Source organism: Chiloscyllium punctatum, chromosome 8 (genome assembly GCF_047496795.1).
Source record: "Chiloscyllium punctatum isolate Juve2018m chromosome 8, sChiPun1.3, whole genome shotgun sequence".
Classification (NCBI taxonomy): domain Eukaryota; kingdom Metazoa; phylum Chordata; class Chondrichthyes; order Orectolobiformes; family Hemiscylliidae; genus Chiloscyllium; species Chiloscyllium punctatum.
This window is the reverse complement of record NC_092746.1, coordinates 33,154,935-34,297,468: the sequence shown is the minus strand read 5'-3', so window position 1 is coordinate 34,297,468 and position 1,142,534 is coordinate 33,154,935. Positions and strand designations below refer to the sequence as shown.

Sequence of the window (1,142,534 nt, the reverse complement as noted above, 5' to 3'; positions counted from 1 at the left end):
CGAGGTCGCGAGAGATCGAGGTCGCGAGAGATCGAGGTCGCGAGAGATCGAGGTCGCGAGAGATCGAGGTCGCGAGAGATCGAGGTCGCGAGAGATCGAGGTCGCGAGAGATCGAGGTCGCGAGAGATCGCGAGAGATCGCGAGCGTGATCGAAAGAGAGAGATCGCGAGCGTGATCGAGAGATCGAAAGAGAGAGATCGCGAGCGAGAGACGCAAGAGAGATCGCGAGAGAGAGAGAGAGATCGCGAGAGAGAGAGAGAGAGATCGCGAGAGAGAGAGAGATCGCGAGAGAGAGAGAGATCGCGAGAGAGAGAGAGGGGTCGCGAGAGAGAGAGAGGGGTCGCGAGAGAGAGAGGGGTCGCGAGAGAGAGAGGGGTCGCGAGAGAGAGAGGGGTCGCGAGAGATCGCGAGAGAGAGAGAGAGATAGATCGAGAGAGATAGATCGAGAGAGATAGATCGAGAGCGAGAGATCGAGAGCGAGAGATCGAGAGCGAGAGATCGAGAGCGAGAGATCGAGAGCGAGAGAGAGAGGTCGCGAGAGATCGAGGTCGCGAGAGATCGAGGTCGCGAGAGATCGAGGTCGCGAGAGATCGAGGTCGCGAGAGATCGAGGTCGCGAGAGATCGAGGTCGCGAGAGATCGAGGTCGCGAGAGATCGAGGTCGCGAGAGATCGAGGTCGCGAGAGATCGAGGTCGCGAGAGATCGAGGTCGCGAGAGATCGAGGTCGCGAGAGATCGAGGTCGCGAGAGATCGAGGTCGCGAGAGATCGAGGTCGCGAGAGATCGAGGTCGCGAGAGATCGAGGTCGCGAGAGATCGAGGTCGCGAGAGATCGAGGTCGCGAGAGATCGAGGTCGCGAGAGATCGAGGTCGCGAGAGATCGAGGTCGCGAGAGAGAGATCGAGGTCGCGAGAGATCGAGGTCGCGAGAGATCGAGGTCGCGAGAGATCGAGGTCGCGAGAGATCGAGGTCGCGAGAGATCGAGGTCGCGAGAGATCGCGAGAGATCGCGAGCGTGATCGAGAGATCGAAAGAGAGAGATCGCGAGCGAGAGACGCAAGAGAGATCGCGAGCGAGAGAGATCGCGAGCGAGAGAGATGGCGAGCGAGAGAGATGGCGAGCGAGAGAGAGAGATCGCGAGCGAGAGAGAGAGAGATCGCGAGCGAGAGAGAGAGAGATCGCGAGCGAGAGAGAGAGAGATCGTGAGCGAGAGAGAGATCGCGAGCGAGAGACGCAAGAGAGATCGCGAGAGAGAGAGAGAGAGAGAGAGATCGCGAGAGAGAGAGGGGTCGCGAGAGAGAGAGGGGTCGCGAGAGAGAGAGGGGTCGCGAGAGAGAGAGGGGTCGCGAGAGAGAGAGGGGTCGCGAGAGAGAGAGGGGTCGCGAGAGATCGCGAGAGAGAGAGAGATAGATCGAGAGAGATAGATCGAGAGAGATAGATCGAGAGAGATAGATCGAGAGAGATAGATCGAGAGAGATAGATCGAGAGCGAGAGAGAGAGATCGCGAGAGAGAGAGATCGCGAGAGAGAGAGATCGCGAGAGAGAGAGATCGCGAGAGATCAAGAGAGATCGAGAGAGATCGAGAGAGAGAGATCGAGAGAGAGATAGATCGAGAGAGATAGATCGAGAGAGATAGATCGAGAGAGATAGATCGAGAGAGATAGATCGAGAGAGATAGATCGAGAGAGATAGATCGAGAGAGATAGATCGAGAGAGATAGATCGAGAGAGATAGATCGAGAGAGATAGATCGAGAGAGATAGATCGAGAGAGATAGATCGAGAGCGAGAGAGAGAGATCGCGAGAGAGAGAGATCGCGAGAGAGAGAGATCGCGAGAGAGAGAGAGATCGCGAGAGAGAGAGAGATCGCGAGAGAGAGAGAGATCGCGAGAGAGAGAGAGATCGCGAGAGAGAGAGAGATCGCGAGAGAGAGAGATCGCGAGAGAGAGAGAGATCGCGAGAGAGAGAGAGATCGCGAGAGAGAGAGATCGCGAGAGAGAGAGAGATCGCGAGAGAGAGAGATCGCGAGAGAGAGAGATCGCGAGAGAGAGAGATCGCGAGAGAGAGATCGCAAGAGAGAGAGATCGAAAGAGAGAAAGAGAGAGAGAAAAAGAGAGTGCGAAAGAGAAAGAGCGAAAGAGAGAGAGAGAGATATCGAAATCGAGAGAGATCGAGATCGAGATGGAGAGAGATCGCGAGAGAGAGAGGTCGCGAGAGAGAGAGAGAGATCGCGAGAGAGAGAGAGAGGTCGCGAGAGAGAGAGAGAGAGGTCGCGAGAGAGAGAGAGGTCGCGAGAGAGAGAGAGAGAGAGAGAGAGAGAGAGAGAGAGGTCGCGAGAGAGAGACAGATCGCGAGAGAGAGACAGATCGCGAGAGAGAGACATCGCGAGACCGAGAGATCGCGAGAGATCGCGAGAGATCGCGAGCGAGAGATCGCGAGCGAGAGATCGCGAGCGAGAGATCGCGAGCGTGATCAAGAGATCCAAAGAGAGAGATGGCGAGCGAGAGGTCGCGAGAGAGAGAGAGGTCGCGAGAGAGAGATCGCGAGAGAGAGAGATCGCGAGAGATCGCGAGAGAGATCGAGAGTCGAGAGAGAACGAGAGTCGAGAGAGAACGAGAGTCGAGAGAGAACGAGAGTCGAGAGAGAACGAGAGTCGAGAGAGACCGAGAGAGACCGAGAGAGTGAGAGAAAGAGAGAGAGAGCAAGAAAAAGAAAGAGAGAGCGAAAGAGAGAGAGAGAGAGATATCGAAATCGAGAGAGATCGAGATGGAGAGAGACGCGCGAGGGAGGGGTCGCGCGAGGGAGGGGTCGCGCAAGAGATTGAGATCGAGGGGTCACGAGAGAGAGAGGGGTCACGAGAGGTCGCGCGCGAGATCGAGAGGTCACGAGAGAGAGAGAGAGAGGTCGCGAGAGAGAGAGAGAGAGGTCGCGAGAGAGAGAGGTCGCGAGAGAGAGAGAGAGAGAGGTCGCGAGAGAGAGAGAGAGGTCGCGAGAGAGAGAGAGAGAGGTCGCGAGAGAGAGAGGTAGGTCGCGAGAGAGAGAGAGAGGTAGGTCGCGAGAGAGAGAGAGAGGTAGGTCGCGAGAGAGAGAGAGAGGTCGCGAGAGAGAGAGAGAGGTCGCGAGAGAGAGAGAGAGAGGTCGCGAGAGAGAGAGAGAGAGGTCGCGAGAGAGAGAGAGACATCGAGAGAGAGATCGAGAGGTCGAGAGAGAGATCGAGAGGTCGCGCGAGAGAGAGAGATCGTGCGAGAGAGAGAGGTCGTGCGAGAGAGAGCGAGGTCGCGAGAGAGAGAGCGAGGTCGCGAGAGAGAGAGAGAGGTCGCGAGAGAGAGAGAGAGAGGTCGCGAGAGAGAGAGAGAGGTCGCGAGAGAGAGAGAGAGGTCGCGAGAGAGAGAGAGAGGTCGCGAGAGAGAGAGGGGTCGAGAGAGAGGGGTCGCGAGAGAGAGAGGGGTCGCGAGAGAGAGAGGGGTCGCGAGAGAGAGAGGGGTCGCGAGAGAGAGAGGGGTCGCGAGAGAGAGAGGGGTCGCGAGAGAGAGAGGGGTCGCGAGAGAGAGAGGGGTCGCGAGAGAGAGAGGGGTCGCGAGAGAGAGAGGGGTCGCGAGAGAGAGAGGGGTCGCGAGAGCGAGAGGGGTCGCGAGAGCGAGAGGGGTCGCAAGAGAGAGAGAGGTCGCAAGAGAGAGAGAGGTCGCAAGAGAGAGAGAGAGAGAGAGAGAGGTCGAGAGAGAGGTCGCCCGAGAGAGAGAGTGAGATCGCCCGAGAGAGAGAGAGAGGTCGCCCGAGAGAGAGAGAGAGGTCGCGAGAGAGAGGTCGCGAGAGAGAGAGGTCGCGAGAGAGAGAGAGAGAGAGAGAGATCGCGAGAGAGAGAGAGGTCGCGAGAGATCGCGAGAGCGAGAGAGATCGAGAGAGATCGAGATCGAGAGAGACCGAGATCGAGAGATCGAGATCGAGATCGAGATCGAGAGATCCAGAGAGAGAGAGAGAGATCCAGAGAGAGAGAGAGAGAGAGAGATCCAGAGAGAGAGAGAGATCGAGAGAGAGAGAGAGAGAGAGAGATCGAGAGAGAGAGAGATCGAGAGAGATCGAGAGAGAGAGAGAGAGAGATCGAGAGAGATCGAGAGAGAGAGAGAGAGAGAGAGAGAGAGAGAGATCCAGAAAGAGAGAGATCCAGAGAGAGATGTCATGTCATCCTTCACTCTCAGGAGTGTCTCTTTTTTTTGCTATTCTGTTCTTATAAAACATTGTAACAAAGAATATTCATTTTCCAACTTTGGTCAGCTGGCAGCTATGTCTCTATAACAGTGATTAAATCTAAACCATTTGCCTTTATTTGCACACTAAATCATCTATTTGCAGGTTTTTCATGCATTCAGATAAAGAACCTTGAATTTATTTTCTTTTCCATTTATTTCCTTCAATTATCTTACACATGATTTAAAATTTACGCTGAACTCTGTACTCTCCTGGCCTACTCTTCCTACGTAGAATTTTGAGTTGGTGAAGGCAATTTGAAGTGAGAAAGTTGAGTTTCATCAATAAAGAACTCCAAGATACTGAAGGTGAAAAATCTAAAGTAAGGGGGTATTCATTTGTTTCTGTAGCAGGATATCCAAGTGGGTTAAGGACAGAGTCAGTGCTTAGTTAAATAGTCTTACCGCATGTACTTCAAAAGATAACAGAAGTTGATTCTCAATACTCAGCATCTGCTTGCACTGTCTCTGGGCAAATGACAATGAAACTCCTTTATGAAATGTTCCTAATAAATCCTCCATTCAAAGATGAGCCAAAATTTTAAAAATTAGTCAAAACTGACATGTAAACTGTCTACTAAAAATGCTGGCTTACATTTATGATCTGCGCACTGCCAAAATGAATCTTCTCTCATATCCCTCTTGATGGTCAACCAGCATGGGATTGTGGGTACATGAGTAGAGTTCAGGCTGGATCAGCTCAAAATACAGTATTTAAGGCAGATACAAATATCAAAATTTAAGTCATACTAATTTTAAGGAAGAAAAATAGCTGAATCAGACTCCAAGTATTTAGCATCAGGGTGAATTTTCCCGGGAAAATTTTACACTTCTCGCTCATGCATATGGAGTTTTGTTACTTCTCACTATCACTTAAAGTCCTTTTAGCAAACAGTCTACAGTTGCTTCCAGTTAAAAAATGGGTTCTCCCATACCCCCACTTAAATCAAGTTACAAATTGGAGTTTCAGATATCATAGTAAATTACATTTTGTTGATTGTTCTGACCACAGCTAAAATTAGACAAATCTACATTCCTAGATTGCTGCAGGCTGCATTTCTATGACTTGAGATAGTCTTCCTCCCACATCTGGCTATGGTAGCTGTAAAGTTAAGCTGTCTTTTCAACTTGCTGACAATGCAGAATTATCTGAGAGATTTATTGAATAGATAGAGTAATCACCTGACCTCAAAATAGCTTGCTTTGATTTCTTAACCGTGGAGACATGCATTGCATTCAGGTAGGACTACTTCGCTATTGTTAATCCCAAATTTTCTTTCTCTTAGAAGTGAAGGTATAGCTTACAGTACTACTGTTTACAATCCAGTATCTATAATATATTTCTAAGATTTCAGACGACTGAAAGATTGATCACTGAAAAAGTACAGAATTCTGCCACTGCCTCAGAGCATAAATATTTCAAGCTCTTTTCATCAGTAAAGCAATCCAAGCCTTTCTTTGAGCTCTTATCAAACATTGAGACTCAGTGTCAGGTAGACTTGAGATGTCATATGACTCCCCTCATTAGCAAACAGACTTCATGCACAAACGCATGGAGGACTGCATACCAAAAATGTTAATCCAAGTGTTCTCCAATTAAAAATCTTGGGTGAACCAGGAAATCCATTCCCTACTGAACAGATGTCCCAGACCAATACAGGAAATCCAGATATAATCTCCGCAAAGCCATCAGGAATGCCAAGAGGTAGTACCAGACAAAAACTACCAAACAGAACAACATTTCAGGATATAAAATGATGCAGAACAAGATAACAAACAAAGACACACCCCTCCCTGATGTACTCAATGCTTTCTGTTTGAGCAGAATGCCAGCAGCACCATGATGTCTGCCCCAACAGCTCCAGACACACCTGTTCCCTCAGTCACCACTGCAGATGTCAGATCGGTCTTCCTGGGAGTCAGTGCAATCAAAGCGATTGAGTTAGCCAGTGTTCCCAGCTGAGCACTCAGATCCTCTGTGGACCAACTCACCAAGGTATTCACCAACATCTTCAACCTGTCCCTCCAAGCGAAGTCCCTGCCTGCTTCAAGACAAACACCATCATCCCATACCTAAGAATGCACGTGCTTTAATGACTACCACCCAGTGGCTCTGACTTCATTCATCATGGAGGTGCTTCGAGATGCTGGTCATGGTCCAGATCAACTCCAATTTCCCAGCCTGTCTTGATCCCCTACAATTTGCCTACTAATACAACAGGTCCACAGCAGATGCCATATTCCTAGCTCTGTACTCATCATTGGAACATCTGGAAATAAGGATACCTACATCAAACTCCTGCTCATCGACTACAAGTCCACCTTCAACACCATTATCCCCTTCACACGGATCTCAAAACTGAGACCTTGGTCCCAGCTCCCTCTGCAATCAAATTCTCAGCTTTCTGATCCACAGATCACAATCAATGAAGACAGGTAACTGCATCTCCTCCACAACAATAGTCAACACTGGAGCACCCCCCTCCCCACCCGAGGATCCATCCCCAGCCCACTACTGTATTCCCTGAACACCAGTGACTGTGCTACTAAATTCCGAACGAGCGCCATCTGCAACTTCGCTGACGACGTAGCAGGACGGATATCTAACAATGAGTCAAAATACAGATGGGAGGTAGAGAGCTTGGTGACGTGGTACAATGATAACAACCTCTCTCAAAACTGAAGAACTGATCATTGATTTCAGGAAGAAAGGAGAGGAATGCACCCCCAACTACATCAACAGAACTGGTGTTGAGAGGTGGACAGCGTCAAGTTTCTCGGAGTGACAATGACCGACAACCTGTCTTGGACCTCCCACGTAAATGCGACAGTCAAGGAGGCATAACAATGCCTCTTCTTCCTCAGGTATGTCCATAAAGACCCTTACCAACTTCTACAGTTACACCACTGAAGGTACACTGTCCGGGTGCATAACAGCCTGGTATGGCAACTGCTCTGCCCAGGAGCATAAGAAACTACAGAAGATGGTATTTACAGCCCCGATCATCACTGAAGCCAACCTTCCATCCACCGGCTCCATTTACATGGCTTGCTGCCACTGAAAAGCTGCCAATACCAAACACCCTTCGCATTCCAGAAATGATTTCCTCCAATCTCTTCCATCAAGCAGAAAATGCAGAAGTCTGAACACAAGCACCAGGAGGTTCAAGAATAGCCTTTTCTGGCCATTATTAGACTGATGAATGGAATCTCCAACCTCAAATAATACTGATCCTACTAATGCTAACACATGCTCTGTGGAATGTAATCTATATGCCTCTAGGTTTTTCTTTAACAACTTCTGATCCATACATTTTTGTTTATTGTAAACTGCCTGTACTGCTCATAAACCAAACCTTTTCACTGTACCCCGGTACAAGTGACAATAAATCAGTGACTCTTAAAATTTAAACCTACAGTTCCAAAGCATCAATTTTACAATTTCCAATCATTACATGTTTTCTATTGTCAGCAAACTTTGAAATTTTCCTCTTGGTCTCTCCACATAAGCCATTATAACAGATTGTAAATAACCAAGATCTCATCCTTGGAGCCTATTTGAAAATACCCCATTTATTCTTAACCTTCTCATCAGCTAGCCAATCCCCTATTCATGCTAACATATTAGCCTGTTAATCTCGAAGCAAATCACACATGCCCTATTCAAAAGGAGCCGAAATGTAGGTATGGCTTTTGAGCCCAGACATCCACATACCCAGGTTATCTCTGCAAAAAGGAAAACTAGAAACACAATATCAAAATAACAGAGGAATAGGAAAGACTAATCCCCCCCAAAAAAAAATCAGTTGGCTTGATAACTATTTCATACCTTTCTTCTGCTTTGAGTCTTCTATCCTTTGTTGAGCTTTTCTGAATACATGAAGATGTGCAGCAAAATCATTTACCAACCGTGTAGTAAAATATGGTTGCCAGTCTACCTCCTTTGACCTGTTGATTAGCAACAAAAGACAATGAAACAAAAACCATAAAATTATAAAGAATATTTTCTAAACTGATTTCCTTAAAGAAACTAGAAATGTTATTGTCCTACACTTACCAGTTCTCATGGTATTAACTTTCCTCAGACTAATCCTCTACTGAAACATGGTTGACATAGAGACTGGACTGGATGCTCAACATTCCAGAGTTTTGTTGTTTTAAACAAAGTAGAGAGGTACGTAAAGAGGCAGAAGAGGTGTGTTATTAACCAGGGAGAATGTCACATCTGCACTCAGGACATAATGGAGGGTTCATCCACTGAGGCAATATGGTACAGTTCAAAAATAAGATGGGTATAATCACTCTGATTGGGGGGGGGGGGGGGTGGAGCTGTAATATAATCTCATTAACAACCAAGACACTGAGAAACAAATATGTAGGCAGATTATGGAAAGATGCAATAAAAATCAGTTGTCACAGTGGGTGACTTTAACTTCCCCAGTATTGACTGGGACTCCCTAAGAACAAGAGGCTCAAGCTGGGCAGAATTTGTTAAGTGCATCCAAGAGGGTTTCTTGAAACAGTAGGTGGATAGTCCAACTAGAGGATGGATCGTACTGGACCTTCTATTGACTAATGGCCTTTTACTGCTCCTCATATGCTGCCTGAACTGCTGTGCTCTTCCAGCACCACTAATCCAGAATCTGGTTTCCAGCATCTGCAGTCATTGTTTTTACCTAGCCAGGTGACTGACCTTTCAGTGGTAGAACACTTTGGAAATGGTGATCACAGCTCCTTAAGTTTTAACATAGCTATGAATGAGGTCAGGACTTTGGGGAAAGGCACTAAATTGGGGAATATTAGGTAGGAGCTAAGGAGTATCAATTGGGAAGAGCCGTTATCAGGCAAATCCACATTTGACATGTGGGAGTTATTTAATGACTTGATTAGAGTTCAGGGCAGCATGTTCCAGTAACGAGGAAGAACAAAGGTGGCAAGGTAAGGGTCCCTTGCAGAACGAGGGAGGTTGTGAATTTAGTCAAAGGAAAAAAGTAGTACATGTAAGATTTAGGAAGCTAAAATCAAACAGGGACTATGAGGAATGTAAAGAAAGCAGGAAAGAAATCAAGCAAGGAATTAGGAGAGCAAGGGGCCAGGAAATAACCTTGATAAGTAAGAGAATCCCAAGACATTCTATTCATACATTAAAATAGGAGGACAGCTAGGATGAAGTTTGCACTACTCAAGGATGAAGGAGGGAACTTGTGCTTGGAGGCAGATGACATGGGCGAGATCCTAAATTAGTACTCTGCATTAGTATTCACCCAGGAGGATGAAGGATAATGAGATTTGTGTGGAGCGTGCTAACATGCTAGGGCATTTTGAGATCAAGAAAGAAGTGGTGATAGGTCTCATGAAAGCATTAGGGTGAATAAGTCCCCAGGGCCCACAGGTTATTGACAGAGGCTGGAAAGGAGACTGCTGGGGCCTTGACCTAGATTTTTGTATCCTTGTTAGTGACTGGAGAGGTTCCAGAGGACTGGTGAGTTGGTAATATTGTTCCTCTGCTGAAGAAGGGAAATAGGGATAAACCAGGAAACTACAGACTGTAAGACTCTTATCAGTGGCTAGGAAGCTATTAGAGAAAATTCTTAAGGATAGGATTTCTACACATTTGGAAAAGCATGGCCTAATTAGGGATAGTCAGCATGGCTTTGTGTGGGGCATGTCATGTCTTACTAACTTGACTGAATTTTTCAAGGGGGTAACAAAGGTTATCGATGAAGATAGAGTAGTGAATTTTTTCTACATGGCTTTTAGTAAGGCTTTCGATAAGATCCCAGATGGTAGACTCATCCATAAGAATAAGATGCATTGGATTCATAGTGACTTGGTTCGTGGATTCAGAATTGGCTTGCCCATAGAAGGCAGAGGGTAGTGGTGGAAGAGTGTCTTTCCGGCTGGAGGTCCTTGACTACTGGTGTCCTGCAGGGATCCATACTGGGACCTCTGATGTTCGAGATAGAAATGAAAATGTGGATGGGTGGTTTAGTAAAGTTTGCAGATATTACAAAGATGAGTGGAGTTGTGGATAGTGTAGAAAACTGTCAAAAGATATAGCAGGATATAAATCAGTTGCAGACATCGGCTGAAAAATGGCAGGTGGAGTTTAATCCAGCTAATTGTGAGGTGCTGCATTTCAGGAGATCAAATTTAAGGAAAGGTAAACAATTAATGGCAGGACCCTGAACAACACTGATGTACAGAGAGATCTTGGGGTTCAGGTCCATAGCTCCCTGAAAGTAGCCACACAAGTCGGTAGGGTGGTCAAACGACGAATGGCATGCTTGCTTTTATTGGTAGGGGAAACTGAGTACAAGAGTCAGAATGTCATGTTACAGCTTTATAGGACTTTGGTTAGGCCATACTTAGAGACTGCATTCAGTTCTGGTCACCACATTACAGGAAGGTTGTGGGGGCTTTGGAGAGGTGCAAAACAGGTTTACCAGGATGCTACCTGGATTAGAAGGTATGAGTTATACAAGAGGCTAGAAAAACTCAGGTTGTTTTCTCTGGAGCAGTGGAGACGGAGGGGAGACTTGATAGAAGTGTATAAAATTATGACATGCACAGAGGGAGTTGATGGTCAGAATCTTTCTTCCCCCCAACAGTTGAAATGTCTAATACTAAGGACATGCATTTGAGGAGAGGTGGGGGTGAGGGGGGAGTTCAAAGGAGATGCGAGGGGCAAGTTTTATTTTTACACAGAGTGTGATAAGAGTCTGGAACATACTGCCGGGGTGGTGGAGGCAGATATGTTAGGGGCATTTAAGGGATTTTTAGATAAGCACATGAATATGCAAATAATAGAGGCATGGACCAAGGGCAGACAGAAAGGATCAGTTTAATTTGGCATCATTTTTTGCACAACATTGTGGGCCGAAGGGCCTGTTCTACGTTCCAACTAATTGTTCTGATAAAGTTGCTTAAGGTTGTGGCGAACTTTGACAAATTTACAAATAATTCATTACCACTAGCGGCTGATTTGGTGACCAGAAGATGCTGATTTAAATATTATTGGCAGAGAAGAGGTGAAGAAAAGTATTTTTCTTCCAAAATTTGTTTTAAGCTGATAAGTTCTAACCCAAAAGGTTGGTGAAAGCAGACAATGTAAAAGTTAAATCAAAAATGGAAAACAAATAAAAGGACAGAATAGTAACAGGGAAGGTTAATAAAAGTATCATTCAAAAAAGCTGGTAAGCCACAGGGTCCACAAAACACTAATCTAAGTTGCTGAAAGAAATGATTTTTCACAAGGATTGAGAACTGATTAACAGACTAGAAAGAAAGAATGGGAATAAATAAGTCTTCCTTTAAGTTGTAGAAAGTGACTACTGGTTTATCACAGGGGTCACTGCTTAGGCCTGTGATTCATGAATTATACAGATGTAAAGGAATTAAATGGGGGAACCAAATGCACTATTCCCAAAAGTGTGAGGATGGCACAAAATGAGGTGGAATTAAGATATGTGCAGAAAATGCAAGGAAACTTCAGGGCAGTTAAGATGAATTGAGATATTAAAGGCATTACATTTGAGATATTAAAGGCATTAATGAGTGTGGAAAGAAAGTGAGATAATGTTGAGGTATTGGATCAGCTATAATCATATTGAATGGAAGAGCATTCCCGAAGGGCCAGATGGTCTACTCCTTAATCTTGTTTCTACTTGATGGTCTACTCCGTAGTCTAGTTCATTAACAATTTTGACTTTGGAATTAAAAACATAATTGCTAAATTTGGAGAACAGTCAACCCTGAAGACTGCAACAAATTACAGGAGGAAACTAATAAACATGCATAATGGGCAATTAACAAATAAAGTTTAATTTTAAAAAATGCATGATATATTTTATTAGAAAAAGGTGGTCACATTTGGTGCAAGTCTAGGTTAAAGGACAAAGGCTACAGAGTGTAAATATATCACTAAATGATGGACAGCAGATTAGCAAGGCAACAAAGAAAAAGTACACCAATGTTAATTTCAAAGAGTTTTGGAAAATAGGGAAGTTATGCTGAATCCTGTTCAAATAGATTTAAAGAGGACTGAGAGAGAAAAAAAAGATGAGAAACATTAAAAGGTGCAGAGAAATGCTACCAGAAATGCATGGGTTTACATTTTAGGGAAGGATTGCATGCTGGGTCAACTCTTGGGAGAGCCAAAAAAGGCTGACAGGTGACCGAGGGATTTTGATAAACTAGATATAGGAAAAATGGCATTGGGGGAACAGCATAGCTAGAGGCTATGAATATAAAGACAGGCCTTGGATTGTGAATGGTTCCATTCTGAAATCTGCTCGCAAGTGGATTGTATGCAAGTTGGAACACAATGTAGGACAATAAGAAAAAGGAGCAATTCATTAGTTATCAGGACATCTAACATGTACCTGAAAAGAAACTTTACACAAAAAAAACAGTAAAGGTTGCTACTACAGGAAGTGGTTAAATGCTTACTCCTGCTCTCTAATTTGTATGTTCATATGTTCAAGTAGTTCAGACGCAGACTAAGTGGATTAACCATAGTAAATGCAGGGTTATGGGGATAGGGGCTGGATCTGAATGGGATACTCTTTGGACGGTCTATGGAGACGCAATGTACCAAGTGGCCTCTTTCCATACTATAGGAATTCTATGGCCTGTTTGGAACAAATAAGGTATTGATCATACACAACCAGCCCACACTTGCAAAACTCAACAGTATCCAACATTAGATGTAAGTTCGCAAATCAGACAATATGTGCTGTATGATTTAGAGTGTGTGAAGAGTGATGCCAATAACCAATTTAGGATCGTCGTAGAAATTTCTTGTATTAATACACAGGATATGATCCTTTGCAGACAGAAAAGGCACAGACATGCACGACACTTACTTCAACTCAACAAGATACAAGAAAGCCATTATGAACCTATACGAATCAATCTACCTAGTGTAAAATTTAAGCAAAGCCTAGGTGTTAAATACCAAAAATCATTAACTTGTATATTTTCCATGGCAAATCACCTACTGATCAGTCTACTTGTCAAGCAATTAGCACCATCTTCTCATATGGTATAATTGTTCATCTTTCTCTAAATTGATGTTCTGGTGAATTTGTTCTGATGAATGCATGATTAAAAACTTTGACAACATGACCCTTGATCTGAAGTTCTGTGCTACGAAATAACTAAATATTAACTTGTTATGATGCAACAATGGTGGAAGCAAAGATAATCAAGGATTACAAAAGCAAATTCAGTGGGCTTTTGGGGAAATACATTTGCAGGATCCAGGGATAGAAAGGGAGGATAGGACTGACTTGATTGCTCTACACAGTGTATAGATCTGATGGAGATAAATGGCCTCCTGTTGATTTGTAATGATTCTATCAGAAAGCTTTTTTTTATTTAAAGTGGCCACAGGGAAAGGATCAATACTTATTAAAAGAAGGAACATGAACTTAGTACTGGATTTTAGAATGAAACATGTCATTTATGGCCTATTTACTGTGCTTCAATATTGAAAATTCAAACACAGGACTGTTCACTATTCTATAATACTCTGTAAAGCAAAACGTTATTTTTCACTGTACCTCAAATCAAATGAATTGCTTTTCTATTACAGAATAAATCCAATTTACCTTGTGGCAAACTGAACAAGTGCATTTTGTGTAGTTTTTCTGACTTCGAGTAAAAAAGATTCATCATCACTTAGAGTATAATACCAGTACTGAATATAGTCCCTTAGTGCAAACTGGATGACCTGAAAATGAGAAAAAATAGATTATGCCCATTCATCTTATAAGGCTTCACTGGATGGTGCTAGAAACAAATTCAAGCAAAACAATTTAACTGTTAATACTAATTCTCACAATGCATGCCATCACATTCATTCATTGTTATATGTAATAGCATACATAATGATATTAACATTCCTACTTCACAGATAACAAATAACATTGTTAGCACCAACACTTCTAAATCAATAGATAACAAAATATCCATAAAATATAACAGAAATGTCACAGAAGTTTTATTATGCAAGTACACCTCAAAATGGACATGGAAAACCAAACTTCTATCATTTCACAAGAGTGCTTCAGACCTTCATGAAAAATTTGGTACTCCCAATTGTCTTTCACAATCTTACACTTTTCACAGTTTCAGTTCTGCCCAATACTTCAAGAAATATCAGAGACTCTACTTTGCACTTGTTGCCATAAATTATGTTTCATGGGCAATAACTAACTGAACCCAAGAGGAGACTGAAGAAGGAGGGCTTTTGTATCTCAGTGGTAGTGTCCTTACCTCTGGCCCAGAAGGCCTAGACTCAAATCCCACATGCTACAGAAGTGTGTCATACATGTCTTAACAGGTTATCTGAAATAACTGAAGATATTTTATAACTAACCTGTCCAACATACAACAACTATACTGAGGAAGCTCACTGATGATGCAGCTGAAGACAGTTGAGCCGAGAACATTACCGTAAGGAAGCGGTTCTTCTGTGGTGCAGTTGTAGTATTCCTACCTTTGAGTCAGGAGGCTTATGCTGAAGTCTCAGCTGCTCCAGAGGTGTGTCATAATCCTCTGGAGGATAATCCCTCCATCATTACCTCGATAAAAGAATTATGATAAATTTGTCAGGCATGATTGCCCTCCCCCACCCCCCCATGAGGCAATGCTGACTGTGCTTGGTCATCTTATATATTTCTAAATGCTGCAAAATTACATCCTTTATAAAAGGCTGACATTTTCCCAAGAACAAACATTAACTGGCCTATAGTTACCATTTTGTTTTCCTCTGCTCTTTTTGAATAAGCATGTCACACTGCAGTTTTGCAATCCTCCAAAACTTTTCCAGCATCAAAGGAATCTTGGAAGAGAGATAGTGGCTGCACTGGTAGTAGTTCCTTTAATAACTTCAGATGCAATCCATCAAGCCTGAGGACTTAGCAACCTTTATTCTCATTAGTTTTCCCAATACTTTCTCTGTAAAACGTTACTGGATTTATTTCCACCCTTCCCTTTGTCTCTTAATTTTGTATTATTTTTGCTATTAGTGTACTTTACTGTGAAAACTGATGCAAAGTATTTATTCAACTTTTCTGCTATTTCCCTGTTCCCATGATTTTTCCTTATCCTCGTGCTTTAAGAGCCTTTCTTTTCCTTTTTTTAAAATTTAAATAAGCTTGATATTACTTTCAAATGTTTCTCTTCATCCTTTTTATTAAATTTCTTATAACCTTCTATTGATTTTTAAAAGTTTTCCCAATCCTTTAACAAATAATATTTGCCATATTGTACATCTTTACTTCTAATTTGATACCATCCTAAACTTCCCTTATAATGTTTCATTCTCTCCAAGATATATCACCGAGCACTATTTTCTTAAATGTATGTCAGGTGTTTCTCAACTGCTTTTGCTGCTAAACTCCCTTCCCACCACTCCAGCCAGCTCTGACCACGTTCCTTTGTAATCACCCTTATTTAGGCCGAGGAGAGTTGTTTCTGACCTAAGTTTTTCTCTCTCAAACAGAATACTAAATTCTACCTAGTCATGGCCATTATTTCCCTGGGGGTATTTTTTTCAGATCATGTATTAAATCTGTCTCATTACATATCACTAGATCTACAATTGATTAGATCCAAAAAATATTGTTCTAAGAAAGTATCCCAAGTATATTATAAATTCTTCCTCATGGTTACCTCTGCCAATCTACGAAGATGAATAAAGTCACCTACTATTTTTTAAACAAATGCCCTCATTACTTCACAATTTACTGCCAGTCCTACTGTGCAACTACTGTTAGGGTACCTGTACATTACTGTTAACAGCATCTTCTTCTGTTGGTTATTTCTTATCTTCACCAATATGGATTCTGTATGTTCTAATCCAAGATAATTTCTTGCTATCATACTTAGTTCATCCCATACCAACATTGCTACCTCACCACTCTTTCCTTCCAGCCATTTTGAATAGTCACATACCCTTGGATATTTATCTTCCAGCTTGGATTTCCTGTAACCATACTGCCATGATGGCTATAAGATCAAAGCTTCAATCCAAGCTCCTTGATGCCAGAGAAAGCTTGTCACCAGCTTGTTAACGTTTCAAAGACAAAAGTGACAAAAGCACTTTGTAAAATCTCCATCATCTCAACTAAGTGCTGACAATGGAGTTTCACATGTAAATGAGTTATAACAAAAGCCAAATACCACAAATGCTGGAAATCCAAAACAAAAAGTGCTGAAAAAGTGAGGTATGGTAGCTTCCATGGATGGAGAATCAGAGTTAACATTTCAATATTTGTCTGAAGAAGAATTATACTGAACTTGAAATGCTAACGTTTCCTCTCTCCACAGAGGTTACCAGACCTGGTTATCTCCAAATCTTGGTTTTTACTCTGTAGTTATAACTTAATTTGTACTGAAACTTCCCTTCCAAAAAAAAGCACATTGTGAAACCATAATTTAAATTAACTTATATCAATCCCTATGTTTAAGGTCATCAATGGAACCTCGAGCTGAAATTGACATTTCAAGATAATGAAACACTGAACTATGCAACACGCTGCACACCTTTCAATGGAAAAGCAGTATGACAAAGAGACCAATTACAACCACAGACACATTTTCCAAGAAAAATGGCAATGTTTAAGCTGTGGGGGTGAGTGTTAGCATTGGAGGTTTCACTTACAGAGTCAGATTATTTGATTTAATGATTTATGGGTTTTTCCACCACTGAATTATGGACAGACATCACCTTTACATGTGATGCAATCAACTTGTAAGAATGATAGATGCAAAAAGCAAGGGCAGTTACTAAATTTAAATTGGAATTACTTTGGCTGTAGTCAGGTGCAAGAGGGACATGTTTTTCCCCAACTCTGAAGCAGTTCTCATGAAAGCAGGATGGCCGGAGAGAGTACTGAGCAAACTGGAGTATTGTGCCCCAGCCTTGCTCGAAACAATTGAATGACCTCACTAGCTCAAGAGAAGTGTGCAAATTTGTTGTTCTGACCATATCCTATGATTTAAGCCAACCTCAGCTCCAATCTTAACACTTTGACTTGTCAAATGTACTCCTTAACATGACCCAAAAAATTTCAATAGACCCCAGCGTTCACTTTCTATCTTCAAATCTTCCCAATTTATTCAACTGCCACTGTCACTCACCTCAATTCAATTAACCATCACCAAATAACTGCATCCATGAGATGAATATGGAACCTGTCACACCCAGGCCTTTTTTTTGTGTCGAATAAAACAGTGTGCAAAGTGCATGATTAGAGAACTGGGAATGGGCTAACACAAATAATTCAGCTTTCAATTGTAGAAAATAATGCAACAGAGCTAATTGTCACAGCAACTGCCATTGAGAGAGCTAAGAGGAGCCAGGAGGGGACATGAGAAGTAATTTGCAGAACATAGTAGGGAAAATCCTAAGTTTTTCTGTAGGTATATCAGGAATAAAAGAATGACTCAAGTAAGATTAGGGCCAATCAAGGATAGTAGTGGGAAAATGTGCCTGGCGTCAGAGGAGATATGGGAAGCGCTAAATGAATATTGGTTGTCGAGGAGAATACTGAGATACAGGCTACTAGACTGGACGGGATTCAAGTTCACAAGGACGAGGGGTTAGCCGTTCTGGAAAGTTTGAAAATAGATAAGCCCCTGGGCCAGATAGGATTTATTCAAGGATTCTCTGGGAAGGCAGGGAGGAGATTGCTGAGTCTTTGGCTTTGATCTTCATGTCGTCACTGTCTACAGGAATAGTCCCAAAAGACTGAAGAATGGCAAATATTGTGCCCTTGTTCAAGGAGGGGAGTAGACAACCCTGGCAATTATAGACCAGTGAGCCTTACTTCGGTCGTGAGTAAAGTGTTGGAAAGGGTTGAGAGACACGATTTATAGTCATCCAGAAATGAATAAGTCAATTAGAGACAGTCAACACTGTTTTGTGAAGGGTCGGTCATGCCTCACAAACCTTACTGAGTTCTTTGAGAAGGTGACCAAACAGACGGATAAGGGTAAAGCAGTTGATGTGGCGTATATGGATTTCAGTATGGAGTTTGATAAGGTTCCCCATGGTAGGCTATCGCATAAAATACAGAGGCATGGGATTGAGGGTGATTTAGTGGTTTGGATCGGAAATTGGCTCGCTGATCGACGACAGAGGGTGGTGGTTGATGGGAAACATTCATCCTGGAGTTCAGTTACTAGTGATGTGCCACAAGATCTGTTTTGGGGCCACTGCAGTTTCTATAAATGACCTGGATGAGCGCATAGAAGGATGGGTTAGTAAATTTGTGGATGAGACAAAAGGTCAGTAGAGTTGTGGATAATGCTGAAGGATGTTGCAAGTTAAAGAGGGACATAGATAAGCTGCAGAGCTGGGTTGAGAGATGGCAAATGGAGTTCAATGCAGAAAAGTGTGAGGTGATTCACTTTGGAAGGAGTAACAGGGATACAGAGTATTAGGTAAATGGTAAGAATCTTGGTAGTTTAGATGAGTAGAGAGATCTTGGTGTCCAGGTACACAGATCCTTGAAAGCTGCCACCCACGTTGATAGGGTTGTTAAGAAGGCATACGGTGTGTTCAATTTTATTGGTAGAACGATTGAGTTTCAGAACCACGAGGTCATGCTACAGGTGTATAAAACTCTGGTGCAGGCTCACTTAGAGTATTGCGTACAGTTCTGGTCACTGCATTATCGTATGTGGAAGCTTTGGAAAAGGTTCAGAGGAGATTTACTAGGATGTTGCCTGGTATGGAGGGAAGGTCTTACGAGGAAAGACTGAGGGACATGAGGCTGTTTTCATGAGAGAGAAGAAGGTTGAGAGGTGACTTAATTGAGACATATAAGATAATCGAAGGTAAAATAGGTTGGACAGTGAGAGCCTTTTTCCTCGGATGGCAATGGCTAGCACGAGGGAACATAAGCTTTATATTGAGGGGTGTTAGATATTGGACAGAGGTCAGAGGTCAGAGGTAATTTTTTCAACTCAGACAGTAGTAGGGGCGTGGAACGCACTACTTGTAACAGTGGTAGACTCGCCAAATTTAAGGGCATTTAAATGGATGGGAATGGAATAATGTAGGTTAGATGGGCTTCAAATTGTCGTGCTGACCTGTGAAATCATTGCAGATTGAAGGGTCAATACTGCACTGTAATGTTCTATATTGGTCATGTGCGAGGTTAATTCCTCAGAAGATGCACAATCACAGGACACACAAGCACACACTAAAATACTTATCTTGGAAGAATCAATTCAATTTAAATATGATTTTCCACCCAGTAAATCACATTTTACACACCAATGTGCACTTTTTATTCTAGCCCCTTAAGCATTGCCAACCTGAACTGTTCCACCAGTCTTCTGCTTCCAAGGAACTAAATTCTGGAATTTTCTTCCCAAACCTGTATGTCTCTCCTCCATTTTCCCCTTGTAGCCCATCAGCCCTAAAATCTCCTTAAAACAGTATGGAATGAAATTTTGCGTTATAAAATCCCCGTGGAACAAAATAGAGCATTTTGTGATGTTAAATGTGCATTTTAATACAAGTTGTTGTTGAAGGATGTAACACGCGCTTATGACTGCACAGCCTTCATCTTTAAATCTAAATAGACACTCAAAGTGCATCTTAAACATTTCAATGGCTTGCTCAATGAATCACCTGGTGGTCATATAGCTCTTTGCATTTTTTTTAAATGTAACCTATTTTCTGATCAACTTACTATAAAACACCTCTAGAGCAGGTGAGACTTGAACCCAGGCCTCCCAGTCTAGGGGTTGGGGTTCTACCATTACACCTTAAGATGGCCTCATGTTGTTTATTGATATGGCTCCTCACTGCTATCATTAGACAAAGTTTGAATGGAGTATCCAATGCTTCCTGTAGGTCAGCCTTTAAGTCTAATTGCTGGAACAAAAAAGTTTTGAAATGTTGAACTAGTACAATTAAAAACATCAAAGGCTGAACTAAATCTGGCACAGACCTGCAAAAGTGTCATCTTGTGACTGCATTCAGTACTGATGAAATACTGTTACAGAACTTCTGGTCAATCTGGTAGTATTTGAATTATTATATCTGTGTAATTGATGTTACTGTGCACTTATGGGGAACTAGCCACAGAGGTGAGAGTGAATGCTCATTCTGGCTTGCTTCAAGCCAGGCAATTAACATAATTCCAGTTTACGCACACATGCATCAGTCATCAGCCTCATGGTGTTTGCAGAGTGTAATACATTGATCCACAAGGTATTGCCAGCTGCACTTGTGATAGATATAGAGGCAAAGTGGGCTTTGAGGACAAAAGTAATTGGTCATTATCTAGTCCAACAGGGACCGCAACTATGTGACCACCTGACCTGATTAATTTAGCCTACAGAAGCATTGATTTTCCATGAGGTTAAGGAGGCCAAACCTTTCAGTACATCCAGTTGTAGCAGTAACTTCTTCTTCTTCAGTGCACCTGTTGGTCACAGGACAGAATACCTTCCTTTAAGGTGCACTGTCAATACCAAAGGCAGCTTACATCATACTGGCATCCATTTGAAAGCCTTGCAAGTTATTGCTAGAGGTTTAAAGATACAGGTAGTTCTTCTATAACATGATGGTTGCGTTCTTACACAACTCTGCTTTATAGAAAAATCACACTTTAGAAACAGTGTTTAAAGTTTTGGCGAAGTAATTGCATCCCAGCCAATACACATTTTTAAAAAGTTCTTGCTTTAGAAACAGTGTCTTCAATTCATCTATCGCGTTACTGCAAATTAACGTTAATGAAACACACGTTATAGCAGAATGACCTGTACCTTTCAGACACATCAGGCAAGGACAATGTCTAGGGGTGTGGGGGTGTGATGGGATAAGAGTAGTGGGGTGGAGGAATACAGAGGGGGTGGAGGAGGAACGAGGGATCACAGGAGGGGTGATGAAGGAGGAGATGGGGTGCACGGTGGGAAACAGGGAAGGGAAGGGAGAATAGGGAAGGGGAGAGAATGGGGACAGACAGTGGACAGGGATGAGGTCGAGGAATTGTGGGTGCAATGATAAAGTGGGGGGAGAATGAGGAATGAACAGAGGAGAGGAAGTAAAGTAAGGAGGAGTGGGGGAGAGGGTGTGGCGCACAAAGGAGTTCGTGTTGGGTGGGGTGGAGTAGAGCAGGGCAGGGAGAGTTTCCAGTTCCTTCTTCGGTTAATTGATACCTTAATGGGTGGGGCAGTGGCAGACGGAGGGAGCCAGTGCTAGATTCTTTGTTGAATTAGCACAACAGTATTTAGACAGTGACTTGACACTTCACGAGGTCACATGATAAGGCAGTGATCTTTGCTCACTGATGTAAGAGATATTAGCAATCGAGAGAGTTCACCCAGTCATCAAACTACTGCAGTCAGCTTGGAAGTCAAAAGGATCTAACTGTGATATCTTGAAAGGAAGAGAAAGACTTTCTTGTAACCTGCTCCACCATTAAGTTCACCGAAAAAAAAATCCAACTCTGGAAAAATCAACTTTAGAATCTTCACAGCTACTGAGAAATCTCTGGTTTTGCAAGGTTTTCACGATCGCTGAACAGCAACTCAAATGAGAAACAGCAGGACTGCAATGGTATAGCAAAAAAAAATTATATTTTTTGCCTATCTTCACCAGAATCTAAAGTTTTGAGAGAGAGAGATAGGGAAGGCAAGTCAAGTGCGTGAGTGAGAAATCACATTTAGACAAGCTTTCAAGCAAAGGTGAGTGAAATAAAATAAACTTTTACTTGAAATACACTAAAGCTTGCTGCTGAGTTATTAAAATTCAGCCAAGCACTAAGGATAGAAGAGACACATTTACATAAATTTATTGGTCACAGGCAAATAATAGGAAACACCAAAATGTTATTTGTGATAAAGGTAACTAAGGATGGGCAATAAATGCTTGCAATGTCCACATTCAGAAAAATGTACATAATTTTTAAAATTGTGTGGAATCTTTGTGCAGCACATTGACTCAATGTAGTCAAACATAGACCTGAATCAGCAGAAGAAAAACTTCAAACAAACCCAAGTGTAGAACTTTTTTGCAGGTCTAGCAGCAACTTGGAAGAGGGAAACAGTTAAATACTGGACTCAAAACATTAACAGAATGTCGCCACAAATGCTGCCAGAACTGCTGAGTTTCTGCAGAATTAAGTGTTTCTTTCAGATTTCCAGCATCCACAGTGTTTTGCTTTTATTTAGAAAAGGAAAACTTTGATTTGACAGGCTACTCCTGTTGCATTCAACCAAAAACTTTTTACAACAGGAGCACAATGTTACTTTTGTTTTGTTTTTATGCTTCCTGAGGTTTAAGGTTAAAATTGTCACTTTAGAGCGCAATTAATTGTTCAATAGAGGTGTATATGAAGGAAATAATAAGGCAGTGTCATACTCAAACAATAAACAAAAAGGATGTTTTGTTTCTTTGCTACTCACCTGCTGTAGAGGTTCATCAATTATACTGGAACCAGTCAATCGCCTGTCAATCTTTATTTGTCTACTTTCACGTTTCATTTCTTCTAAAGCCTGAACAGAATAGTTTGAGAATCAAAACATAATACCAACTAAAAATAAAAATCACAGAAATTTGTTTTCCTGCCATTTGTAAAGGTTGAAACTCTGTCAAGAAATTACTGCTCACCTTTCCCAGAACTCCCTGCTGAATTCCCCAACTCAAGGCTTCCCAGTTCTGATCCTGAAATGGCTCTCAAAGCCACAAATGACATCCAAGTGACTACAAAGGTAAACTATCCCTCCTTGGCCTGTCTGTCATCTTTGACATAATTGAGTGCCACTTCCTCCACTCATACCTCTCTAATCAAATCTCATGAGGTTGCACGGTTTCTGGTTCTATTTTTATTTACTCATCAATGTATTGCTTGTAATGGTTTATCTCTCCATTTATACACAGTTATATTGAAAATACAAGAATGCTCCTGCCTATTTTTCAACCGCAAGTTGCCCATCAGTAACATCATCCAAAAACAGCTTCAGTTTTCATATGAATATTGATGATACACAATCAGTCCTAACCTCCAATGCACACAACTTCCTCCATTGTCTTTACATTGCCAGACTACTCATCAGGCACCCAAAACTTGTTCAGTGAAAATTTATTCATGTAAGTATTTGTGGGACTAAAACTACCATTTTTGGTCACTACTCCAAACTTTTGTTCAGCTCTGCTCTCATCTTTCCCTAGTAACTGTCCAGGACTGAAGAACATTCATAGCCTTGATCTCATGTTTAATTCCAAGATGAGATCTCAGTGCATATCATGCCATCAGATTGCGTGTGTGTGAACTAACAACAAGCTAAATCATCTGCAACATCAAATCTAGTCTAAGTCAGTCCACTTACTCTGGGGAGAGCAGTTGGTGCTGCAGGAAGGAAAGAATGCTCACACCTTTCAAGATATTTCTCGGAATTTATTTTTCCAAAGAGCAGTGTGACAGCAAGACCCCTGAAAAATAGGACACAAATTTTCAGAACGGTTGTGCTCAAGCACCAATTTCATTTGAACAAAATTTAAATGACAATATCTAAATCATAGTTATAGTTTCATTTGCACCCATTCATTTTTAGAATTTTACATAAAGTTAAAAGGATCAGTGAATTGTTGAATCACAGTCAATGAAGATATCAAAAGAAACAATTTTATCACACTGCAATGAAAAAAATCAGTGGATAGGGTTGCATCTTTTCATAGCCTTTAATTATTTGCCAAAAACAATATAAACTAAACATGAAATAACAAGCCACACAATAATTATAAACTGCATACTAAATTGCAGATACAAACATGGATTGCTCAGATTTATTGAGTTTCTATGATACCACTTTCAGTCACAGACTTCCAAAATCTGTGGTCCTCCTCATATACAATTCAATTTTCTTTTCTTCATAAATTCAACCACCGATTCTCAACTGACAACAGTTCCCCTCAAACCAAGTTACACAGATCCTATCTTCAGGAAAATGGTACACTTCTCTTCAACACTTTCAGCTCTGGACAATCCACAAATATTACCTCTGACCCAAATGCCAGTGACAACCATGCCCAATATAGCTCATTTTGGACATTTGTTTTGAAAAAATAACTAACAGCTGTAGTCACATTGCTTTTCTCTTTTTCTAATTTTTTTGGTTTGGAACTATTACTTAAGTTTAGAATTGAATTTTGAACAGCAAACTTAAAACAAAACTGATGTTTGCACATGGGAATTGGCCTGGAAAAATAACTGCAAGTTAATTATTGTTTTCAGAACACTGCAGACATTTCAGCACCATGATTTGTTATGTTCAAGGATGAGCAGCTCATTAAGTGGTACACTGATTAATTAAGGGAATGCCACTGATGGCTACCTAACTACAGAGGACACATGAAAAGGATGCATGAAAAGAAAGAGAGAGAAACCAAATATTGAACTGGATTTGATTAGTTATTTTGAGCTGAAGGCCAGGTACTCAGAAGCTTCTGGCCTGGGAAAAGTGTTGAGTTTACCTTCTAGTTTAGTACTCTGTTGAAGAATTATTGAATGTTCTCAGAAAAGAATCCTAGTTTATAAGAGAGGCAAATATTCTTCAGAGCCAAAGAAAACTGCAGATGCTGGAATCCAAAGTAGACATACAGGAGGCTGGAAGAACATAGCAAACCAGGCAGCATCAGGAGGTGGAGAAGTCAATGTTTCGATGTTAATCCTTCTCCAGGACCTGCTGGTAGCTGTTTGCATTGACCAGTGACTTCCAAATTCAAGCAGATACAATCTCATTTGCATGTAGTACAAGAATTGCTCAGGGAATTCATAAAGATCTGATATGTATCATTAAAATGGTCATTGAACTGGCCAGTTACAAGTTTTATTAATGTTTTACTTTATCCCTTAACTGTTTGAGAGAAAGCGCAGCAGTAATGGTGAAAGAAGACTGGATTCAAATCAAAGACCTAGATTAGATTAATTTGTTTAGCTTTATTCTACTAAACTTATAGTACGAATAATAAATTGTTCATTTCTGTTTAAGTTAAAAACTTGGTGCCTGATGTGTTATTCTTAAAGTCTGGTAAAGAATATAAGCAATTTTGAGGATCGTTGACTGTTTTAATTTTACTGTCCTGCAAATTTAGAGTTTGCAAACCTTATTGGATCTTGCTTGTTATCCCTGTGTGATAACAATGTTTTTTCTTCCGGATTTCGTCATGCTCCCTTTCTCAAATGAGGCACAACCTTTTTCTCCAACACTCCTGGTCTGTTGGGGCTATTTTTTCAGCAAGTATCAATTAAAAAGAGGTGATATAGAAACATGTACTCTGGCAAATGTTTGAAAGTCAACAGCAAGTGTGTTCATCAGTCCAGTCTTGTCCTCCTGTATCCCCGTCTGCTTCTATAACCTTTACTTAGCTCCCTTGGCAGAGTCTGATCCCAGAGCTGGTACTAGGCTTGGTAGCATCTTTTGGTAAATCCATTTCACATGAAAGGCACCCATTACAGCAGCATAGAGATCCTCAATGCAACATATGGGAAAGACAATGCCCACAGTTCCATTCTTTTTGAGTGTAACATCCTACACACACCTAAAACCATGGATCCTATTATAGCATCCTAAGTTGACCACCAAGTTTGAGAAGCTTATTTTCTTACTCCATAATTTGTGCAATTGTTAGAAGAAAGGTATAATTTGAGAGTTTCTTCAAAACAAAAAAATCTGATACCAAGCCCACCAACAGTTAAATGCACCTACCTTTTGTTAAAAATATCAACAAATCCAAATAACAACTTCCCGGTGTTAAAAAGATCTGTGCTGTGTCCTGAGTTTCTTCCAATAAATGGCATACATGAATTTGAGGGTAGATAGAGGCATACTGTTATGTCAATGTCATCTGTCTACAAGTCTCATGAAAATGAGTTAAGTAGTTATACTTCTTAAAGGTGTTAGCAACTATTCTGTAAGCAACTATGTATATTGCACCTTAAAATGTAATAAAGCATCCTAAAGCAAAGAACAATACAGCATAGTGTTATGGATAGACCAGACCCCCTCAAAATATTTTAAGAGGGCAGCCTGGATCCTAACTTTTTTATTTTAAAGATACATGTGGAGTGCGTATTCCAGAAGTAATGCAATTGTCAAACTACTCAACATTAAGCAACACAATTTATTTAAAAGTCATAGTTTAAATATATAAAAATAAAAGAGAGGAATTTAAAGTAACTACTGTTGGAAAAAACTTAACTGAATAATAGATAACAGTATCTATCATTAATTAACTGTTCCAATATAATAACATTGCATTAAACACAATCCTTTGCAAAAAGGCAAATTCAGACACCGGTTCATATATGCAATTCTCCAATCCAGGAGGAAGAAACGTCAAGAGAAAATTCAGAATGTGTAGCAGCCAAGAGACGTTCGTTGAAGGGTGGCACGGTGGCTCAGCAGTAAGCACTGTTGCCTCACAGCACCAGAGACCCAGGTTCGATTCCACTCTTGGATAACTGTCTGTGTGGAGTCTGCACATTCTCCCAGCATCTTCATGGGTTTCCTCCAGGTGCTTCGGTTTCCTCTCACAGTCACAAAGAGGTGCTGGTTAGGCTAGCCATGCTAAATTACCCATAGTGGTCAGAGATGTGTAGGTTAGATGTTTTAGTTAGCTGAAATAAGGAGTAATAGATTAGGGGAATGTGTCTGGGTGGGATACTCTTCAGTGGTCCAGTGTGGACTTGTCAGGCCAAATGGGCTGTTTCCATACTGTAGGGATTCTACGAAGCTTCAAACTCTTTTGAGATCTGAAACAGCTTCTGATGTTATTGAAAAAACCAAAATCTAGAAATCTGGATCTGACAGAGCTAAAACTCTAAATGCCTCATGAGTTGTTTGCTTAACTCATCATCAAGTAACTAGTTCAGCACCCTGAGCACTGTTACACCTCCGTCCTTAAAAAAAAACTTGTCAATATGCAAAGATGGCTTCATTTTTAAAACCCTTAGTTTTATCCTACTGGTACATTACAATAAATGTATATTAACTTGACTCTAAGCATGCAAAAATTCAATACTATATTTTATTTCAGTCCACATACTCCCGCCAACGAATGCCTCTGCCTTTCTTCATCAAAGCCGTGACAAGTGCATTGGCAATTATGTTTTCTCACCCTGCCACATGTATACAGTTGTCCCCCAGTATATGTGGGGATCCATTCCAAGATCTACTGTGTTAGTCCAAAACCGTGAATAAGTGAGAACCCATTCATTTAAATGGAAGGTTGCTTGCAATATGTTTGGGTTGCGGTAAACAGTGGGTAATTAAAACCATGGAAAACGATTCCATGGATATGTGGGTCGCCCTGTAATTTTAAAATTGAATGGCTATAATAATAAGCTCTATCAAAACAGTCTGGAATTTCTGTCCTTCAATTTCTCCAAAACCTTTAGCGGGTTATGATCTGCATACATAATTAGTATATACAATTGTCTCAGATACATTACCTGCAACATAAATGTTGAAATGTTGTAACGCCAAAACCAAGTTCAAGGTTTCCTACTCAATCATGGAATATTTCTGTTGGTGAGTATTCAATTTTCTGAAAAAAATACTCCAATAGGTCGCTCCATCTTATCATCATCCTGCAAGCATCCTGTAAGAGTACAGCACCAACACCCACGTCACTCGCATCGATAACTGCCTTGAATGGCTTCACATAATTAGGTGTGTCTAACACTGGGGCAGTGGTTAACACAGCCTTCAGGCTGTCAAATGGCTTCTGACAATCCACTGTTCACTGAAATTTTCTGCACATCAATAAAGCAATCAGTGGAGCAACCATACAGCTAAAATTTGGTCTGAATTTACGCTAAAACCCTTTGTCAATGGCACGGAACTTTTATTTTCACATCCCATGGGCCACTTGTCCATGTCCAGGAATGTGGCTTGGGCTTTTTGCAAATTCACTCTTAGCCAGGTGGATCTCCAAAACGTTGACTGAACTATTCTAAAAAAAACTGCAAATGTTCTGTTCATGTGTGACTAAAACTCACGAGGTCATCAATGTACACCACACAATTGGTTAATCCAGAAATAACTTGATTGGTTACTCTTTCAAATGTGGCTGGCACATTCTTCATACTAGATGGTATGACTTTAAATTGGCATAATTGAAAAGTGTGGCATTGGAAAAGCACAGAAGGTCAGGCAACATCCAAAGGGCAGGAAAGTCGCATTTTGGGCACAAGCCCTTCATCAGGAATTGCTGGGGGGGGGGGGGGAAGATGTGAGATGTGGAAAAAGAGAGAAAGGGGGAAAGGGGGCTGAGAGATAAATAAGAGGAAGGGGGTCACGGTAAGGTAGCTGGGAAGGTGATAGGTAGAGGCAGGTGGGAGGTGATAATCATAGGTCGGGTTCTGTTCATATCCAAATCATTTATATAATTGATGAATAACAGTGGACCCAGTACCAATCCTTGTGGCACACCAGTGGTCGCAGGCCTCAAATGGCGGAGAATAATGCGCTGTTTCCGGAGATTAGTGGGGTGCAAGGTGAGGGTTCTATCTTTGTTGCGGTTGGAGGGCTGGGGTTCAAGGGTGGAGGTGCGGGAAGTAGAGGAGATGTGCTAGAGAGCATTGTTGATCACATGGGAGGAGAAATTGTGGTCCTTCAAGTAGGATGCCATCTGAGATGTTCTGCAGTTGAATTGCTCCTCCTTGAGCAGAAAGAGCAGAGGTGGAGGAATTGGGAGTAAGGGATTGTGTTTTTACGGGCATGGAGGGGTGCGAGGAGGAGGTGGGGTTGAAATAGATGTCCGCATTGAGTTGGTTGGTGGAGATGAAGACGGAGAGGTCCAGGAAGGGGAAGGAGGTGTCTGAGAGGGTCCAGTGCAGTTGGAGGGGTTGTGTTCAAGGGCAGAGGTGCGGAAAATTAAGATGATGAGCTGGAAGGCATTGTTGATCTCGTGGTGGGGAAACTGTGGTCCTTGAAATTGCAGTTGGAGGGTTCAAGGGTGGAAGTTCGGTGTCACGAAAGCCAAAAGCAGAAATTGTCTTCGCTCTTTTGGATAAATGTACCTGCCAGCATCTTATGTTTCTAAGTTGGATTAATCAGAAGTTGCTTGTCCCAGGATATGAATCAAACTTTGTCACTGCATTGACTTTGCAATAGTCCACAAATGATCGTCAGGTATCATATGGTTTCAGCATCTTACTATGAGTGAACTCCAGTCACTGCAATTCACTTTGATTGTGTGGTCTTTGAGTATGCAATCAATCTCTTTTGAATCTGTGCCAAATTTAGAGAGTTAAATCTATATGAATGTTGCTTAACTGGAACAGCATTTCCTATACCTACATTATGTGTAATTAGATTAGTACCTCCCAGCTTATTCCCCCTATCTGCCTGTGTGATAACTCTTTCAGCTAATTTTGAGTTCGCGTGGAAGGTAACACAATAACTTATCCCAATTTTTGAAAACTTCCTGATTGCCAAAGTTAATTTGAGGAATGCCCAATTCAGAATCCTCTGAACTTGGTTCTTCACTCTGCATTGTAACCAGTGACACATTCTCCTTTTGATTTCCTTCCCATGAACATTGTCAGATTGAAAACCTCAGAATGTGTCATGTGACTATCTTATCAAATACCTCACCTTACTCAATCTCCTTTCAATTTGATAACGTCCACTAAACCTTGCTTTTAAAGGTTCACCTATCACTGGAAGTAACACTATCTCCACTAGCAAAATTGTGAATTTTTTATTTCTCGTCTGCTTTCTGTTTCATCACCTGCTCTGCTACTTTTAAATGCTGTCGAACTAACTCACCTGCTCTATTTAACCTTTCCCTCAAATTTGGCACACAGTCCAAATATGCAGTCTCTGAATTCTGACTCACCAATTTCTCCTTAATTAACTTCAGTGGTCCTCTCACCTCATGCTCAAAAACTAATTGAAATGGACTGAATTTGGTAGAATAATTTGGTACATCCTGAACTGTAAAACATACTAATGGAATTCCTTTAACCCAGTCCTTTGGATAGTCTTGACTATAAGCCCTCAACAAGATCTGTGATAAATTGTACTTCAACTTCCTTATCTTCACCCTTAGATTTCTCTTCCCGCTTTAACATGTAAGCTTTGTGATCCGGTTATCAGAGTCAGGAAAAATTCCAAGACATACTTCCTGTAATACCTCAGTGGCCTCGTTTTCCATTGCTTTTTCAAACACAGTAGGCAGCATTCCCACCTGTGATCCAGCTATACCATTACGAAGGACAAACTGCATTCCTGGAGCCAAGAGATCCTCCAGAACTCCTACCAGCACTTCTTCATTTTTCACCAAACTCACTTTACATAATGGAGCACTACACATCTCACCACGCATTCGACCTATGACCATTTCTTTTCCAACAATACAACTTCTGAATTACATATCTTCTCCTCTCCCAATATCAAAGATTGACATGCACCCGTATCTCTTAAAATTGTACTTTCTTCACCTGTTCCTCCTGGCATATGCAAGTAAACATTACCCATTGTAAAGAAATGGTGTGAGAAGATCTGACACTTCCTTCTCCACCAACCCTGGTTATGTATTCTAGTACAGCGTTTTAGCTTCCATTGTATTTTCCTTTACCACTTCAACAAAATTCACTAGCTTATCCTGTTTTAACATCTCGGTCTTCCCAGTGCTTTTACCAAACCACCAACATTGCGACTTCATGTGGCCACTTTATGGCAGTGAAAACACCTGAGCCTGTTTACTTCTCTTTCCCCCTCATGGGTTTCCCTTTTACTGTATGGTACACCACCTTTACTATCTTCAATGAGATCTCCTTTCCCTTAACACCAGAAGATTTCTTTTTTCTCCAATTTCTATCCCTCACAGATTGAATTGATTTTGGAAGCTAAACTTTGATTTATGAACTAAATCATAATCATCTGCCATTTCAGCCACTAATGTTACTATTTTAACTCTCTGCTCTTCTGCAAGTTCTCACTACTTCAGGAAGTGAATTTTTAACCTAATCCAAAATAATCATCTAAGAGCATCATACATTTGGTCTATTTTCAATACCCTTATCCACCTAACATAATTACTTTGATGCTTTCAAACTCATGTATGTTTGACCAGGTCTTTCCTTAGATACCCAAAACTTTGTAGGCTTCGGGCACTAGCTCATATGCACTTAAGATGGCTTTCTTCACCGCCTCATACTCCACAGATACCTTTTTTGATGCAAATACCTCACTAGCTCCACCTACCAGCTTTGTTTGGATCAACAATATCCAATTGGTCAACAGCCACTTCATTTGTTTAGCCAGTTTCTCAAATGAAATGAAAAAGGCTTCTACACCCTTCTCACTGAATTTAGGCAATGCTTGGACATACTTAAACAGATCCCCACCAGGCCTTTGGCTGTGATCGGTTTGCTTGTCATGACTACTCTTCTCATTAAGCCTAACTTCTGCCTTCACTTCTGCCCTTTTTACATTGACTTTCCTCTCTTAACTGCCAACTTCTGAAGTTCAAACTCTTCTTCTGATTTCCTTCTGCTCAGGCCATCCATTCCTTTTTTTTTCTGCTTTTAATCTTAATTCAAACGGTTTCATTTTCTTTTCATGTTCAAGCTGTTCCATTAACAATTGAATTCTAGCCATTTCCAAAGATTCTGATGGCATTTCCAGCAATTTTAAATGTTGCGCTATTGGTGCAACTACTTCCCTTTTCTCTCAGACAACAGCAACCCCACCTCTGCTTGTCTGCCAATTCTTACAGCTTTACCTTGCTCACGTTTTGGAAAACTCCCAAAGTCAATTCTTCTACCTTTAGAAAAATCTTAGTGATCAAAAGAGCCGGTTACTGCACAAGACAGCATGGTGGCACAGGTGGGCGGTACGGTGGCACAGTGGTTAGCACTGCTGCCTCACAGCGCCAGAGACCCGGGTTCAATTTTGGACTCAGGCGACTGACTGTGTGGAGTTTGCACATTCTCCCCATGTCTGCGTGGGTTTCCTCCGGGTGCTCCGGTTTCCTCCCACAGTCCAAAGATGTGCAGGTCAGGTGAATTGGTCATGCTAAATTGCCCATAGTGTTAGGTAAAGGGGTAAATGTAGGGGAATGGGTGGGTTGCGCTTCGGCGGGTCGGTGTGGACTTGTTGGGCCGAAGGGCCTGTTTCCACAATAAGTAATCTAAAGGCACATCCTGTTGAAACCAACTGAATTCAACACCTGAAACAAAAGATACTCACACCTACCACTTGCCGCTTTTGAGTCCAACAATCCAAAACCCAACTTGGAATCATAGATATTGATCCTATCAAGAGCCCCAATTTGCTATAGGCCAGACCAGAACCCCTCAAAATATTTTAAGGTACCCTAGACCCTAACTTTAAAATAAAAAAAAGATGTGAAGCACATGTTGCAGATGTGATGCGACTGGTTAAACTACTTGACAGTCAGCAACACAATTTATTTAAACATTATAGTTAAAATATAAACGAAAGAAAGAGGAATTTAGAATAACTTAACGATTGGAAAAAAAACTTAAGCAAATAGATACAGTATATTAACTGTTCCAATATAATTATGGGCGACACCGTGGCTCAGCAGTTAGCACTGCAGCCTCACAGTGCCAGGGACCCAGGTTCGATTCCCACCTCAGGCTGTGTGGAATTTGCACATTCTCCCTGTGTTTGCATGGGTTTCCTCCGGGTGCTCTGGTTTCCTCCCACAACCTAAAGATGTGCAGGTCAGGTGAATTGGCCATGCTAAATTGCCCAGAGTGTTAGGTGCATTAGTAAATGTAGGGTAGGGGAATGGGTCTGGGTGGGTTAGTCTTCAGAGGGTTGGTGTGGACTTGTTGGGCCAAAGGACCTGTGTTCCGTACTGTAGGGAATCAAATCTAAACTAAATACAGTAAATCCCACGAGCACACCCTTTGACAAAAAGACAAGTTCAGACACCAATTCTTACATGCACTTCACCAATCCAGGAAGAAGAAACATCAAGAGAAAATTGGTCCTGTGGCCCACGAATACATGATGTCTTTCTAATCAAATAATCTGCGGTTGACATTCCTCTATTCCCTGCCTACTCATGTATCTGTCAAGGTGCCTCTTATAAGTTATTATTGTATCCACTTCCACTACTTCTTCTGGGGGGGGGGGCAGAGACTCTGACTATCCATTCTAATCACACCCCTCATAATTCTACCAAGTCACCCCTCAGCCTCGGATATTCAAGTGATGACGAACTAAGTTTGTCCAATCTCTGCTTATAGTTAATACCCTCCAAACCAGGCAACATCCTTGTAAACCTTTTCTGTACATTCCAAAGCCTCCACATCCTTCTCGTGGAATAACAACCAGAATTGTACACAATATTCCAAATATGGCCTAAAAGTTCTGTACAGCTGCAACTTGCCAACTTTTATACTCTCTGCCCCAACTGATGAAAGCAAGCATAACATAGACTTTCTTGAACACCTTGTCCAGTTGTGTTGCCACTTTCAGAGAAATGTTAGATTAGATTAGATTAGATTAGATTACTTACAGTGTGGAAACAGGCCCTTCGGCCCAACAAGTCCACACCGCCCCGCCGAAGCGTAACCCACCCATACCCCTACATCTACATCTACCCCTTAACTAACACTATGGGCAATTGAGCATAGCCAATTCACCTGACCTGCACATCTTTGGACTGTGGGAGGAAACCGGAGCACCCGGAGGAAACCCACGCAGACACGGGGAGAACGTGCAAACTCCACACAGTCAGTCGCCTGAGGCGGGAATGTGGACCTGTATGCTGAAATCCCACTGTATGTTAATACTAAGGGTTCTACCATTTATAGAATACTTCACTCCTGCATTCAACCTTTCAAAATGCATCAGTTTGCATTTGTCTAGATTACATTTCATCTGCAATTTCTCCACCCAAGTTTCTAGCCTACCTATGTCCTGCTGTTTCCTCTGGCAATCCTCCTCATTATTTGTAGCTCTCTCCAATCTTTGTGTCATCCATAACCTTTCTAAACAGGCCACCTACGTTCTTCTCCAAATCATTTATATTTACTAGAAATAACAGGGGTCCCAGCATTGATCCCTGCAGAACATCACTGGTCACAGATCTCCAGTCAGAAAAATAATCTTCCCCTGCTATTGTCTTCTTTGACCAAGCCAGTTCTGTATGCATCTTACTAGCTCATTGCGAATCTCATGCAACTTCACCCATCATATCAGACCATCATAAGGGAACTTGTCAAAGGCCGTGCTAATGTCCATGTCGACCACAAATTAGCCCTGCCCTCAATCATCTTTGTGACTTCCTCAAAAAATTCAGATCAAGTTTGGGAGACACAACCACCTCCGCAAAAGTCTTGCTGGTTGTCATTAATAACTCCATATTTTTCCAAATGTGAGGAAATAATGTCCCTAAGAACATTTCTAACAATGATGTAAGGTTCACCATCCTATAATTTCCCAAATTATCCTTGTTGCTTTTCTTAGACAAAGGAACAACATTTGTTAGTCTCTAATCCTCTGGGACGTCTCCTGTGACTGAAGAGAAAAAAGGATTCATTCAAGATGCCATTAATTTCCTCCCTCACACAATTTAGCATTCTGGGATAGATCCCATTAGGTCCTGGGGACTAGTCTCAAAGTTTTCCAAAACACCCAACATGACCTTCATTTTTATATATAATTTGCATGCCCTAACATATCAACATACTCCTCTATAGACTCATGTAACAATACTATGGCTTTAAGAGGTATATTTTGTCCTTTTTTTTCCCCAAAGAGAAGTTTCGAGCCATAGGTTTCTACCTGTCTCCTCGTAGCAAATAAAGTAAACAGCTTGTGAGGCCTTGTGTTTTTTTTTTAAGTTGGAAGAATAGAAGCAGTACGAATGTATGAAATCAGACTCCCTTGGAACCAGGGTATAATTTACGTTTTGGCAATTGTTGGGTTTTTGAAGTTGTCTGTGGAAACTGTTGTATCTCTCTCTATATATATTACAGCAAAAAGCTAGAGTTCTCTCTGCTGCCAGAATTGCATCTCTAGCACAATCTACTTCCTGAACTTGCATTTGCCAAGGATGTGTTAAAGGGATACCGCTATATTGCAACAGTTACTGTTTAGTAATTAAGTAATCTATTATCCTGTTAAGTTCTCCAACAGAGTTGGATTTAAAGTTATACCGTTCTTCTTCCTTTTGTTTGCATTTTAACTGCAGGTAAGATTAAAAGTGTGCTTTGCCTAAAGTCAAGTAGTGTGACAAATTGAATTACATCTGGAACACGGCACCTTATATTTGTCTTTAAATAAGATAAAAGTTAGGGTTTAAGATATCCCCTTGATATATTTGCAGACAGTTGGTCTGATCCATCCACCATAATACCAAGGTAAATTATTATTTAAAGGATCTCACTCACTTCCTCCAGCTTCATGCATTATTTCCCTCCTTTGTCCTAGTGCGGACCTATCCCTTTCCCTAGCTACCCTCTTTGTCCTTATATACATACAAAAATCTTGGGACTTGGCTAAACAGGATTAAGACAAGGACCTTTCATGGCCCCTTTTAGTCCTCCTAACTCCTTGTTAAAGTTATTTTCTACTTTCTTTATATTCCTTTTGGTTTATCGGTCTTCAGTTTCCTAAACCTTATGTATGTTTCCTTTTTCTTTTTGAGTAAGCTCACAATTTCTCATGTAATCCAAAATCCCCAAATATTCCCATCCTTATCATTCGTTTTCACAGGAACATGCTGGTTCTGAACTCTCATCAACTGGCCTTTAGGATATTCCCACATGACAATATAGATTTATTCTCAAATAGCCACCCCTAATCTCCATTCCCCAATTCCTGCCTAATATTGTCATAGTTAGCCTTCCCCCGATTTAGTACTTTCACCTGAGGACTACTCTTTCCTATCCACATGTAAAACTTATAGAATTATGGTCATTATTCTCAAAATCTCCACCACTGAAACATCAATCATGTGACCAGGCTCCTTCCCCAATACTAGGTCTAATATGGCACCTTCCACAGTTAGACTCTTCACTATGTATTAATCCAAACTTTACGTTCATCTGCCTCACATTAAAACAAATGCACTTCAGTCAGCTAACCCCGCCATGTTCAGTAACCTCTCCTTGTCTGTTCTTCCTCTTAGCCTTACTGGTCTTTGCCTCAACACCTCCTCAGCTATTCATTTGCTGACCTATTGCTCTGGTTCCCAGTCCCTTGCCACACAAGTTGAAACCTTCCCAAGTGACACAAGCAAACCTCCCTGCCTGGACATTGATGCCACTTCAGTTTAAGTGCAACCTGTCCTTCTTGTATACATCCCACCAGCTCTGAAAAACATCTCAATGATCCACATGTCTGAAGCCCTCCCTCCTAAACCAGTTTTTTAACTGCATATTAATCTTCCTATTCTTTGTTTCCCTGGCACATGGCACAAGGATTAATTCCAAAATTACAACCCTAAAGGTCCTGCTACCTAATACCCTCAGCTCTCTGTGAACCTTGCCATTCCTCCTACTGATGCTGCAAGTTGCGTATACCATGACTGGCTGTTTGCCCTCCCTTTTGGGAATGACGTGCATCTGCTCAGGCACATCCTTGACTCTAGCACTAGGGAGGTAACACACCATCCTTGAGTCTCTTTTGCAGCCACAGAAATGCCTGTGGCCCTGACTACACAGTCCTTTATTAATCCTACTCTATTGCACTTTAACTCTCCCTCCTATACAACAAAGTCAGGAATTCTCGTGTTTGTTACCAAATATCTTAAGGCACGCCCACAATAGCGGAGCTAATATAAATAAGGAATGCTCAGCAGGAGCAATTAGGTGAGCACAGGTATCTTGGAAGGCAATAATATTGAAAGAGATTACAGAGAGGAATTTAAAAGCAAGAGCACGAATTTTAAATTGAGCATTGTTTAAGTAGGCAAAATGTAGGTCAGTGAGCACAGCAATGATGGACGATGGCATTTAGCGATTTAAGATTTGTAGAGTTTTACATAACATCAATTTTAGAGGGTAGAATGTGGAAAAGCCAGCTAGAAAACGCCCTCGAATCGTTAAGTCTACTAAGAGGTAACTATGGCGCAGATGAAAATATTGGTAGGAGAGCCAACCAAGTGGTAAAAATTAGCAAGTTTATAAAGTGGAAACTGGCAGTGCTAATCATAGTCAAGGATGTGGATGAGAGCTCATCTCAAGGTCAAACACGATACCAAAGGTTCGGAACTCTTTCGTTCAACAGAAAACAGTTGCCAGAGATAGCTGAAGGAATAATATTTGCAAAGGGGACTGAAAGTTTGGCTTCAGTCTTCAGAATTCTTATCCACAAATGGAAATGGAGTAGCTGTTTAATGGTTGGTGAGGGGAAAAATAGCAGTTCACTTTTCCTCGCCAGGGATCTCTATCTTGCTTAAGAAGAGTTAGCCCTTGGATTGATTCTTCACTAGATTCCACACAAGGTGAGTTTATTAACTGAGTACGGTATAGTTGGGTACTGTTGCCCAAAAAGGAGCTTTAGTTCTGGATGTAAGTTTGCTTGCTGAGCTGGAAGGTTCATTTTCAGACGTTTCATCACCATACTAGGTAACATCATCAGTGAGCCTCCAGAGAAACACTGGTGTTAGTGACCTGCTTTCTATTTATGTATTTAGGTTTCCTTGGGTCGGTGACATCATTTCCTGTTCTTTCTCTGAGGGTGGTAAATGGGATCCAAGTCAGTGTGTTTGTTGATAAAGGTCTAGTTGGAATGCCATGCTTCAAGGAATTCTCGTGTCTCTCTCTGTTGGCTTGTCCAAATGTGGATGTGTTGTCCCAGTCGAAGTGGTGTCCTTCTTCATCTGTATGTAAGAATATTAGTGAGAGTGGGTCATGTCTTTTTTGTGGCTGGTTGATGTTCATGTATCCTGGTGGCTAAGTTTTCTGCCTGTTTGTCCCATGTAATGTTTGTTACAGTTCTTGCAAGGTATTTAGTAAATGACATTATAGTTTTGTTTGAAGTCTATATTGGGTCTTCCAAGTTCATTAGCGATTGTTTTAGTGTGTTGGTGTGTTTGTGGGCTACCATGATGCCAAGAGGTCAGAGTAATCTGGCAGTCCTTTCCAAGATGTCACCTATATAGCGTATTCAAAAAGAACAGGTACCCAATGAACACAGTATGCCAATTTCTCACAACAAACCCAAACAAGCAGACTAAACACACCCAGAAACCCTAGCTACTCTCCCCTACATCAAAGGCATCTCAGAAATGACTGCCAGACTACTCTTGACAGCACGGTAGCCCTTCTTTTTTTTAAAAAAACGGTCTTTGATCCATTCCTCCCGCCCTCAAACTTCAATTATATTATTGTCACTGTTACTTCTGAGTACCTTCACAATTACATTATTACTCTGATTTTATCGCACACAACAGATCTAATATAGCCTGCTCTGTAGCCAGTTTCAGAATATGCTGCTCGAAGAAACGATCTTGAAAACATTCTATGAATTCTTCATCTAGGCTATCTTTGCCTATCTGACATTTCTGGTCAAAATGTAGTTTAATCTTCCATACTATTACCATGCTTTTAAAATAACTTTTTTTTTCAAAAATGCTCCACTCTAACAAACAGTTAATGCTGGGAATCTGTAGTCTACTCCACAAACTTTTTTCTTTTGTCATTTCTCATCCCTACCCAATCTCTGAACACCTTAGTTTCCTGAAACTAGGTCATCCATATTTATTAGGCTTATACCATTTTTAATTTATAGTGCCACCCTCTACCTTTTCTACATTTCTGCTTATTCTGATACGCATTGTATCCTAAAATAAAGAAGTCCTGATCCATGTCATCCTGCAGCCATATCTTTGATATCAATGACCAAATTTCTATTTGCACTTTCAGTTCATCTATTTTGTTTTGGATCATGATGCATTCAGATAGAAGCTGTAGGTTTTGTGTTTTTACTCTCTTAAAATGTATTCTTGTCTAATCTGTTATTTCACCCTTAGATTTAAATTAGATTTAGACTCTCCATTCCTTCCTGTCATGGGCTGTTTAACATTTCCCATATCAATACATTTTCTTTGGCCTTACCTCTATTCTTTGACTTATCACATCTTTCTAAACATGACCTTTGTCTCCACTATTTTGGTAAACTTTCATTATCCACAGTTCTTGGTTTTATTACACAAAAGCTCATGGCACGAGGTTAAGATATTAGCATGGTATCATGATTCCTACTGAAAAAGATCTAACCAAAATGCAATCCAACTTGATAGATCATATTTTGTTATTTTCTAATTTAATGTGGTGGTCTTTTACTGAGCCATAAACTCACAAGACTGCAGATCTGATTTTAACAATGAAAGTTTATTAGATAAGAGAAGCAATACAAGAATCAAGCTATATCTAATATAACAGTTTAAAAGACTTCAAATCCTCAGCAAAACACAATCCTATCATTACCTAACACTATCATTTTATGATAACTCAAAGTCCAGAGAAATTTTCCTTCCTTACTACATCTGTATTTTGACTCAACTGCTTCTTTGTTGTTCTAGTCTGAGTTGCAAAGTCTTTTTTGTTGATTCTCACAGCTGAGATCCTTATCCTGAACTGACTTATCCCCTTAACTGCTCTCAACATATTCATTTTGCTAGGAGTAACTAATCTTCCAAATGATTTTGTTCTCGTCTCCTTCAAAGCTTTTCCATCTGTGTTTTCTAAGTTAAGAATCAATCTTTGATTATTCTAAATCCAAAAGCAAGTAAACTCCACAAAATAAACAAACTTCATTAACTTTCCACGAAGCCTTTAATCATCTGCTCTGACACATTCTAGCTTAAAATCATAGTTCAGAAAAAAACTGACCTAGTTAATTATTAAACACATTCACAAAAACAAAATAGACCAACATTAGTATGTCACGAGTGTGAAATCCAAACAGTTTTTTTTAATATACATAAAACTTCCCATTTTAATTAAAATGGATTGTGAAGAAACAGTAGACCAAAATGAGTCATCTTTGCATTTCAAGATGTAATGAGTAGAGTGCCATTGGGACATAAACTGGCATCTGAACTATTTACAATCTATATGAATGACTCGGATGAAGGGACTAAATGTATAACAGCTAACTGCTGATGACCCCAAAGATTAGTAGGAAAGTAAAGAAGAGGACACACTCCTACAAAGGGACACAAGCATGTTAAGTGAAAAGGCAAAAGTCTTAGCAATTAGAGAGTAAGTTTGTGAAAATGTGAACTGGCCTACTTTTTCTAGGAAGGGTTGGAAACAACATTTTATTTCAATGGGGAAAATATGGCAGAACACTGCAAAACAGAATGATCTGAATGTGTTTAAGGTCTCAAAATATTAATTTATTCAGAAGAGCAAGTGATTAGGAAGGCAAGTCCAATGAGAAATAGAATGTAAAAGCAGACAACTTTTGCTATAGTTGTAAGCAATGGCGGTACAGTTTTGATCTCCTTATTTAAGAAAGAACAAAGTTGCATAATGGTATTAAGGTTGAGGGACTTCAGTACTTCAGTTGAGTAGAAGGACTGGGCTAAGAGGAAGCCTGAGAAATATGCTAAGTTTTTTTTTGAAAAAAAGAGGCTTAAATAATAACTTCCAGTGGAAGTTTTGGAATAACCCTCTTGAAAGTATAGTGGAAGTAGGTTTGATCGTATCATCTCAAGGCGGATCAGGTGAACATTTATCAGGAAAGAATGTGCATTACTACAGACAGCGAGCATGCGATAGTGAGAAGAGAGGGAGAGGGGGAGAGATGGTAAATCTGAGTAATGAAAGAATGAGTGCTTACACTGAGTTTTTCACAAACTAAAATGTGCTGAATATCATCTTCGTCTTTTGACTATTATGTCATGACAAAGATTACAATTTGAACAGAAACTCTGTTGCTTATCTCCAAGCATTGGTTCTGATGAAAGATCATAGACTTGAAAATAACTCTCCACTGATGCTGCATGACCTGCTCAGCATTTCCAGCACTTTGTTTTCAGAAGTTACAAACTTGCCAATATGTCAGGCATTTTCATGATTCTAAAATTGCTCTGAACATTTTCATATCCAAGCTCCACCTCAGCAATACTCCTAGAGTCATATCTTATCCTAATATACACTGACAACACATTTCCACAAAAAAAAGGTTTTATTTCATCCTGAGTCACCATTCTCAAATCAGATACAGGTTAAGATAATTAGATTCTGGCCTCTTTCCAGCTCCAAAGGGGAGCCACTAATATTTAAGAGTAAGTGTCTCTAATACTAAAAGCCTTATGTACCTTACACCCACAAATACAATGCTATAGGTACAGCATGCAGTGCTGGTACGATTGAGACATGCCAAAATAAGCAAATAAGTCAATAAGTAAAACTGAATCATTGAACACCATAAGACAATTCGTTCAACTGAGGAATTGGCATCCTGAAACTATTCTATACGGCCTTCAATTAGAGTACATTCAGGTGTAAGGAATCCAAACTGTATACAAGGTACTAGGTGCTGTCACAAAAAAATGTTGTACAGTTGAAGTAATACAGATGGTTATACATCATGCCCCTTAAAATAGAAATCAGCATTTTCAGCACATTCTCCCAGAGTCTGCATGAGTTTCTTGCAGGTGCTCCAGTTTTCTCCCTCAGTCCAAAAATGTGCAGACTAGGTGAATTGGTCATGCTAAATTGCTGATTGTCCAGGGATGTGCAAACATAGGTTACAGGAATGGCGGGGGGGGGGGGGGGGGGGGGTTACATGAGGTGAACTGGGTGGGATGCTCTCAGGGTAGTTGTGGACTTGAACGGCCTGCTTCAGCACTGTAGGAATTTTATGATTCTATGAAAACTTGAAGGATTTTAAAAAAATTGATTAGCAGTCCTTTTAAAAGTTGAGCAAAGCAACTTGAGAAAATCAAGCCAAAACATTTAATACTCAAATTGCAGTCATTTGGTCTCTCCCCAACACCGGTTATTCAAACTGATTATTGCAATGAAATCAATTTTCCTTGTGACTAAAATCAGATTGTTGAAATAATTTGCATGTGTTATGTATCACAGAATTAACTCATTTTGTCCTTTTTTAATTACTTGGAAATTTAATCCTGTTCAAAATTAGAGAAGCTGTACAATATAACAATTTCTACTTTTTAAAAAGAGAAAGGTTATCTGTGTATCCAAACCTGGAAGGAAAAACAGGTCTACGAAAGAAATCCTGAATTCTGTTTTGAAACAGATAATAGAATGTTTGTCATATCCCTAGCCTAATAAACTAGATCAATAACCTTTGGCTTGTCCAAAACACAGCCCACGCTGTAGCTCGCAGAAACGGTGCATCCTGATGGAGAGGGAGAGACTATGCAGAGATACTCCATTTACCCAGAGGGTAGAGATTTGGGTGGTTGGTACTTATGCAAGCAGCCAAGTGAATCAGACGGACAGCGCGCGCGTAAACACACACACATGTAATCTCTTATAACGCCAAAACCGCATTCCAGCAAAACCTCACTTAATAATGGGACCTATAGGAAAAGTGCGGTTAGGAGCAGACCCGCAAAAGAAAAATCACTCATGATCGCTCGATAATCACCCAAAAGTCTAACACAAATATAGCACAAAGACGGAAATCATATTTATTAATGAAACAAAAGTAACTTTAACACAGGTTATTTAAAACATGCAAGAAAGCTGCTCTCCGTGCAGTACCTCTCCTGCAAAGCTGCACGATATCAGCTGTTGACAGAGCAACACAAAGACACTGACATGGCGCATGCGCAAAACAGCATGAAGCTGACCACCAGCATCACACATGTGCAGAATTCTTCTGTGACATTACAGACAAATAACACTGCCGGAATGCGCGTTATCCAATAACTAAGTGTGTATCCCAATCCCCTTCCTGTATCATCTCCACAAATGTATCCGTCTATCCACAAAGCAGGCTCCAAGAGGCAGAAAACCTAGATTGAAAAGCAAACTACTTTCCAAGCCTACACTCACAAGAATGCATCGAACATAGTCCACAGTGCGCAACAGAGATGAAGGGAAGGTCTGTAGACATTAAAATGGAGCTAGCTGCCCTAGCTCAGAGTTCCCTGGTAATCAGGGCTGGAGTCTCGTCTTTCCACCGCTTTAGTTTTGCAACTTAATTGAAAAGGCAAGGAAGGTTTTAGGTAGTTCTGGTATTTGCCTCTTAAGCTGTATCTTTATGAAGTAATCATTTATTTTTAATCAGAAGTTCAATTCATTGCTTTGACTCTTTTTAAGTTCAAGTTAGTTATGCTTTTTCTTCATACCTCAACTTTTATTTTGAAATTCACCTTCAATGTTGTACCAAATTGTTGATCATTCCAGACCACTCATTGGCTCCTTGAGTGAGGAAAAAAAATTAAAATGTGACCCCTCCCTCAATAAGGACAACTAGGAGTACAACCTAAAATTCCACCAAGGCAATTTGAAAACTTGAATTCAGTTTACTATCTGAAAGCATTTTTAAAAATCACATAACACCAGATTACAGTCCAACAGGTTTATTTGGAAGTACTAGATTTCAGAGCACTGCTCCTTCACCAGGTAGCTAGTGGGGCAAGATCACAGGACACAGAATTTATAGTAAAACATCAAAGTGTCATACAACTGATGAGATAAATTTTACAAACCTAGAATGCTGTTAAGTCTTTCGTCTTTTAGAATGGGTTGCTTGTTTTGATTCATTAATACGTAAATCCCAGAACCTTTTCAAGTCACGTTTCTGAGATAACTTAAAAAAGGTGACATCTCAACTTATGACAATGCCTTGAACGTATGAGGTTAGAGTCTGTTCAACCACTAATGCAGAATCTGTTCAACCTTGAGTCAGACCAGTTCTATTTCCAAGGTAGGTATTTATAAAATGTCACATGGACTTACTGCCTACAGATTCTGTACTTTTTGAACAAAATAGCATCTATCTGCAACTACATATCATGTAGGTGGTGTGGTTCTGTTGCCTCGCTTGCTTGGCAGTGTCTCGTAAAAGTACTGTTGTACTTGAGCACAAGCTGAGAATATGGACTTCATCTCGATTTCAAGGTTATGGTGCCTGCTGAAGATTAGACTCAGATTAGATTAGATTAGATTCCCTACAGTGTGGAAACAGGCCCTTCAGCCCAACAAATCCTCGCCAACCCTCCAAAGAGTAACCCACCCAGACCTATTTCCCTCTGACTAATGCACCTAACACTATGGGCAATTTAGTATGACCAAAATCACCTGACCTGCACATCTTTGGACTGTGGGAGGAAACTGAAGCACCCGGAGGAAACCTACGCAGACATGGGGAGAATGTGCAAACTCCACACAGACAGTCGCCCAAGGCTGGAATCAAACCTGGGTCCCTGACGCTGTGAGGCTGCAGTGGTAACCACTGAGCCACCGTGCCGCTCTGGTAGAGTTGGTGTATGAGATAACTAAAGAGTTTGCAAGAGGTGTGATAGTATAGTCTATGCTGTAGGTCAACTTGAGTGGGTCCGTGATCCATAGTCCATTTGGGATCCTTTCCACTTTCTTGCATTTCTGCAGAAACTTGATGTGTAAATATGTGCGATCTTCTTGGAGATACTCTCCACTTAGAGCTGGCAGTTGGTAGTGTCGATGATAGCCATGATGTGGAGGTGCCAGTGTTGGACTGAGGTGGTCAAAGCTACGTGGACACTAGCTACCTGACAAAAAAAAAAGCAGCACTCTGAAAGCTTGTAGTTCCAAATAAACCTCTTGGACTATCATCTGTTATGTGATTTTTTAACTCTGTCCACCCCCTTCCAACACCAGCACCTCCACATCATCTGAAATCTGACAGCAAATTAAAGACCAGAAGTAATCATGAAACTGCTGGATTATCATTTCAAAAAGTATAAAATGGTTGACATCAGTTGGCTTTATCCAATCTATCCTAAACATGTCTCTTGACCTATTTAGTGGCCAACCCTTAATTGCCCTCTGAACAGTTCATTTTTTGAAGTACTTTGATACTATAGCAGCTTGCTCAGTATTTCAAAGTAACAGTCCGTCACTAATGTCTCAACAGCAACTACCAATTAACATAAACATTGGCCATCCTCACGAAAGAAACATTCAAAAATTGAATTAACAAATTTAATTTCCATCTCTAAGCTTTTCCTTCAAATTTTAGAACTGTATGTAAAGTTATCAACTCCACCCTGGAGGACAATCCATAATAAAACCTTGTGACTTAATAAAAATGAATACAATACATGCAAACATTGTAAATCATTTCACATGATCCTTTGTCAGCATGAACCGATCATATTATGCAGACATTTACACTAATGAAAGCATAAGTAAATTACTGTAGCTTAATTTCCAGCAGCTGAAATCAACAAATATTGAATTAAGTTATGTTGAGTCGACAGTACAGAGGTAGACCTCTCTCCCAATGGTCTATGCTGATGGTTAGCTCCATCAGAAGCTGCTCCCTTCAACCAGACACACTGTAAAAACAGGAGAAGGATGTGGGGCAATTTTCCCCTGTTCTCATCCTTCAGGTGACTGCACTAAGATGTATTTTTTGACATGTAGTGTTTTAAACCCCTCAAGTGCTGTGACTTTTAAAAATAGATACAGCAGTTGGCTTTCTTCTAAGTTTAATTCGGAAGAAAGGCTAAACGTTTATCTGTACAATAGCATGAATTTAATTGCAACCAACATTCATCTTTTTGTTTTTACAGCCTCCATTAGGTCACTCTTCAGCTTTATCTTTATCCTGACTCTTATATCTTTCCCAATATGTTGCGACCTGTCAGTTCTAGTGTTATCTTGTAACTATTCATTTGCACCTTTGCCAAGGTCTCCATATCCTTGCATTGAGATGGAATCATAAATTGATACATTATATAAAAGGATGCCATTTGGACTGTACCAGCTTTTAAGAGCCGTTTATAATTTAGACTTATGCTCCTGCTCTTTTCCATTGCCCTGTAATTTCATTTCAAATATTTATCCAATCCTCTTCTGAAAGATACTTTTCAGTCTCTGCGCTCCTGAAGTCTGCTGTAATTATACTTGGTTTTAGTTGCAAACTTTGATATCATGCCCTGCATTTCCAAGTCCAAGTTAAAAAGAGCACTGGTCTTATCCACACACAACATCATTGGAAATTTTCTTTCAAAATTTCAACAATAGCTTATGAAAAGAGTGGAATGCAAAGACTAGGAGTTCATCAACTGAACACCAAGACTTCTCACAACATTCAGAGTTTAGTCTAATCAAAGTTTTGTAGTAGTTTACTATGACATAGCAACTTTTCAATTCTAACATCTAGAAATAGATCTTTTTTAAGAAACATTTACCAATATTATTGTTTTTAGGATTAAAACAAAATTGACAAGCAATTTATGACCATAAATACTGTTCAAATATAAACTAAGTAATTATCTGTTAAGGTAGCTAATTAAACAAAAGCAAGAACAGCAATCCCTTAATTTCTATCATGGTCCTAGTGTGAGAGGGGGTTAAAACTATAGAGTGGAGTTAGATGTGCTTTCATAAAATTAACAGCGATCCAAGATCCTGTACAAACTGCCTATTCGCTGCATTAACACACAATGAGGTACAAATTTGGCATACAATTTTCTAAGGAATACATGGTAGTTCAAGAGTGGGTTCTTGAACTACCATGTAGTCCCACCTGCCCCAGAGGCGTGTCATAACATGTCTGAACAGGTTGGTTAGACAATAAACACATTGCCATTCAGTGTAAACCAGAACAGGGTGGAGGCTTAACAAGCTTTTGAAACATTTTCCAAGATTGAGGTAAAGAACAACTTTAGAAGATTGCCTCACTAAAATTAGTTGAATAAGTTGAAAATTATTTCAAACTGAAAAACCACAAACTTTCAGTGCTGATCAACATGAAGAGGCTATGTTTTCTGAAATTAAAATAAAAGTTCAAAAGTTAAACTTGCTTGTTCTATGTTACACTTTGGACTGTGCCACATGCACACTCCAAACTGCCCCTTGTTAGTGTTGGAATAACTTTTTTGGGTTAAGCATCGGCAATGAATCACATTACTATGATTTAAGTGAACAAAGTAGCTATACTACATTGAGATTTGGGTTGTCCTTAAAGCCTTTCAAGTATAACAAAACCCAACAGAAAATTATGTTGTATTATGAACCCAAATTGACTCCTGGTCACAAGTTTATTTACACAAGTCATTTTACTTGGAATGATTGCCTAGCCAAACAAATTAAATCTGTAAGTATTTCTTATACGTTGAAACAGATTATGTGGCATGGTGGCTCAGTGGTTAGCACTGCTACCTGACAGAGCCAAGGACCCACGTTCAATTCCAGTTTGCACATTCTTCCAGTGTCTGCATGAGATTACTCTGGGTGTCCCAAGTTTATTCTTATAGTCCAAAGATGTGCAGGTTACAAGGATGTCCTGGGATGTGCAGACTAATTGGATTTGCAATGGGAAATGCAGGATAAGGTAGGGGTTTGGGTCAGGGTGGGATGCTCTTCAGACAGTCGGCATGGACTCAACAGACCACACTGTAGAGATTCTCTGATTATGCCAAAATTTAATTTCATAAAAATATAATCTATTACTAAACACAATGTACTGATTGAAGGGGAGAACTTTTCTAGGCTGCAAAGGATCCCACAAAACATGTCCAAAAGCAATGGTAATTAAATTAATCCATAAAAGAGTGCAAAAAAAATGAGGAACTCTTATGATTCTTTCCCCAAAAAGCTAGAGATCTTCTTTGAAATGAAATCCTACAACTGCAAAAGCATACACGATCTTTTTATTAAACAAAAACCTGACCAGCTTAATAAAAGCTGATTTAATAAGCACATAACTGTGCCAAAATTATTCAACTGTGATACAAAGCAATTCTCAGTCTTTACATTTTTATAAAGAGATACCAAAGTGGTGCAGCAGTAACGCCCTTACATCTGGGTTCAGGTTCCATCTGGTCCAAAGTTGTGTCATAATATCTCTGAACAGGTCCATTTGGCCTATACCAGTGTTTCGAGCCCTCTTATGATATAGTGGTAGAGTCCCTACCCCTGCATCAGGAGGCCTGGGTTGAAGTCCCTTCTGTTCCAGAGGCATGTAAGAACATCTCTGAACAGATAGATTACAAAAGTTTAGCAATTCAGCAGTGGTAATGCCATTGAAAGCCAAGAGAAAACATTTAGTTTTGCCTCTAGTTTAGCATAGCCATTACGTGACTACGTGACAATTAGAGGCAAGTAATAGCAACACCACTGATCAAAGCCTGGATGCTGTCTAGGTGTTACTGTGCATGGAGCTGAGCTGCTGAATCACAAATAGCATTGAAACTTATGTAATCATAAGCAAGTCTCCCAGTTGTTGTTATGATGGAAAGAGAGTCACTGATGAAGCATACAGAGGTTAGGCCAAGGCCAATACCCTGTCAAACCCCTGCAGTGATGTCTGGGATGGAAATGAGTAATCTTCAACAAACATATCCATCGTCCGATGTACTGGCTGTGAATCCAAACAGTAGGGAGAGTCAATTTCTATCTCACAACAATTCCCAGATGCCAGACTCAATTGAACACTGCTACAAGAGCAAAGGCAGTCACTATCATTTCACCTCTGCTGTTCAGTGCCTTGGCTTCTTTTTCAACGAAAGGTTGTCACAAGGTCAGGAACCAAATGGTCCAAGTAGAACCCACATGGGCTAACTTGCCCAGTGTTCAGGGATGTGTAGGCTAGGTGCGTTGGTTAGGGGAAATATAGAGTGGTAGGGGAATGGGTCTGGGTGGGATATTCTTTGGAGGGTCAGTATGGACTTGTTGGGCCAAATGACCTGTTTCTTAGTTTAGCCTGAATCCAAAATAAGTAATGAATAGGTTATTGCTCAGCAAGTGACAATGGTGCTTTCCATCATTGTGCTGATGAAGAGGACTAGTAAAGGTGATAACTAGCCAGGTTGGATTTGTCTTGCTTTCTGTGTACAGGACAAACCTGGCTAATATCTATATTGTCAGGAAGATGTCAGTGTTGTAGCTGTACTGCAAACATTTGATTATGGGTGCAGCTCATTCTGGGACACAAGTCTTCAATGCTATTGCTAGAATGTTGTCAGAACTCAATCTTTAGAATGTCCAGTGCATTTCAAGAGAAGATTGTGATATAGTGTTAATGTCGCTGGTCTAATAATCCAAAAACCCAGATACAGTGACTAAATCACTGGTTTAGTGATTACAGTGATTAAATCCCACTGTGGCAGCTAGTTGAATTAAAATTCAAACAAATCTGAAATATAAAACTAGTCTAAGTAAGGTCAACCACTAAACTATAATTGACTGTGATAACATACATTTGATTCACAAATCTACTAAATTTAAAGAAGAAAATTATCATAATTAGTTGGTTTGGCATGCATATGACTCCACACAGGTTTTTAACTACCCTCTGAAATTGTTGACCAAGCCATTCAGTTTAAAGGCAATCATGAATGGCTAACAAATGCTGTCTTTTGTTATCATTGTAATGAAACAATAAAAAACAAAATTTCTAGATGTCACTCTGACAAATCAAATTGGTTGAAGACTGACGTGTAATTCTGGGGAGCTCAGGAAGAAGAGAGATGCAGTTGGATCAGTGTTCTTATTTTAGAACTAATGTGCTAGACTCCGTCATCAATAAGGATGGGGTTACTTGTGAAGACTTCTGTTATCTGTTGAAATATCCACTATCATTTATAACCAGATGTGACAGAACTGGAGAGCTGAAATCTGATGTACTGATTGTGGGATCGCTCAGTTCTGTTCAGTGCAAGTGACTTCCACTGTTTGGTATGTAAGGAGTGCAATGTGGCAGCTTCACCACACTGACACCTTATTTTTATGTACTTCTACTGCTGCGACATATGGATGTTTCTGTGAATCGCAGACTGGCCTTTCTCATTTTTGTTGTTTCCTTTACAACCTGCCATAGGTGCATTCCAAAAGTTATCTCCTTTTGACAGGTCTCCTAATTTTGGCATAAAAGCTACTGCACAACAGGAAATCATTAGGGCAACAGGGTTAAAAATTCTCCATTTTCATTTCCAGTGCTTAGGTCAATACAGAGTAGTCTGCACTACTTCAGAAGGTATAGCGGTTTGATACAACTGTGTGGCTATCAGGACCATATGAGAAGAGTTAGTTCATCAGTCAGTCAGTCAGTCAGTCAATCACATTTTGGTGGATTTGGAGTCAAAAGCAAGCCAGACCAAACAAGACAGCAGATTTCCCTCACTAAAAAAGTTAGAAAGCCAGATTTATTTTTCAAACGAATAAACAATGGTCATTCAACTAGGTTTCAATTCCAGATATCACTGGATTTAAATTTCAATATCTGTTGTGGTGGGATTCAAGCTTGTACTCTTGCATTACTAGTCCAGTGACATTATCACTGCACCACTGCCACTCCTTTTTGTGAGCAGCTACTCCAGTATTTTTATAACATTGAACCGAAGAAACATTTTTACTACCACAGCTGGATTTTAAATCAGTGTTAAAATTCAAAAATAAAGTCAATTACAATTTCTAGCAAGATACTCAATTTGAAAGAAGATTGTGCAGCACAGACATAAATGAGTCAAGAATTAAATACTTCCATGCATCATTTTCGATGAACAGTCACAGACTCAAATAGTTAATACAGCAGACATCCACAAGTAACATCATTTTTATCTACGGAGATAATAGAGGATACAATGTTGTAATAAAACATTATACTTACCCACCAAGAAAGCACAGGATATAGAACGCAAAGTAAAATATAGCAAAAGGTCCAAAAGTGACTACAAAAAGAATGACGCCAAGGCCTCCCCATCCCCATATGGAAACACCAGCCTGAAACAATAACAAAAAAAGCATGTGTGAGGAAAGAGAACATAAAGGCATGTCCAACAATATTTGATAAAAACTGGAGTAATTTACAGCATAGCTGAAAATGTGTTGCTGAAAAAGCGCAGCAGGTCAGGCAGCATCCAAGGAACAGGAGAATCGATGTTTCGGGCATAAGCCCTTCTTCAGCATATATAACTTAACAGTAAATTACAATCCAACCGTGGCAAGTAAAACCAAGCACTCAAATGTTTAAATCAGGCACAAATGTAGACACTAAAAATAGAGAAAAATATTTTCTTAATAATTTGCACCACCTCTGGTTACATGCTCTGGGCCATTATGCAAGGCATGTAAAAGACATGTTGACAGTATGGGCTCTTGGGTTGGTGGGGTGGGGTGGGGGAATTCAATAAATTCCTTGATATTATCATGCAATATGTCAAAGCACTGTATAATTCAATTCAAGTTCAAAGATTTAGGTACACTGTAAATTAATTTCCACAAGTAGCTTACACGACCCATAAACTTTTTTCTGCCTCAAATAGCACAGAAGATTTGCAGTTACTCTTAAATCAAGACACTGTGCTGGTTTATATGAATTGCCCACCGTACATCACTCCCATAAGCAGAATTATACCCAACTGTCTAATTAAAACCAAACTGTGTTGGACTCATTCTTTGGTATTAGAAAGCACACAAAAAGAGTCAGATCCTATCAGCACCATTACATATAAAAGACCTCAGACTGAAAAAAAAGTTGAAAAAGGATTTTGAAAATTCTTTTCCAAGATTTATTTTGACAATAAGCTGCACAAACATTGACTTGGATTCTGCAATTAGCAGCGAGGTTGCTCACCACAGCCCTTGAGAAACGTCACCTATAAAAATCCAGCGGTGTGGATTTCACATTTTCTGTGATTAATTCAATTCTAATTTCATCTGGACAGATCTCAGCAAGCACCATAAATAGCCAACACTGAAAAGTCTTCAGACAAAAACCACCAAGTAAAAAGATTGGGATATACACATGATCAAGGCAGAATTTAAATTATCAGAACTTAAATCTTTATATTTGCCATGATACAGTGATGAAGAAATCCCACCTTTTATAAATATAAAATGAGTTGATCTTATGAAGTTCGGTTGCTAAGCAGGAGGGGAAAGCTCTTCGAGTCTGCTCTGCCATTCAATAAAATTATGAATGAATTGATTACTCGACAATCCCACTTACCCTTCTCATCTTCCACCTCATTACTTATCAAGAAACTGCCTTTGATTCCACCACCAGTGGAACAGAGTTCCAAACGCTAAGAAAACAAAATTCTCATTATGGTACCTCTTACACCATGAGCTCCTTCTTTGTGCATTAATATTTTACGTGGTACCTTGATAAATGCTTTGTGGAAATCCAATTACAGTACATCTACAGAGTCCCCTTAATTATCATCAAATGACAATTCCTCAAAAAACTCCAATACTTTTGATAAACGTACTGTTCCTTAAAAGCCTCCTTCAAGATCAACTTTAACATCATCCCTATGACAGGCATGCGTCAAGCTCACTAGCCTATAGCTTCCTGTTTTGTGCCTCCCTCTTTTATTCAAGAAAGGATTGATGTTTGCTACTTTCCAATCTGCTGGAATGTTTCTAAAATTTGCTGGATTCTGGAAAATCACCACCAATGCTCTCATAAGCCACCACTTTTAAAACCCTAGGATGAAATCCATTTGAAACGAGGGACTTGTCAGCCTGCAGATCCATCAGTCGCTCAGTACTTCTTTGCTGATGATTGAAATTACACTAAATTCCTTAATCTAGGGGAACAGACCATAGAGTCGAGCCCTGTGTCACAGAGTTGCTCAAGAAGAACCTTTTCAAAATCCAAAGTATCGTTCTTCAGACCTTCTTTGCAAAGGCACATTCCAGAAGACGAGTGACAGTTCCTTCTCCCAAACCTCACCATTGCTTCATTGGCAGCATGCAGTGTCCTGGGATCGGGTATACACAGCCCTTCTCAGGATCAGCCAAGCAATATCATGGTGCTAATTGGGACGTTCTGGCAATGAGGCATACTGCCAAAATTACTTTGACAGTCTGCTCAGGGAACCACCCAACATGATCAACTCTCTCTTTCTCCCGGAAGGTTAGAGGATGCTATGTGCTGACCATTGCCTGATGGACTTGTAGTCAAGTGTATTTCTTTACAAATTTTTCCACAAGAGACAGATGATACAGAATGATCAAACTATTTGCGTTCCAGAGCAACAAGGCCAGGCCAATCCTTTGTAACACCAGGGCTAGACAGAACATCAGTATACAGTGACACTTAGCTTTTGAATACCAAGGGTCTCTACACAGCCTGTTTCAGCTGATGGTCAAAGACAGCCATCAGAATGAGGGTGGTGTTACATACCAATACTGATGAGGTAGACGTCCATTTCCCTGTCCTGCATGTAGGCGATCGTATCCCTGAAGAGCGCAAAGCTTTCAGGGATCTTCCTGCCCAGTGCAGCACAGGAGTGGTTGGGGTAAATCACTAATCCCAGAGAAGACCTGACCTAATTGGCATGACTGTACACAGGATTTTATAATCCACATTCAAAAGTGAAATTGGTCGCTAAGTTCCAAGTTCCTTCCTCTTGTACTTGAGGGTGACGATCTCTTTCCTCATGGATTCACACAAGCTATCTACCAGAAGCATACTGTCGTACACCCCCAGCAGGTCCTGATCTACCAAGTCACACAGAGCTAAATAGAACACGGCTGATAAGCCATCACTTAGGGGAGATTTATTCTTTTCCAAAGGACTCAAGGGCTTTGGTCAGCTCACCTAGAGATAATAGCTGGTCCAGCCTTTCCTGAATGTTGTTGTTTAAGACCACAGTGACAGAAGACAGCAATGATTGAGAGACCATGCTGTCTGTGGGTTTTGCGTCATATAGTCCAGCATAAAAGGATTGGCTGAGCCTCAGGATGTCAGGCTGATATGACATTACTGACCCATCTTCTTCCTTCAGGCTGCTGATCACAGAGCTCTCCAGGTGCACCTTCTGGAAGAATAAATGCAAAATGTCTCATCCTACTGCATGGACCAAACCCTGGATCAAATATTATCTTGGAGGCCTCAGACAAAGTGTGTGGGTTGCTGGCACTTCACCACATGACGTCCTCCTTGACATCAATTCCCATCACTTGCAGCAGGAATAGGTTCGGAAGTCGTAGATTCATTTGCAGAGCTGGTTTGGTTTTCGGCAAATGTTTTGTCGCCTCACTAGGTGACATCAGTGCACCTTCAATATGGTATTGGCAGTCTGACCCACCTGTTATTTGTGTGAATCTGTTTTTTGGTACTTCCAGTTCTGTATCTGATTGGTTTGTATATGATGTCCTGTTCAATGTGTTTGTTGATTGAGTTCTGGTTAGAGTACCAGGTTTTCATGAATTCTCTCACGGGTCTCTGTTTTGCCTGTGCTAGGATGGTTACATTGTCCCAGGTGAATTTGTTGTCTGTGTAGTTGGAAATAAAGTCAGAGATGTACAGCAAGGAAAAAGACCCTTCGGTTCAACTCATCCATGTGGACCAGATATCCCAAACCAATCTAGTCCCACTTGCCAGCACCTGGCCCATATCCCTCCAAACACTTCCTATTTATATAACCATCCAGATGCCTTTTAAATGTTGCAATTGTACCAGCCTCCACCACTTCCTCTCGCAGTCCATTCCATACACACACCACCCACTGCATTAAAAAGGTGCCCCTTAGGTCCCTTTTATATCTTTTCCCTCTTACCCTAAACCTATACCCTCTAGTTCTTGACTCTCACACCCTAGAGAAAAGACTTTGTCTACTTATCCTATCCATGCCCCTCATGGGCGGCATGGTGGCTCAGTGGTTAGCACTGAAGCCTCACAGCACCAGGGTCCCAGGTTCGATTTCAGCCTCAGGCAACTGTCCGTGTGGAGTTTGCACATTCTCCCAGTGTCTGCGTGGGTTTCCTCCATGTGCTTTAGTTTCCACCCATAGTCCAAAAATGTGCAGGTCAGGTGAATTGGCTGTGCTAAATTTCCCATAGTGTTAAGTGCATTCGTTAGAGGGTCTGGGTGGGTTACTTTTCGGAGTGTCAGTGTGGACTTGTTGGGCCGAAGGGTCTGTTTCCACACTGTAGGGAATCTAATCTGATCTAATCAAATCATGATTTTATAAACCCCAGAAAGGTCACCCCTCAGCCTCTGACGCTCCAGGGAAAACAACCCCAGCCTATTTAATCTCTCCCTATAGCTCAAATCCTCCAACCCTGGCATCATCCTTATAAATCTTTTCTGAACCCTTTCAAGTTTCACAACATCTTTCTGATAGGAAGGAGACCAGAATTATAAGCAATATTGCAAAAGTGGCCTAACCAATGTTCTGTACAGCTGTAACATGACCACCTAACTCCTGTACTCAATACACTGACCAATAAAGGAAAGCATAACAAACGCCTTCTTCACTATCCTATCTATCTGCAGCTCTACTTTCAAGGATCTATGAACCTGCACTCCAAGGTCTCTTTGTTCAGCAACACTCCCTAGAACTTTACCATTAAGTGTATAAAGTCCTGCTAAGATTTGCCTTCCAAAATACAGCACCTCGCATTTATCTGAATTAAACTCCATCTGCCACTCCTCAGCCCATTGGCCCATCTGATCAAGATCTCGTTGTATTCTGAGGTAACCCTCCTCGCTGTCCACTACACCTCCAATTTTGGTGTCATCTGCAAACTTACTAACTATAGCTCTTAAGCTCACATCCAAATCATTTAAATAAATGACCAAAAGTAGCAAACCCAGCACCGATCCTTGTGGCACACCACTGGTCACAGGCTTCCAACCTAAAAAACAACCCTCCACCACCACCCTGTCTTCTACTTTTAAGCCAGTACTGTATCCCAATGGCTAGTTCTCCCTGTATTCCATGAGACTGAACCTTGCTAACCAGTCTCCCATGAGGAACCTCGTCGAACACCTTACTGAAGTCCATACAGATCATATCTACCGCTCTGCCCTCATCAATCCTCTTTATTACTTCAAAAAAAGTCAGGTTTGTGAGACATGATTTCCCATGCACAAAGCCATGTTGACTATCCCTAATCAATGGAGAGGGTGGGACTGGAAAAATACAGCAGGTCAGGCAGCATCTGAGGAGCAGGAAAATCAACATTTTGGGCAAAAGCCCTTCATCAGGAACTCCTTTTATACCAAATCAGTCCTTGCCTTTCCAAATACATGTACATCCTGTCTCTCATGATTCCCTCCAACAATGTGCCCACCACCAACGTCAGGCTCACTGATCTATAGTTTCCTGGTTTGTCATAACCACCTTTCTTAAATTGTGGCACCACATTAGCCAACCTCCAGTCTTGGGGCACCTCACCTGTGACTATCGATGATACAAATATCTCAGCAAGGAGCCCAGCAATCACTTCCCAAGCTTCACACGAGTTGTAGGGTATACCTGATTGGGTCCTGGAGATTTATCCACCTTTAAGCGTTTCGAGACATACAGCACTTCCTCAAGCACAATCCAACACAAATGTAACATGGACATTTTTCAAGAAGTCACCATCTATTTCCCTATATTGTATATCTTCCATGTTAACACTGATGCAAAATACTTGTTTAGTATCTCCCCCATCTCGTACGGCTCCAAACAAAGGCCACCTTGCTGACCTTTGAGGAGCCCTATTCTCTCCCTAGTTACCCTTTAGTCCTTATTGTATTTGTAAAAACCTTTTGGATTCTCCTTAACGCTATTTGCCAAAGGTATCTCATGCCCACTGATGTCCCTCTCAGGTATACTCCTACTTCCTTTATACTCTTCTAAGGATTCACTCGATCTATCCTGTCTATACCTGACATATGCTTCCTTCTTTTTCTTAACCAAACCCTCAATTTCTTTAGTCATCCAACATTCTCTACACCTACCAACCCTTCCTTTCACCCGAACAGGAATATACTGTCTCTGCAATCTCATTATCTCATTTCTACAGGCTTCCCATTTTCCAGCCGTCCCTTTACCTGCTAACATCTGCCCTCAATCAGCTTTTGAAAGTTCTTGCCTAATACCGTCAAAATCGGCCTTTTTCCAATTTAGAACTTCAACTTTTAGATCTGGTCTATCCTTTTCCATCACTATTTTAAAACGAATAGAATTATGGTTGCTGGCCCCAAAGTGCTCCCCCACTGACACCCCAATCACCTGCCCGGCCTTATTTCCCAAGAGTAGGTCAGGTTTTGCACCTTCTCTAGTAGGTACATCCACATATTGAAATCAGAAAATTTTCTTGTACATGCTTAACAAATTCCTCTCCATCTAAACCCTTAACATTATGGCAGTCCAAGTCTGTGTTTGGAAAGTTAAATCCCCAACTATAACCTCCCTATTAGTCTTACAGATAACGGAGATCTCCTGACAAATTTGTTTCTCAAATTTTTCTATGACCATTAGGGGGTCTATAATTCAATCCCAATAAAGGTGATCAGCCATTTCATATTTTTCAGTCCCATCCAAATAACTTGCATGGATGCATTTCCGGGAATATCCTACCCGAGTTCAGCTGTAATGTTATTCTATGTCAAAAGTGAGTGTGTACTGATCATATCTGGCAGTGGCAAGTTGATTTTCATACAGTCATATGGTCAGTTTTCTTCCTGTTTGTCCTATGAAAAGTGTTTTCACAATTCTTGGAGGGTATCTCGTAAATTAATATTTGTCCTGTTAGATGTGTGTGTCACCCTTTGTGAGGAGCCAGTGTGGAAACACATCATGTAGTGGTTTTAAAGCTACACACGTTAATGTTGGCAATTTTCGAACCTATTTCAAATGGTTTTACATTATCAAGCGTCCAATACGCACTCACCCATGGTATTGTCACTGTGCAAGCTCCTCCATCTCCATGGTGAACTGTTGCACCCTCAGAGTTGAGTCAACTGTCCTGTTCCTCTCTAGGGTTTTTGCCCCGATCCAGTGTCATTGGAGCAAGTACTAAGCCAAGAATATCAGTTCTGAATTGGACAGAGCTGCCATCTTGTTCTCCTCCATGTTGCCCAGAGCAGTGATGTGGCTCCCGAGGAACAGGGATTATGTTTCACTGGACCACTCACGAAGTCCACCATTTCAAAGTTTTGTGATGGGCTCCTAATGTCTTTTTTTTTGGTTGGTGGCCATCCCTCCGGATATCTTCATGGGAGGTATGTCCTTCATGCAGCTGTCTCTTCCAATTTTGCTGAGGGCTTGCCAGGTCTGATGGATTTTCCTTTATCTGTTGTTCTCCGCCATTGTTCACTCCCTGAACTAGTTTGTTTTCTCCTCTTCAATTGCCTGTGACTTTTCAGTGGAGGTTGTGCTGTTGCACTGGCTTCCTTTCTCTCCTCGCCAACCTTTCCCGCCCTCAGAATCACTTTTATTTCACCCTCACCTTGTCTTTCACCTACTTGTCCAGATCCTAAACATGTGCATCATACCAGCACTGTTGCCTTCCAACTGCATGTACCTTTTCAGGAAGGTCAGAACATTTGCTGCCAGAATACTGGGATCATACATGTGGATGGTAACTAGCCAGCACTTTTGCACAGGTAGGATAAACAGCAGTGCTGCTGACAAGGTGAACAGGGGACCCTCACCATCTTTTTCTTCAAATACTTCAGGAGGAGCTTGCATGGTTTCATGCTCCAGAAGGTCACATCAAAATAATCCCCGCTGGGGAAATCCTGAAGTCAGTAGATTTTGGAACCCGCAGAAATTGAGGAGGATCTCCTTCACGAAGAAAGATCCAATTGACCCGCATTCCTTCTTGAACTCTCTACACAGCCACCCCAACTGTGTTGCAGACACAAAAACAGAAGTTGCTGGAAAAGCTCAGCAGCAGGGCTGGCAGCATCTGTGAAAATAAATCAGAGTTAATAGTTCGAGTCCAGTGACTGTTCCTCTGAACGGTTCCAGACACCCTGGCCTAGGGTGCAGGTGCTTGTAGCAGTCATAGCTCTGGTTAGCTATAAACCGAACTGTCATTAGGCCAAAGCCAACATGAAAATTCACTAATAGCAGTTGAGTCCATTGCCCAAATCACGATCCATTGATGATCTCAAAATCTCCTGATGATGCGCAACTCTGAGCTTACAGTTTATCTTAGCGATTCTGCACAAGCGTGATTTAAAATGGCACATGGCATGAATGCACTGTTGTCAACAAATACAACCTTTTTAAATATATGTAATAACACTTGCTGATTTTCTTATTCTCTGACGTCCACCTACTGATTAACCTTGAATCATGCTGTTTTTTTACCTTCTGTCCAATCATCAACTACTTGTTGTAGTAAAACTGAATCTATGTTTAAATAATAGTCGACATGCTGAAAAATATTTTAAAGTCTAACATGTTAAATGATTCCTGCTGAAGTTATTTAACAACAGGCTACACTATGCTAGTTTCTTATTCAGCTTTTCTCCAAGCACACCTAGAACATATAATTTTAACAGGTTTTCTGTAATGTATATAATGTATTCAAAATAAACGATATGTTGAAATGTATGAGAACAAATTATTTTCAAATAAATCTGATAACATAAAAGGTTCACAGTAAGAAGATCATAACGTAGTGGTAACATCACTGGACTAACAATCCAGAGGCCAAGGTTAAAGCTCTGAAAACAGGTTATAATTGTATCATGATGGAATTTAATTTCAATGAGTAAGTTAATAGGCTTAAAGTCAGTGGCAGCGATGTCCCGAAAAACACTGTCATAAAAGCCCATTGTCCCTCCTGGCCTAAAGCTGCATACATGCAATTCCGGACCCTCGATAGTATGTTTGATTAGTGAATATCTTCTGCATTTGTGAATGGGAAGAAATGCTAGCTTTATCAGTAACTCCTACATTCCATAAAACAAAAAAGTGATTTCCCGCAAAATAAAAGTTACTGTTTTATCGCCTTCCAAAATGTGACAAAAAATATTTAAACCTGAATCTTGAAGGCTGGATCAGTTTTAAGCAGTTTTATTTACTGACTAGCACTTAGTTTTATTCCATTAAAATTCCCAGCATTCACTTCAGTTGCTGATATTTATCAGGAGATTAATAGCTGGCTACTCAGCTGCTCAAGACTGAAATAGCTTTTAGATGACAAGGCAGTTGGCACACAGAGCTAAAGAAATAGTTGAGGAGAAAACCAATTATGCTACAGTAGCACTTTTTGATCACAATCCAAAGTGTAAAAGCACAGACTGTTAGGTAGCTAAATATTTCTAAGGCTATGAGAAATGCCAGTGCAAAATGGTTATTGCCTCAGTTAATGTGCTCTTTCAGTTAACTTGCTTCCACCCACACTGTCCCATCTCTATTTGTCAATGACATCTCTGTTTTAGTTTATCTCAAGAAACAACACAAAAGGCAACAAGGCATTTAATCCTGCAACCTCATATTCAAGCTTAATCCACTTCCATCAATGGAACTGTACAGCAACAGTAGCTTTGATAACTTGTGGTCAATATAACTGCATACTTTTTTCACATATGCTGTGAAGGTGCTCAATTCCATTTTAAAGAGCCACAGAGTTTTCTGTAGTGCCTTTGCTGATGACACATTCTTTGACCCAATAACCCTGCTGTATTATTGACTCAGCAAATAGCAGTGGAGATTGTTTTGAGAAGGCAAATCTATCATAACTTTGAATATTTCAACCAGATTGCCTATATTTCTTTACTTTCCAGTGGAAAAAAGTACCCAAATTGTTCTTTGTTCATAACTGAAATGAACAATTGGCTAGACAGATGATGACATGTTCAAATTAGCATTAATATAATGGATCAATCCCTGTTCCAGCTCAGGAATATATGGGACAAAAACAAAAAATTATTGAGAGAACAGGTCTAGAGACCAAAAAAAAACTGCAGATGCTAGAATCCAAAATAGAAATATAGGAGGCTGGAGGAACACAGCAAGCCAGACAGCATCAAGTGGTGGAGAAGTCGATGTTTCAGGTGTAACCCTTCTTCAAGGCTGGGAGTGGGTGTAAGGGAAGCTGCAGATAAAGGGGGGCAAGGTGGTGGTGGGGATAGGTGAAGACAGGTAGAGGGTACAACCTGGTTGGTCAATGGGAGGAACAAATTCGGTTGGTGGCAGGGAGGAGTGGAAGGGAGCAGCTGGGAATGGAGGTTAATTGAAACTGGAGAACTCAATGTTCAGTCATCCGGGCTGTAAGCTGCCTAGGCAGAAGTTGAGGTGCTGTTCCTCCAATTTGCAGTTTGTTTTTTTGTGGCAATGGAGGAGACCAAGGATGGTCATGTCAAAAAAAAGACTGGGAAGGGGAATTAAAATGGGTGGTGACCGAATGGTCTGGTCAACCCCTGCAGGCCCAGCTGCGATGCTCGGCAAACCATTCCCTAAGTTTATGTTTGGTCTCCCCGATGTACAGAAGACCACATCGTGAGCACCTGATGCAGTAAACTGGGTTGGAAGAGAGGCAGGTGAACCTTTGTCTCACCTGGAAGGACTGTTTGGGGCCCTGGATAGAGGTGAGGGGGGTGGTTTACCAGCAGGTTTTGCATCTTTTCCAATTGGAGGGGAAGTTATCTGGGGGTTTGGGTGGGGTTGTTTGGTAGGGAGAGTGGCACAAACCAAGGAGTGTCGAAGAGATCGGTCCTTGCAGAAGGCAGAGAGGGGTGGGGAGATATTCTTGGTAGTGGGGTCTAATTGGAGTTGGCAGAAATGTTTAAAGGATAATACGGTGGATGCGGTGACTGGCGGGGGAGGAGGTGAGGACAAGGGAGATTATGTCTTTCCTGTGTATGAAGGCGGCGGGTTTACAGCAGTGGAACAGGGAACGTAGGTGGTGCAGTGGAGGGCTGTCTGGATGATAGAGGGAGGAAAAGTACATTGTTCAAAATAGGTGGACATCTGGGATGCTTGGGAGTGGAATATCTCCTCATCCGAGCAGATGCGGTGGAGGTGGAGAAATTGAGAGAACGAAATTGAGTTTTTGCAAGATACTGGGTGGGAGAAGGTGTAGTACAGGCAGTTATGGGAGTCTGAATTTGTAGTAAACGTCCATCTGAATACTGTCACCGGAGATTAAAATGGAGAGGTCAAGAAAGGGGAAGGAAGTGTCTGAAATGGACCAAGTGAATTTGAGGGCAGGGTGGAAGTTGTGCGCGAAGTTGATAAACTGTTCCAGTTCAGCCTGGGTGCAGGGCTCTGCATCGATGCAGTCATCGACGTAACAGCGCAAGATATGGCGCACAGTGCCTGTGTGAGTTATGAAGAGGGATTGTTCAACAGAGTTGACAAATAGGCAGGAGTAGCTGGGGCCCATCTGGGCACCGAAGGCCACCACCTGGATTTCAAGGAAATGGCAGAAGTTAAAGGACAAGTTGTTGAGGATGAGGGCTGGTTTGGCAAGGCAGAGAAGCATACTGGAGGAGGAGGACTGGATGGGTCTGTTGGAGAGGAGGAAGTGGAGGGCCTGAAGGCCATCCTTGTCAGGTATGGACATGTATAGTACTGCATGCCCATAATGAAGATAAAGCTAGGGGGGCAGAGGATCTGGAAGTTACTGAAGAGATGGAAGGCGTGGTTGATGTCACGGATGTAGGTGGGAAATGCCTGAACCAAGAGGGAAGAGGATAAAGTAGAGTTAGGACTAGATGAGTTTGGTGGGGTGAAAGAATGCCGAGACAATGGGTGAGCCAGAACTCCCAGTGTTTTTGATCCCTTTTACAGTATAAGGGCATTGCAAGGCATGAACAAATTGAAAAATGAAGGACATTTACACCCATTTACCAACTATCATTGTTTTAAAAGGTAGGTTGTGGTGTAGGCAAATCAGGCTACATAAGTATATCTCCCGCAGTATCTCAAAGCTCCACGTTAAGTTTTGGGAGGGTCCCCTACAGTTCAATTTATCATTATTTTGCAACATACAAGTTGCTGCATTGATGTTTTGCTTCTGTTGATTAAGCATCCATTCCAATTTCAATATTAGTTTCTTACTAGCCACTTCCTTAACTGCAAATGTTCTCAGGTTAAATTATTCAATGTATCCACCATTGAAAACACACAACAGTAATAAAAACACAAAACAACTCATTTTCAATTTTGTTTTACTCAATATAATTGTAAATGTCTTTGTTAATTTTGACATTTTTGCAAGTTTATTTTCACAGTCTTTTTTGTAACAGTATTTGTCATTTTTGCTATTCCTCCTATAGTCCTTATTTGTCTGGATACTACTTCACTTTGCTACAATCTGCATTTGTTTATGCTTTTCCTTTTAGATTTATATTGCTTTTCTAATTCTTCAGTTAACATGAGTTTTTGGGAGGTCAAATGTTTTTGTGCCTTTGGTGAGCATAAACTTGCTCCATATCACATGGAATTACATTTGCCAAACGTATTGTCTTACCTATTAACCGCTTGCCCAATATTATGTGCACAATCTTTAACTTTTCCACTGAAGTCTGCCTTACTTAAATCTAAAACCTTAACATTTCACATTTCTCCCTTTCAAACCATCATTTTAACTTGATGATATTCTAAATGTTAATAAAAATATCTATCCACAATTCGTGTCCATACCAAGCTAATGCTGTATGCTCCATTGTTGGCTCTACACCACTGTCGTAAAAAAACTACCTTGGACACAAACAAATTAATATGCTAGTATACCTATATTATATGGAAGTCAAAGTGCCCATTAAAAATATTGTCTTTGCTTTATGATGCCTAAACCCTACATTTATACTATCTACTTTTTATAGTTAATAGTACCACAATTATTAAAGTACTGTTCTACACAAGTACTACACAGTCTTAGTTTTTCTCAGTTTGATCTAGAAAGTCTCCACTACCAGCTTACTTCACATTACGTCCCTTCTCTTCATTTATGTCATGTCATCCTTAAGCATCCAGAGTTTTCCTCCTACGTTACCAAAGTTCCCTGTATACTTAAACTTGTGTATTCAATACCCCATTCTGACCATTTTGTAGGCATGTCCTAACTTCCAACCTAAAATAAATTACAAGAATTGTGCCCCTTATAATCCAAGCACCTACCTTCTTTGTGCAATTCTAACTTACCCTTCCATTGTAATGTCTGACTCAATGAAAAAAATTCCTTCCTTCTGGTTTATTGCATTAAAACTTAAAGTTTCCTACTTATCTGTAGCACAAGTTATAACTGTACTCTGACTATATCGGATTCTTCATTTTTCCTTACAAGCTCTCGTACCTCCCACTCCTTGTGACTATGCCATTTAATCTTTCCACAAAACTCCTGGTTCAGATGGAGCTACCAAAGAATATTATTAAGGCCATCAGACACAGGAGCAGAATTCAGTAATTCAACTTATTGAATCTGCTCTGCCTTTTAATCATGGCTGATATGTTTCACAACCCATTCACCTGCATATGCTGCATAACCTTTGAGCCCCTTACTAATCAAGAATCTCTGTCTTAAATGCACTGAATGGCCAATCTCTAGTTGAAGAAATTCCTCACCTCTGTTCTATAAGATCATCTCTTCACTCAGAGTCCAAGTTGCTAGTGGAAACATCTCCACATCTACAATAGGCTCTCAGTATTTTGTAAGTTTAAATCAGATACTCCCTTATCCTGCTAAATTCCATTGAGTAGAGATCCAGAGTCCTCAACAGCTCATATGACAAGCCCTTGATCCCTAGGATCATTCTTCTAAGTTTCCTCTGAACCCCCTCCATGCCAGCACATCCTTCCTTAGATACTGGGCCCAAAAGTGCTTACAATGTTCCAAATGCGATCTGACCAGAGTTTTATATAGCATCAGTCGTACATCACTGCTCTCATGTCCCAGCCCTCGAAATGAATAATAACATTGTATTTGCTTTCATAACTGCCAACTGAACCTTAGCAGAATCTTGAAATAATTTTTTTTGAGTTCCACTGCTTGTGTCAGCACCCCATGGAACACAACCCTTGTTCCCACAATACTCTTTCCACTACATTTACTTCTAATCTTATGTTAATCTTAGCCGCATACAAATTGGTGTTCAGATAAGAAATTATATCCTTCAAAGTGCTATTCTTTAATGTGATCAGCAGGGTCCAATTCAAGACCAAAGAATTTGCAGCACTAAAACAGAGCCAATGCAAAGATTAGTAATATAACTGGAAGGGTGAATTGATCTTTCGAAACTTAACATGTTTAATGGAATTTATGGGTTCTATTGTTTGCTGCATAGTTTGCAAATTGCTCAATACGCATGTACAACTTTAAGAATACAAATTGTTACATGGGATAAAAGCTAGGTTGTCAAAAAAGCATGGCCTTCCATAATCTAATGCAGAAGAAAGAGTTACATACTGGATCACAGTAAGTAACATTCAAAAAGGAAGGAGAAAAATGAGGAATGACCAAGTCTTTCATTAATCCAACTTTGCAACATTGTGTGCTTGTTTCAGTGAATTTTTTGGAGGGATCAGTTTAAATTTTTACCATTGACATTCCAGAAACTGCAAAGAAAACCAATGTGTGACTCCAGCTGATGTTATTACTAATTTTATCCCAGACCTGAAACCTGACTTCATCGGTCATATTTTTGTTTTGCTTTTGTTTTAACATGGTATCTCACTGAACCATGACCACACAATGTTGCAAAGTTGGATTAACAATGAAATTAAAGATTAAGCCAAAGAAAAGATGGTAAAATAGAATAGATCAAACTGTTTTATATATGCCTTTAAAGATTTTGAAATACATGGTAGTTACTGTGGAGTGGAAGACACTATCATCCTGCTTCTGAAATGTATTCTTGCAAAGCAGTTCTCAAATCAAATGTTTAAATTTTCATCAAGGTTCAGCCCAATCACATATTACGCAGCTCCCTATTCTTCTGGCAGACCCCAAGGACACACAAAGAAAGTGCAAGTATTGCTAAAGGATCATATACTCAAAAAATTCTTCCTACAGTTTGCTGATCTTCCAAAGAAACAGTTGTCAACAACAGTATTGCAGACTGACACATCAAGGTCCAGGATCAAGCGTTGAAAATGCACGAATGTTTGAGCAGACTGCCATTCTCCCTGTCAACTAAATTGCAATTCAGTATTCGTTTGTAAGATATGGTGATGAGATGTTTCTGCCAAATAAGTTTAGCTGTCAACATTGGGTACTATTGGAAAGGATAAATATTTTCCTTTTCCATAGGTGATAAATGATGTGTTTCAGTGTAAAAGCCCTGGCTACAACACTCATGAAAGCATACTGAAGGGTTGGAACCCATGTAAAATCCCTCATTCACCAAACAAAGCTGTGCATTTAATGATCATGTTGGGACTGTGTTCTGGTCACTGCACTGCAGGAAGGATGTGATTGCATTAGAAGTTGCACAAAAGAGAGATCCACCAGGATGTTGCCTAGGATGGACCATTTCAGTTATGAACAGAGGCTGGATTAGCTTTGGAGCAAAGAATGTTGGTAGTGGTGTATACGATTTTGAGAGACTTTGAGAGGGTGAATGAAAAGCAGCTGTTCCCCCTTAGCTGAAGGATCAATAACAAGGGGTCACAATTTTAAAGAGAATAGCAGGAGCTTTAAGAGATGAGATAACAGAAAACCTTTTTTCAGCCAAGTAATAAGGGTCTGGAATGCATTGCCTAGGAGCGTGGTTGCGGCAGGCAAGCTCATAATCTTTGAAAAAGTACTTGGATGAGCACTTGAAATGTCACAGCATTCAAGGCCATGGCCCTAGTGCAGAAATGTGGGACTAGTTTCGGTAGTCAGTTCTTTTCATGGCACAAGCTTGATTGGCTGAAGGGCCTCTTCTATGTTGTGAGATTCTATAGTGAAATTGTTTAATTAATTTAACCATCATCCATTCTGAACTTCTGAAAATTGCCAGCAAACAAACAGCTTCTACAAAACAACAAGTAGCAAACTCTTTAAGATGATGTTTTGTATGCTTTCCTTTATTGGTCAGAGTATTGAGAACAGAAGTTGGGAGGTCATGTTGCAGCTGTACAGGACATTGGTTAGGCCACTGTTGGAATATTGTGTGCAATTCTGGTCTCCTTCCTATCAGAAGGATGTTGTGAAACCTGAAAAGGTGCAGAAAAGATTTACAAGGATGTTGCCAGGCTTGGAGGATTTGAGCTATAGGGAGAGGCTGAATAGGCTGGGGCTGTTTTCCCTGGAGTGCTAGAGGCTGAGGGGTGACCTTAGAGGTTTATAAAATCATGAGAGGTATGGATAGGATAAATAGACAAAGTCTTTTCCTGGGGTGGGGGAGTCGAGAAGTAGAGGGCATAGATTTAGGGTGAGAGGGGAATGATATAAAAGGGACCTCAAGGGCAACTTTTTCACACAGAGAGTGGTACATATATGGAATGAGCTGCCAGAGGAAGTGGTGAAGGCTGGTACAATTACCGCATTTAAAAGGCATCTGGATGGGTATATGAATAGGAAGGGTTTGGAGGGATATGGGCTGGGTGCTGGCAGGTGGGACTAGATTGGGTTGGGATATCTGGCCGGCTTGGACAAGTTGGACCGAAGGGTCTGTTTCCATGCTGTACATCTCTAGGACTCTCACATCATAGCTGAAAATTAAATGTGTGTATACACTATTAAAGTCACAACATCAAATATTACTAGGTATGAAGGAGATAGTGTAGTGCAGAGAAGTTTGTTTTTATATTTTCTTAGCAACCTTTTCAGAGATGCCATACTTTTGAAGCAGGTCTCCTCTCAGCGATAGGACACCACCAGCACCCAACAAACCCGCAAAAGCATTGTCCTTACAAGGACCTGAACCTGGATCCTCAGATTAAAAGTATGACACCCTATGGACTGAGCTATTTATTCTCACCAAGTTCCACCTTAAATATTTTCAAACACATACACACTCAACATGCTGCAACCTGTTTGATATTTTCAAACAACTGATCCAAGTAAGAGCTCATAATCTCAAGCTCCAGTTATTCAAATCCAGTTTATTCACTGAAGGGTGGCATCCTGCACACAAATATAAATGTGTGGGTAGTCTGCAGCTGAAAAATGTGTTGCTGGAAAAGCACAGCAGGTCAGGCAGCATCCAAGGAGCAGGAGAATCGACGTTTCAGACATAAACCCTTCTTCAGGAAAGCAGGTAAGTGAATCTGTGAATTAGGGCACCATGCCATTAGCTATGTATCCACTGCTATCTACCCTTGTCCAACTGCTTATGCCCGAAATGTCGATTCTCCTGCTCCTTGGATGCTGCCTGACCTGCTGCGCTTTTCCAGCAACGCATTTTTTAGCTCTGATCTCCAGCATCTGCAGTCCTCACTTTCTCCTAAATATAGTCTGCAGCATCCTAATTTTTCAGACATAGTGGGGAATGATCAAATTACGGAAAGGAGTCTCCAACTGGTGCGAGAAGCTTGGTATGATGCATGCCTTCCCCACCACTCTCATTCGATTGGCCAACAGTCCCAAACAGCATAGGCCTCTTCCAATGCCTGTTAATTAAAAGCAATGGTGGGATCTTAATTGAACATACTCACACACTTAAGAGCTTCACATGGGCCACAAGCACATGATCCACTAGATGCCTCCCGGACTCCTGTAAAAATCACAGTTGGGCAAGGGTAGATAGCAATGGATACGTAGCTAATGACATGGTGCCCTAATTCACAGATTCACTCACCTGCTTTCCTTAAAATTCAGGCCAATGAATTTGATGCTTACTAAAACCATTGACCCCTTGCAATGTCTCAATTTCCCTTAACTGATATTACTACTCCCAAGCGATTCCACATTTAAAAGAGAAAGCAAGTTGTTACATTAATATCATTTATCTGAATATTAAGCAAGTGAGGTCACAAAACATGGAACTCTGGTCCTGTCAATTCTTTTATATAAAAAAAATCATGAACTCCAAGAGGCTGGTATTTTTGTCAGCATCAGTTCTCCTAATATCTCATGCTTTCCTAGGTTTTGATTTTCAAGTGAAGTTTGAAAGACACTACCATTCTCCCTACACACTGACTAGTATAAGCTAAGGACATTATCTCTAGATATTATTTAAATTGTTCACATCTTCTGGAATAATGTCCAAAATAACATATTAAAATGGCTGTGTGTTTGCAAGCAAAATACAAAAATAAAATTTAACTACGAACATTTTGAAATTGTATGTCAACACAAAATATTCTTTATTTCCAATCTGGTAATACAGTGAAGCATCCCAAATTGTTTTAAATGTAGAACAAGGCAAAAATAGATGCAAAGCAATGAAGATATTAAAAGAACTAACAAGAAAAGACATGTAAAAATGTGAGTGCAGCAATCTATTCGGAAGATTAATGAACTGTTACCTTTAAATCAAAACAGGATCAGAATACAGAAGTAGTGAAGGCTTGCTTCAAATTGTACAGGAACTTGGTTGGACCACACTTGGAACACTGTGTATAGCTATGGTTCCACTACAGCAGGGAAGTTACTGGAGAGAGTGCAATGTAGGTTTATTAGATTTGTTCATGGGATAGCGGGTTGTTAGAGTTATACAGCACAGAAGACAACCCTTTGATCTAACCTGCACGTGCAAACTAAACTAGTCTCACCTGCGTGCTCCTGGCCCAAATGGAAAACTGAGCTGTTATTATCTAAATTTTTGAACAATGAGTAGTGATCTCATTAAAGCCTACAAAATACTTAAGAGGTATATAGAATAAATGCAGTTGAGATGTTCTCCTTGGTTAGGAGTTTAGAACTAGTGGACACAACTTGAAAGCCCTGAAATAAGTTTTGAACACAAAACATGCAATTCAGAACTGAGTCATGGTGGAGTTAGAGCAGTGGGGAGTTGAGGATATCACCAGTATGGAGGACATTACCCAAGAAGTAGAAGCGAGGCAATAACAGAAAGCAAATTGAAAAAGCTTTTGATCAAAGCAAAGTTAAACATTCGGATGAATGGGTCTGAAAATGGCAATGATAAACATTGACTAACAGTCACAACCAAGATTTGGAGATCACCTGATGAAGGAGCAGCACTCCAAAAGTTAGTGTGCTTCCAATTAAACCTGTTGGACTATAACCTGATGTTGTGTGATTTTTAACCTAGTCACAACCAAAGTGGTCAGCTCATAACACAGCTAAACTGCACCATTCAACCTTAATCCCTTAATTGTATGTAATCACCCAGGTTCAGACCAAATGTTTAACTTGAAGGGTTCTTATGGCACAGAGGTACAGTCTCTGCCTTTATGCCAGAATGCCTGGGTTCAAGTCCCCCAGCTCCAGAGATGCATAATAACATTGAAGAACAGGTTGATTAGAAAATACAATTGTTTCATTTGAGACCAGATTTGAAGTGCAGCAACTTGTTATGCATCCCTTCTAGCCTTCAGCTGCCAAAGATAAACACAGAAACATAGAAAACAGGAGCATGATTTTTAAAAAAAGCATGAGTGGGCCACTCACTCCTTCAAGGTTGCTCCATCATTCAATAGGAATATGGTATATCAAATGTTTCATCAAGTTTCTCCCATTCCCTTAGATATTAGGGCTAAAAGGATCAAAGTTCTTCTTGAAAATATTCCATGTGTTGGCCTCAACCACTTTTTGGGACATAAAATTCCACAGGATCACCACTCTGTGGGTGGAAAAAAAAAGGTTCTCATCTCAGCCCTAAATGGCATACCCTGTATTGTTAGAATGTCAGCCTTGACAAACTCTAGAATTAACTTTCTTAATCTCTTCTTGTTTTAAAGAAATGCCTAAAACATCCTTGTTGAGCAAGCTTTTGGTCACCTGCCCTAATAGTTCATACAGCACAGTGCCAAGTTTTGTTTGATAACACTCCTATTAATTGCCTTGGGACAACTTCATTAAAAGCACAATACAAGTTTTCCTATATGCTTCAACTATTATGCACATAATGAAGTACACAGAGGTAAATTTGCTCAACAGAATGCTGACAGCACAGTGTACCAAAACAAATACGTCACAACAACATTTTGCAACTATTTTTTTCAGTTCAGCTAAAATAAAGCTTTTCTTCAAAAAAATATATATGCAAATCAGCACAAGGTCATTCAAACAACAACAGTAGAAAATATTCTTTCAGCAAATAAAAGTACAATGGAATAAAACTCCATGTTAAATTTAACATTTAAATTTGGATTGTATTGATGCAGTATAATCAAAGTTACAGTGCAACATTAAAAGGCACCAAAGAGAGTGAAGTAAAACATTTGTAATTATATAAAATTGCCATAAGATCATATGAGTAGGCCAATCAGCCGTTTCTGGATTATCTCAAAGAAACTTTTGATAGATGCTAAACTTATCCTACATCTCATTTTTTTTTAAACAGGGCAGTGGTTTCTTCAAATTTTCTTTTCAACTCTTTTTTAAAAATAGCACATCATCCTTTACAAATTGCCAAATATGGGGAATAAAAGCAAACACACTGTTGAGTATAAAAATAATAGAGTCCGATTATAATTTTTTGAACTGTTTGGAAAGATCTTCAACTAGAAAGTAAATAGCAAGTTTGAGAATTGCAACAATGCCACAATCATTTAGAAATTATCCTAATTGTATTGGGGGAGGGGGGTTCACTGCATCAGGAATAGAAAAATTTGAGCATGTACAGTTACTTCAAGTTTTCACACATATCAACATACGGTTGAACAAAGAATACACAAATCGAAAAGTGAAAACTTTTCAACAGTAAGTATGGATGGGCTGGGTTTCCAATCACATTTACTCCATCATAAAGAGCTTACATTCAACTCATTTGCACAGAGATCTCCATCACTCTTTCAACCCATGTGTTGCAAAAGATTCATCCCTGGTTTTGCTCCTTGACCAATCCAACATTCCTTGACCCATCACCTTCTATCATCAAAACCTGAGCTCAACACTTGCTTATTTTCGAACATACACAAAGTCCAGCTTCCTCGCCCCCTATGCTCACCAAGGTCCATTGACTCTAAATCCAACAAAACAAAAAAAAAACAATTTTGACCTTGGTCTCAATGGTCTTACTTGAACCCTGTAGTACCTCCAGTCCTGAAAACACCCTGCTCCTCTCACTCCATCCACCAGTTCACATACCACTTCATCTGAAGTAGTGGCTGTGCCTTCAAACCGACAAGTTCTCTCTCCAAACTATAAGACCTCTCAGTATTTCATTAAGATACTCCTTGAAACCTACTACTTTGATCAGGTTTTTTAACATTTCCTCTCATACCTTCTTTCCTTTGGTGTGTGTTACAACATTAAAAAGCACATGTTATAAGCACACATGTGTACCTTTCTACCCTTTCGCCATTGCCGATCAACAGCAGACAGGTTTACCACTCTTATCACAAAGATCAACTTCCAAAACAAGGTTTCCTGTCAGATGTCAAATGTCAACATTGATTTACAAAATCGAAACAATAGGCTCCCCTACAAATACAGGCAAGCTTTCATTCAACTGACCTTCAAAATAAACCCAAAATCCATCAGATAAAGGACAAAATGAAAAGAAACTCGGGATTTTGTACCGAGACATGAAAATGACACGAAACCATGGGAAGGAGCAGAGAGACAGAAGACGTCGAACGCCTGTCAACTTAAGTGTTTTAGGACGTACAGAAGAAAAGCTTACTCCAGTGGGCTGCAAACGGCAGATTTGCTGCTCCCAGCTCTAATGCAACTGGGGATTTTTGACAGTAGCTAAGAGGGCAGTGGGGAGGGGGGGTGGGATGTTGCAGTGGCCCAGAGGTAGCACGTATAGGATGCAGCAGGGGGAGGGGGGAATCAGAGAGGTCCAGGACGAGACGATCTTGCCCCCATACACCCCCCCCCCCCCCCCCCCGCCCCAATCCGAGGGGAGAATGGGCGTGGCGGGCGACTGCAGACAATGGAAGAACCGGCGGCAGCGGCGCGCGCTCACACCGGCCACAGATGCACCAAGCCCGAGCTTGGAAGGGGGCATTAACACCCAGGCCAGCTCCCGGGGAGGGCGGGGGAAAGACGGAAACAGACGACTACCAGCACCCCCTCCCCGATCACCGCCGCGATCCTCCCAAGGGGCCCGACACGAACGTCCGATCCCTGTTTCCCTCCCCCCCCCCACACACACACACACACACACACACACACACACACACGAGAGCACCCTCCCCGCAAAGACGGCGCCCACCTCTTGGCTCATCCTTCCCACACCGAGCTGCTGTCAGCCGGCACAGCACATCCTCGCGCCTGGCTGTCCTGACTGCGGAGAGGTAATGCTGAAGTTAGAACTGTCAGGGCCGATCTCGCTCTGCTTGCTCGTTGACCGTTACTCTTTCCGGAACAGCCGCACCGCCGCCATCTTAACGCTGCTGACGTTGGATTTTAAAAAAAACTGTTGTCACGGCGACGCCGTTGCTGATTGGCCAAGACCGACGCCTCGTGGCGGACGCGACGTCAGCTGAGGGCCGCCCACCTGCGCTGCGGAAAGCGCGTGCGCGCTGCCCGGAGAATAGGAGCTGCGCGAGCGAGGTGGTGCAACGGCAGGGTCGCTTGTACTTTAGGGAAATCTGCCTGGGTTCCTGGATAAAAAGAGTTGCATTTTCTCCCTCCGTTAAAAGTTCAGTCCTTTGAGATAGTTGGGATTTAATGACATGATAAGAAGTGTTCTCAGATATGCTTAATCCACCTGTTTTCAAATGGGTTATGATTCCACTGGAGTTAGGTGGGTTTTCTCGTCGAGCCTTCTGGTTCAGAGGGAGGGATGCTAGCACTGCGCCACAAGCGCCCCAAAAGAACGCGTATGTATTTGCCAACCCACAGCTATTCCAACTGTATGTCTCAGCTTGCTCGTGTTTAGCAAGAGAAAAATGTTATTTTTCTGATTGGAACGAAGATTAGTTGCGTCAACCAATCAGCCTTCACGTAGAAGGCTGTAAAAGCTGTCAACAACCGATTATCACATAATTGGTTAGACTTTGCTGCAACATGAATTTCTACCATAAAGCTTGTCAGATGAGCTGTTGGCTTTATGGTTTAAAATATGATTATTATCATGGTTAACAGCGGATAACAAGTACGTTCCTAAATTGAAAGATGAACACTCCAGGTTAGGAGTAATAATCGGGGCAAAACCACCTACTGTGGGATATGAGTGGATCTTCAACAAATAAATTCGAGTTAAATGTAAGGAGAAACATTAGCTGAACACTTTCAAAGGAGGGATGTTTGGGCACAATCAAGGTACATTCCTTCAAAAGAGAAAGGGAGGGCTAACAAATCCAGAGCTCGCCGAATGACAAAGAAATTGAGATTAAAAGTGTGCCATTGACAGATCTCCGGGAGAAAATACCAATGAGAAAATACCCTGCAGAATACATAAGATTCAGAAGGATTGTGAAAAAGCAGGAGTATGAGAAAAGCATGATAGTTAACATTTTAAAAACAGAAATCCCAAAGTCTTCTACAGGTATACAAATAGCTTAAGGGTGGTAGAAGTGGGGTCAATTAAAATGAGCCATCATTTGGTTATTAAGGGAAAATCAGGTTTAATTAATTCACTGACATTTTTGAAAAGGTAATAGAGAGTTGCTGAGGGCTATGATGTTGATAAAATTGACATTATGTTTGATTCAATGCCACAAAACAGACTTGTGAGTGAAGTTATAGCTAAAACCATGGAAATGATACCAAATTGGCTGAGTGACATGAAACAAAGTAACAGTTAATGGATGTTCTTTGGAAGATGGTTAAGAAGATGTTTAGCACGTTTGCCTTCATTGCTGAGATCATTGAGTATAAGAGTTGGGATGTCATGCTGTGGTTGTATTGGCGAGGCCACTTCTGGAATACTGAGTACAGTTCTGATTGTCTTGCTTTCAGAAGTATATTAATAAGAAAGGATGTTGCTGGGATAAGATTAGGCTGGGACTTTTTCACTGAAGCATGGGAATTGAGGGGTGAAGAGGATGGTTCATATGTGGAGTGAACTGCCAGAGGAAGTGATAGATGTAGGTACAGTTAGAACATGTAATGTCATTTAGATAAGTACATGAAAAAGGAAGACTTAGAGGGATATGGGCCAAACACAGGTATTATTCTAGTTTGGGAAATTTGGTTGGCAGGGACAAGTTGAACCGAAGGGTCTGTCTCCATACTGTATGACCAGGGAAGGTTAACAGTGAAGTTCCCCAAGGGTCACTACTGAGACCTTTTTATTATTGATATATATCGATGATCTAGATCTTGATGTACAGGTTACAATTTCAAAGTTTATGAATTATTTAAATCTTGGAACATTGTAACTTGTAAGGAGGAGAGTGTTGAACTTCAAAAGTTGGTGGATTGGGAACATTAGTGATAGTTAAGATTTAATTTGGAGGTACGTTTTGGTAGAAAGAACATGAAGAGACAACGTACAATAAAGGGTGCAACTCTGAGGGAGATGCAAGATCAGAGAGACTTTGCTGTATACATGGATTCATCATTTAAAGGGCAGAAATGATGAGAGAACAGTTAACACTTAAATCTAGGTTTTTCTTAATCTAGTTTTTTTTTAATTGGGGGGTATAGAGTTTGAGAGCAAAGGGGTAATGTTGAACTTATTTAAGACTTAAAAAGTGTGGCACTGGAAAAGCATAGCCGGTCAGGCAGCATCCGAGGAGCAGGAGAGTTGACGTTTGGAGCATAAGCTCTTCATCGGGAATATGGGGGGGGGGGGGGCGGGGGCATGGGGGCTGAGAGGTAAATGGGAAGGGGATAAGGTTGAGGATAAGGTAGCTAGGAATGCGATAGTTAGATGAAGTTGAGGAGTGATGGTGATAGGCCAGAGCAGATAGATGGGACAGAAGATGGACAGTTCAAGAGGGCGGTGCCTAGTTGGAAGGTTAGATCTTGGGTAATGTAGGGGGAGGGACGATGAGAAGATTGGTGAAATCGACATTGATTTCATGTGGTGAGAGGGTTCTAAGGCAGAAGATGAAGTGTTCTTCCTCCAGTCATTGGGTGGCTAGTATTTGGCGGTAGAGGAGGCCCAGGACTTGCATGTCCTTGGCGGAGTGGAACGGGGAATTGAAGTGGTTGGCCACAGGGCAGTGAGGTTGTTTAGTGCGTGTGTCCCAGTGATGTTCTCTGAGATGTTCCACAAGTTGACATCCTGTCTCCCCAGTGTAGAGGAGATCACATCAAGAGCAACAGACACAGTAGATGAGGTGTTTGGATGTGCAAGAAAATCTCTGCTGGATGTGGAAGGATCCTTTGGGGCCTTGGATGAAGATGAGGGGGGAAATGTGGGTGCAGGTTTTACACCCCTTGCAAGGGAAGGTGCCAGGAGTGGAGGTAGGGTTGGTAAGGGGTGTGGACCTAACGAGGGAGTTGCAGGGGGAATGGTCAGGTTGAACACCTCACCTTCCACCTTGGGAACCTCCAGCCACATGGATCAATGTCAATTTCACCAGTTTCCTCCTCTCCCCTTCCCCTCCCTTCACGTCACAGATCCATCCCTCCAACTCAGCACTGCCATCTTGAATTATCCTACTTGCCCATCTTTTATCCCATCTATCCGTTTCACCCTCCGCTCCAACCTATCACCATCACGCCACCACCTTCATGTACCTATCACATTCCTAGCTACCTTTGCTCCAGCCCCACCCATCTCCCATTCATCCCTCAATCCCCAACCCCTACCCCACCATACCTGATGAAGAGCTTAGGCTCAAAACATCGACTCTCCTGCTCCTGCTGCTGCCTGACCTGCTGTGCTTTTCCAGCATCACACTTCTTGATTCTGATGTCCAGCATCTGCAATCCTCACTTTCTCCTTATTTAAGACTTGCTAACCTAGTTTGACTTCCGTTAGAGAATTGTGTTCAGTTCTGGATGCTGCGCATTAAGAAGAAAGTGAGAACCTTGGATAGAATATGGAAGAAATGAAAGAATGATTTAAAGGATGAGGAGTTCCAGTTGTTAAGATTGATTGGAGAAATTGAGCCAGATTTATTTGAAGAACAGAAGCCTGAGAGGAGATTAAACAGAAAGATGTCAATTCATGGAAGATCTGAACAGAGTAAATAGGAAGAAAATGCTTCCACTCTTAAGGGATGAAACATGAACTGTCACTCCTTAAAGTAATTGGTAAAAGAAGCAAAGGTGATTGGAAATATTTTTCACACTGAGTGATTATGGTCTGGAATGTTCTTCTGGAAAATATGGTGGAGGCAGGTTAAATTGGGACTTTCAAAAGCGAATTTGATGGTTGTTTACAAATGAAGAATGTGCAGAGTTAATGAGAACAGCCAGGAGAATAGCACTATGTGAGATGTTTATCTGAGCTGGCACAGACACAATAGTTTGACTTGCCCCCACCCCCTCACCCCTTTCTGCGTTTTAATAGTTCTGTGAATTCCACATTATTCTTATTGTGCCGGAAGGGACATTCTGGGAAATTGTGAGTTGTTGCCTGATGCAAAGATTTATTATGGTCAATTAATTTTTCACTTCTGTTACATATAGAGATAAGAGGACCAGAGATTGTTTTTAAAGCGAAGATATTTAGGAGCAGATTTAATAGAGGTGTCTAATCATGAAAGACGTTTGATAATTGTTAAAGTCAGTAAGATAGTTATGTATTGGGACACCATGTTAAATTAAGGAAAATTGAAAGGCATCATGCGACTGGTTTGTCTGACAGTAAGGCGAGATAGTTTGAGATATTTTGCAGTCAACCTAGTCTGAGATGTTATGACACATCTCTGGAGCATGTGGGACTTCTGGGATATAGGACTCAACACCCAGGAATTCTGGCTCAGAGGCAGTGACACTGTGCTACATGAAACCCCCCTGTCCCCTACCAAGTAGTTTGATTGCTAGAGATTAAGAGGGGGGGTGGGGTGGAGTCAAATTAATGTATTGGCAAGAATGTGCAATTTGTTTGCATTTGGAGGCAAAAATCAGCATTTATAGTTCACAGAAGACAACAACTGACAATTTCCCAGAATGTTCCTTCCAAAAAAATAAGATTGGTGTGGAATCACAGAACTGTTACAGTCCAGAAAGGGGTCAATTCAAACTACTGTGTCTGTGCCAACTCACAAAATAATTATCTCACGTAGTGCCATTCTCCTGGCTTTCCTCATTAACTCTGCACATTCTTCCTTTATAAACAACCATCCAATTCGCTTTTGAATGTCTAAAATTAACCTGCCTCCACTATCTGGGGGAACATTCTGGACTGTAACCACTCATTGTGTGATAAGCATTTCCAATCACTTATGCTTCTTGTAGGAATTAATGTAAGGTGTGCCAACTTATATTTAACCTTTTATAAGTCATCTAAATTATGTTGCTGTACCTTGGGGAAATATTTTAAAGATATCTGCAAAAATTCTCAGTCAAATTGTGACTACCAGGACTCAGAGGAGAGAAACTATAAGTATCAGAATTCTGGTTCACGACAAAGAATTGCAGAGGGGCCTCATACTCAGATTGAAAAGATTAAATTCATGTGGATTTTAAAATGAGGCTGGAAGATTTGCCGAGCTTCCTAAAATGTGGGTTCAACCTCCAATGTGGTTGCCAGCCCAATCTTTGAAGTTGCAAGCTCTGATCCAGCTATCGTCCTCATTTATTCAAATATCGATAAGACAATTGAACAGCTTTTCCGATCATCAAATCACCTGTGACAAAGTAATTGTCTTTATTTTTTAAAAATTGTCCAGAGGTATTGCTACACATGTCTGTGCATGTGGGACTTGCAGTCAGGCTTCTTGGCTCAAACGTTACTGCTGTGCCACAAGAGCCCTCCAGCAAGTTCCTCATGGAGTTTTGAGGCCCATTTAAATCACAGTTTAAGAGTAGACAAGACCTGAATCTTTTCACAATTACATTCAGAGGAAGATAGGGCTTTCTATTTAAAGACCTGTGGATTAACAGCTTTACTCTTGTTGTTGTCGAATTCACTTTCCTACCACCCTAAACTCTCTTACCTCAGAGGCATCTCACTTTCTCCCCACCCTCTCAAACAGACATCTCATTTACTCCCCGCCCTGTGAATTCTTACCCTCAAGCAATTTTCCAGTTATAGGTGGAGGCCAGTATTATGGTTGTATTATTCTCTCACTGTATTGTAAAACTGAATACATATTCTGCAATGAGAACAAGTCTGCTTTTAAACAGATACTTATAGATTAATTGCTGTTTTTATTTTACTGGTTGTTGCTCTGATTCTACAAGTGTTTTGATGTTTTGCATAATTGTTTCAAGTTTCACACACCTATACAAAGTCAATTGATAAGTGCTGAAGCACTTTTTGTTGACTTAAAGGCTTCTGCACAAACCAGTTGCTCACAAACATGGGTGCACAGGTATGCCTTCCCCTTGGAATAGAGCATGGCTTGGAGGATGAGCAAAGGACATATGAGCTGGACTAGCTGCTAGAAGTTGGAGGAGGAGAGAAGCAGTCATGGCAGAAGGTTATATCTGTTGAGCGTGTTCAAGGAGGAGATTGCAGGCCAGTAGGGAACATCTGAAATTTAGCTATAATGTCTTCACTAGAATCTAGTGCCATCTGTATCCACAAGTTGAACCTCAACTTTATTTGCTTCACAACTGCCTATACTTGCAACAACCTGGGTGGGAAGGCGATTTCGTCAGAGGGGAATGAAGGGTGGGGCAGGCAGGGATCCTTGCTCAAAAGTATTCAGCGCCTGATCACACAATCCATCTTCAGGAAGGCAGAGCCATCGAGATGTACTTCTGCTCTTACTGCCGAAATGGGTGCCCCACACTCCCACCCCTTCTGTGCAGCAAACTGCCTTGCCAGAGTGAAACGTCTGAATCAAACCAAGCTTGTTGGCATGGTTGAGGTGGACCAAAGGATCTGTTTCCATGCTGTACATCTCTATGACTATAATAGAGTTGACCAACAAGGCACAATCCATTATCATCTGAGACAAAAGGTTGACAAAGACGACTTAAGATCAGAGTTAAATAATTGTATTTGTGGTATGCATTGTGCATATTGTTTTGTTGGAAACTGAATTGTTTGAAATTTTCTGGTGTTTTCTGATTGCATTTGGAGTTCTATAGAGTAAAAATTATTGTTTTGATTCTTTTTAAATACCAGTGTGAAATATTGTTAACTAATTCACCAGAGAGTAAGGGTTGCTGCTTCACTTATAAAAGATCTGTGATTTAACAGTTAAAAGTTGAAACTCAGCAACTGCTAAGGACAAATAAAATGGTTTACTTAGGGCACAGAAAAGAGAACAGAGAGAGCTTCTGAGCTGGTGGTGGTTTAATGGCTTCTCTGTACCTGGTTCACATCCCTGACGGTTCAGCTACCTGAGAACCACTATTGGCAAACAAAAGGTCTATGTGATCAATGGCTGTGGATTAGGGACCAGTTAATCAGCTACTTCTACCAACTGAAGTTCCATCTGTCTATCATCCTCAGTTCCAGTTCATCTGCAACCATGCATTAACTAGTGTTTGAGCAAGCAGCTGAGTACGTGATGTCAGGTCACTTGCTTTCACAACATGAAGTAATCCTTGGTTTTCGAACTGCTCCTTTCTCATTTCTGTCCACAATTAAAAATACAAATAAAAATACACAATCCTTATAGCCAATTCAAAAATGAACGAGCCAATTACACTTTCTTTGAGTGAAATAAAGTAGAATGTCACTGCTTATTAATCCTGAGAGTAATAGCAAAATATTATGATTTGGAGGTGACGGTGTTGGGCTGGGGTGGACAAAGCTAAAAAAAAAATCACACAACACCAGGTTTATTTGGAAGCACAAGCTTTCGGAGTGCTATTCCTTCATCAGGTGGTTGTCTATCATGTTATCAATGAAGTCAAACAATTTTGCATATTTTATGCTCCTCCATTCAGTAAGATCACCGTTGGTCTGTTTGTGTTTTGAACTCCACATTCTCATCTACCCCGATAACCTTAAGATTCTATGCTCAAAAAGAATTTATCCAAATCTGTTATAATTCAGTGAGATATGACCTCCACCACCTTCTGATGCAGAAAGTTCCGTCCTGAAAAGGAAACGCCTGATTTTAAAACAATGTCCCCAGTTCTGGATTCACCCAAGAGAAAGCGTACACTTTATTGAGACTATTCAGGATTTATACACTTCAATAAAATCACCCCTCACTCATCTAAACTCCAGTGGAAACTATTCTAGCCTGTGTGCCAGGTAGGTAGGATGTCAAACATGTCAGGACTAGGATGCAAGGTGAGTAGGATTCCAGGGTGCAGGTGTCAAGAGGACCAGGTAAATGACATAGTTTTGGGTAGGCCGGGGTGGGTGGGAGAAATTGGGTCATGCAGAAGGGGGCATCATTGGTGTGAGTTCTGGGGTGGAGGTCAGGTCTGGCCATGGGGTAAGATCTCAACAGGGTCGGGGGATTCTGGTTCCAAGGGTGGGGAAGGTGGAGGTGGAGGTAAATTGGGCCCTGAGCAGGAGAAGGGGTTTTTCGGCTCCCGGGGTTGAAGGGGATGGTCAAAGCTGGTGTATGTGAATGGGTATCAGGTCCAAAACGAGGCATGGGGAGTCAGTTGACCCAGAGTTCAGGGTTGAAGGGCAGTTGTGCAGGTGAAGGAGGCTCAGGTCCGAAACAAGGAAAGAGTACAGTAAGGGGTTCAACTCCCAGGGGATGAAGAAGGTTCATGCCCAAAGTGGTAGAAGGCGATGGTGTCCTTAACACATGAATGTGGGAATAGTTTGCTGGGTTGGGCAGTGGGGCAAGGAAAATGTTGAGCCCAAAGTGGGCAAATGTGTTGGGTTAGGAATTGGGAGAGATCTGGGGGAGATGTAGGCAGAATTATGTGAGATAAAGTATGGGGTCAGTTAAATAGCTCCTCAGGATTATTAAAGAGACTAACTTTTCCTGAGTAATTATTTTACTTGATTTCCTTGAAACTAAATTCACCGATACAAATGGAGCCTTCAGAGTTTCAGGCATAGAGAAACTGTACTATGGAATCTTCAGTTTACCAGGCAATCCCTTTGGAGTTTGCTATGATGGAGATTGTATGCAACTCTGATTTATGCTGGAGTAATGATTAACTGACCATCAGAAAATCCAGCCTACCTTCAATCTCAACAAACTTCAGCAGAAATTTTGTATCTCCCATATCAGCTATTATCATTAAGGCATCTAAATGAATCTGCTAACCTGTGAATAAGCTTTAAATAGTAGTATACAACAAGCTAAAACCCTAGCAATGATTCAAAGTAATTTGTTGTGTAACTCTTCCAATAAAACTTATAAGTTTTATCCAATAAAACTTATTCATTTATTAGAGTAAGATTTCTTTCATTAGGATAAAAGTTAGTGTAAAAATTCCATATTTCAAATAAACGATTAATTTGCTAAAATAAAAGAATGCCTGAAAGTGTTAAAGGTGATTAATGCAGAATTTTTAAAATGTCTTTCTCTTTTTCTTCACAATGACCTTATGTCTGCAACCTCTTGTTTGTAAGGAATGTACCAAGGTTGAAGTGTTAAAAATGGAGCAACATGTTCTAATGTTTGTGATATTAATCTTGAAAATGTAATGTCATGTTTCATTATACAAATCCTTCATGCTGTTTTAATCTGTTCCTGTATTGACTAAGCAGATTACACTCTCAGGAGCATAACATACAATTACTAAACCGATAAAATTTTATTCAGCACCTTCAGAAAACAACACACAAGCCAATAAATCATTATTGTACACCAGTCAAAAGTAAACCGAGCATGATACTTGCAGTATTGTGCACAGTTTTGGGCCCCATGTCTCAGGAAGGATGTGCTCGCCCTGGAGCGTGTTCAAAGGAGGTTCACAATAATGGTCCCAAGAACAAAACATTCACCATATGAGGAATGTTTGAGGACTTGATGAGTTTAGAAGGATGAGGGGGATTTTAATTGAATCATACAGAATACTAACATGGCCTAGGACAGAGTGGATATTGGGAAAATGTTTCCATTGGTAGGAGAGACTAGAACCCAAGGGTGCAGCCTTAGAGTAAAGGAAAGACCCTTTTACAACGGAGTAAGGATAAACATCTTCAACCAGAGAGTGGTGAGTCTATGGAATTCATTGCCACAGAAGGCTGTGGATGCCAGGTCATTGAGTGTATTTGAGACTGGGATAGATACATTCTTATTGTCAAGGGTATCAAAAGTTACAGAAGAAAGCAGGAGAACGGGGTTGAGAAACTTATCAGCCATGATTGAATGGTGTAGAAGACTCAATGGGCTGAATGGCCTAATTTCTGCTCCTATATGTTATGGTCTTATGACATTAATTAATCCTTTTGAGCAGTTAACAATAATTTTACTATTTTCAGTCAGTTAGAATACATGCTGAAAATGGATGCCATTTATTGGATATTCAAGGGGCCTTGTAAAATAGCAAGTTTGCTGTTCTCATGCACATTACACTGGATGCCATATTGGTGAAGTAATTAACACCAATTATGTGAACAAGCAAACTCAGTCAGTGAATCAATACTACAGGAGAAAGTGAGGACTGCAGATGCTGGAGATCAGAACTGAAAAATGTGTTGCTGGAAAAGCGCAGCAGGTCGGGCAGCATCCAAGGAGCAGGAGAATCGACGTTTCGGGCATAAGCCTGAAGAAGGGCTTATGTCTGAAACGTTGATTCTCCTGCTCCTTGGATGCTGCCTGACCTGCTGCGCTTTTCCAGCAATCAATACTGCAGTTGGTTTCTAAAACTGATTTGATTCCAACAATGGCATTTGGGAGCTTAGCAGTCCTATTTATACCACCTTTTCATCTATGAATCTGATGGTAACAGGCTGACCCTGCATGATTAAGGTCTGAGCTTCCACTGCAGCATCCAGATTTTGGAATGATTTCTGTTTGTGCTGTAATGAAAGTTGAGATATTGGCCATCAAACACTGCATCAGGTTTCAGTTAACCATGCATGGTTAAAAATGTATTTAGCAAGAAGGAATCCCTCACCAATGTTTATTAACCGTTAATTTTTTAAAAATTATTGTAAATTTTCAGGTTAGTTGATCAATCTCTACTGATTGTTGCTATGATTGTACAACTCTTTAGTGTTTTGTTGAGTTCTTTGAAGTAGTTTACAGGGACTAGTAGGGCAGGTGGTGAAAATCTGTTGACTTCAAACCATCTGCATAAAGCAATTGGGGCATGAGTGCAGTTATAGGTCTTAGCTTTGACGGACAGAATGAGCAGAAGCCATAGCATGTAGTGAAATGTAGGAAGAGGAGAAGTAGTACTGAGGAGGACTAAAGTGCACTCAGCATAAGGTCATCATCACCAAGCGGGGAAGACAGCAGGTGGACATATAGATTGCCCACAAACAGCTATGGTCCAGATGGTCCAGCAATGGAGTACCACCATTTTAACATGGGTGGCAATGTTCTTGGCTGGCTAGCTGACAGGCAACAGCATGGGCATTGCTGGAGTGCTGGGTGGGAGGATGAATCCTTATGTCCTGAAAAAGAACCTTCAGTTTTTGTTTCACCATGCCATTCACACTGACTCATTTGGTGCTGTAACGCAGCATCCTTATAATCTGAGGAACAGCTGAATCGACGTTTCGGGCAAAAGCCCTTCATCAGCAATGAGCTGATGAAGGGCTTTTGCCTGAAACATTGATTCTCCTGCTCCTCAGATGCTGCCTGACCTGCTGTGCTTTTCCAGCACCACACTCTCGAATCTGATCTCCAACATCTGCAGTCCTCACTTTCTTCTAATCCTTATAATCCAGATTATTGGTCTTCTGAGATCCCCTGCAAACCCCTTGTTTGCACAATCTTGTTGGTAATATATGAATTTGGTAGTAACAGGCTGACCCTGCATGATTAAAGTCTGAGCTTCCACTGCAGCAACCAGATTTGGAATGATTTCTCCTTGTGCTGTAATGGAAGTTGAGACATTGGCCATCAAACCCTGCATCAGGGGTCAGTTCACAAGTGTGCCAATAAAACTGTTTACCTACTCCATATTGGAAACGCAGAGCTCAAAGGTTTTCATCGGCATAGAGTTTTTGCTAGGTTTCTCAAAGCATCTTGACATTGAACATAAGAACAAGGAGCAAGATTAGGCAATCCAACCCCTTAAACCTGCTCTGCTATTTAACACTGGCTGATCTCGTCTCTGCCTCCATTCCACTTTTCTATTTGCTCTCCATTACCCTTTAATCCATTCATAATTAAAAATCTGTCTATCCCTATCAAATTTATTCAGTCTCCCGGCTTCCACTGTATTCTGAGCTAGTGAATTCCAGATTCATTGAGAGAAGTAATTCTTCCTCATCTTTTTAAATCTGCTATCCCTTAGCTTACAACTACCAACTCTCATTCTTGATTGTGCCACAAAGAGAAAAATCTGCTCAAACCTGCTTTGGGCAATCCTTTCTGGCATCTTATGTGTCTCAATGAGATCTCCTCTCGTTCCTATAAAGTATAGTGAGTACAGACGTAAAGTGCTCAGTCTCCCTTCAAGTCTTTTATCTCTAAAATTCATCTAAGTGAACCATCTCTGAGCTCCCTCCAACACTTTTACATCCTCAAGTAGGAGGACCAAAACTGTTTGCAGTACTCCAGATGTGATCTCAGCAGTGCCTTGTAAAGTTGCAGCTACTGTTCCCTACTTATATACTGTATTCCGTCAGCAATAAATGTCAAAAATTCTATTAACTTTCCTCATTACCTGTTGTACCTGCATACCACCAATTTGCAATTCATGTACAAAGGCACGCATAGAAGCATTTTGAAGGGTTTTATTTCTCTATTTAAATAATAAGTTCATTCTTCTGACCAAAATGGACAATGCCACATTCATCCATATTAAATTGTCAAATTTTGGCTTATTGACCTGACCTATCTATATCCACTTGTGAATTTCTTGTTTATTTACTTCACAGATTTTCTGAAGGTTTCTCCTTATCACCAAGCATTTTCTTGTGCACACCTGTAATCATTCTTCTATAAGCTATCTCATCAAAGTGCACACTTCATAATTGTCTTCTGCAGCAGCATCAATACGTGTGACCTTTTTTTGGGAGCTGGCCCCTGACCCTTACTCTGTGCCCTGGTTTCATAACACACATGCCTGATATCTTACCACATGCCCATTCCATCTCAGAACTGTCCTCTAAAGTATTTCCGTTATCTGGTGTTTGAGCTGGTGCCTACAGGTGAAAGCTTAAGAGAAAATGTTCCTTCATCATCACAGGCTTCTGGTAAATTAAGATGTTCTTTCTTGCACCATCTACAGTTTTTGTACAATGAGATCAGATGGGATGTCAGAGAAAGGGTTGCAGATGGGAACACTATAATTCTCTGAAATTTCAGCCCAACAGTTAATCACACCCTTGGCAATGTTTGCATCAATGATGGCAAGCACTGGTCTTCTCTGTGGTTGTAGAGCATGCAGCTGTGAGTATCCTCCTGCTGCCTCTAACTGTGCACTGCCTCGTGCTTCATCATAAATGGAAATGTGTCAACTAGTGTGAGTGAGTTTTGCTTAGGTAATGCTGCCTGACATGGTTGAGTAGCTTGAAGATGTGGGTGAGGTTTCCAGCAGGACTCAGTCTGCGATGGTGAACATCGGTGTGAGTCTTAACTGTTAGAGGATGAATGATGATGATGTGGTGTATTGAACATTATCTGAAGCTGTTGGTGCAGTTAGTTGAACATGACATTTGAAGACACATTCAGTGACCATAATTCATTCGTGGTCATTGAACGCTCTGTTGTACTGCATGCAGCTTGACGCTCGTTATTGAACTCTGTGACTACTTTTTATTGCCTTTTAACTAATTCTCTGGAGCGTCTTTCTGGTCCCATGGGTGATCAACATCTCTCGTCCTCTGCTTCCCCTTGGCCAAGGCTTCCAATGCAGTGTAAGGGCCTGCAGTTTCCAATTCTAGTGAGTTTTAAATGTTTCCCAGATTAAAATGGTAAATTAATTCCAATGGCCCCTATTTCAGCCAGAATGCACTTCCCCTTTAAGGATTACAGGATAGCTTTATTTGGTTCTTGCTCTGGCAGCTTTGGGACTCCTGATGAGACATGCAGCTCAACAAGGTACTTAGCCCTGGCTGCAGACTGTGACCATGCCAATTAACAAGCAACACAAATCCGACGCACTACCTGCATCAAAATCAGCATATGTGAGATAGCTTTGTCAAATATTGTAAAGGAGAATCCAAAGGGTTTTTACAAATATATTAAGGACAAAAGGGTAACTAGGGAGAGAATAGGGCCCCTCAAAGATCAGCAAGGCGGTCTTTGTGTGGAGCCACAGGAGGTGGGGCTGATGCAAAATACTCCCCCCCTCCCCCCCCCCCCCCACCAACCCAACCTCCACGCCCGGTACCTTCCCCTGCAACCGCAAGAAGTGCAAAACGTGCACCCACACCTCCCTCCTCACCTCTCTCCAAGGCCCCAATGGATCCTTCCATACCCGTCGCAAATTCACCTGCACCTCCACACACATCATTTACTGTATCCATTGCACCCGATGTGGTCTCCTCTACATTGGGGAGACAGGCCGCCTACTTGCAGAACGTTTCAGGGAACACCTCTGGGACACCCACACCAACCAACCCAACCGTCCCGTGGCTGAACACTTTAACTCCCCCTCCCAATCCGCCAAGGACATGCAGGTCCTTGGCCTCCTCCATCGCCAGACCCTGGCCACACGACGCCTGGAGGAGGAGCGCCTCATCTTCCACCTAGGAACCCTCCAACCACACAGAATGAATGTAGCTTTCTCCAGCAGCTTCCTCATTTCCCTTCCCCCCATCTTATCTCAGTCCCAACCCCCGGATTCAGCACCACCCTCTTGACCTGCAATCTTCTTCTCGACCTCTCCACCCGCACCCCCTCTCCAGCCTATCACCCTCACCCTCACCTCCTTCCACCTATTGTATTCCCAGCGCCCCTCCCCCCCACCTTTTATCTCAGCCCGCCTGGCACACCAGCCTCATTCCTGAAGAAGGGCTTATGTCTGAAACATTGATTCTCCTGCTCCTCGGATGCTGCCTGGCCTGCTGTGTTTTTCCAGCATCACATTTTTCAACTCTAGTACTATGCTAATAAATTTGTCCTGTCTTTACAGACTTTACATCCTTTCTAAAATACACAGCTGAAAATAAGCCTCCAACTGAGGCTGATAAATGTTATAGCATATTGTTTCAGCAATGCCAATTCTGAAAGGGCCTTTAAACAAGGAAATGTCTTTATATTTTACAGTATTCAGTAAGCCCCTGTATCTATGAAAATGAAAACTTGAATTTATGTAGGGTCTTTAATGATTTCAGGATATTGCACAATGTTATACACTCAATGGAGTACTTACAAAGTGAAATCACTACTGTAACACAGAAAGTGTGGCAATTTAACTGGATAGAGCAAGATCCTACAAACATCAGTTGGATAATGATGAAATAATGCTTCAGTGAGATTGGCAGATAAAGATAAGCCAGGACACCAGGGAAATCACTCCTGTCATTCCTTGAAATAGTATTAGGTTTTCTTCCTTGCAATGAAGAACTGCAGGGTCTTTCTTTGAGAAATTTCCTTGGGTCATTTATGATCTTACTTTGTGCTCTTTCATTTTAAGACATACTGTCTTATGGCACTGAACCCAAATAACACCAGAGACATCATGGACAGTTTACCATCAATAGGATAATGATATTCGACCATCAGAATGTTTCAGGATCTTATGATTTCATATGGAAAAATAATAAAGTTACTGTGCAACTGACACAAAATCAACACCCAAGGTGAATATTAACCTGACATCTCAGAATAGAGGCAGGACATTCAATCCAATAAAACCTATCCCTCTATTCACATAATTCATGGTTGATCAAGTCTCAATTCTATTCATTTACTTTTTCACCATATACTTTGATACTGAGACTTACAGTAGTCCTTCCTTCAATAGCCAAGCAGGAAGTTTAACCTTATGTGCCCCCCCCCCGCCCCACCCCTTTGTCATTTAGAATACGTGATGAAACCATTTATCTGCAGTTACTCTATTGAATCATTTCATTATTTTTGAAAGCATTGATTAGATCATCCTTCAAATCCTCCACCCTTCCCCCCCCCCCCCCCAGAAGAGAATACAAGGCAAATTTATACGAACTCATAAGTTAACCTCTAAACACTGCAATCATTCTGGTGAATCTGCACAATAGACATTTCAAGGCCAATTTATATTTCTTGTTTTATTTTATTTTCAGGAAATTTGTTCCCAAAACCTTGCACAATACTCTAGAATGGTATATCAACAATATTCTGTGAACAGAAGCTGCAGCTCCCTAGTTTTGTATTCTAAGCTCATGATCAGAAATAACATTCCATTAACCATTTTCACTACTTTTTGTTCCTCTGAACTAGGTTTTATTGATTGGGACGCATGGAGACATAAATCTCTTTGCTTCTGCAAACTCCTAGCTTGCATCTAATAAGAAAATATTCACATTCGTTTTCATCCCGAAGTTAATAACATCACATTGTACACCATCTACCATAGTTGCACATCCTCACATAATCTGTTTATATCCCATCATAATCTTCTGCTCCCAACTACACAATTTACTGTTCTTCCTAACTCAGTGTTATCAGCATACTTGGATATATAACTGTCTAATCCTTTAATATATATGTTGAAAAGCTTAGGCCCAAGAATGAATTGTGAGAACATCATTTGGTTTATTCTACATACCTCACTAATCAGAGTACATTTCATTACTTGTACTTTCAGTCTTTTGCCTCCAATCAAATTAATGAGAAGGGATGATCTCTATTTCTGTGTGCTTTCATTTTGGTGAAAACTTATCAATTGCCTTCTAGTAGCTCACCTAAACACCATCTATTCAGCAGGTGAATGACCTTCAAACTTCAAAGAAATTAATCAAACATGACCTACCCTTCAGAAATATTATGTACTGCTTTGATCAGCTGGTAATTGCTTATGAGTTCTGACATCTATCTGTAATGATAAATCAGCAAGACCACTGGCAAATAGCAAGCTGCCTCTACTGCAACACTGAATTAAAATCTGGTTTAGGATCTCAGTGAGTGTGAGACATGTTTGGCTTGATTATAACATGCGTTTCCTTTAAGGACCTAATAGGTTCATAGCAATATTTTAAACCAATGTACCATAATCCATGATACTTAGCACTGTGGCAGATGGAGGCTACTTACCCTGAACAGTGCTTTGATAGGATCCAATAAATGATAGAAAATGGATACTAGTCCAAACATCTCTGCTCGGTAACTCCAAACAACAGTTGAATCCAAACTAGTTTTCAGGCTGTAGTTTTTTTTAAATAACATGATTAGAAGAGATTATTAATATAGTGCTGGGTTTACTTTACAATCCAATGATGTGACAGATTAACAGTACTTGTGATTATGACGTTACTGACCAATGTCCCATATGTGCTAAACATTACCCAGCAGAGTAAATTTAAAAAAAAACACAAGCATTTATTGTGAAGGAATTACTACAAAAATTATTCTCAGTTAAAATAAATTCTAACAGATACTCTCTATAACCATTATAACAATCCAAAACTGATCACACCTCACTTTTCTCCTTCCGTAGCCCTATATTTTCCTCTACTGTAAATATTTATTCTGTGGCTCCTAAAAAACATAATGCGCTGTCTCAACCTTTCCTCCACTCATAACTCCAAAAATGATGCAAACAAACCTGCCCTCTTCTTTCTCTCCTTTATTGTTCATTATAAATTGATAAAGACGCAAACAAATGAAACAGACTTCTGTTTACTTTGTTATGACTCACAACAATTTTATAATCTTCTTTTAAATCCAGTCTAAACCTTTCTTACTCCAAGAGAAATAGTCCAAGTATCCCAACTCTCTCATCACAACTCCAGTTTCCCCTATCTGTGCCTGTACATAAAATAGTGTTTCACTGGGTGTTCTTGCCTGTTAAACTGGCAGAATAATAGTTCTAGAAGCCCCATTAACAAACCTAAGCCATATAAAACTGATGAAGGGACAAGTTTCTGAAACCTGTGCATAATTACACAGATTTATAGTCAGTAAGCAGCTCAGTCAGAGAGACTCGAATTAAATTGAATTATTGTCATGTGTATTTCACAGTACATAAGAGTGTGATATAAAGTGAAAAGCTTCAGCTGTCACCACAGTCAGGTGCCATTTTGAATAATTAATTCAAAAAATAAAAAGATATGATGGAAAATGAGTCGGTCATCATTCCACCTCCTCTGTCATGAGTCCTGAGCCAGCTCAGTAACTGTAGTAATTGTAATGAGGTCAGCCAGGTGGGAACCTCATAGAATATGAATTCCCTTTTTGGGGCTGTTAATCTAGTCCAATCAAGAAGCACTGGCTGACAGAGAAGAACAAGAGTGTCGGGGTTTGAGGTTTGTCCTCATTTCCCTGAAAACTGGGGAACGGTAGAATTTGGGGCCTGGCTTTGCTGTTCCTCTCCCTTGTAAAATTGCTGTTTCTCTGTATACAGCTGTTAATGTTCACTGTTTTGTAAACTGTGTATTGTTTAATAAAATAAGAAAGAAGAACAGGAGTGTCAGACTTCCTGTTCACTCTGAGAGATGGCTTTGAGGGAGTTGGATGACTCTCTACATGCAACTAAAGGGTGACTTGGTGACAGAATATTGGTTTCAGTGTATTTCAGAGGTGACTAGCGTGGATCAATGACGTAACTATGTAAAAGCACCTGTTCTCTGAAGCCCAACTGGACTTCAGACAGGCACCACAACTGACTTTATCATTGGAAAATGTGGCAAGTGGAACATATGAGTTGCAGTGTATTCTGATGGAAGTGAACATCCTCACCAGTCCGGCTGAGCTTGGGGAACACCACTTGACTGAAGGCAATTGCATAACCGCACACAGGATATAGGTCAACCCACAACAAAGCCTTGGCAAAACGGTCAAATGTTTCTTCAGGATCCAGGCCAGCCAGCCATTGCACTTGCTGATGGAATTCTGATTCAGGATGGTAAAAGACTCCCACTAGGCCTAAATTGAGTAAGAGAACTCATAGGCCTGGATCCAGGAGACTGCACACCCTGGAAGGCCCTCTTACATCTGGCTTGCAATAGCTTTGCAACATCCAAATCAGAACTAATCAAAATAAATGCCTAGTTAGATGGTCACCCAGTTCTAATAGAGGTCAGAACTGGTACAGCTCTTTCGCTGATCACAGATCCAGTCTTTAACTATATTCATTCTGGATTCTAACACTTAAGTTTGTACAAGACCTTGGCTAGACTGAGAACCTGTACGGGGGACCTTTATAGATTAGGGGTACAACTTCAGTTCTGGTCTCTTATGAGAAGCAGCTGGTTCAGTTATCACTAACTGTAGTAAAAGGCTCGGGCCCAAGCTTGATAGGGTGAAATTAGTTGAGAAACATTCACTAGATTGACTCAACTTTTTTCAGCAGGATATGGATGCCTGAGTGAAGTCTTCGTTAAATACCCAGAAGCTTTTCAGGAAGGTCTGGGGACTATCAAAGGAGCCAAGGCCACCTTACATGTTGACCAGGAAGCAATTCTACAATTCTGCAAGATCCACCCAGTGTCGTTTGCCTGAAGGGCCAAAGTGGAGGCAGAAATCAGAAGGCTGGAAAGCAAAGGAATTATCAAATCAGTCCAGTTTGTGGACAGAACTGGTTGTATTGATTGTGGAGACCAATGGGTCGGTTTGCCTTTGTGGGGATTTTAAACAAACAATAAACTGCTTTTTGCAGCCAATAAATGCTCAGCCTGTCACATAGAGGATTTATACACAAAGCCAGGAAAATCAGATTTAACCTGGTACGGAGTCTTCTCCCCTTTAGCAACTCTGCTGGAGCTCTCCCTGTACAGCTGTTGCATGAAGGACGATCCTATAATTAAATAAGAACCGGAAGTTTGACATGTAATGAAGATGTAGGTTGTCTCTTTAAGTCTGCCTTCAAAGTTTGGACTGCTCTTTCTGCCAGACCATTGGATGATGAATGATATGGAGCTGTCCTATATGTCGAATACCATTCAACTTTAGGAAATATTCAAATTCTCTGCTGGTAAACGATGGCTTGTTATCTGTGACTAATACTTCTGGGATAGTGTGTATTGAAAAAGTTGTGCATGGTTTTCTAATATCATCCCTGTGTTTGACAAATGAACTCGATGCACATCCAGCCATTTTGAGTGGGCATCCACAATGACTAGGAACATTGGGCTAATGAAATGACCTACATAGTTGACATGTAATTAAATACAGGGTTTACCCAGCCATCCCCATGCATGTAGGGGAGTTACTAGTGGGAATTTTTGTACTTGTTGGCACTTTGGCCACTGCCCCACCAACATGGCAATGTCCACATCCAATCCTGGCCACCAGACATAACCTCTCACCAAAATCTTCAAAGCGAACATGGTTGCACCTCAGCCTGAGGTCTCCCAGTGGGTGAAGAGCAGGTCCCAGGCTTAATTCCCCACTCCAGACTCACAGGCTGAGCTGAAACTCCAGGTCTGCGGATAGACCCGGGTGCTTGATGGCAGAGGCGGTGGCAAGTTTGGTCTCAGCGCAGGACACTGTGGAACTGACAAGTGGATGCTTCAGTAAGGTCAGCTCAGTGTGAAGTCAGGGAAGTGGCAGCATTGGTGGAGGTGAGATGGCCCCAGAGAGTGACGATGCAGCAAACTGCAGTTGCAACAGTGTCATTGGTTTAGCACCTGGGTGGAGGAGCCTGGATCCAGCCCATGGCTGAGCTAGAGGTGGGAGCTGTTCCAAAGACCATCTAACCTTTTTGAGAAAAGACTATAAATGGACTTCATTGTTTTGTTTGTGACTTTATGGTCTGTGTTTTTGATTTACTTTTCTGTGTTTTAAGTTGGCGCTGGAGAGTGGCAACACTAAACAACACTTTTCACAGTATTTTGTAACAGGATGCACATGTCAATAAATTAATCAAATCAGTAAATAAAACTGAATGGAAAGGGGACTCGTAGGCTTATAAAGCAAAAGGAAATGGAAGCATTGAAGGTTAACTATTAGGAAATGAACCAGCATGGGACAGGAAAGGACAGATTGTATAAACATATAAAACAAAACAGGAACCAGTATCAAAAAGTTCAAATTGTAAAAAGACAAAATTAATGGCTCTTTACTGCAATGCACATAATATTTGGAATGAAATAAATGAATTAATAGCACAAATGGAGGTTAATAGTATGATCTTAAAGTAATTGCAGAGATGTGGTTGCAAGGAAATAAAAGCTGTGAACTGAATCTTTTGCGGTTCATAACTTTGTGAAAAAAAAATGACAGAATGGAAAGAGTAATGGGTAGCGTGTTATTACCAAACAGAACACATATGAAGGCAAGAAATGATCTTGGACCAGAAAAATAGAATCCATATGGGTAGAGATAAATAAACTGGGGAAAAATACACTGGTGGGAGTAGTCAATCGCCTTCATGACAATAGCTATATTATAAGACAGAGAATAAATCAGAAGGTAATGAGAACACGTAAAAATGTCAGTACATTAATCATGACTTTAATCATCTGGCAGATTGAGAAAATTAAATTGACAAAGGCAGCCTCAAGGATGAATTCATAGAGTGACATTGGGAGAGTTCAGGGAGAGCATTTAGAAATGCCTAATCAAATAAAGTAGAGTCAACATAACTTCATGAAGGGCAAATCATTCTTAAAAATCTTATTACAATTCTTTGTAGAGGTAACAAGCAGGGTTGATAAAGGGGAACCAGGAGTTTGAGTATACTTGTATTTCCAAAAGGTGTTCAATCAGGTAGCATACATAAGGTAGCTTAATAAGTTGATGTTGGTGGTAGTATATTAAGATGAATAGAAGGCTGGCCTACTGATATAAGACAGTATTAAAATATGGGGGCGAGTCCTTCAGGACAGTAACCTATAACTATTGGAGTGCCACAGGGATCAGTATTGGACCCATAATTAATTACAACATAGATTGATGATTTTAATGAGGGAAGACCATATACTAATGCTAAGTTTGTGGGTAAAACAAAAATAGGTGGGAAAACAAGTGCAGATGATTACAAAGAGTATCTGAATATGAACATAAACAGGTTATGAGATTGAGCAAAAACTTGGCATGTGGAATATAACTAGTGAAAGTGTGAGATTATGCAATTTAGCATGAAGGATGGAATGGCTGAGTAGTAGTTAAGTGAAGAGAAACTGTAATAAGCTGCAAAGGGATTTGGGGTCCTCAGTCACAAATTCTAAAAAGCTAGCATATATGTTCAGTGGGTTTTAGGGAAGGCAAATGCCTATATTTCAAAACAAATGGAATATAAAAATATTGAGGTCTTATAATAATTATACAAGACATTAGTGGCACCACATCTGTATTACAGTGAACAATTTTGGTCCCATTATCTAAGAAAGGCTTTAGTGGTAGTCCAGGGAAGATTCACCAGGTTGACTCTGGATATGTAGGGATTGTCTTATGTGGAGAGTTTTCAGTAGGTTGGGCTTGTATTCATTGGATCTTAAAAGTATATGAGGCAACTGTATGGAAACATAGGATTTTTAGTGGACTTGACAGGGTAGATGTGGAGAAGTTGTTTCTCTTAGTAGGAGAGTCTAGGATCAAGGGGCATAATCTTAGAGTAATGGGTTGCCCATTTGGGAGAATTTCTTTTCCTCCAAGGGTTGCCAATCTGTAGAATTCTTTATTACAGAGGATTGTCGAGACTGCGTCATTAAGTACATTCAAGGCAGTGATAGGCAGATTTTTAATCAATAAGGGAATCATGGGTTGTGAGGTAAAGTCAGGAAAGTAATGGTGAGGATTTTCAGATCAGCCATGATCTGATTGAAGGGCAGAGAAGACTCTATGGCCAAATGGCCAATATTTGCTCCAATGCCTTCTTGTCTTATGCTCTTATTGGATATACTACAAAAGTTAGATTTCTCATGAATTTTGGATCTTGCTTTACTGTCAGCAGATGGACACAGATTTTCACCATTTATAATATGCAAACGAATGATTAAAAATTGTAATATATCAACATTTAGAAAAAAAGCAAAAAGGTTTTCTGGGAAACATCACTAGCAATACATGTTCAAATTGACTACATTGGGTAGATTACTTAACCTTATAGTTCTGTAGATAGATTTAAGGGCAAAAATCACAAGCCCCAGCTAGCGATAAGAGGTTCTTTGGAGAAGAATAGTTACAAAGTTTGTTTTGACATTTCGCTGTGGCACCCATGAAGGGAAGAAAAGGCCGATTATACATAACTGGAGTTTATCTTTCTGTGTTAAATATATGTTTCTTTTGAGGAATGGCTTCTTCTGTAATATTGCAGAGACACATTTGTTTGCTGAAAATGTTGAAGGTAGCTATTAGCTATCAGTAAAATAAATCAAGTTTGAGGTAAGAATTGAAAATATGTTTTGGTTTCTCCCAGGTATGTAAACTTAAATGAAATGCTTAGCCATTGTCTAGTCAGTGAATGTCAACTTTGTTGTGCTTTTAGATGATGTTAGCAAAGGACACCATGTAAATGTGAAATAGGAGGAATAGGATGACTTGAGATAATTGAAAACTGATTTCAATGTCCTTAGTAGCATTGTTCCCTACTTACATATTACCTTCATGTTGTCCAATATACCATGACTACAGAGCAAGCAACACCCTGATTTTAAAACTGTTGTCTTAATTTCCAAGTCGATCAGTGGCTTTGCTCCTCCAGGTCTCTATAATTTTCCAGCTCACTAACCTCCAAGATATTTGCACTCATTTAGTTCTGGGCTCTTAAGCAACTCCAATTTTTGTTGCCATGCTTTCACTTACTGTAGCCCTAAATTCTGAAATTTTCCCCCTAAACTTTTCTTTCCTCCTTTTTAGTGCTTCTTAAAATGTACCAAATAGACCAAGTTTTTGGCTTTGATGTCTCAAATCATCTCCTGTGAATCGGTGTCAAAATTTGCTGCGAGATATCTTGAAATGATGTTCTGTTATATGTTGTTGTCGCTTGCCTTTGTTGAGCATTTGTGTTACTATGGCAGACTGTCACTTTAAGAATCTGATCATGTGACATCATGATGTTATTAGCCATTTTGGGCTCAAACACATTTCTAACTTTGCTGCATGCAGACTGAACACCTCCAGAATAAATCTCCTGCTGTTTAATGCTTTCACCTCCTGATCCTTCTTGGAACTTAACACAAGAGGAAAATTGGTGATGAGGTTGGGATAAAAATTGCTTTGTGATGCCGGGTCAATCCGATGATTTGTCATAAAAAATAATCACCACAGAGAACAGGATGAATAGTGCAGAAAAGGTTGTGCTCCACCCTGAACAAACATTGTGAGTAATGAGTATACTTTACGGAAATTCATGAGCTGGGGGTGTAGACTTGGAGAGAAACAGGCAGCTTCAGTAATACCTTGTTTTAAATGGGAAGGAGTAAGGAAGAGCTACAGATTTCACAATATATCTGTGCTACACAAGCCCTTCCATTTAAAAAAAAGTAATAAACTTGAGTTCCATGGGACCATAGAATGAAAATACAGAGTCTAGATTAGAGTGGTGCTGGAAAAGCACAGCAGTTCAGGCAGCATCCAAGGAGCAGTAAATTTGACGTTTCAGGCAAAAGCCCTTCATCAGGAATGTCGATTTTCCTGCTCCTCGGATGCTGCTTGACCTGCTGTGCTTTTCCAGCACCACTCTAATCTAGACTCTGGTTTCCAGCATCTGCAGTCATTGTTTTTACCTAGTTGATCTGAATGAAAATACAGAGACCTGGAATTCCAAGACAGAGAGATGTTTAGTTCAAGCTAATAAAATTGAAGCAGATGTAGTTGTTCCTATCTTCCTAAGTATTAATGGGATGTGAGGGGGAATTTTGAACCTCCTGTGGAGTCTGCTACAGTCAGGGAATCTGTGTTCCAAAACTTATGAAGAAATAGTAGGACTCCTACTGAACAACTTCTGACCAATAGATGATTACTGAAAGGTTCCAATTCCACAAATGCAACCAGCATGATGGCAAACTATCTCCCAATTCATAGAAGCTTTAAAGATATCAGCAGAATTGCTGCAGGCACCAACAGATACTGGGTCACTTCCTTATTGATATGCAAACCAGTAAGAATGTAGGTGGACACTGGAACAGTGGTTTCATTGAAAGCTGAAAATGTGTATTGGAGGGAGCTGAGTCACTGCAAGCTTCAAAAATTACACAAAGAATGGACGCCGGTGAAGTGGTGCCTTTAAAGGGTTGTATCAATATGAACGTTCAGTTATACAGTCGATCTGAAGATTTGTCCTTCTATGCATGTTGTCCAGGAAATTTTCCAGATTTATTTGGAAGAAACCTTTCCAAGAAGGATGGATTGCACCTAAATTGGAAGGGAACTAATATACTGGCAGGGAAATATCCGAGAGCTGCTTGGGAGGATTTAAAGTAGGGCTAACAAGGTAGGGCTAATAAATTAAACTGCATTTATTTCAATGCAAGGGACCTAACAGGGAAGGCAGATGAACTCAGGGCATAGGTAGGAACATGGCACTGGGATATCATAGCAATTACAGAAACATGGCTCAGGGATGGACAGGACTGACAGCTTAATGTTCCAGGATACAAATGCTCCAGGAAGGATAGAAAGGGAGACAAGAGAGGAGGGGGAGTGGCATTTTTGATAAAGGGGTATCATTACAGCTATGCTGAGGGAGGATATTCCCAGAAGTACATCTGGGGAAGTTATTTGGGTGGAACTGAAATAAAAAAGGAATGATAACCTTACTGGGATTGTATTATAGACCCCCTAATAGTCAGAGGGAAATTGAGAAACGAACTTGTAAGGAGATCTCAGCTATCTGTAAGAATAATAGGGTAGTTATGGTCAGAAAAAGAAGGAAGCATATGTAAGGTATAGACAGGATAGATCGAGTGAATCCTTAGAAGAATATCAAGGAAGTAGGAGTATACTTAAGAGGGAAATCAGGAGGGCAAAAAGGGGGCATGAGATAGCTTTGGCAAATAGAATTAAGGAGAATCCAAAGGGTTTTTACAAATACATTAAGGGCAAAAGGGTAACTAGGGAGAGAATAGGGCCCCTCAAAGATCAGCAAGGCAGCCTTTGTGTGGAGCCGCAGAAAATTGGGGAGATACTAAATGAGTATTTTGCATCAGTATTTACTGTGGAAAAGGATATGGAAGATATAGAATGTAGGGAAATAGATGGTGACATTTAGCAAAATGTCCATATTACAGAGGAGGAAGTGCTGGATGTCGTGAAATGGGTAAAGGTGGATATACCCTAGCTCTCTGTGGGAAGCTAGAGAAGTGATTGCTGAGCCTCTTGCTGAGATAATTGTATCATCGATAGTCACAGGTGAGGTGCCGGAAGACTGAAGGTTGGCTAACGTGGTACCACTGTCTAAGAAGGGCGGTAAAGACAAGCCAGGGAACTATAGATCAATGAGCCTGACGTCTGTGGTGGGCAAGTTGTTGGAGGGAATCCCGAGGGACAGGATGTACATGCATTTGGAAAGGCAAGGACTGATTAGGGATAGTCAACATGACTTTGTGGGTGGGAAATCATGCCTCACAAACTTGATTGAGTTTTTTGAAGAAGTAACAAAGAGGATTGATGAGGGCAGAGCAATAAATGTGATCTACATGGACTTCAATAAGGCATTCGACAAGGTTCCCCATGGAAGACTGATGAACAAGGTTAGATCTCACGGAATACAGGGAGAACTAGCCATTTGGATACGGAACTGGCTCAAAGGTAGAAGACAGAGGGTGGTGGTGGAGGGTTGTTTTTCAGACTGGAGGCCTGTGACCAGTGGAGTGCCACAAGGATCGGTGCTGGGCCCTCTACTTTTTGTCATTTACATAAATGATTTGGATGCGAACATAAGAGGTACAGTTAGTAAGTTTGCAGATGACATCAAAATTGGAGGTGTAGTGGACAGCGAAGAGGGTTACCTCAGATTACAACTGGATCTTGACAAGATGGGCCAATGGGCTGAGAAGTGGCAGATGGAGTTTATGCAGATAAATGCGAGGTGCTGCATTTTGGGAAAGCAAATCTTAGCAGGACTTATACACTTACTGTTAAGGTCCTAGGGAGTGTTGCCGAACAAAGAGACCTTGGAGTGCAGGTTCATAGCTCCTTGAAAGTGGAGTCGCAGGTAGATAGGATAGTGAAGAAGGCATTTGGTATTGAGTACAGGAGTTGGGAGGTCATGTTGCGGCTGTACAGGACATTAGTTAGGCCACTGTTGGAATATTGCGTGCAATTCTAGTCTCCTTCCTATCGGAAAGATATTGTGAAACTTGAAAGGGTTCAGTAAAGATTTTCAAGGATGTTGCCAGGGTTGGGGGATTTGAGCTATAGGGAGAGGCTGAACAGGCTAGGGCTGTTTTCCCTGGAGTGTCGGAGGCTGAGGGGAGACCTTATAGAGGTTTACAAAATTATGAGGGGCATGGATAGGGTAAATTGGTAAAGTCTTTTCCCTGGGGTCGGGGAGTCCAGAACTAGAGAGCATAGGTTTAGAGTGAGAGGGGAAAGGTATAAAAGAGACCTAAGGGGCAACGTTTTCACACAGAGGATGGTACGTGTATGGAATGAGCTGCCAGAGGAAGTGGTGGAAGCTGGTACAATTGCAACATTTAAGAGGCATTTGGGTGGGTATATGAATAGGAAGGGTTTAGAGGGATATGGACCGGGTGCTGGCAGGTGGGACTAGATTGGGTTGGGATATCTTGTCGGCATGGACGGGTTGGACCGAAGAGTCTGTTTCCATGCAGTACATCTCTATGACTCTATTGTGGTTAGAGAAAATCATATTCAACTGGACTGAAGTAAATCACAGATTCTGAGACTAAACTTTCACAAATTCCAAAGAAACATGCTTCTGTGTGGTTTTGGGAAGACGTAAAATATCTCCGTCAAATTGAAAATCCAGGGTGAAAATCAAGCAAAATGTTGCAAGGCCATTTCAGTGCCTTATGCAATCAGGCCAAAGGCTGAGGCAGAACTTTGAGAGGCTGGTCAAGGTAGGATTCTTTGAACCTGTAAATGCGAGTGATTGAGTCATGCCTATCAGTTTAGTAATGAAGAAAGATGGTGTGGTATGTATCTGCAGGGTTTTCAATGTTACTATTAATCTAGTATTGTGTGCTGAGTAGTATCCTTTGCTTTTAAATGGTGACCTACTCAATGGACTAGCTAGAGGTCAGTTTCTGGCAAATTAACCTTAATCAACCCTACTCCATGTAAATGGAGATCCTAAGAGACAGAAATACTAAATGATTGAAACGCACAAATGACTATTCAAATACAAGAGACTTCCACTTGGAGTCACATCTACACATGTGCCATGACTCAAATTGTAAGTGAATTGGAAGGAGTCCAGTGTAACCCAAATGTTATTTTAGATACAATAGAAACAGAAAAGAGAATCCCCACAATTTAGGTACAACCCCACAGAGACTTGAAGAATGTGGCCATGAAGTGAGGAAAGACAAATGTCATGTTTTAAAATCTTCCATTGAACATTTCATCTATCTCAGTGATGCTTTACACAAGTCACTTTCAAAAGTAAAAACCATAACTGATGCACAAGTACCTAGGAGTATGAGCTAACTGCGATCATTTTTGAACTTGCTAAATCACTATGGCAGGTTTGTCCCAAGTCTTGTAACCATTCTTAAGCAGTTATCCAATTTATTATGTCAAAACAAAAATCAGAAATGGGAAGATCAAGTGAAATAGCCTTTACACAAGCTAAAGAGGGTTTATTAAAGTCAATTTTGACCCGAAGTTACTATTGCAACAAGCATGTAGTGGGAGCAGTTATTTCTTCAATGGTCAACAGAAGCCAATATTGTTTGATGTTAGTCAAAGTAGAAATGGTCAAGAAAGAAGCTGTCAGAATCATTGTTGCATTAAACAATTTCACCAATATCAATATTGCTGGGAATTTAAACTACTACGGATCAATGACCACAATATTGGTGCTTCATACAAGGATACTTTCTGTAGCAGTGAGCCATATGCAAAGGTAGACATTATTTCTGTCTGCGCACACTTATACAATTAAGTATCAGCAATCCAATTACATGGGAATGTTGATGAGTTCTCTAGATTACTTTTGCCAAGTGCGTTGACGACAAGTAGTCCGAATGTGAAATTCTCTATTTCAAACAAATACGAAACATTCCAGTAACAGCAGCACAAGTACACCAGAATTTTTCCACTACTATTAAAAGTGATGGACTTGGTGTTTTGTGTAAGATTATAGGAACAACTGCAAACTGAAGCCATACATCAAACAGAAGCTACAATTAGCTGTCTAAGCAAGATGTTTCATATGTGAAATGAGGGTCATCATTCCATCACAATGAAGGAAACATATGTTATATCAACTACACAAAGGAGATAGCAGCATTATCAGCTGGTTAAACTGGTTCATGTAATGAGTGCAACATTTCTGCACACCCTCATGAAAGATCAACAAGTTCCTCATTGGCGAGAATAAAATCGAGAGAAAGAATTGAGTTTATATTGTGGACATATATGGATATGGATTGCTTTTCTGATTGAATCTGAGTGATAGGCAGGTATGGTGCTAGTGGATGGTTGGGGATATATCTCTGATGCTCCAATTCTGGGGAGCAGGTTCAGTGAACCAAATGGTATTTCCCCATGTGTCACTTTGAATATTTTGATGCAACGAGAAGTTAAATTAGCAGAGAAATGTGATTTCTAAAGATAATTATATTTGGTCTTCCTTTGGTATTTTAAAATATTGTTAACTGATTATAATACTTTGGTCAAGAAATTTATTAATTTCTTTTGATGGATTCAAATTGCACTGAAGTACTTAGATAACTGGAAAGCTGGTTCAGTCACCAACCACTAAAGCAATTATCACTGTTGAAATGAAACGATGCAAGCATAAATATTCAGAGATCATTATTCAACTAAGCTATCAAGCTAGGAGAAAGTGAGGACTGCAGATGCTGGAGATCAGAGCTGAAAATGTGTTGCTGGAAAAGCGCAGCAGGTCAGGCAGCATCCAAGGAGCAGGAGAATCGATGTTTCGGGCATGAGCCTGCTTGGCACACTTTCCTCATTCCCCTGCAACTGCAAGAAATACAAAACCTGCGCCCACACCTCCCGTTGGAAATGTGATAGGTGGAAGGAGGTTAAGGTGAGGGTGATAGGCCGGCGTGGGGGTGGGGGTGGGGGTGGGGGCGGAGAGGTCAGGAAGAAGATTGCAGGTTAGGAAGGTGGTGCTGAGTTTGAGGGTCGGACTGAGACAAGGTGGGGGGAGGGGAAATGAGGAAGCTGGAGAAATCTGAGTTCATCATTTGTGATTGGAGGGTTCCTCGGCAGAAGATGAGGCACTCTTCCTCCAGGCGTCATGTTGCTATGGTCTGGCGATGGATGAGTCCAAGGACCTACATGTCCTTGGTGGAGTGGGAGGGGGAGTTGAAGTGTTGAGCCACGGGGCGGTTGGGTTGGTTGGTCCGGGTGTCCCAGAGGTGTTCTCTGAAACATTCCGCAAGTAGGCGGTCTGTCTCCCCAATATAGAGGAGGCCACATCGGGTGCAGCGGATGCAGTAAATGATGTGTGGAGGTGCAGGTGAATTTGTGGTGGATATGGAAGGATTCCTTGGGGTCTTGGAGGGAAGTAAGGGGGGAGGTGTGGGCGCAGGTTTTGTATTTCTTGCAGTTGCAGGGGAAGGTGCCGGCAGTGGGGGTTGGGTTGGTGGGGGGTGTGGATCTAACAAGGGAGTCACGGAGGGAGTGGTCTTTTCGGAACGCTGATAGGGAAGGGGAGGGAAATATATCCCTGGTGGTGGGGTCCATTTGGAGGTGGTGGAAATGACGATGGATGATATGATGTATATGGAGGTTGGTGGGGTGGTAGGTGAGGACCAGTGGGGTTCTGTCCTGGTGGCGATTGGAGGGGCAGGGCTCAAGGGTGGAGGAGCGGGAAGTGGAGGAGATGTGGTGGAGAGCATCGTCGATCACGTCTCGGGGGAAATTGCGGCCTCGAACTCAGCACCACCTTCCTAACCTGCAAATTCTTTCTGACCTCTCCACCGCGAACCCCACTCCGGCCTATCACCCTCACCTTAACCTCCTTCCACCTATCACATTTCCAATGCCCCTCCCCCAAGTCCCTCCTCCCTACCTTTTATCTTAGCCTGCTTGGCACACTCTCCTCATTCCTGAAGTAGGGCTCATGCCCGAAATGTCGATTCTCCTGCTCTTTGGATGCTGCCTGACCTGCTGCGCTGATAGATCGAGGGCCGAATGGCCTATTCTGCTGCTGTAATTTTCTTTGTTCTTCTTTTGCTCTTAATCCCTCGATACTAGGGATTATTCTGGCGAACCGTCTCTCAACTGCCTTCAATAAAATGATGCCTTTCTCAAAATAAAGGGACCAAAACTGTTCATAGTACTCCAGATATTGTCTCACTAGCACCTTGTACAGTTGCAGTAAGACTTCCCTACTCTTATACACCAATCCCCCAGAAATAAGGGCTAACATTTTGTTATCCCTGCCTTCCAATGAATGGGAGCACCTAACAACTCCATTCCAGCAACTACTTAATTGCAGTACAGATATTGGCAGAGGCCTGGGAGAGAGTCAGCAAGAAATGCATGAACCAGGAATACAAAGAGAAAAACAGAAAGCAATGTTATTAATAAAGAAAATGAAATCATCTGCCTTCCAAAAAACATTTTAAGATGTTTAACATTTTGAGATGTTTAACTGTGCCATTCATCTGAACAAGTAGAGATCAAAACATATTGAGAATGCATTGGATGGAGGTGACCATTCAGCCTGGTTTGTCTGTGGCAGCCAAAGAAGAGCTTTTAAATCTTTGCCACTTCCCAACTCTTGGTCCATAGTCCTGTAGGGTTCCATTACTTCAAATGGATATCAAACGTTTTTAAATACAATGAGAACCTCTGCCACCTTTCAGATGATGAGTTCTTGAGTCGAATCACAAAACTTTTCAGTGCATTCTAAACTTCTTACAGAATAATTTAAATCCAGGCACATTGCTTGTTGAAATAAAAACAGAAAATGCTCAAGGAACTCAGCAAGTCTGACAGAATCTGAGGAAAGAGACAATCAGAGTTAACATTTTGAATTGGATCGAAATCTTCATGTTGCTGATGTGCACCATGAGAATTGAGACTGTTTGTTTGGGAATGGGTTGTTTGTTCAGATTAGCTCCATCCAGAAGCAGGAGAGAAAATTGTTATCAGAAAAATTCCATTTACCTTAAGGATAAATCATAGTTCAGGGATGAAAGCAATTACAAAGTATCTTCCTTATGGAACTAATTAACATGTTAAACAAATATCTTTAAATCTGGAAGTATAATTGTCCATAATGATAATGCTAACATCATTCCCAAAGGTATTTTCTGTTAATTTGATACAGTATCATTTTATTACCAATTGTGTATGTTAATCATTAATTACGTGGGGGCTATTGGCTGAATCTTAATTTTGTTTTGGAAGAATATCATTTTCTTTGAGTCTCATTGTTGGTTTCTCTCCGTGAGGACTTCCAAAGTTTCCACTGCTTTCATTCCAAATGTACCTCATTAACTACTTCTCATGTCCCTATGATGCCCTTCTTGTCCAGTGTGAGCCCAATTCTCTCAATCGCTAGCGCCAGGATTAATAACACGGATGTTTTTAACCACATCCCTCTTTACAACACTCTTTAAGTCAGTGTTACTCTCTAACCATTGTCCATTATAGCCCAACAATTTGGAACCATCACAGAGAGGGAGTCTTTCAGTCACTGCAAAAAATGTCACTTTTATTTACAAACACCAAAAGTGAAGCTGCATTTGCCTCTCAAAACAGAAACAAAATGTGTCAGTGTCAAAAACCAACTGTTTTACAGTCATAGATTTTTAGTCATGGGGCCATGCAGAATGCAAACAGACCCTTTGGTCCAACTGGTCCATGCCAACCAGAAATTCCAATCTGACCTACTCCCATTTGCCAACATTTGGTGCATATCCTTCTAAACTCTTCCTATTGATATATCCATCCAGATGCCTTCTGAGTGTTGTAATTGTACCCGCCTCCACCACTTCCTCTGGCAGTTTATTTCATACATGCACCACCAACTATGTGAAAAAGTTACCCCTCACATCCTTTTAAAATCTTTCCCCTCTCAGCTTAAACCTATGTCCTCTAGTATTGGGGAAAATGACCTTGTTATTCATTCTTTCCATGCCCCTCATGATTTTATAAACCTCTACAAGGTCACTCCTTAGTCTCTGACACTCCAGCGAAAATATCTCCAGCCTATTCATTTCTCCTTATAGCTCAAACCCACCAGCAACATCCTTGTAAATCTTTTTTGCACCTTCTCAAGTTTAACAACATCCTTCCTATAGAAGGGCGACCAGAATTGTACATATTTTTCTAAAAGTGGCCTCAATAATATCCAGTACAGTCAATGTCCTGACAATGAATGTTCAGTGCACCCAGCTCTCATCAATGGGAATCGGATGTCAATTAAATCCTGCCTGGCTTGTTAGCACTCAGTGCAGCTCTGCTGTTTCATACGGGTGTTCCTCCTGTTTAATGCCATTTTTCTCAGCAGAAGAAGAGTGCTCCTACTCTCCCAATTCATTACCATCCATCTTATCCCCTGTTTGCCTGCTGCAATTATGCAGAGCACAGCATGCTAGGATTTTGTGGCATACTCTGTCTAGAATATAGTACACCTGAATGGGCCAGCTTAAGCAGGGGACTTCATCTTCAAGAGGCCTATTATTTGCTCCTCCATGGCCTGGGTAGAAGAATAGGCTGCATCATTTCTGCAATCTGTCTCAGTCAGAGGGTTGTGTAATGGGGTACAGTGAATAGCATTTGTCTCCCAGTAACCATCCTGGTAAGGCATCTGGATCCTCAAATCCAACAGGGATGCAAAAGTTCTCAAGAATAAAAACATTGTGTCAACTCCCAGGGTACTGCATGCAAACTTCTAAGGAACTTCTGATGACAGAGCTGCATTATGATATGGCTCTCTCAGTGTGACATGTGTACAGTTAATCGAATCCTGCACTTGGGGAATGCCAGCTATATTGCCAAATTCTTTTGCCCAGGCTGCCCTTGTCCTGGGGCAACAAAATTAAGCAGTGTGGTCTGGCGCAAATGGCATTGGTTTCAGTCTCGATGCATTGTGGGTAGATGATCAAGAGCTGTCACAGCAGTTCCTCCTGGCTCGCTGGAAGGAGCCAGTCGCATGTAAATTCAACACAGCACTCACTTTAACAGGTACAGGAACAGGATGGCTACTCACTCCTTCAGGACACAGGCTCCACTCCAGCAGTTGGTGTAGTTCTGTAGCAGGGCCCTGGGACAACCTCAGTCTGTAAAAACACCGCACCTCACTCATCTGGAGGAAATGTCATGGAGGACGAAGGATTCTGGCCCTCCTATAAATTGTGCGCATCCTGAGGGGATCTTCGCTTGTGATCACTTCACGTGAAACTGTTCATCATCAGCTGGAGGTTACTGTTCCTTCTGAGCTTGCTGGTGCATCTGTTCCTCCTCCATGTCTCTGCACCTTCACTACATCACCAGTGACAGTCATACCTGCTGTGGTTAGATCGATCAGTCACACTTCCACTGATTCTGTGTCGGGAGTAGGAGAAAAAGAGCAATGAGAGCAAACAGCATTTGAATCATGAACAAATGACAGTTTAACTTATTCCTTCATATATTGGAATGTGGGACATCCAGACAAACAGGGTTATGGAATGACTCATCATGACACTTTGACTTTGGACCTATTCCAATGAATGCACCACCAGTGGCAGAGGGAGAGCAGGAGACTGTCATTTCTGCATCTTTCTTTCCCATCGCACATCACCCATGGACTGCATCATTGCTTATCGAGAATTTTATATTATCCTTGCAGTTGAGGGCACCAGTTCTGTATTTCTTTTAACTCCATGCAGATCTATATTAAATGTGTCCTTTGTGGCCTTCAGATGTTTCCTTTAAGGTCGCTTTTGATTACTTATGCATAATAAAGATGTTTATCTTTGCCTTGCAAGTTCAATAAACAACATAGCTTGTGACAAGCAGTTGCACCCTATACGTTTGTACACTGCAGTTCACATTCACAGTGATATAATTTGAAATGTCTTAACCTGACTCTAATTAAAGGTCATCCCATTGCTTAAAAGTAAAGACTGGTTTTTGATCAGCAAATAGAAATTGCACTTACTCTGGGCATTGTTGCTGCCATTTTCCATTTGTGGGTCGCATTTTGCACTCAACAGATCGTGGAAGACAACAGCGATCACACTCGACACCATGGATTTGTCTGGTCGTCACCTTCCTCCCCAAGACCTACTTCCCACAGAACTTCCACATCCCTTTCTGGACAGCCAATCTCTACAGAACACGCCTGTTCCCACCCATCAGCCTGAAATATGAATCTAACTCTTGTCCTCAGCCAGTGTAGCTTGTCACTATAGTTTGGTCATGCAGCACAGTTCCCACAATGAGGGCACACTGGTGGTGACCATGTATTATCATATCCCAACCTCCCCCACCACAATTTCCAAATTACTACCAACTCCCTCCCTTATATATCAACTTTATCCTCTCACTCTCCTGGCTCCCTCTACATTCAAAGATGCTGCTTCCAATCCCCAACACTGAGTCACTCTCATCTCCCCACCACAACACTCCCCGATACCCATGATACTCATTCCACTGACCCCCAGGGTGAATGTGCTCCAGCCCACCCCTTGAGTGATGTGAACACAAAGCCCCAATAGATAACTGACCACACCTTGTATCTCTCCTACTGATGATCCACTAATCCCCTGATTTGTATTGGAGCTGCGGGTCTGACTATTCCCAACTGTTTGGACTGTAGTGAATTGGACCCCTGACATAGACCACCCTAAGCAGACGGACTGGCCATGTTCAAGACCCTGATTGATCATGGATCTTGTCAGACTGCAGCAGGATACCTCTGACTGGTAGCAGTCCTCCAACTTGACCGAGCAATCCGTGCAATTCTGAGACATGGCTGTTTCTTTGATTCACTTGTAGTGTGTTTGTCACATGATGGGGCATGCTAGAGATGTGATATTGAGGGAGCATTTTGCTGCGCAGTGACATGTCTAGCACCTTGACTAATGACTGTTGGCAAGCTGCCTGGCTTTATGTTATATTAAACATCAAGGTAAGACAGAAGTATTCTGGGCCTCTGGCTGATGGGGCAAAGCACAAAAAAACAAAGCAGACATGTTGTGACCATACAGGTATGTGCTAGGGGAATGAGCACTAAGCAAGCAATCTGGAGATGCAGCTTTGTCTAATCCATGCGCTGAGTGTCTGTCTCTGTGGGCACATTATCCAGGCAACAACATTGCATTGGTAGCTGCAGGAGTGCCCTAAAGTGCAATATGGTTGTGCAGAGGTGTACTGTAGGTGGATCAGAGATGTGCCAGGATATGCGGAGAGACTGCAATGTATCAGATACTGGAATCCAAGGGCATGGGGCGCTTGCAATGGAGACTGCTCTGAGACATCAGCGCCAGCTGTCTAAGGTGGCATCCGGAGGAACAAATGGTGAGATGGTGTCATCCTATGCCCATTCTGACTTTCATCAAGAGAATCCTTGCTGTCTGGTTTCTCTCCAGTGGGTGGTAGAAAATAAGAAAACATATTAATGTGGTGAGATTAAATAAGAATGAATGTGATATTGAGTGATAATTCCTGTTAATAGGTCTCTCACAGCCAATTAGTGAGATTCTTGTCTTTATGTCTGGTACTTATTTGGAAAATGTGACTTATTACCCCCAATATCAAGTAAAACCTCACATGACTTCTCACACGATTCTTCCAAATTTCTTGCCATTTTACTTCCAACAGGAAAGTCTTCTTACAGGGAGCTTTACTCAACAGCATCATATCTCAGAATTATTCAGAACAGAACAGAAATGCGGAGACATTTCTTCAGCCAGAGAGTGGTGGCCCTGTGGAATTCATTGCCGCAGAGTGCAGTGGAGGCCGGGACGCTAAATGTCTTCAAGGCAGAGATTGATAGATTCTTGTTATCTCGAGGAATTAAGGGCTACGGGGACAATGCGGGTAAGTGGTGTTGAAATGCCCATCAGCCATGATTGAATGGCGGAGTGGACTCGATGGGCCAAATGGCCTTACTTCCACTCCTATGTCTTTTGGTCTTATGGTCTTATTTCTGACCAAACTCTGAGCAAAGGTTCCTCAAGTTCTCACAGCTCCAGAAGGGATACCATAAATCGTCAAGTTCCTGGGTGAGGAGGGATGAATTGGGTCCCCTTCACAACGTCCCTCAATTAGTCTCAACAAGATTAATTTACAAAGGATCCCCCTCCTTTGTAGATATATTTCTTCCTGACCTAATAAGTTTGCGTTTTAAAAGGAGCCAATTTAAGCAGGCTTTCTTAAGTCAACAAAAGAGGAAGTTAATTAGTTACTAAATGAAAAAAACAAATAGTTACGCAACCTACGTACATACAGATTAGAACTAGGATGTGAGCCAAAAATAGATAGAAGTTAAATGATCAGTCTCTAGAGGTTATTTGTGATATTGCGGTTAGTTGTAATAATCTACCACAGTAGTCTTGAATACATTGTTTTAGATAATTTATTCAACCATAAACAGGGAGAGTGTTAGCCCTCAAAAACATGAATAACTTTGAGGAATACAAGAAAAAGCAGTATCTACATTCATTCTTTTTGTCACGTGGGCATCTCATTATCCAAATTTCAATCTTGCTTCATAAAAACATAAAAGACAGATGTTCATTCTAGGTCATAGGTTAATGTTATGAATGTTTTCTCCTTCACCTAATCTGGTAACAATTAATCTTATCCTAGATTTTTTTTTAAACATTTCCTATCAGTGTCTGGAACCTGCTGTCTCTCAACCTGTCTCCAAAGCCTACCGAGAAGGTTTTGATAGCACAAATTGTTGTTTTAAAATTCTTGCTGACACTATCCTCTAGAAGGCACAAGACTCATCTATTACAAGATTCATTAATTAAAGTGTGCTCCCTAGTCTTTCCCAGTTTAACTCTTGCAGCCTAATTCAGTCTAGCAACGAAGAGTAAACAATGGAAAATGGATAGGCGAGCTATCAATTTTATAATACTTGGCTTTGCAGGTTAATTGATTTTTTTTTGTCCTGGTTCCTTTCAGTGATGGTTAGCCAGCAGCACTCAGAGGGAGACAGTTCTCCTTTTCAAAAAGTGTAGTCTCGAAAAAGCACAGCTGGTCAGGCAGCATCCAAGGAGCAAAAAAGTCGATGCTTTGAGCAAAAGCTCTTCATCAAGAATCTCATGTTCCTTGGATGCTGTGTTTTTCCAGCACCGCACTTCTTGACTCTGATCTCCAGCATTTGCAGTCCTCACTTTCTCACAGTTCTCCTTTTGTCCTGTTACCTTTTGATTAGATTGCTGGCTGGCTTTGAGCAGTCAGAGAAAAGGATCCTTTTACCAACAGTACTAGGGTAACTATTGGCTGGTTCTTCAACTGTAACCTTCATAAGACACCAGTGCTCAATCTCAGGCTAATAAGCAAAAGTACTTTACCCCATTGGCAAACATGAGCATGTCAGCTCACGAGCACACCTTCTTCCACTAGCATACCAAGACGAGGGTTGAACTAGTTGTAACCATTTCTTACATACTGTCAAAAGGGGAAGACGCAAAACATGTCTATCATCAAGACTGCTGTCTTTCCCTCTACTATGTTCATGGTCTGAGTTAACTCCCAGGAGATTGCAATTTGATTTGTCTTGCATTTCTCTCTTTTAAGTCCATTGCTATGAAGCTTTCATGACACATTGTCAACTGTGATATTCTGTGATCTCACTCTCCAGACAGTCAGTGAATTTATATCCAAGGCCACCTCTTGGCTCTGTGTCCTTTCTTTAATAAAAACATGTGGTAATTAAAAGTTCATTATAGCTGTCTGAACTTTTTTGTTCCTCCATTGTCTTGACTGACAATCATGACTTTCTGACCATAATGATTGGGAACTTGTTGTTGATGTGTGTTCAACATTCTAATATATGCTGCTGATGAATGATATTATCAATTCAAACAATATATTAATAACACTATCACTATAATCTTTTCAGAATTTCAAGTGTTGTCTTTTTAAATCGCATGATTGTTGCTCTCCTTTTTATTGCCTCGTTATCCTAGGTTTAGTCTGCACATGAGCTCAATTATCTCCATATTCAATGCTGCTTTTCTATTTTTAACGTTGCAAAGTTCTTGAATACTAGCCAGTGATCCATTTATTCATCTGAATTTACTACACCTCACTTAAAAATTCTGCTACATGATTTGTGTCAAATTCTTGAAGTAAGCTTGATATGGAAATAAAATACGCACTTCGGCAGGTTGGTGTGGACTTGTTGGGCCGAAGGGCCTGTTTCCACACTGTAAGTCTAATAATAATAAATAATAATAATAATAATAATAAATATAGTATATCAGTGTTGGGACCACAACTATTTATGTTACACGTAAATGATTTGGAAGAAGGAACTGAGGGAATTATTGCTACTTGTTGCAGATGGCACAAAGACAGTTGGAGGGAAAAATCAGGTTGAGGAAATGGGGAGGCTGCAGAAGGGCTTGGACAGGCTAAAAGAGTGGGCAAAGATGTGGTGGATGGAATACAATGTGGGAAAATGAGAGGTTATACATCTTGTTGAGAATAGACTTATATACTATTTTCTAAATGAAGAAGGTTTCACAAATCTGAAGCACAAAGGCGCTTGGGAATCCTAGTTCAGAATTCTCTTAGGGTTAACATTAAGGTTCAGTTGGCAGTTAGGAAGGCAAGTGCGATGTTAGCATGCACTTCGAAAGCAGTGATGTGTTGCTAAGTTTGTGTAAGGCTCTACTCAGACTGCATTTAGAATACTGTGAGTAGGTTTGGGCTGTATATCTAAGGAAGGATATGCTGGTGTTGGAGTGTATCCAGAGAAGGTTTACAAGAATGATCCTAGGGTTGAAGGACTTGCCATATGAGGAGCTGTTGAGGACTTTGAGTCTGTACTTGATGGGATTTAGAAAGATGAGGCGGTACTTGATTTAAACTTATAGAATACTGAGAGGTCTAGATCGAGAGGATGTGGAGAAGATGTTTCTGCTACTGGGAGAGACTATGACCTAAGGGCATAGCCTCAGTAAAGGGACACTCTTTAGAACTGAGATAGAGGAAAATTCTGCATCCTTTAATGAAGCAAGTTAACAAGCAACCTTCTGAAATGACATGAATGGACTTTGTTTTCTGATTTGTGAAATGAAGCAAATGGTGCACAGGCAAGCCTAATGGTACTACATAAAGTTGTGATGACCTGACACAGCTGAATAAGATGGTTGTGAGAGAAATTCACTTATTGTCTACTGTTGTTGTTTGATTAGTTCAAAAATCCTAAAGTTTTCTTTCACAACTTGTTCCAAAGAGTGGATTCTCACAGGTGCCACTGCATAACAATCAATTATATTTCCTACTATATTGTTGTTCAAATCAGATTTTGTTTGGGATCACCTCAGTCTCAGATTTTTCAAATAACTAGATTTTATGGAGTCATTTGCTATATGGATGGCATATTGATACATGAGGAAACAGTTGAAAAGCATGAGAAGAGTGCAAGCAATCTTAAAGTTCTTACAAGTAGAAGGATTGACCCTAACAACCTGTGTGAATTCTCCATATAATCTATTTGGTTCTTGAGCTATATTGTCTGCAGTGAATATATAATGGCTGATCCAAAGTTGTCTAAGTCTGAAATCAGTCTAGAATTTCAAAAGATTGTTTGGAATAGGAAAACTGTTGGTGAAAGTTTTGCATCACTTGGCAATCACGACAGAATACACCTTGGGATGACTCCTCAAGAAGACACAAGGATGTTGTTGGAGTCCATATTAAAAAAATGCTTTTCAGAAGATCAATAATATGCTACATGCACAAATGTCTCAGTGCACTATGATCTGTCCTTTCCAACCATCTTTGCAGCTGATAATTCAACTAAAGCTTGGGAGCAGGGTACTTCCAGAACATACAGTTCATTGTCACGATGTAGTCCATTATGTACCACATGAATGATCAGACAGAGAAACAGAACATAGAACATAGAACAGTACAGCACAGAACAGGCCCTTCAGCCCACGATGTTGTGCCGACCATTGATCCTCATGTATGCACCCTCAAATTTCTGTGACCATATGCATATCCAGCAGTCTCTTAAATGTCCCCAATGACCTTGCTTCCACAACTACTGCTGGCATCGCATTCCATGCTTTCACAACTTTCTGCGTAAAGAACCCGCCTCTGACATCCCCTCTATACTTTCCTCCAACCAGCTTAAAACTATGACCCCTCGTGTTAGCTATTTCTGCCCTGTGAAATAGTCTCTGGCTATCAACTCTATCTATGCCTTTCATTATCTTGTATACCTCAATTAGGTCCTCTCTCCTCCTCCTTTTCTCCAATGAGAAAAGTCTGAGCTCAGTCAACCTCTCTTCATAAGATAAGCCCTCCAGTCCAGGCAGCATCCTGGTAAACCTCCTCTGAACCCTCTCCAAAGCATCCACATCTTTCCTATAATAGGGTGACCAGAACTGGACGCAGTATTCCAAGTCCGGTCTAACCAAAGTTTTATAGAGCTGCAATAAGATCTCAACTCTTAAACTCAATCCCCCTGTTAATGAAAGCCAAAACACCATATGCTTTCTTAACAACCCTGTCCACTTGGGTGGCCATTTTAAGAGATCTATGTACCTGCACACCAAGATCCCTCTGTTCCTCCACACTGCCAAGAATCTTATCCTTAATCCTGTACTCACTTTCAAATTCAACCTTCCAAAATGCATCACCTCGCATTTATCCAGGTTAAACTCCATCTGCCACATCTCAGCCCATCTCTGTATCCTGTCAATGTCCCGCTGCAGCCTACAATAGCCCTCTATACTGTCAACGACACCTCCAACCTTTGTGTCGTCTGCAACCTTGCTGACCCATCCTTCAATCCCCTCATCCAAGTCATTAATAAAAATTACAAACAGTCAAGGCCCAAGGACAGAGCCCTGTGGAACACCACTCACCACTGACTTCCAGGCAGAATATTTTCCTTCTACTACCACTCGTTGTCTTCTGTTGGCCAGCCAATTCTGTATCCAGACAGCTATGTTCCCCTGTATCCCATTCCTCCTGATCTTCTGAATGAGCCTACCATGGGGAACCTTATCAAATGCCTTGCTGAAGTCCATATACACCACATCTACAGCTCGTCCCTCATCAACTTTTCTAGTCACATCCTAAAAGCACTCGATAAGGTTTGTGAGGCATGACCTGCCCATCACAAAGCCGTGTTGACTGCATTTAATCAAGCCATGCTCTTCCAGATGGTCATAAATCCTATCCCTCAGAATCTTTCTAACATCTTGCAGATGACAGACGTGAGACATACTGGTCTGTAATTACCAGGGATTTCCCTATTTCCTTTCTTGAAGAGAGGAATTACATTTGCCTCTCTCTAGTCCTCAGGTATGACTCCAGTGGAGAGCGAGGATGCAAAGATCTTCGCAAGTGGCGAAACAATTGCACTTCTCATTTCCCAAAGCAGCCGAGGACAAATCTGGTCCGGGCCTGGTGATTTGTCAATCATAATGTTTGACAAAATTTTCAGCACATCAGCTTCCTCTATCTCTATTCATTCCAGCATGCATACCTGCTCTTCAAAGGTTTCATTCACTACAAAGTTTGTTTCTTTCATAAAGACAGAAGCAAAAACCTCATTTAGGGCTTCCCCTACCTCTTCAGACTCCACACACAAGTTCCCTATGCTATCCCTGATCGGGCCTACTCTTTCTTTGACCATTCTCTTATTCCTCACATAAGTGTAAAATGCCTTTGTGTTCTCCCTAATCCGTTCTGCCAAGCCTTTCTCGTGCCCCCTCCTGGCTCTCCTCAGACCATTTTTCACCTCCTTCCTCGCCTGCCTGTAATCCTGTAGAGCTGAGCTCGACCCTAGCTTCCTCCACCTTATGTAAACTACCTTTTTCCTTTTGACGAGAAGCTCCACCGCTCTCGTCATCCAAGGGTCCTTTATCTTACCACTTCTTGCCTGTCTCAGAGGGACATATTTATTCATCACTTGCAACAACTGTTCCTTAAACAGTCTCCACATGTCTATGGTGCCTTTACCATGGAATAATTACTCCCAGTCCATGCTTCCTAACTCATGTCTAATCGCATCATAGTTTCCTCTTCCCCAATTAAGTATCCTCCCATTTTGTCTAATCCTCTCCTTCTCCATAGCTATGTAGAATGTGAAGCCGTTGTGGTCACTATCACCAAAATACTCTCCCACCACAAGATCTGATACCTGCCCCGGCTCGTTTCCAAGCACCAAGTCTAGAATGGCCTCTCCCCTCGTCGGCCTATCAACGTACTGAGTTAGGAAACCCTCCTGAACACACCTTACAAAAACAGCTCCATTCAAATCTTCTGCTCGAAGGAGGTTCCAATCAATATTGGCAAAGTTAAAGTCACCCATTACAACAACCCTACTATGTCCACACTTTTCCAAAATCTGCCGACCGATGCTTTCTTCCATCTCCCTGCTGCTATTGGGGGGCCTGTAGTAAACCCCTAAAGAGGTGACTGCTCCCTTGCTCTTCCTAATTTCCACCCATACTGACTCGGTAGGCAGATCTTCCTCGACAATGGAAGCTTGTGTAGCTGTGATACCCTCTCTGATTAGTAGTGCTACACCCCCTCCTCTTTATCCCCCCTCCCTATTCTTTTTAAATGTTCTAAACCCTGGAACATCCAGCAACCATTCCTGCCCCTGAGAAACCCATGTCTCTGTTATGGCCACAACATCATAGCACCAGGTACTGATCCATGCTCTAAGCTCATCACTTTTATTCCTGATACTCCTTCCGTTAAAACAAACACACTCTCACTGTTCTCTTGGTTCCTTACCAGGAAAATCCTTCCCACCAGCTGGCCTACCTCTTGCTATTGCCTCACCTGCATCAACTCTCACCACCGGTATACAGCTCAGGTTCCCATCCCCCTGCCATACTAGTTTAAACCCTCTCGAACTACTCGAGCAAACCTTCCACCCAGGACATTGGTCCCCTTCCAGTTCAGATGCAACCCGTCCTTCTTGTACAGGTCCCACCTTCCCCAGAAGGCATCCCAATTATCTACATATCTGAAGCCCTCCCTCCTACACCAGCTGCGCAGCCACATATTAAGCTGCGCCCTCTCCCTGTTCCTCGCCTCGCTATCTTGTGGCACCAGTAGTAAACTAGAGAACACTACTCTGTTCGTCCTGCTTTGCAGCTTCCATCCTAACTCCCTGAAATCACTTTTTATATCCTTAATCCTTTTTCTGGCTATATCATTAGTGCCAATATGTAACACGATTTCTGGCTGTTCGCCCTCCCTTTTTACAACCTTATACACCCGATCGGAGACGTCCCAGACCTTGGCACCAGGGAAGCAACATACCTTCCAGGAATCCCGATCCTGACCACAAAATCTCCTGTCGATTCCCCTAACTATCGAGTCCCCTACCACAAGTACTTTTCTTCCTCCCCTTCCCTTCTTTGCCACAGTGTCAGGCTCATGACATGATATAATTGGGAAGGAACCTTTCTTCATTGGATGGGCTTTCAACAGATTGTCAGACCATGTATCTGGTTGGAAAATTGTCAGAGAGGAATCACAAATCTTGTTTCACTATTGAGTGAGAAGAAATATCAAGAATACCATTATGAATGCAAATATTTTGCTTATTTCAGGAGGTTTGCCCATGATATGGTAGAAATCCACACAAAAATGCAGACAACAGCAGATGCACTGTCTAGAATAATCTTGTCAGACATGATATTGAATTTATTCACAAAATTCAGCCATATAATCAGTCCATCCAGCACAATGAGCAGAAAAACCTTCTAGTACAGCTGACTGCTATTGTAGCAAAATAAAACAAAAACCTAATCACGTCAGAAAAATATGACATCAGGAATAATATTGCCAGAAAGAATTAAATTCAGATGGGACAAAGAAAACATGAAATTGGACATTCTGGAGAAAACAATTATTGAGATATAGGACATAAAAAACATCAAATAAGAGCCTCTGAACTGAATAGTAAGTCAGAACCTGAACAAGTAAATACACTTTTATTCACAATGGGGGGTATAGGGGATGTTAATACACATGAAGAGTAAAATAAACAACAGACACATTTTTGAAGAGGTAATTAATCCATTTGACATTAGATATTTTAACCTCCAGAACTAGGGTAATTCTTGAAAGAGCAACATTTAACAGAAGAATTCAACATCCATCCATTTATCAATAAATGATTTCATTTGTCATTTTTACAGATGAATGCAAAGATGTGGCTTTGGCTCAATCACAATTTATAAAAGACTAAGTTGTTGTACGTGTTGCTGATGAAACTTTCTCAGATTTATTACAGCCCAAAGGAGACCTAACTCTAGAGAAATCCATTCAGAAGCAGCCCACATCAATGCTAAGAATGAGAAGCAAAACTTGGAGAGGAAAAGGTACACATGATCTGTCAATAAAATGGATAGAACAGGCACCAATATCCTTGCCAATGTTGTGGAGCAAAGAAATCTCACAATGTCAAACAGTTGTCCAAGTTTTATAACCAATTGCTTTCAGAAACCAACAGCCTTAGAAAATCAAAAAAACACAAAGAATTACCCATACAGGTATGTAAATGAGGTAGAAATATCTCCAATAGAAGACAAACCCAAGGTTTTCTTAGTGGAAATATTTTGGCAAGCTGACGTTTATGTCCTTTGAATAAAGTGTCACATTGTTACAATATTAGCCCATGTCTGATAAAACACTATTTACAGCCATCAATTGTTCACCTATATCATCCAGGGGGCTTTGAAGTTACAAATAAAGTCAAATAACATTGAAAACTATTGGGACACCAAATTCGTGAAAACCTACTTGTATTTCACAACCAGGGACTCTCATTCCTGAGCAGAAGGTCAGGCATTGACTTCGACCTCATTCAAAATCTGATTGAAATACAGAAGATCCCAGAAAAGCTGGTCAATATGCAGCCAGTCAAGGAATAGCTGGTAGAAGATATTCATTAGCTTACGGTGGAACCTGAATAATGAAGAATTCCGTAAGGTTAATTACATTGAAACAAGAAACTTACTTCACGTCACTGAGTTGGAATGCTGCGACTGTATTGGTTTGATGGAAATGTTTTCCGTTGCTTTCAAAACTGAGGAGAATTGAGATTTCAAGTGCGAACAAAATTCAGGAAAATAACCAAACAAAGATATAACAACTGGACAGTGTACCTGACTGGACAATTGAAGCATCTGTAACTCTTTGAGTCAAATTGCAACACAATACTGTCAATAAGTAATAACATATCGTGGTGATGCTTGAGAAAAGGAGGTGATGAGGAAGAGGAAAGTCAAAAATCTGATCACCACACATTCCAAACAGGTACCCCAACAAGTGCAGCAGATATCAAACCAAGCAAGAATAAATCTTCAGGTAACACAACCAAGAAAGTGAACAAGATGCTTTCACCAATAGTTCAATTGCCGAAGGAATAACAAGTCCAAACTAATCAAAATATTGCAGTAAAATGTCTACTTGAGCACAAAACTACAGGAGGATTGAGAACAAAAGTCAATTGACTCAAATGGAATTTATAATCTATACAGCTCCATTAATGACACCACATAAAAGTGACATGCAATCTCTAAAGATTCAAGATTCTGCCAAGAAAGAAGTGCTACCTCTCGCTGAACAACATCCGCAGAAAGTTATACAAGAGGTAATGAACTTCAGTTTCAAATTGGCAGGAAAACAGTCCAAGACTTAAAAAATGTTGTGCTAGTTGGTCAGGCAGCATCTGAGGAGCAGGAGAGTCGACATTCTGAGCATAAGCTCTTCATCAGACATTTCAGGGAGGCCGAAAGGGGCTAAGAGATAAATAGGAGGGAGATGGGCTGGGGAGTATGATAGCTGGGGATGGGTAGATGCAGGTGGGGGGGGGGGGGGGGAGGGGATGACAGTGATAGATCAGAGAGGAGGTTGGAGTGGATAGGTGGGAAGGAAGATGGACAGGTAGGACAGTTCAAGAGGGTGGTGTTGAGTTGAAGGGTTGGATCTATGATAAGGTGGGGATGAGGGGATATGAGGAAGCTGATGAAATTGACTTTGATCTCATGTGGTTGGAGGGTCCCAAAGCGGAAGATGAGGCATTCTTCCTCCAGGCGTCAGGTGGTAAGGGTTTGGCAGTGGAGGAGGCCCAGCACTTGCATGTCGTTGGCAGAGTGGGAGGTGGAGTTGAAGTGGTCGGCCATGGGGTGGTGGGGATGTTTAGTACATGTGTCCCAGTGATGTTCTCTGAAATGTTTTGCAAGTTGGCGTCCTGTCTCCCCAATGTAGAGAAGACTAAATCAAGAGCAATGGACACAGTAGCTAACGTGTGTGGAGATGCAGGAAAATCTCTGTCAGATGTAGGAGGATCCTTTGGGGGCTTGGATAGAGGTGAGGGGGGAGGTGTGGGTGCAAGTTTTACACCTCTTGCGGTGGCAAGGGAAAGTGTCAGGAATGGAGGGTGGGTTGATGAGGGTAGTGGATCTAACAAGGTAGTCATGGAGGGAATGGTCTCTGCAGAACGCAGATAGGGATGGGGAAGGAAATATATCTCTAGTGGTGAGGTCTGTTTGTAGGTGGCGGAAATGGCAGAGGATGATACATTGTATCCAAAGGTTGGTGGGAGCACCACAAGAGTTCTGTCCTTGTTGTGATTGGAGGGGTGGGGTTCAAAGTCAGAGATAAAGAAAGTGGAGGAGATACGCTGGAGGGCATTATCAACTATGTGGGAGGGGAAATTGTGGTCTTTGAAGACGGGCCATCTGGGATGTTTTATGGTGGAATTGGTCCTCCTGGGAGCAGATGCAATGGAGGAATTGGAAGTAAGGAAAAGTGTTTTTACAGGATGCAGGGTGAGAGCAGTTGTAGTTCAGGTAGATGAGTGAATTGATGGGTTTGAAGTAGATGGCTGTGTTGAGTCAGTTGCTGGAAATGAAGATGGAGCGGTCCAGGGAGGGGAGGGAGGTGTCCGAGATGGTCCAGGTGAACTTGAGATCAGGGTGGAAGGTGTTTATGAAGTTGACAAACTGCTCAACCTCCTCATGGGAACAAGATGATACAGTCATTGATGTAGTGGAGGAAAAGGTGGGGATTGGTGCCTGTGTAGCTGGGGAAGATGGACTGTTCCACGTACCTGACTAGGAGGCAGGCATAGCTGGGGCCCATGCGGGTGCCCATGGCTATCCTTTTGGTCTGGAGGAAATGGGAGAATTTGAAGAAAAGATTGTTGAGGGTGAGGACTAGTTCAGCTAATCGAATGAGTGTGTCAGTGGAAGGGTACAGGCTGGGTCAGTAGAAGAGGAAGAAACGGAAGGCTTAGAGGCCGTCCTGGCAGATAGATATGTACAGAGACTGGATGTCCATGGTGAAGGCATTGGGGGCCAAGGAACCGAAAGTCATGGAGGAGGTAGAGGATGTGGGCAGTGTCTCGAATGTATGTGGGGAGATCTTGGGCCAAGGGTGACAGGACAGTGTCAAGGTATGTGGAGATAAATTGGTGGGCAGGAGCAGGCTGAGATGATGGGTCAACTGGGCAGTCAGCTTTGTGAATCTTCGGTGGGAGGTAGAATCAGGCGGTGCGGGGTTCATGGACAAAGAGGTTGGAGGCTGTTGTTGGGAGATCCCCAGGAGTGATGAGGTTGTGAATGGTCTGGGAGATGATCATCTGGTGATGGGGGGTAAGGTTGTGGTCAAGGGCGCAGTAGGAGGAGGTGTCTGTTAGTTGGCGCCTGGCTTCAGCAATGTAGAGGTCAGTGTGCAAACTACCACTGTGCCCCCCCACTTGTCCGCTGGTTTGATGGTGAGGTTGGGGTTTGAGCAGAGGGAGTGGAGGGCTGTCTGGGAGATGATAGTTTGGTGCCTCCAACAGCCTCCAACCTCGTGGTCCAGGAGCCCCCTACATTCCTGATGAAGAGCTTATGCTTAAAATGGTGACTCTTCTGCTCCTCGGATGCTGCCTTACCAGCGGTGCTTTTCCAACGCTGCCCTTTTTGACTCTAATCTCCAGCACCTGCAGTTCTCACTTTCTCCAATGAAAACAATCCAAGACCACTATCTAGAAACTAGCTGACAACATTCCCTTGAATGCATTTTATAAATTCTCTGCACACTCTATGCCTTTTTAACTCTGAATTTATTGCAATTATTATCAGAGTCACTGAAATTCCCTACAATCACAGCACTATTGTTTCAGCATTGTGCCTACATATTTGTTCTTCTGTCTCCTGATGACTGTTTGAGGGTGTATATATAATATAAAGATGTAAAATTAGGAGCAAAATAGGCGATTTGAACCTTCTAACATGTTTTGCCATTCAATAAGATTATGATTTGATTGTGGACTCAACTCCACAATAAGTTGTAACATCTTTGTTAGCAAAAGTCTATCCACCCCTGTCTTAACGCTATTCAGTGACAGTGATTTCACTCCTCTCTAGGAAGGGAAGACTCAGGGCCCACGGAAGAAACAAAATCCTCCTCCTCAGTCTTCTACACTGTCAGGTTTTGCCCATTCACTTCACTTACCTATATCATTTTGCAGAATCTTTACGTTCACTTCACGAGTTACTTTCCTACCTATCTTTCTATTACCAGCAAATTTAATAACTATATTTGATCCCTTCATCTAAATTAGTGATGTAAATTATAAATAATTGAGACTCCAACACCAATCATTATGCCACTTCGCTTGTCTCATCTTGTCAACCCAAAAATGACCAATTTCTTCCTAACTTGTTAGTTGTTCCCTTTACATGTTAATATTCGACCTTGTGCACTATGAGCTCTTATTTTGTGGAGTGACCTTTGATATGGCACCCTGCTAAATATCTTCTGGAATACTAAGTAGAGTAAATAAGTTCCCCATTATCCATGTCTATTTTTATTACCTCAAAGAACTCCAATAAATCAGCCAAACCTCACTTCTATTTCATACAGCCATGTTGACTCTTATGGATTACTTGGAGATTTTTAAAGTGCCTAATATAAACTCCTAACATATTTCAGCATTTTCTCAATAATAGATGTTAAGCTGATTAGCCTTTAAATCTACTCTCGGCAATGTCACTTTTTTGGCATCCCTCAGTTCAAAAGGGATGGCCTGATTTGAAGATCTAACTGGTAAATTATCCCTCATCCCAATTGTGATGGATCCTTTAAAGTAATCTGCAAACCGTTCTCCCCAACATACCCACCCTTTTTGATGGCTGTTTCTGTGCTATTTCAAAACCCTGTTTCAACAATAGCAAGATATCATACTTATTCACATTTATCTGTGGCCTCCACACATCCGACATTTTATTTGAAGTATATACTTGTATCATTTACTGGTGTTAAATGATTCTTGTTGTTTAACATATATTTCGAGTTAATTTAGATTAGGAACATTTCCCTGATAATTTCTGTCTGCTGAATTCAAAACAATTAATCCCAGATGGTTTTGGATCTGTAGGATTAATATAACAATTGCACAGTAGAGCAAGCTATTCCAGAATGTTCCCTTCCTCCAAACAGCCTACTGAATTTAAATAAGCCTCAGCACTGCTGTCTATGTCCCAGATATTTTAAACATCTAAAATTTCTCTTTGCAGAATATACACTTTCCCCCTTAAAGAGTATATAAGAGAAAGGCTTTTCCATGCCCCCTCCGAGCTCTCCCCAGTCCATTTTTGAGTTCTTTCCTTACTACCCTGTAATCTTCTAAAGCTGTGCCTGATCCTTGCTTCCTCAACCTTAAGTAAGCTCCTTCTTCCTCTTGATGAGAAGCTCCTTTGCTCTTGTTATGCAATGCCCCTTCCCCTGACTATGCCTTGCCTGTCTCAGTGGGACAAAGTTATCCCACACTCATAACAAGTGCTCCTTAAACATTTCTGTTGTGCCTTTCCTGTAGAACAATTATTCCTAATTTATATTGCACAGCTCCTGTCTAATAGCAATATAATTTCCCCTCCCCCAATTAAATACCTTCCCATGCTGTCTGCTCCTATCCCTCTCCATGGCCATGGTGAAGGTGAGACAGTTGTGGTCACTGTCACCAAAATGCACTCCCCCATGGTAGGCTCATTCAGAATGTTAGGAGGTATGGGATACAGGGAAATTTGGCTGTCATTCGCTGGCTGAAAGAAGACAGAGAGCAGTAGAGAATGGAAAGTATTCTGCTTAGAGGCTGGTGACCAGTGGTGTCCCGCAGGGATCTGTTCTTGGGCCTCTGTTCTTTGTGGTTTTTATAAATGACTTGGATGAAGAAGTGGAAGGGTGGGTTAGTAAGTTTGTCAATGACATAAAGGTCGGTGGTGTTGTAAATAATGTCAAGGGCTATTGCCGGCTACAACAAGACATTGACAGGATGCAGAGAAGGGCTGAGAAGTGACAGATGGAGTTAAACCTGGATAAATGCAAAGTGATTCATTTTGGACGGTCAAACTTGAATGCTGATTACAGGGTTAAAGACAGGATTCTTGGCATGTGACTCATATCCTGGCTTGTTACCAAGCACCAAATCTAATATGGCCTCCTCCCCTCGTCAGCCTATCTACATATTGAATCAGGAATCCCTCCTGGACACACCTGACAAAATTGGCTCCATCCAGACCATCTGCACTAAGGAAGTTCCAATCGATATTGGTAAAGTTGAAGTCATCCATAACAGCAACTCTGTTACATCTGCACCTTTACAAGATCTGCTGTCTAATCTGTTCTTCCATCTCTCTGCTGCTATTGGGGGGCCTATAGAAAACACCCAATAAAGTGACTGCTCCTTTCCTGTTACTGACTTCCACCCAAATTGACTCAGTAGACAAACCCTCCTGAACAACCTTCTTTTCTGCAGCTGTGATGCACTCTTTAATTAACAATGCTACTCCTCCTCCTCTTTTACACCCCTCCCTGTTCTTTTCAAAAGATCTAAACCCTGGAACATCCAGCAACCATTCCTGTCCTATGAAATCTATGTATCCATCATGGCCACAACATCATAGTTTCAAGTAATGATCCATGCTCTAAGTTCATCACTCTTATTCCTAACATACCTTGCATTGAAACAGACGCACTTTAATCCAACCTTTTGCCCTAATGACTGTGTATCCTTCCTGACAGACTCTCTGCATTCGATTACTGCCTGTTCAACAATTACCCTCACCTCTGATCTGTAACTCTGGTTCCCATCCCCCTGCCAATCTAGTTTAAACCCTCCCGAAGTGCTCTAGCAAATCATCTGGCCAGGACATTACCTTTGTGTACAGGTCTCACCTTCCCCAGAAGGTACCCCAATGATCTCTGTATCTGAAGCCCTTCCTCTTGTACCAGCCCTGTAGCCACGTGTTTAGCTGCACTCGCTCCCTATTCCTTGCCTTACTAGCATGTGGCACCGCTAGTAATTATGAGATTGCTACTCTGCTTGTCCTGTTTTTTAGTTTCCAACCTAACTCCCTGTGATCACCTTTTAGATCCTCATCTCTTTTCCTGCCTATGTCATTGGTGTCAATGTGCACCATGACTTCTGGCTGCTCACCCTCCTCCTTCAGAATCTTGTAGACTCGATCAGGAATTCCTTAACTATTTCACAAATCATCCTTTATGAAGTTATGCCTTTGTCTAGTCAATTGGTTTGTGATATTTTATACTGTGGTATTATGAAGATTTCTTTTAACTGTCCCTTATTCGTTTCTCTTAAAAGTGTAACTTGTTAAAGGTTTATCCCTAAAAGGCTGTGTCTTTTCTGTGTTTAGTTTACCAATTTGTTTTTATTTTGTGTGTGGTTTTATTCTGGTATCTAATGGCATTCATGCGATAAAAACCTTTGAAAACCTTATCAGTGGGGTACTTTTATCACAGAATCTCTGCAGTGTGGAAACAGGCCATTTGGTCCAACAAGGCCACACTGACCCTCAGAAGAGGAAACCCAACCAGACCCATTCCCCTACATTTACCCCTGACTAATGCACCTAATCCACACATCCCTGAACACTATTAGCATGGCCAGTTCACCTAACCTGCACATCTTTAGATTGTTAAAAGAGAAAAAGTATAACTTAGCGAAGATAAGCGGGAAAACGGAGGACTGGGAAGCTTTTAAAGAACAACAGAGGATTAGTAAGAAGGAAATACGCAGAGAAAAAATGAGGTACGAAGGTAAACTGGCCAAGAATATAAAGGAGGATAGTAAAAGCTTTTTTAGGTATGTCCAAGGCAAAAAAATGGTTAGGACAAAAATTGGGCCCTTGAAGACAGAAGCAGGGGAATATATTACTGGGAACGAAGAAATGGCAGAGGAATTAAATGGGTACTTCAGATCTGTGTTCACTGGGGAAGACACAAGCAATCTCCCTGAGGTAACAGTGGCTGAAGGACCTGAACTTAAGGGAATTTCTATTTGCCAGGATTTGGTGTTGGAGAGACTGTTAGGTCTGAAGGTTGATAAGTCTCCGGGACCTGATGGCCTGCATCCCAGGGTACTGAAGGAGGTGGCTCGGGAAATCGTGGATGCGCTGGTGATTATTTTCCAGAGTTCAATAGAATCGGGGTTGGTTCCTGAGGATTGGAGGGCGGCTAATGTTGTGCCACTTTTTAAGAAGGGTGGGCGGGAGAAAGCAGGAAATTATAGACCAGTTAGTCTGACCTCAGTGGTGGGAAAGATGCTGGAGTCTATTATAAAGGATGAAATTACGGCACATCTGGATAATAGTAACAGGATAGGACAGAGTCAGCAAGGATTTATGAAGGGGAAATCATGCTTGACTAATCTTCTTGAATTTTTTGAGGATGTAACTCGGAAGATGGACGAGGGAGATCCAGTGGATGTAGTGTACCTGGACTTTCAGAAAGCTTTTGATAAAGTCCCACACAAGAGGTTAGTGAGTAAAATTAGGGCGCACGGGATTGGGGGCAAAGTACTAGATTGGATAGAGAATTGGTTGGCTAACAGGAAACAAAGGGTAGTGATTAACGGCTCCATTTCGAAATGGCAGGCAGTGACCAGTGGGGTACCGCAGGGATCCGTGCTGGGACCGCAGCTTTTTACAATATATGTAAATGATATAGAAGATGGTATCAGCAATAACATTAGCAAATTTGCTGATGACACAAAGCTAGGTGGTAGGGTGAAATGTGATGAGGATGTTAGGGGATTACAGGGTGACCTGGACAAGTTAGGTGAGTGGGCAGATGCATGGCAGATGCAGTTTAATGTGGATAAATGTCTGGTTATCCACTTTGGTGGCAAGAACAGGAAGGCAGATTACTACCTCAATGGTATCAAATTAGGTAAAGGGGCTGTTCAGAGAGATCTGGGTGTTCTTGTCCACCAGTCAATGAAGGCAAGCATGCAGGTACAGCAGGTCGTGAAGAAGGCTAATAGCATGCTGGCCTTCATAACAAGAGGGATTGAGTATAGAAGCAAAGAGGTGCTTCTGCAGCTGTACAGGGCCCTGGTGAGACCACACCTGGAGTACTGTGTACAGTTCTGGTCTCCAAATTTGAGGAAAGACATTCTGGCTATTGAGGGAGTGCAGCGTAGGTTCACGAGGTCAATTCCTGGAATGGCAGGATTGCCTTACACGGAAAGACTGAAGCGACTGGGCTTGTATACCCTTGAGTTTAGAAGACTGAGAGGGGATCTGATTGAAACGTATAGGCTTATGAAAGGACTGGACACTCTGGCAGGAGGGAACATATTTCCGTTGATGGGGGAGTGCCGAACCAGAGGACACAACTTAAAAATACGGGGTAGACCATTTAGGACAGAGATGAGGAGAAACTACTTCACACAGAGAGTGGTGGCTGTGTGGAATGCTCTGCCCCAGAGGGCAGTGGAGGCCCAGTCTCTGGATTCTTTTAAGAAAGAATTGGATAGAGCTCTTAAAGATAGTGGAGTCAAGGGGTATGGAGATAAGGCTGGAACAGGATACTAATTAGGAATGATCAGCCATGATCATATTGAATGGCGGTGCAGGCTCGAAGGGCAGAATGGCCTACTCCTGCATCTATTGTCTATTGTCTATTGTCTATTGTCTATTGTGGGAGGAAACCGGAGCACCGGTACTGATTGCAGTACTTCTCCTTTAGATAACATTCCTTCTTCACACTTAGGTATGATGGTACCATTCTTTTTCAAGGCACACCTTTGAGTTTAAATTATTGTTTATGCCTTTGTATTTTGTCTGTGGTGAGAACTAGTCTATTAATTTAATTATTATGTATGTTGTCTCCATGTCCCCTTTTTAGGATTATCCAGATTTAAAACATACTTTTCCAGCTTTTCCTTCTAGCTGATATGGAATGCTTAATGGTTAACTCCTTTTTCTACATAAATGCTTATCTTTAAGTATTTTTAATACCTAAGTACATCCGACCTAATTAGTTGTACTTATTTTAAAATCAAAACAATATTTCTAACCAGATAGTTTTTGTAGCTGAACAGTTATATTATTGTCTATTTTCTGTCCTTTTTTTCTTCTGTCTTTCACACTTGCTTGCAAAAGTTCTGCCTTCTATTTTCAGTTTATGTTGTCTTTTTCCTCTGCATGTGTTGTGATATCATTTTCTGAAATTCCTTCTGTGTTTGTTTGCTGTGCTTTGTGTGTACCGATAACACACTCTGTTTACATTTCAGGCCTCGACTTTGGTGCTTTGTGTTCTGTTGTTGAGAACTTTGCAGCTTTTTACTGCAGGGCTTCAATCATGCAGGATAAAAATTTTTGGCGGCTTGGTGGCTCAGTGGTTAGCAGTGGTAAACTGGGACCCTGGTTCAATTCCAGCCTTGGGTGACTGTGTGGATTTTGCGCGTTCTCCTAGTGTTTGTGTGGGTTTGCTCTGGTTTAATCCTACAGTCCAAAGATGTGCAGGTTAGATGAATTGGCCATGATAAAGTGCCAATAGTGTCCAAGGTTGGGCAGGCTATGTTGGTTAGCCCTGGGAAATGTGGGGATACAGAGATAGGGTGGAGGAGCTAGGATGCTCTACAGAGGGCTAATGCAGACTTGATAGACCAAACGGTCAATGTACTGCACTGTAGGGATTCTGTGATTCTATTCTAAGTGAGAGATTTGGAAACAAATGATAGAATTTTATGGCATCTCTTTTGATGTACTTGAAGACAGGAAGGGCGTTTAACTAGGTGGTATGGTGCTATGCCTGAATTAGATAACCAGTTCCTATTCCTTTGCTAGATTTCTGTTAGGTACAGAAGGCTTTTGGTCAGATTTCCTGCCCTACTAGTATTGAGACTCTAAAGCAAATAATTAATGCTGGCAGAATGCGTGTGACATTTGATCAATGAAATTATGGCACAAACAGCATTCTGACATCAGCCAACATGGAACTCAAGGACTGAAGAGCCCTGTAAAATCCAGGATGGTGTGTCACATTGCCTGGTTGGAGGGGCTTATCATTTGAATGCGCTCAGTGCATGCTCAAGGGATGTGACATCAGAAGGAAGGAGTTGAAATGGATGGCCTGGCCTTGCTGCTGAATCCCTGTTACTCTCCTCATCCATCAACCATCTCCCTGCAAAACATCTCTTTCCACATGACTTACCTGTGGCAATCCTTGGTTAGTGTAGTTCCAGGAGCAGACATGGCATTCCCAATATCGCACTTGTTCAAAAGAGTTGGCAGCCTCTGATTGAGCCACAACTCTCAGTGGGTCCTTGATCCTGGGAAAGGCCATTGATAGCCACTTGGCACTTAATACCAGTGTAATGTTGTGGAGAAAGCAAGATGATGAGCCAAAGAATATAGGCCATTTGGCCCATTGAGCCTAATCTGACATTCAATGAGATCATGGCTGATCTGATAATCCTCAGCTTCATTTTTCTGCCTTTTCCTAATCACCCTTGATTCCTTCACTGTTTAAAGATCTGACTCACTCAGCCTTGAATATACTTAATGATGCAGCCTCAAGTGGTAAGAGTTAGATAGGTTTATTACCCCCTGAGAGAAAAAGAAATCTCCTTATCTCTGTCTTAAATGGGCTCTCGCTTAGTCTGAGATAATACCCTCTGGTCCTATATTCTCTCTCAAGGGGAAACAATCTCTCTGCATCTCTCCAATGAGTACAGGCTTAACCAACTCATCCTCTCCTTATAAGCCTAGTGAACCTTCATTGGATTGCATCCAATGCCAGTATATCTTTCCTTTTTTAGGTGGACCAAATCTGTTGACGGTATTTAGGTGTGAACTGACTCGTTCCTTCTATAGTTTTAACAGGGTTTTCTTTTTGTTTTCACTTGCGGTTAATGCACAAGGCTTCCCAAATTCTCCTGTGCTGCAGCTTTCTGCAGTCTTTCTTGATTTAAACAAGTTTCAGCCCTTCTTTTCTTCTTGTCAAAGTGCATAACCTTCCATTTTCCCACATTTTATCCCATTTGCCATGTTTTTGCCCCCTTGCTTATCCCGTCCACATCTCTGTAGATTGTTTCTGTCATCTTCACTTGCTTTTCAATTTAATTTTGTTATCCGCAAACTTGGCAATACCACCTTGACTTTCATCATCCAAATCATTTATATATTGTAAACAATTGTGGCTTCACTGCTTCAGTTCAGGACTCAACATTGAGATCAACAACTGCAGAACATGTCCTCTATTTGAAAACATCCTTTTCCCAGCCCCCGGTTCTCCCCTTAGCCCTCAGCAAAGTTTGTTTACTCTCAACAGAGCTGAATGATTTTCTTCTGGCAACAAATATCATTCGCACTTTTTTCTTCATCTATATCTCCCTTTTAGCACTCCCTTTGCCTTTTGTTCTGAACATCATTATCATCTCTTCCACTTGCTCCTCCTCCCATTTACCAACAGAGTAAAATTTTCCAGCTCTCTTTTCTTCTGATGAAGATTCATATTAGACTCAATGTTAACTCTGATATTCTCTGTATAGCTGCTACCAGACCTGGGTTCTCCTGTACTTTCTGTTTTTCATTTGGATCTCAATCATCTGTCATTCTTTGTTTTTATTCCCTCTTGGATGCAATTGGGATGTAATTTATGAATTATGTAAAAATAAATTATGAATTGTTTTTAAGCCTCAGTTCTGGATTTAACAGCAAGAGCACCTACCTTGTAAACTGTTAACAACTCGCCACTGAAATAACTTCTCAGAGGCTGGTCCAAATCACCCTTTACTTATTATACATACTTGACACTGGTCCTGCTTCCTCAGAGCCAGCTCTCAGAGAGAACAGAACCTCTGACATTCTTGTTTATACCTGTCAGACAGGGCTCCCTGATTGAACCTGGTTAGCCCCAATCAGGGAACTCATATTCTATGATGTCCACCTGGCTGACATCATTACAATCACTGCAGCCAGGATTATCAAGGCAAGTGCATAGTGAGAAGAGCTTCTTCATTGAATCCTATCAGCTGGCAAATCTTTGATCAGTGGAACATGATCCATGGCCAAGTGAGAAGCTGCTGTTCAAAGCACTTCTTCTCCCACTTCTTGTCATGTGATAATCAACAGGTTGGAATGCATCTTACCTCACTAGTATTTCACTTCCCTTCAGTTACACTTCTACAGTACCAGTCTTCACCATGGCATTGCAGCAGCTCTGCAGCTCCACCTTTCACATCTAATGAGGACCAATTGGAGACACAATACTACTGCCAACAACAACAGTAGCAGCACTAGCTGCTTTCACAACAGTCACATGACCATTCCCCAAAGTAGATGGGATACATAGACACTGAAATATAGCTAGAAGGAGGTGATGCCATTAGCACAGAGTCCACAGATTGTTTCTCTTTCTACAAATGTTGTCAGACCTGATAACTTACTCCAGGAGTTTCTGTTTGCCCTTCAGATCGCCAGCATTTGTAGTACTTTGATTTACAAAGAAATCAAAACTGTTCCAAACATTTTCAAATGGAGTCCCAGTGCATGGGTGACCAGAAACAGGCCATCTTGATTGCTGAATTCCAGGCGTTTGCTGACTGTTTCTCAAGGTGTTCACTAAAACAGCTTGAGATTCAGAGTTTTTAAAACTTACTTACACAATGTAAGGTCATTTCCATGTAATTTGCACTTGTTGAATGTGTTGCAGAAAGTTTTGGGAGCTTTTATGGAATGTTTTAAATTTATGTGTAACTTGTTTTCCTAATGCCAACATTATCCTTAATACACTCGATGACAAAGGCATACTGCCATTATATTAAATAAATTATAAACTGGAAAGGTAGCGCTTGGAGATATTTCAAGGATTTTTGTGATGCATTCCAATCAACGTTGAATGCACAATGAAGTTAAAAATCTCCCCACGTAGTTTGAAACTTTAATTCACATATATCTTCAAATTTGTGCAATTGTTTGAAAGAATCATTTATAAGATAATGAAGAGTATTGATGCAGTAGTGAAACCCAGAAAACCCTTTTGAATAATTGGATTGGCTTTGGCGACGAGGTTACTTTCCCATTATCCCAAAACAAACAGAAGCTGGGAGCAAGGCCATGTTTTCACTTGTACTGTTGACTGCAGCAACCATTTAAGTACTTGAAATGTGGTTTCAGGTTTGATGGATTAGTGTCAATGCAGGTGAAGCTAATGGACTGTGTGAATCAATGCTGGTTCACTTAGCCCATAATACATTATATATTGATTAAAATATACTTGAAGGATAAATATCATGCACCAAAATTTACCAATTATTAACAGTTTGTGTTTGGTAACTAATCTCTTATTGTGGATTATCAACATCCTAACATGTGAAAGATTTTTTGCATTGTTGGAATGTAAGCATCAGTGAAACATGCAGCATTTATTGCCTATTTCCTACTTTTCTGAGAAGGTGCTGGTGGGGCAGTTGACTGGCTTGTTATTCTAGGGAAGTTAAATATTTGTCATGTGACAGGAGCTACATATGTAGGTCAGACCAGCTGAAACAGCTTTTCTTCCCTAAAGAGCATTAGTGAAGTATTTGGAATTTTAAACTTTGTGGCAATTTTTATGGATTACATTTTCCATTACCAGAATTTTTAGAACTGAACTCAAATTCTCAATTTCCTAAGATGAATTAATTCATTTAAGACTGTTAATTTCTGATCCAGTTAACTGTTACAATGCCAAATACCTAAATATGACAATCATGTCTCTGAATGATGTTTGTCTACTTTTATCAGGAAAATGGCAAAACTCAGACAACTACAATCAATGTAAAATGTGGTGAAGTGGGAAAATGAAAAGTGAAAGCATCACCAGCTCCAATAGTTTGGATAATTGGGATCAGCATGGTGTCCTCATTTTCTATATTTTAAACTAATAGCAGGAGCACATCTGTGATTCTGTCAAGTACAATTCTACATTTATTTTCTGAATCAACTTGTTTAGATATGCTGTGGTACCTCTGGAGGAGGTGGGACTTTTGCCTAGGTTGTGTGACCCAGAGACAACCACTATCATTGTGCCATATGAACCTCTTCAAATGCAATTCTACACTGATGGGAGCAAGATGACGTGACTTCAGTGGAAACAGAAATCCTCTATTTAAATGTGCGATGAACTTTCAAAGTGCTTTCAAATCACAGAATAATCGATACCAAATAATTCCTGTGTCTCAGTCACATCACTAAATCCATGTTTATCATATATATATATAATATATATATATATATATATATATATATGAGATATTTAAACTTGTGTATAATAAGGGGAATGCCAAACAATGAACCTTGGATTTAGAAGATATGATACTATGTAATCTTGAACTAATAAGTTGATGTCAAATCATGTTTCTCTGAAGTGTAGTTTGACACAAATAATAGTTATAAAAATATATATTGACGTGCATGTTTTGTGAATTAGCAGAATAATTGTATAAAAGGTTTCGATAAAAGAGGTTAATCTGGAGTGTGAATATTGGATTGGACCAGGTTGACCTGAATGATTTTTTTTGCAGTATATTCTATGTAATTAGCAACATAATTGTATTTAGTCAGGTGCACACTATTTTCCTTGCTCTTCTTTCTCTCCTTATTAATTACTGGGATGTAGGCATCACTGGCTGGGCCATTATTTATTGCCAATCCCGAATTGGAATCCCATGTAAACTGGACCAGGTAAGGATGACATACTTCCTTCACTGAAAGACTTTAATAAACCAGATGGATTTTTCCTGATAATTGACAACAGTTTCATGGTCATCTTCAATTCCAGGTTCTTTTCAAACTCAATTCAAATTTCACCGTGTGGATCCACAAGATTCATTTATAAGATAATGAAGAGTATTGATGCAGTAGTGAAACCCAGAAAACCCTTTTCACTAATTGGATTGGCTTTGGCTACAAGATTGACTTTCCCATTATCCCAAAACAAACAGAGTCTGGTCCCAGATTCTCAGAGTCTCTGGATCTCTGGATTCTCAGGGTCTCTGGATTAATTGTCTAGTGACCCACTAGACCGTTGATTAGATTAGATTAGATTAGATTAGATTAGATTACTTACAGTGTGGAAACAGGCCCTTCGGCCCAACAAGTCTACACCGACCCGCCGAAGAGCAACCCACCCAGACCCATCCTTACATTTACCCCTTCACCTAACACTACGGGCAATTTAGCATGGCCAATTCACCTAACGTGCACATTATTTTTTGGACTGTGGGAGGAAAGCGAAGCACCCAGAGGAAACCCACATAGACACTGGGAGAATGTGCAAACTCCACACAGACAGTTGCCTGAGGCGGGAATTGAACCCGGGTCTCTGGCGTTGTGAGGCAGTAGTGCTAACCACTGTGCCACCATGCCACCCCATTGCTTTTAGTAAAAGTGTTGAGACCTTGCTGAACTGTAGTTTTATGGATATTGGTCAGCATTATAGCTGAGATGCTAGTGGTGATATGAGATTTGAAAGTTAATGTCATATTATTAACACTTCTTACCACAACAAAATGTTTTCCTGTTCCAGCTGCAGCCTAGAGTACACACACCTTCAACAACTACTTGCTGAACCGTGGTTAGTGATAGAACTTTCTTGTAAGATTCAGAATCCCTGTGTCAGACTCAAATGTGTGCTATAACCACACACGCTGTCATTCATTGTCATTCTGAAGTGGTCAATTAGCAGCCAGAGGGTGAACTTGCCATAGAATTAAAGATTCTGGATTAGTGGTGCTGGAAGAGCACAACAGTTCAGGCAGCATCCAAGGAGCTTCGAAATCGACGTTTCGGGCAAAAGCCCTTCATCAGGAATAAAAGCAGTGAGCCTGAAGTGTGGAGAGATAAGCTAGAGGAGGGTGGGGGTGAGTGACCTCTCAAAGCTGGAGAGTCAATTCAAGAATGTGCAGTAGGATGTAGGGAGGTGCCCTCTCTCAGAATTTTAAAAAATAAGCAAAATTATGCTTTTGCATCCAGGTGATGATTATGGTATGCGGGGAAGCCTCATCTTCTATACGACCTGCAGCTGCTACAGCCTCCAGGGTTGCACAGCCTGTATGCCTACCTGGTGTGCAGACCTAACACTCACCTCGCCCTTACCCTACATGGTCTGTCACTCCTGTGACAACCTGGGTATCTAATGGAAATCTCCAGCTAGCTTCCTTTAGATAATTTTAAAACAACACTTAACAAGTTTGATTGGCTAATCTACTATGTGTGGGTGGGTAGCATGGCACACTACCTCAAATTCCAAACCCATCTCTGGGAAAATAGCTCAGAGACTTGAAGAAGTTTGGAAACCAGCATTCAGGCCAATGTGCTTCCGCTCCAAGAGTCTAAAAGCCAGGCCCGAGGCATTGGATCATTTGCTGTTATTTTAGTTCACTAGCCCAGAGGGAAAGGTTTGTAAATATACTCGACTGCAATGAATTAATTTACTGGGCTTTTGGGATCAATGACATTAGTAAAAGTCCACAGTGATTGGAACCAGATGGATCTTATTGACTATGGGCCAATCAGGGAGCACTGGCTGACAGATATAGACAGGAGATTGCTTGTCACTGGCCACTCGGGTGTTTTTCATATCTTCCTGGTGGTGGAAATTGAATAAAGATTCGTGCACTATAAAAAAGAAAGAAAAAAAAAATAGACAGGAGATTGCTTGTCACTGGCCACTTGGGTGTTTTTCATATCTTCCTGGTGGTGGAAATTGAATAAAGATTCGTGCACTATAAAAAAGAAAGAAAAAAAAAAAATAGACAGGAGATTGCTTGTCACTGGCCACTTGGGTGTTTTTCATATCTTCCTGGTGGTGGAAATTGAATAAAGATTCACGCACCTTGTGTTTCTCACTGTGTCTCACACCTGCACACACGCACACCATGGGTGCTGGGGAAAAATAAGCACTACCACAGTTAGGCGGTAGTGTGGGGGTTAAATAAAAAATGAAAAAAAAAGAAAAAAAAGAAGGAAAAAAAAGAAAAGAAAAAAATTTTAAAAAAAGAAAATAAAAAGAGAAAAAAAAATAGACAGGAGATTACTACCACAGTTAGGCGGTAGTGTGGGGGTTTAAAAAAAACAGGTGTGTCAGAGGTTCTGAAAAAAAAGGAAAAAAAAATAGACAGGAGATTCAGAATCTCTTCACTTTAAGCACTAACTCTGAGCTGGCAGGCCACAGCCAATGTACTGTGCACATGTAAATAAAGGGGGAACTTGGTGGTGATGGGATATTAGCCTCTGTGTGGTTATTTCATGGTCCAAATGCTGATTTATTATAAAATAGCCTGCAGAATTTGTTTGAGAATTTAATTGAAAGTATTAACATGTTGCTAAACCACCAAGAGGTATGCACACTTTCACAATCATATGATACTGGTCACTTGTTGAGTCTGGCTCATACTAATAGAATATGATTTCTGGAGTGCACTTTATTACAGACGATTCATATGTCTCACTCCTTGAGCATGGTAATTCCTTACTGATCTATTCTTTTCATTAATATAAATTGATTAATAATGGTCCCTAAAACAAAATGTGCAGGATTGCCTAAATGGAGTGCCTAATTTGCTTGAATGTCAGAACTTAATGATATAGGTTAGCTAGGTGAAAATATTTTCTTACAATGCAACAATTTGTGGATTGAATGATAAAATTGGCAAAAAGAATGTCAGCAAATGTTAATTTAATAAAGGGCTTTTTTCCCAACGTTGTCTGATCATGACTGTGATGTGCAGGATTTGATGTCAGGCTACCTTCTACATATTTAATAATCAACAGTGGCACTGGTTACATTTACAGATGATTTAAAATTTTGCAATAGTTCTGGGATCTTTAAAAAAAAGCTTACATGTGTATAACAACGAGATTTCTGTGTTCCATCTTCTTCCCACCTGGTTATCCAAGTTCCCTTAAGTTATTGTCATTGCTAAGACCCTGCCCCCCAGTGAACACTGTGCAGTTCACGTATTGACCAAACTGCTCAAAAGATGATGCCATTCCCACCTCCCTCCATCTGGTCCTCACCCACAGGAGAAGAAGGACAGTTACGTTGGATTACAGTTCAGATTCTTCAGTTCTGCATTTAACATGAACATTCCTCAGCACCTGATTGGAAAGCTGAGTCTGCTGGGCCTAAATACCTCCCTGTGTAACTGGATCCTGGACTTGCTGACTGGGAGATCTCAGTCAGTCCAGCATCTCTGATACCATCACATTGAGCACAGTGGGGGGACCCCAGGGCTGTGTGCTCAGCCCACTGCTGTTCACCCTGCTGACACACAACTGTGCAGCAATGTACAAGGTTGAATCACATCATCAAGTTCGCTGATGGCATGACTGTAGTGTGTCTTGTCAGCAGGGACAACGAGTCAGCTTACAAGAGGAAATGGAGCAGCTAACGGACTAGTGCAGAGCCAACAACCTGTCTCTGAACGTGGACAAAAGAGGTGGTTGTTGACTTCAGGAGGGCACGAAGCGACCACTTTCTGTTGGACATCAATGGCTCCCCTGTGGAGATCATGAGGAGCACCAAATTTCTCGGCGTCTGCCTGGTGGAGAATCTCACCTGAACCCTCAACTCTGACTCCATAGTCAAGAAAGCCCAGCAGCGTCTCTACTTTCTGTGCAAGCTGAGGAAAGCCCACCTCCCACCCCACCATCCTCACCACATTCCACAGAGGGTTGATTGAGTGTACCCTGATCTGCTGCATCACTGCCTGGTTCGGGAATTGTACCGTCTTGGATTGTAAGACCCTCCAACGGATAGTGAGGACAGCTGAGAAGATCATCGGGGTCTCTCTTCCCTCCATTACAGACATTAACACCACACGCTGCATCCAAAAGGCTAAGAGCATTGTGGAAGACCCCACACACCCCTCACTCAAACTCTTCTCCCTCCTGCCATCTGGCAGAAGATACTGGAGCATGCAGGTTCTCATGGCCAGGCTGTACAACAGTTTCTTCCCCAAAGCCATCAAGCTTCTTAAAATAGTATGATCAAATGCTTTCCATTTGAAATTCTTTTGTGTTGCTGCTAGTAAAATGGCTATCATTCATCATTCTTCTGTTACACTTAACGTACATGGTTTGCACTTTATGCCGTGTATGATTGTATAGTTTATGCTGTTCAGGTAGCACCTTGGTCCTGGAGGAACAATGTCTCGTTTTTACCGTATCAGTTGTATATGGTAGAAATGACATGTAAAACTACTCTACTCTACTAAATGGAGTCAAGAAGTCAAAGCTTTTCATCTTATCATCGGAATGATAATTCAAGAAACAGACTTGAGAAAAAGAACACTGTTTTATACAGTATGAGAAGAGGCTCCTGGTTAGTGGACCATCACTGTCAAGGAAATGGAGCAAGAACAGTTAACTGTCAGTTTTCATTCTCAGACCAGGCTGGTAGATTCTGATTGGTCAGGAAGTTGCTATGGCAATGCAGCAGACATTGGCAGTATCTAATGTATGTTTATTCTCATGAGAAATGTGTTGCATTTGCACAAATTCCTGTTTGCCTACATAAAGCATATGTAATAATTTATGCATATTGCTTTTAGTATATGCAAATACATTATACTGTGAGTTGGACTGATGATTTTAAATTGGTTTCCTGTATAATTCTTAGAACCATCTGGATGATTTTATAAAATTATTTAATCTGGATTTCAAATAAGAAAATCACATTTAATGGTGGACATACTTTCCTGAGGCTTGTAAAAACAGGCTGGTGAGCTTGATCATTACCAACTTAATACTGTGTTATTTAATATAGTGTGCAAATCATTGCATCATATTGTATACATACCTGACTTTACACCAGCTCTGAAACTCCTGTATCACATTGCTTATCTGTGTGGTTGACAAAACATCTCTTTGGCATGACAGAAAACTGCTCTTCTGCTTGCTGCATAATAGCAGTGTGATACAGATAGTTTCACCTGACGTTCAAATTTTTGAGACTCCTTCTGCTTCCAGAGAAACCTAAAGGTGGACCAGGTACTGCTTGGGTTAAAATTAATTCAGCCCTTTATTGAGATTTCAGGATATCAGGCGAGAGATAGTTTAATCAGTGTATCACTGTTACATAGCAGTTTGATTTACTCCATCTCAGTGACAAACATACATGCAGAGCAGACAGTTAGAACCTGATCAGAGTGTTGCTAATAAGATTAATCTTGCAATGTGTGAAACAGTAGGAATCCCAACATGCATAGTGACAAGTGCATGATGTATTTCAATGCATTGTAATTGAGAATCCATTGGCAGATCTTACAGCTGAAACATTGAGGAAAAGGGGCTTGTTCAATTGCTTCATTTCAATGGTAAATTTGAGTGAAGGGTGGAGTTTTTTAAAGCTGTGACAAGAAATTCTTTGATACAGCTGCAGATTCAAATGTTGCAAATATGTCCCCTGCATATTGGAGAATGCAAGGGGCAGAAGTCAAGTGGTCATTTCATCAAGGATGCACTTCTCAAGTCAACCAACAAAGATGTTAGCAAGAGCTGGATCCAAAAGGGATTCCATGACAATGCCATCTATTTGGGTGTATAGAGTTTCATTGAAACTAGATCCAGATAGCCATAATAAAGTGACATATTGTCAACTTCACTGGCATCTTTGAGTGAGATATTGGTAAATAAGCAGGCAAAATGTACCAACTGAGATGTCATCCTGCTAACAGAAATTATTTATTAAATAATTTGAACTGGACGAAGCGATACAATGGAAACTAATCCAGATCATCAGTTGGGTTTAAGTGTAACAAATTTGACTGTGCTAGAAGCTGCATATATGAATACAGAGGACACTGTTTTATGTAAGCAAAAGAAATTTGAATATTCATTACATGTTTTCATTTTTAAAAAATCATGAAGCAATTTTCTGACTCTGTGTGGATGTACCTATGAGAGAAGATGCAAAACTTGACCTACTCTTGGGAAATAAGGCATGGCAGGTGACTGAGGTATCAGTGGGGGAGCACTTTGGGGCCAGCGACCATAAATCTGTTACTTTTAGACTGGGTCTAAAAGTTGAAGTTCTAAATTGGAGGAAGGCCAATTTTGACAGTATTAGGCAAGACCTTTCAAAAGCTGATTGGGGGCAGACGTTTGCAGGTAAAGGGACAGCTGGAAAATGGGAAGACTTCAAAAATGAGATAATGAGAGTCCATAGACTGTATTTTCATGTGAGGGTGAAAGGAAGGCTGGTAGGTATAAGGAATGCTGGATGACTAAAGACATTGAGGGTTTGGTGAAGAGAAAGAAGGAAGCATATGTAGGTACAGACAGGAGAGATTGAGTGAATTCTTAGAAAAGTATAAAGGCAGTAGGAGTATACTTAAGAGGGAAATCAGGAGTGTGAAAAGGAAACATGAAATAGCTTTGGCAAATAGGGTTAAGGAGAATCCAAAGGGTTTTTATAAATACTTTAAGGACAGAAGGGTAACTAGGGAGAGAATAGGGCCCCTAAAGATCAGCAAGGCAGTGTATGTGTGGAGCCGCAGGAGTTGGGGGAGATACTAAACAAGTATTTTGTATTAGGGTTTACAGTGGTAAAGGACATGGAAAACATAAATGTGGGGAAATAGATGGTGACATTTTGAAAAAAAATGTTCATATTACAGAGGAAGGAAGTGCTGGATGTCTTCAAATGCATAAAAGTGCATAAATCCCCAGGCCCTGATCAGGTGTACCCTACAACTCTGTGGGAAGCTAGGGAAGTGATTACTGGGTCTCTTGCTGAGATATTTGTATCATTGATAGTCACAGGTGAGGTGCCGGAAGACTGGAGGTTGGCTAACATGGTGCTACTGTTTAAGAAAGGTGGTAAGGACAAGCAAGGGAACTATAGACCAGTGAGCCTGACATTGGTGGTGGGCAAGTTGTTGGAGGGAATCCTGAGGGACAGGATGTATATGTATTTGGAAAGGCAAAGACTGATTAGGGATAGTCAACATGGCTTTGTGCGTGGGAAATCATGTCTCACAAACTTGATTGAGTTTTCTGAAGATGTAATAAAGAGGATTGATGAGGGCAGAGTGGATATGATCTATATGGACTTCAGTAAGGCATACAACAAGGTTCCTCATGACAGACTGGTTAGCAAGGTTAGATCTCATGGAATTCAGCAAAAACTAGCTATTTGGATACAGAACTGGCTCGAAGGTAGAAGACAGAGGATGGTGGTGGAAGGTTGCTTTTCAGACTGGAGACCCGTAACCAGTAGTGTGCTACAAGGTTTGGTGCTTTTTGTCATTTTCATAAATGATTTGGATGTGAACATAGGAGGTATAGTTACTCGGTTTGCAGGTGACACCAAAATTGGAGGTGTAATGGACAGTGAAGAATGTTACCTCAGATTACAATGGGATCTTGACCAGATGGGCCAATGGGCTGAGGAATGGCAGATGGAGTTTAATTTGGATAAATGTGAGGTGCTGCATTTTCCAAAGGCAAATCAGAGCAGGACTTATACACTTAATGGTAAGGTCCTAGGGAGTGTTGCTGAACAAAGAGACCTTGGAGAGCAGGTTCATAGTTCCTTGAAAGTCGAGTCTCAGGTAGATAGGATAGTGAAGAAGGCAGTTGGTATGCTTATCTTTATTGGTCAGATAATTGAGAATGTGAGTTGGGAGGTCTTGTTGAGGTTGGAGAGGACATTGTTAAGGCTATTTTTGGAATATTACGTGCAGTTCTGATCTCCCTCCTATCAGAAAGCTGTTGTGAAACTTGAAAGGGTTCAGAAAACATTGACAAGGATGTTGCCAGGGTTGGAGGATTTGAACTATAGACAGAGGCTGAATAAGCTGGGACTATTTTCCCTGGAGCATGGGAGGCTGAGGGGTTTCTTTTTTGAGGTTTATAAAATCATGAGGGGCATGGATAGGATGAATAGCCAAGGTCTTTTCCTAGGGTGGGGGAGTTCAGAACTAGAAGACATAGGTTTATGGTGAGAGGGGAAAAATTAAAAGGCACCTAAGGGGCAACATTTTTTAAGCAAAGGGTGGTGTGTATGTATCAAATGAGCTGTCAGAGGAAGTGGTGGAGGCTGGTACAATTACAACATTTAGAAGTCATCTGGATCGGTATATGAATAGGAAGGGTTTAGAGGGATATGGGACAAGTGCTGGCAAATGGGACTAGATTAGGTTAAGATATCTGCTCACCATGGACGATAGGAAAGGTCTGTTTCTGTGCTGTACATCTCTATGATTCCACAAGTCTGCCAACCTCTGCCCTACCCATGGTGACATTTTGACCAATCAGAATTGATCTGCCTGGTCTGAGAATTAATATTGATGATTAACTTTGCTTCATGCATCTCCATGTCACTGTTGGCCCACCTCTTTATAAATTGCTGCAACACTTTCCACATCTGTTCCTTGCATCATAATCTTGATGGGCGTACAATGAAAATGTTTCTCTTCCTGTCTCCTTTTAACAATGCCTAAGTTCTGTATTCACAACTTTAATACATTGTTTGAGTTGAGACATTACTTTTTTTATATAAAACCTTAATTTATCTCGAGAATGTGACATAAAAGAAGTTCTGGAATTTACATACTAATGAACTGAAACCTCCAACCCATTCTAAAAGATGAAAGACTTAACAGCAAATCTAGGTTTGTTCAATAATTTTGTTTTAATTGTATGGTACAGTGATCTTTTGCTATAAATTTTGTGTCTTATGATCCTGCCCCACTAGTAACCTGGTGAAGGAGCAGCATTCTGAAAGCTAGTACTTCCAAACAAACCTGTTGGACTATAACCTGGTGTTGTGTGATTTTAATTTTGTCCACCCCAGTCCACCACCGGCTCCTCCACGTCATCGGTTCTGTATGATGAGGCATTTATTCATGGTATGATTCATGAGCAATGCTACTTGTTTTGCTATATATTGGATAGTGAAGACATTTCCTATTTTATAAGTAACATGGGATTTGCTCGCTGGAGTGATTGGTAACATTGAATCTGAGACAGCATGAATTGCAGGCCTGGAATTTGTGATGGTTAGCTTTACAGGTCTATGTCTCTTCATTTTCCTGTCATAATAACCCAGAAGCTGGCCCTAGACAGTTGTTCCAGTGAGAAACCCTGTTTCAACCAGCTTTCCAGAAATAAACAACTCCTCTACTTCATTATAAAGGCAGAAAACATTTTAACATAGTTGGCAACAAGAAATAAAAATGTATCCCCTCGGATTTACTGTATTAAATATTCATGAACTGCATGATAAATTATTAATTATTAATGAAGTGTAATCTTAATATTATAGTTCTTCTACATTATCTTATTTCTAGTTTTCTGATGCAATTGTTTCCTGGCTATATTTGTTTATTTGTTTGTTTGCTATCATAAGATGTAATTGGCATGTTTTACCCTGCTCGTCTTTTGTTTCTCCTTAATATACTGCTCACCTGTTTAAAATGATTGAACATTCAGTGTCTAGTCAGTTAATGACTCATTATTTCAAGCAGCTTAAAGGTGCATTTAACATCATAGAGTCAGTCATACAACACAGAAACAACTCGTCCATGCTGACCATAATCTAAAAATAAGTTCGCTCCCACCTACCTGCACTTGACCCATACCTCTCCAAATCTTTCTTATTCATGTACTTATTCAAATGTATTATAAACATTGTAACTGTACCTGCATCTACTACTCCCTTTGGAAGTTCATTCCACACATGAACCACTCTCTGTGTAAAGAAAATTGCCCCTTATGTCCTTTTTAAATCATTCTCCTCTCACCTTAAATATATGCCCCCGGTTTTGGAATCCCCGACCATTGGGGAATAAACATCTCCCATTCATCTTATCTATACCCCTCATGATTTAAAAACTTCCATAAGGTCACCCTTCAACCTTCTACACTCCGTGATAAAAGTTCTGCCAATTCATCCCCCCTATAACTCGAAATCTTCCATTCCTGGCAAAATCTTTTCTGAACCCAGTCAAGCTTGATAATATCTTTCTTGGTACCAAGGTGACCAGAAACAGATACTGTACTCCGGAAGAGGCCTCACCAACACCTTGGTAAAAACAATGATTGCAGATGCTGGAAACCAGATTCTGGATTAGTGGTGCTGGAAGAGCACAGTAGTTCAGGTAGCATCCAAGGAGCAGCAAAATCGACGTTTCGGGCAAAAGCCCTTCATTCCTGATGAAGGGCTTTTGCCCGAAACATTGATTTTACTGCTCCTCGGATGCTGCCTGAACTGCTGTGCTCTTCCAGCACCACTAATCCAGAATCTGGTTTCCAGCATCTGCAGTCATTGTTTTTACCTCCCTAACTATCCTGTCTACATGTGATGCAAACTTCAAAGAATTATGACCTGACCCCCTAGTTCTCTCTGCTTGATAAAACTAACCAAGGCCCTACATTTCATTGTATAAGTCTTGCTCTTATTTGTTTTACCAAAATGCAATACCTCACATTTATCCAAACTAAACTCCATCAGTAACTCCTCAGCCCATTGCATTGTATTAATTCCTTTGCAATCAGGCCAATGTGTGAGTGGAATCATCGTTATTTATGGAGACGAGTAGCTAAAAGTACTTTCCCTCCTCATGGTTGGTGCACATTGATGGTTCCAGGGGAATTATGAACATTTCCTTTATTGTGGGCGAAGCATTTTTAAAACATTTTTTGTTCATGTTTTATTAAATGTCCATGTTAGTGTTATTCACCACTGTCGGATATAACTGAACTGACAGGCTCAACTGGCTTTACTTTCTATCAACTGTAAAACAATTTGTTTGAGATATTTCACAGGAAGGTAATTGAGATATTGTAGGTGAACTCAAAACCCTGTGAGGAGCCTGTCAGGACACGCTCTCAGTTGGACCACGTTTGGACAGTAATAATACTGTCTTTTAGGTTCCCTCATTTTCTTACCTTGACTGACATCAATTCTCATACTGGGGGGATGAATGATGGGTCCTCATAATTGGATATCATGTTTCTTTGTGCTAGGGTGACTCTTGGCCACTATAAGGTTTTTTTCTTATCACTAACTCCACTTAGTTTCAAATCTATAAGGCCTGCTTTGTCTAGGACAGGAAACCCTTTAGGGAGACTGACAAAAAGACTTCTGTCTTAAATAAGATGCACTTCATTGTATACTGATAGATGGAAATGAAATTGATCTGCTAGTAGTTATTGCTAAAATTTATGAGGAGACCTGGTTATCAGGGCTATCTGGTTAAGATCCAGTGCTTTTCTTCCCATTCATCAGTCCCCACCAATCCTAATGACCCCATTATATTAGGTGGATTTTAAGGCACTCCCAGCATCACCTCTTTCAGAACCAAACACTATACACCTTCTGATGACAGGAAAATGCTGTGTACCAGCATTTCCTAACAGGATGATTTGCACACTGTGCCGTTTAAACTAAAACCTTGATTAACACACATCAGCCATTTCACTCTTCTTCATGTGCACTTGGATCAAGGATTATAAATGCTCTTCTTCTGTGAGTAGTGGGGTTGGATCTTTAGATCTGTCCTGGGCTGAGTTAAACTGATCTCTGTTGACAAGGGAGTCGAGAGTTATGGGGTGAGGAAATGAAAGTGGATCTGAGGCCACAGCTCTGATTTTATTGAATGGTGGAGTAGGTTCGAAGCGACAAATGGCCTATTCCTACTCCTAAGTCAAATCCTCCTATGTCCTTAACTCTGTGGTCAACCACTTCATTTGTGGTATTTTTGGCTAAACCTACCCCATCACAGCAGAATTGATTTGCTGCATGTTCACCACTTTGTACTGACAGAGGGATGCCATTGATGTTGCTGTACTTGAAAAAATTAGTTCCAAAAGATGCACAGCATACTTTGTGCCACAGTGCAGATAAGAAGTATATTTTTGCTGATTGATTCCTTGTGTTGCATTGGAATTCCTAAACTAGGATTACGATGGTCCAGTTTGATTTTTCTCTGCTGCCTCCCTCAGGTTGTAACATGGATAAGTCTCATTGCTTTCATTGCAGTTCTCCACATATGCTCATTTAAAAAAAATCACAAGTACCCTAGTAAGCATACTTAATAAGCATTTCATGTGAGTTACATTTTATTACCAAATTGCTTTTTTTTTTCATTTGTTGATACACATGAAATATTTATTCATTGCCAACAAACCAGTAAGATGTTAGCATTATAGATAATGGTCTGATTATATCCAATATAAATCAATAACTTTTAAAATCCATCGATTCAAACATTAAATATAATCATTGAAAACAAATATCTACTCCTCATTCTAGATATTGTGGCAGCTGAATTGACAATAAATTATAAAATTAATTCACACTGGAAATTAGAATGTTACATTGTATCCTTGGAAAAATAAGGGAACACTTCATCAAAAGATGACTTTTTAAATGAAATTTGAATACGACTGTTAAAGTATATTTTGTAAGATTGTAACATAGCAAAGCTAATTTGTGTTTAGCTTTTCATGAGAACAGTACCTCATCTGTTAGTACAATTTTAGCAAGGTTGGCATGAGGGATGAATGCCAGAAATCTGCTCTTTTACTTATGTTTTCTTGAATAGTTGAATGTTTTCCTTTGTTTGACCATTTTTCACCACTCATCCTATTTGCACTAGTTTGACATTTGACAAGATCCCTGATTGTATACTGGTCTAGAAGATTGCATTTGACAAGGTCCCACATGGTAGGCTGGTCCAGAAGATTAAGTCACATGGCATCTACGGTGAGTTGGCAAGTTGGATACAAAATTTGCTTGGTCATAGAAGACAGAGGGTACCGTCGGAGATGTGTTTTTCTGACTGGAGGTCTGTGTTTTGCAAGGATCAATGCTGGGACATCTGTTTGCTATGATATATACATATGGATTGCAGACAACACGAAAATTGATGGAGTTGTGGATAATGAGAAAAATAATCAAAGGATACAGCAGGACATCAACCAGTTGGAAAGTTGGGTGGAGAAATGGCAGATGGAGTTTAATCTGGACAGGTCTGAGGTGATGCATATTGGAAGGTCAAAAGCAAGAGGAAAGTACACAGTATTATGGCAGGATATTTAGGGGCATTGAGTTAGAAAGGGCCCTTGGGGTCCAAGTCCACAGCTACCTGACAATATTAAGTGGATAAAGTGGTAAAGAAGATGTATAACATGCTTGCCTTCATTGGTTGAGGCATTGAATATAAAAATCGGCACGGCATGTTGCAGCTGTATAAGGCTTTAGTTAGGCCACAGTTGCAGCATTGTGTGCATTCTGGTGGTCAGGCTATAGGTAGGATGGGAAGGCTTTGGATAGTGTACAAAAAAAGATCTTAGCCAGGACATTAAACTGAAAAAACTGCAGATGCTCAAAATCTGAAACAAAAACAGAAATTGCTGGAAAAACACAGCAGGTCTAGCAGCTTCTGTGGAGAGAAATCAGAGTTAATGTTTCAGACAGACTTTATGTAGAGAAATCAGAGTTAACATTTCGAGGTCCAGTCACCGTTCTTTAGAACAGGTTTTCCAGGCATTTCGGTTTATGTTTTACCAGGATGTTGCCTGGATTGGAGTATAATAGCGATAAAGGTAAATTGAACAAACTAGGATTGTTTTCACAAGAACATTGAAGGGTGAGGAGGTGAACTGATAGAAGTATATACAATGGAGAGATATGGATAGTTGGAGTCGTTTTCCCAAGGTGGAAATGCCAGATACTAAGAGGAATATGTTTTTGGTTGAGAGGGTGACAAGTTTAAAGGAGATGGGCAAGGAACATTTTTTTTTAACAGAGGGTTGTAGGTACTTGGAAAGCACTGCCAGGGAAGGTTGTAGAAGCAAATACAATTACAGCATTGAGAGACGTTTCAGTAGACACATGAACTGACAGGGAATAGAGCGATATGGACTGTGCAGCTGGAATTAGTTTGGAATGGCATATGGTCAGCACAGACCTAGTGGTTCAAAGATCCTGTTTCTGTGCTGAGCTGTTCTATGTCATTGGTCAGGATGGAAATGATGTAAGCTGCTGCTCTGCAGCTCAGAGGAAATCCCAGGCTCTGATTTCTGACTCTAAATGATCAACATAACCAGGTGACATAAACTGAGTGAAAAGAAAATCCAAGACAAGTACTTGGAAGAAGTCTTTACTTAGAAATAATAAATGAGTGCATTATTAGGGATGATACAATGTTCTCAATGGGGAGCCAAACTTGCAAATTAATTACTTGCATTTATATAGTGCTTTTCACAACCACCAATGTGTCATAATGCTTTATAGCCAATGAAGTGTCGACACAACTGTAATGTAGGAATTCCATGGGCTTTGTCTTATTTATTGTGCTGTCTTGTCTTGACCTCTTTATGGGCTGCTGGTTCATTCAGCTCTGACTTCACTTCTCTCTTGGGGTTCTTTGCAATGGGCATCTACTGCCCCATTTGCTAGACATTAAACAGGCTCTTAAAGCATTCTTAGCATTGGTACAGGATGAACACTTGACCAAAGGGTTGTGTCTTCCAAAAATATTAGCAGTGGCTACTACTGTTAGAAAGATTGGCTTACAGATCTCAAGGTTTTGTGGAAGGATCTCATTTCTTGTATATTTATACACATTTGCATCCTCTGAATGAGCCAATTATCATTATTCCTTTGGTGTAGCTAGGTTAAATCCTTAGCACTTGTTCCCTAACAGCATTGCAGGCGAACAATTCCAATGGCCCGGCAGGCAGTCTCATCCAGGAGTTGTGGTCTCAGCCCAATATGGCAGTTTTCTTCAGCAGAGTTAAAAATCACACAACACCAGGTTATAGTCCAACAGGTTTAATTGGAAGCACACTAGCTTCCAATTAAACCCGTTGGTCTATAACCTGGTGTTGTGTGATTTTTAACTTTGTACACCCCAGTCCAACACCGGCATCTCCGAATCATTTCTTCAGCAGAGGTTTCCTGCTAGTATTCCAGTGGCCTGGCATGGTGGTCCTGTCCCGAAGTGTCAGTCTCGTCCTGGAATGGCAGTCTCATCACGGCTGCTCCTTCAGGGGATTCCATTGTTCTTTAATCGGCCTTCCCTGAGCCTAGTTTAGATGAAACTTTGATGAGCTTTGTCTTAATCTTACTTTTTAAAAAATTATCATGTACAACTTCTGTCATTGATGTAGGTGCTGCGATGGGGCGACTTACAAAACTTTTCACTGTATTTTTCATGTAAAAGTATGTGACAATTATTCTATTGTAATCAAAGAGATAGCTCACCACCACCCTCTTGCTGTGTATTTTTCTCACTTCTGTTTGAAATGTCTACACTGTTTGTCAATATCATGGACAGGCCTGAACTTACTAATCAAAAGAGTGCACAGTTCTGGGCTGCTTCTCACACTCTGGACACACTCACCTCTCCTCCCCTGTGTGTGCTTCAGCACAAGTTCAGAACTTCTACAAATATTTATAATTTCCTCAAGAGTCAGATTTTCTTTTTTTACTTTCACTACTGCACTCTCATGGTAGGTTCACCTATACCTAAATATCTTTGAGATTATCTTTTAGGTAACTAAATTCACTAGATTCTGTGAGCTGTTTTAATGCAGTTGCACATCTACCAACATGTTTTTTTCTTACCATGTTAGCACATATTGTTCATATGCTATATCAATTTAAATTTAAAGCACACCTTCAACAAAGCTGTTCTTCAGAGAGATATTGGGTAAAACACATTTTGTAACAATCTCTCCCCAACACTGAGGAAAGCATAGACACTCAAGTTTGATAATTAACTTGCATGCGTAAAATTATTAGTTCTGTTTCATATCATAGTTCATTTCAATTCGAACTATGACAGTCAAACTTGCAGTCATTGTCTTGCCCACTGCTCACAGATGTGGCTTGTTTCTTGTGTGGATTAGAAACTTATAACAGCACTGAAAAATCCTCTAGTCGTCGTTTATCAGCTGTGATCCTGTCAAGGTTTTCAGCACTCAATTTCAATGCCACTTATATATATGTTCAATTCACAGGGATTACCATCTCACTTGCCTCTGCAGGTAATCTTCTCGACATTCTCTGTCAACTGTAGGAAGGCTTGATTTTGCAAACTTCTTATTCTCAACTAAGTAGATCATGTGAGTTATTCCTGTAACTGTCTCCAGAAGAGGAAGGTTTCTCAAGCCTTGAAAACTAAACATTAATCATTTAAAATAATTATTTTAGAATATTATTACAAATTTACTTGACAATTTTGGCAACATATCAACATAATACTTAAATTTGTTATTTAGTTTCTCATGTCTCTACAGCCAATCCTGGAACATAATTTCCATTTATGTCATTTCTCTTGGCTTTTTGTAGATCTTCCACTGAAGTTATGAAGGGTGTGTGAGATAATATCAGCTTAAATAAAAAGCTCTGACATAGGGGAAAGATCAATACCTGTTACAAAATGCATTTTTGCCCACTTGATTTTTATCTTGTATCACCCATTGCACATAATGGGTTATCACACAGTCACATACAATATTTCTTAACAGAATAATCATCAGCTCAAAGTTTAGGCAATCTGACTGCATGGCCTTCATAAAGCATGATCTAACAGAGAAAAGGGGGACAAAAAAAGGAGAGAAGCAGTATTGTTGATACGATTGAAACCATTACCTTCGCTCATAAACTTTACAACTGACAACATTTGGCTCTCTTCCAACACTGATGGAAAGATTGGCTGGAATTTTCCAATAGCCAATAATTGTTTTTCTAGTATAGATATAAGCTGTGGTGTGGGACCCTGGAGAATCATAGCAGACTCCATCGGAATTGCTTGTTAAACTTAAGGTAGCAATGGGCAATTCCCTTCTGCCTGAAACCTTCCAGAAATATCCATTTATATTGGAGAATTTGGAGGGTTTCACTGCAGTTAAGATAATGGTTACCCAGGAGAGGGTAGACAATTAAAAACCCAGGAGGGGAATTTTCCCAACCCCTGAATGATGCAGGCGATGCCAACTCAAGTTCTTTCAGTTTTTATTTAGGTTGGGTGGGAATGTGGGGAAGAGCAAAGCCAAAGGGGTTGACAGAGCAGGCAAGGCAGAAAAGAACATGACGATTTGAGGTAGTCATCAATCTGAGAGCCTGACCCTGTGACTCACTCTGTGAAGTACTACCTGTGCAATAAAGGTGAAAGAATCCTCATTATTTCTCCCTCACACTTCACCTGTTACTGTGTACGCAAAAGGTCTGAGTTGCATAAGTCAGAGCAGCAATGTGGTATACCCAGTGAGAAGATCCCAACAGGCCTCCTTGTCAGGAACACCCATATCCCAATGTTTGGGGGGTTCTGTTCAACAGTTATTTGAGTGTGCTCCGACTGCTGAGTGATCATTTTACCAAGGAGCTACTTTGATTCCGACAATGCCAACACAGGCTGATTGGAACTGCACCCAGTGGATCCAGCACAGAAGCTGCTGCCGTTTGGATACTGCACTAAGGGCTGCTATACTCATAGATGCATTTTTATAGGACCAGCATTACTTTCCTCCTTCTTTAAAACTTCCAATCATAAGTGAGCCACATGATGCAGCGGAGCTTTAGTTGCTCTGTTTCCATAGAATACTATACAAGTGAGGGGTGGTGGCATACAGCCTCTGTCCAGAGGTGGAAATGAGAACACCATGTCCTGATGCCCACTGTACCTGCAATACATCACCTTCACCCATTGGGGCTACCGAAGACCATGAAATGGCTCGTACACATCAGCTTTCCATCCAGGTCATCAGTAGGGCTTTGTAACAGTACCGTCCAGTCAGAGGAAGCCACTTAAGCCAGGCAACACTGCTCCAGAAAACCGGAGAACACAGTGAGTCTATGGGAACGATGATCAATTGTATTGGGCTGAGTGAAAACTGAAGGAAATTCTTCAGATGAACAGCACTTGAATCAGCATCCTATCGCACAATCTTGCCGACCAAAGCAAAACAGGCCAAATGTTTTTGGGAACCTTGTTCAATGGAACTGAGTTTGTGTGAAGTCATCTTTCACTGACAAAATGTTTCTTTTTGAACTGAGGTCAAGGTCCCTCATCACCTTGCCATTGATGCTCAGAACCAATGTCTAGGGTGATGCAGTGCAGGTCTGTACATATGTCCAGCAGACACTGAGGGTGCTGGGCCTGGCTCTCCAGCAGTCTATCCAACCTACCACACTGGCAAGCAGGCACTCGAAGCAGTGTGATACAATTAGGGTTGATAGACTTCTTCAGCCTTCAAGTCAGTTTCCCCAATGTATCCAACAACGCTGCCGTGATGCTCCTGTGTCTACTTGTGCATTTGGACGAAATTACAAATGACCAAAACCATGAGGTCCTCCCCTGTCTGGGCAGAATGACTGCCTCTCCTTGGAAAATCTGCCCCACTGATTCTGTATGACATCAAAGGATTTAAAATTACCTTTTGTGGGTAAGCTGGCATGAAAGTGGCAATCAATCTATAGTTTCAGTTTACACCCAGTTGTTAGAATGATCTGTGTTTAAGTTTCATGTCAATCCTCAAAGTAATTTGGTGAACTAGTAAAATGCAGATAAAAGGGAAAATGGGGGTATATATTGCCTCACATGTAGTTTGTTGTAATGTATTATTCATGTTTTTATTTTATCTTGTGTAAATAAAACAATTTGTTTCCTATTCCGATTTTATTGACTAGAAAATACATGTAATGCATTATAGCCCGGATCCATGGAGTAAATATTTTGTGCTGATTGCTTTGTGTCCTGCTGTGGTTTACCTGGATATGAGTCAGAAACAGACACTCCAAATCAGGATGTGAGCTCCACCTACCTGACTGGCTGATGACAATGACCTGACAAGAGAATGTGCAAAATCCAAAAATGTGACAGCAACCTGCTTCCAAAATCCCTCCACCTCCATCACCAGCTACAAAATGTTCTGTTAGCTGACAATGCTGAGAAGATTTGCTGGATTTATGACCATTAGTCAGTATGGCTAGTATCAGTTGAAACAACTGGCACCAGGTGGGAGAGCTACTCCCACAAAAATTCCTCAGTGAATAATAAATCAATTTATTACACATTACTTAGCTCATTACCTTACAACTCAGATGTAAGATCAGCTCTTTAGAGACCATTATGTTCAGTAAAGATGACTGATTTAGCTACAAATGGTGAACACTAACAGCAACCATTGAAGCACTACACACATCCAAGCGAACAAATCCTAGTAAACAATGTAATAATCATAACAAAAGCTTGGTGAGATACAAAGTAGTTAGTGGAAAGTAAGGGTTAACGGACATCACAAGACCAAATCTGCCACTTCAGAGGAGTTAATCAGTACACTATGAGTGAAGTTTTGACTTCCCAAGAGTCATAGAAGTCAACAGCACTAAAAAAGACCTTTCGGCCCAGTGAGTCTGTGCTGGTCCCAAACAAGAACTGAACTACACTAATCACACTTTCCAACATTTGAACCATAGCCTTGTACTCCTTAGCATTGCAAGTGTACATCAAAATACGAAAATGTTATGAAGGTTTCTGCCTCTACCAGGTTCCAGATTCCCATCACCTTTTGCACAATCAAAAGATTTCCTTGCATCCCTTCTAAGCTTTGTTAAATCGATGCCTCCGGTCATTCATCCCTTCCACCAAGAGGAAAGCTTCCTTCCTGTCTATCCTATCAATGCCCTTCATAATTTTATGTCTCTCAGTATGTACCACCTCAGTTTCCTCTGCCCCAAGGAATATGAACTCAATTTGTCCAACGCTCTTAATAGTGAAAATGTTCCAACCCGAAGCAACTTCCTGGTAAATCTCTACTGTACCATCTCCAGTACAATCGCATCCATCCTATAATGTGAACTGCAGAAATGCCCACAATATTCTAGTTGAGTAGTAACCAATGCTTTCTACTATTCAACCAGAACCTATCTGCTCTTAAACTCTATGTCTTGGCAAATAAAGGTAACTATCCCCTATGCTGTCTTAATCACCTTATCTACCTGTTCCGCTAACTTAAGGGACTGGTGAACGTGCATACCAAGGTCCCTCTGGTCTACGGTGTTTCCCAGGATACTACGATTTATCATGTGTTCCTTTACTTTGTTTGTCCTGTCCAAGTCTATCAACCATCTCCCATTTGTATGGAATGAATTCACTTGCCACTGATCAGTCTATCTGACCAGCTGATCTATCATCCTGTAGTCTGAGGCCATCCTTCTCACTATGTACCACCCCAACAATTTTCATATCATCTGTGAACTTACTGATTAACTTCCGACATTCAAATCTAAGTCATTTATGTATAATATGAACAGCAAGGGCCATAAGACCATAAGATATTGGAGCACAATTTGGTCATTCAGCCCATCATATATGCTCTACCATTCAATCATGGATGATATGCTTCTCAACCCTATTCTCCCACCTTCTCCTGATCTCCTTACTAATCAAGACGCTATTGATCTCCATCTTAGATACACTCAATCATTTGGCCTCCACAGCCCTCTGCTGCACAGATTCACCATCCTTTGGCTGAAGAAATTCCTTCTCATCTCACTTCAAAGGGTTGTCCCTTCATTCTAAGGCTGTGCTCTCGGGTCTGAGACCCTTCATATCCACTCTGTCCAGGCCTATCAGTATTCTGTAAGATTCAATCAAATCCTTCCTTATCCTTCTCAGTTCCATTGAGTCAGAGTCGTCAACTGCTCCTCATATGATAAACCCTTTATCCCCAGGATCATTCTTGTAAATCTCAATGCCTCTCCAATACCAGCACACCATTCCTGAGATATGGACCCAAAACTAGTCCTCTTGAAATGAATAGGAGAAAGTGAGGACTGCAGATGCTGGAGATCAGAGCTGAAAATGTGTTGCTGGAAAAGCGCAGCAGGTCAGGCAGCATCGAAGGAGCAGGAGAATCGACGATTCTGGCTCATGCCCGAAATTCGATTCTCCTGCTCCTTGGATGCTGCTTGACCTGCTGCATTTTTCCAACAACACATTTTCAGCTCTTGAAATGAATGCTAACATTGCATTTGATTTCATAACTTGCAATGGAACCTGCATGTTGATCTTAAGAGAATCTTGAACTAGGATTCCTAAGTTTTTTGTGTGTTCAGATTTCTGATGTCTTTCCCCATTTAGAAATAGTCTATGCCTTCTGTTACCAAAGTGCATAATCTTACACTCCTTTGCCACTCTCCTAGAGGGTCCAAGTCCTTCTGCAGCCTCACTGCTTCTCAACACTATCTGTCCCTCCACCTATCTTTGTGTCATCTGCAAACTAAACAACAATGCCCTCAGTTCCTTCATTCAGATCGTTAATGCATAACATGAGTAGCTCTGGTCCCAACACTAACCCCTGCGGAACTCTACTAGTCACTGGCTGCCCTTCAAAAAAAAGACCCCTTTGTCCCACCCTTTGCCTTCTGTCAGTCAACCATACCTCTCTCCATGCCAGTACCTTGCCCATAATTCCAAGGGCTTTAATCTAATTTAGTAACCCCCTGTGTGGTAGCTTGTCAAAGGCCTTCTGGAAATTCAAGTAAATCATAGATAATCTAAGATGACACAGCACTGAACCTGCACAGTTACTGCCTTTCCTGTTTGAATTCATGTATCGCTGGACATTGGACTATGTCTGGGAAAATTAACAAACAGTGAAGTTCACAGCTGATCTTGAAGGAACTGTTTGGGTGAAGTTCACAGCATAGAAGCAGATAGGTTTATTGTTTTTAAGTGGGACCTACAGAAAGTCTGCAGTAGTGAATAAAGTGGGTTCTTTCTTGAATTTCTTTGGCGATATGTCTCTTGATTAAACTAAAATATAAGCCATAACTATTCATTTAACCTGGGGCAATGTTTTGTAGAGGAATAAGATGGTGCTATTTTCTGGGTCTGTAGATTGTGAGGGAGGAAAAAAAGGCCTTTAGTAGAGTGATATGCGCTTCTTGTCAGATGTAGGAGTTTAAAGAGAGTTTAAGGGTTACTATGGATTATATCTGCAAGAAATGCTGTTGGTTGCAAATCTTATCAGATCAAATGGATCGGTTGGAGAGACAGCTAGAAGCAATGAAGAATTTGCAACAGTATGTGATGTGATGTATGTGATGGATGGCAGTTATAGGAAGGGGGAAAGTCTCAGATACAGTCACATAGATGGGTTAACTCCAGGAAAGGAAAGACAGGTAGGCAGCTAGTGCAGGAGCCTTCTGTGGCTATACCCATTTCAAACAAGTATGCTATTTTGGAAAATGTAGGGGCTGATGGATTCTCAGGGGAACGTAGCACGAACAGCCAAGTTTCTGGTATTGAGACTGGCTCTAATGCAATGAGGGGTACATGGGTTCCAAGAGATCAATTGTGTTAGTGGACTCTTTAGTCCAAGGTACAGACAGACGTTTCTGTGGCCAGCAGTGGAAAATCAGAATGTTGTGTAGCTTCCTTGGTGCCAGGATCAAGGATGTCTCAGAGAGGGTGCTGAATGTTCTCAAGGGGGAGAGGGGCCAGCAAGAGGTGATTGTCCACATTGGAACCAACGACATAGGAAGGAAAAAGGTTGAGTTTCTGAAGGGAGTTTACGGAGAGTTAGGCAGGAATTTAAAAAGGCAGTCCTTGAGAGTAGTTATATCCAGATTTCTCCCGGTGCTATGAGCTAGTGAGGGTAGGAATAAGAGAATAGAACAGATGAATACATGGCTGAGAAGCTGGTGTATGGAAGAAGGGTTCACATTTTTGGATCATTGGAATCTCTTTTGGGGTAGAAGTGACCTGTACAAGAAGGACGGATTGCACCTAAATTGGAAGGGGACTAATATACTGGCAGGTAGATTTGCTAGAACTGCTCGGAAGGATTTATACTAGTAAGGTGGGGTTTGGGACCCAGGGAGATAGTGAAGAAAGAGATCAATCTGAGACAAGTGCAGTTGAGAACAGAAACAAGTCAAACAGTGAGGGCAGGCAGGGACAAGGTAGGACTAATAAATTAAACTGCATTTATTTCAATGCAAGGGAAGGCAGATGAACTCAGGGCATGAGTAGGAACATGGGACTGGGATATCATAGCAATTACAGAAACATGCCTCAAGGATGGGCAGGACTGGCAGCTTAATGTTCCAGGATACAAATGCTACAGGAAGGATAGAAAGGGAGGCAAGAGAGGAGGGGGAGTGGCATTTTTGATAAGGGATAGCATTACAGCTGTGCTGAGGGAGGATATTCCCAGAAATACATCCAGGGAAGTTATTAAGGTGGAATTGAGAAAGAAGAAAGGGATGATCACCTTATTGGGATTGTATTGTAGACCCCCCTAACGGTCAGAGGGAAATTGAGAAACAAACTTGTAAGGAGATCTCAGCTATCTGCAAGAATAATAGGGTAGTTATGGTAGGGGATTTTAACTTTCCGAACATAGACTGGGACTGCCATAGTTTTAAAGGATTAGAAAGAGAGGAATTTGGTAAGTATGTTCAAGAAAGTTTTCTGATTCAGTATGTGGATGTACCTACTAGAGAAGGTGCAAAACTTGACTTACTCTTGGGAAATAAGGCAGGCCAGGTGACTGAGGTGTCAGTGGGGGAGCACTTTGGGGCCAACAACCATTATTCTATTTGTTTTAAAATAGTGATGGAAAAGAATAGACCAGATCTAAAAGTTGAAGTTCTAAATTGGAGAAAGACCAATTTTGACGGCATTAGGCAAGAACTTTCAAACACTGACTCGGGGCAGATGTTCGCAGGTAAAGGGACGGCTGGCAAATGGGAAGCCTTTAGAAATAACATAACAAGAATCCAGAGACAGTAAGTTCCTGTCAGGGTGAAAGGAAAGGCTGGTAGGTATAGGGAATGCTGGATGACTAAAGAAATTGAGGGTTTGGTTAAGAAAAAGAAGGAAGCATACGTAAGGTACAGACAGGATAGATCGGGTGAATCCTTAGAAAAGTGTAAAGGAAGTTGGAATATACTTAAGAGGGAAATAAGGAGGGCAAAAAGGGGGCATGTGATAGCTTTGGCAAATAGAATTAAGAAGAATCCAAAGGGTTTTTACAAATACGTTAAGGACAAAAGGGTAACTAGGGAGAGAATAGAGCCCCTCAAAAATGAGCAAGGTGGCCGTGGTGTGGAGCCACAGAAAATGGGGGAGATACTAAATGAGTATTTTGCATCAGTATTTACTGTGGAAAACGAGATGGAAGATACAGACTGTAGGGAAATAGATGGTGACATCTTGCAAAATGTCCATATTACAGAGGAGGAAGTGCTGGATGTCTTGAAACGCATTAAGGTGAATAAATACCCCAGGACCTGCCCATCAGCCATGATTGAATGGCGGAATGGACTCGATGGGCCGAATGGCCTTACTTCCACTCCTATGTCTTATGGTCTTATAGGTGTGTCCTAGAACTCTGTGGGAAGTTAGAGAAGTGATTGTCTGCCTCTTGCTGCGATATTTGTATCATCGATAGTCACAGGTGAGGTGTCGGAAGAGTGGAGATTGGCAAATGTGGTGCCTCTGTTTAAGAAGGGCAGTAAGGACAAGCCAGGGAACTATAGACCAGTTCCCTGACGTCGATGGTGGGCAAGTTGTTGGAGGGAATCCTGAGGGACAGAATGTACATGTATTTGGAAAGGCAAGGACTGACTAGGGATAGTCAACATGGCTTTGTGCATGGGAAATCATGTCTTACAAACTTGATTGAGTTTTTTGAAGAAGTAACAAATAGGATTGATGAGGGCAGAGCGGTTGATGTGATCTATATGGAATTCAGTAAGGCGTTCGACAAGGTTCCCCATGGGAGACTGGTTAGCAAGGTTAGATCTCACGGAATAAAGGGAGAGCTCGCCATTTGGATACAGAACTGGCACAAAGGTAGAAGACAGAGGGTGGTGGTGGAGGGTTGTTTTTCAGATTGGAGGCCTGTGACCAGTGGAGTGCCACAAGGATTGGTGCTGGATTCTCTACTTTTTGTCATTTACATAAATGATTCGGATGCGAGCATAAGAGGTACGGTTAGTAAGTTTGCAGATGACTCCAAAATTGGAGATGTAGTGGACAGTGAAGAGGGTTACCTCAGATTACAACAGGATCTTGACCAGATGGGCCAATGGGCTGAGAAGTGGCAGATGGAGTTTAATTCAGATAAATGTGAGGTGCTGCATTTTGGGAAAGCAAATCTTAGCAGGACTTATACACTTAATGGTAAGGTCCTAGGAAGTGTTGCTGAACAAAGATACCTTGGAGTGCAGGTTCATAGCTCCTTGAAAGTAAAGTCGCAGGTAGATAGAATAGTGAAGAAGGTGTTTAGTATGCTTTCTTTTATTGGTCAGAGTATTGAGTACAGGAGTTGGGAGGTCATGTTGAGGCTGTACAGGACATTGATTAGGCCACTGTTGGAATATTGCATGCAATTCTGGTCTCCTTCCTATTGGAAAGATGTCGTGAAACTTGAAAGGGTTCAGAAAAGATTTACAAGGACATTGCCAGGGTTGGAGGATTTTAGCTATAGAGAGAGGCTGAATAGGCTGGGGCTGTTTTCCCTGAAGTGTTTACAAAATTGTAAGGGGCATGGATAGGATAAATAGACAAAGTCTTTCCCTGGGGTGGGGGAGTCCAGAACTAGAGGGCATAGGTTTAGGGTGAGAGGGGAAAGATATAAAAAGGGCCTATGGGCAACTTCTTCACACAGAGAGTGGTACGTGTATGGAATGAGCTGCAGGAGGATGTGGTGGAGGCTGGTACAATTGCAACATTTAAAATGCATTTGGATGGGTATATGAATAGGAAGGGTTTGGAGGGTTATGGGCCAGGTGTTGGCAGGTGGGACTAAATTGGGTTGGGATATCTGGTTGGCATGGACGGGTTAGACCAACGGGTCTGTTTCCATGCTGTATATCTCCATGTCTCTGTGAATCTATGTCCACTGCCTCTCCTTTGTCTAACTTGCTAATTACCTTCTGAAAGAATTCTAACATATTTCTCAAGCATGATCTCCCCTTGACGAAACTATGCTGACTCAGCCCTATTTTACCATGCACTTTCCAGTACTCTGCATCTCAGCCTTAATAATGGATTTTAAAATTCTTGCCAATGATCAAGGTTAGGGTAACTGGCAGTTAATATCCTGCCTTCTACCACACACCCTTATTAAACAAGAGTGTTACGTTAGCTGTTTTCCAGTCCTTCAGAATCCTTCCTGACTTCAGTGACTCCTGAAAATTTTCCACCAATGTCTCTGCACTTTCCTCAGCTAATTCCTTTCGAACTCTGGGGTGTCGTCCATCTGACTTGAATGATTTCCAGCCCTGTTCTTTAGTGATGGCCACTCCACTCACATCTGTCACCTGACTCTCTTGAAGTTCTGCTTCCTGGTGTTTTCCACCATGATGATTGATCCAAAGTACCTATTCATTTTCCTCCACCATGTTTTTGTTCCCCATTACTACTTCCCCAGACTCTTTTTCCAATAGTCCAATGTCCAATTTTGCCTCTTTCTTACTTTTCATATATCTAAAAGAATCTTGCAATCTTCTTTTACATTACTAGCTAGCTTACCCTCATATTTCATCTTTCCACTCCCATTATCTTTTTAGTTATCATCTGTTTTTTAAAGGTTAACAAATTATCTGACTTCACACTAATCTTCATGACATTATATGCTTTTTCTTTTGTTTTTATGCTATCCCTGACTTACCTTACCACCCATGGTTGCCTCATATTCTTCTTGGTATTTTTGTTTTTCCTTGGGATGGATTTCTGCTGTGCCTCCCATAAACCCTACTATTGCTGCTCCACCATCTTCCCTGCTGGGCTCCCTTTGTAATGGACTCTGCTCAGCTCCTCTCTCATGTCTTTGAAGTTACCTTCACTCAATTGTAAAACTGTGACATCTGATTCCAACATCTCCCTGGCAAACTGCAGGATGAATTCTTTAATATATTAATTGTCACTGTCTCCAAGAGGATTCTCCACCTTAAGTTCCCAAATCAAATCTGCCTCATTACACATCACCAAATCCAGAACTGCATGTTCCCGACTGATTTCTACCACAAGCAGCTCCAAAAAAAACCATGTTGCAGACATTCCGCAAATTCCTATTCTTGGGATCTACTACCAATCAAATTTTCCCAGTTCACCTGCATATTGAAATCTCCTATGATTATTGTAATAGTGCCTGCATTGCTTGTCTTTTCTAACTCCAGATTTATTTCCTTCCCCAAATCTTGACTACTGCTCGGAGACCTGTACACAACTCCCATGAGAATGTTTATTTCTTTGTGGTTCCTCAACTCTATCCACAGATATTCGACGCCTTCTGATTCTGTATCACTTCTCACAATTGTTTTAATTTCATTTCTTACTAACAAGGCAACTCTGTCAATCTGTCTTTTCAATGGGATACATACCCTTGGATATTTATTCCCAACCCTCATCCCCTTGTAGCCACACCTCTGCAATACTCACATGATTGTATGCACTAATTTCAATCTGTGCCTCAGCTTACATTCCTGATGAAAGGCTTATGCCCGAAACATCGATTTTCCTGCTCCTCGGATGCTGCCTGACTTGCTGTGTTTTTCCAGCACCACACTTTCGATTCAGCTCATACACCTTGTTCCATATACTGCGTGTATTTAAGTACAACATCCTCAGTCCTGCATTGACTGACCCCCTTCTTATACTCAGCCTCTTATCTGCTATGCCTGAAGTTAGCTTCTTGACCCTTTCCATATTCTCTATTCTTTTACATGTTCTGAAACATTAATAACTTCTGCTCAGCCCTGCCCACCTCCCTTTTGCATAATTTACCCGGAACTGAACATCCTCTTAATATTTAGTTTAAAGTCTAATCGACAGCCTTCATTATGCACTTCTCCAAGATTCTTGTCCCAGCATGATTGAAAACTAATCCCTGTGAAACCCCACCAGGCACAGCTATCTTGTCACAAAATTATTCCTTGATAACAGCCTCGGATTCCTACTACTCAGCCAATTCTGGATCCAATTAGGTAACTTTTTTTGGATCCCATGGACTCTTATCTTTGCTACCAATTTTGATGCGAGACCTTATCAAAGGCATGCTGATGTACAAGTACGTCAAATGCATTGTCTTTTTCTTTTGCAAAGGATGTTCACTGCCATTGGTTTTGCAGCTGAGCATATTTAGGCTTCTTGATTGTGACAGACAACTTAGTTACTGAAGTAAGTCATTGAATTCTCTTGGTGTTTGAATGATGTAAACTCACTTGAGATCCTTCCATTCTTGCTTGTATTCTTTTGGATAGTATCGTCATTTTATGAGGTTCAATCATAGACAGTAAAGCTGACCGAACTGTTTTGTTACCACATTTTTAAAACAAAATAATTGACTGTACGCAAGACTACCACTACCTTCTGCTGGTTGTGCTGTCAAGCGTATCAGATGATTAGGTTTTGAAGACACCCCTGTAGATGGAGGACAGCTGGATAATTCCTTCAAACATGTGAAATGAATCATGTCTTCATGATGTCTCAGTCGTGAAAAATTGTTGCAAACCAATGTCATTCATGTCAAGTGATATCTTAATTCTCTATGTGCTACAAACATTCTTTGAGGCCTCTTAAATCTTGTTATTTTTGAGCAATATCATGTTGTTCACTAGATTCTGGTTACCATTGTGGTTAAATTCTTTAATGTAGTCTACAATTTTAAGATCAAAGCATTATTTTCGACTCAGAAATGAGAAGTGTTGATTTTTGATGATGGTTGATTATTTTTTGTACCATTGGTTTCTATATTTTGAGAGTACTTACAGCATTCCTTTGATTCTGATTGGTGTTCTGCCTGCAACATGCTGATCTCTATGAGAGGGTTTTAATTTCATTCTTCTCCATCAAAGGATTGCATCAGACAAAACAGTAATACTCACTATGCTGCCAAGTTTGGAATTAGTTTGGATGGCTGTTAAAGTGCATGATGTGTGTCATATCTGGTTCAGATGTGTCATCTGTTATTCCTCGGAAAGATTGATTCATAACTTCCGTAGGTGGCATATTCTTATATAATGATGTGAGTTCTGATCAAGGAATTTCTTGGTATCTTGCATTTTTTAGATTTAGATGAGATTAGATTCCCTACAGTGTGGAAACAGGCCCTTCGGCCCAACCAGTCCACACTGACCCGCCAGTTTTCTTCCAAAATGAATGCTGAAATGTACTAATCTCTATCTCCAAGTAAGCATTATTAGTTCTGTGGCTCAATGTTTGTTTCTGAATTTTATACCTTCTCTGAAAATATTCCTTTTCTCTTTTAAAGTTGTACTGATAACATAAAGCTGGACATTGTGACTGTTTGCCCCTTTTTAAACTCCACATCACGGAGTGGTGTGTTAGTGTTTTTGAACACTGGAAAATTTCTAGAGCTAGATTGACTTTCTGTTCCCATCGTTTTTTTGTGCTGTTTTTTGGATTTCAGCTCCTACTGCTTTCTGGACAGTTCTTTGCATGTGAGATCCTCTTTAGACTATTATATCTGAAAGAAATCTCTCAGAAGTTCTGACTACAATTCTGTCTCAAGTTAATTCCGCTTGTCATCACCATAATTATAAGTCTGACAATTGTAAGAACCCTTGATAGAGTTGTCATCAGGTTCTCCTCTAAGCTGAATCATTCCTTTTAGTCTTGCCCTTTCCATCATACAATTGATCAGTAATGTGAAGTAATTGTCAAATGCTTTTATAATATTGTTATAGGTTTCTATCTCTTGTGACAATTTAAAACTTATGACCTATCAGCTTAATTTCCTGTCTGAAGTATTGTGACTTGAAATCTGCTTTGAATTATAATCCATAATCTTTCAGATTGTTCTTGACAGATGTAGCGCTAGAAGGGCTACAACACATTGCAGCACTCCCAACCTACAAAGGGAAGAAGAAGAGTATTCGCCAAGAAAAGATATCCCCGCAGCTTCATCCACAGATGCCTAATAGATAAACAATGTGACAAAGACATGCCAGGACCTAACTCACTAGCCAATGATACCTTACATAAAAATGTATCTCAGAACTGACAGTCAGACTTCTCCACCCACGGGGATTCATGACAGCCCATAAACCGACAGCCAAACTCAGGCAACAACTAACGAGGGACAAAAGACCCTAGAACCATCATGTGCAAGACAAATGTAATTTACAAGATTCCATGCAAAGACTGCACAAAACACTATATAAGACAAACTAGCAGACAACTAGCAATCCGCATCCACGAACACCAAATAGACACTAAATGCCATGACCAGTTCTCCTCAGTAGTCACATGCACATGTGCCAAGGACCAAACATTTGACTGGGACAACACAATGATCATAGGCCAAGCCAAACAGAGGACAGCCAGAGAATTTCTAGAAACATGGCACTCATCCACAGACTCCATCAACAAGCACGTAGACCTAGACCCAATATACCAGCCACTACAACGAACAACCGGAACCGGCAACTGGACGCAGCAGACACAGAAGACACAGTACAGCAGCGCTTCACAGGAGACTTCAAACACTGAAGATGTCACTTAGACAGGGGATGAAACATCTGTGAAACAACTCCCCAGCTTGGTGAACATACCCCCAACTATGACAACTGGCACCCAAGCGATAAATCTTTATGCAAACCTTGATTTGCAAACATTGTTCAAGAAAGGTTGTGAGGCTAAGCCTAAAGATTACACACCAGTCAACTTTAATAGTAGGGACATTTCTAGCAAGAATTATTTGGGATAGATAAACATTGATGCAATTGGCTTCTCCAAGGCTACAAATAAAAAAGTTGCAACTTTTTTTTATTCACTCATGAGACATGGGCATTTATTGCCATCTTTCATTATCCCTGAGAAGGTGGTGGTGAGCTGCCTTCTTGAACTGCTGCAGGCCACATGCTGCAGGTTGATCCACAATGTCCTTGGGGAGGAAGTTCCAGAGTTTCACCCAGTAACAGCAAAGAAGTGGGAATATTTTTCCAAGTCCAGATAGTCAGTCAGTTGAAGGAGAGCTTGCAGGTCGTGGTGTTCCCATGTATCTGCTGCCCTTGCCTTTCTAGATGGAAGTCGTCCAGGCTTTGGAAAGTGCTGTCCAAGGATCCTTGGTGAATGTTTGCAGTGCATCTTGTAGATAGTACACACTGCTGCTACTGAACGTTGGTGGTGGAGGGCGTGGATGCTTGTGGATGTGGTGCCAATCAGGGGGGCTGCTTTTTCCTGGATGATGTCAAGCTTCTTGAGTGTTTTTGGAGCTGCACTCATCCAGGTAAATAGGGAACATTCTATCACATTCCTGACTTGTGCCTTGTAGATGGGGGCTAGACTTGGGAGAGTCAGGAATTGAGTTACTCGTTGCAGTATTCCTAGCCTTGCATATGCTTTTGTAGTCACTGTATTTATGTGGTGAGTCCAGTTGAGCTTCTGGTTAATGGTTACCCTCATAATATTTATAGTGGTGGATTCTGTGGTGGTCATACCGTCATGGGGTAGTTAGTGGTTAGAAATGGTCAATGTCTGATATTTATGTGGTAGAAATATTGCTTGCTACTTGTCAGCCCAAGCCTGGATGTTGCCCAGATTTTGTTGTATGTGAACATGGTCTGCTTTAATGTCTGAGTCATGATTCATGCTGAACATAGAGCAATCATCAGCAAACATCCCCACATCTGACCTTTGGTGGAGGGAAGGTCATTGATGAAGCATTGCAGATGGTTGGTCTTAGGAGATTACTCTGAGGAACTCTTGGATTGATGTCCTGGAGTGGAGATGACTAACCTCTAGCAACCACAATCATCTTCCAATGTTCCAGGTATGACTCCAATCAGAGAGTTTGCTCCCCGATACCCATTGATTCTAGTTTTGCTGGGGCTCCTTGATGCTACATGCAGTCAAATGTGATGTTGTTCAGGGATGTTACTCTCACCTAACCTCTCACACTTAACATCTCACCATTTATCATCCCTTTATTGATAATGAAGGTCTCTGAGCTTCTCCACTCATTGTTTGATAGCTATATTTCACTCTCCCTCCCCTGACAAAAACAGTGAAGCAATCACACAAACTTTTTCCTACAAACTGCATGCACTTAACTTTACAGAAATCACACATCATCTCAGGTCTATACTGAGGGCAAAATTTCCAGCTAAAGTTTGGCCCCAGGCAGCCATTGTGTGGCTTCATCCCAGCATCCTAGCAACAGTTATGATACTTTAATTCTGCAACAGTCTGATGTGTCTGATGACCACAAAAGGATGGCAACTGGGTGACAGCAGTTCTCTGTTGATGACTTCAATGTGCAAAATATGCAAATGTGCACAAAATGCAAACGACATAGCCACTGTTACCTGTGAAAGATTCTATGCGTCATTTTTATCACTCATAAAACTCATTGAACCAGGCGTTTTTACTATGAGACAAATAAAAGACTGTGGTTCAAGCTTAGTTTTCTTAAAATACTGTCACGTCAAAGAAGCAAGTTACACAACAAATTAAATTAACTTTTCCACAAACTAGGCTGATTGCCTGAAAAACACACATACTATCCAGTCTGGCTTGATTGGGCTCCTGGATTCAATTCACTGAGCTCAGTGACAGATGCTCTTCAGGACTTCTTGGTACAAAGGTGGGTCTTGTGTGACGTCTTTACTGGCTGAGTCTTAATCGTGGGAATGGCTGCAAGATTGACTTCTTGTTCCCATCATTCTTTTGTACTGTTTTTGAATTTCAACATTTACCACTATCCGGCTGTCAGCTAATGAGTGCAAATCCAATATCATTCTTCCTAAGGAGCCCTTTCAAATTTCTCAGCTATGTAATGAGCAGCTGAGGCCATTTGTCACCTCGTCTGATGGCCTCTACAAAAGCAAAATACTGCGAATGATGGATTTGCTTCCTGACCAGCCAGTGCAGCCTGAAAACTAAGGGTGAGAAGAACAGCAAGACCTCGGTTGAAGAAACACCTTCACTTCAAATGACACTGTTCTCAGGTGGTGGAATTATATGACCTTTAGAAAAGATTGTGGTAATGGCATGTGCTCATAGAATATTCCCTAAAGTGCGTAAGCAGGCCATTCAGCCCATTGAGTCCACACCTCTGAAGATCATCCCACTCAGACCCCTCTCCCTACCCTATCCCTATAACCCTGCTTTGTCCATGGCTAATCCTGTACATCTCTGTACACTATGGGCAATTTAGCACGGCCAATCCACTTAACCTGCACAATGCAATACTATAGGAGAAAACTGGAGCACTCAGATGAAACCCACACAGACATGGGTATAATGTGTAAGTTCCCTATAGACAGACACCCAAGGATAGAATCGAACCCAGGTGCCTGATGCTGTGAGGCAGTATCATTAACCACTGAGCCATGATGCCACCCTCACATAGTGAGCCACTGAGCATAACTGGTCTGCACATAAGCCTCTCATTTCCTGATTCATACCCTGCAATTACTAACACTTTAATAACTGTTAATGGCCAATAAAATACTCCCACCTGTGTTTTCAGTCACTTGGTGTTTCTTTATTTGACCCAAACTGATTCTACAACTTGATTTTCCAAATAAACTTCTTTCCGTTGGTGTATTTTTTCAACTAAGTCTTTTACCTTCAGGCTACTTAAAACCATGCCATTTTCCTAAAAACATTAAGTACCATGGAACAAATACAAGTGTCTCATCCTGGCTACTGTGCAACTATGTCTTGACTAGTTACTATGTAAGTAGTATTAATTTGCCTTTTTATGTTCGTGTTTCACATATTTAACTGTACTTATTTTATCTTACAATGATTTAACTTAGAGCCATTGAGTCATAGAGATGTACAGCACAGAAACAAACCTTTTGATCCAACTCGTCCATGCTGAACAGATATGCTAAATTAATCCTGTCCCATTTGCCAGCACTTGGCCCATATCCCTCTAAATCCTTCCTTTTCATGTACCAATCCAGATGCCTTTTAAATGCTGTAATTGTACCAGTTTCCAGCACTTCCTCTGGCAGCTCATTCCATACATGCACCACCTTTCATGTGAAACAGTGGCCCCTTAGGTCCCTTTTAAATCTTTCCCCTCTCATCCTAAACTTATGCCATCCAGTTGTGGACTCCCCACCCCAGGGAAAAAACCTTGGCTATTTACCCTCCACACCCCTCATGATTTTATAAACCTCTATAAAGTCACCCCTCAGCCTCCAACGCTACAGGGAAAACAGCCTCAGCCTAATCAGCCTCTCCCTCTCGCTCAAACCTTCCAACCCTGGCAACATCCTTGTAAATCTCTTCTGAACCCTTTCAAATTTCACAACATCTTTCCGATAGGAAGGAGACCAGAATTGCACACAATATTCCAGAAGTGGCCTAACCAATGTCCTGTACAGCCGCAACATGACCTCCCAACTCCTCCATTCACTGCTCTGACCAATAAAAGAAAGCATACCAAACACCTTCTTCACTATCCTATCTACCTGCCACTCCACTTTCAATGAATGTGACTCCACTTTTATTTCTGACTAATTTTGAAGTGATATTTTTCCTGAACCTTTTTTTGATAGAACAGCTATTATATTACTAAGCTAATACAATATATTTATGCAATAGATGTCAATATATAAACATTGGTGTGGAGAACACATGAAATGCTACTCAATTTGTTAATGACTGCACTGAAAATCCTTAATTTCTGTTTTAGTTTAAAAACTCCACTTGGGGGCAATGTTGAAAATGCCACATGGGGGTGGTGTTGCACAAGATTGGCTGTGATCAGCATTGAATCCACAAACAAAATTAAGTTCCATTTAGAATTTCTAAAGAAACCAAGAAAAGGAAAAACATCCTCAAACAAGACGTTGGGGTTGAAATATCCATCCCAAAATTGGAATATCTAAAATTTTGTCTTTTTTTTAATGTTGAAAATGTCAGATTTCTATGTTATTAAGTCACACCAGGCTGAATTCAAAATGGTGGAATTGTGTGAGGTTATTTCAATGCAACAAAATCGTCTTCATGCTTCCAATAACAGAGTGGCATGGTGGTTCAGTGGTTAGCACCGCTACCTCACAGTGACAGGGATCTGGGTTTGATTCCAGTGGCTGTCTGTGTGGTGTTTGCACATTCTCCTCATGTCTTCGTGGGTTTCCTCCCACAGTCCAAAGATGTGTAGGTCAGGTGAATTGGCCATGCTAAATTGCCCATGGTCTTCAGGGATGTGTCGGTTAGGTTTATTAGTCAGGTGAAATGTAGGGGAATGGGTCTGGGTGGGTTGCTTATTGGGTCAAATAGCCTATTTCCACAGTCTATGATGCAATGAACACAAGTGTCAGGCAATGACCATCTCCAACAAAAGAGACAAAACCATTGCTACCTGGCATTCAACAGCACGGCCACTGGTGAACATCCAACTGTGAACATGTTGGTAGTTAACCTTGACAGAACTGAACAGGATCAGTCACACAAATGCTGTGGCTGCAGGAGCAGATTGAGAACTCTGCAGCAAGTAACTCACATTCTATCTTCCCAAAGTCTGACCACTGTCTATAAAGCACAAGTTAGGGAACATTCTATTTGCTTGGCTGAACAACGTCCATGACAAAGCAGCCAGTCTGATGCACAAGATGCACTGCAGCAATTTGTTATCTCTTCTTCAACGTTACCTTTCAAACCCACAATAATGAGGTAAGGAGCTGCGGTCCACATTAGCTCTAGGCAGCACTCTCCATTGAAGAGAAATAGGGGGTCTCCCGTCTGCAATTATGGGGTAAAGCAGTGAGGCAGGCCTCCTTGAACTACCACAATGGGTACAAAGTTTGGACCTACACCATTGCTGCCATTGGCCATCTCATTAAACTATCTAGGTCCCTCAACTCACTCCACTAACTTGAAGAATAACGGGAGCAGGTATATGGGAGCAACACATGAGGATTCTCACACACATCTGACTTGGAACGTTTTGTCTTGCCCTCAGTGCCCCGGGTCCAATACTTAGAGCACCTTTCCTAACAGTACTGTGGGTCTACCTACACCCACATGAACTGTAGTGGTTCAAAGGGGCAGCGTCTCCAGGGCAGTTAGGATAGCCGTCCAACACACATTCATTGAATGAATAAAAACAAATCCCGAGTGAGACAGTTGTTTCATATATATGTATGTTTAACTCCAGAGGAGTGGTGGTTGGTCTACCGGCTCTTATCTGCATTGCTCAGCAAACCACCGGACAGAGATCCACTTCACATCCAATCCCAAAGGGGTAGTGAACTGTTACCTGGATCAGGCGAAAGTGAGGAAACACAGCAGGTCAGGCAGCATCCCAGGAGCAGGACAGTGACGTTTCGAACAAAAGCCCTTCATCAGCCATTCATCCCTCGCCCCTATCAGGAGGAAGGGCTCCTGGGATGCTGCCTCACCTGCTGTGCTTTTCCAGCGCCACATCTTATTGTCAGGGATTGCATTGCATGAGAGAATGCTTCACCTTGCTGCTGTTCTCTCTGTGGTCCCTACAACTAATCCGGTCGATCATCTTTGTAACCTCGTCCAAAGACTTCTGTCTTTGGGTGAAACTACCCTCAGATTTAGAATTTCATCTGAACAGCAGTATCGACTCAGTTCAAGCGTTTATCCTACGGAACGTCCCCCGTAGCGGGTCACTATTAACAAACCACATTTATTTAGCAACCTAGGAGCGAAGATGCTGCAATGGTAAAACAAAAAAAAATGTAGGTTCACATGAAGATTAATAGAATTCAAGAAAGATTAAAAAAGATTCCTAACTCGGCCTCATTCAGAGCTCAAAATATTAGATATCTTTGTTGTTAATATTATCTGCGACGTGTTTATCAAATGGAAACACCCCCTAAGTAAAAAAAACCCAACATATTTGACGATGATCTCGGGGGTTTCCGTTCGCATTTCCTGTCGCCCCACTGCTTGACTCGATCGTTCACAAGATCATGACCAGACAGCAGCCTGACCCTCCTCTTACAAAACTAAATCAAAACCCACACTATGTTCAGCTGAGTGTCAATCATTGTCAGTCGGTTTCTCGGTTTCCCGAGCCGGTTGTGGTCTGATCAGTTTGGCGGCGGCAGAGCAGACACACACGGGACAAGAACCCTCAGCATTGTTGGCACGGGGTTTCCTCTTCAGCTGGGTCGGCCCTTCTATAACGGAGAGAAGTCGGTTTAACGGTGGAGTGAAATCTAATGTCTAATCTATTGAAGGGTGGTTTGACTGAACGGGGCACGAGTGTGGGCACCATTTAGCCACAGGATAAATAAACAGCTGTTGTAGTAAGAAAACTGCCCACGATCATGTTTGTGCACAAACTATATCTGGTACAAGTGTAGACTGTTAAATGCGGTTAAATTTGCACCATTTCCTTTTTATGCACTAATGTTGTCCATCACCAGGACAAGCAAGCACTTTCACTCCATCCAATTGTATCCATGCCGCTGCCTGAATGTGCAATATACATACTTTGTGTTTCCTAGACTCCTCACATTATTGGATTGCTATTTTTAGAAAGCTCAAACCGTGTGCTGCCACTAGTGCGGGCTCTGATCACATCTCGGTGGCAGGCTGGATTTTCAAAACATTCACTGTCTCTTCTTCCTCATCCTGCTTCCGAGGAACATGGCGGGTTCGACCTGACCGCGGCTTCCCGCCCAACTTCGCAATCCCTGCCCAGGCCACCTCCTCATCTCAGCCGAAAGGTCCCCCCCGCCGCTCCTGATGTCCACCTAATCCTGTCATGATCGCGGGATCCGCACGCTGGGAGGTCGCCTTCGATCGCAAGGTGGGAGTGGTGAAAGGCAAAATAATCCAAACACGATTACAAAGTGAGAATATAAATTGTGACACTTGCCAGCAAGGAGCTTGACGAAGCTGGCGAGAAGCGTTCACTGACAGAAAGCGCGCCCACAGGTATTTCTGCAGTTTGTGCACTAACCATCACGGTAGCAGGCAGGAGATATAGATGGAGCGCTTCATTCAAATCAAAAGCGATTCTTTGTTGTTGTTTTCGGATGAATTAGAGGGTAGTTGAGTCTGTAGTGATGCTGAGGGATTATTCCTCAACCCTGTTCCCTGGGTTCTCATTTGCAGCCTTCAGTGTACGGGGAGTTGCTCTGGTGTTCGTTTCATACAGGTGGGCATTTCGTTCATCCCCCTGTCGCTGGAAGTTGTCTTCATGCTTTAGGAGCAGTGTTGTGACGAATAAATAAATAGTTCATTTGATGTATTCAGATTTGTGTTGGCCACTTGCATGTAACTGGTTTTATACCTTCTCACTGATCGTTCAAACGATGGATATATGGTGTGATTAACAGACTAACGGCAAAATGTATCACTTTAAGAGGCAATGGCTGATCCTGTGTGTTTCCTATCTGCACGGTTATGCACTTAATTTGCAATAGAATAAATGTTACTTAGAGTTAGGACACGCTAGCTGATATGCACCTGTCTCTGTGGATTTTAAGAATTCTAATGCACTGCATGTTCTAAGTCGTATCATTGCAAACATTAGGTTTGGGATAACGTGTTGATTCTTCCAGTGCTGCAATTGTTTGTACAAACGGGTTGGTTTGCTATTCCAACAGTCTATACAGAGGGGATGTGAGGAGCAGGTGGGAGGTTGGGTTTGGAAGATGTTTGTCACAGTCTAAACGTACCTCATTGTGGATCGTTTGATGACTAAACTTAAAGGCACTTTCACCAGAAACACCAACGTATTTAGAACTGAATTTAACTGAGCTGCAAATAATGTTCGATATCTGCTGACAGTTGATTTATAGTATCAGTAGAAAGCAAATTAGCATTTAATTCAAACTGGGCAACTGAGAACACTTGCCCAGAATAAAACGTGTTTCTCCAACAACAGTGACTTGTTCTGAAAGGTAACAGAGTTTTCTTTCTCTGAGATTATAAGAAAGGTATCTCCAATAGCCAAAATTGAAATCTCCTTACTATCCCTGAAAGAAAATGACATTGCAGCATACTGATAAAAAATGTTAATGGTAATATTCCATGTATAAATCATACAGAGGAATTATTTACATTGGAAGAAAAAAAGGGGCTATATTTTCCTATTGCAAAAGGAGTTTAATTTGAGTTTTCCGTGTAAATTGAAACATCTGCCAATCGAAAAGACAGCTTTGAAAGATTTTGCTGCAATTTACTTTGTGCAGTTTGTTGGCTAGGATGACAAAAAATCAATCATACTCACCTAACAATAACATTTGTAAAACAGCTAATAAGCTGGTTAACTGCTTGAAGAATGGAGATTTAATTTGTCCAGTTGTTGAATATGCAACACTTATGGAGTAGTACAGAAAGATTTTAAGAAAACTATCCTATTACCTGTGACTTGAAAGTTCATTTGATCCAAGCTTTTGAAAAGTCTTGATATCTGTTTTAATTGAAGTGATGGCGTTTGGAGGGGGATCGGCTGTTAATCATGTTGAAGAAATGATTATTGAGAAGTCTGGACTTATTAGCCCAAATGCGTTGAAGGAGCAATGGCCTTTCATCAGGAATAGAGGCAGGGTGCCTGCAGAGTGGAAAGATAAATGAGAGGGGGGTGAGGGTGGGGAGGAAGTAACATAGAGTACAAAAGATGAATGGGGGTGGGGCTGAAGGTGATAGGTCAGAGAGGAGGGTGGAGTGGATAGGTGGAAAGGAAGATAGGCAGGTAAGGCAGGTCATGAGGGCAGTGCTGAGCTGGAAGGCTGGAGCCTGGGGTGAGGTGGGGGAAGGGGAAATGAGGAAACTGGTGAAATCCACATTGATGCCCTGGGGTTGAAGTGTTCCGAGGCGGCAGATGAGGTGTTCTTCCTCCAGGCGTCTGGTGGTGAGGGAGCAGCGGTGAAGGAGGCCCAGGACCTCCATGTCCTCAGCAGAGTGGGAGGGAGAGTTGAAATGTCGGGCCACAGGGCGGTGGGGTTGATTGGTGCGGGTGTCCTGGAGATGTTTCTAAAGCGCTCTGCTAGGAGGCGTCCAGTCTCCCCAATGTAGAGGAGACCGCATCGGGAGCAACGGATACAATAAATGATATTGGTGGATGTGCAAGTAAAACTTTGATGGATGTGGAAGGCTCCTTTAGGGCCTTGGATGGAGGTGAGGGAGGAGGTGTGGGCGCAGGATTTGCAATTCCTGTGGTGGCAGGGGAAGGTGCCAGGAAGGGAGGGTGGGTTGTTGGGGGATGTGGACCTGACCAGGTAGTCACGGAGGGAATGGTATTTGCAGAAAGTGGAAATAGGTGGGGAGGGAAATATATCCCTGGTGGTGGGGTCTGTTTGGAGGTGGCGGAAATGTCATCGGATGATGTGGTTTATGCAAAGGTTGGTAGGGTGGAAGGTAAGCACTGGGGGGATTCTGTCCTTGTTACGGTTGGAGAGGTGGAGTTTGAGGGTAGAGGGGCGGGATGTGGATGAGATGCGTTGGAGGGAATCTTTAACCATGTAGGAAAGGAAATTGTGGTCTCGAAAGAAGGAGACCATCTGGTGTGTTCTGTGGAGGAACTGGTCCTCCTGGGAGCAGATACAGCAGAGGCGGAGGAATTGGGAGTACGGGATGGCATTTTTGCTGGCTGCCTATCCATCATGTTGAAAATTTAACCATGTCTCAGTACTGCCATTGTCGAAATCCTTACTATCAACATCAATGGATCACCATTGATCAGAAAAGTAAATGGACCAGCTATATAAATGCCTTCTCCAAGACCAGATCAGAGTCTGGGAATTTTTTCAGTGATTGACCCCTTCCTTGACTTCCCAAAACGTCTCCAATATGTACAAGGTACAAGTCAGAAGATGTGGTGGAATACTCTCCACTTTTCTTGATGATTGCAGCTCCAAAAATATCAAGGCAGCTCAAAACTATTTGGGACAAAACAGACTATTTGATTGGCTGCCTATCCATCATGTTGAAAATTCATTTTCTCCACTATCAATATGTGGGAGCAACAGTGTGTACAATCAACTAGATACTTTGGAGCAAGTTAGTTCAACAGAACTTTTCAAGCCTGTGATTACAAAACCCAGAGGGACAAGGATGGCTGATGCATGGGACTACTACCCAAGCTCTCCTCCAAGTCTCATGCCATCTAACTTGAAACTATGTTTCTCTTCCCTCACTGTCTCTGGGCCAAAAGCCTGGTACTTTCTTCCTAATGGCACTTAGGTATTGCAATGTCAGGTGGTCTGCAACAGTAGAACAAGTTGGTTCACCACCACTTTCTCAAAGGCAATTATGAATGAGCAGCAAATATCTTATGTGAGGAATGAAAACAATAAATGAATAACCCAACAGTACAGTAGGCATTTGATCCATCAAGTCTGTGGTTTTTTTTGCTACATCCATTTCCTTTGGCAGGGCTCCTTTCCTGAATGTGTCCGCTGTTAGATGTGGGTCGATATGGCATTTCCTCTCACTACCATGATCCTGTCATGACGCTAATGGCAATTCAGGTCTTGGATGTTGTGATGGGGTTTAGGGGTAATTACTTCAGGAGAGTAGGTTTATATGTGCTCATGTAATAGCAATGTCCTATTTCCTTCACAGAGTGAGGACAGTCAAGCATCACTCAAACATTCAAAATGAGCATGTCTCACTTAAACATCAACCATTATCACACATTGCTTCAGCAAGCAACAGTCAGATACAGGTGGATTTTACCCTGTTGGACCCAGGAGCTTTTTCACTGAAAAATTTCTGGGTAACCTTGCCAAATTTTGCCAACCCAGGCATTATTTGCTTCCACCTGGCTGGCTGCATTCCTTAAATGTGTAAAGGGAGACAGCTAGCTGGATCCCCTATGAAGGGCTTTTGCCCGAAACATCGATTTTCCTGGTCCTCTGATGCTGCCTGATCTGCTGTGCTTTTCCAGCACCACACCTCTCAACAGCTAGCCACATTAGGGTGAGTCAAAATCATTAAGCATAGAGATTTCTGATCTGCACCAAGTCATTCGGTGAGGAGGGGATGCAAGTTGGAGTCACTTTGAAAGTGAAAAGAGTGGGAAAGCCAAGAGTGGTGGAAGCACAAAACATCCATATGGGAATCAAAATAATCAATCTGTTCCTGCAATCCCCAAAGAGGAAATACTTTGACTTATCTTGAGAGAGCTTCTTTTCATCCCTAACAGGTTAAATTCACGGTTATCATGCTCAGCAGACCATTAAATACTAGCAGATTCTTATGGAAGTATCTGATTCTAATTAGCGTACATTAAAGAGACTCTGGCCTAAGTTAAGATGATGAAATGCAGAAATGGAATGAAAAGCACACTTAACATGTTAAAATATCTCAAGGTACTTGACAAAATAATTACTTCAGCTCACCCAAAAATAACAGAGCTCCTTAGCCTGAGGCTTGTCCACTCCATCTGCATTCCTTTTCGTTTTGATTTTTTCCACTTTTCTCATTTCTTTTCATCTTTTTACTTACTTCTTATGAAGAGCTTGGTCATGGCAACGGCATTCATGGCAATGAATTTCTTTATTTCTTTATTGTTCTGTCTTGAAATTCTATGTTTTAGTTTATTTTTCTGTGTTTGAAGATAGCACCAGAGTGGCAACACTACAAAAGTCTTTGCTGTATTTTGTAACAAAGTACACACGATAATAAACAAATCACAACTCTGTTGCTCATAATTCAAGATCACATCAAATCGCTGTCATCCATCTCTCCCACAATTGCTGGCATTTATTGGCTTATAATCTGCCATAATTTCAAATCCCTTCATATCTTTACTCAACTCTGTCCCTGGAATTGCCACAACTATACGACTGTAAAAGATTTTGACATCTGTCAAATTCTGCCGAGCTGGGGATGAGTGATCATAATATGATAGATTTTCATGTGGTATATTTAAATCTGAAGCTGGAAGACTAATGTTAAATAAAAACAATTATGTTGGTGTATGTTGAACTAAGATGGCTGGGAAATGATAGTAAAATGTGCAGTAACAATCAAGTAATTGCTTCAGAATTACTCATGCATTCCATGAGTAATAAAACCTCTACTACTTTTCATCATTTATATAAATGATTTGGATGTGAGCTTAAGAGGTATAGTTAGTAAGTTTGCAGATGACACCAAAATTGGAGTTATAGTGGACAGCGAAGAAGGTTATCTGAGATTACAATGGGATCTTGATCAGATGGGTCGATGGGCTGAGGAATGGCAGATGGAGTTTAATTTAAATAAATGCGAGGTGCTGTACTTTGGGAAGGCAAATCTTAGCAGGACTTATACACTAAATGGTAAGGTCCAAGGGGAGTGTTGCTGAACAAAGAGACCTTGAAAGTGGAGTCGCAGGTAGATAGGATGTTTGGTATGCTTTCCTTTCTTGGTCAGAGTATTGAATACAGGAGTTGGGAGGTCATGTTGTGGCTGTACAGGACATTGGTTAGGCCACAGTTGGAATATTGCATGCAATTCTAGTCTCCTTCCTATCGGAAAGATGTTGTGAAACTTGAAAGGGTTCAGAAAAGATCTACAAGGATGTTGCCAGGGTTGGACAATTTGAGCTATAGGGAGAGGTTAAATAGGCTGGGGCTATTTTCCTTGGAGCATTGGAGGCTGAGGGGTGACCTTTATAGAGGTTTAAAAAATCTTGAGGGGAATGGATTGGATAAATAGACAAAGTCTTTTTCCCTGGGGTGGGGAGTCCAGAACTAGAGGGTATAGGTTCAAGGTGAGAGGGGAAAGATATAAAATAGACCTAAGGGGCAACTTTTTCACGCAGAGGGTGGTACGTGTATGGAATGAGGTGCCAGAGGAAGTGGTGAAGGCTCGTACAATTGCAACATTTAAAAGGGATCTTGGATGGGTATATGAATAGGAAGGGTTTGGAGGAATATGGTCCGGCTATTGGCAAGAGTGATTAGATTAGGTTGGGATATCTGGTCGGCATGGACGAGTTGGACCGAAGGGTTTGTTTCCATGCTGTACATCTCTCTGACTCTATGATTCTATAGATGCTGAGGATAGTATGAAATTAATAAATTATAAAGAAGAATTACAAATTATAAGCAACTCAATAAAGAATGTAGTTGAAAGTAGTATAGTGAGCCTGATGATTGAATGAGCTTTGGAAAGCAGCGAAAGATGATCAATCGATCAAAATTGAAAATGAGAGCAAACTAGCAAGAAATGTGGAAACAGATTGTACAGGCTTCTGAAAGGGATGTAAGAAAGGAGTGAGTAACAAAAATAAACATCGATCCCTTTGAGACTGAGTCAAAAAATTAAAACTGGGAATTAGAAAATGGCAGAGCCATGAAGCATGTATTTTTGTGCTTGACTTCACCTAAGATGATATTTCAAAGGTGTCAGAAATAGTGGCAAATCTATAATCTAAGGTCAGTGAGGAACTTATATGATTAATATTCGTAAAGACAGTCCATGGATCACCACCTTGAAATGCTGGAGACGTGCTAATGATCCTTTGAATGATGACAATGGAAGCTCTTTTCCCCTGGCAGAGGCACCTATGATGACAAGTGGAAGGTTCCATTCAAGGTGCAGTCTAAAAGGTTATCCATGAATAGATGAAAGAGTCAGTATATTTCACTGTTTGCTCACTATACTACTTGCAACCTTCTTTATAACATTTCTTACAATTTGTAATTCTTCTTTGTAATTTATTAAATTTCACACTATCCTCAAATTCTGTGGTTAGCTATGGGTGGATCAGTTGTCCTGTAGAGGTTTTATTACTCATGGCAGTGGCAGAAGGATCCGGTAATCCTCACTTGACTGGTCAGTAAGATCTGATTGTAATCTCATAAAAATTGTGTGGACAATGACAGTGTTATAAGATCTCCACATGAAACAAAGCAATGCACACAAGTCCATTGGCCAACTCCTGGAGTGATGAAAAATTGGTAAGAAGACTGAACCATATACCTACCAGTACCTAGTCAAGACTCTGCAGACAGGTTACAGATGTATGAAGATTATTGGACACCCGTGTTGGGACAGAGATGTCTTTAGACAGTAACATCTGTGACTGAACAGTCTTCTTCAGAACTTCCACTCACCCACCAAATGAAGAGGAGAAGGGGCTAGGAAAAGTGTTCTATAAGTATGCTGTCCAACTCTTGTCTATCTCAGAGCTGTACCTTGTAGGATGTCCATCATTATGGTCAAAGAAATAATGTTAAGTTTTGTAATTTGGAATATTAGAATGTTCATGGATAATCCTAAGTGTGATCATCTGGAAACAAACACTGCAAATGTATCTCATGATATAGCAAGATGCCAAATTGAAATTGACACCTTCAGTATGACTTGCCTTCCTGGGGAGGAGCAGCTGAAAGAACACACAGGGGCAGTTTCTGCTGCACGGAAAAGACTTATTGTGAGCCTTGGGTTCACAGACTTGATTTTGCCATTCAAACTAGGATCTTGAATGCACTGTCAGAACTCTTTCATTATATGAATGAAAGGCTCTTGACCCATCAGCTACAGATCAGCCTTAATAAATCTGCCAAATTATCAGTGCTTCTGCTCTAACCCTGAACTCTGTTAATATGTTAAATAAAAGTTCTATTCTGACATTGATCAATTTCTCACTACCATTACCAAATAAATTAGATTGGATTCCCTGTAATATGGAAACAGGCCCTTTGGCCCAACAAGTCCACACTGACCCCCAAGGAGTAAACCACCCAGACCAATTCCCCTATCCTATACTTACACCATGGGCAATTTAGCATTGCCAATTCACCTGACCTGCATATCTTTGGATTATGGGAGGAAACCCACACAGACAGTCACCTAAGGTGGGACTCAAATCCAGATCCCTGGTGCTGTGAGGCAGCAGTGCTAACCACTGAGCCATCGTATCACCTGATTACCCTTCGAGGAAAATTAAACACGAGGTTTGGCTGTGACTCTGATGTCTGGGGAGGATCCATCAAGGAAAGAAAAACTGTTTGGGGACAGCCATTGCAATGGTGTCTACCTGCTGATGAAGTGTGCCCGACATGGCCTCTTTAGACAAACATAACCAAAAGAAACGTAAACAAAATAAGCACCAGCCTTCCACAGGAGATTCAACTATAAAAACATGGGCAGGCATCCTTGGTCAAAATATCACTGTCTTCTGCATTATGTCTTTGTGTGATTTAAAGATCAAAGTGAATTATCTGTCATTCAACCATTTAGAGTACCGTTGCTGGCTGATTAGATCAAAGACTTGTTAAATCAGTCATGAAAACCCACCTAGCATCCCAGTCGTGGAAGAGCCAAAAGTCCAAGAGAAAGTAAATTAAAATCTCATCCCTCAAGCAGTCTGAACAAAGGGAAGATTTTCAAGGGCAGCTCACAAACTAATCTGGAAAATCTTCATATAATCAACTCAACTTCAGGGACAAATCAAGTCATGCGCACATGACTCGTGTGTTAAGACCTTTAACTTTGCGTGTCATTGTCACCAGATTTGGTTTGCTGAGAGCAATGCTGAAATATGTGATCTCCTATAACACAAGCAGGTTGCCTCCATTGCTTAAGTGGAACTATTCAAGATTGCAAATCAAGAAGGCACCATTCCAATGATTCATGACCAAGTCCTACAGATAAAGGACATGTGATGAGACGGGAATGCCTGAGAGCTCTAACAATATCCTAGTCATCATGGCATGAAAAACATTTCTGAAGTCAACACCATCATCTATAGATCAATGTGAAGTGGACAACACCCTTTCACTCATAGAGTGGCGCTTTTTGTTCTTAAGCATGACAATGCTATCCATCACTGTTGGGAAGAACAGTTTCAATAACTTCTCAACCTCATGTATCCACAGTGGAACATTTTCAGGCTATTTCCAGGACCCTGTGCAGTCCCTGGATGAACCAGCATTGATCAGGGAGCTGCAACAAGCAATCAAATGGATAAGAATCAAAACATCTTCAGCTCTGGTGGTATTCCGGCTGAGGTTTATCAAAATCATGGATTTATGCTCGCATCAAGACCCTAACTACCCTACCTAACTTCTGTATTGTGACAATTTTAACTATTTTCGAGATGGAAGATAAATCACACTGTGCAAACTATCAAGCATTTCCTGCTTGTTCTTAGTGGGGAAATTTGACAGACAGTTTCCTGATTCATCTACTTCCTGTGGGCTGAGGAAATCATCCCAGAGACACACTGTGGTTTAGACTTAACACAGGAAGGCCTCAGTTGGATTTTACTTGGAGATTTCTTGTGTTGGCATTTCTAGAGGCTAAAGGTTAAGGGGTACGGAGAAGGAGAAATCGTAGGGAGCTGAGGTAACGTATCAGACATGATTATGTTGCATGGCAAAGTGTGTTTAATGGGCTGAAAGTTCTAATTCTTCTCTTGTTGTCTGTTTCTACAAGGGAGCTGTTTGAAATGATCAAAATGGAGAAAGTAACAGACTTCACAGGGCTGGTGAAAATGTTCAAAATGCTTCTACAATGGAATGGTCAATACGAGTGACAAGGATTGTGCTGAGTGAGCAGCAATCTTTCAGTAACGCAACTGTGTCAGATAATGTCTATTTCACCATTAGGGGGTCAGTTAGCTCAGTTAGCAAAATGGCTGGTTTGCGATGAGAAGTAATGTCAACAGCAAGGGGTCACTTGTTGTGTCATGAACGACCATTGTCCTCAACCTTTCCCATCACTAGAGCTGTCATGACCCTGAAGTTAAACCATCACAAGTCACCTCTCTCTCTCTCTCTAGTGAGAGAGCAGCTGATGGTCTGATAACATATAACCAGTCAAACCACCACAGCTTGTGACTGAAGACTTTCAATCTGATCATCAACTAGTGTGAGAAGGGCTGCATATGTTTCCATGTGAGCTATGCCAGCACCCCAAATGCTGGATTTTCTCAAGCAGAAGAAATTGGCTGGTCTAAGTATCCAGATTACTGTGAAAAAGAAAATGCCTCTTCCAGTTAGAAGAATTAGAAACTTTACTGGGAATGTGACCACAATACTCATATTCTAATGCCATAAAAATGTGTATTTTGACCTTCTTGTGCATTTGTGAAAATATGACATATAATCATTGGGGGAATTTTAAATAGAATCTGCACAATTGCATAGTTCAGAAATCCAGGATACTGGAAGCAAGTATATGGTTCAGCAGAACAGCTGACTTCTGTGATGAATATGTAGAAGTTTACATATCCTCTGAATGATTTTATAAGGAAATTACATGAGTTATCAGAGAAAAGCTCCACCTCACAAGTAATTCAGGAGATTAAAGATCCCACAGATAAGGAAATGGACCAGAAACAAGGTCTAACAGTAACAACATCCTTCACAAATTATTCTCAAGATGTAATAGATCCGCCAGCAAAGAAGTGATCCACAGACCAGATCCAAGATTACCAATCCTCAAGCAGAAGCCCTACATTCTCCCAAGTCTGAAGTGAATGTATTCAGGAAAAATTGCAAAGCATCCAGATCACCTATATTTCTGAAGACAGACCTGTGGAGAGATGAGGTAGTGATGAAGGTGATATAGTTATATGTATGAACATATAATGATTAACTATGGAGAAGTGAGCTTGGGGAAGATTTTGTAGCAGACAATGACTCTGAAAGAATTGTTGTGAAGATGCATTAGATGCACCCAGTCTGATGATGTCACACAGTCTTTGAGTGAGGTGTGAGTTCTACATTAACCTTTGTAAGAAGCATATTTGTTCTGTACAACTCTCAAGAGTCTGCAGTAATTTTGATGGACCAGTAAAGTAATCTTATAGCTGTCATGTAATAAACCATCTTATCATATTAACTAGGATAAGTACTTCTTCTGATAGTTAGGCACAGTAGTGATGACTGAGAATTAGTGGCAGTAAACTATATCAAACAACCCTTACGCTCTGTTCATACTGGCAGAGGGGGCAGATATCATGTTCTGTCTGCAGTAGCAGTAAGGACAAATACCAAAGATTGCATATTCACATTAAGATTTTCTTAATGATTTTGTCACCTTTTCACAATAAAGTGTACAAGAAAGTTAAAATGCAATTTTGATGGCATTAGACTATGACTATTATTGTCACATTACCAATAAGGTTTCTAATATCCATTTTAAAATCAAAAATGCAATTTGTCTCCTTTAGATCTTCAATTAATCGGACGTAGCTAGGTACTAATGTATTGGACAACATTATTTTGGACAACAATCACAAATATGATTATAAGGATTTGCTACTAAATTCTGGAGGGGTTTTCTCAATTGCCTGCATAACTTTGGGAGCACATCAGTACAAAGCTTGGTGCAATAAAGATCTATTTATGCCATTTCTTCCTTTGGTGTTGATAACTCAGATAACAAAAGTTGTTTTGAGCGACTGTTACTTTCTTAGTCAAACTAGATGGGTTGCTTGGCCACTATAAAGGACAGTGAAGAGTCAGTTATATTGGAGTTTAATTTGAGTCACATACAGACCAGGTTACATTACGACAGCTGGTTTCCTTCACTAAAAGATATTCTTGAACTTATTATGATTTTAATGACCATCCAACAACTTCATGATTACTTTAACTGATATTGTGCTGTACTAAATTGCTTGTATGATTGATAACAAGATCCAGCAATTGAAACAAATCTCAGTGTTATGGGGAAAAGACGGGAAATGGAACAGTCATATTGCTTATTCAGAGAGCTGATGTAGATACTGAACAGCTTCTTTCTGCGCTGCTTTTTGTGATTCTGCAACTGTCTTTGCACACATCCAGGTGACAGTCATAGCACTAAAACTATGTGAAAGTAAAGAGACTGTAAATGTGGATTATCTTAATATTTATACGAATCAATAAATGTGTAATTTATAATTAGATCTGTTCAAATTAGTCAGACTAATTTTTTTTCTTGAAGATATTGAATGGATGAAAGATTTGCATGACTGAGGAAAGAATATGTTCCATTGGTGTTGGATTGGTGCACTGGAATTTTGTGGTCACTTTTTCCTTATAAGGCGACAACAGCAGAAGAAAAGCTGATCCTTCTTGATCCAGAATACACTATCTATTGACTCACGACATGGTAACAGAAAGAAGACAGCTACATCGGAAATACTGCACAAGAGCTACAGCATGAGCATATGTTGATGCAAGCTATCTGCATGTATGATGGATTTGCAGATTTAAGTTACAGGAAGCACAGCGAGGTGGCATTTTCAATTAGCTTTTGTCTTTGTGGTGAATGAGTGTGGCAGGCGGAGAATGGCTTTAAATGGAGAATTGCTACTCTCTCAAAACATCCTTTTTGCCTGCACCATCTGCCACGATATGTTGTAAGGTTTGTGTGAAATGACAATAACAGAGTTGCGCTCCAACAATAAGTTGCTCATTCTAGATGTGTAATGCAAAGATTGAGGCTGTGTTACTTTTACGTCCAGTTTCAAATACTTGAATCTGACTGGCATGCCTGTTTATTGTAATCAAAAGATTTGTTCACGGATATTTTGGAATTTGTATCCAGGCAATTGCAGGAATCATGCCTTCACTGATTCATTAAGGCCACCCATCTGGCTTCAATTTAAACTTCATCAGCAGGTCGCTCACTGTTCAAGAATATACATTGCACAGTAATGGCCTCAAGCAATAATGACCATTGTACAATTACAACTTCATTGAGCAAGCCCAGCAAGATCAGTAACCTGCAGTGACTGCCTCACAGTTTTCAGAAGGGGATGCAGCAGGTGAAGATCTACCAAGGAGGTCGAGACCCCCTGCATTGATCGACCTCACTGTCATTTTCTTTAACTGTCTGAAAGAAAGTGCCGATGCTGATGAAGAATGTCCAGATCCATCGTCACTAAACTGTGTCAACTGCTGGAGCCAGGACTTTTAGAGTGACTTGAGGAAGAAACTTCAGGGGTCGAGAGTCTGATTCATCCTCCAGTGGGTGTGTGCTGGCACTAAACTGTATCGCGAAGAGAAAGGCGAACCTGGGCTTCACTTTGTCACTTTGGCCTTGCCATTGTTCTTGAGCATCTTTGGTTTAAGGGATAGAGAGTAGGTCTGTGCACATATCTGGCAGACCCTGAATGCGCTGGACCTGGGTTTCCACAGTGTTCACCAATCTGTCCATAGCTCCTGCCAGCTGCATGCGTGCACTATACTGATAAAGTTGATGGATTTGTCTGTTCTTTGATCCAATATACCAAGTGCACCTGACAAACACACCTGCTGTGCCTGTACATGCCTGTGCATCCTGATGATGTAACTAATGGCTAAGACAGGGGATCATCTTCTGATTGGTGCCTGGTCTCTGCCTGTCTTCTGAGTGCATTAGAAATGTGGTATATTTCTTTCTTGACTAGCTGCCAATGATATGCTCATCAGACTTTTCTACTCAGTCTAACACAGATGGAGAAACTACTGAGGTGAAAGTCTCTGAGCTGGTGGAGGTGCAGGTGAAGACCCTCCTGGAGCATTCTCTGACCATTGTTTGATGTCCTCTTCAGAGATTGGGGAGGGCTGAAGGTTTCTGGTTCGGGGTTATTTTTAGCAGAGATTTGCTGAGTGCTGCTAATATCTGCATGATAGCATAAAGGGAGTTAGTTGACTGAAGAGGGATGAAAGCCAGTGTAGATTAAGAATGACTGAGCACATCAAGAGCAGAGCAGCACAGCACACTGAAGCTCACTGAGTTGATTCACGATTAAAAGTCTCTCCATCTTCACATGAGTAGCTGTCTTGTTCTCTGGGCAAATTCAGAACTTTCTCTTAATAATAAGTAAGGAACCTGATACCTAATACACTTCTCAACTGTCATGGACCTCTCAGCCTAGTAATGGGACGATTCATCCTGAGGTAAAGGGAGGAATTTAGTGTGATGGAAGTTTATGGAAGAGGAAAGGGTGATGATACATGAGCAGGAGGTGTTCCCAGGTGTGAGTAGGAAGTGTTGAAGACAGAAAGGGGTCATGGTTTGGGGCAATTGAATGGACATGATATATATGCCATATTGAGAGTTGTAGTCTGCGACCCTTGGTAGGATGTGACTGCACTGGCAGCGTAAGAGCAAATGGTGCTCCTGTGAGCATGAAGTAACAGAGAGAAATTGGGAACATCTACCCTTATGAAATGCAAAAGATCATTGACCTTTTGCATGCACTGCTGGGTGACCCTTTTAACATGGGACACAGCAGTGACACAGCCTGCTATTGCTGTCTGGCTGACTGGGTCTAGTGGTGTGGTCTTCCGTAGCAGTCAGCCAACGTAGGACTGCCCTTCTCTTCACTACTATTTCCACCAAGACCTCCAGGGCTGTGATCGCAAAGCAGAAAGAAAGCTTTATTTTCCTCTGTACTGTGCTTTACAATATAGAGACTTGAACATTACACTTGAACATTATGCCCTGAATGAATAACTAACAGTCAGTACCATTGTACCACTGCCTCATCTGCCAACCAGGCTGTTTGGAATCAATCTTAGCATAAAGGGAAGATGCTTTTTGTTGGAAGGCACTTGTTTCAGTCCAAGGACATGACCATAAGGTTCTGTAGGATAGTGTACTTGGCCCAGTCATCTTCATGAATGCTTTCTCTTGATGGAAATGACAGAATTATGACTATTTGTTGACAATTGCACGAGAATCAGCATCATTCGTGACTTCTCAGATACTGAAACAGTCCATACTCAAAAGCAGCAAGGCCTGGAAAACAATTTGTCTTGGGCTGATCAGAGTCTGGTAACATTCATGCAACACTGGTGCCAGGTAATGACTAACTCAAACAAGAGAAAATGTAACAATTGATGTTTAATAGCAATACCATCACTGAATCTCGCGCTATCAACATCTTGAGGAGTGCCATTGATCTGAAACATTATTGGAATTGCTATAGAGAAACTATGACCACAAGAGCAGTTCAAAGACCAGGAATTCTGTGGTGAGCAATTCAACTCCTGTCTTCCCATTGTCTATCCATAACCTACAAGGCACAAGTCATGAGTATGATGGAATGCTCTCCATTTGCTAGGATGGATGCAATTTCAACAACATTCTAAAAGATCAACACCATCCAGAACAAAGCAGCCCTCTTGATTGGCACACCATCCACCCATCTTGAACATTCAGCACTGACATGAAGTAGCAGCAGTGTGAACATCTACAAGATGCACTGTAGTAACTCACTTTCAACAAGTCTTCCAAATCCATGACCTCTGCTACATAGAAGGACAGGGGCAATAGATGCTTGCCAACAACCTCAGTTGGCAGTTCCCTCCAAGGTCAAGCATCCTCAGTTGGAATTAAATTGCTGCTCCTTCACTGTTGCTGGGACAAAATCCTTAAACTGCCTCCCAAACACACTGTGTGCTCTAATACCTCAAGGGCTGCAGTAATTCATGAAGACAGCTCATCATCATTGATTATGGATTGGCAAGAAATCCATGGCCTAACTAGCGAAGTCTATATCTTATGAATACAAAAAACTTTTCTGATGAGTTATTCAATTCCAAACTGAGCTTTCAGCTTCATAACTGACCAGCACAAAATCTACTCTCTTTCACCTTCATTATGTTGCCTACTACCACCTTGTCTTAGTTCATTTGGCACTGAAACCTTTATCAATTTTTTTTTGCCATTTCCAGCCCTGACCATTTATACGTTTTTCTCAATTGTATACTAGCTGCATAAAGTTATTCTCCCTAAGGTTTCATGCTTGCACACTGCCTCTGTTCCTGTAAGGCAATCCCTGGAACCTACATCTTTGAGCAAACACTTGGTCATCCTTCTAAATATCTCCTTTGTTTTGGTGCATACTTTTGTTTGATTATGCCTCCAGGAAGTGCTTCAAAACACTTTTAACATTAAGGCATTCTGTAAATACAATTTGTTAATTTCAGGGAACAGTTCAAGAAATCCATGGGGAATAATGGTGTACTGAGAGATACAGGAAAAATATATTTTGTCTGCATGTTCCAAGTTGTTTACTCTGAATGTGCTCATGCTTTTGAACACCCGACATTCTATTCATACATATCAACAATACCAACTGTGTTTATAATATTTGTTATTACTTTTAATATTTTAAATTTCATCAACAGAACTCACAATGTAGCTGACAATTAAAGCTCTGCTCATAGATACACAGCAGAGGCCTATGCACACATCTATGCCTCTAAATATCTGACAGCAAATACATAGGAGGTGGTACAGATGTTGCTCAGAACAATTTGATTCAGCACTTAATAACAATAAAGAACAGCAAATTAGTCAAAATGTTTTGCGATTATATATGCAGTGTTTTCAGAATCAAGTAATTTAGTTTCCACAAATTGGACAGCAGCCATACGTTTTATTGCAAAGAATGAGTCTTGCAATGGGATAATAGATCTTAACAAAAAGAGAAATATGGTGAAATACAATGGATTTTTTTTTGTTTACAACACACTGCAGCTGGGTTAAGGTACTTATCTCATCAACATACTGGCATTCATTGTTCAGATAATTATATTCTTGAAATGTATTTAACAGTACAGCAGTATGAGATTGGTAATAATGACCAGACAATGAATCATTTTCATGGAATCATGCAGCACAAATTACGGCCTTTTGGCACGTTGTGCCTATGCTGACTCTGAAGGAGATATCACATTAGCTTCTCTTTCGTCCTCTCTCAACAAAGTCTTACAAATATTTCCTTTATATGTGCTAATCTAATTCCCTTTTCCAAATTACTATTGAAACTGCTTCCAGCACCCTTTCACTTCGTGAGACCCATAATGTAACAACTTGTTGCATCAAAAATACTCTCCATTTTCCTTCAGATTCTTTTGCAATTAGTTTAAATCTGTTGGGCGGCTCTGGTGGTACATCTTTAAACCAGAAGCTCTGGTCTTAAATCCCATTCCAGGACTTTCTTGTCAAGGAAAGTGTGTAATAAACAGTTTGAGTATCCACTGGTAAATCTTTTCAATGCACACCAGTGGCAGAGAGTAAGAATGGGAGAACTCCCTGGTCATCCATTCAAAGCTGGACAAAGGGTCAGTTAGACTCAACACGTCAGCTCTTTTCTCTCCTTACAGATGCTGCCAGACCCGCTGAGATTTTCCAGCATTTTCTCTTTTGGTTCCTGTATTCAATACTCTGACCAATAAAGGAAAGCATACCAAACGGCTTCTTCACTATCCTATCTACCTGTGACTCCACTTTCAAGGAGCTATGAACCTGCACTCCAAGGTCTCTTTGTTCAGCAACACTCCCTAGGACCTTACCATTAAGTGTATAAGTCCTGCTAAGATTTGCTTTCCCAAAATGCAGCACCTCACATTTATCTGGTACACTGAGCCCCACCTGCTTGCTCAGGTGAGTGTAGAAGAATTCCATGTCATCATTTCCAAGAACTTTATTCCTGGTGTCCTGGCCAGCATTTATCCCTCAATCAATATCACACACAAAAATATAGATTGTCTGGTCATTATCATGTTATTGTTTCTGGGTATTTTCCAACATTGCAACAATGATTATACTTCAAAAGTATTTCATTGACTGAAGTGTTTTGAGATGTCAGTTGCTCATAAAAACAAAACAAATGCAATTTTATTATCAGTAACCAGATGATTCAGATTTATCTTCTTATTTAGTTATTTAGGGACTATAACCACAGTGAGAATCATTAATAGGTGTGTATGAAATGCAGGATGTCATTATGCATGAACACGTTCAGAGTAAGCAACTTGGAAAAAATACATATGAACATGCATATTTTCATGGTCTCCTGCATAAACATACAAACATACATACTTTATCAGTCTCTTTCAACATGACCAAAAGTATGAAACTTAAATTTGGTGCAACACAAAGATTGATAGAAGAAGAAATTGTGAAGGAGTCATAAGGAATTTGCAAAGGGATATGAGACACGTTGAGTGAATGAGAAACAAAAATGGTGGATGAAGTATACAGCAATGTGAGAAAATATGAACTTGTCCACTTTAGCAGGAAGAAAAGCAGCATGTCATTTAAATGGAGAGAGATTGTAGAACACTGTGGTACTTAAGGATCTGGGTGTACTGGCAGATGAATCACAGAAAATTATCACAGCGTGAGAACCACAGTTTTTTTTTGGAATTAAAATTAAAACAAATGAAAGTTTGGTCGATGACAAGGTTGCAGAAAGTTTACCATATGATTTTTGTGAGACTCAACTGTCAAACATGGATCTGTGTTATGCTTCACTTATTGATAACAAAAGGTCACTTGACCTTTGGAAAAGCAGAGCTATTCAGAGAGGGAGAAGTTGGAATTTTCTAGTGGAAGAAGCTTTGAGCTGAATATTGCCAAGAAGCAGTTTTTAGACTGTTAATTTCAGTTTCGTCACCAAGTGAGGAAGTTGCACAATTGAAAAAAAATGTCTGAGAAGGTTCATTCAACTGATTCCTGGGATGAAGGGTTCATCTTATGAGAAAAAGTTGAATTTGAATGTGTCTTTATCCAATGGATTTTAGAAGATGAAAAAGTGAGTGCAGGTTCATAACTCCTTGAAAGTGGAGTCACAGGTAGATAGGATAGTGAAGAAGGCGTTTGGTATGCTTTCCTTTATTGGTCAGAGTATTGAATACAGAAACCAAAAGAGAAAATGCTGGAAAATCTCAGCGGGTCTGTAAGGAGAGAAAAGAGCTGACGTTTTGAGTCTAACTGACCCTTTGTCCAGCTTTGAAACCTGCTGAGATTTTCCAGCATTTTCTCTTTTGGTTTCAGACTCCAGCATTACAGTAATTTGCTTTTATTGAATACAGAAGTTGGGAGATCATGTTGTGGCTGTATAGGGCATTGGTTAGGCCACTGTTGGAATATTGCGTGCAATTCTGGTCACCTTCCTATCGGAAAGATGTTGTGAAACTTGAAAGGGTTCAGAAAAGGTTTACAAGGATATTGCCATTGTTGGAGGATTTGAGTTACAGGGAGAGGCTGAACAGGCTGGGGCTGTTTTCCCTGAAGCGTCGGAGACTGAGGGGTGACCTTATAGAGGTTTAAAAAATTTTGAGGGGCATGGATAGGATAAATAGACAAAGTCTTTTCCCTGGGGTCAGGGAGTCCAGAACTAGAGGGCATAGGTTTAGGGTGAGAGGGGAAAGATATAAAAGAGACCTAAGGGGCAACTTTTTCACGCAGAGGGTGGTACGTGTATGGAATGACCTGCCAGAGGAAGTGGTGGAGGCTGGTACAATTGCAACATTTAAGAGGCATTTGGATAGGTGTATGAATAGGAAGGGTTTGGAGGGATATGGGCTGGGTGCTGACAGGTGGGACTAGATTGGGTTGGGATATCTGGTCGGCATGGACGGGTTGGACCGAAGGGTCTGTTTCCATGCTGTACATTTCTATGACTCTATGACCTCAACTGAAATACAGAACCTCTAACAGCACATTATACCCTCACAGTAGTGCATTGGAGTTTCAGCCTTGATTATTACGTTCAAACCCTGGAGATGTTCTTGAATCCAGAACCTTGTGATTCAGAAATAGTGGACACAACTCAATGTTAACATATATTCTATCAAATCATACCAAAATGTCGAATGCTTTTTCAAGAATTCTCTTAAAATAGATCCCCTTTGATTGGATCGGTGATGCATTTGAAAACTGAACGACACTGCGGTGCAAAACAGGCAGTATTAGATTGGCTGCCGTTATACTCCCAGCTTGAACTTCCCTTCCTAAAATGGTGGGTCACGGGTGACTAATACTGCCAAAGTTGAATTTATTTCCTTATCAGTTTATAACTGGGAGCCAATATCAAATTTGATTACAATTTCTGGGATTAAGGTGTTTTCTACTTTTATGGTTTTTATTTTCAAACGGACAGAACTCACAACAGCTTAGGAAGAGAGTCTCCATCACATTTTCTTGATCCACCATAATTTTAGTAAACGATCAATGAAACTGTGGTACAAACAGTGCAAACAGCCCATTTGCACTGTTTCTGTGGAGGTTCACTTATCTTATGGCAATGGTAAAACGGCAGAGTGGGAGAAATTCCAAGGATTATGTCTTATAGCATGAGATTTTCTGCTGCCAACTCCCCCAAACTCCTTAATGTGGTTCTATGTAAGGGCTGTGTAGATTAAAAGAAACAAAAGATTGCAGAAACAAAAATAAAAATTGCTGGGGAAACTGCAGAATTCTGAAAAAGGGTCATTGGACTCAAAATATGAACTTTGTTTCTCTTCACAAATGCTGCAAGGTCTGCTGAATTTCTCCGGTAATTTTTGTATTTGTTTCAGATTTCCAACATCCAGTGTGCTTTGTTTTATAAAAAGACTGCTTAATCTGATGTGTGGGTTATTTTGTAGGTTGTCAATTTCAAGTTTAAATATTAAAAGTAGATCTACTAACCTGTAGAGTAGATTTCTGCTTTCAACTGATGCTCAGCATTTTTGGAAGTTAAGTACAGTACCTATTTTGCATTAGTTTATAATAATGGTAGAATGTACACTGCTGACCAGGAATTATTATCTAATTCCTCACTTCCAAACTGAAGTGTTATTACAAACATTGCAATTAGAAGACAAAATCTGCTTTGCAATAATGTTGCTGGAACCTTTTCCTGTACTGTCGATGTGTTGAAATTTATTATTGATGGTGAAATTGGGCCCAAGCATGTCCTTATTTTTTAGATTCCTGCTACTGGTTGATAGCACCTAAGATACACACATACCTTTCCAGGTCTTCTTGATGCCTTCTTAAGTTGATTTGTGTGCTTGTGCACAAGAACTGCCAGCAGCAAGCAGAGCAAGAAAATCATGATGTCAACAGAGAGCAATGTTGATTTGACACCAACACTGCCCTTTTCAAACACTGTATTTCTTAATCCATTCATGGGTTGTGTCACTGCCTGGAGCAGCATTTGTTGCCCATTCCTAGAAGTGTTGTTCCAGTCTATATTCAAGTTTACTTTCACACAGCTGAACCCAACATTAAATGGTATGAAGGTCACTCCTTAGCAGTTCTGTTGTATAGTGGCTACTATTTCTCCCAGCTGCTTGTGCAATTGTGTACATTTTTGGATATTTTGTGACTTGGTTAAAGTTTCAGTAGTCTATTTGGAATAGTTTGACAGATGTTCAAGTACATTTCTGTCCATTTAGGAGCTAATGTTAAAACATCTTTTTTCCTAAACATAGATGACCTAATTGACCTTGCTGTTGGAATCAAGCATGACAATGACAAGAGGCTCAGTGATGAGAGAGAGAGAGAGAGGTAGGAGGGCAGGAATGAAAACCTTTAGCATTGAACCCAAATGAAGTAAGGATCTATGTAGAGCAATTTTATGACATCAAATTCAGTGAGGGCCAATATATTCACTTTATTAAAGACTTCATGGTGGAAATTGAAAAACTGCAGCAGTTGTAACTGAAAGTTTAGAGCAGGGCAAGGATTGTATTGCCTGTGCCTGTCGAGGTGATGGCTAATGTTCATATTTATGCATCTGTCTCTTTCCTACTGCTGGCGATATAAACAACATTTCACAGTTAATTGGCATATACAGCTGTATCTGGTACACAAAGAGACAGCCTATCTTATTTGCTTGGAGACATAAGCAGGCAGATTGTGCATGGGGTTTGGATTGAATTGCAGTCTTTCCCATGGTGCAGGATGCAACTGAATGCACATACATTTAATAGATACCCATGGAAACATGGACAGCAGAAGATTCCATTCCATTGATATGTGGTGACAGACAGCGCTTCCTGCAGATACATACCCATTATCCGGCAATAGTCATGATTCCTTCATTATGTTACATTCCAGTGTGTCACTTGAACTTCGATTAACTATGATGGCATTTCAAAGACTAGCTACTGGGGGATTCAAGATGGCGGCGACCCAGCAAGTCTGAGTCTACAGTGCTCCTCCCAAGACTTGGGCAAAGTGGGTCACCCACCCCCACCACACTCACCAAATCATTTAAAATAGCTGTTAATTTAATTAGTTGCTTAGTATTAAATTTAAACAATCTAATCTTCAGTAAAAATGACTAAAGGGAAGGGAGCCCACAGCTCTCAGCAAGCAGGAACCACTCCCCCACCCTCTCCAGCTGCAGCAGAGGCGTCTGCAGCCGCCCCGGGGGACTTACCTACAGTGGCGAGCCTCGTGGAAATGATCTCTAAACTGGATATGAAGATCAAAGCTTTTATTGAAGAATCCCGAAGTCAATGGAACTCACTCTCGGCCGCTCTGCAAAAGCGCGACCGAGACATTAAGGAAATCGAGCGCCGTGTCAGAGGGGCGGAGCTAAAGGCCGCGACCACTGAAACTACAGTGCAATCGGCCGTGGATCGGGTCCGGACTCTCGAACAGAATCATATTGATGACCTCGATAATCGAGGTTGTCGAGAAAATATTCGTTTGCTGGGAATGGGAAGAGGAAGGCCAGCTGACAGCATTTCTCGAACAGTGGCTGCCACAGTTTTTAAATCTGGAGGCTGGATCAGGCCAGGTAAGGGTAGAATGGGCCTACCGGGTTGCAATACGCAGGCCTGGCTCGAACCAGCATCCCGCCCAGTCCTGTTCTGGCTGCAGAGCTATAGGGAGAGGCAGATACTCCTAGAAGCCTCTAGAAATCTTGGAAAAGAATCCCAAGCCATGATCTATAAAGGATCCAAGATCATGTTATTCCAGGACTTTTCCCCAGCTCTGGTCCGAAAGAGGAAGGCAATTGATGAGGCGAAGAAGTGTTTAAGGGACTTAAATATTCAGTACTCCTTACGCTACCCAGCGACGCTACGCTTTAACCATGAAGGATCTGTGTATAACTTTGGATCGCCGGAAAAGGCTAAGGAACTTTTGGACTCTCCTAGATAAACTGTAAGAGATAATGGATGTTGGTTTGCCTTCCCCCCACTCTAGTTTATATCCCCCCCTTTTCATTTTTTTTACCTTACTGTTTAATATTATCTTGGGGGGTGGGGAGAGGGATTTATTTATTTGTTCTCTCTTTAACGATTTTTCCCCCCCCTTGGGTTTTTGTTTTTTCTTATTATTCTACATATATATATATATATATATATATATAAAAGCCGGGGGGGGGGGGGGGGTCTAGCTAATGTTGGTGGGGGGAGGTGATTACCTTATTCTATTTTACCTCTGTCTCTAGGAGTGAGGTTGTTTTCCCTTGTTAATATGTATTATTATATTTAATTATTATTTGTTGAGGTTGTAATTTTATAGTTACATATGTTTATACATGGTATTAACATTACCAAATATATTCAGGTGTTGGTGTGGGTGGGGGTGGTGGGGGTAGGGTGCTCACTGTTAACTCTAGCTCTGTAGTATATTTGAATTCTCCTCATCCTATTGAGGAGCGCCTGGGTCAAGGGTGGGGCACTGGTTGGAAGAGGATACGATGGACCTTTGGAAAGGAAGTGACACCCCCTGGGAACAAGGGGCAAAATCTCCATTTAAATACGTTTTATATTTTTTTATTATTTAGAAATAGTTTTTTATTATATTGTTGTGAGTGTATTAGAGAGCCTTTATTTTTGTGAATTTTATATGCTCTATGCTCGGGATGTTCTGGATAGGGTTTCCTCTCCCGAGTGGTCTCGGATTTGCCCGGACGATTATGATTAATCAGTCGGTTAAATGGTGCACCTGGAATGTCAAGGGGAGTAATTCACCAGTCAAAAGGAAGAAAATATTATCAAACCTCAAGAAAGAAAAGGTTGATATAGCTCTCCTACAGGATACACACCTGTTGGATAAAGAACACTTGAAATTACGACAGGGTGGATTTGATCAGGCCTTCTTTTCTTCTTTTAGCTCAAAAAGTAGGGGAGTTGTTATTCGGAAGAATTTCCCTTTCAAAATCCTAAATCAGATAAAAGACGAATCTGGACGATATATTCTGATTAAAGCCCTTATAAATGGAGAGGAATGTGGGATTTTAAATTTGTGCTGCCCCCCAGCACACCCCTTTAAATTTATAATGGAAGCCTTCTCAAAATTGACGGCTCTTGGTCCCCATCATACAATTATAGGGGGAGACTTTAATTGTATTATGGATCCGGAAAGAGATAGGATTCCCAAGAGTACTGCAGGAGTATCTCCCAGATCTAGACAATTGGTGGATCTGAACAAAGAATTAGGACTAGTAAATGTATGGAGATGTCTTCATTCACAGGACAGAGATTTTTCTTTTTACTCCAATCCACATAAATGTCATACCAGAATTGATATGTTTTTTGCCCCCTCGATTTTTAAAAATTCCATATCATCCTGTAAAATAGGTAATATAGCAATTTCCGACCACGCTGCTGTATATATGGAAATCAAGGTGAGGAACAACGGGACATCCCCTCGGCATTGGCGTATGGACCCCTTCCTGATGAAAGATAGTAAATTTGTAAAGTACTTCTCTCAAGAATTTAAAACTTTTTTAGAAATTAATTTAGGTACGGATAGCAACCCATCAATGATGTGGGAGACCATCAAAGTTTACGCATGAGGTTTGATCATCTCCTACTCTGCGACCCAGAAAAAATTAAAGGGAGAACAACAGTGTCTGCTTGAAGCTCGCTTAAAAGCAGCTGAAACAGCATACGCTGATAGATCTTCTATTATCAAATTGCAAAGGATTACGGCCCTTAGGACTGCTCTAAACACCACACTTACCCAAACGGCTAAGAAGGAAATATTATTTGCAAAACAAAGGTTATATGAATTTGGTGACAAACCGGGTAGATACTTAGCATTTCTTGCAAAGAAAAAAGAGGCCCCTCAAACTATCATGTCTATCAAGGAAAGTACGGGTATTTTGACTCATGATCCTAAAAGGATTAATGCAATCTTTAGAAAATTTTATTCTGATTTATATAAATCGCAGGATTGTGAAGACAGGTCTAGGAGGATGCAATCATTTTTTAAAAATTTGACCTGTCCGGACCTAACTCCAGAACAGGTATCGGTCTTAAATGCTCCCCTAACAGTCCAAGAAATACTTGACACAATCAGGCAACTTCAGAGCGGTAAGGCACCTGGCCCAGATGGTTTTCAAGCTGAATTCTATAAAGAATTTACAGGAATATTGGCTGGTCCACTTATGGACATGTATAACTACACATACAGTCAGGGCTGTCTCCCGCCTTCGCTGAAAGAGGCAAATATCTCTCTTATCCTTAAAAAAGGAAAGGATCCAGAAGATTGTGCGTCATACAGACCAATATCCTTGCTAAATATAGATTTTAAAATCCTTTCTAAAACATTAGCATTGAGACTAGAAAGGGTGTTGCCACATATCATAAAGGAGGATCAGATGGGGTTTATTAGAAGGGTTTTGAATGTGATTCAAGCCTGCCATCAGGGAAAGATACCAGGAGTAGTAGTCTCATTAGAAGCGGAAAAGGCATTCGATAGGGTTGAATGGTCATATTTGTTTTACACATTGGAAAGGTTTGGCTTTGGAAAGGTGTTTACCAAATGGGTCTCAACATTGTATAGTGATCCCAAAGCAGTTGTGATTACCAATGGATTAGGCTCTGATAGTATCAGTGTGGATAGGGGCTGCTGTCAGGGATGTCCTCTCTCTCTTGCTATTTACGCTAATAATTGAACCACTAGCAGAAGCTATATGGGCTGATCCTATTATAACGGCCCCGAGGATTGGTACAGGTAAACATAAGATTACCCTTTATGCAGATGAAGTTCTTCTATTCCTCAGTAATCCTCTGATGTCCGTACCTCGCTTAATCCAAGTTATTAATACATTTAGTGCATTCTCAGGCTATAAAATTAATTTCTCAAAATCGGAGGCTATGCCAATGGGTGGCCTTGCTATGGTACCCCACTTAGTGGACGGATCCCATTTTCCCTTTCGGTGGTCCCTGGAGGGTTTCTTATATTTAGGCATTTTTATTACCCCAGTATTTGGTCAGTTATACAAGGCTAACTTTGTGCATTTACTGGAAAGGATAAGGCAGGACCTCCAGCGATGGGGAGACCTTCCAATTTTTTGGCTGGGTAGAATAGCACTAATTAAAATGAATGTCCTGCCCCGTCTCCTATACCTTATGCGAATGCTTCCGGTGATGCTGCCGAGGCCGGCACTACATAAATTATATGGCTGGCTGGGTTCCTTCATCTGGAATCATAGACGGCCCCTCATTAAGCTTAAGAAGATACAGCTTCCACAGGCAAGGGGAGGATTGGACTTCTCAGATTTTAGGAAATATCAGTTAAGTTCCCTATTAAGTTACATAGCTGATTGGGTCTTGTCTGATCCGCAATCAATCTGGCTGGACATCGAGGCTACTCAAGTAAAATGCCCACTTATTAACTTTTTATTTTCAGACAAGAGGAAAATCATTACGGATCACTGTAAAAATCCTATAATACTAAACACAATTAAAGCTTGGAATATAATGTGGCAAAATGAGGGCAACCCACATAAAACATTCCCCATGCGCCGATAGTGGGAGCATGGGGATTCCAACCGGGGTTTACAGATGCCACTTTTAAACTCTGGAGATCCAGGGGTATCTCATGTCTAGGGGACCTATTTAAAGATGGGGTCCTGATGTCTTTTGAACAGCTGCATCAGAAATTCGGATTACCTAATGGAGACCTCTTTCGATACTTCCAAATTCGAGACTATATACAGAAGAAGACTACATTGTTAGATAGTCTTTATAAATCAGATAGAGAATGTAGAGCACTACGACCAAAGGGGGTATCTTCCCTCAGTACTATTTATCATTTACTACATGATGAAGTATCGGGAGGTATGGACAATCTACTTAAAACATGGGATCAGGATTTGGGACTAAAAATTTCTATAGAAACGTGGAATGACATTTGGGAAAACGCAAGAAGAATCACCATCTGTAACAGAACTCAGGCTATCCAGCTGAAGATACTTCATAGGGCCCATATAGCACTGGATCGATTGGCAAAATTTAAGGCAGGAGCATCTCCACTGGCTCCCAAATGTAAAATAGAGGTGGGAACTCTTGTACATTGCCTATGGACCTGTCATAAAATCCGTAGATACTGGACTAAAGTAGCAAGTACCCTGACAGAAATTTTAGGAATGGAAATTAAAGTGGACCCTGTATCTCTCCTTTTGGGCTTTTCAAACTTACCCTCCCTGGATATGCACAGGAAGAGACTATTTTCTATTCTCTCTTTCTATGCAAGGAAAAATATTTTGGTAAACTGGGTGGCTGAAGGCCCCCCTGGACTTTCAAATTGGCACAGATTAATTATGGAATGTATTCCCCTTGACTTCCTTACAAATATGGTGCACCGAAAGACTGAACTATTTCATAAAATATGGCAGCCCTTCTTGGCTTTTATAAAATATGGCTTTTATTTAATTGAGATTACGAACCTGGCTGGTCCGGGGCCCCTTGGGAGAGGAATCCCGCACAAATACGGGTTTTGTTACATTTGATGTTAGCACATTCCAAGCATGTATCTCACTACCCAATTTCTGTGTTATCCGTTGTTTTTTTTTCTTGAATAATGTAAGAGACTTAATTATACACTCTGGTTAGTTGTAGGTTAGATTAGTAGCTAGTTGAGTTTTGTTTTTTTTTCTTTCTCGGTATTTTTCTTTTGTTAAATTTTGGTTATTATTTATTTAAGATTTAATTGTATATCAATGTTTGTTCTTGAGAGTTTTGTTTATTTTTGTAAACTTGTAAAAATATTAAATTTCTAATAAAAATATCTATTAAAAAAAAGACTAGCTACTGGATTACAAGATTTATCGACACACCTATAACTCATGACTCGATTCTGGAACTCATGCATAAATGCCAGGATGCCTATAGCAAGTGCCATGCTGCTAATAAACTATACAAAACAACACAACATTGGCATCTCACAATTTGCTTGTACTGTTGACATGTTGGAGGAGCAGGTATCAGAATAGGTATCAGAATTTGTAGTGTAATGCTGCGCAATCCACCCATTATGAATGAACAGCCCTTGGTATTATTTATCATTTAAGAACCTGAAGGATTGGAGAAGAGCAAGACGGAAAGAAAGAGGACGAGATAGACAACACCCCAGTTAGCTGTGGGGTGAAGGAGATAGCTGAGGGCACTGGTGGTGATCTTTCAGTAATCACTGGAGACAGGGAAGGTTCCAGAGGACTGGAAATGGGAAATGCAGCCATCTTATTTAAGAAGGGAGGCAGAAGATGGGAAATTATACGCTGGTTAGTCTGACATCAGTCATTGGTAAGATTTTAAGGTCTATTATTAAGGCTGAGATTGAGGAGTACTTGTAAGTGCATGGTAAAATAGAACAGTGTCAGCACAGCTTCGTGAAAGGGAAGTATGCCTGATAAATCTGTTAGAATTCTTTGAGGAGATAATGAGCAAGTTAGACAAAGGAGAACCAATGGACATGATCTGTTTGGATTTCCAAAATGTCTTTGACAAGGTGCCACACAGGAGGCTGCTAAATAAGATAAAAGCCCTTGGTGTTGGGCAAAGTACTGGCATGGTTAGAGGATCGGCTGACTGGCATAAAGCAGAGAGTAGGGATATAGAGGTCTTTTTCAGGGTGACAGGTGGTGACTATTCATGTTATATGTAAATGATCTGGATGAAGGAACTAAGGGCATTGTTGCTTAGTTTGCAGATGACACAAAGGTAGGTGGAGGGGCAGACAGTGTTGAGGAAGTGGGGAGACTAGGGCAAAGGCTAGAACTACAGGCTAGGAGAATGGGCAAAGAATGGCAACTGGAATACAGTGTGGGAAATTTTGAGGTTATGCACTTTGAGATAGGAAGAATAAAGGCATAGACTATTTTCTAAATGGGGAAAGGCTTCAGAAATCTGAAGCACAAAGAGATTTGGGAGTCCTAGTTCAGGGTTGTCTTAAGGTTAAAATTGGCAATTAGGAAAGCAAATGCAATGTTAGCATTTATTTAAGAGGGCTAGAATATAAGAGCAGAAATGTACTCCTGAGACTGTATAAGGTTCTGGTCAGACCACATTTGGAATATTGTGAGAGGTTTTGTGTCCTCTATCTAGAGAAGGATGTGCTGGTCTTGGAGGGGGTCTAGAGGAGATTTACAAGAATGATCATTGAGATGAAGAAATTGTCATATGAGAAATGGTTAAGGACTCTGACTCTGTACTCGATGGAGTTTAGCAGGATGAGTGAGGGGGATGGCAGTGGGATCTGACTGACCTTACAGAATGCCGAGAGGCAGTGTGGAGAAAACAGATTTGGAGAAAATATTTCCACCAATAGGAGAGACAAGGACCTCATGCACAGACAACTGAGATGAGGAAGAATTTCTTCAGCCAGAGGGCTATGGAGACCAAGTCATTGAGTATATTTAAGACAGAGATAGATATGTTCTTGATTAATAAACATCGCTCTTGTGCTCTTTACCTTTCCTCTACCAGTGACCATCAGATCATCGTCCTCAGACAGAAACTAAATCACCAGAAAATGCTCATTCCAATCCACACTTGTACTTATTTCACACATCATTCCAAGTCCTGTTTAACTCAAAGATGAAATTTTACCTGACCTTCTTGAGTTGAGTGTATTTGTATATTTTAATAGATTTATTCTTTTTATTTTATAGGTTTCTCCTCTGTAAAAACAGAATTATTGCAGATATGTATTGATAAGTCAACAGTACAATATATGGTTAATTTATTCACGGATGCTGCCAGATTTGCTGAGTTTCTGCAGCAATGTCTGTTTTTGGTTCAGATCTCCTGCATTCACAGTTCTTTGTTTCATCATGTTTATAGTTGCTTAGTAATACATAACTTGAGTATTGCTGAAAAAGGAGAGATGCTATTGAAGTTATTTGTCTTCCACTAATCAAAACAGATGCAATTTTATCAAATACTACAAGTTATACTGCATGAGATCAAGGGTGCTGGATCGTTGGCAGCTGGACTCTGATTGGCTAAAATTTATCGTGGAGAATGTACCAGGAAACAACTTGGCCATTAATATTTTACTTAAATTCTGAAAAGACAAATAAAGTCTGGTGCAGAAGTTGCCCAGATTGTCCTGAAACTTTTGTTTAATCAAAAGGCACAAAGCCTGGACAAATTCCTCTTGCCTGCAGAACACTGGGCAGTTCATGTGAATATATGTAGCTTCTGGCAAAAGTTCGTGATGAAGATTGTGAGTCTTAGATTGGTTGTTGGAGAAATTCTTGGCATACTCAGGGTAAGATTGTAATTTCTGTCTCACCACAGAGTTTTTAAAGCATGTGCCGATTGAATACGGTCAGCACTCTGACTGTTGTTAACAGCTGAAGGGCAGGGCTATTTGATTTAATCCACCAATCACTGGGATCTACAGCCTAGATACTTGACATCACACCAGCACTGATATTCATGAACCATACTATTCATTTGGAAGGCAGGACATCCTTCCATCTTGATGGCAGCATCCTGTTAGTAGAGAACACCATTTAAGTTGCTACTTCATAGCCACAATGTGAAATGGCCAGTGCTTGAATCACATCTCCTGCTGAGAGACCTCACCATTCTAAGATGATTCGAACTGACTGAATACCTTTCAGGACTGGGAATGCTGGATATAGGCTCATTTATTGGCAGTCATCTGATCAGGGTAGCCATATTTGACAACAATTCTGCACCATAGCTTGGAACCTAGTTACAATGTTACTAAAAAGGCCAGTCTTTGAGTTTGTGTAGTTGTAGGATTTCCAATGTATATTTTGACCAGTGAAGGTAGACTTGCAGTGGACAGTCATACTACTAAGTATTGAGATATCTGAAATTCATTGTCCAGTATAATGTTTCAATCAATCAGAGTCCATTTCCTAATCAATCAGCACCATGCTTTTCATACAATATAAATTGTCATTCCCTTTGGAGTTTAGCATTGGGCCTGTCGTGATGAATATAAGATGGAAAACATCAATAGCACCTTCCTTTTTCAGAAATGTACAATTTAAATGTTGCTGAGAAAAACAAAATTGTCAATGTTTTCATTATGTCCTCATCCGGACAATTCACAATGAATACCAAGTAAAGGGAACACAATATTTAATCTGTATGAGGGGAATGTGGATTGGTCATACTGAATGCACTAGTTAATGATAGCTGACTATTAACTGCCAAGCTTCGTTGAAAGACTTTTATTTAGCAATTCTCCAGTTCTGTAGTACCAAATGACAATATACTCAATTTATTATTTATGATAATCCTTATAATATTTTATTGAGCTGAGCTAGCCTTTATTTAAGTGATAAAGCATTGGCGTACATTGTTAATCTCAATGAAAGCTAACAACAAAAATCTAATTATCTCTCTGTACCAGTTTTCCCATTTCATGATGCTAGCTTCAATCAGGCACTATATCCAAGGAATCTCATGGCACCCAATATTTGCCTTGTCTGTAAGCATCCAATCAAATTGAAGTGTTCACATATACAGCAAACCAGGATTTCACACCACTAAAACCCTTCACATAATTTTGAATTTTATAGACACTGAAATAAATAACTGAAACACAAATGGATTTACTGTAGATGCTAAAATATCATAAATTAACCTTGTCAAATAATTGTGGTCTTTTTCATCACAGAAAACAAAAACATTCAACAAATATAAAAGTATAGTTTCAGGGTCAGTGACATTGTTTTGAAGTAATTGAGTATTTAAAACCCCATTAAAACTCCTTTACAACTCAATGATTGATGTGTAGCTTTTCAAAACAATTTCACACTGGTCCTAAACATAAGAGTGGAGCTTTTCTTCAGTTCAATGATTTTGATAATGGTATTTTAGGTGAACCTGAATATCACACCCTGTGAGAAGCGTAAAATTATTGTTGGCAACTTTTGTACTTCTGAATTTAATTGTAGAATGGACTCCTGAAACTGGTGTCTGAGGTTTTGGAAGAGGAACACAAAACCTTATGCCTGAGAGACAAGAATTCTATCAAATAAACCAGGGCAGATGTGTTGAGGAAACTTACCAATTGTTTTGCGTTCAAATTGCACAGAAGAAGCAGATGCATACTGGCTTGCTATAGTCATGCTGACTGCATTCATTACATTCTAAAAAAAAGGGTCAATTAACCTTTCATTCTTCTGAAAAGAACCAAATGCATTCCATAGCAATTTGAAAGCTATTACCCATTGATAGTCATCAACAGGCAATTGGAAAGTGTTTTTTCACATAGATAACTGCTCTTGATGTGATTGTTTCAGTCCAGTGAGACAACAATTAAAGTACATTGTGAAACAGTTAGAAACCAAAGACTAGTTAATTGAGAAAGAAGAAGAGAGAAATAAAATTTGCATGATGAAATGATGTTGCTGTCAACAGTACACATTCCACCAGTTGGGTACAGAAAAATGTATCATTCCTGACAGGATTTTCTTTTTCATGTGCTGTTTATTAATCTTCAGAACTTGAAGTTGTGCACTAAGGATTATATTAACCTTTCTTTCAATACCTCTGTTAGGCTTTCTGCTTTTATAACTAATGGGTATGAGATTTTATTCACTGTCTCTGAAGCTGCTTTTTTCAATCTTATTCTTTGTCACTATGAATATATTAGGTATGTTGTACATCAGAGGGTCTTGGGGATGTTATGATTGTGACTATCCTCTGCTGACTCCAAGATGATGCGCAAGCCTTGATCCTTACTGACGGCAAATCTGCAACCCTTGCTCAATGAAAACTGGGGTTAAATGAGGCTGAGTCTTTACATTAATTTCATCTCCATTTCCCTTGCTGTAGTATTGTACGTCAGCTCCAGCAAACTATCCTCAGGAGTGGACATTATCTATATTGTAGGAAGAAAACTATCAAAGCCCAAATCACTCCACCCTCTTAGAGCTTCAATGTGCAGATGATACTTGTGCAGAGTTATTCATAAATTGAGTTCCAGATCATTGTCAATGACTTCTCTGAAGCATATGACAAAATGTGTCTTTCACGAAATACTTAGGAAACTAAGGACCTCTTCCAAGCATCTCCAACAGTAAAACATTTCCTTCTGTTGGCTAAGATGAACATGGAAATTTTGGAGATGGGAACCAGATTTTGATTCTAAGGAGACTGCTCTAGACCAAGGCATACATTGCTTCCAGTGTGTGGCCTCAGCCTTCAGCCATCTGAGAAAAACAATCTTTGAGGACCAGGATCATGAACCTTAAAAGGAAGTTCGTAGTTTGCTGGCAGCAGTGATCTCCATGCTCCTACATGCTCCAAAGACTGGGATGCCTACAACAGTCCACAGCACCCAGCACATCAAGATAGCTCTTTGGGAACATGTGTCACTGCATTGAAGACTGTGCACAAACCTCCAAATAATCCATCTATCCAACTCATCAGGCACCAGTCTTCCTCATTCTTGAGGGAAGAAGAAGAAACTGAGGTGGTCCAAGCCTCAGTGGATAAATAAATTGGTGCCAGGTTGGTCCTTGTGCCTACATATAATGTTGAAATTGATGGTTTGCTCAGGATAGGAAATAGATGTATTGAGTAGTGGTAAGTAAACCCTGGAAATCTATCTGTATGGTTTGACATTCTGTTCACAAATAACTACAGCATCATATTCACCAAGATACATATTTCTTTAAAAAAATTAAAATGTCTCTTGCATTACAATATCCTTCAACATGTTTCTTACAAGGAGAATCATAATTATGACAGCTAGTTTGTTCTTTGTGGACTCTATGAGGAGGGATTAATCTATTGGGGTATTTGATATATGAAGCTTTACATACCTATTTAGGAGCTGTTGGACGATTGTATAGGACTGAAAATGAGGTAGAAGTACCTAAAATAAGCGAAGCTGTCATGTAAACAAAATGAATGAGATTCAAGTCAATGTCTCATGTGATAATAGGAGATGTTTTTATGAACAGATGTGTGCAACAGAGACCCAACAAAAACATTGGATGCAATTGTGGTGATTGGGGTTGACCTCTATTATGTTTTCATGTGTCTATAAAAGCAATGTAAAATGATTTTTTTGCCAGCTTTAGAAAAAAGAGCTCGTTCGTCTTTTTTTCCAGGAAAGTGGCCAATACATTAAACTATCCAAAAGTATTTGATTGTAACAAGAAACAGTTTTTATTGTTGATCCACATGCTTGTACTCAGAAACTGATCAAGTGAGAAAGTGCTGGGTGATTGGACTATCCTTTTTTACAATCCAAGTGTGTGGACTGGGGGAAAAATATACAATTTATTATCTTAAAGAGCCGGATCTTAGAATTCTCTGCTCTTAGTCACCAAATGTGATACTGGGAGCAGAAAGGACCTATGTAAAAGGTGAAACCAAAAATGTAACAGTGCAAAAGGTCTTGGCTGGTTCTGGAATGGGCGGTGTAACAAGTGAAAGGCAGACCAGAATATAGCAGCACAGGGCGATAGGATGAGATCAGGAGGAGGCTGTATCTCTTCATTAGGGTGGTGCTGGAAAAGCACAGCAGGTCAGGCAGCATCCGAGGACCAGGAAAAATCAACATTTTGGGCAAAAGCCCTTCATCAGGATGAAGGACCTTTGCCCGAAATGTCAATTTTTTCTGCTCCTCGGATGCTGCTTAACCTGCTGTGCTTTTCCAGCACCACTCTAATCTCCAGCATCTGCAAGACCCACTTCTGCCTCATATTTCTTCATTGTCAGTCTGAGCCATATGGGAGGGAGAAATTAGCCAAATTATGTCATAGTTCAAGGAGTCAGGCTGGGTAAACTTTTAATTTATTTTAATCACATCTAATCTGTGATATTTAAAAGGTTAATATCAATTTAATAATTCTTCACAATTACAATCAATGTTCATTTAGTTTTGTAGGCAGAAGGCTGGTCAGCAAGTGAGACTGCTTCAAAATGGAGTGATATAATTGAGGAGTATCCCTCAAGCTCCATGTTATGTTTTTCAGTGCTAATACATGAGATAGCTGACAGCAGCTTTAGCATCTTGTTTCAAAGAATCATCTTGTTTATTCTTCCTTGTCTAGTCTCAATGAATTGCATAATAATTGATTATCTTCTATAATTCTGTCGTAGAACAAAGAGCAACAGAAAAAGAAATAAGGAGGGGGAAAATTAAATATGAAGGTAAGCTAGCCAATAATATAAAGGAAGACTGTAAGAGTTTCTTTAGATATATAAAGGGCAAAAGAGAGACAAAAGTGGACATTGGACTGTTGGAAAAAAGATGCTGGAGAGATAGTAGTGGGAAACGAGGAAATGGTTGAGGAATTGAATAATTACTTCCCGTCAGTCTTCACAGTGGAAGACATGAGAAATATCACAAAAATTTAAGAGTGAGGGGGCAGAGCTGAGTATGATGGCCATCACCAAAGAGAAGGTGCTAGAAAAATTGAGTGGCCTGAAGATGGCTAAATCACCCAGACCAGATGGACTTCACCCCAGAGTTCTGAAGGAAATAGCTGACGAGATAGTGGAGACAGTAGTGGTGATCTTTCAGGAATTGCTAGAGTCAGGGAAGGTGCCAGAGGACTGGAAAATCGCTAACGTGACACCCTTGTTTAAAAAGGAAGTAAGGCAAAAGATGTAAAATTACAGGTTGATTAGCCTAACCTCGGTTGTGGGTAAGATTTTGGAGTCCGTTATGAAGGATGAGACTCCTGAATACTTGGAAGTGTAAGGTAAAATAGGGCAAAGTCAGCATGGTTTCATCAAGGGGAGATCATGCCTGACAAGTCTGTTAGGATTCTTTGAGGAAGTAATGAGCAGGTTAGACCAAGGAGAGGCAATGGATGTTATCTACTTGGACTTCAAGAAGGCCTTTGACAAGGCGACGCACAGGAAGCAACTGAGTAAGATAAAGGCAAAGTACTGGCATGGATAGAAGCTTGGCTGTCTGGCAGAAAGCAGAGAGTAGGTTAAAAAGGGTCTTCCTCAGGATGGCAGCCAGTGGCAAGTGGTGTTCTGCAAGGGTCAATGTTGAGACCACAATTTTTCACTTTATACAATAACGATCTAGGTGAATGAACTGAGGGTATTCTGGCTAAGTTTGCAGATGATACAAACATAGGTAGAGGGACAGGTAGTATTGAGGAGGCAAGGAGTCTGCAGAAGGATTTAGACACGTTAGGAGAGTGGGCATAGAAGTGGCAGATGGAGTACAACATGGGAAAGTGTGAGGTCATGCACTTTGGTAAGAAGAATAGATGCATGGACTATTTTCTAAATGGGGAGAAGTCTGAAGTGCAAAGAGACTTGGGAGGTCCAGTCCAGGATTCTCTCAAGGTAAACTTGTAGGTTGAGTCAGGAAGGCAAATGCAATGATAGCTTTTATTTTGAGAGGATTGCATGTAAAAGCAGGATGTACTTCTGAGGCTCTATAAGGCGCTGGTCCGACCACATTTGGAGTATTGTGTAAGGTTTTGGGCCCCATATCTCGGGTGGGGGGGTGGGGGGGTGGGAAGGCGGGGGGGTTCATTAATTGAAACTTACAGAATACTCAATGACCTGGACAAAGTAGATGTTGGGAAGGTATTTCCATTGGTAGAAGAGACTAGAATCCGCGGGCATAGCCTTAGAGTAAAGGGAAGACCTTTTCGTCCAGAGATAAGGAAAAACCTCTTCAGCCAGAGTGTGGTGAATTCATGGAATTCATTGCTACTGAAGACTGTGGAGGCCAGGTCATTGAGTATATTTAGGATGGAGATAGATAGGTTCTTGATTATCAAGGAGATCAAGGGTTATGGGGAAAAAGTGGGAGAAGGGGTTGAGAAACTTATAAGGCATTATTGAATCGTGGAGCAGACTCGATGGGCTGAATGGATTAATTTCTGCTCCTATGTCTTATGTCTTATGGTCTTATTCTAATGAAGATGTAGCTCAAAGCTACAGATACTACAACTACTTCATTCAAGTTTATATATCAAGTTTTTTTGCTAATTATTTGCTGTTCATTTCTTTAGAGCTTACTAGTATACAAAATCAAAGCATTACTTTTAGACTGAAATTATTAATCAGACAATGGGAAGATTTAGTTGGCCAAATGAGAGTTATGCACACCAGTCAAAATATTGATGATGACGTCTCACAGTTTTATGGAAGAGGCACAACATTATTAAATGTCCTTCAGGCACTTAGGTGGCCTCTGGCATGCCTTCCCTGGCATGCAGAACTCTGGCACTGGAAGCCCCTTTTGCCAAGAGCTGCCAACCAATCAGAGCCCATTAGTGTCACTGGAAGTGGTGATAGCTTTCAGTAATGAACCCACAAGAACCAGCATAATGCCCCAAAGTTGAGTTGGGATGGGATGGAGGTTACAGGATGGGAATCATTAAGAGAGGTAAAGGTAGAGGGTGACTCTCACACCTCCTCTCTTGATATCCTGAATGTCTAATAACAAGAACACCCCTCGCTGTTTTTGGTGCTTAAAATATCTGTCAAAAAATGAAATCAATGGATTTACTTTCATTTTAATGATTTTCAAGACGGTTATTTAATTCCGAATTTGAAATAGCAGCTATCAATCAGTTGAGCAGTTGAGCTTTACATATAATTGCATTCCCTTCATTTACTTGATTGATTTTTCAGAAATGCTTTAGGTTTATGGGTATAAAGCATGGCATTACAAACTTTGATTCACATTCGCTTTGGGTTTTTGTGATTGGAAGAACTTTCCCCAGTGTGCATGAAGTAGAGCATTGTGGCTCATTGCTGTGTCAGATATAGACAGCTAATCCTTTTATTCTTCTGCAGTTATCTGTCTGAGACAGGTCTGACTGAGCGCCATGACAGCTCTTCCACAAACAGGGCAAGGAGGCAGGTCCCAAATGCAACCCAACCATGACGGGGATATAATACCCTCCGTTGGCACCAATCTGTTTTTCCATTTGGCAAACATGCACCCTCACCCCAAGAAGTCCAAGTTTCTGTGAGACGTGCACTTTAAATGTATATTGTTGCTTAGAGCTATGTGTGGTGACAGCAGAGGCTCCCGTTTTCTTTGGTTGACAGGGAATGTCAACATGCTCTTCTTGCCCACTATTGTTTTGGAAGAATTTTCTGATTGATTCTCAACCTGCTTGGCCTCTATATGAATGCACCTTCCTTGGCCATCAAGTCCTGGAGTGGGACTTGAAACCAGAGCCTCTTGCTCAGAGTCAGGAGCATTACTCACTAGACCACAGGATCTCCTTAATTTTGTGCAGAGAATCTTTTTTTCCTATCCTTTTCTGAAGATGCTGACTCAAAAAGTGGTATATTTTCATAAAGGAAACTCAAGTGGCCACTCTTTTTTAGCATCTGATCTATTTCCCAGACACATGATCTGATCAGCAAGGCTTATAATTCAGTACTGAGTAAACTGACTGTTTCTTTCCCCCCCTTTTTATTCCAGGGTACTGCAGCACCACTTTGACAAAGGTTATCTATCTCAGTATAGGACAGGGACTGAAGATCCGTTGGAAACTGGGCAAAGCATTTAACAAGTAAACCATTGAGTAATCCTTTTCTTACTACTGTTCGCTCTCAACATTATTGTCTGGCCTTTTGCAGTGCTGGTGGGCTAAGATATGGAAGTGCTATACTATAATGCCATGATTTCATTAAAAAAGTGCTCCATTGGAGGCCTTCATTTCAAGCTAACTGTGCACAATAAACTAAAACAAAGAACTACAGATGCTGGAGATCTGAAACAGGAAAGGAAATTGCTGGAGAGGCTCAGCAGCTCTGCCAGCAAATATGGAGAGAGGGACCACACCATTGCTTCTGAAGAAAGGTCGCTGGGCTCGAAACATTAAGTCTGTTTATGCCAGACCTGCTGAGTTTCTCCAAAAATTTCTGTTTTTATTTATTAACTGTGAACGTCTGTCAACATCTTATGAAGCAAAGAAGCATGCATGGTAATGACGTAATTTTATTTGACTCCATTTTAAAACAAATCTTGGGATCTTTATTTGCAAGATGGAGAGAGTTCCTGAGGCTGCTTTGCTTACGTGAAGAAATTGGGTCAGCAATTATGCTTAAAGACTTCAGATGCTGCATGATTTATTTAATAAGCTTAAGTGCAGCTAAAGGGATAATGTGTATAATCAGATATTCCCATTTATTGGCTAGAATCTCAGCAGTTTACAGCTATATTTGATAAAGATAAGTGCTTTATTATGGTTGCAAAATACCTCCACTGCACACTAGCTAATCTGCTTGATAGAGTTGATGCTGAAGAACTGTGTGTGCATGGACAAGAGGCCTGTCAAAATGACAGAACTAGCTCAACAACGATTGTAAAGAAAAGCTTAACTACATTTTGTAATCAAACTCCTGACAGAATAGATAGTGTTTTTTTGTTGTTTGATAATGTTACTGTCAGTATGCCAAGGAGATTTGTAGATGTGATGGTTGTGTTTATTTGAGCACATTCCTGTCAATGCAAGAACTGACAGTACCAGTAAATGGGTAACTGAGATCCCAAAGATTTGCGTGCTCCATAGTAAAAACAACATGAATTTTTGCAATGATACCATTCCTACATCTGGGGAATTTTCTGTTAACTTAGCTGGTGATTCTGAATCCAGCTCGAAAATTTGAGTTTTTGAGTTTTTATAACTGCTGCAGACAAGATCAGCAAAACATTATATTCATTGTATATTGTCTAAACGTAACATTATTTCCTTCAGAAGTTAAAAATCACACATCACCAGGTTATAGTCCAACAAGTTTAATTGAAAGCACTAGCTTTTGGAGCGCTACTCCTTCATCAGGTGGTTGTGGAGTATAAGGTTGTAAGACACAGAATTTATAGCAAAAGTTACAGTTGTAATATAACTGAAATTATACATTGAAAAATACCTTGATTGTTTGTTAAGTCTCTCATCTGTTAGAATGATCATTTTAGTTTAATTTCTTTCATGTGTATATCACAAAACCTTTTTAAAAAGTTACATTCTCAATTGAACTTTAACAATTGGTGGCAGCCCAGATAATGTGTTGAAGGTGTTAGCCGCCTGTGTGCTGCTATCTGTGCATAATGTTTAGACTATTTAATCTAAAAAATGAATTAACAGAATCTTATATGGATTCATGCAGGTTTTGAGCAAAGTACAATGTAACTCTGCAAGTACAAATTCATCCCACAAACGTATATGTGTATATGCGTGCGTATATGTGTGTGTTCGTGTGTGTGGTGGGGGTTGTGAGTGTCTGTGAGAGAGAGTATATGTGTGTGTGAGTGTAAAGGGGTCTAAGTCTGTTAGAGGGTGCATGTGTGAGTGTGGGAGTGTGTGTGTGGGAGTGTCTCTGTGTGTGTATAGTGCAATGGTGGTCACCTGTAGTGTGACATGAACCCGAGGTCCTGGTTGAAGCCATCCCTTCAGGTACTGAAGAATTGTCAATAAGGACCTGAAAGATGAAATTCTGTATAAGGATCAAACACCAGAATTCTACCTCTGACAACACTTCAAAGAACAACATTGCTGAAGAATTGAACTCTGGACACTTCCAGAGGCAGACACTGTTGGTGGAATCATGATCAAGTTCCATCATTCGTTGGGTAACAGCTAAGTTGGGTTGTGACGCTTAACTTGGGGGGGTCTTATTTTGGTTGCTACATGCAATAAAGTTTAAATGTTTCAGTATTTGATTGTCTATGAGATTTCTTAATAAGTAGCTGAATTAAAGGTAACTTGTGGTGATGTACCCACAACACATTCATTCCAGAAACCAGTCAAGTGAATCTGTTTTGACTTGCTTCCACTACCTTTCTTGGGTTAGGAATCCAAAATCTTATGCTATGTCCAGAAATAGTCTGACTGAAGTCCAGTAGAGCTGCAATAAAACTGCTATACTTTTATTCTCGATTCTCCTTGCAAAAAAGGTATTAACACTGCACTTGCCATCCAAATAACCTATTGTATATGCACACTAACATTTTGTGCTTTGTGTACCTTGTTACCTTATTGCCGAGAGACTCTTACTACGAGGCTAGTACCTAATCCTGTTTATTTGCATGTTACTTGGTCTCAAATAGTCTAAAATATATTAGAATGTACAGGGCTATGAAATTGTCCTGAATACACTGTATGAACTCATCTTCAAGGCTGATTTGCTGATCTGTTTTAGCTACTTGACATGAAGGATCCATAAATTCAGACATCATATTATGTTATATTATGTTAAAGCAATTGGAATGTAAGAACCTTGAAAACATATTCATTAAATTTTTCACCAGTAGCTACCAGAACTCTGGAAACAGATCAAGGGAAGTTCGTAGGCATGAGATTTTCAATGAAAATAAAACAGAAATTGCTGGAGAAACTCATCTCTGCATCTGTGCAGAGAAAGCAGAGTAAACATTTTGAGTCCAGTGGACCCTTCAGATCTGCTGAGTTTCTCTAGCAATTTCTGTGTTTGGTTCAGATTTCCAGCATCTACAATTTTCTGTTTTACTTTACTTTTTCAATGAACTCCTACTGAACTACAGCAGCAGGTTAATCTCACCAATTCCTCCAAAGCAACTCCAGACAATGGAATCTAAAATTGATCAGGTCATAAACCAGAGTCCCAAAATACAGTCTGTAATGAACATTTTTTTGGTGTTGAATAAAGTGATGATTATAATCCATTGTAGCATTGGTCATGTAAAACCAGTTATAAATGTAATAGTGCTTATATTTGCAAAGACTCAAATATAAAGAACAAAGAACAAAACAGCACAGGAATAGGCCCTTTGGCCCTCCAAGCCTGCACTGCCACATTTTGCCCTTCTGTACTACAACTCTCTTCACTTACAGGATCAGTTTCCCTCTATTCCCTTCTTAGTCATGTATTCGTCCAGGTGCCTCTTGAATGCTGCTGTTGTGTCTGCTTCCACCACCACCTCTGGCAACACATTCTAGGCACTCACCGTCCTACGTGTGAGAAATTTGCTTCACACATCTCTTTTAAACTTCCCCCCCTCACACCTTGAACCTGTGTTCCCTAGTAATTGACTCCTCCACCTTGGGAAAATAGCCTCATAATTTCCACTTTATCTATGCCATTCATAATCTTTTAAATTTCTATTAAGTTGCTTCTCAACCTCCTATGTTCCAATCAAAACAAATCCAGTTTATCCCACTTTTCTTCACAGCTAAAATCCCCCATACCAGGCAACATCCTAGTAAACCTTTTTTGTACCTTCTCCAGAGCATCCACATCCTTCTGGTGGTGTGGTGACCAGAACTGTATGCAATAACTAATGTTCTATAATGTTGCAGCATAACTTGTCTGTCCATCTACTCGATGCCCCTCCCAATGAAGGCAACATATTTAGTATGAAGCTTGGAGCTAATTCTTGGCCACTTCCATGATGGATATGATTGCATTGGGTTCAATTAAGTAGAAAAGTTCTGAAGATTTTTTCTATTTGTGCATACACATTTTCTAATCTTTCAATGAAATATTAACATTATAACTGTTGTATAGAATTGGAAGGTAATCAAAGTCACTGGTGGGGAATGGATTACTATTTCTCAATGTCCTAGTGATTCATATCAAATGTAATCTTTAAAGCAGTAGATTGGGAGGAAATGTTAATCTCATTAAACCAGACTGTGTTTAAATTCAGATCCAAGAGATGAAAGGACAACGTGCTGGCCCACTGCCACCCGAAAGTCAGCTGCATGGTGATGTTTCAAGATGATATGTGTCTTTTAAATTTTGAACACTTTATCCCAGTCTTAACTTTAAGTAGCAATAATTACATTTCAAGCAGCAGAAGACAATTATCTTTTAGCCTGTGAAAGGAAGACTACAATCAATGCAATCCTTTGATCATGATGTTATTGCCTGATTGTAGATTGCTGTAATTGAAGGAGGATTCCTTCCTGGATCAGTCAAAACTCATGAAGCACTAATGAAAACTTTGAAAAATCTGCACTTAACAGCACCTCTGATGTGATCGAACAGGGAATATGTCGCTGTACCATTATACATGTACATAGGTTTCATACTGTGCCTTGAAGGTTTACTTGTCAAGTTCTAAGTGGAAAAAAAGCAATACATTTCAGCCCTGAAATTCCCAGTCAGCTTTGCCACAGTACACAGTCACTTTGTGTTAGCACACATCACAGTATTGAGCATGTCAGCCAGGATGCTTGATTTGTGGTGCCCCTTGACTATCAGTTGTTGAAATCAATGGGAAAAAAATTGGGAGGTCTGTAAGTCAGAATAAAGATCTATCTTATATGTATTAAATTCAGTGTGGGAATTTCAATGATGATTCATTCCAGGCGCCTGGGGTTTTTTGCTCCTGTAAGTGGTGCTGTGATTGTATTTTCAATGATCAAGGTATCATGCTGTGTGACATTGGTTTCTCACAAGTCACTCAAAGTGCTTCTGAATTTTATTTTCATTGCCATGTTCTTTCTCAATACTGAAACGTCTATCCGATGCATTGCTATGGAGGTCCCCCAGCTTGACTGCATAAATTCAGCAGACGAACCATAATAGAACTGCAGAACCTTGGCACAAATATGTATCCCTCTATAGTTATCTAAAAGAAAATAAGATGACAGAGAGAAGGAAAATGAATAATTGACATAAATGCAAAGGAGCTAAGAAGTGTGGAAACGGAAAAGGAGACAGTAGAAAAACATGAACCGCAAGGGTTGTTTGGAGAGCTGCTGTATTCTCCAAGAATGCAACATCACACACACAAAAAAAGACTATTTAACTGTAAATTTATGGGAAAGTTTTCATCTTTACTGCCTGGGAATAAAGCATTGTTTGTGTGAAGCCAAGAGAGAAACATTTTGGAGAAGAACCCTTGTGGTAAAATTACTATCGGAAGGAAACTCATGAAAACAGGGCGAGTATTGTTCAGTTACTGGCATGCAATCTCCTGATGAGATGTTTTTACTCTGTTCTATATCTAGATGATGCTTAATGTGGTAAAACACAAAAATCTATCCATATCATTTTTAAGCAAGATAATCTTTCTCAGACTTCAGATCTCCACAATGCCCTAATTAAAATCTCTCCTGGAACCTAATCTCTCATTCTTTCCTTGCTACTTTCTGAATCTGGCCTAGTGATGGAGGCTTTCCTCACCAACAGGTAACCAGCCTGTCAATCTATTGGACTGTTGTGGGGAAACCGTATATCCAAAAATGGCGATGCGGTTATGTCATTAAATTTAACAGGACCAGCGGGAAAAAGATTATAGGTAACCAGTGGGGTGCATAGAGAGGTCAGGATTCAGGGGAACATTGCTGATAGTTCTGGAAAAAAATCAGGAGCTGGGCCAACACTGATGGGACCAGCTGAAAAGGTTTAGAAGTGGAGTGAGTTACAGGGAAATCCAAGAATTTGGATTGGGTGAAGAAAAGGTTTCTGGAGGACATGATGGGCTGTTCGTTAACCAGAGAGATTATTGAAATGACCTCAGATTACAGATTGGCAGAGTGAAAGATATCTGATTGCTGGGGGGTGAATAGGTGGTTTGTAATCATTATTCTATATTTGGCCTTCCAAAATGGTTTCTGGCACATTTACACCATCACTAGGACCCCCTGGTTTGACCTTGACTAATGCTTGAAGAACTGGCTGACAAAACCTATCTGTATGGAAAAGAAGTGATTCAGATAAGTATTGACCCAGATCTTCTGGTCAATGATGAGGTCGTGGTGCACACTGCTGGCTGCAATTGAAACTGCATCCACCTTTACATGTAAGTCCCCCTGAGGGACTTGCTGTTATGCAGCTTTAGCAAAGAGATCATGATGAGGTTAAGAGGTTTTGAGGTCACACTGTCTTTAATGTCAACTGTACAAGCTCTATCCCAAGAGGTCCAGCAGGCTTGTACAGATATGCAGAAGTTTTAAAAATATAGTAGTTAAATATTTGAAAAATACTATTTTTAATCAAAGCCTTTTATTGACTCATTGAGTTTATGTAGCATTTAATTAAATATTGGTAGAGGTATTGTTGAGAAAAAAAATACATTTATCGAAACTTTAAACTTTGCACTCTTCAGGACATTTTGCAAGAATACAAATTCAAGGGAAAAACAACATCGAGATTGTATGAAAGGAGGATTATGCTTAGGAGTCCTTCACACAGTTTTGCTGCTTAAGTGCAAGAGCCGCCAGCCTCAGTCTTCCTCCGTTGGGATACTCCTCCCGATCAGAAGCCCTTGTGACCAATTAGATACCAGATAACCAAAAATTCCAGCAGGCTTCCAGAGCCAAACAGGGCCCAGAATTCTCCCTGCTGAATCTCTTGTACTTTTGAATTTAGTCTGAAGATGGGACAATTCTGCCTCTAGAAAATATATCAAAAGCAAGTAGGCCATTCAGCCAACTGAGAAATAATTATTTCTCAAAAAGAGCTAAACTTTGCAGCCAGGGACTTTGCTGCCACATCTCTAATGGAAAAAAATAGGTTCCAGGCTTTGAACAATGCCCTCTGCTGCATTGGATCAGGGCTTCTCTTTGCTCTTCAGCACTGGCAGAAAGGGTTTGGCAGCTTGCCAATGTACCAAGCGTCTTGGTATACATTAACATCAGCCTTTTTATGTACATTGCCCTGCATGCCAACCATGTCTTTGTCCTTCCTGGAGATCGCACATTACCCACTGACCTACCATGTGCAGATCCTGGTTTTATACTAGTCTCTCAGTAATGTCTGTCCCAGAATGCACCCTCAACGCTGTCATGGGTTTGCTCTTCATCATTCTTCTGGCTGCATTGAGGTTGTCCTTGGTTTGTCCATAGATCTTTGGAATTGAAAGCAAAATACAAAGTGGAATGGAGATGTTGGGTATGGGAAGGAGGGGAGGGAGGTAAACAATAGATGCATGGTCACATTATTTTCAGTTTTCACCATACCTTAGAATAAGAATGAGGAGCAAGTTGAGAAGGGGCATAAGATAATCATTCACAGGTATCGTGAATAGCTTTGGTGGCATATGATGCCAGAGCCCAACCCCTGCACCCATTATTGACATCATCGTCTCCTCTATGGGAATGAGTGGATACAATCATATCAGCCTCCTACGAGGTCACTGAGTCGCCAAGATGTTGTAGGCCTTGCTGTCCTGAGAAGACAGATGTCTCATGTCATGTTAGATTATATCTGGCTGATGTCTCTGCTATTGCTGAACAACTGGAGGCATTAGAAGGCAGTGGAATTGGATGTGAGGCTGGAAACACTGGAAGGTGTGTGACAGTGGGGTGGAATATGTGAATATGAGAAATGAATCCTGAGTGCCAGTGAGTGCTGCTGGGTGAATGATGCCAGTGCAGTGCTTTGAGAGCTTGGTGTCTCTTGGGATGGACTGGACATATCATTTTTGGATTTATTCACTGACCTCGATGACCCCTGTGGGGTTATTAAACTTCACACCCAAAGCTACACCAGTCAAATTTTTAGCTCCTAACTTCTGGAAAGCAGCATTATCCCTGCTGCATCCGGTTATATGTAGATTTGTCTTCTTAAAAAAAAATTCAAATTTCAGAAGTCGGGGTCATCAGTGGACATAGGATTACACTTTGTCCAACCTGATCGAAAGCCAATGGTCTCAGTTTTTAAGTGGACTCTAAATTGACAACCCCAATGAATGCATTGAATTTTGTTGTTGCAGAAGGTTGACAACAAAATAATTAACATTATTTTGATCATGTTAATTTAATAGTTAATGACTTTTAATTGTTTGTGTCTCTTGATTGCCTGAGCTGAAAATTGAAAAATCCCCGATCTGATGGGACACATGATAAGCTATTAAAAGAGTTAAAAATCACACAACACCAGGTTATAGTCCAACATGTTTATTTGGAAGCACTAGCTTTTGGAGCACTGCTCCACCCGTGAAGGAGTGCCACTCCGAAAGCTAGTGCTTCCAAATAAACATGTTAGACTATATCCTGGTGTTGTGTGATTTTTAACTTTGTACACCCCAGTTCAACAGCAGCACCTCCAAGTCATGGATATTAAAAGAAGTATCTACAGAGATCTTGGATGTACTGGTAGTAATATTTGAAGAATCTTTTGAGGTTTGGAAAGCCACTAATATAATTTTAAAAAGTAAGGTGACAAAATAGATAACCAAAGGCCAGTTAGCTTAACATCTGTTATTGGGGAAATATAAGAGCTCATTGTAAAGGATGTAATAGCATAACATATAGATATACATAATAGCATGACTTCATGATTGGAAATCACATCTGACAAGTTTGTTAGAATTATTTGAAGAGATAACAAGTGTGTTTGATAAAAAGGAAGCAGTGCATGTAATATATTTGAATTTGCAGGAGGCATTCATTAAGGTATCACCCATAAGGTCACTTAATAAACTAAGAGCCCAATATGCTGGAGATAGTATATTAGCATGGATAGAGGATTGGCTAATTGACAGGAGACAGATTAGGATGGGGGCAATTTTGGGCAATCTGTAATTAGTGGATTCATGATTATTTACAATATATGTTAACTACTTGGATGAGGAAAGTAAATGTATTCTACACGACTTTGCAGATGACACAAAAATAGGTGAGAAGGCAAATTGTGAGGATGTCACAAAATCTCTCCAGAGGGATTTTGACAGTTTGAGCAGTGAACAAAAGCTTGGCAGATGGAATATAATGTGGGGAAATGTGAGATTATGCAATTTTGCAGGATAAATAGAGAAAGACTGCAGAAAGCTACATCACAGAGGGATTTGTGAGTCATAAATCACAATTTCAGCATTTTATAGGGAAGGCAAATGGAATGTTGGCCTTTATTTCAAAAGGACTGGAGTTCAAAAATGGAGAAGTATTGCTCAAATGATATAAGGCACTAGACTGCACATGGAATAGTGTGAAGAGTTTGGTCCTTTTATCTAACGAAAGATATACTGGCACTGGAAACAGACCAAAGAAGGTTCACTGGTCCCAAATATGGAGAGACTGTTCTTATTAGGAGAAGTTGAGCAGTTTGGACATATGCTCATTAGAATTTAGAAGAATGAGATTAGAGGCAAAAAGGTTGATTCCTTATTGAGAAAGACCAGGACAAGAGGGCATAGTCTCAAAATAAGAGATCACTGATTTATGACAGAGATGAGGAAGATTTGTTTTCCCACAGACAGTAGTGAATCTGTAGAATCCTTTACCACGGAGGGCTGTAAAGGTAGATTTTGAAGTATATTCAAAGCTAAGATAGAGAATTTTTTAATCAGGAAGAGAATCAAATATTATAAGGATTAGGCAGTGAAGTGCAGATGAGAATTCTCAGATCAACCATGAGCTCATTGAATGGTGGAGCTCCCATGTCTTATGGTCTAACCTCACCCTTGTGTGAATATGATGATTGATCTAAACTGTTATTTGTTTATCTTTAATTGATAAGTAATGGTAAAAATAACAAGCAAAACATGCTTCCTACCTACACAAATGTGAATTCCATTGAGAAAGCAGGTAATTTTACTTAGTCATGAAAAAAGTGACAACAGGGTTCATTAATCACAACTTTGAACATTGAGTTCTGAACCACACCTCTCATATCACTTATGTGCACACTTTGTTGGCAGTTGTTTTTAAGAAGTGCTGTAGCTCCAAAGATTATATGTAGTATTGAAAAAAAGCTTTTTGTTAGTTTCTGAGGCTCTGTGCATACAAACAGCCATTGTAGAGTGAAGAGGAGTGACTTTGCATTGAAATTAATTTTTATAAAAAGAACTGCCTTTGAAATTACATTGTGTACATTTGAGCTCTTGACAATTTCTATTCTAGGATTTTCTGTAAATCGAAATTGCTTATGTGAGATTTCCTTTCCCTTTTTTCTTTCAGGTACCTTTTTGCTAACATGACATAGTGCTCAATGCAGCCGTTAAAAGGGTGAGGCTCTAAGCTTCTGTTTGTGTGGACACTACCACGTGTACGCTATTCTGTGTTCTATTGCACGAGACGTAACTAATGAATCATGAGTTCTCCAATACGTCCAGGTGAGTAGTGTAAAGTTTATGTTTCTCTTGTTTTGCTGTACTGAAATGGATTTTAAATCTGCTGATGTGTTCTAAGTAATTTAACTGATGGTTTTCTTATTGAAGCTTTACTTTGACAGCAATTTGTCTTGATTTGCTTGGTTGGGAGCTGGCGGACGTATGTGAAAATGTGGTTAGAAGCTTGACAATAATCCATGGTGTCATATTCACTATTTGGAGTAAACAAAAGTGAGCTTTCAATGATAGAAAAGTTGTTGTATAATAAATAATGATTATAAAGCCATGTTTAATTGAGTTTTACAGCAGTTTAGTTAAGATGGACAAATTGTTGCTCAGAAAATAGATTTGTATGAATCGTACATTAATGCAAGTGTTAAGTATTGCTTAGTCAATACGACTTAATTACAATTCGTTTATGCATCAGTGGATGCACAGGGCATTTCCTTCTCTTACACTGAGATGTATGTCTAGTATTGTTTCTCTGATGACAAGTAATTTTTTTTTCATTCATAGAATTCCACGAAATAGTGTCTTTATTGTAAGTCAATTTTAAAAGGTGTGCAGAACAAGCCTTAATGTAAAAGTGTAGAAACCAGTTTTGAAATTGAGCATGTTCATTATGTTTGTCATTGTTTTCAGTAGAAATTCTGGTGTTGCAGCAGCAACTTTTGTATTTGTATCATCTTTCAAGTTTTAAACCTTAATATAGAAATGGAATATATGCAGCAAATAACCATGTAAAGGGATGATTAAATGTTTGACTATTGCTAATTAATTGTACATAGTTACCATATTTTTTATCTTTCTCTTTATAAGAGCTTATGGATTTAGTAATTGATCTTGATAAACATTCAGTCTATTAAGTGCTTAAACATGTTCAAAACAGTGTCACTAATTTACAAACATTCAGTTGAGAAATTACCTCTGTACTGATTTGGGACTTCAATCAGAGAACAGCTATACAAAACATTGCAGTCTGTTAAATGCTTTGCCTCCCATTAATTCTGGACTAGGGGGCCCATTTTTTAAGGTTAGAGGAGATTTTAAAAAGACGTGGTGACAAATCTTTTACACAGAAGGTGGTTTGCATGTGGAATGAACTTCCTGAGAAGTGGTGGATACGGACACAATTACAATGTTTAAAATACATTTGGATAAGCACATGAATGGGAAAGATTTGGAGGGATATGGTCGAGGAGCAGGCAGGTGGAACTAGTTTAGTTTGGGATCATGTTCAGCATGGACTGGTTGGACAGAAAGATCTATTTCTGTGCTGTATGACTCTATACGAGTTAAAAAGATGGTGTGATCTGTAAAAAGGAATGTTATCATGTTCGTTCCAATTAATATCTGTGATCTTATGGTAGCTTCTGAGCAATGTAAAGATCCTGAATTCACATCACTTTGTAGAAAGTTTTGAAACTGAACAGAAAACAAAATCTGGTAGTTTCTGCCTAACACACATGAGCTGTTTATTAAATAAAAACTGGAAGAACTGCGGATACTGTAAATCAGAAACAACAACAAAAATTGCTGGAACCAAAAGCTCTGTTTTGGTTCTGGTGACCTTTTCTCAGTTCTGAACATTAACTCTGATTTCTCTCCACAGTTGCTGCCAGACCTGCTCAGCTTTTCCAGCAATTTCTGTTTTGGATACACATAATCTGTTGGATTGTTTTCAAATCTTTCTGTTCATGAACAGTATTTTGAGAAGAGAATTAGATATCATATCTAGTATGGCCTAAGTGCGACTTCTAGTGTTCTCAGTGCAACTCCGCATTGACAACAAATATTGGTTTTGTCAGTGTTGCTTTTTTGTCTTTCGAGTATTATAACTCTTCTTTAAAATGGCAGTTGTATCAGAGTGATGCCCGAGTGTGAAGGAAAACAATTGCTTCACGCTTAGAAATTACTTCAACTATCCTAGAGCTGTGTCCTTGATGTAAGTGAGCAGCAAAATGACACTGACCCTCTAAAATTACAGAACTGTTACATGAGGTGGTTCATTTGACTCAAAATCTTGTTGCCCTCTGTACAACAGACAATGGCTGCAAAACTTAATGACCTTGTAAGTAGAGATTATGATGATTTATAATTAACCAATGTCCATTGCTTACAATGTAACAGCATGTAAACGTTGTGCTGTCTAATCATTTGAATGATGAGAAGATGTCGATTGCATAAAAGGTGCTGTTGAGAAGCAGCTTGCTTGTTCAGGGCACATCATCAGAGGCTCCCATAATTTAAAGCTAACCTGCATCTCTTAATGTGGAGATTCATTTTGACTGGAGCAGGTGCTGGAGGTCATTCTAGAAGTTGACCTGCAAAGACACAAGCATGGAAAAAGGGAAAAGAAAGCAGTTCTCCAAACTGATGCTGAACTGAGATGTTGTCATCGACCCAGACAGAAATTGTGAAAGCAGTGGGATCTGATAATTATGATAGTCAGTGCTGCGAATCTGGCCTGCACAATCTAAATGCAGTGTCCTCACCAGAGCAGAGAGCAGAAGTAGCCTCTTAATCTGTCGAGGGTTGATGGCTTCTCCCTTTTCCTGTTCACAGCTCCAAGCTGTTCAGCTATCTGGGAGCGAATCACATGGTTGTTGCCAGGTAGGAGGCCTTTTGTCATCATTAACTAGTCAGTAGTCCACAGACCATTCAACTACATTTTTATCAGCCAGACCTCCATATGTACACAGTTCTTGGCTCCAGCTCATCTTCAAATTGCAATTGAAATGTTTCTAATGGGATTTTGTCCTTTCTTGTATAAGGAGATGAAAACAGTACAAATACTCTAGATGTGGTCTCTCTGATGACCTGGGCCACTATAATAAAACATATCTATTTTAAAATTCAACTTCACACAAAATAAACAACAATATTCCATTGCTTTCCAAATCACTTGCTGCACTAAATACTAACCTTTTGTCATTCATGTACCAATATACTCAGATCTCTCAGTGCTACAGAGTTCTGTAATCCTTTCCTATTTAAACAATATGCAGCTTTTCTGTTCTCCTCCCAAAGTGGATAAATTCATATTTTCACATTTATACCCCATCGTTCAAACTATGGCCCACTCATTTCATCTCTCTATGTCTGTTAGCAGATTCTATACCTCTCAGGACAAGTTATTTTCCTGCGTGCCTTGTTGTCATCAGCAAATGTAGCAACCATAAATTCAGTTGCATTGCCTTTAATCTTAATATTATTCTGCTAAAAGCAGCAAGAATGGTATTTGCTGTTTTGGGAATAACAACAAAACAAGTGGCTTTTCTTGGAAAAACATGTGCCTAATTCTAGGGGTCACATAAGCCAAACATTGCGTGTTACTCATCGACAAAGTTTCCTTTCACTTGCAGCTGCATGTCCCAAGCTTGATATATGCAAGAACTGTGTATTGCTCACTCCTACCATTATTATCATTGACAGATGCGCCTGTTACAGAGGGGTTGGTGAGGATTTTGCTGGGATTAGAGGGTTTGTATTATAGGGAAGGCTGTATAGGCTGGGGCTTTTTCACCTGGAGTGTCAGAGACTGAAGGGTGACCTTATAGAGGTATATAAAATCCTGAGGGGCATTGATAAGGCAAGTAGCCTTTTTCCCAGGGTTGGAGAGTCCACAACCAGAGGACAAGTTTAAGATGAGAGGAGAAAGATTTAAAAATGACATGAAGGGTAACTTTTTTATGCAGAGGATGGTGCATGCCAGAGGAACTGGTTGAGGCAGGTTACAACATTTAAAAGATATCTGGATGGGTATATGAATAGGAAGGATTTAGAGGGATAGGGCCAGATGCTGGCAAGTGGGACTAGGTCAGATTGGGACGTCTGATTGGTGCAGATGAGTTGGACCAAAGGGTCTATTTCCATGCTGTGTGACTCTATGATTCTATGACAAGATCAAGTAGATTGTTTTCCTTGGGTTGGTTGTCTCACCACCTGTTGAAGGGCCAGTCTGGCAGCTATAGATTTATAGTTAATGCTCCCATTAGTTGACAGTGGTGCAGGGTCTTTCCTGTTGCTAAATGTGTGTTCTGCTGTGCGGGGTAAGAGAGAGAGTATTGGTTGAGCATTGAGATTCAAAGTGACACCATGGACAACAAATCAGTTTTGCCTTCCAACTGATCTGTCTACTCCATATTCTTTGGATGGGATGCCTACCGTGTTTGCTGACTCCTGCACCAATACTGGTGATTCAGGCCACAAGTAAACATGTGTTTTTGATGCCATTCTGCTGATCCATGGGTCATACTTGTAGCCTCAAGTAAATGTGGTAAAAGTTCAGTTTCTCCCTCTTCCCTTTTAATTGTGAACCAATCTGCTGTACTTTCTTTGTACATTTTTCCATTGCTCATGTCAAATTGCTGTTTGTCTCAAAAATACATTGAAATCATCCTGGATTATTTATGAGACAGCAGAAGGGTAAAAATTATATGCTATTTAGTAAATTATTTCATTTTGTCCACTGATTTGTGTGTCAGACTAATACTGTAATTGTAAAACTCTGCATGCATTAAGGTGGCCTTGTAGACAGTGAGTTGATTAAATCAGACATTAAAGGAAAAAGGTTCTTTCTTTAATCCAGAAGGAACACACCTCCTACATGATTTTCTGTAGTCATTATTATTCAGGAAGAACCATTTTGCACTTATTTTAGGTAACACATTTGTTCTGCTTTCTTTTCTGTTCAGAAGTCTGCATTTATTTTTAGAACATTGCACTTTGTTCTGATTCTTCTTGTTGACACTGGAGAATTCAGAACTGATTCCCAGTGTTGACTCTTTGTTCTGTTCTATTATGTTGTTTCTATTCGGACTTAGCATTTGTTAAGCCAAGTTCTTCATCAAGAATTAATGATCGATTGTCAGGCAACTCTATACTAATGCTTTACTCAGCCATGCATTTATATGGTAATAATAAGTAATGCAGTATTTTCTGTTCTGAGGTAGAGGCTGATTTAAGTAAAAGGTGCAGTGTATTTATTTAACTAGCTTGACTTATCTGAGCATTAGAGATGCTGGGATGTTTGCGTGACTGCTGTTACTTGATAGAAGAAAGCTCCTTTCAGCTTTAATTGTGGTGTAATTGGATAGAACTTAACCAGGGTAGTGCAAGCTGCATGAAGACAGTAACCCCTGGAGACTTGAGGTAGATTCAGCAATGTACCTCCTTTAAATTAGATCAGATACCTGCTGTGCTGCTTGCATCCACCCAGCAAAGCTGGGGGTTTAAATTCTGTTTCACTGTGTCCTTGTGGAACAACTTGTAGCGAAGTCTGGAAGAGAGTATGGGTCGACAAAAGGAGGTACCTGAGAAGTAAAGGCAATCAAAAGAGAACAGGACAATTGAAAGGGGGAGGATCATTCTTTTTCCTCCAAAAATATATTTTTGTAAGATTTGTGAAAATACAATTCAAAACATTTCTTTTGTACTGCAATATTGGCAATAAAATTCAACTTTTCTGCATACAGTATGGTGCCCGCAAAACAATTGAAATAGTCTTAATACTTACAATGAACATTCCATGTCAGAACCCATGTCACTTCAGGAGCACAGCTTTCAAATTGGCAATTACAGAAAATGCAATAGATTATTTTACCAAACATCACGTTCCAAGGTTCAATTACTCCTAAGTATCATCAAGTATGTTCTGTGTGAGGCACACAGCCGAAGGGCGTTTACAGTTTCCAGTCCTTTGTATACCATGACGAAGGGTCATATGTAGCTACCTTTGTAAATTGTGCCACTGCATTGACTGCCCAAAGCTTTAGAGTGTCCCTTGTTACATAGTCCTGCATCAAAATTCAGTTTAGGGAACTCTTGACACCAGAAAGCCAGCAAATCTGGGGAAGAGCTGATCTTTGTCTCAGTGTGCATCCCTGGGAACAGTCAACACAGCATAAAGTCCTGTGCATACAGAGCATAAAGAGCTGCTTGGGGTGAATTTCAGGAAGTACCACTGCATCCCTCTCCAGGCCTGCTTTTGCAATGGCACAATGCTCAAGAAAGTGGTCAACATCTTTTCTCCAGCACAACCACTGAGGACAATGTGTAGAATGGGCAACACCCCAGACCAGTAGTAAGAATGTAATCTGAAGGGTTTCTCACCACCAGTCAAACCATTGGGTGCTTGTTTGTAAGGTCTAGTGATGAGAGTTTTTGCCAAATGACTTTGACAGTCTACTCGGGGAACCATCTGTCAGGATCTACCATCTCCTTTTCCTACAGGACCTTGCGAACCTTATATATAGAAACAGAGAAAATCAAAGCAGGAATAGGTCTTTCAGCACTTTGAACCTGCTCTATCATTCAATATGAGCATGGCTGGTCATCCTATTCAGTACCCTTTTCATGCTTTCTTCCCATACCCTTTGATCTCTTTAGCTGTATGAACAATGTTTAACTCCTTCTTAAAACATTCAATGTTTTGGCCTCAACTGCTTTCTGTGGCAGAGAATTCCACAGCCTCACCATTCTCTGGGGAAGAAATATCTCTTCATCTCCATCCTAAATGGTCTAGCCTGGTTCTGTGTTCCCCAGTGATTGGGAACATCCATCCTCTATTTACTTTAACTAGTCCCGTTAGAATGTTTCAGATTTGTATGATATCCACACCCCAACCAGCACCACGATTCTTGTAAACTTCAGTAAGAAGGATTCTGCTGAAAAGTGTGAAGTTGATCAAGAGGGCTAAAAACATGACCAAAGAGGGCTGCAAAAGTGTGATCTGTTCCTTCAGCTTCACGTTTGGGAAGTTTGCTTTAGAAATTCTTTGAAAAGTCATTTTACGGGCTGCAGTTAGGTCATATAGAAGGCAGGTTTTCCGGAATGCACCTGGTTGATTCAATAAAGCTCAATTTTGTCTTGAGTCTTGAAATAGACAACAGATTTTTATGGCATTTGTAAATAGGGCACCTTACCTCAGTTCAGACATAGGCACTTGACGTTTGTATTTTAGTTGTTATCAATATATTGGAAGCATATTTCTCATGGAGAATTTGCATACGTCACATGCCGTGTTAGAGCTTAACCACCCATTTTGTACTTGTAAAGTAGCCAAGTCATTAACAAGCTTCTAGACATATATTTTCTGCAAATACATTTATTTATCACTGCATTACGAATTTTTTTGGAAGCTGCTTGTGGTTTTAAAATACACTATTAGAAAGCCAGACTTCAGAATAATTTGTGCATATTTATGAATGATTCCGCATTTTGATTGTTTCTCTACCACCTCGTTTGAAGTCAGTTTCATACAAACTGAAGAAACCATTTGCATTACACTGTTCTCAGTTTTCTCCTCAAAACGGTTCATCAGAAAACTTTGAATATATATTTAAATACCATTTATAATCCATGCCTGTAAATTAATAAAGATAGTCCAATATTTTCAACTGACCATTTTTATTTCTGCTGGTATAAGTTATACAGGCACATGTCAGTTTTTGCTCATTGGCCAGGCTATCAGGCTTCTTTTAGTTTATCACAGAATGCAGCAACAGAGTACAGCTTTCTGATATCAGTGGTTCACCAGGAACAGCTGATATTAGAAAATGAAATCTAAGTTAGAAAACCTGTTCACATTTGTAAAATGCAGTGGATAAGTGTGTCACTGTAGGCTAGAGGGCAGAATGATAATAGCACAACAGGCAAAATCTATTTTAAATCCACATTTCTCATTTTAACCAACCTCAATGACCCAGCCCTCTTATGTCAGACCATTATAAAAATCCTATCCCTTTCTGCATATACATTGCAGTAGGTTGTCACAGTGCATTAGATGTACTTCTAACAATATTTACAGTTGTCAACATCATGCATTACTAAGTTGATTCTCTGGCATTCAATAACCATGACAAATTATTTTCAGAGCGATTAACAAATGCATGCATCAACATATATTTTATGGACTGCAAAAGTTTCTTAATTAGTCATCTCTCTTTCACACCTATATATTACATTAGTATCAATACTTTAATTTTATTGGTTAATGTTGCTTCAACTTCCAGGTCTGGAAAATTTAAGTATGTTTTTAAGAATATTGAAAATGTTGAATTATAAAGTTGGATCTGTATCTGCATATATTTCCAAATCTTTTTTCAAATTGTCTTTTTCAACGATTGTTAAAAATCACAGAGGAGAGATGTAACACTTTTACATTATATTTTATTATACCAATGTTTTATTCAATAACTTTCATTTATATTCTCTGAATTTTCTTGTTGATTTTGGTTGGATGAGATATTATAGTGTTGTGGGGAAAATCATCTGCCTCAGAGCGAGAGTTAGGGTTCAACAACAGAGTTTATTGTACAAGGAAATACCAGAGCTCTGAGGAGAGAAAGACACCAACAGCACAGGGGTCAGCTGTGAACCTTCTCTCAACCCGGAACACATGTCAAGATATTTTGTGATATAATAGGTCAGTGATGAGGTTATTGTCTCTGTAATATAGTTTGTTTGTTGTAAACATTGCAGAATCATTCATAGTTTTGATGCAGTCATTCAGTTCCAGCACAGTCGTTGTTCATTTTAGCGTGGTCAATGTCAGTTTCAGCGCAGACATTGTCAATTTCAATGCCTGCGTAGAAGTCCATTGCTGTAGTAATGGGCACTATTCGCTCTTCCTGAGAAGGACGATTACTGTAGCCTTGGCTATTAGCACTTTGCATTGAGTCCGTGTCAAACAGTTAGCATTCCTATCAAAGGTGTTGACTGGACTCAGACACTTTGGTGGGTAGTGTACGCTACTCATGTGTACTCCCTCACCCACCTTAAACTAATGGGGTTGTGAGTGCATTGTGCTGGCATTCTGGTGGCCGCAGGCAGTATTTGTGTTTGCTCTGCTGTCCCTCTCCATGTTGTAGTCTGGCAGCCATCTTGTGTGACAGTGGTCCAACTTATGGCTCAGCGGTGATCTTGTGTGTCTGTGTGCCTAGTGTCACCCTGCCCAGTGCCATCTCCCACTTCAATAATCATTTTAATATGTGCAAAAAACAAAATTCAAGTTTCATACACTACAAATATCAGTGTATATCTATGCTAGATAGGTAGTCTGTATGTCCCAATGACACTAAGATTGTATTTAACACCAGATCACTTTGGTCTGAACAAGAATGCAGCGAGCTGCACTGATCTTCATGGTGGGAATTATTGCCATCTAACTCCTTGATGGATGGGAATTTGGACTGCTGTAGAGACATGGTGGATTGAAGCTTTAAATAGATACAAATACATGGAAATGAATTCATTATTGCTCAATGGTGAGATTCTGAATTCATTTATGGCTTGAAGAGAAATTGGAATTTTTTTTTAAAGTGAGTATCAGATTTTCTTACTCATGCCCACATTTTCTCACCTTCTTTGTCATTGCTTGCACCACACCAGGGAGGAAAAAACTCCATACTTGGCAAGTTTCATTAGAATAGGTTCCTGTTACTTTTATATATTCACTCACTGCATAGTGATAATTTAAGGAGTTATGAAAGCAAAGGCATTTTGCCTCCCCTACAGAGGTAGTAATCAGAAGAAGTAGTTCACTGATCTACAATAAAACATATATAGGATATTTATTCTATAGATCAATTGATCAAAAATTCAGCAGGCTCCCAGGATGGGTGAAACATCCGTTATACCAATTTGAAGAATGAAAATGATCTTGAATTTGTAGGGTGATCCAATCTACCAGAAAACCAGTCCAATGAGGAAGAGAATGATTGACCCTAATGGTTCTTTTATAATTTCTCTAGATATAATGCTTGAAAGAAATCCTTCAAAAATGGCCACTGCTAACAAATAAGAAGCAAAAGAAATTTCTTCTCATGTGATATTTTGAATATATTCAAAGTTCACATGGTCATTTAAGATTTAGCTTTTAAGAGTATTAGCTATGCTTAAATGACACTTGCGCCTAAAATCAAAAGAATATGGATTTAAATCTCTCTTCGGGTATCTGAGCACAAAATCTATCCTGGTACTGAGGAAGTGCTACAGTATTGGAGGTTGAAGTTGCTACCCTTAGATAAAATATTAAGTTGGACTCCCGTGAGGTAGATGCAAAATATATCACCGCATCATTTTGAAGAAGAGTGGTATTGCAATATTGGAAGTAATGAGTACAGCAGTATTCCTGTTAAGCATCTAAGCTAGTATTTGTTAGTGACTGAAGTTTTCTGTACTGTGCATCCATCAGTGAGCACCTCTCCTGAACAAGAGAAATTTCTTACCACACAGATTTCTGATTAAGAGTTTGTGTTTCTTTTGGGATTTTATTGAAACCATATGCTGCTTAATGTGTTTTGTAGGGAATGGAGCATAACAACATCTGTCTTATATTAAATAACAGTGTACTGTAGCCAGCCATGTTATGCACCCCCTCCAAGTTCTATTTCTGTAACTGTTGAGTTTTTATTTTCAGAAAATTATACATTTTTGGCAAAGGTCAGTTTGATGATAATTAAGATCTCAAGTCCACGATGTGAAAAAGACCAGGTTCAGCTGATAATATTTCTGAGATGGAATTCAAAGTATGCTTCATAAAGTTCCACAGTGCGAATTCAAAGCTCCTGTTCTTAAACAATTACACCAGATCTGCAACCAGAAACCTGGAGTGAAACATCAGTTCTATTAATTTTCTTACCCCTTTTAATTCATTCAATTTGTTTGCACTCATTATTGTGAAATGGAATTAAGGATTCCACAGTGGCTCAGTGGTTAGCCTCACAATGCCAGGGACATGGGTTCGATTCCACCCTTGGGCGACTGTGTGGAGTTTGCACGTTCCCCCCATGTCTGTGTGGGTTTCCTCCAGGTGCTCCAGTTTCCTCCCCCCATCCAAAGATGTGCAGGTTAGGTGGATTGACCATGCTAAACAGCCCATAATGTCCAGGTTTGTTGCAAGGTAAGTGGATTAACTAAGGGTAATGCAGGGTTACAGATATGGGGTCGGTGGGAAGCTCTTCAGAAGGTTGGTGTGGACACAATGGGCCAAATGGCCTGCTTCCACATTGTTGTGATTCTATGATATCATAAGAAGAACACAGGAACAGAATCGATCATGTCGTCCCTTGAAGCTGTTTTCAGTGACAACCTCATATCCCTCAATACTTTTGTTTTACAGGAATTCATCAAGGTCAGATTTTAAATTAATATTGGTTAGCATCATTTACCATTTACAGAAGAGAATACCAAATCTCTACCATAATTTGCATGGAAAAGTGTGAGTCCTGAGAGGTCTGCTTCTGATTTTTAAACTGCCACCTTATCCTCGTAGAGCTAGAGAGGTCTAGCTACGCTTCAATTCCCCTTAATGCTGACAAACTTCAATCAAATCATCACATTTCATTTTTCAAATTCTGGGGGAGAACCATAATTTAACACTTAGAGTCCAGTTATCAATCTGGCAAATCTATGTTGCATCCTCTCCAAGACCAAAGTATTCTTTCCAATGTGTGGTGCTTAGAACTGCTCACAGGAGTGTAACAGTGGTATAACCTGGAATTGCTGGAGCATAACTTGTGCTCTCTTGTGTTCTAGCTCTTTCGATACAAATGCTGGCATTTACTTACTCTTATTTGATATTATTTTCCCCATCTATGCGTCACATTTAAATAAAATAACTGCAGGAAACACAAGGTCCATTTGAACTTCTACTATGTCTAAGCTTTTATGATTTTGAAGATACTGTGTTTTATCCTTTCTGATTACCTCACATTTCCCAAATTGCAGTCTGCCATTTTGTTTTGGCAACTCACTTAATCGGTTGAGATATCTTGGTTAATACTTGGTGGTGGGCGGCACGGTGGCACAGTAGTTAACACTGCTGCCTCACAGCACCAGAGACCTGGGTTCAATTCCCGCCTCAGGTGACTGACTGACTGTGTGGAGTTTGCACATTCTCCCCGTGTCTGTGTGGGTTTCCTCCAGGTGCTCCGGTTTCCTCCCACAGTCCAAAGATGTGCAGGTCAGGTGAATTGGCCATGCTAAATTGCCCGTAGGGTTAGGAAAGGGGTAAATGTCGGGGAATGGGTAGGTTGTGCTTCGGCGGGTCGGTGTGGACTTGTTGGGCCGAAGGGCCTGTTTCCACACTGTAATGTAATGTAATCTAATCTAATCTACTTCCACATATACTGATTACAGTGTAAGATGTATCATTGGCAAACTTGTGAGCTAGAATCAACAATATAACCTGGGATTCATAATGAATTATGCAAGAAAAGTGAAATTTCTTCCCATCAGTGGGTTCAATCCATTTTGCAATCTTTCATTTGTATATGTCAAGACTACTGCAATATAGAGGTAGACATGGACATTGGATGATATGTGAAGTGCTTGAACTAACTTATGATTTTTTTTTCTCATAGATTTAGGTTCTACCCGAAGTTGGGTTTGTTATTTAGAAATAGATGTCCAACATGCTTAATATATATATTATGAGACTGATATATCTTTGAGTATGTATTGATCAGTGACATTATGTCACTACTGTTTTACACCACAGCATGCATTATACTGCTTCCATGATGTGATCACATCCTGGGTATAACTCAAGTGGCAGTATAACTTTGGTGTGTTAACCACTGTATATTCAAAAATGTATCAGTTTCCTATGCTTGCCATGAAGCAAAATTACATTCATTATTGCATTTGAAAAGATTTTTTTTCTAATCCTCGTTAAATTTTGCAATTAATGCAATTAATGGAACAGAGCTAGTAGGAGAAGTGACTGAGGAGGATTCTGGGAGAAATTGGCTCGTTCACCATGACTGAGAAGGGGATCATAGAGGACCCAGTACTCAACAGAAAGAAGGACATCCAACAGAGGGAAGTAGTGAGAAGCAACTAAAGAGGATTGTGGGAGAAGTCAGCTTACTCACCGTGACTGAAAAGTGGAGTATAGATGACCCGGTGCCAAAGACATAGTGAAATGATTGGATAAGGGAAAGGGAGAGTGAACAACCAGGAGTTGGAACCTGTGTGACCTGGGAAGGGATGGCTTCGAGGACTTGCAGGATCAGTTTCAGGTGTTAGGGAATAAACTGCAAGAAAGGACCTCCAGGGTAGTAATCACAGAAATATTATCTATGCCACGAGCTTCATTATTAAGCAAAGGTAGATCTCGGAGATAAAAGTTTGGCTTGAGGGGTGATATAAAAGGGAGGAGTTCCTGGGAAGTTGGGATCACTTTTGGGTAAGAAGAAAACTTTTCAGATGTGATGGATTCACCTAAGCAGAAATGGAATTAATCTCCTGGTTGAGAGAGTAAATCAAGTAGTGGAGATAGATTTAAACTTCTAAGACACAGCGGTGTGTTGAATAATGGGCCTAGTTTTGTAAGTACCACAAAGGACAGAGAGAGAAGATGGGGAATGGAGAAAAAGAATTGAGGAAAGGCTTGAGTGTTTACAATGAACAAGGAAATGATTGTGTTCTAATGGGCAAGGAAGGGATAAAAGCAGGGTTAGATTATATGTATGTTAATGCACGGAGTATCTTGAACAAAATTGGGGAACTGGTAGCAGAAATTGCTATCGGGGAATATGTTGGTAACATTGACAGAAACATGGCTCAAGCCAGAACAGGACTGAAGACGTAACATCTTGAGTTATAAATGTTTTATTAAAAACATGGTGGGTAAAACAGGATGAGATATAATAGTCTTGTTCAAAGGTAGTGCCCTTTGTTCAAAGTTCATTGGTCCTTGAACAAGTTAGGTTATGATAGTTAGTGATGTCAATTACCCTGGAATAGACAGTGAAAAAGGTAGCTATTGAGGTAAGGAGAGGGAGCAATGTGTGCAGGAGAATTTTCTGTAACAGTACATATACAGTCCTACCAGGGTGGGGGGGGGGGCTGTGCCAGATCTGGTCCAAGGAAATGAGGCAGGCCAAATGGAGAGGATCAGAATGGGGGAGCAGTTGGGAAACAATGATCACAATATAATAAGGTTCAATATTAAGTTGGAAACAGATTTTAAAAAATTCAATGATTAAGATCCCAATAGAAAAAAGGCAAATTTTGAGGGGTCTAAAAGTTGAACTGGAGCAGGTTAATCGCAAACGCATTTTGATGGATAGAACAGTGGATGAAAAATGGGACAATTTCAAAAGAGAGATAACCAGAATGCAAGTTAGGTACACATGAGAAATAAATAGAGTATCCAAAGCTAAAGTACCATGGATAATGAAAGATATTAATGAGAAAATAAGGAAGAAAAAGAAGACATTTTGGAATAATAATAATAGAAATCAGGAAGAGTATCTGAAATGGAAGAGGGAGGCTAAGGCTAGAATAAAGAAGACTAACAGGAACATGATGGAAGACTAGCAGGTGGCACTAAAACAAATGGTAAAATGTTTTTCAAGCATATTAACAGGAAATGATTAGTGAAGGATAGAACGGAGCCAAGAAGGAACAAGTAGGTTATGTTGCACACTGAAGCAAAAGATCTGGCAGTGATACTAAGAAAGGACTTTGCTTCTGTGCTTAATAAATTGGAAAATGGTGACAATGGCCTTGTTAAAAATGTGTCTGTTGACCAACTGAGCAGTGTAGTGATAGAGAAAGAAGAGGTGCTAGAAAAGCTGGCTGCACTCCAGGTAGAGAAATCATCAGGCCCAGATGGGATGCATCCTGAGATTGCTGGGAGAGATAAGGGAGGAAATTGTGAAGGTGTTGACAGAAACTTCCCAGGCCTATCAGAATTAGTCCTGGGGGACCGAAGGATAGCAAATGTGGTGCATTTATTTAAGAAATGGACAAAGGAGAACCCCAGGAGACTACAAACATGTCAGCTTGACATCAATAGTGGAAAAACTGGTGGCCATAATACGGAGAAAAGGTAAACATACACTTAGAGAAAAAGAAGTCAATACTAGACAGCCAGCGTGACTTGAAGGGCAGGTCATGCCTGACAAATTTGATTGAGTTCTTTGTCGAGGTGACACAAACAGTGGGTGAGGGTGCATCAGTGGAAGTTGTCTAATTGGACTTTCTGAAAGCATTTGATACAATTCGATATGGCAGGTTGGTTAACAAATTAGAAATGTTTGGGATTGATGGGCCATTGGAAGCCTGGATTAGAAGTTGGCTGAAAGATAGGAAAGAGTGGGTAGATGTTGATGCGTGTTTCTCAAATTGGGGACCAGTTGAAAGTGGTGCTCTCCAGGATTCTGTGTTGGGACCCTTGATTTTCTGATTTATTCAAATCATTAGAGATGGATGTTGAGGGCAAAATCTCTAAATTTGCATAAACTAGGGACAGATTGTGAGGCTGAGTGATTTCAGAGGGACATTGACAAATTGGGCAAATGGGCAGACACCTTGGAATGAATGTCAATGCCAAGAAATGTGAGGTAATGCATTTTGGTAGAAGAAACACACAAGACAATACAGGCCTCAATGTTACAACTTTGTGGGGTGTACAGGAGTAGAGGCACCTCAGGGTTCACACACATGACTCTCTGAGGTGACCAGACAAGGTGAAACAGTTGTTAAAAAGGCTTATAAGATCCTTAGATTTATAAATAGAAGTACAGAGTATAAAAGAAAGGAAGTAATGAGACATCTCTACAAATCAGTGGTCAGACCTCATTAGGAGTATTGTTCAGTTCTGAGCACCTTATTTAAGGAAGGATTTCAATGCGAATTTGAGAGAGTGCAAAGGACATTTACTATAAATGATGCCAGGAAGGAGGGAGTTAAGATACAAGGAAAGATTAGAGAAATTAGGCTTATTTTCCTTGGATTGAAAAATGTGGTGCTGGAAAAACACAGCAGGCCAGGCAGCATCCGAGGAGCAGGAGAATCGACGTTTCAGGTATAAGCCTTTCTTCAGGAATGAGGCTGGTGTGCCAAGTGGGCTGACCTAAAAGGTAGTGGGGAGGGGAGCTGGGAATACGATAGGTGGAAGGTGGTGAGGGTGAGGGTGATAGGCCGGAGAGGGGTGGGGGCGGAGAGGTCGAGAAGAAGATTGCAAGTCAAGAGGGCGGTGTTGAATCCAGGGGTTGAAACTGAGATAAGGTGGGGGGAGGGGAAATGAGGAAGCTGGAGAAATCTGCATTCATCCCGTGTGGTTGGAGGGTTCCTAGGTGGAAGATGAGGTGCTCTTCCTCCAGGCATCGTGTGACCAGGGTCTGGCGATCGAGGAGGCCAAGGACCTGCATGTCCTTGGCGGAGTGGGAAGGGGAGTTAGTGTTCAGCCACGGGGCGGTTGGGTTGGTTGGTGGGGGTGTCCCAGAGGTGTTCCCTGAAACATTCCGCGAGTCGGCGGCCTGTCTTCCCCAATGTAGAGGAGACCACATCGGGTGCAGCGGATACAGTAAGTGATGTGTGTGGAGATGCAGTTGAATTTGCGACGGATATGGGAGAGAAATATATCCCTGGTGGTGGGGTCTGTTTGGAGGTGGCGGAAATGACCCCACCACCAGGGATATATTTCCCTCCCCACCCCTATCATCGTTCCGGAGAGACCACTCCCTCAGTGACTTCCTCGTCAGGTCCACACCCCCCATGCAGGTCCTTGGCCTCCATCACCATCACCCTCACCCTCATCTCCTTCCACCTATCGTATTGCCAGAGCCCGTCCCCCAAATTCCCTCCCCTCTACCTTTTATCTCAGCCCGTTTGGCACATTAGCCTCATTCCTGAAGAAGGGCTTATGCCCGAAAGGTCGATTCTCCTGCTCCTCGGATGCTGCCTGGCCTGCTGTGTTTTTCCAGCATCACATTTTTCAAATCTGGTCTCAGGCATCTGCAGTCCTCATTTTCTCCTTACTGTCCTTGGAGCAAGGAAAATTAAGAGGTGACCTTATTGAATAATGAACAATTTTGACCAAATAAAGAAAGATATCCTGTTTAGATGACTTGGTGTGTCAGTAACTAAGGGTCCCAATTTCAAGACTGTCAGTAAGAGAGCTAGGAGTGGTTGAGGAAAAAATTCTTTACTCATAGTTGTTAAGATTTAGAATGTTTTGTCTGGGAGAATGATGGAGGCAGATTCCATAGAAGGTTTCAAAATAGAGCTGGATATATATTTGAAAGTGATGAGAATAGAGGGTAAGGAGAGATGGTTGGAGAATGGAACTAGCTGGGAGCTCTTTCAGGAGTTGGTACAGACACGAGGGTCAAATGTCTTCTTTCTGTTCTGTAAAATTCTATAATTTTATCTCTTAATAATAGATCTTCCAATATGTACTCAAGTTGCAAAGACGATTGTATAGAAATTTGAAAAGGCAATGCTTTCATTGGAAACACAATCCCAAATCAATTTATTAATACTGATAATTCTGCAGAGATCCTCAGATTATTTTTCTTTCCACTCAAACCAACTAATTCCTCTTTTTGTTCCTGAGACACCGATTTAGGCTGAACGGGATAAATTTCATTTGAACGGGTTGTCTGATATGTTGACATTGCAGACCAGAACTCGGCTTTTTAAAAAATAATCCCATTTCCACATATTTCTGTGTTTTTGATAATGATGTGAAATTTCCCCACTGCAGCAGAGAAAGGTCTAAAATTAATTTTATTTAGGTTTTTGAAACATAATGTGGTCTGATCAAATACAAAGAGAAAGATGTTGTCTTCAGACTGAGCAATAAGTCATCCATCTGAAGTTGTTAATTTGAGTGAGGCAAGAGAAAGGAGAAAATCCTTGACTTAAATGTTCCATTCTCAAGAGAGAAGCAACATCTAACACAAAAAGCTGAGTGAACTCTTTCTTTGCTGTGGATTTCTGAGAGTTAATGATGATTTGAACTGAATTGACCTGAATGGGTCTATGGCTGAGGTGACAGAAATGTTTGGAATGGTACAGTGTTTTATTATAACAAGTTTCAGTAATCTTGTACTTGATCCAAGCCTATTTTTGATATATAATTTGTGTTGTCACAAGTCTACTATCACCATTGTTTATGATAAGCTTGCCAAATACAATCATTTGAGATATCCTCTTGAAAAACTATGCAAAAAATTGCCCAATTTTGCATGTTTTTTTATTTCACTGGTACATGAATTTCTTTAATGCTGTGCCATACCAACAATTGTGATACCATCTAAAACAAACAAGTGTAATTAGATACTAGTGTCTGAAGGAAATTTCAGAAATGCAGCTGTTCCACTTTGTGATTGAGTTGAATTCCCCAATGTTAATGTGCTGACTATAAATGGTGGAATTTTCCCGAGCATCAACATAATCATTAATCCCTGGAGCTATTTGTTTGACAAAAAAAAAATCAGGATTAATCAATTAAATTCATTCTTCCAGCAATGTATAACAAGTGAGTTGTGTTCCATTATATAAATACATATAGAAAGGGCAAGCAGATTAACATATCAGGTCCATGAAATATTTCTTCCTTGTTTGTTGTTCTCATAATTTATTACAACACAGGGCATCCCTATTTGAAGATATCCAACACTTCTTTAAAAAACAAGCACTTCTTTTTGAAAAGCAATCCAAAAGCTGATTACTTACATCAACCCTTATTTTTGAAATTTCTTTTTAACATTTTTTTAAAAATTAAGATCAATTCTCATTTCTGCATCACTCCTTGGTGAGTAGACATAGTCCTGGTGTGAATGATTATCAATATGGCATTTTATGGGCATATCTTCTTTCCCAATTGGCAATTGTATAAGAGTTCCTTGAAACTACAATGAACATGTCTTTTGCTTCCACTAGTGCAGGTGTATCTTTTGCTAAGGTACATTTACCAGTTCTTTTTGATTCCCAGGTTAATGAACATTTGTCCATTTTATCGCACTAAAAGCACAATGAATCTTCCTGTACTTTAATAACTATTGCAAAGATTAGTACATGAGACTTCACTAAAATGACCATTTGTTCTGCATCTGGAAATCCAAATGTCCACAGTTCTTAACTTAATTTTTAAAAAGTTTCATATTTGCCTTCAGCACATCAAAAATAACATTTCAGCATGGCCCATAATTCTAATACTTTATTAAAAACATAATTTGTGTTTGAATTGTTCATAGCCACCAAGACTTCCCAATCAGAGGTTTCTGCTTCTGGTGGTTTTTTAAAATCTGGATTGTACTACATTCTCAAAGCTTGTTAACTATGCCTTCTACCTTCCCCCTAACCCTTTCTTGATGGCTACTGTTTGACCCTGCTGCCAACCCCAAGTCTTAATAAGTTTCCGTTTAGCAGTTCATTATTTATTTCTAGGGTCATGTTCATCCTAGACCTACTGTCTGAGCTTGCATTATGCTTTCTTAATTTCCAATTTTAAAAATTCATATTCTTAACTTCCTGTGTGTTATCTTCTACATTCAATCAGCTTTCATATTTTCCAGTGGCCTTCACTTCTGTATTTCCGAGAAGTCTTAGTCTTCTATTGACTAGTTCTTTCTGGCAAATATTGACTTTAATGCCCACAAACTCAAGTGTGCCAGTTTGATCCTTATGGCTATGCAACATTTGGATATGAAAAGTACATGGTCCTCTTTACCTCCTGTGACTCCTTTAGAATGTGAGATTTGGAATCCAGACCACGCAACCTTGAAGAGTATCCAGCAGTTTTTTTTTGCCTTATCATTAATAATTAATCCTTTCCATCTCTTCCAATAACTTTGCCCTTTCATTCTTTAAGTCTCACTCTCTTATGATAAAACATGCCTTCCTGTTGAAACTGGTATCCAGTGATATTGTGTCATCAACTAAGGATCGCTGAAGTTTTGCTGAGACTTCTATTTTAATGCAACCCTTTCTATTTGCATGTAGTAAATTCAAATGCTCTAGAAAAGTAAAGCTAATTGTAGTCCCTTCCTAAGCTGAAGACTGATCACTTACAACTGATTGAATTTTAGGATTTCGACTAAAATCTGATACATACAATTTCTTCTGATAAATTCAGCAGTTCTGTTTTGCATTTGGCAGTCCATGCTAGGGCAATTAGTAATTTACAGATTGTTGATCTGCCAACATTTAAATAATCATGTCACGTGGTACCGTATGGTTTCCTTCACACATCCCATTACTAAAACAGCTTTCAGTTACTGAATTCATAATAACTATTGTTCATATTTGCACAATCTCAAAATACAGTGTCAGCAAACTCACTGTATGATCGGTGAGAAATTTAGCAACTGATTCAAGTTGGTCCCTAATCACTTTCCCATTGCCTTAGCCATAAATATTTGTTCATCTTTATTGTTTTTTATTGTCAGCTGACTAAAATCTGGTTACCAAACTACAAATGATTATTTTCTTTATCCTGCACCTTGAAATCCATAGCCACCATATTGTGAAATAACTTGCTAAGGGCACATTTACTGTAGGTTCTAATTATGTCCTTTGCTATTTTTTAACAAATTTTACATCTATCACTTATCTCTGCAAAAAGCTTGTTGTATTCCCCATCCCTTATTTTTCGTTTTTACTGTTTTTTTTTAATCTTTAAGGACAGATGTATAATTGCACATACACTTTAAATACAGTTCACTTTTGGTTTTCCAAATTTCTGTTCTTTGATGTCAATAATGCTTCCTTAGTTTATTTAAGGAGATGTTATTATCTATTAAAAGGAATAAATAGTGTCCCTTTGTGTAAATGTAGAGCGAGTACAGATGAACATATGGCTGCAGCGCTGGTGTAGGACAGAGGGCATCAGATATGTGGATCATTAGGGCACCTTTTGGTGAAGGTGGGACCTGTACAAGAAGGACGGGTTGCACTGAACTGGAGGGGCACCAATAAGGTGAAAGTGAGTACTGCAGATGCTGGGGATTAGAGTCAAGATTAGAGTGGTGCTGGAAACGCACAGCAGGTCAGGCAGCACCCGAGGAGCAGGAAAATTGATATTTCAGGCAAAAGGCCTTCATCAGGACCTCATTGGAAGGGCACCAATATCCTGGGTGGGAGGTTTGCAAGAGCTGTTTGGGAGGGTTTAAACTAGATTGACAGGGGGGTGGGAACCTGAGCTACGGATCAGATGATGGAGTAGGTAGTGAACAGCCAAATACAGCGTGCAGAGAGTCTGCGAGAAGGGATAGGCACTTGATAGGGCAAAGGTACAGTCAATGTGATAGGTTGAAGTAAGTCCATTTCAATGCAAAAATTATCAGGAATATGGGTGATGAACTTAGGGCATGGATCAGTGCTTGGAACTATGATGTTGTGGCCATTACAGACACTTGGATATCACAGGGGCAGGAATGGGTGTTGGATGTTCCAGGGTTTAGATGTTTCAAAATGAATAGAGGAGAGGTGGAGGTGTGGCATTGCTAATCAGGGATAGTATTACAGCTGCAGAAAGGGAGGTCATTGAGGAGGCTTTGCCTACAGAGTCAGTATGAATGTAAGTCAGAAACAGGAAAGGAACAGTCACTTTATTGGGAGTTTTCCACAGCCCCCCCCCCCAATAACAACAGAGACACGAAGGAGGAGATTGGGATTGAAAGGTGCAAAAGTAACAGGGTTGTTGTCATGGATGACATTAACTTCCCTAATATCGATTGGAACCTCATTAGTTCAAATAGTTTGGATAGAATAGTTTTTTGTCAGGTGTATCCAGGAAGGGTTCCTGACTCAATATGTAGATAGGCTGACCAGAGGGCAGGCCATATTGGTTTTGGTGCTTGGTAACAAAGCATACCAGGTGTCAGATCTTGTGATGGGAGAGCATTTCAGTGATAGTGATCACAACTCCCTGACCTTTACTATAGTCATGAAGAGGGATAGGAGCAGACGGTATGGAAATGTACATAATTGGGGGAGGGGAAATTACAATGCTATTTGGCAGGAATTGGGGAGCCCAAATTGGGAACATTTGTTCTCAGTGAAATGCATGACAGAAATGTGAAGGTTGTTTAAGAAGTACTCGCTGATAGTACTGGACAGATTTGTCCCACTGAGGCAAGGAAGGGATAGTAGGTGAGTGACAAGGCATATGGAACATCTAGTCAAGAGGAAGGAAAAAGCTTACTTAAGGTTGAGGAGGCAAGGATCAGAGAGGGCTTTAGAGGGTTACAAGATAGCGAGGATAGAACGAAATAAATCAACTTAGGAGAGCTAGAAGGGGGCATGAATAGCTCTCGGGGGTAGGATTAAGGAAAACCCGAAGGTGTTCTACACTTATGTGAGCTACAAGGGGATGGTCAGAGTGAGGGTAGGGCCGATTTAGGGTTAGTGGAGGGAATTTGGGCCTGGAATCGGAGGAGGTAGAGGAGGTCCTTAATGAATATTTTGCTTCAGTATTCACTACTGATAGAGACCTTGACACTTCTGAGGACAGCATGAAACGAACTGATATGCTCAAACAGGTTGATGTTAGGAAGGAGGATGTCCTGAAAATTTTGCAGGATAGATAAATCCCCTGGGCCAGATGGGGTATTCCCTAGGTTACTACAGGAAGCAAGGGGAGAGATTGCTGCATCTTTGGCAATGATCTTTACATCCTCACTGTCCACTGGAGTAATGGCAGATGATTGGAGGGTGGCAAATGATATTGCCTTATGCAAGAAAAGGAATAAGGAAAATCCTGGGAATCAGAGACTAGTCAGTCTTATGTCCAGTGGGCAAAGTATTAGAGAGGGTTCTGAGAGACAGGATTTATGATTACTTGGAAAACCATAGTTTGATTAGAAATAGTCAGCATGGCTTTGTGAAGGGCAGGTCATGCCTCATAAGCCTTATTGAATTCTTTGAGGATGTGACAAAACACATTGAATGTAGAGCAGTGAATGTGGTATGCATGGATTTTAGCAAGTCATTTGATAAGTTTCCCCATGGTAGGCTCATTCAGAAAGTAAGGAGGCATGGCATACAGGGAAATCTGGTTGTCTGGATACAGAATTGGCTGCCCCATAGAAGACAGAGGGTGGTGGTAGATGGAAAGTATTCAGCTTGGAGCTCGGTGACCAGTGGTGTTCCATAGGGATCAGTTCTGGGACTCTGCTCTTTGTGATTTTTATAAGTGATTTGGATAAGCAAGTGGAAGGGTGTATTTGTAAGTTTGCCAATGACACAAAGCTTGTTGAAATTGTGGATAGTGTGGAGGGCTGTTGTAGGTTGCAACAGGACATTGACAGGATGCAGAACTGGGCTGAGAAGTGGCAGATAGAGTTCAACCTTGAAAAGTGTGAAGTGATTCACTTTGGGAGGTTGAATTTTATTGCAGAATACAGGGTTAAAGGCAGGATTCTTGGCAGTGTGCAGGAACAGATTGATCTTGGGGTCCATGTCACCACGTTCATAGGTTTGTTAAGAAGACGTATGGTGTGTTGGCATTCATTAGGAGGGGGATTGAGTTTCAGAGCCAGGAGGTTATGCTGCAGCTCTACAGAGCCCTGGTTAGACCATACATGGAAATATTGTGTTCAGTTCTGGTCGCCTCATTATAGGAAAGATGTGGAAGCTTTAGAGAGGGTACAGAGGAGATTTACCAGGATGCTGCCTGGACTGGAGGGCACGTCTTATGAAGAAACGTTGAGGGGACTGGGGCTTTTCTCATTGGAGCAAAGAAGGATGAGAGGTGACTTGATAGAGGTGTACAAGATGATGAGAGACATAGATAGAGTGGATAGTTAGAAACCTTTTTCCATGGTGGAAATGTCTATCACAAGGGAGCATAATTTTAAGGTAATTGGTGGATGGTTTAGGGAAGTTGTCAGAGGTAGGTTCTTTACACAGAGAGTGCTGGGTGCATGGAATTCACTGTCAGGAGTGGTAGTGGAGTCAGATACATTAGAGACATTTAAGCAACTCTTAGATAGGCACATGAAAGTTAGTACAATGGAGGGTATGTAGATTAGTCTGATTTTAGAGTAGGATAAAAGACTGGCACAACATTGTGGGCCGTAGGGCCTGTACTGTGCTGTACTGTTCTATGTTCTTTGTTCTGAAGTGTGAATTCATGTAAATTGCAAGTTCACATATTTGAAAAATACACTAACTTTGTTATTTCCATATCCAGTTTTATGCTTTCTTCATTGATGGCCTACTTAAAAAGCAACATTATTTTACATGGATACTACATTGTCTTGACAACATTATTGATTCCAGTTATTTTAAAAGGAATTATAAGTATTTTTAATGATTTTGGCATATTAACATTCTCAAATCTGGAATTAATGGAAATTTTCAATTCCTTTAAATACTTACAGCCCTTATTAGTCAGAGAGTCTAAGTAGCATTTTGGCTAGTATATTTCACACATGTGGATGTATACTGGCCAATACTACTCAAATGCAAGATACTTCCACTAATGTATTTATCACTGAAATGGAGCTTCTCATTACCAACACAATGACCTCTCTTTGATCTAGATCTCCATCTTCTCCCTTTGAATCTTCCCTTTCATGCTGAGCTTTAAATACTCTAGTATTCCCTTCAGGACTGATCATGTGTAATGTTAATTTGAATCACACCTGAAACATTGACTACACTCAGTGCATTTCTGGAGTTCATCCTGTTATTGTAAATCCCAATTTCTCTTTAGGTCTTCTACTTTTAGCTGCAACTTCTATCGAGGTGGTCTTGCCAGTCTGTTGACATTGTGCCTTTTCACCAGTCACCCTCTTCCTGCCACAAACATGGCTGGAAAGGAATGCTTCCCACATTTTTTGTTCGCTTTTGAAGTTGTTCCAGCAGCTTGTCTTTACCTGCAAACTTAACTCCTCTCAAAGCTAAAAGTCTGTTCACACTCAAGACTTTGGCACAAGCTAATAATTTAAATGTCAGTTCAGAGTAGGGAAATTTCAAATGGAATTTCTCTAGCTTCCCTGTAATGTACTGAGTTCTGCTGCTACATTTTCTTCCAAGGAACTATTTTCACACTTTCTAAATTTAGTCAAAATCTGACTATGCCTCATCAACGGTAAGGATATCACTTTTTTTGATAAATTTATCCATGTAATTTAATAGTCCAAGCTTTCTTCTACAATCCAATCGTCAGACTCCAGTTTTGAAAAACAACCCTTGCTTCTTATCCTACTCCAGTACAGTAGTGAAAATGCCATGACTGTCTTATTTCTTTTTCAGTGAAAAAGTAATCTAGCCACACATGTTTAGTTCAATTTTCCGTTGGTCATGAGGATCGCATTCAGAAAAAGGCGTGGGTATTTTGTATTTTGATTCAACTGTTCTCCTTTACTAATATTTTTACACCAGAAGTTAAATACTTTTACAGCAGGTCCAGGTATACACTTTCCCGCTGGAGTTCCATTTCAATCAATCACACGCCATAAAATTCAGTCACTTTTTGGCTGAGTTTTAATGCAACGAACCACTCAGTTCACAACACCTGTTTGTCTTATTCCCGTTAATTCCGGGGTATTTGGCATCTATCAATGGAATTAGATAAGAATACTGTGCAGGGTTCACTTCTACTGATACTGTCATGGACAGATGCAGCTGCGAATGGTATATTGGTAAATACAAGGTCAGCAAAGATTTTCCCTCTTGTTTGTTTCTCCCATCTCCAGTTGTAGATTTGGTCTGGCAACTATCTCCTTTCGGACTTGGCTAGCATGTTCAGTAATGGTGCTACCAAGCCACTTTTCGGACAGATGCCAAAGTTCCAGCAACACATCCCATAAACATAATAGAAAAGCTATGGTTTGTCCATTAAAATTTAAATTAATTTTTTTAATGGTCTTGCAACTGGTGTTACTACCGAACAGCCTCCCTAGCAAAGTAAGTTAACTTTTTAACAAGCAGGAGATTGCATTCCTTTAGAATTTAAATAATGTTGGAATGAAAATATACTTTAAGTAACAGCAGACAATGCCAGAGAAACTCAGCAGGTTTGGCACTCTTTGTGGAGAGAGAAAATCAGAGTTACTATTTTGAGTCTGAAGAGCTTTCTTCAGAACTTGCGGAGGACTGAGACCTGAGGGAGAGGTCCCGATAGAGAGGAAATATTCGTGTTAGGGTTTGGTGAAGGAGTCCATGGAGCAGGGACAGGACTACTGTCCAAAGAGGTGGGCATAGAGGTGAAGGCAATACAAGAGTTCAATGTTATATTATGCCTGAGATTCATTGAAAATGTCCTCAGAATCATCAAGGTTGCTCTCACTAGTGAATACTAAAGCATAGTATTCATTAAGGACCTCCTCTACCTCCTCCAACACCAACAGCAAGTTCCCTCTACTATCCATGATCGGCCCTACCCTCACTTTGGCCATCTTCTTGTTCCTCATAAGTGTAGAACATCTTCAGGTTTTCCTTAATCTTACCCACTAAAGCTTTTTCATGCCCCCTTCTAACTCTCCTAAGTCCATTATTCAGTTCCTTCCTGGCTACCTTGTAACCCTCTAGAGCCCTGTCTGATTGTTGCCTCCTCAATCCTAAGGAAGCTTCCTTCTTCCTCTTGGCTACATGTTCCACATTTCTTGTCACCCAAGGTTTTTAAAAACTACTACCCCTTCCTTGCCTCAGTGGGACAAACCTGTCCAGCACGATCAGCAAGTGCTTCCTGAACAACCTCTACGTTTCTGACTTGCATTTCCCTGAGAACATCTGTTCCCAATTTAGGCACCCCAGTTCCTGCCTAATAGCATTGTAATTACCTCTCCCCCAATTAAATACTATGTCAAACCGTCTGCTCCCATCCCTCTCCATAAGTATAGTAGAGGTCAGGGAGTTGTGATCACTATCACTGAAATGCTCTCCCACCAAGAGATCTGACACATGGCATGGTTCATCGCCATGTACCAAATCCATGTCAGCCTATCTACGTATTGAGTCAGGAACTCTTCCTGGGCACACCTGACAAAAACTGTTACATCCAATCTATTTGAAGTCAGAAGGTTCCAATCAGTATGAGGGAAGTTAGTCACCTATGACAACAACCCTGTTACTTCTACACCTTTCCAAAATCTGCCTCCCAATCTGCTCCTCCATGTCTCTGTTGCTTTGGGGTGTCTGTAGAAAACTTCCAATAAAGTGACTGTTCCTTTCCTGTTTCTGACTTCCACTCATACTGACCCTGTAGACAAAGCCTCCTCGATGACCTCCCTTTCTGCGGCTGTGATATTATCCCTGATTAGCAATGCCACTCTCCTACCTCTTTTACCTCTCTCCCCTGTTCCTTTTGAAACATCTAAACCTTGGAACATTCCTGCTCCAGTGTTATCCAAGTCCGTAATGACCACAACAGCGTAGTTCCAAGTACTGATCCATGCTCTAAGTTCGTCACCCTTATTCCTGATATTTCTTGCATTAAAATAGACACATTTCAACCTATCACATTGACTGCACCTTTGCCCTATTAAGTGCCTATCCGTTCTTATATGACAGTGTAAAAGTTCACAGAAAGTCTTAAAGTAAGTCTAGATCTCAGGAGCACATCTATTTTTTGCTGATGACAAACGTCATTAAATTTGATTTCCTTTTAGAATTGGAAATTAAGGAGCAGACATCTTGAGGATGGTAACACCATATAATTGCAACTTCTCAGCAAACTGTTCCAAAATTCCCTTCTTAATTCATGAGTGGCCAGTTCATTTTAGGACTACATTTGTCTCTTTCCCTTTTATTATGTATGTAATTTAAGTAAATTTGGTGTGAAATGGGTTGAGTTACCCAGAATAGACAGTGAAAAATGAGAACTTCAAACAAACCACATTAATTTGAAGAGAATAGAGGATTGTAAGGGTGAGGGAATGTTTGGAGGTGATTCGAGAACAGATTACTTATTGGGGTGTTTTTAGCCCAAAGAAGAAGCATGTGTTGCTGCATCTGGTTCTTATCGGAAATTTTACAACAACAATCGAAAAGGACAAGGTGGAATCAATAACAGTGATCAATTACAGAATGGTCAATTTCAGTTGTATAAGAACAATGTATCCAGGGTAAGTTGGGATCAAAGATTTCCAGTTCAAACTACAAAGGGACAATATCTTTAAAGAGAAGCTGGTCCAATGAAAGTAAAATCCTATAAGGGAAAAGGTAGGGCAGTCAACATCTTTGAGTCAGTCCTTGAATGACAAAATAGATAGAAAAGGCGTGTTTGGTAAATGCCAAGTTGGAACTACAAGCGAAATCCAAGCTGAGTATCACAAGTTCAAAGAGGAAATGCAAAGAAAAGTGCAAGAGGCAAACAGGCTGTATGAGAAAAGAATAACATCTTACTTAAGAGCAAATTCAAATCTTCTATAGATAGAAAAATAGTAACAGGGTGAGAAGGTGGTTCTGTCGGGGATTTACACAGCAATGTAAAGGGTAGAGTCAAACTATGAAATGAATACTTAACATCTGCCATTACGAAGGAACAAGAGAATACCAAAGTCATATTGAAAGAGGAAGTAGTTGATTTACTGAACAATTATTAAAGTAAAGGTATTAGAAAAATTGGTTGCACTAAAAGCCAATGAGTCACCAGGATGAGATAGGATGCCTGTAAGAAACTTGAGGGACGTAAGAGTGGAAAAGGCATGGAGAGATGTCAGTTGTTGTCTGTCTCTATGTACAAAGCAACCTTGTGAAAAGTGTGGTGCTGGAGGCTCTCCAACTCAGCACTGCCCTCTTGAACTGTCCTACCTGTCCATATTCCTTCCTATCTGTCTGGTCCACCTTCTGCTCCAAACTACCACCATCACCCCTCCACCAGCATGCACCTAATACCTTCCAAGCTAACTCCCCCAGTCCTACCCCCTCCTATTTTTCTCTCAGCCCCTGCCCCTCCCCTCTCCCCCCAACATTCCTGATGAAGGGCCTTTGGATGTAAGTTTGCTTGCCATACCACCAGTGCTTCATCTGGAGGCTCACTGATGATGTTACCTTGTATGGTGATGAAACATCTGAAAACAAACCTTTCAGCTCAGCGAGCAAACTTGCATCCAGAAACCAAACCTGAGCTACAAATCTTCTCAACACTCATTAAAACCAAACAGCTTATGCCCGAACATCACCTCTCCTCCTCAGATGCTGCCTGACCTGCTGCACTTTGCCAGCACCACTTTTCTTTGACTCTGATCTCCAGCACCTGCCGTCCTCACCTTCTCTTAACCTTGCAGAGATGCCAAGTTTGCATTGCAAAACAAAACTTTAATAATATTTTGACTTTGGGTTTGAGAGTTTTGAGTATAGCCTTGATATTCCCTTATGTGGGGAAAACTATGAAAAATACACCCCGCTATTTTACAGTATGCCAGGGAGTTATTATAGAAAATCTATATTTTCTTTAGACTGGTGGGTTTACATTATTCGCTGGAAGTTTGAGGTAAATTTCAGCATCCCTCAAATGCAAGGTATGAAATACCTTATGAGAGCAATGAACATGTGCACCAGCTCCCTCAAACCCGATGGAACAGCTCCCTCTGCTTTGCTCCAACAATCCACTTTTGCTCCAGCATAAGAGGGCCACTGTGTATTGCAGCAACATCGACTTCTTCCTATTCTAGTATTGATTTTGCATTTTTGACAAGTATCATTCACTTGGATTGAATGATGGTCATTTTCTTAAGATCAACCAGGTTCTGGATTGTGAGTGCAGGCATTCAATTAACTTAGACACACAATTTCTGGTGAAACGTATTTTAACATTGACCCAAATAGATTATCGCTGACAATAACTTTGGACAAATAGAGGTGAGATTCCTTGAATCACTAAAAGGAGCTTTTGTCTCATTAGTTTGCACTGGATTTTAAGACCCTTAACTAGAATGAAATAACTTGGCAAGTTTAACAAGTATAAATCATTCCTTTTCAATGCATCCCTAATGGTATTGAAACAATCCCTTGTTTCATTACTTCTGCATCTCTTAAATATTTAGTATCTGTGTCGTTTATTGCAGTTTTATTTCCTGATCTTTGAATGTTCAATATTCTAGTGCTATTTACCAGAGCATCAATTACATAACAAAGTGAACAGTATTCTTGGTGGGACAGTCTCTGATGCCATTTTAATGGCAGAGCTAGTGGATGGGATCTATTTGGATTTTCAGAAAGTATTTGACAAGGTGCTGCACAGGAGGCTGCTAAATAAAATAAGAAACGATGGTGTTTGGGCAAGTCACTGGTTTGGATAGATGATTGGCTGACTGGCAGAAGGCAGACAGTGGGAACGAAGGGGCCTTTTTCAGAATGCTGTCTGGTGACTAGTGGAGTTCCGCTGTGATCCATGTTGGGACCACAGTTGATCATGGTATACATTAGTAATCTAGATGAAGAAACTGGGGGCATTGTTGATACATTTGTAGGTACCACATTATAGGTGGAGGGGGGATAATGATGAGGAATTGGGGAGGCAGCAGGAGGACCTGAACAAGCTAGGACAATGAGCAAAGAAGTGGCAGATGGGATATAATGTGGGCAATTGTGAAGTTATGCACTTTGGTTGGAAGAATAAAGGCATAGACTATTTTCTAAATGGGAATAGTCTTCAGGAACCTGAAGCACAAGGGGATTTAGGAATCCTAGTTCAGGATTCTGTTAAAGTTAGCATGCAAGTTCAGTTGGCAGTTTGGAAGGCAAATGCAATGTTAGGATTCAGAGTGAAGAGACAAGGGGATTATGGGGTGAAAGCAGGAGTATTGGGCTGTGTGAAACATATCAGCCATGATCAAATGGTGAAGCTGACTTGATAGGCCTAGTCCTGCTCCTATATATGTGGTCTAATATATGAAATATTGCCTGTCACTGAAAATATGTACATCATCCTTTAAATATTATCTTATTTCATTTTCTCCCTCTTCATATGAATAAACATGATAGTTCTGTTGTTTATCCAAGCTGAACAAGTATTTCTTGTTTAGATTAGATTACTTAGTGTGGAAACAGGCCCTTTGGGCCAACAAGTCCACACCGACCCGCCGAAACGCAACCCACCCAGACTCATTCTCCTTCACCTAACACTACAGGTAATTTAGCATGGCCAATTCACCTAACCTGCACATTTTTTGGACTGTGGGAGAAACCCACACAGACACGGAGAATGTGCAAACCACACAGAGTCGCCTGAGGCAGGAATTGAACCCAGGTCTCCGGCGCTGTGAGGCAGCAGTGCTAACCACTGTGCCACCGTGCCGCCCACTCTTGTTCCATTGATTTCAAGGTAAACAATATTTCCATGCTTGCGTATAAATTACCTTGTCTGGACAGAGAACCTGTCTTAGTATCTCATTGTTCTTCACTGATAAGATATCATTTTTAAATCACAGCTTCCGAAGTGCAACTTATTTGTGCTTTATGGAGGGAATGAAATATTTCACATTTCACTGTCCATTTTTTAAAAAATCCTGGTGGTTTTATACCCACTTCAAGTTGTCCACACAGAATACAAATGTATTCACCATTTGCCTCCAAACATTTTTACCCCATTCTGCAGTACATGTTGAGAAATGTAAGAAATCACTGAACTAATCACAATATGAATGTTGCATTTTTTAGAATGGGGGTTATCAGTGGCAACACAAAAATGACATTTCCACTTTGCCATTCACTCACTTGATAATCATTCTTCACGTGTCGGCATCTAAAACATGTTCTTAATATTTAGGTAGTGCAAAAGGAATGTGACATTTATGATTAGTCTTCCTTTTAAAGTATTACTGCATTATAATTTTTTCAGCTGTCTTCCAGGTCGGTTGAAGAAAGCACAAATACAATTCTCGCTCCTGATCCTGTCATCAGACTGTTCTGAAGTTAGTTTACCCCAAGTGACTGTTAGTTTATAGACAAAGATCTAAGACAATTTTGTACAATTTAGTTTCTAAATTCAGCAAATAAATGAATGGATAGATAATCTTCTATTCAGTGAAGAATGCTGCACTATGAAAGATGCTCATTCTTCTTTGACACATTTACGTGAGTTCTTTTGTGATCAACAAAAAGACAGAAACGTTGGCTCAATAAAAGAACCAAGAGCTAGATCATGTGACAATTCACCAGTTTCCCTTGCTACCCCACACTCTCACTCTGTCAGCTCACGGTAAGATCACTAAGGCTTCATGATTTATTGATGCCAGACCCATGACCCATGATCCCTCTATTTCTCCTGACACTGCACAAATCTCCAAGGTGCCCTGCATGGCAGCAGTTTGTGGAGCCAGAAGTCAATGGGGCAATAGTTGATTTTGGCATGCGAGGACTGAGTGACTGCAGGGACTTTGACACAGGAAGTGGAGAGATCACAAACCAATAGAGAATACTCTTTTGAAGACTTAACTGAAGTTCAGTGCTGAGGTGGTGGAGATGCAGGAATTTTCTTGTGTTCTATACCTCACCTCACTCTGACAAGAGTGTCTAAGTTGGAAATGGTTCCAGATTTCAGCTCTCACACCCTAAAAGGACCTGACTGAATCATGCCACCAAAGTTAATGGTCTACCCTCACTATTACAAACAACATCTCCACTCAACAGCTCTCCCCTACTTTATCCTCTGCTCACTCACTGGAGTGTCTCTCCTGCTCCTGCATTATCAGTAGCACCCACACAGCTTCCATCCTAAAGATGTCAGCCCTGCAGCCCATCAGCTGTTCCTCTAGCTCCGAGGAAGAAGTCAGCAATCATTCAGAGGATGCACTGGTAAGGCTTGCTCCTGCACCCTCCACCAGTTGAACTACTTTCACCTCCTTGGGTTTTCCCTGTGGATTAGATTTGGGAGCTCATCACTGCTCCACACACAGATGGTGGAAGAAATGCCCAAGGTTACTGGCACTCAGAGGGCTGTTCGAGACCAGGAATATGCTCAGGCCCAGGCCCACAATCCTGTGGCATTGGCCATTAATAACTTTGTGTAAATACACAGTCAGACACAGGGGCAGCAGGTGGTTCAGTGGTTAACACTGCTGCCTCTCTGCACCAGGGACCCGGGTTCAATTCCAGCCTCGGGTGACTGTCTGTGTGGAGATGCACATTCTCCCTGTGTCTGCATGGGTTTCCTCCGGCTGCTCTGATTTCCTCCCACAGTCTGTGCAGGTTAGGAGAACTTGCCATGCTAATTTGTCCCATAGTGTTCAGGGGTGTGCAGGTTACATGCATTAGTCAGGTGTAAATGTAGAGAAATAGGTTAAGCGAATGCGTCTAGGTGGGTTACTCTTCTGAGGGTTGGTGTAAACGTGTTGGGCCAAATGGCCTGTTTCCACACTGTTGGAATTCTATTGTCCCATGACAGGTGCAAGAGGCAGATTTGTCAGCATAACCTGGATTGAAGTTTGAAGGAGATGGCCAACATGATCTGAACTGTGTTGGTTCCAGCCCCCTAACATATTCAGGAAAACCAGCTCCAGTGGAACTCTCACTGGCTGCTAGGAATATATCCAAAGCTGCACTCCATTGCTTTAGCTGTTTGTCCTTAGCAGGCCAGGAGAGAAAACAGTTAACTTTTTTTTAGCCCTGTGAACTTTCTTCACAACTACATCTAGTTCTAAAGAAGATTCTTCAAGGACTTAACAGGCCAGATGCAGAAAGCTTGTTTCCCTTTGTGGGGCAGTCCAGGGCCAAAAGGCATAATCTCCGAATCAGAGACCACCCATTTAAGACAAGGATGTGGAGAATGTTTTTCTGTCTGCAGTTGGTAGATCTGTGGAATTCTTTGCCCACAGAGGGCTGTTGAGGCAGACAGTTTTTTGGTCAGTAAGGGAATGAAAGATAATGGGGAAAAGGCAGGAAAGTGGAGTTGAGGATTATTAGATCAGCCATTGAATGGTGGAGCAGACTTGAGGGGCTGAATAGCCGCCTTCTGCTCCTGTGTCTTATAATGTAATGATATGTCGATCAGTGGCATGGAAAGTGGGTCAAAGGGCCTTGACCTCTCTTCAAAGGGACATGGTGCTGCCAACTGGCAATGAAACAGAAGGGAAACCACACACAGACAGCCCTGAAGCTTTCTCTCAGTACACTGCACAGGTGCCAGTCCAGCTGAGCTGCTTACAACCCTCAAACTCTGTAGAAGTTGCTGCTGAGGAGAGTGAACCTGCAACTGGGCAGAATGTTCACAGTATCTCCGAATCCTCTTACCACAATCCTTCCTCCCCAGGTTGTCCACCCAAATCTACCAGGACAACTGGGTCCATCACAGAGCAAACTCCCTACACCCAAACTGCACCTACCTTATAGAATCATAGAGATGTACAGCACGGAAACAGGCCCTTTGGTCCAACCCATCCATGCTGACCAGATATCCCAACCCAATCTAATCCCACCCGCCAGCAACCAGCCCAAATCCTTCCTAATCATATACCCATCCAGATGACTTTTAAATGTTGCAATTGTACCAGCCTCCACCACTTCCTCTGGCAGCTCATTCCATAAATGTACCATCCTTTGTGTGAAAAAGTTGCCTGTTAGGTCTCTTTTATATCTTTCTCCTCACACCCTAAACCCTATGTCCAATGAACCAAAGGATGGACTGAGTCTCACCTCCCATGACCCCTAAAATTTCAGCTAGCTCATGGAGGTTGTTTAAGTTAAGGGAAGATTCTGCTTTGGATTTTATGAGACTCCCCCTCGCCTTCAAATCTATATTCAGAGGAACATTATATTCTGCTGTATTTGTCAGGTAGGGAACAGGTAGCCAGGTTTCTGAGTGACTTCACATTTATGGAATATTGAATCTTGGGATGCCAACCCAAAATGCATTGGAATAATAGTGTTCAGAGGTAAGAAAGTTACTTAGAAGGGTTTCTGCAGAACCAAAGGTGAGTCCGGCCAAGTGGAAATAGACAATCTTTGTGATGTGTGGTCAGAAAATCACCTCAGTCTCATATAGGATATCAAGGTAAGTCCCAGTATAGTTCAGTCTCAGGTGTTACTAGAGGGAGAGAGGGACAGAGAGATAAAGTCAATGCCTTAGGCTCAGAGTTTATAGTTGAGACCAAAGACAATAGCTTCAGACTTTGCATATTAACTGGATATGTGTGTGTATGTGTGAGACACACATACATGTTTTCTGTGCCACCTTGATCAATCTTGTCTGTTACCTCATCAAATTCAATCAAATGAAGTGAATAGAGCTGAGATTTCTCTTGAGCCACTCCAGCATGCTGATTTCACATTTCTTCACGACCTGGAGAGCTCTCTTCTTGGTTAATTATTATTTAATTAATAGATTGGCGTAGGGCCCACACCAATAAAACCCTCTTGTTTATACTGCACATTGTGATCTTGTTCTCACTTAATACCAAAAATTCATATTTAGTGGATTTTATTTATTCTTGCATTTATGTACAAAACCATGCCAGTTTTTTTAGTACTTTTGCTTTTGTAATTAAATGCTTGCACAGAATAGAAAGCCTTGAGATACAGTTATTGTAAAATGCATCATGTGTATACATAATTGCTTTACCACAATTTTGGACCTAATTTCTGAATGAAATAACAAGTGTTATTCTATGCATTTCAGGAAAAAGTTTAATTTTATGGTCTTTAATATACTATTTATTATATCTTGGAACTGTTTCTGAAAATTTAAATGACAGTTTTCTTTTGTTTTCGGTATTGGGCAGACTTTCTTTTATAATCTACTCTATTAAAGACAGCTAGAGTATAAAGGGCCACACATATTTCCTTCTTGGACTACAAACTGGAAAGGAAGTCAGACTCTGCATTTAGCTGAAAGACCAGGAAACTCAAGTGGTGCAGATTTTTAGCCATACATGACTATGTTGTTTTTGGAGCAGTGAAATTGTTACATCGTTGAGTCAGAGTTGGGGCAAGGGGCTTCTGAGTTGAAGTAAAACTGCCTGAAAACAGCCCTTAGATTGGTCAAGCTACAGTTTACTACAGACTCTTGGATAGCGGTGAAGCTTCATTAGTGAAGAGTGTGTTGCTTCATCAGGCTCGGGCCTGAAATGTCTATTTTCCTGCTCCTCAAATGCTGCTGTGCTTTTCCAGCAACACACTCTCACCTCTGACCTCCAGCACTATCTCCTGGAGTGTGCTGTCCCCACTGTTTTCACTGAGCCACCCCCTTATTTGGAGACAGGTTCTCTATTCATTCAGGATGGCGGGCTATCTCTTGAATCTAGAGGGCTCATCAGAGGGTATCTAGCTTGATGAGTGCATCTCTGAATAAGGGGTAGGCAACTGAGAGGAAACTTGAACATGGAAGTGCTCCCTTCCCAACTAATTTCTCTCAGGTGAAATGCATAACCAAGAAAAGCACCCAGGTTATCATTGTGCTGGAGAGAGAATGTGGAGGAGAAGTTGCTCTCAGCGTCCAAGGAAGCAGGGGGAGTCTGTGGACCTGCCTGCTGTATTGCCCTAATCTCTTAACAACCAGCCTTCAAGTAATTGAACTGCTGGAAAACCCTCATGGGCTGTCCAACTGTTCCCTTAAGGCTTTTTGAAATTAATTGGTTGCCCACCCAATATTTATGGATCCTATCTTACTACAGAGTAAAGGTTATAGTGAGCATGTGCAAAAGGGGGCTATGCCATGATGATATCAAACAAGATAAAACTATTAAAAAAAAAACTAAAAGTGGACTACAACATTCTATAGTTTCTCCAGCTGACGAGTACTTTAGAACAGTTTAAAGTAGATAATCAAAAAAACTTCAACACATTAAAAGTAAGCAAGAGTTGGAAACATTTACTTGCTGAAAAGAGATTGCTGAACTACAAATCTAGCTACTAGCAATGAAACAGTACTATCAAACCTCAGAGACTGAAAAGGAACTGTTTCTTAGTGAAATTGAACAATTACAGAAATTACTTGATAAGGTAAGAATAGGAAGCAACAACCTCCAATTCTCTCATTCCAGAATCAACCACCAACTAACAGAAATTCAAGGACCAAGGAAGTACGTCTGCAGAAAGGTATTTAGAGAAAAACAGGAACTCATAATTAGAAAGGAAATGCTTACAGCACATTTCTACAAGTCCAGTGCACAGTCCCTATTCAGTGGACACATAAGTCTCTCCTTTACTGAAATTGCCCTCTGGGCACTTGGGAAGGGCCTAGTCAGCGGTGCTTCGTCCCATGAATGAATTTTTAAAAATCAGCACTTGAAGGCCACTTTGAATGATTAGCTTAGGAAAATATGCTGTTTTAATCCACAAATGTTGATCTTATCTCTAACCAGAAACTCTGGAGTGAGAGAAAGAGATCTTCATTTCAGTTTGCAGAAGATTATTCTGGAAAAAGCAAGCCCTCACTAATGAAAGACTCAATGTAGGAAGATTATGGTCTTTTGAAGAAACAATTAACAAAGCATGTGGTGTAAGATGCAAAAACTTTAATTTTCAACATCATGTTTGCTTAAACTCTTGAACATGATTAAGACAATAAGGGATTGACAGACTGTACATGTCCAGTTCTCTGTTATCACCACAGGAAAAAAGATTCCTAGGCATTTCAATTACCATGACGCAATCTTAGAAAGGCCACTTTCTGAGTCTTCTTATGTGTTTAATAGTGACAATTTCCTGACATTTCAGGATCCTTGAGCAAGTGCAGGAAGATTGTTCCACCACACCAACCAGGCAAGGCAAATCCTTATAACGATCCTTCCTCAGTTCCATGGAGAGTCATATTGGACACAAAACTTTAACTCTAACTTTCGTGCCACAGGTGCTGCAGACCTGTTGAGGTTTTCCAGTACTTCCTGTTTTTATTATCACAGGAAGGATAGGTGTTCGGACACAAGACCCAACCCAACTTATGGGCTTGAAGAAGAGTGATTCTCCTCCTGGCCTAATTACAACCTTAAAGCAAATTTAGTGGAGACCAGAGACAGCAGTCCATAGCTAAACTCATGGTTAAAATAATATTTTCTCTCAAGAACATTATCAAGTTGTAATATAGTTGTATAAATTAGTCCCCTGTTCTTCTGGAAGTAAAAATGAAGGGAGTGCATAGAATGAGGAGTATGGAAACATGTTACGTATAATGCCACAATGCCACTTCCTCAGTCCACATCAGTACTGTCCTAGTATGAGGGATATTAAAATCAACCCATAAGTTAAGGAAGCTCTTAATCTGCTGAATGGATTGTAAAATGAGAGGGCAACTCAAATCTACTCCACTGCTGCTAGGTCGGATAAGTTACAATTGGGAATTCAATTTTTGCTATTTCTAATAGGTATTCATCCTGTAAGCCAATTCCTTTTAAAATTGTCTTCATGAATCCTTGTGAAAATGGAATACAAACATGCTCAGTATTAGGGTCTGTTTGAAACACAAATTTCAACAAAGCAATGACAGTATTCCATATGATGCATCTGACAAATTTATTAAACATTGTTAATTTAGATGCCGTGAAATGTGCAACATGTAAATTAAAAGGTTAGCACTTTCAGCAGGAATTGTGATGATGTTGGTTCATTAGCTTGAGCAGCAGACATTTAACCTTTCACTTCACGGTTTCTCAAATTCAAGAGTTCATGTTCTAAAGAAGCGCTGCATTAGACTGAAATCAGAAACTCTTGCTCTGTCTCCAAAAACACTGCCAGGTCTATTGAAATACTCCAGTATTTTCTGTATTTCTTTCAAACTTAACACAACATTTTTTATGAGTTTTGTCAATGTGGCCACTAGATGGAGCAATGCAGGACAGTAAAATAGTCCACACACTTGGAGGAGAAAACAAAAATGTCCCCTGAGATCAGAACAACATTTCTGAATTTCAAAGTACTCTTGCAAATTAAGTCATGCAGAGAACGAATAGCCTGCCTGCCAGGCAGAAAGAGGAAGTGGAGCAGCAAAAAGGAATTGTAGGTAACTTACAAGATCAGGGATGTGAAAGTCTACTTATTTGTGGCTGTGCCTTGGACACTTTAAGTGCCTTTTGAGATCCAAAATAGCAGCTCGGGTATTCATACCCACATTTGTGGTGAAATACATCACATGCCAAACAGTGCAGAGATTAGTGTGTGTGCAGTGAATATCTGCTAGTAGAATGTAGAAACGGCAGATCAGAATGCAATATTGCTTTGGAGCCAGCTCTTCCATGTTGGAACTTAACATTTTATTCAAAATCCTAATTTATCCTTACAACTGAAAACATATTCAACAGCAGGAGGTAAGGATATTCCCACCCCATTTTTATGCAAACATATTCTAAATTGCTGGTCAATTTCATCAGTACAGTCCTACAAGTGTGTGGTTCTGTCAATATTTGTTTCAAGTTGGAAAATCTTCTAGAAGGGGTATAGTACATACTGAGTGTTTGCTGACTTCAAGGCTTTTTCACAAATCAGCTTTTCAGACGTGGATACAATAGCAGGCATTCCCCTGAGAATAGAACCTGACTCACAGCATTAACAAAGGTTATGCATATAGAACATAGAACATTACAGCACAGTACATGCCCACTGGTCCTGGATGTTGTGCTGCCTTGTGAAACCAATCTGAAGCCCATCTAACCTACACAATTCCATTCTCGTCCATGTGCCTATCCAATGACCATTTAAGTTCATGTAAAGTTGGCGAGTCTACGACTGTTCCACACCCCTACTCCTCTCTGAGTAAAGAAACTACCTCTGACATCTGTCCTATATCTATCACTCCTCAATTTGAAGCCGTGTCCCTTCGTGGTAGCCATCACCATCCTTGGAAAAAGGCTCTCACTGTCCACACGATGTAACTCTCTGATTATTTTATATGCCTCAACCTTCTTCTCTCTAACGAAAACAGCCTCAAGTCCCTCAAACGTTCCTCATAAAATTTTCCCTCCATACCAGACAACATCCTAGTAAATCTCCTCTGAACCCTTTCCAAAGCTTCCATAACCTTCCTATAATGCAGTGACCAGAACTGCACATAATACTCCAAGTATAGCCGCACCAGAGTTTTGTACAGCTGCAGCATGACCTCGTGGTTCCTCATGGCAGAGTAGAAAAAGCTGTTGGAAGAGGGAGTGGGGCCATGTCAACCTATAGTTTTCAAGGAATATTTATCCCTTAAGAACCTCAGTCTAACTTGGACTAACTCAAAGACCTATAACCACTTTAAATGTTCTATATTTCAAAACATATTTTGTTGCTGTCTTAACTGTTCCCAAATATTTTTAATTATTTTCTTTATTCCTGTTCATGAACACAACAATTGTTTAGTGGAAACTAAACTTTCAATCCTGCCTGTTAGTTGCCTCATTGATGATTATGGCAAATGGATGAGTGTTGTGAGAGTCATTACCAGTTCATTTGTGAGCATTTGAAATGTTTTCCTTAGGGTATCACAACAATTTGGAGTAGACTTTTGTGGGAGTGCTGAACAGATACTGACATGTTTATCATAAGCAGCAATTGATAAATATCAGATTTAAAATTTTAGTCAGAGTCCAGTCATGTACTTTTCTAGTCAGAGTTTTACCGTTAATTCACACAGCATAAATTCCAACACCATTGAGGACTTGTGTGTTCATCTTCCAATTATGGAAATTTCAAAGTGCAATGCAGCATTTTTAATTTTTCAATATTTCATTTACCCAAAACAAAATCTCCCACATTTGTTATCTTAGTCATACTCAAAAGACTTTGAAATTGGCACCTGGTATTGTTTGGGTGCCCATAAAACTCAGCTGTTCTCAACTTCCTTCATTTCAGTTCTGGAAGCCATTACATCCTTTCGTGAGGCCCTACTATTCATAACTGCAATAAGGCTAACAATTTCCAAATAAGATTGCTGGTGTGAAAGAACACCCGACCCATTCTGCCTGATTTTCAATCTAACATTGTTAAAAGCCCCTGATGCCTGACTCTCTCGATTTGAATTAAAGCCCATTGTGACAATATTTCAAATTCATTACTAACATACATATAAAAAAAATGCTATATGCATCTTAATGATTCCTGAAAGGTGCTCTCTGTGGTGCCAGTAAAAATGACAGGGTTTGCTTTCAATTGGAGACAATCCAATTTTTATAAGACTGATCTTACTGAGGAGTATCGAACTTCAGAGATATTGTTCAGGCCATAAACACATTATCCAAGCAAAACCAGGAAAATCTTCACAATTGCTTGTCATGCTGGAGATAAATTTATATTTCTATCTCGGTTCTCCAGATTTTCTTCAAAACCTTATGCCAGTAGATTTTCTTTAGTCCTAGAAGTTCCATCAAGAGACAACTTTTCCATCTATATCCATCTACGTGATAGGGCTGACTATCTAGCATCTTTGTGCACACTTCAAACTCTCTGCAACTTTGTAATTCTTAGTGTTTGTTAGCTTCTTTAGTTTGTTTCTTAATATGCTCATAGCCACTAAGACTTCCTGAACCCATGGGTTTCTGCTTCTGGTGGCATTTCTGGCATGTACTACATTCCTTAAACCAAAGTAGAAATCGCAGTGAAAGCTCAGCAGGTCTGGCAGCATCTGTGGAGAGAAATTAGAGTTAACATTTCAGGTCCAGTGACCCTTCCTCAGAACTACATCCCTTGACGTTGTTTTTAGCCACCCTGTCTATCCCTTTCTGGACTGTTAACCTGTTTGATCGTTTTCTTCAATTAAAACAATTCCTATCCACAGTTTATGATCTCCACTTTGAGTTGTGTTGGCTCCCAGAGCCAGTGTCTGAGCTTACACTGCAGTTTCTTTCCTTTTCCTTTTGTACATTATGTTCCTGATCAGTGGGCCTAACCATCTGCTCCTCACTCTGAACATTCAACCAGTTGTTATACTTTCCCTGCTTTATTTATAATAGACGTATTTATCCACTGACTAGCCCCTTCTAGTAAGTATTTGACTTTCGTATCCAGTTTTGGTTGTTACCTTTTTGGAGCTAAAGGTTTCATTCTGATCACCTGAACTGATCCGTCAATTGAGACAGTCTAATTCTTATAAGCTGTGCAACATATATTAATGAGAGGTAACTGGTTTCTCATTACTTTCTAAAATTCCTTCAATATCTGCAAAGTTGTAACCAATACCCAGCAACCTTGAAGAGTGCACCTGAATAGTCTGGTTTCCATGCACAACAATTATTAATATTTTGTTTTGACCAATATCCTTTCCCAGACCTTACCACTCTTCAAACCACTCTCTCTTTAAAAATAACTGTCTCCATGATTGAAATTGGTTTCCAGTAGAATTATATCTTAACCATTGCCAAATTCTTTCTTGTCTTGGGGTCTACTGCCTGTTTAGTTTTGCGTTTATGGGACTGACTTTAAAAGCGTGAAGGGATTGAGATGTATTTGGCTAATACAAAGTACTGACTGCGGTACATGTTATGATAAAGAGGTAATTTGCAAGAGGATTTTATTGTCACTTAACAGTATATTTACTATATTTCACAGATTTGTTTTATATTTTGTGCAGCTTTTCCCCATATAACATTTTAAATTACAACAATAACATTTTGTTACATGCACCCATTTTGCAGTGCTGTTATTCTCAATTTCCTTGACAGCAGTTGGGTTTTGTTTAGTTATTGTTTTACATTGCCACCAAACAAAACTAAATTTTAGAAGTTAGATTTTAGGAATTGAACAGTTTTTAGACATTTCATTTCTGCAATATGGTGCATTGTTTGTTGACTGTAACTAAAATTGATTTTTTTTTTAAAGAAAAAGGAATGTTAACCCTCTGATATTATAACATGTAATATAACTTCACTGATTGTCATGGATCAGAAACGGTTGCCTTTGTGCTATTGTGGGATGGATTTTCACATCAAGCTCATTTATTTCTGTCTCTGTAGAAAGTTTTTAAAAAAATTCTTGTTGAACAAGATTCAAGTTTTTATTGCGAGCATTTACTCAGGGTATGATTTTTTTTAAAAAGACACCAATAGAAATGGGACCCAAGTTAAGGCAGCTTTCCTTCTGATGTTGCCTATGTAAATCCAGCAGGCTTGGAGGGAAACTTGGGCAAGAGTGCCATTCTGTAAACCCTTTCTCTATCTCTTGCCTGGAATTTGGTGTAAACTGGCACAGTCAGAGAGGTGGAAACATTGGCTGAAGGGGGAGATGTAGCAATCTCAGGCATGTCTGTCAACTGCCCTGCAGCCAGAGAAGAGAGCTCAGGTGGCATCAAGGTGAGACTAGAGGAAGCCTACATTCTGAGACCAGCCCCATCCCAATTGCTGGCAGAGTGCCATGGAAGAGATGGGCAGAGGCCCTAGATCTGGAGGTGGTGTTCTGCTTCTCAGTCCTGACATTAATGGAGGAGGAAGCAGGCAGGGTCAGTCCTCAATTGCAGATGGTGTGGCCAATGTGTAATCAGAGGAGGGGGAGTCTCCTTGGAAGTGGGCAAGAAAGAACCACTAAGTCAGCATGAAGCTAGTCTATTTCCTTCAGTTTACACATTCCAGATGGATTAGAACTGCAGCTGGCTTAGTTGACCCTGGAATTGGAGACCCAGTGTTCCTGATATTTCTGTTATCGCATTTAGTTAATTGCAGGACTAGGAAGCTGCCACTCGTTCCATTTCTGAAGAGAAGGTCTGAATCTCAGAGATGTAGCATCTTATCATTGCTTTCTGCACTCCCTCCTCCAAATTCTCCACTCATGCAGATACTGTAACCTTGTCGAATAAGTGCTCAGGAGGTGATTCAGGGGCACAACCTGGTATCTGGATTTGAGCACCACACTTGCATCTAACCAGCTGTTGGATGCTGTGGTAGTCAAGGTCAATGACACTTGGAGTGTGGGAGATCAGCCCATGATGATGGAGAAAGACCAGTAAAAAAAAAGAAAGTTTGAGAATGAAGTACTGGTCTAAACTTGTTCAATTTACAACATTACAAGACAAGTTGAGACCAGTTCCATGACCAGCTCTTCTGGTCTCTCCTTCTTGGGAGGCAGCATATGCTGCACCTACAGTGTGAGGTGTAGATCTAGCAGACCTTTTTAAGTTTAACCTCAGACAATGGAGGTATCCATTCAGATCAAGAACTCTCTTATCTCCCTCATGTTTTTCTTTGATCCAGAGATTGACTTCTCCTGGACAATTCATTCTAGCAGACAGTCAAAATTGTTAAAGGTATGTACCTTGCCCATGAGCTCAATGCAGTGATCGTAAGGGTAGAGGAGAATGAAACATTCGAAGTCTCCACAGGTCATTATCTTTCCCAGGTTGATAGGATGGTACCATCTTTCATTGTGATGGAGCACTGCTCCACACACCATGGGGTTTCTCTCAGAGCAATCTGAGTCTGGACTGAATCCCTCCGACTGTGACACATTTGTCTCCAGTAACCATCTTTACACAGTAGCTTCCTTGCATGCGTGTAACAGCCCCTTAGCACGGTCACAGTCCTCCAAGCCTCAGGCAGCCAGAGGACAGCTACCATGGTCATCCCAGGCCCCAGGGCAGCAAGGCTAACAGCCTCACCACACTCAGTGCCATTTCTTTTGATTTTGTGTGGCCCTCTCCAATTCCCCAATCTCTAAGCTTCCTGCCTTTGCTCCACTGTGCACTGGTTCAAGGTAATATCCCAGCAATTCCCAGTTCTCGAATTTATTGCCTGGAAACTCTGATGCTGGTTCAGTACACTATTTGTGGGCTCTTGTAATGCACAATTGGCTGCTACATTTGCATTCAAAGTAACTTTAAATCATTTGATTGTAAATTGCATTGGAAAATCCTAAGAAGCTGAAGGATGCTATGTCAATGCAAAACCTTCTTTCATATTTCCCATTAGAGTGATTTGAAAGGGAGTTTAAAATGTTAATGCTTATAGGAGTATGGGATTAATTGAGAATACCATATATACTTGTGTTTAGGTCAATCTCATATATAAGTTGACCCTGTATTTTGGCCAAAAATCTTGTATTTTCCATATGTCTTGTGTATAAGTTGACCCTAATTTATCGCACTAAATCACATTCATTCATTCATACCGGTAAATCTATTCATCGCTCTTTGCTTACTATATCGCATTTCTTTCCATTCATTCATAAATTTACTTACTGCTCTTGGTTTAGTAAGTATGTTTTGATTCATTCATTCATTCGGACCAGTAACTCTACTCATCACACTTTGTTTACTATATCGCACTTCTATTCATGCATTCATAACACTACTTACTGCACTTGGTTTATTACAGCACATTTTAACTCATTCATTCATTCAGACTGGTACTAAGTGGATCAGTACTTACGGCATTTTGTTCACTATATGGCAAAAAGTTAATATATTTAAAACGTTAATCATTTTAATTTCAGCCCCTGAAAACTTGTGCCCCTGTATTAATTGGTTGTTGGAGGGAATCCTGAGGGACAGGGTATACATGTATTTGGAAAGGCAAGGAATGATTAGGGATAGTCAACTTGGCTTTGTGCGTGGGAAATCATGTCTCACAAACCTGGCTGAGTTTTTTGAACAAGTAACAAAAGAGGATTGATGAGGGCAGAGTGGTAGATGTGATCTATATAGACTTCAGTAAGGCATTCAACAACTTTCCCCATGAGAGACTGTTTAGCAAGGTTAGATCTCATGGAATACAGGGAGAACTAGCCATATGGATATAGAACTAGCTGAAAGGTAGAAGACAGAAGGTGGTGGTGGAGGGTTGTATTTCAGACTGGAGGCTGTAACCAGTGGATTAACATAAGGATCGGTGCTGGCTCCACTACTTTTCATCATTTATACAAATGATTTGGATGTGAATATTAGAGGTATAGTTAGTAAGTTAGTGAGTTTTGAGAAGATTTGAAACTCAGGTTGAGGTTCTGGATGTAGGTTTGGACCTCCGGGCAAAGCACTGCTGATAATTTCTGCTTCCTATTTATATGTTTGGGATTCTTTGGGTTGGTGATATCATTTCCTGTGGTGAGATCATTTCCTGTGATGCATTTCTTCTTTTTCTCAGGGGGTGGTAGATGGGGTCTAACTCAATGTGTTTGTTGATAGAGTTCTGGTTGGAATACCATGCTTCTAGGAATTCTCATGTATGTCTCTGTTTGGCATGTCCGTGAATGGATATGTTGTCCCAGTCGAAGTGGTGTCCTTCCTCCTCTGTATGTAAGGATGCTGGTGAGAGAGGGTCACGTCGTTTTGTGGCTAGTTGATGTTCATGTGTCCTGGTGGCTTGTTTTCTGCTTGTTTGTCCAATGTAGTTTTTGTTCCAGTCCATGCACAGTATTTTGTAAATAACATTAGTTTTGCTTGTTGCCTGTATAGGGTCTTTCAAGTTCATTAGCTGCTGTTGTAGTGTGTTGGTAGGTTTGTGGGCTTGATGTCACCACAGGAAATGACATCACCAATTCAAAGAAACCCAAACATATAAATAGAAAGCAGGAATTATCATCAGTGCTTCGCCCGGAGGCCCACTGAAGATGTTACCTAGTAGGGTGATAAAATGTCTGGAAATGAACCTGCTAGCTCAGTGAGAAAACCTACATCCAGTTAGTAAGTTTGCAGATGACACCAAAGTTGGAGGTGTAGTGGACAGTGAAGAAGGTTACCTCAGATGACAACTGGATCTTGATCAGATGGGCCAGTGGGCTGAGAAGTGGCAGATGGAGTTTAATTTAGATAATGTGTGGTGCTGCATTTTGGGAAAGCAAATCTTAGCAGGACTTATACACTTAATGGTAAGGTTCTAGGTCATGTTGCTGAACAAAGAGACCTTGGAGTGCAGGCTCATAGCTTCTTGAAAGTTGAGTCACAGGTAGACAGGATAGTAAAGAAGGCATTTGGCATGCTTTCCTTTATTGGTCAGAATATTAAGTATAGGAGTTGGGAGGTCATGTTGTGGCTGTACAGAATATTGGTTAGGCCACTGTTGGAATATTGTGTGGAATTCTGGTCTCCTTCCTATCGGAAAGATGTTGTGAAACTTGAAAGGGTTCAGAAAGGATTTCCAAAGATGTTGCCAGGGTTGGAAGACTTGAGCTATAGGGAGAGATTGAATAGGCTAGGGCTGTTTTCCTTGGAGCATCAGAGGCTGAGGGGTGACCTTATAGAGGTTTATAAAATTATGAGGGGCATGGATCAGATAAATAGACAAAGTCTTTTCCCTGGGGGCGGGGAGTCCAGAACTAGAGGGTATAGATTTAAGGTGAGAGGGGAAAGATATAAAAGAGACCTAAGGGACAACCTTTTCACACAGAGGGTGGTACGTGTGAGGAATGGGTTGCCAGAGGATGTGGTGGAGGCTGGTACAATTGCAACTTTTAAAAGGCATCTGGATAGGTATATAAATAGGAAGGGTTTGGAGGGATATGGGCCAGGTGCTGGCAGGTGGGACTAGATTGGGTTGGGATATCTGGTCAGCATGGATGAGTTAGACTGACAGGTCTGTTTCCATGCTATACATCTCTACGACTATGACTCTATGACTTCATAATTTCAGTTTTAAAAAGTCTTCAAAATTCGACCTATATATGAGTATATATGGTAATTGCTTTAATGGCCTAGCCCTCTAACATTATAATGCTAAAAATAATATTCCTTGCCCCTCCACTCATCCCTCCAACTCCTTTCAGCTAGCCCTGTTGTGTTGCAGCAGGGACACTAGAGCAGAAACAAAGGCAAGATACCCACTAAAGTTATTTTAATGATCCAATGATATTGGTTGGGCCTTCAGATTACAAATGTTCTGGGTGTAAGTGCTGTTCTGTCAAAGGTAAGTGCTTCTGCAGTGGAGTCTGGAAGAAAATCTTGAAGAGAAAAAGGAGAGATGATGATAACAGCTGAGATTTCAACAAATTTAGAGGGTCAGTTTAAACAGGAACTATAAAATTGCTCCAGTATAATTGTATTAATGGCACTTTACATGATTTGTTTAATGATAATTGAGGATCATTAAAATCCAGACAGCTAAAGCTACACAAAGTCCCTGAAATCCAATGCAGAAGAATGTTGGAGATATCCCTTTCTCAGTTTTCTGGCCACTTGGCTTATATTGAACTAATTTATTAACACCTAATGTTTTAAATCTTAATTAAATGTGACTGATTCCCACTGAGATTTTAAATTATCTGGCTCACTGTAATACCAGAAGAATTAACAAACAAAGACAATGAAAATTCAAAATAGCTTCTTTGAATGAAGAAGCTTGTAGTTTGTTTTTAAAAACAAGACTCAAATTACTTCACTGTTTCAGATGTTGTGTACTAATTTAATGCAATCTTTACTCCAGAATGTATGACATTGTTTTCCTTATCTGACAATATGTATTGAAATTGTGTAAATTTATAATAGTTGATTAGATATCTTTAAAGAGAGAATATTACAGAAGCTTTTTTTTACAAAAACAAATTGGGATGAGAAATTAAACAAGTAAACTTGTTTCCATAGAAAATACTTCTACAGGTGGTCTTCAAAAGACAATCTTAAACAAACAGTAATTGTAGATTATTATGGCATTTTTATTTTATAACTATATGCCTGTGACACAGAGCAGACAAATTAGGATCCCACTGGGAAACTGTTACTGTTACTGATGGAGCTAATGCTATTTATATTTATCAAGATAACTCAATTCAGGAGATGAAATAAGTTCTACATATGAACATTCTAACCACAGAATAGAGAAGTAGCCATATCCAACAACAAACCATTGGCCTCCTGAGACTGGTGTGTGGTTTTGTGTATGTTTTTAGCTGTCTTCAGCCCTTGCGCAGTTATATTATGTGACTGCACAGTCTATTTATACAGCAGAAGTGGATTGAAGTCTAAAACTAAATTAATAAATTGAATTAACTATATTACTTAAGGACAAAGAAGCAGGGTTTCTGAATCCTTAACTACAGAGGAGAAAAAAATTAGAGTTTCAAAATTCTCAGGGTGTGGACATTATTGGTAAGGCTGTCATTGAGGAGGTGCTGAGTTGCCTTCATCTAGAGCCACAGCACTGTGTGGGGTGAAGGTGTTTTTACAATCCTGTTGGGTTTAAAGGTACAGGATTTTGACTCAGCAACAATAAAGGATCAATGACACATGACAAGGATGTGGGTCATTTAGAGAATAGCTTGGAATGAATGGTATTTCTGTGTACCTGCTGCTCTTGTCCCAGTTGGTCAATGTCACAGTTTTTAGAGGGCTGTCAGTTAACCATGGGGAGTTGCTGCAATTATAGTAACTGTTCCAATTTAGTAATATCCCATAAGCACAACCTTGGCAAAGGCAAATTCAGTAAAATAAATTGTCTTGCATGCAATTCTCCAGTTCAAGAAGAAAAAGATCAAGAGAAAACTGAGAGAAAGACAGTAGCAGCAGGAGATGTACTCCAGCTTTCACACCCAACTTCAAGATCCCAACAATTGCAGAAAGCTAAAACTAAAAATCCTGGTTCTATGCGAGCTTGACCTCACCCATTCAGGATGCTTCTATTGTTCCAACTTGTGGAAAAAAAGCCTTGCAAGCTGCTTACTTTATTGGCTTTCAGCAGACCCTTGGCACCTCTGTCTCAACTTTTCTTAACAAAAAAAGGACAGAATGTACCTCTGAATGCCATAGTATCATCACAAAGTCAAGTCGAGGAATATTTTCAGGAAAGAGTCAAATCTTTAGATTTTAAGTGCAGTATGGAAAGGAAATGCAAATGTGGCATTGAAACAGAGGATCTGCCAGCATCATACTGAATGCAGAACAAGCTCAAAGAACCAAATGGCCTAGTTCTTTTCCTAGTTTCTATATTTCTATGTTTCATCATCTGCCCATCCTGGTAGTACTGGAGATTAGCAGCAAACAGCACATATATTTGGTACTCCCATCTCAGTATTGTGGGTGTAGCACAGTGCCGCTGCTTTGCCATGATACTCTGCCTTTATACTCTTTAGAGGCCCAAGGGGCACTGTACCAATAACACATGGTGCAGCCAGCCTTCTACCCTAAAGGTAATCTGTCCCTTTTGAAGGAAAACTGCACTGCCTAATACTTTGCAATTCAAAATATGGAGTAAGGAGTACCATTGCAGAGAGATGGTTGAAGATGCAGCAATGAAAGCATTATTGGCTAAAGTGGGCAGGAGAAGAAAAGGCAGTGTTCTTCAGGAGCATGAGACTTTCAAGGACAATCCTCAGAACAGTTTGGAAGCAGATAGTCAGGGAGGTCAATTCCTGGTGTTTGGTCTCAAAGTCTTAGCAGCAGTGTCAAAATAACCCTGGTGAGTCATGCAGAGGGTTAAGGTTGGTGAATATACATTTGCATGATACTATTTGCCCAGCACACCATCAGCCTGCCATAATACTCAATCTATCCCACCTTCATCAGTCACTCATCAGAAACCACAAGTGCTCACAGCATACATACCAATACTTCACCTCCCCCTCACTCACCTCCCAATGCTGAAACTATCATGCTAACTCTCTCTGGCTCCATGTGGCTCCAACTATTCAGCTGTAACAGGTATAGCATCCAAATGCAGTGCCATACAACCTCTGGCTTTATCTGATTTGTGGGGCAATAGCAGGGATCAGTGTGGAGTCTTTGGAGACATCATCAACTCTGTTTTGTGAGTCCAAGGAAGGACACAGATCTCAGGATTGGCTGAGACAGAGCCTTTGTCATTGGCCATCATTGAGAACATTGAGGATGAGAGTATAACTGCCATATGCTACTTCTCAACTCCCAGCTCAATCTAATCCTGACATTGGGAATAATGTGCAAGCCGCTGTTGGAGCGATCCTGGACAAATTGTTTCCCTTTCAAATTTCATCATTCAAAACTAAGCAGCATAGCCTAACAAAGGGATTTTAGATTCCATAACACTGTATCAACTGACACTGTGGAAACTTAATTTAGTCCCCGATTGTGTTATCATTCCAGTTTGATGAACAAAACACAAGGAGGTAATACCATTGCATATCGTAAAATCCCAAATACTGAAATAACTTTCCAAATAAGAATCACCTAAAATTATTTTAAGAATTTACAGATAAAAGGACAACTGAACATATTTTTAACAAATGGTAAACTCGTTTAAATGAATAACTAAATAAAACTGAGCTTCAGAAAGTTTTTTTGATAGAAGCATGGTAACTAAATACTGAGTTTTGTAAAAACAGACTAAAATTGTACCTTTTGATTTTGATTAACAGACAGATGAATACAGTTCAGTACATATGCAGATTGGTCATAAAACAAAGGCGATTTACAAAAAAATGAAATGAGATTATAAACTAGCCATTTGCAGAAATTTCCCTTGCATTTAGTTGGATTGATTCATACAGAAACTAGTATGACTTTGTATCAGTTTCATCTCAAGTAATTGCAGCAATTTTATGGAAATTTGAAGGCAAGCTAAAAATAGTAAGTTATTTTAAAGAAGAACATATGGTCTCAAAAAACAAGAAGCTGTTTTATATGGTAATGAGTACAACACTTCAAGAAAATGTGTTTGGGGAAATTTTTGGAAAAAAAAAGTCATGTAACAGATTGGAAAAAAATATTGCATTGTCCTCTTGATTTGTTATCGGTTAGATTCTTACATATAACAAAGTAATGTTAGATGCATAAAATATAGAAAACCTAGGAGGTCTGAAACCCTGGAAGCTTTCTGCTGGTCTCTTGCCTGATGTACAGCAGGAGATCTACTGAACCCCCAAACAATTTCAGCTCAAGCTGCTTCTCAGTTGTAGCTTGGAGGATGTGGTAGTGGTAGGGAATTAAATATCTTTCAGTTCCAATTTTTTATTATGTTGGAAATTTGAGAGTAAATGCAGTCATGCAGTGAAATATCACTTTTCTTTTCTTTATGTGCAACTGTGATCAAAGATAGATTAAGTTCAGAAAATTCTTGTGAATTTCAAAAGATGTGAGTTCATTATAAAATAAAATTGACTTTGCAGAAGGCTTGTAGAGACCACAGAGTAAAATGTGTGCGCTCAGGGTTCCAGCATGGAATCTTACTCAGTCGAGTGTAGGTTGTAGAATTTTATTTGCACTTTTCTTATGCCAGAACAGCCTTCCAAAACTTACTCAACTTTCTTAGGTTTTCTTAATGAATTTTTTTCTTAATATTCATTCATGGGATGTGGGCAATGTTGGCTTGGTCAACATTTATTTCCCATCCCTAATTGCTCCAGGGGACAGTTAAGAGCAACGACATTGCAGTGGGTCTGGAGTCTCATTTAGGCCAGCAGACGTCCTTCCTTAAAAAATATATAGGAATGACTTATTCACTTGCAGATATATTAACCAAATGTATATATTATATACAATATAGGAAAAGCCTTGCAAATTTCATAAACCTTTCAAAAGCATCTAACTCTCTTGATGCAGCACATTTAAGAGGAGGTATTATCGCTGGACTGTTAATCCAGAAAACCCATGTAATGTTCTCGGGATCCAGGTTTGAATTCCATCACGGCAAATGGTAGAATGTGAATTCGATAAAAATCTGGAATTAAGAGTTTACTGATGACTGTGAATCAATTGTTGGAAAAACCCTTCGAGTTCACCAATGTCCTGTAGCGAGTTTTGAAAAGATTTGTAGCTCAGGTTGAGGTTCTGGATGTAGGTTTGCTCGCTGTGTTAGACACTATCTACCACCCCCTAAGGAAAAGAACAGGAAATGACATCACCACAGGAAATGATATCACTAACCCAAAGAAACTCAAACATATAAATAGAAAGCAGAAATCATGTTCATTGCTTTGCTTTGCTTGAGGCCCACTGAAGATGTTACCTAGAAGAGTGATGAAACATCTGGAAATGAACCTTCCAGCTCAGCAAGCAAACCTACATCCAGAATGTCTTGTAGGGAAGGAAACTGTCTTCCTTTCCTGGTTTGGCCTACTAGTGACTCCAGACCCACAGCAATATGTCGACTCTTAACTGCCCTCTAGATAATTAAGGATGGGCAAAAAATGCTGGTTCAGCCAGTGAAACCCTCATCACATGAATGAATAAAATAAAATTATGTGAGATTTCCCATATTAGCTGATCCATTTAAATATGCCTATTTTTAGAACACCCACTTATATTTATTTAGCACATTGGGATGGTATATGATTAAAGGCACTTATTAATGTGTGGGTTGTCCCATTTCTATCTCCAAAATTGCTGTTCTTGTTCTTCACAGTGTCACCCTTTACTCCCTTGGGACCCTCACTGAAATCAACTCTGTAGACATCAACTGATGGCTGTTTCCAACACCTAATTCATCAATCAGGATGAGAGCTCATGAAGGACTTGTACAGCAATCACCGTTGTGTTGCAACCACAGTATTGACCAAATTGAATGTGGTTTCCCTCCTCCCCTCCAGCATCATGATGCTAACTATCTGTAATCTGGAAATCCCAAACTGATTTGCTTAGTTCCTAACTGGTTAAAACCAAAATTAAAGCTTGAATGTATCTATCGTACTTTAAATGATAAAAATTGTGTCATTTGATGGCTCAGTGAGTAAGAGTATCAATGTGATACAGTACTAATTTATATTAAAGATAAAGGGCACAAGATAAATTCCTGCTTTGTGTTGTGTTGACTGATCTGGCTTATGATGGGGCATCTCGGTTGTTATTCTTATTCTTTTGGGAAGAGGTAATAATCTACATTTGCTTTACTTGATTGTTAATTCAGTGAGCTTTTCTGAAAATTGCTTTGTGTGCTCATTGAATGAATAGAATCTTTACCTTTTGTGATCTTTTCATACTCCAGTCTCACACCCGTTGTCAGTAGGATTTTGGGTACAGGCTACTAAAAAATGACTGGATAATGCAGATAGTGTGGAAAGGTGGATTTGAGTTAGAGGATCAACAATAATCTTATTGAATGGCAAAACAGGTTTTCCCCAAAAAGTTTTACTAGTGTTCTTAAACAACAATGAAAATGACCTTTAGAGTCAACAACTATTATGAAAGAAGAGAGGCACTTGAAAAAGAACAGAAAAGTTTGGGAATTCCACTTAAAATTCAGCACAGATCAACATCTGTCCTTTGACTTTTGAGTAAAAATGAGAATAAATATATCAAAATCATTTTACAGAAATGTGACAGAAATTCACGAATAACACATCACTCATTTTTATCAAAGCTGTTCGCCTATCATAACAAAGAACAAAAAAGAACAAAGAAAATTGCAGCACAGGAACAGGCCCTTCGGCCCTCCAAGCCTGCACTGATCAGATCCTCTATTTAAACCTGTCGCCTATTTTCCATGTGTTCATATTCCTCTGCTCCCTGCCCATTCATGTATCTATCTAGATACATCTTAAATGACACTATTGTGCATGTCTCTACCACCACCATTGGCAATGCGTTCCAGGCACCAATCACTCTGTGTAAAAACTTTCCATGCGTATTTCCCCTAAACTTTTCCCCTCTCACCTTGAACTCGTGACCCCCAGTAATCGAGTCCCCCACTCTGGGGGAAAAAGCTTCTTGCTATCCACCCTGTCTATATCTCTCATAACATAGCTGTTTAGTACAATTTTTGTTTTCTAAAGATCCAGCAACAGCATGCATGAGAATTTGTTAACATTTTATTATCTGACTAAATATGAAAGATGCATATTGTTAACCAACTCTCAGAATTTTGGTGAATCCTTTCTTTAGATTGCTGTAAATACTCCATCAGAGTTGTCTTTCTGACCTCTTTAACAGTGTGATTCATTTCATTAATATTCAACTTCCCATCTTACTATAGATGTCAAACAAGCTCAATATCAATAATTTTTGACATGGAAATCAGAGCAAGTATCAGATGGCTTCAGCTCACCACTTGCTCCATAGACACTGGGCGTTAACACCTCAGGGTACATTCAAATGCACTACCACATGCACTGTGTCCACAAACATTGGCATCTGACATGGGCTAGCCTCTTAGAACCCACATGACATATCTCGGATCCACTTACAGGATGCTACAGATTTGGTTTTAACAATAAAGGTTTATTACACCAGAGAAATAAAAATACAAGATTAAATCAAACCATGCCTTCTAAACATAACCCTGTTTGAAAGGTTTAAAAACCCTCAGCAAAATAAAATCCCATTTATTCTCCAATACCATCACTTTGCAGTTAATGCTAAACTTCACAATCTGTCGGACTGATTTAACTTCTTTGGCTTAATTAGGTCCTGTGAGCTGGCAAGTTTACTTACTCGAATCTCCATATAACTAAATGTTTCTCAGTCTTATAGTAATCTGCAGAAGTCTGAGAAATATCCTGGGTCTGGAAGTTTCACAAACTGTGCCCTTGCACTGAGGTAACATATTGCCCTAATGTCTCTAAGTAAGTTCAGTTTTTCTAGAAAATCTATACTTTCAACTGATTTTAGTCAGGTCTCTTTGAAACTAGCAAATGCTTTCAATTCTCTGGATTTTCTGAAACTTTTACCAATCCATGATTGTTTTAATCTCAAAAGCAAACCAATGTCTTTCAATGTTTTCGATTTCCTGTTGTAAATCCCCACAATTTAAACAAATTTCCATTATCACTCCAGGAGGCATACATCAGCTGAAGAGTATTGTTCGAGAAAAGGGTGACCTTGTTCATTTTTAAACTGCTTCATGAATAATAGACTAACAGCCATATGCTATTAGTTTGAAGTCCAAATTCTTAAACAACAATAAGAAATAAATCACGCACTCTTCATCACATAGGTAACGTCAGTTGTGACTCAGATGGTAACAACCCACTGCCACAAAGTTCACCTTCCACATCACTAATCATCCAAGATGGATGACGGGAAAAATTTCTGGCTGTAAGAGCTGCTCCTTTTTTGAGGTATTTTAGGTACTGGAGGTGATTTCCTCGAATTCCAGGAGCAGCAACTACTGTTTTATATGCTGTTGCATTGTTTTGGAACTTTGGAAAAAAACAGTCAAAACAACAGCAGTTTTAAAAGGGAGAAGAACAGACAAAGGAAACACATGGTGAGGACAGAGCAGGGAAGAGAGAGAGAGAGAGAGAGAGAGAGAGAGAGAGAGAAAGAGAGAGAGAGAGAGAGGGAGAGAGAGAGAGAACCTGCACAGTTACCGCCTTTGCTGTTCGAATTTGTATATCGCTGGACGTCGGAGTGCATTTGGAAAAATTAACAAACAGTGAAATTGACAACTAACCTTGGAGGAACTGTTGGGCGAAGTTCACAGCACAGAATCAGATAAGTTAATTGTTGTTTTATGCCTGTCCAAAAGAAAGGCTGCAGTAGTGAGTATAGTGGATTCTTTCTCGATTATATGTTTTTGGAGATAAGTCTCTTGATTAAACTTAAAATATAAGCCATAGTTATTCATTTAACCTGGGGCAGTGTTTGTAGAGGAATAAGACGGTGTTATTTTCTGGGTCTGTAGATTGTGAAGGAGCAAAAATGGCCTTTGCAGTGATATGTACTTCTTGTCAGATGTGGGAGTTTAAAGAGAGTTTAAGGGTTACTGCAGATTATATCTGTCATAAATGCTGTTGGATGTGAATCTTATCAGATCAAGTGGATCGGTTGGAGAGACAGTCAGAAGCGATGAGGTATTTGCAACAGCAACAGTATGTGATGGATGGCAGTTATAGGAAGAGAGGAAAGTCTCAGATACATTCACATAGATGGGTTAACTCCAGGAAGGGTGAGAGAGCTCGGCACCTAGGGCAGGAGTCTTTTGTGGATATACCCATTTCAAACAGGTATGCTGTTTTGGAAAATGTAGGGGGTGATGGATTCTCAGAGAAACATAGCACGAACAGCCAAGTTTCTGTCTTTGAGACTGGCTCTGATGCAACGAGGGGTACGTCGGCTTCCAAGAGATCAATTGTGTTAGTGGACTCTGTAGTCAGAGGTACAGACAGACGTTTCTGTGGCCAGCAGAGAAAAAGCAGAATAGTGTATTGTTTCCCTGGTGTCAGGATCAAGGATGTCTCAGAGAGGGTGCAGGATGTTCTCACGGGGAGAGGGGCCAGCAGATGGTCATTGTCCACATTGGAACCAACGACATTGGAAGGGAAAAGGTTGAGACTCTGAAGGGAGATTACCGAGAGTTAGGCAGAAATTTAAAAAGGAGGTCCTCAAGGGTAGTAATATCTGGATTACTCCCAGTGCTACAAGCTAATGACAGCAGGAATAGGAGGATAGAGCAGATGAATGCATGGCTGAGGAGCTGATGTATGGGAGAAGGATTCACATTTTTGGATCTTTGGAATCTCTTTTGGGGTAGAAGTGACGTGTACAAGAAGGACGGATTGCACCTAAATTGGAAGGGGACTAATATACTGGCAGGGAAATTTGCCAGAACTGCTTGGGAGGATTTAAAGTAGTAAGGTGGGGGGGTGGGGACCCAGGGAGGTAGTGAGGAAAGAGATTGATCTGAGACAGGTACAGCTGAGAACAGAAGTGAGTCAAACAGTCAGGGCAGGCAGGGACAAGGTAGGACTAATAAATTAAACTGCATTTATTTCAATGCAAGGGGCCTAACAGGGAAGGCAGATGAACTCAGGGCATGGTTAGGAACATGGGACTGGGATATCATAGCAATTATAGAAACATGGCTCAGGGATGGGCAGGGCTGGCAGTTTAACGTTCCAGAATACAAATGCTACAGGAAGGATAGAAAGGGAAGCAAGAGAGGAGGGAGAGTGGTATTTTTGATAACGGATAGCATAACAGCTATGCTGAGGGAGGATATTCCCAGAAATACATTCAAGGAAGTTATTTGGATGAAACTGAGAAATAAGAAAGGGATGACCACCTTATTGGGATTGTATTATCGACCCCCCCAATAGTCAGAGGGAAATTGAGAAACAAACTTGTAAGGAGATCTCAGCTATCTGTAAGAATAATAGGGTAGTTATGGTAGGGGATTTTAACATTCCAAACATCGACTGGGATTGGCATAGTGTTAAAGGCTTAGATGGAGAGGAATTTCTTAAGTGTGTACGAGACAATTTTCTGATTCAATATGTGGATGTACCTCCGAGAGAAGGTGCAAAACCTGACCTACTCTTGGGAAATAAGGCAGGGCAGGTGACTGAGGTGTCAGTGGGGGAGCACTTTGGGGCCAACAACCATTATTCTATTTGTTTTAAAATAGTGATGGAAAAGAATAGACCAGATCTAAAAGTTGAAGTCCTAAATTGGAGAAAGGCCAGTTTTGACGGTATTAGGCAAGAACATTCGAAAGCTGATTGGAGGCAGATGTTCGCAGGTAAAGGGACGGCTGGAAAATGGGAAGCCTTCAGAAATGAGATAACGAGAATCCAGAGAAAGTATATTCCTATCAGGGTGAAAGGGAAGGCTGGTAGGTATAGGGAATGCTGGATGACTAACGATATTGAGGGTTTGGTTAAGAAAAATAAGGAAGCATATGTCAGGTATAGACAGGATAGATCGAGTGAATCCTTAGAGTATAAAGAAAGTATACTTAAGAGGGAAATCAGGAGGGCAAAAAGGGGAAATGAGATAGATTTGGCAAATAGAATTAAGGAGAATCCAAAGGGTTTTTACAAATATATTAAGGACAAAAGGGTAACTAGGGAGAGAAGAGGGCCCCTCAAAGATCAGCAAGGTGGCCTTTGTGTGGAGCCACAGAAAATGGGGGAGATACTAAACGAGTATTTTGCATTAGTATTTACTGTGGAAAAAGATATGGAGGATATAGACTGTAGGGAAATAGATGGTGACATCTTGCAAAATGTCCGGATTACAGAGGAATTGCTGGATGTCTTGAAATGGTTAAAGGTGGATAAATCCCCAGGACCTGATCAGGTGCACCCGAGAACTCTGTGGGAAGCTAGAGAAGTGATTGCTGGGCCTCTTGCTGAGATATTTGTATCATCGATAGTCACAGGTGTGGTGCTGGAAGACTGGAGGTTGGCAAACATGGTGCCACTGTTTAAGAAAGGTGGTAAGGACAAATCAAAAAACTATAGACCGGTGAGCCTGACCTAGGTGGTGGGCAAGTTGTTGGAGAGAGTCCTGAGGGACAGGATGTACATGTATTTGGAAAGGCAAGGACTGATTCGGTATTGTCAACATGGCTTTGTGCGTGGGAAATCATGTCTCACAAACTTGATTGAGTATTTTGATGAAGTAACAAAGAAGATTGAGGGCAGAGCAGTAGATGTGATCTATATGGACTTCAGTAAGGTGTTCGACAAGGTTCCCCATGGGAGACTGATAAGCAAGGTTAGATCTCATGGAATACAGGGAGAACTAGCCATTTGGATACAGAACTGGCTCAAAAGTAGAAGACTGAGGGTGGTAGTGGAGGGTTGTTTTTCAGACTGGAGGCCTGTGACCAGTGGAGTGCCACAAGGATCGGTGCCGGGCCCTCTACTTTTTGTCATTTACATAAATGATTTGGATGCGAGCATAAGAGGTACAGTTAGTAAGTTTGCAGATGACACCAAAATTGGAGGGGTAGTGGATGGCGAAGAGGGTTACCTCAGATTACATCAGGATCTTGACCAGATGGGCCAATGGGCTGAGAAGTAGCAGATGGAGTTAATTCAGATAAATGCGAGGTGCTGCATTTTGGGAAAGCAAATCTTAGCAGGACTTATACACTTAATAGCAAGGTAGTGTTGCTGAACAAAGAGACCTTGGAGTGCAGATTCATAGCTCCTTGAAAGTGGAGTCACAGGTAGATAGGACAGTGAAGAAGGCGTTTGGTATGCTTTCCTTTATTGGTCAGGGTATTGAGTACAGGAGTTGGGAGGTCATGTTATGGCTGTACAGGACATTGGTTAGGCCACTGTTGGAATATTGCGTGCAATTCTGGTCTATTTCCTAATGGAAAGATGTTGTGAAACTTGAAAGGGTTCAGAAAAGATTTACAAGGATGTTGCCAGGGTTGGAGCATTTGAGCTACAGGGAGAGGCTGAACAGGCTGGGGTTGTTTTCCCTGGAGTGTCGGAGGCTGAGGGGTGACCTTATAGAGGTTTACAAAATTGAGGGGCATGGATAGGATAAGTAGACAAAGTCTGTTCCCTGGGGTGGGGGAGTCCAGAACTAGAGGGCATAGGTTTAGGGTGAGAGGGGAAAGATATAAAAGAGACCTAAGGGGCGACTTTTTCACGCAGAGGGTGGTATGTGTATGGAATGAGCTGCCAGAGGAAGTGGTGGTGGCTGCTACGATTGCAACATTTAAGAGGCATTTGGATGGGTATATGAAGAGGAAGGGTGTGGAGGGATATGGGCCGGGTGCTGGCAGGTTGGACTAGATTGGATTGGGATATCTGGTTGGCATGGGCGGGTTGGACCGAAGGGTCTGTTTCCATGCTGTACATCTCTATGACTCTGTCAGTGTTTGAGTATAAAAATCAAGGCTGATATTTCAATGTCTCACAGTGCAGCAGTGTCAGAAAAACCATTTCGATGGAATGTTAAACTGAAGCCATATCGAACTAATTGGGTCGTTACAAAGAATCATAGCAGTACTTTAAAGAAGAGTAGGGGAGTTATATCCAGTATCTGTCCAATATTTATCCCTCAAACAACTTTCCAAAAGTAGATAAACTGATCATTTTCATGGAGAATTTGTGGGAATGGCTATGCACATATTGGTTGCGGTGATTCTGAGATTATAAGAATGATGACTCTTCAAGAACTCTCACATTATCTATCAGGGCTTTGAGACATCCTGTGATTATGAAAAATGCTATATAAATGCAAGTCATTTTAAAATTCTATTTCTTTCTCCTTCCATTTTAGAATCTGCTCCTGTTTATAGTCTGTTATTCTAATTTAACAGAATTTTTAAAATAGACTTCTTTTTGTATCACTGGAATGCATACAGGCAGTCCCTGAGTTAGGAATAGATTCTGCTATTGAGTACATTCATAAGTGAATTTGCGTGCCAGTCAGAACATAATATTATACAGTACAATAAAAAAGCCATTTGTAAATGTGAAAAAGCTTTGTATTGTTAAAATTAATATTAATATGGTATCTCATTTGTAAGGATGGGCCTTTGTAAGTCAGAAATTTGTAAATCAGGGACTGCATGTAAATAAATGGTTGAAAAGCAGTCTCTTTAAAACAATTAATTCTGCCTGGGCAATTTGAGAATTAGCTGAGTAACAAAGAAGCAGAGAAAGGGATTTTTTCTTTCATTACACTTAGTTTTAAAGGCTGTGTATAGTTTCACTAAATTGGTTTTGTTCTGCTTCTGCATTGCTAAAAGCAGAAAAAAATCAAATCCATTGTTTAGTATGTATTTATGTGACTGTGTTTGATTATCTTTCTAGAAGCATTTTTTGTATACCTTGTATTGTAGCCTTTAAGCTTCTGTCCACTGATGATCAGCAAACTTCCCCGTAGGTACATTTTGAACCAAAATTTTGCTTAATTTTTCTAAGGCATTATTGGTTGAATAAATAATCTGGGGAATCCCAGATATGCTGAAACTGAACTCTAAAATTTTCCTGTCCAGGAAGCACTGGTAGCAATCCTGAGATTGGAGCAGCGGAAGACAGGGTGGAGGTGACTTTGGAGACCAGGAGGTTGTCAGGAAGGTTAGTTGAGTTAGAGCTAAGGCTGACCGTGGCAGGGGACCTCAGACCCATGGCATGTGCCTCTTGCTTGATGTGGGAGGTAAGGGACGTGGCTGACGTCCCTGACTCTTACACGTGCAAGATGTGTGTCCAGCTGCAGCTCTTGTTAGACCGCATGAGGCTCTGGAGCTGTGGATGGACTCACTGTGGAACATCCGTGATGCTGAGGAGGTCATGGATAGCATATTTAGTGAATTGGTCACATCACAGATTAGAATTGCTGAGGGAGACAGTGAAGGAGTGACCAAAAGGCAGAGAAAGAATAGGAAGGCAGTGCAGATGTCCCCTCAAGTCATCTCCCTCCAAAACACTTTTGGATACTGTTAGGGGAGATGGCTTACCGAGGAGGGCAGCAGTGGTCAGGATCATGGCACCATGGCGGGCTCTGCTGTTCAGAAGGGCTTGAAAAAGACTCGTAGGGCCATAGTCATATGGGATTCTATTGTAAGGGGAGTAGATAGATGGTTCTGTGGCCAAAAATGAGACTCCTGGTATGTTGCCTCCCAGGTGCTCAGGTCAGGGATGTCACTGATCGGCTGTGGAGCATTCTGAAAGAGGAGGGTGAACAGGCAGTTGTTGTGGTGCATATAGGCACCAATGATATAAGTAAAACAAACTAGATGAGGTCCTGAAAGCAGAATTCAGGGAGCTAGGAGAGAAGTTAAGGAGGTGGCCCTCAAAACTGGTCATCTCAGGATTGCTACCAGTGCCATGTGCTAGCCAGGTAGAAATGAAAGACGAGGTAGAATGAACACATGGCTTGAGGCATGGTGTAGGAGGGAGGGGTTCAGATTTGTGGGACATTGGGACCGGTTCTGGGGAAGGTGGGACTGTTACAAATTGGATGGTCTACACCTGAACCTGACTGAAACTAATGTCCTTGGGGGAGTGTTTGCTAGTGCTGTTGGAGAGGGTTTAAACTAATGTGGCAGGGGACTGGGAACCAGAAGAGAAGATTAGTAGACAGTGAGATAGAAACTAGAGATGGTAAGGATCATGAAGTTAGCATTATCAAGGGAAAGAGTAGGCAGAGAGCAGATGAACGCAAAGGAACTTCAGTGGTCTGAAGTGCATATATTTTAATGCAAGGAGTATAGTGGGTAAGGCAGACAAACTTAGGGCTTGGATTGGTGCCTGGGTATATGACATTATTGCAATCACAGATACTTGGTTGAAGGAAGGGCATGGTGATTGGCAACTAAATGTTCCAGGAATATAGATGCTTCAGACAGGACAGGAGGGAGATAAAAAGGGTGGAGGAGTTGCATTGCTGGTCAGGAATGATATCATGGCTGTGCTAAAGGAGGACACCATGGAGGGCGTACAAAGTTAAAAATCATACCACACCAGGTTAGAGTCCAACAGGTTTAATTGGAAGCAATAAGGGGCCATATTGGACCTGGTGCTGAGGAATGAGCCTGGCCAGGTGGTAGAAGTTGCACTGCGGGATTTCTTTGGGAATAGTGACCACAATTCTGTAAGCGTTAAAATACTCATAGACAAAGATGAGAGTGGTCCTAAGGGAAGACTACTAAACTGGGCCAAGGCCAATTATATCAAAGTTTGGCAGGAGCTGGGAAATGTGGATTGGGGGCAACCATTTGAATAGAAGTCAACATTTGATATGTGGGAGGCTTTCAAAGATAGGTTGAAGATAGTGCGGGGTAGGCTTGTCCCTTTGAAAACAAGGGAGAGGAAAGGCAAGATTTGTGAACTATGGATGACAGGAGAAATATGCGACTAGCCAAGAAGAAAAGGGAAGCATGAATAAGGTTGAGGCAGCTAAGAACAGAATGGGCCTTGGAGGAATATTGGGAGAGCAGGGCAATCTTAAACGAGGAATCAAGCGGGCTAAAAGGGATCATGAAATAACTTTAGTAAGCAGAATTAAAGAGAATCCTAAAGCCTTTTATTCTTATATGAGAAGCAAGAGGGTAACCAGAGAAAGGGTTGGTTCACGAAAGGACAAGGAAAGAAAGCTGTGTGTTGAACCTGAGAAAATGGGTGAGATTCTCAATGATTACTTTGCATCAGTGTTCACTGAGGAGAGGAGCATGATGAATGTTGAGATTGGAGATAGAAGTTTGTTTACTCTGGATTACGTTGACATAAGCAGGGAAGATGTGTTGGGTAAGCTAAAGGATATTAAGGTGGACAAATCCCCAGGACCAGATGGGATCAATCCCAGGTTGCTGAGGGAGGCAAGAGAGGATATAGCTGGGGCCCTAAAAGATATCTTTGTAGTATTCTTAAACACAGGTGAAATGCTGGAAGACTGGAGAGTTGCTAATGTTGTCCCCCTGTATAAAAAGGGTAGTAAGGATATTCCAAGTAACTACAGACCAGTGAGCCTGACATCAGTGGTGGGAAAATTATTGAAGGTACTGAGGGATAGAATCTATTTATATTTGGAAAATAATAGGCTTATCAATGATAGGCAACATGCTTTTGTGTGGGGAGATCATGCCTTATTAACGTAATAGAGTTCTTTGAGGAAGTGACCAAGTTGATAGATAAAGGAAGGGCTGTAGGAAGGCATTTGATTAGGTTCCCCATGGTAAACTAATGGAGAAAGTGAAGTCACATGGCATGCGTGGGTTCTAGCTGGGTGGATAAAGAACTGACAGGAGACAGAGAGTAATAGTTGAAGGGAGTTTCTTGAACTGGAGAAAGTTAACCCATGATGTTCCACAGGGATCGGTGCTGTTATTTGTGATATACATAGATGATCTAGAAGACCGCATTGGTAGTCTGATCAGTAATTTTGCAGATGACACGAAGATTGCCGGAGTAGTAGAAAGCATAGGGGACTGTCAAAGAATATAGGAGAATATAGATAGACTGGAGAGTTGGGTGGAGAATTGGCAGATGGAGTTCACTCCAGGCAAATGCGAAGTGATGCATTTAGGGAGATCTAATTCTGGAGTGAATTATACTGTAAATGGAAGAGCCTTGGGAAAAGCTGATGAGCAGAGAGATCTGGGAGTTCAGGTCCATTGTATCCTGAAGGTGGCTGCACAGGTGGATAGAGTGGTCATGAAGGCATATGGTATGCTTGCCTTCATCAGCCGGGAGGATTGAGTTTAAGAGCTGGCAGGGCATGTTAAAATTATACAAGACTTTGGTTTGGCCAAATACTGTGGCACTTCTGGTCGCCACATTACCAAAAGGATGTGGATGCTTTGGAGAGGGTGCAGAGAAGGTTTACAAGGATGCTGCCTGGTAATGGAAGGTGCTAGCTATGAAGAGAGGTTGAGTAGGTTAGGATTGTTTTCATTAAAGAAAAGGAGATTGAGGGGGGACCTGATTGAGATCTACAAAATCATGAAGGGTATAGACAGGATGGATAGAGATAAGCTTTTTTCCCAGGGTGAGGGATTCAATAACAAGAGGCTACACATTCAAGGTGAGAGGAGAAAAGTTTAAGGGGGATACATGCAGCAAGTACTTTACACAGAGGGTGGAGGTGCCTGGAAAGCTTTGCCAGCAGAGGTAGTAGAGGCAGGCATGGTAGATTCATTTAAGATGCATCTGGACAGAGGTGTGAGTAGGAGCAGATTCTTAGGAATTGGGCGATAAGTTTAGACAGTGGATTTGGATCAGCATAGGCTGAAGGCCCTGTTCCTGGGCAGTAAATGTTCTTTGTTCTAAAAATCAAGGGAAATATGCACAAGTGGTGATCGTGTAGCACTCTGAGTAAGGGAGCGTGCAGGGTTGATAATCCGGGGGATGGGTTGCATGAGAGCTGCTAAGGGAAGGTGTTGCATACAGCAGTGGGAATGGTAGATCATGAGTCTTGGTGGGAAGGGGGTGTAGTAGCAGAGTTCAAGTTACAGTGAGGGTGAAATAGCAGCAAGAAGATGGTGACAGTTACCTTTGTGGAGCATACAAGGTCATAAACTTTCTTATGGTATTGCTGTGCATACTGTAGTAATACAATACTGACACCAGTAGCAGGAAGTCACCGAGGTACTAGCAACAGTGAGCACTTGTGCTGCTGGTGAGTGCAAGACAGTCAGTGTGCAGCATTCTGGGAGTTTCCTGCAAAGGTAATGAGCAACATAACATTGTGTGAGAAAACTCTCTGGAGCTCACTGAGTGAAACCCTTTTTACACTCCTCAAAATTGGCACTCAGCTAATTTTTGGGAAAATTTTGCCCAATGTCTACATCTTCTAATGATGAACTAAATATGCTGTACAAAAGAGATACTTTTTTGAGTAATATAGAAAAGAGAGTGGAAAAATGAGAATGACAACATATTTATGGTTCAGAAGATGTTGTGGACATTGCATGCACAAACTGGCCTTCATACACAAAAGGCCACTGGATGTCGAGGTACATTCTACAGCATGTATGGTCACACTGAAATTTTATGAAGGAAATGCACTTTTCCTCCACATTCTCAACTCTGCAACATTTCCTTCTGGCCTTTCTTTGAGTTAGGGATGCCTTGTCTGCAAAATACACCAGCAGATCTGTTTTTGTTTTTTTTTAAAGAACGTGTTTCCAAAAGAAAAGAATGATCTGCACCTGCTCCCCTCCACTTCCCATTCTTTAATGTACACTCTGCTATCAGGTGGATATGTATTACATTATTATAATAAGTGTAAATACTCTTCTAGTGAAGCTGGAATCTCATTATGACAACTGTTCCATTGTGAATGCCTGGCTGAGTTTCATAAGTTTTAGCTTAGCTGGTGGTATTAATTGATGCAAAAGCTATAGAAAAGTTTACAAGTCTGTAATAGCAGATTATGTCTTTGATATGGTTTCATGCTTTTAAAAAAACAAGGGAAGCAGATGACCTAGTGGTATTATTGCTGGACTGTTAACCCAAAGACACTTTGGGGACCCAGGTTTGAATCCTGTCATGGCAGATGGTGGAATTTGAATTCAATAAAAATCTGGTGTTAGGTGTCTAATGATGACCATGAATCCATTGGCGATTGGAGGGAAAAACCCATCTGGTTCAATAATGTCCTCTGGGGACAAAACTGCCATCCTGACTTGGTTTGGCCTGCATGTGATTCTGGACCCACAGCAATGTCATGATTCTTAATTGGCCTCTGGGTAATTCGGGATGGGCAATAAATGCTGCCTAGCCAACAATGCCCTCATCCTGTGGATGAATAAAGAAAAAAAAACAAATAAACATTTAAACTCTTACCTGTCCTTTATTTTCTGATCCAGTGTCATAGACGGTGAATTAGAATTCAGGAATGACTTAAACAATTAGAGGTTTAATGAATTTCCAAAGATTTCAGAAAATTCTCAGTTATTGCATGACTTCTGAGAACTGTACATACAAGTAAGAATCTAGGGAGGATACTTAAGGCATAATGGTGGCATGCCTGACATGGGGAATGTAAGGGGCATGGTAATTGTGAGGTAGAATTGTGGTTATGAGGGGGCATGGAGTGGTATGGGAGAATGTGGAGGGATATAGGGATTGTGATGGGGTGTGGAGTGGCAAGAGGAAATGTAAGCAGGAACAAGATGGCACAGCAAAGTGTGAGGTGGCTTGGATGATGGAGGATGTTTGAGAGGTGATGGGTGGAATGGTTAGATTTAGGAGGACTTTAAACAAAGTTGGGAGCTAGGCTGTTGGCTTGAACAACTGAGACCGGCCACCTCCACATCCAGACGCTGCACAAGCTCCAATGAGGTTCAGAAGATGCACTGCAAACACGATCATTGTGTGAAAACTCCTCATAATGTCACACAAGGGGTCGAATTTGCACTTAGAGAATCGCAAAATTACACTGGCTAGGTTTCTCCAAGCTGAAATGAAAGTACAGCCTAATAAATGAAACTGCCTCATGCAAATTAAAGTAAGATCCCCATGCATGTAAAAGTTATTTATTTCACTGATGACGCCACATGCATGCAAAATGAAACCCTATACACGTAATCCTTCTTCCTTTACCAACCTGCTGTTGGCATACTACTTCCTATTCTTCGTTAAACACAACCTCTTGTATCTAATTTCCAGTTATCTACATACTTTCTTGTCACATATAAAGAAAAGGTGAAAATGAAATGCTGAATCAGTAAAAGTGACCATGGTGCTAATGAAATATGATTAAGATCCAACTGGTGCATTAATATTGCCCATACATTGAAAGCTGACATCTTCATTTGCTTGGATGTATATTTTTGATTTGTGATTCACATCCAATGTAAATCTGCATTAGATCAGTATAAAGCAACATTGGAAGTGCTCATTTGGTGCAATGATAGTGTCTCTACCTCAGAGCCAGGAGGCCAGCGATCAAATCTCACCTGTTCCAGAGGTGAATAATAACATTTTTAAAAATGTCAGTTAGGGAACAGCAAATAACTAGTATATTATTTTCGGAGGGCTGCTGTAGCACTCTGATAGTGTCCCTATCTCTGAGCAAGGAGGCCTGGCTTCAACTCCAGAAGTCTAGACATGCAGAATAACATCTCTAAACAGGGTAATTAGAAAACATCTAAAACAACATTTAGAGCAAAGACCTGCCCAGTCTAAAGTAGGAAAAGGGGGGAGGTCTGGATCATAGAGTAGAGACACGGTCGAGTACGAAATGGAGCAGAGACTGATCTTGTCTAAAGCAGCATGACATTGGGTATTCACCTAGTTTATGTATTTAAAACTAAACAGTTATATGGCCTTATCGGCCTTAAATTTAGACGTTATTTCAAACATGTCTGACAATTGAAGCTTATCGTCTCACATCTGTGCCAAGCAGAAATGCTAAAACACTGTCCTGGTAAACAACATATTCAGGAAATTCCAGCAACAGCTGAAACATGTCACTCAGCTTGACGGTTGACTGGCATTGTTACATTGCGTACTTGAATTTTGAGGATAAATAATTTGGAACATTGTCCCGCAACAGCGACAGATTTCAGTGGAGGTGGGGATCAGTGTCTACCAGACAGACTAGGGAAGAATAGGAAGCAATCTCCTGGGAAGATGGTGCTTGCAAACTGTAATTTTAGTGTTGAATATCACTGACAGTGAAAGGGTCCTGTTGGTGAACAGTGAGAAACAAATCAACAGAACTGAGGGAGACTCAGTTGCACAGGGTAGAAGTTCAAGAAAGTGTAGAAACATTTATGAGGGGATTAAAATGTCGTGAGATGGATATTTCTGCAACTACAAGCAAGTGCATGATAATCGAGATGGCACAGGGAATAGTCAGAATTTGTGGTTCATGTCCAAGCCAGTGATAAGAAAAGGATTGAGGTGAGCCAAGCAGAGTTTCAGGAGCTTGGAAAAAGGCATGTAAAATGTAAATGTTACATAATCTCTAATATTCCAAATGCTACACAATGATCTACATAGTAAAAGCAAGATAGTGAAGGAAAAGGATGGCTGCATTTGGAGTACAAGAGGGAGGGCACTAGATTTCTGGGTCATTGGGTCCATGTGTAGGGCTGGAAGGACACAGCAAGCTGGACAGAAGCAAGAACTTTATGATATTATGATCACTGTTCTCTAAATGTTCCTTTATTGACATTTGATATATTTGACTCACCTCATTTCTCTGAATTGAATCTGGCAGTGCATCCTACCTTGTGGGCCACAAATGTATTAATCAAGAAACATCTCCTGAACACACTTCATGAACTTTTCCAATCTTTTTCCACTAACACTATCACATTCTAAGTTAGGATAATTGAAGTGCCCCATTATTACTACTCTATAATTTTCTAATTTGAATCTTATTGCGCACTGCCAGTTAGATTGATCTTATCTAATACCATAACTCTGGGACTACCTTTTTTTTTAATGCTTCATGCAACATCTAGGTGCCCATCATCCTGCCAAGTTATGTTAAACCCACCTCAACTGCATTGGCACAATAAAATAATGATGTGAGATTTTTATTTGTGACTAGACAGATAGAAACAATAACATCTCCAGCACTGGACCAATGCTTTTTGGGTCAGAAGGAACTGACCTGCACTTGATCTTAGAGAGTAGAACTTTTTAAATTTATGAATGATATGAGATTTGGCAACATTGTAAACCATTTGTGGGCGGCATGGTGGCACAGTGGTTAGCACTGCTGCCTCACAGCGCCAGAGACCCGGGTTCAATTTCCGACTCAGGCGACTGACTGTGTGGAGTTTGCACATTCTCCCCGTGTCTGCGTGGGTTTCCTCTGGGTGCTCCGGTTTCCTCCCACAGTCCAAAGATGCGCACGTCAGGTGATTTGGCCAAGCTAAATTGCCCGTAGTGTTAGTTGAAGGGGTAAACGTACGGGAATGGGTGGGTTACGCTTCGGCGGGTCGGTGTGGACTTGTTGGGCCAAAGGGCCTGTTTCCACACTGTAAGTAATCTAATCTAATCTAATCTGTAAGAAGTTAAACATATTTACTAAAAGTATGCAAACTTCTCCAGTTTAGTTGCTTTTAGGTCGAGGTCCGCAGAAAGCACAGGTCAGGTTTCAGTCCTTAACAAGTATTATTATTTGTCACAAATAAATAGTCTAGTTAAAGGATAATTGTTGACATATAACAGTACTTGTTATAGCTATAACCTCCTTATAAAACTCCCTTTACACAAAACCATGCAAAGAGACAAAATTACAATTTTAGTATTGGAGATGGAGAGAAAAATTGGGAAGACAGTTCAATGGTCCCTGTCCACAAGGTTCACTGAGATAATTCTTTTGGCGAGTTAGGATTTGCTGCTCCTTCTCCAGGTATCTTCACTTCTTTGCAAGATGCACAGAGTAATTCATTCACAATTTTTAAAGTGTCTGGCTAATTGGTTCAAAGCAACAGCTTAATGCAACTGGTGAGGAAAACTATACTAGTTTTCTTTAGGCTTTAGTTTTTTTTTATTGCAGAGGGAAAGATGCCACCTCTCTTTCCAGAGGTTCAAAGCTTTTTGACCAAATCGCTGAAACCCACAAGCTGTTTGGTGACCTAGGAGCCAATTACTTAGTTATTGGCAGGCAGATGGCCATTGTCATCAACTACTGGTCACCACTCCACAGGCCAACCATTATTTGTTACCATCATACATACCCCTGCCTCCAGTTTGTTGATAGTAATCAGTTCCTCTGCTTGAACAAACAGGGTAAGCAGCAGCATTTCCAGTGCCAGTAACCTGCTTTTAACAAGTTCAGTATTCCCCTCCATAGACTTTAAAACAGTCCTTTTCCTACTTCAGTCCTTAATCAAAAATACCAATAAAACAAGATAATCTTTACAGCAGGGATGTGGCATATTCAAATCAGAAAGGTGCGCAGTGCTGCACTTTGGGGAACCAGCATGATGCTCACTATCTTGATAGGAATGGTACAAAAGGCACCTACTCTACATAATCCTACATCTTTGAAGAGCAACAGTGCAGGTTGATGAGATGGAAAAAATAAAGTGTCTGGGATATTTTGGACTTTATAAGTAGGGGCATTGTTATAAAATCCTAATGAATCTCTTGTCAGTCCTCAGGTGGAATATTATACATGATTCTAGTAACCACACTTTAGGAAAGTGTCAATGTCTTGGAAGAGTGCAGAAGAGGCTTAGCTAGAAGATATCCAGGATGAAGGACTTCCATAAATTGGAGAGACAGATGATGCTGGGATGAGAGTAAAAATAGTTGAAAAAAAGGCCAATTAGAAATGTTCAGAGTTATGGGTGTTTTAATGGAGAAAGTGGAGAGAAATTGATTATGTCTTCTTTAGTGTTCTTCATCATTATGTGAGCATGATATCATCAATGACATAACTTGCTAGGTGCTCAGGAATTGACGATTTGCTGTATAGGCATAGCCAACAATGTTGGCCTATGGACATCCTATGAACAAATAAAAACAAACCAAAATGTTCAGTACTCTTCTCTAAAGCTTTCAAAGCTAGGCCAAAGGAAAATTTTAAAACTGAGGTTGATAGATTTTTGCTTTGTAAAGGTACTAAGAATGACATATTTCTAGGCAGGGTCATTGGGGTTAAGATAGAGATGATTCTTCCTTTTAACTGAATGACAGCAGAAGAACTGAATGGTCTCACCCTGGTGTTTGATTTTCTGAAATGTATCGGCTGCTAATACTATTAAGTGAAGACATATTTTATCACATATAGTTAGTACTTACAGTTGCTAATTGCCACATCTAATAAACTACATTGATTATCAAATTCCTTGTTCACTTGCTTGAATATTCTAGCTATCGGTAAGACAGTGCTCATTCACCCTTTCACCTCGATTTAATGCTCCTCTTCTTTGGAAATCCTTATCTCTGAAGAGAACCATCTATATTTCTGACCTTGAAGCAAAGGTACACTATGTGTCAGTTAACAGCCATTTCCCTTCTGAATATGAGACATCAAGTGACTACTGGCCCCTTAAGAGCTGCTGGAATGTATAATCTGCCCCTCCATCCAAGGCACGCTTGATGTATTATTCTTAGAATACCAGTATTTGAGGATGGAAGATGATTTATGTGAATAGAGATAGTTTGAGAAACAGTGAGATGCAATGAGACTTGGCTGTGCTTTGGACCAGTTGCTGAATGTAAACATGCAGGTGCAGCAGGCAAATGCTTTGTTGGCCTTCATAGCAAGACGATTTGAGAATGTTTTAATGCAATTGTATGGGGCCTTGATGAGACCACACAGGAGTAGTGTGTGCTGCTTAACATGCAAGTTCAGTTGGCAATTTGGAAAGCAAATGCAATGTTAGCATTCATTTCAAGGAGGCTAGAATACAAGAGCAGTGATGTACTGCTGAGGCTGTATAAGGCTCTGGTCAGACTGGATTTGGAATATTGTGTAGTTATGGGCACAGTATCTAAGGAAAGATATGCTGGTGTTGGAGGGTGTCAGAGGTAGTTTACAAGAATGACCCTAGGAGTGAAGGGCTTGTCATATGAGGTGCGATAGAGGACTTTGGGTCTGTACTTGATAGAGTTTAGAAGGATGTGGAGGGATCTGATTGAAATTTATGGAATACTGAGAGGCTTGGATTGAGTGGACGTGGAGAAGATGTCTCCACGAGTAAAAAAGACGAGGACTGGACAGCACAGCCTCAGAGTGAAGGACAACCCTTTAGAATTGAAATTAGATGGTATTTCTTCAGCCACAGGGTAGTCAATCTATGGAAGTTATTGCTGCAGAGGGCTGTGGAGGCCAAGTCATTGAGAGTATTTAAAAGTGAGATAGAAATGTTCTGATTGGAAAGGGGATCAAGAACATGTGAGGGAAATGGAGTTGAGAAACATATATTAGCAAGGCTTGACTGGTGGAGTAGGTTTGTTGGCCTAATTCTGCTCCTATACTTTAGCGTGTTAAAGTCTTAGTTTTGGTCTCTTTATCTGAGGAAGGATGTCCTGGCTATGGAAGGATTGCGACAAAGCTTTACCCAACTGCTTTATAGGATGGCATATGAAGAGAGATGAGATTGGTTAGGATTCTTTTCACTGGAGTTTAGAAGAATGAGGCAGGATCTCATGGAAACCCAAAAGAATTTTAACCGGACTAGAATGCAGGAAGGATGTTTACGATGTCCAGTGAGTCCAGCGGGCACAGCTTAAGGATATGAAGTAGGCCATTGAGGACTGAGCTGAGATGCAATTTCTTCACTCACAGATTGGTGAGCCTGTGAACTTCTTGGGACTAAAGTGATGAAAGATTATGGGGAGAAAGCAAGCATAATGTACTGGTTTAGATGATCATTCATTTTCAGATTGAATGGTGGAGCAAATTTGAAGCACTAAATGGCATATACCTGCTCCTAGTTTGTTTCCAGGGAGATGTGAACTGATTTCAAACAGCAGTGCAAGAAAACATAATAGATACAAATGAACTCATAACATCAAGCCATTATCTATTTCCCATTGTTCAAGGAATTTTATACAATGTAGTGTTTTAACTCTTGGATCAACACATTTTGTATCAGTAATTAAGGAATGGAGAAAATTTGTAATTTTGTTATGAAAATGAGAAATTGGGATTTCATTGTCTGTGTAATGGAATTGACAAAGTGGCTGCTGGTCTCCTGTTGTTTTGTTGATCTCATAACAGCAGGAGCTTATTAGATACAAGAATGCTCATGCAGCAGTAAAAAAGACAACTCACAGGATTTATAGATCTCATTAGTTGTATTGATTTGAATTTGAAATGTCCTGTTTTCAAAGATATTGATGAAATCAGCATGTGCTGTGTTCACCTGAATTAAGAGTATAGAATCAGAATCCCTGCACTGTGGAAACAGGCCATTTGGTCAAGTCCACACTGACCCTCTGAAGAGTAACCCACCTAGACCCACCCCCCATGCTATAACTCTACATTTACCCCTGATTAATGCAGCTTACCTGCACATCCCTGAACACAGTAGATATTGAATTGACACTATCATGTATGCTTGTGCCACTGAAGTGACTTCAGTACTCCCATTTCATGCTGCAATATCTGTCAAACATTTAATGGCAACATTGGAAACATGTGTCAATCAACAGCATTCAAGTCAGTTTGTCAAATCACACTTAATTTGCTGAGAACGCTTTGCAATTTTGGTGTTTCAACACATTTCGAGAGAAATATTATGTGTTTTTCTCGGCTTGCCTAAATAGTTGGCTTAATCCACTATAATACCCATGCATTTCTCATCAGTTAAAAGCACATTTCTCTACTGTAACAGGATAAAGTTCATATTTAATTATTGATTAGTAGAGGCGGTGTATGGAATATCAATCGCAGGCTAAGCTGTAGTCTGACAACATCTACAATGTGCAAAATGTGATATGTCAAGATCTAATGTAGATGATGACTGAATAGTTTGGTAGACAACTGCAATAGAATACATCCACTTATAAACTTCACCATTTGTTTCTAATACCATTCTGGCTTTGGCAGACATCATACGCTACAGTCTGATGCCATATCTCAAAACTAAATCCTCAAGCCTCTCCAATCGGTAGAACAATAGCAGACACATTAAGGCCAATTAATATCTTAAATAACAATCTAGAGGCTTGGATTTTATAACTTCAAGTTCATAGCGCAGATCTGAAGAGGACTCTGAAAATGTGATCATTTATTGCATACTATACAACATGGGGCAGTACAGGATATAATGGCAGTCAGATGTATGGACATATTATTTATTGTAGCTGATGAGGGGTTTAAGAGTTCACCTTAATTTGAGAACAAGGAATAACCACAGATACTCAGATTCAGATGATGAACTGTGAAAGTCACTTTAGGTAAATGCCACTTGATAGATGCAAAACCGAAGCAGCAAAGATAAAAATTACGAAATGAAACTGAAAAGTAACATAAAATAAAGGAGCAGGGGTAGTCTACTCAGCCTGTTCCCCCATTCAGTATGATCATGGCTGATCATCCAACTTAGTGAGAACACGGTACTTTCTCCCCATATCCTCTAATCCCTTTACCCCTCAGAGCTATGGTTAAATTGCTTTAATCAAAAAGTAATAAAATGGAAAGATATTTTCACATGGTTTTGTAGGTCAGATGATATTATTTTGCCTGAGTGATTTCCTTCTTTTACATATATTTATAGCAATAAATAGATGAGGGCAGTTGTAGAGAAATCTACTCCAGTGCTGGGTTCTGTTAAGACAGGTGCTCCCTTCAGTAAGTGGGAGTGTCAGAACTGGTAAGTGTAGTTTTCGTGTTAACAAACCACTTCCTTTGTTGCTTCTTTAAAAAAAGCAGCTACGTAGATCCTGAGAAGGCATTATTATAAGTGTGCAATAACAGGTTAGATGAGCCATTCTTTTGCGAAAATGAAGAGCAGGACTGGTAAGTTCATGATTCAAACTGCATTATTAACTTCAGTGTAAATTAATGTCATGTGTAAACTGTATTTCAAGCATGATAAAATAAAACAGTGAGAAATTAATGACTGATTACAAAATAAAACTTGCATTTACTATAAAAGAAATGCTGTTCCAATTCATAGCCCCTTTGCAATGTTAATACAATATAGATAATTAAAACATATTTAAACATCTCAATGAGCACAGGAGTGAATCACAGAACTTTTAAATATAACTTGCACAAAGTAGTTATCTGCAAATTTCAGTCACAATGCTTGGCTCAGTAGATGACTGAATCTAAGAAATCTATATATTTTGCAGTCTTGTCAAGCATTTGACACTCGAATGAGGGGTGACACTTTACTAAGCAACTTATAATTTCAGCATTTTATCACATCATTGCTTTGCACTGAGTAGAACCTGTGGCATGCAGATGTTCAATCGTTTGTTTAACATTATATGAATTTCAGTGAGGGATGTTAACTAAAACCATGTCAATGAAATATGGCTATGACATGATCTCACCATTTTATTGGCAGAAGATAAAATCTAAATGCACATCTTTGCCTATAATACAATAATTGGAGAGAAATGAATGCTTTGCTGCTTTGAGCATTTTGAGCCTGCTCCCCAGCTTAATGTTCAGTGTCAAAATATATGGGGAAAATATTCTAATTATTGATCAGGTGATACTCCTTTCCCAAAACTGCTGATATATGATTAGAATGGTACATAAACAGAATAAAAACATATTTTATGTTAAATATTCATTGGTTTTAGGCCTTTAATAGAAGAAGTTCATTGAGCATTGCCTTATCATTACAATGTAGATAAAAGAAAGTGGAACAATATTTTGGTAGACTTGTGTTAGGGAACTGAATTTAAAGGCAAATAGCCAGAGGTTAACATCTCAACATTAACTGTTAACTTTGTCTGTTCAGGATGGAGAAATGATATATGATAAGAGGTTAAATCTCATTTCATGGAAACTAATAAGTTAACGTAATATCTCGCAGCTGGTTGTTTCCACAGTTTCTGGATTTACTCTGCTATGGATTTACATCTTTGTAATTCATTATTTCTGCTGGATTTGGTGGTTTATCGACACTGGTTTTCCAACTGTTTCTGAATGATTATTGTGTATGAATTGAGGAAACATAATCAGAAAGTTAGGTGGAGTCCTATTATGCTGGATCTCTGCCAAGTTTTGGATTTGCCTAATTTCCTCTATTTTTCCAGTGGGTCACAGGAAGTAGTTGTCCATTTTTAAAAATAAACAAACCATTCTTCAGCTCATTATGAGTTATGGCTTTTTGTTCAGCAATCCAGTCATACGGGAGTCATCATGCTACCTGTAGCTGTTGCGGTAAAGTTAAGGTAATCGCTGAGCAAATGACCAATGTTTCACAATCATCTGCACTCTGATGCATTTAACAAATCAAAGTTTTGTGACTCAGTCATGCTAGGAATTCTATCTCTTTCATGAAGCAATGAGTGATAGCACAACTCTCAACGTAAGCTTTTCAAGCATTGAAGGAATCAACATCAGCAATATTGGCCACTTGAGTTTACTATTAATTTGTATTCCTTATTGGATGATTTTTGGATTAGGCCAGATTATCCATTTTTAAAACTAATCATGCATCAGCTCAAATGGAACATTTCTGTTATGCTGTCACATTGTTGTCATCTATGAATGTTAGTCATTACAGATATTTCTATTTAGTGATGGACTTGATGATCACAGTAGACTGTAAAACATAAAGGTGGAATGTTTTGAGATAAACTTGAAAAAGTCAAAATATGCTAGATATGCCCAGATTTCAGATGCTATTCACAACGTATTTAACTCTTCTGAATCTTTCACCTGTATGAAACATTTCAACACCATTATAAATCTGCACTTTAAACCTAAATCAGCTCAACACATAAAAATTCAGGGACATGTTTGCATGTTCATTCTTAATGGTTATTTTCTGCTCTATTCCTTTATTGTGCATCATGCATTATGAGGAAAATGTCTTGCATTTAGAAATCTCTAAATCACTGAACAATGCTCATAAAAATGTCTGCAATAATGTCTAATTTTACTTGTCCTCTTTGTCTCTGAGATTCATTACAGATCGACATGATTTAGAAAAAGGGATGTAGAATAATGTCTATTTTTCCATGGACATCTATGAAAGTTAGTCTCTCAAACCATTAGCCATCAGAATTTCAGGACACAATAGATTGTTTAAAGTGATAGCTTGATGAAAATAGGACTAAATATATAAAATTAGCTTTAAAAGAGAAGCACTAATTTGTACTGCCATTACTAATAAGATAATGTCTTTACTAGCCTACGTGTGATTCCAGACCCACAGAAATGAGGTTGACTCTTAACTGCTCGCTGAGCGATTAGGGATCAGCACCAAATGCTACCTAGCCAGTGATACCCATATCCTGTGAATTATCTAACAAAAAATATTTTGTGCTAACAATTCCCAATACTAGGCTCTCAAATTTTCCTGTAAATGTGTGGAATGAGTGAAATATTTTCATGTCAACCCATGCCTGTGCTATGTCTTTCTGCATCATTCATAGTCACTCACTCAGTATATCCTATAGTCAAGCCCAGGACGTCTTTGTAATAAACATTAAAGGTAAACTACTAATTATCTGGTAGAGGTGTTATTCAATGAATTTAAATGAATATTGGAAAAAAACTTATTTATACTAATCCAGAAAATGTAAATCTTCTCAAGTGGTGAATCTATTGTGGAATATGTACTTACTCAGTACACCCATGAATGATCCCGTAAATATATTTTAAAAGTCTGTAATAACCTATTCAAATCAACAAAAATGTGAATATTATCACTTGCTGAGATAAGCTCACAGAGTCTGAAACTCAACCATGCATTCATAATAGGCTCAGCTGTTAAACAAATCATTAGTAATGCCAACAATTCAGTTCATTTATTGGCAAGATAGTTGGCTATTTGATTACTGAAATGCAGCAGAGAGTAACAAGACATCTCCTTTTGATGTTCTAAGTGCAAGTTGTTGAAAGTAATTTTTTTTACAATTCAAAAGATCTCAAAGTATTTAAATCATATCAGATCATCATAATTAAATACTAAACAGAGTTTGAATATATAACTGAAATTCTCCTAGGTTTCCTTTGAACAATATTTATTAACAATTGTCCATGAGGGTAAGAGTTCCATATGTGTTTTAACCTTCTATCCAAGACGTATTACATGACCACCAAATCACCATTTCCTTACAGTGTACCTCAGAGGCTCATCTACATATTCAATAATTCCTAGTTACACACATTACAGTGCATCACCTGAAAATTGCTAAAAGAGACATGAAGTCAAAACTTTTCATCTTGTTCTCATCAGGACTGAAACACAAGAAAACCAACTTTATGAAGGAACCACTAATTAATATGGCACCTAAAGAGGCAGCTGAGTGTTTGTTTGGACTGTAGAAACATAGAAGATAAGAGCATGAGGAGGCCATTCAGCCCTTTGATCCTATTGGCCCCAAGTGCTATATCGAGCCACCTCTTGAATACATTCAATATTTTGGCATCAACTGCTTCCTGTGGTAATGAATTCCACAGGCTCATCACTCTTTTTGGGTGAAGAAATGTCTCCTCATTTCCACCCTTAAGTGGTTCACCCTGAATCCTCAGGAGGTGACCCCCTGGTTCTGGATGCACCTACCATCTGGAATATTCTCCCTGCATCTTACCCAGTATAGCCCTGTTAGAGTTTTAAATTTCTATGAGATTCCCCCGTCACTCCTCTGAACTCCAGCGAAATAATCCTAACCTGATCAATCATCTCCTCATACGTCAGTCCCACCATCCCTGGAATCAGCCTTCGGTAAACCTTTTGCTGAACTCCCTCAACAGCAAGAGGATCCTTCCTCAGAAAAGAAAACCAAAACTGCCCACAGTATTCTGGTTAGCACAATACCGCGGGATTGGCTGTTATCATAGCCCATTCCGCTGTGGAAAAGGTACGAAGTGTGGTCATATTGTTCATGCCTGCAAAGAAAATGGCCCTGTGTATGAATAAATGTAGATTCTGGAACATATAACTGAATCACATTGTGAACCAGACTGATCATCTTAAATTAACGTCTGGTTTAATTCTTGGCACAATCAAATTTTGTAAATGTTGTTCAACTGCAGTATCCCATCAGTGCTGGGCACTGCATTCTAAGCTTTGTAAGGAAGAACTGTATGAGTACCCAGTAGTTGAACATTTAATAGTGACATCTGAAGTTGTCAAAACAGTTAACATTTACTTGCCAGAATGTCCCTGACTTCTCAACAGGTCAGTGGTCATGACTTTCCCAATGAGATTGGGTTTTTATAGGATTTCCCAAGCCTTGCTAGTATGTGCAAATAGTGGTGGGGGAGGGAAAGAAATTCAATTTTCCTCTCAGACTCACATTTGACTCTATAACCTCTGAAAGGAATTTGTGTAGTCATGACCCAAGAACTTCTTGATTTGCAAAGTGGCCAAACAAAAATAGTGCAGATTTAGGAGGGCTTGGCAAATTAGTACTTCCAGAAAAAATAAATCTTACATTTTGTGCATTTCCATATCTATTCCCACAACAGCCTTGGCCATGCATACTTCGGACTGCCTGAGAAATGATTCTTGAAGTGGATTTGAATAAAGTGAGGCCTAGACTGATCAGATGTTATCTTTAAGCTTTCATACTTGAAATGCAGCATCACTTGAGTTTGTGTTCTGAACTAGGGATAGTGAAGACTGGTGTCTCTGACATATGGAACTGTTTATACACACTGCTTGCTGGATACTAATAGATGAATGCAAAATGCTGAGGTTGAAATTTCTGGAACCTCTTCAGCCTGTGGGTTAGGTAACATGTTTCAAATCACGAAAGGATTACTGATCCTCACCTCTGCAAAAAGGGAACTATTGACTCAGTGAAATGTTCCCATCCTTGAGTCAGAGTTTGGACCTTGCAGCCAGTCCCAGTGTAAGCAGTCTACCATCCAGTAGATAAAGATGGCCTCCCTGCCCCATTCTTTAGCAAGGAATTTGATTAACCAATATCTTGCTTTTTGGCTGTGGAATAACTACACAGAGGCCAGTAACCCATTGCCAAGTCACCTTGTATTTACTTATGTTCAGTATATTGGCTGTGGCCAGGCAGCTCAGTCAGTCCCCTGGACTGAGGAGATTCTCATCTCCTGGTTATATTAGTCAGCCAGGGCTTTCCTAATTGACAACCCCAATCAATGACCATGTCATCAATGAGGTCAACCTGGTCCCAATCACCACAGGCCGGTATTAAGATGGCACGTTAATGTAAGGTATGTTCATATTATTACTACCATGAAAATCTTTCCCCTGCTTCACAGGATGAGTGATGTAACAAAATAAAATCTCAACAAAAAATAATTCCAAAGCTAGCAGAATCCAAGAATAAAGGGAAAAGGTTTGAAGACTGAAAGAGAAGAACTAAAGTCAAGGACTCCTCAGCAAAACAAAAAAAAGTGAAATAAAATGGAAAAAAGGATGCATAAAGTATATTTTAACAAATTATTAAGAATAGTTTAAGCCTGTATTTTTCTCCTTTGAGAAGCTTACTTCAGCACACCAGGTCATAGAATCGTCCAAATCTGTAAAATCAGCCTGGATCTTATATGTATAATTTAAATATTTATTTAATCTTCACTTTGCCTACAAATTATTCATTATAAAATTGAGCACCCTACTACTTAGTTGCATGGGGCTATTCTTTTCAACCTGTACTAAATAACTGGGTGGTCTTCACAAACTTTTCCTTCTCTCAAAGGAGAGGAACAATCCTGATGGCCTTGATGGCACAGGCTAAAACCCTGGTACCCAGGTTAGAAATAATAGTCATTTTTTTCACCAGAATGAACAGTGATAATGTAAAATAATGAGATCTCATGAAAAATTTGATGTGATTCTTCCCCAATTCAAGAAGTCGACAATCTCACTCAGAGCGGGTATGAGAAAGGATTTTCTGGGAACTGGAGAAATGGCACACTGACAGATCCTGTCCTAAATGTCTATCTTATGCATCTTGTACTGTAAGTTGTTCCTTGTTAGGACAAGAGTTGAGTCAAACCCGTTCAGTAAATGAAAAGTTTATTTTCCATCTGTACCTTCTCTAACTCACCCTGTGAAAGAAAATGCCATAAAGGCATTCAATTCGGCTAATATTGTGCCTTCCTTGCATTAACTTAAGCCTGTATGTTTAGGGTATGGTGTGATTCAGGTTTCAATTTTAAATAGTGGTAATCATGAAACACTCTGTCTATTTATTGTGTTTTGTGCCTTGAAGATATGCAGAAATTATATGCTTCCAAATTTAATGTAATGCTTCAATATGTTGATTGTGTGCTTCCAGCAGCTTGTCCACAGTTTAGAGTCTTTTTCTTTGTCACCTCACTCCGGTTTAATTAATCACACCACTGAGCAGTCAGCAGTCACCAGACACACATTATCAAGCACTGAATAATTAAACACTACACCTTTTCCCTCTTGTAAAGCTAAACATAGTTTTTTTAAAAATTTAAACCATACTAAACAACAAAAGTGCACAGCATGTCATGTCTTAGAGTTCAAGTGTACCTATCTTCTCTGAGTACAGAAATAGGCTTTGAGATATGAAGTTCTGTCATGGCGTTGAGATCTATGAATTTGAAGTTGTGGTTCTGCATGATCAACTTGGTAAGGCAGATGATCAGTATCATAGTCATTCCTGAGAAAATGGAATATATATATATATAAAATGAAATGTATATTGACTGGCTCTAAAATATCCTGGTCTGCTCAGTAACAAACTATTTGAGTTGAACTCTGTGTACCTTCAACAGATAAGTATTGGGATCAAGCAACCAAGTGATGTGCTTTGGCCTTGGTAGAGCTGATCAAGTTTGTGGTTGCAGTTTGACTGGTTGATACTCATCGAATCTCCAACTTCAAACTGTGGTTTCTTTGTACATCTTCCGTTGCTGAAAGATGCTTTTGTTTAACCTTGCAATTTCTTCTGTTTTATCTCTGCCATTCATTTTAGACATCAGTGATGTTTTAAGAAAGAACAGTAGAATGCAAAAATGAAAACCAGTCATACTTGAATGCTAGAATGGTGGTTATGGAATTTACTGTTGTGATTTCCATCCATTTTTCTATGCAGGTTATGAACAACAAACAAAATGTGCTGGCTGCTAGGGGTTGCTAGCAATACTCCCTTGACTATATTTTTATCAGTGTACAGACTTTGAAGATTCGTGTGTGGCCATGACTTTAAAATTTGGAAGTCAGTGCTATAGCCGGTGAAGCTTGAAGTGGAGGGAATACTGATATTTGCTTTTCTTCAAAAATATCTACTTGGAATTACTGCCATCATTATTAGATTAGATTACTTACAGTGTGGAAACAGGCCCTTCGGCCCAGCAAGTCCACACCGCCCCGCCGAAGCGCAACCCACCCATACCCCTACATCTACCCCTTACCTAACACTACGGGCAATTTAGCATGGCCAATTCACCTGACCTGCACATCTTTGGACTGTGGGAGGAAACCGGAGCACCCGGAGGAAACCCACACAGACATGGGGAGAATGTGTAAACTCCACATAGTCAGTCGCCTGAGGCTGGAATTGAACCCGGGTCTCTGGCGCTGTGAGGCAGCAGTGCTAACCACTGTGCCACCGTGCCGCCCACAGTCCAAAGATGTGCAGGTCAGGTGAATTGGCCATGCTAAATTGCCCTTAGTGTTAGGTAAGGGGTAGATGTAGGGGTATGGGTGGGTTGCGCTTTGGCGGGGCGGTGTGGACTTGCTGGGCCGAAGGGCCTGTTTCCACACTGTAAGTAATCTAATCTAATCTAATTATATTGACCATGGGATCAATTATAAAAATGTGATTGGTGTAGACATTACAAAGCTGAGTAATATATAATTTAGCTTTGAGGTCTTGAGTTTTGAAAGACTTTGGAGAATACATCTATTTCAGATTTTGTGGAAATACCTGGAGTGTTTTCGAGAAAAGAGTTCATTGAAAATTAGCTGTGGACACTGCCGTTTTTTTTTAACAAGACAAGTGCTTACTTGACTGTAGATCACTATTGTGTCTGTTTACTTTTTAACAATGATTGGCTTGGGAAAGTTCTTGTTTTATCTGGTTGATTTGGAGGAAAGCCTACTAAGGACAAGTTGAGCTGAAGGAAAGCTTTCTAAAAATAAGCTGTTCAGCTATTGCATCTCATTTCTGAAAGAAAACCCTCCGACCCTCTTGTTGAGTTCTGGATGAAACCCATTTGTTCTTTTGAAAGAATGATTGAAGAAACATCTCAAGATTGTATTTCCTGAGCAAGCTGTGTCTACAAGACTTCAGAGATAACTGTGTATGATTAATGACTTGACCACACATGCGAGGACAGCTGATCATCAAACTTTGGAACTTTTAGATTATTGACTGTGTGTTTTAAGCAATAATTTCACTTTTATTGGATCAGCTTTATTTTTATAATAAATTGCAAATGTGTATTCTAAACATATTTTTGAGAAGTTATTAAAATCCAATGGATTCTTCCTGTGGTTAATGGCTGCACTTCTTCAATGAATTGCATTCAAACAGGAGCTGGGGTGATTCACGGCCCAACATGTTATGAGGAACATTTGAGGACTCTGAGACTATACTCGATGGAGTTTAGAACGATGAGAGGGGATCTGATTGAAACTTACAGAATACTAAACTGCCTGCACAGAGTGGACATTGGGAAGATGTTTCCATTGGCAGGAGAGATGAGGATCCAAGGGCCCAGCCTTAGAGTAAAGGGAAGACCATTTAGAACAGAGATAGGGAGAAACCCCTCAGCCAGAGAGTGGTGAATCTATGGAATTCATTGCCACAGAAGGCTGTGGAGGCCAGGTCATGGAGTATATTCAAAACCGAGATGGATTTAAGCAAAGCCTTGACAAGGTTCTACATGGGATACTAATAAAGAAGGTAAAAGTACATGGATCCAGGGTAACTTGGACTGTTTGCCTGTGTTATGTCCTTGCACATTTAAGTTAAGCATCTCATTGAGGCTAAACTAATCCCAAGTCACTCTAAAATGGCACTGTGGACCACAGAGCAGAACACTAAGACCTCATAGTCTGCACAGGGACACTGCACTGATTCTCTGTCAATGTGATCTGTAAGTATCATATTAGATGATCTTATATCAAATGATACTTTTGTGCTTGATGTGGGCTGGATGGTTTTATTACTCATGAAGCACATGCAATGCCATACTATCTGTTTGCCTCATGACTGCTGGTGCTTTCCTCAGTACAATGTCCGATGGCAGAGTTCCATACCCTCCATGTCAGAATGTTCCATGTACCATTGTATGGACAATTGTGCAAAGCCATCAATTAGGAGTGATGGAAGTGCTGACTGCTCACATTACTAAGGACTTGTTTTACTCATTCTGTTCCCCTCAATATGTTCATTGCAAACGTGACTGATGGATCTAGTCACAACAAGAGTCATATGCAGCAGGGAAAGGAAGCGGGAACAGATACATTGGCAAGTTCAGGGCCAGCAGAAACCCCCAGCAGATGCTGAGCTTCCACGTGAAGATGTCACTGCTGAAGGGACCCTCAGGGTACACAGGAGGTACAGGAGGATCAGAGTCAATCATCATTGATGCCACTTCCTCCAAATGAGTGATTTAAAAAAGATTGGGCAAATATTTTACACAAAAGGTAGTTTGTGTGTGGAGTGAACTTATTGAGGAAGTGGTGGATGTGGCCACAGTTACATCATTTAAAATATACTTATTAGTGCATGAATAGGAAAGGTTTGGAGGGATATGGGCCAGGAGCAGGCTGGTGGGACTTGTTTAGTTGAGGGTTATGTTTGGTGTGGACTGGTTGAACTGAAGGGTATGTTTCTGTGCTGTTTGTCTCTATGAGCAAAGTGCACTGTTGGCATAGGCTAAGAATATTCCAGAACTGTCACACATCTGCTGGATTGGGACCTGTGACTTGAAGGCATGGGTTGCCATTTTATCCTGATGGCTTTTCAAGGAGCCACTGGGGACCTGTGTGACGTCTGTCAATCATCCACCCATGAACATATTAAACTGTTAGAGGTCATTATGCCAGACCACACCACTTCATCTTGTTACCCAATGGTGAGGTCAGTACTACAGCAGGAGCAGTAGGATTTGGAATTCCATCAGGTGCAGGATTTGATAAACTGTACACACATCGCACTAAAAGAGCCATGTCAATGAGAGTTCCTCAATTGAAAAAGCTTCCATTCTATCGATGTATAGGTCATCAATGAGCATCAGTACCACTGCTTTCAAACTTGTGCCCAGTACCTTGGGAGCTGCCATGACGTCTAAATTCTTGAGAAGTCTCCTATCCCTGCCGCATGCGAGAAACCTGGTACCTTGCAAGGCTGGCTACTGGGAGACAAAACTCTTACTGATGACTCTGTGATCATACTGATGACTCCATTATGCAACCTTTGACTGAGGCAGAGCATGGATACAATGCAGTTCACTTTTCAATCTGGGCCATGATAAGCAGACATCTGGCCTCCTGAAAATGAGTTTCCAACCATCGGATTAGTCTGGAGAGCCTTGAAGTACATTCTGGACACACTGTCTGCCACTTTATCATTTCAGGCTGTTCTCTGCGCAATTGGAACTGTCAAAGAAGGGATGTGATGGATGCTGAAGAGCTGGGAGAACAGCTGACCTCTTCGGAGGAGGAAGATGAGGGTAACATCCAGGCGAATCATCACATTCTGCAGTGCCCCCGGTTGTTACAAGCCAATAAGGACTTAATGACACCTGGTTCCAGTAGATGAGAGCTGAGTGCATTAGTCATGTGTTGACAATACCACTATTGCTGCTCACCAAGGAAGCAATCCATTTCTGTTCCAAGAGGCACGTGTTTGTTTATTGCTAGTATGGTATTGGTGAATAAATCTGAATCTTTTGAACTGTTTGAAGTTTTTCCTGTTTGTGATTGGTCCACATTGAACCATTATAGGATGGTGGGCTACGATGGACATTGGGGAGAAAAATAGCAGTGACTTCAAGAATTGTAAGAGGAATTGTGGCTAAGAACAGATAAACAGTGTGACTTGGTGCTTATTCCATGATAACTGTAGGAAGTTACAGTTGTATATGTAAAGCAGTGTTGAGAGTGTGGTGCTAGAAAAGCACAGCAGGTTAGGCAGCATCCGAGGAGCAGGAGAATCGATGTTTCGTGCATGAGCCCTTCATCAGGAATGGGAAGCCATGCCTCTACTTTGTCACGAAAAGCTTTGGTTTACAGCTGCCGTGCCACTACCCTCACAGTGAAGGGCAAGTCTGGACTGCCAACATACCAGTATATCCTGAGGTATCTCTGCAGTGGTGACTACTTCTGGATTTGGCGAGTGGGAGAATTGGGATAACATAAGAGAAAAAATGTATGAGAGGGATATAGGAGATAGTTAATGAGGCCTCAGGACGAGCACACGAGAAACTCACCAGGTCTCATGGAGAGAAACCCTTCCTGAAGCTCACTGAAAATGACAAAAAAGAGAAGATTCAGAATGAGCTTTCTGATAAAGGGATATGCTAAAGCATATTCTAAGAGCCAAGAAATGAAAACTCTATTTTAACAAAGAGAATTGGCACTTTCAGTGGCTGATAGTCTTGGATTGGGTTTGAACTCTACTTGAGGATCTGTACCAGAGAATCGCTATAAGATTTTGTTTTTGCACTTTGACTGGAATGGAATCACGGAAATGTGCTACTGCAAATGTAAAAGAACAGCAAATCAACCTTTTCTAAACCTCTGGACTCTTTTCTTTAGATGAAGGGTTGGATGCTTATTATTTGGAGTCATCATCCCCAGGAGAAGCAAATGTAGGACAGAACATTCGAAATCCTTTGACTTAAACATGTACTACTTCTATAAACATAGTCTTTTGAGTGTGTGTGTTTTGTAAAGTGTGAGAGTGGTTGTAGATATTTGTATAAAGCCATAAAATCAGGTGTTGAATAATGTATGTTTTCTTTTAAAGCTGATGAGAAACATTATCATTTGCTCATTCCTGTCAGTTACTAAAGGGTAAAACACTTTAGTTTAAAATATGCTACTTTCACTCAGTCAGATGGTGGAGAAGGGGAAACCATCTTTTTCATCTCTGTTCATAACCTGGGCTTTACTCTAGCTACTCTAAATTTGAACAGTAGAAAATCAATCTTGGATGTTATAAATGTGTATTTGTACATTGTGTTGTTCTAGTCAAATGAGTGCAGTGATTGGAACAAGGTCAGCCAGATGGAGCTCATAGAATATGAGTTTCCTGATTGGTGCTACTAATCTGGTCCATTCAGGGTCCCCAGGCTGACACATAAAAATGGGTGTGTCAGACATACTGACATTCAAGTACCTGAGTCTGTATAGGCAGTACTGAAGTCATAGACTGTTCAGTAAAGAGTGACTTGGTGACGGGATACTAGCCTCTGTGGAGTTATTTCAATGAGCGTCACTGATTATTGCAGATCGTGTTCTGCTTTGACCCTTCCATGGACACTGACATCAAGAAACTTAAGAATCTATTCGATGACTGATAATGACAAATGAAATGAATTTCTGGAATATACAAGCCCTGAACTTAATCTGTAGGGGGTTTTGCAGTACAAAAGCATTCTTTCATGAGGAACAAAAGCTGCAAGAAGTTGACTGGTGGTATCTGGAAATAGTTCTGTCATTGCACTTCCAGCTTTAAGATAAAACCTTTGGTTACAGCTGGAAACCAATAATCAGAAAACTTCAAATGTTAAAAGCTAGTCTCATGGTGACTATGTAACCATTGCCAATTGTTGTAAATATCCACTTGGTTCATCATTCCCTTAGGGAAGGAAATCTGCAAATCGTATGTGGTCTGGCTTACAAGAAACTCTGAATCCATAGCAAAGTGGTTGACTTTTAACTGTCCTCTGAAATGGCATTTCAGTTCAAGGGCACATTAGGGTTGGGAAATAAACAATAAAAGATCTTGACTTGTTTACTTAATCTTTAAACTGCCCATTATATTAATGCATTCCCTGCAGTTCACAGGGTTCTAGAGTGCATGCACTGGCGTCATAGTATTTCAGTCAGCCTTATGCTGGCTGACTAGTTGTTGGATCTGTAGAATAATGAGGCAGGATAGCCACGAACTCTCCTTCCACCTCATAATGACAACTCTGGCTCTGCACTTTGCACAGCTACGGGTGCATCCACTCAGACTGGGCAATTCGTATGAGACCTTGGAATTTTGCTGGTTTGACAGAGACCCAAGGCAATGATCTCTGTCCCTTCTTCTTTCTGGCATCTGGAGCTGCTAATTTGCCAATACACTTTCTCATGATGGTATTCTTTTTCAAAGTTACTACATTCCTTGAAATATTCTGCTCCCATCTAAGACTTTGACGGGAGCTACTATCACATTTATAATAATATTTGTTTTTTCTCCAAGTACACCAGCTTGGTAAGACAATTGAATTCCTCCCAAAAGATTGGCGTAAGTAAACATGTTGGAAAGGGAAGTACACAATGCAATGACACACAGTCATGTGGGAGTTGTCCCCATTTGTACAGTCGTTAATGTATTTTAGTTCATTATCTACGGGGTGTAACTTTCCTGGGGCTACCATTACCGTTAATTGCACATGATACTCACACATGATCAGAGATGTAAACAATCGGATGGCAAGTAATTTAAAATATACCACTTTTCTTTTGATGAAGGAACAAGATGAGTATTTGCTTTTGATTCTAAGCAGTATAAGTGATCTTCCTTACCAAGGCTCATACTCATTTTAACCTCTATTAATTTGGCAGCACAGTGGCTCAGTGGTTAGCACTGCTGCCTCACAGCACCAGGGTCCTAGGTTTGATTCCAGCCTCGGGCGACTGTCTGTATGGAGTTTGCACATTCTCCCCATGTCTGTGTGGGTTTCCTCTGGGTGCTCTGGTTTCCTCCCATAGTCCAAAGATGTGCAGCTGAGGTGAATTGGCCATGCTAAATTGCCCGTAGTGTTAGGCGCATTAGTTGGGGGAATGGGTCTGGGTGTCGGTGTGGACTTGTTGGGACGAAGGGCCTATTTCCACACTGTAGGGAATCTAATCTCCTTTTAACTGCAATCTTGTCATTCTTTGCATTCATCATTTTCTTGTTTTCACCTTTTTCTTCCTCTAGTTGAGCTCTTGTGATTTGGGTTCCCAATCGCTAATTGAGTATGTATTTATCATTTGGTATAGTTTATTTATTTCACATCCTCACTTTCTCCACTAGTGACCCACCCATCAATTGTCTTCCCATCTTTGTTTTGATGTGCAACTTTGCCTTCTTATTTGATGCCAATAGTTAAGAGGTGCTTTCCAATGATTGCAAGGTTCTCCAAAGGTCCACTGCAGCCCCCTTCAATAACATATAACTAAAACACTGGAGGAGGTCAGATACTTTATCATCTATTTTTAATTGCCATTCAGTCTTCAGCACACCAAGATTGTGCCCATTACTACACACACCACTGATAAAATGTGCAGTGACCATCATTTTAGTAAACAGGTTAGTGTGCATGGCTAATGATCATTGCAGTATATATGATTGTCTCAATCATTGTTCAATTCTGATTGAATGTGAGAGCTGCCATCTTTGAACTTGCTCCAATCTATGTCCTTTCTTTAACTTACAGAGCTGAATGGTAAATGGTATGTAAAAGCCCCAACCAGCATTAGTCAAAGTGATCATGAACCTCATACAGTCTCCATCTCGGATTATTTATTTTGGCTCATGATAAAATTCAATCATTTTTCTTTGTAACTTTTCTATTGTTTTAATGGTCTGCTTTACCTTGTATTTGAACATTGTCATTTTCCTGAACTTTGAGAAATTAGAATTCTTTAATGTAAAGCTGATGAGCTGGTGAAAGCCTGTAATCCTGGCAGTAACTAATCCTTCATTCTAAGGTAGGCCTTTGCACGAGCTCTGGTCAATTAACCACTGAATGTCAATGCTGGATACAGGGTGACAATGGTTACCTGGTCATGTTGGGAGCACGGTTAGCACTGCTGCTCACAGCGCCAGAGACCCGGGTTCAGTTCCCGCCTCAGGCGACTGACTGTGTGGAGTTTGCACGTTCTCCCCGTGTCTGCGTGGGTTTCCTCCGGGTGCTCCGGTTTCCTCCCACAGTCTAAAGATGTGCAGGTCAGGTGAATTGGCCATGCTAAATTGCCCGTAGTGTTAGGTAAGGGGTAGATATAGGGGTATGGGTGGGTTGCGCTTCGGCGGGGCGGTGTGGACTTGTTGGGCCGAAGGGCCTGTTTCCACACTGTAAGTAATCTAATCTAATCTAATAACATAGATCAGGATCCTGTCCAAAACCCATATCAACATACATAGCAGGCATACAATGAGAGCCATGCTTTCACAAGGATCCTTACAGAGCATATCTTCAGAATCCAGTAAAGATGCTTCAACATTTAAAGCAGTATGCATACTGTACAGCCTAGCTATTAAGACAGAATAGTTTTTCCCGTTACCCAACAGGCAAGACATTGAGGATTAAGAACATAAGAAAGGAAAGAGGTGCAACAAGAAATGGTTGAACAGGAAGGGGAAAGGAGTATACAACTTTTACATCTCTCTTTACCTATGTCCTGTCAGTTTCTTAAACCACACATTCATATTCACAAACACCATCTCCTATTTTAGCTTTCCTCTATCTCTGGCCATCATACTATCATCTTAACAACACAAAAATGGAAACCAACAGAAAATGCACACACCAATCCAAATTTAGGGATTATGTCATTAATTAATGCATTATAATTGTAAACTAATTTCCACTGTCCAGTTGCTTATGCCTTATCAATGTGCATGACAATTCACAAAGTGATTTCCCAGAGGCTGCAGCATAGATTGTAGGGGATAGGTTGCTAATCCTCACATAAAAAGATATCCTTGAGGGATGAGCTCAAGTATAGGAGTTGGGAAATTATGTTGAGGTTGTACAGGATGTTGGTGAAACCTCTTCTGGAGTATGGTGTCCAGTTCTGGTCACTCTGGTGTATGAAGAATATTATTCAGCTGGAGAGGGTTCAGAAGAGACTTAGCAGGATATTGCTGGGAATAGAAGGTTTGAGTTGTGGGAGAAGCTGCATAGGCTGAGATCTTTTTCATTGGAGTGTGGGAGATTGAGGGGTGACCTTACTGACATTTATAAAATCCTGAGGGGTATAGGTAAGGTGAGTGGCAGATTTCTTTTCCCTGGGGTGGGGGATTTCAACACTAGGGGCATGTTTTTAAGGTGAGAGAAGTAAGGTTTAAAAAAGATATGTGAGCAATTTTTTTCACAGAGGGTGGTTTGTATGTGGAATCAACTTCCAGAGGAAGTGGTGGATGCAGGTATAGTCACAACATTTAAAAGCCATTTAGATAAGTACATGAATAAGAAATGTTTAAAGGGATATGGGCCAAGTGCAGGCTGGTGGGACTATTTTAGTTTGGGATTATGGTTGGCATGGAAGAGTTGGACAAAAGGGTTTCTTTCTGTGTTGTATAGCTCTATGACTCTATGACTCAAAGCAACTGTTCAGCCTAAAAGGACAACTTTAAAAGCAATGCCTATCTTGCACCATTAAAATAGTCAATTAGATTAGTCAGGTACAATCTGCTTTTTACAATTTTGTGCAGGCTTTTCTTGATTAACTCAAACTTCTGTGTATTGAGAGTCATAGCATCTCATAGAAAGGAAACAGCCCCTTCAGTCTAACCAATCCATGCTGAATTTATTCCCCTATTTTTTATTTCCAAAACTCAGCTGCCACTGATATTAAACTAACTGGCGTATAGTTTTGAGGAAGGTCTTTACACCCTTTTTAAAAATGGGTGGCACTCCCCAATCCTTTGATGGCTCCCCCGTATGTAGCAGCCCTTCTGCTATCTCCATTTTCACTTCTTTTTGCAAACCTAGGATGGAAGCCATTAGCACATGTGATATATTCATTCTGAGTTTAGCCAGCGTTTTCAGTTTTTCATTTCTCTTAATTTTCATTCTGCTTTGACTGATATTTAGCAGTTTTTCTCTTCCTTAGTAAACATTAGTTCAAGGTACTTATTAAGTATTCTATCCTTGCTTTGTGTGTTCCTAATATGACCCTTTTCACCTTTTACAACTAGATACTATTTACATGCTGCTTGAAAGTGTTTGGGCTCCCTATTCTATTCTCTTATTGTCTCTTTGCTAGCCGTATATTCCCTTAACTTCCCCTTCCAGTCTGTTGAATTTAATCTGTCTCTTGCATGAAAAATTCCTCAAATGTATCATACACATTTTCTTTATTCTGTTATATTCTCTCTCTCTCTTTTGTTATCAAATGAGTCTTGGCTTGGGTTTCTTTACTTGTCACTCATGTTGGAATATATCTGAAGTATTTCCTCTTCAAATGTTACCCATTGGTCCATTATAGATTTTCCCATCAGTCTTGGGTTCCTTTTCTCTTCTGGCAAGATCCCTCTCATCCCACTAAAATTTCTGTCTTCCAATTTAACTATTCTCCTTTTAGATTGGCCCTTGCTTTTCCACATTACCAGTCTAAACCTTTTGATACTATGATCATTGTGGCCAAGTGTTTGCTCATAGTTGTTCGTTTTCACTTCCTTGGACCAGATCCAGCAGTTCTTCCTTTCAAGTTAGCCTGGGCCAGTGAATAGTCTGAGGACAAACCAAGGCAAAAGAGAATCAAATATCTTCAAGAACTATCTTGAACATCCATTTACTTGGACCAAGAGCATAGTTCATAGAACACATTCCAGAAATTAATGTCCTTCCTTACAGATTACTGTAACCTTATCCCAATTGATGTTCAGGCAATTAAAGACTCCCAATATCACCACATAGCAATTCCTGCACATCTCTGTAGTTTTCTTGCAGATTTGACATCTATGTTTATTTCTCTGTTGTTTCCCCAAAGTATGCCCTCAGTATTGTGACCATACCCTTTTTGTTTCTCAACTCAAACCAAATGGATTTTGCTTTGGCCCTTTTATGACATCCTCACTACAATATCTTCCCACATCAGTATTGCCACACAACCACATTTTTTTTGTCCTTCTCTCCCTTTCTCTTCAGATCACTATGGATGCTTGATATTAGGTAAACAGCCCCCATCATTTTAAGCTATGTTTCAGTTATTTCCAATGCATCGTGTTTTCACACAGCTATTTGTGTCTGTAGTTCACCAACATTATTCACCACACTTCTGCATTTACACACACGCATCATATACATATCTTTGCATTCCTCTTAGTGCTTCTTTGTCCACTGTATCACATATAGAACTACTCCATTCTCCACTGTTGTCCATCTCTTTCACTTTATGTACTACATTGCCATGTTCTATTTCCATACTCTTTTGCCCTACCCCACAAATCTGGTTGAATCCCTCCCTAAACCTTACAAATGGAATTCCCCTTGAGGAGATTGGTCCCTATCCTATTGAGGTATAGCCTTTTGCATAGGTGCTTTCTACCCCAGAGCAGGTCCCATTGCTCCAAATTCCAAAAACTTCAGGTCATATTTTGATCTGTTCTATTTTCCTATTTCTACTCTCACTAGAACATGGCAATAAACCAGCAATATAATAGATTGTACTGCAAGGGAAGCTAAGACATTGTCCATCATGTTGGAGTACAGAGGGGTGCTCTTACTGTAAACTCAGTCTTTCAGAAAGGTTTTCCACTGCTTCAGTCATTTGGATGTGTACAATAATGCGGCCTTCTTCTGAGTTCTGATAGGTCATTAACCTGAAATGGTGGTGGCACAGTGGCTCAGTGGTTAGCTCTGCTGCGCTAGGGGCCCAGGTTCGATTCCAGCCTCAGGTGACTGTCTGTGTAGAGTTTGCACATTCTTCCCGTGTCTGCGTGGGTTTCCTCCGGGTGCTCTGGTTTTCTCTCACAATCCAAAGATATGCAGGTTAGATGAATTGACCGTGTTAAAGTGTTCAGGGATGTGGAGGTTAGGTGCATTAGTTAAGGGTAAAATGTAGAGTAATGGGTTCGGGGAGTGGGTCTGGGTGGGTTGCTCTTCTGAAGGTCAGTGTGGACTTGGAGGGCCTGTTTCACCACAGTAGGAATTCTATGAAACCTCCACTCTGTTTTTCTCTCCAGTTACCTGAACTACTGAGGACCTCTGGTATTTTCTGTTTTTATTTTCCCTTCATTTCTTTGTTGTGTACAGACTTTTAAAACAAAGAAATGGAATTCCAAATATAACATAAAAAGAATTGGAAATTCAAACAATGACAAGGAATTAAGAAACTAAAAGAGTTATTAATATCAAAATGCGTGGTGCTGGATAAGCAGTTGGTCAGGCAGCATCCGAGAAGCAGGAGAGTCGACCTTTTGAGGAATGAAGAAGAGCTTATGCTCGAGACCGGCTGCGCTTTTCCAGCACCACACTTTTTGACTTTGATCTCCAGTATCTGCAGTCCTCACTTTCTACTTAAAGAGTTATTAAACATGTACAGCAGATAATCTTTGCTATTTTCCCGATTTATCATTTCGTTGTTGGTGGTGGGGACAATTGTATCTTTAAAGCAAACATTTTTAAGGAAAATGTCACGTTTTGGAGAGATTGGGGGTCAACGAGTTCAGTTCTGAATGCCTTAGCGGAGATCCAACATAGAAATTGTGAGCTAAGTGGCCGAATCTCAGTAGCTTAATAATTATGTAAAATTAGTATTATATAATATTACTTGAGGGAGTGTCCTTAGAGGCAATTTAAATGAAAGCAATGATAAGTTGCATTACTTTATCACAAATTTAGCTTGATGATCCTAGTTTCAGTCTTTCTGTCACCAAATTTGTTTGTGCTTTAATAAACATACTTCTGTGAGCAATACATTTGGTATAAATATGAATAAGCAGTTTCTAAATTACATATATTTCTTGTAGAGGAATACAAATGTAGCATACTAACTGAAAGATGATGAATTTTTAGACAGACAGCAATGAGATATCAAACTATTAATCTTAACTTCCCAGCTGTCACAGACTCAGTTATAAATGGAAAACATCTGATTGGTCATGTCTGCGCTATTAACATGGATGGGAGAAAGGTATCTTACTAGCCAATATTGGCCAAACATGCATCTTGTTTCATTTGGCTTGTTTTAAAAGCAGAAATATGTTTCTATCAGAAAAATGTTTTACAGCAAAAGTTGCTTTATCTTGACAGTTTCCATCATTTCCATCTTTTAAACTGTTGTAATAAGCTGTGTGCCCTGAAAATGTATAACGTGATGCATGCCCACCTCCAGATTAAGGCCAGTTTGCACAAGAGTTTCTTTTGTGTTGTCCACATGTGAATGACAAAAGAAAAGTTTAATTAAGTAAAGATTATAAATCAAAACCAGTGAAGTATCTCTCTTTTTGATTTGAAAATACGACTACTGAGGAAATTTGCATAAAATATTCATAAACCGTGCTCTCTGTCTAACCAAAGTAATAAGTTTTATTCATCATTGATTTCTGTGACAGCCCAGAAACTCAGGCTATTTGGAAATTAGGGGTTTTCAAATTTCTATTTGAAGCTTCTAGGAGTTTGATATCATTTACTCAGTGAACTCTCACGATGTTATGCATCAGTTTGTCACAATTGTCGAGTTGGTGATTAGTTATATCTTTTAACTTGCCTGCACTATCAAAAAGAAAAAATGGTTTGGCCTAGGATCAGTGCAGCCTAGACAGGGAGGGCTGAGGCCAACACAGAATTGAGCACCCAGTTATATCTCAATAATTCAGGTACACTGGCGTCTGTCATGCCTCTACACATGGGTCATCCATATCCATTATGATAGACCAGTGGTATCATTAGACCAGTGATATCATTTGCAGTGGTCTTCAAGCAGGTACACTCCCAGGAAGAGTTACCAGGCAATAGTTTCATTCATGATGGAATGAGCTGTGAGAACGATGTTTGTTAGAGCCCTGGAATTATAATACTGCTTGATGTTACCATATCTCCTGCCACACTGTTAGCAGATCAAAATATTTACAAATAAATAAAAATAATCAAATACATAAATGAATGCTTTTTAAAACTTGTTCATTGCAAGTATGTAATCCCATTAATGGTGGTGATTCTGCTCACGGAATATGTGAATGCAGTGCTAAGTACATTTTTTTCAGATAAGTAGAAGGTGTATACAGAATAAGATCTGAGTTGATAATAAAAGTAGCAACACTAAAACACACTATTTGGTCCAACTAGCTTATGTGTGCATTTTTCGACCATATACATGATTAGTGCTGACAACATTTATCCATTCTAAAATTGTTTCATCCCTTTTTCCTTAATTCACCAAATCAGGCATGTTAGGATATGTGTTTTCAAAGTATAAGACTGAGAGGTAGCCTATTATTACATGGATCTAATGGGATTATGTATTCTGTTGATCTTGATGGATATCCATGATAGCTGCTATCTATCAGCTTCTCTCTGAGAAATCATTCTTTTAAAGTTATATAGTGATGCAAAATTGCAGAAACACAGTTGTTATAATGCAGAAGGAGGTCATTTGACTGTCCAAATGATAATAATTTATGTTATTTTCTTGCTTTTCCTCATAACAATGAAAGAGGTTCTCTGGGAAAGAAGACATGTGTATAAGTGAATTGGGACTAAGTTGACATTGGAGCTATAGAAGACCTTTGGGAGTGGATAAAGGAGCCTGGGTTGGCATGGAAAGAATGAGGGTGGGTTGGAACAGCTGTTGGGATGTTTTGGCTTGAGTGGAACATGAGGAGTGAATGGGGAGAGAGGGGATCTAAGGGCCTAATATTGAACAACACATGGAATGAAGCCCCCTAGAATTGATGAGGGCCTGAATTGTCTTGTGTCCGTGGACAGATTTTCCGATAAGGCCCAGGATATCACAGATTGAGCTAGTTTGCAACTTTGGTCTTGGGTATTCTACAGCACACTTGGTGTGATGACAGAAGAAAAGATAAATGTTCGTCAGGTCTGCAATTTAAGTGTTAAAAATGTTAATTTCATCTTTCACACCATGGGTAATGATTGGGCGTTCACACCTCAATTTGAAGACCGAGCTCATGAAGGGAAAGGTGGCCATAGAATTTGCTAAATTTGTAGCCCGAGAAAGAAAACCCCAGTTAGTCTCATTGTGGACATTGCTGCTGATATTTGGAAACCACTGAAGCCAGAGGAGTTGCTAATAGTTGGCACTTTTAGGCACTAGAACCATACAAAGATCTTATTAGCAACCAAGGAGTTTTTCAGATTCTGAAATCATCCAGCAAAAAGGCTGGTGGGTCCACTCTTGAAGTGAGGAGTCCACAATAGTGCAACCTTGAAAAACATTTGCAGGGTTACTTTGCCAAAGGTTAGTGGAAAGATTCCCATGAATTCACACCTTATAAATAGCTGGAACCCTAAAGAAAAACCAAAGTGAATTCTGAAGAGCTTTGGCATAAATTGGTTTGGTCACAGGAAAATTGAGTGAAAATATTACAATGTAGAGGTAAACTATTGGATCGAAGTAAATTACTAGAGGTGTAAGGCATAGGTAATTACAAAATATTGTATTATTTAATCATGCTTATTTGTAGTAAAGCTTTTTTAAAATATAAAACTTTGTGGTATAATTCTTCAGTTAATAACTGGGAATTTGTACATATATTTAAACCTTAACAGCCTCTATGCAGGTCATAACAAAACTAATCCACTATAGCACAGGAGTGAAAGCTACATAAACTTATTTACAGAATTGAGACAAGCTATTTGTTCCTTTACAGGCCCAATGAGAGAAATCAATTTTCAGGGGTTCTTGTAGCACATAGGTAAGTCCTAACTTCTGAGCTAGGAGGCCTGAATTCAAGTCACAGCTGCTTAAGAGTTGTGTGATAACATCTCTGAACAATTTGGATAGAAAAAGTCTAGAATCTAATTTTAGGTTCTCTACCTTGCCAGGATGTGGAGGTGCTGGTGTTGGACTGGGGTGGACAAAGTTAAAAACCACACAACACCAGGTTTTAGTCCAATAGGTTTATTTGGAATTACCTACTGTTGTGTGATTTTTACCTTACCAGGAACACTTCTAAGATAAATTTTGGGGAGGGTCAGTACTATGGAGAGGTGGTAATATAGTGACAATGCCACAGGGATAGTAATCCAGAACCCGGGCTAATGTTATGAGAACATAGCAGATGGTGAAATTTGGATTTAATGAAAATTTGGAATACAGAGGAAGCTCAATTATCCGAATACTAATTATCTGAAAATTGGATTATCTTAAGGAGATCTCAAGGTCCTGATGGAAACATTTACCACAATTCCCCACCCTTCCCCAGATAATCTCTCTAACATTGTTTTGTACAAGGCAAAGGTGGAACCTGCCAAAAAGTTGCAGTAAAAGGTGTGTGTGCATGTGTTCTCTGTTTGGAGACTTTCCCCACAAAGGAAACTGCAGCAGCAGCAGTCTTATTGTTGGTGTCCAGTCCAGCTGCCCTGGAGAGGGGGTGGGCGTGTATGAGGCTGGGGGGGTGGGGGGCAGTGTTGGATGGGGTTGGGGAGTATTGCACGGGGTCGGGAACAGGGGTCGGTGTTGGACTGGGTTGGGGGGGGGACCGTGTTGCATGGGAGCGCGGGGAGGTGGCGTTCAATGGGGTTGTTGGGCAAGGCTCACGCGCTCTGTGCTGCTGCTAGTCTCCTGACCAGGGAGCGGACTTTAAACGCTCTGAGCTCCAGACGAATTAACCAAATAATCGATTATCTGAACGAAATAGTGCCCATCCATCAAGTTCGGATCATTGGAGTTCCCCTGTAAATAGCTAGTCTAATTGCTACCGTGTAACCACTGTCAATTGTTGTAAAAGTCAATCTGGTTCATTAATGTCCTTCAGTTCCTTCCTTGGGAAGGAATTCTACCGTTGGTTTGGCCTACAAGTGACTCCAGAGCCACAACAGTGTGATTGACTTGCAATTGACCTCTGGGCAATTAGAGGTAAGCAACAAATGCAAGCCTAGTGATGCCTACATCCTGGGAGCAAAACAAAAGTGCTTTAATTATGAATTTATCTTCTCCTGTTTCCTGGTTTTTAAATCAAAAAGGTTTCCGGTCTTACCTTTATTGGACAGCTACTGAGAAATCATCAGCTTCATGTATCAGGAACTGCATTCTACAGGAATCTTCAACTGGTTCTAAGCCATTAATTAATCTTTTCAAGTGGTCTTATGTCTGTTTTCAAATGGTTTGTACAAATGGGATCAATGCTGAATAGATTAGTTGACAAAATTATGATTTACACTCCATGGAGGGTAGAAATACAAATTCTTATCTAAGCATATATGCATTTACAAAACATAGTGACACAATTGTTTTTATTACTCAGCCAGGGAATGCAATTAGATTCCTGCATACATAAATTATAATGCACATTTCTGACAGGTTGACTCACAAACATCAATTTATAGTCCGGACTTGCAGTTATCAGGAAGCTTCAAAATCTTGAGTGTTTTCTGGAGAACAGGTTAATGACTAAGCAATTTTCTACATCCCCATGGAAGGTTATACAAATAAGGTGCATTCAAGCTAAATGTCTAGAATTTCTCGAGTTAATTTGTTGATATGCTACATAGCAATTCAATGAAAGAGAATGGTACAAAACAAACAGGGAATCTTTGACATAGTGTGATGTGATTATCAAGCTCACTGAGTTAAAAATAGATGGTACAGACATATTATTCAGACAGTGTCATACCATCTTCAGTGGACAGACAGGACAGAAATAGGTTTTTGAGCATTTCATGTTCATCTTGCTTGCTTGAGTTCTGCGTAGTATTCTTATTTTAAGATGCTACTGACGTTAATGCAGAGGAATTACTGTTTACATGTCTAATGGTTGATGTATTCAAATGGCAACTCTGTACTTGCTGTTTGAGGCACTAACTCATTTAAAATAAATTAGTTTATGTTAAAGCCGTAGCTAGTGGAACTTCAGACAGTTTAGTGCTAAGTCTCTGTACACCCATAATTGATACATAAGAACATAAGAAGTAAAAGCAGCAGGCCATTCAGCCCTTCAATGCTCCCATACAATTCAGTTAAGGCCAAATGTGTTCTCTGAACCAACTTAAAATATCTTCAGTGAATTGCATGATTTTATGGAGGAGGTGTCAAAATAATTATTTTAATCAGTTTTAAATCTTTATTATAAATCATAAAAAGAAAAATATTTATCACCTGTGAGATGGAGAACTACATTTACACTGTGCTACTTTAAGTTATACCCGAACACTATGAATGAACAGCCGCTTTTATATCCCTCCTGATATTCCTGTCCATAGCACCACCACCAAGATTAAGTTCACCCCATTATTTCTGACCTATTTTGTGTCTGTGAATGAAAATCCATTGAATATCTTCTATCAGATTCAAGGAAGAGGCTGGTGGATGAAAAACAATTTTATTTATATTTAGCTGTGGGTTTGCAGGCAGAGAAGTACAACTGTTGAAGTAGCATGCAGAACTTTCCTGTTCTTGTGTTCAGTGGTTTTCTCATTTTGCATTAAAGTTATTCTAGAAAGAAAAAGAATGGACTACAATGCAGAAGTACGTATCAAGAAGCAACTTGCAGATGCAGCAAGATTCACCGGCTTAAGCAGAGGCTTTGATCCATTAGCAATTCCCCTGTCTTGGCATCAACGCCAGGGACATGGTAAGTGCTTATTTAATGATAACAAAGAATGGGAATCAGTACATTTTGTGACCTTTACCTTGAAGGCTTATTGTTTCTGATCAGTGTGCTTGTGGCTTGAGCCAAATGCAAATGAAAGAACACAAGTTTTGAAAGCATATCCAGGTACACAATTGTTTTTATTACTCAGAGAGGATGTGGGCATCACTGGCAAAGACAGTATTTATGTTCCATACTCGGTACTGTGGAGAAACTTCTTCTTGAACTGCAGTGGTCAGTGTGATGAAGCTATTCCCACAGAGCTGTTAGATAGGGAGTTTGAGAATTTTGACCATGCAATGAGAATGCAATAGTGATTTACTCCAAAGTCAGAATGCTGGGTGATCAGGGAATTAACTTGCAAATGGTTGTATTCCTATTGGTCTCCTGGCTTTGTCCTTGTGAATGCAAGCTTTGAAGTTGCTGTCAAGAAATCTTAATGAACTGCTGCTGTGATATTTCTAGATGGTACATGCTTTAGCCCACAGTTCACCACTAATGGAGGGAATAGATGTTTAAGATGAAGGATAAAATGCCAAATAAGTGGTCTGCTTTGTCTTCGATGGTGGCAATCTTCATGAGTTTTGTTGGAGCTGCACTCACAATTCATATAATAAGATAAAAAAGCTGAATTTTAAACAATGTAACACCATCGGGTGTCTTCATGGCCATAAATCAACCACAATTAACTTCATTTGATTTTCAAAAGCCTAATAAGAGTGACTTTTATAGTATGACAACTACATTGTAATCCAGTTGCTGTTTCAAATGTACTCAGTTTCAAGAGAAAATATTTGATTGAATCCCAGGCCAGCTGCTAAAAGCAAGGCAATGAGAACAGATAAACTCCCTCTTAGTGCAACTGCCATCAATATAAGTTAGTGGCAAAAAAACAAATGACAGTATTCTGACAAATAGTAATCATGAATAATGTTAAAATTCAACCTAATACTTTACCTCTTCTTTTAAATTATTGTAACTTGATTTCATTTATTGGAGACCTCTATGCTATTCCAGTAGGTTCCTGCACTTAAATGTTCAGTTATGATACTGAACAGTGCTCAAATATGGTATATCACAAAACTTAAAAACAACCAATGTTGCTCATATTTTGCTATTTTATTGCACAATATTGATTAAAGAATTCAGTTACAGATGTCTTGGTAAAGGTGAGATACTGTGATTTTGAAAACCATTTATGTTGAACAGTTCTATCTCTTTTAATCTAGCATAATGTATCTTATTTTCTGATATAAACACCGTGGCAATGCTTGATAATGTGAATTATGTTGTGCATTCTGAGCTTTTGCAAAGCTCTGGTGAAGCCATATTATCAGATATGGATCTGGTCATCAGATTTAGGTGCTTGGAGGGGTATGGAGGAAATTTACCAGCATAGTTCTGGTAATGAGGGCACTGAGCTACAAAGATAGGGTAAAAAGCTGAGATTCTTCTCTTTATAGCAAAGCAGGTTGAGAGTAGATGTGAGAGAGGTATATAAGGGTTCAGATAAGGTTGGCATAACAAAATATTCCTATTAGTGTTGGAAGGAGTCCAGATTTAGATTTTGGGGAAGAGATGCAGGGGAATGTGAGGAAGAGCTTTTTCTTTCTACAGCACGTGGTAAGGACGTGGAACTGCTTCATAAATAAATTTCTGCTGCTAACATTGAAATAATTGCAATTATTTTACAGACTTCCTCTTTTCATACTTTCTTCATACCCTTTGGTTACATTTTATTATTTTCCTGCATTTCCACTTCACCGTTCATTTATGTACACTTTTTGCTTCACTTGAAGCTCCCTCATATTTATTTGTTAGCCAACAACACTTAAGTGCAATAGACTTAAATATGAGTCAAGATTAGAGTAGTGTTGGAAAAGCACACCACGTCAGGCAGCCTCCGAGGAAGAGGATAATCAACGTTTCGGGCAAAAGTCCTTCGTCAGGAATTAAATATGAGATTGCACCTATTGTAGAGGTTCATATTTCTATATTTTAATAACTCTAATCAGAGGTAACATTATATCATGAGGCATACAGAACACAAAGGAACAAAAAGCGGAAGATATTACATTATTTCATGAATATTTCTAAACCAATGATATTTATAGATTCTGCAATATAATGCATGACTGATAGATTGAGAAGCCTATTGTTCTGTGATCAATTAAACTATTTTGCTGTAATCAGGATGAATAAGGAAATCATCTTTTAGACGATACTTTATGCGCTTTTTTGTAAATCTTATAATTAATGAAAATGATCACTCAAATGTAGATGAATGTTTTGCTGGTTCTCTTGTGCTTTGTTTAGCTGCAATAGGAATACCCTCCTCTGTAAAGATAAAGTCACCTCAGTCCTCATGGACCATAGGGTTGTCACTCATTAGGAAGAGGCAACTGATGGTGGTTTAACCTGAGGATCAATACACCTCAGGTTAGGGGAGAGATTGAGAACTAGTGTACTTCATGGTAACTTTATCCGGTGTGGGAATTGAACCCATGCCATCGTCATCAATCTGCATTGCAAACTAGCTAAAACAATAACTGATGAAAGATATAGGCATGTGATAACTTTTTTAAGGGCAAGCTCTTATTCAGCAATTTTATTAAGTGAAATGACTTAATATGCTTTGCTATGGACCATTGGTACTAGTTAAGTCAGGAAATGAGAGCAGAGGTGAGAAAGAGCGATGAAACCAACTTATAAAGTGTGAAAATGACTGACTACTAATTTAAGCAGTACTTTAAATTAGATAAAAACAAAATTTACCATAAAAGACGTTGGCTGGATACATTCCATTAAGTGGAGTGGCCTTTAACCGTGATTATGAAAGCGTCTTTAGTAACTGTGAACTATTGTATGAGATGGGTGAATAAAATCATTGCCTGTTACAGATTAAACAATTAAAATAAAATAAGTCTTAATTTTTGTTTACATCTCCACGGTCACCAAAGATTTGTCTTTTCTCTCTAAAGCTCTCAAAATAAATGTGTAAAACTCACTGTTGAAGTGAAATGAAAGGCCATATATTTTGTCTTAGTGGCAGTTCTTTTGTTAAGTGTAAAAGGATAGATGCAGGTTTCTTTTTTTGTACAGTTCTTTTTCCCATGTATATGTTGTTTCCTGGATCCCTTTCTGACAGGACCCAAGTTTGTTTCTGGTTTTATTTAAAGGAAAAACCAGTAAAGAAAAACTTGGAAATGAACATACTGGCTGGCCATACTAGAGCACCATTTTGAGGTATACAAAACCAGTATTCGTAATTCACAGGTTTTACTGGCTTCTCCTTATTATTCCCTACTAATGTGTTGTCACCCATATTGTACAAACAGTCTTTCTGATGTTCTTCTGGCTTTCTGGGGAGGAACCTTCCATTCGGGGCTCAGGAGGAGTCTTACCATTTTCATCCCACATTGTGATAGCGACTAGACCTTGAAAAGTACTCCAATAGTTTTAAGATGCTTTGAGATACCCTGAAATTGTGTGACAATCACTCGATAAATGCAAGAATATAATAAAACAAAGAACTGCGGATGCTGTAAATCTGAAAGAAAAACAGAAATCGCTGGAGAAACTCAGCAGGTCTGGCAGCAGAGTCACTGGGCCTCAAACATTTAACTTTGCTTTCTCTCCACAGATGCTGCCAGGCTTGCTCGGTTTCTCCAGCAATTTCTGTTTTTCTTTCAGATTAATAAAAGTCTGTATTTCTCTCTCTTTTTAATTCATCTGTTTGCCCCCTCCACCCACTCTACTAGATTCACGCTGCCTTTACTAAAGAAAAAGAGCATATGCCAATAACATCTTGAGGACAAACTGGAATGCAAGCAAAGAATTGGACAGGTTAAAGGGCAAAATGGATAAATCCTACCGTCTGGCAGATAATGCAATCATGGCAATGGGATATTAATGACATCACAGAGGAGTATGTAGGACCCTTTTTCAAACTGCATCAAGTTCCAGTGTAGATTAAATTTCCCATGACAAAACGGGAAGTGTAGTCAAAAAAAAAAGAATCCCACAACCTCTTTCATGGAACCAAACCTGAAGTATTAGTTCAGTCAGAGGTTGGTGAAATGAACCCAACTGGATGATTTATCTAATTTTAAAAGGGTGTGTGGTTCTGTGGTGTTGCTGGTGATAAGTCAGAGGGTATGCTATTTTGTGAAGACAGGAAGCTTACACCATGAGATCATGCAATGTTTTATATAATCTTAAATTTCCTGTGATGCAACTCCGATTCCATAAAAGATGGAGTGAGCTGCTCTGACACAAACTGTGGCAGGACTTTCCATCCATATCTGTGCCTTGGCTCTGATCTCACCCCAAATTCCAGGAATATGAGGTTAATTGAATGGGGAGATGGTTGCACTGGAGAATCCTTGTTGCAATTTTTACATTGGTTGAAATGTTGAAAGGAAAAGAAAAATGATCATTCTTCATATGGATTTATGTTGTTCTTTTCATGGTAATTGACCATTCTAAGTTAGGTTATAAACCATGGAGTCTACCTAACTTGAATGATTAAGGTGCCTGCAAGAATTGTTCTCCAGTCACAATATTTCAGTGATGCAAAGTAAGGGCAGAATCAAATACCATCCCCCTCCATCTCCATGATGGTTATAATATAAGTATGTAAGTTAGCTTGCTGAGCTGGAAGGTTTGTTTTCAGATGTTTCATCGCCATGATTAGGTAACATCATCAATGAGAGTCTCCGGTGAAGCACTGGTGGTATGTCCTGCCTCTTTATTTATAGATCTTGATTTCTTAAGATGGGTGATGTCATTTCCAGTTATTTTTTAAGGTTGGTAGGATCTAAATTGATGTGTTTATTGACAGAGTACTGGTTAGAATGTCATGCCTTTAAAAATTCTCATGAGTATCTTTGTTTCGCCTGTCCTAGGATCTGCGTGTTGTCCCAGTCAAAATGGTGTCCTCCTTTGTCTGTATCTAAAGAAACTAGTGATAGTATGTCATGTCTTTTGGTAGCCAGTTGGTGTTCATGCCAAGGTGGTAATTTTTCTGCTTATATAAGGGAGAACTCCCAACATTTCACCTCTCTGCCAGCAATAGCTCACTTTCAAAAAAAAACCTAAAATGCTTCCTAACATAACTCTAGGCTTTGCATTATCACAGGATTTGGGACTCAAAATTAATTAATAAACAGGTCCTGGGCCTACAATTGCCAACAGCAGTACAGTTCTAATGATTTCTCCACAGACATCTGCTCCATGTTGGCTGCCTGCAAGCCTGTCATCAGACTAAGAAAGATAATATATATAACTCATATATTAGGTGCCCCTGATGTTGCCTACTCAACCAGAAGAGTCTGAAGGAATCTGGAAGGTACCTCAAAATGAAGGAACCCAAGTAAAAGTATAAATTAAAAGTCCAGGTGCCTGAGTGGGCAAAGACAGTCGGATGATTTGGTGGAGTCCCCTAGGACTGCCTTTCCAAATGTTGCCTTTCAGTAGAGCATGGAGCCTCCAGCAAGAGTCTGCCCTCTAGCTTTAACAGATGCATATTTTTGCTACTGCTCACATTTTTTGCTCGGTCACCAACGTTTCTCATTGTGGTGACTAATACACCCTGTTGATTTCTTTTGCACTGTTTCTTTTTCACTTCCCCTGTAACACTCTCTCTCTACTGTTTTCTTTCTCTTTCACATACCTAGCAGCTTCGTACAATTGCTTTTCTAGTTGGGCAATCCAATATCATTCTAATTAGTTTGTTTAAAAACACTCTCTCTTCCCTCTGCTGAGCTAATTAATATCAATGTCTTCTTTTTTTTTGAAGCCTAAAATGAACTACTTTTCTTATTTAGAGCCTAGTGTTCCTCACCTATTTGTTCCATAGACCCAACTACTGATGGGGCCTGTTTAATGTTAGTTTACTTTGGTTACAGCCAACCTAGTCCTCTGTTTAGTTAATGCTGGGTATTTGCAGACGCTTTTGGTGTTCTTGTGGTTTAATCAAACAGCTTGCCTGTGTGAGCAGGTAGGATGCAACTTAATTTTTAAAAGGTGTAATGTTGCACATTGAGAACTTAGCTGCTAGCCTGGCCTTGCTCGCAAAACTGACTTCCTATGAATGAATAAAAAAGTGTAACCAATTGTATCCTAAAATAGTAAGAAAACCCTCATCCAAATTGTAAACATGATCTATTTTTCTGGGTCAAGCTGTACTAAACATGCAAGGTGAACTCCCAGCAGGATCGCAGCCATACAGAGGGAGCCTGTCACTGCCACGTAATAGAGTATAGTGATATTGGAGTGAGTTATGAGTTAGAAGGAGGCTAGATCGCTGCTCAATGGGTAATAATGCCCTTAAATGTTTATTTACCATTTTTATTAAAATAGGTTTTGCAATGGTTATCCCATATTTATTTGTGGTGATGCAGTGCAGTTTGCAACATTTTTGAGAGTATTTGGTTCTTGCTATTGTAGAGGAGGTAACATTTTTTTAAAAACGAGATTATTCTGTTTCTTAATTGCTTCATAGTGCTATATCTCCCAACAGCTTTGCTCATTTATGTGTATATTCTAGTTTGTTTCTAATTTGGTGCACATTTATAAACAATACATTTAAGCCATTTTTCATTTTAGAGAAAAATATACGTTAACAGGATCTGGTGTCCATTTGTGACTCTGTGTAAGACAAATTGAGCTTGTATATACATAAGTGGATTTCCTACTCATTTTCTCAGATTGGGGACTAACCATAAAACCATAAGACACAGGAGCAGAATTAGGTTATTTGGCCCATTACGTCTGCTCTGCTATTCAATCATGACTGATGTTTCTCAACTCCATTCTTTGCCTTCTCTCCATAACCCTTGACCCCCTTCCTAATCACGAGCCTATCTATTGTTGTCTTAAATACATTCAATGACTTGGCCTCTACAGCCCTCTGTAGCACAGATTAACCACCCTCTGGCTGAAGAAACTCTTCCATATTTCAGTTCTAAAGAGCTCTAGTCTCTCCTACTAGTGGAAACACTTTCTCCACCTCCACTCTGTCCAGGTCTCTCAGTATTTTGTAAATTTCAAACAAATCTTCCCTCATTTTTCTAAACTTCATCAAATACAGACCTAGAATCTTCAACAATTCCTCATATGACATGCCCTTCATCCCCAGAATCATTCCTGGATGCTTCCTCTGGCCCGCCTCACAGCCAGCACATCCTTCATTAGATATGAGCCCAAAACTGCTCACGATATTCCAAATGTCATCTGACAAGTTCCTAGTGCAGCCTCAGCAGTACATCTCTGCTCTTGTATTCTAGCCCCTTTGAAATGAATGCTGACATTGCAATTGCCTGCTAATTGCCAACTGAACCTGCGTGGTAACCTTAAGAAAATCCTGAACTAGGATTCCCAAGTCCCTTTGTGCTTCTGATTCCCAAAGTTGTTCCCCATTTAAAAAAACAGTCTACATCAAAGTGTAGTGAAGTGCGTAACCTCACACTTTGCCATGTTGTTTCCTATCTGCCACTTATTAGCCCAGTCTGCTTGTGCCCAAGTCTGTCTGCAGCCTCTCCACTTCCTCAGCATTACTTGCCGCTTCTGGCCCCAACATTGTCCCCCATAGAACTCCACAAGTCGCCAGCTGCCATCCTGAAAAAGACCACTTTATCCCCACTCTCTGCCTTCTGCCAGTCAGTCAGTCATCTCTCTGTGCCAGTACCTTGCCCATAATACCGTGGGCTCTTATTTAGCAGCATTCTGCCTCCCTTTCTTCTAAAACAGAGGTATCATGTGAACCATTTGCCAGTCTTCTGGGATCTTTCCAGATTCCAGTGATTCCTGAAGAATCATCAACACTACCTCTACAATCTCCTCAACTATCTCTTTCTCTTTCAAAACTCTGAGGTGTATTCCATGTAGTCCAGATAATCTATCCACCTTCAGACCTTTCACTTTCCCCTGCACCTTCTCTTTAGTGATGGCCACTATGCACACCTCTGCCCTTGACTCCCTTGAAGTTCTACAATGCTGCTGCTGTCTTCTGCTGTAAAAACTGGTGCAATATCCCTATTCAATTCCTCTGCCATTTCTTTGTTCCCTGTTGTAAATTTTCCAGCTTCATTGTCGAGCGGTCCTATATCCTTTCTTGCGTTTCTCTTTTAGATATTAACAAATCACTTGCAATCTTCTTTCATATTACAAGCTAGCTTTACTCTCATATTTCATCTTGTACCCCTATATTGCTTTTTTATTTATTTTGTTAGTTTTTAAAGGTTTTCCGATCCTCAGGCTTCCCACTAGTCTTTTCCACATTGCATGCTTTCTCTTTTGTTTTTTTTACTGTCCTTGACATTCCTCATTAACCATGGTTGCTCGTCCTCCCCTTAGTATGTTTCCTCTTCTTCCCTGGGATGAATCTCTGCCGTGCCCTCCGAATGATCCTCAGAAAGTCCTACCACTGCTGCTCCACTGTTTCCCCTGCTAGGCACACCTTCCAATCAACTCTAGCCAGCTCTTTCATCAGGTGGTTAAAGTTGCCTTTATCCAATTTCCAGCGTTTCCCTCTCAAGCTGCAGGATGAATTCTCTCATTTTATGATCACTGCTCAACTTAAGTTCCCTAATCAAATCTGCCTCATTACACATCATCAAATCCAGAATTGCCTGCTCTATCATGAGGTAAAAACAATGACTGCAGATGCTGGAAACCAGATTCTGGATTAGTGGTGCTGGAAGAGCACAGCAGTTCAGGCAGCATCCAAGTAGCTTTGAAATCAACGTTTCGGGCAAAAGCCCCGCTCCAAAAGTCCATGTCATAGACATTCCATAAATTCCTTTTCTTGAATTCTGCTACAAACCTGATTTTCCCAGTGCACCTACATATTGATCTTTCCCCATGATTATTGTAATAGTGTTTTTCTTACATGTCATTTCTATGCCCTGATCTTATTTTCTTCCCCACATCCTGAGTTTGACGAGGAGGCTTTTACACAACTCCCATCAAGGTCTTTTTTTTTGCGGTTCGTCAACTCTACCCATAGATATTCTACACCTTCCAACTCTATATCATTTATTGCTATTGATTTAAGTTCATGCTAACAAGGCAATCCCACCCCCATGCCCATCTGCCTATCCTTTCAATGCAACATGTACCCTTGGATATTTAGTTCCCAGCCCTGATCTCCTTACAGCCATGTCTCTGTGATGCCCACAACATTGTACCCATCAATTTGAATCTGCACTATAAGCTCATTTACCTTGTTTCGTACAGTGTGTGCATTTAAGTACCACACCCTCAGTTCTGCATTGACTGCCCCTTTATCATAATTGTCCCCTCATCTGCTGTGCCTGAAGGTAGATTCCTGGCCCTTCCCATACTCTTTGTCCTATTACTTGTTCTGGAAACTTTCTGGACAACTATCTGATGAAGGAGCAGTGCTTTGAAAGCTAATGCTTCCAAATAAACCTGTTGGACTATAACCTGGTGATTTTTAACTTTATATAGAAATGAACTGGTAAACACAAATTCCAAACAAAAAATCTGGAGATCATATTTAATTTGGAACTCCTAGATGTAGGTTTGAGATATAAAGCTGAGACTGACTTTGTAAAACAAACACTAGGTCATTATTATTTGTTGTACATGATTCATATGTAAACAATAAGTCATTGCCATTTCAATGAAAACTCAAATAATGATGGGCACATGAATGTGATAGATGAACCCATTGCGATGGGCAATCCAGTAATTTTATTAGCATGATAATTCATTGTCACACTCTGAACAGAAATCTTTTAAAAAAAAAATGCCAAGGCTGGGGAAATTGTAATGTGGTTCAAATTGGTGACAATATACAGTAGATGGAAAAAAAGTAAAGACTTGATTTAATTTTATATATTTGGTATTAGTTGCTGAGTAAGTACGTATTTGTATAAGGTTTACCAGTTGAGGACTATGATAGTATTCTTTTACAAATGCATATGCCAGATCTATGCAGTTAATACAAAATTTGAAGCTGGGGTTTTCCTTCCCTCTAATTAATCAAATGCTCTGATGCACTAAGAACAGGAGCAACTAAGTATGTGATGAATACATTTTTCTGCCATCTCAGTTGCCATAAATTGAAGCAATTCCAAGAAGCTTAATGAGCCAGTTATATAATTTTATCGCCAGATGTGAATCTGTTGCCAGTGATAGGCAGTCATATTTAATCATGGACGTTTAGACGATGCTCATTATTAGTCAAAATATGAGTGCAACCATATCAAAAATAATGTTTTACACAGTATGAAGACCATTTCATTAAGAATTTTCTATTTCTGAGATTTAACAGTAAGATTTCTTATGTGTTGAAAGGTGTTATTTTTCCCTTTTTCATAATTCCAAATTTTCAAAGTGTTGCATTCTTCTGAATTATTATAAATAATAAAAAAAAGTGCAGAGTCAGTTCTTTAAATTAATGGAGGACAAATTTGATACTCCATTCATCCTCAAAGGTTTGACAGATAAATGTTGATCTCTAGTCAAAAGCTGGTTTCATAAGGTGTAACTAAGGACTGTGGTAGTTCAAGAAGGCAGCTCATAACCTTCTCCAGGGTAATTAGGGATGAGTAATAAATTCTGGTTGAACCAGTGCTGCCAGACCTATGAATGAATAACAAAAGGACATTTTTCATATCTTCACTACTAATGTTTATTGAACACACTGTTGTAAACTTTACTTCCAATTCTGTTTTCCTTTTCTTAATGTTCTTGAGATGGTTTCATTTATAACAATAAATAAGATTCTTATCATATTTGAATTAATATCCAATTATTCCTTCAAACTCAACAATACTAGAAGTAATAAGTGTTAATTTCTTCAACATCTCTCAGTGAGGTGAAAGCTCATTTCAGTAGTTTAATGTTATTGAGAGATGGCAAAAATATTCAAAATTGTTGGAAGGGTCTTTCACATGTTTCTTCCAATTCCTTTTCTATTATTGTTGTTCTCACACTGTTTTACTCAAACACAGAGGACAGGAAGGCGTAAAGGGTATAAGCTTATAAATATTTAGTATTTCCATAACTTTTCCTCCCTCAATCCAAAGGTGTGCAGTTTAGGTAAGTTGGCCATGCTAAATTGCCCATAGTGTTCAGGGACGTGTAGGTTAGGTGCATTAGTCAGGGATAAATATAGGATAAGGGAATGGGTCTGGGTGGGTTTCTCTTTGGAGTGTCAGTATGGACTTGTTGGGCCAAAGGGTTTGTTTCCACACTGTAGGGATTCTATGATTTTATGGTTCTATAATATTAATTTTACACAAGAATATTTCAATGCTTTGGAGCAAGTCAGTCTAACCTTTTCACATATGTAGAGGGCAAATTTCAATTCCTCTCTCAGTTGGAAGGCTGGTGAGCAGATTTCAGAAAGATAAGGATTGCCTCAACAGAAAAGATGAATAATTCTAAAGGGATAAATTCACAATTTAAATGCATAAGTAATTAATACACATGACCAGTAAAATGTACAAACAGCAGAGCTAACTAATAAAGCTTATTTTTTGCCTTTTCAGTTAAGGAGCAGAGCTGGAGGGAAAGAGAGAAAGAGACAGATGAGACCTGATTACTCAGGAAGGGGAGGTGTACAGGGGGCCAATCGAAGGAGTTGGCTTTTAGTAACACTAGGAGAAAGTGAGGACTGCAGATGCTGGAGATCAGAGCTTAAAAATGTATTGCTGGAAAAGTGCAGCAGGTCAGGCAGCATCAAAGGAGCAGGAGAATCAACGTTTTGGGCATAAGTCCTTCTTCAGGTTTCCCGAAACGTCGATTCTCCTGCTCCTTTGATGCTGCCTGACCTGCTGCGCTTTTCCAGCAACACATTTTTAAGCTTTTAGTAACACTAAGCTTGCTTTCACTTCTAGTGACAATCAACGGGGATTGTTCTATCAATTTAATCTTACCTACGGGGAGAATGCGGGTAAGGTGGAGTTGAAATGCCCATCAGCCATGATTGAATGGCCTTCCTTCCACTCCTATGTCTTATGGTCTTAATCCAAGCTAGTCTCACTGGAATTCTTCTGAAAGTGAGGATCAGAGGCCAGTCATTTTTCAGCCCGGCTTTTCTTTCTCTCCCAGCCGACTTTGGACTTAGATTTTTGGGGCAGGAAGGGGAAGAGGGGGTGGTCAAAAAAAAAGGTGTGTATCTGGTGTTGGACAAGGTAATGATTCTGAAAGATTGAATGTTGAAATAACATTTGTTCCACCCAATCTGATGATGTTGCACAACCTTTGAGCAGAGGTGGTGAGTTCTACACTAGCCTTTGTCGGGAGCAGAAGTACATTCTGAGAGTCCTAATAATATGGCTGACTTGTAATGTAGTTGAATATGCTGTAAACAATCTTGTTAACTAATAACAATCTCTCTTCTATAAAACTCTACCAGGACCCACTGAAAAATCAAAGTATAGACAAAGGAGATTTGTGGCAACAAACTATTTGAAACAACCCTTCCTCTAAACCATATCCAGGCAAAGGTGTCAGTTACCACAGATTGCCAGACATGGCAAATGGTAATACAATATTGGACTCACTCAGTCTTTGTGTTTAAATACACACTTTCCTCCACAATGTATTCCCTCACTTATTCATTCCCTCCCAAATTCACTCCCCTTCTCACTGTTATTCACTCTCATTCTCTCTCTCTCCCTCCCTTTTTTAAATCTGTATCTGCCAGCACCACTCATCTTCATAAGTGATTCTACCATTCATAATAAAGTCATACTTCTCCCTCTCAGGGTTTCTTCATCAGCCTTGAGAGGAATTACCTTCATGATAAAGACTCTTAATGCATTCTTGAAAAATTCTATCAATTTAATTGAGATTCCGAGCATCAAGATAATCTGCCTATCCTATTGTTCGAAGGCATGACCACAAAGTAATGTCAGAGCAAGTGGGAATAGGAGGGAACATAAGCCTAACAATAGAGGTCACTGGAAAACTCATCAAGGCTTCCCTAACCTTTTACCCTTGATTTTTGATTGTATTTTCTCAAAATGATTCTGGTTCTTGCAGTTTGCTCACATTGCTGCTGGCAATTAGTACCTTCAGAGAATTATAAACATCATTTCTGTGGTAATAGGCAATGTTGGCATTTATTGTCCTTCCAAGCACTTGTGAAAGTGATGGTGAGATTTCTTGAATTCTTAATAGTGGTTTTTGATACACTTAAAGGGCATGCTCAGCCACTTCAGAGGACAATACAGTGTCGACCACGTAGGAATCAACTGAAAGCCATATTAAGTAAGGATAGCAGATTTCCTTATGTAAATGAATATTTCCTCTTGATTTCACCAAGTTTCGAAAATCACACTCCTGTATTGTTCACATGCAATTATGCTCTATCTTTTAACCAAATCCTCCAACATCAGAATCTCACTTTACCCCAACACTTATCTAAAATTCCACTGGAGATTTATTAGTAGGACATCAGAATGTATCCTGTCCACAGTCTAAATGTTAATTGTTCAGCCTTTATTCCCACAAGCAGGATTGTCACATATTTCTGTGGTCTACTTTCTGACTGATATTTTATTTTTCATTCAGCCAGATATTTAAATTGGGTGAATGAACTCTCATTCAATTTGTTTGAGATAGGCCTAGTTAAGAATATCCTTTGGGAGATATTGTGGATATGATAGAGTTTCAATTGGTTTCATGTTGTCACTGTTAATAGAGAATTTAGGATTGATTGTAATCTTCAATTCCTGGATCGATGTTTAATTATTGATAATTCTGGTGCTTGACAATTTTTACCCCAATGGAAAGAATAAGGATTTTTTTTTTCAATTTTTAGGAGTTCACAACAGTTTTTCACTCATTAAAGCTGGACAAGAATGCTGCCTGTTACACCATATTTTACATAATGCTTTGTATCAGGAAGAACTGGGAGATCAATAATTATTCTGATAGAGATCTTAATGAGGTAGTATGGCCAATTGAAATAAGATGCTGGATTTAAAATGGGGAGTTACCAAGGGATGGGTGGGTATGAGTGGGACGCTCTTCAGAGGGTTTGTGCAAGTTTCATAGGCTGATTGGCCTCTAGCTGCATTGTAGGGATTCTTTGATTAATATATTTTGTAAAACATTTGTTATTTAATTGTGCTTTTAATTGATATAATTAATGTATATTTCAACTGAATGCATATTAGGTGTGGTTGTAAGTAGAGTACAGTTGCCAAACATGTTAATGTGTTTTGAAGCTTATTATAGGTTAAAGATTGTAAAACGTGTCATATATTTTATGAGTTACTAATGAATGATCTTATATCTAGTGAACCAACACTGGAGTCATAGAGACGTACAGCATGGAAACAGACCCTTCGGTCCAACTTGTCCATGCTGACCAGATATCCCAACCCAATCTAGTCCCACCTGTCAGCAAGGCAAAAGTGAGGATTGCAGATGCTGGAAATCAGAGTCCAGATTAGAGTGGTGCTGGAAAAGCACAGCAGGTCAGGCAGCATCTGATGAGCAAGAAAATCGACATTTCGGGCAAAAGCCCTTCAAACCCTTCCTATTCATGTACCCATCCAGATGCCTTTTTAAATGTTGCAATTGTATTAGCTTCCACCAGTTCTTTTGGCAGCTCATTCCATACACATACCACCCTCTGCATGAAAAGGTTGCCCCATAGGTCTCTTTTATATCTTTCCCCTCTCACCCTAAACCTATGCCCTCTAGTCCTGGACTCCCCCACCCCAGGGAAGAGACTTTGCCGATTTATCCTATCCATGCCCCTCATGATTTTATAAACTTCTATAAAGTCACCCCTCAGCCTCCAACGCTCCAGGGAAAACAGCCCCAGTCTTTTCAGCCTCTCCCTATGGCTCAAATCCTCCAACCCTGACAATATCTTTGTAAATCTTTTCTGAACCCTTCCAAGTTTCACAACATCTTTCCGATAAGAAGCAGACCAGAATTGCATGCAATGTTCCAAATGTGGCCTAACCAATGTCTTGTAGAGCCGCAACATGACCTCCCAACTCCTGTACTCAATACTCTGACCAATAAAGGAAAGCGTAATAAACGCCTTCTTCACTATCCTATCTACCTGTGACTCCACTTTCAAGAGGTTTAAACCTGGACTCCCTAGGTAAAAACAATGACTGCAGATGCTGGAAACCAGATTCTGGATTCGTGGTGCTGGAAGAGCACAGCAGTTCAGGCAGCATCCAAAGAGCTTCGAAATCGACGCCCCGAAACATCGATTTCGAAGCTCTTTGGATGCTGCCTGAACTGCTGTGCTCTTCCAGCACCATTAATCCTGGACTCCCTAGGACCTTACCATTAAGTGTATAAATCCTACTAAGGTTTGCTTTCCCAAAATGTGGCACCTCACTTTTATCTAAATTAAACTCCATCTGCCACTTCTCAGCCCATTGGCCCATCTGATCAAGATCCCATTGTAATCTGAGGTAACCTTCTTTGCTGTCCACTACACTTCTAATTTTGTTGTCATCTGCAAACTTACTAAATATACCTCTTCCGCTTGCATCCAAATCATTTATATAAATGATGGGAAGTAATGGAGCCAGCACCGATCCTTGTGACACTCCACTGGCCACAGACCTCCAGCTTGAAAAACAACCCTCCACCACTACCCTCTGTATTCTACCTTTGAGCCAGTTCTGTATCCAAATGGCTAGTTTTCCATGAGATCTAATCTTGCTAACCAGTCTCCCTTGGGGAACCTTGTCGAAAGCCTTACTGAAGTCCATTTGGATTACATGCACGGCTCTGCACTCATCAATCATCTTTGTTACTTCCTCAAAAAACTCAATCAAGTTTGCAAGACATGATTTCCCATGCAGTAAGCACTGTTGACTATCCCTAATCAGTCTTTGCCTTTCCAAATACATATACATCCTGTCTCTCAGGATTCCCTCCAACAACTTGCCCACCACCGGCATCAGGCTCACCGGTCTATAATTCCCTGGCTTGTCCTTACCACCTTTCTTAAACAGTGGCACCACATTAGCCAACCTCCAGTCTTCCGGCACCTCACCTGTGACTATCGATGATACAAATATCTCAGCAAGAGGCCCAGCAATCACTTCTCTAGCTTCCCACAGAGTTCGAGGGTACACCTGATCAGGTCCTGGGGATTTGTCCACTTTTATGTGTTTCAAGACATAAGAGACTAGTGTCTGTTTGTTTGGCAAGTTAATTCAGCCTTTTTTTAATGCTGTTCATATCCTTTTTACTATACTTACATGAAGTGTACTTTAGTCCACTTGTACCATTGAGAGGTATTGAAAATTCTTTTGCTGCAGGTATGTGTTTAATATAAAAATGAAGGCACTAACTAGTTAAACCTACAGAAAATCTTTGCATGTTTTCAGTATTATTTTTATTAGGAAGATATAACATTTCAATGGTAAAACTTTTTTAAAAAGTTCTTCACAGGATGTGGGCACCACTGTTCGGCCAGCATTTATTGAGCATCTCTAATTGCTGCAAAGAAGGTGGTAATGAGCTACCTTCTTGAAACGCTGTTATCATTTGGGTACAGCGTGATCCACAGTGCTGCTAGGAAGGAAGTTCCCTGGGATAAGTAATTGTAACATGGTAGAGTTTGACATTCAGATTAAAAATAAGAATCTTGCATTGGATGTACTAAGTGTTTGCATTAGAATCAGACTAGAGTTGTCTGGAGTGGGCTGCCAAAGGAGTTTACCACAAAAGATGGCTGATGAATGATGGCAAATGTTCAAGAAAATAGTTGATGATTCACAGCAAAGATATATTTAACTGAGGAAGAAAGATTCTAGGAAGAGGATAAACCAACCCTAGTTACAGGGAAGTTGTCATGCCGCAGGTTCAGTCGGGCAGATGAATGACTGCCAGGAGAGGTAGGCAGGTAGTACAATTCCCCTCTAACAGGTATACCGCATAGGATACTTTTGGGGGGGGATAGCCTTTCAGGGGAATATAACAGCAGTAGCCAGGCCTGTGGCACCACAACTGGCTGTACTGTAGAACAGGGTTGGGCAAGATCAAGCAAGTGATAGTAGGGGACTCCCGTGTTAGGAGCACACACCGGTGTTCTGTGGTCGTGTTCGAGACTCCAGGATAATGGGTTGCCTCCCTGGTGCCAGGGTCAAGGATATCACTGAGCAGTTGCATGAAATTAATAATGTAGAAAGATGGATGCGATCCTATGGAGTGAGTACAGGGAGTTAGGAAAGAAGCTGAAAAGCAGGACCTTGAGGGTAGTAATCTCTGGGTTACTATCAGTGTCATGTGCTAATGAGACAAGGAATGAAAAAAATAGGAGAAGAGATTGTGTGGCTAAGGAGTTGGTGCAGGGGGCAAGGTTTCAGGTTCTCAGATCATTGGCACATCTTCTAGGACAGGGGTGACCTGTACAAGAGGGGTGGGTTGCACCTAAATGGGAGGGGAACCAATAACCTCACAGGGAAGTTTGCTAGTGCTACTCGGGAGAGTTTAAACTAACATGGCAGGGGACTGGGAACCAAAGCAGTCGGTCAGCAAGTGGAAGGATTGAGGAGAAGGTACATGTTCGGACCATAAATCAAGAAAGGAAGGACAGGCAAAGACAGGTAAATGAACATGATGGTACTAATGGGCTGAATCAGTGCATCGGACTATGATGTTGTAGCCTTGACAGAGACTTGGTTGAGAGTGGGGCAGGACTGGCTGCTTGATGTTCCAGGTTTTCACTGTTTTAGATGAGATACAGAGGAAGATAAAGGAGATAGAAGAGTTGCATTACTAATTAGGGAGAATGTCACATCTGCACTCAGAGAGGACATGCTGGAAGACTCATCCACTGAGACAATGTTGTTGAGCTCAAAAATAAAATGGGCGCAATCACTCTGATAGAATTGTATAATAGGCCCCCAATAATCACCGAGAAATTTGGAGGCAGATCATGGAAAGATGCAAAAGGAAACAGAGTTGTCATAGTAGGCGACTTTAACTTCCCAGATATTGACTGGGACTCCTTTTGAGCAAGAGGCTTATATGGGGCAGAATTTAAGTGCACCCAAAAGGGTTTTTTGAAACAGTATATGTATAGTCCAACTGGAGGAGGGGCCATACTGGACCTTGTATCAACTAATGAATCTGGCAAGGTAACCAGTCTTTCAGTGGGAGAGCATTTTGGAAACAGTGATCACAGCTCCTTAAATTTTAAGATAGCTATGAATAAGGATAAGCCAGGACTTTGTGGGAAGGTACTAAGTTAGGAGAGGAGAAAATATGTCAGTATTAAGCAGGAGCTAGGAAGTGTTAATTAGGAGGAGCAGTTATCAGGCAAATGCACATTTGACATGTAGGAATTGTTTAAAGACCAGCTGATGAGAGTTCAGGACTGGCATGTTCCAGTAAGGAGGAAGGATAAGGATGGCAAGGTAAGGGACCCTTGGATAACGAGGGAGGTTATGACTTTAGTCAAAAAGAGAAAGGAACCATATATAAGATTTAGAAAGCTAAACTCAGACAGGGTCCATGAAGAATATAAAGAAAGCAGGAAATTAAGAGAGCAAGAAGGGGCAATAAAATAACCTTGGTAAATAGGATTAAAGAGAATCCCAAAGCATTCTATGCATATATTAAAAACAAGAGGATAATTAGGGAGAAGATAGGACCACTCAAGGATAAAGGACAAAACTTGTGCTTGAAGGCAGATGATATAAGTGAAATCCTAAGTGAGCACTTTACATCAGTATTCACCCAGGAGAAAAATATAGAGGTTAGTGAGATTAGTTTGGAGCATACTAATATGCTACAGCACTTTGAGATCAAGAAAGAAGTGGTGCTGGGTCTCTTGAAGGATGTTAAGGTGGATAAGTCCCGAGGGCCTGATGATATCTACCTCTGTAAGACAAGCTCTGCTGGAGTGTCCTATTCCACCGCCATCTTACCGGAAGGTCTTTGATATAGTTCTTTGAGGAGGTAACAATCAGAATCAATAAAGACTCCATGTTGGAGGTAGCATATTAGCATGAATGGAGGATTGGTTGACTAATAAACAACAAAGAGTTGGTGGATGGGGGCATTTTCAGGATGGCAACCTATAAATAACGGAATGACGCAGGGATTAGTACACAGACCACAATTATTTATAAAATATATTAATGACTTGGTTGATGGATGCGAGTGTTCTAGAGCCAAGTTCAGAGATCACAGAAAAATAGGCAGGAAGGTAAGTAGTGAGGATGACACAAAAAATCTATAGATGGCTATAGATAGGTTAAGTGAGTGGGAAAATGTTTGATAGAAGGAATATATTATGATAAAATGTGAAGTTTAAATCTTTGACAGGAAGAATGAAGGAGTTAAACATTAATTAAATGGAGAAAAACTGCACAAATCTGCAACATATTTCAACAAATTAGCATTGAGAGGGAGGAGATATTACTGATTTTAACAATCATGGAAGTGGATAAATCCCCAGACCCAAATATGATGTATCGCAGACAACTGTGGGAGGTAAGGGAGAGATTGCATGAGTTCTAACATTAATTTTCAAAATCTCCTTGGTCATAGGAGGGGTGCTAGAGGATTGAAATACAGTTAATAGGTTTAAGACGAGAGGGGAAAGATTGAAAAGTGACTTGAGGGGCAACATTTTCATGCAGAGGGTATTTGTACCTCATTACCTAAAAGGATTGTAGAGGCAGGAACCATCAAGACATTTACCAACTATTTAGAGATGCACTTGAAATGCCATCGCATACAAGACTACTGGCCCAGTGCTGGAAAATGATACTGGAATGGATAGATGCTTGAAGAGTGGTGTTGGCAAGGTGGGCTATCAGTGCTATAAACACACTATGACTCTAACACAAAGCGATTTGGGAGTCATCGTTTCTGAATCACAAAACTCTATCAACGTTCAGTAAGTATAGGGAAGGTGAATGGAATGTTGGCTGTTATTTCAAAGGAGGTGGAGTGTAAAAATAAAGAAGTCTGGATTAAACAAGACACTCATCAGATTACAGCTGAGTACTGTGAACAGATTGGGGGGCCCAGTTATCTAAGATAGACTAGCATTGGAGGCAGTCAGGAGAAGGTTCACTAGGCTGATCCCAGATACAGAAGGACTGTCTTATGAGGAGTTTGAGTATGTTGTACTTGTACTCATGGAGATTAGAAGAATGAGAACTTCCTCATTGAAACATACAAGGTTTCCTATGAAGGGCTCCTGCCCGAAACGTCGATTTTCCTGCTCCTTGGATGCTGCCTGACTTGCTGTGCTTTTCCAGCACCACTCTGATCTTGTCTCTGATCTCCAGCATCTGCAGTCCTCACTTTCGCCAAGATTTTTTAAGTGACGACCAGAATAGATACAAAGCAGTTATTTCCCCTTGTGGGACAGCCTCGGGCCAGAGGGCATAATCTCATCGAAAGGGACACCCATTTAGACAGAGTTGAAAAGGACTTTTTTCTGAGGGGGAAGTGTGTTGATGAAATTCTTTACTGCAGACAGCTATTGAGACTAGGTCATTAAGTATATTCATTCCTTTAATGAATAGAAATCTGTCTCAATTGAATATTGAAGGGGAATGGGGATAATGCAAGAAAGTGGATGTGAGGATTATCAGACCAGAGATGATCTTATTGAAGGTGGATCAGACCCAATGGACTGAATGGTCTACTTCTGCTCTGATGTCTTAAGGTAATCCATGTTATAAGAAACTCCAGGTTTACAGGGTTGTATGTGCAGAGAGCAGACCAAAATCTTTATATATCAATCTATAATTAATCTTATTTAAAGATTCACAAATTTTCAATGAATTTTGACATGAAGTCAATTATTCAAAGAAGCTTTAACAACCTAAATTTAGAACTGATTGATGCACAGAACTCAACAAGTTAATTATTTTTGTAATTTATTTATTATTTTCTGATTGTCACATGCTCAGTCTGATTTTATAGTGTCACATCTGTTGTGTCCAGCGCATGTTCTTCCCAAATGCACTAAGAGTGGATTCTCTGCTCCCAGTGTAAATGTCAGGAGATCCCCATCTCGGATGGCTCATCCTGCTTTATTATTTCAGGCAATGGTCCTTCAATTTGTATAAAGTGAGACTGCTGTCTCTGGGAGTAAGTCCCACTGTGTAAAGCAGCAGGCTGTCGGAGGCAGCAGTTTTGTATCTTATCAGGATTGGTGACTACTGTTTGTATTGCAGCATTCAAGGGAGGAGAAGGAGCCATGGATACATGGAAATCTAGGCCAGTCCATAGTTGGTGAGTGAGAAGGTTTGAGGAACATGTTGGGCAGATTGTGGATGGAGGGTGGACATGATGAGACAAGACTAGAGATGGAGGACTTCTGCTTGGCACAGGGTCCCTCTCTTTCTTTCACTGACCAGCAACCCAGAGAATGAACCTAACGAGTCCATGCAGGACCAGCAATGGAGAGAGGGATCATTACTGGATTTTGTACAATTAATTAGAAACTCAAATGTTCTTTTTCTTCATTAAATCTGCCTTCCCTTTAAGCTGCTATCAGCATCTTAGTCTCAGTAATTTCACACACTCCCAACCAATGTGCTTCAAATTGTCAGTGGCATATTTTGGGAGTGCCCTCTTTAACCCCCCTGTCCCAAACAAAAATAAACCTCAGAAACCAAGTTGGTATTATTAATGTGTCAGGTGATTAATTGCCTTGTCATGTTTCCACTGGACAGATAAATATCAACCAAATGAAGTTTCTTTGTTATATAATTGGTAGTAGAAGTGCACACTAAGGTAATTTTCAATATTGTTTGAGGCATCGTTTGAAATGAATGGTGATTACATAACATGGGGAGACATTTGTACTGCAAACATGGATGAAGGGGGAGTGTATTTTTGTCATCTGTCCCACCTTTCATAATATGTAACATTCAGAGGACTGGTAGCATTAGCTTCTGTTGAATGTTGATTTTAATGAGAAGCAGAGGTTTATGGAAGATATGAGATTTATTAAACCTGCTGTTATGGATAGCAATGCACCCATTCAAAAATCTGGGTGGCAGCATCTTTGATAGATCTTGCATATTAAAACACCACTGGTTATTCAGCTGCAATCCAGAGTGTGCTATTTAGAAAATTACACAACAGAGAAAATGTGACGGACAGGCAAAGAGACAATATTTCAAAATCTTCTATTATTATCAATGTGTACGCTTTCATGCACAACACTAATTTTGTTCAACCTTGGAACATAAGATTAAATAAAATGTTTTATCTTTGCATCCCCAAAGGCCTTAGATTTATCAATCTGACAATGCAGCGCAGTTTATGTTCAGCACACATTACCATCTATAAATAACCTTGTATTTTGCATCAGCATTGACCTTATTTCAGGCTTATTTTTGTTTATGTATTGACAATGCCTCAGTAACCTTGCATACTACTATTATCACATTCGTAAACCGTGAAACAGTGGAAGGAATAGTCCTGTCAGGTTGTCAGTGCAACAATAAACCTCACAACTCCTATGGAAACCTGCAAGTTGTGCTTAACTTATGATTGCCAGGATACCAGATAGTTCAGTAAGCTAAGCCATATAACATAGTTACCGATTGTTTTGTGCATCACAGGTGCCCTTTGAGCGAAACTTTTCTGTTTATGAATTTTTTGTATTTTTTAAAATCCCTTTTTGTAACATTTTTGCAACATTCCTACTCAAAGATAAAAGACAACTGATGTTTTCTGTTCATGATAAATACTCTGAGTGCAGAGCTGAAGACCAAGTTTACTTGACTCCTTGGGAGTGTAAAATATGTCCAGGCAAAAGTTAAATTACAGAGAATATTATGCATTGTGTGATATCTTGGGGCTTTCATCCTCATGGATCAGTGAGAAATTTACAACTTTTTTCATAAAGCTTTCACCTATGATGTTGAAATGTTAATTAAATTTGAGGGATACATTCAAACATACAAAATAGGAATAGAAATAGGTGATTTAGCTGCTTGAGTCCAGTGAACCATTCAATAAGATTATGTTTGATCAGTTTGTGTTTCAAATTCCACATTTCCATCTACTTACCATAACCTTGGATACTCTTGTCTAAGAAGAATCTATCTGTCTACACCTTATCAATAGTCAATGAACTATCCCCTGCTGCATTCTAAGGTAAAGAATTTGAATTTTACAATTCTCCTTAGCTCCATGTTAAAAGGAAGACACCTAAATCTGTAATAGTGCCCCCTAGTTCTAGACTCATGCACAATAGGCACCAACTGTCCACATCCAGCTTTTTAAGATTGTTTACGATCTTAAACACTTCAATCAAGCCTTACTTTTCTAAATTCTTGTGGACACAACCCACAGCCTGATCAACCTTTCAACTCATTCCATGTGTCAATCCAGTAAACCTCCTCTGAACCACTTCCAGTGCATTTAAATAAGGAGACCATGCGCTATTTGAGATATGAAGCAGACTCTTCTAAGGGCCTGTATGATTTGGGCTATGGCAAGAAACAGCAGAAATGCCTGAGAAGTCCAACAAAGCCAAAGCCAATGTCAGGAGTAACTTGCTGCATCTATTAATTTCTGGTTGTTGAGATAAGATTCTGGTTACGTCGCAACAAGTTACTATTGAGGGGAATAATTGTTTGTTACTGACCTGATTAACTGCACATCTCACTTCATTAAAATGCACATTCTATCCTACGTCCTGCCCCAAGCAAACTGGACAGTGAGAATTTCCAACAAGAAGTCATAACTGGAACTGGGGACTTTAGCACACTGCTTGCTCCAGAGGAACTCTATGTTGAACACTACACATGAACATCTCAGGGTATGTTCCATAGACGCCACTTACACGAACCTCATGTCCACAGACATTAGTATCTGAGATGTGCCAGCCTCTAGGAACACTCATGGTACATCTTCAATTACAATACAGTTCTTCCTCAGGCTGGACAGGCATTTATCATTGTAATGTTGAAGCAAGGACTCTGTGTGCTTCGGGACATGCATCCAGATCATGGAGTGGACCAGACTGCGCACACACTTTGGGATGCTCATAGTTTCCCTGTCTTGCTTTGTCTTCCCTATTTTGTGCTCTGTCCCTCAGGCAGAACTGCCAGGCTTACAATACATTTGTACTGCATTGTCAATTAATAGAGACACCAAGCCAGGCAAATTGACCAAGTTGTCAGCGGTCCCCAGTCAAAGGCAACAATCTTCATCCAGGGGGTCCCAGCACAATAAGCCAAGGGCAGCCTCTGTTACCAGTCGAGGGACTTGGTCACAGTCAGTCACCCACTTGGGGCAGTCAGGATCAGGATCCTCACCTTGTGTGGAGAGAGGAGCTGGGTGTCAGGCATTCCATCACTGTCTTTGCTCTTTCTGACAATTTAAAAGCACTCCAAACACCAGTTAAACACAATTTCAGTTTCCTAAAAGCAGGCTAACCCTTCTCAAATTTCTTGATTTTAGTTTAAGAGACCAGCTACACCCTCCTTAATGGACAATTTTAACATCTTCTCCACAAGAGATGTCAAAGCTAGCAATGTCAATGTTTACCACCTCCATGAGTTTTTTGAACAGGACAGTTATATTTATTATTTTCAAATCTGGTGGAATCTTTCCTGAACCTAACAAATTTTAGAAAGTTAATACCAATGCAGTTGTTACACAATACTTCTTCAAGCCCGTAGGATAAAGTCCATCAGGACCTGGGGATTTACCAGCCCACAGCTGGATAGTTCCAGTTCTATAGTGATTTTACCAAGTTCCTCTCTCCCTTCCACCACCCAATTTATAGCTTTGACTAGATTTTTTTTTGCATCCTCTATCATTAAGAATGAGGCACAGTATTTTCTTTATTTCATGATTTATTACTCACTCCCTATCTTCATTCTCAAGAGGACCAACATTTGCCTTATCTCTGTCTGTTTTATTCCTAGCTTCAATGCCACAACTTTGGAAATTGTACATAGTTTGTTGATAACAGTAAACCTAGAAGACTGAATCTATTACAGAAGGCAGACACTACCGGAAAGTGTTAACTGACGTCGAAAGATATGTTTTGCCCATCAGTATATAAAGGATTGTTCTTGATAGGACCTAACAAAAGTTCAGCTTGTTCAGCTGTCTGAGTTGCGTATCAGATTGATTTGGTACTGGTATTATGTAATTAATTTTAAGTATAGCCTGAGGTGTCACAAAGGACACTCATGTATTTCAGACATAATGTAACTAGCTATTAAGTACCATTAAGACTGCATTTCTTTTCTTTTTCTTTATTTTTTGATAATGAACTGAAATAAGAAGAGGATTGTTTTGCAATCCAGGACCAATGAAGGATTTGCTTTACATTTTAAAAAACAATTTACTGGAACGCATTATGAGAAGTGTTTATGCTGACACTGGAACTTATTTATTTGTATTCAACCATAGTACTTATTGTGTACAGAAACCCTGGGTCATTGTTTTCTGTTAACCTGTTTCCAGTTGACAGGTAAATTGCAACTTTGCATACTTTGATTAAGTCACAAACCTTTGTGGTGACCCCAGGAAAAAGAATCAGAGCACTTTTCCAAGTGGGTTGTGATAGTACCAGATAATAAACCTATCTGTTTATCAAGACTGAGTGTTTCTTCTGCTAAAGGTTTTTTTTTGTGGGTATTCTTCCTTGAATTGGTATTGGTGATTTAGACAAATACCAATGAAAAAGATTGGTGGCAGTGAATCCCGTACTGTTCTGGTGGACATGATCACAACACTTAGCATTGCTGGCAGCACATACAGCAGAATGTCCTCCCATAGTTAATGTTCTCCAGCTTGCTTTGATTATTAGACAAATTCTAAAAACCACCTCCATCCCACTTGATAGGAAAAGCTGCTTCCTCTATTTGCTTCCAGGGAATTGATGGGTGGTGGGGCTGGTTGGAGTTCCCAAATAACTCACTCACTTCTGCAGCCCTGAACTTCCTTAATTTAAATTTCCAAGCCTGTTGTGTGTCAGCTATGCATTAGTAAGCAGCATTCTTATCTCTGAGTCAGATTCTGTCATGGACTGGGTCTCACTCAGGGCTTTGAGCTGTAAAATTGATGCTGTCATTTCAGCGTAGGCTGGCTTTTCTCCATTGAGAACAGAATCATGAGTCAGGAAATTTTCTGACGTTACAATCCTGTCTGCAGTGCCCAACTATGCTGTTTCCGTGGGCAAAGCTGAGAGCAGATGCTGGGGGGGGTGGAGGTATATTGGCCCAGTTCTGTACAAAAACAACAAGGTCACAGGATCCAGGGAAATGCATCAAACTGGTAAAAAAATTGCCCAATGGCAGGAGTCAAAAGATAATTTGTGATTTGAAGGCTGTTTCCATTGGAGTTCTGTAGGACTCAATACTAGGTCCCTTGCTTTTTGTGATGTTTATTAACAATTTGGATGGAAATGTGAGGGAGAAAGACCAAGAAATTTACAGACAACACCAAAACTTGTCACGTCACGTATTTGGTAATGAGGAGGGTAGCTGTAAACTGTAGGAAGATATCAGTTGGCTGGCCAGTTGAGCAGAAGAGTGGCATGGAACAAAAATTCAAATGGAATTCAACCTGGACAGGTCTGAGGTGATATAAAGTCAAAGAGCTGTGCAGAATGGAAACAGACCCTTTGGTCCAACTCATCCATGCCAACCATTAATAAATTAATCTGGCCCCATTTGCCAGCATTTGGTCCATATCCCTCTAAACCTTTCCTATTCATATACCCATTCAGATGCCTTTTCAATGTTGTCATTGTACCAGGCTCCACCACTTCCTCTGACAGCTCATTCCATACATGCACCACCACTGCATGAAAAAGTTGCCCCTTAGGTCCCTTTTAAATATTTCCCCTCTCACCTTAGACCTATGCCCTCTAGTTCTGGGCCCCCCCATCCCAGGGAAAAGACCTTGTGTGTTTACCCTATCCATGTCTCTCATGATTTTATAAACCTTTATAAGGTTACCCCTCAAGCTCCGACACTCCAGAAAAAATAGGTGGGATGATCAAGCAATGAAAGGAACGTTAAATTACTGAGTATTGTGGAGAAACCTTGGAGGTCCACAGATTCCTGAAGGTAACAGGACAGGCCAATAAAACGATTAAAAAGGCATATCGAATCCTTTCTTTGTTTTGCCTAAGTATAGAATGTAAGATTTTGGAAGTTATCCTGGAACTTTATAAAGCACTAGTTAGGCTACAAGTTGAGCATGGTGTGAATTTCTAGACTCCTCAATAGCTGCATATTTCCAGTTCTGGCAACATCCTTATAAATCTCCTCTCTGCCTTCTCTAGTGCAGTTGCATCCTTTCTAATGAGGTGACTAGAAATTCACCCTGTGCTCAAGGTTGAATAGGCCGAGATTATTCTTGGAACAGAAAAGGCAGAGGGAACATTGATTAAGAGGTACAAAATTCTGGATGGATGGAATCTGGATGGAGAAGGGAAAGGGCTTATTTACTTCAGGACTTATTCCCCTTACCTGGGGGAATTGGTTTAAAATGATTGGTAGGAAGATTAAAGGGAGGGGTCAAGACAATCTTTTTAACCCTGATGATGGTGTTGGTGGGGAGTACACTGCTTGACAATACAGTAGACACAGTAACCCTCAACTTAATTTAATAGATATCTGGATGTGCAGCTCCATGAGCTGTAGGAGAATGGAGCAAATGTTGGAGGGTGGGATTAGGCAGGGTGGCTCATTTTTTCCATCTGGTGTATGCCTGCTGAACTCAGTAACCTCTTTTGGGCAATTAGGAATATTTATGACTCTTATCCATGATCTTTTTAATTCTAAAATATAGTTTTTTTTAGATTACATTACAGTGTGGAAATAGGCCCTTTGGCCCAACGAGTCCACACCGACCCGTAACCCACCCATACCCCTACATTTACCCCTAACCTAACACTACAGGCAATTTAGCATGGCCAATTCACCTGACCTGCACATCTTTGGACTGTGGGAGGAAACCGGAGCACCCGGAGGAAACCCACGCAGACACGGGGAGAACGTGCAAACTCCACACAGTCAGTCGCCTGAGGCGGGAATTGAACCCAGGTTTCTGGTGCTGTGAGGCAGCAGTGCTAACCACCGTGCCACCCACTTGTATTCTGGCTGGAGCCATAGTATCTTGCTTGTACTAGTACACTGTGCTACCTATTCTTGAAATACTTGACAAATGTGAGGATGGCTGCTAGCTAACCAAATGGATCAACTGCTGGCTGAGGATGGCACTAAAAACATCTGTGAAACTATGAAATGCTGCTATAATAAAGACCGAACTTCCACCTGAAATCAAGTGGCATATATCATTATTGTACTCACACGGAGAGCTCCAAGTTAGATTAGATCAGGAGGGTTACTGTTTTAAATTCACTTTGGTACTCAACATCATTTCTGTCCGCTGTACCTTGCACAATTGTGTCAATCGGAGAAGAAAAAGCAATTGAGACACTTTGTGGGAAGTCAAGCAAGTCTGGGCTTATTTGCTAATGTAGCAGAACAGCAAGACATGCTCAAAATGGGTTATTTTAGCTTCTAGACATTAGAAAAATATGGAGTCATTTTTAAAATCATTCGCCAGGCATTAACCAAGAGTGTAAATTTAGAATTTGACTGTGCAGTCCACGTTGAAATGAATGAAGGTTTAATCTTAGAAGAAAGGAACAGACACTAGATTGTGGATAAATACTGCTGTTGATGAGGGTGGGGTGAGGGCTGGGGGTGCAATGGGATGTATAACATCCAGGGGAGGTGTAGATGGATATTTGTGTGATAGGTTTGAGGGGGGCTAGTCAGTTTAACAGTTTCTCAGGAATTAGATTAAATTTTGAATTGTTTAATTTTTCATGGATAATTATTTACTTATCTGCAGCAGAACCCTCTGAATTCATTGATTTTAAAAGGTTCCTTCAGAGGGTTCCTTGTTTAGTGCAATTGTTGATTAGAATCTTTACTTGCCCACATAATTCCCTCAGAGTTTGCTAGATTGGGGATTCTGCAGAGCCCTAATGCACAATTACTATCTACACTACAGCAATGACAGCCTGGCAATTGGAACATGGCAGCCATGTTTGTAAGCATTCTTCCAATTCAGTGATTCCCAACCTTTTCAGTATCAAGGCGCATTTTAATGAAAGAAACAATCCTGTGGCAAGCCCACATTTTCAAACTGTATGCACTGTCAGTAAGGGCACCTGGTGTCAGCGGGTACGGCCTTCAGTAGCAGACAATGATGCTCAGAGGGAGATTGCCTTCAGTAATAGACACAGCCTCGAAGCTCAGGTAGAATGAGTAATCCCAAACATTGCACAGCACACCAGTTGTAAACATACTCTATCTAATATATCTATTTCTCAATCTGATAGGCAGGCTGTACGCAGTTGTCCAGAATTGATCTGTTCTCCAACAGGACAGTTACAGCAAATGAGATTTATCTGACCATGAGACAGGAGACATCACAGTGCACAAAATAGCAGGATGTCAATTACCGAGTGAAATCACATATTATTAGACAGGTATAATACAACCCCAGAAGATAATCTCACTCTTTAATTGACCTGGAAATTGGTAAATGCTGTAAACGTAGCATTCTTTCATGCTCAATTATTGAATGCTGCTTGATAGTCGTTACATTGGAGCCAAATTAAGAATATTGAAGCCGCAAATATCCGACGTCTAGGGTTTCACCTGTGCCAGCCATAACGGAGCGGAAGGTTGGTGTTATTGTTAGTGGATGACGGTAGAGTGCTAATGAGCATGATTTTCTGTGGTATCAAACTAGCTGCTATACAAATAGCTCAAAGAGTTCTGTTTTCTGCTGATAGCAAGAACACCAAAACCACAAACTAAGTTTACAGTGCACAAAAAGCGAGAGGTTTGCAACTATTTGTGAAACCTTTGTTAAAGATAATGAGCAGTTCCTGTGGCTGCATGTGAATGCTTGATGGTGTAAGAATCTATATTATTATACCGCTTATATATAGGAATTTGAAACAGCAAACCAGAACGTTGCAATTTCTGTTGAATTGTTCACAACACCACAGTCCTCTTTATTCTAAAATTAGAGAATGGTATTGATTAACACAAAGTTCATCTCACTCTTTAATCAAATGACTCACTGCACATATTTTGTTTTATTGGAAACCGCCAAAGGTATTGGCTATACTTTGTAAGCTGTCACTTATTCATAAGGTCTTAGAAGCTTTGATTTTTGTTTTCTTTTGTTCTAAATTCCTTTAGTTTTGTTTAAATTTGTGGAATAGATATTTGCGAAAGATTGTTCCATTTTCACCTCTTGTTTCTCTTCAGAATGTTTTAAATATGTTACTTTCCCTTAAAGCGGTGGCTACCTTTCCTATAACTCCATGATTGGTCCTTCCAGACAAATTTCTGCTTCTGTCGTGAAGTCCCAACCAAAGTCGCTACTGAAATGCTCTGCAACTCTGACCGAGATGAAATATTCTTCCTAGCTCTGCTCCAAGTTTTTATCGTGTAATGTGGCTTTCATACTCAGTTAGTGCTTTCCTTCCATTGTCCTACTTGATGCGAATATCAGCACATGGGCCAGGGTTTCTTTTTTGTGTTGAGGTTTCCTTGTTCACTTTCCCAACACATGGCCACTGATTCCTGGCTGCCCTGATACTGATACCTACTGTCTCTATGAGCATTAGTCAACTGGGGGTGGGACTTACGGCCCTCATTCAGGAGGCAGACCCACTTGGGAGTGCTGCTGGCCAAATTGCGTAGCTGGAATCTCTCTAGTGCCTAAAGCTGCAGAACTGGGACTACAAACCGTTCCTGGAGTCTCTGTTTGGAGCTCAGCACCAGAAAAGCCTGGCAATCTCAGAACAGAGAGAGTGAAGAGGGTCACCGTTGGGCAAAGGAGCAACTGAGTGTATTGGTGGAGACGCCAGAGGGTGAGTGAGCAGCTCTGGGTGCATATCTTGTGACAGGAGTGTCAGATTTTGAAAGCAGGCTGTTAATAGAGGGACGCCCACTTTTCCTCCCAAAGCTTGAGCAGAATCACTTTGTCAGCTTCCCTCCAGCTGCTGAACTCTTCTTGTCAGCCTGAAAATTGAAGATGAGTGGGAATTAACCCTTAAGTGGTCATTAATTAGTCTCTGGAGCCTTGCCTGTCCCACTGTAAAATTGCAGAGAATTTGGGGCAAGCAAAAGAAGGCCATCTGAGGAATCTTATGGGGTCACCAACAAACTGAACAGCTCTGCCACATAAAATTCTGCCCTTGGTTGTAGTCTTGCTGAAATGCATTTTTGCTAAAATATCTTGAGCAGTGCTTTCTATTACTATCTTAGTGTTGGAAACTACCAATAATCAATCTTTGCTCTCCCTTTCTTGTTCCTTTATGAAGTGGCATCATTTGTAGACATCAGGGCATCTTTCTCACATCATCTGCAAACACCCGAGGCTCTTAGAGGTCTAAAGGGCAGATAGAGACCTCTTTTGATACAGTGTTTTCAATCGTTTTGTCTGATATTCAATCATTGGTGAGTTGCAGTTCCCCAAGTTAACAATTGGGAACAATGAAACCATGGGCCCAGATATTGTAAGAAAATTAACAATGAGTTCATCTTTACTCATGTTGTTAAAATATCAACCAGACAGAAATTTTCAGCATCAGGACATTTTAGAGTTAAACACAGGTATTAAGAATTTGATCTCCAACTTGCCCTGCCCTTTCATGATTACATTGAGTAGCAAAATGTTGCTGAAAACTTAACATTGAAACAAAGGATGGCTGTGATTGATACAGACTAAAACTGATCAGAGGATTTGCCCATCTGTTGTAAGTCCTTTTTAAAATTAATTAATTATTTAATTAATGTAAACAATTACTTTAAAAGGCTAAAACACTTGGCTGGGCTACATTCCAAATTTGCATTCTGGGATCCCCCAGCTTTTTAATAAGCTGTATTGTCAGCTTATGCCCGAAACGTCGACTCTCCTGCTCCTCGGATGCTGCCTGACTGGCTGGGCTTTTTCAGCACCACACTCTTTCTGTTCTGATCTCCAGCATCTGCAGTCCTCGCTTTCTTCATATGTAGCCTCATTGTCTTATTTCATTTTCCATTTAACGGACAAGTAATTTAAACAACTTTATATCATGACACTTAAGTAGCTCTTCTCTACCCTTGAAGATCATTTAAGTCTTCTCCATAAATTTGTAACCCTCTCACTGCATGATGAGGCTTTTGAAACAGTGAAAACAGGTTCATCTGAATAGAGCACAGTTACGAAGGTGTGGAGGTCCTGTACCTTTAAGAGAGAAGAAAAGCTAGCAAGGACTGCCTGACAGTGCAAAGTGTTCTGAACAAGGTAACAATGTAACATTTGGTCGAAAACAATAGTACAGTTGTGTTGTAATGGAACAAATACAAATGCAAATTTGGCCAATTTGTTTAAATTATGCCCCAAGATACCAGAATCCAATCAAATTTGAATTTATTATTTTGATAAAATTAAAACCAATGAAACAATCTGATGTTTTGGGGTATAAAACCGGACATTTTGAACAGCTGAAGGGAGAACTGCCAAGCCACCAACAAGTACAGACTCAGCAGAACAGCTCTCTGAAAGGTACCTGTCTATAAGAAGTTTGCGCAACAGAACATCGAAGAGCCAACAAAGGAAAATCTGCAGAGGAAGATAAAAAGAGAAGATTCGACAGCTGACTTGTTTTGAAAGTTGAATTTTTTTGGGAAATCTTAATTGGGATTTTTTTTATTGGTATTGTAGAGTGGGAGGTAAAAGATAGGTTTAAGAGAAAGGAGTTGTAAATAGTTGTTGGTTTTAATATTCTGAAATGGTTTGGCTGATGCAGCCTCCTGATTGATACATAAGTACCTTTCCTCTGCTGACAAATATGGGATTTTGTGGAAATAGTAGTGATACTTTTGATTCTGGGTTCAACTCACCTCTTTCGAAGGTCTATAGACGCAGCCCAACTTAGTGAAGATAAAGGTCCTGTGCCACACAATGAATTATTCAGTATAATTGGTTATGGACTTACACAACAGCTGTTATCCTGTTTGCATTTGTTCCAAATCCCATCTCATCCCATCCTGGGATGGCAGGACTGATGTATGAGGAAAGATTGAATTGGTTAGGATTACATTCTCTGGAGTCCACCGGTGCTGGCAGGTGGGACTAGATTGGGTTGGAATATCTGGTCGGCATGGATGGGTTGGACCGAAGGGTCTGTTTCCATGCTGTACTTCTCTATGACTCTATGTGTGGGAATCTCATAGAAACTGATAAAATTCTAACAGGACTTGACAGGGTAGTTACAGAAAAGATGTTGCTGATGGTAGAGTATTTCAGAACCGGGGTCACAGTTGAAGGATATGGGGTAAACATTTGGGGTTGAAATAATAAAATTCTTCCTCCCCAGGAGTGATGAATTTGTTTGTCAAGATCAAGCAAAAATTCTATGATTTCAAGAAGGAGTTGGATGTAGCAACTGGGCTAAAGGCATCAGAGTATATGGAAAAAGGTAGGGACAGACTAGTTCAGCTATGATCATAATGAATGGTGGAGGGTGCTTGATGGACAGAATAGCCTACACCTATTCCTTTTTTCTACGTTTCTATATTTTCAATGTTCCTATATTTCTAAGCTCTGTTGCCACTGTTATCGATGTCACTGTCCCAACATTGTCTAGGGTGAAGAAAGTATACACGATGCTTGCCTTCATTAGCCGGGAGAAAGTGAAGACTGCAGGTGCTGGAGATCAAAGCTGAAAAATGTGTTGCTGGAAAAGCGCAGCAGGTCAGGCAGCATCCAAGGAGCAGGAGAATCCTGAAGAAGGGCTTATGCCTGAAATGTCGATTCTCCTGCTCCTTGGATGCTGACTAACCTGCTTCATTAGCCAGGGCCTAGATTATAGGTGCAAAAAAGTCTTGTTACAAATTGATAAAATATTGGTTAGTCCTCACATGGAAGTGTATGCAGTTCTCGTTGCCCCACTATCTGAAGGCGGTGTTTTGCACTGGAGAGGATGCTGATCAGATTCAGCAGGATGTTGCCTGGGATGAAATGCTCAGATGAAGAGAGACTGGGCAGTTTTGTTTTCCTTGGAACAGAGGATGCTGATGGGGAATCTGATTGAATATAAAATGATGCAAGGCATAGACAAGGTAAATCATGGAGATCTCTTCCCAGTGGCAAATACGCCAAAACCGGAGGGCATAAGTTTAAGGTGAGAAACCAGTAGTTTAGAGGAGACCCAGCGGGTGCTAGATATATAGAAAGTGTTACCTGAGAGGGTGGTGAAGGCAGGCACTCTTACAGTATTTTAGGATGCATCTGGATGAGCACTTGAAACACCAGGGCATACTCGGCTATGGATCAAGTAAACATAAATTACATTAGTGCAGTTTTGTGTTTGTTGGTCGACATAGACATGGTGGGCTGAAGGGCCTGTTTCTATGTGGCCAAACTCTATTTTCCACATTATGTTACAGGCAATGCTAAATATTTAAATGACCTATTTCAATACAGCCTCTATCTCACAACTCCATTGTATTTATCGCTCTATTACAATACCCATATTGCTATCCTGATTCTGTCTAAGCCAATTGCCTTTTTAAAGAATAAAATAAAGAATCATTACTATTGACTTTGAACCTGAAAATGCATAGTCTATGCCTTACTGTACCCTGTTCAGCCAAGAGTCTTACCAGTATTGATGGTTAAAATAATATTTTCGGAAATGGCAATATTTCTCAGAAAACATGACTGATCCAGACAGAATGAGTTATTTCACTGAATTATCAGACTATCTGAATCCAGGTCCATAGGTCAGATGGAGGATCGATTGAGGGAATGCTGTATTGTCAGACATCTTACTTGAGAAATGAAACTGGGGCCCACTCTGCTACTTCAGTACTTCAGATCAAAGATTTCAGGACACTATATGATGAATAATAGAATTTTATTATTTTGATATGATTTTTTAAAACCGGCATTATTAATATATAGTTCTCGCCCAAGCCTGCATGTTGCCGGTTGTGTAGGTAAATGGTGAAGAATGCAAACAAATGAAAACAAATTGTAATAAAACTTTCAGAAATACTAAAAGTGATCCCAAGATCCAGCATTACCAGTGGAATTTGAGGAATTATTTGAATGCAGCTTGTGACTTTCCACCTTTTAGGTATATTGGTGAAAGATGATAACCAATGAAATTCCTAGGATATACAATACTCTTATGATTGCCAGTCCCTTGTGAGAGCACACGATCACATTATCAGTCCGAGACATTCAACTTTATTTGATCGCTGCAAAGTATTAGAAATGTTTGTTTGGAAAATGTAAATATTAAACATTACTAAGTTGAATAACTAAATCTTTAGGATGGGCATTCAATACACAGTCATTAACTTCATACTTTCTTTTGTTAAACTTTCAATTACTTTTCTGTGGGTTTTTAAAAATGACAGACAAGATGCCATTCCACGTAATATTGTGTTTAGTGTCTGCCAGTAACTGCATCATATGCTAACAATAAAGAATTAAATTCTGAAATCAGTGACACATTGAGCTTTTGCGTCTAATCATCAACAAGCATGGGAATCCCCTGTCACCATGTGGAGCATGGATTTCATAATGTTTCTCACAGTCACTCTGGATAAGATGAAGATAATTTGCAAAATAACAAGGGATTATGAGAAGTTTGTTTTGTTAATTGCATCAGAAGTTGGCAGGGGAAAGATCACAATTAACAAATAATGGAGACAGAGTTTATCTCTTGTGTTTACATAACACAAATTCATACCCAGCCTCCACACTGTTTAGAAACTTTTGCAAGATTGCATAGCTGGATAAGAGCAAAATGGGAGTGTGAAGCTATTGGTTTACCCGAATTCTGTACTCATGTAAATGTTTTAGGAGTTTTTTTTGAGGTTGACACGTCATTCGGTGAGGTATCTTGTTTTTCTATTCTGGCTGGCATACTTAATGTGAAAAACCTACAAACAAATTCTTCTTAGCTATGAATTTTAAAGTGAAGTTTTACACTTTGATTAAACAACTTTTCAGAATCAGTCAGATTTGAATAATTGTAAATGAATTGGAAATGTCATTAAAGGTAGTTTGCATTTGACATGCTCATAAGATGTGGAAAATGTCTAATTTTTGACTGTAAGTCATCTAGTGTAATGACATCTGAAATTTCTGTTCACTAAAAAATGAAAAATACATCTTGCAAATTGTGTTGATATAATGCCTTTCACATTCTCAGAATGGCTATAAAATGATCAAATGCTAATCATTCCTTTTTATAGGTTATTACAAGGGCACATGATAACCAATTTGCGCACAGTGAGATCATGAATGAATGCCTCATGAACCTGGTTCTATTCCCTCCTTTAAATTGCATCACATGATACTTAATGATTTTCTTTTGTTGCTATTCTATATTTGCTATTGTCTATCAATATTCCTTTGCGTGGTAGCATATTAAGATTACTGACTGTGTCCATGAGAAAGAGAGGGTGGGGGAGGTGCAGGAAGTTGTCAACAACGATATAATGTGTGTTGAAATGCTACCATTGAGCCAAGGTTAGTTAATAGGTGATTAAACTGACAGGATACCAGGACTGGGAGATGTAGATTAGATTTCAGACAGGATGTCTGAACTAATGTGCCACAGACAATGAAAGATAATTTAACATTTCAGTGATTATTCACAGTCATTGCTGCTATGACAGCTCACTATTCATTTGAACTCAGAAGGGGTCATTGCCACGTTAGGCTGGGGGATTCCCTCTTGAGTTGGAAATAGTTTGTGTGAGTGAAAGTTGACTCTGGAGTCAGGTTGATTTGAGAAAAAACAGTGACTGCAGGAAAAGGAATCATTGGCCTTGGCAATAGGACAAAAAAACTATTGTTTGATTGCTCAAAGCTAGTAGTTGTACAGCAAGTAAGGCAATTCTGAAATCATGAGTGAACAAAATAGTGCACAATGCAGCTTTCATGTAAATTAATATTCTGTTTGTGACTGAAATTAAATTGACACTGAGTAGATTACCTGTGCTTTGATTACCTCCTGTACTCAGTGTGTTCATGTGCATACTGCAAAAGTGGCAGACAGAACTATCCTAGCACTGGCTCTTTATTGCAGCCATGAGTCACAAAAAATTAAACTGGAAACTAAACCTTATCAGTTGGGCTCACAAAGTGATTAAACTGTGCATTGTAGTTGTGACATTTATACACACAGAGACCTGTTCTTTGTAGGCAAAAACACATTGCCCTGTACTCAGTAAAAAAAGATGCAACGGAGATAGCCAATTGCTGTTGCATCTCCATGGAATATACCAGCTAATCGAAGCCAATTTGCCGGATTTGAATTTAATCAGATGCTAACTATAACAGTGAACTGTTCCTGCTGTGCCTCCATGCAACTATTACTCAACCAGTCAGCACCCTCTGTCATGCTGTTTGAATTGTTCTTTATTTTTGAAGGTTAATTTTTTTTGCATTTCAGTCTTGATGACTGCAAGACAAAAGTTTTCATATAAACATAAAGAACTGCAGGTGCTGAAAAGCTGAAACAAAAACAGTGCTGGAGAAACTCAGTAGCATCTATGGAGAGAAGTTAATGTTAACATTGCGAGTCTGGTGACCTTTCATCAGTTCAAAACCTTAAGCTTTCAACAGCATGTCACTTTTTAACAGTTTAAGATCTGTACTACCAAGCAATTATGCATGCTATTTATTTTGAAACCCCTTCTTATTCTTCTTCCTACAAAACTAAATCATTTCACATTTCTCTGCATTTCATTTTATCTAATGTGTTTGCACCACATTAATTTGTTTCCTTCTGAAGTCCAAAAACATGTTCCTCATTTTTTTGTACATGTTTGAATTTTGTATCAGCTCAGAACTTTGATAGTTTATCTTGTATATCAACGACCACAGTGGAACATTGTTGTAAACTTCCTTTCACTCTGAAAAACAACCCCTCACCAGCATAGTTCTTTTTTGCATATTAGCCAATATTTATAGAATTCCTACAGTGTGGCAAAAGGCCATTTGGCCCAACAAGTCCATGCCAACCCTCCGAAGAGTAACCCACCCCAACCCATTCCCCAAACCTATCACTTGACATTTACCCCTAACTAATGCACCTAACCAACAAATCCCTGAACGCCATGGGTAATTTAGCATTGCCAATTCACCGAACCTGTACATCTTTGGATTGTGGGAGGAAACAGGAGTACCCAAAGGAAACCCATGCAGACCACAGGGAGAATGGACAAATGGAGATAGTTGCCAGAGTCTGAAATTTAACCTGGGTCCCTGGTGTTGTGAGGCAGCATTGCTAGCCACTGAAACATGTCAATATTGTTTCTACTCTTCTGCTTTAATCCATTTTATCTCCAGATTTAATTCTGCTAGCATGTTTTTCCTACTCTATTCCTCTGAAGGTTTATTGTAATCAAATATTTATTCAGTAATACAGAGTGTGAGTATTGCTAAAGGAAGTCACATGCTAGAATCATCATAGAATCATAGAAGCCCTACAGTGTGGAAACAGGCCATTCTGCCCTACAAGTCCACACTGACCCTCCGAAGATTAACCCACCCAGACACATTCCCCAACCCTATTATTCTACATTTATCCCTAACCAAGGCACTTAACCCACACATCCCTGAACATAATACTGTTGAAGATTTTCATCTTGCATTTATCAAGACAATCCACAAAATAAGAGATCAAAGGAAAAAATAAAATATTCATATTGCATCCAAGGAGAGTGCTAATTGATTGGCAGGTGAACTCAGATTGGTTAGTGTGTTGTCATTGAGAATGCAACATTAATTGATGATTGACAGTTAACTGCCATATTTTGTTTAAATTTTAAATCAGGCAGGTTGACTCTAGTTGGTGAGGGAATTGCTTTAAAAGATGAAAAAACAAATAGTATTGACCTATTTTGTTGAGTTGAAACAGGCAATGTGTGAGATTAATGGAGCTGTTGTAAGAATATGCTATTTGAAGATGCTTTCACTGACTTTCACCTCTGACATCAGTAAACACTGGCAATACTGTATCCTGATCCTTGGGATTGTACTGCCCTGTCCACCTCTGGCACAAAGGCCTCCACTGCTGCAATTGAGAACCCAGGAAAACGCATTTGCACCATTTATCACTCTTTTTGCTGGTCAGCCACTGTTCTTCAGTCATGCCTGCTCCAGGCCAACACACCCCATTTTAAAAGGCACAAGATGGCTGTGAGTAGAACTGGCTAACCGTTATCGTTTACCAGACACCAGTTCTCGTATGAAATTGGTATGAGTTTATATAAAGTTGTTCCCTGAGCTAGTCAATAGCATGTTCATTACTTGCTGTCTTTTAAATTTAAAGGCAGTGCACAGTTTGCATGTTGTATGTGTCAGAAGGATTGATAAAAGCTCATCATGATCACCATATCCCTTTTACATCTTATCCAATTTTCCTCCATTTCTTTTAATGGCAGTGATCGTGATTTTGGGGTTGAATGATTAAACCATACTTACAATCAATCAAGTGAAGTGTATATCTGTTAAACAAAATCATTTTGGTGAAAAAGAACAGTACTCCCCTAAAAGGATTTAATGGGAGCAGCATTAGTTAATTTAATATTAGTAATTGAGGTATCTTTTCTACAAGCTTCACATTTACATCATATCATGGTAACATTTGCAGACAGGGTTAAGTCTTCAAAGGACAGTGTAGCGATCATCAAACAACATTGAACAATGTGCAGTCCAAAGCATTCAACTGTGTTGAGAAGGAAACATGACACTGGTCTGAAAAACTCATGGGGAACAAAGAAAAAACTCAAAGAAAACTACTTAGAGACAGCTAAGAGACAACTTTGGGAGGATTTGCAAAGATCAGATTCTATGGGCGTATATGGTGCATTTATCTCCCAGTGCTTTCTGCAACTGGATGTAACTGTGCAAAGATTGCCACTGCTTCCTAGAATCTGAAACCAGTCCCTCTATAAAAATGAGCTTTCATTGCCTCTGAGGGAATGCAATTGATTAAAATAAGTTAGACGTTCACATCAAAGATATGGGGAACCACATTTTCTTGCAAATTCGGTTTACCCGAATGGCCATAAGTAAGTTTTTGCATTCTAATCTATACAGATTTTCATTCATTACCAAAAGGACAGTGGTCACAACAATCAGAACATGTTGGAATTTCAAAGCAATACACATGCACAGTTTTGTTTTACTATGTACCATAATGTAGACCTATTTTACAGGTGCTAGAGCCCAACTAATGTTGCAAACATACTTCTTGCTTAAATCTGCCAAAAGTTCTAAGTTGTCAGGATAGAAATATGAACGTAAAGAATATTTGACCTTTTTTGAAACTGGAAAAAGGGTTGAAAGACATTGTCAACGAATGACAATGGAGCTTGGAAAACCTTACTTAATACCAGTGATACCAACAGGCTTTTTGGAAGCTAAAGATTTAGTAGCAGCTTTCAAAACAGAGGAAAAAATAATGCAGTACACTGTTAGAAACAATACTTATCTGCCATAAATATGCTGGTGAACTAGTAGTGAAACCACTTATTCAGTAGAGAGAAGATCCATTCCTCAACAAAATAATTTTTTGTGCTGTTGCCAGTGACTACAATGAACCGGTACCTACCTAATATCATTGCCAAGCATAACAAAGTTACAAAAACCTTGGACTTTGTATCTACAGAGGAAATCACCATGGCTTCAGATGACAAATCTGTTATTTTTAAAAAAGTGCTTGTTGCATTACTTAGTAATGTATCACAGGTCACCAACTTCTGGGAAGGAAATGAAAGAATAAAACTGCAGTCAAATTACAAAAATGACTGCAATTAAAAAATTATTGTTCTGCAGAATTTGAATTTGCAGAGGGAGTATACAGAGAAATTGCAATTGCTTTCCTGAAATATGCCACAAAAAATAAAGGTTATGAGGAAGTTCGGAGGTTATGGTGTAGTTGTAGTATTGCTGGTAATCTAGACCCTCAGACTAATATTCTGGGCAGATGGGGTTGAATCCTACTATGAAATTAAAATTCTGGAATAAAAGTGTTAGCTTGAAGGCTATTACTTTTTTTTAAAGAATCCAATCTGATCCACTGATGTCCTTTTGGGAAAGAAATCTGCCACCCTTAGCTGGTCAGGTGTGACTCCAGACCCATAGCAATGTGGTTGGTTTTTAACTGACCGGTGGGCAATTAGGGTTGGGTAATAAATGGTGAACTAGTGAACACATTTTAAAATGTTGAGATTTCAGAGAAGTATCAGCAAAAGTAAGGTAGGCTTTAATGAAAGTTTAAAAAAAAAAGATGAGAACCAAACTGAACACAAGTTGTGCAGAGGGGAAGTGAAAAAAATAAATAGAAAAGTGAAGGGGAATTATGAGGAAGGACTGACAACCAATATAAGGGAATCCACTTGTCTTCTACAGATACATAAAATGTAAAAATGTGGCAAAAGGAAGAGTCTGGCCAGTAATAGAGCAAAAAGGGGATTTACACATTAAAGTAATAGACATGGCATGGTGTTAAATTGATACTTTCAATCTGTCTTTACCAAGAAGGTCGATACTAGCCAGATCAGACAGGGGAGGAAACACTGTGACTACAAAGGGTCCAAAGTTGATAAGGAGGTGGTGTGGCCATTAAGAGTTGGCATGGCACCAAAACCAGATACGTTGTATCCAAGGATTTTGAAGGAAGTGAGAGTGATAATTGGAGGGGCACAGGCCATAAACTTTCGGTCTTGACTCAGAGGGCTGGAGAATTGGACACATTACTTGCTTGTTCAAAAAAGAAAATGTTTGTAAGGATAAGTTCAGGAGTTATAGATGGGTTAGTTTAAGATTGGCAGGAAGGAAACTTCTGGAAATTATTTGAGGTAGAATTAAGTGTCACCACAAAAAACATAATTACTTAGAAAAACATGGGTAGGTAGGTGATAGATGAAGCTCAATGCAGTGAAATGTGATGTGATTAGCTTTGGTAGCAAGGGCATAGAGAGACAAAATAAGGGGTTCAATTATGAGTCGGATTCAGGATAAAGAGATGTGAGTCCAAGTGTACATAAGTTATTAAAGATGATGAGAGCCTTATGTTGTCATTTGGTATTCAGGCAATTAAGTAGACACTAGAAATGAGCCTTCCCTAGTATCAAGGGAGCTGGGCAAGAAGTCCTGACCACTGAAAGCTATTGGCTAGTCAGACACCAGGAGATCAGCATGGCCCAGCAGTTCCACTGGGGAGGTGTGGATGCAACTGGTGCTACACCTATCCAAAGTTCAAGGACATCACAGCATGGGAATTGTGGTGTGTGAGTCATGAGAGAGGCTAGTGTGGAGATTGACAGCAATCGCAGGAGGCCAGATCCTCAGCACTCTCTGTTGTTCTCCTCCAGCACTATCCAGCTTTCATTAATTAGACACAATGTCTTTGAATGAAGGACATCCCTCTGGAAACCATCAAGCAATCACAATGGAGTTAACTTTCAGACTTCCTGATTAGTGAGTCACATGTCTGCCACTAGTAGTGGCAGGATGAAGCACTTAAGCAGGCATTAATTGCCTATTTAAGCACCTCTATTACCGTTGGGAGAGAAAGGGCATCTGCAAACTTAATGAGGACAGAAATGGGAAGGCAGCAAAACTCACCATCAAACTCACCATGGTGGGAGGCATTAAAGACTACACTATAGGCAGAATCTTTCCAGTCTTCTGAATACCATGGGCATTGATAAGAAAGTTGAGAAAATTGCGTGAAATCAACAATGAGATGCTTCCTGATATTGACAGTAAAAAGGTTCCATTTTCTAACTGAGTGTTGAATGCCTAATAAACAGTGAGATGTCATTTTACATGGAATGATGTGGTCATTATTAAGTAATCTCACTTCACTGATGTACAGTTTCCCATTCTCCCACAGACTGCATGAAAATTAGATGATGACAATCCACAGTATGAAAGTCAGAGTGGTACCCAGCTTGGCCCTGCAGACCTCCATTAGTCACCAACATCTCAGGGCATGCTCCAAGATCAGCCCCCTGACAAACCCTCTCCATCCAGCAGCATGTCCAGATCCCTGTTGGCAGAGTAGGCTAAAATTACCCTTTAGCATGTTCAGGCCAAGCCAAATAAACTGTGCAGGGCAGCTATGGAGTACCAACACTTGATTAAGTGCATGCTTTAAAGATGGCACTGGTACCAGGAAACCTGTGAGGGGCTGGCAGTGGCCTATGCATCCACCTGTGGCATGTGCGCGAGCATGGCAAAAAGGTGCAATAGGAGTGTGCTACCATAGCTCCTATTACGGTTCAAACATGGTAACCACAGCCTACACACACAATTTGGTGTACCTACATTGGTGAAGACATTGCCTGTTGTGTGGAGAAAGTCCAACAGCAATATGCAAAGAAGGAAGAGCATAATTTCAGTTGGCATGTATTTTGCTGTTCTTATACTACTGTGCTCTGCATTGGAAACTCCAAAATCCTTAATTGAATCCACTTCAGTGGAATCTGTTTATCACCTCATTCTCTAATGAGGTGGTACCTGAAGCATCTTTGCCCTATACCAAGGCTGAACTGTGGTGCCCAATCTCTCATAGCATGCAAATCTTCCCTCTAGTCTCCCTATGTAAGATATGCTCAGTCTCCTTTTGATTACAAATGGTTATACCTGAGAACTCCAACGATGATGCTGTATCTCTTCAGGGTGCTGTTCCATTGCTGGTCCAGATTGGACCACTGTGGAAGCTGAAACGAAAGAGGCACAATGATAAGATGTGATGTGGCAAAGATTGGGGAGTAGTGGGTACATCATCTGCAACTTGGAAGAGAGTGTCGGATGAGGATGGAGTGGAATGTAAGAGAGCGGATATGTAAGTATGAAGATACCTTTGTCTTCGATTGTTAATTATTTCAGCCCAGTCATGGACTACAAACACAGCAGTGGCTATATTGACCAACATAACTTCCTCTGGGAGAGTGAGGACATGAAAGCATATCCATTTCCCCCTCTATAAAACTGCTGTTGCCTTTGGCTATGTGCCACCTTGTCCTGCAAAGCAGAGGACCATTTTGCACTAAGTATAGTCAAATTGTTTTCCTGATGTGTTCATCAAATTTTCAAAGTGCACAGTGTGTTGTCAAGTTGCACTGATGAAAGATGGAAAACATGAAACATTAATTCCACAGATGTTGCCAAACCTCAGAGTATCTTGAGCATTTTCTGATTTTATTTGGCTTTCTGGCATCTGGAGTATTTTGCTTATGTATAAAGATGTAAATGTAAGGCTTACAGCAATGCTAAGTAGGTGAGGATGAGGTAAATGATATGAGCAGTGATTGTTGCAGATTGTTGGTAGTTGAGTTGGGGTTTGTGGTGAATTGAGCAGTGTTTGGTTCTTTAGTTAATGAGAACATTTTGCAGCACACCATTCAGCTTCTTGGTGTTACACTCTTGGCATTGGTCTCCATGGCTATCTGCTCCATACATACATCTATGAAAAGGTTTCCTGGCCAACTCTGGATAAATGACCACTCTCCTACTTACCATTTCTTTCATCTGGGTCTCTAGAGAAATTTCTGACAATCTTGTAACCTTCCCATGTTGTGCCATCCTTCAACATTGTCTTGGTCAACTTCATGGTTGTATAACTGCAAGTGGCAATTCCAGCCACAAGCATTTATTATTTAAGATGTACAGGATAAGTTGAGGAAGCTCCATTTGTTGGTCCCTGGCTGGTTTGTACAGCCAATTAACTTTGTGGTTAGTATTAAATCGTTCATGGTATTCATTCGAATGTGCAGGCAGCATGATGTTAAAATGTTGTCTGCATCATGTGGACAGGCATGGAATATCACGTATAGTTATCCCCACACTCATTTTCAAGCGCAATGCAATATGATCAATATGTACCTGAAGAAAAATCCAGGATCACACAATTCCTTTAATTCACATCCCTGTCACTGGACACAATTCCAATTTCTTTGATCATCTGATAACAGTCTACAAGATGCAGTGCAGAAACATAGCCAGCTGATGTCAGTAGGACTAACTATCATTAATCACTGTATTCTAACAGATGAAAGGCTTAACAGACAATCAATTTTTCAATGTATAATTTCAGTTACATCACACTGTAAATTTTTACTATAAATTCTGTGTTAGGATTGAGCCACCCACTATCACCTGATGAAGGAGCGTCGCTCCGAAAGCTAGTGTGCTTCCAATTAAACCTGTTGGACTATAACCTGGTGTTGTGAGATTTTTTAACTTTATCATTGATTGGAATTAGAGTGAATATCTGTCTAAAATGTGGGGTTAAAACTGTCAAAGGCACAATTACTGGCCTTTGTAATTCCAAAAGGTTTGCAATATCTGAACCACAGATCTTTCAAATGGTTAAAAATGAAACTAGATCCATTTCATACAGAATAGCTTGATATAGCTTGACAACAGGGAGATGTGTGATTTATGTTTTGAATGTTACTTTGAAAGCTTTCACTTTATGCATTACTCAATATTCAAATTACATAACAAGGAAGTAAATGAATCAATGCTTGCGTTGTTGGAGGTCAGTTATCTCAGCTCCGGAACATCTCTGCAGGTGTTCCTCGTGGTGCATTTCTTAGACAACTTTTCAGATGTGTTATGACACACCTCTGCAGCAGATGGAACCTAGTCCAAAGGTAGGGGCGCAGCCACTGTGTCACAAGAACCCTAATTCTTCAGGATAGTGTCTAGACCTACAGATGATCAGCTCCATCATCTAGGACCTTCCCGCCATCATAAGATCAGTGGTGGAACAATGTTCAGTACCATTTGCAACACCTCAGACACTGAAGCTGTCCATGTCCAAATGCAGCAAGACCTGAACAATATCTCAGTTTGGGCTGACAACTGGCAAGTAATATTCATGCCACACAAATGCCAAACAATGACTCTTTCCAACAAGATCAATCAAACCATCATCCCTTGACTTTCAATTGCTGAATCTCTCACAATCAACATTGCTATGGGGATTAATATTGACTAGAAATTGAACTAGTCAAGCCACATAAAGACTATGGCTACAAGAACAGCTCCAGTGACACACAAGAAGCTTGACACCATCTAGGACAAAGCAGCTCCTCTGATTGGCACCACAGCCACAAGCATTCACTCGCTCCCCACCAATGCTCAGTAGGAGTAGGGTATGCCATCTACAAGCTGTGCTGCAAAAATCCACCATAGCTCCTTAGACAGCATTAACAACCACTACCATCTAGAAAGACAAAGACAGCAGATGCATGGGAATATCATCACTTACATGTTAACATCCGAGCCATTCACCATCTGAAAATAAATGCATAAATTAACCATTCTTTCAAACCTGGATATCTGAATGAAGTAGTCAGTTATGTAAATTCTGTCTTTTATTTATTGCTGTGCTCTGTTCAGTTTCTTAGGTTTTGCTGTGCCCTCAATGACGGCAAAGTGAAAGTCATAAATACTTGGTTTATTTGTATTTTTTGCTATGTTTGGGCCTCAAATCCTATTTACAGACTTGAGAACATCATCTCAATTGGTACTGTATTGTAGTCCTGAGGAAGTGAACATTCTTGGAGATACTGTCTTTCAGATAATACATTAAATTAAAGCCCTGACTTCTGAAGTGGACTGAAAAGGTTTCAGCAAAGTTCTGATTCTTTGTCCAAAGACAACAATTATGTAAAAATTGTAAGGAAAAAATGGAATTGTGTCACTAATAAGCACAAATAACTACATTAATTTATCAAAGCTCTGCAAATGTCAAATTCCACTTGAAAATGTGTTAGCAGATGTGGCTCCTAAATTTTCTTGTCAAAAGTGTTGGGCATTATGTTAGTTCTTAGGTATTTGCCCCCTCTACTGGTAAAGGTTCTTTATGAAATTATTTAAAGATCCCTCAGGAAAATAGCTTTTCTGAGCTTTGCACAAAAATGAGATAAATCGCTGTGTTATATACGAGGAATTGCACAAAGGTTTTATTGAATCTTAAATGTTTCAAGTACATTCAATTTTTGCCTGTGCTTTGGGCATTAGACTATTAGAAGCTTAAAGGAGCAGATATTCAACATTCATTGCATTAAAATGGAATAGTTGTCTTCAGTGGACAGTTGATTCACACGACCAGATTGATGGCCAAAGACTGAAGAGGAACAATTACCATAACGTGTGGAACATTCTAGCAATCTTTACACTGTGTCTTTCATAAAAACTCTATCACATTCCTTTGCAACAAAAATATATTCCTACTACAAATTTATATTTTAGAGGAACTATCATTGCTTCTTGGTCTAAACTAGAGCACCTAACCACTGACGCATTACCACCTCCCTGCCCTGGAAAATGCTGTGCTGGAGTGGGCTGACGTTCGTGCAATTCTTGGACTTGTGCCTGATATATGCAAGGAACTGAGGTGAGAAATACTCTATTTTTGTCAGAAAGTATAACTTTGTATTTGATGCATTTATTTGTTTTTTTATTAGATGCTTATTTATTCTAATGGATATTATCAAGAACAATTGGAATCGAACCACTGCCCCCTATTTCTTGAACTGTTGGATTGGCTTCAGATTCCAATTTCTGTACAGGATCAATACAAGCATGTACAATTGGGCTTGCAGTGCCATTCAGTCTACTTGGACTAAGTATAAACAAGGCCAAAGGGTGATCTCGTCGTTCTGTGCACATGAGAGCCGAGATGTATACAGGTCATTCTGCTATAACGTGACAACCTCACGTAATTCCTCACATCATAGAAAATCACCATAGAAAATCACGCTGTAGAAGATCGCTATAGGAAATTGCGATACCTGTTCAGTAGAAAGTTAGCGTTAACCAAACAGCATACACCATTCATCAATCGCATTATAACCAATTTGCATTCATGAAAGGCGTGTTATACCAGAACAACCTGTAGATATCTCTTTCCTGCATCAATGTGAGAAGTCAATGGAACGTTCACATTTACCAAACTGGGAGCTGGGCTTGTGCAATCTGCCATGCAAGGCTTTACACTGCTCACCAATCTCTGTGGTAACTTTATAGCGCTTCTTAATGCCTTCTTTTCAATTAGAGTCATACCAGACAGCTGTCTTTATAAATATGTTTGCTAAAGACTCAAGCTCAAGATTGTAACTTATGTAAATTCACATTCTCTGAGGAGATTGTTAATACTGCAAATCAGTTCCGCAAACGAATGATGCCTATTTATTAATTTAGGCAGTATGAAAGCTGGTAAGCTCATGATTGATATCAACTATGCTTACTTGTCGGTTTGAAAAATTCTACAATATTTACTACAAATCAAGGGATTTCAATAATCTAAAGAGTATATTCATAATTAATATGAAGCATTCAAAGTTATCTCAATGGAATCCAAATTTTCTCCAATTTTGTTTAGTTGATTAAGTTTAGCAACAGACTCCACACTAATATTGACAATTAACTGTTCAGAACAGACGCCTCACTGCATTTTCAGTCAAAAAGTGTGGTGCTGGAAAAGCACAGCCGGTCAAGCAGCATCTGAGGAGCAGGAGAATCTACATTTTGAGCAAAAGCTCTTCATCATGTTGCCAAGCTCCTTTGCAAAGCCTTTATATAGTTTTAGTCTCGCATGTCCAGATGAAACAAGTCCATCTCCAGCAATATGTTGTCCTCTCTTTACAGCACCATCACTAACTCGAGTTCCCAACATCTGTTGTTGGTATCTTTGATCTTTTTTTGATCCACGTAGACCCCTTGCTCACATCATCTGCAGATATGGGGCCAGTTTTCCATACTTACATTCAAAGCATCCATAGCAGCATAAGAAATAGGATCAGAAGAAGGCCAATCAGCCCCTTAAACCTCCTCCGCCATTTAACAAAATCATGGCTGATCCGCCCTAGGCTTCAACTCCTCTTTTGTGCCCGCTCAGCATAGCTGTAAGTTCCCCGATAATTCAAAAATCTATCTACCTCCCCTTTAAATACTTCCAGTGATCCATCCTCCAGCATTTTTCAGGGTAGAGAATTCCAGACCCTCTGGAGAAGAAATTCCTTCCCAGCTCAGGTTTAAACGAGCATCCTCTTGTGAGAAACAAAACTCACATATTAATAAATTTCAGTCCGAGTCAAATTCTGAAGCAGTGAATTTTATTGATACATACTTGCAAGAACGGGTGCCTAACGAGTAAGCACCTCGATCTGAAGGTTACATTCTGATTTATGCTGTTCAGCTGCGTCTCTCAGTCCTTCCCATTGGTTACTTTTGCTGTAGCGTGTAGCCTATCACAAGCTCTAGTTTCACTCCACCTTTGTCTAGCTTCTCTCTGCTTCTGTTTACTTCTCCCATTACTCTAAGCCTGTCGCCCCTTACTCTTATTTATCTCATTCCTTATATGTGACTATGCGGGCATAGTTTGCTGTCTTCATGCGATCACCTCGCCAAACTAAATTCCATCCATTGGCCACATCCCTCCTGCGACTGGCACACTATTCTCCTGTTACTAGTACATCCCACTACACCGTCGCTCTGCCCTATTAGTCATAGATAATTCTATCTGTTTTCGCTTCTCACTGTTTAGTATTGGCATGTGCAGTCTAATTTTATAATGTAAGCTTTTGCAGAAGCAACACCTGTTCCCTTATTCTTCACAATTTTAACCCTATACTTTACACTCTCATTCTGTAACTATGCTCCCTAGTTCAAGATTCACCCACAAGTGGAAACACCTTTTCAGCATTTATCCTGTCAAACCCACTGTTTCAAACCATGTATGTCTCAATTACTCCTCCTTCTTCTAAACGCTAATGAATGAAGGCCTAACTTGTTTAGCTGTTCTTGACAAGTCACCCCTGCCTGGAATATGTACAATGCCAACCTTGCGAACTGCCTTTTGAACCATTCCCTGCATTGGTGGGGACTGCTGTCAGCAAGAAGTGAGCTGGAGTTGCCAGGTGCCTGCTTTGACCTTCATTTGGAAAAGCATTGCCATCCAATTTCTATCTGGCATGTGGAAGTATAGGAATCTGCATATCAATGAGACAAAATGAGGTGATAAGCACACTATAATGTGCAAATAGATGTCATTTGGACTTCTGCCAGTCACAAGCGAGATTCTTATCTCACTGTTCTACACTGAGTCAAGAATCAGCATTTTCCTCTCAACAATGTGAATGTTAATTTCTGCCAATCTCGCTATACTTTCCCATTGGACTTGCTAATGTCCGCATTGTTCAACACCTGGGAAGATTCTGTCCTTTTTTTCTCACTAAATCTTCAGCCAGCTGTCCTAATCTTTCTCCTACGATTTACCATCAATTTCTCTTATCCAAAAAAATCTTGATACACCTTGAATTGCCTAATGAATGCCCTAGCTGATACAATGAACTTCTAGTACTGGTATTAAAAGGGCTATGCAAATAAATGGGCAAAATGTTCACAAATGTGCTTTTGAAACTGCAGTTCTTTTTTCTTGCAAATTCTATTTTTAATCTTAAAATTAAAAAAAAAGCAGATATTTAATAAAATGGGCCTGCATTAAGTATAGATATTTTCCAACTAACCTGTTCAGTGATGTCCTTTTTCAGCTTTGCAACATGTAGGAATTGAACCTGTGTCAGAGGTGGAGACTCTACAACTGTGCCACAAGAGTTCTTTACAGTTCAGGAGTATATTGAACATAAGTGTAAAACCTATCAAAAAATCTAATTAGGAATTAGCAGTTGGATACTTACTTCCATTTATTGACCAATGTGAAAGCTACGTTTCACAGCCAAAATAGATTATTGCTGATGTGGAGTTCAACTATAAGGTTCCTATGTTGGTAATCTATCCACCATCTACTTAGGCAAGGTTTAAATTCTTTACTTTAATCCTCTGAGGTCAATGATTTATAGTTGTGATTGATGCTATACAATGTGGACAAAGTTCAGAAAGTTAACCTGTGCTTTGTAATCTTCTTAAAGAGGTGGTGAGAAAAGTCAATTAAGTATGTAATTGTCAATCAGGCTCTAGGGAATGTATGGACTTGAAAAAATTATGCCATGCTGTCAAACGTGGGATACAGATTAAGAATAATTAGAGTTGAAAGAACAATTTAGCTACTGTGTCGTTGAGTGTGTTAAATCAACGCTGAGCTGGCTCTCTAGCTTGCGCTGGATCACATTCCTGTCTCCACAGGGGGTAGTATGGTAAGAGTAACTGTAGCCCCAATGGAAAATCCCTGAAGAGCCATAGCTCTACAAACACGTTTGAGCTCATGATGTGACTACAGTACCTCACTAAATCTGCAGTGTCTTTATTCTTTGGACACTGCTAATTTGTGTTGAAATTCTTTGCACAGATTCACTGGATTTAAATGCATTTATACTCCCACAGAACTAGCACTTTAACAAACCGCAATGAAGGCAAGTTGATTGTGACACCTCTGCAAGAAAATGTAATGTTACAGGGAAAATAACAATCCCAGCGTCATCTTTTTAATAGGTAGCAATATGTTTCAATCTTAAAAGCACACTTAAAACTTGACATTTCACAAGAGAAAACAAGCAACTGTAAACACTAAAATTCCATTGCAAATTTTGGTGAGTTGCTAAACCATCAGTGTATGTGAGAGTGATCTTACTTTTCATAAAAAAAACACAATAACACATGCTTAGGATATCAACAAACACATTAAGTGAGGTAATTTTTTTGACATGCTCCAGAACAAAATCACAAGTTTTGCTCAGCCTCACGGTGAATAGGCGAATGCTATTAAGTAAATCCAATCTGTTCAGTGCTGTTCAATTTATTAATTCATCATTTGGTGTAAAAAATGTGACAATGCATAGATTGCTACACTGACAGTTTCTAGTTCGATGCACAGGATAAATTACATCAGTGCCAACTGCTGCACACTCTCAGCTCTGAGGCAAAAGATTGCAAGTCTATGTCCCACTCCAGAGCCATGACCACAAACTCCAGGCTGATAGTTCAACCCTCCATTGAACGACCTGAAGTGCCTTCTTTCCAGATGATGGGTCAATCTGATGCCTTATCTTCCCTCGCAGGTGGAAGTGAAATATTCCACTGCACTATTTCAAAAAAGGACATGGGATTTTCCCTTCGTTCCCAGTTAGCATTTATACTTTGATCAACATTGCTGCACACATTATCTGATCTTAATCGCATTCTAGGACCTTACTTGTGGAAATTAGCTCTCATGTTTCGGACATTGCAGCAGTGACTTCATTTTGAAGACAGTTCATTGGTGGTAAAACATATTAGGTTGTCCCAAGATTGTGTTAAGTGTAAAACAAGAGTAAGTCTTCAATTTTGTCTGGAGTTTAAATGGTTGGATTAAATAAATTTAATTTATACACTATAGCTTGCTGATATGGAATTAGGTCACAGATCAGTGATATCTAACTGTTTTGTGGAATAGACTTGAGGTACTAAAATATTACTCTAACACAGCATGAAGCGTGTATGTTGTGTCTGTGTTTGTGTGTGCATGTGTGTGTCTCTTTCAATGACCCATGCAAGTGAGAGCACCATTGATCCATTCTTGAAAATGTTTACGAAAGTATTGATGAGACACACAAATTTATAATCATAGTAGTCATTCTGGGATTGGACTCAACATTTCCATTCAATGAAGATCTTGCTGGGACTCATGAACCAGCAGAATGGCAGTTATATATGGGGCAGAGAGTGGCTGCATCACTATTAGCCCATTTCCAATGCATGCCTAGTCTGCTGACAGAAAATCCATCATGTGTCCATTTGGGGGGGAGGGAGGGAGCTGACTGTTGCTTTGGGAATAGTTGCTTTGGCTCCTATCAAACTCTGTTGAGCATCTCTGCATTCTGTAAATAATGGGATCAAACTAGATCAATATAAATTCCTGATTTCCCAGGTTCCATCTATTTCTTTGTTTGAGAATATTCCTAACCCCAAATGAGACCCCAATAAATAAAAACAGAAAGTGCTGAAGAGATATAGCAGCATCTGTGGAAAGAGAAACACAGAGAATGTTTCAAATCCAATCTGACTCAACGTTTCAAGTCCAATATGATCCTCTATTGAACTCAACTGACAGCTGGTAGTTCAGAACTGATTTAGTGATCAGGCCGACAATCTAAATTACATAATGGCTGAGCTTGGAACGACTGAAAGCTCAGTACATGGAGTTCTAGGTTCTATTATGGCTCTTTATGTCATTGTCCTCGTAATGGATAGTCAGAGGCTCCTATCATTATAAGGCTAAGTTAAAAACCCAAGGTATGCGGAAGTGCAAAGGGGCTCACAACAAGGGTATTTTCGACAGAAAACATGCTGGAACTTTAAAGATTGGAAACATTCTTGAGATATATGTATAATACAATATATACATAAAACTAATGTCAATATTAAGAACCAACTTCCTATATGTTTATAGTAATTTTAGCGCATCCCCAGGTGATTCACAGAGGAGGTTCAGAAAAGGATGGAAACCTGGGCAAAGAGGGAGACTGAGCACAAAAATCTGCTCAAGAAAATGAGGTTTTTGAAGGGTCTTAAGAAAGGAGTGGATGGTGCAGATTTGAAAGCGTTTGGGAAAGCATAGAGAGTGTAAGCCTTAAATCATTGAAGGCGGGGTTTTGAATAGTTTGGCGAAAAGAAGGGAATGAAGAGAAATCCAGAACGTGGGAAGAGTTTGTAACCTGAAGGAGGTAAACAGAGATGAGGATTGGAGAGCTTGGAAAGGGATTTAAAAGTGAAGGTGTGAATTTTAATTTGCTGCCCCTGCAGAAATTGGGAGCCAGTATAGGTCAGGAACAGCAAGGGTAATAAATGAAAAAAACTTCATGTGGGATTGTCAAGTAGCATTTTAATACGGAAAATAAATTGTTTCAAATGTTGTACTTAAGAGTGTTAAACTGATGAACTTGGACTAATACAGCTGATGTGGGTTTTACTAGAGTAAAATAATTGCACAGGGTGGGTTGAATTTTACTGGCCCCTGCAAGGCCTTCTTTCAGTCAGGGTAATTATAATGGAGGGCTAACCCATTGCCTTCCCTCCATCTGGTTCCCATAATACAGGAAGTGGGAGGGTGTCAAAATCAGCTGTCTATCCACCATTTAAGTAGAACTAGTTATGAAGTAATTTAGCTTGTTACCAAGCCAGATTACCCAAATACAATGCTGTCCACACCATTCAACATAATGATGTGGGCAGTCAGGTGGGAATGAGAAATATTTGCAAAACAATGGTGTAGAAATTGTAGGAAGGAAAGGCTACATCATTCAGAAGGTACACTGTGTACCTCTTAGGGCACCCTTCCTCAATGTGATATTGCCTCTCACCTTGTTCCTCCTGCCCGGAATCCAAAATCTGCTTGCCCTTCCCTTGGGTCTATAGGCCGTAGTGGTCTTCATCCTGGGGCCTACTGTTATTCCCAGCAGTGCCTAGTACCGTTGTGGTACTGCTGGGATTGCTAGAGCTGCCAGCCAATCATCTGATTTCACTAAGGAGCTGAAAGCCAATTATCTGTTTGTTTATTGCATCACGCAACTGTGTGTTATTGCTGCTTGATAGGCTTTCATAAAGCTAGTTATATAGCATCTGATATTTGGAACTGGTGTGGAAAGTGATGGGGCAAACAATACAATACCCTGTGAAATTCACCCCACAAGATCAATCTGCCATCTGAATGTAACCCTATTTTAAATGAGGAGTAGTGGCTTTTAAAAATATGACCACATAATTTCCTCCAAAGTCTGTGTTATGACAGCCATGATGAAGAGGTGCCGGTGTTGGACTGAGGTGGACAAATTTAAAATTCGCACAACACCAGGTAATTGTTCAACAGGTTTATTTGGAAGTACTAACTTTTGGAGTGCTGCTCCTTCATCAGGTAGCTAGCTGACGAAGGAGCAGCACTCCAGAAGCTAGTGCTTTCAAATAAATCTGTTGGACTATAACCTGGTGTTGTGTGATTTCTAAATGTGTTATGATAATTAAATCCTTCGTAAATTTTAAGAAATGTTTAATTCAATGCCTTTGAATACCTGTTAGTGTCTTTGCACGTGTTTCATTTCTGAATTCTTCATAAATATATGATGAATTCAGAAATTAATGGAAGCTCCTATTGGTGATTTATTTGTCCGGGGTGGGGATGGAGTGTACCAGTTCTCTGGATGGTGCCTACTTGTTGTGTCTTTCTTGCAGAAACTTGAGTCGTACAAAACGTAACTAGAGCTTAAAATTCCACAAGTTTTTTTTGCCGGTTGCTCCACTACCTGAGGAATTGCGCCAAAAAACCTGTGCAATCGAGCGGGCTGGACTGCAGACCATAAAATTCTATTTATTTAGTTCTACTTTAACATGCCAGTCATAATCAGTTATCTGAAAGCACAGGATGGATATCCTGTAGCCTTTTCTTGCTAAAATAAAAGCCTTTGCCTGGAATTTCCCTGAGATTTCTCTTGATTTACTACCAACTTTCGCAGAAGATCTGCTAAACTCCCTGAAAAATGGCATAAATAACTCAAAATAAATCAAGAGCACTTCAACAAATTTTGAGCATCCTGTTCAGTTGGTTAGTTAACAATAATTCCACATACTTTTCCATTTTATTCTCCCTTCAACACCTCCCTCCACCATTAGTAAAGGCAGTCACACTCCAACTGACTTTAGAAATAACTGCAACGCGGTGACATTATGGATATTAACATGGAGTGATTGGGATTTTCAATCCCCAATGGAAGGTAGATCCATTCCTGGGAGCTTCTGGCTAATCTGCTTTGTACCAGCAGTCGTGGCAAAAGAGAGATATTGGTAATGCTGGACTACAAGGAGTCCATGAATAAGTGTGAGCTCCAGGTTTTGTGGCTGGGGAAGGATTGACCATCCAGATGGTGGGAGTAGTGAGGAGAGAGAGGGAGGGTTTTGGAGCCGAGTCAAAGAGTCACAAAAAGGGTGCTATGACCTTGGGTGTGGGCCAAGGTGGACAGAAAATACACCCCAACACCAAATAATGTTACCTCCCTCCTTTCCTTTCAACTACCATGTTAAAATAGTAAAAATCACACAACACCAGATTATAGTCCAACAGGTTTAATTGGAAGTATTAGCTTTCGGAGTGCTGCTCCTTCATCAGGTGGTTGTGGAGTACACAATTGTAAGACACAGAATTTATAGCAAAAGCTTACAGTCTGATGTAACTGAAATTATACATTGAAAAATACCTTGATTGTTTGTTAAGTCTCTCATCAGTTAGAATGCCCATGTTAGTTTCACTTCTTTCATATGTAAATCTCAAAACATTTTTTAAAAGTTACATTCTCAGGTTAACTTCACCAATTGGTGTCAGCCCAGATAATGCATTGAAAGTGTTAGCCCCCTGTATGCTGCTGTCCGTGCCATAATGTTTAGACTGATTCTAGTCTAAAAAGTGAGTTAACAGAATCTTACATGGATTCATGCAGTTTTTGAGCAAAGTACAATGTAACTCTGCAAGTACAAATTCAGCCCACAAATGTATATGTGTATGGGTGCATGTGGGTTTGTGTGTGGGTGTGGGGTGGAGGTTTGTGAGTGTCTGTGAGAGAGAGTGTATATGTCTGTGTGTGACTGTAAAGGGGTCTAAGTCTGTGAGAGGGCGCATGTGTGAGTGTGGGAGTGTGAGTGTGTGTGTGTGTGTGTGTGTGTGTAAGAGTGTCTGTGTGTGTGTGTATACTGCAATGGTGGTCACCTGTAGTGTGACATGAACTCAAGGTCTCAGTTGAGGCCAGCCCTATGGGTACAGAATTTAGCTATCAGCCTCTGCTTGGCCACTTTTCGCTGCTGCCTATTCCAATATCCATCTTGCAGGATGGTCACCCGAAGGTCCGAGGTTGAATGTCCCAGACTGCTGAAGTGTTCTCCAACTGGGAGGGATCACTCTTGTCTGTTGATTGTTGTGCGGTGCCCATTCATTCGTTGCTGTAGCCTCTGCTCGGTTTCACCAATGTACCATGCCTCAAGGTATCCTTGAATGCAGCGTATGAGATAGACAACATTGGCTGAATCGCATGAGTACCAGCCACGTACACGGTGGGAAGTATCCCCTCGCGTGATGCTGGTGTCCATGTCTGCACTCTGGCATGTCTTGCAGCGTCCACCATGACAGGGTTGTATGGAGTTGTCCTGAAAGCCAGGCAGTTTGCTACAAACAATGATCTGTTTGAGGTTTGGCGGTTGTTTTAAAGGCAAATAGTGGAGGTGTGGGGAAGGTCTTGGTGAGGTCCTCATCCACATTGATAATGTGTTGCAGGTCACGAAGAACATGGCATAGTTATTCAGCTCCTGGGAAGTACTGGGCATGTTAAAATAGCCAGCCCAATCTTAAGCACCTCCCATTGTCCAGTGTATAGACAAGGGTGGCACATACATGGGAGCACCACCACCTCCACTCCAAGCCACTCACCATCCTGATTTGGAAATACATTGCTGTTCCTTCACTGTTGCTGGGTCAAAGTCCTGAAATTCCCTTCCTTACAGCATTGTGGGTCTACATACAGCATATGGACTGCAGTGGTTTAAGAAGGCAGCTCACCACCACTTTCGCAAGGGCAACTAGGGACAGCAATAAATGCTAGACCAGCCAATAATGCCCACACTCCATGAATGAATGAAAATAAGTTGTGACAGTGAAGGCAGTTTTAAGTCCTTAAGAGCCATTAATCGAGCACTTAAGCGTGTGAATTGGCCGAGAAATCAGGGGTTAATAGGCATTCTGCTCATTTCCCACGTGGGGACTGGAGTTTGGGCTGGGTGGGAGGACGGTGGTCTACCCATATTTCATATTTTATTATCTCTTAATCCATTGAAAACACATCAAGAAGGAGGCCATAAAATCCTTTCCCACATAAATGCTCCAGTTTCATTTCACCTTGCTTTCTCCTTGTTCCTTTCACAGTTCCTTTATAGTTTCGGCAATGAAGCCTCTTTACCCCATTTGAACACTGGTAGGATTCTGAAATAGATTATTAAATTCAGATGTTTTTAACATTGAGAGTGATCTTTGGAAATGTACAGTTGGCAGCCCATCTGCAATAGAACAGATGACGAAATACACAATTTTCACAAAGGATTGAATATATTTTCCATCACAGTGTTAGGAACTGAATTTTTATTGTTGCATGGGATCACTGACAAGGACAGCATTTCTTGCCCTTCCTTAACTCTCCTTGAGCTGAGTGACCTGTGCGGCCATTTCAGAGAGCAGTTACAAGTCAGACACGCTGCTGTGGGTCTGGAGTTACGATTAGGCCAGACCATGCACAGGTGCCAAATGTCCTTCCTTAAAGGACCTGAGTCAAGTAGCTGGCTTCTTATGACAATCAACAATGGCTTCATGGTCACTATTCATTGAGACTAGCTCTACACCCAGATTTATAAATACATTGAATTTAAATTCAACTGGTTGCCATTGTGGGATTTGAACCCATGTCATTGCACCAGAATGTGATCTGGGGCCTCTGTATTACCCATCTAGTGACGGCACTGCACCAGTATCTTTTACACAAATGGTAAGAGTGAGACAGTAAGCATAAAATCTTTTCTGTAACAGAAACTGGACATAGTCTGGCAGGAGGCTGCTCAACAACGTGTTCTAACATTATTTTTGAATTATTCGGAACGGATTCAGTCTTTCTCAATTATAAAATGCTAGACAATAGAGCACAACCATTATTAATCTGCCAGGACTGCACTTATTTAGATGCTGAGATCGTTTAGATGATGTTGATAACCAATTTTGGGCTGATTTCCAAATTCGTGCACATGATGCAGTCCACCTTTTTGCAAGTGTCGGTGGATTACAAGATGTGGTGTATTTAATTATGGAGTGAAACATTTTGTGTGGCTAATCTGCTGCAAATGTTGTAATGTAAGCAAGGCTGAATCATTTGTTAAATAAATAAACTCTTTTCAGAACAAGTTGAAAGCACTTCATGCAGGTGAAAGTAAACTCTCGCTGCACGTAAACGATATGGATGTGAAAAGCTCAGCTTACGTTTCGCACCAGCTTTCCTTGGTGCTGTGAGATTTTATTTCCATGTTTATCTCTTCAGGGACTGCACTGCTTGATTACATAAACAGAAAAGCTTCTACCTGTTCCCTGTGTCAGCTTGAATTGCCCTTTATGCCATCTCGTTTGTTGTAATGATCCTGGGACTTGTGCTTCATGTCACCTTCAGCGTTTGTTCAAAGCTTCCGACTGTAGTTCCGCCTGCCAGGAGGGAAAGCGATTGCAGTAACTTATGATCCAGGGGTGATGGGACATTCCCCTTGCAGCCTGGCATGTAATTTGCTGAACAAACCTTGCAGCATGGCCATTATCACGGGAACAGTACGGTTACAGCTTGAAAATGGAACAAGGCAAATAAAGCGAGCTGAACTTTCCTACATTGTTACTGGTTACATTGTTACCATCAGACTGGGTGCTTTTTAATCTACTTTAGATGGTAAGAGGTTAACATAGATGGTTACCCGTATTTTATTGAAAACCTTAAAGTAAGTGCAGTCTTCTGCCACAGAGTGCTGGCCATAAAAGATGTACAGTGGAATCTTCTAGGGGCCGGAATGACAAGGTATGGCAAGATTTGTGATAGAATCAGTGTCGAAGTCTGATGATGCCTGTTTCGCCCTGAGGAGCAGCTCACAGCATTTTTAAATCATTTACAGAGTGGCAAGCAGTGAGCTGCTAATTAAGGGGGAAATAGTAGTTTGTTAAATACCTTATTAAGGTACAATTCACCTCATCAATATTCAGCTTCCTACATTACAAACTGTGTGAAGCTAACAAAATGTTCAGAATTCCCGATATGGAAGTCAGAGCCGGTACCTGTTGACTTCAGCTCACTGCTGGCCGCGAGGAGCTTCCGAGTTGCTCAGTCTGTGTGCACCAGCCACATACACTCTTTGTCCATGGACATTTGGCATCTGACATTTTCCAGCCCCTCACAAGCATCATGACACCTCTCAAAATCACTTGTGGGCCACTTAAAGCACAGACCTATATTGCAGGGTGCACTGGCAAGTTGCATTGCAAAACAGCTGCAAGGTTTCTGCACAGGGACAGATGCCCAGTTCATGGATTGGGCTAGACTGCCTCTCAGGGCTGCTCGCTAGCTCTCTTAGTAGTCATTCATTGATCGTCTTGCTGCATTCTGACAGTATTCATGCCTTGCTTTGCCGAGTAGCACATTGACACTTCAGCCAGAATTGAAGGCTATCATTATTGTCATATTGATGTGCACTATTGTACAGATACAGAGGCAGACTACTTGTCATTGGGATTCTGTTCAGGAAAGGGGTCATATATGTGAACAGCACTCTGAAATATCCATTTAACGCCTTCAGCAGGTGCTAGCCACCTGTGCGGCAAACACTCTGCACATTTATTCCAACAAATCACTGTGCCTTTAATCAGATTTAACCTCAGTCAACTCAAGGCTGGGGGGGGAGGGGGTGTGGGGTGAGCGACACTGTCAGTCAGGGGGTCCCAGTATCGTCTGTCATGGGCATACTCCAGGTACTTGGCCATGTCAGTCATCGCCTGGGCTGCTCGTGGTTAGGAGAATCACATTGTTTGTTGGGGAGCTGCATACACAGCAGTCAGGGATTTGGTCAGTGATGTTGAGGGGTTCATTGTAAAAGTCTGTCAGAGATCGAGAGTGGGTACAGTCTTGGAGGTCCTTCTGTTGATCACTGAGGAGGCTATAATGGGACCCGTAGAGGCAGCAAAGTGATCTTTGCCAAAACAAGTGAGGGAATCAAGACTATAGAGTGAAAGCAGAGATATTTGTTGAGCTGGGGTCAAGGACAGTTGTAGAAGGGAGACCTAAGGTGGGTGAGAGGTCATCAGAACAGTTAGAGAGCATGGGAAGCTACAAAAGGGTGGAAATTGACAGGCACCGCCATTGTGGCCTCCACAGAGGGCACGAAAGGATCAGAGTGGCCATCAGTAAGGTTCAATGCTGGGGCTTAGGGAAAACGGTGGATATCTGACCTTGCAAATTCAATGTGGGCATCACAATGATGCTGTAGTTAGCAGAAAAGATCTTAAAAAGAGGCAAACACTGGCTCAAAATGACCCAACACTTGTGCAACTTCCAAGTCTACTATAGGAGGAGAAGACCATCACTTCCTCATCTCTCATGTTGGTTTGACGACGATCTATTTGGAGATGAATGAAAAGTCTGAAACGTGGAATGGTTGATGTGGGTCTGGGGTGAAAACAGGCCCAGAATGCAACAGACACTCCCTTTTGCTGTTAAGCCCTTGGCTGGAGCAGCACCTTCACCAAGTCAATGCATGTGCTGAGGCTGAATGAACAATGGAGCCATGTCCCAAGGTATTGGGCCACTGCATGTCTGGAGGAGTGTGAGCAGGCCTCATCTGCAGGGTCTGCCAGCATTGAGTGTTCCTACAGCTAGAAATCTGATTTACCCCTTATATTTGCAACATTGTGTCATTTCCAGTGGGATTCCTGTGCCCAGCTGCTGGTGGGATGTTAGTTACTGTAAGTTTGTTTAAACATTTGTTCACAGGAAATGGGAGCAATTCATTTTGTTCCCCCTTTGACAACTTCAGCCTGGGCAGTTTGATTCAGGAACACAGGTTTAGGGTGACATCGACTGTAAATACGTGGGACTGAGAGAGCAGAATCACAACGCTGCGGAATTTATAGACAGGTTCCATTCCATTGCTATTCAGGTGATCTCTGACTCCTAAGTCCTGGAGCTCTCTCATGTACGTGGTGCGTTAGGTTGTCTAGGTGCCTTACGAGGCTGGTTACTAATGGCCAAGGGCCATTCACTGTGACCATGGCTGGCAGCACCCACTGACTGAAGTGGAGTGCAGATACAATGCTGCTCATACTTTGACCAGGCCCGTGCTGGGTAGATGATATGGCTGCCACTATGTACAGTTTTGGTCTCCTTACTTGAAAAAGGATGTACTGGCACTGGAGAGGGTGCAGAGGAGGTTCACTAGGTTGATTCTAAATTTGAGAGCGTTGACTTATGAGGAGAGATTGAGTAGACTGGGACTATAATCATTGGAAATTAGAAGAATGGTGGTGGGGGGAGGTCTCTTATAGAAACAAATAAAATTATGAAGGGAATCAATAGGTTAGCAACAACGAGGTTGTTTCCACTGGCAGGTGAAACTAGAACTAGGGGGCATAGCCTCAGAATAAGGAGGGAGGAGGGCAGAATTTGGACCATGTGAAGGAGGAACTTCTTCACCAAAAGGGTTGTAAATCTGTGGAATTCCCTGCCCAGTGAAACAATGGAGGCTTTCCTGTTGAATGCTTTTAAGGCTAAAATATATTTTGAAAAGTAGAGGAATTAAGGCTTATGGTGAGGGAGCTATTGAATGGTGGAGCAGGCTCGAGGGGCCAAATGGCCTACTCCTGCTCCTAGTTTTTATGTTCTGATGTTCTAACACTAAAGATGTTCCTCTGATCTTGGGGTGGTGGGCATGCAGCTGGTGTAGTCCAGGCAGAGTGAGCATGTTGCAATCTGCACAATCCGAACAGGCAGTGAGTTGATGTGGTAATGCAGAGGAAATGGGGGACCAGCAGCAGTTTTCCATGGAAGAGGACAAGGACACTGGAGGAGGACAGGATGTGATTGATACCCGGCTCCAGTAGCTGAGGAAAAGCTGAAAAAAACTGCAGACACTGCAAATCAGAAACAAAAATGGAAATTACTGGAAAAGCTCAGCAGGTCCAGCAACATCTGTGGATAGAAATCAGAGTTAATGTTTTGGGTCGAGTGAGGGAGGGTCTCTTCTGAGAAACAGTCATTTGGCCAAAACGCTAACTCTGATTTCTCTTCACAGATGTTGCCAGACCTGCTGAGCTTTTCCAGCAATTTTTGTTTTTGTTCCAGGAGCTGAGGTGGAACAGAGCACCATACCCTGTGGCCATGATGCCAGCGTTTGAGTTGCATTGTGGGGGATATATTTAAACCACTATTCATCTTACTTGTGTTTCCTTTTTGCTGTTTGTAAATAAATGCTCCTGTTTAGAATTGTCCATTTGCTTGTCTAAACGTGATGTTCCCTTACGTAAAAAAAAGACACAGGTGACCAGTGAACATTGTGGACAGAGTCACTTAGAAACGGTGTTCAGGCAGCATGTTATGAAGCATAGGTAAACTGTATGGTGTGGTGACCAAACAGTGACTACAGTGACACAGTAAGGTTGTATGTGTGAGGGAGTGCCAGCCATACCAGCAATGTGCCATAGGCAGTGTATCTTTGTACCTGCTATGCTATTTTACTGCCAGCAAGGGGTAAGGTTTCCCAATGTTTATTCGGTTGCACAGTGGTCTTACAGTGTTGCTCAGTTGCAAAGGATGCTGATCTTTCAGTAGATATCCAATGAGTATGAGAGTTCTGGGAACAACAAGTGACAAGATGGAGCTTGAATTAGATGTGAGGAATTCTGTAGAGAGGGCTTCAGTAGTTAATGAGATGATGTACAGTGAAATAGCTTTCTCAGCATTACAGCTAAAACCCTCCAACAAAGTCAACATAACTCAGTTATCCCAAACTATATAGCATTCGGCACCCTGCCCCTTGTTTTGTCTCTACCATTTCTCCTGATTGTAGAAACTCCCCTCCTATTTTCTGAAAATTGAACATCAGTCTATTCAAGAAAATCCTATGTGAACAATTCCAGGTGTGTCACATCAATAAAAACTCATAGGATATATCAGTATAACTGATTGCTTGATACTTCACTATAGCAGATACCATTATCCCATTTATTTTTGAGTGACTCTGTTGTGCATTAATTAAATGCATTTGCTACATTTATTCCAAACACAGCACTTCAAATGTAAGTTGTAAACACTTTAGAAAGTTTTGAATTTATATTCAAAAGGGATTATATAAATTCAAACCTTTCTTTTTTCCATTGTTGAAGAAAACATTATTTTGATGCCAAACATCTCAAAGTGAGGGGTGTATTGTTATTGGAAGCACAATCATGTAGGTCTCCGGAAAGTAACTTATTACAGAGCCACAGATGTACTATGATTTCCCCATTGTTGGTACTTAACCTAATTAATGCCAATCCTTATAAATAGTAATGAGCTTCCTTTTGCTGCCACAGGAAATTTAATCTGGACATTTCTACACTCAGTAGTTTGTCAGACTCCTAACTTGGTTTATAAAAAAGGACAAAAGGAGTTTCTGACGTTCCTTTGTGCACAGTTAAGAATCCCAGGCTCTGCATGTCTAATGAAGGTTGGAATGGAGGATTTGCTTTTGTTAGCCATGATCTAATTTTACACCGTCCCATCCCCCAAGTCAAGAAAAGTCCATGCTACCTGCTCTGTTTTTGTACAGTATTCATTTTATTGCACATGGTTTAGTTTCTGACAAAAAAAATCTATCAATTGGCATGCAATATGCAATCAGTTTTCTTGATGTTCTTGGGACATTAAAAGTGGTATAAATGAATTAATAAAGAGTTACAAAAAAATTGTACAACACAGTGCACTGTGCATTTCATGTTCATTCCCAACTGCAAGGGATAGTTTTGGAAATCACGAGTAGGTTCCTGTAGGGGGAGCTGTTAGAGAATGCAAATACTTCCATCTCTGCTTTCTTTCTATCTGGTTGGAATTTCCTTATGGTATATTTTGGACATGATGTGAGGATCAATTATAGAAGAACAAACATTGCAATAAATCAAGCATGATGTGCCTCATTTAGAACAAACATCAACTGATTTGGAAAAACATACACTGCATTTGGATTTTAAACGATAAATGTGACAAGACAGCGGCGGCCTTGAGAAACTTGAAAAATAAATAGTTATGTAATAGTGAGTGCTGAAGGAATATGTCATTGCAAAACTGTAGCTGCTTCAGGGTTTGTAAATATTTAGAATTGCCTTGTGGTGGAGTGATCTCTGTGATCTCTGGATCAGAAGATGTGGGGTTCAAGCCCCACCTGCTTCAGCCGTGTGTAATAATGTTACTGAGCAGGTTGTTTAGAAAGTATCCCTATTCCATTAATATTAGAAAATACATTCACTCATCCCATTCATACTTTGAGCCTGACAGCCTGAGTTCAAGTCCCATCTGCTCCAGAGTTGTGTAATAGTATTCTGAACTGGTTGATTTAAAAAAGAATCCCATGAGGTTTAAGCATAAAATGTGAAAACTATTTGTGCTATATCTCTTACTTGGGGTAAAATATTCTGAGTTAACTCTACATTTTAAAAGCTTTCAATTGTTTTCTTGGCTTTTAGAAGTTAACATTGTGAGTGCAAAGTATTTCACATAGCCCCTAAAAGGGGTGCAATGGTGCATTAACTGGCAATATCAGGCAATAATGGCTGCTTGTTATGGAACTTGTTACAGCCTGTTTTAGGGGCTATGATGATGAGATTGGCAGAGCAGCGATACCAGCCGATTGCTGGTCATATGCCCCATCAGGAACTTAACTTTTGGCAAAATATTTAATCGATTGTCTGCCGGCTACTCCTCTCTGGGTTGAATTTTAACATAAGCCAAAGTTGGGACAGTTCATTATTGCCTCAAATGAGCCACTTTGTATTAAATTTCTCTTTTTCCAACAATGTCACTGACCCATTTGTTACATTAAAAAGTATCTGTTAAAATAGCTAAAACAGGAATTTGATATAAATTTATAAGGCACAGTGCTCAAAAGGCACACATAGGGATTTTAATCTGTGGGAGTACCAATTGCCCCACCAACAATTCTGAAGGGGTAGGGAACAATGCTGGAACTGGCAGCGGTGGGCCAGAGATCAGATCAAAATTGGAGCTCAGATCTCATTTAAAGTAGACCAGGCAAGCTATGCATTGGCAGGCAGCTTTGCCAGCAAAGTGGATGTAAATAATGAGTGCTGCAGTGAAGAAAAACCAATTTGGCGAGACCCCAAAGAAGATGTCAGCAAGAGTGTTCAGTTGTGAACCCAATGGGAGTATAATACTGCTCTTCCTGCCTCCACATTTAAGGAACAATTTTAAAGAACTAAAAACTTCAGTTTTTAGGAATCTTCCGAGACTTTGTTGATTGGATTTATTGGTTATCCTGAATGAAACATGTGCAGTGCATTTGGAAGTTATATATATGTGTGTGTGTAAATATATATATATATATAATAGATGGAAAGTAATATGGTTGATTTGGTGGTGGGAATTTTTTTAAAAATTCAATCGTGTATAATAAAGGCTAATGCCTCAGAACTCCCTCAAAAAAAACCCCACCCTTAGAATTTTTCTTACCATCTGGAATCTATTTATTCTATGTAATCTGAAATATTCACTTAATGGTCTGCTACTACAACTCAATTAATACATCCTTTAATGTAATTTGCCAATTCCCTTTAGCCAGCTCAGTTTTCATGCCTTGTGATTTCCCATTATTTAAATGTTAACAAAAATAGTCTCAGACTCACTCCTCTCTCCCTCAAACTAAAGCACGATTTAAACATATTATAGTTGCTGCTTGCTAGAGCATCTTCGCTATGAGATCATTAGTTAATCCAAACTTATTGCAGAGTATCATGTCTAATATAATCATCTTTCTGCTGTCTTCATCTAGTTTACTTTTGCCTATCTGACTTTTCCAGTCTATATGCAGATTAAAATCTTCCATGGTTAATATTATGCCATTCTGACAAGTTCCCATTATTTCTACCTTTATGGTCTATCCTACTGTGTGGTTAATTTTATCACTCCTACAAATGACTTCTTGCCCTTATAATTTCTCATTTCTACCCAAAATATTTCCACATCATGATTGCCTGAACTTAGGTCATTGCTGCCTATTTTCTTAATACCTTAATAACCAACAGGAGATCCTGTGGTCTAGTGAGTAATGCTCCTGACTCTGAGCAAGAGGCTCTGGTTTCAAGTCTCAGTCCAGGACTTGATAGCCAAGGAAGGTGCATTCATATAGAGGCCAAGCAAGTTGAGAATCAATCAGAAAATTCTTCCAAAACAGTAGTGGGCAATAAGATTGTGTTGAGATTCCCTGTCAACCAAAGAAAAGGGGAGCCTTCTGCCTTCATCATACATAGCTCCACGCTACAACATACATTTAAAAAAAGGTACATATTGTCACAGCAACTTGGATTTCTTGGGGTGAGGGTGCAAGTTTGCCAAATGGCAAAACAGATTGGTGCCAATCTGTTTCCCATCATGGTCAGGTAACATTTGGGACCTGCCTCCTTGCCCTGTTTGTGGTAGAGCTGTCATGGGTTGCACAGTGGCTCATGGTTAGCATTGCTGCCTCACAGCACCAGAGTCCCAAGTTTGATTCCAACCTCAGGTGACGGTCTGTGTGGAGTTTGCATGTTCTCCATACATCTGCGTGGGTTTCCTCCGGGTGCTCCAGTTCCTCCCACAGTCCAAAGATGTGCAGATAGGGTGAATTGGCCATGCTAAATTGCCCATAATGTTATGTGCATTACTCAAAGGGAAATGGTTCTGGGTGGGTTACTCTTCGGAGGGTCGGTGTGGACTGGTTGGGCCGAAAGGCCTGTTTCCACACTGTAGGGAATCTAACCTAACAGTGCCATCTTTCCACTGTTTCTTAATTTCCTGTCATGTCAAAATATACCCTTCAAAATTCAGGTCCCAATCCATGTTATCCTGCAGCCATATCACTATAATCACTACAAGATCCGGCCTATTCATTTCTATTTACACTCTTAGTTGATCAGTTCTGTTTTAAATGCTGGGTGTATCCAAATACAGAACCATCACTTTTGTCCTTTTACTCCTTTAAGTTTTAGTCGTGCCTGTTGGTTGACTCTTTGATTTGTGCTCTGCATCTCTTCCTGTTGTAGTCTGTTTAGCATTTTGTTTTTTAATATCTATCAACTTGGCCTTGACTCTAATACATGTTACCAAATTTGATCTCTTGGCCCCACTATTTAGTTTTAAATCCTCTGTCTTTCCCTCGTTATGTGGCAAGAATACTGGGCCTCTGCAGACCGATACGCCACTACAGATCCCACTTTCCCAACAGTGGAATTAGTGCCCCACAAACCAGAGCCCACTTCTCCCACACCAGCCTTTGAGCCATGCATCCATCTATCTAATCTAATGTTCCCCTGAACAAGTTGCGTGTGTTTCCGTTAAGAATGCAGAGACGATGACCTTTGAAGTTCTACTTCTTAATTTACTGCCTAGTTCCTCGTATTGACTCTGCAGAGCAAATCCTTTTGTCCTGTCTGTGTTATTAATGCCTACATGATCCGCAAGGACTAGATTGTCTCCCTCTCACTACAAATGCCTTGCTAGCCCTGAGCAGATTTCCAAAACATCAGCACCAAGAAAGCAGCCCAGCGATGTGGACTTACCCTCTTTGCTGCAGAGAATGATGTCAATGCTCTTCACTATACTGCCCTTCACTACCAGTATATTCCTTCTCACTGCTCCCTATCAGACCCTCCTAGTACTCTTCCTACACTTGAAAGTGGGTATAAAGTACACTAAATTTCATTTCACAGTTTCATCCTAAACATTTCAGTGTTACATGATGCAATGAACCAAAATGGGTTCCCCAGCCAGCCATTTTATTTCTCAGCCAGCCAGCAATGAACAATTAGAAGAAAGTACAATTATTAACATGGCAAGGACAAAAGAAAATTACCTAATTTGCAAAATACATTTACTATTATACACAAAAATGCACAAATACTGTTGGGAAACCATCAATTAAAATTTGTCCCAAAGTTTTACCCTTTCTGAAGAGTCTGAGATTTGAAAGTTACATTTTTATTTAGAGCTGCATTATGGTTTGTTTCTCTCATTATTTGTCAAGGTTATGCACATGTGTGCCTTATTTCAATTTCTCAATTCTGGTACTCCTTTCCTCTAAGTCCTCCCATCTTATCCCAACCCCAATGCTGTGATACATCAAATTCTTTTCTTGTGCTGCAGTCCCCTAGTTCTTTGTTGTATAAGGAAATTGTACTGAAGTAGTTAATGCTGGAGACTCCATTAAGTTCCACCAAAACTGGCAATTTCATTACTCACATCAATGTTGATAAAGCAAAATGTTTTGGGATCTCGTGATGAGAAGATATATATCCACAGGCCTCCTCTTAAGTTGTAGTAACAATGTTTATCTTGTTAATACAATTTGCCGTTAAATGCTATTATGCATTAAATTATATCTCGTTAAGTCTCAATAGTGGTTGATCCTCTAACACTGTAAATCTATGAGGGCCTAGTCTCAGTCAATGCCAACCTTCTGCCTATCAATACCATACCTTTCAGTTCTAAAATGTGATGCCAAATCCCAGATTTTCAGTGGTAATATGATTTACTGGACTCCTACAACGGTGTAATTATCATTTTATAGTGCTTCTAAGTTTCTAAACCACTCACTGTCATCTTCCCAATGCTACAAACCCAAAGACACCAGTTGTCTCACACCCCACAAAATCCAAAATGTTTATAGGCCCTTCTTATTGCATCAAAATGTACCCAGCTTTTTTTAAGCATGAGATCTTATACACTCAAAATTATTCAAATCTTTCCTTCTCCTTGAACACTCTCGGTTCCCCCTGCATTGTATGGATTGATCAATATCTTAGTCGTCTGTTCTTCATCTCTGCGTTCCTGTATTCCTAATGTTCACTCTCACTAAGCTGTCCAAATCTCAACTGAACTTCCAAACTTTCTTCATGCCCTGACCCCAATATACTGCCTACTACAGAGCCCTTGACAATGCTGGGACTGCTCTCCGACCAGATGGGCAGGAAGCATTCAAAGGTGGGACTCTGTCCCTTTTGAGGTGTGAATGTTTCACTCTGCCCTTGTTAATGCCATTAGTAACATCTTCTTGCTTTGGGGGAATTTCCTTTTTGGCTGGGTGGTTCTTGATCAAATTGTTAGCACTGAATTCAGCATTGTTTCCCCTAGCCTGTAGCACATTTTCACAATGTGGGAGAAATGATGTACAGAGACAAAGACATGAAAGCAAATTAAAAGTGAAATAAACATAAGACTAATTTGAGAAGTGATAGAGAAAGAAGTGACAGAGACAAAATTTGGCTTTTAATTTTCACAGGAAGTAATGATACATGAAATCAGATGTATTACAAAGTAACACAATTTGTGTTGCATGGTTTGTGTCTCATCATTATAAAACTAAATATGTTCTGACTCACCTTCAGAAATGTAATAAAAGATCGACAAGTTTCTATAATAATTTAAAAGAAAAAGTACTGCTGACAAAGTTGTGGTGCCTGATTTTGAACAAAACCATCCAGTTAAACTTGATTTTCAATTAAACCTTTCTTTTATATTTGTGTTGCTGGCCACATCTTCTATCCTTTGAAGGAATCCTTTGCTGTTCACTGGAGTCAACCCTCTGGCTTCTCTCTATTTCCCTTTATCCCCTTCTGCAGAGCTTTGCCCGCATGCTGATGGAGATATTACTTCATGATGCTGTTACCACACACCCCAACCGCAGATGGAGGGACATGAGCACCTGCCTTGTGAACAGTAAGCAGACTCTGCCCAGACTCTGGCCTATTATTCCATGCTATCACATACATACCAGACTCAGCCTTGAAGTGTCTGCTATGTGCCACCTGTCACGACGCTGACTACATGAGTATAAGGGCTACTCATATTCTCAAGATGTGAGCATATCCTTCCCCTTTGCAGCTGTGCCTTTATCTGCATTGTGTGTCTGATTGGCTATGGGACCTCTCAGATGTGTACCACCCACTCTGTGTTCATTATAAGCTGTCATGGCGGGGCTGTATGTTTCAAACAGCTGCTTCTGTTCCAATCTATGTCCATAAAACTGTTGTGTCTAATCCCTTGAACAAATCTATGTCTCTCCCTTCTAAGTAGCTTTGTGAATTATGAGAATGGAAGGAATTCCACTCCCAGCAGCAGAGTGTCCTTGTACCATTCAATATTCAAGTTGGATTAGAATGGGCAGCCTAGCTGGTAGCTATAATAGTGGAGTTAAAAATCACTTGCAAATGTTTAGCTATTACCCATGAGATAATGTTGATCCTGTTGTTAAATGCACCATTGCTCATCCGAATGACACATCATCAATTCCAGCTCTCGGGTCAGTTTGGGAAAACTGGGCTGCTCATGATTGCCAGTTGAAATTCATATTGGTGTCAACTATGGAAAATCCCATGGCTTCAGCTTTTTTTATTTGTTCATGGGATGTGGGTATTGGATGTGGCGAGACTATTAGGTATTGCCCTTGAGAGGTTGGTTGTGAGTTTCTTCCTTGAACTTCTGTGATTCTTTTGGTTCAGCTGCACTCACAGTGCTGCCAGGAAGGAAGTTCCAGGATTTTATCCCAGCAACAGCGATATAGTTTCAGGTCAGAATCTATGAGGCTTGGAGGAGTACTTGTAGGTGATACTTTTCTCATTCAAATTCTGTCGTTGTTTTGGTTGAAGGAGATTACAGGTTTGGAAGGTACTGTTGGGAGCCTTTGTGAATTACTGCAGTGTAAGTTGTAGATGATCCACTCTGCAGCACTTGTGGGTCAGTGATCAAGGTACCACCATTGAAGATGGTGGATGGGGTGTACCTCAAGCAGACTGCTTTGTCCTGGATGATGTCAAGCTTTTTGAGTGTTGTTGGAGCTGCACTCATCCAGACAAGTGGAGAATTTCCATCATACTCCTGACTTGTGCCTTTTAGATGGTGGATAGGCTTTGGGGAGTCAGGCGTGAGATATTCGCTGCAGAATTTCTAGCATCTGATCGACCCTTAGAACCATAGTATTGATATGGCTAGTTCAGTTCAGTTCCTGCTTAAGGTAACCCTCAGGATGTTGATGGTGAGAGAATACAACAATGCTAATACTGTTATGGAGATAAGGCAGGAAGAGGCTACTGATTAGGAATGATCAGCCATGATCATATTGAATGGCGGTGCAGGCTCGAAGGGCTGAATGGCCTACTCCTGCACCTATTGTCTATTGTCTATTGTTGAATGTTAAGGGACAATGATGATATTCGCTCTCGATGTAGATGATCATTTGTTGGTGTGACTGTTTCTTGCCACAGCTCAAGCCTGAGTATTGTCACAGTCTGGCTGCATATGCCCACGAACTGCTTCAGCACCTGAGGTGGTGTGAGTGGTGCTGAACACTGCGCAATCATCGATACCCATCCCATTTCTAACTGTATAATGGAGAGAAGATGGAGAAGCACTTAAAAATGGCTTAGAACACCAACCTGAAGAACTCCCACGGAGGTGTCCTGGGGCTGAGATGACTGACCTCCAACCATCATCTTTTTGTGTTAGGTATGTCTCTAACCACTGGGGACTTTTATTCCTGATTCTCACTAACTTCAATTTTTTCACTGGATTCCTTGACTCCATACTTGATCAAATGCTGCATTGATGTCAGGTGCTATTGCTATCACTTTACCTCTGGAATTCATCTGTTTTGGTGCAAGTCTGTAATGAGGTCAGGAGCCAAATGGGTCTGTTCAAACTAAACTAAACATCAGTGAGTAGCTTATTTCTTTGCGAGCGCCAAATGCAGGCAAGCTGTGGCAAGCATAGTTTGAGAAACTTGGTTGGCATGGGTTAGTTGGACTGTTTCTGTTTCTGTGCTGGATGACTCTCTGGCTCTGTAACACTGCTGATGACATCTTCCATCACTTTGTTGATGATGGAGAGTAGCCTTATTGGGCAGTCATTGGTCAGCTTAAATTTATTTGCTTTTTATACACTTTTTCACATATTTTGATTTGTGTTGTAGCTATGCCAGAGCTACTTGGCTAGGAGTCTGGCTAGCTCTGAAGCACATCTTCAATACTATTGCCGGAATATTTTCACTGATCATAGCCTTTGCAGTATCCAATGCTTTCAGATGTCTCAGGTACTTTGGTGAGGGCGAGGTTACAGGTTTTTTTATTTTATTGGTTCCCTCACCATTTGTCACACACCGGATCCAACTGATGTGTCCTTTAGGATTCCGTTGGCTCCATCAGCTCCAATTCTAGCAATCTATTTTCAATGCTGGCCATCCAAGTGCCCCAACTAGAATACATTCTGAGCCCTAGCCACCCTCAGTGCTTCCTCCAAGTTGTGTTCAAAATTGAGGAACACTGATTCATTAGCCAAGGTGTGGAACTTTTGTAGGTGGTAGTCAGCAAGAGGTTTCCAACATTGAGAATCCCCGGATCAACTCCACATTTACCCACAGTACCACCATCTTTGGTGGGTGCGCATTGCTATGAGACAGGGTACACTCCCAGGTGGTGTCGCCTGTGCCTGGGCTATTGTCTGTAAATTACTATTTTGTGCATATGACTATGTCAGATTGTTGCTTGACTAGTTTGTGGGATAGCTCTCCCACTTTTAGCATAAGCCCCAGATGTTGCTAAGGAGGACTCTGCAGGTAGGGTCAATATGGCTTTGTTGCTTTTGTTGTTTTTGCTCCCTAAGTCAATGCAGCACACCATCCAGTTTAGTTTTCTTCTTTGGACTTTATAGTAGTTTGATATAGTGAGGGACTTGCTCGGCCATTTCAGAAGTTAGCTGAGATTCATACACATTGTCTTGGGTCTGTATTCATGTTTAAGAAAGCATAATAACATCTCTACTTTCTGAGGAGGCTAAGGAAATTTGGCATGTCCACAAGGACTCTTATCAATTTTTATAGATGCACCATAGAAAATATTCTATCGGGAAGCATCACAGTGTGCTATGGCAACTGCTGTTCCCAAGACCGCAAGAAACTACAGAGTGTTGTGAAAACAGCCCAGTCCATCACACAAACCAGCCTTCCATCCATTGACTCCCTCTATACTTCCTGCTATCTCAGGAAAGCAACCATCATAATCAAAGACCCCTCTTTCACCCTCGTCCATTAGGCAGAAGATATAAAAAACTGAAGACACATACCTCTTCCCCACTGCGATCAGACTTTTGAATGGACCGCTCAAATGTTTCTATTGATCTCTCTCTCTGCACCTTTTCTGCAGCTGTAACAGCATATTCTGCACTCTGTTCTGCTACCCTAATGCACTTTGTATGGTTCAATCTGCTTGTATAGCACATAAAACACTACTTTTCACTGTATCTTGTCATATGTGACAACATTCAATGTGATCACCATCAGACTCATTTTTCAGTTCTGATTTTTAGTGTATTTAAATAACACCATATTCCATGGTGGGTTTTGAACCCATGGCTCTAGAACTGGAGTTCTGGATTACTAATCTACTGACATTAAACATTCTCTTGGTTAAATGCATAAAATTCTGGTCACACTGCTATAGGTAGATGTTGCCAAACTAGAAAAGATGCAGAAAAAATTTACAAGGTTATTACCAAGACTGGAGAGTTTGAATAATGAGGAGCTGGATAAGCTGGGACTTTATTTCTCTGGAGTGTTGGAGGCTGAGGGGTATGCTTAAAGAAGTTCATAAAATCATGAGGGGCATAGCGAGATGAATGGCCAAGGTCTTTTTCCAAGGGTAAGGGAGTCCAAAATTAGAGGGCATAAGGTTAAGGGGAAAGATTTAAAAGGCATCTAAGGGGCACCTTTCACACAGAAGAAGTATGTGTATGGAATAAGTAAGTGGTGGGGGTGGTTATAATTACAACATTTAAAAGACATTTGGACAGGTACATAACAGGAAAGGTTTAGAGGGAGAGGCAAATGGGACCAGTTCAGTTTGGGATACTGGGTTAGCATGGATGAGTTGGACAAAAGTGTCAGTTTCCATGCTTTAGGACTCTATATATTTATGTTGAAAAGTATGAACATCGGTTGAAAAATACAATAAAAATGTGTCCATCACTTCAAATACGATTTCTATGAGAGCTGATATTTCATATTGAATGTAAATCAACTTCTACTTTTATAGGTGTAATATAATTGTAGATGCCAGCGTGCTGGAATCCAAACTAAACAAGGATTGATATTAAAGTGGCTGTGAAGTGGGCAATATGACGTTTATTGTTCATTTTAGCACTGGTGAATTAATTTTCTGGGGAATAAATTATGGTTGCCAAATTTGTCAACTAAACAAGAACATCAGATGAAATGCTTTATGGTGTTTCCATAATTTCTGAACATCTAATGGAAACTTGCCTCTTCTGGACTTGCTGCAATATTTCTCTGAGTTACAGATTTTCCTTTGAAGAAGGCCAGGAAAAAAAAACAAACTATAATAGTTCACAAACAAATCTGCAGCAAGATGGAATGGTTGTAAATTCACTTTTATTGATAGCATATATCTGCAAAAACAAAACTCTGTAAATTAACATTTGAGTCGGAGTTTGAAATTTGTGAGATGTTGCTTTTACAGAGATATTACATATTCATGAATCAGGCTTTTAGGTACATAGAAACATAGTAACAGGAGAAGGCTATTCAGTCCCTCAAACCTGCTGTGCCATTTAACAAGATCATTGCTGAACTATGGCCTAACCTGCCTTGGGTTCATACCTCTTGCTACTCTTGCTTAATAGAAAACTGTCTACCGCAGATTTAGATTTAACAATTGAATTAGCTTTGGCTGTTTGAGGAAGAGAGTTCTAAACCTCCACTGCTCTTTGTGTGTAGAAGTGCTTTTTAACATCTCTCCTGAATGGCTCTAATTCTTGGCCTGTGCCCCTTGATTCTAGAATCTTCAACCAGTGCAACAGTTTACCAATCTTGTCTTACCCTATTAACATCCTGAAGACTTCGATTAGATCATCCCTTAACTTTATAAATTCTGGAGAATAACACCCTAATTTATCTAATCTCTCCTCATAACTAAAACCCTGAAGTTGAGGTATCATCCCCTCTACTGCCATGTTCACCACCACTTCCATCCCCCACCAATGCCACTCACCTGCATTCTGCCGACACGCCCTCCGCAGATCCCACTGTCACCATCCCCGCCCCCCAGAACTCTGAGGGGAACACCACCCCTGCTCATGACTCCACCTCCATTCCCCCCACCACCACGCCCATTCCAGTTACAGGCTCTGCCCCCACTCCCAGCTCCACACCTACACCAGGTCCTAGCTCCCAGCCCTGTCGAGTTTTCACCATCCCTCCAGACCTCCCCCTCACTGAGGACAAACGATCAGTCTACAGCAAAGGCCTTACCTTTATCCCCCTCCATCCACGTATCAATGAATTAAATACACATCGTGACACAGCATCTGCAGTCCTCACTTTTGCCATTATGATAATCACACATGATGGTTGATATTTTTTTGCGATAATATTATTTAAGCTGCTGCAATGCAGCTCCTGTCATTATGTTTTGTTTAAATCTCTGGTTTGGTTCAATGACCTCTTAATATTTCCACTGAAGGACTCACTGAATGAGTGTATCATGCTTCTACCAAGTTGTCAGGTTCCAAGTTTAGAATGCTTGATCTGGCTCCCCTTTTTTTTTATTTTTCTGACCCCTCAGTTTGTTGCATCAAAGTTAATTTGCAAGGGATCCTCTCTCCGGTGGATCTCTTTCTCAGAGGCAAAACTAATGTATGATTCAATATGAGCTAATTTTACCAGGCTTTCTTAAGTTAGCAAAAAAGTGAGTTTATTAAGTTACTGAATATGACAAGCAAAAATAATGCAATACACAGATTAGAAATGAGAAGCATGGCCAAAGAAAAATAAAAGGCATACTGTTCAGTATCTGGGTCATCCATGTATTATGGATAATTGAACACTGATAGCAAGTAGTCAGATTTGAAGTGTTTCTAGTTTGATTGAAATTATTTTGCCCTTTTTTTTGATTGGCTTGCTGGCCTCCTGGCTTTTAGCATTTTGAGTGGTGGATTCATTTACCTGCAATGCAGAGATGACTAGTGGGACATTCTTTGTCAGTAACCTACACAACACAATAGCACTGAAAACCAGGAGAATAATGCTTGAGTACCTCAACCAAGTGGCACACAAGAGCACTTCACCTCACCTCTTCTTCCACAAGCACACTCAGACCAGGATTGAAATGGCTTTTCTTGTGCACTCTTGAAAGTCGAAAACACAGAGCATGTTCACAGTCTGAGATAACTCAGAAGTGATTATAGTTCCATTTGTAATATGTTCCTTCCTTTTAAGTCTATCCCACTAAATTATCCTTGACACTTCATTAGGCATGACATTCCAGGTTGTCTGCCTTCAGACAGCCACTGAATTTACTCCTGCAGTCATTTTATGCTGTACATTCTTTTCCTTAACATACAATCCATATCATAATTATAAATTCAAATATCTATATGTTACATTCATGACAGCTCTATGTACATTATTTTATACATGATAACAAGGGAACTTTTTACTTGAAGCTGTCCTTTCCATTCTCAGGCCACCACAGGCAAAAAGTTGTCCATCAGGAGGGCATGTCCCACTCCAAGCCTGGAGAGAGATTGTAAGCTTTAACTGTGTGGCCTACCCAATAATTGGTTATCTAAGGGCTACAATTTTTCATGCAGAGGGTGGTGTGTGTATGGAACAAGCTGCTAGAGGAAGAGGTGGAAGCAGGTATAGTTCAACATTTAAAAGGTATTTGGACATGAATAGGAAGGGTTTACAGGGACCTGGACCAAATGCTGGAAAATGGGACAAGATCAGATTGGGATGGCTGGTTGGTGCAGCTGAGGTGGACTGAAGGGTCTGTTTCCATGATTTATGATTCTGCAAAGTCAACCTTAATCTTCCACACCACGAACCTACTTGCAGGGTGAGAGAAGCAATGAACACCCCATGCTTGTCAAACCCACTGCCGCCCCACTTCCCAGGGAACACAATGTGTGGAGTGGTTGGGGTCTACAAACCTGTGCGTCATGCCAAAAGCATTGTTTGAATACCAATTTTATCAGCAGGAGTGGTGATGTCATGCAGACCCCTCACTCATATGTCCATTGAGGCCTTTATGAGGCTAATTAGTGGCAATTATGGGGCTCCTCCTGTGATCTCAGGGATTTTTACCATGGTGGGAGTGACTCATCCCTGGTTACCAAGGTGGACGAAAGTGAGGACTGCAGATGCTGGTGATTAGAGTCGAGAGTGTGGTGCTGGAAAAGCACAGCAGGTCAGGCAGCATCCAAGGAGCAGGAAGATTGATGTTTCACGCAAAAGCCCTTCATCAGGAGTCATTCCTGATGAATGGCTTTTGCTCGAAACATCAATTTTCCTGCTCCTTGGATGCTGCCTGACCTGCTGTGCTTTTCCAGCACCACACTCTGGCCCCTGGTTACCAAGGTGCCAGGTAAGATCTGGCAAGCCTTAAACACAAGGAGAGGAAGTGCCTCTTGTATGAGCAGCCATGTCCATTTCAGGACCGTCTCAGGATTGTGCTCCAATGCCCTTCTCCCCATTTTGGCCTTCCAGATATATTCCCTTCACTCCAGACTGCAGGTTCACCTTTTCCCTGGCTTCAATACTGAATGTCACTCTCCTGGCTTCACTGCAGTCTCAGCCATGGCCACTGCTTCCAGTGATGTTGCCGGGAAATGAGAACTGCCATGTTGTCTCATTTTTGTCCAGCTGCCGTCTGAGGCTGGACCTTTTGTGAAGGGTGGATGTCCTGCCTAAAGTCAATTGAAGCTTCTTCAGTGATTTAATAGCTGCAGCGTGAGCCAGTAAAGCGGAGCTAGAACTACCCTGACTCTGAAACAACGATGCTGGAATAGCCACTTTGAATGGGTGAGTTACCTCATCAGTGAGATAAACCAGTACATCAGTTTCCACCTAGTCCGTTCATTTCCACACTTTAAAAGAAAAGGAACTCAATGTTTATTATTTTCTATCAAGAAGCACGCTGCATGTTTCACCAGCACCAAAATCCTGCAGATGCTCTGAATCTTTAAATTAATTGTCAAAATTGATGGAATATACTAAACACAAGTAATCTTTCTTAATTCATTCATGCAACACGATCATTGATAGCATGCCAGAATTTGTTCCTCATCCCCAATTACCCTGCTCAGGTCAGTGAATAATTCAGATAACCGATTATGTAATAATTTTAGTTATCCTAAGAGATTAAACTCTGCTCTATCTATAACCTGATGTGTTGTGGCATAAAGTGGTCAGACATATTGGAAATAGTAAAGAGACCAGCTGGTTCAGATGAGTGGTATTTCAATAAATGGTTTCCTTCTAGTTATAAGATCTTTTAATCCAGCAATTGCTTTTCATGTTTAGTATGCACCCTCATGTTCTTTGCTTATATTAAAGCTATCCAACTCAATTTTGACGTAGGGAATTCTCAGTGAATAAAAAAAATTCAATATTTGAAAATCCTTAACTGTGAATATCTTATTGAAATGCAGTGAATTGCATTTGAACTGACCAGGTGTTAATACTTTTGCGATTGTATCAGCATCAAAGATATAAAATAAAATTAATTTTCATATTCCTTATTATTCTTTTTGTAAGAAAAAAAATCAAAATTTCGTAAGCAGACGAAATTAGCCCAGATTACTAAAATGACACAATTTTCTGCGCCTTATTGGAATGTTTAAAGAAGGAAGGAAGGGGCCTCATAGAAGGCATGATTACCAAGGAAACGTAGCTGGAAAGAACACTGGGGAATAAATGTGGATGTGAAATAATTGTAATGATTGTAACAGCAAAGTGTTCTGATTGAACAAGTGGAGAGAACTCTGACCTTCTGAGCTGAATTAAAAGGTAGTAGGAACTTTGGGGGTATACAGGTCTTTTATATCATTGCTGCTGGAGTTGCAGCAATATAGACATGATGCTTTTAGTGTAATTTAAAATTCATCAGTAGTACCCTGTAGTAAATGTGCGTGCAATTGCTACCTGTGTTGTACATTAACTTATAAGGAATCACCTTTTGGAGATTCTAAAACGTATTTTGTTCTTACTTCCTATTTGATCAGTTTCTCAGGGGAACTGAGAAATTGAGAACATGAGAAACTGCAAGTCTCAACTGAATGAAACTTCTAGATTCAAACATTCCTGAAATTTTTATTTTGTCTTAGTTACAGCTAAATGTGTTTGACGACAAGAAGATTCTTAGAATGAATAGATCAGTGAGGGAGCTTGAGCTAGTCTGGAAAAAATGTCTCTTCTCGGAACAGTAGCAAACATTATGTATAGTTTGGTAACCATTTCAATGGGACAACATTTTCAGGATGAATGTCTTTTTAGAGTAATCTTTAAGAGGGGATGATACTGATCTGTTTTGTTATTTCAAATATTTGCATACACATGTTTTCTTTGTAATATTTTGGTGCAAAATTGCAGGTGTCTCAAAACATCGTTCATCGATAATGTCATAGCATTTGTGGGGAATCAACATTAGGATTGATTATCTTGCAAGATTTTTGTGCACAATGTCACAACCTTTGTAACACTTCCTCCAGGTTTAGTGTTGTCCACCTGTTCATACATCTGGGGGCAATTGCTAGTCACTTGCTTCATGACACTTCATAAGTAACTTCCTGTCATTAGATGTGAGCCTCCTTTGACATATAGGAATGCAATGAACTTTTTGTGTGTGGACACGTGTCTATGGTCTTTGTGAAGACTGACCCAAATCAGTTATTCCATGAGCTTTATTGAATTTCAAACATTAATCAATTACTCCTTCTCATCCATGGGGATAATTTTCAGAAGTACACAACACTATCTCAGAAGGAAATGACAAACAACTTTGCAATACCTTTATGTTATCAAATTCATACGATATAGTTGATCAGGAGAGAGGAGCATAATAAACTAAGCATGCTCAAATCAGTCTTACTATCTCATATTCTTGTTGTAAAAATTCTCACTGATCCAATGTAAGAGCAGGAAAGAAGGGAATATTTTCCTTCGTAGTGAATTGAGAAAATGTATAAACTACTCATGAACCAGAAAGTTGCCTCAAGCAAGATTTAAGCATTAGCCTTAAACTTCACGCTCCCCCTGTTTTGGTATTCATGCTTGAGGAATAAATATTGATCAGCTCGTGAAGGATAATTTCCCCGTTCTTCTTCAAAATGGCTACAGGATCCTTTCCATCTTCCTGAGTAGGTAAACAAGGCCTCAATTTAATGGCTCATCTGAAAGACAGGGCCTCCAGCAGTGCAGCACTCTCCCAGTACTCCAGTGAAGTGTTGACATCAATTATGTGCTTAGCCTTTGGAGTGGGATTTGAGCACAAGCCCTCTCAGTCAATGGTGCAAGTACTAGCACTGAGTGCTGGTTAAAAGCTAATGTTTAAATAAGGGACACATTTGCTGATCTTTTATATATATTTTCCTGGCATTTCTTACACCAGTTTATTACAAAGACAAAAATCAGAGTAACGTTGTTTTCGTATGAATTTGATGACATAAGGGTAATTAACTTAAGGACTGTTTTGCCTGAGAAGGCAGTGATGGTGAATAGTGACTGCAAACACCAATTATTTGTATGAGAACTATTGGTCAAGAATCCATTAAGTTGTCTTTCCCATCTTAAATGTCAGAATGCATCTAATAAGTATCGATCCTGCTGAAGTTTTTGTGTGTAATTTGATAGAGCCTAGAAGCTAAGGGTGGATCTTCTGCCCTCTCTGGGTTGCTTGGAGGAAGGGAGGGTATTTAATTGACCGGGGAAAGTGGTGGATGTGCAGCTTGTTGACTTCCTGTCCCATCCGCAATTAAGTCTGGGGTAGAAGACTTTCCAGTCCCATCCCCAAGTCCGGCCCTTATGTGGACAAATAATTATCAGTGAAGTCAATTATCATCCTGCTATAAGTCCCACCCAGTTTGTCAACTCTTGATTAACTGGTAGCTGTCAGTAAGCAAGAGCACCTTTGCGAGGATCAAGACCCTCAGGAAATGCCCTCAAATGGCCTCTCCATTGCCTGACTGGCTTATGGTTCACTGGGTATCCCAAAGGAGGCAACAAAGGCTTCTCACTGGTTTACCACCCAGCCAGCCAGACTCCTGTCATTTCCAAAAAAATTCACCCTGAGTGTGGAACTTGGGCACCACAAGATTGTGGAAGTCTAGACTCTTGATCAATGCTGCGCAGCTTGACTAGGTTTCCCAAGGCTGAAAATCATTTAGTTGCAATCAAACAGAAAGATGAAATTCTTCCCAATCTAGCATCCACAGTATCAAAGGCAATGTTTAGAGTGCAAAGATGGCCTTAATATTTCTATGCTTGAGCTTTTGCTAAATATTTTTAAAATGGCCATGTGGAAAATGGTAGATCTCAAGTAGGACTAACATCAGGTGTAGCACACTATTTGATATGGGTCCCTGTGCTTCAACTATACATATGCACAACAAATTTTATTCCTTTAAGAAGAGGACTAATAGACTACAGAGTACCAATCATTTTAACTGAGAGTTGATACCAGCAAAGCTTTATGAGTTACTCACTTGTATTTTGTGCCTGAATTTTTCCCATTTGTTTTCAAAACTTGGGAGCAGGCATCATAACACACAGACACTACAAACACTAACAACTCTTGTATTGGGCTCTGTATACCAACCACTGTTAGCTTGTGGTTGGGGTTGTTCATCATAGGTAGGCTTATGTTTTCAGGGTAGTTTTAAATTATGAGAGAGAGGAAACGCTCCTAATTTCCTTGAGTTCCTGCTCCCACTGTGAGGATTAATCTCACAGAATTATCCAGATTTCTGTCAAGTTGGGGTGACTCTGGTCCTCTTTAAAAAAGTTGAGCAGAATCCAATTTCAAGATTTCTGTCACTGTTCTCATTGCGATCTGGATAAAGGTACAGGCAGTTAGCTCATGCTCCTCCCATTGTAGACACCATTGTGGGAGGTGGGCAATATAAATTCCCCTGCAGTTTTCGTGGAGATGGTTCTCTTCAGTAAGTAGACTGTTAATAGCCTCTTGGAAAAGACATAAGCCACAGGGGAATCCCAATCTCAAATGGGAAATTTAAAAAAAACACCATCTATTTCTGAATTCTTCAATTCAATGGATTTGACAAAAAAAAAGTGTCAGGATATAGTTGCTCTGTTTTTACTGTAGTAAATATAAGGCCCTAGCCTGCAAAGATAAGTTGACCAGTACATTAGTCAGCATTCTGTCAGTGTTGTGGTCTATTTGGGTATCTTTCCAATGGAGAAAAGTGCTTAAATGCATTCAAAACTCAAGAAAACACGCTTGGGATCTCTGGCATAATAATCTGAAGTGTTTTAAGTGCTTTTTTATTTTAAGTGTATTTTCAGTTTCAGTAGATTCCATAATTATCATTGGTAAGGGTTTGTTTTAGCAACTGAGTCATTTATGAATGCCTGGCTTAGTTTCAACAGATCCAAAACCACTTTTCTCAGCAGGGAATTGCATTCACATTTGATTGACAGTTTTAAAAGGTTATTAAAGAATTTTCTAAACGCTAATTAAAGAGATGTTTTGTTACTTTTTGAACAGATTGAACAATGGAGGAGATTTATACTTTTCTTGTGGATTTTGTGAACGAGCTTATTTTCAGCATGAAGTGTTTGATTCAGAGTTCCATTAGATTGTTAAAGATGTACTCTTCATTTCCAATTCAAAGACATGGCTCTGATGTTTATCTATAACAGTGTTGTGAGTGGCTATGGGGATACATGGGGGCATGGATGGGGCATGGGGATATGAGGGTAAATGGAGCTACAGGGACATGAAAGATATAAAGGAGCATCGACAGTATGTGGAGAATGAGGGGACATGCAGTGGGTTTGGGTTATGAAGGGGCATTGTGGTAATGTCGGCAAATTGGGTCATAGAAATAGAATATGAGGGAGTATGGTAGTGGTGTGAGGACTATGAAAATGCATGACATGGAAATGGAAAGGATGAAGGTGCACAGAAGGGCTATGGGGAAATGAAGGGACATAGATGGGCATTTGTGATGGGTGGGAAACTGAAGACAATGAAGAGTGAGCGAGGGCCAGACATTCATGATTAAAACTGGGTCAAAGTCCCAATAAGTGGACGTAGGTGATCCAGTTTGCCAGTGTAGCAGCTGGCATCAGCTCACCTCCATTCTTATCTTCAGAGGAGGCAGATTCATCTCTGTCTCACTTAAATGGTTGGTGGCAGCTCTTTTCAAGACCAGTCTGCCAGGATCAGGAGATTTCCTTATCTGACCATCCCATTTGCTGCATGTAAATCTAGCTCAAGGTCTTGGAATCAACACCTAGAGGTGACTGGGGAAGGCGCAATCATTAAGTGCCCATCAGATATGAAATTGGCCAGTGTTGGTCCTTTGCCAGGTTCTTACATCCTGGGAATGAAATCTTACCTTGTACGAACTGCTAATCTATGAAAGGACTGCAGCTGTCCAGTTTCTTTTCCTGAAAAATATACTTTATTCACAACATTTGTAAAAAAAATTGCATTACAATATATTGCAACTTGGGTATTACAATATTGCAATAAAAATACCACTGCATTTTTACTGTTAGTTTCCTCAGTAGGATTGTAATAGTCTTGCTACACATTCAGTGTCAGGTGTACAGCCTGAGGGCGTTACATTATAAACTGGAAATTGCCAAAGGTATACACTGTAATAGGAATACATTTTTCTCAAAACGCCATGTTCCACATCAAGGTGCCTGAGTAAAATCTTAATATTGTTAATCTTCACAAAGTACAATCTGTTTCAGGCACACAGCCTGAGGGATTCTACAGTTTCTAGTTCCTTGGTGTTCTATGGCTGAAACACCATTGACAGTTGCCTTTCCCCCTTCTGCTTCTGCCCTTGGTCTTGGGATGCGCCAGCTCACAAGGGTCAGACAAGGACAACTCTTTGCACTGGAAGATCGGTAAGTTGCGGGAAGACCAAAGAGCACCAGTCACCGGAAACGCCAGATGCATTAGATTGTTGTCTCAATGTGGAGAAAGGGAGGACTGCAGATACTGGAGATCAGAGTCAAAGAGTGTGGTGCTGGAAAAGCACAGCAGGTCAGGCATACCCGAGGAGCAGGAGAATCGACATTTTGGGCATAAGCCCTTCATCAGGACCATTCATTATGACTCAAACCTTCCAGTCCCAGTACCATTCTTGTAAATCTTTCTTGCATCCTCTCTAATTTAATAATATTTTTCCTAACTGATTAAATCAAACCCCACACCCACAACCTGCTGCCTGGATGGGATTAAATTCTGTGCTTCGTGGACTTTTAAAATGTAGAGGCAAGATAAAACCACTACATGATTTTTGAAAGGCTGTTCCTTCTTAAATAGAATGTCAACTTTAAATTAAAAAAAACAACTAATTTGTCACAGGGTCTGAATAAATTTGTAATTACAAGTAACACTAATCTTAGTACATTGGGAAGATATTTAGATTAATTTGCTTCTTAAATTCAACACAGAACTGTTTAGCATGTGATCAATCAACAGGGGGCAGCAAAAAGATGTTGAATTTTCATTTGATAGAACAAGCTTTATTCAAGGATTGCATTTCACAGACGTAAGCTGTGTAGAGGAAATTCTTGTCATATGCCACCCACTGTGTACAGTGGATGGGGAATGAAGAATCAGTAAAGAATTTCAATTCACCAATCAAGCTTTTGTAACTCATGAAAAGGCAAAAAATCTTTATTAACTTGCATTCCTTCGTGCTATTCTGATCAGAGTTCAAGGTAACACTAAACATATCAGGGCAATTTTCAACTTTAGGGGAGGGGTGTAGCTCAGAAAACTAGCCTATTATGTACTGCCCAATTTTCCTTCCTATTAACTCTAATTTGTCTTGTTAGTATTGAAAAAATATTACCATCAGAGCTCTCAAATTTTCTGTGTTTTGAAGTTACACTGCTGTGCCCCACCGCCATTAATGAAATGAATCAGTAATATTTATATATGTAGAAATGACCCTTTTCAAAGAATACAATGGACAGGAAGCATAATACGAAAGTAATATACTCAGTTTTGAATTCAGTCTCTCACAAGTTTAGTATACTTAGCAGAATTACAGTTTTGAAGAAAGATACAAAAAACATATTGTACACTAATTTATTTGTAAACTTGTTATTTCCTATTTACAATAATTAAGCAGTTTGGCATTACTATTAAAATTTAGAATATGATGTTTATGTAAATAGACAGACAAATAACAGATTAACGGTTACAATGGGAAGTGTGCTGAACCTGAACTGCAAAACAATATATTTAACAGAAAATTACCATGATTATCATATTCTCAACAGAAATAGATTTCCATGTATGTGAGTAGACATTTCAGCTTTTAAAATACAATATGCTTAACAGGCACATACTTACATGGAGGTGACTGTAATTACAGTTTTGATCTTACAGTTGAGTGGGAAGGAGGGAAGAACAAATGAGTATGCTAGTATATGCGGGGAAAAGAATGTGCACATGAATTAGTGTAGCTACTTTCATTGGAAACTAGTGTAAGTTCACATATCTTTTTAAGTGGAAATTTAGTGTGGAGGAGTCAGTGTTGGACTTGGGTGGACAAAGTTAAAAATCACACAACACCAGGTGTTGCACCATAACCTGGTGTTGTGTGATTTTTAACTATAATTAGTTATGTAGGACATGATATTAAAACCATTTAACGATCATGAAAGAGTATGGCAGTTGGCTGGAAAACAAGATACCTAACAAGGAACATGGAGGTGACAATGTACTCAGTGCAAATACCAAAACATATACATCATAATTAAATAACTGAAAAGAAGACCTGGAAAGACACATGATGACAACATACTTGGAGTAAAGTGTTAATGACAAGAGGAATACAGAGACCATCCAACTTCTCTAATAAGAATGGCCAAGATCCTTAACAGGAATACCATGAGAAACAAGGATAAGACAACACTTAAAGTCAGTGAAATAAAGTAAACATCTTTCCTTATAAACTCTGAATCAAGGATTCTTTTAAGATTTAACAACTAAGGGAAAGATGAAAGGAATATTTAGATACGAGTATAAAACATCACAAATAATTTGACTAGATAAAAGGTTATAACTACATAAAGGAATCTTCACTGAATAATAACACTATAGTTAACTGATACAGCATCATATGAAAGTGAGAAGACCCTATGCAGCAGGTTAACACCAAAGTTTTCAGAGCAAAGCAAAAAGACCCAATCGCTGAAATGTCAGGAGTTTTAGGGATCCTCAGACAATGCACCTCAAAAGATACCAACCAGATAGGGTATTTTACTCAGTCAGGATGAAGGTACCACTGTACTTTAATTGTAGACATGAATTCTATTCTTAGATACTGTGAGATATTTTAATCTTCAGTAATCTGCGATATTCCGGGATATCCTAAAATATTCTTCAACAGTTACAATAACATTAAACTGGATTCAATTAGGTTTAGTATTACATCTTTTCATAGCTTTTGCACAGTAGTATATATCCACTTGTGTCTTATATGTACAGCTAGTAAGAATAGCATTTCAATATATATATATACATATAAACTTAGAATATAGCTTTCCATAAATCAATTTATTTCAAAATGTTCCTTCTATCAGACCTTTTTGACTAAGCATTTAGTTATCTGCCCTAGTATCTCTTTGTGTTACTTGTATTAAGGTGAGGTACCCTCCACTTGGCCCTTCATTGTCTGGTCAAATAAGTAATGAGAAGGCAGTTGCCTCCCAGTATTTCCATCAATACTGTTGAGCCCATAGATCTTTCACTCCATTATTTTTCAATGTTTTTTAGTTTGATTGCACAGAGAGGACCTTACCATATGATGTGACATAGGGGCACCTAGCGAAGAAAAGCTGCAATTTGAGAACTACCAACCAGTGATTGATTTCTAGTCCTCCTTTTCCAAATTTCAACTCCATAATTCTCCAGAGTATTATTCCAGTGCACGGCTGTTTATAGCATTGTACAACAATGATTAGCTCAGCATAATCCCAATTGATAGCATATTTAGCTGGATTAGATTTCTCATTCTCTTCTTCTGTCATTTATACTTATTTGCATTCAATCCTCTTGACCTCTTAATTTCCTCAATGTACTGATAGTCTCACTTAACATGCTACCCATAGTGTTAGTGTTATGGGTTGGACTGAGCAATGTGGGACATGGTGAGATGTGTGGCAGTTTTTGACAAGAAATCTAACGCGACCCATCTCTATGTTGGGAGCATCTGGTGTCATGTTTTATGATTTTTTTTTCACCAGGCAGCGGTGAGTTGCCAGTTAAGGGGGATTATTGTCTGTTAAACAGCCTGTTGAAGCTTAATGAGGTCCAACGTTAATATTGCCTCATTAATATTTAGCTTTCTATCTTCCCAAATGCAACAACCTAACTAAATACCAGCCAACTAACTAGACGTTAAGAAAACATGACAGGGAAACCAGAGTGGTGATCCAGCTCATAGCTTACTCTGAACAACATCCATTTTAGATTGGGCACCAACGTCTCAGGGAACGCTTCATGGACATTGGTTGCATGCACCCCACATCCATGGACATTGGCATCAAGCATGTGTCAGCTCCTAAGAGCCCTCATGGGACATATCCCATCGCCTTACAGGATATTTCTGCACTTTAGCGTTGGGCCTTGAGGATAAATGAAAACTATTATTGTCACACTACAGCAAGGGCATTGTGTGCTTAGGGACATGCTTCATCCAACTCATGCTGCCCTGGATGCTCACAACAGCACCCCTGATCTTGCAGCATGATGCTACATTAGCCAGAGATTACAGGCCAATATCACTTCGAACTCACGTTGCTGTTTAGTGGATACATGACAGAAGGAAGCTTGTCATGGTTGTCAGCTGACTTCTCTCAAGTCAAGGGAGATGGTCTCTGCTCAGGGGATCCTGGCACAGAAAGTCAAGAACAGCTATGGACGCAGTCACTCAGACACTTGGGGTGGTCAGAGTCATGGTGATCTTTACAGAAGGGGTGAGGAGCCTAATGATGGGCGGTGTACCTGTGTCTTTTTGTCTTTCTGCCCCATTATAGGCTGCATTCCTCATGGACTGAGAGTGGGGTAGGTACAAAGGGAGATGAAAATAGGTGACATAGCTGTAACCATTGCAGTTTGTGAGGTGTCCTGGACAATTGAGCAGGCAGCACAGTGGGCATGCAGTGTTAGTGGTGTGGCAGGTTACAGTGGTGATAATGAGTGAGAGAAGATGTTGTAGGCAATAGAAAGAGTGGTAGAGCATGAGCCTTGGTGAGAGATCTGTGCAGGATTAGAGATAGACTGAGAGTGAGGTATCGGAGAGAAGATGGTGCCACTTTTCTCTGGTGGAATGGAGAAGAGCATTGACCTTCATGTAGTGCTGTGATCTCTCCAGATGGCTGAAACTGTTAACCTGCATGACTGGGTGTTGTGGCCTCCATTGGCGATCAATGGGGAAAAGCACATTCTGCCTCTGCACGGCCTTGTCTTTTACGACTGAAATGACTCTTTGTGCTCAGTGGGACACTGACTTACCCCTGACTGCCATTACCAGGGCAGATGTTCAGAGCCATGCTGGACAATTCTGGATGGATAGCTCTTGTCCAGGTGCCCAATGAGCTTTTAAATATGGCACAGATGCTAAAGATTCCAGTGAATTCTGGGCTATTCGCTGAGCGGTGAGTTTTTCGGGAAAGGTGCATGTTAAGATCAGGCTGGAATTGGATGTGAGGGTGGACCCTAGGGCCAGGAATATTTAGTAAGATACTTCAGGGAATTCACTAGGACTCATGGTGAAAATCCTTGCAAAACTCTGAACACAATTTGAACTTAGTGAAAAGAAACGTAAGAATGTATCCTCAAATTTACAGTCCTCATATAATTTCTCATTGTACAGACTCTTACAGGCTGCAGTTCAATCACAGCTATTTGAAAATTAAGGAGCAGACATGCATAGAGGTTCTTGTGATCGTGGTTTATGATTAGTAAACATCCACTGGAAAACTATCTTCTGGTCTCGTTGGAAGTCATGAAATATAACTCTCCAGAAGGGTATTCATCAAATGCACAAAATCGCTTCTGATGCTGGTACTATCTGATGTCAAGATATGGTCTGCAATTCACACTGTCAAACCAAGGAACCTTTGTGAGTTTGAAATGGAAAGATTCATATAGGATCTGGCTTTGTGCTTGGTAACGTGCTGGTAATAATTTAAGGACAATAGCTTTTCTGCTCTTTTAAAGGGACGTTAATCACATTAGATAACCACTGGTGGGGCACTGTAACTAAGGATCAAAAGTTCAATGGAAATTTAGGATGGAAACTTTAAATGTCATTAATGGGAAGGGTGATGTATGTGGCCCTTAAAACCCTTGATTATGAGAACGCTCGCTCTCCATGGATACCTGGGCACAGATGTAATCACAGAAGAAAGGCAGACAGTTAGGTAGCGTGAGCCACTGCAAAGCATACCCAGCCCCTATCCCCCCCCACTGCACCTGTGGATGGCTGCCTTATGAGGATCTACCCATCCTCCCTCTCTGCATTATGTGTGCCTAAATCAGGAGTGCAGGGTAGAAGCCTAAGAAAAAAATTAATAGTATCTCTTTCAAAAATAGCTAAAGAGAGGCTGCAAATGTGAGTATTCAAAATTAACATGATAGAACAGCTTCCTTCATACCACATAGTACACATAGCACCCTGGGAATTGTTAAAAAAAATTAATTCATGGGATTGCTGCATTGCAACACTCTCCGCCCCAGATCCCTGGTGGAAAGAGGAGGGCATCCTTATCGAGAGCTATCCATTCGCAGGAAGGTGGGAAGGTGGACAAAAATGAGGAATTGGAGAGTGTGCAGCAGCAGCTCATACAGTAAGCTCCTCCGTGCTGTTTTGAAGGGTACAATGGGAAGGTGCATGACCCAGCTCAACTGTGGGGGTGCAGGATTATGAGGGAAGGTTCGTTATCAATAGTTTTTCTATTCTGAGAAATGCCGCTGGACTAAACAGCTGAAGATATGGGTGGGAGTTAAAAGAGAAGGTCTTGGAAATGGAGATGTGGTTTGTGATATGCCATTAATTGCAATGGCAGTGACATTGGCAACTGTAGCTTGTCTCATCTTTTGAAGTGTTTCCAGATTCAGACAGGCACCATCTGATTTAACTTCTCATGCTGGCCAGTTGCGAGGAGAGAAACAGCAATAAATTGGTCCTGTCATTAAATTCAACAGGATCTCTGTATTCAGTTTTGCCTCCTTCCAAAATCATATGTCCCTGCACTCTTCCTTTCTCCCTGTAAATGTCAGGACCAAAAGGAGAAACTTCAGCTATTCTGTCTGGAGCTTCGAGCAGAAACCTCACTGCCGGTATCTTAAACGTGATGAACAATATGTCCTTTCACCCTGTCAGGCTCCAGTGAGTGAACTCATGCTAACATTCTACAACCTTTAGGTAAAAGCAAGTGAATCCAATAATAATACAGCAAATTTCCCTGCTTCCCTTGTGTTATTCGGATGAAGTGTTACTTGGATGAATTCCAACCTTCAATACTCCACTGTGAAGGACTCTGCAAAAGTCATGAGATCATGCAAGAATCTACTGGGAATGAAATTCAAGGTATTTGTGGGATGCCACAGGTTTTATAGGCTGGATATTGTTTGCAAATCAAAATGATAAAATTAGAGAGGGAAAGTTTTTGGACTAGTAATACAGGAGTTTAAAAGCCAGGCATTGAAAGGGAAGTGGGATACTCGCTGTATTATCCTGGAAATTGCAGGATTTTCATGTTATGTTTTACACCTTTAGGCAGACTCAAAGGCAGAATCAGCTGCCACCATGAGACGCAGGCAAAGGGGTCTGGTATAGTGTTCTGTTGGTTTGTGTCTGCATTTAACTGTGCATTTGTATCACAGCGCAGTAATGTTTTCACATTTTTGAGTAAGAGGAAGGAAAACCAAACTGGTGTGAAAGTGCAATGTTATAGTTTAATGTTCATCTTGCACTGAGTTAGTATAACAAAGCACAGAGTGGTTTGTGTGCAGGAGGAGGATATTCAGTCCATCAATTTGTACTGGCACCCTGCAACAGTAACTATGCTAGTCTACTTGCACTTTCCCCATAGCCTAGCAGTTTTTGTTTTCTTCATAGGGGTTAATTCAGTTTTCATTTGAAAAACCACAAATAGATCTGCCACCATCACATTGCCCAGCAGTGTATTTCAGATCCTAGCCACACACTGCTTTAAAACTTACCAGTCTGTCACCATTGGTTCCTTTTCTGATCACATTATCCTCAAGTTCATGATCCTTCCTCCAACAGGAACAGTTTCTCCTTATCTGTGCTGTACTGATCCATTATGATTTTGAGCACCTCTGGGATGAGGGGTTCGGGGAGACTGGGGGTGAGGGCAGTCGGGGGACTGGGAGTGCTACCACTTCCTGGCTGAGCAGCTCTCTGCTGCATCACCATCTTCCTACCATGGGTTGTAGTGGTAAGCAATGTGCAGGCGTAGTGCCCAGCAGTGCGTAGAGCACGTGTAGTGTGAGTGCTGGCATTGGACAAGAGTTGGGTCCACAATCAGTGAGTTTTTGCCCCACTGTTTGGAGTGGCTGGACTGGGCTGTCTTGGAAACACAATATGTAGGCCACATTTTCCAGTAAATAACTTTAAAGACGAAAGGCAGATGAAGTTCGAGCAGCTGCTGTTTTGTCACTTTTGTTCCTGTGCACACATAACCACTGCGCCACCCAACGGTGATGCTCACAATAAACACAGTCATTTAGAAAACCCAGGATTCCATTTAGCTTCTTACCCACCTACTCGACTCCACTTGGCACCTTTGACAATTTGTGTGTATACATCCATGTGAAATTGAAGACTACAGATAATAAAAGTAGTCCCCGTGTGATGAATAGATTCCTTCGTGGAGTCCACTGACAAGTCAATTTGTAAAAGTCAGAACACAATGCAGGACAATATATAAAAATGCCTTTTGTAAGGGTGAGGGAATGTGTGCATGTCAGATCTGTAAAATAAATATTAATACAGCCTATATGGGATCTTGTTCATAAATATGTGCGGCACAGTGGCTCAGTGGTTAGCACTGCTGCCTCACAGTACCAGGGTCCCAGGTTTGATTCCAGCCTTGGGTGACTGTCTGTGTGGAGTTTGCACATTCCCCCCATGTTTGCATGGGTTTCCTCCCACAGTCCAAAGATGTGCAGGTCAGGTGAATTGGCCATGCTAAATTGCCCATAGTGTTAGGTGCATTAGCCAGAGGGAAATGGGTCTGGGTGGGTTACTCTTCGGAGGGTCGGTGTGGACTTGTTGGGCTGAAGGGCCTGTTTCCACACTGTAGGGGATCTAATAAGTCAGGGACCTCCCATATTGCATTATTTTTCATGCTGAACTGTATCATTTCACTCTTGTCTGTATTAATTTTCAGTCGACAGTTAATGTCACAGTCTACTTATTGCATTCGTCTATCTATGTGCTCTTGACGTCTATCAATATCCTCTTTACAGTTCATAACACTTCAAAGTGTTGTATTATCTATAAATTTTGAAATTGTGGCCCTTTAGACATGTCTTTACCAGTTAGCAGTGGTCATAGTACTAACCCCTGAGGAAATCACTATGTACCATTCTCCAAGCTGAGAAACAACTGTTCACTGTGGCTTTCTGTTTCCCCTCATTCAGCCAACTTCAAATCCAAGCTGTCCCTTTATGTCAACTATCACTTATATTCCATGGGCTTCAGCTTTGCCGACAAGCCCTGTTATGTGATACATAATGAAATGTCCTTCAGGAATCATAGTCCATCATATTCATTGCACTATCTCCACTAACCCGCTCTGCCTCAACAAAGTTCGTTAAACACAGTATACCTTGAACAAATCCATTCTGATTTTCCTTAATGTGTCCCCACTTTTCCAAGTGACTGTTAACTTTTTCCTGAAATATTATTTTAAAAGCTTTCCCACCATTGATGTTGAACTGACAGGCTTGTAGATTTTTTTGAACAAGGTTATAACTCTTGTAAATTGCCAGTCCCTTGGCAAAGCCAATGTATCGAAGGACAATTTGAAGATATGGCCAATATCTCTGCAATTGCTACTCTACTTCCTTCAGCATCCTTAGGCATTGTCAGCAGCAGTGGTAACTTTCCCAGCAATCCAATCAGAGTATGAATTGATTCAAAAATGCAATGAGTAAATGGTGGCATACTAGTAATCGTCCAGATACCAGACTAATGTGTTCAGGACATTGATTCAATTTCTAACATGGTGGCTGGTGTAATTTATATTGCAGTAATGAATCTGGAATATACAGCTAGCCAATCAGTGCTGGTGAAAGAATTTTTGCAAAAATCAAGATTCACTAACGCCCTTGAAGGAAATCTGCTTGTCCATGCCTTGTACGGTTGACTGTGACTCCAGACTCACAGCAATGTGGTTGACTCTTAACCACTTGATGAAATGGGTCACTCATGAGTGGCAACATACTTTGGCCTTACCAGTAATGTCCACCTGGAGTACTGTGTGCAGTTCTGGTCTCCAAATTTGAGGAAAGACATTCTGGCTATTGAGGGAGTGCAGCGTAGGTTCACGAGGTCAATTCCTGGAATGGCGGGATTACCTTACACTGAAAGACTGGAGTGACTGGGCTTGTATACCCTTGAGTTTAGAAGACTGAGAGGGGATCTGATTGAGACTATACACACTGAACAGTCTTGATTTTCAGAATATTGGCTAGATCACATTTAAAGCACAGTGTACAACTTTTGTCTTGTTAGTTAAGGAAAGATGTATTCGCATTTAAAAAATTGCCACAAAGGTTCACAAGACTGGTTCCTGTGATGAGGGGCCGGAATAGATTAGGTTATGTTCCTGAGGATTTAGAAGAATGTGAGGTGAGCCCAGTGAAACTTAAAACATTCTTAAGGTAGTGACAGGGTAGAAGCTGGGAGAATGTTTCTCCCTGAATGGATGTGGAACTTGGGGTCACAGCCACAGTATATAGGGTCAACCATTTAGGTCCGAGATGAGGAGATTTTGCTTTTCACAAAAGGACTGTTTTTCTTTCAGAGAAGAGCATTGTGGGCAATCTGTTTTGGGTGTGTTCAAGGCAGAGGTTGAGATATTTTGACACTACGGAGTCAAGGTAAGTGAAGTTGAGGTCGAGGATCAGCCATCATTTTACAGAATAAGGGCTAAAAGGTCTACATCTTTCCCTATTCCTCATGCCCTAATGGTGTGCAATAACACTGAAGCAATTTAGTATTGGCAAAATAACAATTCATTTTCAGTTCTCATGTCCTGTTGTTCTACAATACATTTTAAGCTGAGGAATTTTCAGTGACACTAATGGCTAAATATTTGTATAACGTTCTTTTGCTGCTCAATTTTAACACAAGTATTAAGTTACTTTTGTTTTAAAGAGAGCTATGTCAAAATATCAGGCAAAATTAACTTGGTGTCAAGATGAATTGGTTTTAATAAATTGCCCATAGTGCCCAGAGATGTGCAGGCTACAGGTGGGTTAACCATAGGAAATGCAAGGGTCTGGGTGGGATGCTCTTCAGAGGGTCAGTGTGGACTCAATGGGTCGAATGGCCTGCTTCCACACTGTAGGGATTCTATCATTCTATAAGAGAGCAGTATGAAAATAACTGCTAGTGTCAGCGACCCTTTGGGTGATGATCAAAATCAGTATCCCACATCACCCACATCTAAATTATTTCACATTTTATATAATTCAAGCCAAGTTTTGATATACTTTGGATTCAACAACAGAAGAAATTGACCATTTAGCTTCACATGTTAAAATTTCTTGGCCCAGATCATCCAATTTCTGGATCATTGGAGAATGGACTTCCAAGCCAAGGTAGTTCTGACATGCTGGCAATTGTAGGAATTTATGATGGACAATTCCACTGTTCCCAAAACCCTATGTGAAAGTCCAAGACTCTAAACTGGAATCGAAGACTTTGGACAGTACTGCTCTACTTATTTGAATAGTCACCCATGGAATGTTGCACGGAAGCATCCCTATCTAACTCCCAAGTACCATGTGATTGATCCCCTCAATCATTCATACTGACCCTATGACACAGAATGCAACTACTTCCTTGACCCCTGATTCCCCCCGTCAACTACTCCCCCGACCTCACAATCATCTTCCCAGCGCAAGAACACCCAATCATCTCACTTTCCCAATTCTCCTGATACACCATCCTGACTTACTGCCAACCCCACTCTCCAAAACACACTAATCAACAATTACCCTTCCTGACCTGACCACTGTTTGACCCGACTACCCCTGCTGGCCCAACTCGACTATCCCACTGACAAGGCATGACTATCCTCTGCCACCCCTCGGTCCTGACTGGACCTCCCAACCTCACCCAATATCCATTCACTCACCAACCTACCCAACTGCTATCCTACTTTATCCCACTTACTATCCACTTATCTCATCCACCAATCCATCCTCCCAAATGACCAATTTACCCATTCCTCCATCCGCTAATCCTTGTACTGAATACTTAAATGAACCATATGGCAACTAATGCCATCAAAGGAGACATGACCTGACTGGATGGATGTTTCCTCTTGTGGGAGATTCTAGAACTAGGTGTCTTAGTTTAAAAATAAGGGGGCTCCCATCTAAAACATAGATGAGGAAACACCTTTCTTATCTCAATTTCTGGAATTGCTCTTCCTCAAAAAGCAGTGGATGCAGAATTTTAAAATATCTTTATGGTGGAAATCACTGGATTCTTAATTATCAAGAGGATGAAAGATTATCAGGGATAATTAGAGGTCAGGCGTTTGAAAATGTCACAAGGTAAAGGCGCAGTTTTCTGTGTGATCTGGGTCGGCCACAATGGGCAGATTCTGTTATAGGCCTCAACAATGTGAGTGATGGTGAGAAATGTGGCAGAATAGTGTGAGAGTCCAGAGAGGCCTCGCTCAATGTCGGGAACAACTCACTGCACAAAGTCGGAGGTGTTGAGGTGAAAGTCATGCTAGGCAGCAACGTGTTGAGGGGAATTAATGCTTGTTAACGACCTTATTAGCTGCAAACTCTACCTCGGTAAAATACAGCTTGCCATTGGAACGTCCAAGCTGTCTAACCGAGAATTCAGAATAGGGTCTCTGGCAACTTCAGCTTGCTGCATTCACCAGAGTTCGTTGGACATCTACAACATGTAGCAGCCTCCACGAACACTCATGGCATGTCTCTGAACCTATTAAAAGTACACTCTGTACTTCAATGCCATGCCTCTAGACACAATGGCTACTAGTATTGTAATGTTGAAGCAAAGATACGTTGAACTCAGTAACTTTGACCCAGCCCATCAACTGGGCCATGCTGCATCCCTGGGCTTCTCACTTGCACACTTAGCACACCCTCACTTGACTCTCCTCGGATGCTCACAGCATCCCTGCCTTGCCTTGCATTGCACTTTTCGTCCTCAGCCACAGATACCAGGCTCTCAGTATTGTTGTGTTGCTGTGCTGTTTAGCACAAAAGTAAAGCCAGGGAGCTTGTCACAGTTGTCAGCAGCTCTCAGTCAAGTTAAGGGATATAGGCTTCAATCATAGGGTCAAGGGCAGCCTCCGATTCCAGTTCCAGCGTTTAGATGAAGCCAGCCAGACCACTAGGGGTGATCAGAGCCAGGATGTTCTCCTCATAAGGAGTGAGGAGATGAACGTGAGGCAGCCCCTCACCAGTCTTGACTCTTTCTATCCTGTTGGGGAGTGTTTTTTTTCTTATAATGAGAGCAAGGCAGGAATTAAGGGAGATGAAAGCAGCACAGCTGTTATTTTTGATGTGTGCAGGTAGCGTAGAGTTTAGTAGTGTTGGAGGATGGAGTGGGTGACAGTGAGTGAGGGAAGAGGGTGCGGGCAATAGTGAGAGTGATAGAGCATGTGCCCTGGTGGGAGGTTGATACAGTAGCAGAGATAAAGTGAGTGTGAGGTGTCGGAGAGAAGATTTTGCAAAATGGAGAAGTCCGTTGAATTTCATCCCACATTGCTGTGTATCCTTCCAGAAGGCTGAGACTGCACTGATCTGGGTGGCAATTATACCTGGATGCAGGCGGCATTTTGAAGATGGTGCCAGTGCTAGGAATTTGAACTATTGAATCCCTACAGCATGGAAATAGGCCATTCGGCACCATTGAGCCCACACCGACCCTCTGAAAAACATTCACCCCACCCCTGTAGCCCCACATTTCCCATGACTAGCCCTATCTAACCTCCACATCCCTGGACACTACGGGCAATTTACCATGGCCAATTCACCTAACTTGCACATATTTGACCCATGGAAGGAAACTGGAGCACCGGAAGGAAGCCCACGCAGAAATGGGAAGAATGTGCAAACTCCACACAAACAGACTGGAATTGAACCCTGGTCCCTGGGGCTGTGAGGCAGCAGTGCTAACTACTGAGTCATTCTGGTCCATTCCAGCATATCCTCTGATGGCAAACTGATCTGGGTTATGGCAAGTGGTGAAATTGTGAGGGGCACCTTAGGGACAGGATAGGTTGTTAATAGAATGAGTTGAGTAAGACCCGGTGGGAAAATTGGCTTGTGTTCATGGAGAGGACCCATTGATGAAAGTGACGCGTGGTCAAAAACAAAAGTTCTCGTCATTGATTCTGTGTCTGATCGAAAGGTTCAGCCTACCATGTTTGAACTGAGGGGTGTGATTTTGATTTTTACTGGCTGGGATATAAGAACTTCTTGGGAAGATTGCTGAGTGCAAAAACTGGAAGTAGAACCGGTCTGAAATCAAAGGAAGGCTAATCTGGCCGAACTGTCACTCCAAATCTCAATGGAGATGGTGGTGGGGTAGGGGTGGGGAGAGGTGGCTGCTGAAATAACAAAGAATAGAAGTTTGGCTGTAGTTGTATGAAGTTGTGGTTAACCGGCCATGAGAGAATGCTATTTTCTTGAGTAAATAAGAGGAGGGTGATCTAATTGAGGTGTTTATGATGAAGAAAAGAATGGGACACTCCGCCAAATACCTCAACTGCATCCCGCAGGCCCTAATAATTGTGCTGTTTTCCCTCAGTGGGGATGAATGCACTCTTTCTTAGGGTAAGTACCAGAACTTTCCCATCCAGTGCTAGACTCCCGAATAGGACGGCATAACCAAAGTTCTCTTGATTGCATGAGTCAGTCAGGCAGCAACCCAAATGTTACCATGTCAGCTGTACCCACATGTCCATCCATTGGTGGTCCCTCATAGAAGAGGATGACCCTCTTCCCCTCTCAAGGTGAATCTGTAGGTGGCTGTGCAGCAGACACCTCAAGGCACTGGAGCAGTACCACCAGCCCTTCCTGCGCAAGCTCCTGTAAACCGGATTGGAAGAAAGACTCACCAACTCCAGTGTCCTCAACCAGGCTAACACCCCCAGCATCCAGGCACTGACCCACCCTTGATTGGCTACGCTGGGCTGGGCATATTATCCCCATGACCGACACAAGACTCCCCCAAGCAGTTGCTCTACTCCCAGCTAAGAAATGGCAGGCGAGCCCCAGGTGGCCAGAGGAAGTGCCTCAGTGATAACCCTCAAGGCCTCACTGCGGCATTCCCACAGACACCCGGGAATCATTGACCTAAGACCATCCAAAATGGAGGTGGAGCATCCAGGCAGGCTTCGAGCACCTCAAGCTTTGTTGCTGGGTAAAAGTTGAAGCCAGAAGCAAACAGTGTAAGGAACTCACTAGCTACACTAACGTCCCACCCATTCCTTCCCGTGACCCAAGTGTAACACAGCCCGAAGCTGTATCTGACTGTCGTAACTAAAGGGGAAACTCCCTGCTATTATCCGTTAGAAATCACCAAGGTCATCCTCAACCATCTCCTCCCTGTGGCTGACGAACTCTTCCAGGAATCGCTTTCGGCCACGGATGGACACAACAGACGTGATTTCCACCATGTGACAGTGACAGTGCAGAGGACAGAACATACCCACATATATGAGGGTACCCACATCCCAAATGGCAAATATATGTGTCAGTTTCCCTCCATGATGCCTGGTGATTCTCTCAGTATATCTCACTACATTTGTCTCATTACCTACCTATGGGACCCCTCTCAGGTGATTCTAGCACCCAGAACAACTCAACACTGCTGAGATATGCAGCAATAGACTGACATTCTTGGAGCCTGTGCCGTCTTCAAAAGGCCGTTGTGCAATTGAACAAGCACTTAGTCTGGAGCTGCCCTACCCCGGCCATGTCAGAAAAGGGAAACTTGGCACCCAGGTTTGAGGACAACCATTTGGCAGTCCTGGTGTTGGGATGGTGGTCATACTGCCGGACTCGGCCAGCCTGATCTGAGGCTGTTACCCAGGACAGTGCATCCACAGCACTCTGAAGGGATGCAGAGCACTGTAGAACGAGGGTCAATGATCTCATCCACTCCACCAGAGAAAATGCCACCACCTTCTGCCCAATACCTCAGACTTCCTCTATTACCACTACTGCATCCACTTCCCAACAATGCTCATGCTCTGTACTCTCACTATGGCCCACATATCTTCCCTCATTCACTGCCACTTATCACAACCCTCGACACTACAAACCCTGCGTGCCCTCTGTGCTACACACACTCACTCGAGTAGAGCACAGTAGAGTAGAGCAGAGTAGCTTTTATTTGTCATTTCTAACAAGACAGCGTTCCTCCAGGACCAAGGTGCTACAGGGACAGCACAAACTACACGATCCTATACAGGGCAGCATAAGGTGCATAAGAAGTGCAAAATATGAAAGTTACAGTGTAATAAAAGAATGATCATTGATAGACAATGCTCTCCCAGCAATTCAAAGTCGTGCAAAGAATTTCAGATGGGAAAGAGTCTGATTTATACTGTGTTAAGGAGCCTGATAGCTTTGAGGGAAGAAACTGTTGAACAGTCTGGCCATGAGCAATTGAATGCTCTGGTATCTTCTGCCAGATGGCAGGGGGGAGAAGAGTTTGAGTGAGGTGTGTGTGGGGTCTTCCACAATGCTCTTAGCCTTTTAGATGCAGCGTGTGGTGTAAATATCTGTAATGGAGGGAAGAGAGACCCCGGTGATCTTCTCAGCTGTCCTCACTATCTGTTGGAGGGTCTTACAATCCAAGTCAGTGCAATTCCCGAACCAGGCAGTGATGCAGCAGATCAGGGTACACTCAATCAACCCTCTTTAGAATGTGGTGAGGATGGTGGAGGTGGGAGGTGGGCTTTCCTCAGCCTGCGCAGAAAGTAGAGATGCTGCTGGGCTTTCTTGGCTATGGAGCTGGTGTTGAGGGTCCAGGTGAGATACTCCACCAGGTGGACCCCAAGAAATTTGGTGCTCTTCACAATCTCCATGAGAGAGCCATCGAGGTCCAGTGGAGAGTGGTTGCTCCTTGCCCTCCTAAATTCAACAACCATCTCTTTAATTTTGTTCATGTTCAGAGACAGGTTATTGGCTCTGCATTAATCCATTAGCTGCTGCACCTACTCTCTGTGTGCTGACTCATTGTTCCTCTAATGAGGCCTACTACATTCATGTCATCAGCAAACTTGAAGATGTGATTCGACCTGTGCATTGCTGCACAGTCATGTGTCAGCAGGAGATACCTCCCCACCTGCACCAGAAGTAACAGCTGTGTCATTCACTTTATTGTCCCTCAATACCTACCCCTCTCTCATTCCAGGAGGTAAAGAGCCCACACGAGGGCAAAAAGAGAATAGCTAGGTAATGGTCTTTTCAACATTCAGCTCCTTACTTCGTATGAGTGGCTGACTGGCCAAATCTAAGTCCATGGGCTTTTGGGTGTTCCCTTGACATACTGTGCCAGAAACCCCCTGAGCAAAAGTGATCTCCCTTGAATGACTGAGGCCTGATGATAACCATGTGTATGCCCTAATTGGCACGGCAATACAGCAGTACTGTGAGGCTGGTATTTCTGGCTGAGAGGCAAGATGACAAAAGGCAGGGATGCTGTCAGCAACCAGGTAGGCTCAAAGTGAGTGAGATCGAAGAGAGCAAGTAGGCCGGAGATGAAGCCAGGTCTAGTCCATGAGCTAGGTACATGCACTTTGGGGTGACATTAAATAGCTGCTGTTGCACTACAGCATTGAAATGTAGAAGCATCCTGTACACGGGGAACAGAGATGTGCCATGATCAATGTACCCTCCCAGCTGCACAGGAGCTGTTCCCACGCACACAGATCGTTATGGTGATGCATTGAGTTCTGCATGCTGAAGTCATTGTCATGCATGAACCTCAGAGATCTGCGCAATGAAAAGAAAATTCGGTGGGAATGTAGGACATGAGAGTTCTTCGAGGCTGGAACGAGGCTCGTGTGTCTGGTGTCCCGTAAGAATGCCCAGAGATGTTGGTGCCTGGTGTCCAACATGAAGGTCCTTTGGAGCAAACACAAGCTGAGGTCAGCCCCTGGTACCTGCTCTGGTTTCCATGATGACAATTCTCTGTGTTCAGTTTGCTTATGGCAAGTCGTCAGATATGAAGCTGCATCTTAATTGCTGAGGTGGGCAGTTAGTCAGGTCATTAATAGGCAACTTACTACTACCTCATGACAATCTCACATCAACACCTAGAATTTAACTGGGTGACTTTAACTTTCCCAATATTGATTGGAACCTCCTTCAAGCAGAAGATTTGAATGGAGCTGTTTTTGTAAGGTGTGTTCAGGAGGGTTTCCTAACTCAGTACGTTGATAGGCCGACGAGGGAAGAGGCCATTCTAGACTTGGTGCTTGGAAACGAGCCGGGCAGGTATCAGATCTTGTGGTGGGAGAGCATTTTGGTGATAGTGACCATGACTGCCTCACATTCTACATGGCTATTGAGAAGGAGGGGATTAGGCAAAATGGGAGGATATTAAATTGGGGAAGAGGAAACTATGATGCGATTAGACATGAGTTAGGAAGCATGGATTGGGAGCAATTGTTCCATGGAAAAGGCACTATAGACATGTAGAGACTGTTTAAGGAACAGTTGAATAAATATGTCCCTCTGAGACAGGCAAGAAGGGGTAAGATAAAGGACCCTTGGATGACGAGAGCGGTGGAGCTTCTCATCAAAAGGAAGAAGGTAGCTTACATAAGGTGGGAGGAAGCTAGGGTCAAGCTCAGCTCTACAGGATTACAGGCAGGCAAGGAAGGAGCTCAAAAATGGTCTGAGGAGAGCCAGGAGGGGGCACGAGAAAGGCTTGGCAGAACGGATTAGGGAGAACACAAAGGCATTTTACGCTTATGTGAGGAATAAGAGAATGGTCAAAGAAAGAGTAGGGTAGATCAGGGATAGCATAGGGAACTTGAGTGTGGAATCTGAGGAGGTAGGGGAAGCCCTAAATGAGGTTTTTGCTTCTGTCTTTACGAAAGAAACAAACTTTGTAGTGAATGAAACCTTTGAAGAGCAGGTATGCATGCTGGAATGAATAGAGATAGAGGAAGCTGATGTGCTGAAAATTTTGTCAAACATTAAGATTGACAAATCACCAGGCCCGGACCAGATTTGTCCTTGGCTGCTTTGGGAAACGAGAAATACGATTGCTTCGCCACTTGCGAAGATTTTTGCATCCTCGCTCTCCTCTGGAGTCGTACCTGAGGACTGAAGAGAGGCAAATGTAATTCCTCTCTTCAAGAAAGGAAATAGAGAAATCCCCAGTAATTACAGACCAGTAAGTCTCACATCTGTCATCTGCAGGGTATTAGCAAGGATTCTGAGGGATAGGATTTATGACGATCTGGAAGAGCATGGTTTGATTAAATGCAGTCAACACGGCTTTGTGATGGGCAGGTCATGCCTCACAAACCTTATCGAGTTCTTTGAGGAGATGACTAGAAAAGTTGATGAGGGTCGAGCTGTAGATGTGGTGTATATGGACTTCAGCAAGGCATTTGATAAGGTTCCCCATGGTAGGCTCATTCAGAAGGTCAGGAGGAATGGGATACAGGGGAACTTAGCTGTCTGGATACAGAATTGGCTGGCCAACAGAAGACAGCGAGTGGTAGTAGAAGGAAAATATTCTGCCTGGAAGTCAGTGGTGAGTGGTGTTCCACAGGGCTCTGTCCTTGGGCCTCTATAGTTTGTAATTTTTATTAATGACTTGGATGAGGGGATTGAAGGATGGGTCAGCAAGTTTGCAGACAACACAAAGGTTGGAGGTGTCGTTGACAGTATAGAGGGCTGTTGTAGGCTGCAGCAGGACATTGACAGGATGCAGAAATGGTCTGAGAGGTGGCAGATGGAGTTCAATCTGGATAAATGCGAGGTGATGCATTTTGGAAGGTCGAATTTGAAAGCTGAGTATAGGATTAAGGATAGGATTCTTGGCAGTGTGGAGGAACAGAGGGATCTTGGTGTGCAGGTACATAGATCCCTTAAAATGGCCACCCAAGTGGACAGGGTTGTTAAGAAAGCATATGGTGTTTTGGCTTTCACTAACAGGGGGATTGAGTTTAAGAGTCATGAGATCTTGTTGCAGCTCTATAAAACTTTGGTTAGACCGTAGTTGGAATACTGCGTCCAGTTCTGGTCGCCCTATTATAGGAAAGATGTGGATGCTTTGGAGAGGGTTCAGAGGAGGTTTACCAGGATGCTGCCTGGACTGGAGGGCTTATCTTATGAAGAGAGTTAAAAATCACACAACAGGTTATCGTCCAACAGGTTTAATTGTAAGCACACTAGCTTTCAGAGCAATGCTCCTTCATCAGGTGATAGCGGACGGCTCGATCATAACACAGAATTTATAGCAAAAATTTGCAGTGTGATGTAACTGAAATTATACATTGAAAAATTGATTGTCTGTTAAGCCTTTCATCTGTTAGAATACAGTGATAGTTTCACTTCTTTCATGTGTAAATCAAAAAACCTTTTTTTTAAAGTTTCATTCTCGGGTTAGCTGTTAACAATGGTGATAGCTAGACAATACGTTGAAGATGTTGGCCCCCTGTGTTCTCTGTCTATGCCATGATGTTTAGATTAATACTAATCTAAAAAGTGAGATAACAGAGTTTTATATAAATTCATGCAGTTTTTGAGCTCCGAGTTCGACATGAATGTATGCAGTTTTTGAGCAAAGTACAATGTAACTCTGCAAGTACAAATTCACCCCACAAAATATCTGTGTACATGTGGGTCTTTGTGTGTCTGTGTGTGTGTGTCTGTCTGGGGTGGGAGGTATGTGTGTGTGTGTGGTGAGTGCAGAGTGTCTTAAGTCTGTGGGGGGGTGCATGTGTGAGCGTGGGAGTGTGTGTGTCTATAAGGGTGTGTGTGAGTGTCTGTGTGCGCATCCGTGTGTACCTGTGTCCGTGTGTATGTGAGAGTGTGTGTGTAGAAATGTCTGTGTGTGTGTGTAGTACAATGGTGATTACCTATAATGTGACATGAACCCAAGGTCCTGGTTGAGGCCCTCCCTATGGGTACCAAACCAAATCAAACCCGGCATCTCCAAATCAAGACTACTATCGATACTACTAACCGCCGGCTTAAAGTTGAGAGGATCTCCAAGAAGTTTGCACATGTCGACACAGACATCAAGTTTCTACAGGAATGCAGGCAAGCAGGAAAGATCCCGGAAGAATTACGGATCACGAACCCACTTAGGTCAACCTACAACACAGACTACGCAAAGAGACTTTGCCACCGCACCTCACCGGCATCTCCAAATCCAACTTATGAAGAGAGGTTGACTGAGCTCGGACTTTTTTCATTGGAGAAAAGAAGGAGGAGAGAGGACCTAATTGAGGTATACAAGATAATGAGAGGCATAGATAGAGTCGATAGCCAGACACTATTTCCCAGGGCAGAAATGGCTAACACGAGGGGTCATAGTTTTTAAGCTGGTTGGAGGAATGTATAGAGGGGATGTCAGAGGCGGGTTCTTTACACAGAGAGTTGTGAGAGCATGGAATGCGTTGCCAGCAGCAATTGTGGAAGCAAGGTCATTGGGGACATTTAAGAGACTGCTTATGCATATGTATATGGTCACAAATATTTGAGGGTGCATACATGAGGATCAATGGTCGGCACAACGTCGTGGGCTGAAGGGCCTGTTCTATGCTGTACTGTTCCATGTTCTATGTTCTAACTTAGTGAAAAGTTACAGCATATTATTCCTCACATCAAGATATGCCTCACTGGACTTTGCACACGATTCTGCTACACTTCGAGCGATAGCCCACATCGTTCGGGTCTCTATAAGATTTTCCCCATCGAAAGTCAAGGAGATATTAGCCATAACCTTAAAATTAGCTCATTACGCTAGTTCAGGACTGGAAGTTGGACAAGCAGTCTGACAGTGTAAAGACAATGAGGATGTTAGAAGTGAGTTAGACCAATTTGTCAGGGTTACAGTGGAGGAAGTTTGACAATGGTGAATTAGGAGTGGGAGAGACACCACTGCACTATTTCAATAATACTCAACATATGCATCATGTTGGATTGTGCATTGTCCTTAATTTGTTTTAAAGTCTGACTCACTACATTTATATCAATAATATTATTTTATAGATTGCTATCCCAAGTACAGGATGTCTAATTTTCATAATCACTTGTGCAATGTACAGACATTTTCACATAGCAGCAAATCAGATTAAAAGCAGTTTGATTTAAAGGAAAAATGTTATTAATGTGCAGATCTGATTTTCGTTCCACTTGTTTCCCAATCTCACCAAAGAGATAAGCATTCAAATACATTTGGACAGGCTCCCACTTAAAATTCAGGACCACAATGGCGAGCAGATTATTGTGATGGAACAGGTTATGAAAGAACAGCCTGATACACTTCCTGGGGGAAAAAAAAAAGTCCCACAGTTTTATAACCAATAGACCACCACAGAAAATAAAGTGGAAGGGTAAAGAAAACAATAATCAAAGCTGTAGGGGTTTTTGCATTCCATGCAATTAAACCAGAAGAAACAGGCAGGAAAACCATTGAATACAAATAGATTAAGAAACGGCTCTATTCTCTCATTCTTCTCACAGATTTAAATATGTCTGCCTCACTCCTGACTGGTTTTAAAACCTCACCAAAAGAGAGTGATGGTTTCTGTATAGGATTAGCACCCTCTACTGGGCTGTTCTCCTATTGGCAGGTTACGTCAACAAAACTCCAATCTGCTCATTAAATACATTGGGCTGAATTTTATTAGTTGGGGGGGAAGGGGTGTGCTGGGAAGCTCCTCAACCTCATCCCAGAAAAGAAATATCGAAATATTGGTGTCACACCTATCAATGTTCAACAATGTTAGCATACTGCAATAGCACACTTCAGATTACTTTAAAGGAGGGGAGAGACAGACTTCTGCCCTTCACTAAGTGGCACCCCATCCTCCAAAGGTGCTGCCCCATTTGATCGGTCAGAAAAGTATATTTTTGAAATGAAAAAAAGCCTCAAGCAGTTCCAACTGTGCCAAATGTCAGTCAGTTCGTCAGTCAGTGGGTGATGCTGGGAACATATGGAGGACCTGGACTGAGGCAAGTCCCAGGCTTTTTGGGCAGGAGGAGAGTGAGGAGGGGACTGTCATGAGGTAGGGAAAGTTTTAAGGGCAGATGGGGAAGTACAAATGCAAGGTAACCTCTTGGGATGTGTCCAGATGGCATCATCCAAAAGATGCACACCCTTTGCTTCCTAATGTTTCCACAAAATTATTTACATCATAGCTTTCTGCCTCTTGCTTGTCTGCCTGGGCCAGTAGTATTATGATATCAGTAGTGGAAATATTTGTGTTAATTGGTTTGTTAGTGTGCTCAATTGTCTTTTTTTTTAAGTGGCAGGCTATTACAAATTTTGGCACACTCCAGTTGACAGTGCTATGGGGACAGAGTCAGGAGTGGGTGAGATGGCAGTAAACAGGTCCTGTCACATTTTGGAAACAGTGAGCACTGCAAATGCTGGAGATCAGAGTCGAGAGATAAGGTAGCATCCGAGGAGCTGGAGAATCGACATTTCAGGCATGAACCCTTCATTAGGAATGGGGCTTTTGGGCCGGCGATGGGAGGGAGGGTGGTGGGGATGGGCATAAGGTAGCTGAGAATGCAATAGGTGGGGGAGAAAATGATTGGTTGGAGAGGAGGGTGGAGTGGATAGATGGGGGAGACGATGGACAAGTCAAGAGGATGTTGCTTATTTGGAGACTTGGGGCTGGGATAAGGTGAGGGGAGGGAAAATGAGGAAACTGGTGAAATCCACATTAATCCTGCATGGTCCCAAGGTGGAAGGTGAGGCGTTCTTCCTCCTGGCATCAGATGGTTCGGGTTTGGAGATAGAGGAGGCCCAGGACCTGCATATCCTTGGTGGCGTGGGAGGGGGAGTTGAAATGATCAGCCACGGGGCAGTGGGGTTGGTTGGTGGAGGTGTCCCAGAGATGTCCTCTGAAAAGACCCACAAGTTGGTGTCCTGTCTCCTGACTGAGAGGAGACCATATTGGGCACCCCTTTATTCCAAGACCATGCCCTTTGGTTCTAGACTATGCATGAGTGGAAATATCTTCTCAAATAGCATTTATCCTGTCTAGCCCCTTACGAATTCTGTATGTCTCAATGAAAGCACCTCTCATTCTTCTAAATTCCAGTGAGGAGAATCCCAAACTGGTTTGCCTTTGCTAATAAGACAATCCCCGCATCTTTTCAACTGCCTCTAATGAAGTGATGCACACTCTTGACCTGGTCACATTTTGCCAAACAACAGTCCCAACATAGAGCTATACAATCCAGGCCATTGTTATCAACTGAATGAGAGTGATCTTTTGTAATACCTGTCGATGATTGGTTAACCTTTGGGTAAGTTTTGTAATCTTTGAGTGCATCGACAATAAACAAACAGCATCACACTTTTAGTAGGTTTGAATAAAGAAAGAGGATTGTTCTTTTGCACTCTTGCATTGAAGTCTGCTACGGTATTCACACAACCTCTCGTACACACATACGTCATGATAGTATAGTGAAGAGGCACGTACACTTTTATAGATTAGAAACAGATTAGATTAGATTTAGAATTGATTAAAAATCATAATTCAGGAAAACATATATTGGTGGCCTGATGCAGAAACTGGCCGTACTCCTGAAGGGTAATATAGGTAAATTTGATGGCTGAAGTCATATCCAAGAGTTGTTTCAGGATTCTGTTGAAGAGATAGCCTATTTGCAGTTCACAAAGTTAATTGCTTATAGTCTTCTTACCAGGAGGTCGAGTTGTTGTATTTTTATGGAGCTGAAAATGAAGAGGCCTGAAAATCTTGCAATATTATAGCCTCTGGTTTGTTTAAGGTACAAGTATTACTGCCTTCTTTGCTTACTTTCTGCAGTCAACATTTAAAGATTAGATTGGGACATAAATGCTGCTTTACAGAGTGACTCCTCAGAGTTTCAGTTTCTTTTTCAAATATAGTGGTAACCTTAGGTTGACTAGCTGCATCCTGGTTTATTGCTTGAAGACACTTGTCTGGGGCGTGTTATGACAATTACCTTCTTTCAGAAGAAACGCATTCAATTCAGGAAAGACTCCTGATGAACTGCAGAGGTTATGTTTGGCGGCTTTCAGACTAAAATCTATCTTTTTTGTCACTGTTAGACAATGAGGCAGCTTTTGAACACACATGCCAAATCATCTGACCTTTGGTAGTCACCAGTTTGCAGCACTTTGGCCATTTTCTGAAAGAAAATGTTCACTTTAGAGTCCACACTGAATAACATTCATTCTAGGAGTGTCAGGGATGTGACACCATCAGCAGGGCATAACAACATGAATGCACAATGATTTAGTAGTCTGCCAGCTTGCAACAATTGTTTTCTTTTCAGGAACGAGATTAATTTATTTAGGGTCAAAATATGTTTTGGAGTCCAAATGTTTCACTTCATCCCGAAACTAATTTCTTCAACGTGCTTCCTTTTTAATTTTAGGTTGCTGTGATACAGTAAATAAGGGCACTGGCTGTATGTTTTTTATCATTTGCTTTTACTCTGCTTCATAATGAACAGTTTCAGAATATTCAAAGTGCCTCCTAGCCAATGAATTACTTCTAAAGTGTAGTTATCATAGTTATGTGGGAAACATGACTGGTTGCAAAACTAGCCAATGAGTTTAATAGCTGCAAATAATATTGACCAATATAACAGCAAAACACTGGTACTTTGTTCCTACATTGATTGTGTTAAATACAGTTAATGCATGATGGATTTGTTAAACTAACTTTAAAACAGATACCCAGGTAGCTAGTGTCAGTGCCTTTTTACTAATAATGATAAAACAAAACCTCATATCCTGTTTGCTACTTGCGCCCCCCCCCCCCCCCCCCCCTCCACCCAGTCCTTAAAATAGACCAACAGTCATTGTAGAGAACAAAGGAAGAAATTGCAAGATTTGCATTCACATAATGCCTTTCATGATCTTAGGTTTTTGCAAAGTAATTTATAATCAGTTTCGTCCAGAGCGTTGCATTTATATTTAAACGCTCACATAAGGGTTTCTGTTTTCACAAACTCAATAACTGAATGAGCTGCAGTATTCAGTGCATCTTTAATTCGAGTAAGCTGTTAATCAGTGTTCTTAAAGATCCATTCATTTCGTAATTAATCATCATAACATTTCACAACATCACCATAATGTAACAGACAGACTGAGAAAGGTTTATCTTGTTGCTTTGGGAGAAAATGAATGCAGATTGCATGGCCTGGCCACCTCCTATCCACATCACTGTAGAAACTTTGTAATTATCATAATAAATTTAATTTTGTTTCTGTGCAGCAAGTTGAAAACCTACTACACAATTTCAATGGTATACAACATATGTCCCAGCAACTAAATCTATTCTGCGATCATTTTATGCTTGCTCGTGTAATACTTCAGAACAAGATATATTGCCTGCACCACTTCATTCTGCTTGTTACACCAGTTTGTTTTCTCCATATGCAAATCTGTACTTTTAAGCATTACTAACCACTATATGGAAGCAAGCCGTGATTGAAGTAAGAGTATAAGTTCATGTTTTATCTCCCGACAACAGAAATGCCTTCCACCCTTTTACTTACAAGAACACATAGAGAAAGCCGGATCAAAAAGTCTGTGAAAAGCAGGCCTTTCACCTTTAGTCAAATCCTATGCCTGAAAAGTTTTGATCAACCATGTCCCAACCCACCCCTTCAATGGCACATTTGTTTCATTCCTGTTATATTAAGGTAATTATGCATAATTATACATATTCCCCAATCTCAAGACAGCATTGGAGTAGCAATGCTGCATTTGGGTTGCTGGTCCAAGGCTTGTCTGCTTAGTTCTGCTTTCTTTGTTTTTTTTTGTTACTTTTTACTCTTGCCCTTTTCCTTTTTTTCTTTTCTATTCCTCTTCAAAAGCCTTCCTGGCATCTTTAGCAGGGTGATAGCAAGCCCGACCTCCTGAGCATGTGCGGCAGCAGCAGCAACACAGCTGGCTCCTCCCAGGGATCGGAGGCGGCAGCAACAGCTCGGACAGCATCCGGGACAACGTCAGTTATTATGGCACAGACCCATGTTGGAGAACAGCCTGAGGGAGAGTACACCCTGAGGCGACATTGATGAATTAGGCTCAATGGTAACAAGATGACACCTGAGGATCAGCAACTTTGAAGCTCAGTCTGGCACTGGTGGCAGCAAATGGTGGCGGGGAGCACCATGGCAACATTGATGAGCTGAGCTGGCGTGATAGTCTCTGACATTGGTGTACTCATGATCTGGAATCCACATCATGGCTACCATTGACATCACTAACTGGTGGCTCAAAGTGGAGAGGATCTCCAAGAATATTGCGCATATTGACACAGACACATCATTGGTGCACTCCATACAGGCAGCACTGAGGGTGAATTGGCCCAGAGGCAAAAGATAGCGTCTGAGGATTGACGGCATCCATGTTAGTTGGGTTTAACAGATATCTGACAGAAATTTACCTGTACTTCCACACATGTCACTTACTGTATCAGTTGCACCTGAGTGGTCTCCTCTACTTTGGGGAGACAGGACATCAACTTGCGGATTGTTTCAGAGAACATCTCTGGGACACCCACACCAACCAACCCCCCCCCCCCCCGCCCCCCACCTGCCGTGGCTGAACATTTTAACTCCCCCTCCCACTCCACCAAGGACATGCAGGTCCTTGGCCTCCTCCATCACCAAATCCTAACCACCCAATGCCTTGAGGAAGAATGCCTCATCTTCCACCTTGGGACCCTGCAACCACACGAGATCAACGTGGATTTCACCAGTTTCCTCATTTCCCCACCTTATTACAGTCCTAAGCCTCCAACACGGCAGTGCCCTCTTGACCTGTCCATCTTCCTTCCCACCTACCCGATGCACTCTCTTCTCCAACCTATCACCTTTCACCCCGACCCTCATCTACCTATCACATTCCCAGCTACCTTACCCCCCGTCCAAATCCCCCTCCCATTTATCTCTCAGCCCCCCGGCCCACAAGGCTCACCCCTGATGAAGGGCTTATGCCCGAAACATCGATTCTCCTGGTCTTCGGATTCTGCCTGACCTGCTGTGCTTTTCCAGCACCACATTTTTGACTCTGATCTCCAGCATCTGCAGTCCTCACTTTCTCCTAGATGCATTCATCAGCTAATGTTCACATACTAGATTCACATATTAATACAATAATAAATAATTTTTTTGGCATGTTGCTTGAGGGTTTAGGACAGTGGGACCAATTAACTCTCCTGGTTTTTGTTAAATTAGTACCAGACATCATCTGAAGGGGTATACCAGTCCTTTTCTTTAAACACCTCAGTTGAAAGAGTTCTATAATGTAGTACTCCCTCAGTGCTGTACTGGAGTGGGTCTTGAACTCATAATTTTGAGAGTTACAATGAATGCTACCTTCTGAGCCATAGCTGTTACTTCAAAGTTAATAACACCTGGAAGTTAAATGATGGAACAAAAATTAAAAGGATTTACTTTTAATGGGAGTATAAATACTGTTGGAACCTGTTGGGGTTCGTGACCTGTTTCAGTCTATAAATACTTGACAATTCTTTGTACTTCAAAGCAACAAAATTCCACTTTGGGAGCAGGGTCTCTCAGTGTACATTGTGGAAGATTACCAAACTTTTTATGGAGCTCTAACAAATGACCTACATATTATGATGTGGTTCACATCAGAAAGGATAATCCAACTCCGAATCAAGACAATGATGTGAGTTGTTGCATCATGAAATATCTTTCAAGGAATTTGCTCGTTTTTAATGTCTGATAAAGTGAATGCCATGTAACCTAAAGCCCGTGTCATTGAATCTTTTATCAACTTGCCATAATATTTGATGAGGCCATTCTCATGAAATTAATCAAGAGGCAGCAGCTGATAGCATAGTCTAAGATTGTTAGAGATAATGTGAATTTAACAGCGAATTACTGTAATTTGTGCAAATCATTTTATTTCTTTTTATGTAAGAATTATTTTGTTTGGGTAAGTGTGAAGTAATGTTTGTAATGCTGTTGTAACAAATTACAGAGCATTTATGACAGCTGCTCATTGGATTACTTGGTGTTATGGAGCTTTGGCTGGAACAGCAGGTGGCCATTACTTCTCTAATATTAAAATCTTATTTGATTAGTGTCCAGTTTAAAAGGCAATGACTGTTTTCTGGCCGCAGAAAGACTATGCCACTAGACCTGCTCTTGCAGATACAGCATTGAGCCTTAATAAGCCTCTAATGTCTAAAAAAGACTGAAAAGTCGGTTGCTTACAGATAGGAAAAACAAAGACCATTGACACTGTATGGTACCATATACAGCATAAAATCTTTGATAGATGGATAAATATTCACAAGGGCATCAGATGAACTATCACTGCTTCTCTTCAAATAGTGCCATGCGATTTTTTTTAATGTCTTCCTGCAAAGTTTCTGTGGCCTTACAAATTGACTTCTCTAATGTCCTTTTAGTTGATCTCCCAAGTTCTGAGGTATCCTCTTCACAAATGCCTAGTCATCAAACACTCTAGTCCCTGTATCTAGTCTCTCACTGGGTCCTTAAGTCTCCCTGCTTTAATTCACAATCCTCAGTCATTGTTACTGATCTCTCTACAGCCTTGCTTCACACTTCCTCTGCAATCTGTTCCAGCACTTTGTCCTGGACTCTACATTTCTCTGACTTTATTCTTCGGTGAACCACCCCACCATACCTACAAGTTTGCTCATAGAGCTTCTAGTTGTTTAGCTCCTACTACACTGGAACTCCATCCTAAATCCTTTCATCTTGCTACTTCTATCACTGGCTTTATATATATATATATATATATATATATACTGTTTCTCGGAGTAATCTCTCCGTAAAGCACACTGGGGCATTTCATTATGACATGGATCATTAATGAAAATGAAACTTATTTAGCAACGCTGGATGTTTTAGATGATGGGTGCTGTAGAAGTATTCAGTCTAACGTTTGTCTATTTTTAATTAAACATTTTTACTTTGAAACGAATGCGATGGAGAAAAGGCATTTTGTAATATTGTGTTTTAAAATGTATCTTTAGTCACAAAATATACGTGGGTGACATGCCAATAAAAAGTATATATAAAACAATTTAATGACATTGAAAGGTACAAATTCATTAAAACACAGTGAATTTAATACGAACAAACTTCAATCATCATGGATAGCTTTGACAGTTCTGCATTCTCATGTTGCTTTTTGTACAATCTACCATTGTGTTGGGTTTTATTAAAGGTAGGGGAAACAGAGGAAATTTTGGCAGGGAGCATCACTCACCTGGTAATGTTTTAAAATATTACACTATATACTAGTCAGACTTAGAACATTATCGACTGGCAACATATAAAAGAGCAATCAATATGCCTTTGTCACAATGCTATTCAGAAGATAAGCAGGCTGCTCACATCCAATGAACCAACTAAAAAAAGACACTAAACTCAATAATTATATGGCATTAGGAATCTTTATTACGTAAAACTCATGCAATACTCAGTCTATCATTTTCTTTTGCTAATAGTGTCAGAGATCTGAGCAAGAAATTTAACAGTTTGGATTGTATCAAGTTACAACAACTGTTGGAAGTTGATGAATTGAAGGTTTCACTATCTTTGCTGAAATGCAGAATTAAAATGTCTATGGTTAGATCCATTTCCCCTGCTACTCAATTTTCTTATAACAAATTCAATTTGGTCTAATGGCTTCCATAATAATCTTTGCCTTATCATGGCTGCTCTTGCATCAAATTGATGCAAATCAAAGATGAAGATTAGTAATGTCCTTGGAATTATTCCTTTTCGGTCATGGGAACGTCACTAGCATGACAGCTGATTAGCATTGTCAGGTGGCACAAACTACAATCCTTTTTGGCTTCCCTCTGTACCAGTGATATCTTAAAGTACAAGTGCCAGTTGTACAACATAATGAATTATGACCTTAACTGTATATACATGAGCCGCTTGAAAGAGTATAAACATTCATTTTAGTTAAACATCATTCAATACTAGGTTATAATCCAAACTAGGTTATAATCTGAAAGTATAAGCTTTCAGAGTGCTGCTCCTTCGTCAGGTAGCTAGTGGGGCAGGATCGTGTCCTACTTCCTGATGAAGGAGCAGCACTCAGAAAGCTAGTACTTTCAAATAAACCTGTTCGACTATAACACAGTATTGTGTGATTTTTAACTTTGTCTACCCCAGTCCAACACCAGCATCTCCACATCATTCATTTTAATAGCATCATTAATGCAATGTATCTCCTTCTTCACAATCCATGAGGTGAAGGTCATTACAAATTGCAAATGCAAGGAAACTAACTTAAGTTAATTTGCTCAGGCTTCAAACTGCTTTATAGTGGCCACTTGTCCATATCATGGAGCTGAAAGAAATTCACCACCAATTAAGACTAAATTGTCAGCCTGACTCCGAAGAGTCCATAGGGTTATTTGGCTTTTTAAATAAGGGGGAAAAAAAAAGTAGTGGTGCAACAGAGATTCCCTGACAAAACTTGTGGGTTGAAATTTAACACACTCCCATCACCACCTTCCCCTCCTGCAAGTATATTTGAGCATGGGGAGGTTTCACAAAATAAAGTGGGTGGCCAGCTTGCTGCGTCCTCATCTACCCTCGACCACAACCTGTTTTCAATATTACACAAGCTTGTAAAGCCCTCTACTCCAATCTTCCCATCATCTATCCTTCATACTAGGACTACCCAAACTCTGATTGGTCAACAACTGTTGCAGGCAGAAGTTCCACTCTAATTATGTTAAAGCTGCCTTCAATTTATGTCACTGAGAGGGAAACACATTCCTGGTCCACCACAGGGTCTTACAATTAATCACAGATTTGGTCATAAAATTGTACCCTTTTGAGGCAGTGAAACTCTGCAAATGAGACGTGTTTGTTTGACGGAACCTCTGGCAATACCAAGTAGAAAATATCTCAATGTTTATCCTATGCACAGAGGAGAGGTCAAACCTGGGATTTTTCTAGTGAAGGAATTTGTTTTGTGTTTGTGGACTACATTCATGGAATTAGGTTTCAGATCAATCGGAATCTCATGGTATAGCTGTCCAGCGAGGTGAATGACTTACTCCTTTTCAGATGTTCCAATGAGCCTCGAGCACTACATTTAAACATTAAATCTGTGTTCTCAATAAATTGTATACTTTTTCAAATTGTGGATGTCAATAAATCGTTGTGCCCTGTTTTAGGATTTAATCACCAATGTAGAACCAACACTGACAAGAATAGGCCTTCCCAAAGTTACAGGTCCACAACTTCAAAATAGATGTTTCAGGGGGTTAACATAAACCTGTGCATCAGTGCCGGGGATCTTATGAATGGATGCACAGATCAGTTGAGCTTACTTTTCCCAATCAGTCTATTTGGAGAATTGAACATGCATTGTAGGTGTACTTGTCCTATGACTACAAGCCCATGTCACATTGCTGGCAATTAACAGTTGCTCACAGTAGCCCACCTCTGACTGAAGTTCACCGGAGGCCAGTTCAAACTCGTCCATTGAGAGTTCATTAGTTTCCCTGTTGCTTTAACTTGCTTTGAATTTTCTAAAAAAAAAGTCTTGGCAAAGCCAATATCACCATTTTTCTCTTTCCTTTCCCAGGTCATGTGTGATACACTTTGTCATGCATTCTCCTCTAATCACTTAAACTTCCATTCTACTGGCATGGATGAAGTGCACACCCAAAAGGTGTACAATTTTCCCATTGGAGACTGTACGCCAAACCTTTCTGTATAACTTACATCAGAGAGTGCTGGCAATGCAATTCTTATCATACAAGTTTACTGTCCTGAATTTGTGGCACAAGTCAGGAGTATGATAAAATCGTCTCCAATACAACCTGCAGATTTTTTTAAAATCACAAACTACTTGAATTGGAAATATATTGCTGTTTCTTCACTGATAAAATCCTGGACTTCCCATGTGAATAACAGTTGTGTCAGCCTCATTGATCAGAGTTGTTCATAAAGGTGGCTCACCGCCACCTTCCCAAAGGCCATAAGGAGCAGATAATAAACTTGTCAGCAATGCTCATGGCCAGGTAAACAAAACACAGTAGCCTAAGATCCACCCCATATCTTGTATTTCCATGCCTTCCCACCACCACCAAAAACTCGGAACCTTTACCATTCCCCAATTCTGTGATGGAATTCCAACCCCCCTTCCCCCTGCCCCACCCAGCACTATGTCCGGGTCTAGAAACCAATCCTGCTAATACGGTTGCTTTCTGGGTTCGGAAATCTGTTGGTGAAGCCACACCCCTGCCAAATGTGCAGGTGAAATCCTGATTTCGAGGTTTACATCTCTCAACAGAGCTCTCCACTCACTGCCAGAAAGCCAGGAAATTAAATTCCAGCCCTCCACCTTTTCACTGATGTTTGTTCAGGAATGTAGTTGAGGACACTGAGTAATGTTCTTCGTTCTTTGGAAAGTACAATAGAATCTTTTACATACATTTGAAAGACTAGACTATCGCATTTTAAAGTCTTATCAAAAGAGTAACATTTCTACATTTCTGAAGTGTAGCACTCTTCAGCATCATACTGACATGTCAGCCAGGATTATTTACTCGAGGCTGTGGCAAGGGATTTGAATATTCCTCTACCTCCTCACTGTTGTAGGGAAAAAAGCTTCTCGATAAACCTCCAACTATATTGGTACAAGTTATTCTTTCCACTGCTCATGGGAAGGGAAGACTTTTCCTGTTTCAAGTATAAATATCCACAAGTAGCTGAGCAGTCACCTTGCAGAATGGATTGTGCATGCTACCTTTGAACCCTTATTTGATTTTCATTCTATTTGATCCACTTTGCCAAATTGTTAACATTAATCTCTTACGCCCAGGTCTGGAATAAGATAAATCCTATGGGGTGCACTAGTAGCTCATGCTACTCTGAGCAAAATAAAAGTTAGATTCTGTACTCTAATATACAAGCATGTGGTAAATTTTAAGTATTCAAGGTTTATCTTATTTCCCTATTGTCAAACGTTATCAGGAACACTTTAGAACTGTTAGAATTTTTTTTTATTACTGGTGAAAGTAGCACAAGCATATTGAGACTCCCATGCACGTATAGCTCATTCAAAATGGGACTGATTGGTTTTGTTATAAAACATTGATTGTTGTCTCTTCTGCCCTTATGAATAATAGGTCCAATGGTCTTGGGTGAACATTTTACACTCAGTATTATACTGTGGCCTCTCATTTAATTTTAGCAGTTTTTTTAACCAATTGCTAGAGGCTTTTATCTCTCCTTTGCTTGCAGCAATGTTACTGTTTTGCAGTTGATGTGATGGAAAAAAGTAACTGGATGACTGGCTATAAAAGTCAAACAGTCAAATTGTCAGGCATTTCACTGACGTATGTGTTGAAATATATTTATAAAGCTAAAGAAGAGAAAAAAACTTCTATGACGCATGTGAAGGATAATAGTGTGGCAATAAGTTTGTTTTGTGTCTGGTCCACACAGACCAGACCATTTTCATGTTGATTAAAAGCTGGCAAGTTTTACTTCGTACAGGAAATCTAAATGGCACCAATTGTATTAAAACCTGTTTTGCCAAATAATGGGAAAAAAATCCAAATAATTTTAAAAATCTATCGATGTGAGAATGCACAAGTGTCCTTTTCTTTATTTGTTTTATGAACTCAAGCTTGAATTTAATAGGTTTTTTAAAAATTGTTTATATCTTATGTACTCAACATATTATGAGGTAAACTTGTTTATTTAGAGTGACTCATTTTCTTTCTGTAAATTCTAAGAAGTAGAACAAAGCTGTGTAATGTCTTATCTTGCTATTGGAAATATAATTGATAAAATAATAGTTTACACATTATTGAACTCCAATATGATTATCAAGGCTTCATATTTCAAATCTGTTAAGTAAGCCTCATGACTGAATGCAAGTGCTCTTTACTGAATCCTTTATTATTTGATGCATAATTCAATTAACTCAGTTTCAGCAACTAGATATGTAAGTGCTGTACCTTGCAACAAATCTTTAATGGGTTTCAGACTTTCAGGCTATCTTTTACAAATTTATACTGAGTTGCCATTGAGTAGTTTTAGACCTAGATTTCTTTACACATTGTCATCTTGAATACTGTGCATTGGGAAATACATGTGTCCCTACCTCAGTAGCATCCTCCAGACCCACAACCCTCCAAAGATTCTGGGGTGGAGTTTTGCTACCAAAACAGACAGGATGAGTGAAAACCTCCTGAGATGACACACTTGCCTCAGTATAATGTGCCTCAAGAGACCTGATCTTTATTCCAGTTGAGTCAAGGGTGCAAGGCAGAATTGGACCTCAATTTAAAGACAAGTGTGATCCTGAGCTGAGGCAGACTGTGAAAAGACCTAGTTCAATTTTCTGGGATTTGGCCCCAGTTGTTGGTATATTAAAAAGCCCACTAGCCCTCATCCTCCAAGCCTCTCATTCACTCATGTGCTGTTCTGTGCCACCTGTTGGCCTACTGAAGTCAGTCCAGCACCCACAAATGCCCATGTCCCCTCATAGCCTCGGAGCTAATTCATTATGCTTGCCTGAGAACCTGGACTTCTATAAAATGTTTTGCTTTGTTGACACAGCTGGAGAGAAGTGATTTTCCCCTGATATATAACTTCATGACAAAACAATTAGCTGTTTCTTTTTTGTGATCTCTTTTGCCAATGGCTCAGTATTTATTTATACAAGACCAAGAGGTATGAAGTGTATATATCTTTTATTCTTGATACTTTAAAGATCTGGTTGATTCGCAATTTTACAGGCTTGTAGTAACAGCTGTTTGTTTCAAAGAGCATCATTTTTTTAAAGCAATTTCACACATACCATTATTCTGGAGGTCAGTTAGCTCAGTTGGCTGGACAGCCGGTTTGCAATGCAGAGTGGTGCCAACTGTACTAGTCACTAGGAAGGTCATCAAATTTGCCCCTCACTTTAAGTGTGGCAACCCTCAGGTTAAACTCACCGCCACTCATCTATTTTTAATGAGAGAGCAGCCCTGTAGTCTTCTGGGGCTATGGTGAATTTACATTTTAATTGTGGTAGACTTCATTGAATCTATTAAATATGTATGGATGGTGAATGGGCATGGCTATGCAATGAGTTGCCGTGTGGAATAGGAAGGGCTATGGGAAGAGGGAGAGTGTCATGAGTTGGCATGTTGGGTGGGCAAAGGCCTAACTCCAACCATCTTCAATCACTTCATGAATTACTTTCCCTCTATCATAAGGTCAGTTGTTGAAGATGTTCACTGATGATCACAGTGTTCTGTCCCATGCACAAACCTTCAGATAATGAAGCATGCAGCAAGACTGCGACAATATTCAATGTAGGCTAATAATGGTAGGTAACATTTTCACCGTACAAGAGACAGACAATGACCAATTCCAAAAACAACATCTAACCATTCCCCCATGACCATCAAAAGTGCTAACATTTCTGACCATCAAAACATTGTATTTTAATGTATTAAAAATATAGTAATTATGTATATATATTTAAAATATATTTAACATATTAAAATACTATTGATCTGAAATTTACCTTTTCACAGTCTGCCCCAGCATGGGTTCACACTTGCCTTTAAATCCAGGTCCAATTCTACCTGCAAATACTGTGGCTACATATCAGAAGATGGGAGTTAATAGTTATCTCTCACCAGATTGCACAGCACCCTGTCCACCAGTAATGCTGATTGCAACCAGGTTGTTCATCAGATCTACCTTTCTCTCTGACTGTCCCTATTTCTTTAGAAGCCAAGAGTGCCAACTAGGCTGGCTTCAGGATAGCCAAACTATCAAATACAAAGCAACACATTCCCAACTGCCTATACAGCTTCCTGTCCAAAACTCCATTCCCCTAAAGCCACTCCAGCCTCTGTTGGTATCCAAGTTATTAATTCTTGGAATGCTATGGACTGAGAGTTTTGAGGCTGGTATATATAAATATGATGCTAGATTTTGCATGTAGTTTTTCACTAGTACTTGCGGCAAGCAATTAGAAGGCAAATGGTATATTTCCGTGCAGACTTGATCTCCCTACCTAAGAGAGAATATATTTGCCACAGAGAGAATCCAGTGGAAGTTCACACGGCTGATATTGGAGATAGTAGGACTGTCATTTGAGGAGAAATTGGTTTAACGTGACCTGTATTTATTCAAATTTAGAAGAATGAGAGGGGATCTGATTGAAACATATAAAATTCTAACAAACCTTGACAGACTAGGTGCAGGGAAGATGGTTTCTCTGATTGTGGAGTCTCAAACCATGAACCATAGTCTCATGGTATGGGGTAGTCGACGTAGGACTCAGCTAATGAAACATTTCTTCATTCAGGATGGTCAACCCATGGAATTCACTATCAGAATGTTTAGGCATTAAAGGAGTATGGAGAGAGAGCAGAAATATGGTGTTGAGATCAATGATCGGGCATGATCATGTTCCATGGCAGGACTGGTTTGAAGGAGAAAATGGCCTACTCCTCCATGTTTCTAAGTAATCAGTGGGTAAGGTAGCAGTTCTGAAGGTGTTAATGAGGAAGTTGCATTAATCTCCACCTTAACAAATGATGTTACACAGAGGTAGTTGAGATCTGCAAGTTCCTGACAGGAATAGTTGTGTTCAGCACAGCTCCGAAAAGTTTTCAGTAATTACACACACCAAGCTAATGAATACTCTGCCTGTTGCTATCAGGAAATAAACTACCTTGTTATGTTAGATTCTTTGTTGAAATTTCCCAGTGGTCTACCCTCTACCATTGACAACTATACAGGCCCTGGGCCTGGCATAGAGTAAAGATGATTGGTAATAGTGAACAGTCCAAACTGGGACACAACATGGTGATTAGCAGTACCTGATCTTGAGAAAAAGAAACAAATTTAAAGAAAAGAGAATTGACAACTTAAAGAGCATTGTGGCTTTAATGAGACACTGATTGCACTTGGATTACTGTGTGCCAGCAGCAGTTGAAATATAAAAACTGAAAGCAGTCAGCAGCAACTATAGGAGAAGCACTTAAAAATCAAACTTTCATCAAGAAGTTGGTAAGAGGCACTTGCATAATAGTATGGGCTAGGGATAAAGAAAAAGGCTAAGGCCTTAGCATAGGAAGCAGTGCAGGGAGTGACTGAAGGGCCTAACAGAAAAGGGAGGGAATTTAACACAGGTGGGTTATCAGGGAACAGAGGTTTAGATAGGAAACTGTAGAAATTCAACTCCAAAACATGAGATTGAAACCTTCAGGAAGTGAAGGAAAATCTTTATGAAACAGAGAAAGGACCAGAAAGAGAAGGCATGGGAGTTAAAAAAAAAAGAGTGTTGTCACCTCTCAAAAATGAGCATCACTTGTCGTCACAAGTCAATTCCATAAGGCACAGCAGGAAGGAACAGTGGAAGAACCAGAAGAAAATAAATTTTATAGGTACTGTAGTAAGAGGAAGGCCTCAGAACTTATTTCAGATGGAAATGAGCAAATTTAGTGAAATTTGTGGAAAGTATGTAGCAGAAGAAAAGTCAGGAGAAGCTTAAGATTTAAAAGTGATCAGGACTCAAGTATTAGGCTTCAAGTTTGGTCAGAAAAATTATAAAGGCCATAGCCAGACAACTTCATTCATTATGCAGAATAAAATGCATTGTGCTTTGCACTGATAAAGGTGAGAAAATGACTGTTTTGCCCTTAAAGAAGGGGAAGAGTTTCAGCATGGCTGCAGGGGATGGGAAGCCACCATTTAGATCATTTAAAAAAGTAGGAAACCCAGCAAGCAGTACAGAGAGACTGTAGTTAGTGAGTCAGAATTTAAAAACTTGACAGCAGTAAAAGTTTTATTGGAAGTGTTTAATACTGCAATGCAACACTAAATTTTCAAAAGGCTGGCAAATGGGAAAAAACAGCTGCAACTTTGCTGCACTACAAAATCTAGTTCGAGCGTGTAGTGCTGGAAAAGCACAGCAGGTCTCGCAGCATCCGAGGAGCAGGAGAATCGACATTTCGGGCATAAGCCCTTCATCAGGAACACACTACAAAATCTAGCAAGCTTCATAGTAACAAAATGTAAAACAACATTAATGAATTCAAGAATACAAGCTTAGGGAGTTGGCAGATTACAAGCATTATTGTAACGTTGAGGACTTAAGAATTAGCTGATAAAACTAATAACACAGAAGATTGTGAAGACTGGGTCACTGAGTATATTCATGATTGAGATTGAGATTGATCAATTTTTTGGTATGAAAGGCATCAAGGAATCTGGAGAGACAGCAGAAAAATAGAGGCATGTGATAAGCTAGTTTAAGCCAAGCACCCAATGCTAAGACTCGGTTTCCGTGTCAGTGTTATGGGACAATACAGTCTCACAAGCACAGGCAATGGCCAACCAAGAACAAAGGGATTATAGATTACTATCGAAGGTGTGCAGAAGTAATACATAGCAGCATTACAGTAGAAATACTGGTGGTCTCAGACACAAAAGGGTTTATGTAGTACAGCATCGACTAGCATTGGAAAAAGTAATATCCTGGGAGTCAAGCTTCCAATTCTCTGTCAATACCCACATCAATGGGTCTGCTGGTGAGGGATAACAACATTAGCTGGGAATGCGCACTTTTCCAAATTTTATTGCCTCTGACCTTGCTGGCATCATTTTCTTTGTTGCCTCCACAAGTTGCACAACCTGCTGTCTTAGGTGTGATATATGTACACTACACCTGCTAAATTCCAAGATTTCAATCTGCTGTCAGGAATGTCTAAAAATAATCAGAATAAGTGTGGAATGACCGAGGAGATTAAGTGCAGGGTTTTGTGCTCAGAAGCTGGAATTCAATATCCATGGTGAATATCCTAAAAACAGGCAAAGTGGTAAGTTTGGCTCCAGTGTACCCGACTAACTTTTGACTCTGATTAGTACCAGGATGTTCAATCAAACATTCCATAAAAATGAGTATGACAGCCTCACAATAACCTTTACTTTTCTTATTTAGAATGTTGATATACGAGTTGCTTTGGCCTGAATCTTTACAATAACTGAGTCTGTCTGTCATTGGGAAAATGGTGGTGGATGCGAAAAGCTGGAAACCCCACCCTCAAACATGGCCCCACTATTTCTGACTCAGAGGCTGCAGATTAGGGCAAATTCCAAACCAGCTGACTAGTTTATGGAGACAGCTGTCCACACGAAACAGCAGCTGGTTCCAGCCATATCTGACTTTTCAATAGCCAAGAATAACAGCATGTATAGATTAAACCTGGTCTAAAGCAGATTCAGACTTTGCTGAGCTCTTTGTAGAGGAGGGATGAGCTGTTCTTTGTACGAGGTAAGGTGGCCTAACAGGTGATAAAAGTAGACATGAAAGTGCATGAACACTGCATAAACTCATTGGTATTATCAAAATTATTGGAACATTCAACATAGCTGTTGAAAGATTCAAATAAAATGTTAAAACTTTTGAAAAAAGTCTTTCAAAACTATCTGTCAAAGGGACCTGTCAGAACCAGCTGTGAAGGCATGCAAATCTCCTGCCCTTAACTATTTGAAAAACTGGATTAAAAAAGAAACATTGCTTGTTATTTCGCTGTTTGATACCATAATCCTTGTTTCACAGCCTTCCATTATGACAATGGGATACCTGCTGTTTCACAGTAAGACATGCCAGTACCACGTGAATTATATATAATTTGAAGGGAGACAAGGAATTTCAATAATATAAGGAATTAAAGGAAGCTAAATTCAGTGGATGAGTTTCTCAGGAATGAAGATTTTGTTTTTGTTTCATTTCAAAATAGTTAATTCTTCAATAGACACATGAGGAATTCATTTTACCTCAGCATATTTCTGATTAGTCCACTCAGAAGGAGGGCAGCTTAGCAGCCTTCGCGTTGCCACCATTAGTGGAATCCATTGTTGAGGCTGCAGCTATAGGGAGAAGGTATCTAAATAGATGGCACATTCAAAAACAAGTGAGTATAGTTGGAGGAGCCAGGGCCAGCCAGGCATGTCCCAGTGATCAGGGCACAGATATGGGACATTGGTATTGTAGTGTTGTGCTTGTGCTGTTGCCTCTAATGGCTTCTCCATGGGTCATTGAGTGCCAGTTAGGGAACCTGCAGTCAGCCACTACCACCAGAATTCACAAGGAGGCGTTAGAGCTGGGAAGCAATGCAGGATTAGCCACTTAATTGGCTCTGTTGTACAAACATTCAATCTACAAATATTCTTTTTTATAGAAAAGCTGCACTACAAAAGGAAAACATCAGGCTTCCCATCTGACACGTAACATTACCAGTTTTCCAGCCCTTCTGTTCCCAAAGAGGTCAAGAAGGTCTGCCCACTCCAAAACATTGATCCAACAAGAACTTCAATTTATGCAGTCTCCTTAAACAGGGAGAAAGTGAGGACTGCAGATGCTGGAGATCAGAGCTGAAAAATGTGTTGCTGGAAAAGCGCAGCAGGTCAGGCAGCATCCAAGGAGCAGGAGAACCGATGTTTCGGGCATAAGCCCTTCTTCAGGAAAGCTCCAGTTTCCTTAAACAGCAGTGATTAAATGGCTTTATCTTGGGCAGTTTTGCAGTTCTTGTTTTTTTTTGTGTTGTCAGCTATTTGGACCTGTATCAGCCTTTTTGAAGATGTTGTTCAGCTTTTCTGAGTTTTGTAAGTTAGCAAATTTTTTATATGATATGACAGCTATTCTCCAGCTGTTCTTGCATAGCTTAGTGGCCAGTTATAGAGGAACATTATTAGAGATCTTGAAATAAGTCCCTTGGCTATAGCTCCTACTGGGGATCATGAGGAGGTTGAAATGACAGGTTGAGGGCAGGGAAATGTTAAATCTAGAATATCTGAAAGAAACAAATCTTTCCTATGGATAATGCTACATTCAAAATTCATTGGTTGCCTTAAATAATTTGTGAATCATTATGATATGAGTCATGTAATTATGAATAAGTTATCATCAATTTGTGATAGCATGGTTTCCAGCTAAATTGAAGTTATCTGGAAACTTCTTCATTTTCTGAAATACGCTACTATTTATACATATGATACACCCTAATCTAGTGTGTTCCTATTTGTAACCTATTCCTAACCTTGCATTATTCTATTTCAAGCAGTCAAGCATTCACTCCAACATTCCTCATTTATGTGATACCTTGCAAGCATTGATATCACTTCTTTTTAAATCACGTGGTGCAGTGTAATTCCTTTGAAAGCATGTTGTTGCTGTGAGCAAAAATAACAAAAAGAACACACTTACTCATACTTAATGCTTTTCATTTTTGTTAAAGTTATGCAGAAAAGCACCTTATTTTAGTGGGCAGGAAACTGAGATAAATGTTCCGGAGTTCCTGATATACATTTCAGTCGGCAAATTTTCATTTCAGGATTACAAATGTGTAAGATTGCCACTCATGTATTTATGATGTTAGCTTAAACTTATTTCTGCATGAGATTCATACAAGAAGGCATTTCCCTGACTATTAAAAGAAAACAGTATGCCATGTATCCATTAAAGACTTTCTCTATTTTGCATTTTCACTTTGATTACCAAAATGTTGAAGAACATAGATGTTGAGCTTGCCTTTATAATCGGCGGTGACATTCAAGTGGTGAGTAATTGTGGAGCATCTCTAGGTACAATGGCATGTCATCAAGAGCAAGTGAAATTGAAAAGTTAACTGTTACTTGCACAAAATCATTGCTTTTTGGGTTTCTCCATCAGTGTGTTTTATTTATTTTTGAATTTGTTTTTTTTTCTTTTTTTTTTATTTTTTATTACCCCCACACTACTGCCTAACTGCGGTAGTGCTTATTTTTGGTGTTTTATTTACTGTTTTCATTGATCTTCACTGGTTGGTATTGGGGTTCAGGTCATGTGATTTACAGATTTCCATGTGCAAAGTACAAAGGTCAGTGACATCAGTACATAAATATATAGATATCTAAAGTCAGATGCAAAGTTTTAAAAATAACTTAAGATTTCTTTTTGAGAGAAGCAGCATTTGGTTACTTGAGGCTGAAAATAGTTTTGAATAAGTCGTGAAGTTTGTAATTCTTTTGAATCAGTAATAATCTTGCCAGCAAATAACTTAATGAGCCACTTTTAATCCAATTTAGTTAAAATTAATTTCCTATAAATAATATTTCAATGAGTGTCATAATTGTTTTGAAGCAGAATCAAATTATAATTTTTACTGGATTAATGCAGAACTTACTATCAAGCATACTATTGAATAGATTTCTGTCACAAAATGTGTGAACATACTGCTTGCTTTGGTGGTGCTACTGCTTTTTGTGGTGTAGAATAGCACTGTGTAAGCACACTTCTGGTTCAGGCCATATTGGGTGTTATTTCGGTGAGGTATTGTATGGGTACTGCCTCTAAGTCTGCAGAGTTGGTCATTCGTAACCAATTTCATTCTAATATACATTAACCTTGGGGGATCGTTTCTCTCTACACTGTGCAATTGTTCCACAGCCACAAGTCGACACATCGTAAAGGAATGACTGCTTATTCATGCCCAATTCAATCCTTGTTTCTGACCTCAACAGTTCAGTCACTGCACTCTCATAAACTTGGACATATTAACATTAGTCCTTCAGTACGAAAATTTACAAACACCACTCCCCCATCTGAAGTATTAAAAGAATCATCAACTATTTTGAGATTGAGCCCTAAGAGAGACGAGACAACACAGTTGCTAGGTGACGAGAGTGATCTGCTGACCCTGATTTATGGTTACATCGTGTAACCCACACATGGATGGGCAGCATGTCCATAATATGAGGCACGATCCTGCACAAATATCATCATACAGACAATTAAAGTGGCTATATAATGTCTCTGGTGACTGGACTGCAATGGAGGAGCTCTGCGATTATCCCCAGACAACGATGCACGATCCATTAGTCTGCTGTATCCTCAACTTACCACTGCAGCTGATTCTGCTCTGAGTGTTTTGAGATTAAACTATGAAACACAATGGTGCAAGCTATGCAAGAGTACTTGATTGGCTGTGCAGCATCTCTGAAGGAATAAAGTGATTTTACTTTTCTGACCATGGCTTTTCCTTGATACTGTTTAGGAGTTGAAGGTATGCTGGGTAAGTCTATACAAGTAATCTCCCTCTGCCAGTTATTCTGTAAAGTCAGGTTGTGAGCCAGAGTTGTTGTGTAGCTTATCTGCCACTTTGCTCTTGACTCAATGGCCTTGTAAAGTAAAACTTTCTTTTTTTTCGGACCATGTAATTTTTCATTATAGCATAGTTTAGTTGGTGTAACAATACAGTTTTACTATAATGTATTATAATGAATAAATTACTAACATTTAATTATAAACAATAAACCTGTTATACTACTGAAAAGATTTGGGTCACAAAATGTGTCAACATACTGCTTGTTTTGCATGTTATAAATTTTACATAACATAAATTTGAATACAAAATCTTGGTCACGTTAGATATTCATGCATGATCATGGTGCATAGTTTAATTTGCTACAAGATTTAGTCCACAGTGTATATGAACAAGTGGACTGTTTTATCTAGGCCATCTTACAAGGAACAACGATCCTTCTGGAACAATGTTGAACAATTATGAAGCTTCTTTTAGAAGTGCAAAGAAGGGCTGTCAATCATTTTGAAGAATGAGATGGGTTTATCTGTAAACTGTGTTAATTAAATCAGTAAGGAATCAAAAGATGACTTTACTACTCTCAATTGCCCACCCCAAAAGTTGGACGTATGGTTACAATCTATAAATATTAATTTCAGTGCTTTACCATCACTGCTTATCTTGTCATTTGCTTCTGCCATTTAATCTTTCTTGCCTCCTACCATATCACAGATCTTTCCTATCGTCATTTCATTCCCTCCTGCCTTTCTGTGGTTCTGCACTTACTCAGAAACTGTCACATCACTAACCTTTTTCTGGTTGTGATGAAAGGTCATCAACCTGAAGTATTAACTTTGAATTGAATCTTACAGGATCTGAGCAATGTGGGCTGTGGCAAGTTGTGTGGCAGAATCAAACTGCTGTCATGGGAAGGAGACTCTGGAATCTATCCTTTCGGATTGGGAGCTGCAGGTTGAGGGGAAAAATGGATGACAACTGAGAAGTGGTTAGTGTGGGGAGGTGCAACACTATCATCAAGTGGGGGATACAGTAAAGCACGCATGGGAATAAGGTAATGTGGGATAAGGAGTTCATCTGCAGTCAGGAGCATTCTAGCTTCAAGCAGGAGACAGTATATGGCTGTACCTAGCTGCAATTACTGGTGGGAAGGTGCAAGCTTATGTAACTGGGGGTGTGGGGAGATGAGAGATCTATGGGGCTCATGGGAAAGGCTAAGAGGAAGGGAATATGGATGTTTCAGGTCCGGTCAGCTGGTAGTGAACGCCACTGATGGAAAAACACTCACTGTCACCTCCCATTGTGCTGGAAATTGAAAGTGTGCAATGGGAAAGAAAATGGCTACAAGCAAATGAAGAGTGGGTGGAATAAGTGACTGTCAGGAAGGGGGCTGTAAGACCCACTGATGTGAATCCCTTGGAAGAGAAAATGACAACACACACCAACTCATGCACTGTACAAGTTACAGACCTGTGGGGTTCTAGAAGGGTGGCATGGTGGCTCAGTGGTTAGCACTGCTGCCTCACGGCACCAGAGTCCCAGGTTCAATTCCAGCCTCAGGCAACTATCTGTGTGGAGTTTTCACATTTTTCCCTGTGTCTGTGTGGGTTTCCTCCCACAGTCCAAACTTGTGCTGGTCAGATGAATTGGCCATGCTCAATTGTCCAGTGCATTAGTCAGAAGGAAATGTGACTGGGTGGGTTACTCTTCGGAGGGTCGGTGTGGGCTTGTTTCCACATTGTAGGTAATCTAATGCTTTAGCTCCCTGTTTACTGTGCACTGCCTTTCCTCTGACATTGCTGATCATTTCATTCATGCCAACTCTTTTGAACTCAGAGGCCAGGGAAAGAATAAGGATCTTGTAGGACAAGATGCAGTGGTGTTTGCAGGACCGATTACCTTGTATATCCCTTATTCTCATTTCTAGATGCTGCAGGAAACTCACCAATGCATCAGACATCCTTATAGATAAGAAGTTAGTCATTATGTGAGACAAATACATTCAGGACTAGAAAGAGAGACCAATAACAGATGTAAGGTTCAAATAATGAATATTATCAAAAACATCATAAATGCTCTATGTATTGTCACCTATGCCACAAAAGTGTCCTCAATACATTTTCTTCTTTCTCTCTCTCACACTCCATCTCGGTGTACTCCCTGGTTCTGCAGCTGGAGTGAAGGGAGCCTGCTCAGCAGTGGAGCCCATTAGTCCTGGACGCTTGGCTGGGCAACCTCTGGGGTGTCTATGTTTGAATGGCCCAGAGATGCCAGTATCTTCTTGTCAGAGTCAAGTGAACCCTCTCTGATTGTAACTGGAGATTACAGGTTGGGTGGAGGGCCCAGTCACTTTTGGAGTGTTCAGAGAGGGGATTTCTCCTCTTCTGGATTGATGCCCTACTAGCACCATTTTTGTGAGAAAGGGAAACCAGGAATGTTTGCTGTCCTCTTCTCATTAGCCTGTGGTCATGAAGATCATTGTCTGTGGTGATAGAGTACAGTATATGCAACTCTCCAGGAAACCCTGAGGGAGCCAGGACTGGCTGTGCAGGGTAGCTACTAACCTGACCAAGGACACAGCCAGATGGTCACATGACTCATTGCACTGCTGCAGCCTCTGGACACTGAGGGCCATTCCCTCCCACATACCTGTGTTTTACCTTGAACATATATGTTGTGTCGAGGATTATTCCTAACCTGAAATGAAATAACGTAACCTACGCACCCCTCAATTCACTGCTGTCCACGTGCATGTCCAGCAGTTGCTTAAATGTCCCTAATGACTCTGCTTCCACCAGCACTGCTGGCAACGCATTCCATGTGTTCACAACTCTGTGTAAAGACTCTACCTCTGATGTCTCCTCTATACCTCCCGCCTAATACCTTAAAACTATGATCCCTTGTGCCAGTCAGTCCTGCCCTAGGGAAAAGTCTCTGACTATCGACTCTATCCATGCCTCTCATTACCTTGTATACCTCTATCAGGTCACCTCTCTTTCCCCTTCTCTCCAGAGAGAAAAGTTCAGGGTTAGTCAACCTCTCTTTGTAAGACAAGCTCTCCAGTCCAGGCAGCATCCTGGTAAACCTTCTTTGCACCCTCTCCCAAAGCCTCCGTATCTTTCCTTTAATAGAACAACCAGAACTGGATGCAATATTCCAAGTGTGGTCTCACCAGGGTTTTGTAGAGCTGCAGCAAAACCTTCCGGCTCTTAAACTCGATCCCCCTGTTAATGAAAGACAAAACACCACATGCTTACTTAACAATGCTATCCACTTGGGTGACAACTTTGAGGGATCTATGCCCTTGAACACCAAGATCCCTCTGTTCCTCCATACTGCCAGGAATCCTGTCTTTAATCCTATATTCAGCATTCAAGTTCGACCTTCCAAAATGCATCACTGTGCATTTATCCAGGTTGAACTCCATCTGCTATTTCTCAGTCCAGCTTTGCATCCTGTCTATGTCGCACTGCAGCCTGCAATAACCCTCAATACTATCAACGGTACCTCCAGCCTTTGTGTCATCAGCAAATTTACTAATCCACCCCTCAACCCCCGCATCCAAGTCATTTATAAAGAGCAGAGGCCCAAGAACAGAGCCCTGCGGGACACCACTCAATGCAGACCTCCAGGGAGATGCTTTCCATTGTCAACCACTCTCTGCCTTCTGTCAACCAACCAATTCTGAATCCAGACAGCCAAATCTCCCTGTATCCCATACCTCCTAACTTTATGAACGACCCTATCATGAGGAACCTTATCAAATGCCTTGCTGAAGTCCATATACACCACATCCACTGCTTGACCTTCATCGACCTATGTCGTCACCTCCTCAAAGAGCTCAATAAGATTTGTGAGGCATGACCTGCCCCTCACAAAACCATGCTGACTGCCTTTAATCACGCTATGCTTTTCCAAATAGTCATAAGTCATAAACTTCAGAATTCTTCCCAAAACCTTGCTGACCACAGACATAAGACTGACTGGTCTGTAATTTCCAGGATTTCTTTCTTACCCTTCTTGAAAAGAGGGTCAACATTCGCCTCCTTCCAATCCTCCAGTATAACCCCTGTGGAGAGCGAGGAAGCAAAGGTCTTCCCCAGCAGCTGAGCAACCTCCTTTCTCGCTTCCAGGAGCAACCTACAATAAATCTGGTCTGGCCCTGGGGTCTTACCAATCTTAATATTTGCCAAAATTTCCAGCCCATCAATTTCATCAATCTTGATCTGTTCAAGCCTATTTCCCAGCCACTGAAAGTTCTTAGCCACAACAAGATCCCTTGCCTTAGTGAAACCTTCTGCTTCTGTTCGTCCTGGTGTATGTGAACAAAGTCTCTGTTTGCAGACACCACAGGGTCTGGTCTGCTGAGGCTGACTGGTTACTGGCTGCCCTCTGAATAGCAGAGGCCTAGGCCAATTCTTCTCTGCCTCCTGGGGAGCTGTAGCTCACCAGTTTCTGCTCCCAAGCTTTCTAAATCCTGACATCCCTACTGAGGGTGTCACTCCGTTAGCTAGCAGAGGATGCAGGAGGCAGTCTTGCTGATGCTTCCTCTGACCATTGGTTCTTTCGTCTTCAGACAGCAAGGCGATGATTTCAGAATCAACCACATTGTGACTGGAGTCATATGTAGGCCAAACCAGATAAGGATGATAGATTTCCTTCCCTAAAGGATATTACTGCACCAGAAGGGGTTTTTCCTGACAATCTGCAATGGTTTCATCATCATCATTAAATTCTTATTTCCAGAATTCAATTGAATTCGTTGAATTCAAATTCTACCGTCTGCTATGTCAGGATTCGAACCCAGGTTCCCAGAACATTACCTGGGTCTCTGGATTCATAGCCTCGTGATAATATCACTCGGCCATCACCTACCCCCCTAAATTGTTTTGGGAATGTTCCATGGTAAGTTAGGGATAGAATTGGATGTGAGGGATGTGAGGTGGTGAGGTAGGTAATTAATGATATGCATTTGGTAAGACACAGTAAGGAACCTTGCAGGACCTCACTGTGAAAATCCCTCCAATAAACCCACATACCTTGCACTTTGTCAAAAAATGTAAGATTCAACCCTCAGTTTCTCTGTCCACTGCTGTCTGATCTGGTGATTATTTCCAGCATTTCTTGTGCTTATTTTGAATTTGCTGCTCCTATGGTAGTTTGCTTCTTTGTTGGTGGGAGTATTAAGGTTTCTAGGTCATGCAAAATGGAGGAAGAGCTACTCCTTTTTTGAGGTATTTTAGGTGTTGGAAGTGATTCCCTCAAGTTCCAGGAGCAGTAATTACTGTTTTATAAGCTGTTGCATTGTTCTGGAAGTTTGGGGAAAAAAGATCAAAACACGGCACTTTAAAAAAGAGGAAAGAACAAAGGCAGAGTTCACATGGTCAGTGAGAGAGAGAAAGAAGGAAACCTATATTGTTAACTGACACAGCAGTGAATCTGCACAGCTACTGACTTTGCTGTTTGAGTTTATGCATCTCTGGACATTGGAGTGCATCTAAGAAAAATTAACAAATGGCTAAATTCACAGCTTACCTTGGAGGAACGTGTGTGGAACCTGGAGACCTCACACCACAGGATCTGATAAGTTTTGAATAGTGAGTAGAATGGGTTCTTTTTGGTTATATGTTGTATTGAAATCTGTCTCTTGATTAAAATTTAAAAATATAAAACATAGACACTAAGTTAGCCTGGAGCAGTAAAACTGTGCTATTTTCTGTACATTATTAAAGTGCAAAGAAGGCCTTCAGTAGAGCGATGTGTTTTTCTTGTCGGATATGGGAGATTAAGGAGAATTTCCATGTTATTGATGATTATGTCTGCAATAAGTGTGTTTGATTGCAAATCCTGTCAGATCACATGGATAGGTTGGAGAGGCAGTAAGAGGCAATTAGGAATTTACAGGAGCTGAGGGGATGATGGATGGCAGTTATAGGGAGGGAGAAAAACCGCAACAAAGTCAGGTGGATGGGTTACTGCCATGAAGGGTAGGAGAAGGGGGTAGGTAATGCAGGAATCTTCTGTGGCTGTCCCCATCTCAAACAAATCTGTTTTTGTGGTAAATGTAGGAGGTGATGTAGCTCAAATAGCCAAGTTTCTGGTACCAAGGCTGGATCTATTGTAATGAGGGGTACATCATCTTCCAAATGACTGACTGTGATAGGGGACTCTCTGTTACGAGGAACTGACAGACATTTCTGCAGCTGGCATTGAGAAATCAGAATGCTGTGTTTCCTTCCTGGTGCCAGGATCAAGGATATCTCAGAGCGGGTGCAGAATGTTCTCAAAGAGGAGTGGGACCAACAGGAGGTTGTTGTACACATTGGAACCAATGATTTAGGAAGGAAAGTGGATACAATTCCAAAGGGAGAATATAGGAAATTTGGCAGGAATTTAAGAAGGAGGTCCTCGAGGGTACTAATGTCTGGATTGCTCCCTGTGCTACAAGCTAGTGAGGATAGGAACAGCAGGATAGAGCAGATGAAAGCGTGGCTGAGGATCTGATGCAGGGGAGAAGGATTCACAGATCTCTTCTGGGATAGAAGTGACCTACACAAGAAGGACAGATTGCACCTGAATTGGAAGTGGACTAATATACTGGCAGGGAGATTTGCTAGAGCTGCTCGGGAGGATTCAAACTAGTAAGATGGTGGGGGTGGGGGTGGGGGTGGGACACCCATAGAAATAGTGAGGGGTAAGATCAGTCTGAGACTGATACAGCTAGGATACAGAACAAGTTAAACAGTTAGGGCAGACAGGAACAAAGCAGAGAATGAGGTAAACTAAACTGCATTTATTTCAATGCAAGAGGCCCAACAGAGAAGGCTGATGAACTCAGGGACTGGGGTATCAAAGCAATTACAGAAATGTGGCTCAGGGATGGACAGGATTGGCAGCTTAACTATAGACCCTCCAATAGTCAGTGGGGAATTGAGAAACAAATTTGTAAGGAGATCTCAGTTATCTGTAAGAATAATAGAGTGATTGTGGTAGGGGGTTTTAACTTTCCAAATATAGACTGGGATTGCCATAGTGTTAAAGGTTTAGATGGAGAGGAATTTGAGTGTATCCAAGAAAATTTTCTGATTCAGTGTGTGGATGTAGCTACTATAGAAGGTGCAAAACTTGACCTACTCTTGGGAAACAAGGCAGGGCAGGTGGCTGAGGTGTCAGTGGGGGAGCAGTCTGAGGCCAGCACCCATAATTCTATTAGTTTTAATATAGTGATGGAAAAGAACAGATAGGATCTAAAAGTTAAAGATTTAAATTGGAGGAAGGCCAGTTTTGATGATATTAAGCAAGAACTTTCAAAAGTTGATTGTGGCAGATGTTCGCAGGTAAAGGGATGGCTAGAAAATGGGAAGCCTTCAAAAATGAGTAACGAGAATCCAGAGACAGTATGTTCCTGTTAGGGTGAAAGGAAAGGCTTGTAGCTGCAAGGAATGCTGGATGACTAAAGAAATTGAGGGTTTGGTCAAGAAAAAGAAGGAAATGTGTGTCAGGTATAGATAATACAGATCGAGTGAATCCTTAGACGAGTATAAAGGCAGTGGGAGTATATTTAAAAGGGAAATCAGAAGGGCAAAAAGGGGACATGGGATAGCTTTGGCAAATAGGGTTAAGGAAAACCCAAAGGCATTTTATGAATTCATTAAGAATAGAAGAGTAATTAGGGAGAGAATATGACCCCTCAAAGATCAGCAAGGCAGCCTATGCGTGGAGCTGCAGCAGATGGGGGAAGATGCTAAACGAGTATTTTGCATCAGTGTTTAAAGGACATGAAGATATAGAATGTGGTGAAATAGATTTTATATCTTCCAAGTCCTTTTCCACAATAATCACTGATGCGATATACCCTTTAGTATCTCCCCCATCTCCTGTGGTTCCACACATAGTGAAACTTGAAAGGGTTCAGACAAGATTTAAAAGGATGTTGCAAGGGCTGCAAGGTTTGAGTTATAGGGATAGGGTGAATAGGCTGGGGCTGTTTTCCCTGAAGCCTTGGAGGCTGAAGGATGACCTTATAGAAATTTATAAAGTCATGAGGGGCATGGATAGGGTAAATAGGCAAGGTTTTTCCCTGGTGTGAGGGACTCCAGAACTAGAGGGCATAGGTTTAAGGTGAGAGGGGAAAGATTTAAAAGACACCCAAGGGGCAACTTTTTCATGCAAAGGGTGGTGCATGTGTGGAATGATCTGCCAGAGGAAGTGATGGAAGCTGGTACAATTACAGCATTTAAAAGAAATCTGGATGGGTACATGGATTGGAAGGGTTTAGAGGGAAATGGGCCAAGTGCTGGCAAATGGGAATAGATTAATATAGAACATAGAACATAGAAACACCCCCCCCCCCCCGGGCAGTACAGGCCCTTCAGCCCTCGATGTTGCACCGACCGAAGCCTACCTAACCTACACAAGCCCAATAACCTCCATATGCTTGTCCAATGCCCGCTTAAATGACCATAAAGAGGGAGAGTCCACCACTGCTACTGGCAGGGCATTCCATGGACTCACAACCCGCTGAGTAAAAAATCTACCCCTAACATCTGTCCTATACCTACCACCCCTTAATTTAAAGCTGTGTCCCCTAGAAACAGCTGACTGCATACGCGGAAAAAGGTTCTCACTGTCAACCCTATCTAAACCCCTAATCATCTTGTACACCTCTATCAAATCTCCCCTAAACCTTCTTTTCTCCAATGAGAAAAGTCCCAAGTGCCTCAGCCTTTCCTCATATGATCTTCCTACCATGCCAGGCAACATCCTGGTAAACCTCCTCTGCACTCGTTCCAATGCCTCCACATCCTTCCTGTAGTATGGCGACCAAAACTGCACACAATACTCCAGATGAGGCCACACCAGAGTCTTATACAACTGCAACATGACCTCAGGACTCCGGAACTCAATTCCTCTACCAATAAAGCCCAGTACACCATATGCCTTCTTCATAGCACTATTTACCTGGGTGGCAACTTTCAAATATCTGTGTACACATTTAGGATATCTGGTTGGCATGGACAAGTTGGACTGGTGTATTTCCATGCTGTACATCTCTATGACTATCTTATTCTGATTTTTGAAATTATTCTCCTTGCTGTGGCTCAGGCTACATCCTGTCAAGGTGTAGGTGATTCTGGATGCTGTTTGCTGAATCTGCTTTACTATATTTGGAATGAAGTGAAGTACCTGCAGCACAAGGCAAAGCAACAGGCATTTCTTGTTTAACTCTTTCCAACCCAAACAGACAGCAGGATCAGTAATTCAAAGCAAAGACTCCATTCAGTCACTGACTGAAAATGCTGAAGAATGGCACAACATGGGAGGAGTCAATTTGGCTTATTGAACTTGTGCTTGTCTTTTGGTAAAGTTACCCAGTTCATTCAATACCTCTGCTGTTTCTCCATACTCCTGTGAATCTTTTCCATTCAAGTGTCTATCCAGTTCTCCGTTGAATGTTACTATTGACTTCACTTTCACCAATGGTTCAGGCAGTCCATTTCGAAACACAATAATTCACTGTGTTAACACATTTCCTCATGTCAACGCCCTTAAGGAGACTAATACTGTACTTCTCTCACCGGAAATAGTTTTGCCTTATTTACACTGTTAAAACCCTTCATAATATTGGTCATCTTTTTCAAAACTCCTTTTAGACCTCTTCACCTTAAAGAGAACAATCTGAACTTCTCCAGTCTCTCCAAAAATCTGAAATTCCCTTCCGCCTGTTCAAAGAAGCGTGGGGACATGGCCTGGTGAACATTAATTCCTTAACTAGTCCAAATCAATCAAATTCTCTGATCATTCATTACAGTGCTATTTCTACGATAATGTCCAGGTGCAGCATTCTCATATGTTCCAACTTTAGAAGCAGTCCATCTGATGTGAAGAATTTTTAAATGTCTTATATTCGTTGTCCATATAAATACAAGCTGAACATGGGGAATATCGGTTATGAGTGTGAACTATGGCTCATAAAGAACCTTGTGGTATAGAAGGATCTCTCAGTTGTTGAGACCAATGGAATGGATGTGCTTCACATAATTTAATGACTTGATTGATGTCCTTACTGTTGCCGGGCCAAAAGGTGGATCTGGGCACAGTATCTTGGTTTTTTCTGCACCCACATAACCTGTGTACATGTGCAGAGCATGCCTAGATGTAGAGCTTGTACAATTGCTACCTGTTAACTTTTGAATATTACATTCCTTGAGAGTTCCAATTCATCTCATAATGACCAGGCAGTATGAGCTGTCTCGTGGGCCTGTTGAAAGTGTTCAGGCTATCTGCTGTCGATGATCTTTTTGAGCTGCTGCAGCTGATGAAGCTTGGCGACTGTGCTCTACAGACGAAAATGAATGAGATCAGAGCTGAAGTAATCAGCTAGCTGAACTTGAACAATATTCACGTGAAGAATATTTTTGTTCTTCACAGGGTTTGGAAGTCAGCTAAGAGCATCGCAAGTAGCCACTTAGTCAGCTGGTTTATTTTGAATTTCTAAATTGTACTCATGGATCTTAACAAGTAATCATTGTGCTTGTGGAGACTTCTGTGAGAGGTTTCCAACAGATCATCTCTAATGGCTGGTGTCCGCATTAGCAATGAAATGATTGCTGAGTGTGATTCTGTTGCATCCTCTCAGCAAGAATCTTTCTTTGATTATTTGAGCACTTCACCTTAGTTCTTGTAAGGATCTTGGAATCAAACACAATAAGCTTGGCAAACTGAAATAGACATACTCCAAAGTCTTTCTGGGATGCATCTGAGAACTTTGGGTTAACCTTTTCATGGTAGGAGGCTTGTGCGGGTACATTTTTAATGCGGTTTGTAGTCATCTTGGAATTAAATATACAGACATTTAATACCAGGTTTTTAAAAATAGATAATGGAACTGCACCATTCAGTGTGATGCTGTACTTTCTGGATGATATTGCTTTCTTCCATTGAATTCAGTTCCTGTTTGAGCTTATTCTGAAAGTGAATATTATATTTATGAGGCAGCTCAGTTCTGGGTTTGTCATGATTTTTCAGAAGTAACACTGTATCACATTCAAAATTGCTAAAAGCATCAAACCAGGCTGGGCAGATTAGTCAGGTAATATACAGACTCAATGTTGCAGTTCAGAATTTTGAGTGTTGTGACTGTGAGTGTTATTATCTTGTGGATTATCTTGTTAACTACAGTTTCTAAATGTGAAAAATGCCATTAGTCATCCCAATAAGCTGTTTCGACATTGATCTGAATAATACCAATGTATGGGTAGTCTGACACATTATAAGCAGTTAGTTTATTATGATGATTTGCACTGTATTTGTCAGTCTTCTGAATATATTTCTTATAAGATGTGGAAAGGACAGCTTGTAAGACATTTGCACTTGCACCCGTGTCAATCTTGGCATTTATTGCATGATTTCCATTCTTTTTGGGATGTATCACTTTTCTGACACCACCAAGTGGGAGTGTAAATATTACCACATTGACTGTTTGACTGGTCTCTAAGCTGTGGCATTGCAGATACTTCTTGGACTTTGACGTGCTTTTGTGCCATGGACAAAACATCATCGACATTGTCCCTTGGTTGACTGTTCTTCACGTACTGCTGTGCAGCTTTGGGTTGCATTTTGGAGTTTTGCTGGGTAGTTGGATTCCTGGCAGGTTTTAGCCCAATGACGTCTTGTAGAACATAGCTTGGATATGCTAAGAAATGTTGGAGACTGTTTCCAGAGATGAAACAAGTCACATCTGATTACAAGATTTGAGTGTTTTACAGAATCTGTTAATGACTGCAGTTGTTGATGTAGAGTCAAGCCCCTGTAGATGCTGCTGACCAGCATGGAATGCTTTGAACTTGCACTCTCTTTCTCGTGTGCATCAATGGGATATTCTTTAAGGTTTATTTTGAAGTGCTTCTGTGGAGACTTTAATTAGCGCAGTGGCAATGACCAGTTCCAAAAACCTTCCAGTTGAGTTAGCTTCAGTGAAATCACATTCTGTACCTTTATTTTGACACCTGGTTACAAGTTTTACCTAGTGTTATCTGTATGACCCTTTATAAATAGATTGGTGGTGGGAGCTTTTCTTTTAAAAGAGAGGGTGTGTGTTCATGACTGTTTCTCTGTTGCTTTGCTATATTTGTAACAGTTGAGACTTGGTTGTTAAACTTTAGCTCTGAACTCAGGTATGTGATGAAAAATGACTGATAGAAACAGAACTCTTCACAACTCTCACTGCTGCTATCAGCTTTTAGTATCAAAAGTTTACTTGCTGTCACCATGATGTAGTTTCTTGTGTCAAATAGTACTTCCAGTATGATATGGTTTTAATATTGCCCTATATTTTAGCTCACATAGCACATACCAGGGAGACAAAGTACTTGTTGAGATCGATGTCTTGAAGTCAAGATTAGAGTGGTGTTTGGAAAAGCACAGCAGGTCAGGCAACATCGGAGGAGCAGGAAAATCGACGTTTCGGGCAAAAGCCCTTCATCAGGAATTCCTGATGAAATGTCGATTTTCCTGCTTCTCGGATGCTGCCTGACCTGCTGTGCTTTTCCAGCACCACTCTAATCTTGACTCTAATCTCCAGCATCTGCAGTACACACTTCTGAATAGGGTATTGAAGTCTATTGACCAAACCAACTTTTCACATTGCTATAAAATCATCGACTTACACATTATCTGAGTTTTGTCCTGATGTTACAATATGTAACATACATATAACTGAGCACATTACACCTACTTCATCGCAATGAGAGAGTGACTAAACGTCAGGCAGGTACCACTGTGTTAGAATGTGACATGTTGTGACCAGTGTTCCCTCTAATTTTTTTCTTCTGTGCAGACCTCCAAGGTCAGTGCAGGGCATCAATTTCCAGAACCAGAAGTCAATGTTGCAATCGCCATCACTGATCACTGTGTGTACAACATCAGAGCGGCTGTGCAGCTTAGAGGGAGCATGGATTGTGATGTCATGTAACTCTCTTAAAGGAACATTTGTCTGTTTGGTCTGGAGTCTATGCAGTGACGCAACAATTTTGATATTATGAAAGTAGCCTGAAATATTAATGAAATAAATTGCATTTTACCAATAGCCTTAAATGACTTCTACTAATTTTGTAGTACTGTAAAAATAAATTATCTGCATCTCATTCAGGTGCTGCAGTGCTAAACAATCATAAAATGTTGCTTACCAGCTAATACTGGGCTTGATTCCAGTCTTGGGTTTGTATGTTCTCCTGTGTCTGCGTGGGTTTCTGCTGGGTACTCTGGTTTCATTTCAAGGTACAAAATTGTGCATTCACTATGCTAAGATTGCCCTGTAGTGTCCAGAGATGCACAGGTCAGGTGGAATAGCTATGGTAAATCTGAGGTTATGGGCAAAAGTTAGGGGAGTGGATCTGAGTGGCATCCTTTTTGAAGGGTCGGTGTGGACTTGATGGGCTGAAAGGCCTCTTTCTGTAGGGATTCTATGATTCTATTACCTCTCCCACTGAGGTAATAAACCAAGTGCACAAAACTGGTGTACAGTAAAACCAACACTTGTTCTGACCATGTGTTTACATGAACTGAATTTTTTTAAAAATTCTGGAACCTGTTTAAAATGTCATCACGTCCAGAGAGGGAACATTCTTAAAATGGGACATGAATTATGAATGATCAGCTTCACTCACACTGTTGCTTCAAATTTGGATCAGCAAGTATCTTGGACAAATTGGAATGATTTTGACTAATGTAAACAGGATCCAGTGATGCCGCTTCTATTCTGAGTATATGAACAAAAATAGATGTCAATACATTTTGAGATATTGCAGCAGGACTGGAGAGCAGCATTTCCAGCTGAGGGATTGGACAGCTGTACACTGTTTGCTCTTGCAGTGGTATTTTTCAAATGCATTAATACAGCTCAATCCCTGCCATGCATGACCTATTTTTGGTTAACACAAGCCATTGTTCTATTTCTGTCGCCTGTGGGCTGTGTTGTTGTTGATTCATATGTAAACGTTTTATCACTTCATTTTGCCAACTTGGAGAGAAGTAAACAGGGGCAGTGCAGACTTGTGCGTACAGTGGTTTAGACACTACACTTGCAAACCTCTAGTGCCTACTACGAAGCAAAATAAAGGCTTCCCTGAACTGTGGTGACTACCATTCCAGTTACTTTCAACTTAATTCATGAAACAAACAGGCCAAAAGAAAACTGCAACAAATAAATGTCCTTTGGAAAGAAAAGTTTGAGTTGCTTTTTATAACTATGTGTATTTGGCTCAACCAAAATATAAAATTGAGAGAGGCACTTAACCATTTAGAATTGAAAGAAAGAGAGCACTTTACAATGTAATAATGTGCAAGTCATCTGATTGTTTCGAGAGGAAGAATTAAGGAGGAAATGACTCTGTCGGTGCTCTGATGAATCTTTTATGTGGCTGAAGTGAGGACTCAAAGGAAAGATGCTGCAGACTATTTATGAGACTGAATCATGTTTCTCCTCAGATGGGGTTTCTGACCGAGAGCAACCGATCCAGCTGTTGGCTCAAGACCGAATGCATAGCATGCTCACCTCAGGTAAGCACATTTAATATCATAGAGATACTGTATAATAACATGCTTTTGTTATTCTCCTGATTACATTCAAGTTGTTTGAACTCTACATTAAACATTCTGTAGAAACCTGACAATCAGACCGTGGGGAAATTCTGCTTTTTAATAATCCAAGAAGTAACCTGTGCATTATTAATAGGAGACTATTGTAGGATAATACATGAGTGTGTTACTTGAATTTGTTTTATGTATGTTGTGTGCAGTGAGTATGAAAGGTAGTTCTGAAGCACCCTACTGTAAATTGTACAAATAGAACACAATGCCACTGAAGAGAAATGGCAACTTAAATTCCCTCTTGATAATACCTCTCCATCCTCCCCTTTATTTGAAATGCTATTTGTAATTACATTGCTTAAGAAATTGTCAATAGGCTGGGCAGAAGGGAAGGGAAAATCAGAGAGCTGGTTTATAGGACTTCGGATGACTTTCGATGTGGAGCTGTCCTGCTTTAAGTAAACAGTTGAATGCATAGGTAAGGAATAAAACTGCAGATTCATAGAAATATGGATTGTTAAGTGTACATACAAAGGAGATCAGTATCACTAAATGTCGGGATATGTGCATAGTTTGCCATTTCCTTAGACAGCTCCAGTGAGTTTAAACGTGACAATTGTGGTTGCCTCAGTTGTGACCCTGCTGCTTCAGGAAGAGCATCCTTCGGTTGTAGAGATTGACCCAAAACGGGACGGATGTACAAAATATGAACAGAAGGAGATCATTCTACACCTTGAACCTACGCTACCATCAATAAGATGATGGCTGATCTGCCTGTGTTTTGAATTCCGCATTCCCAGCTACTTTCCAGGACCTTTGGCCCCCTTCTTGATGAGATTCTGCCCATCTTTGCCTTAAAAATAATTGATGCCCTCACTTGTACTTGGGCAAGGGATTACATGGTGAAATAATAGGACCCTCGTGTGCTAATCTGGCAGTCCCTTAAGGGAGCAGGAGAGGTGGATAAAGTGGTTGAGAAGGCAGAAAGATACTTGCCTTTATTAGCTAAGACATAGTGTTTAAGAGCAGGGAGACGATGATGGAGATGCATCTAGGCTACGGCTAGAGTACTGTGTGCAGTTCTGGGATTCACATTATAGGAGGGATGTGATAGCACTGAAGAGGGTACAGAGGAGATTTACCAGGATGTTGCCTGTGCTGGAGAGTTTTAATTATGAAGAGTATTTGGACAGACTGGGATTGTTTTCTTGGAGCAGGGGAGATCGAGAGGGGGTAAGATTGAGATGGATAAAATCATGAAGGGTGAGAGCAGGACAAATTGTTTCTCCACGTTGAAGGCATCAGTGACCAGGGGCATTGATATAAGACCATCGACCATAAGATATAGGAGCAGAATGAGGCCATTGAGTCTGCATAACCATAGGCTCTTATTTAGCAGCCTCCTGTGTGAAACCTTATCCAAGGTCTTCTGGAAATCCAAGAAGATCAGCTCCAGTGGCTCTCCTTTGTCTCGTTTGCTTGTTACCTACTCAAAGCATTCCAACAGTTTGGTCAAGCATGACCTTCCTTTAGCAAAACCATGCTGACTCAGTCCTCTTTTACCATGCACTCCAAAGTACTTCACAGTCCTATTGTTTTTTTTATTTGTCCTGTGCTGATTTGAAAAGGGTTTCTAATCCTCTGGTTTCTCACTAATCCCCACCACATTGTATGCTTTTCCTTTCGCTATTATAGTGTTCCTGACTTTCCTTGTCACCCATGATTGCCCTGTATTCCTGGTGAAGGGCTTTAGCCCAAAATGTCGATTTTCCTGCTCCTTGGATGCTGCCTGACCTGCTGTGATTTTCCAGCACCATTCTAATCTAGACTCTGGTTTCCAGCATCTGCAGTCCTTGTTTTTACCCATGGCTGCCGTGTCCTCCCCTGAGTCTGTTTCTTCTTCCTTGGACTAAATGTTCGCTGTGCCTCCTAAATTGTCCCCATAAACTCCTGCCATTGTTAGTCCACCATCTTTCAACTAGGCTCCCCTTCCAATCCACTCTCGCCAGCAACTCCCTCATTAACGAAAACCACAGGAAGTTTAGAGAGGTTGTGAGGAAAGTCTCTTTTCACCCAGAAGATGAAAGAATCTGGAACACTCTGTCTGTAAAGGTGGTAGAGGCAGAAGCCTTTATATCATTGAAGATTTACACTTGCAATGCCATGATATAAAAAGGCTATGGGCTTAATGCTGACTAGTGGGATTAGAAGAGTTAGCTGATTGTTTTTGACCTGTAGGAGAGAGTGAGGACTGCAGATGCTGGAGATCAGAGCTTAAAAATGTGTTGCTGAAAAAGCGCAGCAGGTCAAGCAGCATCAAAGGAACAGGAGAATCGATGTTTCGGGCATAAGCCCGTCTTCAGGAATTCCTGAAGAAGGGCTTATGCCCGAAACGTCGATTCTCCTGTTCCTTTGATGCTGCCTGACCTGCTGTGCTTTTCCAGCAACACATTTTTAAGCTCTGTTTTTGAACGGTGCAGATTTGATGGTTCAAGTCGGCTTCTGTGGCAGAGAGTTTCCAAGTCACCCAGCCTTCTGAGAGAAACAAAATTCCCTCATGTCTGTCCTGAAAAGTTGACCCCTGATTTTAAACCATGGCCTGGTTTAGCCTAGTTCTGGTCTCCCCCTCAAGAGGAAACATCCTTTACATGGCCATCTTTTCAAGACTGTTCAAGATCTCGTACACTTCAATCAAGTCATCTCTCACTTATTTAAACTCCAGAGGAAAGAAGACCAGACTGTCCAACCTCCTTAAAGGACAACTCATTCATTCCAGGTATTAATCTGGTAATCCTTTTCTGAACTGCCTCGATTGCATTTATCTACTTCCTTAAATAAAGAGTCCAAAACTGGAAATGGTATGCCAATGCCCAATAACTGAATCATTATATCCTTTCTTTTATGTTTAATTCTTCTTGCAATAAAATATAGTATTAAGTGGTGTTCCAGCAAGCTAAAGTTTTGATATTCATACACCAGAGCATTTAATTCCCCCCTCCATCTTAAATGGAGAATGATTGCAGAATTTTATGTAATACTCTGCTTTTTCATCCTTCCTGCCAAAGAGAACAACTTCATATTTTCACAGATTATCCTCCATCTCGCTGGTTTTTCACTGCTCATTCAATTGATCTATAGCATTTTTAACTTCCTCATATCCTCTTCACAAGATGCTTTAGTACCAATCTTGGTGTCATCACTGGAAGTAGAACATATAACAGTACAGCCCTTTGGCCCTCAATGTTGTGCAGGCCCTCTAATTTAGTTCCTAGCTCCTCCTACCCTCTTTGCAGAACCTCTTTCCCAAATCCACTCATTCTTTGGTATCTATGTCAACCACCATTCAAACAGTATTTCATTGTACAATTACACAAATTGAACATAGCTTTCTGAAAGGGAAATAATTTTTAAAATGTTTGTTAGGAATGTTTGAGGATTAATCCAAAAGCTCAAGGACCTGGATTCAAACCTTGTCATGGCAGATGGTAGAAATCGAACTCAATAAATATCTAAAATAAAAGGTTTGATGATAAGCATGAACACCATTGTTAATTGTCGGAAAAGAATGCCTGGTTCATTTATTTCCTTCAGGGAAGGATATCTGTCATCCTTACTTGGTCTGGACTCTATGCAACTACAGACCCAGAGCAATGTGGTAGAGCTCTTAACTCCACTCCAAAATGGCCTTGCAAGCCCTCAGTTGTATCAACCGCTCTGAAGTCTCAAAAAGGAAAGACAACCTGGCATCAACCTAGGCACAGAAATGGCAATGACGAAACAGCCCTGTTGGCCCTGCAAAGTTCACCTTGCCAACATCTGGGAGATAATGAGAAAACTGGTGGAGTTTTCTCACAGACTAGTCAGGCCACTGCTTGACATAGTTATATTCACGGCATCATACCTTATAGACAATTTCCCATAAACCAATATCTGCATATGTCCGATCCCACAGGAAGGGCAGAAGTGGCGACACTAGGAAGTCTCAAGGCATCAGGTTAAACAGTGGCAAGGCAACCTCCTGTTGATTGTTGTTATCCCTCGGCTGATGAATCAGAGCTCCTCCGTGTTGAACAACATTTGGAGGGAACACTGAAAATGAGAATGTATTCTGGAGGGGGGATTTCAATGTATACCACTGAAGGTGGCTCAGCAAACCACTACTGATTGCGAAGAGATGTAGACAGACTAATTGAGTAAGCAACTAGATGGCTGATGGAATATAATATGGGTAACTGGGAGACTGTTCACTTTACTTGCAAGAATAGAAAAGAAGTATAGTTTGCAAAAATGCAATTTTGTAAACATATATGTTCAGAAGTATATGTGTTTCTCATATAAAGAACCCCAAAATTATTATGCAGCCACAGCAAGCAATTTGGAAAACAATTGGCATGTTGACCTTTACAAGAAAGGGATTGTAGTACAGCATTTGGAAGACCTGTTCAAGGCTTTGATGATACTATATTTGGAATATTGTGTACAACCTTGCTCTCCATAATTAAGGAAGGCAGTACAGGGAAGGTCTCTGGGATCAGAGGGTTATTCTATGTTGAAACACTGAGTAATTTGGGTATAAATTGTCTGGAATTTGGAAGAATGAGAGGAAACTTCTCATTAAATGAGAGATGCCACTCCCCTAGCCAAGCTGTTCCAGTTACAACATTGATATCTACCCAACAATGTGGAAAATTGGGCGAAAGTGAGAACTGCAGATGCTGGAGATCAGAATCGAGAGTGTGGTGCTGGGAAAGCACAGCAGGTCAGGCAGCATCCAAGGAGTAAGAGAATCAACATTTCGGGCATAAGCCCTTCATCAGGAATGAGGCTTGTGGGCTGGAATGCTGAGAGATAAATGGCAGGGGGGTAGGTTTGGGGTAAAGGTAGCTGGGAATGCTATAGGTAGATGAAGGTGAAGGAGAAGGTGGTAGGTCGGAGATGAGAGTGGAACGAATAGATGGACATGTCAAGAGGGTGGTGCCGAGTTGAAGGCTTGCGACTAGGATAATGTGGGGGGAGGGAAGTGAGGAAACTGGTGAAATCCACATTGATTCCGCGTGGTTACAGGGTCCCAAGGCAGAATATGAGGCATTCTTCCTCCGGGCGTCAGGTGGTAAGGGTTTAGTGATGGAGGAGGCACAAGGCTGTGGTCTCTGGGATGGCGGGGGCGGAAGTGATGTTGTAATTTGCCACAGCGGATGTCGATGCAGCAGCCAGGTGGCAAAATTGTCCAAGAATGACCTTTACATTAAACAAAAGGACAAATCCAACCAAGCCAATTACTGCCCCATCAATGTATTCTCAATCATCAGTAAAGTGACACAAGGTGCAATCAACAGTGCTATCAAGCAGCACCTGCTCAGCAATAACCTGCTGAGTGATGCCAAGTTTGGTGCTCTGCCAGGGTCACTCAGCTTGAGTCCTCTTATAGCCTTGGTTCAGACATGGACAAAAGAGCTTAATTCAAGAGGTGAGGTGAGAGTGACAACAATTGACATCAAGGTCTGCATTCAACCGAGTTGGCATCATGGAGCCCTAGCAAATCTGGAATCAATGTGTAACAGGCGGCAAACTCTCCAGTGGTAGGAGTCATACCTGACACATCAGAAGATGGTCGTGATTGTTGGAGGTCAGTCATCTTAGCTCCAGGACATCTCTGCAGGAGTTCCATAGGGTAGTGTCCATGGCCCAACCACTTCAGCTGCTTCATCAATGACCTTCCCTCCATCATAAGGTCAGAAGTGGAGATGTTTGTCAAGATTGCATAATGTCCAGCACCATTTGCAACTTCTCAGATACTGAATCAGTCCATGTGCAAACACAAAAAGATCTGGACAACATCCAGGCTTGGGCTGACAGGTTGCAAGTAACATTCACGCCACACAAATGCCAGGTTATAACTATCACAAATAAGAGACACTCTAATCACCTCCCTTGGCATTCAATAGTGTTACCAAAACTGAAATCCCTACTATTGACATCCTGGGGGTTGGCATCGACCAGAAACACAAACGGACTCACGACATAAACTCAGTGGCTACAAGAGCAAGTCAAAAGCTAGGAATATTGCAGCGAGTAACTCACCTCCTGGCTCCTCAAAGCCTGTCCACCATCTACAATGCCCAAATCAGGAGTGTGATACAAAATTGCTCACTTGCCTGGTTAGGTGCGCTTCCAACAACACTCAAGAAACTTGACACCACTCAGGACAGAGCAGCCTGCTTTTGATTGGCATTACATCCACAAACATCCATTCCCTTTACCACCAACACTCAATAGCAGCACTGAGTACTATCAACAAAATGAACTCCAGAAGTTCACCAAAGATCCTAAAACAGTACCTTCCAGACCCAGGACAACTGCCATCCCGAAGGACAAGGACAGCAGGTATATGGGAACACCGTCACCTTCATGATCCCCTCCAAATCATTCAGCATTCTGATTTGGAAATATATCACCATTCATTCACTGTCACTGGGTCAAAATCCTGGAACTCCCTGCCTATTGGAATTGTGGGTGAATCCACAGCAGGTGGACTGCAGGAGTTTAAGAAGGCTGCTCACCACCACCTTTGTCAGGGAAACTAGAGACAGGGCAATAAACACTGGCCAGCCAGTGATGCCCACATCCCACAAAATTAATTTTAAAATGATTTACTCCTGTGTCTTGTATTCTCTCTTGGAGTCCCTTGTGCCTGTAAAAGTTATTAAGATAGATAATGTCATTCTGGTGTCAGTCCAGCATAGTTTTATTTTGTATTATTTCATGGGATGTGGGTGTCATTAGGAAAGGCCAGTAATCTTCACCCATCCTTGATGTCCTGGAATTGAATAGTTTGCTGACCAGTTTAGAGGGCAGGTGAGGGTCAACCATGTTGCTAATGGCCTGAAATCACATGTTAATCAGAACAGGTGTGGAGGGTAGATTTCCTTCTCTAAAGTAATACATGATGGGCTCTGAATTATTAATCTATCAATATTACCATGAGACCCCTGTCTCTAATAGGTCCCTAATAAACTGAGAGAGCAGCACAGTGAGATCCTATTTCCATGTACCCCTCGAAAGAGAAGTTACCATTAAAGCACCCAGAGAGTCATTCTTGGATAATGTTGCTTCAAGATCAGCAAAGGGTGTTTGGTCAGTTAATCTATCACTCAGCACAACTAACTATAAAATAGATGAATATTGTGCTGTTACAATAATTGGATTGAAACGTTAAAATGAAAGCCACAAAGTCAATCACACTTTTAAGTCAACATATGATTGTTGTGCTTCATTTAAATGTTACTCTAAGCAACTCCATTTCTTGTTACTTCTGTACGTAGTACTATGAAGGGTATTTCAAAGTTAAAAATTTCAAACTGCTGCCAATAGATGAGACTTGCTCATAAACCTAGGCAGATCCAATGATAGCCAAGGAATTGAATTTTTAATTAATAATGCTTAGCGAACTCAAACTACCTGTTGCCTATAACTTTCACAGCCCTCTACATGTGTGGTTCTCTACCTATCTGAAACAAGCACCAGACCTATGTTTTTTATACAAATTGAGGTTCCAGTGTCGATGCTGTTGCAAAGTGCATATGCTCTACATAAGTGCACTGTATTTTAATCAGGAAACAGATAAACATTTTCTTTAAAACCTGACTACACAAAAGTGCTGCATTGCCAGCTCATGCCAGCTTGGCATTTTGATTCCTTACCTCTTCCCTCTGTGTACCAACATCTGGGCTAGCTCTTGTTTTTATTTTGAGATTTGTTACTGGGAGCTAATTTTGAAATAAATATGCCATGTATCTAATTTTCCAGGACACATCAGTACTATTCAGTCAGCTGTGCATGAACAAAATGCTTTTTTTAGCTTCAACTTTCTGGTCAGTTGGGTTTCTTGAAATAACTTTCAAAAACAGAGCTATTTCAACCTTTATTGAGATGAAATTTTTATTAAGTGTTTTATTTACATAGGCCATGTAACTGCATATGTCTAGGGTGTGGTGCTGGAAAAGCACAGCAGGTCAGGCAGCATCCGAGGAGCAGGAGAGTCGACGTTTCGGGCCTAAGCCCTTCATCAGATTCCTGATGCCCAAAACATCGATAATCCTGCTTCTCAAATGCTGCCTGACCTGACCTGCTGTGCTTTTGCAGCACCACACTCTCGACTCTGATCTCCAGCACCTGCAGTCCTCACTTTCTCCTCCTCCTAACAGCATATCTCTGATAGCATGAGAAAAATTGGCAGTGCACTAATTATACACCTATATTAGCTATGGACTTTGGAAAATGTATTCAGCTGATAGAGGACACGAGTGGGCCAAAGAGAGAACAGGTGCATAAAAAAATTACTTTCCTGTACTCAAATTATTCTGAATGTTGAGCACAACTAATGAATAGGCTTGTGTTTTGTTGACATAAAAGATCCATACTTATAATTTACATTCGTGGGCGGGAGAATTTAAACTCCTAAAATCTAATGGGTTAAAAAGAAACAGAATTAGGAATAGAGAGAAAGGAAAACCGTTCCCTTAGATATTCAAATTTGATTATTTGATGCTTTAATTTTGGAAGCCATCAAAGACATAACATGAAGGCATGAAGAGAGCAAAGATGAAATATAAGTGGACTATGGAATGATGTTTGAGAAACAAAGTGTTGAGGAAGACCATGTTAGGAGAGAGACCTCCTAGAGCATGAGGTGCTGAGTAATTTGAGTGGTTCAAGAGAGAAAGTTGAATAAAGGAAGGAGAAAAACACATGAGACTGAGGATTGGAGAGGGAAGCTGATGGCGTTAAATGTGAGAGTTAAGAAATGTGGGTTGAGTGGGAGAGAGGAAATAAATGGGCAGGCTTGAGACTTAAAGACGAAGGTGTTGAAAGAGGGAAATGCTGAAGAAAAAAATGAACACAGGTTTGAAAGTGAAAGAGATTGAAATAAAACAGAAGAGGCTAAGAGAGTGAGATAGAGAGACATGGACAGAGAGAGATGCCAATAGCTGGTGTACTGCAAGGGTCGGTGTTGGGTCACTGCCCTTTGCCTTTTTTTAAACGACCTGGATGAGGGCGTAGAAGGGTGGGTTAGTAAATTTGCAGACGACACTAAGGTCGGTGGAGTTGTAGATAGTGACAAAGGATGTTGTAGGTTACAGAGAGACATAGATAAGCTGCAGAACTGGGTTGAGAGGTGGCAAATGGAGTTTAATGCAGACAAGTGTGAGGTGATTCGCTTTGGTTGGAGTTACCGGAATGCAAAGTACTGGGCCAATGGTAAGATTCTTGGGAGTGTAGATGAGTAGAGAGATCACAGTGTCCAGGTACACAGATCTTTGAAAGTTGCCATCCAGGTTGACAGGGTTGTTAAGAAGGCATACAGTGTTTCAGCTTTTATTAATAGAGGGATCAAGTTCCGGAACCATGAGGTTATGCTACAGCTGTACTAAACTCTGGTGCGGCTGCACTTGGAGTATTGTGTACAGTTCTGGTCACCGCATTATAAGAAGGATGTGGAAGCTTTGGAAAGGGTGAAGAGGAGATTTACTAGGATATTGCCTGGTATGGAGGGAAGGTCTTATGAGGAAAGGCTGAGGGACTTGAGGCTGTTTTTGTTGGAGAGAAGACAGTTGAGAGGTGACTTAATAGAGACATATAAGATAATCAGAGGGTTAGATAGGGTGGACAGGGACAGCCTTTTTCCAAGTATGGGGACGGTGAGCACGAGGGGGCATAGGTTTAAATTGAGGGATGATAGATATAGAACAGATGTCAGAGGTAGTTTCATTACTCAGAGAGTAGTAAGGGTATGGAATACTTTGCCTGCAATGGTAGTAGATTCGCCAACTTTAAGGATATTTAAGTCGTCATTGGACCGGCCTATGGATGAACATATGAAATAGTGTAGGTTAGATGGGCTTCAGATTGGTATGACAGGTCGGTGCAACATCGAGGGCCGAAGGAACTGTAATGCGCTGTAATGTGCTATGTTCTAGTTAAATCTTACATTTTTGGCAATTTGCATAGAGTTGTTTGGAGGGTTTTTCACCACAGGACCTAGTGAGATTTCTTGCTGTATCTTACCAAATTTGACTCATTAACTACTATCCTGCCCTTATGGCATCCCTTCTGTCTGATTCTCGCCCTGTAAAACCACACTCCATTGTGAAACAACTCGCCATTTCCAGGATATCCCAGAATTGACAGGCATCTTGTTGTGTTAACTCTCACAAAAATGTATGTCAGTATATCTTTAGAAAACAAACTTTTAATATCACGTAGGTATGTGACCTGAGATTATAAAGGTCTCAGATACCATCTTAGAATGGAACATTTGAAACATGACATACTATTGAAACTAGGCTGTTTTTTGTAATAGCTTCACAGTGAATAGCTATGAAAACTCATTGCTATTAATTGAACGGCTTCATGTTAGCTGAAACAATGATCTGCCTGTGAATATAATATGTGCAGACAATAATAAGCTGTCAAAACTGTTGAATTCAATACAATATCTAGTTTCTTATGTTATAAGGGATAGCACAAACATTACTGCATCAGGTAACATATCCTGCTAGAAGCAAAACCCACATCATCCCTGGCTATGATTAGCAGTCCAACCCAGCAGTGTAACATTGAAGAGCTGCTGGAAGAAGATGATGTTGTCAACTTTGTCAAAGGCTGTAGAAATTTGACAAAAATGAAGATGGAAAGCTTACTTTGTCACAATCACATTTGGGCCATTTCAGTGCTGTGGTGGCCAGTACCAGGAATGGAGGAATTTCAACATGGAGTTCAGGAAATCTAGGCACAGATTTGGCAGGAAACAATGTATTCAAGGTATTGCAAATGAAGCAGAGGTCGGAGATAATGATGTTGTAGTTTGCATGGACGATGAGCTCTACAAGCAATTCCTGGGTTAAAAATGGTTTCACTTCCTGAGTCCTTTTGTAAGTTTACTTGTATGAAGTTGGAACAGAATACAGTGCAATATAAACTAATTGTTCATAAGTATATCCAAACATTCGCATGTTGGATCTTTTAAATTAACATAAAATAGGAGCTCATACGAGTATTCATATGTCGGATTTATGTAAATTGGTGACGGCTGTAATAGTTAATGTTTGAGTATCGAGTGATGCTTGCAGGCATAAGGGAGGAAGACCTGAGCAAAGAAAACCAGTAAGAATATCAGCTTGATATTCTTCACCAGGAATGGAAGGTAGGTGTTAAACGGAATTAAGATTGAAGAAGCAGAACGTGGTTCACATGAACAAGTTAACCTAAGAGGTAGTGAGGTAGGAGAGAAAATGTAAAAATAAAATGTATTCAGAGCTAAATCCATGGTGGTGAGGGTTGAGGTGAAGATTTGTGTGAAGTTTGGCCTAAAGGGCTAGTGAAATCCCTCCAATACACACTGACAGCACGTGGTAAGAGTGGAAGTGATTCCTGATCAACTGTGTGATGGAAAGAAAATCGGGTCTCTGTCATCATTGTCCATAACTCCAGGCTACGAGTAAAAATGAATGTTGCCACAGCAACCTGGACTTCTTGGGGAGGATGTGGGAGTAGTTGTCGAAAAGACAAGTATCAGCATACAAAGGAGGAATCAGAGAAAGCCATTCAGCCTCTCAAACATGCTCCACTATTCACTAAGAACATGGTTGATCTCATTGTAACCTCAAATACACATTCCAGCCTACCCCTGATAGCCTTTCAACCCCTTGCTGAGGAAGAATTCACCTGCTAATGTCTGCCTTTAAAAAAAAGAAATCACTGATCCCTGTTTTGATCAGTTGACTCTTTGATTTTTCAACCATTCTGGATTTTCCTGTAAGAGAAAACATTCTCCTCACACCCACTCTGTCAAGCCCCCTCAGGATTTTATAATTTTCAGTCAAGGAATCTTTTCCTCTTCTAAACTCCAGAGAAGACAAGCCTGGCCTGTCCAACCTTTCCTCATTAGACAACACTCTCATTCCAGGCATTCATCCAGTAAACTGTCTCTAAACTGATTGAATCAGATTGGTGTCAACAGCATGAGATTCAATTCCCATTCTGACTGTGATAGTTAGAGAAGCTGTCTCCTTGCATTATCCAAAGTTGAGGTAGTAGCACTGTGGGTCAGACCTGCCTTTAAACAAAGAACTGAAGAACAAATACAAAACGTTTTATTACAAAACTATTAATCCAGTAATTTCTCATCAATGGAGAAGGTCTTAGTTTGGCTTCTACATCAGTATTTCATAACAACGCAAATGTTTTCAAAATCATTGCAATGAACAAAGATAAGGAAGATTGTAGAAATTGCAGAGATGTTATCATTGCCTTTTAAGTGAAAATTCCTTAGATAATTGCCGGTAAAGGTAATGAATTCTCCAGGATTCCACTATTGCCAATGAAGTTCTCATACACTTTCACCTCTTGTTGCACTTTTGGTGAACATTCAGCGAGATGATGTCATGGAAAATTGTTGTGAAAAAAAGGTAACAAAGTGCTTCAGCAAGAAAGTAATGAGTGTTTTGTTAAAATAAATATGTTACAAGTAAATGTGCAATGTTAATTTGCTTTACATTTGTCACTGAATTATGTCTTCAAATTTTGTGTATTTTCAATAGTGTCAGATTTATATCGATAAGAGTTTTCTTGTTGCACGTACCTTAATATTGTAACTAACAAATTGGGTGGAATTTAATCCAGCTGATCAGGTTCTCATTAGTTTCCCAATTAAGGCCATCAATTGCCAAAAAGTAGAAAGGCCATCTCTAAGTCTTCCCACTAAGGACCTAGTGAGGCAGAGGCAGGAAGATAGCATGATCTCCACCTGCCACCTTTCTGCCCAATTTAATACTCCCTTCATTCAAATTTACCAAGACAGAGAGCATTCAATTCTACCCTTCATGACTCTTTGGTTGACTCAGTCAGCAAATGCACTGAGCAATCTATATTGTATTTGCCGGTATCAGCCAGGCCAACTGTGTTGAATATTATAGTTTGTCAGGATTACAAAATATAGTCAGCTAGGTTTCTCACAGTTGTGTGATATCCGGTGATTCTTAATGAAAAGACAATAAAACCACAAATTCATTCTTACCTTCATCATAGTTTCCAACAGACAATATATAGGCTACCATACAGAAAATGGATACTGGAGTGCTGCGTATCGGATGCTAAAAGCTATGAGGTCATGAGGTTTGAGGTCATGAGGTTTGAGTTACTCTGCTCAACAAGGACGAACCAAAATAGTGAAACAAACCACCTAAAATTAGCTTTATGGTTATGTCTTTATGGAATTCTATCTAGCATCGTTGGTAATTCTTCTCAGTTGGTTGCAGCTCCATGTCCAGAATAAAAGTGGAAGGGTACAACCTGTCCTTTCATAGCCTCGGAGGAACTGGCTTGTTATTTCACAGGTTACATATAACAGTCAAAAATACACCACAGTGCACATCTTGTAACTTAGTAAAAATGGACCATAGGATAGAGCATTGGTGCCAAATAGTCTCAGTGACTGAAATGAATGTTTTTCTTGTCAAACTCCGTGAATGCTTTCATGGAATGGAAATCTGCCAGACATAAAATATTTAAGGAACGGATACCAAATGTATTAAAAAACATAGCCTGGAATTTAACCCCCTTCATATCTAACTAAAACAGGGCTGTGGAAAGGATAAAACTGCACTGCCTTTAAAATTCACTCACAGGATGTGGGTGTCACTGGCTGGGCCAACACTTACTATCTATCCCTAGTTGCCCTTGAGAAGGTGGAATGAGCTGTCTTCTTGAACCACTGCAGTCCATTTGGTGGAAATGTGGGATCCGAGCTGTACCTGTGTTCTCTGCCATGCTAAGCAGCATATGTGAGATCCCTTCAGACAGGAGAAAGCTTTACTGTCATCTAAAACTTGGTGTCCCATGACATATTTCAGATCCCAATGGTACCATGTGTTTGGCACTTGGGGACAGCTGGCCAGAAACATCATGCACCATAAACTGGGCCCTGTGAGACAGGAGTCATCCATTCAGTCTCACAAGAAAACGTAGGACTTCCCTTTCCCTCAGCTTATTTTCTCCTTGCAGAAAGCAACCATGATTGCCAATCCTGAAACATCCCCATATCCCTCCCTCAATGCTGAGCATGTATGAAATGACCTGCCAGAGGAAGTGGTAGAGGCTGGTATGATTACAACATTTAAAAGACATTTGGATGGGTATATGAATAGGAAGGGAATAGAGTGATGTGGGCCAAATACTGGCAAATGGGACTAAATTTATAGAGGAGTTCTGGTTAGCATGGGCGAGTTGGATTGAAGGGTCTGTTTCTCAGCTGTATATCTCTATGACTCTGTAACTGTTCACACTGATCCCTCGCAACCTCTTGTTATGTTTGTCTCATTCCTGCATGCTAACTTCACATCATTGACCATGGATTTGGGTCAGAGAGTTTAATGAAATGCTGGAATTAACATAACTTACACACATCCTGCTGACACCATGGTTAATGGACACATTGAATTAAAAGATGAGTTATTGCTACTGCAGCTTTGAAAGGTGAATCGTCTGAAGTACAGGTAATAAATTGCAAATACAATATGTTAAATATTTGTATATAGTTCAATGTTCTCATTGCAGTAAGGCATAATTTAATTATATACTTGAACATATTATCATCTTTTACTTTCCAGATTAGGAGCTTTAACTAGACGCTCAGTTATTTTTAACCACCTGTCGCTTGAAAACACTATAATTTTGTTTCATGTCTGTAAACTACAGATGGTACATTTTCTTCTTTACTAACTACACTCATTCTTAGCCTTTAGGATGTGCACAGTACAATATTTATTGCAGTGCAGAAAGCTTTCTATTCTCAGTTCAGCTATTTGTGGATTTGTTATATTCAGCTTATGGTATTTACATGATGAGGTTAGACTGCTAGGCATTATCAGGATATCTGAAGTCATTCTTAAAATATCCCAAGTCTCAATAAATATTAGTACGATTATAATTTAGTTGCACATTTTGTCACCTTTGTGGTAACTTCAAGTGGACTGCAAGTTTTAAAAAAAATACACATACACTCACACTCTGAGCCTAAAAATTGTGGTCTTTTATTTCTCAAGCTTGGTCTCAGAACTTTGCATGTATTTAGTTGTTTCTTTATAGTACATCCTAAAAATTACAGGGTCAATAATTAGTCACTGTACTTACAATTGAAGAAAGTAGATTAATCATTATAATACATTTCACTTCCTCCTGCTTTGAAAGAAAAATTCCCCTTTTCATGCCGATTAGCTCTTTTTGGACACAAAGTGACTCAGACTGTAATTTATGCAGTTCATAGCCATAATTTCACACATATGCAAATTGCTTACAGTAGATCGATTTAGTATTGTGACCTGTAGCCTAGCAACTGATACGTGGCCCATTTAAAATTATATTAATTGTACATTTTCTCTAAATACTACAACTATATCTCAGCTTATGTTCATGATTGGTTGATTTTAGCAATGCATTATTGATTTCTTTATGGACTAATCTCATTACGTGTTCAAATCTCTGGACATACTTTTTGGTGTGAGCTCAGTTCCTTGTTGGTTTTGTGGCTTTTGTTTCCTGAGTATTAAAGTGGTGAGTATAGCTCCAATTCTTTGTGAATGTTGTGATGATTGTGTGTTCAGTTCTCAGGTATTCTAATGCAATTAGAAATCAACTCACTGGTTTTCTCATGATAATAACTATCTGGTTCCTTGGTTATCTCATGATTGTTGATTTGCTTGTGGATATATCAGCATTGCTTTAATATATCTAATAGTCATAAGCATCTGGTAGGTCAGTGCTAGGCACAGGTTACATCCCTTGATCAATACCGTTGAACTTGTGTTTCAGTTTATTAGAATGTATACTCTTGCGACTCTATGGAAAGAACATACCTGATTCTCTGGCAGTCTTGGCATAAGTAGATGTTTGATTCCCCTATTATCTTGTGGTGGACATGTGTTTGCCAGTTGGTATTCTGCAAAGGGCAGCCATTTATTATTCATTCCAATCAATTCAATAATTCATCCCAATTCTAGCCCCATAAATATTTGACATGGATTCTAACACATACAAGGTTGGTACAAACTTACATTTTGTTTTATTGAATTGCATTTATTGTCATATGTACCGAGACACAGTGAAAAGCTTTGTCTTGCGAGCAATACAGGCAGATCACAGAGTTAAGTAGCATAGATAAGTAAATAATAGGTAAACAGCGGCAAAAGCAAAAGCACAGATACAGGAGAATGTTAAGAATTTGCAAGTCCAATCAATTTTCTAACAACAGTACGGTAAAAACTGTTGAAAAACCGGGTAGTGCGTGTATTCAGGCTTCTGTACCTTCTCCCCAATAGTAGGAAAGCATTGGCGGGGTGGGGTGGATCTTTCCTTGACAGCGATCCTGGTAGATGGATTCTATAGATGGCAGGTTGGCCTTTATGATTGTCTGGGCTAAGTTCGCTACTCTCTGTAATTGTCTCCGATCTGGAATGGTACAGTTGCCATACCAGGTAGTGATACATCCAGACAGAATGCTCTCGATGGTGCACCTATGAAATTTGGCAAGGGTATTCATCGTCATGCCATGTTTTCTCAGCTGCCTGAGGAAGAAGAGATGTCGTTGGGCCTTTGTAACCAGTGCATCCACAGGAAGAGTCCAAGAAAGTTTGTTGTGGATGACCACTCCCAGGAGCTTGACACTCTCCACTCATTCCACCTCTGTGTTGTTAATGTGTAGGGGGGCATGAGTAACATCCCGCCGAAAGTTCCTTGCTTTTGCTGGCATTGAGAGCTAGGTTGTTCTCAGTGCACTATTTTGACAGGTCTTCCGCCTCATGTCCGTAGTCTGTTTCACCACCATCTGAGATTCAAGTCATCCCAAATTACACTCAAATCTTCCACTTTTTTCTGTAATAAGTACCAGACACTTTAAATTTATCCAAAATGGAACAAACAATCAGTCCAGTTGCTTCCCAAAGCCCTTTGGAATGCTTAATTAGAGCTAAAATAATTAAATAATCTTAATGACCTTCAATCATAATCATTCTTAGACAATTTAAATCAAATACTTTTTAAATATTCCCGGCTTAGAGGTAGGAAGTGAACTTCGTTATGTTGCATGTTGGTAGGCCAGGACCCCATTATATTCTTGCTTCCTCTTGAATTAAGTTCAGAGCGTGAAACTTCAAGCTCCGCCTTCCTGCCCTGTTGTCTGTTGAGGTTCTGAACTGGTCAATTAATGAAGCCCTTCAAGCGTTTGCCTGCCTGGGTTGCAATTAGTTTGGTTCCAGGTGGGTCAAGAAAGTATCCACCAATCTGACTAGAAGGTCAGTATGGATTAAAGTGGTACTGGAAAAGCACAGCAGGTCAGGCAGCATCTTACGAGTAGGAAAATCGACATTTTGGGCAAAAGCCCTTCAGATGCTGCCTGACCTGCTGTGCTTTTCCAGTACCACTCTAATCTTGACTCTAATCTCCAGCATCTGCAGTACCCACTTTCACCTAGAAGGTCAGTATGAGCAGCCTATCAATTGGAATGGGGGAGGGGGTCATTTGGTTTGCATATGACTGATCAACTAGAGCTAGGGCAAGGCAGTGTAAACTGGAGCTAACTTCTGCCCTTGTTTCTGATTCTTACCCTGTGAGATCCCTCCCCCTGCCCCCTTTCTGATGATGTATCTGCTATTCTGGGAAATTGGAGATATTGCATAGGTACCAGCCATGGCCTTCACTATGTCACTGCCAAGTTCTTGAGCTTCTAGCCTCTGGCAGCTCTTGGCAGTCAGGATTTCCTAATCCCAGGTCCTGATTCTCGATAAAAATCCTGCCGGCAACTAACCACCTACTTGACTTCTGGAATGATTTGGAGATGCCGGTGTTCGACTGGGGTGTACAAAGTTAAAAATCACACAACACCAGGTTATAGTCCAACGGGTTTAATTGGAAGCACACTAGCTTTCGGACCGACGCTCCTTCATCAGGCGACTTCTGGAAGGTCCGGTAGGATTTACATCTTCATAGGGAGTGCATTTCCCTTCTCTGGTCTCTCCCAGGTTTTGTGTGTTCATGTGGGAATCTATATACACAATAAGACGGTCCCTAATTCAGTGAGTAAAAGTTTCATACACTTCAGGAGATTGGAAATAAACTGATCCACATCAATCCTCATTCCTCTATTATTACATCTAATATGTGACATTCAAATTAATGTGAAATAAAGAGAACGCAAGATAGGCAACATGCTCACATTTTGGTATCCTTATTAATTTTTCTCTTCTGTTGGGTTGCACTTTCAATGACCTTATCAAAGTGACCAGTTTTCTCACACAATGTGTGTTACTCGACTGTTTTACTGTGAGACACCACAACCAGTCTTGACTATTCTGATTTGACACTTTATGACAGTGACTCACACCACGTTGTATATCATTTACAGGAAGCTTATCCCAGTTAATCTCAAGTCCATATGATCAACACACGCATCAGTTTCTGGATTGATTTCAACATGGGTCAGATATTATCTGAAAGAATAAAAACAAGAAATGCTGCAAACACACAACAGATCAGATGGCACCTATGGAGAGAAACAGATACACTTGATCAGGATTATTTTTAGCCACCTAAAACAATGTTGAGCATGGCTTCTTTTTACCATCCAACACAATATTGATTGGGGTATTTAAATCATCTAAGATAATGTCGATCAGGCCATTTTGTTTTATCATCTAAAACAATGTTGTTTGGGGAATTTTATCCATTTAAAACAAGGCTTTTTTTTTAACTGCAGAGCAGATCTGAAGTAAGCCAGCCTGCTAACACTTTGACTTGGTCTCTGAAATAGTAATACATTCATAAGTCAAAGTCAGAAGTCACACAACACCAGGTTATAGTCCAACAGGTTTGTTTAAAATCATAAGCTTTCAGAGCGCTGCTCTTTCGTCAGATGAAGTGATCTGTTGGACTCTAACTTGGTGTCCGGTGACTTCTGACTTTGTCCATTCTAGTTCAACACTGACATCGCCACATCATTCATAAGTCAGATTAAGTTTCTTGAGGTATACTTGTTGATTAATGAAGTGATACCTTTTCAATGGATGCTACGTCAATTACCATGAACTATTACCAATGCATAGCACCAAATGGTCCCGCAGTACATTTCAGAGTTTCACAGTCCAATTGCTCTTATATTTGTGTTGTTATTTTGTCTAATTACCTTAAAACTGAACTTAACGATCGCCAATTTGTTCTTTAGTGAAATGAATGGGATCTGTGTGGTTTCCAAAGCACATCAAAGTGGTACAGATTAGATCATATCACGGGTAAAAATGTATTTATGTAGAGCAGATGGTGTTGCCAAGAAATGATATACTGTACACAGGGGCCTGAATGTGCCTTCCACACCATAGCTTTATTCTGCATCCTCTGAAGCTAGTTTCTGCTCCTAGTCTTCATTAAATTCTCTCAGGAGTGTCTACTCATCCTCCTTAAGGTGGACCTACTGATCAGAGAGTAACATGTTTCAGAGGCAGCCACAGTAGCCTGTTGTCTAACTTCCACCACCCAGCTCACAGTCGGTTTCTTCTCTTCTTCCATTCAACAGTAAAATTCCCTGGGAAGTCAATTATGTCCTGTTTGTGATGAGAGATGAGGGAAGATGATGGGGCTGGCTTGTAGGTAGAATTACATCATAGTGAATGGCAGAAACATGGAGTAGATTTCTTCTACATATTCTATAAACAGGTAGGTATAGCTAGGAATCTAAAACAACACCCATATTTAAAGGATATAAAGTTAAAGCAGAAAGTATTCAGTGTGAAAAATCCTTGAGCCAAATGGAAGAGTTTGGTAATGTATGATTCAACTTCCATTCAAACACAAGGGGACAGAACATCTCTGTTGGGAGTACAGAGAAATTAAAAATGGCAATATGAAGGTGAGTAGGGCCAGGAGAGTAGAAACTAGAGGACATCAAAATCATCACTGATGTGAGGTAGAAAGGACTTGACAGAAGAATGAAAAACATTGAGCCAGGTATGGGCAGCATGGTGGCTTAGTGGTTAGCACTGCTACCTCACAGCGCCAGGGATCTGAGTTCGACCCCAGCCTTGGGTGACTGTCTATGTGGTGCTTGCACATTCTCCTCATGTCAGCGTGGGTTTCCTCCGGGTGCACTGGTTTTCTCCTGCAGGTCAGATGAATTGGCCATGTTTAATTGTCCATAATGTTCAGGGATGTGTAAGTTAGGTGCATTAGTCAAGGGTAAATGTAGGGAATGGGTCTGGGTGGGGTTATTCTTCAGAGGGTTGGTATGGAAATGTTGGGCCAAATGACCTGTTTCCATGTTGTAGGGATTCTATGATAGGATGAAACAGGATAGGAGCAGGCTAGAACAATGGATTTTACAAGAGGTGGGTATACTGCTGAGGTTCCAATACACCACACAGAAGCAAAGTCAACACCTGATTTGATTGTCTTCTCCTCTATCTGATTGATAATCATCTAGAGAGGAATAAGTTGATTAAGGATAATCAACATGGTTTTGTGAAGGGTAGGTCGTGCCTCACAAACTTTATAGAGTTCTTTGAGATGGTGACCAAACAGCTGAATGAGGGTAAAGTGGTTGATGTGGTGTATATGGATTTCAGTAAGGCATTTGATGAGGTTTCCCACTGTACACTATTGCACAAAATTGGGAAGCATGGGTTTCAGGGTGATTTAGCGGTTTGGATCAGAAGTTGGCTAGCTGAAAGAAGACAGAGGGTGGTGGTTAGTGGGAAATGTTCACCCTAGAGTTCCGTTACTAGTAGTGTACTGCAAGGATTTGTTTTGGGTTCACTGCTGTTTGCCATTTTTATAAATGTCTTAGATGAGGGCGTAGAAGAATGGATTAGTAAATTTGCGGATGACACAAAGATCGGTGGAGTTGTGAATAGTGCTGAAGGATGTTGCAGGTTACAGAGGGACATAAATAAGCTGCAGAGCTGAGCTAAGAAGTGAAAAATGGAGTTTAATGAGGAAAAGTGTGAGGTGATTCACTTTAGTAGGAGTAACAAGAATAAAAAGTACTGGGCTAATGGTAAGATTCTTGGTAGTGTAGATGAGCAGAGAGATCTCAGTGTCCATGTACACAGATCCCTGAAAGTTGCCACCCAAGTTGACAGGGTTGTTAAGAAGGCAAACGGTGTGTTAGCTTTTATTGGTAGAGGGAGAGAGTTTCGCAGCTGTACAAAACTCTGAGAGATAACGAGAGGGTTAGATAGGGTAGACAGTGAGATCCGTTTTCCTCAGATGGTGATGGCTAGCATGAGGGGTCATAGCTTTAAATTGAGGGATGATAGATATAGGACAGATATCAGTGGTTGTTTCATTACTCAGAGAATAATAGGGGTGTGGAACGCCCTGCCTGCAACAGTAGTACACTCACCAATGTTAAGGGCATTTAAATGGTCATTGGATAGGCATATGGACAAGAATGGAATAGTGTAGGACAGATAGGCTTCAGTTTGGTTCCACAGATCAGCACAACATCGAGGGCCGAAGGGCCTGTACTGCGCTGTAATGTTCTATGAACCTTCTCAGTGAAACCTTAACTCAGTAATGGGGGCTGCAGAGGCTACAAGAGGTCCCAGGATGAGGGAGAAATGGCCACTGCAAGGAGGTAACTCTGGGCTATTCAATGGGAAAGGATCAGGAAGCCCAGAGAGAGTGGCAGAAAGTGTGGGTTTGGTTTGTGCATCAGGTGGAGGAGGACAAATTATGCAACATCTTGTAGGGGGATGTGTCAGATGGACACAGGGCACCCCTTGAGTGATGTGCTCCCTTCCTGCCTTTTCAGAAAAATTGTTTAAACAAAGCAGTATTACCCTCTCTCGCCTAACATTTCCAGGTGTTTTATGGCAGTGGAGGCAGATTGAGGACCTAACTAGGCAATATTTGGCCCTCAAAAGGTCTAAGAATGCCCAGACAGGTTGGTAGATGCCATAACCGTTGTATTATGGGGACCAGGTCAGGGATGAACAGGAAGGGAAGATTAGCCACCCATCATATTTTAGATTTCTTTAGCTGCAAATGACTAAGTGTTGCCACAAAATCTAAACCAATATTCCCCAAAAGATTAGATTCATAGTGAAGGCATTGCCCAAGGAGAAGAGACGAGATTGCAGCCCTTGAAGTGGAGATGAGTAAAACTAAGCCTTGTTGGAAGTGTATCTGTCTTAATACTTTAAGTTTCACTTGCAAAGAAACCCTGACATTTTATTCATTTTCTTCTCCTATTTGCATAACATAATCTCTCTTCCCACTGTTCTAATTGGGTAGCTTCTCTTTGTATTCATTTTCATTTTGCCATGGAATATTTTTTTCTCAGCTTTCATCTGGTTGATTTATTTTAGCAAGAAATTGTCCTCATAAATTAAAAACAGATAAATTGTTTCAGGGTGCATTTAATCTCACAATTTACGTCAGTGCACAAAATGCAGCTGTTTGTTGTTAGCTGAAGCAATACTTTGCAAAATGCCTAAGGTAACCATGACTATAGCATACAACCATCAGTGTCATGTTCTGCATCATTGAAAATTACATTAAGTGTTGGCTTTCTGTTTTCTGGGTGACAAAGACTGATAGCAATGTTATTACACGGACTCTACTCTTCAGTTGCTTCACAGAGTGGTTCAGAATTATTATTTTTACTGAAAAATGAAGCAATTCTGTTATTTTGACAAAGATTCAACAGCAGTTATTTTGAAAAGATAAATTTATCTTTTGGTGTTTGTCAATTAAGGTTGAGTTTTCTTTCCATTTTCACTTCTAAAATTTCTGCATTTTTTGACATAATAGTCAATCCCAGACCTGAAGAAAATGAGATTTTGAGGTTTGATATGGCTTAAAGGAAAGTTATCATATCTACAGATTATAAATTATTCCATTTGTATCAGCTTTTGTATTTAAAGTTTATATTAAGCTATTGTAACAATTAAGTGACATTGTACAACAACATTATGCTTAGCACAGCTGTGAATGTGAATTTTGGCAAGAAACAGTTTGGCAAGGGCAGCATGGTAGCACAGTGGTTAGCATTGCACCCTCACAGCACCAGGGACCTGGGTTCAATTCCAGCCTTGGGTGACTGTCTGTGTGAGTTTGCACATTCTCCCTCTGTCTGCAATGGGTTTGATCCAATTTCCTCCCATAGACCAATGATGTGCAGGTTAGGTGAACTGGCTATGTGACATTGCCCATCGTGTTCAGGGATGTACCGGTTAGGTGCATTAGTCAGGGTTTAATATAGGGTAGGGGGAATGGGTCTAAGTGTGTTACTCTTCGGAGGGTCAGTGAGGACTTGTTGGGCCAAAGGGCCTGTCTCCACACTAGAGGGCTTCTATAAAACTTAACCTCAAGCCTTTCATTAATTTTTAAGAAATTATCCTTATTTTTACCTCTGTCACCCGAGGATGGGAAAAAATTAATGTTTTTGCCTCTATTAATCTGTTTTGCCGTAACAATAGGGTATAGAAATTTGCTCGTGAAACTGGTGATGTGAGGTGGAAAATTCCATGGATCACGATGTCAGCTGCGGGACAGTCTTCCCCAGTTAGTTCAATCTTCATTCTGGAATGGCAGGGTGTATTGTGGGGGAAGGAAACAGTTGGACGCCTGCATCCCCTGAAATGAAGATGGTTACAGTGAATGACTCATGCCCTGTAGCCACCTCTGATATTTCTTATACCCTCCAAGCCCCGACCTTAATCTCTGTACCCACCACTCATGGATCTTTATAGATTGTGAAAGCTTATTTCCAATTAATTTCAATTCATGCCTCACCATCCAACACTCTTAGCCTTATAACACGTCAACCTACCCAGTATCCACAATGGGCACACCTCAAAACCTGCTGAGATAAAATAAGGATTTTTAAAATAAAGTTCAAAGTATTTATTGCAGAATTTACTCTGTCAACAATATATCTCATTCATAAAATCCTATTTACTACATTTCCATTCCTTCAATGACATAAAGCCTTAAAAGAAAAAAAAAATCAGATGCGTAATACCATATAGAAAAAGCATTGGAATTCATAGTCCAATTTATGAGAGTGTTTAGACACCTGTCACTGTCAATCAACCTGTGAAATGGCAGGCAACCTACTGTGTTATTTGATGGTTATGAAATTAGCAGAGTAGCAGAAATGTAGTAATGGAAGCCTTCAGGCTTAATTTGGCTAAAATAGCCAGTAGTGTATTTATTTTAACATGCCAGATATTTTCTTTTCAATTATTTAAAGGGCAGGACTTTTAAATTCTTGAAACGTTGACTGCTTCCTTTGGCAGTTACTTTTTACAGTTCCTCTTGACACTGTTGACAGGTGTTCTTGACAGTTGATTTTCATTGCCAAAGGCTGTTGACTTTTCAGATGAGCTTGATTGTTAATAGGTTTGTATATTTTTCATGGTCTCTCATCTTCTTGACAATACCAAAGGCCACCTTATCGTCCTCAAAGGGTACCTAAACTCCCCAAATGTTCACCTTACCTCTCCCAAAGGTGTCCCTAGGACCATATCCAGAGGTGTATTCTGGCTATTCATAGAAAAATTCACAGTTCATCCTGTTCTTAGCAGGGTGTCTTTGCACCACTTTCAGAATTAATAAACTTGAGCTATCAAAATCTAACTTTATTAGGGGCTATTAGCGATTTAAATGGCCAGCTGCCTCTATGAACTGGGTATATACACAATGCAAATCATTCCTATCCCCAGGGATGCAATCCCCACAAAATAAATCCTCTTCTCTTTCATCTTATATGCATACACATGTTCTAGCGTGAGGCTACTGCATTGCAATGCTTAACCAAATTTTTCCCTCCCGATCTATGGAGCAGCAGGATTTCTGATCAATACCACCGATTTAAATTTTTCACAGGAAAACAATAAGTCTGCAAAATATGACCCTAAAACTCTGGTTTTAAAAATAACCCTTAATCTCATATAATATTTATTGAATTTAACATATTAAATCAATAAATCAAAACAATCATCAGAATAATTCAAATATTCTCCCTATGGTTAAATCTATTATCACTTCATTATGACTTAATCTCACTCAATGTATTTTTCCTAGTTTTTATTATACTTGATCTAGGGGAGTATTGGTTTCCACATAAATTCACCACTAAACATTCCTAGCAGAAATATTGGACACTGACTGGGAACTGGAGAAGATACCATTTTATTCCAGCCCCAAACCCATTAACCTTCTTGATGGTTACCAAAGACTTTTTAAAGAGTAAATGATACATAACTATAAGTTGTTTATAAGTTACATGACTTAATGTTTTGAAGCATTTTTTCAAACTGTGCAGTCAGATTTCACACATAAGTAACCTTTATAGCTGGAAAAGCCAGAGCTTGCTTTCTTTCTGAGTCCGTTTAATTATTAGGCTGGTGCTAGAGAAGTATTCTTCAATTGTAATGGCTAACGTCTCCAGGTTCGTCTGATAGAACTCACTTGAGATACTTTGCTGGGAATGTAAACATACTAGAATTAAGAATAGTTGTACATTACATGTGCAGAGCTCAGTATGAAGAAAGAAAAACTGGGTGATGCTGTCCAGTCCAACGTGCCGTGCCAATGATTTGAGGCTCCTATGAAAGGAATTGTTTTATGTAAGTCTTCCTCTTTTGGAGGGCTAAGTTGCTGCGTTAACATGTCTTGGGTTTAAAATAAGAACTTATTTCCTGCTTTAGCACGTGGTTACTGTTTAAAATAGCCCATAGAAATTTATAGTTCTGATTACATATGAAGCACAGAGCTTTGAATATTCTCCTAATAAAGTAATCATCACATAACTCGGATTTAACTATTTGCTTGTAATCTTGTGATCATTTTATGATTTATTTGTACAGTTTATACAATTGAAAAGATCTTATAAATTAGTCTTTCAGAGTTTTACGTGGTAGACAACTAGTAAGAGGTACACACTTAACTCTGAACCCACACCCGAGCACATAATCCAAGCTGGTACTTCAGGGCAATTTTGAGGGAATGCTACATTATCAGACAGAACAACTTTTGCTAGCTATAATAACATAAAGTCCACCTGTTTATTCAAGTAGATATAAAATGATACCATTGCACTACTAATGGAAGAGCAGGATATCTTTTCTGATGCCATGGTCAACGTTTATACCTCAACCAATTCTTCAAAATAATTACCCTCTCATTTATTTTGTTTCTTGTTTGTGGGATTATCACTGACTGTAATTTATACACCTGTTTTCTCACATAGCAGAGGTGACTGTATTTCAAATACATTTGGTATTGTTCCCACACTATCCCCAGATCCCTTTAAGGATTATGGGATAGTATGAAAACAACCCTAAATTGGGCTAGATTTGTTTCACTGATCACAAATAATCCAAACAATGTCATAATCATTAATGATATAATAGAATATCCAGTGGCAGACAGCTTAAGGGGACATGGCCATCACTTGATGCCGAGAAGAGATGTGCACCATAATTGTGAGAATATCATTTTTGCATGATTTACTGGCGAACAGAAGAAGAAATAATTTTAATAAATATCTAGATTTGAAAGTTAGAGAGCAAGACAAAACGAAAGCAGAGCGAATGGGAAGTTCTCTCGACTAAGTTTGTGTTCACTTGGGTTTTCAGGATTGAGGGGGGATCAAATTAAGGTGGATAAGATTATTTCAAGGTTTGATGGTATGGTTTCAGAGTAACTATTTCCTTTGGTGTCGGGATACATCTTAAAAAAAGGGTGCAATCTTCAAATTAGATCTGTACTGCTTAATGATCTCAGAATGTTCTTTTTGCTGAGACTAGGCCAATTTAATTTTTTCGAAACTGAGATTGGTAGATTCATTTTAAGCAATGGTATTAAGGATCATAGAACCAATTCGGGTAAGTGTAGCTATGTTATAGAGCAACCATGAAAAGTAGAGCAGGCTCCAGTTTCTTTGTTCCTGCTTTCCAAATAATCATATATTCCAGGGAGCATAATGGTTGTGTTAATGTTGGCCACCTGGAAATCTTTAGAGCAAAGAGCTGAGGAATGACTAATGGATGTACAAATATAACTGGATATTATGGAGTTTGTGTGATGACTGTAGATTAAAGCTTTCAATACTTTCCTGTAGGAAGTTAAATGTGTACCTATAGGCAAGGTAGAGGGCACAGGGGCTGTGAAGGCACTTGCTTTGATGAGCTAAGTGGATTGTGATTTTATTTGTAGAAGCAATGCTGCCCTTTAATAACATGTTTCTGTGCTATGTGTCATCAGATATATTCTATACAAATAAGTTCAAAATTCTCTTGAGTGGTACTGATTTTAATCTGATCTGAGGAAACATAAATTTAAATGTCCAAAGCCAGCATAATTCATTAGATATTTATACAATATTAAACTCACTAATCAGAACTGGAAACCACAATGACTATCCTGCCAGGTAAGAAAACAGTTTGGGGGTAGTACAGACACAAAAAGACACATTTGTCTACTGTGTTTGCTGTCTTGTGAGCTTTGAAGGAGTGCTCATGAGCTTCATTAATCCATTTGTGCCTTGTGGGGTGTTAACAAAACACTTCTGAAAGCATATGTTTCTGGAGCAATGTAGGTGTATTGCAAAATAACCTAATTTATATAGCAGTGTAGCAATAAATCCAATAGCAGCATTACAGTATAAATGGACACATATGCATCATTTTCAGCTTCAGTACAATATGAAACCCACATCTAAGAGACAGAAAGTGACCTTTAAGTTCGTTGACAAATTGCTGTTGTTACCAGGCCAGTACCATCAGTCTATCTTGCAGATATATTCCAGTTGATGAACAGACAGGCAACTTGTAGCTTGACCTTATCCTTGGGTAGTCCTTGTGGATAAAATATGATACCTCCATGAACAAACTAGGGTTCAGGAGTGTAAGTAGAAGGTGAAACTGAATTTAAGTTTAATTTGTGCACTGAAGTATGCCTAATACGATGATCGTTTGGTTTTTTTGCAGAGATATAATTTGAGCATGTTACTACGAGTGATGGTAATCTGGGGTCCAGTTTCACTGTAACTTCTAGGAATTAAACCGAAGGAATTTCCCTCCCCATCCCTTATATTCTGAATATCACAGACTGAAAAAGTAATTGTTCACCTTATATGCAAACAGTTTGCTTATGATTCAATCGATATGCAAATATGACAATGTATCACAGTACGATTTGTCTTTGAGGCAAAAAAAACTCTTAGTCTCTGTATTTTCATACAATTCCAATGCATTACTTCTGAAAACTGATGATTATCAAATATGGGAGAAAGTTATCAATGCGTGGATATGAAAATTTGGACACAACAGAACCCAAATTTTTCAAAATGTTAAATAAGCAGCAATTGGTGACAGCTTTCTTGCTTAGAAAATTCTATGGTATTAATGTTAAACTGAAGTGAACTTAGATCTATTTAAACTAAGTTTGTTTGTAACAAATGATTACAGGAACTCGGATATAACCATTATGATGGTTAACTTGATTTCCCACAATAACAGGAAAAAATGTCATGGATTTCAAATAAGAACAGAAAATGTTGGAATTTCATGACGAGTCCGCTATTGAAGAAGGGAAGGAAAGGTTCACATTTCTAGTGAGAGCTTTTGATGATTTAATACACCTAAATATTCACTGTTCTTTCTCTTTCCAAACATGATTGCTTATTTCTAATGACTGGTATTTTGGGACAGTGGTTGACCCATCCACCAGACAAAGTCTGTTGCAACCTTTCTTCAGCTGGTTACAGAAGTCCTGACTGGACTTCATAGTCCTTACAGAATAGATGGCACGTGGGGCTGCCACTCCTATAAGGAAGGAAATGTCACTCCAAGGAGATGCAAGCCATTCTGATGGCTGGCAATTCTTCTGTCCTAGCAGTGCCGCCAGCAGAAGTGGCCTCTGCTGGGAGGACTGCAACAGGCTCCAGACTATACAGTAGAGAAGAGGCTTTGGGGAGGAGGAAAGTTTGTGGTGCTTTCTAGGGCCAGTCAGACAGGGAATATGAGCGTCACTTGTGTGAATGTTGTGGGCATTTTTTTCAGCAGAGTTGCCCATTGCCACTAGTAAAGCTGTTATTGGGTCACTGAGTGGCCAATCAGCAGATTCCATCTAAATGCACAGGATGTCTGCCAAAACATCCCTTTCGACATAACTAAGTAGCCATCCACCACTGGAAATGCATCAGTCGCAGGAGGAAGGCGCCAATGGATGGCCCTCACACTAAACACATCTTCTTTGGAATTATGTACCAGCGTGAGTACATTCAATGCTTATTTGTTTTATAGTATACAGTGTAGAGACTCTAACTGTGCAGCAGCTCTACAATTACTTGCCAAAAAGAGGGTAGCTTTTCCAATCTAATTTACTGATTAATTTAGTGTGACTTAACATAATGGAAATTGAGACACATGATAGATATATTGATTTCTCACCTAATATGCCTATTGTGGAATTTGATGGCCAGTCACACACTATCTCTTACATAAATTTAAAGTATAAGTGGCAGTTTCAAAGCTTTGCAACGCTAATGGTCTCTCATCTCTGGAAATGGAAACCATAGATTTGTATGCTCTTACGATACAAGCTTCTGACTCTAAAACTAAAAGCTCCAAATTTCTGTGATGTATAAAAGGGAAGTTGGACTCCCAGCAACAAGACTATAAGACTGTTCAACAAAGGAGTGTAAGTTAACCAGTCAGCACATTGACTCTGCTGTGCCATTCAGTGAAATCATGGCCGATCTGATAAACCTGAACAACAAAATCAGAAATTGCTGGAAAAACTCAGTAGGTCTGGTAGCATCTGTGGAGAGAAAGCAGAGTTAAGGTTTCTCATCCACTGACCCTTCTTCAGTACTCACTGGACCTGAAATTTTAACTCTGATTCCTCTCCAGAGAATTTGTCAGACCCGCTGAGCTTTTCCAATCATTCTGTTCTTCTTTCTGATTTCTAGAATCTGCAGTTCTTTAGTTCTTTGTTGTTCTGATAATCCTCAACTCCACTCTCCTGTCTTTGCCCCCATAACCCTTGATTCCTTTACTGACCAAAAATCTGTCGATCTCAGCTTGAATGTTCTTAGTTAAAAATTAACACCAGGTTATAATCCAACAGGTTTATTTGGAAACATTTTATCAGGTGGTTGTGGAGAATGTTCTTAACAATCTAGCTTCAACATCTCTCTGTGTGAATGAATTCGACAGGTTCACTTTCCTTTGAGTGAAAAGATTATTTCTTTTCTCTATCTTAAGTGAACAACCCTTATCCTGAAATTATGCCTTTTGCTCCTCGACTCTCCCACGAGACAAGATTCTTGATCGCCTAGGGCATGAAAGATTATCAGGGATACGCAGAGATGTCTCTGAATTGAGGTTAAATTCAGACCAGCCAAGATCCTATTGCATAATGGAGTAGGCTCAACAGACTGAGTGGCCTAATTTGTTCCGTATTTGTATGTTTTGTTCTAAACATATTTAGACAGCATATGCTAACTGCCCATGTGGCAAAAGAACACTGCATGTTCTTTTTCAAGAAACAGCCATGTTGGAAACTGGCTAATTCAATTAAAATGGAGGGGGTGTTAGGGGAGCAGTTGTGATGTTGGTCATGGTCAGGGATACATCCACACTCAGTTCAGGGGCTTGTACGCTGCCATGGATCTGTCTAACTAGAGTACAGAGGGTGAGCCACAGTCTGTCTTAATTATTTTACACATTAACTTCACAAATGGTCAGAAATAGTTGGGATCTCAGCGACCGAGTAGTTTACCTGCCTATCCACTTAATGGTTTTTTTGTTAGATGGGCAGTGATGTGTTCTTTATCTACAGTGAGACTACTGTTACTGAGAAGATTTATGCATTCAAAGTTTTTTAGTTTAGAAAGTCATCATGTATCAGCACAGGCTTAATGGGCCAATAGACCTGTTCCTGTACTGTTCTTTGTTCTTAGTTCTTTTGAACTTTGTTCATAGAGCAATTAATTAAATGCATTATAACTCTTTCATGAACAGTGGTACAATCTGGTTGTATGACTGACTTTCCTGATGAATTGCAAAGGACAGCAGCAGTGTATACAAGAATGCATGATGCCACTCAGATGTCATCACTTAAGTAGACATGCTTAGCTGATCATAGATACTTGTAATATCACAACATTCCCCTGTTTCATTGGAGGAATCTGATTTCTTTCATGGAAAACCTGTACAAGGCTTTAGATCAAAGTGACAGTGATGTATTGACACACATTATCTTTACATATTGAGAAAACATTTTGACAGATGTATAATGTGACTGGATAGATTTCTTGTACAGTTCCTGGATGTGGTTGCACAATGTCACGTGGTTATGTGTTGTCTGTGATTGTCACTGGAGAATGGTGTGGAATTTTCACTGTGGATATGTTAAATGGTGTCAACATGATATTTTCAGTGTATGAATCATTATTTTGAATTGCTTTTGAATTGTCATATGCAATTTGAATGCATCTTCTGTTTTATCTTAGGATATAGCAATGCTGTACAATTTCAGTTAAGCCTATTTTCTCAATAGTCTTCTATCTATCCAAGTGTTAGTGTTGTTGTCTCAAAAGCTCATACTTGACTAAAGCTGAGGTAATTTTCAAAATTCTATTCAATCTTGTTGCATTTTGCACTCTTCCTAATGATTAGACATTCTGCACATCTTTACCCTCTGCCATTTGTGGTACATAGCTTTCATATGTTGCAGAAGGCTGAAAATTGTTTTGGTAATGGGGATGAACCACAACTCATGCATAACTTGAGTGGTTTAATGTGTTTGTTTACTGTTGCTATTGTATTTGCAGATTCATGAGATTGAAGACTAATGTCCACAACAATGATTTTAAACTTACATCTGTCTTCCAATAGTGTGTCAACAGTATGTCCTTAACTACTTCAGAGAGTGTTTTTTTTAGAATGACTTCATTGGTATTGAACCAATTTTTCTTTGCTGAAATCACACACTCTGCCAACATTCCCGACAAAATGGTCAATTGTTTCACTTTGTTGCTGTCTGTAGGACATAAATTCATCCTGTGAATTTTGAAGATGTAAGGAGATCTTGAGCTGATCTTCTGAGTTTAGGAGATCTTTTGATGGTCTTTCTGTAAATGGTTTACAGTTGTGAGGAATCCTCTCTTCCCACACCTCCATTTCCAAGTCAGCAATGAGGAGTTTGACTCCTTTCTTTTCTTAGTAAAATATTTGTTGCTTAATGAAGTAGGGAAATTAATCTTACATTTGAATATGTGGAACTCTGTTATGAGTTGATTAGCCTACTAGTCTATATTGAGATTTTTGCTTTACATAATGGCTCATCTATTATAACCTGGCTAGAGAATTAATTGTATTTGAAGAAATTGGTCAGAAGCATCCAAAGCCTCTGTCATTAACTCAGAGTTGGGACCATATTTGGAGAGTGCAGCCACAATATTATTGTCTATGGAAAGCACATTTCTGGGGCAATACTTGTGGAGATAGCTGTGTCAGGACCTCTGCATGGCTCCAATATTCTAATGTAGTAATGGTTGCCCAGAGAGAGTCTCCCCGTTTGTACTGCAAGCTGCATTCTTCACAAATGGATCATTTTCCAATATGCAGATCTGGGCCATGTATTTTAACTTCCTATTGACACACAACCCAGCTACAGGTTATGGCAGGTATTTCTGCCTCTTTAATTGCTCAACAAATATTTAAAACTACAAAACCAGCTACACTTCCAATATTTATTGTTGTATGTTTATTTGCCACAAGCCTGAATTGAACCAGTTTGTGTTCAAAATATTGTAATGAAACTGATTTTGTCTAACTGCTGGAGAAACTCAATATGTCTAGTAGCATCAGTAGAGAGAAAGTAAAGTTAACATTTTGAGATAACATTTCGTTCTTCAGAATGGGTTTCTCCAGCAGTTTCTGGCTTTGTTTCAAATCTTCAGCATCTGAAGTTCTTTGTTTTATCTGTCTAACTTACTCCTTATTAGTACTTATCAACAGAAGAGATGTCAGCTTAGAAAAATCATTGGGGAATACTTTGGTGAAGGGTGAAACCATATACATATGACTAAGGCATGCTTATCTGTTTGTCTGTCTTGATTACCGTAACTCGAATTTGTTTGGAAATGCTAAAACTGAGACTCCTACAGATTTGGAACGTAACTGTTGATTGGATCTAATTTTCATGAATTGTACATGTGGGCTGTACTCACATGTTCCAATTAGATGGAGGGAGCTTGCTGGAACATAATTTCAGAAAGGTTCAGGGAACACAGTGTTAGGTGTCCGAGCAATGGAGGTTCAGAGCTGGAAGGGTATCCTATATCTGGAATTGAGAATATATTCATATTGTCCCCTCTTTGATCTCTTCTGTAACAACAGTGCAATTCCGCTTGATCTTCTGTCTTTCTTTAATTTTTCCTCAGACTATTGATACTAATAGCAAAATACACTTGACCAAGCCAATCCTTTCTTCTGGTACTTCCTATTTGTTGTCCATTAAGATGCGATATCACAGCACTTTCAGAACACTTTTTGGAGGTGGCATCAAAGAGTTGACTGAATTAAAAACTGGTTGAGAATGTTATGAAAACACGGCAAAGGTCTCAGAAAGTCTCCAGTTAGATTTCCAAAAGCTTCAGTAACTGCTCAGCACAAAATAAGGAACAAAAAGTGAGAAATCCTCAACAGAAACCTGCTGTAGATTTTGGGTTTGTAACAGTTAATGTCTGCGATATCTACATGTCAGCTCTAAGCCAGTAAATATAAAGGTTTAATTTGACAATGAATTGTGTTTCAGCAAGCTCCCTGCAGCCAATGGAAACCCAATTGCACGGTCCAAGAAGATTTGAAGGAAGTGAAGCGAATGTTTAAAAGCAATATTGCAGTCCAAGTGGAGAGCAAATATTGAAAACAATTTTTCCTTTACAAAATCAGGAATGTTCTCTTTTTAAGTAGAAGAGCTTGTATATTAACCAATCTTATCAAAAAAACTGAAAGAAGTTAATATGAAGTAACCCGGTATCGACTGCAGAACATACATTTTGTAATTATTAACTGTTCTGGGAAGACTTAAGATCACATATAATGTGAAGAGGTGCTAAATTGTATTTCTTTTGGTACCTAAAAAGATACGACACTCACGAGTGAAACAAATCTAACCACGGCTACAAAAAATGACCAACGTGTGTTGGGGATACGTACTTAGATTAAGGACTTTGTGAAAAAAACTAAAAGATATGAAGCTGTTTGGAGGAGCAAGTTACTGCAGATGCTGGAATCTGTACTGAAAACCAAAAACAAATGCTGGAAATCACTGCAGGTCAGGCAGCATCCTGATATAGCAAGCTAATGTTTCGAGTCTAGATGACTCTTCATCAAAGATGGTGAACAGACATCTAGACTAAAAATGTTAGCATGCTGTCTCTCCCAGTATTCTGCCTGGCCGTCTAAAACTGTTTAGACACTTTCCAGGTTCAAAAGAGTATTTTTACGAAATGGTTTCTTGGAAATGAAGCCAAAAGTTTAGTGTTTTGTTTAGTGCTGCGGTTTTACTGTTATCTAGAAAAAGACAACTTTGAAGAAAGTGTCAAAAAGTGTGGCGCTGATGAAGTACAGCAGGTCTAGCAGCAACGAGGAGCAGGAGAGTCGACATTTCGGTCATAAGCTCTTCATCAGGACTTTGAAGAAAGGGCAAGCAAAGCTTTTTCAGAGATAGGGTTTATGGTGAGAAAAACTGGTTTTGAAAAGAACTCTGATATCTGGCACTCTATCTAATTAGCCCGTAGACCCCATCCCCAAGAAATGACAATTCCCACATTAGCCTCTTCCTTCCCACTCTATTGATCCTAGGCCTTTATCCCACTTGATGGGGCCTACCTGCCTGGTCCTGGTAAAAACCCAGACTTAGCTGTAAATCCAAATGCCATGCTGCTCATCCTTGAGGATTCTGTACAGTCACAGTAATGATCACGGCTCCCAGTGGCACTATTGGGACAAGAAAGTTACAAGAGTCCTGATAAAAGGTTTCAACCTGAAATGTTGACATCCCCTGCTCCTCTGATGCTGCCTGACCTGCTGTGTTTTTTCCAGCTCCATGTTTTATTGACCCCAAGAAAGCTGCAAGCCTGTCAGATAGCTGTCAGATTTCTGAGGCACCTTCCCTGCCTCAGAAATCTGAGGTATGAAGCACCCACTTCAAGCTGTTTAAAGATTTAATTAGCTCCATATCTTTTAGTAAGGCAGCAGCAAAGTTCTTAATTTATTTCTTTAACCATTTAGTCGATAGTATTGCAGAAGAAAAATATTGCAGATGCTGGAATTCTAAATTTGCAACAGAAATTTCTGCAAATATGTGGTCTGGCAACTGTGATAAGAGGAACAAAATTACTGACCCCAATGTTTATTAGGACAGGGCTTTAGAGAAGAGTAATTGGAAGGAAGGTTGGTCAAAACTGAGCACCATGAAGCTTAATCTGACTAGATAGCACACCCAGAAACCAATGTGGTGGAAATACTCAGCTGCCTGTTGAATGGGAAATATTCTCACAAGTGCAATATTCAGGAACAATTGGACTCAAGAGATGTTGATAGTAGTGATGGGAATGATTAGGAGATCAGGGATGGAGACCGCATGGTCAAGAGGGTTGGATGTAGTGATCACAGGAGGTCAGGGAGAATTTGAAGATTGGCAACTGAATGGGGAAATCGATATTAAGGTTGAGATCTTGGGGATGGGGGAAGGAAATATGGCTGAAGATAGGGTTGCTGTTGATCACAAATGAATTGGAGATCTTGCAGAGTAGTTCATTTCTGAGGGTTGTTAGAGGAGTTGCACCATGCATAGGATGGAAGGGAAGGTAACATCTGTGAAGCGAGAAACAGAGTTACTGTTTGAAGTCTGGTATGATTTCTTCAGAACTGGAATCGTACAACAGTTCTCGCTGAAGAGATCAATTCAGGTAAAAGGCCATTGGAAGGAGGGGTGTAGGTGGACCAGAAGAAGAGTTCCCATTAATCTTTAAAAATTAATTGTTTTTCTCTCCACAGGTGCGGGCAAACCTGCTGAGTTTCTCCAGGTATCTTCTGTTTCTATTTCAGATTTCTAGTCCCCATACCATTTTGCTTTTATGATGGCAAGGAAGGTCTGTTCATCAGGTATTCTTTGGCATGAGGTTTAAATACTAAGAATCTGAAGCAGAAACCCAGCTAGCCTTTACCTGCCAATGGCAGCTGGAATAGAGGTTAGAGAGGGGAAAGGGAAAGCAAATGAAGGGAAGGTAATAGTGCACTTTATCCAGATGCAGTTCTGCAAAGATAATTACTTGCGAGTGCAGCTCTTTACACCTTCTACCTGCCAGGCTTCCCAAAGCCAAGCTAACATAAAAATAACCATTGAGGGAAAAATCAGGAAGAGATGATCAGCCATGATCATATTGAATGGCACCCTCCTGCTCCTATTTTCTATATTAATATATTTCAATGTGGAAGGTATTAAACTTGGAAATGATTGGACTTGGAAATGCTAAAGTGCTATTTTGAAACGAGTCATGTTCAACTAATGTGTCTCAGGCACCAGGTTTACTGGGTTTTGTTTTTCCTTTCTAGGATACAGCTCCTTAAAATGTTTCAACAACTGACAATCTCCCAAAACAAGCTGGTTAGCTGTCACTCATCCAAGCTCCATTAAAAACACAAGTGGGCAGGCTAGAGGCAGGGGGGGTTTCTATTTCAGAGTTTTAAGATTTTAACTTTCCAACAAAAGCAACCCACTCATTTCTGGGCGTCAAGGTGATCATTAGTCTTGAAGTTCAATTACTTATCTTCCAGTTCTGATGAAAGATTATCAATATGAAACATAATTTCTGCTTTTCTCTTCACAGTTGCTGCTTGATCTACAGAATGTTTCTTGCATTTTTTTGAGCCTGTTATTGGGCATTGCTTATTTGCTGTCTATTTTAGAGTATTTCTTTATTAGTTTTTCTTTTTATGGCTGTAAATAAGAATTTATTTACAGAATTGTTGAAAGGTGTGGTTTTGGTAATGATCTAACAAGTTAAATTAGTACTTCAGTTTTTTTACAATAATAGAATTGTGTGGCTTGCCAGCAAAATAAATCCAAACCTTCAATGTAAGCTGAGCATCTCTCAATTTATATTATTACAACTAATCTAAGATAGCAAAGACTTCAACTTAGCTTAGAATTACAAGTCACTTTTACACCGGAGGATTCCATCTCCATGGAATTGAACTTTTCTGTTATGACACTTATAATGCTCAGCATTAAGATTGTGATCTCAGCTGTAGATAGTATCACTTGTTAGAAGTTATTCATATTTATCTGCAAAATTTAGTTTTATAAATATAAGAAAGCATGAGCAAGAAATGACCTTTGAACCCACCAGTTTTCCTGGTTCCATTCTCGATGCTGAAGCTATTACATATGGAGTCCACTTTGGTAAGTACACAGATCAGAAGAAAGTATTTTTGGGGCCAAAGTTACATTTATATTTATTTTAACCAATATGATAAACCAATTTAGAAAATAACTTGGTGAGAAAACATGAAATGGATTGGAAATAGTTGATAACTGGGAGTGTTTGCATAAAAGCTACCTCACAGAGGGATTCTGATTAATTACAACCACTTTATAGATGTCTTCTAAAACCATCAAAAACAATTATAATCTCTCCAAGCTATATGTTAATGCTATCCTCACTAAATATTGTTCAGATTTAATGAGGGATCGGGGGAGGTTTTTTTTAACTGTTGCCATTCCATTAGTGTTTAATGGCATTGCTGCTTAGGGATGAATCATTTTAACAAACTCACTCAAAATCATTAAGTAATCATAATCATTAATGGTCATTATTTACTTAGTGTTGGTTGAAAATGCTCATTTTTCGCTAGAGAAACTACTATAGATCATTTTCAAATCACTGAAGTCAGACTATGAAAAGAAATTCTCTTCCTGCTGTTGGAACTACACACTGGTTACTCCTTAGAAAGTCTGGTTAGCTCTTCCCAGAAAGAGTGTCTTATAGTGTGATAAGTGGACCTTATCCAGTGATGTCCCTTCAGGTCTTAATTGTCTTTGACAACATAATTTTTACAGAATACAAGACCTTCAGCCATTTCTTAACTTTACACATTGTGAATTGAATTATCCGATGGCTGTAATGCTGGGAACCTCAGGAGCCTGTGATGGATCATCCACTTTGAAACTCTGGCTGAAGATGGTTATAAATACTTCAGCTTTTTTTTAAATGATGAGTGGCTCTCTTCAGTGAAGGTGGGATATTGGCAGAACCCACATTGACTGATTTTTTTTTTGTTTTCAGTTGTTCACTACCATTCGTGTTTCAGTATGATAGGACTACAGATATGATGCATGAGTGTTGGGATTACTTCGCTTTGTCTTTTGCATACGGCTTACATTGCTTGGAATGAAAGTAGTCTTGTACTGTAGTCTGTACTGGTTGATACCTTATGTTTCAGATATGCCTTATGCTGCACCTGGCATGGTCTCTGGCACTCTTCCTTGTACTAAGATTGATCCCTGGCTTAAAAAAAATGGAAGAACAGCGGATGCTGTAAATCGGAAACAAAAGCATAAATTGCTGGAGATGTTCAGCATGTCTGGCAGCATCTGTGGAGAGAAAGCAGAGTTTCAGGTTGAGTGACTCTTCCTCAAAACTGGCTTAATGGTAGTGTAGTGTGGGTGACATGCATGGCCAAGAGGTGACAGATTGTGGTTGAATATAATTCTGCTGCTGCCAATGGCCCATAGCATCCTGCCCATGACCAGTTTTGAGATGCTAGATCTGGTCTGAATGTATACCATTTAGCATTGTGGCAGTGCCACACTGCATGATGGATGGTATGCTTTGTGTGAAAGCAAGATGTTTTGTCCACAGGACTGTGTGCTGGTCACTGCTTCTAATGCTGTCATGGATGAATGTATGGTTGACTGGTATCAATGAGGTCAAGTAAGTTTTCCACATTGTTGGTTGCTTCACCACTTGATGCAGGCTTAGTCTAGCCGATTGTGTCCTTCAGGACTCAGATGGCTCAGTATTAGTGATGCAACTGAACCACTCTTTGTGAAACACATTGATATATCCAACCTAGAGAGCATGCTGTTTCTTTCTCACCATCAATACTTCTTTTAAGTGGGTTTGACCATGAAGGAATACTGACTTAACACTTGATGAAGGTACAATATGTGGTAATCAGCAGGGGGTTTTCTTACCTTGAGACTTCATGGGGTGGAGTCCCAGGACATCTCCATCCCCACACGGTATACCACTATGCTGATATCCCTAGTGGGTCTGTCCTGCCAGTGGGATAGGATACAGGGAACTGATGGTCATGTGTGGAACATTGACTGTACCAAGCTATTGTTTGACCTGTAAGGCAGCACTCAGAATTTAAGAGGAGGACATTGCAGGGTTGATAGGACTTGGTGTGCCATTGTCACTTCCGATGCTGATAGTCCTAAAATTTGTTGACTTTTCTGTTAAGATTTGGAACAAATGTGTGACTTGTAAGGCCGTTTCTGAGGGCAGCTAAAAGCCAAGTCTTGATGTGTAGACCAGAGAGTGAAAATCACCATTGAGCCATTGGCTGCTCTCTCATTAATTAGAGAGAGACAACTGAAGGTAAGTTTAACCTGTGGGTCACCATACCTCAAATGAGGAACAAGTTTGAGATGGCAGGGCCTTCATGATGGCCTCAGTTGGTTCACAAATTGAACCCTTCCTGCATCCCAAACCAACCATCCAGATAATAATGGCAGATTTTTGATAGAACAATGATTAGCCAGATGGGTTTTCATGACAATCACCATCACTGAGATTACTTTTTGAATTAACTGAATTTTAAATTCTGCCACCTGCTGCAGTGGGATTTGAACTCCTGCCTCAAGGGCATTACATCAGATCTGCAGGCATTGATGTTACCATTATGCTGCCATTGCCCTGGCTGTAACTGGTTCTATTTCAGTCAAGCAGTACTTTGATTCAATGAAATAATAAGAAACTCATGCTTTAATATTAGATCCATGCTCTTTCCGTTTAATTTTTGATATCTTGGTGCTTGTCACTGTGGTTTCCTTTTACTGTGGTTTCAATAGAAATAGCTATTTCTTGAGATGTTGCTACCAACTGCTAAATAAAGAACTGAAGTTATATTTTTAGAAGAGGGTGAAGTAAGAAACGTTTGCTTTTTATGTATGATATATTAACCATTATCTCTCTTTTTGCTCATTAGTTGATACAATATTGTGAACTGTGTGTTACTTTTATGCATACTTTTAAAAACAAATTCAAAACTTTCCTGTGGTGAAAATGTGCCTTGGTTAAAGGGAATGGACAAGAAATTGGTGTAGAACTCTTTTTTTTGTTTGTTCTTTTCAGAAGAAATTATTATGGGAAGAGTAAGGCTCAGGCACATGTCCTCTCCCTTTCAATGTAACATTTAGGCAAGGACTGAATATGTCTTGCTTGATGTGCAGAAAATGTGACCATATAAAAGAAAGACCATAAGTAAGGCGTCGGAGCAGAAATTAGGCCATTCAGCCCATCAAGTCTTCTCCACCATTCAAACATGGCTGATAGGTTTCTCAACCCCATTTTCCTGCTTTATCCCTGTAACCTTTGATCCTCTTGACAATCAGGACCCTATCTATTTCAGTCTTAAATATACTCAATCACCTGGCCTCCACTGCCTTCTGTGGCAATGAATGTTGTACAGATGCCATATGTGGGATCTAAAACATTCAATAGGCAATCTGGAAATGATATCTGTACCCTTTGGATCATCTACCATTCTAGCTTATACACTCCGTTCTAGCCAACTCCATTTCCCATTCTTCCTCTAATAAGTTTTTTCAAAAACTCAGCACTTTTGCCGAAATTTTGGTTGCCTCTATTTTTGTAGATTTTGTAGTTTTTCAGTAGATTTATTATGCCTTTGTAAAACATTTCACATTTTTCTTGGAGTTCAGACTGCTACATAGGTGCATGTTTTGTATGTTTCAGTATTATACAAATGATTCTGAAGAGTATTTATGTAGTTAACCTTGAAATATTTGAAAACCTGGAACATAATTGGACAGAACATTGAGTATAGGAGTTGGGAGGTCATGTTGTGACTGTACAGGACATTGGATAGGCTACTTTTGGAATATTGTGTGCAATTCTGGTCTCCATCCTACCAGAAGGGTATTGTGAAACTTGAAAGGGTTCAGAAATGATTTACAAAGATGTTGCCACGGCTGGAGAATTTGAGCTATAGGGAGAGGCTGAATAGGCTGGGGCTGTTTTCCCTGGAGCATCAGAGGCTGAGGGGTAACCTTATAGAGGTTTATAAAATCATGAGGAGCATGGATAGGTAAATAGACAAAGTCTTTTCCCTTGGGTTGGGGAGTCCAGAACTAGAGGGCATAGGTTTAGGGTGAGAAGGGAAAAATATAAAAGAGACCTAAGGGGCAACATTTTCACAGAGAGGCTGGTAGATATATGGAATGAGCTGCCAGAGGAAGTGGTGGAGGCTGGTACAATTGCAACATTTAAAGAGCTATGGATGTATAAACAGGAAGGGTTTGGAGGGATATGGGCCGGATTCTGGCAAGTGGGACTCAATTAGATTAGGATATCTGGTTGGCATGGATGAGTTGGACCAAAGTACATTTCTATGACGCTAATAGATAGTCTTAGGTTAACGGGAAAGAAAGGCACTTGAAAAACAAGATTCTTTCTGAAGCCAATGTGCCCAGCATTGAAGAACTAATCACTCAAACCAGTTTGCTGGACAGGATATCTCCTCTGTCTCTAACAAGAGAGAATCCAATGATCACTACTTGAAATTCCAAGGCATAACCATTGCTGAGTCCTCCACTATCAACATCTTGGAGTTTGCCATTTACCAGAAACTGATCTTGACTAACTCCGTAAGCATTAAGGCTGCAAGAGCAGGTTACTGTCCACAAGCTTGCAATAACAACTCCCTAACTTCCCAAAGCTTTTCCAAAGCTGAGAGTGTGATGGAAAACTTCCCACTTGTCTGAATAAGTGCAACACCAACAACACTTAAAACTTGACACTATCCAGCACAATGCAGTCCACTTGCTTTGCCGTCCACAAACATCCACTTCTTCCACTGTTGACACTCAGTAGCAGCAGTGTGTATCCTCTACAAGATACACTGCAGGAATTCACCAAGTTTTCTTAGGTGCAATCTTTCAGACCCTTGAGTCCTGGCAACATCCTTGTAAATTTCTTTTGCACTCTTTCCAGTTTAATAATCTCCTTCCGTTAACAATACTCAAACTGCAGCCTCACCAACGTCCTGTGCAACTGCAACATAACTTCCCAACTTCTGTACTCAATGCCCTGATTGATGAAGGCCAGTGTGCCAAAGCCTTCTTCACGTCCCTGTCTACCTGTGACTCCACATTCAGAGAACCGTGCACCTGAACTCCAAAGTCCCTCTAATCCACTACACTCCTTTAGGCCCTAATATTCACCAGGAAATTCTTACCTTGATTTGACTTCCCAGAATGCAAGACTTCACACTTATCTTTATTAAACTCCATTTGCTATTTCTCATCCCATTTCCCCAGCTGATCAAGGTCCTGCTGCAATTTCTGATAACCTTCCTCAGTGTCCTCAGTACCACCAAATTTAGTGTCATCAGCAAACTTACTAATCATGCCTTGTACATTCTCATCCAAATCATTGATATAGATAACACATAACAATGGGCCTAGCACTGACCCCGAGGCACTCCATTAGTCACAGGCCTCTGGTTCAACAAGCATCCTTCCACTATTACCTTCTGCTTCCTGCCATCAAGCCAACTGTGTATCCAATTTGCCAGCTCCCCCTGGATTCCATCCGATCTAACCTTCCAGAGCGGCCTACCATGTGAAACTTTATCAAAAGCCTTACTGAAATTGATCTAGACTACAAGAGTCTAATTTTGGCTCATTGAAAACATTTCCTATTCTTCCATATGCCAAGGAGAAATTAAACAGTGGTGACTCCTGACACGAAAGTCACAGTAGGTACCTGGCAATTTTTCAAGCTCACCATTTGCTTCTCCTGTCCTCCATTTTGAACAATAAGCACCGACCTCTCAAGGCAAGCTCCATGTGGTTGATATCGGACAAGTATCTTTGCATTTTCATGACAGGTCTCATGTCTGTTTATGATACAGTTTATCATTCAATGCTATGTTTTTGAGTGAATTGGCACCTTTTGTTGTAATGAGATTACCCAGACACTTTCTGTGCAGGGATAGGCAACTATCTCAAGAATTCAATAAGTGTACCCCCAGGGTTTCTCATTCGCTCTCTCATGTTCGCTCACTTTGCACCTACTTGGATGCTCACAGTCTTTCTCTCTTGCCTTGCCCTCTGGTGCTTTTTTCCCTGTTCAAATCCTTAAAGCTCACAGTACTTCTTGCTGTTTATCATAGACAGAAGACCAGGAACTTTTGTAGTTGTCAGCAGTGTTCAGGCAAGTGGGTTGACATGTTGCTATACAGAAGTGTGCGACATTAATTAAACATCTCCACCATTTGCCATCAACATACATGGCAAACACATTGCACATGGCTTCAAGCAAATAGCCATGTCTCAAAGTCTAAAGGGAGTAGTCCTTGGTCAAGTCAGGAGAGGTAGGTTTCAGTCAGGGGTGTTGGCAAAGTAAGTTAAGGGTGTTATCTGACAGAAGCTCCTCTGACATTTTGGTCAGGGTCAGGCATTGTGTAACAATACAGACCAGGGAATAGGCCCCGGTTAGTCCTACGGGTCTAGTTTAACCAGTCCAGTGCTCCTCAGTAAATCAGGTGGGGAGCTGCACAAAGATCAGTTTGGGGTATGGTCACTCATCAGTCTACATTTTCCATCCAAGTTGGTCACAGTGCATGAGGTGTAAAGTGAGCTGTGGAGAACAGCATGAGAAAACTGCTCGCGTTCTTGTTAAGAACTTCACTGTGAAACTCCCCAAAATTAACACTTAAGCCAATGCCTGTTAAAGATTTTAACCCTTTGTTTCGTAAGTTGGTAAGAGAGAATTTTTTTCTTTTCTCTCCTTCTGTTTGTCTTGAAGCCAGAAAACAACTTTTTCCTCTAATAATGAAGGTGCACTTATCAATTTAAGCTCTGAAATGAATTTGCTTATTAATTGCCTAAGAATTTCTTGTTAATAATTGCCAGCCAAGTAATCTGGAATACATAAAAAACATATTTAACTGGGCAGTTACCTTGAACTGAAAATGTGTTGTTGGAAAAGCGCAGCAGGTCAGGCAGCATCAAAGGAGCAGGAGAATCGACGTTTCGGGCATGAGCACTTCTTCAGGAATCTTCAGGAATCAGATTCCTGAAGAAGGGCTCATGCCGGAAACGTCGATTCTCCTGTTCCTTGGATGCTGCCTGACCTGCTGTGCTTTTCCAGCAACACATTTTCAGCTCTGATCTCCAGCATCTGCAGTCCTCACTTTCTCCTAGTTACCTTGAGCTGTCTATGCTTTGGTCAGTATGTGACAGCAGAACGTGATCCTAGCCACAAGAACAGAAATTTCTGGAAAAACTCTGCAGGTCTGGCAGCATCTGTGAAGAGAAATCAGAGTTAACATTTTGGGTCCGGTGACCCTTCCTCAGAACATATGCTAGCACTGCAGTTCAGTAAGCGTACATATGTGAAAGGTAACGCGACTCAGTGAGAGTGATACAAGAGAAGATGGAGGGAGATCTTGTCAACACATTGGACTGGACAAGGAGAAAATGGTGGCAGACAAAACAAAATTCTATTAGTAATGCCATGCAAGTGAAGTGGTCTAATTGCTGTTAACTCATGAAGAAAGAGTAAATTCATCTTCATCTTGTCTGTTACCAACCATCAAATAAAAATGACTTTCAGTAGCAGGAAAAGAGTACAACAAAAGGCCACTTGCCTGTGGTCATTGTTCTTGTGCTAGCTAACATTATTAGCTTGTAAACTTACTGATAAAAGCCTGTAGCCCAACAGCAAGATAGAACAAATAGCAGTTGCAGTTTTTTTTGTGTTTAATATTCCTCTAGGATTATAAAAGTGACCTTCGCCTGAGTTATATATAGAAACCTAGATACTTATTGAGACAGGCTGTCACAATAGAGAGCTTTACTTCATTTACATTTTAATATGAATTTTAATGATTAAAGCGGTAACAGTATCAACTAGTGACATGTACTGTGTGTTTGGATAATTAAAACATTGGCTTTCACAAGATTATTTCCTTTTTTTAGCAAGATTTTAAATTGTTATTTTAAATATAAAGGAGGGAGAATTAGAAGAAGCATACGGGGTGTTTTCTTATTGTCCAGATCTTTCTGACATCTGCATATTAAATTTTTCAAAAAAAGCTAATTATCTAAGAAAGATATTTTCACAACACACCAAATTATTTATATATCTATGGGCTTTGTTCCTGGAAGAACATTTGATATCAGTCCTTTCTATGCTCTTAATAGCAAATGATTAACTGTTTAGTTTTCTCTGTTGTATTCTTTGGATGAATATTAAAACATTCTACTTGTAATTAGCAGTATCAGATGCATCAGAGTAAGCTGTCCTTAAATAGAACAAAAAGAAAAGCTTTCATCTTTTCTGTAATTATTTTTTAATCTTAAAGTCATGCACCACAGAATAAGACCATTTCATCTATTGTGTCTTTGCTGGCTCTCAGATTTCCTCTTTAAATTTATATCCAATTCTTTCTTTGAACTGTCTTAAATATAGAAAAATAAAAAGTTTAATGAGAAAAACTGATATCAGCTTAGCAAAAAATGCAAAGGAACATTGAATGTTGAGCCAGAACATTTTTTTATAGCATATGGAAGCGGAATAAAGGTTTGGACTCCATGATTCTTGGTCACTATGGTATCCTGGAACCAACTTTGATCATTGTAGAATCATAGGAGGGAGTTTTAATGTGGGCAAGTGAGTGCGATTAGATGTGACTTAAATGGAGGTAAAGTCCTTGGTGCATTTGGAGGGCAGCTCCAATCTGCTAATATTTGAGCTTTGTTAAGGTAGCTGGTTTGACCCACTTCAGGGAACCTGACAGCTGTCGCAAAAGCAGTTTCAGGAAGAAGATGAGTGCCAATTCAGCACTGCTTGTGAGCCAGCAGGAGCAGGAATGCTTGCTCCAGCCCCCTTCAAGCTCCTGTAGCATCAGCATCCACTACTGTTGAGTCCCACCAGTACAAAAGGGCCTGAGATCTAGACTCAGATGACCATGCTCCTTCACCCTAACCAATCTTATATGCTGCAGCTTGCTCCAGAATCATCACATTTGATTGGAAGTCAGGCTTATCATCAAGTTTGAGGGTTTTCCATGCAAACCATGGCATGGAATATTACAGAACAGAGGCAGACTATTCGTCCCATTATGTACGTGCAGTTCCTCTATCGTTGTCCAATTATTGAGATATGTTTTCAATTTTCCCATTAGCAATTTCTTTGCAAATGTTTCCCCTCAAATATTTGTCCAATTGAATGTTGTTGCTAAGTTTGTTTTCTCTACCCCATTAGGGTAATCATAGTATCACCCTTTTCAAAAGAACATTTTCTCATGTGACCTCTGGTTTATTTGCCAATCACACTTCAGAGCCTTGTTATCTGGTGTCCATCACTTCAGCCACAGGAAACAGTTTCCCCTTATTTTCTCTCTCAGAGCCAGTCATGATTTTGAATGCCTCTATGCCATCTCCCCATAACTTTCTCTAATCTAAGGAGAACAATCCCAGCTGCCCTAGTCTGTCCACATAAATGAAGTTCCCCTCCTTGATACCCTGGCTAATCCCTTGACATTCTTCCTAACAACAGTAGTGCCTGGAATTGAACACAACTCTCCAGTTTAGGGTTAGCCAGTGTATTGTAAATGAGCAGTATAACTTCCTTGCTTTTCAATTCTTCACTTCTTCTCTTTTTACAAAAGTCAGGATTGCAAATGTTTTTAACAGCCTTATTAGCCTGGCCTGTCACCTTGAAAGATTTAGGTACATACCTCTTCAAGTCTTTCTGTTCCCAAATCACCTTTTAAAATCGTACCATTTAATTTAGACCATGTCTGATTTCATATTTTCCTCTGTTAAATGTCATCAACCCTGACTGCCCATTTCAATAGGCCAATTGTGTCACCCGAAGTGTATTTTAGTGCTTCATGATGTTAACCACATTACTGTGTTTTGTTTCAACTGGAAACATTGTTTTACATTTTATAGAGTCTGTAGGAGCTAAATAGAGGATTGGCTAGCCTATTACTGAGATATTTGTATCATTGATAGTCACAGGTAAGGTGCTGGAAGACTGGAGGTTGGCTAACGTGGTGCCACTGTTTAAGAAGGGTGGTAAGGACAAGCCAGGGAACTATAGACCAGTGAACCTGACGTCAGTGGTGGGCAAGTTGTTGGAGGGAATCCTGAGGGACAGGATGTATGTATATTTGGAAAGGCAAGGACTGATTAGGGATAGTCAACATGGCTTTGTGCGTGGGAAATCATGTCTCACAAACTTGATTGAGTTTTTTGAAGAAGTAACAAAAAGGATTGATGAGGGCAGAGCGATAGATGAGTTCTATATGGACTTCAGTAAGGCGTTCGACAAGGTTCCCCATGGGAGATTAATTAGCAAGGTTAGATCTCACGGAATACAGGGAGAACTAGCAATTTGGATACAGAACTGGCTCAAAGGTAGAAGACAGAGGGTGGTGGTGGAGGGTTGGTTTTCAGACTGGAGGCCTGTGACCAGTGGAGTGCCACAAGGATCGGTGCTGGGTCCTCTACTTCTTGTCATTTACATAAATGATTTGGATGCGAGCATAAGAGGTACAGTTAGTAAGTTTGCAGATGACACCAAAATTGGAGGTGAAATGGACAGTGAAGAAGGTTACCTCAGATTACAACAGGATCTTGACCAGATGGGCCAATAGGCTGAGAAGTGGCAGATGGAGTTTAATTCAGATAAGTGTGTGGTGCTGCATTTTGGGAAAGCAAATCTTAGCAGGACTTATACACTTAATGGTAAGGTCCTAGGGAGTGTTTCTGAACAAAGAGACCTTGGAGTACAGGTTCATAGCTCCTTGAAAGTGGAGTCGCAGGTAGATAGGATAGTGAAGAAGGTGTTTGGTATGCTTTCCTTTATTGCTGAAAGTATTGAGTACAGGAGTTGGGAGGTCATGTTGTGGCTGTACAGAACATTGGTTAGGCTACTGTTGGAATATTGCGTGCAATTCTGGTCTCCTTCCAAGCAGTTCTTGGAGGCACATTGCCTTGTTGCTAGATTGGCGTAGACTTTGGCAGGAGAGGAAAGCCACCTCAGCCTAAGTGTCCTGTAACAAATTTATCTAGATGGTGTTCTGCTGAGGAATCATGGGTATCAATTGACTCATTCATGATCTGCATTGGCATCCCGGTGCCCCCGGCTGAAAATCCTGCATCTCCTTCAACTTAAGCAGAGGGTTTTTACCACCACCACGATAAAACTCCTCTTAAATAGATCTGTTTCTCACTGTGTCTTGCTGCGTTAAATCCAACCTACCACTCTAACTTGGAACATTATTGCTATTCCATCACAAAATCTTAAAACTCCCTTCCAAAGGATACTGAGAGCATTTTTAACCACCCAGACTGCAATATTTTAAAAAAAGACAATTCACCGTTAGCATTTCAAGGGCAGGCAGTCAATTATTTTAGCCTTGCCAGCAGTGCCAATATCCCAGTGAATTAATAGACAGTGGTTGTTTTGCCATTTTCATTTCTGGAATTGGAGTATAACATTTGTAATCTTCCAGTCCTCTGGCACCATTCACATATCTAGAGGGGAACTGGATGATACTGGCCCGTTCTTCCTTGACATTTCCCCTTACTTCCACGAGTAACGAAAAAAAATGCATAGCAACTAAACCAAGTGACACTTTTAAGTACTTAACAATTTGGCCTGTTAACCAGAAAATGAACTGGACTCACCCAGGGGCTACAAGAACAGGTCAGAGGTTAGAAATATTGCAGTGAGAAACTCACCTCCTGACTCCCCACAGCCTATCCATGATGTACAAAGCACAAGTGAAGTGTGTGATGGAATACACCCCACTTGCCTGGATGAGTACATCTCCATCAACAGTGAAGAAGCTTGATGCATCCTTGATTGGTACCACATCCACAAATATTCACTCCCTCCACCACAAACACACAATAACAAAAGTGTATAACATCTGCATTATCCATTACTGAAATTCATCAAGCCAGCGACCATTTCCATCTAGAAGGACAAGGGCAGCAGATACAAGGGATCACCACCACCTTCAAGTTCTCCTCCAAGAAAATCACCACCATTCCTTGACTTAGTGGATCATGATCCAGGAACTTCCTCCCTCACTGTTAGTGTACATATACCAACTGAACTGGAACAGGTGAAGAAATTAGCTGAACAGAACCTTCTCAAGAGCAAGTAAGAATGAATAAATGCTGAGTTAAAAATCACACAACACCAGGTAATAGTCCAACAGGTTTAATTGGAAGCACTAGCTTTCAGAGTGTCGCTCCTTCATCAGGTGGTTGTGGATGACACAATTGTAAGGCACAAAATTTATAGCAAAAGTTTACAGTATGATGTAACTGAAATTATACATTGAAAAATACCTTGATTGTTTGTTAAGTCTTTCATCTGTTAGAACACCATGATAGTTTTCACTTCTTTTATATGTAAATCACAAAACTTTAAAAAAAAATGTTACATTCTCAGGTCAATGTCATGAGAGATGAGCTGACTCCACTTCTTTCTTCACCCAAGCCCTTGCTTGGTGACAAGGCTATCTAAAAGGTTGCCTTCCCTTGTAGATGGCTTTTGCCCGAAACGTCGATTTCGAAGCTACTTGGATGCTGCCTGAACTGCTGTGCTCTTCCAGCACCACTAATCCAGAATCTGGTTTCCAGCATCTGCAGTCATTGTTTTTACCTCGTTTTTTCCCCTTGTAGATACCTTTGCTCCACTTCCAAATGAACTTGTGTTACAAAAACTAATTGAATCAGGAGCCAATTTAGCCAAGTTTTCTTGAATTGACAAAGGAGATGAGTTAATTATTTACTACACATGCGAATAAGCATTATGACAGCATGCAGGTATGTAATTACAAATAGACTAATAAATATTTACTCTCTGACTCAGAAGTGTAAATGTTAAACAAGGTATATGTGGATTTGTCTCTGAATTATTTGTAAAGAAGTGCATAGTTGAATGTTGTCGAATTCAGCATGTGAAAAAGATGTTTACCTGCAACAGAAGATGACTACAGGATAGTTCTTCGACTGTAACCTTCAGAGCTCAGTAACACTTGAACACAGGCTGGTATACACAAGAGCATTTCGGCCTACTTGCTTTTTCTCCTTTTTTTTTGGACTTACTAGTCCACTCCAGAAGAATTAAAACTGGCTTTTTAAACTTTTCTGTGTATATTCCTGAAGGATAAAGCAAAGTGTCTGTAAGAGGCAACTTTCTGCTGAGAGGAGATCGGTAATCAGCCTCTCTCATTATCTCTTCATGTTAAATCTCTCCTGGTTTGAAATTTTCCTAGCAATTTACATGCATAACATTCCATGGCCTTCACACAGGATTTTGCCAGTCACTGAATTTAAATCTGCATTTTTTTTTAAATGTAGCAGTCCTTCTTTTAAAAGCAACACATTTTGGAATTGAAAGTGAAAAATATCTATAAATACTTTGGGATTCTAATCCATCGTCATAACAACATGAGGAATAACAACATGAGGAAAAACCAGTTCAAAATGTCAAATATTAATCCTGCTGGCACCAGAACCACTTGAGTTCCATTTTCAGCTTCACAAAGTCAGGTTGGAGCAGCACCAGTCATTTCTAAGTTGTACTGCTTTTTCTTTCCCCTTCCTGACTGGTTTCAGGGCAATTTGATATACATTTTGGTGGCAGGCTGGTAGCAATATTTGCCATGTCTCAGAGTTATCCATCTCCGGTCCAAGATGTTGCAGGCAGGAAACTGCTGGGTTTGCAGAGCATTAAAAAAAAAGTCCTTACTTTAGCTTTCAAATGGTATGAGTTACTTGGTGTAGTCTATCATTTTGATTTGGCATTCTTTTTATATTTAATCCCGTCTCCAATACCTTACGCAGGACATGAGTACTATTTAGCATTGTTGAGTTAGTAATGATAGGAAATAGGTTGGATGCTATATTCCCATTCCCATACCTATTTGCTCAAATATGGACCTGTTTCTGCCTTCTCTGCTGCTATTTTCAGTGGGACACTTGCCCCACTGGATTGCTTCAGCATTGGTGGTTGTTCTCTGAGTCACCTAGGCTTTGAGTTCTGGAATGCTACAGTACTTCTCCAGTACACTACACTTCTCAAGCTCTATACCTCCTGTTCCTCCTCTAAGGCACGCCTAAAAATCTACCTCTTAAACTCTTCTTTTCGATCATCTGACCTAATTTTCTAATGTTCTTGAGATGTTTTGCTATATTAAATACATTATGTGCATACATGTTATTGCTGTTCACTCCTACCTAGCTCAGCTCACACACAAATCATAGGGCAGTCCAGCTCCTGTTGCATTACTTCAAATATTATTGCAAGCATTTACAACCCTCTGCTTCTCTTAATTCCACCAATAGTTCTTGAACACTAACCCTGTAATGTTGGGGACCAATGTCCTGACCATCGCTGTGTGTGGCTTGTCTGGGACAAAAGTCAGGGAAAAAGGAACAGGAACCAGCCTTGTAAGGCCTGTGTACTTTTATATTGTTGCAGGATTTCCAGGGAGAGGGAGTTGCTCAGGGCACATACCTGAAGGTAAAAACAATGACTGCAGATGTTGGAAAGCAAATACTGGATTAGTGGTGCTGGAAGAGCACAGCAGTTCAGGCAGCATCCAACAAGCAGCGAAATCGCGTTTCGGGCAAAAGCCCTTCATCAGGAATCTAAGGGCTTTTGCCTGAAATGTCGATTTTGCTGCTCGTTGGATGCTGCCTGAACTGCTGTGCTCTTCCAGCACCACTAATCCAGTACATACCTGAAGGTGCCAACTGGTTGAACCCACAAAAATGAGGAAGTATACAGCAGGTTCCCTGCATGATTTTCCAGATTATATTCCAATCCCAGCTCAGGAATGCCTAAAGAAATACAGCACTGTCATCTGTCCTCTAACCGCACCAAAGAGTGTACAAGTGATTTGGAAGTAAGTTATCTGTGCAAGCTAAGGCCCTGTCTGTATATGTCACAGGATATATTGCTGTCATCAGGATTTTGCGATCGTAAATCAAAGAAACATACATTGTAGAAGAGGCCCATTGAGGTGCACTGATGTAAAACTACACTAAATCTCCACTGGTTACACTTTCCAGAAATCAGCCCATAGATTTGAATGTTATGACATTTCTGGTGCTTATCCAAGTACTTTTAAAAGGTTGTGAGGTTTTCTGCCTCGACTACTGTCCCCAGTTAGTGCATTCCAGATTCACACCACTTTCTGGATGAAGTGATTTGACCTTCAATCCCCTCTAAACATCCCACTTTTCACTTAAGATTCTGCCCCTTTGTTATTGACTGTTCAACTAATGGGAACAGCTGCTTTCCATCCATCCTGTCCATAGTCTCCATAATCTTATACACCTCAATGTGGTCCCCTCTCAGCCTTCTCTGCTCCAAAGAACTCAAGCTTATCTAGCTTCTCTTCATAGCTAAACTGCTCCATCCCAAGCAACATCCTGGTGAATGTCCTCTGCACCCCCTCCAGTGCAGTCAATTCCCTACTATAGTGCAGTGACAAGCACTGTACACAATTCTATAGCTGTGGCCTTATACTTGACCATCCTGCTCATGTAATCTACACCATGACTGATAAAGGCAAGTGTCCTATATGCCTTCTTAACTACTCTATTAACTATCCTTGACTACACTGTTGCCTCAGGGATTTGTGGACAAGTATTCCAAGATCTCACTGTTCCTCTGAGATTCCTAGTTTCCTGCATTGTACTGAATATTCATTTTCCTTGCTATTTCTGCCATCACCTCATACTGATCAGGGTTAAGTTCCATCTGCCACTGATATGCTCATTTGACCAATCCTGTAACCTGAGGCTTTTGTCCTCACTGTCAAAGACGCAGCCAATCTTCTTGTTAATCTCCAGACTTACTTACCATTGTTCCCACATTTTCTCCCATATTGCTTCTATAAATCACAAACAAAAAGGGACACAGCAGTGATCCCTCTTGTACATCTCCACCCAGGAGAAAGTGAGGACTACAGATGCTGGAGATCAGAGCTGAAAAATGTGTTGCTGGAAAAGCGCAGCAGGTCAGGCAGCATCAAAGGAGCAGGAGAATCGACGTTTTGGGCATAAGCCCTTCTTCAGGAATGAAGGGCTTATGCCCGAAACGTTGAATCTCCTGCTCCTTTGATGCTGCCTGACCTGCTGTGCTTTTCCAGCAACACATTTTTCAGCATCAATCGCCACCCACACAACTTTCTACCGCCAGCTATTTTTAAGCCAATTTTTGGATACAACTTGCTAAGTTACTCTGGATACCAGAACCATTTATCTTCTTATCCCATGTGGGACCTTATAGAAATCCATGGTGATAGACCCTCAAGCTCAGGTATTCCACCCTTAGGCTGTGTAGTGTTCAAATATTCTCCCTGTGTCTGTGTGGGTTTCCACTGGGTGCTCCGGTTTACTCCGGTTGGGTGGAATGCACAGGTTAGGTGGCTAGACCATGCTAAATTGCCCATAGTGTCTAAGATGTACAGGTTAGGATGATTAACAATAGGAAATGCGGGATTGGGTAAGGGGGTGATGGGATGCTCTTTGGAGGGTTGATGTGAACTTGATGGGCTGAATGGCCTGCTTCCACGCTGCAGGGATTCTATAATTCTATGATTCAATATACACATATAAAATACAAACACAGCCAGATGATTAAAATCATGGAGTCCTGATACAAAAAACTGCAGACTTGAGTCCTCTCAGCTTCTGCCTTGGCATTGGACAGAAGCGGCACACTTTGTAGACTCAGGCTGGGATTTACATGGACATGGGAAATCTGACCAGGTGCAGGACATCATCAAGGAGCTCACTAATGCAATGTCATATGAAGTGGGTACCTATTAATTGCCTCCACATTCTCAATCACCAGGAAAAGTGAGGCTGAGGTATAAAAGCAGTGTATCTCAAAATGAGGTGCTCTTGGAAGTTTGCTGAAAATTTTTAAATTAAAGAAAACCTACAATTGTTAGATCCCTTGACAGGGATGATTTGGTGATTGAGACTGTCACCAGAGTTTTACTGACTTCTGGACTGTGTAATGAGAGGAGTCGAATGCAGGAGCATTTTAAAAATAACTTCTAAATAAATCCTTAACTGGCTGCCTGCCTCAGTGAAGTTAATTTCTCTGCCAGAATCTCCGAAAAATGTGCCTATTAGGCAGCCATCCCAGCTCCGAAATCACCTCCGTCTTATTGGGAAAATTCCAAGGCTTCTGGGTACAGCTAGGGTGGGATGCAAAGGGGGGAACCTTTATCTGGGTATTTTAGCCAACAATAGTTGTTGCAATCTATTTTCTGTAAAAATATTTCAAAACTGGCTTTGAAGATGGTGCCTGGAAATAATAATGCAGCTCAAGACATAGAGATAAATAAATTTACACCGCAATGTTTATTTTGTCTACATAACCTTGCCAAAACTAGCTGATCTTTGTAGTCTTCACTGCAAATAGTTTATTTTCTCCTGATATTCTAACTCGATGTCATATTGTGTTACATTTTTAAAATTGGTTTGTTTAAACATAAAGAAGATATATTGTTAGAATACTTCTTGTCTTTTATCTTCTCTTCCTTTTCTGTACTTTGGAATTGGTTTGTTCTGTAACTTGGAGGAAGTCTGCAAGGTTCTCATTTTGCACAGTTGACCAGAGTTCCACCATCAGACTCCAGGGATGCAGGAAGTCCTCAGCTGGCCACCAGGACTTCAACATAAGTCATGTAACTTTGGACAAATTTTTGGGAAGCCAGACTCATTGGAAATGGATTAGTGGTGCTGGAAGAGCACAGCAGTTCAGGCAGCATCCGAGGAGCAGTAAAATCGATGTTTCCGGCAAAAGCCATTCATCAGGAATAAAGGCAGAGAGCCTGAAGGGTGGAGAGATAAGCTGGAGGAGGGTGGGGGTGGGGAGAGTTACAGTGGGAGAGGGACTCCCGAGATTCTTGTAGAGAGAGGAGGAAAACTTCTTCAAGGCAGACATCCTTGCAAGAGGATTAGCAGTAGGGTTAAAATCAACGAGGTAAAAACAATGACTGCAGATGCTGGAAACCAGATTCTGGATTAGTGGTGCTGGAAGAGCACAGCAGTTCAGGCAGCATCCGAGGAGCAGTAAAATCAATGTTTCGGGCAAAAGCCCTTCATCAGGAATAAAGGCAGAGAGCCTGAAGGGTGGAGAGATAAGAAATGGGCCTGTTGTCAGACTAGGATAGTTTAATTTGAAAGTCTTGCAGGGCGTTATTTAAAGGAATAATGTGTAAGGAGTCTGGTAGATTGAAATTTCAATGAAACAACACTGAGACATTTATCTGCAGATTCCACTGTGTACTGCTGCAGTGCTGGGAGCTTACCTTTCATTGTACATCCAGCTGGCGTGTTTGATGAAAGCTAAATATGGATGTCACCTGCAGCAAAGCATCACAAGCATCCAAGGGGAAGAGAAAATTATCATTTGTGTTGAATTATTGATTTGAAAACCTCAGTTACATAAGTTGTCAAATCTTTTAATGTCATTCTATCAAGTATGTTACAATGACAAAGCTGGTGATAAGATGAGGGTGGGTGGGTCTCGCCTTTGATCATCCAAAAATTTGGTTCTGGAGTTCTATTTATAAGCGTGCCTCAAGAATCATCTTTAATTGTTGTGACTAAAGCCATTAATTCTAATCCTTTTCTATGACTTTAAGCCTAAATAAAGGTCACTTTTGTTTTTGGAAGGTAGTGAAATATGTTTTATTTTACTGTTTTCGAAGGAGAAATTTTAGATGAGTCAAAACAAAATGAAATATATTTCAGTGAGAATGGTATCTTGGCATTGGCTCAGTGACAAGCTATAGCAGCTTCTTGGCTATATTCCCAGTGTCAGCTGTGAGAAGCTAGTGCTGGATGGTACTCCATCAGGGAAAGAGTGAGTAACAAAAGAAAGATACAGCTGGTCATAGAGCTACCACAGAAGAGACACATGAGCAAGTAATCCCAGAATCATAAGGTACATTGTATCATGTTTCAATTCTTAATAAAATGAAGGGGAGAAAATAAAGAGGTAACAATCACTGTTATTTGATGCACAAAGCAGTTTCTAATTGTAACTTCTGGGCCTCAATACTAAGCACCCTCATAAAAGATGAGATGAGATTGAGGTGTGGGGTTATGGAATGTTGTTGTTTAAAAAAACCATCCCGAATGTACCCATTGGTAATTTTATAGCAGGAGGTTGTGTGAGGTGTGCAAGCATCCCCTCTTGGGAGGTGGGAAACCAAGAGGCAAGAAATTGAGAAGCTGATTGAAATGTAATTGCTGTGGATCATGTTTCTGAGAGTATGGTAAGCTGTGAGCTTCCAGCTTCAGAGGTTCAACCCGTGTTCCAGCACCCTCCTGGGGACCAAGCAATACAGTCAACCACAGGCCTTTCACAGAACTCTTCAGCCTTTTCCTGCTGATAACTGTCTCTCCCTAGTTCCTATCACAATCCTCTCCTTCTGCCTCACCCCCACCCCCCAAATAAATCCCTAGCTGTTCTCCTCCTGATTTATGATAAGTTTTTGTGAATTGACTTGATTGAAACAAAAACAACTCCAGCCTCATTCTTGTGTTTTCTTATTTATTTTTCTTGCCTGCTCTATGGGAAAGTACCTAACTTTCATTGTCACCTTCTCAAGATGGTTTGCAATGTGTTTTGTCATTTTATAGCCTGCCTTTCTTTTGTGTACCATTTATCTCTTTAAGTCAGTGTCTATGAAAATGAACAATGAGGAAAAGTAGAAATCCTGAAATAATGTGGGTATTCGATTTATCCTCTCTGAGGCCTCTGGCAGAATGCCTGACTGAGACTGTAAGCTCACTATTAGACTTACAGATTCATGTGCAACTGCACAGAAATTGTGATATTTCCAAAGTGAATCTTTGGATTATTCTTTGCAAATTGTTCTTCATTGTTTTATTTACTTTGATCAAAGAATAAGAAGCAGGAAACACTAGAAAATGCTTAGCAGCAGAGAGTAAATGTTTTGAGTCAGCTGTAACTCTTCCTAAGAATTGATGGAGCTGGAATAGTTAAGGCTTTTATACTGTCGACAAAGGGAAAGGGTAAGCAAGTGAAACAGGTTGTGGAGATGGCCAGACCAAAAGGGAAAGGCAGTTCTAAGGTAACAGAAAAGAGATATAGATGAAAAGTAGGTGTTAATAGTGGGTATTAATAACAGAAATGAAGGTGGATTTGCTGAGAGTGAACCCAAGACACTGGTAAAGGTGTGGAGCAGTGGGCGAAGGGGATGGTGTCAAAATTGAGGATAGCGTGCATTGTCTGACATTGTTGAATTCAGTGCTGGGTCCTGAGGGCTGTAAAGTGCCAAAGTGAAAATTGAGATTGTCTTGCTCCTCTTTGTACTGGATCATTGCAACGGGCCTAGGACAGGAATGTTAACATGTTAGGAAATGCTGTGATGTGTGCACTGTGCTTCTGCTAGTTTTTGATTGGACCAATCATAGTTCAAATGTTGGTAGGGAAAGAAAAAGCATGATTCAAGAAGTATTGTTAACTTGCCAATACCTTTGGCATAGAATTGAATGTGAAAGCACACATGCAGGGAAGTGTTTAAATCCTTTGGCTAATATGTAGCTCCTATTGCAATGCTTGATTTGTGGACCACCTTCAGAGTTGAAACCCCATGGAATAAATAGTTCATTCTTCTGATCTCTCAGTGAAAAGTTAATTGAAGTAGGAGTAGGGATCCAATCAAGTGGGTTTGTGTATTTGAGTGTACGCGTGCAGATGCACATGTGAATTGGAGAGGAGGGAATTGAATAAACAAACTTAAAAGTAATAAGTAATTTTGCTGTTTGAAATAACATTTAACATAACTCAACTTTCCAAGTAAATCTGCAGGTGTACTTATCAGGCAAGCAACATTTTTTAAGCACTACTTCAAATGTAATAGCAGCTGCCTCATTGTTGTTTAGTCGGGTTGGAACTTTTATAGTGAACAGTTCTGCATAACCTGACTCCATGTTGTAAAAGAACTGACAGAATTTTCTTTACATTGATGCTTCGCATACAGTTGAAATCTTTTCCCCAACAAACAGATGTCCAGCTTTAAATGAAAGCAATGTATTCTTGTGAATCACATTGTATAGTGTATGAAAAGTAGCAACAACCAGTAACTAAAGTCATGCTTATTAGATTCACTTCAGCAATGTATATGAGATCCTTTACCCAAATGTCTATGCATGAATTTGATGATCATTTTAAAAAAAAGTGATGAAACATCTGTGATGTTTGGTGACAGCCTGATCATGGAAGTCTTGTTAAATTACTTGTATTGTCCCTTTCTACTGCCACCAAATGAAAATCTGGTTGTGTTGCATCTAAATTTATCTCAAATACTAATGTAGCAGTATGTTCATCTTCTGCTTTAATTGCTGTTAATACTTCTGGAAAAATGATATACTCTTCCAGAATTCTAATGTGCTTCTAAGTTTAACAACACATGTTGACAATGCCAGAAGTAATTAATGTACATAACTTTAAATTTCAGCGTTATCAATGCAAAATACTGTTACCACAGAAAATGCCCATGGCCTTCCAATCTTCACTTTTAGCTATTAGAACAAAGATTACCTTGAAATGCTTCTTTACCATTCTGCTCAATTATGATTCTTCTCAAGTATTTTACATTTTAGAGCTGTGGACATAGCATAAACTGCTTTTAACAATTACTGAAATGTGAAGTAGCAGTATGTCAGAATGTTGTGGTAGTAACAGTCTTCGAGGGGATGAGAATACGTGACGGTGAGAAATGGTTTTAAGCCCAATGTTCTAAGATTATATATGTTTCCTTTCTCAAACATGCACTTGAACAGGAGCTAAGCGTGGATCACAATGGTTGGTTGGAAGGTCAGAGCTAAAGGAACTAGACTGTGAAATAAGTAACAGATTTTAAGGTCTTTTTGAGATGAGTTCCAGTGAAAAAAGTCTTCATCAAAATGATCTCATCCTTCCATATATGAATCTGCTATTTCAGAGCTTTAGTATTCATCTGATTGGACATATAAAATTCATGCTTAGACATTTTATCCAAAGGTTGCTTGCAGACCAATAACTTTGTAGTTATGAATAGACACCTGCAACTTTGGCAGTTTATAATTAATGGGTGCAGAAAGCAGAAGAGAAAAGTATTCAAGTGACAAAAAGCAAGGTGAAAAACAAAAATCAAACCCACTAAATAGTTAAGTGCTGTATAGTTTATGGACTTATTGAGCTCTTATTGCTCTCACAATTGATATTGGGTGGCTCTCCAAATATTTTGGTAAGAATTGGAATCCTTGTTGTCTTCCCAATTTTAGTCCTCTTCATCTGACTGTTTGTATTCACTTCCTCTTCCGTGTCTTTCTCTGGTGACCTCTTTTTGTTGCTTCTATTGCAGTGCTATTAAATTCCAATTAGGAAAGTGCAGTTATTGTCTGTATCATGCCCAAATTTATTCTTCAATTTATCCTTCATCGAAACAGGTTAAATGCTTATTCTTTGGTGAATCTCGTACATGCATATTTATCAGGTTTTCTTCCCAAACAATAATTACTCAGTTTCAAATGTAATTCAATAACCCATAAGCAATTTCAATATCTTGAGGATGGGACTAGAGATATATAAATGCAAGTTTTCTTTTTAGCTCTATGTTCTACTACTTTGAGCTAATTACTATTCTCCTTGGCTTCAATTTGTTTTTCCTGGCCACAGTTAATACATGTAGTGTATCCCGGTATGAACATTGGTGAAAGGGAATCCTGTGTCGAAGAGTGTGGTGCTGGAAAAGCACAGCAGGTCAGGCAGCATCCGCGGAGCAGGAGAGTTGACATTTTGAGTGTAAGCTGTTCATCAGGATTAACAGCTTATGCTCGAAATATTGACTCCCCTGCTCCTTGGATGCTGCCTGACCTGCTGTGCTTTTCCAGCACCACATTCTTCGACTCTGACCTCCAGCATCTGCAGTGCTCACTTTCTCCTAGAATGGGAATCCTGGTCCCATCTGAAATTGTGCTTGAGTTAGCAAATTGTGTATGCCAGTGAATCTCAACTGCTTAGTGATGTCTAAGAATTTTAGTGTCATTTTCAAAGCATGTTAACAGGTCTCTGAAGAGATGAGGTTTACTCGAGAGAATTTGCTACCCTCACCTGTGATGAATTTGATGGTGAGGTATTTACTCAAGCTTGAGAGTGTGGAGACCCTGCTATCTTCTGACATCCACCTGAATGAGTCCATGATGGAAGATCGTGAGTAGCCTTTCAGCCCTGAAACCAGTTGTGACCCAGAAATGGCCAATTAATGCCAACTTAAGGACATCATCGTGCCATCAGTGGCTGAAACATCATAAGATCAAACCCTGTATGGATTGCCTTCAAGATCCAAACAGGTTCCACATTTTAAAAAAAAACCCTCATTGCCTAATCAAGGGACCCAGAATTAGGAAAGAAGTTGGAAAGGAGGATCTGAATGGCTTTCTGCGTTCAGTGAGCAGGTATTCTGCCGCAAGGAGCAAAATGCAGGTCATTTCAGCCAAATTCCACCTACTATGTGAGGAATATTAGTATGAGGGGAGGTGGAAGTCAGTGGCTAAGGAAAAAAACTTGTAATTTTTGTGGAGAAGACAGATGAGTTGTTTGGTTTTTTGGGGTTAATTTGTCATTTTTTCATGTTTATAAGATAAAAGTGATTTTTAGCATTGGGTGAGGAACTATTCTATTGGGTGCTTTCAGAGAATTTTGTTTCTTTTTTTATTGTTACGTAGAATTTTGCATTTCATATTGTGAGCTTGAAATGGAAGAAATGGTTTTATATATGACTTGTCAAAAACATATAATTTAGAAGCGGAAGTAGACCATTCAACTCCATTCTATTAAATCATGGCTGATCTGTTAGTATTTCAAATTTCACATTGCCATCCATCCTGATCAACTTTTAAACAAACATCTGTTTACCTCCAGCTTAAAAATGTTCAATGACCTTGCTTCATCGATATTCCAAAGTCATACATCCCTTTGTGAGAGAAAAGAAGATCCTCCTCTATATATACAGGGGACGGAAAGGGAATCAGCAGGCAGTGCAGGGATCCCCTGTGGCCGTTCCCCTCAACAAGTTCACCGTTTTGGATACCGTTGTGGGGGGGACGACTTACCAGGGGTAATCAATGTGGCACAGGTCTCTGGCACAGACTCTGTCTCTGTTGCTCAGAAGGGAAGGGGAAGAGGAGCAGAGTATTAGTCGTTGGGGACTCCATTGCTCGGGGGACAGATAGGAGGTTCTGTGGAAACTAGAGAGACTCACGGTTGGTGTGTTGCCTCCCAGGTGCCAGGGTTCATGGTATCTCTGATAGTGTTTTTGGGTCCTTGAGGGGGAGGGGAGCCTCCACATAGGCACCAGTGACATAGGCAAGAAGAGAGATGGGGATTTAAAGCAGAAATTCAGGGAGTTAGGGTGGAAGCTTAGAGCTAGAACAAACAAGAGTTGTTATCTCTGGTTTGTTGCCCATGCCATGTGTTAGCGAAGCAGGGAATAGGGAGAGAGAGGAGTTGAACACGTGGCTACAGGGATGGTGCAGTTGGGAGAGTTTTGGATTCCTAGATAATTGGGATCCTTTCTGGGGTAGGTGGGACCTCTACAAACAGGATAGTCTTCACCTGAACCAGAGGAGTACCAATATCTTGGGGGTCATTTGCTAAGCCTCTTCAGGTGGGTTTAACCTAATTCAGCAGGGGGATGGGAACCGAAATTGTAGTTCAAGTATATGGGAGGATGAGAGTAATGAAGTCAGAACTAAGATTTCAACATCGCAAGAAGGCACTGGCAGGCAAGAAATTGTTTTGAAGTATGTCTACTTCTAGCCAGGGAGCATCCAGAATAAGGTGGGTGAACATGCAGCATAGGTTGGTACCTGGGATTTTAATGTTGTGGCCATTTCAGAGACGTGGGTAGAGCAGGGACAGGATTTGTTATTTCAGGTTCTAGGATTTAGATGTTTCAGTAAGAACAGAGAAAGTGGTAAAAGAGGGGGAGGTGTGGCATTATTAGTCAAAGACAGTATGATGGCTGCAGAAAGGACGTTTGAGGACTCCTCTATTGAGGTAGTATGGGCTGAGATTAGAAACATGAAAGGAGAGATTACCCTGTTGGGAGTTTTCTATAGGCCTCCAAATAGAGGATAGGATAGCAAAGATGATCCTCAATATGAGCAAGAGTGACATGGTAGTTGTTATTGGGAACTTTAACTTTCCAAATATTGACTGGGAATACTATAGTTCAAGTACTTTAGATGGGTCAGTTGTTGTCCAATGTGTGCTAGAGGGTTTCCTGACACAGTATGTAGACAGGCCAACAAGGGGCGAGGCCACAATAGATTTGCTATTGAATAATGAACCCGGCCAGGTGTTAGATTTGGAGGTAGTCACCACAATTCGGTTATGTTTACTTTTGTGATGGAAGGGGATGGGTATATACTGCAGGGCAAGAGATATAGCTGGGGGAAAGGCAATTATGATGCGATTAGGCAAGATTTAGGATGCATAGGATGGGGAAAGAAACTGCAGGGGATGGGCACAATTGAAATGTGGAGCTTATTAAAGGACCAGCGACTGCAGTTCTGTGATAATTATGTACTGGTCAGGCAGGGAGGAAGTTGCCGACCGCAGGAGTCATGGTTTACGAAGAAAGTTGAATCTCTTGTAAAGAGGAAGAGGAAGGCTTATGTTAAGATGAGATATGATGGCTCTGTAAGGATGCTTGAGAGTTACAAATTAGCCAGGAATGATCTAAAGAGAGAGCTAAGAAGAGCCAGGAGAGGACATGAGAAGTCATTGGCGGATAGGATCAAAGAAAACCCTAAGGCTTTCTATAGTTATATCAGCAATAAAAGAATGACTAGAGGATGCTTAGGGCCAATCAAGCACAGGAGTGGGAATTTGTGTGTGATGTCAGAGGAGATAGGGAAAATGCTAAATGAATACTTTTTGTCAGTATTCACACTAGAAAAAAACAATGTCATCAAGGAGAATACTGAGATACAGGCTACTAAACTAGATGGGATTGAGGTCTATAAGGAGGAGGAGTTAGCAATTCTGGAAAGCGTAAATATAGCTAAGTCCCCTGGGCTGGATGGGATTTATCCTCGGATTCTCTGGGAATCCAGGGAGGAGATTGCCTAGCCTTTGGCTTTGATCTTTATGTTGTCATTGTCTACAGGAATAGTGCCAGAAGACTGGAGGATAGCAACTGTTGTTCCCTTGTTCAAGAAGTGGGGTAGAGACAATCCTGGAAATAATAGACCTCTGAGCCTTATTTCGGTTGTGGGTAAAGTGTTGGACAGGTTATAAGAGATAGGATTTATAATCATTTAGAGATGAATAAGTTGATTAGGGATAGTCAACATGGTTTTGTTAATGGTAGGTCGTGTCTCACAAACCTTATTGAGTTCTTGAGAAGGTGACCAAACAGGTGGATGAGGGTAAAATGGTTGATGTGCTGTATATGGATTTCAATAAGGCAATTGATAAGGTCCCCATGGTAGGCTATTGCACAAAATATGGAGGCATGGGATTGAGGGTGATTTAGCGGTTTGGATCAGAAATTGGCTGGCTGAAAGAAAACAGAGGGTGGTGGTTAATTGGAAATATTCATCCTGGAGTTCACTTACTAGTGGGGTACCACAAGGAACTGTTTTGGGTCCACTGTTGTTTGTCTTTTTTTTAAATGACCTGGATGAGGGCATAGAAGGATGGGTTAGTAAATTTGTGGATGACACTAAGGTCGATGGAGTTGTGGATAGTGATGGAGGTTGCAGAGAGACATAGATAAGCTGCAGAGCTGGGCTGAGAGGTGGCAAATGGAGTTTACTGCAGGAAAGTGTGAGGTGATTCACTTTGGAAGGAGTAATAGGAATGCAGAGTTCTGGGCTAATGGTAAGGTTCTTGGTAGTGTAGATGAGCAGAGATCTCGGTGTCCAGGTACATAGATCCTTGAAAGTTGCCACCCAGGTTGATAAGGGCTGTTAAGAAGGCATATGGTGTATTAGCTTTTATTGGTAGAGGGATTGAGTTGCGGAACCATGAGGTCATGCTGCGGAAGTACAAAACTCTGGTGGGGCCACGTTTGAAGTATTGCGTATAGTTCTGGTCAACACATTATAGGAAGGATGTGGAAGCTTTGGAAAGGGTTCAGAGGAGACTTGCTATGATGTTGCCTAGTATGGAGGGAAGGTCTTATGTGGAAAAGCTGAGGGACTTGAGGCTGTTTTTGTTAGAGAGAAGAAGGTTGAGAGGTGACTTAATTGAGACATATCAGATAATGAGAGGGTTAGGTGGGGTGGACAGTGAGAGCCTTGCTCTTTGGATGGTGATGGCTAGCATGAGGGGACATAGCTTTAAATTGAAGGGTGATAGATATAAGACAGAGGTCAGAGGTAGTTTCTTTACTCAGAGAATAGTAGGGACGTGGAATGCACCGCCTGCAACAGTAGTAGACATGCCAACTTTAAGGGCAATTAGATGGTCATTGGATAGGTATATGGAAGAGAATAGTGTAGGATGAATAGGCTTCAAATCGGTTCCACAGGTCAGTGCAGCATTGAGGGCCAAAGGGCCTGTACTGCACTGTATTGTTCTATGTTCTGTGTTCTATATCCTAAAAGGATTACCCCTATTTTTCAAGCAGTGCTTCCTAGTTCTTGAAATATGTTTCCAATGTCCAACTTATCAAGACCATTTAGAATATTTTAGACTTCAATAAAGCCACCTCTGAGTTTTCTAAACTCCGGTACAAACAAGACAAAATTTTCAACCTTACCTTAATAGAAAACTGGCTTATTCCAGGTATCAATCTAGCAAACCCTTTCTGAACTGCTTCCAGTGCAGTTACATCCTTCGTTACACAAAGAGACCAAAACTGTACACAGTATTGGTGATGAAATTTCACCACTGCCTTTTATATCTGAAGGAAAACATGCTTATAATTTTGTATAATTCCTATCATAAGTAAAGATTAGCATTCAATTAAGCCACCTTCATTGCTTGCTGTACCTGAATTTTAGTCTTTGTGACTCATACACTAACACATTGATCACTCAGTACCTTTGAATTCTGCAGTCATTCTCCATTTACATTATACTCTGTATTTTATTCTTTCAGCCAGAGTAACTTCACCTTTTCCCACATTCGCCTGCTAGATTTTTAGCCACTCATTCAACCCAACTATATCTATCCATATTCTTGTTCTGTTCTCTTCGCAACATATTTTCCAGCCTATCTTTGTGTCATCTGCAAACTTAGCTACCATGCCTTCCCTTTCTTCATCTTTGTTCTTGATATAAATTGTAAATATTTTGATGGCCCAGTACATTCCTCTGAGGAATACGTTCATCACATCCTGCCAATTAGACAAAAATCCCATGTCGATGCTCCAAATTTTCTGCCAGCGAGCCACTTTTCTAACCATGTTACTGTGTTCCCCTTTGCATCATGAGTTCTGACTTTGTACAAAGCCTTTTATGTGGCACCTCCTCAAATGCCTTTTGAAAACCTGAGTAAAGAATGGTCTGCACTGTCCCCTTTATCGACAGCATATGTTATTCCTTCGGGTAGCTCCGATATATTTCATAAATATGATTTTTTTATCACAAAGCCTTGCTGACCCTTCACAATTTCTTGAGTTCTCCTGAGTCATTTCCTGAAGAAGGGCTTATGCCCGAAACGTCGATTCTCCTGCTTCTCGGATGCTGCCTGGCCTGCTGTGTTTTTCCAGCACCACACTTTTCAACTTCTCCTGAGTTATAGCTTTCTTACTGAGAGATTCTAACATCTTCCCGACAAGAGACATTAAGCTAATTGGCCTATAGTTTCTACTTTTTGCCTTTCTCCCTTCTAGAATAGGGTAATATCTATTAGAAATATCTACTTTCCAACCTGATGATATCCTTCCAGAATCTTGCATATTTTGGAAAATTATCACGAAAGCAGCCACTAGCTCAGGGCCATCATTTTTAAGATCATAGGCTGGTCCTGCTTCTGGTGATTTGTCAACTTACAACTCCATCTGTTTGCTCAGTATTATTTCTGTGGTGATTATAATTTCACCAAGTTGCGCTCTCCCTTCTGGCTCCTAATTTGTAGCTATTATTAGCTATTATTATTGTAGTTAGGTTTTTTGGCTTTTAATTAAAGTAGTTCCTAGTTTCATCCATTTCCTTATTATTTGTAATTAACTCCCCATCCTCACTCTTGAGAAGTTTAACACTCATTTTACTTACTGTCTTAGTTTTTAAATAGCTGTAGAAATTCTTGTTATTTGTTTTTACATTTCTCGCATCCTCCAATACACTAATTTCTTTCCCCGCTTGATCTTTTAGTCATTGCTGTTCCTCATAGCCAATAAAAAGAAGGAAAACACAAGGAATTAAACATTAAACAAATAAGAGCTAAGACACTTAACCAATTATTGATCTATAGAACAAACTTGGATGTTTACCGGTCACAATATTAGATTAGATTAGATTACTTACAGTGTGGAAACAGGCCCTTCGGCCCAACAAGTCCACACCGCCCCGCCGAAGCATACCCACCCATACCCCTACATCTACCCCTTACCTAACACTACGGGCAATTTAGCATGGCCAATTTACCTGACCTGCACATCTTTTGGACTGTGGGAGGAAACCGGAGCACCCGGAGGAAACCCACGCAGACACGGGGAGAACGTGCAAACTCCACACAGTCAGTCGCCTGAGGCAGGAATTGAACCCGGGTCTCCGGCGCTGTGAGGCAGCAGTGCTAACCACTGTGCCACCGTGCCGCCCAAATATACTTGACAGATTTTGCATGCATGGCAGTCAGATGATGCATGGCTTTCCTTGTTGCAAAGTTGGGCTAATTGCAGTGTTCATCTTTTTTCTTCAAAGTTCGTTGAATGTGCTGTTTACCATTAGAAACAAAATACAGTGCTTTCAATGGTGCTGACTTATACCAAGGAGAAAGAAGGTGCATTGTATGACAAATGAGTCATGTCCTTGACAGGATTCCAGCACAGAGTTGTGAAACTCAAAATTCAACCACCCTGTTTAGTGCAGACTATAAGACTTTCCAAAAACTATGTTCCCAGAATTCTAAGAGGAACATGATAGCTGCAACATATTTATTGCCAAATGTTATTTTAGGATTTTCTTCTTTGGCTGAATGTTGATTATCTTTCAGGGACCAGTAACTCAAAGAAAAGATTTAGATTTAAAAGATAATTTCAACATTTGTAACTTTTGACTAAGTTTAAGCACATTTGAGGGAATCAATGAAAAGATGCATTATCAATAAGTATCAATTTTTACAAAAACAAACAACTTGGAATCTCCAGTATTCCAAGATGTTAACTATCATATGTTTGGATGCCTTATTAGTTACCACTGTCTAGCAAACAGCACCATGATAGGATAAGATATGAATTATAATGTAAGCTCAAGTATTTAGAGAAGCAACACTTTTTTTAGCCATCAAACCAGATGGCACCAGAAAAACTTGCATGATAATAGAAAGAAAGCAAGTAAGAAATGTAGTTAGATAGTATCTTTCAGAATCATAGGGTGTCTTAAAGCATTTCTACATTGAAATACTTTTGAAGTGCAGTCATGGTTGCAGTGTAATATCTCCTTATTAGTGCTGTATTTGGACTAAATTTTATTTGTAACGCCCAATACAACAGGCAGTTCATTAGCATGCAGCAACTCGATATTGCTGGTATTTAGCAGATGTTCTACTTTTTTGTAGTACTGATTGAACTGTTAGCTTTGCTCCCTTGCTCTGTTTTGAAATACTGCAGTGGGATCTTATGCATCCACCTGATAGAGCAAAATGGACATTGATTCAACATCTTGGCTGAAAGATAATACCTCTGCCAGTGTAGCACGTCCTCAGTGATGCTGGACTATCAGGCAAAATAATTATGTGGAAATGCTAGAGTGAACTTTGGGTTGAAAGTCTTATAATTTTAGAAACAAGAAAGTCACGACCTGAGCCAGGGCTACAGGAAGGTAATGTCCAGACACTAGTTGTTGTTTTCTACCATTATAAATTTACACCTTGAAGAGGAAAGGCATCCTTTAACTGACTGTCATATGCAATCTTTCCATCCCAACTACTCAGTATCACTGGACTTACATAAAAAAAATAAAAAACTCTGATGCTTCCCAGACGTGGAGCTGTAACAGAAGGGAATTCTGGGTGGCTGGGATAGAGTTTGAAGTGAAGTGCAATTGTACTATTGATGACACCTTCCATCCCTTTTGACTGATGAGCAGTAATGGATTTGGTTTGTATGTTCTGCTTTTTCAGGGAATGACAAAACTTGGCAATTTTCCACATTGCCAGTTAGATATAATGTTCTACCTGTGGTGATACAACTTATCTAACAGTGAAACTAGTTTTGAGCACAAATCATCATTACCATTACTGGAATAATGTCAGGACTTCACTATTACCATGAATTATGATCTTCAAACAGAACAAACTTCAAAAAGAAAGAACTTGTCATTATATTATTGGTTTCACAACTTCAAGGTGTCTCAAAGCGATTTGTGATATTTGAAACTTTTCAAAATGTGATCACTGTTGTAGGAAATCAAATTGCCATTTTGTACACAACCCAATTTACAAAAAGCAATGTGATTATAGAACATAGAACAGTACAGGCCCTTTGGCCCTCAAGACTGAGCCAACCTTTAACCTACTCTAAGATCAGACTAACCTAGATACCCTTCATTGTACTATCTTCCATGTGTCTATCCAAGAGTCACTTAAATGTCCTTAATGTATCTGACTCTACTACTGCTGCTGGCAGTGCATTCCATGCACCCACCACTCTCTGTGTAAAGAACCGACCTCTGACATCTCCCCTAAACCTTACTCCAATCACTATAAAATTATGTCCCCTCATGATAAACATTTCTGCCATGGGAAAAAGTCTCTGGCTATCCAGTTTATCTATGCCTCTCATCATCTTGTACACTTCTATCAGGTCACTTCTCATCCTTCTTCACTCCAAGGAGAAGAGCTCTAGCTCCCTCAACCTTTCTTCATAAATCTGGTCTCTAGTCCAGGCAGCATCCTGGTAAATCTCCTCTGCACCCTGTCTAAAGCTTTCACATCTTTCCTGTAATGAGGTGACCAGAACTGAACACAATATTCCAAGTGTGGTCTAACCAGGGCTCTATAGTGCTGCAGCATAACCTTGTGGCTCTTAAATTCAATCCCCTGCTAATGAAAGCTAACACACCATATGCCTTCTTAACAATCCTATCAACTTGGGTGGCCACTATGAGGGATCTATGGACATGGTCCCCAAGATCCCTCTTTTTCTACACAGTGCCAAGAATCCTGCATTGAACTCTGTATTCTGCAAATTCGACCTTCCAAAGTGAAACACTTCACACTTTACCAGGTTGAACTCCATCTACCACTTCTCAGTTCACTTCTGTATCCTGTCAATGTCTGACTGCAACCTACAACAGCCCTCCATACTATGCACAACTCCACCAACCATCGTGACATTGGCAAACTTAGTAACCCACCTTTCTACTTATTTATCCAAGTCTTTTATAAAAATCACAAACAGCAGAGGTCCCAGACCAATCCCTTTGGAATACCACTGATCACTGAGCTCCAGGCTGAATACTTTCCATCTACCACTACCCTCTGTCTTCTATGGGCCAGCCAATTCTTATCCAAACAGCCTGGTTTCCTTGTATCCCATGCCTCTTTACTTTCTGAATGAGCCTACCAAAATTCTTTCTTTTTGAAGTTTGTTCTGTTTGAACACTTATTCTATTTTTTGTGTATTTATTGAGGTATAAATATTAGACTGAATTCCTCTGCTCTTCTTAAAATTAGTGTCATTGGCTTTTTCAACAACCTTCGAACTCGGCAGGTGTTGTATTGTTTAATGGCTTATCCAAAAGGCAAAATTTCTGAAAGTGCAGCACTGCCTCTGCCGTGGAGTTCTTTTTACGGCTTTCTTGTCACAGATTGACATCTGATATATTTTTTAAAATAGTATTTCCAACATTGTGGCACCGCTTAGTACCGTGCTGAAACCTCAGCCTGAGTTTTCTCAGGAGTAAGACATAAACACAACTTTCTCAATCATTGAAACTGTCCGAACACAGAGAAGCATAGATAGAGTCGACATGGAGAAGATGTTTCCTCCAGTACTAGGAGAGAGCAGGACCTGAGGGTGCAGCCTCAAAGGGAAGGCTTGCCTTTTTAGAACTGAGATGAAGAGGAATTTGTTTAGCCAGAGGGTGGGAAATCTGTGAAAATCATTTCCACAGAGGGTTGTGGTGTTCAAGTCATTGAGAGTACTTAAGACAGAGATAAAATGTTCTTGACTGATAAAGGGATAAAAGGTTGTGGGGAGAAGGCAGGAGAATGGCATTGTAAATCATGTCAGCCATGATCAAATGGCACAGCGGACTTGATGGGCCAATTGGCCCAATTCTGCTCCAATGTCCTATGTGCTATACAAGTGAGAATGATCTTCACTGTGGTTGGGCAGACATATGCGATTTTTCCATTGTGCTATGTCATCAATCTGACAGACTGACTTTAATATAGTTATTGTTTAATATGCCTTGTTACAGTAATGTAGATCTCAATATTATCTTTTAAATTGCAGCAGGTAAGGGTTAAAAAGTGAAATACATTGAACATATCCTCAACCGATTTCGTGTTTGCTACTAATATTACAGCATCTTAGAGTTCCACCATGGAGAGCCAAGATACCTTTTCTTTATATTAGACTTCCAGGTGAGAGTCCAATTTGAAGGCAACTGTTGCTGCAGGAAACCCACTACGAATTCATTCAGGTACTTTTCAAGGCTCAACCATCTTCAGTTGCCATCATTCATAAGGTCACATGGGAATATTTGCTAGGGGCTTTTAAGGCACAATGGCAATGTGATAGGTCAGAGAGGAGGGTGGAGCAGATGGGTGGGAATGAAGATGGACAGGTAGGACAGTTCAAGAGGGTGGTGCCGAGTTCAAAGGTTGGGACTGGGATAAGGTCGGGGGAGGAGAAATGGGGAACCTAGTGAAATCCACATTGACCCCGTGTGGTTGGAGGGTGCCAAGGCTGAGTATGAGGCATTCTTCCTCCAGGCTTCGGCTGGTTAGGGTCTGGCGATGGAGGAGGCCCAGGACCTGCATGTCCTTGGGGGAGTGGGAGGGGTAATTAAAGAGCCACAGGGCGGTGGGGCTGGTTAGTGAGGTTGTCTCAGAGATGTTCTCTGAAATGATCCGCAAGTTGGCGTCCCAGAGATGTTTTCTGAAACTTCCCAACTTTCTACCGTGGCACCTTCCTCTTGAACTGACCTACCTGGCCAACTTCCTTCCCACCTATCCACTCCACCCTCCTCTCTGATCACCTTCATCCCACCTTCATCTACCTATCACATTCCCAGCTACCTTCCCCCCCCAACCCCATTTATCTCTCAGCCCCCTTGGCTCACATTCCTGATGAAGGGCTTATGCCTGGAATGTCGATTCTCCTGCTCTTCAGTTGCTGCCTGACCGGTGCTTTTCCAGCACCATACTCTTTGACTCTGATCTCCAGCATCTGCAGTCCTCACTTTGTCCTGAAAAGCGGCAAGTAACATTCACGATACAGAAAAATTAGGCAATGATCATCTACAACATAAGAAAATCTAAACATCTCTCCTTTAATGGCATTATCATTGCTGAACTCAGCCACTATCAACTTCCTAGGAGTTACCATTGACCAGAAGATGAATTGGATGAGCCATACAAATAGCAGGGCTATGAAAACATGTCAGACGCTATGAGGTCTGCAATGAATAATTCAGCTTCTGTCTCTCCAAAGCTCGTCTACCATTTGCATGGCGGAAATCAGGATTGTGATGGAATACTCGCCAGTTGCCTCGATAAGTACAGATCACACAAAACTCAAGAAGCTTGAAACCATCTGGGACAAAAGTGCATTTAATTGGCAACACATCTACCACCTTCAATATTGCCACTACTGAGAAAGCAAGCAAGCAGGAGGCTGGAAGTACACAGCAAGCCAGGCAGCATCAGAAAGTGGAGAACTTGACATTTCAGGTGTATTCTTTCTTCAGGAATGGAGATGGGAGTAGGGGGAGCTGCAAATAAACAGAAGGGAGAGAGAAGGGTTCTGGGTGTGGACAGGCGCGGAGAGGTGAAGTAGTGATAGGTGAATACAGGGTGGTAGCTACAACCTGTTTGGTTGATGGGAGGAATGAATCTGGTTAGTAGCTGGAAGGAAGGGTGGATCAGAGGGGTGGAAGGAAGGAGGTGGGGCTGGAAAGGGATTCAGGGGATGGGTGAGAAGGTTATTTGAAATTGGAGAACTCAATGTTGGGTCCTCTGGGCTGTATGCTGCCCAGGTGAAAGATGAGGTGTTGTTCCTCCAATTTGCAGTCTGATTCACTGTGGCAATGTAGAGACTGAGGATGGACATGTTGGAGAGGGAGTGGGAAGGGGAATTGAAATGGGCAGTGACTGGGTGATCAGGCTGGCTCTTACGGGCCCAGATGAGAAAGAGAGAAAGTGACATAGTGGCAGCAATGTGTACTAGCTACAGGATGGGCTGCAGTAGCTCAGTAAGATTTCCTTGGAAGCACCTCCCAAAGCCGTTGTCTCTATCAACTCAATGGACGAGGGACAGCAGATACATGAAAACCTTAGGATCAACAAGTATCCTCCAAGCCACTCACCATCCGACTTGGAACTATTGGCAACACTTCACTGCCACTGGATCAAACTCCTGGAGCTCTCTTCCAAAGAGCACTGTGAATGTACATATACCAAATGGATTGTGATGGTTGATATGGCCTCTCAATACCATCTTCGATAAGACAATTTGGGATCGGCAATAAATGCTGCCCAAACCAGTGTTGCCAACATTCTATGAACACATTCATAAAGTAATCCAAGTGCTCATCTGTTTATTCCAAGAAGATCAAAACTTCCATGCTTTAAGTTGTCATGACAGAAACTGCCATACAAGTCACTTCCTATGTGCAGGGAAAGCCAGGGGATTGGAGATAAAGTGGACAAAAAAAAGGTTTCTGATGAATAAATCACAATCATAGGGCAAATTTATTTTAAAAGAACAGAAACAAATGCATTATACATTTGTCTAAAGTGTAAATTTAGATTTCATCTTAGTATTATTAAAATACTACAGAAGAAAAGCATAAATATTAAACAACATGTAAATCTGGCATCACTAAAAATAATGCAAATTCTGAGTTAGCCTTGTTAGTGGAGCAATTAAAATTGTAAATCCTTCCTAAGTTGTGATAAAGTGTTTTACTTGCACTCAAGCATTTTTTTAATCATACGTAACCTAGGATTGCAGTGAGTGGGTGGCAATTTATGACAAGCAAAGGACAAGCAGTATTTTAATGTTGCATTGAGTAATTGTGACTCATCCTTTGGGCCATGGCCTGCCCACTCAGAACTATCACTTCGCTGATTGCCATCTCCCATGCAATGAAATATTTATGTGCTGCCCTGCACTTACCGTGCCCTATTGATTTTTTTCCTGTAAACTGGGTTATATTTAGTCCCGAAGGTTGGAATATAGATTACGGTCCAATAAATTGGATTTTTGGTTTGACGCCTAAAGCTTTGTGAAAAGCTGGTGTTTTTCTTTCTTCATTTGTTTTGGCTTACTCCTAACTGCATTCGAGATGTAGAAGTTAAGGATTCATCAGCAAGTTTAGTCTCCACTGAATATGTTCTGTGAGTACAAGGTTTTACAGTTATATCTGCCAGTTGATTAAAATGAATTTTATTCAAGAGCCTGTATGAAATAATCTTGGATGTGCATTTCTGGACATTACTAAGTGTGGTTTTTCTTAAATATTCACTTCTTTTGAAGAGCAAATTTAAAATTCTTGTTGTCTAATGAAACCCTTGAGGACTTATTTTTACTAGCATTTCCTGAAGGAAGAGTTCGAAAAGATTCACAGTTGCTTTTTCTGTGTCCTGTATTACTCGAGAGACTGCTAAATCTCAAGACCTATACTGCACACAGACTTGTCCTAACCTGAGGCTGGCTCATTGAAGTGCTGCTTTCCCCAATTACATTCCTATAAAAGTGAAGCATATTGAGGAGAAATAAAATGTTTTTATTCTCAACATAGTTGTCATGTTTCACTGTGTCATGGCATCAATAACCCTACTAGTACAGCGTCACAATATTGATTATATTCCATCTATGTAATAATACAGTATTTCTTTTGTCAGCGGGATCTCCAGATTAGATGCCTTAATCCCAGGTTACAGTAGAGTTTAATAGTGGCCCAAGAACTGTCAAACTGACCTTAAAATGATCCCGTAGGAGAGCAGGATCACTGCCACAGGCCAGGCAGAATGAGGCCGTATTCATTATTGCAGATTTACAGCAAAAAAATATTATTGCAGATGTGGTGTAGCAGAAAGCAGGTGCAAACTTGGAAAGCTGCAAAGGAAATCCAGTTCTCAAAAGGTTGAATATCTCGACTCATTTTCGCTGATCTGTGTGGTCTGCAGGCCTGTGGGATAACCAGTGTTCAGGATATGCTTGCTGTGTGCTTCCAAAAGCTATCAGTACTCTATCCAAACAATGACATTCAACGTTGAATGACAAGGCAGAAATTTGTTTTAAAAGCTAACATTTTAAAAACGGTGCCTTTTTCAAAAAAAATGTCAGCAAACCTTTATATTGTTTACAAACACAATGCCATTACTGAATATAAAACTGTATTCAAGGTATTATTAGATTAGTTAGACATAATAACTGCTTAACAATTTGAGAATTGGCTGCTTCTTGTGTGTAAACACAAAGAAAGTTCGATCAAGCTTTTTATTTCTTGAAAATCTTTCCCTTTGAAGCAGAATTCGTATTCCTTGTAGCACAGCCAGTTCCTGGTAATTAAGTAACCTGTTTATGACAAAATCTTGTTAACAGAATTAATCACTTGTCATGATTAGCTGGAAATTATACTTTTAAACATGCAGGTGAAGCAGGTGGTAAAGAAGCCAAATGGTATGTTGTCTCTCACAGCAAGAGGATTCGAGTATATGAGCGGGGATGTCTTAGTGTAATCATACAGGGTCTTGGTGAGACCACACCTGGAGTGCCGTGTTCAGTTCTGGTCTCCGTATCTGAGGGAGGATGGTTCTTGCTATGAAGGAAGTGCTACAAAGATTTACCCAATGGATTCCTGGGATGACAGAACTGACATTTGAAGAGAGATTACATTGCTTAAATCTACATGCACTGGAGTTGAGAAGAATGAGAGTGTAATCTCCAAGAAACCTATACAATTCTAACAGGAGCAGGACAGGGTCATTGCAGGAAGACTGTTCCTCATGACCAGGGAGTTTAGAATGAAGGGTCACAATCTGATATGGGGCAAGCCATTTCAGACTGAGATGACAAGAAATTTCTTCGCCAAGAGAGTAGTGAGCCTGTGGTTTCTCTGCCACAGAATGTGGTTGAGGCCAAAACATTGAATGTTTTCAAGAACGAGTTTGATATATTTCTTTCGGGCTGAGGGGGTCTAAGGGTCGGGGAGATAGCGGGAGCATGGGTAGGAGTTGGATGTTTAGCCATGATCATATCGTGGAACAAGCTGATGGGCCAAATAGCCTACTTCTACTCCTATTTCTGTGTTTCTTGCATTATTCCAAAGTTTAAATTAATTCTTTACTGTTATGGAAAATTTTAATTGTTTTTCTTAATTTATGCACTACTATCTTCCTATACTGGCTCAAGTTTTTCCCTACCTCTCAAGAAAGTGGTGATTCTCTCTAATGTAGTTTCTCTGCTTTCCATTAACATTCCTGCCTGTCATTTCTCCTGTCCTGGTTCCCCATGGGTTGAATGGCAGACTGTCATTGGTTTGGTCCAGACTTGCAGGCTAAATACTGCAATACTTTGCCACTGAGTTCTGCAGGCTGATCGACCAGGAGATGCTCCAGTTCATTCCGCCTGCCATCAGAAATTTGGAAAAAGGCTGAAAGTCAGCCAGTTTAGCTGTTAAGAATGTACCTTATTTGGCCAACCAGCCCTGCCATAGGACTCAAACCTGGAGCTTCTGGCCTAGAGGTAGGACACTACCATTGTTCCACATGTCTTCCTACCTTTTCTATGCCTTATTTAAGTGACCATCATTCATAGGTCAGGACAATTATTCCCTCTTCTAGCACAATCCAATTGCATTGATTCCATTAATGCCTTGGCTGAAACCAACCAAAACAATGGAGTCCAGAAGTTTACTTTGGAAGCCCATACAATGGAAAAACAGCACAGGTGACCAAACATTCACAATCACTATGGAAAATTCACGGATTCATTTTAGCACTTATTTTTCCTTAACTGTGGGATCACTTTGAACCTGACTGGAAACGCAACCCCATAGATTTCTGAGTGTCAGAATGAAAGGACTGCATTTTGTACAAGTCAATTAAAAGTGCAATGAAGAACTTCACATCAAAAGAATTTCTGTTTGAAGATAAATGACTATTGTTATGAAAGTGAATTTCTGAACTTTCCCCAATTATTTTTGCAATTTAATTAATAAAATCCAATAGTACTTAATTTGATCAGAGTGACTTAGCAAATTTAAATGCCATTAGTCCTTTTAATAATGTTCCCTGTATATTTTTTTTATCCCTTTTGTCCTTTGGGGCGACTGCGCAATCACCTCTGCAATGTAAATAGGACAAAATGCTTGTTAAGAATCTCTTCTGATTTTGCATTCTCTATTAGCAAGTTTCTGACTTTGTCATCTACTAGCACCAGGGCTTTTGCCCTAAACGTCATTTCTCCTGCTGCTCAGATGCTGCCTGACCTGCTGTGCTTTTCCAGCACCACACTTTTGACTCTAATCTCTAGCAGTTGCAGTCCTCACTTTTGCCTATCTATTTGCCCACTCCATTTTGACAGAAATGTAACAACAAACCTCTAGAACAGTAAATCTCTTTTGCTGGTGTTGATCAAGAGACATATTTTGTCCAGATCTAAGGAAAATTCCTGGGTTTTTTTTGTCTCTTTATGCAATTTTAACCTGCCTCATCCAGTTGGCACTGGGGAAATATATATTTGAAACATCTAAAGTTACTGAGATCCTGAATAGCCAGGTGGGTCCTGCTGACTGCTCAATGTCCTTCTCTAATCATGCATATTGGGATCAATTGACTTGCATGAAGCTGGCTGTAATATTAACCTCAACCTGTGCATGTAATAGCGTCAGGGCCAGCCAGGAAGAAGGAAATGCCTCTAAAATAAGTCTTACATTTTCTTCTGCTGAGCCAGGATTAACACTTTTACTTTGGTAAATATAATGGAAAATTGAGACCCTGGTCATTTGCCATGCTGTGCTCCCCATCCTCAACATTCACCTGTGCCTCCCCATCCTCAACATTCACCTGATTCCCTTTATCAGACTTACCTGAAAGCAAACAGCCATTTCTTAAATGGAACATGTTGATGCGTTCCAATGGTTAAAATAGTCCCACCTCAAAATTTCTCCAATTAATGTGCTCTTTAAAATCTTTGTTGAAGGGATGTGGGTATCGCTGGTTAGTATAATGTGCCAGCATTTATTGTGTATCCTTAGTTGCACAGAAGACGTTAAGAGTCAACCACGTCCACTGTTCACAAGGGTTACAATCCTGGACCGAGGAGTTTCCTTTAATACATAGTTCTCTTTTCAAACTTCAATTTTGTCTTAACTACTAGAACAATGAAGTGGTTTAATTATTTTCTCCCAGTGAACCAACATGGAGGCTGCTTTGTAAGTGGTATTTTGGTAACTGATTGTAAACAGTGATGGAAAACTGGTAATTAAGTTGCTGAGTGTTGCTCTTTCATTGCTGGGGCTCCAGTGGTGTCTTTAAAAGCCTGTTATTGAAAGCAATGGAATAAAAATTGTGCACACAGATGAGCAGGTGCGCAATTCGCCCCGACACATTCCCTCTCTCCCACCTTCCCCCCAGATGGTGTACTTACAAATCTGCCCCAGTATGCACAAGAGGAAAACATTTTGCTTTTAACAATATGGTTTCTCCAGTCTCACAGCAATATAATTGACTCATAAGCCACCTTTGGGCAATTCCCATAAATGCATTAAAAAAAAAGTTCATGGGGGAGATCTTGACTTTGTGCGATAATGAAAATCAACAGCCCATTTTATATCTCCTCTGATTTTTACTTCAATTGACTTGCAGGAAAATGTTTTCCATTGTCTTGGCCAATACTTATTCCTCAACCAGCATTTTTAAAATCTGGTTATTTTTACATTGCTGTTGGTGGGCCTTGCTGTATGCGAATTAGCTGTTCCATTTCACTATGTCATATCAATGACTGCAAAACTCTATCTGTGGCTATGAAAACTGTTTGGAACAACCTGATGTTGCAAAAGACACTAACTACCTAAATATAAAGTGAAAAGTCACACAACACCAGGATAGAGTCGAACAACACTGCTCCTTCAACCACCTATGAAGAAGTAGCGCTTGGAAGGCTAGTGCTTCCAAATAAACCTGTTGGATTAGAACCAGGTGTTGTATGATTTTAAACATTATATACCCCAGTCCAACACCGGCTCCTCCAAATCATACTTAAATACAAACATTTAATTGTTCTATACATCCTAGCTTTAAAACAAGATGTGAAATCAAGGCCCCAGCTACCTACTTGAGAGGGTGTTAAAGATCTGATAGCACTATTTTGAAGAACAGGGGAATTATCTCTGGGATCTTGGCCATTATTTATCCATCAGTCAACATCATGGAAATAGATTATTTGGTCATTTGCAAGGGTTTGATGTGATCATATTGACTGTGACATTTCTTGTTTTATTTCACTCAAAAAGTACTTTTTAGTTTGTAAAGCATACTGAGACATCTAGAAGCCATAAGAGGCACAACATAAATACAAATTAAACTGTGCCGTTTAAAGTGCTATAAGTGCTGCCTTCTTCCTGTGAATCTGAGAATGGTTGGGCATGGCAACTTCATCTTGACAGATAGCTTGAAGGGAAAAGGCTTTGAAAACAAATGGGAATCGATGGTAAGAAAAATAATAGATTTCTAAAGGTGGTGAAAGAAATGAAAGTTGATTCTTTTTTTTAATTAAATAGTTGAAGTCAGCTCGGCACTCCCTGTGGCACTCCAACCAACTGCCCCGATAGACTTACGAACAGACCTGCGGATCACCATGCCAGCTGTGGACCCTGTCACAAGAGAACGCCAGTTACAGCAAGAGCTCCTCCTGCTGCAGCAGCAACAACAAATTCAGAAGCAGCTTCTCTTTGCTGAGTTCCAGAAACAACATGAAACCCTCGTGAGACAGCACCAAGTCCAGCTTCAGGAGCATCTCAAGGTACCACAGCTCAAAACTCATCAAATCCAAGCAATGTGCACCGCAAATAAATGGAGTGATAAACGCCGCAATATTTTAAATTTTAATGCTGTCTGAAGTGCATCCATGTATCTCATTATATATATGTACCTAAATGAGAAAGTGTGATCATCTGAATAGCTGAGTAACATTTCATTTTGTCAGATTTTCACATTTTAATTCTTTAATACACTATCAGAAAATATCATAGTTAAAAGTTCCTTGGGCTGTGCTTTGTGTCATGACATTGTTGAATTTTTAATCAAAACAAGGAGACTATGGCTTTGAATTTCCCTCTGATATTCTGTTTCAAATCAGGCAGCATGATTTTGATGGATTCTGATGACAACTGTCAACAGTTTTCCCAGTTGTTCTTGCCACCTCCTTGAGTTGTCAGGAAGGGAAACCTGTAGCCTGTGGGGTCAAAGTGGCTGACCTGATGATACCCACTTTGAAAGGCAAAGCATCCTGACCACAACCTACCTGTGATTATAATCACTCTGTGATTATCAGGGCTTTGTGTCTATTTTGAGCCGAGATCTCCCTCTTCAGGAGCTGCAGTAACACTGCCCAACTTTCCACGTTGACTGTAACGTTCTTCCACTTTCTTGCTGATGATCCCACTAAGAGCCCCAACTGCCTAAGCGGCCCTGACAAACAAAAACTCAGCTAACTGTGGAGACAGCCCTGGGTTTGCATTGACATTCCTGAGTGGAAAAAATGAAAACTTAAGCCTGTGTGTGCATACCTTTATTGATAAGTGACCTCTTTTGAATGATTATTCTCAACCCAGAAGCTGAGATAAACTTTTCCCAAAAAATCATTGTGCGCTCCAACTCAATTGACAAATCTTCACTGTTCAATGCTATTTCAATACAGTTATTATCTTTTGTGGTCAGCAATGTCAACTTTGAAGCAACTTTATTAAAATCTCTGATGTAATTGCAGGCTGATAGCATTATAACGAAGTTCAGTTGTTTCCAATATTATCTAAGGTCAGACTTCCTTTTTTGATTGCAACATCCTTTCCTCATGCTTTGATGTTTTGGTACGAGGATGCCCTATGATAACAACTTAATACTGCACCCCTTATCTAAAGCTTCTATCTGACAGGATACAAGGGAGATTAATCATATTCATTACGATGGTCTTGAGAGTGTGAGTTCTGTTACTGATAATTTTGATACTTCAATATGTTAAAGTAGCTTTTAACTTGACATTCAGTGACAAAATGATATTTGCACATTATTTAAAACTGGCCAATATCTATTTTCTTTGAGTTCAAAGGAAAAAATACGAGCTTGTATCTCTTTGTCTTCAATAGTCCATAATTCCCTGTTATGCATCTTCTATGTGCCAGTTTACAGAATCAATGAAAGAGAAAGGTTTCTACAGGACTCAACTCCATTTGTTGGAAGTGTCTAAAGCAGAATGAATCCATCTAATTAGTCATTGTCAGAAAATACCCTGATTCAGAACTCCCGAGTGGCACCAGAGAGTGTACCTTACTCTGTCATTTGGTTTCAGTTCATATGTGACTGCATCAGCTTCTGTACCTCACTCTGTCATTTGGTTTCAGTTCCTTCGTGACTGCATCCACGTCTACTTGAGCGGTTATTATTTCAGTCATAAAACAAAATTAGAAATGGCTGGAAAAGCTCAGCAGGTCTGGCAGCATTTGTGGAGAGAAATTAGAGTTAACGTTTCGGGTTGAGTGACCCTCCTTAGTTCTGAGGAAACATCATTTGACCCAAAATGTTAACTCTGATTTCTCTCCACAGATGCTGCCAGACCTGCTGACCTTTTCCAACTATTTCTAATTTTCTTTCTGGTTTATAGCATCCGCAGCTCTTTAGGTATTTATTATTTCAGTCATGTTCACCTACCTTTATATTGAGTTAATACCAAAGAACTGCAATGTTGAACAGTCGAGGTAGTTTATGAAGTTTAACCAGAAAGTGATTTTCTCCCTCTGCTTTAAAGCAAAAGACTTTGGCCTGGATATTTGCTCCCAAGTCGAACAGTCTGAGACCTTTGGTTTCCCCCTGCACACTACCCATATCTGCACACCCACCTTGTGAAAATGTGCCCCGAGTAGGAGAACCTTCACTCTGGAGGGATGTGCAGATCCACTGCTACTGGACATAGCTCAGAGACAGCCACAGCAGCTGCCCAGTGGTTTGGTGGGCAGCCTAAAAGATCTGACTTGATACTCTGGGACTTTGTCACACTCATTATGTTAAATATTAAACCCACTATTTCTCATCCTTCTCATACTATCAGCACCGCTTGCAAACTCATATCAATACGTGGTTCCCTCACCCACCTACAATGATCCCTTAAAACTTCTGTACCAATACATGGCTTCCACCCATCCTGAATGGCCCCTTGTTTGCACTATTCCACTATGGTTCCAACTCATGGGCCCCATTAGTCAAGCATTGGCAAAGCCAAAATGATAGCACTTAAGGTTATGTGAATAAACAACTATTGAAAGTGCTAGAACAATTTTGTCTTAATCTCTCAAAGCCAGCAGACAGTTGGTTTTTAAGTCTTCAAAGGACTGGCCACTTGAATAACTTGACAGTTCTCCAGTCCTTATCCACCTTTGAAGAACATTCAAGGTTCCTTCAAAGATAACACCCACAATAATAAGACCTCTGTTACATCAAAAGTAGATTATATCTGAACTTGTTGGGATTTCCACACCTGGGATTCACATTCCATTTTTCATTCTCATCATCCCACCTACTGGATGTAGGATCTGACAGAAATCGGAGGTTGAACTTCCATCATTTCCATGGAGTCTTCATACTCCTTTAGATATCTAGTCCTTGACATCTACTCCATCTGAGAAGATGAGGAAATTGACTGTGGGCTTTTGCAAGTGGTGCTGATAGAATGATGATGGTATGAGAAGGACGAGAAATAGTGGGTTTAATATTTAACATAATGACTGCGACAAAGTCCCAGAGTATCAAGTCAGATCTTTTAAGCTGCCCACCAAACCACTGTGCAGCCGCTGTGGCTGTCTCTGAGCTATGTCCAGTAGCAGTGGATCTGCACGTCCCTCCAGAGTGAAGGTTCTCCTACTCGGGGCACATTTTCACAAGGTGGGTGTGCAGATATGGGTAGTGTGCAGGGGGAAAGAATTCCAGACCTTTGGTTTCCCCCTGCACCCTTACTCTTGCACTCCAGCATGAATCAGTTGCTTGTGCTCCATCTTGTGGCCAAACTAAGAACTGGTGAAAGTGAAGCTTGACTTGCCATGGCAAACTGAGTGTCAGTGACTGGCAGCCTTGGCACCTGAACGTAGCAGATTCCAGCTGAGATCAGAACTCATCAATTTATGTCATTTCATTGGACAGTCAGTCATGAGACAGTTACGAAACTGATAGGATGCAAATATTGCACGTAACCTCAGAATTATATTTGTTTGAAAGCAACAACAGGAACTGCTAGCTGTGCAACACCAGCAAGAGCTTCTGGAGCAGGAACGCAAACTGGAGAAACAGCGGCAGGAACAAGAGTTTGGGCGACAACTACAGGAACAACATCTTCTGTTTCTTCGAAATAAAGAAAGGAGCAGAGAAAGTACGTACTCAGCTATTCACTATGGTCTTGCATCTGATATGTACTGTTATTTGTGCTTGAATAGAAAAATCCATCAAAATCTTACTGGCAAGTGTTGATGTACTTGTTAATGGGGCCAGTAATGGTACTAATATTATAAAACATGAGTGATACAAAATTTGAGTACTAATGATCTGTTTGTGGTTTCTATCTTTGTTACTGTAGTTATTTTAGGGAGAGAAAAACAGTTTCATTTTTTTTGGTTTTCATTTTTCATTCTGACCCTTTTTACTTCATCTTTGAATTTGCAAACCAAAAACAAAGACGTATCTAACCACGTTAGTGGTAGTAAAATGGCAAATTTACCAAATATCCTGAGATCACAGTTGGTAAATGCATCCAATGTGAAGCATGATCATAAATAGTGAGGAAGAGCCAGACTTTAACATTATAATTGTCCTCAGTAGGGGAAAGTCACATCAGAGTTCATAGTTCTTGTGTCTATCCATTGACCTGCTGGAACCTATTGAGTAGGTTCTTTTGTTCAGTTTTTTATAGTCACAATCATTTACGTGATCTCCCCAGAATTTTCACACCTCTTCCATCCAAATCTCACAGGCTCTCTGAAAATCCCTATGGAAATCCCATCTCTCTTATCTTCATAATAGGCAGCAGGTGAAGATAGGATCAGGCTTAGCTATAATGCCTTCTATTATTATTGAATACTGCAAGCTTACATTAAAAAATGTCAGATACTAGATTGCTGCTTGTGACTGTGTAGGCATGCATCATTTCTGTCAGAAACATCAAAAATTTAAATGAGGAGGAGGTGAGGGATAAAATAAATCCATTCATATCCTTCTCCTGAGAAATCAGCCTTGGGTGAAATAATCATCTCAGTACTTCATAGGCTCCTTATCATTTATTAACACATATGAAAGAAGAATGCCATAAGCATGTTTACACTGGCAATTATTTCTGCCTTTATAATTGGTTGAATGATGAACTCTTGTGTCTAACTTGTGGAAACAGGGCTAGCTCTTCCTACATTGTGGTTGTATTTGTTTCTCAACTTTAACCAAAACTAAGAGAATAGTACAGGTTTTTAGTAAAAACCCATGAAGCCTTCACACACTACTATCCATAATAATGTTCTAGATACCATATTCACGAAAAGCGAATTGTGTAATATTCAATGATATCCTTACTTTATGGATTGTGGATTTAAGTATGTAATTTTTCAACATTCACTCATTACTTAAATGCATGATGGATATCATGTTGCTGTTATTTTAACTTACAGATATTGTGAAATGTCGGTAACTTTCAGAAACGAAAACAGCCATTTAAGAAAGCAATTGGGAAATCAGTTTTCTAGACCTGAAAAGAAGCCTTAATCATTTGCTATGAAAGAGGAAAATGACACTATGTTGCAATCATTTCCAACTCACTACCATCACTATTTTCAGAATGAATGCATTAGAACAATTTACTGGAGCTTTTGAAAGTGAGCTGGGCTGAGTAGATCAAGTCCCGACGGGCGAACGTTTAGGGGAAATGATTAGTTCAGTAAGTTGGTAAGTTTAGGATGATGGTGTACAATCCAAATAAGAATAATTGAACGGTGGCGAATTGACTTCAAGTAGCAAGAACAGAGCTGGGGCAGATTGAGTGGAACACATGTTTAACTGGAAAACCGTAGCTGCATAGTTGACAACCTTCAAAGAGAGAGTTCAGGTGCAGTCAATGTCTATTTCCACAAAAGGGAAAAGGAGAGCAAACACATCCAGAGCTCCCTAGATGAATACAGAGATAGAAATCATGTACTCATGACAGCTACCAGTTGGAAAAAACCATTTAAAACCAAGAAAAATCAGATTCAGAGGAAAGGTTAAAGTCATTAGAGAAGCAAGAGACAGTATGAGGAAAAGACTGCGTCTCAAATGTAATGGGAAGCCTAAAGTCTTCCATAGATACATCACTAGTCAAAAAGAGGTAAGGGAAATAGTAAGACTGAATAGAAACCAAAAGGGGGATTTACACATGGATGCAAGAGGCACAGCTGAGGTGCTAAATGAAAACTTTGTATCTGTCTTTACCTGGGCTATGGGGATAGCAGAAAAGTTCTGTTATTATGAGGAATCAAAATTGACTTGGAACAAGTGTTGGATGGATTATCAATACATAATGTTGGCAAGGCACCAGGACTGGAGATGCACTCAAAGGTATTGAATGAAGTTAGAGTGGAATTTGCAGGGGCATTGGTCATAATCTGACTGTCTTCCCTGGAATCAGGGGAGATGCCAAAGGGCCAGAGAATTGCAGATGATACAGTCTTGTTCAAAAATGTTGTTAGTATAAGCCCAACAATTAATCAATTTAACATCAGTGGTGAGGATGCTTAATGAAATAACTATTCAGAATAGAATTCGTAGCTACATGGGTGGGTTGTTTAGGAAGGGGCAGTATGGATTGATATTGGTGAGATTGATCATATTGATCATATTTTAACAATTTGCTGGAATTTTTTGAAGAACTAACAGAAAAGACCAATAATGTCAAATATTGTTGATAGGGTGATACATGCATTTTTAAAAGGTGTTTAATAAAATGTCACACCGTATCTTATGAGAAGACTTATATCTCATGAAATCAAGATGCTCAGTAGTAATGTGGATACAACACTGAGTAGGTTATAGGATGCACAGAGCTGTGGTCAATAGATATTTTTCAGATGGAGGAAGGTTTGCAGTGGAGTTCCGAAAAGGTTCGGTATTGGGATCCTTGCTTTTCCTGACATATATTAATGATCTAGACCTTAATGTGTATGGGATAATATGGAAGTTTGTACATGATACAAAACTTGAAAGCATTGTAAACTCTGAGAAGGACAGTGTAGAACATAGTTAAGCTGATGGAGTGGGTAGATCAATGGCAGAGAATTTCAGTGTAAAGAGGTGTGGCACAACGCATTTTGGCAGGAAAAATATGAATAGACAATATAAAATAGGGACACCATACTCAAAGTGGTGCAGGAGCAGAGGACCTATGTGTGTGTGTGCATAGATCACTGAATAGGGCAGGATAGGCGAACAGAGTAGCTAATAAAGCATGCAGTTATCCTGAAATTTATTAACAGGAATAGAGTACAAGAGCAAGGAGGTGATGCTGAACCTATACAGGACCTTGTTAGCCTTCAGCTGGAGCATTGTGTGCAGTTCTGGATGCCACACTATAGGAAGATTGTTGGAAAAGATCAAGAAGAGATTTGCAAAAATAGTTTCAGGGATGATAAACCTAGGTCTGAGGAATATTGGAGAGATTGGAACAATTCTACTTGGAGAGAAGAAGGCTATGAGGAGATCTGAGAGAGATTTTCAATATCATGAAGGATAAATTAGGTAGAGAGAAACAACTTCCACTTGTAAATAGCCAAGAAGGCAAAGCTTTAAAATGGTTTGTGAATGTGAGAGGAAGGATCATTACACAATGAGTGGTTCAGGCCTGGAATGTACTTTCTGGAAATGTGGTCATGATGACGAGGTGCCAGTGTTGGACTGGGGTGGACAAGGTTAAAAATCACACAACCAGGTTATAATCCAACAGATTTATTTGGAAGCATTAGCTCCTTTGTCAGGTGCTTCCAAGTTAACCAGTTGGACTATAACCTGGTGTTGTGTGATTTTTAACTTTGGAAATGTAGTGGAGGCAACGTTAAGTGAGGCCTTCATTAGGGCATTGGCTGATTATATGAAAAGAAGCAACGTGCGAGGGAATGGGGGAAAGGCAGGTAAATGGCACTCAGTCATAATGATTATTGGCAAGCCAGTACCACGTGATGGGCTGAATAGCTTCCTTTTGTGCTTTAATAATTCTGTGATTGGCAGGTGAAATTCAGTGAAGGATTGTCCAATGTAATTTTCTTACAAGTTGGATTTGATGGCAAATGCTCTCCCTGTGTAAGCAGAGACCTCACTATAATATTGAAAATTGGAATCAAACCATGCGTTTAATATCTGAATATAAACTTGGTCTTGTATTGAATGGATTGAGCACAGTTTGTATTACTCCTCGCTTGAACAGAGCATCAAACGTCACACAAATGTACATCTTCTCCAAAAAATAATTCAAACTAACTTTCCTGACAATATTTTGAGGCACCGCCAAATGTGTGATTGCTCTTCTGTGCAGTTGGCATATCCCTCTCTCCTTGTTTGGGAATTATCTCTTTTAATGCTGCACCTGTATTTTGAAATCTGAGGCATGGCCACACGGGGAAACCCACCAAAATGTGCCAATCTGTTGAGTGACTTGCCTGTTCATGTTCACTTGGCATTGGTAATAGGAAGATTGTTGGAGAAGGTGTAGAAGAGATTTGCAAAAATAGTTTCAGGGATGAGAAACCTAGTTTTGAAGAGTAATTGGAGAGATTGGAACAATGACCGTGTCCCACAGGTGGGTTAGATTCACTGCTCACCCTGTGAGTATTGACACCATAAACCTAAGAGTAAGAGCAGTCTGTTTAAACAAATTGCCTACTCTAAATGCACAAACTTTATATAACACTAAAAATAAGTATTTCTTTCTTTATTTTTCCAATTTTGTCTCTTTCCTTTCATATGGTACTGGTTGATACTGAGGGACAGTTCTATGAATTCTGTCAGCTACCGTAGACAAGCTATTTTTCAGATTCATATCCTAATAAGATATTCGCAATTCTACACCCTGGCTTTATTTTTTTTTATTTCCTATATTCATTTTATTAATAAATCATCTTGCATGCGAAGAGTAACTTAATTGACTGCAAATTGTGAATTCCAGCTCAACTAGAACAGCAAAGGGAATTTTACCAAACATCATTAGTTACAATGTGGAGCAAACAACAGTTCAAAGTTAGACATCACACAGTGATTCTGATATGTAAACAGTGCTGCCAGGAAACAATTTAAGTATAAATCAGTTCCAAAGGCCCTATCCTGGTACATGCTTTCAGTGAGTACTCAGTAGGGAAAGGTCAGCTACTGATGCCAGCAAAAGCTATTGTAAATAACCAACTGTGTGACGCCAGTAAAATCTTGCTGCCTCAACTTTACTAGTACTGATCTATGTAACAGAGAAAAAGAGGCAGAAACTGAACCCATGCAAAGCAAGCCTTTAGAGGACTGTACAGTTCTTTCAAGTTTCAATACTTGTTGAAAGGGGTCAGTACAGAGCCTTCCATATATTTCATCAGCACAGTTTAATTTGGTTTATGGTTCACTCATTCTGAACATCAGATGGCTTCTGATTCATTTAAATACTCCTGCTTTGCCAAGAATCAACAATGGATCGAACACTTGCAGTGTGTCCGAGAATACAGGAAAGATTTGATTTGTTTAGAGAGCAAAAATAGTAAATTAATATATACATTATATTAAAAATAGATCCATTATATTGAAAATAAGATCAAAGTGTCACAGTGCATTAAAAAAAATCTTACACCATTATATTACTTAGTAGCATCTCTCAGCATGGTGAATTCTCGTGCAGAGTTGAACACTCATGTAGAATCCATAAAAACGGCCTAACCTACTGTATCCTGGTTATGCCATTGTGTACAAATGAACAATTTTCCTTTGTCCCGTGGCTTTTAATCTACTGCAGTCTTTTTTATATAGAAGGTGGTTCAAGTCAGCAGTCCTGCAGTTATCAACCACTCCATTCACTCACCAAGGCTCCTTCAACTGCAGTTTCTAAACTTATGACCTCAATCACGACCACCAAGAAGGAGGACAGCAGCAGATACATGAGAGAACCATTAAGGGCAGCTTCTCCATGAAGTCACACAGCATCATGACTTGAAACTATATTGTTCCCTCCCTGGATTCACTGGCCCAAAATCCTACAACTCTATATCAAACAATGCTGTGGGTGTCCCTACAGCCCAGGTCTGCAGCAGTTCAAGAAGGCAGCTTTTTCCAGGGCACTTAGGGATGGCCAATACACATGAGCCAAGCCAGAAATGTCCACGTCTCTTCAATAAATAAAACAATTCAGAATAATCATAAATTATCATCAACAAAGGAACAATTCAAGTAAGTGGATAAAGGAAAAACATTCAAGCCAGGTTAGATTAATGGAATTATTCTTGAGGAATGTAACCAACAGTCAGCTTTTCTAGTATTTCAGCGATTATTTGATCGTGGTATTGTTCCTCACTGTTGGAAATTCACTATCATCGTTCTGCTTGCTAAGAGGTTGTGGCCTGCTGAGCTGAATGACTACCAATGAGTTCCTTTGACATTAAAAGCTGTGAAGTGTTTCAAACACATTGAGTCATAGTATCTGTTAGATACTTGGGCAGAATCTTTCCGTCCCTGAAAGAGGAAAGAACGGAAAATAACTGGGTGAGTTGACATGGAGAGATTCACACTTCCTCCTCATGACCTCAACAATTAAGTTCAAACGGTGACATTCTCAACCTGCCATCAATTGAGTCCCTTCAGTGTTCAATTAGAGCCATTTACGGGTCTCAACTCACCAGCTCCCCAGCTATTTGCTTCCTCAGTTAGTGAGAAAAATGCCTGGTACTGGTTAACCGGGGAAACTTGGCATGTAATCTGATGAATTTCCTTGGCGGTTAGGGTGGCGAGTTAGTTGACACCAACATGCCTGCCCCAACACTTATAGAGTCTTAGAGATGTACAGCACAGAAACAGACCCTTTGGTCTAACTCGTCCATACCAGATATCCTAAACTAATCTAGTTCCACCTGCCAGCACTTGACCCATATTCCTCTAAACCCTTCCTGTTCATGTACTCATCCAGATGTCTTTTTAATGTCGTAATTGTACCAGCCTCCACCACTTCCTCTGGCGGCTCATTCCATACACACACTACCCTTTGCATGAAAAAGTTGCCCTTAGGCCCCTTTAAAATTTTTCCCCTCTCACTCTAAACCTATGCCCTTTAGTTCTGGACTCACTCACACCAGGGAAAAGACCTTGTATGTTGACCCTATCCGTGCCCCTCATGATTTTATAAACCTCTATAACATCACCCCTCAGTCTCCGATGCTCCATGGAAAACAGTCCCAGCCAATTTAGCCTCTCCCAGCTCTAACCCTCTAACTCTGGCAACATCCTTGTAAAATCTTTTCTGAACCCTTTCAAGTTTCACAACGTCCTTCCAATACCTCATCAAGACTATTGATTATACAAATATCTTAGCAAGGGATCCAGCTTCCCTAACTTAGGATCACTTCCCTAACTTCAAAAAATGATTTTCGTGTCCATCTTATTGATCAATTTCCCTATTAACCTTGTTAGTCAGTGGATGATGTGATTCTGACCTTGTGTCCAATTGTTCCAGTAACACAGAGAAAGATTAGACAATGGCTTGCAAAATCTGAATTGAATTCTGTTCAGCTTTTCATACCATGTGATGATTTAAGCTTATCGAGAAATTGAAAATCTTTGAGAACAAGCCTTCTCTCCAGTGATTTCCTTCATAGCAGGATCCAATGGGAGTTAGCCACCAGGATTGATGTTAACCATTGCTGAATCTCCTCAGGACTGTGTACGTTCACATTTGCTATTCTTCCTTTGTCCAGATATTGTTGACATAATGATCCTGAAATATGCTGTACTTGTGAATCTCAAAAGGAATAAGGAAGTAAATTATAGGTAAAGAAGTTTGTAAAATAATATGATCATTCTCTGAAAATCTACATAGACAAGGTAAAAGAACTAATTATACGCTTTAGGAAAATCCAGTCAATTACATCGTTCTTGTAACATTTCATAATAGAATCATAGAATCCTACAGTGCAGCTAGAGCCTAGTCAGCCCCTTAAATCTGCACCAATCCTCTGATGAGCATCCTACCCAAACACACCCCAATCTCCATAACTCCACATTTACCTTGGCTAATCCACCTAACCTGCACATCTTTGGATTATGGGAGAAAGCCAGAGCACCTGGTAGAAACTCCCACAGATACAGGTAGAACATGCAAACTCCACACAAACAGTCACCCAAGGCTAGAATTGAACCTAGGTCTCTGGCAATGTGAGGCAGCAGAGCTAATCACTGTGCCACATGAGCGTGGCCACTGAAATAGGTAAAAACAACAATTATCTAGGTATCAGATGATAAGTTAAACTGGAGAAAGAAGTTCAGAAATGTGGTAGCCAAGAGACTAACTTAGAAAAATGACTTTTGAAAATTAAATCACTTTGAGTCAATCCAGCAATTCTGAAGTTTTTCCATACAGCTGTGGTTGCAAGCTTTATCCTTTATGGATGTCCCTCCTGGTACTATGGCCTTAGGAAATAGACTCTGGTAGAGGATAGAAATTATTGTGCCCTGGCAGGAAGGGTATTTGGTGAATGGGTCTTTCTTGACAAAATGTGAAGAATTTAGATCAGAGTGGTGCAGGGAAAGCACAACAGGTCCGGCCGCATCCGAGGAGCAGGAAAATTGACGTTTTGGGCAAAAGCCCTTCATCAGGAATAGAGGCAAGATGCCTCCAGGATTGAGAGATAAATGGGGAGGGTGGGGCTGAGGAGAACATAGCAAAGAGTACCATAGGTGAATGGGGGTGAGGATGGAGGTGATAGGTCAGAGAGGAGGGTGGAGCGGATAGGTGGGAAGGGAGATTGGCAGGTAGGACAGGTCATGAGGATGGTGCTGAGCTGGAAGGTTGGAACTGAGGTAAGGTGGTGGGGGGAGGGGAAATGAGGAAACTGGCGAAGTCCATATTGATGCCCTGGGGTTGAAGTGTTCTGAGGTTTAATTCCGCTCCTATATTTTTTGGTATTATGGAATGGTCTGGCAATCTCAATGGACCGAAGGCTGAACTGTGTTCCTATTTCTTATGGTCTTATGGTCTTAAATCATTTATAATTTAACTTCTATAGTGGAATCTATTGGTAACTTAACTATTTATTGTCTTTTGCTTCCATGAACCATGTCATGCTTTAAACAACTTTTTGGAAAATTATTTCCAAAAACCATAAAGTCCTGTTTCTGGAATGATTCCTGTTGATTAGAAAGTAGCAAATGTCTCCTCAATGTTCAAGAAGGAAATGAGAGAGGAAACTAGGAACTACAGATGTGTTAGCCTTTTATCAGTAATAGGGAAATGCTTGGATCTGTTATAAAGAATGAGATCAATAGGCAGCTGGTTGATGGTGATCTGATTGGGCATAGTCCCTGCAGCATGGATTTATGAATTAGAAATTATGTTTGACAAACTTGTTAGGGATTTTTGAAGATGTTGCTAATAAAACTGGTAAAGGAAAGCTGACAGAAGTAGCTTTCCTGGAAGAGGTAGGTTTGAAAGATTTAAGCTCATGGGATAGAAAGTAATGTGTTGGTTTGGATTAATGATTGACTAACTGACAGAAAATAGAAAGTAGGAATAAGTGGGTCTTTGTTGTGTTGGCAGGCTCTAACTACAGGAGTACTGCAAGGATCGGTACACAATATCAATAATTTGGATAAATAGATCAAATGTAATGTTACAAATTTGCAGATGATGCAAAGTTAGGTTGTAATGTGTGCTGTGAGAAAGATGTAAAGTGACATCGGGAGGGTTTGGACAGGCTTTGTGATTGGCCAAGAATGTAGTAGATGCAATATAATGTGGGGAAAATGTGACCTTATCCATTTTAATAAGAGATTCAGATGTGCAGTGTGTTTCTTAAATAGTGAGAAGTTGGAAAGTGTAGATGTACAAAGAAACCTAAATGTCCTTATTGATAAGTCACTAAAGGCGAACTGGCAGGTGCAGGCAGCCAGCTATTAGGAAGGCTAATGGAATGTTAGCCTTTATTGCAAGAGGGTTTGAGTATTGGAATAATTAAAGCTTGATTCAATTGTATAAGAGCTTGGTTAGACCACACCTAGACAACTGTGTTCAGTTGTGGTCACCTTAGAACATAAGAACATAAAAACTAGGAGCAAGAGTAGGCAATTCAGCTCCTCAAGCCTGTTCTGCCATTTAATACGATCATAGCTGACCTCATCTCAACCTCAACCCCACTTTCTTGCCCACTCTCCATAACCCTTCAACCTATTACTAATTCAAAATCTATCTATCTATCTCCTTAAATTTATTTAATGTCCCAGCATCCACCATACTCCGAGGTAATGAATTCACCTTTGAGTGAAATAATTTCTCCTCATCTGCTTTAAATCTGCTACCTTTTATCCTAAAACTATGGTCTCTCATTCTAAATTGCCTCTTATAAGGACAGATCCTTTCTACTTTATTAATCCTTATCCCTATCTGTTAATGGCATAAAGGGTTCATGAGAATTGTCCCTGGGAAAGAACAGTTAGAGAGAGATTGAGTAAACTAGGCCTGTATTCACTAGAGTTACAAAAAAATGAGAAGTGATCTCACCGAAACTTAGAAAACTCTTAAAGGGATAAGCAAGGTAAGTACTGGTAAGATATCTCCAGAGGAGTCTGGAACTAGGGGACACAGTTTAAAAATACAGAGGATTCCCTTTGGCTCTGAGACAAGAAATTATTTAATTCAAGGATTTGTAAACTTTTGGAATTCTCGACCGGGAGGGGCCACTGATGCTCAGTCTTTGAGTCTGCTTAAGCTGCTGATTGTTAAGATGGGGTGGAGACCTGATTACCAGTGGGTTTGATGTTGATGAGGATGAGGTGAGTAAAGGTATTGAATCTTTGATCAGTCATGATCATATTAAATAATGGGGCAGGCTTGATGAACTGAATGGCCAACTCTTGTTCCCATGATCCTCTGTTAAACGTTATTAAAAGATCCCAAAATGTGACAATTACTGAGGCGCATGTTCTCTTTTCAGGTGCTGTGGCCAGTACTGAGGTCAAGCAGAAACTCCAGGAATTCCTGTTGAGCAAATCAGCGAAAGAATCTCCATCAACTGGACAGAACCATTCCTTCCCTCCAAATCCCAAACACTGGTTTAAGTAGGTACCATCATTCTACTAACGGCATTTGTATTTTTCATGTATTTCTTTGAAGAAAAGCTTGTTTTGATTAAATTACAGTTTATAGAAACCAGATTCCATGTGTCTTATCCAAACAGACAAACAGTTTCTTTAGCAAAGCACCATCATTCAGAGTTGCAATGAGGTGAGATCGAGTGTTGTTTGAATCCACAGGTTTGTGGATTTAAAAGTGAGAATGTTGTCGATTGAACAACAGGGCTTTCACTGTGTGACATCTGCCAGAGAAATGTAGATAAAACAACCTACATGGCCTTCTTTGACCTTACAAGGGACTTTGAAACCATCCGTCGGGAAGTATTATGGAGTGGTCCTCTCTGCTTTGCTTACACCATGAAATTTGTCACCATCTTTCGATTGCTGCACGATGACATGGAAGTCGTGGTAGTGACAAATGGCTCCACCGCTGACCCATTCCCTGTTAGGACCAGTGTCAAACAGGGCTGTGTCATCATCCCAGCAGTGTTCTCGATCTACCTCCCTGCAATGCTTCAACTCCCCATCGACAAGCTCCTGCTGGAATGGAACTAACCTGCAGAACCTGTAGGAAACTATTTAATATCTGCCGCCTTCAAGCCAAAACCAAAATCACCCCAATCAGTATCATTGGGCAGCAGTACCCAAAACATGCTTGTGTTTGTGCAATCTCAGACAGTGTACTCCAGACCATTGTTAGCACCTTTACGGAGGCATAGGAGAGCATGGGGTCGCACCTTGAATATCTACAAGTTGAGGATCTTCCACCAACCTGGCCCAGCATTGTGGAGGGAAACTCCAATCATCGTGGTCCATGGGAGATTTTACAGAACAGTGGCCACTTCCAATACCTCGGGAGTATCCTGTCAGCCAAAGCAACTATTGATGAAGAGATCCAGCAGCGTCTCCAGTGTGCTAGTGCCGCCTTCGGCTGCCTGAGGAAAACGGTGTTCAAGAACAACAACATCAGATCCAACACCAAGACCATGGTATCCAGAGCTGTGGTGGTACCCACCCTCCTCTATGGCTCTGGGACGTGGACTGTCTACAACAGCCATCTCAAGGCATAGGAGAAATACCACCAGCCCTTCCTGCCCAAGCTCCTGTAAACCTGCTGGGAAGAAAGACACACCAACTCTAGTGTCCTCGACCAGGCCAATACCCCAGCATTGAGGCACTGAACCCCCCCCCCCCTTGATTGGCTACGCTGAGCTGGGCACACTGTCCCCATGAACGACACGAGACTCCCCCAAGCAGCTGCTCTACTCCCAGCTCTGAAACGGCAAGCAAGCCCCAGGTGGACAGAGGAAGTGCGTCAGTGATACCTTCAAGGCCTCACTGCAGCATTCCCACAGACACCTGGGAATCACTGGCCCAAGACGTCCAAAATGGAGGTGGAGCATCCAGGCAGGTGTTGAGCGACTTGCCATCGGGACAAATTGGAAGCCAGGAGCAAACAATACAAGGAGCTGACTGCCAGAGCAATGCTCCACCTACCCCTTCCCACAACCATCTTCTGCCCTAAGTGTAACAGAGCTTGTGGAAGCTGCACCAGTCTGTACAGTCATCTACAGACTTGTCCTGAGAGTGAAAGAGAGTCATCCTTATCTGCGAGGGATTTCCATTGATGAATGATGATCCCTTTACCAGTATCTGCAGTGTACCCTTAATGCTATTCGAAATGAAGTTGCCAAGATAGATAAAACCTTTAATGACATCTAAAAAGAATGTAACTGGCTAAGTGTCATAATAACTTGTACAGTTACAGCACATTAGTTTTGCAGACATTGAACAGACATCTCATTGTTCTCAGGAAGAACAGCTAGAAAACGAAAAAAAGGTTTGATGGTCTATCTGGCACAGTACTTCAATGAAGAGTCATGGACACAGAGATCCAGGAGATTGAAAGAGGGTAGAACTAAAGCAGAATGTGAGCAATTAGAGATTAAGGCCTGTTCTAAAAGAAAACAGGAAGGTGCAAAAAAAATTGTTGACTTAGCAGAAGAAGAGGGACAGAAGTAGACATAGAATTTGTAGTTGGTTTTAAATTATCACTGCTTCTGCACAAAAGCAAACAGGAAGGTAAATCTAAAACAAGGTGGGGAATGAGTAGAAATAGTATCTGAAATACTGTAGAGGCTGAATTGTTAGGTATATTCAAGGCTGAGATAGACAGCTACTTTACACTCCAAATGAGAATCAAGGTCTATGGGGAAAAGGCAGGAAAGTGGAGTTGGTGATCATCACATCAGCCACGATCTCATTGAATGGCAGAGCTGATTTGATGTGCCAAACAGTCTACTTTGCCTCCACAAAGTTTGGTATTATCTGCACTAGGATGAAATCTTTTTGTTTTGCAATTGTGAGCTGAAATGAAAAAGTATTGTTTGCAAAACCAAGGATTTCTGCACAATTTGAAAGTAAATAATTTGATACTTGTGAACACTGTTTGTACAGCAATGGGTTACAGCAGTGTTTGCAGGTGAACTGGAGTCGAGGGGCTGTGTGTGGATGGAGCTTTGGCTGCAGCAAGAAGCTGTGGATTAGTGACCAATTTTCAATGAGAAAGAAAACTGAAAGAACTGCAGGTACTGTAAATCAGAAAGAAAAACAGAAGTTGCTGGAAAAACTCAGCAGGTCTGGCAGCATCTGTGCAGAGAAATCAAATTTAATAGGGTGGCATGGTGGCTTAGTGGTTAGCACTGCTGCCTCACAGTTCCAGGGATCTAGGTTCAATTCCAGCCTTGGGTGACTGTATGGAGTTTCCACGTTCTCCCCATGTCTGTGTGGGTTTCCTCTGGCTGCCCCGGTTTCCTCCCACAGCCCAAATATGTGCAGGTCAGGTGGATTGGCCATGCTAAATTGCCCATAGTGTTAGGTGCATTAGTCAGAGGGAAATGGGTCTGGGTGGGTTACTCTTCGGAGGGTCTGTGTGGACTTGTTGGGCCGAAGGGCCTGTTGCCACACTGTAGGGAATCCAGTCTTAGTGTTGTTAACGTTTCGGGTCCTGTGGCCCTTCATCAAAGCAGATGGGAAAGACCCGTCAACAATCATGTGACTGGTTCTCAGATAACTGAATAGCCTGTGGCTGGGAACCAGGGTACAGAGAAGTCGTCAGGTCTCTATCTGTCAGAAGCACTTTCTCCCTTCTCTGCAGTACGCTGCTTTAAATCTGAAGAAAACTAGTTAATCTTCTCTTCAGCTGTTTCTGCAAGGTGTGATTTTTAACTGATAAGTCAGAAACCTTTCTTATCAGTGGACTAACCAACTTGTGCCTATTGAAAACCAGTGGAAACACAATGAGAAGGTTAATTGAAAAATATCATGCTGATCAGCTCAAGAATTAAAACAGTCATTTCAGCAATTTTTCTGAACAAGAAGCTGAAATATTTTTCCAGATTTTCCCTTGATCCATAATTTGCTTGTTATTTTCCCCTGTAAGTGTTTGACTGTGTGTTCATGTGTCTAAGGGATAGGACTTTTAATTATTAGTGTTATATTGCCAATGGCTTATAAATGATTACTTGAAGCTCAAGTCTAATTAGTTGCAATAACTAATAATTCTTCTTAAATACAGGAACATAGCTCATGCTTTATGTCAGCCCAGGTCTCAAAATCTGGTAAAGTGGAGAATCTTTGCATAGTTTAAAAAAAAACTTTTACGTTTGTGTTGACTCTGGAACAGTGGGGCTTTATTTCCAGTGCTCTAAACCAGTGAATTGTGACACTTAAAATGAAATAGAAAGACTGTAGGCAGAGTGGGAGGCCAGGAAGAAGCATCGAGCAGAAGATTCATGAGCAAGAATGATGGCACATGCAAGCTGAACTAAAATGAAGCCAGAACTAGAGCTTACAGAAAGAATTTGCTCTGATATACTGTCTTACCACATCATTTGGTTTACTTTTAAATTTCAGTCAATGTTGCTTCAGCGAGTTTTTGCATGATTTGATTGCTTGATTTGATGGTCTGTTTTTAGTGGTATTGGTTTTAACATCTCATTTGAAAGAGAATGGAATAAATCTTAGCTAACAAAATAGCTAGGTTGGGGTTAGTGAGAAATTAAAACTTCAATGATTTCAATAAACATAATCGTCCACTTCTCTATTTAATGGAGACATAATAAAAGGTCTTAGAAAATCTGACAATTGAAGAAAGGTGAGGATATCATTGAGGAATAGGTAAGTACTTCCCTCTAACCTCCAAGCTTCCAACCATTAAATGTAATTTCTTCCCCACATCTCTCTCCACATACAAATGACACCCCTAACCCTGGTTCACAGATCTCCTACAAACACCCTACTTTTGGAGATTGCACCTTTCTTAGCTAGATCACAAACCTACCCACACTCCCAGTCACAAAGGTGGATGACTTACCTGTAGCTACAGATGCCTCAGAAGTGCTACCCAATTGACAGGAAGAAAAGACAGGAGAAAAAGGGATGTTGGTTGTTTAGTATATCAATTCTGGCTAACGTTTTGCTGTTCAGAGAGCAGTAGGGAATTGTATTGGCTTCCCATGCTTCAGGATAATTCAGCTAATTTTACTGCTTAAAGTGATTCTATAATTGGGCAGCACTTATTGAATAATCCGGAGTGTGATAATATCTACACATGCAGCCAATTTAAGAAAATCAATCAAGCTCATAATGTGTCACACTTACAATTGCTACAAAAGACATACGTTTATATGCAGTGCCTGTTCTTTATAAATATGTTTAAGCCTTGAACCTTTTTTCTTTGAATACCTGGAGCATAGGAAACCTTACTTTCCTGCTTTTTCCATGGCAACTTTTCAGCCAATCAGTATCTATTTGCCAAATAATCAGTTTTCCTTTTCTCCTATGATCTTAGGAAAATTGACACACTTGCATTTGTCCTGAGGAGTGTATGACAAAAGCTTCAACAACAGGTCTCTCGTTTCAGCAATATTCAACTTTCTGAAGAATGAAAGCATAAGTTAGAATATTGGTTTTCTCACAGATACAATTAGAAATTGGAATAATTTGCCACTAGAGGCTGGGGACACAGAAAACCTATACTATTGGGAAATAATAAAATAGAGTTACACTGGATTACTTCACTTTCGAACCACTGGCATGCGTCCATTGCTCAATGCTTCCTTTCTTCACACTTCCTTGGTCTAATGCTGAAACAACCTTTCACCAGAAACTGTGTACAGGACAGTTTTGACAGAATGTTAGAAACGCTAAAGAAGAATTATTAGTAGTTTGAGTAGAAAATTTGTGTATAATTTCCCAAAGTTGACAAAGGGTAATAATTAATTCTCAGTTCAGTCACCATCTGTTTAATAGAGTTAGACTGTTAAAAAGTAGGGGGAAACAGAAACAGCTCATGGAAACAGGGGGAGAACAGGAAAGGTAAATGAAATCTGGGACAAGTGAATAACTGACATGGAAAGGGTATCTTAAACTGGAAGCAATGAGACCACCTACAGAGATTATATTGTCATTTTATGATGTAGTCTGTTTAATGGTTGTGTTAATTCACAGCTCTTTGTTCCTATGCCAGGGGGCCCCACCGTGCTTCACTGGACCAGAGTTCACCACCACAGAGTGGAAATTCTCCATCATATAAGCAACCATCACTGGCAGTTAATGACAAACAGGATGATTTTCCCCTGCGTAAAACTGGTGAGTCAGGATCAATGTTTGCCACTTCAGTTGTGAAAGCCTTTTGGACCTACAATGACTTAATAGGAATGAGGTTTTTCACTTTGTATCAAGGTAATAGTATATGCACTAGAAGACTCTGCCTAAATTGAGAAAAATCTGAATTAATGCATTTATTCAAACTAAAGACTTTTGTGACCTTTTTATATTAAACCTGGTCTTTAATGTTAATTTGTACCTTAAGAGTGAGATTTTCTTTAATAAGCAACCAACTCACCTCAGCCAAAGGAAATATTGGAAACTCTCAGCAGGCCTGATAGCATGTGTGAAGAAGATAGTCAGACCTTCTCAGGTATTGACTGTTTATCTGGAGAAGCATCTTGTTTATTTTCTCCACTGCTGGCTGACTTGCTGAGTATTCCTGAATTCTAGTGTCTGTCTTGCTTTTCACTCTGAGCTCATCAACGAAAACTTTATTCTATTAGTGATCATTTATTTCTATCAATTCTAATGAAATACCCTTATTATAAAGGCCTCAATACACTGCACATCATTACAACAGTGTGGCCAGAGGTGTAACATAATTGTCAATGCAACATACAGTGCATGTCTTCCAGCCCCAGAAATATAGTTTCATATCATTATGTCTGTGCATACTTTTATTTCACAATTTTCTTTATTGTTTTCGACAACAACTGCAAATTTTCTTCTATCCATTGTTCCTGAAAGCCATCACATCCATAATGGATGGGAAAAGTGTACAGAAAGCATAGGTAAGTCAATTGTGAATGGCAAAGATGCATATGGAAGAACTTCATTGTCCTTCATTACCATGAGTTCACATTTACATTGATAATACTCATCACAAGTTCAGCAGTCAAAATACATAATTTTAAGTCATTTTTCATCCACAGTACAATAATGGCCAAACAATGGAATAAAACTGCTATCACAATTTACCCAAATACTCTACATGTTGTACGTATGAACCATTTAGTGTCTTAGATTCAAATATCACTGTATGATGAAAGCTGATCTTAGTCTGGCAGTCTTCAAACAACTAGTTCTCCTTATTCAGATCATTATCTGCAGACAGGACAGGAGAATGCATTTATAATGTTGTTTCATGTAGCTCATAGTATATCCAAGTGCATGCATTAAGTATGTTGAGTTCCATTGGTTTCCAAACATGAATTGAACACCACCCACAAGGGGCTGAATTTGACACCTTTCCCCTAATTATAACTTGGCAGGTGAATGTAAAATTGAGGGCAAGGTCATGAACTCAATTAATGACAATTCCTACCCCCGCCACAATCTCTCTCATGACAAGTAGAGGCCAGTTTTAAATTTGTAGCCTGTCACCTTTCACTTTTTGATGTGGTAACAGGCGAAGGTGGGGTGGAGGGGGTTACCAAACCCAAGGCCCTCTGCACCCATCATATTCCAAACAATTCCCTGCCCCAGTGTGTTCCTGCCTCTCCCCTTCGCCCCACTGTATTTCTTACCTTCCCTGGGCCTATCCAACCCGCCTCTCTCAATGCCTTTGACCTTTCTGCTTGGATCTGCAAGCCCAAACCTGAAAATACCAATCCCCTCCATCTACCATTGCATCCAGCGTCAGCAATGATTGCTATTGGGGTCTGAATGCTCTCCACTAGCCAATGCAACAAGAGAGCTGCAGGTCATTTGATTAGCAGGCAGTTCCCATCTCCCCAAATAGCTCAAAAGCCTGCCTCAGGCCAGTTAATTTCCAACTGGCTCATTCCAACAGTTATGCCATGGGACAGTTGATTATTTTGTCTCTTCTGAAAGCCAATAGAGATTATTCTGAATTTGACAATAGCAGTGAAAATCAGGTGAAATGTGCAAGAGGCAATTGAATCAATAATGTCTGTCTTCCACTATCATTCAAATCACTACTTCCAAAAGATGCTGTTGCAACTCTCCTCTTAGGCATTTAAAATAAAGTGAGAAAAGATGAGGTGATGACTGAGTAATCTTTTGAAAGAAATAATTTAAGATGTTGTAGCTCAATATTGAATATCTGAAGACATCTCAATGTATTTCACATAGAATGTATTGAAACACAAAATATTTCATACATAGCAATGACCCATAAATAATTGCTTATTGGCCAAATAATCTGTATCATTTTTAGTTATGTAAGCAGAGAATGATAGCCAGGATACAGGAGATTTATCTGTCCTTCAAACATTACCACAAAATCTTTTAAAATCACATGAGGAATAGATCCAAGTACCAGCAGTCCATGCTTTTTGTTACATGCTTCATGTGAACCATAGCATCTTTAACAATTGGATTACTTTCATTAGTACACATGAGTGTCCAATTTCCTATCTTCAAGAACTCCTGATGTAGAGTTGAGACATCTGGGCCAAGTAGGAGTGTGTTTTCCAAGCTGAAAGATGGAAGAACTTTATGTTCTAATAATCTAGACGGAAGTCCTCAGTTGCTCTGAGCCTATATTAGAAATATGGTGAAGCATGAAATAAATAGTTTTCTGACTATTTAAATAATCAGATCAGCATGTGCTGCAGATGCCCAGATTTCAGCAACATGCACTTGATGGGCAAGACTCCGTTTTGGGAGCAGTAAGGTAATAAGTTAACTAAACTGATTCAATACTATGAGTAGACCAACTTGCAACAGTTTCTGTTTGTAATAAAGTGATCATGAGGATTGTGTCTAACCACAGAGCTTCTTGCTTTGTAGTGGCAGTGTGTTGGAAGTTTATTACACAAATATAGAGTCTGTGACAATTAACGATGGAAAGAAAAGGGTATGTTCCAGTCTTGTGGATAATGAATCATCATATTTTAAAAATAGAACTATTTCTGTCATGTAATAATTTTCTTTTATTGTTATTACTTACTGTAACAATTTGTGTACTGGAAAAGTTATCATAACATTTTTAATGTGAGTCAATAACGGAACAAAGAGCAATATTCAGCGTTTAGATGATAATTTTAACCTCCCAAAAATGGCTGGATTTGTATTATGTGAGGAGTGGTATCAAATATATTAAAGTATTTTAAATTTGAAACAAATTTTAAATTATTGCTTACAGTTCTGGTCACTGCATTATAAGTAAGATGTGGAAGCTTTGGAAAGGGCTCAGAGGAGATTTATTAGGATGTTGCCTGGTATGGAGGGAAAGTCTTGGAGGAAAGGCTGAGGGACTTGAGGCTATTTTCATGAGAGAGAAGACAGTTGAGAGGTGCCTTATATGAGACATATAAGATAATCAGAGGGTTAGATAGGTTGGGCATTGAGAGCCTTTCTCCTCAGATGGTGATGGCGAGCATGAGAAGATACAGCTTTAAATTGAGGACTGATAGAAAGAGGTCAGATGTCAGAGGTAGTTTCTGTACTCAGAGAGTAGTAGGGGCACTGATTCCTGATGAAGGGCTTTTGCCTGAAACGTCCATCTTCCTGCTCCTCGGATGCTGCCTGACCTGATGTGCTTTTCCAGCACCACTCTAATCTAGATTCTGATTTCCAGCATCTGCAGTCCTCACTTTTGCCCTGTAATGTTCTATGTTCCATGTTCTTTGTTTTATGTTCTATGTTCTGAACCTGACTCTAGCCCATCGACTTCTAGATTTATTGGTGGCATATTTTAACATTCTTTCTCATGAGATGTGAACATTGGCTTTTGAGCCAAGAGCCTCCGGCTTCAGCAAACTTTCCATTGTTCACCCCATGAAGTCTGACCTTCTCCTCCGCCCACATCTTGTGATTTCTAGTACCCGCATCCTAACTTTCAACAACCCCATTGCCAAAGTATGGCCCAAGAATAATTTATTTTGTTTTAATCATGTGTTCATATTCTTCCATTTCTTGTCGTGGGATTAGTTCATCCCCACAGTTTTCCCAATGAACTGTGTTATTTTTGCATGGTCACACCCTGACCAATGTACATGCTCGTTTCAGCCCAACACACTCTTCTGGCAGAGGTTATTCTTCAAAATCAAGAGGTGGAACCTTGGCTTATTTTTCACCACATTATCCAAGGTTTGCTGACAAAAGTTTCCTCTACGGTCCCTCTAACCTGGAATAATGCAGAGCTGGTGTTATTGATTTCCATCCAAACTGGGTCTGACTGTGAGAGTAACTGTATCACCTGCCTGAAGCCAGCATTGGGAATTGAAGAGGTGTCATATTGGACTTGAAATGTTGACCTGGATTTGCCACTGGCCAGTCTTTATGCCAGTCATAGATAGGAGTTGAGTGTGAGCAACCTGTAGAATCCCGATCTGAAGGTTTTCATTTAAATTGGACATTTTGCAGAGTTCAGATGAATCTAGCTAAAGTAGTTACTTGGGAAAAGTTAGCCTATCGAATACTTACTCATGAGTAACAAATCAATGAATCCCATATTTACACACCACCAACTACACCTTCCTTAGACCACTTATTGCATGCAGACTCTGACCTGATCGCCCCCAATATGCTCTTCCACTGGACTACCCTTCCCCTGATGGACTGGACTTGGCAAGCAGCTTACCAAGCTCGACACAACCCATCTGGATCAGATCCGAACACCCACCACTGGTACGTAAAACTCATCCTCCCCTCCTTCTACCAGACCCAATTTCTTCTACCCAGCCTGGCCTATTCTAAACACTGCAACACTTGCACCTTATCACCCTCCCCACTTGCAAGCTTATCCCTTCACACTTGACGTCCTGTTTCCCTGGTACACTACCCCTTACACAGTTGGTGCTCTACTCAGCTGGATCCCTACCCCCAGTTAATTTTACACCTCACTTACTTGGCACTTTAACCCAACCCATCTGGCATCCTACTTAGCTGGCACTCTGCTCAGGGTACTGAGCACTCTAATTCCAAGCTGACTTATCTGACATCATACCCATGTATGCTACACGTTTCCCAGCTGACACCCTACTTCTGTGGCACTTGATTTAAATGGAAATCAATTTGCCCCCTACCCAAGTGGCATCCGACCCTGCCAGCACCCTATCATCACCCTGACATTATGGATTTATGGTTTGATAGCGGCTATCCAAGTGACTGTCAGAACCTTTACATTTCAGAATACAGCAGCTGACTGCTGTGAAAATGGGGCATGGTTTGGCTTCCTCTGCGAGAACTGGTAGAATGGAATTACACCTGCCTACTTCTGAGGGAGTCCTGAGCAGAATCTCCTCTCAGAAATGCATAACTCCCTTCTTTCATACAGAGGAAGGGCTGGAGCGGCAATCTAGGTGAAATTGTCCCTTCTCAGAAAACCCAGCCTGAAGCCAGCATTGAGAACTGTAGAGTCATTTTGGACTTGTGACATTAATTTTGTTTCAGTCTCTACAGATATTGCCAACCTGGTGAGTTTCTCTGGCACTTTGTTCTTATTTGATATGTGAATAGCTCTTTAGCTGTGTTTTTATATACTGACTGTCTGGAGCAAATGAGTGACCACACAAAATTCACACTCTTCTCTTCAGTAATACTTGTGCAATTTGCCTACAGAATACAGGCCAAACCCTGACACTTGCACACACCATTCCCTGGCCGCCCTGAGTTTGATACTCTGGAAAGAATTGGAAACTTCTGCAGCTAACGATTTGCACAGTTCTATCCAGCCCTGTTCACCTATTCCCAGTTGTGAACATTATGCTCTCTCACCCTGGTCATTCCCTTCAAACAGCCCACATCCCTTAAGAACAAAGTGAACAATCTGTAATGAATATGCCAGACAACTGGTCATTTTTGTCTTTTTTTTGCCAGGTCTAGCTGGTCCATATAAAGCACTATGAGGTCATGTTCTTCTCAACTATACCTGCTCACTATTCCAGAATTAGCCTTCTTAACATTTTCTGACCTCAGCTGATCCACTATTAACAGCCTCACACCATGCATATGCTGCCTTGAAACTTGGCTGTCACAATGGACTCCAACTGGAGCATCAGTCATCCACCCTTTGAAAACAAACATTTATGGGATGCTTCAGAAGGTGGTGATCTGATTTCTTTAATCACTGTAGTTCATGTGAAATAGATAGATCCACAGGATCTTGACCAGCCTCCGTGAAGGAATGGTGAATTGCTTTTGAATCAGGAAAGTGAGGGATTTGGGGAAGGGTCTTGAAGGGTGGTGTTCCCGTGTCCCTGTTGCCAGTGGTCTTTTGAATGGTAGAGATGGTGGGTTTGGTAGGTGTTGTTGATGGAGGCTAGGTGAGTTAGTGCTGTGTGCCTTGGAGATGTTATGAGCTGTTGCTCACTGCTACTGTTGCGGTGGTCAGAATGAAAGCTGAAAATGCTCAATTGGGTATAAATCAATGAAACTGATTCACGTGAAGCCTTTTGAGTATTGTTTTCATCTTTTCCTTTCCTTATTACATCCTTCAGCCCCACAATCCTCTGAGATCTTGAAGCCCCTCCAGTTCTGGAATTCTGCACATCTTTGATATTATTTTCTTCATTATTGGCAATCATTGCATTGGCTGCCTGGGCACTGTGCTCTAGAATTCCAGCACAATGTTCTCTGCCTCTGTACCTCATGTTCTTTCCTTAAGGTTCTCTTTAAATCTATTTGATGAGTAAACCATTGGTTCCAAAGAAAAATTGTATTGGACTCAAAATGTTAACTCTCTCCCCAGATGCTTCCAGACCTGTTGAGTTTCATCGCCACTTTCTGTTTTAATTTAAAATCTCCAGCATCAGCAGTATGTTGCTTTAATTTCGGTCATCTGCACTAATATCTTCTTGGGTGGTATGGTGTCATAATTTTTTTACAAATGCTCCAGTGAAGTGCCTTTGGACACTTCATCATGTTGAAAGAATGATATAAATGCACTTTTTTAAAGGGTTAAAATTCACCTCTTTGAATCTGATCAGTTTCATGCAAGCTCTTCATGATGGGTGAGATTGTGACTTCAGCTCAGGGCAGGGCGTGATTTGGCTTTTGTCGTGATTGATTAGTTTTCTAACATTCTTTGTACCTCAGGCATGGTTCCAATTTGTCTTCCTCTCAGTTCATCACCTGTGTCTTGAAAAGATTAAACATATCATTGTATCACTATTGTAGAAATTAGGAAAGAGGCAGGTTTAAGGTCTACATTTTTATATTTTAACTCAAATATATTTTACTTTAAGTGACATTGTAAATCAACACAATGTTTTTGAAAATGGATGACAACATTGCAGCCTGAGGCAGCTTTTGAAAATTATTTTAATACTCATCCACCTTTTTTTCTTAAATAGTAATCTGGTTATATCAAACTAAGACATATTTGTTAATAAATCTATGTGACATTGTGCTTTACGTAAAAAGCTACCAGCACAACTTGATCAGAACTGTATCTTTTGAGTTTTTTCTCCTTCATCCACCCCCAATCAATCAATATGAAGGGGATTACCAAGAGTTGGGAAGCTTGTCAACTTCTGTTCCAGTGTGATATTTGCTTATGTAGCACCAGATTTTTCTAGACCTTGGGTATAGTTCTGTCTCAAAATGAAGATGCACGTAAAGACTTCCGGTTGTGCCCAAAATAATTTCAGTGAGGGCATTAGTGCATGCTCAGGTTATATCTGCTCAAAGTATGCAGAGTCAACGAATTGTGGCATTTGCCATTGTGTTACACTGATGTGCATCAAAGCTGCCATTTTTGCAGCTCAATGCTCCAGCCATCTCTTAACCTTGAAGAGCCGAACATGCATTCAGCAGTAAGAACACTGCCTCATGAGCATTCATTTTCTGCTTGCTTAATGATTGACTTCTGCTGGCTCTTATTGAATTATAAAAGTGTTTGGTGGTTTCCAGAATTATTTAAAGTTGTTGAAGTCTACAGGGAGCGGCACGTGCTGAAAGATTTTGTCCAGACGTCAAGGAGACAGCTCAAGCCATTTGCTTTCAGAAAAAGGAACAGAAATTACAGAAATTGGATGACAGCGAAACAGAGTCAGCTAAGCTCTCGAAGGGAGGGGAAGGAAGGTGTAAAGGGTACTCAGCAAGTGTTTAAATTCACCCAAAATGTATAAAAAGCAATTGTCTTCCCTCAACTGTGGCAAGATGTCTCTGCTTCATTAAGTACACTGTCACTCAAATTTATTATCTCCTGTAGCGAGAACTGCTACTTCAGAGCAGGATGAAGACAGCATTTCCAGAAACTGGCAAGACGCCCTTGGCGATGTAATTCTTTGTGTCATGCTTTTTCCACAGTGGAACAGGCAATATTTCCAATATCTCCCAATTCACCATCTGTTTCTCTGTAAGAGAGATACTGAGATTCCCTTTTCAAAAAGAATCATACACATTTCATTCACACTTGCCAGAGAGAAGCAGCAGAGGCATGTCTATGGCCTTAGAGGTATACATACTTTTTCCTTTATGCAGGGTGCAATTGATTGTATGCACTTTGCTTTGTGAATGACTCATGTCAATTCTGAGGTGTAACACAAACAAGCAAACAGTCATAGAGTCATAGAGATGTACAGCGCAGAAACAGACCCATTGATCCAACTCGTCCATGCCAACCAAATGTCCTAACCTAATCTAGTCCCATTTGCGAAGACTTGGCCCATATCACTCTAAACCCTTTCTATTACATACCCATCCAGATGCCTTTTAAATGTTGTAAATGTACCAGCCTCCACCACTTCCTCTGGTAGCTCATTCCATACAATGCCACCCTCTGTGTGAAAATGTTGCCCTTAGATCCCTTTGAAACTTTTCACTGCTCATCCTAAACCTACGCCCTCTAGTCCTGGATTCCCCCAGCCCAGGGAAAAGACTTTGTCTATTTATCCTATCCATGCCCCTCATGAATTGACAAACCTCTATAAGGTCACCCCTCAACCTACGATGCTCCAGGGAAAACAGCCCCAGCCTATTTAGCCCATAGCTCAAACCCCCCAACTCTGACAACATTCTTGTAAATCTTTTCTGAACCCTTTCAAGTTTCAAAACATCCTTCCAATAGGAGGGAGACCAGAATTTCAAACAATATTCCAAAAGTGGCCCAACCAATGTCCTGTACTCGATGCTCTGACCAATAAAGGAAATCATACCAAACACTTCCTTGACTATCTGCAACTCCACTTCAAGGAACTACGAACCTGCACTCTAATTTCTGTGTTCAGTAACAGTTCCAGGACCTTACCATTAAGTGTATAAGTCCTGCCTCATTTGCCTTTCCAAATCACGGCACCACTAAATTAAACTACATCTGCAACTCCTCAACTCATTGGCCCATCTGATCAAGATCCCGCTGCACTCTGAGGTAACCTTCTTCGCTGTTCACTACACTTCCAAATTCAGTGTCATCTGCAAACATACTAACTATATCTCCTATGTTTATATCCAAATCATTTTTACATAAATGACAAAAAGCATTGGAGCCAGCACTGACCCTTGTGTGTATGACCATACACACCCTATTAGTCAGGCTCCTTGCAGCATTATTAAGTCTTCATTTCATAAATAACCTTCTTATTTGAATCACCATGATAAAGAGTAACTGGGCAACTAGAGCCTCATTGACTACATGTTTCATCAGCCCAGGGTGTAACCTTCAGTTATGTGTACAGCACATGTATGATGAAAGTCTGCAGTACTTGGCAGGGAATATGTGTTAAGGTTCATAGAGGTCTGTCATGTGCTCCACAGTTCCATGATCATGAGAAACAGCACTTGCCATCAGCGATTCAGTGAGCCACTGAAGAAGGAGAGACAGCCTGTTTCTGACTGGACAGTCTGTGATTGACTTTTGTGATTGTGATAGCAGTAAATACAAGCCTATTCATTTTATCTTTGTCTAAAATTGGCTATCTCAACTGTCATGATTTACTGGGATAGTGCACAGGAAATCAAGCTCCGCTTTCCTGGAGTAATCACAAAAGTTCATGTTTTTAAAAGAAAATGCAAAATCACCAAACGAGCTAATTTACAGATTCCAGTTGATAGAAAGTATGGACTAGGTTTTGTATTTAACAAGAAATCACTATTTCTCATGCACCATTAAGTTCCTTGATAAAGGTAAACAATTGAAATAAATTAAGTCAACTGCACAAATTCAAATGTAAACCCTTAATAAATCCCCAATTCCTTGCACACCACAGATGAATGAACATAAACCAGGAAAGAAAACATGAGGAGAGGACACCTGGGAAAACAGTTCGCTAGTCATCGTTCATAAAATCTGTTGGTTTGGTTCTTGCTGTTCTGAAGGTTTCACCTTGGTCTTCCTTCTTCACATTGCTTTTACTGGTTTGTGAGAGGCATAGGAATGCTATTTCACTTATGAAAGATAAATCAATGGATGTTGCATACATGGACTTCCAGAAGGCTTTTGATAAAGTTTCACATAAAAGACTATTAAACTAAGGTGGAAGCTCATGGTATTGAGGGCAAATTACTGACATAGATAGGAAATTGGTTGAGTGACAGGAAACAGAGAGTTGAAATAATGGGTAAGTACTCAAATTGGTAGGATGTGACTGGTGGTGTTTTACAGGGATCTGTGTTGGGGCCTCAATTGTGTATAATTTTCATAAAAATTCAATTATCCCAATTTGCTGATGACACAAAATCAGGCAGCATGTCAACAGAATAAAATGACAACAGCATGTTGATAGATTAGGTGAATGGGCAAAACCACGGCAGGTGGATTTTAATATAAACAAGTATGAGTTTGTCCATTGATAGATTAAGAATTTTTTTAGAGGAACAAAGTTAATACATTGGATGGCCAATGAAATTTGAGGGTTCAGATGCATAGCTCTTTTAACTGCCACAGACAGGTGCAGAAAGTAGTCAAGAAGGCTAATGGAATGTTGGCCTTCATATCTGGGGATGCAGATGTTATGCTGACGTTATGCAAAACCTCAGTTACAACCCACTTAAAGTATTATGAACAGATCGAGACACCACACCTTAGGAAGGATGTTTTCATCCTGGAGTGAGTTCATAGGGTTGATATCTGAACTTCAGGGCTTAGGTTATGAGCAAAGATTAGAAAAAAAAAAGCTGTTATTCTCTCGAATTTAAAAGGTTAAGAGGTGATCTAATCTAGATTTTGAGGGTATTAACTGGGAAAGACAGGATACATAAACATAGACAGTTTCCACTAGTTGAGGAATCTAAAAACAAGGGGTGTGGTCTAAGAATTAGGGTTTAGTCATTCAGGAGAGATGCTCGAAAGAACTTGTACATGCAAGGAGTCCTGGAGGTTTAGAACTCTCTTCCTCAAATGGCAGCCAATGCAAATTCAATTGCTAAATTTAAATCTGAGACTTTTTTTATTAAGCAAGTGTATCAAAGGATATGGGCTCAAGGCAGGCAAATGAGGTTAAGCCACAGATCAGCAATGAGCTTATTGAATGCCAGAGCAGCCTCAAGGGGCTGAAAGGCCTACCCCCCTGTTACGATGTTCCTAAAGGTCTCTGACTTATCCAATTCAAGGTCACAACTTGCAGCATCTGCTGAGGGAAAGATAAGCTAGTTTTTTTTCACAATTAAAATGGCATACTGCAGTGAATTGAGAGAGTCTTTTATCGGCTGCTGGAGATTTGCTGGTTTCGCTTGGTTATTGGCAGGCAGAGGACATTTCTCATTGAAAATTGGTCTTTTCCACAAACCAATCAGCTTCACTTGTAAACAACTGTTGGCTCCTGTTCATCTACACATTGAGGGAATCCACAACTACAATAGAGTTCATAATAGGAATCAAACTCCTTACTTTGAAAACGTGCTTGTAAACCTTGGGTTTAAAACCGTTATTTTTCATTGTAATCTAAGTTTTAAAAAGCACAAAATAAAAATGCACATGTTGGGTCTTCTCACAGCACTCTTCTAACCATAATACAAAAAATAAATGTCGCAAAACAACATTCAAAGCCACATTTAGGAATCAAACCCTCATGTCATGTTGCATACCAGAGTCAACCAGTCACCCTTTTGATATTCTCTTAGTGCTGATTTTCTATGTACCTTTACCTGTCCTAGTGCACTTCTAAAGTGCTATCCCAATAGCTACAGCATGACTGATGACTTTCAGTTGGGGAGAATGTAAACAACCTTGACAGATGAGTTTTGAGGTTTGAGTTCTGAGTGCAGAAGTCTTCAATGTGGATTATACCACTTTGATGTATGTGACGCCATGGGTTGGCTGAGAGACAACAGCATGGACACTGGTAGAATTGCAATGTTAGAAAGATGAGTATTATCGTTTTGAGAAATCTGAAGTGACTAACATTCACCTAAGGTGTAATCCTAGCAGTATTTTGAGGGTGTTAACAGTTGTCAAAATTGAAGCTCATTTAGAAAAAAAGCTTTCTCTGCTTGTGGCTGATTGGTCACTTTGTGGCTACCCATAGGCCTTGGCCCTCAGCTGGTACTTTAAGGCCATTGCTGATATAATTTCCTCTTGTAGGAAACATTGCTGTGAAGACTAAAATCTTCCTTGAAGGGTTCTCTGGTCTTCTCTGGAAACATGCCCCCTTGGTCAATACGTCCAAAACTTGGTTTGTCACGTGACTTATCTCTAACTCCCCCCCCCCCCCCCCCCAAAATATATCTTCAACTAACTTTGGTCTGCATAATTATTTTAAGAAAAATGGGGTACTTTAGCATAGAGTCATACAACATGGGAACAGACCCTTGCGTGCAACTCTCCCATGCTGACCAAGTTTCCCAAGCTAAACTTAGTTCTAGTTGCTTGCATTTAGCTCATATCCCTCGAAACCTTTCCTATTCATGTACCTGCCCAAATGTCTTTTAAATGTTATAACTGTACCCACAACTGCTGTGTACTCTAGCAGTTCATTCTACATGCAAATTACCTCTGTGTGAAAAGGTTGCCCCTCAGGTCCCTTTTAAATCTTTCTCCTCTCACCTTATAAAAATGCCCTGTAGTTTTGAACTCCCCTATGCTATTTACATTACCTGTATCCTTAATGATTTCATAAACCTCTATATGGTCACTCCTCAACCTCCTATGCTGTGGTGAAAATAGGCCCAGCCTATCCAGCCTCTCCTTACACTGCAAATCCTCCTGTCCTGGCAATATCCTTATGAATCTTTTCTGAACCCTTTTTAACTTAATAGTATCTTTCACATAGCAGGGTGACCAGAACTCTACACAGTTCGCCAAAAGTGGCCTTACCAACATTCTGTTTCACCTTAGCATGATGTTCCAACTCCTACACTTTAAGTAATTAACTTCTGCACCATTTACAACTGGACAGAGGCAGATGGTCAGCAGAGTGAGGACCCATTATTCCTGAATAAATACATCCGTTTCAGACTCCCCATCTAAGTGGCTCTTTGACCAACACTGTTCATCAAAGACCAACAGCAAAAACCTTCTGACATGTTGCTATCTCTTGTCAATGAGGAGACTCTGGGAGAAGCATTTGCACCGATTCCAACTAGGCTGAGCCAGAATTGAGTGCTGGGCCTCATTTCAATAATCCAGGAGAACTGCCAAGATCTTGTCAGCCTCCACAGATTTGCTTCCATAAGAATTTTGGCCCAGTTGCCTGGCTGCAATCGTCAGTTCTTTGGTAAAGGGGATAACAACAGGAAAAACAAGCAATGCCCTGGCTGACAAGGGACATCATGGTGTCAGGGGGAGAAATGCTGCTTCTCTGTGTAAGCATGTATTTGAAACATTGATTTTTTAAAAAGTAGTTTGGATCCTAAAACCTGCTGTGTTTAAGTGTCCATCCTGTAAAAGGGGTGCAACAAGTCCACATGCTTTGCAAACATGTTAGAAACACCTTCCAAGTCCATTAATATGTGAAAAGAATAAAGGGGGCTAAATTTAATAGCACCCAAAAAATGATCAAAGGTATTGTGGAGTAGGACAATTCTGTGCCTGGTGCTTCCAGTGCAGCAAGCACTCCACCTTCATGTTGCCTGATTATTTACATGATTGCAGTACATAGATAGAACAGACCTACACAGCAGGCCTCAGCAGATGATCCAAAGAAAAAAACACAAGAGATTAGCACCAGTTAGCATTAGCCTGCACTACTTATAACCAGTCTGTATTCCTAAAGGGGAGCAACTGCTAAAGTCATTTTACAATTGATTCAGACCTGGGTAAGATGGAAGTAGGGAATGTTTCTCCCATTAAGTCAAAGCCCGTTAAGGGCATCAAAGGTGAGGGAGAGTAGAAGGGAGCCAGATCCTATATCCAAAAGGGCTCTTCCACACAACTGACTATTTTCTTTTCCATCACCAAATCACCTGTGCTGATTGTTCTCATCTATTAACCACCACTACTAAATCACCTGTGCTTTTCAATTGACTAATTTACATGGAAAGCCTATTGAAGGAATTGCAAACAATCAAAGGTGTAGGGAGAGGAGACCAGCTTCTAGTTTGGGTTTTATATTGTGTCCTACTCCACAATACCTTTGATCATTTTTTGGGTGCTATTAAATTTAGCCCCCTTTATTCTTTTCACATATTAATGGACTTGGAGGGTGTTTCTAACATGTTTGCAAAGCATGTGGACTTGTTGCACCCCTTTTACAGGATGTGCTCTTACACATAACTGAATATTTATTTTCCCCATCATTAAATCACCTGTGGTACATTTTTTCCACCTCTGTTAAACATCACCTGTTAATCACCCTGGTTTCCAAAGGAATAATTTATGTGCAGAGCCTGTTAAGAGAAATGAAAGCTATTAAAGGGGAGAGGGAGATCCTTGCTTTTATTCCTATTTTCTAATCAATCTGTTCAGAGATGTTCTCATACACCTCTGCAGCAGGTCGACTTGGACTGGGCCTCCCAGTTCAGGAGTAGGGACTCTACCATTATGCCACAACAACCCTCGATACTTTTTTAAAAAGTTAACCTATTTTTCTATTCAATTTACTTACAGATGTTAGCACACACCTCTGGAGCAGGTGGGACTTGAACTCAGGCCTCTTTTCCAGGGATAGGGACACTGCCAATGCACCACAAGACAGCCCTAGTGTATTTACATTTGTTTTTTTATTTAACCCATTGATGAGTGAGACTCTGGTGCAGAATTAAATTAGAAGATCTCGAAGAGTCCTGAGGCCAGCTGTTGGCATAACGATGTCAGGCAGTTGCTGGCCTTAACCCTCTCTGGGGTGTGGAGTGGTTGGGTGGGGGCTGGACCTTCCAAGTAATTTGCACTTGTAGCTCACACACAGGCATTTAATAATGTAGATTAGCTACTCACTGCTGCAAGGAGGGCAGCCTCTGCTGGTATTGAGGTAAAAACAATGACTGCAGATGCTGGAAACCAGATTCTGGATTAGTGGTGCTGGAAAAGCACAGCAGTTCAGGCAGCATCCAAGGACCTTCGAAATCGACGTTTCGGGCAAAAGCCCTTCATCAGGAATAAAGGCAGTGAGCCTGAAGGGTGGAAGAGATAAGTGAGAGGAGGGTGGGGGTGGGGAGAAAGTAGCATAGAGTACAATGGGTGAGTGGGGGAGGGGATGAGGGTGATAGGTCAGGGAGGAGAGGGTGGAGTGGATAAGTGGAAAAGGAGATAGGCAGGTAGGACAAGTCCAGACATGTCATGGGGACAGTTACTGAGCTGGAAGTTTAGAACTAGGGTGAGGTGGGGGAAGGAGAAATGAGGAAACTGTTGAAGTCCACATTGATGCCCTGGGGTTGAAGTGTTCTGAGGCGGAAGATGAGGTGTTCTTCCTCCAGGCGTCTGGTGGTGAGGAAGCGGCGGTGAAGGAGGCCCAGGACCTCCATGTCCTCAGCAGAGTGGGAGGGGGAGTTGAAATGTTGGGCCATGGGCCTGTGTGGTTGATTGGTGCGGGTGTCCCGGAGATGTTCCCTAAAGTGCTCTGCTAGGAGTCGCCCAGTCTCCCCAATGTAGAAGAGACTGCATCAGGAGCAACGGATACAATAAATGATATTAGTGGATGTGCAGGTAAAACTTTGATGGATGTTGAAGGCTCTTTTAGCGCCTTGGATAGAGATGAGGGAGGAGGTGTGGCCGCAGGTTTTACAGTTCCTGCGCTGGCAGGGGAAAGTGCCAGGATGGGAGGGTGGGTGGGTTGTAGGGAGGTGTGGACCTGACCAGGTAGTCACGGAGGGAACGGTCTTTGCGGAAGGCGGAAAGGGGTGGGAGGGGAAATTTATCCCTGGTGGTGGGGTCTGTTTGGAGGTGGCGGAAATGTCGGCAGATGATTTGGTTTCTGCGAAGGTTGGTATGGTGGAAGGTGTGCACCAGGGGCGTTCTGTCCTTGTTACGGTTGGAGTGGTGGGGTATGAAGACAGAGGTACGGGATGTAGATGAGATGCGTTGGAGAGCATCTTTAACCACGTGGGAGGGGAACATCTCTGGGGCACCCACACCAATCAACCACACCAGCCTGTCGCCCAACATTTCAACTCCCCCTCACTCTGCCGAGGACATGGAGGTCCTGGGCTTCCTTCACTGCCGCTCCCTCACCACCAGACGCCTGGAGGAAGAACGCCTCATCTTCTGCCTCGAAACACTTCAACCCCAGGGCATCAATGTGGACTTCAACAGTTTCCTCATTTCCCCTTCCCCCACCTCACCCTAGTTCTAAACTTCCAGCTCAGCACTGTCCCCATGACTTGTCTGGACTTGTCCTACCTGCCTATCTCCTTTTCCACCTATCCACTCCACCCTCTCCTCCCTGACCTATCACCCTCATCCCCTCCCCCACTCACCCATTGTACTCTATGCTACTCTCTCCCCACCCCCACCCTCCTCTAGCTTATCTCTCCACGCTTCAGGCTCACTGTCTTTATTCCTGATGAAGGGCTTTTGTCGGAAACGTCGATTTCGAAGCTCCTTGGATGCTGCCTGAACTGCTGTGCTCTTCCAGCACCACTAATCCAGAATCTGGTGGTATTGGCCTGCCACACAAAAGAGTGTCAATAGTGTGAATGCAATGCCTTGCTGACCCAATGTGGATTTCTCTGAAATTTCTCCCACTCCCACCCTGAAGCCTGCCTCTTGGGCCTGAGAATATTCTACCTCCTCTGAGCAGAGGATTTGTTCTCTCCTGAAACAAAGGAAACTTGTTGATGTGCTGTCAAAATGACTGTTGAGGAAAGGTAGATATCTTTTGGTAAATGACGTAGATGGGATAATGAGGAAGAGATGAGAGGAAATGCAATGTGTGAAAGTCTTCACTGTGAAGGTATTTGTGAAACAAGGCAATTTGCACTCTCTTTTTTTCCAGTGAATTCTAATGTAACCAAGATCCTTTTGTTACCGAGAATGGAGGGTTTGAGATATAAAATTAGACTGAGACGACTGTGACTTTTTTCACTGGGGTGTGGAAATTGAGGGATGATTTTATTGAGGTTTATAAAATATTGAGGGGCTTAGGTGAGTTGAATGACTAGGTTCTTTTCCTTGGGGTGGGGGAGTTCAAACTCGGGGGAATATTTTTGAAGTGAGAGGATTTAAAAAGGACACGAGGGGCAGCTTTTTTATGTAGTGAGTGGTTCATGAATGGAATGAACAGACAGAAAATGGTGGATGTAGGGACAGTTCCAAATGTGTGAAGGACCTTTAAATAAGTAAATTAATAGAAAAGGTTGAGAGGGATATGGGCCAAATGCAGGTACGTGGGACCAGCTTAGTTTGGCAGCATGGACTGGTTGGACTGAAGGGCCTGTTTTTATGCTCTATCACTCTAAAATAATGTAAATTTTGTGTGGTGCAATGTGATGAGAATGCACTCCCCACTGCTTGATTTTCACCCCAGTCATCTCAACCAATTGATCAGTGCTCTACGCAGTTAGATTGCGGTCCATGTGGTGAAAATGAAAATTAATTCCAAGCTTCTTGCTAACTACATTTATTCCTCATTGCTGTTCATTTACAGTGCATGCACAGTGTTAACTAGACAGACAGGTGACCCACGGTGTTGAAATAGAGCATAAAGAATGTTATATGATTAATTGAACCAACATGGTATTAAGGTACAATATAACAGTGACCACACACTTCAAGGATACTTCATTGGCTGGAAAGTATTTGGCATTGCCCAAGCCAAGACAGGTAGTATATGAATGCAGCTTCTTTGCTTCTCTCGATTCACCTTGTGTTTACTAACTGGTGACATTTGTGATGTGTATAGTTACCAAGTGTGGTTTCCTTCTATCTGCCAAAGAGAAAAAAACAATTTTAACAAATGATGAGGTTACCACAAAATATTTTATGGATTTTTGAAGCAATTTTGTTTTAAGGCCCAGAGAATTTCCAGTTGAAAGTTCTGTGAAATGCAATTACTATATTTAGTACAAAGGTGAAGTTGAAAGGTGAAGCTAATATATATTAAGATACTTTATAAATGGATACTTTGCTGTTCAGAATGGAAAGCAGAGCTTTCGTGACTCTAGCCACTATGTCAGTTTGGAATTTCCACAAGTAATTAAATGGATCAGACCTGACATAGGGTTGACTCACCTATCAGATTACACAAGCGTTTCTCAGATTGGGACATACATTCCTCAGTTATTATTGCTGCTATCCTAAAACAAATTGCTTCAATTTCTTCCTGCAACAACATCACATCATCTCACTCTGAAATCACAGAGAGGATTGTGGACTGAAGGATGAGTGAGGAGGTGAAAGAAGGAGGATATGGAATGGGATGATCAAGGATTGAAATTCAGTTGAGGGGAAAGAGGTAAACTGGGTAGTGGACACTGAGGGGATCAAAACACAAGGGAAAGAGAGGGTGAGGAATGGGATTGATATGAAGACAGCATTATCTGCTGAGCCAGGAACAACAGAGCAATGTTGTTTTTATTAGAATGGCACTAGGAGAAGAGGAAGGAGTGGATGGTTGTGCAAAGTCCAGGGATCTTACTGTGGGTAAACAGCAATAGATGGAGAACATGAGAGAGAGAGAGAGAGCGAGAAGTAAACAATTTTAATTTGAACAAACAAGAAGGAAAGTTTTTTTTTTAACCTACCTGCTATGTTTAGGTATGTTATATCACCACAGTCAGCAACTGAGACTCAGATTAGAACCTATCTTGAAAGAGAAATGGAATGTATATTTGGAAGGAGGAGTATGGAATTTTCTGGCGGATGGACCAGCGACACAGGCATAAGCAATTGAACAGAATAGATGAATAAGATAATAGTTCTGAAAAGGTTAATGTTGGAGATTGCATAAACTGTCGTCCGATTTGATGATATTATAAGGGCTTGGGTGAGGAAAGATCCTCTTGGAATCTTGCAGGGTGAAGGCCTATATCTACAGATCACCTAATAATCTAATTAACTGTCCTTATCTTACTAATGTAACTCATAACCCAATTGCTATCATCCAATAAATTATATCATGTTTCAGACAAATTCCTCTTTTCATTAAGATTCACCGGTGGTTCGCTCCACCGCTGAAATCTTTTTTGGCCTTTAAACACAGTGAAGGTAAGAAGATGGCGGCACCAAGCTACAACAACCATAAGCTGGTAGTGGCTGGTATTATTACGCCTGCAACAAGAATGATCTCTCCTTTTTCTGTGACTTCTCTCATTCTGTGAAAACTATTTGTTACTGAACCCAAGCTCAGGGAATGGTTTAGAATTGCTGGTGTTGATTTGAGTTCAGAACATGCAAAACACACATACAGAATGGGTTTTGACTGAAAATTCCATACAAGATTTTTCATGTTGGACATGTATCCAAACTGAGTCCAAGGGGACAGGGACAAGTGACGTTAGTTTAAAAAAGCTAACTGAGAACCTTATATTCACCTTTTGTAGTGCAGGAAGAATATCACTTATTATCAGATGAAATTCACTGGGTCATTGGGATACTAATAGATACGGGCGGGTTATTTGGGAATTGCATGTATTGCTGTAGCAAAACATACAATTTCACAGAATTACTGTCAGTTCTCAATAGAATCTAAGTAATACCACTGTTAATATTAATTATTGATGTAAATTCAGTGAATTTTGCTGGTAGACTCAAAGTTTCTCCACCTTGGTTTCTGAGCACAAATCATTGTTCTCTCCCACCCTTTTCTATTTTCAGTTTTCCTTGTTCACCCATTTGCTGGCAACTTAGTTTGTAATAGTTGCTGGTGGGAAACCATATTCACCTACAGAAGATCCAATCATGGTGAGGTCAATCCAAAAACATTCACAGATGTCATTCGCCATGGAGTAAAATTTTAGAAATTGCTCTAGTCAGGGTTGGCGAGTCCATTTTAATTTGTTACAATTGGTACTAACAAGTGATACATGTCAAAATGGGGTCAATAGACTCTTATTTATTTTGATGCTGTGCATGCTTCCACATTTACCATTGGCTGGTTGAAACAACAGCTTTCTTCAGATCGTAGATCTCATTGAATGTGGAAATTAAGAACTCTGTTTTCCATTTTAGAGTGTAGCTCTTCTGAGCATGTATTGAACACTCTTCAGTCAGTGTTACTGGTCTTACAGCGAAATATGCCTTAGAACCTGAAGTGTGATATTACTTTTGTGAGGCCAGAGGTAGCAGGAGGGAGAAGCAGTCATGCCCTTCTGGGCCCCATAGTTCTCCAGAACTACAGGGTTCCCCTTGATAACTGGAATGATCTTCCTGTCAGCAGGACTAGCTCCATAACTGGACTGCCCCATGTTGCGACAGCCTCAATCTAGCAAGCTGCATTGGAATGCTCATGCATCAACAACTCTGTTTGAATAATACCAGGGCCTCATGTTTGTTGTAGATGTGAAAGACTGGGTTTTCTGCTTGGTGTTAGATGCATTAGTCAGGGGTAAATATAGGGTAAGGGAATGGGTCTGGGTGGGTTACTCTTCAGAGGGTCAGTGTGGACTTGTTGGGCCGAAGCGCCTATTTCCATACTGTAGAGAATCTAATCTAAAAAAAAACTTCAGCCTTGTCTTAAATAGAATGCTGGAGCTCTGACATTTGGTAAGTGTGAAATCCTCATTGCTTCCTGCTGTGCAAATTCCATTCTTCCCATAATTATTCCTGTAAAAGTCCTCAATGTAGTATCATTATGAGTCAGATTTAAATCGGCAGCAAGATTATGGCATGCAAAATAAACCACTGTTGGATCTTAATCTGAGACAATCCAGTTATGGAGCATTTGTAATGAATGGTGTTATTTTTCCCCTTTGTGGTCTGTTGAAAGAAGGCACCATACTGCAGTGCTTTTCTTTAAATTCTTTTTCTGTTCTGATTACACTTTGCAGTTTTTAAAGCACATTTTTTTTTGTTATTGTATACAATCTGTCAGATGAATTCTTAACTGATAAAGATTGTGGAAGTGAAAATTTTAGAAGTAAAATGAAAGGTTCCTTGGTTTCCTTGAGTAAGTACCAGCATGCACTTTTTACACATGTGGTATATTTTCAGTATAAATTCTGTCATTATGGACTAATTTAAAACATCGCAATATATTAACTGAATACATATTTATTGGAACATGGCTATATGTATGGTCACAACAGACGAGAAATTGCATGGTCATAATCAGATTTGCACATAACAAGCCAGTAAGCAAAAATTAAAACTTGGTTTAAAAATAAGTGCCCATGGAATTTAGAAGGGATTTATTAATATCAAGTTGTCAGAAAGCAGATTTGCCTATATGGCAATCAGTTCTAGTTCAGTATTTTTGCTACATCTGTACTTTCTTAGTGGCTGAGTGTGTGATGTGGTGCGGTGCTGTAATGTTTTGCCGGCAACATTAGGCAAGAGCTCCGCAAGAGGTTAATGAAAAGACCAGAGCTGCTTAATTGTTTGCAGATGAATCCACAATGAAATGTATGAGTTTGTGATCTACACATTACTGATTATTGTACACAATAATAGCAAGTACCACAGTTTACATCACAGGTCATTCAAAAAGAAGTGGTGAGCTTTAACCCCTTGTCCTTGGACTGATAACCTTAATGGCCCTGTGTCAGCTGACCCCTTGTCCTGAATATTTTCCAGGAAGAGCAACAGGAACAAGGATGACACATACCAAGTGACCCTAAACTGGTGAAGTGACCATAATGCCTTGCTTCCACCCTGGGGACTGCACAGAGCCTGTGGTGTCATCATGGGACCAGTTTATGCTGAGTTGTCACAGGAACACCCACAGTAATGACCAGACTCTTTGGCTGGGCTTCTGGATGACCTTTAACACAAGGGCAGATTATTTTCTTCCCGACCCCCTGGCTAAAATTTGACCACCTCCCCTTATAGTACGACTCTGAAATAGTATATTAATTCTTATTAACTTAGTTATTTATTAAACACTAGGGTGAACGTGAAGAACCTTTTGCATTGTACACCTCAAACAGTTTACATTGAAAAGCATCATGATATTTGATCTCTTTTCAGAACCTATGAAGCTGTTCCAAGCAATATTAGGAACAGCTCAGTGTTCCTTTTATCAAACACACTGAAATGTTGGTACAGTTCTGATGACCGTCTCATTCTGCTTTCCTGCTTTCTCTGTCAATGTGTTATCCGAGTATGGCTACTGATTAATGAATTAATATTAGGCCATTTAAATAATATTGTCTGCATGGTTGATAATATTAATCACTTGAACAGATTGGAGGATGAGTCTAATGACTACTGTGGTTAATTGACTCACCTAAAATCATAACTATTGTTTCATGCATTCTTGATTTAACATCCTAGAAATCCAATATTCTTGAATTTAGCAGGCTTGCTGAGTTCCATGCCAAAGTCAGACAATAATTGTTTACATTTTAGATATGTTTTAACTGCTTTAGATAGGAATAGACATTTTGCCCCATTTTCTCCTTTTCCCAAAATTTAGTGCAAATAAGATTATCTTCACTCTCCCTAAACTTTATTTTGTCAACAAGAAATCAGTGCTAACCAAAGTACTGTTGTTTCTTGATTTTTGTTTTGACCAAAGTAGAATGGAATGTTCCCTTGACAGTTGCTACACACAGAGACCACTGAAGATCTAAGTAATAGAGAGCAATTTGGTCATTGGTTTGTCCCAGCTATTCTTTGCCTTAGTGTAAAATTGACCATAGCATCCTGAAATATGAAGGAGATAGAATCAATAAATGATTTTTCAGGAAGTGTGTATATTGGAAGAAGAGAGGATTAAGTTAAAATGTGATGTTCATCAGAGTACAATAGTCAGTGTTGAGAGTGTGTTGCTGGAAAAGCACAACAGGTCAGGCAGCATCTGAGGAACAGGAAAATCGACGTTTTGGGCCAGAGCCCTTCATCAGGAATGAGGACATTGCTGACGAAGGGCTCCGGCCCAAAATATCGATTTTTCCTGCTTCTCAGATGCTGCCTGATCTGCTGTGCTTTTCCAGCAACACACACTCAACTCTGAACTACATCATCTGCAGACCTCACTGTCTCCCACAAGAGCCAGTGTCCCTACCCTTCTTATCTATGATCCCACATGACAAATATGACTGCATATAGTAGGTAATGCCCATGAACCATATCTTATCGTGGACCATTGACTTAAGGTGGAAAACTGAAGTAAAAAGATTTTTATTGATGGGAAAAACATCAATCGTTATGGCAAAACTATTATTCTATGATGCATTGGTATAAAGTTTGATACATTTGTGGATTCCCAAATCTGGCAAAAGTCACCCATTAGCAAAATTGGTCAGGTCTCTTGTAAGTCATTTTGTCCTTTTTAATTTCCATTTTCTGCAGCTTTGGGAAACCTATCAACTATCATTAAGGATGGAAGTAAAGAACAGAAAAGCTTAACAGGTTCTGAATGGCTCATAACTATGTCATCAGTTGCAAATGTTCTCTTTAAGTTTCTCATGGGGAAGCAGTAGAACCAAACATGATGCCTCCTGTTGACTTTTATTATTACAAATTACAATCATGTTAAACTTTTGCTCAATTCTACTGTGAAGTAAAGGAAATAGCTTTTAAATCTTTTTTGCTTGATGTCTCATTGAATTACTGTGACACACAATCATGCATGTTAAACTAATCTACTATATGACGAAAATACACTAGGTATGGTAATTGGTGCGTAAAGTCGAAGGTAGGATCCCCAGTGCATACATGCTGAATAAATTAAATTAATTTTGAAGTTTTTTTTGAAAGGGACTTGATTTAAACTGTTTATCTGTTTCTTATCCTTATTTGATTAAATCCAGTCCTATGCCATTTTAACAATTGTATTAATCAGATTTAAATGAATTTTTATTTCTTGCTTTCCATTTGGGCTTTCATTTATCATGTAGTTGGGACTTCCTAACTAAAGATTCAACAAGGCTGAATGGCTATTGGCTGTTATTAGAGAACTAGAATTTGTGAGAAAATGGGAGAGTAGAGTTTAGTCAAGTTGCATGGAAGAGTTGACCAACATAAGCTGAGATAGTAGTGAAAGAAGAATGGGAAAGCTTCATTGTCAAGAACATCCTCTACTCTTGAGCTCAAAGATAAGCCTTGAGTGGAAGGAAGGGAATCAGTTTGCATTTAAATGTAGTAGATATTTACTAAAAGACTAACTTGCAGGATCCCATTGACAGAATGGTTAGAGCAATACATCCTCTTCTGGAAATTGGGTTTTGAACAGCAGTGAAAATCTCTCAGTGAAGGCAATAATATTGTGAAATGAACTGAGGCAATGGCATTTTTTAGTAATGTTGGAATTGAGATAACTTAGCATCAATTTTATAGTTTCAGTCAGCTTTTCCCCCAGTGATTTGCCTGAGAACTGGAAATATCACACTATTGCTGTAGGTGGCACTGTTTGAGATGCATGCAATGGCATAGCATAGAAACAGGATGGTTAGCTTTGTTTTGCATTTGAATGTTCTTTCTGTGACCCAAAGACCGGTATTACAACTGGGAACAAGAGTTGGGAAAAGTTTTTGAAAGATATTAAAGTGATGAAGTGAAATACATTCATATAATGTGCAATTTTAAAATATACAGCAGCATGTTAAGACTTGGCATTTGTGATGAATGTAATGCATTAGATTAAAGATCTACTTGGATGACTGGGTTCAGTTTAGATCCCCGCTTTAATAAAAAAAAAACTTAAGATGCTGGAAATTTCAAAACTAACAATTATAAAGCAGACAGTAGCAAATCAGGCCCAGTGTACAAATTGCAGCTGGTTGTCTCCCATCAGATTTACAGCCCTACGGTTTTTGTAAATTCTACCCTGAGTTATTTGAAGGTGTCCACGAAAAGGGTAAAGCTAATTTCTAAGCATAAATGGTTGAGTTATGAGGAAACTTTGGCTGTTCAGAAATAATGCATTCCTGACGGAGAAAGATCAGTTGAGGATTTATAGAGGTATTTAAATTTTAGATTCAAAGTGCTTCTCCCAGCTGCTGTGGAATTTGAGGAACAGAGGCCAGGTTTAAAATGCAAATAGTCGAGTAAAATCAAGAATGTTGAGCTTTTTCTTTTAGTTGGAAGATTACAGAAATGTGTTACAGGTCACCAGTGGAGTTGATCCGAAAGCTTTTTATTAGGAAGGACCAGATCAGTTCCTTATAGCGAATTGGAGTAACAGCCACTATTACAACACTGGACCTCAATAGTTTGCTGGATGTACCAGTTGATTCTGCCCAAAAATATTATGAAATATTTTAGTGCTTTAACCAACAACAGTTGTTCAAAGTGGACGTTGGCTGACTGAAATTCAGGATTGCCAATTTCCCTTTAGTTCTTGAGTTCTTGAGCATTTGAATTCGGGAGTAGAGAAGCCTTCTTAGAAAGCAAAACCCACCTGGCAGTAACTGTCCTTCAGTTGCTAACATTATAAGCCTTTGTTGAATTAAAAATGCCCAGGTACACAATCGCAATACTCCCTTATGCAGTGCAATATCAGTAATCTGGAGGGAAGATTGTTGGACCATTGCCAGACGCTACAAGCCTCTGCAGGTTTATTCCTGATGAAGGGCTTTTGCTCTGGGTTGCTGCCTGACCTGCTGTGCTTTTCCAGCACCACTCTGATCTTGACTCTGATCTCCAGCATCTGCAGTCCTCATTTTCGCCTACAAACCTCTACCAACTTTGAGAGCCTTATCCTTTATAGCAATGGTATAAATCTGGTTGAGGGGCCTTGTGGCATAGTGGTGGTGTCCTAACTTAGGCTAGTAGGTCCATGCTTATATCCCACCTGTCCCATACCAAGAGTTACAAAGTGTCTGAACAGGTTGATTAAAAATATCAACCTTGTGGGCGGCACGGTGGCACAGTGGTTAGCACTGCTGCCTCACAGCGCCAGAGACCCGGGTTCAATTCCCGCCTCAGGCGACTCTCTGTGTGGAGTTTGCACATTCTCCCCATGTCTGCGAGGGGTTTCCTCCGGGTGCTCCGGTTTCCTCCCACACTCCAAAGATGTGCAGGTCAGGTGAATTGGCCATGCTAAATTGCCCGTAGTGTTAGGTAAGGGGTAGATGTAGGGGTATGGGTGGGTTGCACTTCGGCGGGGCAGTGTGGACTTGTTGGGCCGAAGGGCCTGTTTCCACACTGTAAGTAATCTAATCTAATCTAATCTATAAACTTTGGATGGAAATAAACTTAAATTTCATGACCTCGTTCTGAAATTTCACAGTAGCACTGCAGATATTGGACATCCCATGCCTTTGCTATAATGAAAGCTGAGAGCTGGCCATTGTGTCAGGGATGAGTCTACAAATGCCATCAGGTAAGTGGACTCTAGTTCCACACTAGAAAAGTTGTATTCCAAGCTTTGCTAAGTCTCACACGTCAAGTTGCAGCCAAACTCTGCCTGTTCCTTGACAGTGACAGGATGATCTGTGACAGGGGCTGCTAATGCCATTTCTGTATTCAAATTATTCCATTGCAGAACATTTCTTTAACCTAGCTTTTCTGTGAACTGAAATGTGAATTGCCCTTTGGACTGGTTGCAGCCCAGACACTCTGTGACTCACTATGCACTCATCCCAAATCAACACTATACCCTCAAAGCCACATTCTGATTCTAAAACTAACTACACTCAAAGGCATTCTGAGTGCCAGAATCTCAGCTGGTGATTGTGAGTGTCAACCCAAGTGACTACTCCCTAATCAAAGGTCTTATATAATTGCACTTCAGTCTGAGGCTGCACTGACTCGGCTGAAAATCTTGTAAAGAATGGCAGGGTTGGGATGAGGAAATAGGAGTGGGGGTATCAAAAGCAAGTGATCCATGACCATGCCAGCAAATTGTGAGTGAGGCAGGTGTATACTGTCATCCTAGGTAATCTCAGCCACATTGAGAACAGTTGGCCTAGTGATGCAGAGCTTCATTTTCTCCAGAAAGCTCAATCAATGTCAATGTGCCTGTCCTTCATTAGCATTCTGCTATTCCCTGCATACAACAAATGGAACAAGAGGGTGGGCTGCATTGTGTTTGGGTGTTGTGCTTACAAAGTTTTAATATCTGAAGGCATTTGGCTAGAACAAAGGTTGGTATGAGGCTGATAAAAATGGCGTCACTAAAGGTTAGGCATAAATCCAGGTTGCTGATGGCTAAATGTAGTGCGTTGAGAAGTGTAATAAATGGGGACAGGGTGGACAGAGGATGTCACTTGAGGATGCATTCTCTGAACTTGACCATTGACGTAACTGTTTTTGGTAATTTAGTCAGGTTTTGAGGACCAGGTTCCCTCCTCCTATTCCAATTCAGAATGTGCCTTTTGGGCTTCTTAACTTTCTGTTGAAACCTACATTTTTACTTTCAAGTCCGATCATTGTTATATACCATGAAAAAAAGTAAGAAGCCTAGTAATAGCCTCAGCAAAACTCAACTGTAAACAGTCTTCCAGTCACAGAAAACATCATTGACTGTTACCCTTTGCTTCCTGTCTGTCGGCCAATTTTGGATCCAGCTTGCTACTTTGCCTTGGATTCCCTTGGCTATTACTTTTGTAATAAGCCTGCTACATATGAAACTTTGCTAAAATCCACACAGATTACATGAACTGCATTGGCCTCGTCAACCCTCCTTGTCACGTCTCCAAAAAAAATTGTCATGTTTGTCAAATATAACCTACCCCTAACAAAACTCTGTTAGCTGGTCTTTATTAGTCTGAGTTTTCCAAAATGAAGGTTTACTGTGACTTCAGCAATTTGTGGCATAATTTTCCAAATATCACAATTGGACTAACTGGACAGCAATTACTCGGTCTATCACTTTCTTTTTAAACAATGACTTAAACAACTGATTTGCAGCAATTTGACACTGCCTTAAGAGAACGATTGCAGGCATGCTTAACACTAATTATGTCATTACACATACGCTTTCAAAATTATAGTATGATTGTGTTACCAGAATGACAGTATTCCTTTAATATCTCTCTTCATGATTACTGGTGACACAGGTGTATAAATAATTTCTTACTGTTGATCTCTAAGTATGCTTTGCCTTTTTAATGTTCCTGCTTGACTGAATTGACATACAAAGCAAAGAAATCTCAGCAACTTCCAAAAAGGTCGTTTCCTGTTGCTCAGGTTTCCAAGTATTTGCTTTTTGCCTACCAGATCACTGCCTTTTGACGAAGGGCCCCCCTCCCTATTTCCTGTCTGTCCTCATTAAGTCTTGATTTGAAGTCAGTGCGTACTGAGTCTACACAAAGATAGCACTTGTTCTTTCAAAATGTTATCAAACATGCTAGATTGGCAGCTGTCATGTGTAAAGAAAACAAACAGTGCTTGAAGGGAACTTGACGACAATGTTTGCTTTATACAAGCAGGCATTTTTTTTTATGACTGTAGGGGTTAACTGGTGCTTTGAAGAAACTTTTTGATACAAGTCAAGCACATGAATATATATAAGAGAAACTGATGAGCAAATGGTAAGTATCATGAAGCAAAACCTAACAGACTATTTTATATTTTTGTGTCTGTTACAAAGCCCCAAGGGATGTAGGATTCTTTAAAAAAAGACTGATAAAATAATCTGGTGTAAAAAAGATCACTTCCTAAATAAGATACAAATCATCGATTGCATGCATTGAAACTCTGGCTTCAAATTCTATTTTCAATACATCCTAACGCAATGTGTTATGATTTAGCTATTTTTGTAATATTTTACATACGCGCATGAGAATCATCAAATTTCTTATACAACTCCAATTTGGCAAAATACTCCTCAAACAGGCAATGAGCCCCTTAATTGCATATTCATTTGTTCATTCATCTGTACTCTGCCTGAAGGCAGATCCATTGCTTATTGTCTCCTGATGCTTTTTCCTGAGCTATTAACTTGACAATTTGTATCAGTGTGGAGAGTGTAATGCTGGAAAAGCACAGCAGGTCAAGCAGCATTTGTATCAGTAATGATTTGTCATTGCCTTTCACTCTCAGGGCAGGTGAAGAAGCAGGTCCCAAGCCTACCTAAGCCAGTAGGAAGTTAAAAATCACACAACACCAGGTTATAGTCCAACAGGTTGAATTGGAAGCACACTAGCGTGCTTCCAATTAAACCTGTTGGACAATAAGCTGATGTTGTGTGATTTTTAACTTTGTACACCCCAGTCCAACACCGGCATCTCCAAATCATAAGCCAGTAGGAGAATCAAACCTGCACTCTTCGCATCATTTCTGAACTACACACTAGCCATAAGCAATAAGCTGGCTGACCTTATTTGTTGCCATATATAATTTCCTATTTTTGACTTGGGCCCTTTCCTCCTCTTTTTACTCTGGTAGGCAGTGAAATTCTAGTACCAGATGTGCTGGTGTGTACTATCTGCCTTATTGGACATTTCCTGCCAAACATCGACAAATTTCTAGGCCATCTATTTTTAATAATCTGATTAACTGTGACTTCCATCTTAAGTATTCGAATACCTAGATCAGGCTACAAAAAGGGTGGTGCTGGAAAAGCACAGCAGGTCAGGAAGCATCCGAGGAGTAGGAGAGCCGATGTTTTGGGCATGAGTTCTTCATAAGGAATGAGGGATGGCGGGGTGGGAGTAGGGGTGGGGTTTGTGGGAAGGTAATAGGTAAATGCAGGTTTGGGGTGATGGTGATAGATTAGAGGGGACGGTGGAGCGGATAGTGGGCAGGAAGATGGAGAGGTAGGAAAGTTCAAGAGGGCAATACCGAGTTGGAGGGTAGGATCTGGGATGAGGTGGGGCGAGGGGAGATGTGTAAACTGGTGAATTGCATGATGCCCTATGGTCGGAGGCTCCCACAGCAAAAGATGAGGCATTCTTCCTCCAAGTGTTGTGGCTTGGATTGATAGTGGAGGAGGCCCAGGACTTGCAGATTCTTAGTGGAGTGGGAGGGGGAGTTGAAGTGGTCAACCACAGGGTGGTGGGGTTGTTTGGTGCATGTGTCCCAGACATGTTCCCTGAAATGTTCTGTGAATTGGCGTCCTGTCTCCCCAGTGTAGAGGAGACCACATCCAGAACAACGGATACCGTAGATGACATGTTCAGATGTGCAGGAAAATCTCTGTCGGATGTGGAAGGATCCTTCTGGGGCCTTGCATGGACGTGAGGGTGAAGGTGTGGGTGCAGGTTTGACACCTCTTGCAGTGAAGGTGCTGGGCTTGGAGGGTGGGTTGGTGGGGAGCGTGGACCTAACGAGGGAGTCATGGAGGGAATGGTCTCTGCAGAATGCAGATTATGGATGGGGAGGGATATGCAAATTAATGATAAAACTAGTATTTGAACTCATTAAGCCCTAGGATCTCATAAGCTAGGTAAATGCAAAAATCAATTTCTGATTTGTAAATTTTCTCTCATGTTGGACCTGGATTGTGGGCTGAATTTTAGTGATAATTCAGTCTCAAACATTTTGTCATCTGGAAAGAATGAGGGTCAAGTAGAAGACACAGAAGCTTTAACACATGCATCAAAAGGTTCAAGAACAGCCTCTTCCCTACTGGTATTAAATTGCTGAATAAACCTCTCTAACTTCAAACCTAATATTGACCTTGCTTTTGTGCCCCTCCTGTGCAGTCATAACCCTGTATGCCTCGCTCTGTATAAACACCCAATATTCTGTATGTCTTTGTTTGTTATGATCTGCCTGTACTGCTCACAAAACAAAACTTTTCACTGTATTTGGGTATATGTGACAACAATAAGTCAAACCAAATCAAAGGGTAGCAGATTGATAGATTCCTGATTTGAGGAAGATCATTGTAAAAGCTATAGTGCTGGCAAAAGCAATGGGCTAGGGCATGCTGTTTGATCAATGTACAGTTCGTCAGTAGATGCTTATATGTAGTCTGACCTGACGAACCTCCACAGAGCTGTAAGCTTCAGCTTTCATTTCCATGATTCTATATTCCTTTCTTTTCCCTTCAACTTTTTCCTCTTCCAATCTCAGTACAGCTCCTGTGCTTGAGAGACTGTGGGATTGTCCATACTGTAGTCAAAAATCTGTAACTGCAGCTTGTTGAACACTTCCTTCATTGGTAATGATATTTTTTTCCCTCTGCTGAGTGGCTCCCAGCAGCAATGAGGCTGGGACCAAGACATCATCGGACAAGAGAGCGAATTTTCCAAATTATGGACTGATGCACTTGTGCTCTTACGCATCACACCACAATTTATTCTCAGTCTTCAGGTTATGTTGATGTATGGAATCAAAAGAGTAATCGAGAAAGAAGAGTCTATGTACTTTTTAAACATCGAATTTACATTACGAAGAGTTCTTGCTGTGTTTGTAGAGCTAGTTGTCATCTTGGATATTTATCTTGGCTGTTAGTGCTCTGAAAAGATACAGATTTGTCATATTTCTATTATTAGGAATCATCTGCTTCTTATGAGAACATAAATTGCTGATCACCTGTTCTTGATTACCTGTTGTCTGCAGATTGCTAAAAAATAACAGTGGCGGTACTTGATGTAATGGAGTTGTTGGGAGGAAGTGTTCTCTGATGAAAAAGGGTTGGACAGACTTGGCCTTTACCCATTGGAGTTTAATATGATAAGAGGTGATCATAAGAAGACAGTTAAGATCCTGAGGACTTGACAGATGCTTTAAAAAAAAAGGTTTTTCCTTGTGGGGAAGATTCAAACTAGGGAACAGAGTTTATAAAGAAGTGTCTTCCATTTAAAACAGGGATGAGGATAATATTATTTCTCACAGAAGGTCTTTGGAACTTTCCTCTCCAGAGAGTGGTGGGGGGAGAATCAATCAGTTTTTAATGTAGTGGTATGTTGATACTTGACAAAGAAGTACTCAAAGAGTATCAGGGTAAGTAGGGAGGTGCAGTTTCAGGCTGAATCAGAGCAGTGTGATCTTATTGAATGGCAGAGCAATCTCAACAGGGCTAGTGAACTACTTCTGTTCGTTGCTTGTATGATATCCACTATATTCAATATAAACAAGATTTTGTTTGTGTGTTTTCAAAAACCATTTATTGCTATCTTCATAAATTAGTGTAAGACTGGTAATTGTTACTGAATCAGACCCTTTGTGGTTAACTTTGCTCTTTTGGAACGTTATGGTGTTCAAACTAATAATACTTAAAAAAAAGACAGATCTCTGCGAGTAAAGAAAGTAAAGCCCAAGTAGGAAAATAATTACGATGTAATGTATGACTCATGCATCTCCCCATTTACTTATATTACTTGGAATGTGACCCTAACTTCTTGTAATTCTTCAAAGCACAACCATCTCTGCTCACACATTTACCAATGACATGTACTGTTGTTATCATTTCATTTCAATTCCAGGAAAATATTAAGGTTTTCAGTGAATGTGCATGAATCGTTTTATTTGTGTCACTTCTCTTACGATACAGCTGAAGTATAGTTTTACAGGTCAGGGTCAGGTTGCCAAAATGATTGCAACAGTAAAGTACCCACATTAATGGTGTAACATATTAGAGGGACAGTTATTGTCCCCACAGCTGTGATAGAGAGATGCTCAGGTCTTCCATTTCACCACATTCTGGAATGCATATCATGCTGTAAGATGTTCAGAGACAATTCTGGGTTCATTCTTCTACATTGTACATCAATGGTAAAATCAAATAGAAAAGAGGTATAAGTCTACATTGCCTTGTCCATTATTGTCCTTAAGCCTGACAGTTGAATCATATTTGTCAATCAGCATGTAAGCTTGATGGTGAGAGAGAACAAAGATAACTTTCTTTATGGATACATAGAACATAGAACAGTACAACACAGAACAGGCCCTTTGGCCCACAATGTTGTGCCAGTCTTTTAGCCTACTCTCAGATCAGACTAACCTACTTATCCTTCATTGTATTATCTTCCAAGTGCCTACCCAAGAGTCGCTTAAATGTCCCTAATGTATCTAACTCTATTACAACTACCAGCAGTGCATTCCATGCACCCACCACTCTCTGTGTAACAAACCTACCTCTGACATCTCCCTTAAACCTTCCTCCAATCACCTTAAAATTATACTCCCTTGTGATAGACATTTCCACCATAGGCTATCCACTCTATTAATGCCTCTCAACATCTTGTCCAACTCTATCAAGTCACTTCTCATCCTTCTTTGCTCCAATGAGAAAAGTCCTAGCTACCTCAACCTTTCTTCGTAAGACATGCCCTCCAGCCCAGGCAGCATCCTGGTAAATCTCCTCTGCACCCTCTCTAAAGCTTCCACATCTTTCCAATGATGAGGCAACCAGATTATAAGCTATTCAGTCTTATAGTTCTTTCCATACACCAGTACCACAGTCCCCCTTGTCATCTACTCAGTCAATTATTGGACCATTTAATCCCAGTCACTGTTTAGCAACTTGTTATATTAGCAATGTTAATTTAGAGGTGAACTATTGACTGGTAAGACTGGGGAGAAAATTGAGGATTTTGTATAAATACAAAAATTAGAAACACACCAGTTTTATTGATGTATTTACTCATTTCAGCAACACATAGATCATAAATAGGCAGATTCCTGACTGTAATCAACCAGCAATTCTTGCAAAACTCAGAACATAGTGTCCAACATAAGATTCATGACTGGATAGCCTTTGCTGAACAATGCTGAATGTTCTAAGAATTACACTGGCAACAAATTTAAGATTATCAGTGAGATTTGAAACATGATTGACTTAATGTTGGTTAAGAGCCACACATTATCATGTACAGGGGTTTGCCCTTGATAAACAAAAAAAAAGATGTTCATGTGTTGCAAATTGTTTGATTAAACAAAACCTTGTGTGGTAATTATTCCCTTGTGCATTCTGCTTGGTAATGCCATGACTTTCCAACCAATCAGCACCCTTTTTCTCATATTGTTTAAATTATGATTCCCTTGTGGTATTTTGTATTATTGCCACCAATCCTGATGCAAACGTTCTTTTGTTAAATTCTACAGTATTAAATATACAATATTAATGTTAGGACATACATTTTATCGAATATATTGTGAGCTGCTGATTTTATTTACAAATTTGAGACTCTGGAATGAACTCACACACGAGCAATACATAGCTGTTGAATTCAATCGTGGTTGACATAAGGTCAGTCAGACTTAAGCAGAGAGGCATTTAGCACAAGAAATAACAACCAGCAACAACTTTCATTATGTAGAGCAGTGTCCTGAGGTATGTCATTGTGATATAGGATGAAACAAATAGACATTGATCCCGGTTGTGAGTTTGAGTAGAGTGAGTGAGGTAGTTAAGTGAAAAGGGAGGGAAGTGCTCTTTTGCCTTTTATAATTTTTGCATCTGCAGAATTTGGATCCTTCTGTGTTATTGGGGAATGGGCTTGCTATTTGGTGATTATCTGTAACTGTTTAAGATCTATTCGCAATTTTTAAAACAGTTATAGGAATTGATGATAAGGTTAGTAAAAAAAATTAAAAATACATTGAATGAAATAACTAAATAGTGCAGTAAAATACATTAAGGATGGCGGGACAGGTAACATGTCATGGCTGGATGCCGGGGTGATCCAGGGCAAACCTCAAAGAGCTTTACCTTATGTAAAGGCCAACATGCAGGGATTTAGGAAGCCACCTGGATATTTTGTATCAGGACAAGTTTACACCACTTAAGGATAGGGTCTTCTGATTTGATCAAGTTTGACAGTAAATGTGGCTACATATGAGTCAGATACAGGAGGGCAAAAACTCAGTAGACTTGGCCTTGCAATTGTTCAAAAGGCTTAAAATTGTAGGGAGATCATACTTAAATCACACAAATCTTTGTTTAATCAAAAAAATTGCAATACCTGAACACCTCCTGCAAGAGCAAGGGCAGATGAATGAACTGACCATTGCACCATGACCATTTTACAAGAAGCCATTTTGCTGGGGGAGCAATAAGGAATGGAGCAATAATAGGGGACAGTATAATGAGGACATTTACACTGTTCTCTGCAGCAAATAATATGAGTCAAGGAGGATGTGTTCCTTGCCCTGGGTTATGACACCTGCTCAAGATTGAAAGGAACTTAGAGAGAAAGAGAGGGTCTAGTTATCAAGGTCCATATCTGTGTTAATTGCTTAACTAACAGAAAGAAAGAGATTCTCCATAGTTTTCATAATGATTTAGGTGCCAAATTAAGGGTCAGAATATCAAAGGTAAAATCTCTGGATTATTATCTGAATCATGTGAAACTTGGCATAGGGCAAAATGGAGAAATAAATCCATGGTTCAAAGATGGGCATGATAAAAATGGGCTTTAGTTTGGAGGAAAAGTGGGAGCTACACAGTATGTGCCTCACCCATGTCAGGGACCAGGTAATGTTCTAGTTAACTGCATAATGGGAACTAGAGAGGATATTAAACTAAATATTGTGAACAATGGATCAAATTGGGGAAGAAGTGGTAAATCAAAGAGAATCAAGGATATTAATATGGGAAATGAAAAATATACCATGACAGAAAGGGATAACATGCAAATCTCAGTAAGTCAACAGATAAAGCTAGGGGTTACAAAAATAATAAAAGGACAAAATCAAAGGCTCGGTGAATGGATCCAAATAATGTTCAAAACAAAACTGATATTGATTTCTCTTTGCACAAAGTGTGATCTAATCACAGAGACATGGATGCAGGGTGATATAGGTTGTACCAGAATACTGAAGGGTACAGGAGGTTTAGGAAGGACGAGAGGCTAGGAAAAGATGGAGAGGAAAGTCTGTTAATTGTTGATAATGGTAGGACAGTAGAATAAGATGACCTAAGTTCAGAAAACCAGAGTAGAGAGATGGTTTGGATAGAAATGAGGAATGATAAGGCAAGGGGTCCCTTGTCTGAGTGGTACAAAGCCCCCTACAGTACCTATATAGCAAGGTGCAGTATAAAGGAAAATATGATGTGAGCTTGTCAGAAAGATATGGTGATAGTCATTGTGGATTTTAATAGGATGAGCACATTCTGGGACCAACCTGAGAGCAGGGTGCACTAGGCATGGTATTGCACAATAAGATAACATTAATTATTGGACCCATAGTAATAGAATCTCTGGGTATTAATAATTTTAATTCAAATGAGTTTGGCATTCAGTTTGAGAGAAAGAAGAGTGGGTCCAAAACTACTATTTTAATCTTAAATTAGGGCTGTTAAGAGGGTATAAAAGCTAAGGCAAACTCGCAAATTAGGTTATGGTATAAGTTGATAGAGATGCAATGAGCAGACATTTAAAGGATATTTCAGAATACACAGGATAGCTACATAGGAGAAAGTGAGGACTGCAGATGGTGGAGATGAGAGTTGAGAGTGTGATGCTGGAAAAGCACAGCAGGTCAGGCAGCATCCGAGGAGCAAGAGAATCAACATTTTGGGCACATATGCCCCAAAACAAACAGTAAGTGTTTGTAAAGATATTCATAAAAGAAATGAGTTAACAGAACATGTGCTGGTCCTATTGAAGTGAGTCTGCTGAATTAATAAGGGAAAGTAAGGAGTTGGCAAATGAGTTGAACAGGTATTTTACATTTCGCACAGTAAAGGATATTAGCAACATCCCAGAAATATTTGAAAGTTGGAAATGGAAAGGAGGGAGGATGCAAGAAAATTACAATCGTTAGGGAGGTGGTAGTGTGCAAATTGTTAGGGCTGCAGTCTCAAACATCATGTAAGTAAATGGTAAAGGATAAAAAAAAGTCCTGATGGATAAATTATTAGGAGTTGAATGCCCATCAACTAGACCACTAAGCACAATATTCTTCTCTGCCTCCCCAATGAAGCTATGGTATGTGGTAAGTTTTATAAATTTGGTAACTAGGAGATACACCACTGCTGAACTGACCAATCGGGCTGAATCCTCCCATGTTTTGACTAGGTGTGGTTGAATCATTAGCTAACAGAGGCAGAATTACTCACCACTGTTGGAACAATTGAGCATTGAACCAAAGGTGTTTCAATTCAAACACTGAAAGCGAGGAACTGCCTGTTAAAGTCTAATGCTTGGCCATTATTACAGAGCAAATGACCAAGAAAGTAAAACTGGCACTTCAGTTCATGGTCATGGACCTGGGGGTCCTTGTAGTTGGCGATTTGGAGAAAAGGGTTCTCCTCTTTTCTATGGACTGCCAAAAGAACCATTGCACCAGATGCTGCTAGCCTGGACTGAGAGAGCAACCTGGATCAGTGCTGTGTCTCCAGTTGGAAGAAACATCTAACAACATTGAAATAAGGTCTCTGACTTTTTACGTTCTGTGAGGGTGACAGCCACCATCTTCTCTCTGCTACTTCACAATCACTGTAAGTCTGTCATTGTACACACTTCACACCAAGGCTAAAGATCCACTTCTCTCACTATTGCACACAGTATTTTCATGCAATGGCTCTCACCCACCTCATTCTCCTCCAAGCTACTAGCTTTCCTGTTCTGTGCACTTCCTACTGACTCGTTCAGGAGACAACACCACCTCTCCTGGTCCTGCACTGCTGGTAACAGCTCATTTATCCACTTCTACCCTGCTCAATTCCTCCTGAGCCAGACTAGAGTTGATTTATGAAACCTCCCACTCCCCATCCCTATAGCACTCCTTCCATGTTTTATCAGATCCATTCCTTATAGTTAAAGTTGGCCTTATTCACAGTCATTATCCCTTCTGTGTCCCAGCCTCCTGACTACAATTCCCAAGTTTCAATTTCTCACTTTTGCAATACAGCATGGACTGTCCCATGATAAGTCCCTTGACATTGACTGTGGCCCAAACTACCAGAAATGACAGTCGCTAAGCTCCTCAACTGTGCATCAGACAATGCCCTTGATGACCATGGTAGCACCTCCTGGCTGCCCATAGTCCCTTCACTTGGCCAAGGACTACTCTCTTTGGACTTTTTGAAATGATGATTTGGTTGAAGCCTATGTATTGTGGTTGTTGTGTAAGCTGCTAGCACATGCTGTTGGTGATATTGATGTGGCTCAACACCATGCTCCAACATTAGATTAGATTACTTAGTGTGGAAACAGGCCCTTCAGCCCAACAAGTCCACACCGCCCCGCCGAAGCGGAACCCACCCATACCCCTACATCTACCCCTTACCTAACACTACGGGCAATTTAGCATGGCCAATTCATCTGACCTGCACATCTTTGGACTATGGAAAGAAACTGGAGCACCCAGAGGAAACTCACGCAGACATGGGGAGAATGTGCAAACTCCACACAGTCAGTTGCCTGAGGTGGGAATTGAACCCGGGTCTCTGGTGCTGTGAGGCAGCAGTGCTAACCACTGTGCCACCGTGCATCTTGACTGTTCAGTGTTAGCAACCATGACAGGCTGCCTGACTTTCTGTCTGTGCTTCTCCATGCTTCTATAATCATGAAAAGAGGTTTTCTGGCAGGCCAATCAATTCAATGCACATCGTCATCAGCATTCTCTTCTATACTGCCCCCATCAAAGACCTTTCTGTTTTACGGCCAGCAGAATTTGTCTGAAACATCATCCTCCAGTACAGCTGCTACACATATTGGCACCATTTCCCTATGGCATTTTGTTTTATTCATTCACCAGATGAGGGCATCACTGGCTGGGCCAGAAATTAGCCAGAAGGCAGTTAAGAGTCAACCACATGGCTGTAGGTCTAGAGTCACATGTGTCCAGACCAGGTTAGGAAAGCAGTTTGCTTCCCTAAAGGACATTAGTGAACCAGATAGGTTTTCTCCTGACAATCGACAATGGATTCATGATCATCACTAGATTCGCAATTCCATATTTTTACATTAAGAAAAGCGATATCTGACATAATGGGATTCAAACCCAGGTCCCCAGAAATTTAACTAGGCCTCTGGATTAACGGTTCAATAATAAAATCACAAGGTTGTTCCTGCCTAGTGATTCATTATGTGCAAACCTTGGCTCTATTCCAGTTTCTGAAGTTCATGGCTGCCAGTATCTGAGCTAATAGCTGTAATTGCAAGATTCATTCTTAGTGCCTCTTCATCACTGTCTTGAGGTTGCTCTTCCCTTCCTATTGCTCCACTGAGGCTGTTTAGGTAACATTTCTTGACCATATTGAAGCGCAAAAAGATAAGGGGAGACTAAATGGAGGCAAGATGTTCCAGGGTCAGAGCAATGGTATTTTTCAGGTGAGGGGTATGTGGAGAAGGCAGCAATTTACCATAACTACCAGTGGTCTTAGAGAGTCAGATGTCACTTATTCTGTGGCATCTTTTCTGTTTATTTGTCACAGTATATTTGTGAGGGTGCTGTAAACAAGATAGTCCTGGAGAGGACAAAATGTCAATGAGTATGTGTTGGTAAATTTGAGATGAGATGTACTGATACATTCACTCACTTAAACAACCCAAGTGATGTTTATAATACAGTAGTTCTATGCCGTTACAATGTTCTCAGGATAGTATTCTGGCCAGTTACACCTGCTTCCGTTCCCTTCTGACACCGTTTGAGTGTGTATAGAAGAAGTTTAGCACCCCTGTGGTCATCCTTCTTGACCGTCATCCCACTGACCAGTGTCTCCAGGTTGCTGCAACTCTTTCTCTCATATAATATTCCAAACCATCGTGATTTCTTAGTGTTCCAAAGTGAGTATTCAGCAGTCTGTAGTGCATCGTTGTAGCTTTTTATAGGTACTGTGTTGGTGAGAAAGGGAAAACTGTATGGAGTACATGGTTTGCTCACAATACTCTTCAGCTTCCGACAGTGCACATAGGCATCCAGCTTTACAGCGAGGAATCCAGTATGGATCCACTCACGGTTACATTATAATCATGGATGGCTGCACCAATTTTACATGCTATCCACTTCATTTTCAAATGTTATAGAAAGTTGATAAATCATGATCCCCATGTCCAATAGCCAGGGTTCACAAACTTAGTGGTCCTATACCTTTTTATCTCTATGATTATTGGGGTATATACATTTTAAAGGAAAATCTATCTCATTGGTAGTAAAATTGTAAATATGACGACAACAACAACACAAAACTGCCATAATTAACACTGACCTTTGCAATTCAAAATAGAAACAAGTAAGAAAATCAATCTTTGTGCAGTATTACTAAGATTGGGGTTTAGGCCTACTAATTGCACCAGGCTTAAGAGAACTTTGCAACTCACGATGGTGTAACTACCTTGGGACAGTTTGACTCCTGACAATGCCTGAAATAGAAAAACAATCCTTTCCTTGAAGTTCACACTCCTCAATGTGATGAGCACAGCAAAAACAATTCAAAAGATTTGAGTGCAGTCAATATAAAAACCCTTGCATTCTGAATTTAGAAGAAATGCAAAGTTGATTTTTGCCAACCAGAGATTTGAAGCTCAATATTTGTTCCTGTTTTGTACTATCAATTGAAAGGGAAAGAAGTGAAGAGTGCACTCAATCGAACGCACAACCACAGTGTTATTGCAATTACCCAACTCTTCCTTGAGGAAGATGATTGAAGTTTTGTAATTACATGGTTGAAGCCCTGTAGCTATAAAGCTGAAAAAAAGAAATCTTTTTTACTGGAAGCTTCCATCTACTTTTGTATATTGCTCTTATAGAATCATATAATCCTTACAATGTGGAAACAGGCCCTTTGACCCAACAAGTCCACACTGACCCTCCAAAGAGTTGCCCACCCAGACCCATTCCCCTACCCTATTACTCTACGTTTACCCCTGACTAATGCACCTAACCTACACATCCCTGGCCATGATGGGCAACTTAGCCTGGCCAATTAATCTAATTGCACATTTTTGGAGAGTGGGAGGAACTCCGAGCACCCAGAGGACACCCACGCAGACGTGGGGAGAATGTGCAAACTCCACACAGACAGTCGCCCAAGGCTGGAATCGAACCCAGGTCCTGGCGCTGTGAGGCAACAGTCCTAACTATGAGCCACCATGCTGTTTCCCCCTCCCAACCCCATGGTGCAGCTCTCTACCTCCCCCCCCACTCTCTTTGGGAAAAGTAATCCAGAATCTCAGCACAGCTAAACTCACTTCTGATGGATACATGTTGATGGATACACATCAAAACCTTTTGAACTCTGGTGTGTTGACATGATGTGAGGGTCCCCAGCATCCTCAGTCAGTTAATAATAATGTTATCTGTATCCATCGATTACTGGAAATTAGAGGTTGCAATGTGGGATGGCTTCAAATCTTTCTCTAGTAAAGCATATGAAAACTTCCATGAATATAGGACTCATTCCTCCACATCTCCAAGGAAAGTATTTGGTCATAATTACCATTGCTGCACACAGATTAATTATCTTTCCTCCTGGTCTTTATCCAGAATTTACAATAAGGTGTAATTTCTCTAACATTTAACATCACAGCAAAAGTATCGTATTTTTTCGTCAAGGGCAAATGTGACCACAGCTTTCAACTGTAATGATATCTTTAATGAACATTCATAATGAACATTATCTAAATGACTTTTTTTGATTTTATAATGATATAATTAGTCCCTTTTCGGTTTGTGATTTGTTAGTTCCATTCACTTTGAGCTTTGAGATGCTTATCTTTGAGTTTGGAAACTGTTTCTTACCTCCTTTTAAACATTTCCACAGTTATCACTACTGTATCCAGTTTAAGATATCGATTTTCCATGTTGCCATTACAGCTTGGGATTGTTTATTGTTCTTTAAGGATCAGTTCTGAATGTTACCTTATCGGCCATTTGCTGTGGTTTCAAATGTTTGTTCAACTTCTCTCTTTTAGTTGGATAAGAACATAAGGAGAGATTTTTAAATGACAGCACTGTGCTTATGAACCACAGGTATGCATCTTGGATTCATAGAAAATTAGCTTCTGTTTGTGTGGTTTCACCATATGAGATTTACTCACCATGGGGAAAGGGTAAAAACGTTAAGTCTCCATAAATTGCTCTTCTGCTTCTCAATGTAGCCACTTGTAAACTCTCAATGGTTGAAGGTCAGCTTATTTGTTTTTGTAGAGGGTTTACAAAATGGATAAAGTCCATTTGAAGTTCTAACCTGCACAAATTGGTCCAAAAACACCAAACACCACATCTGCTCTGAGTAAACAGTTCATATCAGCACTATACTATAGGAACAAGTTTAATGGGCATTTTCCATTTGCTCACCATGATGAAAGATTAACATAAAGCTCAGATAAAAATAATTCTATTGAATTTTTTCAGTATTTCTGTAACTTCATTTGAAGTTACAGGGATTCAGGGAAATGCACTGCTGACGAATTAAACGCTTATATCACTAGTGTATTCATTTTTACTACTTAAAAGTGAGATAACCATGGAGCAAGTATAGGAAGCTCCTTCTTGCTCCATTATGGTTGAGTGACTTATTGTCTGGCTCTTGAAAGAACATATATGGCAGAGGTGTACAGTGCCTGTCCTGCAGACTTAATCCTGTGTATTTTGTAGATTTTTCTGATGCACGATTAGCATAGTGTCACTCTTAAGTGGAATGAGGCGATTGTTGCTATTGAGAAGGTTTCTATTCCAGAGATAAGTTATGTGTAAGTAAGTGGTGGGAATGTAAATAAAATTCATCAAACAATGCAATTGGTATTTCCAAAAATAATCAAAGACTTGCATTTAGAAGCAAGCAGGGCTTCAAAGGTAGTAATCGCTGGGTTATTTTCACAGTCATACATTTGTGAGAACAGAAAAGAAGGATCCAGCAGATGAATGTATGGATATAAGATGGTGCAGGAATGACAGCTTTAGATTTCTGTGACATTGGGAGCAGTCCTGGGGAGATAGCACTGATACAGGACAGATGGGTTGTACCTGAACAGTGCAGAGACATGTCTTTGCTAGGCAGTTTGCTCGTGCTAGTGAGGAAGGTGAAACATTTTCTTGCCATCCAGAAAAAAATACAGTCTGGCCATTTGTTCAAACTGTGTAAATACAGTTGTCAGGTGACCTCATTATGGATGCTTAGCTTAATTCCAATATTAAGTAATGGGATCAGATCAGCAGGCGTATGTTTACTCAGCTTGAAAAGGAATTATAGTTTTTATTGTTTGATATGTTTATTATTATGTAATTATTTTTTCTTTTTGATCTTGTTTACTAATGCCTGTTTATTTATTTGCTCAAGATCATGAGATGTGAAGTGAATCAGAGCTGTGTTCATTGATTCTATGAATAGCTGTGGTTGGTTGACACTTTTATGAGATCTTAAGGTGATCAATATTTTTCAAAAGGAGATTTTCAAAATCACTTTGCTTGTTGTGTCAGTTTCAGGAGCATTTTTAAGACTTGTTCAACTGGCTATTAGCTCATTGATGCCATATATTAGGGATACTGAGAGAATGGGTGGATATGAAGAATTCTTGGGGACATGGAAGGGGCCAAGGGAATATAGAAAGGATACAATGAGGCATAAGGAATATTAGAGGATATTGCAACAATTTATAAACTTGCCTATCAAATGTTTCTTGAGTCCAGCAGACTTTCTGTGACATTTGCTGAATTGACTTATCGGTCCCAAGTTTTGTCTTACCTTGGGGCACTTGAAGTGTCATAACATATAAGGTCAGGCCCTCATGTGGGAAAGTGAGACTAGTATATTTTTGATGGTTTGGACTTGATCAGCCAACTGTTCTGTGTTGTACGATTCTTTGATTCAGTTTGGACTCCCACAGTCTTCAGGAATCCACCTCACAATATGAAGATACCAAAAGCAAGGAGATTTAAACTAATTGAAAATTCTACAAAATATACAGGATTTAGTCTACAGGCAGGCACTGTAGATCTCTGCCACTTTTGTTCTTTCATAAGTTAAACAATCAGTCACTCATCCATAATAGAGCAAGAAGGACCTTCCTATATTTGCTCCATGATCATCTCATCTTTAAGTAGTAAACTGCTGTAACATTTAGGGAAAGTCAGGTTGTGACTGATCACATGTTCTAATCTGACAAAAGTAGTGGCTGGCAGAATATGTCTGAGAAACTCAAAATTATAGTACCAAAAAACTCCACTTTGGCTTAGAGTTGTTGAAGTTATACAGCTTTAGTTGATTATGTCTGTGCCAACCATTACCCATCCATCTATTCTAATCCTACTTTCCAACACATGGCATATAACTTGGTTTTGTGATGGCATTTCATGTACTCACCTAAATAGTTCTTCGAAGTTTGAGCGTTCCTGGCTCCACATTCCTTTCAGGTAGTGAGTCCAGATACCCAAAGCACTCTAAGTGATTTTTCCCAGACTGCTTCACTGCATGCTGACTGCAGGACATTCTTCCCAGAATGCTTCACTGCATGCTGACTGCAGGACACTCTTGCCAGACTGCTTCATTTTTTCATTTGAAAGATATACTTTATTTGTAAAAAATTATTTATACATAGAAAGTCACTAAAGCACAAACCAAAGTCATCTTTTACTTGTGCAAGGTTATATTCACATTTTTTTTATTTCAAAAATATACTTTATTCATAAAATGATTTGATGGTCTGTACATTTGATCATGCCATACATATGTCAACATTTACATACACAGATCAGAATTTATCATTGTTATATACAGGTCTGTGCATTTCTCAATCATATGCCCATATATTTAGCTGAGGCATCAGCAGAGCCCAAACGACTGCATGGGCCCCCTGTTCTTCTTTAGGCAGGCAGATGTTACACGGTGGTCTTTCCCTATCATGCCTTGGCGGCAGCTGCCCCAAGTTCAGCGCGTCCCTCAACACGTACTCCTGGATCTTGGAATGTGCCAGTCTGCAACACTCAGTTGGGGTCAACTCCTTCAGCTGGAAGATCAACAGGTTTCGGACTGCCCAGAGAGCATCCTTCACCAAGTTGATGATCGTCTAGGCGCAGTTGATGTTCGTCTCAGTGTGCGTCCCAGGAACAGGCCGTAGAGCACGGAGTCCCACGTCACGGCGCTGCTCGGGACAAACCTCGACAAACACCACTGCGTTCCTCTCCAGACTTCCTCTGCATAGGCACATTCCAGAAGGAGATGTGTGGCAGTCTCGTCCTCCCCGCAGCCGCTTCGAGGGCAGCGTGCGGTGCGGCAGAGAGTCCAGACATGCATAAAGGATCTCACAGGCAGAGACCTTCTCACCACCAGCCAAGCCACGTCTTGGTGCTTGTTGGAAAGTTCTGGCGATGAGGCATTCTGCCAACTGGCTTTGACAGTCTGCTCAGGGAACCGCTCGATAGGATCCGCCCTCTACTTTTCCCGACACTACGTGCTGACCACTTCCTGATGGACTTGTGGTCAAAGGTGTTTTTCCTCATAAATTTCTCCACGAAGGACAGGTGGTACGGAACGGTCTAACTACTCGGAGCGTTCCGTGGCAGCGAGGCCAGGCCCATCCTTCACAACACCGGGGACAGGTAGAACCTCAGTACGTAGTGACACTTGGTGTTTGCGTACCGGGGATCCACGCACAGCTTGATGCAGCCACACACAAAGGTGGCCATCAGGGTGAGGGTGGCATTGGGCGTGTTTTTTCCCCCATTGCACCGGTCTTTGTACATTGTATCTCTACGGACCCGGTCCATCTTTGATCTCCACATGAAGTGGAAGATGGCCCAGGTAACTGCGGCAGCACAGGTTCTGGGGATAGGCCAGACCTGTGCCACATATAGCAATACTGAGAGTACCTCACACCTGATGACCAGGTTTTTTCCCGCGATGGAGAGCGACCATTGCTCCCATCTGCCTAGTTTCTGTCTCGTCTTCCTGATCCACTCCTCCCAGGTCTTGGCGCATGCCCCAACCCCCCCGAACCAAATACCCAGTACCTTCAGGTGGTCAGTCCTGACTGTGAAGGGGATAGAGGATTGGTCGGCCCAGTTCTCGAAGAGCATGGCCTCGCTCTTGCCTCGGTTTACCTTGGATCCCGAGGCCCGTTCGAATTGGTCACATATGCACATGAGTCTGTGCACAGACAGCGGATCTGAGCAGAAAACAGCGACGTCATCCATGTACAGGGAGGCCTTAACCTGTAGGCCCCCGCTTCCAGGAATAGTCACCCCTCTCAGGCTCGCATCCTTCCTAATGGATTCAGCAAATGGCTCTATGCAACACACAAACAAGGCGGGTGAGAGGGGGCAGCCCTGCCTGACTCCAGATCTTACAGGGAAGCTATCTGATTCCCACCCATTGATTGAGACTGCACTGACAATGTTGGTGTAGAGCAGTCTGATCCAATTTCCGATTCCCTCCCCAAAGCCCATTTTGGAGACGACATCCCTCATATATGTATGCGATATCCTGTCAAAGGCTTTCTCCTGGTCCAGGCTGATGAGGCAGGTGTCCACCCCCCTGTCCTGCACGTAGGCAATCGTATCCCTGAGGAGTGCAAGACTCTCAGAGATCTTCCTGCCCGGTACAGCACAGGTTTGGTCAGGGTGGATCACCGATCCCAGAGCAGACCTGACCCGGTTGGCGATGACCTTTGACAAGATTTTGTAGTCTGTGTTTAACAGTGAGATCGATCTCCAATTTCTAAATTCCTCCCTCTCCCCCTTCTGCTTGTAGATGACGGTGATGATGCCTTTCCTCATGGATTCACTCATGGTACCTGCCCGAAGCATACTGACATACACCTCCAGCAGGTCCTGGCCGATCAAGTCCCAAGGGGCGGAATAAATCTCGACCGGTAAGCCATCGCTTCCGGGAGTTTTATTCTTTTCAAAGGACTCGAAGGCCTTGGTCAGCTCATCCAGAGATGGCGGCTGGTCCAGCCTCTCTCGTGTCCCGTCGTCTAGGACCTCCGTGATAGAGGACAGGAACGACTGGGAGGCCGCGCTGTCGGTTGGCTTCGAGTCATACAGACTTGCATAGAAGGATTTGCTGATCCTCATAATGTCAGCCTGAGATGACGTTATCGAGCCATCTTCTTCCTTCAGGCTGCTGAGCACGGAGCTCTCTTTGTGCACCTTCTGGAAGAAGAAACGTGAGCACGTCTCGTCCTGCTCCACCGAGCGGACCCTGGACCGGAAGATTATCCTGGAGGCCTCCGAGGCAAAGAGTGAGGCTTGCTGGCCCTTCACCTCCTGAAGGTCGTCCGTGAAATCGACCTCCATCGTCTGCAGCAGGAGCAGGTTCTGCTTACTTTCCTGGAGTTGGGACAGCTTTCCCCGCCTCTCTCTCGCCTCCTGAACACCTTTGAAGATGAAGAACCTCTTGATATTCCCTTTTACCGTTTCCCACCAGTCTGCTGGAGACTCAAAGAGGGGCTTCACGGTTCTCCAACCTGCGTAATCCCTCTTGAGCTCCTCGATGTTTCCCGGGGTCAACAGCTTAGTGTTCAGTTTCCACGTTCCCTTGCCCGCCCGCTGCTCGTCCTGTAGGTGACAGTCGGCCAGCAGGAGGCAGTGGTCAGAGAAGAACACTGGCTTGACATCGGTGGTTCTGACCGAGAGCGTTCGGGACACAAACAGGTAATCTATCCTTGAGCGGATAGACCCGTCTGCCTGTGAGCAGGTGTATCTACACTGCGGTCCATCTGCAGGGGTGCTGAAGACGTCGTGCAGCTTGGCATCTTTGACCATTTCCATCAGGGCTCTGGACGTAGCGTCCAGTTTACTGTCCCCCCTGCCGGATCGTCCATCTGCATCAATGATACAGTTGAAGTCTCCGGCCAGAATGACCAGCCTGGACGTAGCCAGCAACAGTGGAAGCTGCTGCAGGACGGCCAACCGTTCACTCTTACCCACTGGGGCGTACATGTTGATTAGTCTCACGGGAGCGTTTCTGTATTTAACATCCGCGACGAGGAGGCGCCCGCCCACCACCTCCTTAACCTTGGAGATGGTGAAGTTGCCTCCCCGCAACAGGATACCCAGGCCTGAGGAGCGGTTATCGTTGCCCCCCCGACCACACTGACGGCCCGTGGGCCCACAAGCTAGACCATCTCCTGTAACTGCTGAGGTGCGGTATCCCACACTCCTGCAGAAACAGGACATCGGCTTTGACGTTGGCCAGGAAGGCCAGCGTTGAAACACATCGCGTAGCCGATTTAATGCGACGCACATTGATGCTGGCAATTCTTATCCCCATTTTAACAGTTTACGAGGTTAACAGTGTCCATTTGCTGCTGATCTTGCCCCTGTGGGGTAGCTGTGTGCATCCCCGTGGTGGCAGCAAACTGCTGGTCCCTCCCAGGGCTGAGGTAGCTATTTCCCCGCTCTGGTGTCATCGTGTCGGACCCAGGGTCCGCATCGCCCTGTTCTCCATCTGACAGCAGGGCTGTCACAGGACCGCTGCTCCCAGTTACCTGGAGCTGTGGGCTGGTGGGTACCCCTTGGTTCTCACCAGGTAGGAGGAGGCTTTCACCCATCCCCTCAGAGGGATCGTCTTTTCCTTCTTGGCGGTGCTGCCCTCCTTTCTCCCCACGGCGCTCTCTCTCTTCCTCTGGTGACGACCCTTCTTGTGCCCCGTCCTCACCATCGGAGGAGCTGCCTGTATCCTCATCGTGTAGGTGTCGCTTCCCCCTTTGCTTGGTGGCTTTGAGGCCCTCGAGAGGTTACTTTTGACAGTAATCCACTGCTCTGCCTCCTTTGATCCCTCCTCTTCCATTTCTTCTGTCTGTCTTGCAGGAGTTTGGATCAGCTGCTGCACCTCCCCGCTGTTTGCCGTCTGCTCCGCTACAGCCTGCCCTTCCTTCTGGGTGCCTCCAGACACCGTTCCCGTGCTGTTTTGTGGTACCTTGCTGGTCTTAGTCGGTTCACGGCTTGTGTTGCCACCTATGACCATCTGTGCGTAGGTGGCGACTCCTCGTCTTGGGCAGGCCTTGTACACGTGTATGCAGGGCACTTCAGGGCGCTGTTCCCAGACTCCTTCACTGCAATGCTAACTGCAGAACACTGTTCCCAGACTCCTTCACTGTAATGCTGACTGCAGGACATTATTCCCTGATGTCGTGACTCAGATTTGCTCTGATTCTGAAATTAAATTTCAGCCCAGAGTTCCATATTTACATTGACTTTTGTGTCATCCCTGAACAGTTTAACACTAATTTTAAGGTTGGGATCCTGACAAGAGAAACAGTTCTTTTCTATCCTATCCACATGTATCATTTTAATACTTCAATGAGACCACCCCTTAGTCATCTATACTCAGTGGATTATAAACTTAACATGTTAAACTCATCTTCATAATTTGACCTTTTTAGCTCTAGTCATATTGGCAGGCGTATGCTCTGACCTTGGACCTTATCCGAAACCAGTAAATGGGATTGAAAACCAGCCACTCAGAGGAAATACTTGTAAATATCTTTATTTAGAAGAAAATAGTATTTGAAAACTAAAATAAACTAATTGTGTCAGGAGTGATCTCCAATTTAAAAAAATACAGCCAAAGCAAGTGTGGCACACATTAAAATGAAATGGAGTCGATTAACGATTGAATTTCTTTTGTGACCTGAATGATTGTTAGCTGCCACGAATGGATTTTGATGAATCTGTGCTGCAGCCGTCCAAGGATAGTATGTACTAGAAGCTTCTTTGATTCACTTTAATTCAGTCTGTGTGTGTAGTCTTAATGTTTTCTGCTTCATACATTCCTCTCACTGGAAATATTACAGAGTATTGTGAGTAGGGAATGTATTGATTTCGGTCTATTTTTCCTCTTTTTCAGGAAAGTGCTTGTGAAATATTATTCTTGCTTTCAAGTAGAGTAGCCCTTATGTTTTTCACACAGACAATTGCAGTGGCAGAGTGCAGTGATGAATCCTTATTATTACTGCTGTTAAATCTTCACTCTTGTGAGAGCAGAGAGTTACAGAGCACTCGACAGGAAGCGTTCTGTTTATGTGATTGATCTGAATTGCAACAAGGGATGAATCTGTGGCCAAAAATAGAAAGCAATTTATGCAGCTGTGCGTGAAATAGGTTTGTGTATAATTCCTGCTTCATTCAGCCTGCCCTGAAGAGCTCTCACCAAACCCAGAGGATTTGCATTGCATTAGGCAACTGCTCAAATGGAAATCTCTTTACTGCTCAGTGGTACAGGGAGCTAATAAATAAAATGACCCTGAACACAACACTAGATTTTTTTCAACTTTTTTTTTTCTCTTTCATGATTGTTGATGCAGCTCAAATACAAGATTTCTTTTTTGACTGATAACAATCCTTAAGACACCCAGAGAATAAATTCCAATTCCAGTTGTTTTTCTAATTTCTAAAAATCCTTCAGTGCAGAACGTGGCCATTTGGCCCGATGGATGTGTGCCGTCTCTTTAAGAAAACTATCCAATGAATTCCACTTTGAGAAGTTTTTTTTTCTTCATCCTGAGCACAAGCTGCTCAATTACTGCTTTTCTCTTTCCATTCTCCTCAAGTTTTGTTTTGAGGGAGAGATCACCAGATACTGCCAATCCATAAGTGCCACACTCAGGAGGAACTTTTTGTATGACAGGCTAAACATTTTGTGTCAACAGACTGATCAATCATGGACAATATTAAGAATGATCTTGTCCACATTTAAGATGAAGGGAAGTATATATCTGGCAGTAAGAGAGTATACACACAGGCGAATAGTTCGGTTTTGTTTATATAGTTGCATGTACTGTTGAATTGCAACTTCAGTTAAAAAAAAATTGTTGCTCATTTCCATTATGACCTAATGGCCAGGAGGATGTTATGATGAGGAATTTCAGCCAAAGTGTCTCAGATGGGTAAATGGTGGAGAATGAGAATCCATACTGATAAAGTGAACTTATCAATGAGAACTGGAGCCTGAGTAGCTAATTGAACCTGGGAGGTTTGAACTCTTTGACTGAATTTTATCAACCCCTGGGTGTGAAAGGATGGTAGCCTGGTGTTGGTAAAAGGAAGCTCCAAAATGCGTCCCTGCCACTGAGGGAGGTATGGAACTACGTTGTACAATTGAGGCCTCATTTCAGGCCACATAAGGCCACTCCTGCAATTTGAGGAGACTATTAACATCATGTCGACCTACTCAGCCTACAAAGGCTCCATGGGCCACAGAAATGGCTATCAGTGGGAAATGGAGCTCCTACTATCTCAGTGATCTCCATGAAGGGTGTTTTCTTCTGAAAGACACAGCGTAAAACCCTTGGCTAACCTAAATTTTACTTTGTAATTTAACTGTCTGCAGAGATCATCATTTTTGAGGCATCCTTGAGCTTACTTCAGAGCTGGCCAACCCTCTGATTAGGACACCGCCATCAATTACCAACAGAAACATAAAATGCTGGAGAACACAGCAGATCTAGTAGTATCTGTGCAGCGAGAAGCAGAGCTATCTATTCGAGCCTGATATGTCTCTTCTTCAGAGCTGCCATAAATTAGCAGGAAGCCTGTGGTAAAATTGCTGAGGTGATATTGTTGCTGGTAAATGCAGGTTTCATTCCTGCTTCTTGACCCAGTGTCAAAGTCCAGAACCTGTGGCAGATTTCAGCCCTATGCCTCAGTTCCGTATGTTTACTATGACGAGCTTTTTGACACCAGACCATTGGAGAGATCTCGAATTTCTCAGTATGTTGTTGAATTGCACCAATGTAGTATGAGAACACTGAAGCACTGAAAGAGGTTATTATTAAATGTGTCAGATTGTTCATGCACTGTGATCTAATACGTAAGAAATTTCTCACTCCTGAATGATCCCTGCCATTTTTGTACTCCTCCAATGCAAGAAAAATAAACACTTCAAAATTGTTTTGGGGCACGGAGTTTTGTAAATTCTGGCTTGAATTCCTTATCTGTCATCAGGGAATGCTTTTAATGTAGAAATGATAGAAACAAGAGTTGGCTAATCAGCCCGTCAGGCCTGCTGTACCATTTAATATGAGCATGGCTGATTGGACACTTCAATTCCTTCTGCCCAGAATATCATCAAAACTCTTTACAGCATTGGTCATCAGAAAAGTATGAACCTTTATTCCAAATTTAACTTCCACAGCCGCACTGGGGTACAGAATTCCAAAGCTTCACAACCTTCTGAGTAAAACAAAATTCTCCCCATCCCAGTCCAAAGAAGTAGCTCTTTTGTATTGAAATTGAGTCCCCTGGTTTTATTCCTTCGCCTGGAGAAACATCTTGCCTGCATCTACCCTTCCTGTGTCTTGAAGTATTTTATAGATTTTTTTTTAAATTGGCATTTTTTTTTATTGTACAAAAGAGTGAGCAAAAGGTTTTTTTTTGTATGCATCTTAACATTTCAATTCCAGTCGTGGGAGGGATATATGGTCATTTTTATTTTCTCTCAAGTAATACCTTAGGCACACCACTGAATAAATGTTGGCTATTTTAATGCCCTTGAAATGTCAAGGCTGCTGTGAAGGCTACCTAATAAATTCCACTAAAAATGTAGCTGGTGGTGAGGAAATAGCAGACAGTTGAAGTATTTTTTGTGGAGGTGATTGCAATGAAAATGACTTCACACAATTTGAAGAAAATAACAAATTTTTTCCACCCAGTGTTGAAGGAAGTGCCATATCGTTATTATTATTCAGCTGGGGAAAATGGTTGTTATGTAAGTGAAACTTGAATAAAATTATAGCTAAACTGTTCCTTTACAAGATCACAGTCTCCATGTTCAATTCTACAGCAGCACATGTTCTAATTTGTTGATCTCTGTCACCCATGAGAATGAAAGCTTTACATGGAAGACTAAATTCCCTGTGCTGGACGTGTGTGCAATTGCATAATATTATCTTAAACATTACAATACCACAAGGCTAAGTATTCAGCTGGCCCACCAGTGAAGATTTTTAGAAGAAAAATAAACAAAATGGCACATTCTTCATTTAGAGTTGGAATGATTCTTACAGTGGTCATGGTGGAAGATATCACAGAATGCTGACAGAGATGTCAAGAAAGAGCTGCATGCTGATGGTATTTCAGGCTATTAATTCTCGGAAAAGCTTGGATTTTACCTAACCATGCTGAATGCGTGCGGTTCAGCTGGACCTCACACTAAATGCAATCTTGTCAATATATCTGTTATTCTGGCTTTCGTATGAAACATGATGCAATGCATTCTGCCGCTGTGCAAAATGAGCATAGATGGTGGAATTTTAATGACTCAGAACAGCACAGTGATAGAGTCATAGAGATCTACAGAACAGAAAAAGGCCCTTCGGCCCATTGTGTCCATGCCAGTCAAAAACAACCACCTCATTATTCTAATCATGTTTTCCAGTCTTTGGCACATAGCCATGTATGTCTTGTCATCATGAGTGCACATCTCAATATTTCTTAAATGTTATGAGGGTTTCTGCATCGACCACCCTTACAATCAATGAGTTCCAGATTCTCACCACCCTCTGGATGAAGCAGTTCTTCCTCACATCTCCTTTAAACCTTCTGCCCTTTACCTTAAATCAATGTTCCCAGTCACTGATCCCTCCACCAAGGGGAGGTTGGGGGAGGGGGTGGGCGCTGGATGTGAGGGGCAAAGGTCCTTTCCATGATTCATGTCTGTGCCCCTCATAATTTTTATATATATCAATCCTATCCCCTTTCAATCTCCTCTGTTCCAAGGAAAACAACCCCAGTCTGACCAATCTATATTTACAGCTGAAACTCTCCAGCACATGCAACATCCTGGTAAATCTCCTCTGCACCTTCTCCACTACAATCCCATCACTCCTATATAATGGATTCCCGAATTGCTGACAGTACTCTAGCTGTGGCCTAACCAACATTTTATCCAGTTGCAGTATATTCTCCTTGGTTTTTTTTAACTCTATGTCTTTGCAATTAAAGGCAGGTGTTGTACCAGACTGGCCAAGGTTACACTATTTCTCTCCACAGATGCTGCCAGACATGCAGAATTTTTCCAGCATTTTCTGTGCTTATTTTAGATTTCCAGTAAGTGCAATATTTTGTTTTCATTCGAGTGATTGTGGTGGGCAGTTTAGAGCTTTACCTTTTAAAAGGGTAAACTCATTCTAGGTTATCTGAGTATATCTACTTCCAGATTAACAGGGATGATTTGGGGTCAGGTGACACACCAGTTCTGAAGGGCTGTAACAGAAACTACAAAATCTAAATGAATTTCCAACTTAACTCGCCATTTGGTTGTAGCAGTTACTGGCCAGGCCTACCCAGGGCTCAGGAAACTTCGGCTACAATAGGGCACAGGAACAGCCAGATGCAGTGGTGAGGGATCTGGGCACCTTTGAGCATGAATCGCAGAAAGTGGGTCTGCAGGTGCAGCATATGGTAAGAAAGGCAAATGGAATCCTGGCATTTATTGCAAAAGGACTGGATTAAAGAAGTAAAAAGGTGTTGTTACAATAATATAAGCTGTTGGTGAGACCACACCTGGAGTATTGTGTCCAGTTTTGGTCTGTTCAGGAAGGATGTGGTGGCATTAAAGGCAGTTCAGAGGAGCTTCACCAGACTGATTCCAGGCCTGTAAGGGCTGTCTTACAAGGAGCGGTTGAATACCTTCGGCTTCTATTCGCTGGAGTTCAGAACAATAAGGGGGATCTGATTGAGGTCTATAAACTGCCAAAGGTCATTGTTCAGGTGGATGTTGAACAAATGTTCCATGTTTTGAGACAGTCTTGAACAAAAAGTCATAGATTTAGAGTGAGAGGACATAGGTTCAAAACTGAGATGAGGGTTTCTCAGAGGGTTGTGAACCTGTGGAAGTCACTGCCCCATTGGAGGCAGAATCAATCAACAGGTTCAGGAAAGGTGTAGATATGTTTCTGATGAAAAGGGGGATAAAGGGCGATGGAGAGGAGGCAGGACAGTGGAGTTGAGACCATGATAAGATCAGCCATGATCATATTAACCAGTGGAGCAGGCTCAAAGGGTTGAATTAGGTGAAAGTGAGGACTGCAGATGCTGGAGGTTAGAGTCGAGGGTGTGATACTGGAAAAGCACAGCAGGTGCTTTTGCCCAAAACCTCTACTCTCCTGCTCCTCGGATGCTGCCTGACCAGCTGTGCTTTTCCAGCACCACACTCTCGACTCAAAGGGCTGAATTGTCTACTCCCACTCCTCATTCCTCTGTGCCAATGTAGCAGGGAAGTGCATTTCTAGCACCGCTGGTGAGACAGGAGGAATAATGATTCTTCAGTCTCCTGATCTTGACCTGCCTAACCTATTGTGATCTGCTATCCTCCCCTTGATTAGCATTTTAGTTCTTCCAATAATGGGCACTTTAGCTTCCTTCTCCATGATCATTCCCACCTGCTATTCCTCCACCCAGTCTGGCATCAGGCTGTAGCCTTTAACTGCCTCGAAACCAGGTATTGCTATGAAGTTCAGCAGGAGTTTTGTATTTGCAGTGATACCAAGTTTCCCTAATGTCAGAAGTCTTCCAAACCCTACCATGCTTTCCCCTCCTTGATACATATTATGGTTTGGGTGATAACTGATGTGACACCCATAGTGCTATCACCAATAATGTGTATGGCCTTTTTTCCTAAGACCCTAAGATGAAAGAGCAGATGAAGGCATTCCTGCTCATTGAGTCTGCTCCACCATTCATTGAGATCATGGCTGATCTGATCACCACCATTTGCCTGCCTTCCACCACCACCACCACCTCCACCTCCCTCCCCACCCCCAACCCTGGCTTTATTTAGTGATTGGAGAAAGTGAGGACTGCAGATGCTGGAGATCAGAGCTGAAAATGTGTTGCTGGAAAAGTGCAGCAGGTCAGGCAGCATCCGAGGAGCAGGAGAATCGATGTTTTGGGCATGAGCCCTTCTTCAGGAATGAGGAGAGTGTGCCAAGCAGGCTAAGATAAAAGGTAGGGAGGAGGGACTTGGGGGAGTGGCGTTGGAAATGCGATAGGTGGAAGGAGGTTAAGGTGAGGGTGATAGGCCGGAGTGAGGGTGGGGGCAGAGAGGTCAGAAGAAGATTTCAGGTTAGGAAGGTGGTGCTGAGTTCAAGGGTTGGGACTGAGACAAGGTGGGGGGAGAGGAAATGAGGTTTGCTGGTTGGTCCCAGAGGTGTTCTCTGAAACATTCCGCAAGTAGGCGGCCTGTCTCCCCAATATAGAGGAGGCCACATCTGGTGCAGCAGATGCAGTAAATGATGTGTGTGGAGGTGCAGGTGAATTTGTGGTGGATATGGAAGGATCCCTTGGAGCCTTGGAGCCTTGGAGGGAAGTAAGGGGGGAGGTGTGGGCGCACATTTTGCATTTCTGGCGGTTGCAGGGAAAGGTGCTGGGAGTGGAGGTTGGGTTGGTGGGGAGTGTGGACCTGACAAGGGAGTCACGGAGGGAGTGGTCTTTTTGGAACGCTGATAGGGGAGGGGAGGGAAATATATCCCTGGTGGTGGGGTCCGTTTGGAGGTGGCGGAAAAAACGATGTATATGATGTATATGGAGGTTGGTGGGGTGGTAGGTGAGGACCAGTGGGGTTCTGTCCTGGTAGTGATTGGAGGGGCGGGGCTCAAGGCCGGAGGAGCGGGAAGTGGAAGAGAATCGGTGGAGAGCATCGTCAATCACGTCTTGGGGGGAAATTGCGGTCTTTGAAGAAGGAGGCCATCTGGGTTGTACGGTATTGGAACTGGTCCTCCTGGGAGCAGATGCGGCGGAGACGAAGGAATTGGGAATATGGGATGACGTTTTTACAGGGGGCAGGGTGGGAGGAGGTGTAGTCTAGGTAGCTGTGGGAGTCGGTTGGTTTATACTAAATGTCCGTGTTGATTCGGTTGCCGAGATAGAAATGGAGAGGCCTAGGAAGGGGAGGGAGGAGTCTGAGACAGTCCAGGTAAATTTGAGGTCAGGGTGGAAGGTGTTGGTAAAGTGGATGAACTGTTCAACTGTTAGTGATTAAAAAGCTGTCTTTCTCAGGGTTGAATATACTTCATGACCCACACTCTACAGCTGTTTGTACACACATTCACTACCCGCTGAGAGATTAAATTCCTCTTCATTTCTGTCTTAAAAGGGTGACCCTCTTATTCTGAATTATGCTATCTGGCTCTAGACTCTCACAAAAGGGGAAACAACCTTTCCACATCTAACCTGTCTAGGTCCCTAAGAATTTTGCATGTTTCAACAAGATCACAGTCATTGAGATGTACAGTATGGAAACAGACCCTTTCGATTGTTGCTGATGACTTCAGAATTGCTCCCAATCCCAATTTCCTTCCTACCTTTTCTCCTGTGTCACTTCTTCTCTCCCTCCAACCAATTGCAAGATCTTTTTCCAGTTCAGAATGACCCTTTTTTAATCTAACTTTTCTTCATTTATCTATTGACGTGAATGTTTCTTTCTTGTTTGATAGTTTAATGGATGTAGAAAAGTGGATGCAAGCTTCATAAATCTTGTTCAGTCAGATGTCTTTCTCAGCAGTACCTCAGAAAGAAATGTGATAAAGACTGAGGCAAATCCAGGTTTAGTGTTTGTTCCTGGGACACCATTGAGACTGATTCTTGTTGCATTATAAAATCCCATTGGTCCAGTGTTACTGAATAATTTAGAGTCATTGCTTATAAGGAACAGCACATGGTGAAATGATTTTTTTCTACTTGATGTGATTTAGGATTAAAGTGGAAAATGCTTTTAAATATTGCAAAAAAATTGCTCCCTGTAGGTTTCACCCAATAGTACAGTCAGTGCATTTATCAAATTATATGACACAATGTCATACAAAGCTAGAAGGTGTTAATTTTGAAATTTAGTCTGCATTGACATGATCTCAGGGTAATTGTGTTGGTGTTAACTGTTCTGTGCCCATTATCATCAAGGGTTCCCGTTACAAATTACTGTCCAGAAAACTCTGGAATGCAATGTGTCTGTCGATTTGTGAACATGTGAGGTGTATATGATAATTGTATATCTGAGATGCATAGAACAGAATCACTCAAGGCTGTGATGCTTCATGACAGACCAGCTGGACCACAGTTACTGTTTAAGACCACATATGATTAATCTCGCATACACTGTCAGGTGACCTTGTGTGAAACCTTTCTTGCAGTACCATGTTAGGGCCAAGGCACTGCCATGCATAGAAGACTGGCTGACTGACAGAAAACAGAAAGTGGGGATAAAAGGATCCTTCTCAGGATGGCAGCAAATGACTATCATAGTCAGTGTTGAGAACACAACTCTTCATTTAAAAATCACACAACAAGACGTTAAGGTCTAACAAGTTTATTTGGAAGCACTAGCTTTCAGAGCACTGCTCCTTCATCAGGTGGTTGTGGAGTATAAGATCATAAGACGTCTTACAATCTTATACTCCACAACCACTTGATGAAGGAGCGCCACTCCGAAAGCTAGTGGTTCCAAATAAATCTGTTGGAGATAACCTGGTGTTGTGTGATTTTTAACTTTGATTACCCCAGTCCAACACCGGTACCTCCAAATCATGACAACTATTCATGTTATCCTTTAATGATCTGAACGAAGGAACTGAGGCACTGTTGGTAAGTTTGCAGATAACACAAAGATAGGGGAAGGGATAGATAGTGTCGTGGAAACGGAGAGGCTGCAGAACAACTTGGATAGGCTGGGAGAGTGGGAAAAAAAGTGACAGAATACAATGTGGAAAAGTGTGAGGCTCTGCACTTTGATAGGAAGAATAGAAGCATAGTCTATTTTCTAATTGGGAAAAGGCTTGGAATACTGAAATTACAAAGGGATTAAGGAATCATAGTTCAGGATTTTCTCATGATCAACATGCGGGTTCAATTGGCAGTTAGGAAGGCAAATGCAATGTTAGCAGTCTTTTTGTGAGGAATAGAATACAAGGGCAGAGATGTACTATCAAGACTCTATAAGGCTCTGGTCAGAGCACATTTTTAACATTGTGAGCAATTTTGGATCCCTTATCTAAGGAATGATGTGCTGGCATTGGAGTGGGTCCAGAGGAGGTTTGCAAGAATGATCACGGGGATGAAGGGTATGTCATATCAAAAGCAGGTCTGTGCTCAGTGGAGTTTAGAAGGATGAGAGGGGATTTCATTGAAGCTCTCAGAATACTGTGAGGCCTGGATAGAGTGAATGTGGAGAAAATGTTTTCTCTAGTGGCAGAGACTGGGACCTGAGGGTACAGCCTCAGAGTAAAGGGACAGTCCTTTAGAAGTGAGATGAGGAAAATTTTCTGCAGCTAGTACATCTGTGAAACTCATTGTTGCAGATGGATACAGATGCTAAGTCATTGAGTGCAAAGCTTGATAGGTTCTTGATTAGTGAGGGGACCAAACATTATGTGGAGAAAGCAGGAGATTGGGATTGAGAAACAAATCAGCTATGGTCAAATGGCAGAGCAGACTTAATGGGCTGAATGGTCTAATTATGCTCTGATATCTTATGGTCATAAGGTAATGGTTCTGAGAGATTAATGTTCAAGTTGCATTAGTTCAACCTATCTGATGATGTCACCCAGTCTTTTGGTGGAAGCAGGTAAGTTCAGCAATAGCCTTTGAAGGGAGCAGATGTATTCTGGATAGCTCCCAAGAGTTCTTAAGAATTACATCTGATTTGTAATATAGTTGGGCTTTTTACTCCTATGCAATAAGTTATCTCGTTAACAAAGACCTTCGCCTCTTCTGTGAAGATTCCATGGAGGTGGGTACCACTAATAATTAGACAGACCCTAGATGTGGAAAAGACAAAGGAAGATTGGCTGTCAAATCCTACAAGCATCCCTTACTCTGAACCGCATATTGGCATGATGTGCCAGTAGCAGAGTAACACTAACTGGTGGTTCAGATTTCATGCTGTGATTCCCACTGTGCAGCTAAAGCTGCTTCCCTCCATAATAAAGTCAGAAGGTGGTTTTGCTGATGTTTGTGCAATGTTCAGCAAGATTCACAACTCCTCAGATACTGAGGCATATCCAAATGCAGAAAAATCTGACAGTATCCAAGTTTTCAAGTGGCAAGTACCATTCAAGTCGCATAATTGTCATTTGGTACAACAAACAGGGCCAAATCTTATACAATTAATTAGAGGTTCTTGGGAAGTGTTGTAGAACAGGGGACTTAGGGGTTCAGGAACATAATTCTTTGAAGTTTACATTATAGACAGGGTGGTTAAAAAGACATTTTGCATGCTTGCCTTCAATGCTCAGTCCTTTGAGTATAGGAGTTGGGAACTGAAAATGTGTTGCTGGAAAAGCGCAGCAGGTCAGGCAGCATCCAAGGAGCAGGAGAATCGATGTTTCGGGCACGAGCCCTTCTTCAGGAATCAACATTCCTGAGGAAGGGCTCATGCCCGAAACGTCAATTCTCCTGCTCCTTGGATGCTGCCTGACCTGCTGCGCTTTTCCAGCAACACATTTTCAGCTCTGATCTCCAGCATCTGCAGTCCTCACTTTCTCCTATAGGAGTTGGTAAGTCATGTTGAGGTTGTACAGGACATTGGTGAGGCCTCTTCTGGAGTATTGTGTCCAGTTCTTGTTGCTCTGTTGTAGGAAGGATATTATTTAGCTGGATAGGGTTCAGAAGAGATTTACCAGGATGTTGCCAGGTATGGAAGCTTTGCGTTATAAAGAAAGACTGGATAGGCTGGGACTTTTGTCAGTGGAGTATAGAAGGTTGTGTGGTGACCTTACAGAGGTTTATAAAATCTTGAGAGGTATATGCAGAGTTAATGGTAGGTATCTTTTCCTAAGGATAGGGGATTTCAAGACAATGGGGCACAATTTTAAGGTAAGAGGCAAAAGATTTAAAAACTAAAAGAGGGACAATTTATTTACAGAGGGTGGTTTGTATGTGAAATGAACTTCCTGAGGAAGTGGTGGATGCGGGCACAGTTACAATGTTTAAAAGACACTTAGATAAGTACATGAATAGGAAATATTTGGAGGGATATTGGCCAGGAGCACTCAGGTGGGCCTAGTTTAATTTGGGATTATATTAAGCATGGACTGATTGGACCGGAGGGTCCGTTTCTGTGCTGTATGACTTTGACTCTATAAAAGAAAATTAAATTTTTTTCTAATGATATTAATTGGAACTACTATTGCTGAATCCCCCACTATCAAGATCCTGGGAGTTGGCATTGACTAGAAGTGGAAATGGAGTAACCATATACGCACACACACATTTCATATGGTGTATATACTGAGGCTACAAGAGCAGGTCAGAGTCTAGGAATATCGCAATGAGTAACTCATTTCCTGACTCTACAAAGCCTGTCCACCATCTACAAAACACTTGCCAGGATGGAGTGATGGAGTACTCTTCATTTGACTAGATGAGTACAGCTCCAACAACATGGGTGAAGCTTGACACCATCCAAGACAAAGCAGCCCATTTGACTGGCACCATATCTACACATATCCTCTTCTCTATTCCAGATGTCCAGTCGTAGTCATCTGTACCACCTTTAGACAAGACCCAGTCAACCCATGACCACTACCTCCTTGACAGACAAGGATAGCTGATACATGGGAACATCATCACCAATATTTTCCCCTCCAAGCCACTCACTATCCTGACTTGGAAATGTTTTTCCCAAGTCACTTGGTAGGAATGCTGAAACTCCCTCCCTAATAGTATTTTGTAGATACCTACACTAAATGAGCTGCAATGGTACAAGAAGGCAGCTCGTCACTACCTTCTCAAGGGTGACTAGGAATTGGCTATAGTTACTTGCCCACACAATGATGCTCACATCCCATTACTGAACAAAAGTAAGTTATTGAACACAAGTATGTTTGCTGTGTTAAGAGTGTAATTGCTTTAAGATATTTAGTCGTCAGTTAAAATGCAATTACTGATAGCAATAGCTGACAACAGCTGTGGAAGCGTCAACAGAGAAAGCACAAGGATGGCAATGGTTATCTCCAACAAGAGAAAGTTCAACCCTTTTCTCATGACATGCTTTGGTCCTAGAATTGTGGCACAATGACTCAGTGGTTAGCACTGCTGCCTCACAGTGCCAGGGACCCAGTTCAATTCTACCCTTGGTCGACTGACTGTGTAGAGTTTGCACATTCTCCCCATGCCTGCGTGGGTTTCCCCCCGGCTGCTTCAGTTTCCTTCCACAGTCCAATAAAATGCAGTTTAAGTGGGTTGTCCATGCTACATTACCCAAAGTATCCGGGGTGTGTAGCTAGGTGGCCAGGAGAAATTTAGGGTTACAGGGATAGGATAGAGGGATAAGACTGGGTGGGATGCTCTCTGGAGGGTCACGTGAACTTTATGGGCCAAATGACCTGCTTCCACAATGTAGGGATTCAATGAATGACCCAAAGATAAACTTCCATTCAAAGGTGGAGGATTGATGGCACTTGTAATCTTGGATGCACATATATTGTTTAATTATTTGGCAAAAAGGTTAGAAGGAGGTGACAGTTCTGAAATACTTAATGTTGAAATTGCATTAGCTCCAGCCAATATAATGGTTTCACACAGTAGTAAAACAGAAACATCAGCTCCTTTGTAAGGAGCTGATGTTTTCAGTACTATTACCACAGAATTATACTCCAGTATGTGGCGGTAGCAATCAGGAGAATCTCTAACACAGGAATTTAAGTTATTTTAATTTGTTTAGGAGGAATTGTAGCTGTCCAGAACTGGTGGGGTTTAGTCATGTACCCCATGAAAATAAAAAAAACCCCAATCTAAATTGCCTTTAAACTGCTGGCTTTTAGCTTTATTAGAGGTAAGATGGTGTCAGGAGACAACCAAGTGACTCCCAGAAAGTGGGTTGTTCATTGAAATAATTAAAATGAGGCTGCATCAAGGTGCCAATGCCTGGGGAACTGAGATGAAAAGAACATTGAATTGATTCTTCTATTAATATCAATATTATGGATACAAAGGAAAGCTCCTCTTTCTATTTGACATCAGGTCTTTGACTACATAGCATCCTGTATGCTGTGTTTAACCTTTGTGGTTTTAGCTTAGCCTCGAACTTTTTATTTTAAGAGCATGTTTGTATGGCAAATAATGGACTGCTTTTAATTTTCGATCATGTATTGAAAATTCCTGCTTTACATTGCAGAATTAATATTTTTCTTATTGACATTATTGATTTTTGATTCAGTATATGTAATTTCTCAGAGATATTTTGATCACAACAGGTACCTAAAATTTAAATATAGAGTTACATTTGTCAGAGTGTTATAGTAAAAACAACTGCATCTATACTTTTGTGCACAGAACTCACCAAGAAGCAACATTGTAACTGAGGGACAAGTATTGACCTGGATACCTGGGGTAAATTCATTGCTCTTCTTCATAAACATGGCTGAGATCTTTTAGAGTCACAAGAAAGGGAAGGCATGGTCTGATTTAATATATCATCAAAAGTACAAGGTTTCCAACACTCCGTTAGTACAACATTTGAGAGCCATTTGAATTTAAAGTTTCAAATCCAGTTCGTGTCTTACCATTATATTGGAGCAAGTTGTAAGGTACATACATTACTATTGTTAGAATGTAAACAGAGTAGAACTTCACTATTTGGTTAGGTAACCAGAGAGGCAGCTCAGTAGACTTCAGAACCTGCTCAGTTAAACTTTGCAGAGTGAAACACCAAATCAGGCTATCAACCTGCAACAGTGCACTCTACCCCTGCAGAACAAAGTCAATATTTACACCAAGGTTCCATGATGACATGTATGTCTTTAACATCTGAACAGCAAACATTTGCTTGGTGAAGCATACAAATCTCATTTAGTATTTGATGTATTAAATGATTTTAGAAAGCAGTGCAATGATGCAAATTGGATCACTGCACAAGAAAAGTGCATTCTTCCCTGAGCTTAAGAGCTGTCTATTAAATAAAATTGATCACCCATCAAATAGCATATTAATAATTTCAGAAAGAACAATCTGCAATTGAAGGAAATCAATACTTGAACAACATTAGTCAAAATAACAAGGAGTGCAGTTGTACAGTTTATTCTTAGTGCCTCGATTATGTTATCTTCAAATTTGTTCATCTTTCTGACAGCTGTAAATAGCTTGTTTTGTGTTTCACATATTACCAGGCAGATTGCAAAAATAAATTGTTCCTGTGTCTTGATTTTATATTCATCACATTTCTTCATGAGATGATGGCTTAGAATTCCACCTGCCCTTTCTGAGTCAACACCCCCATCACTTCTTCTCAAGCTATTCATTCCTTGTTGCCAACAGCCTCTTTTGTATAGATTATTTAAATGATCATTATTCATGTAAACATAAAGATGAGCATAGGCTACGAGGTTGGTTGACTGCAGGGAAAACACCTGGATTTATTCTCACCTGATGTTCACATGCATTCTCCTGTAGCAAGGGCTACTGTGTAGTGATTAGAGACTGGAGCCTCCAAGCATTTTCCTTTGTTTGTAAAACCACATCCCTGCTTGACTGAGATCCGCAAGCTAAGCACAGATTAAAGATAGGGGTTTAGATCAGAGCGGTGCTGGAAAAGCACAGCAAGTCAGGCAGCATCCGAGGAGCAGGAAAATAGCTATGAAAACCTATTCCTGATGAAGGGCTTTTGCCCGAAATGTTGATTTTCCTGCTCCTCGGATGCTGCCTGACCTGCTGTGCTTTTCCAGCACCATTCTGATATAAACTCTTTTTTTTCCAGCATCTGCAGTCCTCACCTTTGCCTACAGATTAAAGATAGACCTAGAAGTGCCTAGATTCTACATAACTAAACTGCTCACCAGACAAACTTGCTGAATTGTGATGAAACCTCACGAATACCACAATTTGAAATCAAACATGGTGATTTAAATATATTTAATTATCAATGGCTTGAGTTCAGAGTTACTTTTCAAAACAACTAAATATCTGCTGTTTTGGATCAATTAACTTACACGTATAAAAAGAAGTTAAAAATCACACAACACCAGGTTATAGTCCAATAGGTTTAATTGGAAGCACACTAGCTTTTAGAGCGCCGCTCCTTCATCAGGTGATTGTCCAACGCTCCGAAAGCTAGTGCTTTCAATTCAACCTGTTGAACTATAACCTGGTGTTATGTGATTTTTAACTTTGTACACCCCAGTCCAACACCGGCTCCTCCACACCATGTATAAAAATAAAGTTGAGTTTTAAATAAAGCTTTAAGATATATGTGAATTCAGAAAACGTGCACATTCATGTATAAAGAGCTTAGAGGGGTAATATTTCTCCACATCTACAACTAAGGTCAGCAAAGAACATGATGGAAATAGCAATATCAAGTGACTTTGAGAGGTTATTGCTTTCTTTAAGTATCTCTTTGGCAACTTCTAGGTCCAAGGTGCCTACAGAACAATGTGAGTTCTCCACCTTTGCACACACAGGGTCTTTGTTGATGTGGGAGGTCTGAGTAATAATGGGTTCCTACAAAGAATCTGTGTCAGAGGTGGAGTAAATCAGCAGGGATATGGAGAACTCCCACTTTTTCCAGAGTATCATCCCAAAGAGCTGACTCTGCTGAAGACATTAGAATAGAAAGGAGAATGCAAAAAGTAGTAGGGACTACTTAAGCAACCCTGTGACTGGAATCCAATGTCATTGTAGAAGTTTGAATATGGTTATTAAGATTGGGTACAGGGATTCTACAGCACATTGTGCAGTTTTTCATTTGTACTATTCACAGCAGATTGTTGTTATGAGACTTAGTGGCTTGTAAATTTTCAATTTTTTGTGGTGTTTGGGTGGACAGTTTTTGATCAGATGGTCAGTTTGGGAATCCCAAACCCTGCTTTCATTTCCCCTGATTGAAACAATGAAAGAATCTGTGCACAGGTAAAACTCATCTGCCTGGAGTTGAGTGCACTTTACCTGGCCTCTTATCACTCTCCTTGTAATGTGATACAAATGTAATTTTGATTCTGTTTGCCCCAAAATCATGTTCTCGTGTTTTCACAGCCTCAGAACCAAATTTGAAGGTGCGTTCCAAGTTAAAACAGAAAGTGGCAGAGAGGAGGAGTAGTCCATTATTGCGCAGAAAAGATGGCACCATTATCAGCACCTTCAAGAAGAGAACACTTGAGAGAACAGGTAGTTGGGAAGAACATAAGGCTGTTCATTAAAACTAACATTGCTCTGTTACGGGTGTCTTCAATACATCCAAAATCTTGCCTGTTTCTTAGTTTAGCAAAACGAAACAAATAACTCAAAACAACTAATTGAAGCAGTTCCTGCAATAGAATCGATTGTTTTGTTAGCTATGAGAATTAATTGTATGAGGGAAATGGAACAATGTAAGTACAGATATTTAAAACTTAGAGGGAGGTAGTGGCATAGTGGTAATGTTACTAGGCTAAGAATCCAGTAATCTAAATCCTAGCTCAATATTTAAGGATTTAGGTTGAAGACCTCTTTGGACAATGGTGAAATTTGTAAAATCTAGAATTAAAAGCTATTATTATAAAGACCCATTTGGTTTATTAATGTCCTTCAAGGAAGGAAATCTGCCATCCTTACCTGATCTGGCCTACATTTGACTCCAAACCTCAGCAATGCAGTTGTGCCTGGAGAAAAGATCAGTTCAATGGTAACTTAGGAAGTACAACAAATGCCAGCCTTTACACACCGTCACAGACAAGGAAGGAAAAAAACAATGAGAGGAAAAGGCTTTTTAAAAACCTAAATGGTTACCAGTTTGATTGATTAATCTTTTCCCTATGTATTTACTTTCCACTTTAATTTCTCAAACTACCCTATCTCCAGAAATATATCTAATCATCTTTTAAATCAATTTATGTTATTATTTTACTTAGCTATCTCTGGCAACTTATTCCATAATTTTCCCATCCTGAATTTATAAAATCTCATTTTACTTCTCTCTCTATTTCTAACTGACTATTATTAACTGATTTTCCACACTGTTTGAGTTTATGGCTTGCATATAGAAATTTTGTTCATCTCCTTCGAGATTTTTAAACTTCAGTTAGGATATTCTAAATGTATATATGTTTTAATACAAATTCCTTCATATTTCCTCATGTTATCAGTGATAGTATGCTCTAAGATTTCTTGCGTAATTGTTCCATGTCTTGGCTAAGTTTTTAAAAAGGAACAGTAAGGATATCTCATTTGGTAGGAGGCACATTCAGTTAGTCAATCAGTCTCTTGAATATCAATTGGAGTATTACACCTTTCCATTCTGAAATAATATTGAGCATGGAAAGCCAGAAAGTTTAAGGTGAATTTAGTCTCGCTGTACAAAATGATAGTAATATCAGTGGATGAATAATACAAAAGGTCAAGCTAATGTTCTAGAGATACAGTTCAAAACCCAAAGTGGCAGCTGGTGAAATTCAAAAATAAATCTGGATTTGGGAACTGGGAATATTGGCAATGGCTATCATTGATTATTGTAAAGGTCACGCCCTTTCTGTCATCCTTACTTGAAATGGCCAAGATGTAACGACAGATACACAGTAAGGTGGTCAGCATTACTCTCTGAAATGGCTGAGCAAGCCATTTAATTCAAAGGCAATTATGGATGGGCAATAAAAGCTGCTGATGTCCATGTCCCTTGAAAGGCTGAAAGGGAAAGAAGCAAGTCTAAGAAATAGGTGCATGAGTTGGCTAAATAGCCCATCAGACCGACTTCCATTCACTTGATTTAATTTGATTTATTTGTTGTCATGTGTATTTTCTTTGCAAAATACGCAGTGAAAACATTGTACGGTATGTATATTGGATCACAGTTGAACTTCTAAATAAACTCTTCTTCTCTATTCTATCCCAAGTTTCCCTAATTCATTTAGTGGCCAAAAATCTATCAACTTCAATTATGAGTATGCTTGACAGCCGAGCACCTTCACTTCCCAAAGAGAGGTTGATCACTGCTGAAAAGATAGAACTATTCACTGTACCAGGGGACATCTGAACCAGGAAGGGAACTTAATTAGTGAATGTTTCAGGGTAACATAGCAGGAGGCACCTGATGTGTTAAGATGAGTTTGAAGAGGGCATGCAGGGAGAATCTTAGAATCTCTACAGTGTGGAAACAGGTCTTTTGGCCCAACAAGTCCACACTGACCCTCCAAAGAGTATCCCACCCAAACCCATTCCCCATTGCTCTACATTCACCCCTGACCAATGCACCTAATCTAACCATCCCTAAACACTTTGGGCAATTTAGCATTGTCAATTCACCCAACCTGCACATCTTTGGATTGTGGGAGGTAACCGGAGCATCTGGAGGAAATCCATACAAACACAGGGAGAATGTGCAAACTCCACACAGACATTCACCCAAGGCTGGAATCGATCTTGGGTCTCTGTGAGGCAGCAGTGCTGACCACTGAGCCACTGTGCGGCCCCAAGGTTATAGAGAAACCAGGAAAATTGTGCAGATTCAGATCTAGTGTAGGTAAGAACTGTAGGGGAGAACCATAGGGGAAGTTGAGCCTGGTAGGGTAATCGATGGTGTTATATTAAGTTTCACTGTCAGTATGACAATATATCTTTAAGGGAAATGCTTAAGATATCAACACAATATTTTAGCATAGGGCTGAAGGATATAAAATTGCTTATCTCATCTTATTTCATTTCATTTAAAGTATGACATGCTATTGAAAGTGAGCTTTTTAATGCTGTTGTAATCTAATGTTTGTGTATGAACATGAGCTGTAATAAACATCTGCTGGATCCTTGAACACCATAACATCCATGTCCAGTTTCTTATGTTACAAGAGATAACATAAGCATTGCTGCATCATTTAAAATATGCTGCTTGAGGCAATTGCATCAGATGACAGGGATGTGGCAGAGGCCATTGACCAGATAGCTTTGATGTTAATGACAGAAATTCCACAAAATGTTCTTCCTTATATTTGAATTTCATATTTTAATCCAGCATATTTGATAACTCTACCCGCTAATATAGAATAGTAACTTAGCAACTTATTGTTACTTGTAATTTTTACCAAAAACAAATTCAGTGAAAAGTTTTAAAATCACCATACACTGCCACCCATATTAATAGCAAGACATAGATAAGAAAACATTTAAAAAATAATTAAGACAAAGTCCATCCTAGTTCAATTCATGACCCCTGGGCTCTGGAAAAGACAGTGTCGCTGCAGAAAGGTGACAAAGCAGCTACTGAAGAAAACAGCTGCCTCACCGGCTGCTCAAATCCTGCACAGCAAGACTCCGCAGAATTCCAAAGCCACCCCGAAGGATCCGCCACATCAGTGATCCCAAACTGGAAGACATTGCAGAAGCCATCCAAAGTGTGTGGGTCTGCCAGATGCCAAGCTAGAATCACCCCATCACTGAAGACGTTGAAAAAGACCACCCCTGGATACGGCTGCAATGGCTGTGAGGAACCATCATCGCCATTGCATCAGCCACCCAAAACATCCCTCCGCCACTGAAGCCACCAGACAAAGATAAAATAAATATTGGTGTTAAAAATAATAAATGAGAAAAATACAGTAAAGAAGAATGTGGTAGGCCTGGACATCACAAACAGATGGGCTCAGAAGCCCAACCACTTCCTACCCTGCCATCGCCATCCAAAAAAAAATCAGAAGGTCACAAATTGAGACCTCACTCTTGAGACCTGAGTGTGTAACCTATATTGACACTCCAGACTGCCCTATTAGGTCGATGTAAAATATGTCATATCATTATTTTGCATAGAGGAGTTCCACCTGATGACATGGCCAACATTTATCCCTTAAACAACATTAATGAACCCTACTAGCTTTAATTTGCTCAACATTGATGAGCCTTCGGAATAATGGAATGTCTTCCCATGCTTGTGCAGTCCATATGGAAGATCCTGATATTTGTGAATGATTCCTGCCTTTTTCATAGCTTTTCTAGTTGGGTCCTGCTGAATGTGACCTTGATAAAGGCCTCATGTTTCCTTAATAGCTTTACTGAATGCATCTTGCTTGTTGTGGCTTTGTAAGACAATTCCCGTTCTTTTAATGGTTTTTCCCAGATGATTCCTAACTTTGTCAGATGTTGCCATGTGGCTCTCAACAATTTTTAATTGTTCAGCTCTTTCAGTTTGCTTGAGCTGCTTTCTTCAAGCTTTATCTGAAGAATCTTTAGTTTGTAAAGCTGCAGCGAAATCCAGTCTTGTCGCCATGTTCGAAGATAAATCCTCACCACAGCTCACCTTGATGTAAAATTCAACTGGTTGATTTGCTACCACCATCCTTTTTCCTCTGGAGAGATCTCCAGACCTGACTCATCTTGTGTGGTCAAGGAAAACCACAGGGTTGCCTAACAAGAACAGGCTCTTGTACTGAACAAGATGCAGTTTATTACAACATAGCAGCTAGGTACAAGTTACATCGATATGGATAGACATTGATCACTGAGACTATAAGGGACTCCTCAATGTTAGATCTGACTCCTTCGAGTTCCAAAGCTGTTCTCCTGCCTGAGTCCATGTGATATTATCATACTGAGGACCAGTAGCACCATACATGCTTACACATGAATTTCCACTCTGATTTCACAATGGTCAAGATTTGGAATAGGTCTGTCCCCTTCACTTCCACAGAAGAGTTAGGGGATTACATAGGGTAATCTCTAAGACTGCAGGAACAATTCCAGTGCACCCATCATGGTTAGACCCCATGGGGACACTGTCTGCTGAAGCTATAGGTGTGGGTTCCTTACTTGACCTTAAAATGTTCCACATATTAGTGGGAAGTAAGGAATATTGATTACCGTGTCAACGTTCTAATGCCGTTTGAGATTTTTTTTAAAAATCTCTTCTACTTAATCAGAATCTCACTCTGTGCTTTGAATTGCTTTCACTTCCTCAAGACAGCAACCCACATTTTGGTGACACCACAGGGGCCTGCAGTTTTGACTCTTTAATCTTTAGATTTATTGATGTATGTCAGTGAACCTTGTATCCCATTACAAACAAGGTAATATGCATCGTTGTCAGGACCATCTTTCTCATTAATGATTTTTTAATATATTAAAGGTTAACATACCAAAATGTGAATGTGTAGGATTTTGCTTCAACGTTTCCATTTATTCCAAATTCAATAATCCACATAAGAAAAAATGACCAATCATGAATCACTTTTGAAATTTTAAAGCAGTCAAGTCATCAATTAACTGGCACGATGGAAAACAATGACTTTGTCCATTTTATAATGCTCAATGCTGGGTTAAAGTGGCACACCAAAAATGTAGGATAGCCCATTTCAGCTAGAAGCCTTTCAGCTTCCTATTGACAGCATCATGCTTCCTGGCCTGATGGGGAAAGAGCAGACATATACAAACATATCACCAATAGCATGTGACAGGTAAGTTTAAATTTAACGCTAAGCACAGGTAAGAGCGACTGTTCTTCCTGAAAATTATGTTAATGCCAGTTGAAATAAGGTAGGAGATGAGAGACAGAATGCTGTTTCCTAATTTCTTGTCTGGTTCATATCATTCTCCTTTACTTTGGGCCTTAAATGGATCTTTCCTTCTCCTTTCATTGCCTTCTTGGCTTGCCTACATCCTTTAGTTCTTTCAAAGATTTTTCATGGCTTGACCAAAATGACACTTGCATATTATTTCACAATCTCTCTAGCTTGCTTTTAAAAATAAAATCTGTTCCGAGGATATCTAAAAATGGTCATGAAGCTGTTTTGCTCTCGCGTTCTACCTTTGGTGAGTGCAGACTTAGAGAACTTAGGAACATCTTAGCAAAAAACATATGCTCGGAACTTTCAACTGTCCACTGGAATATTGCTGTAGATTACTGATTTTGTCGTATACTTAAGTTCTATAAAGTTTCAAACACTTGTCCTGCTTTATTTACATTGAGAGTAGGTCAGATATATTCACCATCTGTTCTTTATTTTCCTTCATTTTGCTTATGAGCTCTTAAAATAAACTTGAAACACATTTCAATCTCATCTGAGTACAAATACTGTCTACGCACCAGAAGATGAGATGAAATTGAATGGACTGTTTTAGAAAAGGATGGTTGGTGCCCAGGCTTCATAGGGACAGGTGTAAGCCATTTAGCGTGTTCTTGTATTCCATAACATCCACTTCAGTCCTTTTTTATTTTGCCCATATTATACATGTACCCCTTTATATCATAGGTATTTAGAAATCAATGAATCAATTTCAAAATTCCTCTAAGGTTGAGAATTACAAATAATCACAGTCCTCTAAGTTAAAAAATATTATCCTTATCTTAGACCCAAGTGTCTTCCTTGTTATTTGAAATACTGTCACCTTATTTCAGACTCCCCAGCCAGAGGAAACATCTTACATGCATCTACCCTGTCTATCCATTTAGGTATTTGAAGGTTGCAATGAGATCACTTCATATTCTTCAAACCTTGAGAGAATACAGACTTAGTCTCTCATCATACATCAGCCCCGCCATCCCTGAAACAAGGCTGGTGGACCTTTATTGTCCACCCTCTGAGGTTAATATTGTTTCTAAGGTAAGGGGATCAAAATAGTGCACAGTACTCTGGGTGCAGTCTAACAATTGGGGCAAGGCTTTGCTACTCTGTACTCTAATCCTCTTTCCTTCTTACCTGCTGCCCCCACGTGAGATTGTTCAGTGATTGATTGACAAGGGCATCCAGGTACCTTTGTTCATTGACTCTCCCTAACCTCTCAACATTTAAGAAATACACCACGCGTCTGCTCTTCCTACTATATTGAGTGACCTCATTATTTGTCACGTTATATTTAAGCTACTGTGTTTTTGCCTATTCACAAAGTCTGTCCAAATCTGTCTAGATTAGTCTTACATCTTCCTCACAGCAGACTATCCCACACAGCTTTCTGTCATCTGCATTTAGTCCTCACATCCAAACAATTGATATAGATTGTGAACACCTAGGGCTCAAGTACTGGTCCTTGCGGTACCACAGTGCTACATCCATCAACTCCCCTTTATCATTCTGTTCATAACATCTGAAAATCCATTGATATAGAAAACAGGAGCAGGAGTAGGCCATTTGGCCCTTTGATCATGGCAGATCAACCAATTCAGTCCCTGTTTCCAGTTTCTCCCCATATCTTTTCACCCCTTTAGCCCTAAGTATTGTATGTAATTCCTTCTTGAAAACATTCAGTGATTTGGCCTCAGGTGATTTCTGTGGCAGAGAATTCCAAAAGGCTCACCAGTTTCTGGATGGAGAAATTCTTTATCATCTCAGTCTGAAATGAGCTACTCTGTATCATAGAATCTCTACAGTGTGGAAACAGACCCTTCGACCCATCAAGTCCACACTGACCCTCTGAAGAGTAACCCACACAGACCCATTTACCCCTGATTATTGCACCTAACCAACACATCCCTAAACACTATCAACAATTTAATTCACCTAACCTGCACATCTTTGGACTGTGGGAGGAAACCACAGGGCAAATGTGCAAACTCCACACAGACAGTAGCCCAATGCTGGAATTGAACCTTAGGTTACGACCAAGGGTTCAGAATATCCTTAGGTTACGACTATGGGTTCAGAATGCTGAAATGTAGAGTGGATGATACTTCTCCAAAAAACTTCCACTAGGTTCACCGAACAAAATTTTCCATTCACAGATCTATGCTGATTTTGCCCAATCAAATCATCATTATCCTTTTGTCCCATCTTTAAAATAAACTGTGGCATTTTCCCTGTTACTTACTTAGGACCAATACGTGCGTAGTCCCCTATTTTCTCTCTTCGTCACTTCATAAATACTGGGGTTTCATTCACTACCTTCCAATCTGCAACAGCCATTCCAGAATCTGTAGAAGTTTGGAAAATGATAACCAAAGCATCCACTGTCTCCATAGCTATTTCTTTCAATACCCTGGAATGTAGACTATCAATTCCTAGGGTTTAGCAATCTGTATTCTCATTCATTTCTCCAATGGACTTTTTTTTAAAAACTGAAACCAATTCCCTCCTCATTTTCTTTTATCACTTGGGACTAATTCGAGGAGAGTTTTTGCATCTTCCTCAGTAAAGTTTGTCACATAATGTAATTATTTAACTTTGCCTTCGATTCTGTATTCCCTCTTCCAAATTCTCCTGACTCTACCTGTGATGTTTGTAATGTAGAGGAGCCAATGTTTGACTGGAGTGGACAAAGTTAAAAATCACACAAAACCAGGTTATAGACCAACAGATTTATTTGGAAGCATTAGCTTTTGGAGCGCTGCTCATTCATCAGGTGGTTATGGACAATAACCTGGCATTGTGTGATTTTTTTTAACTTTGTAATATTTGTCTTAGCCTACTATTTTTTTTACATATGTCACGAAGCTTTAACACTCAGTGTTTATATTATTTTGCAAGTTTACCTTCATATTCTAGTCACACTATCTTTTTCAGTTTATTGATTTTGCATTTTAAAATCCTCCCAGTCTTCAGATTTACTGCTAGTCTGTCAACTTTATCGGCTTTTCTTTTGATTCTATACAATTCTTACCTTCCATTGTTGGCCATGGCTGGCTGATGTGTTTTGTGTTTTTATTTTGTGCCTTTGAGGAATCTGGAAAGCATATAATGATTCTAATTGTAATAAAAACATACTGTAAGAATCTTTATGTTCCTGACAAGAATAGGAACAATTGGTGTGCTTAAGAGAACTAACTTTTGAAGGACTTCATGAAACTTCTGTAATATTTGTAGTTGTTTCTGTTACATCTCTTGGGTGTTTGCCTCTTTTACTGAAGTTACAGTGTGAAAACAGGTGACACTGCCAGAGATTTTGCCTTCACTTAAGGGGACCAGCAATGCAAAAGGTAAAATAGCATTAGATCTGAACTAATATGGAAAGAGTACTAAAATAGATTATAGTGAGGAGATATTTAGAATCCAGTAATAATAGGGTCCCAATTTTGAGATTTTAATGGGAATAAAAGAGTCAATGAAATCTGATATGAAATTGGACAGAGTCTGAAGAGATGAAATGCTGTTTGTAAGGGAAAAAATTTTAAAGAACTATTTAAAGTAAGGAATGTCTGGTTGGGGAGTAGTGGGAAATGGATGTTCTTTAAGGAAATATTTACATTTCAGAAGCAAAATATCCCAGAATCCAGTTGACTAAACAAAAAAGTAAGAAAATAGTTGAAAAAGCAATCATGAGAAAGAGAGAAAGAAATGTAAATTCTGTGATAAACAGGGTAGGAAGAATTATAAGATTTAGCATCTAGACACTGATGTGGGAGAAGTGATACAAAAATAACTAAATGTTCTCTATCAGGAAAAAGAGAAAGCTAAAATAAGTTCCAAACTGTTTACTAATAATAGTCAAAGATGTGAAAAATGGCAAAATTACCAAACTATTATTTTATTTTAGTTACTTTTATTACTGAAAAGGAGATGCATAACTTGTGAGGAGTTTAAGGAGCAAGGAAGCTGCTAACTATAAATATCACAGAGAAAACCATAGAAATCTTAGGAATAAAACGTAGAACATTACAGTGCAGTACAGGCCCTTTGGCCCTCGATGTTGTGCCGACCTGTGGAACCAATCAGAAGCCCATCTGTCTTACACTATTCCATCTATATGTTTATCCAATGACCATTTAAATGCCCTTAAAGTTGACGAGTCTATTACTGTTGCAAGCAGGGCATTCCACACCTCTACTACTCTTTGAATAAAGAAACTATTTCTGACATCTGACATATATCTATCACCCCTCAAAGCTATGTCCCCCTCGTGCTAGCCATCACCATTCAAGGAAAAAGGCTCTCAGTGTCCACACTATCTAATTCTCTGATTATATTATATGTCTCAACTAAGTTACCTCTCTACCTTCTTCTCTCTAATGAAAACAGCCTCAAGTGCCTCAGCCTTTCCTCAAAGGACCTTCCCTCCATTCCAGGCAACATCCTGGAAATCTCCTCTGAACCCTTTCCAAAGCTTCCACATCCTTCCTATAATGCAGTGATCAGAACTGTACGAAATACTCCAAATGCAGCCACACCAGTGTTTTGTACAGTTGCAACATGACCTCGTGGCTCTGAAATTCAATCCTTCTACCAATAAAAGCTAACACACCATATGCCTTCTTAACAACCCTATCAACCTGGGTGGCAACTTTCAGGGATCTATGTACATGAACACCCACATCTCTCTGCTCATATACACTGCCTAGAATCTTATTGTTAGCCCAGTACTCTGCATTCCTGTTGCTCCTACCAAAGTGAATCACCTCACACTTTTCCACATTAAACTCCATTTACCACCTCTCAGCCTAGGTCTGCAGCTTATCTATCTCCCTCTGTAACCTATAACACCCTTCAGCACTATCCATAACTCCACCAACCTAAGTGTCATCTGCAAATTTATTAGAGTCTAGATTAAAGTGGTGCTGGAAAAGCACAGCAGGTCAGGCAGCATCCGAAGAGCAGGAAAATCGACGTTTTGGGCAAAAGCCCTTCATCAGGAATGAGCAACCCATGCTTCTACGCACTCATCCAGGTCATTTTAAAAAAATGGCAAACAACAGTGGATCCAAAACAGATCCTTGCGGTACACCATTAGTAACTGAACTCCAGGATGAACATTTCCCATCAACCACCACTGTCTGTCTTCTTTCAGCTAGCCAATTTCTGATCCAAACTGCTAAATCACCCTCAATCCCATGTCTCTGTATTTTCTGCAATGGCCTACTGTGGGGAACCTTATCAAATGCCTTACTGTTTCCTACATAAACCACATTAACTGTTTTACCCTCATCACCTTCTCAATGAACTCAAGTAGGGTTGTGAGGCATGACCTAACCTTCACAACACTGTGCTGACTATCCCTAATCAACTTATTCCTTTCCAGATGATTATAAATCCTATCTCTTATAACTTTTTCCAACACTATGGGCGGCACGGTGGCACAGTGGTTAGCACTGCTGCCTCACAGCGCCAGAGACCCGGGTTCAATTCCCGCCTCAGGCGACTCTCTGTGTGGAGTTTGCACATTCTCCCTGTGTCTGCGTGGGTTTCCTCCGGGTGCTCCGGTTTCCTCCCACACTCCAAAGATGTGCAGGTTAGGTGAATTGGCTATGCTAAATTGCCCGTAGTGTTAGGTAAGGGGTAGATGTAGGGGTATGGGTGGGTTGCGCTTCGGCGGGGCGGTGTGGTCTTGTTGGGCCGAAGGGCCTGTTTCCACACTGTAAGTAATCTAATCTAATCTAATCTAATCTTTACTCGCAATTGAAGTAAGGCTCACTCATCTATAATTACCAGGGTTGTATCTACTCCACTTCTTGAACAAGAGAATAACATTTGCTATCCTCCAGTCTTCTGGCACTATTCCTGTAGACAACGATTAATTTAAAGATCAAAGCCAAAAGCTTTGCAATCTCCTCCCTGTGGTTCCCAGCGAATCCTAGGATAAATCCTATCCAGCCCTGGGGACTTATCGATTTTCACACTTTCCAGAATTGCTAACATCTCTTCCTTGTGAACCTTGATAGTCTAGCAGTAATGTTGGAGGTTAGTGTCTAATACATCAGCCAGATCAGGTCAGGGTAACAGATTCCCTTCCCTAATAGACATTGGCCAACCAGTTAGATATTTTTACAAGCAGCTGACCTCCGCTTTCATTTCCGGATTTTAAAAACTTGATTCAAATTCTGAGACTGCCATGGTGATTCTTGATTTCATGTTATTAGGTTTATTATTCCAGGATTCTAGAATTGAAATTTGCTGGTGGACCTCCAGGCCCTGTTGGTGTGTGAGTTCTGGTCTGACAGTCTAGGACCAGAGGGCAAAATCTCAGATTAAGATCACTGTTTAAAGCTAAAATATGGAGAAATGTTTTCTTCTCTAAGGGTAGAGCATCTGTGGAATTCTTAACTGCAGAAAGTATTAAGGCTGGCTCAATAAGTGTATTAATGAGATTGACAGATTTTCAGTCAGTAAGGAAAATCAAGGGGATATGGGGAAAAGCCAGGAAAGTAGTGTTAAGCATTATCGGATCATCTGTGATCTCATTATACGGCAGAGTGGATTGAGTGGATTCCGTTTAGGCAGAAAATAATGGACTTCCTCTGAGAACCCTCTCCCATTAGGGTATGTAAGTGGGCTCCTTAGGCTATGTACAGCAGATGGATCCATCAGCAGAGGCAACCTGGGAAATCCTGCCATTGAAAAAACTACTGGCGGATATGTTCAGAAAGAAATGCCTTCTTTTGCTGACTACGAAATTCATAGGAAACATGGAACTGCAATTTTCTCTTCAAAGGACTACTGAAATCACAGCCTATTGTTCACCTGGAGTGTCCAAACACCTTGTCATAATATGATTGAACACAGGGTTCTTGCATCATTCATTTTCTCTCTGGATTTCCACATAATATGACCTTCACACCAATGGGGATGTTAGTTTGAACACTTCATTTCATTTAACTATCAGTGAGGCATGTTTCCAAACTATAAGTTTAGATTTAACAAAGTTGGGTCTTGGGAATACTTAGGTTTGTGTTGTTTATCATAACATTTCAAATATTAAAAAATGTAAAACCTTGCACTAATTAAATCCAGATTCTGGTCTCATTTAGTGTAAATAATGTCATGGAAATTTCAAATTGTTTGTTTGAGTTGATTGAAAATTTGTAGTATATGCATATTCTAGTTACAAGTTTGGTCATTTGTACCTTTGTTTACTTATTTATCTGATAACTGAACCCATGCAAATGTTAGATAAATAGATATTATTTTAAACATTCATGCATATTTAATGCTTGGATAAAGATGCAGACTTGGTCAAATTTTCGATGGAGAAATAAACATTGTAGAAATTGCAGCTGAACTGATTGAGCAAGCATTGAAAAAATTGCCGTGATGAATTGCTTTGAGCCCTTTATTGATTTTCTTCCAGATTATGGGTAGTTTTTTTTTAATAATCATGTTATATCATTGTAAATTACAATCAACAAAAGGGCATTTTACGTTGAGAGTATGTCATTAGCAATCCTCAGTTGATTGCTTCTAATGCAACTCTATCAATCTAAACGAAGTGAACCTGACCAGACTGTACGCAGGGTGGTACAATTACAATAGTTAAAAGACATTTGGATGGGCATTTTTTTTTAGATTTGATTCCCTACAGTATGGAAACAGGCCCTCGGCCCAACAAGTCCATACTGACCCTCCGAAGAGTGGCCCACCCAGACCCATATTCACCCATGACTATGGGCAATTTAGCATGATCAATTCATCTAACCTGCACATCTTTGGGTTGTGGGAGGAAACCAGAGCACCCAGAGGAAACCCACGCAGACACAGGGAGAAAGTGCAAACTCCACACAGACAGTTACCCAAGGCAGGGATCGAACCTGGGTCCCTGGAGCTGTGAGGCAGCAGTGCTTACCACTGAGCCACCATGCCACCCTGATGGTGATTCTCGATTCTCAGTGCATACGTAGAAGGCCAGTGTGCTGTATGTCATTTATGTGTGACAGTATCACAATAAAAGATTAAAGATTGCAATGTTGTTTTCATAATAAAAAAAATCTAGAGTTGTTGCAGGTAGTATTATAGCCAATATATATTATAAAATGTTTTGGATGAAGCAAATTAAATGTTTCTGTTACACAGGCCCCATCTATTGGCAGTCAACAGAATAATACACATCTGTTGAAAATACAGTAACAAATTGCAGAAATAAAATAACTTGAGACTTCTGAAAATGATACTTTGTTATTTAATTAACAGTTTGGAGAATTCTTGCTATATTTCTCTAGTCCTCAATACCAGAATTCAGCTGTACCTCCATGTTAATTCCCATAGCCACATTTGTCAACTTGTTTTCTTCTGTTTCGTTCTGACTCTCGCTGTGAAGTGACTTGAGATCTTACACTGATATTAAAAACTCTAAACAATTGTTAATTGCTATGAATAGTATTGATTTATATGGCCTCTGAAGAAAGGAGTGAGCTTAATGTGTTGAATGACTCGTTCATCTCCTATGATTTCTTATATTCGTGTATCATTCTCACTGAATAAGGGATAGCTGAAGGAAAGTTAGGTTAAAATAATTGAATTAGTTTATTGTGCAGTGAGTAAATGTCTGGTAATTTGTAGTGCTGGAGGTTTTAAGTTTAGACTTTAAGTTCACTGGTTCTAACCACAGTGGTGAAGGCGACACTGCAACTGAGTTCAATACTCTTGGAACAAGGGGAAAGAAATAATTAGCCAATAATTAGCTCATAATCAATATGATGACCTATACCTGGTGGAAACATGATGTCGTTTAATATTAATGTGCCCCAACCACAGGCCACTCCCTATAAGCACACACATGTAGGATGTCAGTGCCTGTGGAACAGTACGTCTTCATAAATCACTGTATACCTTCATGAATCACTTCAAGCAGAGATAATTGTAAAACAAACTTAATTGCTGAGGTCTAAGTCAATGTAGAGTCCATCCTAAGTTGATTTCATACTGTATAAAAGGTACATTTGATTAAAAGAAATAGAGCCTATAAGCCCAACATCAGTTCAGAATACTAGACTGAATTGCTAATTGCTAATAATCTTCAGTTTTACCAAATGGAAAAATCTCTCCTTTGCTAATCCCATTCTCACCCATATATGTAACTCCTGATTTTTTTTTGTGTGTTCTTCTTAAAGGTTCCTCAGTTTGTAACAGTGCTCCAGGATCTGGCCCCAGCTCTCCCAACAATAACTGCATTGGATGCTCAATGGAGAATGGATTCTCACGTTCACACACTGAGGTAAGACTTCAATGTTTTACATCATTGGGTCATTGTACTTTCTTATCTTTGCCCCTGTCTGCTTCTAATACTCTCGTTTCAGCCTCCCCCACTCCGAACTTTTGTGTCTGTACTTTTCTGTGAAATTCTTTTTGGCACCAAGATCAGCAAAAGAAAATTCCTGGGCAATAATTTACACAATAAAGAGCTGGAAATGCAGCTTGATAGAAACCAGCTGGGATTTCAGGTGTGCTGTCAAAGTTCTGTGAGTGACTCATCCTCTTGATGTTTGGAAACCCCTCAGCCTTTGCTGTGTCATTTCTAGTTGCATGTTTCATTTAGTTATCCTTAGGTCTACCCTTGGGATTTTGATGGCATGGACTGGCTGATTTTTTTTCCCTGAGAAGCGCAGATAATATTCTACCATATTTTTCTCGTCAAGTATTAATAGAAAAACCATATATTTAACCTGTCAGGGATATTTTGCATGAGAAAAATATTATTAGCCTATTGGTTTCTGAGGCTGGGAGGTGCAGTGGATTAAGATACTGTCCTCTGGGACTCAAGTCTGAATCAAATCCAGGTTGAAAGGACAAAGACTTTCTCTCTCAGACTGCTGAAAAAGTCTACCTTTTTTGGCAAGTGTGTGAGGATAGTGGGGATATAAGGAATATAAGTGAGATTCTGAGAGTATTTTCTGCTTGTTATTTCAAATGCAGCCCCATAATTATATTCTAAAACAGCAACTTGTAATATTGGTCATTACTTAAAAACAGCACTTCATCTGTAAATACTCTGATGGTACATTATGTATTCAAACAAAAGCAAGAAGCAAGAGTAAGACATCAATGCCTCTAGCCTGTTCTCTCAATTAATAATGTGATTGCAGATCTGATTGTAACCTCAAATCTTCATTTCTGCTGATAACCTTTCACCTCCTTGCTTACCAAGACTCTCTTAATTTCACCCTTCAACACATTCAAAGACATTGCTTCCACCATCTCTTCAGGAAGAGATTTCCAACCTTCTGTTGGGCAAAAAAATTCCTCATGTCTACTTATTGAGGCATAGATTTGCACAGCACAGGTACCGAACCTTCGGTCTAACCAGTCCATGCCGAACATAATTCCAAACTAAACAAGTCCCACCTGCCTGCTCCTGGCCCATATCCTTTCAAACTTCTCCTATTAAAGAATCCATCAAAATGTATTTTAAATGTTGTACCTACATTCACCACTTTCTCAGGAAGTTCATTCCACACGCAAACCACCCTCTTTATAAAACATTTGTTCCTCATGTCTGTTTTAAATCTCTCTTTTGCTCCTTAAAAATGTGCCCCCAAGTCTTGAAATCCCCCATCTACGGGAAAAAAACAACAACCATTCATTCTATCTCTACCTCTCATTACTTTATAAACTTCTCTCAGGTTGCCTCTCAACCTCCTACGCTCCACTGAAAAAAGTCCCAGCCTATTCAGCTGTATTTATAATGCAAGCCTTCCATCCCCAGCAATATTCTGGTAAATCTCCTTCTGAATCTTCTCTAGCTAGAGAAGAGAAGGTCATTAACCTTCTTCCTTAACTGCTGGGCATATTGTATTGACCTAAATGGCATCTTCAGACCAGACTGACAGTGTCTGATTTCTTCTGGGAAAGAGAGCCCCCCTCTGCTCTGACACCTCAGTCCAGCACCAGGCACTACTCCCTCTAATTTTCTTTAGGCTATGTGTGCCTCTGAGGTCCATGTATTGCAGTGACTTCTGTAATGTGAAGTCAATGCCACGGATGTCATGTGTTGAACCTTGAAGCGTCTACACATGCAACCACCCTAAATATAGGGTTCCAGGTCCCTTTGTGTCAAGTTGGCCATCAACTTCCATCTCTCAGCCATGTCCTTTGGAATTGCACACTAACACACACAGGCCAGTTCCTGGATTGCAGCATTTGAAATGATGTTCAGTAGGGTTTAAATATGATTCCAAGGTGTGAATGTTGTATAGTCCCAGCACCAGTGGGCACTTTTGCCGCTGGCAAGGGCAAGATTGTACAAGGGTCGCACAGCGCAGGCAGGATACATAATTGATGAGGTGAGCAACAGAGAATTGTTTGTAAAAAGTCACCAAGACTCACAAAAGGAAATCCTCCATAAATTTCTTTAAATTGATACTTGTGCAAAATGTGGGAAAAATATGCACTGTTTCTCTCTATAGATGCTGCTAGAAGTGATGAGTTTCTCCAGCACGTTCTATTTTTATTTCAGATTTCCAGCATCTGTAATATTTGCTTGAGCTTTAGAATGTTGGTTTATCACATTATCAGCATGCTTTTGTTAACTTACAGCCTCACCCATTGCCTGCAACCTATTAGCTGAAATAGGTGTCTGAAATTTGTGGAAAATTATTTTCCCAGATGTTACATGACAGAAAGTTTGTATTTAAAGCATTGGAGATTAAGTTCAGTAATTACCATTCATGGATCAGTATTAACTTGTTGAGGGCCACAACAATGTTTCCTCATCAAGTATAACAAGAATAATTGATCAGAGCAACTCAGATTATTCTGAATTAGGAGGTTTTCGGTTGTTAGATTAATTAATCAGTGCTTCTATATAAACTGAGAAATATTTCTGCCTGATTTATGGTAAAAACAGGTACAAATTTTTAAAATCACAAGGATTCATATAACTGAGACAGAAGAGCATTCTTGGATCATTTAGAGAACTTAAGTGATATAAATTGATTGAACTTATCATACATGCTGCATAAAACAGGGTCTCGAGAGGTTCATTTGTTTATGATTCAGCCTCACAGCTATTTACTTAATTAGCTTGCTATTATGGAAATAAAACATAAGCTTAAAAATGGATAAAATGCTTATTTGGTTCCGTAGTATTTCAGACTGCGATCTTAATAAAACTGGCATTCCCTGTTTTAGCAGACATTTAATATTATGACACCTTTGTTTTCAGTGATCTGTTTATTGGCGTAGTCTCCATGACCTATCGTTTCATGTCAGAAAGCCCCCATAAAGCCTCAGTAGGAGGTTCTGTTTTGAGCAAAAACATTCAGTGTTATTTTTCATGTTAGGAATCAGCCAAAGCCTCCGAGAGAAACAGCATGGTATTCATGGGTTGCTTTTTTATGCTTTTTTTTGCCCAAGATAATTGATATCTCAGAACCTAAAGGTCTCAAAAGCGGAGGTGACAAATTATTACAATTCTGTCAGGCCAGGACCTGTGTGCTGTTTCCCTCGTGGAGGTGGCTCTTTTATTTGAGTCACAGATGCTTTTTTGTTTGGGAAGTAAGCAAGGATTGTTGCTATACTGCTACACTAGGTGTTCTTTTACATCCAAGTTTCTCCCCTGTGGTCAGAGTCATGTTACAACTGGGAGTCCCCAAGAAGCCACAAAATAAACGGGAAACTGTGAAGCCTTCTCTTGTGTGTGAGTGCTGAGCGGGAAATGTGGGGCAGAAGTTGAGCTAATTGGAAAAAAATTCAGATCAACCATCCTGCTTCTTACAGCTAGAATTTCAGCTACTTTTTTTAAAGAAAGGAAGTACAGTTGGCACCAATTCCCTCTGAGTGAATTGTGATGGAACACTGTGGAAGTACGGACAATTATAAATGCCCAAACTGCTGGTTTTATTGTCAATATCTTGTCCAGAATGTGGCACAAAACCAGCAGCAATTTCAGCATGGAGTATTATGCCTTCAGCTTGGGCTGTCACCCTGGAATGGAGTGCTGGAACCGATATGCTATTATCGGATACAGAGCTGAGGAAGAGCTATGTGTTTGAGATACAGTTCTATGGATGAGACTTGAAAACACAGGAATGCTCTGTTTGTTCTAGAGATTACAGAAAATATCAAACATTCCATGAGACTGTTAGTGAAACAACAGAGGTCTTCCAATGCCTTGGTCTCTTGATACCAAAGGCACAGAATACAAATTACTCATCTCAGTGCTTTTTCTGCTATTTGTTGTGTGCTAAATGATTGTTCTGTTTGCCAGTGCAACATAGATTAGCGGTTGATGTATTATCTTTGAAGAATTTGAGGCACTTTTAAGAAACATTTCAAAATGTAGACTAAGATTATGGTCTTTGTAAAAAAAAAAGCAAATCATAGAAAAATTTGAATCATTTTAAATACACCTTTGGAATGTTTTACATCCTGTCCCTTTCTATGTAACTATGACAAAAAATGTATCATCTGTTGGCTTTTTTCTTTTTTTAAACCCATACAGGGTTAAAATTTAGATTCAGTCACAAAAAAAGTGGCATACCTTGTTTTCATATACAATAACCCCAGAACAGATGTTACATTATAATGGGTATCTGAGGCTGGGCCAAACTATTCAGATATAAGTATTCAGTGGTTTTCTTTGACTGTATGTGATTTGGCATCGCTTTCTGAGGTACATATTTAAACTGCTTTTGCCCAATCTATCTTTAATCTATTGACAAGATCAAGATAGGCTGGAGAGACTCTGTAGAAGGACAGTAGAGAACAGCCATTCCCATGGTTTCAACATTGATTTTTCAATTCGGTCATTCTGTGCAAGTCATGCTGCGGTCATTGCTACCTGCAGTGTTTGAAATATTATCGTTTATTTCTTTATATAAAGTTTAAAACCAGGTTGAGTTTATTGCTGAGGCCAAGGTTTATACAGCACTAATTCTTTTGCTTCTGGAATTTTAGCAAAACTATGCAGATGATGATGCATGATGTAACATAAGCTGAAATACAAAGGGTTTTCTGTTCACTCCATAAACTGAGATAATACTTCAGAGGGAACCACTCAACAGACTAGTTTGAGAAACTGAACATGAGGGAAAGAAATCAAGTGTAAAATCATAAAACCATAACATTTGCGTTATGCTGAATATTGAATTGAATAATCTACTAAACAAGCTGTTTGCTTGGAAGACCGTGTTTACATCCAACACAAGAAGATGCAAGCCTACTGGGACCAGTTTAATTTTCAAAAACATCAGTGGCTGAGATGCCGCAGAAGTTATAATTTTGTTTTAATTATGACATTCAGTATAAACATCTGCATAGTGGCAAAGTTCTTCAGTAATAAATAAAATTGCTGAAAATGCATTTAAGATCACACAACAAAAGTAAGCAAAAACCGAGCTGATGGCTGGAATCTTCTCCACTCCTGAACAAAGTGGGCTATGGTGACTCAGTTGGGAAAAGGTGGTAAGCTTGGCAGAAATAAAGTTCTTGACGTCATACAAAAAAAAGAGATGAGAATTTCTCCAATGAGCAGCCAGAGGCTGATTTCCATGAACTTGCCTGCATTTGTATACTGTGAGTACCTAACCTCGCCTGGTTGAAAGGTATTTCCCTATTCTCCTAAGCGACAGCTAGAAATGAGATGGTGACAATTCCTGACATGAAAGTCGGAACAAGTACCTGGTGACTCCAGCTCGTTGCTTGCTCTCTTAGCATCCATCTTTGTCAGTATTCCTCAACATCTCAGGGTGTGGGCAGTGACTGTTCACAGCCATCTTGCAGGAATCTTAGTATCAGACAGGACCAAACTTCTCCATATTTCTACAGCACATCTCCGACCACTAAGGTTTTTGTGAAGATCTGTAGCTCGGGTTATGCTTGGTCAGTTCGTTGAGATGGTTGTTTTTTTTGCAAATGCTTCATCCCCTTACTGGGTGACATCTTCAGTGCTGTGTAGCCTTCAGATGAAGCATTGTTGTTGAGATCTGCACAAAATGTAAATGGTTCTGTCTGTTGTGGGGGTGGTTCTATTTCTGGTTTTGTGCTGTAGTGGTCTTTCGATGGGGTCTATTTCAACATGTTTGTTTATGGCACCAGTGGATGAATACCAGACTTCCAGGGATTTCCGAGTTTCAACAATGGCTATGCAGCACTGAAGATGTCACCTAGTAGGGGAACGAAATGTTTGCAGAAAAATCAACAGGCTCAGAGAACCAACCAACACCTTACATTTCTGACCTCCTTACAATACAGTCTCCATTTCAAGGCTGCACTGTGGAATGCATCAGTGCCTTTCATTCTAATGCTGCATCCAACTTATTGATTCAACCTGGTGGATATTGGGACTCACTACTTGTTCTCTTATGCTTACTCCTTGGGCGCAGTCAGCCTCTCAAGCTTGGCTTGTCTTTTTGGACTTCTCCGTCTCTTTCAGAAATGAGAGGTTCACAGTATTTCTGTGTTGCCTAGCTGTTCAGAGCAGATACAAAGCAAAGCCTTTGTCATGGTTGTCAGCAAGAATCAGTTAAGGGGGTGAACATGTTGTCAAATGCACTTTGTTCCGTCAGTATTACACCTAAACCATATGCCAGCACGGCACCTGGCAATTACACTGCATGTGCTTCAATCAAATTACCAAGTCTCAAAGTCTAAGGGAAGTAGCCCTTCAGCAAGTCAGGGTAGACTGCTATCAGTCAGAAATTTCCAGCAGATTCAGTCAAGGGTAATGTCCGATATCAGTTCAGGGCTTGGACACAATCAGTTGACTCTTTGGTGTGTACAAGATCAGGGTTTCCAAATCACCGCAGTTTGGGGAATGAGTCATAGTCAGTCCTGCAGGTCCAGAGAAGACAATCCAGCCATCTGTGTTATGTAGTTGGGGAACGGTACAGAGATCAGGCAAATACCGAGTCACCCATCTGGAAGGGCTATCTGTCCAAGTCATTCAAGGGCATGAGCCATGATCAATCCTGGGCGGTTGGAGGAGCGGAAGTCAAATCACTGAAAGTTAAGGGGTTGGGTTTATCGGAGCCCACTGCTACTGTAGGGAACTTGGGGAAGTCAATTTTGTAGATTGCAGGCAGTATGCTGGGATGGAGAAGGGACCATCATTGAGAAGGGAATATTCATGTCCTATAAGGTGGAGGGGCAACAGTAGAGGACATTGGTTATTGTAGGAGGAGAGATATTGACAATCGCATCACCCTGGAGTGGACAGGGGAACAGTGCAACATGATGGCTAAGCTGGAGGGCCAGGGCTCTGAGGGGAGTAGATGGGGAAATAAAGTTGCTATTCAAAATGGTATATGCACATGTGTGGACACTGGGCTCGACAAAGAGTGCCAGAAAGTAAAGGACTTAACCAATTCTGGTAAAACCTGGCCCAGGATTTCAGGTTGATGATCTTTCTTCCGAACTGAATTTGGTTTTAATTAATATACATTTAAGCCTGGATTTACTCTACTGCCTCACAACGCCAGAGACCCAGGTTCCTTTCCACCCTCGGGCAACTGTCTATGTGGAGTTTGCACATTCTCCCCGTGTCTGTGTGGTTTTCCATCAAGTGCTCTGGTTTCTTCCCACAGTCCAAAGATGTGTTGATTTGGTGGATTGACCATGCTAAATTAAATTTCAAACATTACTTTTGAGTATTTTTAAAACTTTCATGAATTGTGAGACATATGAATTAATTACAAATGTTACTCATAACAAACTGGCCTGTTCTCACTTTACAGTAGCATCTGGTTATCTGTTACAGCTTTCCCATTTATTTTTAGCTAAAATTAGAAACAAACAGCCTTAGAAGTGTGAAGGAGAATCTAGACTCACCGATCTATAACATCAAAGCATGTTTCGAAATGCCATTCTTTGGACCAAAATGTTTGAACGTACAGAAGTATCGCACGTAGGGAGGGAGATGAAGGCTGTACCTGATCTTGGGGTTTAACTGTTATTCTTTTGTGTGTGTATTCCTTTTTTTCAGATTTAGCTGCCAGAATAGCCTCAGATATTGTTTATTTACAAATAGATTGAGCAGAAAACCAATTCCACAGTATATCCTCACTATTTCCATTTAACTAGCTTTGCATGCAAACCCTCAACATTAATACAGCTATTCTTAGTCTCTGTGTAGCATTTACACTGACTGGAAGATGGTTGCAGTGTGCTGTATGATATTGCTATGTCAAACCTGAACATCACAACAAAATCTTGTTGAGATAACTGCAATTATCTATTTTGAATTTGGACTCGGTGTGCAAATTTCTTGCATAAGACATAGGAGCAGAATGAGGCTATTCAGCCCATCAAGTCTTCTGTGCCATTCGAACATGGCTGATGTTTCTCAGCCTCATTCTCCTGCCTTCTCCTCATAACCCTTGAGCTCCTTACTAATCAAGAATCTATCTACCTCTGTCTTAAATGACTTGAACTTTACAGCCTTTTGCAGCAATGAGTTCCACAGATTCCCCAGCTATGGCTGAAGAAGTTCCTGATCATCTCAGTTCTAAACAGCTGCCCTTTCAGTCTGAGGCTGTGTCCTCTGGTCCTAGTGTCTCCTACTAGTGGAAACATCTTCTCCACCTCCACTTTATCCTATTGGTATTCTGTAAATTTCAATCAGATCCCCCTCATTCTTCTCAACTCCCTGGAGCACAGACTCAAAATCCTCAACTGTTCTGCATGTCAAGCCCTTCATTCCCGAGGATCACTCTTATAAACCACCTCAGCATCCCACCCTCCTCCCAGCAACAGCACATTCTTCCTTAGATACAGGGCCCAAAACAGTTCACAATATTCTAACAGGGGTCTGACAAGAGCTATATTCAGACTTAAGCAATGCATCTCTGCTCTTGTACACTAGCCCTCTTGAAATGAATGCGAACATTACATTTGCCTTCTTAACTGCCAACTGAACCTGCATGCTAACCTTGAGTGAATCCTGAATTCAGACTCCTAAGTCTCTTGGTGCTTCAGATTTGTGAAGTCTTTCACCACTTAGAAAATAGTCTACGCCTCTATTCTTTCTACCAACGTGCATAACCACAAACATTCCCACATTATATTCCATCTGCCACTTCTTTGCCCACTCTCCTAGCCTGTCCAAGTCCTTTTGTCACCTACCTGCTTCCTCAACACGACCTGTCCCTCCACCTATCTTTGTATCATATGCAAGGTTAGCAACAGTGCCCTCAGTTCCTTGGTCCACAATGTTAATGTATATTGTTTCTAGTTGTGGTCTTAATACTGACCCCTGCTGACCCCAGTCGTCATAGATCTACATCTGCCACCTTGACTTAAATTTTTGTTGTGTTTCATAAATATTCTGTGAAATGCAACAATGTGAATTTATTTACTCTGGTGATTTTGTTAAGCATTAAACATCATTACAAGCCAGAAGTGTTTTGTTATTAATAATGCGTAAAGTTCACTGGATCAGTGATGGCTGACAATTTTACATGATGAGGCTTTGAGATCTCAACAATCTGCACAGGGGCCACATGCATCTCGGTGCTAAACAGTATTGAGCAGGTTCTGAAAGGTTGGTCCAAATCTTAGCTCCGATTTTTCTTTTGGTGCTTTCCCACCTTTGAGGGACGGTATAAATCATTCTTTAAGAAAAAGCATGGATTAATTAAGGATGGTCAGCATGAAGATCAGCCCAAAAACTACTATCTTGCCTCTGTCTCTTTCACTCTGAGTTTTGGCTTTGCTGACAAGCTTGTTACACCGCAGCTAGGGATCGGACTTCCCTTTTGATTGGTCATTACAAACGCAATGTGATCGCACTAGAGGAGTACTGAGATTTGTGAGGATGTTGCCAGAAACTGAGAAATTTAGCTTTGAGAAAAGCTTGGATAAATTAGGATTTTGTTTGGAACAAAGGAGACAGGAATGATTTAATTGAATTGTATAAAATTATAACGGATCTTGACAGAGTGGACAGGAAGGTTTAATTTCCCTTTGCAGAGGTCAATCACCAGAAGGCATAGTTATAAATTAATTAGCAGAAAGGTTGGAGGGAAATTGAGCAGAACATTTTGTCACCTCGAGGATAGTGGTATCTGGAATTCTGCCAGAAAGACGAGCAGAAGCTGAAACCCTCATTATATTTAAAAAGAAGACTTGAAATATTGTAACCTGAAAAGCTGCTGACTAAAGGCTGGAAACTGGATAACCCTTTGTTAGCTAGCACATATACAATGGGCAGAATGGTCTTGGATTTTATCATAAATAGTAATAGAAAATGTTTTAGGTTAGATTACTTACAATGTGGAAACAGGCCCTTCTGCCCAACAAGTCCACACCGACCTGCCGAAGCACAACCCACCCAGACCCATTCCCCTACACCTAACACTACAAGCAATTTAGCTTGGCCAATTCACCTGACCTGCACATTTTTGGACTCTTAGGAGCACCCGGAGGAAACCCACACAGACACAGGGAGAATGTGCAAACTCCACACAGACAATTGCCTGAGGCAGGAATTGAACCCGGGTCTTTGGTGTTGTGAGGTAGCAGTGCTAACCACTGTGCTACACTGTCGTAAACTCAAAGTGTCACCTCAAAGAATCTGCATATAAAATCATAAGGATTTTTTTTTGTTTACAAGACATTTTGTGTTCTAACCTCACTACTGTATTATCTTGTTCTGCTGCTCTAAGTGGTTACTGGGAGATGACACAGCTCTGAGTAGTTGTGTTAGAAACAGAATGAACAGCATCTGGATTCCAAATGCTGGGACTTCCCATTTTGCTTGAACACCATCATATGCTGTAACCAATGTCTCACACAGAAGCAAATTGAAACATTGAACAATGTGTGTGATGAGTAATTTTAACAGTTCTTCTTCTCAATAGCAGTTGCTGCCACATCGCAGGATTCTGACTTGGGATGGATCAGTGAACGCTCTAAATCTCTACACATCACCATCGTTACCCAACATTACCCTGGGTCTCCCAGCTCCAACTGCCTCATCTGCCTCCTCCCACATCAACGTATGTAATAATTACAGGCCTAAAGTTACTTAATCTCTTTAATCAGTTACATTGGTTGAAGCACATAACAATCCCATGAAGCATGCAGGATTGTGGTCAGCCATTATGATCGTGTTGCCATGCTTAAACCAAAAATTACATCTCTGGTATTAAGCCACTGAGTAATGAGATCTATGCCAACAGTTTCTCATGAATCTAAGATCTTAATCTTAGTTGAAAAATTACTGAAAAAAGACCAGGTCCTTCCCCGTAGGATATGAGTGTGAATAATTCCTGGGTGGTGTCTCCGTGACTGATTCAAAGAGTATCACTGGGGGCATGGAGATGGTCCACCCACTCACTTTTTGTGATCTACAGCTTGTATGAAATAAAGAATCCTGGGAAGGGTATTTTTTTAAAAAAGAAAAACATAAAATATATCCAGAAGCTTTAGACTTGGTAAGACTTCTGAGACAAATAAAGAATTATTCAGATATTAGAGATGATTTTCCCTTCCACAGCATTTGCAAGATGCTCAATTCCCAGGCATAGCACTGGCTAGAGACCATCATTATCATGCCTTCACCCACAGCCCAAGTTGAGATTTACTGTTACTCATTGGGTGTCTTCCTGAATGTATTGAATGTTATGATGGTAATGAGATGGCAGGTAGTATTTTAGCAGTTCGAACAGAGGATTGCAACCTATGTCTGGACCTCTAGGACCAGAGTGAATGTTACTGGTGCTGGGGGAAGCCTAAAGATTGAAAGCGAGCAATCCAGAAAGATCCTGCAGCAGTTTCCTTACTTTGTCACAGGGTGATAGTTCTGATACCAGTTACCAACACCTTGTAGTTTCACTCTTTTTTTTACCCTGTTTACTGACACTGTGACATACATGGCATGAATCTGTTTTGGAATTATGTCCAACCAACTAAATAGCCCAACGCAGCCCAAATTTAAAGTTTCCTAACTCAGGCAGGTGTGGTGTACACCAGATCCCTTGTAGCTGTCAGACGCCCTGTAAGAAGGTAGACAGTGAACATCCAACGCAGTTCAATTTCTCTGTCTTACAATGTCTGTTTTAATTCCTGAATCCAGTGAGAAGTCTATCCTTCATGTACAATCTTCTCACATCAAAAGATGTGTGCCAAGAATAAAAACAGAAAATGCTGGAAACACTTTGCGGGTCAGGCAGCAGCTGTGGAAAGAAACTGAGTTAACATCTCAGTTTAACAATCACTCAATCCAAGGGAAGAATGATAGAAATGTGGCAGGTTTTGAAGTGGAGGAATGAAGAAAAGGGAAGGTCTGTCTCCAGGTGGTGCATGGCAGTCACCTGAATACAAAATGAAGCAATAAAGAAAGAAAATGTTAAACTAACCAAATAAAGTGAAATGTAATGGTGACAGAGAATATGATCTGAAAATTTGAACTGAATATGGAGTCCAGAAGTGATGCTCCTTGTGTTGAATTTCACTGGGACACTGGAGCAGGCCATGGACAGAAAAGTCAGAATGGGAACAAGGTGGATCATTACAATGATTAGCAACAGAAAACTTGGTGTTGTGCTCACAGACTGAATGGAGGTGTGTTGCAAAACAGTCTATGTTGTTCTCCCCATGATAGAGGGAACCACCCTGAGAGTGGTCAATACAAAATACTAAACTGAAAGAAGTACAAGTAAATCCCTCTTTCACTCAGAAGGGGCATCCAGGGATTTGGGAGATGAGAAAGGAGGATGTAAAAGCACAAGCGTTGCATTCTCTATGTTTACACATATTGGTAGTAGGCAAGGGAGGGATGATTAGGTGACCAAGATATTGAGGAAGGAATAAAAATCTGAGTGCTGCAACAAACTCAAGAGATCTGGCAGCATTTCTGGAGAGAGAAACAGAATAAACGTTTTGAGTCTGATATGACTTCTTCAGAACTGATTTGAAATGTTAGCTCTGTTTTTCTCACCACAGATGCCGCCAGACCTGTTGAGTTTCTCTAGCACTGTCTGTTTTTATTTCAAATCTCCAATATCCACAATGTGTTGCTTTCATGTTGTGGAGGGAATGGTCCCTTTGGAACACTGAAAAGGTACAGCAGGGGGAGATGTGTTTTCTGCTACACAGTGTCATGCTGGACATGGCAGAAAAATGTACAGGATGATTAAGTGAACACAGAGGCTGGTGGGGTGAAAGCTGAGGACATGGAAACCATATCATATTTCTAGAGGGAATGGATGGGGCAAGAGCAGAAGTTCAGACAGGAAAACCTGAGTTCACTGGGGCCATAACAGGCCAAAATAATAAGCCAACCAGGATGACCTTGTTTCCAGATTTTTAGAAAGGAGTTAGAAGCAGGATGTGTGTGATTGAGGAGGTTATAAGGTTGGGGGCTGTGAAGCCAATTTCCACAGAGAAAATAAGCTGAGTGGCAGGCTTGGAAACATGTCTTGATCTTTGTTAGTCGGGTTAACATCCAGAGGCAATGGGAGGAAACATCAGAGAGTTGGTTTCCAGCCTCTGCTAGCTAGAGATCAATACATCAGGGAAAAACAGCAGTACATTTGTCAGCAAGTTTGGTCATGATGTCAGGATTGGACTGGAGAGAATGGGAATCTTCAAGTTTAGAGAAAGTTAGATTGGAATGAGTGAGGTGAGCAATGGAATTGAAATATTCAATCTCATGGTTCGACAGAAGGTAAGACGCCACAGAGAGGAATCCACATAAAGAGGAATATTGGACAATAAGGGTTCACTAACTGGGATGGGGTGAGGGGGTGCAGAAGGAAGTGTGCAGGGTTGAGTCTGCGGCTAAAGACGTAGACATGGAGACAGGTGAAAGAATAAGAGCTGAGTGTCAAACCAAGCTTGAAGTTCAAAGAGATGAGGGCATAAGTTGATAAGCTAGGCCTTTGCTGAGGACTGATTATTTAGGGTCAGCGATAGCAAGATCAGTATCAAGACTTATGTAGCATGAAACTCTAAACATTCAGGTCAGATCAATGCCAGCAACCGTGGATTAAATATATAAATCATTGCGGAGGAACATTGAAATTCCCACTCTTTGCCGCACCCACAGGCACCACCAGTGTTGACCTCACTCATAATCTTGTCTGCAGGCCCCTTCTGATCCAGAGGGATCAGTGGGTGGCTGCCATCTGTCCACAAGTAGTGTTAACCTATTAGGCCAACCAAAGAGCTCATTCAGGTTAAGCATGCCAAGTGGAATGTTTTAGCGGCATGTGGGCCGCTAAGGCTGAATCATGGCTATGCAATAGAGGTAGTGTCTGGGTGAGCACACTGGGGAAGGGGTCTTCAGATAGTATTCCATCCACAATGAGAATCATGTTAATTGTCAAACCACAATTGCCGCCTCTAATATCCCAATGGAGGGTTACTCCCATGCAGTGATAGCTTCAACACTGTGGCCTGACATTCAGAGGATGCCTCAATTTTTCTCCCTGTCATAACTCCGTGAGAGACTCTAACTTATGGTAACACCCTGCTAATCTGAGTGCTGGAAGGTCTCCTTGGGGCTCCACCATTTTAATTAGACAAGCATTCAGAGAGGCTGACTGCCTCCTCAAAATGGTTCTTTTGTACTGACTCTGTATATGTAGAACCCTGACCTATGTTTTCTACCAGTAGCAGGATTGAGAATCACAAATGAATATTCAGCCTACAATTCGTTGACATTACTTCAAACGTACACTGTAGAGGAAATTAGTCTTCAATGATGAGGCTTAATGGCTAATCATCAATTGTGAATCCTCTTTGTACCCCTGGTCAATCTTCTTTTCCAATTTTGGCTTATCTTTGAAATTATTAAATAATGGCAAAGTTAAATAAAGGCATTTTTGACTTTTAATATGAATTGTTGAATGATTGAGTTTGCATTTGGAGCAATGGAATCCTTATAATCGGGATTTTCAAATCGAGGAGACTGGGTCTTTCATGGGTGAACACCAATAGAGGGAATAAGGTCAGTTACAGCCCTAGAAACAAGAGCTTGCTATTTGTCAGTAAGATTGGTTTGTAAAGTCCTTTCAGTGGCTGTTCAATCCAGCCTTGAAAGAGAGATTGGTCTACCATCACAGCATCAGAAACTTCCAAAGAACAGACCATCTTCCCCAGCCTGCTTGCTTGATTGGGGTGAGGCAAATGGCACTGTAGGGAGAACGAGCAAATGCACCATAATTTTTTCAGACATTACTACACTGGTAAAGAAAACAAACCCAGTGAAGTTACATGTACAGTGTAATCATGACTTAAATATTCATTTATAGATAATCATTTGTTCTAGGCCTCAACAACAAATCAAAATACTGACAGACACGCCATCCAGGGAATGACAGCCCTTACTGGACAGTTCAGAGGAGGAACTCCCTTATCTGCTTATTTACCAACTGCTCCTTTTGATGGGAAGGTTAACAGCACCCATCATGCCCTGCTACAACATGTGCTTCTGATGGAACAGGTTCGAAAGCAGAGTCCTCTCACAACGGGTGAGTTGTATTTGCAAGTAAAACTTTTGGATTCTAACTGAGAGTTTGGAATTTGCTGAGATTCTTTCTGTTCAAGTGAGAATTAATTTTACATAAGGACTTCAATATAAAATGAAACATTTTAGAAGTATTCATAATTCTGAATCAAATATACATGCTTCAAAATGTTCACCTGTAAGTGAGATTTCAGCACGGTACCTTGATTAATGGAAAGGTAAGCGTTTTGTTTGTTTCTTCATACAAAGTACACAAAGAAAGTCTCTCCTACTCCATTCCTGAGATAATGTGTGGAACGTACATTCTTAATAAATGGATCCACAGGCTTGACTATTTTCCCAATTGCATAAAATGAGCTTGTGAACTTTTTCACATTTCACAGAAAAGGTCTCATATCTTGTAAGACTTATTTTCAAAAAGCACTGGCGTTCTCAATTGGTTAATTAAGACTTCAAGAATTTAGAAATTCAGTCACACTGCTCTTGTTTTACAGACTTAAACTGGTTGCTCTTAAAAGCATACAGAATCAGATCACTTAGTTGATATCAAAGGTAGTTTCTAGAAGCACTTAAGAAATCCATTTTAATATCCTTTCGTGACACTTTTGTGAGAGTCGCCACCTCTATACCTTACTTGCTGTATTATCATGGTACGAACAGGTAGCAAACTCCTGCAGGTGCATTATTTAAAGGACTTAACTACAACTTACAATTGTTTTACTGGTTTGTTCTGTTAAGCTGCTGGCCAATTTCATGACCTTTCCTCGGATTTTATCTGTTTTATATTTGAATATTGACTTTAGTGAGCAAATCCATTGGCACTTAACTGCACTGTCAACAGTTATGTTATAATCATGGGTGTTCGAGTCAGTCTGACCTAGAGGTTGCAGGGGAATGTGCAATAGCCAAGAATGAGGCAGGAGAAAGCAGGTGCAGTCGGGAGAAATGGCGGTCATGCCATTGTAGGCTCACAGAGGCCATTACTCAACTTCACACACATCATTTGTCTATGTCTGTGTATGGTACTTTGGTGTTTGTTGTGAGTTTGGGTTCCTGAAGATCTGGGTTAGACACATGGGTTTGACTGTGTTTGGATTTGGCAATTGAGGGTTAATCTTACAACACCCACAATTCTAAGTGAGAGGAAGTTATCCAGAGATCCAAGGGAACCACCCAGCAGATTTTGGGAGAGAACATTCCAGACTGTTTGAGCCTGAGCCGGAAAGTTATTCAAGACAGAAGCATGCATTACACATCGGAGTGATGAGAAGTCTTTTAATTAAGTAATGTGTGCTAAGCAGCACTCCTAAGAAAGGAAATTTTAAAGTAATAAAATAACCTTTGGATTAAACAGTCACTATTAGTCCCAGACCAAAGTGTTGGGTTACAATGAGTGTAAAAGAAGTGAAGTGTTTGAAGTGTAAAGAAAAAGAGCTGTACCAGAAATGATAAAGCATTGAAAGGTAACTGAGTCAGGAACATAATAATTATGAAAGAACCATTTACAGTTACAGTAGATGCATTGAAATTTTGATCACTTCAAGCCCATCAAAATGTTAAAACAAACAGAAAAATCTCTCTGCTGGAATTGAACTGTGCTGGACCTTGTTTGAAGTGCAGTACTGGATGTTCTTGGAATTGCAACAATATTGGTCAGCTCTCCCATGCTTGGCTCATTTCCATTGTGTGTTTAAGAATATTTGAAACTCCTATAAAAGAACAAAATGTTCTCCTCTTCCCTTGTTTACCTCCATTTCTCTTGTTATTAAACTTTTATTTTGTTGTATTTGTTAAAGCAAACACTTCAACAATGTGTACTTTCTCTTTAGCAAAACATCACCTCAGTTAAAAGATCTATCCAATCAGGTTCCTGTTCAGAATCTGGTAGTAATACGAACTGGATGTTCCCCATAACAATTTGGGTTGTGAGGTCATAAAAATGCCATGCGTTTTTATCTTTGTCAGTAATCTTTGATTTAGCACTTTATCAGATGCTTCTATAAATCTAAGTGCAGTTCATCAACCAGTTCCCTTTTATTCACAGCTGGTGTTACCTTCTCAAATACTCCTACAGATTGGTCAAACGCAATGAAAGTGATATTGGGGAATAGTGAAATTCAATGGGGTTGGCGTGGGGCTGGTGTAACTCTTCAGTCCCTGAGTGTAGTTTGGAATGGAAAAAGAGGTGCATTCGTTGCAAACACATGACACAGTCTGTCCAATTATCAAACTATTTGAATTAATAGAAGCAAAATTGGAATACTCTATTATAGGCATGCAAACTTTCATTGGACTTTGCTGTCTATGTTGCAGCAGGTGATGCTTTGCAACTAGACATCAAGGGGAACATTTATTTTCAATGTACCTTGAGGAACCATTCGCCAACAGAAGATCTGACACCTTAGTGAATTACATAAAGAGTAAGAACTGAGAGAAAAGAAGTGCAGTTGGAGTATTTTGTTAGATTAAATCATTGTGTGTTACTATTTAAAACATGGGTATAAATCCACCAAGAGCTCAGAGCTGTCTGACTTCTGTTCCTGTAAGATGCAATGATCTAAAATGAAAGGAATTTATGCATTTTAGATTATTTCTAATTGTGTGTTTGTTGGCATAGAATAACTACCAATTTATTCTGATTGGAAAATGCAGGTTGTTTGGTAATGAAATCCTTTATAAAATTGGAAAAAAAAAACATTAGATTGATTTTCATATTGAAAATTTTAATTTCTTGTCCCTCAATGTAAAAGTTAGGATTAAGCCCATACTCACTGGCTGGCTTGTCCAGCATCCATTTCACAGATATCAGGCTTTTGCGGTAAGATGTCATCTCCCATTTCTGAGGTATGATGTACTGTGTGTCATTTATTATATCAATATAATTTTATTTAATCTTTGGATTTTGAACTAGAGGCATGTGGGTTTTAGTCTATGTATAGGAGGGTTTTAATAATTAACTGGTCAGTATTTCTGGATGAATGACTTTCAAACTGGTCTGTGCCAGAGAGTAGCTGACTGAGGGCCCTTCTGGAATGATAATATGAATTTGTTTGTACTGTGAAAGTTATACGTTTGGGAAGAGCAAACATTGTATGGCATTAGCCTGCTTTCAATTTAGATTATTCTGCTGAGGAAAACTCTTAAATTGGAAAGCTTTTAGTTTTAGCACACAGAATACCTGGCTGAAATCAGATGTAAGAACAGTTCCTTCTGGAGAAAGGAGTTAATTCAGAACATTTGGGAAATAGGATTACCTCAATATAAGGATTTTAGTTTGAAATTCCAGAACAAATGGTTTTGGTTAGAAATCTAAAGGGGGTTTTTAAAGCTGAAAAAAAAGTTTAAGTCCAATTGTGTGAATAATCAAGGAAGGCAGGGTGGTGGCTCAGTGGTTAGCATTGTTGCCTCACAGTATCAGGACCCAGATTCAATTCCCGCCTTGGGCGACTGTGTGGAGTTTGCACGTTCTCCCCATGTCTGCGTGGGTTTCCTCTCACAACCCAAAGATGTGCAGGTTAGGTGAATTGGCCATGTTAAAATTGATAATAGTGTTCAGGGATGTGTGTGTTGGGCCAAAGGGCCTGTTTCCACACTGTAGGGATTCTAGATTATTCTAAAAACTATGAAACTCATGTGTGGGAATTAAAAGAAACTGTTCAGTCAAACCTGTCATTGTGAAGAGAAGGGAGCAATTTCTATTATGTGAGTACTATAAAGTGATAGTGTTGTGATAGATAGAGTTGCATTTTGCTGTCTGTTTTGAACTCTTTCAAGTTGTGCTAAACATCAATAGTTTGGTTTGTTCTACTTTATCTTCATCTGTTTTGCATAATAACTTTCTCCTTTATTGTTAAAATCAAATTAGCATTGCATGGATATGTTTCAGTGAAAGACCACCATGTAAGATAAAAAGAAATCTATCAAGCCAGATGCCTGTCTGAGCTCTGAATTGTCCAGTACGAACATCAGCTGGGATTTTAATGGAGGAAATATTGCATCTGAGAGCTGCTGGCCAATCATACAGCCTGGCGCTCTCTTGTCCCAGCAGCGCCACCTTGAGTGGTGACTGTTACTGGGATTACAGCAGCCCCGAAAGAAGAAGAGATGTGGAAACTTGTCAAAATTAAGTCAAGGATCCTACTGGCTTGAGTTTGCAGGCTTAGGCAAGAAAGAAGTGGACAGGGTTTGGGAACATGATTTCATCTGCCAAGTTGGACACTTGGTACCTGCATCTCATTCCATAGGTAAAGAAAAGAAGGATATTTTATCAGCATTGGTGGCACTCATCAAGAACAGTGTCTTAACCATCTCTCCATGGGGAGTCATGCTGTGTTAAAATGTAACTGTACCCTGCCTGATGACCTAGCAGATTGTCTCAGTATCAAAAGTGTTATTGATCCAGAGGCCTCAGTCTTAAGGTCAAGTTGCAACTTCCACGTGTCACTCAACAGTTGCCCTAATGAGAATAATGTAAACCTTTTGCATTCACAGGTCTCAGCCCATAAGTGGCAGGAGCTAATTTCAACCAGCATTACAAACAATGGTTTGCACAATGGACAGGAAACCTTTCATGTTTAGCTTAATTAAATATTTATGTTGAGCTTTCAGTCAAGTGAACAAAATTCACAGGAATTTGGAACCACTAAGAAAAATGTTTGATGAACAACTAATTTAAGACAAGGAGATTTCTTTCCAATATATCTGAGTAAAGTATGAATAACTCAGTTCCTTTAATTTTTTTTATTCACTCATGAGGTGTGGGGATTTATTGCCCATCCCTAATTACCCATAGAGCAATTAAGAGTCAATCACATTGCTGTTGGTATGAAGTCACATATCAGCCAGCCTAGGTAGGCTGACAGATTACCTTCCCTAAATGGCATCAGTGAACCAAATGGGTTTTTCTAACAATTGGCAATGGTTTCAAGGTCATCATTGGACTCTTAATTCCAGATTCCTTATTGAATTTAAATTTCACCATCAGACGTGGTTTTGAACCCAGATTTCCAGAACATTAACTGAGTTAGTAGACTTGCGATAATGCCACTAAATCATTACCTCCCCATAATCTATTTTTCCTAATCAATCTGTTCAGGGATGTTATTGTTCACCTCTGGAGCAGGTGGGACTTGAACCCAGGCCTCCGTGATTTAGGGGGTAGGGATGCTACCACAGCACCAGGAAAGAGACTTCAGTTTCCTGTCACCCTGTTACAATCTGATTGCGATCACTTGCAAACTTTAACAGCACTTTAACATAGAATCTCATGCATGACAAATTATTGCAGCTCATTTTTTATAACTGATATTGAGTTCTGGAACACAATGAACTCTGCAACTCTGAAGACAAGGCAATAAGAGACATGCCTGCAACTTTATGTTCTTAAACAAATTTGTTTGAATAACTCCTGGCTAGAAACCTTACAGAACATGTGGACAAGTGAATTCAATAGCTTCCTACTAGCTTTGTTTTCCTCTTACCTTTCCTATTGTTCTTTCTTCCAGTATTCCATCATTCATACGCTACAATAGCACAGCATGATTGGTAATGAATTACTCTGAAGGACCTTATAATGAGCTGAATTAAGCTAGCAGAAGTTTTTATTCTGTTTCTCTGAAGAATTCCTCAAGAATCAACCACAATACTCAGTATTGCAGAAGAAAACAGCATCTCTGGACTTTGCATCACTCATTACACCTCTTATAAGGATGAGCACAGTACCCCACCATTAACAATTTAGGAGAACCTAGAGAAGGTGATGGCCTAGCAGCAATGTTGCTCAAAGCAATAAGCTAAGACAGAATTTGAAACCAAACATGGCATATTTGGAATTAAAAGTCTAATGATGACCAGTAAGCCAATGCAGATTGTCATAAAAGCTCATGTGATCCATTAAAGGAAGTAAACTGCCTTAAAACTGAATGGATCACCCAGCATTGACTAAGGCATCACACAGGACAATGTCACAAATACAACCCTGTCAACCCTACAAAGTCATGTTTAGTCACATCTGAGTGCTGGTGAGAACTGATGATCAAACTAGTCAAGCAACAGTCTGCTATAGTCATAGTTACAGAATCACGCCTTTCAGACAATGTCTGAGTCATTAGGTATGTCTTGTCCACTGGCAGGCAGAGATACACAGTTGGGAAGCATCTGCTTAACGTAGAGGAGTCCTCAACATGTCTCCTGACTCCACAAAGTCTCATGGTATCAGGTCAGACATGAGGAAGAAACCTCATGTCGAACCCTGACTCCCCTGTCCCCACTGTCCCAATTGGTTAATCAATACTCGTCCATGTAGAACAGCACTTGGAGGAAGCACTGAGGGTGATAAGGACACAGATGTACTCTGGGTGGGTATTTCAAAGGCCCAACAACACTCAAGAAGCTTAGAGTCATAGAATACACAGTATGGAAACAGACCCTTCAGTCAAACTTGTCCATCCTGACCAGATATCATAAATAAACTTCGCCCCACTTGCTAGTATTTGGCTCATATCCCTGTATACCATTCCTATTCATATACCCATCCAGATGTCTTTTAAATGTTGTAATTATTCCAGCCTCTGGCAGCTCATTGCATACACGCACCTCCCTCTGCGTGAAAAAGTTTAATACTAGGCAGAACAAAGCAGCCTGCTTGATTGGCACCGCATCCACAAACATTCCATCCCTCCATCACTGATGCTCAGAAGTAGCAGTATATATCAGTGATTCAAAAGTTACAGAGTTGGCTAGCAGAAGAATGATTGATTGAATACAAACAGTTGATGCAGTCATCTGAGAGTACACAAAGCATCTTGTAACATAAACTGTTGGCAGCTTTGAAAAGACCACTTCCCAGAAGATCATTGAATTTAATTGCAGTCTGGCCATAAAATGCTATTGTCAAGACCTTGTGCTCCAATTTCCAATTGGACTTGTGTCTAGTTTCATTTTACTGGTGAAAAATCCAAGCAGGATTAAATTGACCTCATTCCTGCCTTCAGAGATAAATTGGATAGTGCCCACAAATATTTGTCCAACATAAAGACATTGGCTAGATTACAGGGTATTTATCATAGGGCATTGCCACATCTGACGCAGGCTGCATCTTGAATTTTTTGCCAACCATGTAATAGGTAGTTCAAGAGACACAGTCTCAATTCTTAATATATCACAAAGTGTAAGAAAGCAACCTGTAGTCAGGAAGATTCAAGTGTAGACCATTGTTTAAAAATAAATTTGTTGAAAACTATCATGTGAATCCTGCAAGTGAAGTCTAGCTTGTAGTGTTCACTATGGTGGTCCTAATAACATTTTGTTTCCTCATCTTAGCTTTCCATTCCAACACTCTCCCTCCCACCAACCCTCCAGTGCCCAAAACCACAAGAAGCAGAGATGGGAAATTTAGCAAATTGCTAGCCACGATTTCCTGCCAGCTATAGGCAAAATATAGAAACACTTACCACTTCTGCTATGTCCTCTTCCCTCCAAATCCATCTAGTTAGCTGAAACTTCATTCTCACTATAACATTTGATAATGGTTAAGATTAGATTAGATTAGATTACAAAGTTTCAGCTAACTAGATGGATTTGATAATGGTTAAGGTGGTCACACAAATCTAATTATATTGATATTCATATTACATTCATGGCTAACTTAATGGAATAGAACCAAAAGAAGTAACCCTTGGTGACTAGCACTCTATTATTTGCTTTCCTGATCCATTTGTAGTGGATTTCCTTCAATTATGACCGCATAACAGTGAGACAAGCAAGAGGCTGGAAGAGCATAGCAAGCCAGGCATCATCACGAGGTGGAGAAGTCGACATTTCAGGTGTAATCCTTCTTCAGGACTGGGAGAAGGTGTAATATAAGCTCCCCTTACACCTACCCACCACAATCCTGAAGAAGGGTAACCCAAAACGCTGACTTCTCCACCTCCTGATGATGCCTGGCTTGCTGTGCTCTTCCAGCCTCTTGCTTGTCTACCTTGGATCCCAGCATCTGCAGTTATTTTTTGTCTCATGACAGCGAGAGGCTGACAGACTTTCATTTAACAATTTGTGCATATCTTTTCTAAAACCATTTTAATCCATAAAAGGACCCATGTATTAAAAATCAGATGATTGAAACCAGAAATTGATTGTTTTATTTTACCTCCGTTATAACAGTGTTCAGTTATTACCTGGCATGTCCCAATATACATCTCAAAGCAGCAGCAGCTGAATTTTACAGTGTTGTAATTGGGAACTAACTCCAAGCTGGCAACTGTGAGACATGGAGGCAAAATGTTGCTGGTGGTGGCCAATTAGCAACCTGTCACTAGGGTCACCATGCAATTGTAGGTGACAGCCCCACCCCAAGAGCTGCCAGCCCAATCAGAGTGATGGAACTCAATAGCCCCAGCGGTGCCACCCCTAATGGTGGCCATTGCTGATGGTGCAGCTCCAGGATGACAGAATCTGAGTAGCAAGCAGCCCTCAAGGAACTGGGGCCAGCCAGACATGTCCCAGCATTTGCAAGGGCTCAGTCGGAGCAGATGAATTGTATGGTTGCCATCAACTAGGATAGTTGTACTGTCTGACGCCACTGGGAAGCCATCAGAGTAATGTCCACTGGTAAAATTTCTACAAAGACAAAAAGTGGCCATTAAGTGATAGTCACACCAGTAGCTGGTGTGCTGGTAAAATGTTGTGGTGTTATAAAGACATGGCCTCCCCAGCCTTTTCATATTGTCCCTTTTGTCTGCCTCACAATTTGAAATAGGCCAGGGATATTCAGAAGGTAATTTGAATCCATGATTTCAAGTTTTTAAGAGCAGGTAAGTATTCTACTACACTGAAATATAGCCTGATCAAAAAATTACATTGAAAATGTATTGTGCAAAGGGAGAGGAAAATGTCTGGTCCAATTCCTTCAAACATATGAGTCTGGAAATCAGCCCGCACATCTTTGAGCTGTCATTTCAGTAGAACACTTCAATCATGAAGCGGAAGTTTCAGGATCTCTGCAGTACATTTATACCCTTCTACTATAAACACATTGCTCAAATCAAAGTTATGGGGGCATTGAGCATTTTTAGAACAGCTTTAAGCACTCAGGGCTGTGTTTGGTTTAATCCAGACTCAACTTCTTTAAGTGATTGCTGTCATTAAAAAAAATCTGAAAGTAACTGAAAAAAACTGTCTATAAATACCAGTTCAAACAAAGATTTGACATCAGTTTTTAATTTTTGTTTTGGCATCACTGGATACAAGATCAAAGTATTATTTTCTTTAAAGTACCAGTCAGAAGAAATGAATAGGAATGCTCTTTTACTTGCACATTGTCAGTCACTAACGTGCGATTGACTTCTTTCATGGAATGGTTGCCAAAAGTATTTAATGTGGTAATAATCTTGCAGCAGCTATGGAATTCATTAATCAGATACAGTATGCCCCTCTTGTTGAGTAGGTTTTGATGTCCTTCTTCATAGCAATGGCATAGGCATCATTCCACCATGTGGCCGATCATTATGGAGCATGACAAACAGAATCTTCCTTCTTTTAATTTATCATTTAGATGACATTGTCCATTTTAAAAGCAGCAAATGTTGACTCTGGATATTAGTTGCAAAACAGCTTGTCATAGTTCAACTGATAAAGCAAGATAATTGGAAAACTAGGGTTAGATTTTGCAACTAAAATAATAGTAAAGCTAACACGCTCACTTGTTTGTGTATGTTGAAATTGGACAGTAAGCTCTTGCAACTGCACAAGTGCAATTAAACTTAACAGCCTGACGGTTGCTGTGTAAAATGCCCTGCACCACTAAAAACTGTCTGCCTCAAGGCTCAAATACATTGAATGATATGAAGTTCATGCACACACTTCATAGATAGGGACTAGATATATGGTAATGTTAGGCCTTCTCTATGTAATTCCTATTGATTCCTGTGATTATTGTCAACCAAGCTTATTGGCATTAAATATTAATTTTCCAAATGTGAAGTCTCATTCCTTTAGCACTTAATTATCATTCAAGATCCTTTTTACGAAAGTATTTTATTTTGTTCTTTTCTTTCCCCTGTCCTTTTGACTCTCTGTCTGTGTCTAATCTTTCTTTCTTTCTCTCACTTTTTTTTCATTTGCTGCACCCAATTTGACATATAATTCACTGTTCCATATGATGCTTCTGGCTCAGACTGCAAAGCTTAGTAATAATTACTCAATCCAATTAGTTAGGGAGATAGATGGCTGGTTGCCATTTAGATAATTCTTTAGGATGGTTGACTGTGCACAATTTGCCATGCAAAATACCACTGAAAGCCTAAGGGCCAGTACAGATCCAGCTATTTGTTTGCAATTCACAGCGGAGTCTAATTTATAATATTCTGTACTTGTGACTAAAGTAGGCATTTCTGCTTTACCAAGTGACAACTTTAATTTCACCATGTTTACATTTTACTGCTTTCTGGATGGAGAACATGAGTTATTTACCACATAAAGCTATTTTCTTTAACTGGTTTAATTACCGATAATGTAGTGCACCATATTTTTGAATCTGAAATGATCCATTATGTGCAGTTTGAATATTAGAAAAAAAAATGGTCAGTGGAGAATAGAGGGGATTTTATAAAATTAGTGAGCATTGTTTGTTACAATATTACAGGAAGGCATGTTCACTGACACACAAAACACCCACTCTAAAAGCAGATAAGAAGCATACACCCAGGTAAGTGGCAGCTAACATATACCTGCCACAACAATTCATTGTTGAATCTGAAAAATGATCTGGGCTTAGGGATACGTTTTACAGAACATGCAGCGAGACTCATAATCATCTAGAGGAACACAAGAAGGTACATGTGTACAAAATGTCTGTGATACAAACTAAGTTTAACTTTTCTTTGTTCCCTTGTCAGACATGGGTGTAGTTGGCTGGGCTAGCATTTATTACTCATCCTTAGTTACCTTGGAGAATGTTGGTGAGCTGCTGCCATGAGCTACTGCAATCCATCTACTGTAGGTAGACCCACAATAATATTAGGGAGAGAATTCAAGGACCTTTATCAAATGACAGTGAAGAAATTGTACTACATTTCCAAGTCAGGATGGTGAATGGCTTGGAAGGGAATATGCAGGTGGTGGTGTTCGTATGTATTTTCTGCCCTTAACCTTTTAGATGGCAGTGTTGTGGGTATGGAAGTAAGGAGCCTTGGTGAATATCTGCAGTGCATCTTGTAGATAATACATTGCTGCTATTGCACTGTGGTGGAGGGAGTGAACGTTTGCAGATGTCAACAAGGTAAAAACAATGACTGCAGATGCTGAAAATCAAATACTGGATTAGTGGTGCTGGAAGAGCACAGCATCCAACGAGCAGCGAAATCAACGTTTCGGGCAAAAGCCCATGTCAGTCAAGTGTGCAGCTTTGTCCTGGATGGTATCAAGTTCCTTGAATGTTGTTGGAACTGCACTCATCCATCACACTCTTGTCTTGCACCTTGCAGATGATGGATAGCCTTTGGAGAGTCATGAGGTAAGTTGGTCCCTGCAATATCCCTCGCCTCTGACCTGCTTTTGTAGCCACTTTATTTATATAATAAGTAGAGTTTAGTTTGTGTTGAATGGTAATCCCCAGGACTTTGAAAATGGGTAATACAATAATGGTGATGCCATTGAATGTCAAGAGGTACATCGTCTGTTGTTGGAGATGGTCATGAATGTTACTCGTCATCCCAAGCCGAGCCATTGTGCAGATCTTGTTGCAGTTGAACATCCATTGCTTCAGGGTCTGAGGCATTGCAAATGGTGCTGAACATTGTGCAATCATCGGCAAACATTCTTATTCTGACTTTATGGTAGAGGGGAGGTCATTGATGAAGCAGCTGAGGATGATTGGGCCGAGGACAGTACCTTCTGAGGAACTCTTGAGCTGCCAGAAGAAGTGGTGGAGGCTAGTACAATTGCAACATTTAAAAGGCATTTGGATGGGTATATGAATAGGAAGGGTTTAGTGGGATATGGGCCGGGTGCTGGCAGGTGGGACTAGATTGGGTTGGGATAGCTGGTCGGCATGGATGGGTTGGACTGAAGGGTCTGTTTCCGTGCTGTATGTCTCTATAACTCTAGCTGGAGCTAAGATGATTGAGCTTCAACAACCAAAGCCATCTTCTTTTGTGCCAGGAATAACCCTCACCAGCAGAGAGTTTTACCCCTGACACCGATTGATTCCAGTTTAGCTAAAGCTCCTTGATGCCACACTCAGTCAAATGCAGCCTTAATGTCAAAGGCTGTCACTCTCACCTCACCTCTGGAAAACAGCTCTTTTGTCCATGCTCAATCCAAGGCTGGAATGTCGTACATTACTTCTCATACATTTCCCAGATTTGCATTTAGGATAAAAATTGCTTGGAAACAAAGTGTCAATAACTGATCTATTGCAGTGATAGAAAATGGATGGGATTTTACATGGTTGAGAGGGCATATGAGTGTCCCCAGTTCTTGCATACCTACATTCTACTGGTAGAAATGCTGGTTGCCTAAGGAAGGCTGACCTGCAGTGATAATTTGCTGAGGGCAGCTTGAACAGGCTTAGAGTGCAACTTTCACCCCTTAGTGAAAGGGTGTGGACAACATAAAGGCTGTGGATAGGATGGCAATCAAGAGGGCTGCTTTAACCTCAGTGGTGTCAAGCTTCCTGAATATTGTTAGAGCTTCAGTTACCTAGACAAGTAGGGAGAATAGTTTAATACAGTCCTGACTAATTACTTAAAGATGATGAACAGGCTTTAGGGAGACAGGAATGAGATACTCACTAGAGATTTCTTAGCCTCTGATTTGTTGCCACAGTATTTATTTGGTTAGTCCAGTTCAATTTCTGGTAAATGGTAACACCCAGGATCTTAATAGTGAGGAAGTCAACAATTATCACGTGTTTGTCTGTCAAGGGTCAATAGTTACATTATTTCTTGTTAGGGATGGTCATTGCCTGGAACTTTTGTGACATGAATCTTAAATACCACTTATCAGTCCAAGCCTGGATGTTGCCCAGAATCTGCTGCAATTGAACATAAGTTGCTTCAGTATCTGACAATTCACAAATGATGCAACCACCATGAACATCCTCACTCCTGCTATGATGATGGAACAAAAGATCATTGATGAAGTAGCTGAAGATAGTTGAGCCTAGGACACTGCCCTGAGGAACTCCTCCTGATCTCCTGAGATTGAGATGATTCACCTCCAATAACCATCAGAGCTACCTTCCTTTGTGCTGGGTATGACTGCAACCAGTAGAGAGCAAGCCCCCTGATTCACATCAGCTCCCAATCTGCTTAGCCTTGATGTTAAGCAGTGCTGTCACATCCCCTCTGGAGTTCAGTCTTTTGTTGATGTCTGGAACAATGCTGTAATGAGCTGACTGACTCTGGCAGAACTGAAACTGGGTGTTGGTGAGCAGAATATTTATTTTCATGTGCAGGACAGCAGTGTTGATGAGTCCTTCCTTATTTGTTGATGATCTAATGAGTGAGGTAATAAAACTAATTGTGTTCTTGAGAGTATACAATTACAGTGTATTCATTTTTGTAAGAAGATTTAAGGAGAGGGAGAGGCCTTTTTTTTACAGTTCCAGAGTTGCAAAAGGATGTGTTCATAAAAAATCCCGTGGGGTGACATTGGGTCACAACTCCACCATGATGTAGGGGTCACAGTTTATGAGTGGTGGATGCCAACTCATGGGAATAATGTTTTTTTTTCCCAAAGTAAGCAATTAACAGGACGTTTATGTCTTTAAGGATCCAAAGGACTGCAATATTACAGGTCATTGGAGTCTCAGCAGGTTTATTGGTATGGCAGTAGGGACAATTACTACAAAAGACAGCTATGTGGTCAGTCAGATAGCTTTCTTCAGAAGCCTGGTGCAATGCTGGCAAAACGTGTAGGATGGAGGAGAAGGGATTCATCGGGAGTTGAGACACCCCTCCCCCTCTTCGTGTTATTAATGACCTGTATAGTGATTTAACCTGAGGGTTACCACGCCTTAGGCGAGCGGAGAGGTTGAGAAGGAGAGTCCTTCATGGTAACCCCAGTTAGTGCAGGAATTGAACCCATGACCTGCAGGAGCCAGACATCAGAGTGATCTTTGGAGTTCCATGTGTCTGTAATGGATTTGGTCAAAGCATCTCATGTTTATTCAGTCCTGGATGTACATGACTTGAATGCACTGAGAAGCTCAAAGCTACTTAACAAGAGGAATAAACTGGAAGTGTGAGTCTCCACGATCTTTTTTGTCTTGACCTTCGGATCTGGGGAATTGGCAAATCCTAGGGAAATTTGGTTATGAAAATATTTCCATTGCCTGTTGTGAATTGAGATGATTTATACATAAATGATGTGTTTTAAACTTTGAATCAAATTCAGTTCTCATGGATTACCAATGTGGAAATTATTCCCCAATATGAAAGAATGTGACATTGTAAAATATCATACTCAGGAAACTGTTAACAAAATCATTGTATTATATTTTAGGTGTGGCTCATCTTCATGCTCATTCTCCACTGGCAATAGTGGGGGAGACATTATCACCAACTCCCAGGGCGTCAAACAAGTTGCCACGCCACAGACCACTTAATCGGACACATTCTGCACCACTCCCACAAAACACACAGGCTCTGGCACAGTTGCTAGTTCAGCAGCAACACCAACAGTTCCTGGAAAAGCAGAAGCAATACCAGCAGCAGGTACAATTGACCAAGGTCAGTGCTTTTCTTTCATCAACAATGAGTAGGAATTGACATTTAAAAGATGCACAAATATGGAAAACCACTGAACATATCCTTCTTTACTCAAGCATTAAAAATGCTCAGCCTGTCTGTCAGCATTGAGAAGGAAAAACAGTTTACAAACTTCTAAAAGTTAATGGTTATAATTTAATGCCATATCCACAACGTGGAAATCATTGGGAGGCAGGAGTTGGTCAAATAATGGAGTGGCACACATCACCTTCCCAACTGCTCCCATTTCAGTCCAACAATGAAAATGCTTGAGGATGGAGGTTCTTAAACTACCTCTTAATGCCTACTTAAGAGCCTCAACTCATTCTGAAGCAGAAGGGAGGGGGTAGGTTTTGCTTGTGGTCTGGCTCAAGGTTCCTGTTGAATGGTTAAGATGAAAACATCGACTTTCTTGCTTCTCAGATGCTTCCTGACCTGCTGTGCTTTTTCCAATGCCACACTTTATTGACTGACTTCTCCAGCATCTGGAGTACTCACTAACTTAAAGTTAGGCCTGGCAGTGTGGTCTCTCTTGTTTGTTCACACTGTGACCAATGAAGGAACCCACCTGCAGCAAAGTCTACCCTTATGAAAAGACGATCATGAGGGGCAAAGATAAGGTGAATAAAAAGGATCTTCTCCCAAGGGTGGGTTAGTTCCAAACTAGGGGGCGTGTTTTTAAGGTGAGAGAAAAAGGTTTTAAAAAGGACATGGGGGCAATTTTTTTTACACAGAGAAAAATGTGTGGATTGAACTGCCAGAAGAAGTGGTAGATGCAGGTACAGTTACAACCCCCAATTAAAAGATATTTGGAGAATTACATGAATGGGGAAGATTTGGAGGGATATGGGCCTAACACAGGCAGGTTTGACTGGTTTAGTTTGGGAACATGGTCAACATGGACTAGTTGGATTAAAGGGTCTGTTTCCATGTTGTATGACTGGATGACTCAATGACAATTCCTCCACTTGTTGGAGACTGACTGAATCACCCTGGTAAGCACATACTATTTGTGATCTGAGGCTCCAGCAATCTTTTCCTTCTGACCTACTGAAGTACTGACAGTTCCTGGATTACAGTGCAAGTCTCTGTAATCTTGACAACTATCAGCACCTTACCCACTAGGTATTCAACAGCATTGGCGCTGCCAATATTGGCTATGGTGGGTTTCAACCTGCTCTCTAGTCAATGGATGGGCCCACCAACCATGACAATTAAATTTCAGCCAATGTTTTTTTCAATGTCCTCTCATCAGAATTACATTTAATTTGTTGTAGACAATTTTGACTGCTGTGAATCTCCCTCTGTTGTTTATTATCGTATACAATGAGGTTTAGGGTGTATGGATAAGTGACAAACGCTTTCTCTAAAATGTTAATATTGGGTCAGGTCACAGCCACAAACATAATGGGATAGAAATAAGAACAGGAGTAGGCTGCTCAGCTCCTCAAGCCTGCCCTGCCACTGCAAAAGATTATACCTGATCTAGCCAAAGTCACAATTATACTTTCATGGCCAGTCCTGTTGCCCTCAACTGTTTGATTTTTCAAAAATCTATCTCCTCTAAATATTTTCAGCAATCTAGCATCCACAACTCTTTTGGGTAGATAATTCCAGACATTCACTACCCTCCAAGAGAAGAAATTCCTTCACATCTCCATGGTAAATAAGTATCTCCTTATTCTGTAACCATGTCCCTAGTTGCATCTACTGTGTCAAGACCCTCAGAATCCTGTATGTTTCAGCAAGACCATCCCTCATTATTCCGAATTCTCATGATTAAAAAATGTTTAACTATTCTTGATAAGTCAATAGCTTCATCCCAAGAGCCAATCTAGAGAGTCTAGATTGAACTACCTCCAATATACCTTCCTTCAATCCAGGACCAAATCTGTACTCAGTACTCCAGTGTCATATCAACAACATCCTGCACAGTTCTAACAAGATATCACTAATTAAACTTGATTTGACTTCTCAATTATATGCTAACTTTATGTTTCTTTCTACACAAGAACACCCAAACCCCTCTGTGCTGCACTGCTTTGGAGTCTCTCACCATTTAATAATAATGATACGGAGATACCAGTGTTGGACTGGAGTGTACAAAGTTAAAAATCACACAACACCAGGTTATATTTGGAAGCACTAGCTTCTGAAGCACTGCTCCATCATCAGGTTGCTGTGGAGTAGCGCTCCGAAACCTAGACCTTTCAATTAAACCTGTTGGACTATAACCTGGTGTTGTGTGATTTTTAACATTTAATAATAATGTGCCTTTTGATTCTTCTTACCAAAGTCACTCATATTTTCCAACATTGCATTCCATCTGCCAAGCTTTTTTACCCACACATTCAACCTATCTGTATCCCGTTGTGGATTCCTTCTGTCCTCACCGCAATATGTCCCCTCATCTATTTTTGTATCATCAACAAACCTGGGTACATTACAGTCTGGCCCCTCTGCCAAGTCATTGATATAGATCGTAAATTTTTGAGGCCCTAGGACTAATCTTTTTGGCAAGTGTACATTGCTGGAAAAGCACAGCAGGTCAGGCAGCATTCAAGGAACAGGAGGATCGACGTTTTGGCAAGTGGGGCTGGAGGGAAGGTAGCTGAGAGTGTGAAAGGTGAATGGAAGTGGGAGTAATGGTGATAGGTCAGGAATGAGGCTGGTGAGCTGAGGGGATAGAGAGATAAATAGGAGGAGGGTAGGGCTGGGAGGAAGGTAGCTGAGAGTGCCATTGGTAGATGGAGGTGGGGGTAAAGGCGCTAGGTCAGAGAGGAATATGGAGAGGATAGGTGTGAAGAAAAATGGACAGGTAGGACAGGTCATGAGGACAGTGCCAAGTTGGAAGGTTGGATCTAAGATAAGGTGAGGAGAGGGGAAATAAGGAAACTGGTGAAATTCACATTGATGCCCTGGGATTGGAGGGTCCCGAAGTGGAAGATGAGGCGTTCTTGCTCCAAGCAGTGGGTGGTTAGGGTTTGGCAATTGAGGAGGCTCAAGACAGTGGCGTTGGTTGGTGCGGGTGTCCCGGAGGTGTTCTGTGAAGCGTTCTGCAATTAGGCGTCCTGTCTCCCCAATGTAGAGGATACCGCATCGGGAGCAACGGATACAGGAAATAACATGTATGGAAGTGCAGGTAAAACTCTGATGGATGTGGAAGGCTCCTTTGGGGCTTAGGACAGAGGTGAGGGAGGAGGTGTAGGCACAGGTTTTGCAATTCCTGTGGTAGCAGGTGAAGGTGCCGGGAGGGAAGGGTGGGATGATTTGGGTGGGAGGGAGTGTGTGCATGGACCTGATAAGAGAGTCGCAGAGGGAATGGTCTTTATGGAAAGCAGATGGGGTGGGGAGAGAAATATATCTCTAGTGTGGGGTCCATTTGTAGGTGGCAGAAATGGCAGAGGATGATGCAATGTATGCAGAGGTTGAAGGGGTGGAAGGTGAGGACCAGGGGTATCTGTCCTAGTTATGGTTGGAGGGGTGGAGTGCAAGGATCGAGGTGTGGGAAGTGGATAAGATGCGCTAGAGGGCATCATCGACCATGTGGGAGGGGAAATCGCGGTCTTTGAAAAAGGAGACCATCTGGTGTGTTCTGTGGTGGAACTGGTCCTCCTGGGAACAGATAAGGTGGAGGTAGAGGAATTGGGAATAAGGGATGGAAATGTTTCAGGATGCAGGGTGGGAGGAGGTGTAGTCCATGTAGCTGTGGGAGTCGGTGGGTTTCTAGAAGATGTCTGTGTTGAGTCAGTCACTGTTGGTGGAGATGGAAAGTTCCAGAAAAGTGTCCGAGATTATCCAGTTGAACTTAAGATCAGGATGGGATGTGTTGGTGAAGTTGATGAACTGTTCAACCTCCTCGTGCTCCCACAGACAACTTCTACAAACCCACGGACTCTCACAGTTACCTGGACTACACCTCCTCCCATCCTGCCTCCTGTAAAAACGCTATCCCTTATTCCCAATTCCTCTGCCTTCGCCACTCTGCTCCCAGGAGGACCAGTTCCACAACAGAACACACCAGATGGCTTATTCAAAGAAAGCGATTACCGCTCCCGCGTGGTCAATAATACCCTCCAGTGCATCTCATCCACTTCCCCCACCTCTGCCCTCGCACCCTACCCCTCCAATTGCAGCAAGAACAGAACGCCCCTGGTCTTCACCTTTATGTCATTTGCTGTATCCATTGCTCCCAATGCGGTCTCCTCTACCGTGGGGAGACAGGATGCCTAATTGCAGAACGCTTCAGAGAACATCTCCAGGACACCCCTGCACTAACCAACCCCGCCGGCCCATGGCCGAACACTTCAACTCCCCTTCCCACTCCACTAAGGACATGCAGCTCCTGGGACTCCTCCATTGCCAAACCCTAACCACCCGATGCGTGGAGCAAGAATGCCTCATCTTCTGCCTTGGGACCCTCCAACCGCATGGCATCAATGTGGATTTCACCAGTTTCCTCATTTCTCCTCCCCCCACCTTATCCCAGATCCAACCTCCCAACTTGGCACCAACCTCATGACCTGACCGACCTGTCCATCTTCCTTCCCATCTATCTGCTCCACCTTCCTCTCTGACCTATCACCATTACCCCCACCTCCATTCACCTTTCACACTCTCAGCTACCTTCCATCCAGCCCCACTCCTACCCCATTTATCTCTCTACCCCCTTGGCTCCCAGCCTCATTCCTGATGAAGGGCTCTTGCCTGAAACATGGATTCTTTTGCACCTTGGATGTTGCCTAACCTGCTGTGCTTTTCCAACACCATTCTCTTGGCTCTGATCTCCAGCATCTGCAGTCCTCACTTTCCCCTAATCTTTGTGGCATTCCATTAGTTGCATCTTTCCAATCTTAAATATCCATTCATCCAAATTCTCTGTCTACTGCATGTTAACCCTGCAAATGCATTATCCTCAGTACCATGAACTCCTGTCTTGTGCGATAACTTTTTATGTGATACCTTATTAAATGTCTTCTGGAAATCTGCAGTTCCCCTTTAACAACTCTGCTTGTTATATCCTCAAAATGCTCTATCAGATTTTTCAAATATTACTTCCTTTCCCTCAAAACCAACTTGACACTTCATTGTGTTAAGCTTTTCTAAATGTCCCACTAATACTTCCTTAGTAATGGACTCTAATATTTTCCCAATCACAGATGTTAGGCTAAATGGCCAGTAGATCCTTGCTTTCTGTCTCCCTCCCTTCTTGAACAAGGGTTTCACCTTAATGGTTTTCCACTCTACTAGTACTCTACCACAGTGCAGTACTTCCTAGAATACATTGACCAATCACTCCACTATCCTCTGCAGCCAAGAGCTGTAAACTCTTCGGATGTAAGCCATTAAGTCCTGATGACTTGTCTGTCTTCAGTTCATTAGTTTGTCAAGTAAAGAGCTATAATTATGCTGTTTGGAGCAAGAATGTAATACAAAACCTATATGGTGAAAACAATGATTCTCTACAGTTAAACATTGAGAAGATGAAAGCCATTGTCAGTTTGCCACTCCCCCTACAACCTCTCCTCTCCTCTTTTACCTGTTAATAACTTCATCATACTCTCTGCTCACTTTCATAAACCAAATTACCCTGTTTGCAATCTCATAGAATTGTTTGATCTTGCACTGAACTTGTATCCCCATAGCATCTCCATCACAAATCACAGCAGCTTCCAACTATAAAACATAATCCCTCTCGGCCTCTGCTCTTACCCCTTTGATGCTGAAATCATCATCCATGCCTTTGTCATTTCTTTTTCATTTCCAGACTTCACAGTTCAATTCTCTGCATCCAAATTCGCACAAAGTCCTGCCTTTCCTTGTGCTTGCAGATCTGCATTAGACCTGACCTCACCAACATCCCAAACCAGACATTCTCATCCTTTTCTTCAAATGCCTTCATAGTCTAAATCTTTCACATTTTCTGTATGCTCCTTCAGTACTCATGGTCCAAGATTTTAAACTCTAATTCTGGTTTGCTGTGTATCCCAATCTCCTTTCATCCTTATCATTTGAATCTTCAGGTCATTGGAACTTGAATCTTTGGAAACTTGATGCCTGTGTCTCCTTCTGAATACCCTCCTTCAAGCCCTTCTTTTGACTAAACCTTTAGTCCCCCTTCATGATATGTCCTTCTTTAGTGTGGAACAGCATTTAACAAATTATGTGGATAATTGTGGGATGTTCCTATGTAAAATATATTTTAAAATGCAAATTGTTGTTGCTGTCTGGTCATTCATCACAGTCTGGCCATTGACTAAGAGACCCACCTGTCTCTTATGGCTCAACTAATCACTGAATAAATTCAATGACTTCTGCAAGGCTTTAAATATTATTAATTATATTATTTGTTTCACTCACCCTTCCTTGTTCTTACTGATGGACGATAGATTTGCACACCACTCTTCTGAGTTGCTGCTTGTTTGCATTATAGCTTGATTTTTACAGGAGGGTTAGGATTTTAAAAGATGTGTTGAACTACTCATTGATACTGACATAAAAAAGTTACTCCCTCCATGACACTTTCACAGGCTCTGTGTTCTTGGGCCAGAGAGTAGGATATGTCTCCCACCTGCTGAGACAGACAGGTATTACTTTCTTTGATGTGCTTTTGACTGAGACTATGCAGTCCTTCAGTGGCTCATTTAGTTACATTCCTTCACTCTCTCTCTGAAACTACTGTAGCTTAGAGAGCTCTGTAAATTATGTCCATTTTAATTTCCTGAGTTGAAACAGTTGTACATGAAAAATGGAAATTGTTGCAGGCTTATATAGTAAACCTCACTCTTTGTGTGTGAAGCCAAAGGAGTTTTCTGGAAGCCTAATAACTTACATTTGATCAAATGGTATAAATAAAGTGACAGGGTCAAATTTCATATCTTCTTTACTGTGGAACTCATAAACATTTCAAAATCATTTTTAGAAATATGATTATTTGACAAAAAATGATGTTTATATGCTGTTCTAAGGTAAACAAATGTCTCTGGGCACTTCAGTGGAGTGTTATAAAGTAACCTGTAATATGACGCACAGGCAGCAGACCTCCCAAAGCTTTGTCAAAAAGGTAGGTTTTAAGGAGCATCTTTTTTTAAAAAAAGAGAGAGGATGAGGGTAATATCTATGGAAGTAATTTGGAAATATCCAAAGTAACTCAGAATCAGAAACTTTTTTTTATGTAGTATCCCAGGAAGTGTGGAATTGACCTTTGGAAGACCTGACTCCCTGGCCAATTTCAGTCAGTTCATAATTCATTCATTCATTCATTCAGATGGTGGCAAAGATCTGCACCAGTGTCTTCCTGAGTACTTCTGTGTTTTGTTTTCGAATGCTCCTGTGAAGTGCTTTGGAGTGTTTTATGTAACACTTTCGGCATAATACATTACAATTTTGTTGTTGTTATAAAATCTCTACTACATACTCTCCAATTTAGATATGGGGTGATCATTCTCTGGTTTTGTGTTCTTAATATGAATGGTCATAAAGTCTCACGGGCCCATTGATGTCCGTAACCAAATGAATTCCCCCTGCTCGTGACTGATAGACATAGCATTGCTCTGGGATTCCAAATTCCTAAAATACATCATATAGCATTTTCACTTACCATCTATGGATGTTTAAAAAATATCAAAAAATCCTTTACTTATGTTGCAATACAAATGACATGTTGTTGATCAAATTACTTCTTTTTAAAAAAAGGTTTGTTTTGTTACAGACACTTTGCAAACCACCTGAGCAGATTCAGCAGCCTGAAAGCCACCCAGAGGAGACAGAACAAGAACTCTGTGAGCAGCAGGCGATACAGGAGGTTGAGGGGCCTCCCTGTGGTAGCTACAAGAGCAACAGCAATGGTACTTATGTAAGGTCAATAACAGAACATCAGCCAGACATTGTGCAGGTGAAACAGGAACCTCCAGACAGTGATGATGAAATCCAATTCAAACAGGTTGATCCTGAGAAAAAGACAGCTATTTTTCACCAGGTAAACGAAATGTTACATAATCAATTAATCTTCAAAAAGAAACCAAAAAAAAGGCAACATGAGTGTTTTCACTCATTGTAATATCTATAGTCATTAACAGAGAGACTTTCGTTTTACTGAATTATATGTTTATGTCTACTTAGAGTTTATTTGTATGCTGTTTTACATTTTCTTATTCTCTCCTTTGGGGAATAGTTGGGAAGTGTTGGAAGGATTAGCAAGCTGATTATCAATTATTGAACCATGTCATAAACACTCCTTCCACAGCCAACAAGTCTTTGAGTGGGACTTGAATTTTTAACTTGTGATTAAGTGTCAGTGACACTAGCTTACTGATGTACAAAGTCTGCTGGTTGTTAAAGTAACTCACCTCAAAACAGATTAAACCAAAATAACTCCCTGTAGGTGACATTTTACAAAGGGATATTGCTGCAGGTAAGGTCGATGTTCAACCACATTTGTATTACCTTAGCCCTGAGGCTGGGAATTGTGTTGAACCCATGCACTCCGAGGTCATGACATGAGGGTGATAGTGAATGGATATGGAAACAATTGTCAGTTTAGATCTATGGGTACACTTTGTTGATAAATAATGTGAAGTAGCAAATTCAAAGCAGTACATTCTTGTACTGGTATGATAAGTATATAAGGGTTATGATATATTGGTATTAGCATAAACAGTGGTTTAACATGATGCTGCTGGAAGTATTTTTCAATGTTGTTGTTTTCCCAAGCCCTGCTAGTTGAACTTGTTAAGTGACTAGGACATTCTTTTTCCAGCTGCCTAATGTTACTTACAGTTGTTCTTGTTCCTCATGTATCTCATTTCTTCTTGGTCTATAAAAGCCTCTTTTTGACTTCAAGATACTTTTTTTCCTTTTATTCCATTGACATTTTATGACTACCATGAGACTCCCAATAGGCCCATACCATGTATTGAGCTAGGTAAGACTTACAGGGACTGCTGGAAGTTAACGATAATGATTATAGATATATCCCAACATAAATTAGAGCAATTTACCTATTCATAGGCAATGATTAATACAATCAATTATACATTTTCTGAAATTGGATTCTACAACAGTTGCCAGTCTCTTTGCACATAATCTATGTAATATATGACTACATCTGTTCATGTTATAATTTGTTGTTTGGTCATATGATATCTGTCCACAGTTTGCAAATATTTCTATATTTAATCTTGCAAAGATTGGGTTATGAATTTTGTTTCTCATTTTTCCTCATCTTTTTCATTGTTTTGTGCAAGAGATTCTGTGAATGAGAAGGCCTAGTAGACTGAGTAAACTGCTCACTCTACTGTGCAGAAAGGTAAACCATAGGCAAGAAGCCCTGTTTTTCTCTTTGCTTTTTCGCAGCAGTGGTGATGCAATGATTTACGACATTTTATATAAGAGTTATGATTCTTCAAGATTCTAGGACAAAAAAACATCAGCATGCATTATCCTTGGGTCAGTATAACATGATGTATGAAATTATTTCATGACAAAAGCAACATTTTGTTCTAGCATCCACAGTAGCAGAAAGATCATTCTGGCTTAGCCTTTTCAATGGCAAGGTAGCTGTTTCTGTATCATTGATGGGAAATATATATCGGGACACTGTGGAATCTCTGACGTAGCAGTCTCAGAGGGAATTACCTGGGAAATTGGAGATTCTGCAGAGCACTGCCCCATTGAAAATCGCCAGAAGTAACCATTTAAATGTTAACTATGTATTGCATCTTTATGCGTAGAAATAAGCTTGTATTATAACTTGTTAACAGCTCGAGGAAATTACACAGGTAAGGAAAGAACTTTTAAATTAGGGCAAATATTTTAAATCCTAGATTATATCATAGTAATTCATCATCAGAGAGGAGTAAAACTTTGGTGAATATCAGAGTTTGGGTAAGGACTTACCTTAGATGGCACTCGGGGCTGGCTTAAAAAACATTGGAAATGAATGAGGGCTCAGTGAAACTGAAGAATTGATAAGGCTGGTGTTGCAGAAGTTTAAGTAGACATTTATGATAATGAATACAATATGCAGTCCATTTGAAATGAAGTTCAACTTGGACCCATGTACGACATTAAAACTGCACATCACTTGGTTACTTGAGGAAAGGTGTGGAATTTAAAGCTGGAAGGTAGAGTTTGGAAATGGGATGGTCTTGATTCTGCTGATTTTAAGTTGAAGATACTTGATAATCCCTGGATGTAATAGAAGGAGAGCTGTGTTTCATCTGTAGCAGTTGGGCCTATACCATGGGATGATTTTGCCAAGGCAGCGGATGTAGATGATGCAATGCAGGGGACAAAGGATGGAAGCAGATTCAGTCATTCTCCTCCAAGTTTATATTTTGTTCAAAAGTCCAATGAAGGTCAAGACTAAGCGATGGTTAAAACAATTTAAGGTTTGATTCTTGGATCCAATTCTCCAGTGGGGAACAGCACAGTCAGTGTGTAATGTGGGTAATTGTGTGTTTGCAACTAATGATTATCTGTCCTACAAAATGAATGAAAATGAATAGAGAGTGTTGGACTGATAACAATCCCAATACATTAAACCTCTTTCAATCAAACAGAAAAAGGCAATGTCTTGGTGTGCCAAAAATGTGACAATGAAGATCAAGTGCATATGTATTGCCAATTAGTGTATCCCAGTATTTAAGAGTCTATCACAAATGCCGATAATCTTGTCAGACCTAAATGTAAAACTGAAACCAGAAACTTTTATATTTGGAAGCTTTGTATGATTACTGAAGCTCATCTTGAAAGCTCCAGATTAAAAACTCATTATCATGTCCACTTTTGTGCTATGCAGAGAAATCAAAATGGAAATAAAACAGGTGTTAGTTTGGAATGCAAGAATTATATTAAAAACACCTTACACCTTTTTTTTGTTGTTTTCTAATATATTTAACATTCAAGAATCATCAATACTTCAGTTTGGGTTTCACCACTGTTCACTTGTGATGATTGCTCATCAACTCATCAAGCCAATTCCACTATTGAAGATATGAAATAGTTATGCTATTGATCATATTGTGATAAGACCTGAGATCTTAAATTAAATTCTGTTGTTATGTTTGCCTTATAATTGAAGTATATTCTGGGTCCATATTAATGTATGTTTTGGGGCTTTTATTTTCAATATTTTCTTGGATTCACCATCACAAGCATGTTTAGAAACCTTCGGTCCTTTCACAGTTGCAACTTTTCCTGTCCAGTCTTTGGATAAACTATGTGGCTAGTCAGAAATTTTACTTTAAACTAGGGGAAAAATATTATACGGGCAAGATTTCTGGCAGAATTATGTAAGAAGTCCAATGAGGCCTATCTTGAAATCAGGAACAACTTGCCGCATCTTTTATGTATTCATTAGGCGGCGAGGAGAGTTTCTCACTGGGCCTCACGCTGATAAACCCTCCCAAAAACTTGATACAATTCGCACTTAGCCAAAAAACACATTAAGATTCAGCCCAAAGTGGTCGTAAGAAATCCTATGTCATAAAACCACATAGCTGGCTGACAGTTTTCAGTCCTGGCAATCTGCTTAAACAAATTGGAACCTATGATGTTCAGAGAAAATGTCAGATCTTGAAGTTTTACAAAAGGGACATAGCTAACTGTTTCATCCAAACCTGTCAGAAACTGTGAGCATTCCAAAGCATATAGTAATTCCTTAAACTAGAATTCCTAGTTCTCCTTTCTTAAGTAGCCCTTTTTTTATTTTAATTTGTCACTTTTTGTCTTATTTTTGTGTGAAGAGTTGCTTATAAATAGTTATTTTTATAACTATAAAAGTATATTTTGTCAAGTATATTTTACCAAAAAAAATCTTTACATGGCAAAGGTGCAAAGGTGAAAATGATAAATGGCCCTCATGCTCTCCATAAATAAATTGCCATGATAAAGTGTCATTGTGACATACATGTTACATTGTTACATTCAAGATAGTGAACAAGAATGTACATCTTTCATCACAAAGCTATAAGTCTGTGATTGGAAGTTCCTATCCAAATGTGATTGCAAGAGCAAGTGCTTCAAGAAAGCTTGGGTAAAAGCAAATTACTGCGGATGCTGGAATCTGAAACCAAAAAAGAAAATGCTGGAAAATCTCAGCAGGTCTGGCAGCATCCGTAAGGAGAGAAAAGAGCTGACATTTCAAGTCTAACTGACCCTTTTCTCTCCTTACAGATGCTGCCAGACCTGCTGAGATTTTCCAGCATTTTCTCTTTTGGCTTCAAGAAAGCTTCACTCTTTGCTCACTCTCTATTGCAGTTTTTTGAATTTGGTGAATTATTCAAAATGAGTTCCCACATCAACATTTTCTTTCTTCCAATGCCAGGTTATTGCATTCTTAACCAATTTGAATTAATACTTTTTTCTGTTAGAGCACAGATGCTAAAAGTGCTTTAAATATGTCTGACCTGAAATTGGATGGGGTTATTTCTTCCTGGCAGCATCTAAAACAGGGACTAGATCCTTTACAATGATAGAAAAAAAAATTCATGTCTGTTTTAACTCCCTTATAGAAACTGATTTATGATGAATGAGCTAGAATTCTTTTCGCTAAAGTGAAGTTGTGAACCTCTGGCCCTGTGCTAAATTATCTTTCTACTGCTTTCATTCCCATCTTCGACCAGGGCTGGTAAATGATCGTTACCAACATATAAAATAAGAGCAGAACATGGTTATTTGGCCCTTCAAGCCTGCTCTACCTTTCAATAAGTTCGTGGTTGATCTGGTTGTGTTTTGAATTGTATATTAAGGCAGATTGAGGGTTCATGCCCTCAGGCAATCAAAGTCAATGTGCTCCTCAATGACAATGGCTCTCGAAAACTCTTGATGTGGAAAAGAATATTGTTTATCTAGGTCTAATCCCAGTGGAGTTTAGTGAGGTGCCACAAAAGTGCATATGTTTAAATAAACCCAGATTTCACATCTGGATTTATACTCATCCTAGAGCTTTTGAAATATCATTAAAGTTTTTTAAAAAAGAACAGCCCTATGCTTCCACTAGAGGAATGTCTTTTCAGGGTTGATGAAGGAATTATAGCAGTGAACTCTGTGAGGATTATGCGAGGCACGTCAGAAAGATGAAAGGTTAGTGGAGGTACTGATATTTAATTCAGTGAATTTGTCAAAGTGAAACCAATAGTGTCTTTGCAGTTTCTTGTTTCTTTATATTATGCAGTCAGTTCTGAAAGGCAAAATTATAAACCAAAAATGTGTGCTATGTTATTATTACTCAAACCACAGACAACTATACGCTGAGATATTTGCGTGCAATAAATATTTCAAATTCTGGACCAGCCTTTCTGTTTTTCAAATCTGAAAATATGCAAGCTTCAGCAGAGCACCACTGAACTATTGTGAAAGCATATTTAAGTGGAAAATTATTTCTCAGAAAACCAAACCATTTTCTAAGGAAGTTCATTTGCTGTTCATCGTTTCTGCCCTTTAATTAATATTCAATAGATCTTATTCATTGTGACTTTCAAAAGGTAAAATACAAGCAAATTCTTCCTTTTTTGAATTAATAATACTCATACAGTATTTAATAAAATAATTTCATTTAAAATATCAAATTTAGCTTATGAAAATCTTGCCATCTTAATATTTCAGTAATGGAGGAAGTATTTAATACAAACCCAAACACTTAAGCAAAGTAAGAGCACAGCAGCACAAATGAACTTTTCTTATGTATCTTCCCCCACCATCTTTTCTCTTCTGAGAGTTGATTCATAATGGGATACAGTACCATAGATGCCAGTCATTTTCTGGTATGCATGAGTTGTCCCTGTTCATATTGAACTCAGATAGTGAGATACAACAGGTTGTTTGATAAGCATTTCAGTTGATCCAAACCATGTCTTCATTTGATAAATCAAGAAGTACTTTCATTTGTGCACTAACCTTCATGACCTTAGGATGTTTCAAATATATATTTAAGTGTTCAGTAAACACTTTATAATACAGTTACTGTTGCTAAAAAGGAAATAAATTCAATGATTCCAATGACTACATTTATAGGGTAATAATCAAAAACTCAACAGATTCTTCCTCCTGTCTGTCCAAATGAATTCCCCTAAACCAATCAAACGGAGATAAATTGCTTCAGCATCATCAAGGATTGAACCTGCAATATTCCTAATCTGTTTTGATGGTCTTACTTCACCACTTCCATAAAACTGGCTTGCATAGCTGAGATATGTTTAGGATGATCAAGGATGATCAAATTTCCATGAGTTTAGCAAAAACCAGCCTTTGGTTTCTATCAAATGTTCTTTCTTACACGTCCATCTCCATCCTTCTTCCCGGTTATTGCTTAAGCTCAATGTTCCAGTGTATCATCTGAGCTTCATTCACTATTCCAGTTACCATGTGGAAGACTTATTTCCAACTCTCCAACATTGCCAGCCTCTATCCAACCTACCCCTCTCGTCTTCAAAATCTCGATCCATGATACTCGCTCGTCCATTATTGATTGCCCTTTACCAATTGTGTTCATCTATAGGTGTCTCATTACCTCTTAGATTTGAAACATTCTTCACCTGATCTGTTCCAATTCTGGCAGTCTTTTAAGTCCTCTCCTTCAGTTCTACCTTCAGCCATTCAGCTTTCAATCATTTCAGTCCCATAACCTGAAATTTCTCCCAACTCAGCTTTTAAAACCACCTCAAAATCAATCTGAAATCTTTTTCCTCCACTACTTTCACAATTGTGGGCATATTTTTATCTTGCTAAGTAAAATAAAAATGCAATTTATAGGCATTCAGTCCTCTGTTGGACAAGCTATTTTCAAACTAAACTCTTGTAGAAAGTGCATTAAGCTGTGAGGAAAAAATATCAATGTTCATAGAACTTTCATTGTCCAGAAGACAAATGTTTAGAGGAAATTGCAGGGTGAACAGTTGGTGATTTGGTGCCTTTTTACTGTCAATTAGATATGAAAAATTGCGCAACTGAAATGGAGAGTTGTTAAAGTGAAATTTGACCAAGTTCCTAATCCTGTGCTTTAGCAATGGGATTATTCCACACAGCTAAGCAGGAAATACCTTGGAGAAACAGGAAGTAAAAATGATTCATGCATTGGTGAATGAAAGAAATCCAAGACATGGAGGACTGGAGGGCAGGGAATAATGCTTTACTGAGAGTTCTACAGAGCAATGGCAGAAATGTACTTCTTTGAAAACGATTTAGTCAGGAAACTGTTTTGAAGCTTAGCAAATAAGGCATGGATTTATGATTTGATGTTTGCATTGTGCCAAAATACTTTTAAAAGTAATAAGGTTTGCTGTTTTAGTTTTGGGTTTTATTCTAAGTGAACAAAGGTGTGTACTTTTGCTACTCTAAATGTGCAGATATCCAAGAGAAATATGCTTTGAGTATTTTAGGTTTGCATTTATCTTGTGCTCTATTATAAGGTTTGGTTGAATTTAAAATCAAAGGTATAGCAAACACTATTTTTCCAAAGGGAACTTTCTCTATTTTCACATGATTTTGAGGCTTATTCTGGAGGATTATATGATATGGCCTGTTAATATTCCAGATATTTTGCCCACATATGCAGAGCGGGCTGTTTCATCTTGCTCCCCTAATGTCCAGATTTTCAATGCTGCCTCGTTTAATCTAGGAAAAGATGGCAAAGTCACACTGCAATAAATGCCTTGCATGCACATCATCTAATTATAAAACTGTGATGCATTGTATGGTTGAACTCTTGGGCCTGGATTTTCATGTATACTGAAATTTCATGTTCCAGCAAAATCAACAGCGGAGATATCAATGCTCCTCACCTTTTTTTAGAATGAAGGAAATGGGTACAGGTTCTAATTTCCATATAGTGATTCACCGGGGCAACTGGACATGTTAAAGTACAGCTGGCTTAGTCAGATCTGACTTTCACAAACGGAATATACAAAGAATAACTTGTACACTGTAAAACTGGTTAAAGAAGGTCCAAAGGTAGGGGAGGTCTTGGGAGAGATCCGATGCCTTTTTGTATATGATCTTGGGATATCTTTTCCAGAGGTCAGGCGCCTTTTGGGATTGTTAGAAGTGGACATGATTGTGTGTAAAAATTGCATAACCCCGTTGGAACTGCCAAGAGAGATAGCAAAAGAACTGTCAAGTATTTAAATCACTGTGCCTAAAATATTTGAAAGGGCTGTCCAAGCTTTTCTTTAAAAAAACTTAATGTTTCACTTTGCTTGACATAAACTGAGAATTATCATGACAGAATTAATACTGCAGTAATCATAAGCTTTCATTATCACAGTATCAGTTCAAAGTTTGGTTGACAGTTCAAAGTGATTATAAACTCTTTCAAATATGAGTATGAAAACAGATGCTTTTTTTTAGGGTGTAAAGGATGTTAGATGTAGCAAATAGGTTTTTAACAATATGGATTTTTGAACTGGAGAATTTATCAATTGATATTAAAGGGCTTTATTTAACCACGGTTTAGGTCCTGAGGTCGCTTACTTTGGATACTCGATCAGTTGACATGTTAGGTGTAATGGCAAATTTTTTCTCTTTTCATTTTTCTCTTTTCATGGGGTTGGTAGCTAGTCCATGTTTGTTGCTCATCTCTAGTTGCCCTTGAGAAGGTGGTGTTGAGCTGCATTTTTGAACTGGTACAGTCCACTTGCTGCATGTTGACCCATAATGCCCTGAGGGAGAGAATTTCTGGATTTTGACCCAGTGACAGTGAAGGACTAGCAATCCATTTTCAAGACAGGATGTGATTGGCTTGGAGGGGAACTTGCAGACAGTGGTGTTCCCATATATCTGTTACTCTTGGCTTTCTAGATGGAGGTGGTTGTGAGTTTGGAAGGTGCTGTCTAAGGACCATTGGTGAATTTCTGCGATACAACTTGAAGATAATATACACTGCTGCTAGTGAGCATCAGTGGTGGAGTGAGTGGATGTGGTGCCAGTCAAGTGGGCTGCTTTGTCCTGGATGGTGTCAAGATTCTTGAGTGTCATTGAAGCTGCACCTATCCAGGCAAATGGGGTGTAATCTACCACACTCCTGACATCTGCCTTGTAGCTGGTGGACAGGCTTTACTGAATCAAGGGCAGAGTTACTTGCTGCAGTGTTCCTAGCCTCTGACCTATTCATAGAGTCATAGACTTCTACAGCATGGAAACAGACTCTTCAGTACAACTCGTCTGCGCTGACCAGACTTCCTAAACTGATCTAGTTTCACTTGATAGCATTTGGCCCATATCTCTCTAAATTTTCCTATTCATGTACCCAGCCAGATGCCCTTTCAATGTTGTCAGCCAACTCCACCACTTCCACTAGCAGCTCATTCCATACGTGCACCACCCTCTGCCAGAGAAAAGATTGCACCTCAGATCCCTTTTAAATCTTTCCACTTTCACTTTAAACCTATACCCTAGGTTTAGGGGTTGGAGGGTTTGAGCTATAGGGAGAGGCTGAATAGGCTGGGGCTATTTTCCCTGGGGTATCAGAGTCTGAGGGGTGACATCATAGAGTTTATAAAACCATGAGGAGCATGGATAGGCTGAATAGCCAAGATAATGATCCCCAGGATGGGGGAGTCCAAACCATCTAGAACACAGGTTTAGGGTGAGAAGGGAAAGATTTAAAAGGGATCTAAGGGACAACTTTTTCACACAGAGGGTGGTGCGCATATGGAATGAGCTGCCAGAGGAAGTGGTGAAGACTGGTACAATTCCAACATTTAAGACATCTGGATGGGTGCAAGAATAAGAATGGTTTAGAGGGAATTGATCCAAGTGTTGGCAAATGGGGCTAGATTAATTAAGGATATTTGTTTGGCATGGACAAGTTGGACTAACTGATCTGTTTCTTTGCTGTGCGTCTCCATGACTGTATGTATAAATCTTGACCTCAGTGTAGGGAATGGAAGCAAAATGAGCAACAGAAACATTCGCTGTTGTGTCGATTCCTGTTGAGATTGGAGGTTTACATTCTTTGGACAGTAACTGGTCCAGGAATTTAGTTATGGTTTTTATTTTTGCTTGCTTTATTTATGAATCCATGACCCTTGATTTTCTCACAAATGAAAAACTTGTCTAACTTAGCCTCCAATATATCCAATGGCTCAACCCATCGCAGTCAGGGAGGTGAATTCTAATAACTAATAACTAAAAAAAAATCCACATCTCCATCTTAAGTGGATGGCCCATAATTTTGAAGCTGCATACCCGTTTGTAGAAATTGCACAGTTACTTAAAGTGCTGTCTATTACAGCTTCGATATTGAGAAAACAATGGCTGTGATTTTTATTCCTGGGTTAGGAGCACAGAGATTTGACGTTTCACAATTTGACCATCCACTTGGGAATTGTTCTTTCAAGACATCACCTGGTAAAATGGGATGGAAATCAGATGTGATGTATACCATAGGGCAGGGTCATCCATTTAATGAGGTAAGATACAGTGAGAAAACTTATTTGGTTTCACAAGGAGATTCTCTCAGAAAGACCCAGCTAAAACTCGGCCACCAAAGATGTAGGACTCAGAACAGAATTCTGTTAGATATAGTTTGCAATGTGTATTGCAGATACAAGCCTGTTGAGAAATACACTCTCATTCATAAAAACACATTTACTACATTTGCATTCCTAACCTCAATAAAACCTTGTCAAAACAAACATATCATTCTAGTGGAAGAAACCCACTCCCACATTAAAGAATCAAAAACCATTTGTAGCTGTCAATTAAACTGAGATGGAAAGCATCCCATGGCCATGATGAATCTTTATGAAATCAGGCATGCAAATCTTCTCCAGTAACAGAAATCCTATTGCTTATAATAAATACCTTGACAGTTTGACAGTTCTTTGACAGTTTGGCAGGCATTTGACAGTTTGTTGATGTTTAACCAGTCTTTGACAGTTTCACTGTTCCATTGGTTATAGGTACTTTCGAGGACATTATTTTTCTTTGAATAATCTCATGGTATGCCTGACCACACATTGCAAGGACAAATGTCCGTTTCCCAAAGGATACCTGACAGCCCTTGTCAAGGAGTTGTGGGACTTTATATACAGGGGGATAGTTCAACTCTCTAAAGGACTATGTGAAATAAATTCACTGAATGGATATGCTCTGACCTGCTCTGTTGTGTGTGACCTGGGACCTGAAACTGTGACAGCAAAGTGGGATTTTAATGGAGACAACTGCTCATATAATTGGGCAGGTGGAAGTGGGTACTGCAGATGATGGAGATTAGAGTCAAGATTAGAGTTGTGCTGGAAAAGCACAGCAGGTCAGGCAACATCCAAGGAGCAGGAAAATCAATGTTTTGGGCAAAAGCCCTTTGTCAGAAATGAACCTCATTCCTGATGAAGGGCTTTTGCCCGAAACATCGATTTTCCTTCTCCTCGGATGCTGCCTGACCTGCATGAAGCCTGGGCTGTCCTAAAATGACGCTTTCTTCTTGTAAACATTAATTAATTAATAGAAGGCAAATGAAAAAAATAGGCCCAGAAGTTGCTAGATTCTGGATTCACACAACATGCACTTACAGTTGGATTTTTGCCATCATTCCTCAGCTGCAATGGTTCTATGCTGCTGGAAATGTGAATTCAGAACACTCAAACATAGGAGATTGGAGGTGAATGACCATTCAGCCCATCAAAATTACACTACCATTAAAATTCATAGATGATCATCGACTCCCACATCAACAACCTCCCATATCCTTTGACGTATTCTGAAATCTATCAGTTAGTGTCTTGAATATTCTCATTGTTTGGTATTCCTTTCTCTCAAGTCATAGAGTCATAGACAGCACGGAAACAGACCTTTCGGTCCATCCCATCCATACTGACCAGATATGCTAACCCAATCTAGTCCCATTTTCCAGCAGTTGGCCCATATGCCTCCAAACCCTTCCTATTCATATACCCATGCAGATGCCTTTTAAATGCTGCAATTGAACCAGCCTCCACCACTTCCTCTGGCAGCTCATTCCATAGATACATCACCCTTTGTGTGAAAAGGTTGCCCCTTATTTCCCTTTTATAGCTTTCCCTCTCACCCTAAACCTATGCCCTCTTGTTCTGGGCTACCCCACCCCAGGGAAAAGACTGTCTATTTATCCTATCTCTGCCCCTCATGATTTCATAAGCCTCTATAAAGTCACCCCTCATCCTCCAACGCTCCAGGGAAAACAGCCCTAGCCTATTCAAACTCTCCCTGTAGTTCAAATCCTCCAACCCTGGCAACATCCTTGTAAATCTTTTCTGAACCCTTCCAAGTTTCACAACATCTTTCCGATAGGAAGGAGACCAGAATTGCATGCAATATTCCAAAAGTGGCCTAACCAATGTTCTGTACAGTGGCAACATGACCTACCAACACCTGTACTCAATACTCTGACCAATAAAGGAAAACATACCAAACACCTTCTTCACTATCCTATCTACCTGCGACTCTACTTTCAAGGAACTATTAACCTGCACTCCAAGGTCTCTTTGTTCAGCAACTTTCCCTAGGACCTTACCATTAAGTATATAAGTCCTGCCATGATTTGCTTATCCAAAGTGCAGCACCTCACATTTATCTAAATTAAACTCCACCTGCCAATCCTCAGCCATTGGCCCTTTAGATCATGATCCTATTGCACTCTGAGGTAACCCTCTTCGCTGTCCACTACACCTCCAATTTTGGTGTCATCTGCAAACCTACTAACTATACCTCCTATGTTCACATCCAAATCATTTATATAATTGATGAAAAGTAGTGGACCCAACACTGATCCTTGTGGCACTGCACTGGTCACAGGCCTCCAGTCTGAAAAGCAACCCTCCACCACAATCCTCTGTCTTCTACCTTCTAGCCAGTTCTGTATCCAAATGGCTATTTCTAAAAGGCTGCAGAGGTTCAATAATTCATCCGCCACTTTTCGTCTTAGTCTTAAATTGTTCTGAAATTGTGTCCCAGCTTCTACGCATGCCAGTCAGAAGTCAGATCTTATTTATATCCATGGTGCCATATCCTTCGCAATTTTGTAGTGAGGTCAATTCTCATTCCTCAAAACTCAAAAAATTATGGTTCTGGACTTTTCAGTCTCTCCTCATAAAATAATCTTGCCATCCAAAAATTAATCTGATGAACATTCATGACCCTTCTCCATAACTCTTGATTCCCCTACTGGTCAAGAATCTATCTGTTCACACCTTAAATATGCACAAGGTCTCCGCTCCACAGATCTCTGTGGCAAGGAGTTCGAAATACATGCAACCTTCTGAATGAAGAGATTTATCCTCATCTTAGTCTTAAATTGGCACCACTTCATTCCAAAACAATGCAGTCTGGTCATAGATTCTACCATGAGAACATCTCTAAACCCTGTCCAGCCCCTTAGGAATCCTAAAAATTTAATGAGATAATCTCCCATTCTTCTCAGCGCCAGTCAGTGGAATCCCAATCTGTTTAGCCTTTGCCCAGAGCACAATCCCTCCATCCCAGGTTTCATCCTTGTGAACCTTCTCTGAACTGCCTCCAATGATATGATATCTTGACTTAAATCAGGGGATCAAAACTTTCCCCTGTACTCCTGATAGGATTTCACCTTGTAAAGTTGCAGTAAGACTTCCCAGCCTCCTTGAATTAATAAAGGGAGGTTGCAAGAGTTGGGTAAATTCCTGGCTGTAGAGGTGATTCTCACTGGGTGAGACTGAAGCTGGCTGCAGTGGGTCAACCAACCACAGAAAGTTTGGACATAACTAAAGGGATTGTTGGGTGCTGAGACAATCTGCTGAAGAAGCACTTGGTGCTGTGGGTCTATATGCCAGTTACAATTAAAACGATGAGGCACTTTAGCCCTCATCCATCATAACCACACACTCCCAGACACTCACTATGTTCCACACCCATTATGTTCTTCTGCACAGCGCCCTTGTCCTGTCCTACCCTCGATCCCAAAGGTGGCACTTCCACTCCTCTTTACCTTGTATAAATGACCACTGCAATTTATTCATCAGAGTAAGAGTTGTTAATTAAGCAAAGTTAAAAATCTCACAACACCAGGTTATAATCCAGCAGGCTCATTTGGAAGCACTAGCTTTTGAAGCACTGCTCCTTCATCATGTGGTTGTGGAGTATAAGATCATAAGACACATAATTTAGATTAGATTCCCTACAGTGTGGAAACAGGCCCTTCAGCCCAACAAGTCCACATTGACCCATTTCCCTCCAACTAATGCACCTAGCACAATTGGCAATCTAACATGGCCAATTCCTCTGACCTGCACATCCTTGGATTGTGGGAGGAACCAGAGCACCTAGAAGAAACCCACGCAGACACAGGGAGAATGTGCAAACTCCACACAGTCACCTAAGGCTGGAATCTAAACCTGCGACCCTGGTGCTGTGAGACAGCAGTGCCAAACACTGAGCCACCATGCCGCAATAGCAAAAGTTTACAATGTGATGTATGAAAGCTAATGCTTCCAAATAAGCCCGTTGGACTCTAACCTGGTGTTGTGTGATTTTTTAACTTGGTACACCCCAGTCCAACACCAGCATCTCCAAATCTTAATAAGCAACACTTTGTCTGGGCTTGGCTGTTTCAACAGTCTAATAAATATCTGAGCTCTCACCCAACAATGTATAATGTTGCTAATTTATTGAGAAATTCATTGCTGAAACCCAATTGCATTCACAATCTGTTAATAAGCATGAGCTATCTTGTTACTTTGGTGTTGTAAAACAATATATTAAACAGAAACAACAGTAATTATAGCATTGTTTGGAGGCTATGCTTCAACAATTTGAAAAATAGAATCCCAAGGAGAATACTGTCCACTGTTCTCCAATCCTGAATAGATAAACACCCTCAGTTACTTTTGGAATATTATCTATCACCAGATGTAAGTGGTTCAATAATTTAGTGAACTACACGAGCAATCTGTTTAAAGTTCAGAAGGTTACCTGGCATCAAACAGTTTCTGAAACAATAAACAGCTCCAGTTTAAAAGACTGTTTAATTAAACAAAATATGTTAGAACTTGAGAAATTAAGATGCTGTGAGCAATTGGGTAAAAAGGACTTATTATATGTTACTTCTTAAATTTGAAATGTATGAGCTTTCAATAGAGTTTGCATGTGGACAGAAGCAATTAATGGCAACTGCACACTTTTGCAGAATGGGGCTTACTTAAATTCCTGAAGAAAACTACAACATTCCAGACCACTGTACCACTGTGAGATGTTTTAAATTACAAAATTGAATATCACCCAGGGAGCAGTTCCTGCAAATTGAAATTGATTTATCAGACATCCACCAATATATTATTCTATATAACACTTAACCCACTAAATAAACAGGAATTACATACAGCTGACACAACAATGCTGTGACAAGTATTTTGTGTGGTTATTACAGAAGGATTGTGGTCCAAAGTCCCATTCACAAGTATCAGAAGGTTATGGGAGCATGTCTGTGTACTGGTGAAGAAATATTCCACAATCCCTGACTTCTTCATTTTAGGTCTTAGCTGGGACAAAGAGGCTAGTTATCAAACTTGCCTGCTTCAATGATTTCAAGAAATGTTTATTTTATCCAATTCAAATATTTTTGCATTGTGTGAAATATAAGTTAATTTTTAAAAATTAGATCAGAAATCTAATTTCTGATCGTGTGATAGCAAGGCAAGGAATAGGGAGTGATATCAGCTGAACATGTGGCTGCAAGGATGGTGCAGAAGGGAGGGTTTCAGATACTTGGATAATTGGGGCTCATTCTGGGGAAGGTGGAACCTCTACAACAGGATGGTCTTCACTTGAACCGGGGGGTACTAATATCCCGGGTGGGAAATTTGCTGGTGCTATTTGGTTAGGTTTAAACTAGCTCAGCAGGGGAATGGGAACCTGAGGTATAGTCCAGTACACAGGAGGATGAAAGGGCATGGACAGGGATTTCATGGTCACAGGAATGTGCTGGCAGACAGGAAGCTGGTTTGAAGTGTGTCTACTTCAATGCCAGAAGTATCTGAAATAAAGTAGGTGAGCTTGCAGCATGGATAGGTACCTGGGGACTTCGATGTTGTGGCCATTTCGGAGACATGAATAGAGCAGGGTGAGGGATGGATGTTGCAGGTTCCAGGGTTTAGATCTTTCATTAAGAGCAGGTAAGGTGGCAAAAGAGGGGGAGGTGTGGCCTTGTTAGTCAAGGATATTATAATGGTGACTGAAAGAACTTTTGACGAGGATTGAGGTAGTATGGCATGAGGTTAGAATCAGGGGAGGAGAGGTCACATTGCTGAGAGTTTTTTTTTATTGGCCTATTTTTATAGTTTTTTCATAGAGTTCCAGGAGTGTGGAGGAGAGGATCAGCAAAATGATTCTGGGTAGAAATGAAAGGAGCAGGGTGATCATTATGGGTCTTTAGCTTCTCCAATATTGACTGTAAATGCTATAACTCTAGTATGTCGGATGGATCAATTTTTGTCCAATGCGTACAGGGGGGTTTCCTAGCACAGTATGTTGAAGGGCCGACAAGAGGGGAAGCCACAATGAACCAGGCCAGATGTTTGATTTAGTCATAGATGAGCACTTTGGAGAGAGTGACCTTAATTCAGTTACATTTAGTTTAGCAATGGAAAGGGATAGGTACATGCCACAGGGCAAGAGTTATCGCTGGGGCAAGGAGAATTATAATGCGATTAGGCAAGACTTGGGATGCATAGAATGGGTAGCAAAATGCAGGGGATGGGAACAATCAAAATGTGGAGCTGGTTTAAGAAACAGATCTTGCATGTCCTTGATAGGTATGTCCCTGTCAGGCAGAGAGGAAGTGATAAGGTAAGGGAACCATGGTTTACTACAGAAATTGCATCTCTTGTTAAGCGGAAGAAGGTGGCTTATGTGACGATCAGACGTGATAGAGAGTTACAGATTAGCGAGGAGGGGTTTAAAGAGAGAGTTAAGAAGAGCAAAGAGAGCACATGAGCAGTCTTTATCAGGCAGAATAAAGGAGAACCCTAAAGCTTTCTATAGATATGTGAGGAATAAAAGGATGACGAGGGTAGGAATAGGGCCAGCCAAAGACAGAAGTGGGAAGTTGTGCGTGGACCTTGTGGAGATCAGAGAGGTGCTAAATGAATATTTCTCATTGGTTTTCAGTCAGGAAAAGCAGAATATTGTAGAGGAGAATAATGAGATACAAGATATTAGACTAGAAAGGATTGAGGTTAGTGAGGAAGAGGTGATATCAATTCTAGAAGGCGTGAAAATAGACAAGTCGACTGGGATGGATGGGATTTATCTGAGGATTCTTTGGGAAGCTAGGGAGGAGGTGTTAGAGCCTTTGGTTTTGATTTTGAGTCTTCATTGTCTACAGGTTTAGTACCAGAGAACTGGAAGATTGAAAATGTTGTGCCCTTTGTTCAAGAAGGGCAGTAAAGATAACCTAGGTAATTATCGATCATGAGCTTCATGTCTGTTGTAGGAAAAGGTTTGGAAAGGATTACAAGAGATAGGATTTACAATCCTCCAGCAAGCAGCAATTTGATTGCAGATAGTCAACATGGTTTTGTCAAGGCCAGGTCATGTCTCAGATACCTTATTCAGTGTTTTGAGAAGATGACCAAGCATGTAGATGAGGGTAGGGCATTTGATGTGGTGTACATGGACTTCAATAAAGCCTTTGATAAGGTTTCACATGGTAGGCTGTTGGAGAAAATGCAGAGGCAAAGAATTGAGGGTGATTTAGCAGTTTGGATTGGAAATTGGCTTTCTGTAAGAAAGCAGCGAGTGATGGGTGATGGTTGTGCTAGTGTTGTGCCATAAGGATCTGTTTTGGGACCCCTGTTGTTTGTCATTTTTATAAATGACTTGGACGCAGGCATAGTTGGATGGGTTAGTAAGCTTGCAGGTGACACTAAAGCTGATGGAGTAATGGACAGTGTGGAAGAATGATGCAGGTTGGAGGGGGACTTGGATAAACTGCAGGATTGGGCTGAGAGGTGACAAGTGGAGTTCAATGCAGCTAAATGTGAGGTGATGCACTTTGGGAAGAATAACAGGAAGGTGGAATACTGGGTCAATGGAAAGATTCTTGGGAGTGTGGATGTGCAGAGGGACTTTGAAGTCCATGTACATAGATCCCTGAACGTTGTCACCCAGGTTGATTGTGCTTTTCATAAGGCAAACGGTGTGTTAGGTTTTATTGGTAGAGGGTTGAGTTCTGGAGCCATAATATCATGCTGCAACTATACAAAACGCTAGTGCGGCTGCATTTGGAATATTCTGTACAGTTCTGGTCGTCATATTTCAGGAAGGATGTGGAAGCATTGTAAAAGATGCAGAGGAGATTTACCCAGATGTTGCCTGGTCTGGAGGGAAGGTCTTATGAGGAAAGGCTGAGAGACTTGGGTCTGTTCTCATTGGCAAGAAGAAGGCTAACAGAGGATTTGATAGAGACGTACAAGATAATCAAAGGATTAGATAGTGTAGACAGTGAAAGTCTTTTTCCTCGGCTGATGAAGTCAGTTTGTACGAGGGGGCATAGCTACAAATTGAGGGGTGATAGATTTAAGACAGATGTCAGAGGCAGGTTCTTTAGTCAGACAGTGGTAAGCACATGGAATGCCCTGCCAGCCAATGTAGTTAACTCAGCCACATCAGGGAAATGTAAACAATCATTGAATAAGCACAGCAATGATGATGGGATAGTGTTAGGGGGTTTGGGCTTAGATTAGTTCACAGGTCGGCACAACGTCGAGGGTCAAAGGGCCTGTTCTATGCTGTATTGTCTATGTTCTGTGATCTAAATCAGTACACCAAGGAGTCAGTTAGGATTGTGGAGGCATTCACTAAATTAGATGATTAAAGATTGAAATGGTATGTTCACTTGTTGTAGAGAGAGAGAGTGGACAGTGATGAAGGACTGCCAGAAAGAAGGCAAAGTGGAAGGCGTAAGTTTAAATCGAGTGATCCAATGATGAGAGAAGGAAACACAGCAATAATTGAAAAATAAATAGGTGGCTGATAGGTGGACATAAAGAGAGTTGATCAAACTAGCTGACCCCAAGTTGAATAGGAGAAGTTGGCAAAAGAATTTAGTTTTAATAAATTACAAAGTGATAATTTTAGAAACATATGATGGAATATAGAATTAGATGAGATGTAAAATGTGAACTAGTTGTGATATTTAGCTATACATCTGAATGCCTAATGTCATTTAGGAACTAAGCTTATGATAATCTATAATAATATGCTTCTCAGAGTGACAAACCAGTATTAAGGAGTTCCTGATTTATGACTATCTGATTTATGAATGTTTGCACTTAAGAAAATGATCTCATACAAGAATGTAACTTTAAAGATCCAACATATGAATATTTCCTATACTTGCAAATCGCTCCTTTATTTTGAATGTCTTGCGTTCCAACTTGTGTCCAAATCAACTTGTGAATGGACTAAGCCCCATTCTCTGCAACTGGATTCACAGTATCATGACCCACAGGACCAGTCAGTGAAGACTGGGGACAATATTTCATCCTCACTAACACTCAACACTGCAGCCTTCCAGGAATGCGTACCCAGCACACTACTGTACTCACTGTATACCTATGACTGCATTGCCAACTACTAGACTAATGCCATTTACATATTCGCTGATGACACCACCATAGTTGGTCAAATCTCAGATGGCGACGAAACAAACTACAGACGGGAGGTGGAAGACCTGGAAAAATGGTGCACTGAGAACAACCTAGCTCTCAATGCCGGCAAAACCAAGGAATTAATTATTGACTTCCAGTGGGATGTTACTCATGCCCCCCCTACACATTAACAGCACAGAGGTGGAACGAGTGAAGAGTGTCAAGCTCCTGGGAGTGGTCATCCACAACAAGCTTTCTTGGACTCTACATATGGATGCACTGGTTACAAAGGCTCTACAATGTCTGTCCTTCCTCAGGCAGCTGAGGAAATTTGGCATGAGGGCAAATACCCTTGCCAACATTTATAGGTGCACCATCGAGAACATTCTATCTGGATGTATCACTACCTGGTATGGCAACTGTACCATTCAAGGTTGGAGAAGGTTACAGAGTGTCGTGAACTCAACCCGGACAATCACAAAGTCTAATCTCCCATCAATAGAATCCATCTACCAGGACAACTGTCAAGGAAAGACCGCCAGCATTCTCAAAGATCCATCCCACCCTGGCAATGTTTTTCCACAACCTCTACCATCGGGGAGAAGGTACAGAAGCCTGAACACATGCACCAGCTGGTTTCACAACAGTTTCTAACCTACTGTTGTTAGAATACTGAATGGACTCACAAACCCTTAACATTTGCCTGTACCTGTGTTTTTGTTTTTGCTGCTGTTTACCTATTATTTACTTATCTATGCTACTTAACTCTGTAATCTGCCTGTATTGTTCACAAGACAAAGCTTTTCACTGTGCTTCGGTACACGTGACAATAAACTCAATTCAATTCAAGAATGGAACCCATTCATAAATGTCTGTGTTTAATGTTTATAGCCATGAGGCTATACTTCCATGAATATTGATATTTTCCACTAATTCATACATTATTCTTTTCAAGCATTAAGAAGTATACGTACTGTTTGTAAGTTTCCATATTCTCTTATTATTGTACATCTCAGAAATAATTCCCTTATCTCATATTGTTTCTCAATATTGTGTAACATCTGTATTCTGCAGTAATCACATTAAAAAGTCTCTCAGTACCTTCAGTACATGCCATTTCAGCTCCAGTTGGGTTATCTCCTCTTGTGAAATCAAAAATGTATTGGGCCCTGGAAAAGTAGCAAAGCCAGTGTAAGGTACCAGCTTAAATTCCAATGTTTAATAATAATTTGATGAACTACTCACTGGAAAATTAAGCAGCTGAAAATTGAGAGTGTTGACCACTGCTGCTGTTTTATTATCCATGTTACCTTTGCTGTCAATTTATATATTAGCATTTATACTTCTACATTACTATTTATGTTAACCACTATTTAATCTTTATTGATTAAGTTTTGTTTTCATATTATAACGAATGTGCTGTTTGTTAAGAAACCTTGTTGATCAATCATGCTGTTTCAATCCTAATATAGATAAGGTATTTAACTGGTTTTCTTAGTAACTGGAAAAAATATTTTTTAAAAATTATGTTGTGACCTGTGGAGTGGTGGGGCTAACGTGACAGTGACAGTCATCTCCTTCAGTGAACATCCTTCAGATATAGCAATTGCTACAGATAGATACAGGTAGAAAGAGGACTGGCAGTTTCTTACTCAGGAGCTCCAGATAGGTTTATATCTTAGACACCCCTCGGAGTACTCTGGTATCTACCATTGAAATGCTGCTGCAAGGACACCTTGTTTGCAGGGACAGGCACGCACTTCACTGTTTGAACTAGATTTCCTCTCAGGGCTGTTCCCTTGCTCGCTTAGCGCTCATTCACTGAGTCCACCTGCATCCCTGCCTTGCATTGTCTTTTTGCACTTTGCCCCCTCAGTCAGCTGACAGGACATCTGTCTTGCCTTGCTGTGTAGAGCAGACACAAAACCAGGATGTTTTGACACAATGTTGTCAGCAGCCTTCAATTAAGGCAAGGGAGACAGCCTGCAGCCAGAGGATCCTGGCACAGTAATTCAAAGGCAGCCTTTGGTATTAATCAAGGGTCTTGGACAAGACCAGTCAGCTGCTTAGAGTGGCCAGGATCGTCTCCTGGTAAGGTGTGAGGAGCCAAATGTTGGGTGGCCCACCAGCAATCTTGTCTCCTCTTGTTCAATTCGGGCCTGTTTCCTTCTGTATTGAGAGAAAAGGATATGACAGTAACTGGTACAGCTCATGCAGATAGAGGAGAAGTGCTGAGTTTTCCCAAGTGAATGGGAGGCTGCCATGTAGGATTAGTGGTGTGTGAGTGTTGGGATGGTTGAGAGTGTCTGAGGAAGATGCTGCATGCCATATCAGGAGTGGTACAGCACAGGTCTTGTGGGAGGGGCTGAGAGTGTACAAATGACACAACAAAGAACAGATGGTGACATTTCCCCCAGCAGTTCCATGAAGGTCATTGACCTTCTTCCTTCATTGCTGGACATTCCTTCAGATGGCTGAGACTGCATGGATACATGGCAACCTTGAACCAGGCTGGCAGGAACTGGTATCACGGCCTCTTCTGCTGGTCCTGAGGTAAGAGGACTGCCTTCCTCCATACTACCCTTCACAAGGCCCTTCATGTTTCTGTCCACAAAGCAGGCCACAAAATTCTTGTCCTCTGCCATGTCTGAGGCAAATGTCATAAACTGCAGGATAGCTTGTCTGGGTATGCAATACACTTTTAAAGACAATGCCAGGGCCCAGAGATCCCAAGACATCTCAGCGAGTTGCTCTAACCATGGCAATTGGCAAAATTGGGCCAGTATCGAACTGCAGTATGGGGTGCTGTAAAGATGTGGCAAGTGGTTACTGAGGTGATAGCTCAAGAAAACTTGTTAGGTCTTATAGTGGGAAACTGTCCATGAAACTCAACAAAATTGACACCTGCCCACTTTCTCACACCTTAGCAGCAAGAGTTTCTTGACAATATTCTGAAATAGAAACCATATCCAAATTTACCCTCCCAAATCTAGGAGCATTGAGATGAACTGTGATGCAGCTATTGCTGTCTGGCTAGTTTAAATCAGAAATTAAGCACAAATCAAACTTGGAATCTAGTAGTCTTTTTTGGTCAGCTGGTCACTGACTGAACTAGTTAAATCACCTAAGAACTGTGAATGATATTTAATATAATTTTGTGCAGTCATTCTTTTTTTGGAATGCTTCCCAAAATTTATGTCCTGTGACAATATCTTTATGGTATGGATCATTTTGAGTAATGAGGGATATCAAGATATTGATTCTATTCTAATGCAAGACCATTCTGAAAATTAATTTAAGCTGACCAACTTCTGAAACTGTGAATTTTGTAATGCAGTAATTGTAAGGCTAATAAAACTTATAAATAAAGTACAGAGAAAGTGTTTGCTCCAAAGAACTAATCAATTATTCTAAGTTTAATTCTTGATTACTGTTGATTAAGAGTCTAGTTTGCTACAAACATTTTGGATATGTCCTTACAGATTACTATGAAGTGGATCTTGATGTCTACCTTAACCCTGATGCCAGCAGAGATATCCTTTGCTGGCATTTATGGCAGTACTGCTGATATTTTTGAGACACTAGAACTAATAATTTTCCAGTTAATATAATAAAACGTATAAAATAATGTCTCCATTTTCACTATATTAATGACAAGAAGAGTAGTCCTGAAATTCAGTCAAGTTTGTTGATGTTCAGATGACAAGGATCTGAGTAGACACCAAATATATATTGGTGCTGACCCTTTTTAGGTAACCTACGATCTCATGGCCGATGTAAGACTTAGTATAGAAAGTAAGACCAGCTAAATAAACAGCAACATAGAAAAGATGAGAGTAATTATCTTATTTACAATTAATTAAATAGCTTAATCTCAAATGTTTAATAAATCTAAACTCTTCAAGCTTTAGCTTTGTTGTCAAATCGATTTGGTAATATTACATCATGCACCTTATAGTTTGTCGCAAATAATGCAATAACCAAGGTGAAATATAACTCAGATAATTCCAACACTGATTCCTGACAAACTAACTTCTCCCCAGTTTCTCTAATTTCTTAGTATGTAAAGATTGGAACAAATGCTTACTCCCCTGAGAAGTTAACAAAATGCTGAGGATCATCACAGTCAACAAATTAGCACAATTTACATTGACCAAACATATTGAGAATCCTATCACAATTGTAGGAAAAGATCCTCAATGCAGTTTATTTATTTGTAATATACAAAAGGAAGTATTGAAGATTATTGAATGTGGTAGTAAAAGTAGTCATTACTAAAATGTAAATCCAGAAGATTCATTAAGAGAACCAGTTATTCTCTACAGTGCGTTCTGGTAGAACAGGACAGTTGCTTTCCTCTGAAGCCGTGCGCTATAAAAAAATGGCACTGTAGAAGGTTGCTATTGAAAATTGTTATACTCGCTCAGTAGAAAGCTTGCGTTATCCAAACAGCATCCACAATTCGTCAATCATGTTATCGCCAATTCATGTTAAGGAAACACATGTTATACCAGAACGACCTGTATCACGTTTTGCATTTTAGGCTGTATTGGAGGATGTACATGATGGAGTATTACTTTAACATTCCAGGCCTCAGTCATTGGTAGAAATACTGAAGTGCCTGTATGGATATGATCAGCATTCCTTCTAAGCTCCGAAATCTGTGCATGGCCATCGGCACAGCATTGACATTGGTTGCAGAAGTTATTTCTACCATTATAACGGGGTCAGTGCTGTTAGATGTCTCTCCTCTTGACCTCCAAACCCAAGCCAAGCTTCCCCCACCCCCTAGCTGACCCCAACCTAACCCTTATCACATTAGATTCTGCTAGCAGAGTAGAACCCGCAGAATCATTACCCGATAGATTCATTGGAAATCTTTCTACATCATAACTATTTCATGAGGTGCAGCTGGGAAATATTTCCACAGGCTGGCGAAAGGAATCATGAGCATCTTTAATCATATTCAAGAACTATCATACTTTTTAATGCTAATTCCAGTCATTATTATTAAACCGAGCATAAAAAAGTGTTAATATTGGTGAAATAATGGAACAAAAATTTGAGAATCTCTTGTTACAAAATATTTGGTCAGAGGAAGCCATCTTGCCTTCACAGCTGCACAATGCAATTGCCATTCCTCACTCCAAAACCTCACCAACACTTTTGGGATATTTTAATTCTAAACTATCTAAGCTCCTCTGTGAAGAAAGGATTTACTGTTACAATTCCTGTGTGGTCATGCATATGGATAAGATGCTTCCTGCCATTTAATTTAATTACAAGCTTCACGTGTCACCCTGCAGGCATGTCAGGAAAGCTTCAACCTCCAGAGCTCATTGTAAAAGATGAAGGAGAAACATTGTTTTCCCTACTATTTAGTTTACTCATGATATTTATGCCAAAGATTTTCAAGCATTTATGTGTAAGAACTCACAGCAAGAATAAATCTATAGAACAGAAAACTTGTAATTTTTATAAATGACCTGGATGAGGGCGTAGAAGGATGGGTGAGTAAATTTGCAGATGATACTAAGGTCGGTGGTGTTATGGATAGTGCTGAAGGATGTTGCACATTACAGAGGAACATAGATAAGCTGCAGAGCTGGGCTGAAAGAGGGCAGCATGGTGGCTCAGTGGTTAGCACTGCTGCCTCACAGCAGTAGGGACCTGAGTTCGATTCCCGCCTCAGACGACTGTCTGTGTGGAGTTTGCACATTCTCCCTCTGTCTGCGTGGGTTTGCTCTGGGTGCTCTCGTTTCCTCCACAATCCAAGGATGTGTGGGTCAGGTGCATTGGCTGTGTTAAATTGTCCATAGTGTTTAGGGGAATGGGTCTGAGTGGGATACTCTTCAGAGAGTTAGTATGAACTTATTGGGCCGAAAGGTCTTTTTCCATACTGTAGGTAATCTAATCTAATGAAGTTTAGTGCAAAAAAGTGTAAGGTGATTCACTTTGGAAGGGTCAACAGGAATACTAAGTGCTGGGCTAATGGTAAGATTCTTGGTAGTGTAAATGAGCAGAGAGATCTTAGTGTCCATGTACATATATCTCTGAAAGTTGCCACCCACGTTGATAGGGTTGTTAAGAAGGCATACAGTGTGTTAGCATTTATTGGTAGAGGGGTTGAGTTTCACAGCTGTACAAAACTCTGGTGCAGCTGCACTTGGAGTATTATGTACAGTCCCGGTCACCGCATTATAGGAAGGATGTGGAAGCTTTGGAAAGGGTTCAGAGGAGATTTACTAAGATGTTGTCTGGTATGGAAGGAAGGTCTTATGAGCAAAGGCTGGGGACTTGAAGCTGTTTCGTTAGAGAAGAAGGTTGAAAAGTGACTTAATTGAGACATATAAAATAATCAGAGGATTAGAAAAGGTGGGCAGTGAGAGCTATTCTCCTTGGATAGTGCTGGCCAGCATGAGGGATCATAGCTTTAAATTGAGGGGTGATAAATATAAGACAGGTGTCAGAGGTAGTTTCTTTATTCAGAGAGTAATAGGGGCGTGGAACACTCTGCCTGTAGCAGTAGTAGACTTGCCACTTTTAAGGGCATTTAAATGATCATTAGATAATCATATGAATGAAAATGGAATAGTGTAACTTAGATGGGCTTCAGATTGGTTTCACAGGTTGGCGCAACATCGACGGCCAAAGGGCCTGTACTGTGCTGAAATGTTCTATGTTATAGTGCTTTACATATTTTATAGGTGTATAACTGGTTACCATAGCATTCAGTATGGTGGGGAGATATACACGCATATTCTCAGTCAGAAGTGATCCACCCACTGTGTTGAAATCATGTGTTTAATGCAAATAAAGGCTCTTATCAAAGAAATAGAGGTCATTTGACTACAACAAGCATGCCAGTGCACAAAGTATAACTGCATTTTCCCAAATATCTTCCTTTTAATAAAAGAAATTGCTTCAATTGTCATATGCAATTGTATTATACAAGTAATCAAAATACACACTCACAAGAAAATTTAACATTCATTAACAGAATCATGTGTTAACTTAAGTCAGTGTCCCTTTCATCATTCTCTGCACATGCATTGCACATGTAGTTTATAAAACATTCAAGTCTTCTCATGGTACCTGCGTGCAATGTCATCAGGTGTTCATCTGGTGTCCGTTGGTTCATCTTTCGTGCTGCTCCTTTAGTGAGTTTTGTTGCCACAGTAACTGTTGTTGCTGATCTATTTCCATTGCCAAGGATATCTGCGTCTAATGGTCATTCTGTACACTGTTTGTGGAGAGATCACATTTTCTTGATCAGCTCCCTGCAGCAATGAAGCAGCTTCCGCGGTTCTGCATCAAATTTTGCAACTGCAACAATATATCTGGTCAATTTTGTTAATTGCATATAATCAAAGTGACAACTTCTCAATTACTCTCTTGGCTAGTAGAAGGCTTTTTGCCTTCTTTACATGTCCAAAGTTCACATGTGGTCTGACTTTTATTGAGAGTGTTGAATGTTTGCACTATGACTGGCTGGCCAGTGCTCAGCTCTGCCAATGACTTGGCAGATTTATCAAAGTACAGTTTGGCTTAATGACAGTTCTCCACAATTTTGTCACTCATGCCTGTTACGAATTCTTGCTTCAGAAGATTTTTCACTATTGGAAGAATATATTGGTGCAGCTTGAGATTGTTTTTGGACTGAACTTCACTCTATGTCTTCAGTGGTTGTATATATCCATTCCAGGGTTCCCTTGTAGGAATCTATTTGTTTGCTTAGTTTCTTTATGAAACCTTTGGGAATTTTCACTGTTGCCTCCTCTTTTTCATTTGAATGGGGATGTAGTTGAGATAATAGGTTGAATTGAAATTTCCAATCTGTTTTGAAGCAGCAGAATTCTTCACACATGAAATAAAGTCCATTGCTACTTTTCACAATATCTGGATTTCTATTACACATGATTGGGCGTTTAGACATTCCACAGTCTCCCTGATGCTCAGCTGATCTAACTATCCGCTGTCAGAATAGTCGTCGATGATAACAAATCATCAGTCCCCATGATAGTGACACCAAAATTGGAGGTGTAGTGGACAGCGAAGAGGGTTACCTCAGATTACAACAGGATCCTGACCAGATGGGCCAATGAGCTGAGAAGTGGCAGAAAGAGTTTAATTCAGATAAATGCGAGGTGCTGCATTTTGGGAAAGCAAATCTTAGCATGACTTATATACTTAATGGTAAGGTCCTAGGGAGTGTTGCTGAACAAAGGGACCTTGGAGTGCAGGTTCATAGCTCCTTGAAAGTGGAGTCGCAGGTAGATAGGATAGTGAAGAAGGCGTTTGGTATGGTTTCCTTTATTGGTCAGAGTATTGAGTACAGGAATTGGGAGGTCATGTTGTGGCTGTACAGGACATTGGTTAGGCCACTGTTGGAATATTGCGTGCAATTCTGGTCTCCTTCCTATCAGAAAGATGTTGTGAAACTTGAAAGCGTTCAGAAAAGATTTACAAGGATGTTGCCAGGGTTGGAGGATCTGAGCTACAGGGAGAGGCTGAACAGGCTGGGGCTGTTTTCCCTGGAGCGTTGGAGGCTGAGGGGTGATCTTACAGAGATTTACAAAATTATGAGGGGCATGGATAGGATAAATAGGCAAAGTCTTTTCCCTGGGGTCGGGGAGTCCAGAACTAGAGGGCACAGGTTTAGGGTGAGAGGGGAAAGATATAAAAGAGTTGTGGTTCTGCTCGCCGAGCTGGGAATTTGTGCTGCAGACGTTTTGTCCCCTGTCTAGGTGACATTCTCAGTGCTTGGGAGCCTCCTGTGAAGCGCTTCTGTGATCTTTCCTCCGGCATTTGTAGTGGTTTGAATCTGCCGCTTCCAGTTGTCAGTTCCAGCTGTTCATTGCAGTGGTCAGTATATTGGGTCTAGGTCGATGTGCTTATTGATTGAATCTGTGGATGAGTGCCATGCCTCTAATCATTAATCTAATCAAACCTTTGTAATCATTAAAAACACAGAAATAGAGAACACACGCCGGATCATCAACGCCATACTCACAGGAATCCGATTCACGAGAGAGGAAGAAAAGGACAACCAACTCCCATTCCTAGACATGATGGTACAGAGAACATCTAACGGAGAATTTACCACAAAGGTATACAGGAAAGCCACACACACAGACCAAGTCCTGAACTATGAAAGCAACCACCCCAACACACACAAAAGAAGTTGCATCAAGACACTATTCAAAAGGGCCACAACACACTGCAGTACACCAGAACTGCAAAAAGAGGAAGAAGAACACCTCTACAATGTATTCGCCAAAAACGGATACCCCCGCAATTTCATCAACAGATGCCTAAGGGAAAGACAACGGAACGAGGATATGCCGCAACCCAAAGGACTAGCCACACTACCATACATCAAGAGCATTTCCGAACTGACAGCCAGACTACTGCGACCACTAGGTCTCATAACAGCACACAAACCAACAGCCACTCTCAGACCACAACTCACCAGAACGAAGGACCCGATAACCAGCATGAGCAAAACCAATGTAGTGTACAAAACCCATGCAAGGACTGCACAAAACACTACATAGGACAAACAGGAAGACAGCTAATGATCCGCATCCATGAACACCAACTAGCCACGAAACGACATGACCAGCTATCCTTAGTAGCCACACATGCAGATGACAAGCAACATGAATTCGATTTGGACAACACTACTATTATAGGACAAGCCAAACAGAGAACAGCCAGGGAATTCCTAGAGGCATGCCATTCATCCACAGATTCAATCAATAAGCACATCGACCTGGATCCAATATACCGATCACTGCAACGGACAGCTGGAACTGACAACTGGAAGCGGCAGATTCAAACCACTACAAATGCCAGAGGAAAGATCACAGAATCGCTTCACAGGAGGCTCCCAAGCACTGAGGATGTCACCTAGACAGGGGACAAAACATCTGCAACACAAATTCCCAGCTCGGCGAACAGAACCACAACAACGAGCACCCGAGCTACAAATCTTCTCACAAACTTTGAAGATATAAAAGAGACCGAAGGGGCAACCTTTTCACACAGAGGGTGATACGTGTATGGAATGAGCTGCCAGAGGATGTGGTGGAAGCTGGTATAATTGCAACATTTAAGAGGCATTTGGATGGGTATATGAATAGGAAGGGTTTGGAGGGATGTGGGCCAGGTACTGGCATGTGGGCCTAGATTGGGTTGGGATATCTGGTCGGCATGGACGGGTTGGACCGAAGGGTCTGTTTCCATGCTGTACATCTCTATGACTCTATGACTCTATATCTACTCCTATTTCATCCATGACCTGACTGGATTGTGGTTTGTCCAGGCTGTTTACTTTCCTTAGCTTGGTATTTGTTACAAGCATTGCAATGGCTGATGGTTCTTAGTCTAATTGTTCATATTTGGCTAGTAGAAGGCTTTTTGCCTTCTTTACACAAGAGGTAAATACCTGATAGAAGACATGGATGTGCTTCAGCATTTCTTTTCTCATCTTTTAGGGCAGTGACTTTATTTCCTTTTTTTAAGATGCTTTTTGCAGCTTTTATTTTATCTCTGCAAGCCAAATATTCTCCTCTAGCAAAATGTTTCAGGCCATCTTTGCATCACTACTTCCTGCAGCACTAGAAGAGTTGCATTTTGATACATATTTTGCTTGATTTGAGCAAGATGTTGGTCTTTAATATTCAATATTTCTACCAGATTCATGACTGCTAAAGTTACTGCAGTACTGGCTTCTCATTGAATCCAAAAGATTTCACACTTTTTCTTAGCATCTTCACCCTTCATCATAGACAGTGCTGCTCTAGACACCATATAAGTGACGTATGTAAGTTTAGTAGCATCCATACAATGTAGATAGAGACCATTTGGCCCATCAAGTCCACACCAACATTCCCTGGACAAACTTGCCACCCTATTCCCATAACCCTACATTTTCCATGGCTAATCTAACTATCCTGCACATCCCTGGACACCACAGGGCAATTTAGTGTGACCAATCCACCTAATCTGCATATCTTTGGATTGTTGGAAACCAGAGCACCCAGCAGAAACCCACGCAGACACAGGAAAAAAAGTTCAAACTCCACACAGTCATCCAAGGCTGGAATCAAATCCAGGTCCTTGGTGATGGAGAGAAGACAAGAGAATGGTTTTGAAATTCTGTTGTCCAGTGAGTAGGACAGCAACCCAAAGGTGGGCTTCAGTGTTATCTTTTTATTTTCTCCCATTAGTCAAATCCATTTCTCTGAAAAATGCAACCAAGCACAGACAATCCCAAATGTTTGCTTCAATCTCAACCTCAGAATAAGGGATTACACATTTAAGACAGAGACAAGGAGAACTTTCTTCTCTTCGACTCAGTGGCTAAATGGCTTACTTCTGCTCCTACATTGTAAGGACATATGGTTTGCACAGTTTCATTTGTTTTGAAAGTTTGGTCAAATAATCTGCCTCAACTGCTTATTCTAAACTGAAAACAGGAGCTGTTTGAACTGATGTTAATCTTGTGTTTCTTAGGATCTAATACACTCTCATTGAACAAATAATTGCAAATTGTATAGTATTATTGAGCAGAGATTTGGCAGTTTGTCAGAGATTTTGGTTACAGAGTTGTTTTCCTAGTTTGATTTGGCAAGAATATATTTATTGGGGACATAGATCCTATGCCAACTTTACGACATTGGTTCAGGAAAAAGATATAAATGTTTGACTTCTGTGAAGTTTTCCAGAGACATATTAATGAAAGGGAATCAATCCAAAGGCTTATTGTTACCTGTAGTCATGTTCTTGGACCATTAAAATGCAGACAGACATTGTTTATGATTTTTCTCATGGATAAATATAGCTTAAAACATGTGGAGGAATAGGAGGACCAAGGCTGTGAAGTTCAAGATAAGTGTTAAGCATCAGGGAATGAATATTATATGTGGTGTGGTCTTGTTACTCTTTGCTATGGAAACGTATTGTGGATTGGAAAAATGGACCACCTCTAATAAGTGAACTTGGCGCTGAATTAATAATGACTTTAGCATCATTTTTTCTCTAATTTCTTGGCAGTCTTTATTCGGTTAGGTGCCATGCAGGAAACTCTGCATTATATTTGTCACATTAGCTGGCATTGGCAACATCCAGTTAAACCCCATGTGGGAAACATTATGCAAACATGCACGAACAAATGAAAAATGCAAACTTTTTGGATGAATCGAGAAACTGATTGAAATATGAAAGGAAAACTTCTTTAAAAATGTTTAGTCTGCCACATGTTTGTTTCAGGCTTGGGGCCCAGTTTAAAAAAAATACTTTGCAAAAAGTGATCAAAGTTATTGCTGTTCTATGCAATTTTGTATAAAAAGAGAATGAACAACCTACATTTTTGCTGATGACTTCATGGCACAAATGTTGCAACACTGTACAATTTGCATTAGAGAAGTCCTATATTTTTAAAATAGTTTTTTAAAAATTTGTTAATGGCATGTGAGACACACTGTCAAGGCCAGCATTTAATGCCTTTCTCTAATTGCAGTTGATGTTGAGTTAGATTCTTGAATTGCTCCAGTTCATTTTGGTAGGGAGCTCCAGGGTTTTGTTCTAGCATGATGAAGAAATGGCAGTACACTTCCAAATAAAGATGCTGTGTGATTCAGAGAAAAACTGCATGGTGATAATGTTTCCCAACATGCTGTACTTGTTCTTTCAGGTGGCAAGGATTTTGTATTTGAAGAGTACCCTTGACAAAGCCTTGGTAAATCGCTGAAGTGTATCTTGCAGATGATATGGTGCATGCTGCAGCCATAGTGCACTGCTGGTTAGAGGAGGGAATGATTGTTAATGTGATGGATGGGAGTTTTCAAATCCTTCCATGACCTTGCCCCTTCCTTTTTTGGATAATCCCTTCCAGCCCTGCAACTCTCCAAGATATTTGTGCTTCTCTAATTCTGGCTTCTTGAACAACCCAGACATAATTATTCCACTATTGATGGCTCTATTGATTATTTCCCTGAGTCTTGAGCTGTGGGATATACACCTTATGACTGACCATCTCTAAATTGCAGATTCCTCCTGTTAAGGAGATGTCATTTTTAGTATTCAATTAGAATATCATTGACTGGACTTACATATGCATCTTGGACTTATTGGAATAAATAGTTCATAAAGCAAAGGAGATTGGCTGCAGTGACAGAATATGCCACATTTACAAAGAATGCAAGTTGCTTGACTGGAATCACAGAGTCCAGAAAATGTATAGACAGAGGGCATGTAAACAATTTCTTTTTAACATGCTGTCTTATTAAAATACAATAATCAGAGAGCTAACTTACCTGGAGCAATATCCTCTGTTCTCTGGCTTTCCTTGAAATCTCTCGAATTAAAGTGTGCAAGTTCAAAAAACTTATTGGAAAGCCTCATTTCCACAAGGTTGAGGGTTGCTAAAGATGAATTCTACATCACTCTCTCCAGAAATGTTAATTCAGCCAATCATAACTGATCTAGAAAGATACCTCCATGAAATCAGCTTAAGTGCAAAGTAACTTCAGCTACAGGCTAACATTAGGACAAACTGTAGATTATTCCTTTTCCTGAATTTAATTGTTACTTTGACAAAATCCTTTATCAGAACACTCAGTAATTTTTAAAATTCTTTTCCTCAGATGCGGAGAATGTGTGTATCCGTTACTTTTCAAGAAGGGTGGCTGTGTATATTTGCACAGTTTAAACCTATTGTTCATAGTCTTTATATCTTTGCTCGAGTAAATTTTGCTTGCGTAAAGTAGTTATTCATTTCATGAACCTGGCTGACTTATTACTGAAATATATACAATCTGAGATAAACAATTGAGAACATCATCTCCATTGTTAAGTTGAATCTTTTCATAACCAGTGGAGGAGTGGGACAAGGAAAGGAATCAGGTCATCTCTCCAAACCTGGTCAGAACACTCTCTTGAGACTTGTCCACTTTGAACAAGCTTTAGATCATCTGATCCAATTTCTTAATTTTGCTCAGTGTTACTTGCTTTATAAAACTTCTACAAAATGTTTTATTTTGTCAAAGGCTCTATATAAGTATAGACTGATGGGATCATTGTTCGGAAACCATAGTTGAAATATTTTGAAGAGTTGCAGCATTGCATCTTGTAGATGGTAGACACTGCTGACATGATGTGTCAGTGGTAGATGGAATGAATGTTTGATATGATACTTGTGGTGCCAGTCAAGTAGACTGTTTTGTCTGTGATGGTGTAAAGCTTCTTGAGTGTTGCTGGAGCCGCATATATTCAGGCAAGTAGAAATTATTCCATCACACTCCTGAGTCCTAACTTGTACCTTTTATAGATGGTGGTCAGACTTCGGTCAACAAGAAGTTAGTTATTCATCAGAGTTCCTAGCTTCTGGCCTGCTCATCTATGCACAATATTTATATGGCTGGTCCAATAAGGTTCTTGGTCAATGGTAAATCCCAGGCAGTTGATTGCCAAGGAGATTCAGTTGTAGGTAATATCATTGAACACCACAGGAAGCTGGTTGAATTGAATTGCCTATACTTGTGTGGCATGAATGCTATTTATCAGCCCAACTCTGAATATTGTCCAGATCTTGCTGCATGGGGGCACAATCTGCTTCAGTATCGGAGGAGCTGAAAATGACACTGAATAGGACATAGTCATCAAGTAAACATGCCCATTGCTGATCTTCTGATGGACGGAAGTTGATTGTTGAAACAGCTGAAGCCTTGCAAAAAATATGGGATAAAAACTTGAAGAGGTGTATTGTATAAGGTGGAGTAACCAATGTGATCATGTCATAGAGCTGCACATCACTGGGCATAAATAGAAAAGTGGGAGTGAATTCAGAACACCCTGGAAGAAGACTCAATAATCTAAATGGAAAATGCACATGGACATGAACACACAATGAAGATAAATAAGTCCTTATCTAATTAAACTATAAGTCAGAACCTTATAATCTATGATTATTTTTAAGTATTGAATAAAGTGTATCGTAAATAGTATTACTTTTAAGTCTAAGCCTGAAGGCAGTTTTGACTTTGCCTCTCCTCAGCAAGTCTATGATTAACTTAAACTCATTGTGTGGCTTCAAATCACACAGTAAAGAAGTTCCAATATTTTGACCAATGGTAGTGAATGAATGACAATATATTTACAAGTCAGGATAGTGTGTGACTTTGATGAGAACTTAATGGTGGTCTGTTTCCGTAAACCTGCCATACTTGTCCTTATATGTGATAAATGTCATGGGATTTGAAGGTGCTGAATAATGAGCCTTGGTGAGTTGTTTCAGTGCATCTTGTAGTTGGTACATACAGACAACACTGTGTCGATAGTGGAGGGAATAAGTGTTGAAGGTTCTAGATGTGTTGCAAATAAAGTGGGCTGCGTTATCTTGAATGGTGATGGGCTTCTTGAATGTTGAAAACTGATAGAACTGCAGATGCTAAAAATCAGAAATTTCTGGAAAACCTCTTGAATATTATGGGCGCTGCACAAATTCAGGAAAATGGCGAGTATTTCATCACCACTCCCGACTTGTACCTTGTTTTTGCTGGATTGGTTTTGAGGTGAGTTGCTTGCCACAGAATTCCCAGCCTCTGACATTTTTCTTTCATTATTTATTCATGTTTGTGGGATGTGGGTGTCACTGGCTGGCCAGCATTTATTGCCTGTCCCTAGTTGTCCTTGAGAAGGTGGTGGTGAACAGCCTTCTTGAACCACTGCAGTCCACCTGCTGTGGGTTCACCCACAACATAGTTAGGGAGGGAATCCCAGGATTTTGACCCAGCAGCAATGATGGAACGGTGATATATTTCCAAGCCAGGATGTGAGTGGCTTGGAGGGGAACTTGGAAGTGGTAGTGTTCCTATATATCTGCTGCCCTTGTCTTTCTAGATGGAAGTGGTTGTGGGTTTGGAAGGTGCTGTCTGAGAATCTTTGGTGAATTTCTTGTAGTGCATCTTGTAGATAGTACACACTGCTACTACTGAGCATCAGTGTTGGAGGTAATCGACACTTGTGAATGTGGCGATAGTCAAGCATGCTACTTTGCCCTGGATAGTGTCAAGCTTCTTGAGTTTTGTTAGAGCTACAGCCATACAGACAAGTAGAGACCATTCCATCATACTCCTAACTTTTAACTAAATTTTAAAGGTAAGAAACAAGAACTTCCAAAAGCTGATTGAATAGACTATTCGCAGGTAAAGTGAGAGGTTTCCAAAAGTGTGATAACGTGAATTCAGAAGCATTATGTTCCTGTTAAAGAGAAAGGTAAGGCTGGTAATATTAGAGTAAAGATATTGAGGTTCTAGCCAAGAATAAAAATGAATCATATATTAGATATTGACAACTGGGTTCAAATAAATCTCTTGAAGAGTATAAACAGTATAGGGGCATTCTTAAGAAGGGAATCAGGAAGGCAAAGAGAGGATAGGAGGTAGCCTTGGCAAATAATGTTAAGGTAGAATCTCTTTGAATTTTCAAGTGCATTAAGAGCCAAAGAACAAAAGAGAGCGTCGGGCCCCTTAAAGATCAATGAGGTCATCTTTGTGTTGAATCTCAGGAGATGGAAGAGATACTAAATGAATACTTTGCACCAGTTTTTATTGTGGAGAAAGAAATGGCGGCAAAAGATTGATATTGATGTTTTGAAAACAGTTCACATTATAGAAGAGGAAGTGCTGGAGGTCTTACAAAAAATAAAGATGGATAAATCTCCAGGACATGATCAAGTGTATCCCACAACATATGGGAAGTTAGGGACGAAATTGAGGGGGTCCTTGAAAAAATATTTATCCCATCTGTAACCACGGGTGAGGTGCTGGAAAACTAGAGGGTGACTAATGTTGTGCCATTATATCAGGAAGGCTGTGAGGAGAAGCTTGGGAATTATAGGCCTGAGAGTCTGACATTGGTGGTGGATAAGTTGCTGGAGGTGATTCTGAAAGGGAGGATTTATATGCATTTGAAGAGGCAAGGAATGACTAAGGATAGTATGGTTTTGTGCAAGGAAAATCATGTCTCATAGTCTTGATGGAAGTTTTAGAGGAAGTAACCAAAAAGATTGATGAGGGCAGAGCAATAGACATTGTTTACTTAGACTTTAAATACCTTTGATAAGATTCCACTTGTTAGACAATTAGTAAAGGTCACATGGGATTCAGGCTGAGCTTGCTAATTGGATACAAAATTGACTTTATGGTGGGAGACAGAAGGTGGTGGTGGAGGGCTGTTTTCGGACAGGAGGACTGTGGCCAGAGATATTCCACAGGGATATCATCTATATCATCTATATAAATGATTTGGATGAGAATATAGGAGGCACGGTTAGTAAATTTGTGGATGACATCAAAATTGATGGGCTGGTGGACAGTGAATGAGGTTATCTAAGATTATGTAGAGATCTTGATCATTTTGGTCAATGGGCTGAAGAGTGGCAGGTGGCATTTAATTTGGATAATTGGTAGGTATTGCATTTTGGTAAAATAAACAAGGACAGGACTTATAGTTAATAACAGGGCCATGGATAGTGTTGTAGAACAGAGAGACCTAGGGATTCAGATACATAGTTCTTTTAAGTTTGCACCACAGATAAACAGGTTGGTTAAGAAGGCATTTAGCCCACTTGCCTTCATTGCTCAGATCTCTTAGCATAGAGGTTGGGACATCACATTGAGGCTATACAGGCCACTGGTGAGGCCTTTTCTAGAGTACTGTGTGCAGTTCTGGTTGCCCTTTATGGGAAAGATATTATTAAACTGGAGAGGGTTCAGAAAATAAATTACCAGGATGTTGCTGGGAAAAGATGGTTTGAGTTGTCAGGAGATGCTGAATAGGCTGGGACTCTTTTCACTGGAGTGTAGGAGGTTGAGGTGTGACCTTATAGAGGTTTATAAAATCATTTGGGCCATTGATACAGTGATTAGCAAAGGTCCTTTCCCAAAGGTGGGAGAGTACAAAACTCGGAGGCGTTCTTTTATGATGAGAGGAGGAAGATTTAAAAAGGACATGAAGTGTGATTTTTTTAACACAGAAATTGGTTTGTTTCTAGAATGAACTGCCAGAGGAAGTGGTGGTTGCATGTACAGTTACAACTTTTAAAATACATTTGGATAAGTACATGAATAGGAAATGTTTAGAGGAATATGGGTCAAATGCAGGTAGGTGGGATTAGTTTTGTTTGGGAACATGGTGTGAAGTAGTTTGACTGAAGGGTCTGTTTCCATGCTGAATGACTTTATGACTTGTGCCTTGCAGATGTTGGACAGGCTTCAGTGAGTCAGAGGGTGAGTTACTTGCGACAGGATTCCTAGCCTCTGATAAAAACTGAATGAACTACAGATACTGGAAATCAGAAATGAAAACAGAAATTGCTGTAAAAGCTCTACAGGTCTGCAGCATTTGTGGAGAGAAATGTGAATTAATGTTTTGGGTCCAATGACCCTTCCTTAGCACTGAAAGAAGGGTCACTTGGCCTGAAACATTAATTCTGACTTCTTTCCACAGATGCTGCCAGACCTACTGAGCTTTTCCAGTAATTTCTGCTTTTTGTTCCAGGCTTCTGACATGCTCTTGTCATCATTTGTTTATGCAACAAGTTCAGTTGAGCTTCTGGTAGATGGTAACCCCCAGGATGTTGCTCATAAGGGGGTCAGTGGTGGTAACGCCATTGAATGTCAAGGGGTGATGGTTAGATTGTCTTTTATTAGTGATGGTCATAGAGTGGCATTTGTGTGGTGTGAATATTACTTGCTACTTGTCAGCCCAAGCCTGGATATTGTCCAGATCTTGTTGCATTTGGACATGGACTGCTTCAGTATCTAAAGAGTCGCGAAGGGTGCTGAGCATTGTGCTATCATTGGCAAACATCCCCATTTCATACCCTCTGATGGAGGGAAGGTCATTGATGAAGCAGCTGAAGCTGGTTTGGCCGAGAATATTACCCTAAGGAGCTCCTGTGGAGATGTCCTGGAGCTGAGATGACTGACCTCCAACAACCACAGCCATCTTCATATGTATTATATATGACTCCAACCACCTGACAGATGGCCCCTGATACCCACTGATTCCAGTTTTGCAAGGGCTCCTTGACACCACACTCAGTCAAATGCAGCTTTGATATCAAGGACTGTCGCTCTCATCTCACCTCTTGTAGCTGTATTCATGTGGCTGGTCTGGATCTGCTTCTGATCAATGGTAATGCCCACATTGAAAATTCTGGGGATTTCTTGCCAGGTCAGTGCTTGATGACTGGTTGACACACGACAGATCATGACATGTTGAACAGTTCCAGGGGGATATGAACCATTTATATACAATCTTCTTCATAGTCAACGGTCCCAGACATCAGTTGAAGCCCTCATCCACAAAGGGTCAATGACCTGCACAAGATTTTGGATGACCCCTCCTGCCCCCAAAAGAGCTGAGACACTTCCCCCACTTTTGTCCCCTCAAATAAAATTGGGATCTTGTCCACATGGGCATCCCAGCTCTCTAACCTGGCTATTCAACAGAAAATCAGTAATCAAAGCCCTGGTCTTAATTGGTGTAATCTTCACACTTCAGAGATACCAATATCCAATTTCAATGGAGGTAACGTCTCAGTGTAATGGTCAGCTAACTCTGACAATGGCACCCACATGAACCACTGCCCACTCCCAATCCTGTCCTTGTGAAAATGATAGAGGTCAGGTTTAGGGATGGTACTCACAGTTCCCAGCAAATGTAGAATGAGTGATTGTCCCTGTCAGCATGGCTCGTTGTTAGCACTCTTGTCTCTGAGTCAGCAGATGCTTTAACAAATGATTCAATCTTCAGAAATAGGAGCGGATCTTATTTGGCCCCTCTGGCCTGCTCAGTTTATCTGTTTGAAGAATTTCACATGTCCATCCACCCCTGATAACCTTTAATTCACCTACCTAACAAAATTCTGTGTGCCTCCACTATAAACTTATTCAATGACCATGCGTCCACAACCTTCTGAGGCAAGGAGTTGCAAAGTCACACCACCCTCATAAAAAAAACTCATCTCTATTCTAAATGAACAAATTTAAACTTTAATGCAGTGTGCCCTGATTCTGGACCATCACTCTCGAGGAAGCATACTATCCATGTTCACAAGGCCTGTTCAAGGCCTGATATGTTTCAACAAAGTCAACCCTCACTGTCCTAAACTCTAATAGAAACAAGCCTAAGTGGGAACTTCTGCTTACAAGACAACTGCACATTCCTCTTCTGACGGTAAACCTCTTCTGAACCACTTTCAATGCAGTTTCATCATTCCTTTATATAAGGAGTTCAAAATTGCACACTGCATTTGACATGTGATCTCACCAATGCCCTGTGTAACTGAAGCATAATGCCTACAGATTGACAGTTGACATATGTGGTGCTGGAAAAATACAGCAGGCCAGGCAGCATCCGAGGAGCAGGAGAATCGACCTTTCGGGCATTGGCCCTTCTTCAGGAATTTTCGGGCTTATGCCCGAAACGTCGATTCTCCTGCTCCTTGGATGCTGCCTGGCCTGCTGTATTTTTCCAGCACCACATTTTTCAACTCTGGTCTCCAGCATCTGCAGTCCTTACTTTCTTCTGACAGTTTACATAACAAGGGAGTGTTTCTGAGTGAACAAAAATGATCTTATGGCATGATGAGAGGTAGAGCAGGATTTTCACATGGGAAACCGGTCAACCGTCATTTCCCAATTAAAACCAAAGACAAAAGTCAGCCTCTGTGAGATCTTGCTGTGCCTTAAAGTGATGTGATGTAATTCACGGTAGTTAAACTGCTGCCCAAGTGCAGGCCCTTTCTATTTTCGATCACAAAATGCCACATGCATTACTGCAATACCCTTTCACCTAAATCACGCCTCTGCAGTGTGTCGTTTACCTAAAGTGTAAGGATAAGAAAAGTTTTTAAAAAAAGTTATTTTCAAAAAAAATAAACTATATTATTATGAAGAATAACAGACATCTGGCAGTGAGTTTAAGGCAGTAATTGAATCTCAAGGCTCTTCTGAGGTTCAGAAACCACTCGAGCCTTGCTCGTGCAGTTTAAATCCCATAATTTAAATAACTGCCATGTAATGCATTGCTAGCCATCTATTATCCTCTGTTTAACTAATAAACAGTGTATATTAATCACAGTATGGAGAGGTTTTGGAGTGTTCCACCTCTTTTTTTAAAATTTCTGTTGCAAGCAATCAAACTGATTTATTATCTGTTGGTTGGTTGAACACCCTGCAGAGTAATTATGCTACAATAAAATAACAACCAATTTTGCTATGTATATCCATGTTTAGTTGGGCCTTCTGATTTTAATGGTAAAAACATTTTAACTTCATCTAATTGAAATAAACATATCAGATAGCTTTGAACCACATTGTTCTGATTTTCATTACAATCTTCTAGAGGATTGATGAAATGATAATGTGGGTTCTTTATTTGAAGATAAGACTATGTCCAGAAAATGTTTAGATTAGATTCCCTAGAGCATGGAAACAGGCCCTTTAGTCCAACCAGTCCACACCAATTTCCCCCTGAATGATGCACCTAACAATATGGGCAATTTAGCATAGTCAATTCACCTGACCTACACATTTTGGACTGTGGGAGGAAATCCACATAGACACAGGGAGAATGTGCAAACTCCACACAATAATCTCCCAAGGCTGGAATTGAACCTGGGGCTCCTGGTGCTGTGAGGTAGCAGTGCTAACCACTGAGCCAACGTGCCACCCTAGACCATGTACAGTACATCTGATGTTTATCACTGCTGCTTCAGGCTGACTACCAGTCATTGGATAAATATGTCATGTCCAGTTGATTAAGGTAATGATTCTAGGTTATAGTCCGACAGGTTTATTTGGAAGTACTAGCTCTGCTCCTTCATCAAGTAGCTGCAGAGCAGGATCATAAGACACAGAATTTATAGCAAAAGGTTATAGTGTCATGCAACTGAAACAATATATTGAATAAACCTAGATTGCTATTTAGAATGGTTAGCAGGTTTTGGTTCATTAATATGTAAATAACGTTCAGGGACATTCAACCTCAGATCTCCGGTGACCATCCTCCAAGGTGAACTTCGGGACAGGCAACAACGTGGAGTGGCCAAGCAGAGGCTGATAGCCAAGTCTGGTACCCATGGGCATGGCCTCAACCGGGACCTTGAGTTCATGTCACACTACAGGTGACCCCACTACATTATACCCTCTCACTCACACGCATACAAGCACACATTCACACATTTGCATAATCACACACTCACACAGACCCTCTTTCATACACATGCTCTCTCTCAGACACACAACATACACCCCCAAACTCATACCCACGCATATACCCTCTCACAGGCTTATACTCTGTCACATTCTCACACACACACTCTCTACTGGGCATGCACACATGCAAACACACATTCTCACACGCACTCACACTCACACACAGTCACTTGCATCTACTCACATGAACACACTCACACTCCTTCCCACACACACACACTCTCTCTCTATCTCTTCTCACATGCACACATATAAGACTGAATTTGCATTTGCAGAATGATAATTGCAGATACATTGTATTTTGTTCAAAAAGCACACAATCTGCAGCAGACAATGCAATCCATGTAACATTTTATAAATTCCTACATTGCAAGTAGAACCAGTCTGGCTCAAATTTGGGATACCAACAGACTCTAACTTCACACCTTTAATGTATTGCCTGAGCTGAGATATTACTTTTTTATATAAAACCTTAACTTATCTTGAGAATGTGACTTGAAAGACGTTCAGGATTTACATACTCATGAATCGAAATCTGCAACTCATTCTTTAAGATGAAAGATTTAACAGCAGTCTAGGTTTGTTCAATATATTGTTTCAGTTGCACGACACTGTGATCTTTTGTGATAAATTCTGTGTCTTATGATCCTGCTCCATAGCTGCCTGATGAAGGAGCAGAGCTCTGAAAGCTAGTACTGTTGAACTATAACCTGGTGTTGTGTGATTTTGAACTTTGTCCACCCCAGTCCAACACCAGCACCTTTACATCATAGATAAATATTAAGCTATGTCCATGCCACAACAATTGTATAATGTTTGGGAAAATGCCAAGCATGTGCTCACCAATGTCTACCTCAACATGATGTCCCTATTTCTTGACAGAGAATAACTAACCAGGGGATAGTTTTCATCCCCCATCCGATCTTTTTTTAGATAATTGATTTCTGCTGGGATTTAGCACCAAAAGTATATTCCAGTCCTCAAATGCAGTGGGAGACTAGGCTATGATTTCAGCTATGATATTCAATCATGGTGGAAGTATAGATCAGAGGTTATTGAAACATCTCCTCACTGCAGACCAAATTTAGTTCAGTGAAATAAAGTAATGAGCTTTTTGTGTACCAGAATACCCATGCTGTGAAACCAGTCTTTTGTGACAGAAGTTAATAAAAGTAGATAAGATAGAAAAGTGAACCCATTCTCCATATTCAGTCAATTTACGTTTTAGCCAGGAATCTAGAAAATTAAGCACAGTGTAAAAAGAAAAGTTGTTGATTCATTGCTAGCCACGTTTGGATACCAGAGTAATGGTAGATGTTGTTATCAATGCTGAGGACCTGATCAGTAATCTTCAATTTGTTGCTACCAGGAGCACTTGGCTCCTGACCTCACTAGAGTCTTTGTTCAGATATGAATTCCAGAGGGAATGTGAAATGTCTTTGACACCAAGATGGCATTAGACTGATTATGGTATCAAAGAACCTGAGCAGAATTGAAGTCAATGAAAATCAGGAAGAAAGAACTCCATTGCTTGGAGTCATGTCTAACACAAAGAAAGGTCGATGCAGTTGTTGGAAATCAACCACATCAAACACAGGTTATCACTACAGCAGTTCTTCAGGGCTGTGTGCTTATACCTAACCATCTTCAACTACCTCATGAAAGACCTCTCTTTCAACTTAAGATCGCAAATGAGGATGTTTACTGATGATAGCACATTGTTCATAAAAGTATCATAGTTCCTCAAATACTGAAGTAGTCTCAGTCCAAATGTAGCAAGATATGAACAATATTCAGGATTGCAATGAAAGGTGGCAATTAGTATGAGTGCCAGACCATCAGTGTTCCCTCTAAGCTGCATGGCTGGATATCAGCTCTGATGTTCCTTCAATCTGCATGATTGTTGGGCCAATGTATTAACTTCTGCTTTTGGAAGCTGCTGCTAGGCATGAACTATGACTTTCTGTCATCTCTAAACTTCACAACATTGCCCCCAGTTCCTTTGTCCAGATCACTAATGCAGAACATGAATAGTTATGGTCCCCACACTGACCCCTGTGGAACTTCACTGGTCACCAGCTGCTGTTCTGAAAAAGACACCTTTATCCCTATTCTCTGCCAGTCAGCCAGTCCTCTATCCATTGCCAGTACCTTGCTCACAACACCATGGGCTCTCTTATGTTATTTAGCGGCTTCATATGTGATACCTTGTCAAAGGTCTTCTGGAAATCCAAATAGATCATGGTGACTGACTCGCCCTTGTCTAACTTGCTCATTACCTTCTCAAAGAATTCTAACAGATTTTTCAGGCAACACCACCCTTTGACAAAGCTCTGCTGACTCAGCCCTATTTCACCATGCACTGCCAAAAACTCTGCAATCTCAGCCTTAGTAACGGACTTGAAAATCTTACCAACAACTGAGGCCAGGCTAACTGACCTATAATTTTGTTTCTAATTCTCATCTGTGAGGAGCCTCTCCCCACAGGGGTGTGGAACCAAATGTCAGGCACCTCACCAGCTGAGGCAGGGATGACTGTTGAGAGGTTAGGTGCCAGCGCATTGCTGCAAGCGTGCTCTCTGCCCTACAATAATCCCTTTCCTCCTGGGATGTCTTGGGGAGGAATTGAGTGAGACAGAAGTGACTGGCATATCTGTGAGTGCTGATGCAGGTTGAGGGAAAGGTAGTGCGATGTCCTGAATAATTGCATGAGTGGGCAACACAGAGACCATGCTGCTTTAATAGTCTGGAAGATTGAGGTGAGTGAAAGCACATGAGAGATAATACTGCATGCAATAGTGAGAGTGGTAGTACTTACATAGCCTTGGTGGGAAATGGGTGCAGTCACAGAGAGTGGGCAGGAAGTAGCAAACAGAAAATGGTAGCACCAGGAACCCCAGGATGTCCCAGCGGTGGCATGTGGGAGAATACAATGAGTGGGGCTAAGGTATAGGTAATGCGGTCAGGTAAAGAAAATAGTATGAGGAAATTCTGTACACCACATGGAAAGAAACCCTCCATGAAATTTACCAAAATTGACATGTGGCCAATTTCCTGTAAAACTCAGTCCCGTGTTTAACTTTTTCCAAGATTTAACAAGAGAGAATTTCTGCTCATCTAGTTCTGGACATTCAATAGGTCATCTGATAATTTATCAATGGTGAAGGAGTTGAGAGAAGTTTTGGTGTCGTCACTATACATGTCAAAACTCATGTTGTACTTTTGGGCAATGTCAACAAGGGGCATCACATAGATAAGGAAAACATGGAGGCCATGGATAGACTAGAATGGGAGACCACATATACTGGTGCAGAAGCAGGAAGAGAGGCCAGTGCTATTTATAATTGCGATCTCAACAATCTAGAAGGAAAAGTGCAACAGTGGAAGATTACAAACTTCCCTTCAAGTCAAACATCATATTGATGTGGGAGGAAAAGGAAATCACTGTTTCAAAACCATTGACTTGCCCGCTAACAGCACAGTGGGTGTACTTTCACTACATGGACCTGTTATATAATATGGCTCACTACCACCTTCTCAAAAGTGATTGACGAAAAATGTTGACCTTGGCAGCAATGCTCACGTCCAACAAAAAAGTTTTAAAAAAACAATCAATTTCACTCCTTTAGTACACTTAAGCACTGATGTATGGGGAAACTCGAGAGAATGATCCCAGCCACAAGGTTTGCTTTGTGTTTCTTGGTTAAAAACTTCTTGTGAGCAGGAGAGAGGACTAGCATGATTTCTAGAAGTAACCAATCAAGCTAAGAAGACAAAACATTTCTGGATTCCACAAAAGGGTCAACATTAAGGAAAGAATTGATTGAAAAGAAAGAGAAAAACAGTGTCCAGTGATTCTTTTTATTGAAGTATTGCTGAACAAGCAGAAACGATTGCTCAATGTTTATTCACTGGAGCGACGGCATTGCAGCACTTAATTCTATAGGTATAATTTTAACTAGAACTTCTATCTTGGTTAAATTATTAATAACTAATTTCTCCTCTTCAGTCTGATCTATTGGCACTAATTTTCTTTGGAGAAGGAAGTAGTTTCTTTAAGATAACTGGAGTGTGCTTTATACATTTAAAGGTATGTTTGTTAATGTGAAGGGAATTGCTTGATATTCCTGATTGCATTCTCTGTTTTGTTTTCATTCTGGGGCCAGGAGTGGGACAACAGGATTAGATAAAGTTCAAGTTTGATAAATTTGTGGCTATAATTAAAACAATCAAGAATTACCTGATAAGCGGAATGAGTGTTTAATGTCAAAATGAATCATCAACTATTCGTAGTAATGTTAAACATGATAGTGAGCAGATTAATTTTGATTTTTAACTTTAATGAGATAAAGGTTGAAGAGAAGGAGCACCTCCTGTCTTCAAAGAGTATCGACTGGATCAGATCTGGTTTAACTCAACATCTGATTGGTTTTTTTTGACAGTTGATACACAGCTACCATCCTAACCTGATTAATGAGGCAACATTGAGAGTGACTGGCTGACAACCTGGCCTCCCCCAGCAGGAGGGGGCTTTGATAACTAAACCAATCTCCTCATTGATCGACTGGAGCATCACAGATTAAAGTGCAATTAATTTTCTGGCTGCATCCTGCACTTCGTTCTCTTTGATTGTCTTTCTTGATCTTGACATCTAATATTTAGGTTTGTGGACTATAACTGTCACAAGCCAGGAAATCAGCAACATTAATTTGCTTGAGTTGGTTGGCACCAAATCAAAAGAGAAAAAAATTACATACTGGCTAAAGCAAAAAAATGTAACTATGTAGTTCAACATAAAATTAAATAGCACAACAACTGAACAATGCATATTTGTATATTAAAGCATTTCAACATGCTTTCTTTTTTACTCAAATTATGGCCATATTTCAGCTTATTAATAGAGTACATAGTATTGTGCAATATAAAATGTATGCTGTAGTCTTCAACAATATATGAACAGCCATAAAGTTCAGTTGGTATGACCAGCTCCTTTCCTGATTGCAAGTTTTAATCAATGACTTGAGTGAAATATGTTTATAAAAAGTTTCAGCCATTGTAAAAACATGTTTTTATTTAAATAATGAAAGCAATCTTGGCTTGAAGCAACAGGCTTGAAACAGAAGGCATCTGCATATTGAAAATTTTATTTTTAGTAGAGAGAGAGATCAAAGAAAAAATCTTTCATTAATCAATAATTACTTGTGCATCAAAATTGATATGTACATCTGGAAGTTACAATCAAGTGACAGTGCAAGAATATACTTTTAAGTTATTGTTAACATTTAATAAAAGAATCCCTCAAACACAAGGGAAGCAATGCCAAATATTATTGTATTCATTTCTTGGGTATGAAATGGAAGCGATAGGTCCAGTTATCCAAGGCTCTTTCATGGGTTTGTGTCAATCATGGAAAGGAAGAAGAAACATATTAAGGGAGGATGAGGCAGCCATGACTGACAATGGAAGTCATAGACAGCATAAAAGCAAATAAAAAACAATAACACAGTGAAGATTAGTGGGAAACCAGAAGATTGGGAAGCCTTTAAAAACCAGCAGAGGAAAACATAAAAGACAATGAGGAGGGCGAAGATGAAATATGAGGATAAGTTAGCTAGTAATATAAAAGAAGATTGCAAAAGTAATTTAGACGTGTTTAAAGGGAAGAGAGAGGCAAGAGTAGACATTGGACTGCTAGAAAATTAGGCTGGATAAGTGGTAATAAAGAACAAACAAATGGTGGAGGAACTGAATATGTGGAAGCCATAGAGTACCAGAACTTCAAGAGAGACAGGGAGAGGTGAGTGTACTGGTCATCACTAAGGAGAAGGTGCTGGGGAAGCTAAAAGGTCTGATGGTGGATAAATCATCCAGACCAGATCGACTAAAGAAGATAACTGAGGAGATTGTGGAGGCATTAGTGTTGATCTTTCAGGAATCACTGAAGTCAGAGGGTCCCAGAGGAAAATGGGTAATAAAATACCCTGTTTAGGAAGAGCAAAATGCAGAGGACGGGAAAGTATAGGCTGGTTAGTCTGACTTCAGTTCTTTGTGAGATTTCAGAGTCTGTTATTAAGGATAAGGTTGCCAAGTGCTTGCAAGTGCGTGGTAAAATAGGACTGAGTCAACACGGCTTTGTCAAGGGAAGGTCATGCCTGACAAGTCTGTTTGAATTCTTTGAGGAAGTAATAAGCAAGTTAGACAAAGGAAAGCCAGTGGACATGATTCACTCGGGTTTTCAGAAGATCTTTAACAAGAAGCCCCACAGGAGGCTATTAAGTATGATAAAATCCCATGGTGTTAGGGACCCAGTACTGGCATGGATAGAGGATTGGCTGTCAGGCAGAACGTTGACAGTGGAAAGAAAGGGTCTTTTTCAGGATAGCATCCAGTGACCAGTGGAGCTCTGTAGGTGTCATTTTTGGGACTACAACTATTCATGTTGTACAATAATGATTTGGACAAAGAAACTGAGGGCATTGTTGCTAAGTTTGCAGATGCTACAAAGATAGTGTTGAGGAGGTGGGGAGACTGCAGAAGGAAAGGACAGGCTGGAAAAAAGTGGCATAGGGAATACAAAGTGGGAAAGTGTGAGGTTGTGCACTTTGGTAGGAAGAATACGTTATTTTCCAAATGGGGAAAGACTTCATATATCTGAAGCACAAAGGAATTAGGAGTCCATTGCAGGAGTGCATGGCAGGCATTATAAAGCATTCTCAAATGACTGGACATAAAATTAATCAGCAAGACAGTAATTTATAGTTTTGTTTTTCTTTTATTCCTATTCTCCATTCCCCAGCTGAGGTAGAAAGTTGTCACTAAAATGCTGCCCTCTTTTGGCTCACAAAGTGGCATACAAGAAAGATCATGATGATTCATCTTATTGCCCAAGATTCTTTTTGAATCTATAGCAATCCACATCTGCTGCTTCCAGTCATCCTCTGATAATATTCCCAATGTTCGCAACTAGGACCAATTTGGTCAAGCAAAAACAGAATAGGCGAGGGTTAAAATTACACACGTAGGTTTTAATCTTGTTCTCCTCCATTTTCACTTCGCAGCTTTTGGTTGCATGTCAGGCACCCAGCCCAAGCAAGCAACCTCTTAATTACCTGTTGCACTCTGTTGATGTTACACCAGGCCAAAATGCATTTCAATTCCAATGCATGATTCCTTTGCTTAGTCTTGGACCCATCAGTAAAAACTAGTTGTGACTCTTGAGAGTTCTTGAACAATATTAAAGACCACACTGAGCTCATGTTCACTGGATTATGTTATGGACCGAATAAAATCCCCTCAAAATATATTAAGAAGACAGCTGAGACTGCAACATTTTCTTATTTTTTTAAAGACAAGTGTAAGTTGTTGTGTTCTGATGCAATTTGATCATTCAAACTAGCAGGCTTGAAGCAAAAGACACTATTATTACACGATGGTTAAAACACAGACAAATAAGAATTTCTAAAAATCCTAACAGTAACTCTATCAAAATACTTAACAAGATAATATTCATGTTAACTACCACTGATTAGCTGTTCCAAGATAGTAATACCACATAAATACATCCTTGGCACAGGCAAATTCAGCAAAATAGATTGTCTCACATGCAATTCAACATCAGAAAGAGAGCCCAAGCTTTTATTTGTAGCAGAGAGAGGAATAACAGCTTCCACATTCAGCTTCAAGACCGCACAAGTACTGAAAGTTAAACTAAAATTCTGGTTCTGTGGGAGCTTGACCCCACCCCTTCATGCTGCTTCTATTGTTCCAACTTTAAAGAAAGATTCCCAGGCCTCACAAGCTGTTTATTGGATTGGAACAGACCGCTTGGCAGTTCTTTCTCAACCTGTGAGGAAAACAGGACAAAATAAACCTATTAAAGTCATAGTATTGTAACAATTGGAAGTATTGGCAATTTTCCATGGGCACTTTAAATGCTAATGAGCTTCCAATATATTTGAAATAGTATGTTAACCTGTAATAATAGCCAAAATGCTAGAAATACTCAGCAGGTCAAGCAACATCCACAGAGAGAGAAAAGAGGTAAATATTTCAGTTTAGAATGCTGAAGTTAGGAGTTGCCATGGCTCCCCATTTCTTAACACAGCCTTGGTTGGTCACAATATTTTTTAAAAATATTATGTTTCGCACATAGCTACCAAACTTGAATTAAACTTAGTTATTTGGATCAAAGAGATATTTTCAAGGCTGCTGGCAAATGTGAGCTTGGACAGTGCATTTGTTCCTGTTAATAGGGTCTCGCTGTCCAAAGTTAAAGCTGGTCAGGAAGTGCCTGCATTACTTGTCTGAGGAGGTGTCCAGATACATGATAATTTGTTGCATACTCCACAAACTGGAGAGGATGAGAGATCAGCTGTTACCAACAGCAATTCTGTCAAATGTCAAGGGTGGGATTCACAAAAGGAGGAGGAAGAGAATGAGAGTGGAGTCTATCAGGAGAATCAGAGGGTCCTGAATAGACAATCCCCACCACCAGACTACACTGTCTGACCAAGTTCAGCAGTCTAGGCCATCAGTCTGCTAGACAACCATAAAGACAATAATGTTGTGGTAAGGGTGGGAGCAGTTATGCTGCTTACTGGAGAGCGACCAACAGATTGCTTCTCCATGATTCCCACATGACTACTCAGAAACTCTGTTCAGCCATTCCAATGACCTCTGGGCAAGTGAGACACTCTGCAAGCAGCTCCGATGGAAGATCCCAAATTAATCATGGCAGCTAACTGAGCTTCCACTGCTGCGCATTCTGATTCCAGAAAAGTTGTACGTGATGGAAATCAAGTTGTTTGAGTTTCTAGTGCACTCCTTTTGCCATTCCATAGAAAGCGCTGTGACTGCACTGGAAAGTATGATTTCAATCAGTAAATGCTACAAGTTTTCAAGATTACTAAACTTAGTGATCTCGGACTAAGCCCCACTCTCTGCAACTGGATCCTCAGTTTCCTGACCCACAGGTGAAGATTGGGGACAATATTACATCCTCACTAATGCTCAACACTGGAACCGTCCAGGGGTGCGTACTAAGTCCCCTGCTGTAATTGTTGTATACCCATAACTGTGTCACCAAATACAAGACTAATGCTATTTACAAGTTTGCTGATGGCATCACCATACTCAGTCGAATCTCAGATAGTGAAGAGCCAAACTACAGATGAGAGGTGAAAGACCTGGAAAAATGGTGCACTGAGAACAACCTAGTTCTCAATGCCGGCAAAACTAAGGAACTCATTATTGATTTTCGGCAGGATGTTACTCATGCCCCCCTACACATTAACAGCACAGAGGTGGAACGAGTGGAGAGTGTCAAGCTCCTGGGAGTGGTCATCAACAACAAGCTTTCTTGGACTCTTCATGTGGACACACTTGTTACAAAGGCCCAACAATGTCTCTCCTTCCTCAGGCAGCTGAGAAAATTTGGAATGACGGCAAATACCCTTGCCAACTTGTATAGGTGTGCCATCGAAAGCATTCTATCTGGATTCAAGATTGGAGATGATTACAGAGAGTGGTGAACTCAGCCCGGACAATCACAAAGACCAACCCCCGATCAATAGAATCCATCTATCAGGTCTGCTGTCAAGGAAAGGCTGCCAGCATTCTCAAAGATCCATCCCACCCCGGTAATGTTTTTCTACAACCTCTACCATCAGGGAGAAGGTACAGAAGCCTAAATATACGCACCAGCTGGTTTCACAACAGTTTCCACCCTACTTTTGTTAGAATACTGAATGGACTCACAAACCCCTAACATTCGCCTGTACCTGAGTTTTTTTTGTTTTTGCCTCTGTTTACTTATTATTTACTTATCTATGCTATTTAACTCTGTGATCTGCCTGTATTGCTCACAAGACAAAGCTTTTCACTGTGCCTCGGGGCACATGACAATAAATTCAATTCAATTCAATTCAAATTGCAAAAGTCACTGCATGGAATTGACAGAGTCTTCACAGTGGAAAGGGTAGATACCAGGCTCTTTGTCAAGCCACAGACCACAAGCCACAGAGGTAGACTCCTCTGTTAACCTAGCTATTGCTATAAGTTTACACACAAGCTATTCATGGCACTGAGCACTTGCTACATTAGATCTATCGACTTTCTTCTGAATCTTGAATCCATGATATTTTCATCTGATTCATCCAATCTAGGGCTAGCATGTGATCTTGCAAGATAACACCCATGGTGTCCCTTTTGCTAGGAATACTTAAAGATCCACAACAAATCACTTGTTGTCATCACTTAACTTGAGACAATATCTCCCCTTTTCTCACAGTGGTGACCACTATAAGGTACTGTCTGCACTGCACTTGCATGCTTCCTCAAATGAGATGACCAATACTATGAACAATATTCCAGGAAAAGTCTGAGCAATGCCCTGCATAAGTAAAGCATAACCTCCCTACTTTCCAATTCAATTCTTGTCATGATAAATGATAAAATTTTATAGATTTCCAAATAACTTTCTGTACTTGCATATGAACCTTTTTAGATTTATGAATGAAAATACCCAGAACCCCTTGCATCTCAGAGCTCTGTAATCTCTTATATTTAAACAATTTTGTATTTCCCGCATTATACTCCATTTGCCACATCTTTGCCTATTCACTTAACATGGCTACAAATGATAAATAAATTATGTCATGATTACAGCTTACTTTCCTGCCAATGTTTGTGTTATTGATATATTTGGTAACCCATCCCTTTGGTCCTCTCATCTAAGCCATTTAATATAAATTGGAGTCAATTGAGGTGCTAGCGTCAATCTCTGTAGCATATTACTCATTACATCTTACTAACATTAAAATGCTGACTCTCTGGTTCCTTAGCTTGTCAGTCTTTTGTCCATGATGATATGCTGTTCAGCACACCATGAGCTTTTATTACAAACCACTGCTATAACCCCTTATCAAATGGTTTCTGTAAATCTAACACAGTACATTCACTGGTTCCCTTTTATCCATAGCATGTACTAATTCTTCAAAGAACTCCAATCGATGGTCAAACATGATCTCTTCTTCATAAACCATGTTGATTCTGCCTGATTACATTGAGCTGATCCACGTGCCCTGCTTCAACTTACTAAAAGTAGTATCCAACATTTTCCCTATGACGACTGATAAGCTAACTGACCTGCAGATTCCTGCTTTCTACCATCTTCCCTTTATGTTATTTTCTAAACTAGTGGGACTGACACCCAAAAAAATGAAATCCGTGCATCGGGTAACTTAGCAGTTACTTCTTTTAAGATCTTAGCATAAAGTCCATCGGGATCCAAGCATACATCACCAACAGTTTACTCAGTACCACCTCTCTGATTATGATTTTCCTGAGTTCCTCCCTCCCTCCCTCTAATTGATTTGTTGTTGCTGCTGAGATGTTATCTGTCTTATTAAAGTCAGGTGCAAAATACCTGTTCAATCCATCTGCCAATCCATCCTTTATTTCTTTATTTTTTATCATTAATTTACCAGTTTGACTTTCCATGGAACCTTACTTTATGATTTTTTTTATTCTTTAAATATTTATGGAAAATCTTACCATCTGTTTTGTACTCTGATATTTTTTTTCCTGTTTATTCAATTTCAGGCATTACTGGCTGCCTTTACTTTTTGATCTGCCATTTTGCATCATTTTATGTAAACAATCCTGAGAAGATTCTATGAACTCCTCATCTAGGCTACTTTTTCCAATCTCACTTATTCCAGTCACTGTAAATTATCACTGCCTATGATTATTGCTGTAGACAGGTTACACCCAAAACACTGACTTCTCCACCTTCTGATGCTGCCTGGCTTGCTGTGTTCTTCCAGCCTCTTGCCTGTCTATTTTGGGTTCCAGAATCTGCAGTTTTTATTGTCTCCATAGTTATTGCTTGGCCTTATTGACAATTTCTTGTCATTTCTTCCTTCATATTCCAACTCACTGTATGGTTACTGTTTCAGGAACCCATACACTAGCATATTGCTTTTATCATTTTCTCATTTCTACTCAAACTGTACCTTCATCAAAGTTTTTTGAACTTAAGTCAGTCTCCTCTACTGTGCTATTAAGTTCATTCTCTAACAGAGCCATCTCTGAAACTTTTCCTACTTTCCTGTCCTTCCTAAATGTTTTGTATCCTTCAAGATTCAAGTTCTCAGTCCATGTTATCCTGCAGCCATGTCTCTGTAATATCTACAAGATCATATTTATCAATTTCTCATTGTGCTCTCAGTTCATCTCTGTTGTCTTGAATGCTGTATGCATTCAATTTTATCCTTTTGCTCTGTTTGTAAATTGTGATTTCATTTATTTCTTGACCCTTTGATTTAGGATTTCTCTCCTTTCCGTCACAGCCTTTTTGTCACTTGCTGTATTAAAACTTTTCTCTGTGGCCTCTTTGATTGATCACATCTTCCCAAACTTGAACTCATGTACCCAGTAGTTAGTCTGAAATCCCCTCGCTTCTCGAATTATTCTGTTGGTATTTCAATGCAAGAGGCCTAACAGGGAAGGCAGATGAGCTCAGGGCCTGGTTAGGAATATGGGACTGGGATATCATAGCAATTACAAAAATGGGGCTCAGGGATGGACAGGACTGGCAGCTTAATGTTCCAGGATACAAATGCTACAGGAAGGATAGAAAGGGAGGCATGAGGTGGGGTGGAGAGTGGCATTTTTGATAAGGGGTAACATTACAGGAGGATATTCCCAGAAATACGTCCAGGGAAGTTATTTGGTTTGACTGAGAAATAAGAAAGATATGATCACCTAATTGGGATTGTATTATAGACCTCCCAATAGTCAGCGGGAAATTGAGAAACAAATTTGTAAGGAGGTTTCAGTTATCTTTAAGACTAATAGGGTGGTTATGGTAGGGGATTTTAACTTTCCAAACGTAGACAGGGATTGCCACAGTGTTAAGAGTTTAGATGGAGAGGAATTTGTTAAGTGTGTATAAGAAAATTTTCTGATTCAGTATGTGGATGTACCCATGAGAAGAAGGTGCAAAAACTTGACCTACTCTTGGGAAATAAGATAGGGCTGGTGACTAATGTGTTAGTAGGGGGGGTTTACTTTGGACCAGTGACCATAATTCTATTAAATTTAAAATCGTGATGGAAAAGGATAGACTAGATCTAAAAGTTGAAGTTCTAAATTGGAGAAAGGTCAATTTTGATGGTATTAGGCAAGAACTTTCAAAAGCTGATTGGGGGCAGATGTTCGCAGGTAAAGGGACGGCTGGAAAATGGGAAGCCTTCAGAAATGAGGTATTGAGAGTCCAGAGACAGTATATTCCTTTTAGGGTTAAAGGAAAGGCTGGTAGGTGTAGCGAATGCTGGATGACTAAAGACATTGAGGGTTTGGTTAACAAAAAGAAGGACACATGTGTCAAGTATAGACAGGATAGAGTGAGTGAATCCTTAGAAGAGCATAAAGGCAGCAGGAATATACTTAAGAGGAAAATCAGGAGGGCAAAGAGGGGTCATGAGATAGCTTTGGCAAATAGAGTTAAGGAGAATCCAAAGGGTTTTTACAAATACATTAAAGACAAAAGGGCAACTAGGGCGAGAATAGGGCTCCTCAAAGATCGGCAAGGCGGCTTTTGTGTGGAGCCGCAAGAGATGGGGGAGATACAAAAAGAGTATTTTGTGTTTGTGTTTACTGTGGAAAAGGACATGGATGACATAGAATGTAGGGAAATAGATGATGACATCTTGAAAAATGTCCATATTACAGAGGAGGAAGTGCTGGATGTCGTGAAATGCATAAAAGTGGATAAATCCCCAGGACTTGATCAGGTGTACCCTAGAAATCTGTGGGAAGCAAGGGAAGTGATTGCTGGGTCTCTTGCTGGGATATTTGTATCATCGATAGTCACAGTGAGGTGCCAGAAGACTGAAGGTTGGCTAATGTGGTGCCACTATTTAAGAAAGGTGGTAAGGACAAGCCAGGGATCTATAGACAAGTGAGCCTGACATCGGTGGTGGGCAAGTTGTTCGAGGGAATCTCGAGGGACAGGATGTACATGTATTTGGAAAGGCAGGGACTGGTTAGGGATAGTCAACATGGCTTTGTGCGTGGGAAATCATGTCTCACAAACTTGATTGAGTTTTTTGAAGAAGTAACAAATAGGATTGATGAGGGCAGAGCGGTGGATGTGATCAATATGGACTTCAGTAAGGCGTTCAACAAGGTTCCCCGTGGGAGACTGATTAGCAAGGTTAGACCTCATGGAATACAGGGAGAACTAGCCATTTGGATACAGAACTGGCTCAAAGGTAGAAGATGGTGGTGGTGGTGGGTTGTTTTTCAGACTGGAGGCCTGTGACCAGTGGAGTATCATAAGGATTGGTGCTGGGCCCACTACTTTTTGTCGTTCGTATAAATGATTTGGATATGAGCACAAGAGGTATAGTTGGTAAGTTTGCAGATGACACCAAAATTGGAGGTGTAGTGGACAGCGAAGAGGGTTACCTCAGATTACAACAGGATCTTGATCAGATGGGCCAATGGGCTGAGAAGTGGCAGATGGAGATAAATTTAGATAAATGTGATGTGCTGCGTTTTGGGAAAGCAAATCTTAGCAGGACTTATACACTTAATGGTAAGGTCCTAGGGAGTGTTGCTGAACAAAGATACCTTGGAGTGCAGGTTCATAGCTCCTTGAAAGTGGAGTCGCAGGTGGATAGGATAGTGAAGAAGACATTTGGTATGCTTTCTTTTATTGGTCAGAGTATTGAGTACAGGAGGTCATGTTGCGGCTGTGAAGGACATTGGTTTGGCCACTTTTGGAATATTGCGTGCAGTTCTGGTCTCCTTCCTATCGGAAGGATGTTATGAAACTTGAAAGGGTTCAGAAAAAAACTTACAAAGATGTTGACAGGGTTGGAGGATTTGAGCTATAGGGAAAGGTTGAATAGGCTCGGGCTGTTTTCCCTGAAGCGTCGGAGGCTGAGGGATAATCTTATCAAGGTTTATACAATCATGAGGGGTGTGGATAGGATAAATAGACAAAGTCTTTTCCCTGGAATGGGGGAGTCCAGAACTAAAGGGCATAGGTTTAGGCTGAGAGGGGAAAGATATAAATGAGACTTAATGGGCAATACACAGAGGGTGGTACGTGTATGGAATGAGCTTCCAGAGGAAGTGGTGGATACTTTTAAAAGTTATCTGGATGGGTATATGAATAAGCAGGGTATGGAGGGACATGGGCCAGGTGCCGGCAGGTGGGAATGTATTTTGTTGGGATATCTGGTTGGCATGGTAGACTTGTACCAAAGGATCTGATTCTGTGCTGTACATCTCTATGACTTTATGACCAGCTCCAGTGAATTCAGGTGGACATTACCCCATTCGCACAGATCCCATTTTCCCCAGCCGTCCGGACTTATGCTGTTTATTGCAGAAAATAGCATCAATCCCCTGCACAATACTGTCCCGTTCTCACCATAGGTTTCCTGCTAATCCCCTCCTCCTTTAGAGTCATAGAGTCATCCAGCATAGAAACAGGACCTGTGGCCCACCATGTCTATACCGGCCAACAAACATCAAACTACACTATTTCCATTTATGTTCACTTGATCCATAGCCTATTATACGCTATGATATGGAGGAGTCCGTGTTGTACTGTTGGACAACGTTAAAAATCATGTAACACTTGGTTGTAGTCCAACAGGTTTATTTGGCAGCACTAGCTTTTGGAGCGCCGCTCCTTCATCAAGTAGTTATGAAAGTATCTGTCTCCACCATCTTCTGAGATGCCATATTTCTATCATCCTCTGGGTGAAAGAAAAATCTGAAATGTGTTCCTGTATCATGGTCAGTTAGCTCATTTACCCTACAGGTCTGACACTCATCCAGGCGAGTTGAAGGAACCTGTTGGAAAATTACAAAGGCTGAGGCTCCTGTCCTCTGGCTCTCCTTATCCTCCTGTCCCTGAACACTATCCAAATTTGACAACCTGTTCCAAAGTGAGTGACTGTCTCCTGGTGTAAATATTGCAGGTAAATTTCTTGCTGTGCCATTGTTCAGTGTCCAGTTAATAAACTCTGAGCAAAATCCATTGAAATTACAAATAATTGCCACAGAAGTGTTAATTCTGGATCAAACTATCATCCAGGAACTCCAGCTTGCTGCAAGTGTGAGACATCATCTGTACTGCTCTCCTTAACATATTTTATCAATTAGTTAATTATATTATTCACTTATTTATGTTGCTTTTATATTTTTCATTAACTTTACATCCAATTTGTATGCTATGTTAAAACTTATATGTTGCAATGACCTTAACCACTTAGTGAAGACCTTAAATGAAGATCTAGTATTTTGAAATTAAAAAATAGGCCACATGATTTTTCCTACCCAGATGCAATCTAGGAAAGTGCTGGTACTTTTAGCTGCACCTTTAGATGCTAATTTTACACTTAACATAAACTGGGTGTTAACAATTTATTTCTCTTTAAATTTGTTTGTATTGTGTTCAATGGAAACAAGAATTTGGAAAAATGTGGAACTGACAAGTAAAATGACATTGCCCATTATACTTTATCCATCAATGTCACAATTATGCCTCTGGTGTGATCGTGTTATACATACTGGCAGTCCTTCCTTTCACATTTAAGATGGTGAATGTGCAAAAGTGAAGTGATGATCTCTAAGAATTCCGTATTTAATTTATTGGAAATACACGGTTCTCATAGTGAGATCAGTGCTGATGAATGAAGCACACTTTCAAATCAACTTAAAAGCAGCTTTTACGCCTGTGAGGTCAATTCATTTTCTTTTGTAAAACAAATCTTTTTTAAAAAAAACTCCAACTCCCAACTAGCCCAGGGAGACAAACCAGTTGCAGTGTTTGAACTATTACTTCAACTGAGATTAACAAATCAATGCAAACCAGAAACTGAATCTGGGATTTTCCTGCTTGCATCATTGTACGTGATGCATTTTCTCATTTAGGTATTAGGATGCATGCAAAACTAACCCTTTAACAGTGCCAAATGTAGAGATATGCACCAACTTAGGAGCTCCAGAGAGTAATAGAAACTGCCAAAAAGTAGTTAAATTCTATATTATTGTGTGGTGCACCTACCATGCCGACAGAATATGAGCTAGTTAATTGGACCTTGGTTTTTGTTTGTATAGTAATTCCTAAGTTCCTGACTATATTTATCATACCTTTAAAAAAAAATTCCACACTCAGGTTATTTGTTATATGTTCATGAGATCTGATGACTAGCCCACCAACCCCCCACCTCAACAGTAACCCCAGTCAGATCATCAGTAAGAGAAATTCCTGTGATGTTAAGCATCTACTTGAATTCTATGAATGGCAAATGTGTTACAAATGTGCCCAGAAATGGATTTGTTTCCAAATTGAAAATTTTTAACTGATACTATTTTATGTACATCACAAAATCAGAGAATGCTATTGATTATTCACAATGTACTAGACATCCTGAACTTACACCAAAACACAAATGTAGGGAAGAGAATCTTACAACCTCTTGAAGAAGAAGGATATTTGATTAAATTGACTGCATAGTCAATAAAAATTTAATTAAGTAATTTATCTCTCCAAGATCAGTGCTGTTTTCTTTTAATAGTGTCTAGCTTTTCTCTAGCGGCAGACTTCAAACTGTTCTCTGAAATGCCATTGCTAAATGAGTTATCCTTCGCCATATATCTAACCTAAATAGCCTTAGGTGCTTCTGAAATGGAATCATAATGTCAAAAATTTCTTTGAATGTTTTGCCACACTTTACTAATATTGTATTTCTTTAATCGCTGTTCTTTATATGTTGCCTGACCTTGTTACACAGGGTAGAAAACACGTTGCATTATCAAAGCCCTTCACCCTGAGAGAGTGAATAGCCCTTTTGGAGACTTCCTGCCTTTGACAGCTGGAAGGAATTACTATAAACACTGTTTGCTGTCTTGTGGGCCCTGTGCTCCCCGATTATTGTGACTCTTCTTTATAGGGATTGCAGTGGTCAGTAATTGCTTAACATTAGGAGAATGCCTCAGTTAGAGATAATTGATTTATTTTGAGAGAGGCCACAAAAATGGGCTAATTATCAATAGATCACTTTGTCAAAACATGGCTAACTTCCTGATCCAAGAAACAGTGAACAACAAAGCCTATGTCTTTATTAAATGGTTAAAAAAAAGAAGGGTTAGCAAGATTAATTTGGGGAGTGTGATATGTAATGTGAAAGATAATGTCTACATCTTCATTGCAAATAAAATTCTATAAAATCATCTATGGAATCTGCTTAGACAGTGTCCTCAAAATAGCATGGGCACATCTTGTCAATTGTCAAAAAGAACTATCCACAAAGCACAGAAATTCAAAAGAAGCTCCTTCAAAGTGCTGAATCACTCCACAGTGAGGGAGGAAATTGTGAAGCAATTGTCCGATATTCTCCCTTGTCCCACCCTGCATGGTCTGGTGGCTATTCAGTGTGGTTCAATATAATAGGTTTAGAGGTATCTATACTAGAGATGTTTCGTGGTAAAATGAAGGCAAAGAGACAAAACAGACAGGAGTTTTGAAGAAATCATTGGACTAAAGATGATGGGCTATCTCTTAAGATTTTTTCTGGGTTAAGTTCAACTTGTCTTGCATTTTTTGGAAGGGTTTTCATAGTGAGGTCTTGTGATTTCTCTCTGTACCTTATCAAACTACTGCATTAACTACTACCCCGTCCCAATGGTGTCCCTCAACACACACCATTTCAGAATAATTATCCACTAAACAGCTATCTGCCAGGAAACTATGCCATCGTCGAAAGGTCACTGTGCACTTGGACAGGTTTTGGCAATCTGTTGCCCCTAACTGGTAACATAATGGCATAGCAGCCACGGAGCTATAGCATTTAGCTAGCATGGCTGACCACCCTATCCCCTCACACCTATGACCTTATTCTCTCAGACTAGTCATAATTTAAACACCGCATCACACATTTTACCTGTCCATAGCTGCATCACATTTAAACACCCTCTATAGCAGTGCTACTCTGTCCCCAGTGCCCATTGTAGACTTGCAATGTATCATTGTCCGATTGGGGTTGGGTGGGGGTGATCATACACGGAAACACTTACACAAATCCAAATATAAGCTTTTGTTTCCAGAAAGCAAACAGAAACATAACAAAAAATAATTCAGGTTAAAGTTTGCTGCCTCAGTATAATCATCGTCATCTTTTTAGGTAGCTACCCACAGCAACCAATGTGCTACCTGTGGCAGGCCCTCTGACTCTCAGTTGAAATTACCTAAAATGGGAATAGAAGGATGAAAAAGTCTCTGAGCTCTCAGAACAGTTATCAGTGATGAATTCTGCCAATGAGAATTGTGCACACTTCACCGCACAGTGAGACATGCTGCACTGTGGTAATGAGAGACATATCTCCAACAGACATCAACATTCAGGCTCAGTCCATGCAGCAACATGGGGAGCTGAAATAACTTGACATAGGCCGGGATCCCATTGCCAAGTCACCCTTTATTTACATGTGGAAGGTCTTTGGCATTGGTCCAGTTCAATCAGAACCAGCTTTGAGTATCAGGATGTCTGATACTCCTGTTTATATCTGTCAGCCAGGGCTCCCTGATTGGACTAGTTTAACAATCCAAATCAGAGATTTCATATTCTATGAGGTGCACCTGGCTGATCTCATTACAATCACTACAGGAAAGTGACATTTTGTCTGAGTGACCACTCAGCCTCGTTGCGAAGGGAGTGCCTGCAGTGCTCCTTTCTTATCCTGGACCCATGTTAAATGCTCAATGTCTTTCTGCATTCAGTGCAGGTCACCATTACACTTAAATGCCCGATAATAGCAAACCTCTTACACTGCAGCCTTGAACGCTGAATGAATAATGGTATGCTTCAGCCAGCAGTGGCCCTTTATAACATTGTTGTTGCTAGCTTCAACATTACTGAGATTCCCAAGTTGAATTTATAAACAACAATGGCACCTAGCAAATCACCTTTGACCACCATCTAATCCCTAAGCGCCATCACATTGCAGGCATCGCAATTGGACAAATTAATTGATTGCAAATTAAAAACTGGATTTCATAAATGGCTATTTTATGTATCTTTTGCTACAATGCCCTAGCATCCAACACAAGTGGATCCTGCACTTTCACCAATGACAGGATATCTCATGAAAACCTATAAGATTCTAACAGGACTAGACAGGGTAAACATAGGAAGGATGTTCCCAATGACCAGGAAGTCCAAAACCAGGTTACCCAGTCTAAGGGTATAGAGGAGGCCATTTAGGACTGAGGTGAGAAGTTTCTTCCTCCAGAAAGTGGGGACCCTGTGGAATTCTCTGTCACTGGAAACAGTTGAGGGCAAACATTGAATGTTTTTGGAAGGTTCATAGGTCATAGAATCCATAAAGTGTTGAAACAGGCTGTTAAGCCCAACACGTCCACACCGACCCTCTAAAGAGTATCCCACACAGACCCACTCCCCCATCCTATTATATATTTCCCTTAACTAATGCATCTAGCCTACACATCCTTGAACTGTGGGCAAGTTAGCATGGCCAATTCACCTAACCTACACATCTTTGGACTGTGGGAGGAAACCCACACAGACATGGGGAGAATGTGCAAACTCCACAGAGACAGTTGCCTGAAGCTGAAATTGAACCCTGGTCCCTGGTACTGTGAGGCAGCAGTGCTAACCACTGACCCACTGTGCCATTCTTAAGGCTAAAGGGATCAAAGCATGAGAAAGGGGAGAAAGTGGGTGCAGGGCACTGAGTTGGATGATCATCCCTGAACATATTGAATGGCAGATCAAGCCCAAAGAGCTGTATGGCCTACTGTGTCCAAAGCCTTCTGTAATGTACAAGGCACAAGTCAGGAATGTGATGGAATACTCCCCAGTCACCTGGATGAGTGCAGCTCCAACAACACTCAAAAAGCTCAACATCATCCAGGACAAAGCAACCCACTTGATTAGCATTGTATCCACGAGCATTCATTCTCTCCACAACAACACTCAGTAGCAGCACTGTGTACAATCTGCAAAACACACTGCAGAAATTCACACAGGCTCTTTAGAAAGCACCTTCTAAACTCATGACAACTTTCATCTCAAAAGACAAGGGCAGCACACACATGGGAACACCAATATTTACAAGTTCCTCCCCAACCACCTCGGACTCAACCTGGAATTATATTTCAATTCCTTCAGTGTGATTGGATTATAATCTTACAGTTCTCTCCTTCATAGCATTGTGGATGTACCTATCCCAAATGAGCTGCAGTAATTTAAGAAGGCAGCTTATCACCACCTTCTCATGGGCAACTAAGCGTGGGCAATAAATACTGATTCAGCCTACAACGCCCACATCACATGAATGAAGTAAGGCGGTGCTTATCTAGATTTCGCTTATATGCCTCAATGCGATGCATCTCAACTATACCATGCAGAAATAAACTCTTATCATTCTTACCATTCTCTGGACAAAGGCATTTTTCCTGAATTCCTTTGATTTATTGCTGACTGTCTTACATTCATGGTTACGGCAAGATCTGTGGCAGAATTGGAAGAGCCATTGGTGGGGCCAGTTACAAAATTGGGAGCATCTTGCTCCATCTTCAATGCCTTTCATAAGTAGCATGGTGAGTTTCTCACTTAGTACCAGTTAAGGAGGATTATTATATCCCATTAATGGTCCAACTTGCTTCATTAATATTTAGCTTTCTATCTTGCCAAAAAAGTTAGATGTCAAGAAAACTCAAAATGGAAACCAGGGCAGGGACCTGGAGAATTTGACTCACTGCTTGCTCAAAAGGACCTTTTGGGCAGAAGGTACATATAGAATCATAAAATCATAGTAGTTCAACAGTGCAGAAAGAGGCCATACAGCCCATTGAGTGTACACTGACCCTCCGAACAGCATCCCACCCAGAGGCAGACCCCACTCTATAACCCATATTTATCATGGCTAACCAACATTGCTAGCACATCCCTGGATACTACAAACAATTTACCATGGCCACTTTCACATCTTTGGATTGTGGGAGGAACCTGCAGCATCCAGAAGAAACCCACGCAGACACGAGGAGAACATTCAAACTCTACACAGACAGCCACCCAAGGTTGAAATTGAAGCCTGGTGCTGTGAGGCAGCTGTGCCAGCCATTCATTACCACTGTAATATGTCAGGGCATCTCTATGGGCACCAGCCATACACATCCCACATCTATGGTCAGTGGCATCTGAAATGTGCCAACCTCTGAGAAATCTTATGGCACATCTCTGATCCAAGTAAAGGGCATTTCTCCACTTTATTCATATACCATAAACTGTCTTTGTAATGGTGCACTAAAGATACTGTGTTCAGGGTCATGTCCATGGCCTAGACAGGGCTCACCAACTCTCAACCTAACTGGATGCTCACAACAACTCTGCCTCACATTGACTTGCTTTTTTGCACTTTCTCCCCTCAGGCAGTGAGCAATTCTAGGCTGATATTACTTCTGTCTTGCCTTGTTGTTTAGTGCAGACACAAGGGAAGGAAACTTATCATGGTTATCAGCAGGTCTCAGTCAATTTCCAGCGGGATAAATTTCACTACAGGATTAGAGGTGGGGAGGCGGAATAGGTAACAATGAGTGAGGGGAGATGCTGCAAACATAAGTGAAAGAGACAGACAGAACATGAGCCTTGGTGGGTACAGAAGAGCAGTGATAGAATGAGTGTGAGGTGTTGGAGAGAAGATGGTGATACTACACTTACGGAGTGGAGAAGGAGATTGATCTTCTTTGTACAGTGCTGTGCCTTCCTCCAGATGGCTGAGACCCCTTTAAACCAGGTAGTAACTTGGGGCAAGTTGGAATGGTCTGGTGTCATGGCCTCCACTGCTGGTACAGTGGGTAGAGGAGGTCCCAGGTCTGTATGCCCTCGTCCAGCAGGATGTGAGGACCCTGCCTGCAAAGCAGGGCATCAATTTCCCCCTGTCTGCCTTGTCTGGGCAAATGTCAGGAACTATTTAGGGCCACTCCAGACTGATAGTGCTTGCCCAATGGCTCTTAAAGATGGTACAGGCACAATGAGTGCCCTTGAATTCTGCTGAGTGGAGAGTTGTTAGATAGTAAGATGGGACTGGAATTGGATGTGAGGGACATCTTAAGGGGGTGTTAAGTTGTTAGTAGGTGAGTTTGGAGTAACAAGAAAATATGCTAAACATCACAATGGTAATGCCTCCAGAAACCGAATGCAACTCAGACTTAGCTAAAACAAAGTAAGATTGAGCCATTTGTGTCTAGCATGGAGCCCTGTATTCTAAACATGGGCTAAACATGACTATCTAAATTTAAGATGAGTTTTCTCCTCCCGAATTCTATTGCTTTCAAAATTAACCCTTGTGTTTTGTTTGCAATTGTCAATCTTCTTTCAGATTTACTATTGTGAACACTTCATATAGTTTTTAAGATTTTAATAAAGCTACCATAATGCAGGTACCTTTAAACTTACAGTTCACTCATTTGAGTAATGTTTCGGCTACTTTTGGGTATGCCGTGATGTATTTTGGCTTCAATACTGAGATTGGATCTCAATACACAATTTCATGCAAGTGTAGTGAACGCACTGTGCCCATTTGGTTATTGACTCCAGGTTAGAAGAAAGTTATTCCTTTGTTGTGATGTGAGATTACGTGGAACCAATCTGTAGGGCTTCAGATAACTTGTCCTTTCTTACTGTTTCCTGTAAATAGTTGCATTTGATAAGGCTGTTTGTTGTTTACTCACAAAAATATATGTCTCAGGTTCCCAAACCTTGCAGCTTTGTTTCACCCCATCAAGCATTTGTGAATAATTACCATACCGCCCAAAAGGATGCTTAAAAGATACCTTCCCTAAAATTGAACTTGGCCATTTTTCAAGTATCCTTGGTCTTCACCTCATATACACTGCTTACATATGTAAACAGGCAACGTAATGTCTGTTTTAAGGCCCTTCCTAGAAGTTGGATTTCACAGGTACTATGAATATAAACTATTTGAATCAAATGATAAAATGAAGAATAAACAATTGAACCATCAATGCCATCATACATTTTAATTCCAATGTATCAGTTTAACAATGCCAATGCTATAAACAATATCTTCACAGCTAAAGAAAAATTCTGGGTCAAATTTAATGTTTAACCTTCAGGCTGCATGGGTGGATGTGGGCGTAATATCCACTGTTGCCCAGTCTCGTGGCCCCTCAGAAATGTAGTGTACATTGGAATGTTAATTAGCTTGAGACATGATTTCCTTCCCCAATGAGGAGAGGAAGTCCTGCCTCTTTGGCCCTGGCTGTCCCACAAGGAATAGTGTTTCAAAAGAGTCAGGCCTCATCATTCAGGGTATTGCAAAACCAAAGAAATCTTTTCGAGTCATGTTTTGGTCAAAACCGCAGCAGATAATGTATTGATTAATTCATGTGAACCAAGTATAAATATCTACTCCATGCCTATAATCGAAATAAGGAAATATTTCACTGGTATTCATAATTTTCTGTTGCATCAGTCTTCTTGTTTTTAAAGTTTAAGCATTTTTGTTAAATCCGAGGCTGATGTTTTCATTTACAACATCCAAGCTGCTCTCACTTTGTACTTGTTTGCTATGCACAATGACTGAGCAGATAATAAGGCAAGATTGGCTCCAGGATACCAGAGCATTTCAGATATCAGTAGACATAGAGACGTTTCAATTTGTCAGTTTTCATCAGTTATTTTAGGATGTGCAAATGCTTTTTTGGCATGAGCTGTTTCAGCAGCAAAGACATTCAAGCATCCCAGCTTATAAAAAAAAGGATAAAAGCCTTATGAGCATATGCAGAGAGAGCATTGAGGTCATTGCATCTCTGTGGTGACATAGAAAGATTCAAAGTCTATTCTTGGCTTCCTGTTTGATGAACTGTGGTTGATAAGATTTCATATAAAAGCTAAATTGGTGGTCCAGTTTGTTTATATCAAATGAAGGCACAGGAAGAGCAGTGAGTCAAAATTAAATCCTGAATGTAGTTATAACTAAATGCAACACAACATTTGGTTTCATGTTGTTAGTTTTATGGTTCAAGTCATGTGTTTTATTTAGAAAATACAGATCAATAGCATAGAAAAGAAGTTGAACTCTCTTGTGGATGGGATGGCAACAGGATCATCTGGGTCATTTCAGCAAACAAAACCCTCATATCTAACATGATTGCAGGAAACCTGCACAGTACCAGCATTGCCTGTGACACATCAAGGACAGCAGAGCAGAATAATTGCTTTAAAAGACAACACTCATTTTGTTCAATTGCCTTTAAAGAATATACAGGCTCAGTAAATAAATTTAGTCCAAAGTCAAAGCAAGTACTTATGTTAGAGTCATCTCAAATTTTAAAAGGGATCTTAACTGCAGCAAAACAAAGCACCTTTAGTGCAAGTGATTTAATCTAGTCTCAGTAGGATTTTTTTTCACACTACTGTTTCTGTCACATTATTAACCTTCTGGTAGCTGTCAGATAGCAGATTAAATAGACATTTTTTAAAGCTCATAGCTTCCAGATGTCTAATGAAATTTGTCACGAGAGCTAAACTCACCAATCTTCTGGTAAATTTGAATCTTGATGTGTAAATTAACACCATATTTCACACCAAAATCTGAAAGTTCTCTGTTCACAATAAAGGCAACATAGAGTAACTCCTTGGAGCATTATTCCAGAATTTTACAGTTAGTAGCCTTTACCGTTCAGTTCATTAGCAATCAGATAAATATTGGACTTTCTATTATATTAATAATTTTAAAATATGTTAATTTGACAAAACAGTGACAAAACTGAAAGGAGGCAATTGATGTGAAAGGTCATATTCAGAACAACTGAAAGGTTTATTTAATTTGATTATATTTATAATATACATGCAGAAATGTCTAAACTATAGAATTCAAAATTTATCTTCTGTCAGCCATGACATGCAACTGTTTCAAAAACATTATTGAAGTTCTTTGGTTAAATTTTGAGTAATGAAATTTGGACTGAGCTATGTACTCCTTTGATTAATAAAGTGATGATGGGAGAATTTGAACTTGCCAGGGCGGATGGTTGTTGGGTACATATGGGAGGTTTAAGAAGGAAAAAGTGCTGGTCTGGTGAGAAATTGGCAGGAACCTCCTGGCTTGGATTTAACTTTTGTACATCTGTTAGCATGTGGGAAACCCTGCGACACAGGTGTCCCGGTGATTAACAAATTGTAAAAATCAATTGACTGCACCTTTAACAGGAATTTGAACTTCTACTGGGTTTCTTTGACTGTCTGAAATTTTATAAGTAATACACAGAATGGTAAGATGAGAAGACAGAATTTAACCCTGATAAGGGTGAGTTACTTAGAATCCCAACAGTGTGGAAACAGGCCATTTGGCCCAGCAAGTCCATACCGACCCTCTGAAGACCAGACCCACTTCCTTATTTCTCTACAATTCCCCTGACTAATGCACCTAACACTACGGGCAATTTAGCATGTCCATTCCACCTAAACTGCACATCTTTGGATTGCAGGAGGCAACCGGAGGAAACCCACCAGACACGGGGAGAATGTGCAAACTTCACACAGACAGTTGCCCGAGGCAGGAATTGAACGCAGGTCCCTGGCACTGTGAGGCTGCAGGGCTAACCACTGAGCCACTGTGCCACCTGATTTAATGCACTTTAGAGCAAGTAACTAGATAAGGGACAACTCGATGAATGATAGGACACTATAAAGTGCAGAGAAATACAGCGATCTTGGGATGCTTGTACTGATTCCTGAAGGCAGCAGAACAATTTAACAGGGTAGCTAAGGTGGCATTCGGGACACTTGACTTTATCAGTCGTGGCAAAGGTTATAAGAGCAGGAAAGTTATATTGGAGCTGTACAAAACATTGGTTCGGTGATATATGGAATACTGTGTGTAGTATGGTCACTACACTTTTGGAAGGACATAATTGCATTGAAGGGTTTGCAGAGGAGATTCACCAGGAGGTTACCTCTATTGGAGTGGTTTATCTATGAAAAGAAGCTGGTTCAGCTAAGGTCTTTAGACCAGTGAAGGCCGATAGGGGACCTTATTGAGCGATATGAAATTATGTCAGGCATGATCAAAGTGGATAGAAAGCAGTTGTTCCCCTTAGTTGAATGAACAATAATATATGGGCATAATTGTCAGGTGAAATTCAGGTTTTCTTAGTCCAGAATTGATAGGCTGAAAGGTCCCTTCTGTAATTCTAAGTTGAACAAGGCAAGAGGGCAGCAGAGAATGAAAGGTTGAGCAATGGACAAATTAGAATGCATGTAAATTCTGAGTTTTGACAGCTACGGTTTGCCAAGGTAAAAGATCTTTTCTCACAGGATTTGTTTTGAGAGCTTTCATTGCAGTGGAGATGACTTCCACAGTTTTGAAGGTCGTCTCCTATAGTTGAGATGTTTTGCTTTTGACTGGCATTTCCCAGTTGCCAGCCTTCATTTAGCCTACATGGTTAAATGGAGGCTTATTAAGCTCTCCCTTGAACCACTGATAAGGACCAAGAGGATCAGTGTTTGCAGCACTACTAGAAACTGAAATATTGGTGGATAATTAACTGAATGGACACGGACGCTCCCCAACAACGCAATCCTTAATGGTAGCAAGATCTCAGTGCAAAAGTATAGGAGTTGGGAGGTCATGTTGCAGCTTTACAGGACATTGGTTAGGCCACCTTTGGAAAATTGCATGGAATTCTGGTCTTCCTCCTATCGGAAGGATATCGTGAAACTTGAAAGGGTTCAGAAAAGGATGTTGCCAGGGTTTGTCCTAAAGGGAGAGGCTGAATAGACTGGGGCTGTTTTCCCTCGTGGGCCAGAGGCTGAGAGGTGACCTTATAGAGGTTTATAGAATCATGAAGTGCATGGATAGGGTAAATAGACAGAGTATTTTCTCTGAGGTGGGGGAGTCCAAAACTAGTGGCATAGGTTTAGGGTGAGAGGGCAAAAATTTAAAAGGGCAGCTTTTTCATGCAGAGGGTGGTGTGGGTACAGAATGAGCTGCCAGAGAAAGTGTTGGAGACTGGTACAATTACAACATTTAAATGGTTTCTGGATGGGTTTATGAATAGGGAGGGTTTAGAGAGATATAGGCCAAGTGCTGGCAAAAGGGACTAGATTAGGTTAGGATATCCAGTCAGCATGGAGAGTTGGACCGAACAGTCTGTTTCCATTCTGTACATCTCTGTGACTCTATGACAAGGCTGAAGCACTTACAATCATTTCCAGTTGGAAGTGCCATGGAGATTATCAATCTTGACCTCCCTCTGAATCCCTCAACCATTAGAAGTATCAATCTTCATTCAATTTGATTTGTAACATGTGATATCAAGAAACAGAATCATACATTTTATGCAGAAAGGCCTTTGGCCCCTACAACATCTCAGACGGACTATTGAAGATTTGTGTTCCAGAACTAGCCACATCCTTAGTGCAGCTGCAATGTCAACATCTACCCAACGTGATAAATTCCCCACATATGTGTTCTGTGCAGAACAAACAGGACAAATTCCAATCAGGCCAGCTACCACTCCATTGGATTACTCTCAATCATCAGAGTACAGGAGTTGGGAGGTCATGTTGCAGCTGTATAGGACATTGGTTAGGCCACTTTTGGAATATTGCGTGCAATTCTGGTCTCCTTCCTATCAGAAAGATGTTGTAAAACTTGAAAGGGACAACTTTTTCACGCAGAGTGTGGTACGTGTATGGAATAAGCTGCCAGAGGATGTGGTGGAGGCTGGTACAAGTGCAACAGTTAAGAGGCATTTGGATTGGTATATGAATAGGAAGGGTTTGGAGGGATATGGGCCGGCTGCTGGCAGGTGGGACTAGATTGGGTTGGGATATCTGGTTGGCACAGACAGGTTGGACCGAAGGGTCTGTTTCCATGCTGTACATTTCTATGACTCTATGACTAAGTGATGGTGTGTCATCAATACTGTTATCAAAAGATACTTATACTGAAATAGCTTTCTCACTGATGTTCAGTTTGGGCTTTATCAAGGCCACACAGGCTGCTATGTTTTGGATTGTGTCAAGTTTAAGTATTGCTGGAACTACACCTTGTTGATTGCAAATAAGCTTTGGGGAGTCGGGGGTGAGTTACTGTAGGATAGCTGGCCTCTAACCTGTTCTTGTAGCCACATTGCTTAAATAGCTAGACCAGCTTAGTTTCTGGTCAAGGGTTGTTGATAGTGGGGATTTCAATGCTGTTGATATCAATGAATGTCAAGGGGTGATGGTTAGATTCTCTCTCTTGGAGATGGTCATTGCCTGATATTTGTGTGACATAAATGTTATTTGCCATTTGACAGCCAATACCTGGATATTATGCAGGTCTTGTAAAGGAAGTGTCTTGGAAAGGTTGCGTGCTCGATTGAAAGGTCTGAGCACAATAGGTAGCCATTCTGATTTCCACCAAATACTGCAAAGTAAATGTGGAAACTTGTTTGGTTAAATTCCAGTGTACCTGTTTGTCGATCTCTGCTACTTGAGATCCTGGTCAAACCTGAATGTATTCCTGACCTCTATAGCTTTGGTGCAAAATGGACAAAGAGAGAAGGTGGACTAGTGGGAATCAAGGAGCCCAAGGAAAATTAAAGTTAATTAAAATCTTGGGTGACCACTTCACTAATTGGAGTCATACCTAACAGAAAAATGATTGTGGTTGTTATAGGGCAATCATCTCACGATCAGTATGTCACTGCAGCAGTTCCTCATGATAGTATTCCAAGCTCTTCATCAATGAACTTCCCTCCATCAGAAGGTCAGAAATGGGAATGTTCAATGATGACAGTTAATCTTATACAATGAATGATGAACAATTTCCAATAATACCCTACATCAACAGTACTACTGAATGAGCTATTTAGAGGGAGCTTCATATAACGTGCTTACATCAGTCATTATATTGCTCCTGCATCACTATGAGTAACAATCAACTAACCTGCTTCACTTGACAGAATTGAAGGCACTCACCTTATGCAGAAATTTTTATTTCATTAGTAAACATAGGAGAAGTGTTTTAAAAGTTTCACCTTGCAGGATATTATTTACTGTTAGGACACTGTGAAACTATATTCATGCTTTTCCATTTCCAACGTTCTTCCTTTACATGGTCTTTTAATGATAAGTTTAACATATCAGCCCCCTTAAATAAAACTTAACTTCCGGACTTTAAATTCAGGCACCAAGCAAATATTATTCGCCAAATTAAATATACACAGTGCTGGCTCTGGCCAAGACTTGGCATCTCCCTACACATAAAGGCATTGAATATTTTGTATTTCAATTTTATTTCAAGTTTTTACATTTCTCTTTTTCTTTCTAACCTTTTTCCTTTTGAATAAAAAAACTTATTTTAATTTTCTCTGTCTCTTTCAAATTTCATTCCTTTTCTAACCCAATTTTTAACTTGACCTGGACATTATACAGAATCATTACGCTTCAAATGCTGAGTCATGGCTTCAACAAGCTCTGCTTTCCTAACTTCTGATTTCAGGTTGACTTTCATTTGTCTTTCCTTTAAGTGTCTTGGAAAGGTTGCATGCTCGATTGAAAGGTCTGAGCACAATAGGTAGCCATTCTGATTTCCACTAAATACTGCAAAGTAAATGTGGAAACTTGTTTGGTTAAATTCCAGTGTACCTGTTTGTCGATCTCTGCTATTTGAGATCCTGGTCAAGCCTGAATTTATTCCCCCCCCCCTACAAAGACTGATACCTTCTTTAAAAAAGAAAGAAATCCCCACGATGCTCGTAAAAAGAGAACTTTTGAACAAGAATTCATTTTTAAAATCTTTAACTGTAACTGCCCAACTATGAATATAATTTAAGCATTAATTAACTCTAAAGAATATTTCAAATAAAAGGGCCAATTTTGCTTAAAATAGCTGACACAACAAAGACACACCTCATGTAGTTAGAAGCATTCACATTATTATTCCCACAAATGTAAGACCATGTTCAAGCTCAGGTACCAGCTTGCATTCCTGAACCAATTGCACCATGGGTGGAGAAATCCCAGTTCTATTTGCCTGATCTTTAGAATTGATCACTTGCACCTCCTACTTTTGGTCAAGAAGGGCAGGTTGGATTGGGTGTTGGGCCAGTCACCCGACGATGGCGGCAGAAGGCTGGTATTTCCTACGATCAGCGGAGCAGCAAGCCTGCCTAGAGACTCTGGCACTGTTCAAAGCTCCCTCATGCTCTCATGTTCTGAATCTCTTCACTTTCCATGACAATCCATGCAACTTATGCTCATCCACCCATCCCTGATGGCCTCTCAAGTCCATACAACCAATTCATCTCCCATGGCCCAACAGGTCCTGTATGCCCTCAAACATCCCTGTCATCCTTTGTACTCCCTATGCCAACTCTGTGCCAGCTCAAAACTTTCATCCACAACTCTGCTCTTCCCTCTCTGTACCAACTCACCAATAATGCAGCATGAGCATGACTCAGGGGCATAATGTTATCAGTCTATAGGCTCCACCTAAGCTACAGACCCTGGGAGTGCACCCATATGTAGTGGGAGGGAAGTGAAAAACAAAATCTTCTGAGTGCTCATAGTTGGCCTGGGTGAAACTTTATTGTAAGTGCATCATCATATTTTGAATGACAACATTCTGACAATAATACTGAAGGTGTGTGCTCCACAACTTTGAGCTCTCCTAGTCAAACTGTGTACAGTTTATAACACTGGCGTCACCCCAACATTGTGGAAAATTGCACAGCTGTGCCATGATTACAAAAATAGGACAAATATAACCCAGCCACTTACCAAAACCATTACTCTACTCTTGATCATCAGAAAAGTGATGGAAAGAGTAATCAACAGTACTATCAATTGCACAGAGGGAGGAGAAATCCCAGCTCTATATGCCCAACCTTTAGAATTGGTCACCTGCACCTCCCACTTTGGTTGAGAGGGGCGGTTTGGATTGTTTAGCAATAATCTGTGCACTGATGCTCAATTTAGGCTCCACCATGACTACTCAGCTCCTGACCTCTTATTGCTTTCAGTCAAATATGGAATAGGGAGTTGAATTGCAGGGATAGGTGACATTGACTGCTCTTTACAGTAAAGCTTTATTTGATCCAGTGTGGCATTAAGGAACCCTAGCAAAACAGGAGTAAATGAGAACCAGGTGGTAATTCCTCTGTTAACTGGAGTCATATCTATCACAAATGAAGATGGTTGAGATTGTTGGAGCTCAGTCATCTCAGCTCCTGGAGTCTATGCAGAATTCCTCAGGGTAGTGCTTTGAAGGTGTGAGTGTACTGTACCTTTAAGAGAGTAAAAGCTAGCAGTGACAGCACCAAGTGTTCTCAATAAGACACAATGTAGCATGTGCTCCAGCAACTAGGGTAGCTGGTTGTCTGTAAATGACAAAACAGATTCGAATTAGGTCAATCAGTTTAAATTATATCCCGAAAAATATCAAATTCCAATCAAGTTTAAATTGAGTATATTGACAATCTTAAAAACCAATGACACAATCTGATGCTTTGGAGTATAATACCGGGGAAATTGAACAGTTGGGAGGAGAACTACCACCAGACCAACAGATGGAGACTGCTAGTCAGAACTCCCTGAGAGGTACCTGTCCAGAGAAGAAGTTTGCACAGAGAAAAACCTCAATACTGACCTGGAGAGCCAATCTACCGATGAAGATAAAGAGAAGATTCAACTGCTGGCTGGTTTCAAAATTTGAATTTTTCTGTAAATCTTAATTGGGAGTTTTATCAGACTATTATTATAGAAGGGAAAGTAAAAGGTAGGTGAGAGGAAGGAATTGTAAATTGTTGTTAGTTAATTATTCTCTGTTATACTTTAAGAAATAAAGTTGTTTATTTTTACTTTAAATAGTTCTTGGCCACGCAAATTTTTAACAGATTACTGCACGGGATAAATCTTTTCTGTGTTGCTAGTTTTAAATTAAGCAGGAGAGTTTACCCTGTGTCGTAACAGTCGTGTTCAAGGTCCAACCATCTTCAGCTGCTTCATTAATGACATTTCCTGCGTTCATAAGGATAGAAGTAGGGATGTTCGCTTATGATTGTACAATGTTCAGTACATTTGTACCTCCTCAGATACTGAAGCAGTCCATGTCCAAATGCAACAAGACCTGCATAATATCCAGGTATTGGCTGTCAAATGGCAAATAACATTTATGTCACACAAATATCAGGCAATGACCATCTCCAAGAGAGAGAATCTAACCATCACCTCTTGACATTCATTGATATCAACAGCATTGAAATCCCCACTATCAACAACCCTTGACCAGAAACTAAGCTGGTCTAGCTATGTAAGCAATGTGGCTACAAGAACAGGTTAGAGGCCAGCTATCCTACATTAACTCACCCCCGACTCCCCAAAGCTTGTTTGCAATCAACAAGGTGTAGTTCCAGCAATACTTAAACTTGACACCATCCAAAACATAGCAGCCTGTGTTGATTGGCACCACAGCCACAAACATCCACTGTCTCCATAACCAATGCTCAGTCACAGCAGTGTGCCCAAGCAACAAATGCAGAAATTCTCCAATGTTCCTTCAACAGCACATTTCATACCTTATGACCACTGCCATCTAGAGGATAAGGATCCCAGCTATGAGGGAACACTGCCACCTGCAAGTTCCCCCTCTAAGCCACTCAACATCTTGACCTGGAAATATATTGCCATTCCTCCAGTGTCATTGGATCAAAATTCCAGGACTCCCTCCCTAACCTGAACCAAATGGACTGCAATGGTTCAAGAAGGCAGCACCCCAGAACCTTCTAAAAGTCAACTGGGGTTGCCAATAAATAAATAAGTCCCACATCCCAGGACTGTTTAAAAGAAAAACAGATTATACTCTCTTCTTGATTTTCCTTTTCATTGAAGTTGAAGCTTAAAATTGGCCCATATGTTTAACTCAGTAAACATTCAACTAATAAAACTATTAGTTCTTCATTACAAAGTTTGAAAAAGCTGGTATTTTGATTTCTCTTTGAAGCATACTTATCTCTAGAGTGTAAGTACCAAACAACAGCCTGTCCATGATTCTTAAAATTAAGATTATGATTGCTTGTTGTTCTCTTATTATGTTACACTTGAGTCCAGTTTAGTCCTCACCCAAGCATACTTTCCAATGACCATCAATCATTCTTGTTTGCGCAATTTAATAATGTTTTAAATATTATTAAGTTTATAAATGCTTCTTGATGAGAAACAGACATGTGTTCTGAAAGTGGGAACCCCGACTGATTTTTCCTCTCATTAATCACAGTGCTGTGCTCGGTCTTAGCACCCCTGCTGAGATCAGTTACCTTCGCGTAGTCCAAGGATGAAGCCTAGGCCTCCTGGTCTGTATGATTCAGTATCAGTATCACACAAAATGGAACCAGGGCAGTAATCATACTTCGTTCAAACTGGTGGACTTGAATGTCATGTGTTGCTAGCACTGTAGATACCTCATAGATATTTCGCCTGACTTAAATAAGTGTCTGTGCGGATGTGTCTGTGATATATTAAGTCATTCTTGACATTCGACCAATAACATATTTAACACATAAAGTTCATTGGTTCCAATATACCACAAATTATTCTTAATTCTGAAAATGTAATGCTGACTGCAGGTGAGAGAATACTCAGGAAAGCCATGTGCCATAATTAGTATAATTAGGATTGGCCACCATCTTGGTGACCAAGATCCTTCTCACATTGGAGCTCTCCTTCACACTGTGATTATGTATGGCAGAGCAGTAAAGTCAACTTCTGACTAAAGTGTGCAAGAATTATTAATTTTTACAGTAACTTCTGGAATTCATTGCTCATGGTGCAATATGGTCTCTATAATATTAAGTTATAACAATTTACAAGCAATTTAATCCCCTTCAAAAGCTGTTACTGATTTACTTTAAACACATGCTCAGCAGATCTGTTTCATGAAATTTGTAAACAAGCATTGCTATACAACCATCTTGGAATAAGAAATCATCTAATTCAGTTTACTTTTTAACAAATTCAGTTGCGTAGTAAATAAAATACCAGTTTCAACATTTCAGCAGTTTGAATACAGACTACAGGGAGTCTCCGATTACGAATCCTCATACTTATGAACGCGGTTCCATACAGGGTGTAATTTTAAATATCCAGCATACAAATATTTCCTGTACTTACAAACAGCTACTTTGTCTTGCTTTGCATTCCGAATTGTGTACCAATCAACTCATAAACAGACTCAGTTCACAACCTGGGAGCCTACCTGTAAATATGTTATGCAATATGCCAAAAGAAAATTATTTGATTTTATTTAAGGGGAAGTTTATTACACCGTAAATTGTACATTCTTGCCATCTTTATATAATGAAGTACATTCCTAACTTGGTGCATTAATGGTGTATCACAATTCTTAAAATTAATGTAAATATATATAGAAATGTTTGTGGTTGTTTCCACACAGAATATGAAATATTCTAGTCATTGAATGCACTTCCCTCTACTCAAGCATGCAATAGCCCCAGTTTTCATTCCTGGGTGTGGTACACACTCCAGGAGCCCGACACTTTTAAGTGTCTACCTATTTCTGATTTTCAGTTTTAGTGGGAGGGATGTATTGGGAGTCAGGCCATGTGACTTGTGAAGTGTTTAAGAGGTTGCCTCTCTCCATGGCAGAATCCCTATGATGCTGCCAGTTCCCAAACAGGCCTGGATGGAAAACCTGCTTCAGGGGCTCCAACACTGTGCTTAAAATTTGATAATAAAGATTAAAGCAGAAACCATTTATTTTGCTCTCAAGAACAAGACAGTCCTCACTTTCGGTGCTACATCAATGTCAACCTCGTCTGACGAAGGTTCTGAGGAAGGGTCACTGGACCCTAAACTTAATTCTGCTTTCTGTCCACAGATGCTGCTGGGCCTGCTGAGTTGTTCCAACAATTTCTATTTTTGTTTCTGATTTCCAGCATCTGCAGTTCTTAAGTTAACATTGAACAAAAAAAAACAATGTTCCTGAAACTATCTCCCATGCTCTCTCATACCTCTTGTGTCAACCTAAGCTCATCTACCAATAGTGCCATGCCTATCTACTCATATCCCATGTCTTCTCATATCACATTTGCAAATCTACCCATCTTCCATGGCACCTCTTAGCCAATATGCTCCCAATTATCCCCATGGCTCTTTATATCCAGTACCAACACAGTACCAACTCAGCCCGATACACCACACTTTCCCTTTCTCTATCCCTGACAACTCACCAGATATCTAGCATGAATATCATTCAAGAGACATCCTGACAGAAAATAAAGTCTATTGAAGATATAATAATTGAATAAAACTCCATTGATTTTTTTTAGAAAAAAAGCTTCACTTTATCCTGATAAAAATAAAGTTCCACTTCAACGTTAATTACCTTACTGAAATAAACAGCTCATGTAAGTGCTTGATCATGTATGCTAACAAACATTTCCATTCAATAAGCAATTGGAGTTAGTCATCAATAGGCACCCAATTGTGAACATTATAGTTTGGGAAGTTGGTCATACGATACAAAACGATGATGATTTTATGTGAATAAGTATTCTCAAAAAACTAGCACTGCTGTTGTTTTTTGTAAATTCCACATTCTTTCCGACAGTTTCTTAACCGCTTTGCCAGTCCCAGTTAGTTCATGCACCTTTACACACAAACAGGCCATCTTGCAACCTATAGGCTTTCTTACCTTATCTTAATAAATTCCAGATCCAGATCCAAAAGGATATCTTACCTCTCCAAAAGGGATCAAATCTAAAACATTCCTTCAGCCCTAACCCTTCAAACCTTACTCATTTTCGCAGCTTTGTCACTCTTTTTGTCTCACCCTTGTAACATAATAGCATTCACCCATCTCCCATGGCCCCTCATATCACCATGCCAGCTTATTGACTCCTTCCTCACACTACTCATTTCCTCTTTGCCCACCATACCAAACAATTGAGTATCCACAAGTACCCATCCACTGGTGTACGCTGGCTCTCAATGAAATACACGAGGAATAGATCTGTTCTTTTCTAGTCTAATCTCCACACTCCAACTTTCCAAACACCAGGGACTCCAAAATCCAATTTCAACATGCAGCTGCCTCTGGGAACTGCATATGTGCAAATTACAAACTATCCCCTTGAAAATGAGAAATGCCAAGTTTGGTGGAATTGAGTTTCCTAACTTCTCCAGGCAATTTGAGTGCAACAGATATGTTTTCCTGCATAATGAACATTGGAGCTGATGTCTTTCTTGTGTAAATTTACTTTCAATTTTAGGTAATAATGGTCCTATTTAGTTGCTTCTAGCTCTATCTTTGGGATGACAGGGCTTCATAAGATGAGAAACAAAAATAGAAATTGCTGGAAAAAGCTCAGCAGGTCAGGCAGCATCTGCGGAGAGAAATCAGAGTTAATGTTTTGGGTTGAGGGACCCTTCCTCAGAATCCCAGAGCTTTTCCAGCAACTTCTGTTTTTGTTTCTGACTTTCAGCAACTGCAGTTTTTTTCAGTTTTTTTATTTAGTATTTACTTGAAAAGATTAGAACTACTTTATTTTATAAACTGAGTTCTAGAAGGGAAAGGTTTATCATATATTGGAAAAAAAAATTGAAATTCATAGGCTTTGTCAAATGGCGACTGCATTATTAAAGTCATTTCCAACAATCACACCTCTTGGATTATTACATGACTTCCTGCGAATTATAATGTCATATTATAATGTTATATTTTAATTATGATATTTTTGTGATGCAACTACGTTTACTCTTCATGTTTTTATACACTTAACATGTCATGCAGCTGTTGTAAGTTTCATGCAAAGAATACTATCTCAAAAATAGATCAATGCTATCAAGGAGTTTCTCATACTAAATAGTTGCAGTGATTGACAGTGTGAGAACATCTGTTGAAGGGATTTATTGACTAGGCTTTAAGTCTTCACAGTGTTTATTATGGTTCTGACCTAATGAACTTAATTTGTTGACATGTTTCTCCAAGTGTCTTAATTGATCCATCTCACATTTCTTTCTACTGTGTTGTTTCTATGGTAACAGCAGCTTCTGGATCATCAGCGTATCCACCAACTTCGACTGTACCAAGCTCAGATGGCTGTGGTTGGCATGACAGGATTAGACAAGCACAGGCCTGTTTCCAGGACACAATCATCCCCTGCTGCTTCCATATTGCCGCATTCTTCTATGGACCATCCCATCAGACACGTCTATACCACTGGTAGGAGCCCCAAAGGAATTCTTTAATAGGTGTTCTAAATTCAGTATTCTTAGGAGCTCAATGAATTCCAATGCTGTAATGCCACAAATTGCACTTTTGTTACACTTATGTTATTATACGCTTTATTTACTGTTCGCTGTCACACATACCCTCAATTATTTGAAATCAATGATTAACAAACCAGTCAGGATTAATTTACTTCATATTTGTTTAATCTCACCTGTATACTCCCATTCTATTGCAAATTAAATGGAGCCTGGAACTTTTCCTGTATTGTTACTGCTACTGGATATTATGTTTGAATGTGCAGAATATATTCCACACCACAGAGCTGCACCTTGGCAAAGCACTCGGGTTGCTGCCTTATTCTTTCATCAGTTCCCTAATCCAGCATGTCATTCACACACTGCATCTATATCACCAATAAACCTTGTTATACTTGTCCTTTTGCTCTTTTATCTTCCCCCATTCGGTTTAGCTGACATGAAATTTTAACATATGGAAAGAGAGCCAATGTGTAAGCTCAGCTCAAAAAGATCACTGTTTTTTTCCCCTCTGGACCAAGAAAAAAAACATATGAAACTCTCTGGCCCAAATTACCTGGAACTAATAGGCCAAATAAAACTGATAAATCTTTCGGCACAGGTGAGGAGAGGAAAGGACAAGTGATCATATGGCATGTTGTTTGGAAATTTAAAGAAAGAAAATAAGCACATTAGGTAAGATACAAGTAAATAAGGATCGCCACAACAAAACTGAAACAATACCAATAATTGCTGATGTGACTAATGGGAACTTATAATTATTTGAAGGGTATGTTGCTTTACAGAACTGATTTTTTTTTAATTTGGTAGATCCATTGGATTTAATAATGCTGAAGCTATTTTCCTCAAACCTCCAGCAATTGATGTTTGAATGTAATTAGGAATGTACAAGTTTAGTAGGAAATACATAACTGTGTGTTCAGAAAGTAAACAGCAAGTTGTAATTTTACCGCCTTTAAATTTGGAGCTCAAAAATTATTAAATGAATATTATTTGTTTGATTTGTAGATTTTCTAAACTAACTGGCAAATAACTTCTTGCAGATTTTTAATCTTATATAACTCACTGGGTGCAATTTAATATTTTGCCACAGCAATGTACTGTTTTGTCATTGCTAAATGTTGTATTTAGCTGTTATAGAAATTCACAGTCTGCTATTAAGTTGAATTGGATTTGTGCACTCTAGAACATTCTGTTGGACCAATTTAGTACTGACATACCTTCAATGCAATAGGTTAGACAAATAAATATGGTTAACTATTCACTAGAAAAAAAGGAAGGTTCTTGTTGAGAGGTTTCTCCTCTGTCCTTATAGACCTTTGCTTCATATAGTTTCCAAATAACAAAAAAATGTTTTTAAATTTGAGAGGGGATTTGATTCTCCAGCTTTATTTTATATTCCTGAATTTATGATAAAGTACAGAAGTTTAAAATAAGAATAAAGCATTCTAGAAATGGTGCCAACTGTAATAACCTGCACCAGGGGGTGTTGCCTGTGCCCCAGTTGCTGGTTGTGTGCAATCAGTGATTTCATTTCATTTGTGGATAACACTGGAATATGTTCTTTTTACTGTTGTAATGTCTTTCTAAAAACATAGGGTAAAGCTTCCCTAAATGTTTTCCCAATTTTTCACTGAAATTTGCATACGGGAATGGCAGAAGCACTTGAAAAATATTTTGCATTGCTGAAAAAGAATGTCTAAATATTCTTTGAACTCTTTGTGAATCTTCTGGCCAAGTTACAGGGGTTGCCCTGAATGCTCCCATGGAAATTAGACCCTCATGTATATATCCTAAACTATCAGCAGATAACTTTGGAAATACACAGCAAGTCCAATTAGCATCTTAATAAGACAATACAACTTAATGTTTCAGATGGAGGATCTTTGACTTCTAGCCTTCCCTTTTGCAAATGCTCAACAGACTTGCTATTTATTTCCAATCAATTTTACATTTCCACTATTTATATGTTTTTCTTTTAATCTTCAATGCATGCTTGTGTATTTGAATTTTTGAATCTCATGGTGAGAATTGCGGAGGGGCAAGAGGTTTGTTCATGAGGAGAAGAGAATGACATGTTTCATACTGATATAGATGGGGATTAAATTGCATACAAGGGATTTAATGGACAGGTTATTTCATTATTTGATGCAATGAGTAAACCAAAGCCAACAATTGCATTTATCCTTGGTACTTTATGACAATGCCAAATTTTAAAATGATAAGTTGTGTAATTTTAAAATGTGAAGTTTTTAATTTTTTTTTAATAACAGCTACTGGCTGCTAGCTTTGTTGTTCTACTGTAAGTGATGTATATTTTAACCACTTTGCTGCAGAAGTCATAAAAGTTCACTCAAAATGTAATGATGTGTTGTAAACTTAATAAACATTTAAATCTTTAAAAATGCATTCTTACCTGTTTCTGTTTTATTACCATAGTCTTTAAAGCAACATTCAAACTGCACTTTAATCATTTCCAATAAAATGTAAATTTTGAAAGTTTTTAAAATTAATTTTAAACTCTACACTATGGTCAGAGTGAACATAGAAGATTTTGCAATTTTTTTAATGGGAAAACTAAAATAAATTAATGGATTTATTGAGATGATGTTGTGCCTCAAAGTCTTCTGCTCATCCCTTAGCTGGACTAGTTCATGTCTGTCCTCCTTAGGAATTGGGAACACTCAGTGAACTGTAATAAATAAAAGCCAATATAAATTGTACTTGCAGTTGATCACTATCTCATTAAATCCCTATTCCATTAGGGACAAGAAGATATCCTTATCAGTAAAGGTCCTCAACAGAATATAAGAGCTGATCCCAAATTATGTATTGGTCTTAATCAATCTGTGTCTGATTAACAATAATTTTATCTAACAGATATTGTACAGTGGACAGACTGTAAAGAAAGCAATACATTCTTTCTTGAATCTTAGTATATCCAGCATTTAATATGGAAACACATGCAAGCAAAGGGCACTAACTATCATCTTTCCCCCTCTTTCTTTGACTTTTTTCTGTGGAGTGGCCTCAAAACAGATACGATTTAAAGAATTTCTGATTGGCATTTATCCATACAATGAAGTAACGCTGTTAAGTCATGATTTCAAGTAAGGAAAATAGCTCTCCAACATTGAGAATGCATAAAGGCACTGATAGAGATCTACATTCACCTATCCTGTCGAATCACTCAAGGGACAATGAGGTCATTGGATCACTGGGAGACAGAGGCCATTCTATTTATAGGAGGCAAGGCTGTTATGTTGAAAAAGAAGCATATCAGTGATCTTTACAGGAATATGGGTATCACCTTAAGATCATACCTACAACACTTCTCCAAATCTGTTAGATAGTTATTTTCTCTTGCCTGTTATTGAATGTTTCTATAAATATGTTACAAATAATCCTGACAAATTATTGAAAATTGAGTTTTAGCGCATCAGTAAAATCTTTGTTGCAGGAGATCAGTTTAGCTAACAAAATCGACTCTCTCAATCCTTATGAAATGATCTATCCCAACACAGCACACATAATCCCTATTATGTGTACAAATCCTGATAAAACTATAAAAACAATAAAAATTATGTCAGCTTTATTGAAGATTTGATAAAATCTCAGTAACCCTGGTGTAGGTCCCCTGAGATGGAAATGTTAGAAGTGGTGGTATGGTTGCAAGTGCCATAGTCTTCTCTCATGAAAATAAGACAACGTGAATGGAAGGACATCGTCTCCAAAACTTGCAGGGACAAACTGTGGGAGTATTATGCAGGGAAAGAGAGAAGGAGGGACAAGTTTGGCAGAATGTAATGGACCTTGAGAATATGGACCGTACATGATAAAGTCAAATTATTTCCGAAATCTGAGGAATAAAGTCTAATTTAACTTGCACTCCAGGGGCAGGTTACTTGGACCCCAGAAAGCTGTTGTGGTTAAACCAGAAGACAGGTTCATAGCAGGTTGGGATCAGGTTTCACATTTCTGCAACTGTAACCCCATCCAGAACCCTTCCTTTCTTTTATGAGGGGCAGGTAAGAGGGTTTGCAGATGTTAAAATTACCTGCATAGAAAAATAAACTGAGCAGATGCCATCTTCAGGTAAACAGACCCAAGAATTTGGGTCTACTCTAATTTGAGTTTAACACACATTAATAGAGGCTTATAAAGAAAAATATGTACAGGCATCTAGTGGAATAAAAAACAAACAATTTTAATATTAAATGATGATGAGAATAAAATGGATTTCTGTAATTGAAGAATATAAAGTAGTACTGTTGATAGCTCCGATTCCCAGAAAGGATGAATTCTGAATATAAATTTGAACTCAACTTTTTTTTGGGTCTGCATATTCTTATCAATAAAAAAGTGGAATCAGTATATACATGGGAGATTTTTGATCTCTTTCTTGATACTTGTATGTGTGTCATCATTTTGAATTTAATGAGCCAAATATTTGAATGTTTTGTTTGCACCTGGCTTCATTAGCTAATAGAAAACTTCTGAAATATATATGTTTCTTGTCTGGATTTTGTATTGATATTTCTATGTAACCTATCTGATTTATTGGTGCATGTGGCAGCCTGATGGGTAAGCCTTCAAGGTATCCCAGGAATTAAAACCAAAGCTTTGGAGAAATTCAGCTCTGGCAGCATCTGTAGAGAGAAAAACAGAGTTAATGTTTTGAAGTAAGAGTTAAGACGCTTCTTCAGAAGAAGAGTCATATTGGACTGGAAATGTTAGCTCTGTTTCACTCTCCACGTACTGCCAGATTTGAGTTTCTCCTGCACTTTCTGTTTTTTCTTATCTCATACCTCCAACAACTGCAATATTTTCCTTTTTATTTGAAGGTATCTTATGAGACTTAGTTAAGTCCCTGTAGTTATTTCCTGTTGGTAGAGAAACATATCTCATTGAGGCTTCTGATTCAATGGTAGTCAGACAGATCTATGAAGATGGCTAATGCATTTCCATTGATATTCTGGAATATGTGAAGCTCCCTATATCAACTTCTGACCTATTAGCATCTTTGATTCCCTTTGGATGTAAATGTAGTCCATATTTCAGGCCATCCAACTCTGACTTCAAAAATAATTTATATATTCTTTCTTTGACTCCATCTATCCAATACTCCTTCATCACATTACAATTATTAAAGTAAAAATGAACTAGTTAGAATATTCTAAATTTAGGATATAGGATGATACTAATTATTTCACAAGATGCATTAATTGAGATTTCTTCGTGAAGCATTTTGCTCAAGCTCTAGCTAGAGGGCTGCAAGTTTCTATTTTAGTTTTTCGTCTTGGAAGTTACAATCTCTTTCCTTCGTTTATTCCATTAGCATGTTTATCTATTGCATTCTAATATTGCAACCCTAATTTCATTGACCTGGAAGAACTTTGCATATATTAGTAAGCAGAGAAACAGTAATGCATTAACAAATCAGGAAATATGGATATGTAACAAATTTAATGAAGCTTTATCTACCACTGCAGCAAAGTGGGAAATATTCACTTCAGATTCATAATTATTTTTGGCTTCCATTGGGTCATTTTTGTTTTTCAGCTTTACAACATGCCTACTATGAATCAAGAAGTCCTCTATTCTTTGTTCCTTTGCTATTTTCTTACTGCAGGAGTTGTCTATGACACCGTCATGCTTAAACACCAGTGCATTTGCGGTAACCACAACATTCACCCTGAGCATCCTGGAAGGATACAAAGCATCTGGTCAAGGTTGCAGGAAGCAGGATTGCTCAGCATTTGTGAGGTGAGTTTGCCATACAAGAAGTCACTTTTTTTTTACGTTATGAAGCTGTGACCTCAGACTATGGACTAATAGACATAAATTTGTAAAACTACTTCCAGACATCGATCAAACACTTCAAGGGTTAAGTGACAAAACATTCTGGTAAAGCCTGCAATCATATAATAGTATTTGCATTGACATGCAATATCCATTGAATGTTAATGTTCCATGGATCTCAAAGCAAAACGCTAGAGATATTTAACTACATGTTTTACTTGATCGTAGATTGCTAACAATTTTTTAACACATACAGAAAACCAATGTTGCATTTCATTTTGAGTCTCCATTAAGTGAATTTCTTGAATGTAATTCATAAAGCATGCATTAATTATGAATGAGGATCTCAATTGTGAGTGCTGATGTGTTTCATAGTCAGGATACATTTAAGTTTATGCAGTATGGAACTAATATGATCAGATTTTTAAAAGGTGGCTAATTAGAGTTTAAAACGATATTCCTGGATGGAAGTTATAAGAAAAAAGGTGAAGTAATAATTGCAACTCAGACTGCTGTTACTTACTGGAGAGGCTTTCCTGCAAGAATATACCAACAGAACCTCGATTCTGGAAGCCCTAACCTCCATTGTTTTTACTGGAGTGCGAGAATAGGGACATAATAAATTTGCATATGATTGGTTGATGGAGGAAGCTACCTATATAAAGCAGTGCAGAGAATAGACTGAGGATCTGGAAGGCCAGGGTAGCCTTGAGAGAGGTTCTGAAGAAGGGTCACTGGACCCAAAATGTTAATTCTGCTTTCTTTCCACAGATGCTGCCAGACCTGCTGAGTTTTTTTCCAGCAATTTCTGTTTTTTTTGTAGCCTTGAGAGAGATCAGGTAAACATTTGTTTTTTAAATGAAAAGACAAATGCATGTAAATAGTTCAGAAACTCGATGGAACTGGCAGAGCTTTAAAGGAACTGCCAAGCGTTGTTAAAGGTATTAAAGAACTGCCAAAACACATTGGATTCATCAACATTTTCAAAAGATCCAGCTCTCCTAGACTTTGAATTTTTAAAAAGGTGTATGGATCTTTTTTGGAGAAACAGTGATTTTTATACCATTCTGTTGACTAAGGTTTATCATTACCGGATTGCATGACTGATTTGACATTATCACAGAGGTGCCTGATCACTGAAAAGTTGCATTGACAGTTCCAAATACTTACAGAATAGCAATGTTTGTTGTCACAGAAAAGAAATTAAGTACTTAAGCTCAATATTTGTTTTCATGAGATATTATTTGAAGTAATTTGATTTTAATGAAGGGAGAGTATTTCAAATGACATGATGTTATGAATAGATCAATTATTTTCTGTCAGCATGGTTCCTGAGGTTTGACCATTGTGGACACAAGATGAACTGGCAGAAAGAAAGTCAAGGGAGGGGTGTGTTGATTTGGGGGCATGGATTGGCATGAATTAGTAATTAGTTGGCTCAGTGACTATAAAGGGCCATGGAAATCAGTGAGAGACATAGGCTGGCAAAGAAGTTTTGAGGAGCCTAGGGAATGATTGGGCACATCGAGTGGCATGGGCATATGAGAGACCAGAGCAGGTAGGTAGTGTGGGAGAAAGTGAGGACTGCAGATACTGGAGATCAGAGTCAAAACGTGTGGCGCTGGAAAAGCACAGCAGGTCAGGCAGCATTCAAGGAGCAGGATTCCTGATGAAGAGCCTATGCCCAAAACGTTGATTCTTCTGCTCCTCAGATGTTGCCTGACCTACTGTGCTTTTCTAGCACCACACTTTTTGACTCAGGTAGGTAGTATGTCATTGGGTGGTATAGACTGAGTAAATGGCTGTGAGGGTGATGGGCATGAACTCTATAAGGGGCTGTTGAAGGTGGAGGGATAACCTAGGTTGACATGATGAGTGTGAGGGGTCACTGGGATGAATGGCGACATGCGACTGCATAGTTTGACATGGATAGACATCAGCAGTTTGTGAGAGGTGAGAGTTGGTGAGAATTGGAGGACTGGTTTTTGTTTTATCTTTATCATTTTTTAATAACTCCCAAGCTCCAAGGCAGTCACACTTCTAAACCTGGCAGCATCAGCTCTTGCTCTGGGTCACTTGACCAGACGCCCAGGGAACCCAGCTACCCCAAAACAAAATTCCGACTTTCCAGGCTACATTTTCCTGGGTAAGATTTGCAAAGCCATGAAACTTGCTAACTTTATGCTGATGACCATGATGAAAATACAGGCCTATGTCTGATGTCGTCAGAATGTGAAGTATTTCACTGTCTAAGTTTACTGTATCCATGGAGTGCAAACAAATATAACTTTATACACTTTTGACCAGTAATATTACCAAAATAATTAGGTTTATATTAAATTCTGTTTTATGATTTACAATATTAATTACAAATACTTTTGCAAAAGTAAGAATTCTGAACCTTTGAATTTTTCCGATACGTGCAATATGACTATGTAAGTGACTGTTTAATACAATAAATACTTACAATATCAGACATGCTGTTTTCAAATCAGTCATACACTACCATTCTGGTCCATAGATCCATTGGTTATGAATCACTAATTGGATAACTACATGGAAGTGCCTTGCTGTTTGAATGAAAAATATTTCAAAAATTTTAATATTTATCTCTATTGACAATATCCTTGTTGTAAGTCGGTGTTTACTTTTAGACAGACCATTATTTTTGTTTTAAATTTTTCAATTTTATGTTTTGTGAGTTTGTGTATTTATAAATGTGTTTCTGATGGTAGTTAAGAAACTCACTGTTGTGCTCCTAAACCTGACTGCAACATGTTGTGCACCCATAAAATGCACCCAAATGAAATTGGAGCCTCTGGTCTCAAGCCCACCAAATCAGTGAACTGTAGATTCCAACTCAGTGCCTTAATGCAGATCACTCATTGGAACCAGGAACATGTTTATGGTTCTGACCTCATCTAGACAGAATTCCTAGAGGCGCGATGAACAGGAGGGGAAAGTCATCATAGATTAGATTAGATTCCCTACAGTGTGTAAACAGGCCATTTGGCCTAACTGGTCCACACCAACCCTCTGAAGAGTAACCCACCCAGACCCATTTCCCTCTGACAAATGCACCTAACACTATGGGGCAATTTAGCATGGCCAATTCACCTGACCTGCACATCTTTGGACTGTGGGAGGAAACCGGAGCACCTGGAGGAAACCCACGCAGACACAGGGAGAATGTGCAAACTCCACACAGACAGTCGCCTGAGGCTGGAATTGAACCTGGGACCTTGGTGCTGTGAGGAAGCAGTGCTAACCACTGAGCCACCATGCCGCCCCACGGGATGCAAATTATAGTTGACACTGACCTGGTTTAGAAACAGGATGTACATTTTTGTTGCCTTTATCAACATGAATGTAATTTTTAAAATAAAATCTTGCCTGTTCTCTGATGTTCAGCCATGCTCCATTGATGAACAACCCAGAAAAATTGAGCAACCATGGGTTTTTCTATTAAGTCTCTGATATTCATACTTCAGGGACATTTCACTTCATTTAGGCTCTAGGCCAGGGTATTGGAATTCACTGTCTGTCAATTTGGCAGCTGATGCACTTTCAGGAGAGATTGTTCCCAGAAATAAAAAAAAAGAATTGGGAGAAAGCCAACTTCAATCGGTGAGAACAAATCTGGCCGAGATAATTTGGCCTCAAAGATTAGCAAGAAAATCTATATAGTAACAATAGGTTTTTTTTAAAAAGAGAGCATTCGGGTACAGTCAAAATACATTCCCACAAGAGGGAAATGTTGAAAAAAAATTATCCAGAGCTTCCTGGATGACAAACTAGATTAAATATAAGATGAAGTAGAAAAAGGGTGATTTTAACAGATGTCAGGAGAATATTGCAATGAGAAACAAGATTGCACCTTACTGTTGTTTGTAGAGATTGTAATGAGGCCAGCCAAGTGGACCTCATAGAAAATGAGGGCCTTGATTGGGGCTGTTAATCTGGTCCGATCAGGGAGCCCTGGCTGACCGATTAAAAGCGGAGTGTCAGACATTCTGTTCACTCTGAGAGCTGGCTCAGAAGGAGCTGGATCAGTGTCAAGGCCTTTCCATGTGTAAATAAAGGGTGACTTGGTGATGGGATACTGGCCTCTGTGGAGTTATTTCATTCATAATTCACAAAGAACCATGTGTGAGACATTTGACAGTACTGAGGAAAATGTGAGTATGAATTTGTGGAGACAGTGACCATAATCTACCAATGTAGCATACGTATATGGCTGTTGCAGGAGATGGGATAATTGTAAATGTTATAGCCTTATTCAATAAATCATAGAATATTAAAATCCCTATAGTATAGAAGCAAGTCATTCAACCCATTGAGTCCATACTGACCCTCCAAAGAGCATCCCACCCAGACTCACCCCTCTACCCTATCCCTGTAACCCTGCATTTCCCATGACTAATCCACCTAGCTTGCACATTTCTGGACACTCCGGGACAATTTAGCATGACCAATCCATCTAACTTCCACATCTTTGGACTTTTGAAGAAAATTGGAGCACCTGAAGGAAACCCAAGCAGCCAAGGGGAGAATGTGTAAACTCCACACAGACAGTCATCCGAGGGTGGAATCAAACTCGGGTCCCTGGCACTGTGAGGCAGCAGTGCTAACCACTGATTTAAGGATAATGCTAGACACTATAGGCCAGGTAGTTTTAGTGCAGTAGTGGAAACACTTTTACAAATAATAATTTAAGTCAGAATCAACACTCACTTGGAGATGTGTGGATTAATTTAGGGAAGCTAGTTTGAATTTGTGAATGGTGAATCATAATTTATGAAAGTGGTTGATCTTTTTAACAAGATAATGAAGAAGGCCGATGATGGTAAAAGATGTATATGAGCTTCCAAAAAAATCACTGATAAAATAGCACAGCTAGTTAGTTAGCACAGCAAAGTTAGAGCACATAGATTAAAAAGAGATTTGCTTCAGTGACCAAGTAATAGAATGGTGAACAGTTGTTTTTCAGAATAGAGAAAAGCATTTTCCAAGGCTTGATTTTAGGACAATTGTTTTTCTTAATTACATATTACTGACCAAGACTTGAATAGAGTGCAACTTTAAAATTTGCAGAACATGCAAACTTGAAAATTTTGTGAACTGTGATCAGCATAGTGATAAAGTTCAAGAGGACATAGACCAGCTGGTGGAATGGGTGAAAAAGTGACAGATGATATTTAATGCATGGTAGTATACAGTGAATCATTTTTAGGAGGGATAAAGAATGGCAACAATTCTAAAGTAGCTGAAGAGCAGAAGAAGTTAAAGATGTTTGAGCACAAAACGTTGAATGTGGTAGGGCAGCTTTAGAAGCAGTTAAAACTTATGGAATCCTAGGCTTCATAAATAGGGACACACAAAAGCAAGAAAATTGTGAAAAATGTGTATAAACTCAGTTCAACTTCAGCTGAAGAATTGTGCCTAGTTCTGGGCATCTCATCTTAGGAAAGACATTAGAGAGGCTATGCAACAAAAAATGAAAATGGCTCCAGAGATGATAAACTTCAGCAATGTAGATAGATTGAAGAAGTTGGGGTTGTCTTCCTTGGAGAAAATAAATTTGAATGAAGAGTAGATACAGGTGTTCAGAGGTGCTGAGGGGTCTGGACTGAGTACATAAGCTGTCCCTGTGGGAATAAGATTCAAGAGCGCAAGGGCATTGGTTTAAGGTGACGAGCTAAAGAAGCACTGGTGGCATAAGGAAGATGTTTTTTACTCAGTGTGGGGTTAGGATCTAGAATGCACTGCCATGGATTATGGCGGAGGTAGATTCAATAACTGTTTTTCAAGACCCATTGGATAATTATTTGAAGAGTAACCATTTGTGGAACTAGAGGGAACAGGCATGAGAGTGAATTAAATGATTTGCCTTTGCTGACGGCTGGCATAGACACTATGGGCCGAATGGTTTCATTGTGTGCTGTAACTGTTCCATGATTCAATGACTCTATATTTGTTTCCCCAATTTGGTATTCAGAAACATGGAGCAAAGGAGCTCAGTTTCTCCCCATTATCTTCACCAAAAAAAGATTTTGATCTCATTGTGTTTTGCTTCTCTCTCCTGATCAGAATTGGCATATGTTTAACAGGTTTCTACCATATATTATCAAGTTGATACATCAGAGCTTAATTTCAAAACATAACTATGACTCATTGGGGATAAAATTTAACTTATTGTGCTTGTTGGGAAACTAGCAGAATTGAGTAAAAGCATTAGTTTCACACCACAGTTGATTGTACCCTGTATTGAATTAAGTGGAGAGTGATAGTGGGCAGTAATTGCTGGAGAAACTCAGCAGGCCTGGCAGCATCTGTGAAGAGAAAGCAGAGTTAATGTTTTGAGTTCAGTGACCCTTCTTCAGAACATTTACAGGCCTATTGAGTTTCTCCAGCAATTTCTGTTCTTATTTAAAAATAAGTGTTTGACTTGACCCTGGGCATTTCCTGCTAAGCACATTAGGTTTGAATTTTGTACCCAGATGTAACTTCAGTGCAATTCAGTTTGATTACTCTGTTAAAAATAGAAGCCATGCACAACCTATACCATCTGGATATTATGATGGGCATTATGTCAGAATACAATGAGAATCTAACATTGTGATTTTCTACAAAATTGCAGACATGTTTTGGGATTGCAAATTAATATGTATGTTTAATCATGTTCTCTATAAGAGTAACAATTGTTTATAAGATGTGTGGGTTACTGAGTGAATAAATGTTTTGCTGTTTTATTTCTTTAGCAAATCCGAGGTCGAAAAGCCACTTTGGAGGAAATACAGATGGTTCACTCTGAATATCATTCACTGCTCTTCGGTACTAACCTCCTCAACAGACAAAAGCTGGACACGAGGAAGCTGCTAGGTTTGTAGAGCCTTGTTCTACGGACAGCAGCACATTCCATAACATTCATCAGTCATTGCTAGTGTCAGCTTAAAGCACTCAGCCTGGAGTGTAACGAATTGTCACTTGACCCAATGTATTTATCAAAATTTAGGATTATTCTTTTATTATCTGTTTCCATTTTAGAGTGGTGGTATTAGTTACAGTAAAATATGTGCCCATTCTTTTAAGGCAGAACCTGAACATGGAAGGTGCTCCTGTAGATATTCAGAACAACCCCAGCAGAGTGTCTCAGGAAGGTTGGCAGTGGCAAAGAAATTACATAGAACATAGAACATAGAAAAATACAGCGCAGTACAGGCCCTTCGGCCCTTGATGTTGCGCCGACCGAAGCCTACCTAACCTTCACTAGCCCAATAACCTCCATATGCTTATCCAATGTCTCAAAATTTATTTTTGAGACAAGGACTATTTCCATATCCATAAAAAAAGTCCCCATTTTTAAAAGAAGCCTCCAGTTGCCCTGTTAAGGATCATTTTCTTAAACTACTCAATACCTGTGTCCATTGGGTGGAGCATGCATCACTGGACCCTATTAGCTCATCTTACGATCTTAATCAAGATAACAAGTGCCAGCGCATCAAGAGAATGGGATGGTAAATAAACTGTTGGAACTTTCAGGTAACATTATTGAATTTAGTTCAGCCAGCGTGAATAAAAACCATCTCCTAAAATTACTGGGAGAAAGTGAGGACTGCAGATCAGAGTCAAAGCGTGTGGTGCTGGAAAAGCACACCATGTCAGACAGCATCCGAGGAGCAGGAGAATGGACATTTTAGGCATAAGTATTCCTAATGAAGGGCTTATGCCTGGAACACCTATTCTCCTGCTCCTCAGATACTGCCTGACCTGCTGTGCTTTTCCAACACCACACTTTTCGTCTCCTAAAAGTACTGTGCAAATCTGCACTTAAGATGTTTGCTTCCCTTAATCAATGTGGGAAATGGCAAGAAAGTTGGGGAAATATTCAAAAATAAAACTCTCCACATTGAGAACAAAATTCCAAATTACCACCTTAAGTTTTAAATGATGACTTCAGAATCTTGCTATTAAGTGGTGATTGCTTTATTTCCATGAATTTGCATTTCATTATTGGCTAAGCTCACTTCATATTTATGTACCTCCCAATTCTCCTCTCCTTCCCTGAGAAAGAAGATAAATTCCCAAAGTAAGAGTCTGAGTGGTTATCCACCAGTAACAGCTCACCACTTGCTCCTCCAGGTCTAAATCCACCTCTCGCTTCATCACAGTGTCCCTGCATATCCCACGGGCACTGTCCTTGTAGTGATTATAATGAGGTCATCCAGCTGGACCTCATAGAATAGAGTTCCATGATTGGCTGTCAAATCTGGTCCAATCAAGGAGCCCTGGCTGACAGATAAGAACTGGAAGGCCAGAGATCTTGTTCACTCTGAGAGCTGGGTCTGAGGGTGCTGGGACAGTATCAAGGACTCTCCTTGTATGAATAAAGGATGATTTGGTGATGGAATACCTGCCTCTGGAGAGTTAATTCATTCCTTCTCCACCCTTGTTTGCAATAGCAAACCACCAGCATCACCACTAGATTGCTACCTGTCCAACTGTCACACACTTCAGCCCTTCAGAACTTCACTTTGGAACTCAGGGACATCTTCAACTTGCATGTTGCTGACAGGTTGCTTTACATGCAGGGGATGTATGCATCTCATGCATCAACACAAGATCCATTCTTTGACTCTGAGCTTCATTTCATAGCACTCATTTAGTTTGACCTTACTTGGAGACTGCTAGCTTCTGTCTCTTGCAGTCTTTTAGCACATTGGAGGACATAACAAGTTGTCACTGTTCAAAACACTGAACATCCAAGGGGGCATATTCCATCACTGTCACACTTTCCACATGTGCAGCAGCTTACACGACAAATACACCGCGTGTGCTTCAACCAAATGGCTATGTCTGAAAATGAAAGGTGACCAGTCCCTAGTGAGATTGAAAGGAGATAAGGTCTACAGGAGAGGCCTCGCAGTCAGGCAAGGGGTTTGTCCGATTGTAGTCCAGCGTTTGAACAATGGTGAATTGTGCAGCTGAGGTGTGAAGCAGTGCAGGAAGAGCAGTCTAGGTGCTGTGAAGATGTCAGGCGAAGGGGTGGGCCATGTTTTCCAACCAGGAGACAAAGGGAGAGTCTGAATAAGAGGAAAGTGAATGGAAGAGCATTTAGTGGTGAAGCAAATGCAGGAGAGGGGATAGGATCACAGATGGAGGATTACCTTCCTCTCCACCACCGCATTCCCCAGCCGCTCCAGGTCTCTGTCAGTGAAGCAGGGTGCCAGCCTTGATTTTTAGGTCACATCCTCATTAATAATGCTGGAGCACCAGCGTGTGACAAAACACTTGGCCAAAAAAGAGGAAAATTTCAGCCCAATATTTTTGTTACTATATCACCACAATAATCCTGCAGTCAATGTATTAGAACATATTTCATTGCAGAAAGAGTGGATGTATGTGTTTCACTTGTAATTCTTTCTTGGAAGTATACTCATTATTTTTACTGCAAGAGATGCAAGAAGCAGAGTGATTGAAGAAATGCAAACCCAAAATAAAAAGTATGAAATAATGCATGCCATGAGCAATTCCACTTAGAAGGATACAACCCGACTGGTTAACTAATGGCCTTCAGGGAAAGGAAGCTACCACCCTGACCCAGTTTGGCCTGCGTATGACTCCAGCACACACGTACGGTTGATTCTTAATGCCCTTAGGGAAACCATTGATGGATAACAAATGCTATCATGATGGCATTGCCCAGATTCCATAAGCAAACAACATAAATTTTGTTGAGTAATAAAGACTGAGAAACACATATTTCATTATCTCACTTAAGAAACCTGGATGGAGGATTCAAGCATAAAGTGTAGGAAACTATCAAGGGTTAAAAGGCTTTGGTACCAGATCAAATCAATTAAGAACATGTAAATGTCAAAATGTCTAAAGCACTGTGGTGTATTTATCATCACCCTATCACCTTCCACATCCCCTACTATGAATTGCTCCTGCTCAACAGGGTAGTTCACCACCAGCAGCTCTTGAGGGCAGTTAGGGATGAGAAATAGATACAGACCTTGCCAGAGAGCATCCTCTGAACAAATGTATGAAAAAATAACTTTCAAAAACATTTGTGTGTATTTGCTGATCCTGTTAGTGTCCAAGATCACCAATAAAACTGTCATGGTAATTCCTGGATCAGAGGTGTTGTGTCTCCTAACTTGATCCATGCAAGTTGTAATGACCTCACTCCCCTTTGTATAGGACCCAAACACCCACTCTTCAAATTTTAAGCAAGGCTAAAGTTGAAAATCATTTTCTAATCTCCTTTATTGGGATCCTTCAGCTCCTTTTAAAACTCTCAAATTTTTTCAGGTACTTAAGGTCTTGCTGGGTTGGCTACATCCCCCGGTGGCAGGGCTCCCACTGGTAGCCCACATTACAGAGCTAACTAATTTAACTCAAACAAATTGATATTCAAAGTGATGGAAGTTAGAAGTTTTGTATCACAGCTATTCTGCCAGCTATAGGAAAGTCCAGCCTTACATTCAATAGTGCAGCACCTTTGGGCAAGGAAGGGAGAAAGTCATTTTAATTTCAAATTCCAACATATGTTGATCATGTGATATAAACAAATGTGTAATGGGCATCTGTAAAATGAACAGAAAATATCCCACATGAGCTCAACCTTGAAATGAACATCTTGTGAGGTTATGCAGACTTGAATGTTTTCTGTACTCCGTGCTCTTCCACCAAGTTTCCTCTGTTTATGACATGGAACTTGGCTTCTGAAATTTAAAGAATGCAAAACTGAACTCACAATAATTAAGACTACTTATTCTTTTCCTTCCTCACCTAGGTTCTGTCACGCAAAATTTCTTCTCTGCTCTCCCTTGTGGGGGTCTTGGAGTAAGTATAACTTTTGTTGCTGTTCATTCTATATGTTAGTTCTTTTGTAAAAAAAAATGTTCTGTGCACTGTATTAAGTCTTAGTCAGGCTTTCATTAAAGTCTGACAGCTGGAGAATTCCCCCAACCATTCTAAAGCAAAACATTGGTTGCTCAGTGAGTCACTGAAACAATGTTCTCGAATATTTAACCCCAGATGGAAAAAACATCACTTGTTCACCCTCTATGTGACGTTTTGTGCTGCCTTTTCTTCTATTCTTCGACAAGTACCTTCCCACATTAAATTTTAAGAAACTTCAGTGATGCAGCATTAAATCAAAAAGCATCTCTTAAAGTTGTGCTCCCCTCATATTTCCACCCCCACCCACCCCCTCCAACCTTTAATAGAACTGGAGGCTGACCTCACCATTCACTGAACAGGAAGTGGCAGTCATTGCACTGATGATTTACAAACTCGTGGAAATATTTATCTTGTGATATATCTTACAACAGCAATAAAAAGAAAGCTCTTAGTGACTCATCCTGAAGTAAAAGATATAATAAAACTTTGGAATTTTAATTCTGACTTCTTGATGTTTCCCCCTTCCCACAAAAAGACAACAAAGCATCCTATGATAAAATGGAGAAGGACAGGCTGCGGGAATAACAAAAGCCCACAAGTATGCTGTGTGTAATGACTGTCCTATGTTGGGAAGTATCAGAATATATATGCACAAATGAATGGGGAAACCATCACCTAGTTGTGTTACCAACAATGCATATTAAGCTGAAGAATGCGTATCAGTAATTGCTGCAAGCCTCCTCAATCATTCTGTAGCTGGAATGATTCACTGTTGCCACTACACTAGCAATTTACAACCACTTCAACTCGTGCCAATGCCTGTGGCTTTGAGTCCTATTAGTTGCTGGCTTGAATATTTGTGGAGTGATTAGTGATGCCAAAAGTTTATAACTGTCCTAATTTCTAGATTAAAGGTTGCAAACCATACTCAAGCAGAGTCCATTGCATAATTTGAGGGAGGAAATATCTTTGAAAGCCCTTGCAGATGCAAAGCAATTTGTCCAAGTACATCTTTAAAAATAACGTTAGAGCACAGAACATATTATTGCAACAGTTTCACTCAATCTTGACTCAACTGTTTGAAAATAGCATGCAGTTGAAGAGTAGGGAATGGGACTAGCTGAATTACTCTTGCAAAGAAATGGCATGGACTTGATAAGCTGAATAGCTTCCTTTTCTGTGCTGTATGTTATGGTTCTATATCAGTAAACTAGGTGAATGTTAGAAATATGCAGCAAGTCGCTCAGCATTTAGAAGTGACAAGACTGGAGATTCTTTGCCCTGACCTAATGTATCTACTGACAGTTTTGAACATTTTCTGTTCCTATTTCGTATTCCTCCATTTTCTGTCGTTGACAAACTCCATTTGATATTATTGTAGCATAAATTACTTCATTGATTTGTAGATATGTTTAAATGACACTATCATAGACAGAAGTAAAATTGCAAACAACCGAGCTCCGTTTTGCATGCTAACTGATCCGTGCTATAAAATGATCAATTCTTTTGAATAATCATAGCCTTTAATCTACTTGACGGCTGCAAATAATGGTGCAGAAAAAGAACACGGCAGATTTTATGACAATACCATCATCAGCTGCACTGCTTCAAAAGGCTTTACAGCGTTTGTTGTCATTTATAACTTGGACCTGAAACAATCCACAATTCTCTAGGCACGCTTAGCAAAATTGATAACAGACCTATTTCTCCATTTGCACAGCTCAGAGGAGGCAATTCAAATCATCACCAATGGCAGCAAGTATTATTTTTTGACAGGGTCATAAAAATATAAAGGAGCCGTGCTTGTGACACTGGATGAGAAATTGGCACTTAGATTGGCTAGGGTTAATATATCTAGATTAGCTGGTGGCTCAGGGAATATGATGTTTGCAAACAGGATATGATTTTATAGAAGATGATTTCTTTCCTGATGCCCTGGAGAGTATCCAGCACACATCAGAGAATACCAGTTGACTTGTATCATCTGAACTTGGGCAATTCACTGAAATTGTACCTAAAAGCTACAGAATGATAAAACTGGGAGAGAAATAACATTGGATTCGTTTGACTAGTGACTGAATCACTAGAATTAATTTTCACATGAAATGAGTCAGTCACATTGCATTCTGACAGTAATTTCCTTACTGAGCCATTTGATTCAGAAAGCTGTCTTTACAAGATCCAAGTCCAAATCATTAGTTGTAAAATCACAGTCATAAGAATTAAAAATAAAAACATGTTGCACATTTAGAAGAAGTAGATAGAATTTTGCTTCCCCCCATGCCAATAATCTGCCACTTTGAAAATCAGAATCTGGAATAGGAAAACTACAACCTGGCATAATTACCCTCTTGATAACTCAGTCCATTTCCTTTATGACATATTATCCAAGAACAGATGCAATAGATTCTCTGTAAGCCTGTCTCTGAACTTGACAATGAGCAAGTAAAGGGGCCTTTGGGACCAATAATCAGAGGCTGTAGAGCTCTAAACTGCGAATATTAATTTTCTCAAAAAAAGACAAAAAAGACACCACGCTTTAATTTCTTCAAATAAAATCCCTGCATGGAACATTTTGAACCATTTTTATACTAAAAGTAACAACTAATTTTGCTGTTTTATTAAATTATACATTGCCTGTCAATGTGTTTTAACTTTTTTTTATGGTGAATTTAATGACAACACTTCCCTTCACAAACAAGATATTGCTAATTAGCTTTTAAATTCTGCCGGAATAATATTGAAACACGTCCATTTAAACATCGAGCATGACTCACACATGGACAAAGTGATGCAATGTGTTTGGACTCTGAATTTCACATCAGGGGTCTGGGTTTGAATCGACTCCAGAATGATAAGATGAAAGCTCCCTCCTGCCAGCTGCGGCACTTGTATGTAAAATATGTTCAAGCAGTCTCAACCTGATTCATAGTGAACCCACAGCACAAAACTATTCACGATCGCAAGCTAATTATTGGCAATCTCACACTGCAGGGACACAAGAATGTTTGGTATAACAATCGAAACTTATCAGTACAATCCCAGTTTGCTGCTCTAAGAGTTGTTATTGGGCAGCATCCTCCCCATTACTATCTGAAGCAGTGGGTGTTGCATTTGTAGAGTTAAAGAGGTTCACAGACTCCCAGGTAGCCTGTAATATTTGCTGCCTTGAGGAGTCTGTGGGCAATGTATATTTAGAATCCAATCGACTTCACCAACTTTCTCATTATCTAATGTCCTCCAAAAAAAAGACAAAAAGACACCACGTCTTAACTTCTTCAAATAAAAACCCTGCAGGGAACATTTTGAACCATTTTTATTTTAAAAGTTACAACTAATTTTGCTGTTTTATTCAATTATACATTGCCTGTCAATGTGTTTTAAACTTTTTTATGGTGAATTTAATGACAACACCTCCCTTCACTTATAAGATATTGCTAATTAGTTTTTAAATTCTGCCGCAATAATATTGAAACATGTCCATTTAAACATCGAGCATGTCTCACACATGAGCTAGTAAATCGTTCTGGTTAAGAAAATGTCATGACCAATGGAACAGATTTTCTTAAAACTTGCCACTTTTTAAAAATGAAATAGCTTTGCACACAGCATACCTTGTTCCTGAGAGACTGGAGATGTTTTCTTTACCCAGCTCCTCCCAGCTGCCCACTTTTCCCAATGCTGGTTCTCGAGGAGCATGGTAATGACTTAACTTAGACAAATCTAATCACCAACTTTGTGTTTCTTGCCTTCATCCTCATGCCTGCGGGACAGAAGGATGTAGTGATGTGCCGTTTGTGTCCATTGTCCACCCCCATTCCCATCCAATTCAAGTAAGAAAATCCAGTTACTGGAAAGGCAACTTGCATGTTAGGTTCTGATACTGATGCCAGCCTAATTCCCGGGGCAGGAATATAGATATGGCCGTGGCAGGACATCAGTTATGACCTTTGTGCAATCAATTACAAAGTTATCTCCTGTATATCCAATTGAAGCTGACAAGGCAATCAGAAGGCTGGAATATTGTCAGACTGGCAGTCCCACCTGCAGAGGAAGGTTGCCAATAAGATGATAAGGTGAGTTTGAGGGCATCTCAACATGGACACACCCCCAGCTATTCATAGGAAAGTCAAGAAGTAAAGAATTCCCTCTGCAGAAGTAGTGATAAGGAAACTGTCAGTCTCCACAAAAGACAGGGCCCACTCCAATGATGGGAACATTACTGCCAATGTAGCATAATGTCCCCTAAGTGGGGTCATCATTGTTTGAATTGCCTGCCTGCATGAAGCAGGAAGCCATTGCTAGTGCCAACCCTATAAATTTTCCCAGAGGCAGGAATACATCTGAGTATGTACCCTGACATAGCACCTCCCTATTTTCCAGGTATAACTCCAACCACTGCAATTGACTCCAACTTTGTATTTTTAGTTGCAAATACAGACCAATAGAAAACAAAATTATGTCACAGTATTTATATGTGTGTGTGTTTTTAAAGTAACCTGACAAGTCTTTTTCAATCAGCATATGCATTCAAGAATTGCAACTTTAAAATAAGACACGTTGATTAAGTGGTTAAGTTTTGCACACCTCACATTTTCTAGTTGGGCTCAAACTGTAAAATTTACTATTTGCCTACGTATGACGTACCCAGCCCCAACTAAATAAAATAAACGTAAAATGGCAGACTTGTTTCTGGTTTAAACAGGATTGATGATTGTTTTAAGCAGCTAAAGCTTGGAAAGTGGCTCCAACCAATTTCATGTCTCAGGTTTTTTCAAGCACTGTTAGATATAAACTCAGAAGAAATAGGAGGATTGACCGTTCAGCCCATCAAGCCTCTTGATATGTTCAAGACATTAACTTCATTTTACTGCACGTTCCACCTTAAACTTGCAGTGCACCATTCAATCATTCCTTTATACTTTCTCAGTCACTGATTAATCTAGAAACAGGCATAAAGTTGAAGAAACAAAGACCAGTTTTAATTCTGAATTCCTGAAATGTCTAGTTGTTGAGACATTTAATACTTTCTATATCTTATCAACTACTCTAAGGAAAAGGTGTTGCTAAAGTGTTCATCCTTTTAATAACATATTCTGGTCATTCTGAAATTCATCAGATTAGCATGCATATTTTCTCTTTCTTTACTCTTTCTCTGTAAATTCAAGGTTCCTAATAATGCAATTAAATTGTTTCATAAATTGTTTTTGGCATCAGAAAGACACATACAAAACTATTAGTAATCTTTTCCATTGACTGTAAACTACCTGAAGAATTTTTACTGCAGAATATCCATCTCTAACAAGCAGCAGCAATACGGTATGAGTTTAGCTATTTCAATGCTTGTCATAATCAGTTAATTTCCAATTGGTGGTACTTATAAAAATTATATACTATGGAAAAGGAAATTATTAGCATAATATTAAAGTATTTCTTACAGTAATACACAGAAATCTGTATTAGTGGATAAGGAATATAAGTACTAGAGTGTCATTTGTACCATTGATGTGTAGGCAGGTAATTTTAATGAGACATAATCCTATTTCATTACGTATTGTATCGTCATTTAAATAACACTGTTTTATGTCACAAAGAACTGGAGGTAAAGCAGCATTTTTAAAGAATGCTTCTAAAATTGCTGAGTATGCTTTCTGTTAGTATCTAATGTGATAAACATTAACATGGTTTTCTTTTCAATTTCTTTGGCACTTGTTTAACAGAGTCATGCACATACCACAGACCCCTGGCTCATATCAAACCACTACTGTGGCCTGTGTATAACAGTCTTGCAAAGTAAGCTAGATCCGGTCCATGCATGTGATGTTGTTTGTAATGAAGTCTAAACACTGAGTGGCAGTGAGGCATGACAGGAATGTATTTCCATTGGACATGGCTGTGTATAAAAAAGCATAAGCAATCCGTGTCCAGAAGGTCCGTTCAGCTGGCCAAGAAGGAAGACTAATGTTATTGTACATTGGCTGTCATCCTGCCAGCCCTCCCTCACAGATTTGTTTCTCTTTGCTGTCTGTTTGCTCAGGTGGACAGTGACACCATTTGGAATGAGATGCACTCGTCCAGTGCTGCACGCATGGCCGTTGGCTGTGTCATTGAGATGGCTTCCAAAGTGGCCTCTGGAGAGCTAAAGGTGAGGTCCAACAACGTTGTGTGTGGGAATTATTGAGGAAGCAAGAGACAGAGAAAATTAACACAAATACTAAGGCCTGTTCACTGGGAAATAGTTAGTTGACTGAGAAACTACGGATCTAAAGTGTCATTGCCCACATTAAAGTGATGCATTGTGAAATATATTCATTGTACCTATGTATTGTCATCCTCCCTACTGTTCTTTTAACTTCATTTCATACTAAAATGTCTAGTAAGCTTCATTTCCTGAAAAGAAATTGTCCCCGGTGCAATAAGCCTGCAGCGATTCTGTGCCTGGTGAAAAGTTATAAATTCATGCAGCTTTGACCCAGTTGAGGTTCCTGTGAATGGGATAGAAACTCTTTATGCTTTTCTAGCTAGATTGTGTTTGTTGAGCATTTATAACAACCCAAATTGAAACATTGAAAACAGAAAGAACAATAAAGTAATGCACTCCGTTCAAATGGAAATACCTCACGTATGCAGTGTCTTCATCATGCAGAATTCTTATTTGAAATACATTTGTGTGAATTGGTCAGTCAGTTCATAGCTGGACAGATCAAGTGATAAGTTTACAACCTATGTGGCTATAATTTTCAATAAAGTCTCAGACCACCAGCAGAAAACATATGTATATTTTTGCATTTTATAATGTGTGTTGCTGAGAGTTCTTTTTGATTGGAGTGGAATCTTCACAAGATCACAGAACCGTGAGAGAGTACAGAGCAGTTGAAAACTGGAAAACAACTCAATTTTTATATATCATCTGTTACATCCCCAGTACTTCATATCCCACTGACTATAAATTAAAACAAACTGTCTCTAAATTTTTAAATAATTCCATGGTAACCCCTGCTTCAACTCAGAGTAAGAGCTTGTTCCACTGAACAATAAATCATTGGCATTTTTTTCAGGTGTAGTCTTTCCTCTCCTAAGAATGCCACATTGTAGTTGCTACCTAATTTCATAATTCATCTCATTGTATCCTCCCTACTGCTTGAATTTTTAAAAAAATCTTTCCAGATCAGCCTTCCATCCCAGTTAAGTCAAAGCACATTTTCTCTCTGGACCATTTAGGCTGGACCAGACTATATAATCTGAACTCTGTAGTTACAAAGTCTTTTTCAACCAACTCTTCAGCCTGGATTCCACTGAGTGGGAAGAAAGCACACACACTAGGATCAGGAGTAGGCCACTTGGCCCCTCTAGCTTGCTACATTCAGTATGATTATGGGTGGTCTGATTGTGGCATCAATGCCCTACTTCACCACCCTTGATAGCCATTGACTCTGAGCAGGATGGTGCCCATCAAGGCCAGGGCACTTGTCAGATTTTAGTTCTCATAATATTCTCAGTATTGTCTCCTTTGTCCCTGTGATCCTTTTAACTTCCTTGCTCCCTTTCAGATCATATCTCGGATGTTATTGGTGTCCACTCCAGTGAAGGCTTGTACAAAATAACTGTCCTTGTCACCTACCGTTTCCCTATGTTCTATTATTAATTTCCCCAACTCACTACGGAAACAACATTCACTGGAATCACTCATTTCTTTTTTAAATACCTGGAGAACCATATTGTTTGTTCATATATTTCTAGCTAGCTTTCGCTCATGCTATAATTTTCCCTTCCTTCTTAATCTATTAATCATTCTTTAATGTTACTTATACTTATCTCACCTGTCCGCCACTATTTGTGAAAGAATTGTATGCTTTTTCTTTCAGTTTGGTGCTATCTTTAAATTACTTAGTTCATCATGGATAGTATGTGCTTCCCTTGGAAGTGATTTACTTCCTTAGAAGGTATTTTTTCTTTGCAATATCTCCTTATGTCCCTCATCGGAAAGCCTGGGAACCCATTAAAAATGGCAGGTGGATCCCAATCCAAGGATTGTTGACCCCATTTCTGGACATATTAATTTTCAGATATTTTTCTGATGGAATAGGGCTGCTTAAGTTGTGTCCCTGCACATGGTACCCCCAAATGGCCCAGCTCCGTTGCAGAAAAAAGGCCTGGCCTACTCCTCTGCAATTCTCAAGAGTTATGTTTGCTTCTCAAAGTATTGTTGCCCCTGGCACCTCAGAGTTGTCATGAAAAATAATCTGCTTGAGGTAACTTACAAGTTATAGATTCAAACCATTCTCCTCAAAGTCTCCTTTAACAGGCTATGCTCCCTAGCCATATAACCCTCCTCATGAGCCTCATACTACCCCATGGCATTTCAACCAATCGCATGACTTTTCATGGCTTTATGCTGAGCTGTGGCACTTCTATGCCGATTCACCCATCATATGACATGGGGAAACAATGAACCTTGCTGCAAGAATAGGATGTATGAAACCTTTCTAACAATGTCAAGCATTCATTGCTCTCCGTTTGTTACCAGCCCATAAAGATTCATCATCCAGACTTTTTAAAAGTATCAACAGCACAATGTATTGGTTTGGGCTGCTACTGAAATTTTAAATGGTTTAGGATAAACGGCACATTTGTTGTCCGGTAGTAAGCAGAATTTTTTTCCAGATAATGGAAATATTTCAATTAATGACCTTTTTAAAAGCTTTCTTCCACACACCTTAGCCAACCCTAATGTGAGCTTGTGTACATCAACCAAATCTCCTCACAATTGCAAACAAAAGCTGAAATTGCTCAAAACGTTCAACAGGTCTGGCAGCATCTGTGCAGAGAAATCAAAGTTAACATTTCGGGTCCAGTGACCCTTCTTCAGAATGGCCTTTGTTCCAAGGACAATAACGATAGCATTTCCAACCGAATCATTTAGCTCAAACCTCATCATCTGGGGCAGCACAGTGGCTCAGTGGTTAGCCCTGCTGCCTCACAGTGCCGGGGCCCGGGTTCAATTCCAACCTCGGGTGATTGTCTGTTGGGAGTTTGGACATTCTCCCAGTGTCTGTGTGGGTTTCCTCCAGGTGCTCCAGTTTCCTCCCACAGTCTAAAGATGAGCTGGTTAAGTGGATTGGCCGTGGTAAATTGCCCATCATGTGCAGGGTGGGTGGATTAGCCATGAAAAATGAAGGGTCCCAAGACCCTTGGTGGGTCTGGGAAGTATGCTCTTCGGTGGATCCATGTGGACTGAATGGCCTGATTCCACATTGTAGGGATTCTACGAATAACTGAAATCCAGTATCCTTAGAATCACCTCAAGAATCTTCATATCATTTTTAAAGTTTAGTGACCAGAACTGAATACAATACTCCTCACTGTGATCTAACCTAAATATTATGAAGGTTCAGCATAACTCCCTGATTCTGTACTCAGTGGATTGGATTTTCACAGAATCAGAATCGATGTTTCCCCTAAGATGTGGGATAAGCATGCACAGCTGCTCCAAGGATCCATGCAAGGTGATCAGTGTCAGAGTGTTCATTGAGGCATTCTGGAAGTCACTACTATGCATGGGCCTTGGGGACGCATGTAGCGGGAATGTGGAAACATTTAATAATGCTAAGGGGGACTGACTTTTTGGATTTCTGCCCTTATTTCTGGTATTCCTAATTTTCCCTTTTGTGGGTTAAGGGAGTGAGTAGTCCTGATCTGCAAAACTCCTGAGGATTAGGCATCCCGTACCTCACTGAAATTGATATGGTTTTGACCAGGCTCTGGAAACTCCTGGCTCATTGCCCCTCAGAGAAGTCATGAACTTTTAGCTGTATTTGGGAGGCTTCAGAACCATCCTATATTCCCACCAATCTCTGTGGTTTCTTTTTATTCCCCTTCATGGTCTCAGCCAAGCCTTATGATGCATCCTTAGCCTTAACTTCTAAGAGGATTAATTTTGTTGACATAGCTGTACAGAAGTGATGACTGATTGATAATTCTTATAATAAGATACTTTTTTTCCCTGTGATTCCTTTTGTCAATGGCTCAATGTTTACTTGCACAAGGTTTGAGATATCAAGAGCTCAAAGATTCTGTTTTAGATAGTTTGATCATTTGTTTGATTGAAAGAGGTATAGAAAGGCTATTCTTTTTAAAAACAATTATGAGAACTTTTTAACCAGTTTCCCTCATTCTAGCTCCTTGTCTTTTTGTATCTTTTAAGATATTGGAATGTCTTTGTCAACAATGGATTATGAGTGATACTTTTAACATGACTTATGACATTTTCCGCTTTACAGACATGACTATCTTCAATTTATAACTTTAAATGATGTGGTAAAAGGCGTTTGTGAGCAAGATATGTATCCCATACATTTGGACATTGTGACATTTCACATGCAGAATACTATGCTTGTAGATTATCCACTGTGTAAGTCCCTGATTAATGTAATTGCTTCTTATAGAACTCACACCATTCACAAGTACAGTCCACATGTTCAGACAGACGAAATAATTACACCACCCATTCTAGTTGCAGTCACAGCCATTTTCCATTTCCATTGTGCATTCATGGTTTATGTAAGGATGGAGGCAGCATGGGTCACACTTGGCAGGGTGACCCACAGGCGCAGCTCGTAATCAGGGGTCCCCTTGCCAAATGTTTTTTTTCTTGTATTTTCTGTGGGCCTCCATTAGTGCTGAACTTCCATGTGTTCCCATAAAACTTTCCAATTTACATTTTCATGTCCCAGCATTAGCCTGTGGCTTAGCTGCACCAATCGCTGTCCTGCAATGTCCCCAATGGTGTGCTGAACTCACAAGGTACCCGCTCCGTTGAAAATTCTAGTTTGCAGGATGGTGACTCTTGCTGTCCTCCCCACCCTCCCTCCAGTAACCATGTCCTCCTGTGCATGATCATTTCCCACCTTTACATGTTGCGTTGCACCACCTGACAATTATCGTCCCCTCGACATTGCAGTGTGCTTCCTCCAGTCTCAACAACTGACTTCTCCAGCATCTCGACCACAGAAGTGGCCCCTTAATATTCCCTTGACCTTTTTATTGAGCCAAACACCAGGACCAACTATGATCCACCCCCATAACCAATATGAAAGTCAGGCTGATGATGAGTGGCCATGCCTGTGACTGATCTCTGCACAGCTCCCTTACTGACATAACATTAATCCATGGATTGGCTACACTACATCTGCAGGACAGACTGTGGCCCATTCCTCAGACTGTGGTAATAAGATCCCATGACCCAGACTGTCTCAAGCAGCTAACTGATCAACTGTTTACTCTGTCTTACTATATTGGGATCTCATAACTGTTGATAGTCCCCCTTGACTTGACTGAGAGCTACTCCCCTTAGACGTTGAGATATGACTATTAGATGAAGGATATGCAGTATGTATGTAGCCTGCGCTGCTGTTACATGCTATAGGTGTGAAATTTGCAGCAACATGTCCATCCCTTTGACAGATCGTTTTGAGAACTATTACACTTTGTATCTGCACTAAATGACAAAGTAACACAGAAGTACTGTGAGTCTTTAAATTCTGAAAGAAGTGAAAAAATGCAAAAAAAGCAAGACATGCAAAAGTAGAGATGCTGTGAGCATTGATGTAAAGACACAAAGTGAGCATGATAAAAACCAAGCAATGGCATAGGTAGGATCGTGCCCTGAGATGCTGTTGCCTGGTGAGGAACATTGAAGTTACTCAAAGTCAATGGTGTGCTGAACTCATGAGGTATCTGGTCCTATTTCCATGTTGAAAATTCTAGTTTGCATACGAAAAGTGGAAGGATAGGAAGCTGAATGATAATAAGACCAGAAGTTCACTTAATATGGCCATTAACGAACAACAATCCCCCCTAACAAGCAATTCACTTCTCCCTGGTGAGAATCTCTCTTTGATGCCTGGAACTTGCTTAAAAGATACGGTGCAATGTTCCTGACGTTGAAATAGGCTTTGCTGGGCCTCTCACACAATTCTGTTGCATTTCTCAAAGCCCATATCATTCCTTCTCTTATAAGATTCCACCCAAAGTATCTGCAAAGGGATGTTGAAGAGTTAAGTGAGTGGGAAATAAAATTGGCAAATAAAGTATAATCTTGGAAAATGGGAGCTTATGCACTTTGACAGAAAGTATAGAAAAGCCAAAAAGATTCATTCATGAATCATAGAACAAATATTAACAGCCAAAATTTATAAAGGTGAATGGAATGTCAACATTTATGGCAAGTGGGATGGAGTACAAAAGTAAGGAAGTCTTACTACAGCTATAGAGGGCATCGGTAAGACATGCATCAGGAGCACTGTGTGAAATTTGGTCTCCTTAAGGAAGGATACATTTGCTTTGCGAGGGGTTCAGACTGATTGCTGGGATGAAAGGGTTGTTCTGTGAGGAAAAGTAGAGTAGGTTGGCGTAAATACGCAAAGGAGTCTAGAAGAATGAGGTGATCTTATTGAAGCATATCAAATTCTGAGGGTACTTGACAGGGTAAATACTGAAACAATATTTTCACACGTGGAAGAATCTGGAACTAAGAGGCACAGTTTAAAAATAAGGGGTCACCCACTTCAGACGAGATGAGAAGCATCTCTTCTTTCAGGGTGTCATTATTCTTTGGAACTCTCTTCCACAAAGAGCAATGAAATGTTGGGTCATTGAATGTGTTTAAGACTGATTTTGATAGATTTTTGATTGACAAAGATTGTGGGGACAGGCACTAAAGTTGAAGCCAAGGCCACAGTCAGATCAGCCATGCTCTTCACTCCTCTGAGGCCCTTCAGTGACATTAAATGAAGAGTTAAGTGCCACAATTTGCCCACTGGCAGGTAGGTCCCCCCAAATGATACCCTGCCCCTGGTAAAAGGAATAGGGTAGAAGGCAGGGTGCCTCCCCCTCCCCAAGATTCCATTGTACGTCCATCTTAAAACTGCCAGAGTATTATCCAACCAAATAGCCTCTGCAACCTTCAAACATATATCCACCCAATATCTTTGGACTCTTCAGCATTGTGACATTGTGGGAAGCATTTTACCCCAGCACCCCCATCCATGTCACATTAACTCAAAGAGCTGGCCAGCCCACTGCATTCCACCTTCCTGATGGTGGGTTGACATTTCGCCACTAAGTTCTCAGAATCTTTAAGGTGGATCAACTTCATGGTTAAGAAAGCATTTTGCATTTATTTGCAGGTTATGATTATTCATTACCGACTCAGCCTTTGGAAGTATGCTCTCAGGTGCAATCTTGTTAATCAAAAACTGGAAAAAGTGTGTTTCACAAACCCGGCGATATAGACCAGGAAGATATTTGCACATCAAGCCTTTTCCTCCAAGTTCTGATGAGGACAGCCTTCTTCAGTTACTTGGCTCCATTAAAGCCATGCCATCTCTTTGCACAAAGGCTTACAAAATTAAGGGTGAAGCCTCTCCATGCTGATCAGCTCATGACAACTCACAGTTACATACAGTTTGGCTTGTTTTTATTAAATGTTGACAGTGTTAGGGCTGAACCCTGACCAAGCCAACATGCCTGCTCATGTGAGATAGTCACAATGGCAAATACCAGCAAACCTGACTGAGGATTATGTGGTGAAGCTACCAAACAGGGCCACTTGCATGCCAAACAGCATAAACAGCAAGTGATAGACAAAGCTAAACGATACTACAACCATCAGATCAAATCTAGTTGTGAGTGGTGGCGAACATTAAACAACTCACTGTCTCCCCCAACCATCCATGGCTGCATGTCCCTCTCTCCATCATAAGGTCAGAGGTGGGGATGTTCACTGATGATTACATAATGTTCAATACCATTCTCAACTCTTCAGGCACTGAAGCAGTCCGTTTTCCAAATACAACAACTTTTGGACAATATCCCGGCTTAGGCTGACAAATGGCAAGGAATATTCTCACTGTACTAATGCCAGATTATGACCATCTCCAATAAGAGACAATCTAAGCACAGGCCCTTGATATTCAATGGTCTTAAACTTACTGACTCCCTCACTATCATCAACCCATCATTGACCTGAAACTCACTGGACTCGCCATATAAACACAGTGGCTACAAGAACAGGTAAGAGGCTAAGAATACTATGTTGAGTAACTCATCACTTGACTTCCCATAGCCTGTCTATTATCTACAAGGCAAAAGTTAGGAGTGTGATTGAACAATCCCCACTTGCCTTGATGGATGCAGCTCCAAAAACATTTGAGAAGCTTGACATCATCCAGGACACTTGATTGGTCCCATATCCACAAGCAACCACTCTCTCCATAATGAACAGCAATGTGTACTGTGCCCAGAATGCCCAGCAGAAATAAACCAAAGATGCTCAGACAGCACCTTCCAAATCCACAATCACTTCCATCTAGAAGGATAGAGGCAAGTGCCCCTCCAAGCCACACACCATCCTGACTTGGAAGTATATCACCATTTCTTCACTGCCTCTGGGTCAAAATCCTGGAATTTCCTCCCTAATGACATTGTGGGTCTACCTACAGCACATGGAGTGCAAAGTTTAAGAAGGTGCCTTCTCAAGGACATCAAGGATGGGCAATGAATACTGGCCAGCCAGCGATGCCCACATCCAACAAATGAATTTTTAAAAATGTGCTTTGTCCTTTTGTTTAAGAGTTATGTACATGTATGTACATGGTGCCTTGCAGACTCAGGTTTGACCAAGATTAATGCCATGTTTCAAAATTGCTAAGATTAGTTCACATGAGAATTATTAGTAAGTTTCCTATTTGAGCTGATTGGACCTAAAGTTTTATTAATATTTTCCTGTAGGCTTGAGGTGATCTTGATACCTGTTGATAATGGGCCACTTTATTTTCCTCTCAGTTAATTCACTGGACATGGTACATTGTGACAAATAACAATGATTGGAAGGGTCAGGACTATTCAGATAGGGATAATCATAGGAAAAATATGAACTTCAGTCCAAATCTAACTATCATGAGGTTAATATGGGCATATTTTCTTTTTTTCAAAATCATTTTAATGGCCAATGGAAAGTTATTTTGTTACTGACAAAATTTGGATTCCTTTTTGCACTGTAAATTGAAGATCTGAATCAGAGCCAACCAGGGTCCAGCTTTTACACCAATGTTGCATTCCACAATTTTTAAACACTTTGATGCCCTATTCCATGTCATTCCCTCACCATTGACTGTAATAATTGTGCCTCTGTAGCACTCATTATCCCTCCCTGCCACTTACATTAACCTCTCCAAAAGCAGTTTCTATGTGTAAGCACGTTTCATTGATGTGCAGCGCCTAATTTTCCACACACACACAATGTAGCATTACGCATGAATGGACGGAAGGATAACTTTTACAAAAAAAAAGAACTGTCAAAAAGCACAAATAGAGCATATCACAAAATCCAGTTTATGAGAATGACTTGGTGAAGGGAGCTTTATATTGTGCATATTCTAATAGTAAATTTCTTCTGTGTCCAATGAGATTTTACGCATTTGAAACATTCTTCTGCTTTAATTAACTGTGTACAGACAAAGCCTTACAGCTGTAAGAAACCAGGCTTACATTGACTTTTAAGAAGATCTAAATTGGTGGCTTATTCCCCAATTAAATGTCTGAAAAACTTCAAAAGCAAGTGACTTACAACATAATGTTTTAATTGGAACAAAATTCCTCAGCACAAACTATATCACTCTGATAATAGGGAGTATACAATATAAAAATTACCTTTTGTCAATATTTACAGACAAATTTATTATTCATTTAAATAATACCCATTCTTCTATTTGAACATGTTATATCAAACAATTAATTAATTCTGTGATCATCATTAACTAATAATCAAAAGAATGCCCTCTCTTGCTGCTTAAGTAGTTATAGCTGTTCTTCAAGCAAGAACCTAACTAGCGAATGCAATCTGGTAACTTGACAAAAGAGGAAGTATAGCTATGCTTGATCTTCAAAGCATATGTCTTTTTCTTCTTGTAGTAGATGTAGCATATGTATCCAAAAGGGTTAATACTGAAGAGTGCCATAAGCACCGTGAACTATGATGAGGTTATATGGATTTGTGGGTGAACAGCTGAGGATTTCAAAGAAGTGAAACCCAACATCTGGTTCTCCTCAGTCTCTGCAACAATGTCTATCATATCAATGTAACCTGTAACTAGCCATTAACGTGCAATAAACTATACCTTGTTAACTACAAAAGACTTTTTGAGTGAGACCAGGAAATGATTTTCCTTTACTGCACTAGACTAAGCAGGCCCTGTGGTTTGCTACATTCTGAGGATGGTGGCAGCAACTCCCAACAATGAAGAATACTCTGATGAGTTGTAAGAGCATTTCAGACCTGGTAAGGGATGCACTAAAACGGGAAGGTTAACAACTCCCTGGAAAAGGAGAATTAGCAACTCCAAAGCAGATGCAGGCTACATTGTGAGACAATGTCTGTGAGAGCAGTTCCAAGTTGGATACATCAGTGAACAAACAGACATTGGAGGCTCTGAGGGAAGTTTAAAATCACTGGTGAGCCAGGAGATTATTGAAAATGGCCAGTAATCCAGACTGGAAAAGCAAGAAATTAAAACATTATTTGTAGCACAGGTCAAGTATTGCCACCAATAGCAAGGAACAGCCTCAGAATTGGAAGTAAAAGACTACAAGAGAAGTATTAATCCAAGGCTGCCAATCCAGAGACACCAAAAAGGCAATAATCAACATTGGGGAGATTAAAAATCAATGCAACTCTAATCCAACTGGGACAGAAAGTTTTCAAAACTTCATTCAAGCCACAGAAAAGGTGGACAGTTCTTCATAAAGAATGACAATAAAGGTAGAAACTATTTTTTTAAACTACAAGGAACAGAAATAATTTGGTAAAGCTGTGATTAAAGTGGAAATCAATTAATAAAGACTCAAACTGGGAAATTGAACAATGAAACTGGGAAAAGGCGAGAATTTTTATTTCACCTGCAAAGGGTTGGTAACCTCCATTTTATCCATGAAAGGTGGAATCCACCATTTTAACTGTGAGAAGGTGGCAATCCACCATTTTAGCTGTGAGAATGTGGCAATCTTCCATTTCAGAGTCTAGATTGGAGTGGTGCTGGAAAAGCACAGCAGGTCAGTCAGCATCCGAGGAGCAGGAAAATCGATGTATCAGGCAAAAACCCTTCATCTTCATTCCTGATGAAGGGCTTTTGCCTGAAACGTCGATTTTCTTGCTCCTCAGATGCTGCCTGACCTGCTGTGCTTTTCCAGCACCACTCCAATCTAGACTCTGATTTCTCGCATCTGCAGTCCTCACCTTTGCCTAATCCTTCATTTCAGCTAAAAATAAACACTTGAAAAACCTTTAGTATAGCAGCAGCGAGCAGCTCTGCTGTCAATGAAATGCAGTTACAGTTAAATGAAAGACTTTTAAGCAAACAAGATATGTAATCACACTAGAAAGACATGGCATTAGAAAAATAAATTGCCTGGTGAATTAATTTGGAAATAGGCCTAGTAGAATTCAGAATTATACATCTTGGAGAAAGCAATTGCTAAGATTTAGTGTAGTTTACAAATTAGATACTAAGTTAGAAGCTCAATATGGACTTCATTAAGGCATTCAACAAGGTTCCCCATGGGACACTGGTTAGCGAGGTTAGATCTCACGGACTACAGGGAGAACTAGCCATTTGGATACAGGACTGGCTCAAAGGTGGAAGACAGAGGGTGGTGGTGGAGGGTTGTTTTTTAGACTAGAGACCTATGACCTGTGGAGTATCACAAGGATTGGTGCTGGGTCCACTACTTTTCATTATTTATATAAATGATTTGGATGTGACCATAAGAGGTACAGTTAGTAAGTTTACAGATGACATCAAAATTGGAGGTATAGTGGACAGCGAAGAAGGTTACCTCAGATTACAACGGGATCTGAATAAGATGGGCGAATGGGCTGAGAAGTGGCAGATGGAGTTTAATTCAGATAAATGCAAGGTGCTGCATTTTGGGAAAGCAAATCTTAGCAGGACTTATACACTTAATAGCAAGGTAGTGTTGCTGAACAAAGAGACCTTGGAGTGCAGATTCATAGCTCCTTGAAAGTGGAGTTGCAGGTAAATAGGATAGTGAAGAACACGTTTGGTATGCTTTCCTTTATTGGTCAGAGTATTGAGTACAGAAATTGGGAGGTCATGTTGCAGCTGTACAAGTCATTGGTTAGGCCACTGTTGGAATTTTTGCATTTTTCATGCAATTCTGGTCTCCTTTCTATCAGAAAGATGTGATGAAACTTGAATGGGCTCAGAAAAGATTTACAAGGATGTTGCCAGGATTGGACGATTTAAGCTATAGGGAGAGACTGAACAGGCTAGGGCTGTTTTCCCTGGAATGTTGGAGGCTGAGGGGTGACCTTATAGAGATTTATAAAATCATGAAGGGCATGGATAGGATAAATAGACAAAGTATTTTCCCTGGGGTGTGGGAATCGATAACTAGAGGCCATGGGTTTAGAGTGAGAGTGGAAAGATATAAAAGAGACCTAAGGGGCAACATTTTCACACAGAAGGTGATATACGAATGGAATGAGCTGCCAGAGGATGTGATGGAGGCTAGTACAATTGCAACATGTAAAAGGCATCTGGATCGGTATATGAATAGAAAGGGTTTGGAGGGATATGGGCCAGGTGCTGGCAGGTGGGATTAGATTGGGTTGGGATATCTGGTCAGCATGGACGAGTTGGACTGAAGGGTCTGTTTCCTTGCCGTATGTCTCTATGATTCTATGACTGTGTAAACAAATACAATTCTGTATACAAATCAGAGCTGATGCCGTCATAACTCACCAAGGGGTAAAAGAGAATCATCAGATAGTTTTGAAGAGACACTGAAATTTGATCATTTAATCAGCCTTCGAATTCATACAATTCATGAGAGAGCAAGTAATTATCTTTACTGATTAGCGGAGAAATGTGACCATGGTGACTTCAAAATCAGAATTCTTAAAGTACAGAATTGTTGCAGGAATTGTTTGTGTTTTTGTCAGAATTATTACCATCCAAAGAAGACTTGACCATAGAGAAAGTCATTTACAAGGTGAAGGAAGCAGAAGTCTGGAAGCAACGCAGATCAATTCTCTGATGAGACAATCAACCTGGGCACCAGAACTTAATAGAGTTCATTCAATTTGTAAGGTATTGAACCACAAACAACTCCTCAAGAAGAAATTAGGATGTTATTAGAACTTACATTTATAGATTGCTTTTGAGGTTGTCAAGGAAGAGTCAACATTGTCAAATGCCTTCATGCATTACAATTTGTACTTCCAACTCATCAACACAACTGATGTTTCAAGCCTAGGAGTAGTGCTGTTCCAGGATGGATGGATGTAGCAAACCAGTCGATGACACATTATGAATATTATTCAACACAGAAAGGCCATATGGTGTGATGGAGAAGGAGGCTCCCTTAGTTAAATGGGCTTACAAGAGATTAATAGGTATGGTCTTCAACATTTCCTTGAAAAGAGGATCACAACAAGTTTCTCTACAAGATGAGAAAGAACGAACAAGGATGCAGTTAGCTTTTGAATTCATTGCATGAAGTTTTCTTAAGAAACATAATACATATAGTGAAAATGATATCGACAACAGATGCATTCTTCTGAATCCATATGAGGTCTGATATTGAGCTTATTCACAAAATCAAGTTATATGTTCAAATGGAGCAGCTCAAGGACCAGAGATGTTTCAGCATCCATCAGCATTGTGCTGAAAATTGGCCAGACGACAGGCCAAGCAGTTTGTCCATGAAAATAAATAATCTGAGACTGAAGACATTTTACAATTGTAGCAGACTTACTACTGTATAGCAAACAACTTCTCATTCCAGCTTCACTTGAGGAAGATGTCCTAGAGGAGCTGGACTGGGGTCTCATTGGGGTCAGTAAGACCAGACCTGGAACTCAGTCAGCATTGAGATGACCTGGGATCTTCAAAGACATTATGGATCATGTGGCAGATTGTGAGACTTGTGCTAGCTACAGACCAGAGTAACCAGAGCTAATGATACCTATCAGATTTCCCAGCAGACTGGGGGAGCTTATGGGCATAGATCTTTCAATAAGGAGATGTCATATTGTACTACCTGAAACAGAGTGTCAAATGTAAGACAAGGGAAACAGGTGTGGATCAAGGATATGAATTTAAAAGGTATGGTCTTCTAAGAAGTTGCAAACCGTCAGAGATTGTACATTATTTGTCCCTCTGTAGGGGCTACAATAAGGAGCCACTGAAACCTTATCCTGTTACAGGTGAATCAGCCAGTTCTGGCTGACTGGGATGAACCCAATGAGAAGCCTGACAATATAAAGAACCTACTGCACACTGTCAGGAAAACAAATCACAGTCAACTATTTTCCACATCTAAAGAGAATTCATTTCAGGAATGTAATAAAACAGCTGATTGCCTGAATTTGTTAATCAGACACTTGCGGGAGATGGCATCATGATAAATATACTTATTTGCAAAAAAATGTATATGATGAATAAAAGAAAAGCTTGGTGGGAGATGTTGTATGTGGTTCTGAAAATGTTAATGTTGAGGGGTAGTGTGAGTACCACATATCGCATGATATCACATGGACTTGTAGGCAGCCCAACTTTGGATTTCAAAGGAGTGAGAACTAATATCTGGTTCATTTCAAAACCTCTGTACCAATGGATGGAATTGGCTTTTTTTCTTGAGATGAACATAAAAGAGTGAGATACTCCAGTTCTGGGACAAGCTGAGTTTTCTTCTTGCCAAAATGCACAAGTGAAATATCAAATTTTATTTGATATTGGACTCAAAATGTTTACTTCATTTCATCCAGACATGTTGCCACACCTACTGAATTTCTCCAGTACAGCATTCTATTCTTGCTCCCTCCATTTCCCAGAATTCTTCCAATATGTCCGACAACCACACTCTTTAAGTTCTATTTCTGACTGTTCCTTTCCTTCCCCCACCTTTTTTCTTAATTCCCTTTTCTAGTTTTATTCCCCCCTTTCGATCAATTCCCCATTTATGATGAACCTCACTTGCCTCCCAGTGCAGCTATCTCACTTAGGTCAACTGGTGGACCCAGTCAGCATCTGCCCCCTCATAATGTAAGCTTTATTTTATTTCAAAAATGTACTTTATTCGTAAAAGAGCTTTATATACATAAATAGACACTACGGCAGTTCGATTCTGTACAGTCTTTACATGTGGAGAACAAACAAACCCAAAACATTTCTTACTTAGACAAGATTATATACATTTGAGGCACTGGGAAGGCCCGATAACTTAACAGTCCCCACTTAACTTTGGCAGAAAGACTTTAGATGGTGGCCTTTTCCCACTGCACCTTGCCAGGAGCTGCCCCAAGCTTTAGTGCATCCCTCAGCACGTAGTCCTGGACCTCAGAATGTGCCAGCCTTCAACACTTGGTCAAGGTCAGTTCCTTGCTCTAGAAGACCGACAGGTTTCGGGCAGACCAAACAACATCTTTAACTGAGTTGATGGTCCTCCAGTTGCAATCGATGTTTGTCTCGGTGTGTGTCCTGGGTAACAGACTATAGAACACAGAGTCCTGCATCATGGAGCTGCTTGGGACAAACCTTGCCAAAAACCACAGCCTCTCTCTTCAGACCTCCTTTGCAAAGGCACATGCCAGAAGAAGATGTGTGACAGTATCTAATAGGGTTGGGTGTAAATAAATATTCATGTTATGCCAATGAATATAAATCAGGTTGCCCCAATGATGACTGGGAAACATGACCAACTTGTGAGTTTCTGAGAACTTGTAACAAAATATTAACTGCCATTGGGAAATTGCAATTCTGATTTCAGCACAACTAAGTCTCCTTGCATGTCCTTCTGCAAACTGAAGAATTCCACCCAATATCTATTATATCAACATAACCTGTAACCATTTGCTAACATGCAATAAACTATATCTTGTTAACTACAAAAGACTATTCCAGTTAGACAATTACATGATTTCTCTCCACCACACTACACCAAGCAGATAGGTCAGTTTCCAACATTTAGAGAGGCTGTTGGCAGCAACATTCATAATGAACAGCAACTTGCACAGCACAGTGTCCTGGCATGGCCATATGACAGGTGACATTATCCTGAACTCTTACTTTCTCTTCATTTATTTGCCATTTATCATTGCAGTCTTGTATAAGTACAAATTAACTTCCATAAATATACTGATGACATCTTACAATCCCATTTGTACTTTCAGAACTCTTCTCTGACAACAAGTCAGAGTCATTGAGATGCATAGCACAGAAACAGACCCTTCGGTCCAACTCGTCCATGCTGACCAGATATCTTAACCTAATCTAGCCCCATTTGCCAGCTCTTGGCCCATATTCCTCTAAACACTTCCTATTCATATACTCATCCAGATACCTTTTAAATGTTGTAATTGTATCCGCCTCCACCACTTCCAAGGGCAATTTATTCCATACCCGCACCACCCTCTGTGTGAAAACGTTGCTCCTTAGGTCCCTTTAGTATCTTTCCCCTCTCACCCAAAACCTATGCCCTCTAATTCTGGACTCTCCCACCCCAGGGGAAAAGACCCTGTCTATTTATCCTGTCTATGCCCCTTATGATTTTATAAACCATGATAACCCCTCAGCCTCCAACGCTCCAGGGAAAACAGGCCCAGTCTATTCTGAATCACACAAAATTAGAAGTAAAATACTGTGGATGCTGGAAAACTGATTAGATTACCAGCCCATCATGAAACACAGTCAATTTTTATTTCAATACTTGCTTCCACTTCACACCACAATTTTCAATAGCATTTTCAGTCTTTAAATCCTGCTGTCTGGATTATCTGTCTGATGTCCGTGAATGCTCTCCTTTTTTTCTCGTTTAGAAACTTCCTTTGATACTCAACGTTCTTCAAAACCTTCAGTCATCCCTGGCAAATGCTCTTTTCCCAAACATTGGCCCAGAGTTTACATGGCTAGACTGTAGTTATTTCTGCATGGACAGATGTTGCACATGGGGATGGTGTGGAATACCCATTGCAGCAGAGTCCAAAGGAATTGGCTGGGAAATTAAAGATTCCCCTGAGCAATTATTCTATACCTGGAACCCTCCAAAGATATCCTTTTAAATTGGATGAAATTAAGTAAATAAAAACCGAAAGAACCGAAAAACCAGAAGCAGCTGTCAACTCTAAATCAGAACGCAAAAACAGAAGTTGCTGGAAAAGCTCAGCAGGTCTGGCAGCATTTGTGAAAAGAAATCAGGGTTAACGTTTCTGATCCATTTCTGAGGAAGGGTCACCAGACCCAAAACATTAGCTCTGATTTCTCTTCACAGGTGTTGCCAGACCTGCTGAGCCTTTCCAGCAACTTCTGCTTTGGCTTCTGAAATTAAGTAAATGTTTAGTCAAGATATTTAGACTATTAAATGCACAGCATAACTCCTGAGTAACAATTCCACTGACCCCAACTTTGTCTCACACAACCCAAAACCACCACTCCCAGACAACTTACAAGCCCCCAGATCCTGACCTGACAATCCCTCCTTTGTCCTGATGACTGACCAATACCCACCTCACCCCTACTCCAAGACTGCCTCCCTTTCCCCTGTATTTCTTATTCCAACCCCAAATGGACCTGCCACCCTCAACTTACCTCATTCCAGACTTGATCTGCCTCATCCTAATGTGAGCTATCCCTGATTTCTCCAGCTACTCACTGCTAGCCCAACCCCATCCCACTTCCCTGCTCCAGAACTGCTGCCCTCCTTCCCCTAGTCTATAGGCAGCACCTTCTTCCTCCCACATACACAATTCCCCCTTCCCCGGTTCTGGATCCACTCACCCACTTCCTCTATTCCAGACCCCAGCTGTTTCTGGCACCCACTTCTTCCTCACTGGAAGCAATCCCCACCAAAAGCCAACATCAGTCCACCCCCATCCCCACCTGGACCCAATATCTCTCACCAAACAGACTGCATCGTATGACTGCCTTCTTGTGAACTTGTTCAGTTGTATCCCACCTACATGCCACTCTATCCCCTGCCCACTTGGCTTCCTACCCTATTGGTACTCTATCTCATAGCTCCCTGCCTCCTACCAACCTGGAATCCTATCCGACATTGTACCCTTCCACTTGTCCAATTATCCCCATCTACCTGGCATGCAGCTAACATGGCATCTTACTTATGTATAAGACTATGTCCCCTTCACAAAGTGGCAACCTACCCTACCTACCACCTCACCACCATCGCCACCCAACCCCCCCCCCCCCCCCAACCACGTCCCCATCCCCGTCCCGCCCCCCCAACTCCGCGATGTTATGGTCATGCCATTCGGAAGCAGCTGTCAAAGCTTCAGCCTGTGATTCTGGACTTTTACATTTTATAATAGACCTGCTCACCCCTGTCAAATGGGGACATGATTTTTCTTCCCCGCAGCAGTGTGAGAGGGCTGACAGAATGGAAATACAGCTTCACAATTTTAAGAGAGACCTGATCCGAATTTCCTGTCAGAAACGCAGAGCTCTCTCTTTTCATAAAAAAAACGGTGTGCACTGTCAATCGGTGTGAGATTGCCAAACCTTGGAAAATCTGGCTCTTAATGTTCTCTTTCTCTTCCATTCCTCAGTAGAAAGCTTTAGGGAATGTTATATAGAGATATACAGCACAGAAACAACTCATGTGTTAGAGATACTGTAAGATTGCGGAGCACTGTTGCACTGGGTTTCATTTTAAATGGTAGATTGTTATAAAAGCAGTATCCAGATTAATGCAAAAATGTTATTATCAGAAAATCTTAAACCTGTATATCATGAGACAGGTCACACTATGCACCAAAATTAATCTTCCTCCATAATGATGTTACTTTTTTCCCCCTTTTGGCTGGTTCTGGTTCCTTTCAATTGCATCAAAAGTAATTGTTGTGTGGGAATGGGAAGGGAGGGGGATTAATTTTCGAATCTAGTTGGTGTAGGGATGGCAAGGTACTAATTCTCTGCATGGCTGAGAACTTTGTAAATGCAGAATAGAAAAATGTTCTGTTTATTCCATCACAGTCAACCCTCGATTAACGTGTACTAAAACAAAAATAAATAAATGCTTCAAAGCTCACGGAAATCTGTCATTAGATTAAACCAGTATTTATTTTCTGTTTTATAGAATGGATTTGCTGTTGTCAGGCCCCCTGGCCATCACGCTGAAGAATCCACTGCCATGTAAGTACCAGAGGCATTGCCTGTTTTAACAGCGCTGGGGTTACTGCCAGTCACCTGCATAGCTCTGGCCTCTACAACACTCTAATTATTAACAGATGGCTGTAAAACGTAAAAGGAAAAGCTTTCTAGGTACTCCCAGAAGCAGATTTATAGCCACAGAGATCATATAGCATTTTAAAATATGCCCCAGATCATTATTTATAACCATTTTCCTGACAGATTTGCCTTTTTATTTCTCTCTTTTCTCTATTCCATAGGGGGTTCTGCTTCTTTAATTCTGTGGCAATTACTGCCAAGTACTTGAAACACAAGCTAAATATAGGCAAGATATTAATCGTGGACTGGGTATGTATACTTAATATTCAAGGCACAATGTGGCAACATTTTATTAATGATGTGTTTTTGGTATTGTTGTCTACTATGCTATATATACTAGACTTCCATTTTAATAAGCCTTTAAGTAGGAGACAAGTTTCAAATGTTGTCGACTTCTTGATTCTTGATTATTCAATTGCTTGAGAGCTGGGAATGTTATTTTACACAGTCTATTTAAATGTAAATGATAGATGGTGTTGCATCACATTGTTCTCGGTTATGACTGCTAATGATCAGTGCCACATATAACATCCACATACATTGAATCCTTTAGCTGAGATTTCATCCATGTAGGAGCACACAGGATGGAGATTAAGCAGCTGTCCGTGTGGAGATGATTGGTTGAAATCACTGGTTGAGTCAACCCATCTTGCTGGCACAGTACAGCCAAATGTCAGAGTGATTACACAAAAAGCTGACAGTATCTATTATTCAGTGGGTCCAAATGCTGGAGAAGTCAAATGATGATTCAAATACGTATTTTTGACACAATTATTGGGGTTGTTGTGATACTTAAGTCTGGTTATGTGATCAGGAAAGATGAGAAGAGCTTTGCATCCCTGGACTAATGAACTTTTCTGAAGAAAGAAGTGAATGGTGAATTAGTCAGAAATATAACAAATTGATAATTGGTAACAATTTGACCTGTACAGTACATTCAAGTCTCTTTGAGTTGAAAAATGTGGCACTGGAAAAGCACAGCAGGTCAGGCAGCATCTGAGGCACAGGAGGGTTGACATTTTGGGCATAAGCCCTTCATCAGGAATATAGAGGGGGAAGGGGGCTGGGGGTGGAGCTGGGGGGAAGGTAGCTGGGAGGGCGATAGGTGGATGCAAGTGGGGGGGTGATGGTGATAGGTCGGTGGGGAGGATGGAGTGGATAGGTGGAAAGGAAGATGGGCAGGTAGGACAGGCCAAGAGGGCAGTGATGAATTGTAGGGCTGGATCAGGAATGAGGTGTGGGGAGGGGAGATTTGGAAACTAGTGACATCAATGTTCATGGCGTGTGATTGAAGGGTCCCAAGGCAGGAGATGTATTCTTCCTCCAGTTGTTGGGTGGCTTTAATTTGGTGGTGGAGGAGGCCCAGGAGTTGCATGTCTTTGGGGGTGGGTGAGAGGGGGAGTTGAAGTGGTTGGGCAGAGGGCAGTGGGGTTGTTTGGCGCATGTGTCCCAGAGTTTTTTGCAATGCAAGCTCAACATTTCTGTGTATAAAGACTACAATCATCATCACAAAACCAAAGACGTTATTGAAGAATTTTTGACTCACCCATTTTTCACAATAAATTTAGTTTTCCTATGAACTATCATTATTTAGGATTACTATTTATCTTCTAATCTGAAGGAACAGCTCTGAAAGGGTTTTAAATTACATCAATATAGAAGCTGGACAACAACTCTGGTAGAGAAAATCTAATTTCATTGTCGGGAAAAGAACATTATCTCTGTGCAAGAATTCTGAAAGTTCTGCGCTTCAAACCATCCCTTGCTTTCATCACTTTGTAATTATCTTTTTATTTCCAAATATTTAACCACTTCATTTTAAAAAGCTACAATAATATTTCTTTCTTTTTTTTTCTGCTAGCGTATTCAATGTCATAAGAATGTTTTAAGTCAAAATACTCACCATGGCGATGCCCTTCTGAACCAATTGACTTTTTGGCCCAGGTTTGTCATATTCCTGAAGATTGGACCCCTAAACTCTGCCAGAGTATTGGGCAGAAACCTGCTGCTACCGGTCTGATAGGGGAGAGCTTATATGGCAAAAATGTACAGACTGCTGCTGAGGCCTGTAGATGTGTGGTTATTCCCTGAGAACCAGTCCCTGATTCTGGTCACAACCTTAAAACAATAGTGTGAAATGTGGCCATTTTCTTATGTTCACATGACTTGCATATATATTCTAACATAGAGAAATAATATTTTATGTTACTGGGCCCTCAATAAAATGGAGAGAATAAAGACCTAGTGCCAGCCATACTCCAGCACATTCCTGATCCTGCTCTATCTAAGGATCTGTCAGAAAAACTGACAAGTCAGGACGAAAAATGTTGGACAATGTACCTATGAGTTTACTGCATAGGGTGCACAATAACAATTTTCAAAAGACCTTTCATGGAATGTTTCTATTTTTCATCACGGCTACTCTTTCAGTGGGACTATAGGTTTAGTGAAAATCTAATGTTAAATTGTAAAAGATCTTTAGTCCACAAAAGATTGCAATGCCCAAAATTATCAGTTCAGCAAAACACCCAGCTGTTAGAATTAAGTATTCAATGTATCTGATTCTGGAGATAACAGAACTGCCTGACCTCACCATCCCAAATATTTTGAGCACGCTGTATATCATATAAAATATAATTACAGTATTAGCATTGCCATCTGTAATATTTTATAAGATGCTCATTTTATTAAGAACATAAATGTTTTAAAACAGCACATTGTTGTAAAGACAGATTCAGTGGTGACCTTTCACGTATGCAAAGGGACTATCGTGCACATGAGTCCCCAAAACAATTAGGGATAGTAGGAAGTGAGCAAGAAGGTTGTAATATACTTGAAGGTTTTGAATAACATCGTAAACTACAAGAGCAAAGTCCAACTAGTTTATGGATGTCATATGAACCGAAGATTAAATTGCAGCCTTTTGCTTACTGACTAGTATCTGTATTGTTTTTAATTAATGTGGACTATGATCAAAAATCATGAAACTTCGATTGATGACAGAAAATTGCACTGGCTGAAATCTGTGCTCACAGAATATATTGTTTCATAGTTCATATTGTGAAACAATATGGTGAACCTTGTGAATGAATAAAACCCATAACAGAATCTTAGGGTTTAGATGGCTATTATGTCTCAGAGCTAAATTCAGAAAGTTTGTAAAATTCACCTAAATCATTGATTTACTTTGAAATAAGAGCATAAGAAATAGGAGCAGGAAGAGGTAATCCAGCCCCTTGGCCTGCTCTGCCATTAACTTGAACATAGTTGATCTCATCTCGGCCTCAACTCTACTTTCCTGCCCACTCACAGTAACCCTTCAAACCATTTTTCATTAAAAAATCTGTCTGTCTCCTTCCTAAATTTGTTCAATATCCCAGCATTCGCCACACTCCCGGGTAGCGAATTCCATAGATTCATGATCCTTTGTGAGAAGTAATTTCTTCTCATCTCTGTTTTAAATCTGCCACCCTTCTCCTAAAACAATAACTTCTCATTCTAGACTGTCTCAGAAGGGGAAACATCTTTTTACATCTACTTTGTCAATCTCCTTTAGCATATTATATACCACAATTAGATCACCTCTCAGTATTCTAAACTCCAGAGTGCACAGGCCAATTCTGCTCAGTCGCTCTTCATAAGGTAAACCCCTCACCTCTGGAATCAATCCAGTGAGTTTCCTCTGAATTGCCTCCAACGCATGACATCACTCCTCAAGGAAGGGGATCAGAACTATACCGACAATGGCTCAATTGTATCCATTATCTTAAAGAATTAAAAAAGAATTTTGTAATATTAAATTAAAAATATGGAGAAATGTTGAGTTTGAGGCTTGCTTATATTCTGCTTAGATCCATGTGAGCATTTGGTGCACTTCATATAAATAAGTGATGCAATTAACAGAAAGCTGTTGATAGTTCCATCGTATGCTCCTTCAAAACAATGTCCCATTTTCATGGTTATCCTGTTCCGTACAGATATCTGATATATTCCAGTCTCACAATCTGCTAAATTCAAAATCTTTTCTCTCCATGGTATCACCACTCCATCTCACTGCAGCCTCTTCTGTCTTACTTCAGAGCCCATGACCAGGAACATTTGATCTGTCTTCATTCCCCTTTTCAATTCTTGAGGTTTACACAATCAAATCACACTTCTGTAATTCACTGCTTTACCTTCTTCATTGCTCTTATAAAACTCTCCAATATTTATACATTCCTTTTATTCCTCAATTCTTGCTTGGTACCCCCTCTCTCATGTATGAAAAACACTTTGGCATTGTTTAATGTTGTTGGATATATATATTATTATTAATTATTGTTGTTGTTGATAATCACAATATTAGATTAACAATTTATGGAATCTATAAAAGATTTTGGACATGTTGTGAAAAATGTAATCACTTTGTAGTTGAAAGAAAAAGTTATGTGAACCAGCAAATATCATTAACAATATTCTTGATCTGCATGAATTGCTATTTACACAACCAAATATGCAATGTCGGCAAAGTCACACAGTCTGTTTGGATTAGCAAGCAGACTCTGGGCAGACTTGGAAAACTCTTATTGCGTTTAAAGTATAGTGTACCTCTCCATCAAACATTTAAGTTCAGTTTCAGTAATATTGCATACAACTTTTTCTGTTATTGTTGCAATTATGTTAGGCTCAAGGGTATTAAATATTGATAAATGGATAAACTATTTTTGACTGTCCTGACAGTTCACAAGGTGATTTGATAAGCTAGCCAGTGAAAAGAATGCAGAGGAAAAGCTTGGTGTTAAATGATAATCAATCCCACCTGTAACTGACTCAAATGTTTTTTGCAAGTGATAAATCATATCATCACTGTTCTGAATCGTAATCCAGGAGAAGAGAAAATAAAAACCTTTTCATAGCATTTATGGTCAGTAACAAGATAAAGCATACCATCCTCAATGCTTTTCAAGTGGCCTCAATATGTTTGTAAATGTTTAGGGTCATTGGAATGGTCTGCTCAGTTGAAATCTTTCAAATTTCTATTCAGGAAGAATGCTTTTTTTGCAATAGACAATAATTAAGCAGGGAAAGTACAAAAAATTACAAACATTCTGTCATCAAGAATATGTGCAATATAATTATGAGAAACTGGTCTAACCCTTTCAACAATTGACAACTTTATATGGAATGAACTTTCTATTAAACTTGGATTTTGCATCACTTCCTCTGTAAGTATTGTCACTTCCTTACAGGTCTGATAATGGTCTTTCTGAAGCTTCCAGGATAGCTAATCTTGCTGTAATAAATCTCGCTGAACATTACATTTGAAAATTGAACTTCCTGTTGATTTCAAATTCACATAATTGTTGTGCTCTATGGACTACATTAAAAAGTACAGTTTTTGTGCTGTAACACTTGGCTTTCTTTAGAGGCTAATTCAAGCAGCTAATTGACCCTGAGGGGTTATGAACTGTTGGCAGTTAATAACTCATAAAATTCTTGCATAAAGTAGGATACTAGATTCTATCACTGAGACAAATAGTACAAAGACCCAGGGTATAAATATCTAAACGTCGAAAAAGAGCTGGAATTTCTCAGCGACTGTTCTTCTGGAGTCTCCAGGGCATGTTTGCTATGGTTTCCTGACTAGAGAAACAAGCTTAAAAAATGAGCACATTAAGGAGTAATTTGTTTGAAGGTTCAGGAAGTTTGTGAGGGGGAGGAGGGGAAAGGCAAAAGTGACCTTTAAGCAGGAGCTGGACATTATTACATTTGTCATTTGTTTCCTTTCACCTTTAGGATGTTCACCATGGTAATGGTACACAGCAAGCCTTTTATAATGACCCCAACGTGCTTTATATTTCCCTCCACCGTTATGATGAAGGAAACTTCTTTCCTGGTAGTGGAGCCCCAGACGAGGTAGGTTGCATTTCTCGTCGGCCTCTTTTATCGTTCCGGTCTAATTGCATTGCATGATTATTCCTAATTAGCTCATTCTTCGCTGCTGCACTTTAAATTGCTGTGGATTGCAAAATTGTCCACTGGGACTGTGTCCCAGCACAGACCAAGTGCATGGCCCCAACCAGTGCTTGTCAAGCGTTGTCTAGCTGATCTGGGCAAGTTCTTTGATGTTAGTTTCAAAGCAATTTTATCTGAAAATATATATTTTTGTTTCTTGGTGCCATCCTGCTTTCAGGTTGGATGCGGCCCAGGTGAAGGCTTCACTGTGAATATCGCCTGGACAGGTGGTCTCGATCCCCCAATGGGAGACGTGGAATACCTTACAGCTTTCAGGTGTGTTCCCACCTGTAATGATACTTGGTCAAGTTCAAAACTAATGCGCTCTTTTAAATTGCTTCACATGGACAGCATTCAAAAAGCATGTTAGATTCAACCTCTAATCAGTTGAGGTTAATAAGGTCAAGCTAGTACACTTTGCAGTCTGCAGGGCTGTGGTAGGAGAGGACTTTTAACTTCCTTCTCACTGGACTCAAACTTTGCATCTCATGCTTGTAGATCATGTAGGGTTTTAACCATTTTACCTCCACACTACAGGTGCACCCTTACTGTCAGCTTTCCCATCCAGAAGTCGGCCTGATTGACAGAGGGCTTGGCTTTCAGTGGACCGGGAACACTGAAGGAGAGGCCTCAGAACGAGGTAGGTCTGAGTCTTGACCCAGAGCATGAGGACGGCTGCAGTTGCTGACTTGAGCAGAGGGACAGCAGTGAACAGGGACTTTTGTGATGGAAGGGCAACAGTGGTGGGGTGGCAGAGGCATTGAGGTACAGTGGGAGGTGGGATAGCAGGAGGTTAAGCATCTCAGAAAGGAGAAGGGACAAGTTGGCTGCATTCAACAAACCTGGCTGTCAACAGATAAATATAAAGCACACAGCATCACTGTAATGTTGAAATCGCCAATAGGTTGATTGCTATGTGTGGGTGCACCTCTCCTGCTCCCCATTGCTTTAAGCTTATTAACCCTGGAAGTAGGGTGGATTGGAATTTGTTTGGACTTCATATATTTAACATTATAACCTGCAGTCTGACCCATACTTGTCCACTTTTTAGCGTTGAAAATTCTGCTAAGTGCCAGTATTCTGGTGGTTCTTTGCATTGACCTGCAGCACTTCCCTTGTTTTCAGTATCCGGTATTCGATACTCAAAATGTAGCCTAACCAGAGCATTGACTCATTTGTTCATTCTTGGCTTGGGCTAGAGTTCCTCTGATTTGGCTATGTAATTCAGTATCTTCTTAGTTTTGTTGATTGCTGTACCACATTGCTGGAACATGTTGAGTGTCAAATCCAGGTCTCCTACAACTTCATCCATGGAAAGTTCAACATATTGCGGTAGTAGTTACATTACTTGTTTTTCTTTTCCATGTTCATACTTTGCATTGTAAATTAGATTTCATAAGCCTTTATTTGGTCACTGCTATATTTTGTTTAGCTCATTCAGTATTTTCTGATCTCCTCCTTTAATTGCTATATCCCTTCTAATTTAGTATCATTTGTAAATTTAACTAATTTGCATTGGGTTTCAAAATTCAGGTCATTGATGTAAATTGAAAACAGAGATAGATTGAACACCGAGTCCTAGGGCATCCCGCTCAATAGTTAACCTCCGATATTCTCTCTAAACAGTACCCATTGTTTCCTGTCCTTCAGATTGCTTCTTATTCAAACAAATGTTTTGCTTTGAATTTCCAGACCTTCAAGCTAGGTTACCAACTTTTCATGTGAAACGTCATCAAATGTGTTTTGAAAGCCTTACTACATGACAGTGTAGTGTTTATCATGGTTGATTTGGGTTCTTGTTTCATTAACAAATTCAAAGACGGTGGGCACAACATGATCTTCCCAGGCAAGAGACCATGTTAAGTGCAGCTTAATAAAGGACTTTTTGTCTCAATTCATTGAAAACCTGACTGGCTGTGTCCTATCATGCAAAATGTGCATGATGTGTACAGGACATCTGTAAAAACATACTGGCTTACAGTTCAACACTCAGATAAACATATTATAATCCTAGTCTAACATTATAATGCACTTATGTATCAATCTTCCTACTTCAGGACAAAGCAACATGTATTTGTAAAAAATGTAAAAGTCAGAATAAATGGTGAATAAGGATAAAGAATGATACAAATCCACTGGGAACTCTGCACAATGATTTTTATTTTAAGATAACACAGACTGTTTCAAAAAAAAGAAATTCTACTTGAGAGAATATGTTCTAATCAGTAAAGTTTAAGTTTGAATGATTGGGTGTGATGTCAACAGAACCATTTGAGAGTGTCAGAAGCTGTTCACATTCTCCCGGTCAGTGTCTTTTCTCTGTCTTATAGCCATACAACTTATCATTATCAACCTCCTGTTATAAAATTAAAAAATACTGCAGTAAACTACACTGGATATAGTAACAAATGCTTATTAGTAGATTGAATCACTGGTACTCTGATTAAGCCAAAACTCATCCAGATGCTTGAATGATAAGCGTACTTTGGAAAACTATGATGAAACGTATTTAACAGTCCAATAAAACCTTGCCATTAGGTTTATTATATAAATTCAAGGATCATTTTTAATGAGTCCATTTTAGAACCTTGTTGTAAAGGGATGAACGAAGAAAAACATTTGTGATTGACCATTATACCTGTGCTGGCTTTGTGGCTGAGTGGGATATTGTCAGTAATTTATTTTTAGTTCATTTCAGCAAGGATGTTTGAAGGTTTTTAAAATTTCCACACACGTATGTATTTCAATCGTCCTGATAATTCATGTGGTATTTATGTTAAGGTCACAATTCCACTGAAATATCAAAGCAAATGTGTTACTTAACTCTGATTCTAACCACATTGCCACCGATGCACTATATATTCCCTCTACTATGTGGAGTAAATATTCCTTAATGTTAATGTCACCCTGTATGTACATGGAAGCCATAATGGTGATTTTGTTCTCAATATGGCTTGATAATATGAGAAAAAGCAATTGTGTTAAAAATATATCAATTATGTTCATATGCATAGTTATGCAAATACAGTTTTTGTCACGGTTACCACTACCAGGAAATAAGTGCCAATTAGGTGAGCTGGGCAGGGTACCAGCTCAATGAACTTGTGCTCAGCAAATGGGGCTACGTTGTTGTCAGCACAAGCAGGGTTGGGACAAGCAAAGGAAGAGTAGTGGATCCAATAGAGTCCTTGGATGGAGGAGGAGCAGAGTCCAAATAGGATCAGGTCTGGCAGGCCTGGAAGGGTGGGGTCAGCTCCACAAGGATCACGGCGGGTAGGATGGGTGGAGGGTGGATGCTGAGATAAGGGAATATGTCAGGACTAACACAGCCAGGGGAAGGGATAGTTTGGGTTCACCAATGGGGAGTCAGTTATGGGTCTCAGACATCAGGTTGGAGTCCACTGGTGATTTCAGGTTCAGTTTAATAGTTACCTGGGAGTCAGAGAAGGATTTGGTTTCTCTGGCTTTTTCTGAGTACCTATTAAACTTAGGTGGGTCAGAACTTTCTGAATTCTCTAATATCATTGGACTTTTTGGAAGGGTTCTAGTCACAAGGGAATTTTTATAAAAATTCAATTTCCTGGACAATTCCCATAGAGATAGCTGCATCTGGGATTCTAGAGTATAATTCCAATCTTGCAGCTCCATAGTTATTGCATCAAAAATGAACAGCCTTCTTCCACCGTCCTTATTGCAAGGTAGAATAAACTCTCAGCTGTGGTGGATGTTAATTTGCTCCCATTCCAAATGAACGTTCGGACTATATGAAGGAAATGTTATTCTCGGGACAGCCACTGTGTTATCCCATGAAGTTGCTGTTGTTTTCAATGTGTTATGATTTTAGAGGATTTAAGTGTACCAAAGTGCACATCAGATCATAAATGTGTTTTTGGCAAATTGATTCTGTAACTATTTTGATCAGTTGAATTGAACATGATTGTTTTGATGTTATTCTGTTGCACAAGTGCACCAGAGGACACAGCTTAAAAATACGGGGTAGACCATTTAGGACAGAGATGAGGAGAAACTTCTTCACCCAGAGAGTGGTGGCTGTGTGGAATGCTCTGCCCCACAGGGCAGTGGAGGCCCAGTCTCTGGATTCATTTAAGAAAGAGTTGGATAGAGCTCTCAAGGGTAGTAGAATGAAGGGTTATGGAGATAAGGCAGGAACAGGGTACTGATTAAGGATGATCAGCCATGATCACATTGTATGGTGGTGCAAGCTCGAAGGCTCAAATGGCCTACTCCTGCACCTATTGTCTATTGTCTATTGTCTAAGTGCAGGTTATAGGGACTAATGTGCAATGGAAGTACCCTCCATGCCATTGGTTTTAGGCCTGGGATATATAAAATGCAAGGCTTCAGTACTAGTGTTTAAAATTGACTCCTACATTTCCAGCAAGAATGAAGGACTTCCACAGGCATGAAGGAGATCTTATACACCAAGAGGCTGACACAAGCACCTAAAGGGAACAGAATCCATCTCAAAGACAAATGATGAGTGAAGGGGTAAGCAAGTGTATCAAAGAGGGAGTATGGTTGGCAAAGTTTCCTTTTGAAACAATCCTATTTCAGCTGGTTCATAAGGTGAAGAATTAAAAAAAGTAAATAAATTGGCTAATGGAGTGGGTGGATATAAAGCAGGTGAAACTTTAATTCACAAAAATGTGAAAATGATGTATCTTGGTAGAAAAATTAGCAGAGATAACATAACTAAAGAGCAAAAAATCTCAAGGAAATGCAGAAACAGGGTGACCTGAGGGTATGCATGCTTAAATTGGTAAACTTGGCAGGGCTGGTTGAGAAATTTATTTCAAAAAGCATACAGGATACTGGATACTGAACTTTATAAATAGCGGCAAAAAGTATTATGGTGAATTTAGAAAATATTGGTTTGACGGTATCTAGAGTACTGTGCCCAATTCTATGCACCACACTTTAGGGGAGGCATGTGTTGAAAATAAGGATGAGAGAATTTTTAATTACATGAATAGACTGTAGAAGCTGGTGTGGTGGTTCTTAGAGAACAGAACATTGAGAACATTTACATCTCATTCTGGTTGGTCATCTAGGGTTAACATCATGTGTTATGACATTATACAGTCCCATTCTTTGTACAATATATCCGGGTTCAGCATCAGAATAAATATGAAATTCAAAATATGAACTTAGGCCTTTTGTGATCATACTGTGTGAATAAACCATAAAACTAACTAGTTAAGAATGTTTCATATGGTAAACAATAAAATTAATGAGAATAATAAGGAAAATTATTTGAACAAGCATTATTATCATATTTAATTATCAGAGGCAGGGGGTATGTGTTTTAATTAGCAGGTCCTCAGGACATTGAATGACTACAGGCTTTCTTAAACAACCACGCAAACATACCAACTAGCTGCCTGCAGCCTTAGGGTCAGGCCTGAGATGAAAAAGATAAGATAATTGGCTCTAATGAAATCCAGAAGGTTGGAGCTTTCTTTGGGCAGAGCGTGTGGAAGTGAGCTTAATTCAAACCAGTTCAACTCTGAGCCCACTCCTGTGACTTTGATATCGTTTGAAGTTATAAAAGTGTTTGGTGCACCATTAGCCTGCTGGGCTCAGCCTCCTTGGTTACCTTAATTACCAGACTTTACAACCGACTTTACTGCACAGGAAAGGAGCCATTATATGTTTCATCAACATTGGCTGTTTTCAGATTTTAGGAAAAGCAAGGGTAAAGGTCACTATGGGAAAAAAAAAAGACAGGGATAAATGAACTGGTTGAAACCTTCATAAAAAGAACTTGTAACAAAAAAAATCGCAACATCACATCTTAGATTATTTTGTGTGCCATGCAAACAACTTCACATCATAGTGAACTTTGTGAGAGTTAAGCTGGAGTTACTTTGTCTGCTAAACGTGAACTTCACCTTCCAACATGACTTTTTGAATACTTTCACAAACATGCACCTGATTACCTCATTAGAGACTGTTCTTAGTTTGTCTGTTCATGCTCAGTGAAGTGGAAGGAGACCCAACCCCCCACCCCTCCCCACACCCCAACACCCCCTCCCCACCACCACCACCACCATCTCACTTATTACTCTTTCCGGTGACAAATTCATGCTACAAGATCAGCCGCACTTTGTCTTTTCTGCTGATAAATCACTACGCTTTTATAAGAAACATTTTTCATTCTTTAAGATATTGAACTGCACCAAAGTAGTCACCTAGTACTGAGACATACGACTTGATTCTCACATTTTGAGAAAAGTGTTATCTTGAGTGAGATTCATAGCACTCAGTCCATTCTGGTCACACAGTCTTCCACTATTGATCTAATCCATTAAGCATCCAAGTTCTATGGCACCATTCATGTGGATTCGCATGACAGGAGAGGAGGAAGTGCTGCCCACTACCTGGATCTTCTGGTATTCATTCCACTGGTACTGTAGCTCCGTTGGCTGGAAGGCTGGCTCACAATTCACAGCAAAACCAACATTGTGGGTTCAAGTTCCACACTGACTAGGTTTCCACGAAGGACCTTCAGGTTAAACCATCATTAGGTATCTTTCTCTACTGAGAAAGCAGCCCTATTGTCTGGTATGACTATGGTGACTTAACCATATATGAAGCCCACTTCCATTCCATGTGAGACACAGCAAGTCAGAAACTGCTCCTCACATTGTGGTGTTTGACTGATATCACTGAGGTCCTGACCCAGAAAGGAAAGCTAGCACCCTGTCATCACCAGAGAGGTGCAGTTAGATGGTTGATGGAGGAGGACAGTATGTTATCCTGCTGACTGCTAATCAAGGCCGCGTCATCAGACTAAGCCAGCCTGGACTGAGATAAGGGCCTCGGTTAGTGGTGTGCCATGTATAGAAAGGAACACACAGCAGTGCGGGAAGAAGGTCAATGATCTAGTCTAGGTGTTGCCATCTTCTCTTTGGTAACTAACCCTCAAAGGATCACCATTCTGTCATTACACACGCATGTCACCAAGGCTCACCATCTATAACTTACACAATTGCAGGGAGTATATCCACTCAACAACTTTCATCCACCTCAACCTCCCAAACTACAAACCCTTCCTGCTCTCTATGTTTCCTATTCACTTACTGGGGACACCAAGCCCCAATGTGATGGAAGTGGTGAAAATAAGGATTCCCTACTCCATATGAAGAGAATATTGTCGAGCTGGCTGGAGCAGAGCAGAGCTGCTCAGGTTGAGATGGGAAGATCACAATGGCCACCAACCCAGTGAGCTTCCTTCAAGTGTACTGTGATACTGTCTGATTAAAACCAGCGGTAACTCCTTCTTTACATACAGAAGCATTTAATCCTCGAAGAAAGTTAATGCTCTTCTTTTATGCAGGCACTTGCAGCACTCTGCAAACCTCCACTGATAAGATGGCCATGCTCGAGACCCTCAGTTCCACCTCTATCTCGGAGGAGAAAGTCACTGAAACCACCAGAGGTTGCAGCAACAAAGATTTCACATATATCCTCCATCAGCTCTAAGACCTTTGCCTCCGTGGTTATTCTATCTAGATCAGACTCAGGAGCACAGTTTGGTGAGCACATTACTGAGGTGTCTCTGGAGGAACAAACACTTGGGTCTCTGACACCCAGAGATCTGGCATCTGCTCAGTCCCAAGGCAATGATGTTCCCATGGTCTTGACAATGACATTTCACACAGAGTCGAGGGAACGGCGGTCAGGTTTGTCACTGACAGTCTGTACATTGGGTTGATAGATAGAGGAGTTCACCTATATTACAGTTGTTGTGCTGTCCCTGGCATGTGTGTGTCTGGCTGCTTTTGTGGAAAGGTCGGTCAGCAGCATGAAGTCCCAGGTCTTGCACACCGTGTCTGCTGGATATTCACACAGATCTGCATTCCATCATTCTACCAATAGGTGCTGAGTGTCAATGACAAGGTGAGAGGGGTATGAAGGACCTTGAACTCATTCTAGCCCTTTCTCTCAAGAAGGCAGCATGGTGTCAGCAGATACAGTTAGAGGGGGGTTCAGACAGACAAGCCCCCAGTAGCTTCATCTTTGGACATTCCAGAGGTCTCTGACCCTCTATGTAAATATAGTTTGTGATCCCCATGTCTGCAAAACTTCCAGCCAAGGAGAGAGAGCCTACATCTGTGCATGTTACCTCAGTAGGCCTGGGACCCCCTTGGTCGAAATGCCCTTGGAGACAATTGCCCAAGTCTTTGAGGTCACCAGAGCTGACTCCAGAGCAGGCTACCTCTGCCTCAGTAGCAGAATTTGGAACTATACTGAGACATGGTAGAAGGGAGAATATGAAAAATACTTACTGAGGACAGCACAGATCATATATAATTGTAAATAACTTTGCACTTTTGCAAATACACATTCACTCACATTCTTAAAAGGTCTGCCCTCATGTCTTTGGCACTGTTGGACCTCTTGAAATCACACCAGTGAGAGAGATGATTTCTGACATCCCAGGGATGAAGGAGATGTAATGCCCAAGCATTGCTCACCTCACACCAGCAACCAATTCCTTGACTGCAGATAGCCCCGGCTGTCAAGAATCCTTGAACCAGAATGATGGTATCTACAACCAAGGTTTTACACTTTAATGTGGACAACCTTCAGGCTTCAATTAATGTCCAAGGATTGTGCCTGGACCTTGGCCCGATTGCACCATTTCACACATACTCCCACCTTGTGAGCGAGAGGAAGGGATCAGTGATGATTTCACACTTCCTTGGTGGGAAAGGTTCATTCTATTTCTCAGTTTTTGAAGGGAGTGGACTGCCATTAAGGCTTTGAGATACAGAATGGGCAGCTCATATATCCATTCTCGCTCAACTCTAATTAGCCTACTGTAATGCACAGGCATTTAAGTGCAACTTAGCAATCTATGTGAACTCTGAAACCGTAAAGATTAACTCATGTCAAAAAAGGTCAAAAGGCAATTCCTCAGGTTCCTCTCAACCTCCTGCCTGTCATGAGAGAAGCCTCGGGATCTTTAAGCTGAGCATCATGTGACAATACTACTCTGTCTCACTGACTGCTGCTTTCTTACAAAGAGTACATACTTGAAAGTGGAACAAGCTGAAGATATCAAGTATATGATCAGGTGGATAATGAAGCATTTACTCACAACAGAAAAAGATCAAGGTTTGATCAATAACAGTGTTTTTTATTGTGATGACAGACTGCAATCCCAAAATATATACAAACGTATTTTACTTTTAATCCCAAAATTTGTATTTAGTTTAAGAACTGCTACAAGAACATCTGTGGATGTAAATTGAGTGACTATCTTGCAAAGGCATGTTTGAAGACAATGGTATGTCACAACTGTAAAGAGGAAGGTAAACTTTTAGGAGGGAAAACTTAACAAAAAGAAATTACAAGGGTACAGACAATTCCCTCTTCAAAGCAGCAAGATACCTCTTGTAAATATGTCTATTTTACACCCTACATGAGGAATACACAAAAAAAGAGAAGTTGAAAACTAACTGCGGTATTAGTCTGTGTTTGTTATTGGCTGAACTTCCTATTGTGTATATCAGAGTGTAGTGAGAACCTCAATTTTTGAGAACCACCATCTTAAACATCCCTGCATGGCAGGTAAAACAAAAGAGGAAGACTCTCTCTCTCTTAGAGTTGTGAGCCAGCTCAAATGGAACTAGGGCAAAGGAATTTCAATAAGCTTACAAAACCAAGAATCTCAAGATCAAATGTCAACATTAATGTTACCAGAGCCATTTAACAATGGAACCTTCACATCTGCTTTTCACAAAAAATTCAAAGATTGAACCTTTATTTCCATTTTTGTTTTGGACATTCATTTCTACTCAATGTGTATATGAATTGCATGCATTACAATGCTATTTCTTTTCTGCAATTAGTAATTCCTAAATGATCTTAATGTTAATTCAAGAAACTCCCTGGTTATATTAGTCCCTTGTAAAACACAAGTTCATTTTGGTCTACCTTTCCAAAAATAAAGAGATCCTTTCTAAATTAATCTTGTTGAAATCAGTCGAACGGGTAGGTGAATTACCAAGGTGAGCCAGATCACCTCACACCCCAACCCACCTCCCCAACTCCCCCACCACCACTACAATCCCCCCTCAGCTGGGAGCTTAATGGTTTGGGGTAGCTCATCTGGAGTAATAAATAAATTAGGCAATCTCACTGTATGTCCATCGTAACACCACGTGTCCTTTGCTCTAAGCAAGGACTACTTGCCACATTACTTTAGACTGCTAAAGGACTAAACACAGCTTACTCACCCTGGAGAAGCTTTAATTAGGTTTTATCTAGAATCTTGAGCTCAGTAGTACATTGCTCTGTCACATTGCCTCAGATGTGTCTTCTGGTCAATGTCCTGATCCTCATCTTCGTTTTCATTCTTAGAAGATTTCTGTTAAGTTCCCTTTTCCTCTGCATCCACGGCATCTCCCCATTATCAGTTCCAATTGTGGAGAGAGCACAACAAGCCATGATGATGTGACCCACCTTTTCCAGGCTACCCTGCAAGATCTCAATAGAGTAGCGCAGGCTTCCAAATATTATCTTCAAGAGATTGCTCATCACTTCCACTCTGTCCCTGATGGAGTAATGTGCAGCTTTTATCTTCATTCTGCTTCAGTTTGAAGGTTTCATACAGGTGTCAAGAGCCATGTTTAGAGGGGGGTAACTCTTGCTTCCCATAACCATCCCCATTTTGGCCCAAGGACCCTGGAAGGAAACAGGCAACTGTGAACTCTGTAGTGTGCCCACATTATAGCAGTTTCCAGGATAACTAGCTCAATCTTCCAAAATCTGGTACTGAGGATCTCATTGAATTTAAATGTAGATGAAGTAGAAACTGTTTCTGTGAAAAATACTGAAGGTTAGCAATAGAATGCACCCAAAGCAACATAGGTGCAGTTTGTTTGTCTTGGGAGAATCCAGTCATGGCAGAGAATCTCATTCAGGGCAGCTGTGATCTTGATGGGATCGAGTTGGATGGTCGCCCATTCCTTCTGGGTGCAAGTCCTGCTCTAGCAGATAACAGCATTTGGGAATGATGGTCCCAGCCATTCTTAATCCAAGCCTATTCTGCCTTTCTGTCTGTCAAAAAAGACAGCAGAGCCTCTAGGAATGGGGTTGTATCATTCTTCTCCACATCCTTAGAGATCCTCACCTGTTGCTACTTCCTCTGGAGTCGCTGGCAGTCATTCTTTCCCATGAAGTTGTAATTTTTCTCGGCTTTGAAGGTGATTTCACATTTGAGACATCACAAGGACTTCAACTACTGTGATGTCCATGTCATCAGATGCCTGAGCAGATAGCCTGTGGGGCACATCAGTAAGAGAAAGCCATTTGACTAATAGTACACCAGAACCTTTATGTCAATTACAATGAAGCTCAAGTTATGCTTTGTCAGTGTGTGACCTGAAGACTTCTCAAGGAGGTCGATATCATGCCTCATTAAAGAGCTGAGTTATGTAATCTTATCCTATATATGTTGAAAGTCAAAGTCTTCATGCTACATTAAGGGAATAATATTCTTACAGTAAGCCACTATAATACCACACCACCCCAAAAAAAAGCATCCTTGCATGTCCCAGACCATGTCCTTGCATACTTACAGTTCAGTACGTAAATTTGGCAGCTCTGAAGCATTGTCTTCTGGGATTGCTACAAAAAGTAAGTAATGCTTCTAACAGCTTATCTGATGGTAATTGCTTAACTGACATAACAAAAAAAGAACTAGTGTGAACAATGTAATGGGTATAATTGCTTGAGGCCATAATTTTAAAGGTTCATCCTTGGACAATGAATGACCTGCTGATAAAATGCAATGTTCTGAAAGATGGGTGACATTTCCAAATCTGAGAATTCATGTTTAAAGTAATTGCCTATGCAGGGCCTTAAATTCCAAAAGTATTACTCTGCCCCATTGAAAGAAACATTAACTTATTCCAACTGTGGTGGCAGTCACATTGTGTTGTTATTGTGCAGTTGAATTTGGATAGAAGATGACAACTATTCAACTTTGTCTTCTTGTCAGTGACTTGTTTGAGTCTCAGGATAATATCCCATCCTTCATGTTCCTGATTGACCTTGATGACCTTTCAACTTCCCCCATTACTATTCATTCTCTTCATACTAATGTCCCTCATTAACCCTTGAGCTGACAGTTTTGCAAGTTCTTAAATCGACATTGTCCATCCACCCTCCACATGAATAGACAAAACTAATTAAGACTTCTGAAAATCTTCTCTGCCCCTTCTAATGTCATGTGAGATCTTACCTTTCAAACTCAAACTAGCCCCTTTCACTGTAATTATTCCCTCAAAAAAACCAATCCAATAAAGCCTATCCCCAGAGTTGTGCTGCTTGTTTTTCCCAGAAACCTGTGGAGTGCCCTCTAATAGGTCCCTGACCATAACTAAGTAACTTCCCATGACTGATCAAGGTCAACCCTCTATAAAATCTTGGCATGACAGCCCCAACTCACCATGACCCACCTCCTGGACTAACGTCACCATAGTGCCCTGACTGATCTACCTTTAATCCCTGGACTGATAGCTCAACCTGTAGGACCAACAGTAGCCTAAATTCCTCAACTGTAAGGACATGCATCCTGGATTCTGATAGGACCATGCGTCTGATAGTCTGTGGCCAACCCTTTGGAGTTTGATCAGATGTATCCTTTGACCTGATAACAGACTGTTCATCATTGACCTAAAGACATAGTCAATCACTTGAAGCATATTTGGTATGTTTTCTGTTGGTGTGACATTGACATAGCATATTGCTGTACAGTGAAGCGTCCACATCCTTCAGTATTCCCAACTGAGAAAAGCTGTCTGCCTCTTCTTCCTCACAGAAGGAGGCTACAACCTCCAACTAAGTACAAAGTGAGTGTGCTCTAACAAATGAAGCTAAAAACCATAAGAAGCATCCCCATATAGATGCATGAGATATATGAAAGCCCCTGCATAAAGTGATTCAGCAGAAGTATGATAGATTTAGGTATCCCTGAGCTCCCAAGTCAAGTCCTAACTGGGTAATGTGGTCTGAGAGGGGCAGAGAGCAGGCATGCTGATGACGGTGAGACTGTTGATTTTCCTAATACTGATTTATGAGTATGAAGGGTGGAGGAGGATAGTATTCAAGCAGCTGCAGTGACATTGTGATGAAGACAGAGTTTTCTAATAGCCCTAAGAAGCCAGCAGCAAGCTGTTGCCACTGGATGATCAATCTGTGACTATCACACCAGGAATTACTACCATCTAGTTTCTTGGGGAAGTACAGGAGAATTGGAAATGGCATTGAATTGAGGTGAGTTGGGCTGTTGATGTGGAAATGAGAGAGTCATAGCTCAAAAGCAAGATTCTGAAGTATAAAGTTAAAATGGAAAATGGAAAAATCTTTACTTGCCATTGAGATTCTTATTTGTTTCAATCTGTTTATCCATTTTCCAAATTTGTCCAACGCTGATCCAAGGCAGGGAGACGTTTCAAAGATAGTAGAGGTACACAATCCTTTATCCGAAATGCCAAAATCCAAAAAGATCCAAAATCTGAAGTTTTCTTGTGAAGTTTTTTCCTCGATAACAAGGTTGTTTGGCTTGCAAACAGTTAACCCAACTCCACACTCACTCAACTCATGTCACTCAGATGTAACATGGGGGTGTGGCCCAGCATTGACTGGTGTCTATTCTGTTTCAGGGCTTTTTGTACTCACAGGTACAACTGCTGTTTGGTAAGATTGTTTTTTATTTCACCATTAAACTGTCACTTATTCTGAACTCCAAAAAATTCTGAATTCTGAAAACCAGTTGGCCTCAAGAGTTTCAGATCAAGGATTGTGTACCTGTAATTTCAATGTGGAAGGAAAATCAGGTAGAATTTTATGGTCATGTGTAGTTCTCCCTGAGGGATTCTTTTCTTTGCATGCAGTATCCAGGTGATGCATAATGCTCAGGTGTTAAAGGTCAGATACACCTTGTGATCCATATAGATGGCCAGTTCATTATCACTTCCCCCATGATACATTGGGTTCTAGTAATGGGAAGTAAATCCATCGAATGGTCTTTCCCGAATGCTCACCAAAACTTTAATTTTCCAGTGAATTTCACAGCTCTTCCTTTCAAGTTAGGGCAAACAAGTGGGTGGATCCCAGTTCAAATTCAAACTGTTTAGCACTCCTGTTACCCTTTTGATTTCGGTTATGTGGATCTTCCAATGGCATTTGATGCAACCCTGGCATTTGATGAGCCTGGTAGCAAAAGTTGAAGTTCAAAGTAATTGAAGACAATTATTGAATTAGCTAGGACGTTGGCTGAGCTTCAAGAGACAAAGAGAAGGAATAATGGGCTAATATTCTGATAGGGAGATCGCAATTAGTGATATCTTGCAAGGATACATTTTGTTACCTCAAATATTCACCATATTTATTATCCACCTAGGAAAAGAAGTAGGCCATTCAGCCCTTCCACCATTCAATGACATTATGGCAGATATGTGGCCTAAATCCAAATACCTTCCTTTGGCCTATTTCCCTTAGTAATTTTTTGTCACGTAAAAGTATTATTGCAGGTTTAAAATTAATAACCGATCCAGTATCCACTGTTATTTGTGGCCGAGAGTTCCAAACACCTACGCCCTTTGTGTGTAGAAAATGGAATGAAAAGTTACAATTACACATCCACATTTGTTTGTGGCAGCATGATAAATAGCATTGATGAGCTTTTGAAGCATAAAATTATAAAGAGACATTGAGGGTTTAAATGAATATGCGTAACTATGGCAAATGGATTTTAAATATGTGGTCATCCACTTTGAAGGTGGAAACGTTAGAACAGAGGTTTTTTCCTAAATGGTGAAATAGCGGAGGTTCAATATTCTTGACAATTCAGGTATATTAAAAGATCATAGATAGGTGCGGAAAATAATGAAAAATTACTAATGGAATGTTAGCTTTTAAATCTTAGAATCCCTAGAGCGTGGAAACAGGCCCTTCGGCCCAACAAGTCCATATTGACCCTCCAAAGAGTATCCCACCAAACCCATTCACCTACCCTAAAACTCTACATTGACCCCTGACTAATGCACCTAACCTACATGTCCCTGAACACCATGAGCAATGTAGCCTGGCCAATTCACTTACGCTGCACATATTTGGACTTTGGGAGGAAACCAGAGCACCAAAGGAGAACGTGCAAACTCCACACAGACAGTCACCCGAGGTTGGAACCAAACCTGGGTTGATGGTGCTGTGAGGCGACAGTGCTAACTGAGCCAGCGTGCTGCCCCTAGAGGCTTAGATTACAACAGAGTAGAAGTGAAGTCATATTTTGGATATAAGAAACCCTATTTAAAGCACACATGGCAGCAGTCTGGATATCCCTCTTTAAGAAAGTTATTTTGGCCTTGGATGAAGTGCAATGCTATCAGCCACTATACTGATTCTCTGGCTCCATTGAGCTGCTGAATCATTTCCTCGGAGCTGGCATCATTGGGGGTCTCCATCCACAACAGCAGGTAGCCAATTAACATTATAAATGGCTGCTTGAAGTCAAACTTTGGAGATTGACTAGGGATTTCCAGTTGTCATTCAGGGCTCTGTAGGCAACAGAGATACTCTACAGTTGGGACAACCTCCAGGTCACGCACAAAGGGTTGAGTGCTTGAGACAGGGCCCTGTTCCTGCCTCTTTTCAAGGACAGCTACATAACACCTTGTGGAGAGGTTCCGTCATCACTCCTCCACGTTGGTGGTCCAATTGCTGGAATAGTTTATATTCCAAATTCCTCAAATGCTAGAGGTGCCTCCATTTTGGGTGGACCTTCCCTCATTTACCTGTTACATCATCATGTACTGAACTTAGGTTGGAGATAGTGAAATAATAAATGATTCAAATAAATAGTTAATGAAATTAGTTCAATAAGGTTATGGTAAATTTGAAGTAGTACTTAATCAAAGAACAAAGAAAATTACAGCACAGGAACAGGCCCTTTGGCCCTCCAAGCCTGCGCCAATCCAGATCCTCTCTCTAAACCTGTCACCTATTTTCCAAGGATCTGTATCCCTCTGCTCCCTGCTCATTCATATCTCTGTCTAGATACATCTTAAATGACACTATTGTGCCCACCTCTACCACCTCCACTGGCAATGCATTCCAGGCACCCACCACCCTCTACATAAAGAACTTTCCACACATGTCTTCCTTAAACTTGCCCCTCTCACCTTGAACTCATGACCCCGAGTAACTGAGTTCCCTACTCCGGGGGAAAAAGCTTCTTACTATCCACCCTGTCTATACCTCTCATGAATTTGTAGACCTTAATCAGATCCACCACCCCCCCCCCCCCCCCCCCCCACCAAACTCAGTCTTTCCAGTGAAAGTAATCCAAATCTACTCAAACTCTCTTCATAGCTAGTGCCCTCCGCACCAGGCAACATCCTGGCGAATCTCCTCTGCACCCTCTCCAAAGCATCCACATCCCTTTGGTAATGTGACGACCAGAACTGTACGTAGTATTGCAAATGTGGGTGAAGCAAAGGTATATACAACTGTAACGATTCTTGTAGTCAATTGGAGGGATGTGTAGTGTAACAAGATAATGATGTGTAGAGTGAGATCATGTGCTACAGTCTGTGAAGATGGAAGGACCAGAAAGAGAGATATATACTTTTGCTATCAATTATGGCCCAAAGATGAAAGCTTGTTCTGCACTTCGCATGCAGAGAGGTACTGGTGTGTTAGATGATGGAGACAAGTGCCATTCCTTTACCAGCTGACAGCAGCAAGGACTGTGCCACTAGACACACGAGATAGCAGTCTGGTCAGTACTTGAAGGACTCCCAGCAATATTGGAAGAAGGTCAATGATCTGCTGTACATCACAAGGGCGAATTCCACCATTTTCTCTCTGCTACCTCACATTGACATGCTACCACTCGCTCGCCAAGGCTCATAGACAACAACTCTCATTATTGAATGTATTAGGTCCAACAATGATTCTCACCCACCTTATCATCCCAAGCTTCTAACCCTTCTTGCCCTCTGCACTTCCTGCTGACTCACTGTTATCACCTGTTCTGTTCATTTCTCATCATTCACTTCCCTTCCATCCATTCCATCATACTCAATTCCTCTCTTTGCCTCATTACAGGAAAGATTGGCCTGTAATCAGGCTGAGAAAGTCAAGATTGGGAGGAGGTGGGGGACATCAGCCTTCCTATTCCTAACTGGATAAAGATTCTAGTGTTTCCCAGAGGAAAGCATGACCACTCAAATGGAGTTGGGGAGAGCTCAATGTCCAGCCAACCCATTGAGCTATGTTATGTAGCACTGGTTTCTTTCTCATTATCTCCAACATTTACTCGTTCTTAATCTGTACAAACCTTTATCCTCTCAGATGACTAATTGTCATCTTCTGCGACTTTTGGCAGCATCCAACAAATCTCTGCCAAGAGGCCAATTCATCATCAAAAGCTCATCAATGCTATTTACCATGCTGCCACAAAAAAATGTGGATGTGTAATTGTAACTTTCCATTCCATTTTCTACACACAAAGGGCGTAGGTGTTTGGAACTCTCGGCCATAAATAACAGTGGATTCTGGATCAGTTATTAATTTTAAACCTGCGATAGTAATTTTTTGTCATGTAAAGGTATTAAGGGAAATAGGCCAAAGGAAGGTATTTGAAGTTAGGCCGCATATCTACCATAATCTCATTGAGTGGTGGAGGAGATGAATGGCCTACTTCTTTTCCAAGATGGGTAGTAAATATGGTGAATATTTGAGGCAACAAAATGTATCCTTGCAAGATATCACTAGTTGCAATCTCCCCATCAGAATATCAGCCCATTATTCCTTCTCTCTGTCTCTTAATGCTCAGCCAATGTCCTCGCTAATTCAATAATTTGTCTTCAATTACTTTGAACTTCAACTTTTGCTACCAGGCTCAGACACAGGGCTACATCAAATGCCATTGGAAGGTCCACATAACCGAAATCAAAAGGGTAACAGGAGTGCTAAACAGTTTGAATTTGAACTCGGATCTATCCACAATGGCAAAGATGCTCAGCTCCACCTCAACCTGTGAGAAAGTAGAAGCCACTGAGCCCTCAGAGGATACAGCAGCAAGGCTTTCACCTGCCCCCCCCACCAGCTCAGGTACTATCTTGTCAGTGGTTATTCTATCGTGGTTAGACTCAGAGACACAACCTGCTGAGTGCACCATCACTGACACATCTCCTCAGCTGGTCGAGGAAGAAATGTCCCAAATCTTTAATACATAGGGGACCAGGAGGGGGACAGGCATTTGCTCAACCCCGAGATGAAGATCATCCCATGGTCTCAGCCATGAGTAACTTTATCAAAATACGCAAACAGGGCACAGGAACATGAGGGAGTTTTGTCAGAGGCACTTTGTAAGCTGAGCCAAAAGATGGAGGAATTCTCTAAAGTATCACTACCCCCGTGCTGATTCTGGTACAATGTGCATTTATATGCCTCCATCGATGGATTTGCAACAACCAAAGAGAGCCAGGTTCAGTGCTTTCTGTTTCTGCCAGATATATAGAACATAGAACATAGAACATAGAACAATACAGCGCAGTACAGGCCCTTCGGCCCTCGATGTTGCGCCGATCAAAGCCCACCTAACCTACACTAACCCACTATCCTCCATATACCTATCCAATGCCCGCTTAAATACCCATAAAGAGGGAGAGTCCACTACTGCTACTGGCAGGGCATTCCATGATCCTACGACTCGCTGAGTGAAGAACCTACCCCTAACATCAGTCCTATATCTACCCCCCCTTAATTTAAAGCTATGCCCCCTTGTAATAGCTGACTCCATATGTGGAAAAAGGTTCTCACTGTCAACCCTATCTAACCCCCTATATGTGTTTGAACTTGACTCAATTGCTCTAGCCTTAGATGCTTACATCAATGGTAAGGCAACCTCACGCACTTTGGAGGTTCATTCAGTGAGGGAAACAGGGTGGTGCCAGCATGTACTCACAGGCGGAGGAGTCACACTCAGGGCCCTCTAAAGATTGTCCTCATCACAGACTAGAGGTATCCAGGCCCTCCATCTGCCCCCCACCTGTAATCCCAAAGTTTGCAGAACTTGAAAGCAGAGAGATTGAGTCTGCATCTGAGCAATTGTCAGCAGACCTGGGCTCTCTATGCCCAAAGGCTCCCAGGATTCACCAGCCAAGCTAGGCAGAAAGCAGATCAGTGTCTTGTGGCCCAACAATGGTTGTTGGGACTGTACTTAGACAGTGTAGGATGCAGAAGAAAACACTTACTGAGGACACGTTGGTGGCATGAGTGACTCGTCATTTGGATCACCTTTCCGTTTTCGAAGTTCATGTTCACTTGACTGCCATAATGTGCACTGTACTATAATCTTCCATACTTCAGGCTTACTGCCTTTATTCCTGATGAAGGGCTTTTGCCCGAAACGTCGATTTCGCTGCTCGTTGGATGCTGCCTGAACTGCTGTGCTCTTCCAGCACCACTAATCCAGTATTTGGTTTTCAGCATCTGCAGTCATTGTTTTTACCTTTATAATCTTCCCTGTCAGTCCTGGTTAAGTCACACCCATGTACAAATAAGCAGGTGCTTCAGGCAACCCAAAGCTGAAAGAAGTTGCAATGACCAGCCTTGCTCATCTTTCACAAACAACTCCTTCACTGCAGATATCCTGAGACATCAGGGAACCCTGAACTATGACACTGAGGACTCCAGCCATGATGATCTCCATGTGAAATCTGTGATTAGATAATCTGTGGACAATATCAAAAATGTTTCTTGAAGGAATGTCTCAGCCCTCACAGCCATTATAATGAAGTCTCATGTTATACCCTCATACAGAGTGGCATGGAGGCTTCCCAAGGAGGTCATTGTCATGACTAAATGAGGAGCTCTGAGGCATGTGACACAATCCAATTGTACTTCATGCATCTAAAATTTTAATACTATATTGGGAATAGAATTCAGCCATCACATATCATGTGATTTTTTAACTTTGGCCACCCCAGTCCAACACTGTTTCCATAGATTAAGTTAGGTGTTATCAGGTCAGCATGGACGAGTTGGATTGAAGGGTCTGTTTCCATGCTGTACATCTGTATGAATCTATCACTTTAAGACATGTTTAGCAAATCCTCTAAGGTCATTTGGCAAGACAGCTGAAAGAGTAGCCCCACTCTCTGGACTGATGACTCGCTGACTGACCTATCTATAATCCCTAGACTGGTTGAACTTGACCTAAAGGACTAGCCATTGTCCAATCTCTGATTCTGGCCAGACCAAGTGCCTGATTTACTATAGTCTACTTGACTGGAATTGGCCTGACTGAGTGTGGTAGCAGCCCCTTATTGATTGATCCCCCCCACCCCCAACGGTACTATCGACTACTTCCGTTTGACTTTCAATCACTGCTGTTTGTTGAAGCAGACACTGTGTATTTGTTGCTTGGCTTACTGGCACATACCGCTGGTGTAACTTTGATATAACACAATGCTGCACAGCGACATGCCCACACCCCTGACCATATACTGCATTACCAATGACAAGCTGCCTGCCTCTTCCTATGCACTATAAAGTAATGCGAGCTATACTGAGGTTGGCAGCCTGTCACTGATCACTTAAAACTCTGTGCCTTAAATGCAATGTGACAGCCGGTAAAGCAATGCAGAAGTCAGTGAGTGTGCAGTAAGAAAGTAGGTGAAGTAGTCAGAGGCTGGCAACCTCAACGTAAGTGCAGAGTGAGTGAGCACTAAGAAAGTAAGCTAAGAGCCATAATAAGCATCCCCAGATGCATGTGTGTCCCAGCATGTGGAGACCTGCCAGAAGAATGTAACTCCTTGGTGTCTCTAAGCATAGTGGTGAAGTCATATTTGCACGAAAGCCAGGAGAAGCTGTCAACAAGCTGCAGCCACCACATACCTGTTCCAAATTGGGAATTGCACCATGTATTTTCTTGGTGAGGGAAAGGAGAATTGGATGATGTAAATAAGGCAAGTGAGGTATTAATGTGATGTATTTGCATGGAAGTAAGATTGTAAGGAAATTAGGTAGACAGAGATTCAGATTCTGCCATTTAGAGCTGAAGGGAAAAATTGCAAAACATTTTCTTGGCGCCCAGAATCTGATTTTTATTATTTTCTCCATCTTTCTCACCATTGCTCACATGACATCAGGGAAGGGAAAGATCTGTCCTACATTTTAGATCAACCAAAGTTTTATTGGAAATCAGAGCCGCCTTAAGGAACAAAATATTATACTTGTCTTGCTATGATCAGGACCTGGTGTGAGTTGGGGTGCAGGCAACAAAAATTTGGATGAGCTTAAGTTTATGAAAATTGAGAGATAATTGTCTGACTGGGACTATATTGGAATAGTCAATAGAGGGAACAAAGTGGTGGATGAATGTTTCAGCAATCGATGAACTGAGGCAGAGTCAGGCTTCATACATTTGATTCAGCAATGTGCTTTGTTTATAAATAGGATTGCCAGATACTTTTTCCCATGAAGACAGATCTCATTTCATAAGTACGTATTACAATCATTACACGAGTTTTAGTTAAATTATTCCAAATGACACACAAATTAAAGAGCAATATTTCTTTTAAAATTAAAATTGAGCTAAGTTCCTTCTTTCTTGTAAGTCTTAAAGGCGCTGCTTTAAAAATAATCGTAATAGGTCTCTACCCAGTTAATATAGCTTAGACATAACCCTACATATTAAGTAGCTATTGCAATTTAAAATGTTATTATTTTGAAAAGAAGTGTTTGCAGCTGAACTTGTTTTTTGAAAGTTTTAATGGTCCACCATTCCTCTTCTTGCTGCTGAATAGTTTGATTGCCCCCTTCAAATATACTGGACTCAATTATATACTGAGGGTGGCTTCCACTAATCTGGCAACCGAAGCCTGCTTTGGTTTTTCAACTGAGAGGCCTTTAATTATCATCAGGGAAGGCTTTGGCTCCACCACAGGAGGAATTTCTGCCCCCAAGATTGTCAGCCAAATTGGTGGCTGGCAACTCTGCAGCACTGGCCACTGCTAATACTGCAGTGAAAGCGTCAAATAGCCTTTCACCCTCCAGGTTACTCTGGATTCCTGCTGGGAAGCATGAAACGATTTGTTGGGTAGGGCAGGAGCAAGGTGGATGTAATGGACCTCTGGCACTGCGCCGCCCATCCATCATGTCACACACACCCCATCCTCCACTGGCCATGAGCTGAAGGATCAAACCTGGGCTCTAGATTCAACAGACCTTTAGGTCATGGATGAAGCCTTCAGTGAGAATTAATTTCCCACAAATATACTTCAATTGGACTGCGTGGGAACAGCCTATTCACCCCTTTTCCATTACTTGTAAAATCACTGTTGAGTGTGCAGGTGGGCGCAACATTGGCCATTTTCTGGGTCCATCTGTTTTCTTTCTTATCTGTGCATGGCCCTTAAAGTCCAGTCCTTGGTGCCAGTCAGAAGCCCAAGACTTTGGTTGAGTCAGGAGTGTGTTACTCACTCATTGATATCACTCTACAACTACAACTCCCATCCCTCCCCAACTATGCACAGTCTGATCAACATCCATTACCCCTCTACATAAGTAACTTGAAATCAATCCCTGCACACCCAGTCTAGTTCATATCATTCTTTGTAATCCTCCACCCATGGACACACACGTTAAATGAGCACATTGGACGAAATGTCAAGCACAAAATTCATCCCTGCAGTCAATTTGCCCATGACTGTAAAAAGTTATAACATTTGCAATGCAGGAATGATCTTCACTACCTTCCATTATTATTATATGCTTTGATGGGCTGGTAAAGGTCTTTGATCTTGTGAATTTTTAAAAATTAAGTAATGAGTATAAATATCTGCATCTCTGTTATGCCTGGGTTAAAGGGAGATCATTTTGTCAGCTGTTTCCTGCCATTTGAAATAGAATCAGTAAAATAGTTTGTAGATAGATTGACGTCTAATAGTAATAAATATTTTGGTACCACTTCATGCCAATAATGGCTGGCCCATTGGCAGGAAGATGCCAATTTATATGGATATTCAAACAAAAGCAGAGATTGAAGAAGAGTCACTGGACTCAAACCATTAACTCTGATTTATCTTCACGGATGTCGCCAGACCTGCTGAATTTCTCCAGCAATTTCTCTTTTCTGTTTCAGATTTCCCATTCTTTGCTTTGTATTGAGATTCTACTCACTGTGTGTTTACAATATCATATGTGTTTGGTCCTAAAATTGGACTTAATATTGCTACATCAACCTAATCTTTCGAGGAGCAGCAAATGTTGTCGCATTTCTGCACTGGTCCTCATCTTGTTGTAATGATGAAGTTCCACATTTCTCATCAGGACTTCTGACCCCAACATCTTTGTAAAGGTAGAGCATACTTAAAGTCTCCACCCTTCTTCATAGCACTGAGTCACTGGTGGAAAGTCAAGTCATGCACCTTTTTAACAATACTAGCTGCTAAGTCTATTCATTAATGCATTGAAGAGGTTTGCAACAGTTAAACAGCTTTTTAGTGTGTCGATGAATGAATATAAGTGAAGTAAGTGGTTTGTTTTTATTCCATTCATGGGATAGGGTTTAATCTGCTGGGCCAGCATGTATCACCCATCCCTAGTTACCCTTGAGGCGGTGGTGTTGAGTTGTCTTCTTGAACTGCTACAGTCAATGTACTGTTGGTTGACCCACAATTCTAACAGAGTGGCATGTCCAAGAATTTGACAAAACAACCGCCATATATTTCCAAGCCAGCATAATGTTATGCAGGTTATGGTGTTCCCATGTATCTTGCTGCCCTTACCCTTCTAGATGGTATCCTATAGAAATTACCATGAAGGTCTCCTTCTCAACCACTCCTCTGTCCTGAGGTATGGTGATAAAACATAGAACATAGAACAATACAGCGCAGAACAGGCCCTTCGGACCTCGATGTTGCGCCGACCTGTAAACTATTCTTAGCTCGTCCCCCTACACTATCCCAAAATCATCCATGTGCTTATCCAAGGATTGTTTAAATCTCCCTAATGTGGCTGAGTTGACTACCTTAGCAGATAGGGCATTCCACACCCTTACCACTGTCTGCGTAAAGAACCTGCCTCTGACATCCATCTTAAATCTATCACCTTCAATTTGTAGTTATGCCCCCACGCACATGCTGACGTTATCATCCTCGGAAAAAGACTTTCACTGTCTACCGTATCTAATCCTCTGATCATCTTGTATGTCTCCATCAAATCCCCTCTAGCCACCTTCTTGCCAATGAGAACAGGTTCAAGTCTCTCAGCCTTTCCTCATAAGACCTTCCCTCCAGACCAGGCAACATCCTGGTAAATCTCCTCTGCACCTTTTCCAATGCTTCCACATCCTTCCCGAAATATGGGGACCAGAACTGTACACAATATTCCAAGTGTGGCTGCACCAGTGTTTTGTATAGTTCCAGCATGATATTGTGGCTCAGGGATTCAATCCCTCTACGAATGAAACCTAACACACCGTATGTCCTCTTAACAGCACTATCCACCTGGGTGGCAACTTTCAGGGATTTATGCACATGGACCCCAAGATCCCTCTGCACATCCACACTACCAAGAATCTTTCCATTGACCCAGTACTCTGCCTTCCTGTTATTCTTCCCAAAGTGCCTCACCTCACGTTTAGCTGCATTGAACTCCATTTGCCTCCTCTCAGCCCAATTCTGCAGTTTATCCAAGTCCCCCTGCATCCTGTAACATTCTTCCACACTGTCCACTACTCCACCAGCATTAGTGTCCATCCACCTATGCCTGGGTCTAAGTCATTTATTAAAAATGACAAACAGCAGTGGTCCCAAAACAGATCCTTGTGGCACACCACTAGTAACCGGACTCCAGGCTGAATATTTTCCATCAACCACCACTCACTGCCTTCTTTCAGAAAACTAGTTTCTAATCCAAACTGCTAAATCACCCTCAATTTCATGCCTCTGCACTTTCTCCAACAGTTTACCATGTGGAACCTTATCAAAGGCTTTACTGAAGTCCATCTATACCACAGCAACTGCCCTACCCTCATCTACATGCTTGGTCACCTTCTCAAAAAACTCAATGAAGTTTGTGAGACACGACCTGCCCTTGTCGAAACCATGTTGCCTATCTGAAATCAAATTGTTGCTTGCTAGGTGATTATAAATCTTACCTCTTATAATCCTTTTCAAAACCTTTCCTACAACAGAAATAAGGCTCACTGGTCTATAATTTCCTGGGCCATCTCTGCTGCCCTTTTTGAACAAGGGCACAACATTTGCAATCCTCCAGTCCTCTGGTACCAAGCCTGTAAACAATGATGACTCAAATATCAAAGCCAAAGGCTCTGCTATCTACTCCCCAGCTTCCCAGAGAATCCTCAGATAAATCCCATCCAACCCAGGGGACTTGTCTACTTTCACTCCTTCTAGAATTGATAACACGTGTTTGTAACTAACCTCGATCCTTTCTAGTCTCATATCTAGTACCTCATTCTTCACCTCTACAATACTCTCCTTTTCCTGAGTGAAAACCGATGAGAAATGTTCATTTAGCACCTCTCCGATCTCCACAGGGTCCACACTCAACTTCCCACTTCTGTCTTTGATTGGCCCTATTCCTACCCTAATCATCCTTTTATTCCTCGCATACCTGTAGAAAGCTTTAGGGTTCTCCTTTATTCTATTTGCTAAAGACTGCTCGTGTCCTCTCTTTGCTCTTCTTAACTCAAAGAAGTTAACCTGATCCTCAGGTTAAACTACCACCAGTCGTCCCTCTTTAAAGAGAGAGCAGCCCTGTGGTCTGGCAGGACTACCTTTAGATGGCATTGCTCGTGAATTTGGAAGATGCGGTCTAAATTTCAGCCTTTGCAGTGTCCAGTGCCTTTGAGCATTTCTTGATATAATGTGAAGGGAATCAATTTGGATGAAAACTGGCACCTATGATGCTGCAGCCGCTGGAAGAGGCTGAGATGCATCATCTACTTGCCACTTCTCACTGAAGATTGTTGTAAATTCCTCAGCCTTATGTTCTGCACTGGTGTGTTGGGATCCTCCATCATCGAGGATGGAATATTTGTGGAGCCTCCTTCTCCAATGAATTGTTTAATTGTCCACTAGTATTCACAGTCGAATGAAGCAGGACTGCAGGGCTTAGATCTGAACTCTTGGCTGTGGGGCCACTTAGCTCTGTCTAAGCTTTGCTGTTTACATTATTTGGCATGCAAGGAGGCCTGTTTTGTAGTTTGAAACAAAAACAAAAAGTCCTGGTGAACCACAGCAGGTCTGGCAGCATCTGTGGGAAGAAAGACACCAGAATACAAGAGTAACTGGGCTTGAAACAATAACTCTGTTTTCTTCCCACACATGCTGCCAGATGTGCTGAGTTTTGCCAGCAATTTCTGTTTTTCAGATCTCCAACATCCACAATTCTTTGTTTTATTTTACTGTTTTGTAACTTCACCAGATTGACACCTCATTTTTAGGTATGCCTAGTGCTGCTCCTGGCATGCCCTCCTGCACTCTCCATTGAACCAGGGTTAACAGCAGTGATAGAGTGGGAGATATGCTGGGCTATTAGGTTGCAGATAGCCATTCCAGAGGACAGTTAAGAGTCAACCATATCAGTGTGTCTCTGAAATCACATGTAGGCCAGACCAGGTAAAGGTGACAGTTTTCCTTCCCTCAAAGGCATTAGTGAACAGGTGGGTGCAATATCAGGAAATCATCTTTCATCACAAGCTATAGAATCCATTAGGATGGAGGTAAGAAACAAAAAGAGGAAGAAGGCACTGGTATGAGTAGTCTATAGGCCCCCTAACTGTAGCTGTTCAGTGAGGACTGAGAATAAATCAGGAGATAATAATGGCAGGTTAAATAAAGCAGACTTGAAGGACAGAATAGCCTACTTCTCTATACATGTTCATAAAAGAAATTCTTCCCCATATTTGTCTTAAATGGATGATTTATTTTGAGATTATGCCCTCTGGACTTAAACTCTCCCATGTGAGGGAGCAGTCTTTCTGAATGTACCCTGTCAAGACTCCTAAGAACTTTTTCTGTTTTAATAAGGTTCCTTTTGATTTGTCTAAACTCCAACAAATGCAAGCCAAAACTATTCAACCTCTCCTCATAAGGCAGTCCCTCCATACTTAGGGTTAGCCTAGTGAACCTTCTCCGGACTGCCTCCAATAACAGTCTACCTTTCCACAGATAGTGTCCCTTCACAGTATTCCAGCTGTAATCTGACTAGTGCCTTGTCTAGTTTTATCAAGACTTCCTAGTTTTTATCTCCATTCTTTTTGAAAGAAAGGCCAACATTCCAGTTGCCTTCCCTGTTATCCATTTAATTTGTATGCAAGGTTTCTGTGACTTTTTTTATTCACTGAAAGGATGTGGGTGTCACTAGCTGAGCCAGCATTTATTGCCCATCCATAGTTGCCCTTCTGAAGGTGGTGGTGAGCTGCTTTCTTGAAATGCTGTAGTCCATGTGCTGTAGGAAGATCCACAATGCTTTTAGGGATGAAATTCGAGGATTTTGACCCAGTGACATTGAAGGAACAGTAATATATTTCCAAGTCAGGGTAATGAACAGCTTAAAGGGGAACTTGCAGGTGTTTCCATGTGTCTGGTATATTTGACTTTCTAGATGAAAGTGGTCATAGATTTGGAATGTGCTGTCAAAGAATCTTTGGGGAAGTTCTGCAGTGCATTTTATAAATGGTATATACTGCTATCGGAGTGCCAGTGGTAGAATGGCTGAATATATGTGAATGTGGTGCCAATCATGAAGAATTATGCATGAAGACTCCTAAATCCCTCTGTTTTGTTCCTTTCTGAAGGCTTTCTCCATTTAATATTCAGCTCCTCCATTCTTTCTGCCAAAGTGCATAACCTCATATCTTCCCACATTACATTCCATCTACCAAGTTTTGCCGATTCATTTAACCTGTCTATATCCCTCTGCAGACTCTTTTTTTTCACTTTTAACACTTGACTTCCAATTTATTTTTGTGTGGTTCACAACTTGTCCATTCACTTTTCTCATCCAAGATATTAAGATATATTGTAAATAATTCTGATCCCAGCACTGATCCCTGTGGAATATCTCTTTGTTGTGAGCCATGAACTGTTTTCTTAAACACCTGCCATTTGTCCTCAACCATCCTTGTTGCTTTCCCAGTTCACTCCAGCCATATATCATTCCTTTGTTATTACCCTTAATCAGCTTAGAACAGTTCTTTTTGATCCAAAATCCTCCTGCCCAAGCTGAAAGCTAAATTCTACCATGAAATAGTCATTGTTTCCTAAGGGATCTTTTACTTTAACATCATTTATTACACGTGCCTATTACACATCAACAGATTCAAAATAGTCTGATTCCTAGGTGGATCAATAGCATATTGTTCCAGGAAATTGTTCTGAATACATGCTTTGAATTTTTTTTCTCATAGCTACCTCTGCAGATCTAACTGCCTCCATCCACATGAGGATCAATTTCACCCATGATTAATGTAATGCCTCTTCTTACATCTTCTCAATACCTCCAATATTGATTGATATATAAATATTTATTCTCTGACCTCACCATATAGTTACTGTTTGGGGCTGATGGACTATTCCTACCATAGTTGTCTTCCTCTTAGTGTTTCTTATCTCCACCCATATGGGTTCTTCGGATCCAAGGTCATTTCTTGCTACCATACTTACACCATCTTGTACTAAAATGGCTATACACCATCATTTCCATCCCAATTGTCCTTTTGAAAAGTCACATACCTGTGAATATTTAATTCCCAGCTTTGATCTCGTGGTAACCATGTCTCTGTGATGGCTGTACGATAATATTCCTTAACTTGTATTTGTGCCAATAATTCAGTTGTTCTGAAAACTAAGCACATTAAAGTGAAGAAACATCCATTTTGCCTTTTTACCATTTGTCCCCCCTTTAACTCTACACTGCTGATGACTTAGTACACTCAGTCCCTTCCTGTCATATGTTGGATATTGCCATCCAAATCATTGCTTTGTACATCCTACATGTCCTTTTGCTTTGTAAGCCTACATTTCCCCTCTCCCACCTCTAATTAGTTTAAAGCTGTCTCTGTAGTGCTGGTTATTCAATTAGCTGGGGCACTGATCCCAACATGGTTCAATTGATGCCTGACCCACTTCTACAGCTCCCTTCTAATCCAGTATTGTTGCCAGTGCCCCATGAACTGAAACCCATTCCATCCACGCTAAAATTTCATTGCACATTTCACTCCTTGACTTTATGTATCCTCGTGTTAGTTATCCTGTCATCAGGTTATAATCCAGAGATTATTACCTTGAAGATTCCATTTTTTTGTTTACTCCTAACCATTCAAAACTTTTCAGGAGAACCTCCTTTCAAGTAAACACTTCCAAAGTGGATTTGGGTCAGGGTTAAAGTTGTTGGGATTTTTTAAAAAAAGGTCTCCTACTTTTGAAGTTACAAATATCCCCAATGTCTTCTATTTTGGCTCTGTGTTCGCTTCTGTCAAATCAAGTTTCTGTGAAATGCCTGAAGACGTTTTTCTGAGTGAAGGCACTAGATAAATGCACTTTTTTTCGTTGCTGACAAATTTGGAATGATCTTAACAGATGATCAGATTTAGCTGTGTTGTCTCTTTCGAGGAAATCCTGAAATGAAGTAACAATTTAACTCAGCCCCACCCACATCCTGATTTGATTTGCTGAGGACTTTGATAGATTTGAAGCCAGTATTTCCTGCGAATGACACAGGGCCACCTAAACCCGAATGACTGATTTGATTTTCTCTTGCCTTTTGGGGAATAGCAAATAGCATTCCTGGATGGTGTGCCAGTGACTCAGTGACTTTGGGATGCACTGCTATTTTCAAAGTGTGGGTGGGGGTGGGGGTGGGGGTGGGGGAGATGGAGCTGGGAACCCGCATGCCTCCAATTAATTGCCCATTAAGCTCCTTGAAGAGCTTGTTAACAGGCTTGGGCGGGCTAGAAGGCAATTTTCGAATTGCAGATCGCCAACATTTGTGCACAGCTGTCAGGTGCAATGTAAGGAGTCATCAAAAACTGATTTCTTTTCAGAGGGAAAAAAAAGTGTTTGACACTGAGGGTTATTTTCTCCAATCGGGTGCAGTACCTTTTATTTGGCTGCCTGGTCACTTGCCTGTCAGGCTGCAGGCCCTCTGTTGTTCTGCCTCTTCTATTTTGCAAGACACAGCAGCTCACCCTCTCAGGGCTGCCTCTGAGGATCAAAACCAGCAATCGTCTCCTGCCTCTTGGCAGTCTTCGGAGCTTTTGATCGGACACCACTGCTTTTAGATGGTAGCACCATGAGGGGTGCGGACGCTGTGCAATGTCCGATTTCAAACATTACCTGTTTACTGAGACCTCTGGCTCTGAAATACTTTTTGGGCACCAATCATGATATTCCACCTATTAACCAGTATCAGAAAACTGTTGGAAGAGCCACAGCTTGTAATTACATCATAATTTTAGTGTACAAACATCCCATTCTAGAAGAAAAGTTGGTCTCAGCAGACAAATGAGTTTCTAGTGAACACCATATTTATTACAATGCATTTTACACTGATTTGTAATATCATTGCAGCTGGTAGAAAGTTAAAACAATGCAAGATAGCTTAAGTTATAGAATCATGAATGACAGAACAGAAGGACAACCACCTGACGAAGGAGCAGCACTTGGAAAGCTAGTGCTTCCAATTAAACCTGTTGGACTATAGCCTGGAGTTGTGAGAATTTTAACTTAGCACAGAAGGAGATTATTTGGCATGCTATGGCCCTTTAACAGTTACATCGTGCCTGTGAAAATAATTAGACAGTAGACCATAATTTTAAAAAGAAGAGCCAAGGAGTGGCATCAACTATATCATCACAAAATGGATGCCAGTATGTCAGGTGACTTCTATTTTCTGGACAGACAGAGACAATATAATTGGGAATTTACTTAGGATTGCCAATAGGTTTTCTGGGAGCAAATTGATTCCCACTCACCAATTCAATGGAAGATATTGAACGGATAATGAATGTCCTTCCATGAAGTTTGAATGATTGATTCATTGATTGTTATCACATGTACCGAGATACAGTGAAAAGTGGTGCTTTACGTGCTATACAGGTAGATTGTTCCATATAAAATGCATCATGGTAGCAGAACAGAGTGCAGAATAAGTATTACAGCGGCAGAGAAGATGCAGAGAAAGAGATCAAAATTAACATTTGAGAGGCCCATTCAAAAGTTTGCTAACAGCAGGGAAAAAGCTGTTCTTAAATCTTTCATATGTGTAATCAAACTTTTATACCTTCTGCCCAATGGAAGAGGGTGGAAGAGAGTATGACCAGGATGGGAAGGATCTTTGATTATGATGGTTGCTTTCCTGAGGCAGCAGCAAGGATAGATGGAGTCAATGGATGGAAAGCTGGTTTGCGTGATGGACTGGGCTCTGTTCATGACTCTCTGTATTTTTGTGTGGTCTTGAGAAGAGCAGTTGATATGTCACACTGTGATGCATCCAGATAGTGTGCTTTTGATGGTGCATCTGTAAAAATTGGTAAGAGTCCTTGTTGACGTGCTGAATTTCCTCAGCTGCCTGAGGGAAGTAGAGATATTGTTGTGCTTTCTTGATATCGTGTCGATGTGGGTGGACCAGGAGAGGTTGTTGGTGATCATCAGTCCCAGGAACTTGCTGCTCTCGCCCATCTCCCCCTCAGTACTATTGATGCAGACAGCAGCGTGCCCTCCACTCTGCTTCCTGAAGTCAATGACCAGCTCCTTTGTTTTGCTGATGGGGTGTGGGGGGGGTGGCGGTGGTCGATGGACAGATTGTTGTCTTTACACCATGCTGCAAAGCACTCAATCTCTTTCCTGTATTCTGTCCTGTTAGAATGTCAAATACGGTTTCACAGTGAGCTAAATGTTACTGGTATGTTGATGAAATACCATAATGTGGAGGTGCCGGTGTTGGACTAAGTGAAAAATCACACAACACCAAGTTATAGTCCAACAGGCTCATTTGAATATTAGTTATCCAGCTTCACATCTCCACATCCTCTGCCTCACCCCCACCTCGTATGTCAAACTCCTTCGCTCCAAAATCATGTGGATAATGAGATGTATCAAACTGCAATCTCATCACCAATATTAGTGAGCATTGAGGCTGCAATCTTATCACTGCATAAGAAAACCCAGTAAGGCATTCTGGAAGCAATGGTGCAGAGTGGTCACATGCAGCAAAGGAAGAAATAACCCTGTCTCTAAAATTTAATCATCGTAGGCAATGAAAAGGGCTTTCACCTATGAGATCATATTTCTTCACTTTAGGAGCTCAGCCACAAGAAATCCAGCAGCTTCTACCTACCTTTGTTTATAGAGCATCAAGAGAGAATCCCTCAGGACTGCAATACTTTCCAACCTTTACCTTTAAGGACTGGTTGAAAATAAGAAACTTGTTATTCTGTTAATAATATACATGCATGTTGCATCTCTAGCAATAATCGTTTCTTGTGAGTATGCATATGCATGTTTGGGGAGTGGGTGTTGTTTATATGTTGGGTGTTGTGAAAACGTTTTTAAAAACTGCTTTTGTTTAATCTAAATGTAAAATAAAGCCTGCCTGTGCCTTTTTAAAAAAATATCATGGCAGTCAAAAGTGTTAAGCATTCTCCTTTTCAATGATACACTTTATTGTGGTTAGCTAAAACATAAGGAAAATGGTTCCTCCATTAATTCTTACCACCAGTATTACCCATGCCAGCTGTCTGCCACAGCAACTTATCTACTCCCACCCCTCTGCTTCCTCATAACTCTGCAATCTTTTTTCTTTGGATAATTATCCAATTCACTTTGAAAAGCCACAATTAAACTTACTTTCTCTACATTTTCAGGCAGTACATTCCTGATCCTAACTACAGGCTGTATTAAAAAAAGGCCTCTTTTTTTTTGCCAATCACCTTAACTTGGATGCCTTCTGATTCTCAACCTTTCTGCCAACGGGAATGGCAATGAGATAGCTCTCATTTCACTTTGGCTGATAAAGACGTAAATTCCACTTCGGAATTTGCATGGATGTAAAGCTGCAACCACTTCACACAAAACACAAACAATGTAATTTAACTAGTCTGACACATTTTCAGATTACTATCTGGCTCGGGACTAAAAGTAAATATTGCTGTAAGCACAGGCCTATTATCACATTTCTTTCCACCATCAAAATTTAACAGAAGGACAATTTCCCTTTTCATAAATATCAACTCCATCAGGATGCTTTATTGAAATCTTTTAGCTGGAATGGCAACAGGATCAGTGGAATTTTCCCACACTGCATGGTGTATTATATTCTCCAGTGTCAAGAATGCCATTCCTTTTTTTTTCGCGTAGGCATTTGTTCGCATGAACCTAATTCATTATATTCCCCTCAACTCCACCTCCCACCGCCCCCCCCCCCCCCCCCCCTAAAAAAAACTTGAATCCACATGTTGTGGAAAATATTTGATGGAAAAGAAGTCAGTTTTTATGAGGCAAGACTTTAATGAACACTTCACACGAGAGTTTGAAGTACCTGATTACAGCAATTTGTGTTCAGCCCACGCGTGGATTTGTTTGAATTTACATTTCACTTTGCACTGGAAGCCATTGTATAATTAGTCACAATGATGTTAGCATACAGAAATTGGAGATAATTGCCTGAACATAGTTGGAGTTTTTCAAGAGAAGCCTGGCGTTTTTGTTTCTGGAACTGAGCTCACTTTCCCATTCTGGCATTTGTTAGCACTTATTTCATTACGAGTGCATCCACTAAGGTTGGACTTGGCATTTTGGCATGAGATCTGAAAATATGTTAAACTTTTGCATTTTTCTTTTTTATTTCTTTTCAGCTCATTAACAGCATACTGTTTTGTAGTTGCTCCAGTATTTCTTTTCTATTGAAATTCTACATCTTCCTAAATTATTCTTCTTTTTGGTCATTTCTGTTCATCTCATCCCTTCTTAAGTTTGTCCATCAAATGTTGTTCTTTCATTTTTTTTTATTTAATATGGGGCACATGAGATTTCAGAACAGAGAGATGAGAACATGTAATGCAACAACACCTATCAGTGCTTCATTAAGAATGAAGGAAAACTTGCAATATAGCATGCTGTATGGCCACAGGATACTCTGAAATACTTAATAGTGAAACAGGTACTTCTGAAGTATAGTTACTGGTATAATGTAGGAAATGCAACAGCCAAACTTGTTCAAATATCAATTAAATATATGACCAGAATAATCTATTTTAGTGACGATAATAGTGATCGAAATGTATCAGGACACTGGAATCAGCTTGCCTGCTGGTCCTCAAAATGGCACCATTTACATCCACTGTTAAGGACTGAACAAAACAGAAGCTAGAATCCCTACACTGTGGAAACAGGCCCTTCGGCCCAACAAGTCCACACTGACCCTTCAAAGAGTAACCCACCCAGACCATTTCCCTTACCCTATACTGACCCCTGCCTAATACACCGACACATCCCCACACATTTTGGGCAATTTAGCTTGGCCAATTCACCTGACCTGCACATCTTGGACCGTAAGAGGAAACCTACGCAGACACGAGGAGAATGTGCAAACTCCACACAGACAGCTGCCTGAGGCTGGAATTGGATCCAGGTCCTTGGTGCTGTGAGGCAGCAGTGCTAACCACTGAGCTACCGTGCTGCCCTGTGACAGGTGAAGCCAGAACATAGCACTCCAGACAGTGTAGCAAAATGTCTCTCACATACTAGAGTATTAGTTAATACTGTTGTGGTTCGGTTCGCTGAGCTGGGAATTTGTGTTGCAGACGTTTCGTCCACTGTCTAGGTGACATCCTCAGTGCTTGGGAGCCTCCTGTGAAGCGCTTCTGTGTTGTTTCCTCCGGCATTTATAGTGGTTTGTCTCTGCTGCTTCCGGTTGTCAGTTCCAACTGTCCGCTGCAGTGGCCGGTATATTGGGTCCAGGTCGATGTGTTTGTTGATAGAATCTGTGGATGAGTGCCATGCCTCTAGGAATTCCCTGGCTGTTCTCTGTTTGGCTTGTCCTATAATAGTAGTGTTGTCCCAGTCAAAATCATGTTGCCTGTCATTTGCGTGTGTGGCTACTAAGGATAGCTGGTCATGTCGGTTCGTGGCTAGTTAGTGTTCATGGATACGGATCATTAGCTGTCTTCCTGTTTGTCCTATGTAATGTTTTGTGCAGTCCTTGTATGGGATCTTGTACACTACATTGGTTTTGCTCACGCTGGGTATCGGGTCCTTTGTCCTGGTGAGTTGTTGTCTGAGAGTGGCTGTTGGTTTATGTGCTGTTATGAGACCTAGTGGTCGCAGTAGTCTGGCTGTCAGTTCGGAAATGTTCTTGATGTATGGTAATGTGGCTAGTCCTTTGGGTTTTGGCATGTCCTCATTCCATTGTTTTTCCCTTAGGCATCTGTTGATGAAATTGTGGAGGTATCCGTTTTTGGAGAATACATTATAGAGGTGTTCTTCTTCCTCTTTTTGCAGTTCTCGTGTGCTGCAGTGTGTTGTGACCCTTTTGAACGGTGTCTTGATGCAACTTCCGATGCAACTTCTTTTGTGTGTGTTGGGGTGGTTGCTTTCGTAGTTCAGGACTTGGCCTGTGTGTGTGGCTTTCCTGTATACCTTTGTAGTGAATTCTCCCTTCAGTGTTCTCTGTACCATCACATCTAGGAATGGGAGGTGGTTGTCCTTTTCTTCCTCTCTAGTGAATCTGATTCCTCTGATTGTGGCATTGATGATCCTGTGTGTGTTCTCTATTTCTGTGTTTTTAATTATTACAAAGGAGTCACCCACACATCTGACCCAGAGTTTGGGTTGAATTTGCGGTAAGACTGTTTGTTCTAATCTTTGCATCACAGCTTCTGCTATGAGTCCAGAGATGGGTGAGCCCATGGGTGTGCCGTTGATTTGTTCATATATTTGGTTGTTGAATGTGAAGCGTGTTGTGAGGCACAGGTCCAGTAGTTTGAGTATGCCGTCTTTGTTGATAGGTTCCCTGTCTTGTTGTCTGTTTTGTATGTCCAGCAGGTTGGCTATTGTTTCTCTGGCTAGGGTTTTGTCGATGGAGGTGAACAGTGCCGTTACATTGAATGAGACCTAGAGGCATGGCACTCATCCACAGATTCTATCAACAAACACATCAACCTGGACCCAATAAAACGGCCACTGCAACGGACAGCTGGAACTGACAACCGGAAGCGGCAGAGACAAACCACTATAAATGCCGGAGGAAACATCACAGAAGCGCTTCACAGGAGGCTCCCAAGCACTGAGGATGTCACCTAGACAGGGGTTGAAACATCTGCAACACAAATTCCCAGCTCGGCGAACAGAACCACAACAGTGACACCCGAGCTACAAATCCTCTCATATTAGTTAACACTTTCTGCACAAGGTCTGAATTTTACCAGCCCTTCTAAGGTGAGACATGTAGGGGTGTTAAAATGACAGACCAGAGCTTTAAAAGCCAAGCCCAACAAATTCCCATTGTTGGGAATATTTCCAAAAGCAGGGATGACAGAGATTCAACCATGTTTTAACAGGAGGCGGATCGACAATTAATCCAATTGACGCAAATAATGCAAAAAATCTGAAGTAAGAACTGAAAATGCTTGAATTTCTTTGCCACTCATGTAGAGTCTATGGAGATAAAGCAGGAACAACGTAGAAGGGCTCTTTGTTTTTCCTTCCACAAATGCTGCCTGACTTGCTGAGTATTTCCAGTATTATCTAGTTTTAATCCAATTGATTGGCTTGTAAGCAGCCATTTTACAGCCTCAATGGCTTTCTGCCAGCATTACAATGCCCCCACACTTGAGAGGTTTGCTAGGTTTACCAAGGTCCCAGCTGGAATGTCCATTCTGGAGACTGTGGCACCTGGCCCTGGCGCAGTGATAAAGGTTCCTTATGCATATAAGGGCATCTCTGTTGAGGCATCCTCCTTTTCGTATGGTAAACTGAGCAGTGGCCAGCTTTATCAGTGGTGATTCAGAGCCTCCAGCCCCTACCCAAATTCCTCTACCACCTGCAACTGGGCTGAAAGTTTGGAGAAGTGGAAGGATGGTGGCTCTGGTGACCTCTTAATTGTCTGTCCTTACTAAAATACTCTACAGTCCTGTTGCTGCAAGTGTAGGCTCAGGATAGGCTTTTCAATCCAACATTGGGACGCCTTTTTAATTATAACATTCCAGAGGAAAGTGAGGAATGCAGATGCTGGAGGTCAGAATCAAAAGGTGTGGCACTGGAAACCCACAGCAGGTCAGGCAGCATCCGAGAAGAGGGATAGTCGACGTTTCGGACATCTGGAATATGGAGGGAGAGAAGGGACCTAGAGATAAATAGGGGGTGGGGGTGGGGTTGGGAGGAAGGTAGCTGGGAAGGCAATAGGTAATGCAGGTGTGGGGGCAATGGTAATAGGTTGGAGGGGAGGGTGGGGCGGATAGTTGGGAAGGAAAATGGACAGGTAGGACAGTTTGAAAGGGTGGTATTGAGTTGCAGGGTTGGATTGAGGATGAGCTGGGGAGAGGGGCAATGAGGAAACTGGTGAAATCGACACTAATGCCATGTGGTTGGAGGGTCCCAAGGCGGGAGATGAGGCATTCTTCCTCCAAGCATTGGGTGGCTTGAATTTGGTGGTGGAGGAGGCCCAGGACTTGCATGTGCTTGGCAGTATGGTGGGCTTGCGGGGGGTGGAGGGTGCGGGGGGCGGGGGGGGGGTGAAGTGGGGGGGAGGGCGGAGTGCGGAGTGCGAGGGGTGGGGGGGTGGTGGTTGAAGTGGTCAGCCACAGGACGATGGAGTTGTTTGGTGTGTGTGTCCCAGAGACGTTCCCTGAAATGTTCTGCGAGTTAGCATCCTGTCTCCCCAATATAGAGGAGACCACCGAGAGCAACAGAAAGAGTCGATGATGTGGTTGGATGTGCAAGAAAATCTCTGCCAGATGTGGAAGGATATTTTGAGGTCTTGGACGGAGGTGGGGAGGGGTGGAAGTTTGTGGGCACAGGTTTTAAACCTCTTGCGGCAGCAAGGGAATGTGCTGGAAGTGGAAGGTGGGTTGGTGAGGGGCATGGACCTAACAAGGGAATCATGGAGGGAATAATCTCTGCAGAATACTGATAGTGGTGGGGAGGGAAATAAGTCTCTTATGGTGGGGTCTGATTATAGGTTGCAGAAACGGCAGAGGATAATGCATTGTATCCAGAGATTTGTCAGGTGGAAGGTGAGGACCAGAAGGGTTCTATCCTTGTTGCGGCTGGAGGGATGTGTTTCAAGGTTGGAGGTGCGGGAAGTGGAGGAGATGCGCTGGAGGGCATTGTTAACCATGTGGAAGGGGAAACTGTGGTCCTTGAAATGGGAGGCCATCTTGGATGTCCTGGAATGGAATTCAACAGTTTCCTCATTCCCCCTCCCCCCACCTCATGCCCGATCTAACCCTCCAACTTAGCATTGCCCATATTCCTAATGAAGGGCTTGTGCCCAAAACATTGATTCTCCTGCTCCTCGAATGTTGCCAGACCTGCTGTGCTTTTCCTGTGCCACTTTTTGACTCTGGTAAAATTCCTGATTAAGTCTCTAAGGTATGACTTGAAACAACAATGTTCGAAATTAGAAGCATTAAAAGTAGCACTAAGCTACTAGTCTGAATAACTAATGAATAATGCAATACAGGGCCAGTACAGCATCTATTGTAGTGTGACACATTTTCCTGTTGGACATGTGCTGTTGCCTCAGTCTAATTGTATAATATTGCTATGACAGAGGAACACAATATGTGTTTTACCATCAAAATATCAGACTTGTGTTGTATAGTTACTGCTATCTCCCATTTACTTCTGTCAAAGTCTTTGGACATTGGTTGAGCATATTAAAGGGTGAAGTCAGGGTTTATAATATGCAATCAAAAGTTTCCTTCAGGAACGGATCAAGACATTTAAATGTGTACAAGCCCTTTTAGAACAAGTAGTGTAAATATCTCAGGCAGCATCTTGTTAACTGTTTTAGAAAGACATAGTCTAAATTTGAATTCCAAAAGGAATGTATAAAAATTAAATTCTGTTAGTTAAACTGAACTTTGTATCTATAGAGCACCATAATATCCTTACAACCTTTTGCAGCACCATTTAAAGCAACAGGGGGCCTAGAAACAAAAAGAAATTAAATGTAAATCTGAACTGGATTTTCTGCCAAATTCTGTTAAATTTTAGTACATTTCAGCATGTATATTTTATATCTCAACTATATAGGCATGACCTACCAGCTTATATGTGTAAATGAACTTTACTGTAAACTTTTTAAAAATCTATTCCATGCTTACAGCATCTCCTTCAGTTTGTTTACTTTTATCTGAATCCACACTGAGTTTTAACTGCAGTACAGTCATAATAAGTTGAATTGCAAGGGGTCCACCCATAAATTCTTTTAAGCAGAGCTTCAAGATAGCCAAGGAAGTCCCGACATCATCCAACTTTGCCTGAAAATGTGCTCGATGTTTTAAAAAAGGAAACACTGTGACACAGTAAAATATGTGGAAAACATGTTTTTTTTTCATACCTTACAATAGTGGCATTGTGTAGTAAAGAGGCATCAAAAAATATTGGGAGTTACCTTGGGAAAAACTTTGTAATGTGTTTTTGCTTGGCATGCGATCATTGAATGAGTCTGTCATATCATCAATGCAAACAGAACTGTTTTCCATGTTTTCATGCTGCAGTGTGAAATCCTGGAGCATCTCTCTCGCCTTTGTGGTTTTGGTCATGGAAATAGGTGAGTGAGCAGGGAGGCATTCATCAGATTCTTCAGGGTCATCTGGGTGATAATCTTTCTTTACTTTTGTTGATGTGTTTTGTTTGCTTTCCCAATCCATACCTCAAAAATGCTGGAGGTCATCCAGGCAGGTTTGCTAGCCTTATACTGCATGTAGTGTCTTTGCATTCACAAATCAGTGTGACTGCTTGGGCTTTCCTATCATATGGAAGTGGTAGCTTTTTTAGTGTCATCCATCTTGCTTCACTTTTAAACATCATGTTTTACCCTTAAACATTAAAGAGTGACCTGGTGAAGACATTAAAACAGTTCAATTTCATCTGTGCTTAACATATGTCAAATATCCTATTCAGGACTTGGTTGAGACTATTTTGCAGCCAATAATGCAAGCTTGTCTTTTTTATAATGCCCTTGCAGAGCCTAACTCACTTTACTTGGTTGGCATGGTCATATGACAATCTTCCACGAGTTATACTCCACTGGAGTTACCATGCCAGAATGTTGGCTTATTGCAGTCTTCTATTGGTTCCCTGTCCTACTGGAGAGTGTAACTGTCAACTTCACCACCAGAGTTTCTGGTTATCTAAATGTTACTCATCACAATTGCACTCTAATCATGATGTGGAGATGCTGTTGTTGGACTTGGGTGGACAAAGTTAAAAATCACACAACACCAGGTTATAGTCCAACAGGTTTTATTTGGAAGTACTAGTTTCCGGAGCACTGACGAAGGACAGTGCTCCAAACGCTAGTACTTTCAAATAAACCTGTTGGGACATAACCTGGTATTGCATAATTTTTAACTTTGTACACTCTGATCAAGTACAGTGATCAACAACAGTAATGGACTTAGGAAACCAGACACAGAACAATTGAACGCTGCCTGTGGAGTGGGGGTTTAGTCAGAAACTTTATGAGACACACGTACTCGATCGCTTCCATCTCCCAAATGACATATTCAGTGACTCAAAATATACCAGCCTCATATGGGAAGATGAAGGCAAATTATATTTTAGTAAGGGAAATATGGACCTGCCATATATTCTGTCCTTTAATCTGTTTGACTGCTAAACACAAGTGCACAATATGTCTTAGCAGTCATTGATCTGTCAGAGGGATGAAGCAATTTTTATTATTTGTTCGGCCAGTTTGGGTGCTCACAGATTGTTTCCTTATACAAACTCAAAGGTATAATTGAGATTTTTAAATAAAATGCTATTTGTTTTTCAACAAACCAGGGGCTGCTATAACTCTGACACAGCAGAACTCTGCATGATGATTCCAAGTACTTCTCTCGTGTACCATGGCTTCCATTAAATAGCTTTGCTTCCCAGGTTCTGGAGTAAGAAATTTAGCTGAGGTCAGGGGTGGAAACATCTCCGTGACAGATAGAAATGTTGCCCCATCAGCAGTTTACCAAATAGGAGTATTGAGTCCATTGTCCCCACCATGACTAACAAAAATACATTGCTAGTTAAGAAAGGATCCAAGACTGCCTCTCTTCTCCTGGTATAAGTCAGCTTTCTAATCCAATGTTAGAAATGTTTTACCACTCACATGTGTTTGGCCTAGGAATTTCCAGGATGAAGTACCTGCAGGCCAGATAGACAGTGGTTGCCTGTCAGATGCACTAACAGACTGTCACCCAGGCAGAACATGAATCCTGAATTACTGCTACGAAAAGTTCAATGACTTTATGCAGGTGGTCAAGACCAATAAGTACTTCTTCAAAAGATGTTGGCCTACTGCAGATCCAACCTCACACTGCTCACTGCACCATACCTTCATTCAACAATTGACGATCAGGACCAAGCCAAAACTTTGGAAGCTCCACCTCACCTTCACTCGCTTTCCATTCTGCAAGTTTCATGCCCACTCTTTGTAGCTTTGACACACATTCATCTACTGGAAACACATCATTCTTACATATCACTGATACTCTTCTACATCTTTTATGGGATAAAGTAGCCATATAGGAGGGTACAGCAGAGAATCAGTGGGTGACAGGCACGTTTGCATCAACTCAACCAACTGAAGGAGATAGTTGTCCTTATCACTGTGGCAGCTGGGGCCCAGGCCATTTTATCTGATGTTATTGAGAACATCACAATAATAGTATATTCTGATCTTCTGTCACTTCTCAAATCAAAGCTCACTCCCATCCTGCTATCTGACATGAAGTAAAAGCTGCAAATGGTGTAACCAGGGACTTCCTGCTTAATCCACAAACATATCTTTTACCCTGATTCTTCCCTTTTACTGTTTTGTTATTGAATCTCCAATATTTGCTGCCTAGCCTGACCAATCAGTGCAGCCTCATCATAATGGGTGAGAAGAATGATAGATCTTTGATGAAGAAGTATCAGCTAACATTTCATCTCCAGCTCTGACACTACACTTGCTTTCAGCACGTGATGAGTCGGCAGGCATGAGTAGACTGCGGCTGGGCTAACGGAAATGGATAACTCATATGCCAAATCCTCAGTTGACAAGGTCACAGATGTATCAGGAGACTCAGATGAAGACTTTGACAGGGTGTCTTTTAAGCATGGAGGAAGTGAGGACTGCAGATGCTGGAGATCAGAGCTGAAAAATTTGTTGCTGGAAAAGCGCAGAAGGTCAAACAGCATCCAAGGAGCAGGAGAATCGATGTTTCGGGCAAAAGTCCTTCATCAGGAATGAGGCAGGGATCCTCCGGCGGGGGAGAGATAAATTGGGGTAGGGGGGTGGGGTGGTTGCTGGGGAGAAGGTAGCTAAGAGTGTAATAGGTGGATGGAGGTGGGGATGAAGGTGATAGGTCAGAGAGGAGGGTGGAGCAGAGAAGTGGGAAGGAAGATTGGCAGGTAGGACATGTCATGAGGGTGGTGCTGAGCTGGAAGGTTGGAACTGAGGTAAGGTGGGGGGAGGAGAAATGAGGAAACTGGTATAAGTTCACATTGATGCCCTGGGGTTGAAGTGTTCCAAGGTGGAAGGTGAGGCGTTCTTCCTCCAGGCATCGGGTGGTGAGAAATTGGTGGTGGAAGAGGCCCAGGACCTGTCTTAGCAGAGTAGGAGGGGGAGTTGAAATATTCAGCCATGGGACTGTGGAGTTCATTGGTGCGCAGAGCACTTTAGGGAACATCTCCGGGACACCCGCACCAATCAACCCCATCGCCCCGTGGCCCAACATTTCAACTCCCTCTCCCACTCTGCCGAGGACATGCAGGTCCTGGACCTCCTCCACTGCCTCTCCCTCACTACCCGGTGCGTGGAGAAAGAACGCCTCATCTTCCGCCTCGGAACACTTCAACCCCAGGGCATCAATGTGGACATCACCAGTTTCCTCATTTCCCCTCCCCCCACCTTACCCCAGTTCCAACCTTCCAGCTCAGCACCATCCTCATGACCTGTCCTACCTGCCAATCTTCCTTCCCACATATCTGCTCCATCCTCCTCTCCGACCTACCACCTTCATTCACCTATTGCACTCTTAGCTGCCTTCTCCCCAGCCCCACCCACCCCCCTCCCATTTACCTCACCACACCAGAGGCTCCCTGCCTCATTCCTGATGAAGGGCCTTTGCCCAAAACGTCAATTTTTCTGCTCCTCAGATGCTGCCTGACCTGCTGTGCTTTTCCAGCACCATTCTAATCTTGGCTGTGATATCCAGCTGCATCTGCAGTCCTCACTTTTGCCTGAGTGAGATAAGTGACGTATCTATATCCTCACTCCATGAGGCCATTTACTGGATTTGGGTATAATGCAGCATCTGACATTCAATGTCTCAGCATTGATTGCAGCACAGATAGATTCCACTCAATGATTCCGTGCAGCAGTGGAGGTTCAAGTGGATGTCATGAGATCCATGCTTGTTGTCATTGTTATGCTGGGAGGGTAGGAAGGGAGTGATCCCAAATTCTTCCTTATCATATTTAGATTCTGTTGTTAAAACTGAGTCTTGCCAGATTTTAAAAATGGCTGCTGCCAAACACAGAATGAATAAGTTGTCTGCTTCCAGAAATTGCCAGGATACAAGTGAACTAGTCACCTCTTGGAATGTGACTCTTCTTACAGTTTATGATCACTCCAGTCAAGCCAATTCAGAAGACTAGCATATAAACTAGGTAAAAGCAAGGACTGCAGATGCTGGAAACAAGAGTCTAGATTAGAGTGGTGCTGGAAAAGCACAGCAGGTCAGGCAGCATCTGAGGAGCAGGAAAATCGATGTTTCGGGCAAAAGCCCTTCATCGGGAATAGAGGCAGGGTGCCTGCAGAGTGGAGAGATAAATGAGAGGGGGGTGGGAGTGAGGAGAAAGTAGCATAGAATACAATAGGTGAATGGGGGTGGGGATGGAGGTGATAGGTCAGCGAGGGGGTGCGAGAAGGTAGCAAAGAGTACAATGGGTGAATGGAGGTGGGGATGAAGGTGATAGGTCAGAGAGGAGGGTGGAGTGGTTAGTGGAAAGGATAAACTGTCTACCTCAGCTAGTTCTGAACAAAGGAGACTAGCGAAACTCATTATGGTTTAACTTGGTGCAAATGATTCCACAGTTACCTACAAAACAAAAATGCAATGGTTTCTGAAGAGGGAAGATCAAAACTGCTTAATTAGCCAAATATCTCAACCTATGACTCAGTTACATGATTGAAACTGCTGGTCTGTTTCAATCCCCTTGAATTATGCAGCTTTGGCAATTGTACATAAGTACACTCATAACAACTAAAGACTAAGCAGCTCTAGACTTAACTGAATACCTGCCTCTGATATTGATATCTTTCAAACATCTGATTCTTGAAATGAAACCTATCTCTTACACTTTGAAACGAACCACTTTCCAGTTTACAGCTGTTGGACTTTTTAACCAGCAATTTTGCTGTGTCTGGGCCCCTGTGAAAGTCTGTGCATAGACAACTGAAAGAACCTGAACTGGACACTGACTACTGTACTCTACAATTCATGTGAACTAATTTTGAAATTTTTGATTTTGAGTTATTTGTAACACTGCTGTTATTATTTCTCTTTCTTTCTTGGATGCATTCGTGAGAGAATGTGAATCACAAACAATTCCCCTGGGTTTTGAATGCTATAAGAAACCCTGCTTTGTCTTAACCTTAAAGAAACTGCTATGGGTCATTTAAATCTGGACTTTACAAACAGGATTTGGTGAAACACACTGATGCCTCTTTTTAAATGAGAAAATGAAAGAAGAAAAGTACTGTTTTTTTAAAAAAAACTCTCCTACTGATGGAAAAGGTGGACAGTAAAAATAATTTAGTTCACCTCTCACTCTTGTCCATGTCATCATAAAAACCCAGCCGTCCAAGGTCAAACAGCTGTTGTCATAGCTGTAGGTACCAATGCTCAAAGAGGTTTGTAGGGTCCCACAGGAGCCTAACAATGACTGGATATGCTGGCCTACCATCCCAAAATAGTGTATGGGACTTAACGCTAATTAGGGTGTAGGTTTGCTCGCTGAGCTGTAGGTTTGATACCCAGACGTTTCATTACCTGGCTAGGTAACATCATCAGTGTCGACCTCCAAGTGAAACGAAGCTGTTGTCTCCTGCTTTCTATTTAAATGTTTGTCCTGGATGGGGTTCCTGGGGTTTGTAGTAATGTCATTTCGTGCTCGTTTTCTGAGGGGTTGATTGATGGTATCTAGACCTATGTGTTTGTTTATGGCGTTGTGGTTGGAGTGCCAGGCCTCTAGGAATTCTCTGACATGTCTTTGCTTAGACTGTCCCAGGATAGATGTGTTGTCCCAGTCAAAATGGTGGGTTTTTTTCCTCCATGTATAGGGCTATGAGAGAGAGAGAGGGTCATGTCTTTTTGTGGCTAGCTGGTATTCGTGTATCCTGGTGGCTAACTTTCTTCCTGTTTGTCCTACGTAGTGTTTGTGGGAGTCCTTGCATGGAATTTTGTAACATAAAGCTAATGTTCTGTCTTGGGTTGGCAGCACTTGTTCTCCCATCGCTGTCACTCCACCTGTGCCCCTAGACACCTCAGCTGGACAGCTCAGACTACCAAGATGGTGCACACTAAAGCTCAGTGCTTCACAAAGCCACCTGCAAACTCTCTTAGTGAAAGTCAGCAGCTTCCCACCAGTCATGCTGCTGTCACTGGGATCGGATTGCAAAGAAGCAGTAGGCCTGGTAAAGGCACCTATGAGACACACATTAAAAAATAGGCCAGCACGTAAAGCTCAGTTTCAGTCATATGATAAGAAATGTTACTTGATTAAGTTGATTGTAAAGTGTGTTTGGTTGAAAGGTTTTTTTTCCCCTTGATTTTGGCCAAAAAGAGATTGTGACATACCTGACAGACTGAAATGTGGGTAATTATAGAGTAACAACAATATCAGGTGGTCACTGGGAGGAGACCAGAGTCTGGTTAAAGTCAGATGGACAGCACAGCTGGATTGATGACGTGCTAGATGCCCAATGGCCTTCATGAGAAGAAGATTATGTCAGAAACAATGGATAACCAAATATGTTCAGTACAGGAAGTGTCGAATGGCCAAATGAAGCTCTTAAGTGGCCACTTGAAGACTCCATCCACTGGTATTCAGTCAGCAGTGACCTGGCACTAGCGTGTGAGCACTCATCATCTCGTCAACGCTGATGGGTATCCCTGTGGCCTTGGGTGAGGATCCTATCGCTTATCCTGCCTCCAATAGAGAGAGCCTCCCCACCATAGGTTTTATACAGTAATATTAACTGTTCAAGCAATTTTCTTAGCATTTGAGTGAAGTATTTTCATTTCGTCTTTGTATATTTTCCTGCAAAGCAGTTGACTGCCTTTTAATTTAAAGCATATAATATAAGTTTTGGGACTGGATCAGCTATTCCTTCTGGTACAGCTGCCTGATCACTCCCACGAAATATCTATTATTTTGCATTTTGGAGTCTGCCATTGTACTAAGACACGAAATTCATATTCCAGAGCGTGTGCAGGTAGAACCTCTGTTTGACTTGGACTGGACATTATTGGCTTTGAATTTTCAGTCTCTAGCTATAGCTTTAGTGGAAGATCTGCAGAAGGCCCAGAGGAAGGAGGGCCTGTTTTTAACCGTTCTCTTTTTCTGCAACGATTTCTCTGATTTCCTGTTGAAGTCATTGTAGTAGATTAGATTAGATTACTTTCAGTATGGAAACAGGCCTTTCAGCCCAACATGTTCACACCGACCCTCCGAAGAGCAACCCACCCAGACCCATTCTCCTACATTTACCCCTTCACCTAACACTACGGACAATTTAGCATGGCCAATTCACCTAACCTGCGCATTTTTGGACTGTGGGAGGAAACCGGAGCACCCGGAGGAAACCCGCGCAGACATGGGAAGAATGTGCAAACTCCATACACACAGTTGTCTGAGGCAGGAATTGAACCTGGGTCTCTGTCACTGTGCCACCATGCCGCCCACTAGTATATTAGAAGAATCCCCACTGAAATTCAGAAATAATGGTATAGAATGGCCTACTAGCTTGATTACATCATGCCTGTTTTAAAGACATAAAACAGATTCCTAAGTACCCAAGATGGCAAGGGGAGGTATGCCAGCCTCCATGCTGGATCAGAGTGTTCTGTGCCTTGCTAGAATCATTTAAGAATTTTATTGTAGTCATGGACCATCTGCCTTTGCACTTGGAAGTTAAATGGGATAAGCCATGAAGATATATTAGAGGAATGGGGGATGAGAGTGGATGTGGACACCACACAGGAGACCAAGTCCAGAGCGGGTTTTCAACAGACACCTCTTCCTTAATCTAAAATAAGGCAGGAAGTGCTGGAGAAACTCAGCAGTTATGGCAGCACTTGTAGAGAGCAAAGTTAACGTTTGACTCAGAACATTGACTCTGTTTCTCTCTCCACAAGAACTGTCAGACCTGCTGAGTTTTTCTCACACTTTTTTTATATTTCATATCTCCAGCATCTGCTTTTGTTTCGGCGAACTAGTCCACTATTCCAACGACTATGAGGAGTATTCTCTCAGGTGGATTTTCTTCAATGAATAAGATGTCCATGAACAACTGCACCTGCACCAAGAAATTGCTGCAAATTTTGGAGATCTGAAATAAAAGCAGATCTGAAAGTGCTGGAGAAACTCAGCAGGTCTGGCAAAATTTGAGGTGAGAGAAACAAAATTAATGTAATTAGTAGGTGCTGCCTGAACTGCTGTGCTTTTCCAGCACCACACTGATCCTTAATATAATGAGTCCCAAACGACCCTTCATCGGAACTGAGAAGAACTGAACCCTTGAGACAATGCCTGAACAGTGTTTCCTGGGGCCCTCAAGAACACTGTCACCTTAAGCAAATGTCACTGTGTCATTCCAGGTTGTAGCAGGTAACACCAATCAACCCCCCATGGTATCTGACCACGTAAGCAAGGTATCAAGATGGCAGTCTGAAGTTTTGCCCTCCTTCACGTCCAACGGAGAAAATATGTCTCTGGAGGTTCCCATCCAGTATATCTAAAGACACAAAACTGAGGTCAGTCAGAGCCAACTGGTTTATGATGCAGTATAACACCAACAGCATTGGTTTAATTCCTACAATGAAGAACTGTCCTTCTCACCTTCATCCCACACCAGACATGTGGTGATCCTCAGGTTAAACCACTATCTCTCTCTCTCTCTCTCTCTCTCTCTCTCTAAGGAGAGAGCAGTCCTCTGGTTGACAGGTACTATTGGTGACTTTACCTTGACATCCAGAGGCTTAGCCAGTAAATAGTACAATTCAGCAGCTAGGCCAAATAATCCTAACATATCTACACTCAACATTAATTCGAATGCTCTTGCAGCATATGAGAAAATACAATGTGTGCACGTGCATCAAGAATGAATCAAAGGCTTAATGTAGTTCGTAATTATATATTTTGAAAGCTATTATTTATATAGTTGAAATAAAATTTTTCAACCCTGTGACATAGCATGACACCTCTTGATACCCTTAAAGGTTTGCTGTCACCTTCCTGAATGCTTTCATTATGCATAAGTCAACGAAAGGAAATGAATATGAACCTGACAAAGCCAAAGGGTTAAAGCTACTGCAGTAGTTTATGAATTACAACTGCTCAAACAAAGCCTCATTTCTATCAGGAGCTGCAGCTGCTCCATGTCTGATTGCTGTAGTTGTAGCTGGACTGTCTTAGGCCACCTCCACTGACCCTGCAAAGAGCACTGGGGATGGGGGTTGGTGGGTACTGAGAGCTGCCGAAATGAACTCAAACAGATACTCTTGGCTCTGCATTACCATTTTATTCTACTCTATCGTAACAGTAACGACTTTGAAGCAACCCTTCCAAAAGGATCTGAGAAATTCTGGTTGCCTAATAAAACTTAAAGCATCATTTTGCTGCATGTTTCAAAAAGTGCTCCAAACTTGTGTTCAAGAACAGAGATTCTGCCTGCAGTTCCTTTCAATTGCAGCTGCAAATTTAAGGACTGCAGCCACGTGTTACTTCCTGCTTCCATTCACAGCAAGCTTCCAAAGGCAGGCCCTCTCTGTGCCAGAAACCCATTGCAAAAAAGTCATAAAATCAAACTTGGGAGATCTTGCTGGACCAGCTCTGTGTGATTTCAGCAAGCCATATGCCCGTCACTAAACCTCTTAAGTGCATTTCACCCCTGGTCTGCAGGCACCCGAACATATTGCTCAGAAACCAGTTATGCTCTAATTAAAGTTAGGTGTTTTATGGGTGGCACGGTGGCTTAGTGGTTAGCACTGCTGCCTTACAGCGCCAGGGACCTGGGTTCAATTCCTGCATCAGGCATCTGTCTGCGTGGAGTTTGTACATTCTTCCCATGTCTGCGTGGGTGTGCTCCGGTTTCTTCCCACAGTCCAAAGATATGCAGGTTAGGTGAATTGGCTGTGCTAAGTTGCCCGTAGTGTTAGGTGCAGGGCTAAATGTAGGGGAATGGTTCTGGGTGGGTTGCTCTTCAGAGGGTTGGTGTGGACTTGTTGGGCCGAAGGGCCTGTTTCCACACTGTAGGGAATCTAATCTAAAGGATTTCCTGGGACCAGGTCATAGTGGAAAAGTGGCCAGAATGAATTGTACATGCAATAAGCCCTAAATGATTTTCTATCCATTTAAATTATTAGACAAACATATATAACATTTCTTTATTGACATGCAATATCCCAAATTGATTTTCCTGCATCTCAACAATCTTTCATATGCTAGCCCAGTAAGGAAATTCTGCCCTAATATGTTCTCATGTTGTTTGTTGTACAGCCTTTACCAACTTAATTTTTATTAAACAGGCTTTATTTTACCACAGATAGACATTCCAGAATTTCGAAGTTAAATAATTTAGGGAGTTCCATTCTGTCAAATAATATCTCACTTTGAAATCGTGGTGAGCTTAAGTTGAAGGAACATGGCGCAATGAATATTGAGGCCTGTAGATGGAGATCTTGAGCTCTTTGTGAAAAAAAATCCAAAAACATGGCTGCCTTCCATGGTGCTAGTATTTTCCTGCAAAGGTTTTAAAAGGATATTTGGAATTCCAATTAATTTGCATTGTAGAGTGTTGGAACAACATACTTTAGCATTATGAAAACAGATGCTTAAGTTTTTTTTTACAACTAGATGAACTTCACCCTGATTTCTAGTCTTGTAACCAATCCTGGCACATGTCATATCAATTGTCAGTTCTTCCTTTACTTCTCTTCTGGAGAAATCACATTTTTTTCCTGCAGGATACCTGATATTTCCCCTCTCTATCCCTTCCAATGTTCTCAGAAAGTAGTCACTAATATGTTGGCAGTGAGTTTGGCAAATTATTAAAATGTAAAGGGATGAATTGGTTGAATCCCATGTAATCTTCAATCAATTACCAAAGAATTGCATTTGTGGCATGCATTGTTAAATGGTCATCAAGATTTTCAATATGGACAATTGCTTAATTCAAATTTATAATTCCTGCTAATGTAAAGTAGATATAGGCCAGAAGTCAAATCTGTGACTTTCTTAAGGTGGGTAGCAAAACCTATTATCCAATAAGTTATGTTGAAGTAATAATCTTAATGAAAAGGACATTGGAAGTTTTTTTTGGAATGGGAGAAAAACCAGAAAATCTTGTCATTTTCAATATTATTTGACCATCTAAGTGGCCAGCAGAGATCATCTCCAACAAGAGGTAATCGTGACTTTGATTTGGTTTGATGTGATTTATTACCATCACACGTAGGGATACAGTGAAAAGTATTGTTTGCTTGCTAACCGGACAAATCACATCTTACATAAGTACATCAGGGCAATAGAACAATGTAGATTATAGTGTTACAGCTACAGAGAAGGTGTGGAGAAAGATCAACTCTTATATATGAGAGGTTCTGTTCATAAGTCTGATAACAGCAAAGAAGCTATTCTTAAATCTGTTGGCATGTGTTTTCAGATTTTTGTATCTTCTGCCTGATGAAAGAGAGTTTGAATGCAATTGGAGGGGTTTTTGATTTTGCTGGCTACTTTCCCGAGGCACCAGGAGATGTAGGCGGAGTCAATGGAAGGAAGGCTGTTTTCCGTGATGGACTGGACTGCATTCACAACGCTCTGTAATTTCTTTCAGTCTTGGGCAGAGGAGTTGCCATAATCAGCTGTTTTGCATCAGGATAGGATGCTTTCAATGGTGCATCTATAAAAGCTGGTAAGAGTCATTGTAGACATGCTGAATTTTCTTAGCCTTCTAATGAGGTAGCAGCATTAGTGTGCTTTCTTGACTGTCGCGTTAATGTGAATGGACCAGGATAGATTGTTGGGGATAGTTTCTCTTCGGAACTTAAAGCTGTCGACCACCTCAATCTCAGTATCATTGATACAGACATGGACACATCCTCCACTCTACTTCCTGAAGTTGATGACCAGCTCCTTCATTTTGCTGACATTGCGGGAGAGATTGTTATCTTTCCCCCATGCCTCTGAGCTGTCTATCTCTTCCCTGTACTCTGTCTTGTCATGGTTTGTGATTTGACCCACTACAGTGGTGTGCCATTAGCAAATTTATAAATGGAGTTAGAGCTGTATTTGGCCAAAGAGTTGTGAGTGTATAAGGAGGATTGTAAGGGGCTGAGTATGCAGCCTTGTGGGGGAGGTGTTGTCAACTGATTGTATCCATGGGTCTGGAATTCGAAGATCCAGTTGCAGAGTGGGGAGCAGAATCCTAGGTCTTGGAATTTGAGATGATCCTTTTTTTCTGTCTGGGAGGGGGCAACAGGGATGGGTTTACCATTACCCAGAAGGTTAATTGGTAGTTCCACAGAAATATTGTGTTGCAGACACTACGTCTGGAATCTTCACAATAACCAAGGGTCTGTTGTTGCAAACAATGATTGTTAAATCCCAAATCTAAAGGTTCTGCCACCAAACAGGACATCTAAGCATGTAAGTGGGACAAGGCAGGTTCTAAATTGCACAACTGTCGTTCACCAAAGCAACTGCCCAGATAAACCACTTCTTTTACATTGGCTAGGAGTGGGAAACATGACCTGTGCCTATGAGACCTGGTAGATATAAATATTGAAGAGTTGTTGGATGAGCAGACTATCCCTTTAGAGAGGTGCATAAATCTTTTGAATATGGTCCAAGGATATCTTTGTGGGAGGTAAGCAGCCTTTTGTGAAAAGTAAGGTGTTCTTTTGTCAAACAAAATGAAGAACTGTAAATGCTGGAGATATGAAATTAATAAAAACAGAATTTGCGAGAGAAATTAATCATCAGAATTTTTAGTGCTGGACCCTTCTTCAGGTGTTTTTTGGATTTTGTTTTTCAAACAACATAAATCCATTAAATTTCTCAAGTGACCTATCAAAAGAAACTATCAACAGAGTTTGAAAGAGAGCTATAAAACAGTCAAAATATTTAAATGCCTATCTTTAAACTATTGAAAAGATTGCCTGTAGTGTTAAAGAATTCAGTCTTTGCTATTTCAGTCCATCTGTTGGCATAAGCCGGAGGGCTAACATTACAGAATTACTGTTGAATGACTTTTTCAGAACCAATCCTTAACACAGTGGGGTATGTCTCAGTCTGATTGGCAGCTCCAAGTGATTATGCTCTCTTCAATATAGGACTATCAATTCAGATCCTTATTTTTGTTAGGGGTTCATTAAAGTTGAAAGCGGTGAATACATTTTTATTAATTAGAAAGTTTTCTTTTAAAATAGTGAATTCATGAATAGACACTTTAGAACTTTATTTCCTCTCAGCATGAGTCCTGAATTTAAACCCATGGGTGAGCTGGTATGATATGTGTAGGAAAAAAGATGGTGGGTGGAGAGCATGTGTTTCACGAGTTAGCACGAAGTTGGCATGGGGGCTTTCAAGAGCTATGAGACTGAGTATAGGGATATGGTTTGAAATAAGAGCTATAATGGTCCATTTTGTGTGAGTATAGAGGGATAGGATGGAATGAATAGGTTCAGAGGAGGGTGGGTGAAAGAGAATAGGCAAATGATGGAAGTTGCATGGAAGAGTGTAACTTGGCTTGGATTTGTCTGAATGAAGCATGGGGAGTGTGTGGGGTTGTAAAGGGTAATGTGAGAGTTGTTTTTAATGATAGTTTGGCCAAAGCACCAGTGCAGTTCCACACTGACTTGCACACAGCCTGTTGGTTCACCCAGCAGCATCTGGGGTCAACTACCAACTGGCAGAGGAAATCATGAGGAAGAATTCAAGTGGTGTGTTTGGGACAGTTTTCTATAACAAAATATTGTGGATACAACTAGGGATAGGCTAGCTTGGATCTGGCGATGTGTAGAAAGGCAGATTTATTAAATGAGAGTAAACAATCCCCCAGAAACCAATGATCATTATATGGTACAATTTAACAGTCTGAGAGGAGAAATTTTGTTCAGAAACCACTACACTAAACATAAATTAGTGTAATCCTGAAGGAATGAGGGCAGAGATGACTCAAATGGAATAAGAAAGGAATTTGCCAGCAAAACACGTTGAAGAACAGTGATAGACATTTAAGAAAATACTTCATATCACATAGCAAAGAGATATCTTAGTGAGAAAGAAATCTTCTAAAAAGAGAATAAGCCAGCAATAGTAAATCAGAGAAGTTAAGGATAGTGTCAAATTGAAAAAATATATAATATGGCAAATATTAGTGGTAAGCTAGAGGATTGGGCAAGTTTTAAAAACCAACAAAAGAAGACCAAAACATAATGTACAGAGAGAAATTAAACTTTGAGGGTAAATGTTCAAAGAATATCAAAACAGACAGGAAGAGCTTCTTATGTAAACACAATGGAAGATGGAGGCCAATTTGAACATAGGCCACTTAGAGAATGAGACTGGGGAAATAAAAATCAAAGCCAGGAAATGGCAAAAGAGTTAAATCAATATTTTGTAGCAGTCTCAAGGCAAAACACATTAATAACATTCAAAATGTAATAAATATTCCAGGAGCAATAGAGAGAAACGAAATAAATGCAATAACAACCATTAGAAGAAAAAAGTGTCAGAGAACTGTATAGTGGACAGTGAAGAAGATTATCTCAGAGTACAATGGGACCTTGAACAGTTAGGCCAATGGAGTGGCAGATGGAGTTTAATTTAGATGAGTGTGAGATGTTGCATTTTGGTAAGGCAAACCAAAGCAGGACTTATACAGTTAATGGTAGTGCCATGGGAGTGTTGCCGAATAAAGAGACCTAGGGGTGCAGGTGCATGTTTCCTTGAAAATAGAGTCGCAGGTAGACAGAGTGTCGACGAAGGCATTTGGCATGCTTGTCTTCATTGGTCATAACACTGATTATAGGAATTGGGATGTCATGTTGTGACTGTACAGGATATTGATGAGGCTACTTTTAGAATATTGTGTACAACTCTGCTCACCCCTCAATCAGAAGAACGTTGTTAGCTTGACAGAGGGCAGAATAGGTTTCCCTTAAGCATCAGAGGCTGAGGGTTGACATCATAGAAGTTTATAAAATCATAACAGGCATAGATAGGGTGAATAGAGAGGTCTTTTTCCTCAGATGGGGAATCCAAAACTGGAGGGCATAGGTTTAAGGTGAGAGGGGAAAAATTTAAAAACGACCTCAATGGTAACTTTTTCACACAGAGAGTGGTGTGAGTTTGGAAGGGTGGAAGAGAAAGTGGTGGAGGCTGGTACAATTACAACATTTAAAAGGCATCTGGATGGGTACATATGTAGGAAGAGTTTAGAGGGATAAGGGCCAAAAGCTGGCAAAGAGACTATAGTTCAGATTGAAATGTTAGGTCGGCGTGTATGAATTGGACCAAAGGGCCTGTTTTCATGTTGTATGACTCTCCAATTAATGGGGAGAAATCTGATAAATCCCCCGGAAACTCTCGGATCTGTCCTACAATATGAAATCAAGTAGTTACAGGGATAGTGGATGCATTGGTAGCAACCTTTCAAGAATCATTAGATTCTACAAAAGTGCCAAAGGATTAGAAAACTGTCAATGAACATGCTTATTCCAAACTTTTAGACCTTCAGAACTAGTTTTGCAATAACAGGCTTTTTGTTATTGTGAAAAGTTTGGCCCTCATGTTCTTGGAGCACAATGAATTACTTGGATGAGGGAAGTGATGATGCTATAAACAAGTTTACAAACAACACAAAACTAATTGGGAAGGCAAGTGGTAAGGATGACAGAAAGAGTCTGCAGACGGATATAGACAAGTTAATCAAGAGGGCACAGAACCTGGCTGATGGAATATAATGTGGGAAATGTGAGGGTTTGTGCTTTGGCAAGAAGAATGGAATGCCTGAATCTTACTTAAATGGAGAAAGATGGCAGAAATAGAATTGGGAAACATTATGCATAAATCACAAAAATCACAACCAAGTTCAGCAGATAACAGGAGAAGGCAAGTTGGCCTTTACACTAAATCCTCATTATCTGTGGAGAGTAGGGACAAAGACTCCCCACAGATAACAAAATTCAGTGTTATCACTCTTATGTAACTCTGCTATCTACCATAAAAGATTGCATGATCAAACTGGATGAGTCACTGGGAATGAAAATAAAGGGTCTGGGGTCATCTTCGCAAGTATGTAGATCCATGGGATGTGAATCAACAGATAACAAAGAGTGAATACATTTCAAAGGCAATCGATAAGGAAGTCTTGCTAAAATGACACATGGCATTAGTTCAACCATATCTAGAATTCTGTGAACAGTTTTGGTGCCCTTATCTAAGAAAGACATACTGCCATTGGAGGATATCCAGGAAACACTCAATAAGTTGATCACAGGTGATTTTCTTATGAAGAGAAGTTGAATGGGTTTTGGACAACTCTAATTCAACGAGGTGTTTGCCCACCATTTTCTCAATAGTTATTAGTAATCAGCAATAATTTTAAACATGCCAGTCATATCCACATCCTAGAAAAGAATAATAAAAGTAATCCTAATGTTCTCAACAGTTACACTGGTTTTAAGCCCTTCAGCACTGATTCTGTCAGAGATTACAGAGTAAATAGAACAATGCCTTGTACTTTTGGACAGCACAATGCTTCCATAGCTTCAGAATCCATTTCTCCGCTGGAAACGTCATCACTTTCTAATATTCGTTGCTGCAGTTCTTCTTAATTCCTTGATAACCACTATGTATAAAGCAAATGGAAATCCTTGTGGTGGTTGAAACAAGGTTAGGATTGTGGGTGAAGTGTGCTGAGGTCCTATCTTTTTCTTGGATTTCTACTGATCTCCTAACAGAGATATAATGGGAGAGCAAGATCCAAAAATGTTGAGTCTTCTTGATCATCATTGGATGCATTCTAGTTTTTTAAAATAAAGTTTTGACATTGATGGCAAACAAAATGTTGCTCAATCCATTGACGCGCGTGCTCAAATTCCAGATGTGATCTCTTGGCAGGTGGGGCTCTGGGTTAGGAGTGCACATTCATTCAATTCCTTGTTTCAGCATGGCATAATGTAGCACTTTGTGTTTGTAAACAAAAGATTAGAAATTACAGCTATCTACCTATTTAAATGGTTAACCACTTTGCATAAATTAATGAAAAGAAGAAATTGATACAAGCATTTTAAGTCACATTAAATGAATGAGTAGTAATATCACTGAAGATAATTTCACCTTAACAACAAAAGATTATCCAGATAGTTTGAATAAAGGCTGTATTATTCTACTTCATCATGTAGATAAAATACATGAAAAGTAACGATAGGAAGTTGCAACAGTGAGATTGAATTCCTGTGTATGTGTGTGTATGTGTATATATACGCTACTTAAAGTGAATTCTTAACATTCTGCCAAATTCCTGTATGATCTACTTCAAAGCATTTGCGAACCCATTTAAAAAAATATCAACCAGTCATTTTATTCAAATCATGCACATGCGAAGTTGCAACAGTGTTAGTACAACAACATTGAAGAAATTTAACGCAAACGGTGGTAATAATTCTTAAGAATTAAAACAATTTAGGATTATGATACATAATGCAAGTGAAAAGATTTCGACAGCTTTGAAAACATTAGGAAAATATATTTTCAATAAATAAATACAAAATGTTTTGGCTGGGACTAATGTTTGATTGGCAATGCTCTTCATTAATCAATGCATAAACTTATTCAAATAATCAGTTTTCTATGAACTGGGGATGTAAATAACACACTTACAGGGTTGTTTAGATTTAATAAGAAAAGTTATATTGACATTGCTACTGACTTCGTTGGCTTTTGTCAACTTTACATTTGCCTCCGCTCCTGATTTCTAACAATACCAAGTAACCTGTGAACAGTTATTTCACAAGATCACTGATGACAATGTACTGCATTTTTTTTACCTTTTTCCTGAAGATTTTGTTAGTGTCTCATGATAACATAACCCTAATTTCCATGTTGCCATCACACATTTATATTGCTGTTCAATGATTAATTTACAACATCCTGGAATGTTGATTGATATCTGTTAGGGTTGTGCCATCTGATCTGTCTGGGATCTCTTCAGTCAGTTCACTGCTAACAATTGTTTTCCTTGATACTTGGCTCTGATATTGAATGGGATAGGATGCCCACGTAATGTTTTCAACAAAAGTTAGGATCAATTTTGACAGGCAGAATACGGTTATTATAACATACGTAATGTTACATTATGTTTCAGGCATTTAAAAATCTTCTGTTCGAAGTCAAGTGATACTTTAGAGTAAGGAGCTGAAAATGTGTTGCTGGAAAAGCGCAGCAGGTCAGGCAGCATCCAAGGAGTAGGAGAATCGACATTTCGGGCATGAGCCCTTCTTCAGGAATGAGGAAAGTGTGCCAAGCAGGCTAAGATAAAAGGTAGGGAGGAGGGACTTGGGGGACGGGCGTTGGAAATGCGATAGGTGGAAGGAGGTTAAGGTGAGGGTGATAGGCCGGAGTGGGGGTTGGGGCGGAGAGGTCAGGAAGAGGATTGCAGGTTAGGAAGGTGGTGCTGAGTTTGAGGGTTGGGACTGAGACAATGTGGGGGGAGGGGAAATGAGGAAACTGGAGAAGTCTGAGTTCAGCCCTTGTGGTTGGAGTGTTCCTAGGCGGAAGATGAGGCGCTCTTCCTCCAGCCATCATGTTGCTATGGTCTGGCGAAGGGAGGGTCCAAGGACCTGCATGTCCTTGGTGGAGTACGAGGGGGAGTTGAAGTGTTGAGCCACGGGGTGGTTGGGTTGGTTGGTGCGGGTGTCCCAGAGGTGTTCTCTGAAATGTTCTGCAAGTAGGCGGCCTGTCTCCCCAATATAGAGGAGGCCACATCGGGTGCAGCGGATGCAGTGAATGATGAGTGTGGAGATGCAGGTTTATTTGTGGTGGATATGGAAGGATCCCTTGGGGCCTTGAAGGGAAGTAAGGGGGGAGGTGTGGGAACAAGTTTTGTATTTCTTGCGGTTGCAGGGGAAGGTGTCGGGAGTGGAGGTTGGTGGGGGGTGTGGACCTGACAAGGGAGTCACGGAGGGAGTGGTCTTTTCGGAATGCTGATAGGGGAGGGGAAGGAAATATATCCCTGGTGGTGGGGTCCATTTGGAGGTGGCGAAAATGATGACAGATGATATAATGTATCTGGAGGTTGGTGGGGTGGTAGGTGAAGAGCAGTGGGGTTCTGTCCTGGTGGTGATTGGAAGGGCGGAGGAGCGGGAAGTGGAGGAGATGCGTTGGAGAGCATCATCGATCACGTCAGGGGGAAAGTTGCGGTCTTTGAAGAAGGAGGCCATCTGGGTTGTACGGTATTGGAACTGGTCCTCCTGGGAGCAAATGCGGCGGAGGCAAAGGAATTGGGAATATGGAATGGTGTTTTTACAGGGGGCAGGGTGGGAGGAGGTGTAGTCTAGGTAGCTGTGGGAGTCGGTTGGTTTATACTAAATATCCGTGTTGATTCGGTCGTCCGAGATAGAAATGGAGAGGTCTAGGAAGGGGAGGGAGGAGTCTGAGACTCTCCAGATAAATTTGAGGTCGGGGTGGAAGGTGTTGGTAAAGTGGATGAGCTGTTCAACCTCCTCATGGGAGCATGAGGCAGCGCCGATACAGTCATCGATATAACGGAAGAAAAGGTGGGGGGTGGTGCCAGTGTAGCTGCGGAAGATGGACTGTTCCACATATCTTACAAAGGGGCAGGCATAGCTGGGGCCCGTGCGGGTGCCCATGGCTACTCCTTTGGTCTGGAGGAAGTGGGAGAATTGGAAAGAGAAGTTGTTCAGAGTGAGGACCAGTTCAGTCAGTCGAAGGAGGGTGTCAGTGGAAGGGTACTGGTTGGTACGGCGGGAAAGGAAGAAGCGGAGGGCTTTGAGTCCTTCATGATGGGGGATGGAGGTGTACAGGGACTGGATGTCCATGGTGAAGATTTACTTTAGAGTAAGTACACCCTATTTCTACTGAACCAGATATACAAGATTAGTTAACACATAGGTTAGGTCCTCCCAAGAATGGTCTTTTATGTCCTGATGGGCAGAGCTCATGTTAAAATGTCAGTTAATCTTTCAGGACCAAACTGCCTTATACATCATTACACTCTCAAAAAGTTTTTTTTTCTGGTTATTAATTTCTTTATACAATTGGTTCAAGTAATTAAAGTAGATTTACTATTATCTCATCAAGTCTCTGACTTTACAGGTTCAGTTGATGAGAGTTTTGACAATCCTTCCTGGTTGAATGTGTGTTGGAATGGGAGGGTTGGTTTTTGAGGATAGCTGATATGGATGTTACTCACATATTGGAGGGTTTTTTTAGACTGATCTGGCTCTCGCTGTTGTCCATTAGGTTCATTTGTTGAAATAATTCAAAATTTGTAGGCATTGGCCAAGTGATATTGATGTAGTGACCCAAGTAATGCTCCAAGTACTTCGTTCAAATCCGAACAATCATCCAGGCTGAGACAGTGATGGGTTGTATGGTTTTTAATTTCAGGTGCTTATGCTACACTGATAGTGTGCCTACCTCTGAGTCAGGAGGCCCATGTTCAAGTCCTACCTGCTCCAGAGCTATGGGCTAAAATCTCGAAAAAATGGTTGATTAGAAAATGTCTATTTCTCTGGCAGAGAAAAGTTTCTATTGTTTATTGCAAATAGACAAAAGGAAATGCAGTTGTGATAGGCTTTGATTCTTTACTAAATCTGTGATTTTTATGCACTGTTCCTTCTGATATGTTAATAAAGTATAACCATTATAATTTGTTACATGTTGCATGACACCACCACACCTGATCAGATCCTGGATCCACACTGTTTGACATTGTTTCAGACTTAGCAAGGAGTTGGATGAAAAATCCTTCAGACAGGTGTTAGTTTATTTATTGAGTCTATTGCTTTGGAAGGATAGGGAACTGAGATTTTATTTTCTCCCTATCAGATAATGAAAATTCACATTGAGACACAATGGAATGTTAGTTTAATAAAGTTGTGAAGATGATTGTGTCCTTCTTTAGGAGGTTTTTTCACTATTTGAACTCCACATGCAGCTTCACTCGATTTGACTCGGGATGCCTTACAGGTTGGTGTTGGAACCCTGATATGCTTCCAAATTTCTTTTTGGAAAATTGTGGCCCATTATTAGATGTAAGCACATCCAAGGTTCAATGAGTGGTAAATATTCATCTCAGACTTTGTCAATTGCATGCACAGTGGTGGAGTACAATTTCTTTACTTTGATTCGTTGAGAGAAATAGTTGACCACAACTAGGCCAGAGCAGCCGCAAAATACAAACAGGTCAGTCTGATGTGTCCTCATAGTCTGGTGGGCAAGTTAGTGTTTGCGGCTATGTATGGCACATGTCTGACAGTCAGTTATGAAATCTTCTACCTGTTTACGGATTCCTGGCCACCATTCTGAAATTTGTGGTCGAGCTCTCCATTTGATGATGTCCAAGCGTCCTTGATATATCTTGTCGCTGAAGGGAGGATAACAAGTCTGCTGTCAAAAATCAACAAGTCATCAGCAACAGTGAAATGTTGTCGGTGTTTGAAATACGTTTTCATGATTAAGCCACTTGGTTTCTTTTCTGGTCAGTCTTCTATACATTATAATAATAAAAGCAAATACCACAATGCTGAAAATCTTGAAACAAGTACAAGCAACATTGGACAAACTCAGCAGATCTGGCAGCAACTGTGGAGAGAGAATGAGAGTTGACACTTCAAGTCCCGTATCTCTCTTTTTGAACTGAAGAAGCAGTCATATTGGATTCAAAGCATTAACTCTGTTTCTCTCTTCACAGATACTGCCAGACTTGTTGAGTTTCTCCAGCATTCTTTGCTTGCTTCTGTACAGTATTCATATACTATGAGACCTTGCAGATCATTTCTCTCTTCTTCTTTGATGAGATTAAAGTTTGATTGAGTTGTTGGCCTTACTTTTGTTGCTTGAGTAGATGACTGTATTTTCCAGAAAATTTTTCATCAGCTGGTGTAAGTTTGCCTTTGGAAAGGGCATCTGCCAATACAAATTTCCTTTGAATTTACTTGGTCATACATGCAAATCTATTATTCAAGACCAAAATTGTTGTATCAGTCGAAACATTTTTGCCAATTCTTTTTCATCTAATAATGAGACCAGCAGTTGGTCACGATAAGCACCATGAGACCCAGCATGAAATCTGAAAATTTATCACAGGCCCGTGTACCCAAGTGGACATCCTTTTTAGATTAGATTAGGTTCCTGACAGAGTGGAAACAGGCCCTTCGGCCCAACAAGTCCACACCGAACCTCCAAAGAGTAATCCATCCAGACCCATGTCCCTCTGACGAACACACCCGACATTATGGGCAATTTAGCATGGCCAATTCACCCGACCTGCACATCTTTGGACTGTGGGAGGAAACCTGATTACCCGGAGGAAACCCACACAGATACGGGGAGAACATGCAAACTCCACACAACAGTCACCCGAGGCTGGAATCAAACCTGGGTCCCTGGTGCTGTGAGGCAGCAGTGCTACCCACTGAGCCACCATGAATTAGTACATATTGAGTTTCCTTATCAGATGATGCTTGGGATGCATAATGTATCAGTTTTCTGTCTCCTTCTGACTATTCTAGAAAAAGCATTGCTTCATTACCTGCTTAAAATCACACAACACCAGGTTATAGTCCAACAGGTTTAATTAGAAGCACTAGCTTTTGGAGCACTGCTCCTTCGTCAGGTGGATGAAGATCAATCACCTGATGAAGGAGTAGCGCTCCGAAAGCTAATGCTTCCAATTAAACCTGTTGGACTATAACCTGGTGTTGTGTGATTTTTAACTTTGTGCACCCCAGTCCAACACCGGCATCCCCAAATCTTCATTACCTGTGGCTGAGACATCCACTGCAATAATAATTGAAAATAGTGCAATGCAATGGCCGAGACATCTGTGGAAGTCTTGATCTTTCAAAGACCTCTTCATGATGTGACTTCTAACACATCTTTAAGACTCTTTGAGTGTCTGAAAAGTCCAGTAATTGTTAGCGAATGGGGCAAGCATTTTCCTGAATGGTTTACTATTCCCAGAAATCTTTGTAAGTCACATACTAACTTTGGAGTAAGAAACTCCTTTACTCCCTTTTTAAGGATCACACTTCAAGCCAACTATCTCAACCATGGAATAGAGTAATTGGAGAACTTCCATTTCTCAATGAGGGGAAGTCTTGCGATCTTAAGACTGTATTTGGTCATAGTTAAAAATCACACAATACAAGGTTATACTCCTACAGGTTTATTTAGAAATACTAGCTTTCGGAGCACTGTTCCTTCATCAGCTGGTTGTCAGTATTTGGTCATGTCTTTCTATGTTTTCTGCATAAGTCAGGATATTGTCTATATGATGTAAAAACCTTCCAATTCCTGTAGAATGTTGAAAATAATACGTATATTTGAAGATCTTTGGAGCCAAGGCGATTACAAATGAAATTTATCAAAACAATACTTCCCAAACAGTGATGAGCATGGTAAGCGATATGAACATTCCACCTGAGGGAACCTGTCAGAAACTACTGTTCACATAATTTTTAGTGAAGATGTTGTTTTTAGGGAGTTTAGATAAGCTTTCATTCACAATAACCATGGCATAGATTTCTCTAGCTGCTGCCTTATTAAATTGTGAAAGATTCACACATCTGATCAAACTTTGGTATGATAACTATGCCCTCACATCATTCTTTGTCTCCTACGAGATGAAAGTGAGGACTCCAGATGCTGGAGATCAGAGCTGAAAAATGTGTTTCTGGAAAAGCGCAGCAGGTCAGGCAGCATCAAAGGAGCAGGAGAATCGAAGTTTTGGGCATAAGCCCTTCTTCAGGTTTATGCCCAAAACGTTGATTCTCCTGCTCCTTGGATGCTGCCTGGCCTGCGCTTTTCCAGCAACACATTTTTCAGCTCCTATGAGATGACACCTATGTTGGTCATCTCTATAATTGACTTCTTTTTTAGTTACTTTCTTAAAGGATTAGGATTCTTTAGAGATGTGTACACATATTGATTCAACATCTTTTCTTAACACACTACTATAGTCTCCATTAAGTTTACCTCAACCTGTGAATGATTTAAGGTATTCTTTTCAAAACTGCTCTTATCTTTGTTTGTGAGTTCTTGTATGTGGCTTCAAGCACTGTCCTGAGGAATATTGTCTCCTTACACGGAGTCAGGACACAAATATTGGGCACCAAATCCCTCCCACCTCTCCAGTGCTATGATTCCCGGTTATGGGATATCTTCTCCTATCATTACAAAGAAGGGGTGAATCAGAGAGAGACAAATGGTTGGCACAGCTGTTATGAGTAGTGTACATGGGATAAAGACGTTGACATGTTCTGATAGAGTGAGGAGGCAGTGGGGAGGACACAGGATTAGTAGTGTGGGAGATTGGGACCTAGCAGAAGTGAGTAAGGGAAAGTTTTGCTTGCATCAGAAAGGGTATCAGAACATGAGCCTTGGCGGGCACTGGGTTCAGAGGCAAGAATAGAGCAAATGTGAGATAACAGGGTCTGACATTTACCCTGGAAAAGCCGAGAAGGTAATCAAACTTTCTGCATGGCCACCCAGTCCGCCAAATCCTGGAGACGGCACAGACTGGGTGCTGATCTCTGACCAGGATGGAGGCTCAAGTGGATTACATATAACACGCATATGTCATGAGTGCTGAAGAGGCCATTGAAATTAGTTTTTAAACAAGCATTAATTACTTAAAATATCTTCACCCTTTGTAGTTTTGTTAGTTGTTAACTTCCTTAAGGTGAAATCTTCCCGGATAACCCTTTCTTAGAATGTCCTCACCAAGCGTTATTTATAATGATCATAAAGTAAATCAATCTGTAATTAGAAATAGTTTCCATGCTATATACGCAGATCAAAGGGGACTATACTGTGCATTATAAATCTGTCAAAGGTCATTCAAAGTCTGTTTAGAACCAACAGTAAAACTCAGCAGGCCAGGTTCAGGAATAAAATAACAGCTCTCAATTGGCACATATTAAAAGAACTCTATGAAACTCAATGCCTGTTAGTGCATGCACTCCATGGGGGTTCTTCTGCTCAGCGTCACAGGAGTGTGTCTGCATCGAAACTGCTTGTCTGAGTGAGTGAATCTATAGAATACTGAGGATTACTGAGGATAAGTTTATCAAAACAGGTTTTCCTCAAGACATCAGTTGTGTGACAGATCAAAATCTAATTTTAAATACTCCTTTGGGCAGATCCTCCAAATATTATTCCTGGTGTGATGCTTCCAATTTCTGTGAATACCAAAAAATTAAGCCACTCCTGCTTAAATCCATGTCTGAATTCCAGATACACATGTACAGTGCACAAGGCTCTGTACCAGAAGCATATGTTTGTAAAATGACACTTCTGTACACTTAATCTAACACTAACATTGCTTTATTAATCAACTCAAAACGTCCTATTGCATTGTAGTTCCCACCTTGCTGAAAACCATACCATTTTAATGATAATTTTAGGCAGTTTATTACAAATGCTGATCTCAAGTAGCTAGCTGTACAGAAGAGTCAATAGATCTCAGTAAATTGGTGGCTCTCAGATCAATGTCTCGTGAGTGACAGTGGTGCTTTGGATATTTCCACTTGTACACTTGTGCCAAAATGCACCCAGTAGCCTCTGAAATCTGATTAAATATGATTATTTGGAGACAGCCAACATTACAAGCAATGAATGTGAAGTTCAAGATTCCTCTATGGTCTAATTTAAATTATAAAATGTGGAATCAAATAGATTGCAGCTATGTAATGGCTAGGATTCAGGGTTCAATGACTGTAACTATCTCCTGAAAATGTGCTCACACCTATTAACTAGACCATGTCCTGCAATCAATGACATGTTTCCTGAATTAGTAGTTCCTGAAAATGCAAGTTTTGGACTGATTTAATTGCAATGTTACTTCGCATCAAAATCAATAGTAAGAATATTAAACACATTTTGTTTTCTTTTGCATCAGAATCATTTATTTTAATATTCTCAATTGAATAAAGCCAGGACCCTGTAATTCTGCAGAGCTAACTCTAATCTGCTGCTGTAAATTTGGCAGCGGGCCGAAAGAAGCCCCAGAGAAATGACATAAGCAGTCATTTTCAGCCATTTACACCGTTTCTCTGGGAGTTCTGCCAGTCTCCCACTGAGGGAACAGCAGGAGACCAGCAGAACCCCTGCAGAAATATTTTAACTCCACTGATTCGCCATTTGAACAAATAGTCCCACATGTAATAATCTTTGTTTCCCAGAGAGTTTTCTGCTAGATTTTAATATTCAGCAGTCGTCCATTCTGCTGAGAATTCCACCAATAAGTGATGTCATTCGTCTGTTAACATTTACATATCATATTGAAATTTAAAGGAAGGTTAATCAAACTCATACGGCCTTCGAAATGGGACTTCAAAACCCAAATTCAAGCTTAACAGGATTAGGGAGCATAAAAGAAAATGGCCTAAGGAGGGCAAATGGGACAGGAGGACATGGAGTGGGGAATGGCAAAAGAGAAGAGAAGAGGAGAGAAAGAGAGAACAGATTAAAGCAGAATGAAGAAAATAGAGCTAGAGGTAAAAGGAAGGGTAGGAGGAAAGCAGAGAAGGGGAGGGAGAACAACATTCATAGGTAGAGTTTGCAATCCCACGGACAATAGCCTGTTTCTGTTATTCCAAAATTTCCCTGTAATTATATTTTATTTCAAACCCTTACATGGTCACATCAACATGTAGAACTGGTATTGTAGCTAAATTGTAACGTTTTTGCAATGCAATTTCTCGTGAAGATAGAATAACATAGGCCATTTCAATGCATTTGAAATTGACTATAGCAATTTTAATGTACAGCAGATATTAAAGGAGCAATTTCCTTTAATTCATATACACAAGGGAGGATTTTGCCAGTCCACAACAGTGAAACCTATCTAGATAGACACATGGACTCTGGATTCATCCCTCTGATTTGATTACCTCTTCTCCAAAATGTGTTCTCTTAGTAAGATATCATTGTGGAAGTGGAGCCTTAACAATTTACTTCCATGTTGGAAAAATATTTGAAATATATTAGAACAGATTTTTTTAAAAATACGGAATTATGTTTGAAATAAAACCTTCAGAAGGTGTTGGAAATATTCAATACATCTGACAGCCTCCATGGAAAGAAACACAGTTAACACTTTAGGTTTGGCCCTTTCACCAGAATTGTAAAAGGCTAGAAATATATCAGTTTAAGGAAGTACTGAGGCAAAAAAAAGGGCAGTGTGATTAAAGCAGGAAGAATAACATTGAAAATCGGTGACAGGGAAAGAGAGATTAAATCCCAAAAGGGTGAAGGGACAAGGCAAAAGGAGATATCAACTGAACTAAAAGAAAAAAAAACAAATGATGCATCCAGATGAGTAGTAAATGGGAAAAGCAAAATCATCATGAATAGCAATAAGATTGACTTTGATGAAGAATTAAGGTAGATTAGCTCATAAAAGCAATTGACTGCAAGACTCTCATAGCAACGGATTTCAGGGCCTATCACATATGATTGCATTCATAATTAAACTTGTTTTTGGTAAAGAGCATGGTTTGTCAGTTAAGAATTTATAGAAGGATAATATAACTTTCTTTCTATCCCTTGCTGTTGGGATGGTGAAGATAATAAGCAAGTATTTTGCATCAGTGTTTACTGTGGAGAAGGACATGGAAGATATAGAATGTTTGGAAATAGATGGTGACATCTTGAAAAATGTCCATATTACAGAGGATGAAGTGCTGGATGTCTTGAAATGCATAAAAGTGATAAATCCCTAGGACCTGGCCAGGTATACCCTAGAGCTCTATGGGAAGCTATGGAAGTGATTGCTGGGCCCCTTGCTGAGATATTTGTATCATCGATTGTCACAGGTGAGGTGCCGGAAGACTGGAGGTTGGCTAATGTGGTGTCAGTATTTAAGAAAGGTGGTAAGGAAAAGCCAGGGATCTATAGATAATAAACTGCCTGACATCGATGGTGAGCAAGTTGTTGGAGGGAATCCTGAGGGACAGGATGTACATGTATTTGGAAAGGCAAGGACTGATGCGGGATTGTCAGCATGGCTTTATGCATGGGAAATCATGTCTCACAAACTTGATTGAGTTTTTTGAAGTAACAAAGAGGATTGATGAGGGCAGGGTGGTAGACACAATCTATATGGACTTCAGTGAAATGTTCGACAAGGTTCCTCAAGGTAGACTGGTTAGCAACGTTAGATCTCATGGAATATAGGAATAACTAGTCATTTGGATACAGAACTGACTCAAAGATAGAAGATAGAAGGTGGTGGTGGAGAGTTGTTTTTCAGACTGGAGGCCTGTGACCAATGGTGTGCCACAAGGATAGGTGCTGGGTCCACTGCTTTTCATCATTTATATAAATGTCCTAGATGTAAACATGGGAGGTGTAGTTAGTAAGTTAGCAGATGACACCAAAATTGGAGGTGTAGTGGACAGCGAAGAAGGTTACCTAGAGTATAGTGGGATCTTGATTAGATGGGCCAAGGGCTGAGAAGTGGGAGATAGAGTTTAATTTAGATAAATGCGAGGTACTGCATTTTGGAAAAGCAAATCAGAGCAGGACTTATACACTTAATGGTAAAGTCCTTGGGAGTGCTGCTGAACAAAAAGACCTTGGAGTGCAGATTCATAGTTCCTTGAAAGTAGAATCGCAGCTGGATAGAATAGTGAAGAAGGTGTTTGGTAAGTTTTCCTTTATTGGTCAGGGCATTGAATATAGGAGTTGGGAGACCATGTTGCAACTGTACAGTACATTGGTTAGGCCACTGTTGGAATATTACGTGCAATTCTGGTCTCCTTCCTATCAGAAGGATGTTGCAAAAGTTGAAAGGGTTCAGAAAAGATTTCCAAGGATGTTGCCAAGGTTGGAGAATTTTAGCTATGGGGAGAGGCTGAATAGGCTGGGGCTGTTTTCCCTGGAGCGTTGAAGGCTAAGGGTTGATCTTATAGAGGTTTATAATATCATGAAGGGCGTGGATAGGATAAATAACCAAGATCATTTCCCTGGTGTGGGGGAGTCCAGAACTAGAGGGCATAGGTTTTGGGTGAGAGGGGAAAGGTATAAGAGGGACCTAAGGAGCAACTTTTTCACACAGAAGGTGGTGCATGATGCTGCCTGAACCGCTGTGCTCTTCCAGCACCACTAATCCAGAATCTGGTTTCCAGCATCTGCAGTCATTGTTTTTACCTCAGCATTTAAAAGACGTCTGGATGGGTACAGGTTTAAAGGGATATGGGCCAAGTGCTGGCAAATGGGACTAGATTAGCTTAAGATATCTGGTTGGCATGGACGAGTTGGACTGAAGGGTCTGTTTCCGTGCTGTTCATCTCTATGACTCTATTGCCTGCTCAAAATTTAAAATTGATTTCAGAGAGTAACACTTCACAACTTTTGAAGCAAAAGGCTGTGCAACTAAAATCTTAAATGATAGTCAACTGATTTAGAATTGTAATACAAGGTTTTCTGTGTAATTTATGGAAAAATACATTTCTTGTAACAAGAAAGCAGATCCTGAATTTTTCCAGGTGGCTTGCTGTGAGAATGAAGTTAAGCATTTACTCCAGACCTGCTCATAGTTTTTATCATTGTCCCACAGGACTGTGGTCATGCCAATCGCCAGTGAGTTCAATCCAGATGTAGTTTTGGTATCAGCTGGTTTTGATGCAGTCGAAGGTCATGCCTCTCCGTTGGGTGGATACAAAGTCAAAGCCAAATGTAAGTCCTTCCAGTTCTATTCTTTGACTAAAATTGCACAGTAGGGAAACCTGTGAAAAACAAACACTCAAAGCACAACTCTGATTTTGGTTTCTGTTCCATCAGGTTATGTCCCCCTCCCATTATAACGTAGGCTGCTCTCTTCCATGCATGTTGGAGATCTGACAAATGAGTCTATAAACTACTGCATAACTTCCCTGGCAGGAAGGTTCTTCATCACTCCTCCCTTCCAACTGTTGAACTTGGCTGATTCATTTGGCTCAGTCCCCAATACTTATTTCAACTCAGAACGTTTTGACTGATAGCAGTTTCAGTCTTTCAAAATAATAAAACAAATTGTGGAAACCATTTATAGAAACGTGTCATTTGACAACATTTTATTCTTTACTCAATATTTTCAACATTAAATCTCAGACTGAAAGTTGCAGTTTCTATGCTATTGGGGAGATGATATAACATTGCTCTTTCAGGGATTTTGCACAGCGTCAGCATATATTGGCGTTGAGACAAAGAATTCAACAGTCTGCGTAGAATAACTTTTGGATTCTTCTCAAAGCTTTGCATTCACAAAATCTACTTCATCTATCGCGGTATTTGCACACCAATAGCCCTGTTTCATGCCATCTCAGTTTGCTGAAACGAAAGTCAGCTGTCCAAGCTGAGAGTGTGGACTCTATCTTGAATTCAAGGTTATGGCGCCAGCTATAGAGATGGTGCACGAGATAATTGAGGAGTTTGTGAGAGTTGCACTGGCAAAGTCCCTCAGCGTAATCTGTGTTGTAGGTCACCTTGAGTGGGTTCGTGATCCGTAAGCCTTTTGGGACCTTTCCTGCTTTCTTGCATTTCTGTAGAAACCTAATGTCTGTGTTGATATGCGCAATCTTCTTGGAGATCCTCTCCTCTGTGAGCCAGCAGTTAGTGGTGTTGATGGTAGCCATGATGTGGAGGTGCTGGTGTTGGACTGGTGTGGACAAAGTTAAAAATCACACGACACCAGGTTATCGTCCAACAGGTTTATTTGGAAGCTCTAGGTTTCAGAGCGCCGTTCCTTCATCAGGTAGTTGTGGAGTATAAGATCATAAGACACAGAATTTATTACAAAAGATTACAATGTCACACAATGATACATTGAACAAACCTGGATTGTTAAGTCTTCCATCTTTTAGAATGCAGATTTCAGTTCATTAATATATAAATCCCAGAGCTCCTTTTAAGTCAATTTAACGAGATAACTTATGGTTTTATAACAAAAGGTGACATCTCAGCTCAGACAATGCATTAAAGGTGTTAGATCAGAGTCTGTCTGTATCCCAATCTTGTGTCAGAATGGTTCCACACCTCTCACAAACTCCTCAATCATCTCGTGCACCAACTCCGTAGGCACAATAACCTTGAAATCTCAGCTTGCGCGCAAGATATAACAGAACAGTTATGCAACACTGTCAAGCAGACAAGATGACAGAACTGCACCACATACATGCACACCAAGAACAAGAAACTGGAGAAACTTGGCATTAGCACCAACAGCCAAACGTCCCGGCACCACAGGTCATCACCACGGGGAAATCAATTGTCAACTTATCAGACCACACACTTCAACCAGAAGAGATTGAAGTTCTCATCGAGGGCTCAATTTCTGCCCCAGCACCAAAATGGACCCCATTGGTCTTGCAGCAGACATGGAAGAATTCATCAGATGAATGAGACTGTCGGAATTCTTCCAAGATGTCAGCAGTGACTCCAATTAGCCAACTGATGAACTGGAACAGTCATCAGAGAAATCTCTAGAGGAGCAACCAAAGAAGGAGTCGATTTGGACCCCTCTGGAGGGCCGTTGCCCTGGGCTTGACATATATGCTCAAACTAGGTAAAAACAATGACTGCAGATGCTGGAAACCAGATTCTGGATTTGTGGTGCTGAAAGAGCACAGCAGTTCAAGCAGCATCCGAGGAGCAGTAAAATCAACGTTTCGGGCAAAAGCCCTTCATCATTCCTGAACTGCTGTGCTCTTCCAGCACCACTAATCTAGATATATGCTCAAACTGTCAGGAAATGTGTAAATGCCAGATTCATCAGCCGCACCCACAAGGTAGAGCAAAACATCACCCGATCACAATGCAATGCCATCCATGCTCTCAAAACCAATCACAACATTGTCATCAAACCAGCAGATAAAGGAGGAGCCATCATCGTTCAGAACAGAACAGATTACTGCAAGGAAGTGTACCAACAACTGAACAACCAGGAACACTACGGGCACTTCTATGCCTCCAACCAGCCAATCCGTTCAATGGACACACCCATGAACTAAATATATTGATCAAGACTTTTGATCCAGTCCTTCAGGGTTCCGTCTGCGCTCTCATCACATGTACTTCGCACATTGAGGACTTCTATTGCCTTCCAAAGATACACAAAGTCAACACACCAGGGTGAACAATCGTATCAGGCCATGGAATCCTGTGTGAGAACTTCTCTGGCTATGTTGAAGGCATCTTGAAACCCATTGTACAGGGGACCCCCAGCTTCTGTTGCGACACTACAGATTGCTTACAGAAACAAAGCAGCCACGGACCAGTCAAACTGGGAACATTCCTCGTCACAATGGATGTTTCGGCACTCTACACCTGCATCCCCCACAATGACGGCATCTCTGCAGCAGCCAACACCAACAACTGCCGATCTCCAAGCACCATCCTCCAACTCATCCACTTCATCCTTCACCACTTTCACCTTTGACAACCAGTTCTTCATCCAGACACATGGAACAGCCATGGGGACCAAATTTGCACCCCAATATGCCAACATTTTCATGCACAAGTTTGAACAAGACTTCTTTGCTGCATAGGACCTCCAACCAACACTGGATATATTGACAACATTTTCTTCCTCTGGACCCATGGCGAAGAGTCACTGAAACAACTACACAGGGATATCAAACGGGTTTCATCCCACCATCAAACTTACCATGGACTACTCTTTAGTATCTGTCTCATTCTTGGACACATGCATCTCCATCAAGGATGGACATCTCAGCACCACACTCTACCGCAAACCCACAGATAGCCTCACAATGCTACACTTTTCCAGCTTCCAGCTGAAACACATTAAAACAGCTACCCCCTACGGATAAGCCCTCCACACACACAGGATCTGTTCAGATGAGGAGGAACATGACAAATACCAGAAGGTGTTGAAGGGCACCCTCATAAGAACAGGGTACAGTGCTCAACTTATCGATCACCAGTTCCGATGTGCCACAATGAGGACTGTAATGATGTCCTCAGGAGACAGACATGGGGTATGACCGTAAGGATACCCTTCATTGTCCAGTACTTTCTGGGAGCAGAAAAGCTATGCCATATTCTTCACAGCCTGAAACACATTATTGATGAAATTGAGCATTTTTCCAAGACTTTCTATGCCTCCACCAAACCTTAAACAGATCATTGTTTGCAGCAAACTGCCCAGCCTTCAGGACAATATCAACCACAATACCACACAACCCTGTCGTGTCAACCCTTTCATCTCAAGATATTTCAGAGTGTCAACATGGATACTACTATTACAAGTGGGGACACCACCCACCATGTATACGGCAGGTACTCATGTGACTCAGCGAACATTGTCTACCTCATACAATGCAGGAAAGGATGCCCCGCATCATGGTACATTTGTGAGACCGAGCAGAAGCTATGACAACGAATGAATGGACACCGCACAACAATCAACAGACAGGGTTGTTCTCTCCCAATCAGGGAACACTTCAGTGGTCAGGGACATTTGGCCTCGGATCTTCAGGTGACCATCCTCCAAGTCAGACTTTGGGACAGGTAATAACGCAAAGTGCCAGAACAGGGGTTGATAGCCAAGTTTGGTGTCAATGAGGATGGCCTCAACGGGACCTTGGGTTTACGTTGCACTATAGGTGACTCCACTACACTATACACATTGTCACACACATATACATAAGCACACATACACACACACACTCTTACATTCTCACACTCACACAAACCCTCTCTAATACACACACATACACATCCCACATTCACACCAATGCACACACCATCTCACAGGCTTATACTCCATTACACCCACACACACACTCTTTACCAAGCTTTCACACATGCAAACACATTATCTCATGTGCATTCATACTCACACGCACACTCACACTCTCTCTCTCATGTATGCGCACACACAAAGCGAGCACAAACACACAGACCCCCACACACAAGTCTACAGGGTGAATTTGTATTTGCAGAATTATATTTGCAGATACATTTTATTTTGCTCAAAAAATGCACAATCTGCAGGCAGTCAATCCATGTAATATTTTGTAAATTCCATTTTGGAAATAGAACCAATCTGACTCCAGATTAGGATACAAACAGACTCTGACCTCACACCTTTAATTTGGAGGAGTCAGTATTGGACTTGGGCGAACAAGATTAAAAATCATAGAACACCGGGTTCTAGTCCAACAGGTTTATTTGGAAGCACTAGCTTTTGGAACGCTGCTCCGTTGTAAGGTTCACTGCTTGATGAAGGAGCGGCGGTCCGATAGCTAGTGCTTCCAAACCAACCTGTTGGACTATAACCCGGTGTTGCGTGATTTATAACCTTGTCATACCTTTAATGCATTGTCTGAGCTGAGATGACACCTTTTGTTATAAAACCTTAAGTTATCTTGAGAATGCGACTTGAATGTCTCCATATGTAGACTACAGCTTTTATGCTCTGCTGTGTGCAGAAGCTTGTGTCATTCATCAGGCATAAATAGTTTGTAACTAAGTGAGAGGTAGCATTAAAGTGCAAAGGTGTACAAAGTCTGTTGCCTTTCCACTGGTTTGTTCAACAATTCAAGCTTCTGACTATTTGACCGCCATCATTTGCTGAATTGTCTGCATCCTCTCAGATGTCACATTCTCTCCACTTTGATTATCTGTGCACGACGGGTTCACTGCATTCTTATAATCCTTGAAAATTAGAACATAATATTAAAGCAAATACTATGAACCATGGAAATTGAAGTAAAAATCGAAGTGGAAAATACTGGAAATACTTAGCAGGTCAGACAGTAGTATTGAACTTTAACACGTTTCCACTTGACAGTCATTTATGATATCATCTCCCATTATTACCTGCTGAACCTGGCCCTACCACTTAGCTCTGTCAATCCTTGTGCTGCACCATCCCCCTGCTGAAGCCACTGTGGTGATGACAGTCGATTATCCCACTCTCACATAGTAACCCAGGTCCTCCAATGCATTAGCATCTCCCACCATCATGTATTCAGCTTCTCCCTTCATCAATATTGTCCCCTCTGCATCCAGCACACTTCTTCCATTCAATGTCCCTAGCACAGCTGTGGCTTCTGATAACCACTGGAGGGTGCTCTGAGATGCGGGAGACCTGGAAGACCAAGCAGTGAGCTGGAGATGCTCTGCACCCTCTCTGTCCTCCGGGTCATGAATTGTTGTTGTCTAGTTTCTATCTAGTGTGTGGGAGAATAGGTGACTGCATATTAGTGAGGTGAGATTAGATACTAATGGCATGCTAATGGATTCAAACTCTCACTGCTCATGGTGAGATTCACCATTCAAAACATGGTTGGAGAATCAGGCTTTATTTTCTTGACATCGAGAATCTTGTTTCTTCTGCATTTGCCAATATTTTCCTAACTTGGGCATCATTACTTAATTCAGAGTCTGGAAAGATTTCACTCAAACTGAAAGTTTAGAATTGAAAGTCACTCTCCTTAGATGCTGCCCAACCTTCTGTGTTTCTAGCACTTTCCAATGTTGTTTAAGAAAATAAAATGTTTTAAAGCATCCATATTTTTAAATCCAGCAAGTAAGTAATTGCAGTTTCACAGGGAGGGAACTTCTGATGAATACAGTTTATGCCCATTTCTTTTGGTAATAAATGAACTGCTGAAATATGGATGGTCTCAAACATCTTGAATGTCATCGAAGCTTCACCCATTCTGAGGAGTGCAGCATATTCGGCTGGATTTCAGATTTCCAGCATCCACAATTCTTTGTTTTATGTTGTTATTATTATGTCATGGTGTTGTTGCTGAGACTTTTTGTAATGGGTATGTCATTCAAGTTCAAGGAGAAATAACTAAGCTGGATCTTATCTGAGATGGTCATATCTTCCACTTAGTCTGAGAAAGGGAGCATCATCTCTTTCCTTGGAATGACAAGGTCGCCTTATAAATCCATGCAACCTATGAGGAAGATGGGCATTTAACTTAAAACACGTCCTGAAATACAATCATGACCTTCACAAAATGGTCAGTTGACTTATTTTGTGGTTTCTGCAATGACAGGAACCAACTTGCTAACTGGATATGTCTCTGAAAGGCAATAAAATGTAAATAACCTGAGGGCTTCCTATAGGAATGTAAGAGCAGGAGTAGACCATTCAGTCCGTCAATTCTGGTCTACCATTCTAGATCATGGCTGATCATCTCCTTAGTGCCACTGTCTCCATATTCCATAATGTCTTTAGTCTCCACAAAGCTACTTATTTCTATCTTGAACCTGCTCAATGATTGAGTTTCCACAAATCCCTTGAATAGAAAATTCCAAAGATTCACCACCACCCGAATAAAGGAATTCCTCCCCATCTCACCCAGAAATGGCCAACCTTTTATGAACAGATTAAGTTTCGTGAATTTAGAGTCACCATCTATTCTGTCACGTCCTATAAGAATTTTATAACTTTCAATGATATCACCTACCATTCTTCAAAACTCGAGGCAATACACATCCAGTTTTATAAATCTCTCCTCACAGGATCAGGGATTAATCTGCGAACTTCCATTGAACCCCTGCACTGGCAAGTCTATCCTTCCTCAAAAAAGAAAGCCAGAACTGTATACAGTATCCTGGCAACATTCTTAACAAAGCTCTACAGCAAGACGTCTTCACTTCTGTGCTCAAATCCCCTTGAAATGAATACCAACATATTGTTTCCACTCATATTTCTTTCCTGCACTTGCAGGTTAGTTTTTAGTGTCTCACATACAAATGACTCACATTTTCCAAATTCTTATCCTTTAAGAAATTTTATAACTTTGTGTTTTTCGACAAAGGTGAATACCCTCACACATATTTATATTGGATTAGATTTGCCAGATTCTTGCTCTTTTCCTTAGCATATCCAAGTCCTCTTGAAGCCTTTTTACATATTCTGACCAACTTATTTTCCCATCAAATTTGGGGTCATTAGCAAATTTGGAAATAGGGTTAAGGAATTGATCCCCATGTCCAAATCGTTTACACAGATTGTGAACAGCTATGGACCAAACACTAATCCTTGTAGTGTCCCACTAGTTACAGCCTACCATCCTGACAGTGATCTTTTTATTCCTACATTCTCCTTTCTGCTGAATTAACAAAGTCCCAATCCATATTTGAACATATGTAGACAAATGCAGTCTAATTTTATTTACTCTCCTTCTGCATGAGTCCTTATGAGAAGCATTGAAAATCCAAATATACTACAGCCACTGGTTATCCTATGTCTGTGCAACAAGTAACATTCTCAAAAAACTCATATAAGTTTGTCAGACAGAATTTCCTTTCCATAAATCCATATTGACTCTGCTTGATTTACCATTCTTTTCTAAATATTTGGTCACTAAATCCTGTAACAGATTCTACCATTTTACCGATACTATAAACAAATTAGACAGTAGACAATAGGTGCAGAAGTAGGCCATTCTGCCCTTCGAGCCTGCACCAACATTCAATATGATCATGGCTGATCATCCTTAAATAGTATCCTGTTCCTGCCTTATCTCCATAACCCTTGATTCCACAATCCTTGAGAGTTCTATCCAACTCTTTCTTAAATGAATCCAGAGACTGGGCCTCCACTGCCCTCTGGGGCAGAGCATTCCACAGAGCCACCACTCTCTGGGTGAAGAAGTTTCTCCTCATCTCTGTCCTAAATGGTCTACCCCGTATTTTTAAGGTGTGTCCTCTGGTTCGGCACTCACCCATCAGTGGAAACATGTTTCCTGCCTCCAGAGTGTCCAATCCTTTAATAATCTTAAATGTCTCAATCAGATTCCCTCTCAGTCTTCTAAACTCAAGGGTATACAAGCCCAGTCGTTCCAGTCTTTCAGTGTAAGGTAATCCCGCCATTCCAGGAATTGACCTCGTGAACCTACACTGCACTCCCTCAATAGCCAGAATGTCTTTACTCAAATTTGGAGACCAGAACTGTACACAGTACTCCAGGTGTGGTCTCACCAGGGCCCTGTACAGCTGCAGAAGAACCTATTTGCATCCCTCTTATTATGAAGGCCAGCATGCCATTAGCCTTCTTCACTACCTGCTGTACCTGCATGCTTGCCTTCATTAACTGGTGTACAAGAACACCCAGATCTCTCTGTACTGCCCCTTTACCTAAATTGATTCCATTGAGGTAGTAATCTGCCTTCCTGTTCTTGCCACCAAGGTGGATAACCATACATATATCCACATTAAACTGCATCTGCCATGCCTCTGCCCACTCACCTGACCTGTCCAGGTCACCCTGTAATCTCCTAACATCCTCATCACATTTCACCCTACCACCCTGCTTAGTATCATCAGCAAATTTGCTAATGTTATTACTAATACCATCTCCTATATCCTTAACATATATTGTAAAAAGCTGCGGTCCCAGTACTGATCCCTGCGGTACCCCACTGGTCACTGCCTGCCATTCCGAAATGGAGCCGTTTATCACTACTCCTTGTTTCCTATCAGCCAACCAACTTTCAATCCAAGTTAGTACTTTGCCCCCAATACCATGCGCCCTAATTTTTCTCACTAACCTCCTATGTGGGACTCTATCAAAAGCTTTCTGAAAGTCCAGGTACACTACATCTACTGGATCTCCCTCGTCCATTTTCAGAGTTATATCCTCAAAAAATTCCAGAAGATTAGTCAAGCATGATTTCCCCTTCATAAATCCATGCTGACTCTGACCTATCCTGTTACTACTATCCAGATGTGTCGTAATTTCTTCCTTTATAAGAGACCCCAGCATCTTTCCCACCACTGAGGTCAGACTAACTGGTCTATAATTTCCTGCTTTTTCTCTCCCATCTTTCTTAAAACATGGTACAACATTAGCCACCCTCCAATCCGCAGGAACTGTTCCCGAATCTATCGAACTCTGGAAAATAATCACCAACGCATCCACGATTTCTCGAGCCACCTCCTTCAGTACCCTGGGATGTAGACCATCAGGCCCCGGGGACTTATCAATCTTCAGACCTAACAGTATCTCCAACACCAAATCCTGGCAAATATAAATTCCTTTCAGTTCAGGTCCTTTAACCACTGTTACCTCAGGGAGATTGCTTGTGTCTTCCCCAGTGAACACAGATCTGAAGTACCAATTCAATTCTTCTGCCATTTCTTTGTTTCCCGTAATATATTCCCCTGTTTCTGTCTTCAAGGGCCCAATTTTAATCTTAACCATTTTTTTGCCTTTCACATACCTAAAAAAACTTTTACTATCCTCCTTTATATTATTGGCCAGTTTACCTTCATACCTCATTTTTTCTCTGCGTATTTCCTTCTTGGTAATCCTCTGTTGTTCTTTAAAAGCTTCCCAGTCCTCCGTTTTCCCACTTATATTTGCTACATTATACTTTTTCTCTTTTAACTTTATATGTTTTTTAACTTCCCTCATCAGCCACGGCCACCCATGCTTCCTCCTAGGATCTTTCTTCTTAAAATTTTCAACTTTTCATTGAAAGGATTTAAATTATCAATCACTGTTAGATATATTGGCTCCTTGAATGTGGACTTTCATCTTCAGAGGCTACTCATGGTTGAAATATTGATGAGTTATCAAACACCATCCATCGTGTGTCAAATTATTTAGCCATCAGGCCATTAAATGGATAATAGAAACTGCTGATACGGTTTGTAACAAACAGTACATGGAGGCATCTTAATAATACACAAGGTGAGGCCCAGAAACATCAGACTGGGATATAAAGATAAGAAAGAAGCCATCTTGTGCCCAGTACAAGAGAGCAAACTATCTCAAAAGCTACCTGAAATAATGAGGTGGTATTTATTCATAGAGTCAGAGTCACACAGTATGGAAACAGACCCTTCCGTCCAATGAGCTCCAAACTAAGCTAGTCTTACCTGCCAAGATTATAATTTTTCATTATAAGGGTTTGACAAACTTTGACCAGAATTCTGGAAGCTTGCTGTTGTTTGGTGGGCCAGTTTGGATCCTCTAGCCTTCATTTTTATTCAGAGCATTAAAAGTGAATCCTCCACGCCTGCAAACTGCCATCTTGAAAATTTATTAAAACTGAATTGGTTCAGCTGACTAGAGCATGCAACATTGTTTAAGATACCACATCATAATAGACCATCGTTTAGTGTATGTTTATGTGTGTGTGCAGTGTGATGCAAGGTGTGATTTATATTACTGTTGTTTTTTGAGTTTGATTATCAAGGTAGCAGCTTATGGATGCTGGTTCCTTCCATGTGGACTTTTAAAGCACGCTAGGCCAGACAGTCCTTACATAACACAGATCTAAGCCACTATGCGTCAGAGGGCAGATGATTGAGAACTCTTGGAGTGTCGGTGGAAAATTGTTTGTACAGTGCTGGTTTACAACTGGTGGAGTAAACAATAAAGGGCATTTGTTTGTTTTCAGTTCAGTATAATTAGATGTAAATACAGTCTCTCTCCTAGAATGGAATTTAGAGTATTAAAGGAATAAGTGATTTCAGTACAAATGTTTAATTTGTGCAACTTCCAGACCAATATGTTTAATATGAAACCTACAGCTATTACAAGCTAAGAAGGTCTGTGCTATCAATTTTGTGAGTAATAGAGTCATAGAATAATACAGATGTATAGCACGGAAACAGACCTTTCGGTCCAACTCGTCCATGCCAACCAGATATCCCAACCCAATCTAGTCCCACTTACCAACACCCGGCTCACATCCTTCCAAACCCTTCCTATTCATATACCCATCCAAATGCCTTTTAAATGTTGCAATTGTACCAGCCTACAACACTTCCTTTGGCAGCTTATTCCACACACGCACCACTCTCTACATGAAAAAGTTGCCCCTTAGGTCTCTTTTATACCTTTGCCCTCTCACCCTAAACCTATACCCTCTACTTCTGGACTCCCCCACCCCAGGGAAAAGACTATGTCTATTTACCCTATCCATACCCCTCATGATTTTATAAACCTCTATAAGGTCACCCCTCAGCCTCCAATGCTCCAGGGAAAACAGCCCTAGCCTATTCCCTATAGCTCAAATCCTCCAACCCTGGCAACATCCTTGTAAATCTTTTCTGACCCCTTCCAAGTTTCACAACATCCTTCCAATAGGAAGGAGACCAGAATTGCACACAATATTCCAAAAGAGGTCTAACCAATGTCCTGTACAACTGCAACATGACCTCCCAACTCCTCTACTCAAAACTCTGAACAAGAAAGGAAAGCAGTTTTACCTCTGTGGTCAGCAAGATTTTGGAAAGAATTCTGAGGGATAGAATTTATGACTATTTGAAAAAGCATAGTGTGATGAAAGCAGTCAACATGGCTCTGTGAGGGCCAGATCATGCCTCACAAATCTTATTGTGTTCTTTGAGGAGGTGACAAGACAGGTCGACAAAGGTCGAGCGGTGGATGTGGTGTATATGGATTTCAGCAAGGCATTTGATCAGGTTCCCCTTGGCAGGCTCATTCATAAAGTCAGGAGGTATGGGATAGAGGGAGATTTGGCTGTCTAGATTTAGAATTGGTTGGCTACAGAAGGCAGAGAGTGGTTGATGATGGAAGGTATTCTGCCAGGAGGACAGTGGTGAGTAGTGTCCTGCAGGGCTCTGTTCTTGGGCCTCTGCTCTTTGTACTTTTTATAAATGACTTGGATGAGGGGGTGGAGGGGTGGGTTAGTAAATTTGCCAATGACACAAAGGTTAGAGGTACCATTGATTGTATCGAGGGCTATTGCAGGCTGCAGTACGACATAGACAGGATGCAAAGCTGAGCTGAGAAATAGCAGATGGAGTTCAGCCTGGATAAATGCACAGTGATGCATTTTGGAAGGTTGAACTTGAATACTGAATATAGGATTAAAGACAGGATTCTTGACTGTGGAGGAACAATGGGATCTTGGTGTTCAAGTGCATAGATCCCTCGAATTTGCCACCCAGGTGGATAGGGTTGTTAAGAAAGCATATGGTATTTTGGCTTTCATTAACAGCGGGATCAGGCTTAAGAGGCACAAGGTTTTGCTGCAGCTCTACAAAACCCTGTGAGACTACATTTGGAATATTGTGAGACATTCTGGTCGCCCTATTATAGGAAAGATACGGAGACTTTGGAGAGGGTGCAAAGAAGGTTTACCAGGATGCTGCCTAGACTGGAGGGCTTGTCTTATGATGAGAGGTTGACAAAGCTCAAACTTTTCTCTCTGGAGAGAAGGAGGAAGAGAGGTGACCTGATCGAATTATACAAGGTAATGAGAAGCATAGGGATAGAGTCGATAGCCAGAGACTTTTCCCCAGGGCTGGATTGACTGGCACAATGGGGAGGAAAATTGACGTTTCGGGCAAAAGCGCTTCATCAGGAATGAGGAGATGACCTGGGAGTTGCTGTGAGAGAGAGACTTACTGAGTCTCCTGATGAAGGGTTTTGCCCGAAACATCGATTTTCCTGCTCCTTGGATGCTGCTGACCTGCTTTGCTTTTCCCGCACTACTCTAATCTTGACTCTAATTTCCAGCAACTGTAGTACCCACCTCACCGGACACAATGGGGTCATAGTTTTAAGGTGTAAAGAGGAAAGTATAGAGGAAACATGAGAGTAAGTTCTTTGCACAGAGAGTTGTGAATGCATGGAATGCATTGTCAGCAGTAGTAGTGGTAGCAGAATCATTAGGAACATTTAAGCAACTGCTGGACAAGCACATGGACAGCAGTGGATTGAGGGGTGCGTGGGTTAGGTTATTTTATTTTAGGTTAGGAATAATCCTTGGCACAATATCATGGGGCAAAGGGCCTGTTCTGTGTTGTACTTTTCTATGTTCTATACCAAACGCCTTCTTCACTATCCTATCAACCTGCGACTCCACTTTCAAGGAGCTATGAACCTGCACTCCAAGGTCTCTTTGTTCAGCAACACTCCCTAGGACCTTACCATTACGTGTATAAATCCTGCTAAGATTTGCTTTCCCAAAATGCAGCACCTCACATTTATCTAAATTAAACTCCATCTGCCATTCCTCAGCACATTGGCCCATCTGATCAGGATTCCTTTGTAATCCAAGGTAACCTTCTTTGCTGTCCACTACACCTCCAATTTTGGTCTCATATGCAAACTTACTAACTGTACCTGTTATGCTCACATCCAATTCATTTATGAAAATGACGGAAGGTAGTGACACAGCACCAATCCTTGTGGCACACCACTGGTCACAGGCTTCCAGTCTGAAAAACAACCCTCCATCACCACCCTCTGTCTTCTCCTTTGAGACAGTCTGTATCAAAATGGCTAGTTCTCCTTGTATTCCATGAGATCTAATCTTGCTAACCAATCTCCCATGGGGAACCTTGTTGAACACCTTACTGAATTCCATATAGATCACATCTACTGCTCTGCCCTCATCAATCCTCTTTGTTACTTCTTCAAAAAACTCAATCAACTTTGTGAGATATGATTTCCCACACACAAACCTGTGTTGACTATCCCTAATCAGTCCTTGCCTCTCCAAGTACATGTACACTCTATCCGTCAGGATTTCCAACAACTTGCCCACTACCAACATCAAGCTCACTGGTCTTTAGTTCCCTGGCTTATCCTTACCACCTTTCTTAAATAGTGGTACCATGTTAACCAACCTCCACTCCTCTGGCACCTCACCTGTGACTATTGATGATACAAATATCTCAGCAAGGGGCCCAACAATCACTTCTCTAGCTTCCCACAGAGGTCTAGGGTATACCTGATCAGGTCCTGGGGATTTGTCCACTTTTATGCATTTCAGGACATCCAGCACTTCCTCCTTTGTAATATGGTCATTTTTTCAAGATGTCACCATTTATATCCCTACATTCTATGTCATCCATGACCTTTTCCACAGTAAACACTAACACAAAATACTCTTAGTATCTCCTGCAGTTCCACACAAAGGCTACACTGCTGACTTTTGAAGGCCCCTATTCACTCCCTTGTTACCCTTTTGTCCTTAATGTATTTGTAAAAACCCTTTGGATTCTCCTTAACTCTATTTGCCAAAACTATCTCATGTCCCTTTTTTGCCCTCCTGATTTCCCTCTTAAGTATACTCCTACTGCCTTTATACTCTTCTCAGGATTCACTTGATTTATCCTGTTTATACCTGACATATGCTTCCTTCTTTTTGTTAACCAAACCCTCAATTTCTTTCATCATCCAGCATTCCCTATACCTACCAATCTTTCCTTTCACCCTAACAGGAATATACTTTCTCTGGATTCTTGTTATCTCATTTCTGAAGGCTTCCCATTTTCCAGCCGTCCCTTTACCTGCGAACATCTGCCCCCAATCAGCTTTAGAATGTTCTTGCCTAATACCTTCAAAATTGGCCTTTCTCCAATTTAGAACTTCAACTTTTGGATCCTGTCTATCCTTTTCCATCACTATTTTAAAACAAATAGAATTATGATCGCTGGCCCCAAAGTGCTCCCCCACTGACACCTCAGTCACTTGCACTGCCTTATTGTATGTAAGTTGACTCCATAGTTCACAAATAGAAACTGAAGACAACGAGTTAACCAAACAAAAGAAGTTTTTTATTAACCAGAATTCAGAGCACATGCTTTTGCATTCTTCTGCAAAATTGATATCGATCTGGTGTTCTGCTTTCATGCTGTCTACTTTGAATCTGTTTCTTCTGTTTCTCAAAGCAATGTTTAGTGTAGAGAAAACAATGCTATATGGTATGAAGAATATATAGGAATGGATTTTCTTCATGTTTGTGAATGCTTATCTGTGGGCTTTGCTGAAATCTGGCAATGTGTCATCTTGTGAGGATATGAACACTTACCACAATATTGAATTCTTCATGCAATGTATCAATGTCAATCTCTTTATGATTGCATGCTTGAACACCTTCACAAAATTCTTCAAAGAGCACTGTATTTGCAAGGGCTAATTTGGACAGTCTGTCATGAGAGCTCTTTGAGACAAGTCCTATCTGTCACTTGAGCACATCTTGATTTTTTTTTTGTCAAAATTTATAAAGTCTCTTTAACAGTTTCCTGCCACATCTGGTGTTCATCATGTCAGTCTGTCATTCACCATGAACCCAAAAAATAATTCGCCTGAATCCTTCTTTCCAAATTTCTGTTTGTGTTGTTCTTGAGTTCATACAGTTAAAGAATAGTTTGACAGAATTGTTGAGAAAGAGAAAGTACAGCTCTGCTACTTCATTGGCAACCACCTCCTTCCCTAACAGTCTCGATACTTTTGGGGCCTCAATTTCTCACACAAACTCTGAAAGAAGCTTGACACAGCATTCAACACGCAGCCAAAATCCAGCAATGGAATAAGTTACCGGATCACATTGTCCCTCAATAGACTGCATGCCGCCATTTCAACAAACTCACAGAACTCCCTCAAATGCTGCACTGTTCTCAATACAGCCCTAAGTGACCACCATCTTTGAGAATAATGCCTTCTTTATCAAAGTCAAGCAATCCAACAGCTCCTCATTTGCATTGTGCAAATTATGAGTCAAACAATTGGTTGCAACAACGTCCTTTTAAGCACCTTTCAATTTTTGATAAATGTTTTCTCTAAGTAACACTTCTATCATTAATTAACAATGTGGGGATTCTCCTTAGATTGAGAGGATTTTGGATATCACTTCTGTTAGGATTGCTTCAGAGATTTCCTGGATGCCTCTGAAGAGGTAAAAACAATGACCGCAGATGCTTGAAACCAGATTCTGGATTAGTGGTGCTGGAAGAGCACAGCAGTTCAGGCAGCATCCAAGGAGCTTCGAAATCGACATTTCGGGCAAAAGCCCTTCATCAGGAATAAAGCCTCTGAAGAACCTAGTGCAAAAAAACCCATTGTGCAACATTGATGGGTCACGCAATGCTTTGTACTTCTTGTGAAGCTTCAGATACATAACTGAAATGGCCACTTTTTTTGTGTACTTAATGGGCTGATATTATATGCATCTCTGGGCATGTTTTCACCCCTACAAACCACCCTCCCATCCTGGCACCTTCCCCTGCCACCGCAGGAATTGCAAAACCTGTGCCTACACCTCCTCCCTCACCTCCGTCCAAGGCCCTAAAGGAGACTTCCACATCCATCAAAGTTTTACCTGCACATCCACCAATACCATTTATTGTATCCGTTGCTCCCGATGCGTTCTCCTCTACATTAGGGAGACTGGACGTCTCCTAGCAGAGCGCTTTAGGGAACATCTCCGGGACACCCGCACCAATCAACCACACCGCCCTGTGGCCCAACATTTGAACTCCCCCTCCCATTCTGCTGAGGACATGGAGGTCCTGGGCCTCCTTCACCACCGCTCCCTCACCACCAGACGCCTGGAGGAAGAACGCCTCATCTTCTGCCTCGGGACACTTCAACCCCAGGGCATCAATGTGGACTGCAACAGTTTCCTCATTTCCCCTTCCTCCACCTCACCCCAGTTTCAAACTTCCAGCTCAGCACTGTCCCACTGACTTGTCCATCTTCTTTTCCACCTATCCACTCCACCCTCCCCCCCCCCCCGACCTATCACCTTCATCCCCTCCCCCACTCACCTATTGTACTCTATGCTACTTTCTCCCCACCCCCACCCTCCTCTCACTTATCTCTTCCACCCTTCAGGCTCTCTGCCTGTATTCCTGATGAAGGGCTTTTGCCCGAAAGGTCGATTTTACAGCTCCTCTGATGCTGCCTGAACTGCTGTGCTCTTCCAGCACCACTAATCCAGAATATGTTTTCACTGGGGCCATGTGTAAAATAGAATGGGTGCACAACACAACTGTCCACCCATCCTTGAGCTGTCCCTGATCGGGTGAAGATGACCAGGTAGTGGACAGTGTCAAAAATCAACACCCTGTCAATAGCATTTAAAATAATTAACGGTCAGTTGAACTGGTTTAAAGCTCAACTGACCAGTATATTACACTGTCCATTCAATAACACTGTAGATGTGGTCTGTGCGTTTTTTTTATTTTGAAAGTTTTTGAAAGGGCAGCAAGAAAAGGTGGTCATGTCTTCAGGTGCACTTTGCAAATCAGTGGCATCCGCCAGGCAGATAGTCCTTCCCCTTCCTTCCTCCCTACTTGAACTTTAAAATCATCCCCCCATTCCCAACATGCCCCAGAAGATGTCCCAATCCTTCCTGTCCAATGACCTTGAAATGAATGAGTCTGCGATCTATGGAAGCCATCCTAGAACAGTGTGCAGTTCCTGCAATGCCCTCTTCTGAACTCTTGGTGCTACTGGGACTGTTGGAGATGTCAGTCAATCAGATTGGCTGACAGCTCCGAAAGGCAGGACTTTCACCCAGGGCTGGAAGTCTTACTCTGCGCTTATTCAGTCTGTCTACAGCGCATCATGGAAGAGGCAGGCTCCTTGTCAGGCTGTCAGTTGCTTGGCAACTTTCTTTCTGAAGGGTGCTGGCATCACTTGAACAGTTGCTCTACCCATAAACCTATGCAAATATGAGAAGAGTGGACCTGAATGAATAGCTCAGTTTGAAGACTAAACCAAGATATGTTCCAATGAATTAAAAAGCTGACCCAAAATTTTATTGATTTTTAAATTTTAGGTAAAAGGAAAGACAGCAATGAGAAGATTGGAGGCTAGGCTGAGAGTAAGATGGATGACTGAGGCTCGAGGTGAAAGAAAGAAAAGGATCGGCATAGATAGGGAGAGGAGAAATTTTAGGTTTTTTTTGTTTTGAGATCCTTCCGTGCATAGCATTTTTGTTTATTGTTTGATGGTCTGGCTTTAGTGCACAACAAAGGTCTAACTTTTTATGAATGGGGAATGTGACTTTTTGTGTGAGGTCCAATTTTTTTCATCTGTGTGTTGTTTTTTTATGTGTATGGCACCAATTCATCATATCCGAGTACTGTAGTGTTTGAATTTTCTTTCTATCAGATCTGTTTCCTATAAATTCATGTCGCCATTTCATTGGCTTCGACACAAAATATTTGGACATGATTTCCAAAGTATTGGTCAACCCTCCAGAGGATGCATGACAAGTAATCTGTTGGATGATTAGGTTAAGTTATAAAATGTGTAGACTATTTCATGATGCTAAAATAAATGGTGTTATCTTTGCAAATATATTTGGCACAACATTCCATGTTAACATTGTAGTTACAAACACTGAGGATGCTAAATAAACTCAACTGATCTGGCAGCATCTGTGGAGGGAGAAATAGTTAACGTTTTAGGTATGGTATGACTGACCTTCAGATGCTGCCAGACCTGCTGAATTTCTCCAGCATTTTCTGTGTTTGTTTCAGATTTCTGGCATCTGCAGTATTTTGTTTTGTAGATGGAGAGAGCAAGGTTTCCATGACGAACCTTGCTGGATGGGAACACTTCTGTCATATTTTATATTGTTGATCAAAAAGTACCTCCATAGTTCACAAGATGAAAGTTTTCTCTTGGGTTTTTATATTGAAAGGTACCAATAATTTAAGGTGCCAGATGCTTTATGGGAGCTGCATATAGATTTGTTGCTGAGATCTGTGACAAGATTAGTCATTTATTTACAAAGTTAAAGGTATAAGAATTGATGTTTACGATACTTAATCTCAACAGCACAGTTTTTTCTCCAAAACATTTCAAGCTTAAACTTGAAGGGAAAGGAGGTGGATAATAAATAAAACTCAAGAGATTACCAAGCAATTCATTCCACTGCTGGGATTTAGAGCTAGGGAAGGTCCTGTTGATTTTGAGGATACTCTGATGCCTGTCTCTGTGTGTTTTAGCTGCATGTGGTGATTAGAAACCATCTGTTCTTTGGTCTGCTAACCCTCAGGCCTTCACACTCTGCTAGTGTCTAGAGATTGGGCTGGTCCAAGCTCCAGGGAGCCTGAGGTGTCATAATGATATTATCTGGTTTTATTTACCATTGAGGGAATGGGGAATAACAAATTTTAAGGTTTTAAGTTAAGCATCAGACCTCAGGAGAATACTAGAATTTTATATCAGCTTAATTAAAGTTAGGGAAATATATTGAACAATACCAGAACAAAATATGTCAAATATTATTAATTCTCATGAGCTTTGTGAACTCATCTTTTTCTGTTTGTACAGCAGAAAATATTAATCGACAAAAGTTGTTATAAAACAACAAAATAGCAAACCCACATTTATAAATCAATGAAAAATATATTACAACTCAATATATTTTCGCAACTAAAATTTTAAATTATGAATTATTTTGTGTTTTTATATTATTCATTTGAGAAATGTACCATTACTATCAAATCAGCATTTGTTGGCCAGTCCTAATTACCCTTGAGAAAGTTGGTGGTGAGCCACCTTCTGGAACTCGTGTAATCCATGTGAAGTAGTTACAGCCACAATGCACTGAAGGATGCAGTACCAGGGGAGGTTGAAACTTGCAGTTGCAGAAGTCTGCTTTGCTCCACATTTTAAAGGTATACATCACTCTAAGTATATAATCGATTGCGATTCTTGACTCAGCAAGAAAATGTCCCCAAAAAAATGTTGTCATCAAGCTTGTGTCATTGAGCAGTGTACAGCTCGTGCACCCACAGCACGCACACATGCGAAAAACCAGCACAACTGCAAATTAGCTGCACTGACAAACATTGTTGGCTATCCATTTTCTCTGCAGCTGAATCATACAACGCCACTGGTAAAACGAAGTAGATCTTCATCCTTTAAATTGGCAATCTTACTCAGTTCAACCACAGTATAGTTGGACACAGAAAATACATGAGGCTGATACAGACAACCCCAATGAAAATTGCTCTTTTCCCCAATATTAACATATCTCAACTGAAATCTGAACAAAACTTATACACACAAGGGCAACCTTTGTTTGAAGTGACCCAACAGCTCACAATCAGCAATTTGTAATCATGATCTCTATAACTCAGAGGCAGCAAATCTGTGTTTTCTTAACAAAATATAATTTCATGCAAAATCTAAAAGTGAACACAACAGCACTGCTACAATCTGACATTTTTACTGGGGAGGGAAGGGAAATTTCATTTTGGTTCAATTTTGAATGAACATCTAAAAAACTGGATTTGATTTAATCATTAGTTTGGTTTAAATGAGACTCAGATCCTGCTGTACTTCACAGAAAATACAGAATAATCTGATTTTGATTCAGGAAAATGGTCTTATCAGGAACGAACCAAAATTGAGCTGGTATTCTGCTCATTTGAAAACTGAAAATGAAATGTGTCTAATTACAGAAAATATGACAATTTATGCAATGCCGAGTGATCAAAGGAAACATTCAGTTTCTTCATTTGGGGCCTGTAGTTTGTAGTTGTCCAAGGCACATGCAGGGTTGACTTTGACATTAAAGAAACAAAAGGTAAATTATTCCTGGCTGTCTGTTTATTGCAGCCTGATGTCAAACTTGGCAGGATATCTGAGTCCTCTTTGAACTTAATATACAACAGGGATACCAGCCTTCTGGAATCGCAAACATAATGCATGACTTCCTGCATCCCAGATCGAGGTCGATGCTCTCTTATTTCATGGCTTCACACATTTAATGTTCGTGATGTATAGAGGACAGAAGTTTTACCATGGTTAAAAGAAGTGCAATATCAGTACAGTCCTGCTGTGATGTGAATGTAGAAATTCCATTATAAACTCTTTAGCACCTTTCCCCTTTATAATGTATTTCCACAATCAGGCCGTGTTGTTGGGAGTCCTGTGTCAGAGCTGACTGGAACTATTTCATGCCGTCCTCGTGAATTGTTTGGTGGGGAGAGAGGGGCATTTAATCAAGCAGGAGGGTATTGGGATCTGTGACTCCTTGCTGCCTCCCTCTCAATATAGTCTAACGTGGCAAAGCTCATGGATGTCGTTGACTTCACCGCCAAATGAGTGAGTGAGTGTGTGAGAGAGAGAGAGAGAGAGAGAGAGAGAGAGAGAGAGACGTGTGTTTGGTGGGGCAGCCCCTCATTCAAAACCTTCCGATAGCTGATTAACATATGATCATCAAGAACATGGACTGCACTGCCCTTCCCCACCCCCAACCCCATCACGTGGCCTCCACAGCATGACAACTCCTCTCCTGCCATCCCTCACCCGTAAGCAGGGATCCAGTGAGGGGATTAGGCCTCAGCTGGATGATGTACTAGCAGCAGGCACTTTTTCCCACTTCAACCAGGCTGCTGGCCCTCAGATTAGCTGCCTGTGTCTCCACACAAGACTTCTGCTCTCGGGGTTCTTGATCCCAGGAAAGGTCAGCCACTGTCTGAAGGTTGATTCCCTCTTTTACGGAAATTCCTCTGTATTAGAAAACATGTGGAGATATTGCTGGCTCTCCAAACTGAGACTGTGACACCTTTGGCCTCCTTTAAATACCAAGTGGCTTTCTCTTTAAATACAAGTGAGTAACATAATCAGCATTCATCGAAACAAGTCACGGTATGTATTAATAACAATATGAATTTGTGAAATCTGACATATTTATGAGCTTTAGTTGGAATTTTTAAAAACAATTTATTTTTATATTCTGAGCAGTTGTAGAAAATGGACAGTATAGTGACTCAGTGGTTGGCATGGCTGCTTTACAGCACCAGGGACTCAAGTTCGATTCCAGCCTCGGGTGACTGTCTGTGTGGAGTTTGCACATTCTCCCTTTCCTCCAGCGCTTTCCTCCAGGTGCTCCGGTTTCCTCCTGCAGTCCAAGGTTAGGTGGATTGGCCATGTTAAATTACCTGTAGTGTTCAAGGATGTGTAGGTTAGCTGCGTTGGCCATGGAAATGCAGGGTTACAGGAATAAGGTAAGGGGTTGGGTCGGGGTGGGATGTTCTTCAGAGGGTTGGTGTGGACTTGTAATGCCAAATGGCCTGTTCCATGCTGTGGGGATTTTATGGATTTTGTACAATCTTCTCAGTACAACCACTGATTTCACACACTATCTAGAAGACCTGATCAGACATCCGATGTTATTCCGGGTCCTTGGAAACCGACCAGTAAAAAGCCCGTCCTGTCCCATTTTTGAACTAAGTCTAAAAGCAGCTATGTTTATTGGAGGGAAGCTTGTGGTCAACAAGAATGGGAATCCTAATAGACCTCCTGACAATCAGGCAAGTGATTGGTTGTTAGTGGCTTCCTTCAGACAAAACAGAGTCAGGAGCAGGAAGATTTGGTCACCAAGAGCTTCCATCTTCTGATTAGCCAGCACATCTAGAACAGGGGCTGGATTCGGCAGCTGCAGGCCGAACACCACCCTTCCCTCTCAGAAACCCCAAGGAGAACTCACTGGAAAAGCAAACATTGTGTGGAGGTGTTTCTGAGGTTAGGGGTCAAGGGAAGAGAACAGAAAGAGAATAAGAAGCAAGGGCAGGGGCTGATTCTCAGTGGTCACCCTCCTGCTCTCCATTCAATTCCTCAATCAAACACAAATTAGTGCAAATCAAGGGATCACACTTTCCCCACACCCCACCAAAAGAAAATTAGTAAAAGTGACAAGTGAAATATACTGATCTGACTCATCTTGCATACTTGAAACTAAAGGAGCAACATGGTCTATGCATTCATTTCCAAATTAGACATGATCAAATTTATTAAAGAAGGTACCGATTTAGATGGAGAGAGAGAAGTTACTGGTGATCTTCTGCCAGAACCTGTGTCCTCAGTATACATGCACAAAGATAGGTTAGCTATATGATTTATCTCTCATTGTCATCAGATATCCAAATAGTCATTGTATATTCCAGAAGGTAACTGATAATATTGACACATCTCAAGAAAATCAAGGTCTTTTGATCAAGAAATTAACTTCCCAATGGCTCTAGATCTGAATGTAGGAGATATGATAAATAACAAGGAGGAAAACCTTAGACTACTGGCCGATACAGAATGACTGGTCTGATGGATTGAACAATGGCAAATGGAATGTTATCCTGAAAAATGTGAGGTGAAGCATTTTGGGAGTACTAAGAAGGCAAGGGAGTGCACATGGAAAAGTAGGACTCTAGAAAGTACCAAGGTTTAGAGAAGACTTGGTGTGCATGTCCATAGATTCTTGAGAGCAGTAGGACAGGTAGAGAAGCTGGTTCAGAAGGCATGTGGGATTCTTGCCTTCATCAGTCAAAGCATTGAATACAAGAGCAAGGAGATTATGATTATGATGTTGCCCTTAAAGTTATGGTCACAGCTGGAGTAGTGTACAATGCTAGTTGCCACGTCATAGTAAGGATGTGATTCCAGTACAGAGGGTGCAGAAGGGCTGGAGTAATTCAGTTGTGAACAGGGACTAAGTTGGAATTGTTTTCTCATCAGAGAAAGCTGAGGAAGGATCTGGTTGAGGTGTACAAATTCTTTGATTGAACATGCTTAACTTTTTAATTGATTTCTGTGGAAGGATCACTCGACCAGAAATGTTAACACTGATTTCTCTCCACGGATGCTGCCAGACCTGCTGAGTTTCTTCAGCAATTTCCGTTTTCTTTCTGATTTACAGCATCTGCAGTTCCTTCAGTTTTTATTTAACTTTTTAATTGTTCTTTACACGAAGAATGGTAGGTAATTAAACTTCATGACAAATTATTGATTTACATGTAATACCATCTATAAAGTTACAACAGTACATCTTCAGGAGGAGCATGGTACCTCCATCAGAAACTTGTGTATTTCTGCATTTAAATATGCATGTGAAAATACCTGACTTGGCTGTCAGTTTTGCCAAATAATGGTGAGCATTCCACAGTTCAGTGTTATTGCTATCACAAATCCAGGCCAATACTTAAATTTATGGCTGCATCATAACCACTCAGTCAAAACTGTCGAAATTCCCAGTCTACTCACTCATTAGTCTTTCTGTTACATGTTATTACCATCGTTGTTACTTTGCTTTGTAGCATGAGACAGAGAGTACAATTAGAGCCCAGGATTATCAGCTGCAGTCTTAAACAGTTTGACTGCAGGAAACAGGCTGGTTTCACATTACAAAGAAAACTCAGATAGCCCACCTCCCAGTGGTGCTTTCTGACTCAATGTTATAAGAGGAATGTTATTAGGTGAGATGGAGACATCAGAATGAAAGATGATCTATTTGAACACAAATAAAGCAAAAGACAGTAGTAAAAATATGGACTTCTATGTTAAGGACTTCTGTTTTAGATAGTATATTGTTTATTCATGTTGCCCTTAAAGTTAATCTTTAAAATGATGGTCTACACTGATCCTGATACATGAGTCTTGAAAATTTGAATATTGGATTTCCTTAATCCACTTCTGCATATCACCATTTTATGTTAAATAACATATTGAAAAGAAAAATAAGAAAACAAACAGTACTTTATAATAGTTCAAAATATATGCAGCTTTTGCTTCAGTTTACCACTCAAGGTTAACTAAGTTCTTCAACATTTGGCTTCTGTTTGTATATGTGTAGAATTAGTATGAGAGCTAATCCCCTGAATTTTACATGTCACAAATGAAGTTTGATTTCAGATTAAATTTAGTTCAAAATGAAAATGATAAAAATACTTCAACACTTATTGACCTGTTGATTTTCAATGTGAGTAACCAATTAGAAGTTTAAAAGTCACAATGTAGAATTATGGTGTTATATTGAAACTTTGTGACATCTATGGCAGAGAACATTGGAACTCAAATGCATCATCCTGGATAATCTTATTGAAGGTTTATGCCAGGTTTAAAAATCTCAGATTTATGGTTTTAGTTACATAAAGTATAAAGGAAGTTGACCAACCCCATGGTGAATTCTTGATCTCAGCTGTGCCTTCAGAGGGATGTAATCTGCAGAATCCACATAATTCTTCATGAGGGGGAAAGGAACATGAAAGCACTTTCTTAGAGCTAGTCATGGCCTGTAGTATTTGTAACATTGAGCACAAGGAAACACTGGAAAAATAATATTTTTGAAATCAGAACAGTATCTCTTTTGCAACAAAGCAATAAGTATTATGAACATAATAATTTGTCTACTAGGTGAAGAAGAACTGCCTATACAGTAAATTGTTATTTGAATACTATGATAAATTAACATCGAACTTGCATTAAACTGTTGCAATTTATTCTTTTCTCTGCCTTAGGTTTTCAGTACCTGACTAAGGAGCTAATGAGCTTGGCAAAGGGGCGTGTGATTTTAGCTCTTGAAGGTGGGCACAATCTTACTGCCATCTGTGATGCATCAGAGGCCTGCTTTTATGCCCTGCTAGGAAATGAGGTACAATTTTCTCACATGTCAATGCTCCACGAGAAACTTTCAATTTTGTCGGTGTTTTTTTTTCCCTGTTGCGATTCCATTTTCAAAACAATTGTTCATGCATTAACGGAGGTGCATTTGTAAAGTGATGAATTTCATAATTAGTCTAACTAATCTCTTTGATCAACTTCCCACTGACTAATATATGGGAGAATTTCAGTCCAAGATATCAGTATGTTACTTTACAATAGGTTTGACTTTTTTTAAAAACTTCTGGCTATTTAAATAGTTTCTAGTTGTAAAAGAAAACACCCAAGGACCTCTGTGCAGATATTCTACGCTTTCTCACAAGTACTTATTCATGTGCTGGGAATGTAAGTTCATAAACATTTGATACTTTTCTCTTCCAAAATATGTCCCTTTGTACATTGTTTTCTTTGGCCCCAATTTCTGAAATAAGCAACACACTAGTACATAGGCTTTGATTATCCTCAAAAAAATGGAAACTAATTGTGCGATTAGCAGTAATTTGAAGACTTTTTTTAAGTGGGTCAGATGTGTAGGTGTGGGCTAATTGCAACCGGAAAGCCTGTGGTAGTCTTTCCTTCCAAATAACTGTCAGCAACATACTTCGATAGAAATACTGTTATTCTCCAGAAAAGCAAGAGGCCATTATTTGATAGTTTTCCTGCGTTATATTCAATAAATAACACAATTATCTCAACCTTTAAAGAATTTATAATGCAGACATTTGTCTAATTTTATTGAGAATGATCGTTGCTGCCTGCCTAAATTCTGCAATTAATTCTCATTCATATCTGCAAGTGCAAACATCTTTGACCTACTGAACAAAAGGAAAACAAATCAATCACTTAGAGGCTACAATAGCATATGAAAGAGTTTAACCTGTGCATGGAATTATTAATTATGTATTCTTTGGAAGTTATTTTCAAGGAATGTTATGGTGCCAATCTATTTAGCTGTTTATTTTTCCGATACAGGAGGTTATGTGCTACCTCAATCAGTCCTAGTATTGCATCTTGAAACCATAGCAATAATTTATACTTTTTGGAGAGCCCAAAACTCTCCTTAAGTTTGGTATCAGGCCAGTAGAAAACCTTCATGCAAAACTGTTTTCAAATTATTTTTTGAAACAAGTAATCAGATTGTCACACTTTGCTTATGCCATAGAAAACAAGGCACAAGCAACAGTACATTATAGTCAATTTCAAAACAAAACAAGCAGTCTGTTTTTAAGTAAGGAATCCAACAGCAAGCTAGCATGGTAAAGATAACAATGGCTTGAATTTTAGTTTGCAGAAAGCTCATTTTGAAATCCCATATTCATAGCAAACAGGAATTCCAACTTAGCTTTGGAAAAGTCAATGCAGAGAGAGTGAAGCTTCCAGCCAAATTCATTTGTTCCTTCTATATTCAATGTTGTGAAGCCAATCATGCCTGTTCCATTTACTATCTGTGGCGAAAGTATCCAAAGAAGAACTGTACTTTTAACATTCATGTCGTAGGCATTTATTTTCATTCCAATTATTTTTTGCACACTTCTGCTCCAGAAGTCCTTATCTCCTCACTGGAATCTATCAAATGTCATTTTAATAGTTCAATGGAAAAAGGGAAAGCAAAAGGGTTTGCAAAGGTGCCCCACAAGTTCCTGGTGCCAAGGATCAAGTCATTGCTAATCCAACTCTGCTGCTACAGATGTAAACAGGGTCAAAGGGCATGGCAAAATTCTCTGATCCATTTTGTCTAACTTACGCCCCAAATAAATATTACTAGTAAGTACTGATAAAAAGGACTGGAGGAAGATTGATCTGGGGCAGTTACCACACTGAAGAAGCTTTCTGTGTGCTGCTATTGAAGGTAGTACACTGTGCCTGTAAATCTATCCCTTTTTAAGTACTTTAAGAGGTTCAGTCAGGATGTTTGCTTTTATTTGAACTTAGCTCTAGTGGCAGAACTTTCCAATTGAAATCTTTATATTCTTATGCTACGGAGAAGGGAAAAATGAATTAATGGAAGAGGCTAGTTTTGAAGTTCTCAGTATCTGGCTTCATACGAGCTTTCAGTTTCACGTAATTTTGTACCCACTCAGGAATGTTAAATGAACAAGAATGTTTTACTTAGACAGAAGGCTATGCTTCCTCTCAAGACAACTTGAGAGATTTATCAACAGTGGGCTGAAGATCTGCAGCCCACTTTCTACCAATAAAACCTCATTTCTATTAGTTCGAGTCACCTCTGCCTTGAATTTCTTTATGACTGGATCCTTCCAGATAACATCTGGTGACCTTTGCCACGTCAGCTAAGCAGCTGTTCACCACTGAATGAAGATTAGAATTGCTATACTTTGGAGGAGTGTACAACTCATATCCTTCCACTTGGAGTTGTGATGGTCAGCTGAGAACAGATTTGTTACCCTCTTTTCCAATCTATGTTTCACTGCAGATTTCTCTTAAAGGATATGGCTAACAGTTCAGTAAGTTATTAATTGTTTAAATACTGTGACTATAAAAGGTTCAGACAGCTCTTCTTGAGCTTTGAACTGAAAAGAGAATAATATTTATTGTACTTTACCCGGTCTAATTAAATTTTGACGGTATTAGGCAAGAACTTTTAAAAGTTGATCGGGGCTGGATGTTCACAGGTAAAGGGACAGCTGGAAAATGAGGTAACAAGAGTCCAGAGACAGTGTGTTCCTGTTAGGGTGAACGGTAAGGCTTGTAGTTGTAGGGATTGCTGGATGACGAGAGAAATTGAAGTTTTGGTCAAAAAAAGAAGGAAGCATATGTCAGGTATAGACAGCAGAGATCGAGTGAATCCTTAGAAGAGTATAAAGGCAGTAGGAGTATACTTAAGAGGGAAATCTGGAGGGCATAAAGGGAACATGAAATAGCTTTGGGAATAGGGTTAAGAAAAATCCAAAGGGATTTTATAAAAACATTAAGAACAACAGGGTAACTAGGGAGAGAATAGGGCCCCTTAAAGATTAGCAAGGCCATGTATGTGTGGAACTGCAGGGGATGGGGGAGGTACTAAAAGAGTACTTTGCATCAATGTTTACTGTGGAAAAGGATATGGAAGATATAGAACATGAGGGAATAAATAGTAACATCTTGAAAAATGTTTATGTTACAGAAGAGGAGATGTTGGACAGTTTAAAATGTATAAAGATGGATAAATCCCCAGGACCTGAGCAGATATACCCTAGAACTCTGTGAAAAGCTAAGGAAGTGATTGCTGGGCCCCTTGCAGAGATATTTGTATCATCGATAACCACAGACGAGGTACCAGAAAACTGGAGGTTGAATAATGTGGTGCCACTATCTGAGAAATGTGGCAAGGAAAAGCCAGGGAACTTAGATTGGTGAGCCTGATATCAATGTGGGAAAGTTGTTGGAGAGAATCCTGAGGGACAGGATTTACATGTATTTGGAAAGACAAGAACTGATTAGGGACAGTCAACATGGCTTTGTGCATAGGGAATCATGTCTCACTAACTTGTTTGTGTTTTTTGAAGAAGCAGCAAAGAGGATTGATGAGGGCAGAGCAGTGGATGTGATCTATATGGACTGCAGTAAGGCATTCAACAAGGTTCCTCATCGTAGGCCAGTTAGCAAGATTAGATCACATGGAATACAGGGAGAACTAGCCATTTGGATACAGAACTGGCTCAAAGGAGAAGATAGAGGGTGGTGATGGTGGGTTGCTTTTCAGACTAGAAGCCTATGACCAGTGGTGTGCCATAAGGATTGGTGCTGAGTCCACTGCTTTTTGTCATTTATATAAAAGAATTGAATGAGAACATAGGATATTTAGTTAGTAAGTTTACAGATGACTCCAAAATTGGAGATGTGCTGAACAACGAAAATGTTAGCTCAAAGTACAATGGGATCTTGATCAGATGGGCCAATGGGCCAAGAAGTGGCAGATGGAGTTTAAATTAGATCAATGTGAGGTGCTGCAGTTTGGAAAAGCACATCAGGACAGGATTTACACACTTTATATTAATGTCCTGGGGAGTGTTGCTGAACAAAGAGAGCATGGAGTGCAGGTTCATAGTTCCCAGAGAGTGGAATCACAGGTAGATAGGATAGTGAATAAGGCTTTAGTGTGCTTTCCTATATTGGTCAGACCATTGAATATAGGAGTTCGGAGATCATGTGTGACTGGACAGGTCACCGGTTAGGCAACTTTTTGAATACTGTGGGCAGCTGTAGTCTCCCTGCTATAGGAAGGATGTTGTGAAACTCGAAAGGATTCAGAAAAGATTTACAGGATGTTGCCGAGGTTGGAGGGTTTGAGGGATCAAGAGGGGCTGAATAGGCTTGGACTATTTTCCCCAGAGCATCAGAGGCTGAGCGGGTGATCTTATAGAAATTTATAACATCTTGAGTGGCATGGATAGGATAAATAAACAAAATCTTTTTCCGAATGTGGGGGTGTCGAAAACTAGAGGGCATAGGTTTAAGGTGAGAGGGGAGAGTTTTAAAAGGGACCTAAGAGGCAATGTTTTTACACAAAAGATGGTGCATGCATGCACCGAGTTGCCATCGGCTAAGTTAAACTGAAGGGCCTGTTTCCATGCTATTTCTCTCTATGACTCTAATTGTAAGAGAAAGGAAAGATTGAGGAGGTGAAGAATTCCACTGTTTGGAAATCTTGTGAAAGTAAACACAATGGAACTTAAGGAATGACACATAGCATTCCATACCAGGAGCTTTAAAAGAACAACATAGGCAAATTCAAAGGAGGACTAATCATGGTGGCACCAATGAACTAAATAGAAGAATGAAATGAAATGGGGGGAAAGAAAAGCGAACATTTTCGATAAGTGAATGATGACTTGGTAAGTTTATCTTGCACCTCGTCTAGGAAAGTTAGAGAGGTATTTGGAGATTATTCCAAACAATCAGGAAGTATTCACAATTTGGAAGGAGTTGAAATTTGAAAAGAGTTGTGAAGAAAAGTAATGAAGTCCTCATTATCCGGAATTCTCATGAAACCGGCAAACTGATGGAAGCAGGTTTCCTCACTCTGGGAATTGATCATTTGGTTGTTGCGCTCTCTCTCTCTCTCTCTCTCTCTCTCGCTCGCTTTTTGATCAAACCTTGCTGATGATATTTATGAACAGTCCTGGCCGCAACCAGTGCATTCATGTAACCGAGCAGTTTACTGTACTTGGATTCGGCAATATGTTGACTCATTGGTTAGCACTGCTGTCTTACAGCACCAGGGACATGGGTTTGATTCTAGCCTTGGTTGCATGTGTGTATATAGGTTGCATATTCTCCCTGTGTCTGCAAAAGTCTGCTCCCCTTTCTTCCCACAATCCAAAGATGTGTATGTTAGGTGGATTGGCCATGCTAAATTATCCTGTTGTGTCCAGGGATGTGCAGGCTAGATAGATTAGCCATGTTAAATACAGGATTAAAAGGATAGAGTGAGGGGGTGGATTGAGATGGGATGCTCTCCGAAGTGTTGGTGCAGACTCAACAGGCCAAATGGCTCCTTTCTGCACTGTCAGAATTCTATGATTCTAAGAAGAATGGACTGAGACTTGTATTCCTTTTGGCTAAATCTGCATTTCATTGAGATTTTTGGAGGGTTTTATGCTGCAAGGCATCATGAGTTTTCTCACCTTGTCTTAATGAAACCATCTCATGAATTAGCTAGCAATCCACTATGACATCTCTCATGCCTGATTGCTGCCCTATCTTACTACAGTCTGTTCCCAGAATGACTCATCATTCAGTGCAAATTCACCAAAAAAGCAGCAACTCTTGTGCTTCGGACATTTTTAAAATTCTTCTGTGAACCCGGATGAGCTCTGAGATGTTCTGAAGCCACCCGGCTTGATTACATATGTGTGTTTAGAGGAGGGGAAAGTGGCATCATATTTCTCTGACAGGGAGCTGGAGGATCTGATGGATGGGGTGATGCTGCAATCAGGTTTCTCCTTCCTGCTGGAACACCAGATCAGTTTGCACAGGGCACAGAGAGCTTGTATGAATAGTGGCATGCCAGTCTTCCTTGTCTTCATGCACTAAGAGTCCTGGACTTTTCAAAGAAGACCGCTTGTGGTGGGTTGGCTGTTTTCGGATTCCATTCCATTCTCCAAGGAGGTGAAGTGCATTCTGCTGGTGCCCATGGATCGTGCCCTGAGATGTTGTTGGCAAGAATCCAACACAGAGGTCATTCAGACCAAGTGTCAAGTTGAATCTGCTAGCCCCATTGGTTTCCTTTTCAGGTTTTTGTGACGCTCAGCTTATTTGACAAGTTTGGTAAGGTGGGTGTCTGAAGATTAACAATGCAACTTGTAACATTAACAAGGCAATTAATGATAAGTAATGGAAATCTCTCCACACCACTTATGGAAAGTATAAAAGATGTAGCGGGTTGATCTTGACGTCCAGTTGGCCTTCACTGCACTTGTTGCCTGATTTGGGCAGTCATCTCGCCATAGGTCGTGTCATTCAGATCCTTGTGAGACTCCACTGCATTTTTCTTGAAGACACCTTGAACAATATGAAAATTTCCTCTGATATTAGGCAGAGGCTCATGAAGTTTTAATTATTATGTACCCTGTCATTGAGAGTTTGATCAAAACTATGATGGATCTGTTCAATATAACTTTGTTCAGAAGGAGTTGTTCCTTCACTTTGAGTATGCAGTCTACGTTCTGTTTAGACCATCAGACCATTAGAACATAACATACAGGGGCAAATTAGGCCATTTAGCCCATCAAGTCTGCTTCACCATTCAATCATGGCTGTTACGTTTTTCAACCCCATTCTCCTGCCTTCTCCCTGTAACCCTTCATCCTCTGACCAATGAAGAACCTATCTATCTCCGTCTTAAATACACTCAATAACTTGGCCTCCGCAGCCTTTTGCAGCAATGGGTTCAACAGATTAATCACCATTTGTCTAAAGAAATTCCGGCTCATCTCAGTGTTAAAGGCTGACCCTTTGCTCTAAGGCTGTGCCCTCAGGTTGTAGTCATCTGTGCTAGTGGAAATGTCTTCTTCATATCCACTATTTCCAGACCTCTAAGTATCCTCTAAGTTTCAGTCAGATCACACCTCACCCTTCTAATCTTCATCGAATGTTGACCCAGAGTTCTCAACCACTCCTCATATGACAAGCCTTTCATCCCTGGGCTCATTCTTGCAAATCTCCTCTGGACCCCCTCTAATGCTACCACATTCTTCCTTAGATACAGGGAACAAAGCTACTTACAATATCCTAAATGAGGTCTGACCAGAGATACAGTCTGAGCAGTGCATTTCTGCTCTTGCTTTCTAGCCCTCTTGAAATGAATGTTAACATTTCATTTGCCTTTCTAACCACCAACTAAGCATGCATGTTAATCTTAAGATAAACCTGAACTAGGACTCCCAAGTCACTTTGTGTTTCAGATTTTGAAGCTTTTCCCCACTTAGACAATAATCTATGCCTCCATTCTTCCTGCTGAAATGTATAACCTCATACTTAGCCACATTGTATTCCTTCTGCCCACTCGTTTAGCATATCCAAGTCCTTCTGCAGTATCCCTACTTCCTTGAGACTACCAGTCCCTCCACCAATCTTTGTTTTAGCTGCATACTTAGCAATAATGCTATCAGTTCCTTTGTCCAGGTCCTTGATGTATAACCTTCTTGTGGTCCTAGCACAGACCCCTGTGAAACTCCACTAGTTACTGGTAGTCACCCTGAAAAAAAACTTTTTATCCCTACTCTCTGCCTTCTACCAGTCAACCAATCCTCTATCCATGCCAGTGTCTTGCCCCTGACACCATCGGCTCTTAGTTAGCAGCCTCCTGTGTGGCACCTTGTGTATGGAATGCTGGTTGGTTTATTGTACACCAGCTCCCTGATTCTGACACTGGACTTACGTAGTGAGGTGTGACGAAAAACATAGGAGGCAGGTGCTTCAGAGGCAAAGGAAGCTCTGATTTTATTAAAACAAGCAAAATTGAAAATATGTGCAATAACTGAAAAAGAAAATGAATATTTAAAAAAAAAGTTACAGATCAAGCAAAGTGAGACTTATCTAACAGCTAAGTAGCACCCCAGTTAACCCTTGCAGCCCAGACTTGGTACAATGGGTTTAAAATTACAGATAGCTGTTAATTACTGGATGATGGGGAAAGGGGAGAGAGAGAGAGATGCTAATTCCGGGGTCCTATCCTGCTTCCTTTCTCTGGGGAGTACCCAGCACCATCAACCCCAAAGCCCACCCTACCAACCCTATCTAACTGAGCTGGGACAGAGGGTCTCGATGCCCTTATGCACACCCCTGAAGTGGATGTCATTGGTTGACAAATCGGCTCTCCGGCCACTTCTAATTGCTATGTGGAGGTTCGTGAATGAGAAAAATCGTTTGGCTGAGTCTGTGATGGTTACAGTCTGTGATTCACTGTGACTGGCTGTGGCTGATTCTCTCCAATCTGGCTGAACTTCTAGCCGAGTTAAATCTCCTTTGAGATCAGGGTACCCCAGTTCTACCGACTGTCAGTTCCCCTCATCTCCCACCAAATCTGGATTTGATCACTGAGCTATTATTCCTCCTCTTGGAGCTGAATGAGCTTCCTGATTATTAGATGAGGTGTAAATGGTTCTCTGATAAAGCTAGAAGATGGTTTTGAATGTCCAATATTTCTCTTGGATGGAGGTAGGTTAAAGTTTTCCTGGTAGTGTAAGGCCTTCACATTCAAAGGCAAACAGGTTTGCATGTAGCCTGTAGTACAATGCTGTGGGATGTTCAGTATCTCTGTGTCCAAGCAAACTCATATTTTGTAGGGTCCAGAGTGTCTTAGTTGTTTGCTCTGTAGGATGGCGTTCCTTGTCTTTAACTGAGGTGTTTGTGGGGGTCTTCCTTTAGCTTTACAAGCTAAGCCCTTGTTTCAGGCAGCTGCCCCTAGGCTTGCATATTGCCTAGTCTGTCTCAGCCAGAGAGCTCAGTGACTCTTAGTTCAAAGGTGAATTCCACAAACTCATGTCCCACACTCAGAGGGTATTAGTCCAGGGTATCTGTTGGGGATTATTGCCCCACCTTACACTTGTCAAAGGCCTTCTGGAAATTCAAATAGATCACATCCATTGGCTATCCTTTGACTAATGTCCTTGTTACCTCCTCAGAGAATTCTAGTAAATTTGTCTGATGTAACCTTACGTTGACGAAGCTGTGCTGAGTCAATTTTATTTTAACAGCCACTTCCAAGTGCACCACAATCTCATCCTGAGTAAGGGACTCTAAAATCTTACCATTGACCAAGATCAGACTAACTAGCCCATAATTTCCCATCTTCTTCCTCCCTCCTTTCTTGGACAGGGGTGTTACATTAGCCATTTTCCAGTCCTCTGGGTTCCTCCCTGACTCCAGTGATTCCTGGAAGATCACTATCTTCCACCTTTACACATATAAACTGTTTAAATACTTCAGTGTGCACAGTGTCCTGTGTTGTCACAAGATGTTATTCACGTTAACCTGGTAGTGCATCTGATTTAGTCTACAATGCTGTTCAGTGCTCACCTGATGGTAAAGTGAGACATGACATCAATGGACAAGAAAATGAAGTTGATTTAAAACATATTCACTTTCAGCATGATTTGCACTATTGGTTAGCTAATTTCACCTCAAAGGTTTTTGTATTGCCTCGATCCTGTAGCTAAATTTGCAGCTTCCAACTTTGTCTACCTGCTGAAATCTGCCTAAACTTCAGGTTCACATTTACTGTAACTAATTAGTGTGATTACACAGAGCACAGTTGATTCCAAAGAGGTTGTTTTCAACTTGGGCTGATAGCCATGAATCAGAAGTACAATTGGAGGTTGTTAGTGATTTTGATACCTCTGTCTTTGGAGCATACCTTGGTCAATTAACAAAAATAAAATTAAGTCAAAATGTCCTTGGTTGAGTAGTAGATTATTCATGCCAGCAGTTTTTAGGATTCACCATTCTAAATTGTGTTCTTGATTCAATCTTGGAAAGGTTAGTGAATTAACTAATGCCTTTATATAACATATACTTCTGGATGTCTCTGTTACACTGATTCACTGGCATGCTTTCTATTCATGTCAGTGCAGAGAAAAACTGAAATTTTCCTACCAAATGAATGTGGTTGTTGAGTTAATTGAAATTTTCAAGATTAAGATTTATAGAGTTTCATTCAGTCAGATTAACAAGAGATATGTACCTACACTCTGTATATGCAGTTGACTTAAGCATCAGGTATAATTTTGATTGGATGGTGGAACAGCTCGAGGGACTGAATAGTCTATTCCATTAACTCTTGGTGGGTATTCTTCACAATCGCATAACTATATTATTTACATGTGTGTATATATACTTTTAATAGGCAAATTTGACTTTTTGATATAGACATGGCATTTACAAAACATGACTGCCAGATGTGACGGGCTGATTTCTTTTTGATTCACCTCAGCCATAAAAAGCATACCAGCAGAACGTTGCCTCAAAACTAACAACAAAAGGAACCATTTATACTATCAGGCTCAAATCAAGATTAAACATCATTGCTATAGCTACAGGACACTAAGAAGCTGGATACACATTTTAATGAGCCCATGCGGATCTTGGAGGTTGCAAGGAACTCTGGTTAGCTACCCCAAGGAGTAGTCCTTTATATTGTTTTTGGTGGGACATATTATGAGATGTCAGTCAATGGTTTCATGTACTGACCATCCTATAAGACATCACCCTACACCCCATCCTGCTTTTTCCGATTATTAAATTCTCTATATAGTTCTTCAAAGGAAATAGATTTACCACCACCCGTTTCCCCTAAGTCTCTAACTTTAAAATTGACTGATGACTTGTTTGGGTTTAAAGTCCCCTGCTTGAGAACAAAACATTCAGGTGCAGTTTATTGTTATCCTGGACACTTGGTGAATCTTTAATTTCCTGAATGTCCTTTAAAGAAGATGAACTTTTTCAGGTAAAGTTTGTTGACACACAAAAACCTTTGCAGATTTTTGATTTGTAAGATGTTCTATACTGAAAGTATCCTCTGATATCAATGTTAATATTGAACATTTGTTTCCCTTAGAGTGTCTCTATTTCCTCAAGTCTTGACAGAGAATATTATTGTGTTTTCAATAGAATCAATAGTCTCTTCTTGACACTGTAGCGAGGTGGATTTATTTGTGATTCTTCCATTCTTGTTCTTGTTTCTTTGGAAAACACCTTCATTTTATCAAATTCAATCACGAACAGTAAATCTCTCAAACTGTTCTGGTACTACTTCTTCTAAAAAGATAAATTGACTGTAACAAGAGTCAGCCACTAAATCCCATTTTTTTCTTGATTAGACTAGATTCCTACAGTGCAGAAACAGGCGATTTGGCCCAACAAGTCCACATTGGCCCTCCAAAGAGTAACCCACTCAGACCCATTTCCCTACACTTACTGCTGACTAATGCACCTAACATTATGGACAATTTAACATGGCCAATTCACCTGACCTGCACATCTTTGGACACTTGGAGGAAACTGGAGCACCCATGGCCTCGAAGTTGTGGGCTGTCATTGTGACTGCAATTTGTTTATTGCTACATCTGGTACAGTAACATCAGGCATCAAATGATTCAAGCATCTGAATCTGTCTATCATATGATTGCTTTTTAGAAATGGTGAAATCTGATAAACTTCTTGAGCTGGGCTGACTTTTTGTTCCCATTTGAATAACTGTTTCCAGTGCACGATCCTCTTTTGCTTGCAGAATATCTGAAAGAGATGGATTGGAAATTTTGGCAACAATTCAACCTCAAAACAATTCTGGTTGTATTCTGATAATATGTAAAGATTGCAGATAAAATTGTCAACAGATTGTTAGGGAAACTATACACTTTTGCTAAATCTTGTTCTTGCCATGACTTATTTGCTAGTTAATGTAAAGTCATTGTCAAATGTACTGTCAATGGTTAAATTATGTTGTCTTACAGTCATAGAGTTGTACAGCTCGGTAACAGACTCCTCGGTCGAACTCGTCCATACCGACCCAATTTATTTTCCACCACTCAAAAGATAAGAATCTGAAGTTGCCATTTAAGTGTGAGGTGAAATTGCAAAATGTTTTCTCATGATCAAGAATCTGATTCATCCTCACCCTTTTTTGTCGCCACATTTGCCATTACTCCCACAGCAAGGAGAGGCAAATTCCACCCACTGTATTCATTTTATTTTCTCCCAGTGAAGGGAAGAATGCCATTTCACACTATTACCCCTTTGTGATTTTGTGCCCTTTGTAAAACAATGGAAGATTTGCACCTTTCGTGATTCTTCTTTGAACTTCTCTCTGTATCTTACGTTGAAAAAATTGTCATGCTGAACTTGCATCTTAAAGCAATCAATAAAGAAAGCCCCTCAAAACACTGTTTTTTCAGTAAACTCTTCTTCTAGCTTTAAATTTTCATTATGATTAATCAAATTATTTGCTACTTCAGTGATTTTCTTAATGGATTTCTTTTATTGCAAAGCTTTTATTTACCAATTTTTTGAATAATTTTAAATGATTTTGAGCCAATTTGTACAATTATAGTGATTTATGTCTTCTGTCAGCTTTTCAGCTTAGGAATGTTTGCTTAAATGTACAAACATTTACTCTTTCTTTAAGGGACTGAACTTATATGAGCTGTCCGATATCTTGTGTTGTATCCTGGGTTCATGTTTCACATTTTTCTCCTTGCAGCTCCAATAAGGCTATATATTGTCTCCCTCAACGTTTTCAATATTTCTAAGACCAAGATTTTTATTTTAATTCTTTTATAGGATATTGACAGCACTGGCAAGAAAAGCATTTGTTAGCCCATCCCTATTTGCCCTCGAACTGAGTGGCTTGAGGGGCCATTGCAGAGTTCAGTTCAGAGTGAACCACTTTGTTGTGAGTCTAGAATCACATGTGGACCGGACCTAGTAAGGATGCTAATTTCATCACTGAAGGACATTAGATGAGGTTTTACAACAATCAATCATAATTTCACGGTCACCATCACTGAGACTAACTTTGTATTCCATATTTATAAACTGAATTTAATTGCAACAACTACCATGGCATTAGCCTGGGTCTCTGGATAACTGATGTAATGACATTACTATCATGCCAACACCTTCCCTGACTGGCTCTGGGTGCTCTTAAGCTGCTGAATATTTAAATATGCATTATCATTTTCTGACTAGTATTTTAATCCTTTTCTCTTCTCCTTGGATCGCTGTTGTTCTGTAGAACTGATTTTTTACAGGGTGTCACCATTTTAAGGGAAAATGGTACCCACCACCTAATTCAGTACAACTAAGTGAAATCCTCAGATGCCCATCACTGCATCATCGTACATCTGTCAGTTTCTGCTGCATCCAGCTAGAAAGCCTTTTGTATATTCACTGCCATCAATCTTTCTTGTTAGAATCAGTGTATCTTATTGATACCACATAGGGAAAGATGGCATCCAAAACCATCAGTAGAATTGATGACCACTTTTGATAAACAATAAATGTGTTTACTACGTATTACGTAGTAGCTATTTACATTACATCTGTGATACATATTGTTTCTTGTGAGACTAACAAGGTTAAGCACAAATGAGCTACATGCTGTTAACATTATACAGGTAAATAATGATCGCAACACTATGTACCCTCTGGAGAAAACATGCAGTATTCATAGAACACATAAAAACTCTGATTTGTTCCTCCCAGCAATTGTCTTTTATATCCTGCAGGTGGAGCTTATCTTTGATGTCACTTGACTCTTCATATACTAACTGCCTTATACAACACGTTTGAGACATTTGGTGAGAATTTTTCTCTTCTCATGGAAATCTGCCAGAATTGACTTTGTTCATGGGACAATGATTCATCAGATGTTAACATAGCAGCCATCTTAAGTTTGATCTATATAGGCTTTTAAGCAGAATTCCCAAGGAGGGTCTGGAAGACGGCATAACAAAGGGAGTTCTCAACACCAAAGAGACAGGATTTCAGAAATCAGACACCATTTTGCCTAAGAGTCTGAGCAATCTTCAAGAGCCGTAAGCATGGAACTAGTGAGCTTACAGGAAATATCTTGGTTCTCTATCAAAGCCTGATCTATTTACAGAATTCACATGCTCAAATAATCTCCAAACGTTCAACCACAGAAGCAATTGTAACTGCTGAATTCAGGCTTCAGGCCTTCAAACACTTTATCTCAGAAATAGAAATCTTCGAGCAAGTAACTAGCCTGCAATGATAATGGACTGAACTGACTTTCATTTTATAAGTATCTTTTGTCTGAATCTACTTTTAACATGTACTTTTGTGTCTGCATTTCATCAAATAACCATATCACATTTTTATTTAGTAAGATTCAGCAATGGTTGTGCAATAATCTAACTTTTGATGTTTTAACAAAAGCTTTTCAACTGATTAGTTTTAAAATTGAAACACTCAAAGAGCTAAAAGAGGACTAAATGAACTATATCAATTCAGAGTTCACGGTCTAACCTGCTGGCATGTCTGGCAGTTATCATGTTGTTTTTATTCTAAAATACCTGAAGGACATAGTGCTTCTGACAGTTGTACCTGGCTACCTTCTGCAAAACAAAACCTCTTTCAATGTGTTTAATGCTGAAAGAATCTTAGGTATTTACTTCTATTCATGACTTTTTAAGTCATCGTTCATTGGAGTTATTGTTATCAAAAGAATATTCCTTCTTTTTCACTTATTATTCAGTTTTAAAGAATCTGACTTCAAGCTTTCTTAATTCCAGAAAAGGCAAGCACAACTTATCAACTTTCTCTGGCTATTGAGCAATGGTTCTTTCACTTGCTTTGATGTATTTCAGAGGAAGAACAGGAGTCTCCTGTGCAGCAACAAAGAATCCAGTAAATTGTATATTCAGGCCATTTCATAAACCAGGATGGTTGTACATAACTAAAATGTATCCACCAATAAGAATGGTACAAATCATTTCATTATGAAGTTAATGTATTTTCTATTTCAATAAGTATGACTTCACAGATGATTACATGATTTCAAAGGTTAATGTTATATTTTTGGATTTTAGTCAGATTTTTATATGTAATCTGCATAAAGGACTACTCCCAGCATCAAGCTCTTAGTCACAATGTGGCCTTACATGGACAATATGTGTAGTATAGCATTGCCCAGATGTCAAATAAAACCCTTGTTACTATATTTAGCACACTGGATATGATACAAGTCTTTTCATAATCTCTAGACTTTGTAAATCATTCTGTCAGACTACAGTCCCAGCCCGAAACTAGAGAACAATCTATTAAAAATAACAGATAAGCAATAGATAATGAAGTAAATCCCAGGTTCACAGAACTTTATATATCCTCCACACCAAAATGACAGAGAATATGATCCTTTTCTTTTATTACCATCCTTCTAGAACTGAGTTGGATGTCGCCTTTCTGATTTCTGGAGCTTGTTGGATCAACATCAGGAAATTTTCCCCTGCTACAGACCTTGAGCATTCATTTCAAGACAGCAGACAGCTGTCCCACCTTCTTCCCACCAAAGCCCCAGCCATTTTGAAGGCTAGACTTCATTAGCATGCAGCAAACAAACTGAAGACAGAATATAAATCTTCCTGATTGCCCATCCATCTGGAAACAACAATGCTAAAGGCTGACCTCTGAACCAGACAAAGGCAAACAGTTGCCCAATGAGTTTGAAATTATGGACAGGAGAGTGGTAATGTGGGGAGGGAGTGACTCACATTGGTTTTCGAGAGTTTATGGAGCATATTTCATCCATTTGTATTCAAAATTGTGTCAGGCTGAACTCTATTTATATTGTATATCCATACTTTGTAAATTAGAAGGCTCTATGGCCTGAGCCAGCCAGATTCCTCTCCACTTAGTGGTAGACTTGGACCAATCTCAAAACAAATGGAAATGTTAAGAATTGTTGACAGGTCATTTTTCCATTGCAAAGGTTCCCTCAAAATTACCTTGAGAAAGTCTTCACATCCTTATCTTGATGGTCTTGGTGAATTGGAGAGCTACTATCTGAGCATATGGACACAAAAAACCTTTCAAACTTTTGCACCAGTGGATAGGAAATTGTAGGCAGTATATCCACCCCTTTCTGAATAATTACATACCATTAAAATGCCTTGCAAATGGTATCAATGCAATGGAATTACCCCATTCATTCCCACTCAATGAAGCCTCAAGCAGGATCAAAGGAAATTAAATATATATTTTGTGGCAAGTAAGCCATCTCCTAACTCACCAAAGCCTATCCACCATGTACAAGACTTAAATGGGATGGAATATCCTCCACTTACCTGAATAATGCAGTTCTGATAAAATGCAAGAAGCTCAACACCATTCAAAAGAAGACAGACTGCTGGACTGGCACTCCATCTGTCACTTTACACATTGCCTCCCTCCACCACTGACACTTAGTGGCAGCAGGGTGTACCATATGCAATTTGCACTGTAGCAATTCATCAAGGCTCCTTCTACAGCACCTTCCAACCCTGTGACCTCTACATGTAGAAGGACAAGAACACCAGATGAATGGGAATGCAGCCATCTCCAGGTTCTCTCTGAGCATCCAACCATCCTGTTCTGAGATTATATTGCCATTTTCTTAAGTATCTCTGTGTTAAAATTCTGGAACTCTTTCCCTAACAGTACCATGCATCTCTCAACAACACATGAACTGCAGTGGTCAGGATGGCAGCTCACCCCCACTTTCTGAACAGCAATTAAGGAATGGCAGTATATGTTGGTCATGCCAGCAATGCTCACACCTCACTGACATGCATTTTCTTCTCTCAGACAGTGTTTCACTGCTCAAAATGTGATTGCCAACTTCTTGGAAGGCACTTCACTTACACAGCATTTTATTCACATTCAGCTGCACTTCTCTGCTGCCAACCTTCACCACAGCATGGAGTAACCTATGTATCTTCATTCTTTTTTTATCTCTGATGAGTACCAAGAAAAAACTAACTTGACTGCCAACAGCAGCAGGAGCAATACTTCGCAGCAATACCAGCTACCTTCTACACAGACTCAATCCCCTTCATGGAGCACAGGAGATGTACACCAAGATTGAACTGGAAGGAATCAAGATCCTTGGCACAGGAACTAAAGGTAAAAGATCCACTCTCGACATGTCAGAGCACCAGTGACAGCAGACCCCGGCAGTCTTGGCAGATCACATGGAATTCTGCAGCCTTCTGAAACAGACCTCCTTCCCAATGGACCTGGTGACCATGCATTTCTGGTGGCTGTGTGAAGTATGAGATTTGTGCAACCAGGAGAGAAGGACATACATTTCAAAATGGTGAGTGTGAAGCATGGGTGTGAAAATATGATTAGATAAGTGTGAGTGCTAGTTGTTCAAGTGGGAATGTGAGGTGCCTGTGGAGGGAGCAATGAGTGGAATTACATGATGGGTTGTACCAAAGACCACTCTAAAGAGAATATTAAGGATATCCGTGTGTGTGAATCACCTGGAAGTATTATGCTACTCAACTTTCTCATCTTTCTGGGAGCATGGATCTTCTAGGTATACGATATTCTGGTTGAAGGGACTACATTTACTCTGCAGATTTCCTTGGGCACCACCATCCACACACACTCAGTTGGAGAGGTGGTCCTCTTACTCCATTCTCAGGAAAGCTACTTCACTGAAGCACCTCAGCTCCTACAGCAGAACCTTCAGGAAGGACATATGAGCAGCTATACCAGAAGTATTCCCGCAAATTTCTTTTCTCCTGGATGGACAACAGAGCTCATGCATGGCAACTATTTTCAGAACTAGTAGTTAATGCTGCAAATGGCATCAGCACACCCATCACCATGCACACACCCTTGGAGTAGCCGTGGAAGCCTGTAGCCTCACATCTTATGTGGAATGGTGATTGTCATATGTCCACACTATTGCTGGAGTAGCTACTGTTTAAAAATCCAAGTGTTGGTGAGCTGAGGTAACCTATGCTATGGTTCCTTGAATTAGAAATCCTTCCTGTGACAAAATGGACATGTCTACCTCATTCAAGAGTGTGTGCTGGAAAAGCAAAGCAGGTCAGGCAGCAACCAATCAGCAGGAGAATCGATGTTTCAGGCATAAGCCCTTCATCAGGACTAATTCCTGATGAAGGGCTTATGCCCAAAATGTCGATTCTTCTGGTCCTCAGATACTGCCTGACCCACTGGGCTTTTCCGGCACCACACTCTCTACTCTGATCTCCAGCATCTGCAGACCTCACTTTCTCCTATGTCTCCCTGATTGCTAAGTTAACTCCCAAGAGGCAGGATACCTCTTATTAAGCCTGTCTGTCTCTATATTGAGTTTCCGATCCAATACTGCTCTCCATTCTGGCAGGGACGAAAGCCAGGAGTTTCCACTCCAAAATGTGTGAAAGTGTCATCTGGCAAAATAATTTGTACTGAGCAAAATCAAAGGAAGGATTGGAGGAGTGACTGAATAAAATAGTCAAACATAGGCTTTGAGGAAGTTCTTAAATGACAATAGTGAGAGAGATAGAGTTTGAAAAGCTCTTTGATGTGTTGCAGGGCTGGGACTTGATACAAAGATATGGGAGAGGTTGATAATGAGGAAAATGTCATGAAATGCTTGAAGACTTTGATGAGAATTATAAATTGGCTGCAGTGGTGGAGAGGGAATACATGAAGAATGGTGACCAGCCATTGGTGCAGATTAGGATATGGGCAACAGAGGTGAAATCAGGGAGTGTGATTGAGAAGATATAGGTTCAGAAGCTTATCTCAGGGTCAAATAAGAAACTGAGTTTGCAAGAGGTCTGTTTAATGCAAAGAATGTAGGCTGGAGAGCGTATGGAATAATTGGTGAAGGAATGGAGTGTGTGCTGTGGGTAAGAACAATAGTATCAATGTACTTTATGCTTAACTCTGGAAGTAGTAGTTTCACAGAAATCTGCACCGTTCAGTTGTGTATAATGTGTAAATAGCACACTGTGAAGTTACTTTAACGGTAGAGTGTGATAACGTCAAAACTGAAGTTGTTCAATAAATTCCAATCTAATTAAAAGAACTCATTGTAGTTTTCTTGGAAGAACACATCCAGTGAGGTACAACAGAACTATCCTACTGAAAACTGGGAGGAAGTTAGAAAGGGTGATGAGCAAAAGAAAAATATCAAATTTCTTTACCCAAAAATTAATAATTCAATAAGAAACATTTGACTTTTGCTTTGCCAAACATTGCAAATATCAAGACAAGTAATTTAGATACTTATATGATAAATGTGCACAATTTCAGTAAATATTTATATGCTATAAAACTTTGTGGATAGTTAAACAGTTAATAAAGTGAGCTGAAAGTACTCAAAGTCATCTCCAGTAGGGCACACTGGAACTCTTCTCAGCAAAAGGTTGCAGGTTGGAAAAGGGTTAGAAAGTCACAGGAAAATGTTTGAGGGGGAGTTCATTTTTAAACAGCAAATTGACTCATCTTATCACAAAGTTATTTGAATCTTTACAGCTGGAGCCTCTTCCCCAAGAAGTTCAGCTTCAGAAGCCAAACGCCAATGCTGTAGCTTCTCTGGAAAAAACAATTGAAATTCAAAGTAAGTTATTTGAGTAATTTACGTTTAATTACAGGAAGTGCCAGGAAGGTCTGTCTGTTTACTGCTTTTCTAAATCAGTATATCAGTTTGTTGATTGCACGTGGGCTCATACTCAACGAAGAAACAATATTAGGTTTACATAAATAACTTATAAAAACACAATGAGCAATTAGAAAATAACTATGAATAACAATTACCTCAGAAATCTTCTCTCAAACCAACAAACTTCAACCAGAATTTCTGTTCTTTCAGAGTATAAATGCTTTCCTTTTCCAAAAAGAGAAAATATAAATCTTGGAAACACTCCAGAATAAGCTCTGATCTGTATTTTTATTGATAATACAAGTCCAGAAATTAAAACCTTCCATTCTTTCCTTATAAAATCCAGAATTCAATCGTGAAACAAAACTGGCAGTCTTTTCTACAGATGAATAACAAATAATCTAATGATGTTGGCAACAGAACAGTGTAGTGAGAATGAGTGGTCCATTAACTCTTGGCATGTTAAATTTACTTTGCAGTTATGAGAACTGGAATATTTTCCACCACAACCTCTTTCAACTCCTAATATATATCTTGTAAAATTATCAGAAATTGTATAAAATGAATGGGATTGTAGAAATTGTCTCGCCAAGAATACATCCCAGCAAGGAAAACTGCAATTCCTTCTCACCATTGGAATAGTTTTACACTCTTGGCAAGTTGAAATTTATGTTATCAATTTTCCACTTATGCGCAAATTTCCACTAATCTTTTATAACAATTGTACATAAAATAATCACTGTGGTTAATGGTTTTCCACACTGCCTCATTGATCATTCCTGTTGTTCGTTTCCTTAAATTCTGCTGTTGCTGTAGGAATGGGGACACAGTATCAATCTAAGCAAGTAGGGCTGAGATATTCCAGAACACTCAAGACTTTATTAAAAGTTGTACTCCATCCTTCTTCATTCTGCTAACAGCATTTCATTGCTTTACGCAGAACCACTGTCTTTGGAAATCAGGATGGGTCAGCGGCAGCAGAAATCTTGCAATGAAAAAAATGCACAAAAATACAGGGCTATAACAAGTGAAAAGTAATATGTTAAGTGCCTTGTTTCACACTAAACTGGTTTGATCCATTTATTTAAAATCATTACATAGAATAATTCAGCTTTGCTAGACTTAATGGAATTGAATTAATTCTCTCTTATCTTGCAGAATCCCATTAAATTACTGCCAAGATCAGACTAAATGTAGTGTTTTTTTTAAAAAGAATGTGTTTTCTCATTTTTAAGTAAGTTCTGTAGCAGTCATCTGCATAATCTCTCATATCTCATTCCCTGGTTAAGCCATTGCAAAATCTTGTGTTTTCTGTATGCCATATGAATCAAAATAAAATCAGAATCTCATTATTTCTTAATGAAATATTGTTGGAAACATTATATAAACCAGTGGAGTAAAAGCTATTTGAATTAAATGTGATTTATCAAAGCAACCTTTGGTTAACAAAAGAATCGTTTAGTTCAGCAAACTGTTGACATATTTGTTTTTAAATTTTGCATATAAGATCATTTTGATAGATTTTTATTGTACAAATTTTTAAAAAGTATAGACTCTTGTAAACTGTTTAATTTTCTAATTAAAATACCTTGCTCAATCTTTTGTGCTCGTAAGGTAAAACCAAGGAATGGAGCAATTTTTAAATACTGACAACCACCGTCCACAATTAACTGGACAGGTACAGCAGAGTCACCTGGAGAGTAATGTTCGTACTATTCTATAAAATGTGTCTAGCTTCATTACATTACATTACTTACAGTGTGGAAACAGGCCCTTCGGCCCAACAAGTCAACACCGACCCACCGAAGCGCAACCCACCCAGACCCATTCCCCTACATTTACCCCTTAACCTAGCACTATGGGCAATTTAGCATGGCCAATTCACCTAACCTGCACATTTTTGGACTGTGGGAGGAAACCCACGCAGACACGGGGAGAATGTGAAAACTCCACACAATCAGTTGCCTAAGGCAGGAATTGAACCCGGATCTCTGACGCTGTGAGGCATCAGTGCTAACCACTGTGCCGCCCACAACTTCAGGGACAATGCCTACAGATACCATCTTGTCACCTATCTTAGAGACAGTACCATAGAAAATATTATGTAACAGATGCATGTCTCACAGGGACTGGGCTGCAACTGTTCAAAATTATTAAACATAGTGCTCTCACAGCGAGCAAAGAGCGAACACCTCAACCCCATCAATATGAATCCATAATATCAGGAGTAAGAAAACTATGTGGGTGCTCATTGCACCATTTAGTTTTGAACTGAATTCACTGGTCTCCTCATGGGGATCTTAGGACCTGATCTCCAAAACAGCTGCGTAGATCTACTTCTTTCTGCAAATCAACAGAGAATTCACACAATCAATGATCAGTGAAGCCATGCCAAGTCGCATTGAGCATTTTAGTGATTACAATGTGTTAAAAAAGCTTAATTCAACAGAATTTCAGCTATGCCTCATTGGGATAGTCTGGATACTTTTGGTATGTGATAGACTGCTGACAAATCAAATATGGGATGATGCATGCATTGTGATTGCAGTGAACTCATTGTGATCTCAACTACATCATCAAGTTGAAAATATGAGATTAATTATTCTGGGTAACATTTTACATGTGATTGTGTGGAGCACTACCGAAACACCAAACTAAGATTTTAAAATTTATCTAAACTTTATCTATAGGAATGTCTCCATTCCTGTTGATTCCTCATTTTATCCACACACTTTTAGGTTGTGGATGGGGATGCCTTTGGATTCTGGTAACATTAATAAATACAGATCAGGTTCCCATAAAATGCAATGCCTTTTTAACCCACTCATAACAGTGTCAGGATGCCCAATTTGATACCTTGCAGGTTTTGAAAAGAACTTTTATGAATGGAGCCAAGAAAAGCAGGAGGACCTCCTTGTCTCAGAGGAAGCATGTCTCATTGTGAGTCCACAGGGTCCTTGATCCCAGAGAAGACCTGCCATTGCCTACTTAGGAATCCAATACTTCAACAGATTGTCTCCAAATGTGGCAATGCCGGTCCCTCGTGATTGGCGAACAATCCCTGTTGCCTTTATCAAACGTTGCCCTATATGCCCTGACCAATTTTGAAAGGCTTTGAAGAAAATTATGTTCTAATTCTTATCTATAGAGTGAGATGTAAATCAGCTTACAGATTTTTCATCATTTGACATTGAAAACCGTATTTACTTCCATTCACAGAGAAATATTGGATATCACTGCGACAGTATGCCTCAGAAATTGACTGGTCTCTCAAAGATGCCCAAAACCTGGAGAGAAAAGAGACAGAAACAGTTACTGCCATGGCATCACTTTCAGTGGACACCAAACAGAGACATTCCCAGAAAAGGAGCAGGTCAGTAACAACATAACAACTGCATAGAGATCAGCATTGATGTTGCAATCAGAATAAGAGACCTGGATGTCACTTATTTTGATCTGGGTGTGTTTCAATGTTGATCTGATAATTGAGGAGAGAGATAAATGAACTTCATTTCAGACAAGATGCAATCTTAAAAGTATGCTACTTTGAGGCTAGATTAAGTATATTTTACTAGTGTACATACAATGGGAGCATTTACTCCTTGCATTCATAGATTAAATACATACACTTTTTAAAAAAAAATTAGTAATTATTTAAGTTTAACCTCCATAAGACCATTAGACATAGGAGTAGGCCATTCAGCCCATTTGGTCTTCTCCATCTTTCAATGAGTTCCTGACTGATCTAATAATCCTCAGTTCCACTTATCTGTTTATTTCCCATAACCTTTGATTCCCTTACTGCTTAAAAATCTGTCAATCTCAGCCTTGATGACCAATCTCGACAGCCCACTATAATAAAGATTTGCACAAATCCATTACACTCTGAGAGAAGGAATACCCCCTCATCTTTGTGGGTGGCATGGTGGCACAGTGGTTAGCACTGCTGCCTCACAGCGCCAGCAACCCGGGTTCAATTCCAGCCTCAGGCAACTGTCTGTGTGGAGTTTGCACATTCTCCCCGTGTCTGCGTGGGTTTCCTCTGGGTGCTCCAGTTTCCTCCCACAGTCCAAAGATGTGCAGGTCAGGTGAATTGGCCGTGCTAAATTCCCCGTAGTGTTAGGTAAGGGGTAAATGTAGGGGAATGGGTGGGTTGCGCTTCGGCGGGTCGGTGTGGACTTGTTTGGCCGAAGGGCCTGTTTCCACACTGTAAGTAATGTAATGTAATCTAATCTAATCTCTGTCTGTAAATGTCCACCCTTTATTCTGAGGTTATTCCGTTTGTCCTTGTCTCTTCCACAAGGGAAAACAACCTTTCTACACCTACCCGAGCAACCGCCTAAGGATCTTGTATGTTTCAATGAGGACATCTCTCATTATTCCATAGTCCAATGAGTACAGGCCCTACTTAACTTCTCCTCATACGCCAGACCCTTCATGCCTGGTATCAGCCTAGTGGTCCTTCTTTGGACAGCCTCCAAAGCCACTATATCTTTCTTTAGATAAGGGGGCAAAAGTTCTTCATAGTATTCCAGTTGTGGTCTGAAATCACCAGGTACCCACTCTGAATTTTATTTTCAGAATTGTCCACCACCAAGTTTCCTCACAGGAGGTTCTGGAGTAAAACATTGCCTATTAATGAGGTAATATTTGTTGTTAATGGAGCTGGCAACAAGCAATAATTCTCCATAATAGGCATACATGTTGCTCCATAGCACAAATCTCATCTGGAATTCTGTTTGAAAATGAGTTATCCCAATGTCAAGAAAGTCCTCCACTTACTTCTCACATAATTCTCCTAGATTTCCCAGCATAGCCCACCCTGTTCACACTCATATAAAGTTCCACAAAAGGACTTAGTGTCTCTGCCATTTGGAGTTATAGAGTCGGAGAGATGTACAGCACAGAAACAGACCGTTTGGTCCAATTCGTCCATGCCAACCAGATATCCCAACCTAAACTAGTCCCATTTGCCAGGGGCTATACCCCGCTAAACCTTACTATTCACATACCCATCCAGATGCCTTTTAAATATTGTTATTGTACCAGCCTCTACCACTACTTCTGGCAGCTCATTCCATAACGTACCACCCTCTGCGTGAAAAAGTTGCCCCGTAGGTCTGTTTAATATCTTTCCCCTCCCACCCTAAACCTATGCCCTCTAGTTCTGGAATCCTCCACCCAAGGGAAAAGACTTTGTCTATTTATTTTATCCATGCCCCTCACGTTTATAAACTTCTAAGAGGTCAGCCCTCAGCCTTCACACTCCATGGAAAACAGCCCCAGCCTATTCAGCCTCTCCCTATAGCTCAAATACTCCAACCCTCGTAACATCCTTGTAAACCTTTTCTGATCCCTTTCAAGTTTCACAACATCCTTCTGACAGGAAAGAGACCAGAATTGCAACAGTGTTCCAAAAGTAACCAACACCTTGTACAGCCACAATATGACCTCCCAACTCCTACACTCAATGCTCTGACTAAAAAAGGAAAGCATACCAAATGCCTTCTTCACTGTCCTAACTACCTGCAACTCTACTTTCAATGAGCTATGAACCTGCACTCCAAGGTCTCTTTATTCTGCAATACTCCCTGGGACCTTATCATTAAGTGTGTAAGTCCTGCTAAGACTTGCTTTCCCAAAATGCAGCACCTCGCATTTTTTCTAAATTGAGCTTCATCTGCCAATCCTCAGCCATTGGCCCATCTGATCAAGATTCCATTGTAATCTGAGGTAACCTTCTTTGTTGTCCACTACACGTCCAATGTTGATGACATCTGCAAACGTACTAACTATACCACCTATATTCATATTCAAATCATTTAGATATATGAAGAATCGTGGTGGACTCAGCATTGATCCTTGTGGCACACCACTGGTCACAGGCTTCCGGTCAGAAAAACAAATCTCCACCACCACTCTCTGTCTTCTACCTTTGTCCCACTTCTGGTATCCAAATGGCTAGTTCTTCTTGTATTCCATGAGATCTAACCTTGCTAACCAGTCTCCCATGAAAAACCTTATTGAACGCCTTACTGAAGTCTATATAGATCTGCCCTCATCAATCCTCTTTGTTACTTCTTCAAAAAACTCAATTATGTTTGTGAGTCATGATTTTCCACGCACAAAGCCACATTGACTAACCTGATTCAGTCTTTGCCTTTCCAATACATGTACATCCTGTCCCTCAGGATTTCCTCCAACAACTTGCCCACCACTGGTTTCAGGATCACTGGTCTGTAGTTCCCTGGCTTCTCCTTACCACCTTTCTTAAACAGTGGCACCATGTTAGTATCGTCCCCATCTCCTGCGGCTCCACACAAAGGCCACCTTGATAATCTTTGAGGGGCCCTATTATCTCCCTAGTTACCCTTTTGTCTTTAATGTATTTGTAAAAACCCTTTGGATTCTCCTTAACCCTATTTGCCAAAGCTATCTCATGTCCCCTTTTCGCCCTCCTGATTTCCCTCTTAAGTATACTGCTACTGCCTTTATAATCTTGTAAGGATTCACTCAATCTCTCCTGTCTATACCTAACATATACTTCCTTCTTTTGCTAAACCAATCCCTCAACTTCTCTAGTCATCCAGCATTCCCTACACCTTCCAGCCTTTCCTTACACCCTAACATGAATACACTGCCTCATTATCTCATTTCTGAAGGCTTGCCATTTTCCAGCTGTCCCTTTACCTGCAAACTTCTGCACCCAATCAGTTTTTGACCGTTCTTGCATAATACTATCAAAATTAGCCCTTCCCTAATTTAGAACTCCGCCTGTTTAGATCTGATCTATCCTTTTCCATCATTATTTTAAAAATAGTAGATCCTCTATTTCCCATTATAAATTCTCCTCTCTTTTCCTGTAACAGACCTACATTTGCCTTTGTTATTTTTTTTCCTTCTTTGCATTCCTATAATAGTTGTTTACAATCTATTCTTACATGTTTTGCTGTTTTACATTCATATTCTGTTCTTTGTTTCCTGATTAATTTATTGGTCCACCTTTGCTGAATGTTAAAAGTCTCCTAATGCTCAGATTTACAACTTTGTCAGCTTTAAAAACCTCCTGTTCTGATCCAACCTTCCTTGTTAGTCATGGCTCTCTTGTTTCTCCTTTGCCTTTTAGGAATGCATGTTATTTTGTTTTAAAAATCAAGCATTTATTTTATAAAAACCAGCTATTACCAATCTACCAACAACCTTTTAAAAGTATTTTTCCATCCACCCACAGCAAATTTCCTCTTCATACCTCTCTGATTGTTTTTGTTCAGATTTTAAGGCATGCATTACAATCTTCACTATACCTGTTTCAAAATTAATGGAAAATTCTGTAATACTGTGGTCACTATTCTCTAAAGATTGTTTAATGTTTATCTTGTAAGTTTTCTACAGCCTCACTGATTTGTTTTAAAACGCAGTGTTAGAGAGAGACTTTCTGGATAGTATTGGGAGTGGGATTTTATTTACATCAAGACAATCTTCAAGCAAAGCAAGTAAACAGGTAGTGCTTTAGGTTTTGAGATAGATGATTCTAGAATAGCTTGTTTCGGGTGGGAGGGGTGGTGGCGGAGAGGTGGCAGGTGCTAAGGGGACCCCATACCCACCCATACAAGTACTAAAGAGTGCTTTCTTTAGTTTCAGCTGAGCAGTTTTGTAGAAGTCTTAGCTGAAACTTCTGACAAATAGAGATAGTTTAGAACTGATAGGACATAGGTTACCTCAATGTAAACAGTTTGAGGTTGAAAGTTCCAGAGCAGAATTGTTTGTTTACAATCCTTAAGGAATTACATAAAGTTGGAAAAGTCTAAACTCAGTGGTGTGAAGGCTCCAGGAAGAGGCTATTAGATTCTCAAGATGAAGCCAGAATTAAATTAAGCTGAATAGATATGAAAACGAAGGGAACTGTTTCTGGCATGATAATTGTAAAATAATGCTTTAGAATTAATGGGATTCTGTTTTACCAGGAATTCTAAATCTTCAAATGTATGTTGTGTGTAAATAATTTGCTTTATTTTAATTTTCAGCATTTCCTGTGCGTAATAAACTTCTGCTTTTTTGTTAAAAATTAATCTGTAGCATTGCTCATGTTTCACTGAGTCATTGCTTCTTTCAAACCAAAGAAAAATAAAATATCATCTACAAGCCAGAGTTCAGTATGGCATCTGATTTAAGCAGTAATGACAACAGCTAGGGTCATTATAACACTGATCCTGTCTCTTATTGTCAGCAGCACACCCACCTTTTTCTTTTTGCCTATTCCTTCTACATGCCGAACATCCTTTCATATCCACTTCCCAGTATTGGTCACCCTGCAACCATGCCTTCATATTGGCAATTAAATCATATTCTTTAACTTCTACTAGCACAATCAATTCATGTGTCTTGTTGCAAATGTTGTGGGCATTCATCTAGAGAATTTTAATATTCTCATGTTAATATTTAACACGAATCTACATTTTAATACAATTTTGTAATTCACTCCCGAATACTCCCATCACCAGCTTTGTTTTTATTTTATCTGTATTCGCTTTTTGGTTCCCATCCTCCTGTCAAGCTCAATTAACTCTTTCCCAAAGTATAGTAAATCTCCCCAACAGGATGTTATTCCCGGTCCTGCTAAAGATGTGACCTGTCCTTCTTGTGCAGGTTCAACCTGGTCCAGAATAGATCCCAATGCCTCAGACATGTAAAGATCTCCATCCTGCGTCAGTTTTACAGACACTTGCTCATTTGCTCAATTTTTCTACTTCTATATTTATGGGTATGTGATACTGAGAACAATACTGTTATTACCACCTTAGCAGTCCTGCTTTTCAACCCCTTTCCTAACTCCCAAAATTCAAATTTCAAGATCTTATTCCTCTTTCTACTTACATTATTGATGCTCACATGGACCATAATGTCTAGCCCATCATCTTCACTAAAAAGTTTATTCAGCTGCTCTGTGACATCCTTGAACCTAGCACCAGGGTTATACCATGGAGTCATGTCTATGGCCACAGAAACACCTGTTTGTTCTTCTAACTATTGAATTGCCTCCTACTCTTTCCCTTCCACTCTTTTTTCCCCCTCATGCTTGCAGCTGAGTCGCTTTGCTAGACTACGTTTGTCTCCTGAACCATTTGGAGAAAGTGAGGATTGCAGATGCTGAAGAGTCAGAGTCAAAAAGTGTGGTGCTGGAAAAGCACAGCAGGTCAGGCAGCATCTGAGAAGCAGGAGCGTTGATGTTTCAGCCATAAGCCCTTTAACAGGAATGTTGGGAGCAAAGAGGACTGAGAAATAAATAAGAGGGTGGGGGTAGGGCTGAGGGGTAGGTAGCTGGGAAGGCAATAGGTGAATGCAGCTAGGGGGTGATTGTCATAGGCCAGTAATGAGGGTGGAATGGACAGGTGGGAAGAAGATAGACAGGTAGGACAGGTCAAGACGGCAGTGCTGCGTTGGAGGGTTGGATCTGGGATAAGATGGGGGAAGGGGAGATTTGGAAACTAGTGAAGTCAATGTTGATGCTGTGTGGTTGAAGGATCCAAAGGCGGAAAATGAGGCATTCTTCCTCCAATCGTTGGATGGCTTGGATTTGGAGTGGAGCAGACCCGGGACTTGCATGTCCTTGGTCGAGTGGGAGGGTGAGTTGAAGTGTTCGGCCACAAGGTGGCGGGGTTGTTTGGTGCATGTACCAGAAATGTTCCCAGAAAAACTCTGAGAGTTTGCGTCCTCTGTTCCCGATGTAGAGGAGAACACACAGTCGATGAGCTGGGTGGATGTGCAGGAAACTCTCTGCCCTCACTGGTATACCAAATGGAAAACTGCTTAGTAAGTGGGATAGATGCAGGAGACTTCAGCATCTCATTCCTGGACTTTCTAGAGTGTTTAGCCGTTGCCCATTCCCTCTCTGCCTGCGTGATCTTATTCTGTGGTGTGACCATTGTGTTAAACAGGCTATCTACATATTTCTCAGCTTTGTGGATGCACCCTAGTGACTCCAGCTACCCTTCAAGTTTAGAAAGCCAGAGCTCAAGTTTTTGCAGCTGGAGACACTTCCTGCACATGTGATCACCTAGGCCCCACGAAGAGTCTATGATTCCTCACGTGACAAAGGATAAGTATTCCATGAAACTGCCTTGTTTGGCCTGCATGAGTAACCAGAAAAGGAATGGACCTTGTTACACAGTAGCAAAAGTAAAAACATTCTCCCAATATCCAGCTGGAGCAAAATTTATCTCATCCATGCTTCACTGTCAGCAGGACAGTCTAACATGTTGGAGCTAGTTCTTGGATCAAGAGAAATAGACACACAGAAGGAATTTGAACCTTTGCCTGAGGATGGCACCAAGCGGTGGTATTTCAATGAGAAAGGAAAGGGTCTGGTGGTGCAGTGGTAGTGCCCAGAAGGCTGAAGGCCCACCCTGCTCCAGGGACATGTCATAAAATATCTGAACAGGTTAAATATGTTGATAAATGAGAAAATAGCGTGGCTTAAGAAAACATATTTAGTTGAGGAATGGTAATCACAGCAGTTTTTTTAAAAAAAGTCTAAACATAAGAGGCCATTAAAAAAATTCCCTTCCTTGTGAGTTTTGATGGTGAAGTTAAATATCATTGGAAGGTGTGGGAAGAAAAGCTGAAGGTAGGTGACATCAAAGTAATAATTTGAAAAGACAATAGACAATAGGTGCAGGAGTAGGTCATTCTGCCCTTCGAGCCTGCACCACCATTCATTATGATCATGGCTGATCATCTTTAATCAAGACTAGAAAAGAAATGAGAAATCATGAAAAGTGAGAGAAAATTGGAGCTGGAGTGGCTGGGAGAGATTGGAGGAAGTCAGGCAAAGAGGAGAAGTAGTGACAGGCAAACACATGGATAGTCTTGGTCATGGAAACAAAGAAATCCATGAGCTGTTTATATGCAGTATTAGAGTTGAGGCAAATAGTATGGTGGAGAGGACTGATGGGAAAGGAAGTTGTAGAAGTGATTAGTTAGAAGTAAAGGAGTTTTGCATTGACCTTGCACTCAAGGTTAATCCTAAACTACTGGGAGGCTAAAGGAGAACAAGGCATGGTATGGCTTGACTTGGTTAAGTCAATTCTGACAGTGAATGACTAGTCTTGTCTAGCTGCGCTTACATTTAGAACAATTAAACTTAAGAGAGTGATGATGAAAACAGCAGAGTTTTGAACTGGTTTGTTATTTAATCAGAAATAGAATGTCAAAGTACAGAAAGGGATCAGTGCAACAGTAATGTTATGAGGGATGAATATTCAAAGATGATATTAGGATTAACATTTTGTGGCGGTCTGCATGGTAGGGGAGGGGTGTTACTAATTAACCAGAAACTGAACAGGAATCCCTGTACTGCCATTGCATTGTGGTAGTCATATTTAACATCAACACAATGCATTGCAATAAGTCACCAAGGGTCCTTCAACAGCACCTTCCAAACCTATGACCTTTACCACTCTGGAAAAGCACTGCAGCAGATGCACGCATGTACCACCACCTGTAAGTTTCCTGAACATTCACACATTAAACACATCCTGATTGGGAACTATATTGTCATTCCTGAAGTGTTACGAGGTTAAAATTCTAGAACGTCCATTCAAACAAATATGCAAATGTACTTATGGCTCTGAGCTGCAGTGGTAAAAGAAGGTTGCTTACCACTGCATTCTCAAGGGTCATTAAAAATAAACAATAAATACCAGTCTAGCCAATATGTATATCTCAAGTGAACAATTATAAAAAAGAAAAGGCAGCTCCTCATTCTGCTACAGTGGGCCAGGGATTGAACCCTGTGCATTTGGCACCAATCTGATCAACATCAGTAATTTAGCTAACTGAGACAAGTGCCACCTGAAGAAGTTCAAGTTGCTGTGGTAGCATTATCTAGCCCAAAGCCATGAATTGTGATAATCGAGGCATCAATTTCTTGCCACTATGTGACTAAGCAGGAATTACACTCTTGCTGCCCATCATTGGCAAATGCTTGGAGAATTTAAAAGTTGATACTGACCTGTTTGATCATGTTATGAACATACATTCTTGGGCCATCAAATTCTGGATTGGGTCTTGAATCTGGGGCTTCTAGCTGAGAGGCCACCCCCACCCCCCCATTATATCACATGACTTCTTATTACGAGCCTAACAGAGCCCAATGTAAAGCAAAGCAGACCAAGGATGAAATCGAAAGATCTGCGAACGCTGTAATTCAGAAACTAAAACAGAAATTGCTGAAAAAGCTCAGCAAACCCAGCAGCGTTAATGGTTCAGGTCAAGTGACCTTTCCTCAGAACTGTTCAAAACGTTAACCCTGACTTCTCTCCACAGATGCTACCAAAACAAAAATAAAACCTGGCACTACTCTTGTTTGCGTGGCCCAGTACCACATAAATAATTCCCAAACTGCGCAGCTATGACAACTTTTTGTGCAATTTATATAAAAATGTAAATTATATTTATGTACGTAAAATACTGGGGGATCTTGCCAAGAAAGAACTAGGGGTTACCCATTTAAAACAAAATGAGGTGATTTTGTTTTCTCACAGAAGATTGTGGTTCTGGAATCCTTTTCCTGAAAGTATGATGGAAGGAGAGAGCATGAATATTTGTAAGGCACAGGTAGATAGATTATTGTTAAGCAATAGTTACCAGGGTGTAGGCAGGAATATGATATGAGTTTGTGATCAGCTCAGCTGTGGTCTTGTCAAATGGCAGAGCAGGCTTGAGGTCCCGAATGCCTACTTCTGCTTCTAAAATTTGTCTGTAAGATATTTATTTTCAATTAAGAATGATCATATGTTATCAGAATACTTTAGAAGTTGAGCATTATTTTTAGCAAGTTAAGGTTTTTATTTAAAATGGGAAATGAGAACTGTTACAATCCCACAGAGGCCAAAAGATATTAAATTTGTTGAAGTTTCCACCAACTGATGGAAATATGCAAAAGAAAGGATTTCACATTTTAAGCATTTACAGTACCAAACAAAATAAAATCCGCAATTAACAGGCAATTAATACAGTAAACTAGAGAAAAAGTAGATTCACATTATCTAATTAACACATTTGAGAGAAATAATATTTCCACACTTCTGGCAGATGTGTGGAAATGACGATTAAGTTCCATATTAATCCTGGTTTTCAAATAGGCTCACTTTTCCATATTTTACCAGGTCATAGCTTCCAGTCAGTCTGATTAATACAAAACCAAATTTTACGAGTAAGCCCCACCTCAGCAAATCCTAGTTCATTCTGAAATTCCGGTTATTAGACACTCTGCAGTGATGATGACAGTCTGCTCTGGAGACATCCATCATCTCTTTCACCTGTAGGGCTTCAAGAGCATATAGATCTCAGCCTGATAGAATTGTGGTCTGTCCAAACTTCTCTAGAAGGGATGGGTGGAATGGCACAGTCTGACAAAACAGAACCTTCCATGATGATGTGGTTGGACCCATTGTTTAAGGAAGACTGTGGCACAGTCATAATGTGACTGAAATGGTAGTTTAGCATTCAAGGTTTGGGGACAAGAGTTCAAATCCTCACTCCATAGTTGGAGAGATTTAAATCCAATGAACAAAATAAATTAATTTTTAAAAGATCATCTGGAATTGAAAGCTAGTCTCACTATTAGAAACTACTATCATAAAGTTATCATTCATTGACATAAAAACTGAACTTGATTGATATTGTCCTCTGGGGAAGGATGTCCATCATCCTTTACTAGTCTTGACTAGGTGTGATTCCAGATTCATAGCAATGTCATTGACTCTTAACTGTTCATAAGAGATGGCAACAATCCATTTAAGACAGAGGTAATGAGAATACTTTCTCTCTCACAGGGATTCTTGTCTCCAGACAGCAGAGTGGAGGCAATCTCATTACATAGACTCTGTATTGACAAGGGAACCAAAGGTTAAAGAGAAAAGTAAAACTAAGGCCAAACTCAGATCAGCTTTGATCTTATTGAATGGCAGAGCAGGCTGAATGGCTCACCCCTGCTCCTAATTTGGAATTTCCTCAAGACCAGAGTTATCCCACTGCTCAGAGTAAAAGCACGATCTGAACGATGAAGGTGGACAGGAGGAAGCTGGGCAGCATTTTACTGTCAGTCACCAATTATGAGGGAGCTCAGCAGCCCAGGTAGTGTTAGTGACTGAAATTGCTGCTGCTAAAGTTACAGGAAGAAGGCAAGGGACAATGTTTCATTTACCATGCCTTGATGTTCACCCCACAAGAGGATATGCAGGAATGTAAAGTCGAGGTTAAGACAGAGATAAAGAGAGTAGTTTTTCCTCTCTCAGAGGATTGTTAGTGTTTGGATCTTTTGCCTCCGGACAGCAGAATGGAGACAGTCTCGTTAGATTGATTCTTTATTAAAAAGGGAGACAATGCTTGAATAGAAAGGTAGAGTTGAGGTGAAACTCAGATCCGTTATAATCTTATTTCATAGCAGAGCAGGTTTGATAGGCCAAATTGACTACTATTGCTTTTGTTCGTATTGAGTTGTCAAGTCATATATGTTTTCTTATATGTCTCTATTAAGTCACCTCTCAACCTTCTTCTCTCTAACGAAAACAGCCTCAAGTCCTTCAGCCTTTCATCTTAAGACCTTCCCTCCATAGCAGGCAACATCCTAGTCAATCACCTCTGCACCCTTTCCAAAGCTTCCATATCCTTCTTATAATGCGGTGACCAAAACTGTACACAATACTCCAAGTACGGCCGCACTAGAGTTTTGTACAGCTGTAGCATAACCTCATGGTTCCGGAACTCGATCCCTCTATCAATAAAAGCTAAAACACTATATTCCTACTTAACAACCCTGACAACCTGGGATAGGTGATAGGTTGGAGAGGAGGGTGGAACGGATAGATGGGAAAGAAGATGGACAGGTAGGACAGTTCAAGAGGGCACTGCCAAGTTGGAAGGTTGGATCTGGGAGAAGGTGGGTGGAGGGGAAATTAGGAAACTAGTTAAATCCACATTGGTCCCGTGTAGTTGGAGGGTCCCAAGGCACAAGATGAGGTGTTCTTCCTCCAGTTTGGTGATGGAGGAAGCCCAGGACTTGCACTTCCTTGGCAGAGTGGGAGGGGGAGTTAAATTGTTCAGCCACAGAGTAGTGGGGTTGTTAAGTGCGTGTCCCCCAGAGATGTTCTTTGAAACATTTTGCAAGTTGGTGTCCTGTCTCCTCAATGTAGAGGAGACCACATCAAGAGCAATGGACACAGTAGATGACGTGTGTGAAAGTGCAGGTAAATCTGTCGGATCCTTTGGGACCTTGGATGGAGTAAAGGGGGGAGGTGTGGGCGCAGGTTTTGCATTTATTACAGTGGTTGTGGGAAGTGCTGGGAATGGAGGGTGTGGTGGTGGTGGTGGGGATGGTGGAGGTGGAGGTGGGGGACCTAACAAGGGAGTCGCAGAGGGAATGGTCTCTCCAGAATGCAGATAGGGGTGGGGAGGGAAACATATTCCTGGTGGTGGGGTCTGTTTGTGGGTGGCGGAAATGGCAAAGGATGATGCAATGTATCCAGAGATTGATGGGATGGAAGGTGAGGACCGGGCAGTTCGGTCTTTGTTGCAATTGGAGGGGTGGGGTTCAAGGATGGAGGTTTGGGAAGTGGATGAAATATACTGGAGGGAATCATCGATCAAGTGGGAGGAGAAATTGCGGTCTTTGAAGAAGGAGACCATCTGGGATGTTCTATGATGGAAGTGGTTCTCCTGGGAGCAGATGCAGTGGAGGTGGAGGAATTAGGAATAAGCGATAGTGTTTTACACAAGGCGGGGTGAGAGGAGGTGTAGTCCAAGTAGCTGTGGGAGTCAGTGGGTTTGTCATAGATGAGTGTGTTGAGTCGATCACCAGAAATGGAGATGGAGAAGTCCAGGAAGGGGAGGGAGGTGCCTGAGATGATCTAGTTGAACCTGAGGTCAGGGTAGCAGATGTTTATGAAGTTGGTGAACTGTTCAACCTCCTTGTGGGAGCACGAGGTAGCGCCAATACAGTCATCCATGCAGCAGAGGAATTCTTGATCAGTGGGAGAATCAAGGGTATGGGGAAAGGGCAGGAATGTGAACGAGGAATATTGGATCAGCCATGACCCCATTGAATGGCTAAAGGTTTGAGTGTCTGAACGGCCTACTCTTTGTTTATTTTTATGGTCTTATCATGGATTGTGAAACTCCAGAATAGTAGAAAGTGTTGGAAATACTCAGCAGGTTAGGCAGCATCTGTGGAAAGACATCATTACGTACCTCAAGATGATACAAGGAAAAAATGGAGTAAATTAGGATTAACTGTTTCCCTTGTTTGGGAGTAAATGACTTACGAAGATAATCTGTTGGGTTATTGTATAGATTCCAGACTACACAGGTCGTGCAAATTTAAGACAGTTAACATGACATCAAAACATATATCATGCCATTACAAAGGTATCTTTTTCACTTTCAGTCTCTCTTTCTCTGTGAAATTGAGTCAGTGTTCAGTCAGTTTTGTGTATGTCATGTACAGTAACATCATTAAGCACAGAACACAGATATGTGTAAATCTGTTATACTATAGCAATGTAAGTCATGTTGTTAATAAACTTCAGGATGTCTATTTCGACAAAATCCAGTTAGTATAATATACAAAGGAACCTTGATTATCCGGGAGTCGATTACCTGCATTTCAGATTATCCGAACAAGATTGCAAGGTCCCAATGCCTGGCTAAACTGTGTTATCCAGCATTCAATTATCCAAAGATTTGATTATCCGAACAAAATACTCCCCGCCTGTGTCATCTGAATAGTTTCAGTTCCTCTGTATGTTGCTTTCTAAACCTGAGTGGCATGACTCGACTTTGTGTAGTGGACTTAGAAGATATGTTTTTATTATCAGTAACAACTGGGAGCGACATTTAGCCCAATTGGTAGCCTTATTTAAACAGTTACAGTTAGCTGACTTCGTAACAAATCTTGCCAAAAGCTGGATTGTGAAAGTGTGAATAACTCTTGGGTTATCAGAAACAAGGACAAGTGTTGCCATGGACAGAAAATGTAAAGGTTTTGATAAAATTTTCCATTCCTAAAATATGAGGTTTTTGGGAATTATGTGGCTTCTTTTAAAAGTTTGTGCTAAACTTTGGTAAGACAGCTGTGCCTTGAACAGATTTATTATAAAAACAGATGAAAACAATCTGGTCAAAAGAGTGCAAAACAACTTTGTAAAAGCTGAAGGTCATTCCTAATGAACGTACCAGTGTTGATGCCAGTAACTTGGGGCTGGGTGCAATTTTACTGCAAGATGATGGAATAGGTATACAAGATGCTTTTCTGAAAAACCAAATCAATATCTAAATCAGTTTGCTACAATAGGAAAAGGAATTCTGAGATCATTACTGGCTCTTAAATATTTTGAAGTTTGGCTTTGTCATGACCACAAAGAAAATATATGTTGATTATCATTCCCTGTCCCTTGCAGAGAAATCCAACTTTCAGTTGTTTGCATCACTAAAAAAGATATCATTATCAAGAATGTAATGATTTCAGAATAGCTTGGAGATTGAGAAAGGGGCAATAAAATGTATAAATTATGTATAATGAAGGAATGAAGGTGGATAAATATAAGTTTTGATGTTTTCTTTGTATATTTCATTTCTACATTCTAATGAAATGTATTTGGAAATTGTGTATCATTTCCCAAGGATGCAGGCAGGCTGGGAGTACATGGTTCTTAAATAAAAACAACTATGGGCTCAATTTTACCAGAAATCAGCAAAATCCCTATTCTTGGTGACTTCCATGGCGGGATTCTAACCATGAGTTCTAGTGAGGTTTTCCACATTATCCTCTGCAGCTCACCTTATTACACACCATGCCTCAACGGTGCTGTGTTCTCTCAATTATTTACTCAGCATTGGAGGAAATACTTCGCAGTTGTTTTGATCTGAATGCCGTTAGTACTGCATTAGTCAGATCTGATACTGAAACACTACTAGATTGTTTTGGACTTTAAGACAAAGGAGCAGAATTAGGCTATTCAGCCCATTGATTCTGCTCTGCCATTCAACCACAGCTGATATGTTTCTCAACATCATTCTCCTGCCTTCTCCCCATAAGCTTTGACCACTTATTAATCTCTGTCTTAAATACACTCAATGACTTGGCCTCCACAGCCTGCTATAGCAATGAATTCTACAGATTCACCATCTTCTGGCTGAAGTAATTACTCCTCATGGCAGTTCTAAAGGGTCATCACTTCACTCTGAGGCTGTAAGCTCAGGTCTTAGCCAATCCTACTCGTGGAACTATCTTCTCCATATCCACTCTTCCCACACTTCCCAGTATTCTGTAAGCTTCAATCATAAACCATCCCTTCCACTGTGGTGAAAGGCTGCCAGGAGGTATGGTGATCCTTAATTGACCCCTCAATTGGTTTAATTTGTTGCTCCCCTCCCAAAACTGTCCATTGCCATTTCACAAGGCCTATCAACTCCCTGCTCCATTTTCATGGGGTATGGATCAGACTTGCACACATACAGCAAAACCAGGAGCACCTCACTTTCACATGCTAAGTGTTTGCTTCAAGATGCCTATCTGCTCCAACACAATGTCTAGTTGCTTTCTGAACTATATCCCAACAGCACAGGTGGTATAATGGAACAAACTCTGGGCCATCCCACTGTGACCAAATAGCCCTGACCACCCCCAAGATCAAACTTGAAAAGAGCATAAAGACTAGCCCCCATGAGATCTACATTCAAGGTCACTTTGAGCTTGCTGGTGACAATCAGGCAAGAGGCATTTGTTTTATCCCCAACTGTTGCTACTACTGGATAGGTCAGATCCCAGACTGAAATCTGGCTTGATAAAACATATTTTCTTTCAATTTATGACGGAAACATAAGCACGCAATGCTGCAGAATTTTTTTAACAATAAAACAGAAGTTTATTGCAGAAGAAGAACTGAAGATAAAAAAGAACAAACCAAGCTATTTATATCTAACACACAGTGAAAGATTTTGATGTACACAACAGAACAAATTCTCATCTATCCCATCATCATTATTTGATAGCACTCAAACATCAGAGTTCCCTTCTTTGTTTTTTTTTGCGCATTTATTTCAATTCTTAGTCTTAAGAATCTAAGAGCCGCTTCTTTGATCATTCACACATTTGAGCTTAAGTTTCTCAGATTTAAGTAATTCAGAGTTCTAACCAATTATCTCTAGTTGGAATTTTCAAACTAAAATCCTTATGCTAACCTATTTTATAAATGTTCTAAACTCAATCTTTTATTTGCAAGAAACTGTTTTTACATCTGACACCTGACAGGGCCTTTGTGAAGTGCCCCCAAAAGCTTTCCAATCTATGGGTTAGAAAAATCAATCCTTGATTCTTCTGATCCAAAATAAAACTAATGCCGTTCAATGAGGAAGGATCACTCAGCCCAAAACGCTAACTCTGATTTCTCCCCGCAGAAGCTGTCAGACCTGCTGAGCTTTTCCAGCAATTTCTGTTTGTGTCTTTGCCTTTCAATGTTTACTCTGTCCAATCATAAGACTCTCACATTGCAATCCCCAGTTGCTTGCTCTCTAACACATACTGGTTTAAACTCACAGCTCCAGAAGGAGTGACAAGTTAATTTAGAAGCACTTTCATAAACACAAACCAAAACCCACATGTCACTAGTTCAAAATTAAAAACCCAAAATGAATGATATGAAAATACGTATAAATCACACACCTCAAATCACACATTGGCTTCAGTGCTGTTTGCAGAGCCCTTAATGTACTTGGCCAGGAACATGAGAATATTCATGATAGGGATTTGGTGGAACATCACAATGCAGTTTTATTGTATTGACAGACTAAACAGTGACTCTCCAGTGAGGATAAACAGTTATACCTCATTCCCTTTCTCCTTGAACGCTTTCAAAGATTTCAGGCATTCTCAGGTACCTTCAAATTAACTATTGTTAGGGCAACCTGAGGTAAAAGATGTCAACAGTTTGAAAATCATTGTAACCAAACAGGCTCCCCTTCACAGATAAGGTTCAGTCACTGACATGCCTCTTGCTGATTTTCTCACAGCATCCTGAGGTATTATACATCCCCATGCCTTGAGTTTGGATATTGTTGTGGCCCTTTACAGTAAGCCTGAAGCTCTACAATTCACAGTGTAGCTTGCATGCCATTAGAACATGAGGCCAAATCCACTCACTGTGATCTATACAAGCAAACAAAAAGAAACAAAAAACTTCCTCCGGCAGTCCTAAGCATCACAGATGCCAGTCTCCAGCCAAATCAATTCAGTCCATTAGATGTCAAGAAACAGCTGGAAGCACTGAATGCTGCCAAGGTTATGGGTTCTGACAACATACCAGCAATATTACTGAAAATCTGCACTACAGAACTAGCTGCATCCCTAGTCAAGCTGTCTCAGCACATCTACAACACTGGCATCTGCCCGACAATGCAGAAAGTTGCACATCAGTATATTTTTGATTATCAGTAAACAGAAGGGATCATGAACAGTGCTATCAACCAGCATTTCTTTTGCAATAACCATTTCACTGATGCTCAGTTTGGGTTCCGCCAGGGCAACTCAGCTCCTGACTTGATTAAAACCTTGTGCAAACCATGGACATAAGACCTAAATTCCAGAGGTGAGGTAAGAATAATTTCCCTTTAACCAAATGTTGTATCAGCGAGCCCTAGCAATGGAGTCAATGGGAATTAAGGGTTAACCTTCTGCTAGTTGGAGTCATACCTGGCACAAAGGAAAATAGTTGGGGCTGTTGAAGGTCAGTGATCTCCATTAAAGGTGAGCGAGGAGTAAGTGAGGACTGCAGATGCTGGAGAGTCCGAGGCAAAAAAGTGTGGTGCTGGAAAAGCAGGTCAGGCAGCATTTGAGGAGTCAATGTTTCAGGCATTAGCCCTTCATCAGGAATATTGGGAGTAATGGGGACTAAGAGATAAATAGGGGAGTGGGGGTGGGGGTGGGGCTGGGGCAGGGGCTGGGGCTGGGAGAAGGTAGATGGGAAGGCAATAGGTAGATGGTGGTGGGGATGTGATTGTGATAGGTTGGTGGGGAGGGTAGAGTGGATAGTGGGAAGGAAGATGGACAGATAGAACAAGTCAAAAAGGCAATGCTGAGTGGAGGGTTGGATCTGGGATGAGTTGGGGGAAGGTAGACTTGGAAACTAGTGAAGTTGATGATGATGCCATGTGGTTGAAGGGTCCCAGGACGGAAGATGTGGCGATCTTCCCCTAGTCATCGGGTGGTTTGGATTTGGCGGTGGAGGAGGCCCTGGACTTGCATGTCCTTGGCAGAGTGGGAGGGGGAGTTGTAGTGTTTGGCCACAGGGTAGTGAGGTTATCCATGCAGGACTCTTCAGTGGAGTGTCCAAGGACCAGTCATCTTCAGCTGTTTCATCGATGATCTTCCCTCCAACATGAAGATGTTCACTCATGATAGCATAATATTCTCCTCCTATACCGAAGTAGCAAATGTAGCAAGACCTGGACAATATTCATTTTTGGGCTGAGAAGTGACAAGTGATATTTGTGTCACACAAATGTGAGACAATTACCATCTCCAAAATGAGAAAATCTAATCATTGTCCCTTGACAATCAATGGTGTAAGTAACTGTCACTGAATTCCCAATATCAACACCCTGGGGTTACCATTGAACAGAAACTGAACTGGATAAGCCACATAAATACCATAGCTGCCACGTTCAGGTCAGAGGTTAAATCCTGCATTAATTAACTCAATTTCTGTCTCTACAAAGCCTGGCCACCACCTTCAAGAAATTAGTCATGAGTGTGACGGACAAACCTGCTCACTGATGCTCAGTTTATGCAGCTCCAAAAGCACTCAAGAAGTTTGACACTATCCAAGAAAAACAGCCCACTTGATACGCACCACATTCACAAACATTCACTCTCCCCACTGCTGCTGCTCAGTAGAAATAGTGTACCCCATCTACAAAACACACTGCAGAAATTCATAAAGGCTGCTTAAACAGCACCTCTCAAACCCACAAGTACTTCCATCTAAAAAAGGCATGGTTAGTATGACAACACCACCACCTGCCACTTCCCCTCCAAGCCATTCAACATCCTGACTTGGAAATACACTGTTCCTTCAATATCACTGGGGCAAAATCTAGGAATTCTCTCCCTAAAGGCATTGCATGTGCTTACCTGCATCAAATGGACTGCAGCAGTTCAAGTAGGCAGTTCACCACCTCCTTCTCAAGGGCACCCAGTGATGAGTAATAAACATGCCATGAGTGAATAAAAAGAATCTTGCCAAAGATCGCAAGTGCCAAATTTGATCTCAGTCAAAAGGCCTAAAACTGCGCCTGATATCTATTGTAATTGAATGTCAGTTTTAATTTTAATTTCAGTTTATTAAAACATACTTTCACGTGATATAAAGATAATAATGAGGTTCAAGTTAATTGTGGCTCCAACTTGTTTCAAAATCCAGTAGTTACTTAATCAGTCGACACTCCTTCACATTATAATCATTACTAGTATAGTAATGCTTTTAAATTTTTGAATTGTTCCGAATTCAGGAATATTTCTTCAGGTGCACTTTAATTTTCATACTCTGCAATATATTTGGAGACAGTTCTTGACTGTTAGCTTTTCCCCTTTAAAGTTGCTTCAGGAAAAGTTACTTTATTTATAAGTGACTGGATAAGACAAATAAACATCATGTATAATTCAGATTCAACTGTGACCCCACATAGAGGTTGTAAATGTCCGTGTATACCATTCTGATTGCATATTTATTTTTCTAGAACTCCTGATGAACCAATGGAAGAAGAGCCAGCTTTGTGAAGTGCCAAGTTCATCCAGCTATTTCCTTAACATGACATCATTGTCGGTCCCTTAAGACTCTCCCAGACATGTCGTGTCTGCTGTTTGGGTAGTATAAATCAGCTGGATCTTTCAGAGTGTTCAGCCAGCAAAGTGTGACAACTTCTCTTGATCTTGGAATACTTAAAAAGACACATCTATAAAGTTATTTTTTCAAATAAAGAAGTGTCTTACAGGTCAGAAATATTTTCACAAATTTCTTTCTTTTGACTCTACTGCTGGCTACTTTCTTTGGAGGCCAAGTACTCATAGATTTCCAGTGATGTACTGAAATCATTCTGTTTATTCTTGAAGGATGGATGTTCTAAAAGCATTGAAACATACTGAATTAAGGTTAGGCTAATAATGTTGTACCTTTGGAAAAAGCAGGAAAAGCATCTAAACACTTTCATAAAAATGCCTTACATACACTGATATAAAAGAAAAGGTTTTATTTTGTATGCCTTGAGAAGCAACAAAAATCTACATTTAGAATGTCAAGAATAATAGTGATAGAACAATACTTTGAAATATTTATTTGTCTATTTGCATTCATTTTATTACTAAGTTCATCTTTTTTTTAATTTCTGAGCTGTAAATAAGTTTTGACCACTGCATTAAAGACATGTGAGCATCTGCTGTTTTCTTTGATTTATAAATTCAACAAAATCTTCATTTCCAACCAATATCTCTCGAACTTATTAATATGTTTTGACTTATGACCTTAATCAAAGATTTGAAAGGGGGAAAGCGAAGCTGATTTTATTCAAATGACAGGTTTTTAAAAATCTTTTTTGTATGACCATACTTTTCCCCATGCATATGGATATGTTTTAAGATCAGACCTTTTCCTTTGTTGAAATATTTTATGAATGTTTGTGTTATGGCAAGTTAACTGTGGTGTTGGTTGCTGAATGTTTAACAGTTTGGATGTTTCGCTTCTAGAAACAGGACGAATAATTCTCCTTGTTTTAAAATTCCTTTTTAGTTTATAACACACCTTTGTGCTCACCCATAAATAAAACACATGTGAATATAGGCTCATTCAAAACTCAAGGTTAACAAATCTGAGAGTCAGTGAGGAAAATGACACCATTGAACAAGTTCAGAATCTGTTTCTGTTGGCTTTTGGGCTTCAGTTTCATTGGGAACACTGTTGCATGCTTGGGATAACGAAAAAAATGCATCACTGAAGTTGGATGAACTGACAGCTAAAACCCCACCCTTGCCCTGATATGTTATAAATTGACTATATTGCTATTTTACAAGGAATGTTGGAGGACCTGGTCATGAAGCCTTGTTAAGATGTCTATGAATTCAGCTTGAGTTTAATTTTCATTTTTGAATATGAGATCAGTTTTAATATTTGCAAATTGTTTTATGGGTAAATCATTGTTTTGTACGGATAAAATGGAGAAATTGCTCCATGTCTATGGAGAAGAAGAGACATCTGGCCTCGCAACAATTTGTAAAAGTTCAAGTTAAATGAATTAAGTAAGACTACAAAAGGTGTAGATGGACTAAAATATACATTCACACTTGGTGATCACTGTTTGAGATGAAGTTTTGTTATTTTCTGTGCTGGCTTAAATGAATTTGTCGGTCTCACCCTGTTCCTAATGGGGCCCCACAGTGCTAAGTTAGCCAAAAATAAATGGCAGTTAATTGGCAATGTTACTCAAAGCTACAAGCAATCTCACGTTTGTACAATGAGGATTGCTTTCCTGAGAATAGTACTCAGGTTCTTTGATACAACAGAGAATATTACTTTATATCTGACCTCAGAATATGTGCTGCTGAACTGAGTGCCAAAAGTGAAAAATGTATCCAGTCCCATTGACCAACCCCGATGGATAAAATGATTCCCTGCTAAACAAAATCGGAAGAGGGCGATGAATGCTAAATTGGCATATTAGAGTCATAGAGATGTACAGCATGGAAACAGACCCTTCGGTTCAACCCGTCCATGCCGACCAGATATTCCAACCCAATCTAGTCCCACTTGCCAGCACCTGGTCCATATCCCTCCAAACCCTTCCTATTCATATACCCATCCAAATGCCTCTTAAATGTTGCAGTTGTACCAGCCTCCACCACTTCCTCTGGCAGCTCATTCCATACACGTACCACCCTCTATGTGAAAATGTTGCCCCTTAATTCTCTTTTATATCTTTTTCCTCTCACCCTAAGCCTATACCCTCTAGTTCTGGACACCCCAACCCCAGGGAAAAGACTTTGGTTGAGAATTCAGTGGCTCAGTGGTTAACACTTCTGTCTCATAATGCCCAGGACCTGGGTTCAATTCTAGCCTCAGAGTGTGCACAGTCTACCTGTTTCTGCTTCGGTTTTCTGCGGGTGCTGGAGTTTCCTCCTATAGTCCAACAATATGCAAGCCATGCTATATTATCCATAGTGTCCAATGATGTACAGGATTGGCAGATTAGCCATGGGAAATACAGGGTTATGGGGAGAGGTGTGGTGGGTCTCGGTGGGATGCTGTTCACAAGGTTGGTGTGGACTTGATGGGCCAAATGGCCGAATCCACACTGTAGGATTCAATGTCGGTAGCTTGGAGGAGAATTTGCAGGTGGTGGTATTCCCATGTTTCTGCTGTTCTTGTCCTTCCAGATAGAATCGAATCCAGGTCTCTGGCACTCTGAGGCAGCAGTGCTAACTACTGAGCCACCATGCCACTCTCACCATCCTGTCTTGGAGTTATGTCACTATTCCGTCACTGTCAATGGGTCAAAATCCTCAAATGCCCTTTCGAACAGCACATGGACTGCTGTAGTTCAAGAAGGCATCTCACCACCTCCTCCATGAGAGCAACATGGGATGGGCAATAAATGCGGGCCAGCCAGTGATGCCCACATCCCATGAGAGAATAAAAAAAGGAAACTTACATAAGTTCAAGGTATTCAGCCATAGTCAGCATAGTTTTGAGAAGGGAAATCATGTTTGACCAATGTATTAGTTCAGTAGGAGGTAACATGCTTTGTGAAAAACAGCGAATGTACTGTACCTAAATTTCCAGAAGAGATTTGATAAAGTGTCATGTCAAAGGTTAATGTGGAAAGGAAAAGACCATTGGTAGAAGATTAGCTGGCTAACAGAAAGCAGAGAGTAGGCATAAATGGGTCATTTTCAGATTAGCAAGATGTAACAAATGTTGTACCACAGAGATCAGAGCTGGGGCGTTCACTGTTTCCAATCTATATAAATGACATAGATGAAGGGATAGGAGGTGTGGTTACCAAATTTGCTGACACCATAATGATAGATAAAAAACAAGTTGTGAAGTGGACATAAGGAGGCAACAAATATAAATAGACAAGTTAAGTGGGTGGGCAAAGATGTGGAAAATGGAATATAATATGGTAAAAGGTGAAATTGACCACTTTTGCAGGAAGAATAAAAAAGAATAATTTCTAAACAGTGAAGAATTGCAGAATGCTAATGTGCAAAAGGTTCTGGGTGTTTGAGTGCATAAATCACAGACGATCAGTATGCAGTATGTAAGTCATTAGGAAGTTTAATAGAACGTATTCATTGAATACAAAAGCAGAGAGGTTATACTTTAAGTATGCAGGGCACACGTGAGAATGTATCTGGCGTTCTGGTGTATAGCATTGGTGAAATTATTTGAGGAAGGGTAAAAATGTGTTCTGAGGCAGTTCAGAGAAGGTTTACTAGACTAATACCTGGAATTAAAGGGTTATGTTATGAAGGTGAAAGTGAGGACTGCTGATGCTGGAGATCATAGTCTAGATTAGAGTGGTGCTGGAAAAGCGCAGCAGGTCAGGCAGCATCCGAGGAGCAGGAAAATCGATTTTTCAGGCAGGAGCCCTTCATCAGGAATGAGTGGGCTCCTCCCTGAAACGCCGATTTTCCTGCTCCTCGAATGCTGTCTGACCTGCTGTGCTTTTCCAGCACCATTCTAATCTTGGTTATGTTATGAAAGTTCATTGAAATATTCACACAATTTCACCAGAGAATGCTGTAGAGGCCAAGTCATTGATTATATTCAAGAAAGCAAAACCTACATTTTTAGATTTTAAAGCTATTAAGGGTTACAGAGAGATAATAGGAATATGGCATTGAGGATTAGCTACGATCATAGTGGAAAGCGAAACAGGCTCGAAGGGCAGAACAGTCTGCTCCTACTCCTGGTTTCTATGTTTCCATGAAACATGTAAGAAATGAGAGATGTTGACAGGATGATTATGGAGGGTATTTTCATTTTATAGGAAAATCTAGAACTAAGGGTCACTGTTTAAAAATCAGGATCCCCCATTGAAAGTAGGGATAAGGTAATTTGGTTTCACAGAGTTCTGAAACCTTGGAACTCTGCCTGAAAATGTGATAGAAGCAGAATCTTTGAATATTTTTAAGGTAGAGGTAGATAAATACTTCTTAAACAAAAGAGTGAAAGGTAATCAGGCTACATGGCAGTGTGGATTGGGGTTATAATCATCCATGATGTTAGTAATCAGCAGAGCTCATGTCGCTAACTTGTAAGTTTGTATGTCTGCATCTTCCAAAGATATAGGGCCAAAACTTACATTAATTTGGCTAAACGTTTAGGAGGGATTTCCACTGCAAAGCTTAGGGACTTTGTCCACCACTTCATTTATTAGCTACCCTCCCAGAGATTGTCCATCACTTTTAATTCTTGCCCTATCTTAACATGCGCATTCCCAGAGCAACACATGACTGAGTGGATATCCGCAGAAAGACCAAAGTTCTTTGCATCGATGCCATCTTTGAAAGGTTGCTGTGTGCCCGGATAAGCGTTGGCAATTTGGTGTTACCTGTCACTGACAAGACATTGGTACAGCAGTCACAAAACAATGCTGCTCACTGGCACATAATCAGCTAGGCTAACAGTCTCTTGAACAACAGTCCCACTTTCTCATCTTAGTCGCTGTGTCGCCAACAGGCCGGACAGTTTACCTCCTTAGCAACATCCCATCTGAACACCGTCTAAGTCAGCACAACACCATCACCAGTGCCCATTGTAGACCCGAATTTCGCCATTATCCAGTAAGGGTACATCACATACAGGCAGGGAATCAGACAATTCTGAACATGAGATTCATTTACAAATAGCTTCAAGATATAGGAGTTGTACTAGTTGCAAGGGTAGTGGGCACACACCTCCAGGAAGTGGTGACAGTGATCACAGATCATCTGAACATTAATCGAGTAAATCCTGTTGATTGATTCTGCAGCACTGTGATATAGCCCTCTCAGTGCCACGTGTAACAGTCAATAACACCCTGCACCTAGGAGAGGCTAGCTATGTTTTTGCATCCTGCTGCCTGGGCTTTAGCACTGACCTCATCATCAGGATGCAAAATGAACTGGTGTGATCTTGCACAGATAGCATGGATCACTGTCCTGATGACTGTGGGTGCTCAACTGAGAGATCCCACACAGCTTACCCACTGCTCCCTGGAAAGAACCAGGAGCATAGACATTCAAAGCAGTTGTAACCTTCATAGTCACCAGGAGAGGATTTTCTCCCAGTCCTGCAGCCTTCTCCAATATGTTCCATCACAATGTTCCAGGACATATGGATTACATGGAGCCTGCATCAACACTGCACCTCGCTCCAACCCAGGAAATGGAGTCAGGGCCAGAAAGCACTAGGTCTCGTGCAGACACCATGCATCCTGAGGAGTACTGTGACAGTGAACTCTCCCTGAGTTAAGTGCTCCTTATCCTCCCCTCTGGTGTCCTGTTACTCCTGGGATTCCCATTGGTGATTGTCCTGCATCTTAGGAAGGCCACAAAGCAACCAACTCCCACCAGTCATTGGACACAAGACTCATGGTGGAAGTGGCATACATTGGGGACACAGGAAGTAGAAAAGGTTCTTAGGTCTCAGAAGAACCTCTCAGAAGTGGCATTCCTGGTCGATAAAGTCTAGATGTTTCCTCCAGACAGTGAGACACATTGCAGCTTGATAACAAAGTCCATGTCTCCATCATTCATTCAGCTTCAGACTCTGCATGTACCCAAATTGGTGAAGGTATTGTCCCAGCTGAGTGACCACCTCATCACATCAAAAGAGAGTGTCTGCTGCACTCCAAAGTCCTTTCAATCCCCAACTCATATCAATGTCCAACATTCAGCTTCACACTGCATTCAATAGAGATTGTTGTTACATTTACAGATCAAGTGATAAATCGATGGTGTGGGTTCACACGACATCCTTGGAGGCTGCATGAATAATAATTTAGCCAGCATTGGCTTTTTGTAACATCATTGCTGTTAACTTGAACTTCATTGACATGTCCATGTTCAATTTGCAAGAACCAATGGCATGGTGCAAGTTGCCTTTGACATGCATCTGACTCCAAGCACCCACACTCTGCAGGCATAGCAAGTGAGCAATGAAATGATTTCAAATTAAATGTAGCTGAGATTTGTAAATGGCTGCTTCATGTATTTGTTTCTTCAATGTCCTAATCTCCAGCAAATATGGATTCCATGTGTCTGGCCATCAAAATGACACTGACTCTCCCAGCACAGGACACTGCTACAGCACTTCACATTAAGAGAATAGAGAGTTATGAGAGCAAACATAGACCACTGTGGACACCATCAGCATCAGCCTTTTCCAGTTGTCTCTCCAATTCCTTTGTCCCCTTTTACCTCACACTGCCTGTCAGCATGTTTCCACCCTTCCTGCTCTACCTCCGCATCCAACCACCCTCCATGCAGTGACCAAATACGTTGAACATAGTCCTCCTGGCTTCCTGAATGTTGGCATTACACGCTAATGATGCCCATTATGGTCATCTATGCTCGCACTATGGAGGGCACTATGATGGTCACTGCCACTAACATCCCCTTCTGTAATTGCAATACTCTCTGATGCTATTTATGCAACTCCTTACACCTTGATGTTCTCCCTATCACCATCCTTGTACCAATCTCTGTGAATACCACTGCATTCAATCCCCAACTTTGATTCCCCCACCACTTTTGACAATGACTCTTCTGCTGCCTCTGATGGTCTCCCGTGAACTTCCTAAACAATCACTGAACCCAGCCTCAAGGATTGTGTTCATTTGAAGACTCTGACCTAATTGTTCAACAGCACATCAAATTGAGCAAGTTCAGTGACATGTAGAACGTTTGAACCTCTAATCATTGAAGAAAGCGTCTTAGTTCATCTTTTGGCCCAGACTCTGAATAGATTAGAAATGTACTGCTATCCAGCCAAGGAAAACTCACTCTTCGAAAAAGTTTCAGACAATCTCAACAATTAATGTAAGTCACTGCAATTTTATTGTCACCAATGTTTACAGTGTTAAACTTTGAAAGTATTTGTTGCTTATGAATGAATTACTTTTGCCTGTATTTGTTTTAGTTCTAATCCATGACCCTGCTTTGATCTCAGGTCAGGTTTGTTTCATGCAGCGTAAATACTACTTCTGGCTTTTTCATTCAGTCGACCAAGAATAATGTCCATTTATGTCAGTTATTGTGCTCTCCATTTCAATGAATGTTACTTGGTTGATTAGTTATATTCTGTAATACATTGTCTTAATTGTTATTTGCCTTGTCATGATTTGGAGATGCCGGTCTTGGACTGGGGTGTAGAAAATTAAAAATCATACAACACCAGGTTATAGTCCAGCAGGTTTATGTGGAAGCTAGTGCTTCCACATAAACCTGTTGGACTATAACCTGGTGTTGTGTGATTTTTACATTTGCCTTGTCCTCTGCCATCTTAGGTGGAGACATTTGCTACTGCTGGCAATGGGAAGCAAGGCAGATGAGTGCAGTTTTGTTGGATGTAAAATATCAGCTTCCAAACAGCAAGTTGAAAGTAGTAAATTGGCAAATTAAAACCCTCAAGAGCAAGCAGGGGGAACCCTATTTGCAATGTGTTACCTTGTACAAATTAAATATCATCTTTGCAATTGACTTCAGCAAATGGGTAACAGCTCCTATCAGATTAACAGTGGCATGCAATTCATGAGGTAATGTTCTTGGAGGATTTGGACTGAGAAAGAGATTCCTTTCTTTCCTGAAAGTTGTTTTGGATCACAAAAGAGAAGTATCGATAAATTGAGATCAGTTGAGGGCAGTGAAGGGATTTTCAGGGTATGACTGACCAAGGGGTTGTGGGCTGTGACAAACCATGAGGACTTGTGGAGGAAGATTGATTACATAAGAAAGGTCAATATCCACACCTGTGAAGTAAAGCATGATTGAGCCAAGATACAGGGCAAGATAGTTAATGGTGAAGTCCTGAAAAGTCAAGGAATGGCAAAGGTGATGAAGAGAAAGTCAAATATGAAGGCAGCAGAAGCAAAAGTTGTAGTTACCCCAGGTCACTGGGAAGAGCTGGAAGGATGAACAGATTGTAATAACTGTTGATGTTATTCAAGGGCAATGTATCAAAAGGTTCTAGCCACAGGTTTAGTTTCAAGGCATCTATTCATCCATTCACATGTCCAGACTGAGGTTGCTGGGTTGCAAAGATTGAATGTCTGTGACACAATGCACTCGGACCTTTTACCCTATGTGATAACAACTAGATAGCAAACATCTTGCCCATCTCCACAGCTTAAATGGCCTGGCATCCTTCCCATCAATATCTAATTGGCTATGATTGCATGTGGCCCTCATGTGTCTACAGTTGTAATGCCATGCCCTTCCAATCCTGCTGTCAAGACACTGCAAGAAGATTCTGACCATAGTGTTTTTGTTTTCAGTCCTTGGAGGGTCATGGTCATTTAATCCACTAATGAATCAACATATAGCTCTGATGTCCAACATTTGCAGCATCCTTGAGGCAATGGAATCAGAAATAATCTGACTCAGATAACCTGATAATTGTTCATTTATAGTTACTCCAATCTTACTTGTAGTTAATACCTTGTCATAGGAGAAAGTGAGGACTGCAGTTGCTGGAAATCAGAGTCGAGAGTGTGGTGCTGGAAAAACACAGCAGCTGAGGCAGCATCTGAGGAGCAGGAGCATCAACATTTCTGGCAGAAGCCCTTCATCAGGACTACAGGGGCATGTTAAAGTTTTAATACAACTTTTTTATTTGAGAAGACGAATACAGCCAAACAAATGACTGCAGATGTAAATTCAGGAGAGAGAGAAAGAGACTTTGGAATGTTTTGACCGATGAGGTGTCAAGGCATCTTCAAAGGATGGACTTAAAAGAAATAAAATGCAGTACAAACTTAACTATCATCTCCAGCTAGCTTCTTAGAATATGAACACAAGACAGCAGATTTATTGAGAAGTATGTTTTGTGTTGTCTCTTTTCAAGGAGACACAAGGAAAGGGGTTAAAAACCAGTTCAAAAATAGACTGTGTGTGTGAGTGGAAGAAGGTGCGCTAGTGAGCTGAGGTACTCATGTGCATGAGCCTGAGTTTGAGAGCTAGTGTGCTGTGAAGGTAAAAGTCAAAGAACCACCCATTAATCACTCCTGCATTGCAGGAAAAGAATTGATTCAATCTGGATGCTAGAAGCCAGCCTGAAGGAAAAAGGACAAAATAATTTCAATCAAATTGCAAAGCCAGGAACCTTGAACTCTACAACATGGTTGGTAATGTTCCACTATATACATTTCATAAACAGACCAGAGACTGAACCATAACCTTGAACATTTTTATTGGACTGACTTCCTATTTCTAAACTATGACTGTGAGTGTGGCCTTACTATTTCTTTTTGTATTTAATAACTGGTAAACTCACTCTTTTGTTAACTCAGACAAGTCTGGTTAAATTGGCTCCTTAAATATAAATTAATTTGGATTGGAAGAAAGATATCCACCCATTGTAATTTAACCTTGCCAGGTCCAACTGGGGAGCAGGTGAATATGGAAGAAAAACTGGTCATGCCTTCTCACCCAACAGTTTAACAATTTGTGTATCCCATCTGGAACCGTCATACTTTGCGGAACATCTTCCAGGATCTGGTCATAAAAAATTTCAAAGTTCATTTGTTTCCTGCTCATTTTAATTGACAGGATTAGGTATCATTTGTATAAGGGGTTAAGGAGAACATAACCTTGCTTCAGAGGCCAAAGCAATTTTAAAATGATCTCGTAGATATAAGTTTTGTCTTTCTGTGTTACCTGCAGGTGCTGCAGTTCATGTTGCTTTTAACTCTCACCAGGTCAGATTGAATACAAAGGTCAAACATTTCCCAAGTTTTTGGAGGGTGAGTTCAGACAGAGTTGAAGGATCCAACATCAACAAAAATAAAAATGAATCTATTAAAGCTGCTTAAGTGGAGTCTTTGAAGACTGTTTGAAAGTTTGTGCAGTAGCTTAAAATTTCAATATCTCAGTTGACATATGTAGCTGACTTATGTTTCTTTTTATTTTAGAATTTAAAATTAATACATAAAGTGTATCCACTTTCACCACGGGATTTCCGAAACGATGAAGTAAAAGGAATTAAGACTGTGTTATTTAGATCTTTTTTAATAAAGAGCTGAGTAAATGTCTGCTTGGAAATTTGATTAACGTCTGAATGGACAGATACTATCTAAGTTGATGCAATGTCAAAATCAGATATAATGGTCTTCTTACAAAAGGGGATTAATAAGTTCAAATACCACCACGGCAGCTTGGGGAGAATAGAAATAGAAGTATAAAGTCAGTGTCAGCAGAAGAGTCCATGAAAACTGTTGACTGGTATTAAATAAAAACAATTTGTTCACTAATAATCTGTAGGGAGCCTTAACCAGTCTGGCCTATATGTGACATCAGTCCCAACCAAATCCAGTTAATTTGTAATAACCTTAAATTAGCCAGCAAGCCACTTGATTCAATCTAACTTTTCTCAGGCAGCTCGAGAATGGCAATAATTGGTGGCCTTGCCATTGTTGACTGTAACTCAACAGTGAATAGATGGGATGAGGTGAAAGTGACAGTGCTGAACAGCAAGACCTCATGGAGCCCTAGCAAAACTGTAATCATTGGGAATTGGGGGTAAACTCTCCACTTGTTGAAGTCATACCTGGCAAGAGGTAGATCGTTTTGGTTGTCAGGTGTCAGTCATCTCAGCTCCAGGACATCTCTGCAGGAGTTCCTCAGAGTAGTGCCCTTGACCCAACATCTTTGGCTGCTTTATTAATGCCCTTCCCTCCATCATAAGGTCAGAAATGGGGATGTTTGCCAATGATTGCACAATGTTCACCATGACTCGTAGTTCCTCAGATACTGAAACAGTACATGCTCAAATGTAACAAGATCTGGATATAATGTCCAGGTTTGGGCTGACAAATGGCAAGTAACATTCGGACCACACAAATGCTGGGCAATGACCATCTCCAATAGCAGAAAATCTAACCACTAGCCCTTGACATTCAACTGTTGCCATCACTGAATCCCCCACTACCAACAACCTGGGGATTATCATTGACCAGAAACTTAACTGGACTTGCCATATAAATGCAGTGGCTACAAGAGCAGGTCAGAAGTTAGGAATATTGCTAACTCATTGCCTGACTCTGCAAAGCCCGCTCACCATCTATGAGACACAAGTCAGGTGTGTGATGGAATACTCCCCACTTGCCTGGATGGGTGCAGTTCCAACAACACTCAAGAAGCTTGACACTATCCAGGTCAAAGCAGCCCACTTGAATGGTATGACATCAAGCATCCAGTTTCTCCACCATCGATACTCAGCAATGGCAATGTGTACTATCTACAAGATGCACTGCCAAAAGTCACCAAATAACCTTAGATGGCACCTTCAGCCCCACAACCACTTCCATCTAGAAAGACAAGGACAGCAGATATGTGGGAATACCACCAGTTCCCTTCCAAGCCACTCACCATCCTGACTTGGAAATATATTGCTGTTCAATCACTGTTGCAGGGTTAAAATCTAAGGGGAATTTTGGACTACTTACAGCTCAAGGACTGCAGCAGTTCAAGAAAGCAGCTGACTAGCACCTTCTCAAGGGCAACTAAGGACTGCCAATAAATGTTCACCACACCCACGTCCACCAGCGACACTCACGTCCCACAAGTGAATAATAAAAATGGTCTCAGACTTTTTCACATATAAGGCTGACTGGTAAAGTTGGGAAACTGAGTTTGGCTAAATGCAGAACTCTGAGTTTACATTGTAAGGGATTCAGTCAGCCTTTCATCTTTTTGACATCAACAAAATCCATAACTTAATAAATCAATAACTATAAAGATTAACTGTTACCAGTTGGACTGTTGCAGTTATTTCTTGCCAGATTGAATGTGGAACCATTGATCAAACAGTATTGCATGCTTTATGAAGACTGACATTTAGGAAAAATATTTCTCGGCAACGAGTATATAATTGCTGACAGTCATCACTGTGAGGTTTAATTTGTCCATACATATTTTTTCCAGAATGGGTGGATGAATTTTATTACATTCCTTATTTTGTATGTAAACTTTAATTTCGTGTACAATCTTGGTTATTTGTGCAATAGACAATTCCTTTAAAATGCATGATACATACAATTTGACATGACTGTAAGAAAAACACCTATCGTGGTCAGTCGCCACAACCACATAGTCTTCAGAGAAATAGGAATAACTTTCTGATCCCATTTCCTGACACTCAGATCTGAGCAGTGGGAATGTTTACTGGCAATTTAGGCAAGATTTCTCATTGGGACCTCCATGCCTGAATTTCCAATAAATGTTCCCAGAATGTGAAGCTTGAAATTGAGAACATGGATTTGTAAAAGCTACATCATGCTCTTTATATTTCATTGCCTTGGCTAAGTACCTCAATGGGGTCATTTGCAAAATCAGCAACAGCTTGCATTTATATAGCATCTTTAATGAAATGTCCAAAAGGAGGAGAAACAGGTAGAGATTGAGGAAGGGAATTCCAGAGCATTGAAACACAAAAAGTCAACTGTTTGCAACCTTAATATTATCATGTCAGCTGTCACACTTTGTGTTAGGTCCAAAGTAATCTTTTTCAAGGTAATGAAAGAAAGCAATCGATCGGGGAATAGAATAGAAAGTGTACGGTAGAGAAAGAGGCTTTATATCTGTGTCACAGCCTAATCCCACTTACCAGCATTTGGTCCAAAGCCCAGCAGGTCATTGGAATCACTGAGAGTCTGAAATTTACAATTATTTAACAATGTCTAATTAACTTTACAGTCATAGTCATAGAGATGTACAGCATGGAAACAGACCCTTTAGTCCAACCTGTCCGTGCCGACCAGATATCCTAACCTGCTCTAGTCTCTTTTTCAAGCACTTGGCCCATTTCCCTCCAAACGTTCCCATTCATATACCCATCTAGCTGCAGTTTAAATGTTGCAATTGTACCAGCCTCCACCACTTCCTCTGACAGCTCATTCCATTCATGTACCACCCTCTATGTGAACATGTTGCCCCTTAGGTCTCTTTCATATCTTTCCCCTTTCACAGTAAACCAATGCCCTCTAGCTCTGGACTCTCCCACCCCAAGGAAAAGACTTTGTCTATTTCTCCTATCCAACTTTAGTTCCAGTTATCCATACTTGGGCAGTGGTTTTCAAAGTACAGGCCAGATTAGCAATGAGATTTTGCAACTTGGCTCCAGCTCACTTTACCCTTGAATTATATCACAGGAAATCCATTGATTTACATAGTATTAATAACTTCAGCAAATTTCTTGCAGGCAGTTGAAAATCAATACAACATTGAAATAAAATAATTTTAAATGGGACTCAGACTAATGTTTCTATTGGTGCCAATCACAGCACAAACTAACTCCCTCTCTTGCTCCCAAGCAATATAATATGTACACCAAAGGTACTGTGGATGCTGGAAATCAGAAACAAAAACAGAAATTGCTGGAAAAGCTCAGCAGATCTGGCAGTATCTGTAAATCAGAATTAATGTTTTGAGTCCAGTGACCCTTCCTCAGTAAAACAATGCATGTGAAGGTTTAAAAGATTTAAAAGATTAATCTTGATTAAACAAAGTCAGTTCTTTTGTATGTTACTTGAACGGTCTACATGCTGAAGAAATTAATAATCATCAAATGGGATATTTTTGTGTTATATGTAGCTAATTGTTCATTTACAGGCAGTATTACCTTATTATATTTTTTGGAGTAAATTTCTCTGTCAAGAATAAATGGCTGATAATTTTCCAGTTTGTCTCTACACCATTTCTCCAACGTTGTCACTAATTTTCTGACTAAAGGCATGCAATCCCCAGAAAATCTCCATTGGAAATTTCAGGAGTTCTATATTATTAATCATGTGGCAATTGGCATTCAAACATTTAATGTCTCATCTGGAAGATGTCAACAACTTAAAGGGTCTCCACTTTGTTTTCCATTCTTCCATGTATTCTAAACAATATATTAGCCTTGATTTGCTATAAATGTTGTCCAATCTCCCTCAGTAACCTGAGCCAATCAACAAACACCATTACAAGCCATGTTCAGCTGTATCTCCAAATTTCCTAATACTGAAAAACTCCTGCATTTCCTTCTCTCAGATTCTTGGGAAGGTAGATCATCTTTAACTTTTTGAAAATTCTTCCTCTTCCTCAGATGTTTAGATGCTTATCTTCCCTCTCTAATCAGGCATACTTTTCTAGACACTGACTTTTCTCGTCTCACTGAATGTGCTCACTTTTGTTGAACTGCATCCCTTTCGGATTGCAAAAATGACAAACAAGTTCTGAAAATTCCCATCCTTCGACTTTTGCTTCAAGCACCTTGAACGTGATGGCGAAAGCTCTGCCCCTTCTAACACATTGAAGAGAATTACCAACTTGAGGTCAGGATCCAGCACATCCAGGTCCCAGGCATTTTCAAACCTTTGCTTGAGTTACAACAGCACTCCAGTAGAACAGCCATCTGTACCTTAACTCCAATTTTATGGACAACCAGCATCTCCAAAAATAATTTAGCTCAGTTAGACATGTTACGCACAGATGAGTAAGCTGTGCATGGTCAGGAAAGAGAAGTCACATCGGGAGTGAGACAGCTTGAGTAAGTTCTATCATTTGGAGGCAGTGTGGGAATTTGGTGCCGAAGGGAAGAATGCTTTTTGCTTGCTCTTTTGGTTCATAGTTTATAAGAATTTTTTAAACAGGATAACTTGAAGCTCAGGATTGGGGATCCAGCTCAAGACAGACTGACATTACAGAAAACCCATAAGTTAATTGGGTGGTAATAGTTACTAATTTGACGATCTGTTATAGATAATTTCAGATTGAAAGTAACTAGGAGAAATATTTACAGGTTACAAACTAAAGGGCCAGTAGGATTTTTTTTAAATCAAATTGAAAGCTAAAAAGATGAAGTAGAGTTGCATGGCCAGGCAATGTATTGTAACTGCATAAGGTGGGGACTGGTGGTCCCCATTGTGGCTTATAGTGACCACATCTGTGGCAAGTGTTGGTTGTTTGAGAAACTCTAGCCCAGAGTTGATGAGCTAGAGTCTGAGCTTGGAATACTCCCTCACATCAGGGAAGAGGAGAGTTACCTGGATACTGTTTGAGATTAGGCAGTCACATCCTTTAGATTAGCTATCTTGAATTTGGTCAGTGGTCAGGGGCAAGAGGGTATGAGAATGAACGAGGCAGCTAGGTGGACCCAGGAGATGATCCTGAAGGAGCCTCAGTCCTTCAGCTTGTCTAACAGGTTTGAGACTCTTGCTCTGTGTGTGGATGAGAGCTGGGGCTGTAGGGAGGATCAGCAAACTGACCATAACATTGTGGTACAGGGAGCAATTCAAGATGGGGGGAGGGGAGAGAAAAGAGAAATGTAGTTGTAACTAGGGATGTTATAATCAGGGGAATAGACACTGATCTCTGTGGCTGGGATTGAGGATCCTGAAGGCTGTGTTGCCTGCCTGGTGCCTGGGTTCAGGTTTTCTCATCTGGGCGACAGAGGAACTTGGAGTGGGAGGGGGAAAATCCAGTTGGTGTGGTACACGGAAGTACCAACAATATAGGTAGGAAGAGGAAAGAGGTTTTTTTTGGGTGAATATGAGCAGCTAGGGGCTAAATTATAAAGCCGAACCAAACAGTTAATTATTTCTGGATGGCTTCCTAAGCCACAAGATAATTGGCACGGGGTCAATGTGATTAAAGACGTTTACGTGTGGCTCAAAGATTGATGTGGGTGAAACAGATTCCAATTGATGGAGCATTGGCAGCAGTACTGGGGAAGGAGGGAGTTGTTTTGATGGGACGGGTTCCACTTGAATCATGCTGGACCACAGTCCTGGTGAATCGCGTAACTAGGTTCTGTGGATCACGCTTTAAACTAAATAATGGGAAAGTGGGGGATCCAGTTGCATGGAAATTTATAGCAAAATGTTAAAGAGATGTGGAGGATGGATCAGCTGAGATTATTAAAGTTTTCAGAACAAGTAATAGGACAGAGTGTATGGAAAGGTTCAGGAATCTAACTTCAAGCACAGCAGATGAGGGGACTACAAGAAGTGGGACAGCCAATGCAGGACCGAGGGTGTTGTACTTAAATGCACACATTGTACGAAACAAGGTAAATGAGCTTGTAGCACAAATTGAAACTTGTGGGTACGATGTTGTGGCTATCACAGAAACATGGTTGCAAGGCTCCTGCTTTGATGATCATCAGGAGAGGATAGCCACCCACCCATCAAGAGATCATATATGGCTCCAGCTGATGGCATAGTTCTTTGACAGTGACCAGGATATCTCAATCTGAACTGGCAATGTACCTTCCACATTTGGAGAAAATGGCATCTAGAACAATAGATTGTGGGCCCCTTGTACCTCTTCTTCATCCTGAACATCGTCAGTGGCAAATACTTCATAGGGAGGGTGTTCAGCAGCCACTGGAGGTAGCTACTGGTCCTGGGCTTTCTGGCACATCTGTTCTAACTCAATTACTCTGTACCTTTACAGCACTGTGGCCATAAATTTGATAACCCTACTTGTGGTTGGATACATTGTTCATGGTTTGAGTAACCTGTGTGGGGAATAATAGAAACAGAATGGCTTCTTCAGTCATGTGAGCAGTCATCATTTGCATTACACACAAATAATAGTTTAGGACACTCCATGATACAGTGGAACATGGAGAACTCTGATAAGGAGTGCATTGCATTCCCTGTATATGGACATTTGATACAGTGAATTTTGTTCTGATGTATGCAACATAAGCCATGCAGGGAAAATACAGTAGGAGGTTGTAAGTGTAGTAAGATTTGTGAAATCTCATCCCCCCAAGGCACACCACCCCAATATCACCCAAACAAAAGGCAACATTGAACGCTGCAATTCCTTACAGTTCAAGATGAGAGAATATCAGCTCTATGTCCTTGTATAGTCTATGAGATCTTGAATGGATTTTGTGATTTGTGTCCTGCAGCTGACACTTTTATGATCACCTCTGTTTAGTTCTGCTTCACACAGATGACTACAATTAATTTATAATGGCCAATGGCATGGTCATGATTGCATGAGACCACAAATAGTCGGGGCTGACCATGGTTCACCCTCTTGCGTGACTTGAAAAGACAGACCTGACTGATGAGTGACCAGACTCCTGGCTCATCTCAGTGCAGTTCCCTGAATGACCTAGCCCAAATCCCTGGACTGGGGTTGCACTGGACATGCAAGACTAATCGGGACCCCTCTCTGGACCTCGGTGATAGGAAACCATCGAATCTGACTGTTCCAAACAGCTGACTGACCATGTTCAAACCCCTGACCGGGATTGGACACTGCCTCTGACTGATGGGTGGTATTCTCTGACTGATGGCTTTCCCCTTGACTTGACTGAGGACAACTTCTTTTAGATTTTGAGACACCACCCTTTTGTTTGAAGCATATGCAGTGCCTTTGTTTTGTAGGCTGCTGGTGCACATGCAGCATAGATGTAGCACAGTAGCTGCCACACAACATTTTGGAATTCTTCATTAATCATTGCTGACAATCATGCCAGGCTGCCTGGCATTGTGCCTGTACTAAAAGGCAAAGCAAGTACTATTAGCCTGTAATTTCTGAATGAGGGAGCAAAGCACAAAAAGGTAAGGCAATGCATGGCAAAGATTGTGAGTATCCAAGTGGGCATAAGTAAGCGAACTTTAAGAGAACAAGTGAAGAACCCTGAAGTGCACTCTGCTCTGATGCATGAGGTGGGAAACAGGCACCTTTCCCTGTATGCAAACTACCTTGGCAACAGCATTACAATGAAAGTCGTCAGTGTGCTCCAAAATGCAGCATTGAAGTGGAGAAATATACTCTGAATCAGTTGGAGATATGCCACAAGGTGAGGCCAGTGCATTTCAGAGACCAACTCCCATGGACAGATGTTGTTGACAGTTGCTCCCTATGGAACATGCCTGGGGTGTTGGGTTTGCTGATTAATATGGACGCCCAGAGAAACACTGGTGAGCTGGAGCCCTCAGGTCTCCTGCATGTTGGGAATTGTCACCATCCAGTTCATAAATGAGGCAAGAATATGTAATAATGAGATATTAATGTTTGCAAATGAGCCTCTTGCCGTTTTATACCAAGATTCCCATCTTATCATTCAAACCTTGGATGCAAAATTAGGTTCTTTCCTTGATGCTGAGAATCTCATTTTCCCTTTCTCATTATATTTTCTAAACTGCCTTATCTCTGCCCATTTTGTTCAGGGGCTGTGTGAATTCCAGCTATCATTCTAGTTTACATTTTCCTCTCTTCAAAAGACAGTCTCTCCATACCAATATCAGCCTAGTGAAGCTTCTCTGGACTGCTTCTGATCCCAGTACATAATCCCTTAAATAAGGGGCCTAAAACTGTTCACAGTACTCCAGCTATGGGTCTGACTAGTGCCTTTTAAAGATTTAACAAAACCTTACTACCTTAATACTCCATACTCTTTGAAATGCTAATGGACACTTTTTTAAAATTATGCAAGGTATGAGCAGATGAATAAGTAAAAATTATCAACTCAAGTTGGGAGTAAGTATTAAGAGACCGTTGAGCTTGGAATATCTTGCACAGCAAACACTTTGAGCAAATAAATTAATGTAGCATTGAATTAAAATTGTTTATCCATTTAAAGCCGAAAAGTTTATAAGAACAGGATTGGTCTTTTTTATGGGCTATTTTGGGGAGGAGTTAGTACAACAGTATGGACCAAGTGGCCTTCCATCCTATAACATTTTATTGGTCTATTAAATCACTGGCAAGTATCTTATCTGCTTCAACAGGGCTAATGGTAGTGATAAGGAACTATAACATACTATAACTATGAAGAGAGAAGTTTCAAAGAAGCACAGACATATGTGTTTCCAATTGAATACAGGCTGCAAGTGAAATCCATATGTTTTTTCCCTTTCCTAATGCATCATACTGACACTAATTGTGTGTTTCTACTCATGTTCTGCCTGAAATCAGCTAACTCAGAAAACACTCGCAGCTACGTCTGGAATTTTCTAGGTTGTATGTATGGATGCGCTTGTTCAGTCACTAGGGACCCTTGGTAAAACTACTAAAAACCAATGTATCTCCATCCTCACTATACAGATAAAGAATGTTGATGTAAGTACCTCAAAAATGTAGTTACCTCAAAGTTTGAAAATCTGCACCAGCATTTCACTAGCCTCAGGGTATGTGCTGAGGGCGGGGTCATGTGAAGGGGTATGTGAAAAATTGGATGGGGCATCATTGCCTTCATGCCAGCTATGTTAGTTTATTAGTAGCAGAAAAAGTGAGACAGTCCTTCTTCCCAGTGACAACTGAGATCCTTAATGGGACTGTTCCCACATTTGCTGGCATTTTATCAGAGACGGGTATGGCTTCTCAATTTTCTCAAATAATATTCCTGGTACCTTGTGGTATTTGCCACCTTCTCATACGTGATATTGTTAGGGGTGGTTATGGGTAAGATCACAATCCTCCTTTGTCTTTGTCCTGTCTCAGGCCTATCTTGTAATCAATGGTAGAGGATACAACACTGGAGACTATCCACAGAAGAGGAACTGTTCTGAGATCATAAACAGGTTTATTGTATGATGTCAATAAACACAATTGTATTTAGTCAGGCATAATTATTAGGACCTTAGAGAGCTGGTACAGATACATTTGTTTCTCTGAAATCGAGAAGAGAAATCAATTCTTTCCACTCACAGACTGTATGTAACATCTTCAGAATGGGTAGAGCCAATATAACATGAACATGAACTCCTTCTGATCCATTATTAACCTAGAGATACTATTTTAGAATTTTTCATTTACTGAAGTACTTTAAATAATTTACCACATCTCTTCTTTTTGATTTGACGACATTTATTCTTTAAGTAGAAAATCTCCTCCAGACAGAAATGCAGAATGGACCTGTCTGCAACCATTAATCCTGCCAATCAGAAGTTCACAGAGTTAGTGTCCTTTCATTTAAATTGACCTTGCATGTTGTGCCCATGCCACTAAAGTACATTTAGGACCTTGACTCTGAACCACAAATACTGGTAAAGTAAGCTCAGAGGAGGTGCCTGGTTTCAAGAAATAAACCATAACTGCTCAAAATGGTTAAGTGATTGAATTACTTTGTTAAAAGCCCTATGCTTTTCAGACATACCAGCCCAGACCCTCATCCCTGCTCTTGTTAACCATACTCACTGTCAGTTTTCCCCCGTGTATCATAGTCTGATAACTTTCAAATTGTACCTTGTGATCCTTCTTTCTCTAGGGTGGGAAAAGAGGTTGCCTGGATAATCCAAGGAAGTCCAGAACCCTAATTTATAGATTTTGGCTTCAGTTACAAATTGCCAAAATACCACAGCTCCAGAATGGCAGAACTGTACTAGACAGCTTGCAAATTTCCAGCCACTGTAAATTTATAAATATACAATTAGAGTTATGTGCATACAGAATGGTTGATCTGACTATCATGACCCAGCAGCACACACCTGGAAGTATCAGTCTGGTCTGTAAGATGCAGATTGCAATCTGCCTCCCAGCCTCAGATGGCAGTTTAAATCTCTCTGCACATGTTCCACAGACATTGTTACGTTTTTATTTCATTTCCTCTTCTTGAAGTATATCAGTCACATCATGTGATAACTATTCAGTCATATCCTTCAAAGGATTCCTTTAGAAAAAAAACAATTGAATCTGAAATGCATTAAAAAGATGAAAAGAATTTTGCAGTGTATTCAAAGTAGAATTATTGACCATTTTGTAAAAAAAAAGCATTAATTTATAAAACCCCCATGTGGAAGTATTGGGATACCAATGCTCCTAAAAGGTTGCACAGCACTTTCCTTCTATTCACTGTGTGTTTTGTTGGGGCTCTTGAGACTAGAAATACATAGAAGCCTCATCTCAGCTGCAAGCTGATATCAGTAAGACTCCAATGCCATGTTTGATGAAACAATGGAATGCAGAGCCACTAATGAAAAATCTCCTGTTTTGTTTGGTTGCATTAATTTTTGGAGAAGTTAAACCTCTTCAGAAAAGCTTCAGGGTATCCCTAAAGCATTTCAGTGGAGGCAGTTCTGAGTGATTTAGAGCCTCATTGGTGGATATTTAGTCCAGGAGAAAGACTCACTGGTGCATCATCTTCTTGCTGGTTTTGAGTTGAAAGTTAGTTCCAGATGGAGTTAATGAGGCAAAGAGCCCAGGTCACCAACAGTACTGAAAAACTGAACCAAAGACAAACACGCAGTTTTCTTTACATTCTCTCAGTGGATCTCCTGGTGGCAGTCAGTGGTATAATTGATCTCTAATGACACTCTGTTCTGGTCATTCTATGATGATTTTGATTACCTCTTCCATAAAGTGGAAAATTCTAAGTAACTTTTCTCTTTGATAAAACATGTGCGGGCAGTGTTTCAGCACAATGTTCCACTTCAGCGCATTGACTGTCCAGCTGCTTTAAGTCCTTGTTGAGCCATTCTTCTCTATTGGATGGAAAGAATTCCACTACATTAGCTTCATCCACTCCATTAAAGTCAAAATGCCTCATTAAGGTCATGAGTTCATAATAAGCTACAGAGACAGTTGCATGAGATTTATCTTGACCACTGACACACTTAGAGCAGTCTCTTCCACATAACATTCAGACATGACAACATGACCTCATCAATAATATTGTTATGCCCTGAAGTGTGTTACAGCCATGTTAAAGTTCCTGACTGATGGTGCATTCACTACACCTACTGCCTTGATGATTTGGGAGAAGGTACTGTGGAGGTAATAGGCCTTAACGGTTACTAGTGCTCCCTGATACATGCACCACAGCCAGTAATTCATATTGGCTGGCAGGAAAGCAGTCAAGTCTGATGAGATGACCCAGGCAATTAAGCAACAGGAGCAATATTTTAAAGGCAAAATTTTCTCAAACATAGTATGCTCTCCAGGCATAGACAACATACAGTGAGAACTGTTCTTGGAAGTGAATAATAATCCTGGCTTTATTATGCACTACAAACAATATCCCAGCTATGACCAACAACATTCCGAGGTACATCCTGGAGAAAGTGAGATCTGCAGATGCTCAAGAGTCAGAATTGAAAAGTGTGGTGCTGGTAAAGCACAGCAGGCCAGGCAGCATCTGAGGAGCAGGAATGTTCTGATAAGGGCTTACATCCGAAACATCGGCTCTCCTGCTCCTCAGATGCTACCTGACCTGCTGTGCTTTTCAGCGGCACACTTTTCAACTCTAGGTACATCCTGTCCAATCAACTGGACAGACGGACCAGAGGTGGCAGCACCGTGGTATATAGTCAGAAGGCAGTTGTCCAAAGAGTACTCAACATTATCTCCAAATACCATTAATTCTCATGGCATCACATCAAATTTAGGCAAGTAAATTCTTACTGGATGTCACCTACCATTCCCCCCCTTCACTGATGAAACACCATATTTCCATGCTAAACACCATTTGAAGGACATGCTGAGGGTGGCAAGGACACAGAGCATATTCTGGGTGGAGGACTTTAATGGTCATTACAAGATTATCTCAGTAGCACCATTACTGACCAAGCTATTGAGTCCTAAAGGGTATAGCTGTTAGGTTGGATCGGTAACAGGTGATGAGGGAACAAACAAGAAGAGAAAGACTTACTAGAGCTCAACCTCTTCAATCTATCTGTTGCAGATCCACATGCCCATGACATTATTTGTAGGAGTGACCACTACACAGTCCTTGTGATGACAAAGTTTGTTCTTCACATTGAGAATGCTCTTCACCATACTGTGTGGCACCACATGATGATTAGGATAGACTTTGAACAGATCTATCAATTCAAGATGAGGTATCCAACTGGGCAATCAACAGCAGAAAATCTTATTTCAATATTTATTCCAATCAGTAATCTCATTGCTTTGCATGTCTCCCACTCTATCAAAATCATCAAACCAAGAGATCTACCCTAGCTCACTATCCGAGTGCATCAGAACATGCCAGAAGCAGGACTAGGCTGAAGCTATAACACGGAACTACTTGTGTACCAATGTATGCAGTCCTGCCACATCCAGACATGAATCATGTGGTTAATCAAACAACTAACAGGAGGAAGAGGCCCCATTAATATCTTCCTTCTTAACAGTAGGGAGTCCAGCATACCAGTGTAAATGACAAGATTGAAGTTTTTGCATCCACAGTCAGCTGTAAGTGCCAAGTGGATAATTAATCTTAACCTCCTACTAAGGTCTTCAGCATCACAGTCTTCAGTGAATTCAATTTACCCTCCATAATATGAAAAATGGCTGCGGGCACTAAATACTGCACTATGGACTCTGACAACATCTGGCAATAGGACTGCAACTTGTGCTCCAGAAATAGCCAAGACCTTAGCCCAAATGTTCCAGTCCAGCTATGGCACTGGCCTCCAACCAACAATGAGGAAATTTACCCATTTATGTCTGTTGTACAGAAAGCAAGACAAATTTAACCAGATCAACTATTGACCTATCAGTCTATTCTCGATCATCATCAAAGTGATGGCTGAGGTTGTTTTCTCTGTGAACAAATAGCATCTGCAAAGGATGACTCATCTCTTGATCTCATTAACACCTCGGTCCAAAGATGGATAAAACAGCTGAATTCCAGAAGTGAGTTAAGAATGATTGCTCTTGACATGAAGGCAACGTCTGACTGATCATGTCATCAGGAGCCCTAGCAAAACTAGAGTCAACAGAAATTGAAGGAATATTCTACATTGGTTGAAGACATATTCAGTTCAATGAAAATAGTTATGGTGATTGGATGCCAATCATCTCAGTCTGAGGACATCTCTGCAGGCATTCCTCAGGGTACTGTCCTGGGTCCAACCATCGTCAGCTGCTTCCTGAATGGTTTTTCCCTCCATCATAAGACCGGAACAGAAGTTGTTTGCTGATGATTGTACAATGTTTGGTACTATTCATGGTTGCTTAGGTACAGGAGTAATTTGTATCCAAATATAGAAACATCTGGACAACATTAGGATTTGGACATGGCAAACAGGTGCACCTCCAAAAAATTAAAATTTACTCATTGCTTTTTGATTTTCAATTTCATTACCATCAATAAATCCCCACTATCAACATCCTGGGGTTACTATTGACTAGAAACTGAATGGGACCAGCCATATACATACTATAGCTGCACAAGCAGATCTGAGACTAGGAATTCTGAGTTAAGTCACTTACTGCTTGTCTCTCCAATGTCTGTCCGCATCTCCCAGGTGCAATTCAGGACTGTGATAGAATATTCTTCATTTTTCTGGATGATGCAGTTCCAAAGTCATGTGAGAAGCTCAAGTCCATGAAAGGCAAAACATTCCAGTCATTGTCACCCCATTCTTCAACAGTTACTCCCTCCACTACTAACACTGAGTGGCAGCAGTTGTGTTATTTGTAAGATGTGCTTCATCAGCTCATAAAGCTTTTTAGATTGCACGTCCTCAACCTTGGACTATCTCTATGTGCATGGCGACATACACATGAGATCTGCAAGTGATGTACCATCCTGACTTGAACTATATCACAGTTCCTTCAATGTCACTGGGTCAAAATACTGGAACTCCTTTCCTAACAGTGTTGCGGATGTACTTACAACCCAGCGACTACAGCAGTTCAAGAAAAATGCCTCACCATCTCCATGGCTATTAGGAATAAGCAATAAATACAGGTCAGGACAGCAACACCCACAGCTGGTGAACAAATAATAAAAAGATCAACCTGATGACTGTTGGCAACTTTAAATCCTGGTGCTGTCTTTCTTCTGGGGAAATGTACATCCACTTGGGCAAACGTCTCCAAAAGAACCCCACTCATCAACAACAAACTCTTGTTTTGGTCAGCAGCCACTTTCTACGAACTCGAGATTCTAAATACTGATATATTTTAGGAAAGTTATAGTTCATGGAATAGACATTAGCAAATGGATACAAAATTGGTTGAGGGATAGGAAGCAGGTTATGATTCGGACTGGAGGAAGGTTCATCATGGAGTTCCCCAGGAGTTGTTTTGAATTGATTTAGACCTTGGTATGAATGTGAAAATTTCAATGTTTGTGGATGACAGAAATCTTGAAAGTTTTGTAAACTGTGAGAATAACATCGAACTTCAAAAGAACATTGACATTTGGTGAGTTAGGTGGCAGATGACATTCAGTGTCGAGAAGTGTGAACTATTTTGGTATAAAGAACAAGGAGAATAAAGGGCACAATTCTAAAGTGTGTGCAGAAGGAGAGAGACCTGGTGTATGTGTACACAAGTCATTAAAAATCACAAGACAGACAGACAGAGCTGTTGATATTACATACAATACTCTAGGTCAAATAAGAAAAGACATTGAGTACAAAAACAGAGTGGTTATGATGAATATATTTAAGACACTGGTTAGACTTCAGCTGAGGTATTGTGAACTGTTCTGGTCACCATATTATGGGAAGGATGTGAATCCATTTGAGAGAGTGCAGAGGAGGTTTTACAAGAATGGCTCCAGGGTGAGACATTTTATTAATGAGGATAAATTGGAGAAACTGGGATTACTTGCCTAGGGGAGAAGGTTGAAAGGGAAAATGATAGATGTTTCCAAGATCAGAAAGGTCTGAATGGAAGAGACAGGGATAAACTGTTCCCACAAATAAATGGATCGAGAATGTGGGGCACAATTCTAAATCTTAAATTCTGCAAAAGAAGCAAATGTGATGTGATAAACATTTTTTCACATGGTGATTATTTAGGGTATGGAATGCACTGCTGGGAAGTGTGGTGGGGCAGGTTCAATTGAGGCATTTGAGATGGCATGGTCAATAATTTAAATCAATCCACTGTGCTGGAGAAAGGGTGGGTGATAGGTACCAGGTTAAATAGCTCTGAGAGATGTTGCAGACATGTGCGGCCAAATGGCTTCCTTCGATATCATGATAATCTTGACTTTCTTCAATTACTCTTTTCAGAAGGGCAGTGAGTTCCTCAGTCACTTTTGTATCAGCACTATGTGCTTTGCCAGGTATTTTAATTTGTGGTAAAAAGAACTATCATGAAATGGCCAAATCACCCAGAACTGGCACTGAAACTTTCAGACTGTGAACTTTCAACCTACTCATTCTGTAAGGTGGCATGCAGCCTTATGGCTTTTTCTTGGAGCACCATTAAACTAAGACTTTGTGCTGGTCTTAGTCTTCCAGCCAGGAAGCCAAGAGACTTTCCATCCCTATTTGCTTCTAGGCTAACTCAGCACGTAAACTATAACATATTGACAACTTTGTTAATTATGTTGGTGTTATTATCTGCTTTGTGCAATAAACAAAACACTGAGAGGAAAGTGGTTTGCAAAACATTAAGTGACAAGGAAATTGTTTAGTTGCTATTCCAGCTGGTGCCCTACATCCTTCGCATTTATCCCTTTGTTTTCTGGTAAACTGTGTCAGGTACATACAATGTTCTATTTGATGCATGAATGTCAAAAGCTTATTAAAGATCATCAGTAAAGGATACATATCCAAAACAGACATAAATACTCATATAAAATATGATCTGAAGACTTAAAACGACTTCGTTTTTGAAAGGACCTGCATATCCCAGGATCCCTTAGAAACAGCTACATATATTTCCACATTTCTGTTTTAATTTAACAGTAAACAATAATATTTGTGCTTAGAACACTTGTGTTTTGTACTGATTCTTGTGTTATGTATAGGCAAGACATTAACAAGAGTATCACAAAGGCTGAAAAGGTAAAGCAGTTTCAATCGACACATATTAACAGATTAGACAATTCTAGGAAAGGATTTTTCATGTCAAAAAGCCTCTGTTTTTAGTCATACCATCAGGGGAGCACAGATAGAAGCAGCACATTTACCCAAATGCAAGAAATGAAAGTCAGACAGTAAGTCATTAATTGGTCTTTTCAAAGCTTCTCCAGATTAACAATATGCTGGCTGCCTCCCTCTGATTCTGATATGACACTCCCAGCAAGTGTGCAATAATAAAAATACAAAAATAATAGAAAGCAATCAATAAATAATATTTTTGAAAGAATAAGGGAAGCATAAAACTAAGCAGAATGTGGGAATGGTGGTTATATTAAAGACATGTGACTTTACTGCAATAATTTCTGAAAAACGTCAGAGCAACATGCCACAGATTTAAACAAAAGATGTTCTGAGGCATGGAAGAAGCTAAAACTCATTATTTGAGCTACCAGATGATACTTATGTCAGATTAACAGCTATTCTGTATGAGAGAATTAAATTGTTGTGGGCAATGGAAATATTTTAATCATATAGTGCAAGGTACCATTTTATTGTGGTTGGAAGCAGTGAATGGACTAAAAAGGAACTAAACTAGATGGATTACAAAACAGGTTTGCTCCTGAAAATGTTTGCTTTTAAATCATGGAAAAGCTTTATTGAACATTAGGTACATTAAACCAAAAACCTATTAAAACATATTTTAAGAAGTCAAACGAAAATCATATGCTACAATACAGTTGCCATAATCACCTCAGAACAGACCAATGACTTAGGTTTCTAAGTACATTATGTAATCCCTTAAGTGTGAGGTTAGTTTAGAGAAACTACATTTTTAGAGCAGTGATTGAAAGTTCTGTATGGTTACTAGGTTAAGGTAAGACTCCTCCTTGGAAACTTAAAGTGCAGAAAAATATCCATGCATGTTTATTGTTGAGTTACAAGTGAAAGTTGAAGTTGAGGGATTGATTATACATGAACATGGATCAACCACAGTTATATTTGGGGACCATTCACTTCCAGACACTGTGACATCCAATAGCCAACGGAGGAAACTATCATTGTCACATCTGCATAGGAATTATGGATATATTAGACATTTGTTCGTTAGGTTGCATAGCACTAAAATCAAAATTTGAAAAGATTCTCAGAGATTCTATTAAGTCATAAAGTTATATAGCACAGAAACAGACTCTTCAGATGAATGCGTCCATGCCAACCAGACACCCCAACCTGAACTAGTCCCATTTGCCAGCTTTTGGTCCATATTCCTCTAAATTCTTCCTGTTCATATACCCATCCTTTTTAAATATTGTAATTGTACCAGCCTCCACCACTTCCTCTGGCATCTCATTCCTTACAAGCACCACCCTCTTCATGAAGAAGTTACCCTCCTTTTTAAATCTTTCCCTTCTCAGCTTAAACCTATGGTCTCCAGTTTTGGACTCCTCTACCCGAGTCACCTTGTTTGGCTCAACATTTTTCTATTAGAAAATGGCTGCCAAAATTACGTCCTCAATATTTAACCGGAAGTTTTTCAGGAAGGTCTACTGGTTATCAAAGGAGCCAAGGTCACCTTGCATGATGAGCAAGAAGTAATTCCATGATTCTACAAGACCCACTCAGTGCCATTTGCCTCATGGGCAAACGTAGAGGCAGAAATCAGAAGGCTGGCAAGTGATGGAATCATCAAACCAGTCCAGTTTGAGGAATGGTCAACACCAGTGATACCAAGTATGAAGCCTGGCAAGTCCACTTGCCTTCATGGGGATTTTAAACAAACGGTAAGCCACTTTTCATAGCTGGATAAATACCCAGGCTCTCGCATGGAGGATTTATACACAAAGCTGACAGGGAGGACTGTCCATCACGAAGCTGGACATGAGCCATGCATACCTATAATTGTGGATGGATGAGGATTCCCACAAGTATGCTACAATTAATATGCAGAAGGATTTGTACCAACATCCCAAGACTCTATTTTGAGGTATCATCAACCTGTACAATTTTTCAATGGACGATGGAAAACATTTTACAAGGTCGGCCCCAGGTTGCTATTTATTGAGATGACATGCTAATAACAGGGAAGACCAATAAAGGACCCTTAGAGAAATCGAACATAATCTTACGATAATTCTTCCAGGTGGGCTTTTGCCTTAGAAGGGAAAAATGTGTGTTCCAGGCACCCCACATGACCTACTTGGGTTGCACGGTTGAGAAGACTGGGGTTAAGCTTGTTGAAAGATAAAGTAAGGGTGATCAAAGGTACCCCAGGTCCCATATCTGTACTGAAGCTTAAGTCTTTGCTTAGGCTGGTGAATTATTATGGAAAGTTCATACATACCTCGGCCTCCATCCTGGTACCATTGCATCAACTGTTAAAAAAGGATCAGCCCCAGAATTGTCATGTAGCCAAGCATAGCTTTCAGGAAAGTGAAACAACAGCTTACATCCTCTAAGGTATTGGCACCTCACTTGATACCAAGTGAGATCTTGTATTGACATGCGATGCCTCCCCATATGGCATCGAGATGGTATTGGCTCATAAGTGGCCCAATGGAGAGGAGCACCCAATAGCGTATGCATCCAGGGCTAATGCAGAGCGTGAACGCAGCCAGATAGAGAAAGCAGATTTGGCGGTCAGGAAGTCCAATACCTTTCTGGACATAAATTTGTAATAACAATGAACTACAAACCTCTACTAGGTCTACATAGAGAGGACAAGGCAGTTCACCCATGGCTTCAAGTCAAATTCTGTGGTAGGCTCTAGTATTAAATGCTTTTTATTATAAGTTGGAAGACTGACCAGGAGACGAGGTACCAAATGTGGATGCAGTGAGCCACCTAGAGCTAGCAGAGACACCACCAATGGTATTGCCACTGGAAATGTCCATAATAATTTTCTGGACATTCTTTCAATCACAGCTGATAAAGATCCACTGCTGGCAAAACTGAAATAATTGATGGTGATGGGGGAAACCAAACGGCCGTCAAACCAGAATTGAAATCTTCTAGGACCTGGAGAGACCAGATTCCAATAGAGGATAGCATTTTATAATGGGGAGCAAGAGTGATTGTCCCGAGCAAAGGTCACTGCCAGATATTAGCTGAGGTCCACCTAAATCATCCAGGGGTTTCCAAAATGAAGATGTTGGCAGGATATTATGTCTAGTAATCAAGATTAGATGCAGAAGTAGTCAAATTGGTGGGACAGTGCCCACAGTGCCAACAGGGACAAAACCTACTGCCAGCAACTCCGACATATTTGTGGGAATGGCCAGGTAAACTATGGACTCGGTTACATATCAAATATGCACATCATTACATGGATTCAATGTTCTTCATCATTGTGGGTACCCACTCAAAATAGCTGTATATCCATGGAGTTCATTCATCAAAAACAGTGGCAATGATAGAAAACTATGTGCACCTTTTGTAGTAAGTGTACTCCCTGAAGTGTTGGTCACAGATAATGAGCCATCATTTACCAGTAGGGAATTTGAGTACTTCCTAAAGTTAAATGGTATTTGATATAGAAGGACAGCTCAATATCATTATTAACCAATGGTCTGGCAGAAAGAGCAGTCCAAACTTTGAAGGCAGGCTTAAAGAAATAGCATACAGCTTCACTAGACACCAAACTATGCCAGTTCCTATTTGAATATAGGACTAACCCTTGTGCAACTATAGGGATAGCTCCAGCAGTGGTTTAATTGGGCGAAGATTCCACACCAGATTAAATCTGATCTTTTTGTAACAGCAGGGTAGAGGGTTAAACAACATTAGGAACATCAATACCAGACACAGGACTCTACAAAGTAAGAGAGTCAGTTTACTTCAAGGGATGAAGTTTGGTGTAGGAACCAGGGGAACAGCCCTGCATGGGGAAGAGGCATGGTCCAGTGATGTATAAAATTTGGATATGTGCGACAATCCTGAACAAACACGTGTACCATATGAAAGCTGCAAACTCTCAAACGGTGCAACAGTAAAATGTGCCCGGCTCTCACCAGCCTTTCCAACTGTTCCAGAACCCATGGTTCTCCTTAATCCATCAAACGTTGAAGATATCTTAGAATGTGAGATGGTAACAGCGGATGTTGCTGTCTCAACACCTTTGCAGCCTGAAGAAGATAATTAAATTTTTCGGAGGTGCTCCAGGGTCTAAGAGCAAGCTAGTGTGCATCACACACCATTCGTATCAGAGGCAGAATTGGTGGAATCTGAGCGGGGAGGAGCTACAAAATAAAATTACAGGCCTATGTCCTCGGACTCAGAAGTGGAGGAATGTAGTGATTTTAACAAGGTCAGCTAGGTAGACCTCACAGAATATGAGTTCCGTGATTGGGGCTGTTAATCTGGTCCAATCAGAGAGCCCAGGCTGACACGTAAGAACAGGAGTGTCAGATATCCTGTCACTCTGAGAGCTGGCTCTGAGGGAGCTGTATCAGTGTCAAGGATTCTCCAGGTGTAAATAAAGGGTGACTTGGTGATGGAATACTGGCCTCTGTGGAGTTATTTCAGGAACTTTTGTAATTTCTTATAACACAGGTTAAATTTGACTAAAAGTTATGGTTTAGAATAAAGTAAATTTATAAGGCATTTTTAAAAAATCACAAGCAATGAAGTAGTTTTGGTACCTGAGAGCACATGCTTGGTTAAGTTATGACATGGGCTCTTTGAGTATTGATGCAAGCTCAGGTCGGACTTCGAAGGATTGCTTACCTATGTTTTTTGCTTCTCTGTACGTGTTGTTAAATCTAAAGAGTAGGACACTCCAGGTTTAGGGTCCAAAGTCTCACTAAAGCTCAAGCACAAGATGACTGAGGGCAAAATCACACTATTGCTTACCTCAGAGGCCCATCTGATCATCAAATCATTTCACTTTGGCATAGGTAAGGAGAACTCTCCTGTAACTTTTTAATCACTGGATTAAAAGTGCATAATCCCAGGCTAATGCTCTGGGACATGAGTTGGAATCCCACCATGGCAGATGGTGAAATTTGAATTCAGTAAAAGCAACGAAAATAAAAATATAAGTCAATGACAGCTATCAATTGTAGTAAAAATCCATTTGGTTCACAACTATCCTTTAGAGAAAGAAATATGCCATCTTTACTTAGCCTATCCTTGACTACACATGACTCCATATCTTAACTGCATCTGGGCAACTAAGGATGGGCAAAAGCCAGTGATGCCCACATTCCATGAAGGAATAAAAAAGTCTGTTGTCCAGTAATAAAGAATCCAAGTGTACTTTTTACTGTTTATCAGCGTGTGATTGGTGTGTTTGTATCCAAGGCCAATAACACAACAATCTTTATTCGTTATATATCAGCATTTTAAAAAGACAGCCCACACCATATAATTCAATTTGATCTCATAATTCAACTTCATTGATCTGACATTGGTCTATATTGCTTTATAACCTTATTTGACAAAAATCTACCACTTTTAATCAACCCACCATCTTTTATGAAGTGAATATTAGATTTTAATTAGCAGTTATGTTAAAACAGTTTTGATTAATTTCACTCTAAAATGGTTGAGTAAATTTTAAAATAATTATTCTTATTCTTGGTCCCTTTATTTTTGGTTTCTCTGCCAAGCAAAGCTTTTGTAGATTCACTATCAACCCCTCAGATTTATAAGCTCTTTGATTAGATCATCCCTTAAATTTTGAAAATCAGGCGAATACAAGCCAACTTTGTTCAGTCTGTTCCCACAACTTTATGTTTAGGTACGATTCTAGTAAATCTGCACTGTACCTCTTCAAATGTCAATGCATCTTTCTTGATATTTGGTGTTTGAACAATATTAAAGATGGGATCTCTTCAAGGCTCTATCCAACTACAGCATCATTTCCTTACTTTTGAGTTCTAATTATCTTTAGTTGAAAGTTCACATTTAATCATTGTTGGTTGCTTACCTTTCCTATCAATCTATTGCCATTTAGTGTGGTATATATGGACACCTAAGCCCTTTTATTTCATAGATTCCAGCCTCATCATGAAGAAAATAATTGTTTTTCTCAAATTTATAGTGCATAACCTCACACTTACTCGTATTTAATTCTAGCTGCTCTACTTTGCCCAGACATTTAGCTTGTCTTTGTTCTTTGGTAATTTCCTGCTCCTGTCTACAGAACTTAGTGTGCCTCCTAATTCAGTGTCATTTGCAAATTTGGATGCATGACTCTCTATTCCTTCATGAAAGTAATTAAAACATCTGGTCTCAAGCTGAACCTCATGACAAAATCCTTAGCAACACGTGTCACATCCTGCTAATTTGAGATTATTCCCTTTATTCTTACTCTGTATCTGACTTTCCAAACAATTTTCAGCACATAACGCAAGATGCTGTCTTATTCCATGGTATTCTTTTTGTTAATAATCTCTTGTGTGGAATCCTTTCTTCACCATGTTAGATACCTCTTCAAAAAATTCAGCTGAGACTGATGTGAGAGAACCGATAGCTAATTTTGTTGGCAGGTCCACTGACCAGGAAGTAGGAGGCATTGCAATCCTTCTGGAGAATTAGAGAATGGTCAGATGCACTCTCCCTTTAAGAAAGAAACTGTGAGGTGCACGTGAAATGCAGAACTGAAATCAACTGCGCAGAATGTCAGTTCTAGAAATTCTTGAGAAGGAAATACAATTTCAAAAACAAGTAAGTCAACAGACAAAAATAACAGGTCAGATGGTTTATTACTTTATTGACTATTTTTTGCAGCTTGAAATAAGACTAACCTTGAAAGTGGAATAACAGGTAGACAGGATGGTGGAGAAGGCATTTGGCATGACTGTCTTCATTGATCAAAACATTGAGTATAGGAGTTGGCATATCATGTGTGAAGAAGGGTGACTCGACCTGAAACGTTAACTCTGATTTATCTTCACACATGCTGCTAGGCTTTCTGAGCTTTTTGTTATACCCCGATACAAGTTATCATACAATTAAATATGAAGCAGTATAGGCATAATAAGGCTGCTTGCTTTACTGCCAGTGTACCAAGAAAATATCTGAGCAAGAGTGAAAAATTATAATAACCATAAAAAAACTAAAGAATTACGCTATTATTAACATATTTTTAAAAAATGATTATGGCATCAATTATATTTTATGTTAACAATATAACTATAGCATTATTCCATTTTTATATAATTCATATACTATACAAAATGTGATGACTGGATCAGTAGGCTAATTAATTTTGTGCATATCATTACATTCAAGTTCCTTATTCAATATGTAATTTGTCCTATAGGATGACAACTCAGCATTTAAATTTTCAAGAGACAAAGCCCCAAAGGTTCAATCAAATTTAGACTCACAAAATATACAATAACATGATAATATTTCATCATATAACCTTAAGATATTTTACTGTTTATTCAATCTCCATACTAACATCTTCAGTAATACGCCACAAATTGCCATATTTCAGTTTTTACTGAGGATGGCAGTGCAGGGTTTATTTTCAAAGCATATTTGATGTTGGATATGATCCCAGGATACCATTTGAGTTGGTTTGCATTCAAGAAATTTATGAATATTGTACAGATTGTGTGGCATTAGTAGAGGTTGCGAAGATCATACTTGATAAGCAAAGAAATAAAGTAATATTTTGAAGCAGCAGCAGCAGCAGAGAAACAAAAACATTCCTAAGCTATTGTTATAAACTTCAGCAAGGAATTCATTTATAAAATGATACCAGTCACTGATGTACAAAAACAGTACAGATGAAAGGAAGTTCCTACCATTTTTGTAGAATACAAAGGAAATAGTTATTTATTGAAACTTTCAGGTGGAGGAAATAATGTCTGAATTCCTTTTTTTCATGAATAAACTTATAAAGAAAGAAAGAGAACAAAATTGCAGGCAGCTGAATTGAGTGCAGACTAATGCAATAAAGGACTTTGAAGAATTAAATATTAACTTCCACAGACATCAAATACATGAAATGTAGACAGGACCGAGATAATAGTAATATTTTCATTCATTTTAGAGTGACAATTATATCCAACCTATTGATGTCATTGTAGAAAAACAATATCAGATCCTAACTGGCCACTTACTTCAGGATAATAAGATTATCACAAGCTATACAGTACTACATAAGGAGGCCATTAGTCTTTCACTTGAGTAAGCCAAAAATTACTGGAGTGTCATTTTTCTATATAGTTGTGACAAGAGAAAGACAATTAATTGTCGTGTTACTGTTGTAAGTTATACCTGTTCAAGTGGTCAAGAGTTAGCAGACCATTCCATGCTCTCTTATTCTGTTGTCAAGAGAAATTAATTTATGTGTATCTAGACACAGAAGGAGTCTTTTAAAATTTTCTTCATATATGCTGTGAGTATAATCCAGTGTATTTGAAACTTGAGTGCTGTGAAAATGCTTCCCAGAAGCTGTCTCGTGCCTTTTGCCTTTGTTTGCTTCATGCATTTCTGCATCCAAACTATACTATTCATGTTGCAGTGATATAAAACTATTAAGTGAAAAAACCAGTAAGCAGATTACCGTCATCTACCTGTCATGCATAAACAACCTGATGATTCACAGGCAATAAATGGTAATATTTAAAGCATTTAGAATAAATTGTGCTCAAACTAAAATAAAGACTGCAGGTATATATAAAGCTAGGTCATTTCTAAAAAAAAGGAAGATTTTTTTTGTAACATCAGGATAAAACACCAATGTCTACAATCAAAGACAGTTGCCTGGCATTCATTTTATTACCACATGAATAAAAGTTAATCCAAAATGGTATTTCCTCTGTACTTGCAGCTTTTCTGTCTTGTATTTATGACTAACATATTGACTTCACCATGCACACATATCTGACCAGTTCCACCATAAGAAATCACTGTTACTAACAAGTGACCTAATTAGAAGGCAACTTTATCAGATTCTGCTTTTTAAAATGTTAAATAAAGTCTGTTATTTTTATGTAACAGATATTTAATTCCATTAAACATGTCAAAGACAGTAAGTGTTAAGAAGGTCATCATTTCTCCTGCAGCTAGAGACAGGATAGGCCTAAGTTCCAAGTATGTGAATCAAATCAGTTACACCTTGGTTTTGCAAGATGGTCTATTATAACCATTTAATCACAGCCTGAGAATCAATATTATATTTATTAGTAGCTTCATTCCTGTAAGCCTTGTTTCATTGGGTTGAATCTAATATAATTTAATACTGATAGTATGATATCTTGGAAAAGCCACCGGTTCAGCATAATACTCATCAGCTAGAAATAATGACATTTAACCAGTTAGATTTCAGTCTCACACTGAAGTATTATGAAGTGGTAAATCTCATCAGGAATGTTTTGCCCTAATTACTGTACTGAAATTCTGGCAATCAGCACATGACTAGAGCAGAATAATAAAAGTAGTACACTGTGGAATATCATTGCAAGATTTCCAATAATTTCATTTATGAACTATATTAAACCTTTATTTGTATTTCACTGCAAGTCACGTTTGAAGCTGGCAAAACATTTAATTATAAACTTTCAATATTGCCAATCGTCTGATTACTTAGGCATGTTCTCATGCATTAACTTTTAAATAAATTATCTCAAAATGTTACTGCAGGATCTGATAAGCTTATAGAAAGGGCAACTGGGACTTTGAGGAAAGTGAGGAAGATTGAAATTGATGAATCATAAATTATCTCAGGAAGGGCTAAGAAGGAAGGTAAAATAGAATGAGTGAAATCAATGTGTATTCAGATACAGAAACTAAATAAAATATAGAAAAAGTTTGGATTCTTTGATATAAAAAAGGGGCATAAATGAAAAATAGAAAAGTCAACACAGTTAAGCTATTACATTCTTAAAAGATCTAAAATCAATTCATTGATATCAAGTCTTGATACTTATAACAATTCATTTTTTAAGCAGGAACAGGTGATTTCTTGGCATCAACAATTTTCATATTGTTAGATCATGCTAACTCTGTTAATTAATAAACTTAACTATTTGGAAGGAGTTTAATGTGGAATGAAGATATAAGCATAGCAACTCCAGAAAAATCATGGGAGGTTCAGCATAAGTTTCATAAGTCAAGCAACAGGTAAATGCAAATCACTCTGCATTTTGTGATGATTCCTAAATTAGGACTGCAGTTATATTTTGAACAGAAGCCAAAGCTAAGAGAGGTAGTCAATGGTATGTGCACTGTGTTATGAGAGGTGAAAGGTATAGACCATTTATCGTTGAATAGGAGTAAAAGAAAATCCAAGACTATTATCACAAACAGAAATTTCTGGAAAAACTCAGCAGGTCTGGCAGCACCTGCGGGGAGAAAGCAGAGTTAACATTCAGGCTTCAACGACTTTCCTTCAGAGATGGAACAGTATCTGCTCAAATTATTCCTACTCTCTAACAACATTCTACATCAAAAAAATTCTCTTAATCTCATCACCAAATACTGTTGAATCACACAGTAATACAGCCCACCTTACCTTCACTATATCTTTGAACGAGCTAAATAATTTGTGTTGCTAACTATTCACAACTCCTTGTCACTGACTTTCCGTCCAGAGAAGGTAATATTTCCCAAATAACCCTGGAAAAACAATTAAGATATTTTTAAAAAACTTTGACTAAGTTGCCTCTTAGCTATTTCTGTTTTAATAGGAAAAGTCTCCAGTATTTTTATCTCCTTATTAACAATTGCTTCCCAACTCATTTATAGTTGTGATTTCATCCTGCCCACTTTCTAAGCCTGGAAAGGAATCTGTACACAATGTTATCTCTAGTCTAATCACTGCCTTGTACAAAATTTAATTTTGTTGCTCCAATTCTAAAACACTTATCATTGCTCTTGTTAGAGCTATTCGGAGAAAGTGAGGACTGCAGATGCTGGAGATCAGAGCTGAAAATGTGTTGCTGGAAAAGCGCAGCAGGTCAGGCAGCATCCAAGGAGCAGGAGAATCGACGTTTCGGCCATGAGCCCTTCTTCAGGAAAGCTCTTGTTAGAATTTTGTCTACCTGCATTTCCAGAAAGATACTGCTATATATTTGAGATTGTACTTTTACATTGACTGTGCGTTTTCAGTGGTCACTTTGGTCCCAGGAGGATTATTTCCACATTTCTCAGCATTAATTTTTACCTGCCATTCTTCTGCTGCTCTTAACACGGCTTAAAGCAGCATTCTTCAGGTCAGTAACAATACATTACATTATATATTTAATTAATTAATTTAATTACTGCATAATTCCAGGCGGCAGGGTGTACCTCTGAGGGCAGCCGTTGTAGAATAACTGCAAGTTAATTACGAAGTGAACCTGGTCTGTTTCCATGTGATGCGGCATCATAATACGAAATGACAGATAGTGTGTCGAACAGTCACAAGAAATGACTGGCTCTTAGTTCATCCCAGGGGGAGGAAACGAATGGAATTCTCTTCAAGCCATCATTTGGACATTTGTCCCCATCTGGAAAATCCAAATATCCATTTACTGATCTCCCGCTGGTAGACTAGTTAATTACTGAATAAAATATGTTGGTTAAAATAAATGTACCGTTCTAGTACTCATGTTGCATTTACTTATTACAGGAATGTCACCCATCAAAAGGTTAAGGCACATCACCACTTCACCAAATAAATTGATAATTTAATTATGGACATGCCTCACTAACAGAAATAGTAAATCTTCCACATTTCAGATTGAAGGAGAAGTGCTGTGCATGATCAACTAGAAACGGTGACCGGAATTCTAGTATCAATGCAGTATTAATTTAATATTGCATATCCGACCCGTTCTTGATGTTACTGCAGCTGTAACAATATGTTGAACTGCAACGGATAATACTTTGCAGGCCACGCATAGCACAAACATAGAATATGTATGTTAGTAGCACTGACTTGACCAAGCACTGGTCAGAAAACGCACAGGCACACACACACATGTTAACCCTTCCAATCCCTGCAAGGCCAGAGAAGTGGTTTCATGGCTATTTGAGCCACCTCTGGCTAAACTGTGGAAGATAGCGATATTTGAAGTCTGACATCTGGTACTGACAAATCAAGAAACGTTTACAATAAATCATTCTGCAGCAATCCAAATGGAATGAGCGTCCCGAGAGTCCTTCCACAGAAAATAGTCAAAGAAAACTGAGCGATCAAAGGCCGCGTACCTGAGCCAGAAACCCCAGGTCCTAATTACGCTCGGGTCGGTCTGATCGGAGGACAAAATCTGCTTTAAAGCCTAAACAGATCTGCTAACGATAACCTCCGCGGACCGAACTAAAAACGAAACGTTTCCGCCAGCCCCCCACTCCCCAATTTGCCTGAGTTTAGCCGTTCAGGCATTGCAGTGAATTGCCCGGTAAGTGGATGAGGAAAAGCGGATTGTAACACCATGCTGACGGTCCGATTTGTCACGCACGGGTAGATTGTGCTGTTGCATATCTTACAGAGCAGACCAAACTAAGCTCAAATACATTTTACTGCGTATATCACAGTTTTAAAACAAAAAGCCCCAGTCCAGTTTTATGGTAACATTGACCCAGAGATGAATCATATTAAATCCATTTGTCTTTCCAATTCCCTGATGAGATTGGGAAAGGTCGGGACATTGCGGCTCACCCCAGTGTACATTGCGGCTGTTGGGGAGAACAGGCAGCGCCGGGTAAGTTAAAGGAGCGCTCACGTCCCTTCCAGGTAAGACTGGCCTTTCTCTGGTGCGCGAACGCAAACTTTGAAAACAGTAACATTCTGCAAAAAAAAAGACAGAGACAGCACAACGCCATTCTAACAGGTTTTAGACACACCTCCATTTGGAGAAGACTTGGGGAGAAGACAGGAAAAGAAAAGGCTCCTTGCAAGTCAACCTGCCTTGCCCTGATTCCCAGAAGGTGCCCAACAGCACGGGCTGTTCCCTCCAGGCCGCTGGCTCCGTTACTTCGCCCAAGACCCGGAAGCATTGGTGTGATTTGCTCACGAAGTCCCTTTACTTTCTGAATGAAGTTAGGGAAGGTTGCCCATTAAGCAAAACGCGGTCCAATAACATCGCAAAGTGCAATACAGTTTCAAAGTTTATCATAACACAGACACGTGGGTTTGACTGTGGACAACTGAAGTGGCATGGTGATTGGGAAAACCATTGGTGAGAAACCAATTCTTCCCCATCGTTTCTCTTTCCCCCGAATTCGTTGGTTTTGGCCCATGGTACTGAGTAATGCGCGTATTTATTGTCCCTGGTCACAAATGATCACATTTAAACCGTGTTATTAATAAACTAGCGTCAGCCAGACAGTTGCCTCTCTCGGCAAACGGCACCGCGTTTCAGTTTTGTTGAGACGCAAACTGAGTTGATTTATCTGCTGCTCGGAATCCTCTTGGAGCAAATACATTAAAGTGGCTCTTCAGCATTTCAATGCACTGTCATATTTTGTACTGACGAAAGGGAGCACTTCTTATACTTTCAGAAAGAAAATCAAACCCCGTCTCCTCAAGAAGACATGTTTAATACCGCGTGATCACAATTTGTCAGGTCACTTTGATTATTTAAATAAAGTGCCAATAGGGAAGGAGATTCTCCGGGGGGAAACATTGGGCGGTTTTCTCACCTCAACGTCAGAGCAAGTGGGCGCTTTGTATGGAATAGCGCAGCCTGCTAAGGAGGTTAGCTAAGAAATGTCCTTCATCGAAGGGAATATTTCCTTCCCTCTCCTTTATGGAACAAGCCAGATTTATATCGACCAGTTTGACTACGCTAGGCCTTCTGTGCGCTTCTCATGTTTGTATTTTACATCAGAGCATAAAGACTGTAAAACTATCAATCAAATAGTCCCAGTGGTTTCACATACCAACGCAAAGAATAACGCCTTCCTAAATAAATGGCAGATAGAATAATCACACTACTTAAAAGTTTGCCCATCGAGAGTTGAGAACCATTGCTTTTGCAGTGGACACACTGCCTATTCGACCAATAATATTACACTTTGTCAAATATTGATGTTGCACCAACATTTAAAAGCAGTGAATTTTAACTTGAGCAAGTTATAATTTATAAGATCAGAATCCCGGACAGGTGACTCACTACACAGATGATTTGGGACGATGAGAGAAATCGTGCAAAGACTTCCGAGACGGATCGAGATTATTTTTAATCAAACTTGATACACTGATAAAAGTAAAACAAGAGGTCCCAGCGTTTGGAGGTTAAATGTTACTTTTATACAGAAACCGAATTAGCACATTGCATCATGCGGTCGTGTTCGGTTTGTGTGAAGTTGTATTTAGCCATCCGAATGTTGGCATCCTGGTCTCTGCAAATCCTCGTCAGAAGCTCCAACAAATCAGAGATGACAGGAAATGGGAAGGGTGCAGGGAGGTGGACAATCGAAAACGGGTGCCTCGATCACCTTTTAACAAACAAAACAGAACAAACGAAACCATCGCCAATCGATGGGAATTCAGAACACACGGGAATACCTTCATTCCAACCTTATGAATACTAGAAGCTGTTCTGGGGGAATAGGGGCGACGAACTCTAATAAAAGCAATACCATTCACACAGGCTCCGTTAAGAGCAGTTTGTCTATTCTCACATGCACAGATTCATCAACAAGACTTAATGAAATAATATTCATTTTGGATCGTTGCGAGAGACTGCGGCAACAGTTGACAAAAGCTTGTATTGACTAATATTCTGTACGGCTGATCATAGTTCATTACTTTGATGTTCTACTTCTCTAAGTCTAGCAATACACAGTTTTGGTGCGTTATGTTTTTATAAAACTCTGGCATTTAACGAGAACTGTGCAGGCAGTTCTTATGAATCAGGAATGGTTTATCCACTTTAATGAGAAAATTGAATCAACGATTATTATTCTCTTAAATATTGCTTTTGACACATGAATTGAACAAGGCTTTGGAGTTGTGGCTTCTGTTCGCTACACTTATAAAGCGTACCGCTGTCTCTTTCAGAACATCCATGCATCTTGTGGCTGGTGCGGCTGTCAGTACTGGCATTCCTTCTTCATGATGTTCCCTCTCGTCTTATCATCCTCAAACCCCATCAAACAGCAATCGATTAGTCTCAGCCTTCTGGCACCGAATCCGATACTTTTCCCAAGGATCAAACAGCCACCATTTCTAGCAAAGAGTTAGGAGGAGAGAGAAAAAAAAAGAAAATAGAATCTGCTGCCGCTAATACCACCGGCACCCGATAAAGTAAAACTCAGTTTCTCTCCCTGATTCTGACCAGTAATTTATCGTCCCAATTCAATCCATTTTGTGTGAAAGTGTGGAAGAGGCGTGGTGTTTGCAAACCTGCACATCTGGGCTCTGCTGCACGTGACGGGTTTGCACCATCTATAACATCTGCTTAAAGTCATTCAGGTAGATCGTGCTGGCGAACAGATTGATTCGATAATAATCGCTCACTGACTTCCTGGTTTGATTTTTCATACTTTATCATTTAAGGCCCAAAATGTAGAGGCGGAAACACAGACTTTCAACTACTTCTGAGGACAAGACAACTCAAAATTAATGGTAAACAGTAACGGATTATACACTTGGCATTTCTGTACAAGGAAATATAGGCAAGGAGTTCAAATTGAAAGGGTATGGAACCTACAGGATGTCCAACACATTAGGTTTAATATTGCCTCTTCCAAACATATTTGTTTGACTGCTCAAAGCTGATTGGACCAAATGACTGACATAGAATCGTCAAAATTTTTCTAATCAACCTGTTCAGAGATGTCAAGACACACCTCTGCAAGTCAGTAGGACTTAAAACTGGAGTTTCCTGACTCAGGGGTAGGGATGCTACCATTGTCCTTAAAACATGGTCTACGTTCACTTAAGATAAACGTGGAGCAGGTGTGTATACAGACTGCAGTAGCAGTTATCTCAATACTGCTGTTATGGGATGTTTATACCCGAGTTCAAAGCTAGCTCACGTGTAATATCCAGTTTACTCGAAGTGTCATTAGCATTATTACTCGTCCATTCAATGTTGTCTATATTTTACAAAATAAAACAATAGATAGAAAACAAAGACAGAATCAGGTCAGATAAAATCAAATCCCCACCTTCTTACGTGGGAGATATTTGTAACGGTTGGAGCTGATCTGTTGTCTGACATTTCTGCTGTCGCCGATGTATCTGGAAATACCGCGGATTCCCGAAAACTCGAAGCCACTGTGTCCAGGAAGGTGCATCACTCCAGTTTTAAAAGTCGCGCATAAGGATTTCTGTTGTGAGAGCTGAACAACCGGTGTGTCATTGGAAGCTTGTTTATTTTTGCCTGTATGTTTGTTGTGGGTTTTGGGGGAGGGCTACGCTCTAACGGCTAACATTCCTCTTCAGTGGCCCCGCTGTGGTTTGGTGTGCAGCAGCTTTCAGGTGAAGAATGCCCTTTCTAATTCCATTTCCAGCATCACCAGCCCCTGGCCCTGCCCCAGCCGCTACCCCTCACCAACCCCACTTTGCTCAACCTCTGCTCAAGTTGTTTATGAGACTGAATGAAAGAAGAAAAGTCTGACATCATTTTATTGGGACAAACGTTCACTTCTGAGGATTCCTGGGCAGCACTTCAAGTGAAATCATGTGCCTTGGAAGAATCTGATACTGTACAAGGTCAGAATATCTGCCAAAGCCGAGAACTGACAGAGCAACACACGTCGCAAAACCCCATCCAAACCTCGCCTTTAATAATACTCCAACTTAGGGATCATTGCATGATTTTTCTTTCAGGAATAGGTCTTCTCGCAATAACATTTTGACAAAATCTGACTTTGGCTGCTGAATAGCCGGCGGTGCTGTCAGTCACCCTTATTGATCACCAGGAACAGCAGTTCTCTGTCAGAACACTCAGGGAAAGCCTCAGCTATGCCCTGGAAGATAATGCTGACCTGCACCCAACAGCGTTCATCCACTCATGGCATTAACACAACTTGCTCAGAGTCCGGCACGCAGCTCCTCAATGATTTGATTTTTTTTTAAATCACCTTTTGGCGCAAATGCAAGTTAACAAAATAAAAATCGAATGAAATGTAACTGTCCCCTTTTTAAAAAAAGTACGCTTACCATTTTTTTCCCCCGAATTGAAGCTATTTGGTGAATCATTGAAAATATTACAGCCTATGGGTTCGCTCAGGGGAACGTAGGGCGGAGGAGTTACTCACTAAACAATAATATGGATTTCCCATTTTAACACTGCTCAGCTAGAGACTTATCAAAATCCTGACTGGAACATTTACTCCAGAATGCAAGTTGCAACTCCCTCTGGCTGCGTACACAAATTACATCACAAGTGATTCTTTTCTTTTGGGAAAAAAGAAGCTCCAAAATTACATGCATCCATATTTTGAAGTAGGATTACCCTTTGGGATAATTAACTCATTTCGTACACTGGGTTAATAGGAATATTAATACAACCGTAAACAAAAGCTGTTTTCAAATCTCATAGGGCGTACGGTCATTGTACTCCAAGCTAGTGGGACCCATAAACAGTAGCAACGCTTAATTGAACATAACCCTTTTCATTGTGAATCAAGGAGCACTCATTCCTGGGGAAATTTTCTGCTTAAACATGGATTTGCCAGATTTCTGCCTATCGACACTTTATTACTTATTTTTATCGATTGTTTTGATAAACCCCTCTCCCTCCCCCGCCTCATAGACCTACTTTGAAGAGGATCCGTGAGGATTTTTTAAAAAAACACAGGCGAAACCAGCGTGGAGGTCTTGTTCTGGGGCTTGAAATGAGAACTGTACAGACCCAGAGATGGGATAGTCAATCCAGCGGTCTTTAACTGTGAGCCCAGTGTCTCCCCCAACTCGTTCAATCTAGTGGAAAATAATGGCCAGTGTTGCTGAGGTCACTCGCTGCCTTGGTCTGGTTTCTATATTCAATATCATGTAATCATGTTCTAAGAAACATGTCCTTCAGTGTTTCAGAACAACTAACGATTAAATTAATCTTTGGTGCAGCGGAACAGTTGATTCCTTTTCTGAATTGAGCATTAGCACAATATATATCATAGAAACACTTTTTGCAGCCTGAATGGTTAGTAGAGCTTGACTGAGGCATATATTTTGGGGAGTTTTTTTTTCCGAAGCGGTTGAAATTCAGCCTTTGGGCCTACAAACGGGGGAGGGGGGAGGATTCAATGCAGCTTGAAAAGTGTGACGGAATGTAGGTCTCTGGACAGGTCTTTGATGTGTGATGAAATGTCAGAGACAGACGAACAGCAATTGACGCCGAGGCCCATATAAAATCGAGCCGTGGAACTCACATTCCCAGGATCGACAGGAATGTGGGAATTACTGTATCCACAATAACTCAAACGTACCACTTTAATCTCGACTTGATCCTAATTCATTGCTTTCTCTCTTTACGTGCATGCATAGAGGTTATCCAATCGACGCAATATTCAATACCAAACTATGTGAACTTTGCTCAGACTTCATCTAAACCAAAAAGAAAATTAGCTCATTCTAGTACCATGTGCATTATCCGAGCAGTCAGCAACAAACATTAAAACGAAAGCCCCTTTAACTTACGCTAAATATTGAGCTTCTTTTGCTATTTTAGTTAAAACACTCAAGCACCAAAGTTGTGAAATGCCTCTAGAACCAATCCATCAATAAGAAAGCAACGTGAGGCAACACCCTGTGTGGTAATACCTAGCGCAAGAGTAACATTACAAAAACATTTCAGTTACACATTACCACTGCCATGCTCTTCATTGGAAAAAAATCGGGGGCTGTAAGAAAGCAGCTACAGCCCTGTTCCAGGGACTTTCTGATCTACTGTGTGCGGGGTTTGTTATGTTACACCATTTGGAATAACTGTTCGCAAAGTCAAACGTCTACGTCTTTTTGTTTGTACAGGAACACCTCGCCAAATGCGCGAACGGCTAAGGTTAACTTCGAGGCATTTAAACGATAATATGTGTTCAGCTTAACAGAGGCATAATGAAAGACAAATGTTTTAAAACATGCTGTTTGGATTATAAAACTGAAGCATATAAACATCTCATTGCATTAACAGCGAAATAAATAAGGTGAAGTTTTAATTCTGACTGTTGGGAAGTTTAAAAACTACATCCCCATTGTACACCCAGTTCTGAGCAGGTAGATCGACCACTTGATTCCTGCGAATTCTGCAACCAATTCTCTTTCAAAGTTATTCTGTCACGTGCTTTGGGGATGTCTGCGTGTTTATGTTCCACAGCACAGTCACTATGCGAATATTAGTTTGTGAAAGCTAGCGTTAATTCAGAAACCCCTCCTGAATTCGCCAACTAATTTTCTATTCACAAATGGAAGGGCGCGAACGGCTCTTTTTGGTCTTTTCTCAGGCGGTAGTTATGTCCAAGCAAACAGGGCAGTATTGACATGAATCCAGATCTTGAAAGCAACCTAACATTGCTGTGCATGTTTTTAATTATAGGCCTCTAAAAGGTCAATAATCACCCCGTGTTAGGCGGTGTTCATCCACTCTCGCTCTTATTCTAACTCACTCGTCTTTGTCTGTCAGTAGCCGCTCTGTTTGTCTTGTGTGCACCGTTTGTTTGTAAGATTCCACTCTCCCTTGGGGCCGTTACAACTCACTACAAACAACTATTCATCACCAAGTTTACCCCCTTAAGTAACAACCGAATTATACCGTAAAATAGCCGTTTGTGTATATAACTTTGCCTTAAAGTTTAGGTCATAGGTATTTATTGCAGAAAATATACAAAGATATTTACAAAACAATCACAAAAATATGAATGCATTTAGAGACCAGATCTTTATGCATTGAGACATGGCACATTAATAAATAAATAAATGATTTTCGAGGGGAAAGACTAACCAACTGGACTTTGCATAACAGTTTGGTCCATTCTCTAAAACTTATTGTCACTCTAGACCTGTTCGCCGTAGCACTTTTGGGGGGAAAAAAAACAAAATAAAATAATTCAACTTTCCTGCGTCTTCAATAGCAGATATAGACATGATTGTTGAATGCATGCATAGTAAAGGGAGGAATGAGTTCCAACAACATTCATCGTCAGGATAAAAATGATGCAAATGGCAAGATACACCTCAGATGTACAAGTGATTGTATAAGCCGCACGATTGGATGTGTCCACGATCCATGGCTCGTTTTCTGTAAGTGCTTTCCAAGCTCCTTCCACGAGATTTTTTTTTGGGGGGGGTTAATAAACAAAAAAAATTCTCTTATGATCCATCAGTGGCAAAGATCAACGTGTTTTAAGTATCCAGACGTCAAACCCTGTTGTCTGTCCAGCCGTTGGCCCTTTGTGGCAAATCTTTTTCACCTAGAAAAACAGCAATGGATTACACTGAGATTAGCGAGCCAAGCAGGACTGCTCTTGGCACCTCTATTTGTCAGGCTTTTGCGGGGATTGGGGGGAGGGGGGGAGCGGGTGGTGGTGTAGTGTAGAATCTCACTTTCGATAAAGTGTTACATCCTGCAGTTGGGGATTTTTTTTCTCGCATGCTCTGTTTCAGCCCTTCTCGCTGTGGGACTGACTCTTTCAGCCAAAGTGGCCTGGGTTGGAGAGTGGCCTACAGATGGGACAGAAGGCGAAAGTTCAGCTGGAGCCTTACAGATCAAGGTGGTGCAGCAATGTGGGAGGAGAACTGGGCAAAATCCTTAATTGATGAGGAACGCAGGCACATGTGGCCCAGGCGAGAGGGAAAGGGAGAATAAGGGGTTGGACCCTGGAAAGCAAGATCTGAAAACGTGAATGAATCAAATAAAAGAAAGATAAACCATCAAGAACGGGGGGAACACTAACCGCCGTTGTGCCAAGATGCATCTGAGCATTTTGAAAATGGTGCATTTGAATTCAATGTCCCCTTGATTTGTCACCACAGCACCAAAAAACAAAACCGGCCTTGATGGATATGAAGATCATTTACTGCCTCAATGAACATCTAATACGATTTCTTTTGTTTGTGGTTTGGTGGGGGTGGAAGGGTTCAAACCGATCTTTATATTTTTTTTTATAAATGCCCACTTGATGCTTACCTTTGTCCTCAGGGGTAGCTGCTAGTGTGATGTGGACATGGACCAGGCTCCCTCCATCCTCCATACTGAGAAAGCGTAACTGAGTCTCTCGTGGGCCACATAACTGCAGCTCGACATTTTGTTGTCCAGCTCGTCACTTTGTAAGACCTGGTAAAGGAAGTCGATGTACCTGGCGGCGAGCTTGAGGGTCTGGATTTTGCTCAGTTTGTCTGACGGGAGGGTCGGAATGATTTTGCGCAGGGCGGAGAAGGCTTCGTTGAGGGATTGCGTTCTCTGGCGTTCCCTTACATTGGCCATGACCCTCTGGGTTTGCAGTTCTTCGAAAGACTGGGGGCTCCCGTCCCTCTTCTTGCCCCTTTTCACTGACGCAGGGCTGTCTGTTTCCTCTCCAGATTTCCTGCTCGGTCGCCTCTTTCTGACACTTTTTTTTAGCTGCCTGTCTCCTTCGTCCTCACTGTTGCTCAGGCTCTCTACTGGAGAGACTGGGGAGTTCTCTTCGTCCTGCATGACCGCTTCTAACATCGGTTTGAAGAAACGAAAGAATATACTATTGGGATATCCAGCTGACGCCCGCAACGCGGTTACAGGATTCGACTTAAATAATGAATAATGAAAAGGAACTGAACTTATCCAAACGAAGACTTCTAAGAGACGGCTCTGTGTTACAGGAAACTTTTCAAAGGGGTAATATAGCTCTGGGTGCCTGGACCTTTTGGCAGATCGATCTGATTGGCTAATATGAATTTTCATCACGAAATGAGGTGGAGCCTTTTTGCAAAGACCATCAGTTAACATATCTTCTGCAGCAATTACTTTAAACACGGGTTTCTAAAGCGGCTGCTGGCTCCATGTTTGCACATAGAATATTCTTGGAAAAAGGAAAACAATTGAGAATTACTGATCAATGCAAACGAACGACTATTTGCTCCAGGGGCCATTTCAGATCTTTCTTGGCTGCTTGGTGTCGCCTTGAGAAGGTTGATTTGCATTGCAGTGGGCTCATAGCATTATGTGTGTTGTTGTAATGAATTGTACACCAGGCAGAAGAAAAATGATTCTGGCCGGTATCTACTGCAATGTTGATTACTTCAAAGAATAGTATGCATTCGAATCTATCTCCAGGCCTGTGAATATTGGTGGAAAAGTGAATTTTGCAGATGAACCACGAAGTGTTATACATCTTAAGACAGGCTCAGACTTCTGCTGCTGAACTTTTATCTTTTCCATTTTCTGCCATCTTTAATAGTTCAATAGCGAGTTATTCCCTTCCCGCCAAGCCCAATGTTGGTATAATATCTGGCATAAACCTTACAATTAATAAAGAAATAGATACACACTCTTCATCCACATTTTATCTGTAAAGAAATATTTTCCTTTACACTAAAGTACTGTCGTATAAAGTATACCTGCAAAACATAAGCTTTCCCTCAAAAAAGCACTTGCACAGCTCAAGTGATATGTTACATCTCCCTATTGAGATATAACTTGACATGCGGGGGGGCACACGATCTATCCGAAGGTGAGATGAGTTTTGTCTGCAAGCTGGCTATACCATTAATAAGGAGGTACATTAATTGAAAATCAAAACAATTGAATAGATTGGAATTTATTGTCCAGTGTACCGAGGCACAGTGAAAAACTTTGTCTTGCGAGCAATACAGGCAGATCACAGAGTTAAGTACCATAGATAAGTAAATAATAGGTAAACAGCGGCAAAAACAAAAACACAGGTACGGGCATAAATAAATTGTTAGAAATGCGAAAGACACGAAGTGTAAATTGTGTAAGTTGTAAATTGTAGCAAGAAAAAAAAGTCCTAAGGCAACGTGCTAAATTAATTAAGTGATGAAGAGAGGAGCTCGGCTGAGCAAATGGAGAGGTAACATCAAACGAGTCGAACTAATTACTATGCAAAAGCTGAACGCTCTTGGTTATGAAAAGACAATTTGCAGTCCAGATTTCGAACGCTACAAGATAGCTAGGCCCAAAGTCATGCTTGCTTCGAATCCGCGAATCGGAAGGGATACCTGTGCGGTGCAAAAACTTCCATTGAACGCCATCATCGAAATCCCCAGCCGAAACCATCACCGTTGCACCTCCTGGGACAAGGAGTTCTAGTGCAAAGTTCCAGACACAGCAGGATCTCCGAGTAACAGTCAAACTGTGAGGCCCAAAGGCAACATAAACATCACCTGGTGAGAGAAAAAGAGGAAAGCCATCCAAGAGCAGCACATAAAACCGTTTAATGTGAGTTGGTGTCGTTTAAAGTTGCCTGTATGGTATGCCATTAATCGCTGTGAGGATTTTTAAATGATCAGTAGTAATTGTTCAGCGGGCGTTGAACTTCCCCAACAGAGCTGCTTCGTATCAATAAAACAATTTTCGGTTCAGATAGATATTCGCACAGATACACATAAATAAATGTCGAACAGGCAGCGACATCCTAATTATAAATTAATTGTATTTTTGGATTTAATAACAGCGTGTAATTATACATTTCCAATTTGATTTGATGTTCTCATCACAATCCAAACGGGAATCACTCAGAACTTTGTAACTGTTCCATTGGATAATGTAATGTTAGGAATTTGTTGAAAGTTTATCCATAACAATATTGAAGTCACCTAAGTAACAATATTGGCTTTCCTTTGGGGAAAAAAAATCCTGAAGAGCTTCTATAGAAAGCAGTTTTTTTTCTCTTTAACTCAAACAAAAGCGGAGCTGTGACAAGCGCTGTTAACAATACGATGTGCCCGGTCAGCAGTGCAGGCGATTTACAGTGTGTTTTAAACGCCACGATTTCGATGTGTCCAAGTTGGAGGCATTCATTCACAAATGCAGCGACCAATTTTGAATGATAGAGGGCGCAATTTCCTAGGAAAAGTAACAATTAAAATTGAAAGCGAAAGGAAGTGAGCTTTTCGATTGGACTACCGTATGCTTTTCTTTCACATCTGAAAAGTTATATTCAACTGGAAATGTTTAATCTCTCTCTCTCTCTCTGCGCAGATGATGTCAGCGCTGCCGGTTTCCTGCAGCACCTTCCTTTTTTTAAAGTTTCGGATCTCCAACATTGATTGAAAGCAAAATGCTGGATTTATAGCATGAGGGGGGAATTAGCGTGAAGATATTACGGAGAACGTACAGCAAAGGCATACTTGCTGAAAGGGGAATTGAGGCGTGGTATATGAAGTAAAATGAGATGGTAATCCAAAGAAAAGGGAACGGGGAGGTGTTATTGTAGCTCGGGCGTTTGTGTTTATTGTCCCATTGGGGTCATTCAAGTTGCTTACAATGTATCCTAGCATCCTCTGAACTTCCTCCTCCCTTTACAAATAACCCAACTGTAATCAGGCTAATAAATTTAAGAATTAAAATAAAAGGTTTTTATATCCTAAATCCAAAAAGAATAACATTTGCAGTTACAACTAATTTGCTGGTGTGTGTTTAGTAAAGATGTCAGATTTGATAGCTGTATCGTGTTCAATAACCAATTACATTTATATAGCACTATTAACATATAGAGCATTATGCTTCACAGATGTATTGTGGAAATCCAACAATGACACAGGGCCACACAAGAAGATAGTAGGTCAGATTTTGAAAAACTTACTCAGAAAGGGCAACTTCAATTCGTGTCTTATAGGAGCAAAGTGAAGAGGAGAAGCATTTAGGTGCAGGCCAGAGGAGTTGAAAGAAGATGTAGTAAGGGAGAGTTTGGTGTCGAAGACATGTGAAATTTAACATCATGCTTTCCATACATTTTGCCAAGAGGCAGCATGTAGACAAGAAATTGTGGTCCATTGATAGTGTCATAGAATCATAGAGATGTACAGCATGGAAACAGACCTTTAGGCCAACCCATTCATGCCAACCAGATATCCTAACCCAAACTAGTCCCACCTGCCAGCACCCAGCCCATATCCCTCTAAACCCTTCCTACTCATTTACCCATCCAAATGCCTTTTAAATGTTGCAATTGTACCAGCCTCCACCACTTCCTCTGGCAGCTCATTCCATTCACGTATCACCCTCTGCATGAAAAAGTTGCCCCTTAGGTCTCTTTTATATCTTTCCCCTCTCACCCTAAACCTACGCCGTCTAGTTCTGGACTCCCACGCCTCAGGGAAAAGACTTTTTCTTATTTATCCTATCCATGCCCCTTGTAATTTTGTAGACCTCTACAAGGTCACCCCTCAGCCTCTGACACTCCAGGGAAAACAGCCCCAGCCTGTTCAGCCTCTCCCTAAAGATCAAATCCTCCAATCTTGGCAACATCCTTGTAAATCTTTTCTGAACCCTTTCGAGTTTCACATCTTTCCGATAGGAAGGAGACCAGAATTGCACACAATATTCCAACAGTGCTCTTATCCCTGAGCCAGGAGATCTGGATTCAAGTCCCGCATAGTCCAGAGATGTGTAACAACATCTCTGAAATATTGATATAGAAAATATCTGCAGTCATGAAATAGGAGGAGAGAAACCATTGCAAACGATTCTTTGGCTACAGTTAGTTAGGTAAAACTGGAAACACTCAAATGTGATTCCACTGATTAGAATTACATCAAGTGGGTCTCATGGACCAAATGTGCTCACAGACAGTATGTGAAGAAATAGGAGAGAAACTAAAGAAAGATATAAGCTCAGGGGAAAGCATTAAAGGAAAGGCAGCTAGGTGGGCTAGTGGAAGGAATGAGTAGAAACCCAGTTTTATTGATTAAAAAAAAGACTTCCATAACCAAGATCAATTGAGTAAAATTTTTCTATGTACTGTATCCAATGTAACTATATCTTTCTTTAGAAATGAGGACCAATCCTATTCATGTGTGGGTTGACTATTACCTTTTCATTGTCTTCCCTATTTTACACCATTTCCTTTCAAATAAAGACCAACATTTCATTTGCCTTCCTTTTTACCCCTTAAATGCAGGCACTATCTTCTTGTGACTTATGCATAAGGACCCCAAAAGCCCTGTGTTGCAGCTTTTTATAGTATTTCCCCTGTTTAAATAATATTCATCGCCACTGTTCTTTCTGCCAAATTGAATAATCTCATGTTTACCCACATACTCCAAGTTTTTGACAGTCATTTAATCTGTCCATCTCCCTCTGTAAGCTCTTTGGTCATCCTCACAACTTGCCAACTTTTGTAATATCTGTAATCTTGGCGATGGTACATTCACTTCTCTCATCCAAGTCATACACATATATTGTAAACATTGTGACCCTAAGACTGATCTCTGTGGAATTCCATTTGTTGCAGGTTGCCTTCCTGAAATCTTCCCACCTTATCCAAACTCTAGTACTCTTCTGTTAGTAACCCACTATCTGATTAATATACCACTCCCACAAGCATGGATTCTTATCTAATAAAATAAAATAATCCTGTGTGATACCATAACATCTTTTGGAAATCCAAAGATATTGCATTTACCAGTTCTACTCTACTTGTTACTTCTTCAAAGAATTCTAATAAAATTGCCAGGAATGATTTCCCTTTCATGACACCATGGGAACCTTGCTTGATTATTTAATGTCTTTCAAAAGGTCTTTTTCAAGTATTTTATATATTTTGAAGTAATTTCTCCTTGTGGTTGTCCATGAAATGGTTGCAGATAGCAATTAAATAATGCCTAAATTTTATAAGCATTTTTAGTAAAATTCTTTGGATGAAATTATCTTATTTTTCCATTTTCATCCCTTCCTTATAAAGTACCAATCCTTCCATCAGGCTCGAGTGCAGCATAAACACTGATGTGGACTAGTTCAGCTGAATGGTTTGTTTCTGTACTGTATACATGCTGTAATCATCCCATTACTGCTTTTGAAGTCTTTTCCACATGCGCACACACATTCTGATATCTCGTTCTTGTAGCAGATCTCCATTCGTTCACCACCTTTGCAGTACTGCACTGTAGCATCACTTTGTATTAAATCCTCATTTTGGACTCAAACACACCATTTGATGCAGGGGTAGAAGCACTACCAACTGAGGCTTGTTTACATTCAGGATTTTTGGCTTCTTGTTCTCAGAGAAGTTGGAAAAATAAAGTCACTGGAGTCACGGAAACTGCCTCTGTGTACAGTCAATGTTTCTCTCTCACACATATTGCTAGACTTGCTGAGTGCATGCACATTTTCTGTTTTTATGTCAGATTTCCAACATCTACAGTATATTGCTTATAGTTATTTAATCAATCTGTTTGAAGATAGAATGGCACACATTTGGGACAGGTAAGACTTGAAGCCAGACCTCCTGGCCCACATTTAGGGACTTTACCACTGCACCAGGCTTCAGTATTTTATCACTATATAAGTGATAGCCTCAAGGGCTATTTGCTGTTAAAGAAAGTAAGGCAGTTTGGGTGTGGCAGAAAGTGCTGTACTCATGTAAAATGTTGAAAATGTGTTGCTGGAAAAGCGCAGCAGGTCAGGCAGCATCCAAGGAGCAGGAGAATTGACGTTTCGGGCATGAGCCCTTATTTTACATGAGGAGAAAGTGAGGACTGCAGATGCTGGAGATCAGAGCTGAAAATGTGTAGCTAGAAAAGCGCAGCAGGTCAGGCAGCATCCAAGGAGCAGGAGAATCGACGTTTCGGGCATGAGCCCTTCTTCCGGAACACATTTTCAGCTCTGATCTCCAGCATCTACAGTCCTCACTTTCTCCTCATGTAAAATGTACCTTACTGATACACAAAATTGGCAAAAATAAAGTGTAAATATAGTGGGAAAGGGAATTTGGTGCAGAAGGGATGAGCTTTTGTCCTTAAAATTCTTGGATTGTGTCCATGTAAGATTTAGACAATAAAGATTTAAAAGTTGCACAGTGATTGCTGATTGCAAATTGGTATTTGTGTAAATGCCTGTGAGAATATGTGGAGTGATGGGACAAGGAGAAGGATATGTGGTAGTTCCAGGGGCAAAGATAATACGGAATCAAAAATGACTTAATGTGACATAATGAGTGCCAGTTTCCAAGGGGCAAAATCCCCACTTCCCAAAAACAAAAGTCTTGATGGGTAAGGCTGTAACATAAACTGAAATTAAATAAAAACATGCAAAAATACAAACAAGGACAGAGAGTATGAAAAGGAACTTACAAAGGATATTGAAACTAATGTAAACAATATTCATGAATATATTTAAAAATGATGAAGCAGGATCAAAGTGGATTGTTTATAAAACTGGATAACTCTGATACTTTAAATGAAAATATGGAACTTTTCGGCATTTTTTTTGCATTGTATTTACAGCTGAGGAAGAAGATTACAGATTGAACGTTTCAAGAAAGTTAATACTTCAGCAGGGGCAAGGTTTCACCAAAATGAATGTGAAGAAAATATCACCATTGAGGAAAATAATGGCACTAAAGAGCAACAGATCCCCACAACCAAATGGTTTCCAACCCTGAAATTTAAAGGAATTCAGTGAGAACATTCTGATGCCTTGACTGTATTCTCAGTGAAGAACCATTTCTTTTGATTAAATGAAGGGTCATGTTATTCTCTTTTTTAAGAAAGTGGTTTGAGAGTTGCCATTGTCCATGCTCTTATTAGAAAGAGACATTGGTGTGTGAGTTTAAGCTGGAGGCCGCAATGCCTCAGGGTGAGGGACAAGGTTAAGAAGGCTCAGCCATCATGGTGACCTCAACTTGTGTTGCTAGCATCATTCTGCATCACAAGCTTGTTCTCCAGCCAACTGAACTAAACAATGTGAAAAAAGGACATCAGGGAAATACAGATCAGTTAGAAAGCCTATAATTATGGATCATGTGACCAAGCACATTAAAGTATTAGCTAACAAGGACATCCAGAATGGATTTTTAAATGATTGGTCAGGCTTAGAACACAGAACATAGAAAAGTACAGCACAGAACAGGCCCTTTGGCCCACAATGTTGTGCCGAGATTTAATCCTAATGTAAAATATAGTAAGAACCTACACACCCCTCAACTCACTACTATCCATGTGCATGTCCAGCAGTCGCTTAAGTGTCCCCAATGATTCCGCATTCACTACCACAGCTGGTAATGCATTCCATGCATTCTCAACTCTCTGTGTAAAAAAACCTACCTCTGACATCTCCTTTGTACCTTCCTCCTAATATCTTTAAACTATGACTTCTCATACCAGTCAATCCTGCCCTGGGGAAATGTCTCTGGCTATTGACTCTATCTATTCCTCTCATTATTTTGTACACCTCTATCAGATTTCCTCTCTTCCTCCTTGTCTCCAGAAAGAAAGGTCTGAACCTATTTAACCTATCTTCATAAAGCTAACCCTCCAGTCCAGGCAACATCCTGGTAAACCTTCTTTGCACCGTCTCCAACACCTCTGTATCTTTCCTATAGTAGGGCGACCAGAACTGGACACAATATTCTAAGTGTGGCCTCACCAGGGACTTGTAGAGCTGCAGCAAAACCTTACGGCTCTTAAACTCTATCCTGCTGTTGATGAAAGCCAAAGCACCATATGCTTTCTTAATAACCCTATCCACTTGCGTGGCAACTTTGAGGGATATATGTACTTGCACACCCAGATCCCGCTGTTCCTCCACACTGCCAAGAATCCTGTCTTTAATCCTATATTCAGCATTCAAGTTCAACCTTCCAAAATGCATCACTTCGCATTTATCCAGGTTGAACTCCATCTGCCATTTCTCAGCCCAGCTCTGCATTCTGTCTATGTCACGCTGCAGCCTCCAGTAGCCCTGTATACTATCAACAACACCTACAACCTTTGTGTCATCTGCAAATTTACTAACCCACCCCCTCAACCTCCTCTTCCAAGTCATTTATAAAAACTACAAAGAGCAGAGGCCCAAGTACAAAACCCTGCAGGACCCCACTCACACTGACCTCCAGGCAGAGTACTTTCCATCTACAACCACTCTCTGCCTTCTGTCAGCCAGCCAATTCTGAATCCAGATAGCCAAATCTCCCTGTGTCCCATACTTCCTGACTTTATGAATGAGTCTGCCATGGGGAACCCTCTTAAATGCCTTGCTGAAATCCATATATACCACATCCACTGCTCGACCGTCGTCGACCTGCCTTGACACTTCCTCAAAGAACCCAATAAGATTTGTGCGGCATGACCTGCCCCTCACAAAGCCATGCTGACTGCCTTTAATCACACTATGCTTTGCCAAATAGTCATAAATACTAACAGAATATTTCGAAGGGATAAGTCATGCAGTGAATGAGAGAATGTCTAAAGATATTATTAGATAGATTAGAAACAGGCCCTTCAGCCCACCATGTCTAAGCTGACCAATAAATGCAAACTATACTTATTTCCATTGCCTACTATGTCTGAGTAGGTAAAAACAATGACTGCAGATGCTGGAAACCAGATTCTGGGTTAGTGGTGCTGGAAGAGCACAGCAGTTCAGGCAGCATCTGAGACCTATTATGTCCAAGTGTTGAAACATAAAGTAAATATTGTAAAAACAAAAATAGAATTGCAGCAAAACTAAAATACCCGAGGAGTCCTATTGAAACAACTGGCCTGAAATATCTGTGCGTAGCTCCAGAAGTCATTTGGTAAAGTCTCTCCTGAGAAATTACTTGCTAAATCTGAAACTCATGGAATTGAAGAAAATTGATTAGAAAATTGATTAAGCAGCATGAGACAGAAAGTATGAATAATTACACTAATTGCCAGGATCGGAAAGTGGTGTTTTGTAAGGACTTGTTTTGATGCCTATTTATTGTATTTATTAATAACATTGGATTGAAAGCCACATTTTGAAGTTCATGAAAAGCACAAAGATAGGCAGCATTGTAAGTGGTGGAGATGTCAGTATAAAATTACAAGTGATATTAGTAGATTGAGAAGATGGGCAAACTGTGGAAAATGTGTTTGAATGTAGGAAAATGCGAAATCATCCACATCGGACTAAAAAGAATTAAACAAAGTACTTCTAGATGGTGAAAATCTTCTAATGGTAGAAGCCCAAATACACTAGGTAAGTGTAGGAAAAGTGCCCATGTACAGAGATCATGAAAACATTTGGAATTATTGCAGAAAATAATCAAAAAAGACTAATGGATCATTGACCTTTATATCTACACAGCTAGAAGTGATGTTACAGATACACAAAGCTCTGGTTAGGCCACACCTGTCAACACTTCTGGACATCACACATTGAAAGATGCATTGGCCATGAAGGCAAAGCAGGTTTATCAGAAAGATGCTTACATTTCAAAGGTTAAACTATGAGGAGAAATTAGATAAACTAATATTGCATTCTGTGAAATTTAGAAAATGAATGGATAAATTGATCAAAGGTTAGAAAATATTAAGGGAACAAATAGGATCGATGTGGAGAAACTGTTCCCACTGGTAAGGTTGTCTAAGATGGAAAACATCATCTAGAAATTAGAATCAAATCTTTTGGAATAAAGTTAGGAATAGTTTCTGCATGCATAAAGAAGTGTAAATACTGAAAGGTTTTCTAAAAGAAAACTTGTTAATTTTAACCTGAGATTAATAGATTTTTGTGACCCAAACTCATTCGAGGTTATTAGGCAAACTTAATATATGGATTTAAGCCACAAATAAACTATGACTTCATTGAATTCCAGAACCAGCTTGATTGTCCAAATAGCCTATTTCTATGTTTTAATGAATAAATGACTGTACAGCTTGGCTTGGTAACGTGTTAAGTTTGCACATCACTCAGTACTAATTGAAATCTAGAGACTATCTCTATATCTTGTACAAGGTCTTGTGGCCTTGGTTTAGTACATCATAGAATCCTTACAGTGTGGAAGCAGGCCACTCAGCATATCAAGTCCACACTACTCCTCCAAAGAGCATCCCACCCAGACCTTCCCCACCCCTCCCCCGAGTCTATACCTGTAACCTTACTTTAACCATGGATAATCCACTTAGACTGCGCATCCCTGGACACTATGAGCAATTTACCATGGCCAATTCACCTAATCCATACATGTTAGGGCAATGGGAGGAAACTGGTGCACCTGGAAGAAATCCATACAGACATGGGCAGAATGCACAAATATCACACAGACCTGAGGGTGGAATTGAACCCAAGACCCCTAGCACTATGAGGCAGCAATGCTAATCACTGAGCCACTGTGCCTGTATCATAAATAGTAGACCTGAATTTTAAGTTTTGTTGATTTATCTCTTCATTCCAATATTGCTTTGCAAGACTACAGCCTTGTTTTTGGAAGAACCGGTGAGATAAACAATGGCATTTTATTAGATTGGGATTTTAAAAATGTATTACCATACCCAATGGTACGTTAAAATGACATAAAATATGGAGTAACCTGATCATTGTGAATGAGTTGCTATTCCATAAAGAATGGTATCCATTCAATTTTATGACCAGATTTGAAATCCATACCGAAGAAAGAAACAGAGGAGACAAGAGTCCCTTCCTGTCTGCCAGCTGTCCCAATAAATGTCCCAATCCATGTTTCAGCAGTTTTGCCCTCTGAGGTCACAGACAGAACTCATATCCAATTGGAGCAATAGGTGGCGCCCTACATAACAAATGAAACTCCCTCATTGCTCCTAAAAATGACAATAGGTTCACATATCCACATTAAATTTTCCAGTACCTCACTCTATCCATACCTAACTTGGCAAACAAATGTGGACATATGTGAACATTAAATGCATACTGGAAGTCCTTCATGGATGTTGAAAGTTCATTAGTAAACATTTAGACAAAATGCAAATTAAAATTTTGTAAAGTGCAAAAATAAAGCTGCAGATGTTTGCAATCTGAAATAAAATGGCAGAAATGCACAGTAGATAAGCTGCTCTTGTAAAAGTGAAAAAAAGGTTATTGCCATATGACAAATAGACATAATCAATAAGGTTAGAAAACAGAAGGAATGAAGTGGGTGTGCCAAATGCAACAAAATAGTCAATACTTGCAAATCTTATCATGAAGTAATTGTTAATTGATACAAAAAGGTTATCAGTACAGTGGGGAAGTAGGAAAGTGCAAATAAATTAATTTAGAAAACTTGGAGCAAAAAGTAAAAACTGTTGAAATAAAAAGATGAGTTGTCAACGATTCTGATCAAAGATGCAGTGTCAAAGTATAATTTCTCAAGTTACTAACTGGGCTATTAACAATTTCCAACAGATTTTTTTTCAATTTCATTCTTATTGCTTGTCTTGTAAGAATATTCATCAGAACCCTGTGATATCATTGAAAGAGGGAACAAGTGCAAAAAATATTTTCAGGGGAAACACCTACAACTTTCCTTAGCACTGAATTCTATTACAGTCTTTTACCAATTCCCAATGAAGTATACAAAGGGTAGAAAGTATTAATTGTTTGTTCATAACCAAAATATCTTCTGATGTATAGCCTTGCTATAATTATTCAGGTAAATCCTGAACTATGATTGTGTGTGGTCAGAAGATTTCATATGGACATTCCATAGTTTATTCAGAAATCACAGTATTTTGTACAAAACAAAATATTGCAATAAAGTGATTGGTGTTGATTTTAGTCAACATTGCAAAACATATTTGAGTTTTAGGTGTTCACCTTTTTTGCTATATTGTTTAGTTCATGATTTTCACTGTTCCAGTTTTTTGTCATCTTTTTCCCCTCAATGTCTCCCAGTCCCAATACCAAAGTTCCTGATTGTTTCTGGGAAAGAGTTTCCAAAGATACTAAAAAAACTCTGAGTTTTTTTTTATATAAATGGCCAATTTTCATGTATGATCCGTGAATATAAACAAGCCATTCCACCATGAGGGGCACCTTGAATTAAGATTTTCTCCATGTTTCTTTATGAGTTTCTGTTTTGTCTACCTTCTTTCTATTGCACTGTGACATTTTACTGAGTTTCAAAAGCAAAACACCTTGAAACCCATTCAGTCGTATGCATGACAGTGAGAGAACAACCAAAAATTTCCGAATGCATTACTCTAAAGGTACTTCCCATTGCCAATTAACCTGTTCCTTTAATAGCTAAACTCAAGGGATGTGAATGGCTTCATAGGTAATTTATCCTGACTTGCATAATCTTAGCTAATATAGGAAAAGGATGCTAACAATGGCCTGAACATTTTTGCATTATAGAGGGCAACATTTTATTCCAGCTTGTTAAGGCTAACCTTGATTTAAATAACCCCTCCTGGAAGTTTATAAGTGTGTATTGAGTATGATTAGAATCATGACCCCTGCAGTCAAATGACTTTCTGGATCAGGAGATTGAGGACATATGAACAACAACCACCCAGCTGAAGAACAGCCACCCAGAGTGAACAATCAGAGGATAAATAGCCCTCATGGGACTGGCCATTAAAAGCTTCAAAAGATAAGGTAAGGAGCAGGATTGCTGCTGAAAATTAATGAGGAAAGAAAAACAAAAGTGAAAGCTAACTAAAATTACATTCATCAAGGAAGTGTGCTGAAAAAATAGATAAGTCCTCATGAACATCCGAACAGGAGAATGAGGGGAGACTTCATAGTGATGTATAAAATTATGAGGTACATAGATAGGATTGATGGTCAGAATCTTTTTCCCAGAATTGAAACTTTAATACTAGGGGGCATACATTTAAGGTGAGAGGGAGAAAGCTAAAAGGAGATGTGAGGGACAAGCCTTTTACGGAGAGAGTGGTAGGAGTGTGGAACACTGCTAGAAGTGGTGGGGGAGGCAGATACAATAGAAGCATTTAAGGGAGTTTTAGGTAAGCACATGGATATGCAAGGAATGGATGAATAAGGAGCACAGGCAGGTGGAAGGGATTGTTTAATTTGGTGTCGTGTTTGACATAACATCGTGGGCCAAAGGGCCCGTTCGAGTGCTGTACAGTTCTATGTTCAATGTATATTCTGACTTTGATATTTCAGAAGTGGGAAGGTACAATGTCATAGTAGTTCTGTTACTGCACTTAGAAGTTCAGAGGCTTGGACTAACAGTTCAGAAATAGCGTTGCAATCCTACCATAGTTACAATAGAATTTAAATTAATACCATGAATTGCTGCTATTGTTGTAAAACTCATCTGGTTTACTAATGTTCTTTAGGGAAGAAAAACTGTCATAACCTTACCCAGTCTGGTTGATAGATGGCTCCAGTCCCAAAAAAATGCAGTTAACTCCAAACTCATCTGAAACCACCTAACAAGTCATTCAATTGTATTCAAGAAAGCAGCTTACCATTACATTCTTGAGGATAATTGGGGATAACCAATACATATCCTCATTGTCAATGACACCTTTATATCATATATTAATATAGTAAGTTATTGACATATCTCTGATTGCAATAGAAAACATAGTTCTGGAATTGACATGTTGTATTCTGCTTAATTCGAAGAAAGAAATAGCTGAAGCTTTCTTTTTGACATAAAAAAGACATGGGTTTAATAATGAATTGAGTTCCTTTGCAGTACAGGTTCAATGCAGCTGGAAACAGTTCAAATGCCATTCTGAGATATAACATTAATACTTATATATCTTTTCAAAATATGCTACAAACAACAAGCATTGGCTCTTGTCCCTTCAGGAATTCTGCCATTTCCATTTAGTGTTTCCATCATGTTCTGTCTTTGTTTCAGATTTCCAGAATTATAAGATTTTGCTCTGGTGTCAAGTACATGCATTTGTGGCTGTGTAGTTAAGTTCAGGATCAGCACTGGGTGTGGCACAATGATGTTAAGAGTCAGATATTCAATTTACAATCATGGTTTAGGCTTATGCTTGCAGAATAACCACTCCAGCAAAGAAAGAAACAGGACTAGCAGGCCTAAAGAATTACAATTTATATCCAGGAGTGAAATTAATAAGCACTTCTACACACAAGGTGTATTACATGTTTGGAACTTGCTCATGCAAATGTCAATTTATATGAGATCAATTCTTAATATAAAATTTGAGTTGGATTGATTTTCCTTATCAAAGGTATTAAGAGATATCAGACAAAAAGTATGTAGAGTCCAACCATGGATCAACCATCAACAGACTTGAGGGGATTAGTGGCCTCTGCTGTTTCCTATGTTCCTGTCTTCAGTATTTCTACTTTCAAGAGAATATTTGGGGGTAAGGTTTAATAATGTTACACTGATCATTTTTAGATTCAAAACTCATCATGCATTGATAATATTCAGATTTCATATTGATACAAAATCATATTCTTAAAAAATCCAAAAAGAACACAAAAGGAAAACAGATCCAAATATTAACAATTGTAGAAGGCTTTGATTAAAGAGTCGATTTCTCTTGGTTAATGAGTCAAAAAGCAAGGACAATAATTTAAAATTGTCTTTAAAAGAAAAAAAGGAAGGAATCTATTAGAAGACATTTTTTAAAAATCAGTTATTAGGATATGGAATATCTTGTCAGAAACAGTGATGGCTGCTCATCAAAACAGTTTTGAAATGAAATTATATTAACAATTGAAAATAGGAAAAAAAGGCAAAAATATAAGGATTTGGATATCTGTTCCAAAACAAACCAATCATAAACACAACACACTGAATAATCTCTTTTTCTCCTGTCTTATTTACTTAAAGCATACTATGCAATAAATGTATAGTGTAGTATACTAACAAATATAATTATAGTGTGTGGGCTATGAGTGTACTGTTCATTTTATTTTGCCTGTGCTAGTCTTTTTTTTAGCATGAGCTGTACATGTATTCCAATGTTTCTGTCCCTTCAAATTATTTTATTTTTGGTACTATTCAATTGCATTTTAAATGATGGCACTGAGACAAGTAATCCTCCAAACTACCTAACTTCAATCTACAGCCTCATGTTATCAGACAACCTCTGAGCTTTACTTGTGACCAACTCCTTGCCAGTGCAATCAGTTCAGGACAATTCAGCCTGAAGTGCACCACTGCTTTCATTTAACCTTGCACTTGGCCAATTAAGACCAGTTGAAGCTTTATGCCTGTAGAGCTTCAAATCCACATCACTTGTTAGCAATGGATACAAAGAGGTGGTACATTGGTTTAGATGAATTATTTCTCTGTGGTGTTTTTCGTCGCAATTAACCAACTTGGGTTTATGTGTGTATTCATTTGGCCTGCAATTGTAAACTGAGATTATATCATCCACTGCCTTAACGTGATAAAGTATTTCATGTTCCAACTACTTTCTGAATAGAATAAATGTGTTCTAATTCCTCTGTCATTATTTTCACAATAATCTCAGATTAATGCCTCCCTTTGACTTCTGAAGAAATTCCAGAGAAGAGACTTGAATCATGAGCTGAAATAATCTAAACTGATTTAGAATTCTTATTTATTATATTCATTCTTGAGATGGGTGGGGCGGGGGGGGGGGGGGGGGGTGGGGTGGGGAGATGGTGGTGGTCAGTGTGCTGGCTAGGCCAGCATTTATTCCCTTCCTTATTTACAAAGATGCTATAGCTCATGAATCACATATAAGCCAGACCAGCTAAGGATAGCAAATTTCCTTTACTGATACTACTGGACCAGATGGGTTTTTATGATAATGGTTTCATGGTCACCAATTGACTGGATGAAAGGGTAAGGTAGCAGGGGAATGAGAAATTATAGATGGTCAGTCGATGAGAGAGTAGAATGGTGGGATGGCTGGATTGTGAGTCTGGCATTTGTCAGCAGCGTTAGGGGTTCAGGAAGCTGTCAGGGCCTATATGTGACAAGTCTAAGCAGTTCTCAGGGATGATGGCAAGGGCTGGGATTTTGTTTGGGTTTGGTGGTTCCAGGGAATCAGATGAAGACTGGGGAGGAGCAGTCAGCTTGGGATGGGGGAAGGTGGGAATGGTGTAGGTGTAAGGATGAAGCTTGCGTTGGGCAGAATTGAACTGTGCAGGTGACCTGGGGGGGTGGGGAGGGGGGGGGTGGAATTGAGCATTTATCTGATGGGGGTTAATGGTGGAGGACAGTGATGTTGATGGGCCTATTTAATAGTTAGCCAGGATTTGGAACAGCTTTAATTCCTCTAACACTTCATGAGTAAATACTTAGTTCAATCAGAACCCTCACAGCCACCCTATGCTAACTCAGAATTGGCAAATTTTTCCAAGATAATTCCAAGGGTAAAACATTAGGTAATTTCCCATGGAAGTTTCCATTTCCTGTGGAGCCCCTGCGGGATCCACTGAGTTGGGAATTCTGCGTGGCCCCAGTGAGCAATTCCAGTCTACACTCCAGTGACAGGCTGTGCTATTCATTCTCATTCCACTCCCCACAGAGGTTGGCAGACCTGGTGAGTTTTTGCAAACTTTCTATTTTTATTAGACCATAAGACATAGGAGCAGAAACTGGGCCATTCAGCCTATCGAGACTGCTATGCCATTCAATCCAGGCTGACAAGTTTCTCCTGCTTTCTCCCTGTAACCCTTGATCACCTTGATACTCAGGAACCTATCTATCTCAGTCTTAAATATACTCAATGACCTGGCCTCCACAGCCTTCTGTGGCAGTGAATTTCATAGGTTCCCTCTTACTCATTGTCCATAGAGCTATTAGTTTTGTGTTTACTGTTTATGAATTCAAAATTTCCGCATTTAGCTGAGATGTCCACTAATCTTCTCTGTTCCAATTTCCAAGCCTTATCAAAACTCGCAGTTCCCACATAATTCTGTCAAATCTACACTGTGTCCCCTCTATGTCTCCAACCCCCGCCAAAACAAATATACAGGTTGCAATGTGTCTTCCTGTTTCCCACATTTGGCAGAATCCGCAGAGGAATGGCTGCAATGATAAAATGTGGCCATTGATCAGAGGGATTCTCCTGTTTCTCATAAAAACCCTTCAGAGAGTCATGGGGAATTTCAGAACAATGGGGAAGGAATGTTCTGCATCTCTTGAAGCGGCGCTATACAAATGAGGCCGAGCGCCCTAGCAGGTAGTGTCAGCAATGACTCTTTGTCAATCCATGGTCGACTTGTTCAATAGCATGAATAGGGAGAATACAACAAAGACCACTGCCTGCCGTGTTCATTGACATATAAATTCCTCCCTCGTTGCATTTTCCTCCTTAGACCTCATTTAGGTTAGATTTATTTTCATTCTTTCATATATGTCAATAGCTGCTATCCAATCCTATAAAACATGGGGATGTGCCCCTGTCATCTCCCAGACTGTTCCATACAACCCATCACCCTCTCCAACCCCCAGATTGAAAGCAGCAAAAGCCTATTCCTCCTGCAAAAGACCAAGTCACTGACAATAACTGGAGATGAAAGTCAACCCTGAAACCGATTGCTAAGAATACCACTTCTGGTATTGCTTTCTCCAGCAGTTCTGATGAAAAAGACCTCTCCGGCTATTTCCCATTTCAAACTTCATCTGGATTTTCCTCAATCAGAATTGGACTTTGTTTGAAATCTTTCATCAGATCACGTGTCTCCAGTTGGTCAGAAATCTGCACATTGTGATACTGACACTAGGTGTAATAGTGATGGATTGTTAATGATCTGCAGTTACTAATCTGTGATACTGAGGGTATCTTGGTGTAATAGTGATGGATGTTAATAATCCCCAGTTACTAATCCGTGATACTGAGAGTATCTAGGTGTAATAGTGATGGATGTTAATGATCTGCAGTTACTAATCCAAGGGTGTGCAGTGGCTCTGGTACTTGGTAAGGTCCAAATTCTGTGAACTGAAACGATCTGAACAGGGCCATGAGTTGGACGGTTTCTGTGCTGCACAGCTCTATGATTTTGTGACCTCACAAATCTTGTTTTGAGGAAGGGTCACTCAACCTGAAACTTTAACTCTGATTTCTCTCCATAGATGATGCCAGACCTGCTGAGCTTTTCCAGCAATTCTCTTTTTGTTTCATGAGAACCTTAATTTATCCATTGTTGTAAAAACGCATCGGGTTCGCTCCCTGCCTCCCAGCATATGTTTGATTGCAACCTGTTCATAGATTATGGATATAGGTAATAAAGTTTTGACTTGAGACCAAATGCGTGGAAACCCTTTTCCAGGTAGTGTGAGGACTGATGTCAAAGATAGAAGTACCGTCCTTGTGCTGTAGGAGGTGCTCTTGTGTTAAGCTTACATTTGGTACCAGGCCCTCACACTTAATATCCGAAATTCGACTCTGAGGGTAGCTCATAGTACAAGTGTAAATGCAATCTGTGAATTCTCACTCTATTTGGACGAGTATGCAATTGAAAATAACATTTCCTTAGTTACTGATGCCGAGTGGGTTTCGGTAAGGTATAGTTGTCACATCCTGTCACACAGGAATATGCTTGCTTTAATCCTCGGTCTAAGTTTCCAATGGGCAATCATCAACATGGTTCACCTTACAAATCCTGGCCGAACCTCAGAATTAGAAAATGTAATTCCATGTAATTGCTCAAACTTATAATCAATGTTGCTGCACAACGTTCATGTCTGAACTCAATCACACGCTAGCAATAAATATGTGAGTACCGCCATATCTAGGTAATAGGTGGCAGTTGTCCCGTTTATACTTACAGCCGGGCGTCGAAAGAGTAATAAACTAAATTCTCGCATTTGGAACTGATATCGGTCTGTTTTTACTCTTTTAACAGGGAAGGCCCACCAAGAGATTCGAAAACCTGTTTTTTTTTGGTGGCCTGGTGAACCAGAGCCATGCTTCCTGAGGCGAGAGAAGGATTGTTCCAAACTTGAACCTAAGGAGGATAGCAACACAAATATACTACAAGCCCACCTCCCCCACACATACGTATACGCACATACGTATATATATAAATAGTCAAATGCGCATACATACATATGCACATGCACACACACATGACACGAACACATACATACACAGTTAAAAATCACCCAACACCAGGTTAGAGTCTAACAGGTTTATTTGAAAGCACTGGCTTTCGGAGCAATGTTCCTTCATCAGGTGGTTGTGTGGAGGAATAGCGCTCTGAAAGCTAGTGCTTCCAAAAGTTAGTGCTTCTAACCTGGTGTTGTGTGATTTTTAACTTTGTCCACCCCAGTCCAACACCGGCATCTCCAAATCGTGACGTACATACACATACTTGCAACATGAACACATAAAGACACACACGCACGTACATACCTGCACCTAACTTACTGGACATTGGGTAGTGGTGAGGAACACTCACATGGAACTTTTCCTATTCACACCTATCCATTAAAAGGGTTGAACTATTAGTAACGATGGGGAAAATAACGTACTACCGCGCATTGTTGTGAAAATCGTTGGGTAATCGTAGAAAACATTCGACAGAAAACAGTAACAGAAATCCAACTGATTGGCGCCAGTTGGATTGAATTCCAAAGTAGTTGAAAGCAAGTGAAATGGTGCCGTTGCCTGGCATTTCTGGGATGGCCTACATCCCCTAGGATTCACCATAGCGGTCGTTACGGGAAAACAAAATCGCTGTTGGGCAAAGGAGGCACTAGTGCAGCAGACTTTCTAGGGAGAAATAAATCGCAGCACCCCACATTTTGCTTAAGGCGCAGAATGGTTCAATATTCCAAGTGTGATCGTCAGGGATAGAGAGAGAATGGGAGGGGAAGTTCACCATGACAAAACACCCCAGGGAATTCCAGAAGTTATTAGCACATCCTGAAACAAATAGCGATTGCAGTGCACACAAAACTGGTAGAGTGCACCAGTGTGACTTATGGTTTGAGTTGTTTTATTTACTTGATCGCTTACAAACAGCTGAGCAACGTTTATTTCTGTTACAAGTTATTTCAATAAGAATGCCCCTCAACGGTTGTTAATTCCATGTACAAGCAGCAACCAGTACAAGACACACATCAAGTTCTGTTGGAGGAAGACAAGGCTGTGCAGGCGAAGATTTAGTGGAACCCTCTTTGAGGATACCCATCTGTAACCAGGTCTAACTGAAATACGTTTTAAAGGTTAATGCCAAAATAATTAAACTTGCGATTCGTTTAACTTTTCCTGTGAAGCTTAAGCCCTCCCACCTGCAGGTATAACTGGCCAGAATCAACAGTTATCAAAAGCCAATTAGTCCCCGTGTGAACCACCAACAAAAGGAGAGCCGCTGTTTCTAAGGCACCCGGCCCGCAATGTTTGAGGACAATGACTGGATAAGTGGCATGCACATTTTCTAACATTGCGTTTCGCTCTTTCTCTCCCTCTACCACAACATTTGTAGTTCTCAATGATTCTTTACAACAGAACTTCCGAGTCGAACATCAAAATGTTCAATAGCCTTCCCGAGCCCGGTCCTGTTACAATAAATAGAATTCTCGCTGTAACTTGAATTAACCTTGATGCACTTACGCTGTTTGTTGGTCAAAGCTGAAAGGATATATACATTAGAACCTATCGCCTTTGCAAACTTCATACAATGCCGCGAAACGTACCTCGTGCAAATATGAATAGTTTAGACTCTCTGAGGTTTGAATTGTGACATGTGAAATATTCTTGTGTGAAACATTCGTTCCGCCAATATTGATATGAAATCTCCCATATCCAAAGCGTAATGTCGGGCACAATTTTAAACATATTTCAAATCATAAAGTGGCTAGGATTTTTCTGGTATGGTCAAAGAATGGTGAGATTATGCGCGAAGTCTGAAATCGTCCACTGCAAACCACATCCACCAAGTGAGTTATTGGACACCGAAGCATTCTCGCTACCTCTGTGGGGTTGAGCTAGAATTACCGCATCTTTCTAAGAAACTCGAACATGATGAAAATTCCCTTGCATGTTGGGACAAAGTATTTGTGATTAGATCTAAAACTATTCTGGAATTGGAGATTTCCCTTTATTATTCAGAAGTTCGGTCATAAACGAGATATAGACAATCGCAAGTCGCAGGGTTTCAATCCTGGACAGGCGTTTCTCATATGCAAAGGTGGGCACTTTTTTCCTTAACTGATCAAACGCTTCATTCAGGCTGAACATCCTTTTCCTCTCCCTGACATTGGCAGCCTGACGCTGAGCATGGGTGATCACACGTTTCCTTTGGGGTCTGACCATCAGGGAGTCGAGAGATCCCAATTCATCGGATCTTCCCTGGTCTCCAAAGCCATTCACCTGCTCCCCGTGGTCTCCAAACGGAATGGGCTCATCGGAAAACTCCCGCATTCCTGCAAGACCGCACAGTCTGTCACACAGATCCGCGCTGTGCAGCTCGGTCTGGTCGGATTCTGGGAAGGCCAGGCCAAAATCTGAATCTGTAACCAAGTCCAGAGCGGGAGAGTCCAGGACGGAGGAGTGCACGAAGTTTGCTGGAAATGCCATTGTCTGAGTCGCTTCAAAGAGTAACGCTCAGGAGTGTGTCCGACAGAACAGGTGGCGACATGTCACAGACCCGGTTGCTGTTGTTGCCTGTTGTGTGAGGACATCAACATTTATAACCGCAACGCTAATGGGATTAAAAAGGGAAAATAGAGACGATAAAAGAAGACAGCTGAGTTTAACGTTGATGAGTGCAGACAACCGACACTTTCAGGCGCGTGGATACCTCTAGGAGCACTTTAAAAATGATAACATCCTTGCAAACCCATCAACTTTAGATCCTTCTTGGCGGCAGTGCCCAGAATTTACCTGCTGTGTCCTCTTCAATCTTCTTAGCATACTTGGAAACGCAATTATTTCATGTTTTGCACAGGAGTCAGTTTGTTTCGCTTTCTGGTTGGACTGTTCTGGTAAACTCTGCTGAAATCTCCAGGCCGCTTAACAAGTGCATGTATAGTCGAATGATGTTGAGGAGACAGGACCTGCACACAAAGGGTCACCGTGAACTGTTGACGTTGTAACCGAGTGCAATGGAAACTGAATAATGGGATCTCCATTATACTAACGAAGCAGTGAAAGGGTTGTATATAACATTCCCTTCAGGCAGCTTTCTTCAGCAAACGAATCTCTCCAAGTAGCAGCCAAATTTTTTTTAAAAAAATCTTTATACATTAAGTTTTATCTTTGGTACACAACCAGGGAGTCGGAACTTTTAATGCAGTTTGTGCTAGAAATTTCTATCGTTTTTAAAAGTTCCTTAAATCGTTGATTCAATTGTTTGAGAAATAATTGAAATAAATGTTGTACAACATTGTTACCGATTATGTGGTTCGAGTCGTTTGACATTTTATCCCCATTGTTTGAAATTACATTTTAATGCTTCCGTCCTGTTTTAACTGCTTCTCAACTGTCGAAAGCATTTAGATGCGAGTAGCACTTCCATATACAATACTTGCAAATCAAAGTTGGTTTATTTAGACCAAGTTGTGTGTCTGACTCAGGTGAGCTATTTACAAGGGTAAGTATGATTCCAAGCGTGGTTAACTTCCCCTTTGACCTTTCCATTGCTACCGCTGGGACTTTTACCACTTCAGACGAGCTCTGCCCAAGATCATTCAGTTGTTGCTAGGAGGGATTGTTACCTTATTTCACACATTTACGGCCGCTTGGCTGCTACTGGACTGTTTTCACACACGAATTAAAGTGAGGGTTTTCTTTTTAAATGTTGTTTACGTTGTTAGGTTGTGTTTAAACTTCCGTTCAGTTAGTTTCTCGGCTGCAATTTAAACTGTCAGACTTTTGGGTTACACCAGATTTTTGTGTCCTAAACTCACGTTGGTCATTTTCCATTGCTACGAGATGTTTGCGGGTCAATAGTTATATCCAGAGTAAATCTGCTTTGAGGTCCCTTTGTATGTTACAGTTTGCCCTGTTATTTACGGCATATACTTAGACGATGGTTGGGAACTCAAGGCTCCATATTGGCGTTGACAAATGTATCTGTCTACGTGCACCAAATAAAATCAAGATTAATTGCCAAATATTTGAAAGGAAGTGTATTTTTCATTGGATCTACATTGGACACTAAAAAGCAATAACCATAAGCACTTGCTTATTAGTTCAAATTTATGTTAGAAATCCACCACATCACACTTCTTTTGAAAATGGTAAATATTGCACTCAAATACAGACACCAATAATATATTTACAATTTCCAGAGACAGCATAACAGTTAACACTTTCAAGCAAACTGCTCATGCCAATAGAAATGTTTACAATTGATAACTGCTCTTTATTACAGCAATTTTTATAAGGAAGAAGGGCTCACGCCCGAAACGAAGATTCTCCTGCTCCTTGGATGCTGCCTGACCTGCTGCGCATTTCCAGCAACACATTTTCAGCAATTTTTATAAACCTTGTACTTTATTGTCTAGAAACGTATAGATATTGAAAAGATTTTATTAAATGTTGATTATGGTGAAAAATCTTGGGATGTTAGACTTTTGATAGGCAGTGTATGTAAAACTATGGCGTCACAGTGGGTCAGATCAGTCATGATCTTACTAAGTGTTACACAGTATTGACTGAAGCCATGCTCTTATGTTATGTATCTGCTATTTATGTTCAACATGGGGCAATTATCTCCCTAAGAATTATATAGCAATCAGAAATGTTCTACTTCACAGGGAGTACTCAGTTTAATGAACAGGTTACAATCTCACGCAATGAGTGTGCATTTGCTGTTCATGTTTAAGAGAGTGCTTCGTTAGTTCTTAACCCTCATTATTAGGACTAGTTTCAGGTTTGTACAACTTGAAATGAGGCTGCTATTTTTGTGCTTTTTACACTAGCTGATTGTGTGCCAAATTGTAGCTGATTCACTAAAAAAATTTCCTCCTTCATTCTAATTCCAGCTGGTATTTTGGTAACATTTAAACTTTCCAAGATCTGGTCTACACCTAGATTTTTGACCTCTAAATCATCGTAATCTCCTGGAACCTGTTGGATTGTTTGATCTCTATAACATTTTTTTCAACAGCTACACTCAGATTACCCAAGTAATTATACTTTATACATGAATTGGAACATGATTATGCAGTCACAGGGACCATATTCCCAACTTCATCTGGCAAATGCATTTGCAGCAAAGTCACTGACACAACACTGAATGAAAATGTGATTCCATTTCTTTCTCAGTACAGGAAAAAAAACGTTTTGCTCAATTTGGTTCAAAATAAGATCACATGTAATATTAACTTTCAATGTCACCAGTTGATATAAAATGTTTGTCAATAAGCCTTTTTCCAAGTCTAAAGTTATGACAGTTTATGCTGTGCACCATTTACTTTCCTCTGAGCTGCACTTGACCACATTAATAATACAGTTCCATGTTCAAAACCAGGCAGTGTATGTTCTCTTTATGATATGCCATTCAATAGGTCACTGGTATCCATGTTCTTTTTCTACATTATAGGAACTGCCATGATCCTGTCCAAAGAAGAATAACTGACAGGCAATTGAGACAAATAGCCACAGAAGTCAACATATATTACTGTTTAAATGAGAGACATTTAGACTCAGTTCAAGTTGTTCATTCCCCCAGTTTACAGCAATCAATTTCATTAGATGCCTTTAAGCACATTTGAGAAATTTTGCTTCAAGAATTTTGATTCCTTCTAAAAGACAGTACCAGTCTTGTGTTCCTCTACAAGAATCTGAAGGTTGTTATCTTTGATGCTTTGAAACAACACAACAGTTTTTGTTTTAGTTGTTCATGTTTTCCAACTAGCTATCCAAATATATTTCTTCCCACAAATTCCAATAGTTCAGCACACATTAGTAAATAACTTCACAGTTGGAAAGTATAGGTTATCTGAAACAGCTGTGCATTCTGCGCAGACCTTACTGATCTGGAGAGGAGGAAATTAAAAATCTTTTTTTAAAAACTGTGGACTTCAAAATGGTAAAAGATACTGCTTTAAATCTACGCACTGTGGAAATAGATGTTGCTATTTTCTTTTACAAAGGGTTACTCGAACTTGTGTGTTATATCTACAAAGTGACCTTATTGAAGGAGTGCGGGAAGATATTAGACACCTTGACTCCGCGAGTGTGTGTCCAGGGCAGTTTGCCCAGTGACAGACCTCTGATTGGTTATTCAACTAGGACCCATTTCAGTATGCTCAGGACTGCTCAGGATAGTAACAACTTCCGATCGGTTCCTGCACAAACGGTTGCAGTTTTGTTTTTGAACGCTACAGGGAAATTACGCAGCCTGTGACGGAGAAACCATTTCCTTGGAGTAGAGAAGTAAAAGAAAATTTTAAGCAGCTAACTTTTAACCTCTGCAAATTTCCTTTAGAAAAAAAAAACAAACCACCTTCAGGGACACCGAAAAGACAAATCCTCAGCGATGAATGAAAAGCTGAAAATCAATGTGTCTACAACCTTGGGTCTTTCTCAAAGAGCCAAAAGGGAACTGAAGGAAAATATCTTATCAAAACCAGTAATTCAGACTGGTTATCAGAACTATGCTTCGTTGAGTTTTTGTTTTTTCCCCATCCATAATAGGTGTCTTGTCTGTGTGTGTCTGTTTTTTTTAAGGGACAAAGTTACATTGTGTTTCTTTTCCGTTATTGATTATATACTATCTGTTTCGAATAAACAATGTCTTGTTAAATGAAGAAGCCTGGTATTTGTTGTAATCTGAGTACACCAATCGGGTAAACTAGGCACTTTTGATAGTTTGATCAAGTCTTTTTATATTTGTGATGATTCAGCATGAGTGGGTCTTGTCTTTCAGCGTATTACCCTAGTGAGTTATGATAGTTGCTCCTTAAATTCATCTATCATTTCTACCTGCGATGTTTAGAAGCAAATTATGTTTGCCAGTGGTAGATGTAGCGACAAAAGCAGAACATCTTGGAAGTATTTAACAAGCCAGAAAAGAGGAGCAGAATAAATATTTGTGATGCTGATCTTTATTGAGAATTGCAAAACGTTAGAGATGCAGCTGGTTTTAAATGACAAAAAAAGGGGAGGAGGAAAGGACAAAAGGAAAGGTCTATGTAGAGTGGAAGGCAAGAGGATTCAATGTCAAAGGGATGATCGAACAAATATACCTGAAATGGTACAACTAAATGAAGAAGTAAAAGATAGGACTCTTGAGGAAGTTAATGTAAATAGCAGAATCTTTACCAACAGCTGACATACGTAAAAGTAAATGAGAGCAGAGGTTATGATCTGAAATAATTAAACTCAGTGCTGAGTTCAGAAGTTGCAAAGTATCTAATCCAAATATGAAGACAGGGGTAGGATATTGAGGACAAAGAGGTCTAAGTGGGAGTGAAGAGGAGAATTTATGTGACAAATGATTAGAATCTGAAGGCTACAGCTTATGGACTGAATAGGGGTGTTCTGTCGACCAATTACACAATGTGCATGTTGTCTTTCTGTGATGAGGAGATCACATTGTGAGCAGTGAATACAATAAAATAAATTTTTTAAAAAAGTAAATTGTTGTCTTCCCTGAATGGAGCATTTGGTGCCCTGGGCAAAAGGGAAAAAAGAAGTAAAGGAACAGATGTTGCATCTCCTGTGTTTGCATGGAAAATGCATTTGAAAGAGAGTGTTTGCTGGGAATGATTACGGAGTGGATCAGGATGACACAGTAAATTAAAGTCCTTTGGAATGCTGAAAGGGATAGAAGATATGATGGCAGCACTGAGCTGGAGAGAGTGTAAATGGTAGAGAACAGTTGGTTGATGCCTATCAAGGTAAGAGGTAAGGACATAAGGATCCCTATCATATTTCTGGGAAGGAGGAACCTTATCATATTCGGGAGAGGAGAGCAAGACTGAACATGAATACAGGAAATGGAAAGGACATGACCAAGGGTTCTGTTAATGACCGTGGAGGAAAATAATCAATTCATAATAAAGGATAACATATTGGAAGTGGTGGTAAAGAAAGTGTTTTCATCATGGAGAAATTAAGGGAGTGAAATAAGGTCCTTACAGAATGTAGGATGGGAGGAAGTGTAGTTAACATCACTGTTGGAGTTAGTGAATAAAGTGAATAATGCTCAATATCTGATCCCAAAAATAGTAACAGGGAATTTGGGAAGAGTCTGAAGAGGAAGAGGGTTGAAAAGTGCGGTGCTGGAAAAGCTCAGCAGGTCAGGCAGCATCCAATGAGCATGAGAATCAACATTTTGGGCATAAACCCTTCATCAGGAATGGAAAAGGGTAAAAATTGGAAACAAAGTTGAAGACATTTTCTAGTTCAGGGTAAAAGCAGGAAACATCCCAATGCAGTCACTGATTACCAGATAATGAAGTGAGGGAGGAAATGAGTAGAACTGGAACCAAGAATATTCTACATATCTCATAAAGAGAAAAAAGGCTTAACTAAGACCCATGTGAGCTCCAAAAGCAACTTTTATTTGGGAGAAATGGATAAAATCAAAAGACAAGTTACTCAGTGGAAGGTCAAGTCCAGTTGGAGGTGAGTGTTGGGTAGAGGCTAGTTGATCCACCATTAAAGGAAGGTGTGGAGAGCCATCACACAATCCTGGTGGAGAATGGAGATGTAGAGAGGTTAGATTATGGTCATAAGGAGCATGGCTAGCATACAGGAGACTTCAGCAGAGTGAGACAAAGGCTGAGTGAATGTAATGTTTGAATTTATTTGAAATGAGAATTTGGTTCAGGTTTTGGAGGAGTGGGGTTCGTGTTGGTGTAAAGCTACTTTAACTAATGTTTACTATAAGAAATAAACACTCCAAAGGTGAGAGGTGAGTGGGAGAGAATAAAAGATGTGGATCAAGACACTTCTGTGCAGTGAGACCAGTATTAAAATGATGTCATGAATCTCATTGTGACACAACTGAAGGGAAATCTGACTGGTGAGTGGGACTAATAAATATTTGTGGTCTTTAAAGTTAAACTAAGGTCTTCAGTTTGTGCTTAGATTTCCAGTGATTTTGTTTTCTCTTAAAAATAGCTTACATATAAGATTGATACTGACTTTTAAAAAATTAAACAAAATATAATTACAGTAAACCCTGAAGAACAGGGAGTTGAGAGTAATTAATATATATACGAAGCCAAATGCAATAGTGATGGCAGGGTAGATGATGGGTTGCTGCTGCAACATGGAGTGTAGTGGTGTTAGGGGACAGTATAATTAAGGGTAGAGATACCATTCTCTGCAGCATGACTGGGCATCCAAAATGCTGTATTGCTTGCCTGATGCCAGTGTTAAAGACATCCCCTTGGGCTGGAGAAGAACTTGGAGTGAGAGGAGAAAGATCCAGTTGTTGTCATTCACATGTATACCAACAACACTGGCAGAACCAAGAAGGAAGTTCTCTTGAAAGACTTTGAACAGTTAGGAGGCAAGTTGGAAAGCAGGACCTCCAAGGTAACATCTCTGGATTACTAAGTAAGCCATTGGCAAACTGGCATAAAGTAAATAAAGTTAGGGAATCAAATCCGTGGTTCAACGATGAGCGTGTGTGAAATATATATCAAGTCATTGGTCACTGGTTACAGTGTTGGAAGGGAGCAGTTCCTTTGGTTTCACGTGAACCACACTGGGATAGAGAGAAAGTGTGTGTGTGTGTGTGTGTGTGTGTGTGTGTGTGTGTGTGTGTGTGTGTGTGTGTGTGTAAGAATTACAGGGTTGCTATTTGAATAACAATCCCTATACTGGGACAGGACAGGACATATTGTGCAAACATGGATTAAAAAGTATTAAACAATATCAAGGGGGAGGAAAATATTAAAAGGCAAAATTAATGGCTCTTTAAGTGGATGTGCATAGTATTCAGAATGGCACAATGTTATGGACCAGGCCAGACCTCCTCAAAACATTTTAAGCAGGTATCCCAGGTCCTAACTCTTCTGGTTGTTTTAAGCAGATGTAAGGTGGATCTCCCAGGAGTGATGCAGCTAGTCAAGCCACTTGGCTTCAAGTGAAACAGAATTTATTTAAACACCACCAAATGAAACACAAACAAAAGAAAACAGAGTTTAGAATAACAGCGATTAGAAAACCCAGATGACACTGTTGTAAATTAATGATGCAATATTCCCATAAACATGCCTTGGCAACAAAGATAAATTCAAACCCAAGTTCTTACAGGAGAGATATTGGAGAGAGACGATCAACCAGGGATCACTTACTAAAGTATGGAACCTCTTTTCACTCTAGGTGCTTCTCTGTCCCCAGCAGTTTCTAACTACTAAAACCAAACCAAACTAGAAAAATCCCTGAACTGGGAGAACTGGTCACTCCCTTTTCATTGTACAACTGCTTAAAAAGAAACCTAAAAGCCTTTTCTCTGATTGTTGCCATGGGCAGTATCTTTTAACCATTAGCAAAGACTCCAAAGCCCAGACAAGTCGGAACTTCTATCTTTTACAAGCTCCCTTGAAGGAAAAACAAGAACAACATAACCTTGTTAAAGGAGCAGCATCATCCTAACAAGAATAGGTTAGTGCGTGTGATCTTCTAACACTATGAAGACATAGTTACAGGAAAATCAAAGCTGAGTATTAAATATTTAGTGGTATGTGACTTTTCATAATGACAGACAGGAAAGAAAGGAAGGTAGAATAACATTGTTAGTACAGGATAGAATAAGTATGGTAGCAAGTAATTATCTTGAATCGAAAGATGTAGAATCTAAATTGGTAGAGATAGGAAATAAAAATAGAAAGAAGTCCTTGGTAGGAGTAGTCTGTAAGCCCCATAAAAGTAGCTATACCATAGGACAGAGAATAAATCAGGAGATAATGAGTGCAAGTTGAAAAGGCAGTACATTATTAATGAATGTTTTTGATCATGCAGATTGGGATAGTCAGATTGGAAGAAGTAGTCATGAGGAAGAATTCATAGAGCAAGAGTTTGTGAATCTAACTAGACTATTTTGGAATTGGTGATTTGTAATGAGACAGATTTAATAACTAATGTCATGGTAAAAGATCTAATTAAGTAACAGTGTCCATAACATGGTCGAATTGACTTTGAAATGGAGAAACTTGGTTTGGAAATAGCTGTGCTAAATGTACGTAAGGGTAGTTACAAAGGAATGAGTTCAGAGCCATCGGGATTGGACTGGGAAAACAGATTTGTAGCAAAGATGGTTGAGGAGTAATGGCAGTTATTTATGAGAATAGTTCATGGCTCACAGCAAAGATATATCCCAGTGAGAGAGAAGGATTCTAGGAAGCAGACTGACCAACCATGGTCAGCCAGGGAAGTTAAATTAAAATTAAATTAGATCAAATTGAAAGACAAATAACAAAGCATGGCAAAGTTGGAGGTAAACTAGATGATTGGGAAAGTTTTAAAACCAAAAGAAAATGACCAACAAAATAACGAAGGGGGAGAATAGGGTAAACTTACTGGTAATATCAAAACTGAGAGCAAGAGCTTCTTTTCTTTAAATATATGAAAAGGAAGAGAGAGACCTTAGGTAATATATGCCCATTAGAAAACAAGCATGGGAAGTAATAATGGGGAGCCAGGAAACGGCATAAGAATTATCTAAATACTTTGCATTGGTCTTCTCTTTGGAACACCTTAACAGCATGACAAAACTATTAAATAATCAAGGGACATATGCAGGAGAGAAAAATAAATGCAATGATTATCATTAAATAAAAACATCGAGGGAAGCAAACTTGTCCAAAGACTAATACATCTCCTGGACCTGATTGAGACATCATTGGTGGCCTCCAGCGAGGTTCCAGAGGTCTGGAGAATGACCAGTGTTGGTCCTTTGTTTAAGGAAGGAAACAAAGATAACCTAAGTAATCACAGGCTTCTGAGCCTGATGGTGGTGGTGAAGCTGTTGGAGAAGGTACTGAGAGACAAAGTTTATTCACATTTGGAAGCAAATGTACTTGTTAGTGATAGGCAGCATGGGTTTGTGTAGAGAAGGACATGTTTCACCAACTTGATTGAGATTTTTGAGGAGCTGATAAGAATGATTGAAAAAGGAAGAGCAGTGGATGTTGTTTACATGGACTTTAGTAAGGCACTTGGTAATGTATTTCACGGGAGGCTGGTACAGTACGTGGAGTCTCACAGGATCTGGGGTGAGCTGGCTAGATGGATACATAACTGGCTTGCTCATAGAAGACAGAGAGTAGCAGTGGAAGGAACATTCACTTTACGCAAATTTGCTTTTACGAAAGAGTTGCATTGGCACCTGTTTTTGCGAATCCGAAGAGGATTTTCGCATTTATGAAAACGCCGGTACCTTTTCCTGTATAAATCATGCACCTTCGCTTTACGCCATTTTCAGCTTGCAAAAGGTTTCCTGAGAATACTGGTATCATGATAGACACATGAATGGGAGGCAAACAGAGGGATAGAAACTGCACACGGACAATAAATAGCAGGTCTAAATAAGTATTAGGAATCGGCACCGACTTGGTGGGCCAAAGAGCCTGTTCCTGTGCTGCATTGTATCGTTATTAAACTAAGCCACTACAAATATATTGAATGGTCTGGTAGTAATCTTCCAAAAGTCTTTTCTGTAAAAAAGTCCCATAGAACTGGAAAGCTGCCAAAATAAACATCTTTAGTTGAAAAAAGAAAGGAGACAAAAGGATAACAGTAGGTCAGTGAGTTTAACACCTATCATTGGGAAATGTCAGTCTATTATAAAGGATGGGAAAGCAGAACATTTAGAAATACATAATATGATCTAACAGAGTCAGCCCAGCTTCACAAAGGGAAATTGCATCTAACAAATTTATTAGAAATTTTTAAGGAGGTACAAACAGCACTGATAAAGGAAAAGTAATGGATGTAATACATTTTAATTTTCGGAAGGTGCTTGATAAGGAACCACATTCAGGCTGCTTAGTGAATTAAATATGTTGAACATAATACATTAGCATGGACATAGGACTGGCTAAACAAGTGGAAGACAGAGAGTTGGGACAAATGGGGCATTTTCAGGATGCCAACCTGTAATTAGAGTAAAGCCACAGGAATCAGTGCTTGGATCATAATTATTTACATAATATTAATGATCTGGATGAGGAAATGAATGGACTATACCATAGATGTTACAAGAAATGGGTAGCAAGGCAAGTGGCGAGGATGGCATAAAGAATTTGCTCAGGTATATAATTAGGTTAAGCGTATGGGCAAAAAACTTGCCAGATGGAATATAATATTGGAATATGTTAGTCTAAGAACTAGAGGAACTGAATACCATTTAAACAAAGAAAGGTTCCAGAAAACTACAGCATAGACAGATTTGGGAGGACTCATGCATAAGTCACAAAGAACGAGCATACAAATTCAACCAGTAATAGGGAAGTCAAATGAAATGTTAGCCTTTATTTCAAAGAGGATGGAGTATATAAACAGGAAAGTCTTGCTCAAAATATACAAGGCACTACACAGACCATGGCTGTTCAGTTTCTTGGTCCCTTTATCAAAGGAAAAATATACCTGGATTGAAGGTGGTTCACAGAATGTTCACTAACTTGATTCCAAGCATGAAAGGATTATTTTATGAGGAGAGATTGAGTAGGTTGGTCTTGTACTCATTGGAGTTCAGAGTCGAAAGGTGGTGCTGGAAAAGCACAGTAGGTCAGGGCAGCATCCTAGGAGCTGGAGAGTCATTGTTTTAGGCATAGGTCCTTCATCAGGAATATGAATCTTCAGCATCTGCAGTCCTCACTTTCTCCTCATTAACCTTCAGAAGACTGAAAGGCAATCTTATTGAAATATAGAACTTGACAGGGTAAGTGCAGAAAACTATTTTCCCTTTGTGGGAGAGTGTAAGAACAGGATACAATAATCTCAGAATGAGCGGTCACCCATTTAGGACAGAGAGGAGGAGGCTTTTCAGACATTAGTGAATCTGTGGAATTCTATACCATGGAGGATTGTGGAGATTGTGTCATTAAGTATATCAAAGGCTGAGTTAGACAGATTTTTAATCTGTAAGAGAACCAAGGGTTATCGGGGCAAAGCCAGGAGAGTGGAATTGAGGACTATCAGATCAATCATGATCTCAGTGAATGGCAGAGCAGCCTCACTGGGCTGAATGGTCTCCGTGTGCTGTTATGTTTTATGGTTTAATGTGCATCGTGAAAGGGAGACAGCGAACACCAAGAGAATGGAAACTATTAAAGAAAATGTGCAATGATTCCTTAATATAGGTGAGGAGAGATTGGATAAGAAATTGAGATAGGTGCAAATCAATTCCATAAGACGATAAGAGGCTGAAAAAATTGGTATGCCAAGGCAATCCCATTTGAGTATTCTGAAAAAGATGTGGAAGGAGGCTGTGTGTAGTCATGTGACTGTTAGTTTAAACACCATTAATGATAGGTCAAGAAAAAACACAGTCTGGAAGGGAAAAGTAATTTCCTTATACCCCTAACTCAGTTAGTATCAGGGGCAGGCAGTAGAGAGGTGACTTTTCGAACTGCTGCAGTTAGCCAACAATGCTGATAGCAAGGGAGTTCCAAGAACGTAACTTAGTGACAATGAAGGAGCAACAATATAGTTCTAGATCAGATATTATGCGAATTGGACAGGGACTTGCAGGTAGTGGTGTTCCGTCATGCCTGTTGCTCTTATTCTTCAAGGTGGTAGTGTTCACAGGTTTGAAGGTATTGTTGAATGTACGGTGTAACCCAGATATAGCTGCTTGGTCATGGGTGGTCCTGAACTTCTTGACTGTTGTTAGGTCTGCACCCATTCAGGTAACTGGAGTGCATTCCACCAGCCACTAACTTGTGTCTTGTGGGTTGTTAAAAGATATTGGAAGCATGGATATGAGTCACTTCCCATAGAATTCCCAATTTCTGATCTGCTTTTGAAGCCACAGTGGTTAAGTTATATCTCTAGCTTGCAGTTCTGATGAATGGTTATCATCTGAATTATTTAGTCTGTTCCTTGTTCCACTCTTGTAGCTGGACCTGCTGATTATTTCAGCACTTTTAGCTTTCATTTCAGATTTCAGGTTTCTCTGGTCTTTTACTTTGGTGGGTTTAAAACCTTTAGTGAAATTTATTGTTCAAAAAAATCCCAAGAACCTCTATTAACATTTCAAGATTCTAAGAGAAGTTAGAAAGTAAGTAATAGAAGCTCTCAATGTCAATTTGCTAAGTATCACAGAAGTGAGGGGAGATTTCAGGCAGGACTCTGTCAATATTCTGCTGTAACTTTGGTGAACACTGGCAAATTAATCAAATTAAAGTAAACAGCTCATGCAGTGAAAAATTTCCTCACAGACTTTATGGGCTAAATGGTTTCTATCCACTATGTAACACTTATTCGTTGAGGTAATGACCTTGTCTTTTCCTGCACTTTCAAGCAGCCTGCTGGTTTTCTCATACTTTCATATCAGTGATGAAGCAACTTCTTAACTTTAGCAAGGCACTCTGGCAATTCTCTTTAACCTATTCATCCATCTATCTGAAGGGATACACAGGAAATGTGTTACATTCCTATTTTCCTCCAATATCTTTTTCAGGTCCTTCCTCTCATTTACTACTATAATAATGATTTCATCATTAGTTTTTGAATGAGCATTTTGCTCTTAAGTTTGATCTTTTGTAGCTTTAACTTTCTTTACTCATCTGGTAACAGTTTCTGATAAAGAGAGCCTGACATTTCTTCCTCAACAAGTTCAAATTTCTGTAGTATTTTTCAGGAAAGAAATAATTCAAGACAGGGAAGAAGTCAATGCATGACAGATAGATTCCAGAGAAATGTTTGAAGTTAATGTTCAAATGCAGCACTGGTTCATTCTGAAAGGAAATCATTTTCATGCTCCAGAGATCCTGGGCTTTGTTTTTACTGGAGCAATGTGCTTTCCTTTTTGGCATTTATGTGGTGTTTGTATCGTTTGATCCAATCATTTCTTAACAACATATTTTGATGTAATATTGTATGATCTTATTTAACCTAGCTTAATTCTCACAATCAAATCGAGTATGGTGCAAAACCCCACCATTCACTCTATATAGATTCTTCTCTGAAGCAAGTTGAGTTTTTAAAACTTCTTATGTCTTATTGCAAGCTTGCTGAAAGATAGAGTGTACCCTTTGATTCTTTAGTCTGCACTGTACATATCAGTGACAAACATTTTATTGCAATTGTTCCTTGATGACAACACCTTCCATTTATTGTAACTAAAATACAAGGTGAGAGTGATATTGTGCACACATTCACAAATGGCTTGTGGACAACACTGGAAATAGTTGGTGATAACAATTTGAGGTGACTGCTGTTTTTCTTTGTACTACCATCCATTTCATGTTACCCTATTTGATACCCTATATTTCAATGGCAGCATTCTCAGCTCTATGCTCAAAGACTTTAGGTTAAAATCCCATTCCAGGTGTTTCACCACAATGTCTTGGCCAATGCTACTCAAATTCTTTCCTTACTGTGATCGTATTTCAAGGCTCGAAAATTGCAATGATACCTTGGTGAAAACTGAGAGCAGGAAGTGGTGTATAATGCACTATGGTGGCCATTGCTGCTTCTGAGCTCGCAACTCCAAAGTTGCAGCTCATGACCTCACTTTGAGAAGCCTGATCTAAACTGGCACTTCAGCACTTAAACAGGTGACATGTTCTGGGCAAGATGTTAACCTTATGTCTATTCTCTCAGGTGAATTTACAAGGTACCACAACATTATTAATGAACTTAAAATGAGATTTCCTCAGCGTCCTAACTTTATGCTTCAAACAACATAATTGAAAATGTTCGTACGATTGTCATCACAATGCATATTGTGGGACCTTGCTGTGAGCAAGATGACCATTGTATTTTGCAAATGTTTATAAATCACTGATTAGGTCTCAGTTCAAATACTTGATCCATTCACCATGCTTTAAGCAGGGTGTCATTTTCTGGAAGTGCATGCACAGACTTATCAAAATTATATCAGGAATGAGTGACTTCCCTTATTTGCAAAGACTGGAAAAGCTTGCAGACCTATTTAGAAAACTGAAGGTTAAGGCCAATTATGAGCCATGTGTGAAATTACAAGGAGTGTAATTACAGTAAATAGGGAGACACTGTTTACACAAGAATGGGTAGACTGGGTGTACAGGCATAAGATAATTTGCAAAAAGCTCCACAAAGATAGGAGGAGAATTCTGTTGCAATAGCATAAGTTGTAATTGTTATGATCCCATCTGATAGGACGACCATTAAGTCAGATCCCATAATGAAGCCTGATTTGGACCAAGCTTATGTTTTCTCTTGGTTTAGTCAATGGTGACATGGTGACTCAGTGGTTACCACTGCTGCCTTACAGCACCAGGGACCTGGGTTCAATTCCCATCTTGGGTGACTGTCTGTGTGGAGTTTGTGCATTTTCCCTGTGTCTGGGTACTCCACAGAGGTTAGGTGAATTGGCCATGCTCAATTGCATGTAGTGCTGGGTGTGTTAGTCAGGGGTAAATGTAGGAGAATGGATCTGGGTGGGTTACTCTTTGAAGGGTCGGTGTGAACTTATTGGGCTGAAGGACCTGTTTCCATACTGTAGAGAATCTAATCTAACATGATGGTTAATTACAAAGAAATTTTCACATGAGGCTGCAAATTATTTTTAAACTTGGTTACAAAAATGAATTTTAGAAAATGTAAAACAATCTACACTTAGGTAGCAGTTAGAACATCTTAAAACAAATAATAAAACATAGTTTCAAGCTGGTTCTTGACCATATCTGTAGCAGAGTCTTGAGTCCAGAGAAACTTCACCCTTACTTCAAATCTTTATGTTTCGACTCAATGAATTTCAAGTAGTTTCATTACCTGGGCTGTGGAAACAATTCATTGAGATCTTTCCAAGTCTGTTGACATGAACTTTTCTGAGTGCTGAAACTCCATCAGTTTCAATAACCTGAAGATCAGGGAGGCGATAACCTAGTGGTATTATCATGACATTATTAATCCAGAGACCAAGGTAACATTGGGTTTGAATCCCACCAGGGCAGATGGTGGATGATAATAAACCTCTGGAATTAAGAGTCAAATAATGGCTACCTGAATCACTAGCAACTATTCGGGAAGGAAATCTGCCAGCCTTACCTGGTTTGGCCTACATGTGACCCCACATCCACATAAATGTGGTTGACTCTCAACTGTCCTCTGGGCAGTTAACAGTGGACAATATATACTATCACCAGCTAGTGATGCTCACAGCATGGAAACGAATAAAATTAAAAACAAACTCTTGGTTTGTAAGCTTAACAATCCACGTACATCTGGTGAGGAAAGTAGTTCCCCACCTGCCATGAATGTCTTCTTGGAGGGAAACTAAACGTGCTTCTGAACTGAATTAAAAACTTTTTCTTTCCAGGTTCTTCTGAATAGAAAACAAAGCTAATGTCCTTACATACCTGACTTGACAAAAACCCAGTAGTAGAAAAGGACCTTTCTATGAAGATCACAGATCTGCAGTCACCAGCTTTCTGACAAGTACTTGATTGAGGTCTCTGTTCCAAGAGACTTCTCTGACCTTGTTACTTTTAAAAACCCTTTACAGAAATAACTAACAGCCAGCTACCTCTATTTTGATATCTAAATACTAAAAATAACATTAATATAGCTAAAATATACACCTTTAATCAATGACCTGAATATATTCCTTAAAATGATGGCAGAGATAAATGCAGTAGAAGCCTTTACGGGGGAATTTAATATGGACTTGAAAAGGAGAAAAAAATGCAGGGATACGAGGAAAGAGTGTTAGTCTGCAACTGGCAGAGGCACAATGGGCCAAGTTGCCTCTTTCTATGATGTAATTCTGTAATTCTATGATTACAGCCATGACTACAGATCAAAAATTATTCATTGGCTTTAAAGTGCTTTAAGATTTCCTAAGGCCATGATACTATAACCTTCTTTCATTTGTGCAGAATTAAATGTATCACACCCATATAATTATGCTATGGAGAATGTGTCCCTTGAATGTTTTATGACTTTCATTAGTAGACCAGGAACTGAGCATAGATGATTGAAAATTTACCTCAACATGTATAGAAATTGTAATCCATCAGATGTCAAACATTTTGCCTTATTCAGTGTGCCATTTCAATGCTTTTATGAACTTTAACAAATGACACTTTAAGAGTGTATATTTGTATTTGTATTCAAAGTTTGGGAGAAGATTTGTAGCTCGGGTGCTCGTTGTTGTGGTTCTGTTCACCGAGCTGGGAATTTGTCTTGCAAACATTTCGTCCCCTATCTAGGTGACATCCTCAGTGCTTGGGAACCTCCTGTGAAGCGCTTCTGTGCTGTTTCCTCCGGCATTTATAGTGGCCTGTCTCTGCCGCTTCCGGTTGTCAGTTCGAGCTGTCCGCTGTAGTGGCCGGTATATTGGGTCCAGGTCGATGTGTTTGTTGATAGAGTTTGTGGATGAGTGTATTTGTATGAAATCTATGAGCTAAGACAAAGCATTAGAATAAAAAGTGTGATATTCTGTCAAGAATAAAGAGGGAAAAAAAAGCAGCCAATCCATGACTCATTGAAAAATAAGCTGAAGAATATATGATATATCATTGTTAATACAAGGTCCCTTTCTGTCACCAACTCTAATATCTTCTAAAAACAGGACAAGTATCAAATTAAACTTTGAATATTAGAAATCAGAAATAAAAACAGAAACTGCTGGAAACATGCAGCAGGCAGGTCAGTATCTGTAAAGTGAAAACACAGGCCAGTGTTTCAAATGCTGATCCTTTATTAGGTGACTTGTTCTATTCAAAATTCTACAGTCTAAATGCTCATATGCCTTTGATTTCAGTTCTAACGTTCATAGGTCTATTGCATTTTCTTTTGTTTCTGGAAACATTGTAGAGATTAATGACAAGTGGAAAGCACATTAATGTCAAATCACAGTTTGACTAAAAATTAAGGTAATTTAACTTGCGTTGAAATATTGGTACTTGACAATTATTGAAAGTTCATAGTTAATAGATATTCTGATCTATATCTTGACAATATGAATGAAAACTGAAATAAGGGTGTGATAAATGGCACAAGGTTTTTTTTGCCCCATTTCCCCTTTACTAAGTGCAGTCCTTTGGAGTCAAAGGTTATGAAAACTGAGAAGTATGTGGACACATAACCTTATATAATAACCAGTTTAAAACTGGAGAAGTTCATAATCAATGGTACTTAACTTTAAAAACATAAACTTACCATGTTGGACAGCCTATATGTCTTTGCTCTGAAAGTCTTTTGGTTACGGCAACCTCACAAAGAACTGTGCTTAAACTGCGAATAATATATGTACAACGTCCAGTCGTCCCAACTCCAGTACAAGTAACTGCACAAAGCTGCCATTTTAGACATACTAGTCGGCTTTTTGGTCCATTGGGCCAAAGCTATAGTGTTAATTGTTCCATTAAATGTGAGCTATTAGGACTAATGGGATCAGACGGATGTCAGGAAGATAGGTTTGTACAGACCTAGGTTATTGTCATGGATATTTCTGCACCTCCTAAATCTTTCTCCTTAGCCATCTGGAAGAAGACTTCACGTATGCTCCAATTTCTTCAAATATTGATTGAAAAGAGCCCTCAACTGGGAGAAGCAAATGATGCACTCATTTCTCAGCTTTCTGCACATCGATAATTTTGAAATGGTTTGATTTTTGTTTCCCTAAACATTCCTGCATTTGACGCTGTTTCAAGTCCATTACAGTAATAGCTAACGCAGTGCTATGAAACCAATACAACATTCTTTTGAATCAGATTATTGTGTTTGCTAAATTTTCATTGGTCTAATCATTACAGGAATTCAAGGTGATCAGTTTGGTTTGTCACACTCCTGTTTGGAAAGTCCCAGTAAATCCCTGTATTTTGCACTAACACAAGTCTTATTGTCCCTTTATTTAGAGGAGTATGGCTGCTGTATTCTCTTCAACCTAATCAACTCATGAGGTCATAATGATCATTTTGGTGTATCACACTCCACATCAGTATGAAAAGATATGCTTCATACAGACACTCTCTCTTTCACACGCACACACACGCTTCCCTTATTTCCTACATTTTGATCTTGCTTGTTATCAGCAACTTAAAATCTAAGAAAACTGAGGGCATTTATTTTTCAGTTTTTTAGAGGAAGCAGTTATCATAATCATAACAGTTCACTGTGAAAAAAGTAGTTACAGCTACAAGCTGACTGGCCCTATGGAAGTGGAGATGAGATCTGATGCAATGTCATTCAGTAAACAGTATCAGAGTTACTAAGGAAACTATTGTTTTCTGTTTTGGATTCACTGACCGAGCAATCCATTCAAGTTATGTACCTGTGGACAGTACTGATATTGCAAAACTGATCCGGGCCATAATGCATTAAATACATTGAATTGTTTCCTACTTTATCAGTTCTGATCTAATACTTAAATAATTATAAACTTATGATGTGGGGAGAGACACCTAATTATGATTATACAGTGTTCTTGAAGATTTTTTATACTTGTAAATTCAGAAGCAGACATACGAATTAACTAGCTGAGCTTCATGATGTCAAATGAATGAAAGCATAAAAACATAATTCTAAAAGATAAAGTAAAACTTGTCAAATCTATAATATTCTTGTCAATAAATTTCAGCTCATAGGAAAACACTACTTCTAACAGGACTGTGTGTGTATGTATGCATACGTGTGTGTGTGAGTGAGAGAGAGAAAGAGAGAGACAACAATACCCCTGTAACAGCTTTTGCCCGAAACGTCGATTTCGCTGCTCCTTGGATGCTGCCTGAACTGCTGTGCTCTTCCAGCACCCCTGTAATCCCTGTAAATTCAGCTCTGATTTAATGTGTAAGGTACAAGCCTTAGGTCCCAACCTGCATACAAGTACAATGGTGCAGGCACACTGGTTACAACTTTATTCTGAAGGGGAACAATCAGCAAGTTGCAGAATACCAAAGTGGATTAAAATTTGAGTACTTGATTGGAGTTAATGGCCCCTTCTCTGGCCAGTGTGGTTGTGGCAAGGAACAGGCTTGAAGGTTGAATGGTCCAACACATTCTTCCCCACCCTGACTCTGTCCCCATGATATGGGGTTACGTACAATGTCCACCAGCTAACCTGCCCTCAGGTCTATTCAGCCCGTTGAGTGATCAATTAATGGTCACTTAAGGCCCTCAATCTGCTTCTACTTCCATAATATGCTGAGCAGTGGTAGGCAGAAGAGAGTGAGAAGGCTTTTTTATAAGCAATTTTAGTAAAAGTGAGGAAGGAAAGGCAGTGTCTTCTCCGCAGACTGTAGGTCATTCTCTGTGTGACTCAGGGACACCCCTGCCATTAATATATCTCCACTTTGTGCCTATCTGCCTAGCCTTCAAATTTCAAACCCCACTCGCTCATCCCCCCCCTCCCCCACCCCACCCCATCCCCGGTTACATTGTCTGATCTCTCCCTACTGAAAACCTGGGATTTACCTAGATCCGTTGTCCATCACACTTACTTGTGGGCCTATTCTCATTCCAAGGTGTGCTCAATATTCTGTTCTGGCATAGCTGTAACAACCAGAGCTGCTTGCTAATCAGATTAATAGCGGCTCCCAAGGGCAAGACCCTCAGACAGCGAAGGCCACCCTCAGTATTTAGCAATTAAAGAGCAGTCTTTATAATGTCAGCTTAGCCAACATTTGCTCTGTAAGGTGAGCTGTCCCCATCCAAATAACCTCTCCCCCAAAAATTTCAATCCTTCAAAATTGAACATTTGTTGCGATGCCTCAGAGGTGAGGGAAGAAAAATCTTCTTCACAAAATGAGTCAAGGAGAATGGATGGAGGATATTTTCTATGTTTTTTTTCTCTAAATATCTCTTCCCTCTGTTTGGCTCAGTAGTGGCATTTTCACCTCTGACCCTGAGGGTCTTGTTTTAAACCCCACTCCAGGACATGTGATCTAGTTTGCTACTTCAGTGTGATTGCGAAGGAGTGCTTCATTGTTAGAGGTGCTGCTTTTTCAATGAAGCAAACTCAATCCAAGTGAATTTAAAAGATCCCATTGTGCTCTTCAAAGAGTAGGGAAGTGCAGTCACTGCTTTTGCTCATTATAAATACTGAGATGCTGGCTGATCTGATTGTGTCAATGTACACAACATATCTCAAGGGAGTGAAAATATTATAACTTTTACAATATCAGAAGTAGCTTGACAGTATGTCACAATGAAATGAAAGAACTATAATGTCCCTTCACTGAAATGCAGATGGACTTGGAGAAGTGCTCAACAAAAGCTTCTGTATGCATCATTCATTGTTTGTCCAGTAGAGGACAGTAGAACCGGCTGATACAATGCAGCCATTTGTAGAGGCTGTGCATTAAATACCTTTGAAGTATGCATTGACATTTTGATGAAAAAGTAAAGTTGACTATTGAGATTAAATCATAAAATAGATGCATCTGCAGTGGATTTGTGACGAGATATGGATGTTTCTGAGTAATATAATATGGCATGTCAGATGTGATTGTAAGGTGCAAATGCTACATCAAAGCGGTCACAAAAAGTACACTTTGACTTCATATTGTATATTTATCACAATTAACAATCATTCCTAAAACATTTATTTGTGGACCATTTACAGTTTGATGATAAACCAACATTATGTTTAGAGAAAATGTTGCATAATTGCAATTAAGTGTGTGTTACTGAAAAAAAGGCATAATCTTTTTATGCTTTCTGTCTTGCACTCATGAGGACAATAGTTTGTTGTATAATGTTGAAGGAAAGATGAATTATACAGATAGCCAATTTAGGACTCTCAATCAGACTTGTAGTGTGGCACATTTGCTTGTACTGAAGGCTACACGTATTAATCCACAGAGCCCTGTTCTTTGCAGTCAGAAAGCGCAAGTACATGCACTGTACCTGATTTAATGCAACAAAACATGCAATGCCCATTTGCTGGATCATCCCTGGGTGATTCCCTGACCAATCAGATTCAACATACCTGGTTTAAAATTTAGCAAAGCCTGGCTGTTAACTATCAATCAGTATTAATAGATGCATTGTCCATGGCAATGCTTGTACCAATCAGGTGTCACTTACCAACTAAACGGCATTCTGATTTCATACAGTGTAAATGTTGGTTTTCCCCGCTGAATTTGTATTCTTGCAGAATGTCCTGATAAGTGACAAAATGTGTCTGTTTTCAGCAATACCCAAATTTTGTACACTAAATGACAAATGAAATGCATGCTCTTTTATTAATATGTGTTACTATAATACTAATAGTGCAAGTGCATATTTCTCCAATTCATCATTCGATCACAAACAATTTATCTTCAAAAATTTTGTTCATACAGGGTAAGAAGAAACAGCATTTGAAATATAGAAAACAAATCATTAACTAATCATACATTGTCAGTACAGAATGCCTGTAGCATAAAAACACCATGAGCAAACACACAAAAAAAGAAAGCAAACCAAAGAGGATTGAATTAATTCCAAGCTATGGATGTAGAGAAAATATTTCAATCTGTGGGTGAATTTGTAACAAGATATTTATTGAGTGATCAAATAAAGAATTTAGAAACAATTTCCTTTAACAGAGCAAAATGAGAATATGGAACTCGTTGTCATATGAAACTGAAGCAGGTAGCATTGACACATTTATGGGAAAGCTTGACACATATGTGAGGGCAATGGGAATAAAATAATATTGGGGTTAGGTTGGAAAGAGATTATTTGAGTGGAAACAGTCTCATGTCGAGTGTACATACCAGTATAAACTATTTTACTGAATAGTCTGCTTCCATGCTGTAGAATCCATGTATGGAATTTCATTGCGAATCCTGACTAACATTGTGAGGAGAAATAAATTACTGATTGCATACGTATAATTCCCTGTCAAAATCAAGTACATTTTTTGGTCTGAGTAAGCCTTCACAGAAGAAAATCAAGAGTATAACAGGAACATAATAACATGGAGAAAGAAGTAGGCTACTCAAAACCGTTCAATCATTCAAAGCGATTGTGGTCAATCTGCCAACTAATTCTACTGACTCTGAAATAACTCCACAGAGGCTGTTATCCTGTAAGCAAGTCACCCTTTATTTATGCCTTTAAAGTCCTTGTCAGAATCAACTCCCAGTGTAATCAGGATGTCTGACACTCCAGCTTTTTAACCTGTTCTTTTTTTCCCCTTTTTTTTCTTTTTTTCTTACCCCCACACTCCCGCTTAACTGCGGTAGTGCTTATTTTTTCCCCAGCACCCATGTTGTGTGTGTGCAGGTGTGAGACACAGTGAAAGATACAAGGTGTACGAATCTTTATTCAGTTTCCACCACCAGGAAGCAAAGAAACACCTGAGTGGCCAGTGACAAGCACTACCCTTCACATCAAAGGGCAATGCTGCATGATCAAATAGTGAAGGGGAGGGCAGGGGTTAAATCAAAATAGAATTGGACAGGTAAATAATACACTCCACTCCCTGCGGCGCCCACCTCTCACTGAACAGCTCAAGGGTGTCGGTGGACACCACATGCTCCTTCTCCAGAGACACCCAGGCTCTAACTTAACTGCGGAAGAGGGGCAGGCAGTCGGCCCTAACGACCCCCTCCATGGCCCGCTGCCTGGACCTGTTTATGGCCCACTTGGCCAGACACTCCAGCTTTTTTTTTTCTTTTTGTTTTTTCTTTTTCTTTCTTTTTTTAAATACCCTCCACACTACCGCCTAACTGTGGTAGTGCTTATTTTTCCCCAGCACCCATGGTGTGTGTGTGTGTAGGTGTGAGACACAGTGAGAGACACAAGGTGTATGAATCTTTATTCGATTTCCACCACCAGGAAGATAGGAAAACACCCAAGTGGCCAGTGACAAGCACTGCCCTTCACATCAAAGGGTAATGCTGTGTGATCAAAACAGTGAAGGGGAGGGTAGGGACTAATTCAAAATAGAGTTGGAGGGGGAAATAATGCACTCCACTCCCTGCGGTGCCCACCTCTCCCTGAACAACTCAAGGGTGTTGGTGGACACCGTGTGCTCCTTCTCCAAGGACACCCGGGCCCTAACTTAACCGCGGAAGAGGGGCAGGCAGTCGGCCCTAATGACCCCCTCCACGACCCACTGCCTGGACCTGTTTATGGCCCACTTGGCCAGACACTCCAACTTTTATCTGTCAGCTAGGACTCCCTGATTAGACCAGGTTAGCAGCTCCAATTAGGGAACGCATATTCAAGTTGACCTTGTTACAATCACTTCAGACTCTGTCATGACACTGGCTCAGAACACCATATTACTTATGGAATTATCAAGCTTCTAATTCCAACATTGTTTTTCATGGATGTGCTACAGCATGTTGATTGCAAATGTAAGTTCAGTGACTATTTTGCAGAGTCATGTAGGGAATAAAGTGAAATGGCCTAAGAACACCTGAAAATGTGCCAGTCAGTGAAGACAAAACAGGCATGTGAAGATGCTAGATCTCAAACCATTAATCCAGAAGACTATGTGTTGGTACTCCACCAGAATCAGGTGAACCATTAGAAGCCTTATTTATTGGACCGTACAGAGTGGTCGAGAAGTTCAGGAAAGTGAATGATCTGATTAAGATCCTAAATTGGGGAAAGAAACAAAGACTGCAATGTCAATATGATAAAACAGTACCACTGATGTGAAGGGGATAAACAGGTAACAGAGTTGAAAAATGTGGTGCTGGAAAATCACAGCAGGCCAGACAGCATCCAAGGAGCAGGAGAATCGACATTTCGGGCATAAGTCCTTCTTCAGGAAATCGACCCTCCCTCCCGATAAACAGGTAACGGTCTGTCCCATTGCAACCAATCTAGAGGATGAAAGAAGAGGATCTGGGCAAGGCCACATTGAACGCTTATGACCCTGGTAACTAGCTCAGAAATACTAGCCAACTTAAACTCCTTATTTCTTCACCTAAGTGCAGAACAGTGAGCAGTTTTAACAAGGCTGTGTGCTGCATTTAAGGGCTTAGTCAGGATTAAATCAGTTTTAGATGTGGAGCTACATGATACCCTCCAATTTGGCAATACATCTATCAGCTTGCACCAGAAAAGCTGCCCATGTTCATGAGGAGATTAACCACTTGCCAGTGCATAAACTAATGGAATTAGAAGCAATAGCTGGAGCTCCCCACTCATTCATGTGCCCAAGCCAATGGCTCCACAAGACTCTGCATTGATTCAATATGGACAAGGTGGGACAAATGGGCTCCTTCTGTCCTGTGTCATTCCTTTAGTTCAAACACAATTGAAAGTTGAATGCAGTGACCAGAATTAATACCTATATAATACCGCCAGATGGAAGACTACATAGACAGACTAGGTAATGCAACCTACATTATTAGGATAAATTTAAGCCCTTGCTAGGCAAATTGTGACCATGTAACAATTATTAAATGTTGGAAAAACCTACCTACTTTACTAATTTCCATTCAAAAAGTCAAACATTTCTGAATAATTAGTTCCCGGCTTTGATCTCCTTGTAGATATTTTCTATTCAAACTGCTCAAGGATGTTACTACACATCTCTGGAGCAGATGGGACTTGAACCCTGGCCTCTGGGTCCAGAGAGAGAGAGATACTATCACTGTATGATAAGATACCCCATTGGTAGCCTTGTAACAGTGTCTCTGCAACATTAAATCCTATTTTTGCCATTCATTAAGTTATTCATTTTTTCCCCCAACTGTTACATCCTATGTGGACTCATACTGTCACACCCATACAAAATCAAGTAAACTTCAAACAGAAAGACTTAGAAGGAAGAGATATTGAGAGGCTGACTACCCACACCCTTCTCAGCAGAAGCCATCTGTTTCAAACTTGGTTGCATCTATTCAGGGATCTGCAAACCAAGCGTGAGTGCTAATGGCTTAATGTACTAGTGTGTGGACTTCTTTGTGAAGGTTGCCATTTGAGAATAGTCATTAAACACATCAGTACTGAAGGTAAAGGATAAAAATCCCTCTCTCACTGGGAGTGTTGCCAGACCGCCACTGACGAAAAGGATCTTGGAGTGCAGGTTCATAATTCCTTGAAAGTAGAGTCGCAGGCAGACAGGATAGTGAAGAAGGTGTTCGGTATGCTTGCCTTTATTGGTAAGTGCATTGAGTATAGGAGTTGAGAGGTCATGTTGTGGCTCCACAGAACATTGGTTAAGCCACTATTAGAATACTGCATTTGGTTCTGGTCTATCTCCTATAGGAAGGATGTTGTGAAACTTGGAAAGGTTCAGAAAAGATTTACAAGAATGTTGCCAAAGTTGCAGGGTTTGAGCTAAAGGGAGAAGTGAATAGGCTGGGGCTATTTTCAATGGAGAATTGGAGGCTGAGGGGTCATAGAGGGGTCATTATAGAGTCATAGACATGTATAGATAGGGTGAATCGTCAATGTCTTTTTCCTGGGGCTGCGGAGCACAAAACTAGAGGGCATAGATTTAAGGTGAGAAAGGAAAGATTTAAAAGAGACGTAAAGGTCACTTTTTTCATGCAAAGGGTGGTGCATGTCTGGAATGAGCTGCCAGAGGAGTGGTGGAGGCTGGTACAATTATAATATTTAAAAGGCATGGATGGGTATATCAATAGGAAGGGTTTAGAGGGATATGGGCCAAATGCTGGCGAATGGGATTAGATTAATTTAGCTTATCTGGTTTTCATGGTCGAGTTGCACCAAAAGGTTCCATGCTGTACAGCTCTGTGACTGTGTCAAAGAATTTCTATCAATTTGCAACACTAATGTTATATCTAATATAATAGTCACAATGTTCCACTATCCTCTCTTCATGAATGATTTGTACACTGATCTGTATGGCTTTATCATTTTCGGAACTCAGTCCTTATTCCTAAACTGCATGTATCCGTGTCACATTATCATTTCTTCATGCATTTATAATGAATAAACCCCTCTTTTGTTAGCTCAAGAATGTGTGGTAAAATTGGGTTGTTTTAAAGTATAAAATAATTCTGTCTGGGAAGAAGAGGAAGGAATCCTTTGAAATTAATCCTATTGCGAACAATGAGGAGTTTGTTGAGTAAAGACGGGAGCCAGTTCACCCTTTTCACTCAGGAGCTAACCAATTTTGGGTAGCCTGTCTAATAATTTGAGAACTTTGCCAGGACTGATTGTAGTAAATTGGAGGATATCCAGGAATGGTTGTAACAAATGGATGGCTTATGTTTGTGATTTGAACTCACAAACAAAACAAAAAGATTCCAGTGCTTAAACAGTTGCTTTGCGAAAAACTCTAAATGGTTTTGTTTTGAGTTAGCACTTCTGTAGATATGTTTATGCAGAAACTTAACTGTTTCCATTTCTGCATAATGTCTGCCCATCAATATCCACTACAAGCCAATGACTCGTGCACTTCCTTACACCCTGCTTCAAACAAAAGTTCCGTTCCATTCCATTCTTCCATTCTCTCTCTCTGTCATGTCTGTTCTAATAATAATTACACAGGGAAGCCTCTGGCATGTACTTGTTTTTCTTCAACTGAGGATTCCCTTCATCATCCATTGTGGTTGATAGGACCTTCCACAATGTTTAACCTATCTCTCTCACTCCTTCCCCTCCCTCCCAGAACAATAATAATGCTCCCCTGGACCTCACAAATGATAGTCTTATGCCAATTCTGCCACCTGGTCACCAACAGAATACCACCATCAAAGGCATCTTCACTTCCCCTCCACTGTTAGTTTTCCAGACAGAACGTTTTCTCCATGACACCTGGGTCCACTCATCCATCAGTTCTAAAACTTTTATAATTTCCTTGGTACCTTTCCATCCAATTGCATTTGCCTCTTCAGCTCCTCATTGTTCAAAGCCCCAAGAACATCTTCCACATGAAGCATTTGTCTTGTCCTTCCTCTTCAAACTAGGAGAAAGTGAGGACTGCAGATGCTGGAAATCAGAGTCGAGAGTGTGGTGCTGGAAAAGCACAGCAGATCAGACAGCATCTGAGGAGCAGGAGAATAGATGTTTCGGACATAAGCCCTTCATCAGGAAAGGATGTTGGCTGACTTGCTGCACTTTTCCAGCACCACACTCTTGACTTTTTCCAAACTAGTCTATTTTATTCCATGCTCACAATGTGGTCTCTTTTATATTGGTAAGTGAAACACAGAATGGATAACTGTTTTGCAGAATAATTCTGCTCTGTCTGTAGGAATGATCCTGACTTGCTAATAGCTTTGCCATTTCTTTTGGTTCCATGCTAACATTTCTGTCCTGGGACTGCTATGATGTTCTGATGAAATTCTGTGCAAACTGAAAAAGGATTCTGGGTAATCCAAGACGGAGGACTGGAAAAATTCCTGGCTGCTCCTTTTGTGAGGTATTTTAGTTGGAGGAGAAACACTTTATTTCATGTTTAGGACTTTATATCCCCTAAAGCTCAATATTAAACTCCTCAACTTCAAAGAATGGCCTCTGTCTTCCATTTCTCTTACATCCTCCAGCCTCCCTTGACATGGGTCGGGTACATTTTGGCGCTGCCCTTTTGGTGGCGATCATTTGGCCCCGCTGATTTGGCTCTAAACTGTTTTGGCGCTCATTACTTTGGCGCTGAGCTGTTTTGGTGCCAATTGAGAATTTAAAAAAAGTCTTGTTTGGTTAAAGAAGAGAGGATGACTAACGACCCGATGTAATTTTCTCAACTGGCAAGAATTGATAGTCAAAGCTGTAAGGACCCACTGTAGATTCAAATCTCGTTTTGTAATCATTTTCTCATTTAACAATTGTTAATAGTCATCTACTGCCTCGATGATATTTAAACCCTTCTGTCTTCACATTGGAAAGCTGTCATACAATTTTCTTTCTATTTTCTTGTGGAGCCTATACCAGAAATGGCTGAAAACATTCTATGCAAAAGAGACAAACCAAAATTTTCACACGATGGTTATCTATATGTATTGGCGCCAAAACAGCTCAGCACCAAAGTAATGAGCGCCAAAACAGTTTAGAGCCAAAACGGTGGGGCCAAATGATCGGCGCCAAAAGGGCGGTACCACATAGTCCCAGTCCGCCTTGGCATGTCTGTGTCTTGTTGATTTTGATCCAAAATTAGCCTTTTTTTCTGTTTCTCTTGCCTTCATTTTCTCTCATTTTACATATATCTCTCTCCTTTGTTACTTCTTGTCTTTAGCTCTGGACAGCCAGTATTCGATTAGTTCCTCCTCCTTCTCTGTCAACACCCCAGAGAATGTTATTTTGCAGCTTTCTTCAGTTCATAATGGACTTCAATTTATTCTGCTTTTATTAATTCTTTTATTAATTCTGCTTCTCTCAATGCAGATGCATGTCAGACCTACCGTGTTTCTCAAACACTTTGTTTTATTTCAAATTTCCAGTATGCACAGTATTTTAGTTTTGCTTGATCAGTGAGTATTTAGTAAGGATTGGTGAATATTCCTGTCTGAAAGTAAAAATAAGATCTTCAGTTTGTTTTAGGCTTCTAGTTTTTGACTTTTCTTTTGCCTTAAATATAGCTCGTTAAGTGTAAGGTAGATACTGGTGGTTTTTCTAAATAAAAAACAATTTCAACAAACTGTGAAAAGCAGGAATCAAGAGTAATTAATTCATAAGTTAAATGAAATATGATAGGTAATGTGTTGCTACTGCAGCATATGGGAGCTGTTGGACAAGACTAGATCCAAAATGAACTTAACTCTTGTAACTCTTGTAGCTCAAGGAGGTGAGTTGAAGAGCTGGAGTCTGAGCTACAAACACCAGGAAAGGAGAAAGTTACCTGGACGCTTTGCTGCAGGAAGCAGTCACAGCCCTCCGGTGAGGCAATTCTAATTTATTTTGTGATCAAGGACTGCACAGTATGTAGAACTGTTGAAGAAAGGCAAGACATGCTGCTTTTCACAAAGGTCAACTGCTGTATTCTGGAATTGACAGGTCCAGAATGACAGACAGCCACTTTGACAGTTGCTTTCAAATGGTAACTGCATAGGATAAGAGTGAGCTGAGGGTGTCAGGGAGATGGGGAGCAGTGTTTCTCTAATTTCCTAACCCTCTGCATCGGCCTCAGAACCCTGTGTGTGGTAGTAACTTCCTGAATGCTGTGATCAGGGTGCTGACTCTGACTGTTGTGTGCAGAACATTGGGGCACTTGTGTGTGGCCACACAGCGTACACCAAACATTGTAACATAGCCAGGTAAGTAGTGTACAACTAGGTAGAGTGCAAGGGCGCTAAATAGAGTGCCAGCTCAGTAAGGCTCCAGGCAATTAGGGTTACAGTTCGTACGGTGCCAGGGTGGCAGGTACACAGTGTGCCAGTTGGGTAGGTTTTGAGCTGAACAGGGGATGTGTCAGAAGATAGAATGTGTGATTGGCAGAGTGCTAAGATGAAAGATGGCAAGGGCATCAGGAAAGTGTTGCATGGCTTATGATGGGTGGGGGAAATCGGGGGATGGTGTGTGTTAGGTCAGAGATGTTAAGGTTTGGCAATTGGGAAGAGGTTTGTCATTTCTAGTGGCCTCAGCGTTAGGGGCTGGGGTGGGAGGCTGCGGGCATAGAGGCAAATTACATCCAGAGCAGAGCTACGAAGGGTGGATCAAGAGGGGAGGGATGCAAATCCTGAGAAGTTGAGAGTCTGTCAGGACCAGAGCAGGGATGAGGGTTCAGACCTAAGGGGAAAGTATGGAGTGGGTCTGGAGTGGCGCAAGTCATGTTAGGTCTGGAGTGGGGGAATAAATGCAGGCCATAAATTAACTTGGTCGGAGTGAAAAGCATCCACAAGGGAAGGAGTCCTTCTTAAGTTAGTCTTTGCAACCAAAAAAGAAATGTAGCCAGTTCAAGCTTCCTAACCTGGGAGCTTAGCACATATCCTATTTAGAACAGTTGGCAACTGGGGAACTCACTCAGGAACCAGTCATAACATCTTTTTGACTTAATTAGTTTGGTTAACAAAAATCTACCTGTCACTTTTTATCCATCTTGAATATTGCTGAAAAAAAGACTTGTTTTTGAAGCTTTACATAGTATACTGATCAGGACATTGAAAGAATGGCCATTTTGAAATGATCACAACAGTTTTGCTTCAGGAAAAAGGTGTTCTGATGAGTTGGCAATTGAATTTGATTAGGTGCAGCATTGCCATGGGGAGAGCAAGGGGGATCCATTGACTCCTTCTGCTTCACTGTCATTCAAAAAGGCATGATGCTTGAAAATATTCCTTTTGTGTCCAGAGAATAGGTCCATGTATGGATGTTCACTTTGAAAAATGTATAAATAAACCAATTATGAACTGAATATCTTAAACTCGTTGTCACTGTTGCTGTTCGTTCTCACACGATTGTTCAGTAATTGTTGCCCAGTCATAGATACATATCTAACAATAGGCATTTCATTATGAGTTTTGCAAGCACATGTTGCAATCCAAAGTACAGTCTGTATTCTGACTCCTTCCAACAGTCACAATAATGTTTGTTTCAATCAGTTAATTATTGGAGCATTCAGCCTAACCAGCTTTGCACCAGCTCTGAGACTCATGTGTGCATTTCTCAATTGTATGATAAGCCAATTTTCTTTTTAGACTAATGGCAGCATTCTATTTGCGGAAAATTGGCTTTGTGTAACTGCTGAAGCTAATATGAGATAGACTTGTCATTTATCAGGACTGAAAGTAGTGGCATTTGGCTCATTTGGTGTGTTTGTGCAACATACAGTGAGCAATAATTTGATGAGGATTGCCATTGAGCAATCTGCTCATGGTTTCTTCACTTCTGTTTATTGTAATCCTATCTTCACTGACAAGCATTGACTTTGCAATTTGTATAGCTCCATGTCCCATAAGATTGGCCTTATCAGCAATCTAGCAAAATGAACCTTATCCATTTTCCCATCTTGTAAGCTTAGTTTAGAAGTAATTATTTTTTAAAATGGGCTGATCTTGACATTATTTCCAAGTTTCCTCTCATACTTCCTTTTCTGGTTCCAGTTATTGATCGTGTATTCCTTTTGTATACTTAATACTTGTTTTGATTGCCAGGATCTGTGCTTTTGCTCTTGCATATTTGTACAAACTGCATAACACACATTTCTGAATAAAGTGTAACACTTAGTTTGAGTTACCAGCTAATCCAGATATCTGCTAGCATCCATGTAAATTTCAACTTACTCCCCAGGTGCAAATCTATTGATGCAAATATTAATGAAAATTGGTCAATTTCTAGTATGGGGACTACATACACAACACTAGTTTTACACCCAGCCAGTAAATTGACAATTGACGCTAGTTGAGTCAACATTATGGAAGTGTGCAAACAGTGGATGAGGCTCTGTGTTGGCAATGCATATTTGTGCACCAAGCGTGTATCAGGCATTACATCCCAGTGTCACATTCCAGGTATTTTACTTTGTTGAAAACATTTTTTTGAAAAATCAAACAATTGAGTTAGAAGTCAACTGTTAATCCTGGGCAATGCAGATTTGAACTCTGAAATTCGCATATAAGTTTTCAATTTACAAAGTTTTTTCAACTTACAATAATTGAACTGACTAATTGTATTATTTGTTAACAAATATTAGATTTCATGGCATTAAAAATATACCTTTCTAACTTAGCATCAAAGTACAAATTGCACGTTAACTGATATAGAACATAGAACATAGAACAATACAGCACAGAACAGGCCCTTCAGCCCACGATGTTGTGCCGAACTTCTAACCTAGATTAAGCACCCATCCATGTACCTATCCAAATGCCTCTTAAAGGTCGCCAATGATTCTGACTCTACCACTCCCACGGGCAGTGCATTCCATGCCCCCACCACTCTCTGGGTAAAGAACCCACCCCTGACATCTCCCCTATACCTTCCACCCTTCACCTTAAATTTATGTCCCCTTGTAACACTCTGTTGTACCCGGGGAAAAAGTTTCTGACTGTCTACTCTATCTATTCCCCTGATTATCTTATAAACCTCTATCAAGTCACCCCTCATCCTTCGCCGTTCCAATGAGAAAAGGCCGAGAACTCTCAACCTATCCTCGTACGACCTACTCTCCATTCCAGGCAACATCCTGGTAAATCTTCTCTGCACCCTCTCCAAAGCTTCCACATCTTTCCTAAAGTGAGGCGACCAGAACTGCACACAGTACTCCAACTGTGGCCTAACCAAAGTCCTGTACAGCTGCAACATCACTTCATGACTCTTGAATTCAATCCCTCTGCTAATGAACGATAATACTCCATAGGCCTTCTTACAAACTCTATCCACCTGAGTGGCAACCTTCAAAGATCTATGTACATAGACCCCAAGATCCCTCTGTTCCTCCACCTGACTAAGAACCCTACCATTAACCCTGTATTCCGTATTCTTATTTGTTCTTCCGAAATGGACAACCTCACACTTGGCAGGGTTGAACTCCATCTGCCACTCCTCAGCCCAGCTCTGCATCATATCTAAGTCCCTCTGCATCGGACAATAGCCCTCCTCACTGTCCACAACTCCACCTATCTTCGTATCATCTGCAAATTTACTGACCCACCCTTCGACTCCCTCATCTAAGTCATTAATAAAAATTACAAACAGCAGAGGACCCAGAACTGATCCCTGCGGAACTCCACTTGTAACTGGGCTCCAGGCTGAATATTTACCATCTACCACCACTCTCTGCCTTCGACCGGATAGCCAGTTTTCTATCCAATTGGCCAAATTTCCCTCTATCCCATGCCTCCTGACTTTCCGCATAAGCCTACCATGGGGAACCTTATCAAATGCCTTACTAAAATCCATGTACACTACATCTACTGCTCTACCCTCATCCACATGCTTGGTCACCTCCTCAAAGAATTCAATAAGACTTGTAAGGCAAGACCTATCCTTCTACCAATGAAATGTATTTCATGGCTACAGAACAATCCAAAGTCAATGTAATAGTGTAAGGACTGTTCTAATGTAAGAAGTATGGCAAACAAATTGTGAATAACAAGATTCTGCAAACATTGATGTGGTAATGGACCATAAACTGCTTTATAATGTTGATGGAAGGACAAATATTAGTCAGCTCAAAAGGTAGAACGTCCTTGCTGTTCTTCAGAATAGTGAATGGCATTGTATGTATCCCCTGCAAAGGCAGAACAACCCACAATTTAACATTTCATCCCAAACATATCCCCTCTTACAGTGTAACACACTTTCAATATGGTGCTGAATTGTCAGACCAGATTTTTAGATTAGAGTGGTGCTGGAAAAGCACAGCAGGTCAGACAGCATCTGATTTTCCTGCTCCTCGGATGCTGCCTGACCTGCTGTGCTTTTCCAGCACCACTCTAATCTAAACTTTAGTTACCAGCATCTGCAGTGCTCATGTCCAGACCAGATTTTCACTCATTTTCACAGGACCTGAATACACAACATTCTGCATCAGGAGTAAGGGTGCTACTAATATGCAAATATTAATGGCTACTGCCTCAAGCATGTTGTCAAGAAAGTGAAACATGCAATACATTTTTTTAAAAATGCATTTTTCTTTTAAGGAACCTGGCAGTCCAATAAGCTGACGTCTAATTGAATTGTTGAGTGTGGCTCACATCACATTTTCCACCCAAATCTGTCCCTATTAATTACTGCCACTATATAATGATGTTAGCAGAGTGTACCTTATGTGCCATAATGTGTCTGGTTATTGATCTCTGGACAATTAGAGATTTTAATATTAGTTAATCCTAGCTCTGAATTGACAGCATATATTTCGCAAAGGAAGTCACATTTTATGAAAAGAAGGAAAATAGACATAGAAGAGCCAAGAGTCAAACTTTTTCGTATAAGACACCCACCACAGCCAAAAAAAAGCTTCTTATATGCATAAACTGTGATGCAAGATGTTTGATTTATAGACACTTTACTATCATTTATTTTGCATTTTCAAATTTTGAACTGATAGCACATAAGCTTTCTGTGTGTCTAAAGGGGTATAATGAATGACATATAAGCATTTTTATTGCTCTGGTAATTTCTTTTAAAACAATAATAAATAAACTTTCTGAACAGTAATAGGAATTTGTTTACATTGGGAGAGTTCATAACCAAATAAAGTAAACAGTGTAGTGCATTAGGCTTTTAGATAGAAAGTGTTGCCATTTTGTGGGGGGCGGGGTTAGCTTCTGAGAGGCATCACATCTTGAAAACAAGCATTCTAGGTTTAGTTCCATTTTCCAGAAATCTTGGCAGAAGCTGATTATGTAAAACAGTTGGCTCCTAAGAAAGGCACATAGTTTAAGATATTTAAGAAAGAGATTACCTCAGTGTACAGCATTGTACACCAGACAAGTGTTTGGTCAAAATCATGAAGGGACTATTTGAAACTGAGAAAGTTTAAGCTCGGTTGTATGAAGGCTTCAGGAAGATGCTGTTAGATTCTGAAGAATAAGCATTGAAGCCACAAGCCTTGTGGATGTGACATAGAAAATAATTCTGAATGTAGGTTTGCTTGCTGAGCTGGAAGGTTCATTTTCAGACATTTCATCACCATACTAGGTAATGTCTTCAATGAGCCTCTGGACAAAGCACTGCTGATGATTCCTGCTTTCTATTTATATGTTTGGGTTGCTTTGGGTTGGTGATGTCATTTCCTGTACTTTTTCTCAGGGGTGGTAAATGGGGTCCAAGTCGATGTGTTTATTCATAGAGTTCCAGTTGGAATGCCATGCTTTGAGGAATTCTCGTGCATGTCATTGTTTGGCTTGTCCTAGGATGGATGTGTTGCCCCAGTCAAAGTGGTGTCTTTCCTTATCCTTATGTAAGGATATTAGTGAGAGACGGTCATGTTGTTTTGTGGCTAGTTGTTGTTCATGTATCCTGGTGGCTGGTTTTCTGCCTGTTTATGCAATGTAGTGTTTGCTACAGTTCTTGCATGCTATTTTGTAAATGACATTAGTTTTGCTTGTTGTCCGTATGGGGTCTTTCAAGTTCATTAACTGCTATTTTATAGTGTTGGTGGGTTTGTGGGCTACCATGATGCCAAGAGGTCTGAGTAGTCTAGCAGTCGTTTCCGAGATGCCTTTGATAGAGGGGAGAGTGGCTAGAGTTTCTGGATGTGTTTTGTCTGCATGTTTGGGTTTGTTGCTGAGAAATCAGCAGACTACGTTCATTGGCTACCCATTCTTTTTGAATACGCTGTATAGGTGATTTTCCTCTGCTCTGCGTAGCTCCTCAGTGCTGCAGTGTGTTATGGCTTGTTGGAATAATGTTCTGATGTAGCTTCATTTGTGGATGTTGGGATGATTGCTTCTGTAGTTCAATATTTGGTCCGTATGTGTTGTTTTCCGTAGAAGTTCCCCATTGGCTGTTTTGCTTGACTGTGACATCTAAGAATGGCAGTTTGTTGTTGTTTTCCTCCTCTTTCGTGAATTCTATGCCAGTAAGGGTACTGTTGATGGTCTTGAAGGTTTCCTGTAATTTGGTTTGTTTAATGATGACAAAGGTGTCAAAGTTTGGGTTGGATGTTGGCAGAGCTGTTTGTTCGAGTCTCTACATTACTGTCTCTGCTAAGAACCCTGATATCGGAGATCCCATGGTGTTCCTTTGGGTTGTCTGTAGGTTTTGTTGTTGAAAGTGAAGTGTGTGGTAAGGCATAGGTCCAATAGCTTGATGATACCGTCCTTGCTGATGAAGCTAGTGGTGTTTGGTGGATGTGTCTTTGGATGATTTAGTAGTGTAGTCAGTGTTTCCTTGTTAATGTTGATTGATGTGAACAGGGCTGTTACATCAAAGGAGACCATTATTTCATCCTCTTCTATCTTAGTGTCTTTGATGGTCTTCAGGAATTCTTGGCTGGAGTGGATGGTGTGGTGTGAATCTTCTAATAAATGTTTTAGTCTTTGGTTTAGCGCCTTGGCCAATCTATAAGTTGGTGTTCCAGGTAGCGAGATTATGGGTCTGAGGGGAGATCCTGGTTTGTGAATTTTGGGTAATCCGTAGTAGCGTGGTGTGTTGGATCCATCTGGTTTCATTGTTTGGAAGTCAGTCTTATTTATTTCTCCAGATTTCTGAAGTATTTTGAGTTGGGCTGTGATTCGGTTCTCTAGTTGTGGGGTCGGGTCTATTGTCACTTGTTGGTCAGTGTTGATATCTGTAAGTACTGGGTTCGCTTTTTCAATGTAGTCTCTTTGATTTAGAATGATTGTCAAGCGTCCTTTGTCTACAGGTAGGATAACAATGTTTTTGTTGCTTTTTAGTCTTTCTAGTGCTTTCCTTTTTTGTGTATTGAATGTGTTACCTTACTTTTTTCTGCTTAATGTTGATGCCACTATCTGTCTGATGGTTTCCAGGGTTTCTTCTGTGAGTTGGTTGTCTTTCAGTATTGTTTCTAATGCTGCTAAGAAATCTTTCTTGTCTGCATCCTGGCAGTTGTAATTTAGTCCTCTTACTAAGACAGGTTTTTCAGTGTCTTATAAGGGTCGGTCAGATAAGTTTTTTTATCCATGCCTCTGTGTTGTCAGTGTTGCTATCTTTGTGTAAGTTTGTCTAGTTTTTTTCTGCAGATCTAGATTTTTTCTTTTTCTGTGTTTGTCACTGTCTAATATCTATGGCTTATTGTACTGTGTCTGTCCATTCTTGGTCTGTTGCATGACTAAGTAAAGATTTTTGGTGCAAAATGTTCCTGTTGTATTTACGGAGTCTGTTGTGGGCATTATTAACTATTTCTCTAAGCATTCTGTGGCTGTTTTGCTCTGCTATTCTTTTGGCTAGTGGGATGTTAAGGGAAAGTTTGTATTGAAGACTTTTAGTTAGTACCTGTTTTCGGAGGCATTCATGCAGGAAGTACTGCTGTTTGCAGGTGGCACTCTGTCAGATAGCATTTGTGTCCCATTTTCAGGCCAGTTTTACCGTATTGAGCCCATAGGTGTTAGCGAGTTTTGAGAAGATTTGTAGCTCAGGTTGAGCTTCTTGATACAGGTTTGCTTGCTGAGCCGCAAGGTTCATTTACAGATGTTTCGCCACCATACTAGGCAACAACAACTAGCCACAAAATAACATGACCTTCTGTCACTGGTATCCTTACATACATATAAGGAAGGACACCACTTTGACTGGGACAACACATCTGTCCTAGAACAAGCCAAACAGAGACACTCGGAACTCTATCAACCAACACATTGAATTGGACTCCATTTACCACCCCTGATAAAAAGAATAGGAAATGACATCACTACAGGAAATGACATCACCAACCCAAAGCAACCCAAACATATAAATAGAAAGCAGGAATCATCAGCAGTGCTTCGTTCAGAGGCTCACTGGAGATGCTACCTAGTATGGTGATGAAACGTCTGAAAATGAACCTTCCAGCTCAGTTGCAAACCTCTATCCAGAACCTCAACCTGAGCTATAAATCTTCTCAAAACTCATGAGAAGGTAATTCTCTCTAGTGTGAATGCTGGAAAGAAGGATTTTGCTTTGGGAATTTGTTTTTTTTTTCTCAATATGTTTTCAAATCTTTAAATGTGTGTTATATGCAAATAGTTTGGTTTATTCCACATTTTTTTCATTTCTTTTGCACATTAAATTTATGTTTTATAATTAGAACTGAATCTGCAACACAGCATATTTCAGTAAAAGACCACTTTATTGATAATAAATTAAATCAAAATATAATCAATCAAATTTCAGTCTGTGATCTGAATTGTGCATTAATAACATCAGCTGGGAGCATGACAACACCTAGCTATCAGCTTCTACATACCAAAAACGTCTCAGGTAGGCTTTTCTGATAATCAGTGATGGAAGACCATGCTTATACAGTGACTTTACAGGAGATATATCAAATAATATCTGAGGCCCACTTTCACCAGGAGTACAACATTTCTGCATTAGAAGTAGTCATCATTGCATTGCATTTATTTGACTGGATCCTTCAGGTATCATTTGGTGATTTTTGCCATTTGAATTCAGAAATAGTTCATCACAAGATGATTACTGATGCTAAGCTTAAGGTTACACAATTAAAATCCTTAACAATAGAAACTGTCAAACCAAGAGATTATTAGTGTTTTGTTACAAATATCAAGAAAGATTTAACAATATGGGGATCTTACTCCAATAGAGGAGTGACCTAGTAGAAATCTTTAATGAATCTAACTCCCCCATATGTCCAAGCGTGAATTACTTCCTGTGTGAAAAGTTTTGGTTTCTCATCTATCATTTATGTTGCAAAATTATTTAAAATGGTGCCCGTTAGTTCTCAACATATTGAATTGTCAGGTATTCCTATCTGCTTTGAGTTAACTGATCAGTTACTTTGAGTTTCAAGGGACTGCTGAATTATTGTGGAAACCTGACAATTTTCTTGACATTTTCTGATGAAAGATGAGAAATTGTTAGATTTTCTGGGTTCAGTCTCATTAGTTGTTATGGTGAGACTTGCACTGAAGACACTCAGGCTGCAGTCCCAGCACCATAACAAGTATACTGTCATATTCAGTGGTCCTTGGCAATAAAATCCCTTCTACTGATTTTATTCCCTCTCTCATGGAGATGTCGAATATGCCTTAATTAAGCAGCAATACTGAATTAGGGAGCTAAGTGAAACCTCAGATCACTTCTCTGTTATATTTAATTGATATGGAGCTGCTGGTGTTGGACTGGGGTGGAGAGTCCGGTGCTGGAAAAGCACAGCAGGTCAAGCAGCATCAAGGAGCAGGAGAATTAACGTTTCGCATATAAGCCCTTCATCACTCCTTCATTAGATAGCTAGTCGGGCAGGATCAAATGACACAGAATTCTGTGTCCTATGATCCTGCTCCACTAGCTAACTGATGAAGGAGTAATGCTCCGAAAGGTTGTACTTCCAAATAACCTGTTGGACCATAACATGGTGTTGTGTAATTTTTAACTTTATTTAATTGAGTTCTTGGCGGTCCAATATGCAGTCTCACTTCAAAGGGAAAAGTGCAGAACAGCACCATGGAATCTTTATGTCTAATGCAACAGCAAGAATTTAGTTTTATTCCTCATGCAGACATTTGCATTTTTACAAAGTAACAACTTGAACTGATGAGCTAAATTAGATTATGAGCTCAAAATCTGGAGTAATATGAACCCAAAATGATTTGGGTTTCAAGTATGGGAATTCTACCAACTAATCTAAAATGACAGGACAAGACATTTGCTCCATTAGTATTGATGTATGGAACTTGAATGTTGAAACAAAAGAAATCCACAATATATGAAAATGACAAAAATTAAGAACAATGCTCTTATCTTTATACACCTCAAAACAGTATTAATTCACTACCATTGATTGACACTAACATTGCTTCCAATTTACATCCATTCCTCAGCTTCAAGTAGTTCCAGCTGCCCCTCCCTTTTCAGGACTTCTTCTTCTCATCTTTTGGAATGGAATTTCATGTCAATTGCAGCAACTCCCTGGAGTTCTTTCCACCTCATAACCTGTAAACCCAACAACCCCTTCTCCCAGTTTTACATGCTTTATCAAGTCTGATCCTATAATTCTACCTTCTACACCACAGCTTTGCAAATCTATTCCTTCCCTTTGATGTGAAGGGCACTGCTTGTCACTGGCCACTCGGGTGTTTTCCTATCTTCCTGGTGGTGGCAATTGAATAAAGATTTGTGCACTTTGTGTCTTTCCCTGTGTCTCACACCCACACATACACACCATGGGTGCTGGGGAAAAATAAGCACTAATAAAAAAAATATAAACAGTATCATGCTTGTCACTGGCCACTTGGGTGTTTTCCCCCTTTTTAAAAAAAAGGAAAAAAAAGAAAAAAAAATGAAATCAGTGACTGAGATCAAGTTGTGCAGCAAGCCGATTGCTCACTTTATGGACGGTGGGTACAGCTAATCACACATCAAGCACACAGCTTCCATACTCCACGTAGGGGGAAAAATAAACAAACCCCACGAATGAAGAGCAGCACTGAATAAGCACTATCTCACTAATGGAGGACCACCATGCTGAAAACTAGACTGCAGAGTAGACAAAGGAGGACTAATAAAATGCCACGCACAAAGGAATCAGGTCATTTTAACAGGGCGCTAGTCGTGAATGTAGAGAGAGAGAGAGAGACACTGACACTTTCTGTTGTGTTGCTTAAGCTCCCTCCTTAGTACTCGGGATGTTCTCAAGCTGCCGAGCTCTCCCTGAAGGTTTCAATAGCCTTCGCGCTGCGTTCAACCCCTGACAAGTCGTGGCCCATTGCAGACCTGAAAATGCGGCAGTTTACCAGTCCATCTCTCAAGGGAAACTACTTTTCTATGTCTTTTTGCAGCCTTTCCTTTCATACTTATGTGATAGTAATGTTAACTTTTGAAGGGCGGATCTCGAGCAACCAAAGCTGTGTCGGCTAAACGAACAGGACACACCCACAGTTGCGAGAGTCTACACATTTTCCTTTCTTTCATCTATTACAAATGAATCGGGTAATTTATGCATAGACCCCTATACTAGTGTGTAGACCCCTCTTAAAACAAACATGAAAGTTGCTGAACTGAGTGTCGTTGTACAAACACTGAACACGGTGGAGTTAAATCATTGAGCAGTTGACATTGAACCGGGGCCTAAGCTGCAGGCCAACATTAAAATCGAAAAGATCAAACAAGCCCTCAGGTTTAAGAAATCGATATTAATACCGATATAGTGTATCTTGCACAGAGTAGCGCCAGGTTAGTAAGCCTGATCGACCTTCCTTCTGAGTGGGTCAGAAGGACAAGACCTCTTGAAAGAGTCACATGGACTCACTTCTATGTACAGAGATCGCTGGAAGATGCAGACACCTGATTACCCATTAAATGCGTCGAACCATCGTTGAAAGGTTTCAGAGAGACTGGTCGATGACAGGGGGAGGAAACCCCCAGGAAAATGACACTGGAGATGGAGGGGTATGTTTCAGTTCAGTGCTTTGAGCACTGGCAGACCCGCTCAAACAGTTTAAGGTCCAGCCCATTCACCCAGCGGAACATCAAAAGCGTTTGCTGGGCGGCACGGTGGCACAGTGGTTAGCACTGCTGCCTCATAGCGCCAGAGACCCGGGTTCAATTCCCACCTCAGGCGACTCTCTGGGTGGAGTTTGCACATTCTCCCTGTGTCTGCGTGGGTTTCCTCCGACAATCCGAAAATGTGCCTGTGCTAAATTGCCCGTAGTGTTATGTGAAGGGGTTAGTTAATATGGGGTCATGTGGACTTGTTTCCACACTGTAAGTAATTTAAGCTAATCCTACCAACACCCCAACCGCAGCTGACCCTCGCGGTAATGATGTTCAGCATCGCATCCGGCTACATTTCCATACCACCAAAATATCACATCACAGTGAGAAGGAGTTTGACTTGATCGGGCGCCCCTTTGGCAATTTCTGCGTCAGTTCTCAACCCGGTAGCGAAGAACCCGGCGGGTGCTGACCACCTGCGGGTTACCCTTTCAGCACCAGGCTGGGTCCCCCGCCCGCTGCTGCCCACCCGAGGCTGTTCTCCCCGGGGTGGGGAGCTTTGTCAATGAGCGGGAGGGTGGGCGGCTCCTCAGTCCGGCAGGTGACAGCAGCCGCTCTCACGGCGCCCCGCTGCTGCTCCTGGTCATCCAGCAGCAGGAGGGCGGTCAGGTGAGCGATCCATTTGGCGGCCAGCCTGAGGATGTCGATTTTGGACACTTCGACTCCGGACAGGAGCGGTAGCAGCCTGCGCAGATCTTGGAAAGCCAAGTTGACTGCATGAACCCGCTGCCTCTCCCTGGTGTTGGCGGCTCTTCTTTGACGACTGACCCCTGTCAACAACCTCTTCCTCCTTCGCACTTTCTTGTTCTTCACGGGCCTTTTACCCTGGTCACTGCCTTCCGCACGAACCCCATGCAGAACCTCCATAACTTTTTTTTCTCTTTTTTTTCTCGACCGTACGCGGAATTGACGGTCAAAGTTCTGCAAGCCAATGCCACACCGAGAAGGGGCTTTTCCTAGTTAGCAGTGAACAGCCAGTTGCTTCTGAGCTGCTAAAGTCAGGATGAAAGGAACAAAAGAAGCCACTTGATTAGATTCAACTTAGAAACTGATTATCATATTGAAAAGAAAAGCCGAGAGACGTGTCCAACTCCCCGAGAGGGAGGTGGATGAAGCTTTGACTCTTATCTTGCTGAATACATTGGATTCGCACACAGTAAAGCTCAAGTGTCTCATGGAGTCAAACTATGAATAACCTGACAATCTGAAACCAAAAGCTCATTTGCAGAGCCAGAGTCATTAACCACGCATTGGCAGCCACACTAAATATCCAGGGTTTACGAACGCTCGCCCTGCCTGGCCCAATTCTAGACTGACTGCTTTGAAATTATATTTAATTCCTTCAGTCTGTGTTGCGATTAGATTGCTAATGTGTAAAATGCTGGGCAATCACATGGTCCATTTTTAAAGGGAATATGTCACTAGTGCTATTTTTAAAAGGCTTTGCTCCAAATATGCCGGTATTAGTTCACCTATACACTGCTGCGTAAATTTTGCAATAAATACTTAACTCCATAGCATGTTCAATATGTAGTATCACTGGTAGGAGGACATTGTGTTTCAGTGGTGGTGTCCCTAGCTCTAGACCGGAAGGTCATCAGGATTTACCATTACACTGGACATTATTTTTGTATCCATTTGATAAGAAGGTTTAAGTCTTTAATGGAATAAGAAGAAATTTCATCAGCTGGATCCTTGAAAAATGATATGAAACCTTAAATGTGTGTTAAAATATGCCACTTTTTGATTCAGTATTCCCATGTGAATAGTGTCTACAGATTTTTGCTTGTGCTGATATGTAATAACAGTTGCCTGTCTCATTTCTCCCATGAGGCAGTGTGTGATGCACTTCTATGTGTGAGCACTGAGTTGCATTGTAAAGCTTGAGTATAAACCTTCATCCACACTTTTTAAAACATTTCCCCTTTGCTTTACACAGTAGCTATAACATTTGATTTTTTAAAAAGTGTACAAATAACATTTAACAGTTCATCGGTCACGGTAAGAGAATTAAGTTTTATCAATTGAATTATCTTCTGTATCTTCTAACTTTTTCTTAAAATTTACCTTGGTGGCCTCAGCTGTGAACAGTTGAGTTTTGATTAAATAATTTTGCTTCATTATAGGCATGAGAGAGCTTTCAATTGCATATGCACAGTTAGCTCACACATATGCTGTATAATTTTCCAGCATTAAATCCATGTATTAACAGGAGTTGAAGGGTAGAACTGAATTCTCCAGTTCATTATAAAGTTTTGCTTGGAAGTACCATTGGTCACTGACTTTGTTCCTTTCAACACACTTCCCCAACTCCTTGAGCAACAGCAGGAGCTGAGGAAGCTGATTCTTCAGTGAGCTGATTGTTGAGCACTTGCTGTATAAATCAAATGGGAGTGTTACCCTGATATTTCCATAAAGGAGCTCATGGTGATCATGACATTTTAGGAGACAATAATATCAGGATGAATCTCCTTGTCATCTTTTGCTGTTGAGGGTTTTGCAAATGTCTTTATGTTCACAGGAAGATTTAACAGAAATTAGATTAGGTATCTCTAGGCTTCATTTTACTCAAGTGATGTAATTACATAAATATGTCAAGCTGTTGAGAATTTGGACCTCTTAAACCAATGTTAACTCAGCAATCCATTTTTGGTATTTTCTGTGATGAGATCTCACCTGTGTCATATTAGTAAATAGCTCTACAAATGTAAACAATTCTCCATATGAAAATAGAGATGTCTTGAGTATGATCAAGGTCTTGACTCATTTGCCACCCTACTCCATTATCAATGCATCAATAATGAAAAGGATTTTGTCTTAGAAGGAATGAATGCTAAACCTTCAAATTGAGATGGTAAAGGAGATAACAGCTGTCTGACTCATGAGAAATTATCCCATGGTCATTGGCCAAGAGAGGGTAGATAAGTGATTTAAAAATCATTGATGGCCAGCCCCCAAATAAGGCTTCTCAACAGGAAGAGTAGGGAAGGAAGGGGCAAGAAGATTAGGGGAAAAGAGCTACACCATTGCCATTGAGAATACCAGGAATTTCTTTACATTAGCCCAAGGGAAGAACAAAGTTGGTACTGAGACCAGTAAAGACAACTGGATGGTATATAGGAGTATCGAGAGTGTGGTGCAGGATTCATCAGGAATCCTGATGAAGGGCTTATGCCCAAAGCACCAATTCTCCTGCTCTTCGGATGCCACCTGACCTACTGTGCTTTTCCAGCACTACAGTCTTGACTCTGATCTCCAGCGTCTGCAGTCCTGACTTACTTCCAAGTACACAGGAGTATGCTTGCTCTGACCTCCATTCTACAGAACAGCTCAGGGATCAGTAAAATGTATTCAACCGTCATGGATTGTGTATTTCCTTTCTTTGCCTAGTTAATGAGTGTACCACATCTAAACTGCTGCTTGTCAGTAGTCTATCAGAAACTTACAAGCCTAGAGCTAGCTAATTTATTCATTAACTGTCTACATTAGATAAATGATCACAAACTCCTAAAGTTGATATTATGTTTTCCTATTACAGTTGTTTTGGGCTAAAGCGATCAAAGGGTATGGGTAAAAGCAGAGACAGAGTATTGAGTTGGATGATCAGCCACGATCATGAATAGTAAAGCAGGTTCTAAGGGCCAATGGCCTGTTCTTGCTTCTATTTTCTATGTTTTTATTATCAATACCTTGCAGCAAAACAATGAGAAAGAAATTTATTGCAGTGATTATATATATTAGCTGCCAGAGGATGTGATGGAGGCTAGTACAATTGCAACATTTAAAAGGCATTTGGATGGGTATATGAATAGGAAGGGTTTGGAGGGATATGGGTCGGGTGCTGGCAGGTGGGACTAGATTGGGTTGGGATATCTAGTCGGCATGGAAGGGTTGGACAGCAGGATCTGTTTCCATGCTGTACATCTCTATGACTCTATGATCACTCTAAATTACAGAATCCTATCTGAACAACAGCTTATGTAAATTCATAGCAACTACATAATGAACATTAAATGTGTGCAGGACATTATATTTGGAAATTTATATTTGTTAATGATAGTACAAGTTACAAATTCACAATGAATGCACTTATTGAATATGCCCAGAAATTTATTCTTTTTCACCTATTCTTTTCCATTTAAATCCCTCACTGAGTGTTTCCAGGTTTCAAACTTACCTCAGTGGTCCTACAATGTCTTTCCCCAGTTTCCTGGAATCCTGCCAGTTCCTGTTTATGCCCCCATGCCCTGAAAGCACACTGCAAGATTGTTAAACTCTAAGACTCTTAGTTTGTAATGACATATCCACAAATACCATCGTTGCTGTTGTCAGTGTGCCTGGCAATGCATAATCCAGTTTATCATGAAACTTTTGACTCTCAGTGAGCAATAGTATTAGGAAGCAATTTGAAAGGTACCAACTTAGTAAGGACTCCCTACTTTAATTTTAAGCTCAATCATCTCCATTAAAATGTTTGTTATTTAAGGTCCAAAAACCCATCTTGAGTTTTCTTGCTGATTTCCTTTTTCAAGCTCTGAACTGAATTATTCTTCATTCTTAAGGTTTAAATTTTTATCTCTGCTCAGCTTGACCTTTTTCCCCTAAGTTCATTGCTTTCCTATTCACTTCCTTCACTGTGTGCAACTAGAAAAACTTTCAACGTAAATGGCTATTAATTGTATTTTCAAAATTGCCTGCCATTGAACATAATACTTTTATATGTTTATCAATCTGCTGAAACATGTGGTCTTCGTTCTTTTTGAATCATTATCTCCACTAACATCTTTACTTTCCACAATCTTGGTTATTTCACTTGGAATGGCTCCCATCCTTGTTCCTTCAAGTGTAAGTTGCTGAATTCTAAGTGTACCTGCCAGACATGGAGTTAATTAAATCCATCACCAAATCTGACTGGATCAAAGTAAGTGATGTTCAGTACGGCTATCCTTTCCTAAAATTATTCCAAGAGTAGTGTCAGAAGCAAAAACAGCCCTTAGCATCTTCCTTTACCAATAATTTGTTCCTTATAGTCATTTCTCCTGACGCCCCATACTTCTGTCCAAGAATAGTTTAATGAAGCTTATGCAGATCTTTGCCACAAAGAGAACATTTTTCTTTTGTTAACCAAGCCAAATTCTTACTCCCACCCCTCACTTCAAAATCTTTCCACCTGAGCCCTGATCCTGTTTCTTTCTCTCGTTACTTTTCCATTCCTCTCATGCCCGACCTGATTTGATTGTGAAGCCATTCATCTACTTCCTTGACCCCATTCCCATGAAACTGCTGACTATCCAACTTTTTTTCCTTTGCCCATGACATAAAATATCAAAAGTAAATCCAGAATTTCAACTGGCCTTGCCGTATAAATGGTGGCAACTAGAAAAGGTCAGAGGCTGGGAACAGAGCAGTAAGTAACTCATTTCCTGACTCCCCAAAACCTGCTCACTACTAACAAGGCACAAGTCAGGAGTCTGATGGAATACCCCCCACTTGCCTGGATAAGCAGCACTATAAAAGCTTGACACCATCCAGGACAAAGCAGTCCACTTAATTGGCACCACATTGGCAAGCGTCCCTTCCCTCCACCAGCAAAGCTTAGTAGCAGCAATGTATACATTCTACATGACTGTAAAACTTGACTAGGATCGTTAGTGAGCACCTTCCAAACTCACAACCACTTCCATGTAGAAGAACAAGGGCAGCAGACATTTGGAAATATGACCACCTTCAAGTTCCCCTTCAAGCCACTCACCAACCTAACTTGGAAATATATCATCATTCCTTCAATGAGACTGTGTCAAAATCCTGGAATTCCTTGCTTGATGGCATTATAGTCAACCTTCAGTATGTGGACTGCAGCTCACTACTACCTTCTCAAGGGCTCTCTAGTCATCCTTCACCATAGGTATGGGATTAGCATCGACAATTGGTGTAATCTCTTCAGAAATACTGCAACTCGCATTCCATGATAGTATAGAAATCATCTGCAGTGATGACTGTTTACTTTTAATGGATCTATCCATCAAGATGTCATCAGCCGTGGTGAAACAACGTAGTTGTGTTGTCTAGTAGGAGAGATACTTCTGTGTCAGTGCATACTGAATAATGAGAACAGCAGGTCGTGGCTAGTGGCTAATATATTTCACAGAGCATTACTGACCATGTGTTTCTGCGAAGCCCATTGCATGTTGATAATTGTGCTAGTGTTGGATAGCTAAACTAAGTTGACTGGTTTTTCAATACACCACTCCATCCACAGACCATCCTGGCTATTCATGCCAAATGTTCTTGGCCCTCTCAGAGGTTTGGCATGTCACACATTTCCCAGTGATACAGGTGCTTGCTGTTACCATGTAAAACAGGAACCTTCAATTTGCTTCCATAAATTCTCATACACAAGCAGCACATAATCCTGGATAAGTGGCAAAGTACTTTGTAATGAAATATTTAAATGATCACTTATAGTTGAGTTTTCATTAAACAGACTAAAATAACTTAAATCAGTAAGATTTTGATGACTAGTGGAAAACCAAGACAATGTATAGGTCACATTCTGTTTTCTCAATGCAGCTTTCACTGTTTAGGATAACGAAGGAATCTACAGAGTACTGTGTACAGTTCTAGTCACCCTGCTATAGGAAGGATATTATTAAATTGGAGGGGGTTCAGAAAAGATTTACCAGGATTCTGCCAGAACTGGAGGGTTTGAGTTGTAAGAATAGACTGATAAGGCTGGGACTTTTTTCATTGGAGCATAGGAGGTTGAGGGGTGACTTTACGGAGGTTTATAAAATCATAATAGGTATAAATAAGGCAAAGTATTTTTTTCTAAGTTTGGGAGTTCAAAATTAGGGGGCATATTTTTAAGGTGAGAGAAGAAGGATTTAAACAGGATCTGAGGGACAACCTTTCCACACAGAGGGTGGTTTGTATGCAGAATGAACTGCCAGAGGAAGGGGTAGATACAGGTACAGTTGCAACATTTAAAATACATTTGGATAGGTACATAAATAGAAAAGGTTTAGTGGGATATGGGCCAAATCTAGTTTAGTTTGGGACAATTGATGGGCATGGATAAGTTGGACTGAAGGGTCTGTTTCAGCGCTGTATGACTCTATGACTCTGTAAATCAAGACTATTAAATGTTTTAACTAGTCCTAGACAATGTCAAGACTTGTAACTTTACAAGACAAATGAATAGTGACACGTGACATTGCAGATATTTGGAGAATTCTGCAATTACATTCATTTACCAAGTAGATTGAAAGGTGTCTAATGTTGTGCCACTATTTAAGAAAGGCTGCAGGGAAATGCCTGGGAACGGTGAGCCTATGTCCATAGTAGGTAAGTTGTTCAAGGGCTTTCTGACAGATAGAATCTACAGGCATTTGGGAGGCAAGAACTCAATTATAGAAGCATAAGACATACGAGCAGAAATTAGGCCATTCAGCCCATAAGTCTGCTCTGCCATTCAATCATGGCTGAACCCCATTCTCAAACCATTCTCCTGCTTTTTCCCCATAACCCTTGATCCCCTTTTGACAATTAAGAATCTATCTATTTCCATCTTAAAAATACCCAATGACCTGGCCTCCATAGCCTTATGTGGCAGTGACTTCCATAGATTCCCCACTCTCTAGTTGAAGAAGTTTCTCCTTATCTCCATTCTAAAAGGTCTTCCCTTTACTCCAATTGGGATAGTCAGCATGGTTTTGTCGGAGAAATTCAGCCCAATGGATCAAAGACAACAAACCAGGATCGTAGTGAAATTGACAAGTGGCTTACTAAACAAAGCGATATTGCAGAAGAGAAATTGACCAGGCTGACACAGAACCGATTCTCTGCACAGATGGTCAAAATGTTCTTCCCAGAACAGAAGGTGCAAGCATGCTTTATAGGGGTACGTTACAAAGGTGATAATTGTAAAGCAGTGACAATACAGTGGTGAAAATTGTAAAGTGATTAAAACAAGAATAAACTGAATGGAAGTCAACTAAGCATCCAGCCGTAGCAATTCATTTGTAATTGACACTGGAGATTTCAGCCATCTACATGAGTGGGTGAGATTGTCTTGTAGAGGATTTGTCATTATATTTCCCATCCATGTGAATATGTGTAAATGTTCCTTCTCCTGGCATTCAGGTGTGTTTGTTGTGTTCTTCCTGCAAGCGAAGTCTTCCGGGATCTCTCTGTCTGCCTCTTTGTTGACGAGGTATCAGTTTCAATGGGAAATGAGCCTGACGTTAGGGTATTGGAACCACAGTGCCAATAAGATTGTTTGGGAAGTGTATTCTCTGGTCTGGGAATAGCTTAGCCATGTCTGGTTTCTTTGATAGCCTGTTTGGCTAAGACTGGGGCATTGTGGGTGTGTTCTGTATGTGTCGGCAGGCTTGATTTCTGTGTTTTACAGGCCAGCTTCTGTGTTTTTTATGTGGCCATGCTGTGGGTGGGCAGGGTGGGAGATCTTTTTCTCACATTTTGTACATGGGAAATCATGTCTCATGGATTTGATTGTTTTTTGAAGGGGTGAGCAAGAAAGTAGATGACGGCAATATGTAGATGTTGTTTACATCAACTTTAACATGGCCTTTGTCAAGGAACTGCATGGTAGATTGTTGAGTAATGTTAAATCTCATGGGATTCAGGGAGAGCTAGCCAACTGGATACAAAATTGGTTGGACAGTAGAAAACAGAGGGTGGTTGTGGTAGGGGGTGCCACAGAGATCAGTGCTGGGTCCACTGTTACTCATCATTTAGATAAATGATTTGGATGAGAATTTAGGAGCGGTCTGGACTGTAAGTTTTTGGATGACACCATGATTGGTGGTATAGTGATCAGTGAAGAAGGTTACCTGGGAATGCAGTGAGATCTTGATCAACTGAGCCAGTGTACTAAGGAATGGCTGAAGGAGTTTAATTTGGATAAATGCAAGATGTTGCATTTTGATAAAGCTAATTCGACAGGGCTTACACAGTCAATGGTCGGGCCCTGGGGAGTATTATAGAACAAAGATGTCTAGGGGTACAGGTTCATAGCTCATTGAAAAGGGAGTCAAAGGTAGACAAGGTGGTGAGGAAGGCTTTCAGCATGCTATTTTTATTGGCCAGAGCATTGAATATAGGAGGTGGGATATCCTGTTGCAACTATACAAGACACTGGTGAGGTCACATTTGGAGTACTGCATGCAGTTCTGGTCACCCTATTACAGAAAGTTTACTGTTAAACTAGAAAGAGTGCAGGAAATACCTATGAGGAAGCTAGTTACAAGGAAGGGTTAGATAGGCTGGGACTTCTTTCCTTCGAGCGTAGGAAACTGAGGGGTGACCTTATAGAGGTATATAAAATCATGGCAGACATAGCTAGGGTAAGTAGCGGACAGCTTCTCCCCACGATAGGGCAGTCTAAGAGTAGAGAACATAGGTTTAAGGTGTGAGGGAAGAGATACAAAAGGGTTCAGAGGGGCAATTTGTTTCACCCAGAGGGTGATAAGTGTCTGGCACATACTGCCAGAGGTAGTTGTGGAAGCAAGTACAATTTTGTCATTTAAGAAACATCTAGTCAGGTTCATGGATAGATTAGATATGAAGGGATATTGACCAAACACAGGCGAATGGGACTAGCTTAAATTGTGAAAACTGGATGGCATGGGCAAGTTGAGCTGAAGGGCCTGTTTTCATGCTATTGACCTCTATGACAAAGTAGACAGGCATTTGTAAAATTTAAAAAAAATAAAATGTATGGGTGGGATCTGTTGTTTTTTTTTCCTCTGTGAATTTAAGAGCTGATCAATCTATCCCATGCTGTGGAGATGCTGGTGTTGGACTGGGGTGGACAATGTTAAAAATCACACAACACCAGGTTATAGTCCAACAGGTTCATTTGGAAGCACTAACTTTTGGAGCACTGCTCCTTCATCAGGTGGCTGCTTTATGAATTGGTATGGGTCTTTATATCTCCTGTGAAACATGTGGCATTTCCCCAGGAGACTTCAAATAATTACCTTCATTAGAATAGGTTGTTTTTACCTACAGCAATGAAAGAACAATGAAAGAATAATCCATGAGTCACAAAGAATTTGTGAGAAAATGTGTACAATCCATCATAAGAGGCAGTTGGAGTTGATTTCATAGTTACTAAATTTTGAAATTTATGATCAACAGCACAATAAATACTAGAAATTCAGGTGAGGTGGACCATGCATTTATCAGGGATCACACTCAATTTTCAAACCTTTCAAATGAATGGTTGGAAATTAGGGGGGAGCTGTATTTGGGTGATCAATACCTCCCACATGACTTCCCTTTGTATGTTATACCCAAGTAATCCAATATACACAAATGTATTTCGAGGTAGATCTCACCCAGAGTTTTGCTTTGTAATTTTAGTTATTTATCATAGTGGAATATGTATCATCAACGATAATGTAGATTTTTATTAGAACAATAGCTGGACATTACTTTTAACAAATAAAAAATTATACTACTGCTAGATGTAATTGAAAGCAGTGGCCATATCATTGTTCCTGCTATCTTTTGCATTTCCAATTCCATGTATCCAATTGCTGGCCACAAACACCCCTTCAGCCAGTGCGAATGTGTCTGCAATGAGAATTCTAATGAGCTGTGGGACTAATTATCAGCACTTGCCAAGTAATTAAAAGTAAATAATTTGTTATAAGTGGGCAGCTCTGAGCAACCAACAGTAAACTACAATGCACGAGAGTCCATCAATACTTATGGCCTCAGGGCACAGCATTTAAGAAGTTATATTTTGTTATGTTTGCAACAGCATCAATGAGTCGGATGTGTGGCCCAGTCAACTGAAATATAGCTTCTTAAACATTAAGGTAAAGTTGCCATACTATGACTGGACCACAGGGCTGCTCTCTCATTAGAGAGAGAGAGAGAGAGAGAGACAACTGGTGGTTTCTGCTTTGTCCATATCCCAAACCTGTTTAATACATACAGAAAATCATCAACCTTTATTTGCATACATTGTTTACATTTTGTTTTGACACAATAGATCAACATCCTAGGTCATTCTCATATCCAAGAGATGTGCCATACACTACTAGTTTGCAATGTGTCACTTTACTCTTTGTAGTGATTCTATTTTATTAAATCTTACTTGATACCTACTACATGTAGGAAATCATGTCTCACAAACTTTGTTTGGTCAAAAATCACACAACACCAGGTTATAGTCCAACAGGTTTAATTGGAAACACACTAGCTTTTGGAGCGACGCTCCTTCATCAGGTGATTGTGGAGGGCTCGATTGTAACACAGAATTTATAGCAAAAATTTGCAGTGTGATGTAACTGAAATTATACATTGAAAAATTGATTGTCTGTTAAGCCTTTCATCTGTTAGAATACAGTGATAGTTTCACTTCTTTCATGTGTAAATCACAAAACCCTTTTTTTAAAAGTTGCATTCTCGGGTTAGCTGTTAACAATGGTGATAGCTAGACAACGGGTTGAAGGTGTTAGCCCCCTGTGTTCTCTGTCTATGACCTGATGTTTAGATTGATTCTAATCTAAAAAGTGAGATAACAGAATTTTACATAAATTCATGCAGTTTTTGAGCTCAGAGTTCTACATGAATTATGCAGTTTTTGAGCAAATTGCAAGGATGCCCGGAGGCATGGTACATTGGGGAAACCGAGCAAAGGCTACGACAACGGATGAATGGGCACCGCACAACAATCAACAGACAGGGGGGCTCCCTCCCATTCAGCCTCGGATCTTTGGGTGATCCATCCTCCAAGGTGGACTTCAGGACAGGCAGCAGAGGAAAGTGGCCGAGCAGAGGCTGATAGCTAAGTTCGGTACCCATAGGGAGGGCCTCAACCAGGACCTTGGGTTCATGTCACATTACAGGTGACCACCATTGCACTACACACACACACTCTCACATACACACGAACACAGGTACACACAGATGCGCACACACACCCTTATAGACACACACACTCCCACACATGCACCCCCTCACAGACTTAAGACACTTTGCACTCACTACACACACACACACACACTTTCTCACACTCAACCCCCACCCCAGACAGACAGACAGACAGACAGAGACCCACATGTACACATATATTTTGTGGGGTGAATTTGTACTTGCAGAGTTACATTGCACTTTGCTCAAAAACTGCATACATTCATGTAGAACTCTGAGCTCAAACACTGCATGAATTTATATAAAACTCTGTTATCTCACTTTTTATATTAGAATCAATCTAAACATCAGATCATCAACAGAGAACACAGGGGGCTAAAACCTTCAACATATTGTCTAGCTATCACCATTGTTAACAGCTAACCCGAGTATGCAACTTTAAATAAAAGGTTTTGTGATTTACACATGAAAGAAGTGAAACTATCACTGTATTCTAACAGATGAAAGGCTTAACAGACAATCAATTTTTCAATGTATAATTTCAGTTACATCACACTGCAAATTTTTGCTATAAATTCTGTTACAATCGAGCCCTCCACAATCACCTGATGAAGAAGCGTCCCTCCGAAAGCTAGTGTGCTTCCAATTAAACCTGTTGGACTATAACCTGGTGTTGTGTGATTTTTAACTTTGTACAACCCAGTCCAACACCAGCATCTCCAAATCAAAATTTTGGTTGAGTTTTTTGAAGAAGTAACAAAGAAGAGTGATGAGGACAGAGCAGTAGATGTGATTGACATGGACTTCAGTAAGGCTTTCGACAAGGTTCCCCATGGGAGATTGATTAGCAAGGTTAGATCTCGTGGAATAACGGGAGAACTAGCCATTTGGATACAGAACTGGCACAAAGGTAGAAGACAGAGGGTGGTGGTGGAGGGTTGTTTTTCAAACTGGAGGCCTGTGACCAGTGGAATGCCACAAGGATCGGTGTTGGTTCCTCTACTTTTTCCATTTACATAAATGATTTGGATGCGAGCATAAGAGGTACAGTTAGTAAGTTTGCAGATGACACCAAAATTGGAGGTGTAGTGGACAGCGAAGAGGGTTACCTCAGATTACAACAGGATCTGGACCAGATGGGTCAATGGGCTGAGAAGTGGCAGATGGAGTTTAATTCAGATAAATGCGAGGTGCTGCATTTTGGGAAAGCAAATCTTAGCAGGACTTATACATTTAATGGTGAGGTCCTAGGTAGTTTGCTGAACAAAGAGACCTTGGAATGCAGGGTCATAGCTCCTTGAAAGTGGAGTCACAGGTAGATGGGATAGTGAAGGAGGTGTTTGGTATGCTTTCCTTTATTGGTCAGAGTATTGAGTACAGGAGTTGGGAGGTCATGTTGCGGCTTACAGGACATTGGTTAGGCCACTGTTGGAATATTGCGTGCAATTCTGGTCTCCTTCCTATTGGAAAGATGTTGTGAAACTTGAAAGGGTTCAGATAAGATCTACAAGGACGTTGCCAGGATTGGAGGATTTGAGCTATTGGATCGGGAGAGGCTGAACAGGCTGGGACTGTTTTCCCTGCAGCGTCGGAGGCTGAGGGGTGAGCTTATAGAGGTTTACAAAATTATGAGGGGCATGGATAGGATAAATAGACAAAATCCTTTCCCTGGGATGGGGGAATCCAGAACTAGAGGGCATAGGTTTAGGGTGAGAGGGAAAAGATATAAAAGAGACTTAAGGGGCAACGTTTTCAGGCAGAGAGTGATGCGTATATGGAATGAACTGCCAGAGGATGTGGTGGAGGCTGGTACAATTGCAACATTTAAGAGGCATTTGGATGGGTAAATGAATAAGAAGGGTTTGGAGGGATATGGGCTGGGTGCTGGCAGGTGGGACTAGATTGGGATGGGATATCTGATCGGCATGGACAGGTTGGACCAAAGGGTCTGTTTTCACACTGTACATCTCTGTGACTCTATGTGTGAAACTCCCATGGACCTTTGCAAAGACAATCTGTATCCCCTGCTTGATCTCTAACACTCAGTTGTAAATTAGTATTAAGTGAAATATACATCTGTGGGATGAAAGATTGAGACTGATGATTAATGCAAATATATCATGTCATGACAGAAATGTGGGACGAGGACATCAAATTACATGCTGGATACATACAAAAACATGATTAAAAAAAAGGGTCATTTTATTCGAGCATGGGAACTTCTTCTTGAAACCTTTCTGACTCTCGATCTTTTTTATTCCTTCAAGGAGCTCTTTAAAACCTACTTCTTTAACCAAGCTAGTGGTATATCCCATAGTGGTCCCTTATGTGCTCAATATTAATTTTTGTTATATGACATTATTTTGAGATACCTTGGTACACTTTACTCTTTAAAAGTACTGTATATATCTAAGTTGTTGAGAATATCATTTTTAATTCAGTAAATGGTTATGAATCTGGAATGCAGTGCATGAAATGATGGTTGAAGCAACCTCAATGGTAACTTTAAAAAGAAAATAATTTCAAGGCCACGAGGAAAGACTAAAAGGGGAGGCTTCTATGATCTTCCAAATTGCTAAATTAAGATGGATAGAATATTCTATATATATTCTGATTTTGATTTTCTGACTCATACAGTACTGCACTCTCTTCTTGAGAATTGCTCAAGTGTAAAAACATGACCTGTTCAACCCATGGACAAGTTTTGGTGATCATTAAATTTGTTGAAGTTAGAATATGCATTGATGAACAAAACTCAAGTTAAGCCATTTCTGCCAGTAGTTACAAACATAAATGTGAGAGATATTTTTATAAGATTGAACAAGATATTGGCTTCTTCCAACTTGTTAAGGTACATGAGAAATCAGAACAAGATTCATTCAAAAATGTTTGAGTCCTTAAGTTGCTTCAGATTTTTGCTAGCTCGTTTGCACCTGATATCCAAGAGATACAAATGTCGTAATGGGGTTTCTTCAAATTTGTGATTCATTGACAACTTTTATTTCAATCAACAGATTTTTATTCAAGTTATCACATGGATGCTAGTAAAATTAAAGGTATGTAGTTTAGTTTGATCTTAGAGTAGGATAAAAGGTCGGCACAACATTGAGGGCTGAAGGGCCTGTACTGAGCTGTACTGTTCTATGTTCGACGTACTATATCTTTTCCTAGTCCTAATCTCAAAGACGATTTTCAGGGCATCTGCTTGTAACCTTCAAAGAGAACCAGTCAAAAGACATAGCATCTTGGAACGGTAACACAAAGCAAAGAAGCATAATACAGAATACCAACATGTAATCATAATGTAACATGGCAGTGATGAAACTTTTTTTTCTGCTACACCAGAAGTTAGAGAAGCTGTAACGCTATATGTTTTATCAATGTTAGTCTCATGTACTGCTTTTCTGACACCTTCAAAAGTAAAGAAGAGCCATATGAATGCAGAAATTAAAATTCGTAGCTGAACTAAAATTTTGGAGAGTTCTCTCATTCTTTGGAAATGCTTCATATTTATTTAGGTATCTATGCCAGCAAAAACATTTGTTTCTCCCAAGACATCGGGAGCAATGGCTCATCTATTAATGCAGACTCAAACATGGAGACCGAACATATCCAAAACTTAAAGGAAGTCAAGAAATTCAAAAACATAAAACCACCCGTCTAAAATTAATTCTCCCTTGAAAGGTCTTGGCACACATGACTGTCTGAGAATGTAGGAGCTGTGTGAACTCCTAGATACTGAGCATTGACATGCATGATTGTCAAATGAGTGTTGTATATCATCTGAACCATCAAGAAATAGTACCTTCATGCTCAAGTGTTCCATTGATTTGAAAATGTTTATAAATGGAGAGAAAGGTAACAGAGGACCAGGGAAGAGAAAGGACTCCACAGTTCAGAGTTTCAGTACTAGACATTTTAGTAATGCAGTGAAATAAAAGAAGAAATACTATATTTTCACAAGAGACCAGAGTGATCATTCTTCAAAAGGAAGGTTAACAGATGACTTGGTCTGCGAATGCTCAGAGATTGGCTCCAAGGGATTGTCAGTAATGCTGGAAGAAGTTTAGTGACCTCACTCTAGGTGGTTAAGGTCAGTGAATAATTACATTCCACACTACAGACTCGCGTGGTAGTTCAAGGCTCTGCATCCTAGCTTCTAGCACTTAGCATTCAAGCTTATCTTTCAGATACTCCTGGTCACCCTCACATATCTGCAATGGAGCCAGCTGCACAACCTACCTCACATTCTGTTCATATATTTTCAGCTGTAACGTGTAACACAGGGCAGAGTAATATGTCAGGTAATGCACCAACAGGCTAATGAGAACAAGAGGGCGAATAGATTGCTGGATTCCCTAAAGTGTAAATGGTGATCAACTGTGCACATTTAGCCATCCCAGCTCCCACTGAGAAGACTGATGCATTTGTAAATAGGAAGGACTTTTTAAAAATTTCATTCATGGGATGAGGGTGAATGGGACGTGGGAGTTAGGCCAGCTTTTATTGCCCATCCCTAATGGTTCAGAGGGCAGTTAAGAGACAACTACATTTGTTATGTGTCTAGAGTCACATGTAGGCCAGACCAGGTAAGGACAGCAGTTTTCTTCCCTAAAAGACACTACTGAACCAGATGGTTTTTTTTCCCCTGACAATTTCCTCTAACTGAATGTTAAAATAAGCTGAAACAACCCTAAAAATATTCTGTAGATCTGTGCACGTTTTCCAGGAAACTGTCATCACTTATACACCCTGAGCCAGCCCCAACAATGACACCTGGACACCTGCATGTTTAAATGACAAAGAATTAGCACTAAAAACATGGCTACAGGTGGAGAGAGAGATAGAGACAGAGAGGAGTGGAATCAGCCACATGAAGCAGAGCAGCACTAACAACAGGAGCATCAGCATCATGATGCCATAATGGGAGATGGACAAGCATAGTGTCTACAAGAAATGAGGCAGGCTAAAGTTCACAGAAGCACATACCTCATCCTTCCCCATGGAGAAGGTGCTCTCAATATAGCCATCCATTTCCAATGGAACTCCCATCTGGAGTACCGGGACAACCATGAGACCCATGAGTAGACAAGTGAGTTCCTCCAAACGGGTGTCTCAAAGTCCGGGAAACAGTATTGGCTTAAGGCACAAGATAAAGCAGGCAGCAGGCAAGCAATTGAAGTAATTCAGCAGCCATTCAATGGGACATATGACAGGGCTCCGCCAATCTATTGGGTCATCTACATCTCCCTTCAGAAGATCTCTGCCTTTCTGTCATTCAGTCATTGCCTTTGGATTCACATGCTTGCAATTATAGATGTCCTCTTGCTGGGGTTTCACACCATACCTGATCGTGAGTGCATACACTCTCCTCACTGGATGGGAATCAGACTCAGAATGTAGAGAACCTAATAAGATTTTGAAACACAGCTTCTCATTCACGGGTGCTAGCTGGAAACATCCTTCCATTTCTGTTCTCCATTACACCTTAAGCTCAATAATCCTTCCAAATGAATATACATTCGCTTAATTGAATCTCAGCTTGTATGGCTAACTCAATGTACGTAATAATGTTCTCAATGGCTGCCAATTCTTACCAACAGTTATATTCCGCCGAGCTTTTGCTTCCTTTAAGCAGGTGAGCTGCTGACTGTGGAATCTCCACTTCTAATGGAACATTTTAAAAGCATCTTAAACATGGTATCAAATGGCTGCTGAATTACTTCAATTGTCTGCCTGCAGCCTGCTTTATTTTGTGATTATTGAGTCAAATCCCAGGGCTTTGAGATACCAGACTGGATGTCACATGTGCCTTCAGAGTTTCATGGTTGTGCGTTGCGGAACCTGGCACTCTCGATGCTGTACTTTTCAGGCATCTGTGGCTGATGTAGAAGTGGCTGTAGCCTTCCTGCTGCAGTGTATGAGACAATGTTTCAGGCCTGGTATATTCTGGGAATCCTGCACCTGTGCAGGAGCTGCCTTTATTATCAGGCAGCAAGTGGAGATCATGTCAGTGTGAAATAAGTCAAACACTTAGGAAGATCCATGGGGAGATACCCATTTGACTTTAGATATCTACTCCCCAACCCATTCAGTCCTCCTCTCCTCTCGTACAGTAGTTCAATACCTGATAGTGAGTGCATACAACTTGGGGTCAAATGGTCACCCATTGCACAATCCAGACTGCAAATGAGATTTTACAATGTGAGTTTGTGAACACCTCCTGCATCTACTTCATGGTTTTCTGCATTTGGCCCTCAGTGATGGTTACTACTTTCCAAATGAAAGAAGCGTTGTGCCTATGTAGCAGAAATATGGACCCTCATATGACACAGATGGATTCCTCCATCATGTGTCCACAGAAACAAACATCCTTTGGTAATACTGATGGCTATCCACATGTTTTATACAATTGCTTCAACATTTATGCCAATTCATTTGTCTAGATTCATATTATTGAAAGCAAGCATTCAGCTTTGCCAATGCAACACTCACCCCTGACTAACTAGAACATCTGACGTGAGATAAATCTTGACTCAATGTAGATGGATATCCCTGTTGGTGATTAAGGAATGGATCAGCTCGCACATCTTACATCCTATGGAGGCTATGTAAGGTATGCAGGGCTAAGAGCATACAATGATGAATATTGCTCACCTTACCATCGACACCAAGTCATTGAATTACTCCCAGAACTGAGCTCATATTCTGACAACAACCCATATCAGCTGACATTCTGGGTCATTTGACCTTAACATAGAACATAGAACATAGAACAATACAGCACAGAACAGGCCCTTCGGCCCACGATGTTGTGCCGAACTTCTATCCTAGATTAAGCACCCATCCATGTACCTATCCAAATGCCGCTTAAAGGTCGCCAATGAATCTGACTCTACCACTCCCTCGGGCAGCGCATTCCATGCCCCCACCACTCTCTGGGTAAAGAACCCACCCCTGACATCTCCCCTATACCTTCCACCCTTCACCTTAAATTTATGTCCCCTTGTAACACTCTGTTGTACCCGGGGAAAAAGTTTCTGACTGTCTACTCTATCTATTCCGCTGATCATCTTATAAACCTCTATCAAGTCACCCCTCATCCTTCGCCGTTCCAACGAGAAAAGGCCGAGAACTCTCAACCTATCCTCGTACGACCTACTCTCCATTCCAGGCAACATCCTGGTAAATCTTCTCTGCACCCTCTCCAAAGCTTCCACATCTTTCCTAAAGTGAGGCGACCAGAACTGCACACAGTACTCCAAATGTGGCCTAACCAAAGTCCTGTACAGCTGCAACATCACCTCACGACTCTTGAATTCAATCCCTCTGCTAATGAACGATAATACTCCATAGGCCTTCTTACAAACTCTATCCACCTGAGTGGCAACCTTCAAAGATCTATGTACATAGACCCCAAGATCCCTCTGTTCCTCCACCTGACCAAGAACCCTACCATTAACCCTGTATTCCGCATTCTTATTTGTTCTTCCAAAATGGACAACCTCACACTTGGCAGGGTTGAACTCCATCTGCCACTCCTCAGCCCAGCTCTGCATCCTATCTAAGTCCCTCTGCAGCCGACAACAGCCCTCCTCACTGTCCACAACTCCACCTATCTTTGTATCATCTGCAAATTTACTGACCCACCCTTCGACTCCCTCCTCTAAGTCATTAATAAAAATTACAAACAGCAGAGGACCCAGAACTGATCCCTGCGGAACTCCACTTGTAACTGGACTCCAGGCTGAATATTTACCATCTACCACCACTCTCTGACTTCTACCGGTTAGCCAGTTTTCTATCCAATTGGCCAAATTTCCCTCTATCCCATGCCTCCTGACTTTCCGCATAAGCCTACCATGGGGAACCTTATCAAATGCCTTACTAAAATCCATGTACACTACATCCACTGCTCTACCCTCATCCACATGCTTGGTCACCTCCTCGAAGAATTCAATAAGACTTGTAAGGCAAGACCTACCCTTCACAAATCCGTGCTGGCTGTCCCTAATCAAGCAGTGTCTTTCCAGATACTCGTAAATCCTATCCCTCAGTACCCTTTCCATTACTTTGCCTGCCACAGAAGTAAGACTAACTGGCCTGTAATTCCCGGGGTTATCCCTATTCCCTTTTTTGAACAGGGGCACAACATTCGCTACTCTCCAGTCCCCTGGTACCACCCCAGTTGCCAGTGAAGACGAGAAGATCATTGCCAACGGTACTGCAATTTCCTCTCTTGCTTCCCACATAATCCTAGGATATATCCCGTCAGGCCCGGGGGACTTGTCTATCCTCAATGCCTCATTTTTAAGGCTTCTCATCACATGGAAAAGAACCCCTGTTTGTTCCCACTGTATCTGCAGGGACACCTCCCAAGAAGCCTCCCTGAATCCTTTGTCTCACTACAGCAATTTCAATCCTAAGTGTGCTGCCTGTATAATGACTGCAGCCTGGTCTTCGTAAAATGATGCTTCCATTGATCTATGTACTCTATCTCCTACCTACTAAGTGAGTAAAAGCCACTGAAGTATTCCATCAGCCATGATCACATTGAATAGCAGGGCAGCCTCAACATGCTGAATGGCCTACATCTGTCCCGATGTTCCTTCACATATTGCAGTAAATTCATTTTTAATATAGCCTTGTTACAGTTGATGAGATGGTGGGGTCTGTAATCTTGTTGACCATCATGAGATTTGTTTAAGCATTGTTTTCCACATGACCCATTTGGCACTATTTTGGAGCAATCTCTCTCCACTCGTTGACCCTCTGAGTCATGGTCTCTCCTCAAACACAACAACTGAGTTATGGTCTCTGTCCTTCACCCAACCCACCAACTCGCAAACCACCCCTCTGACTCCTTACTTACCATCTCTCCGCTTCCCTCTTCTGGTCCTGCGTTTTCATTCTATACACAGTGTCACAAATCCAGATCAATCCTGAGGCTGGAGCTCTGATGTTATGAAAGGCTGAGTCCTGATGGTATAATAGGCCAATTTTGGGGTTTTATAATCCATGTTTTAAGTAAATGACTTTCAAAGCTCCTGCTTCCTCATTGATCTTCTTCCTGAACTCTCACTTATAGTAAAGGCTGAGGAGAGAGAAGCGACAACTGAGTGTATTTAAAAATGTAAAGATTGTAAAAATCTCGGCGGAGCCCTTCTGCAACATTGGAGCTCATGGATCCATAACGATGATTTGCCAGTTTTGAATAGCAGCTGGATGTTTAACAGGAATGCAGATCTAAGAGAGAGAAGTAGTGAGATGATAAGTCAGGCAGTGGAAGTTTTGGTGAGAGGGTGGATCAGTGAAATAATGAGGCCACAAGTCAAAGGGGAGGGGTAGATTTACAACAACGAGGAGGATTAGGGAATGGGAGCTATTCGAAGCTATATCACTGGTAAGCAGGAGATACTTGAAGCAGAAAGTCGCATTTAGGGGTGGCACGGTGGCACAGTGGTTAGCACTGCTGCCTCACAGTGCCAGAGACCCGGGTTCAATTCCCATCTCAGGCGACTGACTGTGTGGAGTTTGCACATTCTCCCCGTGTCTGTGTGGGTTTCCTCTGGGTGCTCCGGTTTCCTCCCACAGTCCAAAGATGTGCAGGTCAGGTGAATTGGCTATGCTAAATTGCCCGTAGTGTTAGGTAAGGGGTAAATGTAGGGATATGGATGGGTTGCGCTTCGGCGGGTCGGTGTGGACTTGTTGGGGCGAAGGGCCTGTTTCCACACTGTAATGTAATCTAATCTAATCTAAATTGGATCAAATATCACTGAGGAAGTCCTGCCATCCACCTGTGTATCTGTGCATATGACCTCAGTGAGACTTCCTCTCATTTGGCAAAAATCAGCTCCAGATTTGCACAACGTATCTGCATAGGAAAAAGTCCTCTTGTGCTCTTTAAATCCATCCTTACATGTCTAATTTCTGCAAATTGCCTTCTTTAAAGGCATTCCTTATAACCTGATATAAGTCCTGATGAAGGGTTCTGCCCTGCTCCACTGATGCTGCTTTTCCAGCTCCATATTTTGTCGACACTGACTTTCCAGCATCCGCAGTTGTCATTACCTCCAAATTCCTTATAGCCTTCCTCTTTGAACTAACTTTAGTCAACCAATATAGGCACAGTGGCCCAGTGGTTAGCACTGCTGCCCCACACCAGCAGTGACCTGGGTTCAGTGCCACACTTGGGCAATTGTCTGTGTGCATGTAGTTTGCACATTCTTCTTGTGCTTCTGTAAGTTTCCTCTGGGTGCTCCGTTTTCCTCCCACAGTCCAAAGATGTGCAGTTTAGGTGAATTGGCCATGCTAAATTGCCCATAGTGTCCAGAGATGTACAGGCTAGATGGATTGGCCATGGTAAATATAGGGTAGGGGGGTAGGTCTAGGTGGGATGCTGCTCAGAGGATTTTTGTGGACTTGATGGGCTGAAAGGCCTGTTTCCACACTGTAGGCATTCTATGATTTAATATTATAATATGTGGTTTTGTGTCAAATGTTGCTTTATGATGCTCCTGTGAAGCACTTTGGGATGTTAATGACTCACTCCCCTTACGCCACTCCCCAACCTGATCATTAGGATATGCTTATCTTTATTGCTTTACCTGTAAATGAATGAAAATGCTTGTTTAAGTATTGTAAACTATATTAAGCTTAAGTCAAGAAACATGGATTTGATAAAAATAGCAGAGACAATCCAAGGCTGTTATTGTCAAAGCAAATCATTTTTCTGAACTGACAGAAATCTGGGAGCTAACATCACTAAAGTTCAACATCAAACATAAAAGACAAATCTAGGAAGGATGCATATTGTCTCTTCTTGCAGCCATATATCCTACATTGAGTCAGGCTCCAAGAATTTAGAATAAAGCAAAGTCTATATACAATAGCACAAATGAGGTCCCATTCCTTTGTAGCCAGACAGAAATTTCCCAGCAGCTGTATAAAAATGTAGTCTACTCCCCACCTAAAACAGAAGCCAGGATTCAAAAATGGCATATTTCAGTGATTAGTAGCCTGTTACCCACCAACTATTCATGATAAACACGTCTATGTCTGCAAAATGTTATGGTTTCTACGCAGAATATCCCATGGGTGCTGACAGAATCATTTTCTTTCAACTGCACTGTTGATGTTGGATCATTATGCCGTTATGCACAAATCAGGTGAAGAAAGCATGTTCATATGCCAACTCCTACATTTTAAATAATCTGCATAGCCGTTGCAAAACATTATCAACAAGGAGTGAATCTAAAGCAAAACAAAACCGTTTCTGTAGGAAAATCGATTATTCCTGTTTCTTCTAATTCTTTTTCAGTTGCTGAGACTTCTTTCTTGGGCTGCAGTTTCAAGTGGAGTTGTTCCTTACCCTGTAATATCTTTACTAATTCAAAAATCTATATTCAGGAAAAGCAAAGAATTACATCATTGGACAGGCTTGTGGGGCGGTGGAGAGGTGATGATGGGGGAATAATTTTTAAAAACTGGATCCATGGACTCCCTTGTTCTATGAAGCTGGATTTCTTTGGGGAAGAGTAGCAACCTTAGACAATCTGGATTTCCTAAAGTGCAAAAAGAGGTCATTCAGCCCACGGAGCCTGCACTAACCCTCCGAACAGCATTCCACCCCGACCCAACCCAGTAACTCTGCATGGGGTTATTAACATGGTTAACCTGCCTCGCCTCCATGCTGTGGGGCAATTTTTATGGATGGTCAATCCACCTAACCTGCATAACTTTGGACTGTGGGAGGAAACCCAGGCAGACATGGGGAGAATGTGCAAACTCCATGCAGACAGTTGCACAGAGCTGCAAGTAAACCCAGGTCTTTGATGCTGTGAGGCAGCAGTGCTAACCACTGTGCCACCCTGGCAATACCAGCATCGAAACTATGTTGCAAGCCCATGTTTATCAAAACTAGTTTGAAGCCAAATGGAATGCAAACTCAATCACATGGAATTTATTAGAGTTACTTTTTGACCCAAGCTTGATCACTTTGGGTTCAAATACAGCTATATCTTTGTCCTATGAGGGCAACAGGGGACAGTGTATACTTGTGTTAATAAAAAACTTGAAGTAGGTTTGGCTGTACTTTTACTAAATAGATGCAGAGTAGCAATTTGGGTAGAAAAATATATTTCTTTGTGCTGTAGCAAAGGGTTTTCTGTGAAAACAAACAAACTTGTGCAGCAACACAAACAGGACAGCATTTGCTTTACACTTAGCGATTGTTTTGCCTTCACAGAGTATCATGTAAAGCAAATAATTAAAACAAATATTAATCCCACCAGGAAGAACTTCCTTAATGGCTCTATGTATCAAGGCAACATGTGGTGCAGTAGTGAAGCTTGCAGACTGGAAGGTCACATGCTTAATTCCCTGTCTGTATTTAGATACCTGATCTTAGCCAGGACAGTAGGTGGGGCACTGCAATTGGTTACACAGCAAAAAGAAAGATCAGTTAGTGGTTTCATAACCTGTCCTGGGCCCAATTGGATATCAAATGTGTGTTGATGTTGGATTGAGGAAGGGGTTGGCTGAGCAATGATGCCTTGCATGAAAAGAAAGGAAGAAAGAACTTGCATTTATATAGTTCCTTTCATCATCTCGGGACATCCCAAAGCACTTTACAGTCAAGGTATTTTTGAAATATAATACACATTGTTATGCAGGAAGCTCAGTAGCCAATTTATACAAAGAAAGTTTCCCAGATTGCACTGAGAAAAGGTTCAGATATGCTGCTTTTGTAATATTGGCCAAGTATAATGATGGCCAGGGCAGTTCTGCTCTTCATCTGCAATTAACATCATAGGAAATTTTACAGTTACCTGAGAAGACAGATGTAGTCTTATTTTAACATTTCAGCTAAAGGCTGACACCTCTAACAGTGCTGCAGTCCTTCAGTACTCAACTGCAGGGTCAGCTTGGACTTTGTGCTGAAGACATTAAAAATGGGGTTTGAACACTCATGTTAGACTCTGAAGCCAAAGTGAAAACAAAGAGCTGAAATAATGACCAAATAGCATGTTTTTGCCCTAGCTTTGCTCTCATTAATATTAGAAGTTTACTTAGTTGTGACATTTCTCTTTTGAAAGTTTCAAAAGAGAAATGAAACTGGATGAATCAACCTAGGCACTGAAAATGACAAGGACAGAAACAGCACAAATAGCCCTGTCAACCCTGCAAAGTTCTCCTTACCAACACCTGGGGATCGTGCCAAAATGGGGAGAGCTCACTCACAGACTTGTCACACAACAACTTGACGTAGTCATATTCTTGGGATTATACACCAGCAAGAAAGGGCTAGCACATGTGGTGCACAGTGGTATAGAGTTGGTAGAGTATTGCCCTGGGAGCCAATGAGTTCTCATGGCATCAGGTCAAACTTAGCCAAGGAAATCTCTTGCTGATTACCATGTACCCTCCTCCCTTTGCTGATGAATCAGTACTCCTCCATATTAATCAACACTTAGAGGAAGGGCTGAGTGTGGTAATGACCCAGAATCTACTCTGGGTGGGGGATTTCAATGTCTATGATCAAGGGTGCCTGGTCACATCCTGAAGGGCACTGCTTCTAGTCTGGAACTGTGCTAGGCAGTGAGGGAACCAATAAGAAGGAAAAACCTCACCCTCACCAATCTCTCTGCTGCAGATTCATCTATCCAAGTGTGTATCAATAAGAACGATTACTGTGCAGTCCTTGTGAAGAAAATGTCCCACCTTCACATTGACAGGACCGTGTTGTGTGGTACCTACACATTGACAGTATCATGTTGTGTGGCACCAGCACTATGCTAAATGTGATAGATTTCGAACAGATCTAGCATTGCAAGACTGAGCATCCATGAGGAGTCATGGGCTATCAGCAACAGCAAATTCATAGTCCAACACAATCTGCAATGTCTGACCTGGCATATCCCCCAATCTACCATTGTCGTCATATTAGGGAATGAATCTTGGTTCAGTGAAAAGTGCAGGAGATCATCCAGGGCAAGCAAACTGCTTGATTAGCACCACTCAACTTCCAACCCCACTGACGCTCCACAGCAACAGAATGTATAAACTACAGGATTTCACAAAAGCTCCTTCGGCAGTAACTTTCAAAACTTCAACAACCATCTTTCAAAGAACAAGGGCTGCAGATACATGGGAACACCATTAACTTCAAGTCCCCTATAGCCACTTGCCATCCTGACTTGGAAATATATTTCTGTTCCCTGACTAGTACTGGGTCAATATCCTGGAATCACTCAGTATAGAATTCTGAGACAACCTACAGGTTCAAGAAAACACCTTCCCAATGGCAACCAGGTACAGGCAGTAAATGCTGGCCCACATCCACATCCACACATAATAAAAATGAACTGAAGTACTGGCATTCATTAAACCGGTTCCCTGCAACAATTGTCATTTTCAGGACGACACGGAAATTAAACCCTCACAAATCTAAAAGCAGATAATCATCGAAATCCACTGCTTCTGACATGATTTTCCATTGATATCAAGAAAGATCCTAACCATCAGAAATTCAGTGCTGTTGTTAAAATCTGCTCTTTGAGGTAATACCATTTTAGTTTCTCAATTGTTATATCAACCAGTTAGAGTGATGTCCTCCCATATTACCAAACATCAATACAATCAGATTTTTCATTATATTGCTATTCTTCTTTTGCAGGAAGTTATGATGAACCATATAAACCATTTGTTTGAACGTAACTACAGTATTATGTCCAAATGTGGACACTACACTTCAGGAAAGATGTGAAGATTCAGCAGAGGGTGTAGAATTAACTGATGGAATTATTTCAGGAATCAAGGACTTCTGTCATGTGGATAGGCTGTAAAAGGCTGATCTCTTTCAAGAGAAGGTCGTTAAGATAAAATGTGATGAAGATGTTCAAAGTCAAGAGGTATTGAGACTGTGGACAAAGAGAACTCTTCTCATAGACTGCAGGACTGAGAACCAGAGGACGCCAGTATGAAGTTTATTCGTAAAAGAGCCAAAGATGACATGAGGAAAAGCTTTTACAAAGCAAACTGTTACAATCTGGAATGAACTCACCGATAGTATGTGAAGGCAGAAAGTAAATTAGAGGAACTGCCAGAGTGAAAAAAGAAACAAGGTAATGGAGAGAGGGTTGAGGATTGGGACCAACTATTTTGCTCTTGCTGAGGAACGGTACTGGTTTGATAGGCCGAATAGCCTCCGTGCTGCAAGGATTTTATAATGTTGTGATTCTTTAATTCTGATTCCTGCTCTGTTGGTGACATCTGCAGGATTAGAGATTTAGCTGCATGTCAGTATATATCCAGGTTACAGATGAAAGGTTTTTCAGGGCTGGCACCTACGTCCAATTTGCGACTGATGAAGGTAGTCAACTGGCGAGGGATCTCAGATTTGCTGCAATGCTTTGATCCCCAAAGGTTCAGTGAGCCATTGAATGCATCCTCAGATCAGCCAGCAATATTCATTAACCAGAAAGGATTCCACTTCCTCAATGCTCCACTTTCATGTAATATGCATGCAATAATTCCTGGGTGTCCTTGTACACCATTTGCTGAAAGTAAGCATGTAGGTGCAGCAGATGGTAAAGAAGGCAAAAGGTATATTGGCTTTCATAGACAGAAGATTCGAGTACAGGAATAGGGTTGTCTTGCTGCAATTATATAGGCATGATGAGACCACACCTGGGATATGTGTGTTTTGCTATCCTTATCTGAGGAAGGTTATTCCTGTTACAGAAGGAGTGAATCAAACTTTTAGCAGATGGGTTGAATTGGTTAGGATTACATTCAGTGGGTTTCAGAAGAGTGAACGGAACTCATGGAAACCTATAAAATTCTAACAGGACCATATGGTGGGGAGTCCAGACCGAGGGGTCACTGCCTAAGGATATGTGGTAAACCACTTAGGGCTGAAACGAGGAGAAATATCTTCACCAGAGAGTGGTGATACTGGTGCTGTGCCTGTGGAATTTACTCCTACAGTGTTGGAGTGACCTCGGTCTATCAGGTAAGAAGGCTTTGACAGTGTCAGGAATTCAGCAGGAACAGTGGTTTTTTTCAAGCAATAATCGATTATAGCAAGGAGAGGAACTCAAGATCGTCATGCAGGACAATCAAGCTCAATCTGCAGAATATCCATGCAACACTATCTTTATATACTTTTACATCAAAATCAAATGAGTCTACAAGCTAATTGTTAACTGTGTGATTAATTACATTAAGTCTCTTGTGCAGTTAATTTCATCAAATCATCATACATTAGACATCTACTAATCAGATTCAAGCTTATGTGGTCATTTGTTCATCCTTGTTCCTGAATATTCTGCAGTCTGCTGGTGTTCTGCCCTGCTTACTCATATCAGTTGATAATGAACTATATTTCTGTGGTTTGGGTGGTATGTCTTTTGCAATGCAGTGAAGTAATCACCCCAAACATCTCATTCCATGGCCCCGACACTTGAAGCAATACAAATCAGCTGGAGCAACCCACACAGCACGTCATGCGCACCTCTGCCTAGCCAGGAACCCCAAAGGACCACACCCCTCCCTGTCCTCCCTCTTCACTTCACAGTCCGCTCTATCACTGCTTCAACTCAGTCCCACACCTGATATGATACCCAGCAACCACTGAGCACCTTCATTCCCTTACTACAGTCCCCCTTTCTGGCCTAGGACCACTGCATATAGCCATGAAGCCAATTGGAGGCTTTCTAGTTGTTGCACTTGTGGTCTGAATACATGTCTCTTCATCACTGCCTTGTCAATCAAGAGGATTAGTTTTTCCCTGCGTGCAGGTTGTGTCAGCTTTCTCCACATGTAGCAAATGAGAAGGACAAGAATGATCAAGACAAGCACTTGCAACAAGATGAGGATATTAGAGGCAATCCTGATCCAAGGGTGGACATTAAGGTTTAGACCCCAGTTCCACAACTGATCATACCATTTGATTCTGTGTAAAACTACCTTAACCTTGGCTTTGGTCTTCTTAATTTGGATTCCATCTTGTGTCCACTGGTGTTCCACATCCTGGGCTTCAGTTAATAATTGTTGCCAGTTATGGCGGACAAGGATGTAAGGGTGCGGGAAGATCTTGCAGCAGTCATATTAGTTCAGTTTCCAATGTGGAAAGTCCTGTGATATTTGCCTTTACCTCAATATTCTGGTGTGGGAGGTCAATAGTTTCCCCCCTCAATAATGCTTTGTACCTTCAGGTTAATCATAACCAGATATTATCCCTCAAGGGAGCAGTTCTGATGTCCTTTGGTATAATACCCTGCTGGAGAAGCAATGTATACTTGCTGATTCACAAGAGCATGATGAATTCATTGGATTTGTACCTTGATTTACAACATCAGATTGTTTTAGTCCCTCACCCACATTGTCTACAATTATACAAATCTGCCCTGAATTTCCTGAATCCTTTCCTGTCCCAGTGTTATCTTGCGTGCCGACTCGTGACCACATAAGCGAACCGTTATATTCTTTGACTACTACACTGTGCTGACCCTGTGAATCACAGTCTTTGGTAAGGTTGAGGACAGAACTCGGGGTGGGGGGGCTCGGAGCGAGGTATAAGGAGTTGTCACTCTTATTATTAGCCCAGTGTCCATTGTATTTGCAAGTCAAAAGGGAAACCCAGCAGTACATGTTTAACTGTCTTTTCTCAGATGGTTCAACCCATAACTTTCCATTCATGCAGGGGTTCTGGGGGCCAGTGTAATAAACGTTGCTATTCACCGCATGTTTTTGCCATGAGTCATCGTCGGTGTGGGTCAACCCGGGCTGTGTAATGGTTTTGACACGATAGGTCACTGTTCGGCATGCTCCGACTCGGACTAACCTGTTAAAACAGAAAGCAGGAGAGAAAGTGCAAGGCCTTGCCAGTGTGTTATGGACTAGGCCAGACCCCTCAAAACTTCTTTAAGCAGGTAGCCCAGACAGTAACTTTGCTATTTGTTTAGCTCGGTGTATAGTGGATATTCCCGGTGTAAATTAGCTGGGTCGACTGCCAAGTTTCAAACAAACAAAATTTATTTACAAAATGATGGAGTGAAACATGAAGAATAGAAAACAGAACATCGCAATACTTACCCTATCCAAACCCGAATTAATGATGCCGTTCTGAAACTGCATGCAACAGTGCCAATACACACATCCCTTAGCACAAAAGATAAAATTAAGCAAAGGCTTACAGTTTGCAAGGAAAGAGAGAGATAAGTTCAGCAGCTTGTTTCGCACATTCCCTGCTGTAACTGAACCAAAAAGATTTAGTTGCCAGGACTGGCCACTCCCCTTTCATTACACAAGTTATTTCTAAAACATGAAAACATTTGGCCTGTAGTATCATCTATTTAGGGGTAAACAAAAAGGGCCCCAATAAACTATTCATCTCTGCACCAACTCAGCCGTTTCAGAGCCTAGGCTGTTTTACAACCCCATTGAAAAACATCAGGACATATTAACTTTGAGAAAAAGGACCAGCTTTAGGACAAGTGGGTGCTGAGTGATCATACATTTTCATCTGTGACTGGTGGTGCCTTTTTCCTATGCTGGCTTTGCTTGTGATAATTACCCCATAAGGTGCTTCCCATCTTGGGGTGAGGCCTCCAGGGAAATAATTGTACCAATGCCTGTTCTCCCAGTTAATTTGCATAGCTTCTGTGTGTTCTCTGTCCCAATCTCTGACTTCTTGCTGCTGAGTAACTTGCATTTTCAATCTTAAAAACTGCTGGCATAGGGTTCTGATAAAGTCCCATATGGTCCCATTGGCATTGATGAGATCCGCTCCACGCATGATCATATCAGTCAGGAGGGTCATGGCATGTCCAGTCATCAGGTCAAAGGGTATTCGTCCAGCAGTTCTATGTGGGATTCTGTGCACGGACATGGGTATTGCTGGTAACACTCACATCCATTTGTTTCCCTCTGTCTGGCAGATCTTAGGTGAGGCCTGTTTCAGGGTTCAATTGGTCTGTTCCACTTGTCCTGAACTCTGGGGGTGATAGGGAATGTGAAATCTCTGTGCAACACTGGCAGTTTGCTGGCCTCTTTCAAGGACTTCCCTGTGAAATGGGTTCCTTGGCCTGAGTCTAACTGTACGGGAATTCCCCATCTGGGAATGATTTCCGTGGCTAAGATTTTTACTACTGGAGCGGCTATGCAATCCTTGCTCAGGAATGCCTCAACCCATTACAAGAAGCGATTAATCATGACAAGGCACTATTGCTTGCCCTGACTCTGAGGTAGTGGACCTATAAAATCCATCTGAATCTTTTCCCAAGGACCCTTCGGTCTTGGCCGGTGACCCCCTCTTGGCTTTAAGTCCCTTTCTTGGTTCTACCTTGGCCCATTTCAAACATCTCTGACAATGCTTCACTACATCCTGCCCCATCACAGGCCACCACCAATGTTTTTCCATGAGGAATAGCATCTTATGGCTCCCCAGGTAGGAGTTACCATAGTCTACTTCACATGGAATGTTCTGTATACATGCAGGAGCTGCAATCCTATCACAGAGGAGAAATTTCTTTCTCCAAACACAGTCCGGCTCTTCCCTGGCCCTCTCCTTTACCCACTCGGCCTTTTCTTCTTGTGTAGCTGTGGCTAATATATGGTAAATATCATAATTAGTGTACATTTCCTCAGTAGGTTGTTTAGCCCCCCACGTAAGGGTTAGTTGTTGTTTGGATAACAATTCTTTGGCTGCTGCATCTGCTGCAGCACTTCCTTTTAGTCTTCACAGGTTATTTTACGGTGTGCATTAAGTTTTATTACAGCTACCTCACTAGAGAGTGTTGCAGCTTCTCTAAGGACCCTGATTCGCTCCTGATATTGGATGGGAGTACCAGAGGATGTGACATGCCCTCTCCTGACTTATGCCGCCATGTAACCATGAACTATGTGAAAAGCGTGTCGGCTGTCTGTATAAATGTTGACTCTTCTATAATTTCCTCTCTTAGGTGTTTCTGTAAACACTAATAGTTTTGCTACCAGCACTGACATATATCCTTCTATCCTCACTCCTGTCACTAACTGTCCTTGGTTGTCCACTACTGCCCAAGCAGTATGTGGGCTCACATTGAAAGTACTTCTTTGCACCATCTACATGCATATTTATAACATCTTTTACTTCCATTACTCTGATCCTCCCTTCTTTTTCCTGATCATTCTCTATTTTAGCCATTCAGAGTCATGGGAGATTCCTTCAGAACAGTTGAGATAGGAGGTCGGGTTTTCTTGGCTTTCTTGGACTATCTCTAGGTTTCTATCCCATGGAAGCAAGGCTGCTTCCCACTTTGTCCGCCTAATGTGAGTGTTCCTTTTTAGTTTCCCCACCTCTAATAACTGTACTATTCCGTGTGGGCTGTAGAATATTACCCACACCATCTGACACTGGGGTGTAGGGCGGTGGTGTGGGTAGAAAGGCCCCCATCAACTCTACTGCCTTTCGTTTTCTACCCAACATTACCTGTCTCTCCTGTTGTTTACAATGAGCCCCTTGTTTATATAGCGCTGCTGTTATAACAGCCCATTTCTGTGGTTTCTGTTTCTGATTCTTTTGCCCTAACCACCAGGCTTTCTGCTCGGCCTTCGTCATTTTACAAATCAACTTTACATTCGCTTCATGGAAGGTCTGTAAGACGGAGCAGCCCGTTCCCAAATAGCCTTAGCTGGAGGATAATTACTTGCATTTTTCTATCCTTTAAGCAGTCTTTTCTTGCGACCGCACCCAAACTCAGCTTCCACCTGTTACCCACTCAAAATGACCATATATGACACCAAACCATTGGTGTTAATTATGCCTCAGCTATTTTGTTGTGCTAATCCATTGCTGTTATATAATTCCAAGACCCACAAAGTTAATTACTGTACCTCTGCATCCCCAGTACCTTCATATTCCAATTTTAAATTTACCAATGGATACCATGACTTACAGGGTTGTCTAAAATACACCTGCTCAAACCTACAGAGTGGTAAAATTAAGTATCCTGCCGACCACACCAAGTTGTCGGACAGACCTCAGTCTAAGAGGCAAGAAGTCTCTGACAGCATCGGGAAATCATCAGGAACAGTGGGTTGTTTTTGAGCAAGGAGAGGAACTCAAGGTTGTCAAGAAGGACAATTGATTCACTCTGCAGAATATCCACACATAATTAACTGTGGGAAAGCTTTGTGTTGTGCCTAAGATGGTACAGGGTTTATATACTTCCCTTATACACTTTGATATCAAAATCGTATGAGTCTACAAGCTAACTATTAACTATACAGTTAATTACATCAAATCTATTGTGTAGTTAATTACATCAAGTATCTTGTGCAGTTAGTTTCATCAAATTGCCATATATTACACATCTACTGATCAGACCCAAGCTTATGTGGCCATTCATTCATCCTTGTTCCTGAACATTCTGTGGTCTGCTAGTTTTCTGCCCTGCTTACTCATATCAGCTGGCAACTAATCTGTGGTTTCGGTGGTGTATCTTTAGCAATGCAACGAGCCAATCACCCCAAACATCTCATTCCTTGGCACTGACACCTGAATGAATGCCACTCAGCCAGAACATGCCACACAACACCCCACACGCACCTTTGCCTAGCCAGGGACCCCAAAAGACCATTCCCCTCCCTGTCCTACCTCTTCACTCCACTATCCTCCCTACCACTGCTTAAATGGAGGATCTCAGTCCCACACCTGAGATAACCCTCAGCAACTGTGGCACAGTGGCTCACTGGTTAGCCGAATGACCTAATCCTGCATCTATTTTTTAATTTTTATACATAGTCACAGCATGGTTTATTTGTCTGTAAAAAATATTCTGGAAGCTCCTCTGGCGTCTTCATTCATATCTCCCATGAGTCTTCATGCCTAAACAGGGGGACAACAGAGGCCATTTGGAGGCAGGAGCCAACCTTTAAGGGTGTGACTGATGACATCACTGAGGAGTCCTATCACTGATGAGCAGGAAAAGTACAATGGGAGCCATGTGAACATAAGAGTGGCCATTGAGTAAGTATTTGATTGTGAAAAATGTAATTCTGCTGTTTTCTACAGATGTGAGGGTATCTTTTGGTAGGCACCAGCAAGGATGTACAGAATGATAGTTCTCTGTTTTGTCATGTGCAACATAACACAGCAGACAGGATTGGAAGTATAGTCAGAGGAAGGTGATAACTGGTCTGTAGCAGGAGTGGAAGGCAAAGAGGAGAAAGAGTTGATCTGAGCAGGTCCCTGTGGGCACTCACCTGTCAGAGAAACCAACAAAGAACTCATATGGGCATAGGTGAGATGATCTGAATATGTGAAGGCATTGGGTACTCCAATATTAAATTCACTAAGCTCAATTTATATAAACCCTGTACCACCCTAGGCACAATACAACGCTTTCCCACAGTTAATTATGCTTCCAGTTCATTGACACCCATTAACTGCTTTCTAATTTGGTCGTATCATTTATCTCAAGGCTGATGGTCCATGGTGAGGGGAAACAATGACGACGGTGGATTAATGGAAACTTGAAATATTATCAATGTTTCATCAACCGTAACAATAAAACTGACAAGGTTACAGATTTGTAACTCCAATCCAATTCTCCTTGTGAATTGACCAATCCTTTCCTTAGCATGACAATGGCCAAATTGCTAATTTCCCTGCTTTGACAGATGCAACTTTCTTAGTCAATGTCCTATTGACCTAGGAGGACCTAACTATACCTCTGAAGGGATAGACAGTGTCAATGAGAAAGGTGCAGCATGTGGAGCGTGGACTGGATGAGGGGTTGCAACTTGGCATGAATACCTCATGTACAGATGACTTTATTATTCAGGGAAGGTGAGATGGATGATGCAACTATTCTGTCAAAAGACACATTTCTAAATAAAAGCATCATGGTATGAGTTAGAACGGCATGCCAGCACTTGAATGCTTATGACTGTAGCAACCACAGCAGTAGCATCCCACGTCTCATAGTCTCACCTGGAACTCCTAATGCAGGAACTAAGGAGTTGTGGTCAGGTAAGCTGTCCTGAAGATAGGATAAATAGAACAACCTCTCCAACCAAAGTTGCTGATGTAATCAGCAGCAATAGATTTGTTCCTTAATCTGGAAATAGCTCATCTAGAGGATCAAGAACTTAAAGAGGGTACGATGGGTGAGTGGTAAAACACTTGTAGTTGCCAAGACCCATACTCTGCCAGAATATTTTGGCGTCACTTGCAGTTTCGTGGCATCTTGTCCAGGAAGTGCAATTATGAGGTTAATTTATGGTGATACCGTTGGCAAAATGGTTGCTTTCTTTTAAGGACTGCCAGGAATCTTTTTGAATATGAAAGCTGAAATCAAGACTGAAGGCGACAGCAGTTTTTAAATCAGAGTGGTGCTGGAAAGCACATCAGGTCAGGCAGCATGCGAGGAGCAGGAAAATCGACATTTCGGGCAAAAGCCCTTCGGCTCCTTGGATGCTGCCTGACCTGCTGTGCTTTTCCAGCATCACTCTGATCTAAACTCTGGTTTCCAGCATCTGCAGTCCTCACTTTTGTCTAGTTGAAGGCAACAGCAGGTCAGTACAACAATGGCACGGACTGGATCTCAGGATTTAGCAATGGCTGCATTCAGGTTCTCTGACAGGTAGCTTCAAAAAGAGCAATGTAGATGGGATCTGCCTTCCAGTAATAAGGAAACCTGTAATGGAGATTGCCCAGCAATGCTAAGCCCCAATTTGATGACATGGCTCTGAAGTCATCAACAAGGCAGCACCAGATGGATTTGAAGTAGGTGCCAAAGGAATACCTGGCAGAGATTCCAAAGGTTAGGCAGCCCCATGCTTGGGCAGTGGAGGATTCTGTCCAGGTTGTGAATATTGTAATGTCCCTGGAGTGTTGGTGTATGGCTATCTTACTGGAGAGATTGGTGACCCTCTTGGAGTGTCTGATCCAGCAGGCCAGTCAGCGTTGAAGATATACCACCACCAACTCCAGGTTCGATGTTCGGTGATGGCTGGGCAAGAGGGTTGCTAGACATTTGGATACACAAGAATGTATTTAGGCTCCTGAGGTGAGTAAGGAATTACAGGTGTTCAATCAAACGCAGGAGATGTGGCTGTCTGAAGCAAGTGTCTGTATCATTCCTTTCAGACAATGCAGAAACACCACCACCATCCCTAAGTATAACTTGCCCCTTTGGCAGAACAAACCCAGTACAGACACAGTGGCAAAGAGCTGTGAGCGGATACTCTGAGACTGATGTCATCAAGTCAAACACAGACATGGAAATGTTCTGCTGATCATCTTGTCCCATCTATACCTTCCTTAGCTGATGAATCAAAACTCTGCCATGTAAATACTATTTGGAAGGAACACTAATGGTGGCAAGGCCACAAAAAGTACTCTGGGTGAGGTAAGTCAATGTCCATCACCAAGTGTTGCTCAGCAGCAGCTGACCAAGCTGATCAAGTCCTAAAGGACATAGTTGTTAGATTGGGTATGTGACAGACGGTGAGGGAACCAAAAAGGACAGAAGACATGCTTGACCTCATCCTTACCAATCTGCTTGTTGCAGATGCATCTGTCCATGATAGTATTATTAGAGTGACCACCACACAGCCCTTGTGGAAACAAAGCCCTATCTTCACATTGAGAATAACCTCCATCATATTATTAACACTGTGGAAATTGGTGTTGGTTTTGAACAATCTAGCAACTTAATTCTGGGCATCCATATGGTGCTGTAGGCTATTAGGAGGAGAATTGCATTCAAACGCAATCTATAATCTGGCCTGGCATAAAACCATTCTAACATTATCAGGGGAACAATCTAATTCAATGAAGAGTGCAAGACGCTAGCACCAGACATACTTAAAAATGTGGACTCAACCTGATGATGCGACAAAACAAGACAACTTACATGCTAAATAAGATAAACATCAAGTGATGGGCATGTAACAAATACCATGATGAACAGATCAGATCTAAGCTCTGCAGTCCTGCCACATCCAGCTATGAATGCTCCACAAATATCTTCATGCTGAATGATGGAAAAGCCCAGCATATGAGGCAAAAGATAAGGCTGAAGCATTTGCAGCAAACTTCAGCCAGAAGTGCCGAATGGCAGATCCATTTCGACCTCATCCAGAAGTTCCAGCAACACAGCATCTAATCTTCAGCATATTTGAATGATTGCATGTGACATCAAGAAACTTGTGGAGGCTATGGGCCCTGACACAATCCAACAATAGTATGAAAGGTGTGTCCTCCAGAACTTGCTTCACTGCCAGCCAAGCTGTTTTAGTACACCACTGTATATGCAGTGTAGAAAATTGTGTGAAAGTAGGTATGTCCATTTCACAAAAAGTAGGACAAATCCAACCTAAACAGTTATATCACCCTCCCCTCATCAGTTTACTCTGAATCATTAGTAAAGTGATGAAAAGGATCATTGATAATGTGGTCAAGGAACATTCACTTAGTATTAACCTCAGTTTGGTAAAGCCCGGGGACTCAGGTCTTGACTTTGTTACAGCCTTGCTTCAGACAAGGATAAAAATGGGAAACTCCAGAGGTGTGATTATCGTGACTGTATTGATATCAAGGCTACATTTGCTTGAGTTTGGCATCAAGGACCCCTAGTAAATCCAGTGTCAATGTGAATCAGGTAAAATACTTACCATGGTTACAGTCATACCTAGCACACAGGAAGATGTTTGTGGTTGCTGAAGGTCATCATTTTGGTTGGAGAACATCACTGTAGGAGCTCCTCAGGGGTATGTCCTTGGGTCAACCAACTTTAGCTACATCATCAATGACCTTCCCTCCATCAACAAGTCAAAAATGGGGTGTTCACTGAGGATTCCACAATGTTCAGCACCATTCATGACTCTGCAGCTACTGAAACAGTTTATGTCCAAATGCAGCAAGATCTGAACAATGTCCAGTTTTTAGCTGACATCTGGCAAATAACATTCATGCAACACAAATGCTAGGCACTGACCATCTCCAATAAGAGAGAATTTAACCATTGAGCTTTGATATTCAATGGCATTATCATTGCTGAATTCCCCACTATCAATGTTCTGGAAGTTACTATTGAACAGAAACTGGGATGGTTGAGCTGTATAAATACATTGGCTACAAAGGCAGGTCAGAAACTAAGAATCCTGCAATGAGTAACTCACCTCCTAATTACCCACAGTCTGTCCATCATCTAAGTCAGGAATGTGATGCAATATCCTTCACTTGCTTTGATTAATTCAGCTCCAACAACACACAAGAAGCTTAACACAAAGTTCCTGCCCAAGCCACTCACTTTCCTGACATGGAAATGTATTGGTGTTCCTTTATGGTCAGTGAGTCAAAATCCTGAAACCCCATCCCTAACAACATTGTGGGTCTACCTACATCTGAAGGAGCCGAAAAGTGTGGCACTGGAAAACACAGCAGCCCAGACAGCATCCCAGGAGCATGAGAGTCGACGTTTCGGGCATAAGCTCTTCATCAGGAATGCAAACATGTCAATGAAGTTCAGAGTCAATCAGGTAAAAAGAAAACTTTGGAAGATGACAAGGCTTTCCACGTTGTTAACTTCATACATTATGTTAATGGTATAAAGTAATTAGAAGCTGATGAAGACCTTATGCTCGAAACGTCGACTCTCCTGCTCCATGGATGCTGCCTGACCTGTTGTACTTTTCCAGCACCACACTTTTTGACTCTGATCTCCAGTATCTGTAGTCCTCACTTTCTCCTATATCTGAAGCACTATGAAGATTCACAAAGGCAGCTATCACCCTTTCTCAAGGGCAATTTCCAGCGAATTTCTATGTTCTTAGAATGATTTTTTTTAAAATGACTAACAGCAATAACTTTCAGATCTGACAAGACTTCAGAAAGCTATTTTAAGTCCTATACATTGCAGCAAATATATCCATTGTTAGTAGTAATTACAGGCTTACAGAATGAAAGAATTGTTAGAACTCACAAGGAGACCACTTCACATATTGTGCCTTCACTTGCTCCTCAAATGAATATCGTCACCTTGTGCTGGTCTCCTACTATGCACCAGGTAGGAGATGTTAGGAAGCTAAAATGAATTTGTGCATTGTTATTACAGTGTGATTGTATCAATGCACAGAATAAGCAAGCTGTGGGAATATGCAGTGGGATGGCCTCTCATAACTACACAGGTCATTCTGCTATTATGTGCGTTTCGTTAGTGCAAATTCACAATAAGGTGATTGATGAATTGGGGACAATGCTTCTAAAGCACAAACTTTTGAAGCAAGTATTAGTTATAATGTGATTCTGACCTCATTAGTTTATGCGATTTTCTTATAACACGGGGTTGCACGAGAACGGAACTATCCCATCATAGCAGAACCGACTGTACAATCGATCAGAATTTGCAGAGGTACATATGTCTTAGGATGCACTGTGGTAATATGTTGACACTAGATCTGTGTCAATCCTAGCTTTTGGTGTGTGCTGTCCTCCCTTATGATGATGTACTATATTAATGGTTACAAAGAGTTTCTAATTACATTATACTATTAACATAATGCATGAGGTTAACAATATGGAAAGCCTGTCATCTTCCAAAGTTTACTTTTTGCCTTATTGACTCTGAACCTCATTAACATACTTGCATTTGGACACTTCCTTGATATTTTCCTTGCTGCAAACACTGTGAGTTTGTATTTTCTTGTTGGTCACCTGTGTTATGTTGTCAGGTTTAGCTTGGCTTTTGGAATTAGATTTTCTGCCAATGCATGTCCAATGTTCCTTGTTGCCATATGTTTTTGCAGTAAACCTGGATATTTGGATAGGTGCAACAATTTGCATCTATCTGATGTTCTCATATCATCAAAAACTGGGTTTGGATAATTGTACCAGCCTCCACCACTTCCTCTGGCAGTTCATTCCATATATGCACCACCCTCTGCATGAAAAAGTTGCCCATCAGGTCCCTTTTAAATTTTTCTCCTCTCACCTTCTAGTTTTGGATTCCGCCATGCCAGGGAAAAGACCTTGTCTATTTACCATATCCATGCCCCTCATGTTTTTATAAACTTCAAGAAGGTCACCCCTCAGCCTCCCACACTCTAGGGAAAGTAGCCCCAGTCTATTCACCCTCTTCAAACCGTCCAACCCTGGCAACATCATTGTAAGTCTTGGCTGAACATTTTCAAATTTCACAATGTCATTCCTATAGTAGGGAGACCAGAATTGCATACAGTATTTCAATAGCGGCCTAACTAATGTCTTGTACAGCTGCAACATGACCTCCCAACTCCTTTACTCAATGCACTGATCAACAAAGGCAAGCATACCAAACGCCTTCTTCACTATCTTATCTACCTGCGACTACACTTTCAAGGAACTATGAGCCTGCACTCTAAGGTCACTTTGTTCAGCAACAATCCCAGGACCTTATCAGTAAGTGTATAATGATTTTCCTTTCCAAGATGCAGCATCTCAGATTTATCTAAATTAAACTCCATCTGCCACTCCTCAACCTATTGGCCCATCTGATCAAGATCCTGTTGTATTCTTAGGTAACCTTCTTCATTGTCCACTACATCTCCAATTTTGGTGTCATCTGCAAACTTACCAACCATGTCTTCTACCTTTGAGCCAATTCTGTATCCCATCCGAGTAGTTAGTTCTCCCTGTATTCCATGTGATCAAGTCTTGCTAAGCTGTCTACCATAAGGAGCCATGTTGAACACCTTACTGAAGTCATGATTGATCTGTTTGCAGCCGTAATTCTACATTCCTGTTTACATCTGATTATCTTTGACTCCATTGTTAGTCAAAAGTATCTATAACTCTGCATTAAAAATAGAAATGACTCTGCCTCTGTCACTGTCTGGGGAAGAGAGTTCTAAAGACTCACAATCCTTTGAGAGAAAAAAAAACTTCTTATTTTCAATTTAAATAGAACAGCCCTTATTTTGTAACAATGTCACCAAGTTTTAGTTTTCCACTGGGGTGTTAATTTTTGTATTTTAGCCCTGGAGTGGGAATTGTAAACAAAACCATGTGATTCAGAAGCAAGTATAACTTAAACTGAACCACAATATCTGGCAGTCTGCTAATATACAGATATGTCAGCACTAGTTGTTCCAAAGGAGGTATGGCAGTATGCATTGATTTCATCCCTGTGATGAAAAGCAAAGGAATAGGAAGAGGCCATTCAGCCGCTTGAACCTGTTTTTGCCATTCAATGAGATCATAGCTCATGTCTGGTCTATCTCAATAACACCTTTGGGCAATATCCCTTCGCACTTCTGCTTAATAACATTTGTCAATCTCAGATTCAGTTTTAACAATTGAACTGCACTTGCAGTTTTGACCCCCCCCCATCAGCACCGCTCCCCCGCCCCCCACCAAAAAACCCATCTGAGGAGGAGAGTTCCAAACCTCCACTACGCTTTGTGTGTTGAAGTGCTTGCTAACATCTGTTCTGAGTAGTCTGGCCATAATTCTCAGACTATGTCACCTTGTTATGGAATGGAAATAATTTATCTTCATCTACCCTCTTTTCCTGTTAATATCTTCAAGGCTTTGATCAGATCATTCCTGAACTTTCTAAGTTCTAGAGAAAATAGGCTGAACATAACCATGCAATATTTGGTCATCCGGAGCGTCAGAGAAAGTTACAGAAAAGGAGGTGGGCCCATTGTGTCTGTAATGTTTGTTTGAAAGAAGAACTCACTCTGTTCCAGTCCCCCATCTATTCCTTGAAGCTGTGCATTTCTTTTTGTCTTTAAGCAACGATTGAATTGTCTTTTAAAATGCTTGATTTAATCTGCCTCCATCATATTCTCAGGCCCTACACTTCAGATCCTAACCATTCATAATATAAATATTTTTCTTCGTATTGTCATTGTTTCGTTTGCCAATCAGCTTACGTTGGTGTCTCCTGGTTCCTGATCCTTCCACAAAATGAACAGTTTCTGATGTCAAATAGTTAGGATCTTCAACACCTTTATAACATCTGATTTCAATCTTCAGCTCTGTAAAGGAAATGGACCAAGCTTTCACAATCTACTCACTTAACTGAATTTCCTCACCATTCTCATAAATCTTTTCTTACCCTCTTTAAAGGCATTACATCTTTCATAAAGTACAATGCTCAGAATTGGACATAATAGTCCAGTTATTGTGGAACCAAAATGATATACATGTTCATCATAAAATCCTGAAACTTTTATGTTTACCGAACTGCTTTATCAAACCGCTCTGCCAACATCAATGATTGTGTGCATGTACCCTTGCTTATAGCTCCCTTTGTTTTGATGTGTGTGTTTCGGACACTTCAACCAGCTTATATATTAAAAAACACTTTATCAAAGTGCACTTGTCAGTGAGGTGGACAAAGGGACATAGAATTTAGCTTGTAGTTCAACTCAATTTTAGAATAAAATATTCCTATGTGAGCATTTCCCAAGTCCATACAATATTTACTCTCTATTTATCCCTATCCATCTGAGAAGGGATATTACCTGCAACAGGCCATATGTTTGAGCTGAGCCATTGAACTCTCCTTCTGCTCACCATAGGCTGGCACTCTACTATGACCACGTGGGTTTTGCATGGGCCAGGGCAGATTTACCTTCTCTATCTCTCTCACCAGGTAGTTTGAGGTCCACTGCTGAGCCAGGTTGAGACTTTGCTGAATTTTCACTGAGGAGGTGGTATTGAGGTGTGTACTCTTCTGCCCCCTGCCCCTGATTTTCCAGAATGTCCTGTTGCCTTTGGTCAATGGATTCATGAGCTGAGTTTAAATCATCCAATGGGGCTGCGTGAATGCCCTTCATTATTCCCATACCAGTAAAGTGCATATATTCAGGTAATCAAGATTGGTGCTTCTCCAATACACAACTCTCCGGTTGGTTGTAATCTCTTTGGTCTTAGTTTCCATTGATCTTTGTATTTAGTTTGCCAATTTTCGGTCAGACCTCGATTTCTCTGGTTGTGGGTCAATTTAGAATGCCCAATTTTGGGCCCATGTTTGTTTGACCACGTCCCCCCTCGCTCTGTAATTGAATTGAGCATTTTATTTTATGCAGCCTTTCATTCTTCTTATCAAAAATGAATCACTCACATTTCTCTGCATTAAATTTCATCAGCGATGGTACCTACCCATTTCAACAGCTAATGTATGCTCACTTGATGTTTATCATTATCCATCACAAAATGTCCAGGTTGTTTTGTTATCCACACATTTTGAACACTTATCTTGTACACCTGAGTCCAGCTCATGAATACATGTGAAAAGCAGTGGTCCTAACACTCACTTCTAAGGAACACAAATACATATCGGCCCTGAAGCTATAAAACAACCATTCACCATTTCTCTTTGCTTTCCATCACTCAATTTTAAACATAATTTAGATGCCCATGTTCACTGCATCAACTGCTTCCCTCGTAAAAGACTCAAGCAAGTTCCTTTAGCTATTATTTTCCTATAACAAATCCATATTAGTTCTTCTTCATTAATTCACAAATGTCTGAATAATTATTAATGCTGCTCCAAATTGTTGATTCTCAAAGCTTTCCCTCCACCATGGTTAAATAGACTGGCCTGTAGTAGCTGGGCTTACCCTTGTTCTCTTCTTAGAACAAGCTTGTAGCATTTGCAATTCTCCAATTCTCTGCTACTACTCATGCATCTAAAGAAGAATAAAAGATGACCAGTACCTCCACAATTTTCATCCTTACTTCCATTGTATGCATCTCCTCTGGCCTTGGTTACTTTTCAGCTTTAAGTAAAGCCGATCTAATGTCTGCTCATTATCAATTTTTGAGCCATGACTTGGACAGTGTCTTCTCCCTTTTGGTTCCTTGCCCATGCTCCCAGCCTTCATACATGAATTCCCTAATCAATCCCATTGCTCATTTTACCCTCCTTTTACTGTTCATTTGCCTGTTCACACTCCATTTTACATTTGCTGTGGTATATTTTCAATCTTTTACTTTGCTTTACTCATTCACTTTTTTAATTCATTTGTGGGACTTGGGCATTGCTGACTGACCAGCATTGATAGCCCATCCCTTTTGCCCTTGAGAAGGTGGTGGTGAGCTGCCTTCTTGAATCACTGCAGTCCATTTGCTGGAGATTGACCCACAGTGCTAATAAAGAGAGAATTCCAGAACTGTGACCCAACAACTGTGAAGGAACAGTGATATATTCCCAAGTAAGAGTAGTGAGTGGCTTGGAGGAGAACTTGCAGGTGATGGTGTTCCCAAGTACCTGCTGCCCTTGTCCATCTAGATGGAAGTGGTCATGGGTTGGAAGGTGCTGTCTAAGAATCTTTGGTGAATTTCTGCAGTATATCTTGTAGATAGTACACACTGCCCTTCTGAGCGCCGGTGGTAGAGGGATTGAATGTTTGTAGATGTGGTGCCATTAAGTGGGTTGCTTTGTCCTGGAAGGAGTCAAGCTTCTTGGGTTTTGTTGGAGCTGCACCCATCCAGGCAAGTGGGGAGTATTCCATCATGCACCTTACTTGTGCCTTGTAGATGATGGATAGACTTTGGGGTGTCAGAAGGTGAGTTACTCATCGCAGTAACCCTAGTCTCCAACCTGATCTTGTTGCCACTTTGTTCATGTGGTGAGTCCAACTGATTTTCTGGTCAATGGTAACCCAAAGGATGTTGACCATGGGGGATACAGTGATGATAATGCCATTGAATGTCAAGGAGCGGTGGTTAGAGTGTCTCTTAATGGTGATGGTCATTGTCTGGCATTTGTGTGGCGTGAATGTTACTTACCATTTGTTGGCCCAAGCCTGGATATTGTCCAGACCTTGTCGCATTTGAGCATGGACTGATTCAGCATCTGAGGAGTCGTGAATGGTGCTGAACACTGTGCAATCATCAGCGAACATCCCCACTTCTGGCCATGTGACAGAGGGAAAGTAATTGATGAAGCAACTGAAGATTGTTGCACCTAGGACACTACCCTGAGGGACTCCTGCAGAGATAACCTGGAGCTGAGGTGACTGATCCTCCACAACAACAACTATCTTCCTTTGTGCCAGGTAGGACCTAATCAGCGGACTGTTTGCCCCCGATATCCACTGATTCCAGTTTTGCCAGGGCTCCTTGATGTTTTACTTGATCGAATGCAACCTTGATGTCAAGGACTGTCACTCTAACCTCACCTCTGAAATTCAGCTCTTTTGTCCATGTTTGAACCAAAGCTGTAATGAGGTCAGGAGCTAAGTGACCCTTGCGGAACCCAAACTGGGCATCACTGAGTGGGTTGTTGCTGAGCAGGTGCTGCTTGATAGCACTGTTGGTGACACCTTCCATCACTTTACTGTTGATGGAGAGTAGAATGATTGAGCGGTAATTGGCCGGGTTGAATTTGCCCTGCTTTTTGTGTACAGCATAAACCTGGGCAATTTTCCATATTGTTGGGTCAATGCCAGTGTTGTAACTATACTGGAAGAGCTTGGCTAGGGGAGCAGCAAGTTCTGGAGCACGCATCTTCAGTACTATTGCGGGAATATTATCAGGGCCCATTGCCTTTGCAGTCTCCAGTGCCTCCAGCTGTTTCTTGATATCATGTGGAGTGAATCGAATTGGCTGGATACTGGTATCGGAGATGCTGGGGACCACTGGAGGAGCCTGAGATGGATAATCCACTCGGCACTTCTGACTGAAGATTGTTGCGAGTGCATCAGCCTTACCTTTTGCACTGATGTTCTGGGCTCCTCCATCATTTTTGGATGGGGATATTTGTGGAGCCTCCTCCTCCAGTGAGTTGTTTAATTGTCCACCACCATTCATGACTGGCACTGGAAATACTGCAGAGCTTAGATCGGATCCATTGGTTGAGGCATTGCTTAGCTGTTTTTATCATTTGCTGTTTCTTGCTGTTTGGCATGCAAGTAGTCCTATTTGGTAGCTTCACCAGGTTGATACCTCATTTTTAGGTCTGCCTGATGCTGCTCCTGGCTTTGGCTCTGGTGTCACATGGAGGCCAGATCAGGTAAGAATGATAGATTTCCTTCCCTAAAGGACATTTATGAACCAGACAGGGTTTTCTGACAATTGACAGTGGATTCATAGTCATCAGTCAACCCCTAATTCCAGATTTGGTTTTGCACTCTCCATTGAACCAGGGTTGATCCCCTAGCTTGATGGTAATGGTTGAGTGGGGAATATGCCAGGCTATGAGGTTGCAGATTGTGCTGGAGTACAGTTCTGTTGCTGTTGATGGCCCAGAGCACCTTATGGAAGCCCAGTCTTGAGCTGCTAGACCGGTTTGAAGTCTGTCCCATTTAGCATATTGGCAGCGCCACACAACACGATGGAGGTTATTCTCAATGTGAAGGCGTGTCTTCATCTCCACAAGGACAGTGTGGTGGTCACTTTTACCTATACTGTCATGGACAGATGCTTCTACAGCCAGCAGATTAGTAGGAATGAGGCCAAGTATGTTTTACCTCTTGTTATTTCCTTCACCGCCTGCCGCAGACCCAATTTAGCAGTTATATCCTTTAGGATCCAACCAACTCGATCAGTAAAGCTGCTGCTGAGCCACTCTTGGTGGTGGGCATTGAAATCCCCTACGCAGAGTACATTTTGCACACCTGCCATCCTCAGTGCTTCCTCCAAGTGTTGTTCAATATAGAGGAGTACTGATTCATCAGCCGAAGGAGGACGGTACATGGTAACCAGTAAGAGGTATCCTTGCCTATATTTAACTTAAAGCCATGAGACTTCATGGGGTCCAGAATCAATGTCAAGGACTCCTAGGGCAACTCCTTTCTGACTGTATACCACAATACCTCTGCTGGGGCTGTCCTGGGTCAGGACATTCCAGGGATGATAATCGTGGTGTCTGGGGCATCATCTGCAAGGTATGATTCCGTAAGACTGACTGTGTCAGTCTGTTGCTTGACCAGTCTGTGTGACAACTCTCCCAATTTTGGCACTAGCCCCCAGATGTTGGTAAGGAGGACTTGGCATGGTTGACAGGGCTGTTTGCGTTTTTTCCGATTCCAAGGTCGATGCCAGATAGCTCATCTGGTTTCATTTCTTTGTTGTGACTTTCTAGCAATTGATACAACTGAGTGGCTTGCTAGGCCATTTCAGAGGGCAGTTGAGAGTCAACTGCATTGCTTTGGCTCTGGAGTCACATGGAGGCCAGACCAGGTAAGGATGGCAGATTTCCTTCCCTGAAGGACATTAGTGAACCAGATGGGTTTTCCTGACAATTGACAGTGGATTCATAGTCAGCAGTTGAACCTTACTTCCAGATTTTTTTTATTGAATTCAAATTCCATTATATGCCATGGCAGGATTTGAACCCAGGACCCCAGTACATTATCCTGGGTTTCTGGATTAATAGTCGACTGATAAAACCACTAGTCCACTACCTCCCCCTTATTCTTCATTTCCCGCGAACCTTCATTATTCAGCATGGTTCTGATTTTATTATCCAAATGACATCTGCCAAGTGAACTGGTTTTTCTGCTTCATCTTATTAAGGTTACTAGTGAGTTCCAGGTTTGTTTATCCCATCTTTCATCTTCGTATGTATGTGAAATCCTTCTCTGTATGTGAAATCTTCTTTAATCATAGCTCATGCTTGTATTCTGGTTTTTGTCTGTCAATCTTTTATTCCAGATCATCTGGGGTCACATTTATTTTCACCCCATTGAATTTGTCTCTTCTCCAATAAATATTCTTACTCTGCATTGCTCCTTATCCTTTTCTATGGCCAACCTAAACCATAAGATTTATGATTTTTCTGTAAGTGCTCTGCTACTGACATCTGGGTCCACTTGACTCATCTCATTCCTCTGAATCAGATCCAGTAGTGCCTTCTTCTTTGCTGGCCCAAAAACATATGATCTAGAAATTCCTCCTGAATACTATCAAGGATTGCTTGATCCTCACTATTATTTACACTCCTACCTTCCCACCCTGTATTCAGATAATTCATAGAACATAGAACCTTACAGTACAATTCAAGTCACTTCATCACAAATACTCTGTAATTCCTGCATTTCTCCATAAATTTCTTGCAAACTTGTTCTTCTGTTCCCTTCCAAATAGTCAGTGGCCTATAACATACACCTAGTATTATAATAGCACATCTTCAGCTTCCCAGCTCTTCCCAGATATAAATAGATTTTGGCCTTGACTCTTTAAGAAATCCTTTCCAAGACTGCAATGTTCTCTTTAATTAAAATTGCTACCCCTTTTACTTTCTTGTTTTCTCTATATTTTATGGGGTTTTTTTGTCTAGTAATATTTAGGACCCAGACCTGAACTTTTTTGACCCAGATTCATTATTGCTACAACATAATTTTTCCATCATTAACTATGCCTGCACATCAATAACCTTACTTACCACATTTACACACATGTACAGTATACCTAATTTAGACTTATTATATCGCTCCTTACTTTGATTCCATTTAATGCCTTACCATTTACTATGTTAGTTGCCTCTGTCTCTCCCAATTCTCTATGCATTTTGTTTTTCCTCTTTTGTAACACCTCCTGGTTCCCATATCTCTGTCAAGTTAGTTTAAACCCTCTCCAATAGTAATGGTAAGTCACCCCATAAGGACATTAGCCCTATCTCTGTTCAAGTATTGGAAAGATTTTTTCATATAAATGGGGACACAAAAAGATCAATTGCTCCAAATTTGACAAGCCTTTGAGAAGGCCCAGAAAGGACATCAAAATCTTGCAAAGTTGGTGGCAGGTCTTAAACAAATGTACAATCAGGTACAGTGAATTGTATAGTATCTAGAAATGCTGCAGTATATCAAATCTGTGTATCAGAAATTGTATTTGTTGTATTTTAAGTCTGAATTGATCACTTCAAAGTTAATTTAAACAATTTGCATTGGAATGCAAGTGTAAATCAAAAACAATAGCTAGGAAACGGTGTGCCACAAGGATCAGTGCTGGATCCGTTACTTTTCGTCATTTATATAACTGATTTGGATATGAACGTAGAAGGTATAGTTAGTAAGTTTGCACATGACACCAAAATTGGAAGTGTAGTGTACAATGAAGAAGGTTACCTCAGATTACATCATGATCTTGATCAGATGGGCCAATGGGCTGAGGAGTGACAGATGAAGTTTAATTCAGATAAATGCGAGCTACTGTGTTTTGGGAAAGCAAATCAGAGCAGGACTTATACACTTAATGGTAAGGTCTGAGAGAGTGTTGGTGAACAAAGAGACCTTGGAGTGCAGGTTCATAGTTCCTTGAAAGTAGAGTCGCAGGTAGATAGGATAGTGAAGATGATGTTTGGTATGCTTTCCTTTACTGGTCAGAGCATTGAATATAGGAGTTGGGAGGTCATGTTGCAGCTGCACAGGATGTAGGTTAGGCCACTGTTGGAATATTGTGTGCAGTTCTAGCCTCCTTCCTATCAGAAGAATGTCGCAAAATTTGAAAGGGTTCCAAAAAGATTTACAAGGATGTTGCCAGTGTTGGAGGATTTCAGCTGTAGGAAGAGGCTGATTAGGCTGGGGCTGTTTTCCCTGGAGCATCAAAGGCTGAGGGGTGACCTCAGAGGTTTATAAAATCATGAGGGGCATGGATAGGATAAATAGACAAAATCTTTTCTCTGTGGTGGGAGAATCCAGACAGAACTCGAGGGCATAGGTTTCAGGTGAGAGGGGAAAGATATAAAAGGGACCTAAGGGGCAACTTTTTCACACAGACGGAGGTGTGTGTATGGAATGAGCTGCCAGATGAAGTGGTGGAGACTGGTACAATTGCACCATTTAAGATGCATCTGGATGGGTATATGAATAGGAAGTCTTTAAAGGGATATGGGCCAAGTGCTGGCAAATGGGATTCGATTAAGTTGGGATATCTGGTTGGCATGGACTAGTTGGAGTGAAGGATCTGTTTCCGTGCTGTACATCTCTATGACTCTGTGACTACGTGTTAAGTGTTTGTCTTGTACATGACACATCTTTTTCAAAATTGGTCTCCATGTCCCAGGAATCTAAAGCACTGCCTCCTGCACCATCTCTCCAGCCACACATTAATCTACTCTATCGCAAAGATTACAATATTTGAGGTCCTACATACAAGCTTGTCTTTCTAGTCCTCAAAATCTGCCTGCTGGACCTCATCCCTTTTATTTTTAATTATGTTTTATTGGTTCCAATATGGTGCACATCCATGAGGGGTGGGTTTTGTGCCTGAATGATTCTAAACATAATATTGCTTCAACTATTCTATTTGAATAATTCTAAATACTCCAAGAGTCATTGGCAGATCCGTGTTCTTTACCATTATAAACTAGAGAGAGGGAGAGGCTGCACAGGCTGGGGCTGTTTTCCCTGGAGCGTCGGAGGCTGAAGGGTGACCTTATAGAGGTTTACAAAATTATGAGGGGCATGGATAGGATAAATAGACAAAGTCTTTTCCCTGGGGTCAGGGAGTCCAGAACGAGAGGGCATAGGTGAGAGGGGAAAGATATAAAAGAGATCTAAGGGGCAACTTTTTCACGCTGAGGGTGGTACGTGTATGGAATGAGCTGCCAGATGATGTGGTGGAGGCTGGTACAGTTGCAACATTTAAGAAGCATTTGGATGGGTATATGAATAGGAAGGGTTTGGAGGGATATGGGCCGGGTGCTGGCAGATAGGACTAGATTGGGTTGGGATATCTGGTTGGCATGGACAGATTGGACCGAAGGGTTTGTTTCCATGTTGGACATCTCTATGACTCTATGACTCTGTTATTTGATCTTGTTACTAACTCCATGCGTACAATACTTTCTGGATCCATTAGTATTACACTGAAGAACAAATACTAAAGAGAAAACAAAATATAAGTTTTCCTAAAAGAGCATTCAAACCGTCTGGAGATCTGAAGATTGCTTTACAATATATTTTTTCATGTATGTTTTTAGTTTGGTGAGATTCCTTTTCCATTTTTGGCATTTGGTGCCAGTATTAAGGAATCATAGGGTGGCAACAATAACATGAATTCAGAAATAAGTTCTTGATACTCTTCTCCAGATACATGATTTCAGTTTTATAAGAGCATCCGCAATGTTGTTTCCAAAGTCAGTTCAGTGCTTAATTATATTGTACCATGGATGCATTTCACATGCACTACTTCCATCAAATATGTCTGGAGCAATTCAAAACCTATGCCCCAAGTTGAAAGAACACTGAAACTACTTTTCTGAGTACACACTAGCTACAGGGTTCCCTTCTGAGCTCACCAGTATTCTGCTGATCATTTGCTTATGTATAAGCTACAATTGGGCAAAATCCTCCATTGCCATTGTGTACTTGAAAAGATTCTTCGCTCCAGCAGATACTAGGGTTAGAACTCAGCCAATAATCAGACTTTTGTTTTCCTTCTAACTTGTATTACATTCACCGTTGCTTTAAAAATCTCAGCTCTGATACAATATGTTACACTAAACCATGGGGTATGTTTTGTGAGATAAAATGCAGGTTTGGCTGTGGTCAATAACAAGCATTTTGTACAAATTGAGCTCGCCACTGTCGCTTCACATCGCATTTTGCCGGTCTTCTTTTTGCTATGCTTCAAGTAATTTTTTTCAGGTTGCTTATTCAGGATAGGCTAATTATCCAATATCTGCTTCATTGCCAAGATCAGTTCAACCTAACACCAAAACAGCGGGCATTTATGTTTCTACCTCACCTCCTCTGTTTCTGAAGTTCTCATGCAAGCAACTGTTTCCTCAAAGTTGCATTCATCACTGGTGCTTGCTTTTAAAAAAAAATCCTACAAACCCAGAACTCAGTAAACAGAAGCCTTTAATTTTCAAAGCCTTTTATATAATGGGTGCCAACTGCCCAGCTTCATAGCTACTTCTGTCAGGCAGTCAAAAATATCAACAAGTACCTGTACTGAGTATGCACGATAATTCAGCGCATCCAACTCTTCCTTCTATAAAAACTTATGAGTTCTCTTTTCATCAGTGCATCTTCTGCCTCTAAACTGAGTTTTAGCCTGTATTATTCTATCCATATGACCGTAGCAGGCATTCATCACTGTGTGAAATTCTTCTTATGTCTTTTCTAGGAATGTGAGTGCTATTGTAGATCTGTAATTGCAAAAAGGTAAGGTGGTTTTGAGCTGCCTACTTAAACACTGCAGTCCATGGCGTGTAGGTACAGTTATAGCACAGTTAGCAAGGAAGTGCCAGGATATTGATCCAACCATGGTAACAAAACAGTGAAGTCCCAAATCAGGATAGTTTTGGAGGGAGACTTACAAGAGGTAGTGTTCCCAAGTATTTGATTCTCTTGATGGTTTAGGTGGTAAAGGTTGTGTGTTTGGAAGGTGTGGTCACAGGAAGCTTGGCGGGTTTTTACAATAAGTTGTGCATATATTGAATACTGCTGCTACTGAGTGTCACTGGTGAAGGAAGTGAATGCTTAAGTGGATGAAATGTCAATCAAAGGTAGCTACTTTGTCTGAGACAGCAGTCCTGAGCTTTAATGTTGCCTGTTCATACCTTTTCCTGCAAATGTTATTTCATTTTGGACAATACTTAGGATTAACCCTTTCTACTCCATTCAATATCTGTTTTGTTTTGGCCCAAATTCTTCAGCCTCATTTTGAATTCCTCATGTTTCACCTCACTTAATTTAGGTAATTTCTTTAGGTAAACATAATCCTCACATCCTCCAATCCTGTAAATCTGAACCAAAGATTGAATCTTTAATCATCACAAGCATCTCTGGCATTCACTTCCTAAACTGTTCTACCTTGCAGCATCACTCATTATCTCCTAAAATTTATCTCTTTGACTGATCATTTCCAAAGTGCCTGTACCTCCTATTGACCATCTCTCTTTTTCTCTCTATCACCTGGTAAATTGCACTGAGTCAATATTAAATTGTCTGTTTTTTTGTATTAAACTTATCACCATATAAATTACGTGGAAGACTCTGATGCAAAATCTGGCTGCTTGAAGTGGAAAATGTTACATTTCCAAAAAACAAACATCCCTCACCTTAACATTCTCAAAGTTCATAAAAAAGATAAGTTTGAACTTACGTGTCTGCCAAACACAGCCACCATAACACCCGCAGCCAATATGTACAATATGTAATGGCCGCTAACTGTACATTTATATTCTGCTGTCTCCAAGAGAAAATTGAGAAAGTTCATAGCAATAAGGGTATGTTAGTCAGGTAACATCTGGCATTGGAGAATTATTTGTAATTTACTCAAAGTTGAAGAGTTACTGCTATTCGAGAGGTTCGGGTTAGTGTTTTATTCCTCATAATAGTTTATTAGGATACTGTCCTTTCTGCTCCCTTCTTTGTTAGTGAGCCAGCTATTTGAATTTGTTATAAATGCACAAAACAGCAATTATTCACTCACATGCCAAATTGCTAATGGTGTCATTTATGGATGTAGGTAGAAGGCCACTTTTTGTGAAGTCAGAGTGGTGTCCAAAAATAATTTCTGATTCTAGGCTTTAGTCTACATTGTAGTTGCACTTCTGTGTTGCTGTAGATATTATACCAGCATGACAGAATCTACATAACTATAGTATTAATTGCTGTGAAGGGGAAATGATGACTGGAAGTTTGTACCTTTGTGCCTGATACAGGGAACACTGAAGTGCAAGAATTAATTTTGTACACTTCAATACAGCGAACTTTACATTAAGACTGACAAAGAGTGTATACCCTTCACTCTGCTGAAGAATGGCACATTGAATGGCAATGGAAAAGAGAATAATGCACACTAGAAAAGATGAGGTATTATCACATAGAGATGCCAATAATACTCTAGGGCTTTTATCAAACACCTGATTACAACCAGCCTCAGTGAAACAATAAAGTCTTGGCTATATTGGTTATCACAGCTCACAGCTACACCACACATTCCGATGATATTAATTACATTTCTATCAGTCTCTTGAAAAAAAATGGGGAAAACACCTCACAACTTTGCCTTTACTGTGATAAAGTTTACATCGATTTCAAACACTGGAGACGGTCTCCTCCACCAGTAAGGTGGAATGCTGCCTCATCTTTGTGATGTATATAGTCACTTTAAGGAGTTGAGCTGTACTGGACATGATCCGCCATGAAAAAATAAACACAGCAGTGAGCTGCAGCTTCTCAGTCATGAGTCCTCACGCTGGAGATCATATATCAAACAAGGAAAAAGCCTGCACCGAATTAGTACAGAGGAAGCTGCCGAGTGATTACTGCTAAACAACAAAAAAAGTGACAGCATCGGATTTTGTTTTAATTAGAATTTGCCTTTAACAGCACCGGGTCCATACTGGGCGGGTGAAACTTGATCACACGTAAGATAGAAAAAGAGAATATTAACGTTAAGCACCAAACCCTGTCCTGTAAAACGCAAATTGTGCATGTGAACACATCTCGTTATATATAGTCATTATTTTAAACATCAGTAAACATTACCAGCAGCCGCTTTGTATATGAATTAGGTTACACTTCCAATTGCTCTGCTGGGACTATTGTGGTTTAATTATTTGTGAGACATGATACACTTTTAGTACACGATTAATTAAATCCTAAAGAGTCCCTTGTTACTGATACTGAGCAGCTCCAGCCACTTGTGAGAGAGCGCATCTGGAAACTGTATGTGCGTGCTCGCCCTCGCCATAAATCTTGTCGTTTAGTTTGGAGATACTGCAGGGTGCTTTAAGTACGGGCTGTTGACCTTGGTCATAGGACTTGACTCCTTCTCTTTGACTCCTGTGATATTTGAACCGTGTTGAAGAGCAGCAGCAAGCAGTCCACGCTTAGCGGGAGGAAAGACTAAACATTTCCAGTTCCCAGCAGTCTCCATTCCATTCTATACCTGATGGTGTACTGTTGAGAGAGATTACAGGGACCAGTAACAGTATAGGTCTGAGAAGGTTCTGGGTGTGCCCCTGCTCAATTGCTGTTGATCATGATGATTTATTATTCAATCGACTAACTGCACTGCTTGCTTGCTGCATTTCAAAGCTCCCTGCCGTTCTGTTGGTAGTCTGCTGTCAACTGAACCACAAACACAAACCATTTATCAATCATGCAACCTTCATTGCGGATTATACCTCCCCGAAGCCGAACTACGAGGCTGACTCAAACCAAGGGAAAAGCAACACTGCGCATGTACACAGAGCTCCACTCCTGAGATATCCCAGTTTTTTTTAAATATTGCAGCAGCCAGACCATTTACTTCCTTCTAGCATCAAAATATTATGAAAAATGATCCTGGATTGCAATGGCTTTAATGGTGTTTTTTTTCTCTAAACTGAAAGCATGTATTACAGAGTTCATGTACGGTGGCAAGCCAGTGTCCCAATGCATTTAGCCAAACATCTCTAAATGTAAAAAAAAGTTGCATTTATAAATTTTCCAAAATATATCTCGAAATAAAATGATCACTTGTATAAACACATGCTTGTTCATTCCAGTCTGTCCCACTTCTAGGTCCCTGCATATGCATTGTATATGTCATCTTTAAAGTTTTCTGGTCATTCGTAGTATGTTAGCAAGTTGTCACTGGCTGAATATTTGGTGTCTGCTCAGTTCTGGGGGGATGGTCCTCTGACTCTAGCAATGTCATTCAATTTGTGTTAACACCTTGGATCCAGGGGTGTAGCTTTGCTCACTGAGCTGTGGGTTTGATATCCAGATGTTTCATCGGTAGGTAACATTATCAGTGGCGACCTCCAAGTTGTCGTCTGCTTTCTATTTATATGTTTGTCCTGGATGGGGTTCCTGGGGTTTGTGGTGATGTCATTTCCTGTTCGTTTTCTGAGGGGTTGATAGACGGTATCTAGATCTATGTGTTTGTTTATGGCGTTGTGGTTGGAGTGCCAGGCCTCTAGGAATTCTCTGGCATATCTTTGCTTAGCCTGTCCCAGGATAGATGTGTTGTCCCAGTCGAACTGGTTTTCTTTCGTCCGTGTGCAGGGCTTCGAGGGAGAGAGGGTCGCATCTTTTTGATTTGGATCCAAATGCAGCTGGTGTTTATTTCTACATGAGAGTTGCTCCAAGTCCTGTATCAGTGCTTTCACACTGTGGGACTGACTTCATCATTGAATACTGACACTTTCATCACTAGCCATTCACTTTTAGTGAAATCTCCTTCTCATTCTGCGTCCAAATACCCCTGCATGTCCTTTGCAGTAAGCTTACACAGATGTTCACACTTTCAAAAGAGGCAAGAACCTTGCTAGGTAGATCATAAATCTAATAAATTGCACAATCTAATAAATTGGTACCTGTATCTCCAAAACTGTGTTCACCTTACAAAGATCAGGGTGAAGTTCATTTGCAGCCAGTACAGAACCTATGTACTTGACCTCCATTATCTTCAGTTGCATTTTATTCTTGTTTTGATCCAAGTTCATATGGCAAGCTCTCTCTTGCCATTTCACTAAATTATGATTATTCTCTGTAATTGATCTTCTATTGATCTCCACATCAATTGTGATGATGCTGTCACTTTAAAAAGGTCATTTTGTCTTTATTTTTTTGCAAGGGAGGTCTGAAAGACAGAGGGGCTGAAATGTCTACAGTGGCGGGGGGAGTGGCCAGTTCTCCCAGTTCAGGTCTTTCTAGTTTGGTTTTGTTGTAGCAGTCACAGACACTGCTGCAGTGCAAAAAGATTCCATGTTTCAGCAGATGGTTCCTGGCTGACATTTTTGTCTGAAATTTCTCTCGCCTGAAAGAACTTGTGTTTGAATTTACCTTTTGCTAAGGAGTATGTTTATGGGATGTTAAGGGAATTGGAACAGCTCCTTTGTTATGTTGCTGTGTCAGCTCAGTTAAGTTTTCCAATAGTTAAATTATTCTAGATTCTGTTTTCTTTTGTTCGTGTTTCAACTGTAGTGTTTAAATAAATTCTGTTTTGTTTAAATCCAAGTAGTTTGACCAGCTGCATCACAACTGGGGTATCCACTTCACATCTGCCTTTAAAATAAGCAAAAGTTAGGATCTGGGCTACTTTCCTAAAATATTTTGAGGGAGTCTGGCCTGGTCCATAACACTGTAGTCTAAGAGATCATTTTGGATTGCTTTCACTTTGGGAACATCACCAACTTATACTATCGGCGCTAAATACACAGCCATCTGTATCCTCAAGTGGTATTGAACAAGTGATCAGTAGAGCTGTTGCTTTCATCCAACACCATTTGCATATCAAGTGTAGCAAAATCCTTGTAGTGGCAAGCTGGACCAAACTTTATTCAATTGGCAAGGGGTAATGAGATCTCTTGAAAGTTTGGATCCATGCACAGGCTCAGCTTTTCAGATGTTTCATTTCGAATCAGTAGGAGCTGTCTTTTTTTATTACTCAATTCTTTACAACTTCTTTTTCTTTTCTTTCAGGCTGGATTTGAGAGTAGCTAAAAATCTCCTTGGGAGATGCTAAATTGGTCTCATACAACTACTTTAAGATTACATTCGCCCGGAAGACATCTAAAACCAGTCAAGACAACTTGAATTTTGAAAGGATTTGTTTTGTAATCTACAGCATTGTGCCTTGCAAAGCACTTCAAATCTCTTCTGGTAAATGGAGGATTACCAGTCAAGGCTTTAAACTGCTCCAGTTGAGATGACTGGATTTTATTTCATGCTTACAATGTGGAACTGGACATATTTAGTCTTCCCTTTGCAATGGCCTCTGAACTTCATTTGACCATGTGGGCTGTGTGTTGTTCCATCATTTGGCTTCAACTTTTTGTATTTTGGGGTCACCAACTATATCCATGTCACACAAGACTGAGAAACTAATGATTTGAAAGTAGCACTAGTATCTATTTGACACTTCACATTTACTTGATGCTCATCCACTGCAGTCATCACTGTAACAGCCAAAAAACCATTAGACCAAACAGTGCCGAGCTGTTGTGTGGTGGAAAGTAATTCATCAGAATCAGACTCTGATGGTCACCTTTACAGGCTTGTTTGTGTTGTTTCTTTTCAGCAAAACACTTGTGTACAAAATAAGGCAGCTTCTTGCAGTTAAGAACACTTCCTATGCAGGACATGTTTCTTTTGCTCTCATTTGGTATCCTCCAAAATATGTTTACCTGTAGTCTGACCTTGATCTGTCTGCTAATCCTACTTCTAATATTTCTTTCTAAGCTCGACTGTTAAACACATACCAATCATAAATAATATTAGTAGAACGTTCAAAATAGGTCTCTAATGTCTTTAATTTTTCTCCAAGTGGCATTTCCATTCCTCAGCTATTTCTACAATACCTGGCACTGATATCAGAGTTGCTGCTCTTTTTTGCTCAGGATTTCTGCTTTACTCTGTGGCTATCTCATAATTTGTCAATGAACCCAGAAGAAACTGCAACACTGTGCCAAATTGCGTTCTATCTCCAAAGAAGCAGAGACTGGAAAATTCATAACCATCATTGACTCAACCTGCAGCATAGAGTTGCAGACTGACGGTATTTATTATTCTATGATGTTTCCTATAGCAGCTGAATCTTTTCAGTCTCAAAATCAATACAATTCCATCTGCAGATTTCTGACACCATGTTTGGTGTGTTGAATTTAATGCTTTTCACTCTAAACTGAAAGCAACTATAAAAAGATCAGAGTACTATGTTAAATCACAGTGTATAGTATGCAAATGGATTTCCTCAACAGGTGTGCTATTGGTCTGGCATTAATATGAAAATCAAGCAGCATAGCTACTAGAAATGGTTTCACACTTCCCTTTCAAATCAGAATCAGATTACTAACTGGTTTCTAAGATATACTGTTACTTGTGTCTTGAAGCATGTTTTAATGAGCATTGAATAATTGTGAAAAAGGCCGTTGAACTGTATTTTAACGTTCCTCAAATGAATGGATTGAGTAAGATTCCAATCTTATATCTACCAATGAGTTGGTGCAAAATTTAAAGAATAGCAACTGTCACCTACGTAACAATACAAGTCAATTTTCGCAAGTTGCACTTCCAGTAGATAAATCCACTGGCAAATCAGGAAATGATGTATGTATAGAAAATGGTGGGCATGACCTGTAAGTGTATACTATTTTATATGTAATTGTATACTGTTCCCTCTCAGACAGTAACCTCAAAAAATTAACCTCTTAAAATAATGAACAGAGAACAATATGTATACATGTGTGTATCTATACATGTCATCCACTTTGATAGAAATGTCATTGGGTTTGCATACATCGATTAATGGATGCATTAAGTATTGGAAAAGCAAGGGAAATATCCCTGTTTTAAGTTATAATGTTGTTTGTTATGCATAGTTTTCAGGACAAAAGTTTGTAGACTCCCTTTCAACTGGTATAAAGAACACAAATGCATATCTGAAGAAAGGTTTCAGACCTGAAATACTTTTCTCTCTCCATAGTTGCTCTCAGACCTGCTGAGGATTTCCAATATTTTTTGTTTTAATGTATAAATGCATTTTCTCCTCTAATATTTTTGTGTGTTTAAATTCAGGTCTAGGGCAGTGGATATATGCAATATGAAGTGAGCACTGTACTGTTGGAGACACTGTATTTTGGGTGAGGTATTTAACTGATGTGCCATCTGTCTGTTTGGATAAATGTAAACGATTCCTTGTACTATTTTCACAAAAGAGTAGGTGAAGTCACCCCCAATGCCAATCCTTGTCCCTGAAACATCACAACAAAAACATATCTGAACATCATTCATAACTGTTGGTGGAGTATGGCTGTTAGTTGTAATGTCAACACAGCCAAAACCAAACAGCTACACCATCTGAATGTCAGTGAATAAAACACAGACTTGAAAATGCTGTTCATGATATTCATGGAAAAAGCATTGCTGGGTCCAATTTTACCAGGAGCTGAAATTGATTTATTTCACCAACACCAAATCTTAACTGTACAAAAGGCATGACTTTGGTGCTGCATTCAAAACTTTGCAAGAATGGTCTTTACAAAGTGAAACTAAATCAAGATTGTAATTGTGTATATAATTTCCAAAAATTAAAATTTAAATGCAAATATTATGGTTTCAACACCTCAGTATTTGTATGGATATTTGCCATTAGGAGATTGTTTTATTCTACATGTGTGGCACTTCCTGAATAGTTTGCACTCAGCAGTTAATAGATCGGGGTGCTAGTTGTGTCATTTCTACAGACCTCCTCCACTCTATCAAGATGTTATAGCTCAGAAAATGTTTGCCAGCTAATCTCTGTCTCGCATAGTTGCCTCATTTGTTTCCTTTTAACCTGCTTGGTTTTTTTCTCTCTCTCACTCTTCCTTGTTTATCTGCCTTTTTGTCATTAGAATCCCGACTGTGTGGAAGCAAGCCATTCAACCCACTGAGTCCACACTGACCCTCGAAACAATATCTCATCCAGAACCCCCACCCCCCAACTTTATCCCTGTAACCCCATATTTTCTATGGCTAACCCATCTATCCTGCACATCTCTGGATACTGTGGGCAATTTAGCATGACCAATCCACATGACCTGCATATCTTTGGACTGTGGGAGAAAGTCGGAACACCCAGAGGAAACCCATGCAGACACGGGGCGACTGTCTGTGTGGGGTTTGCACAGTCGCCCGAGGCTGGAATCAAACCCAGGTCCCAGGCACTGTAAGGCAGCAGTGCTAACCATTGAGTCACCATGCTGCCCTCACATGTCAGTGTTAGCCACATTCCTTGCAATTTGTTGCTTCAGGTATTTCTCTTTGTTCTTCAGGTATTGTTTGTCTGGCTTTTCCAGCACTTCTTCTGCATTGGTTGTGGCGGTAATACAGACTTACATCCATATTCCAGCAACATTTTTGTGAGGATATGGTTAGTAAGATGATAATGACCAGATAATCTTTATTTTGTGATGTTGTTTGAAGGATAAACTGCTTGGTCTGATAATTGGTCAGACTGCTGAGAGTAACTCCCCTGTTCTTTTCCAAAGTAGTGCCGTGGGATCTTTTGCATCCTCTTGGTTAAATATCTCACCCAGAAGACAACACCCCTAATAATGCAGTGCTGTCTCAAAAGTGCATGGGAGCATTAGTCCTGGTTTTTTTACATGCAAGCCCTGGAGTGGAAATTGAATATAAGATCTTGTGGGTTAGAGAGAGGAGAATTATGAGCTGACAACTGAGCTACAACTGACGTGATTTGATTACACACACCCCTTGTCTGTCCAATCTCAATTTGGAATTCATACGCAATAAATGTCTGCAGCTTCTTATTGCCCAGAGATTTGTTATCTTGCATATTATATACCAACCACAGGTTTAGAGTCATAGAGATATACAGCATTGAAACAAACCCTTCGGTCCAACCCGTCCATGCTGACCAGATATCCCAACCCAATCTCGTCCCACCTGCCACCACCCGGCCCATATTCCTCCAAACCCTTCCATTCATATACCCATCCAAATGCCTTTTAAATGTTGCAATTGTACCAGCCTCCACCACTTCCTCAGGCAGCTCATTCCATACACGTACCACCCTCTGTGTGAAAAAGTTGCCCCTTAGGTCCCTTTTATATCTTTCCCCTCTCACTCTAAACCTATGCCCTCTAGTTCTGGACTCCCCTGGCCCAGGGAAAAGACTTTGTCTATTTATCCTATCCAAGACCCTCATAATTTTGTAAACCTCTATAAGGTCACCCCCTCAGCCTCCGACGCTCCAGAGAAAACAGTCCCAGCCTGTTCAACCTCTCCCTATAGCTCAAATCCTCCAACCCTGGCAACACCCTTGTAAATCTTTTCTGAGCCCTGTCAAGTTTCACAACAGTCTTCAATAGGAAGGAGACCAGAATTGCACGCAATATTCCAACAGTAGCCTAACCAATGTCCTGTACAGCCACAACATGACCTCCCAACTCCTGTACTCAATATTCTGACCAATAAAAGAAAGCATACCAAACACTTTCTTCACTATCCTATCTACCTGCGACTCCACTTTCAAGAAGCTATGAACTAGCATTCAAAGGTCTTTGCTTTAAAAATAATTCAAAATGTAACTTTCAATTGGAAAAGACCTAAAACCTTTCACCGAATAGAAAGTTGGTAATCTTCATTAAAGAAAAAAAATGAGGCAGAGATACTCATATATTTGTTGAGTTTTCAAATGCACTGTTCAGACCAGATAGCATGAGGTTTTCTCATGCAATCAGTGTTACTATTTTTGAAAGCTGCACCTTTAAACACTGTGCAAGAGCTGAGGGATGGAGTGTTATGATATTCTGGAAACCCCTATTCATGATTCATACTTCCATATTCCTTTCTTGAGGAGAAAGACTGAGGAAATATGAGACTCCCATACCGCAATGATGAAAGCCTGAGCTCCTGCCAAAGCTGTCACCAGGAGGCTGGACTGAAACCCTCACGGGGCAAAAGTGAGAACTGCAGATGTTGGGAGATCAGAGTCAAGATTAGAGTGGTGCTGGAAAAGTACAGAAGATTAGGCAGCATCTGAGGAGTAGGAAAGGCTCCTGACCAAAACATCGATTTTTCTGCTCCTCGGATGCTGCCTGACCTGCTGTGCTTTTCCAGCACCACTCTAATCCTGAAACCCTCATACAGCTGCCCACTTACACAAAGTTAATTACGGGAAGTGAGCATTGCTGGTTAGCATTTATTGTCCCTCCATTGTTGTCCAGAGGGCAGTAAAAAGTCAACCACATTGCTGTGAATCTGGAGTTACATGTAGACCATATCAAGTAAGGATGGTTGATTTCCTTCCCTCCAGGATGTTAGTGAACCAGATAGGCTTTTACTGACAATTGACAATGGTTTTGTGATCATCATGAGACTCTTAATTCCAGATTTTCATTGAATTCAAATTCCACAATCTGCCATATTGGGATTTGATCCCAGATCCTGGGAACATTATCCATGTCTTTGAAATAATAGTCTAGCGGTAATACCAGTAGGTCATCATCTCCCTATGCCTTACTGGATGACACAACACCAGCTACAGCATGACACCTTTATGCTCTGTGTCATCTTCTGCAAGTTCTCTGGTTGGCCACTGTCAGGCCCTGGTATTTATTGTATATTAATCTGAAAGGATTAATATTTGGAAGCATATGATGAGCAGCAGTCACTCTGCTGATATTACACTGTCCAAAGGCCAATCTCACAGAGGGACAGGGATAGAAAAAGTCAACACTGAAGTTGTTGTGTAATCTGTGTATGGGGTAGTAATGCAACAAACATCTCATTGTTAACTAATTCATTATCTACCAGTTGGGCAAAAGAGATTGATAAGCCTCATCTATCAGAGTCCGCTCCAGGCTGTGGTCACAGCATAGAAACAACAGTGTGAAGAGCCTTTGGAAGGTACAAACAACAGTAAAGCTCCTGAAACAAGAGGCTCAAAAATCTACATCCAGAAAGTTTAACTTCAATCTGGAGGAAGAAGTAGTACTAGGCTACATTGCAAGGCACTGTTGAGTGTGAACAATCCTGACTCTAGATTCAACCTGGTTAACTGAGTGAGGCCGAGAATTGGGTGGGAAAACCTTGGCAGGTTTGGACAAGTTCAGTAAAGAAACGACACAAAACTAATTGTACTAAATGGGCAACTTCATCGTTCAAAAAAAAGACTCTGCAGCACTGATTTAGAACGTTACGTGTAGGAACCACAAGTCAGAAACAGGCAAATAATAGCAGATAAGGACTGTGAAATCACTGCTTTAGGAGAACTGAGAAAGAGGATTAATCATTCAAACATCAGACAGAACAGTTTAAAGAGTTTTCAACATTTCCCAGAAATACTTCAGCTCAAGCAGAGAGATTTTACGAGGGGAAAGCGGAAACCACAGTGGGAGTCATAATGAGGCTTCGAAGCTTGGGAAAACTTCCCTTACTGCAGAAGAAATGGGAAAGCAGTGGCCAAATTATGGCAATCATTTGAACTAACAAATAAGCATATTGAACAGACACAGAAAGACACAACATCTGAATTTTTATTGCCAAGAGGATTTAATCATAGAGATGAACCAAACCAGACATAGAATTGGACATCATGGAAAATAAAATAATTCACATACAGAATTGCTTGGAAATTACACAGGAAGACTGGTGCACAGCACCAGGATGTTGCTGGGATGGAGGGTTTGAATTATAAGGAGAGTTTGGATAGGCTAGGACGTTTTTTCACTGGAGTGTGGGAGGTTGAGATTTATAAACCTTAGAGGTTTATAAAATCATGAGGGGTTTAGATAAGGTGAATGACTGGTGTCTTTTCCCTGGAATGTGAGATTTCAAGAATAGGGGGCATATTTTTAAGGTGAGAGAGGAAAGATTTAAAAGAGATATGAGGAGCAATTGTTTTACACAGACAGCGGTTTATGTATGGAATCAACTTCCAGAGGAAATGATGGATGTAGGTACAGTTACAGCATTTAAAAGACATTTGGATAAGTACACGAATCGGAAAGGTTTGGAGGGATGTGGGCCAAATGCAGGCAGGCAGGCCGGCCTAGTTCAGTTTAGAATTATGGTTGGCATGGACTGGTTTGACCAAAGGGTCTTTTGCCGTGCTGTATAACTCTGACTCTTTATTCCAGTGGAAGCATAGCAGATGTGAAATAGGATGATGCAATTACTTGATAAAAGATTATTGAAACATCAGACACATTTGATGAAGTTGTAGAGACTTTTGATAATTGCTTTAATTTCAGAACTAGAAACATTTGAGAAAAAGTCAAATCAAATGGAAAATTTAAAATCTTATGACTTTATTCATGTTCTCTAGTGATGGATTGAGTAGTGGGAATATGGAGATTTGAAGACTGAATTATCAGAGACTGTGTAGCTGTAGATATTGCTGATGAGTCTTTGTCAGACTTTTTTTACAGATAACGGATGACAATGGAATGAGATTGAGAAACGCATCAGCCATGATTGAATGGTGGAGCAGATTTGATGGGCTGAATGGCCTAATTTATGCTCCTATGTCTTATGATCTTATGGCTTCACTCTGGAGAAAGTTATTTAGTTGCTAAGAGAAGCAAATGTCCCAGAACAGTGAAAATCAATAAATCAATCCTCAGAGGAGAGAAAAAGACATTTGGTACAGGAGATTATAGAATGAAATCAATTCCTGAAGGACAAGACAGTGAAATAAAACCATGGAAACAGGAACTAGCTTAGAGGACAACCACAGTGATGGCTGCCAACTCTGTGGCACGCTGTTAATACAGAGGGCTGAAGCTTACTTGTTTCATTTAAGCCTGAGTTGCATCAAGATTTTTTGGAGGGATTTTTTTCTGCAAGCCTAGCAAGCTTTCTCACCCAATTTTACCAGATTCACCACATTAACTATCTATATGGCACCATGGCATTTGTCCTGTCCAATTCTAGCCCCATCTTACCACGCAACTTCCCTTGAACCACTGGCTACTCAACTGATATCCTGGAATTCATCCCATAAGCAGCTGTTAATGATTTTCTCCACTGTACCACCACAATAGTCATCAACTTCACTCTGATATTGCATTCTCAGTCTGTCTCTTTTATTCTCTTTCCCACCTCCCACTAAGGTTCATGCTCTACCACTCTCAATACTGCCCACATGTCTTTCCCCACTCGCTGCCATCCACCACAAACCCTGACAACACTAACTCTGCAAGCGCTCTGCACTGCCTATTCACACTTTGGACATCTCAGCGCCAGAGACCCGGGTTCAAATCCTGCCTCAGGCGACTGACTGTGTGGAGTTTGCACATTCGCCCCATGTCTGCGTGGGTTTCCTCCGGGTACTCCGGTTTCCTTCCACAGTCCAAAGATGTGCAGGTCAGGTGAATTGGCCATGCTAAATTGCCCATAGTGTTATGTGAAGGGGTAAGTGTAGGGTATGGGTGGGTTGCACTTCGGCGGGTCGGTATGGACTTTTTGGGCCGAAGGGCCTATTTCCACACTGTAGGTAATATGTAAGTAATCTAATCTAATCTAATCTCCCACCTGCACCAAAGACAACAGCTGTGTTATCCACTTCCTTCATATCTGCCTCTCTCTCTATCATTCTAGGATGTAAACAGTTCACAAAATGGCAGAAAGACTGAAGACAGGTGGTGGACTGCCCCACATTCAGCTTTGTGCCCCTTATAAAGTGGACATCCTGATTGTGACCACCATGAGTAGCTGATTGACTGTTTCCACGCCCCTAGATTGGAACTGGAGCTGCCCTTGAATTATAGTCCTGGCACTTCCTGAACAAAGGCTACCTTCCTTGAGTTGATTGTGATCTGCTGACAACTTAAAAATGTTTTTGTCCTTGGTGTCAACACTAAATGGCAAGGCAAGACTGAAGAAACGTGAGCTTGGTATCTGGTTGATGAAGAAATGTGAACAATGGTATGGCGAAGCAAGACACTGCAAAGCAAAGATACTGTGAACTTCCAGATATAATCAGAGTGATATGACAGCAACCGTACAGGCCAGATATTCAGCCTGGTCCAGCCTATGAGCTGGGTGTGTGTCCCAGAGTGCAGCTTTACATGATAGTTGGTGCAGCAGGGAGGGATGCAGCATTGAAATGTAGAAGTTTCCTCTAAATAGATAGGAGACATGGAATGATGGTTATGAGAGATGGTACTTATTGGGTACCAATATCCATTGACATTGGGTGCAAATGGTCAGAGCTCATGGTGCAAGCCCTGAGATGTTGGTGCCTGATGTCTAACATGGAGGTCTTTTGGAGCAAGCAGAGAGCTGAATTCACCAGGTGCATGCATTTTGAGTTTTATTGCATCTAGCTTGTTGGGTGAGCTTGGTAAGAATATTAATGAAGTGAGTTGGGCTGAGGATAAGGCAATAATCTCCTGAATTGGCAACTTACCACTGCCTAGTGAGAAATTCACCATACCACTTGTCAAAAATATCAACGATCTAGTAAGATGCTTCCAACATCAAGGTGGACCTCGCCAGACTTGTCACTCTATTTTGCCACACACTCACCATGCCACACCTCATTCAAATCCCAACAGGATTCTGGCCAGAATGTTTCCATTGCAAGAAAATAGGTTATTTATAGAAGTTGTGAAAAAAAAACACTAACACTGAAACACTAACATAAAAAAGCTTTTAAATGCAAAGCTATCAATAAAACACAACGATCTTCCCAAGAAACCAAATTCAAAGTCATCCACCAAGAAACCAATGATCCTGCTCAGACACTCAGACAACGTGTCAGTGGTATTTTATAAATTTTAAGGTTTACCATTGGAAAACATAGCACTCTTGTCTGACAGAAAACTTTGGTTAGCAAAACATTGCCTAAAACAAACAGAAGTTGACTTACATGGTCTAGGAAGAACTGAATGAAATGCCAAAGGTATACTAAAAGCAACTCTCCATCACAGGGTAAGCCAAGTTGTAGGAAATTTATATATCTTACATAAACTCATACAGGGAGAGCTAAATTTTATTCAGAAAGTTGAAAAAAGTTAACCAACATAAAGAAAACAGAAAGAATTGAAGATGCTGTAAATCAGAAACAAAAACAGAAATTGCTGAAAAAAGCTCAGTGGGTCTGGCAGCATCTGTGAAGAGAAACCAGAGGTAACGTTTTGAGTCCAGTAACCCTTCCTCAGAACACATAAAGAAACATATTAGTTGATCCATTACAAGTATGAACAATTTTTATACCCAATACTTCACGATTGATGAAGAGATACCAGTTTGGAATGAGAAATTACACCTTTTAACTTCACTCAGGGAAGAGATCTTGAAGAAGCTACATCAACATCACTTGAGCATCATTACACGTACAGCAAGGGCTCAGTTGTCAGTGTAATGGTCTGGAATTTCAAAGGATATTGAAGAAATTAATTCTAATTGCCAAATATGTATTAATATGTATTAATAAAAATAATCTTTGATATTGACTAAACTTCCAGTGAGCTCATTGGAAAGGCTAAGAATGACTCTATTTGCCTGCAATAACAAGTCACAGCTGATTATCATTGACTACTTTTCAAAATATGATCAATTAAAATATTATATGATGAGAGAAACTTGTCATTAAAGCATTGAAAGAGATTTTGCAACTCATGAGATTCCAGATACAGCTTATTCTGACAGCAGGCTATGATTTACTAACGAATACTTCAAGAACTTTGCAGAAAGTAAGGAATTCCTACCTATCACACCTTTGTCAAGACATCATCACCCCAGTGGTGAAATGGGATGTGGAGTCAGAGCTATCAAATCACCATTGAAAAAGAATGAAGATTTTCAAACAGTAGTATTGAAGATAGATCCAGATTACAATGTGGTCCAGAACCTTCAGAATTATCAATGGGGAGGAAACTTAAAACTCAACTTCCTATTCTGCCTTGAATGTATTGCTGAAGTTACCACCAGAGAGAGAGAGCTACCAGAGAATTGAAGACAAAGAGCAAATACAGTCATACAGCACAGAAGCAGACATCAATTTTATAATAGAACATATCATTCTAAAAAATTTACCAAACCTGTGGGGAGACTCAAACATATGATTGAAACAATCAAGATATGATCATCAAAAGTGATAAAGATCAAACATATATTTTACAGTAGAAGTTACTATAAGACAAAACAGAAGGATCTTTCTCCTGATACATCAGAGGCATCAATGATTACACATTAGGACGAATCAGATATTGAAATTAAAACCTGAGATGAACAGGAAACCACACAAGCTTCATAAATAGCCTCCAAGTCAGTGAGCAATTCTGAAGGAAGAGGCTACCATTCTTCTGCACCAGAAAGAAAACATTGGGGAGACTCATGAAATCTCCAGGCTGACTGAATCTGTATAGTTCGACAGTCCTGCCTATCTTCCTTTCCACCTATCCACTCCACCCCCCTCTCTGACCTATCACCTTCATCCCCAACTCCATTCACCCATTGTATTCTTTGCTACCTTCCCCCACCCTCCTCTCTGACCTATCACGTCTATCCCCACACCCATTCACCTATTGTACTCTATGCTACTTTCTCCCCCCTCCCACCGCTCCCCCCCCCCCCCCCCCCCACTTATCTCTCCACTCTGCAGGCACCCTGCCTCTATTCCTGATGAAGGACTTTTGCCCGAAACATCGATTTTCCTGCTCCTCAGATGCTGCCTGACCTGCTGTGCTTTTCCAGCACCACTCTAATCTAGACTGTGGTTTCCAGCATCTGCAGTCCTTGTTTTTTACCTAGTTGTGGGGAGATGTAGTGATATGTAAGTATAATGTATGTAATGACAATATAAAAATTGCAACAAAAGTTTGGGGGTAGGTATATATAAATATCTGAAAAGGATTAATATTTGGAAGAGTGCAATAAGCTTGATTCACTGTGAAGATGTCACAAACACTGACAAATGCACAGAGAAAGAGACAGACTGTCTAAGGAGACAATTTACTAATGATTTGTAGAAGATAGAACATAGAGTCATAGAGACGTACAGCACAGAAACAAACCATTAAGTTCAACTCGTCCATGCCAAACAAATATCCTAAATTAACCCAGTCCCATTTGCCAGGATTTGGCCCATATCCCTCCAAATCCTTCCCATTCGTTTACCCATCCACATACCTTTCAAATGTTGTAATTGTACCAGCATCTACAACTTCATCTGGCAGTTCATTCCACACAGGCACCACCCTCTGTATGAAAAAGGTGTCCCTTATATCCCTATTAAATCTTTCCACTCTCATCTTAAATCTATGGCCTCTAGTTTTGGATTCTCCTACCCTAGTAAAAAGATCTTGTCTATTTACCCTATCCATGCCCCTCATGAATTTATAAACCTCGATAAGGTCACCCTTCAGCCTCTGAAGCTCCAGGGAAAATAGCCCCAGCCCATTCATCTTCTCTCTACAGCTCAAGCCCTGCAACCCTGGCAACATCCTTGTAAATCATTTCTGAATGCTATCAAGTTTCACAACATCCTTCCTATAGCAAGAAGACCAGAATTGAATGCAGTATTCTAAAAGTGGACTAACCAATATCCTGTACAGCCACAACATGGCCTTACAACTCCTATACTTAATTCCTTGATCAACAAAGACAAGTGTACCAAATGCCTTCTTCACTATCCTATCTACTTGCGACTTCACTTTCAAGGAACAATGAACCTGCACTCCAACATCTCTTTGTTCAGCAAAACTCTCCAGGACCTTACCACTAAGTGTATATGTCCTGCCCTGATTTGCCTTTCCAAAATGTAGTACCTCACATTTATCTAAATTAAACTCCATCTGCCATTCTTTGATACATTGGCCCATCTGGTCAATCTCCAATATATATTCTGAGGTAATTTTTTTTTGCTGCACACTACACCACCAATTTTGGTGTCATCCACAACTTTACTGACCATATATTCTTATCCAAATCATTTATATCAATGATGAAAAGCAGTGGACCCAGCACCGATCCCTGTGGCACACTGCTGGTCACAGTCCTCCAATCTGAAAAGATTCCTCCACCACCCTCAGACTCCTACCTTCTAGCCAATGTTACAACTAAATGGCTAAGTTGTCCCTGTATTTCATGTGATCTAATCTTGGTAACCAGCCTACCATGCAGAACCTTGTTGAACACCTTATTGAAGTCCATGCAGTCAATTTCCACCATTGTGTTTTCATCAATCCTCTTCGTCATTTCTTTTAAAAAACTCAGTTAAGTTAATGAGACACAATTTCTCATGCACAAAGCCATGTTGACTATCCCTAATGAGTCCTTGCCTTTCCAAATAAATGTAAATCCTGTACCTCAGAATCCCCTCCAACAACTTTCTCACCACCAAAGTCAGGCCCGCCGATTTGTAGTTCCCTGGGTTTTCCTTATAACCGTTCTTAAATTGTGGCTAACCTTCAGTCTTCTAGCACCTCACTCATGGCTATACACATTAATTGACTAGATTATGACTGTCCTTTTTTTTGCTTATAGACAGAGTATACCAAAGTAATGTCACACATTTTTAAATGGAAACCTGTAAAATTAGCTACATTAGACAAGTTTGGTGGGGAGACTCGTAAGTTCATCTGTACATGCTTTCAGCATTTTAGCTGGAACATTATCAGGAGTCATATTCTTTGTATTTAGACTAACCAGATTATTATTTTAGTGCCCTTTGAGAGATCTTGCTCTGCACATATTAGCTCCTATATTTGTGAATTCATATTACAACAGCAATGACACTTCAAAGAACTGCATTGACTAGGAAAATCTGCTTGAGGCATTAAAATTGCTACACAAATGTAAGTTTCTTTTTTACCCAGCCGCTTTTCAATGTCATGTGAAGGACAGTGACTAGACATTGGCATCTGTGATGGCAGAGCCATCAGGTGGAGGGGTGGGTGATCGTTTGACAAAATATGATTGCAAGCACTTCATCCAAAATAGGCTGTTAAGAAGCAACTGTAATCTTAGATTTCATAAATATGAGTAGCATGTTAAAAAAGAGTAACACTACATCTGTATAAATGGGTGTCAAAGGTTTATCTACAATATACATTAGGCATATAGTTCTGTGCTCTTCTTGAGAAAAGATGTCAAGGTAATACAGAGGGTGTAAAAGAGATTCACAGTGATGCATTTGTATTCTGATTCTGCAGATAACGTATGATATTTATTTGTGATTTAAAATGATTATCGTTGCAGATTCTGATTTTATTTTTGATTTTGCAGCCTTGATAGTCTCATCTTGAACAAGCAGTGCAGTTGTTCATAACATTACAATACCCCTGGCTCACAGACTTCCCGGTTTCAGTTTGTTATGGATACTCAAAATTTTGGAGCTAGTGAGTTGGACTCTTTCCATGTGGGTCAAGCTTTATATATGCACTACACCTTAAACTTTAACTGTTTCTGAATGAGAAGGGTGAAAGGCTCCAACTATGAGGTGAAATGACAGAAATAGGGATTTTTTAAATTAAACAAAAATGTTTCTTTGTCGTTTCAAACAATATTCTTCTATGCTCTGTCAGTAATTGATTTTTTTATGTTGTGTTAACGAGTACTTGTCTTCTTCCTGTAACTGGAATGTTGTGTTCTTAATATGCTGTTAACAAGTCTTCATTCATTTCAAACCAGTGCATACTTTTCTATCTTAATTTATAAATCCAAAGGTGCATTTTCTCCACGGCTACAAAACCTACTGTTGTACTTTTATTGAAACAAATGCAAATTTTCTTTAAAGCAAGAAACCGCGAGTTGTCTGTGTCTCTGGTGCATTGGAATGCGCAGGAACAGTCTGATAAGTATAATACTGAAGGTAGCACATTGTGAACAATTCAGACGCAAAACTTATTGTGGAAACAAAGACAACCTGATTGAATTTTTTGAAGAAGTAATGAAGAGGATTGATGAAGGCAGAATGGTGGACTTGATATATATGGTGCATCTGCAGTCCTCACTTTCTCCTTGATCTATATGGACTTCAGTAAGGCGTTTGACAAGGTTCCTGATGGTAGACTTGGCAACATTATATCATATGGAATATAAGGAGAAGTAACCATTTGGATACAGAACTCGCTTGAAGATAAGAGACTGAGGGTGGTGATGGAGGGTTGCTTTTCAGACTAGAGGGCTGTGACAGCAGGATGCCACAGGATCGGTGCTGAGGCCACTGCTTTATGACAATTATATAAATCATTTGGATGTGAATATGGGAGGTATAGTTAGTAAGTTTGCAGATGACACCAAGATTGGATGTGTTGTGGACAGCGAAGAAGATTACCTCAGAGTACAGTGGGATCTTGATTAGATGGGCCAAAGGGCTGAGGAGTGTCAGATGAATTTTAGTTTACATGAATGTAGAGTGCTGCATTTTGGAAAGGCAAATCAGGGTAGGACTTATACAATTAATGGTGAGATCCTGGGGAGTGTTGCTGAATAAAGAGACCTTGGAATGCAGATTCATAGTTCCTTGAAAATGGAGTCACAGGTAGACAGGGTAGTGAAAATGGCCTTTGGTATGCTTGGTTTTCTTGTTCAGTGCATGGAATACAGTAGTTGGGATGTCATGTTACAGCTGTACAGGACATTGGTGAGGCCACTTTTGGAATACTGTGCTCAATTCTGGTCTCCCTGCTATAGGAAAGATGTTGTGAAACTTGAAAGGGTTCAGAAAAGATTTACAAGGATGTTGCCAGGGTTGGAGGATTTGAGCTATAGGGAGAGGCTGAATAGGCTGGGGCTGTTTTCCCTGGAGTATCGGAGGTGACCTTATAAAAGTTTGAAGGGCAAAGATGGGGTGAATAGACAAGGTCTTTTTCCAGGGATGGGAGAGTCCAGAACTTAAGGTGAATGGGGAAAGCTTTACAAGCGACCTAAAGGGCAACTTTAGGAATGTATGGAATGAACTGCCAGAGGAAGTGGTGGAGACAGTTACAATTACAACATTTAAAAGGCATTTGGATGGGTATATTAATGGGAAGTGTTTAGAACGATATGGACCAAATGCTGGCAAATGGGACTAGATTAATTTAGGATATCTGGTCAGCATGGATGAGTTGGACCAAAGGGTCTGTTTCCATGCTGTACAGTTCTATGACTCTAAGTTTAAAGCTCAAACTTTTCTTTGTGTATAAAACACCTAGCAAGTTAGAAGAAAACAAATAGCAATAGTAATAAATTATTACAAATGGCTGGACAAATTTGCAGTTTTAGAATCCTTATTGCGCAGAAAGAGGCCATTTGGCCCATCGTGTTTGCACTGACCCTCTGAACAATATCCCATCCTGATCCATCCCATATTTACCGTGGCTAATCCACCTCGCCTGCACATCCCTGCACACTACAGGGCAATTTAACATTGCCAACCAACTAAACCTGCACATCTTTGGACTGTGGGAGGAAACCGGAGCACCTGGCAGGAACCCATAGAAACATGGGGAGGACGCCACACAGTCACCCAAGGCTGGAATCTAATCTAGGCCCCTAGTGCTGTGAGGTAGCAATGCTAACCAATGTGCCATAATGCTCCCCACTGATTCTTTATGATTAGTCTTGCTGAAACTGGATCTTGCGATCAGTTTCCACATGAGTTCAAAAAATTTGCTGAATTTATTTTTACTGTAAAAAAAGTTACGATTGCTATGACACACTGCAAATAATCTATTAATGGGATGGTTTCAGGGCATACCCTATAAGTTTGTATTATGATCATGAGGGAGAATTGTAGCTTCTAAAAATAAATTCCAACTTTCAACTGTGAACTGAAAGGATTACACCATAAATGTTAATATTTTAAACAAAATGCTGACTGTTGTAGAGTCAAGAGTTGAAAAATGTGGTGCCGGAAAAACACAGCAGGCCAGGCAGCATCCGAGGAGCAGGAGAATCGACGTTTCGGGCATAAGCCCTTCTTCAGGAATCTTTGGAGACTCAAACAAAGAAAGTATTTCCAGGTTAATACTTTATTTTGTAAACACTTACACTATGCAGCTGAAAGTCTCAACAGTATGCTCCTTGTTCAACTTTTATTTCCATTCAAAGGTTTCTCTAAACTTTACAGGATCTTGATGGATGCTACACTTTTCCTGGGTCCAAACCTAGGTGTGCCACAGCTCACTGGAACTTATTTTGATTCTCCTCAGTGTTTTCAATGTTTGCTTAACTATGAGATTTCTTGGGGCATATACACTAACATTAGATATACAACACTCCAACTCTCCTTCGGAAGCTGACAGTGGTGACCTTATAATTCAATGGGTCTCACTGATCTCTTGCTTAGTTTTTCCATAAGAGAAAACACCCTTGATTCCTAATTAGGCTTTGTTTCTGGTCGACAGCGATAAACAGGGTTTTCTCTCTTTGCTTATCTCAAACTCTATACTAAGCTCCTCCTACCTGTTTCTGTGCAAAATCAATACAGAAAAATACTCAAATACAAAATTCCCCGTTGCAACCTGTCCGCAGCAATATGGCACCCTACGGATTTCACAAATAGGGAGTTAAAAAAAACCTCTGTCTCATTTCCCAACTTGCTCTTTGCTCTAGCAAACCATATGAATAATTTAAATCACTTATGAAGATAAGTAAAGACATATTGGGTTGAAAGTTCCCATTTTTTGACAAGTATTTTTTGTCAGTGGGATTCTTGGTGGGACATCTGTGATGGTCCATTTTAACTTTTCTCATTCATTCTTCCACTCTTCAGCTCATTATTAATCAAACAGCCTCTCCAGAACCTGACTCATGGAAGTGCATTGTAGGTGATGCAAAAGTGTTAAGTGCTGCTGGACTTTGCTACATCTATGCCATTGGTAACATATTTTAACCCATTTCCATGTTTGATGCTGCAAAACAGGGATTGACCATCATCCTGTGATCCTCTACTGTCATCCCAGCAATGGCCCAGCAATATAAGTTGGCTGCTCAGTTGGTTCGCAGTGACCCACAAGTGCTGCTTGTAGGTTTGTGGAAAGGAGAGCAAAGTTTTTTCTTATCCAAATGGATAAGTGGCACCATATTCTTTGTACAACTTCAAAATTACAAAGCAATGTGAAGTCTACTCATCTAATTAAGATTCACAGAGTACAATTCTCAATATTGCATGGAACACATCCACTCAGGGGCTCTTGCCAACCTTATGGTCTCAAATTTCTAATGCTTCCTGCCCTCTGTGTTTCCTACCCACAGGGGACACCGTATCTCCTCTCTTGGTCATGCATCACCATTTCCATCTACAAGTATTGTAGTAAACCCCTTCATTTGATGCATTGCAGGCACACTTCCTGAACTGTAATCAGACAACACTCCTGACTGATTGTGGTGGTATTCCCTGATCGACTGTAGTCTCCCTTGAGATTATTAACGACTGGCCCCATTCGATACAGAGAAATGGCCAATTGGTTGAAGCAGATACAGTGCATTTGCAGCTGGCAAATGCTGCAAGCGTGACTTTGGTGTAGAATGGTGCCAGTCAGCAACATGTCCACTATCTCGACTGTACATTACTCCAAATTGTGATTGGATGCCAGCTATCCTCTGGACTGCTAAGCACTGCAAATTACAGAGGCTGGTAGCCTCAAATAAGCACAAAGTGAGTGAATTGTAAGGCACTAAGAGCTATAAAACCATAAAACATAGGAGCCATTTAGCCCATCAAGTCTGCTCCACCTTTCAATGAGGTTATGGTTGATCTGGTAATTCTCAAATCCAGTTCCTTGTGTTTTCCTCATAATCCTTGCTTCCCTTACTGACTGAAAACATACCAATTTAAGCTTTGAAGCCGAAGGTTTCTGTCTTATACTCATCAGGATAATTTGCAAGAATACCAATGTAAAGAAGGATCATTTTAGCTTGTTTGAGAAGAGAGTGCTGATGAGTTGGCAAGATGCCTTTATTTACTAAGCCAAATGTTCCATTCATTTTCTTAACTGACTCATCATCTTGCACTGCCATCTTCAAAGGACTATGTTTTAAAAGATGTCATTCTCCATGTAACAAGCATGGCCAAACTTTACCAACATAGTTGCTTTAGCCCAGCACTCAGCAATCAGAAAGTCATTGGTTCACACTCCAGGTTCTGAGCAGACCTCTGGAGCTGGCACATCTTAGCCTGCTTGAGGGAGTGCTACATTGTCAATGGTGCAACATCAATTGTCAGAGGGTTGATCTTTAGCCAGTTTAGATGGTGCAACTAGGTTCCATGGCCTAACCCCAGTGAGACCAAATGAATTTGTTGGGGACTGACTCAACATCTATCACTTCCCTAACACCAGCAGCACATACTAAACTCACCAGGAATTTGGGATTCACATTTGGAATAATGTCCCATTATGCTTTGTGGAAGTGTAATAAAAGAAAAACAGAGACTGGCTGCTGCAAAGGAACAACTCAAATTTATAGATATTTTCTCATCAATCTGTTTAGACATCTCTGGAGCAGGTGGGACTTGAACTGAGATCACCTGGCTCACAGAGAGTGGCACTACTACTGCAATGACAGAAGCTAAAACTTGAATAAAAATACCACCTCTCAGGATATAATAATAAATTCAAGTTCTTTACAGCCATTTAAATAATTAGTCATTTGGTAGTACAGAACTTGAGCATTGCTTGTGGTGGTGGTGGGGGTTGGTACATGGTGTTAATCCAGAAACGAAACCCTGACTCAGTTCTGGATGTAAATTCCACCATAGTAGATGGTGAAATTTGACTCAGTAAAACATCTTAAATGTAAGAACCTCTAGGACTGACTATGCAGCACTGTCAATTGATGTGACAACCCATCTGGTTCACTAATGTCCTCTAGGGAAGTAAATCTGCCGTCCTTATTTGGCCCATATGTGACTTCAGACCATCAGCAATGCGGCTGATTTTCTCACTGTTTTCTGGGCACTTAGGGATGGGCAATAAATGTTGACCTAGAAAAAGACCCCCACATTGTATGAAAAAAAGAATTTGGGGCGGCACAGTGGCTCAGTGGCTCAGTGCTTAGCACTGCTGCCTCACAGCGCTAGGGACCCGGGTTCAATTCCCGCCTCAGGCAACTGTCTGTGTGGAGTTTGCACATTCTCCCGTGTCTGCGTGGGTTTCCTCCAGGTGCTCCGGTTTCTTCCCACAGTCCAAAGGGTGGATTGGCCATGCTAAATTGCCCATAGTGTTAGGTGCATTAGTCAGGGGTAAATGTAGGGGAATGGGTCTGGGTGGGTTGCTCTTCAGAGGGTCGGTGTGGACATGTTGGGCTGGTGGGCCTGTTTCTACACTGTAGTGAATCTAATCTATAGAGAATCTAATCTAATCCCTTAAAATGTCAGAATAAAAGTAAGCACTGCAATTGCTAGAAATCTGAAAGAAAGACAGAAAATGCTGGAGAAGCTCAGTAGGTTTGGCAGCAGCTGAGGAGAGAGAAATAGTCATTCTGAACTGTATTCAAAACGTTAACTTTATTTCTCGCACAAAAATAATCAGAGTCCACTTGCCAAACCAATCAGCAATCTTCTCTCATAAAATGTATATATTGGTTTCCCCCTTGACTCGGTGTTTCTTGTCAACCGTTCAGCACTCTTTTCTCAAACCATACAAATTGGTATTCCTGAAAACAGTGCAAGATGCAAACCTTTGACAAAATGTATCTCTCTCAGCAATATTCAACAAATAATTATTTTATTGATGAAAAAGGTTGTTAATTTCACACAGGAAGGTTCTGTGATGAAGCAATGAGGAGTTAATTTGTTTTTTGGAATATTCGTACAGGGATTAATGCTGGGTTAGGAAATAAAAGAGACCTGGTCTTCTCATTGTTGAACAATATCCATTCGGTTTTTTGATACCCTCGAGAGGGGGCAGCAGACAGGCCCTCAGTTTAATATCTTACCTGAAAGGTAGGACCTACAAGTATGCAGCAATGAAGTTACTGGAGTGAGGTTTGAAATTTCCATCTGTCCCAAACTTCACACTAAGAAGTACTATCCATTTAGCATTCTTTTTTTTTCTATTAGGTGCGACAAATAACATATGCCGCAAGATGCTATGCTCCAACAAATTCTGGGCTAATATTCGCTCAAGAGTCACAATAATAACAAGAGTCAATTAAAATGCAGTCAGTGTTCAGACTTAAAATATTGTGACTATGTAGAAGGATAACAGACTTAAATATGAGTGGAAAATTAAAGGTTAACATAAAAAGAGCCAAAACTGCAAGCTTAGCTCAAAGATGTTTGGGTTTTTTTTTGAGAACAATGATCTTTGAGAACCAACAATCAATTTTTTCTTCTACTATATTTGCCCAAAAGCTTCACTCCTCCCCCACATACCCTGTCAGTAAGGATTTTAATCTAGAAATAGTGAGTTTACTGTAGAATGTGCTATGCAGAAAAATGTACTTGAAAGATCAACATCCATCATTAAAGTTTTGATGCATATGCACGCAAAATGTGACAGAAAGAAAAGGGAGAATATGTTTTCATAGAGCTCTCTCTCACAGGTTTTCAGTCCACTGCTATTTGCTTGGGGCACCCATTTGAGCTATCTTCTAACAAGATGCATGCTGAGCAGTTAAAAATAGACAGTCAGCTAGTGAAGGTCCAAGATTTATTCAGGATGAATGGGCAATCCTTAATTCAACAGTTCTTTTCACAACCATTTTATAAAAGCAGTTGACCTTTGGCATAACAAATAGAAAAAGGCCTCTTTGGTCTTGGATCCTTTCCATTGTGTCACACTTCACTGGAGCAACACACTGGAAACTAAACTCCACTATTCCTGGAGTAACCACAGAAGTTACAAATTGTATCAAACTGCACAAAACCCCTATTTTTACCTGTCTTTTTAGAAGTACAGCAATTCCTTTCTCAGTCTTTTCTGTAAAACTGTCATTTTTAAACCATAATCAAAAATAAAGTAACATAAACTGATACGTTCTTTAGAATTGGGATATCCAGTAAGGATATGATTCAGGATTACAAGGATCTTGCACACTTAAAGTCGATTGTAATTTTCTTACCTCTATTTGAAACAGTTGGAAACTATGTAGAGATCAGCCTTGTTTTTCTTTGCACTTGCCAGAACACCACGTCAGATTCCCAGGATAACATTATGACTTCAACATTATCCTCCTTCTTGGACATGTTAATAATGTGACATATAAATTAATGATTAGCTATTTTGATTACCTGTGCCAAATCACAATTTGATGTAGCTAAGTCAAGGGCCACGTGGCTAGCTTTCCCAGTATTAGGAAGGTTGCAATTATTTGCAATCCCTCAGTTGTTATCAAAATCAGTTGGTTTGGTGGCACAAGCCCATTGAAATATTTCATATGATGGAATCAGTGTTGAGTAAGATGTTTGGCAGTCTTATATCTACTTAGATGTTAGCCCTTTTGTATTTACATTGGAAAGCAAGTTGAAATTTGATAGTGGATTTCTCAATGCAAATTCTCTGAGTTCTCACATGTGATAATGCAACTTGCATAGAGTCATAGAGATGTACAGCATGGAAAAAGATCCTTCGGTCCAACTCGTCCATGCCGACCAGATTTGCATGACTGTCCTTGAAATATGATGGGCCGAAAACAGCAAGCAATAAAGGCTCTAATTTTCCAATGGCCACTTGTACAATGCAAGTTACTTCTTTGTATGTACAGGGACTGGAATAATATGCCCTCTGGCGTATTGTTTACAATTTAGATCTTAGAGAGATAAAAGGACATAAACCTCCAGAATTTTGCAGAAACAGAAAACATGTCACTCCTGAATTATTGGGACGCAGGAGAAAATGTTAACTTGAGATGGTGTAAAATGGGCGTTATGACCTTCTAAATGTTACGTCTATTGAAATCAAAGGACATAAACATAGAAAGCAATTTGAAATCCATTGCCAGTTCACAATCACTAGTTTTACATTATTGAACAGTCAAAACTCCCCAGATTGAGTTGGACAGTTGATGGGATAAGTGCATCACATGGTGCATCCTGAATCACGTACTCCTTGGAGGAGCTATGTAGCGATAATTGGTATAATGGGAAGCACAGTGGTCGTGTTCTTACCTCTCAACCAAGAGGCCTTCGGTTCAAGTCCCATCATGCTACAAAGGTGTGTAACAGTATGTCTGCAAGGTTAATTTTTTAAAAAGTAAAATCTGTTGGGAGTAATGGGCAGTGTGCCTGTTCTACAGTTCAGCAGATTTCCAGTGCATTCATTTAAGCAAGGAGAGAATCTGAAAAGCTGCAAATCAGGCATTCTACACCATACTGACCAATATTCAGATCCAGGCTCCAGGCTTGTGATTTTCTGCACCAAGAATTGAAAATCTACCCTTATACTACAGGAATGCTCAATATTCTACACTGTAAGTAATCTAAGTGATCTAAAC

The 1,142,534-nt window shown here is 40.5% G+C and overlaps 3 protein-coding genes and 1 long non-coding RNA gene across 22 annotated transcripts in view; 1 reads left to right on the top strand and 3 right to left on the bottom strand.

Moving 5' to 3' along the window:
• snx13 (sorting nexin 13) overlaps positions 1 to 90,461 on the bottom strand; it is a 188,986-nt gene extending 98,525 nt beyond the window's left edge. For 5 of the 9 annotated variants that reach the window (XM_072575355.1, XM_072575356.1, XM_072575363.1 and 2 more), the window contains exons 1-6: positions 90,357 to 90,461; positions 51,023 to 51,135; positions 23,603 to 23,705; positions 22,679 to 22,768; positions 13,855 to 13,976; positions 8,070 to 8,188 (exon numbers count right to left, since the gene is read on the bottom strand). In XM_072575355.1, the coding sequence (XP_072431456.1) occupies positions 8,070 to 8,188; positions 13,855 to 13,976; positions 22,679 to 22,768; positions 23,603 to 23,705; positions 51,023 to 51,135; positions 90,357 to 90,416 (607 nt within the window). In that variant the 5' untranslated portion in view covers positions 90,417 to 90,461. Of the gene's footprint in view, positions 1 to 4,835; positions 6,723 to 8,069; positions 8,189 to 13,854; positions 13,977 to 22,678; positions 22,769 to 23,602; positions 23,706 to 27,726; positions 27,876 to 48,214; positions 48,389 to 51,022; positions 51,136 to 73,321; positions 73,510 to 90,356 lie in introns of those variants that run through there. The other 4 variants (XM_072575357.1, XM_072575360.1, XM_072575358.1 and 1 more) reach the window with 4 other exon arrangements.
• An 81,258-nt stretch (positions 90,462 to 171,719) lies between these two features.
• On the top strand, positions 171,720 to 950,650 carry LOC140480462 (histone deacetylase 9-like). Of its 11 annotated transcripts, none has more exons than XM_072575346.1 (28): positions 171,726 to 172,564; positions 221,489 to 221,643; positions 322,315 to 322,458; positions 465,478 to 465,549; positions 545,185 to 545,426; positions 548,888 to 549,038; positions 559,840 to 559,963; positions 565,509 to 565,630; positions 631,602 to 631,733; positions 646,267 to 646,370; positions 656,953 to 657,087; positions 661,365 to 661,566; positions 676,065 to 676,291; positions 684,021 to 684,287; positions 764,327 to 764,504; positions 770,181 to 770,314; positions 777,112 to 777,232; positions 781,152 to 781,201; positions 787,299 to 787,406; positions 806,432 to 806,487; positions 806,745 to 806,832; positions 812,359 to 812,478; positions 812,756 to 812,853; positions 881,968 to 882,086; positions 907,407 to 907,540; positions 927,049 to 927,133; positions 930,395 to 930,548; positions 949,967 to 950,650. In XM_072575346.1, the coding sequence occupies exons 2-28, from the start codon at positions 221,622 to 221,624 to the stop codon at positions 950,004 to 950,006; spliced, it is 3,429 nt and encodes a 1,142-aa protein (XP_072431447.1). In that variant the 5' UTR covers positions 171,726 to 172,564; positions 221,489 to 221,621; the 3' UTR covers positions 950,007 to 950,650. The 11 variants fall into 11 exon arrangements, 10 of the variants coding, with proteins under 10 accessions (XP_072431455.1, XP_072431449.1, XP_072431447.1 ...); XM_072575347.1 differs by having other exon boundaries at positions 656,950 to 657,087; positions 764,330 to 764,504; XM_072575344.1 differs by having other exon boundaries at positions 656,950 to 657,087.
• Positions 950,651 to 991,303: 40,653 nt separating this feature from the next.
• Positions 991,304 to 993,595, bottom strand: LOC140480230 (uncharacterized). The gene is made up of 2 exons (XR_011961221.1): positions 993,257 to 993,595; positions 991,304 to 992,312 (listed from the first exon to the last, which is right to left on the bottom strand). It is a non-coding gene; the product is annotated as an uncharacterized lncRNA (long non-coding RNA).
• A 3,284-nt stretch (positions 993,596 to 996,879) lies between these two features.
• On the bottom strand, positions 996,880 to 999,024 carry LOC140480461 (twist-related protein-like). The gene is made up of 2 exons (XM_072575343.1): positions 998,215 to 999,024; positions 996,880 to 997,498 (listed from the first exon to the last, which is right to left on the bottom strand). The coding sequence occupies exon 1, from the start codon at positions 999,007 to 999,009 to the stop codon at positions 998,236 to 998,238; it is 774 nt and encodes a 257-aa protein (XP_072431444.1). The 5' UTR covers positions 999,010 to 999,024; the 3' UTR covers positions 996,880 to 997,498; positions 998,215 to 998,235.
• Positions 999,025 to 1,142,534: the final 143,510 nt, after the last annotated feature.

Bases quoted from the DNA above. Each gene is read 5' to 3' on its own strand.
- LOC140480462 (XM_072575344.1), top strand. From the start codon at position 221,622: ATGAGTTCTCCAATACGTCCAG. The intron at 465,550-545,184 runs GTAAGCACATTT...TTAATTAAATAG, and splicing joins GCATAGCATGCTCACCTCAG to TTGAAGTCAGCTCGGCACTC. The intron at 787,407-806,431 runs GTGAGGTCCAAC...TCTGTTTTATAG, and splicing joins TGGCCTCTGGAGAGCTAAAG to AATGGATTTGCTGTTGTCAG.
- LOC140480461 (XM_072575343.1), bottom strand. From the start codon at position 999,009: ATGTTAACTGATGGTCTTTGCAAAAAGGCTCCACCTCATTTCGTGATG.